Consider the following 978,506-nt stretch of genomic DNA (forward strand, 5'->3'; position numbering starts at 1 on the left):
AGCCTAGGAGAGATTATCTCCAAGACCCCCTATCTGACAACAGTAAACTTAACTCCTGGTTCACCTCTGTCTAGCCTGTGGCTAGAGGTGTCCTCTCCGGCTTTCTGGGTCAACATGGTACTTAAAGCCTCCCTTTGTTTCAAAATGTCTTCAAAAAAGAACAAATATCTAGATTAGGAACTTGAAACTTATACAAGACATTATACCCTTAGGAACTTCATTGTATTCTACATTTATCTACAGATAAATAACCAACCAAAAATAAACATCAAACCAGTGGAAACTTAGGAGGTTCTACAGTCTATAGCAATTTGAATACTTGTGTCAATGGAAGCAATTTCCACTGACACAATTTTGTGGCAAAATTAGCATATGATTGGTGTGATTGTCCTAGCCTTGATTAGATAACAGAACAATTGAGATGTTTAGTGTGTGATCTTTCAGGACATTCTCTGGTGGGTAAAAAATGAATACAGGTGTAAACATGGTCTCTTTATCTTGTTCTTTGAATGGTAAATCCGTTAACAGAAATATTTCTCTTGCCCCTTACATAATGAAGGAAAATCATTTCAATAATACCAATGAAGCCATGAATTGGCTGCAGAGTTGATGGACAGATTCACTATCTAAACACTAAATTGAAACAGTTAAGTAACAAAGCTGAATTGATTTCATAAACTATCTGGAATAGCCATTGAGCCTGAGTACAAACAAATTGAGCCTAGGAAGCAAATGAAAAAAAAAAAATGAATGAATGAATGAATGAGCTGTTTCTTCCTATTGCCACACATCACTCATGCCTTCCTATTTCTCTCCTAAAAAAAGGACCTCAGCTGCTCATTAGACCCTGTTAAGAGAGAGACAGTGCATATTGGTTTAGAGCAGGGGTGTCCAAACTGCGGCCCATGATCCATTGTTAATTGGCCCGCAGCAAATTCCAAAAATATATTTAGTTTACTTAAATAAACCAGGTGAGGCAATACGTACTTCAACTCGAGTGAGTGGCCCGGCTGTTTGTGTATTTTACCGCATATGGCCCTTGGTGAAAAATATTGAAAAAAGTTTGGACACCCCTGGTTTAGAGCACTAATTCTAGGGTTAGCCAGTCTGGGTTTAAATCCTGACTCCATCACTAGTTGCATAAACTTAAACTTACTTTACCTCTCTATGCCTCAACTTCCTCATCTTTAAAGTAGAGAATACACTAGAGTCTACCTAATAAGACTGTTATGAGTCTGAAGTGAGGTAATATTGATAAAATGCTTAGAAAAGTACACGGCACATACAGTAAGTTCTATAAATGTATTCATTGAGTAGTTAAATGATAATAAATCCAAAAATACTATCTCTTTGACTTTATTATGTAGCCTTCTTATTTGTCTCTATAATTTTCAATTAGTTTGTCATAATAATCATCTTCAGCACTATTATTGTTGCTATTATTATTATTTATTATACAAATATGATCTTGGCCAAGCTAATTGCCTCATAATCAATTAGTCTCATCTGTGAGAAGTAAATATCATGACATGGAGATGCTATAGGATCTCAAGCCGAATTTTAGGCTTTTTCATAACAATGACAATCACAAATCAAGAAATAATAGGTCATGCTTACCATGTACTAACTAGAGGCCATTTCGATCAACTTATGAAATTCTTACAACTTTATGAGAAACCCTGTAACTTTCCGTTTTTACACATGAGGCAGCTGAGTCACAAATAAGTTAAGCAATTTGCCCAACATCACATATCTGGTGAGTGTCTAGGTGCCAAGTCTGTCCCATCAACCCCACCTAGCTGCTGTAGTCTACAGCCCTCAAGGAGCAGAGCCAGGATGTGGACCCAAACTGACCGTCCTAGCCAGGCAATCAGCATAACTTTTTTTAATGTTAAACTGAGAGTTTAACAAAACTATCAAGACAAATCAAATCTTTGTCCAGGCATGGATGCTCACTATTTCACCAACTGCTCCATTCCATGTCTGCTCTGTTAGAAAAATCTTCCTTGTAATGATTTATCTGTGGGGGAACTGCCTGCCCATTGGCTTGGGGTCCATCTCTGCAAAGCTGCACAGAGTAAGCCTGCTCTCACATGGCAGCCCTTCCAACCCTTAATAGCAGTTTTCACAGTTTTCACATCTCCCCTGAGTGTTCCTTTTATCCTTTGGTTCCTTTAATTCAACAAAGGTAGTGCCCACTGAAGCAGTTGAGGGCAACAATTCAGTGCATGAGTTTGGGAAACCTCCACTTAGTAGCTGGGAAATTTGAACACTTTCCTAAACCTACTAGGCTCAAATGCCTCATATGCAAAGCAAAGATAATAATATTATAATTTCTATATTATAAGACTGTTTATTAACTTAGATAACATGTACAAAGTGCTTAGCACTTGCCTGGCAATTGATAAGTGCTTAATAACTGTTTCTTGATCTCTTTATGCCTGGTGGATCTGTGTTATAGACTGACTGTTCCCCCAAAATTCAGATGTTGAAATCCTAATCCCAATGTGATGGTATTTGGAGGTGGAGACTTTGGGTCACATGGATGGAGCCCTCATGAATGGGATTAGTGCCCTTATAAGAAGAGGCCAGAAGGCTTTCTCACTCTCTTTCCACCCTATGAGGATATAATGAGAAGTCAGCAGTCTACAACCCAGAAGCGGGCCCTCACCAGATTTCAACCATGCTGACACCCTGATCTTGGCCTTCCAGCCCCAGAACTGTGAGAAATAAATTTATGTTGTTTAAAAGCACTCAGTCTATGGAACTTTATTATAGCAGCCTAAACAAAAACAATCTGGTTTCTAAATGAGATATTGCAAATACTGGCTTCTTGCTTAGAACTGTTGGGAAGATTGATTTTGATAGAGTGTGTCTGCCATCTACTGTAACTTTTGTGAATAACCAGCCAACAAGGCGCTTTTACCTAAGAAAAACTTGGACTAAAACCCCCATTAACACTAAGAACTAAGGGAAGTACTGCAAAGAAAACTGCTAGGGTTTGAGATGACCCCCAAATTATACCCCTTTTCTATTTCATGACCAATAAGAATAGAGACAATAAATAAGGTGATTGGAGGCCAAACATCACTTTTCGTTATTGATAAAGCTGATGTCACAGCATGTTGTATAGAGATATCAGAGCTACATAAGCTTCCAGTGCTGACCCCCAAATTAGACCCCCCAGGTACAAGCAGCGCTGAACCACCACAGACCTTCCCACATGGAAGCCTATCCTTAGAAAATTTAGTACCTGGAGAAACAGAGAAGAATGAATGCTTTGAGAACAGGAAGGAGAAAGAATGTCCACTTTCTCCCTCCAAACTCACCCATTAGATATGGTACAACATCCCCCTCCCCACAGCAAATGTATGTCCATCCACAAGGAAGGAAATGTCAGAAGGGAAAAAAGTGACCCTTCCACCTCCCATCCTACCACACCCCTGCCTTAAAAAAGTCAGGAAATTATAAATTGTTGAAAATGAATAAGTCGTATAAATAGTAGTAGCAGTAAGGACAAAGAACTGAATAAAATGAATTTTTTTCATTTTTCACCTCCTCAAACAACCAATAGGTAATAAAATGATAAAGCTCTTTGTTGTGAGAATTAGCTAACACAAATGAAGAACTTAAGCACACATCTGTTTCCACCTTTGCCCGCCTTGTGAAGTGAGTCTTTTAAAGAGTAGAACAGACTATGTCTCTTCTCCACCCAAAACCCTCCATTGGCTTCTGATTCTGCTCAGAGTAAAACCTAAGACTATGAAATGACTTACAAGGCCCTATGTGATTTGGATTTTCCCCATCACAGTTCTTACTATTCTCCTCCCATCACTCCATTGTTTGCCCATCCTCCAACATACCAGGCAACCTCCCTCCTCAGCGCCTTTTGCACTCACTCTTCTCCCAGTTAGCTTCATCCTTCACTCCCTCTCTCTTCACATGTCACCATCTCAGTGGGTCTTGCCTGATTAGAACTCCAATCACCACTACCCCAACTTACTCAGCATTCTTTATGCCCTATCCTTACTTCAATTTTCCCTTTAGCCTTTAGCACCATCTGGCACTATACTCATAGATATATTTTACGGGGGTTGTTTTGTCTGTGTCTCCCATCATACACACACACACACACACACACACACACACACACAACTTTTGAATGAAGCTCCAGGAGAACAAAAATTGGTTGACTGTGTTCATGGCTATAACCCCAGACTCTAGAACACATAGCAGAGCCCAAGTCTGTGGAATGCTTGACATAATAAATGAACATCTTGCCCAGTTTTCTAAAAGTCTACAGACTGTTTCTAAGTCGCCTGATGTGCTTATGGAAAAATGCAGGTTCTGAGGCCCACCCCAGACCTCCTGAATTAAAATCTGTAAGATTGAGCCAAAAAATGTTTATGCACCTACAAGCACACAAATGTTTGAGAACTACTGATCCAGCCCAACCCAGTCATTTTACAAGAAGGGTATAAAGGCCACAGCTACAGAGCTAGTTTGCAGAAAACAAGGACTATAACTGCAATTCCATGTTCTTTCTGTTGTAAATTATTATAATTTGTATCATCTAAAATAGTGTTAAGTTCTTGGAGAACTTAGAAAATGGCACTAGTCTTTGAGGTTCTTACAGAGCTACCATGCAACACTATTTAAAATATTTACTTCAGACAAATAGTTGCAAAATGAAAAAAAAAAGTCTAAAGATTATGTACAATTTTCAGGAAATTATAAGGTTCAGCAGTGGAATTTTGTTTTATTCTTTTGACCCAAATTTTCCGCTAGTACATTTCCTTCCTATACTAAAGAGTAATAATTCATGTAAGTGATTTTTATTAAGGGCCACTAGGTACTCAGTTCTAGAGCAGCAGTAACAAAAGAGACACAGTCCCTGCCCTCATGGAGCAGACACTGGGGAAATAGTCAATAAACAAAAAGATAAGTATATAATTCAGAGATCAATAGTGCTATGAAAGAAAAATAAAACAAATTAATGAGATGGAAGGCAACAGGAGCAGGAGGGGTGCTATTTTATATTGGGGGTTCAGGAAGAGCTCTTTGGGGCATCTGAACAGAGACCTGGATGAAGAAAGGAAGACAAAGCAAGATCAAGTGTCCTGAGTCAGAAGCAAGCTTGTCGTGGGTCTTAGGTCAGGTGCTCCAGCAGCAGATTAAGATAAAAATTAGTATTCAAGTAATTTATTAAGAAAATTGTCCCAAGTGTTGGCGCGGGTATGGAGAAATGGACTGTGCACTGTGCGCTACTTTGGAGGAATGCACTGTGCACTGTTTTGGAGGAAATATAAACTGGTACAATCACTATGGCAAACAGTATGGAGGTTCCTGAAAAAAATAAAAATAAAACTACCGAATCATCCAGCAATGCCACTACTGAGTATTTATCTGAAGGAAATGAAATCACTAATTCAAAAATATGTCTGTACCCTATGTTCATAGCAGCATTACTTACAATATCCAAGACATGAAAACAACCTAAGTGTCCAGCAACATACGAATAGATAAAGAAAATGTGGTATGTATGTATACAATGGAATATTATGCAGCCGGAAAAAGAAAGCAATCTTGTCATTTGCAACAACACAGATAGACCTTGAGGGCATTATGCTAAGTGAAATAAGTCAGAGAAAAGACAAGTATTGTATTATCTCACTTGCCTATGGAATCTAAAAAACAAACTGAACTCATAGATACAGAGAATAGATTGGTGGTTGCCAATCTATTGGGGGGTCATGGAGAAATGTGTGAGGGTAGTCAAAAGGTATCAACTTCCAGTTATGAGACAAATAAGCCATAAGGATATAATGTACAGCATGATGGACTATAGTTAATAATATCACAATGTATATTTGAAAGTTGCTAAGAGAGTAGATCTTAAAAGTTCTCATCACAAGAAAAATATTTGTAACTGTGTGGTGATGGATGTTAACTAAATTTATGGTGATCATTTCACAAAGTATACAAATATCTAATCATTATGTTATAGATGTTAACTATACTATTGTGATCATTTTGTAATGTATACAACTATCAAATCATTATATTGTACACCCTAAACTAATATAATGTTAGATGTCAATTATACCTCAATTTAAAAAATCATTATGTTGTAAATCTAAAACTAATACAATATTATGTGTCAATTATATCTCAATTAAAACATTAATTTTTTTTAAATGGCTCATGGGAACAGTATTTCCTGAGTTCTTACAAAGAAAGAGAAGAAAGAGAGAGAGAGAGAGAGAGAGAGAGAGAGAGAGAGAGAGAAAATTCTCCCAAGAGAAACTAGTAAAGGGAGTTGGGGAAGCAGGACAGGAAGGGGAGAAAGCCAAGAAAGGGTGCAATCTCAAACGAAGTTGAGGCCTCAGGGGACCTCTGGAATGCAGATTATTGCTCAGAGTTTAGAGTTCATCCTGACTAGAGTCAGAGGAGCTGGGCTTTCATATTTACGCAGCGGCTAAGAACTGGGAGAACTGGTGCAGGAGGAATGTAACCTCCGGGTCACTTCCTTTTGTCTTTGCCCGAGCAAAGCAACTCCAATACTGATTTCATTTCCTTTGGCTATAGACCAAGAAGTTAAACTAAGTGAAATAAGTCAGACACAGAAAGGTAAATACTGTTCGATCTCACTTATATGTGGAATCTTTAAAAATTGAATGCATAGAACCAGAGAATAGAACAGTGGTTGCCAGGGGTTGAGGGGTAGGGGAGATGGGGAGACGTTGGTAAAAGGGTACAAACTTTCACTTATAAAATGAATAAGTTCAACGAATGTAATGTACAGCCTGGTGACTATAGTTAACAATACTGTATTGTATACTTGAAATTTGCTAAGAAAGTAGATATTCAGTGTTCTCACCAAAAAAAAAAAAAAAAAAAAAAAAGGCTAATTTTGTAAGGTGATGGACGTGTTAACTTGATTGTGGTAATCATTTCCCAATGTATACATCTATCAAATCATTACGCTGTACACCCTAAAAATATAGGATTTTTATTTGTCAATGATACCTTAATAAGGCTGAGCCGGAGGCTTGGGGGGAGCAGTTCTAATAGTCCAAGGCCCATCCTTCTAAGAGAGCTGCAGGTGCTTGCTTTAAAAAGTATGCAGAAATGTTTTACCAAGGGTCCAAGAGGATCTAGGCAGAGCACAAAAGGCTAAGAAGGGGAAATGGTTGGAAACAGGATTGTGATACTGGTTTCCAGTAGTCCAGAACACCATTCTATTCTTTTTTTCATTTAATAAACATTTACTGAACACCTATGTGCCAAATGTTGTGCCGACCCTGAGGATACACTGATGGATAATGGAGGACTGCGTTCTCTTGGCATCTATCATCTGACCATGAACAGAAACATTCAATCACTTTCAACAACTAGGGGACACAAAATAGGGGAACCATTACCAGTCTGGGAGTCAGAGAAAGCCTCCCTGAGGAAATAGTATCTAAGCTGAGGCTGAAGGGTAGACAGGATATAGTCAGGCACAGGCTGGTCGGGTGCAAGGTAAGTAGAGAGTGTGTCCGGAGATGGAACCACATGTTCAAAGGCCATGAGAATGTGGTGAGTTCAAGGAACAAATGGAAATCTGATATGACTAAGGCAGAAAGAGTGAGTAGCAAAAGGTGAAGTTGGGGATAAGAGCAAGTAGACTGAGGAGTAGCTAGTGGGCCAAGCTGAAAACAACATACTGCTATCCAAGGACAATGACAGGGTTTAAATAGGACTTGCTGGCTGATTGGATGTGAAAGTGGTGCTTGGTGATGCTGGATTTACAATACACATTTCTAAGAAAAACTAAGAATGTAAGAGGAAAAACAAATTTGGGGGAAACTGTTTTGCTGCTTCACTCTGTTTTTAAGTATTAGTATTTTTAATTAGTATTTTTAATTAGATGCTTATTTTGATATTTCAAAACATCTGAAATCTGAGTGCTATGTAAAGATCCCATTTTTGTTTCATATATGTATAATATGTATTTTTATATATATGAGAGAATAGGCACAAAATTAAAACAATGCGTCCCTCTAGAAAGTAGGACTGCAGAAGGTTTTCACTTCTTACTTTGCATATTTCTGTATTGTTTAAATATTTATGAGCCTATATTTTCTAAATAATTATTAAAATGTTGCCTATAATGCTCAAAAAAAAGAGAAAAGGAAATAAAGGAATGACCTTTTTACAGATGAATGCTAGCTGGAAAATATAGAAGTGACTGAATTAAGAAATCCTCCTTTTGTCACCACAATGTGATAAATGATTCAGGTGGGAATCATCAATGGATGCCAAATTCATTAGGAGAGATTGATAAGAAATATAACGCCTATAGTAGATTTATTGTAAAGAATGGTCCCAGTTCTTCTCCCCCTGTAGCCATGCTTCTTGCAAAGAGACTTTGTAGCTCCCCGCAATAAGAAATGGAGTCTATTTTCCTAAGAATCTCTAGTCTTGTGATTTGTTTTGACCTATGGAATGTGGAAGAAGTGACAGCATGTCAGTTCCTAGGCTAGGCCTCACTTATTTCCACTTCCTCTCTTGGAATCCTACCATTATCATGAGACTAAACATAGACTAGCATGCTGAGGAGATTCGAGATGCCACAGGCAGCAGAGCTACCTAACCAATTCAGAACTGACCATAGATGCATGATGAAGTCCAGCTGAAAGCAGAACTGCCCTCTGAACTCAAATTGCCAACCCTCAGAATCACGAGCTAAATATGTCATTGTTTTAAGCCACTCAATATTGAAATGGTTTGTTATGCAGCAATAAGTAACTGATCTGAAACTACACAGATTAATTTCTAATTGCAAAGGTGAAAATATGTGGAGTGATCTGGTATTTACTACCTTAACCCTCACTAATAGTGGAACTTGACCTTATTGTTTCCTTAGGTAACGCAATAACAAATACACAACATGAACTATGATATATTCTTGCCAAATCCTTTAAACTGAATCTAGTGAAGCGTCTAAACCTCCAATGTACACAGGAAACACAGGGAAGAACAAAGCAAGGTATACGGCAGTATGAAGAAATAAACAAATCAAGAACCTGGGAATTTTACAAGATGCTTGGCCTGAACCTTTTAGAAAAGTAAAATGTATCATAAAAAATAAAAGCTAAAGTGACATTATAGTTCCGGAGGCTGAGAAGTCCAAGATCAAGTCACTGGTAGATTCAGTGTCTGCTGAAAGTCTGCATCCTGGATCACAGACAGCCATCTTCTCACTGTCCTCACGTGGTGGAAGGGACAGTGGAGTTCTCCCGAATTTCTTTTATAAGGACACTAATCCTATTCATGAGGGCTCTACCCTCATGACCTAATCACCTCCTAATCCCAAAGGCCCCACCTCCTAATACCATCATATTGTGGTGTGGTTTCAACATATGAGTGTTGGAAGGGATACAAACTTTCAGTCTATAGCACCAGTCAACCCACAGAATCATGAGGAGTAATAAATAATTCTTGTTTGAAGCCACTAAGCTTTGGGATGAGATGTAACATGAAATAGATAACTGAAACACACAGATAATCTTCACAGAAACTCTATAAGGTAATTGCTATTATTATCCTCATCATAAGAAAACAAATGCTTAGTGAGTTTAAATAACTTGTCCAAAGTCACAGAGTTCAGAAGTGGTAAAACCAGAAATTAAAATCCATATTGGTTCTAGAGCCTAACTCCTAAGTATTACATCACAGTTTCTGATGGCTAATCTGCGCCCTAAGATAAAAAATAAACTATATAATCCAGTTACAGAGTCAAAAAGATCTAGAAAAAATGTATTCAGAACATGAAGGAACAAATGCCTTCACTCAAACATTTTTGTCTCCAAACACTGTCTTCGGGTGACAAAAATGCTATAGGGCTTTTACTCAGAAAATATGTTGTCATAAACAGCCTTATTAGTATTCACCCCAGGAAATGCTAGAGTGCAAGGAAACACAGAGACTTTTACAAAAAATAACCACCCTCCCAGGGAGAGTAAAAGGAGGAAAGATATGAATTAGAACCAAGTACAAACACTAACATGTGGTCTCCCTGGGTTATCATGGTTCAGGAGGAAGAAGCCTTTGAAAAAAGATTAAAAATCAATAGCATAGGGAACAAAGTCAATGGAAGTGTAATAGATATATACAATGACAGAGGGGCAATAGATTGGGGAAGGGGAGTTATTACTTTGTGAGGGGTAAAATGTCTAACTATTACATTGGTTTGTATACCTGAAACTTAAAAAAAAAAAATCAATGTCAGAGAAGTTGTGCAACATCCCTAGACATTAGATGATGAGACAAGTAAAGAGTTAGCAGGAGCGGGCTTGTGAGCTGGCAGGATGGGACAGGCAAAGAGTTAACAGGAGCGAGCTTGTAAGCTGGCAGGAGCAAGCTTAAACTTAACTGCTTGGCTCTGACCCCCCTGGCTAGTACTGCACCTGCAGGCTGACAAGCACCTTACATCCATCAAAGGCAGAAACACAACAGTTCCCTATGGAAAACAGTATGGAGGTATCTCAAAAACCTGAAAATGGAACTACCTTATGATCCAGCAATCCCACTCCTAGGTATCTATCCGGAGAAATCCAAAACTCCAATTCAAAAATCTTTATGCACTCCTATGTTTATTGCAGCACTATACACAATAGACAAGACCTGGAAACAACCGAAATGCCCATCAGTAGATGACTGGATTAAGAAACTGTGGTACATTTATATAATGGAGTATTACGCAGCCATAAAGAAGAAATCTTACCATTTGCAACAACATGGATGGACCTAGAGAACATTATGTTAAGTGAAATAAGTCAGAAAGAGAAAGACAAATACCATATGATCTCACTTATATGCGGAATCTAAAGAAAAGAATAAGTAAATGAACTAATCAGAGACAGTTTTGGAAACATGGAGGAAAAACTGAGGGTTGCTAGAGGGGCGGGAGGGTGGGGATAAGGGGAAGGTGAGAGGTTTTGAAAAATAGTCGGTAACCACAAGATGGTCATGGGGGTTTGAAAATTAATTTGGGGAACGTACAGAGGGATAGTGGATGGGGGGAGGGAGGTTCACACAGTGTGAGGGATATAAATGATAAACGTCTAAGTTTTGCTTTGTCTTGTGCACCTGAAACTAATAAAAAAAAAAAAAAAAAAAAAAAGAAAGAAAAAGAAACACAACAGTTCCCAATTGCAATGGCAACTCCCTGTAAGCTGACATCCATCATAGACGGAAACAGGATAGTTCCCAGGAGAAGATAATTGTAATGACAGCCCCCCTGCAAGCTGACAAGCACCCTACATACTGCATGGAAAAATATAAAACCTCAGCACTTATCTGTGCAGCTGTCTCCATCAGACTCTGCCCTGGCAAACTTTTTCCAGTATCTCTCTTACCCAAATGTCTCTGCAGCTGTCTCCATCAGACTGCCCTGGCAAACTTCTGCCAGTATCTCTCTTACCCCTCTGTCTCCTCAGCTCTCCCTCTCAGACTATCTTGGCAAAACTTCTGCTAGTTCCAAACCAAACTCTCTCTCTCTCTTTTCAACTTTCAATAAATCTTTTCTTACTCTTGTAGAGTCTCGTAAATGCTTTTACATTCTGTGAATGACCAGGGGTTAATTCTACACCAAAACATTAGAGAAATGCAAATTAAGATTAAAATGATATATAACCACATACCTATTAGAACAGCTAAAATAAAAAATAGCGACAATGTCAAATGCTAGTGAGGATGTCGAGCAACTGGATCTCTCATACATTGCTTGTGCAAATGTAAAATGGACAGCTATCGTTTGGCAGTTTCTTATAAAGCTAATCATGCACTACCATACAACCCAGCAATCACATTTCTAAGCATTTATCCCAGAGAAGTGAAAATGTATGTCTACACAAAAACTTGCACATGAATTTTCACAGCAGCTTTATTTGTAACAGCCAAAATCTGGAAACAACCAAACTGTCCTTCAGTGGACGAATGGTTCAATAAACTGTGGTACATCCACTGCATGGAATACTAATCAGCAATAAATAGGATCGAAATATCGAAACACACAACAACTTGGATGAATCTCAAGAGCATTATGCTAAGTGAAAAATGCCACCCTGAAATGTTTAAAAAAAAACAAAAAAAGTCACACGCTGCATAACTCCACTAGTATAACATTCTCGTTGTGACAAACCCGCAGTGATGGAAAACAGATTAGATAGTGGTTGCCAGGGATGAAGGATTGTAGAGAGGAGAGGGGTTTGTGTGACTATAAAGAGTTAACGAAAGGGAGATCTTTGTGATAATGGAATGGTTTGAGGTCTTGATTGTGGTGGTAATTACCCTAATCTGCATGAGCTATAATGGCATAGAACTATATACACACAGTGCCAATTTTCTGCTTTTGATATTGCACTATAGTCATACAAGGTATAACCATTGGGGTAAACTGGGAGAAGGATACATGGGCCTCTGTGTACTATTTTTGAAACTTCTTATAAATTGATAATTATTTCAAAACTAAAAGGTTAAAAAAATTATAACATAAAATATACTTCAATAAAGTCAATTTTAAAACTGAGAGGAAATCAAATAAATTAATCTCTTACTGAATGTAACATCTTGTTTATCCTTACTTCTATTTTCCCTGGTTCTAATTCTTTGATCTTGTTTATATTCTATCGTATGTGTTCTGATTGTAGCCAACAAAAGAACTTTGTGGAATACGGCATGAGTAAAACAGTAAATATTACTTTACATTTAACCAACAATTATGAAGCACTTACTTTCTGCCAGGCAATGTGCGAGGCACTATGGATATGACTACTACCTGAACTCGTGCTCAGGTTTGCCTCGACACATCCCACCACCTCCCCCTCATGCTTTCCCCTCTCCATACACAGTCCCTAACCTAGTTCTCTCCCATACTTCATTGCTTGTTCTTGTATCTTTCATCAAAACTTAAATTGTATTTCTTAGAGGAAAAGAAGAAGGCAGGAAACAGAACCCTTTGGTCCCCACCAGAGAACATGAAAGCTCAGGACGAAGAAGTGGTAGAAGGGACTGGCTGCAGAGGCAGCCAACATAGACAGAGTGTGTGGAGAAGGGTGGGTGGAGGTGTGCCCAAGTAAAGGAGTCCCATGAACTATTCTGTGGTGCCAGATTCAAGGCTGTTTATTCTGACCCACACCCACTCTGACAATGCAAATTCATACCATTAGTCCCAGGAAGGATTCATGTAAATCTAACACCAAGACTGGAAAAAAAAATAGTTCAAACAATAGTGATACCTTCATAAATATGAAAGATATTTTTTTGTTAGTGGCATGGTATTCTGTAAAGATCACTGTGAATGCAGATCTCAGAGTAGTTACTCAGGTAGAGTGATCAATGACCATTATTCCATGCCCCTGGACATGGGTGACCATGGATGAACAGGCAATGTCCAAGAATCGACATCAGTTATTGCTTTTTTTTTTTTTTAATCTGAGACTCTCAAACACCAGAAAACATCCCATATTAAACATAGGCACATTCAGCACTGTGGTACACTCAGAACCACAGAGATGGAATCACCCCTTCTCCCGTGCTCACATGTGCCCTTATGAAGTACAAGTAAGTTCCCTTTTAAAACTTTTTTTTTCTTGTTTCAATCCTGTCTTGAACACTCTTGAATATGGTGAAGTTTGTGATTCTTTTTCCTCAATGTATACTCTCATCAAGGACATTCTTAGTGTACCTAGAATGAAGACACAGAACATGTACTGTCCCTACCAAAGAGCAGTCCAGCCCCCAAAAAGAACCTAACTTGGTATTAAATGAGCCTCTTACTTACTGAGATTTCAAAAATTTGTCAATATAATTCTTGACTGAAGAATAAGATGGCATGAGGAAGCTGGAATTCAAGTTCCACAACCACAATAGACTAAGTCCAACTCACCCATATATATATACTCCCAGCACTTAGCTTGGTGTCAGGTACATACCTGTTGCTCAATATTTTTTAATTAAATTGAAAACAGACAAGATGGCTTGTCAGAAGAATTCCCTCCTCACTTAAGGCACCTCTGAAACAAACAGAAATATACATCTGATCCCAAAAGTATGTGGGAAACAATCCTGATTTCAATTTCTCCACCATACACATAGACTACAAAATCTTTATCTCTATCCCAAGCCCCAGGTCCACATTTTTAAAGACCTACTAGATGATGCCACCTGGATCTGGCTGGAGCCTCCCAATGAAAATGTTTAAATCAAGTCAACCCCCAAATCTTCCTAGTCTCCCAAGCTAGACCAGTGGTTCTATGAAACAAGTACCTAACAGATCATGGAGTCAGTAGGTTATCAAAGGTAGGTTGATGGAGTGGGTCAACCCCAGGTGCATGGGTAAGAGCATGCATTGTCTGTAGAGAATTTAAAAACAATAATAAACAGCCTGGTGGAGAGCCAAGGAACGCTAGGGCCAGAGCAGTGCTACCCCGTGGTGAGCCTGTGGCGGGGGTGGGGTGGTGGTGGGGGGGTGGGGGGTGGGGTGGGGAGGGTGGGGGTGGGGAGGCAGTGCAGCCCCTCCACCCACACTCTGGCCCCTGCCGGGGTGGTGGGGTGGGGTCCCGGGGACCGGCATTTTTTACCATCTGTGAAAACTTCCCTGTAATTCATTTTCCTCTCTCATATTAAGAATAATACCAAATTGAAAAGATATGCATGAGTAGCCTAAAAAAAAAAAAAAAAAAAAAAGGAAGATTTTACACCCTTCTGGTTATTCAGATTCCTTTGGTATAAACAGAATTGCACATGGATTCAACGGAATTTTTTTCTGATTGATACAGTGTCTGTTGTATGAGACAACCAGACTTAAAATATTTTGACAACAAAGATAATGATTTTGATACAGAGACATCAAATGACTTGCCAAAATTGAGATGGAACCAAGGCCAGAAACAGAAATCAGAACTCTCTGGTTCCCACTCCCACACTTAGAATTCTAGACCACACTGCCTTGCCTACAGAAAAATCTGCGGATACTGAAATTTGTAATGAAGAATGTGACTCACCTGAATCAGTCCACCAACAAACTCAAGAGGAGAGTCCTATAGAAGCTCACACCGCTGAAGATGTTCCGATTGCTGCAGAAGTGCCTGCAGTTTCTGAAGATTGTGATAGAGACAGAAAACAATACCTCTGAGTCTCCAAGACCAAACTAATGAAGAGCCACCTGCTAAACTGCGAGATTCTTGACAAGAGCCAAGCTTTGAATGCCCAGCAGAAATGGCCTTTACTAATAGCTGCGGTCTCTATAAATGTGAATTTAGCGAGTTCAACAGCAAACATCTTTCTGATGTAAAGCAGCATATGATCCTGAGGCATAAGCGTACTGATTCAAATTTGTGTTGCGTGTGCGAGGAAAAGTTTCTCTGCCATCCTGCTTCTGATCAAACACGCCCAACTGCATGAAGAGGATCCCTACATTTGTCTATACTGTGGTTATAAGACAGTAATTTTTGACAACCCCAGCCAGCCCATTGCAGATACCCGTTTCAGTCATCACCTTTATTGGTGTGAGTAGTGCGATGCACGGTTCTCAAGCAGTGAACTCCACCTACATTTCCAGCAGCACAGCTGTGATGAACAGTACTTGTGTCAGCTCTGTGAACTTGAAACAAATGATCTGGAAGATTTGCATAGCCATGCGGTAAATGAACATGCATGTAAATTAATAGAGTGACAAGTGTAACAATGGAGAACAGGGGACAGTACAGCCTCTTGAGCAAAATTACCGTTGACAAATGTAAAAACTTCTTTGTGTGCCAAGTATGTGGTTTTCAGAGTAGACTTCATACAGATGTTAACAGGCATGTTGCCATTGAACATACTAAAGTGTTTCCTCGTGTTTGTGATGACTGTGGAAAATGCTTTTCAAGTATGCTAGAATATTGCAAATATTTAAATTCACATTTATGTGAAAGGATTTTTTAATGTCAATACTGTCAATATGCAACAGGATAAATTGAAGATCTTAAAATTCATCTAGACTTCAAGCATTCAGCTGACTTACCTCATAAATGTAGTGACTGCTTGATGAGGTTTGGAAAGGAAGGGAATTATTACGTTATCTTCCAATCCATGAGACAGTGTATTCTCTTTAACTTCCATAATGTTAATGTAAAATAATAAACATGACATTTTGGACAAATTAAATTAATAAAACTGCCTAACGATCAGTCAGCATTTAATTATCACTAGCAATGCACCAGCAATTCTGAACAATGTCAGCAATAAAACACTTCTCAAAAAAATATATACTATGGGTCCAAGTTTCAAACAATTGCTGTGGCTACTTTTGAGTTTGAAGAACATTTATTTAAGCTTCAAGTTGGACATTTTTATTACTTACCCTTTAATAAACTGTATTTTTCATGGAGTTTAACTCAAAGAACTCCCAGTTACACAACTGCCCTCAGACACAAGCAGACTCAGTAGCTATTCCCATTCATTTAGAGAGTAAGTTTGCATAGATCTGGAATCATTCCAGATTACTTCAGGTGTCCATCATGTCTCCAGCCCCTACAGGCCTACGTTTAAACAGTACATTCGAGATAAACAATGACAGCATACTGACCGTGTCTTAGCTCGGGCTGCCATAACAAAATACCATGGGTGGCTTGAGAAACTGAAATTTATTTTCTCACAGTTCTGGAGGCTGGAAATCTGAGGTCATGGTCCATTTATAGTGAGGGCTTTCTTCCTGGTTTACAGATGACAGCCTCTCACTGTGACCTCATGTGTCAGAGACAGACGATGAGCTCTTTGGCCTCTTTTTATATGGGCCCTAATCCCATCATGAGGGCCCCCCTCCAACAGGTCCAATATGCTGTATAGTACTGCACGGAGTAATTCCAAAGAGTCTAGAAATCTGTATAAACACCAAATATTATCTACAAGTTGAATAAATAATAGAACGCACATTATATATGTAACCACACAATATGTGTGATTATACAGATGGATATGGAACTTCTACAGAACCCTGCCATATCTTAACTGACCTTGGCTTACTCTTTTCTAGAGGTAGGGACAAGCACAAATTATTTAGAATACTTCCAAGGTTTTGCACAGTATCACTCAACCTCCTTCCCCCACATGATTTCCTGCCATTCTCATCCCAGAAAACTGATCACATGGGTTCATTTATACCCTCATTAACTTTCTCCTGTCTGCCACTCAGTGCTATTTCTGTTTTGTTCCTCCACAATTTCTTCACAACTGCTTTTTCATCAAGATCTAATTCAAATGACCCTCTAGGAAAGTCTCTCTTGAGATAACATGATCTACTTAGTTGTTCCCTTCGTTATGCTTAAGAGCGTTTGTTTCTATCTGCATTTCAGTATCACTTATGTATTATAATTGTGTGAAATGGTTAAACAAACTCTGAACAAGAGAATTTTACTTTTACTCAGGAAAAATGAGGGCATTTCTCCATAACAGGGAAACGATCTTCCTCTTGGACCCTGAATCTGTTAGTGTCTGTAGTACACACCCTCCAAGGTGGCCTTATGATTCCTGTCTCCTTAGTATGCATTCCTTAGTAGAATTCCCTCCCCTTGAGTTCAGGGCAAATCGGTGACTTGCTTATGACAACAGAATATGACAATGTTGATCTCACTCACGATTATGTTGCATTAAATGGCAAAGGTGACTGGATTTTGTACATGCAGTTAAGGCCCCTCATCCTTAATTAGTTGACTTTGAGTTAATCAAAAGCAGTATTATCCTGAGTGGGCCTGACTTAATCAGGTGAGTCCTTCAAAAGAGTGTGTGGAGGTCACAGACTCTAAGCAGGCAGAGACTCTCTCTGGTGCTGGCTGCAGGAATCAAGCTACCATGAATTCTACAGCCTCAAGGAAATGAATTCTGCAAACAGCTGAAGGAGCTTGGAAGCAGGTCCTTCCCTAGTCAAGCCAGGAGAAAAAAACATACGGCCCCTTGATTTCAGCCATGTGAGACCTGGAGCAGAGGGCCTAGCTAAGCTGTATCTGGACTTCTGACCTAGAGAAAATGTGATAATAAATAAAAGCATTTTAAGCTGCTAATTGTATGGCAATTTGTTACAAAGTAATAGAAAACTAATACAGTGGTTTTGTACATAAAGGAATCTCTGACTCAAACTGGCTTAACAAGCAAGGAAATTTATTTTCTCATATAACAGGAAATCCAGAAGTACTTCAGACTTCAAATTGGTTTGTGCAGCAGCTCAATTCAGTCATCAAAGATCCAGATTTTTCACATCTCACCACTCTGCTATCCTAGTGGGTAGTTGATCCTTGGGGTAGTTGCAACATGGCTCCAGCAGTCACAGGTGTCGCATTCAGAAACATCCAGAGGATAAAAGAGAGTGTTAATTTATAAGGCATTCTCATGAAGAATGAGGAAACTTTTCCCAGAAGCTCCTCTGCAGATTTCCCTTCATGTCTCATTGTCCAGAGTCACACATCCATTTTATTACAAATCAGTTACTGACCAGGAGAAAAGGATTACCTCAGATGAGTTCCAACCCCAACCTGGCTGCCCCTGAGGCAAATAGGCATGGAGGCAGCTAGATACTGAAACGAAATCAGGATTCTGTTAAGGAAGAAAGGGGAGAAAATACCAACATGTCCACTATAAATCCCAATCAAAGAGTTACTCTACTAAGAAGACAAAAATGTATGAAACCTCTGGCCTATCAATACTGGCAGAATAAATTATGCTAGAGCCTCTAAATTACAAAAGGGCAAGTTGAACAGCAAAAACAAAGAAACAGTTCCTTTGTTAAATGGTTGCTTTGCTAATAGCAAGCACATTTGCAGAACATTTTAGCAAAAAGTTAATGAAGGCTTATTTAAAATATTAAACTTATCACAAAGACTGAGATTGCTCAGCAATCAGTGATAAAAAAAAATCTGAGATAAAGAAGTAACAACCTGGCAGAGAGTAGCAAGGAGCAAGAACATTACAAGGGACATGAAAAATAAACAAAACAGAAAAATAGAAATGCACACAAGATACACTGCCTAGGAGTTCTCATCATTTCCATAGAAAGAATTAGAAAGTAGTATCAAAACTTTCTCTGTATATCATCGATAGTATGTGGTTATCCATAAGTACACAGTAAGTTGCATATAATTATTACTCCATGGGTTTGAGTCCTAAGTTCAATAAATGCTACTGGTATGGTTTTAGATGATTTATATAAAATGTTAAAGGCATAGAAAAGCAAATTATGGGTCATTATGCATTTAATGAATTGTCTTAATTGAAATTACATAACTATTGAAAACTACCTTGGAAAATCCAAGATAATACAGAAACTTGCTCTCTCTTAAATAGTAGATAAAAGATGTACATGTATCTAATCAGCACATTGTACACCTTAAACTTATATGTCAACATCTCCATAACGCTGGAAATTATTTTTACTTATAAAATAGATAAAAGAGCTATGGAATCTTCTCTAAGACTCTTTAATAAAATCCTGAGTAGGATATCCTTTTATTTCTCTGAGAATGCTAACTGCTCTCTTCTTAAGAATATAAGCGGGAGTGTAAGTAGGTAAATTATGGGGCAAGGAAGGTCTAGATAGAAGTGGAGTGACTTCTGGCTTTTGCTTGATCCCCCTTTTAATAAAAAGATGAATGGTACCCGATGACCCAGCAGCCCATTGATCTGCCATTGTTCTCATTACCCTCACGAAATGATGATTGACATGGTTACAGATGAGAGAACTAAAACAAGGTGAACCAAAGGCAGCTTCTTTTCCACACGCAATGAGGTTCTTTCCACTTTTTTGTCAAGGGTATTATCTTTCTGATTGTGTTACTAGCTGTGGGTATCAAAGTCCACCCAATTCTCTGATCTTACCATCACCTGGCACAAACAAGGGCTCACCAGTTTATGAGTTCTCTAAGAGAGTTTGGAGTTTGGGGGTGAAGGGTATTTGTCTTCTCACTCACAGTGGAGAGAGGGAGACCGGCACAGAAAAGAGACACTAGAAGGAAAAGGAGGGCTACCTCTGGGGTCATCCCAGCTTTCCGGGTTCCCACTACTCTTTCCCGCGCCTGCCTTGTTGGACTTATGGGGGCCAGCATCTTGGGGGTTGCTGGTGCCTGGCGGATTCGCGTCCTCACACCAGAGCAGGAGGCCCTGCCTAGCGCTGGCGCATGCGGAGGTGAGGCACACCGCGGCCGCCAGAGGGCGCGAGCGTCTTGAGTCCTCGCGCGATGGCATCGCGGGGAACGGGAAGGATAGGTGGTCGTCCCGCGAGGAGGGGTGGCAGCGGGGAGAAAGGGACCCTGCCCTGCCTCCGAACTGCTGGCCTTCGCGCACGGTGCACCCGCCCTTCCATTTCCATCTGCCCGAGGGCCCCACTCCGATCTGCGCTCGTAGGGTGACCTCCACGCGTGAGCCCGGTCGGAGGGCGCTCTCCACCCCGCACCCACCTCGCGGCCCCAAAGCCGCTCCTAGCTGGTGGCTTGCAAGGAGGCGGCGGCGGGATCATCAGAGAGGAACGCCCGGAGGGCCAGACCCGATAGCATCCCGCAGGCCTCAAAGCATCCGGCCGCTGCGGAACAATGGCTGGAGGGGCTGCGGGTGCGGCAGCAGGCGCGGAGGAGCTGGAGCTCCCGGGCACTGGAAGCCCCGCCCCTCGGCCGGCTCCCTGACAACGCGGGTCGGGCCGCGCCGCCTGCTCCCCGCCCCTCCGCGCCCCGCACCAGGCGGGGCCGGGGCCAGAGCGCTGCCGCCGCTTTGCTGCAGCCTGCAGCTGCTGCTCTGCTGAGCGAGGCTGGGGGCCGGGCTGAGGCCGGGGCGCCCTCCTTCCCACCTCCTCCCGCCGCTATGAGCCAGGGAAGTCCGGGGGACTGGCCCCCCCTCGAGCCCACCTCGGGACCCTCAGCACCCCCCAACCCCTTCGTGCATGAGTTACATCTCTCCCGCCTCCAGAAGGTTAAGGTAAGGTGTGGGAGGGGGCGTCGGGAGGACTTTGGGATAGGAAAAAGAGGTCGTTTAGAGTCCTAGCAAAGGTGGGGATGGGGCTCAAGGAAAGGAGATGGGTAAGAGGCTTGCGGAGCGGGAGTCGGGGGGTGCGCACGTGGGGGTGGCGGGGGTGGGGTGAGCTAGGAGTCCTGGAAAGGACGCGGCCTTGGGCGATAGACAAACTCCAAGGTGTGGAAGAATTGACTAGCTGAGGATGAAGGACTGCAGGGAATTCAGGGGTAGGGGAGATGGAGGATTCTGGGGAATGCGGATTACATCCTGCGGAGGCCGATGGGCTAGAAGGGAGTTAGAGACTACGGAAAGCCGGGGGTGGGGGCAGGGGCGTGCTGAATGCTTCTCGGAGGCTTTGAATGAGAGGAAACGGGCTTCTGGGCCCGGAGCCTGCGCCCCTGTGCCCTTCCAACGCCCCCTCTTTCCACTTCCCCCCCCACCCCGCACTGCAGCACCTCCTGGTGGGGGTGGGGGGGGAGGCTGAGAAGGGGGTTGGCTACAGGAAGTGCAGGGTCGCACCAACCTAGCGGAACTGATGAGTAGTGTGGGGAGTGTCCAAGGTTTCTGCAGCCATCACCTCCCCTGAGGCGACCTCCTGAGGCTTGGTTTGTTTACCTGCACTCTTCCCCTGGGCAGCCCATGGAGTCACCTGGCTCCTGGCAACCCCTGCCCTGCGAAGTAGAGGCTGAGTTCTTCTCTCCCCCTTCCTCCTGTACTAGGGGAGTGCTTGGGCAGAACTACAGACTGGCCTGTGTCCTGAAAAGTGGACCTCTGTGTGTTCCAACCTTCCGCCTCCCAGGCCCAAAGTAGAAAGAACCGTGTACCAGGTTTCTGTTGGACCTAGGAGCTATTTATGGAACGGGACATGGAAGAGAAAGAAATATCTCTAGCCTACTCCACGTCAAGCACTGTGCTGGGGCTTTTACATGGGTTATCACTAAATCTTCTTAACAGCCTTTCCAAATGCTAGATGCACTTATGACACTTGATTTTATAGGTGGGATGGAGACCAACTGAAAGATGGGAAAATGAGGCCCCTGATCTTACTAATCTTTTATTCTCTTGCCCTCCAACAAGGGGTATCTTCATCCCACCTTGGATTCCAACCCCCCTCCTATTCCCACATCACCTTGCACCTGATCTACAGTGGGTAGTGGCTCTCTGCTCCTGTGTCTATCCTTGCATGACGGGGGAAGGCTTGGAGGGAAGGTCTTCCAGCCATGAAGTGGCATTCTCTCCCACCTCTGCAGTTCTACTTCCTGGGGGCACTGCTGGCCCCCATCCGAGTGCTTCTGGCCTTTATCGTCCTCTTTCTCCTCTGGCCCTTTGCCTGGCTGCAAGTAGCTGGTCTGACTGAGGAGGAGCTTCAGGAGCCACTTACAGGATGGAGAAAGTAAGTGGGGGATCAGCCACTAGAAGCCCTGTTTCTCACTTCTCTTTCCTGCTGTTCATTCCGCTCCCTCTTTGAGAAGAATAGGAGGGAGGGTTCTGAAGCTCTGGGACCCAGCCTGGCGAGGTGAGGTGAGTCAGCCAGGCTCAGACCTGGTACCCAGGACCTCCGCACTAAGTGATGTGCCCTGATAGGTCCCAAAGTAGCCAGAGACTTCCACCTCTTGGCCAGAGTAATAGAGGGCAAAAGAGAGGTACCTGCTTTCCTGGGTGCCAAAGCCTGGGGGTGAGTGAAGGTCAGATTTGCCACCTCCACTGACGCTACACCTTACTCTGCAGGACGGTGTGCCACAACGGAGTACTGGGCCTCAGCCGCCTGCTCTTTTTCCTTCTGGGCTTCCTCCGGATTCGTGTTCGGGGTCAGCGGGCCTCTCGCCTTCAAGCCCCTGTCCTTGTTGCCGCCCCCCACTCTACTTTCTTTGACCCCATTGTTCTGCTGCCCTGTGACCTGCCCAAAGTTGTCTCCCGAGCTGAGAACCTTTCTGTGCCTGTCATTGGAGGTGAGAGAGTGAAGGAGGGCTCAAGGGGAGAGATGACAACTCTGGGGAAAAAACGGGAATCAGATGGACACACTCTGGAGAGAACTGGCCTCAAGGTTGGGGAGGGGGAGAAGTTAGAAGAGATATTGACTGATGCACATGAAATGCAAATGAACACCATTTGTGATGCTACCTCTTAGACTCTGAGGGCTGGGGCTTAGAGAGGGTGCTGGAGGGAGCTCTGGTCAGTTCCCTAACAGGACAACATACAGTAAAAGGAGGGTCCCCAGGACACAGATAACTGAGAAGCATCTGCTACTGTTGAGAATGGGGAGACTGCAGGTGTTAGTGCCCCTGAGTAGGAATCTTTATCCTCTCTGGACCGCAGCCCTTCTTCGCTTCAACCAAGCCATCCTCGTATCCCGGCATGACCCGGCTTCTCGGCGCAGAGTGGTGGAGGAGGTCCGAAGGCGGGCTACCTCAGGAGGCAAGTGGCCCCAGGTGGGTAAGAGTCTTACAACTCTCTTCTCACCTTTTATGTGCTCCTGAAGAGGCTTCACTTTCCTCTCTGCTCCCCTTCAGCCTACCCTTCCTCATCCTGGTCTCTTGGTTTTATTCCCCAGGTACTGTTCTTTCCTGAGGGCACCTGTTCCAACAAGAAGGCTTTGCTTAAATTCAAACCAGGTGAATAAAACGATAGTGGGTGGTAGGGCTGTAGGAAAAAGGAGCCTCAAATTTGGAGAGGGACTCTGGAATAACCCAAGAAGTGGAGGGATGGGGGAGGAATGAGAGACAGGGAACCAACCACCTAGCTGACGCTGAGAAGTCTCAAGAAGTCAGAGAGAAAATTATAAATGAAACGGAGCAAAGCCAGATCTCATGTGAGAACTGTCCCAGACTCCTACACTTCATGCCCTCTAGCTACCTCCATGTACTAACCTCTGCCTGGGGGGTGGGGGTGGAAATGGGATTTAGGAGCCTTCATTGCAGGGGTCCCTGTGCAGCCCATCCTCATCCGCTACCCCAACAGTCTGGTGAGTCTTAGTCCAAGAAGTGGGGAGGGGGAGAACGAATTCACCCTCATAGGTGAAACCTGTGAGCCATGATGGGATGTGCATGTGGGGGTGGGGCCAGGGCGGGGTCAGAGCCTCTGCTCAAAGAGGATTAGCCAGTTGCAGGGAAGAAAAGTAATGCCTTTCTCCGTTCACCTCTGTTTCTCCCATAGGATACTACCAGCTGGGCATGGAGAGGCCCTGGAGTGTGAGTTCTGGTGTTCCAGGTGTAAGGGTGGGGAGCAGGGTCCGTCAGAGAATTCCTGGCCCATCTTTCAATCTCCAGGCCAAGCAAACCTCTAGAGAAGGAGATGCTTGTTTCCCACTGTTTTCTGACCTCCTGGTGTGATCTGGAGTGCTTTCAGCTATCCCACCTAATCATTCGTGCTGTGATCATAGCTCTTTTTAACTTATTTTCTTGTTTCTAAGTGATTTTCTCCAGTCGTCTCTGTTTGAGAACCTCCACCACCAGGCTTGCCTCTTGCCCTTTCCTGGATTACTCAAACCTCCTCTCACCTGCAGTTCTTCCTCTGACATATCCCTGCAACACTTCTCACTTTGCCTACCACCTTTCTGGCCCTTCCCTTTGTCTCCCAACTGTACATTTACCCAGCTCACTATATGGTTAGGATTGCATTTTTATATCAGTGGGTAGAAATTCTCCATTCCCCTGTTTGGGGTGGGAGGAGCCCATATTGAGAGATTGGTGAGCATCTGAGGTCTTTCTTTTCTTAGACTCAAGGTCCTCTGGCTCACAGCCGCTCAGCCCTGCAGCATCGTTGATGTGGAGGTATGACCCCTAGGGGTGGGGTGTGAGAATGGGCATCCGCCAACCCCTGAAGCTTTGGGAAAAGAGGGTGGGGGTGGTCACCCCTAGCTTTGAGGTCCTGATGAGTGTGTCTGTGTGTTTCAGTTCCTCCCTGTGTATCACCCCAGCCCGGAGGAGAGCAGGGACCCCACCCTCTATGCCAACAATGTCCAGAGGGTTATGGCACAGTGAGTGTCCCACAAAGTGTTTCCTGGAGCAGATAAACAGGGCAAAGGGATCACAGGCCGGGGTGGAGGGCTGAGGTTTTGAGGCAAACGTGGGGGCGTGGCAGTGGGAAGGGCTGTTAGACAGCTGAGACTGGGAGGAGATGGGGGTTAAAGGGACCCAATGTCCTCCCCCTAGTCAGCAGGTCAGTCCTCAAAAGAGTCTTCTGCCTCAATCCCCCTCCATTATATCCCTTTTCATCCTGTAGGGCCCTGGGCATTCCAGCCACCGAGTGTGAGTTTGTAGGGAGCTTGCCCGTGATTGTGGTGGGTCGGCTGAAGGTAGCGTTGGAGCCACAGCTCTGGGAACTGGGAAAGGTGCTTCGCAAGGCTGGGTAAGTGACTTTAAAATGAGGGTATGGGCAGTGTCGTGTATAGACAGAAAAAGAGTAAGAAGAAAAGGGAGAAATGGGAAGGACAAAGGAAAGTCTTAAAAAATAAAAGTGGGAAGATGGAGGAATTTTTTAAAAGATAATGGAGTAAAAGGAAGGAGGAAGAAAGAAGGATACGTAATAACCCAAGATAAAAGTAGGAATGGCTGTCCAGGGACTATGAGTCAGAGTACACCTTAGGAAAACACCAGATGTACCTGTGCTGGATAACTCTGAGGGCTGGGACCACGGTCCTGCTGGATGGTGTGCCCAGAAAGAAACTGAGTCAGCTCTCTGCCTTCAACAATTTCATTGTAGGCTGTCTCCTGGCTATGTGGACACCGGGGCAGAGCCAGGCCGGAGCAGAATGATCAGCCGGGAAGAGTTTGCCAGGCAGCTACAGCTCTCTGACCCACAGACCGTGGCTGGTGCCTTTAGCTTCTTCCAGAAGGTAAAGGAGCTGGGATGCAGAGCACAGGGTTCAGGATTTAAGGACGGTATCTGAGTGGCCACGTCAGTCTCATTGGATGGCCAGTTTGGAGTCTGCACTGGATATTCTAACAGCTATTGTCAGAGCTGTCTTCTGAGATCTGCTGGGGAATCTTTTTTTTTAATAGCGTATCCAGTGCATTGCAGAGCAATGTTTTAACCACTGTGGGAAGGAACAATGGAGAAATAATCAATCTGTGAGGTCCATAAATTTCTGAAACCACTTTAGAGTTTGGCAAAGATCATATGACCTTGTGGGACACTGCGAGAATGTTTCAGAGAAGAGCCATGAAGGTCAGGTGGGAAGGTGGCATGGCGGGGATAGCACAGCTTAGATGGTTAAGAGTGTGAGACCCAGAAGCATTTGCAATACTTGGGCAAATGTTTTAAAATATCCCACAGCTTCTCTGGGGAATTCCTGAACTTTCTCAAGAATCTTGGCAAACTGTATATTCCTGGGACTTACAGGTTTTCTTGTCAAATTATAATATTGTCCCAGAACGTTCTTAATGTTTATGAACAACTACCAGTGGTTCCACGCTCTTTTTGATCTAAGATGCAGACCATGGCTCTCAACATCCTCTGAAGGAACTGAGAGTGACCAGGTGTGTTGATTCCTTAGATTGGGACAGACTGTCCCTGAAAGGAGCTTCCCCACTTAGCAAACCCTGAATGCCGTGGTCCCCCATAGAGTTGTTGGGGAAGACCTCCTTGGGCTTTTTGCAAGAAATTATTCCAGCGTTCCCCGTGTAGTCTGCTGGACCAGTTTTCCCACATAGGATGAGTCAGGAGAGAACCAGTTTTTCTAGCTTGGGGGCCAAGAATGTCCTCGATGGTATGTCAGAAACTTACTGGTAACTCCTGTATTTCCAAGGGATTCCCTGACGTTCCTAGGAGCTTTGTCACCAGGTCACTTGGAGGAATAGCTTGAGCAAAACCATGACTTGAGAGAATTATCAGGGATCCTGGAGAGTTTAGGACACAGTGTTCTGAGGGAAGCAGACACAGGAGAGAGAGACACACACACGCACATACGCACCACACACCATCCCCCCTCTACTGAGAAGAGGAGCCAAAATCCAGAGCAGAAGGGAGGCTGCAGGGTTGGTCTGCGCATTGCCCTGGTCTCTCTTTTACCCTCCAGGATGCCAATGGTTTGGTGGACTTCCGAGATGTGGCCCTTGCATTGGCAGCTCTGGATGGGGGCAGGGACCTGGAGGAGCTAACTCTCCTGGCCTTTGAGGTATGAGGGCGTGGGTGGGGGGATATAGTGGCTATGCTCACCCCACCCAGGAGCCTGTGTGGTGCGCTGTTACCAGTAGCTTCTAGATAGTAGATGCTTGCTATACACGCCAGTGTCACAAACTGCAAAGCCCCAGGTTCTCTATGTGAAGACATAGCTGGAAACATGAAGAGGGCAGCAGCTCTGAAGTTAGAATTCTCCTACAGAAAGGACCCAGACCTGTGCTCTATATTCTTGGAAGAAGAGGAGCCCGTTACGCAGATCTGTGGGGCAGAGTGGGGCGACGGCATAGAGAGAGGGCTTAACTGGTGTACCTCTCTCTTTTAGCTCTTTGCCGAGGAGCAAGGAGAAGGGACCAGCCACCTACTGTACAGAGACGGCTTCAGCACCATCCTGCACCTGCTGCTGGGGTCACCCCGCCCTGCTGCTGCGACCTTGCATGCTGAGCTATGCCGGTCGGGACCCTGCCAAGGCCTCTCCCTCTGTGAGTCACTGCCTTCTCAGCCCACGTGGGCACTCAGGGTACCATCAGCACTGGGCTGGGAGGGGATATGACCTGGCGGCCAGTGCCGGAGATCAGAATATCTGAGAGGTAAGAATGGGAGGAACCGGCTGGGAAGGCAGAAAGAGCATAAACATAGACTGAGGAGTGAAGAGCGATGAGAGGGACAGGACATACCATTTCTCAGAAAAGAGCAGGGCCTCCTCTTGCTCTCCTTTTTACTTTTCCCATCTCGCTCTTACCTGTCCAGGTCAGTTCCAGGACTTCGCCCTCCGTGACCCGCTCCATGGGAAGCTTTTCAGCACCTACCTGCGCCCCTCCCAGCCACCAAATGCCTCATCCCCAGGCAGCCCCGCTGCTCTGGCCAATGGGACTGTGCACGCACCCAAGCAGAAAGGCGACTGAGCGCCTGGACCTCCCCAGCTCGCATCTGGCCCGCAGACTCAGGGCCGCTCCAGGGGTCGCCCCTGGGCCTCAAGTCCTCTCTGCTCCTGCTTGATTCTTTGTTATTGTTGTTTTTTTAAGTTGATTTTCATTTTTTGTTCGTTTGATTTTTTTGTAAGAAACTATTTTATATATAAATATAAATATATATCTATATCTATTTAAAAAAAAAAAGAAGCTCGGTCACATTGGTGGTATCCGTAGCTGGGAAGAAAAGCGGTTAATGGCTGACGGCTGCCCATTGGACAATCCTGAAGGTTCCCAAGGTCCGTACTCTTGTCCATGGATGAATCCTCTGCACTTGAGCTGGACAGGGAGCTTTCCTGCACAGAAATCGTGTGACTCTCATACCCTTCCCTCGTGTTATCATGCCCCATATACACACATTTTAACAGGCTTCCTCATGAACCTCTTTTCAGCCTATTCCCTCTTGTTCTGTCCTCATTAGAGATTAAAAAATAGCTAATTACCATTCCATATTTCATATCCTACTGAGATTGATGCCTCCTCTCAGACGAACCACACAGGAGGGTTTTTCTGCCATGGGGTGAGTTGAGGACATTGAAATCCCTCTGTCCAGCCTCTCTTCAAGGAAGAAGAAAGCAAGGCCCTCCTAAAGAAAGGTGCTATGTCTAGACACAATTATGGAAAATTAGACTTAGAAAATTAGATACCTATCCCAGAAATCTGACAGGTAAAAAACAGAGAGCATCTCGTAACATGTATAGGCTTTTAAAGGGAGACATAATGACAGGCTGTGCAGAGAAGCCCTCCCAACAGCCAAGTCCAGGCCTTTGATGAAAGGGGGAATGAAGTGCTCGCTGGGGACTTCTCTGTGCTGGGGCTTCTCAAGGAGCCTAGATGAGGCTGGAAAGGTGTCAATCTGTAGAATCCAGGGCCACCCCACCTCCTTTTCTTTACAGCATCCTACCCCACCTAAATGAGCACATTTGAGAGTATTTTCTAACAACAAAATCTTTATTCATTTTTTTCCCCATACAACTCTTTTCAAAGGTACTTCCCCCTCACCTCCCACCCAAGGCACCACTGCCAACCTGGCCTGTCTGACCTTCCTCCCCCACACTCACCACTTTTACAGAGTCACAAACCGGTTAAGAACAAGTCCCTGCTTGGTATGCGGCTGGGGTGAAACCCAGGAATGGGAGGGGAGGGAAGGGGAGTTGTGATGCTTTAGGGACTGGCATGAGGGATAGGATGGTCCTGCTGTTCCCTACTGGTTACGATGTCGTTTCTTCCTTCTGCCCGTTACGAAACTGTCACGCCTTCTCTTAGGGGCCTGGGAGGGTCGAACTGCTCCCAGAACCAGAGTTTTCTCCCCAGAGACCTCAAGTTCAGTTCCCAGGTAGGCCCTCTTTTCAGCAGGGACTGGACCTCCAACTAGAGCTTGCTTCCTACACTTGGCAACGAGATATGGAGGTTGGCCGAGGCCTCTTGCCTCAGCAGAGAGGGAGTAGGATGCTCTCTGGACCTCCTGACCTGTAGAGGACAGGCCTGAGACAGGGTGAGGACTGAGAGCAGGACCCCTCGGTGACAGGCTCAGTTGGGAGGACAAGAGGTAGGCAAAGTTGGAGAGTTCCTCATCTTCCTCTCTCACCTCCTTTGCTTTGGCCCCATCTGCTGAACTGCATGTTTCACTACCAGGAGAGGCTTCTTTCAGAACTAAGGCATCCCTGGTTCCCCATTGAGGGGAAGTGCTCCCCAGGCCCTGGGGAGATGTGGATCTGGGGGTCCCGTATGCATAAGATTCTTGATTCCCTGGTAAAGGAGAAAGGTCTTTAGGCTTGGGTAAATCAGTGTCCTCTCCTTGGGGGTCATAAGAATAAAAATTTGGTGGGCAGGTCTCCTCGCTGACCCCTAGCTGGAGGCCACAGTCATCTCTAACGTCTAGTATGTTGCTGTGGTCTGTGGTTTCCAACAGTGAGGACATGGAATTGCCACTCCCTGCCTCCTGGCTGGCCTCAGGGAAGAAGGAGGCACCCTGGGTCCCCTGGATAAGGATATTGCCTTGATAGGCAGGCAGGAGGGTTTCTTTGGAAACCACTGTGGAGCCACCAATACTGCTTTCTAGCGACAGAAGGCAACTGTCAGCCCACAGGTCACTGGGCTCCTGTATAGTCTCAGGGCTCTGTTCTCGATTTTCTTTAGGCCTCAAGGCTGAGCTATGGTTTCTCTTTTCTAGGGCAGCTGTGGCATCTATGCTTCCATAGGGATTTGCATTGCTCCCCACATCCCCAAGTGTTGTGGTTTCTCCAGGACCCAGAGAAATGTTGCTTCTGGAGCCCAGTACCTGGCAGCTTCCCTGGTGCTCAGGCACACATTCCCCATCATAGAAGTTCTCTGTGACCTCCTCAATTTGTAAGGGCAACTCCAAGCCTATGGCATCCATCTCACTGCCGAGCCAAAGTTCTGGACTGAGACAAGTACCATCCCCGTCCCCAGCTGCTCTAGAAGGGCTCTGCTCATAACTCTGAACCATGGGAGGACCTCTGTCATCTCCCCACATGACTCCTGAAGAGCCTTCCCGGGGCACTGCAAACAGCTCATTCCCTTGAGGCGGCACTTCAAGACCCGCTATCTGTTGTCCTGTCTGCAACCCCAGGACCTGCTTTTCTAACCTCTGTTCTTGCAGAGGAGCTGGCTCTGCAAGTCCAGCATCCAAACTGGGAACCATCTCAAGCTGGGGGCCTCCCTGCCAGCAAAGGGGCAGAGCCTCAGGAGTCCTGTCAGCCACTAGGGCATGCCCAGGGGACCCAGCACCTTCCAGGTCATTCTGATGTGAGGATATGTGGTTTGTAACCTTCCCAGGCCCTCTTCTCTTCGTACCTAAAGACCCTTGAGTTCCCTGTGGAGCTGCAAGTTCTAGCTGCAGGTCCCAGCTGCTGGGAGATGGCAGGGTGTTCCCATCCCTGTGCATTCCCTTCAGGCCATCTGGGGCCCATTCCTGCCCACCATGTGTTTCTTTTGCCCTCTTTTCTGGAGGAGCAGCCTTTCCAAGGTGAACGGGGCCCCCAGCCACCCGAAGCCCAGGTAAGGGCCGAAGTCTCCCACCCCCATCTTCATCCTCCTCGGAAAAGGAAGGACTTGAGTCAGACTGAACTCCACTGCAACTTGGAGGTGCCTCGGCATCCTCTTCCTCCTCCAAGGCCAGGAGTCGCTTTTGGACCAGCTAGAAGGAGAATGGACAAATACTGTGCTACACATGATTGTCGGAGGGGTGACTGAGTGGGTGGTAAGGAGATGGTACTTGGGCAGGGCAGAGAATGCAAGCAAGTGGCTTAAATGACAAGACACCGTAGCTCTTCTTTTCCCTCTTCTTGGGCCTTATTCCCACGCTTTGAGCCCTTACAGTCCCCTTTTCCTGCATGTCCTCAGTCCTTTATCTACTTCTGCATGTAAAGCCCAATCCTAAAGCTGTTCATCTCTAGAAACTATACCATCCAACACAGTGTAGGGTTAGCTAACTTCATGCGAGCTTCTTGTTCTGATATTCTCTACCCCCCAAATTTACCTGGGCAAGACTGAGTCTTTCTTCTTGCTCCAGCTCCTCAATCAAGGCCAAAGGATCCCTCTGTTGTTCTGGGGACAGCAGATCTGCCAGAAATTGAGGGTGAATGACAGCTTCCACCTGGGGAGCAGAAGGAAAAGTGACGTGAGTCTGACAGGAGATAACCTGTGAGCCAAGAAGCTCTAGAGAAGCCATGATCCCCCCACCCCGCTCTCCCAGGTTGTTATAAACCATGACCAGCTACACACATTCACACACATGCGTATACACACACACATTTCTCAGTATGGAATAGAGCCTAGTTCCTACCTGCCTCAGGTAGAACCCTAGACCTTTGGTTCCCTGGAGTTCCCACCCCAGGATCTGCTAGAAATCAGACATCCAGACTCAGCCCACCTTGGAGACAAAGACCTCCTGAGAACACAGCTCATCAATGTAGCTCAGGAGGTCTGGATCTGGATGCATCCCTTCTTCCTCCTGTTGCTGCTCTTCTTCCTCTTCCTGTCTTCCATCTGACTCCCCGGTGACCAAGTGACTCCCCGTCAGCCCTTCCATGATGTCAGCATACTCTTTCACCACTTCTGGTGGGATCTCTTTGGGTGCCTCAGGAACTGGAGGCCTCTGGGTTTTGCGCCGCCGCCGGCGGGGGGCCCGTGCTTTGGAAGCTGCCTTCTTGGGAATGTACACTAAGGGAATATATGGAAAAGAGAAATGGAAAGTGGTACAGAGACTATAACTTCTGCCTCCCAACCCTAGGGGAGTACACTGAAATGGCTCCAGGCTGGACCAGGCCACCCTGAAAAGTACTAGCCATAGGAAAAGATTGAGGAGCTGGAGGGTCTAAGAGAGAATCCTTTATGTAGAATCTTGGAACCCCTGAAATTCCAAGAATCCCCTGATCCAGCCTCCATTTCTTAGACCAATGAGGTATTATAGGGTGCATTTATAATCTCAGTGAGAGAGTAGTTGGTTACTTGGCCAAAATCAATACCTAGTTTGGGACCAAGGGAACTGGAGAACCCAGCCTCCTATGTTTGTCCTGTCGGTACATCAAATGCCACTCACTGGAGGGAAAGTGACAGAAGCAAGGGCAATGCCTCCCCTAACCCGTGACTGCTTTCTGTATGCCTTCCCTTTGAGCCTAAGGCTCCTGTCAGAACTGGTAGACTTACCTGGCTGCTGACAAACCTCAGGGGCCAGGGGCCCTGGAGGATCAAGTTTCACAGGGGCTGCAGGAGGCAAGGCCTGGGACCTGTTCATCAGCTGTGTGTTCTGAATCTGCATCTCCTCCTCGGCCTCAAACTCCATGAACCTGCAGAAGGGGAGGAAGGCCTGAGCAGTGCTGAGACGAGACCCATCAGAAACCCAGAGACCAGGAAGGAGCTGCTCACAGTGGCCAAATAATAGTTCTGGGGAAACCTCACAAGGTCACCACATAGTCCCTTCACCTGCAGCTGTCATTTAGGAAAGCTTGTTAAGAAAATGAATAATCTAGTTTGTAAGCTTCTCCAGGACAGAGCCATGGCTTCTATTTTTTCATACCATATCTCACCCAGCATCACGGAGGGTATACAGCAACAATTAATACAGACTTGTTGAATTCATTTAGGGATCCCACAAGCAGGTTCCTCCTCAAGGCCTCATCTACCCCTGCTTACAACCATAAAAGGCTGAAATCTTGAAGCAGGGCCTGGGGATGCAATTCAAAGAAGTTCCCACCAGGAGGCAGTGCTGAGACCCAGGAGTCCTTAGACTAGGACTGGGCCCTGGAAGGGTAACTATAGAAGGTACAGGTCCAGAAGATCTGGTGGAGAAAGTGGAAGCTAAGCTTGGAGGAAAGGGTTCATTTTCCTCAGTTATTTTGTTAACAAAGGAGATTATCAGAGAGAAGGGGATATGAGCCAGGAGATCATGCTGGGCATCTAGAACCGTGGCTTCCCCTGACCAACCTCTTCAAGAACCAGCCCCTTCCTGGGATGATAGGGATAAACAATCTCTGTGCCACTATTTCCAGAGGAGGGGTGGTCCCAAGGTCTGCAGCCATAGCCACTTGCTCCCTGGTCAGTGAGATAGGAAAGAACCTGCCTAATGGAGCTTACCTCCTCATTGCTAGGTCCCTTCAGCATGGACTTTTATACCAATTGAGCTCCAATCCCGTCCTAAGAGCTGCAATATCAAGGCCCCTAGATAATTCAAGATCTGGAAAAGGGAGCGCTTCCAAGAGGATATAGGAACAGAAAAACTCTAGAGCCAAGGTGGTGAAAGAAGTAGCAATGATCAAGGAAACCCTATCCTAGTCTACACCCCTCTTCCTAGAATCCCTTTTAATAATCATCCATATAGCCAGACTCAAGCCTCTCTTACCTGCCCCCAACCCTCCCAACCACACAGCCCCTGTTGGGAGAATGAGAGTTTGTCACTCACTTTTCTGCCATCTCATAAAAGATCATCCGGTCAAAGTTGCTGGTGCGCTCCCACTCCTGCACAGCCCTCGGCAGTCCCTCTTCCAGGGTCATAGTGGGCTTCAGCCGGGCCAGGGAACGAAGCACTGGGCTGAAACCCACATTGAGTCAGTCACAGTCTACAAGTGTCCCCCCATCCACTTGTCCTGAAACTGTCCTAATACACACTCCCTGCCCCTCTTCAGATCTAGTGGCCCTCACTCCATCACGTCCCACTTCTGGTTAGGCTTTCTGACTCCCAACTTCCCAACCATTGACCATCCTGGCCTTTCTTCCCACTGAAATTTACAAATCTCCCACAAAATCAAACAGCTGATTCTTCTCCCCATCTTTGGAAATTAACCACCCTTAATTCTCACAGTGCTGTCCTTAACATTAGGAAGAAAATATTCACATTATTAAGTTAATGGGTTTCATTGTAAAGTAGGCTTAACCCTGCCCACTAGGCTTTTTGCATTTTAAAAAAGGCACCCACTAACCCAAATGAATCTCTAATTAAAGGTTGTGTGTTTTTATTTGTTCATTTTTAAGTGCTTTTTGCCTCCAGGATATGCCTCCCAGACAGTCAAATATCAATACTCTGTAACTTCTTTTTGATTCATTTTTGCCTCCCTGACTTCCTGAGTCCCCAAGCTTTATTGTGCATAGGATCATCCATCTAAGCTTGTTATAAATATGAATTCCAGCGCCCGAGAATCCCAGGACTGATACCAGCTTCCCAGGTGACTGTTGCAGAGGGTCTGGACTGCACTTTGGGGGAGACCCTGCCCAAAGCCCCTAAGTGTAGAGAGCAGGAATAGGCCAAAACCAAAAGCAGTGCTGGCAGAAGTTAGAAATTCAGCCTTCCTGCCTCCAAGAGAGAATTCAGAGCTGTCTGGAGAAAGTAGGTAGAAGGTAAGATGATCTATACTTAATATTTTGTAAGTTCAGCCACTTACAAAAAAAAAGTATCAGTCATCTTCCATTATAAAATACATAAAAAATGATTTTCAAGTTGCAACAACAACAAAAAGTAATTCATAATTTCAATGCAATTCCAAACAAAATCCTGATAGAATTTCATGGCACTTGATTTTATATTCCTAAAATTAATATGGAAAACCTCTTAGTCTATCAATAAAAAAGTATTAAAGAAGAAAAAGAGTTCAGGGACCGGCCCGGTGGCTCAGGCGGTTAGAGCTCCATGTTCCTAACTCCGAAGGCTGCCGGTTCGATTCCCACATGGGCCAGTGGGCTCTCAACCACAAGGTTGCCAGTTCAATTCCTTGAATCCCACAAGGGATGGTGGGCTCCGCCCCATGCAACTAAGATTGAACATGGCACCTTGAGCTGAGATGCCGCTGAGCTCCCGGATGGCTCAGTTGGTTGGAGCACAGGCTCTCAACCACAAGGTTGCTGGTTCAACTCCCGCAAAGGATGGTGGGCTGCGCCCCGTGCAACTAGCAATGGTGACTGGACCTGGTGCTGAGCTGTACCCTCCGCAACTAAGACTGAAAGGACAACAACTTGACTTGGAAAAAAGTTCTGGAAGTACACACTGTTCCCCAATAAAGTGCTGTTCCCCTTCCCCAATAAAATCTTTAAAAAAAGAAAAAGAGTTCAGCAACTAGAGATAACAGAGTGTATGTTTTTTAAATTCAGTAAAATGTGTTATGCAGTGGTTTACACAAAATGTTGAGTGCAGTGACAGGGGCAACAGGTCTGTGTGGGAAGAAGAGAAAATTCCCCAGATGGCCAATGACTCTGTTTTATAAACACAAGAGAACCCATGACCCCGGGCTCCTTGGCTAAGCATCCACTCACTCTTCAGCAAGAGATTTTGGCCTTTTGAGTTTTTTCCTCTTCTAGATTGACTTTTTATAATAATATTAATAATAACAACAACAGCAGCAGGTACCATTTTGTGAAGCATTGTCTGTGCCAGGCACTCTGCTAAGCGCTTCACATACATTAACTCACTTCATCTTCTCAGCAATCCTGTGAGATACAAATAACTATCTGAGAAAACTGAGGGTAAAGATATGAAATGTTGAGCCTGGACCCCAAAACTAGAGAGTGGTGGAGCCAACGCCCTTCACCTCAGCAAGCTCTACCACCTCCCCATTTTGATTTGAATTTCCCTGAATAAAATAGGGAGCGGTAGAGGAGGTGACGCACAGAAGGTCCTTTGCCTGGCCCCACACCATCCTCTCCCACAGGAATGAGTCACACCTTATCCCGGCCCGTTTGAATGGCTCAACTCAATGTCCGAAGGTGTTAAAATAGAATGAGAGGACCTGGCACTTAGTGTCAAAGACCTAAGTTCCAATCACTGCTCCTCACTTTATGATAGGAAACCTCTCTGAGCTTCAGTCTTCTCATCTATAAATGAGGATTACCATAAAAATGCTTGCCTGAACTCACAGGGTTGTGAGCATCACTGGAGAGTGCACACCTGAAGGCTTGCTAAAAACTGAAAAGGCTTATCGTCATCATCATCATCATCATCATCATCCTTTTGGTACTCATAGCATCTCTCCATCACCCTCATGATCTGCCCTTGAATATTCCTACATAGCCTAACCTCTTTTCTCCATCCCAAAGCCCTCCTTATTGAAAAACCCTAGGATAATTAATCTCAGGTCTCCCCACTTACATAAGAAAGCAGGATAGAGCTTCTGCATCAGGACTCTGGGATAAGTGCATCCGGGCCAAGGCTTTGTAGCACTGCCAGCGTCGGAAGTTCTCATAAACACCCTTGGAGGTATAGGAGAGGTCACCCAGTGAGGGCTTGGATTGGGCGGCTGGCAGACCTCCTCCGGTTGCCCCATGTGGCCCAGGCCAAGCCTTTTCCGGGGACACAGGGAGAGCCAGTTGGGAAGCTGACGGTGGAGTCTGAGCAGGAAGGCCTAGGAGGCCCTCCTGGCTTACCCCAACAGCCTTAGTAGCCAGAAGGGTCTTCATGTTAGATGTTGTGACAAACTGAGGGGGAGGACCTTTGAGGCCCCCACAGGGAGCACCTGAAGCAATCCAACTGAGGGCAGTCTGAGTAAGGATCAAGTTGTGAGTTTGAGAGGCCTCAGCTGGCCCCCCTTCTGTCTTGACTTTGACAATGACTTTGCCAGCTGCAGCCCCACTGTGGCCAGGGCCCCCATCCTCTGTCACCAACATTGGGCTAGGGAAAGCGGAGAGTATCAAAGAGTTGCCTGGAGGGAAAGTTGAAGGCACGGGGGGCTGTGCAGGCAGCTCCCAGGGTGGTTGGTCTGGTGGGCCAGGAGCGGGTGGGGGAAAGGGACGTGCAGTGAAAGGAGATAGGGCGGTGCCAGGTATCATGGTCATATCTGGTCCAGGCAATGGAGATGCTGTTGAGACAAAGAAAAAGGGAGTGCAGTAGGAGAAAAGCAGACCAGAAGCTACATTATCAGAGTTGCACTTCAGTTACTGAAAAATCAGAGCTCTGAGTCTCAACAGGTGAGGAAGGGTATATATGGAGGGGGAACTTCTGTAGTTTGTAAGTGATTTTGATGTTCCTTACTCCCGGTTGAAAATCATTGCACTAGAGAAGTAGCAGTGACTCTTGGACCTATGAGCTCATACTCCATAACACATCCCACAGAGGATACAGGTACATCTGGAATATATAGTCATACAAATTCCAAACCCATTCAAACCACCTGAACCCTGCTCCCAGCTGGTCTGTGGTCCTTGCCACCACCCACAGAAGTGCTGTTCCCAGGAGAGGGTGTGTGGATCAGATGTTTGGTTCTCAGAAATTTTGTTATATAATAGCTAAGAATGACTAGAGATAAGGGCTGGGATATGGGCAAGGGGAGGGCTGTGTGGGGAGGGAGGTTTCCAGAGATTTAAGTAGCTAGTGGACACATTAAAATTTGGCATTGCAGACTATCTGTGGTCCTTCAGCTTGGATCCCCTATCAGAAATATAGGCTCCACCAAGAACAAGGCACTGACAATGAAGTCTGAAACAATACCTGCTAAGAAGGAGCTATGTGGGCTCTCGTCAGAGACCGAGGATAAATACATAAAATGTTACTTAATCAGGACATGTGTCTCCTAGGACTTTTTATAATAATAATAGATCATCTGCCTAATTTCATGCTACTCTCCTCCCCCTCTTATAAAGAATATTCCACTGGCAAACTAACAACACTCAGCTTCCGCTCCCTGACCTGAAAGAGACACGGAATATGAGCAAATGTGTCATCTCGACCATAGAGCAGAGGGCCAGGAGTATTCCATGAAGCTCGGATACAATGAAATAGGTCTGAAGGCCTGAGCTTCACACAAAAAATAGAAAAACTGAGAGCTTCTCAGGGAAGCCCCAGCTCTCATTCTGGCTGGAGTGATCCACCTCCTCTAGCTCTGGGGGAATCAAGGAGAACTGCTCCCTGAACTGAAAGAGAAGCCACCTCTGGGGCTGGAAGGAGCCATGAGACTCCGAACAGAGGCACTTATAGTACCTTCCAGTCTAGCTGTCAGGAGGGCATTTCTCCACAGACTTGGCAACAGATGACCCCACTGAACAGTTTCTCCAGCTAAGGCCTCCACCCCACCCTGACCCCCCAATACATCGAGAGTGGCCCCAGCACAATTCTCTCAGGGGAAAATTCTAAAGCAAGCTCCAATTACCGAGAGAAGACCCAGAATCCTGGGCCTTCCCCTTGAACCCTCTCTGTGCCACACATACCACTGCCCCTGCCACACAAACACATGTTGAAGGGGGTCCCTCTTCCAGAGAAGCAAGTTGCTAACTGCCATCCCTTCTCTATACTCAGCACTTTCCTTTGAGGTACTTAGATCTGCATCCCAGAGAGCCCTCTTACTTCCCCAACCCCGTCTTTTTTTTTCCCAACCCCCAGTCTTCATGGCACAAACTTATTTCCCAGCCTCTCCAAGTGTGATTTTTTTTTATTTTTTTTTTGTAGCATCTATACTCTGACGTCCCTCTAGGTCCGTACAAAGAGCCCTATTGTCCCCAGGTAAAGTGTCAAATTTGAATCCCCAAGGATGTGGCAGGGGGTGGGGTACCCTCTGCATCACTTGCAGACTTACCTCCATCTGAAGTCATCCTCTCCGGTTTGGGCACTAGCTGTGGCTGTCTGGAAGCCTCCAGAATGAGACAGTCAGGTTGAGGACCCAGAGAGTAACCTGGCTCCAGTAGATACACAGGGATCCAAGGAGGGGAGGATAAAGATCAGATCAAAACAGAACTGGAATCTAGAACTCAAGGAATTCTGCAGTGGGGGAGGGGATAGGGGAATGTGGGGTTGGGGCAGGGAGATATTCGACAGCAGGCTCTGGTAAATTGGCAGTAACCAGGAATTCCCACCAAACCAGAGTTTGGCAACACAATTGTTGTCTACCTCTTTAGGGCAATTTGTAAATTTTCAGATTCCCAACATTATAGTTTTATTAATACATCTCCGTTCCCTACACAATTCTTCACCAGTATATTTAGTTTTGTGCCCTTAAATCCCACCCAGTTCTGTAACTGACTTCCTATTGATAGCAGGTTGTGGCAGACCCTTGATTTAATTCAATGTTTGCTGTATTTTCTGAACCAAATTCAGAACACACAGTCTGTGTACTTAAGGATCTGGAGAATGGAGTGCTTGAAATTAGAATTGTCTGGGAAGACCCAGGGTGTTTGGTTGCTGTATGCATATCATTTCCTTGGAAAGCTGTCCTGCAGTTCCCAAATAGTCCACCATCAACTCTGCAATCCACAGAAGGTTCAGCCTTAATCCTTGGTTGAAAAGCCCCCTTCTATCAAAGACAGGCATTCAACCTAAAAGTTCAAGACCAAAAAGTCCTTTTGTTTGTTAAATTATTTTTGTTTAAAATTTTTATTAAATAATTTTAATTTTTAAAATGGGAACTACATTAGCATGGGTCTAAAGTAAAACTATACAAAACAGTGTACAGCAAGTCTCCCTCTCCCACTCTTTTCTCCTGGAACCAAGTTCTTTGTTCCCAAAGAAACCAGTATTATGGTTCCTGTGAATCCTTGCAGAGATATTTTATGCACTGCAAGTAAATACGTATTATCATTACGTTTTACGTTTGTTTTTTTAAAAAATTTTTCCAGGTTTCCTGGTTATAACATTAATGTATATTCCAATGTTTTGACATTATAAATAATACTGTAAAGGTCATCTTTGTAATGTTACCTGGGTTCCAGTTTTCATTTCTTTAAACTAGAGTCCTATAAAGAGAATTTCTATACGTTCTTTAAAACATTCGAAATAACCCCTAGAAGGTACATCTTATGCTATTATTAGCTACTCACCACTATAAGCGCTGAGCTTGTGGTAGAGAGACCTGAGTTTGAATTTTGGTTCGATCACTAAAACATACTTCACCAGTTTCATAAAATAACTTCACGCTCTCTTTGCTGTGCAGAATATTAAATACCCATCATGCACTCTTTACCGCCAATATTTTGAAATAGGGCAGGAGAACCGGATAGAAAAAGAGGGGAGGGAAGAAAAACCTTCCCTCTTCCATAAGGTAAAGGGGCTCTGAATCCTGGAGCCCTTTGTTTCTCCACGCACTATAAATCCACTGCCCCTGATATGGGTGTGCATCTTGGGATAAAGACAGGATTCTATTCACTAATGTTCAACTCATATCCATCCCTATCCCCCTCTAACGCCTAGCAGTGTCTGGCACACAGTGGGCACCCTCCATGTGTTTCAGAAAGCCTACAAAGTTGCAACTGGGCACCAAAGTCTACAAGGTTGCAACTGGATTGCAACTGGGCCAAGTCCTGCACTAGTGCGCCCCCTTCTGCCCAGCTGGAAAAAGGCCTAAAATGAACTACATTTCCCGGCATACCTTGAGAGAGACACTTCCGGCTACACAGGAAGGAAGTTGGCAAACACGAGAGACTTAGACTGAGCTGCCGACGGAATTCGGGCTTCTGTCTCCATCGTGGTCATGTTTCTCCAGTATTACCTCAACGAACAGGGAGAGCGGGTCTACACCCTGAAGGTGAGAAAAGGAAACATGTAAATAGGCATGGCGAAAAATGTAGGGGGGAGGAGCGGTTGAGCCCAGCCGCGGAGTTGCCTAGCTGAGTGAGGGGAATTAGAAAGCCCGGGAGCCAGGCGTGGTAAGGTAGTCGCCGGAGTGTATGAGTGCTAGTTTTGACCGTCGCGTCTTCTGTCTTCCTTCGTATCATTTTCCGCGCGTCCCCCTCCCCATCCCAGCCTCCATCTCCTTTATGACGCCAGTGATTGAGTTTTCTCACCACACCTGTACTGAGATTATGTTCTTTCTTCCTGGAGCAGAAGTTTGACCCCATGGGACAACAGACCTGCTCGGCCCATCCTGCTCGGTTCTCCCCAGACGACAAATACTCTCGACACCGAATCACCATCAAGAAACGTTTCAAGGTGCTGATGACCCAGCAACCGCGCCCTGTCCTCTGAGGGTCCCTTAATTTCATGCCGCCTGCTACCCCTCTGAAACTTTCCGAACCCAAGCTCTGCAATCTGTGAGCCTTGATGCCTTGTTACCACCCTTTCTTTTTGGAATCTGGTGTCAACATTACCTTTGATCATGCTGTGCGACGCAATCATGGTAGCATACACCTTAAAGGGAACAAGTTTGAATCTTCTTTTCGTATTTTGACATACTGTCTGGTTATTAAAATGATTTGAAAGAGCTCTTATTTTTGTATGTTGTGGGAAGAAGGAAGTGGTTTAAAAAAACAAAAAAAACGAAGAGAGATGAGAGGGAAGAGTACCCCAGGGGCACAACAATACTTGGAAGAAAATCTTAAGTCGTTGCTGTAGCAGGAGTAGTGCTGTATTAGTGACAGGAGGGTGTTGGGGAAGGGAAAGAAAGGTTGAGAAAGATTTCCATAATTGTCAGCATTTACGGAAAAATACCCCCCGTTATGCAAGTAATTTCTTGCCCCTTGAAGTGACATTTTGACTTAAAATGGAAGAGTTGCTTGAAAATAATAGCAACCATATTGTAGAGGGAAGGCAGTGAATTGGAAGTCGGGAGACCAGGATTCGCTCCTCTCTGCATAACTTCAAGAAAGTCACTTAACCTATTTAGTCCCAATTTTTTCTTCATTTCTAAGTTCTCTTCCAACTCTGTAACAGATTGGGTTCAGTGGCGGATATATATCCACAGTGTTGTTCCACCATTATGAATATGAATGGCTGTATGCATATTTACTGCTCCTCTGGAAATAGTCCTAGTCTTTTAATACTCTCCATCAAGGAATTGTCTTACATACACCTAACTTTATATTCTCTCTGGGAGCTAGCTGCTATGTGGAACTCTACGTGGATCTTAATTTAAAAGATGAGGTATGAGAGATTGAAGTGGAGATTTTGTTTTTCAAGCTACCGTTGGGGGTTAATAACAAAAGAAACCTGGGAGATTTTTAAGGATTTGAGCTTCTGTCAAAGGGCAAACATAAATTTTTAAGTCAATTGCTTTATATTAGAGGGATGATGAGGCAAAATATTGTATACTGGCTGGCATTCAAGAAATGCTAGCTTGCTTTTACCTCACCTTGCCAAGTTAATCTGCTTATGTCCCCAATCATGGCCCCAATGTCTCATTCATGGCTTTTGACATTGGATTTGAATGTTTGCTTAATGCCACAGATTTAAGAATTGCTTTGTGGAGATTGTGTCCTAATTTTACAATCTTCTTTTTCTATTGCATCAAGATTCTAGACTCCAGAAGCAGATGTAACTTATATCAGCACAAATTTGATTTATCCAGACTGGCCCTGCAAAGGGATTGATATGTTTCTCTTGGAATCTGATGTCTGACCATCCCAGCAGAGAAGTTCAGGATAGTTGTTGACTGCTGAGAAAAAAAGAAAAATTATCTAAACTTGGGTCACAGTTAATAGAAGACATGATTTTCAAGTCAATTATTTACTTAAACATATGGGAATGGTGAAACAAAATATTTGTCTCCTGTCAATAATTTTTTATTTCTTAGCCTAGTCACTTACAGGTTCTTAGCATTGGATCTGAGGGATTTTAAAGACTTATCTTGCCCCATTAAGGGGATAATGATTGAAGAAATATTAAAAATTCTGCAAATGGCTAGAAAAAGGAGCTGCTGAGCAGATGTTTCCTTTCATTGTTGTCAGTTTTGACTCACACTCATAAAAATTCAGAAGAAAAAGAAAAAGGATCTGCTCTTAAAAAAAAAAAAAGGTTCTTAAGCACCAAAGTCAATTAATGAAATCTGCTACCAGTGTTTTTTAATGTTGACAGTAATTCTGTCCTTATAATTTACTCCTCCTCCCCCAAAGAAAGATTAGCTTTGTTCCATGCTACCTTCTGTGTAGACTGAAATGAGAAGACTTTAACATGGAAATATTCTGAATTGAATTTGAAAAAAAAGGCAAACTGGTTTGAATATACCAAGGATTTTTCCTTGATACCCTAGGTATTAACATTTGAGATGTGCTCAGAAATGGGAGACCAGTCTTAAGAGTTATACTATTAGGTATTAGGTAGTATATATAAGTTAATGAAAATACTCTGTGGTATGAAGCAAAATTGGTTGTAGAAAGCCAGCATTTCTTTATAAGGGGAAAGTCAGATTTGAATGAACAGGCCTGCCTGAGAAAAAAAATCCCTCTGGGAGGTGAATTTCTTGCTTCCTCAAGTTAGAAAACGGAGCCTTATTGAGTTCTTTAGGATGGAAACTTATTTCCTCCTGAAATTAATATCTCCGCGCAATTACCATAAACTTACACTGTAATAAAAACAACAACAAACAGCTTGAATTAATAGGCACAAGCATTATAAAGCATCTAACTTTGAGGGGGTTTACATTTTAAGTGGAGCTTATTTCTCATTTTGTTACGTGGATCTTTTTAACCAAGACTGTGGACTTTGTGTGTCATTTGATAAAAGGGAATTTCCTGGCTCAGGTCTTAAACACAGTTCTGATTTTATTACTAAGGATGAAGCTTAAAACATTTCTATTGGTGTAGAGGAAGGACACAGGCAAAGCCAGGGCCCAGATTGTTAAATTTAAATGTCATGATCAAAGCTATAGGAAATAACTTTCAAACGAAACACTGATGAGCCAAAATTCATTGAACATGTCTATTTGTGCATTAAATGAACATGGTAAGAAAAATACTCGGGTGGCAGTAGTACGGAAAACACTGGGAATGGAGTCAAGAGAAAGTATCTTCTCTAGGTCTAAAATTAAAGATATTTTCGTTAATGGAATTTTCAGTCTGACTAGAAAGTGAACATAGGATTTTTTCCCCCCAGCTTTATTGAGATACAGTTGACAAAATGGTACATATTTAAGGTGTACAACGTGATTTAATAGATATATACATTGTGAAAGACAGCATTTTTTTAAGGACCGGAAGAGGTGGCAAAATGCATAAACTTGAGGATACAATGCTTTAGAAGAGACCTCTACATAAAAATTCCAGTAAGTGTCATACCTAGATATATGGTATTGGGAGGTTTGTGATTTTTAAAGAAATTATGAATGGTATTTTCGGAGATGCTCTTATTAAAGAAGAGAGGGTTTTTGAGGTTCTGAGGCAAGGGGCATTGCCTACTCCCTGAGATGCCTCCAGAGTTGGTGCGAGACGGCTGAACCAAGAAGGAAAAGGATTTGTTTTCTTTAGTGTACGTATTAATAGCTCAGTCTTCCATACCCAACTACAATTCCCATCGTGCTCCGGTCCTCCCACGTTAGGCCCCGCCCCTCGCCCACCAGTCCCGCTGCGACTGAGGCGAGCGCATGCGTGCATCCGTCTCCGTCCTCTAGCGGGCGGCAGAGGCTGGGCGGGGCTCCCGGCGCTCACGGGACGGTGCCGCCCTCCGATCGCTACACCGCTTCTCTTCGGACCGTTAACCTCGAATGAGGAACAAGCCGGGAGGGAAGGGAGGGGCTGCGGCGGCGCGGGCAAAGCCCGCCGGGCCCGGGGCCGGGAACGGCGAGGTCACGTAACGGCTACTCTGGCGTCTGGCCAGGGAAGGGGCGCCCTCCCCGGCAGCCAGAGCCCGCCTGCGCTTGCTGCGGCTCGGAAACAGTTACCGGCTTGTAAACAACAGCTGCGCGCGCACCCCGCATCAGCTGGCGCCGGGATCCCGCACCTGCGAACTCCGTCCCTCAGCCGCGCCGCCCACTCCTAATCAGCCAGGGCAGCCCGCGAGGCCGTCTCCTCTTCTGCTAGGACCCGAAGGAAGAACCTCGAGGGGCTAACCAGTACCAGCGACCTGGTAGGGGAGAAAGCGTCTGCGGTCAAAGGGTTGACCGGTCCTGTCAAACGCAGGAGAAACCCAGAAAGCGGATCGTGGCTTCAGTGGAATAGCAACGACCTGCCACGACCCTGAGCTGCAGTCCGAGTTGTCGCGATCCGCTAGCCGCCTCCTCCCAGATCCCAGGGACCTTTCTGCCAGAAAACCAGGCGGGCGGGCCACCCCCGTAGACCTCTCCGAGGCAGGAATCTGCTCTGCCCCTGTATCCTCCTCTGCTCGCCCTTCTGTCCTCATTCTCCGTACATTAGTGTGGGATATTTTTCTCGTTATGCATGCGCACCTCTCCCACAAGATCCAAGTGGATTATCGGCCTCAAAAACCTCGGGTGGCTGTACACACACCTCCTCCCAGCCAGACCTGTGAGGTATTCACCTGATATACAACAGGTGGCCGGGTGTACACCGTTTCGCAATCTGATCTGGGCTATATTTGCATGATAAGGGTGGGCCTGCGCGCACTTTGCTCAACTAGAACCGTGGGACATTTACTAGATAAAGGACTAACTACCTCGGCCGAAACCAGGGGGTCGAGAGGAGAAAGGCGAACTCGTAAGACCATGGCACTGAGCCCGCGGCCCTGGATAAGGAGAGAGCTAGAAAGCTCTTCATTCTGAAGGAACAAAGTTACAGGAGATAGGCACCGTTTTGTTTTGTTTTTTCTTAAATATTTTTCAGCTACTGGTAGTGCACTCTCTAGGACACTGCTTGAATTCTGAATATAAGGATTCTTATTTGGGGCTGTTTGTGTGGTGTAAATCAAGATAATTAAGGTTTTTTTTAAGTTTTCTATTTTTGCGATCAAAAGCAGCTAGCGTAGGAGGAAAGATTTTGCGGGGTTTTTCTTTGCCCTTATAAAGGAAAAGAAAAAGAAAAATGCATCCTCCAGAAACCACCACCAAGATGGCTTCTGTTCGGTTCATGGTGACACCAACAAAGATCGATGATATTCCAGGGATGTCAGACACCAGCCCGGACCTCAGCTCCCGATCCAGTTCCCGGGTAAGATTTAGCTCCCGGGAAAGTGTGCCTGAAACAAGCCGTAGTGAGCCAATGAGTGAGATGTCTGGAGCCACCACTTCACTGGCCACTGTTGCACTGGATCCAGCCAGTGACAGGACTTCTAACCCCCAGGATGTTACAGAGGGTAAGTAGAAACACAGATGACAGGATACTTTTATTGCTGGCTTATTTATGGAGGATGACTGTCTCCTGGGAGATCATTTTTCTATTATACAATAATCATCAGGAACCAATGTACCTCTTTTTGAGATCCTTAGGAATCCTTTGGAAGAATGGTTAGCATAGTGGCTCTCTGCAGTAGTCGTTTGGCATGTGGGAATGTATGTGGCAAGAAGAAAAGTAGATGTATATTTTTACTTCCTCATTTTTGTCTCCTTAGAACTCAAATGAGTGTTTTGGTTAAGGATGAATGGCAAATAATTTAATAGTTTTTTGGCACAGAATCCTAAATTGTAAAATTTAGTGCAGAGCTAGCTTTGGGGCTCTAATTAGTACAGTCAGCTTTGAAGGCCACTTACAAGTAGTTATTGATGATATCTTAGTTACTGGCTTTTCTACAAAGACTTCAGATATTGATTGTATCACAAAATTCTTTTTAAAAATTTGTATTTTACGAAGAATGGTTCACGCAGCTAAGTTCACTCTGAGTGAGTCTGCGTAGATCTACTGTTCTATCCTGTTGAATGGAGAAATTCTAAAGAGGCTTTTAGGGCCTGTTTGCTACATGATATTTTCACTTTGAACTTTAAATGGTATGTGTTGAGTATTGAGCCTTTGTAGTCAGAAAGTAGCACACAAGTTGCTTCTGACTTAGATGGATCACTGCAAACTTTAATTTCCTGAACCAGTTTGTGTCAGCTGGCTTGGAAGTTTTCATTGGATTTACTAGGAAGAGGAGATGGAAGAGAGAGATAAATAAATTGGGGAGATCATAACATCTTTTGGACTCTAAAGTAGAAAAGTTTGAGAAATGCTGTACTGCTTTATATGTTTAGTTTTGCAGTCTTTATATTTGGTTCTGTTTTCTAACTAATGTAGATATATGTCTGCTAATGAAAATTCTCATAAGAATCTTTAAGACTCTTAAAATGATATTCTACCCAAATTCGAAAACCATAGCTTCAGCCACTGACTTTGTGAAAGCGATTTTCCGGTGTCAGGAAATATACTGTTCCTCCTAACCTAAAGGGCGCAGGAAACCAGAATGATTTTAGTTCCTTGTTTCTGTTTGTCTTTTTTAATATCTGGAGACAAAGTAGATTTGGTAAAGTTTATAGTCCTCTAGAATTCACTTATCCTTGACTAAACATTTTTTTAGTGGAGGTATTATAGATTGGTTCCTGGACTTAACCAACTTTTTTTTTTGTTTTATTTTTTTTTTACAATTTATTTATTTTGACATTCAATATTGTATATTAATTTAAGGTGTACGGTATAGTGGTTAGACATTTATATAAGTTAGGAAGTGGTCCCGACTAGACTAGTACCCAGGGAATTAACTATTTTCAATTTGACAAACTTTACACTGTGTACCACAGTGTGAAAATTACATTATGGAATGAAAATAATTTATCACTTTTTCCTCCAAATTGTAAATTGTAGTTTTAGTTTTTATCTATTATACTGTATTTAGGTTGTAAAAATACTGGGTAAAGACTGTGTTAATTTTTTTTACTGCTGTAATTGTCATTAGGTAATTTATAGTTAAGTATTGTTAGGCTTGTGACTTACATGTTACGGAATTGTATTTGTACTCTGTTTTTAAAAGTGGGCTTATTTCCATAATGTGGTAGCCTTGCAGAACAGGATCCTTGCCCAGGCCGCTATCTTACCTGTAAGCATTCTTTACAGTCCAGAGTGCTATCGTTTAATACTATAGGGGTAAAATAAAACGGGGGACATATCTAGGTGAAATATATGTTGTTTAGGTGGATACAGAAAGCTTGGCTCTCTAGCTAACACATTCCTTAATGTTTAAATACTCTCTGGTACTAGATGAAAGGGAAATTAACTATCCAGCCATTACATCACATTTTCCCCCCATACTCTCAGGAAACTAGTTTCCTACTTTCCCAATGAACTACTTTTTCTTTTAAAAAAATTCTTATGATGACTGGTATCCTGTGACATATTTTCCCCACCATTAGAGGGAACTGGTTAGAAAAATAATTATTTCATCTTTGGCCTCATAATATGCGGATGCCCTCGTTACACATAGATCTTCAAAAGAAAATCAAGGACATATGTTAATCTACATTTGTCTCTGGACTGGAGTTAGTAGAGGAAAACAGCTAATTCCTTTTCTACAGTTGAATCTATCCTTAAGCTCATAGTGTATTTCAGAATTGTGTTTGCTATTTTAATATTTAGAATTCTGTGATTTTTTTTTTTGGGGGGGGCTTTCTACATTTTTCTGTGATTGTGATATTGGTATGATTATCAATCCTTTCCCCACAAATCCCATGCCTCCCACATCTCTTACTGTAAAGAAGCTTATCACCTTAAGTTTCTGTTCTTGTTATATACCTTTTACTTACAATGTATAACCAAGTTGTATATGAAGTTTTAAATAATTATTTCTGTGTTTTATTTTTTTTCTACTGTTGGCGTTTTGAATAGATAATTGTATTTTTGCTATCAAAGTATTTATACTTCTTTCATTGTGTCAGAGTTTCATTAGAACTTACGGGTCTGTCCAGTTGGTAAATAAAATCAAGAGTCTTGGCACTGTACTTGCTTATGCATGAAGAATGTCTTAAAGATACAGACGGAACTGTTGAGAGTGGCTATCTCTGGAGAGTTTTGAAAATAGGGTGGAGAGTGGAATTTTCCTTTATTTAAACAATTCAGAAGGGCATATACAATTTTTTTTTTTATATTGAGAGTGTATCCTTTTATAATAAAAAAAATTTTTAAGAGGCATAGCATGTTTGGGAACCTCAGATGATCAAGAATGGAATTCTGGTCAAGCCTCATTTTAAAAAATGAGGAAACTAAGGCTTACAGAGACGATTATTTGTAGATCACAGAGTGGCAAAACCAAGACTGAAGTGCAGGCCTCCTGACTTTTCTATCCAGTGTTTTCCATTTATGTCATTTTGTCTCTGCTATGATGAACAGTTTTTACATTTGCCTCACAACCATTTGCTAATCTTAAATGAGTGTTAAAATCATAATACCAAAAAAGAGCAGGGAACATATTTTTATATGTCTTATACAGACTTTAATTCATTTCAACCCTTTACAATTCAATAAATGCTCCCTGAGGCTCTTATATGTGTGAGGCCCTCTCCTAGGAATTATAGGAAATAGGCAGGTAAGGTACAGTTTCCGCCTTTGGAGAGCTCATGGCATCGTGGTGAAAATGACAAGAACACTATCCATTCCTTCACCAAACATTTACTGAACATTTATGAGTCAGGCCCTGTTCTGGGTGTTAAGGATGTAGGACTGATGAAAAGAGCCCAATAACTGTTCTAAGGAAAGTTATGATCTAATAAAGAAAGGAAACAAATTTTCATATAAATTATAATGCTGTATGATAAATGCAACAGTAAAAATATACAGCAAAATAAAAAAAAAGATAAAAATGCAGCAAAGGAAATGATGAACTGAGGTAAAATGGAAATGCTAAGAGACTAGAGGACTTGATGAGGTAAAGTAGTTGTGAAAGTAGTGGAAGGATTCAAGTCTGATCAGACAGTTGAATGTTAGAGTTAATGGTTTCAGAGTGGGTTCCAGTGTTAACATGAGACAGCATACAACCTTTGGAGTGGGTTTCTGAAATGGAGTAGAAGTAAAAGCCAGTTGAGTCAAGGAGCTCTGACTATACCAACTTTGAGGCTGGCTATTACTAAGTTTTTATAGAAGGGTGCTAGGTGGTAAAAATGCAAAAATAGTTTAGGTAAGTCTTCCCTTCAAGGAGTCAAGTTCTCTGAAACCTTTTCTGATTCAACCCCATACCCAAATAGAATAGATTAGTTCTTTATGTCCCTATATCCCATATACAGACTATTAATTAGCAGCACCTATTTCACTTCATTTTGTTGTTTTGTTTACATATTATCTTTCCCAATTAGGCTGTAAGGTTCTTGAGGACAGGCAAACAAAGTTGTCTTTGTATTTTCAGCACCTGGAATGATGATGTCATACATATCTTGTACTCAGTAAATACATACTGAACCGAAAATCTCCTAGAGTGAAAAAAAAAGAGACAGAAATATAAACAGAAATTAAAAACATACTGTGGTAAAGGCAAATGAAATGTACCTACTAGAACAGTGATGCTTCAGTCAGCTGCATGTTGGAATGATCTAGAGATCGTTAAAAAAAATATTTTTGCCCATTCTCAGGGATTCGGATTTAATTGCATCAATAGTTTTTAAAAGTTCTGCAGTGTATTCTCATACACGGCCGGAGTTGAGGGACCATAGCTCAAAAAGGTAAAAGTGGTTAATCCCACATACATGGGAAGAACTTTCCCACCTGCACTGAGATTTGAAGGATGAGCAGAAGTTCACCAAGGGGCTAAGGCTCAGCAGAATTTTCCTTAAATGTCAGTAGTTCTTACAGAATGTTAATCCGTGCGTGGAACCATTACGTTACACATGGACATTTCACTTCCTCGGCTGGTCCACTAATTCTATGTGTTATTGGTAGGTCTCATCAGTCTCTTATAGGCTTAAAGTAGAATAATGTTTGACCGAGAAACTTCAAAAGCTTTCTTTTTTTTGCCTTAGGAACATGTTTCAAAGTACCGAGCACTTTTTTAATACTTTTCAAAAAAACTTCTAGTTTTTTGCCCCAAACCAAAATAAGTGAATTCCATTGTATTGCCGATCACAGGTAATTACTACCCTTCTTTTAAATATACCTTTCATGTTATATGGTTTTTGAATACTATCCATTTTACTTTGGCATTCTGATAGTGAGCCAAAACATTGTATAAGGTAGTAAGATGGATAGTTTTATAAAAATAAGTGGATTTGATACCTTCTAAGTTCACCTGATAGCATCCTCTGATAGACTTTTTTTTTTTTTTTAAAGGATTTTCAGTATAACTTGTCTGAAACATTTTGGTTATAAACCACAACTGTTTTCTCATCTTCTCTATACTCCATAGCCAATGATTAAACTGTATAATATGCTATTTTACACTACAAGAAGCAATCAACCAAGTCCAGAATGTGGAAAATTTTATTGAATAACTAGATCCTACATAAATAAACAATAAACTATATTTTATTGAACAACAATAAATAAATGGCATGGAGAAGAGGAGTGATGGAAAGGGAGCGAAAGCTGTTACAGATAAAAAGCGTATCAATCAACCAAATGCAATGTGTGAACTTTGGATCCTGATGTGAACAAAACAACTGTAAAAAGATACTTTGAGATAATCAGGGAAATGGGATCATATACTTGGTATTAAATGATATTAAGGAATTAATTGTGGATTTTCTTACGTGTATTTATGACTTTGTGGTAATATAAAGCCCTCATCTATGGAGTTTCATATTGAAGTATTTTCAGATGAAATGAAATGTACTGCCCCCCAAAAAAGTTGAGGAGAGATAGACAAAACAAGATTGGTAAACGTTTATAATTTGTTGAATTGGAGAAAAAGGTACATGAGGATACATTTTACTGTTCTCTATGCTTTTTTGTATATTTGAAAATTTCTATAATAAAAACTTTTAAAAGGTTGAACTGCAGTCAAGGTGCTTAATAGAAAGTACTTTCTTTTATATAGTCTGTCATAGAATGCTCTAAATAATTTGATTAAATATCAGTGATTGGTAAAGTGATTGCTTCAGCTTCTTTTATCTTTAGTGGTCTCTTCTATGTCCTTACTAATTACACCAGGGGCCTCATTCTTTTCCTTAGTGGCATGTTTCTTGATTCCAGATTCTCATAAGCTTTGCTTTGATATTACCTGTACTGGAATGGAAAAGAAGGAAGAAGACACTTTGGGGACCTGGGAGCTTCATAAAAGTCATGCTTTCCCTTTTTAACTCTTTCACTGCATTAATTGATTTCAAGTTTGTTTTTCAAAATGTGTCAGAAATCCACAAAAACCAAAAAGCTGATATTTTGACTATTTTATGCATTTAATAATAACAATTTGAGCTGCTTTGTATATAAATGACATTTTTATGTATAAAAATTTCCTATTATTCATTCTTGAAAAACACAATAATATAGAAAAATGTGCATCTGGCGTTCCTAAATTTCCTTTCTGGAAGTTTCCATCCACAGTCAGCAGATGGAAATATTCATCTGGACATATCCGACCATCTCGGCAAAAGGGTTAAGGCTGTTAGAATAAGGGGAATGTTTCTATAGCTGACGTTTAAGGTAATCTATAATGAATGACCTAAGAACAATATGTTGTAAACTTTTGGATAGTGAACTCTTTTTTCCCCCTCTGCCTAACAAGTGCTTGTGGACTAGCAAGACCTTTGTACAAATTCTAAAAATGCATTCCTTCCAAGTTCACTGGTAAAGGCAAACTGGATTTCAGCCTCCAGACCCTGCCCTTTTGGCCTGACACAATCAGCACAGCTGCATTTAGTAGACTTGTAAAACTCAGAATAATGTAATTTACATGTCTTTAAGTTCTTTTTTTTTAAGATTTTTTTATTGGGGAAGGGGAACAGGACTTTATTGGGGAACAGGGTATACTTCTAGGACTTTTTTCCAAGTCAAGTTGTTGTCCTTTCAATCTTAGTTGTGGAGGGTTCTGTTCAGCTTCAAGTTGGTGTTCTTTTAGTCTTAGTTGTGGAGGGTGCAGCTCAGCTCCAGGTCCAGTTGCCGTTGCTAGTTGCAGGGGGCACAGCCTACCATCCCTTGCGGAAGTCAAACCAGCAACCTTGTGGTTGAGAGCCCACTGGCCCATGTGGGAATCGAACCGGCAGCCTTACGGAGTTAGGAGCACGGAGCTCTAATCGCCTGAGCCACTGGGCCGGCCCCCATGTCTTTAAGTTCTTGGTAATGTGTTTCTTAACAGTAGGTATGAAGGTTTGGAGAGCTATATTGTAGGAATTATGAAAGCATTTTATCTTGTGAATATGTAAAACAGTGTATTATTTTAATATATTAATGAAGTGTTATAAATAAATGGGAAAACAGTAAGATATAGTCCCATTAAAACCCAGTGATTAGTGCTTTGGTGTATTTTGTAGAATCCCAGCAATTAAATATCAAGATATGAGCACAAAAGTGCAGAACATACGGTATACACAGACACACACACACACACACACGCACGGCACCTTGCTTTAACTATAGAAGTTCAATAGTTGATTAACAGATAATAGTGTTAGCATATTTGCTCAGTTCTAAGGTGTATATTTATCATATTTTTAACATTTCTGATGTTTGAGTGCATTTTACTTTTGAAGAATTTTAAGCTATCGTTAAATCATTGGTGCAATTTACAGTAAACAAAATTTCAGAATCAAGTCAATACTGTAAAATAAATCAATCTGAGAGGCTATGCAAAACGTGGACGTTACCTTTGGATGTCTTAACTGGAAAAATGTAAGGGCTGAAGCGTTTTGTTTTTTTTTCCTTCTAAAATTGAAGTTTTTATAGTTGAAAAGCACAGAAATGGAAAATAAAAGCTGTATTAAGTTATAAGGAAATGACAGGTATGTTTAGGTCTGAATCCTAGTTTTAGTGGGTTTTTTTGTTATGTGTTTAAAATTTCCTGCTATTTTAGCTCAAAGCTGTGTTTCAGTCTTAAGTTTCCTTACTAAATTATCAGTGGCAATTTCTGCTTTGCATTTTTATTACTGCATTGCTAAGCCGTACTACATTTCTTATGACCTTGAGAAATTCGTGCAAGATATTCAATTGATAGCATCCATCTGTTTACAGTCGGAACCATTTGGTAGATAGCTTTAATTTTTGGCAAAGTGGCACCATAATTTCCTTCATTTTACCAGACAAGTCTGCTTTTACTTTGGGGTAAGGCTATTTATTTTTCATATTGCTAGTTTAAAAAAGAAAACACTAATAAGTTAAAAATTCTTGTATATGCACGTGCATTTTCAATTTGAGGAGCTATGACAAATTGAACAACTGAAATTCATCTTTATTTTGAGAGCATTAGTATTTAAGCTTTTTTAATATCCAGAAATAATACTTATTTTCATAGCTCGCTAATTTATATCCTAAAATGAATGTAAAAAATGATGTTATGTTGATCTATTTTTTTTCTAGTTTAGCACTGTGCTAATTTCCAAGTAAAATTTTAATAAGTAATTGGAAATAGAAAACATTCTTCCCTATTAGATGAAGTTAATTCTTTCCTTTCCTGAAAAATCATCTGTTTTGATATTTTTTCATTTTAAAAATAAAGTTATTTTCTTCTGAGCTAAGATGGGATTTCTTATCCAGGAGAAAACTAAAGCTGGTGTGGTTAAGTAAGCTGCCCAAAGGCATACAAGTAATAAACGAAGAATAGTGAATTGAACCCAGGTATGTGTGATTCTAATATCAGTGTTATTATTATCCTTTCTCTACTAACAGTGGTTGGCTCTGTTGAAACATTTATTAAGCTGCAATTGTATAGTAGATTATAGGAAGCATAAAATAAATGCATTTTTTTTTATGTTCTGTGTATATATTTGCAATTATTTTGCTTGGTATTGGCATGAAAGGAAATGGGGGGTGGGTAATAAAATGACATGTTTCCTGAGTAACTTAAGGTTCTATGTTTCTAAAAGGAAATCTGGCCTAACAATGTGTGTTTCACGCCTTTACACAAATGATCTATCTATCTGCAGATACCTAGGGCAGTGTAGAGTGCTGAATTACACGAACAGCTATTGATTTAGTTACATTAGTCCATCTGTCCTAAAGTTAATGAATATTCATATTTTGACCGGAGTCTCAGTAGATCTATTTTAAAATGGGGTTTTGTTGCAGGGGGAGGAAGGAAGTAATAACTTATAAACACACTTTTTTATGTGAAAATTAACCAGGGAATTTTGTTTTGAATTGTGTTTTCATTTTCCTTTTTTTTAAAATTGTGGAATATTGGGGGACAGTGTGTTTCTCCAGGGCCCATCAGCTCCAAGTCATTGTCCTTCAATCTAGTTGTGGAGGGCACAGCTCAACTCCAAGTCCAGTCGCTGTTTTCAGTCTTTAGTTGCAAGGGGCACAGCCCACCATCCCATGCGGGAATTGAACCGGCAACCCTTTCAATTTTTTTCTTCTCAAACACATCTCTCTCAGTAGGATGGATTATTGTTATAAAGATGTATGGAACAAAGAGCATGAAGGGTTTACAACAGGATAAAACGTAATCTTTATAGCTCAAAGTTTCTTATAAATTTACCTTGATCAAGAAAATTAGTTTGATCAAGAAAATTAAAATATAATGTAGTTAGTTTCCACTCATATTTAGTTGCTGGCTAGTCGTTGCAGTGGTTCAGTAAGAATGTCCACCCTAAATATTCTGACGTACTAACATATTCCATTAAAAGCAATTGCTTGGAAGTAGATTCCACTTTCTTTTCTAATAAACCAAATACTGTAAGCACAAAACTATTAATTGGTTATAATTTTAAAGGTTAAGTGTGACTAGATCTCAGTAGTGGACAAAGCACTCTGAGTGGTATGTTCAACCTACAGGAGTTCAGGAGAGCTTCATAAGGTTTGGATCTGTTTCCAAATCAGGATCCGTTGTTCTTTGCTCAGCACTCCCACTGAACTTGTGTGTGCACACAAGTGTGCACATGCTCACTTGAGGTACTTGCATAAAACCTTGTCTTACGATGTGTGTGTAAGAGAGATTGAGAATTCTGTGAAAAGGTATAGACAGATAAGATGAATTAAGTCTATATTGTGTGTGCTCATGAAATCTAGTCTGTTCTGTTTTATACGTTTCCAGCTTTTTAATAACATGCTGATACCTTTGATCAAGATTTAATTGCATTTTTTCATTTAAAAAAAGAATGTTTAAGTGAACATGTTACTAAAACCTCAGTATCATATCCACAAGAGTCTCCCCAGAATAAACAGAATGACATTTGGTAAAACTCATGTATTCAAAATGTATGTGGCTTTTTAATTTCAGGGATTTTGCTTACTGCTTGCTTATAGAAGTTTTCTTGTATCACAGATGCATTTTTATCATGAATGACTACATTCTTTTTCAGAATCATTTCAGCAATGAGATTGTGTGGTTTTAGATTATTTGGATAGCTTTTGTACAATGCAGTTCTCAGAGGAAGTACATAAATGATTTGCTCTAAAATTGAGTGATTTTTCATGATATATTGTAGTATAATAATGTGTTACGATCTCAGAGAGAATCCTTAAGTTGAAAATAACTTCCCATTGACTTTCCCTTAATTGTTTCAGTCTTTTCACCAAATCTAACTTGTCTTTATTTAATAAATTAGTTGAATAAAACAAAGCACTAGTTACCATGAGTTGTTACCTAGCTATGATTAAAAATAAGTAATTGGGTAGTGTTTCATGGTAAATTTTACTTTCGAAATATTACCCAAAGTAGACCCATTCTTCTAAAGAATGCACATGCTTTTTTAAAAAAAAAAAAAATCAGACATAATATAGTCACAAATAAAGTGTTTTACTCAAATTAATTAGTAAAATAAAGCATATAATATTTGGCCTAGTGTATAATATGAGTACATAGGCCTAATGTATAATGGAGTAATGTCATTATAAAGCCCTTTTGCCCTACTCTGGCCTTAGATCATACCTCTTGAAAAATACCATAGATTTTTGTAAAAATGTAAATATTTCAAACCTGTTTGATGACTCTCAAACAACATTCAACACTCTAAAATCAAAGTACTGGAAAAGCATTTATGTGACTGCCTAAATTTTATATAAAACAGAATTTGACCCATAAGTGGTGTGCTTTATACTTAGATCTTAGAGCTTTACATTTCAGTGAACTTAAGTTCAATGTATTTTTTTCCAGTGTTTTATTATGAAAATTTTCAAACATACAGAAAAGTTGAAAGAATCGTATGGTGTACACCAATATTCTTATCTTCCAGATGCTACAATTAACATTTTGCTACACTTGTTTTATTACATATTTATCTCTTTCATTGATTCATCTATTTTTGAAGCATTTCAAAGTAAGTTGTAGACATCATTTTGCTTCACCCCTAAACACATCAGTATACATAGAATTAATGTGTAATATATAATTTATAATATGTAATATTTTTGAGATTCATCCGTGTTGTTGGATCTATCAGTAGTTCATTCCTGTTTCTTGTTGAGTAATAGTCTATTGCATGAATATACTACAGTTTCCTTATCCTACTGACAGACACTTGGGCTGTTTCCTGTTGGGCTGTTATGAATAAAGCTGCTATAAACATACTTGTTCAAAATTTTTTTTGAATTTATGCTTTTATTTCTCTTGGGTAAATACCTAGAAGAGGAATTGCTGGGTCATAGGGTAAATTGCTGGGTTACAGGGTGGATGTATGTTTAAATGTATTAGAAACAGCCAGACCTTTTCCTAAAGTGGTGGTTACCATTTTACATTCCCACCAACATTTGCTCTACATCCTTGCCAACAGTTTTAATTGTGATTTTAATGTACATTTCCCTGATGGCCAGTAATGTTGAGCACTATTTCAAGTGTTTATTAGCCATTTGTGTAACTTCCTTTGTGAATTGTTTGTTTAAATCTTTTGCCCATTTTGTATTGAGTTTTGTCTTTTTATTATTGAGTTGTAAGGGATTTCTATATATTTTAGATACAAGTTCTTGTCAAATATTTGTTTTGTGAATATTTTCTCCCAGTCTATGACTTGCCTATTCATTTTCATAATGATGTCAGTTCATTGTATTGTTTTCATCGTTTTATTATGAAAACTTTCAAATACAGAAAGTTGAACGACTTTTGTAGTAAAAAATACACCCACCACCCAGTATCTGTCATTAACATTTTATTATACTTGTCCTTTCACATGTCTATGCAGCTTATTTATGCATTTCAAGGTAAATTGAAGGCATTAGTTAACCTTCCCCAAATACTTCAAAACGCATGTTATTAATTAGAATTCAGTATTTGCAGGCAAACTCTTCATACAATGAAATACACACATTTTAAGTGAACATGGGCTGAGTATTGACAAATTCATACACCTGTGGAACTCTAAACTCTATCAAGATAAAGAATATTAGCATCATTCTGGAAAGTTCTCTCATACTTCATCCCAGTTAATCTCCACCTTCATCCCCCAGAGACAAACATCATTCTGGGTTTTTTTGGTACCATGGATTAGTTTTGCCTGGTCTAAAACCTCACATCACTGGATTCATATAGTATGTACTCTTTTGTTTAAGGCTTCTTTCACTTAGCATAATGTTTTTGAGATTCATCCTTATTGTTGCATGTACCACCAGTTCATTCCTTTTTTATGAGTCTAGCTGAATGGTAATTCTTTGTATGGATATATCGTAGTTTGTTTATCCTTTCTCCTATAGGTGTACACCTGGGTTTCCAGTTTTTGACTATTAGTAATAAACTGCTATGAACATTCTGTACGAGTCCTTTTGTGGAAATATGTTTTCATATTGGGGATGAATACCTAGGGGTGCAAGTGATAGGTTATAGGGGAAAGAACCAGACTCTCTCCCAAAGTAAGTGAACCAATTTACCTCCCAGTAACAGTGTATGAACAGTTCCTTTTGTTCCACATTCTCACCAAATTTGGTGATGTCAGTCTTATCAATTTTAGACATCATGGTGGGTGTGTACTGATACTTCATTGTGGTCGTTTATTGTACTTTAAATAGCTATGTCTTATATCCCGCCCTCTCTATCTAACCACTCCCCATACACAGCACTCACACACCTCAGCTTTGCCACCCCTCCCCCAACTCTTTCTGTACTACTTGAACTTTTCCTCCAATTTTTAAATGCCCCTGTAATTTTATCTACTGTTCACTCTAGGAGAGAACTATTTTGAAATTGCTGACCACTGTGGTACCAAAGCATCAATTTGGTAAATAAATTACTCCTATCATAGATTAACAGGAATTTGTTACCTTCCTACTTGTTTAGTTTGGGGAATTTTTTAGAGGAGAGAGGTGACAGCATAATATTTGTACATCAGCTTATATACACAAGCTGTACACAGATTCATAAACACAAGTCATTGTTTCTGTCCATCAATTATAGATTAGCTGTAATTCAGCTCTTTATAAGATAAATATGAAAGGCAGGATCCTATTGGAAATATCCAGTGGCACTAAAGTATTAACGAATTTGGAACCCAGAATTAATATTGAAATCTTTGACAATTTGGTAGTGTTTTAAGTTCCTTTGAATAAATCAGTAGGCTAGCTAACTAAGTTGTAAATATGGAAGTCACTCAGGGCACTACCACACTTGATATAGTTCCTTTCAAGGATAAAAACTAGTTAAAAAGACTTAACAGGTGACAAACTTTTCTCTTTCCCATATAGCAGTAATTCTCAACCTTGGCTGCCCATTAGAACCATGACAGGGTACGTGTGTGTGGGGGGTGCTTTTATTATAAAAGTCTTGTTGCCCTGGCTGTACTCCAGAGCAGTTAAATCAGATGAGACCCAGGTCTTAGAATTGTTGAAATCTCTTGAGTCCAGTGTGCAGCCAGATCTACATAGGAACTCATAAAATAAAATTTTGGTGAGTGTGTGTGACTTTTTTCCCCATGAAACTTACGTGCTGCCTACCAACAAGGAGTTTTTAAGTTGGGCTTCACCATTTACAAACTGTGACTTTGGGCAAGTTCTTTAGCCTGATGATTAAATGAGATCATAATGGAAAGCTTCTAGTGAAGAGCACAAAGTAGGTCTTTGACAACTATTGGTTTCCTTCACGTTTAGAAGTGTTATGTATCATACTACCTGAGTAAAGGAGGATTATAAACCATCATTCCTTCTCTGTTAAATTTAGGGCAGTCTTGCTTGTCAGGTGTTAACTAACATCATTCCTTGTGTTACTTCATCAACTTGGAAATTAACACAGGGCTCAATTACTAAACTCCTCTCAGAGCAGAGATAGGGCCTCATACTGTATAGTTAAAGTCATCTACCGAGAACTTGATACAGTTACCTGATAAAGTATACCAAGAGTTAAGTATGTTCTTTAAAGTGTATGCACCTTTTAATCAGGGGTGTTCCTTGGATATTTTTTTTCTTTAAAACACCATGTTTAAACTGGCCAATACAAAAAATTCTGAACTCTTCCCTTTAAAAATATTTTGCTCTTTTAAACAAACTTGGACTTTGGGGAAAGTTAATGTCTCTTCTTGGATGTCCTTGAATACACTACAGTGTCTAGAGCTATGCCTTGTATAAAATACGTAGGTGTTCATTAAATACTTTATGAATGAATATTCTCAACTGAAAAATAAAAAACTTTTATGACTATTTTCTTTGAAAGCAAACAACAGAAGCTTACAAATTGTGTTTCATTTCCTAAATTGAGGTAGTGCCAGTCTTTCTTTAAAGAGGAAAGTTTGTAAAATGAACTGTTCCCTAATCTTTCTGGTGTGTGAAATATGAGGGCAAAGGTTGAGATCATGCCTGCATAGGGGTGGAAATAACTTAAGTGAAGGAAACAAGTGGGTGGGTACACAGTGGGTTGCAGTTCATGAATCCTGCCCACTCTCCAGCTTTTGGCAGCTCTGGGAAAGCAGCCGAAACGGTTCTTGGGATTCTTGAGCTTAATAACCGTAAGCAAGGGGTGGAGTGCTAATCCTTTTAACTGAATGATAAACACTTTGGAAGGCGTGTCTTCCAGTGTTCCCCTCCCTCGGGTTGTAGATCACGTGAGCTGAAAGTATTTCCCGATTCCCAGCGTCGGTGTCCTGGAGGCAGTGAGCAGACTCTAAAAGGGGTACAGCAAGGAGTAGGCAGGCAGACTAACCTGGAAGGAAGTTGAAATACAGAAAAAGCACAAGATTTCTAAAACAATGCCACACTTTACCGTGACTAAGGTAGAGGACACAGAGGAGGGGGCAGCCGCTTCTGTCTCCCAAGAGGAGACCAGCTTAGCAGAAATAAAAGCCCGGACTCAGCATTCAGATGAACCAGGTAAGGACTCAACTTGGGAGCTTTTGGAACCTATAGGGTTTTTCATGAAAGAAATGGTAACTAAAATATTCAAAAGACCTCCTTTAGGATGGAGAAAAAAGTATTGTGGTTAAAGTGTTTTTCAATCAAATGTTTCACTCCCTTGTATATCTGATAACGTCTCTTTTTTCACATTCTGGTTTGTTTTATCTCACAATGAGCTCTGTGTTCATTACCTACAGGTGAAATTGAATCTGTGGCAATGTATGAAAAGAGTTTTCAAGCAAAAAGAAAAGCACAGTAAAAGTCAATTTGTGCGGAATTTAGAATTCACCTTTTGCTCAGACAGTTTAAATTATATCTGGAAAAGTACATAAAGAGGGAGCATGGTTCAGTAATTTAGTACAGTGGACTTGGCACTTGAGACTTCTCAAGTTACTCAGTATTTTGCCTCAGTTTACCAGTTAAACAGTAATTTAATAGTGAATGATCTAAGACTTCTTTAATGAAAGAACAAAAGTACAATAGATCATTATAGTGACTAGCATAGCATCAGGTTTAATAAATTTGATGAATGTGATTATCCCTATTATTTTCTTTTAATGGTAACAGTTACACTTCCTGGGGGAATTGTGGTTTTAAATTTTTAAACATGCTGTTAAAATCTTAATTAATATTGTGGTATTAAATATAGTCATAGTTTGAAGCCCTTTATTTTTAAGTGTGTAAATTGTCAAAACTTTTCTAGTGTGTTAATAAAGGCTAAGGAAATAAATAATCTCTCAAATTCCTTTTAATTACACGATTCTAACTTTTTTCCTATAGCAAGGAACATCACAGTTCCTTGCTATAAGCAGCTGTTTGGTCTCGCCTCTTACCAAGCCTCCCTGGATTTTTAAGAATGTCTAAAGATAAGGACTATGAAAAACAAATTTCCTTTTGTTTATCTTTTTCTTCTAGTGAGAGAATTTACTAGGGGAAGATAAGAAAGAAGGTTTTATGGAAACTCTGTCTGCCAGGTTACTTTCATTTTGCTGAATAGTCAGGGTGATAAGAAGTTAAAAGTAAACTTAACCTACTTAGAACTTGAACCTGATTTTCCACAACTTTAGAGCAAAGAAATTAGGCTCTCTTTCAGGATTGTGTATTTGAAGCTGCACTTACTTTAGTTGCTTATGTTTGCTGCCCTTAGATTTTAATCCCTTTAGGCTTTTGTCTTTGCTGTCGTCTTCATGAATTTCACAAAATGCAAACAAGTCTATCTGTACCTCATTTCATTTCTCATGTTTATTTCTTCACTACCTCTATTTTATAATTTCATCTTTACTGGTTCCATAGTGTTTGAGGAAATCTGCTTTATTCAGATTAGAACAATGTTGAAATCATTTTATCTATTAGCAACCATCTAGAAAAGCCATAAAAATTTTTTATAGTGACCAACTTCGTAAAAAGTGATATTGTTAGGCATAATTTACTTTCTTCCATAGTAATTGTTTTGGACAAGGAAGAAGTGACAGATATAATCTAACTCGAATTTAATAGGCGTTTTATTTGGGCGTTTTCCACGACAGCCTAGAAAGTATCCACTTGAATGAACTGTTGTTTGGTAAGTGAACAACTGATGGGAATTTATTGCCTAAATTGTATTTTATCTTTATTGTAGGGTTAAATTAGAGGGGAATAAGAGGGGAAATGTATATGGGAAAAACCTAAAAGGTTTTTTCTTTTCTTTTTTTTTTTTTTTAAGAGTTGAATGTTCTTGAGGATAGATGGTATTTTTGGAGTATTTGGAGTACTGTGTTTCCCCGAAAATAAGACCTACCTGGACAATCAGCTCTAATGCGTCTTTTGTAGCAAACATTAATATAAGACCCGGTCTTATTTTACTATAAGACCGGATATGATATGATATAATATAATATATAATATAATATAATGTAATAATATAGACTGGGTCTTATATTAATTTTTGCTCCAAAAGATGCATTAGAGTTGATTGTCCAGCTAGGTCTTATTTTTGGGGAAGCATGATAGTTGCTTGGAAATGCAACTTGCTCTGAGTTAAAATCCTAGATTGTGGTTTTGTTGCAGGCACTTACAATCCTAGCCAGTTATGTGACCAGTCGCTTTTTTTCAATGAGTGTTTTTCCTTCATTAAAAAATATAGTGAGAAAAATATTTACTATCATATAAATTGAACATATTTAGAAAGCAGATCATCCTTTAAATAAATAAATTTTAAAATGTGTTTTTTTAAAATATGAGATTTGTTTAAGCTAGACAGGTAACTTGAAATAAAGTAGAAATACAAATGTAGATATAAACTAATTTTTAAAAGTACATTAATCCCTGCCATGCTAGCAGCTAGAATGCCAGTCTAGTAGAACCCTGCTGAATTTTGGTTTCAAAAGGAAAAACAGAAACTCAGACTTTCTTGACTGTTTTCCTCCTTCCCAGTCCAGCTTCGGTGCCTTATCCTATGTTTTCTCAGCAACTTGTCTACAGAAATAGCGCGCGTTACACTCTGTATTGCAATCCCCTATTTACTTCTCTCTCCCACAATAGACTGACAATAGGCTTCTTGAGGGTAGAGACCTTGTAGGATTATTTTTGTATCTCCAGATCCAGGTGAATTGCACGTAATGGGCAATTCAGTGACTAGATTTTGTTCTCTACCTTTTTTTTATTCACCAAACACATGTTCAGTGCAAATATCATGCTAGGTGTTGTACTTTTTCTCCCAAAACTACAAAGGCATAGGAACTGTAAGTTCCCCATCAAAGGCAGCAAAAGGGCTTTGGAGCCAGGGACCTGGCTTTGAATCCCAGTCCCTTCTAATTACTGTGTTTCCCCCAAAATTAGACCTAGTCTTAAATTAAAGTTTGCTCCAAAAGACGCATTAGGGCTTATGTTCAGGGGATGTCATCCTGAAAAATCATGCTAGGGCTTATTTTCCGTTTAGGTCTTATTTTCGGGGAAACATGGTATTACTAGTTAGGAGTAGTGATCATTTGTATTATTACTTGAGTGACTTCGGGCAAGTTATTTAACTTCTCAAAGCCTTTACTCATTGATAAAACAAAGATAATAACAGAGCCTACTTTACAGGGTGATTGTGTATTACATGGGAAAATGAATATAAAGCACTTAACACGTGACACAGCACTCAAAAATAAGAGCAACATTTCACTTTTTACATTGTGATCAGTGGTTTAGTAAGAGCAAAAAGAAACCACTTTGGATAACAGATGATGGAGAGAGTAATAATATTACCTGGAAAGGATCCTGGACAGGTATCTCAGAGGATGGGACACAACTGATTCTTGAAGGGAGGTTTAGAGAAGGAGATTACAGCAATAGGGACAATTAAGAAGTTATGACAGGAAGGCGTAGAGCTTGTGGGAAACAAGTTTAAGGTAGTTAGCACACTGGGCCTGCGGGAAAGAGAGCTAAGAGATGAGGCTACTGAATGAAGTGTCATCAATTTCATCCTCTTCCCTACTCTGGGGATAGTAGGTGTTTTTGCCTTTTTAGAGATAAACTGAGGCTGTTGACAGTAACTTGCCTCGGGCTACCTGGCGAGTAGTGGCAGAGCCAGCATTCAGATGTCTAAATTTTCTGTGCTTCCATCACACCATGATATTGAGTCCTAGGTTTTTAAGAATAAGAGAAAGTTATTTTATATCTTAATGAGCATGGGCCACAGGACTTTGATGTGAGCATTGTGAAACCTGATTTTTTAAAATAGGAACAATACAACAGAGTTTTACTGTTTAGTGCATTTATTTAATCAGGTATAAATGTTACATTTATTTACTTATTTAAATATGAAGTATTTCTATGAAGCAATTGTTCTAATTCTTCTCCCTCACTCCTCAGATCTTCTTATAGTGTGTGTGGATTAGGATTTGATGGCTGGATTTACCTTCACTTGATACAAATAGCAGATTGGAAGATTTCTCCTTCCTTTGAAATAGGGTACTAAGGAAATTTTCAAAAACAGACCTGTAATAGAAAAGAAAGGAACCTTTACTGGTATTGAACAGCATCTCCAAACATTAACTCTCAAGTAATATGAATGGTATGAGAGCGATTTCATGTGAAACGGAATTTAAATTTTATTAAGAACTTGCAAGATGTTAGATTGTTGACTAAACCTTAGCTGTGCTTGTGACCCATGAAAGCTGATGTTCTAAAGACGGTGATATGACTACCTCCTTAAACTGACTCACATAAAAATAGGTTTAAATAGACAACGAAAGAGCTTCTCTGTATTGATAAAAAAAATCTTTAATGAAGATTTAAAAGCTTTATTATTGTGGTCCTTTTAACTATTCAGATGGGGTTTTTACCAACCCAACTAACAGAAATTCCTGTTTGCATGTTTTAAAAATCTCAGTATCAGAAGTTTATCTTTCAAGTTTTGATAAAGAATGTTTTTCTGCCATCCTCCCTACCCTTAATATTCCATCATTGTCAGAAAGCCTAACACCCCTAGAAGTATTATAAGCCAGTAAACTTTAAAGAATATAGCATTTGTTGGTTTTGCCAGGTTGAAAGATGAAATAATTTTACTTAATGTTATCAATATTATAGTAATGTTGAGCACCTACTATGTGCCAAGCACTTTACAAATATTGGCTTATTTAATCTTCACAACATACTGCAGTACGGGTAACCATTATCACCATTTTAGAAATGAGGAAAATGAGGTGCCAAGATATTGTTTAAGCGGTAGGAGTGGAATTTAAGGTCGCTGAGACTCTAAGCCTTTTTTCCTTTCACCACCCCACACTGTCTTTACTTTAAACACTCACATAATTAGTTATGTTTTCTGAAGTAGGCTGCTCTATTGTTTCAGTAGTTAATAATTCTTAGGTTCTTTTGTCTTTATGGATTTCTCAAAATTAATTGAAAGTTACTTGTTATTTCTACCTTTTCTTATATTGGGTTGCTTTTTTATTTGGTGTAGAATATTTCCAAAGGTAGATTATTTTTTCAAATAATGCTAACAATTGAGAAATCTGAATAGGCAAGGAACTCGGCTTAGTCTGACAATCCTTTAGTAACTCTCCACTACGTAAATTGCTAGGGAGACACACTTATCAGTGAGATAGATTGAATAGGAGACTTAAAGACTAAGGATTTTAAGTGATGAAAAAAGATGGTTAGATGGAGTAAGTGAAAGAATTGAATGTTATTATAACTTAAGAATAAATATACTACTGAAGTTATGAAAGATATATTTACTTTAGTGTATTAGAAAAAAATTGTAATATTTCAAGGATCTTATTAGAATGAAGCTCGGTAAAGATACAAGTCTGTTTAGAGAAAAATAGGTCTAGAACATAGACATGGTAAAGATTAAGTATGGTGCATAAATAACATTAATGATTTTGATCATTCCAAAACCTATATAGTGAGTTAGATCTCATTTCCTTTCCTGTGTGTGCTTTTTGCTGCAATATACCTTTCTGGGATGAGACTTCAATGGTTGTATTAGAAATGGCGAACCGATAGTAAGAGTACTTGTCAAAAGCTTTCTTCATATTTCCCCCACCACATTGCCTGTGTTCATATCTTTTTCTTCATTTGAACTGCCTCTTTCTGCTTTGTACTCCCTGCCTACCAAAAAAATTGCACAAACCCACATCACCTCAAGGCCAGACTAATATTCATTTTCCCCAAGATGATTTGCTTAATTTGTCTACCTCAACTTTGATCAGTGTCCATCGGCACTCACATGTACTTTGCAGTATGCCCTGAACTTGAAATGGCTTGGAAATTATATTTGTATCCCTTCAAATGTATTGTGACTTATATGGGGGTAAAGGATAGTATTTTAATAGTTTTTGGAAAGTTATATATATATAAATTTTTTTTTATTATGGAAAATTTCCATCTCACAAAAGTTCAGTGACTTTCTGTACATATCTCTTACCTGTTGGTGTTTTTCTTTATTTTTAGATGTTCTTTAGGGATATCAGTCAGCCTTTGTGATGTAAGTTGCAAATATTCTTCCCAGTCAATATTTTATTATTGAAATATTATATTATTGAAATATATTATTATATTATTGAGACATAATGGACATTAAGCCACACATATTTGAAGTGTACAGTTTGATGAGTTTTGAAGTATATATACACCCCTGAAACCATTATCATAAGATAATCATTTCCACCACTTCCAAAAGTCTCCTTGTACCCTTTTATTTATTTTTAAAGATTTTATTGGGAAAGGGGAACAGCACTTTGTTGGGGAACAGTGTGTACTTCCAGGATTTTTTCCAAGTCAAGTTGTTGTCCTTTCAGTCTTAGTTGTGGAGGGCACAGCTCAGCTCCAGGTCCAAGTGCCATTGCTAGTTGCAGGGGGCGCAGCCCACCATCCCTTGCTGGAGTCAAACCAGCAACCTTGTGGTTGAGAGGACGTGCTCCAACCAACTGAGCCATCCAGGAGCTCAGCAGCCCCTCAGCTCAAGGTGCCGTGTTCAATCTTAGTTGCAGGGGGCGCTGCCCACCATCCCTTGCGGGAGTGGAGGAATTGAACCGGCAACCTTGTGGTTGAGAGCCCGCTGGCCCATGTGGGAATTGAACTGGCAGCCTTTGGAGTTAGGAGCACGGAGCTCCAACCACCTGAGCCGCTGGGCTGGCCCTCCTTGTACCCTTTTATAATATGTTCACCTAATTCCCGGATCCCTAGGCATCCACTGATCTGCTTTCTGTCACTATACATTAGTTTGCATTCCCTAGAATTCTATATGAATGGAATCATACAGTATGTACTCTCTTTTGTGTCTGACTGCTTTTATGCAACAGAATTGTTTTGAGATTTATCCATCTAGTCAATATCCTTTAAATCTGACTAACATTAAGATCTTCATTATTTTTCAGAGTTTAACATTTAAAGCCGTAGTTGATAATGGTACAAACCACAAGTGTTTGCACCTCGCAGAGGCTTTTTAAAATTTTGACTTACCTGCCAAGATTTGAATGTTTTTAGGATTAGTCTCTAAACAGGACTTATTTTTCAGAGAGAGTTCTGGGAAGGTGAAATCTTACTTTTTCTCTGTTCCTAATTCCAGCCTCTGTCTGCCTCTTGAGTCAAATACCACTGGATCCAGTGAACAGTTAGGTGCAAGTGAAGCCTGGGCTCTGTGGGAGCTCTGTCAGGGAGAGCGGCCGAGGACTTGTTTCTCGGGCTGGACAGGAGCCTGGGGGTGAGGATAAGAATGGCAGATCCAGGAAAGAGCTGGCTTGGTTGAGATCCATGGACTCCTGGGGGAAGGAGAAAGAGAAGGAGCCAGGGGACTGATAATCTCCCCATCCCTGAGGCTGGGAGATGTTAGGACACCTGAGAGCCCAGCGGCTTCCTCCATGTGGCTGGCGGTTTGCCTGCTGCGCTGCCTGCCTACGGGGTAGAGACTGCTTTGCCTTCCTAGTATCTTGAGACTCCTACCACCTGTGGTCCTTCAGCAACGAAACCTAAGCCCCTCTGAGGTAACAAAGAAAACAACCCATCTGGGAAAGCCAGGCAACCACAAAGAGAAGAGTAACTTAGAATAAACAATGCAGTGGACCAGCTAAAGAGAAATGCCAGAGGAGACAATAGCTTGAATATGAAAATAATAAATAATAGGGGCATTTAGGAGGTTTAGTGAAGTATGAAAAAGACTTCATTGAGCAAAAATATGATTTCTCAGCTAAATACTTATTACCACATGACTTGTGATCTATGCATACACACTTTTTTTTTTCTTTTTAACCATCTCCACTGAAATGTAAGCACCCTAAGAGCAGGAACTTTTTCTCTTATAGACACTGCTGATACGTTGTCAGCATCCAATGCCAACAATGCTGTCTTGCACATAGTAAGCACCCAGTAGATAATTATCCAATAAAAGAATGAATATGATCACATATTGGCCTGGAAGATCAAGTGGAAGAAGTATTTCAAAGCACAGAGCGAGAAGTACAAAGAGACTGAGAAAAACAGAGAGAGAAAGAGACTTGGAGGATAGATTCAGGACACTTAACATGATAATATAAGTTCCAAAAAAAAAAAAAAAGGAAGAAATGGGGGAGAAAGAATAATTAAACAAATAGAAAAAAAGTTCCTGAGCTAAACACTTAATGGTACAGAAGGAAGTTCCAGGGAAGATCCGTGATGAAAAACACACACCTAGAATTATTCTGGTAAAATTTTTGGATACCAAGGATTCATCTTGATGGCTTCCAGATAGAACTTATTACCTCTAGAAAGTATCAGACTGGCATCAGAATTCCAGTCTACAGCACTGGACATTAGGAGACAGTGGGAGAGTATCCACAGATTACCAAGAGAAAAAGTGGCAATGTCATCCCCTACAAGGGGGAAATGCGTTACAAATATACCAAAATTTAGAGAGTATGTTACCCACTGAACCCCTCTGAGAATATTTAAGAAAGGTTTTTAATGAAATAAATGAACCAGAACAGAGATCACAAGATCAAAGGAACAGAAATAGTGGAAAAGGACAGACTCCCTGGGTATGTGTTACGCAGATGCTAAGTAAGGACTCTAACCCAAAGGGACGTACTTCAGGGAACAATTCAATAATATTTATGATGTGAAAGTACTAATTAAGTCAAAGCAAAACCTCAAAATTGCGGAAGGAAAAAAGTGAAAGCTTTCCAAATGGACATGAGGAGAGGGAAAAGTGCCAGTAAGCACATGTGAAGCTGCTCAAAATCTTTAGTCATGAGGGAAATGCACATCAAAACTACAATGAGAGACCACCTCACACCCACTAGGAAGGCTTTAATAAAAAAGATGGATAATAACGAGTGTTGGCAAGGATGTGGAAAAACTGAGACCCTCATACACTTCTGGTGAGAACATAAAATGGTACAACCACTTTGGAATACAGTTCGGCAGTTGCTCAAAAAGTTAGATATAGAACTACCATATGACCCAGCAATTCTACTCCTAGGTATATACCTAAATGAAATGAGAATATATATCCACACAAAAACTTGTACAGGAATGTTCACAGCAGCGTTATTCATAACAGCCAAAAAAGAAACAACGCAGATGTCCACTAACTGATGAATAGATTAATAAAATGTGTTATATTCATATAATACAATATAAAAACAAATGAAGTACTGATACATGCTACAGTGTGATTGAACCTTGAAAATATAATCTACAGAAAGTATATTAGTGGTTGCTTTGGACTGGGCAAGGTGGCAGAGTAAGGTGAAGATTGACTGCTAGTGGGTACAAATTGTAAAATTTGGTGACAATTGCACAACAATGTGAATATATGAAGAAACATTGAATTGAACACTAACTGGGTAAATTATATGGTATATAAATTATGTCAGTAAAACTTTTTAAATAAAGGGACTAAGTACTGATAACATGCAACAACTTATATAAATCCTTAAGGCCTTATGCTGAATGAAAGAAGCCAGTCTCAAAAGGTTATGTACTGTTAAGATTCAATTTATTTTTTTAAATTATGGTAGATCATGACACATTTACTAACAATCAAAATGTGTTTGTGTGTGTGCACATACACATACTAAAAACAATGTTTTTAAAAATTTCAACATACACAATAGTTGCTGTTTTAACTTCTTTGTATGTTTGAAAATTTAGAAAAATGATAAATTCAGCTTGCATTGAGCAATTATTTAATCTTTGACCATGGCATGAAGTCAGTGCAAGCTCTGAAAATATCAGAAATGTTTATCATATCCTCTTAGTCCCCATAATGCAAAGCTTAACTCCTTAATTCCTTAGCTCTTTAGCTTCTTAGAATTTGGGTGTTTGGGTCAATTCCTGCCCCTCATTGTTAAGGATGTAGTCTATATGGTTAGGCCTTATTCTTCCGAAACCATCTTTTAAAATGAAGGAAACATGAAATATGTTTTTCTACAGTGCATGAAGAATAATTTGAATCATCCACAAAGCCAAAGAAGGACGTAAGTTATCAATAATCTTCTTGAATATTTGCAACAATCCCTAAATCCTTTATTCTGTTACTTTTTGGTGAAATTTTTCTAAAAGTTTTTCTGTTAACTGTGTTAAGTACTGCCCTCTCATCATTTATCCTTTTCTTGGCTGATCAGTTTGTGGATTTGGCCCAAGAAACTGTCTTGATATTATACTGTGGGCTTTATTAAATCTGCTTTCTGCTATTATGCTTGCTGTTGTCCAAGTGTGCAGACTGACTCTTCATTAAAATCACAACTGTCTTCATTACAGATGAGTTCATCAACTTCTAGTAGATGCTCCCATATATCTAGAAAGAGTTTTAACAAAATTATTCAAATGAGTTCAGAACATAATTTGTATCATATTCATTTTCTTTACGCAAATCTGAAGCCCCCAAAAGCAGCCTTCTAAGAACATTTCTCTTTCTTGGGACACTCTGCTAAACAGCACAAGTTTCCTCAAGGGCCTCTGTTAATCTAATGCTTATACTTAGCATATGCACCAGAATTTGAAGGATGTGGCAGATCTGCTTGTACCTCCTCGTGTCTTCTTTGACTGTTTTATGCCTGGAACCCAATATTGTCCCCCAGTGCCATCCGTTCCACCTCCTCCAACATCAGACTGTCCCCCTCCCTGCACTACCAAGGGCCTCTGCTGCAAGAAATGGGCTTGAGTGGCTTGTGTAAGACTCTGATGGCTGGTCCTGGTTCTTGATCCATTCAAGCTTCAGCTGCGTGCCTGCTGGCTGCTGTTGTCTGACCACCTTATTGTTAAAGCAACTCAGGTGGATCAGAGGGAAGATTGCTAAATGAATTCTTATAAATTTCTTCAGGACTTGTGTATAGTGTTCTCTGCTCCCAAAGTCATGTTTGGCATTGCATTTTCACTACTTCCTACCTTAATTAACTTTCTCATCCTTTTAGTGTCTAGATTCCTTGGGAGAAAATTGGCATGACAGCATTGCTGTCATAGTTCTTTCAATGATTTTTTTTTTCTCTGTTTCCTTCTACGGTTGTACTTCTGTTCTCTAGTATTTCTGGAACTTGATCTCAGCTCCTCTCTCTTTACATTGACTTTTAGGAAAGTGTATCCTTTTCGACTCTGTGTTTTAATGATGACTATAAAATTATTTCCATTGTTACCGTTTTATTGAAAGTACTCCTGAATTTCTATCTCTGGGTCTTTTTCTTTGAAATAACTTCACATTAGGCAATTAACAAACATGTATTGAATTTTTATAGCATGCACAAAGCTTTGTTAACAAAAAATTATTTTCACAGTAACATTTAAACGAAGTTCTTGCTCTCAAAGCACTTATAATGGGCAGATAGGACACCCCCACACCCACCCCTCAACCCCAGCCTGACTAACTGTGTCTCCTCTCATTCTCTTTTTTAAAAAACTTTATTTATTTATTTATTTATTTATTTATTTATTTATTTATTTATTTATTTATTTCTCCTCTCATTCTTAATCTTGGCAGCTGTGTTGTTGGGCGTGAAGGGTAGGGAATGTAAGGGCTGTGAGAATTGGTACCACCACAAATTTACCATTTCCAACCTTAACTTACTGTTACCATTATTCAAATTTTTCCCCTGTGAGCCTAGTTAACCTCTTTTATCTAAGTTTCTCACAAAACTTAAAATGCTTATTAAGCCCCCATTCCTTCAGTCCCTTATAGTCAGCATATGACTGAACTTCTACTTCACAGAGTAGACTGTATTTCCAAAACACCTCTTCCCAACTTCTTACCAACATCTGTATTGACAGCTATCCTTTACCTTGGTCTTTCCTCTTATTCAGTACTCATCTGTACACCTGTGCTCTAGCGCCTTTCTTGCCTCCTCTCGCCTGTGTTTTCTACTACTATATTGACTCCTTCTCAGTGTATTAAAATACACAGTCTGTTTTCCCCGACCTCTCCCTCTCTTTTCCTGTCTTTCATCAACTGCTGCCCGTTTTATCTCCCAAGTGTTTCTCAAATCTGTCCTCTTCTCCCCATCCTCATTGCTGCTGCATTAGTTCAGGTTACTCTCTTGTCACTTCTAGTCTAGGCTCCTAAAGCCATCCATTACATTAACTGCCAGAGGAATTTGTCTCAAATATAAATCTCATCCTTTTACTGCCCCATTTAAAACCCTGTGATGTTTCCCCGTTGCCCACAGAATCAAATCTGTACTGCTTAGCAGACCCTACATATGCCTCCATGGTCTAGAACACCCCAACTGCACAGGCTCTTTGTCGATCCCTCTGTCATACATACTGCACACCGGATATAACGGATGTTCTTGGATGTCTCTTGTTTCCACACACCGTATTTCCCTCAAAATAAGACTGGGTTTTATATTAATTTTTGCTCCAAAAGACGCATTAGGGCTTATTTTCTGGGGATATGTTATTTTTTCATGTACAACAATCTACATTTATTCATGTACAACAATTACATTTATTCATGTACAACAATCTTCATTTATTCATGTAAAAAAATCTACATTTATTCAAGTACAGTCATGTCATCTTCTTCTGGAACATCGGCATAACTCTCCAAACCCCGAATTCTAGCTTGAATTTCTTGCGACTCCATTTCCTGTAGAACCATTGGCCCCAATCTCTCATGTCCAGCAGTGGAGCTCTCCTTAAATGAGCACTTCTTGTCCATGTAGCTGCTCGTAGTGCATTGGCAACACGGCTGTCAGTGATCTTATCCCATGAATTCTTCACCCAAGTCACGACCTCTTGCAGGCTAGGCTTCACAAAGTTTCCACGCTGATTTCTCTCCATTCTATTTTCAATATAGTCATTGATTTCCATGTGCAAGTGATCCTTGAATGGCTTGTTTATTGCAATATCAAGGGTCTGGAGATAGTCTGCCATTCCTGCAGGAATCATTATTTGATCTATTCTCTCTGCAAGGAAGTTCTTCGTGTCTTTAGCACGGTGAGTGCTGGCTGAATCTCAGACTCGCAGTCTCTTTGGCCACCTCGCAAAACAAGTGGCAGCATTAAATTGACCGACTTCCTTATAACTGCTTGTGTGCACCAGGCTTTTTTGGTTTCAAGAACATAAATGCCTGAAACACATTCAACCTGATCTTTCTTGCCCTTAGTGATGATTATAGGTGGGGCTTTCTTTCCATCCAGACGAATTGCCAAAATACAGGTAACACATGCACTTTGGTAACCATTGGAGGGAATGTAGATTGACGAGGCACCCCTCTGATCATTTGTCGTTTGAGATCCTTGGACCATAAACGCTGCAGTTTCATCCATAGCAATCATGTTGGAGAGTTGGTATTTAGAAAAGTCGATGCCATCAACAAAGGACTTGAATGCAAGTGCACGTTTAATAACTTTAGTATCTTCCAGCTTGAACAGTGTTGTCGATCTTGTTAGAGACAGTTGATATTGCCATTCAGCCAGTGTTGTGATGCTTTGAATTCTTCTGGGGATATTTCTAACTGTGGTGCCATTGCAAGGGCAAATGCTTGAATATCAGCCCTGAGCACAACCAAAGCCTTTGCACTCCTGTCAGCAATCCATTCACAGATGATGTCTTCCAGCTCAGGAAATAATGGTTGCCAACCTGATCCACACTTGTGTTTCTTAGCATTTCCCACATCCACCTGTTGACTGAGGTTATCATACTCTGCTCGCCATTTTCGGACCATTCGGAGATCCAACTTCTCTCTGCAGAAAGCCGTTAAGATTCTTGCCCCGGGAGTCCTCCATGATTCCTTTCTTGTACTCGACGGAATAGTTCGTTCTTTTTGCACTCATCCTGTCTGGGGGTTGAAATATTATTCCCTTTAAATCTACCATTAAATCAAGTGTTAATTGAAGACTTATGAGACAGGAGTGGCAACAAAAATGATGACAGTTAAGAATGATGGTCCACACAAAAGCGAGGAAAAAGTGCAGGCACCAAAATTCAGAAAACGTTTCTTTATTTCACACAAGTGCATTAAGTACGTCCGTTACAAGACATGACGTATTGAATTATGAAGATTCATATTAGACACAACCATGTCCATTCGTTATCAAGTGGGCACATTTTTCGTGTGTTGTGTCTGTACTCCGATTGGTCATTCGGTGATAAGTCTGGAGTTCATCTGTTTACATACGCGTTTACCTCTTGTCCAGAGGCTCCGCTTGGGTATTTACAAATAATTGTAATTTATATTATCATTTATTTTAAGTATTACTATCAATATTTATATTTTATTATATATTAATATTATAATTCAATACATCCGTCGTGTGTTGCAACGGACATACTAAATGCGTCCATCTGGCTGACGATCTTACCTGGGGCTTATTTTGGGGGTAGGGCTTATATTACAAGCATCCTGAAAAATCATGCTAGGGCTTATTTTCCCAGTTAGGTCTTATTTTGGGGGAAATACAGAACTTGTTCCATCTTCCTGGTATGTTCTTCAGTTACCAAACAAACACTCTTCCTTTAGGACTGAGCTCAAACATCATTCCTTCCTTAGTGGCTTCTCTGTTACATTCTCTTTGTTTATATCTCTAATATAGTACTGTAATCACCATGACATAATTACTTGTCTAACCCATATGTACTACAAAATATAAGCCCCTTAAGGGTAGCTGCTATGTTCTATTCATCTTCGTGTATCCTCCAGTGCCCTGGCATATAGTTTGACATGTACAGGTTCTTAGTAAATATTTCTTGAATTAATAGGTTAATTAATGAAAAGAAAGTGCAAGGCAGCAGATACCCAACAGTTCAGAGGAAGATCAAATCTTAGAAAATTAAACTTCAGAGTAGGCCCGAGTTGGGTCTTTGAAGGATGTAGTCAGGCAGATGGAGAAGAAAGACAAGGAAATTTTCGTTGAAAAATTGACATAAGCAAAGATGCATGGGTCTAGAATGAAGGCTCACAAAGCATTTCACAGAGTGTTTCAGAGAGGTTTCATGACTAAGAACAGCAAACGCTAAGGTTAGAGGAGTAAACTAGTGTTACATTATAAAGGGACTTGAAAGCCAGGATGAGCTTTTTGGAGTTCGTCCTGTAAGTCAAGAGATCCAAACGCGTAAGCTAGGATCTATTTATAGGTGTGTAAGCCATTACCCTCTGATACCCCCGCTGCGCCCAGCCAGAGAATTCACAGTAGGAATGGAGGCGGAGCCTGCAAGGCAGCCCTTCCCTTTCCTTGGAGGGACTTGAATTAGTACCTCACACGTTATGTCAGGATATAAATAAGAAATGAGAACATCTCTTCACAGAATGATTGGGGACTCCAGCAGTGTCACCTGGAGACTTTTGAAAGTGTTTTTTTTTTTTTGTTTTTTTAAGCAATCAAGCAACCTGATGAAAGCAGATTTTAGGATTATTAATATGGAGGAAAATGCAGAATTGTTTCAAGATGGAAGAATTGGTGGCAGGGAGAATGATTGAACTATTTTAATGGCTCAAGCTAGAAAGGATGAGAATCTAAATGGTGGCAGCACAGTGGGAAAGAAGAGATGGGTGTGGAAGCTAAAATCCACTGGGTTTGGTGAATGAGGGAAGGGGAAGAAACAAAAGTTGGAAACACATATGTTGACTGGTTCTGCTTCTCTTACCCACTTTTTTTGGTCAATGATAGTACTCTCTTCTCCTTTCGTGTCAATTAGGTTTATATTATAAGGTACACTATATTTACTTATATACCAGGGGTGCCAAAAAATGTATACACATGATTTGTATTCATCTTTTGTTATCTGTATATATTATTACAATTTTAATACAGTTTTTTCTTTTCTTAAAATGTGTATACATTTTTTTGACCCTCTGTATATATGGTATATATGATACAGACTAATATACCATTATGTGTTAGGTATACCATATACCTAATATTATATACAGGTATATTAGTAGGTATATATTTCCTATTTTCCAAAACTTCTCTGTTATTCATATCCTATTGTCAGTCTCTGACTGAAATGTCTCCTTATTGTTTCATAATTGTTTGTGTTTCTTTCCTCTGCAAATGTCTTGAGAACAAAAGGTCACTCTTTTGGTATCTGTAGTGCCTAGCACAGCACCTGACATATGGTAGGCATTTAGAGTATTGGTTGAATTAATGATAAATCTACATATTACTCCTATTCTAGAGATCTCGCTAGAGATGTTTGTTACCATATGGGTAAACTGCAGTGGTCTAATAATGAGTAGGTCTGCTTGTCTCTAATAAATCCGGCATTCATTTCACTTTGTGTATTGCACTCATGTTTCCTTTCCTAAAGTATTGCTTTCATTTTCAGACTTTCATTTGGAGAATTTCAGTTGTTTTCCATCCCAGACATGTGCCATGTTTATTCCTCCCCTGTGGTTTCGAGTTCTTCCCGAAAGTTCTCCTCAAAGCTTACACTGCCTTGATGCATGTTGCTTCTCTCCTTTGGACCCTAGTGGCACTGATGGCTGTATACCACCGGCTATTGGCTATACCACCTTGGGCAAATCAGTTCAGCGCCCTCAGAGCTCGTTTCTTCCGGAACATGGGAATAAACTGTTCCTCACATGGTTGCTATGCATTTTAAGTATGATGATAGTAGGAAATTCTCCCTAAATTTAGTTATTTAGTGACTATTGGTATATTTTTTCCACTTTTACATATCATCTTTACATTTATTTAATTTTTTTTTTTAATTGAGTGACTGCTTTTCTGGTTTCCTTTACAAAGGAAGCTGTCACTAAATGAAATGCCAGCATGCTTGCCATAAATAGAGTATAAAGTAAAAATAAATGTAATGCACACGATATTAATCTTGCTAGATACTGTTGCCAAGTGAAGGCTCTGAGCCTGTTAAAAAAATAGCATCAAATTTTGAAGCGATGTTAAAGATACACCAGCACAGACATAAAAAAAAGGTTATTTGATAAGGTGCTTTGACTTTCAGTTAACAGGGTTAATGGCAGGGGTGTAGGGAGAAGGCGGAATCACATCCTGCTCATCTAAAATCATAGTTAAATATCTACCAAGATGTTTAGAACAAAATGAATTTAATAAACTTGTTAAGATAAAATTACAATATTTATGAATACTTGTATTCTTTTAGAAGTATGAAAATAACAAATAAAATAGTTTGGTTACTAAACTTTTTCAAATATCGTGTTTCCCGAAAATAAGACCTAATCGGAAATAAGCACTAACATGATTTTTCAGGATGCTCGTAATGTAAAATAAGCCCTAATGAGTCTTTTGGAGAAAAAAATTAATGTAAGACCTGGTCTTATTTTCCGGGAAATATGGTAGGGCTTATTTTATATTACGAGCATCCTGAAAAATCATGCTAGAGCTTATTTTCCGGTTATTTTAAAAACAGAATCACTGTATTTACTCTTCTAGATTGATGATCTTTATCTCCTCCTAATTTCTCTACCCTGTTAGCCCTGATTCTGTATTGGATTTCATAAACACATGGTGTCCCTTTACCTTCTTCTCATGCCCTGTGGGGTTCAGGGGAGGGTGTCTTACTGGGGTGAGTAGTGTTTCTGAACTCTATGGTGCAGTAGACATAATATGGTCATCTGTGGTTCCTGTGTAGTTCTACACATTGGATACCTGTTTTGCTGATTTGTAGTTTAATTATTTTGTAAATGCTAGTTGTAATTTCTTTTTTTAAAGCAATTTGGTGTGTTTTTTTTGTTTTTTAAATTTTTATTTATTTTTTAAAAGTGTTTTTCCAGGACCCATCAGCTCCAAGTCAAGTAGTTGTTTCAATCTAGTTGTGGAGGGCGCAGCTCACACTGGCCCATGTGGGGATCGAACTGGCAACCCTGGTGTTATGAGCATCATGCTCTAACCAACTGAGCTAACCGGCCACCCCCTAATTTCTTTAACCATAGTTATTTCATCCCTAGATAATTAAAAGTTATATTACTGATATTTATTCTTATACCTAAATTTTAAGAACTACCAGCATAATACAGAAAAATTAGAATCCCGGTCCAAGCCAGTCATTGAAATTTATACTCAGTATGCCTTGGCCAAACCATTGAGCCTGATTTAGCTTCTTTATATGTTTCCTACCAATATCGCAGGGTTATCATGAGAATCAAAGGAACTATGTAAAAACATTTTTAAAACTTTAAAATGTTATTAAATGTAAGATACTGTTGTAACCATTCTTTTTAGTTCCTTATGTTGCTTTGACTCAGATTATAAGCTTTTTAAAATTTAAGTTTATTGGGGGTAACAATAGTTAATAACAAACACATCAGTTTTAGGTGCACAGTGCTACAATGCATCAGCTACATATTGCATTGTGCTCACTACCCTGTCTAAACTCCTTTTGTTACCATATGTTTGACCCTCTTTACCTTCTTCATCCTCTCTGCATCTCCCTTCCCCTCTGATAACCACCATACTATTGTCTGTGTCTTTGACTTTGTTTTGTTTGTTTGTTGTTTTTTGCTGTATATCCCACATATGAGTGAAATCATATGGTTCTTGTTCTTTTCCATCTGACTTATTTTATTTAGCATGATACTCGCAAGATCCATCCATGTTGTTGCAAATAGCATATTTCATTCTTTTTATGGCCGAGTAGTATTCCATTGCATATATATACCACATCTTCTTTATCCAGTCATCTGTTAAAGGACACTTAGGTTGTTGCCATGTCTTGGCTATTGTGAATAATGCTGCCATGGGCGTAGGGGTACATACATCTTTATGGTTAAATGTTTTCAGACTTTTTTGGGAGATACCCAGAAGAGGGATTGCTGGGTCATATGGTAGCTCTATTCTTACTTTTTTGAGGAACTTCCTTACTGTTTTCCGTAGAGGCTGCACCATTTTACATTCCTACTAGCAGCGTATGAGGATCCCTTTCCCCCACAACCTCTCCAACATTTGTTATTTCTTGTCTTATTGATAGTAGCCATTCTAACAGATGTGAGATGTTATCTCGTATCTTGAGGTTTGCACTGTATAGGTCCTACTACAGTCCTTTGTTAAGTTTATTCCTGGGTATTTTATCCTTTTTGTTAAAATTGCAAACGGGATTGTTTTCTTCATTTCTCTATTTCATTGTTAGCATATAGGAATGCAATAGATTTTTGTCCATTGATTTTGTAGCCTGCAACTTACTGTGTTTATAGTCTCTGATAGGCTTTTGGTGGGATCTTTAGGGTTTTCTATGTATATGGAATCATGTCATCTGCAAATAGTGACTTCTTTATTCCCAGTTTGGATGCCTTTTATTTCTTTCTCTTGCCTGATTGTTCTGGCGAGGACTTCCAGGACTATGTTGAATAACAGTGGTGAAAGTGAGCATCCTTGTCTTGTTTCTGACCTTAGAGGAAAAGCTTTCAGTTTTTCACTGTGGAGTATGATATTAGCTGAGGATTTGTCATATATAGCCTTTTTTATGTTGAGATACTTTCCTTTTATACCCATTTTATTGAGTGTTTTAATCACAAATGAATGTTGTATCTTGCCAAATCCTTTTTTGTATCTATGGTTGTGATATGATTTTTATTTATTATTTTAATGTGGTGTATCACATTGGCTGATTTGCAAATGTTAAACCATCCTTGCATTCCTGGAATTAATCCCACATCCCACTTGATAGTGATGTATTGTCTTTTAATGTATTGTTGTATTTGACTTGCTAATATTTTTTGGAGGATTTTTGCATCTATGTTCATCAGAGATAGTAGTTTTCTTTTTTTGTGTTGTCCTTGCCTGGTTTTGGTATCAAGGTATTGTTGGCCTCATAAAATGAGTTAGGAATTATTCCCTCTTCAATTTTTTGAAAGAATTTAAGAAGGATTGGTATTAAATCGTCTTTGAATGTTTGGTAGAATTCACCAGTGGAGACATCTGGTCCTGGACTGTTGTTTTTTTGGAAGTTTTTGATTGCTGTTTCGATTTCCTGACTGTTGATTAGTCTATATAGGTTTTCCAGTTCTTCATGGGTCAGTCTAGTAAGGTTATATATTTCTAACAATTTGTCCACTTCTTCTGGGTTGTTGAATTTGGTGGCATATAGCCTTTCATAGTATTCTTGTATAAACCTTTGTATTTCTCTGGTGTTTGTTGTTAACTTCTCTTTCCTTTCTGATTTTATTTATTTGAGTCTTTTCTTCTTTAGTGAATCTAGCCAGAGGTTTGCCAATTTAATTTATCTTTTTAAAGAACCAGCTCTTTGTTTAATTACTTCTGTTGTCTTCTTATTTTCTATTTTGTTTAATTCTGCTCTAATTTTTATCATTTCCTTCCTTCTATTGACTCTGTGCTTTGTTTTTCTTCTTTTTTCTAGTTTTTTTTTAAGTGAAATGTTATATTATTTGAGATTTTTCTTGATCCTTGAGATAGGCCAGTAATGATTAGACATCTTAGTAGTACTTTTGCTGCATTCCGAAAATTTTGATATGTCGTATTGTCATTTTCATTTGACTTGACTCTTCTTTTATTTCCACTTTGACCCAATAGTTGTTCCGTAGCATGTTGTTTAATCTCCACGTATTTGTGGTTTTCCCAGATATCTTCTTGTTTACAGTTTCATATCGTTGTGGTTGGAAACTATGACTGGTATGATTACAGTCTTCTTAAATGTATTAGTTTTGTTCCCTAACACATGGTCTGTCCTTGAGAAAAGTGTATATTCTGTCGTTTTGGGATGTAAAGCTCTGTAAATATGAATTATGTCCATTTGGTCTAATGTGTCATTTAAGGCCAATATTTCCTTATTGACTTTCTATTTGGTTTATCTATCTATTGCTGTCAATAGTGTATGTAGCTCCCCTACTATAATTGTATTTTTGTCAGTCTCTTCTTTTAGGTCTGTTAGTATTTGTTTTATATATTTTGGTATACCCAGGTTGGTACATAGGTATTGAAAAGTGTTATGTCTTCTTGATGGTTTTACCCTTTATTATTATGAAATGCCTATCTTTGTCTCATGTTACCTTTTTTATCTTGAAATCTATTTTGTCTGATATAAGTATGACTACACCTGATTTTCTTTGGATGCTTGGAGTATCATCTTCCATCCCTTCATTTGGAATCTGTGTTTGTGTTTGCATCAGAGATGGGTCTCCTAAAGGTGACATATAGTTGTATCTTGTTTTTTAATCCGTCCTGCTACTCTGTGCCTTTTGATTGGTGAGATCACTTCGTTTACATTTAGGGTGATTATTGATATATGAGGACGTACTACGGCCATTTCATCTTTTGTTTTCTGATTGTTCTATAGTTTCATTGTTTTCTTTTCCCTTGTGTTTCTGTGTGCTCTTTTAGTTTGGTGGTGTTCTATGATTTTCTTTCCCCTCCATTTTCTCTTTTTCTTTGTTACGTGTCTCAGTTATAGATTTTTGTTTTGTGCTCACCATTAGGTTTATGCAACTAAAACTTTCATATGTACAATTGTTCTTTTTCTTCTGATTGCATCTTATCTCTGTTCATCTGTGCAAGTTCAGTCCTTTAACCTCTCCCATTTCATTTATGTTGGTTACAAATTATCCCTTTTTATGCTGTACATTCAGTTTCCAAATTGCAGAAGCTTTAGCAGCTAAGAAGAAATGTAAAGCATTGCTTTAAATGCTTTTGCCCCCTTTAACCTTTATGTTAAAATTAAATATTTAATGACATATTCTGCAAAAGAGTTGCAATTTCTGCTTCTGACTGTGTTTGTCATCTTACTCACAGTTTTATATCTTTTCCTTTATAGTTACTATTTAATGAGTACCTACCATCTGTAATCCTCACAATAATTTTCTGTAGTGTAGTAGTATTCCTGTTGTATACATAGTAAATTAAGGCTAAGAAATATTAGACCATTTTCCCAGCGTTACATAAATAGTGTATGGTAGAGCTAGGATGTCACCTGAACTTTATCTGCTTCCAAATACTGTATTCTCTTTTCACTATGCCTCGTGTGTTTGCTCCAGGACAGCTGCACAACTATCACAGTGGCCCTCTCTTTACCAGTTTCACTCATCATCACCGTTATTGCTCTTCTCCCAGTCTTCCCCAACTCAGTACATGGCATCTCTGTTCATGTAATTGCTCTAGAAAAAACTTTGACTCCTTTCTTTCTCTCCCACCCCATATTCCCTCCATCAGCATGCTAATCTTGTGAATACTTCCTTTGAGACATACCCAGCATCTGACCACCGCCAGTACTTCTGACTTCATCCAAACTACCATTATGTTTTCTTGGACGATAGCAAAAGCCTCCTGTTTCCTAATTCCTCTACTTCCCCATTTGCCTCCTGCAATCTACTCTCCAGACAACAGCGAGAGTGATCATGTTAAAACAAACCCAAACCTCTGAATGGTTTCCCAGCTCACTCAAAGTAAAATCAAAAGTCCTTACTATGTCCTCCAAAGGCACCGCATGATCTGTGCCCGTCTCTCCCACCACACACATCCATCTCTTACCCCGTATCCTGTCATTTTTACCCCATTATTCTGTCTGGTAACTTGGCCTCCTTGCTATTCATTGGCAGTGCCAACACGTGCCTGCTTCAGGATCTTTACATAGTTCTCTCTGCCTAGAATGTTCTTCCTGCAGATGTTTGTTTGGCTAGAGGGCTCACTTGAAGTTTCTAGTCAGATGTCACATTGTCTGAGAGACCCTTTTAGACTCAGTATCTAAACTAGCACAGAAACCATCCCCTTCCCCCATTCTCTCTATTCTCTTACTCTGCTTTTTTTGTTTGTTTTATAACTCTTATCACTCTTGACATATAATGTAGTACATTGTTTGTTTATTGTTTGTCTCTTCCCCACAAACATACGCTCTTTGACAGGGATTTTGTTGCTGCATTTCTAGTAATTAGAATAACATTTCATATGTAGAAGATGCTCAAAAATATTTATTGAATAAATGAATGAAAAAAACTACAAATTTTAGAGTAACATGGACATTACCTTTGCAGACTAACTCATGAGCTGTCTTTCCAGAAGATAGCATCACCTTGTCAATGTTTACCATCTTCATACAGTCATTATCATACCTTTCTAGGATTTCTGCAGTAGACTCCTAATTAGTTCCCTGTTTCTACTCTTACTCCCTCCACAGTCCATTCCCCAACCAACAGCCTGCGTCTTTTAAAAAGTTAACCAGACCTGTCATGCTACTTAAAACCTACCATTGTTTCACATCATTTTAAAAGTAAAATTCACACTTTTTACCATGGTCTGCAATACTACAACATGTATCTGTTATCTAATTTGCTGACCTATATTTTTAAACCACTTTCCTACTCACCGTGCTTTCGCCACATTAATGTTTCCCAAACATACCAAGTTTATTCCCATTTTAGGGCCTTTGCATAACTACTCTGCCCTGATCAGTCTTTTTCAAGATCCTCTCGTCTGTCTCCCTTACATGTAGGTCTCATCTGAAAGGTTATTTCCTCAGAAAGACCTTCACTGTCCACTCAATCCAAAATGGCCTTTCCATTCACTCTTCTTCATTTTGGCTTATGATAAGTGTTATAAAAGAAAATAATTGTGGTTATTCATTTTCTTTTATTCTTTATCTCACCAAATCTGCATGAGAACAGGAAATTTGTCTCTTATTTACTGCTGTATTCCTAGCCCGTGGAACAATGCCTGGCACTTACCGGTTACTCAAATGTTTCAATGGATGGATGGTTGAAAGAAGCTTTGTGATAGTTGTGGGGCGCTTCATAAAACTACAGAATCTCGGGATCCTCCCATGAGATCGAGTCATTAGGGTTAGTTACGTGACCCAAGAATTTGTAGTTTAACAAATATTCCAGCTGGTTCTTTTGACTAGGCAAATTTGGAAAATACTGGTTTAATGGAAATATTGCTGAATGAATGAATGAATAAACAGGATTGATGATTCAGGGAGTTATTTTAACCTTGCTATATTAATATGAATTAGTTGAACATTTCTCAAAGTGTATACCATCTAACACTAATTATACAATGCGTTTGATGAAAAACAAGTTATCTCTTCTGATATACTCAGAAATGCCAAATATTATGTTCTTCTTTTGTAGATTAGTTAAGCAACAATTAGCATATTGAACAATCTGATAAATTGTACATTATAGAAATCTACTTGACTATTAAATAGATTTGTCAAAATTACTTACCATCCCTGCCCCAAACCATATCTCACCAAGTCCCTATTAATACACTATAGAAGGTGCACTGAGCAGTAGCACCGCACGTGAAGTTCAGTCCATGATTCAGTGCTGCTGCCACAGCTTATTCTCTCCGTGGTTAGCTGTCTACACAGATCCCGGACGTGGGCACATAGTTTGAACTAAACTATAAATCCCAGCAGAAATTATCTTTTTTGGCCAGAAGTAGACTCTAAATGCCTTTAAGACTGGAAACATAAAGAACTAATGATTTATTAACTTTTTGTATGTTAAGATTTTGATACAACAGTAAATAAGAGACAAATTTCCTGTTCTCATGCAGATTTGGTGAGATAAAGAATAAAAGAAAATGAATAACCACAATTATTTTCTTTTATAACACTTATCATAATAGTTCCATCTTACTGCTTAATTTTACTTTGCCTTAAATTACCTGATATTTTTCAACCATTTATTTATTTAAACCCAGTTAATCACATGTTAATTTTTCCCCGTCTATCTAATTTAATTGCAGTAAGTTCAAAATCTATATGAAGAGCATAGGCTTTTCAGGTTTTACCTTATTTCAACTTGTTTTCTCTCTCAGGTTTGTCACTCAATGAAGACCTACCCATGTAGAGAGGCAGAATCTAATAAATATGAGTGTTAGAGTAATTGTCTTTGCTTTCATCTTTAATCATCTTTGCCTAAATCTGAGTCAAATGTTTTCTTATGATGATAGTGCTTCTTTGTTTTTTAAAATTCAGAGTCTATAAAATTAGAAATGTGTTAAGACTGGTGGTTTCAGGTACTTGGTATCCTGAAATAGTTTTTGTAGTATGTCTAGATAACCTAGACAGTAGCATAATACGCTAATTGTCCTGAGGTATATGCGTGTGGTCATACTTACGTCTTCGTCTAAACAAGTAGTTTTCACTATTGTGTTAATGAAATGACTCATTCTATCTTTAATGAAGACAAACCTACACTGGGTTTTAGATGCAAGTTTTAGATACAGGCTTAGCTTTATTTGCTTCAAATTCACTACCAACGATAGTAGATGAAGTGATTATGAAAGAAAATTTAGAAAAAGACTATTGCTATGGACAAACTAGGGGAAATAATAAAGCTTTTTAGAAAAACTGTTTACAGAGGTAGTTTTGCAAGTGAGTACCACCTATTTTTCTCTCTCTGTCTGTTTTCTAAGGCACTTGACAAGAAACTGAATAAAATCTCTGTTCCTTACCATTTACGCAGGATACATTAAATCTGAGCAAGTGCCTTATGTGTAAAACTACTGTATCATTATTGTTAATGTGGAAATATTTTCAGTTCACTTTTTTGATTGCGAAAAGGTATGTTTTATTTTTTATTTGCACTACTATTTTAACTGGTAGAGTATCACAGGCTTTTGAGTATAGCCTGGCTATATTATGAACTAGGAGTAGCTTTATTATGACCACCGAAGAGTAAATGAGGTTACATTATTGGCACATTGTTCTTATTACAGGAAGTAATTTGGTTAAAATAAATGTCATTTTGCGTAACATTTAGGGACAACTCCCAGTCTCAGGCAAACTTGGGTGTGTCCTCACCCGTGATAAAGGCAGAAACATGTTAAATGGGAGTGTTCGGATATAGGACAATAGAAAGATGCCCAGACATATCTCAACAGTGTTGACTGCTCTACACAGTTTGGATTGCATACCCAGAAACACCCTTCAGCTTAAACCCATTTACCAATTATGATTTTTACAGGCATGCCTAGTTTCATTCTACTGGCTTCACAAGCCATTTCACTCCTGGATTCGCCCTTATTTCAGCTTTTACATATAGTATTAATGAAGCATCTACAGGTCTTGGGGGTTAATATCCATCTTATCAAATAAGTAAAGACTGCTCCCATCCCTTAATTATATTAAATGAAAAACAAAAGTTTAAGTTGAACTTGAACGAACTACATAAAAGACTTCTTTGTACTCATCTCAAAATGGGGTGTTCAAAGGAAGAGTCCTGGCTTGGCTCGCGAATGCATATACATCACTTATGCCCAGCTCAAAAGGCAAGGAAGTATACAGTACAGAAGGACGTAATTCTTTTTAAGAAAAAAAGTCATTAATATTCCCACCTCTAAATTCACACCTTCTCTGCCTGAGTAATGTGAGATGTTTTTCCATTTTTTATTCATAGATACATTCCCTAACAATTCCAGATAACTTGTTTTAGGCTCTTGTACTTTGTTTTAGAACAACAATGTTAGAATTACAGAGTACTGAGAAGCATGAACATAGGTTCTCAAGACATCAAGACTATATCTCTAACCTTTCTCTTTGGCAGTAATGTGATGTGTCTTTGGCCATCTATCAACCCAGGTATTTGTCTTCTCAACTATAAATATTAAGATCCAAGGTTCTCAACTTTGTTCTGTCCTAGCAGACCTGAGCAATAAAGGCAGACATGACAGACAGTAGCTGGGAATCAAAATCTTGAGAAGGATATCGGTATGGTTTTAGGAAGGAAAACAGAAGATGCTGATAACGCCTCTCTGAACTTTTCTTTTAGAATCACTAGAGTAGATCTAGATAACCAAAGTTCTTCTGGTTCTAAAATTCTGTTTCTTTCTCCACTCTTCTTCCATACCTTTATATACCTGCTTCTCTAATGATGGGGCCTGAATTTTCCCCTTCTCCAGGGGTGGTGGTGTGGGGAGAGGGGGAGAGGGAGAACATCTAACATATTCACTACTATGGAACTGTTATTCCTGCTTTGTCTTATATGCAAGAGCAATCCATATTCTTTTTAATCTTTTTTTTTTTAATTGAGGTATAATTGACATAGAAACATTATATTAGTTTCAGGTGTACAACATGATTTGATATTTATATATATTGTAAAATGATCACCACAGTAAGTCTATTTAATACCTGTCACCCTACATAGTTACAGAATTTTTTTTCTGATGATGAGGTAAATCCAATTTTGTCATGGTGCTTGGTCTTTCAAAGGTATTGTTGAACTTAGTTTGCTAATACATATTTTGTTGAGGATTATTGCATCTATGTTCATCAGGGATATTACCCTGTGATTGATTTTCTTGTCTTGTGGTGTCCTTGTCTGATATCAGGGTAATGCTGGCCTTATAAAATGAGTTTGGAAGTATTCCCTCCATTTCTGTTTTTTGGAAGAATTTGAGAAGCATTGGTGTTCATTCTTCTTTGAATGTTTAGTAGAATTCACTAGTGAACCGTATTGTTGATTTAGACAGGATATAAGATGAGTGTAAATTAAAACTGGAAATTCACGTGTTGGTATGTTGGGAAAATATGTTAGAATAGAAAACTGTGGAATTTCTCTTTTTCAAAACCAAATTAGGATGAAAATCTAAAAATATATCTTAAAATGTACACATAGCATTTAACACTTCCTTGTCAGAATCAGGTTTCTACTTTATTTCCTCCTTGATTCGCGTATGTAGAGTATACTACATACTCTAGTACGTACTATACATCAGAAACCAGAATTTGTTAAGTATTTTCATTGGTTCTTTGTCTCTGTGATGCTTAAAGTGTTCAATTTAATTAAGTAAACATTTATATTTATAAACACCATAGAAGATATTATTTGAATTTTCTCTAAAACAGTAATTCTTAAATGTTTTTGGATCTTGGACCTCTTTGGCAGTCTGAAGCCTACAAATTCCTTTTCAGAATGTTTTTAAATGCTACAATAATACACATATAAATATATATGATTAAAAAGAACATTATTACACTAAAGTACAGTTATCAAAATATTACACTTGTAATCTAATGATATAAGTGCTTCTTTATCAATACATTGAATAAAACCTAGCAACCGTCCTAATAATTACCATAATTTCAGAGTAGTATTGAACCTAAAAGATACCGAGATATGTGCAGCAACTACAGTGTGACATGAAAATATCTGATATTTATTGTTGACAAAATTACAGGTACTTTTATATAGTTTGTTGCCTACATTACATTTGGAGAAAATACTGAACTTCCATTAGAGGTTAGTAAAAATAAAGATGTAACTTCTTTTCCCATTTTTCACAGACCCCACCCCACCCCTGGTCTGAAATTTGTATTCCCAAACACATTCCAGGAAGCCAGATGTAATCCCCTGTATCTCAAGAGACTTAATTTTTTAGGAAAGTAGAGGTGAATCTTTTCCTTATTTAGCCTTTAATGCTTTTAATCCTTTAAAATATGCAAGTGGTTGGTTGTGAAATAGTGATTGTCAGTATGTCTTGCATTAGGAACTTGACTTATGGCCACTAATTTTATGATAGATTACTGAACAAATAAAAGTTTATAAAATACAGTTTGTCGTTTTTATCTTAAAGTCAAGTCAGAACATATCTGCTTTAGTTATGTCTTGATTTTGAGCTGCTATGGTCACATGTCATATGTTCCTTTGTCGTTGAAGAGAAAATGGAACTGTGTTGTAAGCCCTAAATCATCCTTTAACTTTATGAAACTGATATGGCTTGGTCAAATTTGTATGATTATCTTCTTTTAATTTATATTTTATTGTAGTAAAATATATAACACAAAATCTATCATTTTCACCATGTTTAAGAGCACAATTCATGGCATTAATTACATTCACAATGTTGTGTAACCATTTACCACTATTTCCAAAATTTTGCATCACCCCAAACAGAAATTTTGTACTCATTAAAAACTAACGTCCGATTTTCCACTCCCTCCCCCAGCCCCGATAACTTCTAATCTACTTTGTCATTTTGAAAATACGCCTTTTCCAGATATTTCATATAAATAGAATTATAAAATATTTGTTCTGCATCCAGCTTAGTTCACTTAGCGTAGTGTTTTCAAGGTTCATCCATGTTGTAGCATGTATCAGAACTTCATTCCTTTTTATGACTGAAAATATTCCATTGTAAGTATATCCCACATTTTGTTTTGTCAGTTCATTTTTTGAAGGACATTTGGATTGTTCCTGCGTTGTGGCTATTGTGAATAATGCTGCTATAAACATTGCCATACAAGTGTCTGTTTGAGTCCCTGTTTTCATTTCTTTTGGATATATACCTAGGAGTGGAATTGCTGGGCTGTGTGGTAATTTTGTTGTTTAACTTTTCATGGAAGCAATGTGATTATTTTTTATAATAGTTCATTATATTTTTATTATCCTTTCATTAATGTTTCTTGAGCACTAAAAAAATTTTTTTTTGCTTATTTCCTTGGTTGACTTTTGTTGCTGGTTTTTAAGAAATTATTTGCTTTGGTCATTCATTTTTTTTCTTTTCTTTTCAATTGTTTGTTTTTCAGACCCGAGTCAGAACTCCATCACAGGGGAACACAGCCAGCTGTTAGGTATAGTATTACTGTGGGGATTGATTCTCTAAAGTTACCCTTTTCCCCACTTATACTAAAAGATATTACTCCGTCTCTCATTCTATTTTCTATCCCCTCCTTTTCTACTTTTCACTCAACTTTTTTTCCTGCTCTTTCTATTCTGAACTTGGTAAGTTTTAGGAAAACTACTTCTGCAATTGATTGCTAAGACTCAGTCTAGTTACATTAAAAATAATTTTAATATAAGTGCCAAATCATCATGTTGTACATTTGAAACTAATATAATGTTGTTTGTCAATTACACCTCAAAAAATAAAAAAGGTAATTTTACATGGTGTGTGGTTTTAAAAGAATCTGTAAGGGTTGGAGCTTGTTTTTTATGTAATTTTGAAAAGAAGATATAATACTCTATAATATCTTGGGCTTTGCAGCTACTTTTCCCTTCCTATTATTTTTATTGGTCTTATACTCACTTTCATTTTAATTACTGAAAGTACTTCATAGATAGTATGGCCTTAAGTGAGCCATAGAAATTGATATTCCTGTTTCTTATCTGTGAAATAAGTTATGGAAATGAATTGATTTTCTTTAGGTGTCACTTATTTAAATTTCAGTAAGCTTGTAATTTGACAAGAATTTCATGACATCTCAGAAGTGATACATTTTTAAACATAAAAATAAAACATACTCAGGTGAGGAATTCAGATAACAAAAAAATATATACTATAAAGAAAGTAAAAGCCCTCCAGAGTATCTTCTTCCCACCATCTCACCTCTAATCCCCTGAGGGACTGTTGACCCTTTCTTGGGAATTCTTCTAGAAATTTTTAATTACACATTTTCATATTATATATGACTTTTTCTCCTTTTTCTGTCAGTTGAAATACACAACTGTTCTGTGACTTCCTTTTTTTCTACTTAACATTATCTTGGATACCTTCTATCAATACATAAAGATCTCCCTCATTTCTTTGTGGTAGAATAGTAATCTGTTGTATTCCTATGCTATAATTTTACTCAGCCACTTCCTTATTCATGAGCATTTAAGTTATTTATAGGTGTTTTACTGTTACAAATTATGTTGCGGTGAACATCTTGTACATATATCCTTGCGTTCTTATTACCAGTATATTGGTAGAATTAATTCCTAACAGTGGAATTCTTTGCTTAAAGGGTATGTCCAGTTTCAAAAAGATACATAAATTTAAATTTCTACCAATAAGGAGTAAGGAGGCATACTCAGCTCCCTGTCACAAAAGTAGGTATTATCCAAAATGAGAAGGAAGAAGTCAAATTGTCACTTTTTGCAGATGACATTATTCTTTATATAGAAAACCCTAAAGACTCCACCAAAAGTCTATTTGAAACAATAGACAATAAACAAATACAGTAAAGTTGCAGGATGCAAAATTAGTGTACAGAAATCCATAGCATTCCTATATACTAACAATGAAATTTCAGAAAAAGAAATAGAAAAAAAAACCCCACGCAATTCCTTTTGCAATTGCAACAAGAAGAATAAAATACTCGGGAATAAATTTAACAAAGGAAGTGAAGGGAAGGACCTATACAGTGAAAACTACATTACATTATTTTAAAAAATTGAAGAAGTCACAAAGAAATGGAAAGATATTCCATGTTCATGGATTAGAAGAATCAGCATAGTTGAAATGGCTGTATTACAGATTTAATGCAATCCCCATCAAAATTCCAGTGGCATTTTTTAAAGAAATAGAACAAAAAAATCATCAGATTTGTATAGAAGCAGAAACGACCCCGAATAGCCAAAGCAATTCTGAGAAAAAAGAGCAAAGCTGCAAGTATCACACTCCCTGACTTCAGGTTACATTCGTATACTACAAAGCAACCATAATCAAAACAGTATGGTATTGGCAGAAAAACAGACACACACCAATGGAACAGAATTGAGAGCCCAGAAAACAACCCATATATAAATGGGCAAATAATTTTCGACTAAGGAGCCCAAAACCTACAATGGAAAAAAGAAATCCTCCTCAATAAATAGTGCTGGGAAAACGGAAAAGCCATGTGCAAAAGAATGAAACTAGACTCTTTGTCACCATATACCAAATTAACTCAAAACGAATCAAAGACCTAAATATAATACCTGAAACAATAAAATATATCGAAGGAAACATAGGTACTAAACTTATGGACCTTGGACTGAGAGAGGGTTATAAAAATTAGACCTCAGAGGCGAGGGAAGTAAAAGCAAAAATAAATGAATGGGACTATATCAAACTAAAAAGCTTCTCCACAGCAAAAGAAACCATCAACAAAACAAAGAGTCAACCAACCTAATGGGAAAAGATATTTGCAAACAACACCTCCAACAAGGGGCTAATATCCAAAATATATAAAGCACCCATACAACTCAACACCAAAAATCAAACAGTCCACTTAAAAAATGGGCAGAGGACCTGAACAGACACTTCTCCGAAGAAGACAAACAAATGGCCAACAGATACTGTGTTTCCCCGAAAATAAGACCTAGACAGACCATTAGCTCTAATGCATCTTTTGGAGCAAAAATTAATATAAAACTCGGTCTTATTTTACTGTAATGTAAGACTGGGTCTTATATAATATATAATACATTAATTTTTAATATATTAGGTCTTATATTAGTTTTTGTTCCAAAAGACACATTAGAGCTGATAGTCCAGCTAAGTCTTATTTTCGGGGAAATGGTGTATGAAAAGAAGCTTGACTTCACTAGCTGTCAGGGAAATGCAAATCAAAACCACAATGAGGGCAGCCAGTTAACTCAGTTGGTTAGAGAGCAGTGCTCATAACGCCAGGATCTCTGGTTCGGTTCCCACATGGGCCAGTGAGCCGTGCCCTCCACAAGTAGATCGAAAACAACAACTTGACTTGGAGCTGAGCTGCGCCCTCCACAACTAGACTGAAAAACTACGACTTGACTTGGAGCTGATGAGTCCTGGAAAAACCCTGTTCCCCAGTGGGAAAAAAAAACCAAACAAACCCACAATGAGATACCACCTCACACCTGTTGGAATGACTATTATCAACAAGAAAAACAAGTGTTGGAGAGGCTGTGGAGAAAAGGGAACCCACGCTCATACACGCTGGTGGGAATGTAAATTTGTATAGCTACTATGGAAAGCAGTAAGGAGGTTCCTCAAAAAATTAAGAATAGAATTACCATGTGACCCAGCAATCCCTCTTCTGGGTATCTACCTGAGAATTTTAAAAACATTTATTCATAAAAGTATACGAACCCCTATATGTTCATTGCAGCATTATTTACAGTGGTCAAGAAATGGAAACAAAGTGTCCTTCCATAGGTAATTGGATAAAGAAGATGTGGTATATATACACGTTGGAGTATTATTTGGCCAAAAGAAAAGATTAAATAGTGCCACTTGCAACAACATGGATGGATCTTGAGGTTATCATGCTAAGTGAAATAAGTCCGATGGAAAAGGGCAAGAACCATATAATTTCACTCATGTGGAATGAGCAACAAATGAACAAAGACAGGCAATAGTATGGTGGTTACAAGCGGGAAAAAGGGGTGGGGGGAAGGTAGAAAAGGGTAAAGGGGGTCAAATATATGGTGACAGAAGGAAAATTGACTTTGATTGGTGAACACTCAATGCAGTATACAGATGATATAGAATTGTACACTTGAAACCTATTTAATTTTATTAATCAGTCACCCCCAATAAATTTAGCAGTTTTTAAAAAAGTAGGTATTATCAATCATAATTTTTTTTCACCTAAATGGTAAAAAATGTCATCTTAAGTTTGTACTTCTTTATAAGTGAGGTTAAGTACTTTTAAATATATTAACAGCCATTGTGTGTGTGTGTATCTTTTGATTTGAGTCTTATTTTGATTTGTACATTGCTGAACTTTTAGCTATTTGAATATGTGCAGAGCATCTGTAGAAAAATATAAGCTATCAAAAATTCTGAAGTAGGTAAAGTACTTGACTTGTTTGCTTTTATTAAAGGTTCACAATATTAAGTAAAGAAACTGGGATACTCCTTTTCTGCTCTTTCAAGGTTAAGGACGTAAGTTTCTGGTATTCTCATTCCTTTGAGTAAGTTTACATCCTGGAACAGTACCTTACGCCCAAAGTGTTTTAAATATATTTTTAAGGAAATGGTTTGACATATATATTAGGTTGGTGCAAAAGTAATTGCGGTTTAAAAAGTTAATAATTGCGAAAACCGCAATTACTTTTGCACCAACCTAGTAGCTAGCAATCTGATCACCGAGGTTTGAGCCTCATGGTATTGGGCTGTTACCGTCCTCGTTTTTACATTTTTATATTGGATAGTTTATTTAAACTGTTCAAAATTAGTCTTCTGAATATAAAAATGTTATATTTCGATCAGGAATGGTTAAGACTTCATCAGAAGGTTCGCCATACCATGAAAAAGTGTATTTTCCCCTAAACTATTAAGTTGTTTGTATCTCGGATATATGCTGACAGGTAGAGAAGCTTGAGAGTAGATCGTCTGACCAGGAACATGTGTGTAATGGAGGTAGGGAAGGACTTAGCTAATGAGATGTACAGTTGGGAGAGGTGGTACTGTTCCAGTGTTACTCAGCTGGATGTTGTGTCCAATTAAGCACTTGTAGTGAAAGATAGCAGGCGAATTGTAGGCAAAAAGACATCGCATGTGATTGTGAAGGGAAGGTTCTCTTAGTCAGTATTAGACAAAAACCCTAATAGTATTTGCAAAAAGACTACTCCAGACATTAATTTCATTTGGCAGCCTACAATTGCATTCAATTTTAAACAAACCTGGCAATTTAGCCAGAGCCTTCTGGCCAGATCCTCAGGTAAGTTCATCTGCGATCCTGGGTTCTCTCTCTTAGGTTCATTGGGTCAGATTATGCTCTTTTTTTTTTCTCATGCTCTAATAACTGCCATCTTCTGTCTCCCATTTTAAGTATCTTTGTTTTAACTATAGCCTCAAAATCCTTAAAAGACTGATTTATTTTTTAAAATGTTTGCAAAAGAGTGAAAGATGATATTTTATTTTCTAATTATCTTATAGTTCCTCAGAAAAAGCATTGATAGCTTTAATTAAAATCTTGTCAGCTCTCTGATAAAAAACTCATGTAGGATCATTTTGCCTAGTAGGTGAAAAACTGGTTCAATTGCCTTGCCTATTGCATAGAATTTATAATAGCATTTTACAAACCTTCTAAATGTTTTTCTTTTCAAAAGGGCACAGCTATTTTAATGTTCCTGCTGTTCCCACTGACTCATCAGATCTCTTACAAAACTCAGGGTCATGCTGAGGAAATGTGTGAAAGGGTGAAACTGCTATTGTGATAAAGAATCAAGCTGTAGGCTTATGATTTATCATCTCTCTCTCTCTCTGCATAATTTTCAATTTAAAAAATTTTAGAAAGCAACATAGGAAATGAGCAGCAGGCCTTGGCATTTTAACAACCAGTTTTACCAAACATTCAAGGAAAAATAATTCTGCTTTTCTACAGTTTCTTTCAAGGAATAGAAACACAAGTAAACACTCCCCAACTCAATTGGAGGCTTGCATAACCTTGATACCAAAACTTAACAATGACAATATGAGTAAAATATAGGCCAGTTTTACTTACGAACACAGATACAAATATCCTGAACAAAATATTTGCAATCTGAATCAAGCAATATATTTTCAAAATTGCCTCTGTAACCAAGTTGGGCGTGTGCTAGAAAGACATGGTTGATTTACCATTAAAAAACAATTTATGTACTTCAGTGTATTAATAGATTAAAGGAGGAATATCATACAATCACCGTAATAGATGTAGGAAAAACATTTGATTTGTAACATATCCAATATTTAAATTCGTGGGTTCATAATGATACTTAAAAAAAACTGGTCACCTATGGAGAATTTTAGTGAACCAATTCATTATTCTGAGAATGGGTGAAGAGAGGGAAAGAATGAAGTGTTTAGCTTGCCTTTAACTATACCAATGGATAACCAAATAGGATATTAGAAGAAGTGGCTCATTATAAAAGTATTTCAGCTAATAAATGAAAGAATAATAATATAATAGAATCAGAATTTCATCATTTTGTAACCCCTCATAAATCAATGGATCCAGGCATTAATCATCAATATAGTTGCTAGTATCTCAGAGTGAAAAACAAGCAGATGACATGTACTTCCTGATAGAAGATCAAAATACCACTATGAAGGAATTTTCCTCTGTCTCCCATCTAAAAATACTGAATGTGGTTAAACCTCTAGACCCAACCACCAATTTATAGGAAATAACAACAAAAACTTAAACACTAAACTACTGTCTGTCTATGAGTTTTTGTTTCTTTGTTTGTTGTGTTCCTTTGTTGCTTTCAGTTTTATATCCCACATATCAGTAAAATCATATGGCTCTCAACTTTTTCTGACTTATTTTTCTTAGCATAATAATCTCAGGATCCATCCATGTTACTGCAAATGGCACTATTTCATCTTTTCTTACGGCAGAATAGTATTCCATTGTGTATATATACCACATCTTTAACCATTGTCACCCCAATAAACTTTATCTTAAAAAGAAAAAGTTAAACCTCACATGGATGCCATCCTCAAAATTCAGACCATCAGAAACTACTGAACAAATGACACATTTCTTCAAATAAATTGCAAAGAAAAAGAGAAGGCTAAAGCTTAAGAGATACAGCAACCAATCATAATGTGTGTCTCTTATTTGGCTACTGATTCAAACTCAAAAATAAAAAATATAATTTATAACATTTGAGACAACCTTTCATTTTCACATAGTCGCATAATTCAAACCCAGTCCTGTGCCAAGGAAAATTAAGTACATTTACTTCTCTCCTGCCCAGCTCACACCAGCAAAAGGCCATTTAACAAGACCAGGAGGCTAAGGGAAGAATTTGAGATTTACTGTAGGCACACACTGCAGTGTAAGTGGTAACTGACAAAAGCAACATTATAGAAGTAATAGCACCACAACAGTAAAGTTTTTATAAAGAGCAAGACATTTGGTAACCATTTTTTTGTTTACAAAAAAATGTGTACCATAAAAAAATGGAAATCTGAAATCTTTAGTAGAACCAATGGTACTCCTATCAGTTTTCATTTGAATTGTGTAATGAAACGCCGGTGAGTTTCACAGTAATATCAGCATTATTTGGATAGGAAAATGAGAAAATGAGAAACATAATAGTGATCTGCTAGGCCGTTTAATTCAAAGCATTACTGAGGCCAGTCTCAGTAGGTATCCTCCAAAGGAATCTTCTTGGTATCCTGAAACAGCCCTAGCACATATGGATTCAGTTCTTAGTTCCTGCAGAATAAGATTATTTGTTATTCAGAAATTCTAGAACTCCCATTCTATTTGGAGTTTCCTGGGGTCACAGTAGAGACCCAGACTTCCGAAGGCTGTACATGCTGTACTGCATGATTTCCCACCAAGATATTCAGACCGAGAATTGATCGATGCCTTTCTGTATAACCACTCCTGATTTTATGCCTGATTGATCCGTGCCTTTCAGTTAACCACTCCTAATGAGAGCTGTTTGCCTTGCCTGATTGGCCAGGAGCTCTGTGGGACCCTCCCATTCCGCAGCACCACTGCAAGTAGACCTTGGGTAGGACAATCTTGGAGGCATCATTGGTCTTATAAACGTAGACAAAGTCTCCAAGGACATTCTTCTGCCTCTACAAAAGGAAGCAAGCGAGTAAATGGGAGTTGGACGAGAAATAGCCAGGAACAGAATTCTGAAAATTAAGGTGGCTGCACTTGAAACTTGAGAGTAAAGTGGCCCCAAACAGATGTGTCAGGACTGCAGCAATGGGAGCCAGAGCTGCTAGGAGGTGGATTGGACCAGTAGGCAGCAGGATGGGGCAGGAATGTTCTGAGGCCAGATTTTTACAGCAAGAATATTGTAAGGCTGTTAAACTGCGGGGAAATGGCGTGCTGAAGCTGGGACTCCTGCTCCTGTAACCCCCAAGAGGGATGAAATGGTCCTGAGTCTGGGATACAAAACTATTAAAACAATAAAGGGTGCAATTAGGAAAGATGAGCATACTACTCAGAAATCAAAGACTGTAGAGAGAAGGAAAACAAATAGAACTTCTAAAAGAGAAATATAATTGATATAAAAAAATGAAGAAATTAAACAGTAGATTAGAAACAGGTGAAGAGTGTTTGTGAACAAAAAGGAAACTACACCTAGACATACCTTAATGAAAGCTGCACCTAAGAAAAGATCTTGAAAGCAGCCACAGAGAAAAGACATGAAAGGAACAACAGAATGGCAGAAGTATTCTCCATAGCAAAACATAACAATGTTTTAAAGTGTTTGCAAAAGTTTTATTATCCTAGAATTATGCTTATCAGGACACTCAGGAATAAGGGCAAAATACAGGCAATTGTAGGTATATAAAAGCTGAGGACATTTTTCACCACAAAACTTGCTCTAAACTAGTGGTTTTCAACTAGGGACAATTTTGCCCCCTAGGGGATATTTGGAAATATGTAGACCTTTTTTTATCTCGCTACTGGAGATGCTACTGGCACCTAGTGAGTAGAGACCAGGGAAGCCCTTAAACATCCTACAATGTACTGGACAGTTCCCCCAAGTAAATAATTATTTGATCTGACATTTCATAGTGCTGAGTTTGAGAAACCCTCCTTGAAAGGAATTCTAAAGAATGTACCTCAAGTAAAAGGAAAATGATCCCAAAAGACTAGTACTCTGAAAAGCAACAAACAATATTGAACAAATGACAAGGTAAACCTGGCCCTTGACCCAAGGCAATGTTGTCTTGTTGATATAATTTCAGTGTCTTACTTGTGGAGTAAAAAAAAAAAAAATAGACTACTGGAAATATTGAACAATAATATGTAAGTCCAGAGGAGAGAGTTGGAACTGAAGTGTTTGAAAGTCTGTTAAAAAAAAAAAAAAAAAAATTTGTGTTGTTTGGGAAGCTGACAAGCTATTGTTTAACTCACTTAGTTATTTTTTTTTTTAAAGTAAAATATGTGGTAAAATTTTAAGGATAGTTGCTAAAAGAATAGAAAGAATAGAAACTCTGAGAGGAAAAATGGAATAAGGGAAAAAAACAAACAAAAAATCCAGAAAGAGAAAATGAGAATGAATCATAGAGAAAGAAGGACAAAGAAATAAAAAGAAGGCATAATCTAATCCAAGTACTGCAAAGGTTGATCACTAAACTTGACAATTAAAAAGACAAGATTGTCAGATTTTTAAAAATATGGTTCTTGTTGTTTACAAGAGATTTACGTAAAACAGAAAAGGACATTTAACCAAAAGATAGCTAGTATAGTTACTATCTTTTTCCTTCTATTGTCTTGGGATTTATTCTGCTGTCTTTCTAGCTTCCTGAAATAGGTACATAGCTCATATAATTTTTATTTTTACTATACTAATGTACAATTTTAAGGCACTAACTTTCTTTTGAAGTGCTCCTTTTGCTGGATCCTACAAGTTTCAATAGGTGGTGCTTTCAGTGTCATTCAAATTTTTAAGTATTTTAGTCTTTATCCTTGAGTTGTTTGGCATTCTAAATAACTTGAGTTGTTTTATTTCTAAATTTGCAAGGAATTTAAAATTTATCTTTTAATAATTAAATTCCTACTTAATTGTTTTTATAGATCAAATTCACGGACATGAAATTTGTTCAGTGTTTAAGATCTAGTATGTAACTTTTTATAAACTTTCCATGTATGTTTGATTGAAATGAACATTCTCTAATTTTGGATACAGAACATTATGCCCATTAGATGAAGGTTATTCAGTGCGTTAGTCAAATCTCTTTACCCTTGCTTATTTTATCTGCTTTATCCATCATTTATTGAGAGAAGTATGTTAAATGTCTCCATGTGTAATGGTAGATTTATCAGGTTCTCACTATAGTTCTATCCATGTTTGCCTCAAATATTTTAAGGGATGCGTAGATGGATGGATGGGTGGGTGGATGGATGGGTGGGTGGATGGATAGTTGGATGGATGGATGGATGGATGGATGGATGGATGGATGGATGGAAGGATGGATGGATGCATGGCTGGCTGGATGTATGGATGCATGGATGGATGGATGTTGTAAGCAGCCTCTTCGATTGGCTTTCTTCCTGGTAGTCATGCTCTTGTGTAATCCTCTCCCCTTTGAGTAAGGGCTGGACTTAATGACTTCTTCTAATTAATAGAATATGGCAAAAACGGTGTCACTTTCAAAATGAGATTACCAAAAGACTGTGACATCTCTCTTGCACTCTCTCTTTGGCTCTCTTTGATTACTTGCTTTGAGGGAATACAGCTACTGTGCTGTAAGCTGTCCTGTGGAGAGGCCCATGTTGCAAGGAACTAAAAGAGGCTTTTAGACAACAGCCTGAAAAGAACTGAATCCCACCAACAACAATGTGAATGAGCTTGGAAGTGGATATTTCCAAGGCCTTCGAATGAGACCAGCTCTGGCAGACACTTGATTGGTGGCTCATGGGAGACTGTGAAGTGGAGTGTCCACTAAGCTATGCCCATATTCCTAGCCCACACACACTGTGCGATACTGGTATTCCCCCTGCCTGAAATGCAGGCTCTTCCTGACCACCTTACACCAAGGATATGCTACAGCCGGCTCATACCAGCTTATGAGAGCCAATTGAGCTTTCTCCCAAAACCATGTTCATTGAGTTCACATTAGTAGTTTAAAATTGGGATGTGTGAGTATTTACACCATGGAAATTGGCAGATACTAGAAATCAGTATTTTTCTTTGTTTTTAAATTCTGGAGAACCTGCTTACCTGCGCCCCAGTGATCTTACCTGAAGTTGTCCTTCCCTTTCCTAGTGATAATCTATCTCAGTACCTATCTCATTGAACTTATTGCTTCTTGAAATGCCTTTTTTTGTTTTTTGTTTTTACTTATATTCTGTCTTCTGTTACTTCGGTATACTCACAGTTATAGCAGCATCATTAATTGCCTGCCCACTGCTCTGTGCTCAGGGCCTAGAATAGTGCCCAGCATATCAATAAGAACTTAAATACTTGTTGAATTAATTGAATAAATGAATAACTCAAAAGTGATCATTTTAATCTGTGTCATTCTCTTTAGAATTTTCTGGAACCATTACAGAGGAAAATTACATTTTCCTTTCTTTTTATAACTTTTTATTATGGAAGTTTCCAAAGGTATAGAAAAGGAGACTATCATAATGAATGTCCATGAACCCATTACCCAGCTTCAATAATGTCTTCAAGCCCCCACCTAACTATTTTCCTGGAATATTATAAAGAAAATTCCAGACATCGTATGATTTTAGTTACCCTTAAAAAAATTAATAATCAGTCCATATTCAAATTTCTAATTGTTCCAAAATATCATTTTACATTTGATTTGTTTGAGTCAGGATTCTAACAAGTTTCATACCTTGCAATTGGTCGGTATATCGCTTAAGTCGCTTTTAATTTATAAGTTCACCTTTTTTATTTTATGCCATTTGTTTGTTGAAGAAATCAGATATTTCTCATGTAGAATTTGCCACATTCTGAAGTTGATGATTGCATTTTTGTGGTGGTGTTTAACACGTTCCTCCTGTTTTCTGTGAACTGGCCCTTAGATATAAAGGCTTGATTAGATTTAACTTCCATTGTTTTAGTCCAGATACATCAAAGGTTGCACAGTGTACTTTTCATTGTATTGCATTAGGAGATTGTGTTGTCCCACTTTTAGTGATGTTAAGATTGATCAGTGGGTTCCAGATCACCCTGATCCATCCATTATAAAGTTCTACCTCAGCTTTTCACCTTATCGTTTTAGCAACCATTGATGGTCATTGCCTAGATCCATTATTTCATTAGGGGTTGAAAACTGGGATTTTATTTTACAATGAAATTTTATTTAGCTAGTTACCCTGAAATACAGTTGGTATAGGAAAGGATGGATAACTGCTTGATTCTTTACATTTATTATTTTTCAGAGTTACATTTTTTTAGCAACTCTGAAACAGTGACTAGATTTTTAAAATATCATTTTAGATGTTTCATATATTTGCATTTCAATCCATTGCATTATTTATTTTTAGTGGTCATGTTATTCCACTTTTAGCCAGTGGGAACCCTTTCAGGTTGGCTCTTCTGTTCTTTGGCATGCATGACCCAGTTATTTTGATAGCATGTTGCCTATTTCCCAAGCTCAACTTATATTTATTTAAGGCTATAGAACTTTAATTTAAAAAAAATTTTATATTGGTATCTATTTCCTCAATATTTAAAAATCTTAGTTCTAAGAGGGGGCCGGATGGCTCAGTTGGGTAGAGCGCGAGCTCTCAACAACAAGGTTGCCGGTTAAATTCCTGCATGGGATGGTGGGCTGTGCCCCCTGCAACTAAAAACTGAAAACAGCGATTGGACTTGGAGCTGAGCTGCGCCCTCCACAACTGGATTGAAGGACAACAACTTGGAGCTGATGGGCCCTGGAGAACCACACTGCTCCCCAGCATTCCCCAATAAAATAAAATAAAAGAAAATCTTAGTTCTAAATGACATTTGCATGTTTTTTAAATTCTCTTTATTTCTCTTCCACCAGACAATTATAATTATATAACTTACATGATAAAGAATCAAAGTTAAGTAAGTGCTCAGATAACATAAACACTACTGTCTCAGGGAACCCAGTCTCTTTTTTCTTTATATCTGGTTCACCAAATTCTTGTGGGGTACGTCTTTTAACATAAAAAAATATGTGGCAAGCGTTTGTATAAAAATAATACTTGGTGAAGTGAGCTAATGTCATTTACAAAAGGCCAGACAGCCCTGGAGGCAGAGAGCTTTTACTGCCATTGTCAACAGCAACAGTGTGGAAAGTAGCCCAAGTCTAGCATAGTGTTGAGTAGTTAGTTACTCAGTAAGTATTCTGGGTTTTTTTTCATCCTGTATTTCGGTGACTTTAAGAGAGCCTGCTAGGCTAGAATCCTAAGAGAATAGTGTTTCCAGAAGTCTTCATTGTTAAGAAAAGGAAGGACCCATTTTTACTTCTTAGAGATTTGTTTTTGCTCTTGTTGGAGAGGGAGCCACATTCTCCAAGCGCTGCTGATTGAGTTCTACCACGCTCAAGATTAAAATTTGGATATGAAAATGGGTTCTATTGCTACAGAGACAACGTACAGTTGTTTTGTGCCAGTGCTTCTTCAATACCAGTGAAAAACTAACTTGTTTTACTTTTTTTCCAGATGATGGGCATAGGAAAGCTCGAAATGCGTATCTCAATAATTCCAATTATGAAGAAGGAGATGAATATTTTGATAAAAACTTGGCACTCTTTGAGGTAATATTTGGGAGGAAACTAGGGAAGAGACTTCAGGAACAGTTTTCAAGATACTGTTTTCTACCTCATTTAGTTTTAAAACAGTACCGGCTGGATAATCTAATAACTGTTATAATACTTATAACTTGTCATTGTAATTGATTTAATCTATATGATCTAATTATTGCTCATTAATGGGTAGACAAATTTCTATGAAGTAAAGAAGAGGAATGTTTACATTGCAGGCATATAGAGAACCTTGCTATCTAATTCAGTTGGGATTTCAGTGTTTACTTTGGAATTATCTTCTAAGTATAAAGTAGTATATTCTTCAACTCTGTTTGGGAAAACTATCAATTACCTTCGAACTTACCTTCGAACTATTAACCAGAAGTCAGTGTAGTGGAACAGACTGCTAGATTTAGAGGAGCTGTATGTCTTAGTCAGTCTGGGCTCTGCAGCCTGGTTGTGGAAAGGAACCTAGTTTATTCCAGCACTGCCTTTGTTTGGCTTTGGATGTGAGTGCCACTTCTTTCATTGTGCCTTTTTTTTTTTAAATTATTGTTTTTTTATTAGTTTCAGGTACACAAGACAAAGTAATACTTAGATGTTTATCATTTATATCCCTCACACTGTGTGAACCCCCCTCCCCCCATTGTGCCTATTTTTTAAATGATATTTTCTCTCATCTTCCATCAAGTAGAGGTCTTAGGTGAATATTTAGTTCAGTCACAGAAGTTTTTCATTGATCTGTCCATTCTTGGTGCTATAAATAATAGCCATAAATGTTAGTCAAATGTTAGTAGCCTAAAGAAAGGGGGGGTATTATGGTTAAAGATCATATTATCAATGTTCTTCATGAGGTTACAACTGTCTGTAGGGCCAGTATGATTTTGTTTTTACTGTAAAGTTAAATTATTGGAAAGAATCATAAGGCTTTTCATTTAAGAATTTATAAGGATTCATGTACCCCTGATAAAGTGTGATATTTTAATGGGGAGGAATAAAGTCTCATTGATAAATTTTCTTAAAATGTTTACTTGTGAAATATTTTCTCACTTACTTTGCAATTTTCTGGTAGAGTGGTCATTTTGATCCTTATTTCTAGTGTGTTCTTCATCACTTATGTCTTCCATACTTCTGGTTTTATAGGAAGAAATGGACACCAGACCAAAGGTGTCTTCTCTCCTCAATCGCATGGCCAATTACACTAATCTGACTCAAGGAGCAAAGGAACATGAAGAGGCAGAGAACATCACTGAAGGGAAAAAGAAGCCCACCAAGGTGAGGCCTTAGAAAACCAGGATAAATAAAAAGAGCCCCTTATGTAAGAAAGGAGGAAATACCCTGGGCATCACTCTATGCTCAATAACTATTGAATGCTTGATAAGTGCCAGGCACTGTTCTGGGCACTGGGGTCATAGCAAAAACAGAACGTACAATGTCCCACTGTCATGCAATCTGAATTTTAGTGTGGTGACACAGTCCTTAAGATGTTTTAACTATATTAAAATATATAACATATTAAGTGTTGATAAATGCTCTAAGAAAAATAATAAGCAGGGTAAAGAGACTGGCCAGCAAGGAAGCCAGGGCTGAGGGTATTACTATGTTTTTGTCAGGGGAAGGCCTTCTGATAGGGTGATATTCAAGCAGAGACCTAACTAATATGAGGAAATGAGCCATGTGATAGCTGAGAGGAGAGCATTGCAGTGAGAGGGAACAGAACTTCAAAAGAAGAGTGTCCATGCCCATCTGCCAATGCTATCTCTTTGTTGTGAAGTTGTTGGGTTTTTCAAAGACCAAATATCAGGTTTTTTCTCAAAATGAAAATATGGAACAATATTACAAGTTACCTTTTTGGTTGATAAGGGGTAAAATGACTCTCAGATCTTTATTTTACCAACTATTATGAAGAATTTATACCAAATTCTGAAGATCAAGCCATTATTCTATTTTTAAATGAAAAGAGAAAGCTAAAAGCTTTGAACACCAGATAATTATAAGTTGTTAAGGTGTACTTAAAAGTTTATTTGTAGTCAGATGCCTATATAAAAACATGTAGGGACCTATGAAATGTAAAAATGTATAGCTCTAGGAATAATAAAAGCGATGGGGATAGACATTTCTAAGATGGAGATTTTATATGTGCCTCTGTTAAGACATTGCTTTGAGATTAATAAGGTAGCTTGGCAGCAAGTTTTTATGTAGAAGTAAAGAGACAAAGACATCTCTTTTAGATGACTATAATTTTTTCTTTTGTCAACATCTTTGTTTCCAGAGCCCCCAAATGGGTACCTTCATGGGTGTCTACCTCCCGTGTCTACAAAATATTTTTGGAGTGATACTGTTTCTGCGCCTTACATGGGTAGTGGGCACAGCTGGAGTTCTGCAGTCCTTTGCAATTGTCCTTATCTGCTGCTGTTGTGTAAGTCCTGACGTGTCTCCTGGAGATAACGTAGAACCTTGCGAGCACTCAAGAGTGTATGCACTTGACGTCTTTGGGAATGAAACAAAGAATACTTAGCTTCATTTCAACAGGAGAGATTATTTTGATATTAAAATTGAAAGGATTTTCATTATTTAGTGTCAGGATTTTCATTATTTAGTGTCAGCTATTCACTGTTTATATGTATAATGTAATGTACTAGAAGTTATAATGGAAAATGTCTACAGGAAGTAGAAAATACAGCCTACAAAGAATTCAGAATACACACATTTGAGCCTGATAGCACCAAAGTTGTGAACAGAAAAATGTGTTAGAAAATAGGATGTACTGCTCCAGTATTGTGTTGAAAAACAAAACTGATTGTTATTTGGGGGTGAAGAGTATTTGTTTTATTTGGAAGTCTCATCCGGTATCTCTTCACCGAAAATTCAGATGTTTTTTCCAGGTCTTCTCTCCACCATACTGAGAACATTTTGATCTTCCTGTAATTTAAAATTCTTTTTATCTATATTTCCCAACTACATATATGAATTTTTATAAGTTGACAGATTATTTTTTTAATTATTATTTTATTCAGCTATCAACTGACCTCTATTATTCTTTTTACTTTTTTTATTAAATTTATTGGGGTGATATTGGTTAGTTAAATTATATAGGTGTCAAGTGTATATTTCTATAACACCATCATCTGTCTATTGCATTGTGTGTTCACCACCCAGAGTCAGTTCTCAGTCCGTCACCATGTATTTGATACTCTCCATGTGCATTGTGCTCAGCTGAGTACAGAGCAGAGTAAGCAGTCACGGTCCATATCACTGACAACTTAAAATTATTGCTACCATCATTTTTATTTTCACTTTCTTAGTTTTGAAATTTTGGGGCCGTGTTCGGCTCCCTATTGCCTCTCACCATTGGCCTTGCCAAGGCCAATCATGTCTCCCTCTGAAATCTCTTACATTCAGCCCTTTCTTTATATTTCCACTACTACCACTGCAGTCCTTAAACCTCTCACTGAACTACTATAATAGCCGACTAACAAGTCACTCTGTTTCCATCTACTCCCTATCTGCAGTCCGTTCTGTACTCTGCTACCAGCTAATATTTTTAAAATACAGTTCTTAATGAGCTCAGAAGTCTTCAGTAGTTTCCTTCTGTACTGAATATCGTTCTTATTGTAGCCAGTCTTTAGTCAGCTTCTAGTCTGTTTTCCAAGTTGTTTTAACTAGGAGATCCAGGGAGATCAGTGGTTTTAACAGCACCTAACCTGCTAATTATGAGGCAACGGCATTTTAACAGAACACTCCAGGTAGTAGTAGTGTGACTAATGTAAAGACTTGAACCACATCACCTCATTTCCATACCATTGGGTATGACAGACAACTCCCTCCATAAAAGTAGATAGAGGTAAATATTCGATAAGTGCTCTGAGGTCCATAAATGGGAAGGTAGTACAGGAATGTCCTTTTCATACAGTAACAATCTTCTCCCTTCCCTTTCTTTACAGACAATGTTGACTGCCATCTCCATGAGTGCCATTGCGACTAATGGGGTGGTGCCAGGTCAGTAGGCGGACTTCAGAGGACATCAGTGATTACTGTATGTTTATGCTGGAAAGCCAGAGGTGCACACTTCCCAGGAATAGAATGCTATTTAGTCTGTTGGCCATAGACACTAATACAATTTGACTTTTTAGAATACCTTCATTAAAAAATCTATTTTTAAAGCTAGAATCTTTAGTTTCCATTGCATTGTTAGATTCTTTTACTTAGAATATATTTTATCGGGCTATCTCATGCCTGTAGTAAATATTCTCTGATATTTTTCTAATACTGGCAAATTGTGCTGCTTCCTGTAGAGCATTAGTTATGCAGTATATCCCACCATAAAGGTTTCATCTTTTACTTCCCACTAGCAAATCTTTTTATCACATTCAGCATTTTCAAAAACCTGAAACATTTATCTTTCATGCATATTTTTATTCTTTTTACTATTCGTTTACATTCCTCTTACTAATGTATTTTCTTTATCCTGACCACCTTCTATTTTGTCTCTTAGCTGGAGGCTCATACTTTATGATTTCCCGAGCCCTGGGCCCAGAGTTTGGTGGGGCTGTTGGCCTCTGCTTTTATCTTGGTACCACATTTGCAGCAGCTATGTATATCCTTGGTGCCATTGAAATTTTTTTGGTGAGTAATGACTTAATTGTGTTGTACAGGGTGGACAATGCATAGATTTGGATTTATTTTGTGCTTTGATATCAAATCTTCTGAGAGATCAGGTATAGGTACAATCAAGTGATTGACTGTAATCAGGTAGCCTGTTACAGGCTACCTCGTTTGATTGCGCCTCACTGTCTCGCGTTTTGCAGACACATGTAGGCCTCCTAGTGTGACTGTGAGGCAGAAAGGTTGAGGGTATTTTTTGCCTGCCTGCTCCTTCCCCTCCATTCAATCACTGCCACCCTACCACCTCAACCAAGAAGTTAAAAGTCTTCAAGCAAGACTTGTGCTAATGGGGAAAAAGTGAAATAAAGTTATCTTTTTTGATATCTTTATCTTAATGAAATAAAACCTTTTTTTTATTTTTGTATTTATTCACTGGGATATATTTTTTTACTTTTTTAACTAATGAGAGCAGAAGTAGGACCCAAGAGAATTGTTACAATTATTTTATATAACCCTTTGGATAAGTTATTAATGTAGTCCTTGTTTTTCCATTTGGAAATATAGGTGGTCAGAGAATCATGTAGACTTTTAAAAAAATCAGTGATATCCCATTTCTGTAGGCATTCTAGGTCCTATGGAATTAGGCTAAGTCTCCAGCCATTTTCTGTCTCAGCTGTGCTTACCTTTGTGAAGGCAAATGCAAACTACAACATCCTTTTACTTGACTACTTTGAAATTACCTCATATTCTACTTCTTTTGCTTAACAGGTATATATTGTCCCCCGGGCTGCCATCTTTCGTAGTGATGATGCATTCAAGGAATCAGCAGCCATGCTAAACAACATGCGTGTCTATGGCACAGCCTTCTTGGTCCTCATGGTATTGGTGGTATTCATCGGCGTACGCTATGTGAACAAGTTTGCCTCACTCTTTCTGGCCTGTGTCATTGTGTCCATCTTGGCCATCTATGCTGGAGCCATTAAGTCGTCTTTTGCCCCTCCACACTTCCCGTACGTGTCTGTCTCTCTGATTAACCATTATTACTCAGTAGTCACTGACAATATCTGATGATGTGATCATTTCAAGTTAAAAGTTCAGTCTCTCTGAGATTTTCCTTTTGGATAAGCCCAGCTGGCATCTAGGCAGAAGCTTCCCAGTAAACCATGTCATGTTGATCGTCTTCCCTACGTTCCAAGCATAGAACTGGCAGCTGTAACTATCATTTGGGTATTGATATTATGGTTTTTCAAAACCCTCTGATAATGATTGTGCATATTTGAACTATTCGTGAAGGGCTTTGCAAACAGTATAGTTATTGTCAGCAACCTTATAAAGTATTTAAACGTTGGATTCATTTTATTATTGAAAAATCAAGAGAGTCAAAGGAAACCTAAATTCCTACCTAAATATTTGTAATTCATTAAATTTTTAATTCTGTTAGTACCATAGTGGACTTCCTACTCCTATAAAATAAAGGGAAATAAATGTCACATCATTTGCATTTCTATTTATCTGTGTGTAGATTATGTTTTATATCATGAGTAGTGCAGGTACCTTGAAGTATATTTTTTGAAGTAGTAATGGATTTGTACAGATCTGTAACCACTGGCTTACCTGTCTTCCATTTGACTAGTAGCCTAGGGACTGATCAGTGCTTGGTGTAGGGATTGTCTTTGAAATGTCATCTGGATCATCCGGGGTTCAAGCTCATGAGTCCTGTGTTGATTTAACTCGATTACAGAAAAGTAGATTTTTCCAAGATGAAAGATCAGGTGCATAAGATGACTTGCCCCCAAGTTAATTAATGGCAGAGCACGAACACAAACCCTGTGATTTTTCTTACTCCCAGTCCAGTAAGTATTTCTTCTACTATGATAAATGATGTCAGCAATAGATTCCATCATAAATTTTTAGTCTGCTCATCTAGGGACTGCAGACTAGCTGAAGATCCATTTTAGTCATACAAATACTGAGGTTGCATTCTGGCTATATCTTAACTTGAAAAATTCCATTTTGTTCCCAGTTCTCTGTTGATGCTTCTTCTGTCTATTTTTTTTTTTTTGTGGATAAAAGGTCATGATGTGTGATATTTTCTTTAAAGTATTCCAGCAAAACAAAATTAAAAAAACTTAGAGGAGTACATGAAACAATACTGGGAAATGTTGCGAGTTGTTGAAGCTGAGTATTGGGCCCATGGTTCATTATGTATGTATGCTATCATTTTGCAGATTTAAAAAGTTGCTTTGTTCTTCCTGAGAGGGATTTTAACTGTAGGTGGTATTATTCCTTTGTTCTTATTTATATCTCTGGGTTAAAGAAAAAGATAAAATCAGCAGTGAATATTTGTATTAGCCTTAAATACCCTCACTCCCACTGGGTCTAGGCTTAAATTCAAAAACAGTTTTCTCTTAGGCCACAGAGGTATGTGCTTTTTAATTCTAGCCAAGCTGTCTTCCTCCAAATAGCAGCTAGAAGGTTTGACCTTTAGCATAACATTTTCAAGGGGTTTGTTATAAACATAAGGCTTTTATGGGCCAAAAATAAAATTAGGGGAAATTATTTTCTTGTTAGAACAAAAGGAGTCTAGAATTCTTTTAGACCTAAAAATTGGTTAATAACCTAGAAATTTTGGAAGATGAGTCAGCACAAATTCTGTCACTATCATTTACCATCTGTATGACCTCAGGCAGACTACTTGTATCTCCCTAAACGTCAGTTCCTCCATCCACAAAATAGAAATACTATATATGAGAGCACTGTAAGGATTAAATTGGCAGAAAATGTAAGTCACCATTTACAGAACTAGTTAATAACTATTTGTTTCTTTCCCATCCAAGACAGTAGAAGCTCTTAAAGATATTTTTTTCCTTTACTAACAGATTTATTATTTACTAACTTATTTCTAACCCATCTTCTTTTTAAAAAAATATTTTTCCTTTGCTTCATCTTTCTCCCTGTTTGTTTTTACTTAGGGTCTGCATGCTGGGTAACCGCACCCTTTCATCAAGACATATTGACATTTGCTCTAAGACCAAGGAAATGAACAACATGACAGTGCCATCAAAGTTATGGGGCTTCTTCTGTAACTCAAGTCAGTTTTTCAATGCCACCTGTGACGAATACTTTGTTCACAATAATGTCACTTCAATCCAGGGCATTCCTGGATTGGCTAGTGGTGTCATTACGGGTAAGTTAGGAGATTTCTGGACAAGGTTTTCCTTTTTCTCTTGAGTAAAATGGGCTCTACCATATTAGACTTTTCTATAGTCCATGAAGACTCACTGCAGGTCCCACTTCTCTTAAGCTCAGCACACAGCTCTTAAACCAACACTTTCTGCTTTTTTATTAGTGAATTTGTCCTTTTTCAGGACTCCCTGCAGTGTTTTCTGCTAAAAATTACCTCCCTTTGAGAGCAGAGCTGAGCAAATCACTTTTAACCTATGATAAGACAATAAAATATTCTTTGTGTTATTGTGAAATTGCTAGTGTTCTTCCTGCAGTGACAGCTAGAATGGTGGTATTATATTTTAATGTCACCACGTCTGCATATGTGTTTTCCTAACTCAGCTAAATTTCTGAATCACTTTCCTTAAGTGACTTCTATTCTAACTGTTAGGTCCACAAATTTCTTTGCACGTAAGCAAGTTTACACTAAGGTGTTAGAAACAGCATTGATAAGTAAAAAAAAAAGCTTTGAAGGGCATTTAGCTTCAGACTACTTAAGTTTTACTAATTTGCATTAGTACACCTAACTGCATTTGTATGTACCATAACATTCTGCCGAATTATATTTGAAAGGGCATTAGTTTTTATTTATGTGTGCTTATTGTACCATATGTGTGTGCATATATGTGTGCTCATGTAGAAACAGACATACCTTTAAAAACTATATATATCTATATCTATCTATTTATATATATATACACATATTTATATACATATGTGTGTGTGTGTATATATATGTATATGGAGTTTGATTTAGAAGGTTGTTTAGGTAGAAAATTACTAATTATCTTCTTTCCATACTGCTGCTTATATCCCCCTTTTTTTCCCACTGCAGAGAATCTTTGGAGTAATTATCTACCAAAGGGAGAGATCCTTGAAAAGCCTTCAGCCAAATCTTCTGATGTTTTAGGGAGCTTAAATCATGAGTATGTCCTTGTTGACATAACCACCTCCTTCACTCTTCTGGTGGGGATCTTCTTTCCCTCTGTCACAGGTAAGCAGTTGGGCTATTGTTTATTGTAGAAGATATCAGACCCAAGGAGTGATTTTTCCCAAGAGACAGAATTATATTCCCAGGGTTCCTAGATTTGCCTTTAGTCTTTGGTGTCAGTGTGAATTTCAAAATGTCCAGGAACTCAACAAATTAATTTGTTCTTTTTTCCTTCTCTGCAGGTATCATGGCTGGATCAAACAGATCTGGAGATCTGAAAGATGCTCAAAAGTCTATTCCCATTGGCACTATCCTTGCCATTCTGACCACCTCCTTTGTCTGTATCCTTTTCATGGATCTAACCTGGGTCTTAGTCATAAGAATATCAAGTAGAATTAGGGTGATCAATATACCTGCTTTCTACAACCGTATTTCTCACCAGATAATCTACCCACCTCATTTTTAAAATTCAAGAAAGGATTTATAGAATTAGTGAATTTAACAACTCGTTTACTGATAGAAAAAAATACTGAGTGATATTTCTGTCTCGTCTTAAAGGGGGAATGTCAGTTTCCTTAACTCTCAATATGGTAGATTTAAGTAATGTTGTCCTTTTTGGCGCATGTATTGAAGGCGTTGTTCTCAGAGACAAGTGAGTAGTTGGTTTCTTTGTGACAATTATGTGTCTGTCTTCCATTATGTCTGATCATTCCACATAGCCCCAAGACAGTTATAAACTCAAAACCCAACTTGAGGTATCTACTGTGACGTTACAATTAGAAAATAATGTGTGTAGTATATTTCCCAAAAAGGCTAGTGAGTAGTAAGACCCAGTATATTATAAATATGTGAAATGCAATGAATATAGCTTTTCAACATAGTAGTGAATTTGCATGAATAATAAGGACTTCTCTGTAACATTAAGAGCTGTTGGAAAACTAAGACCAAAAGTAAAGGAAGGCAAGTAAAAATAACTAACTTTCAAGTATCTCTAGTATCTCCTTCATGATACATAAGTATGTATTTATTTGTTGGGCATTCTAAATAAAGCTTGAAACTTACTGTCTTTATTTCCTTCATGAAGGCTGCTGAGTGGTTTTCCTTTCATTTCACCTGTGCATATACAATATATTTTTGCAAGAAATTCCTAGAAAAATCTTTCCCTGAAACCTGCTATATCTCTTCCCATTTCCCCATCTGGGGATTTAATAACCTTACCATTCACCCCTTTCTCAAAACAGAAACCTGCGTCTCATCGTAGACTTTTTCTATCAATTCCCTCATCCAGTTAGTTTCTAAGTCCTGTAAATTCTACCTTTCACCTTAATAGATCTCATTCTTTCCACTCTTCTTTATCCCTATCACTTTGTACAGGGCTTTAGGACCTTTTGCCTAGATTATTGTAATATTTACCCTTACAGTTTTACAACCTTCTAATCCTTCTTCCATGCTGCCACCAGAATGATTTTTCTAAGATGCAAAATTTGATTGTACAAACCTTCCTGCTTCAGAGCCCGCCAAAGCCCCTTAAGACCCATTACTTTGATCTGGTGCTGTCTACCTCTTTCTAATCCCATCTCCCACCATTCCCTTATAAACTTTCTATGCTCCAGCCATAACTGAAATGTGCCTGTTGTTTCAGATCTCCATCTATCCACCTATTTGTTTGTGAGGTTTCTTTTGCTTAGAATGGGTTATAATGACTTATATTCATCTTCTAAGACTAGACTAAGTGTCTTCTATCCTGTGAAGCTTTCCCAGACTCATCTAAACATGACTGCTCCTCCCTTTGTTCACCCACTATATTGAACATACTTGATCATTGCGCTTACCATACCGTATTGCAGCTACTTGTTTTCATATCACTCACTCTAGTTTCAAGCTATCATTGAGTTGCTTGAGGACAGGAACCCTAATAATCCTCATGCCTCATTTTATGGCACTTCACTTAATTGCTCTTCACAGATACTGAGTTTTTGGTTTTTTTTGTTTTATAAATTGAAGGTTTATGGCAACCTTGCATCAACGACGTCTATCAGCGCCATTTTTCCAGTAGCATTTGCTCACTTCATGTCTCTGTGTCACATTTTAGTGATTCTCATAATATTTCAAACTTTTTCGTTATTACGTTTGTTATGGTAATCTGTGATCAATGATCTTTGATGTTGCTATTATAACTGTTTTGGGGCACCTCAAACCACACCCATACAAGACTGTGAACTTAATCAACAAATGTCGTGCGTGTGCTGATTGCTCCACTCACCAGCAGTTCCCCCGTCTCTCTCCCTCTCCTCAGTCCCCCTGTTCCAAGACACAACAATGTTGAAATTAGGCCAAATGATAACTCTGCAATGGCCTCTAAGTGTTCAAGTGAAAGGAAGTCACGTATCTCTCCCTTTTAATCAAAAGTTAGAAATAATTAAGCTTAGTGAGGAGGGCATGTTGAAAGGCAAGATAAGCCGAAAGGTAGGCCTCTTGCACCAAACAGACTCGTTATTTCCAGATTAAATTTCCCCACTCTTATTTCTCTCCCAGGTTTGGGGATGCTGTGAAAGGTAATCTGGTGGTGGGTACCTTATCTTGGCCGTCCCCATGGGTGATTGTCATTGGCTCCTTCTTCTCAACCTGTGGGGCTGGACTTCAGAGCCTCACAGGTGCACCGCGGCTCCTGCAGGCAATCGCCAAGGATAACATCATACCCTTCCTGAGGGTGAGTGACCCTTTCCTATGTCCTCTTCCTTTTTCCTTAGGTCTTAGGAGAAACAGTGGTCTTCATAGGCTTAAGAATTACTAGATCATATATCATGAAGACATCTGAGCTTTTAGTACAAGACGCTCTAAATTTCTAGCATGAATTTATATGTGAGTTGGGTAAAGGTGTTTAAAACATGGCACCATTGTAACACTATTCTTTCAGATGTCTGAAACTGTAGCACAGAGGAATCAGAGAGTATTGACTCAAACACTTCCCACCCTATGTCTGATATTTCCCTTCTATATACAGGTTTTTGGTCACAGCAAAGCCAATGGGGAGCCTACTTGGGCTTTACTTCTGACTGCGGCCATTGCAGAGCTGGGAATCCTTATCGCCTCCCTGGATCTGGTGGCCCCAATTCTCTCCATGTAAGATCCAGTTACTGTCTTGCTTGTGTGATGTGTAGTACATGTTGATTTTCATCAGGCATATAACAGTAGTGGTAACAACAGAGTGAGCCACGTGCAGGTGTAACTTATCTAAATAATATAAATATTCCTGAGAAGTTTCGTTTAAGGCTAATTGTCATGGTTTCCTCCTATCTATATAACTTCAGTTGTTCTTTGCCTTCATTTCTGATCATCAGCAAGAGGTGGTAGCTTTTACTACTACTGTAAGCTTTTATTCACTCAGCAGTGACTTACTAATGGCGCACTACCTACCTGGCAGTGGGCAGTGTGCTGGGAATACAAAGATGAGTGAGACACAGTCTTAAAGAAATGATGGTAGATGAAGAAAGCAGCGATCCCTGTGTGGGTGATGAATACTGGGGTAAAGATACACGCTGAGTGCTCTACGTGCCCTTAAGTGAGGCATCGGAATGTACTGAGACTCAAGAAAGGTGTTCTGGGGGATGTGACACTTGTATCTTGAAGGAGGAGTAGTTACTTGTTTGCTAAGCAAGAGGCAAGAGAGGGGTGAAAGAGACTCCGGGCAGGAGAAGCGTGTGAACTAATTGAGGGAAGAAATAGTGCAGTGTGTCCAGAGAGCTGAAAGCTGTTTGGCTTTGACAGTGAAAGGTGCATGTTGGGGAACAGCAGACCAGAGAAGTAGGGCGAGCCAGATCACACAGGACCTGGAACTTTTACCTGGAAGTAGGGGGTAATCCTTTGAGAACAAAATGATTATGTTTTAGAATGATCAATTTGATATAAAAGATAGATGAGAAGGAAGCTAAAATTGAGCTGGGAGTGCCAATTGGAAGCTTGTTTAATCTGGCAAAGAAGCAATGAGAGCTGAACTAAGGTGATAGTGGTAGAGATTTTTAAATATGTAGAATCCGTAGGGCTTGATAAGTGAATTGTGACAAGGATGAGTAACGAAAAAGAACATCTGGGTGAGGAGTGGTTGTATCATCGCTGCAAGGGGGCATAGGAGGGTGAGTAGGTCTGTAGGGAGGAGTTTGTTTCTCTACTTCCTAGTCTGAATCAAAGACTAGTGAGCTAGAACAAAGGCTTCAGTGCAGCAGAGGTCCCCAGTTATTTAAAATAGCCCTTGAAGAATCATTTTACAATAATAGTCATTCCTCTTTTTTTTAATCTGCCAGGTTTTTTCTCATGTGTTACCTCTTTGTGAACTTGGCTTGTGCCTTGCAAACATTACTTCGAACACCCAACTGGAGACCCCGGTTCCGCTACTACCACTGGTAAGTCTGATTTTTTTCTTCTTTTTTCCCTACATTTGGAGAGAGTCCATCATTGAACTTAGAAAACTAGGAGATTCTGGGTTCTTGATAGAATTTTTTTTTTGGCCAGCTCTTTCAACTTTCAATGCTCACCTGAATTCCCAACCTACCACCATGTTTTTTTTATATATTGCTTTCTAATAACTGATAGCACTTACTTGAGAATAAAGATCAAAACTGTGTGTAATAAATATTTCCATCCTGCTACATTCTTCAGGTTAAAACAAACTTCCCTTTGTATATCTCTTTTCCCTCTTAGCCAAGCACTGGACTTCATTACTTTCTGTCTTTGCTCTCATATTCTCATCAGTTTCATTCTCAAACCTCTTCCTTATGACAGTTTCATTTAGTAGTTAAGAGTGTGAGCTTTGGATTCCGATGACCTAAGTCCAAATGTCAGCGCTGCTGTTTCCTAGCTTTGTAACCTTCCACAAAACACATACCCACGAAAATGTCATCTTACTCATTTGTAAAATAGGACTAATACTATTACCTGTCTCATGGGCTTGTTTTGAGATCATCTGACGTGCTTAGCACAGTGCCTGATACACGGTAAAGCTCTCAACGAAATGTTAACTCAGCTGCTGCTGTCGTGTTTAGGTCTCCCCGGTCTACAGGAGCCATCGTGTGTTTAGCTACCATTCCATCTCTTTCCCATTTCTTTTCTCTCATAACTAAAAGTTCTTTACTATGTCCTGTATGTAACTGTTGTTACATTGCTCTTTCTTAACTTTCTCCTTGACCCTTTTCTGCCTCACTTATCAGCAGTGGGCATTGATATGACTTTATCTGGCAAAAGTTTAGATCTTCAACTGGTCTTAACACCTCCAATCCTCTTTCTAGCTTTAATTTTAGTTAAAAAAACTTTTTTTGTGTTACTGTTTTGCTTTTATTATTTTTCTCTTTCTCTTTACCCTATATATTCATTAGCTCCTAATCCCCAGGTTAATAGCTCTCCTGTTTATTTTTTGAAATGAATCATAGCACTAGGAAGTTCATTTCACAGAAGAACTTGAGTAAATATAGTTGTCTAACTCACTGATGTTGCATTTTTCAAAAGTTCTGTCTGCAGTAGATTGGATTTTTTTTCCCCCCAGAAAATATAACCCCTCACCACAGTTTAAGAAGCACCGCTAGCACAGGCTTCTTTTTTAGCTACTTAGAAAAACATTTGTTTGTTTGTGTTTTTGTTTTTAATTTTCTAGGGCCCTGTCTTTCATGGGAATGAGTATCTGTCTGGCTCTGATGTTCATTTCTTCCTGGTATTATGCCATCGTAGCTATGGTAATAGCTGGTATGATCTACAAGTATATCGAGTACCAAGGGTAAGTCTGTAGATTTAACCTTGATCACTGCTAAAAGAATCAAAACTGCATAGTTTAGTTATAGCCAGCACAAGGAAAATTGCCTTAAGGGTCCAGATAACTTCCTTCATTTGTAACTCAATTCTGTACCCCTGATTCTCTTAATCATTTTACAGTCACAAGCTTTTGATGACAAGGGAAACCTGTTGAGAAAGTATGAATGGACCAATGAAAAAATAACTAAAGGACATATCCAAATAATAATAATGAGTATTAAAGTATAACGCAAATATAAATAGTTTTGCTTACTTCTTTAGTCAAGGGGTTGTCTCTGAAATGAAAAAAAAATTAGTCCTGAATAAGTAACAACTAAGACTTGACTGACAACTTCCAAAAATTAGCAATAATAACACCCTGATCAGAAGATTACATTGAATTTTACTTTCTCCCATTATTTTCAAAATAATCTTTGGATCTGTATTAATTTCCTAATTCAAACTGCTATTTAACATTGTTGCTTTTGAATAGTTACATAGAAGGACAAGTGAGTGACCCTTCCAGCCTTTATTCTGAACTGTTGTAACAGTACGTAGTCTTGATGAACAGTAGTTTTGATCTGCTTATGAGTGAGTTTATGCTAGTAAAGAACGTAAAAATCAGTATGAATTTTAATCTTCTGCCTTGTGCATGTTAGTTTTAGATTCAGAAAAAAATACACTTTATATTTTGCTATTGAACTTGCTATGGTTTAAATCTGTCCCTGCTCTTTTCTCCTTTTCCTCCCAGAGCTGAGAAAGAATGGGGTGATGGTATCCGTGGGCTGTCCCTGAGTGCAGCCCGATTTGCTTTGCTTCGGCTGGAGGAAGGACCTCCACACACCAAAAACTGGAGGTAAAGAAATCAACAGAGCTTTAGTGGTGTTTGGCGCATAGTTAACAGAAACGTGTACTTCATTGATTATAGGATAAGGAAATCATGTGGCTCAAGACATTGGGGTAATCGACTTTTTTTGAACTGTCCCAAATCCTTGAGTCCTTTCTTCTTTTTTCTCCGTCATGTGATTTATGATCTAGATTTCTACCATGTTTATTCTTCTTTGAAGATTGATCAATTTGAAATAATACTGGAAAGATTCAAAATAATTCTATACTTCTTGTCCTATCATTTCCTCTAATCTCTTCCTTCTGTCAAATTACATATTTTATACAGATCTCCTGAGTTAAAGGGTAGAATTGTCATTGTATTCCCCTAATCCAAAGTGTTTTGTCCCTCCCACCCCACCCCCACCCATTTCTCTACAGGCCTCAGTTGCTTGTATTGCTGAAACTAGATGAAGACTTACACGTCAAGCATCCTCGCCTCCTCACCTTTGCTTCGCAGCTTAAAGCAGGAAAGGGTCTCACGATCGTGGGCTCCGTTATTGTGGGGAACTTCCTAGAGAACTATGGGGAAGCTTTAGCTGCTGAGCAGGTAAGAGTCAAGGCTATTGACTTAGTGGAATTTAGCTTAGGGTTTTGTGATGTTTAGTAGTAAGATCTCAGATATCTAAATCCCTTTCTTGAGTGATCTAGGCGATTTCTGTCTGCATGCTGACTTTCGAGTAGTCAAATTCTCCAAAATAATAAGATGAGCCGGAAGATAGTAATGTTTTCTTTCTTCCTGTTAAAAGCATTACTAAGCTATAAGATTTTAAGGCTAAGCAATATTTGCAAACAGACTCCAAACATTGAGTCAGCCCTGAGAGAAGTCAGGTAAACAAATCCATCCTTTGAAATATGGCAGTGGTTCTTCTCAATCTTTTGAAAAGGAATAATGAGTAATTTTTCTTCCTCTTTATTAATCTATGGTATCATGAGCAAGATTTCTTTGCTACTTCTGATTAGCTTGCTTAATATTAAAGTTGTCCCTGAAGAAGAAAGTAGTTTTTTTGTTTGTTTGTTTTATTTTTTAAGGAGGGCGCAGCTCACAGTGGCCCATGCAGGGATTGAACGGCAACCTTGGTGTTATTAGCACCACGCTCTAACCAGCTGTAGCACACCAGCCACCCCAAAGAAAGTAGTTTTTCACTCTAATATTTATTATACATGATAGAATTAATTCCTTGTTTGGAGAAATTTTCAATTACATTTCAAAATTTTCACTGGATCTCATTTTGGAATGTTTTGAAATGCTAAACCTAGAAATGCTGGGGGGGGAAGGAAACGGTCCAAAATGATGGTAAAAATAAATAAAAAGCACAGAGTTGAAAATCAAGAGACCTTCTTATTATCTTTGCTACATAACAGACTTAATCTGCCTTCAGGAAAGTCACGTCCATTTTCCACATCGTTATTCCCTTCACTTTCCACCAAGAGTAGAGTAAGCGAAATAGAATGTCATCCCCAAATTGGCTAGAATAAATAAAAGTAAATCAAATACAAATATTTTCAGTAATCACCACAAAAATTTCCAAAAGGATATGGAAATAGGAGAAACAAAAAAGAAAACATACCTGAGAAAATTCTAAAGTGAACCTGAATCATCAGATTGAATTTCTAGTCTTGTGAATCAGGGCCTGAGTGGGACTGAGGAAGGCAGGTGACCGTGGGCACACTCTCCCTGGCCAGTTAAGAAGGAATGTTGAATCTTCATTTTGTGACGATTCATATTCTCGATTTTTTGTGTGCGTTACCAAGAAAGAAGAGCAGAATAGAGAAAAGGTAGAGGAACTACATGTAGACAACCACCTGTATACAAAATAAGCACTTAGAAAGTGAAAAAGACAAAAGATAATGAAATTTCATTGGGATAACTTTTTGTACTTTCCTATAGGAGATGTGGTCTTATGCAGAATTGGAAAGGGAATAAAATATGGAGGAATAATAGGTTAAAAGGTTCAGGATGAAACAATTCAGTGTTGAAATTCTGTCTTTCAGACCATAAAGCACCTAATGGAGGCAGAGAAGGTGAAAGGATTCTGCCAGCTGGTGGTGGCTGCCAAACTGAAAGAGGGCATTTCCCACCTCATCCAGTCATGTGGCCTTGGGGGCATGAAGCACAACACGGTGGTGATGGGATGGCCTAATGGCTGGCGCCAGAGTGAAGATGCTCGAGCTTGGAAGACTTTTATTGGTACAAAACACTTGTCATACCATCCTGGGGGCCCAAGTAGAGGATATACGTAGTTAAATCCCTGTTATCCTAACCCCATCCGCTAAGGGCATCTAAGTAACTACTAATAGTAATGACCTTATTGTGCTCAACCCCTCAGCTTTACATTATGTTCATGAAGTTTATATCTGTCAAAGTCCTATGTTAGGAATTATCTCTGAAAATGGCCACATTGACATTCTCACAGGAATTGGAAGGATTGTCCCTCAGCCTCAAAATCTCCCAAATTCACATATTCCCTCCCCCCTTAGTAGTATAATAAACAGAACAGATCTAGTAATGCACATCCTGGTATTCAGTCTGATTCCATTAGCGCTTCAGATTTTTCTCAGTGATTTTGCTACTTGATGAGGTATAACCTACTATGGGACTCCTTGCTCAAGGAAATGGAAGGGGATATTATCCCTGCTTTCCTGACATGGTGGGAAGCAAGGCAGTCCTAAGGATTCTTCTCTGCTTTTCCTGATGGCTTTTCTCTTTTCTTCTCCCTAGGCACAGTGCGAGTGACAACTGCTGCCCACCTGGCCCTGCTGGTGGCGAAGAACATCTCCTTCTTCCCCAGTAACGTGGAGCAGTTTTCTGAGGGCCACATTGACGTGTGGTGGATTGTGCACGACGGGGGGATGCTCATGCTGTTACCATTCCTGCTCAAACAGCACAAGGCACGATGGACATCTTGTTAAAAGTCCTTCTTCCTTATCTTCTGTCCTGTTTATTAGATAAATTCTTCTCTTTGATCATATAGTATTAGCACTTACAATCAGAAGAGTTGGGGATTATTCTTGGCTCTCACATGATCCGTGTCAGCCTTATGAGAAATAGTTTTCTTTGTAATTCCTACCTCGAAATGCAATTTTGCAAACTAGTCAAGTTCCATATGAGCCCATATAGCCCCACAGTCTGTATGCATGGCGTCATCAATATGCTCTCCGAACAAAGCCGCCTCTTAATGTAGCACATGCCACCTTTTCTTTTTGCCAGTTTTTTTCTTGTTAAGAAGTTAAGAACTCCTTAAGACAGTATTTCATGTGTTTCCTAGTCAAGCTTTTGCCCTTGCACACTAATGTAGCAAGTAAGAATAAATACATTGATACTATAATAAGGTTGCTTTAGCCAAAAATGCCTTATATTTTAGGAAATAACTCTCTTTTGCCTTCTTGCACCTAATTTTCCGTTTACGTATGGTACTTGGTCAGGTGTGGCGAAAATGCAACATACGGATTTTCACAGTAGCCCAACTAGAGGACAACAGTATTCAGATGAAGAAGGACCTGGCCACCTTCCTGTATCACCTGCGCATTGAGGCAGAGGTGGAAGTGGTGGAGATGGTAAGAAAGCTGACTTTGAGAACAAAGACACCACTCTTCCCCTATCCTGTCTTCCTAGAACCTTTTCTGGTTTGGGAAATTCTTCAGCTGCAAATATGGATTAATCCCTTAGTTCCAACAAAACCGTAATATATTGATCTAAATAGAATGTGTATGTGGTATGTACCATGTTACCCCAAAAATAAGACCTAGCTGGACATAAGCTCTAATGCGTCTTTTGGGGCAAAAATTAATATAAGACTGGGTCTGGGTCTTACATTAATTTTTGCTCCAAAAAACACATTAGAGCTAATTGTCTGGGTAGGTCTTATTTTCAGGGAAACCCGGTATTTGGTGTTTTTTTAAATTTTTGCTTTATTGTTTATTTGTTTGTTTGTTATACAGCCCTATGTTTCTGCCAGATTCTTGTCGTTTAATATAATTTTAGTAAGTTTTAATTCTACATTCATGCTAACATCAGATAGCTTTCTTTTTTCGTAAACTGGCAGTATTAAAAAGAAAGACTGGAGGTTTCATTTTGTGTTTTAAGGAAACACATATGTAATGGTTAGATTTGATCCACAATCCATAGTATTGTGTTTATGTAGCTCAACTACTGAACAAAATAGGAGTGAAACATAAGCTGATATTGTGATACCTTCTCTGGTTTAATTTAGTGCGTAGAAATGAAAATGTATGGTTCATCCTTCTTTCTCCTTTGTGTTTATTGCCCACTCGGTGTGATTTATGTGGCAGCATGACAGTGACATATCAGCTTATACTTATGAACGTACTCTGATGATGGAGCAAAGGTCCCAGATGCTCCGGCACATGCGACTGTCCAAAACAGAGCGGGACAGAGAGGTGAGACCTTGCTGCATTAATCTAATCCTGCCCTATGAAGTCTGTCACTGAAAGGGATGATACTGTATTGTTCTCGTAATATGACAGAGTCTTTCCTTCTCACTTTATCAGTTATTCCATTATAATCACATTATTGTTTCAAAATAATTGAAAGATGAAGCATAAGAGAAAATTCGGTAGAGTCACAGCTACGTTGGGCCTTCCTCAGGCACAGCTGGTGAAAGACCGGAACTCAATGCTAAGATTGACCAGCATTGGCTCTGATGAGGATGAAGAGACAGAAACCTATCAGGAGAAGGTGCACATGACTTGGACGAAAGACAAGTATATGGCATCCCGGGGGCAAAAAGCCAAGTCAATGGAAGGATTCCAGGACCTGCTTAATATGCGTCCGTAAGTTTTCCAACTCACAAGCTCATCACATAACATAGTATCCTATTCAGTGCCACAGATGTGACTTTGCCTGGATTCATAGGATGGAATCCTGTGAATCCTGTTCTTCATTCCTGTCCAAGTCCAGCCGTCTCTCTGGTTTGCCTATGCACATCAGCTTAGTGCAATTAACAGTGCATACTAGCTAATCATCCTTCTTCTCTGTACTGTGTTCCTAGTGTAAAACAAGCATAGAATGGGAAAACTCAAGCTACTAATATTATACGGAAATCATTTTGTTTGTTACATTATGTATACTCAAAGCAAAAGAGCTCAGTATCTCAATTTTTTAAGGTCAACTCTATGCCTGGTTTTCTCTGTGCCTTAACCACCTGTTTCTCCCGCTTCCTTCCCGCTCCCTCCCAGGGATCAGTCCAATGTGAGGCGAATGCATACAGCAGTGAAACTCAATGAGGTTATAGTCAACAAGTCCCATGAAGCAAAACTGGTTTTGTTGAATATGCCAGGGCCACCCCGAAACCCTGAGGGTGATGAAAACTGTATCCTTTCCTAGAGTGGCGCTACTAGTAGGGGGAATTCTTAGTTCGTGTCTTAGATGAGACCATGAGGTAACTATATAAATCATTGTCTACGCCCACATTTCCTTCTTGAGCAGGGAAGACTTTTAAAAGTCTTAGGCAAGGATTCTTACAAAACAGTGAGATTAATGTCCTTTTGGGGAGCTGGGGGTATAATTTGTTCTCTCTGAACACTAAAGAGACTTTTTATGTATGGTGTTTCCCTGAAAATAAGACCTAGCCGGAGCAAAATGCATCTTTTGGAGCAAAAATTAATATAAGACCTGTCTTATTTTAACTATAAGACTGGGTATAATACATAATACCTGGTTGTATTTTACTATAAGACTGGATATAATATAAGACTAAGTCTCATATTAGTTTTTGCTCCAAGAGACGCATTAGAGCTGATAGTCTGGCTAGGTCTTATTTTGGGGGAAACAGTGTAGTACGTTTGCAACATAACTTCTAATAGTATTTTAGAACCCTTTCTGACAGCCCTAGAAATGGAATACCTACATCTTTTCTCCTTTTCAGGCTCTACCCACTTGCAAAAGCCTCTTTCTTTTGGATGGAGTTAGGGGAGAAGCAGTTGAAGCGGAATCTCCTCTGAGAGAAAAACAAAAGAGATATAAAGGGTCTTTCTCATACTGATTACAGGATTGCTTTTATGGTTCCCCTTCAGCACTGCAGTGGCATAGACTGGCCCATTTCCACCAGTCCAATTAAGGAAAAGAGGTTAAAAGAAAAAAGGTGGTAGAAAAATATGACTTGAGCAGCTTCGCTTAGAAATTACTTGGGTTCTCTCTAGGAATCTTACAAGCTACCCTGTTGTGGCCTTTTCTTCTTTTTTGGCTTATTTTGCTACATAATAACACATTACTTGTGGGTTTTCCCCCATTTAAAAAAAAAATTAAGGAAAAAATCTAACAAATGGGAAGTCTTTTATTATATATGCAAAGGGACTAGATCCCTGGATTACTTCACAAGGTTAAATTGAATCCAAAGTTCAATCTTCTAATTCTGCATGTATAATTAAAACAAGCATGTTGATTTTGCAGCTTTGTAATCAGATAAAGTGATTAACATACCAGGTAATTAAGTGTGCTCTTCTCCCTGTTTGTCTCCTTGACAAATTCTGAAGACATGGAGTTCCTAGAAGTGCTCACCGAGGGGCTGGAGCGCGTCCTCCTCGTCCGCGGTGGGGGCAGTGAAGTGATCACCATTTATTCATAATCTACTCCTTAATGACTCTGCTTGGCTTCATCTTTTCGAAAAGGCTTCCATCCTCATGGAAGTGCCGGCTCTTTACTACCACTCCCATCAACTAGAGGCCTGTGTTCTGTGCATAGCACACTGAACTCTTGACGAGCTGAGCCTCAAGTACTTGTGTGAAAAAGTACAAATAGATCTGCACTTTGCTCCTATATGATCTGCTATCCTTACAGAAGAAGCAAATATTCCCTCAGCATCAGACCAATGGTCAAGTCCTAAAGCCATGTCTATACCAGCTGAAGGCAATTAACAAGGGAAACCAGTCAAATGAATAGGCAGAAAGGATTAGAAATTCAACTGAAGACAAAAAGCAAGTATATATCCAGCATTAAAGATGAGTCTTAGAAGTCATGGTTCATTGATGACACCATGAAGTAAGTCAGAGAAACAGCCTCATCATACTAAGGAATTCATGGCCAGTATATGGGGATCTGACATTCTGGTGAAGATAACCTATAGCAAGCCAAGAAGAAAACCTTTCTAAGCTGTTTTCTTGAGTGTATTTACTGTTCTCCAGGACTCTAACTTTATATTAGGGTACTAATATGCAAAAACTGAAACATGGCTGCAGTCTCTACTTCTTCCTCCAAAACAAGCTTTTCCCCAAAATACCAGGTTTAAGTACACATACTGCGTTGGTGTATATTTCAGTTGTTTCTCAAAACCCACTCTGTGGTTAAGACTGTAATACAGGGAGTGTTACCATGGAAATTGTTTTTAAAAGTGGAGTAAAAGGTATTTTTTCCAGGTTCTTTTCAAATAACCAAACCAAGGAAACTCCAAAAGGTGGCTCTTGAGATTTACTGATAGTCTGGTTACCGACGTGACATGGGCAGATATACAAGCTGTTACCTACTAGAAATGATGATGCCATAGACGAGTAGGCTCACATTTCCTTCTCCCTTTTATGCCCTCTGGGGTAGTAGGCACGGGTCAACAACCAGAGGAACAGCAGGAAGACTAGCTAAAATCCTTTCCTAAAGGGTTTCTACTATCTTTCAGAGGGATCCACAATGAAATTGGAAGTTCGAGAGCCATATTCCTTCCGTAGTGCCAAAGGTATTGAGCTGCTGGTACTCTGCTTACCTACTTCACCGAGTGGCATACAATTGGCACTGGCCTGATTCAAGAAACTTTTTTCACTAAGAACCCTGTAGACTCATTTCTAAAGCCATAGTGAAGATCTGAGGCACTTACCTAAATGCCCAGACTTGAGAACTTTCAATTTTACTCTTCATTCTGACTGCAGAAAGTTGGCTTTAAACCGAGATTACCCAAGCCAAGTCTTCTGCTATTGCAATTTTGTTTTAGTTCTAAATGTGTCAAGGAAATACTTGTGCAAGCTTAACTTTTTATTTGCTGATTCACTGATCACATAACACCTGGCTTTCAAGCATAGGGAAATTACCCAGTGTGACTGAATGGTAATTTCAGATATGGGAAATCTCCCTTTCTTTCACAGGATACGTTATTTAGAGAAACTATCTTGCCTGTAGTCATGTCTGCTTTTGAGTCTTACTATATTAATGATAAATAGTGCCCCTCTTTTGATTACCCAACAGGTTATGGAGCAAGCTGACCTAGGTGCCAGGAGACCATTCATTTGACCCTTACAGAGGAGAAAACCCTTCAATGTGGCTTAAGAAACTGAGTCATTTCAATTTGTTCCCTTTGCTTTTTCCACCTCCAGGCCCAGTCAGGGTAACAAAGCAGACAGAATGTTTTTCATTCTGCTCCTTCCTGCAGAGGGTAGAAGTATTGTTTGAACTTGCATTGTAACACTCCATTGCTTAGTTGAGTCCAGCGGTAGTGGGACAGGTCCCCCAGGACCCAAGATATTAAACATCCATGCTCTCAAGGTTGGCCTGCCCAGGATTTCCTCCGCATATACACTCTGGCCAAAGTCATATATATATTTTTCCATATAGAAAAAATATGGGCAGAAATTAAAGTTAATTTTAAAAGAGCTTTTTGTGACTGGAGCTCCTTAAGAATCTCTTAAAGGGATAAAGGAATTGGTGGCTGGATACTATATAGCCACTACTATAGCCTCTAAAACAGAAAATCACTGTTATGTGGGAAAATGGTTATTAGGCCAGATTTAAACTCTCTGTCTAGAGCATTTCATGTCTATATGCTGCTTATGTTGTTTGTCTGCAGTGTCTTGTCTCTTTTAATCACTGCAAATAAAGCAATACCGACAACTTGGTCTAAGAATGCACCTTAGGGGAAGGGATTTTGTTTCAAGAAGGAAGAGGAAGAAAAGATCTCCTCCTGTCTTTTGAGTAAGATCTAGCTTTTAAGTCTGAGCTATGACTTTACCAGGGCAGGTTATAACATACATTCTCCACTTGCTGGCCCTCTGCCTTCTATAGCTGTCTTAAAAGCTGAAGTTTGAAGTGCGATATCTGCTTGACAGGTACTAGGTTCCTCTTGGCAGGGGGAAGATCACTACTTTACATCTTCCATTGCCTCAGATTCCTGTGGCCCCAACGATTCCTCCAGTCCTCATTCCCCCTAAACATGTTAAAAGTCCATTATTGTGGATATTAAAGTAGTATTGTGGATATTACACTGTAAGCATATTTATGTGCTCTTTTTTTGTCTGCTTTATTTTTCTTTTCATCATGTATAATCAGAATCCAGCATTAGTTTCTCACATCTTCCACAAGTGTCTCCAACAGAATCTTTATGTCCCAGCTTGTGTTAAATAAAAGTGAAATACTAAGGAAAGTAGATTTAAGGGAAACTTGTACAACTTTTTTTAAGCATTATTCTCAGCCATTTAATTTATTGAAAGGAGATGCTGCTGTGGTTCTTGATTTAGCAGCAACCATTCTTTTGTTTACATAGTTATGGTTTTATTTGTTGTTTTGCTCTATACTGGAAACATAAATAAAGTTTTCTACATTATTTTCATTCAAGGGTTATGGTATAGTTTCTTTGTTTGTAGTGATATGCACATTGTCTTTCTAGGAGGTGTCTCCTCACCATGGAGAAAAGAGCGCTTCTGGTTCTTCTCAGCATGAGTGATAATATTAGGGGTAAATATTACTGAGGAGCCACTGGGCATAAAAGACATTGTAAATGAAATCCAAATACTTAGGCACCAGGGGCTTCTTTCTCAGGTTCACAAAAGCAGTCCTCCACCACTGAACTCCATTCTCTGAAACAAAGAGTAAACAGGTAAGTGGGAATGAGTAGTGAAATAATTTCCTGAATCAAGTACTATTTTGTTTTATCCTTAAAAAAATAACTGCCTAGTGGATCTTATTTCTTAAGAAATGAGCTCTGATACCAACTCTAATCCCCCACCATCAAATGGGTCAGCTCTTTATTTACTGTACATTACAACTGGCCCCAAATCTAACTGTTCTTTTGCCTTACCTCAGGGGGCTCAATGAAGGCTAACCAGTCTGATGCGTGTGTAGGCAATAGTCCCATGGACTGGCACTTATAAACAGCCAATGCCAAACCCATGAGGTTCCCAATGAGATACACCAAACCCTGAAGAAACTTCTGGCTTGAACTTTCTAGCATCTTGAAAGCTGTTGGGGGTAACAGAAAGCGTCAAAAACAAAACAACTTTTTTTGTTTCAACATGAATCAGGCCATATATTAAAATAGCATCAATAATAGAGACAGACCCCATAGTAAGATCACAAATAGGAAGATCATTAAAAGTGAACAAAAAACCATGATAAACAACTGTTTTCCCCACCATGTCAACACCACTACCATCACCCTACACAACCTCCCCCTATTACTAGCCAAGAGCCATGCCAAAGATTTCCAATATGGGTTTCGCCTAAGAATTTGCCTTTAATTCTTAAACTTTGGGAAGGGTTATTATTTCAGGAATACTTACTGGCTGAAATGGCCATAAGTGCCTGAATGGGTCGCCAAGCCATCATACACACCATCATAGTAGGGAAGATGGAGATAGTATTGCCTGCCATGTACATGATGAAGAGGTTCATCGGAATCTGTTTGAGGGGACCCAAGGCGATGTCCCAGCAGCGCTAAAACAAAGACAATTTTAACCTCCAATCATTACCCTCAGTCTCACATTTATTGTATCACTAATATTAAAGTCAAATGAACACAATTATCAATTCTGTGCTTCTGACTGAGCTGACGCCTCCATTCCACCACCTCTCACCTCCAGGTTGCCACAGGAAGCTTGCTCTCCCACTAAAGATAAGGCATCCTCACCATGTATTTTGTTTTGCCCTATAGGTTTTCCTGATGTCATTTACCCCCATAATTTTAGCAACAGATAGATTTTCTCTGCTTTTTCCTTGTATTTCTGCATCTATCATTGTCCTATCTACAACTGAAGAAATAGATAAATCCACGTAGTGGGAGATTAGCACATCTCAATAACTAATAGAACAAACAAAACAAGATATAGAAGATTTGAATGACATTAACAAACTTAACCCAACTGACATACGTAGACACTTCACCCAACAGTTGCAGAATTCACATTCTTTTCAAACACACATGGGGCATTTACAAAAACTGACCACTTGCTGAGACTGAGCCATGAAGGAAATGTCAATAACTCTCAAATAACTCAAATTATACAAAACATATTCTTTGATTACCACACAATTAAGCTAGAAATCAATAACAAAAAGATAACTAGAAAATCCCTATAAATTGGTATTAACAAATGTACTCTAAGTAATCCATGAATCAAAGACATTATAATGGAAAATACAAATATTGTTACCTGATAAAAACATATAACACTTGTGGGACACAGCTAGAGCTTTGAAAAATTTATAACTTTAAATACATATTAGAAGACTGAAAATAAAGTAACCATCTACCGTGCTTCCCCGAAAATAAGACATAGCCAGACCATCAGCTCTAATGCGTCTTTTGGAGCAAAAATTAATTTAAGACCCGGTCTTATTTTAATATAATACAAGACTGGGTATAATGTAATGTAATATAATAAACACTGGGTCATACTAATTTTTGCTCTGAAAGATGCATTAGAGCTGATGATCCGACTAGGTCTTATTTTCAGGGAAACATAGTATTTCAAGAAGTTAGAAAGAGAACCCCAAGGAAAGGAAAAGGAAGGAAATAAAAAGAGCAGAAATTAATGAAATTGTCTTTAAATCAACAAAGCCAAAGGTGTTTTTTTCAAAAGATTAATAAAACCATTACTGGTGAGCATGACAAGGAAAAAAGGACGGAAGATAAATATTCAACATCAGGAATGAAAAAAGGGGTATCTCTATAGGTCATAAAGATACTAACGTGATCATATTACGAATTTTAGGAAATTGATAAATTCCTAGCAAAAATACACCTTACCTAAATGGCAGAAGAAATTGGAAATATAAATAGTCCTATAACTGTTTAAGAAACTGAATATATAATTAGGCCCAGGTGGTTTTCCTTGACAAATTCTAAATATTTAAGGAAAAAATAAAGTGAATCTTATACAAACTCAGAGAATGAAAATGAACATTCTACAACGCATTATATGGGGCCTCATAAATACCAAAACCTGACTGGGGCATTACAAGACAAGTTTACAGACCAGTATCAGTCATGACCCTAATGCAAAAATCCTAAACAAAATATTAACAAAGCTAATCTAGCTATATAAAAATAATAATATACCACTATCCATTTGGGTTTACTCACATCAAAAAACAAATGGCCATACTTAAATAGTTCCCTAATGTGTCTTACATATATCATTTATTTGGAAGTTTAAATATCAAATTGTCATAACAGAATGGTTCTAAAAGAAGTATATTTTATGATAATCTACTTTTAAAATTGGGCCTTTTTAATCATTTTACTATCTTGTATTATGTTACAATTTGATGCCAAGATGAAAAATGATACTTATCAAGAAAAGAATTGAAATCAGCTCTCATTTTCATGTGACAATCGCCTGAATTTCATAAAACAGATCATTTGCTATTGAACAATATTAAGGCTGAGAGGAAAGAAAGTGCAGGCACTGTTCTAGGCACCTGAGAGAGAAAATCCTGCTCTCATGGAGCTCTGAAGAATGAACAGACAAAATAAGTAAACTATATCATATATATGAATGACATGGAGAAATATAAAATAGGAAAATAGAATAGTGAGTGCTATGAGGGTAGGCTTCACTAAGAAGGTAACATTTGAGAAACCTAAGGAGATGAGGGAACAAGTCATAAAGGTAGGTAGGGGAAGCGTATTCCAGGAAGAGGGAAGAACAAGTACAAAAAGCCTGAGGTGAGAGCTTGCCTGGCATATTGAAGGAGCAGCAAGGAGACCACAGTCTGACTAGACTGGAGTGAACAAAGGGGAAAGTGGTAGGAGATGAAAAAGACGTTACAAGAGGCTCGATCAATGTAGAGTTACGTAGAACATTGTAAAGACTTTGGCTTTTACACTAAGTGAAATGAGCGACAAAGGTTTTGAGTAGGAATGATTAAAAGGATCATTCTGGCTGCTGTGCAAGGTGGTAGTGAGACCAGTTAGAAGTCTACCGCAGAGAGAGACACTAGGAATCTTTTGGGGATGAAGAAAATGTTCTTCAAATTGGTTGGGGTTTCATGGTGGTATACCACAATCAAAGCTCATCAGATTGTACTCTTTAAGTCACTGGTTCTCAACTGAGGGCAATTTGCCTTCCCGGAGACATTTGGTAATATTGGAGACATTTTTGGTTACAACTGGGGAAGGGTACTTTTGGCATCTAATGGGTAGAGGCCAGGGTTGCTGCTAAACATCCTACGATGGGCACTACAGCCCCCACAACAAAGAATCACTCAGCCCAAAATATCAATAGTACTGAGGTTGAGAAACCATAATTTAAATGAATGCAGTTTATTGTACATAAACTATACTTCAAAAGGATTTCTTTTTCAGTCTATTGCAGAAATCTGGGTGAAGGATGGTAGTGGATTAGATCAGGATGATAGGTGAAGGTAAGAAGTAGTAAGATTCTGAATCTATTTTGAAGGTAAAGCAAACAGAATATCCTGATAGATTGGTTGTGTGGTATAAGGGAATTAGAGTAGAAAAGGATGACCTCAACTGAAAGGTTTTGCCACCGACTGATCATTTTCGAACTACTTTCTACTGTGTATGTTCTGAAAGTCTTTTTCCAATTATTCAGTATTTTTGGAGCTGATACATAAACTACTGTAACACTAATCTCAAGCATTTTAGCTACCAAATATTTGGGATAAGGGCCATCTGCAGTAAGGTATGCATATGCTGCCTGGGAGAGGAGAGGGTGCGTAGGTCAGAACTAGCCCAAAGACGACCTTGACATCTATACCTCTGTACCTTCTCCACCAGGATCCGGTCTGTCTCTTGTACGCTGGTATCAGGCACTTGCTTGTCCAAGTACCCAACTGGGTACAGCGAGTCTCCCTGGCCACCGCCCCGGTCACTTCGGCCCCTAAAGAACCAAACCAAGAAACTAAGGCTGCAGACTCCCACATTTCATAACCCACATTTCCTGTTCTTCTAATCATAGGAGTAAAGATCCTCAGATGCACCTACCCAGATTAGATCAAGCCCTCCTGTGGGTTCGTCAGACCCCTACCTAATGGGAGGACTGCAATAAGCATCCTTTGGACATAGAAATCTCCACGGCAGAGAAGCCGCTAGCTCCCCAGGAGTCGTCTTCGTACTACCCATCCTTTTCAGGTTCCATCGGGGGCAGTTCTGTGGGGAAGTCTCTATGAGCTACGCCCAGGGTCCTCACCTGCTGCCTCCTCCAGGCCCGCTCAGCTCAATGGCCCACTTGAAGCGCCGGCCTCGGTTGGCCACCAGGCTCCCCTGGGCCGTCATGGCAAAGGCTGCCTACCAAAGCAGTGAAGTTCCTCACTCTAAGGCGTAGCCGAGCCTCAGGCCCCCAGGTGTCCGCGACTTCCGGTCTCACTCTGTCAGTCCACTTCCGGCGCGTGTGTGTAGACGTCACTTCCGCTCCGGAAATCGGGTGGCCGAGGGAAGACAGTTCTTGGAGCTACAGAGGCTGGGAGGTGAGAAAAGCAGACAGAACTTACGTCTTACAAAAGCGATCTCGCGCGCTCCCTTCTTTCTGAAGAGAGTTCTCTGACCTCCGAGGTGCGCTTTGTGGGGGAGAAGGAAAGGCCAGGCTGACTGCGTTAGGAGTTGAAGCCTAGAAAACCCTTTTGGACTCCTTCGCTCTCCCGGGAACACAAGATTCCAGTCTCGGTTTAAATCCTGGTTTCACCACGGATTGTGTGACCTTGAGAGAGTTATTTAGTAGCTTCCGAGTATTGACTGTCCACTGTATTCCAGGAGCTTTCTGTTTATTATTTCATTTAATTCTCACAGTAACTTGACGAGGTAGATCTATCCCGGTTCTGCACAAAAGCTAGAAGGCACTGTGGGCGTGGAAAGGCTCGTGGGCTCAAGGTTCGGTTGGCCTTTTGAATCCTGGCTTCATTTCTTGTGTGACCTTTGTTAAATTCTGTTTCAAACCTCTTCATATGTAAATGTTGGATAATCTTTCAAAGCTTGTTGTGAGGTTAAAAGTAGTGCTCGCCACAGAAGCATGATGTGGTTTTTTTAAATGTCATTAAATAATCTACATTATTCATAGTGATTGGATTTTGTATTCAGTTGTACAGCTAATCATAATTTAACCTATTATTGGATAGTTCAGTTGTTTCCTGTTTTATTTTCCCCTCTTATATCTAGCGTTGCTGCGAACATCTTTGCAGGTCTTATTTCCTTAAGTTAAATTCCTAGAAGTGCGATTGCTGGATCAAAGAGTATGCATATTTTTAAGGAATTTTCACTTAAAACACCGCTAGAAAAATTGTACCAATCTACATTCCACCAGCTACTATAAAATTATTTTTAAAAATTTAATTGTCAGTTTGAATATGGTACCGAATTATTTTAAAATTTGTATTTCTTTGACTCCACGTTATTTTGATGTGGGGTGAGGGAACAGGTTGGAGTGCTGTGACACTGGTTGGGAGGTAAGGTTGGAAAAGAGCCTCCTTAGTCAGCTAAAGATTTTAGACCCTTGAAGGTGATGGTGATCTGGAGACACTGAGGATTACCATCCCCACTTTGTTTTCTGATTTTAGAAATACGTGTTCATACAGGAGTGTGTGAATAAGGCAGGAGTGAAAAAGGCTTTTCCCCTTCCAATCCATTCTACAATGTATACCTATCTAATCATAGGAAGACTCAGCTTCTACATTGCTTTCCTGCTTCTTTCTACTTTCCTGCCTTCATCACATAATCTGATGAACCATCAGGTTTCATCTCAGGCTTCACAAGGGTCTTGGCCCTATTGGGGATTCCTCTGTCCTAATTTCTGCATAATTACACCTACTGAATTGCATTATTTGTTGACATCCTCTGAGAACTTCTCTCTACCACCCTCACCCTACCCTAAATTCCTTGAGGGTAGAAACTATATGTTAATTGTCTTTGATTCCACAGCCTATTATTGCCTTGCACATATAAAGTACTAAACAAATGTTTAGTGAATGTGAGTAAATTAATTGAAAGCACATACATAAAAGTGTTGCATCTACTATAATTACATTTACGTAAAAAACACCTAAAAATTAGAAGGGAAAGAATACGTTAAAAACGTTTATGTTGTGTTCTGGTAGTGATTTTCATGCAATTTCTCGCCTGATTTTCAAGTCATTCTTGTTATGCTTCTTTCATACATTTTAAAGGAACACTAAAATATGTTAGTCCTTTGAATCGTATATTCTTCCCCTTTTAAAGTACTCCCCTATTTCTTTAAAGCATTTTTAACTATAACCTGAATCAAAGTTGCTCTGGCTTCAATAGAGTATTCCAGATCTTTTATTCATTTATCCTAGGAATCCTCATAGTGTTATTTGCTAAAACACGTTCCAAAGAGCAGGAAGATTTGGGGACTGAGCTGAGGACGGGGTTCCAAGGTCAAATAAGTTCGAGAAATACTACACATTATATTCTGCACATATACCCCAGAGATTCTCAGTGCTATTAGTATAACATATTAAAACTATGAGAAATGATTGAGTAAAGAATTTCCTTTTGTTTCCCAATTTACCTGATTTAGAACCCCTCCCCCCCTTTTTTTCTTATCACTTCTGTTAAGGTCCAATGGAATCAGTGTTCCATAGAACACAATAGGGGCAGCTTGTGGTATGCATGCTAGAATTCAGGAGAAAGATGAAAGCATTCCATAAAACTGCTTGTTTTTAAGATTATTAGAATATCATTAGAAGTAATCCTTTATGGAAATGGAGTTGTAAGTTAGAATTCAACTTCCGAGGATTCAAGTTTTTGCACAAATTGTGTTTTGCAAGAAAAATAAAGGGAAGCCTAGATTCTCTAATCCTGACTCCAAATGAACCACTTGAGTCACTTTGAATTAGAAACTTTCTTGGCCTTACTGTCTTTGTCTATAATATAAGAGACATACTAGATGACTTCTAAGGGAACTTCTAGGTCTAAAATGTATTTTTTAAAAGAACACATTTTGCATATTATTCTTTCATAACAAAAAAGACTCAAATGATAAACACATAAAGGAGTAATGGAATTTTAGATTATTTAAGTTGTTCCTTCCATTCTTTTCCTAGTTCTCTGAGTTGTGTAGGAATCACTGGATTTAAAAATATATACATTTTTAAAAATGTAACTATGTATAGTGATGGGTGTTAACTAAACTAATTGTAAATACATAAGTCATGTTGTACACCTAAAACAAATACAATGTTATGTCAGTTAGCCATATTTTAAATAATAAAATTTAAAAAAGGAAAATATAATTTTTAATGAAGTAACATTGATTAATAACATATAAGGTTCAGGTACACAACATTATAACTCGATATCTGTATGTACTATAGCATGCTCACCACCCAAAGTCTAGTTTCCATCCATCACCATACATTTGACCCCCTTTAACCATTTTGTCCTCTCTCCACCCCCCTTATAACATGACTTGATTCTAAACTTGAAAGCATAATGGTTCTCTGTCCTGGGTCCACAGGAGACTCACATGGGGAGCTTTTTAAAAGATACCTGGGCCACACCTCCAGAGACTCTTAAGTCATTTGCTTAGGGTGGAACATGGGGGATCAGTATTTTTTATGGCTCTTGAGGTGATTCTGCTGTGCAGCAAGGAATGAGAAGCATTGACCTAGAGCATTTAATTGCTCAAAATAACAAGGTTTGAATGTACACAAAGTAGTTTTTGAGAGCCTCCCTGTATGCCTCCCACTAGACTAAACTTGAATTAGAAAGTAGTGGGAATACTGAACTTATAAATGTTAAACTTCCCTTACTTTGTGCCTTTGAGCAAATACGATTTTAATTAAACTGAGAAGTCACACCATCATTCCTTCCATAGGTTATACGAGTTATCTTGTTTGACTTTATAATTTGTGCCACCTACAGTTTTTGTATTTAAGCCCCTCACCCCTTTTTAGGAGTTAAGTTGATTACTTTTAATACTTCATGCCATTCTATTCAGAGCAGTTGCATTTGGATTGAAACATGAAGGAGGAAATTTTCACAGATTTACCGAACTATATCTCTCTAAAGGATAAAAGCTTTTCTAGATAATGTTTAAAGTTTTTAGTATATGCCATTAATAATGTCTCTATAATAATTCTATTTGGCTATCCTCACTGTTCCAAAAGGTTTTAAGCATTTTGGCAGCTTTAGTAAAATGGGCTTCCATTGCAAATCCCCAGTTATTTGTGTTATTTAACTCTACTTTTACTACCATATTTCCCTGAAAATAAGACCTAGCTGGACAATCAGCTCTAAAGCGTCTTTTGGAGCAAAAATGAATATAAGACCCCATCTTGTTTTACTATAATACGAGACCGGGTATAATATAATATATATAATATAAATTATAAGTAAGTACTGGGTCTTATATTAATTTTTCCTCCAAAAGACGCATTAGAGTTGATTGTCTGGCTAGGTCTTATTTTCGGGGAAACAGGGTATTGCCTTCAGAAAAGGACCACCTTACACTATTTTATTCATGATGCAATTTATTCCATGTCAGTAATAGGGTCTTAACAAAAGACAAATTCTCCTCCATTTCATCTGTTTGCATTTAGTGAAAAAAATTTTTTTTTTGTAAGAGCCTACCTTGCTAGTTATTGCTGGGTTTCTGAATCATTTCTATGTGGATTAAAAATTTTTTCAATTTCTGGTTCATGGCTGTGCAGTGACACAAACTAGTATGGTGCTGGGAAATGTCGGTTAGTAATACCATTCTTCCTTAGCAATTAACTTTTTCATTTCAGAAGGATGGTTGTGCAATTCACATTTTAACAAATTCCCATTATAGCACTTCCCTCCAGCCCTTGTTTAGAATGCTGGAAGGATTGCCATTCCCACAGATCCCATTAAAGGATTAGAATGAACCATAGCATGAGTCATAATGATATATTATGATGGTATAACGTGTTTCTTCAAGTCTGGATACCCTGGATTCATTCTGGTGATTAATTTCAGCTATCTTGGAAGTGGACTAAACTCTCTACATCACGTATCTGAATGGCCAATCCTGGTCCTTTGGCATTTTCTCCTATGTGCTAATTTTAAAAAGCCTCAATTGATTCAGATATAAAGCACTGTTTTATAGCCTGAATTTTTTGGAAGGAGGGTTGTTATGGCCTGATTGTTTGTGTCCTCCCAAAATTCATATGTTGAAGCCCTAACTCCTAATGTGATGATATTTGGAGATGGGGCCTTTGGGAGGTACTTAGGGTTCCTTGAGGTCATGAAGGTAGGGCTCTCATAATAGAATTACTGTCCTTATAAGAAGAGACAAGAGAGCTTGATCTCTCACTCAGCCAGTGAGGACACAGTGAGAAGGTGGCTATCTACAAATTAGGAAGAGTCCTCTCACCAGGAACCAAATCAGCCGAAACTTGATCTTGGACTTCCCAGTCTCCAGAACTGTCAGAAAGTAAAATTCAGTTGTTTAAGCCACCCAGTCTGTGGTATTGTTATGGCAGCCCAAGCAAACTAATAGAAGGATGAAGTGGGATTCAGAAGAATTGAAGAAAAATAAGTACCTTTTGGTACTTGAAAGACAAAGTCATCCCTTAAAACATATACACAAATGTAGGGTTGTTTAATATGTAGGAGCTTATTTTATAAATAGAAACATACTAAACATTCCACTGATTTGTGTTTTTTTTGGTGTGTGTTTTTTTTTTTTCAGTTTATCTTGGATGTCTCCTATGCCTGTCATTCAGATCTACCTCATTCTTTTTAAAGGTTACAGAGTATACACAGCATGGATGTATAATAATTTATTTAACTAGTCCCCTATTGATGGGCATTTATGTTGTTCCCATCTGTCACTACTACAAAACGTGTTGCTGTGAACATCTCTGGGTACCTTGTCAGCACAGTTCTGTAGGAGAGTCATACAATTGGGATTGCTTACAGAGGTTATACAGTGTTGATGGGTTCAAATAGGCTCTCCAGAATGTGCTAATTTACTTTCTTTTTTTAAATTTTTTATTGGGGAATATTGGGGAACAGTGTGTTTCTCCAGAGCCCATCAGCTCCAAGTCATTGTCCTTCATTCTAGTTGTGGAGGGCGCAGCTCAGCTCCAAGTCCAGTTGCTGTTTTCAATCTTTAGTTGCATGGGGTGCAGCCCACCATCCCAAGCGGGAATAGAAACAGCAACCTTGTTAAGAGCTTGCACTCTAACCAACTGAGGCATCCAACTGCCCCCTAATTTCCATTTTTAAGGGTTAGCAGACTAAATTATTTCTTGTAGTAAATTGAATGATTTCTCCCAAAAATTCACATCCACCCAAAACCACGTGACCTTATTTGGAAATAGGGCCTTTGCAGATGTAATTAGTTAAGATGAGGTGGATTGTGGTGGGTCCTAAATCCAATGACTAGTGTTCTTATATAAAGAGGAGAGGACACACATACACAGGAAGAAGTTCATGTGACAATGGAGGCAGAGATTGGAGGGATGCAGCTACAAGCCAACAATTGCCAGAGCCACCAGAAGGTAGGAAGAGGCAAGGAAGGATTCTTCCCTAGAGCCTGCGGAGACAACATGGCCCTACCAATATCTTGGTCTTCTGGGCTCCGGAAGTAAGAGAGGCTACATTTCTGTTGTTTTGAGCCACCCAGTTGCGGGTACTTTGTTACAGCAGCCCTAGGAAAATAATACAAGTTTCTTTATAAAAGAGTTTCCATGCAAATGAATTAAATTAGCTTAAGTGGGAAATAATAACAAGTAATAAAAGCTGCCAAATCAAATCCTAAACTCTCAAAAATTTGCGCAAAAAGTTTTATTTCCTAATTGCTATGATTGGTTCCTTTAATACAGTGATTTTTAAAAATTTGTTTTATTATAAAAGAAGGGCATTTATTGTACAAAATGGAAAATACAGATAAGTAAAAAAAGATAACATCCTACCATGCAAAAAAAAAAACACACAAAAATAATTTCCATAGATATATATTTTAAATTTTTTATTGGGGAATAGTGTTTTTCTCTAGGGCCCATCAACTCCAAGTTGTCCTTCAATCTAGTTGTAGACGGCACAGCTCACTGGCCCTCTACTGGCTCCCGCTCTAACCAACTGAGCCATCCAGCCGTCCTGCATTGACATTTTAATTTCAACACTCCCAGACATTTTTTATTTATATTTAGACACTTAACAGGCTTTCATCCAGCCCTGGCCAAGATCATGATGTCATTGCAGATGTAATTAGTTAGCCCCACCCAGCCTGCCGCTGGAGCCATATCCCATTCCCCAGGACCCTGACTAGTCTTGCTACTCCTTTTAGACAAGTATAATAATTCTTTAGAATATTTGTGCTCTCCCCTTTAAAAGATTCGGAGTTCAGGTAAGTTTAAGCAGCACTACGTATTTCTTGCTTTTAGACATTCACAGTGTTAGTATTTTAAAGTCTGGGAAGTGCTACGGGAAAGAAATATTTGTTTAATCCAGCAGTTACCAAACTTCTGTGGCTAAGAAAGCCTTTTGTTTTCCTTTTTTCTCTTTTCTTCTTTTATCAACCTATCTACATCTTGCAGAACTGGTGTTCTGAAGGACACAGCTAATTTGGGGTAGGAACTTGAGCCAGTGTAGGTTCATAGTCAATTTTGTTACTGCAAGCATGGTTTTGCCTCTGTGTTGAGCTCCAAAAAGTGGACCTCGGTGGTAATCAGTCTTCCTACTTCTCCCTTCTCTTGAGGCAGGGAGCCTGCTGTGTGCCTTCAAGTCCCCTTCCCAAGGATATCATCCTGCTTTTAATAATTGTTGCCGTGCCCATTTCATTTCCTTCCTGCCTTCCCCCGCCCTGGGACTCCGCTTCACCATCCCTGTTTGCTTTAAGAAGCCCCAGTAGTACTGAACCCCCTGGGCAACTACATGTTTAGACTTACTTTGTGTATGGTCCTACTTTCCAGATACCTTGTACTGATTGCCAAGCCCTCAGTACCTCCATGAGTCTGTCTCCCCAGCATTGCCCATCACCCCAAGCCCTCACACACCACCACCCCCCACCCCTCACCCCCGTAGCTGGTGCTGAATTTTACAGCTAAGGATAGTTTTTTCCAAGGCAGCAATCAACCATACTGTATACTCTGTCTTGGAAAAAATCGCTGAACAGATAAAGTTAGGGGTGGGGGGAGGTTTACAGAGAGACAATTACTGTGCTAGCTACTAGTGTAGTATTTTATATAGGTTATCATATTTCCCAACATCCCCTGAGAGGAGAGTAGTATTATCCCCATTGTGCAATTAAGGTAAAACCGGTGCAGAAAGGGCCCAAAGGCAGTGATCTAGTCTAATAGAGATGAGCCTTGCTCCAAAGCTAGTCTTTCCACGTTAACGTGCTGCCCCATACCATCTTCCACTTGGTGACAGTCTACCCTAATTGCAGGTAATCTACTTGAGGGAGAAAGGAAATGGTCTCTGAGGATTCAGGTTTGAAGATCTATAAATATCAAATATTGTCACCTGCTTACCAGCTGAGCTGTCAAGGGTACAGAGCTGCATCAGAAAAAAACTGTCTTAACATCTTACCAGGGGAATCCCCTACCAGTAAACACCTCCCCCTGCAAATAAAACCCCGAACAAAACACAATGCTGCTTCTGTTGAAAAAGAATATATATATATATATATATATACACACACACACACACACACACACATATGGAATGAAACAGCTGTCCATGAAATAGTATTTGTGATAATACTATTAAAACTAGATTTAAATAAAACTGGGTTACATGACAATATACACTGTGAGCCCATTTTATATGTATGTTTATACACATGTATACAAATGCATAGAAAGATTCATCCACTTGTTAATAAGAGTAATCTCTGGTAGACTGGGGAGGGTTGGAAAGAGATTAATTACAAGGAGATCTTTGGTATTTACATCTGTATTTATGTGGTTTTGTATTTATATACTTGTACGTTTTTGTATTTACTCATACATGTTTCTGTATCGTTTTTTTGTTTGTTTGTTTTACAACCAGCATGTATTTTTTAATAGTTAAAAAGACCAATAAACTTTTACATTTAGGAAGAAAAACACTGCTGCTTCTGCCACCAAGGAGGGCATCAGTACTGTGGTGGGGTTTGAAAAAATCATGACTCTTGTAAAGTAGCAGTGAGATGTACTGATTTCCACTGCTGTTGCCTTATCAGAAACGTTCCCTACTGCTCTTACTTCCTTCCCCAGTCAGCACAGGAAGGTGGGGAAGGGAGGAGCAGAAAAAAAGAGATCAACTTCTCACTTTGACTGCCAAAATCAAGTGCCTGGAATTTTCCATGGAATTATCTGTGGCTGAGCAGTGGATGTAGTGACTTATATTATAGAATGGATGAACTATTGCTATCTTTTAGGTCTCTTCAAGCATGTCCTCTATCAGGTCTGGCATCAGTCTGAGTTGATGAGAACAATATGCACCACAGTTAATGGTCTGGCTCCCTGAACCTCTGGCCTGCGCTACCTAACACTTTCACACCTGAAGTTCTCGCCATCAATCCTCCCTCCTTCCCACTAGCCATCTTGCATCCTGGTGAGGGGTTAATCCTTCTAAAGTCCTGATTTAACTCTGTCACTTCCCTCCTCAGTGCCTATGCCATTTGCTTGTTTGTCTCAACTGCCATTTTTATTATGTACATTTATAAACCACCTTTCTGTGCACAAAGACTGGCACAGGGATAATAAAAATATGTATGGGCTGTACCTTTTTTTATCCATTAAAAAAAAAAACTTGACTGAGCTCCAAAGGAAAATAAACTCAACTTTATTGACTGAAAAGTGTCAATGAAGAAAATTTGCCTGCATTTTCATCACTAAAATGGTATATATTTCAAAAGTAGCAATACAAAGGCATTTTTTTTTCACCTTAAATTACGTTGACACTTGGCAGCCACATGAGATCTACGGGCCAGGGCCGCTCCTCACTGGGGTAAACCTCAGAACCTGAGCATGGAGATGAATCTGCCTGAGACACTGTGCCCTAAGAAGCTCTAGAAATGAGACCATCAAGATTCTCGCCGGCCTTCAGACCACCGGAGGCCTTGTTGTAGCTGAGGTCCTTCTATGTTGATACAGCAGATTTCCTGGGTCTTAGGACTCCGTTATTTGTCATACCTCATCATCCAGCTTCCCTCCAGAGTAAGTACTATGTCTTACACTCTTTTCGCCTTCTTCTGGTGAAGGCCCAGAACAATGCCTTTGCATAGTGGGTCATCAAGAAATTCCTGTTGATGATGGTGATAAAGAAATAGCATGAGAGAAAGTGACTTCACCCATGTGTGTTGAATTTTATTTTCTTTAAAGCAGCATACCTACTTAGTGGAAGTCATCCTCGGAATATTCTAAGTTGCACACACCTAGAACCCAGGGCTCCTGCTTCCTTCACTCACCCTGCTGGACTCTCTCAACATTCCTACCTGTTAGCAGGTGTGGCCCCACGCATAGGCATGTGCCTGCTTGCGCTTGGTATAATCTGAGAGGCTCTCAAAGGCATTGCTTATGCAAAACATATCCTAAAAATATTTCTCCCACAGACCCAAAGTAGTGCCCCAAAGTTTCACCATTACTTAATTTTTTGCCTTAAGGAAGAATCCTGTTACTACAGAGGAAAAATCCATTGTTATTTTCACCTAATGACATCTTAGCTCTGATTAGTTTATCTGCCTAGGCCTCCCATTGCTCTGAACTCCCATTGCATTTAGACCAGACCCTTTTATCATTGCACTCAGCACAGTGTATTGAAACAGCTGTTTCCCTGTTTGCCCAAGCCACTGTGAGCTCCTCAAGGCTATCTGTGGCACCTGGTACAATGTCAGCCTTGGACATAGTGAACCCTCAAAAATATTGCTGAACCGAACTTAACCAACCTGCTTCTTGAGCAAGCCCTGGAGAGTTCTGAAAGGAGTGCCTTAAAAAGTAAATCAAAGGATGTAGATTGTTGCAGTGAGGAAATGTTCCATCAAATGCACTACTTAATTGGTGATAGGTCCACCAAAGACAAACTTGCTCTTGTCACAATTTGGTTAATCTTGACCAGTGACTAACCTTTGAAGATGGATAGATTCTGTCTCCACTAAGATGAAGAGCATTACCCTCAGTAATTAAAAGCATGTCACGGACAGGCCCAAACCTAACCTCATACTCGAGTGTTCCCCATCCCAAAGAAACAGCCTGCCTCCTGGGGACAGGGTCTGCATCATACATATTTCTTGTGTTCTTAAGAGTCTGGCAAAAATTAGGAACAAAAAGTAATAGCTAACAATTATATAATGCTTACCACGTACTAGGTACATTCCTCTAAGCATTGTACATGTATTAACTAATTTAATCCTCATAATGATGAGGCAGCTACTGATATCATCCCCATTTTACAGATGAGGGAACCAAAGCACACAGGAATTTATATGACTTGCCCAAGGTCACATAGCTCCAGAATCCATGCTTTTAAATACTTTGCCTTAGTGCATTTAAATAGGAGTGAATACATCACTTCCTGCACCATATTTTTATAGCAGATTGTTGGAACCTCCGGGTGCAACACTTAAGGTACCGTCTTCCCTGCTAGACTGTCACAAGCGCAGGGTTTATTCTTTTACCAGCATCAGTTCCTGGCTCAGTATTACAGCGCAGTAGCAAAACTATCGTGCGTGCCTGTGGCCACCAGGGGGCACTGTGGCCACACGTCCTCTTCCCTCTCCCTCCTGCGCGACCCGAGTGGGGCGGAGCCAGCGTTGGGAGGAGCCTGCGAATCGCTCAAGGGGGAGCAATCCCGGCGGGCCGCGCGCGCGGCCGCGTTTGAATGGCCCTGAGTGGGGCTCGGCCCGGGAGCCGAGGGACTCTCTAGGCTTCCGGGCGTGGTTCGTCAGCGCTAGGACTGAGCTGAGGCGCCGCGGTACCATGAGGCGCCGGTAAGTGACGGTCGGGCCTGTGCGAGCCCGGCGCCCGCCGCTGCCCTGTCGGGGGCAGGAATTTTCCTCGGGCCTGGCGGTGTCCTGGGCCCACCTTCAGGCCCCGCGGCGGCCTCGGCTCGGCTCGGCCGGGCCCTCCGCTGGGCTGCCGGGGTCGAGGGGCGGAGCGGCGGGGTCGTCGTCTCCCGGGTGAAACCCCCTGCCCGGTCGCGGCGAGGAGGGTGGGGGCTGCGGGCGCTGGAAGGCGTGAGCGGGCGCGAGGGGTCCGGGCCGGGAGAGGCGTGGACCGAACTTGCTGTCACTTATTTATCTTCGGGTGGAGCCGACATCTGCACCCCGGCGAGGGGGAAGGACGGAACGCGTGAGGCGATCTGTTTGAGGACAGGTTTTCCCGAGAGCCGCCTGGGCCCGGCCTTGGTATTTCCTTATTTTCTGACGGGTCCTTGGTTCCCTGACAGATAAGCTTTTGTTCAGCAGGACAAAAACTTGAGAACTGCATAAGAATTGCTGATTACAACTTTAAAAACCTCATTGTATTTTCTGAAAAGTTGTTCAGTTAACAGTACTGCGCTCTTAAATTGGCTTAAATATGGAGATAAAGAGTTGATTTGTTTTCTTGGGGCTTGTAAAGCTCCGTGAAAACAGAGATGTCTATGTCAATTTCTTTGCAGATTAAAAAAAAACACCTAGCAAATTCTGTAATAATGACCAGTTTAGCACTAGCAACAATTCTGAGAAACTGATCCACATAGTAGCTTAAACTTGTGTAAATAGCTTATCCTGCTTTTTGTAAAACCTGCTTCACAGTTGAATTAGAACTTGAGGCTTTTACTTGGCTGATAACTAGCATTGTAATAATAACAGTGGTTAATAATTATTTTGTGCTTTTTATATGCTAAGCACTGTTGTGAGAGCTTTGCTTTGGTACAGATACTATAATATTATCCCCATTTGACAAGGAGGAAACTGAGGCACAGAGCGGTAACATACAAGGTTACACAGCTAATATAATTGGGACCCAAGCAGGTTGGCTCCACACTTTTAACTGTTACTCTATTGCCTTTTTTATATGTGTTTCTTTTTAGTTCACAAAGCGCTATCATTTATTTTTCTTCTCTCAACTGGGGATATATGTGTAAGGTGTGTTTGTGTACACATACATTAAACACACTATAAAATCAAGTTGTCTTCTCTTGTTGACCATACTTTAAGTTTTGTGCACTGAGCAAAAAATTCACTGGGTATTTTAAGATAAATGGAGTTCATGAAGTGTGTGTTTGTGTTGTACTTTATAGTTTTAATTCCTTTGTATCCATTCCTGGAAATGCAGAGGACAGTTCAAAACCTTTATATTCCTTAAAATATACCATTATGTGTTAATGTTTTCATTCTGAAAACTTATTGAGTGTTTACAATGTACCTGGAATGATTATACTTAACTAATAGCTCCGTGACAAGAAATACGGTTCAAAAGCAAAATCATTTAATAAGAAAATGTCAGTTTACACTTGACAGCAGCACACTTAAATTCATTCATCAGTTATCAAGCTTCTGATTGCCTCTATGCCCAACACATTGTTAGGCCTAATGGCTATGCCACAGAAATGTGCCTGAGCAACAAACCTGACGGAGGTTAGTCTAGTTTGGGATATGAAATTAACAGATGAATAAACAAATATACACAAATGAGAGTCTTCATTAGTTCAGTGGGTGTATGTTGAGTGGAACTGAGTATATCAGTAAAGCTTCTGCAAAGAACTGAGAATTGAAAGATGGATATAGGCCATTGAATAGAAGTATGAATGGGGAATTTCAGTGAGGAAACTGTATTCAAAGACTTGGAATTGAGAATGAAAATGATTTTTCTAGAGAACACTAAGTCTGGTCTATTTAGAAAGTTCCTATTGGGAAAAATAAGATGTGGGCAAAACTATGAGGAGTGTTGTATAAGACATATGTCAAAGAAGTTTAGGTTTGATTGTATGTATAGGAGCAGACAGAGACATGATTTTGGAAGTTTTAAAACTTTTAAATGGATGGTTCTCTACTGGGGTTCTCAGTTTTGCCCCCAGGGGATATTTGGCAATGTCACATCTGGGGGTGGGAGATGCTACTGGCATCTAGTTGACAGAGGAGGCCAGGAGTGCTACGAAACATCCTACAATAGAGCAGCCCCTCCCTAAGAAATAATTGCCCCAAATGTCAGCGGTCCTGAGATTGAGAAACACTGTTTTGAGTTGATTGTTTGTATGGCCAGCTCTGCTTCCATGTACTGTAGATAAGTGTGAATGATGAATTTTAGGAGCATGAGTACAAGAGGTATTAAACTTGGGGAGAAGCTGGCTCAGAAACCTCAAGAAAGAGGCTGTTGTTGAGGTCCTGAGTTAGGGAGAGATGACTGTAAGGAGATAAGATGAGAGCGATGAGAATGGACAAATAGTGATAAAATGAGATAATTATTTAAATGACATTTCTCTAAGTTTGAAAATAGTGCATGTTCATTGTAGAAAATTTAGGAAATGTAGAGAAAGTGTGAAAAGAAACAAACGCAGTTATCAAACCCATCACACAAAGAACAACTGTTAACATTTCATGTAGTTGCTTCTTTCAAATCTTTTTTTATGCTAATAGTTATTTTCCTTTTTATAAAAGTAGGATTACGCATTTTTTCTCCCTGTGGCGGTTGGGTCTTTTTTTTTTGACTCAGCATATCCTGAGTAGTTCTCATTCTTTGAAAAACATTCTTTTTAATGTTCTGTGTTTGTTTTTTGTATGTATTCTTTTGACATTGGGAATTTTGCTTTGTATTCAAAAGAGAATTTGAAGGAAAAAATATTAGAATGATAACTGATTAACTATAGAAAACAGTGGAGTTAAATGTCTACTGTATCTCAGGTTTTAACTCTGGGAAGCTAAAAGAATGGTGGAGCTACTGAAACACATTGGGATTCTCAGAATACTTTTAATTTTAGGTATGTAAACTGCCATTCACAGAGACACATAATGAGCTTTTAATGAGGCTCTTTGATGCCTATCAGCTCGCATTCTTCTTAAAACTCCTATGTTTAATCTTACTTTGATTTTCTTCTTTTTTTTTAACTTTTTTTTTTTTTTGTACTAAGCTTATCTTTCAGTTTCTTCTTAGCAAGTCTTTCCTATTTTTCTTGGAAAGGTTTTTAAAGATATATTTTCTATTAGAATACTAAAAAAGGCTCAAGATTGTTGGTGATGGATCTTTGAGAGATTAAATGACTAGTTTGGGATTTTTAAATGTATTGATTGCTACAGTTTATAAGCAAGAGGTGAGTGTGAGTCTTTGTAGGGAGGAGATAATTTTTAAATTATCTTTAAAAATGCTTGTCCAGTAATGGGATACCTTATAACATCACAGTGGTCAATATTACATTGCTATTTTATCAATCATTATGCTTGATGATCTATACCAGTAAAGTTCATGCTTCTGGAAAATGTATTTAGGAAAGTAAACTTTTTTAAAAAAAAAAACCTTAAACCTAATACAAATGGTACTTTTACTGGGAACATACACTTTTCAAATTGCATAGGATGTAATTTGACATTGTTGGTCAAATGCTGTTTACTACTTTGTGCTCATCTCCAGGTATCTTCTCACTAATAGCTAGTATCTGTTAACTTTGGAGTTTTATATTTCCTATCTTTGTTCTTGGGACACAGTGAAGGTAGAGAAGGGAGAAAGGGTCTTCTGAAAGAGGCACCCCAGTGTGCCTCCCCTATAACCAACCACCTTTCTCTCCTTCAGTTTTACACACTGCCTGAATTCTTTTTGCCTTATGAACAAGTCATACAGGAGTCTACCACCTGTGTATGAATCATGACTGCCCATTCTAGCATTTCTTCTTCTCACCAGTATAATCTTTTTTTTTTTTAATTTTATTGGGGAATATTGGGGAACAGTGTGTTTCTCCAGGGCCTGTCAGCTCCAAGTCGTTGTCCTTCAATCTAGTTGTGGAGGACGCAGCTCAGCTCCAAGTCCAGATGCTGTTTTCAGTATTTAGTTGCAAGGGGCCCAGCCCACCATCCCTTGCAGGAATTGAACCATCAACCTTGTTGATGAGAGCTTGCGCTATAAACAACTGAGCCATCCGGCTGCCCTCCAGAGCTCAGTGGCAGCTCGCTGTCTTCAATCTAGTGGAGGGCGCCGCTCACTGGCCCATGTGGGAATCGAACTAGTGACCCTGTTCAGAGCTAATACTCCAACCAACTGAGCCATCCGGCCGCCCTCACTGGTATAATCTTAAAACAGGTAGCTAGATGTTCTCTGGGAAGGGCACTAACACTGGAGGAAGTCAGTTCTAAGCCTTGTTCTATTAGTCACTGAGTGTTCTTGGTCAAATCCTTTAATCTTATCTGTAAATTGAAATCATCTCCAAGGTCCTTTCCAACTGTAAGAGCCTATGAATCTGTGAAGTATTTACTTGTCAAGGGTAAAAGGCTCTAGGGAAACTATCAGTCTTTCACATCTTAGTTGAATTAATCATAGGTTATTTCTTCCAAAGACATTTGTAAAAGCTACTCCCATATAGTAGGATTCTAGAAGTTTTAGAATGAAATTTAAATGCTACTAGGCATACACTCCAGGAGGGCAGAAATGTTTGTTTTGTTCACTGATGTTTCCCTGTGCCTAGAATGGTAATTAGCCTGTCACATGTACTTAATATTTGTTGAATGAGTGAAGGAATGAGGTAATGGGTTGTTGCTGAGGGAAAGACAAGCTCCTTGGAGTACTACATAGACGCTCCAAGTACCTTGAAAGAACTCAGAATAAAAACCAATCTGATTACAACCCAGTTGTTCCTGCAACATAAAAATACCTCCTAGTGGTAGTAAATTGTCCACTGTTCACTTGGTTGCCTTTCAGAACTATTAAGTAATTACTACCTTGATCACCCCTCAAAAAATCTTACTTTGGTGCCAGCTTGACTATTCAGTGTGCTTTTTACTCTTATTTGCAAAAACCTATGCCCTTCCCATTCCCTATACCACTTAATATCACCACTAACAGTATGTTTAGTGTTGTAACAAAAATAAATGTAAATTTTGATCTTTCATTTATAGAAGATTCATGTCACAGCAATTGGAAACTAGTGCTCTTGGCCTTGTTCCAGTCATCCTAATTTTACAACTGCCATGTAAAATGACCTTCAAGAATAGTTTTTAATTGTATGAGTCCTATACAGAGCTTCTCAGTAAGTTTATTTTGTCTGCAAAATAAAGTCCAGATTTTTGACTACATTCAGGGACTTCTCTGCATTTCAGCCAATCTATCTTTCTAGTCTGTTTCCTCTACAGTGACCTGGACACAGTAAGTATTTAATTATTGAATAATTGGTATAGATAATAGTGAAACAAAAAGCACAGTTACGTATTCTCACCTACAAAGTATGTTTCCAGATAAGGAAAGGCTGGCAGACTATTTCTCAAGGAGACTGTGGAGCGTGGCAGTCATAATTTGGGTGAATTATTAATTTACTGAAAAATATCATCAGGGACAGGATCCTTAAAACTCCATTAAACAATTTTTTCTCTCCTTGTTGGTAGACCTATTTGGAAATTAAGTAATAATCAGAGGGAAATTAAGTATGTGTATTTAGTGGCATCAGTTGACGTCTTAGTGAGGCTGACTACATCATTCTGTGCCCACAGTATTGCTTGGATGGTTTATCAGCCTGGATGGGTTTGGTTATTTTGCAATAACAACTCCCAAATTTCAGTGGCTTATAATAACAAAGGTTTATTTCTCCTCAATTCGTGGTACATGTCAGTTGTCTGGAGGCTCTGTTCTATGTTCTCCTTGCTCAGGAATGTGGACAGATGGAACCTTAATCTCTGGACTGTTCTGGTTACTGTGATCTTGGGAAGGTAATAGGAATGAATCACACAAAGAGGCTCTTAAAGACTTTTGCTTACATTTCATTGGCCAGAACAAGTCACATGACCATGCATAACTTCAAGATGATGGGTAAGTATAAACCTATCATGTATCTCAAAGGAGAACTGGAATATCATGGCAGAGTTTTAATGTTTACCAACATTGGGCATTCTCCCATTGATATTTTTTAATATTTTGTTACTATTCTCTCCTGACTGACCATTATCTTTTACTGACCATATCTCTTTTGATATGGTCCTTCATTCATCAGCTGTTTATTAAGCACACATATGCCAGGCACTATTCTAGATACAGTGAACCTGGTTCCTGCTTTCATGGAGCTCATAGTCTAGTGGGAGGACACAGACAATAAGCAGATAAGCAAACTAATTTCACCTAATGATAAGTGCTATGGAGAGAAAACAACAACAACAAGGTACTGCTATAGAGATTGATTGGCGGTAAGGGTGGGGCTATTCTTGATTGGGTGGCAGGGAAATCCTCTTGGGTGGGTGACATTTGATATGACAAGCAGCAGCCCTGAGAGTATTGTATGTGTATGTACGTATATTTCCATTTCTGAATTTGAGGAGACAATTAGAAAGGATTAGAATATTTTTCCTCCCTGTGAATATTCCCAGAAAAATACCAGAATACTCTAACAGGGAGAGTAAGGGATATTCACCAGAACATGCTAAGATAATCGTCTATTTGGCTTAAGAAACTTAAGTTTCCTAAAGATTCAGAACGATTTAAGAAGAGCTGTATGTGAATGGGACTATATCAAACTAAAAAGCTTCTGCACAGCAAAAGAAACTGTCGACAAAGAGGCAACCAACCGAATGGAAAAAGATTTTTGCAAACAACGCCTCCAATAAGGGGCTAATATCCAAAATATATAAGGAATTCATACAACTCAACAACAAACAAACAATCGAATTAAAAAATGGGCAGAGGACCTGAATAGACATTTCTCCAAAGAGGACATACAGATGGCCAATAGACATATGAAAAAATGCTCAACATCACTAATCATTAGGAAATGCAGATGAAAACCACAATGAGATATCACCTCACCCCAGTCAGAATGGCTATCATCATCAAGACAAATAGGGACAAGTGTTGGAGACGCTGTGGAGAAAAAGGAACCCTTACACACTGTTGGTGGGAATGCAGCCTGGTGCAGCCGTTATGGAAGGCAGTGTGGAGGTTCCTCAAAAAATTACGAATGGAATTACCATATGACCCAGCAATCCCTCTCCTGGGTATTTACCCCAAAATCTGAAAACATCTGTAAAGATATATGTGCTTCAATGTTCATTGCAGCTGTATTTATGGTGGCCAAGACATGGAAACAACCGAAGTGTCCTTTAATAGATGATCGGATAAAGAGGATGTGGTATATATACACAATGGAATACTATTCTGCCGTAAGAAAAGATGAAATAGTGCCATTTGCAACAACATAGGTGGATCTTGAGATCATTATGCTAAGCGAAATAAGTCGGAAAAAATTGAGAGCCATATGATTTCACTGATATGTGGGATGTAAAATTGAAAGTAACAAAGGAACAAGACAAACAAAGAAACCAAAACTCATAAACACAGACAATAGTTGTTACCAGAGGGTAAGGGGGGATGGGGGGTGGTAGATGAGGGTAAACGGGATCAAATATTTGGTGATGGAAGGAGAACTGACTCTGGGTGATGAACACACAATGGGATTTATAGATGATGTAATACAGAATTGTACACCTGAAACCTATGTAACTTTACTAACCATTGTCAATCCAATAAGCTAAAAAAGAGCTGTATCATATACTATTAATACATTTTAATTTAGTTGAAACATAATACTTGCATTTAGATACACAATTCAGAAAGTCCAAGAGTGAAAAATCTTCCTCTCACCTCATCTCTCAGCTACACATGTCCTCTCTCTAGAAGTGACATTTGTCCCCAGTTTCTTGTGTATCTAGTGAATATATATGCAATCACTCACGTAGATTTTTTTTTTTTGGAACAGGACTTTATTGGGGAACAGGGTGTACTTCCAGGACTTTTTTCCAAGTCAAGTTGTTGTCCTTTCAATCTTAGTTGTGGAGGGTTCTGTTCAGCTTCAAGTTGTTGTTCTTTCAGTCTTAGTTGTGGAGGGCGCAGCTCAGCTCCAGGTCCAGTTGCCGTTGCTAGTTGCGGGGGGCACAGCCCACCATCCCTTGCGGGAGTCGAACCGGCAACCTTGTGGTTGAGAGGACACGCTCCAACCAACTGAGCCATCTGAGAGCTCAGCGGCAGCTCAGCTCAAGGTGCCGTGTTCAATTATTTAGTTGCAGGGGGCGCTGCCCACCATCCCTTGCGGGATTCGAGGAATTGAACTGGCAACTTTGTGGTTGAGAGCCCGCGCTCCAACCAACAACTGAGCCATCCGGGAGGCAGCTCAGCTCAAGGTGCCGTGTTGTGTTCAATCTTAGTTGCAGGGGGCAGAGCCCACCATCCCTTGCGGGACTCGAGGAATTGAACTGGCAACCTTGTGGTTGAGAGCCCACTGGCCCATGAGGGAATCGAACCGGCAGCCTTTGGAGTTAGGAGCATGGAGTTCTAACCACCTGAGCCACCAGGCCGGCCCATGTAGACTTTTACGTATGGGATAGCATACTGTTCAGCACCTTGTCCACCTTTTTCCGGGCATAAAGTCACTGTAAAAGTTCAGTCTTTTGGTTCAAAACTACTGATAAAGTTGATTATAAACAACCACTTAGCTCTCAGAATTTGGTTAACTTTGTTTTTCCAGTTCCTTAATGTAGTATACTCAGTGGGTTTAGTTATTAAAACTGAGGAAGTGATGGTTGGAGTGGTATTAATAATTCCTGTGAAGCATCAATTTTGTAAATTTTATTCCAGGGTGACTTAGTCATAAGAAGGTTGGAATTCAGTTTGGGCTAATTGATTGAAATGACATATCATCATGTTGTACTCACTGAATCTCCCGAAATCTGTCTTTTCATGCTTGGCCTGCCTTCCTGAATTTAATGTTATTTCTCAAACCAGCTTTCCATGGAAAACTGAATTAAGAGAGGGTGGTATGATGAGTCATCATTCAGCCGATAAAAATAACCTCAGGGTTTATTCCAGGTACTAAGGGTTTTGAGTTGTTCTGAACATGGAATCAGATTAAGGGGGTTTAGTTTTATGATTTGAATATTTAATGATTATCAGGCTCTGTTACCTTGGTAAATTCATTTCCTCGATCGGAATAAACCTAGCAAGTGTACAAGAGAATCCAGGTAACTTGATGGAGCACCCTTTCCTTGGACAATGTATGAATAAGCATTTGTTTCTGTGCTCTTTTTTCATGTTGTTCACCTCCCCCCAGTTTATGCCCCATCTGACACATTCTTTCAAAATGTTAATTTTCAGTTAGATTAGAATCTAGAAGGGATTAAAAGGCTCCAAACAAAACTAGTTAACAGAATGTATCATTACTGGTGTAATAGTGTCTCAAATAGTTTATAAAAAGCACAGTTAACATACCATTCACTTTGTCATTTTTTGAGTACAAGTGTTTGCCTTCCTAACTCCCCTCCCAACCCCTTGCCCAAATCCACCTAAGAAAGAAATGTCTCACTGAGGCAATCATGTAATCTTTTTTTGAATCTGGCTTGACATTAAAGTATGTTTTCTTTTTTCTTTTTTCCAGTTCTAGTGATAAGTTGTACCTGCTCAACACTGGGTCACATGATCTGTTCAGCCCAACATTTGTTTTGAACACTTGTAATAGTTATGAAAATAAATTATACACTTTGATTAAAATTTATTGAAACACTCATTGAGAATCACTGGGTGAGTCCCACTGTACTAAAAACTGTTAGTCTCTAAAATGATTCTAAATATCTTTGTTTCATAGTTTAACTCATAAAGCAAATTTTTTTTCCTAAGCTCTTTAGCTAAATCAGAATCATCAGGGATATCGCCAGTCTTCATATGTTGTATTTTAATTGCTTGTTTGTGTTTCTCCCACCGTAAATGTGGTGATGGTGAGAATTTTACAACAGGAAAGGTTGGGAAGTTTAAGTGTATGAATAGAAACGAGGCAGGAAACTACTAGTTGCTATGATGTATCTGTATATAACACCAAGAATTCTACCTTAAAGTGATTCAGGTCACAGAATTTTATAATTTTACAATTATTTTGTGTTCTTTTACATAACTTAAGAATTTGTATTTCAAAGGCTTAAGAAACTTTATTTCCTATTAGTGTATTGTCCTCTTATGTTAAAAAGAAACTTAATCCTTTTATTTGAAATGTAAATTTTTTTTACTATACAAAGTTGTTACAGAAAAATAAGCTAAAGAAATGATTCATCCTTAATGCTGTAGAAAAATAAACAGGAAAAAAGATTCAACTGTAATACCGTGGTAACTTTTTAGAAAGAACATTTATCCTTTCAGTCTTTTTCCCCCTCATGCTACATGTGCACATACAAAGAAACATATAACAAATTTAGGAACTGGTAGTAGAATTTGCTGACATCACAAATCATGTTTTTTTAACACCAAAGGCAACTTGCTTCATTAAGTGATATATATGTATAACTTAATAATAGCTAATATTTACAGAGGGATTAACCATGTGACAGATATCGTGGTAAGTAGATTATTTAATCTTCATAACACTCTGAAAATAGGCGGTTAAGTAACTTACCTAAGATCATATAACTAGTAAATGCTTACAGCAGGACTGAAACCTAGGAAGTCGGACTCCAGGACTTGTGTTTCCCATTATAACATACTGCCTAGTCCTTACTATTTAATCATATGAGAAAAGACAACTTCATGTTAAATCTTTCAGAAGCAAACGAAAATGTGTTATTTATTCTGTCGTATTTTCAAAGGTGAAAAAATGATAATACAGAATCTTCATTTATCAAGAGTGCTAGTAATGGCCATTCTCACTTCTATTGGCAGGAGTCTGGATCTAGAGGGCAGCTGCCCATCTCTGCCACATTTACCAAGCTTACCTTGTTACCCAATTTAGTAAGTATAACAATTTAAGATGAAGGCAAGAGATTCAAAAACTTCCTATCAAATTCAGTGTAGGTTAGAAAGCTAAAGAGAAGTGAAGTAAAACTATAACCATTTAGGATTTTGCACTGATAATGCTTTGTATCATTAAGTTCTTGAGCCACTTTAAAGAAACCCAAAGTAGAAGTCATAGATGATGCAAATACATGATTTTTAGATTTTGAATGAAAATGTTTAAGGTAGATGTGTACATCTCTGTTTTAGAAAATGAATCCTCATTTGAAATGATTTTGTGACCAGCTACCACCCCATTCACATTATATGAAAGGGCTTTTACCGTATTCAAGAGCTCTATAATATTTTTTGACCTAGTAATGTGCTTATCCAAAGGAAATAATCAAATATGTACAAATATACGGATGTCCATCAAAGTATTTCTGTAATCTAAAAAATAAGCAGCATCCATGTGATAAACTATATTCATTTAAATCACTTTCAAAGAGTCTTTTTAATATGTAGGAAATGTAATGTTAATGACAAAATATAGCATATAAAACTAAACTGCATGAGAGAAAAAGCACCAGAATGTTATTGGTGGTTGAATTACAGTGATTTTTAATTTTAATTTAGTTTTAGATAAGTAATACTTGTAGGAAATGCAAATTGGGTGTACACGGAGTATAAGGTTTCTCTGCTGCTCCCTAGCTTTGCAGTTCACCTCTGTGGAAGCCTTCAGTGTTTGTTGGGCTATCCTAAAGTGAGAGACTTTTTATCCGTATTTATTTCTGATTGTTTTCTTTTATACAACACACTTCATTCGGCCCCCAAATCCAGGGCTATGGAGTGAGAGACAGAGGGACAGGACATAGTCTTCCTGCACACAACCATTTTTGTCTCCGTCTCTTCCCCCCACCTGACTTTCTACATTACTCTTGCAGAGACAAAGTTGACTGCATCTGCGGCCGTTAAAGGGAACACTAGTACCTCTAGCCCCAGAGCAAGGACAAGCCATTTTAACTAGATCATTGCAGATCATTGCTACACATAGAGCCCGTAAATAAGCTATCCTCATTCAAGTAGTCTAGTATCTTACCTATTTCATTTAACTTTTAATCATACAGAAAAGCAGAGCGGATGGTGTAATGAACATCCCAACTACCCAGCTTCAATAGTTACCAACATTTCTTCTTTCACTGATTTTTCCCTGCTCTGTGCAAACCCTAAATGTCATCTCTTTTCATCTGTATGATGTACCCTGTTTCCCTGGAAATAAGACCTAGCCGGACAATCAGCTCTAATGAGTCTTTTGGAGCGAAAATGAATATAAGACCCGGTCTTATATTGTATTATGTTATGTTATATTATATTATATTATATTATATTATTATATTATATATATTATATTTATATTATATTATATTATATTATATTATATTATATTATATTATATTATATTATATTACATTACATTACATTACATAAGACCCTGTCTTATAGTAAAATAAGACCGGGTCTTGTGTTCATTTTTGCTCCAAAAGACGTATTAGAGCTGATTGTCCAGCTAGGTCTTATTTTCGGGGAAACAGGGTATGTATCTCTAAAAGAGTTTTTTTTTTTTTAAAGACATTACCACAATACCATTCAATTAGAAATAATTAACAATGACTAATCATTCTTGACTCTCATACACTGCTGATGGGAATGCAAAATGATATAACAAGTTTGTCAGTTTTCTTAAAAAGTTAAACATATATCTACCATATGGCCCAGCCATTCCATTGTAAGTATTTACCCAAGAGAAATGAAATCTGTTCATACTAAGACTTGTACATGACTATTCATAACAGCTTAATTGGTTATAGCCCAAACTGGAAACAACCCAAATGTCCATCAGCAGGTGAATGGATAAACAAACTGTGATCTATCCACACAATAGGATACTGTTCTGCAATAAAAAGAAGTAGACAGTTGATACATGAAACAGCATGTTGAGTGAAAGAAACTGTTGCCCCTCCCCCTAAAAGGAGAGTGTATACTACACGATACCATTTATATAAAATTCTAGAAAATGCAAATTAATTTCTAGTGACAGAAAGCAGATTAAATGGTTGGGGAGGGATTACAAAGGGGCACAGGAAATATTTGGACGTAATGGATGGGTTCATTATCTTGATTATGGTCATTGTTTATTGGGTGTGTATATATGGCTGTATACATAAGTATACTTTGTGTACGGTTTATTATGTGTTAGTTTTACTTTAGAGTTGTAAGCATATCACTCCTTAATCACGTATCCAGCCAATATTCAAATTTTCCTGAGTCTTATACAACAGTTTTTTTTTTTTTAAACTAGTACCTAAGCAATATCCACACATTGTATTCAGTTGATACAGTCTCTTTTAATATGTAGGTTCCTCCTCTTACCATTATTATTTTTTTCTTACAAGTATATGTTGAGGAAACAGTTTTGTGTCCCAAAGAATTTCTATTTTTCTGGATTTTTCTAATTACATCCCCAATGGTAGTGTTTATTAGGTTCCTGTCTGTGTTCTGTATTTTCTTTCAACTGGTAGTTGGTAACGGGCAGTTGAGGCTTGATTATGTTCAGGTTAGATTTTTTTTGGCAAAAATACGTAGTAGTAATGTTATGTAGTATTTTCTGTTATATCACATTAGGAGACATATCATGTCTGGTTTCTCCTTTTTTGGGATGCTAAAGTTGCGTAGTGAGTGGTTTGGATGTTGTCAATCTGATCTAATCCTTTATGAAGTTCCCCATCTGCTCTGTATCTATTTTTGCTTTTTATTAATGCTTAAATTGAACTTCATTTCTGAAAAACTAAAAATATAGAAATAAGGAAAGTTCTAGATTCTAATTTTTGAGTACATAAGAGTTTTATTAATACTATGTTTGCTTAAATAGAGAGCTTGCCTTCATTTCATTTGTACAATTTCTGGTTTGTCTTCAGGACTCAGGTTTAGTGTGACCTGAGATACATTCCTGGATGCTTTGCAGCCTCAGATGCACTGCTGCTTTTTTAGCAACCTGTACTATCGAGTTCTCTTTTAGAGCACTTAATTGTTTTATATTTCTTGTCATTTTTCCTCCATTAGGCCATAAGCTTCTTGAGAAATAAGACATGTACTACTACTTTTTTTTTTTTCATTTATTTGTTTTTTATTTAATTTATTGGGGTAACATTGGTTAATAATATAATATAAAGTTCAGGTGTACAACTTTATAATTCGACATCTGTATACTATGATGTGTGCTCACCACCCAAAGCCTAGTCTTTCGTTACCATATATTTGATCCCCTTTACCCTCTTCATCCTGCTCCCACCCTTCCTTCCCCTCTGGTAACCACCAATCTGTTGTCTGTATCTATGAGGTTTTTTGTTTGTTTTGTTTAAGATAATGTACTTCTTATTCATCTCTTAAAACATAGTAGGTGGTCAGTAAATGCATGTTGAATTGAATACATATGCCTTCTTTCTGTTAATCATTTAAAAAATGAACCTAAAAATACTAGGACTTTGATTACGATGATATTCATTTGTTCACTGGAGGATATACCATATATATATATATATATATGATGTTTTGTATATACTTAAATTAACTAAGAGTTGTTGAATTGCCTTTTAGGTTGTATATGTAAAGGTATGAAATCAGTCCCTGCCCATGAAAAGTTTTGCAGTCTAGTTGGCAAGAAGAGACACACACACCTGGATCAGTTAGTGCTAAATGTCTGCTTACATTTAGGCCTTCAATTATTTATTAATTGTTAAAGTCTTAACTATGTGATGCTAACTAAGTGCCATAAAAAGGTGGTGAAAGAAGAGATCAGTGAAGATAGGAATCAAGAAATGCTTCAGAGAGGAAGATTTGATATCAATCATTATAGTCAAAAAGGTGTGATAAAATGGAAAAGAGGGAAAGGGACTTTTCGGGGAGAAGAAACCATTTATTTCCATAAAAATCAAGTATCAGGAGAGGCAGGAAGTATTAATAGCAAAAGCTTAGAAAATGAGATCTAATGTTATAAAATATGCTTTCTGTGTGTAAGGATGCTTACAGTGAGCTTAGTGCCTACCCTTTACCCTTTTTCCTTTTCTGAAAGCTTTAATGTGGTTAGTTTAAGTTTTTGCCATCTTCTCATAAACTGACTCCCTTGATCTCTCTGTGAAGTTCCAGTGTAGTGCTCTGCTTTCTCCTCCCCCCCTCCCCATGTGCCTACTACTTTGAAATCACTTTGATGACTTAAAACATTCTCTCCTTAAGTTTTAACAGTTTGGTAGTTAACTTATTTACCCCCCATGCTCTTTATTCTAGTTTCCTCCTGTATTCAACAACAGCAACAACAACAAAAACCCTAATTTACTGTCCGCATGTTTTCTTATTCTTTTGGAGTAAGTCAGGGTAAAAACACAAATATCTTTACTTTTATAGATGAGGAAAATGAGGCCCAGCTGTTTCCAAGGTCACATAGCTAGTTAAATGGGAAAGGTGAGTGTTTGAATATGGCTCTTTTTGACCTGATCTTTTAGCTACACCAGCTTTCAGGTTGGATGAGTCTTTAATTTTTCACCCAGGTAGTGAGTGGTGATACCTACTGCATAGTAAGCAGAAAGCTGTCCAGAGAGCTGGGAGAGGTAGGAGGAGCCTGAAGGCCTTTGCAGATAAAGGTTTTTAAACTCCCACTGGCCTCCAAGTGAGAGCACTCACCCCACCTCATTGCACACAAAGGGCACTGAGGGCATCTTACCGGTTGTCAGGGCCAGACGCAGCCCACATGGTTGAGTAGAACAAAGAGAGAGCCAGAAGAGCTGGCCTGAATCATCACCAGTCAAAACACATCAGTATTCCAGAGGCTTTGAGAAGCATTTCTGGAACCTCCAGGACTAAAGGGTAGACCAGTTGCTTGGAGGAAAAAAGAATGGATGTGGCCCCCGTGGAGCCATGTCACTTCTGTCAAGCGAGTGTCCAAGGAGCCTGTGAAAAGCCATGAATGACATGTTCTCTGCACCCCAATTTTTAAAAATTAGGTTACTGATGTATCATTTATATGAGTTTTGACATACACACAGTTGTGTGATCACTACCACAATCAAAATATAGAACACGTTCCTCACCACAAAAAGTTGCCTCTTATCCCTTTGTAGTCAGTTTCTGCCTTCCCTTAGGCTCTGGCAACCATTGATGCTTTTCTTTCCCCCTAAGTTTGCCTTTTCTTAATGCCCCAGAAATGAAGTTGTATGGTATTTAGCCTCTTGAGCCTGGCTTCCCTCATTTAGCATAACGTGTTTGAGATTTAGTCTCATATTGTCTACGTTATCAAGAATTAGTACATATGTGTATAAGTAATTTCTTTTTCTCCTGAGTAGTTGATAATTCTTAAAGAAAAAATTATTTAAAAATCAATCTAGAAAAGTAAACATTTTAAATAAGTTGGGGTGACTAGATATCTGAATTTGCTTGGAACAAATCTGGTTTATGTCTATTGACCCATCATAATTTTTAATATCTCGTTTCACTCTCAAATGTGTCCTGGTTTCGGTGATAAATTATATAGTCACTGTAAACTGAGTGTCAAGATATAGCCATAGTTTACTTGCTGTACAAAGTTGTCAAATTTGCCTTCCAAAATACCAGAATTGTGTGTGTATACTGTATATTATATAAATACTATGAGTGATAATAGCAATAACAACTTACATGTAACCTCATTTTGATCTTTACAACTATATTTCCGTTCTTCATTTGAGAAAACAGATTCAGAATAGAATAAATAACCAGCCAAAACTCACAAGCTAAAACCTGCATTGTCATCTATACATTCACCCTTAATCTTATTGAGAGGCAGTATCGTGTACTGGTTCATCTTGGAGGCAGTGGTGACAGAATACCTAGGTTCCAGTCCTGACTCTTAGACTTTATTGTTGTTTGACCTTGGGCAAATTGTAGAATCCTTCGGTGCCTCAGTTTCCTCACCTATAAAAAGAAGGCATAATATGATATATCTCCAATGCCTATGGCAAGCATGTGGTAAGCTTTTGATAAAGGCTAGCTATTATGTTTATTAATGATATTGTTATTTGATTAACACCAATGCAATGGAATATTCTTCCTTTAACAAAAACCTCCCGTCCTCCCCATATAAAAAAAATAGTAGTGTGTGTGTGTGTGTGTGTGTGTGTGTGTGTGTGTATGTTTGGGGGGGGGTTTGCTCTTTTTCACTTATAATTAAAAAGAAAATTATTAATCTCTGACAGTATGGTACCTGATTATGAAGGCCTTCGACATTTAGATAAATAGTTTAGTTTTGGTGTAGTAAATCAATCCCACAAATTATGTTCCTTGGAACATCTGCATCTTTCAAATTTTATGCGTATCTGGCAGAATAAAAAAAAGTAGGTTGGTGGCTAAGTTTGGGGGGTCAGAGTTAAATAAAATTATGCAAGCTTCTCAGAGCCTTTTTAGTGTATTTAATTAATTTCCAAGAAGTAGTTTAACATGCAGCATATTCAAACTTATTTGAACAGAGTAAAACATCCATTAAAATCTATGTGGATATCTAAACATAATTTGGGAAATTCTGTAGTAAACAGTAGGAAACTATTGAAGATTTGAGGATTTCGCCATGAACACTATAGGCACTGGTTGTAAAGGATGATTTATGGGGACCAGGAGCAGAGTGGTGGCAGGAAAACCAAATAATTCTTATGGTAATTTCCGCTTGAAATGATGGGGCTAGAGATCTGACAGTAGAAAAGGGAAGGTCAGAATGGATCCCTGAAGGAAGATTCAAGAAGACTTAGTGATTGGTTGGAAGGAAGGAGAGAGGAATCAAAATAACTCCCAGGTTTCTAGTCTGAGAGAAATTTGATACCAATCATTTAAAATGTGTTAAATAGGAAGGGCGGCTAGTTGATTTGACAGTGGAAGAGATGGGAGAGGTTTTAGATACACTGACTCGGATGGACCCAGCCATGGCAGATCAGGAGGCTGAAAACAAGTCAGGAAAGAATAGGTGTAGAGAAATAGCCAGTCATGAAAGAATGTTTTTCCAATTTTAGTTTAGAGAGAAAAGAGTTGTTGAAGGAAAAGGAACCAAAAGAGAGTAAGGGAACAAGGAGCGTCAGGATAGTGCTGTGTCATGTGAACAGAAAGGTGAAGGGGGTGGGGAGCAGTGAAATGAAGGAAAAGCTGAATGGTGGTGGAGGAGGAGCAGGCTGTGGAGTGGCGTGGCTGACCTCGGGGAGCTTCGTCAGTGCTGTGAAGCCTCCCTTATAGCTTCAAGTGACCTTGAAGATGCAGTTTTTTTCAGATGAGAGGGCAAAATAAAAGCAAGGTTATAAAGGGTTAAAGAGAAAATGGAAACTAAAAAGCACTCATTGTAGAAATTTGGCAGGAAAGAGAAGTAGAGAAAGAGTATAGGAGTTGATAGGGGAAACCTGAGTATGTTTGAAAGCAGAAGGGGAGGAATCAGTTCAAAGGGAGAAATCGAAGATATAAAAGTGTGTGTGGGAGCTAAGTCCCAAATGAGGTGAGAAGGCAAGAATTGAGAAAATTAGATGGAGTTGCCCTAATTTTGGAAAAGTTAAAATAAATTCTTCCTATGAAATGTTACCTCTGTGTATTGGCATTTACACCTTTTTCATACAAGGGAGTTAGAGAATTAAGTAGCTTTTTGTAAGTAAGGTAGTGACCTAATTAAGTTAAAATATTTATTTCTTCAAATTATGAAAATAATTCATGTTCATTGTAGAAAATAGAGGAACATATAAATGAAGAAAAAGAATCACCTGTAAATCCACCATCAATTAATAACTTCTGTTAATGTTTTGATAGAGCCCTTTCGAATGAATTGACTATATATATTTATATATAGGAAAACCAAGAGTATACTATACATTCAGTTTTCTGTCCTGCTTTTAAAAATACTATTAATTTTGAACTTCCCACTTCACAAAATATTCCTTGTAAATAGTGTTTTTAATATTCCATTGTAAGCACTGATCCCATTTAGATCAACCCTGGCCTTCTCAATTCCCTTTGTAGCTCCTTGTTTTTTAACCTGATTCAAATTCCATTATTGAACATAAGTGCTACAGATACCAAAGTAGCTGAATTTAGGAGGTAGGAATTAGTATCCCCAGGCCCTAAAGAGTGTCCCAGAAAAATCTCATCTTTACCTTCTGTTCCTCTCCCCTTCACTGAAATTCTTAAAGAAGAAAGTCCAGTTCATCCTTTCCTTTCAATTTTGTGTGTGTCAGCTGCCTCGTAAAGAAAGCTATGGTTTATCTTTAAGCCCTGTAAATCCCGTGTGGGGCCTTAAAAGAGACAAGCAGGGAAGGATGGGAAGTAGGCATCCCTTATAGTTTATGTTCATCTGTCCCTCTTTGGTCATCTCCTCAGAAAAATAATACTCTCATCTTATTTGGCTATTCAAGATTGAAAATGTTGACTCTAGTTGGGAATGAATTGGATTCAATTAATGAAAACAAAGATGTGGTAGAATGACTGTGGATTCTATGCCCTATACTCTGCCACTGACAAGCTAATTGTCTTTGGGCAAGCTTCTTGATGTCTCTGGATAAAAAAAAAATAGGCTGAAGCTTTAAATTCTAAAACCTCTTTATGTATTTTTATTATGAGATAGTGGTTATAAACTTTGAGCCTTAAGACTCTGGGCAAATACCATACACACCCTTTGTAATAGCAAGAGCAACTCTGTTGGTGGTGAAGAGAATCACCAAGAATATTAATTATTATAATTCTTTGTACACAACCATGCTTTGTTTTTCAAGAAGAGGAGTGAAACTGCCTAGCGAAATTGCAGAGTTAAATACAATACAAGTAATTGATATACTATAGTATAGTAACATAAAAAGAAAGCCTAAGTTAATTTGCTCTTGACCCATAACTTCAGTTGTTAGAGACAAAAGTCCAGACATGTTTCATTCCTGTATGATGAGCTTGTGTCCCTGGGAGAGGTAGGGAGTATCTAACACTTAGAGCTATTTAATCTGTTGATTTGGCAGCCATTGTAGTAAATTATATGAATAGATCCCGTTTCATCTTTCTGGCAGGAGATGGCTGCTATATAAAGGGAATTCATCCCTCCAGTTCCTTCTACATGCCGGTTTTTCTACCTTCTCAAGAAGATACCTATAGCAATTACTATACTGTCTTTAAGAAAATATACACTGTGTCCAATGTTCAAAATAGTTATAAGTAAAGTGACTATTTTGGTCTCTTCTCACTGCCTCCTAGCCCTTGCTTTATATTTGTTCTCTTTTATTCTTTTTTCATTAAAAGATTAGTCTTTCTATTTTCTATAATCCCTGTCTTCAATCACTCTTGATCCCATTTCGATTATTCCCTTTTTGTATATTATCAAATGGCACTTCGGAAATCAACAGTTGCTTTAAACTATCTGAGTAGCACTGTCATGTATTCTTGGAGGAAAAGGATACTCCTATATTATTGCCTAAGGAAGGTACTACCAAATGCATAAGGCATAAAGCAAAATGGAATTTGTAGTGTAAAAATCCTTTGTAATGAGACTTTACCCTTACAATTTTGATAATTTCCTTCACTTTTAAAGCTTTATTGAAATGTAATTTACATGCCATGAAATTCACCTGATTTAAATGTACAGTTTACTGATTATAATTATGTACAGAGTTGTGCAATTATCAACCCAATCAAATTTTGGAACATTTTCATTACCCTACCCTCTTCCAAAGAAGACTTGTGCCTATTTGCCACTCCCACCCCAGCCTTAGGCAACCATTTCTGTCTGTAGATTTTACTTTTATGTACATTTCGTATAAAGGGAATCGTACACTATGTGGTCTTTTGTGTTTGGCTCTTTTTACTTAGCATTATGTTCATACATATTGTAGCATGAATCAGTACTTCATACCGTTTTGTTGCTGAGTAGTATTCCAAATGGATATAACACATATTGTTTATTTACCAGTTGATAGACATTTGGGTCTATCACCTTTTTGGCTATTCTGAATAATGGGGTTATGAATATTTACATACAAGTCTTTCTGTGGACATAAACTTTCATTTCACATGAATAAATATGTAGGAGTGGAATTGCTAGATGATATGGTAAATCTACATTTAACATTTTAAGAAACTGCCAAACTATTTTCCAGAGCTCCTGTACCGTTTTCCATTCCCACAGTAATGTGTGAGTGTTCCAGTTTCTCCACATCTTTCTCAACACTTGTTATTGTCTGTTGTTTTTATTATAGCCATGCTAGTGGTTGTGAAGTGGTTTCTCATTGTGGTTTTGACTTCCATTTTTCTAATGATGTGAAGTCTTTCGCTATTTAAAAAAGGCGACATTGTGCTTTAAAAAAACTGTTTTAGCCTATGAAGAAATGAGTATTTTTCCCGTATAAAAGGGAGACAGACTATCAATAAATGTTCTCTTCTAAAGGAAAACTATTGAAATTCTATAGACTTAAAAATACACATGTGCACGTGTGTGTGTGTGTGTGTGTGTGTGTGTGTGTGTGTGTGTGTGTGTAAGTGTGTGTAATAAGCAGGGCTAATCTATGGATAAAGCATTCTGGAAAAGATACAGACTACTAGGAAGGGTTGAACTAAAGACAGAAGGTGAAAGCTGTTTCAACTAATTATCATTTTTATATGGTATAGAATGGAATCTTTACTAATTCATTCAACATGTACACATAGAGCACTTTCCATATGCCAGGCAGTGTTGTAAACCCTGGGAACACAACAGTGAACAAGCAGTCAAGTTCCCACCCGCCCTTCATGGAGCTTACATTCTAGTGGAGAAGACATATGATAAACAGACAAATATATATGTCTACTAGTGATAATTATCATCAAGAAAAATAGGGTAGGGTAAGGAGATAAGAGATGTGAAAGTAGGTTTCTGTTTTAGAGGGTGGCTCAGGGACAGTCACTCTGAGGAGGGGGTATTTGAGCAAGAACTTGAAAATGTTATAAGGAAGCAAGCAATAAGAATATATGAGGGGAAAGCATTCCTAAGGTACAGAGCTCAGCAGATACATAGCCTTCAAATGAGAAATTTTATAATTCATCCTCCACTGATCAAGATCAGGCAAATTTTGATCTAAATAAACATAAAATGTCTTTGGTACATTAGGGCAAGTTACTTAAGTTCTCAAAACCTGCATTTTTTTTTTTTTTATGGGGATTGTAATATCTGCATCAGAGATTGTACTGATGAATAAATGAGATACTCAGTATAAAGCATTGATAGTTCCATGTTAAGTGATAAAATAGTGGTAGCTATTATTTTATTGGAAATTATTGTCACATCACCCATTTTAAGCTTTCAAAATTAGTTTTCCAACTAGCATTCTTCAGTAATCTTTGTTTTTTGTATCTTTTAAATTTTGTAAAATCTTAAATCAGATATTACTGTTTTAGGAATGTCATAATTTTAATAAAATAGGACCATTACCTCAGCTTCAAACTATTGTGCTTTTGATTATCATTCTAAAATATTTATTTTTAAAGTATGAATGACATTAGAGACCTCTTTCTCTAATTACTTTTATTTCTCAAGATTCATTTTTGATAGAGGCAGATTTATTGGTGAATTGGATTCTAGAAAGTTGACTATTTTATAGATTGTTTAATAATCAGATTACATATTTTGACAAAAACAAGGGTCTACTCTAATAGTGATTAATTTCCAAGAGTCTTTGTTGTTTGTTTGTCTCATTTGTGTTTTATGGATGCAGTTCATATGTCTAGAGAATTTTTTTGAAAGTCAGGTTTATTGAGTTAAAATATACGTATAATGAAAATTCCCTTTGTATTGCACAGTTTTGACAGTTAGGTGACTACCACCATAATCAAGATATAAAACAGTTCTTTGGGGACTTTGACCATCACTGATGGTCAATATTTTTAGATGTGTATGTATGTCTGTGTGTTTCCCTCTGGGATTGATCTTCCACACTCTTTTCTGGAGTGTGTAAGCCTGGCTGCAAGCCTCTGTGCTGCAAGTGGTAGAAAGAAGGTTAGAGGTCTCAACATGTAGTAGTATGTAAATTTTCACTTGATATCCCTGTTTATAATATATTCCTCACCCTCATTTGTGCCTGGAGTTCCCCATCCCAAGGACTTTGTTTAAAATTTTCCGTACAATAAATCTCTAGTTTTTTACTGGAATAGGGAACGGGATCTAGGGTTCTAACTGTGTCTTTAATAGATATTCAATCATCGTGCTTGTTTTAAGACCACCTTTATCCCCATTTCTTGATGTCCTCAGTATTGCTAATGCCTGAACCTTTTGGGAATTCTGCTTTTTACATTTCCTCACAGCTGATTTAGGATTTGGCTTTCTCAGATCTGCTAAGTCATTTATCATTTCTGCTTTGCAATTTCCAAAAAGTTGTTGCCGTCACCTCCTCTTCCTTGTCCTTATGGGTTTTATGTCTTTAAAAACCCTTTGCTGTCATTGTAATAGGGTTTCAGAGAAGGGTAGAAGTAATTTCATGTGTTTAGTCTGCTATCTTTAAAAGTGTCCTTTTCTTTAAAAAAAAAAAAAAATGCTTACCTTGTGGACATGACTCTTTGTGATCTAGCTTCTGCCTGTATCTCTGGCCTCGTTTCTCACTGCTATAGACACTCCCAGCATAAGCTCCAGTCACATGCATTGACTTAGGGTATTGCCAAAGAAACTGTGTTGCTTCATGCCTTTCAGTTATGCACATGCTATTGGTCCGTTAAGACTCTCCTTAGTAAAACTTTGCTGACTCACATGGGTGTCCCCTGTCAGTGCTTATTGTATTACTGCAATTATTTATTTACTTTTTACAAAAGTCTCATCCTAGAGGTTTCTTTTCTTTTTTCTTTTTATTTTTTAAAATTTTTTTTTTAAATTGGGGCATATTGTAGAATAGTGTATTTTTCCAGGACCCATCAGCTCCATGTCAAGTCGTTCTCAATCTAGTTTTGGGGGACGCATCTCAGCTCCATGTCAAGTTGTTGTTTTCAGTCTAGTTTTGGAGGGCGCAGCTCACTGGCCCATGTGGGAATTGAACCAGTGACCTTGGTGTTATGAACACTGCTCCAACCACAGCCAAACAGCCGCCCACCATCGATTCAGCTCCAAGCTCAAGCCGTTGTTTCTCACTGGTCCATTTGGGAATCGAACCAGTGACCTTGGTGTTATGAGCACTGCGCTCTAATCACTGAGCTAACCAGTCACCCATCATCCGAAAGGTTTCTTAACCTGGGGGTATGGGTAGGAGGGCTGTCCATGGATAAGATATAATTTGAGGAATAGCGTAGTGGATTAGTTTTTCAAAGGTAGAGAAAAGGTTTGGAGAGCTAGCTTCAAGAATGAAACAAAAATGTAAGGATTTGGCATAAAACAAGTCAGATATATATATATATATATATATATATATATATATATATATATATATATATATATATATAGAGAGAGAGAGAGAGAGAGAGAGAGAGAGAGAGAGAGAGAGTTTGATTTTGGTTCCTCTGGCTGCTTGTGGTTGTATATGTGATTTGGTTCCAAAACTTTAGGCTTCTGTACTTTTGGATGCCATAGATACCACTACTATACACAGACTTGATTTCATAAACTTTAAATTTAATATATGGCTAGTGATACAGAAAATAGGAGATTGACATGTTGTGTTGGCAAAAAAAAAAATTGCCATATTATTGTTACTGGTTGCAAGAAAAGAATGAGAACAGAAAGAAAAAGCTTTAATTTCCTGGAATGCCCTGCCTTATGCTTCCTCTGCAAGGTTTTTAAAAATATATAAATTAGAACCATGTGATCCTCAGCTTTACTCGTAAGCCTCTTACATAGCATGGACCTGCTGTTGTATTTTTATATGTATATTAAGGAAATAATCAGACTCTTTTGCTTTTTGTATTTTACATTTATTATTTTTATTTTGTTGTCTAGGTATTCAAGAGATTATGGCATCTGAAACCCACAATGTTAAAAAACGAAACTTTTGTAACAATATTGAGGATCATTCCATTGATCTTCCCAGAAAAAGAATATCTAATTTTACTAATAAGAACATGAAGGAGGTAAGTCCATGGTTTCTAGGTAATGGGTAAGACATGTTCAGGCTACGAATACCATAGCAATACCATAGACCGGGTGACTTACGAACAAAAATTTATTTCTCAGAGTTCTGCAGGCTGAGAAGTCCAAGATCAAGGTCCTAGCAGTTTTGGTGTCTGGGAAGACCCACTTCCTGGTGCATAGATGGCTATCTTCTCACTGTGTCTTCACATAGTGGAAGGGATGAGAGAGCTCCCTGGGTTCTCTTTCGTAAGAGCGCCAATTCCATTCATGAAGCTCTACTCATGATCCAGTCACCTCCCAAAAGCCCTAATACCATGACTTTGGGGTTTAGGATTTCAGCATAAGAATTTTGGGGAGACAATCTTTCAGTCCATCACAGAAGTTTAAACTGTTAGGTCTATGGATAGTTCTGGTTAAGTAGTTTAAACATTGGGAGGTACTAATTCTGTTTAACTTGCCAGAATTAAGTAGAATTAATGAAATACTGAAAACTTTATATTCTGAAAGCTCTAAAAGCTTTTTGGACAGTATACTGTTTTGGTATGATATAATTTTAATATTTTAGTTTAACATCCAAGAGGAATCTCTGGTGTTTTTTTGTTCACTATTGCAAGGCATATTAACACTGGTAAAATTTCTTTTAAACCATATTAGAATTCAACTTATTAAGCACCTATAAGTATGATATGTGACTAGTGGCATGGAAAATAGGGAGATAGATATGTCAAAAACACCTACATACAATGTTCTTGTAATGAATGATTGTGATAGAGCATTAGAAGAGAGAAAGCTTTAATTTGAAAAACTTAACTGTTGAATTTCAAATTTGTTGCTATCAATCACAGAGTTTACATTGCTTTGTTAAAGAACTTAAATATGCTGCAACTATCTACTTTTATTTTTCAGGTTAAGAAATCTCCAAAACAGTTGGCTGCTTACATAAATAGGTAAGAGCATCTTTAAAGTTTGTGAGAAACTGCAAATACTGAAAGCTGGGTAAGAGTAAAAATAGGGAAAAAAATAAGTATTCTCTTTTATTATAATAATATTTAACTTATTGTCAAACACTTCCTTTGTGCCACATCAGTATTATCTCTAATCCTTACAATAGTCCTACTGGATAGGTATTATTGTCCCCTAACAGTTGAGGAAAAAATTAAAGGTCAGAGAGGTTAAGTGATTTGTTCAGGGTTATACACCCAAAAAGTGGTAAAAATGGCATTGATTCTCAGATCTGCTGAACTTTCTATCAAACCTCTGGTTCTCAGGGGCATTTTCTACTAAACCATTGGTTCTCAAAGTGTGGTCTCAGGACCCTGGGGGCCCCTGAATCCCTTCCAGGGAGTTTTTCAGGTCAAAACTATATTTGTATCAATATTAAGACATTATTCACCTTCTTCAGTTTCATTCTCTTACAAGTCTACAGTAGCATTTTCCAGAGGCTACATGATATTTGATATCATAATAGATTGGAGAAGCAGATATGAGACTACAGCTGTCTTCTTGTTAAACTAGATATTAGAGATTTTGCAAAGATGTAAAACAATGCCGTTCTCTTCTGTGTGTGTGTGTGTGTGTGTGTGTATGTGTGTGTGTAAATATAGAAAACACAAGATTTTAGGGGTAAAATATTCTGTTAATATGTAACGAATCTATCACTTTTTAAGCGAATTTAACAAATTTTTTCAGTTTTAGCTTCTAATACAGTAAATATCAATAGATATTGCCCACATTAAAAAATTCTTTTGAGACCTCAAGAAATTTTAAGAGTGTAAAGTATTCTGAGGACAAAACATTTGAGAGCCACTATCCTAAACTACAAGATGTAATCTATTGTGGTTTGTCTTATTCAGACAAAATTAAATATACTTCAACTTAATCAAAATAAACTGTAAAACATTCAAGCATGTATAATTATTTGTTGTTTTGTTAGAATAAGTTTAAGTGACTAGAAATTGTTATAATTTTCTTATACCCAGAATGGCCTGTATTTTATTTTAAAAGCATCTAGTTATGCCTCTTTTCATTTTCACTTGGTATAAAGTATCCTTTTCATTGCTTTTCAATGGTTTGTAATTTCCCTCTTTGATCTATGATTTAAGATTTTAAAAATTCTATTTGTTTGTAATTTTAGTGGATTGTGATCACAAAATGTGGCCTATTCATTTTTGTTTAAAAACTTTTAAATGTTTTCATGTGGTTCTTTTTCATTTAAGAAAATCAATTATTTTTACAGAACAGTTGGACAAGCTGTGAAAAGCCCAGATAAACTACGTAAGGTGATCTATCACAGAAAGAAAGTTCATTATCCTTTTCTAAATCCTTGTTACAAAAAAAAACAGTCCCCTAGAAGTGGGGGCTGTGACATGGCAAATAAAGAAAATGAACTGGCTTGTGCAGGCCACCTGCCTGAAAAATTACACCATGATGGTCGAACATATTTGCTTAACTCCAGTGATTCTGGTTCTTCACAGACAGAAAGCCCATCATCAAAATATAGTGGTTTTTTTTCTGAGGTAAGTAATTTTATTCATGCTATAATATTGGGGTTTTGTTTTGTTTTTTTTCTATTGGGTATTTTTTTCTATTGGGTTTTTTTTTCTTTGCCATATTCTGCTAGCAGAAAAATTTGCCACCCATTGAATTCAGACTTATTTGAATAATTTTAACCCCCCTAAGACAGTTTTCCAGATTAACCAAATTTGAATCAGTAGTTTATTCCTTTTCTCTAAGTTAGTGATATCTGAGATGGGTCGACATGATTGACAAGCTGCTGTAAATACCCAGAATGGCAGGTAGGCCAGTTGAGATTTACGGAAGGGAAAAGAAATCTTACCTAAAAAGGGGACCACCAAAGCCAGTTATCCAGGCACATTTTGCTCGGCTCTCAAAATTGCTTAATAGAAGCTTTGTTTTGGCAAGTCTGCTAAGATGTGCTGCTCTTGTGATTCAGACAAAATAAGTTGTTTGAATAGGGTCAAGGGAATATTTAGGGGGGGTGATGAAAACATTCTAAAACTGGATTGTTGTGATGGTTGCACAACTCTATAAACTGATTAAAAATAATTGAATTACGTACTTTTAATGGGTGAGTTTGAGGGTATGTAAACTAAACTTCCAAAAAGTCACTTTTTATAAAAGTGGTCATTGAAGGAATGGTTTGATAAAATTTGTAAACACACATGAGTTTATAATTATTATTACATGTTTACTGTATATATTGTAGAAAATAAACCCAAAGCAAAAAAATTATCCATAAACTTGATGTTTAGAAATAACAGTATTAAATTTTTGATGTTTCCTTTCTCTTCATACTGTACATATAGTTTGATAACTTGATGTTTAATAAATTTAGATATTTTTTCATATGATTAAATAACGCTTCTAATGGTATTTTTAAATAGATACATAACATTACATTGTTTGTATGTACCTTAATTCCTTTAACTATGATTTGGTAAACTTCGTATTGTTTCTCTCTGGCATGACAACTTAAAAAGCGTTTTCTGTGGCATACAACCAGAAAAAAATTAAATTAAAATGGTCATAAGTGTGTGTAGGTGAATGAAGATGAGCATCATATTTAGGATAATGATTACAAGCAAATAAGATGACAGAAAGATAGAAAATAAAGTTATTAACTAAAAGCATAATGAAATGATGCAAAAAAAACCACAGTCTTTTTGTTAGTGAAAATATTCTCGTAAAAAATTAGATCCTGGACTAATAATAGAAAGTTAGCAATGCTAGGAGAAGCGAAGGAAGTGTGTATAGTATCTGAGAAAAGAGGAAGGAAGGAAAATTTGACTTAATAGTGAATTATGGATCCTGGAGATTAGGATGGTAACTAAACTTTAGTGTTAAAGAGAATCACTGTTATACTAATTCATTCACAAATATTTGAGGGTTCCTACTGTGTAATGAATTCTAAAATCTCTGAGGAAATAGATTGGTGGGTGAAAAACAGATATTGCCCCTACTTTCATGTAGTTGTAGAAGTGGTGAGGCCAACACTAATTAGATAATCATAAAAGCTGCACACCTTGAAGGAAAAGAACATATAACTATATAACCCAGAAATCTGTCCTGATTTCTGGACAGATTAACCCAGGTGGTTCTTCAGTTGAACTGAGGGAATAAACATATTGAGTGCAGATGTATTTTTTTTTTATTAGTTTCAGGTGCACAAGACAAAGCAAAACTTAGACGTTTATCATTTATATCCCTCACACTGTGTGAACCTCCCTGCAGATGTATTTTTTTAAAAGTTTCAGTTGTGTATTTGAATTAATTCCACAGTATGCGACATTTTTTCAAGGCCCTCTTTTTACTTTGCTCTCTGATTTTGACTATTATACTTTTCACAAATCTTTCTTAGCCTCACACTCAACTAATAGATTTATTGATTGCTCTTTTGTTGTTTTAGACCCTTTTTCTTGACTAGTGCCTCCTCTAAAAACCTATATTTAAAAAGGATACCATATTATTTTGTCAAAGTTCAAATATATGTAATCTTTGATCTAGCTGTTCCAGTTCTACAGTTAACCCTACAGAAGTATTTGTACCAGTGCACATATTTATATACACAAGATGTTCATTGCATAGTTTTAATAGGGAAAAACTAGAATCAATCTAAATAGATCATGGTACATAAAGACTGGATGGAGTATATGTAATTGTTTTTTAAAAATTATGTTGATCTATGTTTTGACATTGGAAAAAGTCTTCATAATACTTATATGTAAGTGAAAAAGCAAGGTTTTCAAAAATATAGATATTACAATATTTTAGTTTTACATGTACCTAATTTGTCCTTGTCTAGAAAGTGGTTTGGAAAGATACATACTAGTCTATTAATGGCAATTACTTCTGGGCGCTGATATTAGATGTTTTTGTGGGTAGGTAGAGAGTATTTACTTTTAATTTTATGCAGTTCTGCATTATTTAAACTTTTTACAACAGGAATATATTACTTTATAATATAGAAAAAATGAGTGAGTGAATGAATTTAAATACCGTGTTTCCCCGAAAATAAGACCTAGCCGGACAATCAGCTCTAATGCGTCTTTTGGAGCAAAAATGAATATAAGACCCAGTCTTAGTTTACTATAATATAAGGCTGCATCTAATATAATATGAGACCGGGTCTTATATTCATTTTTGCTCCAGAAGACGCATTAGAGCTGATTGAAACAGGGTGCTTGTCAGAGAACCGAATTTTTGTTGTTCCTTTCTCATGCTGTTCAGTAAGTAATGACTAGCCTATGTATTTACCTTTTATCTATATTATAAATTGAATCATAGGTTTATAGGTGAGCTAAAAATAATTTATTTCATAAGTTACTGAGATTTAAAAGAAAAATGATAGCAAATAAGAAAAAATTTTGGTGAAAAATAAATATGTCCTAAATTTATTCAGATCATTCATTTACTATGTTCAACAGCAATATTTTTTTGTATGGACTAGTAAAAAGAGTCACCTTTGTATAATTTTAAAATATGTGTATCAGAATAATTAAGTTGAAAAAATGGTTTTATGTTATGTTTCAATGTGCTTTTTAAGAAATTAAGATTACTGCCTTTCAGGTTTCTCAGGACCATGAAACGATGGCACAAGTTTTGTTCAGCAGGAATTTGAGATTGAATGTAGCTTTAACTTTCTGGAAAAAGAGAAGTATAACTGAACTTGTAGCTTATTTGGTGAGGTAAGTGTGAACTTTTATGCTTTTTGTTCAATAAAAGTAATTTCCAATGGGCTATCTAGAAATGCCTCCTCTTTTTTATGTTATTAGTGGCTAAAATTTTAAACTTCTTTGTTTAGCTTCAGTAGAGACAATATGGTTTAAATTACATTCATTACTAGTCTAAGAGGAACCAAAATACAGAAAACCATCTGTTCTGTCAGACTGAACAAAGCTGTTACCTTCTCTAAGATTCTTATCTATAAAATGAAGCGATACCAATATGGGAAAAGTAACCCTTTAAAAATCCCCTTTGAGTGAAAATGTTAAACATTACCTTCCTCACTGTATTGAAGTCCCTTCTCAGATGTTACCTTAATGAGGCCTTCCTTGACACCTTATCTAAAAGTACATATTTCTTCACTCCCTATATCTCTTTTTTGTTTTATTTTTCTCATAGCACTTACCATCATCAACATGCTCTGTATGTTTCACTTCTTTATTTGTTTATTGTCTGTCTCTGCTTTCTCCCCCAACCCTCAAAATACACTCACACACACATTAGAATGCAAGCCCTATCTCTGTTTACTTCTGCACCCCTAGCACCTGGCTCATCAGAGACACTGGGATTATTTGTTGAATGAATGGGTTTCTCAAAAGCAGTGTGAAGGTCATCGTATGAAAGTAAATGAGCAAATCAGCTTTCTGAGCAGTGCTATTCTTTTTGTACCCACAGGATAGAAGACCTTGGAGTGGTGGTGGATTGCCTTCCTGTGCTCACCAATAGGTAAAAAGAATATTTTTCAGAAAATAAATAAGTTTACAGAAGGACAAATTATGGCCTGTTCGTATTTTTTATACCTTACTATTTCTTTAGTTTACAGGAAGAAAAACAGTACATCTCACTTGGCTGCTGTGTAGACTTGTTGCCGCTAGTAAAATCACTACTTAAAAGCAAGTTTGAAGAGTAAGTGGTAATCTGCATTTCAATTCATTTCTCTCTTCCAGCATCCTTGATTTTGTGCCTCGTGAGTGCATAGTAGTAGACTGAGCTCCATGAGACATACAGGTTTTTATCTTCAAGTTGCTTATAGCCCAGTTAGGAAAAGAAGTGACCAGAGAACAATTACAAAAGCATCTATAAACAAGTTACAAAAAATACAGTTTTGTGAAAGTAGTGAAATAAGTTTTTTAAAGAGGGAAAGTGTGTGTGTGTGTGTGTGTGTGTTGAGTAGGGGAGAGTATCTTCTTTTGTAAAGGCTTCTTGGATGAAAACACTTGAATTTTGTAACAAAATGTCATTTCAGGTATATAATAGTTGGCTTAAACTGGCTTCAAGCAGTCATAAAAAGGTGGTGGTCAGAACTATCTTCCAAAACAGAAATTATAAATGATGGGTGAGTATACATTTAAAGATAACCTCATGCTACTAAAAAATTTTTCAGAAAAGCAGCTTGATTAAACTTGGTGATGTTTTTATTCCATGATCATCAGTATATAATATTCTCTTCATTTTCAGAGAAATATTAAATTAGGATACTGTCCATGTGAAAATTACACATGGAAGTTGAATTCCACAGACCAGTAAACCCCTGTATCTCTTTTAGGAGAGCCCTACTTTTCATTTTAGAAGGCAAAAGCACCGCAGTAGTTTAACCCTTGTGTCCATTATAATGAGTAAGGGAGAGAAAAGGAGATGGCCTTTAGTGGAGGAAGTGATGAGGCACAGGAATGGAGGCATCCTGCAGGGTCCTTTGGCTACCTAGGCATTAACCTGAGAATCCACTGTGGCTGATTACAATTCTAAAACCTATATTATAATCATAACAATTTGTGTATTGCCTCGATGTAAAAATGTGTGGGTATTCTACTAAATGAGCCAGATTATCATGAAGAAACAAAAACAACTCCCAACAATCTCCTTAAAGTTCATAGTTTTCTTTTTAGTCTCTCAAAATTTTACACTTCATATACAAGAACAGGTGTCCAAATGCTTCCAATGCCTCGTTTTCTTAGTTGAGTTAACAACTACGTAACCTTTAATTTCCATGATGGTATGTACTATTTTAAAGAGTTGCTTGATTTCAAATAGTGTAATTTTCTCTGATAAATACTTGAAAATTTTTAAATTTTTGATTAAAAATATTTACGAAAATCCATATTGTATATTTATATTCTAATTTTTCTTTTTTTCTCCTAGAAATATTCAGATTTTAAAAGAACAATTAAGTGGATTGTGGGAGCAAGAAAACCATCTTACTTTGGTTCCAGGATATACTGGTAATATAGCTAAGGTAATCTATATTTAAGCTTTAAAATTTAAGGTTAAAATCAATATTTAAGCTTAATTAAAATATAGAAATAATATTATACATTAATATAATACAATAGTATTGTACATTTTTAAATGACTTCTTCCACATCTTTAGGCAGAATACTTTAATACTCACAAGGTCTAAAGTCAATTTCATATTTGCAAATATCTTCTGGATACGAATGTGACTTTGGCAGGGAACACAAGAATTATTAGCCATTGAATATGTTTCAGATACAGCCACAAAAATAATGTGCTAGAGGTTATTTAATGACCTCGTTCCAATTAAATAAAAATATTTGAAAAAAAGTTAAAAATCCAGGTAAGGAAGGCATCCAAAAGACCAGTGACACGCAGGAAAGGAAGCAAGAGGTGAGGAATAACTGCTTACAGTTTGGGCTTTCATTATTTCTTACCTGGACCACTAGCCTCCTTTCTCTAGTGTTCCCGCCTTCAATGTATCCTTCATTGCACAATGATCTTCCCATAATGGAAATCTGATGATGATACTCTCCCTTTGGTCATATGGTTGCTAATCATCACCAACAGATACACTCCCAAGAGGGATGGGATGAGGCATGATGATGGGAAAGAGCTAGCCATAGCCACTGAATCAATGAGGTTCATATTTCTGGAGTCATTTTTACCTAATTAAAAATAACCTATGACACTTTTAAATAAAAAGTAAAGCAGATATATTATGGACTAGAATGTAAAGTGCATCAGAATTTAAAAAATAAAATAATGAGATTTGAAAGAAAAAAAAAAAAAGAGGTGAGGAATACAATTAAATGACTTGGGGGTATGATATTTTTACTTGGCTTTTGCTAATACCATGCTCTTTGGGAAAGTAAACTGTTCAAATCATAGTATGATTTGACATTGGTATTTATTGATTTTCTTGCCCCTTAAAGGAAAAGGTACATTACTAGCTTGGATATTAATATTAAAACTCCAGAAAACACTGGTATATAAAATACATGTAATTGCAGAAAAAAAACATCATTAAGAAATATTTCCATTCTTTTACTGAGCAAACTGCTATCATCAGTGTACTTTAGCCAGAAATATAAAACCATTCTTCGGTTTAAAAAAATACAATATTCTAAGTAAGAGCGTTTATGTTATGGACTAACGTGTAAAAATCTTCTGGGATACTTTCAAGAAAAGGAGCAAAATGGTATATCAACGAAGTGTGTTACCACTGTTTATAATTTTACTTTGTAGAATTCTTTTTGTTTTTAATTAAATTTATTGGCATGACAATGGTTAGTAAAATTACATAGGTTTCAAGTGTACAATTCTGTAATACATCATCTGTGTATCACATTGTGTGTTTGCCACCCACAGTCAGTTCTCCTTCCATCACCATATATTTGACCTCCTTTACCCTCTTCTACCATTGTCCCACCGTTACCCTCTGGTAACCACTAAACTGTTGTCTGTGTCTATCAGTTTTTCTTTCTTTCTTTATCTTATTCCTTTGTTGCATTCAGTTTTATATCCTACATATCAGTGAAGTCATATGATTCTTGACTTTTTCTGTCTGACTTACTTCGCTTAGCATAATCTCAAGATCCATCCATGTTGTCACAAATGACAGTATTTCATCTTTTCTTATGGCAGAGTAGTATTCCATTGTGTATATAAACCACAATCTTCTTTATCCAATCATCTATCGAAGGACACTGGTTGTTTCCATGTCTTGGCCACTGTAAATAAAGCTGCAGTGAACATTGGAGTACATATGTATACCTTTATAATAAATGTTTTCAGATTTCTTGGGCATATACCCAGGAGAAGGATTGCTGGGTCATATGGTAATTCTATTCTTAATTTTTTGAAGAACCTCCATACAGTTTTCCATAGTGGCTGCACCAATCTACACTCCTACCAACAGTGTATGAGGGTCCCTTTTTCTCCACAGCCTCTCCAACAGTTATTTGTCTAGCCATTCTAATAGGTGTGAGGTGATAGCTCATTGTGGTTTTGATCTTCATTTTCCTAATAGCTAGTGAAGTTGAGCAGTTTTTCATGTATCTGTTGGCCGTCGGTATGTCTTCTTGGGAGAAGTTTCTGTTCATGTCCTTTGCCCATTTTTTAATTGGATTGTTTGTCTTTTTGTTGTTGAGTTGTATGAGCTCCTTATATATTTTGGATATTAGCCCCTTATCAGAGGCGTTGTTTGAAGATATTTTCTCCCATTTGGTTGGTTGCCTCTTTGTTTTGTTGATGGTTTCTTTTGCTGTGCAGAAGCTTTTTATAGTTTGATATAGTCCCATTCATTTATTTTAGCTTTTATTTCCCTTGCCTTTGAGGTCAAATTCATAAAATCCTCTTTGAACCCAAGGTCCGTAAGTTTAGTACCTATGCTTTCTTCTGTACAGTTTATTGTTTCAGGTCTTATGTTTTGGTCTCTGATCCATTTTGAATTAATTTTGGTATATGGTGACAGATAGCAGTCTAGATTCATTCTTTTGCACGTGGCTTTCCAATTTTCCCAGCACCACTTATTTAAGAGGATTTCTTTTCTCCATTGTATGTTTTTGTCTCCTTTGTCAAAAATTATCTGTCGATATTTATGTGGGTTTATTTCTGGATTTTCAATTCTATTCCATTGGTCTGTGTGTCTGTTTTTCTGCCAATACCATACTATTTTAATTATTGTAGCCCTGTAGTACAAGCTGAAGTCAGGGAATGTGATACTTCCAGCATTGTTCTTTTTTCTTAGGATTGCTTTGGCTCTTCGGGGTCTTTTGTAGTTCCATACAAATCTGATGATTTTTTGTTCCATTTCTTTAAAAAATGCCATTGGGCTTTTGATGGGGATTGCATTAAATGTGTATATTGCTTTGGGTAATAGGGCCATTTATGTATGTTGATTCTTCTAGTCCATGAACCCGGAATGTTTTTCCGTTTCTTTGTGTCTTTGATTTCTTTTAAAAATGTCTTATAGTTTTCAGTGTATAGGTCCTTCACATCGTTGGTTAAGTTTATTCCTAGGTATTTTATTCTTTTTGTTGCAAATGTAAAAGGAATTGTTTTTTTTAATTTCTTTTTCTGAAATTTCATCATTAGTATATAGAAATGCAGTGGAGTTTTATACACTGATTTGTAGCCGGCAACTTCACTGTACCCGTTTATTGTTTCTGATAACTTTTTGGTGAAGTCTTCAAGGTTTTCTAAATAAAGAGTACTTTGTAGAATTCTTAACGATGAAGAAAATCTTATAAACAGAAATCAGTTTCTCAGAAGTGTTTTTCTGTTGTTGTATTTTTGATAATTGGGGTGGGGAAATAAAGTAAAAGCTGATAGAAAATGGAACTTTATTTATTTTCTTAATTAAATTAATTTTTTTATTAGTTTCAGGTACACAAAACAATGTAATAGTTAGACATTTATCGTTTATATCCCTCACTCTGTGTCAACCTCCCTCCCCCCATCCACTACCCCTCTGATATCGCACACAACCATTATATTTTCACTGTCTCTGGTCCTAATGCTGTACTCCGCTTCTTGTAGCTCTCTCTCTATATATATATATGTATAATTATAGTTGACATTCATTATTGTTCAACTTCAGCTTCAGGTGTACAGTGCAGTGATCAGGCATCTACATCATCCCTGAGGTGGTCTCTCTAATGAGTTAACTATCCATCGAATACCCTACAAAATCTTTACAACATTATTCATTGCATTCCCAAAATTGACTTTCGTTTCCCTGTGGCAATCTTGTGGTTACCAACTGTGCTTTGTAATCCCCTCACCTTCCCCCTTATCTCCACCACCCCCCTCCCATCTAGCAACCCTCAGTTTTTTCTTCTATGTCTCTGAGACTGTTTCTTTTTTTTTTTTTAATTCTTCTGTTTTATTTCAGTTTTGTTTTTAAAGGTAGGTTGACTATTTTTTCACTTTAAAGGTGATATACGATTATTTATTATTTTTTTTAAATTAAAGTTTATTGGGGTGACAATTGTTAGTAAAATTACATAGATTTCATGTGTACAATTCTGTATTACATCATCTATAAATCGCATTGTGCGTTCACCACCCAGAGTCAGTTCTCCTTCCATCACCATGTATTTGATCCCCTTTACCCTCATCTACCACCCACCTCCCCCCTTACCCTCTGGTAACCACTAAACTATTGTCTGTGTCTATGAGTTTTTGTTTCGCATTTGTTTGACTTGTTCTTTTGTTGTTTTTGGTTTATATACCATATATCAGTGAAATCATATGGTTCTCTGCTTTTTCTGTCTGACTTATTTCGCTTAGCATTATAATCTCAAGATCCATTCATGTTGTCACAAATGGTCCTATTTCATCTTTTCTTACTGCCGAATAGTATTCCATTGTGTATATATACGACATCTTCTTTATCCATTCATCTATCGAAGGACATTTTGGTTGTTTCCATGTCTTAGCCACCGTAAATAAAGCTGCAGTGAACATTGGCACACACTTGTCTTTATGTATAAATGTTTTCAGATTTTTTGGGTAGATACCCAGGAGAGGGATTGCTGGGTCATACGGTAATTCTATTCGTAATTTTTTGAGAAACCTCCACACTGCCTTCCATAGTGACTGCACCAGTCTGCATTCCCACCAACAGTGTATGAGGGTTCCTTTTTCTCCACAGCCTCTCTAACACTTGTTACTATTTGTCTGAGACTGTTTCTGATTAGTTCAATCATTTATTCTTTTCTTTAGATTCCTTATATAAGTGAGATCATATGGTATTTGTCTTTTTCTGTCTGACTTATTTCACTTAACATAATGTTCTCTAGGTCCATCCATATTGTTGCAAATGGTAATATTTCCTTCTTCTTTATGGCTGCGTAATATTCCATTGTATAAATGTACCACAGTTTCTTAATCCAGTCGTCTTCTGATGGGCATTTTGGTTGTTTCTATGTCTTTGCTATTGTGTTTAGTACTGCAATAAACATAAGGGTGCATAAATTTTTTTGAATTAGAGTTTTGCATTTCTCCAGATAGATACCTAGGTGTGGAATTGCTGGCTCATAAGGTAGTTCCAGAAAATGGAACTTTTAGAACATACATGATATTTCACACTGTTCAGGAGTGGTCTTACATTCTTGGTAATAGAACTGAAAAATTACTGTTTCCTTGGAAATTTGTTTTCGATTTTAATTTTTTATAAAGAGAGAAGCTTTATAAACATGAAGCTGAGAACATGAGATTAAGATAAAGACAATATTGAGTGATTAAAAGTTCTACAAAGTTTCTTCAGCTATGATTAAACCTCTTTTACAATATTAAATCCTCAGTTGTAATTTTCTTGAGGGTAGGAATCAGAAAGAGAGGCTGTCATCAAACTGGCTTAGAGTTTATATAGTATTGAAGGAATGGCTGTGAACGATTTAATGATCTTGCCTGGCTATAAAAGCAGAGTTGCTTGATCATAGGAAGCAAACCATTTACTCAGCACTTAGCAAACATTTATTGAGCACATGCTCTGTGCCAGGCCTTGTGCTAAACAAATGCAGATTAAAAAGTTGAGTAAGACACATCTTTTACCCTCAAAAAGATTTAAAGGGAAACTAAGGTAAATCAAGTGACAAAAAGGGAGAAGAAAATGGGTTGTGTATATGTGTATTTACTGTACTAGCTAATAAAATGTTTTTGTTTTATTCTCTAAGGATGTAGATGCTTATTTATTACAGTTGCATTGAGAGACTTCACCTAGTAAAGAGCGTTTGATTATTCAAAACATCCCTGGATTATATGATTTCCAAAATGTCTCATCAGAGAACTGTGAACTATGGAAGAAATCAAAACCTTTTTTTTTTTTTTAAACCACATAATGAAACCACTAATGAAGCCCTAACAATCTACTTCACATTGAAGTGGAAAAATACCGAGAGGAGCAGCTTCAACTTCAATGAGGTGAGAGTGCACTATGAAGATTGCTCACCTTTGCTGCGTTTGGGATTAAATGGTATTTGGTGACATTGTTTAAGAACTACTGGATCTTAATGCAATCCTGCATAAGAATATACTTTATACTGTGTGAAAAACATAAGACAACTTATCACTAGGAACCACAAAGACCAATCATCATTACTTTTTTTAAGATTGTGTTTTATAAGAAAACACTCAAATGTGTGCAGCTATTTTCTTATGTTGAAAAGACTTGGACAGTTTTAAAACATCATAACAAATAATCAATACTAAAAGTTTTTTGTGCATCCTGAAATACTGTGTATACAAAATGCCTTAATTAATAAGCCAATGTGTATGATACCAATGTCTGTTTTAAAAAAATTAAAACCAACCATGCTTCTGGCATGATAAAATCATGGACTCAAATCAGGGGTTTCCATTCATATAGAATGTTGTTAAAACTTACTCCACACCATCTTTAAAACTTGAGAATATTTTTAATATCTCTGATTTTTTTTGCCAGAATCATCATGTCATGTATGTATGTGTTATTCCTATATTAAAGAAAAGGTGAATATGTATTTGTATGAATGCTTTGCTGGAAATGTTCATGGAGTTGGCTAATTTATATTCACTTTCTATTGTATATAGATTTCTAATATTTTCAGTTCTGTATCATTTAAGCTTCCTTCATTTGAGTAAATTCACTAAATATTTCTATTTTTTGCTTTTTAAATTCTCATTTTATATGAATTCTAATTCTTTTTGACTACATATGTTTTAAAGAATTGCATACAATGATTTAGAAATGTTTACAGTTAGTGCTGACTTGTATTTTAAATTCCAACACTTTATATTACTACCTCCTCCAATGGTTGGTATGAAATGCCAGCAGACTATATGAGGTCTTTTTTTGTTTTAAATACCATTGTTTTAGTGTCAATGAACCCACTTCTGGAATGTCTTCACAGCTGTATATCTTAGCCTATCTTGAAAATGATTGAGATTTAAATACCACTGTTGGTTGGTACATCATCTCGTCTTTAATGAGCCCAAAAGGCATCTGAGCAAAGAAATTGTTAGTAATCAAATTTCTATGCAGTAATCCTTCAAGCACTTGAATGTCTTTAGTATTTACCCAATTAGCGACTACTGATGTGAGTCCTCAACAAGCATCTTTCTTGCTTTAAAAATATTAAAAATGTTACCTTTCACTGAGTTCTTCTTCTGTGTAACTATAGTTCATATAGCTATGTGTTATTCCTCACAGGGAACATCATTTGTAGTAATTGGCTATTTTCTTAAATCTTTAGAATAATTTCAGATTACTGCACTTCTCTGATTTGAGAATTGAGTTATTTAAGAAGTTGATTTTCAGGGGGTGGGAATTTGAATCGGAAACCTGCGTCATCCCTGTGAAACCTTAAGATGATGAACTATAACCTTTTTTTGTTCCTGTTCCTTTAGTTATCACTGTTTTATCTAACAGTTTGAACCAGTTAACTCAGAGCATGGTGCTAGTGAGGCTGTGGACAGGAGCTGGAGCCTTTTATAGATTCATTAACTTTACACACATACAAAACTTATTCATGGCTACAGATTGCACCTTCTCTTAGGCATCCATCTCACAAATTCAGTTCTTGGTCACAAGGAAGATGGTGTGTATAGCTTAGCATAAACCCTTCACCTCAAATAGATAGCTCAAATAATTGGTATATGTGATACTGTAGACTTTTAATCTAATATTTAAAATAATGTATTAAAAATAATATATCTAAAATACTGTGTCACTATAATTTTCTCTGAGTAAGATCATTGACTAAACAGTATCTTCTAAAAATCTAACTTTATAAATCAAACTTCAGTAAAAATTAAGTACAATACAAGTAGAACAGTAAGAAAAGGTGCTATCCTGTTAACACTGAGCCCTTGTGCCTAACTTCGAGTTTGTTGAAGGCGAGTAGATAACACTATTTTGTATACTCGGAGCATATAAGAAAGCAGAGTCTTTAGCTCACAAAGATTGTTCAGTAGCACACACTCCTAATTTCTGTCCTTGGCCTTTGCAGTTTGCCTTAGTACCTACCTCTTTCGGTTACTGAGTTATGACTAGTGTTAGGTGATTTTTAAGATTCTTGGATAAAGGATGTTAGATAAGTAAATATTGTTGAACACTTCTGTTGCTATGAGGCTCTTCTCATTCTATTTAATCAGAACAGTGTTGATCTCCAGAAAGAGCCAAAGAAAGTGTTTACAAAGTATTGTGGCTGTTGTATTGACCTAGATTAGAACAATTGCTGTCTGTCATTGCTCATTTGTTGCTGTACTGCTAAGCAGTATACAGAACGGAGGGCCTACCCAGGATCTCTATGCCTTACTACCTCTTCTACCTTCTTAGGTTTTCTGTCCTGGACTTTCTTTGCTAGCTTTGCAAGTCTAAGGCCAGGTAGTTTATTAAGGTGATAGAGGGTTATAACCAAGTAATTTGTTTCTACTAGGAATGAAGTGAATGGATTTTGTAATGTGTGATCATGATCAGAATAAGGGTTAAAAGTTAGGAAGCAGGAAGTATTAGATGGTTTTCAAAATGAATCTCTTGGTAATAAGTTAGAAGATAATTGACATAGATTATGTACATGAATCCTGAGATTGGAGAATTTGGATATAAATATCTATATCCACTTTGGTTAATCATTAATATCAGCACTGAAGTCTAAGGGGTACCTAGGAATTAAATCCTAATCCCCCTAAACATACTTGGTACATGTCACGTCCTAATCTTAAAAATCGTTGTGTGGGTTCAAGGCTATATTTCTGGCCTTTGGAATAGTGATTTCCTCAAACTTAGAACATTTCTGCAAATTATTGATATAATTAACATTAATGGATAACTAATTTGAGTAATGATCAGCTATTAAATATATTGATAATATAAATCATTTAAATATTTAGTTACTTAAATTAGTCAAGGAGTCTGAAAAGGCAAAACATAGTTCTTTTGGTAGTTATTCTCAGTTATCTTTCTTCCTATTTAAGAACAAGATGGTAATGTCAGTTGCCTTTGTTCAAAGGAAAAAAATAGAATCACAAGCAGCGGACGCAACTGCAGTGATCCATTTGGATGCACTACTTCTTATCTTTCAATACAGATTTTTATTGTCTGGATTTCTTCAGATGGAAATAGTATTTGTTGGACATTTGTAGGTAGGTATATACTCCTATGTTACTCTTTTTTCCTAAATTTCCAATTCTTCTAGCTGTGAAAATTGTCATAAAACTTTGTGACACACTATTTCCTCTCTTGTTTTATTCTGTAACAGGAATATAGAATAAAAAGTTCCTCCCTAAACACTGTATGCTTCTAATTTGTAATATAGATCAAGTGATTCAATAACAGCACCAAGTAGAGCAATAAAATACTGCATATCATATACCCAGTATACTGAGTATATTTTACAGTGCTGTACTTAAAATATTTCAGATATTGTAGTCATTATAATTTTCCCTGGGTCAGATTATTGACTTAACAGTATGCTAAAATCAAACCAGTAAAAATTAAGTATAAAACGGTGCAGCTGCCCCCTCCCCCCAGTCAAAAATCTGCATATAACTTGACTCTCCCAAAGCTTAACTAATAGCTAGGGTTTCCAGGTGGGAATTCCTGCCCGTTCTCAGGAATTTTTTTCGCTTTCCCGTTCCCGAATCCCAAGAAAAGTTGGTCGGGAAATCAGGAAAATTGGCTCCTTGAACCCAGTAATACCCACAATGGGAAATAAATGTACTACTCACAATGTGTCGTAGACATTTTCCCTATTTACCGCTAGGGTTTCCAGGCAGGAATTCTTGCCCGTGCTCTGGAATTGTTTTCGCTGTTCCATTCCCGAATCCCGAGAAAAGTTTGTCAGGAAATCGGGAAAATCGGCTCCTTGAACCCAGGTGGTTGGTAGTATTGGCCGTCACTTTGTGGAAATCATTCATCGAGGAGAACAGAAAACAGTTTCTATCTCGGGATTTGGGAACAGGAAAGCGAAAAAGAATTCCTGAGAATGGGTGGGAATTCCTGCCTGGAAACCCTACTAACAGCCTACTGTTGACCAGAAGCCTTACCAATACCCTAAATTAAATATATCTAGAATTGACCTAATTCTCCACCTCCACTCCCTTCCACCAACCCTACCAGCCCTCCTCCCCCGCCACACACATACAGGTACAAAAAGTCTGTTCTTGGTGGATCCTGGGTTTCCATTCTCATAGAATAGCCCCAATATCAGCAGTTATCAAGCCACAAACCTGTAAATCATCTTTGAATCATCTCCAAGTCACAAATCCTGTTGGTACACTCCCCACCCCAATTTCATCTTTCTACGTCTCTTCACCTCTCCTGCTATTATCTTAGTCTACATTATTCCAGCAGCCTCCTGACTCTGGCATTGGCCCTACATCCCTACAACCTACTCTCCATGCATGCTGCCCTAGAATAGTCTGTAAAGCCCGAATCTTACCATGTCACTCCTTAAGGACTCTTATCTTTGGAGAGTCTGAATAGTGCGATTTACAATCCCTCAACACCTCCTCCCCTTCCAATGCTCCGACTAGAATGAACTTGTTTCAGTTTCCAGAAAACATTACACTTTCTCTCCAAATGTTTCATTTGCCTGAACACTCTTCTCCCCCACGTTCACAATTACCACTTTCTTAGCCTCAGGTCTCAGCTTAAACACTGTTCCTCTGGAAAGCCTTCTCTGACAGCTGTTAGCAGTCTCTGCCGTAACTCTTATCTCAACCTTGTTCTCTTAACACTACTTATTAGTGTTTTGTAATTGTTATTACCTGTCTTCCCAGCTAGACTGACAGTTTCATGAGACCAGAGACTATGTGCTCTTGTGACACATCCCCAGTCCTTAGCACAAAACCTGGCAAGTAGTAGGCATTTAATTCTTATGAATAAATGCAAATGGTGTGACATCTTTGTGCATACATTGTATGAGGAAGTAATTTAGTAATGTGAAGCTACTTGTGATAGTGTAACAGCTAACAATGAGTAATTCTAGAATAAAAATACCCAGTTTTCTTCTCTCACTTTTTTGTTTTAGGAAATTGATTGATAAATGTTCATGCTACAACAAAATAAAACCTTAGCTAAAATGTGTTTGGTTCTTAGAGGTTGTTACATTTGTTTTTCTATGGTTTGATTTCTACTTTCCATACAAGATCTGTGAAAGTGAGGACTATACTAAATTACTAAAGTAGTTCATATTTATTTATGAAAGTAGAATAATACACAGAAAATGAAATACCCATAATCTCATCCACCTAGAGGAACAATTGTGTTTATCCTGCTATATTTTCTTCTATGTGTATGCATTTTTTAATACAAATGGATTTATACAAAAAAGTTATATAAAATTTTTTTCCCTGTCAAACCTTCATATTCTGAGAAGTTACTGTTAATTTTCTTTGGAGATATTGGAAGAGGCCAAAAAATATTTATGAATTACTTTTGAAGCATCCTTGGTATAGGATTCTGTTTTCTTTGACCATTGCTAATCATTACTTTTTTTTTTTAATGTTAGGAAGAGGTCTTATAAGAGGAAATATAATTTTTGTATTTTGAAAAGAAAAATAGATTTGTTTAAATAATCCTAAGTATTTGGGAACAAAATTTCTATTTTTATACTGTGGTGTATTTCCTCTAGCCATCAAACATAATTTTCTATATAAACAGTAGTTCAGTCCTTATATATGAAACTGACATAATATTAAGCAATACATAAAAATTGAGTGAGTGTAGAACGAAGATTTGATTTTTAAGATTCAGCCCTATCCAAATAAATCAGTTCCTAATAACCTGATCACTCTTAAAACATTTTCTATGGAGGCTATTTATTCAGGTGCATATAACTGAATAAATTTCTCTTCTGCCTAAATAAGTGTTCTTTAGGTTCTATATATTTTTTTAAATACATTATTTTAATTTATTTTCACTACCCAGAAAGACCTCTTTTAAAGATTTTTTTATTAAAATACAGCTAACATGCAATATATTAGTTCAGATGTACATCGTAGTTACTCAGCAGTACCCACCTACCTCTATACAGTGTTGTTACCACATTGTTGATTTTATTTCCTACGCTACAGAAATGATCACCATAAGTCCAGCAACCACCTGACACTGTACCATGGTATCTCAATATTATTGATCTTTCCCCCTTTTTTAAATTTTCAATTAGAATTGACATTCAATATTATTTTATATTAGTTTCAAGTGTACAGCATAGTGGTTAGACATTTATATAATTTAGGAGGTGATCCCCCTAACTAATACCACCTGGCACTACATAGTTTTTACTATGTTATTGATTACATTCCCTATATTTTACATCCCCATGATTATTTTGTAACTACCAATTTGTATTTCTTAATACCTTCACCTTTCTCACCTTGCCATCAACCCCTTCACCTCCTCCATCATCCTGATAGATCTAATACCTATCTTCTACCATATATAGTTATTACAGTATTATTGACTACAGTCCTTATACTATACCCTACATCCCTATGACTACTGTGTAACAACCAATTTTCACTTCTTAATCCTTTTCCCTTTTCACCCATCCCCAACCCCCTCCCATCTTAAAGAAATCCCTTGAAGATTCCTTGTAATACTGGTTTGGTGATGATGAACTCCTTTAGCTTTTTCTTGTCTGGGAAGCTGTTTATCTGTCCTTTAGTTCTAAATGATAGCTTTGCTGGGTAGAGTAATCTTGGTTGTAGGTCCTTGCTTTTCATCACTCTGAATATTTCCTGCCAGTCCCTTCTGGCCTGCAAAGGGTCTGTTGAGAAATCAGCTGCCAGTCCTGTGGGGGCTCCCTTGTAGGTAACTAACTGCTTTTCTCTTGCTGCTTTTAAGAGTCTCTCTTTGTCTTTAACCTTTGCCGTTTTAGTTATGATGTGTCTTGGTGTTGGCCTCTTTGGGTTCATTTTGTTTGGGACTCTGTGCTTCCTAGTCTTGTATATCTGTTTTCTTTGCCAGGTTAGGGACGTTTTTTGTCATTTCTTCAAATGGGTTTTCAATTCCTTGCTCTCTCTCTTCTTCTGGTACCCCCATAATGTGAACGTTGGGACACGTGACGTCTCAGAGGTCCCTTAAACTCCTCAATTTTTTGGATTCTTTTTGCTGTTCTGGTTGGGTTTTTTCTGCTACCTTATTTTCTATGTCACTGGTTCGATCCTCTGATTGATCTAATCTGTTGAATCCCTGTACTATACTCTTCATTTCCATTATTGTATTCTTTATTTCTAATTGGTTCTTCTTTATGTTTCCTATCTCCATTTTTATGTTTCCTATCTCTTTGTTAAAGTTCTTCCTGAGATCAGTGAGCATCCTTATAACTAGTGTTTGGAACTCTGCGTCTGATAGATTGTTTGTCTCCATTTTGTTTAGTTCTTTTTCTGGAGCTTTGTTCTATTCTTTTGTTTGTGACATGTTTCTTTGTCTTCCAATTTTGGCTGCCTCCCTGTGTTTGTTTCTATGTATTAGGTCGGGCTGCTATGTCTTCTGGTCTTAGTAGAGTGGCCTTATATAGTAGGTGTGCTTTGGGGCTCAGTGGCACAGTCTTTCTGGTCACCTGAGCCACATACTCCAGGTGTGTCCCTTGTGTGGGTTGTGTGTGCCCTTCTCTTGTAGTTGAGCTTTGGTAGATAATTGGGAGGGGCATCAATGGGAGGGACTAACCCTTGGGCTCACTGGTTGTGAGGACTGGCCTTGACTACAGTGGAAGAGTTGTTGTGCAGGGGCTGACCCTACAGAACAGGATCTGCCTCTGTAGGACTCTGGTGCCTGCCCAATCTGGTCCTTGGGTGGGTCATACTTGGAGGTGGCTGGGTGATACTTGGAGGTGGCTGGGTGATGCTACAGCTCAGTTTGAAGCTGGCCACTGGGGGCACCAGCCTCAGGACCACCTTGGAGGAGATCTGCTGTAGGTCAAGTTCAGCCACAGCCTGTACCCCATCCAGGGCCACCTGACAGGAGCCACAAAGAAATCTGGAGATGGCTGCCACCTGTGGCCTTGCTTGGATACACCTTGAGAGTCCAAGCCGTGAACCAAGGCCAACTGCCACTAGTGCTGAGCTTAGGGCTGCTCAGCCAGAGGTACAGGACACATTAAAGCCAGATGCTGCTTGTCTGAGTTCTGTGAACCTTTGAGAGATCCTAGGAAAGTCTGCAGCTTGAGCTAAGGCAAGCAGTTTGTACAAAAAAAGCCACTGAAAGCAGCCTGGGTGTGCCCGAAAGTTGGGCAGGGCAGGGTCTCGAATCGCTAGGGCGTGGTGAACGAGCAGCAGAGACTCAGATATGGCCACCTGTATCTGCAAGCCAGAAAGGGGGAGGGCTCAACAAAGAAACAATGGCTTTTGCCAGCTCCTCCATCCAGGAGAAAGATGCCTCTCCAGCCCCCATCCCAAGCCAGACAACTCAATTCCCCACCATATGTCCCTGCCGCCTTTCCAGCTGCTGGACCAGTGCTGGAGCTCAGAATGAGCTCAGTGATTCCATTGGTGGGTAAGTCTGCCAGTCCCTTTTAAGAGGAATGCCTGGGAGTGCAGTCGCACTCAGTCTCACTTAGTCAAAAACTCCACTGGTTTTCACAACCAGAAATTGTGGGGACTTCTCTCCCTGGCACTGGACTCTTGGGCTGGGGTGGGGCTGGGATCTCTTGCTCCTTTGTGTGTGTGGGGGGGAACCTCCACAGCCAAAATATCCCTCCCAATCTGTAATGGTCACATGCAAGCGTGGGACCAACCTATTCTGCATCTCTGCCTCTCCTACCTGTCTCAAGGTTGCTTCTTCTTCATGTCTTTAGTGTAGAGCTTTGGTTCAGCAAAATTTTAGGTGATTCTTGATGATGGTTGTTTTGTAATTTCGTTGTAATTTTGATGTGGCTGTGAGAGAAGGTAAGCACGGCATTTCCCTACTGCACCATCTTGGTATTCTCCTGTATATTCTTAATTAAAAAGTAATCTGCATTCTGTCCTGGAGGAAATTTAATGCTAAAAATGGAGAAAAAATTAATTAATGCTGAATAGTAGCAACACAAGTAGGTAAAGCTAAATATATATATATATATATATATATATATATATGTATGTGTATATATTTGTGTGTACACACACATGCACACACACACATACACATATAGTGAATATTATCCTATGGGTAGGCTTAACCTACTATCCTAAGCTATAGTCAACCTTAAAGATTATTATATCTATGCAGAGTAAAGGGAGGGCGATTTTCTTACAAATGGGTGCACTATTATTGAATATCATTCTTCTATAATGTATTAGTTTTTTACACTATTAACTAGGCAAAATTCCTTAGTCTTCATCAATTCTAAGACTACATTTTATATAAGTTTGCTTTCACAAAGTACCATTTAAATGTTTTAAAGGACAACTATTAAACTTTATTCTTTACATAAGTTATTGGTGATTTAATCTAGTATAGTTTTGCTTTCTTTCACTCACACTTATTGAGCCAATTTACAGCAAATCAGAGCAAACGGAACATTGTTAGTCCCCTTCTAGTTAAAGATTTTTAAATGCTCAAGTATTTTTTATTTTTTTAGTTTTTGTCATTTATGACCTTGTAAAATAAAGATAAAATTAGTTTTGAAAGGTGACTATCTAGCACTTGAAACAAAATAAATCTGTTAGGTTTTTAAGAATGATAGTATTGATTACAGGCCATTTATTGTTGCCTTCATCTAATAATTTATTCAATCAGTTCTGCTCTGTCTGAATCCATGTAATTAGATTAATACGTGTAATGACTTCATTCTACAAATCTTCAAAATATGAAATATCTAAAGTTTGTTTTAAAAGTTTCTGGTGATAATTAGAAATATACTTTGGTAAATTATGTAAACTAGTTATTTTCTGTAAATTTCATTAAATATTGACATATGTTTGCAATTAAATAATGTTAGCTATACTAATTATAATTATTGACATATGTTTGGTGTAATCTTCAAGAGTGTACCATGTTTCCCCGAAAACACTAAGCAAAAGTTAGTATAAGACCTGATATCATGTCATATTATATTATGTTATAGTATATTATATTTATTATAAAGACCCGGTATTATTTTAGTATAAGTATATACTATATAGTGTACTATAAGTACTATATGTGTACTTATAGTAAAATAAGACCGGGTCTTATATTAATTTTTGCTCCAAAAGACGCATTAGAGCTGATGGTCCATCTAGGTCTTATTTTCAGGGAAACATGGTAGCTAATGTTTGAGATAATATTACACCATATATCTTCTTAAGATTTTCTTGGACAAATGAGATATTTTTGTAATTAGAACTAAATGAAAAGAAATAATCTGGCTTTTTTTTTTCTGTTACCTTTATTAGGTTAGTGGGACCTAATCTTTGAAAATATAAACTGATATAGGAGGACTCAGTTATAAGTTTTGTGTTTAAATGACATAAAACTTAGGGCTTTTCTTTTAAATGTTAATTCAGCTGTTGACTAGTATGATATTTGAGGAACTGCAATATATCTTTGAAATCAAATACTTTAATTAAAAGATATTTATAAAATGTACACAGCTTCCATGAGCTGCTTGTAGCAGCTGGCACACCCCTCATTTATCATATCACATGTGGTGTGAGTTTCATGTCTGCTACTTTTATCTCTTGATCCATCTTTTCTTTTAAGAAAAAAGCAACAGCTGACTATATAGAAGGAAAAGCTTCCTCAAGTACATTCTACTAATATTTATTAGCAGTGATCTGAGTAAATTGTAACTCTGATAGTTTAGGAATATACATATACAACTATTATAAGCCAAACATTTAAAGATACTTAAGAAACGTATTTGATTCAACATTCAACAATTAAGTTGTTAACAACTGTTTATATAAAGAACACAGCTTCAAAATTAAAGTTGAATCTATGGAAATTTTTTTATTCAAATTAGATTAATAGAAATTTCTTCTATTAGTCATTCTGATTATACAGCTCCCTAAAAGTCATATAACAACTAAGTTTCCCAAAACATTTATTGGAAAATTAAAAAGGTGGTTTTACGTCCCAATGACTGGTAACAGGTATGATGGAGGCTATGTCTAAAGTTCTCTGTTTACTACATGTCATTGTTTCCGGATGCTAAACAGAGGCATTGAGCTACCAGATACCCAGTGAGTAATGAGGTCAACTGGTTGAGACAATGAGACTGTACATAATCAACAGATTACTTGCTATGTACTTATTGATGTTAAGCACAAAGGTTAGGCACAGTCCCTCTCCTCAAAAGAGTTCTTTTTTTTTCTTTTAATTCAGATGCCCCTTTATTTTTTTAAACTTATTTTTCAATTACAGTTGACATACCATATTATATTAGTTTCAAGTATACAACATGGTGATTAGACATTTATATACCTTATGAAGTGGCGACCTCATAAGTCTAATACCAATCTGACACCATATATAATTACTACAATGTTATTGACTATATTCCCTGTACTGTACTTTACATCCCCGTAGCTATTTTATCACTGGTAATTTGTACTTCTTAATCCCTTTCACCTTTCTCACTCATCCTCCCACCCTGGTCCCATCTGACAACAACCAGTTTGTTCTCTATATCTATGAATTTGTGTTTTGTTTGTTCATTTATTTTGTTTTTTTAGATTCCACATACAAGTATAACTGTATGGTATTTGTCTTTCTCTGTCTGACTTATTTCAATTAACGTAATATCCTCTAGGTTCATCCATGTTGTCACAGTGGCAAGGTTTCATTTTTTTATGGATGATTAATATTCTGTTCTATCTTTGTACCACATCTTCTTTACCCAGTTTTCTGTTGATGGACATTTAGGTTGTTTCCATATCTTGGTTATTATAATTAATACTTCAGTGAACATATGGACACATATATCTTTTAGAATTAGTGTTTTGGATTTCTTTGGATAAATACTCAGAAGTGGAATTGCTGGGTCATATGGTAGTTCTAGTTTTAATTTTTGGAGGAACCTCCAACTATTTTCCATAGTGGCTGCAACAATTTACTCAAAGAGTTGTTCTAAAATGCTAAATTCAATGAGATTCTAAAACCATACTATGGAAAAGACTTTGAAGGCTTAGTTCTTATGTATACTTTAGGAAGGCCCAGATCTAAGCAATTTCGTACTCAAATGAGTAGGGTAGTATATTGAACATTTTAAAGTTTTTTCTTAATGTAGTGCATGTTATGTTTTACTAGATGACTAGCTGCTTAGGAGTAAAGCTATTTACCTTGTGTTTATAGGTTCTGCAGACCTTTATAATCAAAACTCAATAATTAAGTTTAATAGGGCGTTTTGTATACTGTGGCCATCTCTGTTTACTTCGAAGTTAAATATATGATATCCATACTTACATATTAGTTCATTATCCACATGTCTTTTGAGAATAGTGTCATCAAGTGGATTAAGGTACAACTTTCAAGGACATTTTGTCTTGGATTCTTTCTATTCTTCCCTGCATATTATGACTTGTTTAATGGGTAGATGCTTGGAAATTGTCCTCCTAAAAACTCGACCCAGAAGAATTCTGGTTACACCATTTCCAAATCATCTTAAGTTTATTTTAATTTTTTTACAGCTTTACTGAGATATAATTGATATACAAAAACTGCATATATTTAATGCATAAAATTTAATGAGTCTGAACATATACATAGGTGTATACCTGTGATACAATCACCATAATCAAAGTAATAAACATATCCCTCACCTCAAAAATTTCCTTGTGTCCTTGTGTGTGTGTGTGTGTGTGTGTGTGTGTGTTAAGAACACTTACCATGAGATCTACCCTCTTACCAAAATTTTAAGTGTACAATACAGCATTATTCACAATAGCCAAGATAAGGAAACAACCCAAATAATCATCAACAGACAAAAGGGTTTTTTAAAAATGTGTTTTATGCATACAATGGAATATTATTCAGCTTTGAAAAAGAAGGAAATCCTACCATTTGTAACACAATGGACCTGGAAGACATTATACTAAGTGAAATAAGTCAGTCACCGAAGGACAAATACTACATGACTCCACTTAAATAAAGTATCTAAAATAGACTTACAGAAGCAGAAAATAGAATGGTGCTTGCCAGGGCATGTGTGGAGGAATGGAGAGTTTCTCAGTGGGTATAAAGTTACAGTTATACAAGATGAAGATATTCTAGAGATCCTCTGTGCAACATAGTGCCTGTAGTTAGCAATAATGACTATCTTGTTTAGCTATTAATACCTTTGGAAGCTGAGGTGAATGCTCCATCAAAGAAACTAATATAATTCAAATTTTTGCTAAAAATAATGTTGACTTTTTTCACCTTCCTTTATGATACATTGCTTTTAGATTTTCTTCTACATGCCATGTACATCCTTGTTTGTATTTAATTTAGATTATGAGTCGACTGGAATATATATGCCCTCCATGATTGTGTCATATTAAGAAAATGGCTGCTTGGCAAATTCTAAGTATCCATTTTCCACTTTTTTTTTCATGAATTGTTGCAGTAACACTTTCTAAATTGCTATTTTTGTTAAAATGTCCGTACTACTCAAAGCAATCTATAGATTAAATGCAATCCCTATAAAAATACCTATGGCAGTTTTCACAGAACTAGAACTAACAATCCTAAAATTTATATGGAACCATAAAAGACCCCAAAGAGCCACGGCAATCTTGAGAAAGAAGAACAAACTTGGAGGTATCACGTTACCTGGTATCAAACTATACTACAAGGCCATAGTAATCAGAACAGCATGGGACTGGCATACCAAGAGACACATAGATCAGTGGAACAGACTAGAAAGCCCAGAAACAAACCCACACCTATATGTCAATTAGTCTATGACAAAGTAGTCAAGAATGTACAAATGGGTAAAGACAATCTATGAAATAAAAGGTTGGGGAAACTGGACCACCTTCTTCTCCGATATACAAGAATAAACCCACGATGGATTAAAGACTTAAATGTAAGACTGAAAACCATGAAACTCCTAGAAGAAAACATAGGCAGTAAACTCTGACGTTGCTCTTAGTAATATTTTTTTGATATATACCCTCAGGCAAGGGGAAAACAAATAAACAAATGGGACCACATCAAACTAACAAGTTTTTGCATAGCAAAGAACCCCATCAACAAAATTAAAAGAAAACCTACTGAATAGGAGAAGATATTCACCAATAATACATCTAATAAAGGGTTATTATCCAAAATTTATAAAGAACTCATACAATGCAACACCAAAAAAACAAACAATCCAATTAAAAAATGGGCAGAGGACCTGAATAGACATTTCTCTAAAGAGAACATACAGATGACCAATAGACATATGAAAAGATGCTCAACACCACTAATCATCAGAGAAATGCAAATAAAACTACAATGAGATATCACCTCACACCTGTCAGAATGGCTATCATCAATTAATCAACAAACAAATGTTGGCGAGGATGTGGAGAAAAGGGAACCCTCGTGCACTGTTGGTGGGATTGCAGATTGGTGCAGCCACTATGGAAAACAGGTTCCTCAAAAAATTAAAAATAAACTACCTTGTGACTCAGCAATTCCACTTCTGGGAAGTTATCCGAAGAAATTCAAAACACTAATTTGTATATGCACCCCTATATGTTCACTGCAGCATTATTTACAATATCCAAGATACGGAAGCAACCCATGTGCCCATCAATAGATAACTGGGTAAAGAATATGTGGTACATATATACGGTGGAATATTACTCAGCCATAAGAGGAATGAAATCTTAACATTTGTGACAACATGGATGGACCTAGGGGGTATTATGCAAAGTGAAATAAGGCAGACAGAGTAAGACAAATACCATATGATCTCACATGTGGAATCTAAAGAACAAAATAAAAACAATAAAATAAAATAAATTGCTACTTTTGGCTCTTCAGGGAAAAGTCACATTTTAATTATAAGTAATAGCTAAAAACAAAACTGTAGATCTCCTTTGGGTTTGTGATGCCATCATCTTTTATAGGAAAAAAATTATGTAAAATCACAGCCTTTAAATACACTTACCCCTCATCTCCTTTTCCCTGAGATACTATCTTAGCTATAATATCTTTGCCTGGTGGAATTGGCGTTGTACAGTGGTTATGCAATGACTGCAGATTGCATTCCTAATGCACAAGATAAAGCCATAGGCCAATAGCACTCCCTGTGTTAGGGGTGTGGTTAGCCTAGAATAAATACATTCCCTGAACTATCTCAAATGAAATTGCTGAACTTTTAATTCCAGACAAAGTTGCTTATGTTCTGGGCAATTTGAGTTTTTCCTTTTATGGATTCAGAAAAAGCCGTTCCTTAGCACATGCAGAGTCTCAAGTATTGTGACAGAGGAGAAAGAGCACTGGACTAGGATCAGGAGACCCAGAGTTTTAAATACTTCAGAAAATTGAGGCTCAGAGAGATTATCAGATGAAGTGGGTTTTATTTACGTGCATTGAGAAGTCTGACTTCAGCTCAGCACCCCAAAATGATAATTAACTCTGGTTTGTGGTAAGTCCTCCACATACTATACAATTTCTGCTTTGACACCACCGAGGAAGAGTATCTTGACGACTTTAGCTTGGAAAGACAGATTAGGTAATATTTTATGTTAACAGAAACCTTTTTTATATTTCTGAAACCTGGGCCGGAAGCTGAGCTAAATCCTTAATGCTTAATAAGATTAGCTCATTCACTGTAGCCTAACCTGCCCATTTTTAAATATACTTTAGAAGTAAAGATCTGAATAAATATACAACGGCTAGTTGATTATAAGCTTTGAATTTCTGTATGGGAACATTCCACTTTATTTGGAAGAGTACTCAGTGAACGATTGATTACCTTCTAACAGGATTTGCGGAGTCACTTGATTGCATCTGTGATTCCTTCTGCACTTTTAGAGAATGTAAACATTTCTGTGAAGCACCAGCAATCATGTCCCCACAAGCACATTTTTGACTCCTACATTCAAATCTTGATTTCTACTCCTGAGCTCTTCTAGCATTTTATACCTATTTACCCAAGACAATTTGCCCAAGTCAGATTTATAAGAATCAGGTAATATTTTTTTTTCTCCTCCCCCACCCCCTCATTTTTCTCCCAGGAGTCATTAGTGTTTGATTGCAGTTTTACATTAGTAATCATTTGACTTCTTGTTGATATTGTACATATGTTACTGCTCATCAAAAATCATGCTAACGAACACAAATATTTCACCCTTTTAGAAGCCTAATAGTCCTTGCTGTATTTGAAGGCCCTCAGAAGAAAAAGTTGCTGGAGATAATAGGTAACACTCTCAGGAAGTGACCAGAAGACTTTACATATATTAACTCATTTTGTCCTCCCCAAAACCGTATGGTATTATAATTGTCCTATAGGAAATGGAAGTACAGAGAATTTAACTGACCTGCCCAAGGTTACTTAGCTCATAAGTGGCAAAGCAGGCACGCTGACTCTCGAACTTGTCATCTTAACCATTAAGCTATATTCCTCTCCAAGAATAGTAAGAGAAAGGAGGTAGGAAAGAGGCATGGAGGCAATCTAATGACCTTCGAAAATGGAATTTAATTAAATAGGTATTACTATCGTCCTTAACACATACATGAATTTTATGATTCTTCAAAGAATCTTTTATTCTCTCAAGATATATGCCTAATGTTTTTTTCTTTTGTATTATACATATTAAATCTTATATAGATATTTTGATCAGTTTCTACTAAGTCTTACTTCTTGATAGCAATTATTTATCTATAAAATATAAAATATATCTTAGGAGTTCATACCTGTTATATTTATATATACTTTTAATCATGTGTCTTTGCTACTACAGCACCACACAAACTCATTCCCATGGTGCTGTGCCTTTCCAGTTATAGGTGGAGCAAGAAATAAAAAGTCCTACTTAAAGTTATTTTTGCTAAATATAGCAAGAAATCAAAGGTGTTTCTGCTTGTATTTTTCCTTAACTGTGGAGGTTTTAGTAGATATTAAAACCTTTTTTGCATCAAAATTGGCAAGATCAGATCTAATCTGTGGCTAAATTATAACCCACCAATACCCTAGTGAAGATAAACAAAACTATTTAAGAAAATTGATGCTAAAATAACTCTAATAAGCCTGTGCCCTAAGTTAAAGAAAAGAAACAATTATGCTATTATATCTAAAGTGATTTGTTTTTACTACAGTTTAATTAATTTGTCTCATTGTACATTCTTTGTATATGTGAAAGGTATTCATTATTCAAATATAACCATAGAGCAGAAACTATGTAAGAAGAGTAACACAGAAAGCCCTTTCCTCATTCATTATATTTGTAACTAGGACGCCCTGTAATAAGAGTCACAAAATGAAAATAAATCTCCTAATCTGAAGACAAAGTTAAGGGATGATACTGTCTTCCTTTCTAACCTTAAATTTCTAATTCCTTAAATTAGGAGCCTTGCATTCTGCCTACCTCCCCCCTATAGTATCCTTAAAATGAACAGGAGGCTAATTTTCCTGGGAAATGTATTGCCAAGAGTACGTTTCATGAGTGAGAGTCAGTTTCACAAAAATCTGCCTCCGTTGGTAATGGGAAGCTTCAGGATGAGGAACCAATGGTTCCATTTTCTGTCTCTTTCCCCAAAAGTGAGTTTGGAGACTGAATTCTGAAGTTAAACCAACCCTTTTCAATCTTCAATTTCTTATCCTCTCATCTTTTCTTTGGACCCTACTTATTGGTAGGCTAGGTGTTAGGAATACGAAGATCAATCAGACTTGGCTCTCCCCTCAAGCACTTTCACCTTGAGCATAGTGTGTTAGGCTCAGTAGTGGAGGGAAATATAGGACTTAATGAGCTCACAAAGGAAGAACATCTAAACAGACTGTGGGAAAGGAGACCATAAAGAAAAGGTTCACAGGAAGTATCCCAAGTTGAAGGCAAATGAGTAGGAGTGATCAAGTTGAGCAAGGTAATTGGTGTATCTCACGGCCTTGTGGCATGAAGCAGAAGGTACACTGTGGAAGGTGACAGGAGAGTTTATATGAGGAGCAAGATAATAAGAGATTTTGTGAGCTGTGAGAATAATATTTCAAGTCCTTAAATTTCAGTTAATAGTTAATGATTCAAAACAACCAAATTTCATGCAAAGTTTATGTTTTAATTAGACAACTCATTCTGACAATAGCATGGAAAAGGAATTGCAGGGGGCTCAGTAAAAGAGGAATCTGTTAGAAGGCCATGGGGATGACCCAGGCCAGTAGGGGAGAGGCCCTGAAATACAGCAGAGGCAATGGGATAAGAATAATAAGATAAGAAAGAGGGTAAAGTGGACATTATAGTATTAGTGAATGATTGGTGTTCCAATTGTCCGTTGCCCTAAAATTTATTGGCATTTCAGCAAGGTTGCAGACTACAAGATCAACATAGAAAAATCTATTATATTTCTATACAGTAGTGATGAGAAAATTGAAAATGAAATTAAAACTTCCATTTATATTAGCACCAAAAAAAATACTTAGAAATAAACTTAACAAAAAATACTTTATACTCTGGAAACTTCAGAACATTATTGAAAAAAATTAAAGAAGACCTAGGTAAAAGGAAACACATCCCACATTAATGGTTTGGAACACATTAAGATAGCAGTACTCCCAAAATTGTTCTACAGATCCAATGTAAATACTGTCAAAATCCCAGCTGTCTTCACAGAAATTGATCAACTCATCCTAAAATTCATATGGAAATGAAAGGGAACTGGAAGAGCCAAAAAATTCTTGAGAAAGAGGAACAAAATTGGAGGGCTCACACTTCGTGATTTCCAAACTTACTATCAAGTTACAGTAATTAAGACAGGTGGTACTGGCATAAGAATAGACATATAGATCAATGGAATCGAATTGAGATTCTACAGACAAAACCCTCAGATTTATGGTCAATTGATTTTCCACAAAGGTGCCCAAACAAATGAGAAAAGAATAATCTTTTCAAGAAATGTTGCTGGGACAATCAGTTATCTACGTGCAAAAATGAATTTGGACTGCTCACACCATTCACAAAAATTAATTTAAAATGAACCAAAGATCTAATATAAGATTGAAAAACTATAAAACTCTTAGAAGAACACACAGCTATAAATCATTGGCCTTAGATAGTCAATATTTTCCTAGATAGAACACCAAAAGTACAAACTACAAAAGAAAAAAATCAAATACGTTGGATTTCATCAAAATCAAAAATTTTTGTGCTTCAAAGGACACTATCAAAAAAGTGAAAAGACAGCCCACCAAATGGGAGAAAATTTTTGTAAATCATATCTCTGAAAAGGGACTTACATCTAGAATATATTTAAAAATATATACAACTCAATAATCAAAAGACAACCCAATTAAAACATGGGGAAAGAATCTGAATAGACATTTCTCCAAAAAAAGGTTTATATGAGACATAAATACATGAAAAGTTGCTCAATATCATTAGCCATCAGGGAAATGCAAATTGAATTACAATGAAATACCGCTTCGAAATCACCGGGATGGCTATAATAAAAAAGACGGATAATGACAAGTGTTGGGAGGATGTGGAGAAATTGGAACCCTCATATACCGCTGGTGGGAATGTAAAATGGTGCAGCCATTTTGGAATACAGTCCAGTAATTCCTCAAACAGTTAAACAGAGTACCGTATGATCTGGCAGTTCTCCTAGTTGTACACCCCAGAGAAATGAAAACATATGCCCACAAAAACTCGTACATGAATGTCCACAGCAGCATAATTCATAAGAGCCAAAAAGTGTGTTATGGACTGAATGTTTGTGTCGTCTGTCCTCCAATTCATATGTTGAAATCCTAACCCCCAAAAGTGATGGTATTGGGGGTTAGGGTCATTGGAAGGTGATTAGGTCATAAAGGCGGAGCCATCATTAATGACATTAGTAGCAGCCTTATAAAAGAGACACTGGAGCGCTCTCTTGCCCCTTCTGCTCTATGAGGACACAGTGAGAAGACAGTCGTCTGTGATCCAGGAAGCAGGCTGTCGCCAGACACTAAATCTGCCAGGGCTTTGACTTCCCAGGCTCCCAAGCTGTGAGATATAAATGTTTGTTGTTTAAACCACCCACTCTTATAGCAGCCTGAGTGGACTGAGACAAATGGTAAACAGCCCAAATGCCCACCAACTGCTAAATGGATAAATAACGGTATCATAAATGTGGTATATCCATACAAAGGAACATTATTTGATAATAAAAAAGAATGAAGTATTGAAATATGCTACGACATGGATGAACCTTGAAAACATTCTGCTAAGTGAATGAAGCCAGTCACAAATGAGCACGTTGTATGATCCCATTTATATGAAATGTCCAGAACAGGCAAAATGGTAGAGACAGAAAATAGATTATTGGTTGCTTAGGGATGGGGGTGGGGTGGGTGGGAGGATTGGGTAGTGACAGCTAAAGGGGAGACGCAGGGAGGGGTAATAAAAATGTTCTAAATTTGATTATGGTGATGAACTCACAATTTTATGAATATACTAAAAGCCATTGAATTATACACTTTAAGTGGTTGAATTATATGCCATATGAATTATATCTCAATGAAACTGTTTTTTTCCTTAGTGGAGTAAAAAACAATTTTTTTTTTCCCCTCACAATTTTGGGAGTGAGTAATCTGGGCAGGGAAGAGCAGGAACAGCTCGTATCTACTCCACCATGACTGGATCCTAAGCAGGGGTGACTCGACTGGCTTGAGTTGTCTGGTATGGCTCAACTCTGCTCATAGGCATCGGTATGCAGGAACCAGCTTGCACCACCTTCTGGGAAGTTGTGCACATTCCAGCTCCACCTTCAGTGGCACGACCTGATAGTTGTAATTGGTTTGGGTGGGAGTACTGACACCACGTAAAGTGGAAAATACTACAAATCAGGATTTCCTGATTTGAATGTTAGAGCAAGGTACAAAGAAAAAAACGAAACAGAATAACTTCAGAAGCCTCTCTAAAAGAAACCTGCAGTCGTTTTGTGTTTTGTTGTGTCTGTTTGTGTTAAATGGAGATTTTAACATAAGGAATAAGCTAACACGAGTTTCTCCCTAAGATGGCAAAATGAAAATTAAGAATAGAACATTCTCCTGCTGAAGTCAGGCAGCCACCTGCCAGCCTTAGGTTTTCTCTGGGACTATCACCATGTGACCTGCTCTTTCAGAAATGTAAAGGATGGTGGCATAGGTTGGGAGGACCACAGAGCACAGGCATCTGTCATTTACCCTACAAGGACAGCAATTATAATTTCAAATATTTTAAACGTCAAGTTTTTGCAGTAGGAGGGGCACATGAAATCAGCACAATTAGGGTTTTTTTGATAACACTTTCGTCCATGTCGAGGATGAAATCCTTTGGGTTGATCTGTGGAGAATTTCCTACTACTTGACTTTTCCTCTCTGTTTCAACACAAAAGTTTGGGAGAGTATGAACCCGGAATTAAATTTTCAAGTGTGTTGTGGCCAACAGATTGTTATGCACATAAATGCAGAGATTTAAAACCATACCTTCACTGAAAAAAGACCCTGGTATAGGTACCTGCTGTGTGCAAGGGTTTGTGGGGCCTGTAAGGAGGTAAACACATGAGAAAAAAAAAAAAAAAGGAGCGAAATAAGTGGCAGAAAGCATGTAAAGGGAGGGATTGAGTGTTCTTGATGTCTTTCTTTTTGGTGGGTGTAGTTGGATAAAAGTTGATTACCTTAGTCTGAAGGAATGTGGGAAACATGGTCTCTGTACTCAAATTAGCAACTTCAGGCAGTACAGATCAGATACCAAATTTGTTCAGACAAATACTTTATAAGCTTACTGTGGGTAGAATGTCTTTACCTTTGTTTTCTAATTGAAATAGTTTTGTTACTGATGCCGACCAAACTGCTGTGTTCTTCCTATTTTACAGTTGGCTGGGATTGGACAGGCTTTGGAAAGATAAGGAAGGGGTGAAAGTATCAACACCTATAGCAGAAACAAAAAAGCCCAACCCTCTTCAGTTTGGCCCACATCTGTCAGATGTAATCACTTCATCTCCCTACTGCTAGTGACCTAATTGGACCTTCCTTGCACCTTAATATCACTTTAGTCAAGTTAGAAAATAATACTGTAGGCTACTATTTTGGATGGTAATGTTTTAGGGACCTATTTAGCAGGTTGTCTTGGAAGCAGGCGTTTAACAGAATCACTGTCTTCTCCCTTATCTTTTGTAACAAATAACTCGAGGGATCTTTCCAACTGGCAAGAAGATCAAATCATTTTCTGATTTAAAATACTTCGGTAGTTGTCTGTTGCCTCAGGATAAAGTACCTTGGCTTACTGGGCCCTGATGTTCTTGGCTTTGCTTTCCTCTCCAGCCTCATCTCACACCACACACACACACACACACACACACACACACACACACCACACACCCCCACACACACCACACACACACACCCCCACACACACACACACCACACACACCCCCCACACACACACACCCCACACACACACCCCACACACACACACCCCACACACACACCACACACACACACACCCCCACACACACACACCACACATACCCCACACACACACACCACACACACACCCCACACACCCCCCCCACACACACACCCCCCCCCACACACACACACACACACCACACACACACACACACACACCCCACACACACACACCACACCCCCCCACACACACACACACACCACACACACACACACCACACACACACACACACACACCACACACGCACACACACGCACACACACGGTGCCAGTGTATTCTTCAGCCAGTTTGCCTGACACACCCTACCCTGCAATTTCAATTCCAAGCTTTCAAACTCGCTCTTCCTTCTGCCAAGCATACTCCTCCCTCCCTCTCTGCCTTTTCCCTCCAACCCCTCTCCCAACGTCCTCCTAAAAGAACTCTTCCTTGAATCTTTGAGTCTTAGCTTGTTCTTCACATCCAATTTTGGTTTCTGTCAGGTGTGTGGGTACTCTGCATCCCCCATCAGGGTACACAGTAATTGTATAATTGGCTATACTGCATTTTACCTGTTTACTTGTCAGTGGCTTCTTAGGTAAGATCAGTCTGTTCAACTCACCTTTGTCTCCTCAGCTCCCAGCTCCATGCCTCCAAAATAAGAAACGTTCAATACAAATTTGTGGAATAAAGAAGTAAACAAAGAAACACAGGGCTACTGGGTGTTTTTACTAAACCAGACTATTCAGATAAGACCCAGGAGCCGGTACTTATCAGTCTTTCATTCATTCTTGGCTGTAGCCACCAAGTGGCACCTGTTTTTCTGGGAAGGGAAGAATCATTCAGTAATAGAGCTCCTGTAACAGGACCTTGCCATGCTGTCACTGAGCACATCTGCAAACCCTCTGTTACTGCCATTGGGATTTGCTGCACCTGCACAGTACCCTCTACAGTTTCATTGTTTGATAGATGTGTGCTGATAATTATGATAAAACCCGGGGGACCAGCAGCTCATCAGCATCTCTACTTCTAGATGGGGCGTGACGGTGGCTGTGCCCACCATATTGGTTTCTCCTCTGACCAGTTCCCAGGGAGGGATGACAGTTGGGGGCTCAGCAACTCTATGGTCAGCACTGCCCAGCTCTGTTCAGGAACTTAATTGTTAACTTCTGGGCCTTTTTCTGCCTTACCTCGCCTCCCACCATGAACCGATGCCAAATCCTAAAGTGTTTGGGAAATGAAAAGTTGAATTTATAGAAGAACATTAGGGACCTTTGAGAACCAGAGTTGGGTAAGTCTGGGAGAGGGGAATTGAACGGCTCTGTTGTAAATATAGTTGCTGACAATTCTTTGTCTGAAAATTGTTCATATTCATTTGAATTTAATGGATCAGAGCACTCCAGCTAAAAGAACAATGATTAATGCTATTTGCTGATTTACTGTTATCACTTTGCTGTCTGTTTTCAAGACACGTGCCTCTTACTGTAAGACTAATTTTTGTCTTAGAAAAGCATTCTGGTTTTGAGGCAGAACTGTTGTCAGGGATACAAAATCAGCCTCCCAAATCTTGGACTTCCACAGTTTGTGCCTATTTTGTGGCCTAGAATTTGACACAGGTGGCCATTTCGGGCCATTAATTTCTTTCTGTAAAATGATTTCCCTGTGTAATTATAGGGGAAGTTTATTTCTAACTTCTAAATGACATAAACAAATGGAGAATGGACGGGAATAGATAAAATTACTTTAAAAAATTAGATTGTAGTGTGTATAATGGAAACACATGTATGTTTCACCCTTCCCTGGACCAAATATATGGTCACAGAAAGCTCATTAAACTTTGATCCTATTTCTAATTCTTCATTAATTATAGCAAGGTCAAGCTGAAATAATCTAGCGATTAGTCACCATAATAACAATAGTACTTCTATTTATTGAGTGCTTCCTCGTGCTTGGAGCTGTGCTACATGCCTCAGTTACATTATCTCATTCAATTTTCACAACAACCTGGTGAGATAAGTACTGTAATTCCTGCTTTTTCCACATGAGGAAACTGAGGCTCAGCAAAGTGAAGCCATTCGGCCAAGATCTCACTATTAGTAATCGACATGGTCAAGATTCAAATCCTGGTTTGACTCCAAAGGCTGTGTGTGTATTCTTAACCCCTACATGGTTTTAAGTGTTGAGTTGGATCTGGAGAGAAATTGGTTAGTATCCTGATACATGGACATTCTGCTTAAAAATAAAGCCCAGCATTTATATCACACTTTGTTTTTTTAAGAGCTTTACTAGACTACTTATTTAATGCAAATGTTTTCTCCTGAGATAGGTCAGCAGTTCTCAAACGTGGGGTGCATCAGAATCACGTGGGGAGATTGTAAACATGAAAATACCCAGGGCGCCATCCCAGACCCACTGAGTCAGAATTGCTGTGGGTGGGGATGATCTGATGTTTAATAAGCTTCCCAGGTGCTTCTAACACATAGAAGTTTGAGAATCACTGAGGTCTGTGAACGATAGGTGGGTGGTTTTGGGGAATGACATTCTCATGTTTGTAGATTTACTTAGGGCCTCACAGGAAATTTAAGAGTGGCTAAATTATAATGCAAAAATTCCAAACCATCATCCTGTCTAAATTTATAGAAATAATCAATTGGCAACATCTGTAGTATGACCGAACGTAATGGAACTGATTGTTATCTCATTTTTCTTTTTTCCTCTTGAAAAAATTGTTTATTAATGATAATAGCTACGTGGCACTCTGTTTGGTATGTGTTGAGTCTTTTTCATTTGGCATGTGTGAAATGATGGTTGTATTTCCTGTAACCACTATAAGAAGATCTAAAGGAGTTTCAAACAACAACTGTTCAGATTCCAACTACAGAATCACAAAATCCCAAGATGAAAGCCATCATGTACAGCCATATGTTACTTGAATTCTCCTTTATGGCATCTCCACTGAGTAGCTAAGTGGCCTATTTTTGCTAGACAGCTGGCACTCCATGGCAACAGTCTATTCTGACTTAGAAAGTTCTTCCCTATAGTAAGGTGAACTCCATTTCTCTAGAACTTCCATACGTTAGTCCTAGTTCTAACCCCTTATCAGAACTTCTTACTCAAATCAGCCAAAACCTTTGCTTAAGATAATAACTCCTGGCTATCATCAACAAGACAAACAATAACAAATGTTGGAGAGGCTGTGGAGAAAAAGGAACCCTCATACACTGTTGGTGGGAATGCAGACTGGTGCAGCCGTTATGGAAGGCAGTGTGGAGGTTTCTCAAAGAATTACGAATAGAATTGCCATATGACCCAGCAATCCCTCTCCTGGGTATCTACCCAAAAAATCTGAAAACATTTAGAGATAAAGACACGTTTGCTCCAATGTTCATTGCAGCTTTGTTTACAGTGGCCAAGACATGGAAACAACCAAAATGTCCTTCGATAGATGAATGGATAAAAAAGTTGTGGTATATATACACAATGGAATACTATTCGGCAGTAAGAAAAGATGATATAGGAACATTTGTGACAACATGGATGGATCTTGAGAGAGTAATGCTGAGCGAAACAAGTCAGACAGAAAAAGCAGAGAACCATGTGATTTCACTGATATGTGGTATATAAACCAAAAACAACAAAAGAACAAGACAAACAAATGAGAAACAGAAACTCATAGACACAGACAATAGTTTAGTGGTTGCCAGAGGGTAACGGGGGCGGTGGGTGGGGGGTGGGAGATGAGGGTAAGGGGGATCGAATATATGGTGATGGAAGGAGAACTGACTCTGGGTGGTGAACACACAATGGGATTTATAGATGATGTAATACAGAATTGTACACCTGAAATCTATGTAATTTTACTAACAATTGTCACCCCAATAAATTTAATTAAAAAAAAAAAAAAAAAAAAAAAGATAATAACTCCTTGATTGCTATTTTCTGGAAGTTCACAGGATGCCTCGCTATTTAATGTAAGCTGTGGCCAGGTCATGTGTCAGGCTATTTTCTGTACAGATGAACTTAGAATTATATGACTTAGACTAAATTCATGATTCATATTGTTTTTTCTTGAAGAATTTTAGTAATTCTATATATAGAGATTTATTTGCGGTGTTCAAATACAGAGGCCCAAATGATAGAAAAAGGAATGTGATCTTATATTTTGTCAAAGCATTCTAAGTGTTCCATTTTACATTAATTTCATTAGAATGATGTCATACTAACCAGATGTAAAGTTTGAAACACTGTCTGCTTTCTCTGTGAGTTGTTCAGAACCATCTAAAAACCTGGTATTTGTTAACAGGTCTCTTTTAAATGAGAAATATAATGTACCTCACTTCCCATTATTCATTTGCTCCTTTGAAGCTTAAAAGGAAAAAGAACATTAGTGTCCTCACTGCCAAAGAACTTTGGGTTCTAATACTCCTTATTCAAGGTACACTATTCCTTTTCACCATCCTTTCTCACAGAATTTGATCTGGAACCCAAGAGAAAAACAGCAAATGCACACTAATCAGTGCTCCAGTTGTCACCAATGTTAACCTTGAATGCTGGATACAGTGAGAGTCAAATGCAGGCAGAAGCTAAGATAACGAGTCAGGTTATTGTTGGGAAGATATATTTTCCTGGTAGGACTTCCTTACTGTAGCTACTTTTGGGTGTAAGTTCCAAATTTTAGAGGACAAATGTTAGTTTACAACTGTGACCTTTCAGATAGGCCAGCCAGGGTGAAAGAAGTTGAACACACTGATCACACATGGAAATGACACTCTATACTAGCATAAAAGAAAATTTGAAGTTCAATTTGAAGGTCAGCTATGCATCCAAAATCCCTTCTCCAGTATCATTTTCCTTGGGCCAAAACGAGAGACCAGCATTCTTTTCAAGCTCCCCTTATGCTTCCAGACTTTTGCCCTTCCATCATGGATCATCTTTCCTGAAATTACTGTGATCTCTTTTTGTCACTCAGCCAACCAATTCAAGATACTTTGCCACCATGTCTGTAGCATCAGGTTCTACCTAGACTCCTACCATCATTGATGACATCTCCAACATTCAAGTTGATTCCTCAAAATGTAAAACACAGTACAGAAAAAAAAAACACCATGTGTGAGTCACGAGTCACTTGTATTTATTTTATGAGAAGACTATGAACTTACAGACATGTTCTGACAACTGAAAAAACACTGTGGGAAATGATATATCTGCTTTACTATTAAAGGACCGAATGACATTTGAACTACAATAATACATGTCTTTTTTTTTTCTTCCAGGTTTCAGAATGAAGTTTAATGCTGTGTGCACGCAATCACGCGTCAGAGTTATTTTCAGAAACTATAGAAAGTCCTATGCTGTGGATCTCCTCCAGGTCCACGCTGAGGGCTCGGGCTGTTCGGGATGCAGCGGGCATCACCACCAGGCACCAGAGGGGTCAGAGGAGGGTCGGTTTAGTTGTCCTTAAACTTGCCGTTGATGTAGGGCACCCTGTGTACAATCAGCCGCCAGTCGGTGGCCCACACCAGCCCCACGGGCCAACGGGGCCCAACATGCCCACTGTGAGATCCAGTTCTTGGCCAGTTCATGGTAGCGCTGGCTCAGGAAGCTGCTCAGCCTCGCTGCGCGGTCTGTAGCGCAGGGTGACCCTGGTTCCGCCCAGCCCGGACGCACTGCGCAAGTACCCAGAAGCCCCCAATAATATATGTCTTAATGTCTGCTTCTTGGAAGACTATGGCAAAAATATATCGATTTATATCACTAAACTTTCTAGGGTTAGCTCCCACATTAACAGATACAGTGCACCAACAGTGATTCATAATTAAAAAGTAGGAAGAGCAGCAATTGAAAATTATGACCAACTCACAACAGTGCTCATGCAGTGTTTCACCCAGCTTCCTGTCTGAAAACTGTAGGAATTCTAACTATCTGCCTCTGCTCATTAATTGTGGGAGCTTGGCAATCTGCCAAGTATTGTATGGCTGCCAGTCTTCCTCCTGGAATTCTGATTTACAGTCTTCACTAAACCAAGGCCAATTTATGTATTATGCACAGTAAGCACAGTTTCCAGGGCACAGGAGACTTTTAGGAGCCCACAAATATGTCTTAATTTCTTTTAAAATAAGACAATAAATAAAACAATAATGAATATACAATAATGAATCTGCCTGAATTATATTTGTCTTTTTACCAAGGCAGTCATAAAATAGATTTTAAAAACATTTTGTGGAGGAAGGGCTCTACAAAGGCAAGAGTGACTAAGGCCCCCTGAAATCATATAAGGCCCTGTGGGAAACTCTAATACTCCACTAATGTAGCTCATGAATACCAAATTCTAATAGCTCTTAGTAAGTCACAAAATATAGCATTTAGTGCTATATGAAACTCTGTGGAACTGCTTGTGTGTGATCATAAGAACTAAAGAAATAACTTGTATTTTGGCATCTGGACTGGAGGGTCCTCAGAGTCCACCCTTGAATAGAGGCCCGTACTTTGATGATCACCGCTCGCCACTCAAAGTGTCGTCCATGGGCTAACAGCATAAGGGAATTTGTTAGAAATGCAGAACCTTAGCTTCTACCTAAAACTTCTCCATCAGAATGTACATTTTTACAAAATCCTCAGATGGTATGATATGTATGCATGGGAAAAATTGAGAAGCACTGTCATTTTTAGAAGAATCTATACCTAGGAATTGCTCTATATTCTGACAGAGTGCTTCTCCAAAAGTGATATGATTGAAAAAAAAACCCTTGATAAAAAATCTACCTATAAAAATATGAATAGTTTAGATCCCATAGAAGCAGAGGAATCTTTCAACAAACACGGAAAAGGTGCTCATAAAAAGATACTAAGAAAACTAATAATCTCTTAGAAGAAAACATAGGGAACTGCTTCATTACATTGGAATGGCAATGATTTCTTGGATATGACACCAAAAGCACAGGCAACAAAAGAAAAAATTGACAAAGTGGACCACATCAAAATTTAAAAACTTTTGTACATCAAAGGACACTATCAACAAACGAAAAGGCAACTCATGCAATGGGAGAAAATATTTGTAAAACATATATCTGATAAGAAGTTAATATTCAGAATATATAAAACTCTTATAAGTAAACAACAACAAAAACCAACTCTCTTGAAAAATGAGCAAAGGATTTGAATAGACATTTCTCCAAGGAAGATATTCAAATAGATAATAAGCACATGAATATACTCAAATATCACTAGTTGTTGTAGTCCCTTTGGGCCACTATAACAAAATAGTACAGACTAGATACCTTATAAACAAAAGAAATTTATTGCTCACAGTTCTGTAGACTGGGAAGTCCAAGATCAAGGCACTGGCATGGTTTTGTTCTGGTGAAAGAGACTGCTTCCTGGTTCATAGACGTCCATCTTCTCTTTGTGTTCTCATATGGTGGAAAAGACAAGAGACAGAAGAGACAAGGGGTCTCTTTTGTAAGAGCACTAATCCCATTCATGATGGCTCTACCCTCAGGACCTAATCACTCCCAAAGGCCCATCACATGCCATCACCTTTGGGAGTCAGGATTTCAACATATGAATTTTGACACAATATTCGGTCTAGAGCACTAGTCATGAGGGAAATACAAATCAAAACCACAATGTGATACTGCTTTTCACCCATTAGGATGGCTATTATAAAAACAAAAACAAAACAAAAAATAAACAAACAGAAAATAACTGTTGTGGGCGAGGATGTAGACACTGGAACTCCTGTGCATTGCCAGTGGGAATGTAAAATGGTGCGGCTGCTGCTGTGGACAACAGTACAGTGATTCCTCAAAAAATTAAATATAGAATTACCATATGATCCAGCAATCCCACTTCTAGGTATATACTCAAAAGAAGTGAAAGTGGGGATTTGAACATACTTGTATGCCCATGTTCATAGCAGCACTATTCACAGTAGCCAAAAGATGGAAGCAACTCAAATGTCCACCAACTGATGAATGGATAAAAAAAAAAAAGTGGTATATACATATGCATAGAGAGGAATATTATTCAACCTTAAAAAGGATACTACATGATACTACAAAAGGACACATGATACTACAATAGAGATGAACTTTGAGGACATTATACTAAGTAAAATAAGCCAGTTAAAAAAAGACACATACTGTATGATTCGATTTATATGAGCTATCTAGAGTAGTCAAATTCATAGAAACTGAAGGTAGGAATGGTGGTTCCCAGTGGCTGTGGATGGGGAAATGGGGGGTAGTTTAATGGGTACAGAGTTTCAGTTTTGCAAGATGAAAAAGTTGTAACTGTACACCTAACAATGGTTAAGATAGTAAATTTTATGTGTATTTTACCACAGTTTTTAAAAAATGACAGTAAGACTCACATCAAGGCATGAAAAAGATCCTGCTTTTAGACTTATTATGCACAGATGTAAATAGAGGGCTAATGCTTTATAAAGGCTGGTGTGTGAGAGAGTTGGCACAGGGATGGAGCAAGGAAGTCTTAGGGATGCCTTGTGTAAAGCTGAAGTTCAACTACTATTGTACATCTCAGGTTTTCTGACTGGTCTTGGAGCCAATCCTTTAGTCTCAGTCCTTGTGGTGCATTGAACATTCTTCTACTGTAGCTACAGGCCAGGGAGAAGCTGGGTCCACTGGGCCAGAAGAACCCCAAAGCACAAAGTGTAGTTAGTGTTACATAACTCCTTCGTTCTAACGCTTTGGCTTCTTATTCACTATTGTTCAAATACAGTAGCTAACAATATATTTTAATGCTCACAAAGTGCTTTTGCTAGAATATCCCAGGATGTTTAGAATTTTGTCTCTTATCAAAGACAATTGTTTCCTCTTCATGTTTACAAGTTGTTTGGCATAACTTCACACTTCCCCAATTTATTTTACTTAGGTTTTTTTTCACAGAATTTGGTGGAGGGGATGAGAACTTAGAGTAAAATGAAGAAAATGAAATCTTTCAATTGGAATTTATTTTTGCAGGACATTAAGGCAAGTGAGATGCCTCTGATACTCCCTTTGAGAACAGTGGATAACACATTCCATTTCAGAACACTTCCATAGGGAACTTCAGAAAGCCAAACCCAGGCTCTTAGTGGATGATGGGCATTTTTAAATATTAAGGGAATTGGCTCCAGTTTACTTGAATAAAAAAGATTAGCTAATCGACTTGAAGTAAGTGAGAGTTGAAAACACCAAGAGCAAAAAATCACTTCAAATAAATAGCAGGGTATTTGGGGACTAGCACAGCTGAAGTTTCCTAAGCATTCTGCCGGTATTATAGGCACACCTCGTTTTATTGCACTTTGCTTTAAAGTCACAGATGTTGCATATCTATCTATCTATCTATCTATCTATCTATCTATCTATCTATCTATCTATATAAAGTGAAGGCAATTCTCTCTACCTGCAAAAAACAAATTGACTCGTTTTATTGTGATACTTGCTTTATTTTAGTGGTCTGGAACCGACGCCGTAATATCTCCAAGGCATGCCTGTACTCTATTAAAGAAAAAAACACAACCCATTGATTTAATATAAGAGAAGTAGCCAAGGGTATTATCCTCATTACTTTGCAGTCACACCTAATGACCAGCTATCTCTTCTATGACAGCCAGCATATGAATAGTTTCAAAAGCACGGTGACACAGAGATGCTGACAAGCAGAATACTGAGATGGGTGTGGGGGTGGGGTGGTGGCTAACACCGTCATCAAAGATTGCTGCTTTAAATGATCATGAAAAGTCTAGATAAGAACGGCGGCTGCTTATTGGCTGATTCAAATTGTAAGAGTTCAAAGTAAATTCTATTATATACTTTGAGCAATTTTAGCTGCTGCCTTTATTTTGAAAAATAGATTTATAGTTTTATAATTTACATTTATAAAAATATTGAAAAATCATAGAAAATAAAATAAATATTACTTGTGAAAGCCAGCGTTAACCTCTGTTGGTATAATCCAACATTTATGAAAATGCCTTGTCTGGTTTTTGAGCGCTCTGTCTCTATCCTTGTTCACCCTCTTGTGGCCGTGATAGGAAGAAGCCAAGAGCCAGGCAGAAAAAAAAAAAAAAAAAAAAAAAAAAAAAAAAAAAAAAAAAGCAAGAAGCCTGGAGGATAATAAACTGATTACCTCTCACTTTAAAGATATCTTCTATAATTGAGATAAGTAGGTATGCTTGAAGTCTATATGGGTCAGGACCATGGCAGGAAATAGATGAAAGACTTGAAAGGGTGATTGTGAATTATTCCTTCATTAAACTTGGGAGTATGGGCAGTGGCAATGGAAACTGAAAAGGATGTGCTATTGATACCTCCTATTGGCTGAACCCAACCGGAAGCATCCAGAGGGCAAAGGAACCAAGTTTTTGCAATCCTTCACAGTCCAGCCTTCCATGACACAAAGCAGAGTGAAGGGTAGAAAGTGGATCTGGCTTGGCAAACAGAGCAAGTCCAGTACAAAATGTTTCTAAAATATTTCATTACAATTATAGTTTGTTTCTTTTATAAGGCATGAGTCTAAGGGCTACATTCTGGAATAACTCTTGTATAAATTGGCATTGAATATCTATACAATTCCTATAGTCTACCTAAAAAACAAAAACAAAACAGACAACAGAATTTCACACTACCTGAAAACATTTCTGAGGTTTCTCTCCTCCATCTGATGACTGTGGAGGTATAAGCCTGGCATTTGAGGAGTTCAAATCATTGGATACTTTGGTATTACAGTGACAATAAGCTACAGGAAGAAAGAGAAAGGCAGAAATGAGGATTCAGAGAGCTCAGTTTGCTGTTTGCTGCTTGTTCTCTTCCACCTTTTGCTCTACATAAGTAAACTTCCCAGCTCCTCTCTGGCAGTATTAAGACCAACACCAATTACTTATTACTCAAACTAAACTTGTGTCTCTGACATCAGCAAATCAGTCACCCAAAGTATGTAAAAGAAAATCAGAAAATTTCGGGATGAAGGTATTTTTGTTTCAGCATATTTGTAAATTTTGTATCATTTTGAAAAGTGAAATTTTATTTCATAGTTTAGCAGTTTTGACGGTTGGTGGTGGGGAGCATTGTAGCACATGATAAACTTTTTACAGCAGATCTGCTCCTTCCAAAGATCAAATGTGAAGGAATGGCTACCTTCAAAAGACTCAGGGAATGTACCCCCAAGAGGCAATTGCTGATGCTCAGGAGAATAAGAGTATCTACCTATGCCAGGGGCTCAGAGCACTTGGCTCTTGTATCCCTCCGCTCCCCCCCCCCCCCAATTTTTGTTACTCTTTCCTGGGAAGCTAACTCTAAGAGTTCACAGGGCAAAAACATGAGTTTCCTTTAATAATCTTCAATAGGGATTGGTAGTAGAGAGGATAATATTTAAGGCCAACAGAAACCTTGGGCAAATAATTTCCCTTTTTGTTATCAAGAAAATGAAAGTAGAGATCTCTGAAATCTTGGCTTAGCCTCCATGAGCAACACTGGCAGGTTACCACGGCCCCAACGTTGTTATGCTCACCATAAAGCATTCAAACAGGACGAATGGTGTAGTGTCCGATAAATGTCCCCCAACTCTCCGTTTTCACCAGAGGCAACCCTTGGTAAATACTTTACGTCTTTTTCCAGCTATTTTGTTTGCAGAGATACTATCTCCTTTGAACACACAAACGGGGCGGAGGGGCTTTTCATCTCATACATCTGGGGGAATCTCTCAAGTTTTTTTAAACGCTCTGGATCTATTTCTCCCAAAGCCGGAGCCTCATTTGCAGACACTACTACAGAGCCTCGTCCCTCCCAATCTTATCATCATTTACTCGCTCAGGTCCCCTACTTCCGTGGTTGCCACAGCAACACGCACATCACTTTGGCTTAGCGGGCAGCCCGTATCACTTGACCGGCTCCTCAGACAGACGGCCAAACGCCAGCGCGGGGTACTTCCGCCTCATTTTCGGCTCGCAAGTCGATTGGCGGAAGATTCCTATACTCGGGTTTGAGCCTACCGCTCGCGCCAGCACCGGGCGCGCAGTGATGACGACACCAGCCGGCGGCGGCGGCGGTGCCTGGGAGACGGGGCGGGCTTCCGGAGCTGCCGGCGGATCCGCTGAGAGCTGCTGTCATGGCGGCTACTCTGTGGGGCTTCTTCTCCGCCCTTCTGCTGCTGTTAGCAGGGGATGCCCAGAGCTCGGAGGGGCCCGGGGCTTCTGCCGAGGGCTCGGGAGGGATTGGGGTGGGCATAGGAGATCGCTTCAAGATCGAAGGGCGTGCGGTTGTCCCAGGGGTGAAGCCCCAGGACTGGATCTCGGCGGCCCGAGTGCTGGTAGACGGAGAAGAGCACGTCGGCTTCCTTAAGTGAGCATCTTGAGGGCAGCGAGAGAGCGGGTGGGATGGAAGGCCGAGGGGAATTTCTCCTAGGAGAGCTCGGTGTCAAGACCTGACGACGTCGTTGTCGGAGGGTGAAGGGGCGGGCGCCGCTAGCGGTCTGTGCGGGGAGACGTTGGGAGGCAGTCGGACGCTTTCCCCTTCCCGCTCCCGTCCCTCAGAATGAGGAGAGCAGGTGCTCGCCCCAAGGCCGGAGCGGTGGGGTCAGTTATGTTAAACTCCATTTTGGCCCTGTGTGGGGACGACCACTCCTGGACCCTAGGGATGGGTGGACCCCTTATTTGTCTCTTGCTGAATTCTTCCCCTTGCATCTCTCTGGTTCCCCTAGAATCTGGCCACTTTTTGCATTCATTTCAGTCTTTTTTTGGTAGCTTGACGTTGTGTGGAAAGATGCTAGGCAAGTGGGAATTCTGAAAGCCCAAAGGGCTTCGAATGATGACTTAGACTGGGAGACTAATTACTGCTTCTAAAATTAATGCGCTCTGAATTCCCAAATCTAAGCTTTTTTTTTTTTTTTTGCCTGGAAGTGGGGTTGTTCTTTTTTACACTTGAATTCATCGAGGGGTTTGCAACATCACACTTGACATTTATGTGAGACTAGAATTTTTCTACATTGTTTACATGCACCTGACCTTTCTAGCTATTAGTAGAAATGGGATTTCAGCCTATATTAAAAGACGTGTTGAACTTATTAGCACTCTTGTTTTGCGGCAGCGTGCTTTTCAGATGTCTGGGCACAATTATGAGTTGTTTTAAATCTTTCAATTGCTGCTTGGAAAGTGCAACTGCGAACTGAAAGAAAATATTCAGGCAAGAAAGTGTTTCTGTGGTGGACTTGTACACCAGTAGGTGGTATCTGAAAACAAGACAAATGTGGACATGTAATTCTAAATATGATTTGCAAATATTCAGATCACCCAAGTGCCTTTGACAGATGCTTTTAACAGATTAAAAGTGACAAAAATTATTTTACCATAATTACAACCATTATTTTAATGCTATTTGTCATTTAAAATCTGGCATTAGGACATTCTTTAGGATTTACCCTAATTAATGATGTTTTAATGATAAAGATCTCCTTTAACTGTGGGAAATTAGCCTGAATTGAACATTTGACCTCAATTTTCTTTTCTGCCATATACAATTCTTTTAAAAAGCATTTATTACTTTTATTTCAAAATAACATATAAGTAATATGTTTATTGAAGAAAATATAAATAAAAAAGTGGAGATAACAACCCCTAACATTTTATTGTATCTTTTACAGCCTTTTTTTGAATCACAAGTGTGCTTTATTATAAGGAAAATTTAAATGTAACCAACAATACTGAAAATAATGTAACTGGCATTTACAGCCTTGGTCAGAGTTCTTTATTAAACCGGCCTATATTTTTAATAGTAAAATACAATTTATAGTAGTTTGTAACCTGCTTTTTTCATTTAATATTTTGTGAGCAGCTTCTGTTACCATTTTATATTCTCCTATTTGTGTATAGAAAGGTTGATTAAGAATTAGTATGATGTGCTCGCTTCTGCAGCACATATACTAAGAATTAGTATGAGGAGCTTATGGTGGCAGACTTGTTGGAGAAGGATTAGGTAATTTGTCTTACACATGTTATGTATAACTAGCATGCAATTTTGACTTATATTTATGCTTATTGGATGTGACTTGGGATTTGGCTAATGGAAATGACAGTTCTTTTTTCATTTTATTATTTTTTTATTACATTATACAAAACAACATAATGATTAGACATTTACACCCCTCACAAAGTGATAACCCCCCACAAGTATACTACCCCTCTGACATCATACATAGCTGTTACAGTACCATTGACTATATTCCCTATATTGTACCTTACAACCTGTGACCATATATATATATGTGTGTGTGTATATATATATATAATTACAGTTGACATTCAGTATTATTCTATTTCAGCTTCAGGTTTACAGTGCATGGAGATGAGAGTTTTGACTGAGGACTTCCCATGCCACTTATTGCTTTTATCACTGTGTATATAAACCGTAATTTATTTAATCAGTCCTCTGTTTTTGAGTATTTTAGGTAGTCTTCAGTTTTGTGACATAATGAGATTATGTACTATACTTTTTTTGAAGTTTTTATTATGAAAAATTACAGACACACTAAAATAAACAATAGCTTAGTGAATCCTTAGGTACCCATCACAATCTGCTGGTTTGTTTCATGTCTCCTCTGCACCTCGTTTGTTTTTTCTCTGGAATATTTAAAGATGATCCTAAACATAATATGATTTTACTTGTAAGAACAATCTTTTTGTGTCTCTAAAAGATAAAACCTTAAATAAGTAACACAATACCATTACTGATTCAACAAAATTAATGTTCCCCACTTATCTTAAAACGCTTTTATGTAATTGTTCTTTCAAATCAGGATCCAACCTTTAATACTATACAAGGCCTACATTTTGTAGAGTACATATTTAAAGCCAAGTTTAAAAATTTTGTTATAAAAGTTTTGTGTTGTATTTCTAAAGTAAAATATGTATCTTAGGATGCACGATCTATTTCTTTTTTCTTTAGGCAATTACTTCCACTGTTATTTGTAACTTTGTTTTTCTCTGGACCCAGAAAAATGTTTTGAAATTCATTCAGTTAGGGTCCCATCAAGAAACAGAAGATACACTCAAATTAGAATAACTCAAGTATAGTTTAACGAAAGGGTTAAACAGTGTAGTCATGGTGTAGGGAAACAACCGTGGAGTTGTGCAGTTCCCTAGAGTTTACAACCTCAAGACTGTCATCACCTCTAACCCGAACGGAGGAAGGGAAGTAAAGGTTACTAGAACCTAGAAGGGAAGAAGGGATTGCTTTGAGAGGAGCTGTGTCCCTTGATGCAGCCAGTCAGAGGTGGAATCTCAGTGAGAGAACTAGAAGGGAAATATATTAAGCTCATTTTCTTCTTCCAGTGTGCAGAAAGGAGAAGGGTGGAGAGTGGATCTGAAGGGCAAATGAAGGACATCCAGTTCAGGAATAAGTTAACTCGGTGTTTACATTTCAATTCTGTTTTAGTTTAGTGTGTTCTTGGAAGTAGCAAGGAACACCGCCTCTTACTTTTTAGTAAATACTGTAGATTTGGCAGGATCAGTTATTCCTTTTAACTGAAAGAGCCCAATGATTTAAGAAGCATTGTTTTAAAATATTACTAGAATTCGGGGAATTCTCTGATAAAGTTGGTTGTTTTAAAATCATTTGTTTTCCTGAAACAGAAACTTTTTCCTTAGAATGGCAGTTTCTCCTTATCAAAACCAATTAATTTTGATCTTGAACATAAAATTATCAGCTCTGGATGGGATGGTTTTCTAAGTCCAGAAGGTTTAGAAGAAATCGGTTAGGAAAAGGTAGATAGTTTTAACTATAAAAACAGAAAGAAAGAAAAACAATGAGGTGCATATTGAACTAGAAAAAAAGCTATTTTAGTTAAGAAATTGTTGGAGGGAGTTGGCAAAATTGGAACCAATCATATTGTAGTAATAATGTATATTGGTGTTTCCTTTGAATGAAGACATGGCTTCAAAATAAGAACTGTGCTTCTGTCACCTGTTATCTCTGTCCCACAGAAGGAACAGGAGTACGTTCTATGTAAGGGTTCTCTGCTATTGTGCAGTGTCTGAGGTATTTTCAGAACCTGTTCAGTATAATTATGAAAATTGAAGTGTGCGGCAACTCTTGCTAGTTTTGCGGGGTTTTTTTGTTTGTTTTTTGCTGATTACTCTGAATGTCATTCTTGGGGGAGTTGATTTGGGAGTTAACAGTTATTTTAAACATAAGAAACATAAAATGATTTAAAACAAGAAAATAATAAGCTGTTGATCAGAAGTGACTAAATATGTTTTTTATTTTTCCAGGACAGATGGGAGTTTTGTGGTTCATGATATACCTTCTGGATCATATGTAGTGGAAGTTATATCTCCTGCTTACAGGTTTGATCCCGTCCGAGTGGATATTACTTCAAAAGGAAAAATGAGGTGCGAGCAAATGATTCAATTTTTGCCAAACTTTAGCCTACTGAATACCTCATTATATATTCCTTTTAGAATTTATAATTAAGGTTGAAAAGTCTTTAATTTAAACTACAGGTATTCCTTAAAACATTTAAAACATTTATAAATTTCCATAGTTCTTCCTTTCCGAAGAATATTTAGATTGCAATAGAAATTTAGTATTTCTTGGGAAAACCATAGATCACATTGTGAGGATCATGATAAGAAAAAGAAAAAGAAAAGCACAGTATTAAAGGCTGGCAGACTAGGAAAAATTTTCAGAATTTCCAAGTACATGAACACATGCTTTGCAGTTGAGGTGAAAAGAATTTTGGACTAATTCAGGCCGTGCCACAAACCCATTGACAGATGGAACTAGTTGTGTAGGTGTCCACAGTGTTCAGATTCAGCCTTTTATTATAACTCCCAATTTATTTATTTTTTTATTGTCACCTGCTAATAGCGTTCTTTGTAGTCTAATCTGACCAGGAAGTATATGAAACAATTTTATTTATTTGTTTTTTTCTAGCTTTATTGAGGTATAATGAACAAATATGAAACCGTTTTAAATGGTAATGTATCTTCATTTGAGCTACCACAAAATTACACCATATTGTTGTAATAAAGCGTGGGTCCTGCAAAGGCAAAAATAATTTTGGGGTTAAAGGAGCTATATGTTATTATCGACCTTTTCAGTATGTGCCAAGCCTATTTAGGTTGATTTGTAGATGCTCCAAATAAAGCTGGTATAGAGATGTATTCAGTTAGTACCATAATAGGTACAGTTGAGTTAGTGTTTACTCCTAAGATGTTTTCCTTCTTTCTTTGCTTTTTTTTTTAACATTGGAAGTTTTCAAAGTATAATATGCAAATATGTTATAATTCAAATTAGCTCTAGGGTAACACACGGAGCTGTCTCATCCTTTATATCAGCTGCATATAAGTCTATTGATAGATTTGCCATCATCTTTATAACCAGCTCCTGATGGAGGGGTAGGGTTTTCTTTCTTCTCTTTTAGCACATATAGGGAACAGAGACAGTTATTCTGTAATGCTTTAAATTCTTAATATTATCATGAAACTAGTACCATGATGGCACTAAAAATATATTCTTTAGAAACACATTACTTTTCCCCTCTTTTTGAAGTTCAATTCTTGTCTTAGATTATTCTACTTTGTCTCAATTCTAATCATATTTCTTGCTGTTGGCTATTTAGAGCAAGGGTGAAGCTTGAATTGAAGGTAATACCTTGCAAATATGTTTATAAATATTCTTTGATGGAATAAGTGGATTGTTTCAAAGTAGATGAACCTCATTAGGTACTGACTTTCTCATGTCTTTTTAGAGGCATGAAGATTTAAAAAAATATACATAGGTAAAATTCTAGTATGTAAATCTTAAAGGATTTATCATGATTTTTTTTATGTATTTTGAATTGCAGTCTTTGAGTGGGGGTATGTAAATTACAGTATGCATTATATGTAAGTTAAAAAGTTTTTTTAATATTGAAAACACTGAATACTGGAGGGAATGAAAGTTGTTAAAAGGGTATTTAAAACGGTACCCTTGTCTATTTAAAACGGTAATTTATTTTTATTCTTTTTACTCTATTTCAATTTTGAATAAAGTAGTCTAAGAAAACAGAAATATTTTTCTAAGTATAAATTTTATTTGCTTTTTTACCTTGGGTAAAGAGTACTTCATGTTTTAGCATTTAAGGATTAGTTGCAGCAGTGGGATTCATATTCTCACATCCATTCCTGAGGATTGGATGCCTAAAGCATAGGTTAAAAAAACAACAACAAAAAACAAGGCCCTTATCATTTTAATAATTGGGGGTGGGACAGAGTAGAGAATAAAGTGGGATTCATATAAGATCTTAATATTCTTGACCAATGTTTTATAAGCATATTGGGTGAGTTAGTTTCAAATATATGTGGGACTTCTGTTTCTGACATTTTGGCAGAATGTAAAACCTTAGAAATGCTAGATAAAATTTGACAAACATTTCTTTTATAATGTATAGCTCCATAAAAACTGAGGCAGATCCCTAAGGGATAAGCTATAAACCACTTTCCCACCTGGAGGTTTTGATGTTCTCTATCCAAAAGGCTTAGGTTTTATTAGTGTGCAGGTAGGAGGCAAGCCTTGGACTTGCTTGGCACCTTAGACTTGGTTCCCCTTTTGACCCTTGGTACTAACACCCAAAAGACCAGACTCCCAGTCTGGCCCTTATTTTGGGGGGCGGGGAGGAGTGTCTCCTGCACATTGATAGTCATAATCCTACCTTCATTGAAATTCGGGGTTGAATGTATTACTTCCTGTGTGATTTGGAAACCTCCAAGCTTAGCAACTAATAAGATGGTCCTTGGTTATAACACTGGGCTCTTGGCAGAGACAAATTCGTAACCTCTCTGGAGGGAGATACTCTCTACCCAGGCACACACATAAATAAAGTTTACTTAACTTACAAAATACCCTAGAAAACAATATACATTGAGTTAGCAGATGAATCAAACCTCCAAGAACTTTTAGATATTAAAATTATTGGATATAGATTATAAAGTAGTTGAAGGTGTATTTAAAATGCTTAAAGTAATAAAATAACTTTCTGCCATAAGAAACAAAATACTACCAAAATAGACCGTAGATATTTGAAAAAATAATAGGCTTTCTACAATAACTGTAGGCATTGGGATACAAAACTCAATGAATGTGTTAAGCAACTGAACAGAGGTTTGATGAATTGAAGGATTAATCACAAAAGAATTAACCTAGAGTATTACATTGTAAAGGAATGGGTACTGTGAAAGTGAGAATTTAACAAGATGTGAAGTAAGAATGAAAAGGTCTAACACATGTCAAGTAGAATTTCCAGACGGAAGTGATAGAGAAAATAGAGAAGGCGGTTTTCAGAAAGTAAGCTGGTATATGTGTGAACATAGGTGAGAGTTTTGATTAAAATTAGTTGCATTTCTGTGAAAACAGTGTTACCTACAGCACTGTTGTGGGACTACCTTAAATCATAAATTTTTCCTGCAATATAGCCTTGAAAATTGGGTGCACCCTATAGTACATATCTCAGATAATCAAAAAAATCAAATCTGGCATTTTTAGTACATTTATAATAAAATAAATTCATTATTAAATAGAATCAAAGACTTTAAAGCTGGAAGGAGTCTAAAAGAACTTTTGATATAACCAAAGAAGTTGAGAACTTAGGTCTAACCCCACAAGCCCAGGTTGTAACAGCTACAGCTCGAAACTAGGTCTCTTGATTCCAAGTCTTGTGTTCTTTACATTTTGCTAAATATTTTAGTGATACAGATAATGCTACTTTTATCAGATTTTCAAGATAAAAAGTTTAGATACCAAGATATTTGGGAAAAGCTAAAGGTAATTATAAGGCATTGCTAATATATTGTGAACAGTTCTTTTAACTAGTAATGTTTTTAGTAGGATTACTGATGCTTTTTTAATGTTGCTTTATCAGAGCAAGATATGTGAATTACATCAAAACGTCAGAAGTGGTCAGACTGCCCTATCCTCTCCAAATGAAATCTTCAGGTCCACCTTCTTACTTTATTAAAAGGGAATCATGGGGCTGGACAGACTTTCTGATGAACCCAATGGTATGTATCAGGCTATAGTAAAATATCTTCACTAATCTCTAATTTGCTTCCAGGCAGTTGAACACTTCTAACCCCTGCGAGATAGAAAGCTGAAGTCAGATTGTTCGATGAAGGAAAATTGTGAATAATTTGTGGATTTCAGGAAAATACTGGCTTGGTGACTATATAATGAAAAGAATATAGTGAGAATTGCATGGTAGATTTGACGTTGAAATGTGCAACAGAAATTGGATAAATACTTATTTATGATGAAATGTTTTAAAATTCAAATAGAGTAAGAATATGTCATAAATCATACATGGAGCTGTTTCCTCTTTCATACAACCTGCACTGATGAGTGTGCCATCACTTATTAGCCAGGCCCTATTCGTGGCATAAGTCAGGCTTTTTCTTTTTTTTTTTTTTTGAACTGTGTTGTGAGCAGAGAAGTTGTTCTGTTGTTCTGTGGTAATTTAAGTATTTGGTATTATGAAACTGATGTGATGCTAACCACTAATTTAGAATAACAATAATAGAATACATTCTTTAGAAACAAATTGACTTTTTTTTTCTATTTTTGAAAGTTGAATTATGTTAGAATTGTCTAAGTTTTGATCATATTCCTTGCCGATAGCTATTTAGATCACAGAAAGGAATGTTTGGGGTTATACATGCTCTAGAGAGGAATAAATTAGTACCTAGAATCTCCTATCTGGGATAAAAAAGCAGGAGGGTAGAGTGGATGGGAGAAATCAGCCATGAGACTCCAAAATTTACCGAGGAATATCTTCCATGTTCTCATTTCTGAAATTACATGGAAGCATATCTAGTACTATAAGCTTCCAGGTCGGTTTTTTTTTTTTTTTTTTTTTGAAATTGATCTGCTAAAGTAGTTGCTTAGTACTATGTTGCAGGTTTAGAGGATGTACATTAATGAGAGGAGAAATACAGTGTTTCCTCCAAGAACTACAGTCATCTGGAAAGAGAAGCCCAGATGGCCATCAGGATCACCAATCCCAGTGCCAGACTGCAGACTGAAGAAAGAGGATAGTTATGTTTGCAAACTATTTGTGTTAAATAAGACTGTAAACGGCAAAAATGATAGGTGGCGCAAATATGGAGTGAGGTGTCTATAAAATCCAGACATGTATAGATAAGGCTCTCAGATTCTGCAACAGATAGACATCGAGGAGCACCTTGCTATCAACAGGGCTAGTTCAGTAGATTTGAGGTGATTGCTGCTAGTTTTATTCTGTATACAACATTTAAATCTTTAAATTTATCACTGGTTGCTAAGTGCAGGTTTTGTTCTACTGTTAAGTGGGAAAAAACATTTTCTGAATTTTTTTCCCCCCACAGGTTATGATGATGGTTCTTCCGTTGTTGATATTTGTGCTTCTGCCGAAAGTGGTCAACACAAGTGATCCTGACATGAGGCGGGTAAGATGAATGCCCACCTGTGGATTTTTGAACCATATTCTGATGCCTGGTCTATCCAGTGTGGCTGGATGTCTTGGGTCTTTGCAGCTTTATCCTAATTCCCAAGCCAAATTCATCTAGAGGTTGTGTTAGCACAGTGTTATGCTTAATTAATTGTTTCCATTGGACCAGGTACATTCAGTTGATTCTGCTTGATAAAGACCAGGGTCTCTTCGCATAGCTAAAGCATTCTACTTAGTACTAGTCTCTTTGTGCCTCACTTGTTAAATAGTAATGCATAGTAATCCTGGTACACCTAACCCAAATATTTTAGAAAATGATAGCTTCTTATAATCTATCCTTACTTTATCAAACTCTTCAGAGTACACATTTAGTTTATGTGTTCAGACACACAAAAGACATTTGAATAGACCACGGGAGAAAAATAGAATAGAGGCTTTCAGACTCCACACCACAAAACTACTGGTTTGGGAAGGGGGAGAGGAGTTGTCAAGTAGCATGCTTCAAATTTAGTGCCGTTTTGTCTTTTTTAAATACTGGCTTTTATATAAGATTATCAGTTTTTAGAAACCATTGTCCATTCTCCCACCCAAAAGCCATCAACAAATATCTTCTGAGTGTTTCCATTTTATTTAATATATTGTATGTGTTGACATCTTATTCATTGCTGTAAAAACATGTAGTAATCAATTTCTAGGTTCTGGGTACTGGGGAATACACAAATGAATTGTTATGTCATCCCTGTCATTAACAAACTCATAACCCAGTTAAATGTAGGACATAGAGGATTTATTAAAAACTCTTCTTGCCACCAGAGGAGTGTGTGTGTGTGTGTGAGTGTGTGTGTGTGTGTGTGTGTGTGTTCAATGGGAAAAGAACATGCATAAAATAAATAAAAATGTTTGCTGAGGTAGGAGACGATTGCTCATAAGTTCTATAAAAGGTAAGGCATTTTATTGCAAGCTGGAATGGCAAAAAAAGCTTCATGGAAAAAGAAAGCTTCATGATGTTTCAAAGTATTTTTCTCCCCCTTCTTCTGCCCCCACCCCAACTCCGGTTCAAGCCGTTGTTTCTCAGTCTAGTTGTGTAGGACACAGCTCCCTGGCCCATGCTGGTATTATGAGTCTATGCTCCCCCCCTCCCCCCAGCTAAGGCAGTCAGTTGGCTGCAGGCCATTCACATTAATTACATTAATGTTGTTGAAAGTGGAACAGTACTTTATAGATTGTTGGTCAATAAGGGTGATGAGAAAACTTCAAAACAGACTGCGCCAAATCCTTCCACAAGTCCTGTCCTTCCACTGACTTGTGTTGCTCGCTTTCGATGCTGTAAATGAGGTCACTCACATCATACAGCATAGACTAAGGGCCTTGGGAATCAAGTTTTGGAAATACTGCAGCTATCTTCCAAACTTGTCTGATACCTTGATATTCTGATTATATGCATCTAGAAAAACCATGAGTTTTAAAAAACACTCATTAAAACAATCAGAAAGCATTTTAATCAGAAAACAAAATAAGATGGCAAGAATATGATCCCATATATGCATTATCAGAGAAAATGCCCTTTATAAAAACAATCTGAATCAAACCCTAGGCAAGCATTTATTGGACATTTACTAAGGATTAAAATGCTTAGTGGTATAAAGGAGATAGGAAACGTGGTTTCTGAAGTGCTGTTGGGTAGGACATTGGATTGTTGCTCGAACCAGTGCCTTTTATTTGTTTTAGTCCTCTCCTTCCTTAGTGGAAATGTTAGTTGTTCAATGACTCAAAGGATCCCTGTGCCTTTCATATCATTGTGCTTTGTCTTCCTGCAGGAGATGGAGCAGTCAATGAATATGCTGAATTCCAACCATGAATTGCCTGATGTTTCTGAGTTCATGACAAGACTCTTCTCTTCAAAATCATCCGGCAAGTCTAGCAGCGGCAGCAGTAAAACAGGCAAAAGTGGGGCTGGCAAAAGGAGGTAGTTGGGTGGTCTGGAGCTGGCATTTGCACAGACACGGCAACACTGGGTGGCATCCAAGTCTTGAGGGAAAACCGTGTGAAGCAACTACTGTAAACTTGAGTCATCCTTAAAGTTGATCTCTTACAACCGTTGTGTGTGGTAACTTTAGTACATGTTCTGTACTTGGTACACAAGAAAACCCAGCTTTCATCCTTTGTCTGTATGAGGTCAATATTGATGTCACTGAATTAATTACAGTGTCCTATAGAAAATGACATTAATAAATTATATGAAGTACTATACATTATGTATATTAAAATGTCTTAATCCAGAAGTGAAATTATCTTGTCATTTTTTTCCATTTAATGTTTCTTTTATTCCAGACAGTTTTCTTCTATCTTTCATTATCTAAGGCTTGAAATTGACCCTTTCTGCTTAAAGAAGTGGTTGATGTTTTCAGAGCAGCATGCACCATGGTTTTTGTGTTAGCTAGACCTTTCAAAATTCTCAGCCCTGCTCTGCCATTTAACATACTCTGATTTTTGATCTAGGACCACATGTACCTGATGTAGTTTCAATTTTTATTATTATAGTTAGTTTCAGAGTATGGATATGTGAATAAGTATTATCAATTTTTAAATTCTGGTTACCGTCTGTGGCATTCATTATTGAGTGTCAGCTGTGTGCTGTGATTCAGGACAGGATACAGAGATAATGTCCAGTGCCTGTCCTCAGTGGAGCTTCCTGTTTGGAGGAGGCACAAGTAATGATGAGTGGATGGCCAGGGGAAGGACGTGCCGCAGCAGGAGGGCCCTCTAGAGTCTGAGGATGGAAAGTCAACCTTAGCGCTCCATGTCGGCATATTGGAAGTACAGCTCAGGTAGCTTTTAAATCCCCTCACTTCTCCCATCATTGATTCTCAGAGGTGTTGAATAGAAATGACTGTTTTCTAATCAGGAGTATCTCAAAAACTTCATTTCAGTAAGTTGCAAAAATTTCACGTCTTGTCGGTGGTTTTAATTAAAGAGGAACTCTGAGGCTATAGTACTGCTTCTAGTAGATAGAGGGCATCTATCCTTTCCTGTTTAAGAACTCCCGTCGCTTTCTTCAAGTTATTAAATCAGCAAAAGAAAACGAAAAAAGGATTGGTTCCAAACTCTTATTTTCTCTCTTGTAGTAGAGGTACGTAAGTTTTCTTTTAAAGAAATAAATTCCAATGCAGGACATTTTATTAACTATATCTGTGTTTGTATTATAACACCGAAGATACCAAACTGGTTACATTGATGGGTTAAGGTTGGTAAACTGGTTAATGTTAGAACTAGATCTTTTAAAATAGTCATTTATTGAAAAATGACTAAAATATTACAACACTAGTTGAGTGAAAGTTGTAATTTAAAGGTGTCATGATATAGTTAAGAGTCATAGTTGTATGACCAGAAGTCATCTTGAAAAATTTCAAAATCAAGATTGTCAAAATTTGCACATGGACTACCTAAGGACCAAGAAATTAGACAGCACTTTCAAGGAAATTACCATTTCATGTGTTGATTAAGAAACTGTGGCTATTTTACATCGATTCTAACACCATCTGAATATATATATATATATATATATATATATATATATATATATATATCCTTTATATTGAGGAATGTTATTACATCAATTGTGTATAAAAATCTTTGCATAGAACCTTCTTCAAATGCTTAGTGTGCTTACTGGTGCAGGAATGATTATATATTATTGGAGAATATTCGGTTCAGTGCAAAGAGCCCATTTAGCAGCTAACTTGCTTTGTGACTTTGGGCAAGTCACTTTCCCTTTTTGGACCATGTCTTGTTTATTGTGTTTCCAGCATTGAGCATGTAGGCACACGATAAGTGTTGGTTCAATGAGTAAATAAATGGTCCTCAAGTTTCCTCATCTGTAAATTGAAAGATTTAGATAAGACCTGTAAATTCCTTTTCAGATCTAAAATTCCATTATCATTTTTACCCAAGTCCCATTATTTCCTACCCATAAGAACCATATGTTCAGTGCCAACTTGTTCTTTTTTTACTTCCTTGGGTTCTTTCTGCTATTCCCCATTTGGAGACAATATTATTTTGCCTTTTCTTCAGGGCCTTTCTTAGATTCAGTCTACATATAGTATCTCGTTTAAAAGGCGAGTTTTGTGTTTAAAATTTTTTTACATCTACGGAGTTAAACCTGAGTAGTGACTGTCCAAAATAAATCTTTGTTATCCATTCTTGCCAGGAAGTCCTGAATGGATCCATAGCACCCAAGCTTTTTTTTTAATTAAATTTTTTTTATATTAGTTTCAGGTGTATATAGCACTGAAGTTTTAAGCAAGTTTTTAGGAGTCGAAACCTCAGGACTCACCCTGGATCTGGTTAACATTTTGAAAAGATTCAGGATTTTACCTACCCTGCCCAAGTAATAAAGTATCTTATTTTTCCCTTGTGTTTCCTCTTACAGGAGGGAAGAAGCAACTATTCAGCATACTTTTTAGTATTTGGAAGGGTTTCCAGATCCAAACAATGAATATCAATAATGATAAAGGAGAGCTTTTTATTTAAGAGGTCACTCAGACTTTCAGGAATTTTGGGGGCTTTTTAGTGCTCAAGAGAAAATAGTAAAACTTTTTATTAAATATCTTTAAAAAATTAAAACAAGTATTTTAATTTTTGTTTATTGCCTTCCAGGTCACATAGACATATTTTACATGTTTACAATCGTGTATGTACCATTTTGTATTTAAAGCCAACAAAAATTCTGCTAAGCACTAATCTCGGGGAACACAGTGGAAGCTAGTGGCTGAGTCCTCTAGTTCAGTTCAAGGAGTATGTTTAGACAGGACCTAGTAGTTGTACTGTGCTCTTCTTTTAGCACTTCAAGTGTGATTATTATCATCATTATTTTTTAATTTGTAAATTATATGAGAATATCCAATTGGTAAAAGTGTATTATTCAGGAGAACTTGAAGATAGGTTTTGCAAAATGCAAGTGTTGCCTATAAACTATAAATATTTTAATATTCTTGAAAAAAAGATGATAAATTATTAACCCTTTTGTCACGATGGTCGATGGTCGGATATATCCGAATGAATATATCCAAATTTTTACACGTAAAAATAATGTCTCTTATATACAAAGTAGCTCAAATTGTTATTAAATGCATAGAATAGTCAAAATGTCAACTTTTTGTTTTTTGTGGATTTCTGACACATTTTGAAAAGTAAAATTTACAATCAATACAGCAAAAGAGTCAAAAGAGCTATTTTAGAAAAAATCCTCCCCAAATCCCACCAAATATTAGCATATCTTTTTTCACACAGTAACACTAACTGTATTATGGGAGCATAGGGGAACCAAAGCCTTTCACAGTGGCTACAGTCTGGTTAGGACTGAGTCAGCCAGACAAGCAAAGCTGAGAAGAGGGAAGAATAAATTAAGGTCAAGTAGTAAACAAGAATGGGTTGAGCCATAAAAACTAGTTGTGCAGAGCATTTCCAATAGAAAACTTTTGACGGCATTTAATTCCACTAAAATTTCATAAATTAGTAATTATTAAAAATTCGTATCTACATCCTGATGTTATTTTGAAATCAATTTTCCATATATAAATGTAACTCATTTATTCTCACTTTTAGTGAGCTACATACATTTGGATTTTAAAAAGTATTTCTAAATAGTAAAAACATAAGATACTATTCAGAATTAAATGATCATGAAAATTTGGCATGAAGATTAAGAAATGGAATCATTCTAGAAGTGTGATGAGATGATTCATAAGGGATCATGAGAAGATAGTTGAGGAAAGCTTCCTTGCAATAACTGCTGTAATGGAATCTTTCCATTACACACAAGAAAGAAAGAAATACACCGTTTTGCATTTGTCTCTCCACAGGACTGGATGGACCAGCCTTTCCACCCACAGCTTGTGTGACCGAGGGTGGGACTTGAGCCAGTTAGTGGGGTGGTACTGGATCAGAGAAGGCAGTATGTTGAGCTGAGCCGCAGGTAAGCAGAATCAAAAGTGGAATCTACAAGTCTAATGAATCTGGCTACCAAAGAGTATAACAAATGCCACGTGGCGAACATGATGACCCCAGAGAGCTGGAGAGAGTAGCTGCCAAATAACCTTCCAGTTCCTTGGAGGCTCAGCTACTCTTCCTGTGGTGGATTCTGTGAAAGCCTCTTGCATCCCTTCCCCTACTATCTGCACCCTAACCCCTTACGTATCATCTGTTCTGACTAGATGAGTACTGTGTTCAGTCTTAGCCTGTAGAAGGATGCACAGAGAAGGGCTAGAGGAAAGCTGCCAGTGATTAATATTCATGTTTATCCAAATGATTAAATTGTACTCCCCAAATGATTCTATTGACCTCATGAGTGTATTAGATACAATTTAGGAAGGATTGAAGGGTCCAATTTTTGCAGTTTGGTAAAGAGAATGCTGAGGGGATTTCTCAACTGGTTGTTAATCCCTTTAAAGCAAACTTTGGTCAGCTGTGTACCACTCCATGAAGTCTGAGAAAGGAAATGGACTTGAATTGCAGCAGAAGGAATTACAGTTGACCCATGAACAACACGGGTTTGAACTGTGTGGGTCCGTTATACATGATTTTTCAGTTGACCTGTGCAGTTCAAGCCTGAGGTGTTCAAGGGTCAATTCCATGGTTAGGAATCTGTGTGTGCCCGAGGCCGACTAGTTATACATGAATTTTTGACTGCGCAGGAGGTGGGCACCCCAATCCCCAAGTTCTTCAAGGGTCAGCTGTAGTTGTGAAGAATTTCTTAGCATGGTAAACAAAATTGTGAAATGCCACTGATTATGAGATTTACTTTTCTTGAAAGTTCTTAAAAAATTGGGCAAAAAGTCATATCTTAGGATGGTTTGTATATGCACCTAACTGGCGGTCTCTCAAATTTTCTCCTATCCCCAAAAGTAAATGATTTTATTCTCAGAATGTGAAGAATGGTAGGATCAATAAGGTATCAGCGGAGGAGAAAATGAGATATAGTAACACAGTTGGACTGTGGGGAAGGGGAGAGGAAAATCTAAACACTGACAGGAAGAGATTTCCTTTCTTTAATGTACATCTGTTGAGTTGTTATCCAGTTTACCCCTTGTAACTGGTTCTTCCCTGAGGAATGGGTGCAACCGGAAGGAGTGTTCTCCCAACAGCTCTATTTGTGGAATGTGGCCCTGCTTTTATGGGCTTAGCTGATTGGTCCAGGGGGGCATCTAACCCAGGTTAGGCTGAAGGGTGTTCCTTGGGAATTTGAAATTTAAACTGAGGAGCTAGCAGAGTAGATTGCAACATATAAACTTACATGATGTTCATGCCTATATATTCTATCATGTAACCTATAAAAAAAGAGAAAACAGGTTCCAGAGAGAAAGTATAGAATGAAGCAGATGTACAGAGGAGCTGAAAGGGAAGATGAATTTTGAGAACTGTACCTTCATTCAAATCCTTTCCTGAGGTGGCTGTGTTTTCATCCTTGGGTTCCATGGAGCATTGCTCTATCCTATAGTATCATGTTTATCTGTTAAATTAGCTAGTAGGTTTCTGTCACTTGAATCCAAGTGGCGCATTTACACACTTTTCCAGAGATGATCAAAATGCTCTCTAACCCGCTGAGAGCCTCTTCCTTTTCCCTTTGTCACACAAAGTTGCTGTATTGTCTCCATATCCATCTTGAATGAATGGGTCCGAAGGAACTTTCTGACTTAAGGGAGAGGTTGGGTGAACACATGTCCTGGCTTCATCACTTACTAATTGTATGATCTTGGGAAACCTTGCTGAGCCTCAGTTTTATCATGTATACAACAGACCAAAAGCTTCATCTGGAAAATGGGGGAAATAACTTGTTTTATGAGAACTGTTCAGAACACTTTACGTGTATTATCTCATTTAATGTTAAGTCCTCAATTAATGTCTGTAATTATTAATAGTCTTACTTTTCAGATGAGGAAACAGGTTAAATTTTTCCCAAGCTCACCAGCTGGTAACGTAGAGCAAATCCTGTTCACTGCTTCCTGTAGTGCTTTTCTTGCACTAAAAAAACTGAACCTTCATATACCCGGGATCAACACAGCCATACGTCTATTCCAGCTTGTCCACCCTCTGCCTACCTTTATTGTCATGATCTAGGGACTTGCCTTGCCTCGCTCCTTCCAAGTACTCCTCAGAGAAAAGGGTGGTGTAGTCAAGAGAAGTTGACTTCCAAGAGAAAGCAGTTGTCCTAGGTTGCAGCGCCTGGAGCTTCAGACACTGTAAACAAAGATCTTTCTCAAAGGCAGGTGTGATGCGGCCACTCCCCTGTTACATCCCTCTATAGACTATGGACTTCAAGATAAATCTCCTGACCACAGTCCCTACAGACTCACTTCTTTCCCACATCTTGAATTTTTCGCATTTCCCCTCTATATGTGCACTCACTTCTGGGCCTTTTGGATTATTTCTTTCTCTCAACTCTAACCTCCCTCCTATCCTTTCCCTTGTCTACCTCTTATATCTTATTCAGGACTTACTGTAGAAATCACTTTCAACAAAAATCTTCCCGATGCCCCCAAGGCGTGGAGCTGAGCCTCTTGTCTCCCTTTCATGCCCGTACTTAGGCCATTCGAGCACTAATTTTATCGGATTACCTGTTTACATCTCTGATTTCCCTCTCTGGACCCTGAGCTCCTGGACCGTAAGCCACTAGAAATACAATCCTCCTGTACTCAAGGAAGGGTAGAAGGAATCTCAGTCTCTCCTATGAAACAGTTCTTGAGTAGCTGTCACATATAGCTTCATAATATATTGTTGCAATCCCAACTCAAATTATTAGACAGAGGTCAGAGACCCATAGTGAATTAAACTTCTGATTTTCAGGGAACCACAAGGCCATGCCAGGAAAAAAGAAAAAAGAAAAAAACCCCACAAAACCCAGGAACTTCGCCTTGCCGCCATCTCCTACCTCAGGTATGCATATACCTTCTTAGTAAAGAATGCATTTTGAAGCATCTGTCCTGTTTTATGTGCCAAGGGCTAATAGGTAGGACAACACAGTGATTAGTAAAATAGCATGAACTATGGCTTCAGAACTTAGAGTTTAGTGGGAGAAGTAGACAATCAACCAAACACGTAAATGTGTAATGAAAACCTTAATGGGTGCTCCAAGGAAAAGTCCAAAGTGCTATGAAACCTCATAACATGGAAACCTGGCTGAAAAGGTAGAGGGCAAATGTAGGACCACAACCCTGAGAAAATGAACAGGAAGGTAAGATGAAAGACTATCTAGGAATTAACTAGGCTGAGGCGAGAAGAAAGGATACGGGTGAGGAGCTTCCCCATGAGAGATGAGGTGGGAGGGAAGTCGGTTCTTGAAGAAACTGAAAGCACAGTACAGCGAGAGCACTCCCAGAAGAGGGAAGAGGACCTGGAGAGGTACAAGCCCCCTGGGTGCCTGAATCCACCTTACCTCCCCAAGAGCACACCTTGCTCCTCTCAGGACAAAATACAAGGGAAAGCACTGTGTGTGGCGTTCCGTGGTCACCTGGCCGTCTCGAGCATATTGTGGTATGAAAATCATTGCCGAAAAGCCTAGAATCTTTAGTAGAAATCTCAGGATCACGGAAACTCTGAGATAATATGTGCATTGGAAGAAAAACAAGCCTTGTCTTCCCTCTTGCCTTGCTCCCTGCCCACCTCTGGTCCAACCTCGTAGCTTTAAATCCTGTGGCTCAGCCGAGGTCTGTGGCATAAAGATGGCTTCTCTTTCCCTTCATCCTCTTTGGAGCTGGTGGTAATCGGTGGGAAGGTGGTTTCTGCTGTTCTTCAAGTACTCTCAGAGTGCTTTTAACTCCTGGTAGGCTCTCAGCCCTCCCACTCTGAACTAACTGCTCCTACCTTGAACTTGTGGCTCTTTTCTGTCTTCCCTGCTTCAAGTTGTATGTATGTAAATATGTTGTATGTATTGACTTTGAAAGTATCCTTGCAGGGTTCTATTGACACCTCCTCTAATTTCTACATTCCTACCTGACCTGTATCCTTGAGAGGGGTTTGGCTTGTGGAATAGGAAGGTTAGGCTACCTCCTGATAGGGCAAGACTACTTTCTGAAAGGCATAGCATCTTGGCATGTGGCCCAGGGACTTGGAACCAATGGGTAGAAAAGACCAGAGGCCTGTACTTCTAAATGGAATGTTGGATATAAGCCACATTTTGTCACTCTTCACTCACACTTTTTCTTCGCTCATGTAAGGGCTCTACCCTTTGCAGTTCAGACCTTGGTGCTAGTTTCCCCATCTGTGCCAAAGAGCAGGGACAAAAGAGGCCTGGAGAAGGGAAATGTTTGTGCTTGGGGAGGACGAGCACCGTCAGCCTTCACTGCAGTGATTCTCTGTATCATGGTTCTGTCCCTCATTCTGTTAGTCTCTGTACTTGGAGGGCAGGGACAGTGTCTTCTCTTTTGTGTACCTAAGGTTTCAACATAGGTCAATAATTATTTGCTGAGCAAATAAGTTATCAAACAAAGGAGTAATCAGGTTGTCTGGATGGTGGTTCTTGGATCTAAGAAGATGAAGGAAACAGGATGCAAAGGTTTGGGGCATTTGGAGGAGGTGACTGCAGTGACAAATAGAGAAAAGAAAGGAAAAATGATTCTGAGATTCTGAATAAAAATGAAACAAGGGTTACTGATTTTGAATAGAACTTATTCACTGTGGAGATAAAAAAAAACACCCGAGTGCTTTCATTAATAGTTTTAAGAAATTGGTCAGGATCAAGTTAATGGTCCATTCATCCTGGTTATAGATAGTTCATAGCCCAAGGTCTTTATTTTGTTCTATTCTGATATTTAAGCCCTCAGAGCCCCTGAGAGGTGATGCTTGGGAATTTAGGAAGGAAACTTTCCCTTGGAGAATTTCCAAGTTGCACCTTCAGAGAGCACACTGTCAAGCTAGGCTCCAGATGTGCGGGACTGAAGCCTCCAGAGGTGCTCCTTGCAAACATAGTAGGAGCTTTAAATCCTGCTCCCATTGCTTTAGTTTCTTGCATTTGCTCAGGCCAGGAGAGAAGAGGCAAACATGTATTTGGAAAATACTAGGTAACTGTCCTATGCCTGTCAAGACTTCCTCGTCCTGCCAGGTCTCTGTGACGGAGCTGAGGATGCTGCTGACCTTCTCAGTAGTGGCTCGGAAGTCCTTCCCATGTGACATTACACAGCGTTGGTCTACAGTCTGTTCATCTATGAAATTGGAAAGTGTTTTTCTTGCTTGGTTATTGTTATGGGTTGAATTGTGTCCCCCAAAATGATACATTGGAGTCCTAATCTCCAGTACCTCACAATGAGACCTTATTTAGAAATGGGATCCTTATGGAGGGAATTAAGTTAAAATGAGATCATTGGGGTGACCAAAGCCCATATGACGGGTGTCCTTATAAAAGGGGGACTTTTGGACGCAGACTCAGACATGCACAGAGGGAAGATGGCTATCACCAAACCGAGGAATAGTACTCGAGGCTCCCAGGAGCTAGGAGAGAGGCAGGCCTGGGACAGATCCTTCTCTAGTACCTTCGGAGGGAGAGGGCCCTGCAGACACTTGGATATTAGACTTCTGGCCTCTGGAATTGAGATAATACATTTCTGTTTTTCTAAACTACCCAGTTTGTGTCACTGTGTATGGCAGCCCTAGGAAACAAATAACAGTTATTTTACAACTTAGACTTTATATAAGTCTTAAAAAAAATCCCTCCAGGTAATGATTGGTTCTTCTCAAGTTCAGACTTGCAGAGGGCGGTAATCCCTATAGACTAAGCTATACTGGGTGCTTCTAACAGAGATGAAGAAGGACAGAAGTAGTATGGATGGGAGCTCCCCGTGTTAATTGAAGCCTTATGATTTTCTGCTTTGGAAGAGCTTGAGTGACCAGTCTGCAAGACGTGAACATAAGGATTGCCGAACAGTACTTAGCAGCTCTGTGTATTTTAAAAAGTGTATGTCTAAACGTAGAAAAAAAGATTATAAGAATAGATGCTGAGATAGTTAGTAGAGGTTATCTCTGTGTGATAGAATTAATGGTAATTTTTTATTTGCTTATTTATTTTCCAAGCAAATATGTATTATTTTACTAATCGCCATACTGTGAAATATAGTGACTATAAAACAAAACCTAAAAAAACAAAACAAAAAAAACACACAAAACCTAGAATAGTTTTTGTTTCTGACTCCCCTGGATTGGCCCTACTCCTGGGTCCACAGGACCTGCCAAAAGATTTCAGCCACGGCAATCTGGTTTTTCAGGGAGAAGAGTGGTCCTGCCAGTCCCAGTTTAAATCTGTATGACCTTTTCCTCTGCTGTGTTGTTTTCCACTACAGTCTACTGTAAGATACAGTAGGGAAATTGGCTATAGTTAATACATCATGGTCAACAGCTTCATGAATTTTGACTGGAAGTGGCTAGTCCATAAGCTTATCTTTGGGTATATGTGGGACTACTAAAAATAAGGGCCACCTCCACTAGTGATATTGGGGATAAGTGGGTTGAGTATGAGCCGCTGTTTGTTGAAGGTCAGAGCGCCCATTCTTTTGCTAGGACACCACTGGGAATGTGTTTATGCAGGATCATTCTCTCTAGAAAATCATTGCCAGGAACTGGGAAATGAAACTCTTCGGAGAATTGGTCTTAGCAGGAGCCGAAGGGCATTCGTGAGGGCATCCGGTGGTAGGAGGCTTATTCAAGGGCCACATAAAATAAGATTAGGGCTTTTGGATAAGTAGGTTGCCATAAGCACACTAATATGGGTAAGTCTGGATGATGGTCAAGGCCAGTGAACAGAGCTGGGTCTTGGCTTGTTTGCTTTTTTTTTGCATACCAGTAATCGCAGATAAACTTAAGATGGTAGCCTCTCCCCCCCCCACACACACTTTAATTCATCAAGAGATGGGGGACAGTGCAGTTCTTTGGGAGGATAATTTACCCTGCTGGATGTGCCCTCTTTGATCTTATATGAATATTTAAATGTCAGCCTTCTGCTTATTATTGCTTAATGTCTCCAGAGTTGTTCAACTTGTTCTACCTGTGTCCTCATAAACAGAAGCAATGATTAAATGTAGGAATTTGACTATATCCCTTCAATTTTAAGACAACAAGAACTGCAAACAAATATTGGAACTTTACTAAAAAGTTGGTTTTTCACAATGACACGGGTGTTGCACTTCTGAAATTCTTCAAGCCTCGAGCAAATTGAGCAGATGAGCAAATGATGATTCTCACTGTTGGAGAAGGGAGATACAAATATGGAAAGGGAAGAATCCTGTGGTATAGGGTTGGGATCGCAGATGTCAGTATGAACTCACTGTTTTTAATCAGTAGACACATGCCTTTTCAGCAGTTGAAGAGGCAATGCTACTATTCTGTTTTGTTGTGGGGTCTGTACCAACTAAAAGCTGTGGTTTGAGGTCTGCCCAGCTCCCTTGTCCTGGACAGAAAGGGAAGTGTAGTCACAGGAATCTTATTATTTCATCTCAATTTGGTCATTGGTAACTTGAGAGCCAAGGGGAAAATCACAAAGGTAGCAAGAGGAACATGTATGTATACTGTGTATTAACTCCTTCCTTCTTAAAAGGCCAGGCCATGCAAGTGTGTGGGATCTCTACACAGATGGACCTATCAGGGTAACCTGAGACCATTTTCTTATTTGTATGTTTTACATTGGACTACTGTGTGGGTTAATTTCTTTAATATCCAGAATAATGCTCGGATGATACAGAAAAGCAGCCCAGCCTCCACAACCTTTGCTGTGATCCCAGTATTTACAGTAGACACCTGGATATTCGAATCCAGAGGTTAGGTACAGATTTCATGATTACAAAGAGCTGAACATCATTATTGCTCTCAAAGGACATTCACCAAGAGAGCAAAGCAGAGGCCGGGAATATTGACAAAATGCTTTAACCAAAAACTGTACTGAAAACAGATTCCTCGACAAGCCATCAAATTCACAGCCAAGGAGAAACACAATGTGAGCGACGATGCAGCATTTACTACATAGCTAGTCAGCGCTGTACCTGGTTTACGATGGACAGCTTGGGAGACTGGGACAGCCAAGGTCTGAGATCCGAAGTCATCCCATGTCCCTAGATTTTGTAGTTGGATCTGTTCGTTCTGAGGACCCTACCAGAGGCCCTGTGCCAGTTTCCCCGAGTAGTTTGGGCATTTTTTTTTTTTTGGTCTATGTCAAAGGGCATAGGTAGTGTGCCAAACTAGTGGCTTCCCAAAGTCGATGATAAAGAAGGAAGCATAGGCCTCTCAACTAATTTCGCAAATGATGAACAAAAAGGCTCAGTCCCAGGCAACTGTGGAGTGTGAAAAGTATACCACCAACTTCCTGCCTGCGCCTCCCACCAGTTCTACATTCTTTTGTTTGAATTAGCTTGTTTCTCTTGGTGAACAGTGAATGCCCAATGTGGGATCAAAGTACTGTCTTGTCTCTTTTTCTTTTCTTTTTTTTTTCCCCCCGAAGTGCTATTCTCTTGGAGAGATTTTCATTTTCCTCAGGAATCAAAGCCTTAAACTAAGAGAACCAACTGTTTATGTAGAGCTGGTGGAGCGGGTTTGCTCAGGATTCACACCCTGTTGGCATCTTGTGGGCCTGGGAGTCTTTCCTGGAGAACTGAGCCAATCCATGACTAATCTCTACCAAATTCTTGGCAGGTGTGAACCTGCCCTTCACAAAGGCTTAGCAGCTACATTGCTTCCAAGATGTGTCACCCCAACAGCGAGTCCCTGTAGGGCTGGAAGAGCGGCTTGGGTTTCTATTGAAAGCCCTGAAGCCTTCTTGGGACTTCGTGGATGAGGCTGATTTGCTTTTCAGTGGTAGGTTGAAGGTCTCTGATATCAAGTACATACTTAATTCCCAGGACAACTAAACTAGTTGTTTTTACATCCCCTTAGCAAATGAGACTGAAAAAGAACTGGCCTGTATTAAGTGAAATGAAGTCTGGAGATTTTTTTAACACAACTGCAGATGGAATCAACTGCAGGTTAAATAAGGAACTTCTCTCTGGCAGGAGTGCTTCATCTTTAAACCCCCTCTTGTGTACTACACTGCTGCTTTCTTTGTGAATCTTTCATTAAGTGTATGCACTATTTTGTAGTTTCAATTTCTTGCATACTGGTTTAATTTTCAGGATTATCAAAGAAATATATTAGATTCGGTTTGTTTGCATACACAGAGATTTCAATTGAATTTGGTTTTTAATCCTGATATTCGAATGAATGTCACGTTGGGGACTTATTTTTATACATCATTGTGACCTACATTTTGTTTTTAAAGAATTTTCGTTTTTAATGCCCATAGCCAGCTTTACTGGACCTCAACTGTACTTGTCTGGACTTCTCATCTTTGACCATGAATTTGGAGAGGAATGAATAAGTAAGTCATTCCTGAGCCATGATTGCAGGATCTATAAAAAAAAAAAAAAAGAAAACTTTTCTCCTGCTGTTCCCTCCGCTTTTGGCTGGAGGCTGCACAGTGACCGGCTTTTCTGCCTGGGTGTGAATTGGGGTCTGCTGAAGGGCCCTGGAAGAAGGTCAAAAGCATGAAGTGAACTCAGATTTGTTTTCCGCATTTTGCCTCAGGTTTGCCTTGTGAAGGGATTAGAAGGTAAGACCTCTGAAAACAATTTCAGAGAACCATGATGGAGTAGGCTGGAGAAGATCTTTACCCAGTGAAGGGCTGTTTTACAGCTAGTCTTCCTAAGAACAGAGCATGAACAAATGGGTTCAGGTGGACACAAAATAGAACACACAGTATTTGTTTAGATAAAAGGAAAACATTCCCACTGGTAAAAACTAGAATAACTGACTTCGGAGACTTGATCGTCTTTATTAGCAGAATAGAGGCCCCTCTATAGGACTGGGGGTGATCTGGTTGCAGTGTCTTTCCAGACCCAGGATTCTGCGAGGAAGGATGGTCCTGTGGGGACCAGCATGGTTTCAGTGGGTACCAGAAATCGGCATTGGTTGTGAAGGTGAAGAGCAAGAGCTTTGCTTAGATGTAGGGACAGGAAAACATACCACAGTACAGAACACACAACAGCTTTGTAATAAATACTTTGAAATAAATACTGATCAGCTTATAAAGATAGTCTTAGAAGCTGGTTGAATATCACTCTTGTTAACAGGTGACACTGACTTACATTCTTCTTGTTCTCAGTGGTACAAGACAACTTCTTAGACACATACGTATGGCACAAAACTCTCTGGCAGGTTTCCAACTTGTCCCTGCTGTTCCTCATAGAAGGTTAGCCAAGAGCTCCCTCAGTCATTGTTCATTGTGACCCAGCGTGCCGCCTCTTGTGAAGGGCCATGAGTCTGTTTCTTCAATGGCAAACTCCAGTGGCACCAGGTAACCTTAGTCACAGACAAGAATCATTCAATATGGCAGCAGTTGTGGCGGCTGTGACTCCTTCATTTTGGCCATGCTTTGAGCCTTCACAGAGTCCTCAGGCACTCAGAATGACAGATACCTGTTTTGAAAATAAACAAACCAGAGTCAGCTTGCCCATGCTCAGAGGAAGTTGACATGGTCTTTCTTTCGAGGGGACTTATTAGCTTTTCAGGGGAGCTTGCTGTTCCCCTGCCAGTACAACTTCTCTTCCACTTTTTTCTTTTTCCATCGGCAGAGAAGCAGCATCTTAAAGGTCTTCCTGAAAGTTTTGTTGCAGAGTGCATAGCAAATGGGGTTGACAGTGCTGTTTACATAGCACAACCAGTAGCCTAAGTGCCATAGGGTGACTGGGACACACTTGTCGCAGAAGGTGGAAACGAGGACCATGATGTTATAAGGGGTCCATGTGATAATGAAGGCCAAGAGAATGGCACTCAAGGTCTGGGCTGCTTTCCTCTCTTTGACAAGGACCATTCTCTTTCGTTTGGTCATTTGATGGCTGAGGGTGGGATCGAGGCCTTTCGTTGAAGGATCCTTAGACACTGGCGAGGAGCAGGGCATGATTTTCACCTTGTGACAGCCGTTGTTGGTCTCCTGGGTCCCATCAGCTTTTACCACCAATCGGAACTTATAGGCCACACATTTCTGACTCTTGGGTCTATGAGCAGCAGCTGGAGACAGGAAGTATTTTGGGGTATCATAGTCATTTTTTTCAGTTTGATCTTTTACAAAAGTTTCCTTGGTCTCTTCAGCATTGAATTCCTCCCTTGGGCTTTCCTTGGCCTGACTCTTGTAGACCACCTGGAAGACAGGGTCAGCGGTGGGCTTGTCCTCATCCTCTGAGGAAGGGTAGCTGCTACAGGGAGTGAGCTGCTCCGCTTTGTCCCACTCGGTGCTTGGGCCGGTGGCCTGGGATGGCTTCTCAGTGGTGGAGATGCTCCTGTGGGAGGATGACCAGGAAGCTTGGCTCCTTTCCCTGTGGGCCAGTGTGGGCCGAGAGCAGCTGAAGCAAGACCTGAGCAGAGCCTTGTGAGTTGGCTTTCTCTTCTCAGTTTCAGCCACAGAGTCAGAGCCCTGGAGGTCAGCAAGGTCCTTGGTCCGCTTCTCTGTTTCCCGGTAGATTCGGCAGTAGAGAATCGTCATGACAGAGACAGGAATGTAGAAGGCGGCAATGGCAGTGCCAAAAGTGATGGTGGGCTCAGAGAGGAACTGGATATGGCACTCATCTGGTGGTACCGTGCGTTCCCCAACGAAATACTGCCAGCACAGGATCGCTGGGGCCCAGAGGATGAAGGAGATCAGCCAGGCCAAGCCAATCATGATGCCGGCCCTCTTTGGGGTACGCTTGGCCCGATACGTCAGGGGTCTTGTGATAGAAAAGTAACGGTCGAAACTGATCACCAGAAGGTTCATGACCGAAGCGTTGCTGGCCACGTAGTCCAGTGCAAGCCAAAGGTCACAAGCCAGACTGCCGAGAGCCCAGCGTCCCATGAGGATGTAGGTCGTATAGAGGTTCATGGAGAAGACCCCAATGATGAGATCAGCACAGGCTAAGCTGAGCAGGTAATAGTTGTTAACTGTCTTCAGCTGGCTATTGACTTTGAAGGAGATCATGACTAAGACGTTGCCCACGACGGTGATCAGGCTTACCACAGCTGTCACAATGGCAATGGTAATGACTTCCCACAGCCCGTGGCGTTCCAAAGGCTGGTGGGTTACTGGGGTGCCATTGACAATGGTGGCATTGTGGTAAGAGTCTCCTTCCATCCTGGTGCAAGAATTTACATTAGGAGTAAATCAGGTTCTAGACTGTTCTCTGTTTTATCTCACCTCTTCTCAGACAGCATCTGGAAGAGAGGAAAATACATTAGCTTCACTCGCCAGCATGAATTTCTTTTCCACTCACTGTTTATAATTTCTAACAAAATAGTAAATGTGGTCCCACACATATTCAGCGCAAGATGCGGAAATCTCTAAAGTTTTGGTAACAATTTAATACCCCTTTGCTTTTTATGATTACTAATGCCTGAGAGTCTCTCTTGTTCGTGAGGATGCTGCCCTCTTGTGGTTCCCATAGGCAATTTTAAGAAAGGGCTGGGAAGGTGAGGAGGGCAAAGGAAAGAAAAGGCTTGGATTGTTGGGGAGTAGTAATAAGGGAAAGCAGATGTGATTAAGTTACCTTAGATTGCAATGGCCTTAAGGGCAGACACTTTTTAATCTGCTGATAAGAACCTAGTCTGTCATGCACTGGGGAAAAAGACAAGTTGTACCAACTTGATAGTCCAATTATTAAACATCGCTGAGCTTAATTATAAATTCAATTATTCAACATTATTGAGACACTGTTGTGAGCCAAGACTGTATTATGACACCTCTTCCTGACAATGCACAAACTCCCAGGATACCTGGTTTTCATTTAGAGGGTTTGAAACTTGCCTCAGCTGCTGAAGATGATGACCCTTCATTCTTGGACTATTTGCAATGTAATTGAAATATTTTAAATTATCTTTTTATCTGATTATAAAGAAATATGCTTCTTGTAAAAGTTCAAGCAATGTCAAAACGTATAATTTGGAAAACAAAAGTCTCCTCTAATTCTGTCTTGCTAACAGTACTCAATGCTAACAGTTTATTGTGTATTTTGACAGCTTTTCCCTATGCATACACTAACCAACATTTAAATACAGTTATTTTTAAATGGGCAGATTTTTAGTGTTTACACTGAATTTTTTTACTTAACAAATTATTATAGACTTCTTTTGTATCAGTGCATCTTTGGATCAAAGCTGTTTTTTTGCATTTTAATGATGGCACATTATTCCACTAAATGGATGTATTATAATTTATTTAATCAATCCCCTATTGAAAAATTCCAACTTCTAAAAATAAAAGGAAAGTTTTCTTTTCTAGATTAAAAATTTATGTACATGATTAAAAAAGTGTCAATGGATACCAAAGGGCAAATGGTAAAAGATATTATAAATTTACTTCCCACCTCTGACCCCGAAGCTCCCAATCCCCTTTTTCTACAGGTAACCACTTGTTACCATTTATCTTTCTTTCCAGAGAGCTAACATGTAAATACAATATTTATTTGATGGTATATGACAAATAGTATGTTAATTACAAAATTCCAGGCACCATGACATGATAGATAGCGAAGGGAGAAGAGTCTTTTTGATGACCCGCAAAGCGTGCAGCGTATCTGCTGGCCAGATTTGGCACTTCTTTGATGACATTAATTGATATAAAGATGACAAATTTGTGAAGGTTATAGATTTTCTTTGTTTTATATTTTAAACTGTATTTCAAGAGTTTTTAAAATCTCAAACTCAATATGGAATTGATGATACTGTCTTGTGACAGAAACCAGATTCTCCCACCTTCCTCATTTGGCACCCTTGTGTTTCACATCCTAATTAATGCAGGCTGATTTACTCATGAAATATCCCTCTGAATGGTCCCTTTCCATTCCTGCTGCTGCCACCCTGGTCCAGTCTCCCATTACTTTAAACCAATAACTCCTTGGTGTTATCAACACCCAAAAGCTGGCAAAGTAAATCCCAAGGATGCCAGATCACTAGACAGAGACTCCCCAGCACCTGAAAAAAACCAAAGTTACTCTGTACCCTACAATTATCTGGGCAAGTGCCATCACAGATTCAGACCTAAGCTGTATAGTGTGAGAAGGGGCCTACAGAATTTCCTTCTTTCCTTCCTTTCTTCTTCCAATAAATATTTACTGACTGTCTGTTATGTGACACACTATAATGCTGGGGCCATTATGGAATAAGACACTAGAGGGGAGATAGATAAATATCTGGCTGTTGGTATTACATGCCGTAGGGGCATATGTGAAGGACGTCTAACGCAGTCCAGTGAGGGTAGGGGAAGCACATCCTGAGGAAAAAATTTCTAAGCCAAGACTTGAAGCAGAAATGGGCTTTAACTATGTAGGCGTGGGGTGAGGTGGGGTGGGGAGATGTTTCAGCCCCAGAGGGGAAGAGCTTGTTTGTAAGCCCGCAGGCAAAAAGAAGGCTTCAGAAGTGAGATGAGATTAGGGAGGTTAGAGATGGGTGCTGAAGGGACAGGAGCAGACTTGAGAGAAAACTCCTTTCTGGGAGAACAGTGTCAGCTATTTCCAGACTCCCCATCTGCTCTGAAGGTGGTCCCAACATCCAGGGTGTTGGGGGCATTAGTCTAGAGACATAATAAAACGAACTGGCTGCTTGCTGAGTTTTTCTGATCAAGTCTTCCAAATAAAAATAAATGGTGTTTTGGAAGGATTTAATTTTCCATTTAATTTCATTAGAAGGTAGTGAACAATTTATGAAAGGCTCTGGGAATTTGGGTGTGCGTGTTCGCCTGTGAATGCATGTGTATAAACTGGCTGCTTATCCTCTCTGACCTGATTCCTTATTTGCAAAAATAAGGAAATTGGACTATGGGATCTAAGACATCTTGTGGGGGCAGAGCCCCAGAAAGTAGTTTCCAGGCTCTCGGCCTCACATAGACAGGTGCCTGGCTCAGGTAGTAAATGGCCAACTGTGATTGCATGGCCATCAGCTGTGGCTAGGTGGCCGTCAGCTGTAACCAGTGAGCCATTGGCCACTAATATAACTGCTGTGGCTACACCAGCAAGAGAAGGGAGAGAAAGAATGGGGCTAGCAAGAAGATGGTGGCTGGGCTGGCAAGTGTGGATGGCGGTTTGCGGACAGTGTGGATTCAGCCTCCAGTGAGAGTATAGTGCCGCCAGAGAGAATATAGTGGTATGACTCCCCTACCTATGGCTCCGTGGGTGTTCCTTTTTGGCCTCACCATGTCCTGCGTTCTTGTATGGGGAGCGGGAGCAGAGACCCCGCCTGGCACCCTGCACAACAAATGGCGCAGCGAGCAGGGTCTCCTGCATGACACATCTACATTTCTGATTTTGTGTTTTATGTAATGTGATGGTTAATTTTATGTGTTGACTCGACTAGGCTCTGGTACCCAGTTGCTTGGTCAAACCCATCAAGATCTTGCTATGAAGGTATTTTTTAGACATAAATAACATTTAAATCAGTAGCCTTCTAGTAAAGCAGATTACCCTCCATGATGGGGGTGAGCCTCATTCAATCAATTGAAGGTCATAAAGGAAACAACTGAGGTCCCTCAAGAGGAAGGAATTGTGCCTCCAGACTCAAGACTATGACTCCTGCTGGAATTTCTAGCCTGCTAGCCGACACCGCACATTCAGTCTTGCTAGCCTTCACAACTGTATGAAAACCAATTCCTTGAAAATGTCTTTCTCTATTTCTCTGTCTCACTCCCTCCGGTAAATGGAGTATACTCTTTGATAAATGGAAAAGAAGATGATTTATAGTGGCAACATCATCTCATAATCATACAACTGAATCTGGCGTCGGGCAGCTTCAGCGTCACAACCTAGTTCCATTACGTACTGTTTGGGCATGTTACTTCACCTGTCAAATTTCAGACTTTTAAATGTTAAAGTGAGGATAATAAGAGTCCTTACCTTATAGGATTGTTCTAAGGATTAAATGAGATAATCCATGTTGTGTTTCTCACAATGCCTGACACGGGGAAATGTTCATTACGAAGCAGCCATCTGGCAAGAAGGACATCAAAATCACGCCTCCTGTTGTGGGAATAGGTCTGAGGCATGGTCCATTTTAGGACAAGGTGGGTTAACGTGATGAGGCAATACTTTTGCTACTCTGTGCTGGCTGTTGGAGAAGGCTTCCTGGTCTAATGATACCTTCCCTCCAGTTTGTGTAGCTGCTGTTCTACCTCTAGGGGCAGATCCAATTGTTCCCAACCAGTAAAGCAGAAGAAACTTGAAGACAGCCAAGGCTAACACAGCCTTCCGCAAAGTTTGCTCATTGGAATAGGACTACTTCAAGATGCTTGATGGAAAAAAATGGTTCCATGGTCAAGTAAGTTGAGAAAGATGCCATATATTATACATAAAGCTGTCAGAGATGCGGAAGATACCTTAGCCCAGGGAAGACTGAGAGATCCTGCAGTGAAGAACACTGTTCAATTTGGTTTAACCCAGAGGTGGCTTAGCGTGTCTGACCTTTCTCAGGAACATTCGTTAGTATCCTGTGGAATCCATGCATCACACTCAGTTTAGTAGGAAACATACTAAACTGAGAGCATGGAGATCTGAGTTCTCATTTTGGCTTAAATCTTGTGATTTGAGACAAATCTCTAGGCCTTAGTTTCCTCATATGACCTTCACATATAAAATTAAGAAATTGGAATTGATGATTTATCCTTTAAAATGCTTTCAACCTTTTCTATAGAATCACAATGGAAAACATCAGATACTGTATTGCTTTTTAGATCTCAACTTTCCTCTATTGTCAGCTAGGGAAATAGCAGTTATTTAGTGGCTCTGAAAGTGTAGTAAAAGCAGCTTTTGGCCAGTGTTGAGTCCTGTTTTCTCATCTGTTAAATAGTATACCAGTATCTCCTCTATGTACCTTCCAGAGTTGTTTCGAGGACCCTAAATAAGATAATGTAGGGAAACCACCAGGTCCTATTACAATGTCAGTTTGGGGTTGTAATTATTATAAAATGAACGGTTAGTCGAGAAACATGATCACATCAAAGGCAGCGCATTAGACTCATCAGGAGCTTTAGAAAAGTACTAATGTTCCAGCCACAACCCCAGACCTGTGAACTCTGGATCGGTGTGGGAGGACTCGCGCGTCACGTGGTGTTGAAATTCCTCAGGTGATTCTCATGTGCAGCCAGGCTGCTCATGGTGCAGTCAATAGATGTGTAGTATGGCATTACCTAGGAGCATGTTAGACTAGAATCAGTGCTTCTGAAAATGTAACAGGCTAACACATTACATGGACGATCTTGTTAAATTGCAGGAGGTTGAGGCTTGCAAGACCACATTTCTCAAAAGCTCCCAGGGCTCTCTGCTGCTAATCCATGAGCCATACTTTAAACAACATGGCCGAGGATAATTTCTGAACTTCCTAGAAAGTTCAAGGGTGCTGTTGAAATTGGAGTTTTCCAACTGAAGTGTGCGGCGGTAACACGGGATCCCCCCGCCTTCCGAGGACATTTGAGTTTATTGTATTTCCCCTGTTTGAAATTAATCCAGATTTCCTTTCCAGCTTTGCTCCACTCTATTTGCTTTTTTCCCGCCGCCTCCTTTTTGAGAGACTACTTTCCCCTAATTACGGAGCTGCTGGAAATGGACAAATCTTTCTACAAAGGCATTTAGGACTTTAGAGTTAGATTCCACAGCTGAAGGATTGATTTCTTTTTGTGGGTGATAGTTGAGTGTGAAAACTGAGTTTCAGCAGTGTTGGTCAGGCATAATAGCCTTCCACAAAAAACTTTTTGAATCATTAAAATTTTTTGAGAGAAAGATTGTGTTTATGGAGGGGTAACTCTGATTGTTTTTTTGGGGTTATAGAGGCAAATGAAATATAAGTGGTTATCGGGGGGGGGGGTGAGAATCCTTCCACGTTCTTATTATTACTCAAACTTTAAAATTTCCCATTTTCCACCATTGTTGAGACTGTTTACTTCTCCCGTGTCAGCATGAGCAGAGAGCAAACACTCCAGGTTTGCTTGTCACCGTTGAACAGAGGACAAAGAATCCCAGAATAATAGGAGTCTCCCTGTTCCCAACCTTGGCAGATTGCTTCTTGCTTCTTTGTTGTCAATAAATTACAAATGAAGCAAAACAACATACGAGGTCTGCCAATTAAATTTGCGAACTCATCCTAGAAAAAGTGCTACATACCTCATTGCTGAATATCACTACGGTCACCTTCGAAGTACTCCCCTTGGGAAGCTATGCACCGACGCCAGCGTCTAGTCCACCCTTCAAAGCAATTTTGGAACTCTTTTTCTGGAATGGCCATCAGAGCTGTCGTTGTATTACTCTTGATGTCCTGAATATCATCAAAATGTCTTCCTTTCAATATTTCCTTTATCTTCAGGTAAAGAAAGAAGTCACTGGGGGCCAGATCAGGTGAGTAGGGAGGGTGTTCCAATACAGTTATTTGATTACTGGATAAAAACTCCCTCACAGACAGTGCCGTGTGAGCTGGTGCATTATCATGATATAAGAGCCATGAATTGTTGGCGAAAAGTTCAGGTCATCCAACTTTTTCATGCAGCCTTTTCAGCACTTCCAAGTAGTAAACTTGGTTAATTGTTTGTCCAGTTGGTACAAATTCATAATGAATAAATCCCTCTGATATCAAAAAAAGTTCGCAACATCGTTGAAAACAAGTTTGCGAACTTAATTTTCAGACCTCGTATAAACCCGAAAAGGTGACACTGTGTACTAAATGAGTCCCCTTCCTTGTGGAGTGGCCTCCATTACTTTGAAGACTTTGCGTAAGATGAGTTTAGACCTTGCTTTTCTGAAATACCTTTTCTCTGAGAAGCTTTATGCCCCAACCTCTCTTTGTTACGCTTCACTGTTTCTATAGCAACCATAGAGGAAAACTTTAATAGCATCTATAATCCAATTCTATTAGGACTCTATCATAACCAGCTCATGTTGTTATGATGTAGAATATTCATGAGATACTCTTTCCCATCCTTCCTTTTCAGGGACAAATCAACAGAAGAAAGGCTTATTGTACACCTTAAACTTACACAATGTTATAGGTCAATTATTTCTCAAAGAAAAAAATATATAAAAAAGAAAGTAGGTTTAAACTCGTGGTAACATCGGGTTAGATATCAGTAAGAACTTCCAATGAAGGACTGTGTGAGTAAAGGAGGATCTGGACTTGCCTCTTCTGGTTTCTATTTTAAAGTCATGTCTACTAACCTTTTTTGATTGATAGTGTAGAAATACTGTCTAAAGATATATCATGACTAAGAAATGACTTCTCAATGTTGAAGCAATAATATCTGGAGCAGAACTTTAATGTGACACGTATTTTAAAACATGTCCTGTATTCACCACTGTGCTCTATGCCGTGGGGCATAGAAAAGAGTTATACAATCATTCTTGAACTGAAGGACTTAATGTTTCACAGTTCTAAGAAAAAGAGGATATTAGAATTAAGTTGAGCCTTTACACTACATTTATTTGACAGAAAAGTCTATTACTGAGGACATGTACTGATTGTATTTTTATTGTAGGAAAGGAAAACAGAGGTGGGATGGCTTTACGTGAAGGCATAAGCGGGAGCCACTCCATGCGTGCACTCTGTCACCTCAGGCCCAGAGCTGCCTGGGTTGGTCGCCTTCTGTTGGGGTCAGTCTTGTCTTATTATCCCAGAGTACTGGGAAAATACCATTTTATACATGTGCTATGGCATGAAACAGTCTGCAGAATACTGCCACAAATGGATTTATGCATGTGTGAGAATCCGGAAGTCCAGGTGCTCTTGACTGTACTTTCCAAGTCTTCCCAACAGACTTCATGGCACGGTTGATATATTCACATTTGAATTCCCAAGGAGAGCATATTGTTCAGGAAGCGACAACAAGAGAACGTCAAGGAGCAGGGAGTGATCAACTGTATGAAATAAGGCTGATAAAACAAGAAAGATTAGGACTGAGACCTGACTATTGGGTTTAGTTGCGTGGAGGTTACAGTGAACCTTGAGAAGTCATTTTGGTGGGCACGAAAGCCTTGGGGCATGGATTAAAGAGCAAATGGGGGAATTGGCGACAGTGCTATAGATGACTCTTCTGAGGAGCTTTGCTATGAAAGGGAAATGGGGCAGAAACTGGATTAGGATGTGGGGTCAAGAATTTTCTTAAAAAGAAAGGCGGAAATATAGCATGTTTGTGTGCTAATGTGAATGACCCATTAGAAGGTAAAAACTGACGCATAGGAGAGAGTGGGGGCAGTTGCTGCCGAGGTGTCTGTCCTGAAGGAGGTGAACAGGGATAGGATCTAGTGCAAAAATAGACACACTGGCCTCACACTGGAGCAGAGACCCCTCTATAGTAACAAGGGAGGAGGCAGAGTACATGGATACAGATGTATAGATAGGTGGCGGGTTGTGGTAATGGCAGTAGTGGAAACTTTTTGATTGCTTCCATGTGAAATTGAAAGCAAGGTCAGCATCTGAAAGTGAGGGTGGAAGCAGAGAGAAGGGATCAAGTTGTGAATTCTCTGTTTAGGAGTTTGCTCTGTTATTTTTGGGAGTTCTCTGCCCCTGACCCCAGCTCTAGAGGCCAAAGACCATGGTGACCTGACAGACCCTCCTCATCTTTCCAGGTTCTAGGCTGGGGATTCTCGCTTGATAGACTAGATCCAGCCGAAGTCCCTTCCTGGAGCCTGTGAGTACTCCTCCACAGTGGCTGCAAGCTGTTCGAAAACATGTGGTGAATAAAAAGATACCTTTTTAGAAACCATACCAGTGTTTTCCAGTTTGCATTGTTCATATCCTAAGTGTCAAAAATCAACTGAACAGTAGAAAACCTGCCTGCCTACGAAGAGAAGAATCAGAAAGATGCATTTGTTCCACGAAAATTATATTTGCAAGGAGACAGTGCTTTTCTTTTTTTAAAAATTTATTTGTAAATATTTTATTCTTTTGATGCTATTATAAGTGGAATTGCTTTCTTTCTTTTTATTTTTAGAAGGAGGGCGCAGCTGACAGTGGCCCATGTGGGGATTGAACTGACACTACCAGCACCACACTCTAACCAACTGAGCTAACCAGCCACCCCTTTTTTTAAGTCCTATCATAACATCTACTTTCATCAAACAGTGAGAGCTTATAAGATCTGTGGTCTAGGACTAGGAATATAGGTTTTCTTGTGGTGTCTGAAGGCTCAAAAACTACCGAGACGGTGGTCCTCAAACTTGAGCATCAGAATCGCATGATGGAGGGTTTGTTAAACTACTGATTGTTGGGCTTCATCCCCAGAGTTTCTGAGTCTGGGGTGAGGCCTGAGAATTTGCATTTCTAACAAGTTCCTAGGCGATGCTGTGTTGCTGGTATATGTTTTGAGAACTATAGCCTAAAGGAGTTGGCTTCTGTTTCTTTTTTTTTTCAATTTGGTCACATATATGCAAAAAGTACAGTTTATTTTCTTAAATAGCTACCTGTGTAATTCAGCACTTTGTTTTGATATCTCATGAATACTAAGGGAAAACTGAATATTTTATTCATGCAATGTTTAAAATTAGGATTATGAAGTAAAAGCAATACCAGAAAATCATGCTTCCCTTTGTTATTTATCAAATCAAAAGGTCTCTGGTTTCTTGCAATACAGGAGGTACTTGTGTGGCATTTTCATCTTTGCTGACACCTTTCCCATGCAGATCAGACTTAAATGAGGAAAGCATACTCACATCCTGGTTAAAAGAACCCCGCTAGTAATGTCCTCCAATTAGGAAGTGTTTTCAGAGGACCCCAGAATTCTCCGTATCCTAAACACTACTGGTTGAATTGAAAAAAACCTTGAATTAATAGATGGGAGAGGGGAGAGGAACGTAGTCCCTGGGCTACATTACTGGCATCTGCGGCTTCGACTTACAGAAACAGATTATGACACCAGATTGTCTGGGTATAAATCCCAGTTCTGTCACTTATTAACTTGAGCTAATTATTTAATTCCCTTGTGACTCCGTTTTCTTGAGATAGGAATAATAGTACTTACCTCAGAGGAATATTATGGAGATGAAATGAGTTAATATGAGTAAAGTGCTTCTTAGAATACTGAGAAGGCACAAAGTAAATGTTAGATATTTATTATCCATAAATCAATCTATCTATAAAACATAATATGTACCTTTCAACAGTATTGAGTCTTAAATGAACTGCTAAGTGAAAGTATCAAGCATAGTGAATATGCCCTAATGTAGCTGGCTTAATCTGATCTTTTTCACCTCATAATGTATAAAGTGCTTCCTTTAAGTGTAAAGGTGAGTACAGTACAATATTTTGAGACACATTCACATAACTTTTATTACAGCATATTGTTATAATTGTTTTATTTTGTTGTTAATATCTTACTGTGCCTCGTGTATAAACTTTGCCACAGGCATGTATAGGAAAACCAGTACATATAGGGTTTGGTACTATCCCGTTTCAGGCATCCACTGGAGGTCTTGGAACATATCCTCTGTAGATAAGAAGGGATGACTGTAGTGGGTAGAGGCCAGGATGCTGTTAAACATCAATGCACAGGACAAGCTGCCACCTTAAAAAAATGATACATCCGTAAGCGAGCCAAAGTTGAGAAACCGATTTGCGTTGTCTGGCATGAGATTAGTATGTGGATGTTCATCTTGGTGAGAGGCCAAGTCGGTGATGTGTTGGTAAATATTTGACCTGTTTCCATCCCCACCGCCAACGAAGCCCTGATTTATAGATTATTTCCCAATTTCTGTGGTGTCAAAGTACCCACCGTACTGTGGCCCATTTCAAACTACCTTTATGTCACTGACTGTAGAATTAGGAAAACATACCAAACCATTATCATTCCTGGACGCATAGGGTTGGGGGGCGCAGGTTGTCTACTGGGTTCTTAAAAATAGTACTTGTATCTGTCTGTATCTCCTGCTTGCTCCCTTATGGTGTGCAGAGGAAAGGGTAAAATCATTGTTACTCTTCCCATCTTGCTGTTTAGTTTCTCTAGAGGTGGGATTACTGAATTTGAGTTTAGCACGGGGATGAATAACAATCCTGAATGCCATAGTGTCTTAAGTTCACAAGTAGAGTGTTGGGACAGGGCCAGAGAGCAGTTTCCAGGCTCTTGGCCTCCCATGGGAAAATACTGGCTTGGCTCATAGCCCATGCATGCGCAGACCACCTGAACGAGGGCCTCCCTCCCTCGCCCCTTCTGTAACCAGATGGCTGTGAGCCACTTTGTTCAGGATGCTACAAAACTGCCGGGTGCAAGTGCGTACGTTGCCGATGCGGCTCCTACGTCCTGTGTCTTGCTGGGCCGCCAGCGAGACTGTGGTGCAGGAAGACCCCTGGTTGGGTATTGGCGGATGCTGCTTCCTGCATCTCCACTGGCGGCCTCGAGACTATAACTGTGGTATGAACCCTTTACCTACAGCTCCATTGCCTTTTTTCGGCCTCACTGAATCCAAGAAACTGCCAGGAGTCAAACTCCTGCATTACATAGAGACAAGGAAAAAAAAAGGGAGGAAAATAGGGCCTGGAGGAATAAATAAAAAGGGAAAGGGTGGAGGAGAGTAAAGGGGAAAAAAACAGAAGAACTACGTTAAGTGTGAGAAGTGTCTGCTGACAAAAAATGTTAACTATTAAGACAAAGAAGCAATACAGAAAAATGCAGATTACAGTTAAAAAATAATAGCATCCTGACAACCTCCCCTGACGCATCCTGTCCCCTAACCCTGTATTCCTTCTCTTGACTAATGGTGTCAACTATCTGGTCACTCAAGCAAGAAACCTGGGCATCACCCCAAACTTCTCACTCTGACTTCCCCACTTACAATTGGACACAAAGTCCTAGTCTCCCCTTTCTTATCTGCCTCCTTGACTCCCAACTTAATTCAGGCCCTAATTATTTGTGGCCTGGACTATTCCAGTGGTTTCCTAGAATGGCTCTGCCTAGAATTCTAATTCTCCTCCACAGAATAATTTTTTGAAAATATAGTGGTTAAGAGCAATAGACTCTGAAGCCAGACTGCCCTGGGTTCCAATGATTCCATTACTTACTAGTCGTATAATTTTGGAAGTTAACACCTGTTTTAGATCATCTATAAAATATGGACTACGCTAGTGCTACCACACAGGGCTGCTGTGAAGTTTAACTGAAGTGTGCTATATGGGAAGGACTTAGAATGGCATTTGGTGCATAGTACGTGCTTGTTTCCAGTTTATAATGCTTTTTCAGTGGTTCCCTCTGCCTGGAAAATTCTCCCACTCTCACTTATCAGCTAGGCAAACTCTGGCTCAGTCATCAAGTCTTACCTCAAGAGTTTATTTCTCATGAAGTTTTGGGCAATGACTATTTAGGCATAGTCTCATTTCTCCTTACCTCCTCCTCCCTCCCCCCCCCCCCCTTCATCTCGAACCTCTCACTGCACTCAGCACACTATGGCAATCATCTGTTTACAGATTATGGAGTGAACTATTTGAAAGCAGGGACAACAGCGTTTTAAAAAAAATCTTCAGGACATACCTAGCACTGTGCCTGACACATACCGTGTTTCCCCGAAAATAAGACCGGGTCTTATATTAAGTTGTGCTCCTAAAGATGCATTAGGGCTTATGTTCAGGGGATGTCATCCTGAAAAATCATGTTAGGGCTTATTTTCCGGTTAGGTCTTATTTTTAGGGAAACATGGTAGTAGACAACAGAAGCAATGAATACTGTTAACTATGTATGGGTATAAGAAAGTGCCAGGAAAAACTAGGAAAAAAGAAAACACTTGTTTTGCTATGCTGACATTTTAGCCCTTGTTTTTATTATTTTCATGTGGTTTTTATAATACAAAGTTAAAAATGGCTCCCACATATTGCCCTTCTTCCCCTTGGTTAAAAATATAGACTGGATCCATAAAATGGACTACTGCTTAGTAATGAAAAAGAAATTATTAAATCATGAAACATGGATGAGCCTCAAAAACTTTCTATTAGTAAGTGAGACACACTCCGATATTCATTGCAGCATTATTTACTGTGGCCAAGATATGGAAACAACCAAAGTGTCCTTCAATAGATGATTGGATAGAGATGTGGTACATATACACACTGGAATACTATTCTGCCATAAAAGATGAAATACTGACATTTGCGACAGCTTGGATGGATCTTGAGATTATGCTAAGTGAAATAAGTCAGACAGAAAAAGTCGAGAGCCATATGATTTCACTCATGTGGGTATAAAACCGAAGGCAACAAAGGAACAAGACAAGCAAATAAACAAAAGCTCATAGATACAGACTAGTTTAGTGGTTACCAGAGGGTAAGGGGGTAAAAGGGGATGGTAGAAGAGGGGGTCAAATATATGGTGATGGAAGAACTGACTTTGGGTGGTGAACACGTAATAAAATATATAGATGTATTATAGAATTGTATTCTTGAAACCCAAGTAGTTTTGTTGACCATTGTCGCCCCAGTAAATTTTAATTAAAAAATAAGTGACACACACACACACAGACTGCAATGAGCCTACCTGAGTTAGGATGCCTGTTACAGCACTACCCAGCTGTGTTACAACTGCTTAACCTAAGGCTGTTTCCTCATCTGCAAAATAAGGATAACAGTACTACCTACCTGATACCGCTGTTAACAGAGTTAAACACTCATATGCTCAGTAAGTGTGAGCTAAAACAGTCATTTCTACAAACATTTTCAAGGACCTCAGAACCCATTCTGTCCATCTAATAGTTTTGCACTGTTCTCTATACCAGTTGCTTGCTGCAGTCCACACCCATCGCCTGAGACCCATCCTCCTCTTCTCCTCCTTGAACCCGTTCAGTATAATTTAAAAAATTATATTCAATCTTGAAAATCAGATTAAACAGAAAAATTAACTCGTTGGAAATCTCACCAGTTAACCACTGCTAACATTCAAGCACACACCTTTTTAGACTTTTTCTTATGCAAATACGCCATTTTTTAAAAAACGAGTTTATATTATACAAACTGTTTATACTTTATAACCTCTCCTTTTACTTACCACGGTCCCTCCCCCAGACCCACCCCTGCCCCCCTCTGCCAGCTTCCCCTAGTCAGCCTTTATCTGAACCCCAAGCCTCCCCTGAGGCCAGGTTCCCGCCCCACCAGCCAGAACCCGGGGCCGCCCCGCCCCCGCCGCGGGCGCCTACATTCCTCGGCCCCGCAGCCCGCGCTCGCTGTCACCGAGGGCCCGTCGCTCGCGGATCCTCCGTGAGACCCGTTTCCGGTGGGGCAAGGGCGTCGCCAAGGCGGCCCGGCGCCTGCTCGCTCAGCACCGCCGGCAGCGGCCCAATGCAGGCGCAGCGAGGAGCTCGGGGAGGCCACGGACACCGGCCGGGCCGCAACCGGCCTGGCGGGGATCGCGGCGGCGAGCGGACGGGAGCCACAGTGGCGGTGGCGAGAGGCGGCGGCGGGGACGAAGGCAGCCGCCGGGGCCGCGGTCGGGGTTTCCGCGGCGGCCGCGGAGGCCGAGGAGGCGCCCCACGAGGTGGCCGCCGGGAAACAGGAGGCCCGGGCGCCAAGGCCAGAGCGCCGGTAAGAGGCGATGGTTGGGGCCATGGCCCCGAGGAAGCGGGCTGGTGGGGTTCCAGCCGAGAGACAAGAGTCGCAAGAGGCGCGCGGGGCGGGGGCGGCGGCGGCGGCGCCTGCGCGGGAGGAGCGGAGGGCGGCGAGGGCGCGCGCCGGGCGTGCACGTGGCGCGTCCCCGTGTGCGCCGCTTGTCTCCTCCCCGAAGGGCTGGCGCGGGGCTGTCAGGTCCGAGGGCTTCCCCAGCCTGCGCGAGGGGTCCTGGGCCCGTAATGGTTAAGAACCCAGGGATCGAGGCTGTGTGTCAAGGCAGCAAGCCTCGTGGGCACGTTGGGTCCGGGTGGGGTGTCAGTGGGATTGACCCTTGTGGGGTGTGGGTGCGGCCAGGGCTTGGTCATGGGCAGCCATACAATACCGGGAGACATTCCTGTGATTAGGAGAGAAGGGATTGTGTGTGTGTGTGTGTGTGTGTGTTGGTCTGTTGTGTTCACTGCCTGTCTGCCTGTGCAATGCCTGACACACCACACTGGGCGCGTAGTAAATGTTTATTGAATGAAAGAATGCCACGGTCGGACTGGACTCTAGTATTTGGGGGCGGGATCAGATACATAGTTTTCTCAGTTAAAAAAAAATAGTGTAGTAGTTCTCTTTTGTTATATGTATGTGTAGAAATCAGGGGTCACTGGCCATCATCTTTCTGAATTTTCAATCTGTCAATGTTTCAGTAGTCAGGTTTTAATTTCAATAGCAATATGATTGATGCGTCTTCCTCACACATTCATAAGGAAATTTAGAGATGGGAACAGGGAATGAATGATATGGGCAAACTTAACTCCACTGATGTCTCAGCTAAAGGAGTTAGATTACTGCCTTTTTAGGAGCTGTTCTGCTGTTACTTTAACATTTGTAGTACACAACTGTCTTTATGTTTTGAATTCTCATGTGCATAGATTAAACAATTCTTTTTTTTTTTTCGATTGAGGCAAAATTTCCTATTACTGAAGTATTTACAATACCTTCAGGGCACAGTAGGTAAGACATCCCTAAAGATAGTTGTATACTGAAATATAGAGTTGGAAAAAAATCATAAACCTTAAGATTTTAAGTGTAACATATTTAACCTTGTTAGGATTAAGGAAGTAATAAGTAAAATTTGAGTGAGATATGAAATTCGCATTATGGTCAGCTTATCAGGAAATGAGATGCAGATCAATCTAGTGTATGTTATATATCACATTTTGTCTTCGTAACAACATTTTTATATTCCGGGGGTGCCAAAAAAATGTATACACATTTTTAAGAAAGGAAAAAACTATTAAAATTGTAATACTGAATATATGCTGATAACAAAAGATGAATACAAGTCATGTGTATACATTTTTTTTTTGGCACCTCATTTTTTTGGCACCCCTGGTATTGTTATAATTTTAATACAATTATTTCCTCTCTTAAAGTGTATACCTTTTTTTCAGCACCCTCTGTATATATAACTTTATATATAACTTTATTACAGCCTTATTTAAAGCAAGCTAAGTTGTTTAAGCAACTTAATAACTTTATATATTATTTGATATGTATATATATATATATATATATATATATATATATATATATATGAAACATCTTCATTTTTACAGTTTAACTGACTTGCCTTTAGCTATCAGCTAGTGGCAGAGCTGGGATTTACACCAAGCTGCCCTTGAATCCACTATGTTTTATCTGTTACACTTGTGTGAAGCAATCACTGCTTTATTGAGAACAAAGTAGACACACCTGGGCTGCAGTCATCATGTTTTAATAGTAATTGTAGTAATGGTAACTTTGGTACTTACTAAAGTGTCTGGCACACAGGTCTTTAATAACAAGTGTCTCTAACTTGAAGTGAGTGAATGAAGGTTCTTTTCTGTCTTACTCATTGCTGTTGAACTATTATAAATTGAGTAACATCATGGTCTATCGTTTAGAGAATGAATAACATTTTTTTTGATTTATGCTAATATTGTAACCCATTCTATTAAAATTTTAGGATTTTGTCCTGTTTTTGGAATGGTCTTAATAAATCCATCTTATATTTTCTTTTAGGATTTTCTCACTTCACAGTTTGATTCAGTATGTCAGTGCAGGTGAATGTGTGGCACAGTGCCTGGGACATAAATAATGGCTGCAGCCACCACTGCTTCTACCACTGTTACCACCACCGTTGTATTTTCAGGCAAAGCTGGATGAAGAGATGTTGGAAAGATTATTCATTCATTTTGGTTTGAGATGGTGACCTCTAGGTCCCCTTTCACTTTTCAGATCCAGAAGTACTGTTCGTATTTAGGCTTGCTAAGAATAACATTATTGGTGTCTAAAGAGTAAATGGGTCAAGATTGATTGAATACCTTTCTAAATATATGCCAAAATCATTATAAAAAAATTTTAATGATCTGTCAGCTGACAACTGGATTAGGCCCTCCATCATTTTTTTGGAAGCAAGGAATTGGAAATTACCTGATTTGCAAAAGGACTTTTTACTTGGTCCTTATAGTTGTACTTCCTCAACATCTGTAACTGTATTTAAAATTACCATTTTGCTTGGGGGCTCAGGGAATGCACCACAGAGTGAAAATGGCTGAGAAGGAGTTGCCCTGTCCTTAACTGCTGTCTAAGATACACTGCTTTTAGGAAAGAATATGGACACTGATTATCTGAAACTTGATTCCCTTAAAAGCATCCTTGCTCATATAGCTCTTGGAAAATCTTCATGAGCCCCCGGTTGTATGTGTACTCCATTTTGCAGACTGTTGACTGAGATCACATTACATATTACTTACTTTTTTTTTTTTTAAAGTAAGATTGTTTATTGCATGTATTCATTCACCCAGAGGGTTTGTTTTTGTTTTTTTGGGGGGAAATTAAAATACGTAGACGATTGATAGAATGAAGTCCCTGTAGTACACTTAGTCCTACCTTTGTGTCCTTTTGCTATTAAGGACTGATACAAATTCATCGGATCCCTGTTTCTTTAGTACCAAGTCAAACTTATTTTAAGGGATAGTAAACACATTTTAATATTAATTAACCTAAGCAAAGTATAATTGGAATGCCAGGACTGTTACCAAAAATTCATATACAGAGGGTGCCAAAAAAATGTATACACATTTTAAGAAAGGAAAACTGTATTAAAATTGTAATACTCAATATATACCAATAACAAAAGATGAATACATACAAGTCACGTTTGACTTCTGCAGTTACAAGAGGTGCTCAGAGTGGTTACCATCAGTGTCCAGACACTTCTGATGACGGCGAACTACTGCTTGAGCAACGTTGACCAAAGTGTCCACTTACATATTTTTTTGGCACCCCCAGTATATTCTTGGATTATCGGTGTCGTGATTCCCCCCATTTCTTTATTTAGCTGAGATTTTGTTAATGGATGTGTATTCTGTGAAATAATTAGTTACCATATTTAGATTTCTATAATCTCTGGTATAAAAGGACCATTAGCTGCATTTTGGGAAAATTTATATTATTTAGCCAGTATTCATTCTCAAAGTACATTCTCAAAATACTGCAGTGTGAATTTCATTTGAATAGAGGGTGTGGAATCCTTCATTCTATTGTGAATCTCAAGTTCATATCCCAGGAATTGGATTCATGCTATTGAGGACTACAATATTTCACCCTCACGTTTTCCTTTTACTATAAGGCTGATAATAAAATAAAATATCTTCATTTAATAGTTGGGCTTATTAAAGCCTAGTCTTATATTACTGAAGAAGGCTTAACCCCTGTTCCAGATGCACAAACTTCAGGTCCTTCCAAAGAAGTTATGAGTTTTCTAGAAGCAAAGCTTGATAAAAAATGAGTATATTTCTAAAGACAATGCTTGCTTTTCAATTTCCCTTACTGTTCTTCACCTCACGGCCAGATTGTGTTTTGGTTTGCTGCTTCTTTTTTTGTCAGTATGATTTTGTAGAACAATTCCTGTTAAATTTTAAAAAGTATTTCTTTCTTCTTAACAGCCACGAGAATCACGGTATTAATAGGTGACCAGAAGATGTTATTTGAAGAGCGCATATACTTTACATACACTGGAAAGAGAAATTAAGCAGACAGTTGATTTGTTTTTCATTTTTACAGTATGGAAGTGGACTGAAACTAGTTGGTTTTTAGACAGAATTGTCAGGGAGGAGGGCTCAGGTTTGCACCTCATCTGAGTTTTCCACTTGGGTTCCTGGTGGGCAGGGGAGGGGAAAAGTGCGGCTGAAGTGTGGGGATGAGTGTCCACTCTGGTGGGTGGCATCCTTGAAAGCCTGAGTGGAAGAATTATGGACAAACTGTAATTATTATTTCAAGGTAGTAGGTAATATAAGTTTACAGACAAATTAGTAACTGGCGTATAACTTCTCAAAACCTACTAAGTAGTCTGCTTTTTGCCTGTCTCTCTTCATTTTTTCTCTCATTTTTTTCCCCCAACCTCTGTTTTTTTCAGGGGGATACCACATGGTGAACAATAATGTGTGTTTTGGAGTCTAACAGACCAGTTAGAAGCTTGTCTGCAAACCCCAGATGATCATGTTAGTTTGGACAGTCTAGGCGCCTGTCCTTTCTTCCGTTTCTCTCTCACATATACACGAGATATTCCTTTTTAAATAAAGAAATAAAGATTAGAAAAATCTTTACGAGGAAATAGTAGACATGATGTCCTGTCATCCCTAAACACTTCAGTATGCGTTTCCTAAATGCAAGGAAATCTCTTACATAACCATAGCACAATATCAAAATTAGAAAATTAGTGATACTATTATCTAACCTTATCGAGATTTTGCCCTTCGACCCAGGGACATCATTTATTAGGCTTTGAATCTTGAGACAATGACAAATAGATGTAGGAGAATTAGAGGTTCGCTATGGCAATTACTATGGCATCCTAACTAGTTTACTTCTGTTATGTTACTGTGGTTCAGTTCTCAGATGCCTGTTTCCTACTTGTTTTTTCCCCTCACCTGGGGAAAAAAGACTTCTTATCAGTTTTATGAGCTACCTGAAATTCTTTTAGTAAATTCCTTTTCTGCCCAAGTTAGCCAGAATTCTATAGTTTGCAACCCACACTCTACTGTTACAATTTTTACACTTTCTATTTTTCAAAATCTTACTCATCTTCGCACGCTGAGTTCACATGCCACTTTTCTGAGTGAAGCTTCTGGTTTTCCTCACTTAGTGATGTTGTACTTTATAAATATAGCACTTATTTTCATTCCTCATTTTATTATAGTTATTTACTTCTTGGGTATCTCCTTCCTTAATTGTCAGCAACTTGAAGGCCTGTATATGGTACAGCACTGTGGTTTTTGAAGCGAGTTCAGTAAATGTTTGTTGAATGAGTTATAGCATGTAGAAGGTATTTAGAAGGTCAATGGAGCAAGCCAGAGAGAGTGTGTTTTTAGGCAGTGTCATGCTGGGAGTTCATGTCAGGAGGACCCTTTCTGTTTCATTTGCCTTTGTTCTACTAGTTCGAGTACCCTTCTGTTGGTGGTTGAAAGCTCAGTAATTAAAAAGTTACTGCTCCCCCAATGGCCAGATTTATACAAGAGCTTTATTCACACTGGATTTTATATTCTCCTAGTTCTAAAGTCTATTAAACTTTCCAATTGAATGCAAACGAGATTTTTTAAACTGTGAGACTGAAACATGAATTATACTATCCTGAGGTCTAGTATCTATAATAAACGCCTTTTCACTATTTTGTTCACTTTTTATCTGTTTTAAACTTATTTGTTTTATATATTATTCAAGCTTGATTCTTATTTTGTCTATACTTTGGATCTCTTGCCACTTTTCACCTTTGCCATTCTTTGGGTCACTTATTAAATAGAAAGTTTTTTGTTTTTTTTTTGAGCTGATTGTATAATTCTGTGTTTTTTTTTATTATGATATATGAAATGTTAGATTCCATAAGTAATTTTAGTGTTTATTTTTGTTTTTTAAACTATTTCTTAAGCTATTAGTGATAAATTGGCAGAGTAGATTTTTTAAAAATTTAAATAAGAATTTATTTAAAAATTGTGCTGTGTTTATTCTGTATTAGAATAATGGGATTGGAGAATATTTTTTCTAATCTAGCAGGGAAAAATTAAAGTATACCAGCATTTTAGTAGTCCTCCTTTATGCTGTAAAATTAGGTCGGGACCAACTCAGTACACAGCATTTCTTGTGCCTCATTTTTTTTTCCTCATGCATAATTTTTTGTTACACATCACTCTAGGAAAAAGATATTAGCGTCATAGGAACACCTTTAAAACATGGGGAACATAGACAAGTATCTAGTAATTAGCGACATTGACATTTTTAGCATAATGGTAAAATTCTAGGGTAATAATGGTAATGATATAAAGGCCCTTGATGATGGCTGACCTTATTCAGGTTGTGGCAGCCGGTAGTGTCTTTTCTGTAATATCTTGTGCCTTTATTTAAAAATTATTATTTTATTAATTTTGTTTCTTTTGATAAATGGAAATTGTAGGTTCTTTATTTACTTCAAAGAAATGGTGGAAATGTAAACTAGGTTGCTTACAAATATTTAAAAACCTGTGTTAATTTCCTTGGTGATAAATTTCCTGCTGAAACTACTGTGTTTTCCCAAAAATAAGACCTAACTGGACAATCAGCTCTAATGCATCTTTTGGAGCAAAAATTAATATAAGACCCGATCTTATTTTATAATATAAGACTGGATCTAATACAATATAATATAGTATAATGTAATATAATATAATATAATATAATATAATATAATATAATATAATATAATACTGGGTCTTATATAAGACTGGGTCTTATATTAACTTTTGCTCCAAAAGATGCATTAGAGCTGATTGTCTGGCTAGGTCTTATTTTTGGGGAAACATGGTATACAGAAAGTCTTCAAAGTGATGTTTTTAAAGAAGTGTTGATCATATTCAGTACTGGCTGTACTCAGGTACTCTTCTCTTGGTGGAGTTAATACAATTCATAAATGAGGCAATTTGACATCAAAATTTAGCTGGTGGCCCAGCAAATCTGTACTTAGCAATTTATAGATAATATATGAACAAGTCAGCAAATATAAGTAGACGATTGTTCATTGCTGTGTTGTTTAAAATAAGCAAAATCTGGAAACAGCTTCCTAAAATCTCTGTTGAGAAGGACTGGTTAAATAAATAATGGTGTGTCTGTGCAGAGGGATACCATGCAGTTGTTAAAGAATGGGGGAGATATGGAAAATGTCCAATACTGAGGGAAACAGTTACTTCAGAAAAGTTGGTACAGTATCATTCCATTTGTGTGAGAAGAAGATATTCATCTGTATGCAGGGAATACTTCTGGAAGGCTGTCTGGGGATCATACGGTTACCTTTGGGGAGTAAGACTAGGAGACAAGGAGGATGAGAGAACTTTTCCTTCTTTTTTAATATCTTTCTGTAGTATTAGAATTGTTACTTTATTATCATGAAACATTGCTATGACTAAGGAAATAATAAAAGTTAAATGAACTCAAACTGTTTCTTTAGAGTAAGCCCTAAAAGAAATGCTCACTTTTAAAAGATTATTAGAAGCTCCCTGTGAAAGATGCAAGCAGTATTAAATGTAGTTCTACAGATGAAAAAATAGCAATTGGGTGGAGTGAGGCCTTTTTAAGGATACAGCTAAGCAGTTGGTGGTGGGATTGATACTTGAACTTGAGGTTTCTGACTTCTAGGATGAAATTTGATTTTTTGTTTATGAATGATCAAAACAACTAATTTTGAGTAGTTTTTTTTCCCTCCTAGAACAGTTACGTATTTTTTGTGCTTTCCTATCAAGCATATGTATCTTTCTAATATAGCAAATGGTTAGGCTACACTGAGTTATCGTTCATCCTTTAAATCTGTTGACTTCAGCTTTTCTGGTTCATTTAATGCGTATCTCATTACTCTTTGAGATGGCAGCAGGTGGAGTAATAAACATGGAGATGGGGATTTAAGGTTTCTACTGAATGACTTAGGAATTGAGCCTCCTGCCCAGTGTCCTAAAGGGTGTGTGGCGTCACCATACTGTACTCCCCAGGCGGCAAAAGCCGTACTCCCATTTCCCAAATCCTAGTTCTTTAAACTTAAGGAGTTCTAAGTGGGCCACTGTGATATGTGACATTAAAAAGACTGGAAACATGTGCTTCCCATTTGCCTTCCCTTCTCAGTTGCTTTCTAAATTTGGGACATTTATAACAAGCAAGTATTAATTCATCCTCATTTTCTCTACCACTTATAAAACATTTAAATGTGAAAAGGCTTTAAGCGACTACTCAGTTTTAGAATGCCACTATTATAGTTTATAATCAATTAAATCATCCTGATAGGTTAAAAAAAATTAAGTGTTGGATTCAGATGTGCTCTGTAAGGATGCATTCTGGAAGTGCGGGTTGCTGAAACATGACTGAAGTGGGGATGCTTCATTTCCCTCTACAAAAGTTCTGCTTAAAGGATTTTATTTTAAAAACAAGAAGTGAGTAGTAGAATTAACATCAGATGTGTAAGTACTTTTCGGCCTAATCAAATAAATGGCAGTCGAGTCATCCATCAAATGAAAGTTGAACTAGGCCCTTGTCCATGTCCAAAACAACAATACAAGGCAGTTTCAGGCCACTCCCAGCCTTCATCTGTTGCACAGAATGTGTGTCTGTCTCCTCACAGCTGAAATGAAACCAGCCACCAAAGCACAATTTTAGCAGTGAACAGCAGATGGAGTCAGCAGTCTAACGTTTTTCCAAATGGGAGTAACGTTCATTTTGTACTAGTCATCCAGCAAACAACCATGGAATGCATGCAAAGCGGAGTATGTTCAAACCTTAGCTGACTAGGTTAAAATAACAAGTGCAGCAACAAAATCTTGATAGTGATTATAATTCTTTACTTCTCAATTTTGACTGCTTCCTAGATTGTTGATATTTCAAACTGGACTGGAAAATCTGAGAAACGATGTACACTCATCATTTTCTTTTGTGTTTCTCCTCCCCTTATTTTGTTAGAGTAGTACAATCTTGCCCATAGAGGAAAAAAGAGTAAGAAGCAGAGAAATAAGTTACAGTAGAAAATTATCTTTTATAAGTGCGGTTTCTTTTCTTTTGGCTGTGTGGGCATGATCTCTGACTGATATCAGTGTGTATGTCATGGCCAAGGGTAATTCAGGCAAGGATAATTAGCGAATGTGTGAGTTTAATATGCCGTCTAATATTTTATCCTTAACATAGGTATTTCTAGGTGAAAATGTTGACTCAGCACACCTCAATCTAACAGTTAATTTTTAAATCTATGAGGATGATTTAATTGATTATAAACTAATGATGGCATTCTAAAACAGAGTAGTCTTTTAAAGGCCTTTCACATTTAAATGTTGTACAAGAGAGAAAGAATAAGAACAAATTAATACTTGTCTGCTACAGATGTCCCCAGTTTAGAAACTGACGTGTATTGTAAATTCCACATCTTGTATGTATTATCATATTTGTGAAATTTCAATAGTTTCATTTGTTACTGAGCATTAATGGCTTAGAGTCAAGGTAGAATTTGCATCTACAGAATAAATTTTGTGGAATAAATTACAAACTTTGGGAGTTGTACTTTTCTTTTGTGTTATTAGCCTCCTCTGATATATTGACTTTCATTTCCACTACCTTCTTAATTTTCTGAACTGTAGACACTGAGTTTACAGTTGCAGTTTACATATATATATATATATAGTGATTTTTTGGTGCCATAGCCATCATTACCTCCCCACTTCCAAAGCTGGTATATCTTTAAATACATTTATTTTAAAAGAACAAATTAAACAGAATTAAACAGGCACCTTTCTTTTTTAGTGCAGGAACTGACTATACATTGTATAAACACATACAATTGGCCCATTTTTTTCTGTGTAACTCCACATATATTAATGTATTAGTGAATATATAAGTTGAATATTAATATGCTTTTTGGAAGCTTTTTATAGTCCCGGTTTCCTTTTTGTTTATGGTAATTTATATGACTTGATAGTTTTCCTTAATTGATATTCTCTGGCAAAATAGCTTCCCTTTTTTGTTTTCTGACCTAAGTCATGATTACTGATGGTGTTATGGACTGAATGTTTGTGTCCCCCCCAAATTCATATGTTGAAGCCCCAACACCCAGGTGACTGTATTTGATGATAGGGCCTTAAAGAGATGATTAAGGTTAAATGAAGTCATAAGGGTGGGGCCAAATCTAATGCAACTGGTGCCTTTATAAGAAGAGGAAGAAAGACCAGAGCACTCTCTCCTTGACACCTGAGGGCAGAGCGAGAAGGCCGCTGTCTACAAGCCAGGAAGTGGGTCTCCCCAGAAACTGAATCTGTTGGTACCTTGATCTCGGACTTGCCAACCTCCAAAATTGTGAGAAATAAGTTTATGTTGTTTAAGCCACTCACTCAGTCTGTGGTCTTTTGTTACCAGTAGTTCAAGGTGACTAGTATAGATGGCTAACTTACCACAAATATATATATATTTTTTTTTCAGTAGTGTAATGTGAGGACTTCAGATGAAGTAGAATAAGAAACTGAAAGGAATTTTAATGCTAAGGTCACCTGACTGTTGAAATGAATACTCCATCCTGCTTTTTGCTGTAGCTTACATATATCAGTTCTTTTAGTTCCTGGCCTTTTAATTCTCTTTTTGTGATTGTTTACTTCACACAAAGGAATAACATTTTTTTGTTTTCCTTTAATTAGCATGTGGTAAAAATGCCACCTGATACTGGTTTAAAAGGACTCTGGAAGCAGGAGAGTGCTTTCTATAGGCAGTGTATTCGTGTTTTACTGTTGCTTTATTGTCCTGTTAACAAATTGCCACAAACTTAGTGGCTTAAAACAGTACAAATTTATATTTTATAGTTCTGGAGTTTCCAGGTGGGTCTCACTGGGCTACAATCAAGTTGTTGGCAGGGTTTGACTCCTGGAAGGCTCCAGGGAGAATGTGTTTCCTTGCATTTCCAGCTCCTGGAGGCTGCCCACTTTCCCTGACTCTTGGCTCCTTCCTCTGTTTTCAAAGCTAGCAACATAGCATCTCTCTGACTTCTCTGGTAACATCTCATTCCCTTTTTCTCTTTTTTGCCTCTCTTTTCCACTTGTAAGGATTCTTGTAATTACATTGGGCCCATCTGGATAATCCAGGGTAATCTCCCCACTTCAAGGTCAGTTTATTAGCAACCTTAATTCCCCTTTGCTGTGTAACCTAACATATACCCAGGCTCAGGGGATTAGGACACATACATTTTGGGGGGCTATCATTCTGCCTATCACAGGCAGAAAGTGATATATGTAATAAGGTATAGAAAACTTTGTGTTGACAAGTACGGGAGTCCTTAGCTTTCAGCCTAGCTTTTCTGGTGGAATCATGCTCTCTGAGTGTTTCTCAACCGTGTAAATCCATGTCCTCTTGTGAAAAACAAAAATCTTGTCTATGGTCAATAGTAAACATTTTTTTCCTCTAAAATAGTCACCAACCCCCCGACAAGTGTCTTAAATACAGTTTGTCACACCTATATTTCGCCTGCGTCTGGGCCATTGTTTCAGACTTCTGGATTATTTTAGGCTCTGGGATATAGCATTCATACTTTTGTTCAGTTCAGACTTAAAAACATGTGTAGTGTTTGCTTTATTCTTATCACCAGCACCATTTCCCCTATAATAGTGATTATTTGATGTTGCTGCTGTTGTGAACTTATTTAGAGGTAAATATGCCTAACAAATATTTCATAAACTTGTCCATGTACTTAAGATGTAGGTAGAGTGTGGGTAGTACTTGTTCAGAAAAAATCAAAGACTTACAGTCTCCACTGCTTAGTTGATTTAGAAGCTAATTTTCAGTCTCGTTGTATCAATCTGAAACAACTCGTAGCAATAGGCTAAGGTGATGGCATTTGTTGGCAGGTGATCTCAATTCATGTATTCTGCATATGTAGTTTTAAAAATAGATTTTACTTATTTTTGGGGAAACAGTAGGTAGATATGATATCTCATTCTTTTGTGAGATATGATAAGGTGTGAGATATGATAAGGTGTGTATCTGATAAGTTTTTAAACTTTTATTTATTTATTTGTGTTTTTCCAGGACCCGTCAGCTCCAAGTCAAGTAGTTGTTTTAATCTAGTTGTGGAGGGTGGAGCTCACACTGGCCCATGTGGGGATTAAACCAGCAACCTTGTTGTTAAGAGCAATGTGCTCTAACTAGCTGCCCTTGTGTTTATATTTAAATAAATTTTTAACCTAAGAGCTACATAATGAAACATCATGAATGAAATGATAGATGTTTGAGATTAAGAAAAAATTCCCGAAAAAATACATTTAAAAGTGTGTGTGTGTATTTGAGGAAATCAGGAGTGATAGATAAAAATAATATTGAAGTTGGGCTTTGGGTACCCGGGGATTTAGTGTACTATGTTTGAAGATGTTTGTAATAAAAATACAAGTTAAAAAGCTAAGTATGGTCTTTCAATTTTCTCTTCTAGTAGAAAAGAAATAACTTTGGCATTTGAGAGTATTATTTATGGACTGTAAATAGTATTATTTTTGAGGTGGATTAATTATGTTTCATTCATCTTTAAATTTGTGATTTGACTTTGTTTTGACTTCTTGGTCTGTTAATACTGAGTTTGAAGTGGGTTTGAACATTAATTAGGTTTAGCTCTGAGTTTGAAAGTAATTTTGTTGGTTGGGATTGAGAGTGAGAAAGATTGTTAGATTAAACCTTGTATTTTCATGTCTCCATAGGTCTGCCTTCCCATTATGTAGGCTAAAAATCCAAATTTCTCACCGTGCCCTATAAGGCCCTTTATGATCTGATGGTTGCTCACCTGTTAGACCTCATTACTTTGCTATTTCCTCCAAGTTCAATCCAGTGTAGCCATAATACTTGCTTTCTTCCTGATGCTTGAATGTGACACGGTTGTTCTCTCTCGAGGGCCTGTGCACGTGCTGCCTGGAACATTCTGCTTTCTACCCCCAGATCCTTGCATGGCTTGCTCCTGTATCCTTTCTGGTTAAGTGTTATCTCTGAAGAGGTTTCCCTGCCTATTCTATATAAAATAGTGCCCTCATCATTCTCTAAACCCTTACCCACAGTGTTTGTCACTACCCAAAATCACTGTGTTATGTATTTATGCAAACAGTATATATTTATTCATTTGTTTGCTGTTGGACTCCTCCAGTGGAACGTCAGCTCCACGAGGGAAGGGAGTTTGTCTTGTTCACTGCTGTGTTCCACACACATTACACAGTGCCTGGTGTAGCATCGGCGCTCAGTAGCTATTTGTTATGTCACTGAATAATGGACTCTCTTTCAGACTGGTGTTACATCCAGGATTCTGGAAACATTCATGTTCATTTTCTGTTAGCAGGTTTATGCTTTTCCTATTACCACTAGAAGCAGTAAAGGGAAGGTAGGTTTAGCTGTACCTCTGAAACCAAATCCACTCTCGGGGCTCCTCCCTGGATACAGTCCTTGTGGGGACAGAGCCAGGAGTGCAGTTTCCAGGCTCTCGGCCTCACATTGAAAGGTGCTGGCTCAGGTAGTAAATGGCCATCAACTGGGATTGGATGGCCATCAGCTGTGGCTAGTTGGCCATCAGCTGTAACCAGTGAGCCATTGGCCACTAATATAACTGCCGTGGCTACGCTAGCAGCAAATGGGGGCTAGCAAGAAGATGGTGGCTGGCAGGGTGGATTGCAGTTAGGACGGCAGGTTGCAGACAGTGTGGCTCCTGCTTCCTGTGTCTCCAACCCAGCTGCCAGCGAGACTAGTGGTATGACTCCCCTACCTATGGCTCTGTGGGTGTTCCTTTGTGGCCTCATCATGTCCTGCGTTCTTATGTGGGGAGCGGAACCAGAGACCTCACCTGACACCCCAGAAGAGACCCCGCAGGCCACCCTGCACGACAAATGGCGCAGCGAGCAGGGTCCCCCGCATCACAGTCCTCTATTTTGCCAACAATGGAAACAGCCAGAATGAGTTTCATTGTCTCTGCTAAAGAAAGAAGCATCTGTCAGAATTTCTAACACGCTTTTTTTTCTTTGATGTCTTGAGCAGCCTGAACATGTGTAGATTAGTTTTCTTAGCCTCTGTCAACAAACTTGACGAGCAGCTGTTTACAATGAATAGTTAACCACCCGCTGGCATCGTTAGCGTGGCGTGATTGGGAGGGAAGGCAAGAGCCGGAGGCTCACAGAGTGGGGGCTAGAATAGGACAGTGTTCCTGAAGTCAGGAAGTTTGGTTTTTCTTTCCTGTCACATTTTTTAAGGGTATGAAATAAATGGTGACACCTAAGAGGAGGACAGAAATGTGCGCTGGCTGTCTTGGTTCCATAAGAATTAGTGATAGGTTTTCTCTGGCCCTGGCACTGCCATCAAGTGGAAGTGGAAATGGGCTGGTGCCTTGGCTCAGGTGTGCAGAAGCTTTATAATGTGAAGTGGTCAAGAGAGACGCTGCTTCAGCAAGTAACGGTGAAATTACCGGGCAGACAGGACCAAGATGAAAGGAGCCCACTACGACCTAACTCTCCTGCTGATTGCAGCTGAAGACTGTGGACAGATTGATTACTTGGGGACTCAGAAAAGCAAAGAAAAGCTGGCAAATTGAGAAGGGAGTGAAAACCCAAAGAAGCAATCTGTATGGGGGGGTCAGTGGGGTGAGTTTCTCATTGTTTTTGTTTTCTCCCTGGCCTGGAGGCTGGTTCGCCACAGAACTGCAGTGGTGGTACAGAAGTAGCTAAAATCCTAGAAAAATTCCATCTTTCTGGCCAGAAAACCAGGAAAATGCAAGTTGGAAAGTGTAGGGGTGTCCCTCCCTTTTTGGAATCAGGGGGGTGGGTCAGGGCAGACCCCTTAGAGAGCCTGGGCAGGTGGTTGTGGCAGCAGCTAAAATATCTGTAGAAATCCTGTCATTCTGGCCAACAGAACTGGAAACAGGGGCCCCTGCCACCCAAAGACTGTGAGAGAATGCTTTTTTTTATTTCTTTCTCTTTCTCCGCTTTTTCTTTTGAGGGGCAATGTGGGCAGCTGGAACTCCAAGAGAAACCCCACCTTTGGGCCAGGTGATTGGGAGAGTCCTGGAGAGGAGAGAGCTGAAGGGGATCTTCTCATTGTGTGAACTGGCCTGAGCCCCGGGCTCGGTCTGAGCTGTGAGCAGGGGATACAGACCTGAGGCAGCAAAAGCCTATTGAGTACTGAGGTGATACTGGAACCATTGCCCACAAAAGATGAAACAAACTTGCTGTCTGAACCCAACCAGTTAAACAGACTATTTACCTAGGAAGATATGTTGATGGCAAATAGTACAAGATGTTGAACATCATTTGTTATTAGGGAAATCCAAATTAAAATCACACTGAGAAATCACTGTACGTATATTAGAATGGCTAAAAAAAACCTCCCAAAACCTGACAATACCAAATCTTGGCAGTGTCTTATCAAGTTAAACATACACATATTACATGTCTCAGGAATCCCACTCTTAGGTTAATGTATTTACCCAAAAGAAATGGAAACTTATGTGTGTGAATGCTTATAATGGCTTTTTTCATAATTGCTAAAAGCCAGGAACAACCCAAAGATTCTTTGGTGAATGGATGTACAAACTCAGGTCCATCTATGCCATGAACTGCAACTTAGGAATAAGAAGGAATGAACTACAGTTACAGCGACATGGACAGGTCTACTATGAAAATACAATGTGAAGTGAGAGAAGTCTGGAGGAGTGGACAGTTTTCAGGTGATGGGACTGTTCTGTTTCTTGACTGTGATGGTGCGTGTTTCCCCAAAAATAAGACTTAGTCGGACAATCAGCTCTAATGTGTCTTTTGGAGCAAAAATTAATATAAGACCCGGTATTATTTTACTATAAGACCGGGTCTTATATAATATAAGACCGGGTATAATATAATATAGTAAAATAAATACCGGGTCTTATATAATATAGGACCCGATATAATATAATATAATATAATATAATATAATATAATATAATATAATATAATATAATAATTTTTGCTCCAAAAGACGCATTAAAGGTAATTGTCCCGCTAGGTCTTATTTTCAGGGAAGCACAGTGGTTACATGACTCCATTTGTCTAAACTCTTAGAACTTTGTATTTTGCTATATGTATTTTACTATATGTTATGATTTTTATCAGATTCTACAAAAGTACGTATTCCAGACTGAGAGGACTATTGCTTTTCACTTGAAATACTTGGGTATTTAGTGGTACATCACTCCTCTTCAGAGGTGAAAGAGAAAAAGAGCTTGTCTATTCGGCAGACTTGTAAATCTGTGATTTCTTTTTAAAAGCGTTGTGACTTCAGCCAAGAACATCCCTGCTCTGGATCAGGACTCTGTTCTTGTAGAATCTCACTCTTATGTTGTTTGTGTGGCTCCAGGACCATTAGACGTAAGACAAAGAGGAGTTTCCCTTTTTCACCTTGAATGCACCGAATTGCCATGGCTAAAGCCTGAAGACTGGTCTTGGGGATGGTGCAGGAGGAAGCAAGGTTTATCTTGCTGGTGATTGTGACACTTTCTTTGGGATAGCCCCTCTCTGTTTCCCAGGGTCCTCTTCCTGTCCCGTTTATTCTCTAGGGCTGTCTGAGACACCCCATCCAGAGTTACCTTAATGATGTATCGCACTCCAGACCTTCTCTTGTCAAAATTCTGATGACAGTGTGTTACTCTCAGGCAAGGACTTTACATTTCAAGTTACTTCTATTTAGTCAGTGTTGCCTCCCTAGAAATCCCTGGGGTGGGGGGGGGGAGGACACTGTTTCAGGGCAGATGAACCTTTCTGTGCTAAGCACGTTACAGGAAGATGCAGCATTTCCCTTCTGCCAAAGCTAGAGTTCATGTCCTAACAGGCTTTAGCTTTTTCAAGTTTAATCCTCGATTACAATTTTAAATTCACAGGCCTCCTGTTGGAAGGAAGCAATACTAGGGTTTAATTTGTGCTTCTTCCACAAGAGTATTTGGACACTGTTGGTGGGGATCTAGAGAAGGTGGAATTAAGTGTTGCTTTAAATTTCTATGAAGCACACAGAGCCTCGCACTTGTAGAAAAGACAAGGCGCACATTATGTTAGTATTGCCAGCTCCAAGGGAATTTTAGTAACATACAGTCAGTCATTCAGGCCCCCAGGCTGGGGCCCAGCCTCAGGGCCCTTAGCTTGTGTGCTCTGTCTAATCCTCATCCTGGGATTTGCATTTTGTCCTTGTGGGTTGGGAGCTTTGAGAAAATCCACCTTTCTCTAATGCAAGGTAAAAAGCTTGCTTCCTTCCTCAGGCGTCTTTGCTGCCCTTTCTTTTAATTAAAGTTTTTTCCTCCCCAGTGTTGGAAGAGCTTCCTAAAGGTCACACTTGAAAACGGCTGCAGAAGGGAAATGCAGAGTATAGTATTCCGTCCTTTCACAGGGGGTGGGGTGGTGGGAGGTGGTGGTGGAGGGGGTTTTGTCTCTCGAATCTCTCTGCCTCTGAAAAGTACATTTTCTTTTTCTTCTCAATTTTGGTTAAAGTAGTACGGCTTGGAAGGAAGACTTTATTGCTAATATGTAGCCATGATGTCAGATGCTGGCTGAGGAATGAGAGAATGCAGTTCAGCCAGAAAAGAAGAGCTTGCCAGCTGGGCACCTTTCAAATGTCATGCATTGTGTGGCAAAAGTAGATTTCAGGTTTAATGCATGCCCTTGTCTTCATTGCACACAATGCTGTCTTATTCCGTCTGCAAAATATTTGCACTTGAAATCCCTAAATGTGGTTTTTGCAGTTGTTGTCGTTTGATTTCTATGGGCTTGCAGGGAGCTCGCTGACAAGAGTGCTGTGAGCCTCCCGTCCTTTTCTCTTCATGTCGATGTTGTCATGTGTGAGTGCTCTTGAAGAGAAAAGATTTTGATGTAAAAAACATCCAGCCAGCCCACAGAAGAAATGTTATGCATTTTCTACAATTGTATTCATCAGGGAAGAACTGAAGAGGAGGATAAATTCAAAAGAGGAGCTTTAAGTGGTAGAAAGCAAGAGAAGGTGGAAACATACATCAAATTATTTCCTAATTGTCAGATAAAATAACATGTACAAAGACAGACTTTTCACATGATTGGTCTAGTGATTCCCTCTTCATCATTTGGTCAGCGTGTGTTTATGGGGGCTGTCCCACATGAAATGAGTGCTTAAAAGGAACAGAATTATGGCCCATTTGTTCTTTTCAAACAGCTTTTAAATTAAACAGCTTTAACTGGCTAGGGCTTGAATATGGCCCTTGTCTAAACACAGAACAACTGAAAAAGTTTTTGTGGAGGTATTATCTTGTATCTTCTGAAATTTGACCTTGTTAAACTTACAGCTTTTTGCTACAAGGAGAGTAAGAGTGTAATGTAGTCAAGGGACCCGAATGAGGTAATGTGTGGAGCTTTTTGAAGGCACATGGATTTCTAGCGGCATAGCTGTAGTTTACACCAGTCACCAATGGAAGCACAGTGAGAAATGCAGTCTGTTTGACTGACTTGTGAGGTGGTACGAGAAGTGTGTTCTACCAGATGGTGGCATTAATCCTTTAATTAACAAGACTAGGTTAAGATTTAGATTACACCTGTTTGGTCGAGTTTCCTTTTTCACACTTTACCAGTTTGTCACCAGTTGACATCACCTTCTGTTTTAGTTTGCTCTGAGGTACTTCTGACAATTTTTGCAAATGCTCACTAACTCCCTTGTTGAATTGCGTCTTTTTCTTTATTGTCGTTGATTATGTTTGTCCCTCTTCCCCCAGTCGCTGGTCATATTTATTCTAACTGTAAGTGACTTCTTATTATTGAGCTATTCCCCAAAAGTGAACCTTGCCATTTTCAATGATTGTAATGAATGGTTGCAGGGAATAAGTTTTGGTCAGAGATTTGTTCTCTTGTGTGGTTGGTTCTTGGAGTGGGTACATGACCTACTGCAATTGTATTTCATCTGTGTATGTATAATTGATTATGTGTAAGGAAGATATGCCTATCTTCCAGGGCTCCTTGAAATTAAATAAGATAATTGAATGAGAATGAGTTTTGAACGATGCAAGATAGTGTCATTGATTTAGGGAGGGTGGTTTCACACATTAGAAGATGATTCTTGAATCATTAGTCTCTGGCTTGCTACATTTCATCTGCGCTTTAGACAGTCTCATTATTTTTCTCTACCGGTAGTCAGAAGTTTTGGGTAGAACTTCCACAAAGGCTTTAGAAACCAAGAGGCTAAAAACATTGGAGACAATGATGTATTTTACTGAGATTTTGCTCAGTAACAAGATTTATTTGCAAAAGCCCTGGATTTTATTCTTCCTCTGCTAAGACCTTGGTCAAGTCCTTTTCTGAAGCTGATTTCATCCCTGAAACCCTGGGGCTTAAACCAGATGGTCTACAAGGATGCTTTAAGAAAGAGAGAGGATTTTGTTTCAAGCAAATTTCTAATTTGCCTCCTTGGATTAATATTGTGGACCAAATTTGTAAAGGTATTGGTAAGGAGGTCTATTCTAAAGGTAGAAAAGGACATTATCTAGCAGTAAAACCTTTATTTTGAGGCATGGCAAAGAGTAGAGGACTTAATAAGAAACTCTAGAACTTATTGAACCTGCTGTTTGCATTGGATAAAGTACAACAGCCTACATAAGAACTGTATAGGACATTACAATTCTTCTAAGTGTTTTTAGAATAAATAGTGGGCAGGTAACAAAGTTTTCAATCCTTTTGGAAGCTCTGAATAAGGCTTACTGAAATCACTTGCCTTGGTCATTGGCATCTTATTAGAATTGATGGCTACATAGTAACAGGGACATTGCTTGAAAAATCTGAAGTGATACATGTTTCAAAATAGTTGATGAGAAGGAACTTTTTTGAGGAAACTGCTTAACTGTATTGGAATGAGGATGAGGTCTCCAAGCTGTTTGGCACATAGTGGTGGTTACTTGGCTGTCTCATTTCGTAGGGAGAGTTGAGCACTCTGTTCTAGGCTTTCTGATGAATTGTTAACAAGTGGACTAAGTGGGTGAATCCAGGATGGATGGGGGCAGGTGAAAAGACATGTGGCAAATCATATTATTTTGGTAAGCCCAAGAGATGATTTAGAAGGCAGTGGCTTAGAACTTGGAATGTAAAGAAGAAACAAACCTTTTGTCTTTGTCAGTATATCTACCATGTTTCCCTGAAAATAAGACCTCGCCAGACAATCAGCCCTAATGCGTCTTTTGGAGCAAAAATTAATATAAGACCCGGTATTATATCCGGTATTATATTATACCTGGTCTTATTTTACTATAAGAATCCTTGAACATGTTTTTTTATTTTACTATAAGACCGGATCTTATATTAATTTTTACTCCAAAAGACGCATTAGAGCTGATTGTCCGGCTAGGTCTTATTTTCGGGGAAACATGGTATGCTGTTTTAAAATGGAGCAGCTCATCAGAGGAGGGAGTTCTCTTGGGTTTAGCTAACAGTGGGGTTCACAGGTTTGTTGGCCGGATCAAAAATCCCTGTTAGAAATATTTTATAAATGATTCAGGTTATGTTTTGCAGCTCAGGAGATATTGCTGAGATACTTTGCCCAAAGTGTAGTATGAAGGAAAGGGGGACACTTGTGAGAGCAAAGAGACTGCCACATGCAAAGAATGAAGTAACAGGAAGGAGATAAGTGACGCTGTGAGGTAGATAAATGCCCATCAGAGTCTGTCACAGTGGCTCTCTTTGTTAGAATGAGTTTACTACATAAGTTTAAAAAAATCTCCCGTGCCGATCTGCCGGTACTGTGAACTTCATTCTGACGAACAACCTAAGACATAAAAATTCCCTCCCGTTCTGTGCCCCCATCGGGGTCACTGTCAGATCAGGGGTATATTGTTTGAAGGAAAGGTAACAGCCTCTGAGCAGCTGGGAATGGAGAGGAGAGTAGTACTGCCCACATTCTTCATCCTGCTAACAACTGGTAATTACTTTTTCATGCCTCATTTTTATCAAACTCTCTGAAACAAAATAACACCTATGAGAAAGAGATAAGGACTTGGAGAAGGAAAGGGATGGAGTGACGAGGCCTATGAGCTGGCTCATTGAACAACTGCTTCCTGGGTTGGTTTACCTTTTTTTGTGTTCTCAGATTCTTTCCACCTCACTCACCCCCCCACCCCCCCACCCCATGTAGTGATGTCTCTGAGCAGGATGGAGACTGGACAGCTGTTCTTTTTTTTCCTTTGTCCCTGAAGCCTGAGGGGGGACTTACTAGTTACGTACCTAAATAGTGAAATTGTATCCTAATAAAACATTTGTGGGTGCTTTGTGGAATTTATTACAAAAATGCTGCTATCCTTATAGTATCTTTGTCCTTATAATAACAACACAGTATGGGATTTGACCATGATCTTTTGTTGTTCCTGATTTTCATGTGAAATCAGTTTTCCCCCACTTTTAAAAGGGAGACACTCTTAAGGATAGCTTTTCAGGTTTTATGGCTGTGGAGCACCTGTACTGTTATTTCAAAGTGTAAAAATATGGACCTCAACTCTGGTACGTCCCTGCCTCCTGCCCTCAACCATCCCCCAAATCTGTCCCTTCTTTTCTCTTTCTCTTTTTTTTGGGTCCCTGTTCTGCTCAATTTGGATTCTGTCCCCAGCAGTTTCTCTTTAGAGTGGAGTTTTGTCCTGCTAAGGAGCTTTGCCCAGTTACTTTTGGGAGTTCGTGGGCCCAGACTCACCCCTTCAGTCTTTTCTGTGAACTTGTACTCACTAGCTACGGGAGTGCCTAAGAGCCAACATTTTTAGTGACTGTTCTCAAAGGGCCTGCCAAACTGGAGAGTTTCTAGTGAGCACCTGTTGTTTATTTTAGGGACGCTCAGGTCTCTCAGATGCCCTGATGCTTCCTGTGTTTCCTCTCAAGCTGCTGGTACCACGCAGGTTTAGGGACTGTTGCTACCTGCTCGCATTTGGGGCTTGGTGGAGATACCTTGCCACCCAGGGTTTTTTCGGCTTTTTTTTTTTTTTTGGCCACTTTGGTTTTTGTAGATGTTTCCCATGGAGTTTTGATTTTGCTATCCTTGAGCCTCTGCGTGGTTCTTTTGGGGGTGGAGGGATTTGGAAAGCCTAAAAAACTGCCGCTACTGCTTTGTCTTCCCAGAATCCTTGAACATATTTTTCCTTTTTCAAATTTCCCGTTGTTGACCTCCCTGGGTTTTGTTTTCAAGAGCTGTTACCTCTTGATTAGAAGCATGTTCTTTGCTAATTCTCTTTGAGCCTGGGAACCGCCTTCCAGCAGGAGATGGTGGCAGTTTCCTTCATAGACTAATCTCAGGCCATGTGTCCACGGCCAGTGCTGAATTATCCTGTTTCCTCAACCTGAAATGCCTTCCTCCTACTTCTCCCTGGCTCACAAGACTGGTCCTGAAGATGCCCTCCATTCCTCTTTCCTCCATCATTGGCTCTTTTTCTAGGATCCCATAACACCTTTTGAATGTTTTATTATAGCGCAGATCACACTGCTTTAAATGTATGTTTGCTTTTCTAATTTCCCCACAGGACTATGGGTTTTGAAGGGTAGGGACCTCCTCTTATTTGTTTTTGAATTCTCTATGCCTGACCTGGTACTTGGCACTTAGTCACTACTCAAGAAATGCATGTTGAAGGAATGTTGGCAATTGTGTAGTTAAGGAACAAAAGCAGTCCTCCTCGGATGTATTGTAGGATAGCCAGGAGGAAAGGTAAGTGCCATTTAAAGAAAGAAATGTGTCCTGAGAAGGAGCTATAAAGGTGACTATTTTCAAAACCTGGGGTGTGGTCGTGGCGGCCCTAGCCGAGTCATATCTACCGAGCCCATTTTGATTATAACCACTAAAAACGGTTGTGGGGAATTTAAGAAATTTAGAACAAGCAATGATAATGAATAAGGAATGGGACGTTTGTGCTAATGAACCAACTAATATGGTCAATTTGGGAAGAGAACACAATCACAGACCCGGGGGTAGCTGAGACTCGCCTAACGTGATTTCTCCATGATTTTGCTTGGATGGCTGAGGACTGGACCGGGGCTATCCAGATTCCTTCTGGTTCTATAAGTCTTTACTTGTTAATTAATATCTCAGCCTCTGGTGACGTGAGGATTTGGGGAGCATCTCAAAGTTGGCCAGATAAACAACAGCTATTTAGTAGTCCGTGATTTTTTTTTTTTTTTTTCATATTTTTCCCCCTCTGGAAAATGGACGGTGATGACAGTCAAACCTCAGTAACCAAGGAAACCAGTCCTGTGCTGATGGATAGAGAGAGGTGAACATTTAACTGAGACAGAATCAAAAGAAAATCTGGCCATGTCCAGCAGTACACCCGTGTGGTGAAATTCCAGAAAGATGCAACAGGGGCAGAGGCACCTGAATTATCAGCGCCCCTTTAGGAAAAAGAGGAAACTGTCAGTGACTCGGGCCGGGGAAAGTATGTTTTGTACATTAAGCTTCCTCAGAAATGCTCAGAGTCAACATATGGCCTTCATGTAGAGGCTGATCATTTTTGTGTATATAAAACCCTCAAATTGGGGTGCTAGATGGGCGGGGGGAGGTGGGGATAAGAGGGAAGGTGAGGGGTTTAGAAAATAGTCGATAACCACAAGATGGCCACGGGGTTTTGAAAATTAATTTGGGGAACGTAATCAATAATGTAAAGATTTCGTAGGGTATCCAATGGACACTTGTCCCATTTGGGAGACCACCTCAGGGATGATGTAGATGCCTGATCTCTGCACTGTACACCTGAAGCTGAACAATAATGAATGCCAACTATAATTTTATGTGTGTGTGTGTGTGTGTGTGTGTGTGTGTGTGTGTATGCATGTATATGGTCACAGGAAGCGGAGTACAGCATTAGGAATAGAGACAGTGGCAATGTAATGGCTCTGTGCAATGTCAGAGGGATAGTGGATGGAGGAGGGGGGTTCACACAGTATGAGGGATAGAAATGATAAACGTCTAAGTATTGCTTTGTCTTGTGCACCTGAAACTAATACAATTAAAAAAAAAACACACCCTCAAATTAAGTTAGTTAACAAAGGAAAGATTTTACTGGAATGCCTCTTAGTTGCATCTCTAGTTTTTGTGTCTCCATATTCAATAGCTCAACAGAGCAAACCATTCCCTTTTTTTCTTAGGTCATAACCACAGCAAGAATCAAATTGTCTTCATTGTAGTTCCGTTTAGTGCCTCCTTCACCACAAAAATTGTTGACACTAATCTAATTCGTAGAATTTTACCTGGGAATTGGGACTTGCAAGCCTGATTGATTTGGTAGTTTTTAAAACCTGTTTTAGCCTGAATTCTTACATGAAGTTCACGTTGTAAAGCAGATAAAATGGACCTGATTCTATTGCTGCTCCTGTCCTCCTTTCCACAAGGACTCCATGTAAAAGGACTTCCCCAAAGTATAGTTTAAAACCTCCAATTAGTCCAATGAAAGTTACTGCAGTTTAATTTTCTCAACTACCCTTAAATCATGGGAGAATAAAACTCGCCAGGTCTTTACAGTTAGTCTAGCCTTGTGAGAGCTGCCAGCAAATGGTAATTACCTTTCTCTGCTGCCTATTTTTAGCCTCCTCTCTGAAACAGAATTACTCATGTGAGAAAGATATAAGGACTTGGAGAAATAAGATGTAAGGATTCGGGATGAGTGAAGAGATCTGGGAGAAATGTCATTAAACAGCTGCTCTAAGGATTGGGTCACCATTTCCTCTGTTCTCAGATCCCTCTATCCCCTCTTCTCAGCCATATTCTGGTTACGAGGAAGGACAAGAAAGCAGGCTGTATACAATTCTCTGCTGGAGAAACAGTCGAATCAAATATAGCCTGTACCACTTTTTTTTTCTTATTCTTAATGGCCACAGTGTTTTGTATCTTGTTCTAGGTTCAATGGATAATACAAATATAAGCCATATATCTGTATAAGTACATTTACTAATTTTTTAAAATATCATGCTCTAATGCGTATTTAATACACAATGACAAATGGAAGCATCCTCCTTAGTATACCTGTATTCTAGGTATATAGTATATATGTACATTTTTAATGAAAACTTTTATTGAAATTTAGCTTTTTGAAATAACACATACAATTACTTTTGCTAGAACACTTTTCTAATACCAAAGAGCTATCACTGAACTCTTTAATTATGATGGGTTATAAGTTTTTATATCGTTAAAAAGACAATTAAAAAAATGAAGCATCAGTTGCTGATTATGGTTTAAAGGGTTGTATATGATAAAAATGACCTTAAGAGGGTTATAAATATAAAAGTTGGCAATTAGACTATCAATTATATATTTTAAAGCTTGATAAACTTTTAAAATTTTAAAGTAGGGCAAATTAATATAATTTTCTAGCAATACACATTGTAACATTTTTGGTTGGATATATTTGACATTATTACTTGATTGCTGAAATTAGTTTCCAGTAACTTTCTGTTGGAGGGTTTCCTTAAATGTGTTCTCTCTCATATCTTTTTATCTCACTTGTTCCCTTCTATGGTATAATTACATTTTGTGAGGAATATAGTATGTTGTTGAAAAATGTGTGATTGTTTTCAACCTCCTCATTAGATTAAAGCAGGAAAGTCTTTTCTACACCCCTTTACTCCAGGGGAAGGTAGAACCTTCAAAAGCTAGGTTCCTGAGTACACAAGGCCTTAAATAGGACCTGTTGTCTCATTGTTGTGTATTATTAGTCACTTCCCAAATTTTTTAAAAAATTTATTTTATAAATTTATTGGGGTGACAATTGTTAGTAAAATTACATAGATTTCAGGTGTACAATTCTGTATCACTTCCCAAATTTTACTGGCTTATCTGAGAGCTCTTCATGATAAAGATAATCTTTAAATATTTTCTAGCAGACTGTTTCCTTTTTTGAAAGAAAAGGTAAGCAGATATCTTAAAAAGACCGTTGCCCAAACATACAGTTAGTTCATAGGCTGGCCAGTTCAATTCAGCAGAATGTAAATTAATGTAAATTATTGTGCATTAAATAGGACCACAGCTTCAGTGCATAAATCTTTTTATTGGTTCTGTTGTGCACATGGTACCTTTCATCTAGCTGTCCTATCCGTTATGGACAGTGGGGTGCTAAAGTCTGTTAGGGTTGTGCTATTTCTTGCTTCAAGTCTGTCAGTTTTTGCTGCATATTTTGTCAGGTTCTATTATTAGGAGCATATATTTATATATTTATAGTTATATCTTTCTGATACATTGACCCTTTTTGTCATTGTATAATGTCCTTCTTTTGTAACAGTTTTGCCTTAAGGTCTGTTTTTTCCGGATATTTGTGTAGCTACTCCAGCTCATTTTTGCATACTGTTTGCATAGAATATCCTTTTCCATCCTATGCTTCATTATATGCTATTTTAATCTTTGAATATAACATGCCTCCTGTAGATAACAAAGTTGGATTTTTAAAAAATCATTCTGTCAGTACCTGCCTTTTGATTGAATTGTTTATTCACATTTAATGTTATTAATATAGTTGAATATTTGCCATTTTACCTTTTGTCTTCCAGATGTCTCATGTATATTTTATTCCTCTAGACCTCCTTTACTGCTTTCATGGGCATGAAATTAATATTTTTAATGTAGCATTTTAATTTCTTTAATGACTTTTTTTACTTTTTGAGTAATTTCTTCAGTGGTTGCTCTGGGGCCTACTATATACATTTTAACAGAATATGCTTCAGATTTATACTTGTTTCCAGTGAGATAAACATTACTCCTATATATAGGTTATTCCCTTCCCCCCTTATGGTATTATTGTTATACATATTACATCTATATGTTACAAAACCAACAATACGTTGTTACAACTATTACTATGTAATTTTATCTTTTAAAGACTGAGAGAAGGAAGAAGAGTAAGTATATACTTACAGCTTTTGTTAGACTTCTTATTAACTACTTTTAGTTTTGTTCATTTGCTTCTGTATATTGTAGTTGCCATCTAGAGGCATTTCCTTAGTTCAGTGAAGTTTTGCTTCCACTTACCACCTTTGAGCTGTTATTGGCAAATGTATTGTTGGGCCTATAACATATGTAAATCTAATTATGCACATTGTTTTATACAATTGCTTTTAAAATCAGTTATGGGAGGAGAGGGTGTATCAGATACATGATTTGCAATTGTTTTCTCCTATTGTTTAGGTTGCCTTTTCATTTTATTGATGGTTTCCTTTGCTGTGCAGCGTTTTTTAGTTTGACGTAGTCCCACTTGTTTTTTGCTATTGTTGTCAAATCCAAAATGTCATCGCCAAAACTGATATCAAGGAGCTTACCAGCTTTGTTTTTTACCAGGACTTTTTTGGCTTTAGGTCTTACTTTCCTTACTTTTTAAAATTAATTTTGAGTTGATTTTTGTGTATGGCATAAGATAGGTGTCCAGTTTCATTCTTTTACATGTGTCAGTCCAGTTTTCCCAAAACTGTTTATTAAAAGACTGTCTTTTCCCCATTGTATATTCTTGGCTCTTTTGTAATAAATTGACTATATACAAAGGGTGCCAAAAAATGTATACACATTTTAAGAAAGGAAAAAATTATTAAAATTGTAATGCTCAATATATACCGGTAACAAAAGATGAATACAAATCACGTTTGGCTTCTGCAATTACAAGAGATGCTCAAAGTGGTTACCATCAGCATCCAGACACTTCTGATTATGGCGAACTACTGCTTGAGCAACGTTGACCAAAGTGTCCCCTTCTATACATTTTTTTGACACCCCCAGTATGTGTGAGTTTATTTCTGGGCTCTCCATTCTGTTCTATTGATTTATGTGTCATATTGTTTTGATTACTGTAGCTTTGCAATATAGTTTGATATCAGGAAGCATGATACCTCTAGCTTTGTTCTTCTTTCTCAAGATGCTTTGGCTATTTGGGCTCTTTGTGGTTCCATACAAATTATAAGATTGTTTGTTCTATTTCTGTGAAAAATGCCTTTGGAATTTTGATAGGGATTGCATTGACTCTGTAGATTACTTTGGGTAATGTGGACATTAAACAATATTAATTATTCCAATCCATGAGCACAAAATATCTTTCCATCCGTACCTTCTTCATTTTCTTTCATCAATATCTGATAGTTTTCAGTGTATGCAAGACAAATTTTGTAATGATGTTGTTAACATAATAATGTTGTTTGTATATTTATAGTTTTCACATTTCTTTTATCAGTATTCTTTTATTCTGTTTTTCTCTTTATCTTGGGGCTTTGCATATTTTGTCTCATCTTTGCAAAATAAACCAAACATAAAGTCTTTTAGGAATTTTTAAGATACACCTTTCTCTTAAGTTACATCAACTGTCTTCTTAATGCCCTCTTGTGATGGAGGCTAATGACAACTCTCCTTGTTTCTGCAGGTTGGTGGGGATAATGAGATCCTTGTTCAGTGAGTTTTCTAAGTTGGAGATTAGTGAGTCATTCATCTGTGTGAAGCCCAGCCTATTCTAAACACTTTGTAAACATGAAATGGTGGTGATGGCAGGGCCGTTAATTCTATCTAGGTCTCCTGCCTCCTATGTCAGTGCTTGTTTCATTGAGTTAATAGTTGCTCAGGTGTTTCAGATTATAATCCTCTTTTACATCAAGCTAGTTACTTTGTCCAGTTTTACATTTTTGCTATATGTTATATCTACGAGTATGTTCAGAAGTTTTGTACTAACTGGAGAAGTCTCCCTGAATCCTGTTTACCCAGTGGGCCAACAAAAGAATATTGAGTTCTCCCACATTATACCCTGCTAGTATTTTCAGCTCTAGTTCTAGCCCCCAAAATCTCATTCATTACAAAGCTATTTTCTTTAGAATGTTTCTGGTATTTGTTATATACATAGCAGATCTCATTCAGTCACATGTCTGTAACCTGCTAGCATCTTTTTGTTCTGAGAAACTTTTAGGAATGGCAGGAAACCTCTAGGTTTCAGGCAGTCTTTGCAATGCTTAGATTATAAAGGAGATTGCTTTTGTGTGTGTGTGTGCTGTCAAGGTGGCTTATGATGATATTTGAGGGCTGAGAGTGATCTTGAAAGGTCAGTTACTCCAGCGTTTCATGAAAACCTATAAAATTTGGTTCAGGTACGATTAGTGACTGGTGTTAAATCTGTTTGGACGGTTGATGGGGAACTAGAAATTTGTGGTGGACCAAAATAACACCACACAGACAAAGTCCTAGATGCAAGGGGGAAACAGTGGGTGGGTCACTTTTCCCCCAAGCTCTTTGGTTTATCTTAGCATTACTTATGTCGGCTCAGCCATGTATCATCTGTCATTTGATGAGATATAACATAAGGTTCAGAGCACCATATATGATGTATTTTAGCAAAAAAGCTGTTACCCTTGAGTCCATTGGGCATTTAGATATTTTAAAATCTGATATTTCCTATAAACTAATCTATAAACAAATATTACAAGGAAGCAGCCAGACAGAAGATAATCTTTCTGTAATCCACCTGTACCGGTCTCTTCAATAAATCAATGTCACAAAAATAGAGTCAGACTTAAGGAGCAACAGTGAGATACAGTACATGGTCTTGAATAGGATCCTGGCTTGGACAAACCATCTGTAAAGGACATTTTTGGGGTCAGGGAAATTTGGAAATAGTCTGGATGTTACATGAAATAAATTTGCTGAAATGGAGAGGTGTAGAATATTGATAAGAGAAATCTGGTTACCAAAAAAAAACCACCAAAAAAAGTATATATAAATATATAAATAGAAAAAAATCTGGAAGTATATGCACTAAGGTGTCCTTAGTGGTACTTTCAGGTGATGTGAATATGGGAGTTTCATTTATTTTTTGCTTGTCTTTCCCTCATAATTTTTCTGCAATGCGCATGCCCTGTTTATTAATAAAAACTTATTTAAAAAAAGTCTATACTAAAGCATCCTGTACAGATGGGTTGCTTTAGTATATTTCACAAGTTTTTTTCTTGATAAGATTTCATGATTATAGGGATACTTTTTTGAACTGTGTCTTTAGATTCTACATGCCTCTCTTTTTTTCAAATTCAATTTTTTTTATTTTGGAAGATATTAAACACATATAAAAGTAGATAGAATAATATAATGAATTTTCATGTGCCCATCATTTAGCTTCAGCAGTTACCAGTTATGCCCAGATTATTTTACCTCCACCCACCATTCCTCACCGTCGTTATTCTGATGCAAATCCCACATGTTGTGTCTTTTCATCCATAAATAGTTCAATATTTATTTTTAACAGATAAAAACATGAAAAATAAACACAATACTGGTATCGTACCAAACAATAAATAAATAAAACAATATCCTTAATTATAGTCAAATATGCAGTCATTGTTCACATTTCTCCAATTGTCTCATAAGTAATTTTCTCTAGTTACATTGTTTGAATCACAGTACAAATAAGGTCCCAACATCACACCTGGCTATGTTCATTAAGCTCTATTAATCTATATGTTTCTTCTTCTCCTCCATTTTTTCCCCTGACCATTTATTTGCTGAAGGAACTTGGCCCGTTATCTTTTGTAATTTCTCACATTCTGCATTTTTCTTCATGCTCTCTTAACCTTTTAATGCCTAAGCCTGAATGCATCTGAGCAGGGTTCCCATTTAGAGCTCATAATATAACATATTGTTGGAGGGTGTTTACAAAATCTGTAAATTGAAAGAGTTGATTTCCATCCTAAAGTCCTTTGAGTTTAAGATTTACAGTCTTGGTTATTTCAATAAGAGGAAACAACTACTGAAATAGGACATACTGGGATAGACTTTAGCGATATCAGTTACACAAATTTTTAGGTAGGAACTCACCAGATTTCCTTTTCAAAGCTAAATGAAAACGTGACTCTGAAAGTATACTCTGGTATAATGGGATTATCTTGAAATATTATTTAATATCCTCAGAGAGCTTGGTCTGTAAATGTGCTCTTTGTTGTGATACCTAGGACTATTTTTTGGTTTTATTTTACTGCTAAGGCCACTAAGGTCTAGGTTTACATTGCCTGCTTATTGATTTTTCTCTAATGATTGCAGGTTGAAGATGACAGTGCTGCAGAGGCCCATGGAGAAGAGAATGAACAGGGAAATTATTCTAAAAGAAAGATAGTCTCTAACTGGGATCGATATCAAGATACTGAAAAAGGGGTCGATAAGGAAAGTGAAGAATCTCAGAGGGGGACGGATTTCAGTGTTCTTCTCAGCTCTGCAGGTATGAATTCCAATTGCTTGCACACTGGTTAGTGCCATAAAAGTTGCACAGATTGTTTTATTTACGCTTCTTTTTAAATTGCATTTTGGTAACTAGCAATTCATTGTTTGGCCTTTGGATTTTAAATCCAAGTAAAGGACACTGTGTGTAATGGTTTGCAAGGGGAAAAAAATGACATTAAGTAGAAGTCAAGGCTTCTATGTACTGATGTAGAGTGACTTCAGTTGTGGTTGAAATGAATAATAACCTTTATAGGAATGAAAAAGGCTGAACTCTGCCCCTCTCAATTGGGCAGTCTGAGAGACAGCAGTGTTTTCTTTGATTTCAGAGGAATCGATACTTATGTTTATACAAAGCTAAGAATTTCTAGAATATATGTTGTTTCCACCCCTTATTTTATAGCCAGGAATGTGCATATTAGTGGATATGCACACATTTAGAGACGTATACACCAGAACACCAAAACTTTTCTGTTTTGCTTTTGGACAGTCTATCAATAAGGTGCAAAACTCATTCCTTCTACTGTGTTTCCCCGAAAATAAGACCTGGCCAGACAATCAGCTCTAATGCGTCTTTTGGAACAAAAGTCAATATAATACCTGGTCTTATTTTACTATTATATAAGACCAGGTCTCATATAATAACATAATGTAATGTAATATAAGACGGGGTCATATGTTAATATTTGCTCCAAAAGACTCATTAGAGCCGATTGTCCGGCTAGGTCTTATTTTTGGGGAAACACAGTATGACAAGCTGTTTTTTAAGGTGGACTCCCATCCTGAGCAATGTGCAACAAGGTGAAGCTGGAGAGAAGTTACAGGAAGTAGTGGAGCAGGGCTGGTTGTATACATGGCTACACCCTATTGGGCGTGGCACAAGAATTTAAAAGATGGGTGGAGGACAGGCTAGTGGTTTTCAGGGGTGAGGGATGGGAAGGTGGGAAGTGGATGTGATTATAGGCAACATGGTGGAGGCTTGTCCTGATCCTTGTCTTGATTGTAGTGGTGGGTACACAAACCTATGCAAATGATAAAACTGTGGAGAACTTAAACACACATACACACACAAGTGAGCACAAATAAAACTGGGGAAGTCTGAATAAGATTGGTGGATTGTGTCAGTGTCAGTATGTCCATATCCTGGTTGTGATATTTTACTATAGATTTTTTGTTTTAAGTTAAAAAAATTTTTTTTTAAATTTTTTATTGGGGAATGTTGGGGAATAGTGTGTTTTTCCAGGGCCCATCAGCTCTAGGTCAAGTCGTTGTCCTTTAATCTAGTTGTGGAGGGTGCAGCTCAGCTCCAAGTCCAGTCGCCATTTTCAACCTTTAGTTGCAGGGGGCACAGCCCACCATCCCATGTGGGAATCGAACCGGCAACCTTGTTAAGAGCTCGCACTCAAGGCTTCCTCACCAGCAGTTCAGGGGCAGCTTGTTGTCTTCAATCGTAGTTGTGGAGGGCGCAGCTCACTGGCCCATGTGGGAATCGAACCAGGATCCCTGTTGTTAAGAGCTCACGCTCTAATCAATTGAGCCATCAGTCCGCCCCTGTACTACAGTTTTGCAAAATGTTATTATTGGGGGAAACTGGGCCAAACATATGAGATTTCTCTGTATTATTTCTTATAACTGGATGTGAATCTGCAGTTCCCTCAATTAAAAAAAATTGCCAGGTTTAAAAAAATTTGAAGTATAAAGGTGTGAGAAGCAGTGAAATAAAATGAAAATAATATTTTTAGACAGTTTGTTGTGAATTCCCTCTTCCCCCCCCAACTTTTATGTTGCTTTTGAGTTCTGCCTTTCTTTCTGTCTGCCTGTACTTTTGAGTACCTATCCCAGATTACAAAACAAAGTGATGAATTCTCTTCCAACCTAATAGTTGGAAAGAGACTAAGTGGAGCGACTATTAGAGTGTGAGTTACAAGAGCAGATTCAGTCTGGTGTCATTATGTTCTGTGTGACACACAGCGTAACCACTTCAGGCAGAGGTTTGCTGATGGCATCCACTCATTGACTGTTTAGGGACTGGTGACTCATATTTTTGCCAGTCAGATGAGTATTCTCTTATTATCTGCATTTTGGCCAATTATGGGTTTAAAAGCACTTTTATTCAAGATAGAAGAGGTAAAATGTGTGCTGGCTAGCTTCAATTTTTATCAGCTCTTCTAAAAGATTTAGGGGGAAAATTGAAGTAGTGCAATAAAATTAACATGTGGGCTGTCTGTGGATTTAATTGAATCAATTGTGTAGTCAGTTACTAGGACAGTATCAGGCAATAAAAGATACTGCATAAATGTTTGAAGGCAATGAATAATTCTAGTCTAACCCAGCAGTTAGGTGCACTGGCTTATGATTTTGTTTACTTTCCCTCAAGATCACAGTTGTTTTCTTATATTTTCTCCTAAAAGTTGAGTTTTTGTTTTGTTTTCTGAAATGCGTTAAATTTTATCGGTTACAACCATTTCTTTTTTTAAACCACTTTATTGAGGTATGATTGACATGTAGAAGGCTGTACATATTTAATGTGTACAACTTGATGAGTTTTGGGATAAGGGTACACCTGTGAAACCATCAAGGCCGTCGACGTATCCATCACCTCTCAAAGTTTCCTCGTGTGTGTGTGTGTGTGTTAAGACTAGTTAATATAAAATCTACCTTTGTAGCAAATTTTAAGTATACAATATGGCATTCCTAACTGTAGGTACTATGCTGTATAGTAGATCTCTGGAACTTATTTACCTGGCATAACTGAAACTTTTACATCCATTTGAAATTAGTGGAGTAAGTTGGCATAATTACTCTGCTTTGCATTTCAGTCTTCTAAAGAGCATGCAACCTTGTGATTTAGTTTTCTATTTTTCTTTGTTCGTATATATTATATTTACTAAGTACCAAAGTAACCAAATTAGAAATAACTTATCAACATTGAAAATTTTGATTTTTAATAGTGGACATTTAAATTCAGCTTAGGCTGTTACATTCTTTCCTTTGTCAGTGTGGTTTAATATAAGGAGCGCAGGCCTCTAGGTTGAACAGGTCTGGATTTGCATGCTGCTCTAGGATGTTTCTGTTTAACTTCAGGCAATACTATTTCTCTCAGTAGGAAATGCAAGAATAGAACGAAGTAACACTACTTGGTTTGATGATGTCCGTGTCTTATCTCAAATTTACCACTGATTTTAGTTCTGCTTCATATGTAACCAAGGTGCCTAGATTTAGTATTTATCTGAAATTTGTTGTTGAAAGCTTAATGAGCTGTATTCAGTAAAGTCAAATAAAGTGTAATTTGCCTTGAATGCTAGACATACAGCAATGGATTTGCCAACCATATCCTTTTCTGAGAAATTAGAAGTTCTTCTTGGGTAAAATATAACTGATTATTGAGTCTGTTTATTGAATAACCAGTAGTGGTGGTCTGAGTTTCTGAGCATTTAAAAAAGTTGGTGGACTTGGGTTAAGCCATAAAACAAAGTCTTTTCCCCTTTCCCAACTTTGCCACCTATAGTTGTTCACCTGTTTTTTTCCTCTATCTCAGTGTCTGCCACGTGCCATGAAGGATAGCTACTGTCGCTGCTACGTAATCAGAGTTAGAAAAATGTTTACAGTGTGAGCAGGAAGCACTGGAGCATTATTGAAGAAAACCATGTGCCTAATAAAAAATCTTTTATGTGCAAGTCTATAAGCTCTGTTTAAGTGGAACAAATAGAAATGATTAGGCCACAGTTTGGTCAGTATAGTTGTCTATGCCTGGTTTCATTTAAAGTTATTATATGTCTTCCTCAATGTAATTTTATAGAAAGTTAATTTTGGGGGGGAGATTTTAATTGTAATGACGTTTTTTTTTGGCCTCTGTATCCCTTTGCCAGAAATTAGTCTGAAAGGGAAAAGAAAGCCTATCACTCTAGCAGCCTATACTTTTTTTTTTTTTTTTTTTTTTTAAGATTTTATTGGGGAAGGGGAACAGGACTTTATTGGGGAACAGTGTGTACTTCCAGGGTTTTTTTTTTTCCCCCAAGTCAAGTTGTTGTCCTTTCAATCTTAGTTGTAGAGGGTGCAGCTCAGCTCCAGGTCCAGTTGCCGTTGCTAGTTGCAGGGGGCACAGCTCACCATCCCTTGGGGGAGTCGAACTGGCAACCTTGTGGTTGAGAGGACGCGCTCCAACCAACTGAGCCATCCGGGAGGCAGCTCAGCTCAAGGTGCCGTGTTCAATCTTAGTTGCAGGGGGCGGAGCCCACCAACCCTTGCTGGACTTGAGTAGTTGAACCAGCAGCCTTGTGGTTGAGAGCCTACTGGCCCATGTGGGAATCCAACCGGCAGCCTTCAGAGTTAGAGCTCCAACCACCTGAGCCACCGGATGGGCCCCAGCCTATACTTCTTATTAAACTTTGAACTTTTGCTTCTCGTGAAGCAGCAGGATAGTTATATTGCCCTGACTGATTCAGTTTATTTTTTTCTCTCTTCTTATATGGTATGGATTTTATTAGTTTTGTGAATATATTCTCAGATTACAAAGACAATTTAATGGAAGAAACTTCCTTTCTATTTGGAATATTTACAATAATACAAACAGAACTATACATTAAAAAAAATCTTTATTTGGGTAACAACAACAAAAAACAGGTTAAACCACACAAAAATCTTTCCTTTCTTACAGGTGGACATTGAAATAGGCCTAATTTGCTTTTCTTTTTTTAAACCTCAAAAGATAAAAGCAACTTGTTTGCTAAACTACTGGTCTCCTGCACCGTTTTGTGTTTTCTGTTGTTTTGGTGCAGTTTCTTCTTTGTTTTTACTGGCCCAGCTCCATCATTTTCATCATGTTCATCATCACCGTTAACTTTCATTTTCTTGCCCTGAAATCGTACTTTTTCTTTAAGAGACCCAGCCTTGGCAGCTTTAATTCCTTTTCTTTTTCCTTTAAATCAGTGACCTTTTGATTTCTGTTTGTTTAGGGATTCTTGTTGATCCTTCGGTGATTTTTCTTTTTTTTTCAGTGCTGCTTTTCCTACCCCTTCTAGGACACCCATGTGTCTTCTTTGTTCTTTGATTATAGGTTACCATTAGTAGCTTCTTTGGCTTTCTCTAGTGCCTCTTTAGCCTTTTCTTTAAATAGAATCAGTCCCTCTTTTGCTCTTCTGATAAAGTCTATCCCGTTTTTTCCCCCCACAATTTGAGAAAAGGAAGTGTGGATCTTCTTGATAGGTCTGATCATCTAAGTCATCCCCAAATTTCAGCAACCATCCAATCTTTTCTTCTAGAGTTTTCCTTTCAGCATCTGTAATCTTTCTTTTTTTCTTCTTCTTGTTTAGCTCTTAATTTACCTTACACTTTATTTTGCTTTCTCCCCCCCCCCCTTTTTTTGCAAAGTAATCTTCCTTGAAAAGTATTATTAGAAGGTGTGTATCTTCATGCTTTTGGGCAGGTGTCTCCGTAAACTTTTTAGCAAATTCAGTACTATGAGATACTGCAAATATTGATCCCTTAAATGCTTTGTGTAATGTTTTTGTATTTGAATATTTTGTGCTTGACTTTTATCTTCTCATCTTTCTTTTATATCATCAAGGGTTGCACCAGTTGGGAAGCCTTTCATATAAATGGATCTGCTTTTACATAATTTTTTATACTCCTCAGTCATCAGACCTTTTGAACTCATCAGAGAGGTTTGCATGGAGAGCTTCTGATTTTAACTTTAACTTTATTTAATTCCACGAGTTTTGTCTTTGGTTTTTCTCAGTGCTTCTGTTAAAGTCTGTTAGGCAGTCCAACCTGTTGAATTTTATTATTATCTCCAGAGGCACTCAGCTGTCATCCAGTTGATCTATTCCTTTAAAAATTTGTGTCATGGCAAAGTAAAGTCTAAAATAATACTTGATTTGATGACTGATTTTATTCCCTGAGTAGCCATTTTTTTCACTATCAACATTTTCTATTTTAACAAGTGAGGAAAGTGGTCGAATTACAGAATATCTTGCCTGTGGATTCATTTAATACTAAGTGACATTAAAGCCCAATTATTTTTTGAGCTTTTTACTTTCTAATGCTCTTTAGATTTTTCGGAAGAGTTGCAAAGATACAGAGAGTTCCCATGTACCTTTCACCTAGCTTCCCCTAATGTTAACATCTTACATAAACATAGTATGTTTATTAAAACTAAGAAATGACGATTGGCATACTATAGACTATTTGAATTTCCCCATTTTTTTCCCCATTGATGTCCTTTTTCTGTTCTAATTTAGGAGACCATATTGCATTTATTTATCTCCTTCGTCTCCTCTAATTTGTGATAGTTTCTTACTGTTTTCTGGACTCGACCAAACTTTTGAAGATTTGTGGTTAGGTATTTTGTAGAATGTTCTTCAGTTTCGGTTTTTCTCATGACTGGATTAGGCTGTAGATTTTTGGGGAGAATACCACAGATAGGATATGCCTTTCTTGTTGGATCATATCAGTGGATACATGATACTAACATGACATGACTGATGATGTTAACTTTGGTCACTTGATTAACATGGTATCTGTAAGATGGTCACTTTCTCCAATGTAAAGTTACTTCCCATTCTCTTTTCACTAGAAGTGAGTGACCAAGTCCTACGCACGCCGAGAATATGGGAATTAAGCTTACCTAGTAGAGGGAGGAGTATCAAGGAATCTGTGGGCGTATATTAAAACAATGACAGTAAATAGTAAGTACTTGGAGGGGAATAATTTTGAGACTATCCAAAGACTGTGTTTCTCCTTAAAGGCTCAGGGGAACCAGTTCTCTGAGTAAGGCTGAGAATGGCCTCATATAAAAGGTCAAGCTATGATGACTAAATACTTGACCTTGTTGTTTGTTCAAGCTTTATTGCAGAGCTATCTATATTACTGTTGGTGCTGTTCTTGTGTTACTGACTCTTCTCTCAATTTCTCTGAAGAGTGGAGTCATTTATATTAACTGAATGGGGTTAATGAGGATACATTTGTGAAACAAGGTAAAACATCAATAATTGATTTTAATTTCTTCCTCATCAATCAGTTACAAAATACTTATTTTATCTCAGTGTTTGTGGCTACCAAGAAGCTATATATATGTATATATAAAATGTATGTATATTTATATGCGTGTGTACATATCTGTGTGTGTATATACACATATATGTTTAGCTACACTCCAAATGACTTGTATACACATGTCTAAAATCTATTGATCAGAAAAATCTTCATTTTTGTGCTTTTTTATGCAAGAGACAGTGATGGTGTCGTATGGAATTCAGAGGTGCAATCTTGTAAAAGTTATCCCAGTAGGAGATGATAGATGAGAAGAAGACATGTTTCAGTGACTCAGCAGTCATTTCAGCAAATGCCAACTATTTGGCTGATCTCCCTTAGAAGTTGGGATAATTCTAGGGTAATGATTGTTGCTCCAGTGGTGCTGTCCAAATAGGGGCTGATCCGAAGAGAGAATGGGATTAATGTGTTTTTAGATTCATAAGGGAAAAACGTCATGACACTTTGATGCATGACATAAGCGTTTATTTCTTACTGCTATTCTCCGCAGCCCCATAATCTAAATGTATTTTTGTTTAGATATTTGAGCTTAGTAAGAGAAAATCTGGAGCAATAGTATTTGGTAGAGTGCTAGATATGGGTAAAGATTTCTAGCACTTAAAAAATTTGTGGGCCTGCCAGGAGCGCTGTGCTCCTAACGCTGATGTCCCGGTGAGCTGCCAACTGACCAGCAACCGACTGCCTCAGCTGGGGGCGGGGGGTAGGGGGGGGCATGGCTCATGGCTCATGGCTCATGGCTCATGGCTCATGGCTCATAATACCAGTATGGGCCAGGGAGCTGTGTCCTACACAACTAGATTGAGAAACAACGGCTTGAACTGGAGGGGGGGTGGGGGGAGAGGCGGAAGAAAGTGGGGGAAATTGTAAAGTCTTTAAAAAAACATATGATTAAGATATAGTGGTGGCGGTTTAATAGTAGTCAAATTGAATTTGACTGCTGAATTGCGATTTTGCCTCTTAACCATATGTTACTGCTTTGCTCTAGAACAGATTTTAGTAATAAGCTATTGTCAGAAATAATTTCTTTCTTTTTTTTTTTTTTTTTTTTTTTTTTTTACAGAGCTTAGCATTTCTAATTCTTGGGGTCGTCAGAGTAGGATTTTTGTGGGGAGGAGATGGAGGTTGGGAGAGAAGGTGGTCTTGCAGAAATTTCCAATGGAAGAGGCAGCATTGTTGTGATATGTATTGGGACCAACTTTTGAATTAGGTTGAATAGCAATAACTACCTTAGTTTGGGGTCGATGGGATGTAGATGAGGTGTACACATAAATAAATGTGTTAAAATTGTTCTTACTTATAGAGCACCTGGCTGGGTATTTGGTATATAACGTACAATATTTTATCTAACTTCATGATAACCCTGCAAGGTTGGTATTGGACCATCTTACAGATGAGGCATATTAAGCTCAAGGAAGCGAGATAACTCACCCATGTCACATAACTAGTATGTTGTAGAACTGCGGTATGACTTCCTCTCCGTCTCATTCTGAAACCCATTACTGTTCTGTATACTGAACTGTTGCCTTCTGCAGAATGCATACAGTTGGCTGTGCAGCAATGGGCCCTTTGGGTGGATTGCATGGAAAATGAGTCATTAAATGGTTTGGGAACAGTTATGTTTCCCTTCCTCCCTTTGTGGTAAACAAACAAAACAATAAAATGTTTGGCTACTTTAAAAACATTATATTTGTTGGATAGTTTGGTGCCTTCTGATCTGGTCATGACAATGGGAACATTACTCTCTTATTACTTCCTACTTGTTTCATTTGTACTGACAATTATGAAACAGTATGGATTTATTACAACTATCTGACTGGTATTATTATGACAGTTACTCAGGAACTCTAATATACTCAGGAGCTTTAATATGGAAATGAGTTTTTCTTCACTGCTGATAATTATTAACCCAAGCAAAAAGATAATTATGTGTTAAACTCTGTATGCTGTGTATGTGTAAATGAAATTCATCTGCTTCATATTAGGAAAATTGACAAGACATCACTATTGTTAATATTTTTCACATTACCTTTTGGATTTCTTATTTAGATATCTTCTCTCTGTAATTTTGCAAGAAAATCAAGTGGGATTGCTGCCAGCGCTTGACGGAGTCTTAGAAAAAGTTGTGATTTAGTATTCACACATAAACTCAGTTTAACCTAAGTAGACCAGTGAGCATTTTAAATTTATTTTAAAGGGAGAGAGCACTTATTTGCAAAGTATTCTGAATCCCATGTTAGTCTTTTTGAGTTTTGATTGGAAGCTCGAATTATGTCATTTTTAGGGTAGGCTAGATTTAAGGACATGAAAGCTATATTTTCTTTCCCTTATATTTTGAAGTCAGAATGATATTGCAAGTTAGTAATGCTTTAATTTGCATATGGTATAAATGTGATTTGGGAATTAGCTAAGATACTTGCCCGTACTACTACGTAGAGCAGGAATTAAATTGGGGCTCTCTCTGTGTACAGCTAATAATGATAAATGGACCAAGTTGTGGGACAAGTTTTATTTTTAGACCTCCACTTCTTTTTTATCCTGTGGCACTCCATTTTCTTTCCCAAACTTGACTACCTGTTTTAATGCCCAAGGCTTTTATATACTCGTTTATGCTTTGCCTGCTATCAGGGTACCTCTCCCAGGAAACCCACACATGTGTGTTTAATATTCATACTTTATGTTCACATTGTATATGGTCATCAGACCACAACTGGAGAAATCAGAGGGAGTGTTGCTTGAGAGGCAGTCCATTTGGAATGTTCATGTGTGGGACTGTACTAGGACATCCTTATATAAGCAAAGCAACAGGTAAAGTGAAATCATTTTAGAGCTGGCTGCTCGGTGAGGTCTTGTCAAGTTAAGACATTCTCAGTGCACTGGTACTTACTTGAAAGCTATGCTGCTAACAAAAAGATATTAAATCCGGTCTGTGTAGGAGTGTGCATGTCTGCCAGCTATACAGTATAATTTCTAAATAAGAGTTTGCTGCTCCTAATGGAACTTTAAAATAATGTGTCTTCAGCTCTACATATTTGATTTTCATGGATCTCATCTCCATTCTGGCTGGTTGCTATAAGCCACACTGGTTTCCTATGGGATCATTAAAAAAAACAACAAAATAGCACTAATCCCACCAGAATATCTTGTCTTCTTCCCTGGTATCCTTATGCTTTTTTCTCCTTTAACACCCAAAATCATAGAGAAAAAGAGAGGTGTTTTCTTGTTTTGAAACCCAGAGAACAGAGAACTAAGAACGATCATTGCATAATGAACTCATAGCTAGAACAAGTTAGTGTTCACCTGAGTGCTTTCTTCTAATAGCAATCTTAAATCGCTTGCATTGCTCCTGCTATGCCAGCAACTAGCAGCTGACATAAGAAAAATATACAGCCATGTCTAAGTTGCTTTTTTCTTGACCGCTTAAGGTCCCTACTGCTTCTCTGCACGTGCCCTTTAAGATTGTCAAGGTACTAAAATAGCTACTCTTAGTTGAGTTCCATTGGTGTGTTTGAACCTTTTGGTGGCTTTTCCCTCATTCTTTATGGGGCATCATATAATTACACCCTGAAACAAAACAATTTTAATAGTATTTGGTCCAAATCTTTCACTTTTCAGGTGGGGAAACTGAGACTCATATTAGCTGGGGTTTAACCTAAGGCCATATAGATATTTTTGGTAATGAATTGCTCAGGTAAGCATCTTTTCTGTAGGTTCATAATGTGGTCACTAAATCATAGCAATAGACAACCCATTAAATTGCATTTTTTATGAGAAGAGGAATTTGAGTTGATTCCTTTGGGGTTGTGTCCTTTGGGGTAAACTATAATCAGATTGGTTTATAGAGAGGAAGTAGAGATCATTTTCTCAGAGTTAAAAATTATGAATATTCTCAAGTGTATAGACTTTCCTGAACAAATTCCTATAGGATGAGAGAGAAACCTGGAGTACTATAAAAGCCAGAAGGTCCTATCTATTGCCTGTTTTTTGGTCTATCTTGTTCTACTATCTCTGCTCCCTACTTTTGCCTGACGTGGACATATATCTCTTTGCTCTATTTTCCATGTTTGTTTTTGTTAGACTTGGGATTCAGGGTAGAAATGAGTATTACTCACTGGTTCCTGTTTTTGTAATTTACATCCTTCTAATGTTTCTTGGGTGTAGGAACCCTGGGAAGGGCAAAAACTGAGGATAATTTCTGTTTTTCTCAGAACTTTCAGGGACCAATTTGTAGATTTAATTTTCATTTGGTATTTTTGTTTACAATTTTTAAATTTACTTTTTTTTTTTTTTTAAATCCTTGAGAGACCTCCCCTGTCCACATTGATTCACCATAATCTAGGACCACAACATGTTCAGAAGGTGCTCAGGAAATAGTAATGATACAACAGTATCACTTTGTTCAGAATGGCCAGTCTGCATTGGGTCTCTGCCTAGAGAGGGATGTTCTTCTCTCATTGTTTACTGTGATCCTCAAATTTTTCTGGACTAATTTATTTGTGGTTTTAGTTATTTAATTTCTTTGTGGTTTTAAATAGGAGCAGTGAATTTTGAAATAGTCTTTCTGATTTAAGCCTGGCCATTGTAACAGGGAGTTTTAACTTTCCTGAAGGTCATATTATCAGAAACTTAGAATATACTAGAGAACCTGTGATTCTCCCTTTGTAGTAATAAAGGTTCAAGGTTCAAAATGTCACAGATGTAGACATAGGGATGCAATGAGGAGGCAAATATGCATGGACCGTCCTTTTTTCAAAGTGTCCTTGAGGGAAGGGGAGCATGTGAATTGTGTTCAATGAAGCCACTGGGTTGAGATACAAAAGCCTGACTCTCAAATGGTTCTCCTAGCCTCCTAATGAGAGAGACCATGAATGTATAAAATTGGAATTTATTGTGAAGTGCAGTATTTTATTGTGCTTGTGAATAAAGGCAAGGGGAGAGTAGGAGGAGGATTTGTTTGACTGTCTCATCTTCAGCATTTGTTGACGTGTTGATCTTTCTATGGTAGCGGAATATGAGAAACTGTGTCTTTCAAGGTCAGAGCATTGGATCACTCTGAATGGTTATCCTGAAGGCAAGCTTCCCTGTCTCACTAAGAAGTCCAGCCTTTGTGTTCCTTTTAAGTGGAGTTATTATTGTGGTTTTTATGTATTTTGTTTTTAAAAGGAAACTGTGTGAATTTTCTGTCGTTGGAGTGAGGAGATACATATTTTCAACCTTACTAGCTCTTTGGTACTGATGAGCCAAAAATGCAATTTGGTTTTTTTTTTTACACACAAGATATTAACCTTACTATAACTAGTTTGTACCATTGTGACCATGAGTTTAGGTATCTCTTTTCTACATAAGAAATCGTGTTGACCCAATCAATTTAATAAAAAAAAAGAAAGAAAAAAAGAAATAACTGTTGAGAGTTGGTTTTCTACCCAAGGAACTCTGTAATGTTGATTATTTCACTTCTATCTATGATGTCACTACACCACAGGATGCTGACACAAGAGGAAGATAAAAGGAACTAGCCTATGATTCTGTTGTCTAGGACATTTATTTCAAAAGTTTAGCTGGGGATCTGAGATAGGCAAGTTACAATAAATGTGTTGTTTTTTTTTAAAGTCTTTGTCTTGGTATTTACATTTATTTAAAGTATTTGTAACAAAGATAGCTGTATAAAAGTGCCTTCTCTTGATACTTAAAAACCTTGATGAAGATGGATAAATTATAACTAGCTCTAAACATACTTAAGTATTGCCTACTGGAGTTTTTTTTCCCAGACCTATTTATGGAGGGGCCATAAAAAAAGTCTGATGCAAAGATGGCAAAAATTGATATTTATTGAAACTGGGTGGTTAGTATATAGTGGTGGTTATCTGTTTGAAGTAATTCATAATAAATAAAATATATAAAAATGAATAGAATCTCAAGAATATATTGCAAAAGATTTTAAAGCATCTTAAGGGGGAAAAAGACATTGGTCATTTGGGAGACTAGGTTCAAAATAGAAATCACTTGAGATTTTGGAATAATAGTTATGAGAATTCCTTAGTAACTAGAAGTAGTGCTGGAGATGATCAATGAATGGAAATGAATAAATTACATAATCATAATAAAATATTACATAATAAATTATGACATGACATAATTATGTCACCATAATTGAAACATGCTTTTTTGGGGGGTTGGAACATATTTCCTCTTTAAAAAAAAAAGGTTGCTTAAAACCAATATATCCTGCTAGATATAAATTTTAGTTATATTTATATGATTTGTAGTTTAAATACTTGAGCTGTATCTCTCTAAGTAAATTACAGAGCCCACAAACGTGGAATCAACTAAAGGCAACTAGAATGTTTGGCACAATGTTATAGGTGAAAGGATATTATAAAAGGGGCTTCTTGGTATTTCTAACAATTAAATTCTGTTGATTTCACGTACTGAATTCTGACTCCTATTATGACAGATTTTCACTGTTTCATTTCCATGCCGTACTTCTTGATTGCAAATGATATAATTTTCTGAGGTTTTGTTAATTTTAGCTATTTCTGGGATATTCTAACTGAAATTACAGATGTTCAGTCTTTGTTTATCAACTTTTAATTTATTTGAATCCTAGATGGTGGTTGCTTGATCACTGTGGAAACAACAGAATAATTGAGCAGCCTTCTGCATGCCTAAGCAGCAGTGTTTTGCAACCTGTGCCCACCAGGGCTAGCAAAGACTATGGCTTCACATAACTTATTCCAGGAATTTTAGAGTATTTGGCAGTGTCTCCAATACATGTGTTAAAATGCAGAAGAATACCTTTGTGGACCCTCTAGATGGCAGAATAATTACAACGAATGGAGCCAGTCCAATGAGTGTGTGGAGGGGAGAGCAAGGAGAGATGGGGTGAGAAGGGGACCTGTTAGCTAACAGGGCTCTAGGTTTTCCATTTCAACCTGACCAGGCTAGATCTGCTTTTATACGCTTTATTTATTTTGATGTTTTATCTAAAATCTTGTTTGAAAGAATGTAACACAGCTAAAAAAATGGTGGGATATCAAGGTTCAAAAAATCTTGAGTTGTGCACACCAACATCAAACCCCGGATTTCTGTGAGGATTTAGTGAATGCATTCGTCCACATACCCTAAGCATCTCTAGAGACTATAGTTGACTCCATCCCAACACACAATGATGAATTTTAGAGTGAGGCTGGCCCACTTCACCACTCTTCTGACCTTACTTTCTGTCAGAGAGGATGAGGTGCAGCATAGCCTTTAGCCTTTGTCCCTACTTTGAAAGAGATCACTATTGTTGGCATAGATTTAACATAAATCTGATACCGTGGCTCTAAACTCAGAAAGGAGATTTGACTTAGATACTTGCATAGGCTTACCCCTCAGAGAGGGAAAGGGCATAGAATAAATAAATGTAAGATTTCTAAGTTTGTCACTTCACCACTCTCATCTTTTGAGTAGAAAGCAGATTGTAGTATTGCTTCAATTTCTTTTGCAAAATGCTTATCCAAATTCTCTTATAATCACTTTTTAATAGGGCCAGTTTAGATCCTTTTGGACTGTTGATGAAGTTCTAGATAACAATATGGTACGGCAAACGTGATTTCCACGTCAAATTTGCATATGAAACATGAGGTACTTGCACACCTCCTAATATCATATAATATACTTGACAAATACGATCTATTTGTAGCCATTATTTCAGTATGACTGTTCCAGAAAGTTCCCTACATTAGGACTTTTCTGTACTTGTCCTATTTGCTCATTACTCTCGAGTTGAATCGGAGGTAAAATATTTTAGGATCACTGTGCTTCTGCCTGCTTGATGAGATTGCATTTGAGAATGTAGCAGGATACATTTCCACATTCACTTAACACATCTATTGATTAACTAGTCCGTCCTGTGCTTACCTTGGGAATACAGAAATTAATGAGATGTGGGCCTCATTCTTGAGGCCCTCACCCACGAGGATGCAGAGTTTAGAAGACAAAGTAAGTCTATAAATAGATTTCCAATGCAATCTAGCAAAGCTTTATAAAAGAGGTGTTATCAGAGTGCTGTGGAAGTTCCTGGGCATGGAAAACCCTTCTGTAGGTATCACCACAGGTTACCCAGAAATTAGGTATGCAGAAGACTGTATCCTTGCCACACAGATGAAGGGAGACATGCAGCTATGAAGGATGAAATATTAAGAGTAGCACCATGTTATGTACTACGAAGCCCGATTTAGATTTCATTATGCACCCACCAGCATATTTAGATTATTACACCAAGAAAATTCTGTAAACAGCTAAAGATTTTAATTGGTGTAACTGAACTAGAAACTGTCTTTGACTTTTGCTACTCAAAGAGCATGTTTATACATTCATGCAATGATAGTCAGTAAATAGGAAGCTCATGTATTTCTGAACAGTGTGACATCAAACTATGAGTCTATATTAGTGGTTATGTTTTCTGATTGGTCTGGATTCTTGAATTATTTCACTAATACCTCCAATACCATGTGAAAAATGGAGGATGGCAAGATCTTCAAACAACTGTTGAACAATCAAGTAACCAGTACATAGGACTGGAAAAATGCTTTAAAAATTCTCTCACATACCATTGTTTCAAGCAAACTGTGTAATTATGGGTAACAAGATTTCAGCTTGGCTTGTATTTATTCATGGAGTTAGTTTTTCACACATAATGTACATAGGCTCTGAGTCTAGGAGGGTAAGATACAAATGACTGATGTTTTGAATCGAGGCTATTGTGACTAATCAAAGAATAAACTGCACCTGTGTTCAACGTGGACGGATTGGCTGTTCTGCTTTGTCCTTTGCAGCTGGAGCTGCATAAAAGAGGAGAGATGGTCTATATATGTGTATGTTTGTAAGAGGAGCAGTCATTGTATCTCTTTTGTTGCGCTCTAACTCCCAAATTACTTTTATTTTTTGTAAATTTGTGCTGAAGACGCTCATAGAACACAGTAGTTGGGCTTATTAGAGAGATTCCTCTCCTTTTTTGAATTCGTAGTCTTAAAAGGATGTTCACCAGTCCCCTCCCCACCTTCGTGTTACAATGCTACCATTTGTGCCACATACTAATTAATCTATATCATGGGATCACTTTATAATCTGTATTTAAGAGTCTCTTTCTCAGAGGAATTCTTTCTCATTTTGAGCGTACTGATAATTTTCTCAATTTCCTGCGTAGCATCAGTGTTTTTATTTGAACCAGAGTGAACTGTGCACTTGTTCCTCAGCCCTAGAGATTCCCCTTCCATTATTGTTGGGTTACTTGCTGGTATTTTCCTCACTCCCATTTTATCATCATCTGTGAATTATATTAACATGTTTAGACTGTCTTTTAAATTATTAATGAAGTAAACTGTGAAAGGGTATTTTTATTTTTAGTAGTGGTGCTGTAAAAGTGACAAATGCAATGAAAGCATCTTTCTCTAATTCGGCTCCTGTCATTCGTCTATTTAGTGTCTCTCTGATATGACTTGAAATGATAGCTCTCACATCTCTTTTGCAGCTAGTTCCCACTGAAAGGATATAATCATCTGTTTGATATCACACCACTTCCCCAGCTACAGATTGTAATGTCAAAAACCAAAGATTATTCTCTCTCAGCAGGAAGAAGCTGGAGAGGAGATGAATCCCTATGATGAACCACGATCCTTATTCAGATTTGGTCACTTCATGAAAATAAATTAACCATAATAAGGGACAAATATACTGGATAGTTGAAATACCCTGTTGAATTAAGCTTGAAAAACTTTCCCATTATAATGGGATGAAAGAAATTTTTTCAAAATTTCTAAGGAAAAATTTGAAACTGACAATAATGCAGATATCAGTAAATATTTATCGATTTCAATATATTATGTAATGTCAGTCCCTTTAAATTAAATGTTAACACTTAAACATGTATTTTATGTATATTTTACATACAAAACTATTTCCTGCTATTTCAGACAAAGATGACATAAGAATCTAAAAGAAAGTCAACAAAGACACTAAAATGGTTTTACTTTATTTTCACCTATATACCAACTTTTATTTTGTCATGGTTTAAAAAAAAGTGTATAGCTTTTGGATGATTTAAATTACTAAGGATATACTAATGTCACTGCAAACATATTGTAGCCAAATTATTTGCTCCATTTTAATGAAGGAAACCAATGATACACAATCCTATTACTTATATAAAAGTATTATAAATGTGCATAAAATACATTTTAAATTATAGAAACAGTTGGGGAAGGCATTGAATGTTCAAAATCTTTTTAATTGTTAAATCAATCAACACAAGGGCAAAACTCCCATAAACCAAATCTTCAGGTACTAGCCTAAAATTCCTTATCCATTTATACCCATGAGATGCTAAAGTTGAAGCAATTTTCAGCTTTTTAACACATCATTGATAAAGTTAGCTAATTGATAAAATTAGCTAATATTTTTTATTCACTTGTTTACTAAAATAAAGAGGAAAATGTAGATTATTCCAAATTACTGGAGAGTTGATTTTTCTTGAAAGCTTCTGTTTAAACTTCAATAATCATTATTCAGAATGGATTATGACAGAGAAAAACCTTGATTTAGATAGGAAAGAAAATGAAGATTCATTGGGACTGATGCTGACCAGGGCTAAAGGGGAGGAGGGTGGTATCTGTTTGCCCATCCATTGTCATTACGAGATAAGTCATAGAAGCAAAGTCCCCACCCTGGTGGGATATCAGTCCCTGTGTACATTACATTGAATAAATAAAATCCAGAAGACTTCAGGGAAAGAATTTTATACCTCCTTCAATTCTATTTATTGGAAGCAAATTGAACATAATATTATCAATCTCCTATTTTTGCCAAAGTTAAATCCTCTAATTATGAGTTGAAACTTTGATTAATATTTTCACTTGCAAAATATATACAACTTTTCAAAGCCTGTCAGTTTGCAAAATATATCATAATAAGGAAGAAAGGAAAAAGGAGTCCGTAAGGGTTCAGGTAAGACTCAATGTAAGTAAAAATAATACTTCACTTTTAGTTAGGACTGGTATACAAAGTAGGTATTTTGAGATTTCTTAATAAGTAAATATTTTTCTCTGCAATGAATTGGCACGTGACACTGTCACTGCTTGTTTTTAAATTGCTGCTTTCCTGTGGTACTGGAAAATGGTGGGTGAATTTCTGTAATGACTTCAGATGCAAAAGACTTATGATATTTAAGGTTGTTTATAGACTTTTGAAAAGAGTGATGGGATCATGTAATTCACTCTATTAAAATTTGAAAAAAGGAAAGAATTCAGTGAAATGGAAGTGTATAATTTCAAATTTAACTTTTTTTTTTACACAAGTACTGAATAATTACTTCTGACAAATTTCCTTATATTGTCAGATCTCTATAGTTAGGTGTGATTTGCTTTTGTTTCCCTTGTCTCTTGTCTTCTGAGATAACAGAAATATATTGTTGTAAGGCTTCTCATAAAAATACTAAGCTTTACACTTTTCCTATTGACGTTATATGAAAACTAATATGGTTGAATTTTGGCTAAAAACCTATGTATGGAATTAAAATTCTGACAGTCCTTTCTGTATGTGTATATGTATATATAAAAGGATAGTCGCTCTGGAAGTCTCTTTATGGGGTGATTTCTAGGGAATTTCTAAAAGACACTGTAGTCTTCAGAATTTTTTGATGGCTTCAGTAGTTTTTTGCCTTTTACAGTTTGGACCATTGATCTGAGTTAAAGCTTTTGAGGTGTTAAAATACCAAGCATCTTTTTATTCTATTGTTCAATCAGAAAAATGTCCTCACTTAGACTGTTATGAAAACACCTCTAGTACCTTTAGGGTAAATTAACCCCATTCTACTGAAGTGTTAGATCCTGGTTTACTAGAGATTGTTTTTCTTTAGCATGAATGAGAGTGACATCACAGCTTGCTTTTTCTTGGTCACGATAAAAATCAGTCACTGAGCTTTGTTCTTTTGCGTTAATAGAAATAATATTAAAATGCATTAATTTTTCTGTTTTACGAACTACCCTGGGAAACAAGTTTCATTTGAATATGTTCGGTAAATAGCATCTGTGCATGGCTCTCCGCCCCATTCAGAGTTCCCTCCATGCATTTTTTTTCAAGCTATTAAACAAAACAAAATTGGGAATTTAAAAATGAAGACAAAGATGGGACAAATCCAGTGAAAACTGAATTGGATTATTTGGGTGTTTTATTATCTCGTTAGGAATGATTAGTTTATGTAGTATAAGTGAAAACAAGTGTTTACCTCAGAAGTCTTAAATCTGCATAAAGCTGAAGGAAGGACTGCATATAATTCCAATCTGCTGGCTCATTCACAGCATCAGCAGGTTTAGTTTCAGTAGTCAGGATATAAATTAATGTTATAAAATTCAATCTTACCTGGCAGTGGTTTGTTTGAAGCTCAGTAATTTGCACTCCGGTTGGAAATATTAAGCTTCGATACCTGAAATGCCTTCTCTACTTCCTGTCGTGTTTTCAGCACTGTAATTTCTTGCAGTGTCTCTATAGCTGTATTCCTGGTGATCCTATAGCATTAGTTAGGACAGCATGCAACAGATGAAGATTCCATTTGGATAGGATTATAGAAATAGAGGGTGAATTTTGCCTTTTTCTGGTACTAGCTGTTGATCTGACCACGGACAACTTGAGTATTCAGAACTTATTAAAAATTCATTGAATGTCTCAGCAATGAGAAATCCTGATTCTTCCGATAGATGTTTTACCTTCTGGAAAAGTTCTGTCCATGTTTCAGAATTACACAAGCTCCCGAATCAAGTTGCTTTAAGAAATTATCTGGACTAGAAGCATGGATGTTCTCTTGCACTCTCTTGCTTTCCTTGTTTTTCTTCCCTTTACCAACTTTTCAGTCCGTTAGCTTCCTTTCTGTAGAGGATGAAGGGATTTCTTCTTCTGTCCTCCTGGTGCTTCTGTAACATAGTTCTGGTACACTGTTATTGAATAGAGAGGGAAAAATCCCCAAAGAAGTACAGCTTTACAATATCTCCGGACAGTGAGCATACTTGGCATGAATGAAGAGCTGCTATGAGCTATTCAAATCAGACAGCACACTGATGGGATGACGCTTTCATACATAATAAACCCATTAATTACTTCTCCTGATGGACAGCAGTGTGCCCTGAAAGGGAAGAGGAAGGAGCGGATGAACACATTTGGTTTGATAGGTGCTCTCTGAGCAGCTTGTCATTGAGAAGTGAATCCAGGAAAAGCTGCAGCTCTGGAATGTGATCAGGTAGAAGGGGCTAGAGTTGTTTTGGCAGACAGTTAAAGTGACGTGTCTTGGGAGGAAAAAGAGAGCTGAGCACAGTTAGCTGGAATAAGGTTCCAAAATGCATTTGATAATTTTCATTTTCCTGTTAGTTCTTTTGGCTGGAAGAAAGTACTCTGTATTTTACCTGTGCAGCATTTGCAGAAATGTTGCTGAGCTCTTTTCTGATGATGGTTTTTTCCTAAAGAGGGAAAATAATTTTTTAAAAAAATCTTTGAGATATAAAAGTATATTGTGAGTTTTAAAAAAATTGTAGAAGGAAAAAGGCTGCTTTTTATGAAATGCACACCTGTTTTTACAATCTTTTGGGCCCATGAATTTTGTTGCTTTGGAATAAAGCATTATGAGTCATCACCTGGTATAAAATTTTAGTAGGGTCTTCACTTTAAAATGTTCTTAAATTAGATGGACTTCTGAGTTGCTGTATAAAAGAATAGATCTAAAAATGTAAACTTCATAATTTTTGCACTTCATTTTTTAAATATCACAAGATATTTTTTCTACTTATCCATAAGGTCATTTTAGGAGTGTTTCTGGACAATAGAATGCTTATAAATATTTTAAAAAGTTATTATGAAAAATTTCAAACTTATGCAAAACTATGGGAATATAATATATGGACTGCTATAAACCCGTTACCCAGATTCATTAATTACCAAGATTTTGCCAATATTAGCTTTATTTAGATTTTTTTCTTAGCTGAAATATTTTAAAGTAAATCTCATTTCAACCCCACATACATGTATATTTAAAAAATATGGAAACTTTCCCATATGACCACTATGCTATTATCACACCTAACAATAACAGTAATTAAATTTAACAATTAACAGTGGGGTTAATTGTTAATAGTTCTTTGGGGTCATATAATATCCAGTCTATTTCAAATTTCTCATGCCTCAGAAACTGTCTCATTATAGTTTTTGTTTTTTTTTCCAAATTGGAATCTAGACAAAGTCTACACTTTATATTTAGTTTTTAGGCCTTAGAATTTTAAACATTGGCTTAGATGATCACATATGAGAAAGACGTAAAATTTAATTTCATAGTAGTCTTCTACACACATTTATAATATGACTGTCTACATGAGAGAACATATCTCTAGAATATTTTCTTGAACTTTTTTCCAGATAACATTATTCATGATATCAAAAAAGAATGTGATTTTATATGGTAACGGGTAGTCATTGGTTAGGTTCATGATTTTCTATAAGTTTTTCTTGACTTGTTCTGGAGTACATAGTTCAAGATTCCACCCCAAGATATTGAGGTTAACTTTTGGGCTGGGCAAATTCAATCAAATACATTCCAGAGCCAGTTCTACTTTATTGTTTGAAAACAGACCACCTTTTTTTCTTTTTTTTTTTTTTTTAAAGATTTTATTGGGGAAGGGGAACAGGACTTTATTGGGGAACAGTGTGTATTTCCAGGCCTTTTTTCCAAGTTAAGTTGTTGTCCTTTCAATCTTAGTTGTGGAGGGTGCCGTTCAGCTTCAAGTTGTTGTCCTTTCAGTCTTAGTTGTGCAGGGCGCAGCTCAGCACCAGGTCCAGTTGCCGTTTTCTAGTTGCAGGGGGCGAAGCCCACCATCCCTTGCGGGACTCGAGTTGAACTGGCAACCTTGTGGTTGAGAGCCCACTGGCCCATGTGGGAATCCAACCTGCAGCCTTCAGAGTTAGGAGCACGGAGCTCTAACTGCCTGAGCCACCGGGCCAGCCCCCAAAAAAGACCATCTTGCTTGTTTACCTCATCAGAAGCAGAACACCCCTATAATAAATACTCCCAAGTTTTAATTTAAGCCAATGATTATTAAGTCATTTTTCAACATTGAAATGTGATTTAGAGTTCTGTGAAGATGTAAAAAAGAGAGAAGTAAAAATCAAATGGAACCATTGTGTTCGTGAAGACCAACAACTAATATAATTACACATAATTATATATCTATGTATTATATTAATCATTATATTTTTTCCCCAATAATATCAGGGTTTTTTTCCCTATGAGTTTTTTCCTATAAGATTGGAACTCCCAGCTCCTTTCTGAAAAAGCAGAGCATTTGGCTGTCTACTTAAGTTTTCCAAGAATGCAGTAACATGAGGTCCTGAAATAACTTGTGTGCTGTCCTCTCCCCTGTTGAAATTCATTCTCATGTAGATTCTCTCTGTTTCTTCCCCCAACCCCTTCCACCTTCCAAGTTGACTAGATGAATCAGATTGGGGGAGGTGAAATATGGGGAGCCATTAAAAGGGCATAGATGGAAATTCTACCCAGTCCCAAAGGCACTCCTGAGGACCATGCTCCCATTTCTGTGGAGGGGTAGCGAATACTGCCCTCCTGTCACGTGTCATGTATGGCATGAGTGGTAGCTTTGTGTAGCACTTTCTATGTTCTCACATTGTGTGTTCCGCCTTAAATCTTACTGAACAAGGAGTATACATATGTGTTTATTACCTACATATGTGCTTTATTGAAAGTTCAGTAAGTAGTTACTGTGACCATTTTATTCAGAAAAAACTGAATAGAAAAAGGTGAGCCAAAATGCTGCTTTTTCTAAGTTGTCTCTGTAATTTTTTTCAGCATGAGGTAGGTACTTTGCAAATGTCCAGGTTCTACTAGAGACCGTTGTATGGTTGGTGACAGAGTGGTTATAGAGGGAATTAGAATAATAGATTGTGACTGTATTTTGGTGCAAGTCCTCACTCTATTTCAAATTATTATCTCCCAGTGCACTAGCTATACTCTGAATTCATAGAAAAACATTGACCCAAGTACCTGTAGAGTTTGCAACCAAAAATAGGTGACTTCTGCCATTGTGAGAAACACTTTCTTCCAAGATTTTTTTCTTGGTATCCCTCACGTTGATCTTATTTTCAGAAAGCTACAGTTATTTTTACTTGCTATAGGTTGGACTTTATGCTTTGAAGGAAGGGGTTGTTTCTGTGAATAACATTGTTCAGCAATCTAATTGATCTAGTGGCTAGTTGGGTGGATGGCTTGTCCGCCTACCCACACCCTCCCATATGAGGAGAGGAGAGAAAGTCTGAGGGAAATGGAGTTTGTGTTCTCTTTGATGCGTATAGTAGAGCACAATTTTCTATTGTTCAGATGTTTCAACTCCTGTCTCCGTTTGTGCAACTCCCATTAGTCTCATATTTAATTTAAACTCGCCCGTTTCCACTATAAAGTTGACCATATAGCTTCAGAAGTTTCATAGGCTGTATAGATTTTTAAAGAACTTTATGTATGATAAGATAAATGATTTTTCCCCCCACAAAGTTCTGTCTTGTAAGAACATTTCGTCTATATGCTCACAGCTGTTTTTGAGTCTTTGCAAAATTATAACTTCTTTTATAAATAAAAAATAAAAAATAGTCCCCTCTTTATGTTCTTTAGTTCTTAAGTGAGTAGAGTTTGTGGTTAAGGATTTCTTCTGTGGCAACTACTTATTTTTAGGGCATTTTAAATATTCATATTCTCAATTAAGTGTGATGATTTTTCAGTTAATATACCAAGAAAAATGTTGCCTTTAAGAGAGTATTGTAGAATCATGAAAGCGCTTTATAAAATACATATGCTTCTTTGTTGCTCTTGTTAAAGACATCAAATCTTTGTTGGCTTACTTGGGTCATTCTAGATAATTTGAGCTCATTAATTGTAGTAATTAAGAAATACATGATTCCTTACTAGGTACGTAACACTACTCTAGGTTCTTTGAAAGTATAATGCATCTACTTTTCATAGTTTTAAGGAGAGACTATCATTTATATTTTATAAAGGAGGAAAGTGAGATACAAGGAGGTTAAATAACTTGCTCAAGTTGACCTGGCTAGTAAGACCTTGAACTGTGGTATGAATCGAGTAGGATTCCCTACTGAAAAAAAAGATCATGGAGACTTGTTCTTTAAATGTGAGACTCAGTATAATTTTGAGAATGATGTCTTTCCAGTATAACCAACACTCAACCAAACTGAGATCTGCACTTTCTCTGAGATTGCAGGTGATTGGCAGATGACCCTACGAGCTGACTCTTTGAGAAGACAGTGAATTTAACATAGAAGGACTGCTTTCCTCCTAGCTTCCGTGCTTAGAATTTACAAAGGGGTGATTTATTTTTTCTATCTAAAATTGTTCATTTTATACTTTTATAGTTCCTCAGATAGCAATATATTTTAGAATACTAGTCATTTATGTTAAATTAAAAAAAATTTAAGTGTGGTGCTATGAGAGGATTATGAACTAGATTTGTTGTACTTTGCAATAAAATTTAGGCAACAAGTGCTTCCTTCATATGTATCACATTCAGATAAAGACTGCATTTTTGTCTTATTTGGACTTGTTTTATGTTTCATTTTTAAACTTCTTTAGCTCATTACTCTATCATAGCACTCACTTGTTTCCCTGATCTCTGGCCTTAACCTGTGTCCTGGTGTTTGGCCCTTTCCAACCTGCCCTTCTTCAGATTTTGACTTCTCAGTGAAGGGCAGACTTCCACTAGAGGTCTCCAGACCACACTTTAGAAAGCTCTGATTTTATGGGCACACCCTACTGAGGGGAATAGATCAACATTCTCCAGGAGATCAGTTACCAACATTTCTCCTTAAATATTTATTAAGTTCTTTTATGTTCCAGGCCCTAGACTATGCTATGTCCTGGGGGTAGGTTAAAAAAAACAACGGTAAGGTCTTTGCCCCAAAAAATCCTGCAGTCTAATGGAGTCACTAAGGTGTGAGCGCATGGCCATCTCACATACTTTGAGATCCCAATTACTCGCTTTATCGCAGCTCCATTAACACTCTTGAACTTTTCTGTAGCTCGTTATCTACAGTGAGGCCACTGCTGCTTTCGTGATGAGCCTGATACTGCACCTTCATCAGGCTGGCAAGGAGCCGTTCTCTAGGGCAAGTAAGGTTATTTGGCTAGACGCTGGGTTTTGCTTTCTGATGCTCTTCTCAGCATCTCTAGGCATCTAATCTTTAGCGAAGCACTGCAAACGAATCAGCCTCTTCCAGTGCTGGGGAGCAAGGCAGACCCTACCACGTCGGACCTTTCATTTCCACTTTGTTTTGTATGAGAGAAATTTTTAAAGAAAGGGTCTATGCCCCAGTTGCATTTTTTGTATGTTAAGGTTGTTTCAATAGAGAAGTAGTAACATGCTTGTGCACTTATTCTGAGGGATCCATGAAAAATACCAGCACAGCGCCTGAGACATAGAGGGCAAGTGCTCAGTGAATGTCAGCAGTTGTCACTGTTATTGTGGAACTTAATTTAATTTTAGTGCTGGAAGGGACTTCAGAGATAATTCAGTCCAACCAGTCCCTTTATACACTGAGTTGTAGTGTTCTTTTTCTTTTTTTAATCTAGACTGTATAACTGGAGTTATCGTGAGTGGTATCTATTCCATATTGGGAAGGCCTAAATTTTGACTCAGTTATTATCAGCTTAATGATTACACAACTTGATAAGAATGTTTATGTGGATAAATATTTTGAACTAAATGGCAGTTTTGAATTTTAAAAGAAGTTAAGGGTGAAACTGAGAAAGCATTAAACAAAATATTTCAACATAAACAGTGATGATATAGAAAGGCTGGCAGTTTGTTAGTCTGTAATAAAAGTTCCAGCGGGAATTCTGAAAATAATAGATTAGTGACCTTCTGGATGCTAGATCTGTTTTCAAAAGCGTAGGATCCTTGAATACTTAGGTGAACAATTATTGAAGGAAAGGGAGCTTGGTTTCAGAAATAAATAACTATATAGATGAATAGAAGCAAGTGGGTTATATTTTAGATTAAAAAAATATTTTGACAAAGTTTATACCTTAAAGTTGTCAAAAAATAATAAATTTAGAGCCACTTTAAAATGGAGCCAGAGCTGCCATGCCAGAGGAACTGCTTTGCACATCTTATAACGCAAATCTTTGGAATGTTAAAACAGGGCAAAACAACCTTTGAACTGACACTAAAGCAACATTATACCCCAAAGAACTGTTGCAAAGATTACAAGAAAGCAAATGTTATGACTACTGGAATGAAAATTAAAAACAATGTTTAGAATTAACATCACTATGTTATATTATCTGTACCAATAGAAATGCCATCCTTCTGCTACAACTGTTGTGAGGCAATTCTTATAAATATCTATTGCCTTTGTCTCCTAATCGGAACACTATTTGGGCTTCTGTCTGAACCAGTGGGTCCCCAATAGCTACTCTTGATCTCAAATAAATGCTTGTTGCCTCTCACTGTGAAAGGAATTTTTATTCTGAGGTTAACAAAGTCTATTTAAAACCTTTGTTAAATAGCTAAATATATAAATAACCCTGGGGACCTTTTAGTGAATGGGTGATTCCCTGAGCCAGCAAGAGAACTATAGGAATAGACATCAGTTCTTAGAATGGAGGAGTTTCGGGGACCCGTTAGTAGTAGAGACAATTTTCATTTAACTTTTTTAAAGAGATTTTTTTTTAATTAAAGTATTCGTACATTAGTTTCAGGTGTGCACCATAGTTATTCAACATTTATGTACCTAAAGAAGTGATCACCATGGTAAGTCTAGCAACCATCTGACACTGTACTATGCTATCACAATATTATTGACTATATTCCCCATGCTGTACATTACATCCCCATACTTATTTGTTTCATACCTGGAAATTTGAACCTCTTATCCCCTTTCACCTTTTATTTAACATTTTTATAAATTACTTGAGAGATAGAGGTCAGAGGAAAGCCCCCAGATTAGGGAGTAATATATAAAGCCATTAGGATAAATTCTAGGGTAGAGTTCTATGAGTGAGAAATGGTAGATTCATTTTAGGGTGGGCATGAAAAAGTGAAAATAATAACTGTGTGAAGATATTCAGTAAAATGAGAGAGAAGTTACAGGAAGGTTTTAAGCAGGGACACGCCTTAAACATTATTTGCTGTTTTTAAAAGATCTCTCTGAATCTTGTGTGGCATGGTAAGAAATTAAGAAATTGGTAGACCAGTAAGGAGATTCCTGTGATGATCTAAGCAAAGTATGACAGTTTTTATCTTAGTCCACAGACTGGGTGGCTTAATCAACAGGCATTTGTTTCTCACAGGCCTGGAGGCTAGGAAGTCTCAATTCAGGGTGCCAGCATGGTTGGGTTCTGGTGAAGGCCCTCTTCCTGCCTTGCAGATGGCTGCCTTCGTGCTGTGTCCTCACATGGCAGAGAGGAAGCTCTCCTTTCTCTTCCTTTTCTTATAAGGGTGCTAATCACATCATGGGGGATCCATTCTCATGGCTTCATCTGGACCCAAGTGCCTCCCAAAGACCCCACCTCCTAATATCACGCGATGGTGGTGGTGGTGGTAGTGGTGGTGGGGGAGGTTAGGGCTTCAATATACCGTGTTTCCCCGAAAATAAGACTAGCTGGACAATCAGCTCTAATGCGTCTTTGGGAGCAAAAATTAATATAGACCCAATCTTATATATATAATATATTATGTATTATATTATATCCAGTCTTAAGTAAAATAAGACCGAGTCTTACATTAATTTTTGCTCCAAAAGATGCAATAGAGCTGATTGTCCAGCTAGGTCTTATTTTCGGGGAAACACGGTATGAATTGTAGGGGCACACAGACGTTCAGTCCTTAACAGTTCCTTAGACTAAGGTAATAACAGAAAAGGAAAGAAGTAGATAGATTAAAGGAGTGTTTTGGAGCATGGGAGGTAGAACTTGCTGATGAATTGTGTGTCTGCGGATGATGGAGAGTGAAGTGTTGAGAATGACTCTAGTGTCTGGAGTAACTGGATGGAGATGCTATTTGCTGAAATCAGAGAAGCTGGGTTAGGAGCAGCTTTGGGAAGGGGACAATCAAGAGAGAATATTGAACAAAATGGGCTGTGGATCTGGTAATTGTTTCCTCCTCAAATACTTGAGGCAAGTGAAAGAATACTGTCGTATATGAGAATCAGCGTACTCCTGTATCTTATCCTTGCAAATTGGCCTTTTTCTGTGTTTTAAATGATGGTTCTTAAACTGTTTTTCTCTTCCACTATTTACATACAACACATACTCATCGTAATCTCTCTCCTTGCAGGTGAGGTGTTCCAGGGTGATAGGAAACGAGTTGATAAATCAATCTTCCTGTATGGGGTGTGGCTTGAGAAAAAAATACTCTAGGAATGTATGTGGTATACTCCTCCATGCCCCAACCTGGTTGAGAAAAATTTCTTTAAAGACTTTGAGATATTCAAATTCTTTAATTAAAAAAAATTTCTTGGGGAGGCTAGATGGCTCAGTTGGAGTTGGTTAGAGCGCGAGCTCTGAACAACAGGGTTGTTGGCTACTGGACGTGGAGCTGAGCTGCGCCCTCCACAACTAGACTGAAGGACGATTTGGAGCTGATGGGCCCTGGAGAAACACACTGTCCCCCAATATTCCCCAATAAAAAAAGAAACAATTCTTGGTCACGCTGCCTCGTAGGCAGGAAGGGCTCTTCTCAGATGGTCCCGATGCCTCATTTTCTGGATGAGAATGCTGAGCGTCTGCGAGGTTGGCATTTCCCCAAGGATGCAGATCTTACAACGGGTTAATAAGGAGATGTGGTATAACAGTAGAACCCTAAGCAATGGAATCCCAGCCTCTAGTTCGTTCCATGAGACAAACTTTACTTCTTAATTTTTCTCATAAGATAAATTCTTAAGAATAATAAGAGTAATGAAATGTTTGACACAGAATATGTTTGATAAGGTAAAAAATTGTTATATCGCTCTGTAGAGAGATTTCATATTCATTAGTTGATAGAATTGATATGTTAGTCCTCAGTTGAACAGTTTAGCACCTAAAATACCTGCATTGTTCTAGGATGTATGAAGGTGACCAAGGAGAAATTCTGTGCCCAAGCAGCTGACATGAAGAGAGGAAGACAGGCATATAAATGAATAATGTTGTTCTTAGTGTGATAGTTACTAAAGTAGTTATGGGAGAGGAGATAAAATGGAGCTGGTCGGCAGGGGGAATAGCTGGTTTCATACTGAGAGATAAAGGGGTTCCTAGAGGAGGGATGTTAAGCTGCATTGGGATGAGACATTGGCTCGGTGCTCTTTGAACCCCTCCAGTAGAGTCAATTTTAAGAAGCCCATTTTATTATTTTTTGTTTATTTCAAAACACTAGCAAGAGACTTACTGTGTGCTAAGTGAAGAATGTAGTTTGAGATTATATGTAAAACATCTTAATACTTCTAATGGGAGTGGCAATAAAATCTGCTACACACAGACTCTGTCTTCCTCTTCTTAACCCAAGTATTCTAGTTGCCATAACAACCTGATGAGGGTAGTGCATTTGCGACTGTGGTTGAGGTTGTGTCAGCAGTTCCATTATAAGCTGCAGTTTTTAGGATTTTAAAATTCAATGTCATTTTCACTGATATGACATACAGAATTCCGTCGATATATTGATTTCATTTTCCAGTATAGCTGAATATCCAAAAGTCATTCTCCTTTCCCCTTATGTTGTAAAAGTGCATATGTTCAGTGTCCAAGATTCTGCTTTTGATTGTAAATATTTTATTGGTATAAGAAACCTCTACATCTGATCAAGTTCTCTTATAACGAGAGAATTGAGGCTCCTAAGGGTTAGATGACTTGCCTGAGGGCAAATAGTTCAGCAGGAATTTAGTAGTTAGCACATTCTCACACTGACACTGTCAGCGCAGCAGTATCTTGTGCTTTGTGATCTCTTTGATCTTTGGTTAAATCTCACAAGGACATGCCTTCGATTTATTTAAATATATGTCTCTGTATATTTAATATATATCTTTTCTCGTATTTTCTTGTCACACACAGTCTGGATGATGGAAATTTGTTTATATGTCTGTTCATTCTCCACTAAACTAACTGCGCTTCTCAAGGCCAGACAGCGTGCTTTACCCATTTCTCCAGCATTTGCTGGGAAGGACCATCTCAGCCTCTTTCTTTTTGCTCTGACTCGTTTACCTGGCTTCTGATCTTTGTTGCTTATTCCTAGTTCTTATACCTAATTACCTGTTATTGGTGTGTTGTAGTTTGACTCTTAGCACTCTGCTTTCTCAGGAGAGCATGAGAGGAGGAGATGGGGGGAGAGGAGGTGGTGAGGGAGAAGAAGGGTATTCTAGGCGGAGGGAGATGCACATGAAAAAGTCTGGGAACTCCAGAGAGCTCGGGACTTTGAGGGCTATCTCTTAGACTAAACTATAGGGAATGGTGAGAGCTACCGTGTTTCCCTGAAAATAACACCAGGTCTTATATTAATTTTTGCTCCAAAAGGCACATTAGGGCTTATGTTCAGGGGATGTCATCCTGAAAAATCATGCTAGGGCTTATTTTGCGGTTAGGTCTTATTTTCGGGGCAACACAGTAGGTTAGAGATATAAAGGAGCCTGAAGATAGATTTGTATTGGGCTTCCTGCTAAGGAATTTGAACATTGTCTAGTAGGTAATAGGAACCTATTGAACGGTGATAAGTAGGGGTGTGATATGAGATTACCTAAAACTACTAGATGTGAATATTGAAATTGCATGAAAAAAAGTGAGGCGTAGATAGATATACACTCTCTGAAGTAGGAAAATGTGAACACAGAGAAGGGAGCAATTCTGCCTGGGGTATGAAGATAGGGAACGTCTACAAAAGAGGTGATGTTTCATCTGGATTTTAATGGGTAGCTGGGATTACGTTAGGCAGGGAAGGGGGAGAGATGGCATGTGAGAGATGATTTGCAGCTTGAACGAAGGATAAGGCAAGAACGTGCTTGGCATATTGGGAAAGTCTCCACGGTGCCGATGGTGGTACAATGTAAGGTCCGAGGGGCCGGTGGCTTGAGATGAGACTGGATATATTGGGCTGTGACCAGGTGGCTACAGGTTTTTGATGCCTCACTAGCGAGTGTAGACTTTATGCTCTGGATATATAGAAGGAAGCTATGGACTTAAAAAGCAGCAAGAAGACTTTGAGCTGACAGAGAAATAGCTCTGGCTATTTAGAGACTGAATCGGACAAGGAGGAAAATATGTGTTGTGCTACTAAATCAGGTAAAAAATGAAGGTGTCTTGAAATAGGGTGCTGGGACTAGAAAGATTAGAAATCGAGGGTAGGAGATGAAATGGGGAGACACTTCAGAGGTAAATTGACCAGATGTGGTAATTGACTGCAAAGAGTAACGGAGTAGAAGAGGGAATTTTTTCATTCAAGCTTCAAGGTGGATTGTGTTGCCTTTTACCAGGGTAAGGAAAACAGTAGGAGGTAGATTTCGGTTAAAGATAATATTTAACGAAGGATATTCAAGTTTTAAAAATTGGGGTATAATTTACTTTATAAAATACTCAGATCCTAAGCAAACATTTTGATGAGCTTTGACAATTGTATACACCTGTCTAATCACTGCTACAAACCAGATGTAGAAAAGGGGTTCTCAACCTTTAGTGAACCTGGGAAATACCTAGATGGCTTGTTAGAGCACAGACTGCTGCACCCACCCCCAGGGTTGCAGATTCACCAGGTCCGGGCATGGATTTGAGGTGACATTTCTAACAATTCCCAGGAGCTGCCGGTCCAGGGACAGCAAATCCTGAACTTTTCGAAATTGCTGAACGTTGCCATCACTTCAGAAATGCTTTTCTCCTCTTCCCCCCCCTCCCCAGGGAACCATGGTTTGATATCTGTCACCGTTATTTTGCATGACATACAAGTGGAATTATACAGTATGTATTCTTTTATGTCTGGCTTTTTTCACACGATATAATGATTTTGAGGTTCACCCATGTTGTTGTATGTAGTTTATTTCTCTTTATTGTTGAATTCTATCATATGAAGATAGCACAAGTTGTCAGTTCTCCTGTTCATAGACATTTGATTTAGTTCCAATTTGGGGCTATTATGAATAAAACTTTTGTGGACATTTATGTACAAGTCTTTCTGTGGCCTTGTTTTTGTTTCTCTTGGGTAAATCCTAGGATTGGAAATGCTGGGTCATAGGGTTGATTTATGTGCCATTTGCTAAGAAATTGCAAAATCATTTTTCATTGTGGTTATAAATGTAACTAGTTAAATTGTGATTAAATGTGCGTGGACTCTGGTGAGGTTGCTGGATGTTGACTAGACAAAGACTTTTGTCAAAGAAGAAAGGCTGGGGGGACAGTAAAGCTTGGCAGAATTACCATTTGGGACATACACAGTTAATCAGCAATGATGCATCTCTTCTCCAAACCCCAAGAGAATTTAAATCTATGTTTGGTCTTAACAAACGTAGATCACTATTTATTCAAAGAATATTAAACGGTTACTGTGCTAATCGCATAAGAGTACATGTGTCCCCATACCTGTCCTGAGGAGCTCACAGAGTAAATTCTTGTATTTTAAGAGGGTGTAAGACAATGCCTTAAATCTAAACTGGTCTTAATTCTAGTTTATCTGAATGTCATTATCCCAGAAATCCTAAGCACCAGGCAATCATGACATAAGCTAAGAACCTCCTATAAAACTCCAAAGCATTTCAAATTATTGGGAAAAAGATGGATTTGTCAATCAATGATGTTGGTCCAAGTAGTGGAGTCACCAACAGGGAAAAAAGTGGGATTCAAACCTGATAAAGCATAATAGGATAAAGTCGAGATGGGTCATTTAATGTAAAATAAAACTCATAGAAGTATTAGAACAGATCGCTGACAAATTATTTTCTAATGTCAGAACGAGGAAGGTCTTTCTAAATAGCACACAAAATCCAGAAACCATAAAAGAAAACTCTGTTAAATTTGATTATATAAAAATTCAGAATTTCTGCATGGCAAAAAACATAACCAAAGCTAAAAGACAAATGATTATGTGCATGGAGATAGGGTTTGATGGGGAGGATAGTAATTTATATTATAGAGAACCGATTCTCAATGTATTTAATGAGTTTTAAAAATCTTATTAAAGGTGGACAGAGGCTTTAAGCAGACCGTTCACAGAAAATGAGATGCAAATGGTTATTAAACATGTGATAAGATGCTCAGCCCACTTATGATAAGAGAAATGCAAATTAAAATTAAACTGAAATACGTATCGTCAGCTATCAGACTGACAGAGATCAGAAAGTTTGACGAGACACCATGTTGGCAAAGGAGGGTCTGGGTAGTGTTGGAGAATGGTGTTCGGGGTGAGGGAATAATAGCAGGGGCAGAGAGGCAGAGGCTGCAAAAGTAGGGTCAGCAAATTGGAACCGGGCAGGGGAAGTAGGGATGAGCATGTTGACACTTGCTAGGAATGACAGCAGCAAACTCCAGTGTCAGGGGAGAAGGCGGAAACGAGACACCTCAAAAGCAATAATTAAAAATATTCATGGCTGTAGAAGCAAACTACCCTCCAGGTACCAGTAGTCCAAGAGTGTCACTTTATAATGATTGATCAGGGGCACCACAGAAGGTTACATTAGCCCAGCATTTTCCATTTAAGAAAGCATAAAGATAGATTTTTAAATGAAATTTAGCACACTCAATAAATGATCATTTAAAGATAGCTTTTTTCCAGTTATCTCAATTTAATTTTTAGAGTGTACTTTGTATTTGAAGACGATAAATAAATGAAACACATGGCAACCGTTTTAGTTGCTTATTGCTATTCTTAGCTTCTCTTATGTGTATTATGTCACATCACTGACTGTTTAGGACAATAGTGGCCACCCCTGTCTCTCTTTGGTTGCCAAAGAATAGGTAACATAATTTACTAACTGGGAGACAGATGAACTATAGTGCTTGGTTTTGAAAAAGGAGGTAATGTGTGTAATTTAACAGAACGGTGCTTTTATTTTTAATTCCCATTCTCTTCCCTCCCCCATGTTTCTTATCCTCTTTTTATTGCTTCTGCTTCATTGCTCATCTTATTCTCAACATTCTAAAATTCATGATGCTCTGTTAAATGAAGTTCCTATCACTCTTCATGACTAGTTTAGTATTGAAGGCAAAGGTTAGATCAGATAACTACGTGAGATGCCTTTTGGCCTAGGATGTCATTCTCTGTGGTTCCTATGATTTTAAGCATTGCACATTGTGGATTATGCCTTCAGATTTTGTAAGTATTAGGGGCAAGTAGGGCACACGTATTTAATGAGATTCTCGTCTGCTTACATTTCTAACAAAGAGTGCAATTATATGCTCAAACCAAAAAGTTAACTTAATTTATATTTTCCTTTTCACTCACATTTTGGTTGCCATCTAGACTTTTAAAAAATATGTAATCCTATGCCCAAGTATATTTCAGTCTTCCCTTTGAGTTACTAAGACAAAAGCTTAAGCAAAAATAAACCTAATAGAGCACTTAGAATGCTGATCGGCATAGACCCTGTAGGGTTTTCTGATGGGCAAGACTGTAGGTGCTGTTTTTTTTTTTTGTTTTTTTTTTAAGACAATACTGTGATGTTAAATAATCAGTATTCTCTATGGGATCTGAAAGGTAAGTCTATCATTTTGTATCAGATTCTTGGGCAGGGAGTCACGGTCCGAGATGTCTTAGACTCTTTCCAATGCAAAGCTGTAGGAAAGATAACTGGTAATTGTCAGTGGTCCTTTCTGGGCTTGTCTAAGTGGGAAATCTAGTGATGGAGACATGGTGACATTGATAACTCAGGTGTTAATTCATCTCAGTTAAGAGTTGAGTTTGTGAGACTAGAAGTGGATGGAAAACTCTTGTTTAATAATACTGGGACACTCGGGAATCGGTGTGTCCTTTCAGTGTTTTGTTTTCCTCTTTAGCCGTGTAGATAAAGGTCATGTCACACTTGGTGTTATGTGTATCTAGCTGTCTTCTTATGGTGCCACGTTAGGCACTGAAATACTGTTCTTGGCGGATTGACCAATTTTGTGTCTATATTGTTTTTCTCAGTTGGACGGTTTCATTTCCGTATCTGGTTCAACCATCTCAGAAAATTAGGTAAAATTGAGTTGTTATACAAAAACCTAATGCATGTTTAATTTCTTTTTCCATTTATGCTGTTTGGAGGACTATTCTTTTAAAAAAGTTAATACTGTTTCATTATTAATACAATTTCATATCTTTTCAAAGTTTCATTGTAAATTTTTTGCCATTGAATGTGTTGCTGTCTGACTCAGAAAGAGAAGAAATACTGAAATTGCAGTGAATGAGACTTAATTTCTCGTTTCCCTTTAACCAACAAAACGACAGATGCTACAGATAATGGACAGGCATCTATGTAGACAGGCAAAGTAGGATAAATTGAGGCGTCCTCTTCTAATGGCTCAGGGACTAGGTTGCAAGGTATGTTGCCGTCTTCTCAGTACTTTGCTGTTTCCAACTCTGTCCATCTGTATCCCTAAAACCCAGAATGATTTTTTTTTCTTTTTTGATGTGGAAAACAGAACTTATTTTTCTAATTGAAGATAATATTAATCCCCCTCTTCTTGTTGTTTGTGAGCTGCTGTTATCTATACAGCCACCTTGGTACAGACTCTCATTTCTAAAGCGAGGGAGGTAGACAGAATTTGGTTCTAAAATACATCTTTTGTTACTTCAGCCACGTACACCCTGGGTTATCTAGAGATCTTGCTATTGAAATTGAATAGATTTTTGAGCTCTAGAGCTGTTTACTTGGATGGAGGCAGTGGATTGTGTGTGGTAGGTATTTAGGAGATTAATGTTTGGCATTGGTTTTACCCAGCTTTATAGGTGGAATTGAGAATGATTTCTCTGAAGAATAGAAGCATCCTTCTTAGTTAAGATACATTTTTGCTTTGAAGTCCATCTATGAAATCTTCCTCCTGTGCTATTGTGGTCTTCCCTAAATAATTTTTTCTTGTAATTGTTTTATATTCGTTGTGTGTATGATACTTTACTAATGGACATGGTCTTAGAACTTAAGAAGTAGCCCTTATCTCCATTTTCTTCTACCTTATTTGTTTGCTAGTGCCTTCTTAATTGGGAGAAGACAAATAACAAAATTTTCCTTATTCCTCTTGTGGAGGCTAGAGATGCTTGCTATAAAGTATTTAGCATTTGAGGTCATCCTGGCTCATTTGGCTAAAGGAATATCTTGTAACTTTTTCTAGCCTTTGAGATTGGATGAACTGGATGCCGTGGAGGGTAACTATAATGAACTATAAGAACTATAACTTTTATTATTTAGTTAAATGTTCAAAATAAATTTCATTTGTAAGAAATATAAACAGAATTATCTTAATATTACACATGTATTTTTAAAATACAAATAATTTGTAGTAACTTTTGGCTACCAAGTTATTGTTTATTCTAGAAACATCTATTGAGCAACACTGTATGTGTGGACACTGTTCTAGGAGCTTGGGGAGGTCGGTGGGGGTACAAAGAGGAATAAGACTTGGTTCCTGTTTTTGAGGAGTTTTCAGGCTAGTGGAGTGGATGGGTGTGTAAGTATATGACCAACACCTGATAGAGGTACATAGAACGTACATGAGAACAAAAAAGGAAGTGCGTATTCATGAGGAAATGTGTAAAGAGACGTACTCCTAGGGAGTGTCAATATGTACGTGATGTGCAGAGGAAGAGTTCTGGGGAGAGGGGGCTAGAGACTAGAAGGAAGTTTCTGGTGGAAAGGAAAAAGGTTTACAGGAGGCAATGTAGCTTGTTTTAAGAAGTTTGTTGAAGAGGTAGAGTTTGAGGGAGAGAGACAAGTCCAAGGAAGGGGTGCGCATGGATTGTAGAATATTTAAAACATCTCAAAGTGATTGGACTTGTTGGTGAGTTGAGGAGAAAAAGCCATAAAGCATGAGATTGAAATGAAAGAAAAAGGGGTAACAATCTGTTGATCTAAGTCTGAAAGGAAGTAGGAGAGCATATATAATATAAATAATTAACACCACAGATCATTTTGTTTTGTTTCTATCTCCACGCCACTTCTCCTAGAACCCTAAAGAGCAATCAGTGTTATGCTCACCACAAACTGGAAATACAGTAGACATAAAATCAGTAGAAGAGTTCTTGACAAGGGTCCACTGTTACATTCAGTAGAAGCTAGGTGAATTCAGAAAGAGAGTGAATTAGAAATTGCATAGAGGTTACAGAATTATTGAGGTTATGTGAGAAAATGTGCTGAAGGAGATGGATTCAGAGCTTCTAGTTGAGAATCTATGTCTCTTCAGATAGATTGGAAAGGAAATTTGTTTTATATGTATCTGGAGCTATTTGGGTAAAATGTCTCCTGCCTTCAAGAAAACAGGTTTGATGAGAATGGAAGAGTATGGGTTCGAGAATAATGAGATGAGAGACCCCCTGTGGAGGAAAAGGGAAATTAATGCAGGGGTTCGAAGGCTTGTTCAGACCATATTTAATTTTTGGTTCGGAGAATAATGGCAGTAAGTGTTAAATCAACATGGTCAAAGTAAATTGTTAAGAAACTGTTTTAGGAACACTGTGAAGCAAGTGGAGCCCAGGAGACCAAACAGTACTTGCCTCCCTCCCCTATGGAGGCCGTAATAAAGGTTTGGTGCTGAAGACACCAGACATCTCAGGATCTTACCAGTCTCCTGCCTCCTCTCTCACAAGTTCACCCTCATTTAATGATAAGCAAACTACTTATAGTTTCCTAAACATACCACACTCTCTACCTTCCTTTACCATTGTTTCATCTGATTTCCCCTCTACCCCAGTCAACTTTTCCCTTTTCCTTAAACACTGTCCCGAATCTTCATTTCCTTCCTGAAACTTTTCTTGATGCCCCAGTGCAGTCACCGATCCTTCCTTTCTGTGTCCTCTCTCTGCCTTGGACCCGTGTTCTCAAAACGGTTGTAATGGCTTGTTTGGGTGTCTGTCTCCTGTACAACTTTTGAGCTCCTTGAGGGCAGGCAGTGCGTTTCACCTTTGAGATCCCAGCACCTAGCAGGATGCTTGCCATACACTCGGACATCAATAAATGTTTATTGAAATGAGTTGAATTGTCATATTTAAGCAACCTTCAAATACCATACTTTATTTTAGATGCAGTCTTTGGATCTCTAGCTCCTGCCACAGGATCCATGAGTACAGTGATGGCTTTGTTTTTCTGACATTTTCAGTGCCTTTAGCTATTTATTGAATGGTACTAAAAGTGTTACTTAAAAGTATTGCTATTTCCTTTATTGCTATGCTTCCTGCATCAACAGCATCTTTAAAATATTAATGTTCTTTAACACTTCGGTATTTAAATTTTACTTTTTAAATATGCAAATATATTTATTAGTTTAGTGATACTTGACCAGTTTTTACAGCAAATATGACAGCTGCTATAGACAAATAAGAGACATTTGATATTCTTATATGTATATTGGATATTTTTAGAAATTGCCTGGTCTCATGTTAATATCTAATTGTATATATACTTGAGTATGTTTACATGTATAGTTTAAAAAGATTTCTTTTGGTCGTTCTCAAAAGTGAAAAACCTTTAAAATGGTTGGAATTGTTCATGTATTTTCTACCTGATAGAAACTCATTATTGCAATATTTCCCATCCATACAGACATAGCATAGCTATCATTTTTGTTCCAAATGATTGTTTTCAAGGAGTCTGAGTGATTATACTTCACGGTTAAATTACTTATTGAATTATGTAGTCCCCAAATGCATCTACATATCACAGATATTTCTGTTTTCCTTATATTTTGTTGTCAATCTCTTGTGACACTTTTTCACTTTTCCTGTTCTGTTAGTTGGGGTACATTGCTCAGTTTTCAAAACCTTGGAGTACCCCAGCTGTTTGGCTTTTCCCTTCCTCACACAGGGAACAATCATTGTTTTTTTGGTCCATATCAGTCTCCCAACTGATGCACGTGTCTGGCTACCAGCATTTTCTGTAGTGGTTTCTTGGAGTTAGGTGGGAAAAGAAGCTAGAGGGCTGGCAGGCTGGATCTTGAGTTTGTCACCTTTACTTAATCTTCCTGTTTTCCACGGAGCCCCTCCACCGCACCCCCCAAGTACGCCTAGCGCAGAATCCAGAGTTCCCCCAATTTCTTGGTTCTAACTTAATCTGCACATCAGAACCACCTTTGGAGATTTTGAAAATACAACCAGCCACACCCAGTACCAATCAAAATTCAGATCAGAAACTCTGGGGTGGGCCTCACCTAAGGTTTTGAAAGCTCTCCAGGCGATTCCAGTGTGCAGCCCGGGAGGGGGGTCGTTGCTTCAGTGGATCCTTCTGTCATCTGGCCCGTCACTCCATCTCAGGCACCCTCTGCCCCTGCATCTTCTTCTACCCCACCACACAGCTGCCCTGCTGTTCGCCCACTGAATTTGCTTCTACTTCAAGGTCTGTGCACCCATCCCCTGTGTCTGGAATGCTCTTTCTCTGGATACCAGCACGGCTCACTTCTCCTTTCTTTCAGATTGGTGCTCTGTAGTGAGAACCACACCAGACTCCCTGTCCCCTGCCCTGCTTCTTCTTGCTCCATGGCAGCTGTCACCTGAATCTGCCACAGATTCACTTGCTCGCTTCTCTCTCTATTAGAACGGAAGCTACAGGGAGGCAGGGCCTTAGCTTTGTTCCTTCAGAGATTGCTGGGCATCTAGGCCTGAGCCTGGCACAGAGTAGTTGCTCGCTATCCGCTGAACGAATTTCTCTGAACGAATTTCTCTGGAGAAGTTTTTCTGCTGGCATTGGAGGGAGGGTCGGTTACGTGATTGTGTCATGTTGGGCAGGAGATCTGAGGAGTCTAACTGCTCATTGTAAGGTTTTTTTTTCAGCCCTCCTTTCTCTTTGCAGCCATCCTGCACCCATACATTCAGAGATAACCTGTGCTTCCCTTCTTAGGCCTCTCATCTGGGCTCCCTTCTGAGGTTCACATGACTGAGGTTTGCAAGGTCAATTACTTCCCCAAATTTGGCTGCTGTCATCTCTTCTCTTTGTCCTTATGGATTTAGGCTTTAAAAAAAAAGTCTAACAGTTATTTAAGTGAGAGTTCAGAAGGGAGTAGAGGTGACATTGGTGTTCAGTCCACTCTCTCTAACCAGAAGTTGGGCCCTTTATTAATTTCTGCTTCATTCACTTACAGATTAATCTCTTCCATGAATTTGACTATCAACTCTGCCAGGCACTATGAATAAGATATACTGTTCCTGTTCTCTCTGAGGTTGTCCTAAGGGTTAGTCAGTGGTGAATTGGGATGAAAATGATGAGTTCTTTCCACTGTTCTTGCAACATTTCTGTAAGTTTGAAATTATTTTAAAATAAAGGTTTTTAAAAAACGTGCCATGCAGGGACTAAATCGTAAAGAGCCTCCTCTCATGTCGTGTCAGAGATCCCGAAGGCTTTGCGAATCATTGATGGTTTTAAGCAGAGGTGTGCCATGATAAGTTTTGGAATTTAGAAAGATTGTACGAGTGTAAACTAGGATAGGTTTGACGCGTGTGAGACTGGAGGAAGGGAGAGCAGGTAGGAGGCTTGTGCAGTAATCCAGAAATGATGAAGGCCTACGATGAGGCACTGCGGATGGAGGAAAGCAGCTTATTCCATAATGCCCTTTTTATCAGATTACCTTAGAGGTAAAGTGGTTTCTGTGGTAACGTAACCCACCAGTATACCTTTATTAAGGAAAGTCAGCTTGTTCTTATGGACTAAGTCTCTTGTGGTTGTACCAAGACGAAGTACTTAGGATTGATGACAAAATTGACACTGCAGTATACAAAAGACCTACTGGAATGTCACATGGATGATGACGCTCAGGGACCACTCCGTGCGCTGTCATGAGACGTTGCCCAGAACTGAATGCAATTGGTCTGATAGGTAAAGTGTTGGAATTTGTACATAATACATTTCTTTATACTTATCTCACGTGTGAATTTTCTATTATATTACATTGGGTTGCACATTTCTATTTCATTGGGCAGCTTTTGCTCACTCCCGTTGCTATGGAGAGTCTCTCCCTGCCATGCTAGGCTAACACATCCCTTAAGGATTCTCTATATATCTGCTTTACTGGAAGGACCTTTCTGTCATTTTTATTTCAAGTGTTTCTCTTTTAATGAAATAACTTTCGGCTAATTGAGTGTTTCAAAATTTATATTGACTTCTGCCCCACATGTGGCTATTGTTCTTTTGCTTACTGTTAAGGGAACTTTGTGTAGAGAAACTACAGCCCAGAGAAATCCCACTTTTCACCTCCAACAAAGCAGGTAATTGAGGAGAGCTGCAGGTCAATTCATTGCACAATAAGTTCCCAGCACTGAGCTAGGTGCAGTGGGTTTCTGTGATCTGCTCAGGGGCAGAGGTCATGGCCTTATTAATCATTATATTCCCTTGCCATTACCACAGTGTAGTTGCTTGCTAAGTGTTGAACTGAGCAGAGGATGTGAGAGAAGAAGGTTTTGTGCTGTGAGCCACATTCAGGGCTGTGTGGGACTTTGAGGCAACTTCATTCAGTAGGTGTCTGTGCTGAGTAAATATGGTAACATCAGTTTGACTTGAAGATTTGGGACAACTGAAGTGATTAAAAACACTTTTTAAAAATTGTGGTAAAAAAACATAAAATTTATCATCTTAATCGTTTTTAAGTAGTGTTAATCGTTCAGTAGTGTTACGTATTTTCACATTGTTGTGAAACAGATCTCTAGAACTTTTTATCTTGCAAATCTCAAACTTTATTTTTTTTTTTAAATTAATTTCAGGTATATAAAACAACATGATAGTTAGACATTTCACCCCTCACAAAGTGATAACCCCCTCCCCCAATCTACTACCCCCTGACATCTTATATAGCTGTTACAATTCCATTGACTCTATTCCCTATGCTGTACTCCACATCCTGTGACTATGTGTGTGTATATATGTATGTATATATCTATATCTATATCATCTATATCTATATCTATAATTATTGTTGACATTCAATATTATTCAGCTTCAGCTTCAGGTGTACACTCCAGTGGTACACTACAGGTGTACACTACACCATTCATGAAGCAGTCTCCCTAATAAGACAAGTGTCCATTGGATGCCCTACAAAATATTTACAACATTATCAGCAAATCTGAAACTTTATATTCATTAAACAACAACTTTCCTTTTCCCCCTTCCTCCAGCCCCTGGTCTCCACCATTCTGCTTTCTGTTTCTGTGAATTTGACTACTTTAGATACCTTATATAATTGGAATCATTTAGCATCTGTCTTTTTGCAACTGACTTATTTCACTTAGCATAATGTCCTCAAGGTTCATTCAGGTTGTAGCATGTGACAGAATTTCCTTCCTTCTGAAGGCTGAGTAATATTCCATTGTGTGTACATATCACATTTTATTTATCCATCCGTCAGTAGACATTTGGGTTCCTTCCACCTTTTGACTGTTGTGAATTGTGCTGCTATGAACATGGGTATCAAATTGAGACTCTGCTTTCCACTCTTCTGGATATATATACCCAGAAGTGGGGTTGCTGGATCATGTGGTAATTCTACTTTTAATTTTTTGAGGGACCTCCATATTGTTTTCAGTAGTGGTCACAACATTTTGCAATCCCACTACCAGAGCACAAGGGTTCTAATTTCTCCACATTCTCTCCAATGCTACAACATTTCTATTTTTATTTTAAAACAAATGTATACTATGGTGTTGAATCTTACATTTCAAATGAATTTTAAATGTAAGATGCCTTCATCAAACAGATGACTTCAAATAAATTTTGATTCTGCGGTAGATCCTCTAACAAAAGGAGTACTTTGGTGGAAACATCAGAGAAGTCCCAAGTAATAAAAGAAATCCTCAGGGTAATCTGGTTGAGAAGAATTCATACACATACGTGAAAATAAAGAACATCTTCGCAAAACAGCATGTCACAAATTACAACTTCATCTCTAAACACTGGTACCATAAGCAGTTAGTAGCAGAGTAAAGACTTCCTGAAAGTGATACACTGAATGGGAGCCAGAAGGAGGATGGTAAAGTGAATTGAGAGCAAGAAGAGTATGTATGAATGTAAAGAAAAATTGTGATCTCATAATTATACAATCATAGAATTTGAAGAAAAAATGTGATCTCATAATTATACAATCATAGAATTTGACACTGCGAGCTAATGTTCAGTGCTCTTTCTTCTTCATATTTATGAATAGCTGTAATTGGATGTAGTAGCTGAGTTTATTTAAGGAGTACAGGTTCAATATTTTTGTTGTGATTTTCATCAAGATCTGGACAGTAAGTCTTCAAATGCTATGATGATTTGTGTCACAAAATCTCTAGAGTAGATTTAAAATACTAATTTGTAAACAACATTTTGTTAGCTAATCTACTAGGACCAAGTTTTTTTTTTTTCCTTTCCCATCTATTTAAAAAAATATTTTATTAAATTTATTGCGGTGGCATTAGTTAATAAAATTATATAGGTTTCAAGTGTACATTTCTATAACACATCATCTATCTATCGCATTGTGTGTTCACCACCCAGAGTCAGTCTCTTTCCATCACCATATATATGACCCCCTGTACATTCTTCTACCATTCCCCTTACCCTCTGGTAACCCCTAAACTGTTGTTTGTGTCTATAAGTTTTTGTTTGTCTTGTTCGTTTGTTGCTTTCAGTTTTATATGCCACACATGAGTGAAATCATATGGTTCTCAACTCCGTCTGACTTATTTTGTTTAGGATGATAATCTCAAAATTCATCCATGTGTTCACAAATGGCAGTATTACATCTTTTCTTATGGCCAAGTAATATTCCACTATACATATGTACCACCTCTTCTTTATTCAATCATCTATCAAAGGACACTTTAGTTGTTTACATGTCTTGGACACCGTGAATAATATTGCGATCTTTATGGATAAATGTTTTCAGATTTTTGGGGTAGATACCCGGAAGAGAGATTGCTAGGTTGTATGATAATTCTATTCTTAATTTTTCTTTCAGGAACCTCCATACTGTTTTCCATAGTGGCTGTAGTAATTTACATTCCCATCAGCAATGTGTGAGGGTTCCTTTTTCTCCACAACCTCTCCAATCCTTGTTACTACTTGTCTTGTTAATAATAGCCATTCTAACAGGTGTGAGGTGGTGGTATCTTATTGTAGTTTTGATTTGCATTTCTCTAATAGCTAGTGAAGTTGAGCATTTTTTCATGTATTGGCCGTTTGTATGTCTTGGGAAAAGTGTCTGTTCAGGTCCTCTGCCCATTTTTAAATTAGATTGTTTTTGTTGTTGTTATTGAGTTGTACAAGTTCTTTCTATATTTTGGATATTAGCCTCTTATCGGAAGTGTTGTTGGCAAATACCTTCTCCCATTCGGTTGGTTGCCTGTTTGTTTTGTTGATGGTTACTTTTGCTGTGCAGAAGCTTTTTAGTTTGATATAGTCCCATTCATTTATTTTTGCTTTTACTTCCCTCACCTTTGAGGTCAAATTCAGAAAATCCTCTCTGAACCCAAGGTTTATAAGTTTAGTACTTATGCTTTCTTCTATGCAATTTATTGTTTCAGGTCTTATATTTAGGTCTTTGATTCATTTTGAGTTAATTTTGGTGTATGGTGACAGATAGCTGTCTGGTTTCATTCTTTTGCACGTGGCTTTCCAGTTTTCCCAGCACTATTTATTGAAGAGGCTTTCTTTTTCTCCATTGTATGTTTTTGGCTCCTTTGTCAAAAATTGGGTTATCTTATTATATATAATAAATCCATATATATGAGGTCAGATAATTAAGTTTGCGAACTCACCCTAGGAAAAGTGCTACATACCTCATTGTTGAATATTACTATGGTTACCTTTGAAGTACTCCCCTTGGGAAGCTATGCACTGATGCCAGTGCCTAGTCTACCCTTGAAAGTAATTTTGGTACTCTTTTTCTGGAATGGTGATCAGAGCTGTCATTGTATTATCCTGATGTCATTAAAATGTCTTCCTTTCAATGTTTCCTTTATCTTTGGGTAAAGACAGAAGTCACTGGGGGCCAGATCAGGTGAGTAGGGAGGGTGTTCCAATACAGTTTCTTGTTTACTGGCTCAAAACTCCCACATGGTAACTGCTGTGTGAGCTGGTGCATTGCCGTTATGCAAGAGCCATGAATTGTTGGCAAAAAGTTCAGGTCACCTAACTTTTTCACACAACCTTTTCAACACTTTCAAATAGTAAACTCGGTTAACTGTTTGTCCATTTGGTACAAGTTCATAATGAATAATCCCTCTGATATATCAAAAAAAGTTAGCATCATGGTTGCAACAAGTTTGTGAACTTAATTGTTAGACCTTGTATGTGGATTTATTTCTGAGTTCTCAATTCTATTCCATTGGTCTGTGTGTCTATTTTTCTGCCAATACCATGCTGTTTAGATTATTGTTCCTTTGTATTTAAATTGAAGTCGGAGTGTGATAACCCTGGCCTTGTTTTTCGTCCTCAGGATTGCTTTGGCTATTCAGGATCTTTTGTGATTACATACAAATCTGATGATTTTTTGTTCTATTTCTTGAAAAAATGCCATTGGCATTTTAATGGGGATTTCATTAAATCTGTATATAGCGTTAGGTAATATGGTCATTTTAACCATGTTTATTCTTCCATTCCATGAACACGGAATATCTCTCCATTCCTTTGCATCTTCTTCAATTTCTTTTAACAATATCTCATAGTTTTCAGTGTATAGGTCCTTCACATCCTTTGTTAAGTTTATGCCTAGGTATTTCATTCTTTTTGTTGCAATTGAACATAAATTTTTTTTATTTTTTTGAAATTTCATTGTTAATATATAGGAATGCAATGGATTTTTGTACATTGATTTTGTATCCTGCAACTTGACCGTGTTTGTTTATTATTTTTAATAGCTTTTTGGTGGATTCTTTAGGGTTTTCTATATAAAGAATCATGTCGCCTGCAAAAAGTGACAGTTTTACTTCTTCATTCTCAACTTGGATGGCTGTTATTTCCTTCTCTTGCCTGATTACTTTGCCTAGGACTTCCAGTACTATGTTGAATAACAGTGGTGAAAGGGCATCTGTGTCTTGTACCTGATCGTGGAGGACTAGCTTTCAGTTTTTCACCATTAAGTGCATTAGCTGAGGGCTTGTCGTATATGGCCTTTATTATGTTGAGGTACTTTCCTTCTATACCCATTTTATTAAGGGTTTCAGTCATAGATGGATGTTGTATCTTATAAAATGATTTTTCTGCATCTATTGATATGATCATATGATTTTTATTCTTTATATGGTTTATGTGGTGTATCACACTGATCAATTTGCATATCCATCCTTGCACCCCTAGAATGAACCCCACTTGATCATGATGAGTAATCTTTTAACGTATTACTGTGTTTGATTTGCTAGTATTTTGTTTAGGATTTTTACATCTCTATTCATCAGAGATATTGGTCTGTAGTTTTCTTTTTTGTGTGTTATCCTTATCAGGTTTTGGTGTCAGGGTAATATGTTGGCCTCATAAAATGAGTTACAAAGTATTTCCTCTTCTTCAATTTTTTGGAAGAGTTTGAGGAGGACAGGTGTTAGATCCTCTTTGAATGTTTGTGAAGCCATCTGTTCCTGGAAGTTTTACTTTGAGGGAGGTTTTGGATGATTGTTTCAATTTCATCAGTGTTGTTTTGTCTATTTAGATTTTCCAGTTTTTCATGATTCCATTTAGGAAGGTAATAGAAGGTAATATATTTTTCAGAACTTGTCCATTTCTGCTAGGTTATTGATTTTGGTGGCATATAGTCTCTTCATAGTATTCTTGTCTGATCCTTTGTATTTCTGTGGAAACTGTTGTAACTTGTCCTCTTTCCTTTCTGATTTTTTTTTTTTTTTTTTTTTTTACCTTCTTCTCTCTACCCCCTTCACCCTCCCCCTCCGGTTCAAGCCTTTATTTCTCAGTCTAGTTGTGTAGGACACAGCTCCCTGGCCCATGCTGGTATTATGAGCCTTGTGTTCCCTGCCGGCTGAGGCAGTCGGTAGCCGGTAATCGGTGGGCCGCTCACAGCAGCTCACAGCAGCCGGCGGCAGCTCATGCCAACATCAGGCTGCTTATGGCAGCACAGATCCAGGGAGAGCTGTTGTTCACAATCTTAGCTGTAGAGGGAGCAGCTCATTGGCCCATGGGGAATCGAACTGGCGACCTTGGCATTAGGAGCACCGTGCTCCAATCCCCGCCCAGCGCCGGCCCTCCAGTTTCACTCATGATGAGCAAATACAGAGCGGTGCACTCCGTTTGAAAATAGGCATTTATTGCTTTTAAACAGGTGTTATGTTCACTAATGATTGTGATTGCCACCAAACGGGATGCTTCGAAGAGTGTAATTTTTCCTTCTAACCATAGATTTGTCCTTGTGTGGTGTGTCTGCTCACTGCTGTGTAGCAACTGACCATTTTAAAAAATGACTTCAGTTTGTTTATTCATGTGATGAGTGTACACAAGTCCTTTTTTGAGGGTTTACAATTCTGCAGCAATCCTTCTCGCTAACAAGGAAAACAAAGGTGTCCAACTTGGTTTCACAACAGTTTATTATTGAAATGTCCCTAGCTACAGCCTGTAGCACATGGGACCCAGCCTTATGTTGAAAAGGAGAATAAATAATGAGGAGAACCTGGGGCAGAGAACGTTTGGCATCCTTGGGTCACTTTACCTTTGATTAAATGTTATCTGCTTTTATTCTGGGGAAAATTACCAAGAGATGTTTGGCACTGTGGCCAATTAAAAAAAAAAAAGGAAATAAATTATTTCTGACAATAGCTCATTACAAAAATCTGTTCTAGACCAAAGCAGTAACATATGGTTAAGAGGCCAAATCACAGTTCAGCAGTCAAATTCAATTTGACTACTATTAAACCGCCACTGCTATATCTTGATCATGTTTTTTTTAAAGACTTTACAATTTTTTTTAATTTAATTTTTTCCCTCCTTTCTTCTGTCCTTCCCCACTCACTCCGATTCAAGCCGTTGTTTCTCAGTCTAGTTGTGTAGGACACAACCCACGGCAGCTGTCACATGCAGGTGTGGGACCAGCCCATTCTGCGTCTCCACCCTTCCTACCAGTTTTGAGGTGGCTTCTTCGGTATGTTCTTAGTTTTAGGACTTCTGTTCAGCTAGTGTTCAGGTGGTTCTCAGTGATGGTTATTCTGTAGTTTAGTTGTAATTATTTTGATGTGGTTGTGAGAGGAGGCAAGCATATTGTTTACCTCTTCTGCCATCTTGACTGGAAAATCAAGAGGGATTTCTTTAGCAATGAAAATTCTTTTTCTCAAACCAATCTTTTACCACTATGGGTTCCGTCTTTTTGCTGATGCTGATTTTTAATTTCAAACATGTTTGAGAAGTGGAATGTAAGCCGTTTTATATATATCTTAATAACTTGTGCTTCAAATCTTCAGTGCAAATAGAAATGACTTATTAACTGACTTGGTGATTTTTTTTTTTTTTTAATTCAAGTAACATTTTGAAAGAGGCTTCACTATTTTCTCTTACAAATACTTTTAGGATCTTTTCTGACATTGAGGGAGTTTAAAGTTAAAAGTTATGTTTAAAGTTACGTGTAGTCATAAAAAGTATGTTGGCCATACACATTTAACAAAATCGCACATTTATTATTGTGTTTGGTCTCCTTGAATTTTCTTTAGAAAAGAGAAATCATCTGTTATAAGTAAGTTTGGATCTTTGAGGTTATTTTGGAGGTAACTCTTCCCCTTAGATGCCTTAACCCTAAAGGATGTAGTGTTTTGACTAAGTATTTTGTTGTAATGAAATTCTTTTTGATTCCTTTTGGCTTTTAAAAATTTCTCATTGAGACCTTCCTCACAGCCAGTGTTAATGTATGATGTAGTCATGCTAGGAAGCGACCGAATCATGGGCAGCAGCTCATCAGTACTATAAAGATAACTGGGGAATGGGACAAATCTGTCCGGAAAAAAATAGTCATTTTAGCAGACTGACCCTTACAGTTTGAAAACAAAATTCACTTTCCATTCTATATTCTAGACTTTCCAGGTTTACAGCCATTTGATAAAGATGTGGATTGAATGTTTTGTTGTACCATGGTGATGACTGGTTTCTTATGTGGTAGCTCCCCAGCTTGGAATGATTATTGAAATACTGAACCCTTTTGTTATCGGCCGCTTTATAATTGTCATATATCCTGACCTAGGGTTCCTCGGCATGAAGCTGGACAGAACACTTAGGTCTAACCATGTTCCCTTAGAGCTTCAGCATAGTTTCTTTTTGGAAAAAAAAAAAAAAATTTTTTAAAGTCACTTAGTCTGATGGTTACGTGCTGACTGAAATAACTGAAAAATAAACCCATACAAATGATCCTATAAATAGAACTCAATATTTAAATTTCAGTTTTTGAAAGCTGTCTTTTTTTTTTTTTAAATAAAGAAGGATAATGGTTTATGATTCAGACTATAGACAATATACTCATTGTAAATACTGTACATGTCATTGGTAGTCATTCTGAAAGAAAAACACCTACAGGAAGTTGTAACTTCTGTATTTTCTAAGGAGTGAGCGGTATAATGTAAGTAAAATATAGGATCTGCCTACAGAAGAAAAGGGTATGTTTAAAAATCATGAAGTCATGACAGTCATGGTTATCATGATTATGAAATCAGCCCTTAGTGTTTCCTAAATGATAAGAGATTACTTTTCATTCAGAATTTCATATTTACTGGGATAATCTTAATTTTGGTTCCCCAGTGACTATTCCCATAGCATTTTACATTTAGCAAGAAAGTATTTACAGGCTGTTTTATGTGAAAGGAAGAGGGACTATTTTACTCAAAATCTTTGCGAAAAGAGTTATGGATTATAATTTATGCATATTTTATTCATGCTAACTTTCTTTTGTAGAAAGACTTTTTGTGTCTAGGACCTAACTTTTACTTGGCTTCAACTGGACTTGAAATTAGTATTTAGTTAATAAACTGTCTTCAAGGATTACTAAAGTGGTTCTTGGTCGCAGATGGACCCAAAATAGTGCTAGTGCCATGCTTTACTTCCTTGTCTCAAGTGGCTAGGTGTCAAGATGTTATCCTGAATCAGATCTTTATTCCCCTAATAAAATCTTTTCAACTTTTAGACATAGTTCTGCTCACTCCTAAAAGGTAAGGAAAACCACAGACAAAGGGACAGAGAAAGATAGCAGAAGATTATTTATTAAATGATGGAAAGTATTTGTTAATTATTTCTCTTGTCTTGGGGATTTATTGTGTCATGTTAGGACAATTTCCTAATCTGTTCCTCAAGATGCTGGTGCATTTATAGAACTCCTTTGGTAGGTCTCAAACAAGCAATTGATTTGCAAGCACTTAGGAAGAAAGGACTGGTTGGGTTTTTTTTAGCAGCAGTTATGCCAATTATAACTGAGTGTACTTGTTTTCATCAATCTGTAATGATATACTTTTAATTCATTTCCCTAGTAGTTTAATGCCTTATGTTCCTATTTGTTCTGAATAATTTTCCCTTCTTAGATATGTGAAGATTAAACTGATCTGCTTCACTGTGTATTGAGGGACACTGTGTTTCCCATTTATTCCCTGCTGCTAATCTTTAGCAGTAAGATTAAATTGACATTTGTTAGCGGGTGCTTTGATCTATCTTTGAAAAGGGTAGTAAAGAGTAATTAGTCACAGTGATGCCTTATTTTTTCATTTTGTGTGCAAATTTAAGTTGCTTGCTGAAACAGATTCTAATTTTGTAATGGTGGTGGAGAATTCTTGCTTTAGTTTCATGGTTTGTTTAAACAATTAAAAAAGCCGATGAATCCTTGAGCATTTGCAAATTTAGCAGCTTTGTAACCTACTAGCCTTCTTTCCTTTGGTAGCTTACAAGACTGGCAACAGCATTAGTCCCACACAGTGTTTTTTTCTTTCTTTCCTTTGACCCATGGGTTGGCCCCAGTCCTGTCAGTCGAAAGACAGCCTGCAGCCAGCTTTGACTGCTTGAAATCATCACTCAAAATGTGAAGTCAGGACATTGGCAGTATGACCATAGACTTCCTGGGTGACTGGGATTAACATTTCTGTGCCTTGGTGACTAACAGTCCACACAATGACCTGGGAGGAACTAAAATGTGTGTGGGGAGCAGAATGCGTCAAAGAACAACTACGACACATCGGTGCTAAGGTGATAAAACATGCACACTTTATATGTTAGACATAATTGATTTTTCTGGGTCAGGCATCTCATTCGCTACCTCTCTGGTTCTAAAGCGCCATGAAGAGCCCATTTTTTCTCCCCCCGTCAGTCGCTTCTTGGCAGGTGATCTGCTTGTTTTACTGTCCCCTATCATTCAACTTCACACTCCTGTACTGTTTATTAGTCCTCAAAATGTGTTCTTCAGCCTAGATTTGCTGGCTGCAGGACTCCCTACCTCGGAGTCTTTCAGGGTCACCTTCCCTGCCTCAGGTGGGTCTCCCACTTTCACCTTGCTGGACTCATTTCTGTTGTAAAATCTCATTTAGGAACATCTCTCTTAAGTTTCCTTCATAATATGAGCCGTAAGATGTCAGAGCTTTCAAGTTTTCTTGTGTAGAGACTAAATTTAAATTGACAACACTCAGCAACCAACCAGTTTGTTCTTGCCTTTGTTGTAGTGGCTTATGGTGAGGTTTATGGAACATTTTTAAATAGTAGTACCACTGCGTTATTGAACAGAGAACTTCCATTTTGACTAAACATTGAAGAGAACTGAATCTGTTGGCTGGATCCTGGGCAGTGCAGATACAAAACATTTACATCATTGCAGAAAGTTTTACTGGACAACGCTGCTCTGGAGAGTTGTGTTAGATCTATAGCCTCTAACTTTCCCTTCTACTTTCTGTAGAGTTGCCCATCTAACCTGAAATCTCACACCTGTTCGGAATTTCTCTCAAAATTTGTAGCATACTTTCATGACCACTAAAGCTTTTCTGCATTTTCACTCGGCTCTTTTCTTCCACCTGGGAGCACCTCCTGCTTCGCCCCTCTTTCTTCTTGCTAAATTCGACCTCTTTTCAACTTATTTATGCTCAGTATGTGCTGCTTTATTATACTGAGCAGCTTTTTATTACTTTTTGGAGAGTGGGGCCAGACCAAACCTGCTACTCTGCGTGCCCTGTATGCTTTAGGCATTCAGTAAATGGTTAGTAAAGATGTAGATACTCTATATTACGGGTTAACAAATAACCACCCAAGTGCCAAATCTGGCCAATTGCCTGCTTTTATAAATAACGTTTCATTGGAACACAGCCATACCCATTTATTTACTTATTGCCTATGGGTGCTTTTGCACTATAACAGTGAGTTGAGTAGTTGCAAGAGAGACTATGTGAACCATGAAGCCTAAAATATTTACTGTTTGGACTTTTACCAAATAAGTTTGCCAATCTGCTTGACTTTTGTACCATGGCAGGCTCTCACAATTGCATGTCTTAGAATTTGGAAGTCATAGAATAAATCAATTAATATGCCAAGATGAAGTAACTGTGATTATTTTTCATGAATGCTTCTGCTTGACTATTATTGTAAGGTTACATATAATTATTATTAACATTATAGAAGTTAAACACATGTTTTCAGTGATAGAATAAATACCCAAGTACTTATTCCTTCAATTGGTAAAACAGTGTTTGACTGTCTTATTCTTTTTTTTCCTGCCTAATGAGATTGTTTTATTTAAATGGAACAAAGAATAGTAATTACCAAGCTTGTATTTTATTCTTTTTAGCTTATCCCTTTTTAATGTAGTTTGCCTTCATCTTGTAAAAAAAATTCTAATTATAAAATACAATTTGCATCCTTAAAATCTGTGTTCTTAGGTTAACTCAGAAAGCATAAGATTTATTTTAAATTGATATTTATTGAATATATATATGATACTGATGAAAATACCTGGAAAGCAAGTATAAATTCAACATTCATTCACTTATTCATTGCTAACAAAACTTTCAATGAGTTTTGTATGGGAAATTGTGAATATCTAAGGATTTGGTCACAGAACAAAACAATGACAGCAACAACAACAAAAGAAGAAACTTTAAAGTATCAGAAGTAAAGCAGAAAACACATTTCTTGAAATAAGCTGTTCAGAAGAGGTCTTCGAGATAATAGAGAATAAGATTGTTAAATCAGATCCACAAAATCAGATCTTACCCTGCATCAGGCTTTATTAGTAATTTACTAATAAATAGTAATTTACATGACACAATTTACATAATTTACATGACACAATTTATTTTTCAAGGGGTTATATTCTATAAATTCAAAGATTCCAGACTTGTTAACCATAAATAATCCTAGACAGATTAGATACATCCTGCTAAAATGATTGCATTGATAAGAATTCTTTGTTATTGTTGTTAAGGTAGGAAAAATAAAAGCCATCATATTTCTTTAAATGTCCTAAAATAAAAGTCAGTTTGAAAGAGGTCAGGTGTTGTGCGGGGCAGCCTGAAGGATCTCTGGTCGCGCTCCCCACATAAGAACGCAGGATATGGTGAGGCCAAAAAGGAACACCCACGGAGCCATAGATAGGGGAGTCATACCACTATATTCTCTCTGGCAGCCAGGCGAGACACACGCAGTAGTAGCCACATGATCCGCAGTCCTCCATTCACTTCTCTGCCTGACAAACAACCAACCAATCAATGCAGCCCCGCAGTTACATCAGTAGCCAATTGGCCAACCGGTTACAGCTGACGGCCAACTAGTCACAGTTGATGGTCATTCACTACCCGAGCCAGCACCTCCCCACAGGAGGCCGAGAGCCTGGAAACTGCTCTCTGGGACTCTGTCCCCACATCAGATTACTTGGCGAAGCTAGTTATACCTTCAAGAGATGTCAACTATATTTGAAGATGAGTTCTGATGCCAGAGGAATTCATGCTACCTAAATATAAGACACACTATCAGGGCACACTGATTTCCAAAGCCAAATTTTCTATAATGGAGATTCTGTCTGGCTAGGACAAGTTTTCTCACCATCAAGCTATCCGAGCTCAGGGGGCTTAACAAGGTGGCAACAAGGGAAAGTGCTGATGCTGGCGTAGGTCTTGAAACAATAACCACTTCTATAGTAGTATAAGTTCAAAGTAAGACACTTGAGACTTTTATTTTTTTATTTGGAAAAGAAAGACCTAGTATAGAGAGAGATAAATAGGAGAAGGAAATAGACATGTAGATAATGGAATCCATATTCACTTAATAAGGGGAACTGGTAAGAAGTAGGGGAAGTGGGATCTACCTCAGTGCTTATAGTCATCACCTTGTAGGCTTTTAAGTATTCAACACTAATAACTATAAATGCAGAACACGGTTAGCAGGGTGAGAGATGAGGAGAGCTGTTTAGGTGTTATCAGATGAACTAATTCTGCAGGATTCCTCTGACTAGTCTTTTAAGAGCCAGCTTTTAAAACCACGACTGTTAGGAATAGAGATGGCTGTCAACTAGTGAGATTGAATGTTATTTGCATATACTTATCAAAGGAATACAGATTAAAATAGTTAAAAGTAAGTTACCATTTCATTATAAAATGAACAAATATGAATGAGAAGGTAATGTTTAATATTGTTGAAGGTATAGTGGCACTCTGATTATGTAGTTAATGGCATATAAAATTGATAGAACATTTAGGGAAAGCATTATAGCAATGTTTCCTGATATAAAAAAATGTTCTCTCTTCCAATAGCTTTATTATTCTGAATCTCTCAAAATGAAGTAGAGGATCAGATAAAGATTTATGAGTGAGAAAATTAATGGAATCATCATTTACAATGAAAAATGGGAAATCACCTAAATTTCCATGAACATTGGAATGGTTAAATTGTGTGATTACCATAAAAGGAAATATTATACAGCCATTAAGTTTGGGTCATAGAAGAATATATGGTGACTTTGGACACATTTGTCATTTAATATTGATTTTAGATGGTATACTTAAAATGTGTACAATTTGGATAAAACTGTAAACACAGAACAGACTGGATGAAAATAAAATGAGGGGATATCGGTATGGGTGAATAGCAAGTAATTTTAGGTTTCTGTAAATATTTTATGGACATTTTTGAAAAAAATTCTTTTTTTTACTTTTATAATTAGAAAAACATATGAAAACATGAACAGCTATTCTGTCCTGTAATCTGTGCTTCCCTCGTAGGGCTCTCTCAGGGCCTACCGTCAGTGTACGCTAACAAAGGCCATGGTTTCTCAGCACTGAGTCCAGCCTGGCACAAAATAGGTGTTCTGAACATGTTCTTTGATTTGAAATTAATCTCTAGGGAGGTTGGACCTAATTACTTTGCCTCTCTCTGTCAGTAGCCTAAAGAGAGTAAGAACCTTGTAGAGTATCACTTTTGGTTTTTAAAACTAAAATTCAATGGGAAGAATTATGGTCACAATAAGTGGTTGAAGCTAGACTTTGTAGAAAAGCATTCAAAAAATTATCAAGGGCAAACATAAATTTAGCAATCGAAAATTGAAAAACGAGGAAGTATATTTAGAAAATTCATCATCAAACATTTATCGAGTACCTTTTACGTACTCACCACTGTGCTAGAGATCCACAGATGAATCACAGGTAGCCCTTGCCCTCAGATTCACAGTCTAGTGAGTCAGATGGACACACACACAAGTGAGTCATCAGGGAGCCAGGTGGTAAGTCCGGTAGCAGAGCAGTGTCCAGACTGTTGTGGTCATCAGAAGAGGGTTACTCATTCTGGCCATTGTGAGCAAAAGAAACCCTTTCTGGAAGGGTATGATGAAGGCAGAAAATGGTTAATTTTAAAATGTGTAGGAGTGAGCTAGATGACGAAGAATAAGGGACAGTCATTGCAGAGAGAAGGAACAGCAAAAGCCAGCTCATGGAGGAGAGACACAGCCCAGTACATTGGAGGTCGGAGGGGGGATGTGCCTGTCACTAGAGTGGATGGTGGCAGGTAGGTAGTGGTCGGGGTCAGGCTGAAGTGTCAGGCAGGGAGCAGATAACAGTGTCCTCTGTGGTGTCCCAAAGATCCTACGTCGTGGCGTTTCAGGGGTTTTAAGCAAAGAGTGACAATGAGATTTGCAAATTAGGAAGACTTTTTGGTGACATAGATGGCACGTGGCTTAGAGGTACAAGTCTAAAGGCAGGAAGAGCAAGCAGTTAATGACTGTTGCAGGAGTGGACCCAAAACGTGGAGGAGACTGCAGGGATGAGGACAGAGATCAGTAGTAGGACGGATAACAGTAGGAAAGAAAACTCCAGTATGTCCGTTTTCACACCAGTTTGTGAAACATTTTTCTTCCTGTATCTGGATATAACACAGACACATAGAAAACAACAACCGTAAGGAGCTTATGAAGACTTTGACATCACTAATGTTAATTATCTTTATGTGGTAGGAATTCGGGAACCAATGCCATTTTTCTTTGTGTTTTTCAAGTATTCTGCTTTGAACACGGATTGCTTTTACCACAAGAAAAGGAGCATACCCTTTTAAACATAGTAACAGAGAGATAAAAGAGAGTGCTGGGGTTAAGATATCCATTAGATTTAGGGATGAGACTGCTATAAAAAGGAATGCCATCAGGTATGGACAAAAAAAAAAAAAAAAAGACAACGTGAAGTAAGCCAGTCACAGAGACAAATATTGTATGATCCCAATTATAAGTGATAGCTAGAGTCGTACAACTCAGGAAAACAGAAAGTAGAACGGTGTTTACCAGGGCCCCGGGGTGGGGGTGGGGGTGGGGAGGAGGAGATGGATGGGGAGTTGTTGTTCAGTGGGAACAGAGTTTCAGTTTTGTAAGAGAAAAAAGTTCTGGAGATGATCGCACAACACTGTGAATATGCTTAACACTACTGACCGGTACATTTAGAAGTGATTAAAATCATAAATTTAATGCTATGTGTACTTTACAATTTAACAAAATGTAGGGCAAATCCACATGTCCTGCTTCTCTCTAGTACCCGCTGGCATATGAAGCAGGTATATCAGGAACCCGGGGGTAGCGTGGGCTGGGCCAGCGTGGAAGGCAGTGAGGACTGCCAGGGAGAGGAAACTCATATGGTCAGTTAGTTCTGAGGCAGGGAATGGGTAGGGAAGGAATAAGAGGTTGGGAAGGGCTCTTACAGAGCGGGTACATTGGGAAGATGCCAGAGACGAGAGGTTGTAATCAGAGAATAGGAAATGGAAGTTTAAATGTATTCAGTGGAAGTGACACTGACCTACATTCATTAGAAATCCAATTCTGCTGTTAGATGGGAAACGCCTTAGAGTTTGCTTGAAATTATTCTTATTTGTACGTTGTAATGTAATAGTTGAGGGAATGAGACTAAATATCTAACTATGCTCAACAAAATTCTTTTATCAGTTGAAGAATGTGTGTATATCGAGTCTCACATATTTGGAAGTAGCATCCCACACATCATTGAAAGTGCCTTTTGCTTGCCTGTCTTTTCCTCCTGTGGTCTTACTCTGAGCCACAGATTGTAAGGCATCGCCAAGTAGGTCTCAGCATTCCTATGGTCCATTCCCAAACCCTTCTTGTTTTCTAAGTGGAATTGCTATTCCACTGAGATTTAGGAAAAATATTATAGATTTTGACTCGACCTCGTAGAATCTGATTTAACTGCTTCTGGTTAGAGGACCTGGGCATTTCTATTTTAAACAGCCTTCTTGGGTGTTCCTGATACACACCAAAGTTGCACAACTACTATTGGAGAAATACCAACTTCATCTTTCTAAGGTTAGAATGACCGTACTATATTTCCATTTGGTGCATGACTGATAGTACCATTATCCAATGTTTTTAGGCCTAATTGATGTTTGCAGTAGAGTCTGGAATTTATTTTTCTCTTTTCCTAAGAAAATTTACGTCAGCAAGATACTAATCTGGATCTTTTCTTAAAAATGCAAACAAAAACGAGGCATGTGCTTTCATGTGTTTGATGATGAGAAGCCAACAGCATCGACCTCCATTAAAAAAGGTAGATTAATTTTCTCTGCAGTGAGGACGTTCTTAGTCATTTTGAAACCATGTAATTTATAAGAAAAAGTTCAATTATATAAACGATGCTGTAATTTAAAAGACTGGGAAGGCATAACATGCTTCATTAAATTTTATAAAATACTCTGTTTTTCTTTGACACAAATTACAGTAATGTTCAACTTGTGTTGTCTAAATTATTTAATAAACAACATTTGGAAAAAGGTTGCTAGATTTAGATCATCAGTTTGATTTTAAAAGTACATACGTGGACCTAAATGAACTTAAATTTGATGGTTAGAGCTAGGGAATACATGTATGTGTGTGTATGTACATACATATACTGACGTATACATATGCATGAGAGTGCACACATGTGCATGTATATATCTCTACATACACATGTTTTTGGTAACCTTGAGTTCACACCAGTACTTTGAGTTCCAATCTGTCCCCACCAGGGTTCTTTATAGTCTTTCCCTCTTCCATATTTGTATGTTCCTTCTCTCACAAGAAGAACTCAGGCACTCTAACTATGCTCAACAAAATTCTTTCATGAGTTGAAGAGTGTGTGTATATCGAGTCTCACATATTTGGAAGTAGCATCCCACACATGGAAAATGCCTTTTGCTTGCCTGTCTTTTCCTCCTTCACTTATTTGCTCAATCCTGTAATTCATCTAGAATAGTCTCCAAACTGCTTCTCCCATTTACCATTACAAAAAACCAAACCTACTAGAGAGAATTCAGGATTTATTTGCTGTTTTGCATCCACAGTTCAGAGTATACAGTCAAATATGGTGTTTATGAATTTCTTGAATTAGTTCTTTCTCTATCCCACCCTCCTTCAGTGTGGTCAGGATATTCGCTTGAAATACAAAGGAGTTTGTTTCATTTTTAGGTGTTTCCTCCCCTACTCACGCTTACTGATTTAATTATATGTGAAACATTGCCATATTCCGGAAGTTAAAACGGTACAAGACACACCCAGAGAAGTTTTGCTCCCTCCTCTCTCTCATCCACTCTGCTGCCTCCACCTCCTGTAGGGTTACTTCCTTCACTGTTTTCTAGCGTATCCTTCTTATGTTTCATTTTGCAAGGATAGGCATGCATGTTTTCTGATTTTCTCCTTCCTTCTCACATACTGTGTCCAGAATAGGCAAGGCTGTAGAGACAGAAAGCGTGGTTGCCTAGGGATGTAGGGGGCAAATGAAAAGTGACGGCTCATGGGTACAGGGTTTCTTTCTGGGATGATGAAAATGTTCTAAAATTGTGGTAATGGCGCACAGAACTCGAAAGGTACTAAAAACCATTCAGTTCACTTTAAATGGTGAGTTGTATGGTATGTGAATTATATCTCAATGAAGATGTTACTTTTTAAAAACTATAGCATGTTATTTTTACATAGTACTCTTTTTGTACTTTGCTTCCACGTGTATTTTACATTCAACTATCTTCTGGAAATCACGTCACATCAGTTCATAGAGATCTCTGCTCTTTTTAATGGTTGCTTAGTACTCTGTTGTGTGGATATAAAACAGTTTATTCTCCTGTCGTTGGACATTTAGGTGGCTTTCAGGCTTCTTTAATCATAAGTTGTACTGCAATTAATAGCTATGTGCACCTATACTCACACTGCTGGAGGGTTATCTTCAGGGTGCATTTCTAGAAATGGGATTGCTGGGTCATAGGGCAAAGGCATATGTAGTTATTAAATATGACAGTTGTCCTCCATAGAGGTTCCATTTTGCATTCCCACCAGCAATGAATGAGTCTGTCTCCCCATAACCGTACCAACAGTCATTATCAAGCTTTTCAATTTTTGCTGGTATGATTGCTGGAAAATAATATTTCATTTTGGTTCAGGTTTGCATTTCTCTAATTGTGGATTAAGTTGAATATCTTTTCATATCTTAAGGGCCATTTTGTATCTTTTTGTGAATTATCTTTTCATGGGTTTTTTGCCTTTATTTTTCTGTAGGATTTTTATTCTTGTTCTGCCATTTTAAAAACCTCTTTGCATATTAGAGGTATTAATCCTTTATCTCTGTTGTATGTTGCAAATATTTTCTCCAAAAGTTTTTATTTTTATGTAGCCAAATTATCTTTTTTTTCACATCTGGATTTTATTTTATTTTTCCAATTTTTAAAAATTAGTTTCAGGTGTACAAACAACATAATGATTAAACGTTTACACTCCTCACAAACTGATAACCCAACAAGTCTGTTACCCATCTGACACTGTACACAGCTATTACAATACTATTGACTATGTTGCTTATGCCCATGGTAGCACACAGCTGTACTTTATATCCTGTGACCACACACACACACACACACACACACACACGGTGCCAAAAAAATGTATACACATTTTAAGAAAGGAAAAAATTATTAAAATTACACTGATGGTAACCACTTTGAGCATGTTTTGTAATTGCATGACTTGTATTCATCTTTTGTTATTGATATATGTAGAGAATTACAATTTTAATAAAGTTTTTTCCTTTCTTAAAATGTGTATACATTTTTTGGACCCCTCTGTGTTTATGTGTGAGTGTGTGTGTATAATTATTGTTGACATTCAGTATTATTCCACATCAGCTTCTAGGTGTATAGCGCAGTGGCCAGGCATCTATGCAATATGTGAAGTGATTCCCCTGCGAAGTCCAGTGCCCATCTGACACCCTACATAATCTTTACAACATTATTGATTATATTCCCCATACTGTATTTCACATCCCCTTGACTATTTTATTACTACCAATTTGTACCTTCTACGTAATCCCTTTACATTTCCCCCATCCCCAAAACTCCCATCTAGCAACCATCAGTTTTTTTCTCTGTATTTCTGAGTATATTTCTGTTTTGTTTGCTCATTTATTCTGTTCTTTAGATTCCACATATAAGTGAGGTCATGTGTATTTGTCTTTCTCCGTCTGACTTATTTCACTTAGCATAATATTCTCTAGGTCCATCCATGTTGTTGCAAATGGTAAGATTTCATTCTTTTTTATAGTAGAGTAATACTCCATTGTATAAATGTACCACACTTTCTTTATGCAATCATCTATTGATGGGCCTTTCAGTTGTTTCCATATTTTGGCTATTGTGAATAGTGCTGCAGTAAACATAGGGGTACATATACTTTTTCAAATTAGTGTTTTGGATTTCTTTAGAAAAATATCCAGGAGTAGAACTGCTGGGTCATAAGGTAGTTCTATTTTTAATTTTTTGAGGAACCTTCATACTGTTTTCCAGAGTGGCTGCACCCATTTGCAATCCCACCAACAGTGCGCGAGGTTTCCCTTTTCTCCACATCCCCTCCAACACTTGTTGTTTGTTGATTTATTGATGATGGCCATTCTGACCAGGGAGAGGTGATATCTCATTGTGGTTTTTATTTGCATTTCTCTGGTGATTAGTGACATTGAGCATCTTTTCACGTGTTTATTGCCCATCTCTATGTCCTCTTTAGAGAAATGTCTCTTCGTGTCCTCTGCCCATTTTTTAATTGGACTGTTTTTTTTTTTTTTCAATTTTTGTGTTGAGTTGTATGAGTATTTTTTTATAAATTTTGGCTATTAACCCCTTATCAGGTGTATCATTGGCAAATATCTTCTATTCAGTAGGATGTCTTTTTGTTTAGTTGATGGTTTCCTTTGCTGTGAAAAAACTAATTAGTTTGATGTAGTCCCATTTGTTTATTTTTTCTTTTGTTTCCCTTTCCCGAGGGGATATATCAGTAAAAATATTACTATGGGTAATGTCTGAGAATTATCTTCTTGTTTTCTTCTAGGAGTTTTATGGTTTTGGGTCTTACATTCACATCTGGGTTTTAAATTATAGCTAGAAAGTTTTTCCCTATATTCATGTTAAAGAGGAATTCACCTATATTTTCTTCTAGTACTTGTTCCATATTTTACATTTAGATCTCTGAAGCATTTGGAATTTATTCTTCTGTATAGTTTGAGGAATAGATCTAATTTTATCTTTTTCTAAATAGCTATCCAGTGTACAAATTCTGTTCATTAAAAAGGCTGTCTTTGCCTCTGTGGTTTGAGATATATCTCTAACATAGGCTAGATATGGGTCTATTTCTGGACTTTCTATTCCACTGGCATCTCTGTATGTGTGTGCCATATGCTGTTTTTTGTTTGTTTGTTTGTTTGTAAAGTTAACTCTACCTTTAATCAGATAATCCGCATAAAGAACACAATGCCTGGCAATTGAGTCACCTCTGAATAAATATTAGCTGCTATCATCATCATCATTTCCACTGTCTCCATTCATAAAGCTTCATCATGAACTCTGCCGCCCATCTCACGTCACATGTATTTTGGCCAAATAGGTTAGCAAAAGTCGTGTGATTCTATACCCTTTTCCTTTACTATCTTAAGCATGTTTCCATTTTACACCTAGCTTTACCACCCATCATTGTTTTAACGAGGATTTATCAAGCATCCCCTGGGTGCTGGGCACACATTACTTACCCTGCAAGTGTAACTGAGCCTTGCACCATGGGCACATAGAGTGCTCAGAAAGTCCTAGATGATTAAATCAATGGGGTGTGGGGTGCTCTTCAACTTTGCTCTGAAGAGTTCCTCTTCCAGTATGCCCTTTTTCTGACGTTAGTCGTCAGATCTGTCTGGTTACTCGTGGCCAGGCCAAGAGCAGCTTCATGGGCCTGAATCCTAGGCCAGCGTTCTGACCACTTTCTGCAGCTTGCCATGCACTGTTTTAGTCAGAGAGGCCTGCCAATGTGTTTTCATAGTTCTCGTGGTTCTTCCTTTTCAGTGCGTTCCTGGCTGTTCCTGTGTGTTTCTTTTCACATTCAAACTTTATAAAGAATGACTGTAAAACTACTGTAAAAGAACTCATTGCTATCTTGGGGTGGATTTCATTAAATTTATGCATTAATTTCGGGAGAACTGACATTTCATTCCCATTCCACAGATTTAAGGATAATTTAATTCACCTCCTCCCCACTCTTTGTGCTGTTGTTCACTTCATGTGCTATGTTGTTATTTTTGCTTTAAACATCAGTTGTCTTTGTAGGAAATTAAGGGAGCAGAAAAATGTGCTTTTATGTGTCCAGCACTCTACATTGATTTCTGTAGATCTGAGTTTCTGTCAAGTACCCTCAGATGACATTATATTCTTACCAAGAGCAAGGAGAGTATCGTTTCATTTGTCAGGTCTCTGTTGGTGTTCTAGAAATGGTGGGAGAGAGCATTCTTGCCTTTTATGGGAAAAGCACTCAATATACTAAGACTAGTTATATTCTTGGTCTAAATATTAAGATTAATTATATTCTTGCCTCATTGGGCTGGTTTTCGGTTTTACAGGAAGTGTATAAACTTTACTGACTTACATAATGTGTATATGAGAGAGTTACCCCTCTGGCAGATCTCATTCCAGGTTCGTTGCGTTTGCCACTCAGCATAGTGCTAGCCACCCCACCACGAGGCACAGGAAATACTGCAAGGTAATTTTAATATTAGATATAGCAAAACATAATTAGAAATGTAAATCTGAGAACCCCTTATGTTCTGTAATGTGCTGTACAGTCCCAAATTAATGATGTTTTGGTTGTCTCTATTATCTTCTTCATTAATGGAACAACTGTAGTGTTGACTATTTGAAAATTAGTATTATTTGGAACCTGTGTGTATATTTCTTTAAAACCAGTCAGTTTAGAAGTGTAACATTCGATTTCAGCCTTTTTTTTCAAAAAGAAGCCATGGCTGCTGTGTTTCAGTTAAAGCCTCTTTATATTATTCTTTTTCCTATTATGTTTTTTACCGATAATCTTTAAACTGTATATCCAGTCTATAAATAAGTATTTGATTGATTTTATGAATGAAGTTTAGAAAGTTCTTGTCAAATATGGGTTTTAGTCACTGGCCTATAGGGACCCAGTATTTTCCTTTTGCCATCCGTGGAAGTATAGCACACAGGCGTGTCATATGTCACTAGTTGGTTGTGATGACTGATTTGTTCAATTAGTAGCAAAATACAAGCTTATCCCTTAAAAGATACCATGAGAGAACTAAGATCAGAACAGCTAAGAATTTCAAATGAGCAGAACTTCAACTAAGGTGCCGTCTCTGGGAGGGTTGAGGTTACATCTTGATGGAAATCTGTGCTTGGTGATGTTTAATATTGTACTTGTGCCCTTATACCAAGAGTTGTCCTTAATATTATAGACAATAAGTTTGTGAGGAATCTCACTTAGATGCCCATGTTTAAATAACTTTTCTATGAATATGTTACCTTTCTCCATTTTTTTAATGAAAAGTATTCATAATCCTAATTTTAATAACTCCTGTTCCATAAATGATAACTTTTTAATGCTAAGTGAAAACTGTGTGTCATGTTATGTAGGGTATCTTCCAACTATGCTGTGTTACCTTTGTAAAGTGGTGAACAGGGAGAGGCCATGTAGGGGGCACTAGTCTTTATTATACCACTTCTGAAAGACATGTGTTTTTATTTAACAATAGCTCTATGAAGTAGATAGTATTAAATCTTATTTTACAGAGGAGAAACTTAAGATATATTAATTAACTTCACTAAGGTCAGAGAGCTAATGAGTTATGGAGCTGAGGTTTAAACACAGGTTCTCTGATTTCTGTTACCTCATGGTCGTTCCAATGATTCACAGATAATTTACACAATGCAGAGAATATATAGGTGACACAAATCTTTCTTGAAGACTAGATAGAGTTTGTTCCCTTCCCTCTCATCAAATTCAGTTATTGGGCGATCCCACATAAAAATAGTGAACTGACTCGCATTTTATCCCCCCTCGCCCACCGTGTTCTCCCTCTCTCCGAAAGTTCTCAGGTACAATTGAGCTAACATCTCTCTCTAGGTATACAACTGAGAAAAAACAAAGGAACCGTGTAAGTCACTAGCTATTACAATTGAGTAATGGGAAGTGTGCTAAGATGATTCCTTTTTTTCCCACCTGTCTCCCATTCCCCCTCCCCCCTCTTCGGTTGAAGCCATTGTTTCTCAGTCTAGTTGTGTAGGACACAGCTCCCTGGCCCATGCTGGTATTATGAGCCTTTTAAATGTAATTTATGCTTTTAGCAAAGAGTTATTCTCCCATTTGTTCTTGCTGTGCTGAATAAAATGTATATCCTTTTTTCCAGACATTGCATTACTTCTAAGTCACTTTGAATGGAAGGTGTATAGTGCTGTGTGAAAGGCTATGTAAAATATTTTATCACTTAAATGTGTCTCATCAAAAAGAAAAGGAAGCCAAGTACAGGTGAAAATAGCTAGTGATGCTGTTGATTCTGTTGTGCATTGTTGTGCATTTTCTCCTCCTTTGTTCCCCACGATGCATCGGCTTGGGCTTTTGTCTGCTGCCTTCATGGTGACACCTGGTTGGTGGAACAAGTTTTAACCCTGTAGTTTACTTGACCTCCATGGGGCGCTGGCACAAAGGTGGTTTTGATACTGGGTGTGATGAGAAAAAGCAGCAGTGCTGGCGTTTGTCCTGAGAAGAATAAGGAACATTTATTTAATATCTATAAATATGTATTTTTGAGAGAAGATTTTAATGAATTGGGTTCAGTGCAGCTTCATTTTGGGAACTGTTTTAGCTTCTCCTTTCTAATTCAACGTTGAGTCACAGTGACTCATTGGTTTAAAGTTGCTTTTCTCCCAAAGAGCGCAAAGCACTTAAACAGGGAATATTTATGATCATGATGTCTGCTCAGAAGTGGGCAACGGGGAACTGAAGTGACAACTAGTCAGTCGCAGCGGTGGGACTGGTGTGTCTCCTGCTTCTCGTCAGAGCTGCCTTCGTTATTGACTAGGCTTCAGGAAGCCCCCATTTCTCTTCAGGTGTGTCCCTACAGGAATAAATGCCCTGGTCCTTCTGCAAAATGTTCCTGCTCTTCCAGCCTCACCAGCATGTCCCGTTAGATAGATGTCCTGGCATAACGAGTAAGGCTCCCTTGGGGGGGGTTGGGTATTTTATGAGGTGCATTCTCTCTCCCTGTCACTTTTAAAAACCTCAGAGCAGTAGCCCCGCTCATGCTCTGTGAAAGGAAGCCTGGGCCCCACATCTCTGTGGCCCTGGGCTCGTTGAATGTACCCGAATACTGCAGGCGGAAGTCCGGCCCCAGTTACTTCCACCCACTTGTAGCCTCTGTCCTACAGAGCCAGGCACTGTGCCTTGTAGGTGTTGGATGTATAGTAAATGTGTTGGCTTTGTGTTATTTTCATTTCTCTTTTGTTCTTTCCTGCTGGTGATTTCTAAATCAACACCTTGATAGACGTCCGGCAAAGTTCACAGCCACCGCACAGCTTCCTTCCCACCTCGTCTGTTTTAACACTCCCACTAGCTCCCTATTGACACATCTCACAGAAAGGAAAGGAATATGTGCCTTCCACATATGCCAAGGGGGACGCCTAACACAGACATATTTTAACAGGCAGCACCTTGCTTACTGAGCAAATGTTTCTAATGCTTAAGAAAAAAAAAGTCCTAGGTAAATGCAAAGTTGTGATGTTTATACTTTTATCCTGATAGATTCAGTCATTTCAGTCCTTCCAAAGATGTTTTGATTTGAAACATTTGAAAATGAAATACTTAGATGATTTTTTAACTGGTGGCTTGATGGGGATAGGAATACAGCTGACACTTGTAGCATCTAACCAAATTCTTTTACTTCTAAGACTAAGTTGCTAATTCCAAGGGAGAGAGTGTGCTGCCAGTGCCTTTGCACACGGCAGTTTTGTGTTTTACACAAGCAACATCATTGTTAAGGGAAGACGAGAGTTCTGCTTTCTTGTTGAAACCTTGAACTGATAACATTCAGTACATATCCGCATTACTCTTTGTGCTTTAATGTAGTGTAAAATCACTGTATAGTCACAAATGGGCAAATAGTTCATTCACATGAGAGCTCTTATTGTTTATTTTTATTTTTCCTGCACATTTTACGTTTGTCTTGTTCTCTGAATTGCCAGCCTTTAACTTAGCTTTCTTCCCTCTCCAAGGTAGTTGGCACGAAATGTCATCTTTGTTCCTGGGTGTGGAAATAAAGATGTTTCTGCTTATATGGCTCCCCAAGAAACCTGGGTTTCTACAAATTGGCATGTTAAAATAATGGGGCTCAATGGAAAAATAGGGATAGGAGATGGCCAGTTGGAACCTATGTAACTTTGTAACCAGATCACTGACAAACTCAAGTGTCAAAAAACAAACAAACAAACAAAAGAACTGGTATTTAGGGAGATAATTTGAGGGACAGTCCAGGCAGGCAGCTTAGAGCAGTGGAAGGCTGCTGCAGGGAATATTAAAAATGTGTAAAAACACTTTATTTTCTGAAGCAGCTTCACAACTCATCAAGAATTATGTGAGGGAAACTAATCATACTTCAAATCTCCAGTTTTGTTACTCCAGACGCACATGACTGCTGCCGTCTTGGATGGTTTCTCTTTTCCCCGCCCAGCAGCAGTCCACTGCACAAACCAAGACTCAGCCCTCCTGTAGTTTTGTCCATTAACTGGATTATTTGTCTTTTTAAAAAATTGATTTGTACATAGTAGCCAGAAGGAGGAAACAGCCTAAACGCTCATCGATGGGTGAATGGGTAAACAATATGTGGTATGTACATACAGTGGAACATTATTCAGCCTTAAAAAGGAAGGAAATTCTGTCACATGCTACAACATGGATGAACCTTGAGGACATTACGCTAAGTGAAATAAGCCCGTCACAAAAGGACACATACTGTATGATTCCATGCATATGAGGTATCTAGAGTGATCAAATTCATAGAGACAGGGAGTAGAATGGTGGTTTTCAGGGGCTGGGGAAGGGAGGGGAGGGTGTTTTGTTTAATGGGTACGGAGTTTCAGTGTGGGAAGATAAAAAAGTCCTGGAGATGGGTGATTTTGGTGGTTGTATAACAACGTGAATGTACTTACTACTACTGAACTATACACTTAAGAATGATTGAAATGGTAATTTTTATGTTAGGTCTATTTTATTTACCACACATATTTTAAAAATTTGATTTTTAAAGTGTACATTGTAGTAGATGAAGGATAGTCTTTTAATGTAGGTTGCAAATATTTCTTCTACATTATCATTTGTCTTTTGACTTCATAGTTTTTGGCTATACAGACACTTTACATTTTATGGAGTTATATGAGTTTTGTATTGTGTTTATAAAGGTCTTTTTCTCCGTCAACATTATAAAATATAGTAAGATTTACCCATGTTTTCTTCTAGCACTTTCACCTTTTTTTATGTTTAAAGCTTTGCTCCATATGTTGTTTATTTGGGTGTTGGGAATTTCATTGTTTAGGATAGTGCTGCAGGGGTATTTCTAATGCTTTATTATTTTTAAGGATGATTAAGACTTCAGGGAAACAATCTTTGCTCTCTGTTTGATTCTTACAAACTGATATATTTTAACTTGTGTACAGTTGTCACAGTGATGAGGTGATGGGAATGAAAGACACATAGCCACATGAAATCTCTGTCTCCAAGGCAACTACTTGATAAATTATGAGGAATTTTACAACATGCTGTCCTAAACAAAATCACATTTCCTACCTTCTTGATGAGCTGTCTTGGCAAAGAAAAAACTTTTTTTCCAAGTAAAGTTGTTGTCCTTTCAACCTTAGTTGTGGAGGGTACCGTTCAACTTCAAGTTGTTGTCCTTTCAGTCTTAGTTGTGGAGGGCACAGCTCAGTTCCAGGTCCAGTTGCCGTTGCTAGTTTCAGGGGGCGCAGCCCACCATCCCTTGCGGGAGTCGAACCGGCAACCATATGGTTGAGAGGACACCCTCCAACCAACTGAGCCATCCGGGAGCTCAGCGGCAGCTCAGCTCAAGGTGCCATGTTCAATCTTAGTTGCAGAGGGCAGAGCCCACCATCCCTTGCGGGACTCGAGGAGTTGAACCGGCAACCTTGTGGTTGAGAGCCCACTGGCCCATGTGGGAATCGAACCGGCAGCCTTCGGAGTTAGGTGCACGGAGCTCCAACCGCCTGAGCCACTGGGCCGGCCCCTGGCAAAAAAATTTTTAATGTTTGAAAAACATGGAGCCAGAGGTTTGACAATGTCCTTTAAGAAACATCATCTCATTTGAAAAGCATAATTCAGTTTGGAAGCAAAATAACTGACCTTAGTACCCTAGGCTTTCCTCTGAGATGCGCTTTAAAATTCCCAGAGCATGTAATAATATCTGGCCCTTGGTGGCTGCTCTTGGGACACAGCCACGTTTGAGTGTGGAAGAAAGTGACAGCCCCCAGTGCCATCATTTGAAGTCCTGGCTACATGGATGGTTAACTTAGTGCCTGGTATGTGTCAGCAGAGAACTGGAGTTGGGCAAGCAGGGGCATATCCTGGTGGCATCTGGAATATTATAATACGAGACCAGTGGTGCTCCGGATGCCAAGTTGGGGAGACATTCCATGTTCATAATCAACTTTCTTTTCGTTCTTGGTTTGGTGGAAGAAAGCGATGGACCACTGGACGATCACCTAGAAAAACCTGGGTCTGCTTCCTGCTCTACCACTAACTAGTTATTTGTCATAGGAAAGTCAGTAAACCAATTCAGGCCTCATTTCTTCTGTCTGTAAAATGAGGCAGTTGAATCCGATAATCTAAAGCCCCTCAGATCTCTCTCTTATTCCGTGTAAAGCATTGGAGCAGGGGGCTTCTACCTCCTGGTGGTGCATGTTCCGTGTCCTTTTTAGTGTGTGCCTTCCCTGCCTCTCACCCTCCCCTCCCCCCCACCTATCTCACACACACAGGAGAGCATACACGCACATGCCTCTGACTCCAGCTGTGATCAAGAAGGCCAGGGAAACTTGGACCTCTTCTAAGGTAGTTGAGTAGCTTTAAGCTCGACCTTACTCGTTTTCTTTTGTTAGGGGAATTGCATTAATAAAATAGGATTTAACAACTTAATATGAATACATGCCTTCATGGATGTATGAACAGTAATTTGTGTACAACAGGTGCTTAGAAAATCTAGAAATACAAGAAAGACAGTATACTAGAAATATGGGAGAGAGAGTGTGCTAACTGGTGCACTAAACATAAAGAAGCTGTTGTTTCACTGGAGTCCATACATTTGTTTGGATTGGGCGTAAGAATGAATGTTACTTTCCTTTTCCCTAGTTTGGAAGAAAGAATTGCTGGAGATTGCTTTGAATTTGACTTTAAGGGGATGGGTAGATTGTGAGGATAGGACTATAAAAGTTTATTTAGCAGTCAGATAGCAGGGAAGGTGTTTTATACATATTATTTCTCATCCTGGAAATAGCCCGACTGAGTTAGTGTTATTATCCTCATTTTTCCAAAGAGAAAATTGAGTCCCAGAGAGGTTAAGGCCCCCAAGGTTTCACAGCAAGTAAGCAATAAAAAGCAGTTCTGTCTTTCATATATACTGTGCCATCTGTTTTTCATTCTTGTAGAATCAGTGACGGCCTATACAATGCAAAGTATTAATAGGGCATATATTTTTCCCGAATATGTCTCCTTACACAGGATCCCGTCAGTAAGTTGAGGAAACATAGTTAATGCGATTATATAATGCCAAAAATATGTAAAATTACGTAGACCCAGGTATTGTATCAATCAAGGTCTTAATTGTAAGCACCAGAAACTGACTTAAGCTAATTTGAGAGCAGAAATTTATTAAGAATGTATTGTGTGGCTCACAGCCTCTCTGGAAGGGTCCGAGCACCAGGCGGCGAGGCTAGAAGGCCAGGAACAGGGCCTCAAATTATTTTGCAGAGCTGATCAGGTGACAGCTTGCTGCTACTACTGCTGCACAAGGGGACACTGCCACTCGTACCGTCAGCACCTGTGTCATCAACACTGGACACTGCTCTGTCCTAACAGGAACCCGTGGTGGTTGCTACCACCCAACACTAACAGTGGATGCTGCATGGTCTCTTACTCTTGTCATTAATTTTTGATTCAAATACTAGGGATGAGTATTTATGATCAACATGGCCTTGCTATGTGCCTGTGTCCTAGAGCAAGAGAAGTGAAAAGGGAGTATCTGGCATTTTCTGCTTTGATAATAGGAGGAGGACCTTGTTTCAGAAGGAAGGGGATTCAAATCTGGTGGCCCAAAGGATGAGAAATGACTCCAATAGGCGATCATTGCTTTAGGAATTCTGGGAGGTTGTTGAGGGCAAATTGATCATCAAACTATAGGAGAGACTGCTAAAGGTAAACACATAAGATTAAGGCAGACATCAGTTATCTTACTTGAAGTATAAAAGCAAGCACAATCTGGGGTTCAAAGAAAGTAAAGCGATATTAACTGGTGAATGGATGAAGAAAATGTTATGTTTAAACAATGGAATATTTAGCAATGAAAGAAGTGAAGTACTGATACATATTATAACTGGATGAACCTTGATGACATTATGCTAAGTGAACAAAGCCAGTCACAAAGGACCACATTGTCACGTCCTGCATGACCAGAGTTGTGGGGAGCGAGGAGGGCAGCACAGGGTTAAGAAAAGACAGCAGCCATGAATAGAGTTGAAATGTGTAGGCCAAGGGACCGGCAGCCTCAAGGTCTGGGCTGTGGCACCTGGTTGGGCCTGCGCAATAACTTTTATTAGTTAGGTTGGGAAGCAAAGGAGATAAAACTTGTCAATCTCAAGATCTGTGAATTCTATACATCATAATACAAAACCGATTTGAGTCAATCACCCTTGCCTGCAGACAGCTGGACCGTAAGTCTCAACTTCCCCAAGGGACAAAGCCTACATGCATATGCTTAGATGGAGAGTGCATCATTGAATCACTTCCCTTGCAGGTTTTGGGAAGGAATGCAGCCACAGAGGCTGAGGCTTTCCTTAGCCTGAGGAAGGTGGGGGGCTGTGCCCACCTCTGTGAACCCCGTGGGTTCTCCTGTTGGTCCCCACGTGACTGCGTCTGGCTTGAGTTGTTCCTTCCATGAGGAATCTTACTCGTCATTGACTGTCCAGTCATCTTTCTGGGACCAAACAGGGAGGCATAAGGTGCAAACACAAAGGTTTAGCAAAGTCCCTGAAAGGATCCATCTTACAGACTCTCCTTTCTTTGGGGGCAGGTAGAAGGAAACAACACAGTTAAGCTGTTGCGTGGTGAGGTTAAACTGCTGCGTGGTGACACCACATGTTGTTTGATTTTATTTATATGAAATCTCCAGACTAGGCAGATCCATCAAAACAAAAAGTAGATTAGTGGTTGCTTAGGGTCTTAGGGGGGTAGGGATGAAATAGGGAATGACTGCTGTAGGTACAGGTTTCTTTTGGGATGATGTGGTGATGGTCACACAACTGTGCAAATATACACACTTATGACTTTTTGACTTTACAATGGTGTGAAAGCAATATGCCTAAAAATTAAATTTATTATAAAAGTAGCTTTGTGTTAGATGGTTTTGCCCAACTGTAGGTTACTGAAAGTGTTCTGCGTACTTTTAAGGTAGGCTAGGCTAAGCTATGATGCTTGGTAAGTCAGGTGTGTTAAATGCAATTTTGACTTATAGTATTTTTAATTTATGATGGGTTTATTGGGATACCACCTCATTGTTAGCCGAGGAGCGTCTGCACTAAAAAACATTGAAATGTACAGTTTAAGTGGGTGAATTATATGGTATATGAATTATAGCTCAATAAAGCTATTATTAAAGAAAAAAAAGCAAGGGAAGTGGGAAGATTTAGGAAACAATGCTCTCAGTTGTGGTCAGAAAAAGATTCGTATTTGGTTTTGAAATACAGTATGAGGGGCAGCACTCAGGCTCGTTGGTCTCACCACTTCCTTCGTTCTAGCCCTGACCCAGGAAATCCATGTGGGAAGTATCTCATGGTTATTGCTGAGGGAAAAATGAAGAGTTAGAAATAGAATCTGGTTTAAACTTGTAACCTGTAGCTGAATGTCAAATTTTAGACCTTAAGGGCATTATATTGTGGTTGAAGAGACACATGACACCAAAATGATACTTTAATTGACTGACTATGCAATCAGATTTTTTTTGTGTTTAAAACTAAAACAAAAATGTTTTTCTGAAACTCGATCCATTTTTTCACACTAGAGTTATAATCTGATAGTTGAGAACATTTAGATGTAATGTAGCTTTGTGGGAGAGGTGACTTCTAGATCCCAAAGGGTTTCAAGGACTCATTTCCATAGAGCAATTACAATTGCATCATCCCAGAAAAGGGCTTAGAGAGAAGAAAAAGGGGAGGGGTGGAGGGAGAAGTTTCTTAAATACAGACATAGATGCTAGGAGAAGAATACGTGCAATAATAGTGACCTTGACATTATAACTGTGATTTTCAGCAGAATTGCTGTTAATTAGATTCTATATTTTGTGTATTTGTATGTAAAAAATAACCTAACTATAGTTCGAGGATCATCAGTTTTATAACCTTAAAGAATGAATTGTTTTGCACTCTGGGAACACTCTTTTGGAGAGAAGAATTACCTAAGAGATTAGTTTCTCTACAAATTAGAAATCTTTCTGAAATTTTGTACTGTAGGTTGCAAGTTAATAGAAAAGTCTTTTACTTAAGCAAATAAATATAAAAGCTTTTGAATTAATGTTGCATTTTCAAGAGGGAACTATTTCAGCAGAATGAAATAGATTACACATAGGAGTAAAGTGTTTGGGGTCCTCCCGCTGTTTCTCGTTCTGATATTATACATTAACTGGATCAGTAGGGAAAATTCACATTTTGGTCATCATTAATTGCAACCTGGGTCATGTGAGCAGTCTGAAGAACTACATTTGAAAAGTCCCCTGTCATATTATATAAGCCTCTTCGCTGTGTTATCTGGGCAAGCATGCGAAGAGATCACTGTTTTTACCACTGTTACTACCCACAGTGGTCCCAAAACATCTACCGTATGAAATGCAGGCTCCTTATTTAGGCATTTGACCACCCGCTACCTGGACCTGGTTCCCACCTACCTTCCCAGTGTATCATACTTAAGAGCTAATGCTTTCAATACATTGGACTGCTTCCTGCTTACCATCCTTTCCTGCCTCTGTCTTCTAACATTTCTTGTCTTGACTTGGAATATCCTACACTTCTCCCTCATATCTCTTGGCCAAAATCATGTTCTTCTCTCCAGGACCACTTCAAGTACAGTTTTTTAAATACCGTGAAGCCCTTTCATAAGCCCCTAGAGCTTCTGAACCATAGCACTTTCTACATCTTTTTGCGTTGTTTTAGTTTTGCCTTGTTTCATAGCAATTTGTGTGTATGTTAGGGGCTGAGTTAGTTTCCTTCAAAAGATAATGTTCGAGCCTTAATTATCCCCCAGTACTTGGGAATATGGTCTTATTTGGAAATAAGGTCTTTACCAGAATAATCAAGTTAAGATGAGGTCATGCTGGATTAGGGTGGGCCCTAATCCAAAGACTGCTGCCTTAAAGGAAGAGGGAAATGTGGACACAGAGACACAGAGGAGAGACACAGGGGGACAAGGCCATGTGCCCACAGAGGCAGAGACTGGAGTGATGCAGCTACATAGTAGGAGCCCCAAGGATTGCCAGCAACGCCTGAAGCTGGAAGAGGCAGGAAGGATCCGCTCCAAGAGCCTTCCGAGAGCACCTGGCCCTGCCAATACCTTACTATACTATCAAATTTTTAGCCTTCAAAACGGTGAGAGAATAAATTTCTGTTGTTTTAAGCCATCCAGTTTGTGGTACTTGGTTATGGCAGCTCTAGGAAACGAATACCGTGTGTTTATCTAATCTCTACTGCTGCTCCCTTCCCCCCACCATTCTGCTGTAAATTGGCTAAGAATTTGACCTGTAATTTACTCGTCATTATCTCCTCAGCATTGACAGATTCATTCAGCAGTTCATGTTCTGGAGGTATAATTTATGTACAGTTTAATTCACCCTTTTTAGGCATACAGTTTTTGCAGGTGTGCACACCACCACAATATCATGACAGAACATTTCCATCAACCCAAAAAGGTTCCTTGTGTCACACTTCAATCCTCTCTCCCTACCCCTGGCCTATGACAACCACTGGTTTGTGGACTGTGTCATTTTCAGAATGTCATATAAATGGAATTATATAACATGTAGCCTTTTGTGTCTGGCTTCTTTCACATTGCATAATGCATTGAGGTTCATCTGTGTTGTTACATGTATCAGCATGTTCCTTTTTGTTGCTCATGCAGCTAGTTCTTATCCAGTGTTGTTATGTGCTAGCTATTGTGCTACTGCTCTGCAGATACGGTAATGAATAAGCTGAGCACCATACTTACCCTCCTGGGGTTTATGGATCAGACAGGTACCAAATGAAAGAATATCATAAGTGCTTTAATGGGGGTGAAAGTGCAGAGTCTTATGGGAGCACAGAGGAGGAACATTTAACTTCGATTGGAAGGATCATGGAAGGTGTCCCAGAAGAATTGATGTTGAACTTGAGACCTGAGGATGAGAGATTAAACTCCAGACAGGTGATGGGAAGGATGAATGCAGGCTTCTACCAGCTCATGAGAGCTGATTATTACAAATTCAGGAACTCTGCAAGTTGGTTGTTAAACCATTGCCAGCTTGAAATTGGCCATGGTGGGAGTATTTATGCCACGGATATTGTTCAACACATCAAATCAGGACTTTTTTCCCCAGATACTTTTCCTGCACACCACACTGGATGGACAAGCAAGGGAGATAATTAACAGTGAGAGCAAGAAAGGGCGTGGTGTTTTTGAAGAACTGAAGTAAATTCAGTAGAGCTGAAGTATAGAATTTTGTGGGTAGCGCTGAGGGCTGAAGAATCAGGTGGGGACCAGGTTGTATTGGGGGATTTAAGCCATGTTAACAAGCCATCGTGTCCTTTTCTGCTAATTTTAATATCTTGGTCAGTTCTGGCTTGGTTTCAGTTGATTGATTATTCTCCTCACTAGAGAAAATCATTCTCCTGCTTCTTTGCATGCCAGGTAATTTTCGGTTGCATGTCAGAAATTGTGAATTTTACATTCTTGGGTGTTTCATAATCTTGCGGTCCTATAAATCTTAGGTGGTTTTGTTTTGGGGTGAAATTAAGTTTTACTTGGGAACAGTTTGATCCTGTCAACAGTGTGATCCTTTCGGGTCTTACTTTTAAGATTCCTTGGTTGGGACCAGAGCAATGTTTAGCGTGCAGTTTACTCTTCCTACTACTGCAGCGAGACCACTCTACCTGACGCCCAGCAATTCTAAGATTTTCTAGTCTGCCAGGTGGGAACAAGCACTGCTCGCGGCCCTGTTTAGGGTACCAGGTACTGTTTCCTGTAATCCTTTGGGGTTTTTCTGTGGCCTTGGGCAGTTCCTCACATTTATGAAGTGATCAGAGTTTGCTGAAAACGTGAGGGGGACCCTCCCTAGATCTTGAGTTCTCTTTCTCTGAAGCTCCCTCTTATCTTGAATTATCTCCTGAAGATTATTTACCTTGATTTCCCTGGATTCTTGGTTACATCTTCTCAGCTCAGGGAATCTGCTGAATTCTGCCTGGTTTCCCCCAGATTTTTTGGTTGTTTCAGGAGGGAGGATAAGTTGGGTTCCTGGTACTCCATCTTGGCTGGGAATAGATATTAAACTCTATCTAAAATCAGGGAAGGGAATTATATATTTCAGGAGAGCAGGGAGTTTGTTTAACCTTCTGAATCTCCAGCTTCTAGTCTGACACATGGTAGGCACTTAGTAAATATTTGTGTAAAAGTAGATGAACACATTGCAAGTGGACTTGCAAATTGGATTCAGTAGATCAACAGAGCAACATACAAAATTAGTATCAAAGTATATTTTATCCTTGGGCCCAGTAATTCCAGTTTGCAAAATATATGTTAAGAATTAATGCCCCAAAGCGTTAGTGTTATTTTGCAGTGCGAACCTTGAAGAATCAGCTGTAGGGAAGGAACATGCATTTGTCAGATGTGGGATTTTTTTCCCTAATGGGGAAAGACCCTGTCACTCGAACTATGCGTGCTCTTTCACAGTTAGTTAGATTTTGGTATTAGCTGCCAGTGGAAGGAAAGTGATGTCAGTTGTTTGCCTGCTCTCTTCTCTGAGTGGAAACTTACCAGCAAAGAGCAGTGAGATCTTGAGAAAGGCCTGTCAGCGCTTTTGTTTCTGTAGCCACATTATCCAGAGCAGGCGCCTTCTGGATGTACAACTGGGTTCAGTGGCCTTCTTCCCAGTCTTCCATTTTTAGGAGCAGGTGAAGAGATATTTAAAATTCTCGGCATCGGGCTCGTTCTTTCTTCCCACGCTTTTGTGTTTGAGAAACCTTGAGAAGGAACTTGGTATCATCGAGGGGTCACCGTGATCACACTCTCCTCCAGCTGCTTCTCTGCCTGATGGCACCCTGGGTGCGGCCACAGAGCTGATGGGAGGTGCTGCATCCGCAGAGGAAGGAGCCTGGGGTGCACGCTCCCTCCTGCTGCTCCTGTCGTCAGCTGCATCTCCCGTCCTTTTCATTTGCCTTGTGGTAGTGGCCACAGTTTGTATTCAGGAAAGATAAAGCACAAAAAGAACAAAAGTAAGTTACTGAAGAATTTGTATTTGTTGCGGAAAAAAAAAATGGTTTAAAAGCAGTGAATCCTCAGGAAAAAAACTACTTTCTAATACAAGCAAGGCTGGTGTTTTGTATGAATCTCTTCCTAGATATTGAAGTTTCCCTGGGGATGAATTTCTAAAACTTGCTTTAATACGGCAGTATTTTGAAACCATGTTTTCTAGTAAATATTTTAGGACATGTTTCCTTTTTATTATGATTGTTCTTCCAACTTTATTAAGAAATAGTTGACAACTATTATTGTGTATGTTTAAAGTATACAATGTAATGATTTCACAGACATTGTGGAAGGATTACCAAGATCAAGATACTTAACACATCTGTCACCGCACATAATTAACTGCTTTCGTTTATTGGTGGTGAGAATGCTTCAGATCTACTCTCAGCAAGTTTCAAACACACAGTACAATACAATATCATTATCTATAGTTACCATGCTGTACATTAAATCCTCAGAACTTATTCTTCTTAGAACTGAAAGTTTGTATCCTCTGACCTACGTCTCCCCATTTCCACCCCCTTCCCAGGCCCTGGCAACCACCATTCTACTCTGCTCCTGTGAACTTTCTGTTTTAGATTCTACATATAAGTGAGATCATGCAGCATTTGTATTTCTCTGTCTGGCTTATTTCATGCAGCATAGTGCCCTCCAGTTGTATCCATGTTGTTGCAAATGACAAGATTTCCTTCTCTTTTATAGCTGAATATTCCTCTGTGTGTGTGTGTGTACCTTGGCTATTGTGAAAAAAGCTGCAGTGAACATGGGTGGCAGATCTCTTCAAGATCCTATTCCATTTCCTTTGGATATGTACCCAGAAGTGGGATTGCTGAATCACATGCTAGTTCTATTTTTAATTTTTTAAGGGTACATATCTGTTTTCCATAATGTCTGTACCATTTCCCATTTCACCAACAGTGTATAAGTGTTCCCTTTCTCCACATACTCACTAGCATTTGTTATCTCTTTTTGAGGATAGTTATCCTAACATGTATGAGGTAATCTCGTGGTTTTGATTTGCATTTCCCTGCTGATCAGTGATGTTGACTCTTTTTCATGTACCTATTGGCTATTTGTATGTCTTCTTTGGGAAAATGTCTATTCAGGTCCTTTGCCCATTTTAAATTGGATTAGTCCCTTTTCTGCAATTGAGTTATATGGTTTTTTAAAATGCATTTTGAATATTAACCCCTTTTATGGTTTGCAAAATTTTTCTTCCATTCTGTAGCTTGCCTTTTCAATTTATTGATGGTTTCCTTTGCTGTGCAGAAGTTCTTTAGTTTGATGTAGTCCCACTTGTTTATTTTAGCTTTTATTGCCTGTGCTTTGGTGTCTTATTCAAGAAATTATTGCCAAGACCAATGTCAAGGAGATTTTTTTCTGTTTCCTTCTAGGAGTTTTATAGTTTCTGGTGTTACATTTAAGTCTTTAATCCATTTCGAGTTAATTTTTGTGAGTAGTGAAGGTAGGGGTACAGTTTCATTCTTTTGCATGTGGATATCCGGTTTTCCCAACATCATTTATTGAAAAGCTATCCTTTCCCCATTGTGTTCTTGGTGCCCTTGTCAAAACTTAGTTGGCTATAGGACTTCTTCCCTTTTTAGTGATCATATTTATAGCTCATTGGCTAATAAATTTGTGCCATTTCATTCATTTGCCTTGGATTGTGTTAATTGTTAGAATATTTTCATTTTGAGATCCATCCTTCGGGTTTGAGAGCAGTTGAAGATCTTTCTATCTTCCCACATGTTCTTAATTAAGGTCCTTTATTTACCAGAAAGTTCTGATTGCAAATATAACTCTGTATTTTATGTTTCTGCTGTATATTTTTGACAGGTGTCATGAAAATAACATGTTTAATATTTTTACTTATTGTTTTATTCCCTGTCCCCTTTATGTCACTTAGGCCACTTATTCTTTGATTTGTACATCACTCATTTTCTTCTTCATTCTTGCATACATAGACTCATGCGTTATTCATAGAGTAAACCCGTATTTGCTAACTGCCTACTGTGTGCCGTAAACTGTGCTAGTCCCAGGAGTACGTGGTAATGAAAAGAATGGGCTCTGATAATTAAAATACTCGAGATGATTGCTTTAGTGAAAGTACATGTAAAATGCCCAAATGATCTTGGCTTTGTGTGGAGCCAGGTGGCGTGGATACCCCACAGAAACCAAATCACTGCGTACTTCCGTCAAACCAGTGAACAAATCATTTGCACGACCCCTTTTCTCTCAAGGAAGTAGAAAAACACTCACAGGATCAAGGAGCAGAAGTGTAGACACTGTCACGGCACATCAGCACCACCAGTAAGATCAGTGCGGCACGCAGTGAAGGGAACGTGGGTTGACACCTGTGGCAAATGGGTTTTGTGTGAAGTTTGGTGTTGCACGACGCTGGGGTTGTAGCCGCCTCGCTGTGCCCCCACCCCATTGGGGAGAAGCACGTTTGCTTACACATCATTTTCACAGCCTGGCTTTGTGGACCCTCCCACCCCTATCAAATTGTACCCCAGATTTTCTATATGTGTATGTGGGGTAAAGGAGCTGTAGCTGCTTGGTAAGTCTCAAAGGTCATGACCCGAAGAAGGTGAACACCACCATTTGCACGTTATTTGCTTTAATTTTTCACAGGAAGGCAAAACAAAAACTTAAAATTCAGATTACACGGTGTATCATTTTCCCTTCTAAATCATAGCTCAGTAGAATAATACTTTAGTGTTTTTCAAAAATAAAAATAAAACTTAATGGGATGAGAAGACAAATTGGATGCTTATTTTTTTATTTTCCATACAGAAATATATTTTATACCCATTGGGTGAATAGGGTGAAGAAGAGGCAGAAAAACATTATTTAGGATTTATACTGGTGTGTGAAAGGGTGGCTCCAAGGGACACCATGAACGTTTTAATGAGCCTAATATTATTTTATAGTCCTTAGCTGAGCTCGTAGTGTGTGCAAAAATGAACAATAAAATCAAAACAGACTTCACAAGTCATACTGAGAGGACAATAAAAGCCAGAAGTCTGCTGGATACTAACAGAAAAGGTTTCATTGTACTGGCTTAGATTAAAAGGCCATTATTATTGGGATAATGGGATCTTAAAGCTTTTGAATTTAATATATTTACTATTTGAAGTCTTTGTAGAGCGATAGTCAAAAAAGGCCCATTTTTATAGTTTTGTGAATAGAATAGATTCTTGATGTTTCTATTTAGAACTCTGGATAATGTTCAAAATACATGGTAATTAACTATTTTCTGAAAGGTATATTTTCAAGTATATATAAATTAAAAGAATAATCTTTTTTGACTATCTGTAAGTGCATCTTACTTGAGTTACCAAAATAGGAAAAAGTAGAATTGCAAAAGTATTTTCTATAGATAATATCTTAAACTCCCCTAGATTAAAGGCATATAATAGAAAGGCCAGCTTGGCTTATAAAGTACATTTACACATAGTCTTTCAGTCCCCACACAATCCTGTAATGACCCATAGCATTAGCTGCTCTGGACTCTACTTCTCCTCAGATGTGCTAAGCATCTCAAGGCCTTTGCATGTTTCCTCCTCCTCTTGGTGCTCTTCCCCCAGAAATCTGTATGCTCCCTGCCTTCCTGCCTTCTCCGCAGACTCTTACCCTCAGAGAGGCCTTCCCTGAGCATTCCTAGTGCACAAGCAGACCTCCCCCCACCCTCCCGTCCCAGCTGTTCTTACCTGCTATGTTTCTCTGCGTGGCGCTGACCACCACTTGACACGTGACATATTTACCTGTGTAGATAGAATTTAAGCTCCAAGAGGGCACAGACCGTTTTATTCACCTGCATCTGAGACAGTGTACATATAATACGTGCGCAATGAATACTGAATCAATGTATAAAGGGATGAATGAGTTTTTACAGATGAAAAAATGAAGTTATTATCGTAAAGCGGAGCTAGAACCTAGTTCTCCCAACTCTAAATACGTCTTTTTGCTATCATATGGTTTAGTTTCCTCTTCAAGGTTGTACTGAAAAGTGCTAACATAGCAAGCCTGAGACGGCTGATCCACAGAAAGGCCTGTTTGCAAGGTTTCCCCTGAGCTGGTGTCTGGGAACTCGGAATTTGGCAGGATTCTCACCATTCCCAGGACTGATCAGAGTGGCTCACTGTACCTAAATTGTTTGTACAAACAATACAGTGTATGCGGGACACCTGCTTTCCTTCTGGGTATCTGGAATTTTGGAACAGCTAGTGCCTATGCGATCAGCCCCTCAAAAGAACCCTGGGTACCCCGTCTCTCTCTAATGAGGCTCCCTGGTAGACCATATTTTACGTGTACTGTCCTATCTCCATTCCCGGAGGAATTAAGCACAGCCGCTGTGACTCCACTAGGAGAGGACTTGGGGAGCTTGTGCCTCTGGGCTTTGCCCCGTGTACCTTTTCCTTCACCTGATCTTGCTTTGTGTTCTTTTGCTGTAATAAATCATAGCCATGAGTACAACCGTATGTTGAGTCTGATGAGTCCCCCTAGCAGATCACTGAACTTGGGGGTGATCATGGGGACCCTGACATAAAGGTGTTCCTTGGCTTCCTCTTTTGACTTGTCAGTGCATCACAAACACCCTTCCATGTTAGTCATACAGACCTGTCCTCATTCTTGTCAATGGCTGTGTCGTGTTCTGTATTAGGAATATGCTGTGAGTTACTTAACTATTCTCCTATTAATGAACATTTAGGATGTTTCTAGTCTTTCATTTTTATAAATAATGCTTGTACACATACACTGAGTTCTAAAAGTATATTCGCTTTGGTCAATTTTGAGAGGTACTGCCCAGTTATCTTTCCAAACAGGCTATTCTAATGTATGTTTCCAATAATACTATGTTAATAAGCCAGCTCTCCACATTCTTCCTAACCCTGGATGTATCATTCTTTAAAATTTTCATGTTTCATGTTATCTCTTATTGTTTAAATTTGAATTTTCTGACAACTAGCAAGTTTGAGCATCTTTTCCTGTTATCTTAATTTGTCTAATCTTGTCTTTTGTCCTCAATTCTATTCTATTGAGTGTCTTTTCTGAGTTGACTTTTAGGTGCTCTTGGTATATTAAGGATATTAACTCTTTGTCTTTATGTTGGTAATTTTTAAATATGTTTTTCTAATCTTTGTAGCATCTTTCACTTAACAGAAATTTTCAAGTTCAGGTAGTAAAATCTGTTCATCTTTTCCTTTATTGATTTTCTGAGTGTCCTGATGCCTTGCTTTGAAAAGTCCCTGTTCTAAGATAATAAAATTATTCCCTTCTGGTTTGTCTTAGTATTGTCGTTTTTTACATTTATATTTTAAATTTATCTGAAATTGTGTGTAGTAAAAAATGTGAAAACCTAATGTAAGTTTTCTTCCATTGGGATAACAAATTGCCCCACCCATTGGCTGTTATATTCTTTCCCCACTGATTTGAAATGTCATCTTCATCACATACAACGTTGTATGCCAGGGTTTCTGTCTGAAGTGTGGACTCTATTTTCCTATTCCTCTGCCAGGGCTATACTGTTTAATGACTCTATAGTCTGGCTTTTTTATTTGCTAGGGAGGGCTTATTCTTCCTTGTTATTTAAAACAATTTAGAAAAGTCTTGTTTGTTCTTATGTGTTTACTCCTGAAGATGAAACAGAGAATAGTTGATAAATACCCCCCGACCCAAAATTAGGATTGTGATTAGAATTACATTGAATATAAATATTTATTTGGGGAGAATTGACATTTTTACGGTTGTGAGATTTCATCCAGGAATGTTATATTTTTCCATTTATACCTTTTCCTTATCTTTCATTACTCCTTCCTCAAATTTTATGCTCTAGTAACACTAAACTGCATGCAGGTACCCACAATATCTGCACCTTCTCACTTGCTGATTTCGGCTTTGCCTTTAATTGCAATCTCCTAGCTTTTTGCCTGGCCAACTCCTTGTCATTCTTTAGGTCAGGCATCACCTCTTCTAGGAACCTTTGTCTGACAGTGCCCCAACCTGAGTTATTTATCCCCTGGACAACCCCCCCCCACACACACACACACTATGCTCCCATAAGACGTGTGTTCATCATTGTATGTTCTGTAAGTGCTTATTTATATAACAGTGAACTCATCACGGGCCCATATAATTTCATACTTCCAGCACTTAATACAGTCTGATTGTTAGTATATTTTTGTTAAATGAGTAAACAAGAATCCTTCCTTAAAGTTTTACCATTTTCTTCATATAGGTCTTAACATTTCATAAGTTTTTGTTTTGCTGCCGTGAAGGGGTTCTCTCGGCCCCCAACCATTGTCTACTGTCTACTTGTTTATTGATAGCATGTGGAAAAGTCATTGATTTTTTTCCCCCCATTTATCTGTAATCAGCCCTCTACTGAATTTCTCTAGTGTTTCAGGTAGATTCCCTTGTCTGGCGTTAAATACTTGATATTATAGCTTGGGAAGAGGTAGCTGGAAGTGACTTAGATAAGTTTTAAAAAATTCTGTACTTAAAAAATGCTTTCCTATTAAAGGAAGATGAGGTATGTTATTATAGAAGATATTTTAATTTTCCTGTGTATTAAATCAATTAAGTATTATCTAAGTAAGAAGTAAACTAAATTCAGATTTTGTTACCTTATACTATGTGAGGTTCCCCCTCACCACCAGCAAATGTGAGCCAAATGATCAAATACCGTTAAAAACACATAGTTGTGAGGCAAATTTGGTTACTAATGAGTTATACAGATGAACAAGGTGAACACAAGGTTGATTTGGTCATTGGAACATCCTGACACACTGATAGGTGAATTTTGCGATTGTCTTTCCCTCTTACTCCAGAATAAATTTTTTTGTGATGAAAAATTATGTACTGCTATTTGGTGTAGAATTATTTCTAAGTAAAAGAAATTTAATATTCAGTGTTTATGATTTTCCTTTTATCTTAATAAAGGAACAATTTATAATGGGATTTTTGAAATTCGTTTCAGGTGTACAAAACCATGTAATAGTTAGACATTTACATCCTTCACAAAGTGATAACCCCCTCCCCCATTCTTCTACCCTTCGACATATATATCTGTTACAATTCCATTGGCTCTATTCCCTATGCTGTACTCCACATCCTGTGACAATATATATATATATTAAATTATAGTTGACATTCATTGTTATTGAGCTTCAGCTTCAGGTGTACACTGCAGTGGTCAGGCATCTATACTGTCCATGAAGTGGTCTCCCTAATAAGACAAGTGTCCATCTGACACCCTACAAAATCTTTACAACACTATTGATTGTATTCCCCAAACTGTGTTTTGTATCCCTGTGGCAATCAAGAGTTATAGAGAAAAACTGAGGGTTGCTAGATGGGAGGGAGTGGAGATGAGGGAGAAGGTGAGGAATTTTTTTTTAACATCAAACTCTGAAAAATACTTCGACTGCCTTAGAACAATGGCAGTTCTTTCTATAGTCCTCATAATTTAGGCTAGCACTTGATGTTTGGCAATAGATTACTGGTTTTTAGAAGGCAGTTAATTTCTCAGGTAAATTTCAACCTTAATCATCTTAATTCACTTTCATTCAAGATTACGGGTGAAATTTTTTATAGTAAAAAGCAAATGTGAGCTTTCAAACAGTCAATCACAACATGCAGCTGTTACTCTTTCTATAGTGCCATGGCAAAAGGATTTTTTCTTTGCTATGATTACTTTCCAAAACTGGTACAGGGAACTCAGCCAGAGTCTTAGATGAATTAAGTGACATTTTTGGGAGAGACTTGGCATGACTTGGTTTTGGCGGGGGAGTGTCACAGAATATCTTAGGACGGAGCAGTGTCATAGTTTCTACATACTGTTTGCTTGGTGATTTTGTTAACAGCAACTAAATACTAGTAAACATTTGCTCCCTGCCAGTGACTGTGTTAGAGCAGTGTATGTGCATAGCTCATTTACTCCTCACAATACTACAAAGCTAGGAACTGTTATTGTCCCCATTTGACAGAAAGGAAATGGAGGCCCAGGAAGTTCAAGCAACTTTCTTAAAGACATACAGCTACTAAACAGTGGGGCCAGGATTCAAACTCAGATCGTCTGACTTCAGAGCCTGATCATTCAACCACCGTAAAAGCACAAGTGTGTTCTTGTACTTTGATTTGCCAAAATAAATATCCCTACATTAAAACCCCAATGTTTCTCCAGTGGCTCACTTTACTTCTTTCCTCTCTTTCTCCCCTCTCCTCCTTTTTGGAAAATTAGATCTGAGGATCTGATTAGGTATCCTTCAGACTGGTCTCATTTTCCCCTTGGCACCCTTATTATGTTTGAGAAAACCCAGGTTTTCACCTTTAAAAGGGTCATTGAATAGTCACTGACATAGTATAGTGTCACTGAATCTGGCAGGTAAACCTTTGTTATTTCTTTAAAGCATTATAAAATAAAAAATGGACCTTAAAATCTTAGATGTATACTTTGTGAATTTCCGTTTATATCCATGTGGTACATGTCCAGTTACCACATCCCTTGTCAGGAGTTGTTGGCATTATATGATTACTGGATGTGGCACTATTGAGTCAGATGCGACTGATGCTAGCAGTGTTCATGAAAGACCTGTCTAAGGCTGAAAATTTGTTCTGATGCCTGTGGATTCTTGCCTGGTACTGGGTGGCAGCATCAGTTGAGAGTGAGCTCTGGGATTTGATTCGTAGTCTTGGGACAGAGCATACATGTCATCTTGGATCTTGCTTGTCCAAGATCATGTGGCCTTTCGTCACACACACACACACACACACACACACACACACACACACGAGGTTCATAGTCCTTGATGAGTATTGCTGCTTAGAGAACTTCAGGAAGTCTAAATATGAGATCTCTCCCTTTACATCAATGGCCCTCGACATAATGCTGATCTCTGTCATTTTATCTTGGTATCCACTTCATGGCCATTTTTCCTTCACGTAAATGGCTAGTATATATTTTGATGTAGTTTATGAGTATTCGTTGCTTATGAGTAAGTACAGCACTATGAAGCCAGTCTACTTTGGTCTTCATCCCATCTGATCACAGGCCCCGCATCCAACCCAAGAAAAGGGAAAAATTAACCATGTTTATATGAGTTATCAGAAAAATTTAAAGTTAAAAGTAATAACATGTGTAAACTACATAATCAGTCTTTCTCTAGAGACACTAAGTTATCTTGGAGTACTATACATCTATAAATAGAATTATCAGTTTTTGAATGTCACAACTGTTTAAAAAAAAGAAAAAAGAATCTACTTCCCATTTGGTCGGAGGATGGACCTCTCCAGAAAAGAAACCAAAGGAAAGCAATGCCAGAACTTATTACATTTAAACAGTTTTAAATATAGTATATTGGGTTTAGAAACATTGACATTTCAAGTAGCTATTTTTTCCTCATTCCCCACCAGAAAAGAGAAAACCTTAGCATCCTCTTCTGAAAAGTGGTGATGAAAATTGAAATTTTATTTTGTAACAAAATACCACTTTACAGTTCAATTATAATTCTGACATAAAGACTGCTTTAGCAACCTTACATCTTCACAATGACAGCTTAATATGTATCATTCACTAAAATGTAAGTTGAGGACACAAAAGAATGCTTTGTACGGTTCATTGGAAATATACCTGTGGAGTAGTAGGTGTTTTAGGGTCCCCTCCCTTAGTGCTGGGAGCCCTGGATGAGTGGGAGAAAAGAAGGCTGTCCATTTGCCGTATTCAGCAAAAAAAATGAATGGACCTTGTAGACACTGGATTGTGTGGTGGACCTGTGTGTGGTGGGAACATAGACTGTTTCTTTTCCTTCAGCTTGTGAACTCTGCAGGGGCAAGAGTCCTGCCATTCCATAGCCCCACCAAGCAGCCAGCACAGAGCATGTGCTGAAGAACCTCAGAAGTCTTATAATTCCCCGTGTAGAAATCTCAATTTAATGCACCATTTTTTTGAAATTTGCTAGAACAGAATTCTTCTGGTTTTACCCCAGGCATGAATCTGCTTCTCTTTGTATTCCAGTTCTAAATTACCAAGATGGAAAAGTAGCATGGAAGGGGACTGTTATCTCTTCCACTTGCTACTCCTTTTCCTTGGAAAACAAAATGGGTTCAAAACTGGATACAAGTGCACAACCATTTCCTTGGGTGATCGTGATCTAATCTGTTCTCATCTGAAAAAATTTGTCAATTAGTGTCCTCGATTTTGTATGATGTCATCATTGATGAAGGTTGTGCATTATCATCAATCACTTCACTTTTTTAAAAACTTTATTATAATTTAAGCTTATTTTCATTTCACTGTTAAGTGATATTACTGATGAGCAACTTTAGGAGCTACTCATTTCCTAAAAATTTCAGGCAAACAGTAGGTCTGGGATACTTTCCTCCTCTCCAGATAACTCTTAAAGCTAATATTATACTTTTATCTAAAATTGGATTCTGTCCCTATACATTTCCATTAATTTTCTCTGATTTAAAAAGCATTCATCCAAAAAATTGAATTTCGATCTGATCAAGCCTCTACTTCTAACTACCAGCTTATAGGAAACACTAGAAATAACAGATTAGACAATAAGAGAGTACAAATCAGCAAAATCCAGGGAGTGAAAAAGCCAACAGGTTAAATGATCTGGTTTCCTCAACAAATAAACTATGACTACTAAAGAGATATAAGAGGCACATCAACTAAATGCATTGTGGAGAATTTATTTTGGATTATGATTTGAATACACCAACTATAAAAAAGCAAACAATTCTCCCTATGCCCAAGAGAAACCTAAAACATGTTGTGGGGATATTTAAATATCTGCATATTTGATAATATTAATTTATTTTTTAATTACTGCATTTTTTTACATATGATAATGTAGTATTAAAAAGAGACCTTATACTTTAGAAGTATATACCAAATTTTTTTTTAAAGCATACTATTTGCTTTACAGAAGCTCCAGATGGGATTAAATTTGCAGAGGTGAGTGCTTAAAACAAATTAGGACCTTAACTTGCTGAATTCTGCCCAATGACGTCTCCTGGAAACACAGTAAACATGAAATGGAACAAAGCTTTTTAAATTATGTGAAAAATTATGGCTAAAACTTGTCACATGGAATTTGGTAAACAGATTCCACTGGCACATTGCCTCACCAAAGTTTCTCATATAGTGGTGGCAAAAAGATTGAGAAGATAATTCTTCCTTTAAAATAAAAACAAACCCAACATTCATTACCCTCCCACTACTCCTAAAACATGAGAGATACTCCAATGATTTAGAAGTGGTACTCTGAAAGTTCACTTGGGAAAACTCTACTCTGAGCCTCGAAACCTTGAAAAAAAAAATGTGCTGCTTTTACAATACCCATGAAAAGCAACATATTTATTTTGAGTCTACAATAAAACACGAACATCATTATCAAATTGGAAACACTTGAGAGTTAGCATTCAACCAACAGATGTTTATAGGAAATCCACTGACGGAGAGAATCCATTTAACAAAAAGTGTATTCTGAAAGTTTTAAGTAAAGCTTTTGGAAATTCAGTTACATTTTAAATATGTCAAGGAATCTCAGTGTCTAAATGAATCTGCTCATGAATCCTTTGGTAAAATCAGAAAGCTATTGTTCAGTTTATCAAGTTACTGTCTTATAACTTTGTTTTTGTATATTAGAATTTCTTAAAACTCTCCACTCTCTGTCCTTTAGATGTGAAACTTTAGAATGGAAACTAGATAAAAGAAACTTTAGATAAAAGAAAGCTAAGCTGATATTTGTGGATCTAACATAGTTCTGGAAATATAGGCCTTTTATAAAACTGTTCACATGACCATGCACTTAATACCATAGCTGACCTATAGAACTGGATATTTTGGAGCAGGTTACCTGTGGCAAGTCAGTGCTATGTTGGCAGTAAGTGAGGTAATGTTTAGTTTCGGCTTTCTCTTACATGCGGTAGAAATCAAGTATATGTTATAAATGTCTCTAAAAGGAAAAATATATAATAATATTAAAATAGTTTCTTCTGACTGAACCACTTGTTGATTTTTCCAAAACTTGATACTGTACATTCTTAGTGCTATTAGGTATGTATGTAATGTCTATAGTTTTTTAACTGAAAGTTTTAAATATTTCATTTGGTCAGGGCTCTTTAAGCTCATTTTCATTTGCTTTGTTTCAACTAACTGTAGTTATTTTATTTATTCCCGTATTGACATTCTAAGCCTGCTGTAGTGACATGTACATTAATAATGAATCAAATATTTGTTAAAAAAAAAAAAGCCAAGCCCACGCTAAGGCATCTGTAACTAAGCAGAATCAACATCCTGACTACTGACATTCTCAAACAGATCTACCAAATGGAAGGCAACTTGTGCCTTTCCAATAAAAGCAATACATATCATTCATATAAATAATGCTGGGACCGAAAAGGTGCTCATTAAAATGTGTTTGGTAATAACAAATGCTGATTCTTCCAAATGTGCTGTTTGCATTTCTGCTTCATTGTACTGCACTTAACCATTGAACACTTGTAGCATCAAAATATATACTGGCCATCTAGGTGAAGAAAAAAAGAACCATGAGGTGGATACCAGAGTAAAATGGCAGACCTGGAAAGGCTGGAAGTTAAATGTGGTCAAAACATAGGCCAAGGTTCTATTTAGGGGTTGGATCAGGAAAGGTGCAATAACTGTGGTCTTAACAGCTAAAGTCTAGGAGACATGGCTCAGTAGCCAACACCAGACACTGGGGTTTTCATCTGTGGGCAACTCTGACTAGAAGCGGAGAACCAGGAGGCTGAATGGGAACTCTCTGCTAATTTTGAAAGAGGCGACAGGAATCCATCGTGTTATTGGGTAAGGTGTATGCTTCTCCCCAGTTCCATCCTGTCTCTCACTGCGTTTCCTTTCCCATCTACCACTGACCGACCTGAAGTTCTGTTGCTTTCCAGATCAGCAACTCTGGATATTCATCAGGGAAGTGGCATGTTCTTAGGCATGGAGGTTTTTCTATGCCCAGACTTTTTTGTAGTGGTCCCATGAGATTTTTCCCTGAGCTAATTACCAGTCAGGATAGCTTCCTAAATTCCATAACTTCATATTTGGATATCAACAATGGCTTGGGAGCATGGCATATAGCCCCAGTAACATTTTTTTAAAAGAACTATCCATTAACCTATGCAGACAAAAAGAACTTTTGAATCTTTTGCCCTCTATCTTTTGAAGGTGACAATTTGACAGGCCCCGCTATTTTATTTTTCACTGTTTTATGTGGTCTTGTTTAAGCTGTAAACTGTTTGGGGATGGTCATCACTTGAGAATTAGCGTGTGTTTGGGTCCTCATGTCCAATGTGTCTAACAGATAAGAAGTAGGCCTAGCTGAGTTTCACTAAGCCTGGCAATTATTGCGGAATACTGTGTTACGCAGTGAAAGTTGATAACTGGATGAAGAGCTGAGTGGCGTAAAGAATATGACCCAGATTTCTCTTCAGTCTCGTCTTGCCTCTTCACCCCTCACCGTACTTGAGCCATACTGGCCCTCCCTCTGCTCCTCGAGTCGCCAAACTCCCTTCTACCTTGAGACCTCTGCTGGTGCAGTTCTTCTAGGGACACACTGCCTACCAAGCTCATTCTAGGCAGACTCAAGAGCTAGAATTAAGAGTTTCACAAAGAAAAGCAAGGGTCTGGGACTTGCAATTCATCAAAACAAACTTCCTCAGGTTCTGTGTTGCCGGCATGAGTTGCCCTAAATGAAGTATAATGACTCATGGTTTCCTCTCTTTAGCTTGGGTACCACCAGTGCTTGCTAGCGACGCTCAGTTGGAGTGCTTATAAGCAGTGAATTCTATTAGGAAAATCCTTATGTGATTTTCAAAAGAGGCTTCACAGAATCTTAGGAATGAGAGGAGAAGCTGAAGGAAGAGCTGTCAGCAGTGAAAGGTGTGGCTATGAGTTTGCGTTTTATACTAAGACGGTGTGAATTATCAGGTGACTTCAGTGAACTGAGCTGAGGTGCAGTAAGAAAAGAGATAAGTAAAAAATAATAGGTAAGACTTGTAAATTATTTTATTTATGAGAATCTGGCATACATTTAGCCAGTAACAACAGATTGAAAGCACACCCATATTCCTGATAGAAAGGGGTTCAGGCATTTTCTTTAGACACCCCCACAGTACTCTCTGAGGGCGTGGTTTGAGCAATTTTTTTCATTATGGGATTATAGTATTTGGAGATTTTAATTGTTTAACATTAACCTTGATGCAGAACTTTTAATTGCAAGAAGAAAATTGGGCAGATTAAGGTGGAAAATACCATTTTTGAGAGATATAAGCAGTAATAGGGGTAGACTGACTTTCAAAAGTACTCAGTGTAGAAAAGAAAATCAAATGATAAGGAGGAATGGATGGCAGGCCAGGAAATTCAGGCAAAGTTTTATTCTGCTGGGAGACCAAGGTGCTGAATTTCACAGTGATTTTTGGAAAGGAGAGAGTCATTGTATTAGTAGGACTCTGCTTTGTCTGTACTACTGTGAACCTGAGCATCATCCTACAGATACCAGGCTATTTTCCAGATAATGGTGGTTTGGCATTGATATAGCTTTACTTTCTCATCTGCTGCTTCTGAAAGTGAATTGTAAATCATTGCGAGATTGCTGATGGGGTTAGAGGGCAGTCCACTTCCGGTATTAGACCTGGAAGCTTTGATTATTTGTATGGTCGTTTTCACCAACTGGGGTAACCAACAAAGTCAATGTTTTGGGTGTCAGATAGGTTATAAATAAAATACAAAGAAGCTATTAGGTAGGCTAAATATTTTTTAAATGTAAATTAGCACCGTGAATGTATCATTATGTCTGGATGTATGTATAAAACAAGAAAGAGTGAATGCAATCCCCTCTAAAGCTTTGGGGAAGACATTTAAATTTCCTTTAAATCTTATGTTTTTCTATTTCTTGTAGTTTCCTCCTGTCTTGTTCAACTCAGAATCTAAGAGCAGGGAGAACAGGGACTGTGTTCTGTTTATATTATTAGCACCCAGTGTTTGGCACAGAGTTGTGCTGAAATACTGGGGCTGCCAAAAAAATGTATGCAAGTGGACACTTTAGTCAACGTTGCTCAAGTAGTAGGTCGCCGTAATCAGAAGTGTCTGGACACTGGTGGTAACCACTTTGAGCACCTCTTGTAATTGCAGAAGTCAAACGTGACTTGTATTCATTGTTTTTACATTTGTAATCGTTTTTTCCTTTCTTAAAATGTGTATACATTTTTTTGGCACCCTCTGTATGTATGAAAGAAAGAAAAAAATTGGTAAGTGGATTGTTATTCTTAAAGTCATTATTGTTTAACTTCATATTATGCCCATTTTCTATGAGAAACGTACTAAACAGTATTTATTTTGGTAAAAATGTCTTGTGTTGTGTTGGAAACTAGAATTTTATCCCACACTTACCTCATATCAGAATTGGAAAAAAAAAGTTGAAAGGCATGTATTCTCTGAAATAAATTTTAATTACAATTTGAGAAGTTTGGATGTTACAAGTAATTCATTAAAATACTTGGAGAGAATTCATACTTCAGTGAGCGCAGTCACTACACTTGAAGCTGACCCTTATTAACTTAAGTAGGACCTTCTCATAATTTGTCACAGAGAGTTGTTGCTTACCCACCCCATATTTATTCTCCTTTTTCTCCTCGAACTGCTGATTCTTAGCTGAGCACATGGCCACATGAGAAGAAATTAAATATCTTGCATTCCTGTGGCTTGGTGAAATGATCTGGTACAGTTCTGGCCAAAAGAGAAATAAGTGGAAATGTTCTATGGTAGTTTGTGGGAAAACTGCACAGACAGATGGTGCATGCCTTTTGCCCCTTTTTCTTCATCTCTTCTTCCATCTTGCTGTCTGGAATTTTGATGGGGTGTCAGGAGCTCTGGTGTCATCTCGGACCAGGACAAGTTCAGTCTACAGGACAAGAAGGGCCTCCATAGGAATGGCAGATCAATGAACCGGAAGGAGCCTGGACCACCATACTAAGCTTTGACCACCTAAGTCTCGATTTCAGTTAGTTGACAGAGATATAATCTTTTATCTTGCTTAAGACATAATTTTTCAGGTCTACGTTACATGCAGCCAGGAATAGGAGCTAATCCTAACTGACACACTATTTTACTTCAGACCAACTCTACAGTTTTATGACTTCATTATCCATCAGAGGATTGATCTTATATTCTCATTTATTCACCCTAATGACCTACTCTCATCTTGCACTTCTGTGCCAGGGTTTGATGTTGGCCTTGTTTCTGAAAGTAATTGATTTGAGAAATTTTACCAGATTGTGTACGGTGGCACCGGGTTAACAGAATATTCACCAATTATTCTGGGGAAAACAGCTAAATTCTAAATTCCAGAATGTCAGCATCATCCATCTCTCATAAAGGCTAGAATGCTTTTATGGTACCTGAGTGTGTCTGTCTTTTCCTTCTATATAGTCCCCTGGGGAATTACATAGGAGCAACTTTTTAGGGGCATTGGGAAGATAGGCCCATCCTATTATGTAGTGATCCATGTGGATATTTGATGTTCAGGGACTTTGGGGGCCCCACACCTGGTGAGAAAGTTAATTATAAGTCACTGTTGAGCAGCAGGATAGATTTTTCTTACCTCTCTTGTTCTTTGGCTCAACCTAACTTTTTTTGTTCATCACTGTAGTGGCTTGTGTAGTCTTCCTTACAAAGTGCTAGTTGTTGCTTCGTTTTAGGGTAAATATGGAAGTGCTTGATGTAGAAAGGATCATCCATGGAAGCGAGAAATTGGCGGTGGCAAGGATTTTTTTGTGTCCTGTCGGCTGAACTGTGGATCATCTCTGCGTGATCTGTGTCAGCCAGTGGACTTAGGATTCACCTTGACCTTCCACATATGCCATCTCTCATAGATGAGGATAGAGAAGTTTAGAGAGAAGACAGGATATGGTTCATTTTCTATAGTAGCCATTGTGGTGACTACTGGGCATATTCTTTTTTTATGAAGATTATGAAGTTGTCAATCTATAGAGTTTGTCTGTGATTTCCCAGAGACATGTTGACCTGGGTGAGGGCATCTTCTAAGGATTGTGGGGGAGATAAAGGAAGTTGATCATTATAAAGAAGAGCCAGGAAAATGGAGCTTAAAATGAAATACTCATCCGGAACTAGTGATACATTGATTTCTAAAAGGACTCACCACAAGGGTCTGGGCCAATTTAATGCAAAAGAGATCCAAATACCTAGGATGGACGTCAGTTATGGGAATTGCCACCAAATTATTGGAACTGGCTATTATTAGGTTTGGACACATTTTCCACCTTTTATACTTACTCATCATATGCACCTAAAATCTGTATTGTCAAAACTAAAGTCTTTGCCCAGATAAAGATTATTCCTCGTAACCTGAACTTCCACTGGAGAGCTTTGGTTGTTAAGGGCTTTTGCTTGGCTGCAAGTTCTCTTTTGCTGATGGGGCTGAGGGGGTAAGCTTAAAATTCAAAGCTATGTTATCTCTGACTAGATGGAAAGCTTTTAGGAAGCATAGTACTGTGGCATTCTAACAAGTTTATAGTGTCCACTTTGTCACTAATCATAAGACATGTGTTCAACCAGTTTGAGAATTTAGGCAGAGTGAGAATCCTGGGTATTAAAAATATAGTGACAGAGGTGGTATATTTATTTCTCTGACACTATCATTATTAGACTACCTAGGATTCTATAAAAACAGTCATTTTAAAAAGTATTATGGTAGTTATTTAAAGGAACCTCTGAAGTGATCTTTTCCTAAAATGAGGACTTCTTTATTTTTGAGTTTAGATTCTCATATCTTCAAACAGTGTCAACGTATCAAGTGTTACATACCAAATGTCATAAAATGTTTATTGAGTATCTGGTTTTGTCCTAGGGAATTCAGATAGCTGAGAATCCTAGTGGAGACAGTGGAAAGCGCTTTATTAGTTATAACTATAATAAAAAATGCCAGGAACCAAGAGTTCTTGGTGTCCAGGCATTAACTCTCTATGTGGCCTTGGTCAGTTCATTGAGCCTCTTCAGACCCAAGGTTCGTCACTGTTCTATAAAGTGAGACTTAGCACGAAGGGCATCTGCGGTTCCAGCTTTGAGATCTATGGATGTTTTATGTTGACTGCCTCCTGAATGGTCCCGGCCCTCAAGAGTCTTCAGCTTTTTTCTAGATTTCCTTCTGTTAGGTTCAGTTCCGAAAGTAAAATGTGCTTGTTGTTTACAAAGGAAGATACACCTGGAAAATGTATTATGCAGAAAGGAGAAGTCTCCAGTCCTACCCTCTGAGAGATAATCTTTTTAAAAATAGGTATATAATGATCTCCACTTATTTCTGTGCATATGTTAGTATTTTTGTGATTTATATTTTGTGTGTATATATGTATATCTACATATCTTATTTATATTGTACTAAAACTTGACTTTTTTTATGTAACAGTTGAGTAATGGGTATCTTTACATGTCAATACATATAAAGCTACCTTATTTTTAAAATGGCCTCATAGGATGTCACTAACTGAATATTTGAGGTACACCAAATACACATTTTGACCAAATGGGCAAGTGCTAAATCATATTTAGCTGAAGCTAAAGCAAAATATTACTGTCATAGAATGGATGACCAGAATACAAGAAAAAAAATTGGAAATTTCAATAAAATGATTAGAATTCTATTATAAAAGTTTTTAGTAGCCAGATTTAATTTGGATAACATGCAAGCATTCTCATTTCTCACCACTGTCTGGTGTTAGATTCTTCCCGCGGTCACTATACTATATAGATTTGTGATACTAAATAAATGATGGCTTTCAGCTGAGGTGGGTATAGCAAGGTGTTGTTTGACCCGCTCAGCCAGAATAGAGGACTGCTGATGGGAATGCTTCCTCTTAGCAATTAAAGGTGTCCTCTCTAATAGTAACTAGGGAAAGACCAGGTAATCAACTGGGTAAAGACTTATCTCCTCATGAACCCCTACACTTGGAGATTTGTGTGATGATCAGGGAGTTTCATGGAGGAATCCCAGAAATTGAAGCATTATGCACATTTTGAAACAGCCTTTCTTTCTGAATATTTTCAAAAGCATACTTAAGATTGCTGCCATCCCATAATCTAACTTTGTAACATTTTTGCAGCTTTGCACAATTAGTTGATTGAAAAAAATCTGTCATGAATATTGGCTCTAGAAATGTGGCATTAGAGCAATGCAGTTGCCTTTCAAGATATAAGAAAATTGTTTCAATATCACCTATAGCTTAGCTTACATTGCAGGCACCCCAGCCTCAGCATTGTGGCTGGAATAGAATGAGACGCCTAAGACACTTCAGTTCACCACGTTTGTTCCATTGTCAACAACAGCTGGCTGTCACTGTTCTTTACTTGTTTCCATTTTATACTTCTTCAGTCGGGTTCACTGTGTTAGGGTGAGACCAGGAACTCTTTCAGCAAGTACGTAAGCAGGAGCAGAATTGAAAATACTGTTATCACAATGTATTGTGTTATTTAAGGGCTGCGCATGTCCAAATGTCTGATGTGCAAGATACAGGGGGTAGCACATTTGGTAATACCACCATCCTTGTTGTGTGTGTCCTGATATATTTTAGGAAGAAGAATTTTGGTAACTTACTGTCCAGAAGCCCTCTTGGTGCTAGAATTCATCATTTCAACAAGTGTGAACACTCTTTCATCTTCAATGAGAGGCTTAGGGGGTTGACTTTCCATAGTCGTCATTTTAACAAGCTTATTTTTCAAAATTGGCCTCTATATGCTTTATTCATTAGGGCTTTTAGATTGTGTTGTTTTAAAGTTTGATTACTGTAAACAAGATGTGTTTTAGGTATTTAATTTTCTCAAATATTTTTTCTTTTCTTTGTATTTTTTTTTTGTGTATAACTTTATTTTATGTGAGTCAAAGATGACTTTATGGATGTCACTGATTTTTAGTTTTTCCTAATCTTGATATTTTTACATTGCAAAATCACAAAATCCAAGTCTGATAACGTCAATATCTTAACCTCTGTGGATCTTTTTTTCCCTTTAGTTTTCTGTTATCTGGGTCTTATCTCTTGATATGCCTGATGGTTTTTTAATGAATTTTGGACACTGTGTATAAAAAATAATAGAGATAATTTTTGGCTATTGATAATGTCATTTTCCTCCAAATAGGATTTACTTTTGCTTCTTGTAGGCAGAATCAAAGATTGAGCTGATTCACAGCTGTGCTTCAGACTTGTGAGGGCTGACCTGTTCCTACCTCGTCCCTACTTGTAAGACGTAGTCATCAGGGGTCCCCCCGAAAGCCCTGATTGTCTGACACATCCTCATCCATGGGCTCTGAACTCCATTTTGTCTGCCCGGTGCCCTAAGGCTAGCCAGCTATAGCCCTCTGCAGTTTCTGAACCTCCCTGGTTGTTACTTTATACATAGTTTTTCAGTCTCTCAGCATGGCCTTTGGAAATTAAATGCCTCAAAGGGAAAAGCAGCTCTAAATGTTAGACTTAACTCTCTGTACTTCTCTTCTCTCTGGAACCTTTGTTCCCACTGCTGTGGTAACTCTCTAATGTCTTCAGATAGATAGATTCTTTTTTGGCCTAGTGTTCCTAGTTCTCTGCAAGGGATTAGTTTGCAATAAGCTATTTAGCCATTGTTGGCCTCTTACCTGTATTTGAAAGTGAATATTCAGATATTAAAAATAAATACGTATATCATGCCTTCTTTGCATTACTGTTATCTTATGCTGATTATATATTATAGTAATCTGTGCAATCATAGGATCATTTAGAGTATAGAAAGTTCAGGAATGCCCAAAATAATACTGAATAAGGCATTCAGCTATTTGGTCAAGTTTTAAAAAGCCTACCAGATTGATTTTTAATTTATTCATTTATTATTTCGTATATATGTTAGCTGCTCACATTTCTTATTCTTGGCTCTTTTCCTGTTTCTCTGTTAGATGTTTTTCTTCTGGTTGATTTGCAAAAGGTCTTTGTAAGAGAGATTAACTCTTGGCTAATATGTGCTACAAATGTTTATCACCAGTGAATATGGTTTGTATGACTGTTATATTTTAGGATGTATTGAGGTTTTAGTGGCCTTTCTATAGTACTTTTAAAAAATTAATGTTGCACAGATACTTATAAAGTACACACATAGAATCACAATACATACATGCACGCATACACATACCTACATCCACATACAAGACATTATTAATTATGCAGATCCTTTGTAAGTTTTGAGGGATCAAATTGATTTGTCAATGACTAAGAGTAGTGCTGTAATCCTTTTTTTGTGATAAAGAGTGTCGTTCTTGGTCCTGTTTGCCTTGAATTTGATCTTGTCAAACATTAATGTTGTATGATTCTTGTGTTTTGGAATTGGCAGGGGTGGTATAGGTTTTATCTTTAAATTTATCTTTGTCTCTTTAATTTTGAATTCTTCACTTCTTTTCTCCCTCTTTTAATTTAGAAGTAAAGAACAAATTCTGTGCTTAAATCACCCGAGAAATATCAGAAGAAGGAAGTGGGCTGTACCTGAGCTCTTGAAGTATAAATTGGATATGCTTAGGTAGACGTGTAGGTCTGACAGACCAGAGGGAAGGATTAAAAAAGAAATGAGGATAGTATGGAATAGTAAGTGTATTTGGAATATGAAAAAGGCTGACTCTGGAGCAGAAAGTCTGAAGAAATAGGAAATAAATGTAGGTTGATGAGGTAGGATGATGAAAGCTATGGCAGAGAAATAATTCTTCATTTATAAATTAGCTGCTCCTAATGCAAATAATCAGATACATACACATTTACAAAATGTGTCGAAGCTTGTTATACAGAATTGTCTTTTGTGCTTATTTATGTTGATCTTTCTGGTTCATTTTCCTTTATTCTAAGAGCTCAGAGCAGTACACTCTGATTCGCATGAACTAATCTAATGCACATTCTTTGAGTTTTATTTTGCATTTGACATTCTAACCAGGTGATTTTTGGAGTGATGGTTGAGGTTCGTAATTCCACCTCCAAGAGATGTTTTAAGTCTGTCATTATTGTGGATCAGCCTAGAACTGCTTTCCTTCAGTTCTGTTCCTCCTTTTCTGCTGTGCCCATCGCCCAAATCATAAATTTACGTTTCCTAACATACATTCGGCAGATGAAATGAAAATATGCTAACTATGGGTAGAAGGCTATGTCTGCTGGCCTGGACTGCTTAGTTGTCTCTCAAGGAGCACGTAGGATGGTGGCTTACTGAGAGCTGAATGAAACAATGAAGGCAGGTGCCAACTGTTTTTTCAGGTGCCCACCACGCACAGACCGGTATATTGATGTGGAAGCCAGGACCTCCCGCTGAAGGATGCCACTGAATTCGGGATGGTTAGCTCTTCAGAAACGACACTTTTATTCCAAAAGGGGAATATGGAGAAATGAGTGTATTTCTGTGGCTTTTGCACAAAATTGTATGTTTTTCTACTCCTAGGGGACTCCTTCTCACAGTTCCGGTTTGCAGAAGAGAAAGAGTGGTACAGTGAAGCTTCATGTCCAAAGCAGGTGAGGTGAAGGTTGTCTTGAATGTGGGTTGGTTTTTCTCAAGACTGAAGACTAACACCTTTTATATTGTTGTTCAAATAGAGTGTCAATGTGGAAAAGAGTTTAGTAATTCATGTTACCTAAATTGTTCAGAAAATTTTCAGGGAGCTTAAATTACACAGGTCCTTGAAGCTAGAGGTCACTTTTATACCTGCCCGTCTGTGTGAATTGCTCGTATAGACTGGGTTGCAAGGTAGAAAGTTTATAGTCACGATTTGGAGTGGATTACTTTGCCATTTGGCTGGCTTTCTTTTTCTCTTTCTGTGAAAACTCCCTTAGGGTTGACAATTAATTTTTCCTCCCATACTGCTTTTGGTATTGAGAAAATCCTTAACTTTATAGCTTTAAATAAGCAGATGAAATGAAAATATGCTATTTCTATTCCAGAATTAAGAGAAGAAAGCTATAAAATAAGAACAAATACCATAGAAGTCTTTCAATGACTCCATAAAACCCAAATGTTTTATGTACTTTGTATTCATGCCGTATCTTCTTCCCAAGGAGTTTTGATTCTTTTCCAAGCAGGACTTCACTAATCCTTTCCATGAGAGATGACAGGTATTCTCACCCCTTTAAAATGCACAGAATTATTGGTGGCTTGTCATATGTCTCCAATTCCAGGGCTAGAGCATACTGTCTGATACAATGATTAGATGATCTGCTCACAGCCGCAGACGCAAAGGCCAAAGGGAAGGCCTCCTCCTTATTCTGCTACCAGCTCAGCGCCCACACTGTAAACGGCTCATTTTATCTCTGGGCTGGTGTTTTGTTTAATTGTGAGGGACGTTGACTTATCATACGGACAGAGAGGGGATGTTACTGGTGAAATGACTGCCTGTCACTTTACAAAAGAGTATGATTATAATATACAAAAAGTTGGGAATTAAAAATATTTGTCTTTGCTTGAGTCTATTCGGGCATATGTCCAAGGTACAGTTTACAATTCTAGGACAAGTTGAAAACGTAAACCTAGATCATTGAGGAATATGGTAAAAGTCAAACAACTTACATTTCAACTCCTTTTGAGCCATGTTGGCTATCAGACTATTTCACTTATGCTGAGCATTTTCAATGATTCTAAGGTTCTTCATTCATCAAAACACTGAGCACCTGTTATTCACTAGATATTTCAGTAGGTGCTGCTTATTGAAAGATGAATAAGGCAGAGACCATGCTTGTTCAACACACAAGGCACCTTAAATTAGCACAGTGGCTGACACATAGCTGATCAGTAAATATTTACATAATAAATGGGAAAGAATACAGCAATCAAATAAGTGGTGTAGTAAATGAATGAACGCAATTCTGTGGGCGACAGCTATTATGGGCTGGAAGTGATTGAGAGCAGTGCCCTGGGAAAAAGGGCCTTGGTGGATGAGTGTGATTTTGGTAGGTCCTGTCCTGGGAGGACGAGACCTGAAGGGCCAGGCTGTGCTCAGCTGGGGAGTGTGGCCGGAGTGGAGTTTTCCCAGAGGAGGAGGCTTCAGGCTTCAGTCTGGGCCGGTCGGTACCAGCAGTTTGGTGTTTATTTTCTCCTGGGGGCAGTTGAGCCTGTGGGTGAGAGCATAGACTTTGGAGAGACAAACCCGAGTGGGAATCCTGGTTCTACAACGTGGGCTAACTTCTTTCCTTTTCTTGTTTTCTTATCTGTAGCATGGAACTAACAATAAAATATAAACTTGGAATTGTAACGAGGATTAAATTTCATAATAAATAGAAGCCCTATAGTGCAGTTCCTGACACACAGAAAACAGTCAAAACTAGCTCTTATGACTACTGTTATTAACAGAAGTTTTGTTTAGCACGAAAATGGAAGTGGCTAGATTTGACATCAGCAATATTGGGAAGCAGGGACTGGGAGATGAGAGGTTGGAGGAAGGGAGGATATTATGTTGGGCAGAGTCGGGGGCCTGGCAGTGTGGGGCAGTGAGGGTGGAAAGGGGGTTCCAGAAAGATGGGACTTTGGCAGAGGACGAGGTAGCGAGTGTCACTGACCAGATATGAGACATTAGGACAAGAAAGATTTGTAGTGGGGCTAAGCTTTCCAGCTTGATGACTAGGTGAGTGGTGATGCCACTAATGCTGCAAAAGAAGAGTGGAAAGAAGGCAAGTTTGATTTTGAACATTTTGAGTTGAGGTACTGGTAGGATCCATCCAAAACTGAATTCATTGCTTCCCCATCAGAACTGTCCTGTCTCAACACTCTTTCTTCTCACTTGAGAGAGAAAAAGACAGGAATTTATATATATATATATGCCTACACATTTTATTTATACATATATCATATATATATATATATATATATATATATATATATATATATATATATATATATATATAATTTCCCGTATGCTCTCCCGTCCCCATTGCAACCAGTGGCACAAGACAATAAAGACGGAGGAAAAAGTAGGAGTTGGAGTTCAATGGTGGGACGTGTTGGTCCTCACAGGGCATCCTGACGGGAGGGGACCCCGCACCATCACTTTGACTTGCCGTCATTTCTTTGTGGTTTACATGCAGGGTGAAGGGGCCACCGCCTGGCAGTCAGGGTCTCCGCTTTAGTCATGTAGGTTCACGTTACTATAGGGGGTTGGTCTCTTCGATTCATGACTGAGATTTTCACATCTTTCCTTTGGATGGTGCGGAGCCATGCGATGGGGAAAGGCTGGGAGGAGAACTTCTTCGGGTGAAATAATAGATCTATTATTTTTTTCAGTCACCTGAAACTTTGTTCATTCCATTTTTCATTTTTGTTGACATAGTGACTTATTTATTCAGTAGAGCTTCCTTGAGCAACTGCTGGGAGAGATACAGTAGTTCCCGACTGCCAGGCTCCTAAAGGTATAGCCTCCCAGGCCCACCCCCAAGAGTCCAGTTCTGAGTGTATGTTGACAAGCTTCCCAGCTTTTCCCAAAGTGTTGCCTGATTTGAGCGCTTCTGTAAAGTGTACACAAGTGGTTCCGGAGTCCCAAATGAATATGGACAGTGAGTTCTATGGCTCCTGAGAAGGTGGAATGGTCTGATTGAAGGCTACATGTTTTAGCTGCAAAGTAGAGTTTCTAGCAGGTTCTCTTCTCACCAAATAGTGTACCTTTATATAGACACTGAGACTCAGAGGCTAATTAGGTTCCTGGACAGAGAAGAACCTTCCAGATTACAGATTCTCACTACCCAGAGTTCTGTGCACTCTGATGGCACAGAAGTCGGGTGGAGGGGCTTTGTTCCAAGAGGAACAAGGCTGGCTTCCCTCTGCCAGCCTCAGCATGTACAGGAGAGAGCGCCACGGTGTGCTGGTGTCTGTCGCAGGCCAGGCTGCGTCCTCTGACCGCCAGTGACCGTCAGAGTTGGCAGGTGGATGTGGGGACTGGGCACTCCAGGCAGAAACAACCTATTAATTATTTTAAAACATGTAGCAAAAAGCTAATTCATGGTTATTATTCCAATTGAACCTATGTTAAAATTCATGCTTTACTATTATAAGCAATTCACTTCAGCTCACTTTATATCTAAGGCCTTTCGCTTTAGCCCTTTAGGAGGCAAACTAGTGACGAAAAAAGCAAAGTCTTCTTACAAAGTGGCATTTGAGCGCAGATTCTAGACTCTGGGACTTCTGCAAGGAGATGAGGAGCCATCATCGTGGTGGCTTGAAGTGTCTTGTCAGCGGTGCAATGTCCGCTGGGACTTGGGTGATGGAAGGGAATTAGAAATGGGGGCAAGGGGACACTGCAGTCTCAGACCTAACCGAATGTCTGTCATTTGGAAGGTGGCTCAGAAGCACAGCCTGGCCCTTCCCCATGTCTTTGTGCGATCTCACAAACTTCGTTGTGTATGATGTACCTTGTAGTCATGTTGCACATGATGCAAAAAAGGGCCGAGGAAGTTTGGACACTTAGCCAGACCCCAGCGTGTCTCCACAGCCCTCCTCCAGAGACCTAAGAGAGCCACAGGTGTAGGGTCGCGGCCATCGCAGAAGGAAATCCTTGCTCTTTTATTGGCTGAAAGGAGGGTGTCTACATGTGTGACTTTGCAGACTTACCTTGGCTGTGGGCAGCGTGAGATTTCTAGATTGTGATGTGGGACTTGCCCATGTGTGAAGTATCCAGGATCACACCTTTCTTATGGTTGAGAGGGTTTCTCTAAACTTGAAACCAAAGACTTAGACCTGCTGGTCTTGCTCATGGCACTTAAGGTGCTGAGGACAGAACCAAGGAAAGGACTGGACACTTACCGAATTTTCCACTTTCTTATCAAGGCTTTGTTACCCTCCATCCTGCTCCCTAAATACTATATATTTTTAGATTTAAAAGGCCAGACATGGCCTTTTTCCAGGCCACGTCTGGTGTGGCCAGCATTGCTTACCTAAGAGCTAGCTAGCTATCTCTGGAAAATTTAAGAAAGGCCGTTGAAAAGCCACATTGTTTCTTTTGATCCCCATGTAGTACGTCTGTGGGGAGTAGGGGTTAGAGTGGGTCTCAGTTTAGTTTCAGGGCTCTTCTTGAGTCCACCAGGAATGACTGACTGCCTCCTGTCATAAGCTCATCTGCCCGAGACATTCCTGCAGGGGAATCAGGATTAGACGCCATGACCCCTGGGTTTTCTTCTAATTTGAAGTCGGTGATTACAGACTAAGACGAGGTTCTAGCTGGGCCTGTGACCGCCCTTGGTAGACGAGGAGGTCAGTGATGTTTGCCTCTAACGGGAGCTCATTGTGACCCCCTTTTAGTTTGTTCCTTCTCTTGGGTGGCCAGAGCGCCTAGGCGCAGCTGTTCTACTAGTATTAAGCCATGGGATAATCTGGAATGTCTTTTCATACTGTCAGTTGGTGAGGTCATTGCATGGAGATGACTTGACTTCTGCAAGTGGGAAGGGAGTCAAGGGGAGCTTTTAGTGTTGGGCTCAGCGTGCTGCTGCCTGGACGGTAAGTTTCCGTCCGTCCTCTGCTTTCTGGTTGGAGGAGGCGCATGTGTGCACCTCGCGGGCTCCTATGGCTGTGCCTCTCAGCCCCACCTCACCTCCCAGACAGCTCCTTCGTCCTCGCCCGGAGACCGGCATCTGAATGTGAGGGAGGTGTCCACTTAGGTTTCACTGCGTGCTTATCCTTTTTTCAGTTTTGGGGGTCGTTTTCAGGTTCCTGATGTGGGGGTGACTACTGCTCTGCTGCTGCCCTGAGAGCATGAGCTGCGGCTCAAGAAGGTGCTTTTGGTTTTGCACATCTTAATGTGGAAATGACAGAAATTATAACCACATTAAGTGTGGTTTACAATCTTACTCCCAGCTGAAAATAACTCCAGGGGAATGATTTATTTAGTTACTTTCTATCGTCTTCTGCTTTTCTTTCTAAAAGGACATATATAATCATCACTTGATATTGTAGATCATTTGTACACATATCTTATTTATTTATTATTTATTACAGAATTCAGCATTTTACGTGGACTGTGCGTCATTGGTTCAAGCCCTTCAAGAACTGCCTCTCTCACTCCGACTCAATGTTGCTGCCGAATTGGTCCAGGTAAAAACCCTCATGGCATCTTCAAGCTGGTATGGATTAGGGCAAGAGAAGAAAAATAGTGAAAAATAACCCTTTGCCGGATGTCTCAGACCCAGCTTTTTCTTTCGTAACGCTGACGATTTTGTACCAGGTAGCATTTTGTAAAGTTTTAAGGGAGTATGAAATAATTTTTTAAAGGTTTTTTGTTGTTGTTGTTTTTTTACCCATTTTATATTTGAAACATTGTAAAGAATTAGATGTAGTGGAAATGAATGGAATGTAAAAGTATAAAGTCAGGCTGGTATTTTACTCAAAGTATTTATGTGAGGTAGGAAGGACGCAGTGGTTGAGGAGACAGACGGTTCCTGCCCTTCTGGAGCTTCATCTAGTGGGAAAGATGGGTACTAGTGACCTTATCATACAAATGTATAAGCTGTGATGACGTCTGGGAAGGAGAGTGACAGTGAGCTATGAGAACATGATATAGTGAATCTGATCTACTTTGGTGTGATTGGAATGGCTTTCCTGAGGAAGTGACAGACAAGCTGAGATGCAAAGAACATGAGTTAGAATTTAAAGAAGCGTGACCCACTCAGATCTGCGTTAACACTACCACAGACAATGATCACAGTAAGAGCAAGCGGGCTGTAGAATGGACTGTGGGATGGTATGGGTGTGTTTATTGGAAATCTGCATGTGCAAGAGGAGAGAGCAGCTGAGGAGAAGCATATTAAGAGGCTGTTGCACGGGCCCAGGTGAAGAATACTGCAGTTTGGAGGAGGGTGATGATGGCAGAGCACTGGACTCTACCAAGAGGTATTTCGAAAGAAAAATGAACAGGACTTAGTGAAAGACTGGAAACGGAGAGCGAGCAGGCAAAGAATGACTACAGGTTTTCCAGTTTGTGCAACTCGGTGGTAGGTAGCATTAGGAAGGGTGAGGTTTGGACGTTATGGATTTGAGCCTCTGAGATATCAAAGTGAAAATACTACTCAAATGGATATAGAAATTTATAGTTCAGAACGAAAGGCTAGAAATAGACATTTGGGAGATAGTATAAAATGGCAATTGATGAATTGACCTAGGAGGCCCAAGGACTTGTACCACAAGGAACTGAAAATGTAATTGTGGCTAGATTGACTTTTTTAAAAAAAGTGAAATCCTGGGCAATACTAATTTTAAACAGAATCCTAGCAACGAAAATGATCAACTTCGTTCTTCAGTTGAATGTGATGCTAAGTTTGAGTATAGCCAGGAATTAGTTACCCACCCAATTGTTGTTTCTGCTGTACTTTCTTGTCTCAGATTCAGGGCAGCAAGTAGAATTCAGGGCTGGAGGACAGTTCGGGGCAGGACAGAGAAGTAGAGAGCGTGGCCTTTGCCTCCGATGGGAAATCACCGGGGGCTTCCATAGGTGTTTGGGATTGTCTTAGTGACGGGGCCACTGCTGTGTTTCCTGTTGGCTGTCCAGAGGTGTGCAAGGTTCTGACAAGCTCGTTTTGGTGGAACACATCCAGGGAACCATTGAGATGAAGGTGACGTGGGCCCCAGGACTCAGAGGAGAAACAGAAGGCGTGGGGAACGTTTTAAAATGCAGGATGTTCTGTCAGTGGCAGGTCTTAGAGTAAAGGTATACAATAATTGCAGTAGCTTTGAAAACCTGGCTAAATACTTTTAAAGTCCACCCCACCCCACCTACATGGTAGAGTAGCTATTCTCAGCTGTGTTTGTACATTAGAATCCCGTGAGGTAAAAAACAAAACCAATGCCACACGCCTGGAAACTAAATGATTCCAAGATGAAAGTAGAGGGCCACCTCCCAGCTTTGCCCTGCACACTGACAGTGATGGATGAATGTTTCAGTGTGTGTGTAAAGTCATGCTGTCTTAAAAGCCCTGAAGAGTCACTAGCAAACTATCTGCTCAGGATGCTTAACTGTACAAAGAGGGGCCAATGCCCCCAAAAGAACTGGACTCTGACCTTGTCCGTGCAGGTCACCCCGGCCTTCCCTCCAGAACAGGGGTTCTTAGCCTTGGCTCTACATTATAATCACCTGGGGAGTTTTAAACTTTTATTAAATTATAGATACAGAAAAGTACACATATAAGTATTTATAACCATGGAATCAGCATCCTGATGAAGAATCAGTATTGCCAGGGCCCCAGAATCCACCCCTTTCCTGAGTCACTATTTCCCTCAAATCACTATCCTGACCTCTCATAGTAAGGATCAGTTTTGCCTGTTTTTGCCTTTTTACACACGTAATTCAACAGTATGTTTTCTTCTGTGTCTGGAATTTTTTATCCAGATGATGTTACTGAGACTCATCCTTTCTTCTTGAATCGGCCCCTTACCCTTTGTATTAGTGCTGTCTTTGTATCTGTACAGTCAACAGATCTGCTAGTTACTTCCCAGTGCCGTGCACAGATGTTTCAGTCTCATCCCAGATTTAAGTGGCCATTCAGATAGACTGATGGTACTGTCGGTTCTCAGGCCTGAGAGGAGACACAGCCCTTTCTATCTCAGCTCTGAGTGGGTTAGCACACAGCTGGAGTGGGGAGAGTGGGAGGCACAGCCCTACTACGTTTCAGTGAGGTCTCCCACATTTACCCAAATCAGGGCCAGCCCCACACTGGACACCCTTTGTAAACGTCCTGTCTGAATTGAGTTCTCAACTCCACCAAGTTTGATGGCTTCCTAAGCTTTAGTTTCCACTCAAGCACGTACAGCAGGACTCACATTTTGAACTCAGCCATTCTGCTTCTCTTTCAGAGCGCCCTTCCTTTAGAGGTTCCTCAGCTGAAGCCAAAGAGAAATGAGGAAGGCAAGGGGCTAGGGATGCAGTTAAAAGGGCCCCTGGGGCCTGGAGGCAGGGGGTCCATCTCTGAGCTGAAATCTGCTGCTGCTCGCTGCCCCATGGACCTGGGTAACGCTGGCCCAAGACCGGGTCCTTCAAAGAGTTCTCAGAAACCTGCTTCCCCCCTGCCGTCGGCAGCAGACCACCTGGAAGAAGAATTAGATCTGCTGCTTAATTTAGATGCGCCTGTAAAAGTGGCAGATAACATCTTACCAGACCAGACACTGCAGAACCTGGAATCCGAGAAAGGTGGGGAGGTGGCCCAAGAAGAAGAAGGTATGGTTTTCATTTTATTCCCCATTCAGCTTCTTGATTCTAGTGTTTTTGTGAGAAAACGGGGTCACATCCGTACACATTTCCGTCGGTGTCTGCCATCGATCTGGCATTATCTACTGACATCTATTTCTGTGCTCACATCTCTGCTTTCGCCCTGAGCTGACCTTTCTGACAACATTCCAAATCTCACTCGATGTACCAGGCTTCAGGAGCTGCTGTCTGATTACAAAATTCAACCTGGGGATGGGAGTTGAACTTGTGCCATAAAAAGGCATTAAGATACTCGTAGCCCTCAGCTGTGCAGCAGGAGACTGAACAGGCCAGTTAACCAGCTTGCTTATTTTTTACGAAAGAACACCACTTCCTCATTTGTGCATGTTCTGTGAGCTCGGGGCCCATCTGACAGGGAGCGGCCCAGGGCCACGGCCTCAGCCATATGCTGCATTCCAGAACCTTTGATGCCTTTCCAGGATTGCTACAATCGTAAAAAGAAAACAGCTGTGTCTTAAAAAAAAACAAAAAACTAGTGAACTATGAGATTCAACTTCAGAATAAATAGAAGAGCAAATTTCCACCCAATTTATTAATTTGTGTAAATATTATTGTATCTTCTTAAGGAATAGCAACAATAGAATATTTCCCCTTGTTGTGAGCAACATAATAATTATGGCTGAATTATATGGAACGAACCCCAGGGAAACTTTAACCCTTAATTTTGGGACTAATGTGAAGTAGTTAACGTTACTTTTACTTCCCTAGTTCTCGCAAAACCATCTGTGACGGAAGAAAAGAACATGGAATTGGAGCAACCAAGTACATCAAAAAATGTTACCGAGGAAGAGCTTGAGGACTGGTTGGACAGCATGATTTCCTAACCAAAAGAAAAAAAGAAAAGAAAAAAAGATAAAAAAAGAAAATGTGCCTGCAATGAATGTGAGCTGCCTCGTAAGGGTGGGCCCGCTGTCCTCCAAGCACAGCTGATTGACAAGCATGTGTGTCCCGGCCTGCTTACCGCAGAGAGCCTACCTCTATGTTTGTCAGCATCCCAGTAATACATGTAAGAGGCTCATTGCATTTGTTCTCGGGCCTGGTAACCTAGCTTCAGGGCAGGGGGCATTATGGCTGACACTCGTTTCCAGCCTCCTTCCTCTCAGTGTTCACAGCAGAGCAAGTGCTGCTGCTGCTGCAGAGAACAGGCGCCAGCAACAGGCATGCATTTGGCCACAATAAACAAAGGCTGCTCTATGGAGTTTTTCCCTTTCTTGTCTCATGTCCCTTTTCCCAGCAGCCACAGTATGGCTGTAGACTCATCCAGCAGTGGTGCATTACAAGAGGCCAGACCACGGTGGGTAGGTATGTATTACTTTATTGCAGTGGGCACTTCATCTTAGTTAAGGAGAGTCACCTAAACACAGCAGCTCCACTACTTATAAGGGACCGTAAAGCATTACTCAATTTGGCATAAGATTGAGATTTTTCTGACTTTTCAGTACAGTACTTTTCTTCAAATAACAGCAGTTGACAAGCTGTTACTGAAAAAAATAATTGTATTAATAACCTTCAAGTGCAGTTTCTTAAAGGAAGACAGAAGATCAACACAACTAATTAATGGAAATGTCCATCGGTAACATAAACATAAAAAACTTGCATAGCTATATCTAAAGAGGTTTTAAGGCACTTAATCGATATTTCAGTGTCGACAAAGTGTTGGTTTGTGTTTTTCTATTTCTTTAACTGCTTAAAGCTTTTCAAGGTGAATCTGGATACATTCACTAGCAAGTACCATGGGAAAAAATTAGACTGCAGTTACAATGTTTTTTTCTTTTTTTTTTGTAGTTCAGACCATGAGTCACTAGTGGATACTATCATGTGATAGTCAAGTGTTTAGAATTTCATGTGTTATGCATCCAAGTCTTCCTACTTCTAGTCCTTTCCTGGGTGATGCCATCCCAACAAACGAGTTACATTAGAACTGAAAACCTTGAAGGCATTCAGCTGGAGATTCCTTGATTATCTTTTGTCATCCCTGTTTTTCTTTTAACATTTTGACAGGTTATCTCCCACAGGCTATGTCCATGAGGCACAAAAAGCCCAATCAATTCAAAAATATCACAGATTTTTAACAAACGCTTTCTTGTTTTAAAGGGAGGCATTTAGAAAATGTCACTTTTCAAAAATGTTGCAGAAGTATAAAAGAAGGATTTTGATTTCACGGTAAGTTGACGGTTCCGAGCTGTGGCGTTCCTTTCATTGCGATCTAGCCCAGCTGATCCTCATACTGCTTCCGAAAGCAGTCACCAGCGGGGAAGAAATCCCAGCACCTTTCCTGGTACATTTTCCAGACGTAAGACTCCTGAAAGAACGGGGACAAAAGGGACTTCTTTTTAAATCACAGTAAGCTAAAAACCCGTTTGTTTTTGCTCTGTATGTATCCCTGGAGGAGTATGGATGTGGATTTATATGAGGCCCAACTGGCATGTTCTTTCTTGCTCTATTCCCAGCCTATGTTGGGAGCAAGAAGTTGTTTTTCCCCCTGTCCCTCAAACTCAGTGATCACCACTAAAAATACCTAAAAGCTTTATCAGTAGGCCGATTCCATGTCATTTGTAATTGGTAGAGGAATGCATGAAGAGGGGACACTGAGTGCTGGCTTAGGCAGATGCCTGGAGCGCTAAAGCCAGATGTGAAGGAGACCACGTGCCTCTCTCTCTAATGTTGGAGCTGTCACGTTTTCCTACAAATCCAGTGATGTTTGAATATTTGATAACCTGCCTCTTCCTCCTTCGTTCTCTTGTTCATACCTAGTCATAGAATCCCTTTTCCCACAGACCTTCCTTCATACTCGCACAGCATTTTACCGCCTCTCCTGCTCTTTGTTATCGCCCCCACTCGGCTTCACCTTGACTTTTTCTCTATGACGTTCTCCCCACCTCCAGTTATTCGGCTCTGAAGCGGTAACCATAAAGGTTTAGAAAATGTCAGTGTTGGGCAGGATAACCAGGAGGTTTTTTGGAATAGACTGGAGTTGCCTTAGAATTTTGGCTTCTTCCGTCACAAAGAGAGAGATAAGTAATGCAGAAAGCAGTGGGAGAACGCATGTGACAGCCCAGGGGGGTCATCTCTGTTTCAGGTGGCTTAAGCTCTACCGATTCTCGAGCCTTAGGGAAAGGAGGCTCTAACACGGGGGCACGATTCTTCTCCTCACCTGACCCGTGTGCTCTGTTTCGTCTTTGTTAATCAAATACATCAGGAAGAACCTGGAACAAGGACAAAAGGTATAATAAATGAGAAAAAGATAGTGCTAGACACTGCAGGTAGGAAACCCAAGTTCATTTACTCAATCAGATGAACTGGAGAGAGGGTTCCAATATGTTGTTTGGCATCAAGCCGTCTACCAGGCCTTTTCAAAGCGGGGAAATGTGACATAATGATACAAACCATCACTTTCTAATCATACACATTAGTCTCAAAATTAGCTTTTTTGTGAGGAGAGCTCCTTTATTACTGTCCCCAAACTCTGAGCTAAGATCACTTGTGAGGATGCTACTCTAAAACGATCACTGGTAACTACGACTCCTACCCTGTAATTTTCAGTAGGCCGATTTATGAGAATGCAGAATTGAAATGGCGTGTGTGTCTTGAGGATATGTCGTGGAATTTTTGGAAAGTACTTAGTCTCCTAAGTTGCTCTGCTTCTTCCAGAAGTGTAGTTTTCTTTTTATTATAGACAACTGAGAAATGCCAGCGTGGTTTTACTTGCTCTGCGATGTGTCTAAGGTTTGAGTCTGTTTGTCTGGAACACACAAGTGTCCCGGGAGGCTGGGGCTGAGTTCTCAGCTTGCATTACATGACCTCAGAGACGGCGTCCAAAGGAACCAGTCTAATGCCCTTTAGGAAAAGGACTGTGAGGCTGTTGCTGAGAAAGAGAAAGTAGAAATACCACCCTTCTAAGGTTGGGGAGAGCCTGTGGCCCAGATTTGGAGTTCTCTTGAGGTATTGTTAGGTTTACAGCTTCAGACTGTGGCCCACAGCAGAGGCTATAAATATATTCCTTTCCTTCCTCCCTTTTCCTTTATCAGACGAAGAAGGAAGGCAGGGCCAATATCTTACCTTGTTTGAGACTCAGGCATGTAGGCCATTGTGATTCTTTTCCTAGCACCATTTTTGGGGGAGAGTTTCAAACAGGAATAAAATGGGTTCTCTCCCCTAGAGCTCGCTACTAGACAGGCAGAACACAGGCCATTATAATACAGAGCGCTGGGGGATGATGTGGAAAGGGGGCCCAACCCAGATAATGTAACACCTTTCACTCTTCTCTGTTCACTGGTCCTGGCACATGGCCATGTGCTCACCTTTTACACCGTGTTTCCCCGAAAATAAGGCCTACCCCGAAAATAAGCCCCAGTTAAGATCATCTGCCAGACGGACACATTTAGTATGTTAGGACGATGTTCCAGAAGATGTCATGACTGTATTTGAATAAATGTAGATTGTTGTCCATGAAAAAATAAGACATCCCCTGAAAATACATCCTAATGCATCTTTTGGAGCAAAATTAATATAAGACCCGGTCTTATTTTCGGGGAAACATGATAGAAGGACATTCACCTTGGTCCCCTCCCCCTCCATGAAGATGCAAACTCTCTTAGTGAACAATGGTGACTACTCTGGACTTGAGGAAAGGGATGCTAAGTTACTTAAAAACTTACAAACTTGTGTTGTCTTAAACTAGCAAAAAAAGATGTGTCTTTGCTACTTTTCTTTGACAATGTAGACACAGGGAAGGGCTAGTGCAGGGGGCAGAGCGCAGCAGTGTTTTTTCCTTTCTTGAAGATGATCCCTTCTGGAATCTGAATGCTCAGGTAGTCTCTATTCTCTATAAATTCTGTAAGTTACAAGTTTCTCAGGCAGTCATGGCACACAGTAGGCAACGAATAACTTGTTCTCGAGGGAATGCTTTACCTTTGAAATATTTATTGCCTACTGGGTGCCAGGCGTTCAGTGCTGGGATAGAGCAGGATGGAAACACCTCCCCAAATCTCCCACGCTCACAGAGCCCGTGTATTATATTACTAGGAGAGGATGGACATGGTGAGGCCTGAAAATTGATCACAGAATCCAACATGCAGGTCACGGGCCACCCTGACGAGCAAATGTGAGGTGGGAAGCCTGACTGGACTGGGTGCAAAGGAGACAGGGAAGAGAAAAATTAGGGACAGTGAGCACGGCCACCAAGTTTTGCTGGAAGGGAAACAAAAAGCAGGGCAGTAGCTGGAAGTGAAAGTGGGGCCACAGACGTTTTCTTTTAGGATTAAAAAAAAAAAAAAATGTATTGTGATAGGAAAACTCCAGTGGAGAATGAAAAACTGCTGGAGTCGGGTGACCTTGAGAAGGGATGGGCTCTAACCTCAGGCTGAGGGACGGACCTTTGCTTGGAGCAGGCATGGTCCCCAACACACATGTAAGACAACGTAGGACCAAGATAGGGGCTCGGGGGGACTCCTGGAAGTTCTTTCCTAATTGCCTGTACTTTTCAGAGAAATAGGAGGAAATGGCATCTGCAGAGACTGAACTAAGTGGCGTCACTGTTGATTTTGCTCCACCTCGCCTTCCCCTGCCCATCACCTCTGTCGACCGAGAGTACTCACAAGTAGTTGGCTAAGTTGTGCTCTTGTAATGTATGTGTTTCAAAACCGTGAGGAGTCGTGTCGAAGTAATCATTGCCGATTCCACAGATGAAACATTTAGTCTAGAAAAGCAACAGGCAGTAAAAGCCTTAGCAGGCGTGGCATTACCCGGAGGTGGAAAAAGGGTCATGATCTGTTTGAATTGAGACACTGAAAAATATTTCTCAGGTGCTTCAGACTATTGGTTGTCTACTCAATAGTACCACACAACCAGCGCCTAGCTAGCTGAGGATGCTTGCGCCTGCCCAAGCCTGGGGCATGGTGGGGCGGCAGGGGGTACAGCCAGGGAGGGGTGTGGAATAGTGCAGAACAGAGGGCAGAGCAGAAGACATGCCCAGAGCTGGTAGACAGGCACCTAGAAGAAGACAAGTGTGGAAAACAAACTTTTTTGGTCCTTTTGCCTAGGACTGGCCCAAAGGAATAGCAGAACCTATTATTTAAAACTTCCAATTGTCGTGAGATACAAAAACAGAGTTGGAGTGAACAGTCAGAAGAACATACCTCCATGTCTTCTCTCACTTGTTCCTGCTGGTCTCTCAGCTCTCCAAAAGCATCGATAATAAGACCTGGAATTTTAAACACAAAGAGAGATGTGTTTTAAATCATCGGTTCAGGGAAGAGGAACGATAGAGAAAATGGCAAAGGCGACTGTTTTGTAAGAGTAAATCATCAAGCAGAACTATTTAATGACAACAAAATCAGAAAATATACTTGTGTTTTCAAATGCTGCATCCCGCCTAACCATTTCTCATTGTTTCTTTCACTCCACCTTTTTGCAACATGGCTGCCAACTGCTCACTCCTAGAAACAGTTTCCTGTCTAGTGCCAACCCCACCCCTTCTGTTTTGCTCACCGTCCGTTTTCTGTCTTCCTTATGGGCTCTCCCTCTTCTAGCCCCTTCGGCCTTGATGTGTCTCAGGGTTCTTCCTCAGTTTCTTTGCTTCTCTTTCTGGGACATCTCTACACCCCATCTTTGACCACTGCCACCACGATGGGTCCCATTTCTATTGTTTTATTTTTTGTTTGTTTATATTATGTCTATGCTATTTCATTCCTGACTTGTCCCTTGGAAGACCTATTATAGTTAACTGCTTATGAGCCCTCATCACCTGCATGTCTCACAGATCAGGCAACTTGCATGACTCAAACTAAATGCATCATCTTCCTCTAACTCCCGATAAGCTACGAGTAACTATCAGTACCCCTGCCCCAGAAGCAGAGAAAACCTGTCAAACGCTCACAGCTCCTCTCTATGCTCCTTCCCCATCCCATTGCTTGGGAGGAAAATGAGGAGGGGAGGACGCATGAGGTCTGGGGCAAGACTAGATCTGCTTCGATCAGAGGAGATTGAAGCAGAATGAGAAGAAATTATCAACTCAGAGTGGGGAATGGTCAGGAAGGGGTCTTCTGTAAGGATTCTCAAGTTTCTTATACAGGCATACCATGGAGACATTGTGGGTTTGGTTCCAGAGCACCGCAATAAAGCAAGTTGTATTCTTTTTGCTGGTGTAGGCTCTTGACTTCAATTTGTAAAAAAAATGCAATGTCAGGGAGGCGCAGTAAAACACGGTACGCCTGTGTCTGCCTGGGTGAATCTTTTGACTGTATATATAGCCAAGGCCTCATATGTAGTAGATGCTCAATTAATGTCTGTTGAATTAACAAGTAAAGGAATGCACAAACCTCTATCTAAAACAATTTACCACCCTGCATCTACAGCCTAAGAGAACTGGATTAAGCCCTGTTCATACTTAACGTAACAGGCAACCCTACCTTGAATGATGGCCAGCAAGATGACAATGACAAAGAAAAAAAAGGTGATATCAAAGACAATGCGGTACATTTCATAAGGATCCCCAGCAGGGTCTTCAATTTCATCGCCGATGCCGCCTCCCGCTCTCACGCCCACGTACATGTGGAACAGGTAACACTAGAGCAGAAAAGTAATAGCAAGTCAGGTCGAAGTCGCAGAGTGGTGTTTGCTTTTAGCCAGATGGTCCGATCATTCAGGTACTGACAGCCCCGAGGCAGGAGACGGGCGCTCTTCAATGATGCCAGTTCCTGCTGCCAGCTGGTCCCCACTACACCCTCTGGGCATCTCATGCCCACCAAGAGGGAAAAAGTGTTACATTTAGCCTTTGAATGATGGTTTTTGCTCATTAAAAATAATTTTTTTTGAACTATTTGCTACATACGAGAGAATCCACTTAAGGTGTGTAAGTTAAAAGACTTTTAAGCCCTGATGAGTATGACACATATGCCAGATATTAGTTTTCCTTCATTTAATTTTAAGAGTGCTAGCCTGGACTTCTGGTACAGCTACAGCCTCCTGGAAAAGGCCCCACCTACTTCTGCAGTCTCCTTACACCTGGGAGGGCTGGGATTCCTGCGACAGACAAGAGCTTTCTCCTTCCGTGCTCCATGTGCGACCCAGGGCTGGGCACTGGCTCACGGGCCAGGCTGCCCACAGTCTCTCTGGCCTGGATGGTCAGGTGGGAGGAAAAGGCAGCCTTATGAGTGGTAAGTCAAAAGCCTGGGCAGCATGGAGATGGGTGCTGGTCATACTGGTGCTCTGGTAACTGTTGCTGTCACAGGAGGGCACTGCCCCAAGAAGCACAGGAGAGTTTTTAGACAAGAAGTCTTACCCATTTTCTAGAGAAGTGATCAGAGGACTGGGCAGTGCACTGGCACCTACCCCCAGCATCTGGTCACCAGAGATTTTCTGGAGATGCTCCGGCTGCTCTGCTTGCTCACCCGGAGTTGTGCCCATCGTCCCCACTAGGGGCCTTCCTGACGAGAATGCCCCTGACCCCATCCTACTGCTGTGACATTCTTCAGCTGAAAGAACCCCCGTCGGCTTGCTGAAATAAACAGCGCCAGATTCATGGGACTTTGCTCCAGCTCACAGAGACACGGAATCCAAAGCTTGCCTTCCAGGAAGTTCAGAGGCAGGTCCATTCACAGTGAGACACAGGGAATTCACATCTTGGCTACAAACAAATGTAGATGCAGGATGCCCTGCTCTGCCCTGTGGTGTGCTTCTCACTCCACCCAGCCTTAGGTGAGTGCCCATGAGACCCATATTTATCGCTCCCATCTTTCCAGAACACTTCTCGCCTTTGGATGAGACATCTGTATGTCTCAACCTTTCCTATAACCCAACCACCCGCAGCCCTGCTTTCCCAGGGAGGCCGGGCTCTCACCGTCATCATGTCATCACACTTCATATCGGGCTCATCGTCATCTTCACTTTTGTTGTAGAACTTGCGAAAGAAGTTGAAAGCCACCACGGTGTACAGATAAACCACCACGGCCAGGAGACCGACAGTCAAAACCAGCTGGGAGGGGAGAGAGAGGAAAAGGAGGTGGGTCGTCTCTACCTTAAAAGGTTCAAGGGCGACTCCAAGAAAACAGAGAGGAAAGGTGAGGCTGAGCCAGGGAAAAAGGGGAAATGGGTGGGGGCGGCAATGAAAGCCATCATACTGCAGGTGAGGAAGGAAAGAGGGGGCCGTAGATAGAAACAGGCTATTGGGAGAACAGAGTAATGATGGGGTGTTACGGACTAATTGTGTCCCCCTCCCCCAATTCACATGTTGAAGTCCTTACTCCCACTACCTCAGAATGTGACTGAATTTGCAGACAGGGCCTTTAAAGAGGTAACCACAAAAACGAGGCTGTTAGGGTGGGCCCTAATCCAATCTAACTGGTGTTCCTTGTAAGAAGAGGAGATGAGGGCACAGAAAGAGAGGGAGCACATAGCTGCATGCATGGAGGCATGATAAGTGAAAAAGCAGCAGAGGGCGGCCAAGTGCGAGCCCAGGAGAGACGCCTCAGGGGAAGCCAAGCCTGCCCACACCTTCGTCTTGGACTCCAGCCTCCAGAACGGAGGAAATAAATTTCTGTTGTTTTAAGCCACCCAGGCTGTGGTATTTTGTTATGACAGCCTGAGCAGACTAATACCTGGGGTATCAAGTTGGGCCTATGCAAATTACCAAGGGATTTCAGGATTGAATAGTGAAAGTGTCAGGAGTAGGGTCCCTTGTTTTTTACAGTGAGAGCAGTGACCTGAGGTTTCACGATGCCGCTTCTACTCTAATGCTGCTTCTCAAGAAACTAAAGGTTCTTTGGAGTGGTAGATGTCCCTACATTACATCATTTCATAAATAACCAAAAACTAGATAACTGTCACAGCTTTGAAGTTACTATAAGAATTATTTATGATGGTTGAGCAAAGTGACATTTTTCATAACCAAGAAGTCTGCTTAGGATCTTTGTAGGGGTCACAGGGCATGTGTACTCCCCAGCTTTAGGAGGTACCATAAATGAGGAGTACACAGGGCCTGCTCACCTGGCTTACTGGAGGGAGGAGGTGCTGAGCTGGAGCTGTGACGATCAATAAGATCTCGGCCTTCGGGACGGCCGGATGGCTCAGTTAGTTAGAGCGCCAGCTCTTAACAAGGTTGCTGGTTTGATTCCCACATGGGATAGTGGGCTGTGCCCTGCACAGCTAGATTGAAAACAATGGTTTGAGCTTGGAGCTTAGCCACCGGTGGGTGGCCGGTTGGCTCAGTGGCAGGTTCAAGTCCCACATGGACCAGTGAGCTGCACCCTCTATAACTAAATTGAAAACAACGACTTGACATGGAGCGGATATGTCCTGGAAAAACACACTGTTCCCCAATATTCCCCAATTAAAAAAAAAAGTTTTGGAAAAACTCTGCCTTCAAGATGCTACACATAAGCGGGTGGGTATGAGTGCTAAGGTAAGTAGCAGAAGAGGCAGATTCAGCGGCTTCCTGAACGATGAATAGGACCTTACCTAACCTCAGATGGCAGACCTCACAGAACCAGCTGGTTTTAGAAAAACAGAACCTTTGCACCAAGGAAGAAATGGGCTATTTCTGCCATTTAGCAGTTGTATGTTCTTGGGTGAAACAGCCCTTCTGAGCCTCTGTTCTCATCTGTCAGATGAGCATAACAGCTACCTTACAAAGTAGTGGTGAGCTTGTCACAGTACCTGGCACGAGCTGGGCACATTTCTTTTATAATCTTTCCAGAGTTCATTCAGCAAGGCCATAGAAAAATGTCATTGTTTAAACTTTCCATTTAAGGTACAATTTTGTATAATGCCTTTAAGCCAAATCAATAAAAACGGAAGTTTCAATATGAGTTAAGGGGAAGAAAATAATTCTCCAAGAACAGTATAGGACTGGCCTTCCACAGATCACACTTTGGGAGACATCACCTTCAGAGGATAAAACTTTCCAAGACACGCATGTAAAAATACACAGCACCCTTTCTCCTAGGAACCCGTGAGGAAGCGTTAACACTCTAAGCAAACATCTGTGTCACAAGTTCTGTTATTACCTCCCCATACGTCAGTGCCTTACATGTAACAGCAAATTTCTGTCGCTCGCTTTCCTCTATTTTTACCACGAACCAAAACAAGCACCACTGACTGCTGCTACTACCAGAAGCCTAGGAGAAATAAACCTGATGTTCTAGCACCTTTCACTTTAGAACAATTAAATGTTAGCTTGATTTTTCTTCTACTTGGAATCTTCATGTATTTTTTAAGGCGTACAACCTGCCGATTTAATATACGTATACACTAATATGATGAGTGAAGTCAAGTTAACTAACATGTCCATCACCTCATACAGTTACCGTTCTTTTCTGTGTGTGGTGAGAACACCTGAAAGTGCTAAGAGAGTAGATCTTAAGTATATGATACAGTATTTTTAACTATAATCACCATGCTTTGCATTAGATCCCCAGAATTTATTCATCTTATAAGTGAAAGTTTGTACCCTGACCAACACTCCCCGTTTCCCCCACCCTCCATCCCTGGCAACTACAATTCTATGGTTCTGAGTTAAACTTTTTTAGATTCCACATGTAAGTGAGATCACACAGTATCTGTCTTTCTGTGTCTGGCTTATTTCACTTAGCATAATGTCCTCAAGGTCCATCCATGTGGTTACAAATGGCAGGATTTCCTTTTTATGGCTGAGCGATATTCTATCATATATATATATATATATATCACATTTTCTTTATAAGTTCTTCCATTGATGGACACTTAGGTTGTTTCCATATCTTGGCTATTGTGAATAATGCTGCAGGGAACATGGGAGTGTAGATATATTTCTTCAACGTGCTGATTTCATTCCCGGAAGTGGGATTTCTGGATCATATGGTAGTTCTATATTTAATTTTGTGAGGAACCTCCACACTTTTCCATAATAGCTGTACCAAGCTGGGCACATTTTCACTTCTTTTCTCCCTCTCCTATGCAAATTTTAGAGATGTGAGGGAACATATCTCATTCGTGGAATTGCACTTAATGTGGAATGAAATGCTAAGGGGTTTGCATGTGTTGACAGAAGGAGCCATTAGAGGATTTTAATCAAGGGATGTACCCTAACAATACTGTAGAAGATGGACTGGATATTGATGAGACTGAATATAGCGCTGGCTATATAGATATATATTTTCACTTATATCTGTATATAGATGTACAACTATATGTCAACTTGCCAACTTTCTGTATATAGACACATATACATATATATCTACACACATATATAGTGTGTGCGTGTGTGTGTACATGTCTAAATCATTGGTTGCTAGTGGGAAGCATATATGAGAAGCACCTGGGGAGGTTTCTAGCTACATATGACCACTAGCTCACCCCCAATGAGTGTATTAGATCCATGGAGGAAGGGGTTGATCTACAGACGGTCTCCAAAGTGATCTGACATGTCCATCACCTCCTCCTTTCCTCCTCTTCCCTGGCTGATCTAAATGTTAGGGGTGGCTGGATCAAGGTCTTATGCCTCTTAAATGACGGCTATAATTTTCTTTTTAATTGGCTGCAGTTTTATTAAAACAATCACTATCAGTTCAAGTGTTTGGCCAAGAAAGGGGTATTTTACACTATGACACATACCTTCCTGTCATACATTAGTTGTCCTTCCTGTGTTGGTGGCTACTTTCCTATCCATATCTGCACTAATGTGATCCCCAGTACCTGTTTGCCGTTGTGAGTTACAGAGGACAGAATAGTCCGCAGCGTCTTGAAGCCCATGGCGATATCCAGCAGATGAGCAGCGAAGAAGAAGTTGTTGTAGTGACCCAGGATCGACATGGTTGTGTACCAGGCAAGGTAGAGGAAGGACTGTGGAAACAGAAGGATGGGAGCAGCTCTTCAGGCACGGGGGCCTCCTGAGGTGCTCCCTGAACACTGCTTCTCATCTTTGGGGACAGATGAGGACTCGGGTGTTTAGGTGCTGTGAACGGGCCTAAGAATTGCCAAGTGAAACCCCATCTGTCTTACACGACTGCACAAGAGAGATGTGTCCCCAGCACCATTCACGCTGGCTTTGAAGTATTCCCTGAACCTCTCTGGGTGTCTTCCCTCGCTTGCTTCCCTGTGGCATTGAATGACATCCCTGAACCCAGGACACAGAATTTTTTTTTTTTTAGATGCCATACTTACATTGTCAGTAAAAACCACTCCCAGCTTCCAGATATGGTACTTCATGTCGATGGAACTTAGCCTAAAGGGGGACAAATAATTTAAAAACATAAATACCAGGATTTAGTTACGTGTTTAATAAAGGGGGGTGGAAATTAAGTTTGTCTTTCTGCTCTCAGGTTTAATAATCTAAATATAGCTCTGAACGTTACCAAGTTGTATGCCTGTGTTTCTCATGAGACAGAATGGTTGAATCACACACTCTGAAATTTTAATTAGTCTTTCTCTTTCAGCTCTATCAGGCCTAAAAGCTGATAGGTCCTTAAATTTTTTAAAGCAGTGCTGCCCTCCCAATATGTTAGACCCTAGAAGAAATACCTAAGTCAGACCCGAGCCTGGGAAATCAAAGAATATGACTGAAACTTCCCCCCTCTAAGCACATTTATAAGGGCTGGAAAATCAAAGGATCTACTTTTGCCAGATTTGGGATTTTAACTCCTAAGCTCTGTACCATGACACCAGAGAAGCCGCCTCTGCTTTGGTCTCTTCGACTGGGCTAAAGTCAAGGGCGTTTTTGTCCAAACCCAGGAGTTCAGCAATGCGTTCCGCTCCGTACAGATCTCCATACTTGTTAATCACCTAAAGCAGAGAGGATGACAGGGTGAGCTTGGGCCACACGTCGCCGTCCTCGTTTTCAGTAGCCCCAGTGTCCTCAGAGCTTTGCTACCCTCTGGGCTCTGCCAAGGGGCTGATCAAGTCATGACTCAAAATGCAACATGAAAATAAAGAGAAAAAAAAGAACCCCCAAAGAAAACAAATGATAAAGGGAATGATAAACTGCTTTTCAGGCTGATAGCTTTTCAGAGGCGAGAAAAAGCCTGGTATGCAGAAAACAATGATTGTGTTAAGCTGTGTAAGGCGGATGAGTATAGGAAGGAAGCCAAAAACCTACACGTGTTCACATAAAACCCCTCCTGTGACTTACTGTTCTCGAGAGTCCATCATAACAGTAACATCAAACTTATTCATGTTTGTATACGGAAAACTTAAAAAAAAATCTATTACATTTCTTTGGTGGTGATGGAACTGACTCCCGCTGCCAGGGCATACCTTTCTCTTTACAAACTTGTCCCAGTAGTTGTTAGGAAAAGATCTGAAAAAGAAAATGAAAAAGCAAGGATCTTAGCATCAAGGCAAGACATCAAGAAACGTTGCAGTTTGAGTGTCTGGATCTGTGTGCGATCCCTTTGGTTTTTGTCCTGGCTCATTGAAGACAAGACTTGTTTCAAGTTCAGAGTCACCACAGGACTAACTGATTTAAAGTTTCACTACTTTGTACTGACTTCTGAAACTCTTGGAAAGCCACGCTGCATTTTCTACCTCAAAATTATGGTGAAGAGCCAGGAATTGTGATGACAGGATTAGACAGAAGACCTGTCTACTGATCCCAGTGTAGCTAGAAACAGAACCCTGTAGGAAATGCATGCATTTAACCTTCATTCACTGAGGACCTCGTTTGTGTCAGTAACTGGGGTAGGTGTTGGGGACACAGGGGTACAATGTGTAGACAAGGTCCCTAACTCTATGAAGTTTCCAGTCTGGGAATCACCTTTAATTGCTACAGGGTTTTTCTTAACCGGAGTGCTCTTCCACCAATTCTCCATCCCCATACAACTCCTGTGGGGCCTGATTTCCTCAGGGAATTACATCCCTGTCTCCTTTGGAGGTGCTTCCCTATATCATTACCTCCTTAACCCACCCTCCCACAGAGGGAACTTCTTTCTTCTGCCTGGTATTATAGCTTTTACCAGCTCCATTGCGAGTAGTTTCCTATTGTTAAAGTCAAGAAAGAACTGTCACTTCCAGGTATACTAGCAAAAACCATTGAAAATATTTTGCTCCTCTCCAGAATGATCGACCCTTCCTGGGAGGGGTCCTTGTGAGGCTGGATTGCAGCCAAGGAGCCTCTGGCCCTTGGTACATGCATTCTCACTTCCGTTTTCCTTTATTGGAGGTATTCTTGTTGGATCTGAAACACACAGTCCCCTATTTTAGAAACTTCCCAAGTTGGTGGTGAGGGAAGTGGGGGCCTCCCTCTATTCATGAACCTCTCAAAAGAATAACCCTTAGCAAAGGCCATCCCTCCCCAACAGAGTGTCAATCTTTAAAAAAAAAAATGTTTTTTATAATTAAAGCAGTTTCTTTGTCTTAAACATCTAAACGCCACTTAAAAGCAAGAACAAAAGCTGGCTTTATAGAGTAAACTGCTAGTAGATTTTATCTCTGGGGGATGGACATAATTATTTTTATTTTCTTCTTCTTTGCTACTTGCTTTTTTTCATGTATTCCATTTAGTATCTAAAATAAACAAAACAAATAAAAATCAAGCCAGGCTTCCTTGGTCCACACTGACATCTCCTTTCTCTCAAATCCTTTATACAAACGGTCCATTACATACAACTCAGCCTTGGTCACATTTTGTGGTAGGTGGAAAATCCATAAGTGGTGGAGGCCACTGACCAGAGGCTCTGGGCAAGACCCCTTTTGCAGCTGATCTTACTTTGGTCTGAGTGTTTTTGTCCCTTGACTAGGGCTGGAAGCTCCTTAGAGGTAGAGACCATCTTTTTACTTGGTAATATTCCTTAAAGTTGTAGGGGGTAGACAAAAGGAACTTCAGCAGGGAAATGCATAAATAAATGATACCCTATATACGAATGGTCAAGAAAAATAACATAAGATGCTCAGCCTTTTTAGAAATCAGGGAAATGTACAATGAGATGCCACCGCATCTACACCTAGCAGACTAGCAGACCTAACTGACGACAGCAAGTGCTGACAGGGACGCTCACACAGTGCTGGCTGGAAGGCAGAGTGCGACAGACAGAGGCATATCCTACCATTCAGCAAGTTTTTCTCCTGGGTTTCTACTCTAGATAAACTCTGTTAAGTGTGCATGAGTTATAAAAATGCTCATCGTAGCACTGTTTTTCAGTAGCCAGAAACTGAAAACACTTGAAATATCCATTGTCAGGAAAATGGATAAATACACCATAATAGACTCATATAATGAGTTTTGAAAATGTTTGGAAACAATTCAGTTTTGAAAATGACAAAATCATGGCTACACAAATCAACATAGGTGAATTCTCAAACATAGTGTTGAATAAACGCTTCAAATGAAAGTACAATACATATAATTCCATTTATATAAAAATAGTCGAAACAGTATCTAGGGACACATACCTAAGCGGTAAAACTATAAACTAAAGCAAAAGAATGAACATCTCTGAAATCAGGAGAGTAGGTGGCTGGGGGTTGAGGAGATCGGACCAAGGAGGATGACACCTGGGACTTTGAAGCTTTCAGCGATGTTCCATTGTTTAATTTTTGTAGTTCGTTTTATTATTATACTTTAAAATATATGTGTACATTTTAAATCTTCTATATATATATTTAACAATACAAAAATAATATTGAAAAAGAAAGCTCTCCGTGATATGTAGTTAACAGAAAACAACAGGTTATAAAGTACTACGTGTACTATGATGTCATTACTGTGAAAAAAATGAAAAGTTCATTTATTAAAACTTTTTTAAACAGCTATTTATTTATGCATTTTCCTATGCATGGACATTTAAGCCAGTTCAAATAAAAAATTTTAGTAAATATCCTTGTTGGGACATTTTAGTGTTCTTGTCTCATTACCTCCTTAGGATAAATTTCTGGAAACAACTGCCTTTTTAATGGGATTGTTAGGCTCTGTCACCTTGTGCCACAGACACAAGCATTACTGATAATTGCAGAAAGTTGATCAAAGAACGAAATTATTTAATAATATCCCCCAAATTTATGTACTCTAATGACAAAGGGTCAGAAACAAGGCTCAGTAGTTTTCCTTATTTGAAGAGTTTGGTAGAGACAGGCTTTTCACTTGCATGCTCACTTTTTACCCCTGATGATAGAGTCTTCCCTTTCTAGAGACTATTTTTGAAAAGCTTTGTTGAGCTTTTGTAGAGCGGCCTCTCTGTTTGCCTGACCGACCACCTTTGGAGAAGGAGCAATTTTCTTCCCCCAAGGGTCAGGATTCTTATTTCCAGACGTGCCTATTTTAATTGGCACAGCTAAGAGTTTCAATGCGGTCACCTTTGTTTACCTATCTAGCCCTATTTCTTTTCTTTCAGAAAATCAATTTGTCTCGCTACTCGCATTTTCACCATTGTGAATACACCAGCGTTAGAATACACTTTTGCTAAGGGTAATGGCCGTTTTTGAAATACGGAAAGGGGATGACTAAGAGCTTGATGTCTACCATGTGCCAGGCACTGGGCCAAGCATCAATATTCCCAGCCTGTAGGAGGCGCTATTCTCATCCTTCTATTACTGCAGACGATGCTTACGGTGTGTTGATTACCAGGCGGTCCCACTGCCCCTTGATGTCATCTTCAGACGGCTGTTCGGTGATATACAGGCCATCAAACTCCAGCTTCCTGGCAATTTCTTTTTCCCTTTTGAATACCACCAAAGGGACCTAGGAGTAGGGAGACACTGGTTACTCAGAGAAGGCTTTCTAATGAAAGCACCTTTTCCCAAGCATTTCTTAGAAATCGGCCTTCCACCTTCAGGGCAGCAGTATCTTTGAGGTAGGATTCTTAGAGTACCTAATTGTGGGCCCAAAGTCAAATAAATCACTTCTCACTCCTTTAGCTAATACACCTCCGTCTCTAAAGTTGATCTGATTTGAGCCACCCTTTAAGGTTTGGGTTAAACAGCTGTTATGAATGCAAACTGGACTGCTTGACCCATCCTCGTGAGAAGTCTATATTTAGATGAGTCCCTTGGCCAAATGTGTTAGGTCTCCTATGACTCCTAGGCTGGTGTTAAACTCAGAAATGACAATAAACTATTCTAGTATTGATTGGTCAGCCACAGGAATACCATGAAATGTTTGAACCGTCTCAATGGCTGGGGTCATAGTCACTCAGGGCTTTGACGTTTGGTTAATGAAACATGGTTTGGTAGGAAGAATGCGGGGACTCACTGGGCTCTGTTCACAGTCTTTCAGTATTGAGGTGGTCTTTTTGAGATTCTTGTCCAGAATTTCTGCCAGGTAGAAGTACACTTATTTGTCCTCAACTATCACTCCCTGTTCTATGTCTGATTTTAGACTAGATGTGGTGGCATGGCTGTAACAACCTACTGCCAAAGAGGTACCCAGAAAAGGATGGGGAAAAAATCCACTTGCCCCAACTATCACCAGACACACACACACACACACACACACACACACACACACACACGGACACACTTTAAATACGGGACAGAGTTAGTGAGGTCAGAGGATACTATTGAAATCCCAGAAGAATGGCCAGAGCTCCTCTCGCCAGAAAAGCTTAACTCAGACAGAACCAGAGCATCTCATTCAGCTGGGAAGCCACTGGTTAGAACCTTCGTCTCCAAACTGTTTCTTCCAATGACTGTTTCTCAAAACTCATGATATATATCCATATGCCCCACACTGCCCCTTTATTTCCAAGACAAAAAGACAACATTTGATCATGATTTGAAAAGAGTTGCCCCTTGCTCTTTTTAAACCAAGGAAACAACACTGAGGAAGTAAAAGACGAACGACGGGAAGGTGGCAAAGGCTAACAGCAGGCATTGCACACCGTGAGGGTCCATGATTGGTGGCCGTTATTGGATGATGTGGGAGGGGAAGCAAAGACAAAGCTATGCTAACTTGTGCTGTATTTTGAAATTACTCAATAACAATAATAATATCAAACTGGAGAGCAGTACTGATCTCTGGGATTCAAAGCATTCCCCTTCAATCTTGTAGGAGTGTGTATAGCCTTGTAAGTAGGACTGGTACATTTTTATCCGCTAGTGTTTCTCTTTCCCTTTCTCGACGTCAGCGGTATACCTGCACCCCATCCAACAAGATGAATTCTATGATGCTGACCTAAGGAACAGAAGCCAACGCACTCTAGTGTTACTATGTCTCGTGTTCTGAGTACTTGTACATGTGGTAATGCATTTAATACTCCCAGCAACTGTTAGGGGTTGGTGGTGTTATGATAATACTCATTTGTACAGATGAGGAAGCAGAGGAATGGCAAGGTTAAGTGGCAGAGCTGTGAGTCCAACCCAGGTCTCCGGCTCCATGTCCGTGGTTCTATCGTGACAGTGGGGTCCTCAGTGTGGTTTAGGACATGTGTTTCCTCCAGCAGGGTAACTGGATTTCCCACGTGATACCACAGTTCACTGGGAGAAGTGAGGGCCACAAGTGTAGGAAGATATTTCCTGGACTCTTCCCCAGGAGAAGACGGCTTGGTGAACAGCCAAGGAGACTTCCTACTAAAGAGATGTAAGTAAGAAAAAAGGTAATGACAAAAAAAAAAAAAAAGGTATAGTAGAAAAAGAACTGGACTTAGCACACCAAAAACAGAACGACTGGAGCCTGCATGACTGTCAGTGGTGTCTGACGATGGCCCTGATAAACAGGGTCTCCTGGCAAGCATGTCCTGTGTCACCCTCCTCACTCCCTGTGCAACAATGGATGTGGGTTGGCCCTACGACTTGCCTAAACCAACAGAATGCAGTAGAAATGGCACTGTGCCAGTTCTGGCCTACGCCTTAAGAAGGGCTTAGCAGCTTTCACTGTTGTGCTCCATGTGCAAGAAGTCCAGTTACCTCGCTGGAGAGAGAACATGGAGAAGCCACATGCAAAGGCCGATGGCCTGAGTCTACATGTAAAGGCCCCTCTGCCCCGGCTGAGCCCATCCTGCCAGCCATTCCGTCACCACCAGGCCAGGCACGAGTGTGTGTCACTGTGGGCATCCTGGCCCAGCTGAGCTCCCGGATGATTGCTGGTGCAGCCACCCTCACACGGAGAGAGGAACTGCTCAAACGTGCCCAGCCAGCCCACAGAATCAGAAATAACATTGTCATTTTAAGCCACTAAGTTTTGGGGTGATTTGTTACGCACCAACAGGTAACTTTGAAACAGTAACTCATCAATAAGTTTTCTTCTGATATCTCGAATCATTAACATCGAATCAGTTTTGAAAGGTGGAAAGCATTTTTATAAAAATTCCAACATAATTTGGAAGACCAGAAGAACCTCTCATCACCATCGCGATGTGGGCCTCGGCCCAATGACTGATTCTATGAAGTTCAGGATGCGGTGCCTAAAACGGGACTAGTGTGTGAATACAGATCCCTGGGGCCGTGTTAAATTGTAGACTCAGATTTGCAAGGCCTGGGGTAGGGCCCAGGGTTCTACAGGTCTAACCGGCTCCTACGTGATGCCGCTGCTCCACGGACCTTAGTCTGTCAGCAAAGATTCAGCGAACAAAGGGCTGGCTGGGCTCAAAAATGGAGCTTCTTCCCAAGGAGTCAGGTTAGATGCAGAGTGGCCAGCGACTCACCTTCAGGCAGTAATAGCCCACCACACAGACGAAGGAGATGACGGTGTGGATAATGACCAGCGCCCGCAGCGTCGGGGCCATGTACCCAGTGCTCTCCTGCAGGACAAAGAACACCACTGCTTCTTCCTCTTCCTCGTCATTAAAGGACTGCCACAGGTTTGCAACGTCCTCTGTCTCCTCTTCTAAAGGGTCTTCAGTGACCTGGCCCAAGACACACACTCTCTTATTAACGTCAGAAAGAGCTTCTGCCACTGGGCTTTCCCCACACACTTTATATTGCTAGTTAATGCTGTGCAAACAGTGGTGACTCAGCGTCACTTGCTGAGTGAATGAGGCTTTGTGGGTAACTTATTCCTAGGAGCCCCCAGTATCTCTAGTAATTGGAAACAAAAATTTTAAGAGACAAAACCTAGCTCTTGAGAAAAAGCAAAAAAAATTAAAAATTAGGGAAGTTATACTCCATGTGCTATGAGCTCTGTGCCTCAGGAGGTCATTTCTGAAATGCCGTGGCCTGGGAGGAGGTTAGGGCACAAATGTGCACACGCACAGGTTCACGCACGCACCGAACATTTTCCTTTCTGAGATGCCATTAACCTTCATGGCTTCAACTGCCATTCTCACATGGGTGACTCCCAAGTCTACACCTGGGAGGCTTTCATCTGCAGCTCTCCCTCTCTGCTGGGTATCTCCACCTGGATGCTGCCGGCACTCACTTCAACTTCAACATGTGCAAAACCAAGTCTTGTCACACCCTCCTGCAGACTTCTGTGTTTCTTCTACAGGCAAGAGCCATTGGTTCATCGAGGGGAAGTTTGATGTGGGTAAAAGCATGCTTTATACAAATCATATTGCTGGTTTTAAATAGGAAGGGAGGGAGGCCAGAGAGACTAAAGTCTATGTCAAGAATCCAGGACCTATCATTCCTTCATTCCACGTGTGTCTACAGTATACAAGACCCACTTACCAATGCTCAAAATCTTTATCTTGATTAGTCTCTTTTCCCATATCCAGAAACCAACTCCTGTTAATTCTTCCTTAGTAATCATTCTAACATATGGGCCAACTATGATGACCCTCTGTTATTCCTCAAGGAAAGAACTGTATTTATTACACATTTTGGAATACCTTACAGTTCCTCATATAGGGTCTAGAACATAGTAGGTGCCCAACAAATATTTGTAGAATTTATTAAGTCAGGAATAGAACAAGCCTGAACTATTGAAATTGTGCCTCAGTTGGCTTGCCTTGCAAGAGGTCTATTCTTCCCATTGCTAAAGACAGTGTCCTTTTCAGAAGCCAGCTTCTTAGAAATTTCTTTAGATACCAGAATTTTTGCTCTAATTTCTATTATAAATCTTTTTTTAAGTATATAGTATATTTAGCAAATAATGTCTGAAGTATCACCTTGTAAAAGAGCAGGATGAAGTTGATAGCGAAGGCTACAAACAGAGCAAGGAACCTCAGGTTGTAGAAATTCCTGGCCAGGTAGTGCTGAAAAGGAAAGGACAGACAGAAGTGGAAGAGCTTTGCAAGGGCAAGAACTTCCCTCTCTCACATAGATCTCTTCTGCTTAGAAGTTCACACAGGACTAGTTCCCACTCTTTGGTAACCTCTTCTAGGATAATCCTGGCCTTCCTGTGACTCATTTTGGGGAGGAACCAGAAATGGTGGTAGCGGTGGTGGTGTGTGTGTGTGTGTGTGACTCCACGCAGAAAGTAGTCTATTTGGAAATTCTGAGTGATCTAGGCTCACAAAAGATCCCTGCAGATCCCACCCTGCATGCAGCCAGCCTGTGTGGCCCAGAGTCCATGTCCCTTTGTAAGTCACAGCCCCAGAACCTCTGCCTCTCCCCTCTCAGGGAGCACCATTCCCATCCTCACTGCCATTTTCCTGGAAAAGTCAGCACTTGAGGCCAGGAATGGGAGCTCTTGGAGAAAGCTCTCAATCTCTCTGTGTAGGGGGCTCTCAGCAGTGGTGCTCGGGAAGGTGATGTCTGGGCCATCAGCACCGGTATCTCAGTGGGCAGTTTGTCAGAGACACATCATCACAAGCGGTGCTGAGGGCTCATTACATGTGGGTGACAAAGCCTTAGAGGACTAGTGTGAGAACATAACCTCACACAGGCATATTCGTTCTGCATGCCAAATGATCCACTACTTCTGAACTTTGGACTGGGATCGGCTAAGTCCCCACATAACAGACAGGACCAGCTAGAAAGAGGAGTTCCCACTCTCTTGGAGAGAGCACAGGTCAGAGAGCTGGAGCGTGTGGCCTTTTCCAGGTGATGCTCTTTTTCTTTTCCTCCAACACAATAGGAACAGGCAGATAAACCAGGAGAGGAAAAGGAAGAATGAGAATGTGAGGAAGCTTAGCTAACCACATGGTGAAACAAAATCAGTGGCCACTTTGCTGAGGTCTGCCCGGGGCCAGGATGAAGTACTTACCAGTAACTTGGTCTGATAGATTTCCAGCCCTTTAAAGAAATTGGCTGTGAAGGCTTCGGGCTTCTCAACTTTCTGGCCACGCCGTTGCTTCTTCTTTTTGGTCACTTCCGCCCACAGGGCCTTGGCTTGCTCTTCTTCTCTGGCTCTATCCTCCTTCTCTCCATCTTCCACGCTGCAGGAACAAGAAACCCACTCAGCACGGAGGGCAGAGGGAGGCCTGGTCCAGAGAGGGAGACTGAATTAAAGGGAAATCTTGTAATTCCTCCCCCAGGGGCGGGACCCTCAGGTCTTTATCACCCCACAGCGCCTGGATGTCAACTTTGTATTTAAGGAGTGGTGTCCACTTTGATGGCCACGGTCATAGGTGTACATCAGTTAATAAATAAGTTTGTAGTCTTCTTCTAAACTTCAGCTGGACAATGTTTTCCCTTCAGAAAAGTTGTCCTTTATTTTTTAAGACTTCATTCGAATTAGCAATAGCACCGTTCTTCTAAGTTTGTGGTAGAAATTAAATGAGATATTGTATTAGCACAAGGCCCAGCATGTAATAGGTATTGAATATCATCATCAACAACATATGCAGCTGTGAAATGTGGGTGTTTGATAATTTGTTTGACCAGAGAGTGAAATTCTGACCTACTAGTGGGGATATAAAGTTAACAAGTTTAATAGAATGTGTTTATTAGACAGCTGGTGTTAAAGGAAATATATCCAGGGCTTGCACAGTATCTATTTCTTGTATTAATAGAAATCAAGTTTTTAATTTACCATAGCAATAGAATAGTGGGTGCCCTCAAGAACTGCCTACTGTAGGATTCTGAGTACACAAAGCTACCAAGAACTTACTCCGCCTTCTCAGGTTCTACTTTTCCTTCTGATTCATGAGCTGCTTTCATCTCTGCTGCCTAGACAAAAATAACAGTCAGTCAAGTTTTCCTCAAATCAGTGAGTTCATGGTGATGGGCCACATTGTTGGCCATTTTCATCTCCTTGGTCAGAAATCCCAATGGCTTTCTCTCTTCATGCTTCTGCTTTTCTCAGGATCATGGGACGTTAAGTGTCCTGCTACATATCAAGCCACTCTGGAGAGACGCCAAGACACAGATTTCTAACTTGAAAACCTCACTGCCCCGTTATGATTCAACTCAGAGTGAAAACTTGTGCTAGGACACTCAGGGCCCTTGGCAGTGGTCCTGCTGCCCCAAGGGTCAGGGAGAGATGGGACACGGATCGTACCTGGTCCAATCCAGAACCTGCTCCCATCAGACAGGACACCTGCCTCATCTTCAGTCCTCTTACCACCACCCCAGTCCCTCTGGCTGATGACCGCTGCACTTGGAATTCAATTCAGGCTCCTTACCAAGGTCTACAAAGCCTACATGATCATGGCCTTTCACTCCCTTCTCCTCTTGTACCACTTGATTTGGTAATTCCTACACCTCAACACTTGGACCTCATTTCCTTTCTTGGGAACTTCCAAATCCTCCCCTGCACCAGGACCTTCACACTAGCCCCATCCTCTGCCTGGAGAATGACAGCCCTGGCTTTCCACGTGTCTGCCATCCTTCAGGACTTGGTTCAGATGACACCTTTTCAGAGGCCTCCTGGACCACCTTATATACGGTGGGGCCCACATTCACTCTGTAACACATGTCCTTGTTCACTTATTTGTCATAAGTGGTAATTATCTTATGTATTTTTTGTCTTCTTCCATTAGAAGTTAAGTTCTGTTAAAGCAAAGTGTCTCTCCTGTTAACCACTGTATTCCCATATCCTAGGAACACAGCCTGGCTTGTAGCAGGCCTTGAATGAGTCCCTATTATTTGTCAAACTCTGTCCATACCCTACATCAGGGAGCAAAACAGAGTAAATCAATTAATATTGTAAGAATGCCTATGATTCTGATGCTTCCTTTCCTGACTCTCCAAACCACGTGAGAGTTCTCTCCTGTACATTGCCTTAGCACTTGGCATTTTTCCCTCCTAACATTCTTCACACTTATACTGACTTAGCCAATGTCTATCTTTTCCACTAAATTACAGGAACAACACATTTCTCATTCACCACTGTATTCTCAGAGCCCAAATCAGTGACTAGCACATATTAACTAGTCAATACACATTAATGTAATGAATGAACAAAAGTTTTCTTTGGGCTCTGATCTCTTGGCACTTCTCTCCATACTCTCTTTAATGCTAGAATGATGCTATGAGTTGGATGCTGCAAGAGAGGAAAACACCGAGGGCTGACCAACAACCACAACCAAAGGGCTCTAAATTACTGTTATCTCATTCCCTTAATGTAGTTGACTGACTCAAAGTCCAAATTTCATAGTGGGTGCATCACAAGAATGAAAATATCCCAAGCACAATAAAACTCACTGGGACGCTGTGCAAAATCATAGGGTATCATCTGGACCTTTGGGGACACTGTAGAAGTATTGTCTCACAAGGAAAGTCTCCTACGCTATACCTGGTTTTCGATGCTTTCAGCTCACTCAATGAACTTGTCTACCACGAGAACTAACCTTATAACAAAAGTGGGGAAGCAAGGTGAGCATCACAGACCATCATGGTTGAACTCTACAATGTAAACCAAAGACCACGCAGCAGTTACATACAGACAACCATTTAAGTCTCATTCTCTCCAGACATGGCAAAGCTGGAATTAAAAGATCAGGGTAATCATAGGAGAGCTGGTGTCTAATACACTGTTGGCTCTTAGGGAATTGGTGTCAGTACTGATTGCAAGATCTAATGACAAGTTTTTTTCTGGGCATAAAAAAAGATGACGGAAACAAATTCTGCTTACCTGTGCTTTCCTTTTCTTCCGTACAGTACTCTCTAGTGTAGGGGGTTCATCCTTGCCAATAATCTCCGAGAGGTCACCCAAACCCACTTCGGGCCCATGCTTTAAGCCACCTTCTTTCTTTGCGTGGAATCCAAAAAGATCTGACATAATATCTGCATCTCCCTTCTCACCCTTTATGAAGTGCACTAGTTCAGTGGTGACACCTGGCTCAGTCACTTCTGCCCTCTCAGCCTCCATAGCATCATCATGGATACCAAATTGGGTTGGGTCAGGCATGTCCCCCAGGATTTTGGTCACCCTGATGTTCTTTGCTCCTTCTACCAGGCCCCCTCCAAACACCGTGCTCCAGAGGATCTGAAAAATTCCTCCCAAGATGGTGAAGAACAATTGGAATAGCCCCACGAACAACATCCAGAAGAAAGAGAGTAACACCTTCACCAGCTCCTTCACAGTCATCTTTTTCACCTTCCTGTATTGCTTCCTGAGGTTCTTCAGAGTCGCCCTCTTTAGAAAGTTGGCAACATTTCTCTTCACTGAGGCACAGGCCATGGCAAACGCAGAGGCAGACTCAAAAGACTTATTATCTTCCTCTTCACCCTCAATTTCCAACGTGTAAGAAGAATCTTCATCTTCCTCCTCCTCCTCTTCTGGCCTGTCGGTTGAGTCAGACTCAGAGATCTGAGACGCCAACTGCATTTCAAAGATGGTGTCCTCACAGAAGTTCACAAACAGTTCCATTTTTTCTTGCTCCCCACCTTCATTGACAACATCAAAGATGAACTGTCGCTTAGATTCCTTCACTTGGGGCTTTTCCCATTGGGTTCGACTGGATTCACTGATCTCAAAATAAACACGCTCAATTTTCTTGGCCCCACCCATAATCTCAATGCGACCTAGGTATGGTTCGAAGTAATTTAGCACGCTTTCTGCTGGGTCCAACAGACACTTAAGGCGAGAATCATTAGGCATATGCTCGGAGAGATTTGTCAGTAACACTGCCACGTTAAACCCTATGTCCTTGGCCGGCTCATGGAACCGGTCTACAAAATCAATGTAGTTAAACATGTCATTCTCATCAGCTTCTGCACACGAAAGGAGAAAGTCAATCTCTGACTGTGTGTACTGTTTTTGCCCTTCCATGGCCTTCTGGAATTCTTTTTTGGAGATAATCCCTTTACCATCTGGGTCATATTCTTTGAAGGTGTCTGAGCTGGTTAAGTCTTTAAGTTTCAAGAACATGTCAAAGAATTTCAAGATCATTTCTACATTGGTAGATGACTCTACCAGTGTGTCAACCATCTGCTTGCCAATAGTTCCATTTACCACATTCCCTGTGAGGCAGGTTCAAAAAGACATATAAATACATCAATAAACCCAAGCCACTGTGTTACTGGTCAGGTAGCTATTTTTAGAAGACTTATATGCCAAATCAGTCAGCTCTTTCCTGACTGTGATGATTTGGAAATGGGCAGGAGGGAGCAGCAGGCCATAAAGACTACACCACTACGAGCCAAGGGGGAAAGAAACAAAGGGAAGAAGGAGACGGCTACACCAGTGCCTTTTATCTAGCCTGGGGCCTGGGAAGTGGTTTTGTTATCAGATTATTGGGGACGTGTAGGGATAAGTGGTACTCCTTTTATCCCCTTAGACCTAGGAGGGTGCCCAACTAGATGGCTGGCATACACACTGGCAGCCAGATGTACTGAAAAGCAATGGGGAGAGGGAGAGGATAGGGAAGAGCAAAGCTTGGAGGTTTTCCCCAGTTCATTCTGGCTTTCCTATTGACATAAAATGAGTTGGTTTCAGGCTTTGTCCATCAGACCATGTGCCCCTCACTCATTTTTTTGTTGCTGAAAATTTGGCTTTCTAACCAATGTCATATGGCATCACCAATGACCTGCCAGAAGGATAATCTGTGTGGTTAGTACGGTTAGTGCTCGGACCAATTACAGTTGTGTGAATGCCTAGTTATACCAAATAGCCCAACCTTCCAGGAGGGACAGAAGCATCACCACCATGTCCTGAAGGAGATCCAAGAGTTCCTTCAGCAGCTCGATCTGACTGGAATCCTAGAACAGAAACAGGAGATACCCCTGAGCTATCTGATCCCTTCGCGATGTACAGGGCAGTGAGCAAGAAGAGCCTTCTCTGGAAAGGTTAGGTGAAGGCTGCGTCATCTTGGGAATGAGCTCCCTTCTCATTGCGAATGTGGACGTCGTACCATCCGCTGTTTGCAGCATTGGGAGGCTCACTGTAGCAGGGTTCGGCCAACAGCTCTCCTTTACATTTTTCCTTTTTATTAGCACAATGTGGCAGATATAACACTTGTTGTCCAAAACTACTGAACAACCCAATCCACCAAAGAGCCTATAGGTATCACTAATAGCTTATGTTATCTTTTATACCAGAGCAATACAAGTGAGCTTTTGGGGAATACTATTGCAATCCAATTAAGGTATCAAGATTATAATCACCAAGTGGGTTCTCCTTTTTTTTCTAATGGATTAATTTAGGTTCTGGATTAATTTAGGTTCTCCTGATTCTAGCTGGTGGTGATCTGGGTGCCACTGGTCCCTGAAAATGGTATAAAATTGAGGCTATACCTCTGGGTGGTTTTGATACTAGTCTGTTTGGTTTTAATTTCAGCCTTGCAGACAGGGCATTGCCAAGTTAGCACTGTATTTAGACCCTCCGTCACAGAAGGCAGACAATCCTTGGAAGATCCGAGGTGGGCAATCTGAAGGTGGATTACAAAATGCATCTGGACCACACTTCTTTTACAGATTCCCTCACAAAGACATAGTTGTTTGTCTAACCCTTTACATTTCAGAGGGGTTTCACCCACCTTTGGTGTGTGTCATAGCTATACACAAAGTAGAAGTATAGAATATTAAAGCTGGAAGAGACCTCAGAGATCATCTATTCTGAGTCCCAATATTTCACAGATGATGAAACAAAAAACCAGAAAAGGGAAATGACTTCCTGAAAGTCACCCGTGAGGAGGTGGCGGGACCAGGCTCTCATCTCTGGAGCCTCTACACCGCACGACTGCCCAGGCTGGGCTGACACAAGAGTCAGCCAGCTGACGTATCGCCCCCAATTAGCAGCCCTCCCAAGAACTCTCTCCTCCCATAAGGCCAGAGTCAAAAGGGGAAAAATGAAAGGGTTAAATAGCACATTCCAGAAGAGAGGAGGCAGATGTGACAGCCTTGAAAATTTTAGGTACACATTATTTAAATTAATGCTGCAAATGTTATTCTAATCAGCCTGAGACATCCTGAAGCTCTCCCTCACGTGTTGCCATGGAGAGAGGCAATCAACTACTACATACACTACATTTATTTGTTCATAATAAATGCTCTGAGCGATTCTGATTCATCTTGCCAGAGAGATGGGGAGTGAGAAGGAAGGGCAGAGATGGGGAGGGAAGGGGAAGCGAAGGTACGAGAGAAAGGATTCGTAAATTAAAGCGATAGGCAGACACTTGACAGATCAAACAGGGCTGGTAGATTGTTATAAACTGACAAAGCACTGACAAGGCAGCAAAAGGGATTAGCATTATAAAAAGCAAATGTTGAGGCAATTATGAAAAGGGTAGGTTGGTAGGACACGAGGAAGGTAGCTGCATCCATGCAAAAGCCTGTCTGGGGGCATTCATTTCTGTCTCCCATTTAGACCCATGGTTGTAAAAATGAGACCTAATCTGCATGGTTTTTCCAGTCATTTCTTCAGACAGCCATATCCACAATGGGAATACCAAGGAGTGGGGAGTGACTTAGCATTTCACACCAACGGCTCATTGGGAACAGGCCACAGTACCTGCGAGAGTTTCATCTGCATGTTAGCAAACACGTGGAGGAAGCCGACCACTGCGTCCCACAGCCTGCTGTGAGCCAGGCTCTGCTGGTTCCCAATGCAGGGACCCTGTGGAGAGGTGGACGTCCTTATTTCACTTACACATCCCCAACTGCTCTGAAATGTGCCCTAGGAAGGGCATTTGACACCAGCTTACGTGAACAGATAGCTCCTTCCAAAAGCCACATACTTTGTGTTCAATATTTCCCAAGATATTACCCCCTCCCTCATCAGAGGACCCTATGTCTAGCAAAAGCCACTCGGAATTTCACAGGCTGGTGATTTCCAGAGATTTTTCATTCAGCCTCAGACTGTACTCTTCAAATCAAATCTGACACCGAAGAACATCATTTAAAGAATGAAATGCTCTGGTTGAAACAGAGGTGAAGGGCACCCCTACCCACTCTCATCCACACCGTGGCTACGAGGGGTTCTGAGGAACTCAAGCGTTCCATGGAGCCCAATGTGAAAACCCACTATTACCCGGCAAAGCTACATGTAAAATGCTATGACCACATGGCTATCTACTCAAGTAAAGAAACTCTGAATAATATTCCTAGTGTTCAACTGCTTTTAGAATTTTCTTATCATTAACCTGAACGTCAGGTATAATATGATCTCTATGTTTTCTGAAAGCCAGACACAGAGGGATGACAATTACCAGTTTGCATTTTCCATGTAAATAACCGTGCCTGTTTTCGAAGATCATTACTGAACCAGTATTTCTTATCCTAAACACTTCATTACAGTGCATGTGTCTACCCTTTAATCAGGCCCCCAATCACTCTTTGATAAGGAGTTTCAGAAAAGAACACGGATGCTATCTCCAGTCCTAGAAGAGGCTTGGCAGGATTCCCAGGGAAGAGGAGAGCAGGACAGACAGTGGCTAAATCACACAAGCCTGTTTAAAAACCACTGTTCGTGTACATTTGCTGTCTGATTCCTAGAAAACTCCAGATTCCGTTTGGAACAAAACCATTGTTGAAAGAAACTCACATTCACCTAAAATAAGCTCTTTTACTTTTTGGTTAAAGTGCTCCATGGGAAATTCTGAAGATTAGGATGGGTTCTGCAGAGAGCAAATCAGATGCTTGTCAAATCTGTTCAATGACCTTCCCAGGTATTTCACATTCTGTGACACTTCAGATGACCTGTTCCTAGGTTTATCTCCCCATGTTCTTAGACTCCTTGGATCAATCTATCCCTTAAAACCTCCTTTTCAAGTTAATAGTCTTAGTTTTGTGTTTATTCTAATAAGAATATAAGATCTTAGTGTGCCAGCTGGTTCACCATATGGGTCTTTAAAAAATTTATATAACGTAACTGTGACATGGCTACTGATTTTATAGCAAATTATGCCTGAATACATCCTCTATTCCTTTTCATGGTAGCTGGACCACTGTAGGCAATGAACAGAGAATGCTGTGAACGGAAAAAGAATGTTCTAAGATCCTGACATTCGACCTAAAATTCACTTGTAGATTTAACCGCCATTGCACATAGTTTATGAGCTTCTGGAGTTATCTTTTCCATAGAGTTAATTTCTGACATATTAGTAGGATCTCATGAATTGTTTTTCATGTCAGGGCTCAAAGTAACATAATTTATCCCTTTATTCCTTCATTCTATTAGTCATTTCTGTACTCCTCTCTCCACTCTTATTGAACGCCTATGATGTGCTAGACATTGTGCTAGAAATGAAGGATTTTAAATTGAATAAGAAGCTTTCCATCTGCAGAAAATTTTCAGTCTGGGGGGGAAAGCAAAACGTAACTAGAGAAATGAAAATAAAGTGTGATAACGCTATGAACAGGTCACAGTGGGGGACCATAAACCATAGCTTCTCACGGAGTGTAGGTACTATTGGTTCCTATTTACAGATAAGAAATATTGTCAGCAATAGGGCTGGAGGCACAGTCCACAAGTGCATCCAAATATTCTCTAAGGAATTTAGAATATGGGAGTGTCAACAGGTTCTCTTTGTTTTCAAGCACGTACTCTGTTGCACATACCTGGATGTATTCTGTAAGAGAATTGAAAATCTGCTTGGTGACCACCAGAGCTTTGGAGAAATTGTGCTGTCCAGATTCATCAATGATGTCCTTCCCTGAATAATACCAGTAGAAATCACTGATTGATTCCTAAGGACAAACAAGTAGAATTTAGTATTTCTCAGGCTTCGGTCTGTGTAGTTAAACTCAATGTTAGGGAAGAATACAAGAGAGTCCTACGTCTCCATGACCTCTTTGCCATGCCTAGTGAGCCAGTCACGCTCTCCCGGCTAAACTCAGAAGACGTACACTATGTGCAAAGCCCTACAAGGGCACCCTGTTTGGGTCCTGGTGTCTCCTGCAGGACAGAACGCTGCCCTGAGCCCTCCCTTCCCAGGACTCTGTGAGGAAGCAGAGCTAGTGGGTCCCTAGCATCTTTGAAGTACAGATATCCCTCCGCAGGCAAGAACAGATAGGCGAGAGGACAGCGTTCAGCGGGGCCTCGGTGACTACGATATAGGACAATTTATTCACAATGAAAAAGGGACATTAAAGATAATTATGATCGTCAACCAAATAATCATCATAACAGCAACAACGTAATAGTAACACTGTAAGCGCCAGACATTGTTCTGAGCACATTACACATATTAAACCTCTCAATCTTTACTGCCAACCCTATGAGACGGGTCCTACCCATTTTATAGATGAGAAAACTGGAACACAGGGAGGTTAAACAGATTGATTGTCCCAGGTCCCAAGCTGGTAAGTGGTAGAACCAGGATGAAGAATCAGCAAAGAGAAAAGAGGATCCTCTCTCATGTTTGATGTTTTCTTGATAGTCCTCTCTCATTTTCTTGATATTATTTGTATTTTCCTTCAAACAATTAAAGCAAGTGACTTCTCAACACTAAGAATTTGTAGACTTGTTTTATTCCCACCACTTTCTGGGACTCTTTCTCCTAGTGAATAATCTGTTCTCACTCCCAGGTTGGTTTATAGCTGTGGGGCATTGCGGCTAGGTTTTCACTGGGGAAAGTAAACCAGCATTTATATTAGATGATGTGGCATTTAACCACTCTCCCCACTTCAGTCTTCAAACATCTAAAACACTGTTTTGGTACAGTAGATCCTCAAATAAGTTTGTTTTGTTCGATGTTGTTTGCTTATAACATTGATGAGATATCCTAGGACCTTAGCTCTTGCTTATATCAATTAGCATATGGTAAAATTGGTTTCATTACACATCGATTTACTTGCAGTCGCAGAACCTACTGACATTAACTCAGGACTTACTGCATTTGACTTCCCATAAGTGTGTGTGCACAGATTACAATACCTCCCCTACCGGGGCTTGACTGTATCCTGGGCCCTTCCGGCCCCTGTGTAACTGACTGTTTTCAGCTTTGGGAAGTACCTTTGAGACGTGCCACCATTCAGGGCCCACACACCTGAAGACGCAGAAGGTAGTCCACGGTGCTGATGATGACATTCACGGTGGTGGTGTTGCCCATCTGAGTCCGCAGGAAGTTCTGAAAGTCTGACAACACCAGGGCTGGGTCAGAGCCTGTGCCGTCATGCCTAGTGAGCCAGTCACGCTCTCCCGGCTAAACTCAGAAGACGTGCACTATGTGCAAAGCCCTACAAGGGCACCCTGTTTGGGTCCTGGTGTCTCCTGCAGGACAGACCGCTGCCCTGAGCCCTCCCTTCCCTGTGTCAACAGAAACTGGACCGAGGGACTTGACAGAAAGGGTTGGGTGCTTCGTTTCACCATGTGAAGATTCTGGAAGCAGTTTAGCCTTGGTGGTACTAAATAACATTAGCCTTGGGTTGAAGGTCACTTTGCATAGGGCTTCTTCTTGAGAATGAATGAACTGTTGTCCTTGAGTTAGAACTTGGTTGTACTGAATGTGGCAGCCTGAACTGAATCACAGTTTTGCACCTGAATGATAAATCAATCTGTTCCACTTACCACTGTTATGTCCTTCACAAAGTAACTGTAGGAATCTAAAGAGATCTCGTGTAAACTCGTCATTCTGGAGTACTTTTTCACCTTGAAAACAGAGAACACTGGTGAGCATCTGTTTGCTTCCTAACCTGGAATACTTGCCCATGCAAACGAATGCAAAAACACTAACGGAGCTGTCCCAGAATGGCTTGGAAGGGGAACTTTGGATGAATGCTGATAAACCCGATTAACTCAGAACTGAGGCTGCAGGACATAATGACCAACAAAGCTAAAATATTCAGCCCCAGATGTAACTGTAAGGAAAACAACCAGCCTAGTGGCAGTAATGGTTCACAGTCCATAATCCATGCTCTATGAATGGAAGACTCTTCTTTAATTAAGCATCAAACTGCTCAGTTAAACTTGACATGCAGCCACCAAGCCTAAAATGTGTTGGAGTCGAGGCAATTAAATTGGGTCCCTTCAGATGCACACATGGTAGGAACTCAGGCCAGAAACTCAAACTTACCACGCTCACGAACAATGACTGGTGATAAGAGAAAAACAGAATACAAAGTAAGAAAACCATAAACACTATGATAAACTGTCTTTAGCTAAGGCTGGCGCTATGAACACATCCAGACTGGACGCTGGCTTTATCAAAGCTACTGATGAAAATATTTTGCTGAAATGGAGCAAATCCTTGCAGAGTAAGAAGTGAACAGGGGCTCTAACCAGAAATAGTTAAGACTATAATCAGGGAGAGAGTGGCCTTCACATTCATTAGTTACTTACGTGTTCCTTCCTCGGTAACCATGCCTAGGCCTTCAGCTTTATTCTGCCTCTCAAATGCATTCAAATCAAGGACACTTGTAATAGACAAAAGAAAGCAAGGGTGAGGGCTACACACACTGAGAAAATGGATTTCTAACGTCAATGTACCTATTGACTAAGAATATCTTGTCCTTGTATTATCATAAATGCACTAATACATCACAGTGTGTTTGAGAGTCCAGCGGTTCCCTGGGTTTGTGCCAGGCATTGAGGCCCAAGGATACCAGGAGTTCACAGACCTTGTCACACACAGGGAGGATCAGAAATACTTATGGTGACTATCATTGTTTGTCCAGTTTGAGTCCTTGCTTATGGACGAAGATTTAGAAAGTCTTCCTAAATAAAGAAGGAATAATTTGTTCCTAAGACTTTTCAAGGGCAAGTTTGCTTTAAACTACACTAAGTAATGTTTACCTCCCACATTTGCCGACTTTCTCTGAGAATCACAAGGAATTGTTGCTTTTAGCACTTAGGATAAATACTGATGGTGAGAGCTACAAACTTCCAGAATTTGAAGGGCCATACCTTAGGATTCCTGGGTCATTCAGGAGGTGAGATTAATCTTTCTAGAGGCAATGGTGTCCCTAGGTGTGCCTGAACCTATGACAAGTTGGCGTTCATTTTTGTCCCCACTTTCCTCAACCTTCTCAGTCACAGCTACCATCAAATCCTACTTAGTCAGGGACCCCCAGTACAACCACAAAGCTTAGTAATGAGGACACTGTATGATTTTATTTCCAGTTGGGGCTCATTCTACTTCTCTAACAGACTCTAATTCCTTCCCCAGTTGGAAGGTTTCATAGAATATAAGAACATAGGTCTCATAAGAATATTGCTCTTAGGGAAGCTTTTGGTTGAATCCATTAAGATTCTGCAAACCCCTGCCTTCCTTTTACCATTGGGCAAAGGAAATGACCATCAGATAGGAAAGACATTAGGGAAAAATCCAGCACTTCTTTCCCCCTTTTAGGAGTCACAAACGCTCTATAATTTAGATGAATTTTAATAAGAAAACTGAAAATTCCTATTGCCATCTTGTTGGTTCTTCCCAGATTCTGCTGTAAAAAGGGTTTCTTCAATAACATAAAACTATCCTTCCATTTTGGTTTTGCTGTCAAGGGAGGATAATATGGAAATAGGACTTCTGGACATAGCTTCTTTGAAGCAGCACTTCTGATTCAAGAGACAATCCGTTTCTCCATTCAAAACACCCATTTCAAATGTTTTATTTTCTCCAGTGCATAAATATTTTACAAATATGTATTATTTTTATAATCAGTAAAAAAAACAAAACAAAACCCATTAAAATGTCTTAAAACTTGTTAGAACTCAGTTGGCCTCTAAGGTTACGTCACCTGTCCCTCCATTATAAATGAGTTTCACATGAGCTAGATAATTATAACTTTTATTTCTTTCAGAATGAGTTGCAGACTGTTCAAAATACATGTGGATCTTAGAGAATGATTTGACACTTTTCTTAGAAAGATTTCTATCTCATTTCTGAAATGAGCAAGTATGGTAACCTTTTGACTTTTGGTTCCATATTGCTCGTTTGTCAGAGGGTTCAGCCACCAGGGGAGGCTTACCCAACCTAGTAATATGAATGAAAAGTTTAATGCTTTGTTTTTTAGGCTATGTGAAAACGTTCCCATGTTAGGATGTAGCGCTGTCAAAATGGATGTGTCAAAATATGTACCCACCAAAATACCTCTTCAGGCTCAAAGACTAGTTAGGATAAAGATGAAGAAAGTGCCTACGGGGTCTAATGAAAACGTAGCCTTGAGTCCCAGTGAAGTCTCCACTTCTTTTTAATTCTTTTCTGGTTTGACTTTTATGAGCATATCTGTTTAGGAGAAACTCAGAGTTCTGAGGATAACAACACAATAACAAAGGAAGTGAGGGCAATTACAAGGCCACACGGGATATATATATATATATATATATATATATATATATATATATATATATATATATGTGTGTGTGTGTGTGTGTGTGTGTGTGTGTGTGTGTGTGTGTGTGTGTGTGTGTCTCTAACAGAGATCACATGTTCCCCTCTGAACACTATTTGAGTATCATCTCGAAGGCTGGAAGGACCACACCTAGCCTCTTTGCTTTCTCAATACTTCTATGATAAGCCAGTTTATTCTGTAGCCCTCCCCATCCCATTTCCGTGTCCCTTGAATACCGAAGAGTTTTAAACAATGCCGTGGGTGGTTTTCCCTTATTTACCTGCAAGACTGCATAAGACCAGAAAGGCTTTGAAAGAATCCAGCATCCTTTTTCTCCTTTAGGTAATCTAACATTTTCTGCAAAGGAGACACATTTGAAAAGGAAAAGCAATGGACACTACGCCACAAGCACCGACCCTCCTATTGTCCAGAGAAGCGGCAAGTCCTAGCCATGTAGGCACACTGAGTCCGATCCAGGGCTGTGGGCTGTGACCTTGGGTAAGCAGGTGACCCTGTGACCCACTTGTGGACTTAAACCTGCCATGTGTCTGAGCCCCACCCTCTACTTACAGAACCAGAATCATTTAGGGTGGATATTTTATTTAACAAAGGCCCATGGGTATTTCTGTTAGGGCAGTATGGTAGATCTTTGCTATTCATACATTTAGTGTTTGACGTCGCTCCTATCTGGGAACAAGCGCCCAGAGCACGATCTAGTTGCTGAGGTATAATCTGAACAGCTCATGTAATGAGTTTGACACACTGAACAGGAGCTCAGCCAGTAACGAGCCTTGCTGAGAGCTCAGTATCTCTTTCACAGTCAGACTTTGTTTCCTCTGTTCTCTGTTACTGGGAAGGCAGGAACTTTGCCTGGCATAATAAAAATTCTGTCTGTCAAAAAAAAAAAAAAAAAAAAAAAAAGGCCCTGCAAGAAAATCAACTGATGGTGTCGTGGTAGAAGAGAACAGAAAGTGAGGGGTATCTTAGAAAATAGTAGTACTTAATGAGAAATTTGTTTGGGATGAATCAAAGACTGGGAAAAATTATATTCATTATGGTAGTTAAGAATTTGGAGATTCTCATAGGCCCTGGGATATGACCCTCACAAATGCCAAGAGTCTATGAAATGTCACTTTCCTGTGCACACAGATGCTTTTAGCTAGAGCCCAGAGTGCCCAGGAAACACCGGTATTTTCCTGTCTGCTGCAGCCAGTTCCGACTCAGATTGTTGCATGAATTCCATTTGCCAGGCACTCCGCTCTATGCTTCTGTGTGCTGTCTCATTTAATGCATGATGGCAGGGGTTTTATTTGCATTACTCACTGCTATGCTCTCCACCGCCAGAACAGAGCCTGGCCATACTGCATAGTCAGCAATCACTAAACAGTGGTGAATGAAGAAATGAGTGAACAAATGAATGCACAAATAATAGGTGTGTGGGATTATGAATCTTCCCGGATCAGGCTCTTTGTTACAATAAGGCAGCTACTTAAGTGAAAAGGTTGAAATAAAAATTTAAGGCTTAGAAAACTTCCTCTACAGCATATTTATGCAAAAAAATCATTTAATGATGAAAAAAATGAAATGTTTTCCTCTTCAAACCCTGGGTAAACCCTCTTGATTAAGTACACATTTGTCTGTCGACGCCCAGCCTGGTTTTATCTGTGCTCCCAGCTACTCTGATATAATTGGCCACGAAGGACAAACACCAGTCAAGGTGATTCTGAGTGGCCCCCTCTGCAGCAGAGTCCACACCTCTTCCCAGAAGTGTGACAGATGTCAAGTGGGAATACCCCGGAAGTCTGCACCACCTCCCGTGAGCCCCTATTACCTGTTGCACACCTGCGTTGCCTCCATTCAGGATGGCGATCCCCAGCTTCAGAGTCTCCACCACCATGGGGCTCATCTCACCTGCCGTGGTGAAGATTCGATTAAATCACCAAGGAAACAGAGGGTAAATCACACCTGGGCTTTAGCAGGACTCTGTCATAATGACTTCAGGTTGCAGTGTGACAGCTGTGTGGTAGTTACAGGGGCCTGTTCAGAAACCACGGAACCCACCTTTGCTGGCGCTTATCATCTGAAGGACCATCTCTGCGGCTCCACGCTCATGCAGCCGAGCTTGCTGATAGAGGGTTTTCTGCTTTTCCATTTCTTTCTCCTGGAAAAAACACACAGGAAAAGATCTGTCGATGCCCAGGGAATTCACGGTGGTGAGGTATGTTGAGAGAGATCATCTTTACTTGCCCAAGGAAGGCAACACACATAAAGCTGATCTCTGAAGTTTATTTTCTGACGCTACCCAGCTTTCCAAAAGTGGCTGCCCATAATGCACTCATAGTTTGATGAGGAATTTTCCACTTTTTGTACTGAGACTCCATTCCCCTTTTATACCATAATTATAGGAAGTGATCCCAGGTTCAAATGTGTTTGTTTCCAATGTTCTGTCACACAAGGAAACCTGCTGAGGAGTCAACAGGAGTCTGTCTGTCTGAAGCTAGAGAACACCCTAGACTTCCAGACTTCTGAGACCACAGTTAACAGGGACTCTGCCGGATATGGGATACTAGAATGTCAAGGCTTTCCAGAACTGTAAGGATAGTCCTTTACTTCTACTGTGGCATAGTTTATCAATACAAGAGTACAAATCAACTCATAGTTTTATCTTGGGAGATTGAATGCCCTGCACTGCCTCAGAATAAAAATAGCTATTATCACATTTGCAGAATAGTAGTGCAAAAACCACCCTGTGTCTCCATGGCCTTGCGGTGTCATTTTGGGGTGTCTGAATTTGCCCTTCTATGACCCCTGTTACTATCATACTTGGTAGATGTAGAAACTTTCCCAGAAGAACAAACACAATGGGGTGGTTTGCTGACTGACTGGCTGCCTGCTTCCCTTGTCAGGCAGACAACAGAACCATGGCTAACGGGTGTGTTTCACCCAGGCAGACATGTGTGTCTGCCACCAGATACACATGGCAGAACCACGTGTCTCAAGTCAGCACCCACCAGTGAAGGTTCTGCACATGGTTGGCTTTGGAGGGTAGCCCTGTCTTCAATCTTCCTGAAAACTTACTTCAAATGTTTTTTCCTTGTCTTCCTCTTCTTCGTCGTCTTCCCCACTCTGACAACTCTGGGTTCCATGGTGCAGGGAAAGGACGAGACAGACAATCCACTTAAAGGTGAACCTAATAAACAAGACTGTACGGGGCCAGGGCAGGGGATGGGATGCAATGCACAGGCACCTAGGGACCTCAGCATTTTGTAAAACCAAGAACATTTTGGCCACCACAGGGTAGCATTCTACTCTAAGTGCCACCTTTGCAGCTACCAAGGGGTTTGGAAACGAGAAACGGGAACACCGAGCTCACAGTCACAGGGACTTATCTGGTTCAAGCACAGGCCTGAACTCTTTGACCTAATAAAGTTCTGCTGGAAATTGAGAGATAGGAGTTCAGGGAGTTGTCCCTTTCTAAACAAGAATCAGCTTGGCAAGAAGACCAGAGACATTTGGGGATGTGAGTCCCCAAGTGCCCCTTCCCATCATGACCCTGTGGTGTACCTGGCAAAGGAACAGGTGCGCCTGTACCCTAATGTATTCCCCTTCCCGCCTGACACTACGTTTTCCCATTTAAGAAGGAGCAGTCCCCTTAAGCACTCAGCATTCCAGAGGCCACCATCCTTCTACGTGACACAGAAACAACATTTCTGGTCACTCTCCCTCTTCCAGAACACTAGGACCTCCCTCTAGTTTCTAAGCCTGCTTCCAAATGTACTGAACTTCCTTCACCTACACTTGTGTTTGAACTATTGGACATGATCTGAAAATTGAGTGGAAGCGCAAGGGCCATCTGTGGGCCTAAGCCCTTTTGCTGGCTTAGAACGGCCATGTGAAGCTGGCCACTAGCACCCAATGTTCCTGCAAAACCTTAAGGTTTTCTTAGAGGAGGGTAGAGTGGTTTACTAATGTCACTCGTATGGCACATGAACTGTGCCTTGCCGGGAGCCCACGTCATGCACGAATCCCAGGCCTGCTGCTCAACATGACAGTTTCTGTGTGTCCGAAGAGGTCTAAGGGAAGACAAAGGCTGAGATAACGGGCAGAAAACCCGGGTGTACCTTGGCCATCATGCTGGAATAGGAGGTGTACAGAGGGTCATCTTCCAATTTGCTGGAAAGAATGGAGAAAATATTTAGCGGGCTACCTTCAGGACCCAGCCGGAGAGACTAAGAGCCACCGCAATCTTAAATTATAGGTACTAGTGAGGTAATAAGAACCGCCTTCTCCCATCCCGGTTCTTAGACACCATCCTGAAAGTCTGCACCAGCACTGGCTTCACTCAGAATCCAGGGCTGAAGGTTTCAGGCTGCTTGATCTACAGACGCAGTGTCTGGCCTGATGAGGCGAGGGCGGCTGCTCATGGAGCACCCCTGGATGTTCCTGGGTGGCCAGCAAGAAGGCAGCTCAGAGGTGGCACCCTGTCTCCAGACATTGCCCTCAGTGAGAGAGAGACGTGGGGGCAACCGTGCCTGGGGCCTGGGAAAAGCAGGGGGCCCCAACGGTGCTGACCTCCTCTCCGTGAGCGCATTGCGGCTGAAATGGAGAATGATCTGGTGAAGCGGGTCTGGTTGCTTTTCCGTCTCCTCCTCCTCCTCCTCTTCCACCTTGGGGGGTTTCTACACAAACCAATGCAGAGAGGTTTTAGGTACGGATTTCCGCATGTGCCGCACAACTGCATGCGAACAGAGAGAAGGTAAAGCGCAAAGCAGGGAGAGCATCAGACTAAAAGCACAGAGAGAAACCACTATGTCGTGTATTTATTTCAGGACAGAAGCCCTAAGGATGCAAGTTTGGGGATATAAATGTGTAGATATATATACATGTATATATTTTCAGCCAATCAAAGGAACATTCCCATTTGGGGTTAAAATAAAATGAAAGGAAAAGCCAAAGCCTGAGGAGCTCCAGACCCCCATCAGCAGAAGTCTCATGCAAGCTCTGGGCACCCGAGTTCAGGAGGGACTCCCTGGAGAGTGACCCGAGAACCCGGATCTCTCAGCCAACACCTGAAATGTCTCTTGGAGAAGGGGGCTGGAACTCGGGGTGGGGCAAGAGTGACACAATACTGGGGCCACTTGGGGGCTGATACTATTTTAGACTCCACCTAGCTAAACATTTCTCTTTCCTAACCCCACTCCTGATTTAAAAACTCTTGTTCCTGCAAGATGCCATCCGGGAGCTGCCAGCCTTGCAGCTTCTCCTCTTATTGAATCTTTTCTCTATCTCCTTTTGCAGAAAGGCAAATAGCAGCTGATGTGAGAGGTAACAGTGAGTTTTCTAGTACAGCCAGCAGGGTACACTATATTCAGTCAACAGGTGAGAACTGCATAGGTTGTGTGAATGGTTCAGAAGAAGGGGAGGGCTGCAAGGATGCTCACTGTCAACTTCACACTCATCAAGAGACTGGGAAAAACCAACGAAATGTCTTTGTCGCTCACAGGAATATATGAAAAGAATGGAGGGTATAAAGACAAATGGAATAAAAATGGGGGAGAAAGGACTAAAGGAAAAAAGATGGGTAGAGGAAAAGAAACAGGGGGAGAAAGGGAAAGATAGAAAAAGAAACAAATATGGGGAAGAGTGAATATGAGAAACACAGGGCAAGACTAATCAAAACAGTAAGGGATAAAAGACAGTGAGAGAGAGAGAGAGAGAGAGAGAGAGAGAGAGAGAGAGAGAGAGAGAGAGAGAGAGAGAGAGAGAGAGAGAAAGAGAGGAATAAGAAAGAAAAAACCAAAAACAACCATGTGTTGTTAGCCACAGGAAAGGAGGCTTTCTTTTCTTTCTGAACCAGGAGGAGTGAGGCACTGTGGTGCCATTTTAAGTAGTTTCGAGCATGAAGTCTGTTAGCGACAGGTCACACGACAAGTTTTCTGAAGGGCCAAATACAGAAATGTGAGATGCAGGAAGGAGATTTTAATGTGCCTTCCCCAAAGCAGACTTACTGGCTAGAAATGCAGGGCCTCGGCTAGAGCGGGTGGCCTCCTGCAACCAATGGTGCTCAAAACTTAACTCAGCATGAACTTTCCACGGCATGGCTGTGTGTCCCAAGAAGTGTTAGCTGTTAATGATGATGATGAGGATGATAAGAGTACTAGCGCCTCCAAGTGAAATTCATCCTCTGGCTCTTAGGACCATTCGCAGGGCTTCCCCTGATACTTTATACCGTTAGTTCCTTTCAAATTTATAAGCTCGATTCTTTGTGAATCTTTAACTGATATAAATGCACACACAGGAATACAAAAATCAAACTCATTCACACCCATATCTGCTCCCAGTTGAGTCAGTACTTACAGCCAAATCCTGTACTAGTTTCTCTTCAAAGGAATACTCCTCTGTTTCTATCCAAAATCTCTGATAGCCATGGAGGAAGAGGTTAATAGAGCGGTGCCTGAGCGGAAGGGGTGAGAGTGAGGTCAAGAGGGATCCATGGGACATCTTATTTTTTAGTCTGGGCGATTAACGGTTAGTAATCAGGACAGACTTTTGTACAATTCTCATCTTCTGATTGGTCAGGGGAGGCTTCATTTCAAAGGGAAGCATTTGTTTCAAAGAAACCAGAACCCTCTACCATGGTGCTTCCTGAATGTCTGGAACACCTTCTGAGTGAACTACCAGTGGTTAGTGGAAGACCCGTAGCGGAAGGTAACAGTGGTTAGAAGGGAACCTACTCTGGTCTTACAGGGTCTTTATCACATTTCCTCTCTAACGTGAAATAATTCACTTGGCCAAGGAACAGTCCAGAAGTATTTGCTTAATATGGTACTTGGTTTTTCCTTTTGGCCAATCACCTCTCCGGCTGCTGGAGACTGGGTTAAGGTACCCTGGAAAATCCTGCTAATGGTGAGTGGGTTAGTCTCAGATAAACTGAAAAGAGCAAAGTGTGGCTTCGTTACAGGGGCCTCCACGGGACCACACCTACAAGGTGCTCCAGCTTCTACTTTGGAAGGCAAAGCTTGGGTGAGCGGCACTCATTAGCGTAACACCTGTGTGTGTCCTGGATTCTAGCTGTGGCCCTGCTATCTGGGAATACTGAGTAACTGGCACAGGCCACTCACTCCCTATATGTCAGCATTGATTTCGGGGAGTATTAGCCACTGAAATAGCAGTTAATTGGTTATCAAATGTGAGGAGAGGAGTGAGGAGGGAAGCAGAGAAAAGGAAGATAAAGGTCAAGACCACAGCAATCAAGACCTGGTCATGGTTTCAGGAAGAATATAGATAGCCCTTGCCATCTTTCTTCAAAATCTGACCAATCAGAGTCATTTAAAAAAATTGTACAAATCTGTGTTTTTATGGTAATGTTAAATCATGGTCAAGAAAGGAGGAATGTGCAGAGAATGAGCAGGTCTCTCCACAGGTTACATTACCATTAAAATGGGTATAAGCCTGTCATACTGAGTTTTTTCATTAACCTTTTCCAGCCAAACCCGTTGAAAGGTGCTCAGGAAGAAATTGCTAATTTTGTGTCTGGAGAAAAGCATACAGGTTTTCTTTTAAAAACCAACATCAGAGAAACAGTTTCTGCATCATAAAATAAATCCCTCTAGCCCTTTAGTTTGGAAGACTCCATGCCGTTTAGGTCATCACAAGATGGAGGAGAGGTGTGGCCTCTGCCATCAGCTCCTTAGATCGTTTTTGTTTTGGAGTTATGAAATTTCCTTACAGTCCTCCATGCTAGGGAGCAGTCCAGGGCAAGCCTCCAAAACAGCAGGGTTAGGGGTGTGAGTGGCCACGTTTCATCAAGGGCATAGTGAATTCCTGGACTGAGGATTTACCCACACGGGTGAACTGCTGAAGGAACAACCGAAATATGAAAGGATGGTATTAACATTTTCAGTGGATTTAGAAAAAAAAAAAAAAGCTTGTTTTTGAGAGATGTAGTCTGCCTAGCTGGTCCTGGAGACATGTGCGTAGAGCCGAGCCCTTCTGGAAGCCAAATTAGCAAAACATCAGGCATAAATCTACCAGGGGGGAAGTGAATGCCTTCTGATGTTTCACCACTTCTGGAAAACAGACAGAACTCCTATCTATGCATTTTTGCTTTTTCTACCAGGCTATGAATTTTGCTTTTTTTTTCCAGTTTTGCTTTTTTTTTTTTTTGACTTCGGCAACCTTCATGCCCACAACAGCTTGATTTAACTTTTCAGCTTTTTATTAATGAATTCTGCTTGATTCTGTGGTGCCTGATCCCCTTCCAAAGACACTCCTCTGTTTTCTCGAGAAACCTGTAGAAGCAGGTATGTGTCTCAGAGGCCTTGATTCTCCACCATCTTCAAAGATCTTCACTAGGAAATCTCAGTTAGTGAGTCGGCTCACGACAGGGTTACAGGATACTCTGGACAAATGATGGCCAAGATGCACAATTTGATGAAAGCAAAATGTCAAGCACAGGAATAGTCCTTTATCTGATATTCCAAAAAACAAAAACAAAAACAAAACAAAAACCCTCTACAAACCCACATTTATTTGCAGGGGTTCAGAATGTACTTGTCCCAGTCGGTTTATTTTTCCTGACCGAATTGACTTGAAAGCTGATGACGCAGAGGCTGATACTCAGTCACCAGCTTTGTTTGTGGATTGCAGATCTGACCTCTGCAATCGTCTGAGGATGGGAATGCTGTCACATCACCGATGACATTGAGTCAGTCCCAGGGGTCAATGCTGGCCCAGTCTGCACTGATACTCTGCCCTATGATGACACAGCACGTGTGTTCACACACATTCCAGAAAAGCCTTCACATATTTTTGACTTCAGAGTATGGACCAAACAGCCCTACAAAGGTCTCATGCCCATGACGAGCCTCTTGGGACAGTGCCCTTTCTTTACCTTGAAGGCAAATACACTGTGCTAAAGGATTCTCAAGTTACATTTCTGTACCTGCTGAGGGTAATTTTGGTGCCATCCAAGTACCTGAACAGAGAAATATTGTTTGAGCTGTTGATGGAATTTAGGGTAAAGTATTTTAGAAAACAGTTCCCTTTTTCCAGGGCACCTTTACATTCTCAAAGAATCCCACGCAGGTAAAACCAGAGAATTTCCATATGCTTATGTAGCTGACATCACGGTGCAAACCAGTGAGCTGAGGCAGGAATGGGGCACTAGGGAATATCTGCTTTCAGTTTTTATGCTTGATTGCCTTAGCAGGTCATTATACTATATGCAGACTGTAATAGCTCCATGGGTGAAGGATTCCAATTTCTACCTCTTGGATCATGTGTGTCAGGGCCAGAAGAGAGCACATTCTGTGGGAGGATACCTTAATTCCCATCACTGGCTCACAAGCCAGAAGCAAATGACAGAATACTTGCCTGGGCAGGTTGTAGAGAGGGGCCATCCTGAAACAGGCCACCACTGCCCGTTTCCGCTGCTTTGACAACAGTTTGTGCCAAACTGCCTTCTTGGACCTCAACGGCTGCTCCACCTGAGAAGACATCACATGGGTAGGTACGCATTAGGGTGACTGGGAGAAAGGAGGTAATCACCAGCACCCGGACTTCACAATGCTGGAAGAATGTTCACTTCCCAACTGTAGTCAGCAAAGGTACCCAGCGTAGATGATTCAGTTTGTGGAGGTCTTAGGATTTTTTTCTTCTCCCAACTGTTTTTGGCTGTTTATTGCTTAATAGCAGGTTCACAAATGGGTAGGGGAATTCAACGGGTCATGTGAGCTAATGGTAAAAATTTGTAAAACACTGGGAGGGGAAAATATTGAGGAGTCTGCCACCATGAATCACCCAGATGACACGTGGGTATCAGCTGGGATGAAGCTTGCTCCTTGTTTTCTGTCTTCCAAGGGCACTCTTAGGTAAGGCCTGAGTGTAGAGCGGAGTTCTGTATCCTCCAGGGTAGCTGGCTTGCTCAGTCCTCAGGGCAGATGCTCCTTACCTGCTCCAGGTGGAAGACAGCTGCTGAAATTCTCTGCACACGCTCCACTGTCTTTTCTGGATTGGAAGGTTCTTCACTCTTCAACACATCCTTGTAGAGATTCAATTGCCACTTTACAGCTGGGTCATCAGACTGAAAATTGAAGCACACACATGAAATGAGCAGTATCCAGTATCTCTTGTACTGAAAAAGCCTTTTACTCCTAGCATGGTTCCATCGCAATCCGGACTCTCCCCTATTACTGCCTGTCTCTTATTCTCTCCATTATCTTCTTCTGGAACACTGTAGATGCTATGTAGGAACTGCTCATTCTAGCCCACACGTCCCTGAACTCTTCTGTTGCATTTTCCACCCCTTCTTTCTCTGTGCTGCATTCTAATTTCCTTAAAGCATCTTTCAAACCACAAATTCTCTTTTCAGCTTTGTCTAGCCTGTTTTTTTTTTTAACCCATAAATTGGATTTTGAATTTCAATGGCTATTTTTTATTTTTTAACTATGATGTCTTTTTCAATAACATCATCCCTCTTTACAAAAAATAATGTCCAAGTCTTGATTTATGAATTCTATCACTACCTTTATCTCTAAATATTTTAACCATACTTATTTTTAAATTTCTTTCTGCAGTTCCTTAGGCTTGAATTCTTCCTTTTGTTGCATTTTCTGACTCTCTGGTAGTGGTAGATTTCATTTCACACTTTGTACTTTTTAAATATGAGCTTGTCTTCAGGGGGGTTATATTTATTGGAGAATACATCTCAGCCTGTATTCTAGGGGGCGAAAACCTCCAAGTGGTCATCAGTGTTTGTCTTTCCAGGAGATTCATGTGTTTCACTGGTTCGAGGCTAATTTTATATAAGTTTCTTGCTCTGCATTTATGTACAACATGAATAATTAGGTCCTATCCTGTTTTCCCTTAAAGTTATTGGAAACCCCAGCCCCTGCAATACATATCTGGTCCAGAGAACTCTTATGAGTTTTCCCAACTGCATCAATTTCTCCTCAGTACCATGATTTAGTGTGTCTTCTTTTTTCTGGCACTTGGGATTTCTTTTTACTGCCTTTTCTGTAGTATATTTTTTCTACCATTCCTATATGTTTGGGATGGAAACAAGAGGCTATTTGTGTCAGCCGAGACCTCCATCTTGGGGCATAATGTATCTGCGGAAAGAGCAGTTCAGAGTTGCAGGCCTGGAAAAATATCAAACAGCCTTTAAAAGGAAAATTGGTCATTTTTAAAAAAATTATTAATATACTAACTCAGGTACAAAGTTATTTTGTTTTCAAATCGCTTAGAGTAGGAGGTGCCAAAACTTCCCCCAGGTGTCCTTTTCACGGTTTAACAAGCATCAGTCAGTAAATTCTGAGGCCTAAGGTAACCCCCTGATGTGCCTGGATGTTAGTTCACACAGCGGGAGGTGGGAAGACATGCCTTACTGGATACCTCTTTGCATCCTTTTCGTAACAGCAATGGAAAAAACAAAAAATTAAGGTAAAAAAAAACCGACAAAATTAAGAACAGAGAGCTAGTGCTACCAATTTAACACAAGTACTCTGAGACTGTTTTTAGGACACATTTTAGAAAACTGAGTGAATTAAGCAGGAGGACACCCTGCCGCCAGCAGGAAGCCTGTGTGGGTTCTCTTACTGCTGCTCACCTTTTCCTGCAAGTGCAAGTTATTCCGCAGATGTTCCCTCACCTCTTCATCTGTGTCCCTCTGTGGAAAGAGATGTTAAATTTTATTGCTAGAGGTTACTGTGGAAACGTAAAGTAGGGTACAAGGATGTATGGACAGCCAATGGCCAGTTTTGACAGAACCTTTATTGAAAAAAACAAAAAAGAGACTAGAGACTGTCCCAAAGCACTGCTAGCTCCCACACCAGCTTTAAAGATGAGGGCGTCTTGCCTCTGCGCACGTTGGTTTCATTTCACCTGGCCCCACCCGCCACCCCAAGGAGGGCTGGGCACCTGTCTTCACCTTACATGCTCTGCAAAGCAGACGGGGGACTCACATAGCTGTAGCGTGATTTTGCGAGGGAGATCAACTCCTGATCGCCTGGGGTGCACATATTCAAACCAATGGGCAGCATTTTCTTGAGTGCAGCCACGATGAGGGAGGTCTGGATGGAGTACAAGTCTCCCCTCCGCTTCGTCTTCTTGCGCTCCTGGTCCTGCCCTCCGGACTAGGAGATGGGGTGGAAATAAACAGAGGGGCTCAGTGAGTCTGAAAGGAACTGCCTCACCTCCCAGGCCGCCTGCCTCCTTGTGGCCCTGTCAATGCAGGTCAGGCCTGACTACATTTCAAAGGACAGTAAAAGGAGTGTGATAAACAAAGACAACCAGGTGGCCTTAAAAAATCCCCGCGCCCTCCCCTTGTGCGCATGCTCACAGAACCACGGGACCAGACACACACCCTGGACACCTAGAGTCTTTGCTCATTCACTTCCGGACCGAATGAGCAAATAAACTGGCGTTTTCCCAAAAAGAATGATTTAATCACCGACAAAATGACCCCAGAAAAGAACTGAGAATCCTGAGGCTGGGGTGTCAATAAACATGTGAAAGAGCAGCTAGCTTAGAACAGTTCTGTTTCCCGGGCTGACACTGGTTTTTTGGAGCACCGGCCTGACACCCAGCCTCTACCCTAAGGCAACGCAAATTCTCCCAGGAAAAGAGAAATAGATCACCATGTAGGGTTGCTCTGAGACCTGACCCGGGGAAGTTGGGAGGGACTGGAACTCCCCAAGTCCCTGAGAATCCGCCCCCCTTTTGCTTACACTTCCTCATCCCTTGTAGGGAGAATTCATTCCGAGAAGAGTCCAATGCCCTGGGCTGAGGCAACCAACCAAGAGCCCTCAGCATCTTTAAGACATGGTGAGGATGGGGGTCTGGGTCAGGGGAGGGGATTTCAAGGAGACAAGGCACTGCAGTGACCTAATTCTCATGATGTCAGACTCTGAAAGAGCAAAGCTGCCCACATGGTACCTCACTCACAGGACTCTGTCTCAGCTGAATGGGCACTCGCAGGAAGTGTGGGAGGGCTAGGTAACCAGAAGCAGAAAATGCAGTCAGGGAAAGAGAACTGGCACTCACTAAATTGCTTCAGGAGGTGCCCATGGAACGCTTGCAGCAATGAAGTGGCAGCACTGCAGTTTACTATGAACCACCAGGCTCTAGGAGCAGCCGGGAGGCCAGATGCTTCCCCTGGAACTGGCATGTAAGACCAGGACCCTGGGCTGCAGCAGAATTCATTTGATAAGGGATTGGCTGTCTGAGAGAAGAGGAGGGTCAGAATTAACACTGCCTTGGGACTGAGCTCTTTAATTACTTTCCAAAGTGTGAGAGACGTTCATAATTATTAACGGACGCTCTTAAAAGGGCTGTGATTTCTTTTACCCAGCTTGTGGGGGCTGCACCATCAGAGAAACCACAGCAAAGGCCCTGACCAGCAAAATCCAGTCTAGCCAAACACTGCCAGGGAATTCTACTGGTTGCAGTGGCACCATGACCGGTGCTCCAAAATAGCAGGATAGACCCAGGGCAGTGGTGGGAGGGGGCAGTGAGAAATGTGGGAGCAGGGGTTAGGAGGGGAGGAGATGACGGTGAGAGGCAGTGGCTTCTTGTGTTCCAGAGCAAAGCAGAAAACTGGCTCACACAAAGGCCACAAGAATTCTGTCATTTCCTGAGCATTTGCAAGCTTCCTTACATGTTCTACCTCAGGTGTAGAATTCTAAAGGTTGTGCCTAAGGCACAACTCATTTATAGTCTAAATTACCCTTGAAAATGCTTCAGATCATTCATAAAGGATATAACCCAGTTTTACGTATATAAACTATGAGATACCCTGTACATATAAATGTAAAAGTTAAACAACAACATGCAATATACAATCCAGTAAATATGCAAAATGTAACAACGTGGATTTGATGGACAACTTAAATAATTTTGTTCTCCCTCTCTCTTTTATTTGGCCAATCTCATGTTCTTCTAATTACAAATGCTGCATATATGATGTGACTGCAGTGTACCTACGACTTAAAACATTTCTAATCTTCCCAACAACTCTGAGCTAGGAACAAGTCAGTTTTATAAATAAGAACATAATACTCAGAAAAGTTAAGTGATTTTTCTAAGGTCACACAACTAAGCATCTGAGCCAACATCCAGACCCAAGGCTACCTGGCTGTGGCTCCATTTTCCTTTTATGAGAGCTACATGTGACCTGGTTCCTGCACACCCCCTTTCTCTGCCACATACCTTGGGACAATGGCAGCAGGCACACATTAATGAAGAGATAGAAAAGTATTTCCAAGTAATAACCTGTGTGGGTGACTGGAAAATCATCTCAGTGTTTATTCTACCATAGGCACATTTTATGCAAAAACTCATGGTTATCTGCTCATTTCAAATCCTGGGGTTAGTCCTTGGAAAACTCCCTTTGAATCATGGGAACGTTGTACAAGAGGCAGAAATGTATAGTGTGAAAGTCTGGGACCACTGACAGCAAAGAGGACTGTCATGCTGCCTGGCACAGCAGAGGAGTGTCTCGGGTTCTCCAGCCTTGTCTGTGTCCCTCTCTCTGTACGTGTGCTGGCTGCAGAGTGGGCAGCTGGGGAAGGGAGCAGAGGTGGCAAGGAGACCTCGGTGAGGGCGAGGCTTGGCTGGCTTCCCCGGCTTCCCCATTCCAAGGGTGGGTAGGCCTACATTCACTTTTTGACAGGCAGTTGTCTTCCCTGAAGCAGGCCTGGGGGGCTTCCAGGTGGGAAATCCATTCTGTACCACCCCCATGGTGATCACAGTGCAGAGGGGGGCCAGAGCCTGGCACCTCTAATACTAGAACAGAAAAGACACGTCATGCATTTGACCTGTACCTTTACTTGCATGGCCTGTGTGGAAAGACAAAAGAAAAGAAACAAGGAGAAGAGTTAGTATAAGCAGGGTCCCAAGGCATTAAGGTACCACATGTTAGTCAGAGCTTCTTAGCCCCCGTTTCTCAGCCAACACAACAGAAATTCAATCATTCTGGAAGCCAGTTGAACATGGTATGAAGAGTGAATGGGAGGTTAGGATGGAGGTTAATTTGGTCATAAGGAGTTACACCCAGACCAAGCAATGCACCCCTGGGCCGAGGTCATCTCAGAGACCAGACTTCCGGAGTGGTCTGAAGACCAGTCAGACCCAGGTGATCGTCAGATCTGACCACAATATGAATGTTTTAGTACTAAAGTCTTTCCCCTCCATCCTCCCTCGTTTCACCTGGGTGGGATGCAGACCATCTGCCATGTAACCAAAGATCCCAATTTTCTTCCTTCCACCCACAACATTATCACCTCCAGCTGATTTGTGATTACAAAAATATATAAATGTCTAATCGCTATGTTGCTGTACACCTGAAACTAATATTGTATATTAACTATAATTGAAAAATTAATTAAGAAAAAAAGGAAGGAAAGATCTGAGCTAAGGGACAATGCGTGTGTTTTTGCTAAAAGGTTTGCTAAAAAAATATACTTCAGGAATATCCAAGGCGGTACAGGTTTCCCCTACAGCCTGAAGGATGGAGCGTCTCCCTTCTTGTGCTGTGACCTTAAATGTACGTTAGGGCAAAGGCTACTACACACTACAGGTTCTGATTTTATTCTTTCCTCACATCTTGCTAAGATTAGTGAACTCAGTGCATTTTCATTAATGTTGGAAGTGCTTTTTTTTAAAAAATTTTGCCTGAAACTTTTTCTTTTCTAAACAGAAATTTAAGCATTTCTGTATCTTCAAAATCATTTTATTTCCCCCAGTAGTTTATGATCAAACAGTTGATTTTATGTGTGAACTTAAGGAAAAAAACATAGGCTTTTAAGGGATGAGGGAGGCGAAGAGGGAGAGGGGGCAGAAAGAGAGAGAGGGAGAGGGAAAGGAGAGAGGGAAGGGAGGAAAGGAGAGGGAAACAGAGAGAGCACTAGAGGTGCACCAGTGCAAGAGCAAAGGGAATAAAAATAAATGTTAAAAAAAGGTGGGGTGGTCGGTCAGGAGAGAAAGAGGAGGAGAGGGGAGGGAAGGAGACAGAAGAGTGAGTAATAGGGGAGAGACTGGAGTAAGAGGAAAATTCACACATGTAATTCTGAGTACCTTTAAAAAACTCAAAGACATCGTCTAAACTCTTCCCTGTCCTTTTTCAGTCTCTGAGCTCACTCATGGGTTGGAGAGGCTTTAAACAACGAACCACTCTAATATTTCCTGCACCACAACTCTTTCATTATTTATAATATTGGTCAATGAACTGGCAATTCTTGGGCTAAATACATTCTAACTTACCATTGCCCTCTGAGGAAGCTGCTGCCATTTTTCCAGAAAACAAAACAAGTTCAAAAACAAAAAACAAAACAAAACACATGCTCAGCTATGTTTAGCTCAACATATATTTGCAAGCCGGTGCTATATGAACAAAATATACAATGAGTTCTCCAAAAAAATATGCTTTAGCTGCCAGAAAAATAACAACATTTTCAAACATGTTCAGTTAAACAAGAATGAACAGTGTGATCCACTCTGTGTGTGTGTGTGTGTGTGTGTGTGTGTGTGTCTATGTGTATATTTTTTTCTGCTACCTTTCCATTAGCAATGGCAAGTGCAGTGTGTGTAGCCATGCACTCCAGTACACACATCTCTGCAATGGCTGCCATATGCACTGAGGTCAGTTCCATTTATACAACACCAGAATTCAATTAAGAGTGGAGATAAAAGCAAGCACAAGTGACAGGTGACTATTCCTGTCACGTAGTAGAGAGAACCTCTAATTTCAGGGAGGCAAAGGGAAAGGAGATTCCATTGATAATAAGAAAGACTAGGCCCTCCCTGGCCTCTCAATCTGCAGTTACACATCCAAAAATTACCAGAAATGGCTATGTTGCTGTTTTGGAAGAATGGCATCTCTCTGTCTGAAACAATGCACTGCACTTATGTAACATTATTTCATCTGAGAGATACAGTTTGAAACAGAACATCCTAGAGGAGGCAGGTAGTAAGCCCAACCCCATTCTACAGATTGGTAAATCAGGGCCCAGAAGTGGTAAGTAAATGATGTCAAGGCCATACCTCCAGTTAACAGTTGAGCCAAAGGTAGAACTTAGCTGCCTTAGTCTCCAGTTGTATTTACTACTACGCTTTGACTCTCAACTGAGGCAACAGGAACAATATAGATATTTGTTACCCTGAGGAGCATGGCAAATGTTATTTAACATCTAGGGAGTAGCCTCATGTACATTACACTGTAACTGTGACCTTACCCTGTGAGGCTCAGAAAAAATTAGCATACAATGTCAATGGAAATGAAATGAATGCATTTGCTCCTGTAGACTAACCTTATCAACAGGGGAGATGCAAAAATTCTGTACATGACCATCCACTGACAAGACAAACATACCCTTTTCCTCATTCAGTGATGTGAATGAACATAATTTGAGGTTAGTTTGTTAGTAGGCTGGCTTTGAAATGTCATTTTTTTTGTCACCTCATTTTTTCCAAGTGCAAACCCAAGGACCCTGAATATCCAGGGTTGAGACTCGTCACCAGAGGGTTGAGATGTCTTTGCCATTTCTGCTCCTCTGGGATTTGAATCCTTATATTAGAGTCATTCCCATTGCTTTGCTGCCATCCGCTGACAATGACAATGAATGAATGCTAGCTGGTTCAGTCATGAGCCAATGGATCTACTCCAAGTTGAAGGTAGCACAGAATCTGCCCAGGATTTATTCAGGTGGACGGGACCAAAGGGGAGCCTGTGATGGCTGTAAGAAGACCCTTCAGAGGGAACTTAAGATAAATGTCCAGGGAGCAGGAGTCTGAAAAATCCTACCTTACATACCTCACATGAACAGTAGATGTGTTTGCTAAAAGTTGAATGCAAAATGGATTTTGGAAAATCAAATGAAAGTTATCTAAAGCACAAAAGGATCCACCATAAGTAAGGTTCCTTTGCAGCAAAGACTCCTCTTGAATGTGAATAGATACTCCTGATCGCCCCCCTTTGTATGTGCACAATTTTATTTATCAATCTTTATAAAGCAGTGTATACCATACTCTACACTTTAAGAGTCCATTTTTGGGTGCTGGAAGGAGTGTTCGTGTCAACATAGCTAAAGGCGGGAAGGGCTCCAGAGTTCAGAATGAGTGCAGCTGACCAGAGCTGGCCACATGTGCTGAACCTAGAGTGCTGATTTCTGGTGTCATAGCAGCCCCTTGTCTGCAGGTCCACATTACAGGTCTTCCATCCTAAATGGTTATTTGCAAAAACGCCCAGGGGGCTTCACTGCAAATATGACTGCCATCTTTCCTGAGCGGTCCCCGTGGACACCCCACGTGCGAATTCCTCAAAGGCAACACTGTACCAGCAATGAGACGCACGTCTCAGGTACACATGTCACTTATACTTGACATATATAGTCAACCCTCATTGAGGCACACTTCTCAAGAGAACCAAAACGAGGGTAAACTGTACAGCTGGTAAGAAAACATCACATTTAAGGAAGCCTTGCTTCTGTGTGCACCCCTGAAAGAGTGCGTCTGAGTATTCGCTCCAATCAAAATAGCTAATCTCACTGTGCAGAGCTGAGCCAGGAGGAGCTGGGAGGCCAGTTCTCCCTCCTGCATTCCTGCTGCATGCCTCTCTCTAGGTGTATTTTCCCCACACAGATGTCCAGTATGCCCTTTTTCAAACATTTCCTGTGGGAAGATGGGCAAATGTTTGAGTTTCTGAATGCAATCACATGGAAAATAAACAGAAGGCATGAAGAGGTCAGCATAGCAGAAATAAAGCATCTATCTAATGGATGTTCGAGATAGGAGGAAAACAAGTAGACTGCTAATGAAATCTTCAAAGCAAGGTAATTTCCTCATAGCCAATCAAAAGGTGACTCCAGCCACATGTATTTTTGTAGCTCTACTACATGGGAAGTAGTACCATTTTAAAACTATTGACAGTAGCTTTGGTTTTGGAGACCTCTCAAATGCCTTAGGCAAGTCTTGACACATAAACTTTTTGACATACAAGCAGCTATTTATTCATAAAATGTTTATGACCATGCTTATTTGAGGGCAATGTCTTCCAAGTCATTCTCAAAGCAACAGCAGTAGAGACTGTTGGTTTTGGTGGTTTGACCTAAATGCAGCGTGGAGCTAATCCCTTCATACATCCAAAATACATAGCTTAGGTCAAGGATGAAGAGTCTTTGGAATTGATTTCTAAGGACTTACTTTTGACATCTTGCTTTTGCTGTCTCCAGTTAAAAATGCCAAATTATTAATTTCATTCTGAATCACAAAATTTTGCTCTTCCCTCTTGAAGTTCTAAGTGGGGGTGGGGAGAATAAAAAAGCAAACATTACAAGACAGTTTTCCAAGGTCTGTACGTTTCATAGCCATCTCTAAATCCAGGGCCCACTTGTGTGCTTACGTGAGATTTACACCACAGGATGAAGACCTCTGCCACCATGCGGAAGAGCTGGTCAGAATCAGCATCCGGGCTTTTGAGCCAGTTAGATCTGAGTTGAAAAGTAGATGAAATTCAGTAATGATTAAAATAGTCACACTCACTGAATATTGGATGCACATATTTATCCAGATAAGACTGTACTCCCATGAGAAGGCAATCATCAGATAGACTAAAGATCAATACATTCCTTCCATGCTTAGATATAGGCATGTAATTGTAGATATTTTTGAAGGACCTACAATAATCATTTCCATGTTACCAAAGCATTCAAGGATTATCTTAGCAAATAGATGCCACAAATCAACATTTCAAAATTGTCGAAAGTAGGTTTTTCTTCTTTAAATTGATGAAGTGATTACAGTTTACACTCTTAAGTTTTGGGGAAAGCATTCTTTAGTACATAAGGCAGGCAAAACTAGGTAAGTCTTGGTCACTATGACATCTAATTTTGTCATTGTGAAGCCTCTGACATGCTAAGCACTCTATAAACAGTTCAGGCATCACCCTTTCTCCTTAAAAGCCAGTTTTAAGAATGAAATTTATAAGACAATATGTTTTTCACTGTTAATTGAAGTGCCTGGGCAGAGATAAAACATGGTTTTGAAATTCCCTATAAATGGGCATTTCCCACTTTTTTTTTTTTTAAACCAGGCTAGGGTAATGAACTTCACAGTGATAGCAAGAAGGCTAAATTGTAGTAGAATTCAGTCAATTTCTAAGTTATTTTGCCCCTAAGTATCTTACACAGTTGCATTAAATATTTTGAAAGGGCTGGGAGAGTTGGCATTTTCAAATATCTGCATAGAGTCACATAGTAGAAATTAAATGGTCTACTGACTTTCTTAAGTTAAAGAATACTTTGGCTCTCATGGATGGTCTGAAAAATCCTATGTCCCTTGGTGTGTGCTATCATGGGCAATAGCTATCAAAAGCCAGTTCCCTAAACCCCAGGACATCAGACTGAATTGCCCAGAGCAGCCTGTACCTTTTGCCCATTCGTGGAGAGCACCAGGCAAAGAGGAAAGATGAAGACTCCTGAGGCCAAGACTACTTTCGGATCCCTTTCTCATCTCCCGAGTTCCTTACTGCCCTGAGTTCCAGCCTCAGGGATGTTCTTATCTAATCTTTCTTGTTTTTTCCCTCAACTAGTCTTTCCTTTATATGGCAGACACTACAGGTTGTTTACTCAATACTCATTCTCCACTCTTCCTTGGGAACAAAACCCCATTTTACACAGGGTGGCATTGCACCCTGCTGAAGATCACATTACCCAACTTCCGTTGAAGAATCTCCAGGTAACTAAGCTCTGATCAATGAGATGGAAGTGGAAGGTGTTGGATGGGCCTTCAGGAACAGCTCTCTAAAAACATAACTGAAGGTGTCCTTTTGCCTTCTTCTTGCTACTTTCCTGCTTCCTGTCTGGAATGACAATATGATGGCTCAAACTCTAATTGGCATTTTGCACCATAAAGTAACTTTGAAGACGGAAGCCAACGAATGTTAAGGATGGAAAGACAAAGGAATAAGGGTCTCTAAAGAGCAGCAACCATACTGGTCCTGGACTGGATATCTTTGGACTGCTTTTATGTGTGAGACTTAACTTCTAATTTGTTTAAGCCACTGTAATCAGGTATGCAATACTAGAAGCCAGATGCAATCCAAACTTGAGGCTTGAGGTTGGTATTTCTTTTTGATTGCTCTCATATTGATTTTTCAGGAGCACTTATTCAGGGTCCAGTGTCAAGTTTTATCAGAACTGCCAGCTGTTCATTGTTTAGTGTTTTGGTTTAAATGAGCTTTATACGTTTGCACATGCCGAGTGGGAACAGGCAGGGGTCATACCCTACCCTACTCAGGACAAGTACAGCCACAGGGAGTGCGCGTAGCAGGAGCAATGAAAACAATCTTGGTAAACATTTCCTCACAGAAGAAACAGGATTTTGATCTCTTTGCCTTCGTATGGGAAGGCAGTTTCAGCTGAATGAATTTTGTTTTCATCACTCTTCTAAGAGACACATCTTTACTTTTTACCTCTAGTGAAGTCCTTTTTTTCAGGTTCAGAGTTGTGAGTGTGCATGAAGAATATCTCATTAAACGTCTTTGCCCAGGTACACAGACTCTCTGCACCTCTCATTGGTAAGATGGTATTTTCAGGAAACTAGAAGACCCTGAACTTATCTCTTCTCTTTGCCCATAGCCTTTCTACCACCAAATAATGTAACCAGGCTTATCTCCTCTCTGCTCCCAGTCTTCCATAGAATTCATGATCTCTCTCAACACTCAAACGCTTAACTTAATCCTTTTAGAAGTACTAAAGGGATCTGTGAGTTTCTTTTATCACTTGTACTGCATGCTGCCAAAAGGCAGCTGGAAAATGCAAAGCTGTAGGGAAGAAGGTTGGGTTTAGAGGGCATGATCATTGGGGTGATGGCTGACGCAACCCAAGTGGGTGAAATTACTGAGCATATTAACAGAGAAAAGAAGTGCAATAATAAAATCTTGGATGATGGCAAGAGTAAGGAGAGTTAGACTTCCATTTCAAAAAGACAAGTTAGCAGGTTCTGAAAGAAAGTAAAGCCATGCTCCTATGTTCATGGTCAAGTTGACTGACTCAGAGGGAAGAGCTTCTGTCAGCCTTGTTCCTGAGCCTCCTGTAGAGGACACAGCTACAGGCTGTCACCAAACAGGATTTGGTCAGATTCCCTTCAACAGATTGAGAGATGGGTTTTTACCAAAATCACACTATTTAAAGTTGCTCATTTCTATGTTCTGAGCATTTCTGATTTCCAGATAGGAGGCTGAGAAGTCACTGCATCTTACAGAGAGATTTTTTTGAACCTATGTTAACTTCTATCTCCTGGCGTGAGGAGATGGAGAGCTGTGTTGCCCTGCTCTGACAGCACCACATCGGAGCTCCTGCTCATTCTGGGTCAGCGTCAGGCTGAACACTGACCAATGGAAACTACTCTACATAGTGAAGAGTGCTCTAGATAGTGAAGAAATTTGACAGGGCTGAAGGAAGTACAAAAGTTTAATATGAGGAGGAAAACGTGAAGGAGGACAGGACAAGATGTTGTCCTTTGATATTTAAAGAGTTGCCACAAGAGAAATTGGAGTCGTTTTATGTGGCTCTAAAGAGCAAAATCAGAGCCGGTGGTAGAAGTTACAGTTTGAGCTCAAAATGGTTCAAACTGTCTGGAACTAGAATGGGAGTTGCACATACAGGAGAGCTGTACTGGTCGTCTGTAACTGTGGGAGATAATCAGAGGCAGGAAATGCACTGCTAGGAAAAAGGAAGAGAATATTTATTCATCCAGTTAGAGGAAAGAGGAAGTGACCTCTAATATTCCTGTCAAATCCAAAATCCCATAATTCCAAGCCAGCCAATTCTTTTGGGTGAAGAAAGGCCTTGAGGAAGGTAAAGGCACACACATAGGAAGGAAGCATTTCTAAGCATTAAGGCTCAGATGGCCATAATGTTTCCTGGTGTTCAGGGAAAAATGGATTGCAAAGTGGGGATGAATGAATTAATGATGACCTCAAAGACTCTCTGACATTGCCATTTTTAGCAACTGTCAAACACTGTGAAGGAGGAACACACTCTATCTTGAGTCTCGATCATCAATAGTGACAAACGCCATTAAAGAGCTATTCTCGGAGCAACCTTACTCTACTCTCATTTTTGTCTTCACGTCAAACTCTCACAAATTCCTTCTCTCAACTGTTAACATACTTAGGTTATTGGAAGTGACTAAAATGATGACTCTCAAAACAGGATTTCTTTTGAGACAGTGAGTAAAATTTCCCATAGGAAGGTAAGGGATTATAGATATAGATACACACATATATAGTGTGTGTAAGGTGTTTATTTGGGAATGGGAAATATAACCACTCGTAAGTAAATTATTTTAAATAGTAAGCACAATTTACCTTACAAAGTAAATGCTAAAAGTGGGCATATCTAGACCTATTTCCTGCCCATGACAGAATGGTATATCACTCAAAATGCTAGCAATGTTCTCCCAAATATTCCTGGCTCCTTTCAACATCTACAATGGGATATTTTTTAAATTTTATTTTATTTTAGAGAAAGCATGTTTATTGTTTTGATTTGCTAAAACAAAATATTCCATCAAATTACCGAGGAAAATCCAGGTAGCAGAAATATATAACACTGTCCATTCCTTCAAGAGGTCTCAAATAGGTTATAGTGGGATATTTTAAAATTAAACTTTCCCAAATTTATATTTTAGGCCTTTAAGCTTTAAGAGGGTGTGGTATAATAGAAACACCTATTTGATCTTTGACCTCCCCTGGGACCAACCATCTTTTGTTCCTTTTCCTGTTCATGGTCATTAGTCTCCCATGCCCTCATTTCTGTCATTCAGCTTAAATTCCATGGTCAGTCTTTATAATTCCCCTCTTACCTACACTCCCCAACCCAGTTTTCTTTGTCATACTCACTTTGTAAAACCCCAGCCCTGGTTAAATCCAACTCTCTTCCTATTCTGGGCCTGAACCCAGCAGCTGAATTCGCTGGAGACAAAGACAACCTGCTGACCGGTCTCACTTTAAACTCAGGACCACAGATCTCAAGTGGGGCCCTTACCGCTGCCGGGCAATCACGCTACACTTCCCTTGTCCATCTGCTCTCCCACTCCCCCTGGCCACTGCCTCGTATCTTGTCCTTACTCCTCAGACCTCCAAGCAGCTTCTCCCCCATCCTCAGTCTCAGCTGATGATCTTGCTTCCTAGTACTTCACCAGGAAGGGAAGCAATCACAAAAGGATTCCTACAGGCTCCCATCCATCCATCCATAGATATGGATATAGATATATGGTGTGTATGTATGTATGTATGTATGTATCCACCAGCATTAGCATCCGCTCCCTGCCCTCCTGCCTGCTGCTGAGATGAATGACCTGAGGCTCACCTTTTGCCTGCTCAAGGACATTGCTTTAGGAATTCTCACTCTCACTCCTACATGATCAGCTTCTCCTCTACTGGATCATCCCCATTAACAAAGAAATAAGTGATAAGTCTCACATCTTAAAAAATCTTCTCTCCAGCTAGCATCCCATTTCTGTTTCCCTTTACATTAAAACCCCTTAAACAAGTTGTCTGGATTGCTGTCTCCAAGGCCTTTTCTCCCATTCTCTTCTACCCCACTCCAAAGAGGCTTCCATCTCCATTGCGCCATTGAAACTGCTCTTGTCAACGTCACCAATAACCTTCATTCATCATTCTTTCCTCCTGGAAACGCTTTGTGAAGTTGGCACCCAGAACACAACATTCTGTTGTTTTCCTCCTGTCTCACTGGTTGCTCCCTCTCAGTCTCAGTCACTGGTTCCTAGCCTCCTGCCGACCTCTTAACGTTGGAAAGAACAAGCCGCAGTCCTCGGAACTCTTCTCTCCCCCTGAATCCTGTATTTATCTCATCCAGTCTCATGGTTCTAAAGACTACATGTCAGTATGTTGATGATTCCTAGATTCCTACGTCGACCCCAGACCTCTCTCCTGAACTCTGGACTCATATTCAACTGCCCACTCAACATTTTCATTTCTATATTGATTAGGAAACTCAAATGTCTTAGGTCCAAAAGTGATGTCCTGATCTTCCCCGAAAGAACTTCTGTACCCACAATCTTCCCCAACTCAGTGGATGAAAACTGCATCCTTCCATTTGCCCAGAATCATCTTTGACTTGACTTTCCTCTTCTCTCATTCCCAATCTGGAAGTCCCAAGAGATGTACCTTCAAAATAGACCTGGAATCTGGTATCTTCTGTCAACATTCACCGTTACCATCCTGGCCCCAGCCACCATCAACACTTTTTTTCTTTTTAATCACGGTAAAGTACATAGAACATAAAATTTGCCTTTACTGATATTCAGTACATTCACAGTGTTGGGCAACCACTGTCACTATCTATTTCTAGAGCACTTTCAGGACTCCGAAAGGAAAGCCCAATCTCATTAAGCAGCTGCTCTGCTGCCCACCCTTCACCCTCAGCCCTGGTGACCACTACTAGTTGGCTCTGTCTCCACGGCACCGTCAGCTCTTGACTGGATCATTGTGGACCTCCCAACTTGTCTCCTCACCTCCTTATTTGCCTCCATCCGTCATCACAGTGTTCGAAAAATGAATCAGGTCACATCAAAGATTAGCTCAAAACCTCCACCAACTTCTCATTTCCCTCAGAGGAAAAGCCAGAGGCCTTCACAGTGGCCTCCAGGGCCCTGTGTTCTTGGCCCCATGTTGTGTCTCCGACATCTGCGCTCACCCCAGCCCTCACTCTTCCCCAGCTACACTGGCCTCCTTGTGATTCCTCGAACATACCAAACGTGCTCCTTCCTCAGGCTTGCACCCTATGTTCCCTCTTCCCGGAACACCCTTCCCCAGACCTGCAGAGTTCCCGACCTCATCTTATCAGCTGACAACTATGACTCCACCCCATCCTGGCACTCGTAATGCCCCTTACTCTGCTTTGTACAATTTACCTTTATAAGTAAAGTACGTAAGTAAATATATAAGTAGATGAATTATATATAAGCCTTATTTTATTTATGGTCTGCGTGCCTCACTCCCCTGCCAGAAGGAAAACTCCCTAGGCCAGACATCTGTCTGTTTTATTCACGCCTATCCCCCAGTGCCTAGAACAGTGCCTGACACAGTCGGTAAAATCTGTTGAATGAACGTGGGATGGAAGAGCAGAAGGGCAGAGTGGGCTGCTGCTGCCCTTACCTGACCAACTCTCTCTCACCTATGGTAGCCTTGGAGGATGGAAGGGGCGGCCATGCCGTGGACCATATGGACTCACTGGTCAAGGAAAGCACTACCCAAAGGTCCCGCACTAGGGATTATTGGGGAGAGGCGGCAGATGGGACCTCCCTCTCTCACCTCTGACACAACCCAACACCATCTTTCCATCCTGTGTACAGGCTTCCGCAGGTCTCCTCCGTACCTGTTGTTGTCCACGTAGCGGATCAGCATGGGGTAGAAGGCGTAGAGGTCTCGGCACAGGACTGCAAACTCATCCAGGATGAGGAGCTCTGCCTCCTGAGTGTCCCCTTTGCTGTCAGCTCTCAGCTGCTCCTCCTCCTGCACAGTCTTGACAGCCTTCTTCTTCAGCTTCTCCAGAGTTGGGATGAAGTGGCTTCTCAGCAGGTCAGGCCTGGCCTTGCTGATGATGGGCTGAGCGTACACTGCATGTGCAAACAAAGGGCCTCCCCCTCATTTCACATATTATGACAATTGATACAAGGAAAGAAGTGGTGCCAAAAGCTGAGGCTGTGCAGACCCCTCACGTCGGGTTGGCCCCTGCTCCTTGCTCCCTTCCTTAACCTTCACTTGGGACTTCTCTCTCATGAAGCCACAGTCGGGGAATTGGAGCTACAGGAGAAGGTCCCCAATTCCTGTTCTGCTCCTCCAGGTCACGGAGAGCCCCTGACACCCCTAAAATCCTCATGCATGCATGACATTTGCCATACCTCTTAGCTCTGCGGAATGACTATCTTGTATCATTTTATATGTACGTTTGCACTGGTTTTGTCTCACTGGCTAGATTGTCAATTTATTGCAAGAAGCCTTTTGTTCACACCAACCAGCTCTGTGCTGAGTCAGCAGTAGGCACTCAACACTTTGCTTTCTAGTTATTTTACAGAAAAACCTGTTGTTAAAAGTACACGAACCCAATCACATATCTCACCCCCAACAGTCTACATCCTAGCACTTTTTCTGTGTAATCTCATTTTGCCTTACTCTTTACTTTTATAAAAAAGACTGCTGGAAAGAGAAGGTAAATGCTGAGATGCACTGACCAAGAAGTGGTAACTTAGTGCCATCGTGGCTTGCATTTCACACCCCGATCCTCACGAAGGGCACCTCTGATTTTTTTTTTAACTTTTATTTATTTTAAGTGTATTTTTCCAAGACCCATCAGCTCTAAGTCAAGTAGTTGGTTCAATCTAGTTGTGGAGGGCGCAGCTCACAGTGGCCCATGTGGGAATCGAACTGGCAACCTTGTTGTTAAGAGCACAGCACTCTAACCAACTGAGCTAACTGGCTGCCCCGGGCACCTCTGCTTTTGACCTGTAATCCGATTGGCTATTCCATATGTCGGTGATTTGGGGCTGCTATTTAAGTTCAATTTTGTTTCAGCACCAGGAGTTAAGTGGCCTGACTGGGATCTGGATTTACCTGTGGAATAAAAGGCCAGTTCCCATCAGTGCCCCTCATGCTGTGACATCTTTCCTCTCTGCACCTCCAGGGAGCTAAGGGAACTGATCCTTTGATCTTCTTCCTTCCCTTGACCCAGATTTACAAATTAGAACTCCTCAACAAATTGCCTTGGGGTTAACAATATCCTTGGGCTAATAGGTAAGTAAGGAAGAGTATCTTTATCATGTTCACAGGGGCCTATCTATGTATCATCTAGCAGCCATCAGTGCCCAGAATATTTATAATTTTGATCTCAGTTCATTTCTGGGAAAGGAAGAAGGTAGGAACTTTTCTTCCTTGGTCTTACAGAGAAACATGACTCATTTGTCCAGGAAGGGAAATCCCCCGAGTTGTGCTGATAGCACCCTTTGGCCCAGCCACTGTGCGTCACGTGTGGTCCATCCAGGAGACGATACTGGTGCAGCTATTATGGTGGAGTCCTCTATCTAAACAGTAGGTCCATCAATTGCAATGACTTTGCCTTAGCTTTTATCTCCTCAGCCTCTACTTTTACACAGAGGACACTAAATATTCATGGTTTCCTGACTGTGGAAATAATGGTTATTCATTTTCCAAGCCTTTCCTCTTTTGAAGTTGCTTCAGGAACACAAAATCAGCTAACAACATCCATTAAGAGCCTACTGCATGCAATGAGTTCCAGAGAAATATAACAACCCCTAGGACCCCTCCAAAAATACCTCACGAAGTGATACTATTGTGAACCTAAGTTAGAGAGTGTAAGAAAGCATAAAATGAAATACAGATGCTAAGAACTTACAGTAGAGCCCAGATGAGAGTGAGTTTTCTACATGTGGAGAATACACAGGATCACTTACCAGGAAAGTATGGGCAATTATTACTGTAAGAGCAAATGGGATTCTTAAGTACCAAAGGCAAATATAGCAACGATTGTCTGAGTTAGTTAGAGTTTATCAAGAAGGGCTTCCTGGATGTCTGAGGGGCCGGGAAAGCTGGGGCGTGGGAGCAGGAGCATTTGCTCCCAGAAGCTCTACAGGGGAATAAGTGGATACATTTTACTGTTAAGTAACTAAGGAGTGTAGAGGGAAATAGTGTAAAGATCGACTAAGAGGTGAAAAGACAATCTAGGCTTCTTGGTCCCTGAGCCAGGGCCACGGGAGAAAAGGCGTCTATGGTACCTGCAATGCGCTTCATCCAGGAGGCCTCGTCGATGCCCAGGTTGTTGTTGATGATTTTCAGAATGTTGCCCAAGATGACACTGAGGTGTTCAGAGGTGACCTTGGTGCACCAGGGCCCTGTGCTGGGCGGCAGGTGCTCGGGCCCTCGCTCCCACCAGTAGGACAGGTAGTTGCAGAGCATGGGCAAGATCACCTCGATGATGTGGGGCATCTCCGTGTACCGGGCCCCCGACTCGGCCAGGTCGTTGATTTCCTTCATCAGGCCTTCCAGCTGGGGGAGGTCAGGACACATCTCGTCCACTGTGTCTGGCATCCCCAGAACTGACCAAGAGGAAGAATAAAGGGACAGTAATTCAAAAGCACCCATGATGCGACTTCTTACCCTGTCCCGCCCTTCCTTTGGTCTTTCCACGTAAGTTCCCACCCCAGAGCGTCGCATGAGTGAGCACTGGACGTGGAGGAGCTTCTGTCTTCAGCCGTCTGCGGCAAGACTGCAGCCTCCAGAGGCTGGGCTCTCCTCCCAGCTGTCACACTCAGGGTGCAACACTTAAACGTAAGGTGAAAGGAGCACAACAGAGGCATGGCTGAGAGATATTTCATAAGACTTCTCTGTGATAAAGCCAGTCTGTGCGCTTCTCCCTCTTGGCCTGAGTGCGTGCCCTGCAGGAACGGCAGTACTAGGAGGAGAAAGGCAACTCATCGGTGTTCAGTTGCCAGCTTGTGGTTCAATCACCTGGATTATATCTGTACTGTTTAGAAAAGAAAAACCTCTCTCATCACATATTCTTTCAGCTGGACCAGAGACAACAATACTTTCCATCCAATTGAAATCTGGGGGGAAAAACATCGCATATGTGTCAATGTTTGCATTTACAACAGAAGTTACTGTTGACCTGAGGTGACCTGTGACCAGACTCCCTGTCAATCACTTATGCCTTTTTGTCTCTGCAGGCTTATGTGCAAGGCGTAGTGAGTGAGCCCATCTTGTCCTCAGACTGAGTGACTGAGGTCATTTCACTGAACAAGGACAGAGAGGATGAAGCGGCAATAGACAGAGTTCAACATTAAAGGTTGTCAGATACAAGAATAGCAAACAGAAGAAGCCAGGGGCTAGCTGTCCTGTTCTCCTTAAGGTTAAGGACACTTTTTTCACTCAAGTCAGGAGGAGAGACCAGAAGTGTCCTGAGGTTCTGATGGGTAAGAAGATAACAAGGGCTCTGAGCAGAAAGAAGCACAAGCCCAAAGCTCTGAGCCACACCCGTTGATCTCACTGCCCCCCACCCACCCCAGAGTCCACCTGGGTCCAGGAGGCCGACTCCACCCAAAGGCCAAACTTCTCCCACTGGTGCCAAAGCACCAGGCACCACAGCCAAAGGAAAACATGGAGCATTCTTCCAGAATATCAGTTCCACTAGAAGATCTGAGGAAATTATTTCTGATACTAAAAGTAAAATGTAAAGTTCCTGTGAATTTCAAAGGATAAAGCAGAAGACTTCAAACAGATTTTATGTTTAGTGAACTCAGTTATGTCTGCAGGCCCTTTGACATTAGGGTTACAGCTGGCTTGAAGTCTCCTTCAGATTTTAGGTCCATGGGGATCGAAGGGTTAATGAAAAAGAGGCCACAGCAAATTCTTCGGCCATGAGAAATATTGGCCAATTGAAAGGGGCTGCTTTGATTTCTCTCATGATTGTACTGCCTGGAGCAGAGATACAGAATGATCCTGGCTACCTTGGAGACAATGAGTCTGTAGCGAGACAAGTGGTTCTACTGGATGGCAGGTTGCAACACAGGGCCCGGGAGGAGCTCCCTGCTGTGGAGCAGGCCCCTGAGGTCCTAACACCCTCTCCCTACTGATGACTTTCTGTTATTATTGTGACCCTTTGGCGAGTAGAAGGCTAGAGAGCTCTCTTCCTTGGAAGTCAGGAATAGACCAATGTCCTTTAAAATTTAGACAATTCGAAAGGATTCATAGCATAAAAGCCAAAGAACGCTGAACTCCCATGATTTACAGCAGAAGGGAATTATACAGGTCAGACCTGGTGCCCCACCAATGCTGGTCATGCGCCCAGAACAAGTCTAGCCTGTACCTTGCAGCAGAGTAACAACAATCATGTGTGGCATCAATATGGGGGTCTGGGGGGACTCTTCCAACAAAATAATTTTACACAAACAGTATCAGATTGGTAGAGACAGAGAAGTCAGACTTTCTACCTTCAAGCTCTGCATACAGAACAATGCCAACCACCACAGATACAACTGAAGTTTACAATTGTTTGCTGTACAATAAATGGGAAGGCTTGGGGGTATCTGTGTGTGTGTGTGTGTGTGTGTGTGTGTGTGTGTGTGTGTGTGTTCAAATGTCACACAGACAATACATCATCATGGAAACTTTTTCTTCCTACCTAAGAAAAACACAGAGTAGCTACTGAGGTTGTTGCACTGGAGTCATTATATTGACTTTTAAAAGTTATTTGTATATAATTGGTCTTTGAGTGGAAGAAACATTTATGATTCAGATGGTATTTTGTTCTTCTAATGCCACGTAAGAAAACCACAGAATAAATGCTGCAGAGTTACCTCCCTGAAATACAGCCTCAGCTGGGTCTTATCAGAATCAGACATAAGACTGTTCCGGGGCATTCTTAGAACATACTGTCCTTTCGTCTTTTAGATCAATGGCTCTCAAAGCGAAGTAGTGGCAGAATCACCTGGAAACTTGTTAGGACCTTCTAAATCTGGACCTACTGAATTAGAAATTCTAGCAGCTCAGGTAGGACTCAGCAATCTTTATTCTAACAAGATTTCCGAGTGATTCTGATGTATGCTAGAGTTTGAGAACCACTGAGTTAGATTCTAAAGTTGTATTTTCTTCACCGAGCAGTTCTTCCCTCAGGAAGATGGTGCCAGAGAGCACCACCTCTTTGCAGTAAAGGCAGAGAGCTTACTGGGAACTGGCCCTCCTTTCTCTCGGGTGATTATTCTAGGAGGGGTTTTGAAGGTAAACTGGCTACTGACTAGGATGTTTTGGCCAACCTAATTACTCTGATTAATAGACCACTGTCACACATCACCAAAGATTTTATCTAGTTTTGAATGACTAACATATACCAGCATTAAACCTTTTCTAGCCATACATGAATAATTTTTGGATGAGTCAGAAAATGCTCCAGGATCTTATAGGATTGAAGAGTTACTAAACTGAGTTACTGCTGGCAAAACACTGTCAATTAATAGAGATGTCTAATTGACTGAAGCCTCCATAAATCAGTTCATATTGTATTTCCAAACCAAAGACTCACATCACTTGTCACTCTATACATCCCTGCCTCTCTGTGATCCCTTTGGCCATCCACTTTGTGTAATGAATGCAGTCTACCTTCTTAGAGTCCACTGAGCCATCAGCCATTCTCTGGCTCCAGGCTAACCTGGTTATCCCAGAATACATATTCATGGACACTTTACTTTTCAAGAGCCATACACATGATCAGAATTCATTCTTTGTTGATTAACTGAATGATGCAAAACATGGGCTCAGGGCACTTGGGCACTGAGCCCCACAGCATGTCACTGATGAATGAAGAACTATGTCGTCTCTGATCACAGCCTTGTCTTTTTTCTTCCTTTCGAGTATGCAAGTATGGATACTTATTTTTTCTATTTATGAGTATGTCTTATTAAATCGATGTAAAGGAATGTAAAATAAAAAGGAACATTTTTCACATAGTCCTTGAGAAGGGGAACAATGGGATAGTCATTCCCCTCTCCAACAAAGGCAAGCTAGGGTTTCCTCCATCTGTCTTTGTCGAGTTCTCGTTTTGCCTACTGCTAGACCTCTATGAGCCCAAGAGCAGAGGAGGCCTCTCTCATTCCCAAGCTGCTCTACACATTGTGATACAGAGACAGTATTTCTTGAATCACAGTTGGAGCAGAATGAATATATAAACATCCAGCACTGTCCTGACTGGGCCCATGTCCCTTTGGAGATGGGGAGTAACACTTGGGCTGGCATTTGACTTCAGATGTCACAGCCCTTTCTCAAAGCTTGTTTGGATGCTGAGCTCCCACTCAGCTGCAAAATGTGACTCATTTGGAATCCTGAGAGGGTGGGAAAAAAGCAAGGTTGGAAATATATTTTTGCTAGTCCAAGAAAGAGGAGAAAGGTTGAGATGAGGCTGAGAAGTCGGGGAATCAATTTAGAGATTGCATATGAAACTTTGGAAAGTGGAGGCATCTCAGCAAAGTTTGTCTGAATTAGCTCTGAGAACACTAGTCTCTACTATATTCTAGCTCGGGAAAAGAATTTTATGAAGCGGACTTGTCTAAATTATCCTAGTGATCACTTCTGGGGACAATGTGCGTCTTTTATCTGAAGTAACAAAAGCAAATGGAAATAAGCTTAGCACTCTGCATTCTTAGCTGGAAAGCACGGTAACAGCATGTAACATTAATATAGGGAAGAAGCATGAGGACTATTTTTACAGAAAAAGAAACTAAGAGGTTGGATTCCCAGTCTGCTGCCTACGTGCCGCAAGACACAGAACGCAGGCAGATGTTAACCAATGATACAGAGCAATCCTTCCGGAAGACTAGAGATTCCATTAGAACCATCCCTGTAGTGAAGACCCCGGAAAGAAAACACAGGTTGTGCTTTATAAGAGTTAAAAACAAACTTGCCCTTATTCTTCTTGCAGCTTACTGAAGTTAAAGATAAACTCACCATTGTTCTTCTCTCCTCCTTCCCCCCATATACCAGTGAATTTTCTATAGAAGCAGAGAACACATATAACCTTAGTCTGGGGGTTGGAGGGAGTCTCTCTTCCACTAGCGATTAGAGACCACCACTCCGTCTATGGAGTGGCCTTTGTTTTCTTAGTTACTCTCTGCTAAATAAACTTACTTTTTCTTTAAACTCTAGATCAGCTCATGTTTGAATTCTATCCTACGCTAAGCCAAGGACCCTCTTTTCCTGTAATAGCGTGAACCCTTATGCTCTCAGAATTCTCTCCCTTAGGATCTCACAACAGTTTGAAAAGGGCACTTGAACTAAATGGAATTGCAGTGCATTCTAGTCCTCTACTGGTATGCCCTATTCATATTTTTAAGGAAATACTGGTTCTGAATAGGATGGTTCTGGTTTGAAACAGTTTACTATGTTTTTACGATTTTTTTCTTAATATTGATTAGACCACGGTGTGGAAAGTTTTGCTTCGTGTTACATCAAATCACTGTAGTTGAGTCCAAGCTTTATTCAAGGTTCCTGCTTGAAGCTCATCTAGTCTACTGCCCTTCAGTAGGATCACAATTCATCCACATATGAGGACTTCCACCCTCCAGAAGCAGGCTTACCACCTGCCTTGGATTCCAGTTCTAAGGCATTCTAGAATATGGGAGGGAAACCTTTTCTGTAAAGGGCCAGACAGTAAATATTTGACGAGCTGCAGCCAGACAGTCTTTGCCACTACTACTCAGCTCTGCAGTGGGAGGGCTGCAACACGTGCCACTCCAAAATAGGCCTCTTTGGCATTAAGGATTATTTTGAGCTGATTATTTTTAAGAAACTGCACAATGAGAAGCTCTGGAAAAAAGAGAAGAAGTTACCCTTTTGTAAGGGAAACATACATTTAGAAAAGAAATTTACATTAGAATGGGGCGGGGTGGGGAACTACCCAGAAGAGAGCTATTACCAAACATAACTTTTTCATCTGAAAGACATCTGCACGGCAGGACAACCTTTGTCTATAAACCTTTCTTCTGTCCTTCCTGTGATTGCCTTCCTTCCCTTTGAAGCCCCAGACTCCCACCCCTTTCCTTAGCTCAGGATAGTGCACAAGGCTCAATCCGCTGGCCACCTGAGTCTCATATCTTTGAGGGGTTTCTGGATGCACGTGTGTATGTGATTAAAATAGTTTCAGTTATCTCCTGTTAATCTGTCTTTTCTACAGGGGAGTTTTAGTCAAGAACAATGACTTTCCCACCGCAACACAGTGCTAAAGCAGCCACAGACAACATGTCAACAAGTGGGTGTGGCCAAGTTCCAGTAAGACGTTATTTACCAAAACAGGCAGTGCGCCCGACTTGGCTCATGGTCATAATTTGCCTAGAATTTAGTGCATCAATACTCTGGTTAAATTTTGTTTCTTGCATGATGTCAGTTCCCTGCGGTGTTTTTCTACGCTTTGCTTTCCCATGAAGATGGAGAACATGTGGTCATCGTCCTTGGAAACAGTGTCTCCTTGGACTTGAAGAGTAAAATTAGGTTATTCGTGCAGATGTGCCCCTTCTGTTGACACTGTGGAGAGGAGCTGTGAACAAGTCGTCACATCTCCAGGTGCAGGAGGAGGACTGAGATCCAGGCAGACAAGAGAACCTGAGGTTTTCGGATGGAAGGGATTTAGATATCAACTATGTTGTCTCCTCATTTTATATGGGAAGAAACCAAAGTCTAACGATAATAAAGGACTTGCCCATACCCAATATTCCAGTAAGAAGGACACATGCAACACAGGCCCAGCTCTGGCCTCCCTCTCAGACCGTAAACCATTAGTATGCAGGGCTGCTGCTCCCTGCCTGTGTGGCCTTCTTTCCTGGCTGCTCTCCTCTCTGCACGTGGGTTGATGACCTCTGTGGGAAGATACTTACTAGATCTCTCTCTGGGGGTTTTGGTGTTGAAGACCGAGAGTGGATTGTAACGGTTAAGGGTGGGCTCCAGGAACGCCACCGGGATGGCAGCTGCCAGTGAAGCCAGACATTCTCCAAGGGCAGGACGTTGTCTAGAAACAAAGAAGTGCATTTAGAAGTGGCAGGCCAGGCCCCTCTCCCAGGATGTCTCAGACCACTTACCCTTAAATTACTCCACTGGACATCCCTGGGCACGGGGCTCAGCAAGGTTGCATGCACTTGCACCCCCCCCCCCCAATTTTTCACTGAACACTAACCAATGGTTTGCGATGGTCTCATTACTTGGAAGCTAGTTCTTAACTGGCTAAGGTGATGTAATACATTATGTAGATTTGTTCCTCGCTTCCAGTGTGTCTGAGAGCAAGTTTTTCTGGCATCCAAATTGAATTTGATCCTCCTTGTTCTCAAAATGTTTTGAAATCCTGTGTGTAATTTCTCTGTATCTATTCCCTGCGATGGATGGAGGCTGTGTTCACCAGTGGGAACAGTAGATAATGGGCCAAAAGCATCAATTAGACACCAAACAAAAGACCTGTCTTGCAATAGAAACAACAGGCTTTAAAGCACATTACTTGATTTAGAAGAAAGACCTCTGACACCTATTATTTCTCTCTCTTACTTTCACAAATATTTGAGTGTCCACTATATATTGAGCTCTGGGTTTTAAGTCTTTCTGTAAGACAAGCAACCGAACAAAACCAAATGCTTGGGACTCCTAGATGAGATTTCTAGGTCTCCACCTGGGAGGATTTGTGCTCTCTTGGGGGGATAACCAAGTCTACAAGCATACGTGATAGGAGCCAGCTACTGATGCCCAAAGTGGAGCTAGTTCTGAAATAACACTGTCCCCTTCCAGACCTGGGCTTAGCCCGGAAGTTGTACTGCCCAACCCAGCAGGTCCTTTCTGCTAGTGAGACAACGCAGTGACAGTGCTGGCTTGAGGGCGCTGGATGGGGGCTGATATCTGTTGTTTTCTGATGAACAAGAGACCAGAACCATCTACTTTTCACCCATCAATATCTTCTGTCCACCATCTACTGGCATCCAATCATGGACAGGTTACACACCTGTCTGTGAGTTACATATGTGATGTCAGTTCCCAAATAAGGGGAAAATTTTCTTCAAAGAAATACTGTGAGTCCTTTGTTAGACCAGGGTATAAAGATAATTAGTGGGAAATGTAGACAATAGGCCTACAATTAAGAATTGGCAGGGTTTACAGTGTTCGAGCCCATCTTGCTTGCCTCCCTCTGTGACTGATCAACTCAAACTGAACTCTGACGCTGTGCATACGAAGCCCACTAGCAGGATCCCTGGACGCCGAGGGTATCAGGCTGCATCTCTGGGGATGTTACAGAACCATCATGGAGAAAACTGGCAGCCAGAGAGGGTGCACTTGGGGCCAAGAGTAAATGATTACCAAACTACTGCAATTCTGTGGAAACAGAAAGGCATTCCACCCTCAGGATTCCGCCCTCTGCTCGCACCAAAGCCTGCACCCAAGACTGTATTAATTGCCCTTCACTATGACCGCAGCCAACACATCCACCAGCACAGAGCAGCCAGAAGGTCAAAACCGTAGGGTCTCTGGAGGTGGATAACAAGCATTTACTCTACGGTGGCGGGTGAGTAGGGGAGCCATTGTTTCCTGAGGAGTCAGGGAGCAGGGATATGGAGACTACAGAGACCAGGGTTACTCTCTGGGAAGCTTTGGCAGTGGTTGCTTCACTCTGAGCAGACCCCAGGAATGTCCGGTTTCCCTCACCGTGCACGCCTTCTCCCCACTTTTCTCCCCCATGATTTCCCTTCTTTGCGAAGCTCAAGGTGGTGGAAAGGCCTAAGAAGAGGGTATCGTTTTAACTTCAGACCTGAATGACCGACACCCTCAGTGACAGTTGAGGAGAGTGAGGGCCTGTGTATGTCACTACCACAGGCTGGTTTGTTGGGTCAAGTCCAACAGCCACAGCGGCCACTGAGGAGAAATACCGCATTTCTTCTCAGTCTTGCCTTTTGAGGAGGAGCAGGAAATAAGGAGCTAAATTGTGAAGGGAAAAGAAATGCCATAGGGAGAGCATCGATTGAAAAAAAAAATCTGGGTGACAATCAGGGAGGACAAGGGGCAATCTCAAATGTAAGCAGATTTCAGTTGGCCCAGGGAGGTGAACCTGTGAAACGGTGGGTCCTGTGTTGTTTCGGTGCTAATAGACCTCTTATTCCTCTTTCCCTTGCTCTCATGAAATTGAAGTCATGATCTCATGACATGGGATTTCTAGAAAGTTAGTCTGATACAAAGGCAGTCCTTGGGACCAAAGGTAGTTCTCCAGTGCTGCACTGACGCGTGTCCCTGTTCTCCCCGATACTAATTACTGAGAATCCCGAGTCTCTACAAGCTCATGACAGGGCATTTTTGAGTCTGGAGCGCACAATGGTGCTAATTAGCCACTGGGCCAATAGGGATAAAAACAACAATTCTCATGGCCTCTCTCTTTAACGTACTGTAAAAGCAAAGCCCTGTAGTCTGCCAATTAATGCTCCTGGCTGTGAAATACCAGAGTGAATGACCTTGGCCTCCAGGCCCTAGAGAGATTGAGCTGGACAAAAGCCTGTTGTTATAATGCTTCTCTGGTCATTAGTGCTGCCCAGGGGGCAGTGTGGGTGTGGCTCACTCCCAGCAATGGCTACAGAAGCAGCCCCACAGTGACCAAAGGATCTTGTTGAAGACTTTATCACTGGATATGGAAACTCTTTCTTCTTCCCCCCTCAGTTCGTACTGCCTAGTACAGACTCCCCCCCCCCACCCCATATAATAGCACTTGGTCAATGGTGACAGATTGAAGAAACTTCAATTTGTACTTCAGTTTTGGTTCAATTTGTCTTTCAGTTTGTTACTTCCTAAGTCATTCTTTGAATTTTATTTCATGGATCGGGGGCTCCTATTTCACAAATGTCTATTGCCAGGGACATAGGCAGAGACAAACTCATCGCCGTAATAATTATGCCTTGCACACATCTGGAGCTTTGCAATTTTGAAAGTTCCTTCACCTATATTCCAGAGAGTGCTAAGAGAGGTAACAACATGTAGCAGAAGGCCAGAGAGGGTGGGCTGGGCATGATTCTAGAAAGCAATTCTAGTAATCTCAGGGGTTTAGGGAAAGTGTGAAATGTTCTATCAGAAACAATTGGTCAAAGGGGACAGGGCAGGAAGAAATAAATCTCTGTAAAGTGTGAAGGGGAAAACACAGTTTTCATTTGAAATAAAATGGAGATTCAATGCTCAATGTAATCAATTTCCAAACTTAGCTTTCTTGACCAACCCCCATCAAATGCTCTATCAATTAATCAAAGTATTTTCATATTAAAGAATGTGAATATTCTCCATGGTTAAATGCATAAAAGCCTTTATTCTTCTCTGAAATTTTGTATCTGAAAACTCCACTTGTTAGTGACCTTCTCAGTATTGTCTCTATTAAAAAATATTCTAAAAGAGAGGACTCTAGAATGTTTCAATGACTTTTTCCGCCTACAGTCAACCCAATCACTGAGGTGTCTGTGGTCTTTTCTATTCATAGTGCACACTCAAGCTATAGCTCGAAACCAAAGATTTAGTGGTTCCCTGGCAACCCTACAGACATTCATTAATCAAAGAAACTTCAGTAAAAGGTGGTAGAGAAACCATGGGTTTTACTGTAATTTCCTTCCTAAAACCCACAAGAACTGGGGGGAAAATTGTAAGAAATTTGGATCTATGCTGAAATTAGAAACCGTGATAACTTCAAACCACAAAGTATGAACCAAATCAAGTGACAAAGCTGAAAGTGACACACACTTTCCGGATCTAGAGCAGAGTGTAGAAATTTCTGAAAGTAAATATGGAGATTTTTGAGGAGCCCAGAATATGAGGTTTTGCTTGAAACAATGAGGATTAAGGTGTGAGTAGGCCCTGCGAGAACAGTTGGACATGTGTATGGGGCCCAGGTTTCACATTGCAAGCGGCAGACAGGACCAGAGTAGGTGTACGTGCCATCTGCCATGATTCTGACCTGCACTCCTAGCCTGGAGAAACCCCTGGAGGTAAGGTGGAATGGAAGAGAAAGAAGTGACCTGTTTTGTAGCTGCTGACCCAGGTCCTCTAAATTAGAGAACGAACACACATTAACTCACTAAGCAAAAGTCCTGTGACTATAGGATGCACTAAAGAATTTCATCAACTTTTCACCTGGGCCAGCTGCCTACTTTTGTGGAGGACACAAAGCTAAGGGTGGATGTACTCCTAGGGCTAAAGTCATTGCTGATTTAGTGAGAAAGAGTTCTGAGTCAGCTTCTTAGACATGAAGTTGTCTGATGTTTCATCCCTGTATAGTGTCCTCCACTTGAATACACACACGTGCACACACAGAGTCATACATGCATGCATGCTACTTTCCATTCTTGAGAAATAGGAGAGAAACATACCATGTTTCCCTGAAAATAAGACCTGGTCTAATCTAATCTAATCTAATCTAATCTAATCTAATCTAATCTAATCTAATCTAATCTAATCTAACCGGTATTATATTAATTTTTGCTCCAAAAGATGCATTAGAGCTGATTGTCCGGCTAGGTCTTATTTTCAGGGAAACACAGTAACTCAGAGGACGAATTATCTAGGAAACAAACGAACAAACAAACCAGAAGCACTCTCTATACAGTCACAGATAATAAAACAAAAACGGTAACATGGAGAAAATTTGAGAAAAAGAATACAAGCACAAAACAGAAAAGAAGAATTAGCTAAAAGTGATTAGAGAGAAAATGAGAGATGTGGAAGATTAAGGAAAAAGCCAATAAATATACATCATTTCCCTCTCTGAACCAACAGATTGAAAAAAAAAAGAAACCTCAACAACTGTACCATAAAACAAAGATTCGTTAAATAAAGGAAGACCCAATTCTGAAGACTGAGGGTACGCGTTGTTTTGAAAAGAAGCCAAGGGAACTGATATAGAAAAACAACCCTGGGACATAGTATAGCGATGTTAATGAACTTTAAGACCAAAGAAAGAATCCAGTGAACAGCCAGCTTCCCCCTTCCTACTATAAAGTCATGTGAAAAATGGAATAAATCACCTGGTCAATGGTATATACGTTGTCAGAATACAAAGAAACAAAGTCTATATGCTTCTGAGGGAAGAAAATTATTACCCAAGGATTTTGTACTGTGGAAAATGTTCAGATATAAAATCAAGGGATGATATTCCAAAATATGCAAAGACTTAAGAGTGAGAGCACTTATAGAAAGAAATACTTAGTGATGAATCTGGTCAACTAAGAGATAAATAAAAATAAAAATTTTGGAATGGGAAGGTCAGCATTCCAAAGAATTGGCTATATACTAAATCATGTAAACAACTCAGAGAATACTGGTTCTAGAATAGAATGTAAATATTTTAAGAAATTATAAAGCAAAAAAGGAAAGGTTAAGTAGCTAGGAATATAAGTATACTAAATTTGCTTATTCTTAAGTAGAGAATTAATGATTATTTTATCTAAATAATGAATTTTAAAATATGAGTTTTATGATAAAGAAATGCAGTTTTTAGCTTCATCCAACAAGACAATGTTACAAAGCAATATTATGATACCACATGTGTAAAAATGCAAAGGTATAGAAAACACTTGGAATGAAACAAACCAAATGGTTACTAGTGGCTTCTTTTGGGAATTAGATCCAGGTGTGTGTATGTGTGTGTGTGTGTGTATGGTGGGGGGAGTGTGGTCTGGGACGAAGAAAACAGTAGACTTTGAACTTTACATACTTCTGTACTGTTTGAATTTTTTTTATAATAAGTATATCTTACTTTCCCAATACAAAAGAAAGAAAATAAGCAAATAAAAGTCATTAATAGTGGCAGCATCACAACTCTAGGATTTAAAACTTTCAGTTCCTTCGTTGCTTCATTAACCATCAGAGAGGCAATAGGGACAATCTTGATCTAGGTGCTTCTTTCAACCTTGGCTGCTACCACAGAGGTAAGACACTGGCACCAGTATTCACAGTGCTATGGAGAGCAGACAGGCAATAAAACTGGAATGAATATATGAATAAAGTATAAAAAGGCATATGGAGAGCAATCTTTTTCTGGTCTGACATTTCAGAATTGACCTTTCTTTGGCTTTTTCCTTTCTTTCGTTTTTTTTTTAGCAAGAGAATAATGCATAAGTTTGAAAAAAATATACAAAGAAACATACACATACAGAAAGATGTATGCATATACACACATATAAACTGAGACAACAAGATATTGAGAAAATATTCACAAATGCTTAATGGAAGAAATGAGTTAAAGACACCTTCCCTAAGTGAAATTCAGTATTAAATTAAAAACATTTTATTAATTCTCTTGTCGATTTGGTATAAAATACGATTGAAAGTTTTGTCTGCCTGGTTCCTATTCCTAAATGACAAAGCTATTTATCCATATGTTATCTAAAATAATAAGGAAAGCTATGTAACTATAAGGAATTAAAATCATAATCAAAACACATTAGTCATTAGTTCCTGTACTAATTTCTTGAATGCTGGAAGCTATTTGGAAGCTGTGATCATGAAGACAGACATTTCATCAACATTTTTTGGTTACTAGTACATAACTTCAACTCATTAGTTCTTTAGTTCTTGAAGGAAGGAGCCAAAATCTGTTTTTGCTTTATTGAGAACTGCCATTAGAATTTATGCATGTTTTGATGTGAAACAGGACTTATTGTTGGTTTGTTTGATAAAAGCATAAACGGAGGAGGCACGCGGGACATAGGTGCCAAGGGATGTTAAGCAATTTTAAGCACAGATCCAATTCTTTCCAGTCTACTCATTTGGAAGGGCAAAAAAAAAAAAAGGGGGAAATAAAGTCTTCCAAGGATAAGACTAAGTCCAGAGTTTGGTTAATACTGTGTTTATCCTTCTGATCTTCCCCGTGGATTTAAACAGAACAGCACAACACATGGCATTCGATAGTGAAAAGCGAGGGGTCACCAAAGGCCCCCATGGCTCCAGGCGGATTAGAGAACAAATGCGGAACCCAAGCACCTCTGCAAATCAGCTTGTGCAGATTCAAGATTCCCGAATGGCATTTCTGCTACAAAGTGTGGCCTTGTTTACAACTATAGCTGATCTGACAGCTGAGAATGGTCAAGGTCCGCGGTTGTATCACGCAGAATCTCATTAAACACTAAAGCAACTGCCTCATGTTCCTTGAGCTTCTCAGTTAGCTTTCATCATAAGAACTCTGGAAGCTACATGGAAACTGCGGTTCTGAAGAAACAAACATTTATTTCTTCGACATTTTTTGGCCACGAGCACGTGATTTAGCTGGGCTATATTGTTCCTCCTGCCACATACATTCGCCAGATATCTCCACAGGAGTCATAAATCTCAACAGCCTCATTATACTTCCTAATATTGCCGTACATATTTCATAACCTAGGTTCAAGATCGCCATCCCATTTCAGTGAGCATTTTGATGTTGTTGGATTGAAAAGATGCTATTACTAAGTGTTTAAAGACTGCAAGGAACATTTTTCTGAGCCTGAATGTGTTAGCCTCTTCTGTTTACTAATTACCTTTCAACATAGATGTTCTTTCCCGTCCCAAGGGAGTAGAGGCTGAACAGTATGTGGTAGCATGAAATCTGCACGTCACCCACTGAAAAGAACAAAAAGGAGCCGTCATTACCGTGTAGCCATCCCAATGCTCCACCTCCCTCACACGGAAAGGGTCCACCAGCAGAAAATAATGTGTTGGCATCACCCAAGAACCAAAGATATTTCTCCTTTTCCTTCTCTTTTTAATGAATATAGCCCCTTACTACCCAGATGCTGGTTGCTGAACAGGGAGAGAAAACCCTGGCAGGAAAATATCCTCCACTGAGCCATCCCAGTTCCTCTGTGGGGCTTATGATGTAGATCACATTGCTTGTCAGGGAAAGGAATCATTTGACCAATGAGTTCTTCCATATGGAATTCCCCCCCTCCTCCCACCACCACCACCACCACCAACAGACGGAGACACTGTAGTCAAATTTTATCCAGAGCAATATTTTCTTCCTTTGAAAGGAAGAATGCAAGAAATCTCAAGTTTCTTTCTTCATTTCTTAGGAAGATATGTACAATGTCTCTACCTCTTCAGAGACAGAGCAAAATTCCTCATGTCCACCTGTTGCAAGTACTCTGATGGATGTTTTCCCAAAGGCAGTTCAATCAGATCATGATTTTGCCATGATTTCTAAGGGAAAGGCATGCTCTGCTCAGGAACGCCCAGAGTTTAATCTGTAGTCCACATGCCTCTGTTAATGTCTGGAACTGATAACAATGCTGGGACTAATTTAGCACAATGAGAGCTAATTTCATTTTTTATTTTTCAATAAGCAGGTACATTGTTTCCATGACATGAAATAATAAGTTTGGATGTTCCCCCATTTCACCCCCCCACCCCAGCCCCATGGAAATAACTGATTTTCAGTTGTTCAGCAATATGGGAGAGACAGCTTTAGCTATTGACAACTGGTTAAATTACATTAAACCACATGCCAACATTTAAAGTGTGCATCTGAAGCTTGGTGGCAGAATATTTGCACAAGGAGGCTGTACATGTACTCAATGCAAATTAAAATAAAACCGACCAACTATGACCTGCTGAAGACTCAGATAAGGAAATGTTAGTAGCTTTCCCCTGCTCTTGGCATTGAATGAATAAGTTAGGGCTTCTTACCAGAAAAACTGGTGTCTGTAAAACCCTGGCAACAAATCTACATCTCCTGCTGGATTGATTACTCAGAAAACCTTTTCAAATTGAGTGGGGACGCCATGACTGGGAGCTAAACTAGTGGGTGGAAGATTCTGGTCCTGAATAACAGTGGGAAGAGATGAAACGTTAGATACTCAAATCTGGGGATTTCTTCCCCTCCAAGTCTACTACTTGATTTTTAAATCTAAGAAGAAAAACGTGCGGAATAATTCTCTCTCTACTCTGCCCTCAAGGGCCACCTCCATGAATGAGCCACACACTTCCTGTCTGTGGTCACGTGCATATAAATCCATGCCACACAGCAGTCTGACTCACGGAGTAAATCCATCCCGAACTGATGCTGAGCAACGTGCTCAAAGATGGACGTCAGGATGGGGAGCAGCGCCACTGTGGTGTAGTTAATGTTCTGAGAAACGCCTTTAATCTGCGTTCTGGAATGGGTAAACTTCCCGAGCTTCAGGTTTTCAGAAGTCTTCTCTAAGTCTTCTGCAGCATTTTCAAAGAAAGCTCGTAACCCAGCCTTCACCAGCTCTGAGCCTGACTTCATGACAGTCCTGTAAGCAATCAATGTTCAAAACCAGAAGCATATGCCGAATCTTTGGCCAACCAACCCCCTTCTTGAAACTGGTGACTTGCTCTGCAACCTGGGCAGACTTTTGACACTCCGGTCACCCGATGATACTGTGTCAGGAGAGACGGAGGGAGCGGTGAGCATCCAGGAAGAAACCTGGATCACACAGTCCCAAAGGGGGCTGGCGACTGAATAGTGGGCTCAGTTTGAGGGAATCTGTGCTCAAGGCTTCAGGAAATGTAGAGGACGATTTAGAATAAAACCGATATTGGTCACCTGCTACGTGTATCACCTTGTGGCTGGCTACATACTTCTTTAAATATCTAATTAAAAGGAGGGTGAGGGGAGCTTTTCTTGCAGCTCATCATAGGATAAGCAACTTTTATAAGGCCTGGGTAGAAATACTAGCTCTCCTATGATGCAGGACCTCTTAGAGAGAGAGAGATCAAAGAAATAAATCAACTGAAGCTTAGATTTCTGTCAGCTTGCAGGGATGTCTTAGCTTGGAGAAGGGGAAGGGAGAGGGACAATCAGCGCCTTTCAAAACAGACAACTTAGACCACTGAAAAAACCAAGTGGGCATGGAGATTCGCTGTGGGTCTCTGAGGCTTTCTGTCAAAACTATTTTATAAAACAGAATTGGAACAAAGCCTTCAAGTCATATTTTCCATGTTTCTACATCTTATTCACAAGATTATGATAGGCTTGTTCCAAGGACAGTTGCTTTTTATCTACAGCATTTTCATGACCATCATCCAACCAACCAGAAGAATAAAAACAAGGAAATAAAGTCAGTGAGGTTTGCTTCTATCCTGTAAGTATTCCCGAGCTACCTACCATCTTCCTAACTTTCTAGTCACTGCTTTTCTCAGGAATGATGATCAAACACACCGACCTACATTTTTTAAAAAAGTGAACTCTCTGTCAAGGCATCCCGCATGTTTCTGGGAGAAAAGATCCCTTGTCCCAGTTGCAAGGGATTTCAATTGGGAAGCTTTGGTCTGATGCTGCAAACTTTGTGCTGTCCTAGTATCTCTACAACGTGATTGTTTCTCCCCTAAATCTGAAATCCCCTTTAATTACCCTTAACTTTTCTTTTTTTTTGGTAACTATTCCTTGTGGTGGATTTTCATCTTTTGGTCCCTCTTTTAGGTTGGGGCCAGTTTTCTACATTGGATTTTGGGATGTGTGTCTTCCTTCCAACTTTGACAAGGATACAACATAATGTGTAAAGAAAGCTCCCTGTCAGTCCTTTTCACTGCTCCTCTCTTTTATCTCATCAAATATGTTTATATTACCAGAATTATATATGTGTGTGTGTGTGTGTGTGTGTGTGTGTATACACACATGATTTCTGTTCCTGTTCAGCCATCTTGCCTACCAGACCCCCAGGCCATGAGCTCAAACCGAACTTTGTCTCTGATTATTTGGTAATCACATCCCCCTGCTTTTCTTTCCTCGGCGGCCATCTGACTTCAGCGTGCTATGGTTCCCCTCTCCCAGGATGATGCTAGGGCCTCGACACCCGTCCCGCAGCTCTTCCTTTTTTTGTGGAGTATTAGGTACAAATTGACACTTTGCCACATTATATATTTGTCTTCTGAAAGACGAATTTCTCAGTAAAAGAAGACAAGAATTGATCAAATGCTCAGCTTTTAGCGTTCAGGATATGCCACGATGGTGGGCTCCACCATGTGAACTGGAAACCGAGAGTGCTAACGCCAGGGTAAGATTAATCTTTCCCTGTGTCCCCTCTCTCTCCAGCTCCTACAGAGCTGTGACACGTCATCTCTTCAGTACAATAATAAGTGAGAAGAGACGGCTGGAGAGGGAATCTTGAGAAAGTACTGGAAAAAAACTGGGCAGGCTTACCTTGTGTCAAGCGTCTGAGCTAAGATGTGAAGACAGCTCACCATTGTAATAGAATCACTTCCTAGAATCAAAAATATCACCTGTGACTCCCCACACCATTCAGCCTTTCTTTCATATGCAATCTTCTCAATATGCACAAACCACCCACCCAGAAAGTGCCATGTTCAGAGACAAGGCATTTATCTCTGGCCTCACACATCTGCTTCATGATGGATGTTGGAGGCAGAGCTTAAAACATTCATTGGGGTGGAAAATCTGAGCTGTTAAAGGGATGGAGAGGTCATTTATCATACTTCAGACCAATTTTCTGTGGCGAATTTAGGTGACACCTACGTCCCAAGGCTCAGGCTGTCTGCAGGAGCCGCAGACAAGGGCAAAACGCGAGTTCAGGATAATTACAGGGGGGGTGCAGCCTTTAGTAAACCTCTTTTCACTCACCAAAGAGGGAGATTCTGTGTCGCACAAGAGCAGCAAGTTTGCAGAATAGGCTAAAGCAGAAAAGAACGTGAGTCCAAAAGGTACAGAGATTCAAAGACTAATGTGTTCCTCGCTCCACCCCCGACCCCCATGCTGTAAAACAAAGAGCACAGTATGGCGCTCTGGGAAGGTGCAGTGCTCCTTTTCAGGAATCCTCTGGACCACACTAGGAAAACGTGGTTCCCACTGTCTCATGGGAGAATCACGAAAGGGACCTTGCAGGCAGCTCCAACCTTACAGAAAACAATCCTTCTGCAACAGTTACAGTATTTTGCAGTGAGCCAGTTGTTGCAAACCATCTCTTGCTAGTACTCTATGTGCTGAAATGTTCATTTGTATGACATGCAGGAGTAAACGAGCATTCTGGAAGGAAGCATCATTTTTCCATTGTTGCAGTGAGATGCCAAACCGTTTTGTAGCTTTCACTGGGGGTGTGAGGCCTTAGTTGGGAGGTGGGCAGGAAGGTGGGACCGGAAGTAAGTTAATGGTTTAGGTATGGGCACTACTGTGTTGAGACAAAAACCTTGGTAAGAAATTGCTTTTCTCCGGGCTTGACCCGGTTGCTGTCCTAGCCATGTCCACGGAAGCGAGGAAAGCCCATCTGCTATGCTTTTGTGCTTTCTGACCCTACTCCATACTTCCCACCCATATTTTCTGCCAATTACTGTTTTCTTCTCCACAGCATCTAATAGAGGCCCTGTGCAGTTATCAAAGAGCCCATAAATGTTTCTGATGGGCCCTAGGTTTTAGGCCTAGGGGCTGAGAACCGCAGTTATTTCTGGTGAAATGCTTCAAAGTGGAAACATGCTCTTTAGAAATACAAAATGACCTTTTCTAGCTAAAGCACATGGTTGAGAAGAACCATGAACTTAGGGGCTCCCCTTGCTATCAGACCTGCTATCTGAGGTACGCCAAGGCCAGGGCCTGAAATTTCCAAAGGTCCCTTCTTGTGCCTCATGGGGACCCTGTTTTAAGTAGAAGCACCATCCTTAGCCCAGAGTAGTGAGGGGCCAGGCTCTCCGGGCACCTCCCTCCCATCTCAGAATTTGAAGGTGATACTTTAAAGAGATCCCGGGGGGAAGAGTCTGGGAAGCACTGGTGAATGGCATTCCATACAGAAGAGATGGGGCAAGGGTGAGGGGTGCAAACAAGAGGGGTCTGGAAATGTGAGCACATTCAGTACAGACACGACTGCTTCTGTGGGAGGGCAGTGAGCGCATGGATGGATCTGAAAGCTGTTTGCAAGGCTGATCAGCTCCGGGTTCTATTCCAGCCCTTACAAATGGTGCCTGGCTGAACAAATGTTACATTTCCATGAATTCATAATAATGTAAAAAAAAAAAGAAAAAAAAAAGATGAAGAAAACAGACACACCTGCCCTCTGTTGGATTATCTGAATATCTCACTTTGTTCCCCCATTCCCTAACATCTTACAGAATGCACACTGGTGCATCCTGAAAATATTTACGGACTCTGTAGTCAGTAACTGATTCTAAGTGTATCTCATCTTGATAGCATGGGTTTCTCCTATCTGAATAACTGAGGTTACAGTGCAGGGAAAATGGCACTTGATCTGGGTAGAGAGAACTGGACTTTCCCTCTTGCCCTCACTTACTCCCTGGGTCACTTTAGGCACTGCAGTGAACCTGATCAAACCTCAGTTTCCTCATCTGCAAAACAGAGATCATAATATGCAGGAAGTTTTCTTAGAATTTAAAGCATTGTGATAATTCACAATGATACACAAGCAGGCAACAACTCTCATATACGAAAAATTGAGCTCACTGCTTAGCCATGTTGACTTTCATAGATATTAGATTTAATAGATATTTAATAGATTTAATAGATATTTAATAGATAGTCAATCCTAAGATTGAATATCCTCCCAAAGATGGTGATGTTTGACAGCTGGGCCCTTAGTAAGTATAATGTGCACAGTCCACCATCAGTGGATGCTAGGGAAAGAGTTGATAGTCTGCTTTCACAACAGTCCTCAGTTCTTTGCCATTTCGAAGTCTAACCCCTTCCTTGCCATTCATACATCATACATCAAAGAGAGAACCTGAGGCATGGTGGCCTCCGTCTCTTAGTCTGATCGGACAGCATGCCCTTTGTTCTTATCTCTGCTGAGGCACCCACAGGCCATGCCCAGTAGCATGAGAAGAGAGGCTGGTGCTTTTGATGAAAAATTTTTTCCTATTAGGAATTCAAATTGTATTATGTCACTCTAGATTTCAAATCTCAAATCATCCACACCAGAACTTGTAAAATCTGATTCTGTTTTAAAAGATTTTAATCTTAAAAAGCCTGATGAGAATGGGATTGAAAACAGTGTTACTCTGTTTCTTCTCAATGTTGTATGTTTGCTTTTCTCAAGCTTCCGAATTACCTTTGTCTTTTTTCTAAATTTCAGTGTAGGAGTTGACCTGAGTATATAAAATTTCCCCAGGCCCTACTGAAACCTCCAAATGGTGCACTTCTTTCGGCTGCCAAATTAATACACAGATAAGTATGAATAATATTACTGTCAAAACCAAGGCGATAGTCAAAACCTCTGAGGTACCAATCACCAGGTTACAGTTCATTTCTCCAAAAGACTCACCATTTAGTTCCCAGGAATATGGGGTTTTATATAAATCACATCAGCACTATGACCTCTTTCTTTTGTAGACTCACCTGGCCACCATTTCTTTCTCTTTATGGGAGGCATACCCGCTGCTGCTAAGGGGCTTCAGAGGGGATGACAGGAAGAAGAGACGGTGATTGGTGAAGTACTGGTCAACCAGTGGGAGAAGAACCTGGAAAATCCACCAGAAATTAACTTCTAGGAAGCTAGCCAAAGCCCTTCACTTGGTTCCTTTGAAAAAGTTCATTCTTAATGAGCAAAAAGCCTCTGAACACTGGTCCTGGAATTTCCAAAAAACTCTACCCAGTGAATCTCAGTTTCTGACACATTCTCCTCTTCCATGCCTGAAACTGGAGGCCTTGGGGATATGTGAAAGGACAGGGCCACCAACTAAGGGCCCAAAGAAAAATGAGTACAGACCCGAGCCAGCACTTCCAGGGGAGTTCTGAGGGACACCTGCCCTGAGATGTGGCTTCTTGGGCACAGCATCGAACAGGTCTGGCCTAGCACTACTAGCCTTGCATATTCTGTCTCTGCTTCTCAGAGGACGGTACCCCATGCCTCACATGCAATTAGTTCTCTAAGTAGGGTTGTATGGCAGACTGTTTACTGGCAACCAAATTCATTCTTTCCTTCTTTCTCTTAGCAATAGAAATTCCCGTGCTTTAGCTGCGTACAAGATCACCCAGCTGGAGAATGCATTACCCAGTCTCCTTTGCATCAGCTTGCCCTGCCCCTTCCTTCCTCCCTTTCCCACAGATATGGTACAGGTAAACCTGTCTGGACCACACTGACACAGACTACATCTTAGGAGATGGTGGAGCATCAGAGAAGAACGTGGGTCCCTGGGTGATGGTGTGGAGCAGAGCAGGCTGCCTGCCTCTTGGACCGTCCACCTGCCTCCGGACTGTTCCACAGCAGAGAAATACATGTCTGCCCTGACTGAAGCCATTACAGTTTTGGATATCTTTGTTAGGCCAGCTTAACTTGTACCCAAAACTGTATAGATCCTAAGGAGAAAGTGATTTGGTTAAGTACAGAGAGTCAAACTTACTTTGGCAAAGAATTTGATCTCCTGGTCATGGGGCGACTTTTCAGTTTTCCCACTGCTGACAATGGCTTCTGCAAAGATACAAGTAACACAAAGTTGGCCGGAGTTAAAAAAAACAAAAACCAAACAGTCATAGATAGAATTTTAGAAACAGAGCAGCTCTTCTAAGGGCCATGAAAAGGTCATTTGATTTTACAAAGTATCTTATATTTTACAAAATACTTTACAGCTATGCTGGTTAGTTATTTCTTGTGTCAATTCTCTAAACTGTTTCACTACCTTTTTTCTCTACTTTATTGATGAAACAGGAGCTTAGGAGAGGTTAAGTCATATGCCCATGGTCACAAAGCAAAACAAAGGGAAAATTAAAATAGGATGAGTTATATGAAAAATGACAAATGGTTCAATCAAACCCAATAGGGAAACCAAGGATGAAACTGATTTTTTAAGTGTGGGGAGGGGGACATCTCAGCCACTGTTTCCTCCCCAGAACTATATGTCTAAATGAATCATGACCAGATGCAGAATGAAAGCATCATTCCTTGACAACAAAATATCAAATTCTTTGATATTATGAGAAGCATACATGTTTGTGATATTTCACAATGATACTTACCCAAATGGGCAATAAACTCTTGAGCAGAATCAACATATTTCAGGATCTTCTTCAAAAATTTATAGGCAAACCTCTTTTCCATGGAGGAGGCATCCAGTTCCATATCCTTCATACCTCTAGGTTGGAAACCGGTAAGCCCCAGGAAGTAACAGAGATAACTACGTGACTTCGGTGCATCAGCAATCCTACCTGTGCCGACTTAATTTTCCAAATGTTAATGGTTATTCTGGCTCAGTGACCTGACTCAACATTTGACTGATTTCCTCTTGCACTTGGAACCTGCTTCTGTGAGCACGGTATACTTGTACTACAATAATCCCTGAAAAGATTTTTCAAAAAGATCTTTATCATTCACTGAACAAATATTAAGCTGGGGAGAAATCAGAGAAGCAAGCAAGAACCCCTGCCCTCATGGAACTCACATGCTAGCTATAGGCAACACAAACAATATATAAAACAAAACAGAAACTACATGGGATGCTGGAAGTTAAGTTTTTGAAGAAAAATTGAAGCAGGATGAAGGGGCCCAGAAGTGCCTCTGAAGTGGGGGAGAGAAGACTGTAATGTTAAATAATCAGTGTTGCTCTCATTGGGAGGAGGACATCGGAATAAAGGCTTGAGGGAGGTGAGGAGGTGAGCCGCATAGACATCTGGGGAAAGAGCTTTCCGGATATAGGGAGTGGAGGTGTAACGGTCCTGAGGCGGAAACATGCATGACGAACTGAAGGAATATGGCCGAGGCCAGTGTGGATGGCATGGAAGTGAGCAGGCAGTCGAGGGTGGGGGAGGGTGGGGAGGGGGTGGGGTGGGGCAGGCAGTGGAGTAAATCGCTAGGACCCTGTGTGCCATTCTTCGAATTTTGCTTTTGCTCTGAGATGGGAAGCTATTGAAAGTTTTGAATAAAGGAATGACTTGATATGACGTACACTGCAGCGGAATTACTCTAGTTGCTAGGATAGAAGGTTGGCTGTGGGGACAAGGGTTGCGACCGGGTACCTCGGTAGGAGGGTCTTTCAGGAATGAAGGTGACAGTACCAAGCAGATGAGAAGTGGTCAGATTCTGAGTAGCTTCAGGGGAGAATCTCCCCAGTGGGAGTTGCGTCTTCATTAAGAAATCATCAAGATTTCCTGAAGGATTGGATGTCATTTGGGAGAAACAGAGGAGTCAAGGTTTTGGGCTTGAGCACCGGGAAGAAAGGGCTGTCACTGAATGATGGGGAAGCTGAGGGTGGAGCAGGTCTATGGCGTGGGTCGCAGGAAACTAGGAGATCTCCTTGGTGACAGGGTCCCCGTCCTGCTCGGCACACCCAGTGCCCCCACAGGCTCTGGCACATGGTAAATGACCACTATGTTGGCTAAATTCAACTCTCTTTCTCCTTTTCCCCTCCTATTTCCTTGATTTTCTGTTTCGTTACAGTAAAGAAGAATGTTCCATTTCTGTGAGCAAGTCATTTATCAGCAAATCACAGTACGCCTTGGTCTTGGTGTTAAGAACAAGATTAAAACGATGATGGGAGCCTTTCTCAGTTTCCCGGGAGGCTGCCTCCTGCTGCCTGACCTTTGCTGCTCTACAAAATGACAAATACGTTTTGCTATCTTTTCGTGTGAGGTACAACAGAAATATTTGTATAGATTTTTATTTGGGTTCGTGCCATTCAATGGCAAAAATTCTATAGGAAACGAAAAGAAGAAAACAGCACCTGGCTCAGCAAACATTGGTTTTAGGAGGAACGGCTCCATCAGAAGAGGGACACCGCTAGCCTGTTTCTCATTCTATAAGGGACACACACAGCAAGCGGGATCCTATGTAGCACAGCCCACCACCAGCATTTGACCAGTGAGAAAATTGGTTCTATTTTTAAGATGTAAGCAGCCAAGGACATTCTCCTCGAAGACATTCCCCTACATAATTCTGACAAACCTAAGGGTGAGATAAAACGTCGTTGGGGACCATGACTCATTCGGTCTCCCCAGTGGAGCTGCGTCTTCATAAGAATCATTTAGTTCCCTTCGTTCACAGAGACTGTTTCTGTCAGTTATGCTTACTATACTGTTATTATGCAATTTAATTACACACCATATAAAGCAACAAAATAAAAAGTGCAAAGGGAACTGATGATTCTGAGAACTAAGGCGCGTATTTTGCAAAGACTTCCAATTGCAAATTTCCAAACCCATCGTTTTTTGGAGTAGGTATGGGTGATAAAACTGGAAAAAGATAGGGGAAGAAAAAAAAAGTCATTGAGAAGAATACTCAGTTAAGGCACTTACATTGTTTTGTTTGTTCCTTAATTCTCACTACTCTTTAAGAAAGCCCAAATTCCAAAGCTTAGGGGATGCAATATGGATGTGGTTTATAATTCCAACTGGCAGGACAACATATGAAGAAAAGGCGTGGGCTTACAGCACAAGATTTGTGAATGAATGCATGTTTATGCTTCAAGTTAAAATTAAATGTTCCAGGTCTGTGTGTATAATTTGTCACGACTCAATGCTGTAACTGATTTTGAAAAATTGCTACCGACCAGTCCTGTTTATGTCAGAAAAGAGGGCTTCATCCTCCAAGTAAACATTTTCTTGTTTCAAAAGGCCCAACCGCTGTCCTTACTCTGATCTGCTATGTAGGCAGGTGAGCAACTACCTGGAGAGGGGAGACCACACCCACAAGCCCAGCTTTGCTCCCACTAACATCACCTGGAAGATGACTTACCTAGAAACCACAATGCCGTTCACCTGGAGGAATTTAAACAGGTCTTGTGCCTTCTCTCGGTCCCTAAACTTTTCCTTGGCAGTCAAGGTGTCATATGGTACCAAAAGAGGGTGACTGCCACCACCTGGGGCCAGGAAAGCAAGAGATGACAAAATATTTGGCTCTTCCTTTGCATTTCTGGGGAAACACACCAGCCCCCTGGCTCACCTTCTGGGAAGATGCTGGGAACCAGACTTACCTTTGCTCTCTAGCTCCAGCTTCTTCTTCTTGGCCCAGATATTATGATAGTTCTCAGCTACCGCCTCCACCATTCCCTGTGTCCCAACGAGGAGGCAATAGTCAGAGAGGAAGCAAGAAAACCAGTTTCAGATCTGCCAGGCTATTTCAGGCAACCTTGGGAACAGAGGACCAGCAAATGCTAACAGCACATTGCTGAGTGTCTCTCATCATTAATTAGTCTGTGCTTATGCACCTCATTAGTTTTGCATCTTCCCACACACAGAAAACAATTTCGAATTCTGTCCTTCCCTTGTAACTTATTATCCTGGCAGTTTGATGCATTTATGAGAAACACACATTTCCATTTGAAAGTGCAATCTGGTGGCACTTCATTTGTCATAGGAGCTCAGTATCTTACTCCTGACCCGAGATTAGGGAACTAGAAGTGGGGGTGAAGGAAAAGTCTAGAATCCCTGAAAGCCTTTAGCATAGCAAATGAAAAATAATCACATCTTGGGGAAAACCACTGCAAACAAAATTCCTCAGATAGAATTGATCTTTATAAGGTTCATAAAACAGTGACCTGGAATGAAGGGTGTACTTTGGGAAGAAACGTTCTCTAAGGTCCAAAGGGTTGGTCAGATGGACTCTCCAAGGAGTAACAGTGCCTGGCTGGGGTCCGTCTAGGCCACCAGTGTGTGCGAGAGGAAGGAATGGGAGGTAGACGCTTAGGGCTTTTAATTGCATCCTCTTGGCAGTATGTCCCCAAATCCTGCAACGACTGCTTGTCTGCACCGTTATGGAGAACTCGAGTGAATCCCAACCAGCTATGCAAGTGTCCTTATCATTGGGGGGACCTACTGGGACCAGGAAAGCACCCCAACCCAGGGGTTTTTCACAGATTTTCTCCTGTTATTAGTTCTGTTTTGGGTTTTGCTATAGTAATTTGTTATTATGATGTCCCTGCTAGAGGTACAAAGCCTCACATTCTTAGATGATTGGTTAATTCTGCTGAGACTTTCCCTGTCAGCTCTGTGCAGCGTGGCCCTCTTCAGTTTGACATTTTAGTGGTGATATGTTCTTGGCATTCTTTTCTTATTCTCTCTCTCTCTCTCTCTCTCTCTCTCTCTCTCTCTCTCTCTCTCTCTCTCTCTCGCACACGCGCTCTCTCTCTCTCTTTCTCTCTCTTTTTTTTTAAAGAAAACTCTTTGGAGGGTAACATAGCCTGCACGTGAGGGGTTTTAGAAAGCAAGTTACACTGTTCTGAAAGTATCAACACTGACCTGGAGCTCCCTGGAGAGCACCACGTTGGAGAGGTCCAGGGGGGCTGGGCTGTAGCTGTTGCCCTAGGAAAGCAAAGGCAGAATCACTGGGGTTGCCATTATTTTTCTCATTCTTAACAGCATCCTGACATCAGCTGCCAAAGATGGATACTGAAAGAACCCCAGGGCTCATCACCTCTGAAACCCCAGGGAGAGCTTTCCCAGATTCTCCATGGCTTCTACTGGCCCAGTGTCGGCCTTCGTCATACCTGGCTGGCCTGGGACATGCTTCGAAGCTTCTCACTTTCCCGCTGTTGAACTAGGGCTTCTCCCTCTTTGGTCCTCTCCACAGTCCAGCCCATAGCTAACATGGTTTTCAGGGACTCTCTGGCCGGCCAGCGATAAATTTCCTTCTCCTAGAAGGAAATTTGAGCAGAAGAGGTTTGCAGAGCTTGCCCCGACACCCTGCCAGGCCTGTCTCTCTGTGGAAGCTGGATCTCACAGTGGATGGGGTGCTACCTGCCTTCAGCATCCTCTCTCAAGGTCAGAAGACCCTCTGCAGCGCCCTAGCTGAAACACGTGATCAGTCTTTCTGATGTTTTTAAACACAGGGCCCCACAGTCTCCTGCCTCCAGAGGGAATGTCCCAGACATTATCCAGTTTGTGGGTAAAGAGGAGCAAGCACAGAGTGACTCCTTTTGTTCCAGGAGCCGTTTAAGAGAGGATTTGCCAAAACACGTCTGCACGAAGCTCTCCCTTGAGCTTGGGAAATAGAATTCCTTAGACTTAGAATTCTCTGTAGAGCTATGCACAATTTGAAAGATGGTCAATATGCACACAAAGAGACACATGCCATCCTTTACTTGTGACACTAGGCCTAAAGCTTACAAAGAACTCATTGATCGCAAGATAGGAATTCAGAGTTGAGTTGAAGTAAATTTCTTAATTAAAAAAAACCCAGGAGACCTATCCTTAGTTCCTTGGGGATGCTCTTCTCTGCTCCCTTTATCTTCCATGACTGGAAATCATTTCTTTCTGAGTTTTCTCCAGCAATTCTCCTCTCCCCGCACCTCAACAATCTAAAAAAAAGCTCTTCCTAGTTCAGTTGCAAGTGAACTGCAAATGCATTTTGGCCCAGCCTCTAAGTGCTGACTGGTGCTTCTTTATCCAAAGGCAAGGCAACCAGCTCGGCCACTCAGGGTTACCAAGGCCTGTTCCTTACCTTCTCCGTTAACGTCTTGAAAGGTCTAATCAATGGATGTGTCTTCACATTTTCATCCAGGGAAATCCCATATTTCCATCCATTCTGACTCTGTAGAAATGTTCTCAGTTCAAATATCCTCAGCACCCAAACAGCCCTGCTACTGACCTATCTCTCTGCTGCTATTTTCACTGAACGAATGGAATAATGGAATGTGACAGAGCTTGGAAATGCACCCCCCTGCCCCCCAAAAAAGTCTAATTAATCCTTTAAGGCCATCAGGCTCTCTGCCCCCTGAATTTTGAACTCTGCTCCTTTGTTTCTTCTTGTTTTAATTGCTGTCCCCTCCACTTACTTGCTTGTGTGTCAGGCTCACTACAGACAGCAGGATGTTTCAAAAGACACGAGAACAATGCTTCTCAGGTCAGTGTGTCCCATTCACAGGCAGGCACAGAAGTCAAGGCTAAAGGCAACTGAGGACAGGACCCCCCGCCCACTGCATGGAGGAGGCTGATTTGGTTTGTACCCCTTGCCTGCCAACCCCACAGCAACACTGGAGCAATGCATGTTTCCTCAAGTCACAGAAGTTGAAGAATTTCAAAAGCCATTCAGCAAACATTGTCTGAATGCATACTACAGTAGGTACCAGACTCTGTCCTAGGCTTTGTGGATACAGAGATAAGTAAGACTCCCTGATTTCTGTAACGTCACAGCTCAAAGGCACCTGGTTGCTCTTTTTCAATCTCTGCCTCTGCCCATTTGTTAATGTGTATTTCTCTCAAATTTCTGTCCCTTCTCATGGGGTACTTTCTCCCTGGGTGACCTAATCTAGGCCCATGGTCCATAAGAGGACTAATCTCAAATCAGTATTTCCAGCCCAGATCTCTCTCCTAATTTCCAAACTTACTGAAGCTCTGCTTGGAGGTTTCTACAGGTACCTCTCAACATGTCTGACCCAGAACCTGCACTTTCCTTTTCTAAGTGGCCCTTCCTTCTTGGGTCCCCTCTATCTCAGTGAATGGCACCAGCTTCTATTCACTTTCTAAGTCAGAAATGTGGGAATCTTCCTTGACAGTCCCTTCTCCTCTGCACCTTCTCACCTGTGTTCAACCTCCCACACCTATTCATTTGTCTGCCTCTCCCCAGCTGCCCTGCTCCTCGGGTCCCCACCAGCTGTCACCTCGATTACTGCAACAGTTTCCTACATGGTCTCGTAGCCACCAGTCTTGCCATCTTTCTCTGACTCTACTTTGTACACCACTGCCAGATGATATTTATAAAATCACCCCAGTCAGGGCACTCCACTGCTTTAACATTTTCTGACTCCCAGCTGCCATCATGGTAAAATGCAAACTCCACAGCAAAAATCTTGTTGACCTCTCTACACTTATCTCTCCATTGCTTCCCTGCCCTACTCCACGGTCCTGCCATGTTGAACTCTGGTTCCCTAAGTCCCCAAATGGTCTCTTGCTTCTGTGGGTCTGCACCTGCGGTTCCCATGGCCTGCAATGCACTCGTCTCTCTGTGCCCGAACAACGACCCATCCTTTATCACATATGGTAGATGTCGCCACCTCGAGGAAGTGAGCTTGGACCCCCAATACTGGATCAGACACGCCTCCTATGTGCTCTAAGCCTGCACTCAAGCTCATTGCAGCCATGAACACCTTGTACCACCACGGCTAGTTTATTTTGTTTCTCCCACGGGACTGTAAGGCTCTTGAGGACAAGGAAAACACTCTTCTTGTTAGCTAATCAACGCCCACTTGGCAATGGCGAGCAAACATGTTTCCTTGAAAACATGAAACTTACAGTTTAGTGGAAGAGAGAGATTAATCAAATACCACAGCAATGAATGGATAGCTGATAACTGGTACAAACGTATAAGTATTATAAATAGAACTACATAATTTTGCTATAAAAATACTAAGACAGAAAAGAGTGAGGTACTAAGAGAGCCTATATCTGAGAAATCTGGGAAGGAGCCACCCTAGGAATACACACTTGGACGGATATTTGAAGGCTGAGTTGGTGAATGCTGTGTGTACATGTGTGAGTGCAGAGGGGCACCTGGCTCACACAGATGGTTTCAGGCACATGTAGTGTGTGCATATATGTGCATGTGTTTGTGTGTGGGGGGCAGGTAAAGGGAAGCAATGTGGCTGGAGGGCAGAGGGTGAAGGGAGAGATGAGGCTAGAGATGGCAGCAGAGGCCAGACTCGGCAGTGCCCATCAGGCCACGTTAAGGATTTTGATCTTCATATTAAAAATACTTAGAAGCTCTTAAGGGATATTAACAAGGAGAAGGGGCTATATGGGAGACCAGTGGTAGGATATGACCAAATTTGCATCCTGAAACTATCGCTTGCCTTCAGCATGAAGACGGGTGAAAATACACGTGGGCAGACTAGTTAGGAGGTCTGGGCAAAAGATGACTGCAGCCTGAACTAAAGCCATGGCGTAGGGATAAAGAGAACTATTCAAATCCAAGAGAGACTACGGAGGTAACATCCCCATGGCTTAGTGATGGACTGGACATTGCTATGAAGTGATGGGGGTGTCACTTCTCCCTATTTCACAGGCTGGCCAAATGGCATATGTAAAGCGTGGTGAGAAAATACAGATGCTTTTGTGCAAGGGTCAGCAAACTGCAGCCCTTGGGCCCAATCCAGCTGACCATCTGCTTTATAACTACAGTTTTACTGGAACACAGGCCAGCTCTATCCTTTCTGCACTGTGTGTGGCTGCTTTTGTTCTACAAGGGCAGAGATGAGGAGTTGCAATGGAGGCTGCTTGGCCCACAAAGCCTCAAATGCCTACTATCTGGCCCTTTACAGAAAACTTCTGTCAACCCCTGCTCTCGAATTGTGAGGTATTAGCTCATTCCGCAGTTACAATGATTGCCGTGATCCTCAGCCCCCAATAGGGACCACAAAAGAATAAGAGCTGAGCCCAGACCGATACAGAGGCTGAGCCAGTGGTACAAGGTGTCCCCTCTCCAGGGCACACTGCTTAGAGGTGATTTCTGTGGCCTTGCTGTGGATGTGGTGCACACCTGTTCCATGGTGTAAGCTGCAGCTGAGCAATGGCTCCAGTCCTTAAATGGCTGCCCACAGGAATCCTGGATGTCTTTGGCACATTCCTCCCACTCTGCCTGCCAGCAGTAAAGGGCTGACAGAGCAATTAAACTTATTAAGCAGGCTGACCTCATGTGGTGAGGAATTTTAAACACCAGATGGACAGGCTTAGTATTAATAAGGGAGTGTCTAGGACGTCTACCGCTGCCCGTCATAGGAAGACGCGTGTCCTCCCTCCCTAGAATAAAGTCCAACTTCCTGGCAAAATGCAAAAGTTAATGCTTTCAATTTCATTTTTCCTTTAAAAAACATCAAAGAAAAGTATTAATAAAAGCCTCCTCCTGCACTGCATTCAGCGTTTATGTCAAACACACGCAAGCACATGCTTGGGAGGAAACTTCAGCAAATGTAATGTTGAGAAAGAAGTTAACACTCCTATAATCGATCATTTTCTTGAGAAATACAAAAAAGCAGCACCACCAGCTGCTGCCGCCTATATCTCTGACCTCCACCAACCCTGGGAAATTGCTGCTCAGAAATAATGAATGCTCTCGGCATGGCCAGTCTGTCACTTAGGAATCAGGCAGATTTCCAGGATTGGACTCTTTAATGTTCTGGGGCTGTTTTTTCCCCCTGACAATTGTCAGTTGGATGCTAATCCCTACCTTGTCACAGGCCCATTTATCATGTGAGTGCTCAGCATACTTGGTGACGATGTACTCCAATTTTTCAGGCAAGGAGAAACTGAAATGAGGAGGGAAAAAACAAATGACAACCCACCCAAACACTTCAGCCAGATGTGCTGAAAAGATGGACAGAGCCAACATCAATCAACTGTTTCAGAAGTTGGATTTGATCAACCAGCTAACCCAAAGCTGAAGCTGGTCTCCAGACACAGTGCTTCCTGGGCTGAAGGTGTGGCCCATCCGGCTGGGTCACAGACACACCCATGTCTAATGGAGGGGGGGGGGGTGTCTCTGCAGGGAGCTCTGTTGCACACATAGCCTCCCTCCAGCTGCTCTGGGTTCTTGTGACTCCTGAGGAAGCACTTTGGCTCCTGGGCCAGACCTGTTCAGGTTATGCAATGAGAATCCCTTCATCCAAAGACACTGGCCTGTCATCTTATAGCTCCAATTTGAGAATGGCAGGAATGGGTAGAGGATTAAATGTTACAAAATAGTGATTGTCTACCTTTTTGGGTTCAGTGATTCCTATTTAAATCCTAGAATTTTGGAAGTATAGTAGGCACCTGTGGTTTCTGTTAGCCCAGCGGCTTTTGCCCCTTCTGCTGGTCAGAGTGCCTCCCTTTCTGTAGGGACGGAGTCCCAGAGAGCAGTTTCCAGGCTCTCGACCTCACGTGGAAAGGTGCTGGCTCTGGGAGTAGATGGCCATCAGCTGTAACTAGTTGGCCATCAGCTGTACCAGTTAGCCATTAGCCACCAATATAACTGCCGTGGCTATACTAGAAAGCATGGATTGCAGCTAGCAAGTGAGGTTAGCAAGCAGATTGTGGATTGTGGATCATGTCTCTCCCGGCCGCCAGCGAGACTGGGGTGCAGAAAGACTCCTTGTTAGGGTAGTGGCGGATGTTTGCTTTTGTGTCATAATGAGCTGCCATTGAGAATATAGTGGTATGACTCCCCTGTCTATGGCTCCGTTCCTTTTCAGCCACACCATATTCTGTGTCCATCTGCCGAGAGCGGGACCAGAGACCCTGCATTACACTTTTCCTGTAAGGAACAAGTCTTGCGTTGCGTAGTCTTACGTGAATTGCCTCTGAGAAGGGGCATCTGACCTGGCCATTCTGAGTCATTCTCCCAGGAAGTTGAATCTTGTGTTGGGTGAGACCATGACAGCAGACTCTTCAAAGAGATTCATCTCATGGGGACACCTGAACATTGTCCTTTGGCCATTCTGCCTTGGCTCCTGTCCTTGCCGAGGTTGAGTTACTCAGCCTATCACTAGGTTTTGATAATGACCCCTTTTGCAAAGAGGCCTTTTCTACCTACATTAGCCAGAGTCAGTCTCTATTACTCACATTACTCGAAGAACCACATTGGTGTCAGAAGTATACGTAGATAAAACCGAACTCCCAAGGCAGCATGGAACCACTCACCATTACCACACAACTGCTAGAGTCCACAGCCTTGCCTCCTATGTTTACAAAAGCATCCAAGTTATTCCACCACTTGTCCTTCGGCACACTTCCACTCTCACAGGGTGAAGGTGTCCAACGCCAATACCTGCTTCATCTTTGGCTCCCGCTGGATGTTTACCATGCCTCTTACCTCTTCCTTACCACAGGTTCAATTCTGTTTGGAATGTTCAATCCATTCAGCTAAAGGCTCCGTCTGATGGAATGTGTACTTAATTTTCCCAAAGACGAATTTTACACAGTATCAAAGCTGACAGCCCCTGGGAAGGGCTCAGGCTATGGCTCTCATTTGAGGACTACTGCCACAAAACACAAGTCCGAGGGGCTCATATAGGATGTCTTACTTTCCCTGCTCATTCTAAAGACGTTTTGGAGCTCTTCATTTAAAATGCACCTGGAGATAAAGACTATATGTCTCACGACATATTATCATAACTGGAGCAGAACTGCCATTAGCCCATTGAGGATATGTTTTATCCATGACCTAATCATCACCAGTGAGGAATGCTGGCCAATCCGACGGTGAAATTAGAGGTGCTATTGTGGGGTTATTCCAAAGTTCCAGCATCCCTTGGCGTGGCAAAGAGCAGGTCCAGTCTCTCAGGTAAGGACCCCATACTGTTCTGCCATCATATCCTCAGGCCTTGCCGGAGCTCAGCCGAATATTATTTATGGAGCTGTTTTGATGTTATTAGAACTGTAAAGGCCTAATTCACAAAGACTGAAGATTTTGCCAAAAAACCCATTAATAAATTAATCACCTCATTTGTCACGGTGGTCCTGCAATGCCTCAGGTGACATTTATTTGTGGAGAGCACCCATCTCTTACATTAAATCAATTCCACCCTCCAAAAAAAGCCTGGAATATAATACTACAGTATATAATCAGACATGGGTGGATTAATCCTTCAGGAATGGAGGCAGTCCAGTGCCTGATGTGACTTGTAGTGTCAAGGGCAGTGACGAGCAGTATTGGTGGAGGGAAGGAAGGGACACTTAAATTTCTTGCTACCTTGTGTGAGAGAAATACTGGCCACTGGGTGAAATACAGGACCAGCTAAGAGATGATTCTGGACTCACTTCATGGTGTTGATAGGTTTGGGGTCAAAGTTGCCGTCTGCATCCACTGAAATCTGTTTCTCCAACGTGGCCGAGATTCTGGTATCTAGATAATCTGGTGGCAATGCCCCAGCTATAGCACTGAGACAAGGCAGGGCCATTCGGAAAAGATCTGGGTCATACTTCTGTGAGGAAAAGCAAAGACCATGTTAGTACAGAAACCAGAACCACGGCCACCCCACAGAACCATTCACCAATTAGCTGAACAAAAAAAATGCATTCACTTGTCGAGGTTAACCAATGTGGGGAACATGTGAGCCCTTTAACACATTCTGGTGGAAACTGAGGGACCCCTGGAGGATGACATGATAGTCTGTAAAGTCTTTGCGTTAAGTTGAAAAACATTCAATCAAGGTTTAAATCAATCTCCTAAATAGTTAATTTCAAGAATAGCTAAGGGTTAAATTGGTTCTCACTAGGCCAGAAATGTCTGTAAACTTATCTGCTATGGATGCTTATAGAAACTGACCCAACCTGTGACTGGAGAGGGTATAAGAAACTTTGCCAGGCCCCTCATATGTTGATATCATCAGCAGACTGCTCAATATCACATCCATTCTCTCTTGAATCTGGCCAGGAAGGAATTTCAGTCAACTAACATGGGGTTAGGGACAGTTTTTGATCTGCTTATACTAGACCAAAGGAATACAGGAATAACGACAATTTAAATGCAGGTGAGTAAGCTATACATATGCCCTAGGCTTCTATAAGAAAACCAGACCTACTCGTTTTCAACCTTTAAAGCTGATGACCTCAAAAATCTAAACAAACTGGGTTAGGGGAAGTGAAGGCAAGTCTGAGAGTTGGGGCTGTATTTCAATCAGACGGTCCATGAAGGCTCTGGGTTCAAGGGCCATCAGTTCTCCCTCAACCTCCTCCTCAAACAGGTGGCTGTGAAGAATCTCCCCGACGGTGGCTTAAAGTCTTCCGGAAATCCCACATCCCAACATCAGAGATGCCAGGACTTGTGCTCTAGGCGTGACCCTGATAAAGGCTAGCTCACAGGGGTCATACAATGTCAGGAAGAAAGGAATGGCGGCAGGGGAAGCCATCAAGACTGAAACCAGGAAATAGTTTTGTAATTTACTGTGGTTGTCGCTCTGCCCTGTATTAGCTTTGTGCGTCTGGCAAGTTACTCCACTGCTCTGAGACTTTTCCTCACCTGTAAAATGAGGATCAGAGTAGTTCCTATTTCAGGGAGTTGGAGTAAGGATGAATGTAATATACCTGTGAGGTAGTTAGCACAGTTCTAGCACATGGTAAAGGCTGACCAGAGATTAGCTATCATTATCTGTAGGTGCTTGGGTCACTTTTTGTTCAAGAAACACTGCCATTACCTTATGGGAGAGGGAGTCAAAAATCCCCCAGAAGAGCTTCTCTGTCAGGTGCAGTTCTTCCCCTACAGCAAGACCGTAGCTCCCCCACCCTGAAGGCAGACAGTAATACTTCCAGCATTGTTCATAGTGATTCGTCAGAAGCTGGGTCATTCCGAGCAGGATTCCACCAGGGGGGTGGGGTAGACAAGGTCCACAGGCACCAGCAACACACAGGGAAGAATAAAACATCATGCGAGTGAAACCAACATTAGAAACAGTTAGGATGTCTACAGAGAGGACCTCACAGACCAGTAGGAATGGTCTGCTTTCCTGCCTAATGGGCTCCAGCCGGAACTGAATCTACCTAATTAATTCTTGTGCCTCCTAATGTGCCCCTAGCAGTTATTAGAAAATGGAGAGAAACTATTTCTACTCCAAAGGAGAAAATGCTGCCCTCTGGGAGTTGTCACAGTGTGCTGTTGCAGCCAGTTGGGGTAGGGGAAGCATTTCTTCTGAGACCTTTGCATATAAATCTGGAAGATCCTGGGTAATGCTGATATGTGGAGGGGATGGTGGGTAGCATATTGTGGGGCTGAAGATTTTGTCTACATTGATTACTGCCCATGGCTTCCTTTCCTTTCTCTTGAGCCTTCTGATGGCCCAGCCATGTTACAGCAGTTCCACTTATGGCCAGTAGAGGGTAGAAGTGAACAGCCAATGGTCCCATCCCAGCAGGTGGGATCCATATCTAAGAAAAAGCCCTGCTGATGTAACAGGTAAAAAAAAGTGAGCTTATTGAGGACTATCTATGATGCCTCTTCAGGAACCAGAATCCAGCTCACAGAACAGGCCTGCCAAGGAAGCAACACCTGTGAACACTGGTTTTCAGCTACAGTACCTTATAAGATTAGAACTAGGACCTTTAGGGCTAGAGTGACAAATGAGCCCTTGGAGGGCTGTGGAATCTCTGACAACATACAAGCTGTTTTCTGACTGGTATATAGAAAGAGGATTGAACTAAAGGCTTCTGGGAATTCTGTTTATCCCAGTAAAATGCTTCTTCAAATCCTTGCTTGGACTATTTCTGAAAAGAAGGAAAAATTCTGTTAAAATCACTAGGCAGAATTTTCAGGTGTGGCTGGCCATGGCTGACACTTTTGAATATGCAAATATATCCGGTGCTTCAGAGGTAAAAGACTGAAAAAAAGAAACACTGCCCTCTTGTGTGGGCAGCTGATTCTCGTGCCTTCCCACACAGGCCCACCTGCTTGCAGTGCTAGTGATAAAATGTTTGTAATTTATGAGAAAATCAGGAAGGAAGCAACAAAAAACCAGAGGGCTCTGTGGCCTTCCTTTTCATTAATGAAGTAAACAAAATAAAACAAAAACAAAAAAGAAGATCTGATACAGAAGGAAAAAAAAGCATAAAACAGTATGAAATAGAAAAGGGACATTTTAGTTTCTGTACTTAGGTGAATAATCACAGGGCTGTCAAAGCTTTTAGAAAGTGAAAATGTTCTGAAAACCTAATTAGGGTAGGAAGGCACAAAATCCAAGTCCCCTCACTAGCCTCTGCTAAAAAACAAATAGGTGGGGGATAAGCAATTAAAGCAAATTGGAGCAGCTAATGAATCCAGAGAATCTACTCTCTTCAACCTGGACACTCAAGGAGTTTGATTTTGTGTAGGTCTTAACCCGTTTAACATGCAATTTTCTCCCCAAATTGTGAAGACATCACATTTTGCAGGCAAACTTCCTGTGTCATGGACTGCATTTGTCTAACAACAGACAGGTTTACCTTAAGAGGCATTTTGCAGTACTCGTTGAGTTGGGGTACATCAAAAACAAGACGTCGTAGGAGCTGCTGTAACATGGAAGGCCTCAAGTGACTGCAGTATGGAAGAAGAAAAACAGAAGGAAGAAATGAAACAAACAAACAAACAAACAAAACAAAAACAATGAAACCCAATTGGAACGAAATAAGAAAGAAACACTCAGCAATCACCATAAGTTAGAGCTAAGCCTCAAAGTAATTAGCTCCTAAAATACAAGATCTTGGGTAAACCACAGTCAATTATAAAACACTTTAAAAACTGAATATAGTTAAAATACTGAAAGAGGGACACATGGCTAATGAATTGAGGTATCTAAGGTTAAATTCTAGTCCCTATGTGACAATATATTTTAAGGTCTATGCACATTCAAAATATTGCCACTGATTGTGTGTTAAGAATGTAACAGAGAGAAGGGGCAGGGGGTTTATAGCATCTCTAAGGACTGACCTTCCCCTTGAACTCTGCAAAGGGAGAAGCTAGTGTTGACCAGCTGCATAGGTGGAATCTGAGGCCACCTACTGGTGTGATCTGAAGGGAACTTTTAAGGTCCCCTGAGTTACTATCTGACCCTTGAAATTCTCATTATTGGAACCATTTCTTGGGTTAAAAAAAAACTCCTGTAAAAGGCAAGTGCACTAATTAGAGAACGATGTATACAATCATCGAAGTGTTCATGGCCTTATTTGGTGCAAGTAAATTCTGTGATAGAAAAGGGAGAAATAAGCAACATTGATTTAGCCTCTGTTTTTAGATTGCCAAACTTTTAAAATCTTTATTTTTATGATTAAAAAATTTTTAGTTATAGTTGACATACAATATTATATTAATTTCAGGTGTACAGCATAGTGGTTAGACATTGATGTACCTTTCGAAGTGATCCCCAGTAAGTCTAGTATCCACCTGACACCATACATAGTAATTACAGTATCATTGACTATATTCCCTGCGCTGTACTTTACATCCTCATGACTGTGTTTATAACTGGCAATTTGTACTTCTTAATCCCTTTCACCTTTTTTGCCCATCCCTTCAAACTCCCCATCTGGCGACCATCAGTTTGTTCTCTGTGTTTGAGTTTGTTTCTGTTTTGTTTGTTCGTTTATTTTGGTTTTTAGATTCCACATTTAAGTGAGACCATATGGCATTTGCCTTTCTCTGACTTAGTTCACTTAGCAAAATACCCTCTAGGTCCATCCATGTTGTTGCAAATTAGATTGCCAGACTTTTTAAAAACCTAGTGGAACCTCTGGATTCTCTCCAGAGAAAAGTGCACATATGCAACACACACAATTTGGCATGTAAGTTCAGTTCATGAACCCCTGAATTCCTCCACAGATGCCTAAGGAGCCATGGAGTCAAAGCTTGTACGTTTGAGGTTAAGCTTATATGTTTGAGGAATGCCAGGAAAGAAAGCCTTGGAGGCATCTACAATGAGGAGGATGGACATCAATGGAGACAGACAACAAATCTTAACTGTTTCACACTTTTCCTAGGGCTGGTCTTGTGATTAAAAGTCCTGGAGTGAAAAGGGTCCGTCAACACATACAGCAAGAAAAGTGGCCTTGTTGCTAACTCTAATCATTGTAATGGAAAATTCCTCAACTTTTCACACTGTTGCTTAGCTTACTAATAGTATCACCTAAGACTGACTAAATTGAATAAAATCCAGGTATAAAATAAATCTCTAACTCTATTAATTCCTGACTTATTAAAACTAAATAATGACATACCTAGTTAAGTACTAGTTTGTCTGCTATATCTAGAGCTCATACGGGCCAAGAGGAGTGTGGCAGCTCCCATGAGTGTAGTAACAGGGATGTTAGCTAAATTTTTGTTTTGATGTAAAAATTCTAATTTCCCCAAGGTCTGATTCCTTAAAAGCATTTGCAGCTAATACCTGTCTGTCACACCAACATGACTTTATTACTAGGAAATAGCTTATGTTGGGAGACAGGGCTCTTTGATTGGTCTGGGTCCTAAGAGACCTGCTGAGTTCACATCTAGCAAAAGGCAGAATAAGATATGCAAAAGCTATTGATGCAGTTACCAGCCAATCTCAGAATCGATGCAGATAGGAAGGATTTCTTTTTGCATAAACTCATTATTTATTTCCTTGCCACCGTTGAGAAGAAAAGTAGAGAAACGTATGCACAAGTAATGGGGCCATTACTCTTCCTTCTGAAGTGGCAGAGTGGAAACCCTCGGGACTCCATCGATTCCTAGGGGCCTGCAAGTGCATCTACCCAACTTTGTCTCTCTTTCGAGACCAAAAAATTCTAATGAACTCAATTCTCTGCCAGCTATAATAATCTTGGAATGAATGACTTTGGTAGAGATCTCAGAAAGAAGCCCCTTTTATGGGGCCTTGATGGAAGCCCCCTCCCACCCTCCACTCCACATGCCAGGCAAATAGTGTTGTACAATGACACAGCTTGTCTCCTGTGTCATTATTCAACAATAGTTGAAGCCTTCAGGCTTTAGACGATAGAAAGACAGCAGATACAGCTTAATTTTAAATGTAAAAGACCGTTGCTATATTTTAAATACGAGTGTAAGATAGCCTTTTAGCTTGATGTTCTAAAAGGACCAATCAATTGCTTATTTTCTAGGGAGCCCTAGCCCCTCAGTACATAGTCATCACTTGTGTGATTAGGACACAACTTATATATTTGATAAGAATCGAGATCACATCCTGCTGGTCGCTGAAGGAGATGCTGGTGGGTCCTGTCTCCAGGACAACCAAAAGCAGAGGTTCTCAATCTTGGCTGCATTATGAAATCACCTTCAAGAGATAGAGGCCTGGGTCGCTTCCCAAAAGGTTCCATTTTGGAGGCTGAGGTGTGGCCGGGGCACTGGGGTATTAACTTAGTTGCTCCCCAGATGATTCTAATATGCAGCCGAGGTGGTAAACCACTGGCTGAAAGCAGGAGACCCTGGTCCTGGACCAGCTGCTGAGAGCTGCTATTGAGAGAGCATTTCTTCCTTTGACCCTGCCAGACCTGACATAATTTCCTGAGGAGCCAAGGCTCTTGGGGTGACTTTACCCCCCGTCCTTGGTTGGCTCTGAGGCCTAACTGCTGTGGTGATAACTACTGCCCGTACTTCCCCACTGGGATTGGAGATTCCTTCTTCTCTTTGCTTCCATTCTGTGAGGTCTAGAGGTGGTTGCTTTGTGTCACACTCTGTGGCCTTGGCGTAAAGGTCCACTCATGTCAAGGGGAAAAACCTGCTTCTGACTCTACCATAGGAACTAAAACTTTAGTTCTTAATCTGAATGCTTCAGGCCTGAAAGACAGTCTCACGTCCTGGTGCACCAACCCTAAGGGCTAGAGCCTGAGCTGTACCCCATATTCCCCCACAGATATCAGAAAGAGCCTGCAGCAAATAGGGGGACCGAGCACATCCTAAGAGGAGATGTTTGGGGGAGGGCTGGTGTATGGCAAAGGCCTGGAAGCTTCCTTAGACTGGGTGCACCAGTTTTCAGATTACACAATGAAATGCAGCTGGCATGGATGCATACGCAGAGGTGAAGAACATGGAGGGGGGTACTTACTTGCAAATGGCAAGCAAACATTCTTCTATGGTGTCCCTCTGCGCTTTGGTGAGGGAGCGTCCCTTGGAAAGCCTGTATATCGTCTGCAGTGTAGAATCGATCAAGGAGGTATAGTGTTCTGTTCCGGCAAAGAGAGGAGCGCATCGCGTGAGGAGCGGGAGCATAGCAGAACATATGTACCTATTCAGCGCCAGCACAGCCTCTGTGGTGCTTAGGGAAACCTAGGAAAGAGCACGGGGGCACTGGTTAATCTTTCTGGGAAGGAGAGCAAAGCTTACCCCATGTACGCAGCTTCCATGAGCCCACACATATCTGTGTTTCACAGCAACAGGGCAAACAACTTTGTACCTTCTCAGAAGACCAATTTCTTTTTCTCATTTTAAATGGAAAAAAAAAAAAAAAAAAAATCAGGTTAAAAGAAAAAATGAACCGAAAAGCAAAGACTGGCTGGTCCTAACTCATTTCAAATGATCCAAAAATATCCATTCCTCTAAAAAAAACCAACCAAAAAATCTAAACCCTTATTAAAAATCAGCTGATGGCCAGTCTAACCCGACATCCTTGAATCTGCAAAGTCCAACTGGCAAGATACTACATTATTATTCCGGTTTTAGCTCTCTTTTCTCACCTGATGGACACTCGCAAGTTGTCCTCGTGTCATTTGAGATTAGTAAATGGTTTAGGCCAATTAAATTCTCAAACACACTGGTTTTGTGAGTTTTACAGAGAGAAAGTGGAGCTCTGACTTCCATCACTTAGTTTATGAGCATCATGAGCTGCTGACAATCTGATAAACAACACGAGGGCAGACCTCACTACAGGGAACCTAACTCTGCATAGGAGAAAGTACACAAGGAAACCTAGGACCTTCTCTAAAACTGCTGCAATTCTCACTCACAATGTTCATTCAGACAGGCTAGAGTCAAGGAAGGCCCCCTTAGTGACACTAAACATAGCCAAAGCATATTAACTACCATCTCTAAGAACTGCAAAACTTAAAAGAAACTTTGAGATTCCCAGAGATGAAATATTATTTTCTGTGGTTATCAAAGTAATTATATCTGTAACATAGTTTCTATAACTTATGATTTGGTAAACTGCTTTCTTTGAACTGCATACATTTCTGAGTGTTCTTGTTAATTATCAAAAGTCTGTCTTCTAGAAACTTGAGTAATCATACTGAAAGACATAGCTAATCGTTTACATTTATCACCGTAACAGAGTTGTTAAAATGAGGAAGCACAAGAGCTTTGAGTCCAGTGGCTTAACAGTTTTCAATAGAGAATGCATGAACATATGTGTGTTGAGGAACTGATTATAAAACTTCTACTGTTGCTAACGGTGCTTTGAACAAGCATGTGATTTGGACACCAAATGCTAGAATAGCATTTCCTGTTTATCTGATCTATAAAAAGTTGAAAGCTTTGAGCAGGAACCTAGGGAATGTGCCACAATGTAAAAAAATTATTTTTTCATCAAGGAATTTATAGAAAAGCTGAAAACAAAATTAGCTGTGGAAGCATTGTTTTAATTGTCCAAAAGGATCACATACCCCTAACACCTTCATGGATATACCGTTTCTTAATCCCAAGCCACAGACAGGGATGGAGCTCTTATTCAGATCGGGGCTGGTACTGCTTTCCCTTTTTAGGTAAGCCCATCACTTCTGAGGAACCATTCAAATGGAATCCATTGCAGGTAAGGTATTGGCTGGATGACACCCATCACAGAGCTCAGGATGCTATCTCCGCTGGACACTAGGTGGCGCCTTTAAGAAACTTTTTGACTGATCCAGAGGATATGCCTCTGGCTCTTTCAAAACAACCATATGCTGGCAAAATGCTTTTGGAATTAAGCTGATTTAATTTGTCTTTTCTCCCTGGACCCAGTACTCATGGTGCACTGTTTTTCTGTTTCGTCAGGACTCGGGGCATCAGGCATCTATGCTCTTTAACTCGTGGGGCCTCCTGTCTTGATGTCTATTGATGTTGGATTATTCTACCTTACACTTGACTTCCAAACTTGGGTTTGCCCTTGGCCTCTGGTCATGCCCTGAGCTTAGGCTAGTCTTCCTGATGGTCAGTGCATTAAACTTACGAGCGAGAGTGGAAAGATTATTTCCAGACTATAATGCTGCCAGCCAGCTGATTTTATGAGCCACAGAGCCATAGTTCTCACGTGAGGGTGATTTTGTCCTGCAGGAAACATTGGGTAAAACCCAGAATTGGTTTGGGTGGTGGTGTTGCTGGCATCTAGTAGATAGAGGCCAGGGACGCTGCTAAGCATCCTACGATGCACAGCATGGCCCCTCACAACAAGTAGTGCCCAAGTTGAGAGACTTTTGAAATGATGAGAGCTGGATTGAAAATCTGAGGTCAAGTTTACCTGCATCTACTCATAAGTTTCTGGTCCAATAGAGTAAGACCTTCCATTTCTGGGTGCCTCTGTTTTCTCACTCTTTAAAGCACGTTACTAATATGTAATTAGTGAGTAGGTAGAAAATATTTACTTCTAAATCCAATGTTACTAATTTACAATGGTAGGAAACATATTTGTTCTTATTTTAGTCACTTACTGTATCTAGAGAGGCTGAGGCTCTTAAGTCCGGTAAAAATCCGACCTCCAGCAAGTGGAGCAGGAAAGTTTGATCCTTAATGCCATATACACGGTCCAAGAAGAGCACCATGGGTGCCTTGTGGTCAGGGCAGAAGTTGGCTGCCATGTCCGGCTCGCTCACCGACCCGTCTGAAAGACACACAGAGAATGTAATTTATCTTTTCTATCTTCACAGTCTCAAAGGCGACAAAGAGTTCGTCTATGTCTCGTTCTCCTAACAAGCCATAGGAATTTTGGAAATCATACAATATTGTGCTGGGTCCAGCTTATACTGGCTTGGAGGAGCTGATTGCTAAAATTTTGGGAACTTTTGTGAGCCAGTTGTTAGACATGGCCATTATTAAAATTTACAATTTACAATTAAGTACATTATATGTTGAAAGGTAATAAGTACTCAAAATTCATTACTTCTTAATTATTTTACTATAAACTATATACTCTTGAGGTTGTTTACATCTATTGTATTTGCATGTTGGAAAGGCAATATAATGGTGTGCTGTGTGTCTTCTTCTCTTTCCAACTCTGTGCTCAGTGACGTTATGTTGGTAGCTTGAAATTAACCATAGTAAGAATATTTATACCACACTAATGGGCAAATGCCAGGAATCAGGGCCTGGTTTCCTGCTTTGTTGATTGAAGACATAAGAGAGAGAAAATGTAAGGCAGAATAAACTTAAAAGCATGTCATGTCCATAGCCATTATATCATAAACAGCACAAAACTGAGGAAATAGTCTTCTAGTATTTTGAAATTATTATCTGATTTAGTTGAAATTTAGATCAAATTATCCAATAATTCTAACTTTATATTAATAAAGAGGTTCAAAGATGAAGTGGGGAATAATACGAAGAAAATAAAAATTGCCTGACTTGGAGAATAAAGACAGAATTTTGAAAAAGGATACAAAAGAAAAATAGTCTTCTTCCTACTATTTTGTTAACATCAAAAAATGAGGAAAGACAGCCCCCTAAATGACAAAGCCATACTCAGAGCATATTTAAATACCGTACTTCATAAGGTACCCTGAGATCTGCAGAGATTTTGTACTATCCAGCCCAGAACCTTATTTAACCCAGCGATTAGTGTAAGACTTTGGGAAAGCAAGGAGGGAAGGGACCTTTACGACTGGAAGCTGCCTGCCTTTCCTCTCCTTAGCACCAGGGGGAACTGGATCTGAACAGCCAAGGCTGGATAAACCTCTCAGACACACATGGTGTTCTGAGGAACAGTATTTTTAATATTAATAAGAGTTTTGTGCTCAAAAAGTTTGGGAAACATTGAGTTCAACATTTATTTTCTTTACCACGTTTTCTCAGAAGCTCTATCATCTTAATAATTATGAAGTTATACATATGTGATATTTTTGAGAGTGGCATGGCCAAGATTGAGGTATAGGAGACCCCAGTTTCCGTCCCCCACAAAGATCAACAATTACACAGCTATCTGTGAACAAAAAAAGCACTGGGAGAGATCAGGAGGCCACTTAAGGAACTTCAGCTACACAGCGGAACAAAACACCTGAGAATAACCACACAAAAAAGGAAGGAAGAACAGCTTCATTATGCCTGCATCATCCCCTGCCCCAGGCTGGCACAGCTAGGTACCAAGAGGGAATGCCTCAGCTAGAAAGAGTTCCCTCCATTGGCAAAGGAAGAGTGGGGTGAGTGACCAGCTTCTCCAGCCTTTTAGGGCCCCACATGAAGGAGCTGCTTTGGTTCCACCCATCCAGACACTAGTAAAGCTGAGATGTCTGAAGGTGGCGAAGGGCAAGAAAGAAGGCCAGAGGCTACCTGTATCAGTCACACAGCGGGAGCCAATGTGGTTCCCAGTGAGCTGCTCTGCAGAGGATCTCAGTAGCTTTTGCCACTGATGAAACCAACAGCCAGCACAGCCACCATGAAACCCTGGCAGATTTCACAGGTTTTCATGTTTGCAAATGTCCAGCTGCCTGTGTCTCTCTCCATTCCCATCCCCCTTTTACTGCCGGAACCCAGGATTTGCAGTCGCAGCCAGCCCTGGCCTCTGCAGCTGTGTGAGTTCAAGACACCAGCCTAGACCCTGAAGTTGATACCCACTGATGTGTGTGCATTCGGGAATAGACTACCATCACCAGTCCCTACTGCCACACACACAACCTTGGTGAGACCCTGCAGCCATGGGAGTGCATACTGACAGCCAGGGCCCCCATAGCTGCTTGTGGGCTCAGCTCTGGCCCTGTTTCCTGCCAATGGTCCACACTGCTGTGCTTACCAGTAGCTAGCATCTTCAGTGGTGAACATGCACCCCACTGTCCAGAGTCTTGCCACTGGCCTCCACTTCTGTGTATAGGGTGAAACTCGGAAGCCACAGGAACAGATGCTGACAGCCAGGGTCCCTGAAGCTACTAGTGCACCCATAGGTGGCCCTGGTCCTTGCCGCTGGTCCTGGCCATTGTCATTATGTGTGTGTCTGCAATTGGCCTGGGTCACTACACAGGTACCTGCAGCTAGTCTCTGCAGCTGAGTCTGTGTATACCAGGCCCACCACCACTGCCTACCCTGGTCCCTAGTCACTAGACCTGGAAGCACAGCTAAGGACCCCAATAGCTCTTGCAGCCACTGTGCACTCCTGACACTCTTGCAAAAGACTACACAGTTGTCAATATTGTGGATCCCAGTGGTCTGAGTTGACAATACATCACCCCTCACCCCTGGACCCAAAGCTGCCACAAACCCCTGCAGGTGGCACCTTGCTTCACTAGACGTGAGGTGACTACATAATCCAATGTGCCCCATTCACATGTAAAGGTGTTTCCTTGTGAAAGTCAATCCATAAAGTCTGGAATAGATGACTGCTTCTTCAAATGTGCAGATACCTATGCAAGGCTGCATGTATCACAAAGAATAAAGAAACATAACATCACAAAAGAAACATAATAAATTTCTAGTAACTGATCCTAAAGAAATAAAGATACATGAATTGCCCAACAATTCCAAATAATCATTCTAAAGATGCTCAGAGAGTTACAAGAGAACACAGAAAAGCAATTTAATGAAATCAGGAAAAAATATGAGAACAAAATCAGAAGTTCAACAAAGAGATAAAAATTTTAAAAACATAAAAACAAACAAATGGAAGTTTTGGAGATGAAGAATGCAATGATTGAATTGAAGAGTTCAATAGGGGACTACAACAGTATACTGGACCAAGCAAAAGAATCAGTAAACTCAAAAAAAGATCACTTGACCTTATCTAGCAAGAGGAGTAAAAAGAAAAAAGAATGAAAAGGAAAGAAGAAAGACTACGGGCCTAATGGGACACCATTAAGAGAAACAATCTATACATCACTGGAGTCCCAGAGGAGAAGAGAAGGAAAAGAGATAGAAAGCTTATTTAAAGAAATAAAGGCTGAGAACTTCCCAAACCTGGGGAGATAGCTGGACATCCACGTTCATGAAGGGAATAATAGGTCATGTCAAAATTTCAATCCCAAATGATCCTCTCCAAGACACATTATTATAAAACTGTCTAAAATCAAAGACAAAAAAGAATTTTAAGAGAAGCAAGAGAAAAACATTTTCATACAAAGGAACACCCCCCCCACCCCCCCCAGGGCTATCAGTAGACGTCTAAGCAGAAACCTTGCAGGTCAGGAGAGAGTAGGATGATGCATTCAAAGTGAAGAAAGAAAAAACTGCCAAACAAGAATACTTTAACCAACAAAGTTGTCTTTCAGAAATGAAGGCAAGAGAAATACTTTCCCAAACAAACAAAAGCTCCGGGAAATCATCACCACTAGACCTGCCTTACAAGATAAGCTGAAAGGAGTTCTTCCAGCTGAAATACAAGGATGTTAATTAATAACATGAAAATATACAACATACTGGTAAAGGTAAGTACACAGTCAGATCTAGAATACTCTAAGACTATAAAGAAAATAACAAAGATCAAGGCAGAAATAAATGAAATAGAGAATAGAAAAACCGTAAAAATGATAAACAAAACTAAAAGCTAATTTTTTGAAAAGATAAAGTTTACAAACCTTTAGCTAGACTTACCAAGGACAAAAGAGAGACAATTTAAATAAGTAAAAATATAAATGAAAGATGTTATAACTGATATCACACAAATATGAAGGATTATAAGAGATTACTACGAACAACTATATGTCAACAAATTGGACAACCAAGAAGAAATAGTTAAATTCCTAGTAACATACAACATACTAAGAATGAACCATGAAAAAGTAAAAAAATCTGAGCAGACTAATAATAAGTAGGAGATTAAATCAGTAATCAAAAACCTCCCAACATGAAAAGCCTAGAACTAGATGAATTCATGAGTAAATTCCACCAAATATTTAAAGAGGAATTCATAACAATCCTTCTCAAAGTTCCAAAATTGAAGAGGGAACACTCCCAATCTCATTTTATGGGGCCAGCAATACCCTGATACCAGAGCCAGATAAGGATACTACAAGAAAAGAAAACTACAGGCCAATGTTCCTGATGACTATTCAATTGATCCTTCAGCAATGTAGGTGTTAGGAGTGCCCAGCTCCCCACAAATTCAAAATCCACACATAACTTTTGACTTCCCCCAAACTTAACTATAGTTGTCCCCTGGTATCTGTAGGGGATTGGTTCCAGGATCCCCCACAGATACCAAAATCTGCATATACTCAACTGCTTTATATAAAATGGTATAAAACAATACTTACAGTCAGCCCTACCCATCCACAGATTTCCAACTGCGTATCAAAAATACTGTCTTTGATCTACAATTGGTTGAATCCATGGATGCAAAACCAATAGAAACAGAGGGCTGATTATATATTTATTGGAAAAAGTCCATGTGTAAATGAACACAGACAGTTCAAACCCATGTTGTTCAAAAGTCAACTGTACACGCAAAATTGCTTAGCAAAATACTAGCATACCAAATTCAACAACACATTAAAAGGATCATGCACCATGATCAAGTAGGATTCATCCCTGGAATGCGAGGATGGTTCAACATACACAAGTCTATAAATGTGATATATCACACCAATAGAATGAAAGACAAAAATCACATGATCATTTAAACAGTTACCAAAAAAGCATCTAACAAAATTCAACATCCTTTCATGATGAAAACTCTCAACAAGTTGGGTATAGAAAAAAAACATACTTCAACATATTAAAGACCATATAGACAAACCTACAACTAATATTCTCAATGTTGAAAAATGGAAAACTTTCCCTCTAAGATCAGGGTCAAGACAAGGGTGCCTACTATTACCATTCCTATTCAACATAGTACTAGAAATCCTAGTCAGTGCAATTAGGTAAGAAAAAGAAATAAAAGTCATCCAAATTCAAAAAGAAAAAGTAAAATTAGCTCTGTTTGATGATGACATGATCTTGTATATAAGAAATCCTAAAGTCTCCACCAAAAATTGTTACAACTAATAAGCAAATTCAGTAAAGTTTCAGGATTCAAAATCAACATACAAAAATCAGTTGTGTTTCTATACACTAACAATGAATTACATAAAAAAGAAATAAAGAAAACAACCCTATTTCCAAAAGTATCAAAACCAATAAAATATCTAGAAATAAATTTAACAAAGGAAGTGAAATATTTATACACCCAAAACTGTAAGATGCTGATGAAAGAAACTGAAGAAAACATGAATAAATGGAAAGAAAACCTGTGTTCATGGACCTGACAAGTTAATATTGTTTAAATGTCCATACTACCCAAAGCCATCTATAGAGTCAATGCAATCCCTACAAAATTCCAATATCGTTTTTAACAGAAATAGAAAAACAATTCTAAAATTTGTATGGTATCACAAAAGATCCTGAATAGGCAAACCACTCTTGTGAAAGAACAAAGTTGGAGGCATCACACTTCCTGATTTCAAACTATATTACAAAGCTAGAGTAATCAAAACAGTATAGTACTGGAATAAAAACAGACACATGGATCAATGGAACAGAATTGAGAGCCCAGAAATAAACCCACATATATCCAGTCAAATAATATTTGACAAGGAAGCCAAGAATACTCAAAGGACAAAGGATAGTATCTTCAATAAATGGTGGTGGAAAAACTGATATTCATATGCAAAAGAATGAAATGAACCCTTATACCATTCACAAAAATTAACTCAATAGAAGTTAAGGAAACATAAGACCTAAAACAGAAAACTCCTAGAAGAAAACATTGGGTAAGCTCCTTGACGTTGGTCTTGGCAATGATTTTTTGGATATGATGTAAGCACAGCAAAAATTGACATGTGGGACTACATCAAACTTATGCAAAAATGCTTCTGCATAACAAAGGAAACAATCAACAAAACAAAGGCAACTTATGGAATAGGAGAAAATATTTGCATACCATGTATCTGACAAGGAGATAATATCCAAAATATATATGGAACTCAAACAACTCAACAGCGAAAAAGCAAATAATCTAATTAAAAGATAGGCAAAGGACCTGAATAGATATTTTCCAAAAAAGACAGAAAAATGACCAACAAGTACACAATATGGTGCTCAACATCACTAATCATCAGGAAATGCAAATCAAAATCATAAGGAGATCACCTCACACCTGTCAGAATGACTATTATAAAAAAGACAAACGATAACAAATGCTGGTGAGGAGCAAGAGAAAAGGAAACTTTCGTGCATTATTGGTGGGACTGCAAACTGGGTGCAGCCACTGTGGAAAACAGTATGGAGGTTCCTCTAAAAATTAAAAGCAGATATGACCCAGCAATTCCACTTCTGGGTATATATCTGAAGGAAATGAAATTACTATCTGGAAGAGATATCTGCACAGCTGTGCTCATTGTGGCATTATTCACAATAGCCAAGACATGGAAACAGTCTAAGTGTCTGCTGATTAATGAATAGATAAAAGAAATGTGATACACACACACTATGGAACATTATTCAGCCATAAAAAAGAAGGAAATCTTGCAAAAATATGGATGGAACTTGAGGGCATTATGCTAAATGAAATACGTCAGACAGAGAAAGACAAATACTGTCATCTCACTTATATGTGGAACCTAAAAACATTGAACTTATAGAAACAGAGAGTAGATTGGTGATTACCAGGGGCTGGGAGAGGTGGGAGAAATGGGGAGCTGTTGGTCAGAGAGTACAAACTTTCAGGTGTAAGAAGTTCTGTGGATCTAATGTGTGGCATGATGACGACAGTTAACAATACTGTATTATATACTTGAAAGTTGCTGGCAGAGTAGAACTTAAATGTTCTCAGCATAAGAAGAACAACAAAAATGGTAATTATGTGAAGAACGTGTTAACTAACGTTAATGTATTAAACATTTTGCAATATATGTGTGTATTGAATCATCACATTGTATACCTTAAACTTACATAAATGTTCTATATCAGTTATATCTCAGTAAAGCTAGAAAAAATGTGACACATTGCATAGCATTTCCAAACTTATTTGACTCCAAACCCCTTGTGCACCAATTAATATCGTCTCCAAAAATGTTCCACAGAACACCAATTCGGGAAACACTGTAACAGTCAGAGTCGTGCTATCTTTTCAATTCCTCCATCTGCCTCAATGAAACTGCCTGGATAGCAGGTGGAGTGACATGGAGAAACTGAATGCTTCTGGGAGTGTAGAGGTTTTGCAAAGTTAACATTGACTAATGCCAAATGTCACAAGTGGCATTGGGGGAAAGACTGTGTATGATCCATGGCCACGAGGCACACAAGACTGCGGCAGAAGGGAGCCTGTGTCCGGCCCTACCTGTCTGTTGCCCCAGCTGGCTGCACAATCTGGGGGACATAGCGGCGCAGGAGAAGGCAGGCCATGGTGAGAGCGTCCACTGGTCCCATCCCATTAGCCTCCTTCCAGAGCTTAGATTGTTCGGAGGACTGTGAGGTCTGGACAGTCCGTATCGATGGGACGTGGGGGATGGGAGTCTGTGACACAGGAGCAGACGAGAGAGCAGCTGGAGCCAGGAGGAGAGAACTCTTCACCAGAAAAAGGACAAGACCTGCCCCTTGCTGCCTGCCTGCCATACCAGCCTGGAAGGAGCATGTGCTGGTGGATAGAGACCCGACCCTGAGAGAGTGGCCCCTGGGGAGACACAGCTCAGCCTTCAGCTGCTTCTCTTACCTTTATTCAGGGAGGGCAGTTTCAAGGGGATGCTGATGATCCCAACCAAGTCCTCGGTGGGGACGAGGGAGCGCAGGATCGACCTGATCCGGATGGCTTCCCCCTTGCCTGCCTGGATAAGCTGCAACACAGGGGAGGAGAATAAGGTCAAGGAAGCCCCCGCACCCCCACTCCACCCCCGCTCCAGATCTCTGGTGATGAAATGGTTCTCTTTAAGCGGTGGGTACACTCCTAAATTTCCCTAATTGCCATAGACACTTAGGGCCATGGGGAAAGAGAGGAGCTTTCTCTTGATTTGCTCGAAGTGGTGCTACCAAGGGAATAATTCTGGCCAAGGAGGTCATTTGATTCCTTTGCTGTGATTACAATGGTCATGCAGTCATGGTGTCACGTCTTGGCAGCATATGTGAAGCCTGTTGGTGATTCTCAGTGTGACTGTAATTCTGGGAGCTCTCAGTGGCCATGACAGAAGGCTTGATGATGTAGCTGTAATTCCAGGATCGAGAATTCTGCTAAATGTAGCAAGATTTATGAATCTCAGTTTCCTAAAAGTTTGATTAATGCTGGGACCGGGGTAGGCAAGAGGGATGTAGAGAATGTTTGGAGAATTTGAGCATCTCGGTGGAGTTATTCTGGGATGCATAACGTGATCCCTATAGCTATGAATGGGCCAACCTGTGGGTGTACATCTTCCCACATGTGGGCACGGCAGGTATGCTTCTGGGCACAGGCCCTTAGCCACTAGCTCAGGACCGAATCTACCCCCAGGACAGCTGGATGGCATGCTGGGACATGATGCTCGGAGGCCCCAGGAAAAGAATGCATTCACCCTCGCTGTCACCTCTCATTCCCGTGGGTAGAGGGTCAGTGATGATGGCATTGCCCCTCTCACCACCACTCACAGAGCAGGCATCCAGGGGTGGGGTTCTGAAAAGGGTGTGTGTGTGTGTGTGTGTGTGTGTGTGATGTGTGACATGTGATGTGTGACATGTGATATGTTGGACCCGAGGGGCAGTAAGGAAGACACTCCTTCCCAGATGGGGCTCTGATGGCTTAGCTATCCCATGCTGCTATCTTCCTGAGGGGAAGCAAACTGTGCAACTTGCTTTCTGCAGTGATGGCAGGTGATCAGGGGAATGGATTCCCCTCCTCCCAAGGGTGTGGAACACCCTGGCTCCCTTTCAAGCTTCCTTCATTTGCTTAAAGGTGCAGAACTAGAAAAATGGACCTATGCAGGTAAGGCTGGTTGTTCACAGTTGGAACTAGAATTCTAAGTATTCTGATATCTTACCAAGATTTAGACTTTCTTATATCTGTAGTGCTTTTGATCTAGATTCTTCCATATTGGAATAGTTTCCCTAAACACTTGTCAATGCATTTGAAAACAGGCTAGATTGTGTATTAGGAAAGACTATGACATACTGGAAGAAAGATAAGAGTAGATGCTTTAACTACAGGTCGTGACCAATCAGTGGGTTGTAAAATCAAGTTAGTGGGTTGTGACTAGCACTAAAGAGCATGAAATAGATTAGTATAGAATAGAAAAAAAATTAGAGTGCAATGTCTGTAGTAAGGGTAAATTTTGTTTCTGGTATACGAGGTGGCAAAGTAAATGATATTTCTTACCATGGTCAAAACAAATTGTTTTGGTCAAAGAGTTTGAAAGCCACTATTTTAATGGCTTTTACATTAGAATTAAAAAATACAACACACCCACTATTAACTTTCAGTGACCAAATACACCACCTCATCAGCATCAGATACCACTGTTCATATCAGCTCAATCTGCATTGCAGGTGCTTTTGGGAGACGCTCTGGAATAATCCAAATGCAGTGAGCACTGCAGAGCGAGGCCGGCAGGTGCCAGAGCCCTGAATGAGCAAATCAAGCCGTTTTTAAAAAAAGAATTACCAAATATTTTTTCTTTTAATTTAAAAGCCTGTCTTTTCTGTTTTCCTGCAAAAAACAGTTATTTCCTTTCACTTACGATGTGAAGCCTTATGTGAAATAAGGTCACTCACAGCTCCCAGCAGAGGAGAAAAAGGGAAGAGGAAGAACACAACTTTTCAGGTCAATACTGGAAGTCTGAGAAGATATCCCATAAAAATACACTCATTCTTTTCAGTATGGCTGCAAAGCTTCCCACTGGGAAATAACCAAAACACGAACATTGGGAAGAAACTGGTATCTAACGCCATGGTCATCAAGAAAAAAGGATTTTCCATGTGGAGTAGCCTGATGGCCATAACCAAGTTGGTCACATTTTGACAAAATTGAGGCATAGGGGTCACAATTTTGGGTGGACTTTGACACAGAATATGTGCCCAACTGGTGCCACAGAGAAATCACATAATACAGGGATTTGCCTAGGAGTTATTCCTTAGCCCTACTTCAGGCACATCAGGAGAAGGCAGGGTTCCTTGGAAAAGACAATAATGTTGGGAAACATTGAAGACAGAAGGAGAACAGGAAGGCCAGATACGAGGTGGATGCTTTCGTAAAAGACGCCATAGGCAGGACTCTGCAGGAGCTGAGTGGGCCTCGTGCACATCACTCACTCAGAAGGTCTCCGGGAATTGGAGCCAACTCAACAACACGTAACACACACACACATTCCTTAGAAAGCGGTGGCATCAGGTGTCAGATACGGAAGCAACTTTACATGTTAGCTAAAAGGAACTGAGAGAAAGGCAAGTCAGCCAATGCCAGAGACAGAAGAAGAAATTACATTCGGGAGATTGAAGTGCTTTTGGCTCACGCCCCTCAAAGTTGCTCTCTGGGAACGCTATCACTTACGTGCATCTCAGGAGCACAGCGGCCCAGGAGATCTATAAGGGCCGAATAAAATGACATGATTGCATTGCCCATGTGCACGATCTCTTCTTCATCTTCACTGTCCTCCGTGCTGCTGAGAAAGAACCAACACAGGGAGGTGTGAGAAAGCCTGGCAAGGGTGGCCACGTTATTACACACGAGCTGCTTGATTTGAAAATACTTACTCTGTTCGTCCTGGGCATCATGCGTCCCTCCCCTTGGATCCCTGCCCTCTCTCCAGAAGTCAACCAGGTGACTTTAGTCACTAAGTTCAAAGGACCTAAGTATTTGTCCATACATTCCTAGGGGCTCATGACCATTAAGGCACAAGTTCTGACATCAGCTGATCATTTAGATCACACACACTCGTGGAAAGATACCGCAATCCTCACAACTCCTACCAACCGTTCACTCCCCTTTCCTTCCTGAATATACATGGAAGGCACATTGGACAAAGAGTCAGGAGGGCTAAGACCATGTCCTGGCTCAGTTGCTAACAAGCTGTACGACCCTGGGCCTCAGTATTTTTCTTATGTTACATGAGGAAGTTGGGACAGCTTATGTTTTAGGTTCTTTCTAGCTCTACTACATCACCTGCCAGGACAAATAAAGAAACACACACACACACACACACACACACACACAACCCCAAACTAAAGAAAACCAAAACCCCAAAACAAACAAAAAAGCCAACCAGCTGGAGAGTTACCTCTGTTGAGTTACACCCATTATCTAGATTCTGGGGTCTAGTCTAAGGCTGTGATAAAAGAAAGGGAAATGGTCATAAGACATAACGAAAGGAAAGGCACAAGGCAATCCACTAATTCACCAACTATCGCCTTAACTTTTCAACACCAAGATTAGTAATGCTGTGATTTTTCATATCCTGCAGCTCTTTTTAACCTTCAAAACACTTTCCGAAGAGGAAGTGGAGAGTACTACCGCTTTTTATAATAAAAGTGAGGTATGAGATGAGACAGCAAGGTTTAAGATGCTGAAGGGAACAGGCTGGAGTTAGCCAGTGACCATGACCTTGCTGGTCCGGGTCTTTTAGCCTCTATACAGCTTCTTCCTGAGGCATGTTGTAGGGGGCGCAATGCTGCTAAAAGAGCTTGCCAGCTTCTGGATTTTGCCAAGTCGTCTAACTGGAGTAGGGGAAGTGAAAGGGGGTGAAGGTGATGTTGATTGCTAGGCTTACTGGGAGAGTCAAGACAACAACGTACTTGACAAAGTGATTGAAAATGTTTTCAGCACAACTGTGAAGTACCCGTGCCTTCTCTGTCAGGGGGAAGTTATTGACAATTCTTGAACAGTCCATGTACTGACAATATTTGGGAGCTCGCCCATCACATCCGTGCCAGAAGGCCATTTCATTCACTTACACTTCTCTCTTGTATCCCTGAGAGGGGAGGTCGAGGGCTGGGTTCTCAGAGATCTTAATGGCACCCTGCATGGCTGCCAGCAGCCCGTTCCCGCCTTCACCCCGCAGGGCCGGCCCGAAGCACTCGGGGCGTCTGATGAGCAGCTTGACCACGACACTAGCATTTTCTTCGACACTTTCACCTAAGAAAAAGAGGCATTATTTCCTTCTCATGGGAAAGGACGACCCCAGAATTTATTTCTAATTGATGAGGCTGGGAGAATAGCGCTTGACTCAGCTGGTCACTCACTCTTGAGATTAGGAGGTAACACTAACGGAGACAGAGGTGAGCTTTGCTAATTTGGGTCAGAATCTGTTTAGTTGAAGTATGATGACTAACCCATATAAATCAGAATTTTATTTCTCAGTTCAGGCATTTGTGCTGTTCATAATATTTAATGATATTTAGGTCCTCAAAGGGCAAAAAATACACGACCAAGTCTTCCACTGATCATTGGTTAATTCACAGGTGACTTAGAGAATAAAATACTTTATTTCTTTATTGGCTCCCTGAGGGGGAGCTTAAAAGATATTTCCTTCCTTCTTGGAGAGGAGGAAGAATGGTAACTCAAGCCTCAATTCACCTCTGGAGAAGTGACACCTTAGCTCCTGAGCTGTATTCTCATAGTCTAATACCTTCTCCAGAACAATCAGGCTTGTGTGGATGGACCTCAGAGCATTTCTGAAATCATTTCTCCAGATGAAAACCTACTTGGTAAAGCTGTCTTAGTTATTCCTAAAATAGCTCTGTGGGAAGCTAAATATTGGAGAATTGCATTCTCCTGGTATTTCCCTTTGGAAGAACCATAGACAACTAAGACAGGATCTCATTTCCTGAGAAATGAAGTGATTAAGCAGTGGAACTGTCACCTGCAGAGAGAGACAGCCAATGCCTCTCAGAGCTAATACTCAGAGTCAAACGCAGTTTTACAGCTGTTCAATCAACTCCATAAAACACACCTTCTGTCTCAGATGAAAGCTGAATTTGTGTCTGAGAATTTATCTCTCGACCAAGACTCAAAGATAGGACTATTTTGATGTTGCACATTGGATGAAGCCTGAAGAAAAACTCTTCCATAAAATCATTAGATATTTCTTGGGGGACTGAACTCTATAATAGAGGTTGCACTTGTATTAGAGATATACTGTTGTATTCATTACTTATGTTGGCATAAAAAGCTACCTCAAGTCTTCGCAGGCTAAAACGATACTTATTATCTCACAGTTTCTGTAGGTCAGGAATTTGGGAGTGACTAAGCTAGGTGGTCCTGGCTGGGGACCTCCCTTGAAACTGCAGCCAAAATGTTGACAAGGCAGTCTTCTGAAGGCTTGACTGGATGTGGAGTATCAGCTTCCACACTCATGTGGCTGTTGGCAGGAGGTCTCTGTTCCTCACCATGTAGACCTCCCTATAGGGCTGCTTGGGGGTTCTCGTGGCACGGCATCTGGATTCCCACAGAGCAAATGCTCCAAGAGAGGGACTAAGGCGGAAGCTGCAATGCCTTTTACAATTCTGTCACATATCATCACTTCGCCCAGATCCTATTCATTAGAAGGGATTGACTGTGTCCAGTTCACACTCAACAGAAGAATGAAACTCCACCTTTAGGAGGGAGGAGCACTGATGAATTTATAGACGTATTTTAAAACCATCACAGGAGTTTAAGTTCTGTTTAATAAAAATGTTAATGAAATCGACTTAGAAGTGTTGCGAGTAGAGCATTAGAATTGGAACCCAGAAAACCTGGTTTTTCAGTCCAGCTTTTTAGCAAATCGCTGTGTAAGTATGCACACTGAATAATCTCACTGGGCTTCATTTGCCCTGTTAAGATAGATATTCATGGCTCTTCTAGTGTTAGAGTGTGTATATTGGTCTAACCCATATGCAGAGATTTCTCCCGTCAGGTCTGGAGGTTCAGAGGAGCTGAGCTTGCTATCCAAATGCTTAAAACTTGTGCTCATCTCTCACCAAACTCATACTTGAACACATTCGATTTGTCTCACAGCCCTGGAGAGCCTACCATATATTACAGCCATCGTCCTGGTCTAGAGGTTGGCCCCCTGATACCCTTTTTAAATCACGTGGCCATTTGCACTGCAGGTAAAATTCAAGATTGTAAACATATACCTCTTTAAGTTTTAGAATCGTGTACTTGATTCAGAAGAATTTTTATTAAACTGAATTTAAACAGCCCATCAGTATGCCTTCGCTGCTTTATAGTTCAATCCTTCAAGACTACAGTTTTTGTAAAGAAGGCTTTCTTCAAGTTTCATCTAATATATAACATCAAAAAAGAACTTGTTTTTATTAAACCAAAATCCATGTTAGGAAAATTCTCAGGAGATGGTAAGAGGGTAAAATAAATCACAATAATGGTACAGTAGAAAGAACTGATGAAAAGAGAAACCAACGAGAGGCTGAATGATGCTGTGCAGTTTGTAGAAGAGCTCAGACAAAGTGCCGATGCCGAGCCCTACAGCCATGCTTTCCTATAAGCTGATCCTAACACTTATACCTGATAGAGGTTAATCACAGGAGGGATACTTAAAGCAAAACACCAGGAGAATCAACATGTTTGCAAGCAAATCTCCTTAGTTATAAACTCATAGTTAACTGCTTTCAAATATTTTTGGCCCTCCAAACTTATCATGTAGCACATATACCCACCCTCCTATTTCTCATTTTTCATTTTGAGGATAATGAAGCTAAAACTTTGACATTTTAAGTGTTAAAAAAAACACCTGTTAATCAGCTTATTTAAATATTGTGCTCTGATTCTTTCAGTTCTCAGGATGGAAACTCTCGTGGGTCAGCCAGAGTCTTTACCAGCATGCTGAATTCAACTTAGCTCTTCCCACAGTCATCGGCGTCATGGAGTTTGATGGGACATGGGCCACAGTATGCAATAGAATTGGAAAACCAGACTATGAGTTCTATACTGATGATGCTATTGAAATTTATTTGCCACATTAGCCTTATTTTATCTGAATCTCAGGTCTTCAGATCTCAGCTAATTAAGTTGGCTCCACCAACTAACCCAGAAGCCATTCCTTGATTACTGATTTGTGGGGGATTACAGAGGGCACCCTGCAAGAGGAAGGAACTGAGGTACAATAACTGCTGTCAATTAGAGAGGGGACCATGAAAATAATTTCCAAAGGCTTCACAAGGTACAGGGAATGGCATGATTAGAAGAGAGAGAACATTCTCCTCTTAATTACCTGTAGCTCAGCAGGCTGCACTGTCAACCAAATCCACTGTAGGGAAGCTGAATGTTGACCCTGAGGGCATTTTTCAAGGGGGAGAGAGATCTGAGGTAAATTACTTTTGCCCAAGGGCTTACAACAATGCTTTTGCTTGAGTTCCAAAATGAATAATGAACTTAATAACAGTGTGAATGTTCACAGCACCTTTCCTCAAAGGCTCTCAACACTGTCTTCACATTACTATCTTCTTTTCCACATTCCTGAGAAGTCTGAAGGAAATGGAATGACTCAGCCCCATTTTACCCTGAAGCTGTCATTTTCACCACAGGGACTATTAGTAGGGATGAAATGATTTTACTTTCAGTCCATTGCTTTTCTTTGTCTATTCTAACTACAGTCCATGTTTTAAGGTCCTTTGCCTGGAATGCTCTTTTCCTTCCCCTTCCCTTGACATAAACCTTTGACCTAGGTAACTCCACTTCATCCTTTTGAACGAGCTTCAACTTAGAAGCCCCAGAAGAACCTGGTCCTCTCAAACACATTGTCCTTTTCCTTGAAGCGTTTGAGCACAAGTATAAGTAATGAATTGCTTGTATCTGTGTGTGTCGGTTTTTTTCACTAGGCTGTATATTTAATAAGAACAGGGCCTTATGTCTGAATTATCTAACCCTGTATGCTCAAGCATCTTGTTAACATCTGGCATATAACAGGCATTCAAAATATTTTCTGAATAAAGAAATGGACTCCATTGAGGCTCAATAGATGCGTGAAATGATTGGATGGAAAGCTGAGGGTGACTATCCATCACTACATTACTGGACCAATTGTTAGCCTCTGTTTGCAAAAGACTAATTTCTCAGATGTCAATTAGTTCTAAGGAAATGAACATATTCCCAGGCCACTCCTAGTGCAACAGGGAGAGCACTGGGAGCCCACCATGAATGAGTCTACAGATACTCTCGTTTAGTTAAGTTAGAGAATTACAAGGCAGAGGTGATGGCCAGGACTCAATACCTCTTTTTGGGTAAGAGCCCAACTTAACATGGTGGTAGCCAACCAGTATAAACAAGTTATTGCAAGAGGTCAGGACATAGGATCTCCTCCTTAGTGCCTTCTAGCCTGGGAAGGGAACTGAGGATATGTCGATAAACTACCGTGACAGCACAGAGAACATTCCAGGGATTGTTTGCCCATTTGCTCATTAATTCAACCATTCATTGAGCCCATATTACATGTTAGTCACTGATCCAGGAACAGAGGACAAGTAGTGAAGAAGACAGTCAAGCCTGGACTCCAGAATGAGACAAGTGAACAGAGCCACCCTAAACAGATCCACAGACCTGCAGCAGAGTTCCCCAGCCAACTTGCTGCTAAGTAAGCAAGAAATAACGCTTGTGAGTCTATGCCACTGAGATTATGAAGTTATTTTTTGTGCAGCAGAGGCTGACTGATATAGGGCTGAGAATATAAGCAAGGAAACCAGTCCTATGCAACTGTAGTCACCCAAGTGAAAGATAATGACATCTTGGTGTAGGATGTGGCTGGCCAGTGGAGATGGACAGAAGTAGATGAATTTCAGAAACCTTCTAGACATTGAATCAACAGAATTTTTGATGGCTTGAATGTAGTGATAAGGAAAAAGGTTGAATCAAGGATGCCACCTAAGATTTGATTTGAATATCTGCAAAGTTGGTTGTGCTCGTAAGGGAGAGGGGGATCCTCAAGAAGTACAGGTTTGGGGTAGATCATTAAAATTCAGCCACAAGATGTACAAAATTTGAGATGCCTGGTTCAACCTGCCAAGTGGAAATATCAAGTAGGCCACTGGATACACAAGTCTGGGGCTTAGGGAAGAGGAAAAGGATGGAAGTGTACATTTGGGGGATGATAAGCATATAGGTGGAATTGGAAACCAAGGGACTAAATGAAAATCTTTCAGGGTGGACTGACACAGTCCCCCAAGCATTTTGGAGACCAGTATTGAATATCAGAATCATTTTACAATTATGTCCATGGATCTAGAATTTTGGGGTCTATGGTTTTTTTCATGAATATGTGAAATAAAACTTGGGTGATACTGATGCCTGGAATCAGAATGGAGGTGCTTAGATAGAATAGAGCCCACCTATTAAATATAGGCATTCTTATCGATAAAAATCAATTTGTGATGAGCGCTAGGCTCATAATACTGCCATTTTGTGTGAATAATGTTGATGAAGCAGGTTTTGCCATGCTTTAAAATCCAGCTAAAATCCGCAATTTTATTTATGTATCAGACTTCATTGTCTTTCCTCTTCAATAAAATGACTCATAAGGAATCCACATATATATGAGTTTTGGACACTTGAGCTCACTGCCAAGAAGCTCAGTCAGCACTGCTGCTGGGACCCAACAGGGAGCCATAGAGAAGAACTGATGAACAATTTACTGAGCATGAAAAGAACAGGGCCAAACGTCCTTTCACTTAGGCGGATTTACGAATTTTGGTGCTCTGAGCATTGGTTTGCCATTGGCTTCTTTGAGTAATTTATTTTCTATTACTTGTGTTGTTTTGACTATTTACTTCTGGGCTTTGATGCTGTTTCACTTTGAGATTTTACAGATGGAGATTTTACCGATTTCCTTGCCTTTGTCTCTATAACCCTTTACCTGACCCCACTGACTGATTTCCTTCCCCTTCTCAGGCATAGAAATTCAAGAAGGTCCAGTGGGAGAATGAAGAAGGTGCGGAAGAATAGATCACACATGCCTTATAATCCGTGAGAAGGTATAACACGGATGTTAAGTACCCAACTCCCACTAGCCATATTTCAAATGCATCTCACATTCTACCTTCTGCTCTCACCACCCTAATCTGAAGTGTCTTCTGAGTATAACACTGCAATGTTGTTCATAACTGTCTTAAACCGTTATTTAAATCTTATAACATTGGTTTTTTCGAAAGTTTGCTGAACTTTCCAATTGTATTGTACATTTGAGAACTATCCCGTCTTCAGTACCAATCACACTGAAGAATGATTATTGTATCTTTTCTGATTCTAAAAACATGAATACATGAACAGAAATAAACAAGCGGATTCTTTTAAGCATCTTTACTGACTATGCCCTTCAAAGCTAACGTGCTGCTTTGTTCTCTTGACCCTAAAATAATTTTTCCTGCTTTACTGTGATATAATTGACATATCCTAAAAGATTTATGTCTCTCAGCTCAAAGGCCCATCAGTAGGCTCGCCCCACATTACTGCTAATTTATGCCCATTTCTTTCTTCAACGTGTTATTCAACACTTGCCTTCTTACCCAGGCATTGTTAGATTCACTCTACCAGATTCCAATAAGAACCATCATTTCTGGCATGCCAACAGTCACAGGTGTCAATATGGAGGTAGGTGTGGTTGATGACAGAATTTTCAGTAATTATTCCTTGCATGTTTCTGTTAATTCTACTTAGTTTTGCTCTGTCTCCTGCTTTAATTTGTAAGTGACTTCAGGGTAGTCCTTCTAGAGCCTGTCTCTTGTCACTGCTCACAGCTTCTCATATGTGCTTTACATGTCGTAGGATGGATGCCTAAGTGATGGTCCCTGATGAGAAATCTTCCTGGAGAAATTCTGCAAAGCTTGGAGATAGTGTGTTCTTTACAACCAAGTTTGCAGCCTGAGGAAGATGTCACTGAAACACTCCAAAGACTCAAAGGGAATACAGAATAGCTTTTCCCCTTCTTCTTGTGGTTTGGTAAGAAATCTTTTCCTTCTTGGAATCTACATTAGGAAGGGATTAATCAGATGCCCAGAAATATCTGTGTCTAAACTGATTATAGGATTTACAACTGCTGGGTAAATAGGAGCTTCTCAACTTCATTACTCTCAGAGTTAAACACACCCCAAGGCTACCAGCAAGTTAATAAAAATAAAGTGGAGAAAATTATATGCTTTAAGAAGTTCTTTTAAAGACAAATCTTGTTTAAGAAGATTTAATACAAACATTAAGAAAGACTAGTAAAATGTTAGAAATAAATTTCCAGTTTTATTATTTTGATAGAGCCAGAGCTTTTGATTAGGGTTTTTAAAAAGTGTTTAAAAAAACATTAGCACTGAACAGTAATGCAATAATGCCAAAGCTTTTGACAAACTCAAAGGAGAAAATGCTGTTTCTCCTTGTTTATCAGGGAGACAGTGCTATCAAGACAATATTGCATAATGGTTTGACTAATGTTTGGCCTCTGGAGCCAAACTTCTCTAGTTCAAATCCTTGCTTTAAATCCTACGAGCCGTGTGATTCTGGGCAAGGTAGTTTCTCTGTAAAAAGAGGAAGATAAGTGTCCCTATTTCATTGTATTTTTGTGTTATGTAAGTAAGTAAATACACTTAAAAATGTTTTGAACAGTGACTGGCATGTGGTTCATGCTCAGTAAGTGTGAGCAGTTATCGTCATGACCACTATCCTTACCGCCCGCTCTCATCAACTCCATCACCACTCACTACCACCTCCCACAGTCATCCCTACAACCCACTGTGATCATCCACCACCCAACTATAATGTCCCAACATCCATCACTATGACTACCGCCGCCATTGCTCATCACTCCCCACACCTCACTATTACCACTCCTACCATCATTACCCACCACCCATCTCAATCACCCCCAAAACCCGCTATGACAACTACTCAACCATCATACCCCAGTATCATCTCTAACCACCCCCACTATCACTCACCATCACCCCCCGTCACCATCCATCACCCCTATCCTTACTCACATCATCATCAGCCACCAGGACCATCCCTATCACCCACCACAATCACCCATAACACCTTCATCCTTCACGGCTGAGCGGAGGCCACAAAAGTGGCCAGGAAGTCCTTTGCGATCATCTCTTAGACATGAATACTTAGAAAGGGCTTTCAGATTTCAAGGAATCTATCTATTAGAGTCTTCCTATTTCAGATGACCTACTACTCTTGTAAGGCTCATGAACAATGACCACTAACACAACTGCAGGCAGACCGTGTTTCTGGTACTGTGCTAGTCTAAGTTTTCGACAGATTATTTCATTTAAGCCTCGCAACAACTGTGAGGTATGTGCTACTGTCAGCATTATTTTACATATATTGAAAAAACTGAGACTAGGAAAGTTTTAGTAACTGCCTATATTCACAAAGTTAGTAAGCGATAGAGCTGTACTTGAACCCAAGATACCCCATCCTCCAGCCCAAATTCTTGCCCAGCGCGCTGCTGTACTTGAGCCCTTTTCCTCATTCTTTAGGTGTTATTTGTTAAGGTGATTCTAACATTTTCTTTCTCACACTCTCCGTCTCTCTTGTTCATGCTCTTCCCCGTGCCAGTCTACTCCCACCATTTCAATTACAGATGATCTGCGTATCTACTCAGTCCCAATCTGCTGACTGATCTCTATCCTATCACCCCAATTAAGGGCATCTCGGTTTGGGGGCCACACCCTGCAAAATCAACATGGCTTGAACCAAACCAACTGTATGATCGTCTATATCAAACAATTTCTCCTTCTCACATCCTTAGTTCTTTTCTCTCTACCCTTAGTTCTCTAAGCTTCAATGTGACTTCTGTTTCTTTCTCTCAACATACTCAGGCCCAGCCACCATAATCATCATCAACACCTAGATCTATAAATTCTGCCTCCTGAATTTCCTTCAGATGCATCTCCTCCATGCCACTCCTACGACCACTATTATAATTCAGAAACTCGTTATCCTGAAATGGGCACAGAAGTTCCCAGGGGTTCCCCTCAGCCTCTCCTCTGTTAAAAAGATTCCCCAGCTCTCTGCACACTGAATCAAGACTCAACTTCACAGCTTGGCATTTGGATCTCCTACCTACCTTTTAAACCTCATCTGTCACCACTGTCATTCACGTATCTATCATCTGGACCCACAGACCACTGTGTTTCCTGAGTACAGCACGAGTTAGCTCAGGGCACTGCTCATTCTGCTGCCCCACTGAATCAACTCTCCTGCATCTCTGCATCTGGAAAATGGACCAAGTTCGTCTCTCACATCACTTCCTCCATGAAGCTTTTTCTGATCTTCTCTCCGGATGTGAGTTTCTCCTCACAAAACCGTCCAACACCCTGTCCCCACCTTACTCCACTTATAATGACCTCTGTCCATGTCTTGCTCCCCTTACTAGACTGTGAATTCTTTGAAAGCAGAAGCTAACATCCTTTGCCCAAACCAAACGTGGTTTTTATTTTACAGAGACACAATAAACATTAAACTAAAATGCATGTGTACCTTCTGATTGGCCAACTTGCTAAAGCTTGTTGCATCATGAAGTAATACTATAGACAATATGTTAAAAGGGCATAAAAGACCCTGAAAGCAAAGGGGACAGACTAAACGTTTTGTTCGAAAGTTAAGTGTGGTCATACACAACCAGCCTAAGAGATCTAGACAGGAGCATAGCAGTAGATTCCTTCACCTGCATAACCCACGTGGCAGTCCCATTGAATGACTCATAAAGCTCTTGATGCTGACTGCAAAGGTGAGCAAGATGAATAAACTGGTACTGACTTGATTTGGTTTGTGCCATACAGTATATTTACATCATTTGGTGAGCTTCATGAATCTTTAAAATCCACTTTACAAAAAAAATTTCTCTATTACCATAGTAACTCTGCATTAATTTTGGACATGTGATTATTTGGATAGGAAGTGGAACAGACTATTAAAGGATACCTTGAAAGTGGCCTCAAAGGAAATGGAGTTTAGTAATGCTGGTGACGAAAAGATAGGGATAGTGAAGAATATACACAGAGAAACAGAAGACAGGTAATTAAGAGCAGGCTGGGTGAGACCAAGGGAAACAAAACACAGACATCTCAAAGTCTGGGACCCAGGCAGGAAAAGGGAAAAACCAGGATGATGAAAATCATTCACATATTAAAAATAGAGTATATTATAGTGTAGAAAAGCAAGCAAGAGGTATGGGGGACATAAGAAACACAGATGGAAATATAATGATCACTTCATGTCAATACATTTTGAGGTAAATTCTCATACTTAGACCAACTGCCCTGATTGCTTATTAGCTGCAATACCTTTTTTTGCAAATTAATTTGTTTGAACACATCACTAGACGTGGGAGGCACTAACATGTAGCATGCAATGCCTTTTGAATTCACTTGACCAGCCCAGTTGGATTTATTAGCCTGGAACTTCAAACTGGGGAAGGAGGAAAGATCATAACTATAATGTAAATACAAGTGAATTAGTATTTTAACAGAATCTTAGGAGACAAGTTACATTTTCAAGAAAGTATATTCAGCACATTATACTAGGACAACTACAGAATTTGTAGATTTGGAATTCACTCTAAACGGGAGGTGACTTGTATTAAGAAGAATAATATTTAGGATTGCTATAACATTTTTTTTTCAGGGAGTTTAGTTACCTTTTATAACTATTCAGTTATTCTTGATTTTTATTCATTCATTCCTTCATTAATTCATTCACCCCTCCCTCCCTCCTCCCTTCCCTCCCTCCAATGGTCCAAGCATCTGGAGGCACAGCTGCATTTAACTCTGTGAAATAGGTGAGATAAAGATATTAATAAGCTCCCTCTTCTACCGACAGGAGAAGAGGTCCCGAGAGGCGATCAGCCCAAGCCTATGCAGTGAGTTTCTTGCCGAATCTGTCCCTAGAGCTCAGTGCTCTGTTCACTGGACACCACTCTTGGTCCTTGTCTGGCCTGATTCTCCCTGAGATTTTTCTACCAGCTGCCACCTGCCTGCAGAATTGGTCATATTTATGGACAGGAAGCAATGTAAAGGATGCCCTTTTCCTTGTATGTACCCACGATTATGCCATCTTAGGTCTGGAGGGCATGGAGCACTTGGCACTCACTGTTCACGAAGACGGCAAACCTCAGGAAGGACAGGTAGCGCTCTCCTTCAATGGGGTTCCAGCCGACATCAGGGTACCCTTTGGCCAGAAGCATGGGGCAGCTCTGTAGGCCACAGCCTGCCAAATAGGTCACCACCTGCCAAGAACAGTACAAAAGTAAGCACCCAAGTTTTTTTTTTTTTTACAAGATAGCTGTAAAGCCTGCAAAATTCTGGGACCCAAAGGGCTTTCATTTCCCTAGAAGCTAGAGAGAATCCAAGACTTTTACATAACTTAATAGATTTGGAGCCAGAACCTCGAATTCATTTTTGTTTCCAAGTCATCAACAAGACCGATGATCACGGCTATGTATGAATATACATTTGCTATCAGTTGTCTGGTTTTCCTAGTTCTGGTAAGACGGAGCTGCCATTTAAAAATAGGCCTGCGTAGGCTGTGTCTGGGGAGGTAATGGTGGATGTAGGCTGGCCATGTTCATTTGGTCATGGTATTTCAAGACCAAATATTCAGTCACTGGTTGACTCTTGGTGGGCCCTTGGCTACTCAGGGGTCCGTACTCAAGTTCTACAACGACAGTTGTCCAAAGTGAAAAGTCAGGATGTTAAGGTTGGGGTGACTAGTGAAGAGGTCACGGCCAGTTAAGGACTAGCATTGGTAGTGTTCTCTTTGCTTCCAGGTTACCAGACACTTGCCACAAGAGCTCAGCTCTGTGATGGTGTGAAAGATATTAGAATCTGCCTACGCTTCAGAAGGTGTCAAGGCAAAAGCCCGGCAAATATAGATTGTTGCTTGAAATACAGTTGTTATTTAAATTTACTCTTTGATATGTATACCGGGGAAGAGGAGAATCCACGAGGCTGCAAAAGACTCATAGTCAGGAATGGTGTCTTTTCATTTTTTAATCCCCAGGGCCTGGTGCATATTAGGTGCTCAATAAATGTTTGTCAAATGAATCATGTATTTGCTGATGTTAAATACTCGAAGTCATTTTGCAAGAATAATGAGTCTAAGTCAAAACTTAGTAATAAACTAGCGTCACACTTTTTCCTTCTTAAACCAGTAAGGATACTATTCTGTTTGAAGTTTAGATTTGATGTGGCCTTTAAAATGGCAGGAAAAACATTAATAAAGGCAGGGATTACGCAGAGTTTTCAGGGTTACAGGTACAGAGCATTTCACTTGACACTAAAATAAGTACCCATGTGTATGTGTTGTGTGGGGGGGTGGGGGGCAGGTGGGGTTGTTGTTCAATATTAAAGGTTCTAATTTCCATTGTGATCAATAGAAGGGAGGAACGGAAGCATTTACTGGTCCTTTCCCTTTCTCTTAAGGAACCAAACTTGGGTGATTTCCTGACACTGGTCTGAATAAAGTCTGTGCACTAGATTGAGCTGTCAGAACCACTTGAAAAGGGGGCTGCAAACCTCCTCATCCCCCTTCACACATTTCCCTGAGCCCAATTTTCCCTTCTCCTCATCCCCCTTCACACATTTCCCTGAGCCCGATTTTCCCCTCTCCTAGCCCCTGGCCTCCACTTGTCATACTTGCATCTTCCAAGGAACACTCGGGGTCTTTGTGGAGTGGTGTCATTTGGAAAGATGAACTGCAACTGAGGAGGGGTGCTGAATACTAAGTCTTGTGTCACTATCTGGTTGTAAGAGAACCATGGCCACTCTTATATACAGGCATCAGTTGTCATCTCACCACCAAGAACACTGTGTTATTGATTTCTGTTTAAATGCATGGATAATAGAGTTTAACTGAAGTCTGTCCCACGAATAGCAGAGCACAGGAATATACACGGCATCTGTGAAACAGCTTTGTTACAATATACTGCTGGTGGCATAGCATTTGAGTCTGTGTGTGTATGGGGAGGCCGACTTGTTTCTGTTCCAATCAGTTCTTCTCACTGAAACCAGGTCGTGATTTCTAAAATGCAAATCATTTTGTGTTTCTCCTCTGCTTACATCCCTCCAATGGTTTTTATTGCTCTTGGCTCGACAGTGAGGTCCTGTAACGGAACAGCTAAGAGCACGGCCTCTGGGGCCAAACTCGTGAATCCTGGCTCTGACACTTACAAACCCCACGACACTGAAGATGTTACCTAATCTCTCCGTGTCTCAATTTGCTCTCCTATCACTGAGGGCAATAACAAAAAGGCGTGTTCTGAGGGTCACGCGGGTTAATTCAGAGTGGGGCCTGGTGCACGGTGATTCTGTAGGAATCTGTAGGCATATGCACTTCCATTATTAATAGTAATGGTAGCACAACATCCAATTCCTTACAAATCCTCATTTCTCACACTTCCCCCAAGCACTCTGTGCTCCAGTCGTACGCAGATTTCTGGTTCTCAAGCACACCTTGCTCTCCTCTCTGAATCTCAAATATTCCCTGCATGCACTTCCCAGCAATGGGGCCGAGTAGCTTCTGCTCACCCCTCAGCTTCTGGCTTTTCTCCGTGACCTTCCCGACCCCAGGCCAGCATTCGGGGCTTCTCTCCCAGGCGCGCTGAAACCCACGACACACTGGGTGACCTTGGACTCGTCCTCCTCCCCCACACTAGAACGCTCTTCTCCACCCTCAGAAAGTGCACTGTTACTCTGTCAGCCATCCGGTCAAGGACACAGTCCCACGATGGGTTGGGGAGAGGCCAGGTGCATCAGCCCCCGCTCATCACCACCACCCAGACTGTAGTTTACAGGCCCAGTGTGGGCAGCTCAGTTTTGGCTCGTTTGTGCATGGACAGGACACTCTTTCTGTGGACAGGACAGTATACAGTGTGGGCATTCTTTACCTGTATACTGGTCATACAGTTTTCTGTCTTGCCTCATTCTTTAGAATGTGAACTTATACATTTGATGGCCCAGAACTTATTAGGAACCACAAGTATGTCCGGTAGCGTTCCATGTAGACCCGCGAAGCTTAGCCTCCACATACACAAATATCCACGTACCCATGGGAGACACTCTGGTTCTAACTGTGGCGTGGCTGCCAGTTACTCACATCCTATTCCATTTACACCCTGTGTGGAAGAGGTTCTGATGGGAGCTCAGCCTTTGCTCGCCATTTGCTTGGTTTGGTGGCACCACAGGCAGGAAAGAGTAGGCACATGGCCTCCCCAGGGCCAGTTACCTTCTCGAGGTCTGGTTCTTCTAAGCCCAACGCTAACTCATTGTTGTCCATCACGGAGGAAGCTGCCACATCCAGCGGAGTGGATCCCCTCATCGATGGGGAGGCTGAGGAAAGAGGTAAGTAAGAAGGAGTGAGAAAGGGGCAGAGACCATTTCTCTCTGAGCTGAGATTGCAGTGCACACAATTGGCCAGAAGAGGGCAGCAAATACACTAAACCTGTGTCACATCGCTGGTCTCTGAGGGGACTGCCCGAACAATTTAAGAACAGTTCTATTTGTTATCCTTCCTCTCCACACTCATTACTGATTGTGAATATGAGTTAAGTTTGAACATCAGTTCACAGGATCAGCTGGGAACACGTATTTTCAAGTGCTTTTCTAACATGAAACTTCTTGTGGCCCCCATTTGATCATCACTTCAAAGCCTCAGCTGTCACTTGAACTAAATTAAAATGACTCGCCCATTTCTGGGGGCACCACTTAGAATTTAAAAATAGCCTCAAACAGCATTAGTTCATACAGTGATCAGATCCAATGTTGTCTTTGGTTTTCCTTGTCTAGTTCTTAGGCTAGAATTAAGAAAAACTTTCAGGTGGCCTTTTGCAAAAAGGTTGGTAGCCTGAGGTTGCATTTGATAAACAGGAAAGCTGAGATTTCAGATTTCACGTGCACAGATGAGTGTATTTGCGTCTTCCACAAGCTCATTTGGGTTACATTCAGAAAAGTGAGTAAGGCATACGTGTTGTGTTGCTTTTCTAGTGGTGGTGATGGATTTACACTGTTTATCCACAGTTGCTCTTGGCCAGTCTAGTCTGCCTTACATCTATGGAAAGCTCTGGCTGGTTGGCTGATGGACAAGCATGCAACCTGCAGCCAGCCTGCCAGAAAGAGATTGGATCCATGACCTTGGTCTCTTTAGCAATGATTCCTGGTCAGCTGAGTGGGCCGGGAGAACTATATCCCCACACTATATCTTCAATTTCAAACAGCATTTTATGAACCATGAGCCCATGGTCCCAAGAGAGATAAGGTAAAATTTTGTGACTCTAGCAACACAAATCTGTCATTAGTGCTCTCTGGTAGCAACATCTCTACTTAGGTTAGAGACCTGGTATAATTATTTCTCTTGTTTATAGATCAGGCAGAGGTCATTTTTATATTTAAAAATCCCACAGCATGCATTTGGCTTCTTTTCTTTTATATCCTAAGTGGTCAGTAGGGGGAGTGTCACCTCTGAACCCAAATATGGAAGTTATAACACGACATACCTAGGCCAACACTGCTGTTCTCCAGCAGATAACTTAGATGCTCAAACATGGCCTTCTGATTTTGCCGGCTAATTCGACAGAAATAGCAAAGGAAGCGGCAACAGCTAGCAACCATCTTTGGAAAGGCGATCTGGAGGGAGAAGGAGGAAGTGTGAAGGAAAAGAATCGATCATGAGGTTTTTCTGAAAAGTCTGACTTCAAAGAATTGAAGTCTTGTAAGCTGCCAACAGTTTGGAAAATATATTTCCTCCTTACTTCCAGTTTGTTCCAAGACGTATTCACAAGAGAGATAGCGCATGTATACCTAAGAAGGGGCTTCCCAAAATACTGTGAGCAAATTATAGTTCCTGAAATACCTTCCTTCCCGAGGAAATAGACGTCAGACAAGAATCCGAGTCATCCTCAGATGTCACGTGAAACTGCACAACCCTGCACAACACTAGTATTTCTAACTAGGAGGAGAATGGACAGAACTCTGATGGAAAATGTCAGAAGGGAGAGGGGTGATCGGCGATGAGACCCGGCAGTATTCCAAACCTGAGGCCCCTGGGTAAGGGCTGGGGCCTACCGTTGTGGAAGCCTCAAGACCATCAAGCTCTCGAACTGGGAGCCTCCCCCAATCCCTTCTATCCTTGATAATTGCTCTCCTGTGGGCTCCGACAGCATTTGTCATCTGCTTCATACCAGTTAGCAATGAGATGCCATCTTATATTACTGTTTTCTGTGTTTGGCTTCTCTGCTTAACAAAGTAATTAGCATCTCCAGGGCCTGGCCATGTCTTATTTTGGATCCAATAGTGCTCAGTAAATGGTGTCGGTGTTCACCTTGCTCGGGATCTTAGAAAGCCCTCGATTTCCTGTTAGAATCATGGTGGGTGCTTGAAGAAGTAAAGTTCTGAAACCTAGAGTCTGTGTGCCTGCTGAGGCATCCAGACATTTGCTCAGGGATCTTCTGGAGAGAGTCCACTTTCCCAAGAGATCAGAAGAAATCAAGGGAGGGAGAATGTGAGCTTGGCTTCTGTTCTTCCTTCACACCCCCGCTTGTCAATACTGGTGGCAATGCTTTCCTAGGACCCAGGCACTCTGGAATTTCCAATATGTGAGAACATACCCCATCTACTGCCTTCACAAACTATCTGATTCTGAGGACAACCCCACACAAGTTGGGCCCTGTCCCCACTCCTTTTCCCTTGCCTGTGGGAGCTCCCCTGGACAGCAGGCACCTTGTGGGGCGCAGGGGGCTTGCAAAGACATCATCAGGAGCTTGGCTCACAGAGGAAACACGCGCACTCCTGAGGGAACACTGCCAGGATCATTATTAAGATCTTGTTTTCTTTTAAAACAGCCTTCTCCTGAGGCAGCACAAAACACACCGGGCTCCTGTGTGGAACCCAGAGGAATTTCAACTGGGAAGGAGCAGGACTGCAGAGTCCGGTAAATGCAGCCCAGTGGAATAAGACAGAAAGACCCCGAGCTTCTCGCACTGGCTGGATGCCACTCAGCAGCCTCATCCCACCTCTCCGCCCCTTCCTGGCATTGTGCACGTCCCTCCGCCTCCCTGGGAAGAGTGGCTGAGGCAATGGACACCAGCCATATGGCTGTGAACAATTCACCTCCGGAGTTGCTGCCCAGGGGCCAAGTTCTGGCTAAGTTCTCCTTGTAGCATTACCTGAGATTTCTCTGCTCCTAACACGTTCACCATCACCTCCATCACTGTCTCGTGCATTCCGAGGACTCTCATGAGGTTCGGGTGCTGGTAAAACACCTTGTTGTTCATTATGTCTCTAGGGTAAGGATCGGAGAGAGACTTTAGCATTTTTTTATTTCAAGGCTATGGAAATTCTGGGCTGAGAACACACAATGCACACACGTGCTAAGGGTGAAGTGATATAAATTGGACAGGCTGAAAGGATAATAAGAAGGCACTAGGTCATGTGGAACAGACGTGGAGTGCCTTTTTCAGCTGGTAGGAATATTCTGGGCTCTTTCATTTCTACTAAGTACTTGCTTTCTGTCTTGGAAACATTTTAATGACATTAAACGGTTGGCCCTTGGTCCTGTTACTTGCAATAGTTTTAAGGCCGCCCAAATCACTGGAGTTCTCTTCCTCCAGGTACTCAGGGTCTTCTATTCTTTTTTTTTTTTTCTTCTCTTGCCTTCTATCTCTGTCTCTGTGTACTTCCATTTTCTTAGTGATAAAGCTGTACCCATTTCTTATGACAGTTGTACATTCGGTACCAATGATGTTTTGAGACAGCAGTCCTCAGAAACCAATGAAATCACCAACAAAATGAAAAAAGAAGTATGTTTTTAAGTCATTCAATACAAACTAAAGCTGCAGGCAAATCCACTGACCGAAGCAGCCCACGACCTGGCTGCATGAAGGCTGGCAGTGTGCTCACTCTCTACCCACCCCTACCACTCCCCTGCCCCCGAGTGTTGCAGCTACCAAGAGGAGATGCCACCAGCTTTCACTGCTGCTATGTCTACTGCAAGGGCTGAGGGGGAAGCTAATTCAGTCACTTTTTTCTCTTCCCATAAAAATCTCTTTATTTCTATTATAAGATTCCTCTATGGAAATGGAGGAATGTGTGCACCCCCCACCAACCTGGGTATCCTCACGGTCCCTGTTCTGGGCCTTGGTGATAGATGCTCATTTAATTTGCTGGCCCAAGGGCTGAATACTCGGCAGCAGGAAGGCTGCTGTTGTAGTTTTTTATTTTAATTAGGTAAAACTGTGGGCTGCTCAGTGAACCTTTGGGGTCTCGGTTTTCCCATCTGCAAACTGGAAGTGCTACAATATCTAATTAAAAGAAATCTTTTTGACAACACGGCTTCTAAGGAAGAGACACAAGCTATTGTTATGGGTAAAGGTGCCTCAGTGTTGACAGAAATGACACTCTAGGATAGTGCTGAGAAAAGGGAAGGAGTGGGTAGTAATTTTTCAGAGGGAATTTCAGAAGATTTCCAGTCGAAAGCAGGAGTGCTCAAAGGGGTTCTCTCTTGTTGGGGTGAACACACTGTCCCTTGCTCCGAATTTTTTCATTGCCTTCCCGAGGCTATTTCGTCAGATTCAAGCTAAATAACTGTTTTTCTCCAAGACTCCTCCCTACTTCTTCTGGTAATGTCCCTTTACCCTGATTAGCAGGTATGGTCTCTCGGGTTATCAAAGGTGACCGATGTGGCAAGGGTGTGCCCACAGGAGGGACACACAAAGACTGTACATGATGGGATTGTGGAACACCCACTCAGCAGGGTGAGCCCGTTTTCCCACTGGAAGCCTCCCGACAGCCTTGCACGTAGCTGGGTGACCTACCCCAGCCCGTTGATCATGAGCAGCTCCTCTTCCTTGCCCATCCTGACGCTGAGCAGGCAGCGTATCTGGCCCAGGGCAGCCAGCAGGCTGATGGTGTCGCCCACAGACGCCTGGCTGATGGTGTAGGTCTTCCGCAGTGCCTGCAGCAGCTCCCCGATGCTGTCGTACTGCCTCCGGAGGAGGCTGAACATCATCCGGACCAGTTCCGCATCCTGGATCTGGTCCTCTTGGGCCCAGCGGATCATCGTCTGTGAGATGAGTTCCTTCAGTGTCGCTAGAAGGACAACAGGAAGGATCGGTACGGTGGCCGTCCTGGTTCAGGGAGAGCTGTGTAGCTCAGCTACTTCATTCAATGATAAGACACATCATTGGTTGGTCAAGGCTAAAGAAGTTCTTTTTTTAAGGCTGGGGTATGGCATGCAGACAAGTAGAATATGTTATCAGAAGACATAGATGTGAGCCATACTACAGGAAAAGAATAGGAGGTGGAGTGAGGTGCACCGCGAACACTCTGGTAGGGCCAAAGGCTTTGCAGTGGGACACCTGACCCTCAGGCATTGAACTGCGCTGTCTGGATCTCTGGCAGGACTCAGCTGGCACTGCACCAGGGACTATCTTTGCAAGCTCTGAGAGGAAAAGCAGTAAGACTTTGAATTCAGAATTTCTCAGGGCTCCTACTGGCTGCACAGAAATACCACCGGCTGTATAAGTAAAGATCACTCGTGGGACTCAAACCAGCTGTGGGACTTACAGAGGTTAGACTCAACAGCCCTGAAAAGTACTGGCAGTGGTGTGGGAGGAGAGAGACCTGAGCAGGAGGACAGAGCAGAAGGTACCCTGCCAGGCTAGCCAGGAAGGCACTTCTCACCCCAGATCATGCCGCACGCAGTTCCAGAAGGTGCCATGACAGAGGTGAGAAATGCTGCTTTTAAATTATAATTGCATCCACGTCTGGCTCTGCCTATCACCTTCCTGTAAGGTATGGATAGCGCCGGGATCCCTAATTCAGACCTGTGATAAAGGCAGAGCTCAGGGGACAATGAAGGTCCTACAGTCCATCAGAGAAAGGACTGGGAATGAACTCAGATGGCTGCTTTCGGTCATTGGTGCCATCTCTAATAATTGAGTTTTCTACCCCCATATACTACATGTGGCACATGCCTGCTCTACATTCAGTCCTGGCTCGTCATAAGGACATAAAGTAGAGCCCCAGAAGAGATCTAGATATAGAGGATTCATTTGACTTACTGCTGTGTCTATCAACCCCGTGGGTATTTTAGGTTCAGAAGGGAGACATTAGCCAAAAACCTTTAAAAAGGATACCGAAGGCAGAGAGAAGCACCATTAAAAAATGTTCCTAAGAGATCTCACTACGCAGGGATTGCTGACTAATAGCTATTAGGTTAGATAATATGTTAACCCTGCAGGGGAAAGTTATTTATGGGCTAGACTGAGTTCCTCTCAGGCACCTGTCTCCTCAGCAGCCAAATGTAGAAGTTCCCATTTTTCCTAGTTTCTATTCACAGTAAGGAATGAAAGAAAGACAAAAATGTAGACATTCTTGGACCCAATGTAAGCCTTTCTAGTCCTGTAAGTACAATTCCCTCTTTAGCCTATATTTTGGCTGAAAAAAATTAGTTCTCACCACGAACAAGCAAATTCTCTGCAGAGTTTATACACATCATTACAGTCTTTGCCAAGCATGAATGGCAATAGTCAGAATTGTTAATCAGCTCAAAGTCTATCTTCCTTTTAACGGGGAATTGTACAGAGTCATGATGAAATCAAGGGAGTCTTAGCTTTTCCTTAACCTGACTTTCAGATGAATTCAGGATTTGGGTGAGCTGTTAGCCTCACAATGACTTAAACATCCAAATCAACATTTATAGTCTAGACAGTGGAACATTTACAGTCAAACATCTCACTTGAGAGCAAATGGGAAAGAACACAGCCCTATAGCCGGAAGGGATGGAGCTGGAAACACCCCACAGGTTCTTTGTCCAGACTAGCCTTCAAGGTAAGAAGAAGAGAATGAGATAAATAAATACGTGTGTGACCAAGCGAAAGCTCATTAAAAAAAAAAATGTGACCCCCAAGATCATGACAGAAAAAGCAAGATCCATCATCATTGTGTTATGGATGCAATTTGGTGGAAGGCATGACATTTAAGGCCATTCTTATTGATCAGGGTTTCTAAATATGAGACTGAGGTCTAGAAAGTGAGAGAAAGAATGAGAAAGAAATGAGAAGAAAATTGTGGGGAGAGGGAAGAAACATTCTCAAGAGCCCTGAAAAGCACATTGTTTTGTGGCCTGACATATGCTAGAGATGTAGCACCCACCAAGCAAACCTAGACTGAACTGAGAAAAATGAAGCTTTACCCCTGACAGCCACGCTACTGGAAATTCCTCAGGTTTTAATTAGCTTCCATGAAACAGTGGCAGAGCAGCATAAAGGTACCAGATTCAAGAATTTAAAAAAACACATGTTCTAGAAGGCAGGAGGCTCTCTGGATATCCTGTGCATCCGATGATTAAAATAATTAATGCTTATAACCATGTCTGGCACATATTGGGGGCTTTGTAAGGGTTAACTACTATATTATCTATAACAATAGTTATAAAAAGTATGGTCCACAGACACTTGGGGTCCCTAAGATCCTTTAGGCAGTTCTCAAGGCCAAATGTATTTTCATAATAATGCTAAGATGTTATTTGTCTTTTTCATTGTGTTGGTAGCTGCACTAATGGTGCGAAAGCAACAGCTGGTAAAGCTGCTGGTGTCTTAGCATGAATCACGTCAGAAGTGCCTACCTCTGCTCGTCACTGCCACATCCCCAGGAAAACGCCCAGTTTCACATAAGAATGTTCTCAAGGAAATATAAACATTATTCATTTTATTAATAATAAACTCGAGTATACACCGTTTGAATATCCTGCGTGACAAAATGGGAACTATGCTTAAAGCACTCCTGTTGTATGTCAAAGGACAGTGGTTTTCTTCAGGGAAAGCATTCATGTGATTGCGCTGTGAGCTAAACTGCTGCTTGTTTCACGGAATAACATTTTTAATTCAAAGAACCACAGACAAACTATGGTTAAGCAGTCTTGGGTAAGTGACAGGCGTTTTCTTAAAAATGAAGGAAGAAAGCCTGTCACTTCAAGGAAAACAGTCGATAGCATCTGTTGCTATAATATAATTTGAGCTTTCAAGTGAAAACTAGAATTTTGGAAAAAGTTTATCTGCTACCATGAGTTTGACAGCCTCCCAATACTTAAAGACTTTTCTTATTAAATTGTTGATATTAACAAATGTGATTTTAAAAACATTTTATAATTAAAGGTGTCAACATCTGGAAGCTCTGCAATAACTTCATGAAACAATAATTTCCGAATGACCAAATGCATGATGTTACAAAAACATTCATAAGTAAAATGATCCATTCAACATGCAAGATACACCAATGGATTTTTATATAACCAGGTTCAAAAAAATTTCTTTGGTATGGTTTCAGATTCCACATGGCAATTAACTTTTGAGAAACCACTATTTGTTGAGTTTTTAGGTAGTATTAAAGAAAAATTTCCACAATTATCTGAAAAAGCTATTAAAATACTCCTATTTCTAACTATTACATATATCTGTTTGAGGTCAACTTTCTTCCTATCCTTTAACCAGGTCTAAGAATCCAGCTATCATCTATTAAGTCAGACATAAGAGATTTATAAAAATGCAAACCAGTATCACTCTCCTCATCCTTTTTTTGTATTGAAGAATTTAGTTATTTTTTTTTTTATAAAAGTACGTTATTTATATAACATGTAATGGGTTATTATTTTTGAATAAATAATTGTTCAAAAATTTGTTTTAAATTCGAATTCAGTAATATTGATAGATATAATCCACATAAGCTAAAACTTACTGGGGTCTTTGATAGTTTTTAAGAGTGTCAAAGTTTGGGAACCACAGATCTATCTAAAAGAGCCTAAACTGAGGTAATGACCATGATTGAAAGGCAAAGCTTTTCCTCCAGCTAAGATGAAATTCTGTTCCATTAGGCTGTGTGGTCCTAATCAAGTAGTTGAGACCCGAACCTTGAAAGCTGCAGCTGAGGAAGCTTTCTATATTTGTTTCCAGATGGGAGGTAGACCAAATGTGAGTATCAGAAATGTAATACATCTCACATTGAGAAATAAGGAGAAGATTAAAGAATCATTATTTGGAAAATTGAATCCTGGCAGTCAGCCAGGGTCCCGGTCATTATTCATTCATTGCCACAGTACTTCCCACCAACCTGAAGAGCCCTACATGTTTCCCTCTTCAATTTGGGTTTAAGATCAATCATCTTCAGAGCAAGGGAGGAGTAGCATATCTTCTACATAGAGGCTGGGTGGCCTTGTTTAGCCTTCTCTGCAGCTAGTACAATTGGGCACAGACAGAAAAGGTACACTGCAGGCTGGAGGGGGGATACTTAATTCTTTGCCCCTGACATTGGCTGACTCTCCAGCAATGACTATACTCTCATTCAAACTGGAAACCAGGATTGTCAACTACAGAGGGCTTTACTCTGGAGTCAAAGCCTCAGGACAGATCTCATTTCCAAGTTTCTACCTGTCCTCATCTTACTAGTTATGAGGTGTGATGACAAAATACAGTGAATGTTTAAAATAAATTATTATAGTAAAAGATACATTGCCATTAATCCCCCTCAAAATACTACCCCCTGCTTTGAACAAACTTATCCCATCATTTTTGCCACTTTCTGAAGCAGTTCTGGAAGTCCTCTTTCATGAGTGTCTTTAGTTGCGCTGTCATGGCTGCCTCGATGTCCTAAATTGATTCAAAACGTTTTCCTTTCATGGTCATTCTGACTTTGGGGAAGAGCCAGAAGTCTCATGGTGCCAGATCCGGTGAATAAGGTGTATGAGGATACACCATAATGTTTTTATTTAACAGAAATTGCCTTATACCAGAAGCTATATGTGACATGGAGCGTTGTCATGATGGAGGATGAAACCATTTACTCATTTCATGTTAATGCATTTTTCATGATCCATGATTTACAGGACACTTTAAAACACACCTTTTCTCAACTGTAGCGCACACCCAGCTGACTACACCGAACTTGTCACACTGTTACAGTTACTGTTTGACATGCCGCATCCCATATTGAAGATCCCTGCCTTTTCATTGAATGGCACTTGGCAGCAGCATTCATTGAAGTTTTTGATCACAATGGAAAGGTTCTGTGTCACACATCGCTTCTGGCATATGGCAATTTCTGTCAAATAAAAACATTACAGTGTGTCCTCATCCACCTTATTCACCGGATCTGGCACCATGTGACTTTTGGCTCTTCCCCAAAGTCAAAATGACCATGAAAGGTAAACGTTTTGAATCTATTCAGGCAGGACATTGAGGAAGCCACGATAATGCAACCAAAGGAACTCAAGAAAGAGGACTTCCAGAACTGCTTCAGAAAGTGGCAAGAACGATGGGATAAGTCTGTTCAAAGTGAGCAGGAGTACTCTGAGGGAGATTAATGGTAATGTGTCTTTTACTGTAATAAACTTTCTTTTTAATTTAAATATTCACCATATTTTTGTTATCATACTTCATACCTCCAGTTGTGTCCCTCCTAAATAGTTTATTAGTCAAACATTGTTTTCTGTTAAGTGTCCAATATTGGGTTAAGTGCCCTAAACTAAACTATTTCAAGACACAATTATTATGCACAGCAGCCTAGTTGGGGAAACTAAATATATATATATATATATATATATATATATATATATATATATATATATATATATATATAGAGAGAGAGAGAGAGAGAGAGAGAGAGAGAGAGAGAGAGAGAGAGAGCATTTAATGAGAAATAGTGTAAAAACTAAGGGGTAAAACAATTTTCCAAGATATTTAGCAAATAAGACAATTCATTAGAAGGTACATCATCTACAGTAATACATTCAAAAGAAATTGAGAAAATAAATGGTAAGATCTTCCTTTCTCATTTTCCCCCCAATGGGTCATTTATCTACAGTTCTTTATTTCTAGACTAGGTCCACATTACATGGAGACTAAAGAAGCAGGGAAGGAAAAGCTCCATCATGAAGTTAAGAGGGATGAATGAACTGATCTGACGGAAAAGACTACTCTTGGCTACGACTAACTTGGAATGCCGTTTTCCTTTAAGAGATGGCTCACACAAGTAGTCCCTGTAGTAAATACTTTTATTTTTTTTTGGTATCAGTGGGGGAATGCTGACATTTGGGTAGGAATTTCAACAGCAAAATGAGTCAGCCAGTTCTCAAGATAAATTTAAACCTCTTCTTTAACCAAAGAAAGACAGATATATTAAGAACAGTTACAACTAAACAATGATTTCATTTCTGTTACTTTTCTAAGTTCATCTTTGGAAATGCTACCCTTTAACCACTAAAAAAGAGAAAAGAAAAGAAAAAAACAACACAAAAACATTTAGGAAGCATGACTCCTGAAGGGGGACAGACTCCAAGAGAAAGAAAAGGGTTAGGTGGAGAGCTTAAATCTACCATTTGCTATAATGTATGTTCTCTCTCTCTCTCAATCTCTCTCTCTCTCTCTCTCTCTCTCTCTCTCTCTCTCTCTCTCTCTCTCTCTCTCACACACACACACACACACACGTTCCTAAATACTCCACTTAAGAGCCTCTACCAAATGTAATGAAGTTGCTTCCGCAGTCTTTGCTGCAACTCTAGGATTTCTATTCCCTGATTTCTCTGTTTCATGAAGGCCTTGTCAAGTGCACGAGATGGTTCAGCTCATGTGATTTTTGAAAAGCTATAGTGTTCTTTTCCAAAAGGAAAAAGAAATATGTGTAACCAAACACTTCTTTTCTGCTGAGATACAAAATTAATCCTAGGAAACAGAATGCCTTAGGGAAGCTAGTCATGTGGTTTCTTTGACAATTATAAATGGCTTCATTTATGAAATTATTAACATTCTAGCTCACTCCACTTTTGCAATTTGTGTAATTAGGGAGAGTCACATTTAGGCAATTATATCAAATATATGATCTAGAAACGGCATTTTAAATGATTGTCCAGGTTAACTCAGCATGGAAATATTTCTAAGGCGTTGTATTATTTAGGAAGACTTGATGCCTGAAAGGTATTTTAGAAGAAAAATAGCTACTTCACTACATGATTTCTGGACCAGTCAGACACATTCCACATAAGATGAATAGAGTATCTTTAAATTAGACCTAGCCTTAATATAATCAGTTTGGGAGCCTAGGTATTATTTATTAAGTTGTTTACTTTCTTCCATTTGCTGTTTTGTAACCTGCTATTAGACTTCAGGACCCACCATTCTGTGAACCCTACAAGAAAATTCTCTAGAGTCACCCACAATATTTGGTGTAACTCTTTTTTAAATGGTCAAATTACCAGTGTTGCAGTGCCAACAATAATAAGAGAAAGGTTATTTATTCTCATGGTGTAGGTTTAAACTTTTAGGTTCCAAGGGTCTGGAAAGAATCTTTTCTTTTTATCTCTAAATTTAGATCAGAGTCCAAGTGGCCATCATGCAATGAAGTGTGTACTTATTATCAAAGAGCAGATGTTGGCCGCTGGCAAAGCAAATCCCTGTAGTTTGCAGATTGCAAACCTATGCTGGTGTTACATTTCTGCGCATGCTCTTAAATCTGGGTCAGTTTGGAGGAAAAAGTCTTTTGATTACATCACAGAGAGGGAGTAAACAAAACTGCACTGTACCTAGCTTGAACTTGGAAAGCAATTTACATGCTCACACTTACAATTGGAAAAGAAAAATGATTATGTGCACCTAAGCTATGTACACTTATTTTTAAATTCTAGATGATTAAAAAGTCAGCTTGTGGTATGCTGTGAATGCTCTGGAGGCATTAACAGGTGGTAGATCATTTTCAAGTGAAAAGAACAAGTGTATTTTGACCTCTGTTTTCTTCCTCCATGAATAATGGCTCCCTAAAGAAGTTCACCTTCTACTTCTCCGAACCTGTGAATACCAAGAAAACTGATATGGCAAAAGGCACTCTGCAGATGTGATTAAGGACCACGAGTGGGGGAGACTGTCCTGGATTATCCGGGTGGACTCAATGTAGTCACAAGGGGCCTTATAAGAGGGTCAAGGGCAGAGAAGGACATGTGATAACAGGAGCAGAGGTAGGAATGATACCATTGCTGGAAGGGGCGCTTGCCAAAGAATGCAGGAAGCCTTTAAAAGCTGGGAAAGGCAAGAAATGGATTCTCCCCTAGAGCCTCCAGAAGGAATGCAATGCTACTAACTCATTCATTTTAGATTTGCGACCTCTAGTACAGGGTTATAAAAAATTTGTGTTGTTTTAAAGCCAGTAAGTTTGTGATAACTTTTATAGCAGCAATAGGAAACTAACGTACTTCCACTGATAGCAAGTCTTGGGTTATCTGAGTCCTTTCCCAAAGCTACCCATCAGTCACTGTGGGGTCTCAGGGAGCAAGCTACTATGAAAGCACACACAGAAGGAGGGACCTGCGAGAGATCCAGTTCTAAGTTTTTGCTGAGACAACTGAAGTGACAGAGTGCTGACACAACTGAGGTCTGCCTGGATCTAGCCCAGAGCTTCTGTCAAGCCAGAACATCAAAAGTAGAAAGCGCCTACTACAGAACTGCAATGGCCAATTAGATAATGTACACAGAGCACAGACAGCATATTCTGTAGTTTCCGGGACACAGATCTTTGGCCTCTACTCTCCCTATGAACATCAATGGTTAGAAACGTCTACATTTCAATGTTAACCGTTGAGTATATGAAAGATGCTGACAATGATAACCATCACGGCATAATGGATATTCCTGACCACATATCCAGCATCCATTTGTCCTTTCTTCCTTCTGAACAGAACCCTGATTTTGTAGCGATATCTGCCTCTCTACCTCATGGCCCATGATCCTCAGTGAAAGCTGGTGCAACCCCACTGTAAAGGGGGCTCCGTTGACTTAAGTTAGCATTTTATTTTCTAGTCATGCTCATGGGTTCATGCGTTGACCTGTGATCAAGTTCTCCAATCAAAGGTGATCTCAGGATTCTTACTTCATGAATACCAGGGCAGGAGAAATGTTTGCACTTTCCCCTTAGACCCTGTTGTGCATGGATGTGAGGCCCAGACCTGTAGCCGCCATCTTGCTACCAGCCTGAAGGCGAAGCTGGAACACGGAGCAAGGAGACTTTGGGGAGAGTGAGCAGAGGTGTGGGATCAACTCAAGCTGGTACTGGTTCCATCTCTAAGCTTTCAGGTACACCAGTCAATAAAGTTCCTTACCAGCTAGTCTACCTGAGTTGGGTTTATTTTTCTTTCTTTTTTGCTGAAAGCATCAGAAATGACAAATGTGGAGATGAAGTTCTTATGATCCATACTTTGTATATTCACTTCAAAAGTTGAGAGGTATATAAACAGCTAAGGACTAGAACATAAAACTGAGCATCATTATATCGAATCCTCGCCTAACATCACAATTAGTAAACAAGAGAGCTAGGATTCAAACCGCCATGGCTGGAATTTAAATCCATCTACTTTATCATCTGAGAGCTGCTTACTTTCAACGTTTCATAAAATTCAGAAAAACAGTTATCTTTATTAACACTTTAAATTTATATTATACTGTCTAGATGCTCTCTTAATAAACTATGAAATGGTTCAGGAATAAATCCTGAAATTCATAAAGCTTTAGTTCTTTTGTTAACTGACTCCGAGCTGGGCCAATGATTCACTTTCCTTGAGTCTCGATTTCTTCACCAATAGAATGAAATTAGTAACATTAAATTCATGTTGAAGGAAATGAATGTAGGATGGTGCAGTGACAAGGGTGCTGGGTCCTTTGTTCCAGCTCTGGCTGTGTGACCTTGGTAAAGTTGATTCACTTCCCTGCGTCTCTATCCACTTCTATGAAGTTAAGTCACTTGTGGCTTAATATTCTAGGATTCTATGTCTATCCGACTCACTGAGCTCTTGGAAAAGTTGTACTAATTTATTAAAATAGCAAATGAATGCCTATGGCTTCCTTGGGTTAAATTGATGAGCACCAAGAATTTTACTACCACATTTTAATGCCAACCGGCCCTATCGTGACATTACCCAGCTTGCTTTTACGAACGGTAAAAGCTGAGATTGAGAAATTACATCTTAAAATTCCAGTGGTTACTGACCACGGTAAGTGGTAAGTGGCCATTATCAAAGCATCACCACACACCATGAATCACTTACATTGAGGAGATGAGCTGTGGCGACTGCTGGCTGAGGAAGGACGCTTCTTATATCGGGTAGGATGGCACAACAGCCTTTCGATTTAGCTGGGGAGACTCACTGGGGAAGGTCCCAAGCCTTCTGTGTCCCAGAGCTTCCTCTGGTCTGAAAATCTGGTCTGCATTACAAAGTGGCTGAATACCTACTATTTATTAGCACAGGAGGTCAGGGAGAAAGTGAAATCCACTGACTTCAAGGAGACTTGGAAACTTCACCATGCTACTTTCTCTGCTTTCCCAGGGCCTCAGGGTCTTCTCTGGCCCAGGCCAAGCTATAGGTACGTACCACCTGCCTCATTTCACTAAAACAAGGATGCTGTCAGAATCACTGAGAACAAGGTTACAGGCTCTGAAGACCTGAGAAGAAAAGCCTGTGAAAACAACAAGGACCATTGTTCCTACATGACAAGAAAGAAGCTCTGTTTACAACATGCCCTCAGGGCCCAATGAACAGGCACTGGCTGTCAGGCCCCCAGAAGCGTGTGCAGAGACCACTGGGCCCAGCAAATTGCTGAACATCTGAGCAGGCACCCAGCTCTCACTCATCCCAGCTCTGTATTTAATTTTCGGATGTATATACTTGTTTCCTTCTCTACTGGCTTTCTTGGTTGGGGAATAAGGGTAAAAGTTCAAGCTGCTTGCTAGAACATTCTACTTCTTATTACAATAATAGTAGCCACTGTTTACTAAGAGCTTCCTATGTGTCAGACCCTGTGCTAAACACTGCATCTGAACGGTCATTTAACCCTCACGACCACCATGTAAGAATAGAAAAAACCAACATGGCAGGAACTGAGTTTCCTCAGCAATGATGGTCATTGCTAGACTAATCCTCACTTTAGTTAGAAACATTGTAATTTACTAAAAAACCAAGGTTCCTGTCAATAGGTGAGGTCTGCTGAGACAGCACAGGGGGTGAGGGCTGTACAGGAGAAGGAGCATGGAGATGGAGCCTTCTATCTCGATCTGGAACCGGCGTGGACCCCACAAATCGCCCCAGTCAGCCTGGCCTGGCTGCCCTTGAGCTTGGCTCTCAGAACCAGCCGCGTATGGAGAGTTATATGGCAGTTGGATATTTCTGCTAAATCTGTTTCTAAGTCTCCCTCCATCAGTGTTTTCTACCCTGGCCAGAGCTTCCCTACCTGGGAGGATGGAGACAAGTGTGGAAGCAAAGTGCTCCCCCTCCCAGGACTGTATCTATAGCCACTGGATGCCCCCTCACTGTCAGAAGCACCCTTGCAGACCCCTGGCAAAATGATGCTTTGGTGTTTGCTGCGGATTCTGCCAGTTCATCTCCACAGCCCCCTGGGGTCTCATCCATCATATGGAGATAATTAGCCTGTTGTTTTTGAAATCAATCAACCAGGCTCACAATCACTTTCTCAAAAATGTTCAGGTGATTAAATGACTGATGATGACAATGGGAAAAAGGGCAGAGAGAAAACAGATGATGTGGCTGATGTGTTAGGGAGGGATGGCCTTGAGATGAAGATGGAGCAGATATGGGACAGCAAAGGGCTCAGGGGACTGAGGTCTCTGTCTTTACTTTGCTGGGAAAGTAATCGAACTGCTTTTATTTTAGTTTCTGTGCTTATTCAGTATGCAGAGCAAAGTGATTATGACGCAAGCTGCTGGCCCCGCGTCCTCAATCTCTATGCCTCGCCGTCCTCTCCCTCCACCCCTGCAGCTCCCTCCCAGCTGGCGCTGCACAGTACTTTGAAAGAGCAGGGGCCCTGGCCGTGGAGCTGGATTCCAGACTTGCTCTCTTTCTTCCTTACTGCAAGAACGTTGTCCACATTATTTTGCTTCTCTCAGACTTAGCTGCCTGGTATGCAAAATGGGAACCTGGCTGTCCCTGTGTCTGCCTGTTTGCTGTGAGGATAAAATCAGATGAGGGAATGTGAAGCATCTAGCACAGTACCTGGTACAAAGCAGGTGCCCAGTAAACGTTAGGTTTCCTCTCCCCTGACAACCAAGCTTTCTTCTGCATCACTAAAACACAGGCTACCAAAGGGCAGGCCTGACCTTGGCTTGTTTAATAGATGCAGGATACCTGTTATGCAACTATTGCTGAGGGGTGCTGGCCTGGGAGCCCGTGCATCCTCAGGATGAGTTCTGATCCCTGCTTCACCATCCATGAGGGGGAATCTCCTCATGCCTCAGAGTCTCCATTTCCTCCTCTCCACACTAGGATGAATGATGCCTGTTTTGTCTGCCATGCAGGGATATCCAGGTGAAAGAGAGGGGTGAAAAACCTTCTTGCAACTTTTAAGGAGCTAAATAAAAGTAAGGCTCTACCCCTCCCCTTTATATCTGCTAATGCAATTGCCACCTTGTAAGGATCCATAAAGACCATCTATAATACCCTCCTCTTCCTCACATTTCTAATTGGTTGCCTACCTTTATAATGTGTCTGACCCCTAGACTTCATGTTTTGCTGTTACACCCGTATTTGTTTTTTATTGCTGCTGTGACAAATCGCCACAAACTTAGTGACAAAAAAATAAAACAAAACAAAAAATTCCCACAAATTACTGTCTTATGGTTCCATAGATCAGAAGTCTGACCCATTTCTGCGCTCACCAAGTCTAGTTGTCAGGGGAGAGAAAAATCTAACGTTTATTGAGGACCTATTTTGTGCCAGGTAGGGTGATAGATGCTTCTGGAGGAATAACTCAGTGACTACACATTTATAGTCAAGGAAACGCTGCTTAAACTGTAGTGTGTGAGAAACACAGGCCTAGAACCAACAGGCAAAAGATTTTCTAAGGAATTTGCTGGATGGGATATGAAATTGAAGTGTCACCTAGAATGGTGGGCTGGGCTGCTACTACAAGATTTTACCTTCATTATCATATAATCTTGTGCTAAGATTGTAACAGCTTTCATCCTCAGTATGGCTTGAGTTAGTTTAGGCAAATCTCTGCAACACGGAGCCAGCTAGCAGGATTCTCATGAAGATACTGTGGCTTCCTGTTTCCTAGAAAAGTTGAGGCTTCCCCACAGGTCATCTGGTCAACACCAATTGCTCATAAAGAATGAACACCTTCAAGAATGCAACACCTTGAAATTGAAAACTCTTTGGCTTGGATGACTTTTCTGATGTAAAAATTTTGACTTCTGTTGGGTTCAGATTTCCTATATATAACAATAAGTCAAGTAGTGAGTTACCTCACAGACATAGTAAGTACGATAAAAAGATGATGGTTTTAAAAAACCATTTTGTATGTAATATTTACACTGGGGGCTCCTGGTATATATGCTGATAAATTCTTTGGCAAGTTTCATGAAACAATGGAAAAAATGTGGAATCAGTTAGGTGACCTGAATCAAATCGCAGCTTTACTCGTCTTGATTACCTTGGTCTGGTGACATTCAGTCACTCAAAAATTTTTCTGGAACCCAGTAAGTGTGGAAACAATAAATGAAAGTATTCCTTAATTCTTCTGAGTCCTATTTCCTTCAACTACACAATGGAAGAGTAAAAAAAGCAGTCAACTAATACAGCTATCGCTCAGTGTCTGTGCAGGATTCGTTCCAGAACGCCCATCCTTAGATGCCCAACTCCCTTTTATAAAATGGCATAGTATTTGCATATAACCTATGCCATCCTCCTGTATTCTTTAAATCATCTCTTGATTATTTATTATATCTAATACAATGTATATGTTATGCAAATAGTTATTGAACTGTATTGTTTAGGGAATGGAACAATGACAAGAAAAAAGTCTGTACATGTTCAGTTACAGGCAACATCTTATGTCAAATTGCATAGTATGTGTCAGCAATACTGTAACTTGAAAAAAAATATTTTTGACCCACAGTTGGTTGAAACCACAGAAGTGGAACCCAAAGATACAGAGGGCTGACTGTTTATATGAAGTATTTGGTAAATTGTTAATTCACTATAGCATGTTATTTTCTATATTTTTAATATTTCATTACATGCAAAGGTAAGAGAAATCAGATAAGCAATAACATGGAAAAAGTCGCCAATATTTTCAGGGATTTTTGACCCCTTTTTTGCAACTGGCTATCTATTCAGAAACACTGTCTCCATTTGATCAAGTTAAAAACAATTTTGGGGGTGTGGCAGTTAAACCATTCCTAAGATTTTTCTCTTACGATGCCGGCCTGAGTCTCTGGAACATGTGGCAGGGAACCCATATGCTGACAACCACACATGCCTGACCACCTTCTATTTCTAATTCTGGGACTCCAGGAGAGAAGACTTACAACACAAAGCTTGAACCTCTCATAATTTTGCTGGTGGAGGGGAAGCTGCATGGGATGAAGACATGGCATCTCACCCAGGGTTGGCCTCTCAGACTTGCATGTTCTACCAGAAGAGACAGAATGTGGTCGTTCTGCCTGAGGCCTGCGGCGGCAGTGCGAAAGCCTGCAATGCTTGGAGCCTGGGCACCGTTTTAAAGTTAGGGAGACTTCACAGAGCCAGGTGATTTCATCTGACTGACTCCATTTACCTCACATGAAATGGTCACCCTGGAGGACACCTAGTCGTGACATATTCTATTAGAAACATCCACTTTCAAAATAGACTCTCAGCAGGTAATACGGGTCAGCTCGGTCTATTTCTAGTTCTGCTTTGGCAGGAATCACAAAGGGAGTCGGAATTCACTTTTTTGTGCCTTTAGAATCCTGGTGGCACATCCTCACCAAATACCCACCCTACTCTTTCCATGGTGACCGATGGGACTGATCAAAAGTCACTAGTGCAACTGCTGCCAAGTACCCTACACCCCTTTTCCAGAGGCTTCAACACTTTTGTTGATAAATGGTGAGGATGCGTTCTCTTCAGAGAGACTGACAAAGATAGAAGGTCAATATAAAGGGCAATAAGATGTATGAACCCCAGGGTAGTGTTTTCAGACAAACCAATCATATCTTGACAGTCTATTGCTCTAGTCTATGATTTGAAAGCATATTCTAAGATGGATAGGAACAGGGAACAAGATAAAAGGCGACTATATTAAACCTGGGAACTTCCTTCTTCTTTAGACAAATGAAATATTTGCAGACTCTGATACCATACAGCAGAGTGATTATACATAATATATATATATATGCAGACAATCTTCCTCTTGAAATGTTAATGGTTTATAGACAATAAACTGCCCTGTAGAAGAAATTATGATCTTGTTTCCACATGTCAAATTGTAGGAGTCACCTATACTGTAAGGATTACAGAAATGAATTTGAACAAGGTTTGGCATTGTTGCAAAAGGTCAAAGTCTTCCAGGATGCTACATTTTGAAAATCGCAGCCAAAAAACCAAAAACAACCGCCTTCAACCCTCACATCCTGTTTCCTTTACTTCCCTTTTATGATTTTATTTCCACAGGAGACAACTGTCAATGTTCAGGAACCACAAGCAAAACTGTCAGAAGCAACAATGGTTAGGAGAGGAAGGTTATGGGAACATAAAAGAAAAAAGAACAGAAATCTGTTTCTGGGCATTTTAAACTAGTTTTCAGAAGACTCTGAAAGCAAATTCCTTAAATCAGAAGAAAAGCATAGCCCCAAATATACAGGAAATATCACCAATTATAACAGAATGCCCGGATGCATCCTTCAAGCTAAGCAGGCCATCTCTATTTGATGGCGTTTGTTAGAAAGCCAATTTCCTTAGTCAAGTCTTAGAAGAGCAGCCTGTTGGGGGAGTATTACGATTGAAAGGCACTGGCACTTACTAGGGCATCTCTCTTCCTCCTCTGTTGGCTTCTCCTTCTCTGGCTTGGGAGGGCCTTTGATTTTATACACCAAGGCACAGAGTTTTCCAGTCCAGGAAGTGTCCTCTTCCTCCTCTTCCTCTTCCTCCAGGGGAACCCCTAGCAAATCACAGAACAGAGTGAAAATCTCAAATAGTATATGAAACCATCGTATGATTGAAAGAACCTGAAAACTCTGCTTCCCACTCTTCTGGAACTTTAAGTATTTACCTATATGATGTCTTTTGGCAAATTTTTTAAAAACATGGTTTCTAGTATACAAGAACATCAAGCAATTTCAATCCCAAGACTTAACTCTTTCTAATCTATACCCCCAAAGGGCTCTGGAGTCTCTAGAAAGAGTTAACATTCAGTTATTTCAAATGAAAATACCATCTATTATCCAATATATTACTCCATCCACTGAGGTACAAGTAGCACAAATGCTAAGAGCCACTTAACCCCAGCAGACATGGATCAGAGTAGGGACTGCTGGCTCAGAGTCCTTAAGGGCAGGAGTTACAATACCATGTCACTGCAGAAGCTGCAAAGCAGAAAGAATCCGAATTTTGGCTCAGCTGGGCGTAGAGTCCCAACTACCTAATGTTAAGTAAATTGGGTGAAGTCTATGTAAGGATCAGTTATTTGCTTTCCTTCTTCATAGAACCTGTTCCTTCTCATACCTCAGCAAAGTCTCTTCTGGGTGGAAAGAATTTCAGTCACGAATTATGCCAGGATTATTTCCTATATCTGCTCTGATCTAAGTGGTTTGGATAGAATAATTTCTTGAATAATTAGTATTCTAATTTTAAAATAGAAAAATAATGTCCCAGTCCAGGCCCCGCTTCCCTCACTAGCTTCTAATGAAGGAATCAGGAACAGGCTTGTCTTGGATAAAGCTGCATCCCGGAAGCGTACCACAGTGAGTAAGAAGGTCCTCATGGAAGTCATACAGCTCTTCTCGGATCGCGTCTGGGCAGGGGCAGTTCTCTCCCAGTTGAAAGTTAAGAAGCATGTTGATCTTTGAGAGACAAAAAAGAATGGCTAGTTGGTTCTCAGTGTGGGTCCAAAGAACTGAGATCCTGTCCTAGACAGACACTTAATGTTCTTTGCAAATTTTATTGAACTCAATTTTTTTTAAATGGTCAATCTTTAAAAGTAGCTTGCACCATTTTTCTGATTATAAAAGTAGTTTACTGATTGCACAAAATTGGGATAATATCTAAGGAAGAAAATTTCACCACCCAAAGATAGCCACTATTAATATTTTAGTATCTTTCAGTTTTTGTGTATGCAGATTGAGGTTATACCCTATATAAACATTTTTGAAACTCAATTTTTCCACTAAACAATTTATCTTGAGCATTTTCTTGCTTCCTTAACCTGATTTTTATAGGTGCACTGTATCCCATCATATGGATGAATAGCAATGTACGTAAAATTTATTGACCTGTTATATTTATGCTATTTTCATTTTTTATCCTTACAAATAAAGTTGACTTTAATTGCCTTTTACATAATTTTTGTTCACATCTCTGACCATTTCTTAGGATAAACTGCTAGGAGCAAAATGACTAGATCTAAAGGTTTGCATATTTAAATGCTTTTTGACATGAATTGCCAAATTGCTCTCCAGGAAGCTCACAACAATTTTATTATTAATATTACCAAATTTATACAAGAGTATTTCTTTGCCATCTCCATTATGATAATATGAGTTAACACACTTTGAAATATTTTCCAATTTAATGGGTGAAAAATGTCAGATCCCTGTTGCTTTAATTTGTATTTAATTGGTGAGGTTGAACATTGTTTTACCACACATAAAGACCATTTTTATTTCACATTTTATAAATATCTCCTCCATGATCTTCCTCCATTTCTCTGTTGGGTCATTATTGTTTTAAAAATTAATCAAAAAAATTAATTTAAAAATTAATACTTTGCTCATTTCTAGACTATTAACTCTTGGTAACATATGTTCGAAATACATTTTCCAGTTTTCAGTGAGCTTTTCTTTTTTTTTTAATGTATTTTTTTTTTTTGATATGTAGGTTTTATGTTTTGCAGTCAATCTAGCATCTTTTTCTTTTTTTAAAATTAAAATTTATTGGGGTGACAATGGTTAGTAAAATTACATAATTTTCAAGTATACAATTCTGTAATACATCATCTATATACCACATCGTGTCATTGTAGTTTTGTCTCAGGGATTCGTAACTGTTTTTGTACTACGGACCACTGACAGTCTAGTGAAACCCATGATACGATTCCTTCTCTGATTAATATTTTAAATACTTAAAATAAAGTATAGAGGATTACAAAGAGAAACAATCATATTGAAACCCTGTTATCAAGATCATAAGAAACAAATTTGTGACATAGTAACATATATACTTGCTTATTAACTCATTAAACACAAGTATCTGGTGGCAGGTCTCGCACCCACTGTGATCTTGAAGTGGTGATGGATGTAAATGATAGTTCAAGGTATTATAGCCACTTTAATAGGATATGAAAAAATATGCAACTTCTGTTGGTGACAAAGTCAGGTACTTCCTTTGCTGCCTCCCTTAATAACTGAAAGACATGGTATCAGAGATTAATGAAAAGTTGGTAAACATAGAGCTGTCATTCATTTCCCACGCAGATTCCTGGACGTCTGAATTCTTCCCACAGACCTATGACTCCAGGCCAGTGAGTATCTGGAGGGATTGAAATGGACAAGGGTAATCTTTTCCATTTTGCTGCCTCAGGCAGCGAAACCGAAAACCCAGGCAAACGGGTATTTTCTCCTTCTGCTTAGGTTTCTAGGTTTAAAAAATCCACAATTGTTTATTAAACTCTCCCCTTATTGAATATTGTTAGGAAGACCCTTAGTCAAAGCTTCTACTGTAAACAATTTTTTAGAAGAAGGTAGCGATATGGTTTGTAATAACATAGAATTTATAAAACAGGTTGGGAATGCAATTTTTGTAGTTGTTCCACAATGTTAAATTATGGTAATTATATCAACAGCATACATCAATAGGTTTATTGACTAAAAATAGGATCTGAAGATCTGGATTCAGAGTCAGAAAATTAATTTCTTTATTGACAGATCTTCACGGGAACACTTAGGAAGCCATGGCCCACCAATGTCAGACTATAATAAAAAGGGGAGTGAGCTGAATTTTCTGCTGCAGGTCTTATGTACCCTTTAATGACACCCTTTTCAAAGTGAAAGCCTTGCTAACTATGTTTGGCTAATTTGCCAACAACCATTGGACTAATGTTAGTTTTACCTATTCTTGTACTTAGTTACATCCCCCAAGATTTTAATTTTTTCTATCTCTCTGAGTACTGTATGGATATAGTGCTGAAAACCTCTATTTTTCTCCTCAAAGGTTACAGAAGGATGAGATAGTCCTACCACTGTTTTAACATTCTAATTCTTATGCATCCTATTTTTCAGGTGATTTTGCATTGCTCTCCCTTGAACCTGATCTAAATCCTCTGTATCCTTTGTTGATATTAAATTCTTAATTATTTAGAGAGCTTTATGGATAGGTTCCTTCTGGAAATGTATACTCTAGGAGTGGCAGATGGGACAGCTGAGTTTGACAGCAGTTATGTCCCTTTCTTTTCATTCCTAGACCAGCAGCATCAGCATTACCTGGAAATTTGCTAAAAAGGCAAATTCTTGGGCCTCATGTTAGACCTACTGAATTAGAAACCCTGCAGGTGGGACCAGCCATCTGCGTTTTATTAAGCCCTTCCGGGGTTTCTGATGTTGGCTCAAGAATCATTGGTCTAACACATTAGGGAAGAATTTCTTGAGTTACGGCCTTCTGAAATGAGTCTGAAATGATTGCTCAGTGGACTGTTTAGAAGCCTAAGGAGGAAGTGACAGCAGGCCCTGGGGAGGCAGAAGGGAAGGTAAGAAGGCAGAATGGGGAAAGAAAGGGTGGGAGCCAGCATGACCCTTCTAGGAGCCAGGATCGTGAGCTACATCCATGAGAATGGTGTTAGATGGACAAACCCAGTGCTGGCTGGGATAGGAGATACCAGCAAACACACGTAAACTCTCCTTCCTGGGTCACTGACAGAAAGTCACAGAACATGGGAGGAGGCAACTGCAAATACCGCTACCACTAAAATGAATGACAGCTCATAGTACTTAAAAAATGTTTACTGTACGGCAAGTATCCTGCTAGGCAATCTAAATGAATTATCTCTTGGGATCCTCACAAGAACCCGGGTGCAGGGGGCAGACACAAACGTTATGTGCCTTTTGTGGCTGAAGAACCTGTGGCACAGTGAGGTGATGTGCCCAAGGAAGGCCGTACGCCAGTGATGGGGGAGCCTGAATGGGAGGCATGGACTGAGCCATCACCTTTGCTGTAATCTCATCATCTGCCTTTTTATTATTCACAAATATGAGTTCCCAGTGAAATGGGGAACGCTCACACTTGTTGCCACTCTAACAGCAGTCTGACAACATTTGTAAAGCTTTCAAGAGTAATTCAAGCTCACTACATTTTCCTCGGCACAGTAAAAATGACCTATTCCCATCAATCCAACTGGCCTTCTCATTTTGCCTCCAGCAAAGAGATGATAAGCTTTGCCTGCTCTTTTCAAGGCCAGTATCATTCAAGTGAATCTTTTAAAAGCCAAGATATGTGGTCCATTTTTAAGCCAATATAAATATGTATGTTCTACAAAATAGGTTAGGAAAGTAATTGGACCAAGTTGTGCCATGAATATAAAAAGGTGGTAGTCACATCGGCAACAATTTATGAACAGGCTGCTTGTATTATGAAATGTAGATAAGATCCAAAGATCTGGTTTCAGAGACAGGAAATGAATTTCTTCACTAAAAGATCTCTCTTCTCTTTTGAACACCTAGGGAGCTGTGGCCAAGCAGCCTGCAGGATATACGCGAGCAGCTGAACAGTGGGACAAATGGAAACTCTTATTCTACAAGATTCCCCTCTCTCATTTGCAAGTTTCTCACCAGCATTTTGAGTTTCTTTAAAGCAGCCTTCTCATCTGGGCAAGGCTGACAACAAGATGGGGTATTGCAAAGAACAAAGACAATACCTTACAGAAAGGGATTCACTTATTCAGTCCCACTCATGCGACAGGGGGGCTTCATGGGGCTGGGGGGCTTTGTGAGGGCCTCAGTCACTGGGCAAGGAAGTTTAGGCATTTAAATGAGTAAGACTGTGCACCTACTCTCATACGCTGGGAAACGGTGACCATATTTTGTTGATCTGAAAGAGAGTAGTGACTTCTGGAAGGATTGGACAGAAATTTTTCTAACTGGTGGATCCTTGCTGGGGTACAAGTTGGGTCCTGACAGTGATCTGGTCTTTGACTTCGTGATAGGGACATAGGTGTGAGCGAGTGAGGGGAAGGAGGAAACCCTGCCCCATGTGAAGTTTTGTTTGGAAGGATATGTTCCTATTCAAAAAGTAATTGGCAGGCGCTCCTCAGATGTCAGTAGCATAGGACTAGGCTTGACTCCCGGTGTTTTGCTCGGTGTTTCATCTCCTACAGCTCTCGGGGCTGCTCCACGCACATGAAACTCTCACGTGCCCTCTTCCGTAGGGTTCAAGTTCTCCCATAGGAATGGGATGGAGACTCAGAAAGGGGTTCTCACCTGCTCCTGTGGGGGTGAGCGGAACTCCTTGGTCTTCCGGGCAGTTAGAGCGGCAGACATGTTCAGGGCCTGCATGAGCTCATTGTAGCGGAACTTCTGATTTGCCTGGAGCTTCGAGACATAAATGTCGCCAAATGCCACAATGGCCTCCACTCGGTGCTGCAGCTCACAGTCACAGAAGTAGCTGAGGAGCTCACACATCTGGAACAAAAGTGCACATACATGCTAATATAATCATACTTTATGTGAACTGGTGAATCACCTAGCATCCCCATTTTACAGATGGTAACACTGAGACTTAGGCGATTTAAGCAACTTGTTCGGTGTCACATGGAGGATATAGAGCTATTACTTGAATCCAAGCTGGCCTGAATCCAGAGACCAGCTCTTCACTACTAGGGCCAGGAGGACAACAGGGAAATAAGCTCACTGAAGACAGAGTAAATCTGCCTGCAGAGAGAGAGAGAGAGAACAGCATTTCTCAGAGAGTGTCCTTCCAGGGCTCTAAGCTCAGTACAGAAACTATCACCGAATGGCACTGTGAGCACTGCTCCTTCCTGACATCTTCCAGCTTCCACTGTTTCTGTTTATCAGCACTGTTCTTCTGTGATTAGCTCTTTAGGATTGTCATTACTAATCTTATCACTATTAGACTACTAATAAGAAAAACAATAGCCATGACTTATTGAGCAGTAGGTGCCAGACATTCTGCCAGGCACTTGCCATACTTTATCTCCTTTCATCCTCACTGCATTCCTGATATTTTTATTAAAGTTCTATTAACCCACCTCCACTTAACCCTCATGGGATCCAGACTCTCTCTAGTCAGTCTGGGCGATGGAGGACTCTCACCTAGCTGCACAGGCTCTGCACACCTCTGCTCCTGCCAGGTGAACGAGGACGCAGAGCATATGCATCATACTTGTGATTATAATTACAACATTTAACTTAAAATTATATGAGCCTTGCTGGGCTTATCATGGTGATCACTTCTTTAGGTACATGACTGTGGAATAACTATGGTGCACACCTGAAACTAAAATAATATTGTATGTTACCTATATTTTAATAAAATTCTTAAAAATAAATACATTTCCAAAGAGAAAAAAACAATTATATGAGCCAATGAAATAGGAAAACTAAGTTGAATGACTAGGGGACATCTGTGAAAGGCAAGTTTAAAAAAAAAAAATGCTAAAAATTGGGTGTGAGGCAATAAATTGTGGGAAATCATAAAAATCTAGAAGCATTCTGCACTCAGCTTTCCAATTACCTCTAAATGTGCAATCTACTTTAAAGATCCCCAAATGGCAATTGTAGATGGTGCATGACAGGTGTCATCTATGTGCAAGAGAAGGCTATGTGCCAGGCAGAGACTCACATTAGCCCTATATTAGAATAGCACATATGTATTTTAATACAAGGTTTAAGGTATATATGTAAAATTTGTTATGCTACTCTTCTATATTCAATGTTTTGATTAACTGACCACCTACCAATCCAATCACATTGGATAAGAGAGCTTCAACTGCAGATTATTGTAGTACATTTTATAAAACATTTTCATACTACATTTTATAAAAATGCATTTTAATCTTGTGGTTTACTATAGTGTCATTTACATCTCACAAATCATAAAGCTAAGATTCTCATGGCTGTTGACTGGGCAAGTTTATATTGGTAGGTAAGGGGCAGAGGAGAGAAACTGAAATCCAGAGATGCCTGAGCCAGGCTCACTCTGTGAGGCAGACTGTTCTACTCTACTCATTTTCACTTCTCTTTTCTCAGTGCCCAGAAGACTAAAGTTATTGTCTTCAGTGCGTCCCTGACGCTAGCTTACATCTGCTAAGAGTGTGTTTTAGGAAGCGTTGAGGTTTCCTAGGTGATGCCCAGGGGGCAGCTCTACATGAGCCTGACCTTTTCCTTAGCTCAAATGGCAGTTTCTTTGAATGCTAGTGGAACATCGGCTTGGTGATCAGAGCAGGTAATAAATGAGAGCGGGTGATGAGTGTGGTCACTCGATGAGCCAGTGCCTTTGATGTACTCCACAGCCAAAGGCTCCTTGCCCTCTCTAGACAGGATCTCACAAATGAACCCTTTAGTCCCAAAGGGTAAAAGATAAGACCAGGACAAATCCATCGCTGGTACACAAAAAACAATACTAAAGCACAGGCCTCACTGATAAGTGTCGGCATGTTTGTTTTGTCTTGGGGAGACTTAGGGAGTACATTCCGTATCAGAAATGAGCATGACCGATGGGTACTCTGAGCATCTCTGCTACCCTCCAGGTTGAGGCCAGTGTCCGCAGTCCCAGCCTCATCACTGGCTGTACTGTCTCCCTCCTCAGCTCTTTCCAAGGGCCCCAAGTTACCTGCAGCTTGACAGGCTCCGGTAATCGGGTCTGTAACAAGCCTTTGACTGGAGCCTCCTTGCTGGCTTTTTCCCCAGCCTCCACTGCCTTCTCCTCTATCTGAGTCACTTCCTCCTTCTCTGCTCCCTCTTCGGTCTCCCCACTGTGCTCTCCAAACACAGAGGGGTCGATCAGGAGGAGGATCTGCCGAACGTCATCATCATCAAACACCCCCATGACCAGCAGGGTTCCAATGAGCTTCAGCACAGGCACAAACTGGAACTCCACAGACCCCCCAACAGGGTCCCGGATGTGAGCCCCACTGCACTGCACAGCCTCTCTCAGCATGCTCAGTGCCTTCGTCTTGAGACTCTCCAAGGGGATCTCGGGGCTCTGCTTCTGGTGCTCCTCACTGGTCCTGACAACGCAAGGGGTGGAGAACCTGAACCCTGGCTTGAGGCATGTTCTCAGGCCGACGGCAGGCAGCCCATGCCTCTTGGACTTGTCTGGGTACAGGCGGATTTTCCTGGTGGTGCTGGTAATGGGGATGATGTACTCATTCTTCATCATCCGCTTTCTCTCCTTAGCGTTGGCCAGATGGATGCTGATGAGCAGGTCATAGAAACCAGACCGAAGCAGGCCGGGGAGGTACTTGTTATCAATGGCATAGAAGAGCTGGGAGAGGTCCACATGGCTGCACAGGGCATAGGCTACTCGGCTGTTCCCCAGGGCACACACAGCGCTGTAGAGTCTCAGCGTGTGGTAGTGGAACTGCAGGAGGTCCTCCTGCTCACAGAGCTCCAGGATATCCACACACCTGACAATGAATGACACAAGCAATCAACCACTCCACAGGGAGAAAAGTGTGCCAGAATTCAGCAGAGTTTTGCTCTATGAATCCCCAGGGATTTCACCCAACACCATGAAGAAAGACAGGGTTTAGAAGGATGGAGGCGTCTCTGCCCCACTCTCCCTTATAGGTCATTATTCCTCTCCCAGTTCTGGTCCACGTCCCAGTTCCTGATAACCCACCATGTTTAACTTGAAGGGTCTCAAAAGTTTGTAAGACTTAAAAAAGATCCTAGCTTACTAAACATTAAAGTCTTCCTTATTAGGGAAAAACCCCAAATCTCAACACTGAAAAACTTTAAGGTATATGACAGAGGTGACTTGGTCCTTTCACTTGTAGGCTCAAGGGGACCCCCTGTTTCCTGACAGAAGAGGCCCTCAGAAGATGGAGATGAAGCCCTCCATCACTCTACCTTTTACATCACCTGTACAACCTCCAATCTCCCATCATTCATGGGGCTTCCCTTCCCCTGAAAACTAACACACTGCACTCTTGTCCAGAGAGGGAACACAATCAATTCACTTTCTCCTCCCTGACTTTAGAGGTCTGTTTGCCTGTGTGTTGCTCCCTCGTTTGTGGGGGCCTAGGGTGTGGGCTCTGATCTTTACTTAGATTTTCCACTTTGTCTTGCTCCTCCCCCTGGATCTGGAGACCCTTTGCAATTAGCTTCCATGGCTCTCCTATTGCTGTCCAGGACCCAATAGAATATCTAAAAGGGAACTATGCGGGGATCAAATACCTCTACCCTCTATTACTTTATTTTTTTAGTCCAAGAGCTCAAGGGGTAATATCCATAAAAATAGAACTTACTTCATACTACACACAGAAACTGTGCTAGATTTTTACCTACACAACCTCATTTTTCCCCCCGCTCCCAGCAATCCTTGGGGTGGGCATTTATCCCACTGTATCCATGAGGAGACTGAGGCGTGGAGTGCGTGAAGTTAACTTACCCAACGCCAAGTAGCCAGAAAATGACATAGTCAGGGTTGAACCCAGGCCATGATCCAGAGGGCTTCTTAATGAGGGGAGGCCAGGAGCCTGATTCTTTGTTCTCTAAGCAAGCGAGATATGCCCCATTCGTCCCCTTCTTGCCATCAATAAACATATATTTTAAGTCACAGTAGGGTTTTTAATTAAAGGCATGGCAGTGTTCCTGAATGCAGGCACATGGAGCTACAGTGAAGGCCCTGAGGCAGGCAAATCCCCTTGAATATCCTGCTGTTTCTGAGTAAATACCGGAAGTGGGGAAGGGAAAGGAGACACATTGAGGCTTTGGGGAAATCGACAGTCATCCTGGGACTCAGCAGGGCCCTTGGCCAGTGAGGATGGTGTTCCTTCCCTTCTGGGCTTGCTGGACCCTGCCTCACTGCCTCCCGGGCCTGCCCCGTCCTCTGCGGGCCCCTCCACTACCTGTTCTCCTCGGGGATGTGGAGTGCCATCATCTGCAGGGGCTCCAGGCACTGCACCACCCAGCCGTGGCGCTCGCTCACACGCTCGGTCTCCACCTTCAGGAAGCTGCTGGGCATGCGGCTCCAGAGCACGGGCTGGATGGTTTGGACGTCCAGCCGCGGGGGACACTGTGGGACTGGGTTCTTTTCCTCACTCTTAAATATGGCCGCCGACAGGGGCATTGCATTCTGGGGCAAGGCAGAGAGGCATTCGAGAGGAGAGCACACATGCAAGACATTCTGTGGCTGGATAATGTGCCTGGCCCATGATGATCAACAGGATTAGTGTAAATTCAAGAGAGACAAATGTATCCAGGGACCTGCAAGGACTTTACCAGCATTAATTAAGACCTTTTCTAACAGTTTATATGAGCTTTAACGAATTATTTCAGTACCCAACAGGAGTAGAAGGGGAAAATGAGAACCTATGTTCTGTCATATGAATTTCACAGTCAAGTGTAGGAGTCTGGGGGTGGGGGTGGGGGTGGGATGAGAAGTGAGGGAGTGACAGATTCCCCTGTTTTCTGAGTCCTGAGATTTCCCCCCTAATGGTCAGTATGTCTTCTCTTATCATAGCCATTAGATGAGGGGACAGATAAATACCTTCAGCTTCCCAAGTTCAAACTGAAACAAAGACGTGCTCGTAGGCTGCAGGAAGACTGCCGGAAACACTTTTGTATTGGGTTCTACCTGGAAACCAAAACAAATTGAGAGGTTTGCCCCAAATTATAAAATCACAGGTGGCTACGTCATTGGGTGTTTTAATGAATGCTCTCACTCTAACTTAAGCTGCAAGAGGACAGTTCACTGGCTGGTCATTCTCCCCTGCTCAGAAATTCTCAGACACCTGGTCCCTACTGGCAGGTATTGTCACTGCTCCTCATGTCCCACACTCTCTCCCTCTCCCTGCTTGGGGCTGCACCATTTCACAGCATTTCATTCTCTCGTTCATGGAACTGAAGCCAACAGCTTTCTCCAGTGCTCAGGAGGACAGTCACAGATGGGAGCCACTAACTTGCCACCAAAGGCAATGCCTGGGCACGGAACAATGAGATGTACTGGCTCTTCAGAGAGCAGGAGACACCTGCCCAGAGGAGGTGATATTAATAATTAAAGATGGGGTGGTGACTTCAGTATTATTTCTGAAGGTGAATAGACATTGGTCAGGCAAGCACAGGAGGCCTTTTATAGCAGGGCTTCTCAGCCCTGGGACTATGGATGCTTTGGGCTGGGTCTTTCCTATGTGGGCTGTCCATTGCAAGATATTTTCAGCATCCCTGGCCTCTACCTACCAGATGTCATGAGTGCTATCCACCCCCACTCCAGTCATGATAATCAAAAATTTCTTCAGAGATTGCCCAAGTCCCTGGAAGAAGAAATCATCCGCACACTTAAGACTTGCTGCTGTGCAGGCAGGGGCCTTGAGGTGCTTCCCTAGAATAACAGGAAGAGGCTGCCTCCAGAGCCTGTCTCCTCTCTCAAACCTCTCCTTTCATTTGGTTCCTCTGGACTTGTCTCCACCCCCTTCTCTCTATGATTCTAGCTCTTACAGTAAATGGTGTGGATTCACTGACGGTCTTTTAGCAGCCACTTAGATGAGGCATGTGGATTTATTTATTTATGACATTGGGGCTCCATTTATCATTTGCTAACTTTGATGGCGGGCTGTTGATCAGACTTGGAGGGCCATGGAGGAAGGAATTCAGTTAATTCCACCAACTGACGTACTCTGCCTTTAAGCAAATTCAGACATTAGGAAATTCTTGCAACTCTCCCGACTCACCAAATTAGGGGATATTGGGTGTTGTGGACCTACCCTAAGGTGCCCCACCTCCTCCGTGAGTCACCCCGTCATCTAATCTCCTCCCCTAGAGCCTGTCTTGTTTCTAGCAAACATAATACGGCAAAAGTGAAAGGACTGTCATTCCCTTGATTAGGTCACATTATATCAGACTCCATCTCAGCAGACTGGAAAGAAAGATTCTCCCGTTGGCCGTGGAGAAGTAAACTCCATGTTGTGAGAGGAACATGTGAGAAGGAATGCCAGGGAATCTCACGAGGCTGCAGCCAGAAAGACATGGAGCCTCAGTTCTACGAATGCAAGCAACTGGATTCTGTCAACAGCCACGTGAGCTTGGAAAAGGACCCGCAGCTCCGGAAAAGAACAAAGCCAGGCTGACCCCTTGATGGCAGCCTTGTGATATCTTGAGTAGAGGACGCTGCCAAGCTGTGCCCTGACTCCTGACCCGTGGAAACTATGATACAATAAATGAATGCAGTTTTAGGTCACTACGTTTATGGTAATTTGTTATGTGGTAATAGAATATGAATCCAGTGAATTTTCTTTTTGTCAGGGTATTTGTTACAGGCTTCCTTTACATAACGAACTGCTTCGATGCATTTAGAGATACGATTTCTAAAAACACACATTTTAAGGGCTGCAACTTAAAAGAAGCAGGGAAGACTGCTTACACCCCAGCCTTGTATCTGGCACACGGTCATTCCAGCACACTGCAGTGGGCTCAGAGTTCAGGGGCAAACGTTTACTTCATCCCCAGTGCTTCAGGTACCCATGGATGATAAGAGTGGATAAGTGTCTGTAAAACCAAAGTATAGGGACAGGATGGCTAGAACTGCCTCGCTATGTCTGAAAGAAGCTTTGTTACGGATGTTTCACAAACGATTATTTAGTGCCTGTCATACAACTGCTTTGTGCCAGGCTTTGGGTTTACAGTGGTGAGAGCTATACATAGGACATTCTGATCTGATGCTGGTGGGACTTTGGCCGTAAGGTGGCTAAAATCCACCTGGGCTGGCCCTAGATTTCTCAAATACCCATTGAGTGGCATCTAGGACATCGCGAAAACCTCAAGTCATCACACTTTGATGCAAGGGGAGCTCTGGAGGCTGAGGAAATTGCACCTGGACCAGCTCATGAGTCTGTGCTCACAGGGAGAGAGAGGTGTATTCAGCTGCAAGTTCCCTGTGCTGCCCTAAATCATAGTGGTACAGAGTGCTACTGGCTGAAGAGGGTGGCCCATTTTCAGGTTCCTCAGGACCGGATCCTGCAAACTTCATAAACTACCCAGCCAAATGCCAAGGCCCTCCTCGAAACTCCCTGCAAAGAGGACGTGCTCTGAAAGCCTTTAGGATGCCCTGGGGTAGGTGTATTTCTATCCTGCAGAGTACAACCGCATCACGATGAACTGAGGAACTTTTTCTTCAGTCACTATAATAGAAAGATAACACAAGTGTGGGCTCATGATGGGTGTACATAAGGTTAAAAATGGTGACTGGGTAAGTAGAATCCTGGATGCCCTCATGACTCCTGGGGTTATTTCTGTGATCATGTACGTTACATGGCAGAAGGAACTGTGCAGAGGTAAGAAAGGCTACTAACCAGTTGACCATAAGATAGAGATTATCCTTGTGGGCTTAATCTAGTCACATGCACACTTAAAAGGTAGGTGTTTTCTCCTTCTCGGGGCAGAAGGGAAAGTCAGTGAATTCAAAGCATGACAAGAGTTGGATATGCCCTTGGGGCTTTGAAGATGGAAGCGGCCATGTGAGAGGGAATGTGGGTACCTCTGGGAGCAGAGAGTGGCCCTGACTGATGGCCAGCAAGGAAACAAGGACCTCAGACCTCAGTCTCCAACCACAACAGGACCCTGCCAACAATGTGAACGAACTTGGAGTGGATTCCCTGCAGAGTCTCAGATAGAGGCAGCTCAGCCCAGCCAACACCCTGATTTTGGCCTTGTGAGAACCTAAGCAGAAAACCCAGTCAAATCTGCAGAACTGCGAAACAATAAACGGATGCTTTTTAAGGCTGCTAATTTTGTGGTAACTTGTTAGGCAGCAACTAAAAAACGAATATAGTGGCTTCATAGCTGAGTTGGGCAGTTTGACAACAAATACTTAGCAAACACTCACTAGGTGTTTCACCTACAGGGGATACAGCAGTGAACGTGAGAGAAGGCCTCTGCCCTCAAGGACTTTATACGCTGGATGGGGAACTTACAGTTTAATGGAATGAGCAGTGAGCCCAGATTTGGGGCTGCTGTGAAGTCCCAGATATTTTTCCGTTTGTGTTTAAGGTACATTTTATCACTGGCTGATCCAGACATTCTATTTCTAATTATGTGTGAAGATCAGGGTATACTAACTGGCATGAACTGAAAACTAACCCCTTTGTAAATCTGAATCTTACAGCCGGCCAACTTCTCAGAGCAGTGTGTCTGGGCTGTCAATTACCGAGGAATAGTATGTCTTGAACATACATTTTATTTCTAATTTCACCCGTGATTACATTACAAGGGACAGAAAAAGGTATTCAAATTACATAGCAGTATTTAATGGGGAACTCAAAAAATATTGTTGGAGAGAATCCTTCTCTCATTATTTTGGTTACTGGTCCTATCTGAATAGAAAGCCAGTGTATAAATATTGCTGCTCTGCTCCTCTCGAGATAATTGAAAAATGAAAATGGCTATCACTGCAGAATAATAATTATCCCACTGCTGGGGGACCAGATGTACAGCTGGACACTTTAGCGTCTCGCCTGACGCCTGGAATGAAAAGGGGGTTGGCTGGGTGTGAGCCTCCCCAGGGCTCTGGTGCAGAGAGGCCTGGCACACGCTCTGCACTCACAGACACATTCCTCTGTGGGAGGCAGGAAGCCGAAGGGAGAAATCAGGATTTATATGCATGGAGTAGAGGCAGGTGTCCCGGGGGTATGTGCCAACATGCAGCTCAGAGAAAACAAGTGACTATCCCAATGTCACCCAGAAACTACTGTGAAAGATAGAATGAAAATGGCAGCAGTGTCCTGCTCTTTGTTGTAACATCTCGTGAATTTCTCTTCCCTGAGGCAGGCCAGGTACTGCTGCTATGAATGCCATGGGTTATTTATTTATTTAGGGACCTTTGAAGCCCAACTAGCCTTAAAAGTTATTAGATGCCTCAGAGCTCTCTGCAGCTCAGGGAGGACCCCTCAGTCAAGCTCATTTCAGAAGTTAATGGGAAAAAAGCTAATGGATTCTGAAGGACAGCAGTAATGGATATAAGCATTCTCAGGGGGCTGGGGGGAAGGTAGAATCTTGAGCAAGTATTAGAAGGATATCTTACATTCAGCCTCAATGTCTGGTTTCGAAAAGGCCTCTTTTCTGGGAACAGCTGGTGGGGCCCCAGCTGCTGGACCAAGCCTGCTGCGTGGGTTGATGATTCCACTTTTTGCCAGGAGGAGAAGGAGGTACTGGAGAGGAGGCAGCTGCCTCATACCAGCAGGCTGTCCCCAGGCCCCCAAAAGGGATCGGTCTCTCTGTTCTTGGTCACCAAACATTTCAGATTTGGGGCAACTACTCTATCTCTCCCCTTCAGACGCCATCTCTCCAACCACAGGCCAGACAAATGGCTGCCAAGCGGCTTTTCAGCCTGGAGGCTGTGACCTGGGGCTAGTTCTAAAATTTAGGGTTTCATCCATTTACATAGCAGGATGCTTTTAATCTGCTGTAGCTAGCTAAGCTTCCTTCACTACTGCCGTACCATTGTCCTGGGTCAGCAACCTTCCCGGAGTTCCTCATTCCCTGTCAATACCTCCCTACCTTTCTAAATGACTTTCTCACCACTCATCATAAAGCCTCACACTAGTCTGTCCATTGTTCCTCAAACATAATACTGTATGCTTCCCTATTTCCTTAGTGCTTCCTGTGCCATTCTTTCAACCTAGTATACTCCCCTCTCTCCAAGTGGACGAATTCTTTTTTTCTTTCTCCAACTTCAAAATCAAGATTTTTCCACCATGAACACTTTTCAGACCCCTCTCAACGGAGGAGAGCTCTTCCCTCTCTGAACTTGGATAACACTATCTGTCCACACATACATGAGACTCTCCACTCTACCCTTGGAGTGTCAAGGTTTAATATAGAAATTAAACTCCTTATTTTAGCTTTTCCCAGGTATGCTTGGTAGAAGTCTAGGCTTATAGAACACTAGTAACTGTTAAAGTTAAAAAAAAAAAAAAAAGGCAAACAAAAAAGCTTTTTTTTGGTTAAATAACTTGAGAAGTGCCTGGTTAGGCAGGTTTCTTTCTAAAGTATTTCTCAAAGTTGATGTTTATTGCAAAACTTCAAAAGGAGGATAGAATATGTGGCAATTTCCCAAGCCTACCTGGCCATCAAAGACGAAGATCCTGCTTAAAGGAAATCAGGTTTCTCGTGCTTAATGACAGGTAAACTGACATGTGTACAACTGATGGTTTTCCTGAGTAGTTCTAGCAGAGTTCACAGTCAACAAAATAGGGAAACATTATTTATATAAACGCATATTTATATAAATCCATAGGGAATGAGAATCACCTTTTGCAAAGGGAATACTCCCTGGCAAATTAATCAGTTTTTATGGGTCTATATTTTGAGCATCGATGTTCGTTAAAGCGGAGAGTACCTCTGTGCACCTTTTAAACTTTACATCTTCTATAGCGCAGGTAACATAAAAGTTGCACAAGAACCATTTATGGAATAAATGAATAACCTTTTTAGAGCCCACCACGGAAAAACTCCTCGTCTTCTAGAAAGAGGACCAGTATATCTGATCAACCAATAAATATGACATCTGCCCCTCTCCCATTTTTTTCCCGTTCTGTACTGAAATGAAGCCACTTTGCTCTTTTGTTTGTTTGTTTCCCGAGATGGTTTATGGGCCCCATGGGCTCATCCCATGCATGCTCTGGTGGGGATGCTGAGTATGGAGAAGAATGAGGAGCAGAACCCTAGGCACCCAGGCCAGGGACGTCATTGTCTCGGCCCTAGAAGCCACCTGTACCTGGTAGCAGGTGCCAAGTTCTCTCCCATTGGCCGAGAACGACAGCATGCCCATCGCCAGATCCACGAGGCAGCCGATCTCCAGGTCCACATTGCTGCGACTTGATCGTTGGGAAGTGGCCACAATGTCCCCACCCCAGACCATGTAGCAGTTGCTGCGCTTTACACTAGGAGCCAAAGAGATGAAAGGTACAGAATCAGATTTGGGACAGATTTGGGACAGTTTGCAATCAGGACTCTGGGAGGAAATACCCCAGGCTTTCCAGTTTGCCCCCAATCACTTTTTCTCTTAAATAAATTCATTCAGCTTCAAGCCAGTTTCCTCAGGCATGAACAACTCAGTTTAGGGATTTGGCAATCTATTGGGCTACTTTGGTCCAAAAAGTGTTACGTTCAGGTATCTGTTTCTAGGCTCCATGTCAGTTCACCCCTCTGAAACAGATAATGGGGACGGTAGTATTCCCACCTTAGAGATGGGAAATGGACGCACAGAGAGGGTGACCACCAAAGGCGGACTCAGGCATGTGGTATGAGGCAGAAACAAAAATCTGTGTTCAGAGTACTAGTCCAGTGTCAGGACAAAAAGTCTGTAAGACACTTGGAAACTCAAAGCCACATTCCTTAGGATGGCAGGCCTGGGCCGGGGCAGACTTGCAAAGTAGGTGGGGTTGTCTCTGATGGCCTCCCACCTCCCCGACATACAGTATCCTGCCCTTCCCAGCTCCCTGGAGTCGGCCCCCCTACATTTTTCACTAACTACCAGCTTGGGTGCCTTTCTCAGCTGGCTGTCTACCAACCCTCAGAATGTAAACTCTAGCACAGGTGCCATTATTTAGATTTAAAAGCCAACTGTAATAACCCCAAAGCCTTTAAGGCTCCAAAGCCTGATACCTTCATTGTATGATTGTAAATCCTGGGTGGGCTTTAGAGAAGTGGCACCATGAACCAGGTGATCCCTGAACCCCTTGCAAGGGCTGTGGGCCAGGAGCAGTCAATTGGGTCTCCTCCTAAGTCAGGCCCTGGGGCGTGCCCTCTGAGGCACCCAGTCGCTTGAAGGAATACGAAGTGATCTGTCTCAGGTTAAATGAGAGAGGGACTTTACCTGATACTAGAGCAGCCCCTTTAGACATCGTAAGGTCCATCTAATTTGACCTTGGAAAACCAAGGGTTGATAAGAACTCTCCAAGGTTCTTTCCTGCTCTAGAAATCTATCGCTTTTCCCTGTGACTGGAAATCCCCTTTGTAAACATATTCACTTCCTGTCCTCCCCTCCTGTCTGGGGCCCCCTCAGGCTGATGCCTCAGTGTGAGTCTCCCCAGGCAGGGCCAGCACAAGCAGCTCCTTGCAGAGTGCTAGCCGTTGCTAGCTTTCCATAAAGGTTAAACGGCAGCCATGTTCCTACTGCTGTTTAGTGATTAGAGTACTAAGTACACTGATGTCTACTACGCAATTCAATTAATAATGTAGTAAAGCTGTAGGAGTGTGAAGTGTACACGCCTACACTTTGGTCGTATTTTAAAGGGCCCCAAACTGAAATGCCTGAAAATCGATCCTGTATTTATTTCTTATTATACGAGAAAAAAGAAGTAAGAATTACTGAGCACCTACTATGTACTGAGTCTTATTTTAGGTGCCAATTGTGTCAGTTAATTTTCACAATAAATGCTGTCACTGAGGCTCAGATAAATCAAATAATCTGTCTGGCATGGCACAGCCAGCAAACTGGAGCAATCAATCCAGTGGGGATGGGCACGTCTACCTTTTGTTTTTCTGGTTAAAGAGGAAAGTCTGGAGTGGTCAACTACTTTCACATACTTTGCTTTCCAACCTAAACCAGATGTTGTTTATAGCATCTACTCTGGGTCTCATAACATGACAGACATGCAGTAACAGTGATAATAGCAGTTAATGTTTATTGAGCGCATGGGTTGAGGCACTGTTCTAGGTATTTTTGTGTATGATCTCATTTAATCCTCATAACACTCTATGAAACTGGAACTATTTTTCTCATTTTATAGATGAGGAAATTGAGCCCAGGGAGGTTAAGGGACTGGTCCAAAGTCACGTCTCTACTAAGTATTGGAACCCAGTTTAAAATCCTGGCAGTGTGCTTCCAGAGTCTGTGCTCTTAACCACTGCCCACAGTGGTCCCCCTGACATAGCAATTTACCTGACCCCTGGCCTTTGATGAGCCAGTAGCATCTAAAGAGCACTGATTACAAAAACATTCCTGAACTTGTAGGGATAAAGGTCATCTTGAGACACAACTTATTATATCTCTACACATATCTGCATGGGGAAAGAGTCTATTAAATGTCAGGTGGAAATAAGGCATGGTCTTCTGGGTCACCTCTGGGGCACAGCTGGCCAAGAATTCTTTCTCTGGTGGCAGCACCAATGGACTGGGGGGAGGGCATGGGTACGCCTAAATGTGCTTTCCCTGAAGTTCCCTAACTTCTATTCAGTGGTTATTATTCATGAATTTGTAATGTCTCTTTCATGTTCTTCATGCTTTCAGCCATGACAAACTCTTGGGGTATGGAGTTTTGACTTGATCGGTTGCTGTGTGATGTGGTACATCTTTTTTTTTCTTCTGAAGTAACTACTTTCAAGCACCCAGGGGTCTTTCTCTGTCTTATTTGGAAGTTGTAAAAATTAGGGCTTGCCAGGAAATCACGGAGAAGAGTCTGAGATGGAGTCCAGACCTCCCAATTGTCCATTTATATCTCCCATCCCTGGGTTGTGTTTTATATATGTGATGAAATTGCTATTTTCTCTAATAACACTTCTCTTGTCATAGTATCCCCTGACCCTACACCGTTTACTTAAGGATTTTTAAGCCTGTGCTTCACTTTCCCTTTTTAACAGATGCTGGATGTTTCCTTCTTTGGGGGTGTGGGGATTAGAGAGAAAAAGACTGCTTACGGGAGTGAGAAGCCCCCTTACCTTTCATGGACACGTCCTCTTTCATCCCCCAGAGTAACAGTCACCGTACAGTTTTTACTCAGGTCAAACTTTTCACTGTATAAGTGATAGTCAGGAGTCACCCATCCAACCCAGACACAGGAGGGGTCCTGTCCAGCAAAGATGCGGATTGCGTAGTAGCATTGCTGAAAAGAGACCACAGAGGAGTGAGTGGCCCCCAGTTAGGGGGCGCATGCTCAGGAGGAAGAAATAATGCTGCAGCCCACTTGGGCCTTTCTTCTTAAAAAGCACACGTGGTTCTAGAGGTATATTGCATTGCGCTCTAGACTTGGAGGAAGGGCTGACTAGAGACTTTGGCTTCCTTATTTTTCGCTTTACCGTTGTGCTTTAGCATCCAGAGAAACTACCACCCTTTTCTCAGAAAGTGCTGCTGATGGAATAAACAGTAGTTTCTTAGAATGACCTGCACAGAACCCTAACCCTCTCCTGGGCCTCAGGGCAGACCTGGGCTGCTGTGGAGAGTTGGGCACTGTCTTGGCCCCCAGAGAGAGAAAGTCGAGGCTCCGAGAACCCCCGCTACACTTTCCACTTCTCCAGGAAAGTCCAGGATACTCTTTTTGAAAGTCTTGAAAAAGATGCTGCGAAAGAAAGCCTATATTGTGGCCAAACATGATTTGTATGGTCACCAGGCTCAACGACAAAGTGTTGAGAATTACAGCAGTTTTTGGCAGGTATCGTAACAGTTGTGAAATGTATCCCTATGTTATAATACTAACTAAAGCATTAAGGTAAGTGATTGCTTCATTATTTTCTTTATAAAACTGAGCACATTTATTCTTAATGAAATGACTTTCATTTGTAGTTGGTCATATATATATATATATATATATATATATATATATATATATGATTGAAAGATAAAACGGTTAGCCAGACAAAATGGGGTTTGAAACTTGGCACTGGCAGCTATTAATCGTGTGGCCTTGGACAAGTCACATGTCCTCTCTGTGCCTCAGAGGGCATGAGATCGTCTGTGTCACGGGGTTGCTGTGGGAACTGAGTGGGAAGCTGACGCAATGGGCCTCGCGCAATGCCCTGCACATTCTGATTGTGTGACCACTGCTTGCAAGATCTCTTTCCTGATGGCAGCTAACCTATGAACTCGGGATTGCAGGATCATTTTATAGAAGGAGCGATACGCATGTCTTCTCAAGAATTTTTTTTTTTTTTTTTTTGGCGGGGGGGGGGTCAGGTGTAAAAAGAAGAATGTGAAAGAAGCAAAAAGAAGTTAGCAAGTATTGTTTTCGGACACTGTCTAGCTATAGAAAAGGGACCAAAAGCAACCTCCATCTTCTGGGCTGGCTCCCTGGCTCCCTCTTCTCATTTGATTGCTTTCAACATTATTCCTGGCACTGCTCAGAGAGAGGGAGAGTTGACTTATGGAAATTCACATAAAGAAGCAAACAGATGGATTAAATTAAGATCCCACCCTCTCCAAATGATGTTCATTTTAATCAGAAAGGCAGTGCCGGGTCCCTGGTGGCAAATGGGCAAAAGTACACAGCGATGCCCAATGAGACACTCTAGGTAGAGCTTCCACTTTGTACTGAATATCTGTTGTTTCTCCCCCATTTGAGAAATGCTGTAGATGAGTTTTGGAAGCATCAAGATGGATATTAAAAGACACAGTAATTGGCAATTAAAGAGGATCTCTAGATAGGTCTTTGCTGTAAGGGGCATATAACCAAGCACTGCAAAGACTCAAATAATTAAAATCATAACTGAGCACATTTACTTACTGTTGTTGTTTGAGAGAGGATTTCGTGCATCTGTTTCCTGGGGGGAAGATAATCCATGTTTTAGTTGTTAAGCTGTAGAGAGAATCCCACAATTCTGACAGGCAATTGATCTACCTTTAACGATAGAGGCAAGTTTAGGAAACTATTTTCAATACGTGAGTGATTCCAGCTGGTCTTGGGACTTGTTCCTCTGTAAACTGCTACCACCAGCCAGGGCTAGGACTTCTAACTCTTGTCCCGCAGCCCAAGTGGTAAGTTCGAGCTGGGGGAGGCTGGGGAGTTGTAATAACATAGGCAGGGATACCTCTGGATACATTCTCCCATTCTCTCAGGCAGCTTTGCTTGTTTAAAGCTTGAGAGAGAGTGAAACTCTAGAGGAAACCTGGACCAGACAGCTCCAGACAGGCAGACGTACATTAATGATTACAAAAAGACATTAAAGGAAAGAAAGACAGCAAGGAATATATCCCTTATCAGGAAGGAAGAAGCCACCTTACTCAAGAGTCACACAGTTGCTGGGTTGGACATCAGACATACTTATGCCAAGAAAGGCAGCATTTGCCTCCAGAAGCTTCAAATTTCACACAAAGGCAACAACAATTGCATCTCCTCCTTTTACTCCAAAAACAGTAATTGTAGGTTGCAAGGAAGCTAGGGATTCAGAGGGCTCCAGAAGAGTAGAAACTTTTCCACGAGATGTCACCCTGTTTGGCCTGGTTGGTCCCCTAACTATGCACTGCACAGACACACATGCACGAGCATGCACACGTGGGTGTACACATTCATCCTCATTTCTTTGCCTGGCTGGAAGCAGAGAGAACCCTACCCTCTGAGTTCTAGTTGTGCTGAGGTAGAGTAAGAAACAGACAGACGGAAAGCCAACTTTACAGCAGACAAAATGAACACCTCTGTCTCGCCCTCACCTTTTCTGGAAAGCGTCACTGTCCAGACAGGAGCTGTGGCTGAAGGAAGAGTGGCACTCGACGGGCATGCTCAGGCGGCAGTAGATCATGTTGGCATTGCTATTCTGTGTGCCAAACGTCTTGTGGGTCACCTTGAGGCATGGAGGGCTGTCCATGGTGCCATCGATCCTCACGACCTGGAAACACCATGGGTCCTTACCTGACACCTGAGGGCCTGACCTTGACCCTGATCATCCTTCCCTCAGTGACATTACATATGTCAAGGCTTTTTTGCGACCTATAAAAGTTGTCGCCAGTGATGACCAAACCATTGTTATCATCACTTGGACTCTGCCCTATGGAAAATAACAGATCTACCTCTGGCTAGAGAAATTAGAAGTGGAAAGACCTGTACACTGGGTTTTCAGCAATGTCAACGGTAGAGAACAAGTAGGTGCAAGACAGGGGGGAGTATCTGGATGACGTAGCATGGTGTCCACTGAGGCTGACCTTTGAGGTCTGGGGGCAAGTGGCCAAAGAAGAGAATCCTTCCAAAGACTTCCCTTGTCAGCAGGCATGAGAATATCTATGGGGGAGGGAGCCAGAAAGTCCAAAGTTCAAAAGAGAAATCACAGCTACCTTGGGGGGCTGTGTCTCCCACCAGTGCATTTCCTATCTTTGCCACAGCCACAGCCTGACTGCTGAGGCTTCCCGAGGCCCCTTCAAGTACTGGGGAGATTCCCAGTGGCAGGGCACAAGCATTACAGGGAAAGTGGTTGGAGGAAGAAAAATCAAAACTGGATTTTTAAAGTGTGTGTGGGGGGAAGAAGAAGTCAACCGAAACTTATAATAATAATGTGCGTATGATCTAAGCATTTCTCTCTGCATTCTGGAGGCTAGTTTTTATCCTGGGGTCTGAGTATGCTTAAATATTTTTGTGTGGTTTGTAGATTTTTCTAAGTGGAGGGTCTCGAGATTCCATCAGTTTGTCAAAGGGGTTCATGATCTCCCAAAGTTTATGAGCCAGCTTTCTAAAGTCATGGTCAGACAGGGGTCAGAAATACAAGTCTCTATTGTGTCAGACTGTGGGGGAAAGCGGGGGTATTAAGAGTTGATGTTTGTTGAGTTTAGATTGGAAGGTGAGTTAAGGGAACTTATAGTCAGGTGGAAGGAAGCCATTGAATCTAATGCTTCAATGGAGTTGGTTGTCTGACTTTCCATTAGCCTCCCTTCCCCCCTAATACACACCGCACAAAAACCACGGTGGGCACAGGCAAAACAGAGGCAAGTAGATGTAGAACCAGAACCCAAATCAGGCTCCTTATAAGCTTTGGCTCCACTCAGCTCCCCCTGCAAGATGGAAGCCATCACAACGAACTATGACACCTCAGCTTAAAATGTTAGAAATGGTTCTGTAGAAATTAAACAGGGCCTAAAAGACATCAAAATCTGAGCATAGAAGAATCCTGTCTAGGACATATCATCTGAAGTATAGGTACTGAACTTTCTTAGGGAAACAACACTTAAGGTCTCTGAATATTGTATTACTATGACAATATCGGGACAGGACCGTATGGAGAAGACACAGTGGCCCACAGGCTTGGGGGCTGATCAGCAAGGTGGTATCTGAAAGGTGGCTGCCATTTGTAAGATGCCACTAAGCTGCCCCAATTAAGATGTCTGCAACTGCAGCTCTGTGGGCCAGTGGGGAGGTGGCTGGGAAGCAGCCAGAGCCTGACGTCGGCAGGCAGCTGAGTGATGACAGGAGCATTAGTGGCTGATTAGTGCCTTGGCCTACCTGCGCTGCCAGGGCCACCCATGACGCCGTGTAAGGTTACCTCTATATGCGGGTGATCCTTTGGCACATTGACAAACGTTGGCAGGCGCTTGCTGAACCACATGGCAACGTCTCGGTTCATGTTGACAGCAAAAGGCTCAAAGCCCTCTTGGAGGCCGCACATGGTATAAAACTTGAAGGTACTGGCATCCGTCCCGAGATTCATGCGGCCGATCTGTGACAGTCCCAGAGAGCAGATGGGCACAAAGCCTGCAGAATGGGGAAAGACAGCCCTGCCTCAGCCCGCAGCGCCATCCGGGAAGCTGCAAGAAAGCCAAATCTCTGCTTCCGTAACAGCTTTGAGTCCCGGTCGGAAAGATGGGACTCCATCCTTCATCTTTCTTCCTGGCACATGAACTCAACAACAGGAGCCATGTGGAGGCTGTGGCTGTACTTGACGTATGAGAAAGAAAAGGAGCTTCGTTCAAAAGGATCTGGGGAAAAAAACAATCACCCAGCCAAGATTATTCTTAAGCTGTAAATAATCATCAGTTGGAAAAGTAAAACCAGTAAGAGAAAAAGTGAAATTCTTCCTCTGCGCCTCGGTTCAAACTGCTACTGGGCCCTGGGAAATTTTAAATCCTGCCCAAAACAACAACAAGAAGCCTAAGAATGACTTGGTGCAAATTGCCTAACTTTTCTAGGTCTCAGCATCTTCCCCAGGGAAATAAGAGCTCTAATGTTTCTTCCTATTTTGAGAGGATGATTTTTAAGAAGCTTTAAATGCTAACACTATGACTGACTGTTTAGAAAATACCATTTACAAATGCCCCTCCTCCGAGCTCACCTACTGTTCTGTTAAACAGGAAGACGCGTTTTGAGCAGGTGCCATCAGACATGCCTCACCTCCCTCCTACAGTTCGTCTCTGCCATCTTGCTTCTGTAGCCTCATCATATTAAAAAAAAACTGCCATGCAGAACAGACTGAAGCAGATTTTCAAATTGTTTGGTGTTTTTCTTTGTGGGCTATTTATAAATCCTAATTGTGGACCAACAAATCAGCAGAGCCGGGAAAGCACCAATTATCCGGGATTTGGGAGGGTGTAGGAGGCTGGGAGGCTCAGAGCACTTGGAAGGGGAGGAAGGGCTCCAAGGCCAGTACCTAAAGCAGAGGTCGGCACCCCAACAGAGAAACCTCGTGTCACTCCTAGGACAGGAGTGTTTATTTAAGGGGTAATTTAAAGGCCGATTTTGGGATAATTGACCTTTAACAGTAAGAGTTTCGTTCATAGAGACCAGAGACAAAACCACTGCTCCCTAGCGCCAGTGCTTATATAGTGCCGTCTAGGCCACAAAGTTTCTATGTAAGCAAGTCACGAAAGTGAAAAGAATCCCTCACAAGCTGCAGTGGTTGCTTTCAGAAGCAATGAACTCATTTGGGACACTGTAATACCGTTGAATGTAATTTCTAACTAAGAGAGCGTCAGTGCAGTCCTAGCAGAATGAGAGCGCTGTCTAGAAAGGGAGCCGCTCTCAGAGCCACTCAGTCCTTAGTAGATGGGTGGCCATGGCCACGGCCCTCGGGAAGGCCGAGCAGACAAGCATCTATTCATGCAACCTCCTGAGCATGGCTGTGCTTGTGGCATTTTTGCACTAGCGACTCTGATATGTGAAATCACCTCCTTTCTATAGACACAGGTTTTCACAAATAAGGAACCTTTGGAAATCTGACTCCCGTGTGAAATTAGGATTGCTTTTTGGCCAATTTCTTGAGTCCCCTTTGGGGCAGAAGGCTCTGCTATGTACTTGGAGATGTGACGCAAGGAGAGGAAACTGTCCTGATTCCAAGGAGCTTATAGATATGAAAACGACAAATGGAATACAGAAGAGTGAATGCTGAGCTGTAAAACATTTCAAGACAGTATTTTGGTTTGTGCTAGGGGGTGGCAGGTGAGCCAATCAGATCACTACCACTGTGGTAGTTTTATCTTGGCGCCATGATCAGAAGCGCTCCAGCCCCGATGTGGGCAGAGACAGGAGATTTTAAGAAAATCTCTCTCTTTTCTTCTCTATTAACTTGAGTGGTGGAAAGAGTGAGCAGCAGGTGTAAAAGCCTCAGTGGAGAAACATGGATGAGGACTTTTGAGTAACTCAGGTCATATGAATAACTTCCTAGTCACAGACCTACTGACAATGTAAGATACACGCAGAAGGGGAAAAAAGGTAGTATTTGCATGGAGCCTTTTTTTCTCAGGGATTTGGGATCTGCCTCATTCCTAAGCTATCAGCACAAGGGACAGCACTTTACTGAGGATAAAACGGAGGAGCTAATAGACTTCATCAAGGTCATGAGAAGGGCAAGTGACAAATTGGAGCAAGATTCCACGCCCTCTGACTCATAGACCAGCTGCCAGTCAGTGTGCAAGGGCGTGTGTGTGTGTGTGTGTGTGTGTGTGTGTGTGTGTATGTGCTACAGTGGATGATGCCACAGATTTAAACAGCAGTCATGCCCCAGGGCAGAGGGCCACACTCATTCTAAAGTGCTGTCCCTACAGGGTAGAAGCCCTCTCTCTACAGGGGAGAGCTGAACACTGCATGAGAAGTCATGGATGTGAAAGCAACAAGCGGGGAAGAGTGTCGGGAACTTCCACGGGCTAACTGGGTACAGCTGGGACAGCTCTGTAAAACAGTGGCAGAGAAGCTCAATCCAAATCTTAAGTCAGAAAAGAGAAAACCCAAATAGGACTGAGAGCAAAGGTAAGTCCTCATAAGGCACTAGCACTTTTGTCCTGGGGAATACTTGATAACTGGATACAATTCATCAGCTCCTTACACCTGGCCTTCGAGGGGCTCCAGCTAACGATTTCTCCATTTCTAAAACTTCTTTACTTGAGGCATTAAAACTTCATCTAACTTTACAACTCTGTATAATAGATAAGGGATAACAATGACGGTAAAGTACAATGGCTAATATTTATCAAGTACTTTCTAGTATCAGAAACTGGGCTTAGGGCTCTATAGATTCGCCTCATTATTATTCCCATTTTACAGCTGAGGAAACTGAGGCTTGGCAAGTTGAAAACTTGCTCAAGGTCTCTCACCTAGTACGCTGCAGAGCCAGCATGTGAACAAGGAAGCCTGAGGAGCAGTCTAGAGCAAGCACTGGGGACTGAGGCCAGGATACCTGCTTTCTAATTCTTATTCACAGTGACTTGCTCGAATTCTTCCTTCTTCACGTTTCAAACGATTTTCCTGAGTGTCATGTAGTTGACCAGCTTGCCTCTAGATCAGGCAGCTGGAGACCCATGACTGTAAGACCTATGACCAAGACTCCAGGACACTTAGAGGAAAAGGGCTACCTGTCACAATTGGCCACATGGCTCCTGGAAGTTGATCAGGATAAAAAGTTCCATTTGGTAAGGCCACATGGCAGTACTGTGAGCACTGACGCTCAGAAATAAGGATTTACACTTTGCACACAACCCCATTAACCCATAGCTGCAAATGAGACTCGAGAAGGAAGAAGACAGAAAAATAAAGGGAAACAGAAATATCCCTTCCCTATATGCAGCCTAAGAGACGCAATTCTGCAGACATTTTTGAAGAGGTTTGTGGAGAAAATCTGCAAATGGCATTTACCTGGAACCAAGATATGCATAGAGTTGTTGATCCAGGACGGTAATGGCAAGAACAAATGCACTTACATCCTGTCAGGGACCCCAGGTTCTGATAAACTTGGTATCACCAGGCCTCATACCGATTTCGTGATGAGGAAGGGGAATATCCAGGAGGTCACCTTTTCAGGAGCTTGGAAAGAAACCAGTTCTCTAGAAAATCCAAACCATGGGTCTATTTTCAATCCATTTCAAACTGAAGAAAAACATGTGAGCAACTCACAACTATGTAATGAAAGCACAGATCTTGGAGAGAGGTGGTCAGGTGACTGCCTGGGGGTTTCTGACAATCACAATCCAGCAGCATGTATTTAACCCATTAATTTTCATTGCCTGCTAAGCCTCACAAAGGTAGAGTTCAGAGATAGAACTGAGATCATCACAAGTCTTGCAGAAAACACAGGAAACAAGAGGCATGTTTCCCCTGCTATAGCCACTTTCTGAAGCATAACACCCATCTGGAGAAAGAATGACAGGGGGACCCTTGGTACCAGTGTGTTTGCGTGCAGATGGTCGTGGCACTTCCTGGAAAGTTTCATCTGCTGCCTACAGAAGAGCTGCCAGCAGAGCTGGGAGAGCTGTTAAACTCCAACAGGCCAATGGCAGGAAGAGTCCAGGAGTCTGCCCGTGCAGACACCAAAGCTGTGGTAGGAGCAGAATGTCCCTCAGGGGAGTGCCTGGCAGAGAGGCAGAACAGGACACTGGTACTCCAGCCTCCTCCAGACATCACATTCGGAAGTCTCTGGCGGGATGCACAAGATTTTACCTTCCTTTCCTTTAACTGGAATAAAAAAGAAGACTAATAGCAAAGGTTCTATCGTGGAAACTTCTGAGCTTCTTGATACCTTTAGGTGACAACAGTGAGAGGTGTAACGGTCCAGACCAGGCACTGGGATTGGGAACAATGATTAGAAATCATTGAATGATTAGAATGATTAGAAAAATTCTAATGAGACAGATAAGAGTATTTTGTCTATGATACAGAAGAGGAGAGAGATAATGTATGAATAACCCAGAGAGAAAAACAGCCATGAATTTTAATGCCTGCCCCATTCCTTCTCTCAAAGGACTAAAAACTTCCCACAGCACAACTCCCACTGGGATAATGGCCTGCATCAAACCTGGGAGGCTGGAGACTAGAGCGCAAACACATAGGGGATTTTGCTTTATGGGGGCTACAGTGCACAACATGTTTTCTTTTCAACAGATGCTCTTCCTAACAGCTCAAGGCAAGAATTGCTGCCTCTTTCCACTTTCCACAGTGAACAGAGAAATGCTACATGGTTGGTTATCCCAGGCCTCTGGGCTACAGTTATTTTTAAAAAAATGGCATGTACTTCCCTTCAGCTGCCTTCCTGAGCCATCACAGAACTGAAAGAGCTTCCTACTTATCCTGTCTCTGTTACTAAAGTGCGATATGATACTACAGTATAATGTGCTCGCATAATACAGAAAAATTCTGCTATAAAACAGCTTCCTTGTATAGACTTTGTTATTCTGAAGGTCAAATCATGTCCCTGTACATGAAAAGTGTCTGAGGCATCTCTTCCATTACAATAGAGATAATCTTTAAAAGCAGAGTTATCCTAAAATGTTCCTCTGCTTTATAGCATTCCTCTGCTCAAACCCTACAACAGCTTCTCCCCCCATCCCAAGTCTTAGAGAGTGAAGTCCAAGGGAGCTTGGCCTACATTAGACAAGAAAAGTATCTTGAATGAAAAGGCTGAGTCTTTGTATTCGAGGCTGTAAACTCCATCTTGTCTATCTTTCCAGCTTCGTCTTCCATAAATTCCACATGCAAATTTTCCAATCGGTTCCAGCCTTTCTTGCAGTTTCCTGATTCCACAGCAACATTCTAGTTACATCCTCTGAGGGGAATACCCTTCTGAGGAGCAGACATTTCAGATTCTCCATTTAACATTCAGTGCCAATCCCAGTCTCATAGGCTTTTAATTCTGTATTTGTCCTTTGCCATTTCTAACCCACTGCATTACATTATTAGTTACATTTTCATATTTTCATTTTATTTATTTTTCCAACCAGAAAATGCACTCTTTAATGCAGCTACTACTTGCAGTTATATATCCCTACGAACCAGCAGAGTCTCTTGTCTGAATGCCGCTTCTGATTCAGTAGGTCTGGTGGAGCTGATAGCCTGCATTTCTAATGAGCAGACCACACTTTGAGTAGCAAGGCTTTGGACTTTGCCAAGTCCGCATCATTCTGCCCAACGAACAAGATTCTTCTCTCTTCCTTAGACTGAGACAAAGCCTCACAGGTAGGTAACCTCCCTGGTTCATGTGCAGGACAGCCAGGAAAAAGTCTCCGGCTTTGGACCTCCTACCATACGGAGCTCGTTTCCTTGGGATGAGGCTGAATCTTCCAGTTTTTCATTTTCTTTTGTGCCTCAAGAAGAGAGCACTGCCTGTAGTGGGGGCTCGGTAAATGCCTGTTTCCTGAGAGCAGTGTCAGAAGATGGATTATCTACACTGCCCTCACGTCCACCTATACATTTGCTCTCCTTTGCCGGTGAACCGGGCCACAAACCTTGCTTTCTGCCGGCAATATCTTTCCCACATGTTTCCCCAAATAGGATTCTCTCTTTAAAACTCTGGTTTTAAACCTTTTCAGAAGGCATTAAAATATGACCCCATTTGGTTTCAGTTATCCTGTCTGTCTAGGAAAATACACTGACTTGCACCCTTTCTATTTCCCCAAATATGCAACTCTCAGAAAAATTGTTAAAGCTCTTTTAGGGTACATTTGGAAATGCGTGTTTCAGATAATAGGTATCTGTAAAAAGTGCGAAAGTGATTTATAAAGCTAAAAATATTCTGTAAAAAGGGAATATTTATATTATTATATATACAGTTTTCTGTATATCTGCTGCTCTTTTGCCTATGTCGTTTTATCTCTTTTTTAGATTTCTAGGCAGGGACTATTTCTTTTTGTAAAGCCTGAGAGACTTGGAGCTATCAGGAGCCCCACTCATTTATAGAGAGGGAATGAGATGCAAAGATGTTAAATCAAGTCCACCCAAGGTGGCACAGGTTAGGCGGGGCGGAGGTGGGCGGAGAGCCAGGTCTTGCAGAGCAGGAGACGCAGACCAGCTTCTTTCCCTATAAACCACCCTGCCTCCTCCTCTGTAACGAAGCCACAGTGGGTGGCACAGCACAAAGCTCAGCAGTGTGTGCACAGTGGGTACTAAGTCATTGCTACAGAAGTTTACATCTGAGAAGCATGTCGGAACTCATGCAGCTTAATCCTCTTCTTCTCCGGTACAGATGAAGGCAGTGAAGCCAGAGAAGTCAAGCCAAGACTCTCTGGGGGCCCCACGGCTTGTTAGGAGCGAGTCGGCTCGTTCACCGTCCAGGGCTCCTTCTCCTACTTGCCAACAACCTTTGTACACAATGTGGTTCTGTGGACAGGAAACGAGAAGCGCCCACTGCTCCCTTATGGAGCCGGAAGCACTGCCCTGATTGCGGTCTACTCATGGCCAGTAATAAGCACAACTCTGCTTGGGTTTCACAGCGTGCGTGAATTTCAAAATAAATTGTATTTCATTCAAGCAAACAGCTAAGTCTAACTTTTGTGTTTCACTGGTTCTCATCAAAGCAACAAGTTCAAGGACACAAACGTGCAGACTGACTTCAATTCAAATCAGAATAAAAGGATAATTCTTTAATTCACCAACTTTTCTATTCTGCCAGGGATGTTAGTTCTTATGCAATTAGCATTTCCTTTGTAATACTAGGAAACCTGGGGAACCTTAAACTGCCAAAGTGCAGGACAGGGAATCAGAGGAGAACTTCTTAATCAATTTATCTGGAAGTTCAGAACTTATATTTATGCTGTACATACCAACGATCCCTATTATTTGTCTTGATTTCTTCAAAAATGATAGTTAAGGGCTAGTCTTCACCAAAGGCCTGGGCAAAGGACAGTGTACCCTAAATAAGGAAGTAGACAAACTCACCCAGCTCTCCTTGGATTTTCCTCCGACTCATGGAGTTGGAATGGGGGAAGGCGGTAGGTGGACTTACCGCTCTCAATTTCGTAATCAGCGAAGGCAAGCTCAGAGCCTTTATTGGTGATCAGCAGCTCCCCGTTCAGTGTGAAGATCATTGAAGCGTCATCCAGGTTAATCATACATCCAACCACATCTCCTGGCTGCCAGGTACGTCCAAAATACCCACTCCCTTGATGCCAACACTGGCCCTAGGAAACAAGACCCCAGGGCTTAGAGAACTGGAAGTCCTAGAAGCCCCCGGACTGCTGGAGAAATGACCAAAGAGCAATTTCTCCTAAATGGTAATGGTAGCTGGTTGCTACAGGGCACTCATCTCTCTACCAAGCACAAGTCACAAGGTGACATGATCTAACTTCTAGATGAATGAAATTGGGATACAGAAGGCTCATCAGAAAAGGTGGCCCAAGTCTCCTAATACCTAGTTAGCTATGACAGCAAGCAGGACTCCCTCTAGGGCAAAGTGGTAAGACTTCTCCAGATACTGGCTGTATCGTGTTCTGTGAACCTCCTTCGGAGTGGAGGCAATGGGCTTAAGTGCAATGGCAGATACGCAAGTGACTACAGAAAGTACTTGGGTGTACAGTCCTCCCCTTCACCAGAGCAAAGTGACAATCACGAGGTAATGATCATTCGGTGATGTAAATTAGCCAGTGGTGACGGCCACTCACTTGGAAGCCCGAGACCCAGACACTCAGTACTCCCAACTTCCGGGGAAATGTTTAGAGGAAAAAAACAAACGGACTGAGGATGTGTGGACACTGTCGAGACTCACCCTGCTGCCTTCAAACACAAAGGCTTGGTCGTCGGCCCCCAGCTCGATGTCAGGCCGACAACCTGGCCTGGCCCAGCCGACACGCATATCGCCTTCGGTCACCACCTCAAACTCAAAATACCACTTTCCAGATCTTACTGCATAAGACCGCTCTACCCGGAAAAATCGAATCTTGTCTATGCTGACTTTCTCCATAGCTGGGTCAGCTATTGAGAGAAGGAAAGGGAGTAGAGAGTGCAGGCGGGAAAGAGAGCACACAGAACTTTAATAATTAGGTAGCATTCCTCAATAGAATTTGACGACAAAGATTGATAGATAGATCTCCCATTATCTAATATGACATTCTGTTCACCATATAATAATCATCATTTTCATCATCATATAACAACAATACAAGCTACCATTCACTGAGTAATTACTTTGTAGTAGATCCTTTAGAGACGATACCGTGTTTCTCTGAAAATAAGACCTAGCCGGACAATCAGTTCTAATGCGTCTTTGTGTCTTTTGGAGCAAAAATGAATATAAGACCCAGTATTATATTATATTAGATTAGATTAGATTATACCCGGTCTTACATTATAGTACAATAAGACTGGGTCTTATATTCATTTTTGCTCCAAAAGACGCATTAGAGCTGATTGTCCAGTTAGGTCTTATTTTCGGGGAAACACGGTATCTCAGTTTTTCCTAGCAACAATCCTATGAGGTTGGTTATATTGTCTTTATTTTACAGATGAAGAATTGAGGCTCAGAGAGGTTGAATCACTTGTTTGAGGTCACAGAGCCAATAAACCAAGGAGAGCAGGATTTGTCGTACTCTAGCTCCATCCAATTAACCACTTGTAATACTAACCCAGCTGGGGTATGGGATAGCAATGACATACTCATCAATTATAAACTGGTGATTTTAATCAGTGTTAGCATTTTATTTAAGGATGAGATTACCTAGTCCAAAAGTAAGCTAATGATATTCACATGTTTGGAAAATACAAGAAATGAAGGTAACTTGGTTTTGTGACCAAATAAGCTGAAAAGCTCAGCTACCCTGGACGATAACTTATTCCCTGCAAGACTGGGTTATAGAAATGCTTGTCACAGGTACATCCGTCAATGAGACAGTGTTTTATTATCAAACACAGTTCTCCTCACCTGCCCCCCGATTCCTAAAAAGACACCATTTAGTTTAGTGCTATTCAGCACTAATATACTTTTTAATGGTGCAAGTCAGACCTACCCCATGTTAGCATTTCCTCAGAAGAGGACCTGTTTAGTACGTTGGGGCCAGAACACTCTCCACTGCTTACCTAGTTCTTGGTCTGATGGCTCGATGTTATAGCCATAACCCACAAATGTCCGAACAGCTTCACGAAGACTGTCCCTGTTGGACTTCTTGGTACGCTCATCCAGTAGTGCATATGGCACCAGACGGGGATTTCTTTTGTTCTTCAAATCCTATGTGAAGCCAGAGAAAAGAGGTTCTGAGAAAAGACACTTTGCATTTACAAACAGCTTGTCCCACTCACACAGTCCTGGGAACAGTCCGGCTTCCTCATTGGAGTCTACTAGCTCTTGCCCCAGGGCCCTGATATTGAGCAATGTACATACCTGTTTACTACTTCTCTTCAGGAGTAAATGGGTATAAATGGAAAATTTGTACTATATGTTCAAAGCTAGCATTAGAAAACACATTTTAATAACGCCAGCCTATGAATAAAATGAAGTGCATAAAATTGGTTGGAAACCTCCATTCCCAAGGCAAGGCAGATGGGGATTCATGTCACAAACCCCTATGGAAGATGATGCCACAACTTAAGCTTAACACAGACACATCATAGAGAAACATCAGAAAAGGTGACAGAGCGATAGTGGGTCCATTTCATTGCGGTCGGCACATATTTGCATTAGAGTCCTCCTGAGTTCCTTAGGGAGGACTAAGAAAGCAATTGTGACAATTGCAGTGATAAGTCATTGTACATAAATATGCCTGACATGCTGTTTGAACCCCCCACTCTCCTCCCTGCCATGGTTTCTGTCGTTGTGGTCTTCTTGGATCCCATACACGTAGGTTCAGAGGCTAAGGTATGAAAGAAAATGTGTGCACCCAGCTACCCCTGAACTTCCCTGACAATAACCCTGGTACTTATCAAGATGAGGGAAGCATATCAAGAAGAGAGGTGTGTCAGATGGCTTGGAGCTGAACCCTGGCTCCAAACTCCACCTAATTCCTTGCTGTGCTCTGGCTCTTAGGTTGCCTCCTGCTCAACCTAAGAATCTTGGCTGCACAGGAATCTTGGCCTGATGGGCTGAAGTAAGGGGGCACTGACTTCTTGGAAGGCTGGTTTGCCTCTCTCCTGGGCTAGCATCCTTGCTTTTCAGTCTTTGGGGTAGATACTTGGGACTATCTCAGAAATACTGCTAAGCTGTGACGCTGATTTGTGCGAGCCTTACCCTGGCCTTGGAGAGTGGCATGAAAACTCATCTCTCCACAAGGCATGCAGCAAGACAGGGAGGAAATGCAAGCAGATGCAGCCAGTGGGCACACACACAGGGCAACACGATTACAAGTGAACCAGGCTAACAGTGAAAAGGTAAGCCTACCCTTTTTCTGCAAAATTGGAATTGTTCCTGAGGTTTATGCGATTGTGACCTTTATGAATGTTGTCCAGTCCCACGAGTCTATAAATAATGTATGTGCTGAGGCAGGAGGGACAGATTGCAAGGACAACCTCCACCTTCCAATCTAACACCCACCAAAGAAAAATGGCGTGGTGACAGATGATCACATCTTCTAACTTTTCCAGCAGGCCTGACCCAGCACTTCTCACCTGTTGAATGCCATAGGTCCATCCTTGTTTTATTCTGTCCTTTGCCCAAACATTATGTGCATTTTCTGCCAGTTTATCCACTAAAATTTCCTGAGGAGGTAACAGCTTCACATCAGACAAATCCAAAGGGGCTGGTTTATAGCCATTGGACATCATGTAGCTACAAGTAAATGGAAAAAAAAAAGGATTTTGAACAGATCTGTATGCCTTCCCCATTGCAGATTTTATACCAATAGCACATGGTAAGAACACTATGAAAATGAGGCTACAGTTGGTCACAGGTTGCAGAATGGATAGCTCAGTTCTGTTTGAAGTCCGTGGATGATGCCTCTTACCTGCCTACCATCCTTTTCACCAATGTGTGTGACAGATTCAAAGGAGACTGTTGGAGAAAGTGGATGGTCAGTGTAAATCCATCCTTATTTCTAAGAAAACACTTACATGCCCTACAAATAATGGGCACACTTAGTAAGCTATCACATTACCAGAGGCTCCTTCATTCCATTGTAAAAGACAAAAAGGTTCTAATCATATAGGCAAGGACAGGACATTGAGCCAAATGGTTTCTTATAAATGAGCAGAGAATTACTGTTCAGTCTTAGAAAGTTACACCGTTACTTTGGGAATTAAAAGAAAAAATCATGGCATTAGCGAATTTGTGACCTTCACTTGACTTGAGTGTGTCCAGTCCAGGAGTCAGAGCCTCAACTGTTTTTCATTTGGTCGATATTGTGAAGATGGGAAAACGTTCAGTACGAGCACAGGAGGATGCACTGTGTGCAGGGAGAGGACCAGGGCACACAATGGAGTGACTCTCAGGAGAGCAGAAGCCATGGCCATGTGGCAACATGAGTCCAGAGGCCATGGCTCCAGGGCCACTAAGTGCCCAGACCAGGGCTAGAAATTAAATGTGATGACTTGTAGACTAAGGCTCACTCTGTCCAGGAACCTCGAAGCTGAGTGAGATTCAGGGTCGACTGTAGGCAGAAGATATTGCCCCTCAGGCACCTTCTCGGGATGCCTGTCCTTGGGCAGCGCCAATAGGCATTAACTGCGGAGCACTGACTCCTGCAGCTTGGCCAACAGGGGTACCTCCCACTGCTGCCTCTCAGCTGTGCTGCACTCAGCCGCTGAGAGTGGAGCTTGGAAGCTCGGGAGTTTAACAGGGAAGGAGGAGAAGAGACGCACGCGATTAACATTGGCACTGCCGTGGCTCATAACTAATTATGACACTTGTGTGAATGTGTGTGTCCCAATGGCTGGCTCATGTGAGCGACAGTGTGCACGTGAGCCAGGGGACGCTCCAGTGAGAATGTATCTGAATGTACCGGCACATGGGACTCTGTGAATGTACGGGTGAGAGAAAGAGTCATTCGCGTGCAGATTTAGGGGGCCAAATCACATCTTGGCAGAGACAACCATTCCCACAACGGAGTTACAAGGCTGGCCCAATACCAGACGAGAGAATCTTTGCTGTGACTACCAACCATTGTCAAGCTCCTGGGCCAACTGCTATTTTTACAGACCAAAGAGAGTGCATCCATCTGAGAGAGCCGCATCTTTTGGCTCAAAACTAACGACAGTATTGTAGGTCGGGACAGAGGGGGAGCCTGCGAACACTTGCCGTCAGCAGGCTTCTGTCTGGGGGCCTCTGTGCAGTCTCAGTGGCCGAAGGAGCCATCCTGAGCTGGTGCTAGCAAGCAGCTGGGGCTGCCACCTGCCTTCATGCATGGGCTCCCATTCTCCCAGTTTAAAAATTCAAACTGAAGCATTCAAGTCTTGAACCATTAAAGAAATCACTTACTTTTTGGACAGTTTGACCTTCTTGAGAGCCTCTTCAGCAGCTAGATTAACATGAGCAATGTGGCACCCCAAGGCCAGGAGGGTCCTGTGACGTAACAGAGGGAAAGGAAAGGGTCAGTTGCAAGGCAAAGGACAGCAAGAACCCTACCCCGCATCTGAGCTGATAAAAGCCGACAACAGTCATTCATTTAGACCATCGGGCCACCACACTTTTTCTGTAAAGGGCCAGAATGGAAATGTTTATGCTTCGTGGACCATATGCCTTTCACAACTACGGAGCTCTGCCATTATAGAGTGAAAGCAGCCAAACACAACATGCAAACCAATGAGCTTGGCTCTGTTACAGTAAAACTTTATTTACAAAAATAGGTGGCTGGTCAGATTGGCCCATGAGTGATAGTTTGCCAGCTCCAGATTTAGACGATAGCAAGCATAAAAATATAAAAAAAGAAGCTCATTAATAGCCCCACTTAGGGACATTTTTGAATTTGCATTAGGATTGTATCCTGCTTCTCTGATTCCAGGGAACAGAGAGGATCCTCACAGCACATCCACAGGTCAGCAAGTATTTACTGTGTGCTCCCTGGATGCACAGCTGCTTGACATTGTGAGATATCACAGCCGCACCCTCAAGAGGCTTAAGGGGCATTGAAGACATCACATGTGTGAGCCTGAGACAGGGCCTCGTGAGATAGCATCGTCATGCCAACATAACCACAGTGTTAACATGTTCTACGCTGACAACCAGAGAACAGAAATACAACACAGAGAGAACAGGCAACAAGCACAAAAGGAACCCAAGATGGGAGATAGCAACTTGGGCTAAAATAATTATAGTCCGAATTAGGCTTTTAACCTTGGGTGGGGGTCACAGAGAAACTAAAAGCTGTTTTTAAATTGAATTTGAGTGAATCAAACTGTGTTTTCCCATTGATTTTTAGAATGCTTTATCTTTGGTTCTTGATTTAACCTGAACTACAGGAGGCAGTGGATCCTTGGATTCTACATTTCTCTTCTGTTTTTCTGCCTCCATTTCCCCTGTCTCTGGCAACAAGCAAACAGCCTCTAAAGAAATATATATGCTAAATAACAATCAATGGGGGAAGTGTTATTCACTACGCCAATTTCTTTTGTGGCATGAGTAATCACCCTCTAATTTATCAGAATGCATCATGTTTTCCAGGCAAGAGACATATCTTTGCAGTTTAGTTACAAGGCATTAAATCATCCACGCATTCGTCCAAATTCAACTCAATTAAACACTCACTTTAAGGTTTCAGTTGACATTTGTAGGTTATAATTCTTCTCAGTTTCGGGCAGCTTTGAAAACTCCACAAGGCAGGGATGTTGTCTTTTATTGTCATCCCGTATCTAGGTGACAACATAAAGAGTGTAATTTAAGTATGACAGCTGGCACTGCTGCAGAAAACAGGAAAGGACACACTTTGAATCATAGCCCAGACAATCTAGATCAAGCAAGACAAAGACAGCCATTTGCTGATAGGCAAATAGATGATCTTCTCTCTAGTAAGTGATACATACAGTCCCCAAGTTGCCAGTGGCTGGTGCTTCTGTGGATTTGTTTCTAGTCAGGTGCCTGCATTCAGAACATACTTTCCCAGAGAAGCAGTTTTACACGTGGTAGCTGCTCCTGCCTGCCTCAAATTCATGGAACCATAATGCTACTGAATGGTAGTATTTTCCAGAACATAAAGGACTACGGAATCTGGATCAATGCTGTCCACGAGAAATACTAAGTCCACCACACATGTAAACCACATTGGCCATTTCAGAGTTTCTAGTAGCCATATTAGGAAAGCAAAAAGAAAGAGGTGAAATGAATTTGAACAGTGTTATTTTATTTAACCTAACATAACAAAAATATTACCATTGTAGTGATTAATACAAGACACAATTTATTAGACATTTTATACTATTTTTTATAGTAAGTCTTCAAAATCTGGTATGCACATCTCAATTCAGACCAGTCACATTTCAAGTACTCAGTAACCACCTGTGGCTCATGGCTGCCATACTAGACAGCACAGATACAGACATTCATTTATTCATTCAACAAATATTTGCTGAGTATCTACTATGTGGTCGGCACTGAGCTAGACATTAGGAGTTCAGAGGTGAGCTGGAATAGCTTCGGCCTCAGGAAGTACACAGGCTAATGGGGGCAGGGAACAATAATAAATGAATCATAGAAATAAAGGTAAAATTGCAATTGTGCTTAGTTCTCTAAAGGAGAGGTTGGTGGTGTTATAAGAGCATACAACAGAGAGGTGGTCAGATTTAAGGAGAGTATTTCATGGTAGCTTTGTCAATACAGACATGTTAGAGTGCAGGAACCCTATAGTAACTAAGCTGGACCGTGCATAATTTGAGAGTGTCAGGGTTATAGGAGGCTTCAGGACTCACCTATCCTTCTGCCTTCGGATATGACCTTACACAAATCACAGAACAAAGTCAATTTACAGCCTCTCTGAAAACTGCTTTCTAGTGAAAGAGATTCCTTAACCTCCCCTGAGTGTCCATTAATCTTAGTGATACATCTGAAAAATCATGTTAAACAAATTCTGATTCAAAACAAGACATCAGCCTCTTTTCACGAGCCATGCAGTGAGGACAGCTGTTTCTGAAAGGAAAGGGGGCCATGAGGGTTTTAAAGCAGGGGCTGAGGAACGACCATCCTCAATATTCCCTGAACAAAGGAAACCAGTATATGGAAGTAAGAAGGGACTAAATTGATTCCTGGGTCTGTCTGTGCAGAGCTGGTCTTCTTGGCATGCCTGGCTGCACTAGAACAACAACCGAGCAAGCCTGCTGTGAATACAGTGGAAGCTGGACAGGTGGCAGTCAGAAGGAGTGACTTTTGGCTCATAAGGTTCCCCTTCTCATTCAAGTCTTTGCAGAACTGTTCCAGGGAACAAGGCAACCCAACCCTCCACCTCGGCCTGGCCACTGGAACACATACCTTGCCAAAAGTCCAGCCAAGCTCTATTTTATTCATTCCCCAAAGCTCGTGGATGTTTTCAGCCAGTCTGTCTCGGATCTTCTCTAGGTGAGATGGCAAAACAACCTAAAAGGAAAAGGAACAAGTGGGAAGTCAGAACCGCAAGAGCCAATTGTACTGCAATCTATCATAAAATCTATATGGATCAGGTGCCCCATTGAATTCACTACACATCACCCAGGAGGAGCTGCTTCCAGAGATTCTCTCCTCTCTTGACTTCCTCGCTGCCTGCCCTCTCTCAGTCTTCTTTGCAGATATGCATGTTGCATGTTCTTCACATGTGAATGCTTCCCTGGGTCTATCCCCCCTCTCTCCATGCTCTCTCCTTGGGAGATCTCACCCATCCATAGATGGTCACTCCAAAGTAAGTACATCTCCAGCTGTGGTCTCTCCTGAAGTTCAGACCCATGGTTCCAACTGCCTACAGGATTTTCCCACCAAAGTGAACTCAATGTGTTATTCAATGATGAATTCATTATCTTTCCTTTAAAGTCTTTCTCTCTTCCTATTTTTCTTTTCTTTTTTTTTGTTGAATGGCCCCATCATTGCTTCAAACCTGGAAGTCATCCTAGTGCCTTCCCTTTTGGCGTTACCCCCCACACCCCCCGTCTAATCAATCACAAAATCTATCATGTTACTTTCCTAAGCATCTTTCTGAAGGATCTCTGCCTCTACATCACTAACCTCATTTTCTCCTGGACTGTTGCAAGAGCCTCACAATCGGTCTCCCCAATGCCCCACCAATCTAGCCTCCACACTGTGGCCAGAGTGACAAATCTATAAAAACAAAACCACATTGGAACTCTCTCCTCCTGAGTGTCCCAAAGTGTTCCTTGATACTCCTAAGACACAGACTAGATGTACTACCCAAGCATACAACACCCTTCTTCAGATCTCTCATCACAAACGTATCCTTTCCAAGCTTCTTAAAAATCCTTCCAAAAAGTCAGAGTTCCACAGTTCTTTGTCCTTCCATATGTAACCTTTACCTTATTAATAGCTCCCACGACACACATAATATGTTCACATACATGCACCCCTCCATGCCACATAGCAAATGACAAAGACTCTCTTTGACCAGACTTTACTTAGGCGCTTCTGAGCCCTTTTTTGACTAGGCTCTGTCCTTGGCCTTGCCCTCAAGACCCCAGTTTTAGCCATAATCCTGCTAAATCAGTTTAGTGAGAATCCACCACCCTTGATATCTGATCACCTTCCATGTCTAATCAAATCTCCTCATACCCTACCTTCCCCCAGGTGACAGCAGATCCCTCTGGCCTGCCTCCGGCTAGAATCCTGTTAGGTCAGTTTAGCAAGAATCCATCCCAGCCCCTGATGTTCTCCCCTTGGTGATTTTCCATCACTGACCTCCACCCCCACGCCACCCCCCAATCTGCTCCTTGGTTAGAAATCCCCACTTGTTCTTGCATTTAGAATTGATCCCAGCTCTATACTGGAGTTCTCTTTCCCCTATTGCAATAGCTCCAAAGTAACATTTGTTTTTACTGCATTACTGGCTGTCCAGCTCTGTTTAAAAACAAACACCCTCAATAGTTAGCCTAAATTTAGCTTAGATGTCACCACCTCTAGGAAGTCTTCCTCAGTTATGTTCAGGGAGAATGTCTCTTTGTTTTCCTGGTACTTTGCTCATATCGCTCCACAGAGGTCACAAACTGGGAGCCCAAGTTAACTACTACAAGAGTAAAACAAATTACAACCGTATTTGGATTTCATTGGTTAACTAAGATAATCTGTTAAACTAAGTGCTCCTTAGTTGATCACAGTCTGAAATTAGATTTGCATGTCAGAGGAACCAGTGAAAGGAAACAATGTGGAAAGGGGCTGGCACAAATAACCCCAATTACAATTTCAGGGAGCTCAGCTGGTGACTAGTGGGACAGAGTAACACTTGCTTGATAACTGCCTCCTGGGTGTCTGGGGGCTGGGCTGCTCAGAGCTGGGCTCCTTTCTCTCCAGCACAGCCAGGGGCACGGGGGTGAGGGTATGGAGGGGAGGTTAAGCACTGAGCACTGTTAGCGTGTAAGCACAGAGCTCCAGTGAGCGATACCTAATGTACAAACTGGTGATATGCTCCAGGCAGCATGGAGTTGATTCTGTATGAGCATCTGATTTTTAAAACTCCTCCTTGGACAATAATTTCCCAGCATATTATAGATTCTAAAATATTACAAGGTCTCATTCAAGATAATACATTGTACTTTTCCAGTGAGAACTTCCCCAGTATTTGATTTTTCCAGCAACACTTCCCTAGCTCCAGCATCCACATCAGTTTAGCTTTGGGTCCAGACAGCTACATTCTTCTGGCTTGTGGATTTATCGCCACTCTTTGATTTCCAAATATTCAGTTCTGCATGTTTAGAAACTCTTGTCACTCTTTGCTCAAGCCTTCCTTTCGTCCCTCATCAAAACTTCCCTTCATCTTTGGAACTCTCTTAGAGGCCCCTTTCTCCCGGAAGCCTCTTCTGAGCGACATATACTTTTATGACGACTCAGTGGGGAGGGCAGCGCGAAGAAGCAGGAATCGCGCTTCTGCTCACGCTCTCTCCCTGCTTGGACCCTAGAAGCCGGTGTCCATGAAAAAGCTAATTGAATTCTTTGCCCCTCCGGCTTCTTAACTAGAGTACACAGGAAACAGATGACCGATTCCTAGGATGACCTCTGGCTCACAAACTCCTCCCCAGTTTCCTATCGAAATTCTCAGCTCCAACTACTTTCCAGGGGCTGTACTAGGCTCCATGAGGCAGGCAGAGAAATGCTGCAGTTTCTATTCCACGGGACTTCACCAGCATGAACTGCAGGAGGTAAGAAGTAAATTCATGAACATGCACACACAGTTCAATGTAACATAATATTCGCAAATACGAATATTGTGGCAAAATACATGCTCGAGACCACCTACAGGCTAAAGGACTCGTATTCCTATCAACTATGAACCCAAGTGCCTCAGAGACAAGGTCACTTTTCCTTTATTTCTCTAACATCTTGAATAACAATTTGAGTAGCACTAGTGTGTAGAAAATACTGAAAGCTGTTGTATGTCCCTCATCATAACCACGTGAACGTGTCTCTCCCAAAATGAGGACTCTGGAAAGGGGAAAAAAAATGTTCATTTATCAGCACTTTCAAAGTCCTCCTCACTGTCCCATTTCTTTCTGTTTTACTTCCAACTCCTTTCAGAAATGCTCCTTCCCCTCCAGTCCCACGGGACTAGTCATTATCACCTGTACCCAGTTCTTGTTTTTACTTCTCAGCTCTTATTGATCTCATTCCGGTTACTTCAACCCTGGCTGCCCATCCCCAGGTAGGCTTATTAAGGTCCTGATTGAATTCTCGCCTCTCTAACACAGACTTCTAGAAACATAATAGCCCAAAGGGCATTCCTAGCATTTACTTGTGCATACTTTTCACTCTGCATTTATGACACTTAGACTTTAAAAAGAACACATTTGCTCCTTGCCTCTTCAACTTGGTTATGAATTCCCAGAGAGTATTGAGATCTTGCTGCCTATGCTTCACAGAGCCTAGGACAATGCCTTGCATGTAGCAAGTACTCAACTTGTTCATTGGCTGAGAAATCCCTACAGAGCTCAATCTACACATATGGTGGAAACATGAAGAATAGCGATTGTTCGTATTACATGACAATTTTACAGAATGTATAGTAAGAATGGTACAAGGACAAAGCAGAAAGAAGGCTGTAGCCCTATTGCTTCAAGGCCTCCTGCTGGCAGCTTGAACCTACCTGACTGGTGTCTATGGGGCACGGGATGAAAGAGGCTTGGGAGAGGAACTGGGTGGTACCCAACAGATCTCTGATGCCTTCAGCATCGCGTTTATATTCTTTGACAGGCTCCAATCTCATCTTTTCTTTGGGAAGTAAGGCTTCATAGCAAGGGGCGTAGCCCGAGGGAGGCAGAAACTTGAATTCTCCATGACGTCCACCCATCAGGAAACGTATTCTGTGCCATTTGGAGAGACCAGGAAGAGAGAGGTTACAAAAATATCCTAGTCCACGTAGGTGAAAATTCAAGATTAGTTCTCACCACTCCAAAATCATTTTGTTGGGAAGTGACAATTTAGATTCAGCACAGCAAACATTCTAAAGTAGGCAACAAAGCAGTGGAGAGAGAATCGAGTATCAGTGTATGATCCTCAGTGGACTCACCTCAGCTAAGTTCTTACAAGCTAATTTGAATATTAATATCACTACATGTAAAAAAAAAAAAAGGTCCTTACTCTAGTAAGTAAATCATTCCTCTAGATATGATTACAAGAGTATTAAAAAGAATAACAGTGATGATGATAGCATTATTCTCTGAAAATATCACTGGAATTATAGCATGAGAACTTTAAGTCTTTTTATTTGAGGGAGATTACTCACACACCAATTAAAGAAAACATGATATAACGATGTGAGGGAAATTGGAACTTCTTATTTTAAGACGCAGGCAAAAGATTAAGTAACGCCAGAGTATTAACACACAAATGGTTTACAAGCCAAGAGACATGAATAGAAATGATACTCTCCAGAGGCTGCAGTTCCCCAAAGTAGCCATATGAGGGCGACCCTGAGGAAGCAGCAGCAGGTGGCCACCACCCTAAGGGGCCAAATGGGGGCAAAGTGTTTGCTCACTACCGGCTCAGTACCTTTCTCAGGGGTACTACTGACCTACTGGCCCCCACCCTGGCCCACTTCAGCAGTGCCCGCAGGGACCTCCCAAAGAAGGAAAGGACAGTTGGGGGCTCATAGTAATGGCCCGCACTAATTACCGATGCACTGAAGTCTTTCAATACTTGAATTTAGCATTCTGGCTGAATGTGAGCCCCATCTCTATAGGTTAGGTTAAGATTAGGGTTAGACCCCCAAGCTCCCCCTGCAAGAAGGACAGAGCGCAAGTGAACTATTTCAAAGTGATACTTCATGTGCTCCTACGTCTGTAACTAGAAATATCGCTTTTGCAAAATCAACTGCAACCACATTAAACTGATGAGGAAATATGACTGAAGTTTTACGTAATTAAAACATGCTAAGATATGCAGCCCAGCAGGGTCAACAATTTCACACAGAAAAAAAATCAGTACATACTTGTACACACAGTACCTGCACACAACTTTGAACAACTATTTACTGAGCCCATATGACTTGCGATGGCCTCTGCTCTAAGGATTCAGCAATGAACAAAGCATACAGCAGGCATCCAAGTAGACAAATAGGCCTAATTACTGATTGGGAGGCATTTGATGAGGGACTAAAGAGGGAGATGTAAAATAACTCAGGGAAGGGGGTCGCTCCTGTATTGGAGACAAGGAAGGCCTCTCTGAGGAGGAGAGGTGTGAGTTAACCCTGTGAGGGAGAAGGTGAAGCCAATGAGTTCAAAATCTGGAGGAGGAGCATTCTAGGCAGAAGAACGACACATGCAAAGGCCCTGAGGTAGGGAAGAGTTTGGGTGGAGGGTGGTGTGATGAGAACACGAGAACCGAGGGGCAGGAGATGAGGCTGGACCCTTCCAGGGCTAGGTCAGGCAGGGTCTGTGAGCCATGGCAAGGAGTTGGGATTTTCTTCCAGGTGGAAAGCTTCTGAGAGATTTTAAGGAGAAGAAATGTCATATTCTTCACGTTGTTCTATGTAGACAGGCCTGACAACTAATGAGGAAGCACTTGGAGGCACCTGACACCCATCTGGTCACAGTGAGAGATGAGGGTGGGTTGGATCAAGGTGATGATGGCTAAGGTGGGAAACAGCAGCCAGATCCCACTTGTGTTTTGGAATTAGTAATGTTAGGAATTGCTGATAGAGTGAGCATGTGTGTGGAGGGCGATGAGGTATGTGGAGGAAGGATTATGATCTAGCAAAGTTCTCACAGCAACACTCTCCACCAAACCTCACTTCCTTTAACTGAAATACCATGTTTCCCCGAAAATAAGACCTAACCGGAAAATAAGCCCTAGCACCCCCTGAACGTAAGCCCTAATGCATTTTTTGGAGCAAAAATTAATGTAAGACCCGGTTTTATTTTCGGGGAAACATAGTATTTTGGTAGGGTAGCTTTGCAAGAGAGTCTCAGTGTTGGCTGAGTAATTATGATTGTGGAAATGCCTAATTATGAAAATAGAAAATAAAAATCTTCTCAACTGAGAGCTATTAAGGTTTTTTTTCCCCCTCCCAATACAACTTCTTTATCCAAAGAGCATTTTATAAAATGCTGTTTTGAAATTAATTATAGAAATCATATGAAACCTCCCACTTTCCCGTTTTAAAGAACTAAACAACAATGATATACAATTAGAACCACAATAATCTCTTGTGAATGTTCCTGCATAAAATGCTCTGTAATAGGGCATAATCTATGTATATTGAAATATGGACAATGACATTACAACAAAATTGAATCATTGGCCTGCAATGTTACTAATTTCGTGAAACTTCAGGAAATAATGACTAAGCCTTGAAATTATTTGCTGAGAATTTCCCCATTCAACTGCAATATAACAGATTGTGTTACTGACATGTTGAAACTATGGGATAAAACTGGATCTTTTTGAGCAAAGAATGTGCGTGGGACGTTTTTTCCCCCTTCCTCTTCTGGTTGAACATCCTTCCTGGGAGAAGCTGAACTCAGAGCTTGTACAGCAAATGTAGTCTTTGTTCCTCACTAGTGTATGGCTTCCAAGAACAAGCCTACGAGGACTTCTAGACTTCATTATTCATGAGCTTTCCTGCCAGTTCTGTTTAGTTTCAAAATTTCTCTTACGTTTCAAAATCTGCTGTCATCTCTGGACAGATAACGAATCAAGAAAGGTAGAGTTCCATGTAGCACTTAAGGAGAACGACGCTTTCTGTTTTTATATTCAGTTATTAAAAGGAGAATGATAGTTTGGTTATAAATCTTAATCTTATCTCCTCTAATGGCCACACACACTGTAAAACAATGATGTAACATAGCCAGTAATCCATGCTGACTGCTGACTGAGGCATCATCGTCAAAGGCCTTATGCTGTGCTTCAGTGGGCAGAAGGAACAGTGCTGGGTTGCTTCCAAAGCTCTGCCAGACAGGAGCCCTGCTTCCCAGCAGCTGATGCCACGCACACCCACTGCCCTTGGCTCCTCCCCTCACTGCCCACGAGCAGCTGCCCAGAGACTGTGGTAAGGGCTCCAACAAACCACCACCAGCATTGGAGGTCCTGCTCGTAGTCCATTCTGGGAGAGCCAAACCGACCAGGTCAAAGGAGAGAACTAGGGAGAAAATATAAGTTTGCAGGGAACATCAAAAGAAAGAAATAAAAAATCTGAAATCCACTTTAGTTGAGGATATTAAAATGGGCTCCCCTCTGTCTTGGAGTTTTGAGCAGAATTCCCAAAGGTGGATAATTCAGTGAAGGCCAATATTTTCACACTGAAGTGAGGTGCTGGGTCAACTATGGAGGAGCTACCAAAAACTGTGAAAGCAGTTCTGTCAGCTTTAGCCCACCACACACCTCCACGAGGATAAGGAAGGTCAAGACATCATGTGGAGAGAACTGGCAGGGAGACAGGGAGTGGGAAGGTTCTCCTACCTGAAGTCAAAGAATGCAAGCTTCAAGGAACTATTCAGAGCAGAGATGAGAAACCCATAGGCCGAGGGAGGTGAAAGGCCTATGCAGGGAGAGGGGGAATGCAGAGGGAGGTGTGTGGTCAGCTAGGGGAGCAACCAGCACAGGTGGTCACGCTGGTGTCCAAGGAACTGCAGTCAGAGACTCCTAGTCTCTCCAAAAACAAACAAACAAAGAAACAAACAAACAAACACAAACAAACAAACAAAAAACTACAGAAGAGCCCCAGAAGAGAAAGAGGCAACCATTACACAAAGAGGCAGCAATTATGCAACTCCTACACAAAGATCTAATGCCACAAGACAGCTTCGCCAACTCCATAGAATGGGCCTTTCCAACAGTTGTCTCACCCCCTGGACTCCACTCTCGAGGCATCTGAGACAGGAGCTGGCTAACTGGGGCGAAGCTCCGCCAACAGGGACAAGAAACCAGCCTCAAAGCTGTAGGCTGAAGTGGGGCAAGGCTCAAACATCAACTGGATACAAATCTGGAGTTTTTATATTCAAATAGATGGAACTTTTAAATTACTGACAAGATTGCTCTTGTTCTTATTCTTAACAGGAGTAAGAACGGCTACGGAACCTGCCCAAGAATTTACCCAGAAGTCCAGAGCATGCATTTGAAGGAGTAGAAGGAGAAACCACAAAGTTACACCTACCTAGTCTGCTCCTTTCAACAAATCCGTTATCTAGTACAGTACTAGCCTTTTAAATCTTTTGCCTCATTCATAAATGGGAAATTTCCAAATAGAATATAATGCTCTCTCCTCTAGCTGTATTCTGCCCTGCTCCTCGGGTTCCACTGAATCTCCCAGCACCATAAAAAAAAGGTTCAATTTAAACAAAAAATTAAGAATTGAGTTCCTTAACATTAGTTCGTTATCCTCAGATTTTGCTCTATATTGATGGAGTTTAAAAATCAATTTCATTATTCAATTTAATCTCTTTCACTAAAGCACTTGTAATCATCTTCTGGGGTTCTTCCTATAACTCAGACATTCCACCAGCTCTCAAAGAAGGTATTTTTTTTTTGCTTCTTAAAACGATTACAGTGAGCAGCTGTGTCTTTAGATACCCCCACTTCAGAGTGAGCAACAACTTCAGGAATAGTCACCTGGGAGTAGTGAAGTTTTGGGATGTGCAGAGGAAATTTCTATTTACTTGACTAATATTTTGAAAACAGAGCAAATTGTACTGAAACATCCTCGCTAGCACTTTCAGTTTCATCTTTTGAAATATATGCATTTTTGCTTGCCCGTTTGCCGAAGAGATGAGAATACCTAGCGCAAATTCCTAGATTTGAAAGACTGACCCATGAATAAAAAAAGTACAGTAAAATCAAAGCTTTACTATGCTCAGAAAGGATGACTAGGTTCCTTTATTCAAACCTTATTAGCAAACATGTGAAGTCACTTTAGTCTTAGTTACTAGATGTCTCATTACTCTTATCTGCTATTGAGTTACCCACCTCCCCACCAGAGAGTTGGGATGGTGTCCCAAAGAACAAAAAGATACAGGCTGTGGTTAAGAAGACAAAGAATTAGCAAGCTTTTGCTGACCTGAATGTAACTTATAAGTCATGATTCATAATTGCGTCTTTAGCCCATATTGCTAAGATGGGAGAAGAATCTGAGTTATGTACGATCCCACATTCGTATTCTTTCTGGCCAGTGTTTGATGAAAGCTCAGGGCAATCCAGTCAGTGCTCATCATGTTCTTCACAGAAGTAGATTTATCTCAGCAATAATTTCCACAGCATCGACCACAGCAAGCTGGAAATAGCAAAGCTGTTGGTTCCCTGAATTTTAGCCAAGCCTGGTGGATACTAACAGAAAACAAACACCAACCGCAAACACCAACGATCCTTGGATATTGTTGTTTTTATAAATTAGAACGGGCTGGTAAAAGAGATATGTAAGATGAGAAAATAACCTATGGGGAAGTTCAACTATAGCTATAACATATATTCTACTACAGTGACTAATTCATCAATTTTCTGCAAACCAAAATGTAGCACCCAAATTTCACTAAATATTGCAGCTTCTGTGTAATGTTCTCCATGTGGTCCATGCCATAATGCCATTTTGCAGGGTGAGACCACCTTTCACAAAGAACTTCCTGGCTCCTGAGTAACTCAACCTTTTGGGTGGCCTCCAAGGTACATATGCCTCATCCAAAATTCTGTCGCAAAAGGGATAGGGCTGTTACATCAAAGCCCTGCTACATTAATCATACCGGTCATAAATCACAGTGAGAAGGAAACTGAGAAAGCATATTCATAATAGTTAGAAGAGAGTACATATTGATTTGTGGATTTTGTTAGTAATTACTCATGCTGCCTTTGACTTCACTGCGGGTAAATCTAATTGGAAAAGATTTCTGCTCTTTGATGACTGCTGGCAGGCATATCCTAATCAGGTGTTATTAACAACATAGTTTGTAATTATAAAATAACTGTGGGGTTGCAACGTCAAGACTACAACCTCAGTAAGTAGGAGGAAATGGGGCTGTAAAAGAGAAATCTAATTCAGAGGTCATACAGAAGTTAAAAATGAGAACATTTCTAAATGCTCCTATGACAGAGGAATCTTTCTCTCGATGGGCATAACCTTGTACCTTGCTGGGAAGGACATTATAGACCAGGCAAAGATTCTACTATATTGGGTTTAAACAATAATTTCTTTTCAATTTTATTATTACACACTTTTATTTTCAATAAGATACTTTAATTAACTTGGAATTAGGTTTCTCGTTTCCCTTTCTAGTTTTTTTGCACAACTGAACTAAAGTAGTAGACAGAGGAACTGCTAGGTTTTGGCACCAAATCATATTTGACCAGTTGATGTAAGAGTAAGTATTGGTTTATCAATCCCATTTACTCCTAAGGGAAAAGAAACAAACTGGTTACTCTCCAACATGGAACCAGCACTGACTGACCAATGACATCCTGTGACAGACCGGACGTACTTTAATCAAGTCTTATTTCTCAAGTATGCAGGCCAACTGCAATTCCATCTCTCCTCAGATCATATCCTGTTCTGAGAACCAAAGACAGGGACATCTCAGAGGTGATATTTTCCTGACAGAGAGGAGGCTTGAGAGACATCAAGCTTCCGGCACCAAGCTCTCAGGTTTGCTGGTTCAGTTGCGCTAAGCAAGAATCTCTCACATCTATGGTGTTAACTTTTTGAGTTAACACATGTGGACAGTTCAGTTTCTTAAATTCTCTCAGCAGTTGTGCCTTAGAAATGGGTTAGACATCTCATTTTTATTATCTTGGAACTTTGCTTCTCTTTCTCCCATGCACTGAGAAGGCTGCATGATCTGTTGACCTAGAGACAAGATGCTAGAAACATCCTCCACATGTGGATGCATTTCAGTCACCTATTTCTTCATTTGCTACCTGCAGTTCTTTCCAAGAGAAGATTTGAGAAAAATCCCCACCCAAACCACCAAGACAACAAAACAAAACAAAAAACCCCACACACTCAAAAGTCCTACCTCACAGCTCTGAGGAAGATTGGATGGATGAGTTAATGATTAAAAATCATTATGCAACTTGCAAGATTGGATGTACTATTCTCTAAACACATAATACTCAGAAAAGCCCATTAGGAAGCAGACTGGAAAAGACCTCTCTTCAGAGATTTGACTTCTAGCTAAGTACTTTTCTCAGATGAGAAGTAAAATCCAGTGAGCAGGATGTGGTCAAAACAAACAAGGAAGGGAAAGGCACTGATTCTGGGTGGCAAAGGCCATTAACTATCCAGGCAAATGTGGTCCTGGGAACTGGCTGCTCAGAGTGAGCAGTTTCTCCAGAAGAAAGGCCTTAAGTCATCAGGTGGATGACCCAAATGCTGTTACATTGTGTTTCGATTTTTATTCATTGTCTTTATTCCCAGGGAATGGAGTGGGGAAGATGTAGAACTGGGCTTACTCTGGTTTCCCACCCTGATTGCCAGAGAGACGGTCTTTGTTTCAATCAGTTTTCTCTGTGCTTATAACACCTCTGTCTTTCTATAATTCTTGTTTTCTACATACTCCTTGTGGATATCAACGAGGAATATGTTACACCACACTTAAAAAGGGAGAATTGGGATGAAATTCTCATGGAAATATCCTCTTAACAGAGAAACACAGGTAAAGAACTGCCAACTCTTTAGAATATAGTCCATGGGGGCTGATGTAAAATTCTCTGGCATGAATTTGTGATGAGTAGATTTGCAACCCTAGTAAAGTTTTACAGTGGTGGTTCTCCATTTCTTACAAGACTCTCCAACAACGATGTTTAATTTCAATATGCTATATCCACCTATGTGAGTATGCTTATAAATATGCATGTGTGGATTTGTGTATATGGATGTGTATGCTGTGTCACGATGCACGTTTGCAAACATCAATTACTGTGTGCTATGTATGTTTGCATATCTGTGTCAAATTCTAAAGGTCGAATATCATTTACAAAGGATGATTCTTTGTTCCTAAATAGTTTATTTAAACAGAACTTTTATCCTCTATTAGAAAATATGGGACATGTCTTGGTTTATCCATCTACTGAGGTACTGAGGCCTATTGCAGTGGTGTCACTCTGGAAATCTCTTGGATGTTTGGAGCTCCGAGGTCATTTCTTTGTGGTCCCAGCTCTAAGCCCTGCTCTCCACAACTCTCCTCCTTTTCAGGCTCTGTCCAATGGTTTCCATGGAAACCAGAGAGATCCTAACTGTGTTGAATGTCGTTTCCCACTCCATTGACTGTGATCTCTTTAATGGGCAGAGATTAAGAATGGCTAAGAAAGTTTTGGAAAAGGCGAGTTATAATAAGGTCTTGCCTTGTAGATGTTAAAATGTACTGTCAGATTAAAATAGTTAATATAGTTAATACAGCATCCAACTGATATAAGGAAAGACGACAGAGCAGTAAATGCAAGAAAAACAGCATGCAGAGTAGAAGCCCAATTTAAGGTAAAAATATTGAGATGCATAAATAAAAAGGCAATATGATTATCTCTGGGTGGTACGATTATAAGTTCTTGTTATTTTCTTTGACTTGCATTACTTTGGTAAAAGGGAAAAAAATAGAAAAAACCTAAGTACAAAAAGGTAAATCACAAACAGAAATACATTTAAAACCAATAATAGTTCAAACCTTAATATATTAAAACAAATTGACCCAAAAAATTAATACCAGAAAGGAAGAAAACACAAAATTTACAAAAAATATTGGGTTAAAATAATATGTAAAAACAGTAAGCCTAAAAAAATGCTTAACTACATCTGTAGTCAAATAGAAAATTAAAACTTTAAGATGTAATTTCCTCAAATTAGCACAGATGAAAAATAACTAATAATAGTAAAAGTTCATGAGTACCCAATCAGTTGTGTATTCCCATTCACAATGAGAGTGGAAGCCAAAATCCTTTATCTGAAATTTTTGGAGTTGTGTTTCAGACATCAGAATTCTTTAGATTTTAAAAAAGAAAGAAGGTACATATAATATATATTAAATAGACACTCCAGTCAGGGGTTGTATTCCATAATCAAACTCATTAATATTTCTACAGTTAAACACGTAAATATTCACAAGAAGTGGAATAAGTAAAAGACTAAAAATAGCCTCATTTCTGTTCATGGCAGTTTTAACACAAAATGAGTTTAGGTCAGATTTTGTGATGAAATAAATTATGCAAGAATTTATATTTCTCAGAGCTTTTGAGGTTTCAGAATTATCAATAATGAGTTCTGAACTGTTCATACAATCTTACTGAAAATCTATTCGGCCGTGTAATTTTAAACTTAAACTTTAAAAAGTTCGTATCTTTCGACCTACTTTTATGAGGAACTAAACAGCAATGCAGACAAAAAGTTATGCTGAAGGATAACTTTTTCATAGTAATTTATAACAAAATGGAATCAGCATGCCAGTCTAACAACAAAGTAATGGCTATATTATGGGAAGGCCAAATAAAAGGATACGATATGGCCATTTGAATCATTTGGAGGAGGATACTTAATGACTCAGGAAAAGACTTACTACCTGTTCCTGAATGAAAAATAATTGAGACATAAAACTTCTTATTTAGTGTGATATCAATTAAAAAAGAAATATATATATTTGTAGAATAAAAGACTTGAAGAAAATACACCAAAATACCAATAGAGATTATAACTAAATGTTGGGATCATGGGTGATATTTATTGTCTTATTGATAACTGTATCTTTCAAATTTTTTATAATGAGCATGTAATACTTTTTGTAATTATCGATGTTATTTTCTACACAGGACTTATTATCTAAAGATATTATGTAACCACTGGCAGGAGGTATGTGCTCAACAAGTCTGTACGGAGTGAATGACCCTGCCCTGCTCTCCGCTTTTCACCATCACTTTCTTGGTGGAGTTGGGCTGATGGCGCTGAAGCCCTGAGGGGATAATCACAGTCCCTAGCTCATGGGAGTGGTGGGGGTTGGGGTCACGGCTACTCTCCATGAGATCACAGCCATAACTTACTTGACACCTGCTGAAAAGCTCACCACAGGGAAGAAGAGCCCATCTGTGCTGAAGTTCTCAAACATCCCCTGCACAGGCTGCCCGTTGATGCGGAAAGAGATGCTGGGCACTCCGAGGTCGAGGCAACAGCTAACTACGTCGTCCGATTTCAGGAGGTGCTGGTTGATGGAGGCCACGGCTCTGGGAATGCGGCCTAGTGAGCAAAGAACAACAAGAAGGAATGTGGGCCTGTGGAAGAAATGCTCACAGTCCACCAGTGGGAGGTGAGAGGTATGAGGGCACACAGGAGGTCTGGACAGGCTACTACCTTTGAAATGCAAGTGCGCTTTCTGAAACTGTGTGAGAGGAGCAATGAGAAATGATTTCCTAAGATGGTGAGAGGGCTGTCTGAGACGACATGAGTCTCAGAGGAAACTTGCAAGCTGTCAGAAATGAGAACAAACAAGAATTCGACCTGTTTAAAGTGCGCCCAGATTCTGGCCTGGTGTTTAAAATAACGGACAGACTGCCTTTGCTCTCTTCTGTTTCCTCTCCATGATGTTCTGGCAGGCTTACCTACTGTTAGCCTAGTAATTAGTTTCTGAAGTTACGGAAACAAAAACAATAATAATCGCATTTCTTGTGGCTTACAATGTGTTAGGCACTCTTCTAACCAATCTACACGGAATAAATTCATTCAGAACTCACAACAACCTGACAACATTATTTTCATTTGCTAGATGAGGAAACTTGAGTCCACAAAGGTAAGTGACTTGCCCAAGGTTACAGAGTTTGTAAGTGACGGAACCAAGACTCAAGGCCAGGGGGTCTGGTTCTAGATATGCCCCTTAACTGTTACGCGCTATTACCTCTTGTGTGGTATATAGCACATCAGTCATTCACTTCATCAAAAGCATAGGAATAATAATGGTACCTTACAAACCATGCTTGATAGCATCAATGTACCCATTTTACAGATGTAGAAACTGAACCTCTAGTAAAATCACAGGTTCAGGTTCATGTAGCAGGTAAAGATTTGCAATTTGAATTCAGCCCTCTATGACTTCAAGACCCGTTCCACGCCCACTCTGTGCCATCTTATTACAGCACAATTGAAAGGACAAAGCAGGACTCGTCTGAATCATTTGGAGCCTTGAAAACCCTCACAGGGGTAGAGATGTGGCCACGTGAGCACTGGATGCAGGAGCCGTCACCGTAAAGAACAGCAAGGCCATCTAGGTATTAAACTTTGCAGCAGCAGTTTGCTTGTTTGTCTTAAAGAATTTTATTACTTAAGATAGGCAGGGAAACACATAGTCACTTATACTCTGTATTGGTGACCTCTTTCGCTATTGTTGCATATCTCCTTCATAAGATGGTTTGTCATTTCCTGATATAACATAAAATAGTGAAAAAATCACCTCTCTCTTTTCTATGTCACACCATTCCATTCTGAAATTTCTAAAACTAAATTATCATAACTACACCCCCACCCCCTAACAGGTTTACAGTTCTACTGGGAAGAGAGTAATGAAGAGGCAAAAGTTAGGTATTAACATGGGGTTTCAGGAAAAAAAAATTAATATATCTTGTTCCTTGATTATAGAAATAATACACATTCATTATAAATGTTCATTATACTCATATATATATATATATATATATATATATATATAGAGAGAGAGAGAGAGAGAGAGAGAGAGAGAGAAGTATGAACAAGGAAAAAATGTTACTCAATAGTAAATAGTTCTCTTTCATACACACACACACACACACACACACACACACACTTTTAATCCAAACAGGGATAGGATTTAATAACTTGATTTTTAAACTTACCATATTATGAACATTTTATTGTATAATGAAATAGTCATTAGAAACTGGATTTTAATGACTTTATGCCATGAAAAGTTAATTTAAAAAAAAAACCCTTATGATGGGTGAGTTGTTTATAAATTTTGTACATATATCTATTCTATTCCAGCTTAGAATTATTTAAAGTATTTATTATTTAATGTTTTCAGTGGTTACTGCTATTCTAGTAATAGTTTCTAAATGAAAGAGTGGATTTTAAAATAGTGAAAATTACTACACTCTCAATAATGATAATAATTAATAATAATAATAATTTTAGATGCCCCCTTCTGGTGATTGACAAAACCATATTGTATTAATACTCCCCACTCCTGCCCCCGGCATGCTTCCGCAAACAGTAATGAGGTTCAACATTGCCAGACAGTGTGCTTGGGGCTGGAATCAAAGACAGAAGACCTAGTTCCTGCCCTTAAGAAGTCCATAGTCTGGTGGGAAACACACATTCAAATAAAGAATCACAATTCAGTATAAGTATTGGAATGAAGGAGATGCTTTCTAGAGGTAGAGGATAGCAAGTTGGCTTGGGAGTATGGGACAAGTTGACTTGAAGAATGAAAGTTTCCCTAGATAAACGAGAAAGAAAAGAGCATTCCAGACAGAAGGAACAGCTTATGCAAAAGGAGTGTATGACATACATTAAGCTCTCAATAACATGGTTGATAGGTTTTTGGAAATTCCAACTTCAAATAAAATGACATATAAGGAAGCCAATTTTATTATAGGCTAACTGATACAAAGAAGAGTTAAATTTCTGTGGCATATTTCTGATCACAAAAACATCACCAAACTTCTAAATAAAGACCCAACACACTTCCAATATTAAACACTGAAATAAATGTGAGCTATACATACATTTATGAAAGATTAATAAAAACAAGTAAGACGATGATTTTCCAACTGGTTTATTCCAGTGTGGGGTTGCAGGTGGCCAGAGCTTCCTCCGGAAGCTCAGGGAGAAAGGTGGGATCCACCCTGGTCAGGACACCCTTCCCTTGCAAGGCGCCCTCACACTCACACCCATACTCCCTCAGACGGGACAATTTAGGCATGTCAGTTCACCTAATGCTCACAACTTTAGGATATGGACAGAAACTGGAGTGCCCGGAGAAAACCCACACAGACGTGGAGAGAACGTGTAAACTGAACACAGACAGTGGCCCCAGCCGAGAACCAATTTTTTTTCTCATCAACATTATGATAAAGTGATGTTGAACCAAACAATGTTATTTGAAGACCTGCTGTGTAGGCAAATGCTCTATTGGTGAGGCAGGAATGTGGGGACTGATGTGGGCTTCATGACAAGACGCGGTGAGGAAGTAAAGCTGGACCAGAACACAGAACCTGGATTCTCGGCAATGCAACAGCACACAACACACTCAACGCATGTTGGCAAATCAGCCTGCAGTGGCCCCAGACTCGGGTTTTATAACTGTATACCTTGTTTCATTACGAAGAATGAGGAGCAAATTCCTCATTGGAGAACCTATAGTCAACCTTATTTAAAACAGAACAAATCTAAGCCAAACTTGAAGAGTGTGTGGGTTTGACACATTTCCAATTTCTCCGTTTGAGGAGACTGAGTACTTTCAGCTCCTTTCATGGAGTTTAGGCATCCCAGATTCCAGCGTCTTTTTTTCCTTGCCATATGCAAGTCTGTTATGAAAGGAACCTGTGATATTAAAGCTCAGTAAATCTTGTATTGTCTCACTCTTAAGATTGCTCATTTTCCCATTAAACACCAATCCTTCCTGCTTCAATTGTTTCTTTGTCAATTAGTTTAAGTTCTGGAAAATATCGCTGCAATCAAAATCACAGATTTCTGTGAATTTGAGAAAATGAGAAACTAACTGAAACCCTAGGTTGGACAACTGCCTTTAAAAGTATCCAGATCCTTACAAATACCAATTAGAAGGACCTGTACCTTTCTGAGATCATATCAACTTGATAAAACTAACAGTGCTGAATTGTAAGCCCAGGGCCCTCCTTCCTACACTTCAGGGCTCACCGTGGGCTTCTACGCCAGTCCAAGCCTTGGCCCATAAAGATGAAGAGCAGCTTTCGTGGGCGATGCTCTCCATCGATAGCCGTGCCTCGATGCCATCAGAGGCTGAGCTCCGAGCTTTATTTCTTTAGCCTTCAATAGGCCATACTGGCCAAGCGTCTTTCTGAGAAACAATGGCTGGAAGAATCTCTTCTATCTGGTCTTGCTTTCTTGGTCGAAAACAACCACCAGGAAGAGCAATTGAGTCCTTGTGGTAAATGACACTGCCTTGTACCTCTTTTTTCCTAAGAGACTGGGTGCCAAGGAGAAGTTGCTATTGGAACACTTGCTAAGATCATCCACAAGCAAACTAAAATCATAATATGAACCTATTGTTAAAACATATGCAGTAGAGACCACAGAGTTGAGACCAACATTATCTGGAAACTAAAGGGAGACTGTTGATAATCCCTGGATAGGAAGCATACTCTTAGCAAGCACTTAGGGCAACATAATGGGATGTCTCTGAATAAAAAAAGAGTCCATTTCATATAATACTCATGTGATAAAAGGTCGTCTGATAAAGTATATCTAGTTTTAAAATACGAATAGTGTGAAGATTCTGAAACTAGAAAATTAGGGAATTGCGAGATTGCTTTTGAATAGGCTGCTTTATAAATCCATTGTCATTTATAGGAAGTAACCGCTACTCCTGTGAGGGCTTTTAAGGCTCTAAACGGTTTGGAAAGTCCTGTAGCTCACATTTAAATAAAATACGTGTTCTTCCAGTTGCTCTGTAATGAGATGGCATGGGGGGTAGGGTTGGGAAGTGGTTTTGAAGACACGAGGGCTGAGTTCAAATCACAAGTCTTTATCTGCTACAAGAAACTAGACCTGTGATCTTACTAAAAAATCAGCTTCTACATCTGTAAAATGGGTACAGTGATGTCCACATGATACTGTCAATAACTGTAAGGTACCACTATTATTCTCAAGCTTTTGATGAAATGAATGACTAATGTCCTGTATACCACTCAAGAGGCAGTAACGTGTACCAGTTAAGAGATGTTTTTAGAACCAGATTCCCTGGGCTTGAGTCCTGGCTCTGTCAGTTACTAACTGTGTGACCTTGGGCAATTCACTTACCTATGTGGACTCAAGTTTCCTCATTTGTCAAATAAAAATAATAATGTGTGAACTTCGAATAAATCATTCCATGTAAAGTGATTAGAAGAGTGCCTGAGACATTGTAAGCTAAAATAGATGCTATTATTATTGTATTTACAACTCCAGAAACTTTATTACTAGGCTAATAGTAGATAAGCCTGCCAGAACATTATAGGAATATTATGTCTCTTGCAATATTAGGAAAAAAACCAATATGGAGAACATAGTATTGAGTCCAGGAAGTGATTTTAAAAATCACTTATTGAGTTATTGAAATCAATAAGTCCCTTTATTGAAAAATAGTGCTCAAAAATAGTCACTTTCAAATATGTTTAAAAATCAGCTTCTGATCCCTTTCAAACAACTGACAGAAATGGGATGCTCTAGCAAGGAAAAGCAAAGTTGCTGCAGAAAGTGTTTCAAAGTCACCTGAACTGCTTTTCAAGATATTAGGGACTCTGAGTCATCCTAGAGACCCCCATTGAGACAGGAGGGGGAGTCCCATGGCTAGTCAGAGGAAACCTCCCCTGACTTAGAGGCTCGGGCCCATCTAACGGCCTCTGGAAGCTCGGAAAGGCCTTTCCCAGCCTAGCATTTTAAGATCAAGGAAACAGCTTTTTCATTGGCTGCACATCTTCAAAATTAGTCAAGAATATTTTACCATGGGAGCTAGTCTATTCTGATGAGTAATGTAGGCAACTGGAAAGACTGATGCTCAGCATTTCCATCACCCCAGGCACCGCAGAGCTTGGCATTATAACAAACACAAATACTTAGGCCTCTGGAAAGAGAGAGGAGCCAAACACGTAAAGATGCTGACGTCCTACAGACCTCGGAGCCTCTCCACACAGCAGTGGGGCTGAAAAGGTCCGAGTCACAGTGGGGTGTGTTTCGATAGATCTAGCAATACCCTGGGATCCATCTTAGGAGGGAGACAGGTAAAGACCCTCTTATACAAATTTGACTATAGAGATAAATTATCTTCATGAGTCAGAAGCCATAACAAATCAGGAGGCACAATTTTACTCCATTCATTCGCTTCCTGTATCACTGATCTCTTGGGAAGGTAAATGCCTCTGCTTATGCCCATTTTGCAAGGGAAAAAGTTGTTAAACGGGAAGAATAGGTGTGATTTCTCCCATGGAAATGCTCCGTAGCCAGTAACATACTATAGGCTGCCCTGCTCTCCAATCACCTCCAACTTCAGATCTGAAAGGCTGCATGAAGGCCATGTCTGGAGAGGGAAAGTGATGCCATGACAAGAAAAGAGCCCTTCTTCCGAAAGGAAAATCACAGTGGCTGAGCTGACTCAGGATTCTGTAGAGAAGGTTGGGCAGGGTCGAGAAGGGGGATGTTTCTACAGCTGATGTTTGAAAGTGAATTCATAGGCTTTGGTGGTTAAACAGACCTATGAAGGCTACGCTCCTGCTATACAGCAAAAGCTCACTGATGCTCTTAGGATGTCACTTCGAAACTTCATTTCCCACCTAGCATGAGACTTGGGTTATCCCCTTAGGATGGGGCTACTCTCATGGTCGCGAGTGAGGTACCCAGAACTCTGGACTTCGTCTATGATTTTAGTGGACTTCATGGACAATGAGGGAAGAGAAAATCATGTTTACTGGGTATCAAGTGTGTGTCAAGAACTTCGTGTCCCTTATCGCATTTAAATTTTATAAGAGCTATAGAGCATATCTTCATTTTATCTGAGGAAAACAAGTAATCCTGAGAGGTTAAGTAATCTTCCCAATGTTAAAACACCTGTAAAGTGGAGGAGTGGGGATTCGAACCCAGGCATAACTCAAAAGCCATGATGTTTCTTCTTGGTTCTTTCCAATTACAAATGTTAGGGACCCTGCAATTCTTCCCAATGACTACCACATCTGTGCTTTAATAAGCACATTAAAGACCAGTTCAAGGCAGTGGCTTAATTTATGCACAGAGATAAGTTTAAAGTTAATGGACCAGGGCATTTATATCTCAAGGAAAGGAAAAAAAACTGTCACAACCAGTTTCCAATCTCTCTCTCAAGCCACCCTCCATTCTCTCTTACAACGGGTAAGCTGGAGTGTCACTCTCATTTCATTTCATCAGATAATTGCCCTTTCATCAGATAGTCTGAAATTCACTGCTGCCCTGGTGGGAGTCATTAAGGGAAATCTTATTTCTTCAGCTGGAGCACATGCTGACATAGTTACCTGCACTGTCTTGTGCAAGATATATGTTCCCTGGGTGCTGGTTGGAGAATTCAGAATAAGGCCCAGATCCAAGGGAGCTGTGTGTTTCAGTGAGCATGAAAGCTATAAATCTTACAGTCACTGGCTTCTCCCCTGAATACACAGGTGTGACATTCTATTACTAAGTGTGGGTAATGTAGAGACAGTCAGCTTTGGAAAAGCTGAGTCCCAAGCCTCCTTCGCCTGAGTGCAGTCATAAGAGCCACTGTTAGTGACAATTGGTGTGGGCTTGGCACAGTCACCGTCCTGGCCTTCAGAGCAGGCAGCACAAGAGGGGTGAGGGGGGCACTGCCAACACCTGTGCACTGTGCACTCCCGGAATGACAGACAATTAGACGGATGTTCAGATCCTGAAATGCACAGACAGCAACCCTTTCTGGATGCATGATGAGTGGCTTCTCTGCCTCCTGACAGATTGGTGCATTCATTCTGCAATTTTCACAAAAGGACATGCTAAGTGCCCCATGCAGTGCTGCAAAGTCTGGAAAAGATTGAGGAATATTTTTTTTCTTTGAGGATGGTTAATTAATCTTTGAAATGAGAGTTCCATTTGTTTCATCCAAGGGCCCGGGTGTGCTTCATATTTCCTTAACCAGTCCCCACATGGAGTTCTCTTCAGGTGTGGACTGGGACCCAGAAAATAATCTTGCGATATAGTGATAAGATGGCAGGAGATGAGCAGCAATCAGCACACAGTGGGGTAAAAATCTTCTCAGGTAAATCCCTTTCATTCCTTTACAGATTTAATCCTACCAGATTCAGGAGGTGCGGATGTGAGCACGGCAACTCTTTCTTCTCAAATCGCTTCCCGAGAGACAACTTTCTGAGAACCTTATAACATCTGATGATAACCTAAGCTAAAGGTTACTACTGTACAGCCACAGATTTGGTGGCCCCCATGATGGGATTCTGAGAAGATCCACCCCTGTCCTCCTTGAAGACAGAACAAGGGAACATTAAATTGTGAGGATAAGAGAACAACAAGATTTGCACTTACTCTAACCCATCATCCTGCCATTTTGCATCTGCTTTTGTTTGTACCACGCTGTCCTTTGGACACACAAAACATGGTCAGAGACTTTCTTTTTCTTCCCTCAAATGACCCCAGGACCAATAAGTATGTAACTAAGTTTACACCATTTCTAAAAGTTTTAAAATGTTTCAAATGACACGCGCGCACACACACACACACACACACACACCCATACTGACCAATTAAAAATAAAGACCAACTGCAAGAAGCATGTCATCAGGGCTTGAGCTAACAGCTTTAGCCTGAAAGCTAAGGGAAGAAGGAAAACGTGAGGGCTTCCCAGTTACAAACGAAAAATATACAGTTTTGTCTTTTAGAAACAAAGTTTTCCCTCGTATTGGATTTAAGGGAAAATGTGTGTCATGGTTCCTTATGCAAGAGGCACGCAGCACAATGCTTATATAAGGGATTTCTATATGGGACACAATGTCTCCAATTGCAGTTTTGTAAAAGATGCAGGTAAGACATGCTGTGGACAGCAGGGGTAGAGCTCTGATTCTGGGATGAAAGCATGAGTGTTCTTCTTGCATTTTCACCTAGGCAGAAGCCAAGCCATTCCTCCCCAGGCACAAGCATGGTCGTGCTTAGGGGAAAACATTAATGTGCATGTTAGAAAAGGAAGCTTTGGATTCTTTTTAAGAGACTAGCACCTATTATGTGTCAGGTACAGATCCAGACATTTTATAGTGTATCATGAAGCAACATGCTGCACTGACAAGATGATGGACTTGTAGTCCGGTCCAGGTCCTTTCCAGAATGACTGTGAATAAATTCCTTAACTATTTTTGGGCCTCAGTTTCCACATATGTAACATGAGGTCAGTATCATCTATCTTAAGGGGCCATTGTAAAGATAAAAATGAGAGAAAAAAATGTTCAAAAGGTATATTGCTCACTGTCCAGTAAATAAATGAAATAAATGCTGAGTTTCTTTCTCCTTCCCTGTTTGCCCATATAGTCCTGAAATCCCATGTGATTAGGATTGTACAGATATAGACACTGAATTTGAGAAAAGTGATCTGTACTAGATGATGCCGCTGGTCGTGTCAGTGCCATGGTTTAAAATCAGGACAATCTCCTTTCAATCTGACGTTCTTCTCACCTAACCATCTATTTAGTTGAGACTCTTAAATCTATTATCATTTAAAGAGAAAGGAACCATTTCCACTAGCACAATTCAAGCCTCAGTCATCCCCGGTAAAAGGGGCCAAAGCCTTGGCAAGGTACTCACCTGACCAAAGGTGAAGTCCATCAAAACCATAGGAGTAGAGGTCATCACCAACGCCATTTCCTCCCCACCCTTCTCCGCCTCCGGGGTATGGAGCATAGCCTGAGGAAGAGGCCCAGCCCACCCGCAGGTGTGTGGGCTCTGCCGTTAGGAAGGGGTCCACCTGGTCGATAATAAGCTCGAAGTACCACTTCTTGTACTGCGCTGAGCCCTCAGCAACTCCCAGGAAGATATTCGGCCGGATACTGAAATTAAACAAGGGACAGGTGGCCTTTATCGACTCTTAAGAACTGAGAAAGCAAATTGAACCAGACCATGAGGCACTGGCCCAGTGAAACCCCATTGCAAGAGCAATTTTGTGTTTTTCATATTGTTCTAAAGAATGATAAGTTTTGAGCCTCCAACATTTACTCAAGTTCTTAGTGGGAGGTGTCAGGACAACATTAATTCCATGGTAAAATATAAAAATTCTCTCTGTATTTAAATGTTCCATTCAAGGCAACCAACATTTACTGAGTGGCAACCATAGATAAAGATGTTGAAAACGTCACGTAGAATTGCATGCTTACAAACCCTTCTTTCTTATTGCAAGTGAAAGAAATGACTTACTCAAGTTCTAGCTTCTGGTAAATTGGTTTAATCACCCCAATTTTCATATCAGCAGCTTTGTCACCCAAGCATTATTAATAACAATGGCCTCTTAAAAGCATTAAGAAGTCCCATTAGAAATAAGCCAGTTAGAGAAGACAAATAATGCATGGTATCACTTATTTGTGGAACCTCTCCCCCCAAAAAAAGTTCAACTCATAGAAACAGAGTAGAAAAGTGGTTGCCAGGGACTGGGAGGGGGGAATTGTTGGAAATAGAGAGACATTGCTAAAAGGGTACAATCTTTCAGTTATAAAATGGATAAGGTCTGAGGAAGAATCTAATGTTAAACCCTGGTGACTATACTTGGTAACCCTATATTGCATAATTGAAATTTGCTAAGAGAGTAGAACTTAAATGTCCCCCTGCAAAAAAAAGAAAAAGAAAAAAAGAAAAACAGAAAGAAGAAAGGAAAAAGGTAAACAATTAGTGAGGTGATGACTATCTTAATGAACTTTTTGGGGAGAATTCTTTCATAATGTGTATGCGTATCAAATCATCACATTATACACTTCAAACATCTTACCATATTGTTGGTCAATTTTACTTCAATAAAGCTGAAAAAAATAAAAGTCAACCTAAATGACAGAAAAAGGTATGAAAGAAGAAGTCACTCTTAGGCAACTTTGTCAAGGGCTGGAGGTTTTAATGTATCCAACAAAAGGGTTAAGAGCTCGTGACGAAACACTTGGAGTTTTTCTGAGACATCTACGGTTTCGGTTGGGGGCGATGTCCCAGTATGGGTTGGCAGGGAAAAATCAGGCTGGTATTAAGAAGAAGAAAGTCTGTATGGATGGCTCAGGTCTTCTGACTGCTCTACCCTTCAGAGGGGGAGGTTCTTCTTTCACTATTGTAAATTAGGAAGTGGGTCTAGGTGGAAAGTTGCTGAAGAACCTTAGGCCGGCTGAGTCCAGGCCCAGTGAGTTCACGACTCACATGCGACTGCATGAATGGGACAGCAGCCTAGGGTTCTGCCTGGGCCTGCCCTTTTCACACTGACCTTCACAGATATTCCTGGGTAGGTGGCCATGTGCCAGAGGATATAAGAAACCACAGTATCAACATGGGACATCATTCTATAAGAGATTTTTAAAGAAAAAAGTTGGTATATCAAAATAAAAATGAGTATGTTATGAAGAAGGTACAAGATCTGCATTAATGTTTAAAATAAAACACGGTAAATTTTTCAGCCTACGGGTGAGACATGTACTCCACTATTGGCCGTTTCAGGAGAAAGGGTTGAGAAACTCTGCTGAAAGGGTTGGAGTACAAACACACATTTTCCTGCTCTCATCTTATGTGTTCAAATCATCATGGAAATGATGGGTGGGTGGCTTTGGAGTTTAGATCAGCCCTCTTCCTTCCCTGTCTGGAGACAAGACGGCCGTTTCGGCATAATGGTGGTGGCCTTACCTTGTCACGTCGTTAATCAGCCGTGTCTGCAGGAGCAGGTTTCTCCGGGGGAGCAAATTGTCACAGATCAGATTCTGGTTGGCTCTCACTGCGACTCCATTGCAGAGACAGAGGGAGCACAGCACATCCAGAACCTGCAGCAGGGGACACCCCCAAACCTCAGGCTCTCCAGAGGGGAACTGTAGGCATGACTTGACTGACAGGATACATGAAGCAGGCCTGGTACAGGGTCAGGGCTAGGTGACAGGTGGGAGGACCCGCTCAGCATCAATGAAGCCTCACCTCCATCACCAGGCATGAGAGAGTGATGCCCCAGAGCATTCTGCCTCTTAGGGAAATGAGGCTGGGCTTCCTTCCAGCCCTCTGCCCTAATCATGTGCTCCTTTCATCCATACTGTGCAGGTCACCTGTGGTTACTGTTTTTCAAAGTGGGTAAGAGTCTGGGCTCTGAAGACGAACTGCCTAGATTAATAGCCCACCCAGGGACAAAACTAGGATGAGGGGAGGCGCCTAGCATACAAAATCCAGGCATCATTCCCTCTCGTTGTAGTACGAGAGCAGGGGTATGGGCTGGAAAGCTTCCCACTGACCACAAACTGAAGCCCATGCTCCCACTGAGCCTGGATAGCCCTCTGCACCACCATCCGCAGGCACTCGTGCCTTCACAGAAGGCACTCGATTGCCATTTGGCTTAGGTCCCTCGCATGTGGCAGGCTTGGGAGCCTCATGTGGGTGGGGTAGAGGTGATACCATGTTTCCCCGAAAATAAGAACAGATCTTATATTAATTTTTGCTCCAAAAGACGGATTAGGGCTTATGTTCAGGGAATGTCATCCTGAAAAATCATGCTAGGGCTTATTTTCCGGTGAGGTCTTATTTTCGGGGGAAACACGGTAGGAGGGCAGATTCCGGTCTGTGGGTCTCTCGCTGTGATATTATCAAAACTCATTAAGATACCCTTAGGTTCCTAAAAATCTGTATTCAAAAACATTTCACCTGTTCTCCTTCTCCCCTCTAGAGTGAGGGCAAACCTGCAAGAGCACAGGTGGCCCCTGAATCGATGAGACCAGCCACCAAGCCTGTCCTGTTCCTTTTTGTTTCCCAGCTGCCTGGGAAGTGGGAATAGCCCCAGGTGCCTCCACCATATGCTGGCCTCTCATACACCCTGTCTCTTTGTGCAGCAAGCATCCTCTTTCATTCATATTTTGTGCTGCTATTGTGGCTGGGCCAGGCACTGCTGTTCCCTCTTTCCCCAACAGGGAGGAATGTGCGAACAGCAGAGTATAAGTAACAGCCAGGACTGTAGCAGGCTGCACCCACGGGGAGGGGGTGGCTGCATTTCAGTCTTTCCAAGTAGCCATTGCAGTCTCAATGCTTAGTGGGGTTGGATGGCTGCAGGTTGTTGGTGGCATCTGTATCCATAATTCTCCCAAACCAATTTTCTACCTGACTTTCCCAATGTCAATTTTGTTTCACATACATACATAGCACATTTATGGGACAACCAGAAACGAATCCCAAAGGCGGTTTTATGAACTCTTCCCATCAGCATTGCATGAATCATACGGGCAGTGGAACTGGAAATCCAGAGGATAATTTCTTACTCTAAGAAAAGTGCCACAGACGACCAGGACATTAAATACTTATCCAGCCTATTACGTGTTTTCATCTGTTTTGCCTTGGAGTGACAGCCACAGAGCCGTGCTGTCACAGCCTGAGGAAGAACAGAGCTTAATCCACATATAATAAGACTCACAAATAGAAAAAGGGCTCTGTGAAAAGCATACAGCCTAACAGAGTGGTGCCTCACCTATAAATAAATGGTGCCATAAAGAACTGTGGCTGACATTGCTTAGGCTGTGTTTTAGAAGGCATATCTTTGGGTGAAATGGGGAATGGGGACACAGCTCCTTTTCTAACAAGTTTAAATGGGTTCTATTAAAAGTGAAAGACGTGTAGGAGCCCCAGGCCACCATGGGAGTACAGGCGCTGTGCCTGTAGGTCATCTGTACTTCCTCATGGAGAGGGAACATCTCAGCAACCTCTGGCACGTGTGGCTTGTTGTGGTAGGTACTGCTGAGTGGCCACCAGACTCCATTTCCTTCGCATCCTGAGCACACAAGCGCCTCCGTTCCCCGGCCTCCCCAGCAGTGATGTGAGGTCATGTGACTGAGTTCTGGCCAATGAAAAGTGGGCACTTTGCGTTAGTGATGTACTGGTCCCTAAAAACCCACACAGTCTTCCATGCACTGTCTCTTCTCCCAGCTGGATGTAGAGACCTAAGGAAGGATGACAAATCCCAAGGGTCTCCTTACTCCAAGTGTGATCCAGCAGCCCTGGCATCACCGAGAAGCTTGCCAGAAATACCAAAGCTCAGACATCACCCTTCCTTCCCTAGGCTTACCACATCAGAGACTTCATTTTAACATGATCCCCAGGAGATTCATAAGCCCATTAAGCCTATCAAGCCCTGTCTTAGGGGGTGGGGGAGCTGCTGGATGGAAGGAACCCATGTTTCTGAATGACCAGAGAATGGAGCCCTCCCACTGATAGGTCTCAGACTGAGACGAGGCCTGTGTGTGTGTGTGTGTGTGTGTGTGTGTACGTGTGTGTATCTAGATCTATATATGTACATGAGCTTCCATCCGTGCAAGGTGAGATGGGAGTGTATTTTGGCTCTACTAATTCATTCCTTTTACTCATTTATTACACCTTCAACAAATGTGTACTAAATGCCTGCCGTGTTTAACATGTGAGCTTGGCATTATGGAGATTACAAAGAGGATCCCTGCTGAGAAGGAACTTAGAGTCTGTGAGAGAAATGTGTGTGGAAACATAACTACAATAAAAGGCAGAGTGGAAGCATCACAGAACAGAGTGCAAGTTGTACAAGGATCGACGAGAAGAGACTATGTCCAACTGGAATAAGAAAAAGCTTCATAGACAAAGTGGCATTTGAACTAAGTTGGGAAGATAGAATTTTGATGTGTCTTGGAAAAGTAGGAGGTGAGGAGATGTTGAGGGATTGAGAGGCAGAGTGCATTCAGAAAATCTGGAGTGGGCAGTGGGCCCCATTCCTGCCAGAAATATTTCTCATTGCAAAGATTGTGTTTCTCTCTAACCTGTTGACCTCAAATGTGATCATGCTTTAAGATGAGTGGCAATCCTTTCCATGGCGGGGACAGAGCTAGCACCTGAAAACTCTTAGAGATGTAGGCGAATATAATAATTGCCGCTATCATAAATACTCTCCATTCCAAGCCTGTGATTGCAGGAAGCATGGTACAGAAAGGGGTTGCTCAATCCCATGAGATGTACAAACATTTTAAAAGGAAAAATGTCATGACCCTGAAGACCACCTTCATGGACCCTCAAACGCCAGTCTTAGAAGCATGAACTTCTCATATGAAAATGCCCTCTAATTGTGAATTCTTCACTGCAAAGAGTTTTGTACTTAGATAACTATAAAAATAACACAAAAAGAAACATATTCTCACAGAACACGTGGACCCTGAAGAACACTGTCACAGACTTCAGCCTGAGATCCCTGCAAGGAACACTGGAGTTGGAGTTAGGCGACCTCGATTCTGGTCCTAGTCTATCACTAACTAGCCCTGTGGCCTCTGGAAGTGGCTTAACATCGCAAAGCCATGTCTCAGCCTTGTTTCTGCCTCTGTCAAGTGGAAATACTATTAGGTTGGTGCAAATGTAATTGTGGTTTAAAAGGTTAAGAATACTTGCAAAAACCGCAGTTACTTTTGCATCAACCTAAGAACAATGCTACTTCGTGGCATCGTAACAAGGACTAAAGAAAATACATGTGAACGCTGAGAACAGTACCTGGAATTTGTCAAATGGAAAATAAATGTGAGCCATCATCGTCCTCATTACTGTCAGTATCGGTGGAGGAGTTGGGAGGTGCTTTGTGGCTCTCAACTTCTGTATATATTTAGTCACTGTCTTCATGGAAGACTGAGTGAATGGGTCAGAGACACCTGAAAACCTAGGACTGGAGAAAAAGAGCAGCCTGGATAGAAAAACATCACCTTGGCATTTTCCCAGCAAAGATAAAGTGTTGCACTGGAAGTCTGGCCTGCACTCAGCACATGCCTTGCAAATACCCCTGCTGATGATCTGAGACCGGGCTTCTTTTTGAAAATAAAAGTTATCCAATCTAAGGGAGGAGGAACTGCATTCATGGCAAGTCAGCCTTCATCCAAAAATCTATCAAAAGACAAAAAGGGGACCTCCTTGAGGAGACTCTCTATGTACTAAGACCACATTGCCTGAATGTTGACAACACTGCCAGAATTTCGCAGTGTCTTGGCTCTCGAAGGTAAAAGAGTACTCTGCTAGCGCACTCAGGTAACATATCAGGCCAGGTATTGATTCCTAGCAAACTACTGAACTTATTAGGCCTCAGTTTTCTCAACAGAAGAATGGGCAGAATGGAATCAACTTGCCTCCAAGCAACAACCATTAAATGCTTTATGGCTAAAAGATGCCCCGACAAAGCTGGTTATTAAGTGCAGGATGTGGTGTGATCATAAAGAAACCCCGGAACAACGATGTAACAGCAGCTTTCCACTTGACACCTGCATGTAGCTCATGGCTCAGGCCATGTGTTACTTGGGTACTTATCAATTATTCTCCTTACACTTTGCAGATGGGAAGAAACATGTTGGAACATACAGACGCTGCACTGAAGCTGGAGCCTCATGCCTGCTTTTGATTTACTACATTTGGGAAAGCAATTACAGAGACCACATATTTCTTTCTATCGTTTGCCAAGCAATTTCATGATGCTGAGGACCATGAATTTTTTGCTTCCTAAGGGTGATACATATCATCTAAGTGAGCAATACTGCAGAGGCTCGTTCTCCTGGATCCCCTGAGATGTGTCTCAAATGCGCAGTGCCCCAAACCATGGGGAGCAGGGAGGGACAGTGATCAAGTTGAGTTCTCTCCACTCTGCAGAAGCCCAACTGCTGTCTCTCATGTCCAGTCATACCCTCTGTTCTTGAAATACACTCCCTCAGCCTTTGAGTACTTGCCTAATTAGTCCGTGCAGCACTGTCATGTATGAGGGGCAGATGTTGAAGGGTCAGGATAAGACATATTTTAATAGACTTCTCCCAAAGATCATGGTGTCTTTCAAAATATAATTCCATAAAAAGAGAGATGTTAGAGCTGTAAGCGACCTCAAGAAATTGATACAGCAGGTGGAAACCTTAGGAAGTGAATTGTAGTCATCTCCATCTTACAGATGAAATAACTGAGACCCAAAGTCACACAGCTTCCTTGCATGAAAGGAAGAGACACACAGCTTCAGTCCTCTTCCTGGCTTATGCTTTACTTGGTTTGACTCATGGTAAATCTAATTTCACTTAATAACGTGACTTTCTGCACTATTTTTATCTGAGTTTTGTACATCTCCTTACTATACAATTTTTATCTGACGTTTGTATACCTTCTCTATATGGCTTGGTGTTAACTGTTTCACTACTACTCTCCCAGACCCTACGATGGGAGCGAATCCTGCAGCTGGCCTTGCATGGACTCCAGCCCAGCGTCTCACACAGTCAGCTGTGTGCTGAGGGCTAATGATATGATCAAGACTTGGGAAAGTGGTGGAAATAAAGGGAGACCATCCAAGATCCAGTGTGACTGGCTTCCAGTGTGTTCCTAGACAAGGAAGGTCTTTCAGAACTTCGGTTTCCCAAGGGTTTATTTGTTTGTTTGTTTGTTTGTTTTTTATCAAAGCCAAGAAAGAGAGCAGTCAGCGCACTCCCCCTAACACACAATGGTTACTAAGTAGCAGGAAGGGAAAAGACAGGTAAAGTCAATCACCATCTGGGTTCTTTTTTTTCATACTCACCTTGTGATTCCGCCCGTGCTTATCCAATAGGGAGATGATGGACTTGATGTGGCCCTCTGCTATCAGATTTAAGGCTTCTGGGCTTTCAATCAGGATGCAGTGCAAAACTTCCAAGATACCTGCAAGAATGCCACAAAAGTCATCGGGACATTAAATAACCTGCCAAATTGACCATAAGTTAAAAAGCTGAGAATGAAAAGACCGTTCTCAGGGGACAGAATATTATCAATTCTCTGAATCTGTTAAATATTTCCAGCCAGAAAAAAGATGCAGTCATCGCTGGTAAACCCCAGGAGCCTCTGGGACCACACTATCTGTAATTAGAGGTACATTTTATTCAGCACTAACCCCATTTCCCTCTTCCTGGACGAAGACACGATCTTCTGTGTCAAAATAGAGAGAAGCAGCTATAAAATGGAATTCTTACGTTGACCGAACCATGCACTATTTAATTTAAAAATAGACAGAAAAGTAGATGCCCTGTGTACTATAAATTCTAAAGGTCATTCAGGCTATTTTGACAATATTTAGAGTGTTCCTCATAAAAAGTGTATCTAGGAATCGTCTCGGAATTTATTTTTATTTTAGATGCCCTGGAGTAGCAAATAAATTGTAAGCTCACTAAATAAAGACTATTTGGCTTTGCGCCCTTTTCTAGGCACACTGGATGGTTTTCTGTATTAAGTGAAGGCTTAAGGAAAACTAATGGATGCCCCTGCAGCCTGGCTTCTAGAAGGGTCACACCATGATGAAAATGCAGAAGTAGTTGGCCAATATTTTCATTGGTTTCATTGAGAAAGTTCCTCTTCATTCTGTTTTTTCAAGGTTTTCATAAATTACCCTGAAGGTAGCCTGGGCCAAAGGAGCTGTTACTGAAGAAAACAGAGGCTTAGGAAGACATGTGTAGGTGGACGGTGTAGGTGGATGGTCCTGGCGAAACCTTCCCTGGGCCTGTCTTGTCCAAGCTCCTGACAATGGAGATAATGGAGATAATGGAAAAAAGCATCAAAACCTTTCAGCTTGCCAGAGTGGGGCTGACACCTGTCATGTTCACTCATCTCCAAGGAAGCCAACTGGTGAGCCTCATGGCATGGTCACTTGGTCACTTAACAACGGTGACTACTCTCTTGGCTCAAATTCCCTGTGAGTCATGAAGGGCTCTAGATATGATGTCAAGGGTGACTCAGGAGGTGGGAGGATCCTTTCCTCTGATTCCACAGTCATCCTTCAGTCTTGCTTCTAACCCAAAGTGTGAGCTGGACCACGTCCAGAGAGGGTTTGGAAACCCAGAGAAAGAGAGTCCAAGTAGAAGAAGTAGGAGACCACGACCCTGAGTGGGAGGCGATTAAAGGACCCGGGGGATGAAGATGAAAACACAGAGTGAAAAACGAGAGAAGAGACTCTTGAAGTCTGGTGAGAGTTGTTAAATAGCTCTAACCTCAGGGGTGCCAGGAAGACTTGGCACCATTTTGTTGTCGTTGCTGAAGTCATTATTTGCAATTCAGTGGAGAAAAGAAGTGTTCAGAGATTCACCCTTGTTTTCTTTTTCACAGAAAGAAAAGAAGGCCACCTTGTCCACCGGTTTCCTTTCAATGCTTACCTGAGGAAGATTCTAGTCTGTCCAATTTGCTGATTAGCCAATCCAGGTTGTTGGAGAATTGAGTGCAATTGTTTCTATTTCCACGAATGAGGGCAGCTGCAAACAAGGAAACGTTTGATCATGCAGGTTAAAGGATACAAGGGTGATTGGCGTAAGAACTCGGGAAGCTGTTAAATATACTTCATATACTTAGCAACTAAAAGGAACTGAATGGCAATCTTCCCCTCCCTAGCCCTTTGACACAATCCTGTTTCTATATTTAGAAAACTAAAAATCTAGCATTCACTCAAATATTTCCAGAGCATCTGCTGTGTGCCAGGCACCTGTCTAGTTGCAGGGGAAAGAGAAGTGGGAACAGGACAGCAGAATTCTCACATTCATGAAGTAGGAGAAAGAAACAATAAACACACAAATTAATAAAATTCCTTCAAATAGTGATAAACAAGAAAATAATATTTGCTTGATCAGTGGCTTAAGAACTCAATTCTTTGCAATGGCTTCTTAAACCACACTGGAAATTCATTTCTCAGTGCTAAAGGAAGGCACCCAAATGAACACAGCTGGAAAGGTTGGTTAAACTAATAGGTAAGTAACAATTAAACACGAAACTCCAAAATATCTCAAACCCATCAGTCTATGGCAGGGGTTCCCTAAGTCTGCTCCCCTGGACCAGAATGTCCGTGTCAGCTGAGAATGTTAGAAATGAAAATTCTCTCGCCTTATCCCAGATCTAATGAATGAGAAACTCTGGGGATGGGACCCATCATCTGTGTTTTAACCAGCCCTCCAGTTGATTCTGATGCCTGCTCATGTTTGAGAACCACTGGCAGATGATATTGCTAAGGGAAGGAGAGAATATGCTGTCATTCGATTTTCATCCATCCAGACCAAGAAATAACCTTCCCTCCACAGGCCAACGTGACAGATGCAACTTTGGAACAAGTCCATGTAAACTGGTCAGTCCCAAGTACCGTACTCTTCACGTTGCAGATTTTGAAAGATGGGGGTTTAAAAGATGCTTATAAGGTATTTGGATAAGGAACGGTTTGCTTCCAGACCCCTGCTTTGCACTTACCCAGTTAGTGGAGGGCAGAATTTGGTCTGAGCTGCTAAACTGCTTTTCAGGTCAGCTTAAGCTTAGGGAGTCGGTCTGCCTGGGATCAAGCCTGAGTTTCTACCACTTGCAACGTGTGTGACCCTGAGCATGTCTGAGCATCAGTTTCTTCATCAATAAAAAGGGGATAAGAGTAGTCCCTACACCTCAAAGTGCTGCTCTGAGGATCAAGAAGAGATGTTCCACTGCTTGGCATACAGAGCTCAGTAAATGTGAGCTATTATTGTTATAATAATTACTACTGAGTCTGAGCTATATAATTACAAAACATTAGGGTCACACAGTACAGGGGCAGTCCAGTCAGACTAACTCTTGACATTGAGAATGGGTCCAGCCTGATTTCTCTGGGCTCCTCTCTGGCCTGCTGAACTTTTTATGGATTTCCTCTAATGGGACATAGACTTCAGAGCAAAGCCCTACAATGCTGCATCGTCACCATGCCTGAGCCACCACTGGTGGCCACCTTACTGTCCACCACTGTCCTCCCATGACCTGGCTGTCTGTGCCCATGTGGTGGCACTGGTTATAGCAAGCACCAGGACATCACCATATGCTCAGTGTCGTGAGAAGAACGGCTGGGTGCTGGATCATCCTTCTTTACCACCTTCTTTCCTCCACCACAATAAAATAAGCAGGAGTTATGACTGACCAATAAGCGGACAGTGGGAGGACACAGTTTAAGAAAGTAGCCACCCTTAAAGTGGGCGTGTCAGAAGTCTAGAACTTGAGGGCGCCGTACACATGTTTCAGTTTTCAGTTCCCTCATGTTAAAGATGAGGAATTGAGATTCAGAGAGTGGTAAGTGTTTCACAGGTAGTGTTGGCAACACTGAGCACCATCTGCTTCCACTTATTGCTGACTTCTTGCTCTAAGTTTGGAAAGTACAATAAGTTACTTAAGTTAACTGAATGAATGGCTAGGTTAGCAAAAGGCTTCCGAAGAATGAGGCTAGATGACCATCTTGGTTTGTGAAGTGGAGATCCCATAGAGACCACCCTTGGAAATCTTCCCAGGAAGAGGCTGTGTGGATACTTACCCAGCAATTTGTACAGGAGGTTCAGGATTTCTTTCCAGGCCATGCCATTCTCTTCCCTGGCAATTCCTGCAAAGTGTGCTACGCTGTTGTAGATATTTAAGCGATCAATGCAATTTAACACAAGGGCCAACATTCCCTGTGAAGGCAAGTTGGGGGAAAAAGGAAAAATTCCTGATGAAGAAAGCAGATCCCTTTTGTTCTTTCCCCTCCCATATCATTCACTTTTTAAGACTGATCATGCTAACATGCAAATAGATCTTTAGGTTTTGTGTTTTACCTCCTAAGAACAAAATATGCATTTTTATGTCTCGGATACCTAAATAGCATCAGTTTGGGAGTGAGTCAGCAGTCTCCTCTGACAGGCTTGCCCCCACGTGTTTACCTCAAACCAAGGACATACTGAGGAAGAGGGAGCGGAAATGAGTCTCACAAATGCCTGCTCTGTGCGGGGTGTGAAATGACTGACTCACCCAGAAACAGCCCTGGATATAGTCCCTATTCTTCTCTTAAATCTCAAACAAGTTCAAGTAATTCCATTCAGATACAGAAGAAAACCTTGCTTGCTTTCTCCCTCTCACCCCCACAAAAAAAGTGGGATTTAGGGACAATAAGACAAAAAGAGTACTTTTAATCACAGTTTCATCTAAATTACAATACTATGCCACCCAGTAAAAACATCTGTGCCTAGCTATTCTTAAAGCAACGTAGTTCCAGTAGCCTGTAAGGAATAATGTCCCCAGCGCCAGCCTGCTCAGATCAGAACTCCGCTGGGATGGGTCTATATCTCATGTCACTAACTTCGGAAATTCCCAAGGGACAGGACCTAGGATGGAGCCAGAACGAGGGCCCCGTGCGTTCCAAGGTAGTGTTTCCTGCATGTCCAACCTCATCCCTAGGGACCCAGATTTCACCTAAGACCTAGTATCACCTGCAGCTTTAAAAGCAGCTCCTTCGTTATTTCTGATGTGGTGGCACCGGGCATTTATATTTTTCAAACAGGTGTCCTAGGTAATTCTGACACCTTCCAAAACTTGGGAATCACAGCCAGTGCCACGGTCTAATAGCTGAGATGTATTGAAAATGGATTTTGAATACACATGTGGCACGGAAGCTTTCAAATACAACCTGGTTAGAATGTGCCACTGTACACAGTGACCACACACACTGCCAGTGTCACCAGAGGCGGCTGACAGTGAAGGTCAGCTTCCAGTTCGTCTTTTTCTTCCTGGCCTCCTCGCTTTCTTGTTCTCTGTCATTTCATACACATGTGCAGGCATGGAGACAAGGCTAATGGCGCCTGGGATATATAGGGGTATTTCAGCTCAGGACAAAAAGAGAATCTCAATTTCTAATCATTTGGACTTACCTCTTCCTTGAAAAGATTCTGTCTGTTTTTGAGTGAGCGGAGCTTGTTCTGCTTGTCTTCATGCTGCATCTCTTCCTCTGGGGGCTGGAAGTAGGCGATCAAGTCCTGTAGGGTCTGCAGGACCTCTTCTATTGGCAGGGTGACGGGGGCAGCTGTGCGATTGTTTCCACTAAAAAACACAAGGTGGACACGGCTAGGGCACCAGGCCTCCAGTGGGGACCCTGACAAGTACCCACCAGATCCTGGTTCCCACTCGCCCCACACCGGGCACAATGCACTGCTCCTGGGGTGGTCTTTGTATGAAAGACCACAAATCGATGTTGGCCAACTAACGGAGCAACAGAAGGCCATTGATCTGATTTGATTTTAAAGCCATTTCATAAATAAAGAGGAGTGACCCCTGGCTGTCTGCCACACTTTCCCCTTTTTAATAAAAAACACTTTTTAAAAATAATAAACTTATTAACCCATAATTCTTTTGTATTATTACATGTTCTTCTTGAAATAGGTTAAACATAAGGCTGGGAGGGTTTCTGTCACTGGCCTGCCCCTCCACCTATATCTTCATCTTCTGTCTCGCTCCATGTGTCTTTTTGATACCTCAGCATGTGTTTTTCTCTTTAAGTTTCTATGGTGTGCAGACACACACCTGTTTCCCCATCCCAAATGTGGATGTCTTTCTCCTTCACTCTCCTGTCTCTTTCTCCTTCCTTTGTGTGCTCTCCCTCTGTATCTCCCTTCCTCTTTCTCAGCACCCCCCATCTGTCCACATCCTTCTCTCTGTCTCAATGTCTCCTTCTGTGCACCTCCTGCCGTCTCTCGCTCTCTCTGTTGTGTTCCTCCTTATCCTGAATGGGTCTCTGTCTCACTGACTCTGTCATAATTTCCCCCCAAATCTTGGAATTAATCCTGTGAACACAGAGAGATCAAAAACCTCCATGGCAAAACGAGCCTTCATTTTCCCGTTGCCTTGAGGATAAAGGCTAAGAAGAGGAAGGGGAAAACGAACCCAGCCGCTGTGGAACTGAATCATTGGCCTGGGGGACTGAGAATAAGCTGAATGTGTAAATAATATCAAGGCTTTCCTTGGGTCAATTTCTAATGAGTTTTCCTTTGCATTTACGGGGTATCTGGTTATATATTAAACTGGACACATGTTAAGAAAAGATTGTTATCTAAGCCTAAAGCAAAGGCTGAACAAGTCCTAAAAACACTCAGTTTATGAGGTGGCAATAATTCCAAATCTGCGTAAATGCATGCCAAGTGCATACAATGAGGGCAGGGAAGTCCTTCTCACTAGTGTGTACTTTGACCCATGGTAGGTGCTCGGGAAATGTTTGTTAATAACTAGCTGAGATATTCTTGGACACAAAGAGGGTGGCAAAGAGAGTGCCCTGAGGCCATGAGGTGACAATTTGGGACTACAGAACCCAATCAGAAATGACTTCCAAATGTTAGATTCAGTGAAGGGATGAATACATTTTCCTCAATATTTTTGGTTTAGTTGCAGAGTTTGTGTCTCTCTCTCTTTCTCTCTCCCTCTCCCTCCGTTCTGAGTTTACTGGAGACATTGATGCCAGTTAAGTACACAGTGTTTCTTCGTGTGTTAAAATGAAAAGTGAAAAGGAGAGGTTTGTTGGCATTTTTTGTGGCTTGAAAGGACAACGACATAGAGGGTTGGGAAACCCAGGGTACAGTCCCTGCATTAACCACAGGATATCTGGAGTGCCTTTGAGCCGCCGGTCGTTTACTTTTACACCTGGAAAATAGGAAAGGTACACTCTTTGATCGACAGGGTCCTTCTGGGTCTAATTTTGTTGTTGTTGTTGTTCTGTGTGTTTTCACTTCTGGGTCACTTCATCTTGCCCCCGGAAAAAACATCAGTATAACAGTCCTCCACTAGACTGAGGTAAATGCCTCTCTTCCTTCAAAATAGAACACATCCCACGTGCTTGGTGCTGGAGACAGTAGTGAAAATAGACATGACCTCTGAATGGCTTCATGGTGCTCACATTCCACTTGAGAATCTTAGAGAGGAGACCCCGAGGGACAGGAACAAGATAATATCGCAATTCAGAACTAACTGCAATCGGAACCTATCTCGTCCCAACCTTTCCCACTCCCTACAGCCACTGTCCCACTACATTCCCAACCTTTGCCAAGGATTTCTTTTGTTCAATTCAAGTAAGACCTCTGGTGATGCTGAATATTTACCACACCATCGCCATAAAACCACTATTTATATTGTTTGCCCCCTAAGGTGAAACTCAGAGGTCAGATGGCAAGCATCTTCTCCTCAGTAGGATTTCTGAAACCCCCTCGTCTCTTGCATTGTTCATCTGTTGTATTGGCTAGCTCCCAGCAACTGTACAGAGTATGAAACAGCACATGCAAACATTAACTTTTTCTTCTTCACTGTTTTTTCTTGCCCTTTCCCTACTCATTTAACTTTAATTTGCTCTCCCAGGAGGCCACCCTCTTCTTCTGGTTTCCATTTGTACACAGTATGCACTGTTGGTTTCTCAAAAGAGATGGGAGGGGAGGATGTATTTCCAAATTATTATTTTTTTTTACCTTTCCCTTCCCAGCTCTTGCAAAATTCAAGTACTATGGCTTTTGTAGCCCCTACCTTTGCTGCACTGGGTTTTCATTATTCCTCCTTTCTTCTAAAACATCCTGGTGGCTGGGAGAATCAAGAATTTCTCCATTGAGGGTGGAACTTCCAGAATAGCTGAATGAGGAGTTCAGCAAATCTCTCCCATAAAATAATGATAAAATTGGACAAAATCATCCAAAATGACGTTGTGGGACTTTGGAAATTGACCAAAGGCATACAACAAATTGAGAGGTATGCATTAAAAAAAATATGAAGCCTGGTAAGAACAGTGGGAGTCTATGGTGTTTCGGGTGGAGGCTGTTCCCATGCCCTCCCCCAGCTTCTTAGCAAAGTTTAAACAGGGTGCGGAAGACCATGTGCGAGGCTGCTCAGGAAGGACCAGAAAGGGACCTGGCTATCTACTTATCTCTGGCTGAACATCAGGCCTTCCTTGTGAAACAGAAAGTAAAATCTTGGACAGATTTAAAACTGCCTGAACTTGAACATGTTATCCAACACACCTGGGTAGCACACTTGCCTTCTAAGCAATACTAAGGGAAATCCTTCAGGCTGAAAGAAAATGACACCAAACAGTAACTAGAATCAACATGAAGAAATAGAGAGCACTGATAAAGGAAATTATGTAGGTAAATATAGCAGACAGAGTATAAGTATATGTATTATTTCTCTTTTGTTTCTGTAACTCTTTAAAAAAACAAATGCATAAGATGATAATTATAAAACTGTATTGCTGGACTTATAACACTTGAAGATGTAATATACTTAATATCTCAAAGGAGCAGGGAAATAATAAAACAATATTGGAGCAAAGTTGCTTTATTTTACTTGTTAAGTTTGTATTAATTTCTTTCAAGTTAAATACATACTGAGTTCCCTAGAGTATCCCCTAGGAACACAACTCAAAAAAGTAGTTAAGAAAAACTCAACAAAGGAATTAAAATGATACACTAGAAAATATTTAACACAAAAGAAGGCAATAGGAAGGAACAGAGGAACAAAAAGGACATGAGACATAAAAGACAAATAGCAGAATTTCAGACATAAATCCAACCATTTGAATGATTACATTATCTATAAATAGATTACACACACCAATAAAAGGAAAAGATTGTCAAACTACATCAAAAAAATCCAGTGTATGGTATCTATAAGACATACTTTGTAGTTTCAAAGACACAAATAGGTTGAAAGTAAAAAGAGCCATCCAAATGGTAACCATAATCTGCACGCAGACATTTGGAGTGGCTCTAAAAACATACTTTAAGACAAAAAATGTTCATAGAGAAAAAAGGGAGACATTTTATAATTATAAAAGGGTCAATTTATCAGGGAGATACCTATTATAAACATACAAGCACCCCAAAACAGAGCTCAAAACATGTGAAGCAAAAATTGACAGAGTTAGGCGAGAAATAGGCAACTTAATAATAACAGAGATTTCAATACCTATTCTCAATCAGTTAATGTAATGAACTATATTAATAAAGGAGAAAACCACATGTTAATCTCCATAGACAAAGAAAAAGAATTTGACACAATCTAACACTCATTCAACAACAACAACAATAATAATAATACTAAAATCTCTCAACACACCAGGAATAGAAGAGAACTTCCTCAGCCTGATAAAGGGCATCTATAACAATCCCATAACTAACACTATATTTACTGGTCAAAGAATGAATGTTTTCCTGCTAAGATACGGAACAAGACAAGGATGTCTGTTCTCTCTACTTTTATTCCGTATTGTAGTACATGTAGCCAGTACAATCATAAAAAGTTAAACATCCCCAAATGTCCACTGATGGATGAATGGATAAACAAAATGTGGTGTTTAGATACAATGTAATAATATTCAACCTTGAAAAGGAATTAAATTCTGGCACATGCTACAATATAAATGAAACTTGAAGATATTTTTATTAAGTTAAATAAGCCAGACACAAAAATACAAATATTCTATGATTTCACTTATACGTGGTACCTAAAATAGTTAAATTCATAGAAATTGAATGTCGAAGGGTGGTTACCAGGGGCTGGAGGGAGGGGAGAAGAGGGAGTTATTGTTCAATTGATATGGAATTTCAGTTTGAGATCATGTAAAAGTTCTGGAGCTGGAGAGTGGTGGTGGTTGCACAACAATTTGAATGCACTTAATGTCACTGAATTGTACACTTAAAAATGGTTAAAATGGTAAATTTTATGTTATGTATATTTTACCGCAAAAATATTAAAAAGTTAAACAAATTCACATATGACTCAGTAATTCCACTCCTAAGTATTTACCCAAGAGAAATGAAAACATACACTAATATCTATAGAATTACAGAGAATAACCAAAAATAGAAACAACCCACTGTTCCTCAATTGACAAATACACAGAATGTGAAGTGTGTGTTTGTATCTGTCTTTCTCTATAGAGATATCTACATGTATAGATCTCTTCTGTGTATAGACGCACACACACACAATCATACATATAAACATACATTTATGTGTGTATATGTGTATCTGTAGCAATACCTGGTAGACATACATGAAGAATACTCTTAAGCAATGAAAAGGAACTGAACACCATTATGAGCTGTAACAGGGATGCACCTTAAAAATATAATATTAAGTAAAAAGGCCCAATTCAAAAGACATATATTGTATGATTTAATTTATCAATTTAATGTATTAAGACCATAGACAATTAGTTGTCTGCCTAAGGTTGGGGTGGCAACTAGTATAAACTGCAATGGGTATAAGGATTTGTTTTGGGGTGATGGAAATGTTTGGAACTGAATTGTGGTGACAGTTGTACAGTTCTTTAAATTTATTGAAATTCACGGTTTCGTACACTCAAAAGGATAAATTTTATGATATGTAAATTATTACCCGATAAAGCTGTTTAAAAAGAATTTTCTCATTTTCAGGCATTTAACTCCTACTTACTTTTTTAAAATAACAGCTTTGTTGAAACATAATTCACATATCTATATACAATAATCTATTTAAAGGGTACAATTCAATGGTTTAATGGTTTTTAGTATATTTACAGAGTTGTGCAATCATTACCTCAATCAATTTAGAACTTTTTCATCAGCTTCCCCCCAAAATTTCACACTCATTAATAGTCACTCCCCTTTTCCCTGCTTCTACACAACCACAAACCTTCTCTCTTTCTCTATAGATTTGCCTATTTTGGACATTTCCTATAAGTGGGATTATACAATGTGATCATTTGTGACTGGCTTTTTTTCACTTAAAACAATGTTTTCAAAGATCATCCATGTTGTAGTATGTATCAGAACTCCATTCCTTTTTATGGACAAATCATATCGCATTATTTGAATATGGCACATTTTATTTACCCATTCATCAGTTGAATGTTTGGGTTGTTTCCACCTTTCGGTTATTATGAATAATGCTACTTTGAACATCTGTGGACAACTTTATGCGTGGACCTATGTTTTGTATCTCTTGGGCATACACCTAGGAGTGAAATTGCTGGGTCATATAGTAACTCTATGTTTAATGTTTTGAGGAATTTCCATACTATATTCCAAAGTGGCTGTGACAGTTTATATTCCCACCAGCATTGCATTAGGGTTCTACTTTCTCCACATCCTGTCCCACATTCTTATTAATAGTTTTTTTGATTATAGCCATCCTTGTGGGAATAAAGCGCTGTTATCTCACTGTAGTTTTGATTTGCAATTTCCTGATGGCTAATGGTGCTGAACATCTTTTCATATGCTTATCGGCCACTTGTATATCTTCTTCAGAGAGATGTCTATTCAGATCCTTTGCTCATTTTTTAAATTGGTCCATTTGTCTTTTTAATGTTGAGTTGTGACTGTACTTTGTTCTAGATACAAGTCCCTTATCAGATATATGATTTGCAAATATCCTCTCCCATTATGTGAGTTGTTTTTTTTACTTTCTTGATGGTGCCCTTTGCAGCAAAAAAAGTTTTCAATTTTGATGAAGTCCAATTTATTTACTTTTTCTTTTGTTGCTTTTATTTTTGGTATCATACTGAAGAAACCACTACCTAATCCAAGGTCATTAATATTTAAGCCTATGTTTTCTTTACCAGGTTTCATTGTTATAGGTCTTCTAATTAGGTCTTTGATCCATTTTGAATTAATTTTTGTATATGTGTGAGGTAAGGGCCACTGTCTTTTAAGAAAGATATAGGGGCATAGGTTGAGAGAACAGGGGGGCAGATAAATAAACTGTCCACCTCTAAAATGATGCTTCTAGTAACAGTCTAGACTACATGAAACACTCATGTTTGTATGTAGCTATCTTTTTCTGTCTATATCAAGCCTTTCATTCTTATAACTTTTCTTTGAAGAAGAAGGGCATGTCTGGATGTAATGAGGCACAGAAAGGAAGAAATACTTTGCTCAGGAATCACACACAGGAAACCAGTGGCAGAGCCAAAAGCAGACACAGGATGGTTGACTTGCTTCAGTTCCATCCCCTGGCAGACATATTTCTATTGCTACTTTCTCCAGTTTAGTAACAGAACCCCTGATTTGTGCTGGGTACATAAGCCAACCAACCAGAGATTATATTTCTCAGCCTCCTCACACCTAGGTGTGGCTGTGTGACTAAATTTTAGCCAATAGAATTCTAGATAAAATGACCCACTTCTGGATCATAGCTCTCAAAAAAGAAATCGTTGTCCTCTACTTTCTCTTTCTTCCCCCTTTTGCAGGACAGACCTCAGACTTGGTACCAATAGGCTATTCTTTATCATGTGGGTAAAGAAAACATAGCAGGACAGTGGTTATCAACTGTGGCTGAATATTAGAATCACCTGGGGAGCTTTAAAAGCTGGTGTTTGTTAATTCGAAAAGATACGTGCAGCCCTATGTTCACTGCAGCGTTATTTACAATAGCCAAGATATGGGTGTCCATCAATAGATGAATGGATAAAGAAGATGTGGTACATATATATAATGGACTATTACTCAGCCATAAAAAAATGAAATCTTCCCATTTGCGATAACATAGAAGGCACTAGAGCAAGGGTGTCAAAACTGCGGCCTGCGGGCCAACTGCGGTCCGCAATCCATTGTTAATTGGCCCACAGCAAACTCTAAAAATATATTTAGTTTATTTAAATAAATCAGGTGAGGCAACACGTACTTCACCTCAAGTGAGTGGCCCGGCTGTTTGTGTATTTTACTGCATATGGTCCTTGGTGAAAAATGTTGAAAAAAGTTTGGACACCCCTGCACTAGAGAGTATTATGCTAAGTGAAATCAGTTAGACTGAGAAAGACAAATACCACATGATTTCACTTACATGTGGAATCTAAAGAACAAATGAATAAACAAAACAGCACAAACTCATAAATACAGAGAACTAATGGGTGGGTGAGGGGATGGCCAAAAAAGGTGAAAGGGACTAAGAAATACAAATGGTCATTTATAAAAATCGTCACGGGGATGTCAAGTACAGCATAGGGAATATAATCAGTAATATTGTAGTAACTATGTATGATGTCAGGTGGGTATTAGACTTGTCAGGGTGATCACTAAGTTATACTAATGTCTAATCACTATGTTGTACACCTGAAACTATGTAACATTGTATGTCAACTATAATGGAAAAATAACGTTTAGAAAAAAAATCTTAAAAAAAAAATGCTGGGGTTCAGATTTCACCCCAGGGATTTTAATGTAATTGGTTTGAGGTGCCACCTGGGTATCAGGGTATTAATAACTCCCAAGATGAATCTAACATGGGCCAAAATTAAGACCTCTCTATTCCAGGGCAGTGGCTTGTAAACTTAGCATGTATCAGCACCAACTGGAAGGCTTATTAATACATGATTTTCTGGGGTGCCATTCCCAGGTGTCTGATTCAGTAGGTTTGGGGAAAAACTGGAGAATTTGTATTTCACAACTATAAAAACCTGTAGGAGATCTCAAAGCAGCAACACAGAAGGAACGTAAGCCCCAGTGGCCAGAGTATTTTCATTAAAACATTCATCTACCCTATAATTTTACTTTAAAGAAAAAGAAAAGTTTATCCTGAACTGCAATAGCAACTTAGCTTATATCTTAACTAACACACATTCCTTGGCTCATAGTGTTTCAACAAGAAGAAAAGTAAAAAAACAAACTTTTTTTTTCCCTCATTTCATGTAAATTCCCATAAGAAATTTACACCCTCTTGGCTTTGGAGACATTTTCCCACAAGAGAAGGATGGCTTGGAACATTGCACTGTTTACAACAGAATCCATTCCTCATGCTAATTGGTGAACACAAACCACAGAGTTTGGTTCTGGCAGCATGGCTAAGGCTGGGGGGTGGGGGTGGGGTTTATGATACAAGCAGGCAGTTCAGTTACTTTAAGTCTCAGCCATAGTTGGGTAACTCAAGGCTTCCAGTGCAAATTAACTTAGATGCAAGCTGATTCTGAGTGATGTGGAAAGCCTTTCTCAATAGCAGAGAGGGAGTGGATCTGTTTCTTTTCTCTCCTACCCTCCCTTCCCGTCTTCACACTACTACAAAAGGGACTTGAAGCACTCCAGCTGTCCTCACTTAATTTTCCTGAGACGACCTCGGGTGTTCATGACACCAAGCTGAATAACCAATGGGGCTTGACCATTTGTTGGGCAGAGAGAGAGGGTAGTAGGAGGTCACCATGTGGGAAATAGATTTCAGTCCCAAGTCCTCTCCGATGAAACTCTTTGCTGGTGTTTAATTATTTTCTGAAAACACTCACAGTATTAAAAGGGGATGGGTAGGTGGGATTGCAAGGCCACAGAGTAGAAACTGCCAGGTACAGCAAGGGAAGGAACTCACGTACCTTACAAACTGGCTGAATAAGGCTGTTGTGTTCCGGATGATCCGAGCAGCCTGGGACTCCTCACGCTGGCATCTCTGCAGTGTTAATCCATCATCCATGTGGCCTTCCTGATGGAGTATGACCTACAGAGCAAGCACACCAGGTCCAGGTTACACGTGACTCCACAGCTGGGCAGACAACATGTCTTATAGTTTCCCCCAACCCTGGCACACCTCCTCCGTGACCAAGTTCCCCTGGGTCCATTCTGAAAATGGGACATTAACAAAGTTATTTTGCCCATATGCCCTATTACTGACATATGAATCATTCTTGAGACATGATGCTTTGATGAAAATAAAATTTTATGTGCCACCGTGGTATGAATTACAATAAATTCCTTGGGACTAGATGGCCAATTCGAAAGGGTGAAAACATACTTTATAATAGATTTTTCTCTCAAAGTGAACACAAAACCTTACTCTTGGCGATGAAAACAGTCATTTTGTTAGAGCCTTTGCCTTCAGAGATAAATTGAGGAAGAGAAAGACACGTTAAAGCAAAACCCTCTGCTGGGATCAGACGTGGATTTCTCTCCTTAAGAACAGCCACACGGGGTTAACTTACTGTAAAAGTGGGGAAGCAGCTGAACACGACTGCTTCTTAAGGGGGCTAGAAAGAAGGTTTGAAAACCTTCAGGTATCAGCAACCTGAGTTCTAGTCCTGCTATGCGCTTCCCCTGTGTGACCTTGTGCAAATTACTTAACCTCTCTTTGCTTCAACTACACCATTGACAAATGGACTTAGAGGGTTGTTTGGAAGATTAGATGATTTGCATGTAAATCATTTAGCATGTTTCCTAGAATACAAGAGATACCCAATGAATGTTATAAGAAGCAGTATTTTATTGATCTCAGATCAATTATTTGGAAGCTAAGCATGTGAGGACTGACAATTAAGTTCGTGAACTTGTTGCAATAATGTTGCTAACCTTTTTTTGATATCAGAGGGGTTATTCATTATGAATTTGTAACAAATGGAAAAACAGTTAACCAAGTTTACTATTTGAAAGTGCTGAAAAAGCTGCATGAAAAAGTTAGACAACCTGAACTTTTTGCTAACCATTCATGGCTCTTATATCATCACAATGCACCAGCTCACACAGCACTGTCTGTGAGGGAGTTTTTAGCCAGTAAACAAATAACTGTATTGGAACACCCTCCCTACTCACCTGATCTGGCCCCCAGTGACTTCTTTCTTTACCCGAAGATAAAGGAAATATTGAAAGGAAGACATTTGGATGACATTCAGGACATCAAGGGTAATATGACGACAACTCTGAGGGCCAGTCCAGAAAAAGAGTTCCAAAATTGCTTTGAAGGGTGGACTAGACGCTGGCGTCGGTGCATAGCTTCCCAAGGGGAGTACTTCGAAGGTGACCATAGTGATATTCAGTAATGAGGTATGTAGCACTTTTTCTAGGATGAGCTCGTGAACTTAATTGTCCAAACTCATACTTATTGATCACCTTTTTGGGTGGAGCTAGCAGCTTTTGGTATAGAGGTCAGTAATTTTTCCCTCCAAAGAGTCAAATATGTGCAGATGTTAACTGGGATGGTTTGACTCTAGTGTAAGTCAGGGTCAAATCTTGATTCAAGTACCCGGCATGGCTTCCTCTTGATGTGAGTAAATTAAAGAAGACCATTTGTAGGTTCTGGGTGATTGGGGAGGGGGCTGATGGTCAGTCTATATCAAATAAATAAGGCATATGGCTTCACAAAATATTTTTAAAATAAGGATTTTTGGTCTTTCTCATTTTTAGCACAAAGAAACAACTTATTTTCCTTTCCATGTGAAAATCTCTTTGTTATTATTTATTATTATTACTATTACTATTATTATTATTATTTTCTTCTGAAGGTATGTTCTGATATAATGAATCCACACAGGAAGTAGAATACTGGCTTGCAAAAACATATATTCATTTTTGAAAAAAGACTTTGCATCCCATCTGTACACGACAGCTTAAACGTTCCAAAGGATGCCCTTACCATTGGAGTCACCATTTCAAAATGTTACTTAGCCACGACATTCCAGCAACTGGTTAACAATGTTGCATTTAGGTTGGGCAATACTTTGCCAGTAGGTTTACTTTGATCTTAGCCCCAGCTTTCTGGTTCAAGACCAAAATCCTTAGGTTTTGCTTGTACTGACAACACATTCAAACTGGTCAGCCAAATAAGCAAGTAATGAGAAATGGGGGGAGATGCAGCTGATGGAATACTGTTGTGATGTGCCCTGCTGATCGCTGCAGACAGGTTTCTAAGGTCCTGCTTCTCTTGGAGGAATTACATAGCCCAATAGCCGAGAGCGGAAGCCCGAGGTATGAATAGAAAGAGGGCACGTCCTTTAAGGTGAGTTACCGCTTATCAGGTTTTTCATTGCATCTGTTCTTCATTGGTTTTTCTAGGTTCCCAGTTTGTTTCATAAAATATTTAACACAGACTTGGGCATCCTTTGTAGTTTTAGAGGAGAACTTAACCTGCTCCTCACGAAACGGAGAAGGGCAGCCCTATTAAGGGCAACACATTTAAACAGAGTTTCGGAAAGCACCCTCCAAATTCAAATGCCCATTCCACCAGTTAAATGGATCTAGGGATGATGGTCCTGGAACAGAAAAGCAGGGACAGGCACCATAAATCAACATCACAAACTGGGGTCTCCACTAGTAGACAGGATCTTTTGAGTATGTCTCCTCCCATCCAGAGTTATAGCCGATGTCCACAAATTTCACTCTCTTTAAATGTCATCAATACCTTAGTAGGTGTGAAAAGTTGTGAAGGCTCCACATGGTATTATTATAATCTATAGAGGATTTAACTTTCTTCTGATAGGCTGGTAGGGTAAATGATGGCTTGTTGGCATTTATTTTCAATCTGCCCTTATTTCCAGGATACAGTACTTACTCGTGGGGTAGAGCCCTTTTGGGATTTATTGAAAGCCTACTGTATTTTCAAGAGTCATTCCAACTTGAGGGGCTCTGACCCCCAACCTTTGTCTCCCTAGTACTGTCATACTGTTCATGTCTCTGTTTCGCTCTTCTCCCTCACAGGTGCCATTATCTGTTTGCTATCTTAGCGTCACACCCCGTCCATGGTCAGCTGAAGATTCCATTCACGGGAAATTGCATATAGAATTTCAGGTTCATGTTTCTACGGCTCCCTTCACTCTGGAATCTTGGCCCCTCGAGTTGCAGGAACTTTGGCTGACCTTACTCTAATGTGTCTCTCTAGCCCAGTCAAGCTAACACAAGACCCTATTCCTTGGTGCTACACTCAGTAAATACGCTGAGGGGAAAGTGGTAACAAAGATGCAACTCATTTTAGTGCACTTACATTCTATGTGGGATTTATAGCGTTCATGTCCTGGGTGCCCTGGGTGCCCTGGGTGCTGAAACCTTCAAATGATTCTTTTGTTTTGTTTTGTTTTTGTATTTTATCCAGTCTTTATAAATGTTTGCAGAGGAAGCATTGGGCTCATACAAGCTAGTCTGTGTGGCCTCTTATTTTTTCTATTTTCTATCTCTTCTTCATAATTTTAGTTTCCCTTTTCTGGATGTTTTCCTGGTATGTTTTACTTTAATAGTATTACCCTTATGGTTCGCTCCCAACCTCCTTGCTTATAATCACCAGCATTCTGGGAACCTTCACCATCTCCACATTAGGCCGATATACCCAAACTCCAATGTACAATGCCTCCTAGAACCTCATTTTGGGACTCCTTCACTGCCCAAACTTGTGTTTTGCAAGGGTTCTTCAAGAAAAAAAAAAAAAAAAAAAGCACCATGCCTTTGGCATCTATTTTCTTGGTTCTTAAGAAAAGAAACACTCTTATGGCAATATCTTTGCTGGTAAAAATTATTCTGGTAAAAAGATGCTGTGTGTATCTAAGCCAGTTTCCCATTGTAGCAGGCTGCTAGAGACCACTCAAATCTGGATGCATTCTCTGTGGAGACAGCAACATTCCACAATCTCTCATTTTTCTGCATGTCGGTTCCTGTGGGCTTGCTGCCATGCGATTTGCTTTTTCTCTGTAGATATTCTATTTAGTTTGTATTATGAAAACTGCACAGTAACTCAATTATCCACAGAAATGGAGGGAGCAATGATGTGGTTAATCCCCAAATACCACAGCACCAAGTTATTTAGTGCAGGTTTTAGAGTCCACTGAACAAATTCTACCCCCTCCTCACAAATTTGCCGCCTACTGAACTTTTGTTTTGCATTGAATATGAGGTCAAAGTAACCACATTTGGCTGTACAATCTGTCAGACAGAAAAACTCTTTAGAATAGTAACCGAACATACATCACATCCATCCAGTTCTGAGGATCACCTGCCCAGTTGCTTCCAACTGTATACAACAGTTCTGGACAGGCTTTCTGACCCCTCACCTTTCTCTTCAGAGGTCCAAGGCGGGATGTCTTGGCATCCTGTGCTTTGTAGGTCACCCACAGACCACTGGCTATGTGCTGGACAAAGCAGACAGAATCTCCATACTTGATTTCTGGAACTCCCATGCCATCTATATCTCGCTTGTGATTAGAATCCAATTTCTCCTTGATTTCCTATTTCACAGAAAATGAAACAAACCAAACATAGGCATGTCTGATCAAACAGAAACATAACATATAAAACAAATCACCTACACTGAATTTGTAAGCCAGGGGACTGATTACCAAAATACTCATGATGTGTCTGTCCAAGCCAAGATTTCTGAAAGGTTTCTTCCCTTACTTGTTAATTGTAAAATCAATGGATTTCAAGTTTCGGTTACTTTAGTGATATTTAAATCTATGGCAAAAATTGGAAGCTGGTAGATTTCTGTTTCTGATTTTGTAGAATTCTTCATTATATTTTCTACTTTCCTTGTCCTGACTTAGATACCTGAATAACTAACACTGTACTGGCCAATTAACTTATTTTCAGCAAGTTGTACCTGCCATAATTTTATTGGTTATCTTATATAACTGATCTGGCTCAGGGGTTTTAAATAAATCTTTAAAATATCTTTTATAGAAGTCAGCAGAGAAACTGACTGAGCTGGTAGGGGCTACTGTGCCTTAAGTCTAATGTAGTAACCGGCATATTAGTCTCTTATGGCTGCCTCAGTTGTGTGTTGCAGTTAAAGGGTTTCATTCTTTAATTGACACTTTCACTAAACTTATTCTCGAGTATGGAAAAAAGGAGTTATGGGCAGTAGGAGTCCCCTTGGTGAAAACCTGAGGTGCCTGTCACAGGGTGATTCCGGTAGTAGACCCGTGGTGCACGGTAACTCTGTCCCTTTGTCATCAATCAGGGCCTCTCAATGGTTCTACCCAATTTCCATTTCTTCTCCGCATCTTGTATTAAGTTGCTCATTTGTAAAAGCCATTAGCAAGGCAGCATTTTGAATATTTTATAGAATAAAAAATGTAGATGCTGTTCCCTCTGCTTGTGACAACTTTTATTCTTAATGATGGAACAAGAGTAGCACACATACTGAGCTGCTTCCCATGGACAAGGCAGCGTTCTAAGTTATTTGCGCGTATTAACTGCTCATAGCAGTCTCTGTTGGGGCTACAAATATTATCCCAGTTATACAGAGGACAAAATAAAGGTACAGAAAAATAAGTAATTTGCCCAAAGTACTCACTAAGTAGTGAAAGAGCCAAGATTTAAACCCGGAAGTCCAGCTCTCCACTGCTCAAATTCCTACTCACCCTTCAATACCCTGCTCAGGTGTCACCTTCTCTGTGAAGGCAGTTAGTCCTCTTGCTGCATTTCCCCAGCACAGTCTCATTCCTCTACTGAACAATTAACAACTCAAATTGCAAATGTGCTTGTTTATCTGACACTCTCCTTTCGCCAGACTATAAAAAAATCAAGGGATTCTTTGTGTCACGCACCCATGGAGTCTCTTGCATTATAACTTTTCTCTCCACCTTTCTTTCTTCTACGTCTCTGCTAAATGTTACTTAAGGAAATCTCGCCCTATTTGGAAACCAAAAGAGCTCCTAATTATGGTTACACACTAAGAGCAGTACTGGGGGTACTGTGTCCTTAAAGAAAGGCAAATCCAAAGTTTGGGAGTGAAATTAGACATAGAAAAATAAAAGGCCATTTCCACCTAAGAGTCACGTAATGTAGTCTCCTTAGAAAAGAATTCCATTTATTTCCTCATTCTTCTCTAATGAATCAAGGGCAGGGGCCGAATTTAAGTTAATTTTGGATTCCTAATACAGTTTTTCCAGCACCTATCAATTGCTTAATAAACATATATTAAAGGAATATATATGTATGTGTGTGTGTGTGTGTATGTATATACACACACACACACACATATATATGTTTTTTCTTTCAAATACATTTTGAATTTTAGTTCTTATTTCTTTTTCTTCAAACTTTCATAAAAGCAAAATGAGTTATTTTGCACACATTTGATCATTTTGAGCAATGTTAACACTTTACTGGAAATTCTTATTTAAAATGTATGTTGAAACATCGACTGGATTGTTAAATATGACTTATTTTTCAAGGTGAACATTTCCAAAAGAAACTATTTCTGGTTTTATAACAAAAGCCAGTGGGAAAATAGAATTTGTTATATTAGGATGTTTTTTAATAGGCAAGTGGTTAAGAATGCATTTGTTCTACAAGATAATATATATTTGCTTTTCATTTCAGAAATATCCATAATTCTGTAGACATTCAGACCAGTAACAGACTTAAATATGTCAAAGTTTTCATCTCCAGCCTGTTCTCTAACCGTAGGCAATGCAGCAAAATAAAAATAATATACACTACAACAGTTAAATATAAATAATTATGGTAATTGTGAAGAGCTCACAATTAGAATATTGCATGTTCCCAAATTATCAATGATGATGGTCATTTCATTTATTTTTTTCACTTTTCATCGATTTAAAAATGACTTCGCCGAAAGAAAATAAATTCTAGGGTCGGTTTTTCTAGAGTCTCTGAGATAAATGGATCATTACTGTTTACAGATGGAGTGTCTCTCTGTGTCTTTGCTTTTACAAAATAGCATCAACACCCAAGGTTCTACGGTAACCACTGTAGTGGCTGCTTCTAATTAGAAAGAACAGGAGCAACAACAACAAAATCTAAGACATACAAACTGACACTAAAACCAAATCAACCTAAATCTAAACAACAACAATGATACATTATCATGAAAATGAGAGTGCTGTATGATAGAGAAGTCTGATTTGGCTGAAAGCAGGTTGGTGATCTCCCTCTGATTTGAGCATCAACTAATACTTTCCTCTCTGTTTACACTTCAAGATAGCCCCAAATGTATCCGCTCGACTGCTGGAAATGGAACCTTTCTAAAGGATAGAGCTAATCCAATCACTCCCTTTCAATAACTGCCTCGTTCATACAGAATATAATTCTTATTTCTGAAGTTCTCATACACCATATCCTTTAACCAAATTGGATTATGTTCCTTTGATATATCAAGTGTTCCCTTCCTCTCGGTCTTTACTAACATGATGCTTTCTGCTTGGAATTCCCCTGCCTCATATCTGCATCTTTACATCTTATCCATCAAGTCTTCTGAAATCCACCTTTGCTTTTTCTCTAATCTTATGACATTTTCCTTCACCCCTCTCAAGGTTCTGCAATATGAATCCTTTGCTGATATACTTCCTGTCCCCTGCAGGTTGAAAACTCTCCAAGTGCGAGACTGGTATTTCCTTGTCTTTGTATCCCAAACAATGCTCTGCTTAAAATAAGGTGCAAATAATATGTTTTTGTTTTATTGGTCTGTGGGCATCAATTTGTCTGTTTACCTGCACAATATTCCCTACGTTAGATGACATGCTAATTCCAAAAAGGAACAGGTTACTTGTCCTAATATGTGTTGAAGTGTAGTATAGAAACACAAAAGACCCTGAATAGCCAAAGCAATCCTAAGAAAAAAGAATAATGCAGGAAGTATCACACTCCGTGACTTCAGTTTGTACTACAGAGCAACAATACTCAAAACAGTATGGTATTGGCAGAAAAACAGACACATAGACCAATGGAATAGAATTGAAAACCAAGAAATAAACTCACATAAATATGGACAGATAATTTTTGACAAAGGAGACAAAGACATACTACAGAGAAAAGAAAGCCTCTTCAATAAATGGTGCTGGAAGAATTGGAAAGTCACATGCAAAAGAATGAAACTAGACTGCTATCTGTCACCATGTACCAAAATTAACACAAAATGGATCAAAGACCTAAACATAAGACCTGAAACAATAAACTGCATAGAAGAAAACATAGGTACTAAACTTATGGACCTTGGGTTCAAAGAGCATTTTATGAACTTGACTCCAAAGGCAATGGAAGTAAAAGCTAAAATAAATGAATGCGATTAAAGCAAACTGAAAATCTTCTGCACAGCAAAAGAAACCATTAACAAGATAAAGAGGCAACCAACTGAAAGGGAGAAGATATCTGCAAACAAGTCCTCTGATAAGGGGCTAATATCCAAAATACATAAGGAACTCATACAACTCAACAACCAAAAAACAAACAATTCAATTGAAAAAACGGGCAGAGGACCTGAACAGACATTTCTCCAAAGAGAACATACAGATGGCCAATAGACATATGAAAAGATGCTCAATATCACTAATCATCAGGGAAATGCAAATAAAAACCACAATGAGATATCACCTCACACCAGTTAGAATGGCTATAATCAACAAGATAAATAATAAGTGTTGGAGAGGCTGTGGAGAAAAAGGAACCCTCATACACTGTTGGTGGGAATGCAGATTGGTGCAGCTGTTATGAAAGGCAGTGTGGAGGTTCCTTAAAAAATTAAGAATACAATTACCATATGACCCAGCAATCCCTTTCCTAGGTATTTCCCCAAAAACCCAAAAGCATTTATCTATAAAGATATATGTGCTCTGATGTTCACTGCCGCTTTATTTATGGTGGCAAAGACATGGAAACAACCAGTGTCCTTCGACAGATGATTGGATAAAGAAGATGTGGTATATATACACAATGGAATACTATTCGGAGGTAAGAAAAGATGAAATACTGTCATTTGCGACAACATGGATGGATCTTGAGATTATTATGCCAAGCGAAATAAGTCAGACAGAAAAAGTTGAAAACCATGTGATAGACACAGACAATAGATTAGTGGTTACCAGAGGGTAAGGGGGGAGGAGGGTGGCAGATGAGGGTAAAGGGGATCCAATATATGGTGATGGAAGGAGAACTGACTCTGGGTGGTGAACACACAATGTGATATATAAGATGATATATTACAAAATTGTACTTGAAACCTATGTAACTTTACTAACTGTTGTCATCCCAATACACTTTAATTAAAAGAAAAAAAAGAAAAGAAGCAAGGGGAGATGGGTGAGTTATCAGCTATAGCATTAGTATCTACGTAGCATATCTGGACAGAGTAGGTCCTAATTCATGTTTACTAATTAGAGTTCGATTTGTTGTTATTTGACACAAGTAAACTATCTGTGCCCACAGAGGACAAGGAAGTTTCTTTTCAATAGACTGTAAGCACACAAAAATATTTCATAAGAAAAATAGATGTGGAAAGATGGAGCCCATTTATGGATGCCAGAGTAAGTCATCAGGAAAGCCCTAGGTAGCCCACTCTTTCCTAGGTATCTCTGGAGAAACTTGAAAAATCACCTTTGGATTCACTTCCTCACCAATATAGTCGCCTTCTGAATTCATGACCTTGAATATGAGGTCTTAAAAAAAAAATCACACATTGCAAGACACTGCTGGAGCTTGGGTAGCTGCAAAGCCTCTGCCATTTATAGTGTGCTGAGACAGGAAGGACCTCTGCCATTTATAGTGTGCTGAGAAAGTGGATTTGTCTGCCTCATTAGGGAATTCCTGAGTAGAAGTCACTGGACCGGGCTCTTTCCACCATCTTCCTCATTTAATCCCCACACCATCATCTTTAGGTAGGCATTTCATGGACAAGGGAACAGATTCCCAGATAATCTTCCTGGTCTCTTTGAATCCTCACAACAATCTCTCAAGACATACTTCTTCACCCCCATTTTTTGTATAACAAAGGACATTAAAGCTGAACAACAAATGACAGAGCCAGGATTCTACTTCCAAGTCCATGGTTTTCCTTGACTGCTTATGTGAATAACAAAGACGGCTTTATTAGAATAATAAAGACTTGGGAAATGATCAATTCAAATTTTAAAAATTCTTTGTAGATTTATTAAAATGAAACTGCAGGAAGTGATGCTATCTCTAGACGACTGAATCTTAAGTTACATGTTTTCTCCTTTCTCCCACCTTCCTTTGCTCCATACCCTCTCTTTCCACAACTGATAACTTGGTGAGGAAATAGAGCGAGGAGACTGGCACAAACAGCACTTTGTCAGCACCAATCTTTTCATAGAGGGATGGACCATGAGGCCAGCTGCCATCTTGTTCTGGGCCACTGAGGTTAAAGGGCACATGAGGATACAGTCTGAGCATCTGTGCACACACAGAGAGCAGTGGGTACTTCCCAATAGAAGGCAGGGAAGTCATGTTTGGCCAAGAACATAGCACTTAGCACATAGGAGATATTCGATAAATGTTGACAAAACGGAGTTTAATGTTTATATACAATGAGGAAACATTTCCTCTAATGGGGAACAGTGATAGCTCTATCGCCTTATGCGACAAAATAAGCAACATTTGGATTCTATTTCAGTCATTCAAGACTTATGTTATATTCATTCACTATAGATAAAAAATAAATGGCTACATGTTACAAGGCTTGCTTTGAGGGTAATTCACTCTTCTCTGAAATGAATTCAGTGTTGTAAACTGATGTTGAGACATGACATCTAAATAGACAGTATTGCTATGCCAGAGTAAATATTAAATCACATTATCTGACAATCCTTGGGGAATGGCCTTGCAATGTCAAGACCATAGGAAGATGATGTGAAATTAAATTCATAGTTTGACTTAGATGTTTAAAATAAAATATCTCTCTCCTTGAATGTTTACAGGGATAGTGTTACGATCCAAAATCATTACACAATAACAGAACACTTTTATAAAGATGATGGGGGTAAAAATGAAATGGATTTCACTCTGTATTTAGTGAATGACCACATTTATATATCCTGTCAATAAGCAAATTTCAAACATACTACCTGCTACACACTGTGCTAGGTGCCAGGGTGCAAAATAAGGGGAGAGGTATGTGTGGTTCTTGTCAGCCAGGGGCTCCCTGTCAAACTAGTGATGGCTATAATGAAATCACGGACAGGGGCCTACTGGAGGATAGTGGAAGAGCTTTCCTCCTGTAAGGGGCATTTGACACTTGTCTGGAAGGATAAGAAGGAGTTCAGTAATGGTGGTGTGTGGAGGGGTAAAAGGTGTTCTACCAGGTCAGACAATTGAGTTAGCGAACTCATCCTAGAAAAAGTGCTACATTCCTCACTGCTGAATATCACTATGGTCACCTTCGAAGTACTCCCCTTGGGAAGCTATGCATTGATGCCAGCGCCTAGTCCACCCTTCAAAGCAATTCTGGAACTCTTTTTCTGAAATGGCCATAGAACTGATGTCATTATTGCCCGTGATGTCCTGAATGTCAACAAAATGTCTTCTTTTCAATATTTCCTTTATCTTCGGGTAAAGAAAGACGTCATTGGGGGCCAGATCAGGTGAGTAGGGAGGGTGTTCCAATACAGTTATTTGTTTACTGGCTAAAAACTCCCTCACAGACAGTGTCCTGTGAGCTGGTGCATTGTGGTGATGCAAGAGCCATGAATTGTTTGTGAAAAGTTCATCTAACTTCTTTATGCAGACTTTTTAGCACTTCCAAAGAGTAAACTTGGTTAACTGTTTTTCCAGTTGTTATAAATTCATAATGAATAATCCCTCTGCTACCAAAAATGTTATCAACATTGTTGCAACTAGTTCACGAACTTAAATGTCTGACCTCGTATGTATAGGTTTAACAGTGAGAAATGAATAACATGTTTGAAGACTGATAATTAATATGCTAGAGCTCAAGCAAACAGTGAGTAAGTGGTGATAGAAGGGCAGGAAGGGGTCAAATAGTAATCTTCTATGACAAACTTCCAGTGAGTAGCAGCTAGATTAAGAACTGTGTTCAAGGTCTCACAGAGAATAGATGAGACTCAAGGCCAGATCTAGGTGACCTGGATGTCACACTCTCTCTTATACCACACCCCTTCCAGAGTACAGGAATAACATAAGATGCTATAGTTTAGAGGCAACAATTCTTTCCAGACCTCCAGTTGGATTTCGATCATCTCGCTAAAAGACGGGGGAAAAATCTTGACCAGGATCACATTCTGCTCGTTATTCTGCATGTTTCCCACAGCTTGCTCCAAGACCTCCGTTTGGTTCGCTCTGAGCCAGGCCAGGCCAATGACTGCAGCACATGTTTGGCCTCGGCCATCTTCCGTTAAGGCTCAGTCACAACCCTGTTTTAGCTGCGTACAAGGTTCTCCTGCCATCTTCTTCCTAAGCACCGTTGGCTAAGGATGTGAACACTCACTGGCAGCGGTTCCATGGCCCCTGACTTAGTTGTCATAGTTGTCAAAGCCTAATGCAACCTGCCAGGAAACATGGAGCGGGAAGCCCATTGTTGCCAAATGAGTCAGCTAGTCCAGTGTCCTCCCTGAACACATGAGCCTAAACAGTGCTCCTCGGGGAGACTCTTTGCTGTTTCCTAGATTCTCCAACATAGAGAGAGGCTCAGATGAATACCCTACCCAACCTCATTCACAAAGGCACAAACAAACACACAATCTCCACCTCCCAGCACGCTTGCTGAGTCTCCCTGACCCCCTGCACCTCCACCGAGATCCAGAACTGCTATCTCAGACCATGGTGTGCTGTCTGCTCTATCACATAACACCTAGAACAGGCAAGAACGGGCAAGATGTCTCCATGCCCTCACCCTGTTGAAAAATGTAGCCATAGCTTCTGTCTGCTGGGGAACTCACTATTCCCCAGTGAGGGGAAGCGTGTTGGAGAGCCCATTTAAGGAGAAGAGCCTGTACTAAGTGAGGCAAAACTACATTTACTAAGGAAGAATCTGGAGTCCCAGAGAAATCAAGGCATCTCTAGCATTCTTTCCCAAGAGCTCTTTGTTGGGCATTGCAGAACTGCATTCCCCACACGTTGTTTTTGCAGTTTCACAGTTAAGATGCCAAACGGCCTGCTCACACAATGTCCCAAGGGAGCCCTGATCTCTTGTGGGAACACAGCCATATCTTGGCCTGTCACAGAGCCTAGGTCCTTTTACTTTCAGTTTCTTTCAAATTAATGAAGGTAGCTGGGATGCATACTGCTGCACTGAGTTATTTAAAACTTCCGACATAGTGACTTCAATGAAATGTAACCACATTGCCAAGGACATAGGACAATGCGACTCCTGAGTGACTTTTACATCCAGCTCCGCTATGCTGGCAGCCCCATGATACCTTGATGACTTTCAGCCATCAGCTGCTGCATAGAAATGGAGGGACTTGGGATGATAAGAATGGGCTTTTTTTGAGGGTAAAATGTGCCCACAGGCCAGAAGTGATGCCAAGTGGAAGGAGTGTTATGAGGACTCTCTATGCTGCTCTGAGCTTTTCCCGCTTTCTCCAGAGACCGGCGCACAGTCTGAGCCATGCTTCACAAGGCTGAGCCAAGAAAGAAATGGAATGGAAGAGTCCCTTTGGAATAAAATCCTGCCAGCTGCCTGGAGGGCCGCCTGATTGTCTGCTGTCATAAGAGGAGTCCCTTTTGGAAATGGTAAAGAGCTCAGTGTCATGGTTCTGTCCCAGGGCAGGACACCTAGAATGGTCTGAGGAAGCCAGCGTAGAGCTTCCTACGGGGTAGAGCTCAAATACGGAAAAGACCAAGCTGCCATTCCTAGGAAGGCATTTACTCGGTCATCAGCCACGATGAGTCTTTTCTTGTTTTCCATTTCCTCCTCTCCCCACACCTGCTCTCCCACTGCAGCGATCCCAGTATCAAGTTGTCTCTCAGAGAAAAACGTGATCTTGCTTGCCTCTGTTCTTAGGACGTTTCCGTTTCTTTCGTGGATTCTTTTCGCAAGTTGCACTGCCCTAAACCACCTCCTGGAGGCCACAGTGTTTTATTATGTGACATCGATTTGAATTTTAAATCTTTCTTGTGCTGGGAATCTTAAAAAATAAAAGGGAGAGGAGCACGAGGGAGATGCACTCGGAAAACCAAACCAGGAAGACGTCAAGGCTCCAACGTGCCGCTGGGAGAGAAGCAGCACGTAAAAGTGATGTCTGAGGGGAACTTAGGGGAGGACGCTGCCACCTTTCAATGTTTAAAATATGCTGTGGGGAAAATCTAACTTTGATATAGGCAATTTGGTGGAGAAACATGTATATGCCAAAGAAATGTGCTGCCTAAAAAGAATGAAGGACTGTAAAAGGAGTGGGGAGAAAGGAGTCAGAGCCGCCTGCACAAAAACGGGCAGTGCTGAAAGGTCCTCTGATTCAAACAGCAGAGATGCCCCATAGAAAATTCAGCATCAGCTTCACACGGAGTCCTATGTGAATAGAATCATCAACAACCCTTTACTGAAATTGTGTTGAGAACACAAATCAAGATCTATTTCTGGAAAAGCGCAAAGAGGAAGGAAGCCATAGAGGAAACTCCCAAAGGAGATGTTGTGCTGTCCTCTCAGGAGGTGCCAACTCCCTGACAGCCAGGCACATATCTGAGTGGAGCCTTTCTTATGCATGGATGATCTTTCTAGAAGAACCATGAAGCGACAGAGCACCCCACTGTGCATCAGAAGTTAGCTCAGCATGCAGTCCCGACCATCCGATTAGATCCAGCTCTGACTTATGAGGAGTCAAAACCTGCCTGAATGTTAAAGATAAGGGTTTAAAAAAATAGCTGTCCATATACATGTCAAATGGCAAAACTACACATTTGGAGTTAACCTAACGAAAACAGGATTGTGAGTGAAGGTTGGGGATGGATAGGTGAGAACTAAGGGATCTGGAAAGAACAGGTGACCTAGGAAAAGGATGAGGAAGGTAACTGTATAATACAAATAACTACAAGAAGATGTCATATCCAGAATTATGCCTTCTTTGCATCTTTCTGAAAGAAATCACTTCCTGATTCAAACAAATGTAGCACTGACACCTCCTGTTTCCATGATGCTTTATAGGCATCAAGCATATGACTTAAAAGTCTTGAAAACAACTTAGAATGTATTAAACAACAACAACATTTTCCATTAGCCTCTGAGCAACAATGTCCAGTCCTGTGATCCTTTTGTTTTCCCTAGAGCTTCCCACTCTCCTTCAAAGTCTCTCTTAAGACATCATCCTTCATCTAATGTATACATTCCTGTATGAACTCAATTCAAAAGATACAAGAAGAAAGTGATTATTGTAGGTCCAATTTCCAGTTCCATTTTGCTCCAGCCTATTTTCTTTTCAGTCATAGTTCTACCTGGAGGTTTTAGAGCTTTTGCTTTTAGGACAAGGTCAAAGTCCACCTCATCAGACCTTACCTTTGATGCCCTGAAAGAGAAGGCGGTGGACTTGGTGTCTGACTTTCCCCGGTCTTGCAGTATAAGGCCTTGGTCCTCTGTCAAGGCCAGGTAATGGCCAGTGGTGAGATGCCGCAGTCGGAAAGCCTGGCCCCATCTTATGTTACTGCCACTCCAGCTGCACATAGGAAACAGACAAGAAATTCATTTACATGAAAATAAGTCCTTTTCAATATTTATCCTGTGCTTGCTGACACATGGTAGAAGACTTATAATTTTCTGTGTTTCATCCCCGAAAGGAAAAAGCACCAGTCTCCTGGTTTGCTCTAGGATTTCCTGTCTGCTTACAACTCAGCATGGTACTTTCTTATGAGCTCCCTCAAGAATACCAATAAGGAACATGATCCCGGGGGCAGGGCAATGGTTAATGTAATTGGAAGTCTTAAGCTTCCAATTTTTCCTTCACTCTACTGAATTGTCTTAATGTAAAAAGAAAAACAAATCAAAAACCTACAAAAAGAATGGGAAGCTTGCTTTTTAAGGGGAACTTGTTTCTGGGAAAGCAAATCCTTTCCAAATGTGCTATCTGAACTCAAACATTTTACTACCACAAAGAGAAATTTACTATCATCAAGAGAAATAGTAAAAATATTTGTGCAGCTTGCACTTGCCAGAAACAGGCAAAACAAAACAAAACAAAACAAAAAAACAAAGAAAACAAGTCACCTCTCTTCCTGTAAGCAGCCTGTGGTGACCTCTGAAAATGGTTCGCCAGAGAACCCTACAAAATCATATAAATCGAGAGGTTCAAATCTTTGTGTTCATTTTAAGAACACTCGTGAAACTGCCCAGGCCATCAAGGGTAAGCACACCTGAAAAGCCACCCGGTATCTAAAGGATGTCACTTTACAAAAGCAATGTGTGCCATTCCGTCGTTACAATGGTGGAGCTGGGAGGTGTGCCCAGGCCGAACAGTGTGGTTGGACCCATGGTCGGTGGCCCAAAATGAGTGCTGCACATATTTAAAAATGCAGAGTAATGCTGAGCTTAAGGGTTTAGATGTAGATTCTCTGGTCACTGAGCACAACCAGGTGAGCAAAGTTCCCAGGATGAGGCACAGAACTTACAGAGCCTACGGGCAGATCAACCCACACATGAGCTCCCCCTGCCACCGTGAGATGATCCTGAGAAAAAGCAGATTGTTATTGTTCCTAAACTAGAAGAGGAGGTTGCAGAGAAGAAAAAAGATCTCCCAGAAGAAACTGAAGAAACAAAAACTTATGGCCCGGGAGTAAATTCAGCATCAAATTGATGCTAATAAAAGTTAAACAAACAAACAAACAAATAAAAACAAGCCAAATAGGGGCTGGCCTGGTGGCTCAGGCGGTTAGGGCTCCATGCTCCTAACTCCGAAGGCTGCCGGTTTGATTCCCACATGGGCCAGTGGGCTCTCAACCACAAGGTTGCCAGTTCGATTCCTCGACTCCAGCAAGGGATGGTGGGCTCTGCCCCCTGCAACTAAGATTCAACACGGCACCTTGAGCTGAGCTGCCGCTGAGCTCCCGGATGGCTCAGTTGGTTGGAGCATGTCCTCTCAACCACAAAGTTGCCGGTTTGACTCCCACAAGGGATGGTGGGCTGCGCCCCCTGCAACTAGCATTATGAGACACAAATAAATAAGAAACCCAATGCTCAGTTAAATTACCCTTTACCATGCTTTCAGTTATCAAGAGCTTCAAAAGCAAATATTAAAAATGTACAAATAAATACCCATAAATAAAACTCTGTGGGCAAAGATTTTTTTTAATTAAAAGATATCCATGGGGACCGAACCGGTGGCTCAGGCAGTTAGATCTCCATGCTCCTAACTCCGAAGGCTGCCAGTTCGATTCCCACATGGGCCAGTGGGCTCTCAACCACAAGATTGCTGGTTCAATTCCTCGAGTCCCGCAAGGGATGGTGGGCTCCGCCACCTGCAACCAAGACTGAACTCTGCACCTTGAGCTGAGCTGCCGCTGAGCTCCTGGATGGCTCAGTTGGTTGGAGTGCATCCTCTCAACCACAAGGTTGCCTGTTCGACTCCCACAAGGGATGGTGGGCTGAACCCCCTGCAACTAGAAAACAGCAACTGGACCTGGAGCTGAGCTGCGCCCTCCACAACTAAGATTGAAAGGACAACAACTTGACTTGGAAAAAAGGCCTGGAAGTACACACTGTTCCCCAGTAAAGTCCTGTTCCTCTTCCCCAATAAAATCTTTAAAACAAAACAAAAACAAGCAAACCAAAAAACACACAAGCCAAATAAATAAGTAAGTAAATAAATAAATAAATGTTGTGATGTTACAAGGCAATAAATTCTATGGCAAAAAGTAAAGCAGGATAAGATGATTATGAGAAGGGAGAGCTCATGTAGAATGCCAACGTTTTTACGGTCCTACATCAGAAGGTCGGCATTCAACAAGTTATGATAAATGTCAGGGAGAAATTATCCACTGAATAACCTGTAATGCATTTACCTTTTATGTTTGAATTAAACATTTAAGAGATATATGTGCCAAATTTTAAAATAACTCTTCTTTTGATTCAACTCTTTGGAGAACCAATGAATCCAAAGTACGTCATTAAAAGGCTTAAATTCTTCATGTTTAGGATGCTAGGTAACTAGAACTATATACACATATTTATTTTGACTTTTATACAATAAAAGTCCATTAAGCAAGAACCCAGCCTAATATCCTGAGAATAATAGTACGATTTTTAACAAGGTTGGAAAAAGAATATAAATGCTCCAAGCCAGCTAACAAGCGGGTGCTCCTAAAACCAGCATTCTTTAAACCAGCAGTCTCCAGAGTTTCTCAGAAAAAATTTAAATGTACATGTGTGTCTGTAAGAGCAGTTGTAATATTTTTCTCCTGATCTCTAATGGATAATTTTGAGAAGCCCCTCGGGGAATACACCCTTCACGAGAGAGACTTTTACTTTGAACATGTGTTCAGGGAGAGACAGAGCAGAAAGCCAGAGAGAAAGGCAGAGACGGAAAACTAAGATGGTCACACTTGACACTTCTCTCTCATCCTAAGCCATTTAACTCTATCCTAACTTGAATCCCTCTCAGCAAAATAAAGGTCCAGAGCTTAACTGCATCCCCTATTTAGTAGTTTGATGTTGAGAGACCACCTGTTTTTACTCAAGCATATGGCTCCCAAGTCTCAGCCTCCTGCTCCATCCATGCAGGTACAGCACTGCTTCTGACAAGTTCTAGTAAATACTGGTTCTTCATACCTGTGTTTCCAATGATGTTTTAGTCTTTCCTACCTCATGCCATCAAAAGCACCACTCTGTCATTTTAGCTAACTGTCCACTGGAGCCAACAAAGCTACTGAGAAGGAAAAGGCTTACCTGGGTTCTAGAGAATCTGTTTAAGACAACAAATGTGAGAAGAACAGTGATGGCTTTTAGTAGCTACGTCTGAACTTGCCCTTTTTAACCCACCCACTGCCAAGGGCTGGGTTCAGGGCAGCAGAGCTCTCTGGCTTCAGAATCAAAACAGAGGTCTTAGAAATTGTGTGTGTGTGTGTGTGTGTGTGTGTGTGTGTTTCTTTAAAAACAAAGTTACAGACATTTCAGAATTTAGCTATGTGCCAAGGAACTTTTGAGAGTTTGCCAGGTGCTAGGGAACAAATGAAATATTTAAGAGAATGGATGGCAATAGGAAAGAAAACAATTTTGAAAAAGAGCACCACCCTGACCCTCCTACCTTATCCGAAGGGGTTCCACTCTCCACAGAGATCTGGCTCGCGTCCCAGCTCCCCCAGCTTCATAGAATATCCTCCTGTGTGAGTAGAGGTCAAGATTAGCTCCTGTGTGTGTGTGTGTGTGTGTGTGTGTGTGTGTGTGTGTGACACGGATCAGCACCGGGCAGCGGACAGCTCCCTGCGGAGGCTGCTCAGATGCCCGTTTTCCTAAGCCCTCCAGGAGTCAGCAAAGCGAAAAGGAAGAGTCAAAGCGAGCCACACTTACCCCTTTTCTCTTACAAGGGAAAAACGTGCCAAAGGTGAGGGAACTGCTTGCCATGTACATGTCATGGTGACTCACAGATCATCAGGTATAAAATGAAAAGGATCCTCTCCATATCCACATCAGGAGTCCAAACAGCCCCGTCACACAGGGTCAAACCAGACACTGACTGCTCCAATTCTCTCAGACTAAGTGCCTCGATGGTTTACAGCTTTTAAAATGCATTTGTACTGTTCAGACATATATGCAGTACAGTGTGATTTCATTTCCACGGTTCTAGGAAGCTTGGAGTAAGAAGCTTTATGTTCAGGGGCTCAGTAGTGTGCATGACTGTTTTACTGTACTGTCATCTCCTTGCCTGAAATAAGGATAATCTCTTAATGTGTTTTTAAATAAATAAAATGTTTAGTTTGGAATAATTTGAGATTTACAAACATGTTGCAAAGGTAGCACAGAGAGCTTCCACATAGTCTCACTCAGTTTTCCCTAACGCTATCATCTTACATTACAATGGCACAGTTGTCAAAACTAAGAAACCGACATCAGTATAGCATTACCAGCTAAACTCAAGACTTTATTTGGATTTTACCAGTTTTTCCAGTTTTCTTTTTCCTGTTCCAGGATACCACAAGGCATTTAGCTGCCATGTCTCCCCTGTTTCCTCTGGTCTGTTATAATTTCTTATAGCTCCTTTTTCCCCCACGACTGACAGTTCTAAAGAGTACTGGTCAGGTATTCTGTAAAATGCCCCTTGACTTGGGTTTGCCTGATGTTTATCTGATGATTAGCAAAGTCTGTTTTTTAAATCCATATAATAGTGTCCAACCTACCTATATCACAGATTGTGAGGAATTAAATGAACTATTCTAGTCTAAGAGTATGTCTCATGAACAGTGATCCCTGAATTACCTGATATTCTGAATCCAAACACTTTTTCAGAATCTTCAGACCTTCAATCAAGACTGATTATTTCACTGCATTTAAATTCACTAATTTAAGTTGTTCCCCTACCATAGAGGATTTGTACATATCACAATGGAATTACTCAGGCCCCAGCAGAACCTTGATCTAGATTTTTGAGATAATTGGTGAAGAGGAAATGTGTAATTATTTTTTTTCTCTGAATAAGTATAATTATGAGGTAGCTGAAATATGGGCTTGGGAGTAAGGCAGACTTGATTTGAACCTGTTAGCTGTGTGATCTTGGTCAAGTCCCTTAAATTCTCTGTGCCTCAGTTTCCTCATCTGTAAAGTCCATCTAATGAGGGTACGTATATCACAGAATAGTTGTGAGACTTCAATGTGTTTTTTAATAGCAATTAACAATCACAAAGATGCACCCTGATGTACAAAATACAATGTATCATATATTAATCCAAATTTTGTTTAAATACAGATGTTTGTAAACATGCATAGAAAAATACATTGAATGGCACAGAAATTCAATGAAAAACCATAATAATAGCAGTTACCTCTGGGTGGTGGGATTATAGAAGACATTCTAAATATTTTCAAATGTTCACATTATTGGGAACTATGTAGTAAATATTAGGAAGAAATCCCACATTGCTTTAGAGCTCACACACCCAAGGTGTCTCTGTGCCAGGCCCAGAATAGTAATGATACTGCACTAACCTCCTAGCCATGCAGAAAAATGTGCTGAGATTTTCACTAATGCTTCTCGCTCCTCAGTGAGGGCTGGAGGGATCTCTAGGGTGGAGAGGCTCACCCTAAGTGGCAGGATTAGAGAACTCTCTCCCTCTGATATCTGAAGAATTCTGGAAGGTTAGTCCTTCCCACTTAGGAAATGCAGTGGTTTGCTCTGTTCATTCTCACAAGGTTACAGAAGTTGAAACAACCTGTTCCCGTTCTCTCAAATAATCACCCTAGGAGAATAGTCGAGTGGGTGGTGAGCTGAGGCACTTTTGAAAGGCTGGCTGACAGCTTAGCCTTGACTTCAATAGGTTAAGTGACTTATCCCCGGGTGCTTGACAAGCTAGAGGCAGAGCCGAGGTTCAGAGCTCAGGATGCTAGGTTATTGACTTTGGGTTTGCACCCTAGACAGTCAGCTTTTCTATCTAGCATCACTGCTCTCAGACTTTAGAAAGAGTAGCAATGATTTCTTCCTGAAAGTCAGCCCCATTATAGTGGAATCATTTGCATGGGCTATTTTAGTGTGTTCTCTATTTCCTATTCCTTTGTGCTCTCCCAGTTTCAGTATTCCTGGCCATCCTTTCCAGTTCTGAGCATTTACCTGATGATACAAGACAGCGATAAGCCTTATCATTCACCTTATCTAGACATCAAATAACGCCAAGGCACCCTGCTTTAAGAGACCAATTGACACAAAAATTCAAGTGCCAGTATAGTGAATAGCTGCTTATTCACCCCTTCATGATGCCTTACAAAGGAAAGGATTAAACATTCTTATTTTTAACTCTGATTTTCTTCCCCCCCACCCCAAATACAAATCAGATCTCATGGGATCCTCCTTAGCTAAGGGAAGACTACCTTCATTCTTATTTCAATGATGGCATGCAAGCCTGCTTCATGGTACCCATTTTGGGAATTGCTTTCTATCTGTTTCACTCTCCCCAGTACTTCTGTTCAAATACTTGTCCAGCATTTCCTTTTAGTCAGGATCTTGTTGAACCATTCAACAGGAAAGCCCACCAAATGACAAGCCTCTCCAAGCAGTGTAGTTTCTGCCCTGGCTGCTTCTAATATGACTCTAAATTTAATGACAGGTGTGGGTGGGTGGGGATGGGGTGGTGTAAAAAGGCCCTACACAAGGTTAGTATTTCATTTTCTCCAAATTTCTGTCCTTAAAGAAGAATAGGAATGGGAAGAAGGAATTAGTGAGTTTTGATATGTTCCATCTTATATGTAGAGAACTCTGCCAAAGTCACTCCTAAAAAACTCAATTCTTTATCCCCCTGAAAACTTTCCCCTGACACTAAAAAGATACTAAAAAGGAAGCATGTAGTAGGCTTTTGCATAATTTTACTGTTAGAAAAAGGAAAAGAAAATCACAACTGAATAGGATCACATAACATTATTTAGAGTAAGGAATCCTTAATTCTAAGGAAAGCCAGGTTTTCCTAACTTCCCTAGTCAGACGTAACGGTCAACCATTGGACCAGTGGCAGGGAGGCAGTGAGTGAAGTAATCAGCCACTTGCCATAGGTCTGTTCTTTGTGTCCTAGACACTGCTCTGGGTCACATCTCATTCCCATGAAGGATATTTAGAGGACAGAACAAGTGGGAAAAGACTCAGAATAAGGGATACATATTGCTAATGGATAGTTTCTCAGTTGTGCAATTATTTGTTCAAGCTCATTGTTCCTGGGAGTCCTTCAGTACATCAAATAAGGAACCAGCCCTGGATGAAGAGTCAGCAGCTCTGGCTTTTAGGCTCCCATCTGAAATCAGCCCATGTGCAACTCTGGGTAGGAGCTGACTTAGATTTTCTAAATTGTGTGGATGTGGTCCCATGTTTCTGATATAGTAGAAGAAACCATTAACAAGGTGCTCATAGGCATGGCACAAACACAATGTATTCCCTCCAGGAAATCAGACTCACTGTTGTCCCAAATTCAGTCTAATTTGGATCTAAGATTTTTACAAATATATATAAGATTTCTATCGCTGTAAGGGCCAAGCTTTTTTATGCTCTGTTCCTTTGATGACAGACAGAATACTAAAGCACACTTCAGTATGAATTTAAGACTTATATTAATATCTTCCATCTTCTGGTTTTGAATTTCTGAAAAACATTCACTGAGGGGTCAACTAGAGGACCAAAGAAAGCAGCACCCTCTAAATGTTGACCTTGGCACTATCCCCTGTGCTAAATCCAGCTCCAGTTGGATACTGCCATTGGGCTTTTCCAGTCCTATTTGGTGATAAGCAAAAGGAAATCACCAGACTCCACCTTAACTACCAAGCACATGAAAGGGGAATAATAGAGGGGATTTGCCTGTGAAGAGCCTAGTGGATAATTTGTGTAAGTGCACAGACCTACTACAATGATTAGCTTGATTTCCATCACCAAAATGGTGCTTCAGTCTACAATTAATGCTACCTGAAACTCCTCAGACACAGGAGCAACCAAAGAAAATGAAGAGATTTGGAGAGCATTACAGACTCACTTGCTAAAGAAGCAGCACGTGTATATAGCGATTCCTGTGAGCCAACTCTAGAGTCCTGCCATTCCTGTTTATAAACTGCAACCCTTGGCTGGAGTGGGGTTTGCCATTGGCCACCACTTACAGAATTCATCTGTGGCCACCTCCAAATGCAAACTCTTTAGTCTGTATCACCTGAGACTGGAGATATGTAGGAGAAGGATGAAGCTATGGGCTTACCTGTACTGGGAATCATTCTGGTCTGTAGATGGTATCGTCAAACACTCATCGTGACCATGGAAAAGACGTACTACATGCCCACCAAGTAGGTATCCTATAAGAGAATTAGATTCTACCATGAACTGATGGCAAGGTTAATAAAGAGAATACCATGTTTAAAAGGGGAAATTCGTGCAGGTATGAGTCAATTATGAAAAACACCAAGAGAGAAGTATTTGGGAAATTATAGATTCCATGAATTCAGGCCTCAGGCAGAAAAGACAAGAATATGAAAAAATAATTCTAACATTGAAAGTTAAATAGAGTTTCAGAAATGAGCATGTCCAACATCAAAAGATAAGGTGAAAACAGTGTCAATTCATATCATTAAAAACCAAAAGTAAAATTAAGTTGCTACTGCATGGAGGTTCCTCAAAAAATTAAACATGGAACTACCTTATGACCCAGCAATTCCACTTCTGAGTATTTATCCGAAGAAATTCAAAACACTAATTCAAAAAGATATATGTACCCCTATGTTCACTGCAGAGTTATTTACAACAGCCAAGATATGGAAGCAACCTACGTATCCATCAATGATTGGATAAAGATGTGGTACATTTATACCATGGAGTTTTACTCTGCCATAAAAAATAATGAAATCTTACCATTTGCAACAGCATGGATGAACCTAGAGGATATTATGCTAAGTCAAATAAGTCAAAAAGACAAATACCATATAATCTCTTTTATATGTGGAATCTAAAGAAAAAATAAACAAAGAAAACAGAAACAGACTCATAGATACTGATGGTTGCCAGATGGCAGGGGGTTGGGGGGCTGAGTGGAAAAAAAAAGAAGATAAGGATTTTCCAAATGCTTATGATGCAAATACATCTGACACCAGATTCCTAGATAAGTTCTTACAATCTCACTGTGTGTACTTTGTGGCAAAATCCAAATCAGATTGCAATCATGCCAAGAACGAAAGTGCTGGGAAGGGGGCTAGCAAACTCTTATTAAGAGTTGTCTTAGGAGAAGCTAGCTTTAAAATGCATTTGACAAACACAGATCAAACCTGGGCACTATTCTCACAGCATCAAGGGAAAGGCAGAAAGACGTTCCAGTACTCCTAAGTGGACAAACATAGATGCCATTATCAGTAAGCTCTTAGCTTTTAGAATAAGGAAAGGAATCTCAATAGCCATAGAGTTCAAAGATAGATAGGAAGCAATGAGATTCCAGGACATGACGACCAACTAAGTTGTCATAAATTCTGAGCCTTAATTCAAAGAGCATAGTAGCAGGAGGGGGACCAGTCTGAGCTTCACCTTGCACAAAAACATGGTGGTTTTTTTTTGGGGGGTTTTTTTTTTTTTTTTATCCCATTGCATTAAAAAAATTCTCTGGGCTATTCTTTTCTCAGGGAACATGTGGACTTAATATGCTCAATGTCTGTGTTAAGATTTTTTTTAAATTACATAATTAGATCACTTTAGGGGCTGTCAAACTATTTCAGGTGTTGGTTGAAAACAATAGGAATGAGAAGTCATGCCAGGGAAGAAAAGGGTGCGATCAGTGTATCTTGTGCAGGGACAGTCTGATATGCCCTCGTTCATTTTTCCTTTTTTTCATCCAGGTAAGGCAAGTTTTTCTTAAACTTCCCCCAAATGTTCAGAAGTCTTTTTCCAATTTCCCTCTTACTGTACTAATATTTCCAGTTGCATCTTGTTTGTTTTTTTCCATTCAAGTAATTCATGACATACTGCAGGGCAATTCTTAACAGCCAATTTATTTAGGAAATTGGAACCCTCCACGATCATACTCTTGATTAAACTCTCTAGCATCTCATGATGGTGAGGTCACGCCCCAGTTCAAGTTCATCACTGACAGTGCTCAGGCTCTTCCAATCGATATTCTGTTCACACAGAGAAAACTACCAAGTGCTGGTGCATCACAGCGTTTCTTAATTGAAATATATCAGGGCAACAGTCAGGAAAGAAGGGTCATAGTGAGGATCACTTACGCTCTCAAGGGCTAAAGTGGGTTTCTCACCAGTGGGTGCTGAAAGGCCGTTGCCGACAGGGCTCATGACTCAAGTGATGAGCTGCCGGGTTATATTACAAGGGCCCTCAACACTTCCATAAGGATCTTTCTGACCTAATTTGCAAACACGTCTTAAGGAATCTCCACAAGCCCTCTGTTGGGACTGGGAAATAATTTTATTCCTACAGTGACAACGAAAAATTTAACATGGAAAAGATTCAGTTATAATTTCCTCGGGAAAGATGTAAACCCAGATTTAATTTCTCATAGAAAGGGAAGGATGGACAGTAGACATCATTAGGTAGTAACCTACCTGATGATTGTAGGTTAATTTTGTCATCAAAGAAGAGGCCTAAACATATCCTGCCCTTTTAAAGCCTTTCACGAATTGCCAAAAGACTTAAAAATCTGTTGTTTCTTGATTATTCAGTTTACTTATGATACCTTCTGAAACTGGGGTATCACCTTGACACTCTCAGTTTGCCATTTCCAAATATCATATCACAGGATGGCATTCCCAGTTTGAACCCACTAGGCTTGGGATTAAAAATAGGCTTACACCCTGTGATATGAGTATTTAAAAATGTTTTTGATCCTGCTACAAAGCGCTAGAATGTAATGCAATGACCCACAGGTCACTGACATTTGATTATTCTGCTTAGTTGTGATCGTACCCCTGAGTAAGCTAAGGCCAGTATATTTATTACATAACTTGAAAGGTGCACTGACTTTGCCTGGCTCCAAGAAATAGGATACGTCAAACACACTCTGATGAGCTTACTTAGAGGGAAAAATAAAATACTAAGAATATCTCACTTATTATTTTTAAGTGGTTTTCTATAAGTAGAAACAAACGGCAAAACGTATGTTAGTATAGAGAAAATCCTTCTCCCTCCTATATGGAGAGATACATTGGAGAGAAACATTAACAATATCACCTTCTTGGCAAATAATCTCCTCTAAAATGGAAGTTGCTGTACCCTTATAACTAGTAACCATAAATAAAAATGGAAAGTCAGTGGGTGAGGCAAAGTGCATATTCCAGGTCTAAATGCATGTAGTGCTAAAGTAATAGTAAGCACTAAAGGATTAAAAGTAATTCCAGGAATGCTCATGTAATCAGAAATCAGGACAGAAAATAATGCACACCAACATCAGAGAAAGGATGAACTAAAATCATGCTAACCGCGTATGAAGACATGCTGGTGGGAGCTGGGAAGCAGCAGAACATGTCAAGGTATACAGCACACGACAGACTGGCAGGCTGGGGGCTGCATGCATATAAAAAAGCACACCTTCTTCGATGCCACTTCCTGAGCACGTAGGATGTACATTCCAGAGTGTTTGCATAAAGGAGGCATCCACTTGTATGTTAGCATTTGATACTGAGAGATGCTGTGGCAGAAACAGAAATGAGACAGCCTTTCCATCACTTGGCCGGTTCTGACGGAAGCAGCTTACCTAGAACTTCGAGGACTGAATTAAACAGCCGTACTGTCGTCTGGCTCTTTTCACATGGCTCTGGGAGATTTCTCCACCCAATCTAATAGAGGCTTCAACGGGGGACACTTTATTCAGGGAAGAGGAAGTATTTAGCTACAGAGGTGACAGACAAATGTTGACTTCATCTTCTCAGGTGGATCCCTGATTCAACAGGAAATTATGAAATGTCTATCCTTGGTAGGAAAAAGGAACTCACAAGTGGGAAAAATTACTCCGGACTTCAGCCTAGGCAATGTAAAATCTGTCAACAGGATTGGTGCTAAGAAGCTTAAAAACTTAGCCCTGACAGTTCTGATCTTCAGGCATTACACACACACACACGCACACACACACACACACACACACACACTCACACACACCAACCAAAGGCTTGGTGTCAGTGATGCTTGCATAGTTACTCATTCATCCCCAGGTACAAAATCTCACCTGCATCTTCCCACCACTACCGTGTTTCCCTGAAAATAAAAGCGGGTCTTATATTAATTTTTGCTCCAGAAGACGCATTAGGGTTTATGTTCAGGGGATGTCATCCTGAAAAACCATGCTAGGGTTTATTTTCCAGTTAGGTCTTATTTTCGGGGAAACATGGTATGACATCCCACATGCTGAAACATTTAAAATGTTCTATCTCCTATGTAAGTTTATTTTCCTATGTGCCATTCTTTCGGGCTTGTTCCTCACTGGACAAGAGCTAAACAATGTGATGAATTCACAGTAGTGGTAGCTAATGTGTAAATAGTTGGCTTTCTCTGGAAGAACCTATGGCATTTTAGGAGAGTTTGTTGGGCATACTGTGTTTCCCTGAAAATAAGACAGCCAGACAGTCAGCTCTAATGCGTCTTTTGGAGTAAAAATTAATATAAGACCCAGTATTATATTATATTATATTATATTATATTATATTATATTATATTATATTATATTATATTATATTATATTATATATTATATTATACCCGGTCTTATAGTAAAATAAGACTGGATCTTATATTAACTTTTGCTCTAAAGGACACATTAGAACTAATTGTCCGGCTTAGTCTTATTTTTGGGGAAACATGGTAGTACCTTAATCTGAAAGGGTAACTCACAGTTAAATTCCAGGCCCCATGACCACCTGGCAGGGTAAAGGATTTAATCACCGCTTAAGGACACTGTCCTATGCATCCTGTCAGCCTTGGCCAACCACTCCTAATGGGAAATATTCTGAAAATGAAAGATGCCTGTGTTAGGAGGTACTTACAAGGTATCTTTCAGAGGACACACTGACGAGGATGAGGTCATCTCCAATTCGAACTTTTTCTCCCTCAGACCGCTGTTTGGAAGCAGGATGGATGGTCCACCAACAGGCTTCTCCTACATGAAATCTCCTTGAGTTAGTCATTGCACCATAGAAGCCAGTGTCCCTTATTCACCTTCCTTCTGATGATAATCTCTCTCTCTCTCTCTCCCTCCCTCCCTCCTTCCCTCCCCCCCCCACACACGTGCAAACGTCCACACATACTCTAGACCTCAATTTCTATTTAACTATAAGCATTCTAATTAGCTCCACATCTGCTCTTGTCTCTGTGTATTATTTTCATTTTCTCTCGAGACAGAAAGACAATATTGGGAAAGACTATTGTAGGCGGCAAAATATAAAAACCTTTGAGTATTTTTAATACATATAGAAAAAATGTTTTCTTCACAGACACAAATCTTTAAGAATTGACTTCACTGGTTGACTGACCACTTATAGACTTTTATCTTTGCCTCCAACCCCATGAAATTCTACTAAAACACCAGTACTTCTACTAAAAATAATCAGAGATTTTTCACAAGGCCTAAATCCACAAAGACTAAGACAGCAGGTGTGAAATTGACAGTAATGAAGTGAATTTGACATCTTGGAAAAAGGAAAGCAGATAGGTGCTTTTAGCCAAGAAAAAGCTAAAACTCAAGGCTTTGGGTAAGAGAATGGAGGAGAAGCCACTCTCAAGAAGTCAGGACATTCCTGCTGCGTATTTCCTGTAAAGTCTTTGGAACTGGAGTTAACAGTTACTTGTGATGGTAACAGTAGAGGATGGGGTTGAAAACAGGAGGACTGGCTGAGAGTTTTAAAGGAACATTTAACCCTCTGCATCCTTTTCTCTGTCTTGTATCATCAGATAGGTAACTCTTCCTTTTCCATCCTACAGAAGATTAGAAGTTAAATCCATGGGATGAAAAACCATCAGAGGTCTGGTTTTGGAAACACCAGGCACTGTCAAACAAGGAAGGAAAGAGTATTGTTGAAAATAGACAATAACTCATATTCGACATCCTGATTTGTAAAACCCAAGCTCCCTTTTCTTTGCTTCCTTCCCTCAGCTTCCAGAATGCCAGCTGCGATATTGAACCTCCCTCCTCACTCCCCCCCCCCCCCAGTTTGAGGATTATTCTTTAGGGAAGCCACATACCCAAGTTAAAAGATACTGCTGTTTGGGTGTCTCCAATGAAATGCCTAGGTCTCTGCCAGATTGCGTGAAAGTGAGGTTTAGCAGACAGGCAAGCCATAGCCACACACACAGAGCTTCTAGCCTTGATCTAAACCTGAATGAAGACAAAGGATCACCTGACATCTGAAGAAAGTCTAACATAAATAACAGGAACAAAACAAAAACAGGAGGAAGGGCCTTTGAGAAAACAAAGATTACAGATCCAAAGAAAAAATTTTAAGAGATCATAATTCATCATCTCAGAGATAAGAAAAAGTTACAGTCATGAAGCAGCTGTAAAAGTATCCATAAAAGATTCCTTCAGAGAAAAAGAAAAACTCTTTGATCCTGAAAAAGAGAGAAAGAAAAGAGAGAGTTATAGCATCAAGTTGAAAAATTTCCCAAAAAAGAAGAATGAAAAAAAAAAGTTTAGAAATAGAAGCAAAAAGAAAATTAGAAAACCAATCTAGAGACTTTCCTGGAAGCAAGAACAGAAAAAGGGAGGAAATTAACAAAGAAAGAATGTTAAAGTTTTCCCAATGCTAAAAGACAATCATTTTCAGATTGAAAATCCCTACAGAGTGTCTGGCACAGTGGAGAAGAGAGATTCACACCAGGACCCATTCCCGTGAGACTTAGAACAGAAAGGATCCATGTCCAGACGTACCACTGTGGAATTACAGACATCGGGGAAAAACAGATCTAAGTAGCTCTCAGAAAAATATGAAAAGGTCACGCACAAAGGATCAGGAATCAGAGTACAGATATCTCAACAGCCAAACCATAAGCTAGGAGAAAACAGAAGAGGAGAAAATAGAAGAAAATCTTAGGCTTGCTGAGAAAAAAAAAAAGTTTTCGAACGTAGAATACTGTGACTTAATTGTGAAGATGGAATTAAGAAACTTTCCCATGAATCCTTTCTGTAAAAGCTACTGAAGTGAGGTGTAAAACCAAGAAGGGAGAAAAACATGAGCTCTAGGAAACATAGAATCTAGGAAAGCGGTAAAGGGAATTTCCTGGATGATGGTGGATGTTTCTGAGAAGATGAAACTGCTAGAACAGCTAATGTGATTGAATCTAATCAGGGGAAAGTTTCAGAGTTTAGAAATGAATAAATGTATAGGTCACAGAAAATAAAACAAATAAGGCAATTATTAACTACTGGAAAACTCAAAAGTAATACAGCAAAGTGAACTGATCATTGTATTTCATGAGTCTCATTTGCAAATAAAAGTCATAGTTATACCAGTGTAAGTAGTTAATATTGATTTGGTAGTTACATAAAATACAGATGTAAATATATTGGGAGGGTGGAAAGAGAAGACAGGGAAGAGTGGGGACCATAAGCACTAAATTTTTATTATACACTTAGGACCAGCAATAGATAATACCTAATATGGAAAGAATAACTAAAGACCAATGTATTATATTATTCATAAACAAGTGGCAAACAATACTAGAGCAGCTGACAGGAGATGCCCCAGAGAGAGGCAGCCATCTAGAACAGCGAAGGGCAGGGCAGGAGACTGATCTTTTCAACAAGCCTAGGAACGCTATTTCTTTAAACTATGTACAGGCATTATTTTGACTAAATACTGATGATTATTTTGCTTAAATTTTGATTACATTAAAATTTTCATGACAAGACATCTGAAGGGGGAAAAGGTATTTAAATGCATTATGTACTCTGGACCACCAAGGCATTTGGGATAAAGTGGGTCCTAAAGAGGCACACGGAGAACCTATTTGTTCTCCTGCCCTCTCCTGGGAACAGCACTGTTACCAGAATCAACAGAATGTGGACCAGTTGATGACCTTAAAACCCATAATAGCGCTATCAGTGTTTTTATTTTTTTCATATTTCTTTCCTCCTAAGTCTAATTCTAAAGCTATGTCTGCATGCTAAAAACGACACCACCACCACAAAATACCTTTAAAGGGAGAAAAGAAAGAACTCAGTAACCAAAATCAAGGCAAAATGATCACCGGTTCTGTTAAGTAAATCAAACCATTTATTATCCACTATGCAGGGGGAATTCCAGAATTGTTCAAGAAACTGCCTCCAAACTTCTCCTCACATTCTCCTAGAGATTCAACTCAGCTATTGAGCATTTCGCTTGTTTTCAACTCAGGAAGAAGTTTCTGACCTGAGCGTGCACTGATAAAATGACCTGGTAGGAAAACAGAATGCTACTCCGTTGGCTTCTGAGTGAATCTCCTGAAGTAAGAAGACCCATTCCAGGCAATACTGAAACTTATCTGAGCTATACATGCATTCTCCTTCTCCCTCACAAATACCAAGTTAGCCTCCTTTAAGGAGAATATGAAATGCGTTGGGGGTGAGGGAGGTAAAATAAATTATTTTAGGCTTTAGGTTTTCATGAACACCTGGTCAACTCTTGCTACCTTTCTTCTGCCAGAGTCAGCTTCTGATCAGCCAAGTTGAACTTGGGTTGGCTCATGTGTTTCTCTAGTCTGTCAGCAGAATTCATACCAAATGTGATTTTTAGGTATTTAGAAAAGAGCGCTGGAAAGAGTAACATTCTCTGCTGTAATTTTCCCTCTGTTTTTCCTGGAGGCTCTAATAATTAAATGAAACATATTTCCTGAACGCATGACTTGAAAGTGGTATTTCTCAATTTCTCCCCAACTCTCAAAAAGTCTAAAGTCATTTTATTGATGCAAATAGAATGACCACATATGACTTTTCTGATTATGTGCTCCAAGACAGACGGCCGATTTATATTTAGAGGCCAATTTACAGAGAGTGTGGTACTTCACTCATTTCGTAATTTTCAGAAAATGTTGACAACAACTTAAAGTGATATTTTAAGAATAACGCTTTAGCTGAAAACAAAGCAACCTCAAATCAAATTTAACTGTAATCTTATTGTAGGAGGAAAAAAAACCATAGTGGGCAGAGGCAGATCTGCCTTTGTACAAAGAAGGGGAGGAGAGAAAGGGTTTCTCCTCAGGCATTCTCAGACACCACTGCACATGCTGCAGAAACAGCAGGTACATATGGTTTAAACTGCAGAGTTCTTTCTCCACATCCTCTGTAAAATCAGCCAATGTGGATCATTCCCGTATGAACTGACACAGTTTTAGAACATCCACACGGACTTCTGTCCTTCTATGGCTGCCCAACAATGAAATCTCCTCCTATTCTGGGGAAAATGTTAAGACATTAAAGACTGCATCCAAGTTAGACTCTTCCTGCAGTAAGACCTAGGCTGTTTTCCCTTCCCTGCCCTCACTTTGCTCCTGCCCCCTTTCCAAGCCTGGGGCTTCAGCTTTAGAGCAGGGTCCACCCAACACCCTTCCAGTAAAATGATCATTTGGCTTGAGTTAACCTGAATACGTTTCTGCTGTGTGCCACCAAGAAACCTGACCAGTGCATAGCCCAACCTCTAAACTGAGCGGAGATTCCATATGGAATGCCCTTGACAGATGGTCAGATTGCCTATGAATAGTTCCAGGCACGGGGAGCACCCTATATCCTAAGGCCACCTGTTCCTCTGCTGGATAATTGCAGAGATGACAAAGTGGTGTCCTTCACTGAGGTGAAATGTTTATGTCCTTTCAACTTCTACTCACTGATTCATTGGTCTTTGGAATAACCAACAGCAAATCGGTCCCTTCTTTGAGACTGTAACTATAAATAGAACTATATGTGAGTATAACTATGTATAGAACTATAGTTATCTTGAGTGTCAATATTTTTGATTACACTAAAAAAAGTATATGATATATAGCACTGGTGGTAAAAGACAACAAATGACATTAAATCATATGTGAGAACTGTATTTTCTTTTTACGAGTATTACTCTTTTAAGCCTTCTAATTCTATCAGAGAAAGTTTTAAGGTTGGAGCTTGTGTATCATTAACACTTTTCTAACATTTGCCAACATCTCTTCAGTTATTTAATTTCATGGGTTTCTTTTACTTTTATGGCAAGCAATACCAGTTTTCGACTTATAGCAATGTTATATATTCTGTCTCTAAAATTTTAAGTATGAAAGTAAGTAAATTTAAAGAAAAATATAAAGTAAATGAGAGTAAAGGCAATGCATTGGAAGGGCAAAAACCATGGCGGTGGATGTCACCGACGAACACTGGAAACGCTGCTTTAGAAACAGCTGGTTCACTGAGAATAAAATGGGGCTACTCCTCTATGTCTCTGAGAAGGTAAAAGGATTGAAAAATACAAATTAGTAACCACAATATTGCCACGGGGAGGTGAAAGACAGTTTGGGGAATATAATCAATAATGTGAAGATTTTGTGGGGTATCAGATGGGCACACGTCTTATTAGGGAGACCACTTCATGGATGGTGTAGGTGTCTGACCACTGTGCTGCACACCTGAAGCTGAATACTATTGAATGTATATATATATATGGTCACAGGATGTGGAGTATAGCTTAAGAAATACAGTCAATGGAATTGTAACAGCTATATACGATGTCAGAGGAGTAGTAGATTGGGGGATAGGGGTTATCACTTTTTGAGGAGTGTAAATGTCTAACTATTACATTGTTTTGTACATCTGAAACTAATTTAAAAAAATAGGTAAAAAAAAAATTGGGACTACTCCTTTGAGCTAGTCACTATGCTTCATTAATGTCAGCACTTATTATGCTATCTTTGTTTGCTTAGCAGTTATGCATGACCATTGGTTATATCAGGAATAAGTTCTCTACTTACTTTCAGTACTTAACCCTAAAAAACTATTTTTCTTTGAGACTGGCAGACTGCGGTTAAAGCATTATGTTCTCTTATTCTTAGTTTCTGTTTCCATCATGCATTCTTTCTTTATCATTCTCCAAAAGTTTTTCAGACCTATTTCTTGACCCCACTGATTAGTTGGTTCGGAATCCCCAATGAATCACATATTCAGGGTCCTTCTCAAAAGTCCTTCTCCCAAGACCCCATTGAGGAGATCTGGGAATGTTGACTCACCTGAGGCATGTTCCCGTAGACCTACGTCAAAGGCAAGTTTATCTGTCTGCGATCTTGATGTAGTCAAACATGTTAGATACTGTGAAACAAGAGCAGATGCTGGTGAAGTCATACTCTTCTGTTCGTTCTTGGCATCTCACCACCCTTTGGCTTCCAGTTGTCAATGTCAACATTGAGTGACTGGGACGAGGACTTATCTTGTTCATCATTATAATGGTTGGGGATATACTTTTATAATATACTTAAAACCTCAAAGATGTTCTTACCTGATAACCCAGTGACTTAACTTATGGGGCTGTATGTTATAGAAATAAGTTTGAAATATTAAATATGCTTTAGTTCAAAGATACTCTGAGAAAGTTTTAAATTGGGAACAATATAAATGGAACATAAATTACCAATAATAACGGAAGGATTGATAAACTTCGGTACTTCATTTTATGGAATATTACATTATCTTTAATTGTGTTTATCAAGAGTGGGTTAGAGCATGGAATACAAAATAGTGTGTTTGTGTAGTTAACATGTATGCAAAATTTAAATGCCTAGCAACCCGGCTAAAAGAAATTACACCAAACTGATAACAGAAGTTATCTTTGGACAGGGGGGAAGACCCTGATGATGCCTCCATTTCTGTTTATTCTGTTTTTCAAATTTTCTATGAGCTTTAAAACTTCTCAAATAATATGTTTTTTTCCAATTATAAAAATACATGTGTATGCAAAACTTAACAGTGATTTTTAAAACAGCATAATAAAGAAGAATAAGAAGAAAAAAAACCCCATGGCTTGTTCTCTGTCTCCTCTAGTGACAGGCACAGCCACTGACCTTGGAATTATTCTGGGAGGCAGATATGCACTTGAAACGTGCTTTCTGGGTTATATTCCTTGTTCTCTGCAGCAGGAAAATGGAAAATCATTGCATTGTACGGAGTCATATCACACAGGCTTTATCCTCAGTGCTGCTCCTAAAAGGAACTAGCCAATATAGAGTTTATGTTAACTGTGACGGGACTCTTTGTGGGTGGGGAGGCGTGGGACAGTAAATCTAATGATAAACAATGTAAGCTTTCATATCTCTACCACAGTGTTAGCCTGAGTTTTCAAGGCCAGGAGAAGCGTGCTGTCTGAGGCTTTGTGTATTCTATTTTGGTAGAAACAAAGAGATACTAAGGTTTCACTACACTATGGATAAGCACCAGATTCTGAAAGACAAATGATTGCCCCTCAGTTTTGAGACTGGCAGGGTACAAAGTCTCCCCACGCTAAACGTCCCTCCCCATCTCCTCCTCGGATAATCTTCCATTTGGTCATTTTTGTTCTCTGTCCTTTGTCATGACGGACTACAACAGATGAATGTTCATGCTGAAAAGGTCAACATCTTACCAGCACTCAGGAGAAGAAATGCTGCAATAAATAAATAATTTACGAGGCAGCCACGGCTCCCGCTGCCAATTTGATAGCTCAGGCTTTGAGACGAACTTTGCAGCACGCTGCAGGTGTCAGTGTGTGAAAACAAAGTCTTGAATGAATGGAACAGTTTTCCACTAGTGCCAGAGAAAGAAGGCAAACCTTCCTTACACTGACAGCAAGTGAGGAGGATACGTGTAGCGACTGGAAGTAAATGTTACTAGAGTCGGCATATATTTTAGTTGATTGCGATCACAGTATTCTCCTTAATTCTCCCTGCCACAGATCTGCAATACCTGCATTTTACACATTTATTTAAAACTTGAAAAAAGCTTTTCAAGTGACACTGAGTTATCATCATTTGGGTTAATGCTGGTTCTAGATCTCTAATTAGTTATAGTCTGGCTCAGCTTTCTCCTGCCTCTGGATTGACATAATAGAATACCTTCAAATTCTTCCAGGACTGAAAACAACAGGTACCATCCCATTTCCTTTAGCTAGTAAAAGAGGAGAAATTTCACCAAAAAATCCCATTTGATTGATGTTTTTCTTCTCTCCTGCTTATCCTTGTGTATTCAAGAAATCAGTTATCCCATAGTTTATTTGATCATCAACTCAACAAATCTTTATTGAGCATCTAGTATGTCAAGGTACTGCACTTGGTGGGATTAGGTTTCAAATTTTAAAAAAAGGAGCGAGAGACATGGTCCCTTTCCTCATGGAGTGGGGAAGAGAGTGGTCAGACATTATGCAAATGCAAACACATCTGCAAATGGAGGTAAGTTATAAGAAGGAAATGCTAAGACAATAATGTGCTATAATTATTTACATTCCGTATTACTCCCGCTGTTAACTTGACCTAGACCTTGTTGGTTTCCTGTACTTGCTCCCCTCTCCATCTTCCCCCTCCTCCTTGAATGGATGTGCTTACCATTCCGCTGAAAGAGTGCCGTAGGAGAATCGCGTGGCCATACAGCAGGGTCCTGTGGCCACCCCCTTGCGCTGCCTGTGGGAAAGGAGGAAAAATGTCAGGCTGGGCTGGGCCAGCTGTGTCTTCTCTGAGAGCCAAGCAGCACAAGAATTCTAGAAGACAAACTACCAAGAAAAGACGTATTGCAAAGCTCCCAAGGATTCATTCTAAAAGCGAGTGGCCCGCCTATGGGAGGTGGTAGACTCATGACCACAGCCATGCAACATCCTGGGAGAGAGTGCTGGGAGAGGGCCAAACCTCTTCCCCAAAATGGCCCCTGCCTGGGATCAGCAGAAACCCAGGGCTGTTCTATCAGAGAAGCATGGAAATGAGATAGGTACTGCTTACCTTCCTTTGAAACTTCTCAGGAGCATTCAGAGGAAGAGAGAGAAACAAATGTGTTGTAACTACAGCCTAGCAATGGAAAGGCAGCTGGGGCAGGCATCTGATCAATTCTGCCTTGCAGTCTTTTCCCTTCAAAACTCTGTCTTATGCCTTCTGCCCACTCACTTAAATGAGTCCTATTTATCCAGCTCTCACCAATGAGAAAGGGCTCTGAAATCGGGACTTTAAAAGGGCGTTATGCAGAAATAGATAATTCAGTCAAGTGACTACTTTAAGTACCTTTACATCCTCATTGGGCAGCTCCACTTTGGTCATTCACTCAGTGGCAGCCCAACCAGGAGAGGGACACACACGACAAGAGATGCCCACCATAAAGCCACTGATGTCTGCTTCCTACTTTTTCCCTTAGTCTGATTCACGTATCACTTATCACGTATCACGTATCATCTTAACTGAACAGTCCATGATATGAGACAAAACTATTATTTATTCTAGTTATAGGTGAGTAGGTAACATGGAAAACTAAAATCTACATAAAACTCTAGAAGTTTTTTGGCATTGACATTTTCAACCTTTTACCTAAATCTCTTCCTGTCACGTTAACCTGCCCTCAGAGACTGAATTTTTTTGACCACACACCCCTTGTAGGAAAAAAATATTAGCACACAGGCCCCCATCCCCAAACACACACAAAAAGAGAATCCAAAGCCTGAGATTAAAATTAATCATAAAGAAACATTCTAACATTTTCCTTCTGTATGCCAAGGGCACCTTTTATGTATCGCATCTTATTCAGAGCTACGGACCCACATCCCAAGGGGCTGGTCTGAGGCGCTGCCCTTCTCCTGTGTTTGCCCTCCATCACAACCATGAGCAATGAATTAAGAGAATCCCTCCATCAAGGAGATGATTTTTTATGTCATACAACGAGCCTAGAGAAAAGAAAAAAGAGAAACGTGGCATCATGTTAAAAAAGAAAGCTGATAATTATATACAACTGTGGCTGTGCTTTTTCCACAGCTATGGAGGTACTTAAGTGCTCTCCAGACTTTAATACTATGAAAGAATTAAACGTTCTTCACAATATTTCTGAATTTCTTGAAATCATTTGAACTAACTATAGTTGCTATATTTACAAATGTGTCAACAGCTTACATTAAAATTAGCCATACTAAATAATTTTCACATCTCGTCAGTCTAGCTGAAGTTTTCCCTGTACATTTGTGTTATTACAAGTGAATTGATAGCTTGCGAAGGCTTATGTTGTAGGTGTATGCTCCCAAATTAGTCCTATGTCTCAAACTGAACTACAGACTAAATTATATCTCCTGGTGTTGACCATGGGTCACCCTTTCGTTTCTATCAATGCTGTGAATAATCATAAGTAAACAGTCAAGAGTTGCTGACCCCAAAAAGTGGCACTGAAGAGCCTGTGCTCTCCCCCTTCTCTGGCACTACTGGAAAGATCTGGCCCTCGTGTCCTTTACGATGGTGACAACAGGAAAGCAGCACGACTTCAGTACCCCACTGGGACTGAGTGGGACATCACTGTGCAGAACCCTGGTGGAGTCACAGCAAAACTCGTTCCTCTGCTACTGCAGTGGTGCTCAGAAGCCAGTGTGTATCAGCTGGTTACAACACAGGCTGCTGACCCCCCTCCACGGTGTTTGTGTCACTAGGCTTGCAGGGGACCCTGACAACCTGCATTTCTAACAAGTTCCAGGGGAAATGACACCGATGTTGCCGGTCCAGCAACCACATTTTGAGAACGGCTGCTTTAAGGAATGATCAAGCTTCAGCGCTACAAGGGCAAGGAGCTCTTTCTGCAGAAGCTTTGAGAATCATCACGCTGGCGAGAGCTACCGTTGGGCACATCCTATGAATCAGGTGCTTTCCATCCCATCATGGCTCATTCTCATAACTTTTTGAGGTAGAAATGGCTTCCCCCCATTTCAGATGTGAGGAATTTGGAGCTCAAAGTGGGTATCTCGCTGCATGTCAGACAGCTGAATAGGGTGGTGCTGGGAATTGAACTCCGCGTTAACTCCAGAACTGGAGCTCATTTCACGCTACTTTTCATAATATATTCATTAGCCTACTGCATACAGAACCACTGTACAAAGCACCAAAGAATAGGACACAAAGATATTTTCTCAGCTCCTTAATGAAGGGGAATTGATATAGCTGGTATTAAATGAGCTCTAATTATCACGGCAGGCACAGAGCTACACTAAGTGTTGTACATGAATCAACTCATTTTATCTTCGTAATTAGTCCTATGAAGTAACTATGGTAATTATCTCCATTTTACAGCCAACACAAACTGAGGCTTAAAGAGATTAAGTCATTTACTTAAAGTCATCCAGGTTCCAAGTGCAGCATTGGGATTTAACAAAGACGAGGGACTTAACCATATGTTATACTGGCTCCTGTGTCATCTCGTGGGGGAGATAAGACTTGTGTATCAAAACATGTTACAGATAGAAATGATATTTCTGTTAAAAGAGTTGCAGACACAACGCACTGGAATAGACCAGGAGGGTAAAGAGGGCGTTAAGGAATAGCCTTATCGAAAAGGTAGGCCGTAACAGTCTGCCAGGACTGCTGACATGTAACGATTGCAGAAAGAGGAACCCACTTGGGGGAAGACCTGGAGGTGGAAAGTATGACGTGCATGTGGGGACTAGCAGATATTTCAGTGATTAGTGTTGGGGTCCATGAATGGGACCAGCCGGCCGTAAGTCAGGACACAGGTGCAGGGAAGACAGATGATGAAGGGCTATGACTCTTCCACAGCTAAGGGGACACTGGTGTAGGTGTTGGAAAGGAGAGTGTCACTATCACAACAGTCTTAGGAAGATAACCCTATTGCAAAATGGTGGGGAAACTGGATGTCTCAAACCCTAGAGGCAGAAAAGGTTATTCTCTCAGTTTCCACGACAACATAAGAAGAGCGTGTATACCAAAAATCTTGGCATCATCCTTTACTCCGTTCTCCCTCTCAAACTCCACAGTCAATCCAAAGCCCCCCTGGTGCCTCCTTCTAAATATATTCTGTATCCCATTACTCAGCACCCTGCTGTTACCAGTCTAGTCCATCCTACTGCCCCGCCTCACCTGGACTATGAAAACAGCTCCTAACTGTATTTCTTCCTGTGCCCTCCCCCTTTTGTAGTCTGAGTTAACACAGCAGCCAGAGCTGTCTTTTTGAGACTGTCAATGTCAATCACATCATGGTGCTTTCTTGCTTGACCACGCCCACCCCCATGACTTCTTTTCATACTCAGAGGTACCGTCCTCATCATGGCCTCTAAGGCTCTGCAATCGGGAGTTGGCAAATTTTCTCCATAAAAGACCAGGTAGTCAATATTTTAGGCTTGGCAGGATGCATGTGGTCTCTGTTACAGTCTTCTTTATTTTAAACAACGTTTTCAAAATGTAAAAGCCATTTTTACCCTACAGGGCTATATAATAAAACACGCCATCGGCTGGACTTGGTCTGCTGGTTGTCCTTGCAAATCCCTGCCCTACTGATCTGATTCCCTTCTATCTCTCCGCCTCCATTATTTACCAGGAGCATGCTCCCCATCGCTCCCTCTGCTCCAGCCACATGGGCTCTCCTCTATTCATCAGACAAGCACGCTTCCTCTGCAGGGCCTCTGCACATGCGTTCCCCTCTGCCCGGGATGCTCTTCCTTCAATATTCTCACAGCTCATCCCCACCCTTTTATGAGGGCTGTGCTCAGATCTCATTAGAGAAATCTTCTCTTATCACGACTTCTAAAAGAACAATCACCTTTACTCTACCACATTTTTCTGCTTTATTGTTCTCATGGCATTCATTATTAGCTGATATGAATTTATATGTTGTTTTTGATGTGTCTTTACCCTCCCTCCCCCTAGGGCATGAGCGCCAGGGGTTTCTGTTGTGTTCTCTGCCACATCAACATCCCTTTTATCAGTGCCTGGCAAATAAGAGGCACTCATTTTCATATTTCATATTCACATGTCCCGAATGAATGAGGAATCATGGGAGAACATGGTCCTTTTGTCTCCCTTTCACAAATGTGAAAAAAGAAACTTTCCCATGGTCATCTTGTAAGCAGTGAGCTTGGATTTGAATTTGGGTCTAACTACAAATTCTACTAACCCTTTTTACTATTTGATGCTAATTCTAGAATAACATTCCAGGAAAGATGGGATGTGTTAAACAGAAGACTGCACAGATCAGTTCACGAGGGGGTATCCAGACCTCAAGACCATGAGACTTTACTGGGATGGCATTTGTGTCCCTGCCACAAGCGACCTTGGCTGTCACAACTGGCAGCAGGAGAATATACAGAACCACTTCACAGGACGGCGTGGGGCAGGGTAAATCTGGTGGTGTGTCCTGATGCCATGTCCAGAGGGAAAATGTTCCACTACATCATTAATTCAATCTTGCCTGTAATTTCAAAGTTCTGTCACTGATATTTCTTTTGGTGGTTCCCAGGGGACACTGCCTCACAGTAAGACAATCCTGATATAGTAGCAAAGGAAGGGGCACTACTCTGTTTCTCTTCAGACATACGTAAGTGTTTCAAGACTATGAGATCTCTAAACCACCCTCTTTTATAATCTGGAACCCCAAATTCCACATTGGGGGTCCCAGGCTCTAGGAAGGCTCCTTGTTGAATTTATCCTTGTTGAATTTATCCGTGAATCCATGAAAGTTTCACGGGCCACCTTCCTGGGAGGACTTGTAGGGCATGTCGTCATTTTCTGGATATGTGCTTTCATTCTCCTTTCCCTCCCTACCCCATTTCTGTTCTACTCCTTTAGGTTATCAAAAAAAGAAGCCTTTCTAGAAGGTCACAGAGCAACATTTCTTGAACATGTTGGAGGCCATTTCCATTGCCCAGGATGTTTAGTTTGACACAAGTGACAACTAAATAATAATGACGCCATATAAGAAAAGACAACAATAACACCTAATAATAGAAACAAAAACAAGTAACCCAGTATTTTCAGTTAGAATACATAATGAAAGATTCTATTTGCCACTGCTAGAAAGTATCACATTTTTAGGAATTTACTTAATGAGCTAACCCTTCAAAATGAAACCATAAACCTTTATTCTATAAAATCAAATTTGATTTGGTGAAATGGAAAGGTGTACTTTATTACAGAATGAGAATACTAGTATTATTTATAAATGATTATTCTTCTAAACTTAACTTACAGATTTAATGCAGTTGTAATAAAAATTCCAATAGGGTATTTTGGAATTCAACAAAATTAATCTGGAAATGTAAACAGTAAGAAGTGTTTATTCTAAAAAGGAACCAAATTTCAGTAAATGGAGCAAAATTAATTCATTCTGATAATACTTCAAAAAGATTGTGGCACAATATAAGCAGTCCACAAACAAATGTGAAACGTAGCATATGATAAAGCAGATTTTTAGTACAATGGGTGGAAGGCAAGATTATTGAGCAAACATCTCTATGATATGTGGATAGCAAATCAGAAAAGCATTCAGTAAGATCTACAGGAAATATAAAAGCTAGATTCTGAATGAATAATAGAGTTAGATATTTCAGTTTAAAATTAAATTCTAAAACAACTATCATGTAATAAATAGTCCACATTCCTTTACAGAACTAATACTTATCCATGCTTTGAAGTGACAGATGAACTCAAGAAAACAAAAGACAGATTGTGCCAAGATTACTAAACTTCAGAACAATGGAAACACCAACATTTAATAGACTACAGATATTCTTTGTATTACTTTGACAAAAGGGTTGACATCTCACTGAAATGTAGGGGGAAGAAACCCAATAATCATCAAATAAAGAAATAGGCAAAGGATATGAATAAGTGATTCATATCAGGAATAAAACTAAAACATATGGAAGAGATTTTATCTCTTTCAGTAATGAAAGGAATGACAATTAAAGCAACTTTGATATCATTTTACATCAACTAAACTTGCAAAAAATGTGTGTGTGGGGGAACCCTAATGCTGTCAGAGTTGCAAGTTAGCCAGTGCGATCTAATATAAGATGGCACTGAGTAAAACTCTTGTAAAGCAATATAGTAATTATAAAAGAGTCGTAAGAAGTACCTAATCTTACTTTAGTAATTCTACTTCTGGGAATAATTTAAAAGAAGTAAAAAAAAAAAAATGTGCACACTGCTGTGATAAGAGAATTATAATGGGGACCAACAAAAAACCTGGAAAAAACCTAAACATCATCTAGTGACTCACGAGCCTTCTTCAGGAGGTTCCATCCTGCAACCATTAGACAATTACAAAGGCTAATGGAAATACACACAGAAGATGTTTGATATACACCACTGTGAAGAAGGCAGAATGCAAAACGCCTCCAACGATTTTGTATATGCAAGAATGACAGATGCAAGAACGATAAGAAAACCTATACAAATGAAATAGCCATTTGGCTGGACTTTTCCAAAGTTTTAACACTATCGTCACATGATCATGTCAACAAAAAGTGTGTGCGTGGAGGCAACAACATGCTGTGTGTATTTATGGGAGTGGGGTGCTATGAAAGTGAGACTAGTCATGAAAACTTCAGTTGTGCAAGGTGTCAATCATTTGTTAGAATCCTCAGTAAATGACTTCACCTGCCTGAAAGATGGCTGGCAATGCGTATCTTGCGTGTCTGCTTTTACGCAGTGAATCCAGAATCCAGCCCTATGCTGGTGTTGAATGGTAACCTTTATCCAAGAGGTAGCTTTTATCCAGGACACCTCTGATCCCATCCTAGTTCCCTGAGGCCCAGCTCTGGACTCCATAGGGAAAAAATCTCTTGCCGCAGGGGGTCATTCCTGCTTGGATCCCAAACGTTCTGGCTCTTCTGAGTGACCTTTGCATACCTTTCATCTTGGATCCCATCCTTGTTCCTGGATACTTGGTTTCTACACTATTCCATGCTTCTCAAGGCTGCCTCCTTCAGATGTCAGACTCTAGCTCTAGTTTCTCCTGATGCTACAGCCCAACACCCCCCTCTGGCTAAATTCAGGATGCCACGCTCAGGCACCCCACTTTTCTAGGAGGGGTAAACAGATGGGACTCCCCAGCTCAAATGGCACTGGAGGAACTTATGGAACATTTTCTAAGCAACGGTGGATTGTAAACTCATAGTAACAGGGACACTTTTCCCTCTTTAATGATCATTCAAGTGGCACACTGGAACTTAGAAAGTGTCATCCAGGGATGGGTGGGAGGGCGCATGCACAGGTTAGCTGGACTTGTGATCTGGAAATAGAACCAGGCAGTATGACAACAGAAATCCGGTAAGCACATTCTAGCCATTCTAATTCCCTTACGACATGGGAAATTCTGACGAGCCCAACTCAGGACACTACATCCTTATCTTCAGCACCTTTTCCAGATCAGATACCCTACTCTTCAGCTAGGCCATTGCCAAGTTCGGCTTTTCCTGGGCTCTCCACCTTGGGATATAAAAATGCTATGCAAGTACAAGGCATCATTCTTTAAATTTGACACCTCAACTTTCCACTTGCAATGGGATGGTTAATATGGATCTAAATCTCTTATTCAGAAATGCCTGAGCCATCGGCTACAGAAACCCACGCCATTGGGATGGGACCTCATGAAGAAGTTCCCCTGTAAGAAACCCTTCAAGTGAGTTTCAGGCAACCCAACCACGACAGTAGAGGCCCTTAAGATAAACGCATGTTAAAAAAAAAAATAAAAAAATTGAGGCTGCGTTCTTGGAATCCCTCACAGGCCTCTTAGGATATTGTCAAAAGCTGAAATCACAAAATAGAATTTTAATAAAGTTCAGAAAAAAAGAGGAAGGTGTGGCATCTGACACCCTACTTCCCCAAATTCAGTGATCATGGCAGTGTCCCCAGTTGCCTGACTGAAAAGAAGGCCCACATATCAGAGGCTGTGAAGTACAGTAGGACCCCAAGGAGAAAGGCTGAACCTGGTGGGCAGAGGGCCCATGGCAGTCACTGCTCCCTCTACTGCCATGCTCTGGCTGCAAGGTCAGCAGGGTGACCATGACTCAGGGAAGGAGCCCCCACCTCTCATCCCCTCAGCACTGCCCACGCCCCACCACTGCCTATCACAGGATCAAAGCAGGGAATGCTCCACAAGCGGTACCCAAAGACAAAGGATCTTCTCCTTTCTTTCTTTCATTTTTTAAAGCAGGGAACTATAAACCAAACAATCCATCCCCCATTCACCTACCACCAAAGGCCAAATTTACCATTCCCACGGTTTGTAATTCACTGAATTCAGCCAACAAACCCTCTTGGAAGCATCCAGGAATTCTTTTTCCTGGGTGAGAAGATTCTGTCCATCTCATTTATGTTCATGTCATTAATTTCACAGCCACCTAGAAGTATTTCAGGACAATAGGATGCAAGGCCAGACAGAGCCTGATTTAAGACACTGGAAGTTCTGGGCCCTGAGCATCATCTTTAGCAAGAACCTGCATAGCACGAAGGTGTTCACTCCCAGGAAAATGCCCGCATGGCTTGTTGTTTGCACAGATTTGGTCCACGGGGTAAATAAAACCTGAGAGATGGCTCAGATGAATTAGGGATCATAGCAGAGCCCCTGTGGTGACCCTGAGTTCATTATTTCCTGTGAATACGCAAAGCCATGAGAAGCAAAAGACCCTGGATGGTGCAGACCTTAACCTTGAACGCATAACTGAACACAACTGAGGAATCTCCTGCGTTTAAAGTCTTGAAAAATAAGAGTTTTTGATCTATGAGAATGGCAGACTTACGCAACCATTTTCCCTCCCCTCTTTCCCAATGCACAGTGTTTGGGGAATGAATTAAATGACTTTTGCAGGTTCCCCACTAGGCCTGGAATTTTACAAACACTGATTCTGAAACAGGAGGATAAGTGTTCTCCATTGAAGGAGAAGAGGTGGCTATTGGGATGCCTCCAAATTGAACACAGGGTCATTCTAGACGCGTCTGTGCTTTTCTTTGAACAGAGATGCCACAGGGAAACCAGGCAGCCAGAATGGCAGCTCTAACACATGTTTTTTATTACAGTGTCTTTTAAGAGAGCAAGTTGGCAGGAGATATTTGTCAGGGTATTAATGACATTTAGATTGATGAGAAGTATACTTTGAGAAGAGGTGAATTATTTTCTTCTCTGAATTAATTTTCCCCCCTTTCTCCCACAGCTAACAGCGTTCTAAGAAACTGACATTGCCAAATTCATTTTTTACATAAAAGGACCCTGTCAGCCAGATTTGTTTTCCAGTCACTGCTCTAGTTTTTATTTGGACCAGCCGTACTTATCAGGACTCTGATGACACGGTGGACCCCTGGCCACAGAGTGTCAATCATTTTCTTTCACCGAAGGTAAAAATATAATGAACAATTCCTACAAAGAGTTTGAAAGGTCTGAGTACCTTGATCTGAAAACTCAGACATTGCCTCTAATTTATGATGTCTCTAGGAAAAAAATTCACTGTTCACCCTGGGGATAGTAAAATAGGAGAAAGTTTTAAAAACAAAATCACTGTTAAGTCCTATTGGTTGCAAACATGTTTACCCATGTGGGCTATAAAGAAGATGAACTCGATTACATTTTGTTGTTTGATCTGCCTCCCTCTCTCCTGCACTCCTTAACCTATTTTTTCTCTCTGGATATCCTTTATCAACACAACTTCTATTTGCTTCCATCCTCTAACCCCCTTTGCACGGTTCCCAACCATGATCTTGCTGGATAGTGTCTGTGTTCCCTGCCCTTAAGGGGACACTTCAGCACTGTGTACTCCTACTTACAACATTCTACTTTTCTCTCTGTCTGCAAGGTTACTGTCTCTTAGAATTGTTATGAATCATCTAACACGTGGGCAGTGCTATTCACACGGCTGCTTTAAAAAGCCTACCTCTCTGAGCCAGGGCAGCTATAAAAATTCCTGGTAGCTTATTACCGTCTAGTAATTAATATGTATCTATCGCTGTTTATGCAGCTTGAGAAATAAGGAAGATCTTCCTTAACACATTAGAAAACTGTGCCGTGAAACCAGAGGATGGAAAGGACATACTCCATAGTGCCTATAAATAAATAGGCACTCCATAAGTGCTTTTGAAATAAAGAAAGGACAGCACAATGTAACTGCTGACCACAGAAAGTGTGTTCCCATAAAGAGTAAAAAAGTTTAATAAGTGTTCATACTTAAGTAAGGCAGGAAAACAGAAGTGAGGCTAGAAGTATATTGGAGTTATTGTGAATTTAAATTCATATTCTTCATAAAAATAAGGTCTCTATTACTAACAGCTTTACGTAATCTCTCTTTTGGTATCATGCGAATATCTCCTCCCCCCAGTCACAGGAGGGTCAATGCACTGTACATCCCTGTCACCAGAGTTTGGCCTCTGACATTACTCTCCATGAAGTGGACCCAGGGATATTTGAAGAGATGTTCAATTTCATATCTGTGACAGAAACATTAAGATGGGCCTGGGCTGCCTTGTTGCTGCAAGGAAGTAAGGATGGTCTCCAAGACATCAGCAGTAATTCCAAAGAGGCTAACGTCCTTCCTTCTGACCAAGCAGAGGGGTTCTGAGCATCACAGAGAAAATGATGACTGTATTTTGGAATACGTTGGGTATCTAAAGAGAGATGTGAGTCTAAGATGATACCAAAGCAGGAATGGGGTGACACAGTATGTGAAAAGGTCATTGTAATGACACATGAGTTTCCAATAGTCTTAAAGCAGTGATTCTTAGTTCAAATTATCATAGTCCTATATTGACGTTATTTTTTAAACACTAGATTATTAAATAAGGACATAAATTAGGAAGGCTATTTAGAAGGTGAAAGAACACTGGTCATGGGCTTGGATCTTGCCACCAATTTTGATAACATGGTAACTCAGGTTGTCCGTTAATGGTGAACTACCATGGGGATCGCTTTTAAAAAAAAATCAATTATGAAAAATTGTAGGAGCTCGATCTGGGACAGAACGCTAGGTGACGTCTCACGGGATGCAAACTGGACTGCCTGGATCCAGGTGGCCCTAGCTTCAGTGAGGCTGGGGACACGAGGAGTGAGGTGTTGTCTCAGCCTCCCCTCTGATTTGTCAGGGAAAGCTGGATTCAGCCACGGACTCCTTTCCCAGACCAAATGAGTACGTTTAAAATAGATCTTATAGATATTCAAGTCTTTGATTTGGAGGTATACACATATGTATGCATGTTAAAAACAGGATCTGGGGCTGGGTATACCTGTGCTTTGTGCTAGAACCTGAGGATAAAGTAGCCCTTATTGGATAGGTCATGGGTGAATGTTGAATATGGAAATCTCAATTATGCTGGCACATTTCGCAAGATACAGCAATTGGGACATTACTCTTCAAAAGAAGGGATCAGAGCTGCTGAGATTTTTTTTTAACATAGTTTAATACAAGAAACTAAAATAGAGGCTGTTTTTCTTCTATTAGAAGTGTATTTTAGTAGCAGAGCACCATAGGGGAAAAAGAAATGAAATAAAAAGGATCAACACAAATAGATTCCTTTTATATTGGGGGATAAGTTTGGAAAGACAACTAAGTGTGGGGAAATATTGAGCGATATTTATTATTCACAAGAAAGAAAAATGCCAAGGTTTATTAATAGGATTAAAATTAAATATATATGTGTGTGTGTGTGTGTGTGTGTGTGTGTGTGTATATATATATATATATATATATATATATATATATATAGTATATATATATGTATATTTTAAGTGCACAAGTCAATGAGTCCACAGGGACAGACAGACGGGGGGAGGAATGGCAGAGCTGAGGAGAATTTTTCATTCCTGCAAGCACAGAAAAATCAGGTGAGACAAGAATTCAGTTGGAACCGGACCTATTAGCACCAGCATTCAGCATGTTAACTTATCACTTCTGGTTGCCTTGGGAACAGCTCAATCTAATAAGAAGACTGGAAATAAAGTAAATAGTGTTAGAGGTGAAGCAATTATGGCCTAGGTAGCTCCACCTGGGAGAGACACCGTAAAGAGTTTAAACGGGATTTGTGCCACAGGAAAAGACTGAGGCTATGAGACAAGGAATTGGAGTTGCATAGACAGGTAACTTGAGGCTGCATTCTTGAGCAAGCCTGGGAAGTTCTATTGTTTCTCCCACCGAAATCAGTGTAGCTAATAAATTACGGACGTCTATCCCTTTTGCCTGCACATCCAAGTAGCTGCCCAGAGGAACAATGAACTGGGAAGCAGCAGTTGCTCATTCTCCTGGTGACCAGGGTCAATTGTCTGGGGTCAGAGGACCGCGGGTCCTACTGCTTAGACTGCTCCCCAGGTCCTTAGCGTTACCCTGGGGGTGAGGCCCGCAGGGGAGGGGTGGGGGAGTAAAACTGGGAGTGGACACCGTCACAGAGTTTACAGCCCTGAGAGGAGACGAGATTCTGAAATGCTAGCGTCTTGTTAAATAGTCACACTCCATTTTCCCCACTACTGGAACTCTCTGGACTAAACTGGTGTAGAAACATGTAACTGGACTCATTTAAAGGCTGAGAGAAAAAATGTGATTTTGAGATATTATACTATGTAAGGTCATTATTTCCCAAATTTGTATAAATCCTAATGTTGGATCAGGGTTTGCCAACAGTTCCTTTACCAAGCTGGCATGAGAAAATCCCCGTGGGGGCAGGGCATAAAGTCCCCAGGGTTGTATCATGGGCAGACAGTTCTACAGATGTGCTTTGGGGCAAAGCACATCTGTCGCTGTGTCCCAAACGGGAAGTGCAGAGTGCTGCACTGAGTTTTACAGAATCAGCACCATAGCTCTCTCTGCTTGACTGGTTAAGGAGGCCTCAGTAATTACAATTCAGTTACTTGTACCCACTCATAAGATAAAATCTGGAAATTTTTGTACCTCAGCAGCAGTTCTGAAAATTTCGAATACCAAGTCACAAACTTTAGGGAAAAACACACACCAAAAAAAAAAAACAACCAAAACCCACCTAAAGACGTACTCATTATTAAAAACAAAACAAACAAAAAGTAATGCATTCAACTTACCTATCTAATATCTCACCAAAGACATGAAAACAGGTATTTTCAGGAGTGCTCACACCATGGGTTTCCATCAACCCCGCCTCAGCCAGACTCAGTGGAGTCAGGAGCGGAGCGGGAGCACCTTCTCAAGCACATTCCTACTCTGCTCCTCAGCAGAAATCCCGTGCCGGCTGCACTGACACTGGGACAGCTTTGTGTTCCTTCTTTAGAACAACATCCCAGTTCTCGTGCCCACCGCCCACATCCTATAAAAGCCTAAGACCTGCAGGAAAATGGGCGCGGGAGCCCCGCTTCATGTCATTTATGAGATGGCAGCAGGTGGTTCTTATTAACGTGCTGGTTCCACTTTTCTCTCTGCCACAAAAACAGGAGGAGGCACAACTGGCACCTAGAGACTCAGAGAGAGATTCGATCACCAAGAAAGACGTGAATAATTACAACAAACCAGAGTGCTGACTTGTATCTGAGTTTCATAAAAAAATTTTTATTTTATTTTTTTTAAAGCAACAGTTTTTAAACCAAACCATGTGTCTGGTATTTGGGTAAAACTACTTAAAACATGGAGTCCACACGGCCCCAAACAGGCCTCAGGGGCCAACAAGTTCAAGAACTGGTGCAATTTCAATAACAGGAACAAAACTGATGATCAACATAGTTGCCAATTTTACCTTCTTCTCAAAAAGGGCATTAAAAAAAACATGAAAGAAGGCTGTTACCTACACTGTCACTATAATTTCTGAAAAGAAAATAACCTAACTTTATTACTATTATATGATAAAACTACCAAAAATGGCAATCACAGAAAAAAGGGAGATCTTTCCATTTATAAAGTTTGCTCAGTGAAATAATTCCTAAATTGTTTTTATTTTCCTTATTTCCCTGATGACTTAGGAATCCTTCCCCAAGGACAGATACTGGGCCTGGGACAGCGTCCTAAGAGCTGTGGGAGCCACTTGTGTAATTCCGAGCCCACATTTTGTAGATGGGCAGGACAAGGCCTAGAGAGTGGCAATGCTCAGGCCAGAATGCCCAGCCCTCACTGGTCCAGCACTTTCTTCCCTCCCATCCGGGGAAGCAGCTTGGGACTGGGGAACAGGCTTCTTCCCCTCGCCCACCTCAGTACCAGCCTAAGAATCAGCCATAGGACACCAGGTAAAAACCAAAAGCATTCTCTGGTAGCCTTCCCCCTCTTCCTCTGCAGGGGGCTATTCTAAGCAGGAGGCCTTCTTACCCCACAGACCCCTAAATCTTCTGGTTCTTATTCTTGCTTTCTCTCTATTTATGTCACTTGGTCATTCCAGGTCCTTCCATTCTAAAGCCAGACGGTAGTTATCATAGAGTTGTGGTCTGGCTACAGGGTTTTTACTCCAGTGAAGAGTAGAATGCCAGTGGAGATCAGGGTTTCTCTGGCACCAAGTTCATTTTTCTTTACCAGAATATCCAAATAGGTGCTTTCATTAAACTTTCATGAAATGGAGATAAGTTGGCATTTTTTTCCTAAGTTCATTCAATTTTCCCTACAAATATGCAATTTAAATTCTGGTAGCTATTAAAAGTAAATTATATGATCAAAAGAAAAGTCTAATAAACAAACTGAAAAGTTTCTATTCTCCCAGGATTTCTTGAATTCCAAATGGACTTCCTTTGTTAAAAACAAAAGATTTCCCCTAAATCCAAATATCTTACGATTTAGGATAATATATTTCTAAAAATGCAGCTGAAATCCATTTTTACAACCCATATCTGCCCCTGCTCCCCAGCTGAAGTTATTTTTTCTAAAAAAATTCAGCAAAATCTCTCATCAAAATATGCCCCCTAGAACTATTTACCTACTTAGTATCTACTGGGGAAAGCACAGACGCCCCAATCCCTCCTCACAACTCTAAGATACTTTAATAAAAATTCAAGTATTCACATTTTTTTGGTAACTAAAATGTAAAACAAAATGAAACAACAAAAACAAACATACAAAAAAACCCCATTTTTGTAGAGCCATGGGGAAAACAACTCAAGCTTTCTAAGATGACTGACGTCATTATGACATAATTACACTAACAGAGCATGTGATGTTCACAGCAAGAATGAAAAGAACTTCAGGGTTTGTGTAATGTTAGTGAAGCTCTACGCTATCACATTTGTCAAACAACACCAGAATCACACAGCCATATTGATTTTGAACATGAGGCAATGACTTCAGAATGAAAAAAAATCCACCAAAGAAAAGGCAATTCCACAAAAGCTGAAGCATTATATTCAGAAAGCAGGGGAACCTGATACAGTCTTGAGGTTTAAAAAAAAATTTGTGGCTTCTTTTCACTTGAAGATGCTTCTACTCAGGAAATGAAGAAATGCAAAAAGCTATGTAAACTTAATAGTTTTATTAAGGTTATTCTTCACTGTTGAAATTAACATTTGATTCTTTGGCTGGTTCACTTTGGGGATGTTGCCTGAGAAACGGAAAATATCAAACTAGCTTTTTCCATTTTTATTATGAATTCCAGCCTCACGGAAGAGCAGAGCTGGAGTTGCATAATATTAAGCTCTGGGAGACGTTGGAAGCACTGAGAGCTTGGATTCAGGCAAAGCCACACACTCGTCATCTGACCAAGTGGAAACCTACGGCCACAGGCCACCTAGACCATATTCAGACAAAAAAAGACTTTTACAACAATTTTCAATGTCCGAAAGGAAAAAAAAAGAAATTACCGGCAAGCTATTCTCCTAATTGCAGAGCAGCGGTTCAACATAAGCTTCTTGGCAATGGATTTCTAAGTGTGCAACCATCTCTAATTCCATAAGATTGACGTGTATGGGGCAGTGGTGTTGTCTTAAACTGAAGAGGCACAAAGGATGGAAATTGCCCTGAACACTTACAAGTGAAAGGCCCAGTTTATTCAAATACAGCTGGAGTCAGTTGTCCATGCAAAGTACACGTACATTAAAAGAGTGAATAACATACATATTCCGAGAGGTCACTGAACTAGCAAAATCAGAAACAAAACAGTCAAGGGATATTTTAGTGACTGCAAGTCTTGCTGAAAACTTTCAAGGAAGTTGAGGAATTTATTAATACTACACAGAAAAAGAACTTAATGAGAATAAATACAGTGGATTTCCTACCTGGTGTTTTATTTTAGCTAGAAGCTAGCAGTGGCATTAGATGCAAAAGTTTGTTTCTTTTTTTTTCCCCCCAGTACAGTGCTGATGTCATCAAGAAACTTGCAAGCCACCAATGTGCTAGAGTCTAAATTTGTCGGTAGCACTTTTTCTTAATTATATTTATGCAAGAAAGTCCATGCAAAGGAAATGGTCAGTACCTACATCAGGCAATTTGGGATTTCTTTTTCTTAGAAATACTGCAGTCAATGGGATTTTCCTTATATCGAAGAGGTGCTTTCCTACCACAAAGTATGGTCTTCCAGATGGCATATTAGATATTGATTAAGTATCATGTTATCAAAAGGCCAGTTCAAAATAAAACATGAGGTATTTGCATACATTTTTAATAAGTATCAACTTATCAGAGGAACATTAAAATCCATTATAACAGGTTAAAATCCTAAAACCACAGCACAGCATAGAAGGAAATGTAAGGAAGGGAAAAACAGGGGCAAGAGAAGAGACGTATGTTTAATGACAATTTGGTCTGTGAAAAAACACACTAAAAACCTTAGTTTGGAGGCCTCTCATTATTTAATTTCTGAAAATAATGTCTGGCTCTTTGAAGAAAAATTCTGTAACACTACAGAATACATCCTATATTCTTTCACGAGAAAATTTATAGAGGATTCATGTCTCAAAACAATTAGAATTAAATAGTCATCACTCAGTGCTTTAGGGTTGCTCTCCTAGATGGAGTTCGGAAAATTCTCTTTGCACACACCAAGACAGAAAAAGAATAAACACACTGATTCATTCTACCTAAAATTATGGGAGCCAGGGTCTCAAGAATAATGGCTAATACGAACAGGCTAACATTTCCATAGCTAAGCGGTGATCGGCTATCGTCAGTGGGACACTCCAGAGGAAGTGGGGACATGTTTCCATTTTCACTTGGTGCAATGCGAACTTCACAGGAGAAAGTACATTTGCATGGAAGTCATGTCCTCATTTAAAGATGGTGACACCAAAGCCCAGAGGGGGAAAAGCTTTGCCCACAGTCAAATTTCCAGTTGGTGAAAGTGCTAGGACTAAACCTAAACATCCTGACCCGCAGCTTTGTCACAGAACAGCCTGTCTCCCACGAGCAAATCTGCAAGGTGAACTTGAACACAGGACAGCTTTTGAAGGGTAGTTTTTGACATAGAACTGCCTTAAGCTTTTCCTTTTTAAGAGCTTGTAAAACAAACTTGGTTGTTATATTGTAAATACAAAAGTGTTATTTTTGTAGCAGGTGTAGATGACCAGCCATAGATTAAAAAAAGAAAGGGAAGCATCCAATATCAGAATACTTTTCTCCCTTTCAAAAGAAAAAGCAGCATCAAGTAAGTTAATACCGTTGCATCCAGCTCTCACCGACTAGGCAGTATGGGGGGTAATCCCCCCCGGGGATGAGCAAACAACCTGCTGGGTGCTGGCACTGGGTGGGGAAGTCCCGAGTGGGGCACCAGGGAGGTACACGGAGAGCTTGGTGCAGTGGCTTTCTACCAACTGGTGCAAAGGAAGTTCAGACTTGAACACCTAATGGGGTGATTTTGCTGCATCCTGGCTACCCTGGCATTAAAGCACATATTAGCAGGTTCTGGAACTTAATGTCATGGTACATGCAGACGTGACTGGGTACTTTTTCTCCAAAGGAAATCTTATGTCCTATTCTAAAAGTAATTGGTGCCTACTGTTAGACTTGAATCACTCAATGATTTCTCTTTTAAAAAAATGTAGTTAAAAAAACTCAACGGGGATGAGGTTTATTTAGAATTATGTGCATAGTTTCTCCATCAGTTTTGTTCCTTCCCCCCACACATACCAAAATAAGTTCTCATCTGGGCCCTTTTCGGACAGTTTTGAAGGGAAGGCAGAAACCTCAGGTTAAGAGGCTGAATCTGGATGATGGGGGTGTCCCTTCTCTTCCATCACATAGAACTGACAGTGGGAGCTCAAGGCCCCAGGAATAGAGGGAGGGATCCGAACAGCCTTCTGCATTCCCGATGAGTTCGCACAAGGCTCTAAATCTGGGCAGGCCAGAGTTCAAACTTTAGACAAAGCCTCTAATCCCCCTCATCATCATCTGTTTCGATTTGTTCATTACCTAACAATGTCAGGGTCGATGTGTCTTTAGCAAATTCATTTTTAATGGTGTTAAAGTCACCTTTTCTGTGACTTGATAAGATGGATGAATGTCCTGAACTTATTTCACTGCAAAGTATCTCATGACATGTCCTTGAAGGACCTCTACATGAATACAGTGTATATGACTCACTGACCATTTACAAGGTCACATGACGCCAGGAGACAAACCCTACCTTCTCCGAAGGCATGGCACAAGCCCATCGTCCTCAGGCATAACAAATGTGCCACACCGTACGTGTACATTTCTCTAACAACTGTGCTGTGTCGAATGTTCCCCACCTTCAACACAGGGGCAAATCAAAGGAACCCAAAGCTCTTTTTAGGGTTTATGGGACTTTCACAGAAATACAGGGAATTGAAGAACCACCTCTCAGCAAGGATATCTGTGAGCAAGATTCTTGCAGAAATAACATCTTTCCAGGTTACATTTCCCAGTCAAGTTTAGAAGGCAGATTATGTTTTACCAGTCTAGATATTTTAGCATCTTAAGTCAAACGTGATCCTATGGGTTCATGATATTACATAAAGTGTAACGTAAATGTGACAGCCATAACATTAATTAGTTTTACACGTATATTTAATTTCATTTTTTTAGTGATAAAAGTCTGACAATGATTAAGCCTACTGATACAGAAAACCAGAGCCCTTATCAGTGAGAATGCAGCTGGTAATTGTGTTAATCAAGGCCTTTCTTTTTTTTTCAGCAGCAGTATGCCCATTCATGTAAAAACCCATTTGTAGTTATACAGCTCGAGATTTAATATGCACCTGGCCATACAGTATGGACATCTCCTTCCTTTGAGGCATCTGTAAATGCCTGAAGGATCTGTGACAGGTGGAAGTGGACCAGAGAAGAAAAGAGGAACCAATATTCATTTCTGCCCCTCCAGGCACTTGTAGGCACTTATTGAATTCTCACCCAAACAGATGAGGTAGGTTGCATTCTGAAGGTATGAAAAGTAGGGTACAGAAAGAAGAAATAATTTGCCCCACAGGTCACCTGGTCTGGTATATCCTGGACTGAAAACACATCTGCCAGACTCCAAAGACTGACCTTTTTTCACTACAAATGCTGCTTGCTCTCTATTCAAAGTTATTTATATGGGATAATGGGGATTGAGAGCTCAGCGGGAGATGGTGACATCTCCTTTAGCCCCATGTCCTGCTGAAGGTGGCTGGGTATACCACATACTGTAAGTCCAATCAATCAAAAATATAAAGCTACTTCAATATTTGCAAGCAGGGATTTTACTTCAAACTTCAGCCATTTAATTGGCCACAGTACCAAGCATCTATCTCTTGGCAATTTCCCCCAGAATAAAGCAGATAACGTTGAATCCGAGGTAAAGTGACCCAAGGATGCATTTAGCTAGGCTGGACTCTGCGGGACCCCAAAAGTTCTCTGTCCCCAGGTTCTCGTCATTATTTATTCTCCTTTTCAACATAAGGCTGGGTCGCACATTTCAATAATAAACTCTCTGTTGTGAAACTAAGCTGTTTTCCTTGTTAGCGAGAAGGATTGCTGTGGAATTGTAAACCCTCAAAAAAGGACTTGTGTACACTCATCACGTGAATAAACAAACTGAAGTCATTTTTAAAAAATGTTCAGTTGCTGCACAGCAGTGAGCAGACACACCACACAAGGACAAATTTATGGCTAGAAGGAAAAATTACACTCTTTAAAGCATCCCGTTTGGGGGCAGTCACGATCATTAGTGACCATAATACCTATTTAAAAGCAGTAAATGCCTATTTTCAAACGGAATGGACTGGCATACAAAGGAGGCATCATCCCATTCAAACATACACAGGCTCTCCAGAGAATCATTATGGTCTGTCATTTTAACTCGCTTCCTTTATTTTTCCTCTTTTTCTTCTTTCTTCCCTGCTGAATACTATCATCTAAAATCAAATTAAGTACTAATAGTAAATGTGCAGAGCAATCAGTTCAGAAAGGCAAAACAATGAAACTCAAGAGGTTGTATAAAAATATTATTTCTTTTCTCTCTTTTTTTTTTTTTAAGGAGGGCGCAGCTCACAGTGGTCCATGCAGGGATAGAATTGGCAACCTTGGTGTTATTAGCACCACGCTCTAACCAACTGAGCTAACCGGCCATCCCTAAAAAACATTATTTCTTATGATAAAGATGGAGAGCCCAGATGGAATTGTGAGAGAGGGTTATATGTAGTAAGTGAAACTGCTGTTTAGGTAACTAATTTATGGAGTCACCAATTCATAATAAAATCTTACTAATTTAAATTGGTCCCAATCTCACAGATGTGACTAATTTACTGTCCCATCTGTACTCCAGCTCTCTTTTCTAGTCCCTTCCTTCTAGCTCTAAGGTCTCTAGTTAATAATCATAATAACAAATGTATCAAGATGGGAAATAATTATTAGATTTCTCTTTTCTTCGTTTGGCAAAATAGCACAAAAAGGCAATATTGCACAGGAAATTTCAGAGTCTGGCCCAATATTGTGATTGTTGTTATCCAAAGAATATTTAATAATAAAAATGTCATGGATCATTTATTTGGGACTTAAGCCTTCAAAGAGAATGGATCCCCAATAAGATTTAATGGTTTGTTTTTAAAATATTATAAATTAAAGATGGTCCCTGAAATAAATAACTGTAACTTGTGATTTAACATGGCTGGTAATTAAGGGAGGTCTTATTCTATGTTCCAAAATAAAGTATTCAGTCTTAAGTTGGTCTTTGCATTCTATTTATAAAATGAATTATTATTTATTCTTTTTAAAGACAAACCAAGTTAAGGCTATTACTTAAGTTCTTAGCAACAAAGAACAGCAAGGATTTTAACCAGAACTTTTGAATGTACTTTGTCATCTACAGACTCCTTGAACCACTCAAGCTAAACGATAAAGAAAAAAGTCCTTTGAAATGCACTTTTTGAACAAAACAGAATGCCCAAGAGATAATTCTCCAGTTAACGTAACTTCTGTCTTCCCAATTTCTACCTGACGGCCATAAGTAGGCAGGGTCTAGCTGATCTTGGTTGACATTGAAAGTGATATTCCAAATCAACCTGGTCTCTCTCACCAAAGACATCTGTAAATGATGAGTTCTTAGTTTTGGAAAAAGAGTGAGCAATTAAAAATAAATTTGTTCCACTGAACTGGAAAGGTTTGAGGGTGTGTGCCTACGGAGGAAAGCATGGGGTACTGAGGTCCATGCCAGGGGGGAGTGGACACAGCCTTCAGTGAACACCAAAAGAACAAAAACTCACCGGTGTTAATGCTCTACGGAAGAAAACAAAGCTATTCTCAGTTGGCTGACAAAGTCTTTTATTCTAATCTAAAAGAGTGAAGAATGACAAATGTTGGTATTAAGGACCCTAGAAAACGAATTAAATATCCTAATTTTATAGATGAGAACACACTGGCCTCAAGAGATTAGAAGACTTTTATGAGTTCCCATAAAGAGTTAGAAGATGGCCTAAATATAAACATTGGTTCTGTCGAGCCCATGGTCATTGCCTCTTCTACCATCAATGAAACACTTCTTTATTATGTATGAGTTCATCAGAGTCAAGTTAAGAATAATCTGTGATAGGTATAGCACATAGTTCCTACCCGCATGTAGTGTACTCTCCAATACAAGATGCAAAAAATTAGACTTGCAGAACAGAATTAGACTTGAGTACAGAATAGAAATTATTTACTGACTTTTGCTCAAGCAAGGGCACCAAACCCAGACTTGCAGGGTCAGCAAGGCTTCTCAGCAGATCTAATATCTAAACTGGCTCCTTGAAGGAGAAGTAGAGATTACCTTACCTAAGGGAAGAGAGGAGTACAAAGCAGTTCTAAATGGAGGGTTAGCTAACACACATGATCAGAGACAAAAGAGAACTGTCCTGTTTGAGGAAGTGAAAGGAATTCAGTGTGGTTGGGGCACTGAGTGCCTGGGGGGATGTGGGGAGAGATGGGGCAGGAAAGGTGAGCAGGGCTCACCAAATCCTGAAGGGCGTTATGTCTAGTTAAGGAATTTGGAATTTTTCTCAAGGTAATAGATGACAAAGGGTTTTAAAACAGTTCAGTATAATGACTGGATCTGAATTTTATCTGAATTTTTCTCTGAATTTTGTCACCGCTGAGTGAACAAAAAATGGTGGTGGGGGGCTAATACCGAAGGAATCAAAGCAGTTAGTAGGCTGCAGCAGTAACCTGGTAGAGGACAGTCATCTAATGCAGTGCTTATGGGAGATGGAAAGAGGTGTTTATATTTGAGATATTCAGGCTATAGAATTAAAATACTTGATGATAAATGGCTTTAGGTAGATGTGGGTCATTAAGGAAAGAGAGAGTCGAAAATTTTTCTGAAGTCTCTGGCCAAAGAACTTTTGACACAGGAGATATGGTACATCATCCCTCAGCTGAATACTTAGGGACGATTTTACTGACAATAGAAACACAAGACAGCTCTGTATTTGCTCATCATGAGTGAAACTGGAGTTCTGGGCACATGTCAAAGACTGAATTCTACAGTAAATCCTTTCCAAACTGTTGTAATCTGGTTGTGCTCCACTGGGGCAATCACAAATCTCTAATGAGACTTTCCCAAGAAAAAAGGACCTGCCTAACCGGCATCTTCCATCTCTCGGCCCTCTCAGACTCCCCACATTTCCTGGTGGTTTATGGGTTAGGAAATGGAGTAGGGAAGGTGGTGGAAGTTGGTTAATCCAAAGGAAGCAGAATTAGACTTGCTAAATAAGAGTCAGAATTAAACGCAGGGTGAAAGAGTTACTATCTTTATACAGGGGTCATCTCAGGGACCTGAAGGTTTTGTAGTTCCAAGCCAGAGGAACAACATGAAGTGTGTACTTTAGGGCTGTGGTGTGTCCTAGTCCCCACCTAGGTCATGATTCAGGTACTCACCCCTTCGCTGCCATTTTCTCCCGTACAGGCGAGCATTTCCTGCAGGGCTCTGACAGACAGGGACTGTTCCAGCACAAAATTGCAGACGCAGAGATCTGGCGGAACGTACTGTGGAAATAAAACCAGAATGAGGATACCTACTCATATCAGTGGGGGGTCAGTCATGCAATAACATCTCAAGGACAAAGAGCCTAGACTCAAAATGACAGTTACATGAACGCATAAATGAGGTTATAAACGGTAGATTTATTCAAGTTAAGATGACTTTCAAGTTGGATTCTAAAGGATGAGATAAAAATCCCCAAGTTGCAAGAGAACAGGGACCAAGATGTCAGGATCATTTGAGTGAGGGCTGGTGGCGCATTTAGAAGAGAAGGTAGGAAGGATAGGCTGACCTACACAGGTGACTGGGTGGGACCAAAGGAAGAAAGCCACTGGGATCGCATCACCAGTAAATCCGTAAGAGGTCAGTGGATAGACCAGAACATGGCTCTAGACAACGGTGACCAGAACAAGAAATCCATTTACTTGTTAAAAAAACCTGGATACCACAGTGTAAAACGAGGCAATAAAAGAAACTAAGAGCTATATTAGTGCTAAACAAAGAAATGTCTAGAACTATAAGAATTGATGACCCCTACAACAATCATTCTAATTATGTGCTCAGGTAATATTATGATATTCAATGCCCGTTCTGGAACATTTGTCAACAACAGTTAAAGACAGCCTTCTCTGCATACTGACTCGTAATAGCTAACGCTCGTTAAGTACTTTCTCTACCAGGCACTGTTTTAAGTGCTTTGCATATACCATGTTTCCCTGAAAATAAGACTGGGTCTTACATTAAGGCTTTGCTCCAAAAGATGCATTAGGGCTTATGTTCAGGGGATGTCATCCTGAAAAATCATGCTAGGGCTTATTTTCCGGTTAGGTCTTATTTTGGGGGAAACACGGTATTAATTCATTTAATCCTCACAACATCCCTATAATGTAAGGAATGATTGATATTCTATCCAAGGAACCCAAAGCATAGAGAAGTTGGGTCACCTGCCCAAGGTCACGGATTATACTTGGCTGAGTTTCAAATCCAGGCAGTCTGTCTCCAAAGTCCACATACTTAAATGCACACTGTTTCTGCTGTTGATAAAATATTAAAGATATTTCCCACAATTAAAATATTTTTAATCAGCAACTATTTAAGTGTTACATTGATGTAAAACACAGTGCTTGGCACTGAGAAAGATACAAAGACACACAAACCAAAAATCATTGCTCTAGGAGTTTACAATCCAGTTTCACGATACACCGTTTTTTTGGGGACCAAAGCTTGTCATCAATCGTGTTGCATACCAAGCCTTTGTTTCCCACATATTGGCAGAACATTGACACCAGGAAAATAACAGGATGAGGAACGAGGGACAGAAGCCGCCAACAGCTGTGTCTAACACTCGGAGCTGGGTGAAGCTGTTTCTATGGAGCTCCAATTTAAAAGCTAAAGCACGCCTGCTCCTAAGGCACCGACAACCTCTTCGGCATCAACGTCATCATTTTTAACATACAGATGATGGCGCTGGCGATCTTTAAGCTCCCTTTAATTTCCAAGTGTTTGTACATTCTTCATTCTACATCCCCAACCTCAATGGCCTCAAAAATAAAATGTCTCGCTTGCTGGACCTGCCTACTATTTCCCTTCATTAAAGTTTTAAGACCCCGTAAGCTAAGAATGGACAATCCTATTGCAAAGGTTACTGGCCTGTGGGTGACTCACATTTTAAGTACTTTCTACTTAAATAACTTTTCTACTCATGGTCTCTACTGTCAGAAATTCTGAAAAAACCGAGTCCTCCCAGAATTCTGGTATTACAGGAAGTTGCCCAGTTCTCTTTATGAAAATGATGTAACCAAGGAGAAACTGTAACATGAGGAGACAACAGCCTTTATGATTTTGCTTTGTTTTCAAAGTCTATTCTTGCTGCAGGTAATTAACTCATTTGTCTGGGACTTGAGTGAAGACAGCTGGTGATGCAGGACCGAGCTTCATATCCAGGGGAAAAAAAAAATTATATATATATATATATTTTTTTTTTTTTAATTTCTTGGGGTGACACTGGTTAATAAAATTATATAGGTTTCAAGTGTACAATGCTACAATACATCATCTATACATTGCATTGTGTGCTCACCACCCAGAGTCAGTTCTCCTTCCATCACCATATGTTTAACCCTCTTTATTCTCTTCTAAAATTCCCCCTCCCCACCTTACCCTCTAGTACCTACTAAACTATTGTCTGTGTCTATGAGTTTTTGCTTGTTGGTTTGTTGTTTTCAGTGTTACATCCCATGTATAAGTGAAGTCATATGGTGCTTAGACTTTTTCTGTCTGACTGATTTTGCTTAGCATAATAATGTCAAGATCCAGCCATGTTGTCACAAATGGCAATATTTCATCTTTTCTTATGGCAGAGTATTCTAATGTGTATATATACCACATCTTTTTTATCCAATCATTTATCTAAGGACATTTTGGTTGTTTCCATGTCTTGGCCACTATGAATAATACTGAAAAGGACATAGGGGTACCTTCGAGGTATGACAATTAAGTTCATGAACTCATCCTAGAAAAAGTGCTACATACCTCATTGCTGAATATCACTACGGTCACCTTCGAAGTACTCCCCTTGGGAAGCTATGCACCGATGCCAGCACCTAGTCCACCCTTCAAAGCAATTTTGGAACTCATTTTCTGAAATGGCCATAGAGCTGTCATCGTATTACCCTTGATGTCCTGAATGCCATCAAAATGTCTTCCTTTCAATATTTCCTTTATCTTCGGGTAAAGAAAGAAGTCACTGGGGGCCAAATCAGGTGAGTAGGGAGGGTGTTCCAATACAGTTATTTGTTTACTGGCTAAAAACTCCCTCACAGACAGTGCTGTGTGAGCTGGTGCATTGTCGTGATGCAAGAGCCATGAATTGTTGGTGAAAAGTTCAGGTCGTCTAACTTTTTGACGCAGCCTTTTCAGACTTCCAAATAGTAAACTTGGTTAACTGTTTGTCTAATTGTTACAAATTCATAATGAATAATCCCTCTGATATCAAAAAAGCAACATCGTTGCAACAAGTTTGTGAACTTAATTGTCCGACCTCATATATCTTTATGGATACATTTCAAACTTGTGGGGTAGATACCCAGGAGAGGGATTCCTGGGTCATATGGTAGCTCTATTCTTAATTTTTTTAGGAACTTCCATACTGTTTTCCATAGTGGCTACACCAATTTACATTCCCACCAGCAGTGTATGAAGGTTCATTTTCTCCACCACCTCTCCAACACTTGTTATTACTTGTCCTGTTGATAACAGGTGTGAGGTGGTATCTCATTGTGGTTTTGATTTGCATTTCCCTGATAGCTACTGAAATTGGGCATTTTTTCATGTATCTGTTAGCCATTTATTTGTCTTCTTGGGAGAAGTGTCTGTTCAGGTACTCTGATCAGTTTTTAACTGGATTATTTTGTTGTTGTTGTTGAATTGTATGAGTTCTTTATATATTTTGGATATTAGCCCTTTATCAGAGGTGTTGTTTGCAAGTATCTTCTCCCATTCAGTTCGTTGCCTCTTTGTTTCACTGATGGTTTCTTTTCACTGTGCAGAAGCTTTTTAGTGGGATATAGTCCCAGTCATTTCTTTTAGCTTTTACTTCCCGTCTTTGAGGTCAAATTCATAAAATCCTCTGTAAGATCAAGGTCCATAAGTTCAATACCTATGTTTTCTTCTATGTATTTTATTATTTCAGGTCTTGTAGTTACTATATTTCCCTGAAAATAAGACCTAGCTGGACAATCAGCTCTAATGGTCTTTTGGAGCAAAAATTAATATAAGACCCAATCTTATATTATAGTAAAATAAGACCGGGTCTTATATTAATTTTTGCTCCAAAAGGCGCATTAGAGCTGATTGTCTGGGTAGGTCTTATTTTTGGGGAAACATGGCAAGTCTGGCATTCTTTTTGAGTTAATTTTGGTGTATGGTGGCAGATAGCAGTCTGGTTTCTTATTTTGCACATGGCTTTCCAATTTTTCCAGCACCATTTATTGAAAAGGCTTTTTCTCCATTGTATATTTTCTGCTCCTTTGCCGAAAATGATTTGCCCATATCATGTGGGTTTATTTCTGGGTTCTCAATTCTGTTTCATTGGTCTTGGTGTCTGTTATTCTGCCAGTACCATGATGCTTTGATTATTGTTGCTTTGTAGTACAAACGGAAGTCAGGAAGTGTGATACCTCCAGCGTTGTTCTTTTTTCTTAGGATTGCTTTGGCTATTTGAGGTCTTTTGTGATTCCATAAAATCTGATGATTTTTTGTTCTATTTGTTTAAAAAATGCCATTGGGATTTTGATGGGATTACATTAAATCTCAGTATTGTTTTGGGCAATATGGCCCATTTTAACTATGCTGATTCTTCCAATCTATGAACATGGAATATCTTTCCATTTCTTTGTGTTTTCAATTTCTTTTAATAATGTTTTCCAGTTCTCACTGTATAGATTCTTCACATCCTTTATTAAGTTTATTCCTAGGTATTTTATTCTTTTAGTTGCAATTGAAAAAAGGAATTGTTTTTTCTAATTCTTTTTCTGAAATTTCATTTTTAGTATATAGGAACACAATGGATTTCTGTACATTGATTTTATATCCTGCAACTTTACCGTATTTGTTTATTGTTTCTAATAGTTTTTTTGTGGATTGTTTAGGGTTTTTCTATATAAAGAATTATGTTGTCTGTAACAAGTGACAATTTGGACAGATGGGGTAAAGAGAATGAGGAAGTCACCTTTAGAACCTGGAGCAGTCTCCATAGGAAGTGTTTTTAGAGCACATATAGCATGTAGGTTACAAGTAGCATACAATAATATGATAAAGCATTTCCCTAAAGACCTTAGGCCACAGACATATATCATACGTTGTCTCGCAAAATATGATGCTATCTCAGATTTTGCAGAGGTGTTTCCCACCACTTCTTAGTCTACCTAGATCTCACGTCACCAGAATAGGAAACCAAAAAAGCCTGGGTCTGAGTGTTTTCTTCCTCCACTTCACTAGAGCATGTGATTTGGAGATTTTATATTCAGCAATGTCTGCACTATGGTTGTTTTTTTCTACTCCAGAATGTCTGCAGTAAAGGGTGCCTTTTGGCTAATCAAATGATTTCAACATTCATGCTCACTGTTACAGAAATCATATTTAGTTTATTATCTTTAAGACAGAAACTTTCACAGTTCCAAGTGTTCAAGATCCTGCCCTTCCATGAGACTGTGTGATGCGTAGTCAGCTTTCACTCCTCCCTGTGTCTGGTTGGCTTGAACAGAAGACAGGAGCTCTCCCTCGACACTGCCCTCACCCATCCTGATGGAGGACCACTGACAACAGGGACACCAGGCATGAGCCAGTGATATTTTTCTTTTCCCTCCAGCTATGAAAAGTCTCAAGGTCATGATGTAATTACTGGTACAAATGTGTACATTTAAACAGGGGATAGTGAGCAGGGGGAACAAGAATCTCATATGGGAGCACTGGGTCTGCCACTCATTTGCATAGTTTCCTTATAGTTTAGTTTTTCTACCTGTAGAGTGTGATTCCTGCCTGGACTTTCTATGCTTGGGGAGAAGGGCATATCACTTCAACTGCATGCAGAAAAAACATATGGGCAGTGGCAAGGGAGGGAACAGGGCAACAGGGATATCTGGAGAAAAACAAAATGCAACTAGCAATTTGTGACATCAATGGAGTACAGAGCACAGAGCCATCTGACCTGCTATGCCAGCTGCCATCCTTAATTAAACTCCACACCAACCTGAGCTCCCTCCTCCACGTTCCCCAAGAATGAGCAAAGGCCACTCGTCCATCACAGCTAATTTGTTTTCAGTGTGAGAGTCCCCAGGAGGCCAGCTCATTGTCTCCATGCTCTGGAGCCGGTGCCTCAGTCACTCTGCCTGGAAGGCACGGGGCATGTGTTTGATGATTCTCAGCACGGAGAGAACTGCTCTGTTGACATCTGTTCTGAAGTTGCTCCTCGTCACTCTCCCCAGCCCCGTCTTTAGCTTAGAGAAGCACTACATACATTTCAAAATGTCCTACAGAAAACCTTGAAAAGCCAAGGCCCCAGGAAAGCCAGGAACTAGGTATTCATTTAACTCCACTATATAAAGAACAGTGGAAGGAAAGACCTTTCATGTTCCATAAGTATATGTAACATCTTCCTCACTGCAATGAAATTATTTTTCTGGGACTTATTAAATCCAAGATGGTGGGAATCTGATACTTCTATTACTGGATTCATTTAGCATTTTTCTATCTAGCATCCCACAATAAGCACCCAGGGCTGTACTGGTCAAGCCATCAGGGAAATGGAGAGGGAAGTTAATTACAAGGAAGGGGATTGATATCCCTCTATTACACTGTTAATCACAGTCTGTTTTGTCTTAGATAGTTCTTCATGCAATGAAGTCTGTTTCACTAGACTGTGGGTACCTTGAAAACTCTATGTCTTAGTCTACTTTTGGTATCCCCAATACATAGAACAGCAAGTGCCAAATTCAAGTCTTCTTGAACTGATTCTCTGTGTCCTAGAACACTATCTGAGAATATATGGCTGATGGTAGCTGTGGTTGCAGAAAGATTGCACTGAGCACTCACCTGCCTGGCTATGTCCTTTCCCCAAATCTCCTGCTTATGATTCAAGAGACCCTTCTTTTCTCATTATCATGGGTCTTGTCCTGCTTCTGTCAATCCCTGTGGCTCTCACCCAACCATGCCTGAGTGATACATCGTGTAAGTGCATCAGTGGCACTTAATTAAAAGCAATATAGGGTATATTGGTTAAGAGTTAACTTTATAGTGCAGGACTGCCTGAGATCCTATCTGTTTAACTAGTTATTAGCTGAATGAAGTTAGGCAGGTAACTTAGTCTCTTTGTGCCTCAGTTTCCTCATGTGTAAAATAAAGATTTGATAACACCTATTTCTCAGAATAAACTACATTTTTATGTTTAAAGAGTTCAAAATAGAGTCTGGTGCATAGTAAATACTCATGAATGTCAGATTTTATCCCACACAGAGCCGTAAAATCAAAACATCAATAACTCACTTAAATTTTCATTATATATCTAATATTTTTGAAATTCTTATTTTGTATAAGGATAGGCAAAATCCCTGCCTTTCAGAGTTGTATGGTCTAGTGGAATGTTGGGGAAGCAAATGGTCAATTTCCAAGCTATGATTCCATATGACAAGAGGTGAGGAGTGAGAACACATATAAAGAAGCACACAGAGTTGAACATAGCTGGGGTGGAGGGAGGGAGATCAGGAGGAGGAAAGGGAAGGAAGCAAGCAAAGGGAGGTGACAAGTGAGGTTGAGAAGAAGTAGGTGTTCAATTGAGAAGAGTCTAGAGTCTCCTTGTCAAGGAGCTTGGACTTTATCTTTAGAGCAATGGGGCACCATTAAAAGAAGCTATGCAGGAAGTGACGTAACCAAATTTGCATCTTTGAAAGATCATGTAGGTCCAGTGTGAAGGGGGTTAGACCCAGGCAGAGAAACAAATCAGGACCTTGTTGCAATCAACTAGTTAAGAGGTGACAATGGCATGAATTAAAGTAATGGCAGTGGAGATGAATATAAAGGAATGAATTTGAAATGTCTTGAGAAGTCAGGAGGGATAAGACCTGGTGATTAACTGGACATGGGAGAAGATGAGGAAGGAGTGGAAGATGATCAGTGTTTCTACTGGATGGGAAACAGTGCAAAAAAGATAGGGTTCATCAGGAAAAAGCCACACTAAATGTCAGAAGGAACACAGAGACAGTAATTACACTTGGCAAATTGTCCACTGGAATCTCCTATTCAGGCCAACAAAATGATGATGGGAGAGTGGGGAAGTCTCTGTGACTACGTTTGGGTATCCCTGCAGAAGTCAGCGAGGTAGGCTCATCCGGGAGAAGAAGAAGAATCTGAGAGAATGACACATATTCACCATAAAAGGAGAATTCGTGGAGACCTAGCAACCAATGCCAGCTCAATTAACCTCACTTTCTTTTCCCCTGTCCATCAAGCTGTCAGCCTGTATTTAGAGAACAATATGCATTCAGTACTATACTAATGTCTGTGGGGAACAAAAGAGAACAGTAAGACATGTTTTCTATCCTTTAAGGAATTTTTAACCTATTTGAAGAGATAGCTTTTCTGTACATGAGACTTTAGGAAACAATGCAAAAGAGTTGATTCGATGCTGAATTGAGGTGTATGAATTATACATCCTACAGGACCCAGATTCCTCTCAAGGATGTTATGACTAGGAAAGGCCAGCCTTGGCCTGAACATGATTTATGTGGGCAGGGAGTTCCTGGCACAGAGCCAGAACTTGGATTTTTGTTTAATGAATGAACAAGATGCAATAGTTACTCTTTCCATTTTCTTGGGTGCATCTTCCCTTTTGTTTAAAATTCAATTAGTTGAAACAGCATTACAGAACCGCTTTCCTTACTTTTCTTTGCTTTTTCACCCAACTCCCCAAAGAAAAAGGTCAAGTGTTAAGTCTGTAAAGAAAATGTGCAAAGGAAAGAGAAAGTAGTGGATAAGTCCTGCTTACTAATTTTTCTATCTATACCTCCCACTCCAGTCCCAGGACTGAGCAGGTAGATGAATGCCATTGATGTTGTATCATACTTGTGGGCTGATGGGTATACATGGACTCAGCCCTACTGCCATGGTAGGCTGCAGTCTTACTTGCAAGGTGAATTTCTAATGTCAATCACCTGGGGGAAAGGAAGTGACTATGAGAAGAGAGGCCAGAGCTAAGGAAGCAGAACTGACGTAGCTGGGAGAAGGGAATCTCACATTCTTGAATCCACATTATGGAGAGTCAACACAGCCTGTGGGGTATTCTTGGACAGTGGATGTTACAGAAGCATCCAAACAATGACAGGCCTGAAGGTAGGAAATAAGGTCCTTGGCAGGTCATCCTTTCATCTGGGGTTTCATGTAAATAGGGACAAGAGCAGTGAGCATGTTAATTGTGTAAGAATCTGAAAATTGAAGCCAGAATGTTGGAACACCTTGGCTCTTCCATCTTTACTGTTCTTGTGCTAATCCTTAGTGATTAACCAAAAAAAGAAAAAAAAAAAGAAGAAAACTAATTTGAAGTTCTAGCCTGTTTTGGTTGGATTATGTACAGTGAGGAAGAAATTTTGGTCTACAGGTGAGCCGAAACATTAAACAGAGTGAAGTGCTCCCCTGTGACCAACAAGATGGGAACGGGGGTAATTAAACAGGAGAACCACAAGACAGCAGCAAAACTCAGGGGGCAAAGCTGGGTGTCCTTGACTAGCCAACCCTCACCAACAGGTTACCTCTATTCAGGGCTAAGCCTTGAAACTTCTGAATTTTATTAAGGAAGGCAATATTGTAATTGTCCCACCTTCATGCTCTATTATTAATGCTGCTTGAGACTGCCTAATCTGGGAAGAAATATGGCTGGTGTTCATTCTCATGGCTCTCGATTTCAAGTTGGGTGTACAAAGGGAACTTGTTTTTCCAAGGTCACTATGTCTGCTGGTAACAGGCAGAGAGGGACTCAGTCTCCAGGGGCCGGATTTCTCCATGCATTGTGTTTGTTCCATTTCATCTCACTGCCCCAAACAGGACTGATAACCATTTCCCTATGATGGCTCGGTATAATCCAACTCAGAGACCATGGATGAGAAGACTTTCCATTTCCAAGCACTCGGGGGCAGAAAACCATTCTCTCCTCCAGACAACGTTCCAGGTCAAACAGGCCCCCTTGTGTACAGTGTGGCGTTGGCTAAGATCCATTTCCTATGGCAGAGCACCAGGAGAGCCAGAGATGGCCCATGTAATTGGTATTTCAGGAGCTTTAAGAACTTGATAGACATTATCTCATCCACCTACAGCAGACATGAGCTCATTTACAGACTTCCTATCTATTACTGATAATACATAATTATTTGTATTGTGTTTATACTTCAATGGCTGAGCACCTCCTTAACCAAACTAATACCCACATCCCATCCCAACCAGGGTTTATTTAAGTATTTACACAGTTAAATGTTTTTTAAACCTACCACTTCCTCCTCTGCTAAAGTGTTGCTAGATTATAATGAAGGAAGTTATATAGTGAATGTTTAAATCTCAAGCTGTTGCCCAGTCTCTGGATTTCTACTAAAATAGATGATGGCTTTAAAACCATTTTAGAGGTGGCTCAACCGAGATGCCAAGGAATTAGGTAAAACTTATATGGGCACATGGAGAAACAATAGAATCCATATACACATTTGAAATGTATCTATTTACCTATCCATATAATTGTACCAGGTATTGTGCTAAACACTTTTTAAATATTATCTCATTTGACCCTTACCTCAACCCTGCTAGGGAAGAGATTATAGCCATTTTACAGATGAGAAAACAGAGACTCAGAAAGCTTGAAACACTTCTCTAGAATCACATGCTCTGAATAGCATTTAAATCCTGAATTTCAATCTCAACTCTTTCTGACTCATACTGCGTCAATATGCCTGCAGAGAAGGTTCCTGGCCCCATAACAAGGCTGCAGAATTCTCATCCTACTAGGCTATGTCCTCTCCCAACTCATACTTTAATAAAAACTTAAGGACTTTATATTAGGTTCTTGACTATTTCAGAAAGAGTTCTGTATTTTGGAATGGTCACTGGGAGTGCAAAGACGGCAGACTCAAGTTAGTGCGATTATCAGGGATCAAGAGCTTTATAAAAATAGAGATTTCTATCAGGTGAGATCATTTCTATCCTTTTATGCACTTCTAAAATTTGAGGTTGACGTACCATGTAAGCTTTCCCTTCTAAAAAGCAATTTGACTCTGGGTATGATGGGGCAAGTGTCTGCCAAGGACTTACATGTGTAGATTTTAAACATGTGTATATCCAGATTTTAACTATTTTGAGGGAAATGACTTTACCTATCTGTGTTCAGAGCTGTCATCATGGAAAAGGTTCAAATGTATACAACCTTGCCTCAGTTTTTTATTTTTTAATATTTTTCTATAGGAAAGGATAGAGGGTCTTTCTGAAAATATATATGGAAACTATTCAAAAGAGGTGAACTCCAATTTTCGCTTGGACTTAGCTAACAAAAGTCATTATAGGTAAACAGTAAAGTACAGAAAATCGAAACTTATAGTTGGAAAACATTCTTTTTTGGGGAGAAGAGGAAGAAGATGTCAATATCTTTTAAAAGAATCAAGTAAAAAGGTCCCTTCTGAGGCCAGAGGAATCAACCACAGGGATGTGATGCTCTCAGCATGAGCAGTCTCTCAGCAGTTGCTTTAAAAAAAAAAAAAAAAAAAAAAAAAAAAAAAAAAAACTAAACGTATTGGGATGACATTGGTTAATAAAATTATACAGGTTTCAAGTATACATTTCTATAATACATCATCTGTAAATTGCATTGTGTGATCCCCACCCAGAGTCGAATCTCCTTCAGTCACCATATAGTTGACCCACTTGACCCTTTCCTACCTCCTCCCTAACACCCCTTCCCTCTGGTAACCATCATACTGTTGCATCATAGAGCAAGGAGACTTACTAAGCAGAAATACAGCTACGAACAGAGAGATTACAGCATCAGATGCTATGCTGGTCTGAGGTGTACTCCAAGATAAGAGCCAGTATTCAGAAGGAAAGGGACGGATGAAAGGAGTTGATGACGCACAGGAAGAGGGGGAGGTTATCAAGTCGTAGAAAAGTGTTGGTATTTAAAAAAAATAAAATAAAAGGCCTCTATTAGGGAATTAAATATTTACTTAAGAGGAACACTTGCGGAAACATTTTCTATATAAGTAAGGGATGTACCACTGCCACCTAGAAGCAGGAAATCCAAATTGCAGGACAAATTGTCCTTTGGCAAAAGTCTTGCTGAGAAACGCCAACCCAAAATGGTAAAGAACTAGAAACACCGACAATCACTGTTCCTTTGCCCCATCTCTTAAATGCCCAGATACTGTCTGTTTAATTAACACTGATCAACAGATCCATTACAGTGTAGCCCCTCCTAGAGAGAATGTTTATTTATACAACTGAGAGCAACATTTGCAACATCAATAATCCTTTTAATGATGCTCAGAGATTACTCACAAGCTTTTTGTGGAAGCATTAATGCGGTAACACGGTGGGGCTCAAGAATCTCCTGGGTAAGACTGCTAACATTTCAAATTCCTGGGACCCTTCTCCAGATGGGTACTTTAAAAGAATATTCCAGATGATTCTAAAATAGGAGGTCTCTGAACCCTCTTTAGGAGACATTGCAGGGCAACTGGACCAAACAAAGAAAATCAGTTCCATGGAGAGTAACTGATTCTTACTCTAGAGCTTTCATTAAAGAGTTCATTAAGATGTAAGAATCTCTCTCAAATGAGTAGTCCACTAATTTGAAATGCACACAATTGTTGTTTTTATGACCTTGACTGATATGACCCCAACCAAAAATAACACTAAGGCGCCCCAGAAACCTATTTTCTGCCAGGCATCCATTATTTCTGGCAAATTAAAAACAATGAATCCCTCAAAAAATATGAAAATATTTATCCATAAAGATATATGTACCCTAACCATAAAGATATATGTTTACTAACAATTGTCACCCAATAAATTTTAATTAAAAAAAGAGAGATATGTACCCTGATGTTCACTGCAGCATTACTTACAATGGCCAAGACATGGAAACAAACAAAGTGCCCTTCGATAGATGATTGAATAAAGAAGATGTGGTATATATACACAGTGGAATACTACTCGGCCATAAGAAAAGACGAAATACTGCTATTTGCAACATGAATGGATCTGTAAATTATTATGCTAAGCGAAATAAGTCAGACAGAAAAAGTCAAGAACTCTATGACTTCATTCATATATGGGATATAAAGCAACAAAGGAACAAGACAAACAAAGAAACAAAACTCACAGACAAGTTTAGTGGTTACCAGAGGGTAAAGAGGCAGGGAGGTAGAAGAGGGAAAAGGGGATCAAATATATGGTGATGGAATGAGAACTGACTCTGGGTGGTGAACACATGATACTATATCTAGATGTATTATAGAAATGTACACTTGAAACTTACATACTTTTACTAGCCATGTCACCCCCATAAATTTAATAAAAAATAAATACAAATGGAAAGAAAAAAAGAAGAAGAAGAAGTTACCAAGAACCTGGCAAAAATTAGTGCTGCGAAGCATGTGTTCTGTAAAATAAGGAAGAAGGGGCAGCCAAAAAAAAAAAAAAAGAGACAAAACTCTGGGCAGCTGGCTTGTCAAACTGCCTGCTGGGAAAAAGAGTAACTAACAGGCTGGATGGTAGATTTGGTTCTTAATTGAGCCAAGCTTTTCTCCCTGCCTGGTATGGTCAGCTTGTTAAATAACAAAGGTGCCCAAAGGTGGAAACTTGGAACACTTGTACCTGGAAAAATAAGCTATACAGAGGGGCAGCAAATAATACCTACTGTTTCTGGGAAGAGGGACAATGCCTCTTGACATTGTCCTAAAAATATGGCCATAAACAAATCTCTAGCTTAACAAGTAGCACAGGCAATATAACAAGCTCTGTGGATAAGTAATGGGACCCCCAAATCCCCAGTTTTCAATGGGAGTAGCCCTGAGAAACTGTGAAAAGTTGTTATTCTGAAGAGCTTGCGTATTAGAAAAACAGCAGAGATGGGGCAAGAGGAAAGGCAGCATGTCAGAAAGGCAATGAAATCAGCAGTGGTCCATGTTCATGGATAAGGCAGGGGTATAGCGTCAGCTAGTGGGAGAGCACAGGATCCAGGATGGCAGAGTGAGAGGAGGTGTGGTGGGCAGAGATATCAAGAGATGAGGTAGAAGCTGACTGGGGTGGGCCGGTAGGAAAGTCTAGTCTCAAAGTTGATGTTTGAGTTTTGAGCTTGGTTTACTTTAGTTGTGGTGGAAGGAACTCTGATCAGCATGTATCTCCCACATACTCCTTTCTATCTCACTTACTCTCTCCTCCCTGTTCACCAATGATGTGGTTGTCAGAGAATTTGGAAACCATGGTGAGGCTTTTCTGTGTTTCCAAGGCAGTGGCATCCAGCAGCTGCAGGATGGGCGAATGTGTGACTCTTGGCCTTTTCATTGCATAACAGGAAGGGGAAGATGGAGGAAAGCTTATGAGGCACCCACGAGAGCTGAGCAAAGGCCAAGCTGGAACTGAAGGCTGACAGAGAGAACAGAGACACTGGGTGCCCAAAGGCGGTACTGTCCCCTTCGGTGCAACTGTCATCTGCATCACTTCTTTGGGAGAACCTCCAGTGTACTCGGTCCTCTGTGACTGCAGCACCAGTTCCACGAGGCTCATAGACTCAGGATGTGACGTGGGCACACAGCTCAGAGCGACAAAGAGCAAGGACAACAGCCTGGCCTCCAAACGGTTTAATATTTTTTCCCAAGTATCTCCTTCCCACGGTCAGATTGAATCCAACTTCGACAGTGGAAATGCAGTGTTTATTTATTGCCCCCTATATGGAATTCTTGCTTTGATAGAAATAAGCATATCACTATAAAATAAGTTCTGGATTTAAAAAACAATGGGGGCAGGAATACATGATAGAGAGGTTCACAAAATTTGCACTTTTGAAAGTCTTTGTGGAAATAAATAACAGGTGTAAATATTTTTCTCCAATATGAAAAAGTCCTCCTAGAGAACTACACCCCATCCCCTCCAACTGCCTCACAACGTATGAGCTAAACTTTCACCACTAGATGTTTACATTTGCAAAGATTAGTATTACATGCCTCCTTGCAAATGGGGGCATGTTGTACTCATCACAGCTATTTTAAAATATCTACATAAAGCAGAGATTTAGCACTGCTTAAAACATTCACTTAATAATAAGCACTGCTTCAGTGGCGTGGTAATAGAGAGACCCATCCCCTCCTGAGGCTGTATCGTCTTCAATAGCATTGCCCTTACCAGGAAGCACGCTCAGTATGGAGGATGGCCAATCATGAAAACGCTCCCTGACCTGTGGAGATCTGTTGGATACCACTCACTTCAAACCTTCTCCCACTGAAGTCACTGATACCTTTCACTCAGGGCATGAGTCAGCTCTGATCGACACAAGAAAACCATTAAGAAATTCAGTCTCTTCCTACTTGAATCGAGCCTACCACTCAGCGTCTGGTGAAGCTGGCCAGGAAATACCATGTCAAGTATTTCCTGTGCTCAACCATCCAAGTTCACACGACTGGGCCTTCACCTGAATTCCTTTCTTCAGCTCTGCTTAGAAACTAACCCAGGTTTTGAGGTTCCCCATCCACGATGAGGTCAGGGCATAGTGTTACAGGATAGATTACGACCTTTCCTTTCCTCTCCCCTCCTGGATAACCAGGAGTTAACTTGGTTAACTATGCATGAGTTCACTTGGCACCATGAGAGAAAATGAACACATTGATAGAAACTGATGGAGAAACGCCATACCTCAGAAAGGAAAGTCCTTGCTTTTGGTGACTTTAGCAAAGGCTGTCAGATCCTATGAAGATGAATGCTTCACATTAGCCACTTTCTCTCCAGCGGCATTTGTCCTTATGGTCTCATTGAACAAGATGGAGGGGAAAGCCATGTTTGGTTTCCTATTAAACTTACACATTTTGGGAAAGAAGCAAGTTCATTCACTACTATAGCAATTGAAAACTTTCCATGGCATTCCGTGGGTAAGTGAAAGTGATGCTAATGAAGACAAGGGTGGAGCTTTGCTTCCTTTTGTGATGACTTCTGCACACCCAAACTGGCTAGCTACTTTGTCATTACTCGTCAGACAAGGAAACACGTAAGGCCAATGACTACAAATTCAGCTCCGACACAACTTCTGAAAGTGTGTCTGAGAGCTGCCTGCAGAAGAATCATGCAGAAGTTTGTTTCAAGAAATAAAGGCAGATTTCTGGCCCCACCTGAGGTATGGATGGGGATTAAAGGATATGCTTGCTCAAGTCTGAGAACCACTGGCCTTCTGGGTAAGCTCCATGCCACATGCCTGCCAGCCCATGCTGGCAGGTGTATCCACTTTAAGGAAAAAGCATTCTTGATATAGTTTACCTGGGAAATCAAGTAGTGAGCAAAACCACAGTGCTCAATTTCCAACTTGAAGGGGGATCACAGGAGGTTGTGGAAACTTTCTCACGAACATCAAAAAGTTCTCATCTTTGTTGGCTGTATTTTTCACCAAAAAAGGAACATTCTGTAGCTATTTACAACAGAGGTTGATAACATTAGACTTTCTTGTGTTCACTGAGTCTCAGAGCTAGAATTAAATTCTAAAAACTCTCATCTTTAGGTAAAAGAAGTGAAATTGTTTGAACCTAGATTTCACAGGTTATCAGGGTAATAATTCAAATTTCAAATCTCCAGTGACTGCTATTGGGATGGAAGAGGTGGGGTAGAGATCAATTATTCCACCCTCTGTGCTGCGAAGCAGTAGTGTAGCTGAGCTATCCTGAACACGTGGTAAGCTGTTCCATTTTGAAGTAGAAATATCTTGGGATGTACGGTGAAGTGCCAAAGTAGGAATTGAGGCAGACTTCCTTAATGAAAGTGCTCCAGTAAGAAACGAATCATTGGGTCAAGGGTTTTTTTGTTTTGTTTTGTTTTTAATTTTGTCAACCACTCCATAGCTGAGGAACAGCTGTACGACAGGGAGTCTTACAAACAGCTTTCTTGTACAAGTTGTGCTCATCTTCTGCAGGCTTTGGATAAAGGTCAGCTGAGTTTAGGTGAAATGGAAGAAACATGATTTGAAAATGTCCAAAGAGAGAAAGCAGCTAAATCCTGGAATGACAGCATTAGGAACACTTTGTAATCATTCTCTGAAATCATTTGGATGGAGGAAAAAAAAAATTAGTCCTCTACCGTGTTTTGAAATATTTAAAATCACCTATTTGCTGCACATCGGGAAATCAAGAACAGACAAGATATTGTTTATAAATAATTCATAAAATGTTTCCGTTCATATAGTTTGTTCAGGTCACTTTTTAAAAAGAATAAAATAACTGAATGAAATACTGAAAAGGAGAAATAAAGTTGTCAACTGAAATGTCTGAAAATCTTAGCTTCTAAAAAAAATTATAAGCATTTCCTTTACAAAACTGTTGTTATGTGTGGATAGGCAAGTCAGACCTGAGAGGCAATTTAGCATAACGATTTATTGCAAGTTAGAGGGAGAACAAAATCAGATCTCTTGAATCATTATCCAGTGTGTTCTTTGTAAACAATAGTTTGATCTCTGAATTATGACTATTTACATAACTTCAAAAGATCACATAAAAGGTCATAACCGTGCCTTAAGTTTCATCCGTAGGTTTTAAGATACTCAGGAGGAATAAAAATGAGAGGTGACATGGTTTTGGTCCTTAATATTCAAGTTCTGAAACAAAGGCAATGCAGCATTTTTCTTCCATGGAAAAGCAACAACTGGAAAAGAGATGCTCTCCTAATCACAGGGAAAAAGGGCAAATCTTTGTGATCTAATTAGCAAGTTCAGGAGTTGGTGGAGGAAGAAAAAATACTGCTAACAGAGACAAAAATAGCAGCTATTAGGTCTGAAGAGCAAAGCACTACGCCTGCAGAGGAGGAGGGTGTGAATACTACCTACTCATGATTCACCTGGGGCCATTTGCCTGCTGTGAGCAAGTAAATGACAAGGGAACAGGGGAGCGATGGTGCCTCTTCACTCACTGAATAAATTCTTTGTGAAGATTCCCACCATGAAGGTACAGACTGTCTTTAAATAAAAAGAGGGGACTGATACTGCCTCAAGCAGATAAGTTGTCATGACAGTATTAAATAACTCAAGCAGGAAGGAGGGCAATATAGATGAGGAGAGATCACGGGGTTAAAAGGCTGGACTTTACATTTTCTCTTTAACTAGGTCCTCGGATCCAGCAAATGACAAATGCATTAATAAACTTGACTTGTGATGCACTTGACTTTTATGCTATTTCTTTAGATATTTGTTTCCCTTCTCATCTCTTGACTGCTAGAAATAACAGAGCATGAGGCTCAATGTGGATATAGAAATGGGAATACAACGTGTGGAAAGAAAACCGTTTAACTGCTAATTGGGAAGAAACGGAATGTGCAGCCATGTTTTTCAGAATCTGAGCAGTAGGATTTGTGTTCCAACCCTTCAGCTTGATCAATTCATCTACAGACCAACATAAAATGAGCCTTTTTGTCATGTTTGCACAAAACAGTAATAATCGCTGGCCCAGTTTGAACAATAACCCATTGCTGCTCCATGCACAGAGGCTATCCTGGTCGCCAGGACACCACCAGAGGGTCAACCCACCACACATGAGGGACTGTACAGAACACTTTCAGCCACCTCGGGTCACCCCCACATGTTGGACAGCAAGGCCTGAACTTGCAAACAGGTACTCCGGCAGCTAAGAGAAAAAGAATGTCTGGTCCAACAGAATGACCGCCCAGCCTCCACTTTCTGCATGCCACTGCATGGCCACCATCCTCGGGAAAACTGCAGGACTAAATCCACAAATGCTGGTACCTTTGTTTTCTTTAGACAACTAACAATGTGTAAATTCTCTGCGGTTTCATTTGTCCTCTTTTGTAATCTCATTTCTGTAATGCACTCACCCTCCAGTCTCCTGACCCATCCCTGCCCCTGTCCAAATCTGCCGGAACACCTACTCCACCATCAACGCTCTCCATCATCCACCCCCTGCCTTCTCCCTGAAAACTGCTTGAACAGATGAAACCTGGCTCCTCCCAAAGAACCCTGCTTCCCTTAGGGAATCTCCCAGCTACAGGACGCTCATTTTCTCACACCTCAGGTAACTTGGCCTCCTCCTCCCACCCAGAAGTATTTCAAGATCATCTCTCTTCCACAAGTTAGCTCCTTTCTTTAAGTTTCCTATACCTGGTAACATCACCTTCCACTCCCTCTCTTTGTGCTGTGTATTTCCATGACCTTCCCACCTTCATTGAAATCTCTGGCTCCTTTTTATTTCTGCTCTCGGTGATTTGAATATTCACATTGTTATTTGTTGCACTATATGCCCCCCACCTGCCCCAAATATATGTTGAAGTCTTAACCCTGGTACCTGAATATGACCTTATTTAGAAATAGGGTCTTCACAGATGTAATCAAGTCAAGATGAGGTCATTAGGGTAGAGCCTAATTTAATATAACCGATCTCCTTATTAGGAGAGAAAACTACCACGTGAAGACAGAGAAAAAGGGCCATGTGGAGATGGCAAAGAGATTGGGGTTATGCTGCCACAAACCAAGGAACACCAGGGGCCACCAAAAACTGAAATGAATGGACGAGGAGAGATCCTCCCCTACAGGTTCTGGAAGGAACATGGCTCTGCCAACACCTTGATTGCACGTTCCACCACGCAGAACTGTAATAGAATATGCTTCTGTTGTGTGAAGCCACCTAGTTTGTGGGAATTCATTACAGGTTCTGTAGGAAAGTAATGTGCTGTATGAATGACTAACCTATCGTACTATGGCCTCTCAGTTATTTTACTTCCTCTTTATCAGTGATATTCTACTCTCCAGTTCAGCCACTCTTTCATGGTCATACACTGAGGACTATTTTCAGCCAAAATGCTCTACTCTGAAAACTCTGACACACTCCACTGTCTACCCATCCACTCATCTTCTAGCTTGTTTGCTCATTCGACTACTCTCATCACTATTTTTACATGCTTATACCTTGTCACCACCAGTCCCCTCCTAACTTTAGTTCTCTCCCCATTCGGTTTATGTTCCAAGATTTCATGGTCCAATCTCCTAAACAATCTTATCCCTTTGTTGGTTATCACACTCGCCTGGCAACATTTTGACCCTGACTGTATTTAACTATCCACTTTCTTCATGCCTGTGCTGGGACTGTGAGGGCTGCTGCAGAAAACGGGACATTCAGAAAATTGGTAGCACTAAAAATTCATGGTTACCAACCTCAACTGGTTCTCAATGCTGGGCCTTTATACAGCTCAACAATTCTACACTATTCTCAAGGCAGCTCGCTCCCCAAAGCTTTCTGCACAAAACCTGCAGGTCTTCTCCCATCCTTGCCTTCTTCCTCCTATTCAATGGAATGTGAGTTCCTCCTTTACTTATCTTCCTCATCTCTGTTCTTAATACCAATCCTTTCCTCTATATTAGCAATTTTCACTCTAAACCATCTCTTCCCTCATCTGTATCTCTTTCTTTTCTTTCCCCACTTGTACATTCCCATCAACACTTAAACATGCTTAAGTCTTTCCTGCCACAAAAATCCTTCCATCCTCAGACCCTCTGCAGCTATCCCTCTCACTTCCAGAGATGTCTGCACTGGTTGTCTTTATCTTCTTACTTTCCTCTTACTCTCCACGTCCACTAAATTGGCTTCGGCCCTCATTATCCCATTGAAAGAGCTCTCACCAAGGTTGCCATTGGCCTCAATCTCACTACATCTAATAGACACATTCCATCCTATTACTTGACCTCCAAGTGACATTCTACGCTACTGACTATGCTCCTTCTGGACACTCTTCCCTTTCTCTCTGTGACTTCTATGACATCACACATGTTTCTATTTTCCCTCTGATCTCTCTTCCTCTACTAATTTTAAAATATTGACATCTTCTAGGCCCTCCTCTCTTCTTAATCCGTATTTCCCCCACTCATTCGTATAGCACGATTAATATCCTTAAGCCAACAGCTTCTCCACCCCAACCTCTTTCTCTAAACTCCTGATCCATATATCCAAATGTCTATCAAAATTTCCTCTTAGATGTCTTCTAGGCCTTTTGAATTCACTATGTCCATAATTCAGTTCACAAGCATCACCACCACCCTCTGTTGTAACTTATTCCTTCTTCAATATACCCTATTTTGCTAAATAATATGCGTTCTACAGCAGCTAAAGCTCATAAGTCTAGAGTCGCACTTGACTTCTCCTATCTTAATCCCTTCACCATCCGATGCATTCCATTAACTGTGCTAAATTAAATTTAATTCCAGTCCATTCATCTTCTTTTACATATGAGGAACCTATGCAGCTTCTACAAGTTCATGTTTTCTTCAGACAATAAGCCCCTGTTTGTGTTCATCTCCCATCCTTGCCATTTCAAATCTGTACGCTCAACTCCTCTTTTTTCTGTTGCATGTTCCCAAGCTGCACTCAATTTAATCCCTTCATTAATAGTGCCATCTATTATTTCTCTTTCACAACCTCAATATCTCCTCGAGACCCTCCTACCTCTCTTCCTAGAAATATGCTTGTGTCTCTCATCATCAAAAGCCCTTTATAACTGAAATTCTGCTTCAAAATTTTCTCTTCTTCCTTTTATCACTTAACTCCTTCAAAGAGTAGTGAACACTCACTGATGAGGTTCTGGTTCAGGTAATGATGGGGATGCTTACAACAGAATAACCCTTCTGATAATAATAATTACCAACTCCAGAAAAATATTTTGAAAAATAACTGTTTGAAGGCAGTGAGGACCAACCAAAAGCTGAGGAACTATGACTCTTGAAAGATGAGAAGCCAACTAGGTGATAACCACACTTAATTAAATTTCCCGAGAGCATTCCTCTATTCATGGGGTCCATGGCGGACAGATCTCAAGAAAAAAAATAAACAAAAACAAAACTTCTGTGGAGTCAGAGGCCTGAGTTTAGGGCTGTCAGCATGTCTAGAAATTATAGGGGAGAAGGCTGAAAAGAAGGGAACCACTACAGATAATGAAAACCTCAAATCAGCATACAAATTCCCCTCGAATTTTTAGCGAACTCACCAGTTGTAAAGGGCAACATTCCAGATACCCAATAGACACCAATAGCTGGAATGCTAAAAATGAGCAAAAATTTCAGCAGCTACCAGTTCTGGAATGTCAGAATTTGGTGTTCAAATCTTGCTATCTAGAGGGGGTTAGGAAGCACTACAGGATTTTCATTAAAACCCAGGAAGGCTATATCCCCAGACCAATGACTATACCTTAGAACTAAAGGCAAAACCATTATAGAATAGACCAAGCTGCTAGAACAAAATACAATATTCTTCAGGAGACGATAAAACAAACCAGAATAACTATCAAGTATCACCTCCAAGGTTCAGTATACAATTGCTAGATATTCAAATAAATAGAAAAACGTGACTTATAAGCACGAGAAAAACTAGTCATTATATCAGACTCACAGACAATTCAAATATTTGTATTCATAGTAAAAAAGTTAAAACTATTATAAATGTGTTAACGGATTTTTCTGAAAAAAAAGAAAGGAAATAATGGGAGAAGAGAATAAGAATTTGAGAATATGTAAAAGCTTAGGAATAAACTAGTAGAAATTTTGTAAGGTAAAAATATAATATCTGAGTCAATGGAGGGAGTTAATAGTACATTTACGTTAAAGAAAATCAGTAAACATAAAAATAAGTCAATAGGAATTATTCAAACTAAAGAAAAAAGAGAAAAATAGTTGAAGAAAAAATGACATTTTAACGACCTATGAAACAATATAAAATAGTTTAATATATCAGTAATTGAGGTTCTAGAAGGAGAGAATAAATGTGGCAGATAAAATACTTTAAGAGATGTGGCCCCAAAATTTCTAAACTTGATAAAAAAAAGAAGTACTAAAAACCAAGAGATCCATAAAATTCAGCAACATCCAAGCTAGGTAAAGTCAAGGAAAATTACCCTGAAAAATATCGTTTAAACTGCTGAGAATAAAAGATAAAGCAAAAATTCTTAATACCTTCCAGAGAAAAAGCCTTATGTGCAGAGAAACAAGAAGACAACAGCTAATTCTCACTAACCTTCCCCCCGCAAATAAAACAAACGAAAAAACCCCACAAGGCTGAAAGACAACAAAATACCACCTTTAAAGTGCTGAAAGAAAAAAAAGTCAAACCAGGATTTTATATAGACAAAATATCCTTCAAAAATAAAGAAAAAATAAGGACATTCTCAGTGAAACAAAATCTGGGAGAATTAGTCTCAAGTAGACCTGCACTACAAGAAATACTAAAGGATATGATTCAGACTGAAGGAAAATGCTGCCAGATGGAAATCTAGATACACAGGAAAGAATGAAAAGCACTGAAGACGGTAAACATGTGGATATTATGAAAAACTATTTTTCCTTTTCTTAATTTTTAAGAGACAATTGACTCTTTGAAACAAAAATAATAAAGTATTGCACATTAGATAACATCGAAATAAAATACATGCCGTTACAGCACAAAGGATATAAGGAAAGTAGTATAATATCACTTCAAGGGAGATTGTGTTAAGGATTTATATTGTAATACCTAAAGAAATTACTAAAAAAAATTACTAAAATTACTAAATACAAAGAAGTAGAACTATAAAGCCAACAGAGGAGATAAAATGGAATACTTAAAAAATATTTGACTTAAAGAAGGCAGAAAAGGAAAAACAGAGGAACAAAAACCAGAGAGACAAACAAAAAATAACAAGAAGGTGGACTAAAACCCAACAGCATCAATTATGACAATAAATGCAAATGGACTGAACACTCCAATAAAACATCAGAGGTTAATGAGGGCAAAAAAGGAACACCTAACTATATGCTGTTTACAAGGGACATACTTTAAATATAAAGATAAACAACATCTTAAATATAAGACATAAATGAATTGAAAACAAAAAGATGAAAGAAGACATACCACACAAATAGTAACTTTAGAAAGCTGTGGCTATGTTAACATCCGTCAACGTATACTATAAGACTGAGGATAAATAGGGACATTTGATGACGACAAAAGAATCAATTCATCAAGAAAACACACAAAAAAATCTTATTAGCTCAAAAATTATATAAGCTCAAATATATAAACTCAGATTATATAAGCTCAAAACAGAGCTTTAAAATGCATGGAATAAAACTGATAGAGCTAAAGGGATTTATAGGTAAATTTTCAATCATACTTAACACCTCTCTCTCAGTAACTGATAGAACAAGTAGGTATAACTCCCTAAGGATATATAAGATTTCAATAGCACTATCAACCATCTCGACAGTCATAAAAACTACATTCAACAACTACAGAATAGTTTTGGATTTTTTTTTTAAGTACACATGGAACATTCACCCAGATAGACCATATGCTGTACCATAAAATAAGACTCAATAAATTGCAAAGGAATGAAATCATTCAGAGTGTGTTCTTTCACCATATTAAAGTTAAATTAGAAATCAATAACAAAAATCTACATCTCACTGATTCACTTTATTTTTTGAAAACCATTCACTCACTGCTTAACCCTTTTCATTGAACTTACTCTCTCTGATTCTCCTTTTCATTTCACTTTTAAAGGTCACAAACGTCCTCCTGATCTTCAAATCAGGCTTTAAACTATTTAATTCATGAATTCAGTACATGGGAAACGTAACTGAAGTCAAGCAACAGTTCCTGAGTTCCCGAGGCCCTAACATCTATCTGGCCCTCTGCTGGTGACAATAAAGGCTATTGCTTAAATATTAATAGTACTTTGGGTGTGTCAGGCACTGGCGTAAATACTTTACAGTTGGCCCTTGAATAACACAGGTTTGAACTGGGTACATGCATATTTTTCTCAATAAATATATTGGAAGTTTTTTTTGGAGATTTGCAACAATTTGAAAAAACTTGCAGATCAACCTTATGAATTTCCTGGCGTTTTCTTTTCTTTAGCTTACTTTATTGCAAGAATATAGTATATAATACATATACATACAAAATATTTACCAGTTGACTATGTTATCGGTAAGGTTCCCAGTCGACAGTAAAGTTTTTGAGGGAGTCAAAAGTTATATGTGGATTTTTGACTCTGTGGGGGTGAGGGGCCAGCGCCCTTAACCCTCACGTTGCTCAAGGGTCAACTGTACAATTATGAATTCTTGTAATTGAATCTTCATAATGATCCTATGGGATGGGTACTTCAGTGCAGATGTTTTGACTCCCTGTTTACAGTATTTCCATGCCTTATATTCCAATAGAGGCATTTAGTAATCTGCATTATACCCTTTTATAAACTACTCTCTAGAAAATATATGATAATTTCATTTATACCACAGAAAATTAGCTATAACATTTTAACACTGCTTTCTGTTCTCTCTCTGAGCATTTGCATTGTAATTGTTTAAGCAACATACATATTTTTAACTTTGGAATGTCAGGCATTCAGAGGACAGATGAGGGAAGGTTGTGAAAGGAGGTATGGAGATAAGCCCAAGTATTCTTAAAATCTAATCACATGGAGAAATATGTCTTCTTTATCCTTAAGTAAGTTGGATCCATGATAGTTTTATTGCTGAGTATTATAGACATTAGACAGGAATTCAAGTTTGGAATGAATAATCAAAAAGTCACTTAACTAAACTCTTGTCCCCTTCTCTGTAAATGAGCACAGTGTTTGCTTTACAGGGTTGTAAAAATTACGCAAGACGATGTATTAGGTTGGTACAAAAGTAACTGAAATTTTTGCAATTTTTAACCTTTTAAACCATAATTACTTTTGCACCAACTTAATAAGAACCCACTGTTGTACATCGCATACTGCACATATGTTCGATAAATGTGGGAAAAAAAAAAGTTCAAAATTTCAACTTAAAAAGTTGAAGTTCAAGTTTAAAAGTCTCTTTATATTCCATGACCAGGGAGTTTTTTGAAATACGTTTTATACTAGTTTGGCTTTTACTAAGATCTCAAGTCCATAGAAAATAATACACACTAAAACATCCATCAGAAGCTCAAAGGAGAGTATACAACCTCAGGCTAAGCCTCTGTCTCTGCAAATTTGTACAGGCTTAGTTTTTTAGGAGTGAATAGTAAATAAATCTATTTCCGTGCAAAAGATAATAATAATAGAAAATAGATTATTTTTAGCCTAAAATACTATCTTAATTTATGTCATCTACATAATTATGTTTGAACAATTACAGATGTTTAATACTGGGTCTCAAGAGCCTATACAACTGTTCAGAAACCACAGCAGACTATTTTTCATTTTCAGAAGAGGAGGTGAAACAACAGGAATGAAATTTCCCCTGGAAATTTGCAGTTTGAAAATTGGATTTGAAACTGTAATTTTTACTTCGAATAAACAATAATCAGTAAGACAAAGTGTTCCCCAAGAGAGGGCAGAACTTCATTCCGTGACTCCTGGAGCCAGACTTTACACGTGCCCTTGACCTTTGAAGGGCACTAGGGTAAGCTGTTTCACTTCTCCAAGTTCAGTTTCATCATCATTAAAATCAGTGAAACAAAGGAATCTTGGTCTGTTGAACTGATTTTAAACAAAATGTTCCTACATTCTTCCTACTTTTTGATGATGACCTATAATTAAAGAGATGGAAGTCAGGATTTGGAAAGGTACTGGGCTTCCACAAACATCTGACAAGGCTACAGTAGTTAAAGAGCTGTTATCAGTGAAGATTACTGTGGGATACAGGCTTACGAAATTCTTTTCTCCTTCTGCATGAGAATTTGACCTTCGGTTAGCTGCTCAGTTTTGTTTTGGGGACAGCCTGATAAAATCGATACGTTAATTATGCTATTAGTGAGCACTGCTTATGGCAAAAATGAACCCTGATGAGTATCCTGCATCTGGACTGGAAAGACTACCGACACCTGACAGGAAGCCATATCTTTGCAATTCCCAAGTGTGGAGACTTGTAGCTGCAGTGGTCCTTTGTGGGGAGCCCCAAAGCTATGACTGTAGAGCTGTTAAAAGAGACATTGGCTCCCGTGGGACACGAGGCTTTTAAGTCAGGGTGACTATTACACCTGCCTGACGTGGACCTCGTCTCTTTGCATCTGACCCGTCATCTGGGGTGGGGGATTCAGAAGCCAACCCCTGCACCACTATAAGGATTCCTGCAGGACTGCCTGACACCTCCCAGCAGGCAAGCCACGGTTCCCATCCTACTGAGCAGACTGTGCCACGTGGTCGATGAGAGTCATGAGTCTGGATGTTAAGGGGAACTCAAGATGCCTGATGGGCACTGCAGATACAAAACAGACGATACACACATATGCGAGGCAGGACAACTAAGTTCGCGAACTCACCCTAGAAAAAGTGCTACATACCTCACTGCTGAATATCACTACGATCACCTTTGAAGTGCTCCCCTTGGGAAGCTATGCACCTATGCCAGTGCCTAGTCCACCCTTCAAAGCAATTTTGGAACTCTTTTTCTGGAATGGCCATTAGACCTCTTGTTGTATTGCCCTTGATGTCCTGAATGTCATCAAAATGTCTTCCTTTCAATATTTCCTTTATCTTCGGGTAAAGAAACGAGTCATTGGGGGCCAGATCAGGTGAGTAGGGAGGGTGTTCCAATAGTTATTTGTTTACTGGCCAAAAACGCCCTCACAGACAGTGCTGTGTTGCTGTGTGAGCTGGTACATTGCCGTGATTCAAGAGCCATGAACTGTTGACAAAAAGTTCAGGTCATCTAACTTTTTCTTGCAGCCTTTTCAGCACTTCCAAATAATAAAGTTGGTTAACTGTCCAGTTGGTACAAATTCGTAATGAGTAATCCCTCTGATATCACAAAAGGTTAGCAACATCGTTGCAACAAATTCGTGAACTTAATTGTCAGACCTCGTACGTGTATATACATGTGTATAATACATATGTGTATAATATATATGTTTATAATATATATGTATCATATATATGTGTATGATATATGTGTATAATATGTGTTTTATATATATGTGTGTATATATATGTGTGTATATATGTATGTATATATATATTTATGTGTGTATATATATATATATATACATATATATATAGAGAGAGAAAGAACTAGAGGAAAATTAGAAAAGTTGTAAATTATGGTTCCTGGGAACACACTTTCTACTTAAAAATGACAGTAAATAAACATATGCTGCTATTATAAATAAAGACACAATGTTTCTTCTCCATGTTTCCTGGTCCCTGGTTGTAATTCTGAGTCTTTCAGACAAAACAGGATGCCTTTCAATTCCTGTGCTAAGCTGTGCTTAGTTGAAAGGGATGCTGAATAATGGTGCTTCCATTAGCTAATATCTGCAGTTTTAGGAGACCTTCAAAGAAGGGTAGGCCATGGCATGCAGGAACCAAAGTCCTAAGAGCTCTCCAAAGTTCTAAAGAGTACCCCTGTCTACAGCAAGTGTTGATAGTCTTATACTTTTGCTTCTTATTCTTCTACCCTCACTTCAATATGACTTCCTTTCCTCAGGGCTTGTACACTAAAAATATATTTTGAGTACCTTATGTCATATCTTCTTTCTCTAAGGTCTGTCCTCTCCTTAGAGTGCATCTCAATTCTATCTCTGTGTCTCATCTAGCTTGAAATACACTTGATAAGGAAACTCCAAAGGCACCGTTTGGCTCTATAGCTGCCTGGTAAGAGTGGTATTTGATGCCTGTGCCTCATGTCCAGTTCCAGGCTTGGGAATACATCTTCTTACTCCCTTGCATGATTTATGTTAGCTTCAAAGAATCTAAGAACAGCACAACTAGCTGTGAAATTGGATAGTAGAAAATTTGGTGAAATATTTAGGGAAAAGTGAGGGGACAGGCCAGAAGGGATGTGTGCATAGCTATAGCTGACTGCAGGAAATGCTGAAGCCACAGAAAATGGGTTCATCTAGCGGTCTGCTCCCAGGAATGGCAACAGGAAATTTTGAATACCTACCCTAGCCTTTCTTTGAACTTGACCCTGTTTCTCTGTGAAGAGCTCTTATGGTGCGCTTTCCTCATACTACGCAGAAAAGAGACATATGCTCATGAAATTATAGTGGGCACACCACCTGTATCCTTTTGGGAAAGCAGTTGAATGCGCTTTATGCTCCTACAAAGATGGCACCAAGAGCGAAGAAGGAAGCCCCTGCCCTCCCAAAGCTGAAGCCAAAGCAAAGGCTTTGAAGGCAAAGAAAGCAGTCCTGAAGGGCGTCCACAGCCACAAAAAAAGAAAAAGAAAAAGATCTGGACGTCACCCACCTTCCGAATGCCCAAGACACTGCGCTCCCAAGGCAGCCCAGATATCCTGGGAAGGGCGCCCCCAGGAAAAACAAGCTTCACCACTGTGCCATCAGCGCGTTCCCCCTGACTACCCAGTCAGCCATGAAGATGATAGAAGACAACATACGCTTGTGTTCATTGTGGATGTCAAGGCCAAAACAAGCACCAGATCAAACAGGCTGGGAAGAAGCTCTATGACATTGACACAGCCAAGGTCAACACCCTCATCAGGCCTGATGATGAAAAGAAGGCACTTGTTCGACTGGCTCCTGACTATGATGCTTTAGATATTGCCAACAAAATTGGGATCATCTAAACTGTGTCCAGCTGGCTAATTCCAAACATAAAAATTTTTCACTGTAAATTAAAAAAATACCCTTCATATTCCTAACACCATTACTTCTACTCCTGAACATTTACTCCAGGAAGCAAAAGTCCACCAACAGAACCACATATATGAAATTTTTTAATAACCATGACCGATTATTTTTATAACTCGGGGATACAAAGCATTCTTAAGTTATGATATATAGTTGTTTTTGATCTGTTTTAGGTGATCTAGTTTAGGTAAGATTAAATCATCATGGCCCATGGTTATATAGCGTTTACAATGTGCTAGGCAACTGACAAGTGCTATGCACTTCACATGTATTAACTCATTTAATACTATGACAATCTAGGTAGTAAAGGTGAGGTACCTTGCTCAAGCTTCTGGCTTAGCAGGTGAGTGGTGGATACAGGATTCAAACTCTGACAGTCTGGCCCCAGAGCCTGTGCCCTAAATCACTGTCGCATGTCCCACTCAATGAATGACTAGAAAATGGTACCACTGGTTTCTAATTCAGGTCAACACTCTTTCTACTGCATCAGGCTACACGTCATCTTGCAGATGAGAAAACTGAAGACGAGGCTGAGTGACTTGCTCATGGCCACATGACAAGCTAATGGTTGAGAATTAACTTCTTGACTTCTAATCTAATGATCTTCCTATTAACCCAGACTGCTGGGAATGAAAAGAAAAATACCCAGCGAAGAACAAAAGCAAATGAGAAAGGACCTCAGGGAAATCAAGTCTAAGACCTTTAAAAAGATAAAAGCCTTCCTTGTCTCTTTGCCCTGCCATTTATTTTAATGTGACTCTGTCCTACTGGTACTGGCCCTATGTGCCACTGACGGATGTTTGTACTCATGGATCAGTGCCTTACATGAGAGGGTGAGTGATGAGAGGAGAGGGCCTTCTGGGAGATGCGGCCATCACATGGTGTGTGCACATATGGTGTTCTAGGATTGCATCAAACTCTGCATGTGTGTTTGTGGTGGGATGCTCATGCAGCGAAATGACATGCCAATCAGCTGGTCCCATTGGAAAATGTTTTCTGATTGATTAACAAAAAGGTTCCGTGAGAAAAATTGAGCTTGGAGGGTGTAATGGTTAGTTATGTGTTATCTTGGCTCGATTACAGTACTCAGTTGTTTAATCAAATAACAATCTAGGTTTTGATGTGAAGATACTTTGTAGATGTTATTAACATCTACAATCAGTTGACTTTAAAGATGATGACACCTTTGATAATATGGTGGGCCTCACCCAATCAGTTGAAGGCCTTAAGAATAAAAACTGAGGGGGGGGAATCTGCCTCAAGATACCATTACCTCCTGCCTGAACTTCCAGCTGATCTGACCTACAGATTTCAGACATACCAGCCCCTGTAACTGCATGAATGAATTCCTTAAAATAAATAAACATGAATCTATCCATCCATCCGCCCGCCTGCCCTCCCATCTCTATCTATCAAGAGGGAGAGATCCTATTCGTTGTGTTTCTCTGGAGAACTCTGACTGATACAAGCATCTTGCCAGGACTGCTAAGAACTTTGAGAAGGCTGAGCACACAGATCCACTTGACATACAGATCATGAAAAGCAGAAACCGTCCGATAATGAAGGAAGAAAAGTTTGGCTGAAGAGATACGCCATTCCATGTCATCACATAGGCAGAGAACGTGCAAATATTCCTCTCTATCCCCAGGTCACAGCAGGCAGATAGTTCCAATAACCTCAGCACAGTTGGAACTCAAAACGGTGTGCTCGCTGCGAAATAAGCCCAAGCACATGAGTCCCGGAGCAATAAATGACAGCTGGGCATTAAGGACATGCACTCAGATTTCTAGGAATGAACAATAAGAAAAGGTGCTCTGAGAGTATTAAAAGAACCTTCTGCATGAAGGCTGGCCGTGACCTCCATGCTGGCCCTGTGTCCTGGTGAACACTGACAGGCAAGCCCCTCTACCTCTTCACACGGCTCTGGGTTCCCTGGGCTGGGGAGAATGATGTTTTAAATCTGATCTGCTTCCTATTTTAAAACTAAGTAGATCCTCCTTGTTTTTTTGTTTTTTTGTGTGTTTTTTTTTTAAATGAACAAACAAAACAGAAACCAACTCATAGATACAGAGAACAGATCAGTGGTCACCAGAGGGGAAGGGGGCTGGGGGCTGGACAAAAGGGGTGAAAGGGGTCAGTTGGACAGTGATGGAGAGAAACTCAACTTTTGGAGGTGCCACTTGGCAGTGTACATAGATGTCGAATTATAATGTTGTTCGCCTGAAAGTCATATAATAAAAATAAATATATCCTTCCAGATTGCTCACTCATCACCTTCCTCACCATCGTCCAACAGCCCCGTCCCCTAAATGACTGTTTGGGAGGCCGAGGGGGACAGGGCAGGGCAGGCAATCCATCTCACCTTGGCTTCTGACGTGGGTTCCAGGAAGCACAGGCGATTCCCAAGCCCTTCGGCTGCCAGGCAGAACTTCCTCTGTTCCTTGTGGACGTTCGCGATGCATTGGAGAACCACTTCATCTTCCTGCCAGGGAAACAGAGACACAAATGTGAGCAGCCAGGGCCTGCCTCCACATGCAGAACCAGGTCCCGGAGTCACCTTGCTGTACCTTTACCGGGTACGTGGAGAGGCACGTGCTTTTGAATATTATACAGATAAAGGAGACATTTTTATTCACACGCCTGTATGCATATTCACGTGACATAACAGAGCTCCTCCCTGGAGGTAGAGTCTGAATATGGGGCTCCTGGGAACAAGTATATGGCGTGGACACACTGCATACACGTACGGCATGGGCCTCACTTCAGAGATGTATGCAATGCACACAACCCAGGTGAGCAGATAATGATAACACTGAATGAACATGAAAGCAAACCTTAGCAATCTCTCCAGCTATGAAATAAAACAATAAGGTGTGATTGAGGGAACAGAGAACACAACAGACCACAGGGAGGCAGGAGGCGTGGAAAGAAAGACCATTTAGGGTTGGGGAGTGGAGGAGGCAAAAGCCATGTTTTGTCCGGGGAGGGGTATATGTAGCACATTTACCAGCGACGACAGAAGGAACCCGGAGGGTAACAGGAGATGAGTTTTAGACACATGGGAAAGGAAGATGGAAAGACACCTAGAGGATTCAGATCGGAAGGAAGAGTTGGAAGTGAAGTAGAAGAGTCATTCTGAATTCCCAAGGAGGGGGAAGCTGTCCTATGCATCATCCCCAAAAGCAGCCTCCTAACATTTCAGAGACTTTGTTGGAATGACAATCCTCTTGTTGATAGTACAGATACGAGGCTGATTTCCATTTACACTAATATGCTCACCTCTGGCACAACCCTGCCTGAGGCTGGGAGGAGAACACTTTCCTCACCAACTCCTCCCTCCTTGTTCCTCCAGTCTCTCAGTACATGCCCTCTATCCACCATCACTTGACTCTGGGCGTCAAACACCAGAAAGATTTCCAGGTGCATTTAAGTTAAAGGAGAAGAGCCAGTTGGGCTTCCTCCTTAGCAATCACTCTCCTGCTCCCGTCTGATGCCCATGTCCCCTGGTGTTAGTGTTTGTCCCAGAGTATTGAAAAGGTAGATTAAATAAAAATGGGGTTTTTCTTAAATGGTGTCTGCAGTGTACCTAGCCATATGGAAAAATAAAACCCTTCCACCTGGTGGGAAGTTTAAAAGATTCAGTAGCAACAGACTCCACCAAAGATGTCTGCCGCTGCCCTGAGATTGGTCAGCGGCTACAGGGAAATGTGAGAAGCCACCAATCACAGACGGAAAAAGAAGACCGAGAGGAAGAAGAAAAGCTCCACACTTTTACTAGCATTGAAATGTCACTGTTCACCATTAAATTGAGTTAGTAATAAATTCCAAAGGCTCTGCTTAGAGTAAAGTCAGAATTCATGGTCTTCATTAGAATTGAGACCGACGGAAACTCCAGAATAGCACTGCTTTCAAAACATGAGCTCAGCGAAATCTCTGAATGGAATGAAGTTTTTCCCCAGGTGGAGTCTCCACCAGATCCTGTAGGGGCACAGGCAGGGTTGGGGGGCACTCCCAGTTATCAGAATGAGTGAGGGGTGCTACATAACATTGCAAAACCAGGGCCTCACAAGTTAAATGGACTGTATGGCAAGAGGCAGGCTTCCAAACATAATTTTTCGGTCCCAACTGTCAAGAGGACCCCCTATTGAGAAATATTACATGTCTTCCACCTACATAGAATTCACCAGTGAAAAACAGGTATTTGGAAATCATGGGAGAATGATTATGAACCAGACTTTTCATGATCTGGTGAAAGTCAAAAAAGTTTTCCATGTTTGTCTTGGAGTCTCTTTCCATGATCGCATTTCCCAGCCCTTACCCCCGAAAGGTGCCCAGGGCTTGACCTTGCACTAGCTGCCTCCGAGTCTCTGTCTTCTGAAATTTTCCTGTCCTATAATTCACCTCCTCATGACCTAGGCTGCCAATCAACTAATGCCATAAATGAACCGCCCCTTGCCCAATAACCACGTGCTGAAGGGCAGCCCAGCACAAGCGCTTTCCTAGGCCAGCACTCTGAGTGACACACAGAAGGGTGTGGGACTCGGAGCCAGATTTACCCTCTCCAGACACTTGCACTTTTTTCCACCTGCTGTCTGGAACTGTATGCTCCATGCTGACCTGGCTGCAGACACCACCTGGAGTGGCAGCTTGTACTTGCCTTCACTCCAGACAGCAGCTATGATCTCCACAAACCTTCAACAGACAGACATCTGGAGCCTTCGACTGCTTGACACTGAAATCTTTGCACTGAAGTTCCATATGGAATCATGAGATGAGTTAATTCAACCCGTCTCATTACTTCTCACTCCCTAGAAAACACAGAACACAAGCTCCTCCAGTTACCAGCCCTACCTCGTTTGCTCATTCCTGTATTGATGTGCTTTTTCTTCCCTCCTTATCTCTTTTCCTTCCTCTCTTTGCTTTAAATCAAGCCTGGGAATTCCAGAGAATACCATTTCCAAGGGAGCCCCTTTAATTGGAGGTTGCAAACGCTGCCACATTTAGTATCTCCTCTCCCCACAAGCTCGCGTTCTCCCCACGTATTCCAGTGCCATATTCAGACTATTCCTCTTTTACTCTGGTGCAAAAACTCTTATATTTTGAGCTAGGTGACAGTCAATCTCCACATTTTCTTTGGCAGCTTATCAACAGCCTAGATACATCTCCCACCCCTTATCTGACATTTAATGACAATCAAAAAATCTGATAAAAATTTTGGTGTGACTTGAACACACATTTATTGACCACCTGCTAATGACAAAGCATTCTGCCAGGATACTACTGAGTACACCAGGTTTTATAAGATCTGTAAATAGGGTGAGAATGGAGCTGATGGCTGAAAGGCCAGCTCATGGCCTTTCTCCACTCCACTTTCGCCATCATCTTGAGCAACTTCAAGGCTTATGTGGAATGTGGACAAGCTATTCAAAGCAAACACCTTGACCTAATTACTTCCACTCTACTATGGTAACACACTATCACGAACATTGTCTAGAACAATTCTAATTCTAAATTCCCAAACTAGACCATCTTACTCTGTGAACCCAATCTTCACTTTCTTGCTTTCTCATTCTCTTTCTATCGATATTCTCGCTCTCCATCAAGACTACCAGTTCCTTCATGGGGATGTAAAGTACAGCATTAGGAATACAGTCAATAATATTATAATAACTATGGATGGTATCAGATGGGTATAAGACTTATTGGGGGATCACTTTGTAAGGTATATAAATGTCTAATCACTATTTTGTACACCTAAAACTAATAAAAAAACATTGTATATTAACCGTAATTGAAAATTGTTAAAAATATATATAAAAAAATAATTTCAATTTGGGGGCGCCAAGGGACTGTCTTCATGTCAGAAGTCATTTAAAAAAAAAAAAAAAAAAAAAAAAGATTTCCAGTTCCTAGAAGGCACTGCCATCTCCATTATTTCCTAGAGAAAATAACATAACTGAGGTTTTATTCCACTAAAAATTTATGTCTTTTTTTATAATCCATTTTTAGCTCATTTGAACAAGACCATAAAATTTTCCTTTTTTTATAGGGCTCACAGCAGATTCAACTCAGTCAATATCAAATAACCACACTTCCCATCAACATGAAAAGAGAGACAAACTAAAGAGAAGAAAGTGCTAGGTTGGAAGGCACAATAATCAGTAATGGTCAGATCTTTGAGATCTGTCTTCTTCCGTCCTTAACAGTGAGGCATGCGAATTGCTTAAGTCCCCAGGAAATAATATCTGTAAGATCACAAAGGCTTTCTACCTGCCTGACTTTTAAAGCACCCCCCACCCAGCTGAGTTCTCTCCTCCAACTCTAGGCTGCTCTCTCCTTCATTCCTATTACCTTACTGTCCAGCCTCCATAAAATGCTCCCTCGTGAACCCCCCCTATTCCTTTATTCAACATTGTAGTCTCCTAGTTTTCCTGCATTTATGATGGAGCTTTGTCATGTTCTCTGTCTCCTGCCGTCTGTAAATATAAGATTGCCCAAGGGTAGGGTTTGGTTCTTTTTCTTTAGCAATCTCATCCATTCTTGAGGCTTCCAGTTGTATTCTCAGAAGTTGTTATGCCATCTTCACCTCCAACCTGGTGGTACTCCAGGGTTCCAGACCTCCACCTATTCCTAATTTTATCCATAGACTTCTCAACACCTCAACACGCCCCAAATGCACCAAAAGGCTTCCTTTTCAATCTGCTTTTATGGTCCCGAGGTTTGTTAATGACACAGCCAACCTCTTGGCAACACAGGCTCAGAAATCATCATCTCCTGTCTCTGAGTCTTCACCCCCCTCATCCTATAGCAAATGGGCCAGAGGAAGGAGAGACTGGCGGTCTAGAGACCAAGACCAGAGGGTTACAGCACCAGAGTATTATTCCTCTGGTCTGTTACCAGAGGCCCAGCTCTGACCTTATCATTTGCGTGCTGAAAATCCACAATGGCTCTCCCACCACTGTCTACATAACAAATACAAATTTCTTAAGCTAGCATCAGAGCACCTTCCTTCCCAACTTATTTCCCCATCTTCCCTGCAGAGTTCCTGGGCCTCCTCCACCTCCATGCATTTACTCATGCTGTCTCTCATTCTAAAGCTGCCCCGATTTGCCCTATTTTTCCATATTCATGTATTACCTCTCTTCCAAAACTTATCTCAAATACCACATTCTTTAATGAAGCCCAAGTAATCTCCCTTCTCCCTGAACTTTCATAGCACTATCACCATACTTTTGCACGATGGTTATTTATAGGCATGCCTTACCCCCACCATATTACATAATTTGAAAAGGCTACCACTTACTGACCTCTGCCTGACAGGCACTGTACTTTATGTACAATAACCCCTTTAAGCTTCATATCAGCACTATGATGTAGGTGCTATTGTTATGACCATGGGACAAATGAGGAGCCCCTGTAGAGAACAGTTAAGTAATTTGCCTAAGGTCGCATGGTGGCAAGGGGGACAGCTGGGATGCTGTCCAGGTCGTCTGTATCCATGCTCTCTCCCCCACTCCTCTCAGCTGCCTTTGGACCCCTTGAAGGCAGAGTCCACATCTGGTTCACGTTTCCACCAGTCAGAGTCCTCACTAGCGTGGTGCCTTAGGCATGTTACATACCCAACTGTCATTTAGTGAATGGGTGGGGTTTTACCTGGTAACCTGAGTTAATTATAAACTCTGGTAGCACAGGAAACTGCTTCCTCATCCAAATCGGGAACGTAATGTGTTTGGTAAACACATGTTGACAGATTGGGACATGGAATCAAATGAAAAAAAGAGATTTCTGTACTCTGAGCCATATAACAATAGTTTTTGTAGAAAGGGTCACTGTTTTACTGACAAGTCAGAACTGAATTAAAAAAAGAAAAGAAAGGACAGATGTTGACATAAAAAAATAATGAGTAATAAGCAATAATGAGGCTTTGGGGTCCATTTCAAAAGTTTCTAGTTTCTGTTGCTTAATTATTATTATTGATAATAATATCAACTATACATTCTATACCAGACACTGCTGAGATTTCCCCCTAGATTATTTAATTTAACATTCACGACAATACAACTATCATCAGAATGAGGAAACCAAAGCTCAGAGGAATTAGGCAATTTTAATGAATGAATATTTAATGAACAGACATTATGTGCCACTACAGCATTTCAGTATAATCCTTACAAATACCTTATAAGGTTGGTATTAATATACTCTATTTGCAGATAAAGAGATTGAGGCACAGAGAGGTTAATTAGCTTGCCTAGCACCACACAGCATGTAAGTAATAGATCCTGACCTTGAACCTATGACTATCTGAACCTACGCCAGTCCTCTGCACCATGGCACTAAACTGTCTCTCTTAGCCCAAGAGACTGCCCTTAACAACAGGTCTGAATTCATGTCTTCCTGACTCTAGGGCCCATGGTGATGGTGTCAATAAAAACAGACAGCTCCCAGTCTCTCACATAGCCATACAACACTGAAAAGTAATCAAATCACAGAGCACAATGCCAAAGAGAACAGCCAGAGAGCTGAAAATCCTATAAAACAATTTTTTTTTTCTGTTTCCAATGACTACAACATTGGAAGTAGTGAACATCATCCCAAAACTTGTAGCAGAGAGGGAAAAATGATTAAAATCCAAGGTATATCATATGTCAGCATCCCTCCACGCTATGTAGTTCATAAGCGCTAGCTATTCCTGTCATAGGTTCAGCTTGTGGTGGTGTTGAGTGATTGTCCTGGAACGAGAATATATAGCCTTTGGCTCCCTTTGCTTAGATTTCATATTATTATCACAGATCATGTCTGACAAAATGAAGTTCTTTCTATACTCCTCCTTCAGCTAAAGAATTTTTAACTTGAAAATGAATGGGGCTTGCCTATTCTATCCCTGATACTTCTTTCTTACACCCTGACCCACAGTCCAAGGGCCGGAATGACCATGTTTACCACCACTGAGTTGATGACTGGGGCACCTTGGTTCTCCCTCTTCTCTCTGGGTCATTTGCAAAGAACTCTTTGGAACAAAACAAAATGGCTGACAGCCCTATTTAAAGTAGATCATTAGGCAGCTGGTGACAGCCCTATAGTTAGATCTACACATCACCAGTGACAAGAAGCTCGTGAGCAGGGAGTACGTGGAACAGAATGCAGGCCAGCAGATTTCATGGTCCATGTTTAAGTGCAGATATTACTGCAGAGGAAAATCTATAACCATTTATTGCTGTAAAAAGGAAGATGTGTCCTAGCCACTCATCTTGAACCTCAGGCACTATTTTAGGGAATTGATACAGTTAGAGCTATACCACACTAAATATATGTAATGACAAGGGTGAGAGCGCTCATTCTAAGGCTTTACCCAAAAGGAAACAAGCTAGCAAAACAAAACAAATACATTGGTACAGACAAGACAATAGTGGCTTCTAGAGGGGAAAGAGGGTAGGGGGAAGGCCAAGTGAATAAAGGCGGTTAAATATATGGTAACAGAAGGAAACTAAATTTAGGGTGGGGAGTACGAACTAGAACACACAGATGACAAATTGAAATCCTGTACACCTGAAAATTATATACTGTTATTAACCAATGTTACTCCAATAAATTTAACTAAAAACAAACAAATAAATAAATAAATAAGTGGGCTTTTGAGATGACGAGACCATCCACAGATATTTCCCAAGGATTAATGACACTGGTGATCTAAATAGCAATCATTTTGGCTATTTGCTTCCTTAGACTCTAAGCTCCATGGGGGCAGGAACCACTCATTTCCCTATAAATCTTCAGTGCCTAACATTGAGTAGAAAAGCACAAATATCCGTGAATTTAATGACGGAACTGTGTATTTTGAAAACGACTAATAAAATTAACACAAATGCTTATGCATCAAAATTGCGCAATAAAGATCCTTTTGCATTTTCTTACTCATAGGATCTGGGATGTCAACATGGAAATAGCTGGGATTATATAAAGGGATCTATGATAACCTGTTTGCTTTCACAATGGCCCTATGAGACATACAAATATTCTTGCACTCATTTTTAAAATTATGAAGCTAAAGGTTCTAGACTGAGGAGGAGGCTGACTAGTGCATGGTCCAACCCTCAGAAGCTGGCATTGTGCGGTGTCCCTGGGACATCTCCAGGGTTTTGCAATTGCTGTTGTCAGTTTCGGTGTTAGCATTATGATACCTTTGGAACTCATTGTTTTTAAGTCTGTCCAAAACCAGGGATGGCTCCTACTTCTGGTTCCTTACTACTCATTGACTGTTGTAAAATTCAGTAAGATGGAAATTTCAGGATCCCAAGAGACAAAGTTGATATCATTTATCCTTCCTTCCTTCTTTAAACACTTTCTTATTTGGCTGTAGGGTACACTTGCTTTTGCTTTTTCCTACTACATAACGGCAGTTCCTTCTCAGTCTCCTTGGCGGGCATATTGCCGTCTTGTCTTCTCTAATGCTGGACTCGTGGTCCAGAACTATTCCTCAGAGTTCTCTTACCTGTACAGCCCTCCTTGGTGAGTTCCTTTGGTTTCACGGCTTTGAAAACCACATGTATATTAATGACGCCCACATTTGTAAATTTGAATACACTTCTCCTGAGCTCCAGACTTCTATCTCCAATTGCGTATTCATCAGCTCTACTTGGATGTCCAATAGGCATCTCTAGCTTACTGTGTCCAACATCTGACTCCCCATCTCTCCCAAGTATGTTTCTCCTGTAGCCCTTTCTGTCTCAGGACATGGCAACTCCATTCTTCAAGTTGCTCACAACTTTTTTTCCTCTTATCTCACATCCACAACAAATGCTACTCATTCTACCTTCAAATACAGCCAAGTGGCCCACCTTGCCTCATCCCCACCACCGCCGCCTGGCTCATGCCGCCATCTCTTGTCATGATTATTGCAATCACCCCTGAACTTGTTTCCCACTCACATTTCTTCCCTACACAGGAGTCAGAGGGAGGCTTTTAAAATCTAACTGAATTCATGTCTCTCCACTGCTCAAAACTCTCCAGTGGCTTTCTGTCTTACTCAGGACAAAGGCGAATTCTTCCTGTGGGCTATGAAGTTCTAAAAGTAGGCCCTCCTGCCTACAATTTCTCTTCTATCAGTCTTTTACTTGCTTAGTTTCAGCTGCACTGGCCTCTTTCTAGGAGCTTAAATTTTTGAAGCATGACCCTCCCTCAAACCCTTTGCCCACAATGCTCTTCTCCCAGATACCTGCAGGGCTCCCTCTCTCACTTCCTTTAGGCATTTGCTCAGTGTCACCTTATTAAAGAGGCCGTCCCTGATTGCCCAATATAAAATAACAACCCCATTCCCACTGCACTTCCCACCTTTCCTTCTTTTCCAACTGGCATTTACCACCTAAGAATATATACTTCTTATCACTCTGCTCCTTCAAGAGAATGTAACCCTCATGGATACTGGTTTGCTCACCAGTGTATTCCCAGTGCCTGGCATATGACAGGCACTCAAGTTGTCACTGAATGACAGACTAGTCATTTTATTTCCTATTAAATACAGTGCCTACAATAAGTTATGAATTCATTAAGCTTTTTTATTCCTTTGCAGGAAGTGACCAAACAGTCCTCAGTCTCAGCTAGAATTCTTGGGAACTTATGCTGGGCACTGACAAACAAAAGAGGCACCTGCAGCCTGTAGGGCACCATTTCTGCTCCAGCAACCAGAAGGAGTGTTCTGTTCCCTCTGAATAACTTTCCCCAGTGCCAAGAAGGCAGAGTTTGGGGCTTGATTATAAGATCTACTCAGCCTCCCCCACGTCTTTGTCCCTTTGGAACTTGCAGGGAAGAGGGCAAAGGGATAAGGCTTTCCCTAAATTGATGAGGGAGAGAACCAGGCATTAGGGTTTACATAGGCAATTAATTCCCTCTCCTATAGAACATGTCACTATCCGACATGGAATAATGCAGTGACCTATGACATATTCTCCTAGAAATAATGGTCAATTTGTTAACATTTTCTATTCTCATAGGATGGAAGAATAATGACCTAGTTGGTACCAAAGAATTTCAGGCCCCATAAGTTTTTTTTTCTTAAAAAAAAAAAAAATCCTGCATTTCTTCCAGCTCCTACAAAAAGGTTTTCTACAATACTGTAATGTTTGTATTTGGAATATGTCTCTCCCACCCAATGAGAACACGCCAGGTGAGTGATCAGACATACGTGTATGCACATACCACTTTGGTTTCTTTCTCCTTTAAGCACATTAGCCAGGGTGAAGGATGAATGAGGGAAAAAATGGGACTACTAAAGCAAATTACAATGTTCATATCTAACCTAAGAGGCAGCAAAGGTCAATAATACAGTTATGGAAGGAAAATCTGGGTCTCTGGATCTAACATTGCTTTGAACCTAATTTTAAAAAAGGAGAGGTGACCAGGACACTTCAACTTCCCAAGTTCATATGACAAATGCTGATAAGTTCGCACTGTGTCTCCATCTCGATGCAATTGAAATCACTGTGACCCCAGAAAGACACAAAGAGCATCCGATTCTGATTCTGATTCCACGATAGCACTACTGAGAGACCTTGGTGAATTGTGCATTGAATCCTGCATTTTTATGTTATTAGATCTATTCTTTATCTGTAAGTCAACTTCCTTTGCTTTTATCAATGATTCTGGGATCTTTGGCTTCTGAGTTGAGGCATGACTCCTTCCCTGGGCCATGCAATACACCCGTGACAGCCCACCCACTTTTAGCCAGGTTTCTAACAGTATCTATGCTCAGGGGAGTGGCACACCTGCTTTTGTTTTGGGGAATGAACTAAGTATTGAGATTCTTTCTACTTGTATAAGGCAGTGCCTCAGACTGAGTACTTTCTGGAATTTTCTCTTTTAAGATTTGTAGAAAAAGTAACCAAAACTAAAATACCCAACGTGTAGCACGCACTCAACTACTCTGTATATGTGCATAATCACTTCAATTGACTGACATATGTTGTAAAATCTGAAGGCAAGAACAAAGCATCCAGCCATTTCCACGCAAAATCTAATAGCTAAGGAACACTGTGTCTTTCTAAAAAAGGATGTTTGATGAAGTTAGTAAATTGTAATGAAATGTATGGGCTGATATTTAGATGGGTCTTTGTAAACAGGTCACTTAAAGGCAAAAGAAGTGTTTTCATAATTTAATAGTACGCAAAGCCCTATGAACTGTCCAGGACTAGTTTAAAAAAAAAAAAAATTCATCCATTTCTCCCAGCTCCATTCAGAACTAAGCCACACATTCATTTAATAAGTATCTGTGTGCCTACTGACGTGCCAGACTCAGTCTGACGGCCTGGGCGAACATACAGTTGTGAACAAGGCAGGCGGGGCACCTGCCCTCCAGGGGCTTCCTATCTCGTTGAACACATGGGCTCACACTGGCTTTAGACTGCAGTGGTTTGCAGAGCTATGACTATTACAGGACCAGAAGAATCTGAGCTGTAGAGTAACACACAGGGATGTTTGAGCTATTGCTCGTTCCTGTCTGACACCTTTTCAGTTCCGGGAAGAGCTCCTGTGTATATGTTTCTATCAGAGAACTCCCCCCTCTGTATTGTAACTCTTGGATTTCCTGTCTAAACGCCCTCTTACCAGAATTCTTCTACTTAGTAGGCAAGGAGTATAGCCTGCTCATCCAGCTCGTGTGTCTTGTATCCCTAAGGCCTACCATCCGGAAAACGTTATAAATGTTTGTCGAATAAAAAGAATGAAGGTTAGTAGGAGAAACAGTGGATCAGGAAGGCGGGTCAAATCTGAGAGAAAAACTGTAGACCAAGAGAATGCAAACGTCAGGAATCAAAACCAGCCACACCAGGGATGCTAAGGCACACCTAGGGAAGAGACAGATGACCCCTGAAAGCCAAGCCTGTTTCTGCTGATAGGAATTCTCAACACATCCTCCTATCTCAGGACTCAGGGTTTAGTTCTCAGAGTCTAACATGGGCTTAACTGTCAGCTGTTGTGTGCAGCAACTTTCCATACTTGAGGATTTCAATTCAGCAAAGCTCTTTCTATCAGAACACCATGAATAAACAGCACTAAGGGAAGCCATGTGCCAGCAGGCAATTCAAATATAAGGAGATCCCACCAGGCACCGGGTGAAACACTTTTTATTCATAACATCCTCAAAATCTCATCTAGTTATCAGTATGCCCATTATCGGGGCCCAGAGCAAGCCACCCCATGTGGCATATTGATTATTTGGAATTAAAATCACCTGAGAAGCAGCGGGAGCAGGAAGAGTGATCTGACTCTCCTCTGTCTCTCTAAATGCAGGAAATAAATCTCCATGACAGGTGGCCTCCCTGCTCCTAACGGCTGGTAGACAACCTAACCACAAGAGGTAAAAGATAGATCCAGAGTCAAAAAGCCTGTGTAAACAAACCTTGTCATACCTTTACTGATTTTACTACTACTACCAAAGCACAAACCCTGCTTAGATTCCTTTCTGATGCGCACTATTTTTGTCCTCTCAATTTCTCACAAATTCATTGTTTGTCTAAAATAGTAGTAAAGGGTACCTGGTTCAAGCATTTCTTTGAGGCTTATTATATGATCTCAGCATCTTATGATGATTTTCCCATGTGCATTTTCTCCTGTTGATCTAGTCTTGTGTCAATTTTTTCATTTTATTATTAGTCCAGCTGTGGGGGGGGGGGGGATTCCCCCTTCTGCAATAGTTTTGGTGAGCCTGTCAGAACTCCCCCGCTGGAAAGCTGCTTTTTCTGAGACTGAGATGACTGCAGCTAAGAGCTCGAGCAGGCAAACAGGTAAGCTTTCCTTACCTTCTTCAGCCCCCAAAGATCTCTATCTGCTGGCTCAGTTAAAAAAAAATAAAAAATTGTCTCTTTCTAAATTTACATGAGCCAGGAGACAATATTGGTGAAAACTAGTTTCTTGGGCAAACAAAACTCTGGTAAAGATCTGAGTTGAGTACTATTGTTTTCTCTTGGTCCCCTTCGTCCCAGAGACGTCACTGTGTCCTGGTATCTCCGCCAGGTGAAAGATGCATCTGCACCAGGCAGCAGCCTAACAGACTGTGAATCTGAGCGTAAAGAATTGAAACAAACAAACAAACAAACAAACAAAACCTTATTCTGTTAGAGGGATAGGGAGAGAACACGTGATTCCCAGCTATTTAAAAAATGCCCCCCCCACCCCACACCCCCATCCCCTTCTTAGGCTAACTCTGGGAATAAACTTTTTGGCTCTGTGAGCGCTGAATCCTTTTCATTCTTATGGGCTGCCTCTTGTGTCTTTGGTTAAGCCATAAAAGGATTATTGGTTTGAGTTGCTATTATGATTAATAGATCATACATACTTCTGAGTGGCCAGACAATAGATCCTTTGAATTGGAAAGAAAAAAAAAAAAATGTGAGAGGTCTCATACTGATGACATGGTGAGCCATTAAGGCTCCCTTAATAAAATGGAAGGACAGAAATTATTAGGCTTGTGCAAAAGCACTTGTGGTTTAAAAGGTTAAAAAAAATTTGCAAAAACCACAATTAATTTTGCACCAACCTAATAGAACAAAAATCAAAGTCCACTCACTCATACCCCTTCCTATTTGCCTTCAGACATTTGCAGAGGTTGTAAAAAATCAGGACATTGAAAGTATAATTGTCTAGCACTTAAGAAGGAAAAGGGGAAAAAATGATGTAACAGCTAGACGTAAAGACTTCCTAATAAGACGAAACAGAAATTAGACTTAAACAACAAAAACCCAACGTATACTCCTTAAACACACGCACGGAAAATGAAAAAGCTGCCCCATACCATTCCATAGATATGACACTGGGTGTAGGCTCAGCTATGCTAAGTGACTGCAAGGAGTCTGATGGCTATTTCTTTTGTCCATCCATTATTCGTTAATTTATTCAGCATTCCTTTAAGTGCCTGCTATAACCATGCACTGCTAGGTCCCCAGAATACAAAAATCCATCACAGCCAGTTAAGTGCCAGTTGAAATCCAGTTCTGTGTGATGCCAAAACCCACGTTCTTCCCACTATACGAAGGCTCCTTGGTGAAGAAAGCATCTCAGTAGCGTTAGTCCCCACTCCCATTTAGGATGCTGCTTTTCAATTTCTCAGCTTATTTGGGCTGGTGCTGGGAGGGGGGGTACTTTGGCCAGAAGACTCTAATTGAAGAGGGGCTGCCTTTTTCTTAAATAAAAGATAAATATCCAATTGTCTGTCAATGTTATGTCAAGTGAGAACACAACTTCAAACCCCTGGGCCATTCACTCGACCCCCCACCCCCACCCCATTATGACAACACTGCTGCCCCCAAGCCCTGACATAAAATATCCCTGACCAACCACTACATTCTATGAACAGGCTCAGAAAATGCGAGTATCCTCCTGCAGGAAAAAGTCCTCAGGGCTCTTCTTGGCCAAACCAAAATCTAATAAGAAACCAATAAAATTAAAAGCACATGAGATGGGGTTAGTCAATTCATGTAAGCCCGATTGCTGGATTCCTTTTGTTATAAAGACTAGAATTTACTCACTATCCTGATGAAAAAAAATCTCCATGTTGCCTATTTTTTATTTTTTATAAATACAGTAACATCTGGCTCTGAATCCTTACTTGCAGGAATTTCAATCTCAGTCACATTTGGGGAAGCTTTTCCCTCCCTACAGCTGCATATAATCCCAGGAGATTTATGGACTGTATTCCATGAAACTTGGAGCAAAGCAGCTGGTCTTCAGTCAATCAAGATTGCTGCCAAGATGTCCACTGTCCAAGTCTGTGTGGTTCATCTGATGCCAGTTGCCCACTGCTTGCTCACTGCTCTTAGCCACAGAGGCCGTTGACCGTAAAGTCCTGCGCTTCAGGTACAGCGCCCAGGCTGCCAGCATCTTGGCTCTCAGAGGACCCCCGCCTCCCAGGCAGAGTACAGGGACAAAGCTGCAGGTCTCTGGGACCTGTTAAGCCCCCAGACCCTTCCCTCCATCCTCTGAAGCAAGGCTTTCCTAGGACTGGCCACCTAACCTCGCCCTGGGCAAGCCTCAGGGCCCACTCCCCACTAGGATCACCCACATTTTCACCTCTGAGACACTTTGGGACGTAGAAGTCTCAGCTCCACCCCAGGGTGAAAGAAGCCCCAGAGCTCCAAGACACAAAGCCCTGCTTGTCTTGGTGAGAAAGCAAAGGAAGAGATAATTCATTTGTAGTCTAGGTTTTTCCCCTGAAATTTTCTCACATGGATGAGTTGATAAGAAAAACACAAATAAATAAACCTGGCTCTGTTATAAAGCAGTGGGGCTCAGCCCTATGTGAACAGGAGAATCATCTGGAGCACGTTTAACATACACTGATGTCAGGGGCCCTACCCCAGTCCAACGGAACAGGAACCTGTGGGGAAGGGTTCTGGGTGCAGGTTTGTTAGGTCTCCCCAGGTGACAGAGGCACAATGTGGACAGAGAGCTCCTCTACAGACTCAGGTCAGAGGTAATAGCTGGGGAAACAAGAGGAGGCTGGCAGGTATTCTGATATAGGTATGGAATCACAAGGAAAATTAAGTGAGATTTAGATGTGTTAAACGGAAAATGGTGGGGAAAAGATCAGGTATTGGGCCCCGATGTCCTTTTAATGAAGGACCCAAAGGCTAGGTCACTGTTGACCCAAGACCCTCCAATCCCCAAAAGCTACCGTGTGCGGGCCCTTCGTTAAGTGTATTCCTCTGGAACACGGCCTGATTCTCTTATTTTTTTCTCTAGGCCTTAATAATGCTGCTTCATGAGACTTCGTCCCCTGAGTACAGGGACTAGGAAGACGATTTGTTAGCTGTAAGTAAAGCAGCGGGAGAAACTCATTATCTCACAAACTCTTCCAAAACTCGGGGACCATAAATTAGCAATGGACTGAGAAGTTTAAAACAGAAAACTAGCCAACCAACCAGCAAGTGCTTGCAGAATGTTCTCAGCGGACCTGGCACTACCTGTCTTACTTGAGGTTTCTTCCTCTCCTTTCCCCAGCCCACTCCCAACCCCTCCTGGGCAAGTGTAGACGACTTTCTGGTAACTTCCAAGGAGAGCAAGTAAAACTATTTTGAATGAATAACACTCTTTATAATCCCTAAAGAAACTGAAGTGCTTTAAAGCTGGGGTTAATTGAGCCTCAGAATGTATAAGGGAACTGTTTGCTCACAGTTGCACAGTGGTAGATTTTGGAAGAAAAATCAAGGTCTCTCCATCTCTCTACATTAACACTTTTCCTTCTCAGTGACAGGAATCGGAATACTTAAACAATGTTCCAGAGTTAATGTCTCCATCTTACTTTTTCTTAGGCACAGATTTTTACCTGGAAATAGGAAAAGCAATTTCAGTCTTCTTTTTAAAAAATGTGGGGAATATATACAATTGATATCACACATGTTGAATAATTTGTGTGCCTGAGAAGTAAATGTACTCCAAGCTTTTGAAATCATAGCTCATCTATAGGTACCTATCCATGTGTTGAACACAGCCGAATTCTAGTCACTAGGAAATATTCATGGTCCCAGGGAGTGAGAGCTTTCCTTTAATAATCTTAGATTGCAAATCCCTGAATGAGTTTAGAACTAAGCATCAATATTTTCTCCTTGTATATAAAGCAGATCAATGAAACAGAGAGGCCTCTACTTTATACTAGAGGGCAACTAATTATAGCTCTGATGATTTCTGACTCAACCTTGACCAACTGAAACAGTACAGAGCTGACCACACCAGTAACAGCTCCAAAACACTATTCATCTCTACCAGCAAAATCCAAAGAAAGCGCTCATGACCTCACTTCTTCTGCATTGCCCTTATCAGGTTCTCCTGTGCAAACATACCTCCAAACCAAGACAAGGGAAGGAAAATGGTCTATGTGGAACCATAGAATATTTAGAAGAGGAGCAACTCAGGAGTCATTAAATTCAAACCTCTTGAGAGTTCATCCATACAAATATCAAGGGATTCACATGGAAAGCACCAAAAGGTCCATGCAGACCAACCGAAGCATAAAACCAGCTGCAAGCTGTAATGCTGTTTTGCACACGTCTCTTTCTAATTACACACTTGCTGTCATGTGCTTGCCTGCTCTGCCTACAGTGTCCATTAACTAGTTAATCCTCTTCTTGGCTTTCTGCAAGATCAATTCTTTGGGCTGGCTGTATCAGAAAGGAAATTATTCATCTGCAAGTATGGAAAGGATTGATATACAGAAGATGATAACCATCTGTTATCCACTGAGGTCAGGAAAAGACAGGATAGCCCTAAAAATATAGCAGAAGAAGTTGAAATGAGATATGAGAAAGGACTTAGTGAAAGTGAGGGTTAAACACTACCATAAATTATCAAGATTGGATTACAGTTCTTTACAAATGGATTACAGAACTCTTCTCTGGGATCTTTTTAAAGCATCTTGTGGTTGAAATTCTGCTGTGAGAACACATTCTATGAAAACAGTCATTTAAAAAAGATTACTTTGGGTCAATTGACTCAATTTTAGAGTCTCGATACTCATGCTCCATGAATGCATAAACCGTGCTTACTTCTCCCTCCACTCTGTTTAGCATGGCATTATGTGCAAATATATAGGCAATGAAGTATTTTTGCTGCTCGTTGTTATAACAAGGTAAACTGTTTTGCCTAGATTTTTTTTTTTTTTCCTAAAACCAATATCCAGAGACCAGGATCCTGGGGTCTGTCCCTTGTGGCACTGTAACAAAGCCTTATCCATTTGTTCAATGATGTGTGATATAATCTCTGCTCCTGCAGCCAATTGCTTTCACTTTAGGTCACCAGCAACTTCCAATTTGTCATACCTGGGGACATTTTCTGACTCTGTCTTTCTTGACCTCTCTATGTGCCGATGGGCACTGCAGATCTCTTCGTTTTTCTGGAGACGGTCTTCTCTTCTGGCTTCTAAAGCAATGTACTCCTCTCCCAGTTGTCTTCCCATCTTCTCACCTCTCATTCAGCCTCTCTCAGACTTGACAGTTGGGAGTTCTCAGGCCCCTGCTCCACTCAGACTATTGCCCCTGCTCTGCTCAGATTATTGACTGAGTGATTACACCCAAGAGACTGGCTTCGACTCACACCTTCACCGATGACCCCTCGGTCTCTCTTCTTTGAGCCCCAGACCCGAGTGTTGGGATGAAGGCTGCTGGTCCTCTGCATTTGGATGTCCCTGACACACTGTGAGTCAGCTCATCTAAAACTCATCCATTATCTTTCCTTTCCCAGACTTCTTCCCTCCGCATGCCCCGTGTGGGTGACAAGTATCATTATTCACGCACACACCCACGGCAGAAGCCTGGAAGTCATCCACAACACCTCTCTTTCGTAGCCAATTAGAATTTCCTTCTCTTCTCCTCTCCTGCCCAGCCCACTGCCCTTGTCCTTGCCTTAGTTTGGGCCCCGAGGGTGACCACAGCAGCTTCCTTCCTGAGCTTTGCCTTCCTTTTCCGTCTTCATTAACCCTCCATGCTCCTGACAGAGTGGTACCCCCAGAAGACAAATGTGACCATTTCACTTCAGCTCTTAAAACTCTTCAGTGGTTGGCCCATAACTTGCAGATTTTGTGGAGGGAGTTCAAGTTCTTCCTCCTCTGGCTCCTGCTCTCATCTCCACAGCCTCATGGCCTACCCCTCTCCCCTCAGCCCTCATCCAAATGCTAAACTTCAGCCCTCTGTAGCTACTTGCTGAAGCGTCATGCTTTTCTCTCACCTCTGAACCTTTACATATGCCATTCTTTTGGTCTAGAATGTCTGTCTCTGTCACACTCCTCATCTTCTAAGACTTAGACACATCATCTAACCTGGCACGGCCCACCATGTGCTTCCACGGCACTCCCTGCATACTTCTGGCTTTGTATTTATCACCATGTACTCTAACCACAGTTTTGTTTGCCTCCCTCTACTGGCTATAACATCCCTGGAGATGGGGACCATATCTGATTCATCTGTGTGCCTAGAACAAGGCCTTACCTGGAGAAAACTGCGAAGTAAATACCCAATGAAAGGATGTCTGAGTTTATCTAGCTGTCCCAGGGTCTTAAGTTTAAATTCAGCCATATTACACCAATATAGTCACAGTTTAATTTCTAGTTTTTATTGGCTAGGCCAGGCTGCTGGGTGGGAAAAGAGGTGGAAACAAAAGGCCAACGTTGCATGCAATGGAGTAACAGACTGGTTTAAACAAAGTCTTCTAAGCAAACGCCTCACTGCCTTCTTGGGCCCGCTACTTTGATTTCAGTGTGCTCAGCAACAGTGCTGCTTAGCCTCAGTCTTCTCTGTACCAAAGCTCCTTGATGTCAGGAGCCATGTTTTTCAGTACTCTAGTATCTTCACAGGACTTTGTCAAGTGAACCCCCACCTCAGAAAGAACTGAAGGAAAAGGCCAGGGGGATATCCTCCAGCCTGAAGCCAAATTCCCACTACGCCAGTTGTTCAGGTTTTGAGTTACTGCCAAATATCAGGGGTAATTCCGTCTCCCAAGCCTCAGCCTGACAAGAATCCAGCAACAACTAGTTCAAATGAGTCACTCCTTTACCTATGAACCCTCAGAAAGGATCCAATGAAAAGGGGAGGCTACGTCTGACTCACTGTTCCTCTCCCACTGAGTCAAAGGGTTAATTTGTGCAGTCTGAGCGCCTTTGTTTTGTTTGTGTGTATGTTAGCCATATGTTTGCCCCTCTGAAACTAATACTTCCTTTAGCAATAACATCCTCATTTCTTTCTCTGTAAAGAGTCACGAACTAACATCTTTGTGGACTATTGCAAAAACAGAAAGACAATGTATAACCAGCTGCTCATTTTCCAAGTACAATACGGTTTGTGATATAATGGCAGTCAACATTTGCATAGAGATGCACATTTTTAGGGTGGCTAAATTGTCTCTCTTTATATTGTACCAGTTGGTCCTTTTCACACTAAACCTATGGAATGTCGTACGTCCCACTCTAGATTTCTGCTTTTTTATGGACAAGCAATCACCATGCAGAACTTTCTCACCCAGGCAATCACAAAAGCAGATGCTGTCTCTTTCTGCCACGTGTAATGTCAGATGTTTTATGGGGGAGATTTCTCTAGAGGAGGAAGAGATAAAAGGCCCAAATAGCTAAAGGTAACCACGAACAAAGCTGGAAAAAGCTTGTGGAATCAGCTGTGTCTGGGCCAAGATCAAAGGTAAATGGATATAGAATGCCTAAAAGACATCTAAATAATAGTTAAGGTTTTTTTTCCTCTACAAATCTTGCTTTAAGATGGCACTTACCCTTGTCAACTTTCTTCAGTTTAAATTGACAAATGGATGTTTTAGTAAAGGTCTTAGGATAGTCAGAGCTTAGAGATACAACTTGTTGCTTCACTATATTCCCCTTTGAAGCTGTAACCTACCATTCAAGTCACTGCCCCTAAGAAGAAAATCCCAGTTTCAGTAGCAGCAAACCTCGCTGGAGTCTTTGTAAAGAGGAAAGAAGACACAGCCAGAATGCTGGCCTTGGGACTCCAGAGAGATTATCTGACAAGTTACACATTCAGAGAGATAAAACCTCCACTGGCACTAACACATTGCTGCAGGTTTTAATGTAATTATGGTGAAAGCATTATGATGTTTTTTAAATGTCTGTCTTGTGCATTGATTGATTTTGCTACTTCAGTTTTCATATAAAATCCATTACAGCAGAGTGGTCGAGAGGACCAGTCTCTGAAATCAGAGTGGCTGGGTTGGCATCTTACCTCTGAATCTAGCCATGTGGCCTAGGGCATATCTTATTAACTGCATGCCTCATTTTTTTTTTCTGGTTGTGAAATGGAAATAATTTCTTCATGCATTGTTTGAGATTAAATGAGTTAGTAAATATAAAATTCCTCAAACAGTACTTGCATATAACAAGAACTCAATGGATAATGGTATTTTGTTCATATTGCTATTATGATTTTATTCAAGAAGTCCTTTAAGAATACCCACCATTCAATGGCCTATGTCTCCTTATAGCAATAGAAAACTCTGATCTTCACAGATATAGCACTGACGTCTCTAAAGTTACAACCATGATTTAGCAGGAGAAAATGGTCTATATTTTGTTGTTGTTGCTTTTCTGACAACTCAGGTGCCACTTGAAACCTAGACAATCTAAAATACTCCCAACAGATTACTGATCTAAATCCACAATAACAGCCCTGTGTTTTGAAGTTGGAAGTTAAGGGAGAAACATCTTATTTCTGTCCTGCAATGAACTGTCAACACTCTGGTTGATCAGTGAGACTGATCCTAACGACCAGAAACAACTTGTCCCACTCCCCGTCAGCCCCCTCTCCGACTCCATCACTAAGTTTGCTGACTTACTCCAAATAAAGGTTGGATCTTTCCCATTCTTTGAAGCCAATTTTGATTCTAGGAAAGCAGAAAATAAACATGTCCTGGCCCGTATGTTTTCATCCAACTCTCAAGTTCTAGTTTGGTTGCCAGAGCACAGAGCCCTTCCCTGTCCTTCAACCTAGGGCCCTAGACAGTCTATGTGGTGATTTCACAGAAGTACCAAAATGAAACTCCAAAGTGCCCGGTTTGAGTGCTCATTGGCTGACTCGCTGGCCACATGGCGTGGGGTACGTCCTTACTTCTATGACCCTTATTTATAAAGTGAAAATGATAATGCCTCAGCCAAAGGCTCTTGTGATAAGTGACACAATTGTGCATGACGAGGCATTCTGCAAACTGTGAAACACGGTATGATGATAACAACTATTAATCAGCCAAATTCTTAGCCTTTATTTTTCAGTCTCCCAATTTCCCTATGGCCCTAATGTCCTTGCTACGTAACCCCTAGCTCCTGTCTGGATTTGACCTCTGGCCTCTAGGTCTTCAGGGCTCTCTGCCACCCAGGACACTGCAGATGCCACAGATGACTTAATAATCCTGGAGTTCATGTAACCTGCTTCTCTGCCTCATTAATCTGATGTGCAGTATAATTTTCCCCAGGTTTTTTGTTTGTTTGCGGCCAGTCTTTCCTGATAATCCTGACAACTTCTAATAAAGTTATGCAGCCAGTGGGCTTTCTTTTCCATTCAGTTTCTATATTTGAGACTCTACTAGGCAAATGGAAACTGCTACTATCCTGAAAGGTGTGCAGGTGGGAAGGGAGGGAGAGGAGAACAGGATGCAGGTTTGAGTAGCGGTACTGACTGCCAGCCATTGCTATCCACTGGAGAAAAGGAGAAAGCCACCCTTTACTGAGTGCCAGTTCTGTGAGGCACTGTATCAACAGTACCTCATGAAATACTGACAACAATCTCACAAGCATTTTAAAGGTGAGAAAACTAATAGGGCTCAGAGTATATGTCGTCTATCCAAAGCCACACAGCGGTAGGGATGAAATGAGAAAATGGGTCTGCTGGAATGGATCAAGAGGAAAGTCAACTCCTCTTTACGTTGCCCCTGCCAATTTCAGGTTGTTTCAGCCATTTCAACAAGTTTCCAGTAAGGGCTACAGGGCATCTTCTTTTCCTGTTGCTTTCAGAGATCACTGCAAACCCCAGAAGGTATGGGAATATGCACTCGAATTTCTAAGCTGGAAAGTCACCATGTATGTCTCCTACCTCGGAGCGGTGAGAAGCTACCAGAGAAGGAGGCGTGCAGTGCTGTTCTGCTTCCTGTGGCTCAAAGCACATGTTCTGGAAACCTTGTCTTTCCTGGTTTCTGCATGTGTGTGTGAATTGGGCATGACCAAGACAGTGCTTCTGCAAAGATAAGGACCCCGGCAGGCTCCGGTGTCTGAATAAAGGTTACATATTAGTCCATAAACTGACACTGTGTTCAAATAAAAGAACAAAAACAACCATGGAGTGCAGATGTCTGGGCAGTAATAGGCAACTGCTCCACAGTTTCGCATCAGCCTCTCTGGTCTTTGTAAACTGCTTGGGGAAACATGTGACTTAGGGCAGCCTGCGATGAGGGCAGGAGATGGCGGAGTCTTGCTGCTGCAAAGCTACAGCACGCATGGCTTGGGGTTTGGTGTATCCGGTCCCTCCCCTCTCTGCCTCCAAGTCTTAGGAATCAATTATGTGTTACAAACTCATCATCAGACTCTTAGCCAGTAGACTCAAGATCTAATTATTTAGCAGAAAGTTTCCTTTGTGCAGAAGGCCATTGCAGAGTCTCAGATTCTTGGTCAGACACCTGAGTCCTCTAACCCCTACTTAGGTCAAGCCACGCAGGGTAAATGATGCCCTGGCATTCTTCCATTGGAGGACTGACCCTGCTAAGGGGACAACAAAATAGCTCGCTGCTGCGGCCTCATCTTCTCTGGAGGTCTCAATGCTTCAGTCACAGTGAGGGCTGGGCCAAGAGGACAGAAAGGAAAGAGAACTTGTAGATGCTTTACTCAGTAAGGATGGCTAGGACAGCCCCTAAGCACAAATTTAAAATAGGTTTAAATTTTCTTTTGTGTATTTTCGTACCTTATACAGAACCTATTCCACCCACTTCCCTCTCTGATTGCCCTTTGTCTGTCTCCTCCCAAAATGTCTGTGTCTTTATGCTTCCCTCTGGCTGAATCCTTTCATGCCAGCATGGACAGCCGGTCTTCGGAACAAAGAGACCCACGCTCGCAAGTTGCTGACCTACTCCTGCACACCTTGTCAAAACTTCCATGCTCTTGATGTTATCACGCAACGCAATCTGATTAAACTTTAGGGAACTGTCAGGATTCTTCCATTTTTATTATGATATTTGTGATATTTTTATATTCAGTATGGCACTACACATGGCATTGTTACATTTTAAAATACATTGCTGAGAAAGCATATCTACAGAGGGTGCCAAAAAAATGTATACACATTTTTAAGAAAGGAAAACTGTATTAAAATGGTGATACTCAATATATATCGATAACAAAAGATAAATACAACTCACACTTGACTTCTGCAATTACAAGAGGCTCTCAAAGTGGTTACCATAAGCATCCAGACACTTCTGATGATGGTGAACTACTGGTTGAGCAACGTGGACCGAAGTGTCCACCTGTATACATTTTTTTGGCATCCCCCGTATTTCTGTAACATATTTAAAATCCTGTCCAGTAGACAGCCTCTCAGATGGCCTCGTGATTCTCACCTCCTGGGATTCACACCCTCATGGAATCCCTGGCCCTTGAGTATGACTAGACCTAGTAACTTCCTTCAGATAAAAACAACATAGATAGAAATGGTGTGACATCACGTCCAAGGATAGGTTACAAAGAGACTGTGGCTTCCATGTTGTATGTGCTCTCTTGCTCTCTCTGGTGGATGACAGCTGCCACATGGAGAGGTCCATGTGGTCAGGAACTGCTAACTCTGGCCAACAGCCAGCAAGGATGACAGGCGGGTACCAGCCAGGCGTGTCTGCTTAGAAGTGGGTCCTCCCCATGTCAAACACTGAGATGAACACTGACATGATGACAGCCCCTGGTAACACCTTGATTCAACCTGTGTAAGACCTCAGCTTACAGGACCCAGCTAAGTCACATTCAGATTCCTGATGCACAGAAACAGGGAGATCATAAATGTTTGTTGTTCAAAGCCCCTGAGTTTGGAGGTAATTTGTTATACAACAACAGCCAACACATTACCCTGCACATCGGATGTTCTGAGCACTGCAAGTCTCCCCAGGACACTCTTCACAGACCCTTGAGTCAAAATACCTGACATTTGTACCACCACTTCCCTTTCTGAACCTGTGCAAGGGGCAGGTAATTCATCACCACATTCTCTCCCCACACTCCAGGCAGCCACTTCCAATCAATCAGAATGGGCCACCAAGACAAAGCCATTTGTCCTCAGGAGCTGACTACATGAAAAAAGTGCTATCACATGTCACCTAATGGGGCCCACAATCAGCTTCCTGTGGCCTTAGTTCCCTTACTCGCTGATTTTCTTCAGGAGTCCAACTACTCGGAAAGAGTAAAACTATAGAAAGAATTGATTTCCGGATAAATCTCACCTTTGCTCCATCAGCAAAAGGCCCCTCATTAATTTGTCACCATCTGTAGAGACTCCAGCACATGATCGGTATTTTATGTACATTCCCTTATTTTATTAGTGTTCGGCCACCTTCAAATCTCACTTTAAAGGCTTTTCCTTTGTTCCCTTCCTGAGAAATACTTACTCATTTCTCTGGAAGTCTAACAGGCTCCTCTGGTCAGGGTGTTTTACAACTCACATAGAAACATGAATAAAATATTGGCCTCCATAAGTCTTTTCTCATTCAACCAGTGCCTCTTTTCAATGGTATTTGGGTTGCCTCAGAGTAAAGGGTCTCCTATTTAGTCTTATCCTACTCTTAGTCCCAATTAAACATAATTTGGACCTGGAAAAACGAGGGGAGGAAAAAGCCACTACAGAACTCAACCCTTTCCTTCTAAATGAGTTGTCGGGATAGGAAAATGCCTCCATGTTCTCTTGTAGTTAGCAGCTAGGCAGACTTCTGCTTTCCTGAGGGGCTGCCAATAGTTGGGGAACCCCTCAATGGGAGACTCAACCCCCTCAAGGCCTTGGGCACCAAGACAAAGTGGGCAGCAGGAACCTGAAACCAGCTTACTATGAGACACAACCTCTTCACAGGGCTAGCTTTGCACTATTTAACTTCACTGCCAAAGACATGCAAGTTGAAACCATAGTGCAGGAACATTTTATATGTATTAAATTAGTAATTTTTCAAATAATATATTTTTATTATTATCCTAGCTCTGCTACTTTCTAATTTGGGGACTTGGAGAAAATTACTTAATTCACTGAGCCTCCATTTCTACATGCTCAAATTGAGATTTAATAGAGTGTAAAACATGGCGAGTGCATACTAAATGGTACTTATTAGGATTATCATCCACTGAAGCAAATGACCAACTAAAAGCCGTGACCTAAGTTTTACAGCCATGCTGAACAAGAGAACTTTCTGTGATGATTAAAATGTTTTATAGTCTGTGCTGTTTAATATGGTACTTACTAGTCACTCTATTGAGAACTTGAAATGTGGTTAGCATTAAGTGAGGAACTAAATTTTAAATTTTTTAAATTTACCTTTATATAGCTACATATGGCCAGTGGCTACCACATGGGACAATGCATCTTTAGAGGAATATCTCATCCAAAAGTAAGCATAGCAGTCTCACGTCCATCCCACAGGCAGCACTAGGAGATTACTTGCACTGACCAGAAAGTGCTGCAAAATATAAAGTTGACCTCTTAAGTAGTTTAAGAGTCCAGGCTTGCTCAGAAGAACGTACTTTGTAAATGGGCATGGAAGAGAGGGAAGTTCTTTTCTGGCAAAGACTGTGCATCTGACCTACCATTAATAGGGGGTTCAATTCCAGCTGTTCTGAAGAATCTGGTCATTTTGTACTCAGTGATCATTATCATCTAGTCACCTTAATGGCTACTGGCTGGATGAAGTCAGGGGGTTCTCTGTGTGAAGCTGAGGAGAACATGGGAGTTTAGAGTAATCAGAATCAAGTTCTAAGCAATGAACAATAGATTATTGCCACTATGTGAAATTTAAGTTGTCTCCGATTCTCTAATAAACCTGCACATATTTCCCCTTCCTGTTTACTAAGCACTTATTATAATACTATGCCAGGCTAAACACTAGAATATAAAGTTAAGATAATTCTTGACCTCATTTCTCTCATTCTAATCAAAGTTAGAGGTGCAAGTAAAGAATTGTTGTACAGGGTAAGAAGTACAATATGGTGGCATAAAAGGGTCTGTCATCAACTGCTTTAGTTGGAGTCAGTGTAGGAGGCAGCTGAGCAAAGTAGTGAGGGCGTTGTGGAACTTGCCTCCTCCAAAGTGTGTAAGGGAAGGAAGGGTGCTCCTGGCAGAGAAGAGGCATGTACAGAGCCTGACACCTTTCAGCAGCTTCAACAGCTCTTGATGGACACTGATGGGGCACATCTGGGTGGAACATGGAAAGTAAGTGGGGGTTAGAACACAAAAGGCTATCCTAAGGAGTTGTGATGTTATCTCTTAGCAAATGGGAAACTGCTGAAGGATATCAAATAGGATAGCAACATGGAGATTGTGTGTTAGATCATTCTGAATGTTGTGTGGGAGATGGACTGGGCAGAGGGCAGGACTGGAGAATGGGGATGAGTTAGAAGACATCTGTATTAGTGCAGGAGAGGGGTGAGGGTGTGGGCGGAGGGCAAGGAACAGCAATGGGGAATCAACAATGGTTAACAATACTGAGGCACTAAAAGAAAGGCTGCGAGTCTCTATACTAGAATGAGTTGTGTGGGAAGAGAGGTTTTAAATCACATCGAAATACTGTTATGGGTTTACCGGTGTTCTCTCAAATTCATATGTTGAAGTCCTAAGCCCCAGTATTTCAGAATGTGACTGTATTTGGACATAAGTCTTTTAAAAGGGTAGTTAAGCTTAAAAGGGGTCATTACGCTGGCCCCCAATCCAATATGACTGGACTCCCTGTAAGAAGAAGAGATTAGGAACAAATCAGCACAGAAGGAAGCCATGTGAAGACACCGAATAAAGACAGCCATTTATCAGCTTAACAATAACCCACACCCTTCGGACCAACTAAGACAGCCATTTATAAGCCAAGGAGAGAGGCCTCCTAAGAAACCAACCCTGCTGAGCCCTTGATCTTAGACTTCTAGCCTCCAAACTGTGAAAAAATCAATTTCTTTCTTAATCCACTCAGTCTGTAGTACTTCATATATTAAACCTATTTTTATGCCAATTTTCACTCATACACAGAGGTGTTGGCATTTGTTCTAAAGCTTCCGTGTCTGGGAAAGAAGAGCTTAGCGTTCTTGTGTCTTCGACATTAAAAGAAAACATTTTACACCCTTCTCTTTTGCCCGGTCCTCATGGGAACACTAATTTGAGCAAGAGAATCAGGAAAACAGAAGTTAGTGAGGCCAATGGTCATTAAAGGCATTTTCTCCGGGTTCTTAATTTCCATTCTTAAATTTTCTCATATAGAAAATAGATATTAGGAGTGGGAACATTCGTAAAAAATCACCTCTACTATCCTCAGGACTCCACTCTGGACAATGACAACAAAACCACTCCTGAGAGTTCATGTAAAGACTTCAGAAAAGCAAGTCTATCACATTTCCTGTGAAGGTGACTCACGGGCTCAGAACCTTTAGAATCTCAGCTGGTCCTCAGTATCCAAATTAAAACACTTTCTACTGTTATTTATGACTGCTTAGAAATCACATTAATTCTCCTTGATAAAAATGTCCAAATCCAGCATCCCAGTATAGAATAAGGATCAATTAAGTTGACTTTTAACTTTCATCAAAACAATACTCATTGAATTCTCCCCTTGAATTTCTTCTCTGAGTCTCAAAAGGCTTTTCACATATATGTATGTGTGCATATTTATTTTTGTGGCAAAATGAGATAAGGAGAGACAGGAAACGACATTCACTATGCGAAACTGAAATACTGAGAGACAGGCTCTCTGTTCTCCATAACGTAAGGCTGTTTACTAAACCTGAGGCCGGCCGTGCTTCCGCCATATTCCCTAGAGGAGACCGCGATCAGAAAAAATGAGCTAAATCTCTCTACGTAGATGGCTAGTAAGCATCAATGAAAATATACCAAAAATAGATCTTTTAATTTTCTCTCCTTCATCCTCAATGCTGAAAATACCACCATTCACCCAGTTGTTCAAACCTCCAATCTAAGATTTATTCTCGATTCCACCTCTCCCTTATTCCCCCTCCAATATCCAATCCCTCAGCCATTCCCATCACTGCCACCTCCAAAGCATATCCTCTCTTTCCATTTCACAGCACTCTCACTGCTGACTCTCCAGCCCAAGCTCTCACCACTTCTGCTCTGACCACGGCTACCGCTTCTTACCTCACCTTTCTGCTTCACTCTTCTCTCCAATCTAGTCATCTTAGCAGTCAAATGGAATCTTCTCAAAACACGAAAGATCACCCCACTCCTCTGCTAAACACCCCTCAATAGTCCCACTTTTTCTTCAGATAAATCCAAACAGCTTTTGTCTGGCAAAGGCCAGCACAAGCTGCCGTCACCTCCACCTCAGCTGCCATCATGCTCCCTCATGTCACCGGCACTGACACTGGCCTTATTTCAGTGCCTTGAATCGGACAAGCCCTTTCCCTCTCAGGGCTTCTGAACCTTCCTTTCTTTCTGCCTGCAATGCTGTTTTGCTAGCTTTTGTGTGTGGCTGGCTACTCACCCCTCAGGTCTACACCTCAAATTAACTGCTGACAGAGTCCTTGGTCTTTACTCTCTTTCACATCACTGCTAATACACACACACACACACACACACACACACACACACAGAGGATGCAAGAAAATGTATACACATTTTAAGAAAGGAAAAAACTATTGAAATTGTTATATTCAATATATTCTGATAACAAAAGATGAATACAAGTTACATTTGACTTCTGCAATTACAAGAGGTGCCCAAAGTGGTTACCATCAGCGTCCAGACACTTCTGATTACCGCGAACTACTGCTTGAGCAACATTGACTAAAGTGACCACTTCTATAAGTTTTTTGGCACCCCCAGTGTGTGTGTGTGTGTGTGTGTGTGCGCGTGCGTACACGCGAGCGCACGCATGTGTATTTATATTCAGAGCACCTGCCACAATCCGTATTTATTCACATGCTTTCTCATCTGTCTCTTCCTCACTAGACTGTAAGCTCCCCGCGGGCAGGGAGGTTCTGTCTTCTTTGTCCCTCTGCCTCCACCATGTGCTATGCCCATGGCCAGTGCCTGGTAAACTGCCACTTAACAAATGTGACCTCAGAGTAGGGGCCGTGGAGGTTTCACACTGAACCCAGCATAATGAGGCACTTTTTGCCTATTGCTCTGAAACTGGAATTAGCAAAATACTTTTAAACTTTCTATTTTTCACAAGACAAGTTAAAATGCAAGTCAGCTTAATGTGAAGAGTAGCTGCTGCTAAGAAAACTTCCTACTCTAACAAGTTTCCCACTCACAGAGCCTAATAACTGTGTCACTTCCCGGTCTGTACTAAGCCTGCAAGATCCTACTGGTCCCAGCTTTCAGCATGGACGCCATTGGCAGCCCAGGACATAATGCAAAGTCCCACCAAATTTTTATTATTGTGAGACCCAACTTAGTTTTTCTAAATTTTTAATTTCAAAAAAATGCTAAGCACAAAGCCCTCAAATGCTTCCCAGGCACACGGGGCACCTAGCAATTACCACTCCAATAAAACCTACAGGGTGTGAGATAATAATTTCATGCTAAGGCTGCCTCCTCCAGGGATTGTGCTGTGTTAGGATGGAACAGATTTTCAGGCTGTCTTACATGGAACCCCAGAACAATTGTCAACAGATAGGCTGAAATCACCAAAGGTAACAGGAGCTCGATGAAAGGAGAAAACAAGAGGGAATTTGCAGGAAAATGCAGTAAAGAGCGTCCCCTGCTGTGTGAGTGTAGCTGCAGCATGGCCAGTGAGTTCCTGAGTGGACGAGCAAGGTGGGCATGTTTATTCTGTGTCTGCTCCATCAATCCCAGACTGGAGGGTCCCTGCGTGTTGCAAAACAATAAAGGACTTGATAACCTGACAATGACTACTCTGAACAACACCAAACCTTCTTTCCCATCGTAAGTAAGCAACACTTTTGATGTGATATTGTCATGTTATTAAGGGCTGTTTGCTAATTTCTCAGGAAAAAAAGGGTTAATCTTTTTTTAAATGGATTACAACTTTTGCCTTATTAAACAGCCTATATTAAACATAATTTAGTCCACCGTTAACGACGTGGGCTCATCGTAATCAAGTTAAGTAATTAGGTTGTGTCTTTAATGTGTCTGTAGCCTATCTTAACACTCAGAGCACTGCTGTTTGAATTCTCCTAACTTCCAGGATTTGGTTCATTTTCTAGTTGTCAACTAGAAATGCTTTGCTTTTGTTTACACAGTTGTAGTTTCCTCCTTTCTCCCACCTTCTAATGTGCTGTGGTCTGGAAATCCTAATTACTAAAACAGCTATTCTAAATTAAGAACAAATACACACTAATTACGGCCCTTTTCCATGAATAAATACATGCACTCAATGTTTTGGCTTTGTGGCATCTATTTTGGCTGTTCAGAGGCCTTTGCTTATTATTTGATTACCAAATATATTTTAAATGTTCACAGATACTGGGTAAGTGACCTCCAGATAAATGAAGTACTGCTATGGTTGAAATTTCTGTCTAAAACCTATTTGGTTTGAGGAAACGAAATAAATATGACATTTCCAAGCCATGTGTAATCTGCTGATGTCATCAGTAGTTATAACCTGTGTTGCTAATTTTCTGTTATCAGCACCACCGTGGTTGAATGTCACTTCTTTGCCAACTCACTCCCTTCTTTAGTTCTGCCAGTAGCCTCATAGAAAACCATTTCACATTGATATCCTCAAATCTAATTTTTCTTTGAAATTAAAAAAAAAAATTAGAAGCAAAGTAAGAAGGCATTAAATACATTTTAAAATTTAAAACAACCTAGTATTAAGCCAAATTAAAAAAAAGTGTACATAAATGCTCAAAAGTAAGTTGTATAAAAAATTCTAACTTGGTTCCCAGAGAATATAAAAATGAAATGGCACGAAACAATGTAATTAAATCACACTGGAAATGTCAAGTGCTTGGCTGATATTGCTTTCACAACTATCTTTTAGCTGTGTTTCCACTCTTGGACAGAAAAAAAAAAAAGGTAACATTACATTGATTACTTTAATCCTTATAGTCAACTTTCCCATAACAAGTATAGGGAACAGATACCCATAATACCAAGTTGAGAAATCAAACATTTTCTATTTTGTAGGGACATTCTCAGAAGTCACTCACTGACACTAACCCCAGTTTCTGGCTTTGACCTCTCTCTGGTTTAATCTTACAGTCAACAGCCTGTGTGGTCGAGATAATGAAACTTGGAGATTTCTATGGATACTCCCTAAAGTAGTAACTGAGAATTTGCTGAATGATATTCCAATGCTATGCTCAAAAACTACTTTCTTTCTGTACAATTAATTTCTCTTCTCTCTCCTGCTCTCAAGAAATTAGTAATTCAGTTTCCAGCAAGAGGTTCTCTGTGGAATCCAATGTGGTGGCCATGTAAGGATCTAGGACAGGTATTTCATACTGAATAGCAGTAAGGTTCTTAGGACATTTGTAGAAATAAAGTAGAACTAAAAATTCAAATGTATAAAGCAGAGCATTCAGTTAAAAGCAGAGATCTTTTAAGCAATGCAATTCTAGGGCATGAGCATTTTGTAAATTCTATGATCACAGAAAATATTTGGGAGGGTTGGTTTGATCAAGTGGCTGAGAGCATGGGCTCGGGAATAAGAATATCTTATACTGGCTGTGTGATCAGGAGAAAATTACTTATCCCCCTCTGCCTCAGTTTCCTCACTTAAAATTTGGATAATAATAGCACCTACTGAAGAGGTTATTGTGCAAATTAAATCACCTAATACATTTAAAGGACTTACAACAATTCCTGGAAAATTCTAAGTGCTATTTAAGTATTGGTTAAAAGTACCTTTTATACAAAGGTGATCTCTACAAATGGGTGTTTGGTCAAAGTGGCATTCATGCCGTGGCTGAAATGGATGGTCAGAAAGCCAGAACAATTTGGCACATAGAGGGGAAAAAGAAACTTGATGTGCAATTTCCTTTTGGTATTCTCAACTCTAACTGAGACCAGATTGCAATAAATGAATTTCTGTGAACAGTAGCATAATTTAATCCACAACACTCAGCCTTGGTTGCAGGCTGCCCAGAATGATGGCAGATCTTTCTCACTGAAGTGACCCTGAAGATGTGGCTGTCAGAGCACAAAGTGCTGGATAATGACGAATGGATAGAAACCATTCGGCTGTGCTGTGCATGCAGCTAGGGTAAGAAACCACTGCTGTACAAGGGCAAGGGACTTGAGAAGTCACTGTTATTACAACAAGAACAAGCCAATGGGTCTGGCTTGCTCCTGAATCCAGAGCTCTAAGCACTCCTGTGGCTGCGCTGCCCTTCTTTCCCTTTTGCCTCCTATGTACTTGGTAAACGCATCATTTACTAAAATGCTCTCACTGTGTCCATTTCAGTATTTCTTAAGGTGAACTTCCAGGACCGCCTACACCTGCATGTTTAAAAAACCACAGAGATGCTAGACTGGAGAGTCACTTTGATACGTGTGCACTTTAAAGGTGGCAGTGTTGACATTTGGGATCAGACAATCGTTTGTTATTAGGGCTGCCCTGTGCACTGTATGCTGTTCAGCAGTATCCCTTGCCTCTACCCACCAGATGCCGGTAGCACCACCAACAGCTGTGTTGTTGACAACTAAAAACATCCCCAGACATTGCCAAGTGTCCCCAGGTGGCGGGGGAGGGGGCGGAGGCGGAGGAAATCAGCCCTGGATTAAAACCAGTGAGCTAGTCTAACCTTAAACACATGTGGGGCCGCCGCTCAGAGAACTGCCTCAGTGAAGCTGTGAGCCTCACATCTTTACCTACGTGCTTCCTTGTTTAAATGGGTGCAAGGCAGTGCTCCATATACCAAGTCCCATATTTATTTGTATTTCCCATAATACCTTGCATGAGGTTGGACTCAATTATTAAGAGTTATAATTTGACAATTTAAAGGGACTTGGTTTTGAGCTACCTATTTCTCATTGCTCTAACATCAAACCAGACCAAAAGAGAGTTAAACCAAGGGTCAAACCCCTGCTTCCACAGACCTGCCCTCTGATGCTTTGTTACTCTAACTATGGTGTAAGGGAATTAATCCTAGTTCATTTAGTGGTTTCAAATATCCATTCTTGTGTAATTATAACACACAAAAGGCCACCTGTTTACGATAAGGAAAGGACAAGCAGTTATGTTTATGGATGACAAGGGACAATGGAATAATACGACCATATCTATCATTTTTGTATGCTTGCTTCCTGTATGTCAGCCAATGAGCTAAATGCTTCTTCTGAATTTTTTTAATTAATCCTCTCAATAACCCCATGATGATGGTAATATTATCATCCCCACTTCATTTATAAGGAAAGACTTAATGAGATTGAATAACTTGTCCATGATCACACAACCATTTTATAGTTGTAGTCAATTTAGTCTTAAAACATTTTGAATAAGGATTATAAATAGGGAATGTTCCATAACTCATTTTATGAGATTAAAACCACATACAGAGAATAGGAAAGAAGACAAAAACTACTCTCACTTGTGAGTATAAATTTACAGAACGACAAAATAATGGCAAGCTGAATCCAATAGAGTAAGACAAAGGTATATCATAATCTAATTGAGCATACTCCAGGGATTTTAAGATTGAGTACATAAATAACCTTCTGATCTTGCACCAATCATATTAATGGAAAAAAGCAGGAAAAAATATGATGATCTTAATAGATGCAAAAAAAAAAAAAGCATCAGAATATATATTCACAAAACAACAGCAACAAAAGAAAGAAAGAAAGAAAGAAAGAAAGAAAGAAAGAAAGAAAGAAAGAAAGAAAAGAAAAGAAAGAAAGAAAAAACCCGAGCAAACTAAGAAGTAAAGGTAATTTATGTTTAAGTCACATTCAATGATAAAACACTGGAAGAAATCTTTTTAAAGATTAAAGCAAGTATATCCACTACCATTAGTACTGCTCAACATTGTACTGTGCAATACGGCAAAAGGAAAAAACCTGCCATTATTTACAGTATGTATAATTTCTTGCATAGAAATCCCAAATTAATCCAAAGACAAAAAGAAATACTAAGAGTTTTACAAGGCGCTGGTTCTAAGATCAACATCCATAAAAGCCAATATCCTAGCAGTGAAGAATTACAAAACAAAGTTTAAAAAATAACCAGATTTAAATTATCAACAGCAATCACAAATAAATGAGGAAAATATATTAATAAAAGGTTATAGGGCTTATATATATATTTTTTAACATTTTGAACTTCAAGCTAATACTACTCCTCATCTCTTGGCCCACAAATCAATATTAGAGCATTCAATTTCCTTCCTGCTTCAATTCCACAAAACTGACAGGCAAAACATTCTAATGTGTTTGATGTGTATCCATCCCTTTGTATGAGTTCTTGTAAGGTGTAGATTACTGTTTTATGTGCATGTATATTTATCTGACATAAATGGTGATGTGCTACTTATTCCATTCTTTCTTTTAGTATCATTGTTTTAAATTATCAATTTCAGGAGAAAATCATAACTTTCATTGAAATTAAAGAAGACCTCAATAAATGGACCATGATCAAAGACATAAAAAGATATTAAAAAGATGTCAACTATCCTCAAATTAATCTATGAATTCATCACAATGAAACAACAACAAAAACAGTGTGTTTGTTTAACTTAACAAGTGAATTCTAAAAATTATGTAGAAGATAAAAGGAGCCAGAATAATGAAGACACTTGAAAGAATAGTAGGGAATAAGGAAAGGAGATTGCCCTACTACATAACACACTTTTAAAGTTAATAGTGAGTGAGATAATGTTCTGTTGGGCCCAAAATAAGAATATAGACCAATGGAAAAGTATAGCTCAGAAACAGGCCACTGTCGCAAATACTCACTGAATTCTTAACATTGTTTATTAGTATTTAGAGAAAAATCTCTATGTAGCAAACCCTAAACAGAAGCAAGAGAATGACAAATACAAAATTTTGGTCCGAGGTTACCGCTGGAAAGGCAGGGAAGATGTAATTAGGGAGAGACATGTAGTTATTGATAATGTCTTGTTGCTTTAGCTGAATAGTAAGTACATGAGTGTTCACACTATCATTATTCTTTGTAACTTACATCTAGATACTATATATTTTTACATGCATGAAATAGTTCATCAAGTTGCCAGGATTCCACATCAAACTATTTTCAAAAATGTTGCCATAGAATTGGTCAATGTTGTTCTGTATTATAGAGGAGAGGTCGATTTAGAGACATGGACATACAGGGAGGAATAAATGAATTCAACTGGGTTCTAAAACCTTCTGGAGGAAGTATACTTTGAAATCTTTAAATGTGCAGATGGCACAAAGTTCTTGCAGCTAATAATAACTTCTGAAGCTGTGACTGGCAAACAATCAGTGAACAAATAACTGGTGTATTTCACTGTGGGCAAGCACAAGACAACATTTCTACTGAAAATATAATCCACATTCTACCATTTGCTAATGAGTTGTCTCTCTGGCACAAGTGAGAAAAGAGGACTTGATGACATCATAAACTATTTTTAAAGACAGTGACCTCATGTGCTATTGCCTAAAAAAAAAAAAAAAAAATGGCCAACAAAATGTCACCTACCATAAAAAAAGATACAAAATATCCTATGATTTGGAGAACAAGGGTCCTTCTGCATTTGGTACATTGTGTGCAGTTCAAGTTGTTGCACTTGAAGAAAAACATAACAGATCTGGAGAAGATTCAAAAAGATTAAGTATAGGGATCAAGAGGATGAGGTTTTGTCCAAGGAAGTCACACTAAAATACAAGAGTAAGCCAATCTGTAAAATGAGATTGGAAAAGAAATGTAACTGTAATGTATCAATTTATCCAAAGAGGAAGCCACCATAAATTGAAAGCCTGAAATGTACTAGCTACTAAGACAGGTGCTTTCTCATACACATTAATTTTATTTTTAAAATACTATACTTTTTTACAGAGTAATCATATGAAACTCACTAGTCTAAAAGATGCTGCAGAATCAATATTTAAGTAGGCTACTTCTCATTTTATCTTTTCTTACCCTTGTTCATACTTCTACCACTGCATTCATTTACTTACACATTAATCTTCTGTAGTGTCCTTTAAACTCTTTGAGAGTATCATTACTTCTTTCTCATCTTTTATGTCCAGCATATGGTACCTGACAAGTTTTGAGCACTTAATAAGTACTTATTAAATGAAATGATGAATGACCAAAATAGCTTTAGTTCAATCTAAAGATACATTAATGGTCTAATAATGGAAAAAAGGGTTTTGGGGACATGCCTAACTTTGATGCTAATGTCTACAAAAAGAAATTCTCAGAAGGATGCTCTTCTGTAACAATGGATTTCCTGTGGAAGACAGCAAGCTGAGCTGTCTTGCGTCCAACCCCAAGTGGCAGTTTTATGCTCTACACACACTAACAGAAAATACATACATGACTATATACAGCATAAAATACATCTCTATACAGCAGATAGCAATGATTTGGAAAATCCCATTGCATCTTCCTCCAGAACGTTTACATGAGTCAAAGACTGATGAAAAGGTCAATATAGGTTTCAGGCAATGGACAAACCAGGTTAAAGGGTTGATCGTTAAACTAATTTGATACAGCAAACATGATGGGCATTATTTCCAGAGCTGTAAGACTAGATTAATTTAGGCCAAAGAGTTGGAGTCTACTGATTTTTCTATTCTCACTTCATATAAGCCAGACATTGAGAAACAAATTAATTCAATGTGGAACTATCAGGATTAGAAACAGCTTCACATCTAGTAGAATACAGGTGGCTCCCGTGGTAAAAAATTGATGGATATGATGGTTGACTCTATTTGAAGACTAGTTTCATAGTCACCTAAAAACTAGACTTAAATGCAGCATTGCTGCAAAGCTCAGGAGTGGGAATCTGAAGTGACAGGAACTTTCAGAGCCCAGAGGGAAGGAAAAGTGTCGGAACAGCAATTTTTCTCAAACAAATGATGCAGATACAGGATGAGGGGTGGCAGGTTAAATGTAGCTGTGCTGTTTTCAGAACTAAGTTGGTGTAGTTCAATAATATCCTTTCTACTCCCAAGATATCAAACTATTCCTTTTAACTTAGAGCAGACACTTAGCTTTTTTCCTGCTCTACTAGTTACCTTTTTACATGGGCACCTATGATTTTTACAAGTTCCTACTTGTGACACTCATCTTGGCTTTCTCTAAAAAACTCTTTTAGCCATGTAGAAAATATAAATTTATTCTCATCTGAAACTGCATAATTAATACTTGTGAGGTACCTAAAAGTTAAACAAGAGCCACCTGCTACATTAGCATTTTGCAAGCAGCCAAATCTGAGGTAAGGCCGAGGAAAGCAATATGAGTGAGGGTAACCCATTGACTTAGCATTAGAAATAATTCCTATCTCCAATAAGTCATTTGTTGCCTCAAATACGAGTATGTTGACAGACCACTTGATGATGCAAAGACCTCCCCTTGCCCCACAAACTCCCTAGTCCCATTACAAAAGGGACAATGCTCTTCTTTTTGTTTTAAGTTTTAAATTAGATCAGTAATACATGAACACATATTTAATTAAGCCTTCTTGGAGTCTCAGAAAAAGCTAAATTCCAGACATACCTATGCACACATATGCATACACTCATATCTGTGTGTGACTGTACGTAAAGGCAGAAACTCTATGGTACCTCATAAAACAAATATATATGTCAACATTTTTTCCTTACTCAGTGCATCTTGGCGATTCCTCTGTGTTGAGTTGGGACAGAGCTAGCTCACTGCTTTTAACTGCTTCATAGTTTCTCATGGTTTGGAAATACTTCTGTTCTTTGTCAGTGCACACTTTCATGCTTAGTTCTTGCAAGATATACTGAAATAGAAATGCTGGGTTGAATACAACTTTCCAATTCATCCTCTAAAGTGGTGGGATCAATTCATAGTCCCACCAGCAAAGTGTCAGTTACCCCACATTCTCACCTATTCTTAATATTGTCAATAATTTTATTTAGGGCACTTCACTTTGACCCACTCTTTTTTAGACCCGTGTTTATTCATTTTTTCTGGGCAGGGATAGGGAAAATGGGCCTAAAAAAATGGAGAGGTAAGAAAGCAATTTAGACACTCTTCTGAGGTTGCCAGCAGTTCATGAGATTATTAGCAGTCGCATCTCACAAAACAACAACACACACCTCCTCTTTCCTAGTTCTTCCTTATGTTGGCTGGAAATCTCACTCACTCACTTGCACACATGCCCCTCTCATTTTAGTCCAACCTAGGAATACAGCCAGAGAGCCCTGTGCACTCTGGAGGACCTCTGACTGAAAGTATCATAAAACACAAAAAACAGCTTTATCCCATGGCTGTTACTTCCATTTCCCGAAGAAACACTGATAATGACCCATATTTGAAAAGAAATCTTGTTTGTGTCACACAATATTTAACAGACCTCTGCCTTTCCAAAAGCCAACTGTCAGAGCCAACCCTTTCACTTTAAGCAGCTTCCTAAATTCATTGGATTTTTGAGATTTTCCTATGCATATTTAAGAAGTTCTCAATAAATCCATTTAAGCAAAATGTACAAAGAAGTACCTTAAAATAGTGTTTTGAGAGATGATGCAGAGAAGTGTTGGGGAAGCATTCAGAGTTTTGAGGAGTTTTTCCTTGTCTTCAAAATGCTTCATTAAAACCACAATAAAAACATTAGTGACATCCATGGCACATCTTAACCAGTACATTAGAGCACCATTATAAGCTCAAATTTGATAATCAAGGTCAGCCTCCCAGAAGCTACGTAAGAGTAAGAAAGAGTGGAATCCTACAGCACTGCATACTTGCAACTTATTATCTCACTTTTTAAAACCTTCCTCAGAAGAGGCTGACTTTATTGTTGCAAGGGAGGTAGTTTATAAGAAAACAAATTAGCTCTCTTTGAGCTATAGGAGGAGCCTTAGTGACTCTTCCACTTTGCTAATGTAGGATACACATTGGGTTGAAAAAATGTTTCCTTGGCTTCCTCAAAAATTTCCACATCAACCCCTAATAATGGAGTAGAAAGAAAATTATAACTACTCTGGGGTACCTGGTGGCATAACTCTTAAAAACACTTAAGACATATTGAATGAGTAGCCTCCTAGGCCTCCTGCATCATCTGTTTCAACAACTATTTCAAGGGAATAGGAGAAAACACAAAGGGGTCAGTGGTAGAAAAGGCGAAACAAACTCCAGCAGTATTTCATCCCTAAACATGAATTATCGTTTCTTTCCCAAGATGTCAAAGCCACTGGCCACTTTGACAGCTAGAAGACAAGGTTCTTGTGGAGATGCTGCCTTAAAATTCTCAGGTTTCAACAGTAAAGAATGTCCCTAGCTTAAAGGAACAGAAATCACTAGATATTCCAATCACACTCAGGTATGAGGTCGCAGTATCTCAGATATTTGTAAAAACTTTAGCCCAGGACCAGATGGTTTCACTGGTGAATTCTACCAAACATATAAAGAAGAATGAATACAAATACTTCTCCAAATCTTCCAAATTGTTGTAGTGGAGGGTACACTTCCAAACTCAGTTTACAAGGCCAGCATTACCTGGATACCAAAATCAGATAAAGACACTAAAATAAAATTATAGGCCAATATCCATGAAGAAGAATAATGCAAAAATCCTCAACAAAATATTAGCAAACCAAATCCAATAAAGGATCATACACCATGATAAAGTGGGACTAATTCCAAGAACACAAGGATGGTTCAACATCCACAAATCAATGTGATCACCACATAAACAAAATGAAAGATAAGAAACATGATTATTTCAATAGATGCAGAAAAGCACTTGACAAAATTCAAGATCCATTCATGATAACAATGCTCAACAAAGTGGGTACAGAGGGAATATACCTTAACATAATGACAAGCCCACAGCTAATATACAATGGTGAAGAGCTGAAAGCTTTTCCTCTAAAATCAGGCCAAGACAAGGATGCCCACTCTTACCACTTTTATTCAACAGAGCATTCCAAGTCCTAGCCAGAGCAATTAGGCAAGAAAAAAAACACACTTCAAAATGAGAAAGAAAGAAGTAAAACTGTCTTTCTTTGCAGATGATATTTTATATATAGCAAATCGTAAAGACTCTAAGATACTATTATAACAAATTCAGTAAAGTTGCTGAACACAAAATCAATATATAAAAATCTGTTGTGTTTCTATACACTTATTGTAAACTATCAAAGAGAAATTTAGAAAACAATCCCATTTACAATTGTATCAAAAATAATAAAATACCTAGGAATAAATTTTTCAGATGCTTTTTTCTATTTTTCAATTACAGTTGACATACAGTATTATATTAGTTTCAGGTATAAAATGTAATCGACATTTATGTAACTTATGAACTGATCATCCCAATAAGTATAGTACCCATTTGACACCATACATAGTTATTACAATATTATTGACTGTATTCCCTATGCTGTACTTTACATCCCCATTACATACCTAGGAATAATTTAACCAAGGAGGTGAAAGACCTGTACATTAAAGAGTATAAGATATTGATTGAAGAAACTGAAGTAGACACAAATGAATGGAAAGCTATTCCATGCTCATGGATTGGAAAAATTAATATTGTTAAAATGTCTAAAATACCCAAAGTAATCTACAGATTCAATGCAATCCATATCAAAATACTAGTAGCATTTTCATGGAAATAGATCAAACAAGCTTAAAACTTGTATGGAACCACAGAAGACCCAAAATAGCCAAAGTGATCTTTAGAAAGAAGAACATAGTTGGAAGCATCATGCTCCCTGATTTCAAACTATACTACGAGGCTATAGTAATCAAAACAGTATGGTACTGTCATAAAAACAGACACCAAGATCAATGGAACAGGAGAGAGAGCCCAGAAATAGACCTACACGCATATGGTCAATTAATTCATAACATAGACACCAAGATTATACAATGGGGAAAGGACAGTCTCTTCAATAAATGTTTTTGGAAAAACTGGACAGCCACATGAAAAAGAATGAAACTGGACCTCTGTCTACACCATCCACAAACATTAACTCGAAATGGGTTAAAGACTTGAGCATAATACCTGAAATTATAAAATTCCTAGAAGAAAACACAGGCAATAAGCTCCCTGACATGAGTCTTGGCAATGATTTTTTTGGGTTTTGACACCAAAAACAAAAACAACAATAAACAAGTGAACCTGGATCATACTAAAAAGCTTCTGTACAGCAAAGGTAACATTCAACAAAATGAAAAGGCAATCTACTCAATAGGAGAAACTATTTGCAATTTATTGATCTGACAAAGGGTTAATATCCAGAATATGTAAAGAACACATACAACTCCACAGCAAAAAAAAATCTGATTTAAAAATGGACAGAGAATATAAATAGACATTTTTTCAGAGATGACATACAGATGGCCAAGAGGTACATAAAAATATGCTCAAAATCACTAATTTTCAGAAAGATGCAAATAAAAACCACAGTGAGATAACACCTCACCCTTGTAAAATGGCTATTATTTAAAAAAATAAAAAAGTGTGGGTGAGCATACGGAGAAAAGGGAACCCTTGTGCACTGCTGGTGGAAATGTAAATTGGTGTGGCCACTATGGAAAACAGGATGGAGGTTCCTCAAAAACTTAAAAACAGAACTACCACATGATCCAGCAATTCCTTTTCTGAGGATTTCTCCAAAGAAAATGAAAACACTAACTCAAAAAGATATCTGCACCTCATGTTCACTGCAGCATTATTTATAATAGCCAACGTATAGAAACAACCAAAGTGGCTATTGATAAATGAACAGATAAAGAAATGTGATATGTGTGTGTATGTGTGTCTGTGCATACACACACATGTATATATATACACAAATATATGTATGTGTACACACACATACGTATACACACACACATACACACACACACTGGAATGTTCAGCCATAAAAAGAATGAAATTTGCCACTTGCAATAACACGAGGGCATTATGCTAAGTGAAATAAGTCGGACAAAGACAAATACCATATGCTTTCACTTATATGTGGCATATAAAAAAATGAAAAACATTAATTCAGATATAGAGAACACACTGGTGTCTGCCAGAATTGGGGGTGGGGGATGGGCAAAATGGGAGAAGCTGGTCAAAGGCTACAAACTTCCAGATATAAAACGAATATCATAGCGATGCATGGTAACTATAGTTAATAACACTGTATTGTACATATGAAAGCTGCTGAGAGTAGATCTTAAAAGTTCCCATCATAAGAGATAAAAAATTTGTAATTATGTGTGGAGATGGATGTTAGACTTATTGTGGTGGTCATTTTGCAATATATGTATTTATTGAATCATTATGTTGTACAGCTGAAACTAATATGTTATATATCTAAATTATATCTCAATTTAAAATCTTTAGTGAAAATCCTAAAATAGTATCCTATAGAATCATACTAACAATGTTGGCTTTTTTTCATTAAAATGTTTCCTCTAAACTACAACTCATTATTTATTATTCACTTTAAAAAAATCAAGTCACAGAAAAAATTGTCTGAATTAATTGAGTCTATGTGAATGCTAGAAAAGAATAATGAATTTAATAATCGTAGAACTGGAACGGATCTGAGTTTTCCTACTCATCTTTCTCCTCAAAGAAAGAAAAGAAAAAACAAAAAAACCTTAAGAAACTTAGATTAAGGTTTTGCTTCCAAATGGGCATTTTATTTTACCTTAAATGGATGTAGGAAGACCCAGAACCAGGGGTCTGAGATATTTTGTTTTTCGTTTGTTCAATATAGAAGAGTTTGTTTATCCGAAATATCTGGGTGAGGATTATTAAAATCTATAAAGTAAGAGCTTAATATCTGCACAAAGACAATCTTCATAAAGGAAATTAAGGGAGAGAAAATGAAAGCGTTCCTGGAGCAGAGCTTGTTAAACCTGAGATAGTGCCTGTCATTGTTAATTACATGTTAAGTGTCACTGTGTCATTTGATACAGTATTTAGCTGATTCACTCTAATGCAACACAAGAGATGAAGAGATGAAGACAGAAGTAGGAAAAGAAGGAAATGTACTGTAGTTTTATCTGTATGATGAACAATATGTTTTACCTAAAATTCTAGATTGTTCAGGAGTATCCGGGTGGCCTACTACTACCACCGTGTTTCCCCGAAAATAAGACCTAGTCGGACCATCAGCTCTCATGTGTCTTTTGGAGCAAAAATTAACGTAAGACCCACTCTTATTTTACTGTAATGTAAGACCTAATATAATATAATAAATATAATATAATATAATATAATATAATATAATATAATATAATATAATATAATATATTATATAATATATAATATAATATATAATATAAAATATAATATAAAATATAATATAAAATATAATATAAAATATAATATAAAATATAATATAATATAAGCTCCAAAAGACGCATTATAGCTGATTGTCTGGCTAGGTCTTATTTTCAGGAAAACAAGGTACAAGCCAAGGACAAAGACGTGGTTCTGAGGTAAGGCCCTCAAGGCACTTACTCTACAAAATATAGTGGACAATACGTGACAGCAATAGAAAAAGGGGAAGAGGTGAGGTCAGAGAGATTTCTTTGGCTGGAAAGAGTGATTTTCAAAAGGCTTCACCAACATAGCATTTCCAGTCTACTCGAGACCTGCCCCCTTTGCTATTTATTTTCTTTGAAGCAGAGCTCCTCTCCAGAATAAGACTTCCTAGCAGGGACAAAGGAAGGGAATGTGTGGCTATGACACCTCTTTAATGCTAGACTACAGTTTCATGTTTTAAATATTAATGAATCTGGGCCTATTTACTCCCTTTCCACCTCTGGCTCTTGTTTTGAAGTCTCTGATTGGCGACTGGTCGTGCTTAGTGACAGACAACCTCACTAAGGAACTTTCAGTGACACACTACCATACCACATCCAGTTTCAGAAAATAAAGTCCAGGTTGTGTTTTAAGTCATTGTCCCAAAATGTATTCTTCAAGGAAGAAAGAACACTAGTCACAAATATGCACTGAAGAGAACACTCATAATCACACAAAATTATAGCTGTGGGCAGAGATCGCTATTACTACCAATCATCACAGTTTGAATCTTTGTTGATCATTAACCAGAAATGTCTTATGACCGCGGCTCTGTGAAAACGAGACTGGGGCTGAATTCAAGAAAGAGTAGAACACTACATTTTGACACTACTTTACTTTTATAATGAACATCCACTGCTTCACATACACATATACTTACTCACTTCAGTGCTTTGCTGTGTATTGTCCTCCAGACCCTCGCATCCATCCATCAGAGCCACTGTCTATCCAGTTACCATGGGACCTGGCAAATAATTGTTCAGTGTGGTGGAGTGGGAAAAAAATGAAGCCTGAGAATGCTAGGATCTGGTGTTCAACCCTGGTTCTGCCACAATCAGCTGCTGATTTACTTAAACTTTATTAGTCTCAGTTTTATCCTTGTTAAATGTGGGTGATAATAAGACATTAGAGGATTATTGGGAAGGTTGAATACAATTAAATGTATGTCAAAGCTTTAATAAACCATCTAACTCTTGTGTAGTATTTGTACCTACTAAACTGCCTTTAAAAACATTCCACTCTTACCACCAAAAGGACAGCAAGGTGCCATTTCCAGGGGCAACATTTTTAATAAGTAGGTAAAAAATGGTGGAATAGTGAATGACTGTCGCTTGCTATCTTTCAAACTCAGGAACAAAAGCCCAAAGCTGGATCCAACATGACCTTAAACCTGGAAGCAAAGCTAAAGCACGTAAGGAACCACAGTGGATGCCTACAATCCCCATTTCTTAAATACAAAGAAAAACTTTCAACTAAGTGATTTCCGAGTTTTGAAATCACAGTATTTCCAAGTGTTAATTTGGATCCCAATATTTACTTTATTATTCTCTTTTGCCTTAACTGTCAAGAAGCTCAGAACTAAGTTTTAGGTCTAGTTTTAAAAAGAATGTTTAGCCTATGCTGTTTCCTAGAACTTTTCTCTTGACTCACCCCTCCCCCCCCTTCATTAATGTCTTTTCAAAAGAATGTTACTAAATTTGTAACTTTTATTATTAAGACAATGCGAGTCAGGAAGGCAGGTTATAAAGAATGAATGAATGAATGAATGAATGAATGAATGAATCTCAACCTAGTAGAACCTCAGACAAAACAGTTGGCATCAGAAAACTCACTGTAGACCAGGGTTATTTTGCTGAGTGTTTATTTCTGAATTGCTACCTATTGTGAGCTCCCTCTTGACTTTAAACATACTGTGTTTTTCCGAAAATAAGACCTAGCTGGACAATCTTATTTCACTATAATGTAAGACTGAATCTTATTTAACATAATATAAGACCAGGTCTTATATTAACTTTTACTCCATAAGACACATTAGAGCTGATTGTCCGGCTAAGTTTTATTTTCGGGGAAACATGGTAGGAGGATTTCTCTTGTCTATTTTCAGATTTCACGAGAAATTCAGGAGCTAAGTCAGGACTGCAAGTGGCCCCACCTCCCCACCAGAAGGATGAACTATTTGGGAAAGTACAATGATGCCACGAGGAGTCAGAATTTCCCAAGGCCTCTCTAGGAAATAGTAGGGACTACAATTTCTCCTATTAGATTTTACGTTCCTCAAAGCCACGGGGTGAGTAAGAACATTTATCTTCAGAAGCCTCATTAACAGAAATGTCTATGCAATTCTATGTCTCCCTTAGGGCGGCTATTAAGTGACTCACACAAACTGGGTATTCAATAAAGTTGTTGAATAAATAAAACACTGTCAAGGTCAATAGCCGCAAATAGGATTCGTCCATGGTTCCCTTTTAAGGATTCTGTCCTGATGACCATATGGCCACATGAAAAGACAGGTAAGTTTTAGGACACAGAAACTCTGCCACAATCCGGACCAACCATGTCAAGCTAGACAACAGGGGAAGGAAGTAGGGCTGGTTTCTGTAAATAACTTGTGTAGGTGAAATAATTCCCATATTCACATCTTGATCAAACCTTTACAGTGTGCGTGATATAAACTGGATATGATAAATGAGAGAAATCAGAGGAGTCCAATGCAATAACACCCATGTGACAACAGATGATCACTGTGACAGATCAGTGAGCCCTGACCCAGCCCTGTATGCCAAGTAGGGCTTCACAGAGAAGACGTCTTGCTAAAGACTTGAGAGTGAAGGACTCATTCCTTATATGAGGCTCAATCAGGCAGAGGAAAGAACGTGGCCTCAGCTCTGGTCACATGAATGCACTGGCCAGCACTGGCCAGTGGCTCAGAGGGCTGAGGAGAAGGGCTGAGATAGCAAACGAGACTAGCAACCTAGGCTATGAAGGGCCTTGTAGGTACTGCCACACAGTTTGAACTCTGTTTTGAGCAGGTAGAAATCCAAAGTAATCCTAGTAGACAAGTTCTATAATCAGGTTTTGAGAAAGGTAAGTGTGCAGACTGTGTAACAGGCCTCAAATGAACAATTACTGCCCAGGCTGTATATGCCGATCAAAGTACCCAGGGCTCTCATCATGCACTGTCCTCACAACAAGCCAATCAAGTGACATGATTGTTTTCCCATCTGTAGGCAAGGGCACAGGCGTTAATGTCATTAAATGACTTGTCCAAGGTGTCACAGCTAGTAGCGGCAGAGTTGGGACTCAGACCAGGGTCTGATTCTAACACTTGTACTCATAGAAGAAGGAGAGGCAATCATAGAGAGAAAGAGCAGCAGGCAGGCCACGGCCCTAGTCCAGGCAGAGACAAGGAGGGTCTGAAGCAGGGCAAGGAAAGTAGCACTTGTGTAGCCAGACATTCTGTGACAGCCAGGAGCTGCAGTTTTAACAAATCGATCCTGAATGCTTTAGAGGGTATTTCAGAGCAAAGGATTTTCTGTTAAACGTCCCCCACCCCCAAAAAAACAGAAACAACAAAAAAACTTGAAAGAATGCTCCAACTACAAGTTTAGACTTGGAAACACTGTGAGTCTATAATCAAACATCACCTTCTATAGCAAAAACACGAACACTAATCTTAGGAGGCAAACATCTTCAACGCTTGGTATTGCTCACTAGAAAACATCTCCACACTTCTGGGCACAAAACTACAATGAGATTTTACTTCACACCCACTAGGATAGATATAATAGTAACACAAAACAATCAAAATAACAAAAAAAGAAAACTAAGTGTTGGCGAGTATGCGAAGAAATTAGAACCCTTGTACATTGCCAGTCAGAATGTAAAATGGTACAGATACTGTGGAAAACATTTTGGTGATTCCTCAAACAGTCAAACATGGGATTATCATATGACTTAGTGATTCCACTTCTGGGTATACAACCAAAAGAACTAAAAGCAGAGATTCAAACAGATACATGTAGGCCAATGTTCACTGTGGCATTTTCACAATCGCCAAAAGGTAGAAACAACCCAAGTGCCTACCAACAGGTAAATGGGTTAATGTAACAGGATCTATTCATACAATGGAATATTATTCAGTTATAAAAAAGAATGGCATTCTGATACATGCTACAACGGACTCGTAATGAAACCTTGGAAAAATTCTGCTAAGTGAAAGAAGCCAAACAAAGAAGGATAAATATTGTGTGATTCAACTTCCAAGAGCTATCTAGAAAAGGCAAATTCATAGACACAGAAGTAGATTAGAGGTTACCAGGGGATTCGAAGGAATGGGGAGTTACTGCTTAATGGTCACAAAGTCTTTATTTGGGATGATGGAAAAGTTTTAGAAATTGATAGTGGCAAAGGTTACACAACATTTTGAAAGTACTTAATGCCACTGAATTGTACACTTAAAAATGGTTCAAACATAAAATTCTATGTTATATATATTACCATGATAAAAAAATTTCCCCATCCCCAAAAGGAAAAAAAACAAACAAAACCAAAATGAATGTGCAGAGTTGCCTCAACCACTGGCAGAGGGAATAAATGCAATTTTTTCCTGTCTGTAGACCTATGTCAAACTTGGCCCCCATGCTAGGGAAGAATGACAATATATGGAAGTGAACCTAGAACTAGGTGCCTTCAAAGTGTGCTATTCAAAATAATTAAGTGGCTTCCTACAACCTATGGGCTAATATTTAAACTATTTCACAAGGGGATACAAGGCCTTTCCTGCTCTGGCTCCCACTTACCTGTCCAAGTCCAAGCTCATCTCCCACGTTGCCTCTGCTGTCTATGCCTTTATAATGAAGAGTGCCAGGACATGCCAGGTTCTCTCATGCCTCTGTTTGCCCATGCTCTTCCATGTGCACGTAAACAGCTCACTCCTATTCCCACCCCTCACTTTTATCATCTAGCAAATGCCTAATCGATCAGGTTGTGGTTCCCTGAAGCCTTCCCCAAGACTCGAGGCTCTTTACCGATGGTCCATTGCCTCTATTTATTGATACCTATGTATAGCAGTTACAATATTCCAATTGCTTATTAGCATGTCTTTATTCTACTGGACCATGATTTTTGTTGAAAACAGTAATATGCCACTTCATTTCTCTCTGCAGGGACTAGTATTCCATAAGTGGTTCTTTAATAGGCAGGCAAGATAGTAAGCCCAGCACTCAGCCAGGGAGTGAAGACTCTGATCCCCCAAATTCTAAGGAGCAGTTAGTTACTGGTGTTTCCTCCATGTCCTTCAATGGACACCAAATTTCATGAGGAATGCCAGGTACTAAGTAAAACCTAAAACAATCAAAGTCAGAAAAGCTGGAAAGAATCACCCACACCTGTGGGGCTATAAGGAATCCAGACAGTTTGGAACCTGAGGAAGTTTTCTGAGAAGGCAAATGAGAAGCAATGTATTGAAAACGTGCTCCATATGAAATAGAATTGTTCAGTTATAAAGATGCACTGAAGCTGCATCGCAACAAAGGGAAACAACCTGAAGATGAAGAATAAGTATGTTAGGAATCATCCAATACTACCAACTTCCAATAAGTAATTTCATTATTTTTGTCACTAAACATGTCTGTTCCCAAGCAGAAAACCTTCCACATTGCACATGACTAAAGTAAACCTCCTTTAAAAATCCACCCATTTCCTTTGTTCTGCTTCTAAATACATCTGATCACCGGGTTACTCTGAAATGCTACCTAACAGATGGGACTGATACAAATAAGGGGTTTTCCAGTCTCAGAAAGATAGGTTTCTAAGTAAAAACTGATACTCTAATAAACTCTGATAGGTTTATCAGCATGATTAGGGCCTAATCAGCCCTATATGAGTGGAATTAAAAGTGAGCATTTGGGTCTTTAGATCTGAGAATTCCAACGCTAGGAATGACATTGTTCCAGGTTTACAGCCCTTCTTTATGGCTGGAGGGGGTTTATATGAAGTGTGAATGGAAAAGGGGCCACATATTAAACCTGACAAGCTCAGGGGTCTGAAAATAACCATATAAGATGGCGTAAACATAAAAAATTCCATAACTAAGTGGGCCATGGTGGGAAGTCACATCGTTAGCCAAAAACTTCCTTCATATAGTTCATCTGTGCCTTTAAGTGGGCCTGTCTATTGTCTTTTTGCACCTACCCTGTTTCCCTGAAAATGACATCTAGCCGGACAATCAGCTCTAATGCATCTTTTGGAGCAAAAATTAATATAAGACCCGGCCTTATATTATATTAGGTTATATAAGACCCAGTCTTATAGCAAAATAAGACCCATTCTTATATTATGTTATATAAGACCCAGTCTTATATTATAGTAAACTAAGACCAGGTCTTATATTAATTTTTGCTCCAAAAGACGCATTAGAGTTGATTGTCTGGCTAGGTCTTATTTTAGGGGAAACATGGTAAGATGACATCTTTGGAATGTCAGTAATCCCTTTTTCTGGACCAGAGCAGGAAAGGACAGAATCCCTCATTATTATTCTTGTCCTTTGATTAACATCTCTATGTGAACTATTATCTTATCCTGTACCCACCTATGTGAAAGAAGTACCTGTCTCTCCAATTACTGTTATCCAATCCCAGAGGTTTCCCCACTTTGCTTTCTCCCACCTCCTTAACCTATCACCAATGGACTTCATGTAACCCTCCTCTTTTGATACTATGTATAAAATAAGCTGCAAACCACCATTTCGCGGAGCATTTTCTCAATCCATTGAGATTTTGCTTCCCAGCAATTGTCGTCAGTTTGGCTCAAATAAACTCTTACAAGCTTTCTCTTAGGCTGGATGTTTTTTGTCCACAGAAGCAAGACCTCTTCCCAGTCACTTCGTTTCTTCCTCCTCTCCAACAGACTGCCTAGTTGTTATGCCCCCTAGATGTCCCTCTTTTCATTATTTAGTTAACTCCAGCTCAATTTTTGTTTATCTAAACGACTCCCATTTACACCATTATTTCATTTGGAAAACTCATTCCACTTCCCTAATAGCAAGCTTTAAAGTAAACTTTTGACCACTTACAACTTAAAGTCTACTAAGTACCCATGACCTGATTAGACAGCAGCCAGCATGGAAGATGTGAGTTTTGTACTATGCCCCTGAGCTACTCTGCTCTTGCTAACAAGCCTAGTTTTACCAGCATGCTGGATCCTCTACAGAGCAGAGAATTAAACACGAATACCAAAATCTCACTCTTCTGCCTCTTCAGAGCTTCTTAGTATCAGTAAGCCAAGGAAAAGCCTGAGACATGGCTCCATCCTGGCAGCCTGGGCCCCTACCCAGCCCTCGGAAATGACCAGGGCCCTGGGTCCTCTCTCATGGAGGTAAAACCTGACATGGCAGCAGCTGCCTTGCTGGTCTTCGGAGGCATTCCAAAAAGAAACAAGCCGGACTTGAGTCCCCAGTGGCCTATCTGACAAGTTTACCTAAAGGTCTTGCCACATTTCGTCAGAAACTCAGAGGCTTTAAAGGTGCTCATTTCGGAAGGACATGGCCTGGCCTCCACCTAAGGCTCACACCTGCCCCTCAGCAAGTCCAATTCGTAAGTCCTCACTCACGTGCTCCCCATCTCTCACACCGGACGGCTGGACACATGTTGCAGCTGATGCCACAGCAAGAAAAGATGGCACAGTCCACAGGCCAGGTGTATGCCTTGGTTTCAATTCTGGCTCCCTGACTTAAACCCAGGTGTGAGCCTGTGGTTGTTATTCACTCCTCTGAGCCTCTGCGTTCCCAGTTTAATACACTGCACATAAACCCTTTCCATTTGAAAAGCTGCCCCCCCCCCCCCGCCAAACAAAATAATAGTACTACTAAGAACTGATCATTATAAACATAAAGGCCCAAAACTTAAACTTTACTAATTACTAAGATGGATTCATGAGCCTGGCTCTCCCAAATCTGCTGCCCATGTAAGCTGCTCTCACTACTGGCTGGGTTGGATTTTCCTTGCATTGCTTCCATTTTAACTTACCCGTTTTAACTCCCCAGGGGCTTGGCAGAATTGAAGCAACAAGAAGACAGCAGCCCAGCAGGGTCCCTGGGAGACTGAGGGCTGAGACCAAGCCCTTGGAAGCAATATTGGCAAAAAAACACTCAACTTAAGTCAAAAGATTTTTAAATTGGCACTTTTGCAAGAATAAGTTCTGTTTATTTTGTGGTTAAATAAAAAATAAAAAAGATAACACTGTTCACTCAGGAGTGATGTGAAAAATGATGGTAATCCAAAGCCTCGGATGCCTCCAAGTCCTTTTATGTTGTGGCTGCTTTGTGCTTATTATACCAAAGAAAACACTTTTCACAGTCCTGTGGTTTTGAAATGAGATGTCCTTCTCATGTGGGTCTGTTGTTTTTAACTTACTGAATTGTAAGCATAAACTCTAGACACTAGCAATTCTGTGAAATGTCATGGGTTCAGCCTGATTACTGACGGACTTCAAGAGAAGCAGGTGAAAGTCGACACCACCCGGCATTAACCCTACTCCTCGCCCGTAATTAAGTGCTTGATTTACTGAAGCTCTTTTCTTTAGAGGACAGCTTTATCGGGATACAATTCACATACCATACAAGTCACGCTTTCACAGAGTGCAATTCAGTGGTTTCAGTATACTCACAGAAAGTATGAAATTTTCACTACCATCTAGTTTTAAAACATTTTCATCACCTCAGTCTCCTACCCTTACATGGCACACACCTTGCGGTTCTCATAGGGCCTCCTCATTCTGCTTTCCACTGGCGTCTGGGTAATCCCATCTCCTCCTAAGGCGTTGCTTCCCCTGCCAAAGATTCAGATCTTTATCTCCTACCTAAATCTCAAAAGGGCTTCGAGTCCATACATCCAAATTCATGCGCATCTCTTCTTGAATTTCTTACAAATAATTAAAAGTTAAAAGTATCTAAGAGTGAGCCTGTTGTCTCCTACCACCCCTCAAAGTCACTACCACCTCCCCCAGTGTTCCTTACCTCCCCGTTTGCCTGGTTCCAGAACCAGAAACCCAGACATCTTCCTCAAGTCCTCCCTCCTTTGTCTCTTTCTCCACATCCAGTCATCACCAAGCTGCTCCAAGTCTCTCCCAAACCATCCACATGGCTGCCATTCTCACTGCCATTCTCCTACTCCAGGCCTGACTTTTAATCTGGAGTGTGAACAGACTCCAAACTGGTCTCTGCCTTTAGCCTTGTCTCCTTCTAACCTATCATTAGAGCCAAAGGGACCAATTCAAAATAGCCCTGATTGGATAAACTCCCCTGCATAGGGCCTGTCATGCAGGAGACCCTGCTCGCTGCCTCATTTGTCGTGCGGGGCCTCTGGTCCCGCTCCCCACAAGAGAATGCAGGATATGGTGAGGCCAAAAAGGAACACCCACGGAGCCATAGATAGGGGAGTCATACCACTATATTCTCTCTGGCGGCACTGTACTCTCACTGGAGGCTGGGTCCACACTGTCTGCAAACCGCCATCCACGCTTACTAGCCCAGCCGCCATCTTCTTGCTAGCCCCCGTTCTTTTCTCTCCTTTTCCTGCTAGCGTAGCCACAGCAGTTATATTAGTGGCCAATGGCTCACTGGTTACAGCTGACGGCCAACTAGCCACAGCTGATGGCCATGCAATCACAGTTGATGGCCATTTACTACCTGAGCCAGCACCTTTCTATGTGAGGCCGAGAGCCTGGAAACTGCTTTCTGGGGCTCTGTCCCCACAGTTGGAGACACAGGAAACAGGAGCCACACAATTCTCAACCCTCATTGCTCCGCTTGCAGGCTCAGCCACCATCTTCTTGCTAGCCCCCATTTCCCTGCTAGCGTGGCCACAGCAGTTATATTAGTGGCCAATGGCTCACTGGTTACAGCTGACGGCCAAGTAGTCACAGCTGATGGCCATCCAATCACAGTTGATGGCCATTTACTACCTGAGCCAGCACCTGTCTATGTGAGGCCGAGAGCCTGGAAACTGCTTTCTGGGGCTCTGTCCCCACAGGGCCCTTGCGAGTATCTGACAGAGCCTGTAAAGCCTTATAAAGTGCGCTCTGCCTCTTTCTCCAGTCTCCTCAGCACCATTCTCAACTCTAAATTTCAGCTTTAAGTTTCTCCCCCAACTCACGAGGATCCTTCTTACCTCCAGATTTGTGTCCTGGATAGAATGAATAGCGAGAGAATCCCTTTCAATCTCTCTAAAAGCTTTACACTGGTTGACCTGGCTAACCTATCAGGTCTCACTCATCACCTTTTCAAGGCAATTCTCCCTATCTAAGCACTACTCCTAAGAAATGGTTAGAGGCTCCTCTTTTCTGTTCCCGCGACACCTTGTACTGCTGTGACCATAGCATTTTTCATACAGTTGGACTCATCTGTTTACTTCTGTCTCTCACTAGACTGTGAGCTCTGTGAGAGCAGGCGCCATTATCTTTTGTTCCCACGTACCCTGTCTCGAGTATATTGCTTGGCACAACACGGGTGGCTTACGAACGTTTCTAGAATGACAACTTACCATTTGCAACATACAGGCAAGGGGCATAGTGGGATGCCATTTTTACCAATGGTGGGTGCTGATCCAGAATATTTTTGCTTTTTAAAAATTCTTGCATCTGGGCATATTTATCCTGGGGCTTATCAGAAGCCAATAGATTCCGTTCTTATAAGGTAGGCAAACAATTAGGCACACAACGCAAACACCGGTTCAAATTTTAATTCTTTTTTCTCTCTAAAGGGAAGGACAAGAACATGCTGCATATTCAGAGGGCTGATTCTAGTGTCCCACCTGTCTCTGACCTGCTTTAGCTGAAATTGGTTATTTTGTGCTTTAACGTCCTCATGTGCAAAATGAGGACAATAAACCCTACTTATCATGGTGTTGCAAGAACAAATAAGAAGAGAAATGAAGGTACCTGAACTCTGAAAGGAACAGCTTACAAGAAAGCCAACAGATTTGCCTTGCTCTTATACGCAGTTATACAAATATTAGCGAAATTTAAATAGCCACACAAGTAACATTACGTACAAGAACGTATTAAGGTTTTGTGGGGGTATTTACACAGGGTCCAGGTCTTGAGATTCCCCCAGATCACCTGAACACCCTTCCCCCTGACACTCTGATTCTTCTGCCTCTGGGCTGCTCAGCTGCAGGTACAGAGGAAACCCATGAAATTTTCTTTTTCAGGACTGTTGGATGAGCAACACATTTTTTCCCTGTTTCCACCCTCTATACAACTCAAATACTTGAAAACAAGGCTGGATTCTCCAAAGGAGAAAGTGTGATTAGGGTAGCACGTTAAGGATTGCTGTGAAAGTCACCTATTGTCTGATAAATTCATAATTATAGGTTGCATCTCCGTTCCCTTAGAGGCATCATAACAGCCTCTTAGCTTTTAATTCTGTTGGTGGAGAGGAAGACTTTAAATCATTTAGGAGGCCAGCTGTGTTGTACTCAGCTGCAAAATCCGAAAGTTCTCAAGTGTGCTTGGCACATACTCTGAGCTGAAGCACTCACTGCATATGCAGGCAAAACGTCCTTGTACTGCAGACGCCCAAGGAAGCGACTGGAGATGTTACACATAGGCAGTCCACCGACACCCGCGCCCTCACTGCTGAAAACACACTCGATCACTTTTTCCTTCTGCTTCACATCTTGTCAATAGGCACCGATTCGACTTAGAACCACACCACCACAGAATTTCAGAATTAAAAGAGCCTTAGCAATAATCAGATCTAATGCCTAAGAATTTTTAGAGATTAAAAAAAAAAAAATGAAGATCACTTTGTAAGTTATATAAATGTTGAACCACTTTGCTGTACACCTGAAACAAATATAATATTGAATGTTAACTAATTGGAAAAATAAGACTAAAAAACAAAAAATGAAGCCCAGAAAATCCATTTCACATGGTCACACTCTCAGGTAAAGGTTCTATTTCCATTAAGTTTGATAGAGCCCTTCACCAGAAGGATACTTTATTTCCTTATATCTTTTCAAACTAAAGTCCAAGGGAAAGCACAGAGATTTAAAAAGGGGGGTGAGGTGGGGGAGAGGAGCTCAGTGTTATGCTTACCAACAGTAGAGTCTAATATCCAACTGACGGTTTTGTGGCACAGAGACCACTTCCAACAGCCGATACTAACTTCCATTGAAATGGATTCCCTGCCCCTTCCAGGAAAGTCAACAGCAAGCAGAAACAGAACTGACACCTCTAAGATGCTTGTTGCAAGTTGAAGAATTTTAAATCTGTTGTGCACGTAACCAAAAGAGAGAGAACTGAGGGTTTCGGGAATCTCAGGATGTCAGAGCAACTTTTTCAAATTTGACTTCTCTCCTTTACCTAATTCTTGATTCCCAGCCTGTGCCCCTGTCTCCTGAGGAAACTTTCTCCACTAATTATCCCCTTGCTCTTATAGGAGGTCGGACAATTAAATTTGCTAACTTTGTTGCGATGATGTTGCTAACCTTTTTTGACATCAGAGGGATTATTCATTATGAATCTGTACCAACTGGACAAATAATTAACCAAGTTTACTATTTGGAAGTGCTGAAAAGACTGCATGAAAAAAGTTAGACGACCTGAACTTTTCGCCAACAATTCATGGCTCTTGCATCACCACAATGCACCAGCTCACACAGCACTGTTTGTGAGGAAGTTTTTGGCCAGTAAACAAATAACTGTATTGGAACACCCTCCCTACTCACCTGGTCTGGTCCCCAGTGGCTTCTTTCTTTACCCAAAGATAAAGGAAATATTGAAAGGAAGACATTTTGATGACATTCAGGACATCAAGGGTAATATGACGACAGCTCTGATGGCCATTCCAGAAAAAGTTCGAAAATTGCTTTGAAGGGTGGACTAGACACTAGCATCGGTGCATAGCTTCCCAAGGGGAGTATTTCAAAGGTGACCGTAGTGATATTTAGCAATGAGGTTTGGAGCACTTTTTCTAGGATGAGTTCGTGAACTTAATTGTCAGACCTTATACATCTACTCTATCTACTCAGGGTCCTACCCACCTGCCCACCAAAGCTTAAGCTTCCTTCATCACGAAGCACATAGCAGGATGGCTGTGTACCTCTTGTCCTCCCCGCACCCAAGACTACACACCCCTCGGTCTTTTCCTGCACTTTCAAGCTTTTGGAAATAAAGAGTCATCTATCCTCATGGCTGCCTCTTTCTTAGCTCCGTCTACATCCCAAATAACTGCGTTCTGGCTTCTGGCCCCGCCATGCTAGCAGACTGCCCTGATTCCTCAAAGCAACTCAACTTCTAAATCTTGTTTTCTATACCATCTAAATATTGTGCGAATATGTCACTTTGTCTTCATTCCTATTCCCAGTGTCTCAAGTCAAGGCCCTCATATCTCTTGACAATGGCCTCATGCCCGAGGGCTTCTGTTTTTGCCTTTCCCACTTACTCAGTGATACTGCTTCCAGAGCGAGTTGTCTTAAGATACAAATCTGATGTCACCTTCTGTTCAAAAACCTTTCATGACATATCATTGTAGTCTAGCTTATTCCATAGAATAAAAGTCCAGTTTCTCCAACTATCTCTCTGGGATCATCTTCCTCTACTTGATCTGGCCACACTGAACTCTTGCTAGAATGCACTCTGTCCAGCTCTTTCATGTCATGCTGTCTTCCTTTACGCTGTTCTCGCTATGTGCAATATGCTCTTCTGATTTTCTCCTCCTGTTCTATTTCCACTTTTTCTTTAATATCTGCTAGGCTGCAGCAAAGTAATTGCGTTTTAAAAGGTTAAAAATAATGGCAAAAACCGCAATTACTTTTGCACCAACCTAATAGCTCAGTGCCAACTCCTCTCACCCGCCGGCTGCAGTGACCATTCCCTCTGTGCCCTACAGCACTTCTCTCTTGCAACACTTAACACACTGCACTGTAATTACTATTTCTAAAAGAAGATTATCTCATCGCTCAAACAGCATGGCTCTTCCACTAGCAATGAACAGTTCTCTACCTTGGTTTCAAAGTTCTTTCATGCCCTTTTAGAAATCACATGTGCTATACCACCTCTGTCTAATGTCCATCCTTTGAGAAGGTTGCTAATATGTGATGAACTCTTGCCCAAGACATAAATCTTTTGAGAATCATCTACGTTAGTGAGAAGAATTTTTTGGACAATACAGATGTGTTTTGACCAAGTTTCCTAGGAAATACAAGTTATCTTTCTTTCCTTAAAGGGCAAAACAAGCCTCCCCTCCCACCCCAAAGCACAAATGCCAGAATTTAAGAAGTTGCAAAGTGCCTCATTTTTGTTTTCTTCAAAAGAGAAGAGTCATTTCATCTATGAAAATAAATCCTTGATACTTTAAAAATTCATATAACTATCAAGATGGTACACTAGCTTCTCAGACCCAGAGACGGGCAGACCATTCCTAGCCTCAAAAAGAGCACAGGAATAAAAAGATGGAACAACTGGCCTAGGGAATCTTATTTTCTTGAACAGAATCCTTTTCTCTTAATCAAGAGTCAACCCCAGCTGCCTTCCCCCAGGAAGACTGGCTGTGCTCCCCCCTTTCCCTAACACAAACGCACACAAACTTGGTTTTCTCCATTTAACAAGCAAATGTGTTTGCAAACAGGAAACTGCCGAAGTGGGAGGGTGTGAAACATGCAAACCGGAGGACAGTTCTGAAAAGGCAACTGGAGCAGGAGCTTGATTTAGCCACACTGCTCAGCTCCGGAGTTCCAACCAAGCTCATGCCCCCACAGTCCCATCCTCCTGAGCCCTGGTGACAAACTCTAGGCCCCAAAGGGAAACCATGGGGCTTTCCTCTCCTTTCCTCAGAGGGCAGGAAGATCTCTGCCAACAAACACTGACCTGACGGTTGGTTAGGGTGGCTACAAAGTGATCCTACTGCTGACAACCAAGTTATTTAATGGAAACACACACCACCGCCTACTGTCGCTCCTAAAACCTTAAAGAGCTGGGGTTTCGGCTGTTAGCTTGCTCCCCTTGGGGGAGTGGCATCAAAGCCCAGATCCAGCTTGGGAACATACCTCTGGCACTTGGAAGAGGTCAACAACAAGTCAAGTGCCCAGAACAATATGCGGCCTTCCCAGCCTCAGACCTAAGGGGCTATTAAATGGAAAAGCTGCATTACTTCACCAGAAACTACTGACTATGTCTGAAAGAGGAATGGGTCTATTGCATCTTATTGATCATATTTATAATCTATATGCCTAAGTAGCTATTCTAAGTAACTTAGAAACTATTCACTAAGGAGCCTTGTGAATGGCAAGAGCAGGGGTAGCTGACACACAACAAACATAAATTTGATATTGCATTCACAGTAATACAAAATTTCTTGACAGACAACTGTGACAAATTCTTCCTTGGGGGTTAATTTGGCCCTAAAGTGTCTTCATGGAGCTGATTACTACACCAAACATCCAAAAGATGAAAAAGACAGACCAGACGTTTGCAAAATATCAAACAGTTTTCCCCTATTTCTCGATGTTTATTGCCGAGGTGACGCGACCAGCATGGTACTTGAAAAGCCATCACTGTACAGCCAAAGGGAAGAGACCTGCTCAGAAACACAACTATCTAACAAAGACACAGCCTCTCAGAAAGCATGAAACCTCGGACGCTCTCATGATCTTTTGTGTGAGTAGTAAGGGAGATTAACTTTTAAGGTACAGTTGATACTGTGATAAGTTTTGCGATTCAGATTTTGGCAGCTATGCCATAATAGTAAATAGCTTAAAAAATAATTTTGAAGACAGAGCATGCCCAGGGAAGAGGTGGTGCTGCTTAATTAGTGTGCATGTCTGCTTTGTAAACCAACCTTGTATTTTATTCCTTCTCATGCCCACAGACACCCCTCTCACTATGTACATTTGAATAAAACGTGTAGATTCATTTGCTTCTATCCTTGTCATTACAAATGTCTGTCTTCATAATTCTTAAAGACACAAAACCCATTTGCCTGCATCATTTAATGCTCCAAAGATGCCAGCGTGAAGGCCATGTGTTGTGTAGAGACAAGAACAATATATTATTTAAGTTTAGCCTGGATGTCTCATAACTTTTCTCAGGGGCTCAGAAAGACAGCTTCAGCACTAGGGAAGCAGACTTTCAAACAGCCAGAGGAAGAAAAACCCAGGTATAGGGGCGTGAGAAGTGGCGTGCCAGCAACAAGTCAGCTTCTAAGCCATGGGTGGATGGTGGCAATGGCATCCTGCTGGGCCCTCCCACCACTGCTGTGCTGTGGGGCGCAGGGGGTGAGGAGAGGAGGGACAGGTAGAAGGGACGCCACTCCAAAGCCGAAAAGAATTTACAGTGGAGTACGAACTGCTCTGAGGGATCTTGACATCTCAATTCCAACTCTCTCCAACAATTAAATGAACATAAGGCAACCAGCTACACACAGACTGCTCCTTGCTTCCTGGGTAGTTGGCTTCCTTCACCTGACTAGCCTTTCTTCTTGAATCCATTATAAATGGCCGGTCCTGTGTTTGAATAATGAGGATGAACTTTAGTGACAAAAAGTTTGTCTAAACTTGTAACAAATCACTTTCAACATCTTGACATGTAGTGAATAATTGATTTCCACTATGGCGGCTACCTGCCTGTTCATTTCAATTCATCCCAAATGATTCCAAATTAGGGAGCCTGGGCCTGTCATGTCAAGTGGTCTGAAAAAGCAAAGTATCATTTAGAAATACATGAGGAGCAATAATGCCACTGAGTCTGATGAGCTAATAGACCAGGCCAAATTATCTGCTCAATCAGTGCTGTGACATGTATTCCCTAGACGGCTGGAATGTATGAGCCTCTTGGTACATACCGTTCCTCTCACTGTCATTTATCACTGTGCACAAAATCCCAGATTGTGCTTATGCAGGGGGATGCACAATTTTTCCATGTCCAATATCAAACAATGAAAAAAGGGAAACAGAATCTCTTTTAACCTGACCTCTACATTTTTGGGGTTTACACCTGCATTGGACTACTCTAAACCAGGGACATAATGTGAATTCCAGAATCACTGGACCCTGGTTCTTTCAGGACTCTGTCAGGTAAACATCTTCCTCTAATCCAGGCCTTTTTCATCTATAAGGTAAATCTTGATTCTCTCCAAGAGGTGAGTCTCAATTCAGCTATTTTTTTTTTCAGGCATAGCTGGAACTCCAGAAGTGAGAAATTCCTGATACTGTCGCTTGTATATATCTCTGGCCACAATGGAATAAAAGGACCAGATTTATGCTCCCACCTGAAACAACAGGGGGGAAAAAAAAAGAAGATACTATTTATGAAATGACAATTTTCAAGATACTGGATAACAGTTAATAAGAGACGGTGAGCCCTACAACTGCCCCAGCTTTCTGCCTGTGGGGGTTCTAGGCTGGGCTGTGGGGAGAGGAGATCCACAGGGAGCCTGAGTGAAGGAGACAGAGCTAAGAACCTGGACAGACCAAAGCAGCTAGTGTTCACAGAACAGAGTGCCAGAGAGAGGACTCTAGGTAGTGTCCCGAGACAAGAAAGCCTGTCCTGTATTTCTAAGCAAAATGCAGTCAACTAGGCCATTGGCCAAGCCAACTGGAAAATGAAATTCTCTGCCTGCCAGTACATGAAGACAGAAAGGCCACGGGTTAGCAATCAAAAAGTGAAACCCTGCTGCATTATGAAAAAGTGATGCTTACGTGTGTTTTTTTTTTTTTACCCCCATCTGGAGACACAAGCACAGAGTATGGATTTCCGTCAAATCTGTGAGGAGCACATTTCTAGGCACAGGTAACTGAGTAAGGAGATGACTATAAATATTAAAGATCTATTTCTTCCAATCTACAGAAACAACAATTGAGCTTCAGAACAGAAATACTACAATTTTCTCTTCTGGCCAGTAGGGTTGCCAGATAAACTATAGGATGACATGCATCATTTGGAAATACTTTTACGCTTCAAAGTTATTTGTTGTTTATCTGAAATTGACGTTTAACTGGGTGTCTTTTTTTTTTTTTCTCTCAGTCTGGCAAACCTACTCTCACGCAATGCTATACAGAATACCACTACTAGATTTGACTCTTCTGAATGAGGGAAAAGGGGATGGAAAGAATGCACATGTTGCAGGAACGACTGAGAGGACAACTATACATAACACGTGGCTAATCTGGAATCCAGTGGCCACATGGGGAGTAAATGCCTTTGTCTAGATTTTACACTCCTGTTTTCTATAGACCCCACCATTGTCTCTTTAGTCATGTCTTCCACTACTGCGGATCAAGGTTTCTACTCAGCTAGTATGAAGCTATGTGAATCCCATTCAACTCCATCTAATCACACAAAATCAAAGTTACCAAACTCAGGTCTTAGTACCAGCATGAAATGGCATGTCATCTCTACATTGCCTTCCCATCTCCCTCAGCGTACAAGCCAAGGTCCTCACAGTGGCTCCAAGGCCCCTAGTGATCTGGCTCCCATGACCTCCTCTGCTGTTTCTTCGTCACTCCAAGCATGACCTGCCTCAGGACCATGCACTTCTTGTTCCTTCTGCCTGAAACTCTCTCGCAGGTATCTCTAAGGCTCACTCTCTCTCTTCCATCAGGACCAGTGAGGCTCCTCACCTCCCCCAATATACAGCCTACCTGTCACTCTGTTTAACTTCTCTTCTGACATACATATTTACTTGCTTATTTATTTATTGTCACTTTCTCTCCTGTCCTAGAATAAATACTCCATCAGGGCAGGAACTTTGCTTTGCTCACTGATGTATCCTCAGAACCTAGACTTGAACATGGCATGTGTTTGGAATTCAATAAACATTTGTTGAAGGAATCAATGGCCTGGCCTAAGGTGGTTCTCCACTCTTCAACTAGCATGCCCTCATCTGATGTCTAACTTTCAGCTATGTCCAAACTGATTCTTCAGAACACAGGGCTGGAGACTGTAGCCTGGAGCAGGTTAGGTGGTTGCCTACATGGCATTATTCGAGGAGTTGCAGGTCAGGGCTGCCTGATCCCCAAATAGAGAACTTCTCTTTGCTATTTCATGATAATTCTTACCCCTTGGCTCTTAAAAGCTTGTCTTTGAAAACATCTCTACTCTCAATGTTCTTGGGATGATCATTTGGTCCACACTTTCACCGTCAGGCTGATTGAACAGATCACAGATGTTTTACTGAAGTGGGGTAAGGTCAGAGGTGGAGGAAAAATAGAGGATTTCTGAGAGCAGACCTGGAACACCCAAAGGCCCAGCTGTCTGGCCAAAGGGAGCTAGCCTATTTGTTACCAGTTGATGCACTCCTTGACACTCCTTCGTCCCTAACCACCCATCTCAATCAGAGAAGGTAGAACGAGAAGAAAGCATTTCATTGGCATCCCATGGGACTCCTATTTCCATATATCCATGACAAAGCACAGAAAGTGCTCTAATCAAACACTGGGATACTTTTTCTGCCCCAACCCCCTACACTAGACACACTTTCCAGACTCAGGGGTGAGCTGGTAACTCAGGCTGCAACATCATTCCTGGTCTGCTGCTTGGTTCAAGGGTAGGCATGACCTAAGTAGGGCCATTGAAGGTCCTTGACAAATTTAGCATGGCTGACGGAGAAGAGAGTGACACATTCTTTTCTTCAGGATACACAGCAGTGAGGATTCTGTGGGTCTGGAGCCACTACGGCCTCTTTCTCCCATGGAGAGAACCTGCCTGAAGATGGAGCAGAGGACAGCAAGAGGCAACCAAGGGAAGTAGGGCAAAGTCCTGATGACATCATCTAAGTCCTCAGATCAACTGGGTCTGAAGCCAACAGCTCCGCTTGTACTAACCAGTTATATGAGCAAGTAAGTTTCCCACTTTGCAAGCTGATTTGAGTTGGGATTCTGACACTTGCAACTGAATGAGCATTGTTAATATATATCATTACTACCTACAGGCCTTACCTGCTTGTATCAGAGAGGCATCAGTCTAATCTGACCACTATGCTTTCTACCAGAGAAGCTATTTACCGAGCACATAATATATACAGGCTGAAAGAATACACCAGAGAGTGTTCATGGGTCTCCAGATTTGCTCAACCCTATTTCTCCCTACTATGAAAGCCAAGATAAACCCCTCATGGCCCCAAAATCACCTCTGGCCTAGAATCTTAGCCAAATAACTCAGTGAAAAGGCCTAGCAACATCCCTAGCAAGTGGACACAAGACAGTTTATAAGGTCACATCTTACCTGGGTAAGCTCCAAGCCACATACTTAATGCATTGTGTCAGGAGAGTGGTTTACAGCCTCCGTCTCTGATGCTAGGACTGTGGCCTTAAAAACTGAAAATCAGGCATGACTGCTTGTCTAGATTGCTAAGCAACCTCCCATATTAAAAACACCCACCCAAGAAGACCAAAGTTTTATTTTGTTGTTTGACAAAAAAAAAAAAAAAAAAAAAAAAAAAAAAAAAAAAAAAAAAAGTCATCACCTTTGACTCAGAGAACATGTTATGTATTTACACTGTTTCCATAAACATTATCTCACTGGGGCAACCTAAAAGTAAGGGTTATCATTCCTATCTTCCAAATGAGACAACCAAGGTTTTCCATGGTTGCCATGTGCCCAAGGTCACAGAGCCAGTTAGTGACAGAACCAGGACTTAAACTCGGGTCACCTGACTTAAGGATTCACGCTCTTTTCATTCTGCTTCCAAGTTTCCCCAGGAGATAGTCCCTAGAATACTTGACTTCTGATATCAAAAACAAACAAAAAATACCAGATTTTAAACTTAAGTGTTATATGTATAAAGGTATATGCTCTATCTCAAAAGAACAAAAATCAGTCTGCAGCTTTCAAAAATCAATTCAACTAGTGCGAGTCTACTTATACTTTTATTATGAACTTATTACGAACTTATTATTTTTCATTTGCCTTAAGACTTTGTTATAATGGTTAATGCTTTTCAGTTTTTCATAATTTGCTTGGTTTGTACACTTTTTACAGTGACTCATGCCTAGTGTTTTCCAATTTTGACAGTTAAAAGTAATGAACAATAAATAGTCATTCTTCATTTAAAAATCATAACTAGGTTCCAATTTTGTTGATACGTTAACTGTGCCAAATGAATTAGCGATTTCAATGATTGTTGTGCATAAACAACCAGCCGGCTAAAGAGAATGGACTAGCCCAATAAACATGAGCTTTGAGATCAGATAAACTTAGTTTCAGGTCACAGCTGCCCCGTCTGTGTGACCTTGGCCCAGTTACTTAGCAGGTTTGAGGCCCTTTTTTTTTTTAATTGGCTAAGAAGGGATAGATATTTAGAATGCAGTTGTTGTGAAGATTATCGCACATGAAGATGTAAATGTTCAATAAAAGTGAGTTCCTTCCTTTTCAAGATCACCAATATGTTTCATCATTTACAGTCAACAGTATAAGCTAAAAAACAACAGCACAAGCAATATTCTGATTTTACATCCTGTCATCATTTCTACTAATGAAAGGCTCCACTCCAGATGCAAGCAAAATGTCCTTGTGCCTCCCAATCACCGAGAGGGAGAGGGAACACTTCTGAAAGAGCAGGAACATGTGGCCTGCTATTATACGTGAGAAATAGCCATACGAAACAACTGTTTATCTCGGAGTTGACAAGACATCCCATATGCTTTTTGGTAATTGTATTTATTTTTTACAACTCCTCTGAAATTGTGGCTGGCTAAGAGTCTGTCTTCCAGCTTTAATCTGGAAACTATCCAAGATTTAAAGGACAAATGCAGTCAAATCCAACTGAGAGTAAAGATCTTTTGAAGAAATTGGAGAAACCAGTGAATTGGATTATGCACAAATTCCACTTATTAACCATGTAAATTCAGCACTATATGTCACAGATACACAGAAATACTTAAATATAATCACTAGCAGTGAAGCTGATGGGAGACAAAATTATGACTATTAACTTCACTGAAAAAAAGAAAAATGATTCATTTTATGTTTTTTAAAATTACATTAATTTAGGTCAATGCATCCTCATACATATTTACTGAGAGTTTTGTTATAGAATTATTCTGTAGTGAAATTTACAACTTGAGCTAGAAGAATCTTCAAAGATTTCATCAAACCTGTTAGTACTGAAGAGACTCACATCTTCATTTCTTGTGCATGTGTATGTATATTTAAATAGTAAGGATATTTATATTTAATATGTATCAGGCATATACATTATTGGGTGAAATGTATTGTTAATACTTTAAAGGCATTTCAATTTATCCGTTTGATTACTAAAAACACCTGACACCAACAATAGAAAAAACAAATCCCAGCATTTCTCAGTATATTTTTCAGAGTTAGCTTCATGGCTTAAAGCATGTATCTTACTTAGAGTTTAGATTTGCTTCTCTTCACAAACCCAAATACTTTACTAACTAAATATATTGGCTCAAAGTTTTTAAAAAAGGAAACGCATTATCACAAACAGGTTTAATTTGCTACCTATGCATGGTTAAAGAGTATATACCAACATAAAGTTAAGACATGCTAAAGACGTCTGTCTTCAGATACAGGGTTTCAAAACACTTTATAGAGTCCTGGTTCAAAAATAAAGTCTTCAAGATTTTTCATGTCCAAATCAGCTGTTGCCGCCACTCATTCATTCCTACACGGCTTCATAATAGACGCAAACGAAAATAAAATACCAAAGCAAAATGCCATTACCTAATTCTGTCTGTAGTCGTTTGATGGTGGATGGGTCATGCATGGCAGGGTTGTGGCTGAGGCAGGCAGTGCCACCCATATCCATCTGTGGTTTGCTGACTGCCCGCGTCTCTGCAGCTGACACCACGGTCAACCTAATTAGTCTCGGGCCTATCAGGCATATGATTTCATAACAACAAATAACACCAAGTCCTACTGAGACTTGACAAAACACAAACTTGATATCCTAGCAGTGAATCTTCAGAGTCCTTGAGTAGTCCCTGGAGCCCTCCTGCCTAAGCGCAGTTCTGACTGACATGCGCTTAGTCTGTGCGGGATTTACACTGAAGGAGTCATCTTTGATGCTGGTGGCCTAATTTAGCAGAGCTGTTTAATATCCAGCCTAATATTAACCAAAGCAACAACAGCCTAACTGTCTATATTTTCACCATAAATCGGGCTTGATCGTTGAGGTCCTGGCTAAGCTGATAAAGGATATTTATCCTGACACTGTGACTCTACACAATTATGACAAATCACCAAGCACCCAGTTAGCGCTTTTCACATACTTGATGCAACTGGTTTATGAAAACATTTTGGGAATAAAAATCAAATCAGGAATCCTAAATTCCATTGTCATTTACTAATCAGACTACTTCAGCGGTACTGTTCATCACCCTTCCTCATCTATAAAATGGAAACCATTAATCTCCCTGTTCTACCAGGAAGGCACTTCTGAATGAAATCAACCACAGATGCAGGTATGAATGTATTAGTGTCTTTCCTTTCCATCGTTTTTTTCCTGTCTGATAGTCCTACATTGTACAGAAATATCTATGACCAAGAAAATGTTCTTGAAAGACAACCTTTAAACTGATTTCTATTTCCTTTTTCTGAAACCAACCTCTCCCTAAACCCCTTTAACCATTTCTGCAGAACTTAGTCGTAGCTGCTTCACTGTTCCATCCACTCCTTCTAATAATCGTGAGGAAGAACCTCATTTTTCTCAGAGCATACCGCCCTGATTAAGGGCGCTTTGAGCTTTGTATGTTATCTTTCTTAAAAATGTCATTGTTGAAATTAATATGCATGCACTTAGAAAATTTGAAAGCACAAAGGATAAAAATAAAAAGAACGAAAATTAAATCACCAAAGTCCCCCACCCAGATTTAATCACTGTTAACATCTTGGTGGATAGCCTTCAAATTATTTAGATACAGATTAGAGAGAGAAGGAGAGAGATCATAATAATTGATTCCAAGATTCTATCACATATAAGATTTATCATATAATAAGAACTTTGTTGGGGTGGGGCACACATGATAAGATGTGTCCTTATTTCAAAAATATTCAACTATTAAAAAATGTGTTTAGTCTTAAGGACAAACATTTCTTAGTCTTAAAGAAATGTAACAATCTTTTTTCCACATGGCATCACACTGAACATACTGTTTTGTAATCCATTTCCTCAAGTAAAATATTGTGAACATTTTTCCATGTAAAAAAATTATTCTACGGGTCAGAAATTCTACACCATTTTAATGGCTATATAGTATTCAGCTGGGGAGAAGAACAGAGCTGAATATAATCCCTGGAAGGTCTGCTGCAGGATTTTACCAGGTGACTTAAAATTATGCAATATACATGGAAAACAGACACTTCAGACAACAAGAAAATTACACTCATCCTCACCAAGGCTATTATTGCAAGGATAAAATTAACACTTTTTGAAAGAGATTTGAGAAGTTTAAAGTACTCTATAAATGTAATACATAGAGTACTTTCCTAAGTGTCCATTGATGGATAAATGGATAAAGAAATTGTGATACACACACACACACACACACACACACACACACACACACAAAATGAAATATTATTCAACCATAAAAAGAAAGAAATCTTGCAATTTGCGACAACACAGATGGACTTTGAGGGCATTATGCTAAATAAAACAAATCAGAGAAAGACAAATAGTGTATGATCTCTCTTATATGTAGAATCTTAAAAAAATAGATAACAAATTGGTGGTTACAAGAGGCGGGGGTGGAGTGTGGGAGAAACGAGTGAACTCTTTTTTTTTTTTTTAAGTTCAAATGAATTGAATATATTTTTTAAAAGTATTATATAAATGTAATTTAGTACTTCCATCATCTTAAGGAAGGCATCTGGGGTTTCTTAACTCTATTATCCTTCAGGATGGTCGTTCCTACAAGGCAGTACGATTGATAAGACCTCAGAAGAGCCACACAGAAGAGATTGCCCAATGAGATTCTCCAGGGACACACCTCTCCCATGGTACAGAGAAGAACAGCCTTAGTTCCTATTTGGCGCAGGGTTGCCAATGCCTTTAACATGTCCTAGTCACCAGGAAAATCTCTCCTACAGAACCAACAGTTGTTTCAGAGTGACCATGTCACAGTGGTCGCAAAGGCATGCTGCTGGCCTTGCAAATCATATTTAAAATGTACCTGCCCAGGTTGCCTTGGCTTTAGTGAGTATGATTGATCCAAACAGTAGCTCAGAGATCAGAGGTAAGAAAAGGGTATAAAAAATTTACAACGGAAGGTTCAGAGAGTATTTTTTTTGTTCAGATCATAGCTTGAATGTGTTGAATTATGAATTGGAGGAGAGGGGAGAAAGGGAAAGAGTGATAATATTAGCAGTAGCACTCCCCAGTGGAGGGCAACTCAGGCACCTTGCTATGGAAGCCGACTTTTTTTAAGACTGAAAAATCGAGCACTCTTCCTCCACAACCTTACAAAATTGCCCTGTTTCTTTACCTTGTTCTGTACAGCTCCTTATGAAGGAAGACACTCTATGAAGATGTTAAACTAGTGATAGAACTCAGCCCTCTGCAGCCTTCACAGACCTCTAAGCAGGAAAATCACTCAGGCCTCACCTACTTTCCCCCAGCACATGAATATAAAGAGCACTCAATTATCTTCATCATTGGGGGTGGGCTTGAAAGGAAATGTTGCGAAAGGGCAGCCTATGGGATGAGTGGGAGGAAGGATTTCACTTCTTTGCCTTGGTGGTAGGCGAATTGCATTAGTCATTCAATTTATTACCCACATCAGAACCCTTTCAAGAATGCAAAGGTGTGCTAAAAATAATTACAAGGCAATAACATAAGCTAGGATGGTCCCAGTTTACTTCCGGTTACCTTACTGTTAGGACAAGCACTTTTGTACTTGGGTCTCACAAACACAATTCTGAGTGGAAGAATTCAGACACAAAACAATACATCCACAATTCCATTTAAGTAAATTTCAAAACATGTAAAACTTATCTATGGTGTTACAAGTCAGGTTAGCATTTTCCTGGGGCAATGGAGGTGAGAAGGGGAGGGGAAGAGCATGAGAGGCACTTGGGGGGGGTTCTTATAATATTCAATTTCTTGACTGGGGTGGTGTATGGACTTTGTGGTAATTTATTGTACTATTAGGATATGTGCATTTTGCTGTTTGTCCTTCAATTTTAGAAGTTGATTAAAAAGGAAGCATTACCATTTGATTGTTTTTACATGTGTGTGTATATACACACACTCATCTCCATATCTTCAGCTATAGCTATAATGATAGATATAGATATATCTTTCTTTCAGGTTTACTTTATTATCAGCTGCTGTGTCACTTTGCTCACTGCCTGTGGGGTTGGGAAGCTACAAGTAAAGATGTGCCGCACAAACAATTCAGGCTATCTTTTTTAATATAGGGAAAGAGGGCTTGGCTTTGGAGCCACTAATTTATTAAACTGTAACAGTGCAGCCCTTAAAAGTACTATAAATGTTGTCCTTAAATTGATTAACAAGCAAATACAAATTATGTCACATAAGTCTCACTATAATGTAGCTCTATTTCTCTGGTGGAGAAATAGAGACTTAGAAAGAGCAGGGCACTTGACAAAGGTGACACCACAGGATTTATTTGGCCATAGGTATGATGGATTCTAAAGCCTGTGCTCTTAACTATGATGTCTCATGATTCTGAATTTACATCTAATGCTACAGTTTGGAGAAACTAAACATTCAATTGGAGAACCAAAAAATGTCAGCACAATCTGGGAAGTCCATTCTTAGCATACTGTGGGCAGGTGACAATTCCCATCGGCACCCAGGTACCCTGGCCATCAGAAACACGCACATCCTGCCAGGTGAGTGAGCCCCTCCAGCCGGGACCTCACTTTCCTTGGACCTAAGCCACTGGGTCAAGTCTGCCCCTGTGGGTCCACACCACCCATCACCCCCTCAACTCGCGATCCCTGCCACAGTTTCTGGGGCTTCACAGGGCTCCTAACGTCACCACCTCACTCTTACAGGAGGTAACCAAAGCCCCGCCTGCCTTGGTGAGTATAGTATGAGACAAATTCCTCTCCCTCAAAATCACGTGCACAGAGAAATCTCTTGTTTTACACACAGTGAAACTATTCTAGAAGGTCTTCAAATGGTAAATGGATCAATCAGGATAGCACATTTAGTACTACCCAAATTTTCAGTGTTAACGCCTTTGACTCTGAGCCCCAGTGTTCCGACTGCGAGGTTACCAAGCACCGTTCAGAGTTCTTGAGAATAAAGATACTACAAAGTCACAAAATTCCTCTCACTTTAGTTACAACGAGGTACAGATGCTGTGGATGAATGGCCACCTTGAGAATTTCTAAGAACAAAAGCTATCAACACTGTTTTGACCCGTGACATTACAGGATCTATATAACTGAAAAAAATAGTTTCAAGAAAGGTAGTTCCCTCAATCGTGTCTGTAAACATCGTGTGTTTGCCATACATTTTATTTAAAGCTATTTGAAATTTATAAGGGATCATTTTTTTAAGAAGCCCTGAGCCGAATATTTTATCTTGATAGAACACTAGAGAAAGAGTTGAAATAGATTATACTATTATATAGATATACCAAAAGCCTGGTATATCAAATGTAATATCATAAAAATTAAATTTATTATTTTTCCTTCTCTAAGATGTATAAGCCCCAATTTTGTGGCAGATATTATTCCTTGCTTATTACAACAATATTAATAAAATATATCTGGTTTAGTTTCTTGACCAAGGAAATAAAGAGGTTGGTTTGTGGTATTTGGCATGCAAGCATTACTCATCTGGGTTTCAAAGTCTATAAAGGGGACTGAGGGAGGAAGGTGCCTCTCTGAGAGTTCTTTCCTATGGAATGAGCTATCTATGGGTGAAAGGCAAAAATCTCCCAGGACTCTGGACCCAGGTCATCTGTTATCTCACTGATACCAGGGAGGCCTGATACAAGGCCTAGATCCCTCATACATGCTACCGTATGTATGTGCTGTGTTTCCCCGAAAATAAGATCTAGCCAGACCATCAGCTCTAATGCGTCCTTTGGAGTAAAAATTAATATAAGACCTGGTCTTATTTTACTATAAGACAGGGTATAATACAATATAAAATATAATATAATACAATACAATACAATATACCCGATCTTATATTAATTTTTGCTACAAAAGATGCATTAGAACTGATGGTCCGGCTAGATCTTATTTTGGGGGAAACATGGTAGAACTGAAGGACAGAGAGACAGGGGTGGGGGTTGGAGGCTAAAGAGACCCAAAGGCATAGAAAGAGGTGGCTTCTGACAGAGATTGGAAATGGCAGCCCCAGACAGAAGTTTTTGTCTGCCTCAAATAGAGTTTTAAAAACATGAATTTGTGGTCAACATATAAAATTGGGAGACTTCATATAATATTCTGTATTTACAGTTTGTCTTGAAACTCTTTGGTCTCTTGAGGTGACAACCACAACTGCCCCCACTGGGCATGGGTCAAATATGCCCCTCACAGACATATCAGTCAACCATACAACATGGAAGGAGTTGAAAGGTCCTCCACTGCCGACCCACTCAGACTGGATATATTTTCCAAGTTTTCATCTAAATGAGAACAGTCCCTAAAGGGCCTGTGCAGTGCTCTTTTAGTGAGGTGTGTCATTCTGGGACAGAATTAAGTCCAGCTTTCAGAATTACTCAAGTGGGCCAACAACTGAATACGAGGTCACTTCAGACAATACCTACATCCCTTCAGGCACTGGAGAAAAAACATAAATTCAAAATGTCTGTGTCCTTGAATGAAAACACAGGTGGATGGAGTCTCCCACCCACTCACTTGGGCCAGACATCCACAGGGGACAGACACAGCGGGACAGATAAGAACTCAATTTCAAGGCGAGCGGTCCCCAAGATAAATCACTTAGCTAACCAGACAAGACTTAACAAGAAGGATCCTTAGAGTGAACCACGTCAATGTTCGTCACCGCATGAAGCAGCCGGATATGATTTCTAGGATGTCTGACAAACAAGGCTCCAGCTACAGGGGAAGGACTTAGCAGAGCTCCTGCATATGTCACTGACTGCCTGTCAGTCATGGGTCTGGCACGGACTCTATCACCAGCTCAAATTTTATGTTCAGCCTGTCTCTCTGCTTTGCCTGTCAGTTATCTGAGAGCCTAGCCTGACATGCCAAAATGCCCAGTGTTGAACTACTTTTGTGTATTGCATTATTTAGCAGTTGCTGGAGATAAAAATGGAATCCATCCAGGGTCCTTTTAAGTTTCATTTTGAAAGAAACTATCATAAACACAGTGCTCCAGGAGCTACCGGAAAGGAAGAAGAAAGCATAAGAACACCATCTCTGCATTAGAAGTATCTCTCAGAAGCAGTCCACTGCTGGAGGGACCGGCTCAGGCTAGATCCCCACTTTTGTGACTCATATGAAAAGGTACATCTTGTTGTGTGCACAGCTAGGACAGGGACACTAGCTTCTCACAATTGGACCCGAAAGCCTCCTTCTTCATGCATTTTAGCAACGTTTCTTGTTTGTCCTCTAAAAATTATCGTGATACCACAATCCTTGGAGAATACATGTTATTTTCTAGTCCAGTGGTTCTCAAAGCTTGGGGAGCTTGCAAAATCCCAAATGCCAAAGTTGCACCCCAGTACCATATCAATTAAACCAGAAACTCTGAGATGGCATCAGTATTTCTTAAAATTCCTCACGACGAGTGGTATACTGTATACCAGTCTGGCTCTCCCTCCCTTTCAAATTTCAAATTTATTGCCATTCATCTCTCAGAATTGGCTTTTCAAAATTAATTTCCCTTCTTCTTGTTATTGTCCTCACTGGTTACTATATTATTTGGAAATTAGCTTGACTTAATAAAAAACAGAATCAGCACGTCTTTGGTTAGTGGAAGCCCCAGAGATTCAAAGATGAGCTTTTCTATGCGGCATCATTTCAGAATCAAATTAGTTTGTGTCTTCAGCCAAGAATCTCATTCAATGAAGGAAAGGATTCTTCCACTGAAATTACAGTCCTCTTCACAGGATAGCACTCCAACGAGATGCTAAGGGGAAAGTCAGCTCAGCAGCCAAAGTGACAACTTGTGACTCAACGAGATAGAAAAAAAACTCAACAAGATTTAAAAAAAAAAAGGGGGGGGTAGAACCCCCCAAACCAGGGTGCCTCATATCCCACTACCTGCCCCAGGCCCCAAAACAAAAGATTTGTAATCTGGGTCAACGTAAACTGCATGGAAATTTAGAAGTTAAAATGTGAATCATTTCTCTCTCTGACCACCAGACTCAGATTACAACATGCTCTGATATTGATTTCCCATCTCTTTTGGGCTCTGCAGAAAATATTTTAAACAATGTTAACTTCAAGTGGAAAGTCTATGTCCCATAATGCCTTGTTTCCTTGCCCACTGTCTCAGCCACCATGCCAATACAAAGGGCTATTCTACTCTAGAAAGGAGACACTGCCATGGTGTTAAGTGTGTGGCCTTCCACATTCCCGAATATGGAAAATGAGGATAATAGCACAACTAATTTCCCAAGGTTGCTGGGAGAATGGAGAGATAGCTGTGCCACCTGGGGTTGCACAAAGGCACAAACTTTGGAATCTGCCACTTACTAGTTGACTGACCTTCAGAAAACTGCTTAATTTGGGTCTCAGTTTCATCTGAAAAGGGGACTGCAACATCTACCTCATGGGGCTGCTAGATGCGTTAAGAGATACCATACTGTAAAACCCCTAACATTGTGCCTGGCACACAGTCCTGGCTTAGTAGCTGCTAGTTTTCTCTCCCTGGGGTAGTTCGGGAAAGCCAACAGGAAAGCCTATGTTGTGCTCCAAAGATCCAAGATTGGGAGTTTGCCTGGTTTGGAATTCAAGATTATCATCCTGTACCAGCGTCCCACAGTGGCTCTCAGAACTTCCCAAACTGGCAATCTGCCAAGCCTAAAAACCATTTGCAGGGTTCCTAAGCCTGAGTCCTACCAAACACCCCATAAATTTTTCACATCTTGCTCCTTAATCATAATGGGTTTGAGTGGGCTCATTTTTATGGTTCTCAAAATATGTAACCGCTTCCCTCACTATAATGGTAATTTTTTTTTTTTCTATTTCCTCCATTTTTTAATGTGTGGTTCCTTCTTCCTTTCTTCTTAGAAATGGCTTGGAGAATGTTGCATTTTCACACCTGTTATGTAAGTTTTCAGCATGTCCTGTGGTCTTTGTAACAACCTCGCTGTAGAAATAAAACCACTGCACTGAGGGGAAGGTCTGTAGGTAAGGAGAAAATTCTCTTAATACAGAGGATGCCAAAAAAATGTATACACATTGTAAGAAAGAAAAAAACTGTATTAAAATTACGCTGATGGTAACCATTTTGAGCAACTCTTATTTTTTGCAGAAGTAATTGCAGAAGTGGAATGTGAACTTGTATTCATCTTTTGTTATCGGTACATATTGAATATTACAATTTTAATACAGGTTTTTACTCTCTTAAAATGTCGATACATTTATTTTTTTGGCACCCTCTGTATTTGTGCTGAAGTTCTGAAAACAAGTAATGATTATGGGACAATACTCCGCAGTTCCACTTCAGTCCTGGGATGTTTCAGTTCCTTGTTTAAGTCAGGTCAGCTATCAGACAGATTCTACCTGTTAACACCCACCCAGCAGAATTGTTTCCTAAACTTGTTTAAACAATTACAAAACAACATACTCAAAGACAAGATGCTGTCCATAGTATCCCTCTTGATAGAGGTAGCTCCACGTGACAGAGGTGAGATGGTACCAGCCACTCATTCAAGGCCCTTAGAAGAGCCTGTTTTCAGTTCCCAACTCTATACCTAACGTGACCTTCGCTATTGCCACAATTATATATCTGTAGTGTGCCAGCTGCTCATGCAATTCACTGCCATTGCACACTACAATATGCTTAAGCAATAATAACTGTATATATATAAAGGTTTTTTTTTCCCTTTCATTTTCAACATATAATACAATTATAAGTTCTCTTTGCTTCAATCCCAGTTGGGGTTCTGACTATAGCAGATGCTGTTGGTGATTCGCTTGTATCCTCTCAACACCATTCCAGTAGGGGCTGAGGTCTTACAAGCATTTTCTACTCCTTGCCTAAGGGACTTGTCTAGTTACAGGAGCCCGCAAACCTTCAAGTGGAACAGGCTGGAAGTATCAGGGAGTTAATGATCCAGGGAGTAGCCTTCAAACAAGATAAAAGGGAATTAGTGAATAAATAGCCAATTCCTCACCCCTCAGTTGAATAAAAAAACAAGTCTACACAGTCTCCCAAGCCTGGAGCAGGACTGAGTCCCAGCTGCCCACAGGGGTGACCTCTATCTACTAATCCTGTGTTGGATACCTTCCCTTCCCTGCCTCACTTACCTCTCCTATCAACACTTCCTTGTATCATCTTCCAAATAAATTATGTGTACTCCAATCTCATCTCAGGATACGCTCATGAGTCAGTATAATCTAAGACACTGACACATGCAAGGAGACCAAAAAGGTTTACCATTGCAACAAGACAGACTTCCTTCATTCCTCTTTTCAACAGATTTTTTTTTTAAGGCTTACCATTATGCCTGATCCTAAGGCTGCAAGATTTAACAAGACACCATCCTTTTCTCATTAAAGTTGTAGTCCAACAGGGAAGACAGACATCAAACAAGCACAGATTTAACTGATGCGTGCTGTGAGGACTACGTGCAGAACACAACCAGAGTGTATAAGGAGACTCATCTATGTTGGGGAGAAGAGTTCCCTTAGGAAGCAGTTTTTAGCCAAAGACTAAAGGATAAGTAGGAGTGAGCAAGGTAAAGAGTGGGTAGAATATGTGATATATAGATGATGTATTACAGAATTGTATGTATGAAACCTATGTACTTTACTAACTATTGTCACCCCAATAAACTTCAATTAAAAAAAATTAAGAGTGGGTGGAATACTATCCCACACAGAGGAAACAGCATGAATAGAAGCCTGAGGCTTAAGGAGGCAGCTTGCAGAGAGAAGACAAATGGGTTAGAGCATTCTGGAAGAGCCCTCACTCTATTCCAATCCCTTGTGAATGATCAAATTCGGCAAACGATCCTAGAAACTGCAAGGACTATTTCATTTCATTTCATTTGGGAGTTAAAATAATCATGTGTTGAGGTTTTATTTTATCATGCTCTTCCTAGCATGTCCCACTATTTTAGATTCCCGGAACTAAGCAGGGGCAGCATAATCATATTGTTTGTGCAAATAGTCTTAGGCAGAATGGAACACTCATGTCTTAGAAAATGAGACAAGTGGCAAATTCCGACATGCCAGCCAAGGGCCCGCTTTGCAGGCAGGCCCCTCTAAAGAAGGCCTCAGGCCTGCTATGCTAACTTTTCTCTGCATGGTTACGAACCCCTGCAAAGGAGAAGTTGTGAAATCAAATGGACCAAACTTTTTCCTATTTTCAGTATCATAAGATCAACAGATTAAAAATAAGCAATTTAGTAGAACATGCTATAGGAATTTTCTTCTGCAGCAATTTGGACCTGAGTGGTTTGGGAAAGTCAGTGGTAACTAGCTCAGGTGAGATTTAGGCACCCATAGGTATACAGGTATTAAAGCCAGTCTTGGCCAAGCCAGAATAACAGACCAACCAAAACCTCTTATTTTGCAAGTCTTGAATAGACAGTACAACTAGGCTATACTTAATGATGGCTTTCATTTGAAAAACACATTAAATACTGAGACCATCTCTTTTCCTGTCTCCCAACAGCAAGACTCTGCTTGGAATAAAAATGCAGATTTCCAGTAAAGAAGCCAACTCATCCAGTGACATAAAATCCATTTACCACAAACATAAACCACAATTTCAGCAATAATTTACATATCTGAAATTGGAGAAATTGGAAACTGATCAGCATACCCTAAATAAATGGTCCTCTTCACTGTAACTCTTTTATAGGCAAAGTGACCTTTCTTAGTGCTAAGGCAGCGTATTTATAGGATGCTATTTTCTCATGTAATTCACTGTCACATTACATTTTCATAAATATTCCTGAAAGGTGAAACAGCTGCATAGAATAATAACCCATAAATTCAAAGCTGTAGCCTTGAACAAGCAATGTAAAAACATTAAGAAAATTTTACAAAGAGAATTATTCAGAATTTCACACAAAATGCCTATTTTATGTGCAGATTACCTATTGGTCTCTGTTCATATGCATATATACTGTATGGGGTTATGACTTTAGTTATTATCTATTAATTATTACTTTTAGTTTCTTTATTCTTTTTCTTTGTAATTGGATATCATCCGTACCTCTATTTCTTCTTCTGTCTACGTATAGGTTCCCACTCTGTGAGAATGAAGAGTTATGGGTTCCCTTATCCTCCCCTTCTTTTTTCCTCCCCAACTTCCAATTCTGAACTTCTGCTGCTCATACGTATGCTTTCATATGTAAGATTGATACCTGTTACATGGGGTTCTGTAGCCATGACTTTCTTCCATATGCTTTGTCTATAATTCTGAAAGTTGAAATTAATAAACATTATCTATGGAATGATGACACTATAAATATTGTTCACTTTTAGAGCTAAGTTGTACAATGTGATTATACCTCCTTTCTGTACAGCTTTTTATTTTTCCTGGAGTTTCTAGTTGCATTTGCTTTCCCTCTTGCAATGCTTTTCTGCATCACATCCTTATATTATCTAAAGAATTGAAGGTAGCAATGTATCTGTAGAATCTCTTTCCCCTACCTATCCCTACTCTCTGATACCTCCCTCCTAAAACACTTTTTTCTCCTGCTCCAATCATGACTAATTGCTACCAATCAGTCAGTACAATCCCACTATCATCCTAGGTTTCTCCTTCATTACACTCCTGGGTTGAAATTTTTATTTCCATAATTCCACATTCCCTTTTTCTTTTCTTTTCATTTTTTTTTTCTTTCCTCCTCTTAGAACTAATCTGAAAATATCTGTATTCTGCCTTTGCACTTGCCAGATAGTTTTTCTGGACACAGAAATCTAAATTGAAAATAATTTTCAATCAAAAACTTGAGATTTTAAGTCTATTAAAATATTGCATCCCTTGTTGCTATGATTGTTTCTTTGTGGATGGCCTGCTTTTGTTTGTTTTATTTTCATTCTAAGAAGCTCATAAAAGCTTTCGTCTATCCCACATATTCAGAACTTGCAGAAACAGTGTGATCGTGTTTTATACATCTGTGCTGGACACTTAGTGAATTCTTTCACTCTGGCCCTTCAATTTTAGGAAATTATCTGAAAATACTTCTTTGATAATTTTCTTTTTCTCTGGTCTTCCTGGATTTATCCTCTCTAACTTACCTTTCTGTCACGTTTTCCATCATTGTAGCTCTTTATTCTACTTTGTAAGAAGTTGTCTCAATATTACCTTCCACACTTTCAATTTTTTAAAAAATTTCAACAGTCATATTTTAAATGTTTTGTTGTTTGCTCCATTTTTTTAGAGCATCTTGTTTTATGGATGCAGTATCTATTCACATTTGTATTTCTATAAGTCCATTTTTTCTGTGTAGTCATCTTTTTTCTTTTTTTCATTTTTCAGACTTTCTTCAAATATCTGGTGATCCTTAGTTATTCAAATATAAGAATCAATCAATTAAAAGCTTACAGGCACTTCATCCCATCAGGATGGCTACTATTAAAGAAACAGAAAATAAGTATTGGCAAGGAAATGGAGAAATTGGAACCCTTGTGCATTGTTGATGGGAATGTAAAATGGTGCAACTGCCTTGGAAAAGGAAATGTGTTTCCTCAAAAAATTAAAAAATAGAATTATCATATGATCCAACTATTCCACTTCTGGATATATACTCCAAAAATTGAAAGCAGGTGTCTCAAAGAGTTATCTGTACATTCGCATTCATGGCAGCATTACTCACATTAGCCAAAAGGTGGAAGCAACCCAGGTGTCCATCAGCAGATGAATGGATGGACAAAATGTGGTATATACATACAGGGAAGTATTATTAGTCAATGTTAAAAAAGGAAGGAATCCTGACATGCTACAACATGAATGAACCTTGAGACATTAAGCTAAGTACAACAAGCCAGTCACAAAGACAATACTGCATGATTCTACTTGTATAAGGTACTATATAATCAAATTCATAGAAACAGAAGGTAAAATAGTGGTTTCCAGAGGCTGAGTAGAGGGGAAAATGAGGATTGTTGCTTAATGAGCATAGTCTTAATTTTGCAAGATGAAAAAGTTCCAGAGAGAGTCACACAACAATGTGGATATGTTTAATAATACTGAATTGTACATTTAAAAATAGTTAAGATGGTTTAAAAAAAATAATACTGACAGGGAGCTGTAGCAGAAGCATTGGGATCCTTCCCATTACTTCCCAGTAATTATCACTTCAGCCCATGGTGGCATTATTTCCATTAGATTTGAATGTTCCAGTTCATGGCAATTTCATCAATCTTGGATGTGATAATGCTCATTATTAACATTGTATATTCATATACATATTTTTCTCTAGGAGAATGGGCTCTCTGACACCTTTGAAGTTGTTCTATATTTGGAAACGGTCATTAATTATGATGAAACTGAAGCTTCAAGGAATAAAAGGACAGTTAGTTGAAGAAACCACTTAGAACTCAGGAGTTCTGTTTCATAATTCACATCTTCTGGAAAGATATAAAGCAAGTCAAGCAGGTGGTGTTGAAAGGAAAAAAATTTAGGCTATCTGGATAAAATTAAATGCTGCCAACTTACAAAAAAAAAAAAAAAACTGACATAGAAGGTAAAGCGATTTTTCTAAAGAGTTCAGCCTTCTTAAATCCATAAATTCTCTTTTCCTGAAAAAAAAAATATTGTTTCTGTTTTTAAAAAGTAGACATATTTAGAGAAAAAAAGGGTATTGGTGTCAGCATATTTCTTGAAAATTCTTGATGTAGAGGCAAGTCATTCCTGACCCAAATCAGTAATAACATAAAAGATGAATGTTTAGCTTTGTCATTCAGATTTTAAACTCACTCTAAGGGTTGTTGTTTTTTTTTTTCGTTTTCTTGTGTTTTTTGTTTGTTTGTTTGTTTGTTTTTTTAATGTAGGAAGATACACAGGCACTTTTTAATTTCAGGGTCTCTTCGCTATACATATAAAAGCAGTAGTGGAGGCAGCTACAGAACCAAATGACTAGAATCATACAGCTCATCATTCAGCTAAAAATAATCAGTCCAGCTTAAGTATCCTGGCATTTACAGGGATGAAAAAGGAAATTTCCATTATCACTATTGTTAGCCAGAGGAACATATTTCTCCATCTTCTACACGGAAATCTCAGAAAAACCCAAAAAATTACCATTGAGCACAAAGGGATAGCACCTGGCTCTAATTCAATTCTGCCAAGAGGCCCAGAAGTAATCAATAAACACTTATTAACGAATCAAGCAGCATCTCTTTTCTCTGAGTGAAATGGCAAGTGTTGTACAAATCCAGAAAATAAACAACCCTTAATATAGATGAAAAGGTTGGGGGATAAAAATAAAAGCAGAGCAACTGGTCTTACATCAAATTTCCCAGGAAACAGTTTAGCTTTCTTCTTTCTATACTTTGTGGGGACCATCTAAGTGTGGAGACAAAACATTGAGGCTAATGTATTACAGTTATATTTTACTATTGCTTCCATAGTTACCCTTCACCTTTAAATGCTTATGATATAGCATTTAGAAATTCCAAACTACCCCTAATCAATCTTTACCAAACCATTAGTCAAAACAAATGCAAAGTACTCAGTTTATGTCGCAAAAACTGAATTACGATCAAAGGAGCAAAGGAATTCATTCAGATAATTCAGGCCAAACCCACCCTGACACCCAAGGCCTGCATTATTTCATAAACTCCTTCCTCCACTTTACTCTTTCAAATGCCTAGAGCGAGGCAGATGATCTAGGTTGCTGGGCCCTCTGAAGGTTCATAAGAGAACATCAGCAGTCAAGCCATGTCTCTTCAGTCTGGATCCAAAAACTGTATCTTACATATTCACAAGGACAAGATTCCTAAAGAGAGACCTAGATTTAAGACCTAAAAGTCACAACTTACTTCCCTTATCAAACAAGGGCAGAGCGCACAGAGCAAACATTGCTTGGTGTTTTCTGCCTTCATGCTCCCACTGACTAGAGACTCACTAGACCCTTGTCGTTGGATGGACAAGAATTAGGTGCTGTGAATGCTATGAAAATGCTGGGTGTTAACCCATGTTATTGGGTATGAAATCAAGAAAGACATTTTTGGAAGACACCAACAAGGACCACTCATCCTCTTAGTTAAAGTGTCTAACAGAGGCACCTCAAATGTGACATATCCCCAAACTGTGACATATCTCAAAATTGCGCCATTTGGGGGAGAGGGGGCTTCTTCCTATGTGCCCTCTCTAGTGACAGCAACACCAGATAGCCAGTTGCTAAAACAACACAAACCTAACAGTCATGCTACATTCTCCCCTGCTCTTATTTATATCCTGATGCTCTGACATGCGCATACTGTGTTTCCCCAAAAATAAGACCTAGCTGGCCCATCAGCTCTAATGCATCTTTTGGAACAAAAATATAAGACCTGGTATTATTATATTATATTATATTATATTATATTATATATTATATTATATTATATTATATTATATTATATTATATTAAGACCTGGTCTTATATTAAAAGACTGGGTCTTATATTAATTTTTGCTCCAAAAAACGCATTAGAGCTGATGGTCCAGCTAGGTCTTATTTTCAGGGGAAACACGGTAGGATACATTAGCCTGTAACGTTTTCTTTGTTCTTCTTTGTCTGGCCAATGTTCACGAATCTTTTAAAGCACTCAAACTTTATTCTAATTTTTGCTGCCCCGCCTCCCTTCTCTGAACTGCCTTGATTCCTGCGCTACAGTATACTCCATGAACTCTGGAAATAATTATACCTACCACTGCCCAGTACTCAAGACACGAGATAGATGAAGGCAGGCATACAACTAAGTGAAAGAATGCAGATTTACAGGATTGAAAAGATGGGAGGAGGCCTACAGGAACCTGAATAAAAATCGCCATCACACTCTGTGACATTGCCATGTTCACCAGTAGCAAACCAAGCTTCTGCACTGGAGGGTGCTGCAGGGGGCGCACAGTAGGATGTCCTCATGGGGACAACATGGCAGCCTGGGGTTAAGTAAGCCATGAGTACTGCAGGTGTCACGGGAAGCCCACTGAGTGAGAGACTGGAGATCTGGGGCTGTCAGGAATGATTGAAGAATAGAGTTGAGCCTTGAAAGAAGAATCAGACAGAGAAACCCTCAAGGTAGGACGAACACTATGAGCAAACACCTATTATGTTGGCTAAGGCAAAGTTCATTGAAGGGAGCAGGAAGGCGGAAAGAGGGCTGAACCAAGATTTTGACGACTGGTGGTCCAGGCCTGGTTTCTTCATGATTTCATTCAATAAATACAAGTATTTATTGAATCCCCAACTGTTCTGTGCACTAGTGTCACAACAGTAAACAAAATAAAAATCCCTGACCTCGTGGGGCTTTTATTTCAGGGGTTCTGATGCTAATTCCCAGTGTAACCTTGAACAAATCACTTTACTGTACATCTGCCTTCTTATTCATAACGTATGGGCCTTGGGCATTTCTACGGTCACTTCCCTCTCCAATATTCTAAGATTAATAGGAAGAGGTTGGAAATGTTTGTGGAACCAGATGATGGTGCGCTGAGCAAGCTGGACTCCTTAATCTGGTCAGAACAGAGCCTTTGTTAATCTGTATATGGGGACACTTTTAAGATTTAGGAGGTTTAGGGATATTGGTATGAAAAAACAAAGACAGAAGAGAGAACTCAGGAGGTTATAAACAATTTAGGAGATAACTGATCCTTACAAGGTGATAAGTCCTCAGACATATGTCCTAAGAGTCAAAATCATGAGCGAACAGCACCAATTTGATAAATTATGAATAAGTTGCTTCTTCCTAAAAATATTGGCTCTATTAAATAGCCAGCTATGAAGGTCTCATAGCTATGATACTAACCAAGACTGGCAGAACTGGGGAGGGCTTTGCAGGCTGAAGGCAATTTTGGATCTCTGTATAAGACTGGGCTTAAGTGTACACGTGTCGCTTCATGAGCTCCAAAGGACTGGCGTGCATGCCAGAGGAATACCGTACAGCCTGTACCGGCTGTGAAACGCAATGCAGAGTATGGCTTGACAATGTGTTTAGCTATGACTGCCTATATTGTGTAAGATGATTGGAGCCCAAGTAACATGAGTTGTCTCTCCTGGTGTCCTGAAAATAAATACAGCATGTGCAATTTGCTATCTTTAGCCCTCTCCCTAGAAAATTCTAGAGTGCTCATCACCCCTAGTAGTTAATCGCTCAGCTATCTCCAGTTCAGCCTTCCGTTGGATAAAAGAACTTTAGAAGCCACTCAAAGATAAATGTCCCCTGCCAGAAATTGCCTTAAAATAGAATGTTGTAAGGATTTCTCTGGTGTGAGTAATAGGCACTGACTTAAGGACCCCCATCCTGAGTTCTACCTCCTGCCTCCAGGAGCAGGCTCAGTTCCTTTGCTAAGCCTGGGGTGCTGGGAGCTTCTTTATGTTAGGTCCTCAGGGAGAGAAGTCACCCGTGTAGAAATCAGAGCAGAAATCAATGACTCAGTCTCAGTTCTATTCTTCCTGACATATGGATTCCATTGTTCGCTTCCAAATGGGTGAAACACAAACTGAAGAGTGATTAAATCTAGGGTGGCAGGATAATTCAGGTCAAAGTCAAGTGGACTTTACTAACAGAATAATGACAAAAGACATTTTTTGCCAGACATCAAACCAAGCCAAATTCCATTTTTCAGTCTGTTCTGTCCCAATCCCCCCAACACGGTCCTTCAGTTTCACTCCTTTGAAACTAACAAGGAATAGCCACGTGATTAGTCATCATTTACTAAGTGTCCTGTTCACTCTTATTTCAGAATGTGATATCAGCAACCTTTCAAATTCTTGAAAGCCAGTGCTGTACAATATCATGGATAAACATTTCCCTACTTTTCTGTGATTACCAAGCAGTAGCCAGAACTGCTGGTACTCAGTCTTTTCCTGACCAGAGACTATCAGAATTTGCTGTCTTTTACCATCTCCATTTTATATGCGTATGGAGATCGACATGCAGAGGGGTGAAGTAATTTATTTATAGCCACTCAGGAGGAAGAAAAGAATACGTTTAGCACACCAGACAAGTCTCTCAATTGGATTAAATGTATTACTAAAACATTTTTTCAATCTACTTCATGTTCTGATAATAACTTCTGAAAAGCCAAATGCTCAGGGTATCAACACTTTTGTAGTTTATTCCATAAAGAAGCACTAGATCCTCTGCCCTCACTTGCTTCTTTTAAACAACTTGGGTTTCACTGGCTGTCACTGCAAACCAGCTAATCAACAACCACTTTCACCTCTGTCAAAGTTGAAGAGTAAGCCTCAAAACACCTATAATCCAAGATATGTGGGACCAGAAATCCTTTCAAAATTCTGCTATGTATGGCTTCTGCCCATCTGACAACATTTCTTCCAGAAATGTCTTAAAAATTTAAAGCGGTATAAGGCTCAGAGACAGAAGGAACACAGAGCTGCTTCGGTTCTGATGTTCTGATCCCTCCGAGTTCTCAGGATCTGTGGAATAGTCCTGAATAGAAGGGGGAGGAGCTGGGCTGGGCTGTGTCCCCTGGACCTTAACTATTTCAAGTAATGCCTGTGGCTATACATAGTAACTAGTACTTACTAAATACTTATTCTATGCCAAGCACTGTGCTAGGGGTGGGCTATACTAATTCTTTTGGGGGAGGGGGAAGGGTACTCAATTACTTTATTTGGAGAAATAATGCAAATGAAAGAACATAAGCAGATGAGCTGGTGCAACTCACAGAAAAGGGAAAGGTAACCCCAACGTGCACGTACTGCTTTGGGGACCAGGGAGAGCACTGCTGTGGCCACCGGAAGCCGGCCAAAGGCTTAGTTCTCATCCCTGTCTCCCAGGGTGTGCTTGCCAAAGAGATACTCTGCTGTGCCAGATTCGGGAGCCCCTATCTTGCCAAGTTGGTAATTCTTTGATGGATTTCACCTGCTCATTCAGGTAATATGTCTCAATGAAGTCACACAAACGGGGGTCATTTTTGTCAGTGGCCAATTTGTACATTTGCAGTACTGACTGATTCACACTTTTTCTCAAGTGTCATCAGTGAGGGTCTGGGGGAAGTCAGAGGGCACTGTGAGGAAGTTGTGGATCGGCCGGGGTGGGGGACAAGCACCAGTTCCAGGACAAGCACTGCTGAAGTAGGAAACTGCAGCAACTCTGGGCAAAGACTGTGTATATACTAATCCTTTAAATTCTCACAGCAACCCTTTAGGTATTCTTATCCATTGCATTTTCCAGATAAACAATCTGAGGTATCAGGAAATGCATGTGACCTCCTCAAGGTCACCCATGTAGTAAGGGGTAGAGGGAGGTTTGAACCTGGAGGAATCTAGCTCTAGAGCTCATGCATTTAACAGCTTTGTTATAAAGCCTCCCACAATGAAGGTTACCAAACTCTAACTTGCCTCCAGTCCCACTTCTTCCCAGGCTTACCTGTGGTAGAGACAGTGCTTATGTTTAACAAAGACTACATTTCTCAGCTGTGGGGACAGAGTCCCAGAGAGCAGTCTCCAGGCTCTTGGCCTCACGTGGAAAGGTGCTGGCTTGGGCAGTAGATGGCCATCAGCTGTGACTAGTTGGCCATCAGCTGTTACTGGTTAGCCATTAGCCACTAATATAACTGTCATGGCTAAGCTAGCAAGTGGCATACTGTAGTGAGCACGGCAGACTGCAGCTAGCAAGTGGGGTCGGTTGGCAGAGAAATGGACGGCAGGTTTCAGATTGTGTGGCTCCTCTTTCCTGTGTCTCCAACCCAGCCACCAGCGAGAATACACTGGTCTGACTCCCCTATCTACGGCTCCGTGGGTGTTCCTTTTTGGCCTCACCATATCCTGCGTTCTTGTGCGGGAAGCGGGAGCTGAGACCCCGCATGACACCCTGCATGACATTGGCCTCCCTTGCAGTTAGATTGGGTCATGTGGCTGGGTTCTGGACAGGTAGATATGAATGAAAATGAGGTGAGTATATGTCATGCGGGAGACCCTGCTCGCTGCACCATTTGTCGTGCGGGGAGGCCTGCAAGGTCTCTGCTCCCGCTCCCCATACAAGAACGCAGGATATGGTGAGGCCAAAAGGGAACACCCACGGAGCCATAGGTAGGGGAGTCACACCACTATATTCTCTCTGGCGGCACTATACTCTCACTGGAGGCTGGATCCACACTGTCCGCAAACCGCCATCCGCGCTTGCCATCCCAGCCGCCATCTTCTTGCTAGCCCCCATTCTTCTCTCTCCTCTCTCTCTCTTGCTAGCGTAGCCACAGCAGTTATATTAGTGGCCAATGGCTCACTGGTTACAGCTGACAGCCAACTAGCCACAGCTGATGGCCATGCAATCACAGTTGATGGCCATTTACTACCTGAGCCAGCACCTGTCTATGTGAGGCCGAGAGCCTGGAAACTACTTTCTGGGGCTCTGCCCCCACAGTATATCTAAGCTGGACGCTTTAAAACTGTCCTGTGCAGTCCTTCAGCTCCCTCTTCCCCATCCATAGAGCCTTGGAGGGCACAAATTCCAGGTGGCTTAGTTATAAGATGGAAGCAGCTGAGGTGTTCCAGGCATTGTTTGGAGAAGAGCTGCCCAGCGGGCCACTCAGCTCACACCAGTTCCGGGACAAGCATTGTTGGTGCTCTGAGGAAGCCACTAAGATTCCAAAACTGGTTTGTAACTCTGGCATAACCTAGTCAATTCTGAGCAATTTAATTTACAAACCATGCAATTTACTTCAGGTTTTAATTATTTGGCCCCTTTATTGTCTACATCTGCCTAAATGAACCTGCAAAATCCATGCTGCCTTCCATGCTTCCCTAAGCTAACAAGTTACCCTCCTGACAAAAAAAGAGTTCTGCTGTTTCTGCTAGATTTCTTTCAAAACATTGCCTCATGTAAGGATAAACAGATCAATGAAACAGAACAGAGAATCTAAAAATAGATCCACACATATATGGTCAATTGATTTTCAACAAAGGAACCAAGGAATCCAATAGGGAATGTCTTTTCAACAAATGGTAATGGAACAACTAGATGTCTATATATAAAAAAAAACAAACCTCAACCCCTAACTCACTCCATACACAGAAGTAAATTTGAGGTGGATTATAGACATAAATGTAAAAGGATCATAAAACTTCTAGAAGAAAACACAGGAGATAACATGACATTTGAGTCAGAGAACATTTCTTAGACAGGTGTAGTAGATGCTGTGGGGTACCACCCAAGTCGGACCAAGACCCTCATTCCCCCAGACGCAGGTGATGGCTGTTGAGCTCATAGCTGAGATTGTCTCCAGAAGTTTCCCCAGCAAAAGGGACCTGCCTCAACCACAGTTACATTCTGTCCCTAGGGGAAGCCCTCATTCAATGACTGATCAAACTCAGGATATAAAGACATGCCCCCTTGCCCCAATCTGAGACAACTTTGAAGGACTATACCATGAAACATGAAACATGCATACAAGAAGACTTACTCGTCAATGTCTGTATTAGCCTTATTCATGACAGTCCCAAACTGGAAACCCAAATGTCCAGAGGAGAATAAACAAATTGTGGGATATTCACACAAGGGAATACTACTCAGCAATAAAAAAGGAACAAACTTCTAATATACTCAATTTCGTGGATGATCTTAAAAACATTAGGTTGAGCTAAAGAAGCCAAACACACAAAAATACACATGGTACAATTCCATTTATATGAAACACCAGATGAGGTAAAACTATGACACTAGAAATTAGAAAGTGGTTGTCTTTGGAGTGGGGAGAGGGAAGTTGCTTGAAAACAAACCTTCTGGGTTGATAGAAATGTTTTATATTCTAATCAGGATGGTGGTTACACAGGTGTATGCAATTGTCAAAAGTCATCAAACTCTACACTCAAGATCTGTGCATTTTCCTGTATGAAGATTAATCTTAAAAAATGTTTGTCTGGCAATTGGGCTTGCTCTCTCACCCCCACATGTGGGCAGGGTTCTCTATCATAGTTTAAATCCACCCACCTCAGTGGATTTAAAGAGTGGCTCACACTATGGAAAACAGTATGGAGGTATCTCAAAAATCTGAAAATGGAACTACCTAATGACCCAGCAATTCCACTCCTATGTATCTATCTGGAGAAATCCAAAACTCTAATTCAAAAAAATGTATGCACCACTATGTTTATTGCAGCACTATACACAATAGCCAAGACATGGAAACAACCAAAATGCCCATCGGTAGACGACTAGATTAAGGAAATGTGGTACATTTATACAATGGAGTATTACATAACCATAAAGAAGAATGAAATCTTACCATTTGCAACAATATGGATGGACCTAGAGAACATTATGTTAAGTGAAATAAGTCAGACAGAGAAAGACAAATACCATATGATCTCACTTGTATGTGGAATCTAAAGAAAAGAATAAATGAATGAACTAATCAGAAATAGTCTCAGAGACACAGAAGAAAAACTGAGGGTTGCTAGATGGGAGGGTGAGGTAGGGATAAGGGAGAAGGTGAGGGGATTAGAAAGCACAATAAGTAACTACAAGATTGCCATGGGTATACAAAAGTCAATTTAGGGAATGTAATCAATAATGTTGTAAAGATTTTGTAGGTTATCCGATGGACACTTGTCTCATTACGGAGACCACCTCAAGAATGTAGATGCCTGATCACTGCACTGTACACCTGAAGCTGAAGCTGAACAATAATGAATGTCAACTACAATTATATATATATATATATAATATATATATATAATATATATATACATATTATATATATTATATATATAATATATATATACATATATGGTTACAAGAAGTGGAGTACAGCATTAGGAATAAAGGCAGTGGAAATGTAATGGCTGTGTGCGATGTCAGAGGGGTAGTAGATGGGGGAGGGGGGTTATCACTGTGTGAGGGATATAAATGATAAATGTTTAACTATTACATTGTTTTGTACACCTGAAACTAATTTTAAAAATGTTAAATAAATAAATAAATACTGGCTCATAACACAACTCCCATGTTTGAGTCTGAATCCTTGAAAGTTCCCTATATGGCTTTACTTGGGACTCTGCGCCTCTCCTTTCATTCTCTTCTGCATTTTATTCATATCTAGCTGAATTTCCCTCTTTTGGGAGATTTAAGGTTCTTTGAGGACTGTAACAACTCCCTTCTCCACATATGCTCCATCTCTGAATTCACATGGCCAGACTCACTCTTTTACCAGCTTTAAGAATCAACCTCTCCTCCATCCCCAGAACAACGCAGACTTAATAACAATAACAGCAGCATAACAATAATTGCCATTTCCGGAGTGCTTATTATGGGTCAAGCAGTGTTCTAAATGCTTTGTTTACTCTCAGTCACTTTAGGCTGCTGTAACAGAATACCATGGACTAGGTAGTTTACAAACAACAAAAACTTCTTTCTTACAGTTCTGGAGGCTGGAATGTCCCAAATCAAGGTGCAGGCAAATTTGGTTTAGGATGAGAGCCTGCTTCCTGGTTCACAGACGGCATGTCTTTCTTGCTATAACCTCTCACGGCAGAAAGGGGAAAGCGCTTGGTTCTCTTTTATAACAGTGCTAATCCCAATCATGATGGCTCCACCCTCATGACCTAATTACCTCTTAAGGGCCCCACCTCCTAATACCATTACTTTGGGGATTAGGCTTCAATTTACGAATTTTGGTGGAATACAAATATTCAGTCTAGAACATATACATTATCTCACTTAAAAACAGGGCAACACCTTAAGGTAGGTATTTTTAATCTCCATTTTACAAATGAAAAATTTGAGATTTAAAGAAACTCTACAATTTATCCATATTGATTGAGCCAATCTATCTGACTCCATAAGCTGGGTCCTCTCTACTAGACACTGTTTGCTTCTATGTTTAATAAAATACCTGTTGCTTTAATAAAATATTTTATAAATGCAATGATTATGATAAATATCCAAGATAGTTTTTAAAAATAAATAACAGAATTTTTGTTGTTATTTAGAAACAAAGGGCATCAAGTTACAGCTCCGATTTAAGCCAGGTAAAACTCACCTGGACCATGGCCATGGAGCAGCTGAATACAGCTGCTGAAAATCTTGGAAGGTTCTGGGAGACTTCCAAAATGCCCCAACACATGCTATCACAATTACGTTCTATTCAGTGAGTGTTCAGTGCAATATATTTCACCGGCTCTCAATTATAACGTTACTTCATTACCTTTCAGAGCACAAATTTGCTGTCGATTTTTTAAAACCCCAGTGAGATTCAATTCAGGTCACCAGACACAACTTCAAACTGTCCAAAAAGGGTATGTTTGATCTGGCAGGTTGATAAATCTTTCTTGATGCCACAAAGTGTGGATATTTCCCACTTCGCTTTATGAGGCGCGTGAGAGATGAGCTTAAAACTAGTTACATGTCAGTCAGCTGGGGAGGCAGCCACGGTTATTACTTGATTATTTGGATGCTAAGGATCCAGGATCTAAAATTTAGGTTTTTTTTCTTTAATTTCTTTTGTTGTTGTTGTTGTTGTTACTCATCTTCGTCTTTCTAGTTACCTATCTTATCAACGTTTCACTACTGATTAGTTGCTCCACTAGAGATTTGACAAACTAAATAGAAAGATACCAATTAAACCAGCCAATTTTGTCTTCCGACAGAATCCCTGACTGAAGTCATTGTGAGGAAGGTGGTTTAAACCGTCGGGTAAAATAAGATTTCTTTATCTGTACATTTCAATTACCCTTTCTAGTTGCTGGTCTCTTAGTCTCTATTCTTACCCCAACATATTAAAATTTGGTTTTTAACTTCCCTTTCATCTGTCTTGTATTTCACAAAATATCATAAATACTGGCAGCTGTTGGGGGGAAGGCATGAGTCACATCTTAAACACTTTGTATTTGGACTTAGAAACAGATACCGTGTAGGACCAAATCCCTCGCTGTGAAATGGCTGTTTGCTTAATCCCCTTGAGAGGTACATTGTATTTTAAAGGTTGCAATGTCAGAACTCTTGGCTATTTTTAAAGGAAACGTTATGTTTTTCAGTCCCACATACCATTTAAGCTGCTTATGAATTAAGCTATTAGGGCACTTTGGAACATCCTCTGCTCTGAGAGTGACAGCCCATCCCTGTTGCTGTAGCGTCCCATACCTCACAGGGGTGGGGAGCACTATTTTCAAGAACACAATTCCCTGTCTCACTCTCCATGCCAACCCTGGAGACCAACTGCATCTTCACGTAACCACGGCAACTGTGAAGCCATGTACTGCCTTTTTTTCCTCCTTGTTCACTACTTCCGACAGCCCTCAGTTTAATCATTTTGGAGCTATTCAAGGGCATCCAATTTAATTGTTGTGGGTTTGCAGCAGAACGAAGCTCTGTGGTGCCTTTTACTAAGATTGTATGCAATTTAAAACACAGCAGAATATAAAACGCAAGTCATCTCCTGGAAACTTATCCTGGACAAAAAGCAAAGCCAAACAAAACATCAAGTGGCTGCTACATCAGTATCTGACAAATGGCGAGCAATATACTATATGATGAGATTCAACTCAGCAGTGTATCATGAACACGGTTATTTACCCTAAAAATAGGGAGATCATCTACTACATCATGAATCATTTGTTAGATCTTGTAACAACCTTATGAAATAGGTATTACTCAGTTGAATTTACAGACACAGAAATAAGGGTCAAAGAAGTTAAATAACTTGTTGAAAGTCTGTCATCTGGTGGGTGAACTAGGAATAAATGCAGCACATGATCTGGATGTTCTCTGGGATTTCTATACAGATGGTGGAAAAAGAAAGCAAAAACAAGTAGGGATTCTAAGAACACCATATGATGATGTATTCCTCGGGGAGCGGTTGATGAACTAGGACGCCCCAGGTTAGCCACCTGCTGATGCTTATTGGTGAATTCAAGAGAGATCAGGAAGGAGAAGACTCGATCAGCATAAACCCACCATTCCTGGAAAACTAATTCAAAGTGAAAGGCCACTCAGTCAATTCACTGATAGGAAGGAGTAATGGCAAAGAGACATATGGAAAAATATGAAATGGTGTTGAGGCAGGATAAGTCACCTAGGAAACTGACAACCCACTCAGAATACAATGTGAGGAGCCTCCCTGGTTATACAAGTAACAAGTGACTGTATCCCGCCCCTGCAGTTAGAGAAGTACAACAACCTGTGTCATCCAGCTAGGTTAACCCCCTTGACCAGGACCTGACCTTTAGCTAATTATAATGTCATTATACTAATCTCATTTGCATTGAGTTTACTGTGACTCCCAGCATGCACCTGGTGCCATGACAGTTCCGGAGGAACCAAATAAGGAAGAAAGAGCAGGGAAAGTGAGGATCCCATTACTGGGAGGAAACTGACAAGCCTGGTCAATCGGACGTTACCAAAACCTGCCCCCAGTAGGTATAAATACCCCTGGTCAGGACTTCCTCTGCTCGCCTCAATCTCTGAGTTTGCCCACACTTTCCTCTCAAGTGTATACTTTCCTTTCAATGAACTCCCTGTGCTTTCCAGCATCTGTCTTGCTCTTGAATTCTTTCTCCTGTGAAGACAAAAACCTGGTCACTGCTGCTCCAGGTTGAGTCCTCTCTTGGATATCCCCATGAGCTTCTGGCGACGTGTCTACTATTGACAATGGCGTCCCCTCAGAATTCATATGGAAGCCCTACCCCCAATGTAATGGATGGTATGCATATTAGGAGGCGGGCCTTTGGGAAGGAAGTAGGTCTGGAGAAATTAATGAGGGTGGGGCTATCACGGTGGTATTAGTGCCCTTATCATGATGGGATTAGCGTCTTTATAATTAGTGCCCTTATAATGAAAACTCTTCTCTCAAATTCTTTCTTTCTCTCTCCCCATCATGTGAAGACACACTGGGAAGATGGCTGGCCACAAGTCAAAATGAGGGCTCTCACCAGAAACCCACCTTGCTGGCACCCAATTTCAGACTCCAGCCTCCAGAACATGTGCAAAAAAAATATTTGTTTTTTGAAGCCACCCAGTTTCTGGAATTTTGTTATGGCAGCCTGAGCAGACTGAGACAATGTCCCTGCCCGCAAAGGACGGGTAATCCAGATTGGGTACCAATGTCAACACAGAGAAAATGAGCGATGTGAGGGTGTCTATTGTTATGCTAGGGTGTCTTATGATTTTGGAGAAGGCAAACTGTAACTCAGATTGGAGTCATAAGGAAGGCTGATGAGGAGGTAAAACTTGAGCAGAACTTTGAATTGTGGGAGGAGACAAAAAGGGGAGGGCCTTACAAGTGGAAGGCCAGCAAAAGGCATAGTGAGAGGAGGAGAGAGGGAAAGGACGTGCCTCAGCTATGCCCTGGGTCACCAATGGATGGGGAGAATCAGGATACACACAATGCAAGGCCAGGCTCTTCATAATGAGGCTAGGACCTTTGAGCTGTTTAATCTTTGTGTGCAGGGAAGAGCCGACACAGCTTTGTGAGCAGAACAGTGCCACTATTAAAGGCCGAGTCTCCTCGTCTACTTGGGAACAGCAGTGGTACCTTCCCAGGCCTGCTGTGAGCACTGACCGGAAACCCTCATATGGGGCAGTTAGCACAGTGCCCGGCACCCGGTTAGCTTCAGTGAGTGTCACATATCATTTGCACAGCAGTTTCAGGAAGGCAAATGCCTCGGTGGCTAGGGTGAGTAAGCTTCGACTGTCGCCTTCCAGGCCTCAACTTCTTGGCAGAAATGCACAGTAAACAAACTGGCGGGTTCTCTGGAAGGCCCTGGCAGAGCCAGCCTTCAGTGCTGGCTCAGCTCCCCAGCCCTCTGCAAGCTCCGCACCTCCCCAGCGGGCCCTGGACTCATGGGCAGCAGTCTAGAACCGGGGCCATGCTAGTCAAAGCTTGCAAAGCATCGGGGACTGCTGCACTTCTAGCTGGGTGCTGCCCTACTTGGAGAATCGGTCAGTGGTTCCCAGAAAAAAAAGTCCTCCTGCTAGACGTCAGTCTGTCCCTAGCTCCCAGCTCTCTTGGTCCCTGATGTCTTGTCTTCTGAGAAGCAACTAACACCAAGTGGCAGAAGGAGCTCCAGACTGAGGCCAAGGCCCTGCAATGCCACGTTCCCGCTGAGCGACCCTTTGTCCCTCAGACCCTTTAACTCTCTGCCTGTTCCCTCATTCATAAAACAAGCTAATATACCTCTTCAAAGAGCTGCTGCAAGATCGCATGAGATTACTCCGTATGGATGCTTTTGCTAAACGTAAGTTACGAAGTAAATATTAAATAAAATATAACTGTCCTGGGCTCATTTATTTATTGATCAAGTACTTACTGAGCACCCTCTATGTACCAGGAACTGTTCTTGCAGCTGGGGGTGGGGGGTGTGAAGTAGGGTACAAAACAAACCCAAATCCCTGCCTGCCCCAAGGTGCTTACGGTCCAGGGCCTAAGTCTCCCTAGGACGTAGATGATGGACAGTGTGGCTGCACCCATCTCTAACAGCTATTGCTCTGGTTATGAGTTATCTTCATTTCCAGTGTCTTAGGTCTCTCTTCTCTGCCTGTCTAAAGTTGCTTTAAACCTGACTTTGCCTGGGTTCCAGGTTTCTCTGCAGTTCTTCTGAATATTTTACTTGACTTTCTCCACCTGGCGCACAGCCTTGCTTGTCTTGCCTCCAAGCTGCCAACATCCTGGCATAATAATTCCCATAAAATGCCCAGCTGGAAAATGGAAAAATGGGTACATATCACAACAGCAATAAGTTTATTTTGTATCTGGGCCACAATAGTGATTACCTACGTGAAAGATGAGAAACCACAGCCAAGAACTGAGAATCAGCACCCTTGATGGCCAGCTGTGTCTATTCTGTAAGCAGCACAACTTGCCAGCTGCTTTTCTCAGCACATCTGGTGTTAGAGTTCTAGCCTTTGGTGTTCTGAGCCAATGAGAGCACCTAGGGAATTATCACTGGTGATTTTCTGACATCATGATTACAGGATTCAAAATAACTCATCAGTAGCAGGGTGAGAGGTGGAGGTGGTGCAGACCAGGTAAAAACCATGTCACAGGGCGCAGAGTGAAAGGCTCTACCCACTCAAATATGCTCAGATGGGAACAACAGCCTTTTTAAAAAGTGTCTCAGTGCCTGGTTTTAATAGCAGCAGGTAGAAGGAAAAGCCTTCAGCTCCTAAGACATACTTCCAAGTCAAACCAATTTGGTTGCCATGGTACCAAAGATCCTACAGGGGAAAAAAGATGCATTTTCAAACACTTGTTTGAAATATTCAAATAAGTGGCAGTGTGATGGCTGAAAGTGTCACGAGGTTCCTTTCATTCAAGTGAACAAACATACATTGACGAGAACTTCCTATGTGCCAGGCACATTATATTAGGAGTGGTACGGACGCTGGGGTGAGTAAGACGCTGTCGATGCTCTAAGCCTTTGACCCCAAGGAGTTTATAATGAAGTTTGCAAAGAAACATTTCACGAAGAGAACTAAAACCTAAGGCAGAATGTGATAGCTACTAAAGGAAAGGTACAAAATATAGTCATTTATTTATTTATTCATTCAAAGGACATTTGCATCCTGGGTAGGCAGTGATAAGAAAACAAAAACAAAAACAAAAGAGGATTCCTTCTCCTACTAGGGCAGGGGGAGACCTGAGCGGTAGATGAGAGAGATAAATGATGGCGAAGATGATAGATAGATAGATAGATAGATAGATAGATAGATAGATAGATAGATAGATAGATAGATAAAGAAATTACAAACTGATCCTTGTCATGAAGGTGACAGACAGGATCCTGTGATAAATGTGCTCCTTGAGCAGGGAGGTGGGAAGTTATTACAGCTGGAAAGAGAAGGGTAGGCTTCGTGGAGGCAGTAAGTGAGCTTGCCCACGGATGATGAGTGGGTTTTAACAAACAGGGAGTAGTAAGGGGTAGTGTTGCCCCTAGTAGTATTGGGTAGTAAAGGCGTGTGGCCTTCAGCAAATGACTTAACATTTTGGTGTTTCAGTTTCCTTCTCTGCAAACTGGGACTTACAGAGTTATTTTAAAGAGTAAATGATTTCATACAATCCAAATGGGTAAAGTAGTATCTGGCACCTAGCAGTGCACGTTACCTACCACCGAGCAGAGGAGTTGCTCCAGGTAAAGCCCTTCTGACAGTGCTGGTGCAAAGCAAGAGCTCCCTCAGGCCCTCCCTCAAGCCTTGGGAAACGTCCCTGATGATGACCGAAAAGCCCCATTGTTTTGAGGTAAATTGAGGAAGGGAAAGCTTTCAGGACACTACATTCCTTCAGATTTCAATCTTCTCTTCTCAACCTGCTGTAAGTGTGGACCTTGAGACTTGCAAGTCAGATGTCAAGGCCCTCAGCCCCACAGCAGATGGAAGCTTCTTCCCGTTGCTCTCCCTGCTGAAGGAGCTGATACTCTGCTGAGGACAGACTGCCGTGGAGGCTGCAGGTGAAGAGACTGCATTCCATGAGGTAGAACAGGAGACGACTCACGGCATTTCTCTTGGAAGTGATGTGTCTCATTGGGATGATGCACCCAGTTTTTATTGAACATGATTCCTGAATTGAGCACCACTAGCATGGACCAGGAGGCAGTTATCCATCTTATCACTTCCTGCAGGTGCAGCTTCAACAGCCTCAGGTAGGCCCCAGAGGCAAAGCCGGGAGTAGATGTGGCCTACACAGACCATTGTGAAAGCTGTACCTTGCTGCCCCTCTCAGCTACGAGCCCTGCTGACTTTAAAAGGAGAGCTGCAAAGCAATTAGCCAGGCCTCATGACAAGGAACCAGCCAGGGAAAGAACAGCACGCTTACAGCAAGGAGACAAACCTCTCGTTCTCAAGCTGCAAAACCAGGCTATGACCCAGAATCTAGTCTAACTTATATATTTGGACGAGCTGAGGTAATTCAAACTCGGCAGGGGTTTGTTTGTTCCTTATACTGGGTCCTTACATCTTTGTGTCATTGGCAGCGAGGCCAGTTTTTCCAAATGGGATGATTAGGCAGAAAGTTAAAGGGCTTTTGCAATTTACTGGCAGAATAATGAAATAAAAATAAAATTCGATTTCAGTTTAAGCCTCTCTTGCCTCTTTCCACCTACACTACTAATAATACCTATATTCTTTCATTATGGAAAATATGTGTCAGCTAAGCGAGGGGAAGGACAACTTCTGATGTCAAAGACCGCTTGTGGCAGAGAAGCCATACGACTCAATTATTTGTCAGTTACTTCTGTCAGCCTCGATTTGCACGTCTGCAAAATGGTGAGCTGAACTGGGAGATTTCCTGGGTTCCTTGCAGCACAGTGTCTGGAAACTTAGGGGAATGTGTTGTCACTACACCAGCCAACTCTGCTACTGGGTATAGTTTTAGGGATCCAGAAGCAGCTCAGAAACTTATTATACTATATTTAGGTATGAAGAAAGGGCTTAGCTGTTTTGTTTTTAAATCAGAGTATACACAAGCATTGTTTAGCTCCTTAAGAACTGGGGCTCACAGAGTTATTTTATAAGCCCTTTCCTGGCACCTATATTACCCAACCAACAATTGCACTCATTAGAAATGGTCCTCACCAGGCCGAGCGAGGCCTGGGCGGAATTCTAGGGTGTCGTTTCTCTTTGTTCTCATTAGACAGCTATCTGTGTACATGTGCTTAAGACTGGAAAAGCTCTTTTTGTGATGAAATGTCCTATTGTTCTGGTTTTCCTATGAATTCTATCAGACTCCCCCACCATTTAAATGGCCATTTGTATAGGAATGTCTAGGCCCTGCCCCGCCCTAGAAACATCAATTTGAACAACTATCCATGCGTGAAGATACCTTCACAAGATCAAAGAGTTGCGGGTGACGAATTATAGCACCTGGGTGAAGTGAAAAAAATATGAAGAAACACATTGAGGAGGTAGAAAGGGGTTTAACATTACCCCCATCACCTTGCCCCCAACTCCAGGCAGTGCTGAGAGACACCTTCCCTGTACGAGAGTGAAGTGTGTGCCCGATTTCACTTTAGACCCCTGCACCACCAGCCTTCGCCAGCATCAGGCCAGCTCTTGCCACCCAAAGTGGCTCCCAGTGTGCTGCCTCAAACCCAGGTACCCAGCACATCCCAGCACTGGCCAGATCCTAGGATTTAGGTGGTTCCTGCAGTCCCAGGCTCCCAATCAGCTCCCGGAAACCCAGGCTCCAGGCGAGTACCCACAAACCCAGGCTCCAGCTGGGCTCAGTACCAAGTCAACCACTGAGGCCCCAAGTTCCTGCCAAGCTGGCCACCCTCAAACATAAGCTCCCATGAAACCAAGCTCCCAGCCTGTCCCAATGCCAGGCCCCCATGGACTTAAATACCAGGCCCACCCCAGTGGTCCCCAGCTCCTGTTTGGCCCCTGTGGCCCCAAGACCCAGGTCTACCTGTGAAGACTGCAGACTCAAATGCCAGGCCTGCCCCAGTGACCCCGGGATCCAGGACTATCCCCGTGGACCCGGGTGCAGGTTGGTCTCTGTGTACCCAAGCACCAGGCCTGCCCACCTGGGGCCCCAGGGATAAAACCTGCTCACCCAAGGACTCCAGCAAATTCTTTAAAAAACTGACGAGAAAGTAACATTCCCAAATTCATTTTTTGAGGCTAGTATGATCCTGACACCACAGCCAGATAAGGACCTACAAGAAAAGAAAACTACAGGCCAATATCTTTGATGAATAAGATGCAAAAATTCTCGTAAAAATACTGTCAAACCCAATTCAATAGCCATTAAAAGGATTATACATCATAATCAAGTGGAATTTGCGCCTGTGATGCAAGGAGGATTCAACATACACAAATCAATAAATGTGATACACCACATTAGCAGAATAAAAGATGAAAATGATATGATCAACTCAATAGATGCAAAAAAAGCATTTGAAAAAATTCAACATCCTTTCATGATAAACCCTCTCAACAAATTAGATGAAGAAAGCATTTACATGAAAAACCTGCAGCTAACATTATACTCAAAGCTTTCCTGCTAAGATCAGGAACAAGACAAGAATACCAACTCTCATCCGTCCTATTCACGTACTACAGGAAGCCCCCGCCAGAGAAATTAGGCAGGAAGAAGAACATAAGGCATTGAAATCAGAAAAGAAGTACAACTGCCTCTGTTTGCAGATGATGTCATCTTTTATATAGAAAATTCTAAGGACTCTATCAAAAAAAAAACTGTTAAAACTAATAAATGAATTCAGTAAAGATACAGGACACAAAACCAACATACCAAACTCAGTTGTGTTTCTATACACTAACAACAACAAACTATCTGAAAAAGAAATAAACAATCCCATTCACAATAGCATCAAAAACAATAAAATACTTAGGAATAAATGTAACCAAGGAGGTGAAAGATCTGTACACTAAACACTGTAAGACAATGTTCATGGATCAGAAGAATTAATATTGTTAAACTGTCCCTACTGCCCAAGCCATCTACAGATTAAACGCAATCCCTGCCAAAATTACAATGGCATATTTCACAAAGATAGAAAAAACAATCCTAAAATTCATATGGGACCACAAAAGACCCCAAATAGACAAAGCAATCCTGAGAAAAAAGAACAAAGCTGGAAGCATCACAATTCTTGATTTCAAACTATACTGCAAAGCTGTAGTAATCCAAATAGCATGGCTCTGGCATGAAAACAGTCACATCAATCAATGATACAGAATAGAGAACTCAGGGAGGTGGGGGGAGGGGACAGGGTGGAACTCATGCATATAAGATCAACTAGTATTTGACAAGGGAGCAGAGAACTCTCAACGGGGACAGGGTAGTCTTGTCAATAAATAGTGTCGGGAAAACTGTATGTTCACATGCAAAAGAATGAAATCAAATCCCTACCTTACACCACTCACAAAAATTAACTAGAAATGCATTAAAGACTTAAATGGAAGTACGGAAACCATAAAACTTCTAGAAGAAAACATAGGGAAAAAGCTCCTTCACAATTCTTGGCATGATTTTTTTGGATATGGCATCAAAGCACAATCAACAAAAGCAAAAATCAATAAGTGGGATTACATCAAGCTAAAAAGCTTCGGCACAGCAAAAGAAATAATCAGCAGAAGAAAAAGGCTGGGAGAAATAAAATAAAAAGAATGAGAGAAAATATTTGCAAACCATCTATCTGATAAGGGGTTAATACCCAAAACATATAAAGAACTCACACAACTCAATAGCAAAACATTCCTTAGTTATTTTTTTTCTTTATACTCTGTGAACATTTTTCAGAAATGCAATGTGACGGATTTAACATCTGGCAATAAACTGCATATTTTCTGATTTAATGACATAACCACTAGGTGGTATCACAGCCTTTAGCTGCTGAAAATAATTTACTTACAAAATAAAAGTAATGTTTTGTTATTTATTTTTCACAATTCTTAAATCATCTGCAGTGTCTTCAGCAGCATTCCAATGAATGAATGAATGAAACGTTATATTCCCAGTGCTAGAATGACCTCTCTGATACCAAATTTACCCAATGTCACCCAGACATCCTTGCATCCATCTAGAGATAAGGTGGCTTGTTTCCCCCTCTGATAGATACTCCATTTTATCTTAGCTGTTAGAAAACACTTCCTTTTGATGGGCTCAAATTCATCTCCCTTATTTTCCACTTATCGGTCAAAGGGTTCCCCATGTGGGCCATGTATAGCAAGTTTCTCACATATAGCACAATTTTCTCATACTTTGAGTAAAGCCATTTACTGTGTCTCCAGTCTCCATACTCCCATAGGTCCAATGCTTCCTTCTAGCTCATAGAGCACAGGTAGCTCAACATCTCTGTCATTTTCCTAGCAACCCCCTCCTCTAATTTACCTTTATCTCATTGCAGCCCATGTTCACATTAGCTCTCCATCAGGCATACCACACTGTTGATTCAGATTGCATTTTCTGCCAATTTAAAACCCCTAAGACTTGTTCACAGGTACCATTGCTGCTGGTTCTCTTAGGTTTTTGAAACTAAGTGCAGGGCCCTACATTAATTCCTTATTAAAATTCCTCTTCTTAGATGAGGCCCATCATTCCTAACTGTCAAGATCTTTCTTTTTTTATTTTTTATTCTGACATCCAATATATCAGCTATTCCTAAAAACTTCATGACATCTGCAAATTGAAAAACATGTCTTTTTTAACTTTTCCTAATTCATTGAAAAAATTGTTTTCGTTCCAGCAAGTAATAGATGATCAGTGTCCTTTAATTATGGGTGTTAGTTACCAAGCACAATTCTGACATCATTCAGTGCATATTTCTTAATTTGGTTCACAACAGACCTAATTAAGTGCTTTATGAACTGCAGATATATATGTAAAACACTACACCAGTCTTAACAAATTAAGGTCAACTACTCTGATATGACTTATTTTTGGTGAACTAAACTGGCTCCTACTGAGCTAAACCACTGATAGCTTTTCTGATTTTCACAAACTACCCTCTTCATAATATATATTATACTAGAGTATTACCTGGAATTGATAGAACTCATTATCCTAGAGTCTTTACAATCCACTTCTTCCCATTTTAAATCTGAAAACTCACATCTTCTCCCGCAAGTCCTGAACACTTTATTGTTTTTTACAGTCTCTTAAAGATTCTGTCAGAAATTCAATGATCTTATTGACAGCTTCTTGGTCCCATGGGATATAATGCACTGAGGCCAGAAGACATGAGCTCTGAATTACCTGTTATTAGTTAATGTTCATTCTCCCAATCGTAAGACAAAGATAAGCACCGTGACCTCAAGATGCATCCAGCCTGTCTCTTGTTCCTCTTTCTGCACCAACCTAATTAAAAGTGGTTCTTAGTGTTGCCATTATTTTTCACCAGCATCAGCTGATCTGAACCCTCAGCCCTCCGGGAACTGCTCTCACACATTGCTGCTGCTTTGTCATACTATTTTTGGTTACATGTCTTTCTGTCCATCTTTGGTATGTGTCCTCTTTGCCTCTGAGCTGTTGAGGAAGCTCTCTGGGTATTCATAATGCAACTGCAAATAATCTTAGGAATAATTAGGAATATATATACATATATATTTAATCTTCTGTTAGTCTCTGCTGAGATCATTTGCAAGTGGCTGAGCTACTTTTTGAGACCTTCCTAACATTACTGAGCCCTCTTCCCTGTTAGAATTAGATGTCATGGAATCACATCTACTGTTTTTTCTGACACTTCTGAAGCGTGCTTTGCTCAAGTCTTCTTTAAGTCTTTTCTGATGAGGTCCAAGGATAGAATCACTTTCTTCTAGGGCCCCTTTCTTCTCCAGCTCATCAATTTGGGTCTTCCTTGTTGGAAATAACTCTGTCTTGTCACTTCTTCTACACCTTAGGCGATGGATTTTACAGCAAAGCATGCTGATGCCTTGTCTGGCACTCTGTTTTTCAGCTAAATGAGTCTGCCTAAACAGGCCCAAATATTTGAAGTCTCCCACCATTATTCTAGCTTGCATGTCTCCCACTCCTGTGCCCATGTTTTTACAAGCTGCTAACAAAAATCATGATCTGGTGAAAAGAAGAATTTAGAGGAACGGTACAGATGGGGAACAGAGGGATCCTTCAAAGGGGTGTTCAGGAGGTGTGCATGGAAGCCAGCAATTTTGCTTAATCACAGTTTTAAGGTAATCCTAGAGCCGCTTTGCTCCATATGAAACAGTAACAAGAGGGGACAGATTCAGTTAACCACTTAGGGACATGGTTTAGTGCTTCACTGTCCAACAGAAACATAATGTAAATCACACATGTAATAAAAATTTTCTAGTAGCCAATTATTTTTAAAACGTAGAAAGAGACAGGTGAAAATGATTTAATAATATTTGACCCAATATAGCCCCAATATTGTTACTTCAGCATGTAATCAATATACAAAGTTACTGATATATATATTTTTATACTAAATTTTAAAAGCCGGTATATGGTTCCCACTTACCACACATCTCAATTCAGATGCTAAATTTACATCACAAATACTTCATCTGTATTTCGATTTCATAAAACATAAAGGTGAAAAAATAGATTCTTATATCCAAGTGGCTCCAAACATACTTAAAATGTTTTCCAATAGCTGGATCCAGTATCAGTTTTCAATTTCAATGAAAATCAAATAAAATTTAAAATTCCACTCCTCAGTGACACCAGCCACGTTTCAAGTGCTCAGTAGCCACATGTAGCCACATCAGACAGCATGATCTAGATATAGCAAGTTTTCAGTATGGTGACCAAATCATTTAACACATATTTCTTAAGCTCAACACATGAGTCATTTTTAAGCTCACATTCCATGATTGAGAAAATGTAAGTTGACAAAAGGAATTGCAGTGCATTTAGTAAATCCTATAAATAATTTCATTTTACTCGTCATGGTAATACCTATACATACCTGAAAAAAAAATACCAATATAAATATGTCAAGGGACTATATCTTTTTAGCCAGCACACACTTCTTCACTCACATGTGGATTTGAGACCCACCATAGTGACTCCTGCCATACCTCAGGAGGACTCATACCACAAGCTAGAATCCACTGTCCAAAGGATCCCCTGCTCCCCAAAACTGAGCTTTAGAAATTTGTACCGGTTAAAATATCAGAGAGCTCTTGAGCCATTATCAGTCTTTAACATACTCATGGAAATTGGTTATCAAATGTCAGCAAGCAAACAACAACACAGAACCAAGACGTTATAATTGGAATGACGGAGGGGGCATGAGAGAGAGAATTTGGAGCCGAGGCCACATAGCCTGAGTCAGCCTCTCTGCAAAACAAGAAGAGAGGTGAAAAGGAAGGCAGGCCCTACATAAGCTACTTGATTTCTTTTTACTGCCTAAGGCTGACTGATAACCCCTGGCACCCTTGTGATGTTCAACCCGTGTGCATAGAGATGCCACCATATGCAGGTCACTGTATTGGGGAAAGGACAGTTAGGACAGGGTGAGGATACAAAGAAGTAGATAAATCACAGTCTTGTCCGAAAGCCACTGCCCTTATCATCTAACAGGGGACAGAAGACCCAAGCTTATCTGATTCTACCACAAGGTAGAAAGTGTAGGTAGCTTGAGGGAAGTCAGATAAACTATTAGGTAACCCCCTGAGATTCTACAGGACGGAACTATTAATACTGTCCAGGAAGGAGGGGGAAACTTTGGGGGAGGGCTGACTTTAGTGTTTTGTCTTGCACACGGAAGGATGGTCATGGTGTATGATGTTTAAGGAAAGGGCTTTGTAAGCATGAAGTCTCGTGTGAGAAGGCACATGGGAAAACATGTTAAGGAACACTGAGCAATTCAGCTCACTGAAAACACTCTGTGGGTGAAAGAGAAAGCTAAAATTGACGAGGAAGGCCGAGGCTGGCCTTCGCTGCCAGGCTGGGAGTTGGGCCCTATTAGTGTGTTTCCCCGAAAATAAGACCTAGCCGGGCAATCAGCTCTAATGCGTCTTTTGGAGCAAAAATTAATATAAGACCCAGTATTATATTATATTGTATTATATTAGACCTGGTATTATATTATATATTTATTATATTATATTATATTATAATATAATATAAGACCTGGTCTTATACTATAGTAAAATAAGACCGGGTCTTATATTAATTTTTGCTCCAAAAGACATACTAGAGCTGATTGTCCGGCTAGATCTTATTTTCGGTGAAACAGGCTAAGTAAAACACTGGGATCCATAAAGGCATTTGAACAGAAGGTATAAACATATGTATGTATTTATACAAAGCAAGTTTATACTCATGAAATAATGATGATAATGATGATGATGATAACTAATATTTATTAAGTAATTATGTGTGCCAGACCCTCTTCTCAGTGTTTTACACGCATTATCTCATTTAATTCTCCAACAACCCTATTATGGAGAGGAGAAGGGGAAACATTAAGCTGTTCCTTTTGGAACACAGAGAGGCAAAAGAGAACAGAAGACAAAAATACCAAACAATAAATGCAGTAACACAAGCCAACAGGGAGTTCTTATTTACAAGGGCTGCAGAGCATTTGGTACAAAAAATAAGAGGCGACACACTGCAGGAGGCAGGAGTGATGCGTTATAAGTAGCAGAAGATTAACCTGTAGGTTCCCTCCCCGTGGGATACCATCAAGATGGTCCGAACAGGGTGAGGCCTGGCGATGCATGGATGGCTGGTGGCTAAGCCCAGTCCCTGCTCTGTCTCCAAGAGCAGAGCTGGTCTCCAATCAGTTACCTTCCCGGGGCTCCCACAGAACCCTGCTCACAGAGGACGATGCTGGGCTTCAATCACTCTTTCTCTAAGTATGGATGCCGGACAGCAAGCATGCAGATCATCTGAGAATTGCTAAAATGCAGATTCCTAGGCTCCATTCCAGACTGATTCACTCCAAGTTGCTAAGTTCTGGGAATCTGTGTTTTTAATACACCACCAGGTTATTCCTCACATACTAGGAACTGGGCACCACAGGCTAATCCACTGGCCAAGTCACTCCTAGTCCAGAGGGGAAAACCACAAAAGAAAGGGGCTCCCCAAGGCTGGAGAGCTGTTAACTTCACAGTGAAGCAAGTCTTCTGCTGCTTATTTAGCCCATAGTTTACATTCATGATGCTGCCTGAGACCCGGGCACCTGCAAACCTGGCAGTTTACTTTTCTCTACTGTGGCTACTCATCAAAGGTATAATACAGAAACCCCTGAAATTTGTTCTTCCTCATCCTCTTCCGTGAAGTCACATCTATTGATACCACCATGTAATTCCCACACTGCTAGACGGGAGAAAGCCCTGTGTGGACAGGTAGTTTTAATCCTGTTTTTGCAAAAACCGCCCTGGTGTATATTTGCTCATCATCCTTCCAGTTTGACTGTGGATGGTCAAGGGAGTCTATCCGTTGTAATCATTCTGTGTCACATGTTGGGCAAGTCTCCCAGGGCAGGAAGACAAAGCCATCTTTACCACACAGGAAAACTCAGATCTGGTGTGTATTTCTCACCATATACATGGAAGGTGCAGTAGCAAAGCCACACCAGCCCAGCTCGGGACCTGCGTCCAGGCCCATGAGCAATGCTGGCCGGCTGCGTGAGGCTGAGATGCCTCCAGTCAGGCGGGATGATGCCACATGCTCCAGTTAGAATAGGAGTTGCTGCTGCCACTTTCCGCTGAATATCACTGCTCTGTGCTCAGAGGAGAACGCTACGGGAGAAGAGCAGGAAGGGGAGTAGAGAGAGAGAATGGAATCAAGGAGAAATGTGGGTGCCCAACCTCTGCTCAACCCCAATCTACTATTCTGTCCAAATGCAGAGAGCTGGCTGCTCTGAGACCTGGGTGAGACTCCTTAGCTGCCTTGGGCTATAGAAACCTTCAGGGAAAGATGCAAATCTCAGGCACTCTGGAGTTGAACCAGCCAGCTGCAAACCCAGCTCCCACGCTCCCTGGCTGTGTGTTCTTGGGAAGGTCACTTGTCCCCTCTAAGGCTCCAATTCCCTATTTGTAAAATTCATTCACATGTATGTTAAGCCATTCCTGGGTATCTGCTAGAGAGAAATGAAAACAAATAGCCTCAAGAAGACTTGCACATAAATGTTCATAACAGGTGTATTTATCATAGGCAAAGACAATAAACCCAGATATCCATCAGCAGGTGAACTGATAAACTGTGGTGCACCATATAACGCAATACTACTCAGTACTAAAAAGGAACGAACTACTGATACCTGTAATAACATAAGTGAATCTATGTATGATATATATAGATATAGATATATATATGGCATATATATATATATATATATATATATATATATATATATGGCTTAGAAAAGAAGCCAGACACAAAAGAGTACATACCATAGGATTCTATTTATCTGAAATTCTAGAAAAGACAAACATAATCTATAATGATATAAAGCAGATTGGCAATTGACTGGGGCGAAGGGGTGGGCAGTGGGTAGGGATTTACTACATAAGGCCAGGAAGAAACCTTTTAGGGAACTGTTCTAGCTCATGATTGTTGTAGTAGTCTCACAGGTTTATCCACTTGCCAATACTCATCAAAGTGTTCATTTAAATAGGTGCATTTGATTTTACTTAAATAACACCTCAAGGAAATGTATTTATATATAGCACTACCATGTGCCAGGTACTATTCTAGTTGTTGGGATACAGCAACGAACAAAACAAAGTCCCTGCCCTCATGAAGCTTATTTTCTAAAGAGGGAAGACAGATAATTGATGCATAAAAATAGATTCAATTTGTAGTGCTACATACCATAAATAAAATAAAGCAAGGTAAGGGACAGAGGTGCAATTTGCTATAGAGACTCAGAGAAGGTCCCTCTGAAGAAACTACATTTGAGTAGAAACTTCAATGGAGAGAGAGAGAGAGAGAGAGAGAGGGAGAGAGAGAGAGAGAAGAAGGAAGAGGAGGAAAAGAGGAAGATGGGGGAAGAGCTTCGCATCCCAAGTACTGGGAGAGGAAGTACAAAGGCCCTGAGGCAGAGCTGTGTCTCAGATGATGACTGAGAAACCATTACGGCTGAAGCCAAGTGAGTAAAGTGGAGAGTGGAGCGGTAAAGACCTGATCCTGCAGGGGCTTTGAAGATTGTGTAAGGAGTTCGGAATGAAGTACATTGGAAATTAAGTGAAGGCTTTTGTTTGTTGTGCCTTTTTATAATGAGAAGGAAAACGATTTGACTCCTGATTTATGTTTTAAAAGCATCCTGCTGGTTCCTATGTGTAGAAGAGATGGAAGTGAGTAAAGACGGAAGCAAGTTATGAGGTTACCATAGTCCCCAAGCAAGAGGTGATGGTGACCTGGACTAGGGTGTAACCGTGAAGGTGGTAGAAGGTATTCAGAGCAAATTAGGGGAGTACAGAGTATCTACCTTCTAGGGTGGCTCTGAGGAAAAACTGAAAAGTGCTTCACATACTCTAAGCGCCGGAAATAATGCGTAGAATAGTACTTAGAGTATTTTAAAGTGTGCTTACAATATGCTACGGCCCTGAAAAATGCTTCGAATAGCACCTGGCACACAGTTCAGTACTTAGCCATGTGAGCTAGGATTGTCACTCCTCTCTGGGAGAAGAACAGTCGTCATCCCTCAGGAGAAGGCAGAGCTTCACGTTTTTTGGCCAAAGGGTTATCAGCGGGCGTCACCTACGCAAGTTGAATTACTGCTAAGGTGCTAGGGACTGTGAGAGAAGGAAAATTTAACAAAGTGTTAAAATTAACACAATTCCTGTTTTTCCTTACGTATATATTTAACTGTTACCCTTGTGTCTATAGTCATTACAAGGAAATTAGGTCAAAACTCTTGTGAATATTAGACTTGAGCAGGAATTGAGGGCCACAGCTCCATCTTGGTCCTGGACTGAATCATGTCAAGTCACCATGTCTCTGTACCCCTTTTACACATTAGCACGACAAAGGCTTTTATTTGCGGAGACAGGATGAAATTTGATGCATTTCAGCCTTGTCTAAATCCCTCTCTTTATGGGTCAGCGAGAGATACTGTCAAACAAATTTCAAGTAAGCCAAATGGAGGCCAAGAGATTTTGCCAGGGGGGAAACCCTGGGCATGCTTCCCTTATTACTGCTAGAGGCTGAGACCACAGGTGGGCAGTAGTGCTCAGCACGAGGGCCACACCTGTGCCCTGTCCAGCACTTCCTGGGGGCCCCATAGCTTGACCAACACTGATAATTCTGGACAAGTCCAAGAAGTCCCATTAGCATCCTCATTTTACCAAGGAGGAAAGCAAGGCTCAGAACAGATGAATGAGTTGGCAACGGTCACTCAGCCAGGAATTGGGACCCAGCCTGACTCCATACTTTCCATTACTCGAATCTGCCAGCACAGAAGGAAATTATCAGAGGGAGAGTCCCTCTGCAGCAGCAATGTAGTCGTTTGCCCCTGGCAATTTCAAATATCACTTACTAGTTATATTGGTGTAAAGAGAGCTTGGACGTAGTTCTCCTTTGAGTGAAGTTTTCTCATCTGGCCCGATACAATTTTGGCATTCATGGGAAATACTTCTCATTTAAAAGATCCAAAACATGATCAGGTTCAAGAGTGATGACAGGAGTGGGAGGATACCCTGTACATTTGTTTTTAAATGGTAACTAAAAATTAGTGAAAAGAGAGATTATTTAATGAAGCATTCATAAATGAATTCCAAAATTTCCAGCATACTTATAAAGACTATTGCTCATTTTAAACAGGAATTATACAATAACACAAAGGACAAACATGTAGCAAATTGGGAAATCTGGATGGGTTAGCCTGGAGAACCAGATTCTGATTTTAAAACTTGAAGGTTTTTGAACATCAGAGAAGTTCTGAAATATAGGAGGGCCTTGGGGTCCTGACAGATTAGGGTGATATGGAGTGACTTGTGTGTCACTAAGGGATGAGAGTGATACACAGGTCATGCTCTAATTTGCATAGCCTTACCTTGTTTCCTGGTCCAATGTGTCAATTAAATTTTCTAAAACAAGCTAAGTCCCTAAAGGGGCAGTGTGTTTTTGTTGTTGTTTGTTTGTTTGTTTTTAGGAACTCTTTCTCAGATCATTCAAGAATAGAGATGAAGTTATTTTGGAGAAGTCCAGTGGAACCTAAATAATCTAGGTCTGGTAAGTGGCAGAAAAGTAGCTCTAGGTCCTTTCAAATGTTTAGACTTCTGTTTGCTGCAAACACCGCACATATCTGGCCGGTACCAGGTCACATGGTGAGAAAGCAAAGGCAGAGGCAGCAAACAGACAGGTAAAGGCACGCAGGATAGGGGAGGGAAGTATGGCACACCACACCTTTCACTTCCTAGACACTTCCGGAAGAGTCAGAGAACAAGTCACGAGCCACAAAGAATCATTCCTTTCCAAAGAAGCTCCGAGGCTAGATTATCTAATAATCAATGACTTTGCTGAACTATGGCCCCCAAAGTCCTATTTGTCCGTGCTATAAACTATTACTATCTACCACTTATTAGATGCTTACTATAAGCCAAGTTAGAGGGAAGTTAAATACTGCATTGGTCCCTACAGAGCAAACCTCAATCTCGTCCTACTGAACAACTTCCTTAAGACTCGGAAGAAATTTTTGCTTCCCAGCTGTCAGCGCTTGAGTGAAGGCTTGTGAGTATCACTTAAGATGTATTTAATACTTCAGCGTGCAACTCCAGGGACCTCTTCCCCCATCGTTACCTATCCAGGTTTATATACCCTCTTGATCTTAGCCTGAGTCCCTGGCCTCCATCCTGTCTCTTAACCTCCTCGGAGCCTCTTCAAAAGGGCCGCCTGGCTTCTGATTTCCACCTCACTCCCAGGATCCTCCGAGGTCACCTTGACCCATGTTTGTGGTCATCCCTGCCTGACCCCTGGCTTCAGCCTAGGGCCTCAGCAGTTAAAGCTGGGCCTAGAGCCCTGATCTTGCTTGTGTAGAGGGGAGCTCTCTGCCAGTGTTGACAGATAATCACAGATATCGGCATATGGAATTACAAAGGAAGCATATGGTGCTATTATTAAATTCACTTCCAAAGTGAATCTTCCTGCAGTCAAGGCTGGGCTAGAGCTGATAATCTAATCCAAGATGACACCTCTTAAACACAGATTGGGTTTACAGAGTATTAATATTTTTATCATTTATTCCATCAATTCCGGTGGACGACTGCATAGACTTAAATTTCAGAAATCACCAAATCACCAGATTTTAACAGAAACATTTTCAGATTTGCTAATAGTAAGTCCCCAGAAAGACCCTAGTGCTTCTTATATAACAAATACAACTAAAGACTCCTTACATAAGCTTATAACAATAGCTTCTGTAAATTATTTTTGATGAACTGTGACTTATCATAACAATCCATTATTCTAATTATAGTTTTGGAGTTAACAGCTTTTGTTGTTGGACAGACTAACTGTGATGTTTACTGAAGTTAATGAATCCATAAGCCCATAAAAGTAATATTTTATTTGGTTACATTCTTTCAAGTGAGTAAAATGAGCTGATCTCTCCTTTTCCCTACGTAATTTTAGGCAATAAATTCAGCTGATTTTTGCTTCCACTTCTACTTCTCACTTTTACCTATAAATAGCTCACCTGTGGCAATTCCATGTCCACCTGTCTTTTCTAGATCCTTTGTCTCTAGCTCTGTTGAATATCAGAATGGTGAGAAACAGGCCCTAACCAGTCTCAACAACTGGTTCTCATTAATGGAAAAAACAGATGGGAAATTCCCATTTGGCCCCATCTTCCTAAATATTTAGCTTCTATGGGTTTTAAATCCACTACTAACTCATTATATAAACTTATTGCTAGTAATAAATGGTAGTATTTATTGGATGCTTATATGTGCCAGCCACTGTCCCAATAAACCATCTACATACAGATGAGGGAGCAGAAGGAAGAAAACTTGAGTAACTGGTCCCAGCAAGTGGCAGGGCTTACCCATCACAACACTAAGCTGCTTCTCAATTGTCATTGGGCCAACTTCTTGCCTGGTTATTCTGTGCCAGGGGCTATGCTAAGGAGTTTTGTACAAATTCTTTTAAAAATCTTATTTAATCCTCAAAATAAACTATGATGTTTACATAATCATTTACATTTTATTGAAGAAGAAACCAAGATTCAGCTAGATCAAGTGATTCAACATTTTCCCATCCATAATTGTAGTTATTTTGATATGTTCTGAACGATCAGTGTTTCTTCCATCTGTGTCATGGCATCTGTCCAAAGGGAAAGGTTCACAACTTCAAATTCAGACTTCTAAGCCTACCTCTAAAGTGGCAGCTAGTGACCAGGGGTCAGTTCCATGTGGGACCCAGCCCCACCTACTTTGTTTTACTCACTTGTTTATAATAATAATAATAATAATAATAATAACAACTAAACTTTTAATAACAAATTACAAAGCCTGTCAAAATACTTTATTGCTATCTTTATAATAGTGTTGTAAAGCAGGAATGGTAGTTATTCTGCCTTAGAGATAAAGGATTTAGGCTTAGTTGAGGCTACATAGCTTGCCAGAGGTCAAGCATCTAGAAATGAGATTATAACACGGACTTTCCCACTTCAAATTCTGGTCTCTTTCCAATAAACCATGCTGCTGTACTTAGATTGAACCTCATTATATGTATGCCTCCCAGATCTATACTGAAAGGCCTTATCTATCTCCCAAATTCAGGTGTAACTCTGCTATCTATCTGTGGGACATCTCTAGCTGACTGTCCTAGCTGAAGGTCTTATACTTTTGTTTCTCTCACAGTATCTACAACAGGATCCTGCATGAAGTGGGCACTTCATAACAATTTTTGAATAAATCAATAAAGAATTTTAAACAATAAAAGGGATAAAGTCCAAGAACTGAGCTAAGTGGTGTGGCAGGGACCTGGACAGTACAGGGGCTGGGAGGTGCCAAGCTCTCTTCCTGGGCACTCCAGGTGAGTATCACTGGCATCAGTGCCGACCAGGGGTGAGAGGCAGCCATTTCCTCTGGAGCTCGAGTGACAAAGGGCCACTACGGAGCTAGCTGCACTGGGAGCAACCTCAGCCAGGGAGACCTAAACATTCTGATGTCTTATGACTGGATTACAGGTTGGTTCTTTAAGATTCCACGAGGACATGTGGCAGAAGAGAAGTCCGAAGATAAACAATTCATGGCTTTGATTGTCTTATGGTGTCCGCGGTAGTAGCATATCCATCTCTAATGCTTACCAGCAATGTGAGTCTGCACAAATATCTAAAGTTTCCAAGCCTCTATTTCCTCATCTGTTCAATGGGGATAACAATATGCACTGCATAGGGCTGGTAGTATACTGCTAAATGAGGTATTGCATGATGCTAAATAAATATTAACCATTATTATAAGCGTGAGTCTTATTCTTCTTGCCATTAAATGGCTGCAAGTTAGAAACCTTCATAATTAAATATTGAAAACACAATCTTCCCTAATCCCATGCTTCATTTGGAAGATATAAGGATGACAAACCTGCCCAAAGCAACTAATGACATGATTGATCTTGGCTTTCAGGATACATAGTGAATGCTGCTGGAAGGAGGGTCTAACATAGACTGGCCAATGAAATCCAACTACTTTACTTGTGAATTACTAAGAAAATTGAGGGTCAGAAAAAAGGGCATGCTTCTAGACCAGGCTTGATAAACTATTCCCTGAAAGAAAGATCTACTTATTTTATGAAGAGTACATGTGACAGCTAGTGAGAAACTACTCCCTACCCTCCCTCCTATACCATAACTTCATGCCATGCTCAGAAACTGATTAAATCAATTATAGAGGTTTGCAAAGCAGATGAAAGGACTGGCATTCTTCAATAATAAGAAGTCAAGAGCTGCATTATGAAGTGATACTTGACTCTTAGCAGTTTTTCTGTTTTGTAAAGATGTTCTCATTTACAGGTTTTGAAAAGACTCTTGGTATTTTCCCATGGGTAGGTTCCAGGCTTCAGGTGTAGCATTAGTCAAAATGATTGTATTTAATGTGTGTAGTTTGCAGAAAGAAAAGCAAATAGGAGGCAAAGCTACAACAGAAGTGGGGGAAGTGCAGACCAGATTCTACAGACAGATAGAATTGGGGTGAATGAGAACTAACAAATGGGCATCTTACTACATGGTTCCTTTACAAGTGGTTTCTTGGCAGGTGCTTCAAAGAGGCTGAATTTAACAGCTGCAGGATTGAATGTGTTTCTAAGGGACTCTTATCAAGGCCACCTGTATCTGAGAAAATGAAAGGTTATGCATTTATTTTAGGTAATAACAATAAATACTCATTAAAATTTGCATTTGCCAACTTCTTTTGCTATAGAACTCAAACCATTTGCCAGAGTCACAAAAATGACCTCAAGAGGTCATGTCTACCTTTCCTTTGATTCTGGGCAGTCTTATGAATTGATGTCCAGTCTGCTCTTCAAATATCTTTCAAAGGGGAGGAGTCACAGGACTCCATTTCTCAGAGCTATACAGTTAGAAAATTATTTTATAGAAGCTAAATGTCCCCTACCAGTAAAGAACTCTCTTTACATAGATGTCATAAGGATGGGATGCATTATTCTTATAGAGAATGTCTTCTTCTGAAGTTTCTGCCCTGGCCCTGGCAGAAAATACATACCAAGATCGCCATTAAACCTTCCATTAATTGGAGGAAAATTGCTCTGCTGAAGTATTTCATAGAATCACAAAAACCTAGAACTTTAGAGCTAAAAAGAACCTTCCTGATTTGTGAATCTAATCCCTGATTTCAAGAGTGGGTAATCCCCCACTACTGTGACTTGTGTTAAAACTGGGACAATCTTGAGCAAACCCGCCAGTAGTTATCTTATTCCCCAATCATGTTCAATCTATCACCAAGTCTACTTAGCTTTAACTCCCTTCGATTCTGACGCCTTCTCTCCAAATCCACTGCTGTCACCCAGTTCAAACTATTCTCTAGCTTTGCCTATCACCATCACTCCCTCAGGTGTTTCCACCTCCACTCTTGTCTGCCTAACATCTCTTCTGCATACACCATCAAGAGTAATCTCTTCAAAAACGAGATCAAATCACATCAATATCCCCCTTCAAAACTTTCCATTGCTTCCCTTGGCAAATAGAATAACTTAGAAATATCTTACTAAGGCAAAAATCGTACTCGGCTGTACATTACAATTTTCTTCATAGCCATTTTAGGTTGTTCTTATTGAAGTTCAAACTAAAAAAAAAAAAAAAATAGCACATTCATATACCTAAGAGGAGTGAAGGAGATGAAACAACACTGGGTTTGCTGCTCGAAACCTTTCTACTTGGTATAACAAATGTCAGAAGAAGACTTCACAGAATAGGTTTTCCATTCTATTGGAAAGCATCTCCAAAGCTTGGCATGCTTTCCAATAGCATGGCAAGCACATTGCAAAGGAGACCTAATGGTAGGCCACAGGAAGATTTCAAAGCCTAGGGTAACTATAAAGACTAACAGAAAAGCAAATGGGTCCACAAAGTCCTCATATGTTAAGTGAGGCACTTGGAATTGCTTGCACATATTTTCTAGAAATGGTCCAGTCACAGCTTAACACTGACTCTCTAAATGACCACAGTGAGTGAAAAGAGGTGGGGATGGGCTTTGGCTTGAAAACCTCATTGTAGTAGCTAATGTTGAACTTCAGTGAAAGCAATCAAATGGTTTGACACTCAAGCTTTTGTTTGTGAATGACATCTCATACATTAGCTTAAAGAGTATCAGATCCAAAGTAACTGAGGTACAGAAAAATGCCACTGTTTTTTTAAAGCCAATCTAGAGCAGAGCCAGAACTAAGCACCAAATCTCACAGGTTTCTGTGCACCTGCCTCCCCATTGTTTCAACCTAGTTAAGTGAAAATCTAGAAAAATGGTTTTCATGATAGGAAGGGGAGGAAGACAGCACTGGCTATATTGGAACAACTGATCTTGTCTACCCACAGAAGGCTAAAGCCTTAAAGCTACTGTTTGAGAGTGAAGAAAATGATAATAAAATTAACAACACATGAAAGACACTGTTAGGAGGATGAAAAGAGAAGCCATAGAATGGAAGAATATATGTGTAAAACATATCTGGTAAAGGACATGTATCCAAAGTATATATATTAAAAGAAACAAAACCTGAAAATTCAACAATAAGAAAACAAACAATCCAATTGAAAAATGGATAAATGATCTGTATAGTCACCTAAGGAAGATATACAGATGGCAAAAGGCATATGAAAAGATGCCCAACATTTGTCATTAGGGAATTGTAAATTAAAACAATAATGAGATGTCACTACACACCTATTAGAATGGCTAAATCCAGAAAACTGACATACCATTTGCTGGCAAGGATGCTCGGCGACATGAAGACTCATTCATTGCTGCTGGAAATGCAAAATGGTAAGGCCACTTTGGAAGATAGTTTGTAGTTTCTTATAAAGTAGACATTATCTTAGCATACATTTCAGCATTCACGCTCCTAGGTATGTATCCAATTGAGCTGAAACCTTACGTCTACACAAAGACCTACACATGAATATTATTTTGAGTAGCTTTCATCATAATTACTAAAATTGGAAACAACCAAGATGTCCTTCAATAGGCAAGTGGATAAACAAACTGTGATACATTCATCCAATTGAATATTATTCAGAAAAAAATGAGCTATCAAGCCAGAAAGACATGGAGGAATCTTAAGTGCCTATTGCTAAGCAAGAGAAGCCAGTGTGGAAAGGCTACACACTGTATGATTCTAACTACATGACCTTCTGGAAAAGGAAGAACTATAGAGAATGAGAGAAGATCAGTGACTGTCAGGGGCTCAGGGAAAGGAGGAGAAGGATGAAGCACAGGGAATTTTTAGGGTGATGAAATTATTTTGTGAGATACTGTAATGGTGGGTACATGGGTATCTGTCAAAACTCATAGAACTTTACAGTACACCGATTTTTAAAAAATCCTTTAGGAGATCAGACAAACTCAGAAAAGAATGAAGATAATGATAAGAGAGTCTAATTGTATTATAAATATATGAAACAACTTCACTGAAGGGAGAGGGGAAGAGATGCTAACCTAAGTAACTTTGTACATGAATGAAGTCTGTAAGACTAACGACAAAATCAACTGCATGCTGTCCAGCACTCCTGTGGACTTAGCTGTTTCCCACAGGGTTATGGGTAAACAGTTCTGATACTGCTATACACGTAGGCTGGAACTGAACAATAAAGTTAATGGATTGCAGATGGTGGGAGGCAAGTTTCTCACTGTGGGAGTGGAAATTACAGATAAGCAAGGGAGAAGCCTAGAATGATCCATGTGGTAATGTATTAGATTTGGAGACATCAATAAGCACTCATGTTTAACTTAATATAGATATGGATTATTATATACAGAATATTTACAGACATATGCGCATAAAAAGTTTAGTAAGCACACATATATTTCTGTCAGTTGAAAGAACCTAAAGTAAGCAAAATGCCAGTAACAGCACGTGCATCTAGCACCTGGAACTCGGTTTCTAATACCATTCTCCAATGAAAGGACAAATGGTTAACTCTAGGACTGTGGCAGGAAATACACAAGATGAACCTAGAACATGTTCAGGTGCCAGAAAGTAAGGAAGCGCTCAAAATAAAAAAGATGGATGGAGATGTATGAAAGGGATACAGGAGCCAACTGAAAAAGCTCCCAATGACCAAAGCTGGAACAATCTGAACAAACAAAATAAAGTGATATTGGATTATAACTCAAAGTGTAAAATAAATATCCATGATTTCATACTGATACAAATAAATGACCAAATAAATTAATGAAAGGGGAGAAGAGACACATCTCCTATGCAGAAGACCTCCAAATAATTTATGTGGATGCTCCACTCTCAGGGAAGTGGAGTATAACTCCCCAGTCCTTAAGTGCGGGCTATACAGAGACTTCTTTCTTCCAAAGAGGAGTGTGGGAAAGGGGTGGAAAACAACCTTACTGTGGAGAACGCTGACAAACATTACGTCAGCCAAGTGATCAAGGTCAGCACCAAGAGTCGTAAGTCATGTTGATAGTATGTGCCTTTGATATGTGACGAAAATGAAAATTTGCCTCCGTGATTTTCCTCCCCAAAGCCCAGAACTCCAGCCTCAGCATGAGACAAACATCAGACAAGTTCCAACAGAGGGACATTCTACCGGATAGCTGATGAGTATGCCTCAAAACGGTCAAGGTCATGAAAAACAAGGAAAGTCGCAGAAACTCCCAGCCTAGAGGAGCCCAAGGAGACATGACAACTAAATGTAATGTGGTATAATGGATGAGATCCTGGAACAGAATGAGGACGTTAGTTAAAAACAGGAAATTGGAATAAACTATGGATATGAGTTAATCATAATACGTCAACATCACTTCATTAACTGTAACAAATGGACCAGACTGATGTAAGATGCTAATCAGAGGGGAACTGAGGCAGGAAGCGGGAGGAAGTAACATGGGAACTCTGTACTATCGGCTCAGTATTTCTTATAAATCTAAAACTGTTCTGAAAAATAAATCTTATTAATAAAAGAAATCAGCATTACCAATTTGTATGCTAATGTGCTGTTTTTTAGGACCTTCACAAATAAAGCTGGCTGTCTGCTGCTCTTTCTGGAGTCTTAGCAAGAGAGGGTCACAGGAGAACCATGCCTACCAGTTTTTCTGATATCAACAGGATTTCTAATTATGACAAGATACCCTCCAAAATGGGGCATTTTGAAAAATTTTGAACTTCTAAAGCAGTTAAATACATGTCAATTCTTATTAGGTTGGTGCAAAAGTAATGGCGGTTTAAAAGATTAAATATAATTGCGAAAACCGCAATTACTTTTGCACCAACCTAATACATTTGGATATCAATATTTGAAATATGTCCCTGGATATAGCTTTTTCAATTAGCAGGTGAAGCCACATATAAACCACTGTACTGCCCTCTGAAATCGTTCTAGGGTTCCTGGTATAGCTCCATGGGTTACTGCCATACTTTGGTGAACGTTTTATTTGACGATTCAGGTACATAATTAAGGGAAGTGGGTTTCCCCCCTTCATTTCAGTAGTACTGTTTTGAAACCACTGAAGTCAGGAAAGTCAGTATGTAGGAACAATAGGATGTCATAGTGTTGTCTGTAGAGAAATTGCAATTTCCTTTTTCTCAATACGTTTTTATGACCAATTCCCCATTAGCTATGTCTCCCTCATCCCACCCCTCCACCCCACACTTGGTATTTCTCTTATATTCCAAGAATCACTTGCCACTTTTATCTTAAAAACTGAAAGGTCAGTATCCGTTAGAATTTGGTATGGTATTGTTGTTCTAGAAATAGAAAAGAAATGTAAATGATAGTTTAAAATTATAATACATCCCTTCTGTGGAATGCTACACAACCTTTTTAAAGTAAATATACTAACATGAAAAAGTATCTAAGTACAAAAAAGATGTAAACCAAGTAAACATAACTTGATTTTTATAAAAAAAATGACATGTTAATATATTCACCACACTCCAAACTGCTTTGTGGAAGGAGGGTATGATAAAGGATTTTCACTTTCATGTAATGTTCAAACTTTTATAAACAGAGTACACCCATTTCATAATTTGAAAATTTTTCAATATTAAAAAAATGTCTGTATATTTCCTTTTCAATATCCTGTGGCCCGATGCAATGAGGTGCTGGTAACTCAGGGGAGAGCTGTGCACCCTTCCCTTTGAAATCTCGCCAGGACCCAGGTTGGGCCCATGCATGGCAGAGAATGAAGTCTGAGACCTTCTTAGTCCTACGCTACCCACACCTTCTCCTGTGCTCAGTGCATATCTAACACTATTATAAAAGCATTTATAGAAGACTTTCCAGGAACCATTAAGACTTTTGAGCTGTAAAGAACCTTAGAGGCCATCTCACTCAACTGTCCACTCACTGAAGAAATGCTGTATTGAATCCTCACCTGGTTATCCAGAGGCTGGCTGGATACAGGGACCGTGCTATATCGTGACAGACATATTACCAGGAGTTTTTCGATATTTCAAAAAAAAAAAAAATTCTAAATGCTGCTTAAAATTATAAATGTTCAATGGCATCCTAAATAGCCATTTTAATGCTGTGCCTAGCACCATGCATGGCATGGAGCAGACACTTGATCAATATTAATTGAATGTACAGAATAGGTAGGCTTACATTCAGCTCTGTAATTCTTTTACCTGAGTTCGCATCATATATTTTGGCCACTATATCGCTCAGTTACTTCATACTGAACTTGCAAAACAGCAATGGATTAGAAACCAAGAAATATGAGTTCTGTTGCTGGTTATGCTATTTATTGTCTTTGCAAATTTGGGGGAGTAATTTCACATTTTTTAACACTTCTTTCCTACCAGTAAAATGTGGGGAGGATTGGGAATGCGGATTTCAGCAATAAAATTCGGAAAATAAGGTATAGCATCAGGACTACTGCCATCCTACATGAGTATTCAGGCCTAAGCCCAGGACTTTTCAATTATGCTTATTAAATATGACCTTTATGTTTTGCTCTCTTATTTTGTATATTAAGTTACATTCCCTACTCCCACAACTTCAGCTTTCTAACGGCTGGAGGTTTGATAACCCGATTGAAAATAGTATGAACTGAACGTAGATCTTATTGCCTAAAGAAACCATCCTCAAAATGTTTATATTATTATACTCATCAAAAGACTTTAACACAGTTAGAGGTGAGTGGAAACATTTGAGAAACATTTTGAAGGTGGTGGCTTTAAGAGCCACCCAGAAAAAAACAATCTACCTGAGGGAAAAAACAACAACACATTTTTTTTTTCTGTATGAATTAGCTGATTCCAAAACTTCTTATGGGGGAAAAGAAGTATTTTGTCCACTAAGAATTAATATATAAAAACAAGCAAATGGAGAACTGAAAGCTTTATTAGGAAATACCAGAGTGGATACAGCCATAGTAGGACCTAATTTTCCTAAGTTTAGCCTTAATTTGGCAAGTGGTCAGTACTGGGAAATATTTCCTAGGAAGAAATGACTTTTCATGGCTCAACTCAATGTTACTAAAACACATTTGTTCAACCATTTGGCCGATTAGGGTACGAGGTACAAGCTGTTGAATAACATCAACAGAGGAATTTGCTTTTCCAGTGCAGGTTTACAAGGATGGGTTGAAACCTCACCTTCAAGGAAGGAAGAGAGTTTTCACTCTTTGGCTGATGTAGACAGTAGCCTCTCATTACTCTGCAGTAAAACTGCTTTGTAAAAAGGAACAACAAAAATTCCTGCAAGTGAATATATGTTTTTGAATTTCAGCTTGCGACAGCATTTCAGGACTTCCTCTGGCAGAAAATTGTCTGAATCTTAAAATAAGCTTGCTAGAAGCTGCCATCTTTGGAAATCTTCTTAACCTTTCTCCATTACACTAATCACTACTCTAAAGCCAGAAGATATCAAGAATTACTACTGTATAGGGCAAATGCAAATACCCAGCCAGCTTTCTGAATCACTAAGTAGTGTCTGCAACTGGGCCAGATAATCAGAAACCGAAGCTAAAGGTTGCTTCCATTCCCAGGGCGGGACAACTTCCACTTTGTTCTTAACTTACTTCATCTGAAAAAATGGAATCAAAACAATGGGGACCGAGTATAATACTAATGGCAAACTGTTTTGAAAATAACAAGCTGTGCGGACAAGAAATAACACTAAAGAAAACAAAATGCTTTTTCACTGATAACAACAATCTCTTTTCCTGATACAGTGAAAAATTAAGTAAGCATGATCACAAATTGCTCTGAAAATGGAAAAGGCTGGAAACTTCAAAAGACAGTGAAATGAGGGCATCTGGGAAGTTAAACGGGGGGGTGGGGCGAAGCACAACATCGTGACAAAATAACCCAACAGGAATTCTCTTGTGAGATTTAGCAGTATGTACCACAAAGAAGAGACTACACAGAAACACAAAGGGAGGTGTTTGTTAGACTGCAAAAGAGAAAATGGATAAAAGATAAAGGATTTTTTAAATTTAATTTTGCATTTGACACAGAAGGGCAGATTAGGGAAACAGGGAGCTTGTGGGGGAGCAAAGAGCCACCCCCATGCTTTTAAGGAACGAAGAACGTTCAGAGGACCCGTGGGAACAGATTCTCTCTACTTACACCATGACGCTCCATGCATCAGCTCGTGGGCTGCTTTTTTGTTTTTGTTTTTATAGTAAGGAGGTGAGAAGGTAATAAAATCATGCTCCCTGATGCCAATTTCTCATTTCCATGATCAAAAAGAGCTTTGCTGTGGATGTTCATATTTGTCTTAATTAATCGAAGCAAGACAGAACATTAAAAACCACCAACTCTGGTTTTTGCAAAGCCTTCTACTTCGTCCCTTTAGAGTCCCATGAGATAAGGCATTGTACCTAGAGACTTTGTCACAGATCGCAATTTTTCCTCCAACATTACCTTTGAGGAGGGATCTAGGGGACAGAGTTTGAACAGAACTCTGAGTTGTGCATATGAATAAGAAATTCCCTTGGAAATGTTTGTGAGTTTAAGTCTCCGAGTATGGCTGGGAAATTTATAGTTTGATTACAATAGCAATGTAAACCAGAAATCTGAGACATAGATTCAGGTAGTGGAACAAATTTTTTTTTTTAAATGAAAATCATGCAGTTTTGAAGAGAGGCATCTTGTTTCTGATTTTGAATTTGGGGCAAGGAAGAAGGATTCTGAAAGAGGACACTGATTGATACAAACTGGCTTTAAATAGAACAAACAAAATCATTAGAAATATTGTGGACATGGAACTAGAGACTGGTTTTCCTTGAAAATGATTTTTTAAACTATTGCAGATTATGGAAATTCCACCTATTATATATTTTCAGTCCTTAGTCAGTGGATATCAAGCCATCAAGCAGATATTGAAACTAAGACTGGCATCAAGGACTGAGATCTTAGTTCAAGAAATTAATACCAAATCCCAGTGCAGCTGAGAAGAAGGAACATGTCTTAACTTTCAACAGGCAAAAAAATTTCTTTTACGAGTATAACTTTCATCATCTTGAATTTTATTCCCAATTCGTAAAATTTGAGTTTTGAGGGCATGACATAAATTGTCAGTTCTCTAAAGCCCACACTATGGAAATTTGCAGATGGCGGGGGCCAGAAGTCAGGGAGGCTCCCAGCAGGAGCACTCAGGTAACATATGCCGCCTTCCTAAATGCTGAAGTAATCCACCCACCACAGATGCGGGGCAGACCTGCTACTCAACCGGAACGCACAAATCTTGCCCACCCATCCATTCCCATGTTGATTCTCTTACTCCCCTGCTGAATCATTTCAGCTAAGTAGGTGTAGAGCACCTGGGTTAGCCAGGTGAGTCATTAGACCTAAATTCTGGTTTTGGCCCTGCCACTAATTTGCTGTGTGGCTTGGATAGGTCATCCTTGAACCTCACTTGCCTCCTCTGGAAAAAATATAAATCTGGTCTAGAAATGACTTACAATCTCTTTCAACTCTAACATCTTTTGATTTTTTAAAATCCTTTTTGGACAGAAGGCAGTGACAGGCATCCTATGTGTCCCCCCAGTCTGCGCTTCAGCCACACCCCATCACCTCCATAAGCTGAGCAGCAGCTCACCTCCCTAGTCCTGAACCCAGCACCTCCTCCACCCCTCTGGGTCTGTAGGTAGCAGTCCCAACTCCCTCTGGAAAATACTTCTGTGTGTGTGTGTGTGTGTGTGTGTGTGTGTGTGTGTATGTGTGTGTGTGCAATGTCATATATGATATAACAACAACCCTTGTGTTCCCTCCTCCAATATAAGAATAAGAAACAATATTACCAATCTTAGGAAGCCCTCTCCTCCCACTTCCCCCCTGTCCATCTGCCAGAGATAACAGCTGCCATTAATTTGCAGGTTTTTCAGTCACTTGCTTTCCTTTGTTGTTTTACTACATGTATATATACCCATAAATAATATATTGCTTAGCTTTTCTTGTTTATAAGAAAAACCAAGTGTTTATAGTTTTTGAGGACTTGCTTTTTTCACTATTATATTCCTACATTGTTGCAGGTAACTGTAGATAATTCATTAACATGTAGATAAGTATATATACTAGAACATACATGTATGGTATGAATACTTTTTCCCATTCTTTTGCTGATGGGTGTATGAGTTATTATTAAACACTAGGAACATGCTTGAACACATATTCATGTCCATGTGCATGAGTTAAGAGGCTTTATCTAAGAAAACTACCAAGCCATGGGGTTTGCGTATGACCAACTCTACCATATTGTCAGGTAGCGCCATGTTCTTTCCCAAAGTGGCTGCACTAATTGACAGTCAAGATGTATTATCTTTATCATCTATTGGTAAATTCAGTATGATGATACTCTGTTTAGGATTTTGGATCTATGTTAAAAGTGAACTTGGTAATTTTTCCTTTCTTAAATAATCATTGATACAGAAAATAATAATCATTGACTGATTTGGGTTTAAAGGCTGTGCTGGCTTCATACATCCATCTGGGAGTGTTTCTTCTCTTTATATTCTTTTAAAAGGCTTTGCAAGGTATCAGGTGCTGGATCTTTTGCGGCTATTATAGAATTGCCTATTAAATTACCTAAACCCTGTGTTTTGGAAGGAAATTTTAAGAAATATGTTGATTCATTTTATTTAACAGGTTTTAGGAGCATTCCAATTTTCTGCTTCTTCTTGAATCAGTTTTGAAAATTTATGCTATTTTAGGAATTTGATCTAACACCTAAGTTTTCAACATTATTGGCATAAAGTGGTTCATAATATTCTCTCATCTTTTAAATTCCTGCTGCATCGCAGATTTAACATTATTCCTAATATTGTTTACTCATGCCTTTTCTAGTTTACATCAGTCTTTCCAGAATTTGAGAAGCATTATTAGTCTTTGTATTGCAACACAAACCTTATGTGTCACATTCTTCTTTTTCTCTCTTGCACGGAGCCCACCTATTCTGAATCACTCCTCCACTGTCAAACTTGGACGAAAAATCACACAGCAGAGTGAGTGTGCTGACAGGCAACATGCTGTTCCATTTGAGAGTTCACTATGCTTTTTGCTACTCTTCTTACCATTCTCACACCCTGGGCTTGGACCTCCCAAATAAAAGTAGTGGGTTTGTTCCAAGACCCCTAGGGGCCTGAAATAGCAGATAGTACCGAACCTACATAGACTGTTTTTTCCTATACATCCATACCTATGACAAAGTTTAATTTATAAATGAGGCACATAAGAGATTAACAGCAGTATCCAACAATGAAATAGAACAATGATAACAATATACTGTAATAAAAGCTATGTTAATGTGGTTTCTCTCTGCCTCTCTCTCTCTCTTTCTCTGATAACCTATCTGATAACCGAGATGGCTCCTCAGTGACTAATGGGGAGGTAGCACATACAGCGTGGATATGCTGGACAAAATGATGATTCACATCCCAGGAGGGATGGACCAGGACAGCAAGAGATTTCATCACGTTCCTCAGAATGGCATGCAATTTAAAACTTATGAATTGTTTATTTCTGGAATTTTCCATTTAACATTTTCGGACTGTGGTTGTCCACAGGTATATGAAACTGTGAGAAGCAAAACCTTAGATAATGGTGGGGACTACTATATTAGAAACCTCAATCATTACCTAAGGTTCTGGTTTCTGGGGCACCCAGGCTAAGGCAGTCTTTTAAAATAAGCAGATTTTGGCTTTGTTTCATGGGTCTTCCTTTTTATTTATTTCTGTTCTTGTCTTTATCATTTCCTTACTCTAGGTTTATTCTATTGTTCCTCTTTTGTTTTCTTTTTGTAAGTTCTTAGGATAGGTGATTAATTCATTCATTACAGCCATTCTCTTTTTCCAATGTCAGCTTTTAAGGCAGAGGTCTGCAAACCAAGAGCAGTGGCTAAAACTGCCCCCTGTTTTTGTAAAGTTTTATTGGAACACAGCCACGTTCATTGTCATATTGTCCACTGCTGCTTTTGTACTAGAAGAGCAAAGTTGAGTAACTGAAATAGAGTTGTGACAACAGTACATAGTGATATTTACTATCTACTCTGTTATAGAAAAAGTTTGCTAACTTCTACATTTTTACAGGCTAATTTAGAAATTTTAACTTGAATATTTAACTTAAAGTCTAAAATTAATATCTTTACCTTCATATATCAATAAAAGGACCTAAGAATTCTTTATAATCAATGACTTCTTTCCTTGTTTATATGCTCTTATTGTTCGGAATTTTGAATATACATTGATTAATTTAATCCCAAAACTTATTTATTGCTACTATTTCAATATAGACTTGCTTACCATTTTTATTTGTTTACTTCTTTTATTTTGTTTTCCTTACCATTTCCTATTTCTTCTCAGACCCTCTTTCTGGAATCATTTTTATTCCTCATAAAGTACATTTGTAATGAAGTACAGTTGGTAGCAAACTTTCCTAGGTTTGTTTTATAGGTGAATGTTTTTATTTAATCTTTACTCTTAAAAGATCATTTCACTGAATGTCTTATTTTCAGCACTTAATATATAAATATATATTGTAAGTATATGCTCTTTGTCACAGTAGAATTATTTAATTATATATTTATTAGAAGAATTATATAAATATTATATTGAATATATAAATATATATTATGTGTATATTTCTTGTCGCAGCAGAATAACTAGAAGCATTGTCATCACTAAGTGAATCATGGAAACTAAAGGTCTATTTCTAAATAGTTAAACTATTAAGAGTCTGTTTTGTTTTCTAGCTAAGAGTCTATTTCTAATTTGCTACAAAAAATTACTTAATTAAACCAGACTATGCTTCAATACATCTTCCTAAAATGTGGAATTAGCTAGTGATCTACTTTATAAGAAGACCAGCAAATTAAACAGCTATAAGATAATAGGTGGAATGAGTTTAAGGGCAGGTTATTTTGCCTTCTTAACTATGTGACTGTTCCCTAAGGTGGTAGACATCAGTACCGTTTTTAAGTTATTTGACAGAGAATCAATCAATTTTTAAAAGATGATTCTTCTCAAAGGTCCAAAATACAGGTCTTGAAAAAGGTCTTGAAAAAAGTGGTTAACTCTAATGTATGAACATGTGCACAGTAAGATGGAGGCACATCATCACATGGACCAGCCTCCAATGTGGCTCACATCTTAGCGGAAGCCACCATCTCACCTGGACCACTGCAGTCACTTTCCAACAGCTCTCCCAGCTCCCATTCCTTTCCTACTACACAGAAGCCAGAGCTCTTAACCATGTCACTCCCTTGTTAAAACCTCCCAAAGGCTTCTCATCAGACCAACATCTCAACTCCCTACTTTTTAAAGACAGTTGAACACAGTGGTCAAGGGTGGAGACCCTGGAGCCAGAGCCAGACCACCTGGCTCTGTCACATACAGATCGTGTGACTTGGACAAGTTTCTTAACCTCTGAGTCTTAGTTTCCTTGTGAGTAAGATGGAAATACTAACAATGCCTACCTACATTATAAGGTTGATGTGAGGGCTCAATGAGTTAATACATAAATAATTTAGAATAGTAACCCCCACATGATATATTAAATTGCCTTAGAAGACCCTGTTAGATCTAACAGTATTTGTTAATCTTTAATACCCTAGCTCAAGTTAATTTAGAGAGACTGTTTACCTCTAACCTCATCTTCCCCTTGCTCATTCCACACCAGCCTCTCCAGCCTTAGGGCCTCTGACCTGTTCTTTCTCTCTCTTCTATGTTCTCTGACTTCCCTCTCATACCATTCGGAACTCGACTAAAACGTACCTTCTTATTATTTTGCCTTAAATAACCACCAGACCTCCATAAACTGTTACTCTCTAGTCCTTGATTATGTATTACTTTCATCATAACTGTTAGCTCTCTATGAAATTATATTTACTCATTGTTTTTGTGCTCATTGTCTCCCTAACTGCAGCATAGGCTTCATGAGGGCAGGAATTCACCATGTCATGTTTACTATCACATCCCTAGGGCCTATTGCAGGAACTCAAAAAATTCTTGTTAAATACTAGAATAAATGAAATGCTTACTAGAGCATATAGTTCTTCATAAATAAAATGTCAGTTACTACAATTGGGAGATAATATTAGACCTGGAACTGAACTTAAAAATGATCTAGCCCCGTTCATATTGGAGATGAATGAGCAATAGCCCAAGTTTGCCAAACTACTGACAGAACGAAGACTACAAATGTTAAACGGGTGGGTATTTTTTAAAGAGAAAATCCTGTGAAAACTAATAGTTCACTGGTTTTTAGTTCAAAGTTTAATTCTGTGCAACTATATCCATAAGACTGATTCCCTGGGGCTAGGTTGGTTCTGAGCAGCCATTCTTACTGCTGCTACACGCCATGCCATCCTGCTACTAGCATGCTGAAAATTCCAGTTATTAATCCACTTACATGAGTCAAAGCATTGAAAACTGGTTTTAAAATAAAATTATCTAGGTACAGTCTTTGTTACCCTCGCTCAAGTTAATTTGTAGAAACAGTAACAAGATACCAAATAGAACTATTATGTGAAGGAAGACTGGGCAGGTAGACTCTGCAAAGAAGAGTAGGAAACGTTAGCGCACAGAAGAGCGAGACTATGAGCATCACCCACCCTGCACTTCCCATATGTGGGTAGGAAGGTACAGTCAGTCAGTGGGAGGAAAGCTGGTAGCAAAAAATGGCATTCTAGCAACTGTTCCTGTGAGACTATTTCAGAAAGGGAGATACAAGGACAGGGAAAATGAAAACAGAGAAACTCCTCTTTTAGCTTTATTTAATGTAAATTTATTTATGGGGATAAATGGAAGGCATGAAGAAGGAGCAGAGGTAGGTTTGGTTGGTGAATGGGAGACTATAGCCCATAAAAGGGTGTACCTGAATAATTTAGGGACAAAGGAAGTGTCACCCTGAAATGAAGTCAACAAGCATCACCACCTTGAGATAAGTTATTTATGAGATTGACTGGTCAGGATGGTGTCTCCATAGAATGTAACACAAAAACTGACCACCCTGACTGAGGCCCAGAATGCCTCACGCCTCTGTAAGAAAATTGCCCTGAATGACCCTCAGGGTCTTTATATTTAGATCAAGGATCACTTCCTTTTGTCCATTTGAACTGCCATCTTCATTTAGCAACTGTCACCTTCCTAACCCAACTTTTGGCTCTATTACTTGGATTCTGATAAATAGCTCCTTCTTGGCATTAAATAATCTCAGACTAGTATTTCTCTGTGCAATGGACTGTGGAGTCTCCTGCAAATGGGTGCCATTTTGTGGGCTGCTTATACTGGGCAGAGACCTGTCTTGTGGTCAGGCATTGAATGAAAACTAGACTACCATTTGTCAAACTGTAAGAAACAGATAATGTTGTAATGGCAAAAAGTTTTGTTCTTAAGAAAATTGAGAATTTTAAGAAGTGGAGAGTAAGCATTTACTAGTGTGGCTCCAGCTTCTAGTATGTAATATGTGCTCTAATTCTGACCAAAATGCACCAAAGTACAATACCTCTCCACACACTAAAATGAGTGAGCCTGATACAAATATCTTTTCAGACACATCAGTTTCCTTCACCATCAATTTTTCATTCATCAGTTTAATGAACTTTAAAACCCTACATAGATAATAGGTTTGAGCCAAGTAATTTCTCCTGGTAAACTTGAAGCCTGACTTTCTAATTTTTATATAAATCTTTTGGAACTTTTATTAGCATCACTCATATCCCTCAGCCAGTGGCTTCCCTGAGACATAAAATTTTCAGTTTCTTAGAGGAGACAAAGTTAAATATTTGATGTTGCCCCACTCATGGAAACCCTGCTTAGAACTACATACCAGCTCTGACCTACATATAAAATAGAGAAAAAAAATTTACCAGCCCATGTGTTTGACATATTCTCTAGAAACTTTCTCTAAGTCAAGAGGGAGGATGTGGGCTTTAGCAAGAAGAGGAGGCAGGAGACAGTCCCTAAGCCTGCAGCCCAGACATGGTGGACACCACAGAAGGTTGATAAGCAGAGGAGAACTGCTGCTGCTCTGACTTTCCATCTCTTTTACTGGAGCTCAGTTGGCTTACATTAGTATTCCAGGTAGGGATACTCCTAGTCCTTGTAACTCATGTTCATTTCCAGAGAAAGACTGCAAAAAGAGAGCTAGAAATGAGTAAACAGAGAAGCAGCTGATAAAAAAGTTGGTGTGTGGGGAGGAGGCGATATAAAAAAGTGAGCAAGGGATGAAGGAAAAGAGAATACATAAGCATGAGAAGGATGAGGAAAAAGAAAGTCTTACAGGTTTAGATGCATATAAATGAATGCTAAGTCTGGGTTTATTAAAAAGCTGCAAAATGATTCTGGCATTTGAGGGGCAATATTAGATCCACAAACCAAAGTCCGAGATAACAACTGCACCAACTGTAACACCTGGGAAGGAAGGCTGCAGATCAATCTTCACTACAACCTGAGAAATATGTGCACTCATACGGGCATATATGTAATGTCCCTAAAACTATAATGAAGCTCTTGCTGAAAACAAAGAGAGTATTATCTGGGGCACTCATGTTAATGATCCCATGTAGATTAGTAACAGAGAAGGGTCCCATCTGAAACAGTAGCACAGGACCTTAACTGAAGAATGAGATCTGAGAAGCAATAACTGAAGATTTGATGGAAGAAAGACGCTAGGATGAACGGCCCTCTTAATTAAGCATTCTTACAAGGGAACAATGTTGAAAAGCACTCCAGGAAGATAAAGATGTTTGATCACAGCCCACACAGGGGCATCAATGACATAGGTGGACCTAGGGGTAGAATTTAGTTGGAACATGAGGTATCAGATTTGAAAGAAACTTATGCTTCCTCCTGTTTTCTCCGTTTGGTTTTATTAGCTTGTTCTATAAATGTTTATTCAGCACATGCAATTGGCGTGTGGTGCTGGCCACTGGGGAGATATCAGAAACAACAACAAAAATCTGAAGTTTCTGACTTAATTTCAGACTTGTGCATACACACACACACACACACACACACACACACACACCCCTTTTAAACTATGGAAAAAGAGTCATTCCCATTAGAAGTTCCCATTGTCTAATTCAGAATGGGACCTGCAATTTCTGAAAATAGAGTCCCTTTCTATAAGTAACTAGGTAAGAACATACATTTGGGGGTTCTAAAGCAACACTTGGTGACTACCTAGTCTAAGCAAAGAGATCGTGTAGGAACATTGAATAAAAAGAATCATTCATGAAATCACTGAGCCATTGTATACGTGAATCTGAGCACTGACAAGAACTGTAAGGGATCAAACTGACTAAGCAAAGAAGACCTCGCCTCCAGGGAACGGTTCAGTCTTATGGAGAAAGGGAGAGTTGTGTACCATAAGACAGAGTTTGCACAACATGATCAAGTACCAGATTAATTAGTCCAGACAGCTATAATTAACAATTACTTTCCAGTCATATTCCTCACTAAACTTTTAGCAAAATTTTAAGCAAAGCATCCAAATGCGTTGATTTGAATTTTGATCTCCTAGTTTTCCTTACTATTAGATGTGAACAAATGGGGGGGTGGGGGTCACCAAACGGCTAGAGATATAGAGTCTGTTGGAGAACAGGTTGCATCACACGACCCCTAGTGGCTTTAGAGGGCGTGTGCCCCACGGGCTAAGGATGGCCTCTGGTAGAAGTGCAGGAGCCAAAGTGTAACAGTCTGGTGTAAGAGGGGCACTGCTGGTACTTACACTTTCAACAGCCAGAGTCCTCAATAAGGCCTTTAGCAGGGCTACAGCCCTTCGGTACTAGTCAGTTTCTATTTTCTAGATGTTCTTGAAGTTCCTACTTCGTTTTCTGTCATCTTAAACCCCTTGGCCCAAGCCAAGGTCAATCATGTTCTGAGGCTATAGAGTAGTTCTCACCCCATGAAGTAGTTTAGATGCAACATGTGACTCTTTTTTTCAATTCCATCCCAGGGGCAAGGCCAGATCCCTGTTAGCAGAGGTTCTTTCTTACTAACAGTCTCAGATATCTCAAGTCTAGTCTTTACAGATGCAGTTACTCAAGGGAGCAATATTTGTCCTTAAAAGGCCAACTAGAGTCTCAAAGCATCAGATATCCAACTATGAATTGAAGAAACCAATATAAAAACCACACTTACATAATCCATATCTATATTCCTACTTTACCAAAATCATGCAGTACTAAATTAACATAAGCATATCCTTTTGAAATCTTTAGCATTAACTGAATTTATGTTACCTAGTTCTTCATTACCTAAAGAATGGAGGCCAGATCATCCTGATTTGCTTCCAACATAGCTTTCCAGTCCCATCTCCCAACAGTTTTCCATGTATCCCTTATGCTCTAGTCTTTACAGGTCCCTGAACACGTCATATACTTTCACAATGTTGGGATTTACTTTTTGATGATCCTTCTGCCCAAAATATAACTTTTAAGCCCATTTTTCATTAATCAACAGCTTATAGAACTCACCCAGTTCTAATATTCCTCTTTAAATTTTCCCTGACTCCCTAATCAAAATTAACTATTCCTTCTAGAATGCATAACTTTTGCCTTTATTTGTCCTACTTTATTCTTCATCCTACTTTATTCTTAGTTCTTTAGATGTCTAACTCTCCTACTATAAGATCTTTGAGAACAGGATTATATATTTTACTCAACTTTAAATCTCCTAGCACATGCCTTTCACATAGTAAGTGCTCAACAAATACTGGCTGGTTGGCTGACTCAATAACACATAGCATCCCAGCTTCCCTACACAAAAATTAACAGAAGATTGCCAAGGGTTTTTACCTAGATCCATACTGTAATACTAAAGCATGAAAGTAATAATAATAATAAATATCTTATAAACCTTTTATAAAGGTATTAGTTCTTATCTAGGTTAGTAGACATGGAAAACAGCACCTCAACAGACTCTTATGAGAGACAAAGAGGAAACTCGTCACAGTCCTACTCAGAATCCTGCAGGAGAAAATCTCAGAAGAAGGTTTGAAGAACCTTTAGGTCCTAAAGGAGGAATGGAACTAGGGAGAAAGAGGGATAATATAAAAGTAAAAGACAAGCTAAGCAACATGAAAGTAGTAAAGTACAATTCAAAGCCAAACGAAAATCAACCTGAATTATTGAATAATTTGAACTGTTAATAAAATGGCTTCCCTTCATGTCTGAATGATGGCTAAGTTCTGCTCCAAAACTGCATCTTCACCTACCGGTGGTGGAGGCCGGCATCTGCTGTCTATAGCACTCAAGAATCTCACGGAAAGAAAGACGCCATCTAGAATGGTTTCTGTTTTATGTATGGTACAGACTAGAGATTTTGAAAACACACAGAAATCTTTTCCAAGGTAAACTGACATCAAAACAACTGAGTTTCTCAAATACAGATCAGTTTGCAAACACCTAAAACACAAAAACTACAAAAATATCAATAGTCATCAAACTGATAGCAATGATATATAGAGCAAATGCTTTATATGGAATTGCCCCCAACCCATTTTCTATTTCCATAAGGACCTAGAACTGTCCCATCAGTGTGTTTAGTGCTGAGAGTTGGGCACACAAATATGTGACACCAGAGCCTTCCTCATTTCTCAGTTTTCATAAGCTGACGTCATATAATCCCTGAGGTCAGAAACTGAGACATTAGTCCCCGTATCCCCAAGCTTGGATGATTCCGTGGTTGGGGTTTTATCTTCATGGAAACAAACATTTCACTTACATCAGTCTCCTCAACCATAAGGGCACAGAAAGGGGAACTTAGGTAGAGAGAACTCAGTGAGGTAGGGATGTGGGCTGGAAGGCCAGCATGTGAGGATTTATTCATTCAGTCAACGATTTACAGACACCTACTGTGTGCCAAGCACTATCCTTAGTACTGAAAATACAGCAAAGAAAAAAAAGACAATTCTGGCCGTTGGGTGGTAGGAGACACAAACAGGACAATAAAATATAGAGTGTTAGATGATGGGTAAGTGCCAAAGATGAAGAAACGCATGCAATGCAGAAAGAGAAATTTCACATTAGAATCACTCCTCTATTAATGGAAAATATTGAGTCCCATCTCACATATTGGCATCTACAAAATAAGATTGGGGTGAAAATGACAGTAGTGATGCTCGGCCTCTTTGTTCCTTGTCCTTATCCTTTAGGTGCCATCTTTATTTTTTTAAATGTACCCTCTCTTCTTTCTATTTCTCTAGGAGATTCAGGGTTCTGTACTATAGCATTGAACCTGCCTGTGCCCTAGTGACCATTCCTCATCTTTCAGCCCAAATGCCACATTACCAGATCAAGAATTTATTCCTAGATAATCTGACAACCCAAAATGGGGTATAGCAATACCTAAGTTCCCTCTCTCACTCCAGACAAATACGTTTGCCTTGGAGATAATGCCTTAACCCAAAGGAGTATACTGAATGTCAGGAATTCCATGCACCTTGTCACATGATGACAGAGAGTCTGGGACAGAGGGGTCACATCCTCCCCAAGATATATTACACCTAATGTGGGCTAGAGAGAGGTTAACTCTCAATCTCTCACTCTGAAACCCCAATAAATCTACTTTTTAATGTTCATTTGATTTGGGGAGTTTAGACTAGTTCTGGGAGCCTAGCTTAATGAGCTATTTGCCTTCTTATGTGTATTCTGGAAGCCTCAGTGAGACATGAACATGAGTGACATGCACTTAGCACAGCTAGAGACCAGAGCAAAGCCCCAGGATCAGTCAGCGTACTTGTCATCACCGACAAACAGCTGGGAGTCAGGCATAGGTCCCTGTTGTTCGTTAAAAGCATGATTTGGGACTGCAACCTTCATGCATTCAGAAAATCAAGCATGAACTCATGTACACCCACAAGTTTTCACTTGGCTAAGGCTTCTAGGGAGCAGGTGGAAGAGATATGTAAGTTTTCTGCCAATTAATTGAGTTTGAAATTATAGTAAATAAACATTTTCAGTGCATCTTCTACCTCCCAACCCCCACCTCCCAAACACCCCCATATCACTGAAAAGCAGCTGCTTCAGGGTCCCAGGTATCTTGCAGAAGCTCAGGCTGAGCATGGGCATTGCAAAGGGAATCCCCAGCCACTGGGGAGTAGGTTCTACCATTAAAATATGATATTATATCACATCATATATTGTAGCACAGAAGAGAAAATATGCATAGTATGAGCTAGATACTGTGCTCATTACAGCTCTACAAACATTACCACATTTAATTATGTCGACAGTAACAGGAAAAGTTATTAATGTCCCCATTTTAGAGATGAAGGAAGTCAGTTTCTCACAGATTGCAAATGACAAATCCCAAATTCACACCCAAGTCTGTTTTACCTTTAGCTCTTAACTACTCTCTTATTAGAGACTACATGTGATAATGGTATTGACACTGATGGCCATGAAAATGGGGATTTGAAAATAGTATGTAGCATCAGAGAAATCATCGCCTTTCAATGGAAGGAAAAAAAAGATTGGTCTGGGTAGGAAGAATTTATACTAATTATAGTCATTTATATGCATTGTATATAATTATGCCTAATTATGAGCCAATAAAATAACATTTATGTACCAAAATAAATATGTCAAAATAACTTTGATCTAAAATTGATTTGACTAGAATAGTGAGTTCTATACATATGTAATCAGACTTCACTGTTGCCCAGATTCTTATATGCATGTGTGACATTTTCACAGCATTTCGTACGTTATAAAGTGTGCTTTCTGGGGACACCCTTAGTGCCAGATATTATCATCTGTTGGGGGGAAAGAGGCAGCTAATAGTAATAAAATAGGGACTTGCTCTGGAGAATCTTGGGGTACGATTGTTTCATCCTGACCCCTCCTGGTGAATTAGTTATGGTTTGCACCATTCTATAAATTAGGAAACTGAGGCTAAAATAGATGAAATAACTCAACCATATAGTTTAGTTTTCTATGCACAACTAAAACAGTGAAACTTCTTGCTAACTAGTGAAACACCAAAATTTAGCACCAAAGAAATCTCCTTTTTTCTTTAATGAAATCAAAAGCCCACCTATTCTCTATCATTTGGAGGAAATCTCACATTAATTTTTCAAACACAATTTTCCATCTACTTAGCCCAATTAAGCTTTCAGTTTTGGGGACCAGCTTTATGAGTGAATATGAAAAGCCAATTAAAGTGATACAACCGAATCAAAACCAAGGCACCATTAGCCAGCCGATATGCCTAGACTTAACTATTCACTTGTCACTCCTCAAGGAGCAGAGTATGCTAACTATGTAAACATCTATGCTCAACCAAGGAAGGGACAATTGTTAGCAGGGATCAAAAAGCCAACATTATCCAGCTTAATTCCATGGAAAGCAGAGAGGAAAAAAAGATGAGAATACTGTTCGATAGAGAGGAGGGGGTAAGAATCAGAGGCTTGGACCCTCAGAGGAGAGGGCATTAAAGTATGCACCAAGGATCATACTTTAGATTCATGCTTCATATCTGCAGACATGAGATCTGAAAGGTGCATAGCCAGACTTGTACAGTGGGATGACCTTGTGTTGCTGAAAATACAGCAAATTCCCAGTAAGAGAAATTTCCATATTTAAAACAGAGGTTAAAATAAAAAAATAAAAAAAGACAAACAGACAATGGGTGACTCGTGTTTACGATTGTCCAAATCATGTTGCCCATCCATCAAGGTGGGTAATCAAAAATTGCCAGAGGAAAAGTTAATTGGCACCAAGAGGCTTTGCAAAGTGGACCCTCTGAGAACTAACCTATCAATCTGTGCTCTTGAGGCCAGGTACATTCTAGACTCATTTCCACTCACAAAGCCTGGTCACATTATAGTTAAGCAGAACGTTGGGAACCAGGAACACAGAATAATCACAGGGTATTGTCCCTTTGTACTTGTCATCTATAAAATGAATGTGCAATGACATTTGGAGTAGCTAGTGTGACTAATGTCAATGTTTACACTGTTTGTTGAGAGAATATTAATAGCTAATACATATTTATTGGGGACTTACTCTATGTTGGGCTCTCTTCTGAGCACCTTACTTGGATGAACTCATTTAATCCTCACAGCAACCCTTTGAGACAAGCACTGCTCTCATTTAACACATGAGAAAACAAGCAGAGAAGTTAAAAAATTTCCCCAAGTTCACATATTTTAAAAAGACAATTTTTGTACCATAGAAATATGAAAAAGTTAAATTAAATGTTATAAATTCATCTGAAGTGACTGATGTCCTTGCTACCTCAAAACAAGACGAGGCTCCCTCTTGACCCTCAGCCAGTGGAGTAATCGAACGCTAAGATGTCATTTTCATCCGTGTGACACTCCCGGTAACTTGTTCAGGACCAGGCACAGAGAAGTTGGTCAATACATGAATATGCGGCTTACTTTAAATGTCATGATATCTATATCCATACGACAATTTTAAAGGCTGTATAAAAGACAGCACAATTTGAATTCATTTTGACGATCAAGTCTATCATTTATTAAGCCTATTAATCTGTCTGCCTGCCAATCTCTTTTATACACTGTGATAAATGATACATTGTCTTTTATGTTGACATTTTCATCCAAGGACCTTGATGTGTATTGTAAGCCTGATCCTACTCAGAAAAATATTCATGCATTCTAGGGAGCGCATTCACTCAAACAATCTGAGGCTTCATCCAAGCCTGCAAACTGGCAGGCAGCTCAGAATCCTGCTGCAGATGTGTTTTGCTTGGCTGGCAGTGTTTAAGATTCTTTTTTTTTTTTTTTTAATGTGTAGATCAGGTCTGCCTCTCTTTGCGTACACACACACACACACACACACACACACACACACACACACACACAGCCCAATTCACACATTTCGTTACCTGCCTGGCTCCAAAAGTGTTTAAGTTTGTGAGCTCTCTCTGATCTATAGGTACCTAGGGATTTGGAATCGACTGACTTGAACACCCCCGGGCCCCTGGAGTTTATAATATATGGCTCATGCTATTAGGTTGATAGGAACCTTTTCAGGCAATCGGGCAACTCAACAACTTTTATTCCAAGCTACTCCCTCCATATATACACGTCTAGTTCTCCTGGAAGAGACCTCAGTGTCCCTTTACTCCTATTTTCGAGCCATCTCTGAGATGTAATCATCATGACCATGTCTTTCTAAATGGATGAACTAAAACCCAGAGAAGGGATGACAGTCTTACAGGAATCTGGCAATGAAAATGCCACCAAATAGAGCAATTACTGTAGCTCTGAGTTTACCCACTTGACTGGTATGTTCTCTGGTGTGTTTTTCATTGTAAAATGCTTCTTGCAAAGAAATAAGATTTGTTCAAGACACCACAATGACATAGTCTTGGACTCCTTGTTTTTAGCCTGGACAGAGGAGAGGGTGGCTTGGAGGTGAACCACTGCTGAAATTAAGCATAATGGCGATGTGTCCTAATGACAGACATGAAGGGGTCGCACCCTCTTCCACCTGCCCTATTTCCACTTGACCTCTTGGACTCAGCTTTAGGTTGAATGTGGAGTTGTGGTCAACTGGATCTCTCTTACTGCCCTAGTATTATTTAGTCTGGCTCTGCTCCACGGTTTAGAGTACAGCCGTTGCAATCAATACTTCTTACACTGTGGACATTTATGCGCCATTGATGGAGAATTTTCCATTTCTTCCTGTAGTCCCACTGACTTAGCTCTCTCTCCTCAGGCCCATTAGAGAACTCAACTGTGAAATTATCAGAGAGCAAATGTCAGGCCCTGTCACTGGTGTGTTGAGAAGCCTGTACCTTCCAGTGAGAGCCTTTCCTATTTGCTGTGTTGGGAGATATACAAATCTCCTTGGCATTCTCTCTCTCTCTCTCTCTCTCTCTCTCTCTCTCTCTCTCTCTCTTTCTGTGGGAACTGTTCTAAGCTGGTTTCAGGAACTCTGGAGCATTTGCTTAGGATAATGATGCCTAACGCAATAAAAAAATATAACTGATAGTGGAGTTTTCTATTTCAGGAAGGCGGCACCTTAGTTGTCACTTTGATATAGAGTCACCTCACATCTTATAAAAATCTGAGACTTTCTTTTTTCTAATTGTTGTCTCTGATTCTGAATTATCTAAAATAAAGTATTCATGAGCACCAGTCCTGGCTGCAAATAGTGCTCTTCTTGGTGCCGCGATGAGGTTGGCCACTTTCTCCTACGTAGCTCAAAGATTCTTCTCCTCTGATCAAAGGTCATAAGTAGAGAAAAATGGAGTCTGTCTGGCACCACCCCCAGAACACAGACTTCTCTGCCCCGTTGCTTCTTCTGCCTGCTCAGGGTTCTCTAAGAACCAGTGCAGAGCTCACTTAGGTTTGTCCTCTCAGGAGTGCTCCCAAGTGCTGTTATCTGTCACCAATTCAATTTCTATTCCCTCAGGAACTGGTTCAGCTCAGCTGTTAATGATGCTAATCATTAATGGTACCCACTGAGATAACAATTTTGCATTTCAGTATTTTGGTAGAAGGAATTTCTGGAATCAGTGCCTTATCCCAAAGGAAGACCAAGGAGAAAGGTAGCTTCTGTACATGGGTCACACTGACATCAATACCATCCCAGATTTTTATTCTTACACTTTCCTTAAAGCTATGCTGCCTTGCTCATCTACTGATTGGTTCCCGTAGCATAACATGACATATACACTGAACTCAGTAGAGAAACTGATGATGTCCTGTAAGACTTTGATGTCCACAGGACATCAAGATCCTGCACAGACAACAGAAGCTCTGTCTCCAGAGCTCTCTCCTACCTTCTTGGCACTCATAAAGTAAGCAGCAACAAGCAGCTGTCACTCCAGAAGGATGGCTTATATTGAATGAAATTTCTGAATCTCTTTGTAATTTGATTTTAGTATATAATGTTTGCTCACCTTCTTTAGGATATAATGTTTGCTCACCTTCTTTTTGGGCACGAGTCCAATAAAAATAAGACCTCCTCAAGTAGACAAGACCGAAAACTGATGAGAAATTCACTGTCTAAGGAGGTGGAAGGTGAAAGAAAAAGAAAACAACAACAACAACAACAACACAGGAAAATTGGGTCTGGTACCTCACTGTCCCCTACCTGTAAGGCTGTGCCCCACCTAAAGGACAATAACCCAACATCTTCCTGTGGAGTCAGCAATGTGCTGAGCTAGAGAAGGGAGGGCGTGCATGTGAGGAGAGGAGGCACAGATCTTTTATTTTTGAATACTGCATCATCAGTCTAGGAGCTGATCTGAACTTTGTATTCTAACAATCAGGAATCAGAAATGACACAAGGAGGGGAAAAAATAATCTTGGCACCTTACGAGGCCCAGCCCTGTAGCAGGATTAGCGCTAAGGTGCCAGAACTTTTTCTTCCCTCTCTCTGAATTTAAGAGGTGCTATGATGGCAAAACTCACTGAAGCAAAAGAAACTGCAGTGGCTGGAAATGTCTTTGTCCCTAAAATACCCCATGGACTTCCAAATGAGAAGATGGCAGAGAGGACACACACCAGCCTGAAGCCCTGAAGACTGGACTTGGCTCCTTGGGGAGAAGTCGTATCTTGCAGCCTCAGCATTGGCTGGGCTCCCACCACCAAAGCATCTGCTTCATCGAAGTGCAGCCAACAGGAACTTTTCAAAGGCCATGATTCCCCAAACAGACGTAACTGAAGCAGCAAAATCCCTGGGAGGAAAAGCAGGGTTGGTTTACAGGAGAGCTGGCCCCAATGCTTTGACGGAAAGGAAGAATGGGCTCATAAAAGAAATGGGAGGGAGGCAATGGGAGGGACAGCTTTGAAAGAAAGAGACACAGGATTCAATAAGAAAAGGTGGTCCTATGGGAAATAATAGCTTCAGTAATTTTCTGAGAAGACAAAAAATAACTCTGAATGTTTTATTTCATGGCTGAAATACTGTGGGCCTACCTGGCTTTTTGAGGGTTATGGCACCAACTGACCTGCCTTCTCAATCAAGTCTGTTAGTAATGTTTGAGAAAAGCTGGTAGTTGCTTTAGTCAAGTAATTTCCCAGATAGATACACTGGGGTTGGACTGACATTGGAAATGGTCTAACAATTCTGGGATGAGGGCGAGGACCTGTAGCAGAGAACATATGAGAGAAACGGACAATGTGATGCTTTTTCAACAACAAGATTCAGTCACAAACAGAGTTGATTTCCCAGTGCAGGAGAAACAGGATAATACCCTATGAAGCACACCCACTTCTCTCATTCGGGGTGTTGTTAGAATTACTGTTGCTTCTAACTGCACTTCTGTGAAGCTGTTAAAGCAGGTGCTATCTCATACAGTGGGGGAAATAAAACCTCCATTTTCTTAAGTGACTCATTCAAGGTCATGGTGAACTAGGGCTAGAAATAAGAATCCCTGCTTCGAAGTTCAATTTTTTTTATCACATCATTCCACTCCTACTGGATGAATCTTGTATTATGGGTACCTTAAAGACAGAGCTGATTTAAAAGGATTTATATGGATGTGGCATTATGGGAAACGAACTAAAAAGTACTGGCTTCTGAAGACGTGGGACCTCCTTGGCCTATACAAGAGATTGGTACAAATCACTCAGGAGGATTCCAAGTTAATCAGAAATGATGGAACTGGTAGCTTCTAAACTAAAAACTCTGTAAGTAGTAAGGTAAAGGACAAGCCAAGTTGTGAAATAAAATGTCCTTCCCAGAAACAAGTGAAAACAAATGATCACAAAACAGGCAAAAGAGGCAAATAAACAGACATAATTTAAATACAAGTCCTTCAAATATAATCATCAGAGTATTTGGCTCTCCAGATAAATTCCTCTCACCCTTTCTTCTTTAACATTTTTTATCCTCAGATCAACCCTAAGAAACCTGAAAAATATTTTTTCTCTCTAAATCAATATTGAAAATGGAAGAAAGAATTGTTAAAAAACGTATTTCCCTGAAATGTCCTCGTCCTGCTAACAATCATATTAGCACACTGTATTTCCCCTAAAATAAAACCTAGCTGGACAATCAGCTAAAATGCACCTTTTGGAGCAAAAATTAATATAAGACCCGGTATTATATTATACCCAGTCTTATAAGACTGGGTCTTATATTAATTTTTGCTCCAAAAGACACATTAGAGCTGATTGTCTGGCTAGGTCTTATTTTCGGGGAAACACGGTAAGAAAAAAGATGCACAGATATCAGACACACCTCTTGAACTACAGACCTGTTCTTAGTCTCATTGCTCTTACACTGGGCTACAACACATTCCAAATCTTTCCAAGTTCACAGTCACCATCATCACCTCCTTCCCCTGGAACTCAGCAGCTTCAAATCCCTCAGGACCTCCCTGGTCAGGGTCAGTCAGTGCCTCCGAGGCATGAGCCACAACCCCTGACCACTCCACAGGGCTGAGGCGGCCTTTCTGACACAAGTTAATTTCTTTGTGAGAAGGATCTAGCTTGCTTTTCACATCCACCCAGGGCCTCTCCCTGGAAAGAAGGGGATATTGGGTGCCCAGCCAGAGTGTGGAAATAGTCTTGAGTTTTGTCATTTTAACCATTAAACCTAATTCAGTAGGACAGTCCAGTCCAGCTCTCCAACAACATACACCTGGGCCTATGGGGTCTGCAGTCTAGCATTCCCTCCATTATTACTCACTGTCACCCTGAGCCACTGTGCCTGAAGGAAGAAGTCACTCATGCCCACCTCCTCCCCCTCCCTCCTTGAGGAAAAGCTACCAAAAGCACGACACTGGCATCACGCAGCTGTTATGCAAGTAGACTGCAGATGGAAGACACAAACCTATAAACCACCAAGTGAAAGTTCACTGTCATCCCAACCTGGGACAAGGTGCTCTGGAAGGACATGAACTCACATTAGGGCCACAGCTCAAATCAGGGTTTGTCCTAGTCACCCTGTGGGGAGGGACCCAAAACAATGGGGGTGGTCGTGACTCTCAGCCCCAGTGCCTTCTCTTGGGCCTTGAGAGCTGCGAATTTAGTATGAAGGAGGACAACTTTCTATAAGGAGGGCTACATTAGGCATCTGTGACCAATCTTTAATTGCAATTAATAGAAACGAATGTCTATGTCACTTTGAGTTCTGTTTCAATTAACTTTGTGATGGAAAGGGGTTTGGCAAGGAGAAGGCTGTGAGATTTTGAAAACAATGAGCTGAGGCTTGGAGGTTTTTCTTTCTTTTTTAATGGACACTATCGTCTAAGGGGAAAAGTTGGGGGGAGAAAACATCTTCTGCCTGGCACTTTCAAAGCATGATGCAGTGCCAGCTGCTCCACCAACTGTCTGGAGATAAGGTAATTGTCAACTCTTCTCACCATAACTTCTTGCTTTCAAATCAGCAGCTAGCAGGTTTATCCGCTTCTGGAGCAGCTTCAAAGCCACGTCAGTGACACTGGCTACGTCAGCACGAGCAATCAGAAGGGAGGCTGATGTCACTGCCAGCAGCAGTGGGAGGGAACATTTTAGCCTTAAAGAAAATTCTTAGGTCTGTCTGACTGACTCTCTCTCACTGACTTCCATGACCGCCAGTGATTTCAGAAAGCCAGAAGAGGACATGTTTTCCACAGCCGTTTTAAGGTTTGCGGTACAGGAACATTTAGTTAACATGAGATACTTCCACCTCCAAACCCCTTGTGTAGAGCCTGCCCCCTACCTAGAAAAGGGAGGGTCCCAAATGTATCAGAGGATGCCACCCAGGAGAACACCACCACCTCGCAACTGTCTAGAGCCCCATTACACACACCTATAGTCATTACTGTGGTAATTCTGGCCCATTTCATGGCATCAAGAGTTCCAGCGGCTTTTATTTTTGTCAGTATCATAATACACAGGACACCGTAACCACCAACCCGATGAGGAGCCTCGACACAATGCTAGTCTGTGGTCTATTTTTTTAAAAGTGCATTCCAAAGCCTCTGCTCTCTGGAGTGGCAATCCTCTAAAGTTCATGGTTGCAAAGATAGGATTCTATTTCATCATCAAATATCAACCACCTTCTGGTCCAGAACAAGGTTAAGGGGAGGAGGCATCACATGATGAACGTGGTCAAAATGCTTTAAAAGATACTGTTTGGGGAAAGAAAGAAACCCTAAAGTAAAGGTAGGTGAGGAAGTTCAAACTGAAATAACTTCTCAAACCCGGGCATATGCAAAGGTGAGAACATTTCTCTGCTAGGACAGCCCCATGATTCCGGACTGCCATAAAAGCAGCAAGATAAGGTCAAAATTTTGTGCCGATCAAAACTTATGGTGATTAAGTTCGAAGAAATAATTTTGTTCTATTCATGGATATTGAGGGAGAGTGTCAGAGTTCAGAAAGCAGCAGTTGTCATTTCAGGGTGTTCTTAAGACGATGTCCTCTGGAGCAATGCTCAGTGCCAGTTTCTGGTGGTAATTTAAAATTATGTGATGACAATTCTCAGTGACTTGTGGGACAAGCATGGCCAAGTCACTTGATTTCCTGTTTCATCACCTATTCCTCAGTTTCATCACCTATTTTTCTGCCAATAATCCCATTTCTCCCCAATAAATCAAAGATGAAAAAGTTAAGCTGCTTTACAGTGTGACAGAGGACCACACTTAAAAAATACTTCAGGTGATTACTAGAAGGAAAAGAATCAATAATGTCACATTTGGAGTCACTCGCCCCATGATTACTTTCAGGTCTCCCTCAAAGCCATAACTGATATGCACTACCTCTGCAACAGGAGTTACTAACATTGGTCCTTGAACCCCTCAGGGGGCCATGGATGGGCTTTCATATCTGGGGCAGGATGCCCACGAAACAGAAAACTTAAGAACCACTTCTCTACAATGAGCCTTAGTGATGGGTATACCAAGAAATAGTTATACTGCCTGGTAGAGAATGTAAGTCAGGGAAGGTGGCAACAGAAGCAAAGTGACACTCATAGGATAGGGGGATCTCAAGAAAACCACCATGTTGACTTGACCATCTGGGTCATATATTCAACACTGACCCTATCGGTCGGAGGGAATTTCTTCAATCAACAATGCCTGGAAGATCATTAACAATAAGCAGAAGAAAGGATTGATTGAGGAGGGCACAAAGCAAGGAGTACCTGAGCTGCCACCCATCCAATACACCTGTTGGAAAGACAGCCTAGGAATTCCTCAGGGCTTTGTGGGAACAGGCTTCTTGACAAGAAAAGGGCTCTGAACAGTGGCAATTGTGTGGCTGTTTTGTGTGCACTGTGAGAGAGGAGGATGGGGTCTGGATATGCAGATCAGATGGCTAGTTCAGTATCAGAAGGGTGGTGGGTCCTACCATATCTCCCAAATGAGAAGGAAGTCCAGCGATGACAGTGGAACCATGTTTGGAAGAGAAAGGGAATGAAGTAAGGAAGCACTTCAAGAAGGAGAAGGAATGGTCTGAAAAAAGATGGACAAGAGCTAAATTGTGATCTTCAGAGACTAGGTCAGAGGGGACACAAATAGAAGAAGAGTGGGAGAGGAAGAATTTCATTCTAATTCCTGTGAGCTAAAAGGTGCATATAAAAGGATCTACCACTTGTAGAGCAAATTACAGTTTACAAAACATTATGACATTCACTATCTCATTTAATCCTTATCACGCTTGTGTTTCTCCATTTTACACAAGAGAAAATTGAGGCTAGGAAGGGCAGAATATGCAATTTTCTCAAGGTCACCTGGCTGAAACCAGAGCTGGGATGCACCCCAATGCCTCCCACCCATCCTGGTTGTCGTCCACCTTGAAGGGCTTTTCATTAACTCCTAAAGGACAAGGTTGATGTGGCTACAACAGACTTCCTCCTCCCCGTGCCACTTCCCCTAAAATCTGGGGCAGAGCAGCGCCCTCCGGTGCCAGGGAGGGGACCTGAGTGACGCGGAGCCACAAACTGGGGTTTCCCTGACCTGCGGGGCTTGAAGGAGCCGGCAGCAGAAACCACTGCTCTTAAACGGGGGCAGCCAAGCAACGCTCCAGCAGCAGTTGCCGCCTTGGGGCTTAACGTCCGAGGGGCAACGCTGGGTGAATTCCGAGCGATCCCAGGACTGGGATGGAGCGCCTGCGCCCGCTTCTAGCGCTGGGCTCACCACGCTCACCCCTGCCCCGCTGGTTCCTTCTGGCTGTTCCCCAGTGCACCCGGGCGCCTCTGAGGCAGTTAGCTGGGGTGGAGTGTTGGGGGTGACAAAGCGGCCGACTCTGGGTTCAGATCTTCCACTTCTTATCCTACGGGTCAGGGCAACCACGAGCCAGCCTTGGCTGAAAGTTTGGGCATCAAAGGTTTCAGATCAAGTAGCAAGTTGCCAGGAGAGCGGTAGAGGTGGAGGTGGAGGTCTGGGGTGGGGACGGCGGTAGGGAAAGAAGGGACAGGCAGGAAAAGAAGCCGGTTGCCACGCAGCCCCTCGTGTCCACGCGGATGTGTGGTTGGTCCGCCTCCGCAGCCCACGGGTGCAGAGAACCCGCTGGGTACCAGGCACCGCGGAGCAGCGCAGCCCCTTCTCGCCCGGTCCCGCGCTCCTCCCCACCTGCCCACCGCCTCGCCCCGCCGCGGAGACTCACAGTCCGCAGGAACTGAATCTCGTCCTCGCCGCCGTCTCCCCCTTCGGCCATGACTTCCGAGGCGTCGGCGCTGCCCCAGCCTCCGGCGCCTCTGCTTTTCCCCGCAGCCGCTCAGCGTGCGCTGGCTACTGCTGCGCTCTCTCTCCTCCTCTTCCTTTTTCCTCCTCCTCTTCGGGCTTCCAGCTCAGCCTCAGCAGCACCGAGCTAATCCCCAACCATATAGGGAGCTGGGCTAACACTCCACTGCACTGCAGAGCGCCAACCAAGCAACCCGCCTACCCCTCTCACCTCTCGCCCCAGCCAAGTGCGCGGCGGCCACGGGCTCAGCGGAGAGCCCGTGCGCGCAGCCGGCTAGAATGCACGGGGAACCTGGGCAGGGGCGGGTGGACCTTCCCTCTCCGCACCGCACCGCACCGCGCCGCGCCGCACCGCACCGCACACTCAGGGGAGGCCCTCACCCCGCGGCGACCAGAGGGTGCCTCCTACCCTGCTCGGATCCACAAACAAAGGCCAGTTGCTTAGCTCCAGCGCCCTGAGACTGAGCACCAACCTTCTTGCTTTGCCCACTTTACGTGTGTGTGTTGAACTCGAACGCCTTGCTCCCACCCGAGTACCTTGGAAGGCTGAGGGGTGTGCCTGTGGCCTTCTGAGTGGCAGGGAGGAAAAGGTGCAATGAGGGTGTTTGTCCATTTATAACAAACTTTACAACTCCCTGGATAGCCCTTTCTTCACCTTGAAAGAGCCCCTTCCCCTTCAAAATCCAATCAGTACATTTCATCAAAGCCCTCGATTGCCCACTGTTGCTGGACAGACTAACTTCTCTCTCTACCTCAGAAAGCTTCCGGGGCTCCCCATTCCATCCGCAATGCGGAGGTCAGGTGGCATCAGAACACTTTCTCTCTGCTACCCCTCATCTCCTAAACTTATTCTGAATTTCAGGGTGCCAGCTCTGTAGACTCCATAAAGGGAAAGGGGGGAGTATGTAGAGTGGGACCCCTTCCACCTCCTTGGGCTGCAGACATCCCACTTAGCCTTAGGTCCTTTTCCAGAGTTGAAGGCTGTCTGAGCCATTATTGCTAAAGCTGAGGACAGAGGGTGCCCCCTTCTGTCTGCTGGCCAGGAAGCTCCAGGGCAAGAGAAGCATTCAAAAGTAGGGGCATTAGGAGGAGATGGAGACCTAGGATGAAGAATAACCCAGAAGATGTATGAAGAGTATCCCAGAAGGCAATTCTGGGCTGATGGTGGCAGAGGACATTGGAAACACCAACCAAGTTCACACCGTCTCTCTTGGTTCTGCCTTAAGACCTCTTTCCTAAGCTCCAGTCCCACATTTCCTACTGGACATCAGAAATGCAAAAACAATGTGTGTGTTTTTCTTAGATTGTACCCAAACTGCTTCCTTCTAGAGGCTGCATCTTGGTCCTAGTGCCTCTTCTGAGTCCTGCCTAGAATGTATCAAACCATCTGCACACTGTGACCCTCCACATATTGGAGCGCATCTGTCATGCTCACCTCTGTGACCCACCATCCAAATCTTTGCTCCTGGCTCAAGAGTCCTCTTCCCCTCACCACCCCCTGTAGCGCGGTTTTCAGCACCTACATCCTCTTTGATTGTCTTATTATAAGCATTTCCAGTTTTACTTCTTCCTCCTACATTGTAGTACTCTCCTCCCTTGCTCCCTTCTTTTGGACAGTCTGTACATGCAGCCCAACATTGGATAGGCTATGAAGCAGCACCAGTAAAATTTACTATATTTGCATTTAACTACAATTTCTAGTTGTTGTTGTTTTTTTTCTCTCCCACATGAACAACCGAAGTCAAGTCTTCCCCATTTGGGTCATGTCCAAGTATTTCAGTACCAGCTTAAAAAAAAAAAATTATCCCTATTATAATTTATTTTATTAGTTTTGTCTATATATGATCCTTTAAGATATTTTTGGATCTAGAGTGTCCCATCCAAAGTGCTAATTATCACTAAATTATGATATGACATACCTTTGGTATATACCACTAGACAGCTTCTTGGATTAACTTTCATACTTTTGTTTAAGATTATTTAATAGGTAAGTAATCTACCTAAATCTATTATTTTGCAGCCCAACTTTCTCCTTGTTCATGAGGAGACCACAGATGCCTTTTTCACATACTTTCCTGAAATCAAGATACGTGAGCTAAGATACCACCTGCGTTGTCAGTCAGGTAGCCCCACCCCTGGGAAAGGAGTGCTGCAGCACCATTAGGACCCCCACTTGGATTCTTGATGACTTCTGCATTCCTTTAGTGTGCTTCAAAGAGAGCTAATTACCCAGTGGAAGATTTATTCTGGGGCTCAGCCTATAGTTTCTCAGCCTATAGTTTGGGGAAAGTAAAACATTTACCACTGTGTGAAATCCTCTTCCATTTTCTAAGATTTCCCCAAAATTCATCAATAATGATGCTGTAATCAGGTGTTCAAATTACTTCACCACCTTAGTATTTAATTCATCCAGGTCTGAAGATATAACATTGAATATGACAGCCAAAGTCTTTATCCTCAGGAATAGTTGAAAGAAAAGTGGGAAGAAAGGAAACTAGGATAAGATAGATAGACATCGGGCTCTGATATATGTTTTGTTATTAGTTATCCCCTTAAGTCTGGGAGATTATAAAACTAAGATTAAGTTATTTGTCTAAATTTATACATCTGGTTGGTGGCAGCGCTGGCGTTCAGACTTGGATTGTCTGACTTCAAGCCTAATACTTTCCGGTACTTTTTACACTACACCACATTACTTTTAGGACAGCAAAGTGGGAAAATGTCAGATTCAAAACTGAGTCTTTCCCAAAACCAGTCACTCCTTGTAGAGTGCTAGAAAACTGGGACCTTAGGTCTTAGAGGATAAAGCAGCTACTACAGTCTCATCGGGAAAAACAAAAACAAAACAAAAAACAAGTCTCTAAGATTTCTAAACCCCTAGAGAAAGCCATCAGCTATTACCAGGACTTCGGTGAGGTGCCCACAGAGCAACAAAACAGCTCTGGGATGCTCAAGTTGTTTAAAACTAGCCCTAAAAAATGGCAGCCTTTGAACGCTGGGGTGCTATGCAGTCAATGCCAATAGCGGCTGGAAAGCACATAAAACAACCCTATGCCTAGGGGGTCACGTTAGAATTCTTTTCATTTTTGTCTTTTCAGCACTGCTGTACCTTTTACATATATAATTTTTAAAGGCCTGACAAAATCTGAAGGCTGATTATTGAAGCAAAATTTATGTATTTATTTTCCCCTCTGACAGCTTCTCCAGTGAAGTATTGGTCCTTAGGATTTTCTCACATAACCAGGCCTCTTCTATGTGTTTTATCAGCAAGATTGATACAGCTTTAAAGTACTGATGAAAAATGGCTGCCGTCATATAATTCAGTATCTCATTTGCTGTTTTATTATTCATGGTGGCCAATTGCCCAAGTGGTGTTAATGAGGGCAGGGTTGTGCATTTAATTCTAGGAGGGCCCGTGAGCTTCATTCTATTTGCTGGCCCAAGACCCTGGTCCCTTCGCTGTGGACAAGAGCCTCATAAATCTTTGCTGGTTTAGCCTTAGGGAAGGCTGGCCCAAGCCTGGTAACTAAGACCTACCGGGCTTAGAGACACAGAAGCTAAAGGACACACTTGATAAAGGTACCCTTCACCAGATTACTGAAGATATGTTAAACTCTACACAACACTGAATCTGTCTTCAATATCCATTTCAGCCTCACCTCTCAACTGCAGGAGTCATCCATTTGCTGAAAATAGATTTTTGTTGTTCATTGTGTCCATGGCTCTGCCTTGACTCACTTTCTGCCTAGGGAAAGTATAAAAGGCAATGAAAAAATAACTGTAGAGGTGAGGGGGATGACCTCTGCTAGTTGCCATCTTTCTCGATACATTACCATATCCATAAGTGCTGTCCATATATTGACTAAAGATTTTTTATTTATTTTTCCATTGGCCAAGAGAGAGAAAAACAAACACCTTTCTGTGCTTTTTCTTCAGTTGTTTAAATTGTGAAGCTTTTACTGGGGATAAGGCAAGAGGTACTGTCACCAGTTAAGGTATTGAACAGAAATTATTCCTAAATGGACACCTGCCTTTGATTTGGTGCCAATTGGAAGGATGGCATACACTTCTGTAAGAAGACTTTTTTGCTAATGTTAAGAAATGTTTATCATTAATTTCCAAGATCTTTGCAATGAGCTACTAAGTCAATGTATTGTTCCTTTGGTCCAAGGAATTAGAAGCCATACCAAAAAGCCATGACTTGAATTCCTTTCTTCCTTAGGGAGAGGACAGGTTCAGGAAAATATTTTTATCTTTCTGATGAATTTTTCTGTTTTAATTCTCTCATAAAAGCTATAGACTTCACAACCATTTAACGGGCAAGGATCCACACTTAAGGATACCTCTTGTAGCTGAACACTAGGGTGTTTTTTTCCCGACACCTTAAAATTGGAAGATTACATAACAAGGTCAGAGTTAACATGCCATTCTGGTGAAGGGCTCCTGAAACTAACCCCCTGAAAAAGGGGGCTCTGTCCCAGAGGGTTTTTGACTGTGAGTCTTAGCAGAGATGGAGGCAGGCTGGACACACGTGCGGAAGCCTGGGAGGTGCATCCTCCCTCCATGTATCATCTATTGAGCTGATTCATCTTCAGGGCATCTCCAGCTGGAACAGTATGTTAGAGCAACAGATGAAGCCACCAAAAGTCTCATAGCTCATTTGCATTTGCTATGGTCAACCAGATCAACCCCTGTTTAACCTCAAACCTGTAGTGTGGATATTGTGTAGCACAAACTTTGACTTTGGGATATGACTGCCCGATAAGACTACAATTTAAGGATTATATGACCCTGAGCAAGTGATTCAAACTCTCAGAGCCTATTTCATCTTCTGGAAAATGGCGATGAAAATATCTACTTCTCAAGGTAATTTTAAGGATTAAATAATTTAGTAATCAGAAAATGCTTAGCAGAGTGTCCTGTAAAAGTGCTAAGGATAAGATGCTGAGCTATCTCTTGCAAATCAGTCCCTCTCCTCCTCCTTTGTATTGGTTTTCAATGCCTGCTCTTCCAGTCTGTTTTTCCTGCCTCTCTTAAAGTTCCATTCTCATTTATCTTTTCTTGAGGTCTTTACTCACACGCACACAAAAAGACAACATGTCGTTTGATTTCAGGAAATAATTTCGTGCCCCAATAAGCAAAACATTCTGGGAAGATCTCATGCCTTGTAAGTTAATGGTGAACACCAATGCCACTTTTCAGTGTTTGTTTCCTAGGTAGTTTTGGTCTGAGCTATATTGTGTCCACATTTTTAATGAGAAAGGTATTCTGTTGCATATTGAAATTCATGGCTTCAGACCCCTCAGGTTTTCCCTAGGGCTTTATGAGATTGAGATCTAGCAGTTTATGAAACTACACTTAATCAGGTACGTCTCATACTAAACTCAATGCCTTTGATTTCTAATTTCTGCATTTTACTTCTTCCTGCAGTTCAGTGGCACAGATTTATTGAGGCTGCTGCCAACGTCAATTCCCTCTGACCTGCTACAGTTTTAATAGTTCCTGCAGAAGTAGGCAGGCACACAGTGGGAAGGAGATGAATGGAGTTTTGTGTCATTTATTTCAGTTGCCAGGGTAAGACCTACATTTCAGTAGGTAAAAATATAGGTAAATAACTTCATTCTGGTTCTAGGGTAATGTTTCTACGGCCAACCCCTGGGTTCAATTTGTTTCTACAGCCTCTTCTGAGCAGATCTCATTTCCAGTATCTTCAAGCTGGTGAAATGATTCAAGAAATTTATCAAAGCAAATCTTTTTTTGTCTCTTCTTTACAAGGATGCACATTTTTCTGTTGGCATTCAGAGCTCCAGTGTCCTGGGATGTGAGTTCTGCTTTTGAAATTACTTCCCAATGTCACTGTTGCTGACAAGTATGAGTCTGGCAGGATGCTCCCAGACTCTAACTAAGAGTTGGGGAGACAGACAGTGTTGCTAGGAGACTCCTGTTGCTCTCATCTGAGATCCAAATAAAAGTCAGAGATTTAAAACTCTACCCACAACATTCAATCTAGAATTGAAGAGGAAATAGGCATTCTAGCCCAGTGGGTCCATAAACTTGTAAAAATCTAGAGAAAATTTTCAGCAGTACCATAAGGTTGCCAACTTTTTAGGTTGCTATTTAAACACATTAAAAATCCAACTGCTGATGCCTATTATTTTATGAAAGAACATTTTAGTGTAACAGTAGAAAGGACAAATCTTAGAATTAAAAATATATAAATCTGCCTTTATGAATAATTCACTACACAATTTCTCTCATTCTTCCTCTCTCTCTTCTTCCTCCTTTTCCTTTACTGCAAAGGAAATGAAAGCATCTTCAGAGACCAGCACTGGTTTGGGAATCATCACGAAGGTCAACCTCCTCATTCTAAGATGAGGAAACTCTGAGGTTGAACTGGATTGAAAGCTGGGACTAGAGCCCAGATATCCTGGCTCCTTGTCTAGTATTTATTTTCTCTGCCTTCTTTGTAATGGAATTCAGGGTAATGGCCCAGAAGTACAGGAAGAACCTGGAGTGTCTTCTTAATCATCAAATACAATTATTTTGTCTTCTATAAAGTTGTGAGTTTAAGTGAATTTGCTGTGGTCTAATTCTTTTAAACAATACATTTGTGGGAATTCTCCACTGGCTCGCTAGAGTACTGGTTCCCTCAGGGATTACTTACTAGTCTTTAGAACTAACAACAACAAACAAACCAAATACATAGAGTTAAGGTTGAGGTCAATCTTAAAGATTCCTCACTTAAACATTAAAACAGTATGTTGAGGAGGTTTTGGGATTGGTGGAGCCCATACACTGGGTGGTTCTAGAATAGCCTTCACAAAAACAAAGGACTGATTTATTAAATTGCATGACTTACATACCACTTTTCACACCTTCCATACCTTCCCTCTTCTTAATTTCTACCTCAGCATTCTAGTCATAGGCCTCAAAGTTTAAGAGAGACATCCTAAGGAAGACATTTTAATTTTGGGCCTCGTTCCCTAACTTGACTCTTGCAGTACTACTTGGCCCTGTTGATTAGTTACTATTTCTTGGAACTACTCTCCATCCTTGGGGTCCATATCATGGCACTATTCTGGGGCTCCTTCTATGTCTCTTTTGATGACTCCTTTTCTTCACCCCAACACCAGACATAGGCATTCCCTAAGATTCCATCCTTGAATCTCTTTCATTCTCTGTAAACTCAAGTCTTATCCTCTTCTATGACTTCAGCCACCACCACCACCTTTATGCCCAGATCTTTATTACCAGTTCTTCCAAGTTCCAAACTCATTTTTCTAACTACATACTGAATATTTCCAACTGCATGCATCACCATTTCTTCAAACACAACATGACTAAAACAGAATTCATTCCATAAGTAAGGCCCGCCCCCCAACTCTCCTTTTTCCACACCAACTGGCTTCTCCTTCCTCCCAACATCTCTATCTCTATTATTAGTCTCACCGTCCTTGGAGGAACAATTACTAGAGCGAAGGCCTTCTTCCTCCACTGACACTGGCAAGGGAACTAGTAGAAATAATGAGTCAAGATATTAGGACATGCTGCTTCTCCCTGTTCTACCACCCCTGCTTGGCTTCCATAACAGAGTTTGGTGTGTAAGAAATAAAAGTAATGCCTCCAGGAAAGACTTACGTTCTTCTTCTTCTTTTTTTTTTTTAAATTTTATTTTATTAAATTTATTGGGGTGACAATTGTTAGTAAAATTACATAGATTTCAGGTGTACAATTCTGTATTACATCATCTATAAATCCCATTGTGTGTTCATCACCCAGAGTCAGTTCTCCTTCCATCACCATATATTCGATCTCCCTTACCCTCATCTCCCACCAGACACAGATAATAGTTTAGTGGTTGCCAGAGGGTAAGAAAGACTTACTTTCAAACTACACACCAAGGTCACCTAGACTTAAAAAATTTTAAAGCAAAGGCAAGATCTGGGAGTTAATGTGAGAAAAAGAGCTTTGCCAAGGACTTCTGGAGAAGGCTGTGATTGTTATGCAATCGGCAGGGTATCTACCTGGATCAACAAATTTCAAAGTCCCTTCATTATGGGAAGTTATACTTTGAATCCTGGTATCAACATACATTAGCTTTGTGAACTCAGGTAAGACACCTAAACTTGTTTTGCCTCAATTTCTCTGTTTGCAAAGCAAAAGTCAAAGGAAATCATTGAATAGGGTGGTTAAAGAATACAAGTAGTCAATATCTATAAAGCTATTAGAACCTTGGTTGGTAATGAACAGATGCTAAGTTAATGAGACAAGGATTTGGGAGATGATCCCAGGAAATACCTGTAAGTGAGGAAATGAGACAGAGAGGGAAAAGAAGTCAGTAAGGAGTGAGTTATTAAACCAGTTCCCACTGTGAAGAAGTGGAGCCTAATTTCATTGAGGAACTCTGGGAGTCAGTGAGAAACACCCATTTCAGAGTCAACCCCCAGAAGGACAAGAAAGCTGGGGTATTTATATACTATCTCCAGTCAGTCAGTGTTAACGGCTGTTCTTAGGGTGGTGAATTCTTTGGCACTACCACCTACTCTGGCTGCCAGAAAGAGCCCTCAGGAAGTTGAAAACGGAGCTGGCAAGTACCCTATAATGGTAGGGACCAAGAAGATACACGAGGACATTGTCTACCAGCATGCTCAATAAATATGCTATTGTCATCATCACCACTGAAGTCCAAAGGGAAAACAGGTGAAAAACAGGCTCTTCTGGCTGAAACTGGTAGGCAAGTGTGGGGGTGATGAGCCCAAGATTTGGCTGAGAGCCCAGTTCTCTCATCCCAGGTGACATATCTCAGTCACCTCTACAGACTCAGAGATCCACAGAGCAGTTCATGGAACACAATTTGTGGTGCCTACCATTGGGAGTGATTTGAAAAAGGTAAAAATCTGCTCCCTTTGAGGAAAGAACTGGAACTTAATTTCAGAAACACTGTATAAACATAGTACAGTAAGCAATGTAGCAATGGAAGTTAGGACTTGCGCTGTGTCCAGTGGGTGGAGCTGAACTTGTTTGGAGGGGTGAGGTGAGATTGCCACTGGCTGCTGGCGGTCAGAATGGGCTGCATTGAGTCAATAGGATTAAGTTCAGCCCTATAGGATGATTAGTTTTTGATCAGGAAAAACAGAGGCAGGGTAGCATTTGCAGGAGTAAAGAATACACTGATTGGGCCCAACGGTTCCCCTGATCTAGAATTGGCTGTCATTGTTGAAGGCCAGGGAGCTGGGACAGGTGCTTCACACAAGCCCTTGGTTCTCCTGTAATACGCAAAGTGCTTTATTCTAGTGGCAATGTCATTCTCCTCAAACCACCATTCACAGAGGCAGATTAGGCTTTCAGTCTCTCTCTCTAACACTGAGTAGACCTTCCATCTTAAATATTATCTTTCATATCATAATAATAGCTATCAACAACATATCATTTAGGCATTTTTATCACCATTTTATAAATGAGGAGATTGAGAGTAAGGGTTAAAGAATCTCCCTAAAGTTTCACAGCTAAACTTGGATTTGCACCCTAGCGTATCTGATCTCAAAGCCAGACCAAGTCACCTAGCTTTGATGCTTCCAGTTCAAACAAAGAGAAGAAAAAGAACTCTTAGTTACTTTAAATTTGGGATAGTCAAATTAGATCCTACGATTGATCCAAAGCACTTGTATTTATAGATTTACTCTCCCTCAGTATCAGCACAGCTATGGGATTTCTTCTAAGGCTACACCCATTACAGCAACTGCTGCATGCTTATGGAAAACAAATTGGGAAGGGACAAAAGAGAATAGATTGACATCCATTTGAGTGACAGCTTCCTGGCCTTGGTCAACAGATGGTGCATTTGTGACATTCTTGGATCTCTAGGAATGGAAGAATTCCTTGAGATCTGAGTTTAGCCCCATTTCTGCAAATTGCAAAACACATACAGCAAGTACTTAACATTCCATCTGTTAACAATTTGTTTAAAAAACTCAAACGTACTCCTTACCTGAAGCTTCCTTTCGCTGTAACAGATGTGTTGAAGACACCATCATTCAGATATTGGTTCATTCATTCATTCATTCGTAATAAGACAGCTGAGAAAAGTAGAAAGGGTAAAATATTATCCTTCGTTTGTAGGTAAGGGAAGGACATGACTGATAATGACCCTTTCATTTGGTCTTTCACTTTTGCAGACATTCCCCTCCTTCTGACCCAGTCAGCATCCCCAGTGGAAAAAGCTCTGCATGATTCTGGAGTAGATCACAGGCTCTGTTTAAGTGATGGCTCGCCAATCCCTGAGGCCAGAGGTCTTCTCCATTTTTTCAGCAGGTAATTCCATGACTGGGCACTGAAAATCCTTAGGTAAAACTGCACCACAGTGAAGAAAATGAAATATGAAAAGACAGCAGTGGAAGACATTTCCCAAATACTTCAGAAATATTTTAGGATATTCTGGGCTGAGCAAGACACTGGGCTCTCGGGGAAACCACTTGTGTATGTGGACATGCCATTTCAAATTTAGAACTGCAGGAAGCTAGCAGGAGCTTGAGAAATGAATGTTGAAAACTGAAGGCTAACTCCCTAAGGGGCAGCAATTAGTCTTAATTGCCAGGCATTGTGTTTCTCTAGAAGTATATGTACAGTGATTCTTCCCGAAACTTTTAATGACAATGATGGTAATAATAGTAGTAGTAGCAATAGCAAGCTAACATTTACTATGCATTTACTGCATGCCAGGCACTGTTTGTTATATAATTAGTTTGGTGCAAAAGTAATTGCAGTTTAAAAGGTTAAAAATAATCGTAAAAACCGCAATTACTTTTGCACCAACCTAATAGTATATATGCCGGGGGTGCCAAAAAAAATGTATACACAGGACTTGTATTCATCTTTTGTTATCGGTATATATTACAATTTTAATACAGTTTTTTCCTTTCTCAAAATGTGTATACATTTTTTGGCATATATCTACACACGCACACATATATCATTTAGTTATAATACGTATCCCTGTGCAGACAGTGCTATTATTATTGCCTACATTTTAAGATGATTTAGCTGAGGCATACAATTCAAATCACTTGCCTGAAGTCACATAGCTAATAAGTGGTGGGATTTAAATTCAGGCAGTCTGTATTAGTTATCTGTTGCTATATAACAAATTACCCCCAAACTTAGTGACTTTAATGAATACTTATTATCTCTGTGGGTTAGGAGTCTGAGTGCAGTTTAGCTGGGTCTTCTGACTCAGTCTCACAGGCTGCATTCAAAGTGTCAGTAAGGACTGGTCATATCAAGGCCTGACTGGGGAAAGATCTCCTTCCAACATCTCTCATGTGCCTACTGACAGGATTCAGTTCTTTGTGAACTGTTGCTCTGTGGGCCTGAGCTCCTCTCTGACTGTTGGCCAAAGGCTGCCTTCAGTTCCTTGCTACATGGGCCTCCCCACAGGGAAGCTTGCAACATGACAGTTTGCTTCATTAGAACAAGTAAGCAAGGAGATCGAGAGAGAGAGAGAGAGAGAGAGAGAGAGAGAGAGAGAGAGAGAGAGAGAGAGAGAGAGAGAGAGAGAGTCACAATCTTTTGAAACCTAATCTCAGAAGTGACAACCCATCACTCTGCCATATTCTATTCATTAAAAGTGATTCACTAGGTCCCACCCACACTCCAAAAGAGCAGATAACACAAAAGTCATGACTACCAGAGGACAGGATCACTGGGGGCCACCTTAAAGGATGCCTCCCACACAGCCTGACCATAGAGCCTAAGGCCCTGACCAGGAGAGGGGAGAGGTCACACATTTCCCTATGTTTCAATTCAGAAGAACCAAACCTACCGTGTCTCCCCGAAAATAAGACCTAGCCAGACCATCAGTTCTAATGCATCTTTTGGAGCAAAATTAATATAAGACCCGGTATTATATTATATTATATTATATTATATTATATTATATTATATTATATTATATTATATTATATGTGGTCTTACAGTATATTATATAAGACCCGGTCTTATATCATATTATTATATTATATTATATTATATTATATTATATTATACCCGGTCTTATATTAATTTTTGCTCCAAAAGACGCATTAGAGCTGATGGTCCAGCTAGGTCTTATTTTCGGGGAAACACGGTATTTCAACAAAGGGTGTAGGGATGGGGAAATTCTAGCCCAAGGGCCAGCTCCAGCCAGGATCTAAAGTTAGTAAGTTTCAGGTCACTTGCGCCTCAAGAATTGTATTTCCCTCCCTGGCAGTGACAGCCATGACATTTAGTTCAAAGTAAGGAAAACGAAGAGTTGTGAATAATGATTATTTCCCTAATTCCTACTTTAAAGTTAGTGATGGGAGCATTTTAACTCAAGAACAGTCACTCTTCCCTCTTCTTCTCTCTTCCTGTTCTTTGTCTTTCCCTCTATAATTTTGTTTGTATATATGTACATCTCTGTGGCAATTTCTCTGCTTTTATTCTGTGTCTCTGTCTCCTCCATTCCACTCCCACCTGAGCAGCTTTCTCCTCCTATCTTCTTCTTGCTTTCTATTTTTCTTTATTCTTCATCTTTCTTAGTCTTTAGGTTGCTTTTAAATTTTAATTTCTAAAACTTTTTTTTTTTTAATATTTTTATTGGGGAAGGGGAACAATGTGTATTTCCAGGACTTTACTGGGGAACAGTGTGTTTTTTTTCCCAGGACCCATCAGCTCCAAGTCAAGTGGTTGTTCTTCAATCTTAGTTGTGTAGGGCGCAGCTCAGCTCCAAGTCGTCACTGTTTTTGTTTTTTGTTTCTTTTCTCAACCTAGTTGTGGGGGGTGCAGCCCACCATTCCGTGGTTGAAAGGGCAACCCTGTTGCTCAGAGCTCGTGCTCTAACCACTGCGCCATCTGGCTGCCCTAAAAAGTTTTTAAGAATAAAGAAGTTGATCAAACAAACTCACTAAACAGTGGTGTGATGGTCCATTTTATGTGTCAACTTGTCCAGGCCATAGTACTCAGTTATTTCATCAAATACTAATCCAGGTTTTGCTGTGAAGATATTTCATAGATATGATTATGATGTACAATCAGTTGACTTTAGCTAAAGGAGATTATCCCGGTTAATCTGAGTGGTCCTGATCCAATCAGCTGAAATTAAGATTTCCTTGCAGAAAAAGAAATTTTGCCTGTGGACTATGATATCAGCTCCTGCCCCAGACTTTCCAGCTTTCTTGTCCTGACAACTTGCTAAATGAACTTGGACTTGCCTAGCCCACAATCTCATAAGTCCAGTTCTTTCAATAAATTGATAAATATATATATGTATACGTGTGTATATGTATATATAATGTATTAATATATATGTGGATATATGTCTAGATCTAGGTTTAGCAGGAGCTTGGTAAGTTAATGTTGAAAATTTAGGGTTAACTACCTAAGGGGCAGTAATTAGTCTTAATTACCTTGTGGTGACATTGTGATTCAAGATCTAGTTCCAGATAAACAAACAAACAAAATAATAAATAAATAATCTAGTGATTCTGTTTTTCTGGTGGAAGGCTGAATGACAGGTGGGAATGTCCAATAGCTCTGATAGTGGCTGGGAAAGAGGCACACTTTCATTTGAAAAGAAGAATTGAATAACTCCAAGAAATGAGTATTCAGAGGTACTTTTTTTTTTCCAGATGAGAATTCTAGATGTCCTTCAAGTTATGCCATGCTGGTTACCTCAATTTTGGACTGAATCAGTCCTTGATAATATCCTCTTCAGACTTTTTCAGCCATTCTCTGTCCCATCAACACTTACCTGTCATGTTTTCCATTCGCCAGGGAACCACTTGCTAATAAATTTTTCTGTTTTATTCACATTTGTGCTCATCGCTCTGAGTCTTGCACGGTTATGCCACTTAATATAGGTTTATTTAAAAGATGACTGATAAATTTACATTTAAATAGAAGCATTCAATGTCTTAACCCAAAGATAGGACTAATGATTAGGGCAGGAGCATCTTTTCATACTTCTCAAATCCTATCACATGGCTAACTGCATAATTGGCCACTGATAGTCATATTACACTTCTGTACCGCTTCCAACATGCAATCCTGGGCATCCATCAGGCCATGCAAGCTGTCTGTGCCCAAGCTCTACATGAAGATCACTGTGTGATCTCAAAGTGTGGTCCGAGGCCCCTTAGAAGTCGCCAAAACCCTTTCAAAGGGTCTCTTAGATCCTCCTTTTCCAGCTACATAACTGTGTGAAGCTGTATTTTCTTCATATCCTTCAGTCAAAACAATATATCCCCACAGATTATAAACGAAGAAGCAGATATGAGAATTATGCTCTTTTATTAAGTCATTCATTAAAGATATTTGGAAGAAAGCAAAACGATGCCATTTTTTCTCAATGGAAAATGCAGTTATTTTTCATAAAATGCTATATGTAATGCGTTTATTGTTATTTTTAAATGAATTAATAACTATTAAAAATTTTATCTGCTTTAATCTCAAATATGATAAATGCCATTAGATATAACATACATAAACGAAAGCTCTTTATGTCCTCCATAATTTTTAAGCTTGAAAAACTGTTGCTATAAATCACTGGTTATATTTCTGCTGTACCAGGAAGTGCTGTGTACCCCTAGTAGTGACTGGCTGGCTCCAGCAATTAGGAGCAATTTAGAGTGACATGGAGCCACGAGTCTGTCCCTTTTGCTCATGTCCAAATCTACATCAGAGGCCATGTTTCATATTCCTTCTCTGTGTCCTATAGTGCCCAGCAGGATCGTGAGCACACAATACATGCACACGTACATGTACTCTATGATTTTTGTTGATCTTCAATTGTGTAAAATGTATGAATTTAGAATGAGATATTTGCCATATGGCTCAAGAAGTTTAATGTTAACCTCAAGGGCTAAAACCTAAGCAGTTTGGGGGACCCACCCTCCTTCGGCTTATTGCAGCTGCCATGTGAGTCCAGGGTTGGGGGACACAGACAGAAGAGAGGTCCAATCTGCACTCAAGAAGCCAGAACTGGTCTCTCCAGCCTGCAGCCTTTCCTCAGTTCATAGCATCACCAAGTCCAGGAGATTTTGAAGTTTGCCTTTGGCTAGAGAAACTGGTAAGACATGATGCCTATTTTTACAGCATGGGCTCTTAGATGAACTATAGATGAGTGATGGGTGATATAAAACCCAAGGCATACTGCTTGCTTACATGCTCCATTCTGGTACAGTTTTTAAGTCCAGACTATAGTATGGTTTCAAGTGCTGAGTCAAACCTGTGAGATCTTGAGCAAATATCTACCACTCAATCAGCCTCAGTTTCTCTATTTGTAAAATAGGAATAATAGTAAAACTACCTGAAAAGGTTGTCGTGAAAATTAAATGATATATGCCAAGTGTCTAGTACAGGTAGCTAGCACAGCAAAAAGACCTAAAAAAAACATGTTTACTACTATTACTGCTGCTATAACTATATCGCTAATATTTCTTGTGTTAGGAAGAGTAGAGGGGCTGGAAAATAAATTTGCTGTTCTTATTTGGTAGTTGATATTTAATATGCTAAGCACTAGAGAGACTAATTGTTTCTCACAGTGCTTGCTGAAAATGGAAAAGGAAACAACACATCTTATCTTGCTTCTTTTTTCATCCGAATCGAAAGCCCAAAGTTTGAGGAAAGGAGGAGCAGGGAGAGGAGGAGCAGAAGGAAAATGAGGAGGAGGAGGAGGAGGAGGAGGAGGAGGAGGAGGAGGAGAATGACGATGACAACCACGAAAGCCACTCATTCACTAAAGAGAACATGCTTCCACTTTGGCTTCCTGCTGTGTTTGAATTTGCAACGATTCCCTGCAATCCAGTGGGATCCTATTTGCATTTAACAGGAGCTTCTGCTGGAGCGGAAAGGACACAGCATTGACCAGACAGCATGTTTGTTTGGTCCTGGGGCTGGTGGTTAAGTCTCAGGGCAGAGTTGGTTTTCAGGTCTGGAGCCAGGAAAACATAGTCCTTAATGCCCACATATTTGCAATGTGACACAGGGCTTGGAACCCCGTCACGCAGATTGCAGTGGCCATCTGATTTGTTTCCCAAGAAAGACTGTCTTCATGAGATATTATTAGTGATGAATGCAGTGAGTGATGGGCACCTGAGGACAGCAGTACCTAACTTCAAAGGCTCCTCCTCTCTCAGTCCCCAGCAAGCTGGGCTGCGAGGCAGCCTGCCCAGAAAAGATCTTTCAGCAGGGAGGTGATCGTGACTTGCAGGGTACCTGAATTTGAGAATCAAAGGGCTGATTTCAGGCAATAATCTGATACTTGTAGGAGACCCAGGGAAGGGCAGGGTACTGTGTTTATGTTCTGCTGAAGAACTAGAAATCAGCATGATTTCAAACTGAATGGCTCTTGTGTGTGTTTGAATTAAAACCAAAGTAAACGAGAAAACACCCACCACCTACCTCACCAATGATGTACTTGGCTCCACCAGAGGCAAACTAATGCAGGGGGTTTGGGACGAGAGAGTCCTGACAATGAAATCAAACAACCTACTTGTTTTAGAAGAGGGCACCAAAAAAATAGGAAAGTTGGAAAGTATGGTGTTTCCCCAAAAATAAGACCTAGCCAGACAATCAGCTCTAATGTGTCTTTTGAAGCAAAAATTAATATAAGATGCGGTCTTATTTTATATTATATTATATAAGACCCAATCTTATAGTAAAATAAGACTGGGTATCATATCATGTCATATCATATCATATCATAAAGACCCAGTCTTATAGTAAAATAAGACTGGGTCTTATATTAATTTTTGCTCCAAAAGACACATTAGAGCTGATTGTCTGGCTAGGTCTTATTTTCAGAGAAACAGGGTAGCAATGCTAAGCAATGTCTGAAAAGAAGCTAAAAAAGTGCATATTATAATATTTCACTAGAAAAGTAAAAGACCAAGGAAAGGACATAACAAAACTTTCTGTATGTTTAACAAGCTGTTTCCATTACCAGTGGACAAAGGAGTGGGGAGTGGGTTTCTAATCCACGGTTAGGAATTTAGGTTAGACCATGAGAACTCTGCTGCTTTAGGAACAGTGGGAAGGGAAACAGGGAAGATAATGGAACAAATGTCTCAGTGATTCTTTAAAACAGGAAGGGGTCCCTATATGTTTCAAACGCCTTTCTATCTTAGGCAATGAGTTGAAATATTATAATGTATTATTTTCTACATAACCTTTTGACCTAAAGAAATAGTTCCATTATTATCTCAGACAGCAAGGAAGCAATAGCAGGATTTAAAAAATAACCAAGGCAATAAATAAAAATATCAAGTAGCCAAGAATAAATATGTCCTTAGTGAATGAATTTTTTGAGGGGTGGGGTTGGGGGTGGGAGACGAAGAAGTACGAATAGGAAAAAGTAGGAGATTGTGGACATGTGTAGGCTTATTTTAATTTTCCAAGTATATGTCCTTTTTTGTAATGTTCCCTCCTCAACGATTTGGGGCTCACTCACATTCTAAGTCGCCCTTCCTGAGAGTCACACATCCGCGTAATGAGATTAGGTCGCCCTCTGGTGGCACGGAGCTAATCTAGCTTCTGATAAAGCTTTTGTATCCCCTGCTGTCCCTCCGTTTATTCAATACTTTGGTAAATAGCGTTTTCGTATGCAGCAAATACAAACACAAAATTTTTGCAGAATGAAGAAACAATGAACATCTAACTATAATTTCTGTTTAATTTCTTGTAAACAATTCAGAAAACAATTTGGGATCTTGAAGAACCTAAGTGATGTTCATTGTAATATTATATTAAAAGAGGTGTCATCAATAGGGATTCTGTGGTACTGAGATTGATAGAATGTCTGATAAATAAGCATTCACTGTTAGATGGCAAATAAAACACTGGACAACCTTCATAAACCTACTTGACATGAAACTGAAAAGAAAAAAAGACCAACAATTATAGAAAATATCCAGGAGATAAGAAAAAATTTTAATAACTGAATTTCAATAATTGTCCAAGCAACACGCTTGATCAACAAACAGGATTCTAATCCTGATACTGTTGCTATCTATTTCTGCGTTGTTGGATTTCACTAGCTACTCCAATAGTCTTGAAATAAATTTCCTATTTTTTTCTTAAAATACCTCAAATATTACTTGCAATCCAAATATTAACTAAATTAATATTAACTCAACATTAATACTTTCCAGGAGACTGCAGTCAGCATAGACCAAATAATATGTGCTACACATTATAAAGACAATTAAAAACAATATATGCCTGAGGAAATTTTTCTATATTTAGAAGACACTGGGAAATGTGACAGAAGTAAGCGCTAAGTTGACATGTATGGACAGAGCTATAAGGAGAGAGCCTGACATTTAATCTCAAGCTCAGATTTTGGAGAAAGATGCTGTGATAACTCCAGCTTTGGTCTGAGGGCAACTGAGGTTTATATAACTACAGATATAAATAAGGTAAATAGGATGGAACTAGGTGCTGGGGCAAATAACTCAATAGATGTCTACCACAAGGGCAAACTTATATTAGTCTAAAAAAAGTGAATAATCTCTTGCTTTGACCCTTGGTAAGTATGTCTTTATGCTGCTGCTGCTGTTGTTAACAATTAATAAGGAAGTGGATACTTTTTATTTATTTCATTGAATTTAGGTAGTAAAACTCAAGCTATATTGTTCAGTTAGTGTATTCTAACACATGTCACAAAATGGTTTTATGACCCTGTAAAGATTCATTTCGAGGAATATAGCACAGTAAATAATAATAATAATAATAATAATAATAAACTCTTAGGTAAAAATGCATCTGAGCCTGAAATGTCTGCTATAAAACTCCATAATTTGAAAAAAAAGTCAATTTTAATAGACAGGAGCAAAGATCATTGATAAAATACTCTTTTACTATGTTTTTGCCTAACAGTTCTGTTGCCAGTGTCTTACATTAGCTATTTCCTCTAACATGCAGGGAGTAGGATTGGTAGTTTATATTAATTCTATTAATAAAGGGATTTCTCAAGGTCACAAAAAAACTCCTGGAAGAGTCCACATAGTTCTTGTTTGATCCATCTATCCATTTATCCATCCACCCATACATTGATTCATCAGATACCTATTGAACAAATCTGTATATTAGGTATGTACTTTTATAAGGGTAGCAAAGGTGAGTAAGATAAAATATATTGCTGTAGTCAAGGAGCTTGCAATATAGTGGGACCGATCAGACGATTATATGTAAAAATAAAGAAAATAGGCTGAAATGGGTTCTTTTAAAATTCATAGGATTAAAATTTTAGAAGCTAAAGGGACCTTAGAAATTATGCAGTTCAACTTCTCTCATAGTGCACACTCTATAGAATATTTGGTATCCAGGGTCATTTCTTAACACTCTTAAAATACATATTAAGAGTGTTGAGAAATGTCCCAGGAGAGATGTGTGTGTGTGTGTGTGTGTGTGTGTGTGTACATACATAGGGTGCCAAAAAATGTATACACATTTTAAGAAATAAAAATATTAAAACTGTAATACAATGAATGACGCTTGCATTCATTTGATTAACGCCATCTTTGGAGTGAACGTCATACTACACATTGCTATGAAGTTCAATTCAACTTCGAAGGTTAATATATAGATAACATCACTTAAAATGTGTATACATTTTTTGACACCCCCGGTGTGTGTGTGTGTGTGTGTGTGTGTGTGTATAAGTATAAATATATAATGAAAACAGCCCATTTTGCATTTGAATGGTTTTCACTGAGAATACATTCTTCCTGATATTAAGCAAATAAAATTTTCACTTAATTGAATCTTTATTTCGAAAGCTATGCTGACAATTTCCAAAAAGTTTTTTTTCTATGATAGGTATTCTAACAAAGAACTCATCTCCCCCGAGGCTGTCTTTGTCCCAGGAGAGGGCCTGACAATCGTTCTGCATTCTGGTTTGCCTCCTCTGGAGGAACTAAATTTGTGTTGTCCTTAATGTGATGCCTGAAAGGGATCTGATCTGTTTCAAGTGTAATGGGTCTACTTCATCTCATGGTATTTGTTATACTTCTAATGAATTATACAAAAGTATGTGCTTCTGTAGTATCTGTGGGACACTTATGACGTGTACTGTACTTGAAGCCAACTAAAGCCCCGCTGCTGCAGCCATTATCCTGGCCAGGGGAAGAGGGTGTGCTGTGGGAGGGCAGAGGGGGAGAGGGAGAGCTGAGCAAGGAAATGCCTCTTTGGCTAGCTAGCTAGGTCTCAAGAACAGAATCTGGGCCTGTGGACAGAGGAGTGTCCTGGGCTTGGGGGCCCAGGGTAAGGAGAAAATAAAAAAGGGAGTCCTAATGAGGGGAGGCCAGAAAGCAACGAAAAGTTAGAAATGTAACACCTAAGGAGCAAGACAAGCTAAAAATAAAGATACATAGTGAAATAGCTTCCCTAAGGAACAAACAGGATGAAAAGCAGGTTTCAGAGGTGGAATCCAGAAAGGTAACTTGAAACAACTTTAGTTCTCCCAGGGGTAAGCCCAGAGAAGAGGAAGCTCTCCACAGGACCAAGCCTGTTCCATTCCAGCGCCTTCACTTAGCTACCATTTACTACTGTGTTTCCCCGAAAATAAGACCTAGCCAGACCATCAGCTCTAATGCGTCTTTTGGAGCAAAAATTAATAGAAGACCCGGTCTCATTTTACTATAATATAAGACCGGGTCTATAATATAATATCATATCATATCATATCATATCATATCATATCATATCATATCATATATAATATCATAGCCAATCTTATATTAATTTTTGCTCCAAAAGACTCATTAGAGCTGATGGTCTGTCTAGGTCTTATTTTTGGGGAAACACAGTTTGTGCCATGCCCTAAGCTAAGCACTGTGTATAAATGATGAAGAAGACCTATGCCCAGATGTCAGAGTTCTCACAGTCTCCTTTGGGAGATGGACACAGGCCATCTACCTACCTCATAATGTGGCCATTACAATGATGGCAAAACACACAGAAAAGGAGCTAGAATTCTGAGGGAGGTGATTGTCTGAGTCTTATATGATGAAGAGGAGTCGGGCACATGAAAAGATTAAGGAAGGACTTTCTAGATGGAAGAGAAAAGTCAAATGAAGGCCCAGGAATGAGAAACAGCATGATGCGAACAGAAGCCACTTGTAGTTCTCTCTTGCTGGATTGTCAAGTGTAAATCACTGTAAATCAGATTTTTCCTTTCCTGTTCTAGAGAGTTACATTTAGAGCCTAAGTAAAGGTCTTTACAGTTATTAACTTTAACATTGATATTTGTTTTTCTCTTTCATAGTAGTCTTAGAATATTCTCAAAGTATCAAAGGTCTATCTATATTCACTATTTCTCCAGGTTACAGATCATCTGAAAATTTGATGAAGATTCTTTCTCTAGCTTCCTTCTAGTCCTTGATTAAAAAAAACAAACAGTTGAATGGCGTCAAGTCCAGAGCCCTTTAGTATTCTCTAGAGATGTCCTGCCAAATTGACATTGACCCAGCAATCAACAGCCCACACATATGGCTGTTTAATTAGCTAATGCTTTGCAGTAATGGGAGATAGTATGGTGACCTACAGCCAGGAATGGCAGGTTAGGATCCCTTGGAAAGGATCCAGATATAAAAGCGCACCAGCCAAAGAGGAGGCCAGGCATCAGTAGATCCACATGTCACTGCTGGAGGGAACCCCGTCCAACAGGCAGCAGCCAGTATCTTGAAATTATGGTAACAGAAAACAAGCAAGTGGCCAACTGGGGAAGGTAGAGAATGAGGATTATGTAACCTAGTGGGCTTATTCCAAAAGGTGAGTGGGGCAGAGTGAGAGGGCAGATCCAAGAAATACTGGGGGGCATTATGCATCTGGAAAACAGTCTATGATCTAGAAGAACCCCAGGTGTTAGTCAAGTTCATGGGCAGAACTCCAATTCCCGGGGGAAGATATAGTAAGAGCAAAGCATAGTCCAGAAGGTTAAAAGAAGACCAAGAATGTAAAAAAGATTAGTACTAGGGCACAGAAAGCCAATAAGTACTGGATCTCGTTATCAAAACACCAAGTGAGACTTGGTTTCAGAAGCAAGAAAGCAGACTAGAAATGCACCGTGGAGTCAGAGCTGGACTGGTCACAAGTGTGTGACCTAGGCTAGACTGCCTGATAATCTCTTGTCTGGAGACTGAATAAGGCTGGGATCAGTGACCCCAGGTTTAGGGAGGGCTCTCGAGGCCAGAAATCAGTATGCCAATAGTAACAAGCAGCTCGTATTCTATACCTGGTCAACATTGCAGAACTTGGTCATATGCCTTGCTCAGATGGAGATGCCTCTATTTTCCCTGAGCCTTCAGTCTTACAGTCTTATCACAAAAGGGAATGAAATCCTGCTGATGCAGCTTGCCTTCACTTTGGGAAGCTTGCTCCTAGGAGTTACTGCTTGCTTATTTTAAGTGCTCATATATTTGTGTTTCATAACCCATCTTAATTTTGCTGGGAATCAACATAAAACCCTAAACAAAGCCAAGAAACTTTCAATAAAGGGTGAGTATGATTCTATGGTTGAGGAGTAAATAAATACGAGTCATTTCAGGTGGTATTTGCATTCATTCTTGAAAGATGAAGAGTAGTAGGTATCAATTGGTAGAATGGGAGTAGAGAGAATGATTCAGTGTGAAGGCACATCTTAAGAATAGTCAGTTATGGGGGCGGGAATCACTTTGTAAGTTATATAAATGGCTAAACATTATGCTGTACACCTGAACCTAATATTGAATGTCAACTGTAAATGAAAAATAAAAAAAAATAAAGAAAGAAAAACAGTCAAAGATGATAGTCAATTATTTAGTCCAATCTAACAAGGATATAAAAAGTTGGACTGGAGAGAGGAATAGAATCAGATACTTAAGGACAGAGAATATGAACCTTGTTGGGGATATAATGAGCAGAAAGTGAAGGTATTTTCCTGGCCAGAGTGGAGCTTTAAAAAGAGTGATGTAAATAGTGAGAACGCATCAAACCAACTGCAAATCAGAGGCACTCTATAAAATTACTAGCCTGTACTCTTGAAAGTATTAATACCATGAAAGATAGACTGAGAAACTATTTCAAAGTAAAGGAAAATAATAAACATTATTATTAGGATTGTTATTTTTCAGCCATATTATTAGGATGTTATTAGGATTGGGTTTTTTTTAGCTATAAGGATATTATTGGATTAATTAGCAAAATATGAATAAGGTTCATATATTAGAAAACACTTTTAGGTCAATGTAATTCCTGATTTTGATATTTGCACTGTGATTATGTATGAGAATATTCTTCTTTTCCAGAAATGTACACTGTAGCATTTAGGAGTCAAATGACATATACCTGCAACTGTCAAATTGTTCAGAAATATAGATATACACACACACGTACATCAGTCATATGTGTATATATGTCAACTACACATATATGGGGTCTATCTATCTATCTATTGAATAAAAGAGCAAATGTGATAAGATGTTAATATTTGAGGAATCTGGGTAAAAGATATTCTGGAATTCTTTGTGCTTTTCTTGAAACTCTTCTGTAGAACTAAAATTACATCAAAATAAAAGCTGAAAGAAAAAATAATGTAGTGATGGAGTGTAGTGTAGTGATTGATTCGGTGGCTCTCAAAAGGCTAGTGCAGTTGTCCAGGTAAGAGGTGGTCAGTGCCAGGTGATGGCAGGAACAGAGAGAAGGGAAAAGAAGCATTCCACGAGAAATTCCACAACTTAACAGATAAGATATAAGAGCTCCGATGACTTGGAGTTTTCAAGTCAGATTGCCAGAGAGAATGTCATCACCTTTACAGCTAGAAACATTTACTTAGTGATCATTGTGGGGACAGAGCCCCAGAAAGTAGTTTCCAGGCTCTCGGCCTCACATAGACAGGTGCTGGCTCAGGTAGTAAATGGCCATCAACTGTGATTGGATGGCCACCAGCTGTGGCTAGTTGGCCGTCAGCTGTAACCAGTGAGCCATTGGCCACTAATATAACTGCTGTGGCTACGCTAGCAGAAAAATGGGGGCTAGCAAGAAGATGGTGGCTGGGCTGGCAAGCGCATATTGCAGTTAGGATGGCGGTTTGCAGACAGTGTGGATCCAGCTTGTCGTGAGACCCTGCTCGCTGCGCCATTTGTCGTGCGCAGAGGCCTTCTCGCCGTGCCATCCTTCAGGCGGGGCGGCCTGCAGGGTCTCTGCTCCCGCTCCCCACACAAGAACGCAGGACATGGTGAGGCCGAAAGGAACACCCACGGAGCCATAGGTAGGGGAGTCATACCACTATGGTCTCACTGGAGGCTGGGCCCACCGGACGCCGACCTGCCGTCCGCCTTTCCGCCAACCGACCGACCGACGACTCTCCTCCACTCTCTCCTCTTCCGCTCTCCTCGGCCCTCCGTAGCCGCAGCAGTTATACCAGCGGCCAATTGGCTAACCGGCCACAGCCTACGGCCAATCAGCCACAGCCGACGGCCATTCACCACCCGAGCCAGCACCCCTTCATGTGAGGCCGAGAGCCTGTAAACTACTCTCTGGGGCTCTGTCCCCACACAGCTTCTAGTGAGACTATAGTGCGCCAGCGAGAATATAGTGGTATGACTCCCCCATCTATGGCTCCGTGCGTGTTCCTTTTTGGCCTCACCATATCCTGCGTTCTTACGTGGGGAGGGGGACCAGAGACCCCGCCTGGCACCCTGCACTACAATCATGGTAGAAAATTACTGATGAGATTTCAAAATTATAAAACTATAATTCTAGAAAAGAGGCCTGAATGAAATAACATGGACAGAGTAGAATCACTGAACACTAAATAGATAAGTTGAACATTTTTATTGTTAAAGTATCTGATTACATTTAACTGTGGTCCGGCTGGTGAATTTTCCTTTGTACAACCAGCAAGAAAAGAATTTCATCCATCCCCAGTGAAGACAAAAAGAGGGCTGAATGCTTAAAGTGGAAAAAGCAAGCCCCACAATTGTGAGATAAACTTTCCAAACCCAGGGCAGGTGCTGGGCTGGGCCAAATATCCCTCTCGGAAACACAGTCCTCTCCTGGAGCTTTGCATTTCTGCCCAACTCTGTGACTTGATCAGGTTACTCATATGACCAGGCCAAGTAACAGAAGCCGCTGATGGACAGAGCTTCCTGGTACCCTCTTGACTACATGTTCATATCCTGAAGTGTTAAGCTTCCACCCTCTTTGATTTTCCCAACAAGTTTCTTCTCAACTATTGTTGTAGAGTGTACGATTTGTTTGTGATTCTTTCTTCTTGCCCTTGTTTATCAAGTGGACTTCCCCACACATTGACTCTGGGCTGGGCCACATGGAGCAAACGACAGGTGCAAGTTGTGAACAGAAACATCACCTGTTTCTGCTTTCCCTCTTGTCCTCCCATTCTCTGCCAGAACCACATACCCCAACTAATGGCTGCTTTTTCAGCCTCCTTCATGTGGAACCAAACCCTGGACCCAAATCGAGACAAACCCAGCCAAGTCCAGGCAAGCCAAGCAGAGCCACAGTGACATAACAGACATATGATGGAGAATTAAAGGTTTGCTGTTGCAACCACTGAGTTTTGTGGGTTTGTTTGTTTTTTCGGGGGGGTTGGGGGGGTTGCCACATAGCATAATCACAACAAAAAGTGATGAGCACCTAACTACCAGTGTCTCATCTGTTTGGTTTGCAGCTATTCACCCACCCTTTGGGTCTGATGCTTATGAAGCTGTCTTCCGAACTGAGCTCTGGTTCTTCTCCCCTCCCTGGCCTCCCCCTATAAGCCACCCTCACTCTGTGGATCATATGGTTTCTAGTCACCCCACCTCCACCTCTGACCATCATGGCTTTACCCTGCCACTTTCCTCCCTACTGGATATCTACAGGCCCGCAGGAGAGAAAATAAACATGAGGTGACTGGGCTGTATTCAGAACACAGAGGATTTTACCAATGTGAAAGTCAGTAATTTAGGAAGCTTTCCTCCTTAGAACACAACTGTGATGGAGTGAAAAATGATTGTGGATAGTGACAATCATAAGTGCTCCCAAAGTCACTCCCAAGAGCAGCAATGTATTACCCACAGGAGAGCTCCTCACTCCAAAACTGTATGCTTTTTACACTGCGTGCACTTTTAACAAACATGGTCACATGGTTTTCAAGGCCACACCTGGGTGAAGAAAGAGAGGAGTGCTATAAGCAAGAACATCAACATCAGTGATAAGGGACAGCTGACATTCTGATGGGAAACGAGATTAAAAGCTATTAAAATGGGACATAAGAAAAAACAAAAAGCTCCGTGGCAAGTATCCCTCTACGCCATGGGACATCTCTGTGGTACAGTAGATCAAAGCAATTGTTGGGATTTTCATTTAAGTCAGTATTTAGCTATTTGAGTATAATTGTCTTATGGGGGGAAACAGGTTCCAAGTTAGTGCTAAGTCTCAACGTACAGCTAAGCTTGTTAGGAATGCTGTCAGTAAAACATATCAGACATAAAAGTCTGTTCAGTCGAACGCCTACTAAGGGACAAGAACTACAAGTTTTATTACGGGATTAAAATGGGTGGGGGCAGGATGGGTTGCAGTAAAGAATTGTGAACACAAAAGCAGCAAGCACTCCGTGGTTTCATTCAGTACAGGAAACTGAGTTATTATCGCCTTTCATGAGTTTGCATGTACCAGTCACTCTACTATAATATCTCACCCCACACTTCCACCCCTTGCTTTCCTCTCTGGACAACTCCTTCGCGTCCTTCCATTCTTAGCCTAGAAACCCTTCTCTGGGAGGCTTTCTCTGACTGCCTCCTCTTCCCCACTTTGGTTTTAGAATGCCCCCCCCCCCCCCCCCGGTGCTGCCAGGGGGCGCTCTATGCTCTCCAGCCGTGCGTGGCCATAAGGGCTCTAAGTCCTACTCGTCTGTTTAGAGGTGGGCATCCTTACTGCAGTCTAACTCCTTGAAGGCAGGCACCATGCCTGTCTGGTGCACCACTGGTTCCTTCATGCCTGACAACTGGCAAATTCCCAGTATGTAGTAATTAAATGAATAATGCTCCCGCCCAGGTGGCTATCCAACACCAAGACAACCGTTGATAATAACAAAATCAAAATACTCATTGTGTATTAGTCCAACAAAAAGAATACTTTTAGTAAAGTACAGGTCTTACATTATTAGTTGAAAAAATTAATTTTTGTGAATGTTCTCTTCTGGTCATTAAATTAATATAGGTATGTTCTAGTAGGGCTAATATTTGACCATTAAAGATTATATTTAGAACTTTGTAGCTGCGAAGTGAGCTATACTTTGCAAATAAAACGCAAGTCATTTCCTATTGGACTCCAAATTATTGGAGTCCAACTACCAGTGAAAACCAGGCGAGCCCCACCCATTGTGCAGCTTAGGAACTGCACAGACGCAGACAGGCATTTTGCTCCTCTCTCCTGAGCTCATCTCTGGGGTCCTCACTTGCACACAGATCCCACTCCTTCCCTGCCCACTGTTTGAGCCTTTGCATCTTCTACTACAGTAAATATTTAACAGTCAGTGTGACAATTTGATCCTTCAGTCAAGCTGGTAAGGAAAAACCAAAACCTAAGGCTAAACAGGGAAAGGCAAGGGAAGTTACGAGAGAGCCTCGTAAAGCAAACCCAGACAAGGAGGCGACACTCTTTTGGCACAATAGGCTCTAAAAGTTAGGTGGGAGATTAGCTCCCACAGTGAGGTGTGCCTTTTCCTTTCTTTTAAAAAGATTATATCAAGATAAGAAGAAAAATATGGTGAGTTAGTGCCTGGAGTCAGATCTCCTCAGTGGTATTTCCGCCCTGTTCTACCCTCAGAACCTAAAGCTCCTGCCTCTCTCTGCTCAGCTCTTGAATCTTCAGCACAGTGAATGGTATCATGGTAACAGCTTGAGAGTTTCAGAAGAGGTTGGGGACCTCCCTCCCAAGAATATACCAAGACATCAATGAATAGGAAGGAATGAATCCTCCATCACTGGATCTGGAAAAATGGGGGACGGTTAATGGATATCTGTTGTTGATCCCACAATACCAATTTCATTGAAGATAACTAGTTTAATTTTACCTTTGTAATTCCATCACCCGTGCCAGCATTTGGCTAAGAATAAGCTGCTGACAGAATCCTGCTAATGAGACTCAGGAGAAATCTGCAGAGGGCTTTGGGGTAACACAGGAAGAATTAGTCTCGTTTCCTCAAGACATTATTATGCCTGCATGTGACCCTTGGAGCTGCATCAGCCGTCTTCTTCCAGTCTGAGAGTTGAGATGACACTGTGATAACAGACCAGAGCGATGGAACAAAACCAGGCCTTGGTAGCATTGTTGAGCCACTGAATTAAACAAGCCTGAAGCCTCTGCACTTCAGTTATGGAAGATCACATATTATCATTTCATCACTAAATGTTGGGGAAGAGACAGAGGTCCAGGAGAGTGATTCACTGCAGGGTGAGAGGAACGTCCACCAGGCATAACCTTAAAGGGTGGGCAGTAAACCCTGAGCTCATGGGCAGGACGTGGGGTGACAGGTAGACGGGCCATGCAGCCCTTTGCCTCCCTAAGCATAGATTGCAAGCAAAGCAAAACTGAAAGAAAAAAAAAAAGCTTTCCTTGGGGTTTCATGTGTGTTTTCTCAGCCAATATAGCAGAGTAACAAATAACACAGGCTACATACGCATACGTACAAAGAAGATCTAGTTAATTTTCTATAAGCCTCCACCCTCACTAGGTATCAGAGAACTTTGCTAATTAACTTGCTTTTTAAAGTTTCTGTCTCTTAGGGTTTAAACAACCTCCTTTTAGTTAAGCAATTAGATTATTCAAAGTTCAGTTTCCTAGTGGGGCTGGTATAATTCATATATTTTGGATGACTTGGTCTCTTGGGTAAATTCTCTTCAGGGTGGTGCTCTAACCCTCCTCTCTTTCTTAAGAAGTGCACAAGGCATCTTACTGGGTTCCTGCAGTGGGTGTGCTCTGGGGGCTTGCTGGTCTCCACTCGTCTGATCTAGAACGGTTCATCTGCTCTGCATCCTTCACTGCTAATCATGGTGGTATGGCCGGCCCTCTCAGGTCATGTCCTGGGACCCATCCCTGGAGTCTGTGGTCCCAGCCACTTGCCCCTTCATGACGACCCCTCTTATAAGAGGCTCTTTATCCTACAGCCCTTGCTCCCCGAGTACTTTCTATCCCTTCAGCAGGGCATGTGGTACCTCTGCAGCAAGATGAAGCTAGTGGGGAGCCAGGAGCACTACCCCAGGCTCACCTGTCCAGTTAGCTGACTCTGCTCCATCACTCTGACACCAGGTTGGGCATGGAGCCAAACAGAGGGCCAGGTCTCCCCAGGAAGCCTGCAGCCTCCTCCAGGCTTCTCTCAGGAAAGCAGCCCTGAGCCCCAGGATTGTGGATGCCTCAATACCTACCTCAATGTCCCCACACTCCCACGAAAGACTTGGGCTCCAGAAGAGGACAAAATCCCTCCAGACTTACCATCAATTCCTTTGTTCTTTTCAACAACCTGTAGGTGTTCAAAAGTTCTGGCTTATCACTTTCCATCTTATCTCACAGGTCTTCTCCCACCTAAGACTATTTGATCAAGACACCAGGCATGTGTGAATGAAAAAGGGCCTATGCGATAAACCTGACAAACTCAGGGGGCCACATGGCAGGCCCTACCAACTCAGGGACCAAAAGTAACCACACAGGATGGTCTGATCACAGATTCCTAACTGGGCAGGTCATGGTGGGTAGGTAGTCACATCCCAGGCCTATAAGTTCCTTAGCAAAGGTGAGTCTTTACCTTAAGTGAGCTCTGGCCATTCTTCTTATGCATCTAGGATAACACACTATCTTTGAAATGTCAGATTAATTTTCTTTTCCTACCCCTCAAAGGCACAACCACTGGTGCCAGAGCACAAAACCACCAGAGCATGGGAACACAGAACCCCTCCTTTATTATCTTGTTCCCTGCATACCATCTCTATTTACTATAAATGTTCAATGTTAACTATCCTGCACTCACCAATGTAAAAGAAGTGTGTGTTTCTCATTTTGCTTTTTATCCAATCCTAGGCATTTCTTCATTTTGCCTTCTCCTTTCTTTCATGTAACTTCCTTACGTTTTCTCCTTTGATTCAAAACGTATAAAATAAGCTGCAAAACTGCCATTCTCTGGATTATTATTTTTTAATCTGTTGAGATCTTGCTTCTGGGCATGTTCTCAAGTTTTGGCTCAAATAAACTCTTACAAAACATTTCTATAGGTTTGGACATTCTTTCATCAACACATTGATCTGTGAAAGAAGGGAGATTTGCTATATAGACATCCCTTTATTATCTCCATAAAGCTTTCCTTTTAAGACTTTTGAATTTACTAAATTGCTTAAACAAACAAAAAAACTCTCTGATTTGAAATAAAAATGATCTCTTTTTTTCTATGCAGTATCCACCTTTTTCTCATGTGACACAATGAGCCTCAAGATTGTTTAGAGGTAGGAGACCACAGAATATTGGACTTAAAGAAAAAGTGACAACAAATCAATTATATCTCTGTTTAGAGAAAGTTCTATAATTATATATATAGTAAATATAATTATATTATATGCATACAGAGTGTGCCAAAAACGTGTATACATTTTAAGAAAGGAAAAAACTGTATTAAAATTGTAATACTCAATATATACTGATAACAAAAGATGAATACAAGACATGTGTATACATTTCTTTGGCACCCTCCCACCCCCCGTATATGTAGCCACGCTCAATAGTAGGGAATGAATGCAGACCCTTCAGAGGGGCATCCCTCCAGCTACCCAATAAAACAGAGTGCACTGCCCATTCTCTTCTTCCCTCTGTAGCCTCATTGCCAAGATAAAAAAAAAAAATGCAGGTTATCTGGGCTTTTTGATCACCTATAAATCCTTTCTCAACAATTTGATGAACAGTTAAAATTGGTCTTGCAAATTTTTGTTTATCTCCATTTTTACACTAAGGAATTAAACTGAAAATGCTACAAGATAATCTTTGAATAAATATAATTTAAATGAAGAAGGTTCTGTAAACTTGTCTAATTAAATCTCAAATTAAACCTAGAAAATAAGGAAGGCCACATTTGTTGGGGAATTGCAATGGGATAGATCCAGTATCAAAATCACCATAGCAACAGCAAACTACACACTGAACCTGAGATACATCTTTGGCCCAGGAGAGAGTATAGTCATAGAAAGAGAGGGAAAAGTCACCTACTGTTTCAGTACAGAAAGCAAAATCAGCATTCAAAAAATGTTTATGCTAATTTCTGAGTCTATCCCTTAACTGGGGTCTTTCCTTTTGTTTTTCTACTGCAAGGCATAACCAGAAATACATTTTATTTTCTGTGATGTACTCTGATCTATTCTGTTCTGTCCTAGTCTGTTTTACTATTTTGTTTTTTAATGCTGGTAGTGACCCATTATATTGATGCCATGACGTCTAGTGGATTATGATCTATAGCTTGAAAAATACATACTGCCTTTAAAAATGGTTCTCAAAACGTGATCCAAAGACACACCCACACACACATACATACATACATACATATCATATCATAACCTCCTGGAGTTCTTATTTGAAAATGCAGATTATGAGGCTTTTATTTCTTTCCTGGATTCTGAAAGTGAATACATTTGCCTATGGTAAAATGTCTCCCAATATCTGTTCTCATTCTGGGATGCTCAGAAACCATGGGTTCCAAGGAGTAAGGATGGGCCAAAGATAGAAGCCCGAGCTTAGTGCTAAAGGAGGCTTAACAGGCACTAGCTCCAAGGGGCCATGGGGAAGTGCAGGACAAACAGGCCAGAGGTAAGTGAGTGACAAGAACAGAGGAAAGCAGACAAGGGGAGGTGGCTGAGCCTTGCTGGATTAGCAAATGTGTAACACAGCAGTCCAGCAAAGTCCAGTTAGGACCACTCTCTGTGGGTGTTGGTCTAAAGCAGAGAGTCCGACAGTGGGGCCTGAAATTTCAATTTAAAGAAGCTCCCCAGGAGATTTTTATGCAAATAAAATTGTTGAGTCATTATCAGGCATAAATCCTGTCACTCACTCTCCAAGGAGAAAATTAAAATTTGCAGCTGCAGGCATGAAATAAATGTTTAACATGCAGCTATCCACCAAAGTGAGATTTATTTACCTCACTGTCATTGTCAGGCACACTTGCTTCTTTCAGTGGACCCTCCCTCCTACTCCCTGCCATAGTTTCAACAAAGTATTTGTTTTTCTGCAAGAGCCCCAGTAATTGGTCACCATTATTAACGAAAATTCAGATCCGCTTCTCGCTACCAGATGACTCAGGGCCACACAAGGACATACGAGGGCAAACACATTAGACAAAAATAGGATTTTTGAATGGGATAGCTTTGAGTATAGGTTGTTCTCAGCTAGGATCTGCAAAAAATTCCATCATCTTAAAAACCAATCCCAGAAAGCTAGTATTTTCATTTTTAATGAAGAAAATGTAATCAGCAGGCAGATGCCTGCTCATGTTGGGGAGCGCACCCTCTCCCTATAGGCAATTTTCCTAGGACACTAAATTATCAGAACGTTGCTCGGTGATCATGACATTATAACAAGTGAAACTACTCATAGTCAGGAGAACCTAACACCCATTGATGTTGGGATGGATGCATTTTGCCCCCTCTCTAGGAATACAACTGCCCCCAGGTCCGCAGGCCCCAGGCCTGGGGTGGGGCACTTCCTATCTGGACATTTGGGAGACACACTGCTGGCATAAGAATCTCTACATCTAATTTTTCGTTCTCATTTTGCAAAACAAAGTTTTCAAACCCTTTTCTTCTAGTTGTGTATTAAAGAAAACTGAGACAAACAAAACACACAAAATAAAAACTACCCTCCTAGAGAAAACTACTGTTAACAACCTGGTGATTCTCCCAGACTCTTCTGTTTTTTATCAGTTGTTGTTCTGATCTTTTCTGAGCATAGTAGCTCCTGCCCCCTACCCCCATCCCCAACCAGGCATATGTCCTAGTTCTGGGTGAGAAATTGGGGACAGGGTAGAGGGGGCAAGCAGAGCTCACAATTCAGCATCTTCTCATGGGCAGAATTCAGATGTGCTAACTATGATGGCGAGGTTGGAGGTTAGTTGGTGTAGGGAAGGGCCAGTTTGTGTTGGGCCTTGTTTTTAGGCCACTCTAATGACTTTAACTTTTACTCTAAGTGAAATGGGAAGCCCCTGGGTGTGGGAAATAGGAGAGTGACATATCCTGATTTCCTTTTAACAAGACCCCTCTGGCTGCTGTGTTGAGAGCAGACTGTTGGGAGCCCAGAATAGATGGGAACCTATTGTACCATGTTTCCCTGAAAATAAGACCTAGCCGGACCATCAACTCTAATGCATCTTTTGGAGCAAAAATTAATATAAGACCCGGACTATTCTATTCTATTCCATTCCATTCCATTCCATTCCATTCCATTCCATTCCATTCCATTCCATTCCATTCCATTCCATTCTATAAGATCCAGTCTTTTATTATAGTAAAATAAGACCAAGTCTTATATTAATTTTTGCTCCAAAAGATGCATTAGAGCTGACTGTCTGGCTAGGTCTTATTTTCGGGGAAACACGGTAATGCTCCAGGGGAAAGATGCTGGTGGCGTGGACTGAGGCAGTAGTAATGGGAATTGTGAGAAGTGAGTGGCAAGGTTTGGATATGTTTTAAAGATAGCACTATCAGGACTTGCTGACAGATTGGAAATGGGGTTCAAAGAAAGAGGGGACTCAAGGCTGACAGGGCAACCAGAAAGATAAAGTTGCCATTTCCTGTGACAAGAAAAACCATGGGAGAAGTAGTTATGGGAGGAAAATCAGGTGTTTAGTTTAGACATGATAAGTTTGAGGTGCCTATTAGACATAACAGAGGCGATAACTGTCCTTTAGGCATATATTTGAGAATCATCAGCATTTAAAATGGAAGATCATCTAGGGAGAAAGTAGGTAGAAAAGTAAAAAAGGTCTAAAGACTATCCCTGGGTCACACCACTACTTAGAGATCAGGGAGATGAAGAAAAACCAGGAGATGAAACTGGGCATGAGAACCCAGTGAGGTAGGAGGAAAACTAGGAGTGGGAAGAAAACTAGGAGTGCGAGAAAACTAGAAGTGAAGGAGGCAGGAAGGGTCAACTGTGTCAAATACTGCGACAGCCAAGGGAGACCATTGGGGTTGGCAGTGTGGAAAGTATTAATAGCTTCAACAAGAGCAATTTCAGTGGAGTGATGGGGTGATGAAAGCTTAGTGCGGGTGGTTTCAAGATAGTATGTGAGAAGAGGAATGGCAAACAGACTAGGCAATTCTTTCTGCAAGTTTTGCTCTAAAGGGAAAGGAAGAATGAGTGGATTAAAGAAAGGTACCCTTGCTCTAAGTGTTTCTTATTAACTAATTCATTAATCCTCACAATAGCCCTATAAAGTGGGAACTAGTCTCCTCATTTATAAATAAGGAAAAAGGCCAATGAAATAGATATGCCCAGTAAAGCAAGACCTCATGAGAGCAGGCTTCACTAGCCAACAGTGAAAGCAAGGAGTACACGGTTAATAGACCTGCTTCAGATCTTGAAATTTGGTTCTTGTGGATCCTTATGATTTACTTTTTTCCACTTAATTCAATGGCTGAGGCTCCATTCCATATAATAAAGAGTCTAATTAGCATAGTATAATTAAAATCACTCTCTCTGGTGGTCAGATTGTATGGTATGAGACAGGAGTTCCATTTACATCAAACAGGTCATTTCTGAGCCCTCCTGCCTCTTGGTTTCAATTTGGTTAGACTTCCCACAAGCTAGCATACTTCTATGTCTAGCTCAAGAGCTGTTTTATTCCTCAGGGTCACTGCACAAAAGCATTGCATGAGAATGACAAAAATGGTCTCTCAAAGACAAGGACCTTTCCTAAGGAATAAAAGAGGCTATTTTAATCAAATTAAAAGAAATTGAAATATTTAGCATTTCAGTCTTTCAAGGTGATCATGTTTGCATGAACCACGTCTCTGATTCTAATCTGAGAAAAGGTTTCTGTCTACAACTCAATTTACCAATTAATAAACATATTTTTTACTGTTACTATTCATTACTTTTCCTTGATCCCAGAGTTACAATTTTATTTTGATGTGTCAGTACAAATGGTGACAGCTGATTGTGTTGCCATTCAGTCTAGTTCCAAATACTTTAATCAAAAATATGTGTAACCACGCATATCTGCCAAGTATTAAACTAAAATAATTTTCTAACATGTTCCCCCATTTCAAGTAGCAATTATGACTTTGGCATGTCTTTATCAGAAAGGAAATATCTACTTTTCTGTTTTTAAAGGAATACATGAGGAAAGATAGTACTTTATGGCTTAAAGCAGTCTGAAATCTGACAGATTCTGGTTGTGAGACATCCACCCAAATCAATCTGAATTAGATTTAGAAAAGGTTTTTTCTGCTTTGCCAAAGTACATTAAAAAATAAACAAATAGATAAATTATAGCTCTTTCTGTCTTCTCTGCCCTGGGAGCCTATCTCCTGCCACAGCCCCTCTTCCTCTGAAAATCTGTGCCTGCGCCAACTTTGTCTCCGCCCCTTCCTTGGTCAGAGCTCCTCCCAGGGCTCCGCCCACCACTGTCTGCAGTGATGCCAAAACGACCATAGATACTGACAAATGAGAGCCTCAGCAGCTTGGTAGCCCCACATACTCTGACCTCACTTATTACTAGTCGCAGCTTCCAAACCAGTGCCATTTCCAGGGACAACACAGCAGCCAAGTTCATTGGGGTTGGGGCTGCCACAGTAGGGGTGGCTGGCTCCGGGGCTGGAACTGGGACTGTTTGGGAGCCTCGTCATTGGTTATGCCAGGAACCCTTCTCTGAAGCAACAGCTTTTCTCTGCCGTTTTGGGCTTTGCCCTCTCAGAGGCAGTAGGGCTCTTTTGCCTGCTGATGGCCTTTCTCATTCTCTTCAACCTGTGAAGGATCCGTCCCCACCTCCCATAGTTCTGTTCTCGTGTCTGGTCTGCCATGTATGTTCCTTTTCCTATACCTCCCCAGCCTGGGGTCAGTAGTTGGCTCAGGGTTTAACAGAGGAGACAAATAAATACTGATTAATAATAATAAAAAAAAATTATAGAAACCCTATTCACTGTCAAAAAAAAAAAAAAAAAGACAGCATTCACCTCAGTTATTCAGTATAATGATGTAAAGACACAAGCAAAAAAAAACACGTATTTAATGGAAGTCATTGTTGTACCAATAGTTTTATTGTATGACATTTATCAACAGCAAGATAGTGTATCCACTACCCAAACATTCAACTAATTTGCTTTGAGGATTTAGCTGAAAGGAGAAAGTGAAAGTGAAAACCCCTTTTCACTTATTTATACAACAAATATTTATTGAATACCTACTATATGTCAGTCACTGTACTAGTAACTTGAGAAGACAAAATGAGGGTGAATGTGTGTTTAGAGGGTATATAGTACACTCAGACAGAAATAGGCTTTGTTAAGGGAAAATTCTATAAGGAAAAATGCTTACCTGGTGGACACATTCTGAACACCAGAATATTGATTACCTTTGTAATTTTTGGATAGGTTGATTTGATTCAGGTTACTATCTATGATAATACTTGAGATATTATTTCTAATTATTGTAAAGTTAATCAAAGGATTCAGAATGACTGAACTCACATTGCTAAGCAAGAACAATAGTTTACCATTCGGTCAACTTAAGTATAGCTAAATGATAGATCTATAAGGAGATCAAAATAGAATAAATAAAAATGCTGTAACCTGGTGTTTGGGTATTAACTTCTAACCCACCCTTACTACAAATTAGTGAATTAGTTCTCTTCACTTCCAGACTCTTTTTCTTCTCACTCAGATTCTGGGAGTGATTTCTGCTCCATCCTGGTCTGGCCTTAAATGGCTGCTTCTTTGTATCAAGGTCCTTGTTGCCAATTTTAGAGAATTCTGTTTCTTGATTTGAAAATGTAAGGGTTCAAAATGGGATCAAATATGTGGTGATGGAAGGAGAACTGACTCTGGGAGGTAAACACACAATGTGATATATAGATTATGTATTGCAGAATTATACACTTGAGACCTGTATAACTCTACTAACCATTGTCACCCCAATAAAGTTTAATTTTTAAAAATGTACAGGTTCAGATATTATATAACAGAGTCACCATTAATTTTCTCAGGACATTTGCTTTGTAAAGTAAGCTTGGCAAAATGCTTGCCAATATATATACTCATTAACTGGGAATAGTTTCTTGATTTGCATATAGCTGCTGTTTTCTGTCTCTATTCTGAATGTTCCCAAAGCCTCTGCAGGAAAAATAGCATATGCATTGTACTGGAGTTGGAAAAGAATTCTCCCACTGCACAGAAATTACAGGTGCCACTTTCTTCTTTCATCTCTTAACCTTTAAGACACCCTTCTGTTTAGACACCATCAAAATTCTAGGAACTCGTGTTCTAACAGGGGTTATACATTTATAATGGAGGTATATACACAATGCTGTGAGATTTAAAAAGATAGGCCAATTAATTGCTTGAGGTGTTGGGGGTTTACAGAAGGCTTAACAGAGGAGCTAAACCTTGAGAAAATACTTTGGTGTTTCTCAGGGAAGGAAATGCCGGGGACTTTCAGATAAAGAGGAAACAGGGTAAACTTTCATGACATTTAATTCAGCAATTATTTTTAAGGAATCATAATCTAGTTTACTCTGGTTCTACTACCAAAGATGAGGGCCAACCCTGGAAAATGATGAGGAGACTGCTCTTCAAATTCATATATATATATATATATATATATATATATATATATATATATATATATATTTTTTATGTATCCCACAAAGATCAGCTCTCCTGAAAAGCTACACATCAAAATGTATCTGTCCTGCGTCCTCCTTTACTCAGAGCATTTGCTTTAGCTTTCCAAGGCAATGATTCTTTATTTCAAAAAGTCCAAGATAAAATCCTTAATAACTGACCATAACTGATACAGCACTCTTTCCAGAAATAATAATATTTTAAAAGGTTGATCCTAAATCCCAAAAGGTTTCCTACAAATAAACGAATACTTGGAATTTGTGGAATTTTAGTAGATTGGTGGGGATATATTTTAGGCAGTAACATCTGTTAGAATAGTGTGGAGAGGACTATGTTAAATATGATCTCTTCTTTGAGAAATCAGATGTTATTATTGTTTCTTAGCCACGGTAATCTCTGTTCCATTTGTCATTTATAATCAAGATTACATTTTCCCCATTTCATGATGAACTGATTTCATTGGAAGCTGGAATATTTTTTTTAAGTCTTAATTTGCTTTTAAAACTAGGAAGAGGAATGGCAATTTAAAAAAAAAAAAGTGCCAAGAAACATTTTTACTCATTTAGATGAACAAGACTATATTAAAAGAGTGTTTTTCTTTTATAATGAGGCTTTAAAAATGGTAACTTACCTAATTTTAAAAAAATTTCTATGAAAAGCCTTTCATCACTGTCCTGGTTCCCCCCAATCCTGCCTAGTAAGTGAAAATGTAGTGGAAATACATTAATTACATTTTCTAATAAGATTCTGTAGCTATTGGCCCTCGACTCTAGGGAAACCTAATTACAGCTTATCAACTACAATTAAGTCTTCCAACTATTCCCTAGATGTACTTGAGAAAAGTAAAAAGAGTTGCTAATAAATTTTAGAAAAGAATGAAAGCTCTTTCTATGTCTGTTCAGGGGCCACTATCAACCTGTGGGAGAAAATCCTAACCCAAATTTGGGATGTCTATCATAGAGTAGATCTTATTTTCCTAGGACAATCTCTGGATTTATATCCTTTGTGGAGCGATTCTTGTGGAGTTGGGCTGGTCTTAGGCACAATAGCTATTGTTGCCTTTGTTAACTTTGGAACTATGCTGTAGAGGGTTCACATTTTCCAGTGCCCCAGTTTCAAATTCCTGGCGTTAAGCCCTCACGGTGAGGTAGAGAGTGGATGGAAGACAGTCACTACAAACCAGAGAAGCAGGACAAAGCTGAGATGTGGTCTTCAGTGTGAAAGCCTAGGGTAGAGGGCAGGAGGTTGAATGGCTAATCCAGCAAAGCTCCCTGGAGCAGTGCTGTGAACCTGGGATGCCAGTCAGTGTTTAAGCTTTAGCCTTTCAGGTGTGACTGCTGTCTCTTGCTTATGAGGTCCAGTAGATGTAGGAAGCCCGCTGTTAAACTTCTGATCAGATCCTTTCAGTTGTATTGTCCTTGAACTGGAACACTGTTTTTGTTTTTTTTGTCTGAAAGGATTCTAAGCATCTCACTCTTGGTTTCTGGCCTCTTCCTCATGTGACACCTGAAAGTTAGACAGCATTGTAACTAAACTACAGCTATTATTTACAGTTATGTAACAATAAACCACACTCAAAGCTTAGATGGTAAAATAGTTACAGTATTTTCTTTTTCTCCTCAAAGACCTATAATTTGGGCAGGGTCCAATAGAAATAGCTACTTTCTTCTCCATAATGTTTCTGGAGCTGTTCCACTCGGGGCTGGAGGACTGACCTTCAAGATTTCTCACTCACATGGCTGGAAAGTTAGCAGTGACTGTCGCCAAGATGCTCAGCCAGGCCTATGGGCCTGATGTTTTCCATGGGCTGCTTGAGCTACTTTAAAGTATGGCGGCTGGATTGCGAGGGAATCAGGCAGAAGGTGAGCGGCCTTTTCTAACCTGGCTTCAGAAGGCAGTCAGGGTCACTTCTACTGCATTCTACTTTTGGAAACAGTCAGAAGTTCAGCCCAATTCAAGAAGGAAGGCGCCAGGACTTCTCACTTGATAAAGGAATAATCAGGTCCTAGAAAGAGCTAATGATATGTTCATTTATTTGGAAAATGTAATCTGCCACTGAGATGGACTCGGTTCATAAGGCTCTGTGTTCTCTCTATTCAAGTCCTCCCAACATTCAGTTTCCTGATTCCCCCTTGGAACCTTCTGAATATACTACAGCCCTCACCAAACCTTTATTTATATGCCAACTGCCTAATGAAAACTTAATGGCTGAATTTACTCTTTTAAAATTAATTTTAAATTAGCTTGTAGACTAGCCACATCTTTAAAATTAAGCATTGTGGGATAATTTCACAGGTCCTTTGAGCACTAAGATTCTCTCTCTCTGAGTATCTTTCTTAGTATTAAGAAGAGTATATATTATGTCCCATGAGGTACATTCTAGGCAACTGGCTTATACTTTTCAAATATCAATGTCATGAAAGACAAGAGAAGGCAGAAGGACTGTTTCCATATGAAAGGGGACTAAAGAGACATGCCAAGTAAATGCAATGTGCAATCCTGCGTGGGATCCTAGATATAGGAAAAATGCTATAAAGATCACTATTGGCACAATGGACAAAACTCAAACACCATAAAAACAATAGGCAGTATGCAAATATGCATTGAATTTAAATGAATTTAATTTTAAATACTTGGATTCTAATACTTAGAGTGACATGATTGACAGCACACAATCATAAAACTCAACAGTTGTTCATATTCCAAATAAATACCTAGTAAGGCACGGTCAGGTTAGGCAAATAAATGGAAAATATTTAACCAAATATTCTCCCTCAAATAGTGAGGCAACTTTTAGTGACTCCAGCTGCAACTAAGCTCAGGGTTTCCCTGCCTCATGGAGCCTCCCGCCCCTGCAGGCAGTAGCAAAATAAAGAGATTCATCTGCGTTAGCACTGACCGCTCACCTCACTCCTGCCCCGTCCTCACAGACTCCCTTCCAGTAGGACTTTGCCCACGTCTTGTCTGTTCCATTGGGTCGGCTCTTTCGTCTGCCCTGTTCTAAAGTTGCACAGGTCCCTCTTAATTAAAAGTCCCCTCCTTTACTCCAGACAGTCTGCGTTTGTTGGATCCCACACTACGGGGGGACCCTTATGATTCCTAAACGCTCATTGTCCTGTTTCTCTAAGTGTCGTCATTAGATTCAAAGAATTCAGATTCCCACCCCCCCCTACTGCCAAATAGCAAGCAATTCCAATCTTTGTCTTGTGTCTGTCATAAATATCAAGTAAAATTTAATTAAGAGAGTCCTACTTATTTTATGACTGACATGGCTCTTGTATTTACCATTCTGTCCTCCACAACTTCCTTGCTCACCACCTGGCCCTCAGACTGATTTGCCCATTATACCACCTCCCAGTCTCTTCCTACCTAGTCCACTTTTTCTCTCCCTCCCTTTGTCGCTGCTCTTTATTATGAAGCTTAATTTGGCTTCTTTCCTTCTTTTCCCACCTCCTGTCATCTGGAGCTGCTCTGGGAGCAATAAACAAAGAGAAGATGAACTAGCAAATACAAGATTCACTTTTCTGAGTGGGAGGAGAGAGACTGGAAACATTGATAATATAATCTTTTTTTTTTAACTCCCATAAGAAAAGGCAATTGTAAAACGCCTCATAAAAGGATGAATGAATGTTTCCACCATAAACAAGGTGCAAAGAAGATCATGTTTCTTTTTATTTCTTTATCAAGTCAAGTCTGTTTCTGAGCCCACCTTGTCAAGATCAATGAGATGCCCAATATCCACATGTTTCGGTGACTTCCTCCCCTCCTCATTTCTACCCCACAGCCTCGTGTTGTACCAGGATCCCTATACAGGCTGCTGCGAGGCCTGAGGAGCCGCCATGGCTGCTCTGGCCACATCCACCCAGCCCAGTCCCTCCATGCCAGATCCAGGCGAGCCGGCCCCAGCGACCCTCACTGGTGCTTCAGAGACCCTGTCACTTAGTGTTTGGCCGCCACGGGCATTGCCTAGGCTTCTGCTATGTCCAGTCTTGTTTCTGGAGCACTGGGAGCAAAAGGGCCACAGTTCGTGCCACTCACAGAACCTGAAAACCAGGTGTTATGCATGCCTCCAGACATCGGTCCATTCATGCCAATTAGCTAGTTCAGTATAAGCCAATAGGGAGTGACGGGGACTGTGCTGAACTGAAGAGTGAATATTCCATTTAAATAGCATCCAATGCCATGAAATTTGTTTTCTAGAGGCACTGAGACTCAAGATTTTCACGTGAAATCATCTGTTTCAAGGTTGTTACCAATGAGCTAAAAAAATTATAAACATGAGCGGGTCGATCCTAACATGGCCATAATCAGTGAGAGGCCCACCTCCTCACTGGTTTCTTGTGAACTCGGAGCCCCAGAACCAAGTCCCCCTTTTTGGAGATGGGCCTCTTCCTACTTCTGCTTAAAACCACACCTGCTTACACTTGAAACCTATATAATTTCACTAACCAATGTCACCCCAATAAATTTAAAAAATACATACATACATACATACATACATACATAAGTAAAACAAACCACGCCGGCCATTACTTTCCCATCTTAGGAGATCCACAGTGATTGTTTCAACAGGCTTAGATCACACTTGGACTAGGGAAGAAAGTCTGTTTGGGGGTTGCCTTTTGTGGAAGGGCCATTTCTCTTCCTTTCAGCTGTGAACTGTGCATGTCTCTCCTTCACCCCCCACACCTCTCAGGGGTGAGGGAACTCAGATATTTAAAAAGAAAACCAAAACCCAAGTGGCTTTGCTCTGTATGTTTTATGGTGAAATACAAAATAAATGTAGTATAAAACCACATGTGTAGTGTTTAAGTAATAATAATTAGCCAACACTCATGTACCTCAGCCAAAAACAAAATATACTCCAGAAGTCTGCTGTACTCTATCCTGATCTCATCCCCTCACTCCTCCAGAATATTAACGCTATTATAAATTTTGTGATCATTATTCCCTTGTTTCTCTTAATAGATTTATTACCTACATATATACTCTAAATACATTGTTTAGTTTCATCTGCTTGGAACTCTGTATGTCTCAAATTAGAACGCACTCATTCTTCCGTGGTCTGCCTCTTTGGTCAATATTATATTTAGGGAATTCATCCATGTTATTGAGTATAACTGACAATTATTTCTTCTGCTGCATATCACAAATTATTTCTCCATTCTACTGTTGATGGACACTTGGGCTTCTTCCAGTGTTTCTGCTGTTAACAAGCCTGTGTAAATATTATTGTCATTCTATCCTGGGGTACGTGTGCAAGAGTTTTCTAGGGTATATTGTATAGTCGGATTACCGGCTTGTAGGATGGGTACATGTTCTACTTTGCCATTTACAGTTTTCCAAAAACTGTTGTCCAAAAAGTGGTTGTTTCCTCCAAACTGTTTTACATGGCTGTGTACACCCCACTGACCGTGTGTAAGATTCTTGTGTCTGTGCATGTTATCAGACCATCCCTAACATTGTCTACCTGAAATTTTCTTTATTTTTTTTTCCAGTAAATCCAGCTAATATAAAAGGCAGGACACCAGCAAAGTTTTCAACAACACACTCTACTATAGGTGACCTTACAGAGGAGAAATCAGATTTTAGAGTTTTCAAGAATCCAATGTTGTCATTATTTTGACCATAAATGATCACAGTGTCCTAGAAATAATCCAGGGACTCTTGGGGTATAGATCCTTCCCAGGTATTAAGAATATCACGAGAAAAGTTTTTTGTGTTTTTTTTTTACCATGATGGGTTGGAAGGAATATATAGTGAGGGTGCCAAAAAGATGTATGTAAGTGGACACTTTGGTCAGCGTTGCTCAAGCAGTAGTTTGTCGTCATCAGAAGTATCTGGACGCTGATGGTAACCACTTTGAGCATCTCTTGTAATTGCAGAAGTCAAACATGACTTGTAGTCATCTTTTGTTATCGGAATATATTGAGTATTACAATTTTAATACAGTTTCCTTTCTCAAAATGTATATACATTTTTTGGCACCATATATATTTATATATTTTTGGCACTATATATATATATATATATATTTGGTATAAAGGCATTCATTATCTTTTTATCCTGGTATTATTATAAACTTCGATTATAAACTGTGCAATTCCACTGTTACCTTGTGAACAACTCTCTCTCTTAATGATGTAAAAAAATCTTTATTTTATTCTACTAGTTTAGATTGACAACTTAGTCTTAATGTTATGAAAAGTTATACAAAATGCAAATTAAGTGGATCTCTTCTAAATCTCAAAAGATTTATTTTTTTCATATATTTGCATGCAAAACGAGGAATGCAAGGTCTTTAATACACATTAAATCTACATTTTTGACCTTCTTCCAAATATACAATTCAATCTAAAAACTAACTCTCTTTAATCAGAAAACAGAGTTAATTCCTGACACTGCAACAATTTGTCTTGCCATGATGTGATAATGTGATATTTGTAGAGAACTAAAATAGCATGATACAAATCCTTCAGACTTGTGGGATTTCTAACAAAAAGGTTAAAACTGCATTCTGCAGTCATGCAAATTAGCATAGACTTCCTCTATAGCCTCTGGTACTGGAACAAAACAGGAGCAGTTCTCAATAAAACTAAGCTGTTGAGAATAAAAAGTCAGAACTCAAGACAGTAAATAGGAGCCATCAATTCTTTGTTTCCCTGAGCTGCTGAAGCTTAGAGCTCCCTGATGCATCATTACACGTGTACTGCTAGATGTAGGGAGGGCCATGGGAAGTCCAAATAACTGATTGTTTAGACTTATTTTGTTTTACAAAAACTGAGGTGTTAAAAAGGACTTTGTCATCTTGACATATATAATATCATTCTATTTGCTAGAGTGACATGAATGGAACTGTATCAAGAAGGCAAATGGGCATGTATTCACAGCAAATGGTTCACTCATGCGTTACGCACTGGCACTGTACAGAGATAAACCAAGGAAAAAGAACACATGGTCCATACTTTTAAAAGTTTATGTACACACACACACACACACACACACACACACACACACACACACACATTTATATATTATATAAATATATATCCACAACTTCAAAATATGTTATATGGAGTCCGACAATTAAGTTTGCGAACTCATCCTAGAAAAAGTGCTACATACCTCATTGCTAAAAATCACCACAGTCACCTCAAAGTCCTCCCCTTGGGAAGCTGTGCACTGACACCAGAACCTAGTCTACTCTTCAAAGCAATTTTGGAACTCTTTTCCTGAAATGGCCATCAGAGCTGTTGTCATATTACCCTTGATGTCCAGAATGTCATCAAAATGTCTTCCTTTCAATATTTCCTTTATCTTCACGTAAAGAAAGAAGTCATTGGAGGCCAGATCAGGTGAGTAGGGAGGGTGTTCCAGTACACTTACTTGTTTAATGGCTAAAAACTCCCTCACAGACAGTGCTGTGTGAACTGGTGCGTTGTCATGATGCAAGAGCCATGAATAGTTGGCGAAAAGTTCAGGTCATCTAACTTTTTCACACAGCCTTTTCAGCACTTTCAACTAGTAAACTTGGTTAATTGTTTGCCCAGTTGGTACAAATTCATAATGAATAATCCCTCTGATACCAAAAAAGGTTAGCAACATCTTTGCAATAAAGTTCATAAACTTAACTGTAGGACCTCATATGCCATAGAAAAATCCAAACACTTTACTAATTAGCCATGTATTAGTTAAGGGCTAATGGAGTTACTTGACAGGCCAAGAAAAATATATTTAATTACATATTTCTACTCTGCCTATGCCATTGGAAAAAAAAAAAAAACAAAACTGTCTACTTACAACACCATTCACACACGAGATTTGGAAACAAAATGCTGTATCACCACAACTGGGTCAACCATGATCTGGCCATGATCTTGCCAATTGATTTTGGGCAAAGGTGCAAAACAATTCATGGAGAAAAGATAGTTTTTTTAATAAATGGTGCTGGAGCAATTAGACATTCATAGGTAAGAAAATGAATCACAACATAAACCCCACAACTTACACAAAAGTTAACTCAAAATGGATCAGATATTTAAATGCATAATTTATACTATAACATTTTTAGAAGAAAGCATAGGGGAAAGTTTTAGGGACATAGAGTTTGGTGACATGACATGAGTTCTAGACATACCAAGAAGATCGTGATCCAAAAAAAAAAAAAAAAATCTGTAAATTTACATTAAATTAAATTTTTTTTCTCTGTGAAAACTGTGTTAAAAGGATGAAAGAAAAAAAGCTACAGAATGGAAGGAAATATTTGCAAATAATATACCTGACAAGTGATTTGTATTTAAAATATATAAAGAATTCCCTAAACTCAACAGTAAAAAACAATCTTAGTAGAAAATGGGCAAAAAACATGAAGAGACATTTCACTAAAGAGAATGTACAGACAGGAATTGAGAATATAAAAATGTTCAACATCATTAATCATTAGGGAAATGCAAATTAAGACCATAATGAGCTATTACTGTAAATCTATTAAACTAACTAAAATAAATAATAATGGCAAGCCAACACCCATTCCTGATAAAAAGCTAAGTAGGAATAGAGGGAAACTTTCTCAACTTCATAAAGACTATCTACAAAAATATAGCAAACATCCTATTTAATGCTGAGAACGAGAAACTTTCCCACTAAGTTCAGTGCAAGGCACCAATAGCCCCTTTCACCATTCCTTTTCAACTTTGCACTGGAAGTCCTTGACAATGCAATAAGAAAAGAAAATGAAAGCTATACAGACTGGGAAGGAAGACATAAAACTACCTTTGTTTGCAAATGTTATCATCACATATGTAGAAAATTCAAGAGAATCAACAAAAATAAACTCCTGGAACTAATAAGCAATTTATAATAGCAAGGTAGCAGGATATAAGGTTAATATTCAGTCAATTGCTTTCCTTTATACCAACAATTAACAAGTGAAATTAGGAGCTTCAAATGTGGCATTTTTCTTCTTGATGTCAAAACCAAAAAGGAAAAATGGTCACTTTCAAATTGTACATTGTCTACCTGGGGCAATAACCTAAAAAGTATTCATTTTGGAAGATTTCATGGAAAGGGTAAACTTGTGTAATGTCTTTAAGGAAAGGAGAGAATATGTTCTTCATCAGTGATTCTCAACCAGAGGCAACTACTCTGGGACATTTAACAGAGGCTTTCAAGTTGCATCCCTGATGACTACACGTCAGCCTCCTGGGGAACATGGTCCTCTCTTGAGAATTCTGCTATAGCGTATACTGTGCTGTTCTGAGAGTGTACTAATGGGAGTGCACCAATGATAGTCTCTCAGGTGTCCTGGAAGGAAAGGGAGAATAACACCTGTTCTAGATAAAGGGAGTGGAATGAGTCATTTATTCATTCATTTATTCTAAAAAACATTCAGCATAGGCACGTGCAAAGGTATTATGAGATAGAAAAATTAAACATGTGTTGGATAATGGATGAAAATTAAGTACTTCTGCATGCTATATATTGTATTGTGAGCTTTACATATATGATTTTATTTAATCTACACCACAACTGTGTAAAGTTGAAATAATGCTATCTCACAGGTCACAAGACTTGGGCTCAGAGAGATCAAGTAACTTGCTCAAGATAACACAACTGTGAAGTGCCAGGATAAAATGAAACTTAGGTGCTTTCTGTATCTAATGCGACCTACTTTCACTCTCCATTCCAGGGCCATTTCCCTCTTGAACAACTCCAGGGGGCACCATTCCCATTGAATTCTGTGTAAATGGTGCCCCAGGAGCACAACTGGGGAGGAAAATCAAAAGGGCTTTAATGAAAACACACACTCTCAAGGGGTTCATACCCTAATTGTGGAATGAAGACCAGTGTGTATACATTCCTAAAAACAATATAAAACACCGAAAGAGGAGAACAGAGATTGGAGGGATTAATTCTGCCAAGATTGGGGGCTTGGTATCTGGGAAGGGTTTGGAGAAGCAGAATTTGAGCTGAACTGAAAAGAATGGAGAAGATTATGACAGATATTACCATGTGGCAAAGACGTTTTCATGAAGAGACAGGGTATGTCCTATAGAGCCTTCCCGGGGACTAGAGATGAGTACAATGTACCTGGGAAAGGTTAGACTTACTCATGGAGCAGTGAATTGAGTATAAAGGACAGAAGTGGACAGATTTGCAATCATTGATCTCTCTCCCATTCTGTATCCTGCCTCATCTTCTCAACACAGAGAGGAATCCAGAATTGCTTAGTGGAGTGACACTGATATGTAAAATCCCTTCTACTGTCCCAGTAACTTAAGACCTCAAAAAATAAAGAGGGAATTTTGAAGGAGTGGGCAGTAGAGTTGGGTCTCTGGACCTAACTCTCCTATTTCCTCCTTCCTGCTCCACCTCCACATACTCCATCCTTGAAATATAAGGCCTTTCTTTCCCAATGTCTTGGCAGTGCCAGTTTGGGGAGAAGGGACTTGTTTTGCAGCCCCAAGAATCTAACTCGGTCAGAAGGAGGGCTTGCTTGGCTCTTAAATAAGACATCTCTCAGATTCTGCCTGGCAGCTCTCAGACTTTACTACCCCATACCTCTTGGATGCATGGTTTAGATTTGTATGCAGATGTTTGCACACATGCCACACAGAGATCACGGAAGAAAAATTAGAGTGATCTCAATTACGACTAGGCCTAGGGATCTGGGAAATGAGGAACTGTGTTCCATAGAGCTTACTGCTATTTCAGAAGAGATTTATTCCATAGATCTTAATTGCTGGTTAGGAGGAGAATTAAGCTATCCTAATGTTCTGAACTCTGCTCCCACTCTGTCTACTGGGATGATGAGGAGTTGTTGCCACCCCACCCACCCCCACCCACTATGACACGCTGCCCCACCCAGCTAGAGATGACAGATCCAGCAATATGTGGAGAACTCAATCAGCAAGGAGATGCCTTTTCTGAAAGTTCTGACATTTAGGTGGAAATCTTGGGGGGAAAAGGAGAACTCTCAGTTGGGAAGAGACAGGTGAGCTCAGAGGACAGCATCCTAGGCTGGTATGCCTCGTGTGTAAAGAAAGTAAAGAACAGGAACATGCAGAGAGAACTATGAAAAGAGGAGGTGGAATAAGGAATTAAAACAAAAAGTTTCAAAGGGAAGAGAAAAGAAGAGCAGTGAGAATGGGAAAGGAGAAGCTTTGGTACTCAATTTTTCTTAGATTGGTCGTGGTTCTGAACTTTACTTTTGGTGCAATGGTTAGGAGATGCCATCCTTGAGAGACTCATGTCTGTTTCTTCCTTCTAGTAATTGTAGCCTGCTGTCCACATTGCTATTTCAGCTGCTATTTCAGGATCAACTTAGCCTGTAACATCTCGAGCTTGTTAGAAAGTATGATGGCGCTAAGAAAAATCAGGCAGCTGACTTTTTGGTACCCTTTGACTCTTCTATTATTTTTCTCCCTAAGTTGCCCTAAAGGTCTGGGCTAGAAATAAAGTCTCAGTGTATTTGCCAAAAGACACAGGCTTGGGTACCCCTAGTACTTGCCGTGGGTCTCAGTAAATACAGGCCAAGAAGGAGAAAGGTAGCCAAAGTGGGAAAATTTGTGAAAACAAAAAGAATTCTGTACTTTAGTAGGATTCATGTATGAGATTTTAAGTTAAAATGTGATCTGGCTTACTGAAATTCAGCAAAATATAGCAACTTATCCTGGAAAGTGACAGGGTCTAAGAGTCCTGGGTTTCTGTTTGGCTTTCTTGCCTGGACAAACCTTTTGCCAGCTCCTTCCTGGGCCAATTATTGTGTTGGACATTAGGGACTTTGTTTCCATAACAAATGTTTGACATTTTAGGGAATAGACAATGGAAGAAGTTGTCAGGACCCACTGGATGATGTGTAAGTAATGAAAACAATGAAAGAGTTCAGTAGAGTAGCTACTGTGGGAAGAGTCTACAGCAATTCAATAAGGAAGGAAATAATTGTGTGGGACATCATTTCCTCAAGCCTGGGGAGAAAAGATTTTTGGTTTTAGTTCTTTGGACTTCGTCATAATGGTGGGGTTTTCAGAGACAGCTAATGTCTCAAAAAGCCAATCAGTCTTATTTGGGGAAAAGATCCCATCTCATCCCTGCCCCCACCCAGTTCATGTGCCTATTTGACTGGGTAGAAAAATATTCAACATCAACTCCTTAGGAGACTGTAATAAAAGGAGGCTAGAGTAATCCTCTCCCTTACAGATCTTTAAATGCTTTATAGGTGTAGCTTGGATTCTGCATACTCCGTAAAATTTTTAAAAATTGACATTCAGTATTATTTTATACTAGTTTCAGGTGTACAGCACATTGGTCAGACATCTATGCAATTTATGAAGAGATCCCCCCAATAAGTCCAGTACCATCCAGGCACCACACAGTTATTACAACATTAATGACAGTATTTCCCATGCTGCACTCCACATCCCTGTGACTATTTTGTAACTACCAATTATACTTCTTACTCCCTTTACCCCCTTCACCCACCTCCACAACCCCCTCCCATCAGGCAGCTATCACTCTGTTCTCTGTATCTATGAGTCTGTTTCTGTTTTGTTTATTCTGTTCTTTAGATTCCACATATAAGTGAAATCATATGGTATGTGTCTTTCTCAGTCTGACTCATTTCACTTAGCATAATACTCTCTAGGTCCATCTATGTTATCATATATGGTAAGATTTCATTCTTTTTGATGGCCAAGTAATATTTCATTGTATATATGTACCATGTCTTCTTTATCCAATCATCTATTGATGGGCACTTGGGTTGCTTCCATGTCTTGGCTATTGTAAATATTGCTGCAGTAAACATGGGGTGCATATATCTTCTTGAATTAGTGCTTTGGATTTCTTCAGATAAATACCCAGAAGTAGAATTGCTGGGTCATAAGGTAGTTCTACTTTTAATTTTTTGAGGAACCTCCACACTATTTTTCCATAATGGCACCAATTTGTAATCCCACCAACAACCACGAAGGTTCCCTTTTCTCCACATCCTCTCCAACATTTGTTATTTGCTGATTTATTGATGATAGCCATTCTGACAGGTGTGAGGTGATATCTCATTGTGGTTTTAATTTACATTTTTCTGATGATTAGTGACATTGAGCATCTTTTCATATATCGATTTGTCATCTGTTATGTCCTCTTGGAGAAATGTCTGTTCAGGTCCTCTGCCCATTTTTAAATTGGATTGTTTATTTTTTTGTTGTTAAGTTTTATGAGTTCTTTATAAATTTTGGCATATAAATTTTTTCCAAACGAGAAAGTTAGGATATAATTATTCACATAAAAATACATTTATCTTGCTTCATAAAAGATTTGTGTTTTAATGGGTTCCATTTATAATATAATTAAACTGTGATTTGAATCTAGGAATTTACTTCATACAAAATACTGTAGAAATTCATTTATCATGGAAAATTACAATGTAGGGCCAATTAGGCATAGTAACAACAAAAGATGGAGCAATGAATGAGATTATGGGGAAAACCTTCTTAGGGTTCCTGTTTTCCTGTCTTAAGTTCAGTAATGAAGATGATTTTCCTGTAGGCGGGAGATGATGGAAATATCGGAATTAGAATCAACAAAACAGAACCTCGACTACCTGAACTCAGACCTTGAAAAGGACATGCAGAGACTGGATGAGGCAAATCAGGCTCTTCTCAGAAAAATTCAAGAAAAAGAAGGAACTATTCAAAGGTCTGGCTTTGCAGTGGGTGAGGGAAGGGCTTCTCATTTGAACACCTCTGGGGATACACAGAAGGTGGGAGGAAGGTTGACTTCTTTGTCAGTGAATCTTGGTGTGTTATTGACATTCTGAAACGTGAACTGTGACGCCCTCAAAAGGCTCTATGTATAGATTTTTGCATTAAATCTCCACATTAGGTTGATGTTTTATTGCCACTGCATTGTCACCCTGGCTCCCTGAGACCTTGGCAGTAGCTTCTCAAGCTGGGGTCCTGGCTGCTTCCTTAGGACTGATCCACACCTGGGTGACTATTTTTCAGTCTGGAAAGAGAGATCGCCCTGTCGCTAAGAGGAGCCAAAGAGCCGGAGGAGGGAAACCGTATCCCATCTGAGAAGGAGGAAGCCCTGAAGGACCTGGAATTAGAAACAGCAAAGCTGGTAAGGGGAGCATCCTAGAAAGGCTTGCAGTCTGCCACTCTTTCCCCGGGGATCATCATTGTGTGGCCATGGCTTCTGTGTCTGTGGAAATCACAGCAGTTTAATGGCAGCTCTAGGAATGTAGCGCTCCACATGGTCTCTGTCCCCAGACCCTCCGTATGGATCCCCAGATCTTAATTCAGTGGCCCAGTCAGGGGGAAGGTACAGTGCAGGGCAGTTTGTCCACTTTCCCTATTTCTTTCACAGGAAAGAAGTAATGAGATTCTAAGCAGAAATGTGGTGGAGCTTCAGAAGAAGGTAAGGTGGGCCCTGGGTTTTCAAGGACCCAAGGATAAGGCTGCCCTTGGAAGGAGGCTCATTGCTTAGGAATGACGAGTCATCTGAACTCCTGAACTCTCCAGTCAGATGGGAGAAGGAGCAACCAGCAAAATCTGTGTGCTCCCTCCTCACTGCAGCCTTCGGAATCTCTCAGAACAAACTCTGATGAACACCACCATTTGTTCTCTGGGAATCACAGGTGGGCAGTATGAGAGCCACAGGACTGTAGAGGGAGAAAAGATTTGTCCCTCCCTCGTCCAACCACTCTCCCCCATTTTCTCTTCCCTCCCTCCTCATTCTCCCTGCCTCCTTGTGGTCTGCTGGCCTTGTTTCCACCGACTGTGAGAACAAGACGTCTGTCCAGCAAGCATGAAGTCAGCCAGCTTCCATAGGGAGAAGGAACCACTTTTCTCTCAAGCTTCTATCTGGGATCTAAATTCATTAAACACCATTCTGCAGCCCTGAGACCCCCACATCTGCCACTCTCCCAGGTTTTCATGTCTGTGCCTTTTTCAGTTTACGATTTGGGGGATATTTCAGATTTCATGGAGATTTAAGAACCTTGATAAAGGAAGACCAAAGCAGATGTTGGCAGAATTGACGGTGAGTAGAAAAATAAACCCAGAAATTTTCTGGGAGATACTGTGTCAATTCTAGGTTTGGGGAGGAACTGCTTTCAAGGACTCCCCCAGGCGAGGGATGTCTGTGTGTTTATTGTAGGTGAGCCGAAGTCCTTAGTTCCCTCTACTTTACCCCATGGCTGTAGGGTTTCCATAACAGTATTAGTCACACTGGGGGCAGAGATGACTGCAATGATGAGAAAGTGGATGGAATAGCTCCAGAGACCTCACGTCCATCAGGCAACAGAACACAGGGACCTGCCCCCTAGGGCCTGCCCTCAAGAAGTTAATGATCTAAGTGATACATAAATGCAGATATTCTTGGAGGAAGAGAACACTAACTTCCACAGTTATACTGGGATGTGTCAACCATCTTATCTGCTTTTCCAACCCACGACCAAGGAAGTTTTTTTTTTTGTTTTTTGTTTTGTTTTTGTTTTTAATTTATCTTTTTCTTCTACTAGAAGGTAAATCCAATGAGGACAGGAATTTTTGTCTATGTTTTCACTCCTATTTCTCCACTGTCTGACACATAGCAGATGCCCAGTAAATATTTGTGGAATGAATGAATGAATTAGATGTCCAATAGAGGGCAGAAACCCTATTGGGAAGCTCTCTGCAGATTATGTGGCAAATATGGCAATTTGGCCAAACCCACCATGTCAGAGCCCTGTCCTTTCTGTTTATCTCAGAAAAAGAGGCACAGGGATTTTGTTTTGCTCCGTGACTCAGATAGTATGTGAGTGCACCCTATGGAATATAAGAGAGGAACAGGCTGCTGAACTTTGGTCAGTCAACTGGAAGGAGGCGGATGGTGAGGCCCCCTGACTGGGCAGTCAGGCCACCAAAGCTAAAATGTCAGCTCTGCCACAATGTGACTTTGAAACAAGTTGTGCACTTAACTTCTCCTTACCTTTGTCTCCTCATTTGTAAAATGGGGTTTATAACAGTGCCCACCCCAGACTGTTATACTATGTCCTTGATATGCGATAGAAATTATTATTATGATCTTTGCTGGTTTGAAGAGAGGGTGATCATCACCCATTTGCTTTCCACAAAGAATGCTACTAACTTTCTGCTTTCACTCACTGTCTTCCACAGGTGAGACTCCAAACATCAACCGAATCCTGTGCAAAGCAAGAGAAGGAATTAGTCAAGGTAGAGACAGTACCTTCTCTACTGAGGGTCTGTCCAGGATATTAAGGGGAGAAAACCCAAAGGTCCTAGGGACAGAACAGCTTGAGGCATGGGAGGGGGAAGAGCAAGAACCTCTGGCAAATACATTTCTGATTCACATGCAGGTAAAGAGAAAGAAAGCTCATATTAAAAGTACCAGTCTCTCTATTTCTTAAACAACCCTCTACCTCAAATCTCACATACTATTGTTGAATCCCAAACCTAAGTGCCCTGAAAGATCTGACGTTTCACCTGAGAGGCATATGACAACCTGGGGAATTTCCTTTGCTCAAAATTAGACCCTGTTGAAGGATGATGAGATCACTGCTTTGTGATGTGGGTACTTTCCCCTTCAAGTAAGACGTTGCTAGGTAACCAGTCAAACATCCAATGCACCAGTTAGGGTCTCAGGGAACAGCCAACATTGGTTCTGATTTAACTCATGAGATTTGTTTTTATTTTCTTTCTAGATAGAGAGTGACTACCAATCTGTGTATGAGCTCTGTGAGGACCAGGCCCACTACATAAAAGTGCACTGCCTCTGGGGGAAAGTCAGTAGTGGCATAATTTCTCCAAGGCCATGCGTTCCTTGGTTTCTCATTAGGTGAAAATCTGCCCCTGGGCAAAAACGAAAATGCCTTTTAAACAACAGCAACAACAACACAGTTGTTTATTAAAGATTTACTTCGTACCAGGTACAGGCACATAGGGTATTTTTAAACACTCAAAATATGGTACTTTTCTCAATCATTTTGTCCCATAACTCTATGGGGGTGATACTGTTATGATCAAGAGGACATATACTATGGTTTAAAGGAGTTAGGGAATGCTCTCTAAGAATGTGGAAAGTCTTGATTCTGACAATTTTTTTTTTTTTAATTTCCATGGGAAGAAATACCAGGAAATCCTGAGGCAGATGGAAAAGGAAAAGGAGGTGCTGCTTCTTGAAAAAGAAGTGTAAGTTTGGAAAAATGACCTCCCTGATGGACTGAAGTGACAGTCCCCAGGTGGGTTTTGAAAGGCAAACTTCTCAGACCAGTTTGTGTCACTGTAAATTGGCCCCCAGCAAATCAGCCTCCACTCCAGGATCTAGATGGGAAAATCATCAGCACTCAGGCTTCTCTCTTGCATTTCTCATCGATCAGTGTTTAAAAGGTCTCTTTTTTATGTTCTCTTCATGTGTCCTCAGTTGATTTATTCTTGAAAACTGACTCAGGCTAGGTTCAAAGAGGAAGGATTCTAATAAAAAGAGGTCAGGAAATTACAAAAAATGGCGGCGTGAGGTGAGCCTCTGTAAAACTCCCCTGAAATTTACAACTAATTGAACAGCAATAATTCCACAAAGGACTCCCTGCACAGCAGACAGGCAAGACGAAGAGGCACACTACTGAATTCACCTAAAGGTGGGCGAATCGTGCGAGCTGAGGAGGAGGGAAGGGAGAAATGCGGGGACGGAACCGCACCGGCGCAGGACACAGGCCTAGCTCAGTGCTCTGAGCTCGCTGCTTCCCGGAACTACCGCAGCTGCGGGAGAGGGAAGAACTCGGACTGTAGTGCTCCATTTATGGCCCACAGGGCTGAGGGGACAGCATATAACACGGCTGAACCCAACGCTCACGGCAGAGACCTCGGAGAAAAGACTGAGGGAAGAAGGCTGAAAACGGTGGTTTAAGCCCTCACTGCTGAGCAGAGAACGGAAGCCTTAGGCACTGAGACTAGCCGCCCCTTCCCTACCATCCCAGAGCTCGCCCACCCCCACCTGCCTGGTGCTAGAAGCGGAACAGTAGCAGTGTCAGAGCAAAATAACAGAATATTTGCTGTTCTGAGAACTGTGGACCGCAGATACAAATTCGCAGCCCAACTAGTTCCGGCAAAGGGGAGGGAGCTATGGAAGCAGGACTGGCTGTGGTGGTGGTCACCCGCCATTGCTCTGGGCCACCTCTCATGACTCACCCCACTCCTGAACCCACCTATCTGGGTGGATCCCTGCAGGAGTAAACAGAACTGCCGAAACATATGGGCTCTGAATCTGGTGCAGGAAGAGCTTTGGAACTTAAAAAACTCTCCACATACGCACACGGACACTGCGCCCTGTGACCCAGGCGAACTATTAACAGAGGAGAAGCCCGTCTCCCAAGGAATTCCCCCATTGCGTGAGAAGCTGGAATAGTGCAGAGAAAACATAGCACTACCGTGTGAGGGAGAAAAAAGGCTGCAGTCGGAGAGAAAATAAAACATTCTACCAACCAGTACTGAAAAACAAAAGAAAGACCTCTTCCTATCAACCTGTTGCAGAAGCCACTCCTGTAGATGTCTAGGAAGAGAAATAATAAATCAGTAATTGCCATGAATAACGAAGGCAACAAAACAGCTCAGAAAGAAAGTGAAAAGTCTCCAGAAAAGGAACTTCAAGATATGGAAATATGTGACTTAAATGACAGAGAATTCAAGATTGCAGTTGTGAAAAAACTCAACAAGATACAAGAAAACACAGAAAGGCAGTTTAATGAACTCAGAAACACAATCAAAGAACAACATGAGCATTTTACGAAAGAGATTGAAATTTTTTAAAAGAACCAAATAGAATTTCTGGAGATTAAGAGCTCAATAGAAGAAATTAAGAATGAAATCACCAGCTTAGGTAGTAGAGTTGACCAGATGGAGGAAAGAATCAGTGACATTGGAGATAGAAACCTGGAAATTACACAGATGGAAGAAGAAAGAGACTTGAGACTTCAAAGAAATGAAAGAACTCTACAAGAACTTTCTGACTCCATCAGAAAGAGCAATATAAGAATAATGGGCATACCAGAAGGAGAAGAAAGAGAGAAGGGAACAGAGAATATATTCAAACAAATTGTTGATGAGAACTTCCCAAACTTGTGGACAGAACTGGATCCTCGAATCCAAGAAGCAGATAGAACACCTAATTACCTCAATCCAAATAGGCCTTCTCCAAGGCACATTGTATTGAAGCTGTCTAAAATCAACGACAAAGAAAGAATCCTCAAGGCAGCCAGGGAAAAGAAGACAGTAACCTACAAAGGAAAGCCCATTAGATTATCATCAGATTTTTCAGCAGAAACTCTACAAGCCAGGAGGGAGTGGAACCAAATATTTAAACTATTGAAAGAGAGAAATTATGAGCCATGAATAATATATCCAGCAAAGATATCCTTTAGATATGAAGGAGGAATAAAGACCTTTCCAGACATACAGAAGTTGGGGGAATTTTCTAATACACGACCTGCACTACAAGAAATACTAAAGGAGGATATTTGACCACCATCAACAGGGACAATTTGTGGCAACCGAAACATAAAAAGGGGGAGAGTAAAGGCCTGAACCAGAATATGGGAATGGAGAAAGTAAGCGTGCTGAAGAAAATGGAACACTCTAAATATCAAACTTTCTTTTACATAAACTTAAGGGTAACCACTCAAAAAAAAAAATCCAGAACTGAAATATATACTGTAATAAAAGAAGAAACAGAGGGAAACATCATAGAATACCACCAAACAGAAATAATAGACAATAACAAAAAGGCAAAGTAACAATGGAGACACAGGCTTACCAGAAAACTAAAGATAGAATGACAGGAAATCCTCACATATCAATAATCACCCTAAATGTAAATGGACTGAACTCACCAATAAAAAGGCACAGAGTAGCAGATTGGATCAAAAAACTAAACCCAACCATATGCTGTCTCCAAGAGACACATCTCAGCTACAAAGACAAGCAAAGACTCAAAGTGAAAGGGTAGAAATTGACACTCCAAGCAAATGGTACCCAGAGAAAATCAGGTGTAGCCATAATGATATCAGATGAAACACACTTCAGGGTGAAAAAGATAACAAGAGACAAAGATGGACATTTCATAATGGTAAAGGGGACTATACAACAAGAAGACATAATAGTCATCAATATTTATGCTCCCAATCAGAGAGCACCGAAATGTACCAAGCAATTATTAACAGAACTAAAGGGAGAAATGGACCAAAACACAATTATACTAGGGGACTTAAATACATCATTGACAGCTATGGATAGATCATCCAAACAGAAAATAAATAACGAAATAGTAGCCCTAAATGACACATTAGATGAAATAGACATAATTGACATTTATAGAGCACTTCATCCTAAAACATCAGACTATACATTCTTGTCTAGTGTACATGGAACATTCTCAAGGATAGACCATATATTGGGACATAAAATCAGCCTCAGCAAATTTCAGAAGATTGAAATCATACCATGCATATTCTCTGATCACAAGGCTTTGAAATTGATATCAACTGCAAAAAGAAAGCGGGAAAAACACAAATACATGGAGATTAAACAACATACTTGTAAAGAACGACTGGGTCAAAGAAGAAATTAGAGGAGAGATCAAAAGACACATAGAAACAAATGACAATGAAAATACATCCTACCAAAATTTTTGGGATGCAGCGAAAGCAGTTTTAAGAGGGAAATTTATCTCATTGCAGGCGTATCTCAAGAAACAAGAAAAATCCCAAATAAATAACCTCATGCTACACCTTAAAGAACTAGAAAAAGAAGAACAAGTTAAACCCAAGGTCAGCAGAAGAAAGGAAATAACAAAAATCAGAGCAGAACTAAATGAAATAGAGAACAAAAAGACAATAGAAAAAATTAATGTGACAAAGAGCTCGTTCTTTGAAAAGATTAACAAAATTGACAAACCCTTGGCTAGATTCACTAAGATAAAAAAGAGAGAAGACACTAATTAACAAAATCAGAAATGAAAAAGGGGAAGTTATCATGGACACCACAGAAATACAAAGGATCATCCAAGAATACTATGAAGGACTATATGCCACCAAATTCAATAACCTAGAAGAAATGGACAAGTTCTTAGAAACATATAGCCTTCCAAGGCTGAACCATGAAGAACTGAAAAATCTAAACATACTGATCACCAGTAACGAAATCGAATCAGTCATCCAAAACCTTTCCAAAAGCAAAAGTCCAGGACCAGATGGCTTCACTAGTGAATTCTACCAAACCTTCAAAGAGGATCTAATACCAATCCTGCTCAAACGCTTCCAAAAAATTAAAGGAGAGACAATACTCCCTAACTCATTTTATCAGGCCAACAATACCCTGATACCAAAACCTGGTAAGCACAACACAAAAAAAGAAAACTACAGACCAATATCTCTGATGAATACAGATGGAAAATCCTAAACAAAATTCTAGCAAATCGAATACAATAATGCATTAAAAAGATTATTCATCACGACCAAGTGGGATTCATCCCCGGGGTACAAGGATGGTTCAACATTCGCAAATCCATCAATGTGATACATCACATAAACAAAATAAAGGACAAAAATCATATGATTATATTAATTGATGCAGAAAAAGCATTTGACAAAATACAACATCCATTTATGATTAAAACACTTAATAAAATAGGTATAGAAGGAAAATACCTTAACATAATAAAGGCCATATATGACAAGCTCTCAGCTAATCTCATAATTAATGGTGAAAAACTGAAGCCCTTTGCTCTACGTTCAGGAACAAGACAGGGCTGTTCCCTATCACCTCTGCTTTTCAACATAGTGGTGGAAGTCCTTGCCAGAGCAATCAGGCAAGAGAAAGAAATATAAGGCATCCAAATTGGGAATGAAGTTAAATTATCACTCTTTGCAGATGACATGATGTTATACATAGAAAACCCTAAAGAGTCCACCAAAAAGCTATTAGAAACAATCATCGAATACAGTAAAGTTGCCGGCTACAAAATCAACGTACAAAAGTCCATTGCATTCCTATATACTAACAATGAAATCTCAGAAAAAGAAATACAAAAAACAATTCCTTTTGCAATTGCAGCAAAAAGAATAAAATACCTAGGAATAAACTTAACCAAGGATGTGAGGGACCTATATGCTGAAAACTATAAGACATTTTTGAAAGAAATTGAAGAAGACACAAAGAAATGGAAAGATATTCCGTGCTCATGCATTGGAAGAATCAACATAGTTAAAATGGCCGTATTACCCAAAGCAATATACAGATTTAATGCAATCCCCATCAAAATCCCAATGGCATTTTTTAAAGAAATAGAACAAAAAATTATCAGATTTGTTTGGAACCACAAAAGACCCCGAATAGCCAAAGCAATCTTAAGAAAAAAGAACAATACTGGAGGTATCACACTCCCTGACTTTAGCTTGTACTACAGGGCTAAAATAACCAAAACAGCATGGTATTGGCAGAAAAACAGACACATAGACCAATGGAATAGAATTGAGAACCCAGAAATAAAACCACATAAATATGGACAGATAATTTTTGACAAAAGAAGCTAAAAACATACAAAGGAGGAAAGACAGCCTCTTCAATAAATGGTGCTGGCAGAATTGGATAGCCACGTGCAAAAGAATGAAACTGGACTGCTATTTGTCACCATGTACCAAAGTTAATTCAAAATGGATCAAAGGCTTAAACATAAGACCTGACACAATAAACTGCATAGAAGAAAACATAGGTACTAAACTTATGGACCTTGAGTTCAAAGAGCATTTTATGAATTTGACTCCAAAGGCAATGGAAGTAAAAGCTAAAATAAACGAATGGGACTACATGAAACTTAAAAGCTTCTGCACAGCAAAAGAAACCATTGACAAAATAAAGAGGCAACCAACTGAATGGGAGAAGCTTTTTGCAAACAGTGCCTCCGATAAGGGGCTAATATCCAAAATATACAAAGAACTCATGAAACTCAACAACAAAAAAACAAACAACCCAGTTGAAAAATGGGCAGAGGACCTGAAGAGACGTTTCTCCAAAGAGGACACACAAATGGCAAATAGAAATATGAAAAAATGCTCAAGATCACTAATCATCAGAGAAATGCAAATCAAAACCACAATGAGATATCACCTCACCCCAGTCAGAATGGCTACCATCAACAAGACAAATAGTAACAAGTGTTGGAGAGGCTGTGGAGAAAAAGGAACCCTTGTACACTGTTGGTGGGAATGCAGACTGGTGCAGCCATTATGGAAGGCAGTGTGGAGGTTCCTCAAAAAATTACGAATAGAATTACCATATGACCCAGCAATCCCTCTCCTGGGTATGTACTCAAAACTGAAAACATTTATCCATAAAGACACAGGTGCTCCAATATTCATTGCAGCTTTGTTTACGGTGGCCAAGACATGGAAACTACCAAAATGTCCTTCGATAGATGAATGGATAAAGAAGTAGTGGTATATATACACAATGGAATACTATTCGGCAGTAAGAAAAGATGATATAGGAACATTTGTGACAACATGGATGGATCTTGAGCGTATAATGCTAAGCGAAATAAGTCAGACAGAAAAAGCAGAGAACCATATAATTTCACTGATATGTGGTATATAAACCAAAAACAACAAAAGAACAAGACAAACAAATGAGAAACAAAAACTCATAGACACAGACAATAGTTCAGTGGTTACCAGAGGGTAAGGGGGTTGGGGTGTGGGAGACGAGGGTAAGGGGGATCAAATATATGGTGATGGAAGAAGATCTGACTCTGGGTGGTGAACACACAATGGGATTTATAGATGATGTAATACAGAATTGTACACCTGAAATCTATGTAATTTTAGTAACAATTGTCACCCCAATCAATTAAAAAAAACAATGCAAATTACAAAAAAAAAAAAAAAAAAAAAGAGGTCAGAAGACTCAGCAATGCTTCTCCGCACATCCGTGCTGTCCACTTTTCCACATTGCCTGGGGGCCCCAGGGATGCCCTTTTATGTATGCTCTGTATCTATAGACTTATCTATGGCTCAGAAATTGACACACCTGTCTTTTGTTTGTTTATACTTCTAAACTGTATTATGTAGCATATTGTATAACATACATAGAGTGTACAACTCTTAAGTATATAGTTTGGAAAATTTTTATACATATACATCCATGTGTTGACATGATTCACATCAAGATATGCCCTGTTTCCCCGAAAATAAGACCTAGCTGGACAATCAGCTCTAATGTATCTTTTGGAGAAAAAATTAATATAAGACCGAGCCTTAATATAATATAATATAATGTTAATATAATACCGGGTCTTATGTTAATTTTTGCTCCAAAAGACGCTTTAGAGCTGATTGTCCAGCTAGGTCTTATTTTCGGGGAAATACGGTAGAACAATTTGAGTACCCCAGGTGGATCCCTGTGCACTCCTCTCAGTTAATTCTTGCAAAGGTAACTATTCTGACTTATATCACTTTTTTAATTGATTTTGTCTGTTCTTGAACTTTCTATAAATTCAGTATGTTCTCTTTTGTGAGTCTCTCACTGAGATTCATTTATGTTACTGCATGTGGCTACGTTTTGTCTTTTTTGTGGCTGTATAGTATTCCACTGTATAAATATGGCACAATTTACCTATTTTACTATTGATGAACATTTTGGTTATTTCCACTTTGGGGCTATTCAAATAAAACTGCTACAAATATTCTTATGTATGTCTTTTGGACATATCCACTCATTTTTCTTGGGTATATACCAAAGAGTGGAATACTGGGTCATGCGCTATGTATCTTTGGCTTTATTAGATAAAGCCAAACAATTTTCCAAAGTTGCTGTACCAGTATCTCCCCCCATGAGAAATGTATACGGGTTTTAGTTACTCTACATCCTCACTTTTACTTGATATTTAGTCTTTTTAATTTTAACCATACTGGCAAGAGTATAGTGATATCCAATTTTGATTTTAATAATGCATTTTGTTACACGTTGCTAAAGATAATGTATTATTTTCAAATGCTTATTGGAAATTTGAATATCCTCTTCTGTGGCATGTCTTTTGCCTGTATTTGGGAGATGGTCAATCTTTTTCCTATTGATTTGTGGTTCCTCATATATATTTTTTGATAAGGTCATGTATCATGTATAGGTATTACAGTCTACTCTATGCCTCTCATTTTTTAGTCTCTTAATGGAATCTATTGAAAACAATAATTTTTAATTTTAAGGAAGTATAATCCATCAAATTTATCAATTCGTTTTTGCTTAGTGCTTTCTTTGAGTCATCAAATTATTCTCCTATGCTTTCCCCTATAATTATTGTATTGTTTTACGTTTTATACTTATATTTATATCCATCTGCAATTTATTTTTTCTGTGGTGTGAGGAAGAGCTCAAGATCCATTTGTTTTGGCAGGGGAGGTGGGGGATGGATAAACATTAGACCCAGCACCATTTATTGAAGAAACCATGAATTTTCAATGGTGCCTTGTGTTATAAGTCAGGTGACCCTATAAGTCAGGTGTGAGTCTGTTTGTGGATACTTTGTTCTATACCATTAGTCTATATCTCTATCCTTGTGCCAATACGACACTTTTTAATTACTAATTACAATTAGTCTTGATATATGGTAGCTTAAGTTCTGCAACTTTTTGTTCTTTAAGATTATCTTGACTATTGTTGGCCATTTGAATTTCCATATAAATTTTTAATAAATTTTTCAGTTTCTACAACAAAACCTTCTTGGAATCTGTAACACGTCTCCCTTTCTTGCGCTATTTGATGATCTCCATGAAAAGACTGAGTAAGCCCTACTGGGTCTGACTGACCCTCTGGCAGGAAACAGTTCTAAACGCTGGACAACAAAACAAATGAACTGAACAATCAGAAGGCACTGGAGAGTGAATAAAAGCAGGCAGATCCTGGAGGGGAGCTGACACTTGGAAGAAGGGAATAGCAGGGGGTGATCCCCCCATTTTTGTCACTATCAGCCTGAGGGCAGGCTAAACTTGGCAGCCAAAACACTGGGAGGAAACCTGTCGTCTTTCTGAGCTAATAAAATAGAGGACAGATTTCGGGATAGTCAAAGCTCTTGGATAAAGAGAGCCAGAGATGGAGAGTCTCACATTTCGTGTCTAAACTGCCCAAATCGCAAGCTGACCTCTAAACCATGCCTGCTCAGGGCAGTCTGTGAGTAGCTCAGCTGAGGATATCAGACCTGACCTGAGATTTGAACTGCCACCGAGAGATAGACTTTCTGCAGTTTAAATTCAACATCAGGGTTAGGTCAGGGCTACTCTTCATTGATTCTTTTCTCTTGAGATTGGAACACATTTTTCTGGTTCTCTGTATGCTGAGCCATTATGAATTTTGAATGTTAAGCACTGTGAATATTATCAAGCATCCAGGACATAATCATAGATTTTGCATGACTTATAAACGCTCCTTTTCATCAGCCCCTCAGATTATGTTACATAATTCTTAGATCTGATCTTTTTTATCCAGATTCAAAGCCCAAAACAACTCCTCCCAAGTAGAGAAACCTGGGTCTGTTCTGGTGGAGACCATTCAAAACAACATGGTACGTCTTCCTTATCCCAAATTGGAGTTTTCCTCTACCCTTTCCTCCCCTGCCCCCCACTCCCTTTTTTAATAACTCTAGAGTTAGGAACTAATGAGGTTCAGTACAGTCCCCCACTCCATGGCAGCTACACAGTGGGACAGCCAGGATTCAAACCCGGGCAGCCTGACTCCTGGTGAGACAGGTTAGTTAGTATGTTGCTAGGTAGACAGGGAGGTCCCTGGTGGAATAAACAAAGACAGCCATATCCTAAAACTCTAGGTTTTAAAATCACTCCTTCGCTCCAGGACAAAATGTAACAGTGACTTGAAGTTAATCACAAAACTCCTTTTGGCCTGACAAACAGAACAGATCTGATAGATAAGAGTGGGTTATTTTGCTAATTCCTTCAGGATGGGCAAGCAGAACAAACCTGGTAAACGAATTTCATTAGAAGGCGCCAGTTCCCCTTCCCCAAACAGGCAAGGGAAGGTATAAAAGAGCTTTTGCCTCAGTCAATGGGCACCCCTATTCGGGACCCCCTCCTGCTCAGGAGCTCTGACCCTTTGCTTTCAATAAACTATCCTCTTCTTAAAACTCTGCCTCTCCTGGGTTCGTGTTTCCATTCTTCGGTCTCAGAGACAGGATCCCGGCACCCACTCGCTCAAAAGTCCACTGCATGATTTGGGGACTCACAGAGAAATATTCGTACCTCACTGGGTCTAAGCTCTTAGCCACCCTGCCAGACTGCTGTGTGAACACATGGACAGGCACAGCTATGGCTTTTATTGCTTCCCACAGGACAGGACCATCACCAAGAAACAGAAGAGAATCTTTTGGTACCGGTAAGTGGTAGAATCTTTTTTTGTTGTGCTTGTTTCTTTCCCATAGTTTAGGCCTCATTCACTCTGTAGATGTGAATGGCTTGATAAGGGCAAAAGGAATAAGGATAAACACATCCACCAACCAGAAAATATCAGGCAGCCTCAGATATCTCCCAACCCTTCCTTCCTTCCTTTTTCTCAACACCACAGTTAGTCAAGACTTGGTCATTGAAGAAAGTGGCTATGTCTGGGAAGTTCAAGATGAAGGCTGCAGGTTGTATTTCACTGTCACTTTCCATCCTTATGATGCCGGGTATGGCCCCTTCCTATGTTTCAGTCCTGAACCTGATAATCTCTGCTATACGCTTTGCTGGGAAGAAAGTTGAGGGTGCCTTAATTTTTTTAGTTCTTTTACTGCAAGCTGTAAAATTTTAGGAAAAAAAAAAAATCACTCAAACTCTGTGCCTTTAAAAAAATAATTGAAACAAGAAGATTGACTATAAAATGCTACATGTGGCACTTTAATGAAAAGAGTCACTTTATGACATTTTGATATAGTTGAAGACTGAAAAAACCAGTTTTCAGGGTGGAACTTTCTTGGGTGCACACAAGAAAACACACACATACACACACACACACACACACCTTTTATAGTTTCAGTTGGTCTCTTTTGGCATTTGATGTTTAGAAAAGGCCAAGCCTAATCATTTTCCCTGGGTGTTAATGTCAGAGCTGGCCAGTCTTATTTCAAATTCTAGAAGTGCTTGCTATTGTGGACCTCAAGAGGGCCGCTGGTTGTGAGACTCCCAAGTGTGATGGTCACGGACATTTTCTGACATCCCCACAAGGCCTCCCCCATGTATAGTACCTGGAGAGTCTTCTCTTTGCACCTCTCACTTTTCTATGTGGACATCTGTCGTGCAGGGAGGCCTGCGGGGTCTCTGCTTCCGCTCCCCATACAAGAACGCAGGATATGGTGAGGCCAAAAAGGAACACCCACGGAGCCATAGGTAGGGGAGTCATACCACTACGGTCTCACTGGAGGCTGGGTTCACTGGACGTGCGACCTGCTGTCCGTTTTGTCTGCAACCCACTGACGACTCTCTTTCACTCTCCTCCACTCTCCTCTCTCTGCTAGCGTAGCCACAGCAGTTATATTGTGGCCAATGGCTCACTGGTTACAGCTGACGGCCAACTAGCCACAGCTGATGGCCATGCAATCACAGTTGGCCATTTACTACCTGAGCCAGCACCTGTTTATGTGAGGCTGAGAGCCTGGAAACTGCTTTCTGGGGCTCTGCCCCCACAACATCTATGCGGTTGGAAGGCTTAAATGTCAAGAGAACTGGATCCAATTCCTAACCACTACATCAATCTTCTTCCGTTATCACCTGTCTCCTATCCTTACCTTCTGTGTCTCCGTTCCCCACTTCCCCATCAGTTTTGCTTGAAGTAAGTTATTCGCCAGTCATTTATGAGTGGGAGGCTCCCCTCCTCCTACCGGATCTCTTTCCTAATGATGAATGTCCCTTTGCAGGCATTTCCAGTGTCTTGTCTTCATGGTCATGATCGGCGTTAGGCTGCTGGGTTACGTGCTTTTCCACCTGCAGTACATAAACCCAGACCTCCTCGTGGATGTGCTTCCCCTGATGGTGAGCAGGGACACCTTGCACAGGCTGAGGGACATCTTATTACCCTTCCTCACCCTCGAGGTGGAAGAAGTTCTACCACACTAGTTTTGGGTGACCTGGGGGCTTCTCCTGGTGCCTTAGTGGAGAGGGGACATGGCTTTGCTCTGTGTGGGGGATGGGCCAGGAAGGATGTGGAAGCCTGGACTCAGAGCTGCTACTCACACGCCTGACCTCTTCATTTGATCCTCTTCCCTTGCTTTCCCTCTGGAGTGTATCCCTTTCCAATAAAGAATATATTTGACCAGAGTTCATGTGTTTCTGAATTTCGTCTGTGAGTCATGGGGCCTCACTAGGGACCACCCTGTGATGTTAAGAAAAGCTGCACTTAAAGTGAGATAAAATATACTCCCCCAGGACTTCTATTCTCTGCTACATACTGACAAAAAAAAAAAAAGAAAGAAAGAAAAAAAGAAAAAAGTAGAGAAAAAAATTCTGGCTTAATTTGTTCGATTCTCTACTCACTCTGGGATGCGCACAAAGGACATTCAATTGAGGAGCCACTGGGCAGTAATAAAGCTTGCTTCTGTCTAATATTTCACTAACACACTAACCTTCCTAAAGCTCTTTTATTTTATACAATGCTGTATCATATAGCAGTGGGATGTCCTGAAAAGCTGGGCTTTCTCACGTACGTAGATGGTTCCTCTCGTCAATTGAGAAGAAAATTACGCTAAAATCTAAGTGCTATATAAAAGGAGTGCGTAAAATCGGAAAGCATTTTAGATAGACATAGCCAAACACAATTTTGCACCAACCTATATTCAAATGTCATCTCTCCCTTAATGATTTCTCTGATCCCTCCTGACCTGAGACAGCCACACTTGGCCTCCTTGAATGTTCCCTGTATCTTCCCGGGGATTCCCTTAGTGCCCTGCCTATTGCTACCTTGTAGCGTCATTACTGTGAGTCTGACTGTAGAGCTTCTGACCTCTTTATTCTGCATGGCCCCCAGCACAGTGTCTACACAAAGTAGGCACTCAGTGAAAGAGGGAATGATTCCTTGGATAGTTCAGGTGGTTTTTTTTTGAGGGTATCTGCACGGTGACAGTGGAACCATGAGTCTAGACCCTGTGGAGTGAGAGCTCACTCTTTTGCTGGTACAGCCAACTGGGAATTGGTGGTGGAAAGGGAAGGAAGGTAGAAGGCTAGGGTTCAAAGCACGAGGTTGTATGGCCAGCTGGTAGTTTCTATAGGTTACGGAAGCTAAGTGGTGAGGGCACCTTTCCTTGGCAGCTCCTTCCTTCTATGCATTCCCCAGGCTCTTGCTTTCTGGTGACTTTTTCTCCTTTCAAGACCATTCTTGATACAGGTTTTAGCTGAATTTCACTTGCATAGCAATATCAGGGTAGAAGAGACACAGTGTATGTTTGCTTTGGCTGCAGACATGACTCAGCCCAAGCGGAGAGTGGTGGAAAGAAGGTGAATTGTCTCAGAACAAGGCTCCTGAAAAATGAAAAACTGATCAACACCACCCTCTTGTGGCCAAATGAAAGCTCTTTGCATTTTAGCGAGCTTCACCCCAAAGGGCAACAGTGTGACTAGCAAGTTGAAGCAAGGAAGATGGACCACTTGTCACTCTGGCACAATTCTGTCTTTGAGCTCTCATCAATCCAGTTAGTATTCATTCATTCTCTCATTCATTCATGCATTCAACAAATATTTACTGAGCCTCTTTCTTGGGCCAGGCAGTGTTCTAGGCACTTGGATTATTGCAATGAACAAAACAGACAAAAAAAATAAAGTATTTGCCCACATTCTAGTGAGCAGAAGCAGATAACAAATAATTAAAGTATATTAATAGAAATAGCAGATGATATTAGTGACATAAAAAAAGCGAGGTGGAGGAGGAGAAAGGGAGTGTTGCAGAGCAGCAGTTGCAAAGCTCACTTGAGAAGGCGGCATTATAACCAAGACATGAATGAGACAAAAAAATAAGGCCTGTGCATACCAAGGGGGGTGGCGTGGCTCACAGAGAGACAGCAAGTACATGGCCTTGAGGCTGGAATGTGCCTGGTACACTTGAGGTTCCTGGTACGTTTGGTTTAAAGGCGAAGTTCAACGAACATTTATTGAGTTCCTATTATGTGCCAGGAACTGCACAATGACTGCACTGGGATGCTGAGGAGAAGGGAGAAGGAGCGGGTCAAGAAATAAGCAATACATTGTTTTCAAAGACTCTCAATTTTGTAGCAGATTCCAGAACTCAAATTCCCTGCCCACACCTCTGCTGTGTCCCTTCTTTAAACTCTCTTCACTGGGATCTTCCAAGTTGAATTCTGGTTCCTGCCAGGACCATGGCTGATAGACTGTTCGCTGGCCAGAAGAATTCCTTAGGCTGGAGGGTTTCCACATTGGGTGATTCTAGAACTATAGGTGTGTGGACAGAAAATGGCACTGGCCAAGAAATGCATACACAGAGTATTATTTCCTGAACCATTTCCATTTTCGGACACAATCCCTCATGAGCTCCTAGAACTCCACACCTCAGCATTTCCTATAGACACATCCTAGACAAATGTGGGCCCACGAGACTAGGAAATATTGGCTTGGGAGAGGGACTAAGCAGCCCCTCACTCGCAGTCACTGATCCAGGGGGGATTTGAAACCATGCAGCTGTGCTGGAAATCCATGTTGCAGAAACACAGCGGCCTTTTCTGCCACCCAGACAACCTGCTTCCTAGGAGGAAGCTGGCTCTAGAAGGGCCTGGAAGGCATTCCCAAGCCTGGGAAGCAGATGAGGGGTGACCACTGCTTTAAATGAGCAGTGCTGAGCTGGACAGCTGACTTCCAGCCACTGGGAGCTCCCTACCCCCCAACTATCCATCAGTTTCTGAAAAATTATAACAACGTAAAGCACCATGGTGAGTATTCAACCGGCGTGAGCTTCCTTTCCCTCCTATGAGATGAAAGTTTGCCTTTATCTAGTAGTTAATCTTAGTTTGGTCTCATAAGCCACGCAGCAAAATGACTCTTTCATATTTTAGTCACTAAAATTGAACAGCCTGCTGTTCTCCAAATGAATGTTCCCAAGTTCTTTCAGCTCTCACGTGGCATGGCTTCTAGATCTTGTATGATCTAATCTACCCTTCCCTGGACACCTACTGGGCTGAACAGGATACTACAGATGAGGTCCGACTGGCAAAGCACAGTAGCCCTGTTCTCCGTCCATTCTGAACATGTTTTTATTAACGCTTCCTAAGATTTCATCAGCCATTCTGGCAGCTGGATCACAAAAGGCATGAGCGTGGCGTCAACCGAGATCCCTAACTAACCCTTTGAACATGAATTATTCTCACTCTATATCTCTGCTGTTTTGGATTTGTACGGATTAAAACACAAATATTAAACGCGGGACTTTCCACTTCCTCTGTTAAATTTCATTTTGGTGCTTTGGCTACTTCATTTTAGCCTGTTGCAATCGTTGAAAAGCCTGATTCTATGAAGGAATGGAATTAAGTAGCCCATTTAGTGACCGGAGACCTGGTAGAGTAGAAACTGATGAACTTTAAGCGCAGAAAGCCTTGGGTGTGAATCTTCTTTGGCCTTGTAATAATTGTTGACTCCAGGAAGCTAGTTAACCCTTCTTTTAAAGTGGCTAATAATAAATACTCTCCCCCAGGAGCGAGTTACAAATGCTGTAAGTCCTTTCAGTATTCTGAAATGGAATTTCTTTGGGTCTAAGGACTGAACTCAATTAAATGGATTAAGCACTCTCCTTATAGCTTCTCACCTATCTTAAAACTTAATTACCTGGTCACTATTTTGGACTATCTTTTTTATCATGCTACAGATCAATTTCCTTGATAGAGAAGACTGATGTGAAATAAGACTCTTATCTATTAACATTAAACCCCATATCCTAAGCAGGGGCCTTTCCTTTTCATTTCTCCTGTTCCAAACACAGCAGTAAAAATGTCTTTTAAAGAAATGCCCTTTATAGTATCTTCTTGGAACCCCAGTGTTTTCTTGAAAAAAAAAAAAAAAAAAAAGGACTGAATAAGGAGTCTACCTTTGGACACTTGTCCCAACCTTTGTGTTATTATCTGATTTTATACTAGTTACATACTCTCTCTGGGCCTGAGGTTGATTTCTGGGTCATTCATTTATTCTGACTTTCCTTGATTCTATGAGCTAGTTCATGCAGGTCCTTACATGAGTTGTGAAACAGCCCTCTTCCTAAACTTTTCTAAGCCAGTCAGCCTTCAGCCCTTCCAGCAAGCTGAACCCTTTTCTTTTTCCCAGGTGAACCCTCTGGAAGCCTGGACGTGCTTCCATCACTTTTCCTTGTCAGGAGTCTCAGTAGGTGATTCTCCTATAATTCTTACCTTCTTGAGAAAATAATACTATATCTTAAGAATTAGTTAAGAAGTTTGGCTCAAAGCCTAAGTTCAACCAACATTTATCGAGTTCTTTCTATACGCCAGGAACTGCACAATGAATGCACTGGGATGCAGAGGAGAAGGGAGAGGGAACGGTTCAAGAAAGAAGCAATAAATTACGTTTTCAAAGACTCTCAATTTTGTAGCAGATTCCAGAACTCAACATCAAGGTTAGAGGTAACTGGAGCTTCTCTGAAGCACAAATGCTGGCTTAATGGGGGCTCAGAAGAATCAGGAGCCACATTTGTTGATCATCTACTGCACTGCAGCTGCTGTGTTAGATGCTTCCATATTGTCTCCATTTCGCAGTCTGGTGAACTGCCTGAGATCATCCAGCTAGTAAATGGCAGAGCCAGGGCTCATGCATCACCTCTGGACTCCCCCAGGACACTTGCCTTTCGTGTTTCAGGTGTAATAAAGACCCTGGAAGTCATCTTCAAATCCAGTATTAGTCTGCTAATTAGTAGAACTATTGAATCAGTAATTGTAATCAGTTCCTTTTCCGTTACTTATTTTCCTCTCTCCTCTTTAATTCATTTAAAGTTACTATAGAGATCCAATATCATCCCACTCACTGTCTTAAATTTTACTTTGGAGCTCAATTATACCTTTAGTATAATGATTCCCATTAAAATGTAAAATGCCTTGGATAGATGCTTTATTAAGGCATCACACACTATTTAGACGTGAGTATGAATACAAGGTGGGAGAGCTGGGATTTATGGAGAAGCCTGAGGGATATACTAAGGCCACTGTCACTGTAGGTGGGTGAGGGTGTTGACTCGAGGGAATAACAGGGAAACTGAAGTAATTGTCAGAATAATGACTCTACTGAGAGCGGCTGTGCCTGAGATGGCCCTTGCAAAGCCCAAGTGAAAGATTTAGTTCCCCCACATAGCCATGCCCCTCTCATGTTACAGCATTTTGTGTAACATAAATGGATTTGGAGGAAATCCAACCCACTCCGGCGGTGACACTGCCCCCTTCAGGTTGATCTCTTTCAAAGCCCAGTTGAAAAGTTCATGGTGGGTCTTTCTCCCACACTCCATACATACTCAGCAGTTGGGATTTCATCAGCTCCTTAAAATCCTTGCCTTTATGCCACGGTCATCACCCTCTGTGTGAGGGTGCCAACCTGAAAGGACAACGTCTGTTCCCTCAGGGAGTTCCGTGAGTTTGAATCCCGGAAGGTACTACGGTCCTCAAGCTTGAGAGCTGCCAGCTCTGTGTCAGGGGCCATGAATGAGCAGATATACTGCTCCCTCATGGGTGGTTAGAAGGCTTCCCGGCTGCTCTCCCCATGGGTCTCAGGTGGCAGAGCTGCCCTCATGTGGGGCTCTCTGTCCTTTGCCTACAACCTGTAGGAGGCTGACACCCAGCTTGGACTTTGGGATTTATTTTTCTTCTAGGAGGTTTGTTGACAGGTTGGTGAAACCTGGATCTAACCTGAGGCTTTTCAGATCCTGAATTTCTCAGTCCCACTGAACTAAGTCACAGAAAAGTGTAAGCAGTGATGGCAGTGGCTTTCAGCAGTTCTTAGGAAAATTATAATGCAGAAGGTATGCGATATGGTGGGTCTGAGGGCTAGGGAAGCGTGGCAGATGGGAAAAGTCCATGTGGTCTGATGGGAAGGGGAATGGATTCCCTGGCTATGGATTCTTCCTTTTGTTAGAATATTCCTGCAGCACATGTAGGTGTTAGGAGATTCCCTACCTTCCAGGCCAGTTTAATTTGGAACTACATTTGCAGTCAACTTGAAACAAAACCACATGGCAATTTAAACCCTATACAGTTCACAGTCAGTAATGCATTCTGGAAATAAGAGGTACATCTGAGATGAGGTGCTGAGAGATCCGCCTGTCTCTCCAGGCATGGTTTGACTGTCTCCAAGTCTAGACAATTGAGAGTCAACATGAGCCTGGAACCTAGTGTACCAATGAGTTCTTATGTAATGGGAAACCTACCCTCTCCCCAAGGTTTTGTCCTACTGGGAAGTCCACCACTGACCAATCTTACAAGAGAAAATGTCAATTGAACAAATTTTCACGTCCTTCCTACCTGCACTACTGTGCTAGGAAAAGGTAGGCACAACAAGGTTATGTATTTTATTATATAATTCCTACCTTGAAAGTGTTTATAATCTATTAGCAAGGAGAAAAGAAAGTATGAAGTCACGGTAATGCAGAGTGAGGGCAGTACCATTAAAAGGCTACAGATGCCAAGGAAGCTCAAAGGAAACAGATTACATCTAGAACAGGAAGGCGCTAATGAGGCGGTGTCATTTGATATAAGTAGTGACAGAGAGATAGGATTTCAATCCATGAAGATGAAAGAGGAAGGGCCTTCTACCTGAGGGAAGATGAGGGATGATGATTCAAAAACTCCCCCAGGCTTCTAAATAAACTACTCTAAACTGCCCAGGGAGAGACTAGGGCTATACTAATCCTTTGACTATTCAAAGAAAATTCTCCTGGCAGAGAAACATCTGAACAGCAGCTTACTTGATTAATAATTGTTCAAGAGACATTATTAATTATTCACTTACATTTGTTATGCAAGAAAGAATTCAAAATGGATTCAATAAACTTTTTTCTCTAACGTATTCAGACACTGACATCATTGGAGGGAGGTGAAGGTACCAGAGAATCCGCGGGCCCTTTTTTGGTTCACAAACTGGCCCCTGTACATGGAGAGAGCAGAGGAAGAGTCAGGCCACTCCAGATTGGTAGGTGGCAGGTTTAATAAGCAAAGAAACTTACATACAATGCCTGTTTTGAGGAGACTCCGAGACAAGTAGATCTCCAGTCAGAATCGTAAAAGTTTCTACAGAGGCCTTACCTGGGTTCAGTCGCATATACTCTTCAGATGGTCTCGACAACACCTTACTCTCTCAACGCTGTGTCCTTGGAGTAGCTGCCAGTGTGGGGAAGGCAGAAGAACACACCATCCAAGGACAGGAAAGGGGGTGAGGGGCCTTTTAACGCCTGGGTCCAGCTCGCGGGTCAACTGGTGGTCACGTCCTCTCAGTGACCTCCTCCAATACCATCGCAGTTTGAACATTATAAATTCTTAAACCTCCAAGGCCACTGATTCCTACAGACACTCAGACTAGAGGGAAACATTATTTAGTAAAGAAAATAAAAAGGTAAAGGACATTTTGTGGGCCTGTGGAAGAGGAATCCAGTTACTTCCATTATACCAGAGTCTCAGCCTTAGAAATACGTTAGAATCACCTGGGGATATTTAAAAATACTGGCACCTGGACCCCAACGTATCTTGATTTCACTTAAGGGCCTTGGTATTTTGAAAAGCCTCCCCCCACCCCCATCCCCACACACACATACCGCCCTAGGTGATTCTAATATGCAGCCAAGGTTGAGAACAACAGCTCTAAAAGCATTTAGGGTAACTTCCAGACTCTTTATGTAAAAATAAGAGGTGAGGAGAGCTATTTTCAAATTGGGAAAATAAATGAGAAGAGTCAGGGACAGCTCTATGTAGGAAGACAGAGTCCACCTGTGGGGACAGAGCCAGGAGTGCAGTTTCCAGGCTCTCACCCTCATGTGGAAAGGTGCTGGCCATCAACTGTGATTGGATGGCCATCAGCTGTGGCTAGTTGGCCGTCAGCTGTAACCAGTGAGCGATTGGCCACTAATATAACTGCCGCGGCTACGCTAGCAGAAAAATGGGGGCTAGCGAGAAGATGGTGGCTGAGCTAGCAAGAGCAGATTGCAGTTACCATGGGGGATTGCAGCTTGCAAGTGAGGTTGGGTGGCAGAGAGAAGTGGACAGCAGGTTGCGGATAGTGTGGTTCCTGCTTCCTGTGTCTCCAACCCAGCCGCCAGCGAGAGTATGGTGGTATGACTCCCCTATCTATGGCTCCGTGGGTGTTCCTGTTTGGCCTCACCATATCCTGTGCTCTTATGTGGGGAGCGGGAGCTGAGACCCCGCGTGACACCCTGCATGACACCATCTCTATCCAAAGTCATGCATCCTGATTATTCTTCATATTTACAGCTGCTTTGGCCTCTTCCAGCTGGGTCTACATTTGCTCCTACCTACCTCGTACTGATAAGAACATTCTCTTTGGCATAGTGGGTACTTTCTATTCCATGGAGAGAGTATAGAGATCAGGTTAAAGAGACAACTTTCCATTTCCAGATGTGGGAGGCAGAATAATGCACCTCCTCAAGATATCCACATCCTAATTTTGGGAACTTGTAAATATGTACTTCATATGAGACTCTGAGGATATGGTTAAGTTAAGGACCTTGAGATGGAGAGATTATCCTCTTATCTGAGTGGACCCAATGTGGTAATAACAAAGATTGTTACAAGTGAAAGAGGAAAGGAGGAGAGTCAGAGTTGGAGGAGATGTGATTGGCAGAAGCAGGAGATGGAGCAATCAACAGCTTTCAAGATGGAAAGAGACCATGAGCTAAGAAATACAGGCAGCCTCTAGAAACTGCTAAACACTTTATATACATTATCTTACTTAATTCTCACAACAATCCTATATCACAGGTCCTTTTACTGCCCCTTTTTTATGGTGGAAGAACCAGAGACTTTGAGGGTTAAGATTTGTATTTCTCAGAATCTGAAATGTCAGGAATTGTAAGATGCACCATTATATTATGTGCCACTAGGGAAAAAAAGACTGCTAATTAAACTATGGCAGGTCATCAACACATACCATTTCTAATTCTAATTAAAAAATCGTAAAATAAGTGACACAACTTTCCATATAATAACTCTTACATTGCACTGTAGAGAAATCAAATATCAAATTCTTTAAAACATGTTCTACTTGAAAAAAAAAATCATTTTTCTTTGGAGCCTTTAAAGCTATGTTATTTAGTATGATGGCCACTAGCCACATACACCTAGTCAAAAATGAGAAGTCAGGTAAATCTAAAACACATCAGATTTCAAAGATTTATGATAAAAAATAGTTAAATATCGCACTAGTGATTTTCTATACTGATTACACACTAAAGTGATAATGTTTTGGATTTATTGAATTAAATAAGATAACATTAAAATTAATTTTACCTGTTTCTTTTTACCTTTTTAATGTGGCTTCTAAAACATTTTTAAATACGTATGTGGCTTTTATTATACTGCTATTGGACAGCACTGGGTCAAGGTATGTAAGTAATCTGCCTATTGGGTAAAAAAGCACAATTCTGGAGTTAGGGAGCTATTGTGTGACTCTTTTCAGAGGAAAAGGATGATGTTGACAAAACCTACAAAATGCAGACAGGGTGAGGTGAGTGTGTGTGTTATTGGAAGCGGAAGGGGTCAAGGAAAGATGCTTGATTAAGTTTTCATTTTGGAATATGTCGTTTTTAACTTTTTTATTGTAGCAGTAGAACGTACATAGCATACGTTTTGCTATTTTAACAATTTTAAGTGTCCAATTCCGTGGCATTAAATATATTTACTATGTTGTGCAATCATCAACACTATCCATCTCTAGAACTTTCTCATCTTCCCAAACTCAAACTCCACCCACTACATAACTCCCCATTCTCTCCTCCTCCCAGCTCTGGCATCCACCATTCTACTTTCTGTCACTATGAATCTGACTTCTCCAGATATGTCATATGCTGTGTTTCCCCCAAAATTAGACCTAACCGGAAAATAAGTCCTAGCATGATGTTTCAGGATGATATCCCTTGAACATAAGCCATCATGCGTCTTTTGGAGCAAAAATTAATATAAGACCCGGTCTTCTTTTCGGGGAAACACGGTAAGTAAAATCTTACAATATGTGTCCTTTTGCACCTGGCTTATTTTATATAGCATAATGCTCTCAAGGGTTCACTCAGTCCTTTTTAAAGGATGAATAACCTTCCATTACATGTATGTACCACCTTTTGCTTTTCCATTCATCTGTTTATACATGAATATAGTACTTTGCACTTGCTATGTTACTTGTAATTATTCTACTTTTGATGACGGACTCTAGATTTGATTTACCTCATATTTTTTGTAGTGTATATTGGAAGACTTATGGGTTCTCAATAGATTCCTCTTAATGAGTTGTGCTTCTCAGAGCTATTTACAAATTAGACAATTTTCAGAAGAATAAGGAGCACACATTTTCCCACCACAATTAGATTTTGACAAGTTAGAAGAAACTGTTAAATGATTTGGCATCAAGTCATGCAGACAAGACAGTCTTACTGAGATGGTGAATTCTCATGCTAGAATTTGACCAGGAACCCAGCGTTATTCCTCTGTGGTATCTATCCAGTGCCTCCTGCCTGTAGCCTTGAGATAAATGGGCATTCTATAAGGTTACTTGGCTCTAGTGAATCTGTGCATAACGAACCAGGAGCAGAAGCAAAACCCTTTCCTCATGCAATGTTTCCAGAGTCTTCTATCGACAAAGCTTAACACTTGGCCATCTGGCAAAGGAAAAATATTTGAGGGGTCAAGACTCATTTTTACAGAGAAGGAAAATAGGATCAATTTGGAGCTCAGAGTCAATAATCTATAACTGGCACAAAAACTGATCAATAGTGGGAAAAGATGTATACAAGCCACAGAGTGAGAGAAATCTTACTCTCAAAGATAGAAAGTAAAGGGAGTGAGACTGCTGGGAGTGAAGAATGAAAGATCTAGTGATATATAAAGGACTATTTGTTTTTCGAAGACCTCAAAGATACCTTATGACCTAAAATGAATAAATAGCAAAACCCTGGTGGCTGTAAGCAAAAGTGTTTAATAGTGTTCTATAAAAAGGATCACAGGGTCCACCTCTCCTTCCCAGTGGGTGAGACCTTATCAGTTCTTTCAACAAATATTTAATGAACACCTGCTAGGTGCAAGTACTACTCTAGTCACCAAGAAGACAGTAGTAAAAAAGGTAGACATTGGACCTGACGTCTTGGCCTTTGAAATAAAACAAGACACTGAATAAGAAACAATCAAAACAACACACTATTAACAAGACAATAAATAACAAATTAAAACAGACATGAAAGGTGATATGCAGGAAACTCTCTGGGTGATGTCATAAAAAGTAACTGGGCAGAAGGGTCAAGTGAATTAGACGGGGGGCACTGGGAAAGTTGTGCTGAGGTGTCATTGGAGTTGAGAATGAGCTAGGCAAGTGGGGAGCCAAGGAAAAAGCAGTCCAAGAGAGGAGAGCAAGGTCAAAGACCCTAAGGCAAGAAGCCACTGGCTTTGCCCAGAGTGGGGCTGGGAGAAAATGAGAAGAAAGGGCAGATGAGGTAGGAAGGGAGGGGAGGCGTTTCTTGTCAGCAGCTAGAATAAGCTAAGGATAACTCACATGCCCGTGGCAGACAGAGATGCTGACAGAAAGAATAAAGAGCTCTAAGGTCCCCTAAAGAGAAACAGAAATCTGATTACAGCGTCTCTAAGTGTCCTCGAGATACTTCCACATAGACTATGCGCTATCACGCAGAAATTAGGGGAAGCTACAGCCCAGCTTCAGCTGGTATTCCAATCATGAATGCAGCTGGCCTCCAGGGTCAGCTAGCATCTAATCAGAAAGCCTGTTCAGACTCAAAAGGCAACAATTACATGCACTTCCCTTGTCTATCATCCAATCAATACCCCAAGTTTGGGTAATGAAGTGAATTTTTAAAATGTGTTGAATCTATTAAATTAATGGCTCATTAATATGTTTGAACATTAGAAAGTTGACTCTTGCTGGTGAAAGTAAAGGTATGCAATTTTGCGGGCTGGCCAAAATATTTGAAATGCGCTACTTAATCATGCATAAACAGAGGATGTAAGAATCCAGTGAGGCATACAACCTGTACTGTATGGAACCCAAGGCTTGAATCTAAATTGGTCCTGTATCCAGCCACTGAGGATCGCTCTTGCGCTGATGAGACTGGAAGGTAGCAGAATCCTGCCTGTGGAATGTTGTCACTCAAGCTGTGGTCGAAGCACCTAAAAAAAACAGCAAGAGCTTCATCTAATTTACAGAACAGGTTGTATTAACTCCCTTGCAAATAAGTTTGTTTATTAGTAAATGTATGTGTGCTGGAATTTGGTTTGAAATTTGCTTTCTTTAAAATCTGGTAGCAAGGTTGGGGAGAAATGCTAACCTCAGCCACCTCAAACTTTTTTGCAACTATGATTTTGTTGTTGTTGCTAAAAAGAACTTAAGAGAATTTGCATGACTAAATTGACTTATATCCATTTGCAACAAACACATTCCCAAGTAACAAAAACTGGCAGAAAACATTTAACAGAGCAATTGGAGAAAAGCAAATTTCTCTAAATACAGATGAGGAGTCTCGATTTAAAATCAAAACCATGAGTGACTGCATGAGAGCATGTACATTTCCTAAAATTAGCAATAAGGTCTGAAACATAAGGGAAAGTCCATCCCAGAACAGGTGTGGTGGGACACAAGAACAGTAAATATCTAGATACAAGGTTCTAACACCCTTTCGACAAGGTTTCCATCATGAAAGGAATTGACACTGGGAGTGCTGGACAAAAGGATAGACATGTAAAGGTGTGTGCTTTCCAACCATTCCCATGAGTCTTCTCTATCTTCCCTTTGTGGCTCCTAGAATTTGTGAGCAAAGATCAGACCAGGCCTCGTTCTCAAGATATGAAGGAAAATATTTTCTTAACACTCCACTCTCTTCTAATCCACTAAATAAATGAAAATATACTTGTCATAATTTCAGTAGCTTAACCCGTTCTTATAAACTTTTCTACAAGATGCTTTCCAATTATCTTTTACAGTAATATATACATATATATATATATATATATATATATATATATATATATATATTAATTAGACCAATGAGGGAAGCCAATATTATGTGTGGAGAAAGTTAATTCCAGAAAGATCAGGTAACAATTATGGGATTAGAATTCATATTCTTCTTTTGAGGTATTGATCACTGAAGGAGAAGGCCAGTGAAATGACAACTGCACCCTAGACAAAAGACTTCCTAAGATATTGGAAAGTCAAAGGGAGAGGCATTTGTGGAGGCCTTGAGAATGTACCTTAAAGACTTAAATTAAGGGAAATTAACAAATCAAAGACCCCCAGCTGTGCATGGATTTCCATACTTATACCCCTTCCCTAAATGCAGGAGAAATACGAAGGCAATTCTGTTCCTGGAGATAGGACTCTTTTGAAGGCCAGCTTTGGTTCAGGAACTCCTGATGACCTTGACAAACCTTCCTTGGACTGCTCGGCAGCCTAGAACACTTCCACCCAACCTTCCTTGCCTCATTCCCTCAGCTGTGGTCAAACTAGCATCACAGTCTAATTGTTCTCCCAGGCCTTTCTGAATCCCTCCCTATTTTCTCTCATATGCATGTCACCTAATAACATCTTTACATGTTTAATCACATCTTAGTATCTGCTTCTTGGAGGACCTGGGCACACATTTCTTTGTACCATTTTTTCCTCCAAATATTTCAAATAGGAAAATAGCAATAATTAATTCACAGTCAGTTCCTTTTTAGTCCTTGGGATCACTAAAATCTTTGGGTGAAAATGTGTTTACTTTGGAAGTGACTATATACTACCTTTGGTGATCCTAATCTAATGTTATTAAGGTCCAATAAGTGTCCCTCTTTTATTAATAGAAACAAGAATATAATACATTAAGAAAATAAATTGTAATTTTTAGAACCCTCCTTGAATATCTAAAGAGCGATTTAAAATGCCCTCCAGATATAAGACAACCACATTATTTTCACACATTTTCACATCAGTAACCCAGTTTTAGTTTAGGTACTTGTGTACAACTAGATATGAATGACACTTCTGTGGTGCAATGGATGGGAAGCCTGTAGGAAGAGTGAAGGTGGGGAGGAATAATCTCGTCTGTGAAAAGGAGAGAAATGGGGAAAGAGATCCTAAGAGAGGAGTCTTCAAAAAACATTTTTTGTTTTAGGCTAGAGATTTAGAATGTTTATAGGCTGAGAGGAATGTGAGCATAATTTGATGGGTGGTAGACAAGCAGAGATGAAATCAAAAGCATGGGGGAGGCAGCATTTGACTTGAACAGCTAGGGTTTTAAGGAAGGAAATTATGGGGTTAGTGTGCATAGACACACCTTTAAGTGTCTGTGTGTAGGGGAGTTGATGGAGTTGTTCCATTTTATTGGAGTTTCTGTGTTTTCTGTGAAATAGGACACTGGAGTTAAGGACTTTGAAGAGGAGCTTTCAGGAAAGAGTGAAGTTTAGCATTTGAGGAGAATGGAATGAGGAACTGCCCAAAGATAAGCAACAAGGAGTCATAGATGGTGTTAGAGGCTCAGCTGAGGCTGGATGGTGTGAATCTCAGTGACTGCAGATGAAAGGACTGCGCTCAACAGCACAGGTGTAGAGAAGTTTCGCTGAGACTGGTCCAACTTTGTGGATGTTACCTGGTAGTTGCAGGGAAAGCATACAGAGTTGAGGGTGCTGACAAAAGAATTGACAATGGGGTACAGACTTAGTAATGAAGGAAAGTGTAATCAGTAGAGTGCTGATAACTTTTGAAAAGTCGCGTAAAAGTCTCATAGGGGCTTTGTGAAAATTAAGTGTGATAATCAAGATACAAACTGTGTCAGGAAGTGTGCAGACAGGGTCTGTAATTTTATCCTGCTTACAAGTGAACAAGTTAGCCTGCCACAGGATGCTGGTGGAAGACATGAGACTCCTGGGACAGAAACAAAGAAGTTTATTACTCACCGCAGAAGCAGTAGCCAGAGCATCATGCTCATTTGCATCGGTTCTCTAAGTCTTCCAAGTCCCATGAGGGCAACACAAGGCCTGTGATAGATACTCACACACAGAGTGGGTTGAGTTATAGGAGAGAGACACTAAGTTTGGGGATTTACTACTTTCTAGTAAGCAGAAGCAAGCTTGCTCTTTGTCTAGGGGAAGATGTTAGCTAGCTCATCCCTCAAGGTTACTCACTGCAAACACAGCTCTGTGATATGGTCTGGCTAAAGAGTGGTCAGAGCCTTGCATTCTTGGCACACTCAGCAAGAATATGTAGAAATGTTCAAAGCCCAGAGCATATTGTCTCTTCCAATAAGTATAGTGTCTGGCACACAGTAGGTTTTCAACAAATATGAGCCATAATTAATGACCATGTTGTTATTGGTGATTAAGTTGAATCCTACTTAAAATTCAGGGAGATAAAAGGAAGAGTGAAAGATCCACAATCAAGGGTATTTCTCTTTCAAGCAATAAGAGGCTTGATATTAAGCTCCAGCAAAATGAAAACTCAAGAGTGTTTGACTCATTTGTAAACGGAATGCAAAGAAAATAAGAAACTAGAAGTCTTTGAGTAAATTTGTTATAGAAAATCATTATTTTTAACACTGTGTAGTATGCCATATGAAAGTAGAACATATGAAGAAATGGCTAAAGTAAGTCATAATATAATTAGATTTCGGAAAACCTAACAGATAAGTGTGAGGTGCAGAGAAAGAACTACAAACGTGGCTAAGAATGTTAATCTTCATCATATACCATCTACCTGAAAATTTAAATGGAGAAACTGGATATATAAAACTGGAAAAAAAATTTCCAGAATGATTCCAAAGTCAAGGGAATGGACTAAATAATCTCCCCAGACAACTAAAATAAGATCTTTTATGGTCTATGATCTAATTTGAAGTTTATATAAAAACAATTCTTTTAAGCCCCACCTTCAGCTCCTTTTCCTTGGATTTTCTCTCCAAGTTCCCAAGATAACAGGGATCCTCTCCACTCTGCTCTTATAAATTGGTCTAGTCTGTACTTTTTCTTGTTCCTTACTCTCTGATGTCAAAATCTATATGAGATCGAGAAGGCATTCCCACCAGAGAGAAGGAGTTTTTTTACAGTTGAATATTCAATGAAACCATATCCATCATGTGCTTTCATATTCATCTTAATTGAGGGGCTATTTTCTCAGGCTCGCTGGATAAGAACATTGGTTCTGGAGGGTACTGGGAAATGCTTTTGTTAACACCATAAAATTAGTCCTCTCCCCACCCTCCCACTGAATCCTAAACAAATATTCAATGTCTAAGTTCTAGTGCAATCCTTGACTGCCATATTTCCCCCAAAACAATACTAGGTCTTATATTAATTTTTGCTCCAAAAGACATATTTGGACGTATTTTCAGGGGATGTCTTATTTTTTCATGTACAACAATCTACATTTATTCAAACACAGTCATGTCATCTTCTTCTGGAACATCGTCATAATGTACTAAATGCGTCCATCTGGCTGACTATCACAACTGGGGCTTATTTTCAGGGTAGGTCTTATTTTTGGGGAAACACGGAACTGATCTAAAGTTATTCAGGGCTCTTCTTTCTAGCTACAATTGAAAATAGCATTAAAAAATAATTAAGCACAAAAAAATGACACAGAATTGAGCCTAGCTCCACCCAAATAAGTCAAATTATGGAACAACCGTCCTCTTAGGTTTATCATTATCACTAATATGTTTTTGCCCAAGTGACTTTATTTAAGACTAGCCAGTTGGGGTCACCTTCAGAACCTGGTCTGTCAAGGATTTGGGACAACTGACTTAAATTTCAACTGGATTTGCTAGCTCAGCTGGAACACTGATTGTTGGCGTGGTTAAAATCCTAGGTCATAGGACCAAGGGTGCAGTATTACCAGGTTTATCTCTAGACACATCACAGTTTCTGAGAACTGAAAGATGAAATACAGCATCTTCCCTTATACTTTATTATGAGGATGAAAGGAAAGGAAGAGGGAGTGATCCTGACTATATCAAACCAAAAACTTTTGTCTAGTGGCAAAAGTTCAATGATGAGAGTTTTATATACAATTAAAAAATTTTTCAGTTACAGTTGACATACAATATTATATTAGTTACAAGTGTACAACAAAGTGATTAGACATTTATATACCTTATTAAGTGATCATCCCACTAAGTCCAATACCCATCTGACAGTGGTGGGCCCTTTTAATCGTCCTCACACACATTATAAAAGAGGTTTATTTTTAAGAAGTTTCAGCTTACTATTTACTGTATGTAAGTGTACGTGTTCATGTGGGGCTTTTTAAAATTTACAAGCCTGCACCATCCATTTCTTCCAAGAACTCCAACTGCAAGGACTCTTTTAAAATTAGCTTAATCTCTAACATTTGTCAGAGATAAGCCAATTATCTCATAGAGGGAAATTATTGAAAAAACATAACAAGGAGCTTCCTCCCCACCCCTCTTGTTTGCTTGAATGTAAATGTGTTTCATACAGTCAAGATAGTGCCTTGTCTCTATCCTGTCTCATAGTTTAACTAATCAGAATCAACTAATTGCAGAACGCTGCCCTAAACCAATAATATGCACATCTCTAACATAAAACTTGAGAAGAAAGCAATGCTAAGGGTGAAGACTCCCTTTCCACCAATCAACCTCCTCTCACTTTCTCATACTCTAGAATCGTGTAATTCAGGTCATGAGTCCTCAGGCAAGAAACCAGCGAGCCTTTTCCAGCACCTGGAGCCAGGTGAGTATCCTAGGGAAGATAAAAATCCAGGGACTAGCAGAGATATCTGGTCACCTACCAGATATTTACCTCTTCTCCATGTGCGAATTTGCTTTTTTAAAAAATCCTTTGAGACATAATACTTAAGAGGTGATGCCACACAAAGAATTGCGTTTTTGTTAATGATCACATTTAGTAAAGCAGCTGGCTTTTCAAGATTGCAGGAATAAATGTACTCTTACTGTAACATAAGCTTAGCCACCTGCTGGCTTAGAGCTGGCAGTGCCCTGTAACAAGTGTGGATGGAAGGAAAGATCAGATGCCTGTGAGGTGTGCCTTGCTCCTGCTCCTGTTTTCCCTTTTCCGCAGGGAATCATAAGTTCCAGCTCAGTAGTTATCATTGTCTTCTTCCTGGCTAGGAGTGTCCTTACACCTCACATGACTCCAGTATCCAGGCGTTAGATGCTTTGTGTTAAATGAGAAAAACTAAGCTGAACAGCCTGTCCTGAAGGTCTGTTGTGAAATCCATCCAAAAATCCAATAAGTAGGAGTGATATCTGTTGGAGAGTGAATTGGGTTACTTGAGGTGACGCTGATTTACTAAAGCAGTAAGCACAATCAAGAAGAGAACAATCTGGAAGGACTTTAATGTGCGTTCTGATCCCTAAAAGGCAGGACTAGCAGTAAAGAGAAAAATCCAAAGACCCTTGGCGCAGCAGCATTTTAGCAATTATTTGGGGGTAGCAGTGACGTGGTGGATAGAACCTATATCTTAAAAATGGAAGACCTTTGCTTTGGTCTCAGTTCTGGGGCCTTATCTCAGATGGTCTCTCTGAGCTATAAAGAGTTGGTATAAAATTAAATGATACAATTAATGTTGAAGCACTCACAATTTTGCCCCCACAGGACATTTGACAATGTCTGGAGACATTTTTGGTTTTCCCTGGGTGTTGGGTGATGCTCCTGGCATTTAGTGGGTACAGGCCAGGGATACTCCTTAATGTCTTACACAGCACATGGCAGCCCTCAAACTCCCACCAAACAGACTTATCTGGCCTCAGCTGTGAATAGTGTGAGGCTGAGAAACCCTGTTCATCTTCTTGGTTCTGCTTGACACAGGGAATCTGAGAAATGAGTGCTTTCCTGGGTCACCTGAAGTTCTATATGGATCTGATTGTCAGTTTTCACTGGCCTCAGCTCCCAAGTTGGTAGATGAATAGACTGGGAGGGCATGACTATAGAATTTACAGAAATAGTTGGTATCTATTTCAAAGGGCTTCTCTGAGGGTCTGGGTTATAACCATAAACTTGAGAGGGTTGATATATTGGTGTCTTATCAATATGTTGGATTTATAAAGGCTCTTCTGACTCATTTAAGTAAAGAAGAGTCACTTCTTAAAAGTTCCATTTAACTTTGAGGTAGGACTTCTTTTGGTTCTATTGTTGGGAAAACTTTGAAAAACACCAGTGCCTTTTTTTTGGAACTCATTACCTACATGTGATGTGATTCCGGACTCTGACTTTTATGGACGTGCTTAGATGCAGTGAGGCTAGAAGTGATGGCAGGGAATTATTCAGAAGACTGTCCGTGACAGAATGGGAGAGCTTCATATACAAGGAAAGCAGAAATGGAGAGATGGCAAATACTAGTACTGGATTGAGGAGCGCCTGAAGGCCTAGAGGGTTGTTGATACAATTGTTGACAGAGACAGCAGAGAATTAAACACAGCGGGGGCCCTACTATGCTCGGGGCACAGGTTCCATGCCCAGGAAGTTGGATTTGCCAATACAGTATGGAACTGAGACCCACAGAAGGTCACTTACAAAACATGAGCCGGTCAAAAGAAGAGGAATCCAGTGTAGACCAGAAGAGAGAACATGTGTTAGTCCCCCAGCCTCCTTAGTTAGCTAGAACTGGAAATATACAGAGAAAATACACTAAATTGCATTTATAGTTTTGTGGCATATAGATTGTATAGTAAAATGTATGTAGAACTCAATGCATAGTGTGCTTTCAATCTTTCTTGACCTATTGTTTCATAAAGTTCCCAAGTGAAACAACTACTCCAGTGTTGCTGCAGAGAGTTCTTTGGATTGAGTCCCTCTGGACCACTGCTGTCAAGATTCTGGTGTCCCAGTGGGTGAAAATAGATGAACTTCCCCTCCCTGTCCCACTCCCACATCTCCCCAAACCTCACAGTTGCAGATTTCCCAGCCTTATGGTGTGACTTCAGTCCCAGGAGATACCATATATGACACATGACTTACGCATAAGCCCCCGCTGCCTTCACACACCCTGAATCACAGCCTTGATCTGACATCAAGATCCATTTGTGCAGAAGGGACTTAAGGATAGGACGCCAGTGAGTCTTTCCTCATGATACATACAAATAAACACAGCTCTCCCTAGGCAGAAGGGTGAAGCCATCAAACTTGTGTTCAAAAAGCTTCTCTCTGTTGCCCCACTCTCTCACTGGTTATCCCTTTCTCCTTGGGCGTGAAGTCTTCTCAGGGGATCCTTGGTTTGGGTCCCACTATTCCTTTACCTCGTTCAGATTGGCTCATTGCCCATCAAGCCCAGACCTCTTTTCTCTCTTCTCAACAAGTCTTACTTGACTTTCCTCTTTCCCTCAGGACTATCCTCTGTGATTGGCCAGAAGGAAATTAATCTCATGCATTAATTCGAACTAAGACTAATGGCTAACACTAATTTGATGGATTGCTGTCACATTTTAATGCCTTAGCTCAAGGATGAGTAATGAGAGAACATTAAGTACCCAGGCTGAATCTTTGCAAGAGATATCTCAACAGAGGGGCTATTCCCACTGCCTTGGACTGACATTAACAATATTGTACTTATATCACCAAGAGTAAAGTCCTGCTCTCTGTGAATCAAGTAAAAAAATAATAAGTGATTAGTATTTGTGTATTGTTAAATGAAAACTTAAATGATATACTTTTTGATTATCAAATGTTGAAGTTAAAAATAACGAATGTTGTTGAGGGTAAAGTGTAATTGACACTTATATTGTGCAAGAGTATAGATCGGTGCATACTTTCTGGAAGAGTTTGGCAGTTTGATTGTAATGATTAAGATAGACACATGCACACACATGTATATTATATATGTATTCACACATACATATATAAAAATATTTGAAGGACTTATATGAAGGTTAGCAATGCCCTGTAGAGTCTGGCCCTGCCTATCTCACCAGTGTCACGTCCCATCCTCTCCTTTAAGCTTAACTGGGTCTATCCACACTGGCTCCTCTCAGTTCTCCAATATACCTTATATTCCCTCCTGCCAGGGAGCTTTGCACATACTGTTCTTTCTACCTCGGTGGCTCTTCATCCTTGTTTTGACTAACCAGTTCCTGCTCATCTCTCATCTCAGTGTAAGAGTCATCTCCTTAGGAAGCCTTCTCATAGCACTACTCTGCCCACCCACCACCCCAAGTCAGACAGGTTCCCTTATCTTCTGCTTTTAGGGACTTCATTCCTTTCCTCGTGGTACTTAGCCTAGTCATGACACTCTTCTTTGTGTGATATTCTTCATCTGTCACCCTTTGTGCATTATACACTCGAGGAAAGCAGGTTTGTGTTCACCTTTCCATCTCTAGTGCCTAGAAAAGGGCCTGGTATTTAAAAGGTGCTCCAGAAATACTTGCTGATTCAATAAATGGATGGTGAGATTATAATCCATTTTTATTTTCTCCTTTGTGCTTTCTTTAGTTTTCAAATTGCAATGATCATATGATATTTTTTATAATAAAAAGAAAATCATAAGAACGCTTTTCCTTCCCTTTCAGGCTGCAGCTGTTCTCTGCAGAGCCTGCTGTCTTTGGCAGTGATTCCTCTGACTGCTACTGTTCTAGGCTAGCTCGTGCCATGGGGCATGACTATGCTGCATTGTCTGGAAGTTCTGCCCCAGGTGGGGTACTTCTGCCCTACCCATCATGACTGGGTTATTTGCCACAAAGCAGGTGACTCAGAATCCTGCTGTTATCTTTCTCTTGCCTCAGGAGTGCAGCCTGGTGGCTTTCATGACTCAGCAAATGACCCTTTGACAAAGTGGCATACCAAGGCTGCCTTGCCAACTAGTGACAACACAGTGGGATTTTTACTGAGTGCAAGTCCTGCTGCGTGTCTGTGGATATCGCTTGGCACGAAACTCTCATACATCATTCCACTCCACTCCCCTATATTCACGAGAATTATAGTCACTGTGACTTTCCCTGTTGAGTCACACCTAAGCTTTTTCAGGGAATTAATAGGAGTGATTTAATGGCTTTAGCTTAAGACTCAAATTCTTTCTTTCTTTCTACAAACTGACAGCATAAATGCAATTATGGTTGTAGCTAAGTGAGAGTAATTTCTCCATATGGTGCTTCAAGTGGCATTTAAGATATTTTTAATACTTCTGTAGGCAAGTTAAAAAAATCTTGTTAGTCTGCAAACATTTTACCAGCCTCCACAATGTTCACCTACACATTGAAACGTTACAAGGAAAATTTGTCATTTCAAATCCTTTTTGAAATGAGCTGGGAAATAAATACAGATAATGCATCACAAGAGACTAAGAGCCCTCAATCTGAAGAGGTATCATTCTGCGTGTTTGAGTAAGTATTTTCAACTGTCGTTTAATTTCTGACTTTTCTGTGGCCAGATTTATCTTTTCTCAGACTGTGAATGCACATGAAGTGACGTGTGGCAGCGCAAAGCTTGTTTTTCTGTCTTAGATTGCTAGATAAGCTGCAGATTAGTATTTTGATGCCATTAAGTATTTTCAGGAAATGTAAGGGTGATGAGCAGCTATTGATCAACAGAATAGCATCTGTATTAGGATGAATGGGGCCGCAGGCAAGTTGCATTTATCTGGTGTTGAGATAAAAAGCTGATTACACAGCTGAGGGTAAATGAGGTGGAAACATCTTGGAGCTTTGCTCCCAGTGTCCTACATTTCAGAGCGACGTGTTCATTGGTTTCATGTTTAATGTTTCCTACGGCAGCCTTCCTCTTCTTATAGATTATTTGCCTTGGGGTTGAAATAAATCTAACAACATCTATCCTGGAGAATGTTGCATGCATCAATTTACCCCAGTCAGGATAAAGAACATTAACTAACACTAGTGGTCCTGTAGGTCATCCCCCATCCAACGTCGATGAGGACACTGAGGTTGATTGGTTAAGGTGATTTGGGCCACATAACTAGTAAGTGTGGTGAAGTGTTAGGTTCTTTCTAGAATTATTTTTTATGCGGTCATATCCTGTCAGAGCACAGTCCTTCTCTATGGAAGGGCAAAGGCCATTGCCCTGGGAGAGCTTCCTGACGTGCTCTTCCTGCCCACGTTCCCTTCACATCTCCCAGAATTCCCCCTTGTAGTGTCTAGTCTCCATTTTCACTCCAGTTGGTCTCTCCTTGACATCCACATATGGATTCTACAGATGACTGTTCCTTGACATCCACTCTCGGGCAAAAGAAGCTCCTTGCTCCTGACTGGTCACATAATGGGAAGGTGGGACTCTGAGGCAACTGATGATGTCACCTGCCACATCCAATGTCCCGTCCAGCACAACACAGGCAATGAGAGAACGAGAAGGGGAGGTGAAGGGTTAAGAAAGAAACAGAAATCAAGAAAGTTTTGAAACAGGGGCCAAGGGTCTCACAGCCTCAAAGGACTGAGAGCCCCGAATCGGGCCACCCTGTGGTTTTTATTGATGCACATACAAGGAAGTAGCATTGTTTTTACTACGTCTGTGAGTCTCATACACCATACCAGAAAACTGGTTCAAACCAATCACCCTTGCCTATCGAAAGTCCCATGATGTATAAATAATTATTGTTTGTACCTCCCCAGGGGACAAAACCTTTATGTTGAAAACTTACTGAGATGGTGAACTGATGTTATCACACCCCAAGCAGGATGTGGGAAGGAATACAGCCACAGAGGCAGAAGCTTTCCTTAGACGGGGGAATGTGGGGGCTGTGCCCACCTCTATCAACCCCACTAATTCTCCTGGTGGTCCCCACATGACTGTGCCTGTCTTAGGTCGTTCCTTTCTTGAGGAATCTTACCCGTCCTTGGCTAGCCAGCCATCCTTTGGGGCCAAACAAGGAGATGGCATAAAGGTGAAGCAATGTCCCTGAAAGGAATAGTCTCACAGACTCTTCTTTCTTTTTAGGGGTAGGTGCGAGGGGATAGACAGGCATGCTGCTGTGTGACAACAATCCCATCTCTTTTTTCCCCCCACCTGGATTGGAGTTCTTCCCGATGGAACCACCAAAATGTATGTGTTCAATTCTCTGTGTCTGGTTTCCCTACTTCTTTTTGAACACCTGATTTTCTAGGTCACATATTGAAGTTATCCGCCTCAGGGAAGGACAGAGATTCAATTAAACAAAGCAGAGCACTTATTAGATGCAAGTTATTGTGAGGATGCAAAGGTAAACCACGGCCAATCCTTCCTTTGAGTTCCTTTTAATCTAGAGGAGGAAACAAATATGTCTGCAGCTCTTTATGGGGGACAAAAGGGTAAGAGAAGTAAAAACAACACACTATAGAAGCACAGAGTTGGAAATGAATTCTGACAGAGAATGAGGAAAGGCTTCAGGGAGGAAGTGGTTTGTGAGCCGGAGCTTAATGATGGAAAGACCTGTTTATCTCATTCTTTGAAAGGAAGCACTTAGTGGTTAAACTATGACATCTGTGGCTTTCATCGACTGTAGGAGGTTGCAACAGTAGGGTCGGGAAGCTTCAGATATATGGTAGGATCCATGTGAATCTAGAGCCTGGCTTAAGTTTCTCTTTCTCCCTTTCTTCCAGAAAGGGATGGTATAACCTTTGGAGAAAAATTGAGAGTTAGTGATCTGTGGGCAGTAATGTTTCCTCCTTTTCGAGGTAATAGTAAAAACATAAGTGAATGTGTGCATTAGAGAAGTTCCCCTCCCCTGTTTTCTCCCCTCTTCCTTTCCCCAGTTCAAGGTCAGGAGCAAGGCTCTTCAGGCAGTAAGCTGCTGGAGTTATTAAATGCATTACATACAAGATAAACAGTCCTTCTAAAACTTTAGTGCATAGGAATCATCTGGGATATTTTACTAAAAATGCAGATTCTGATTCAGTAGGTCTGGGGTGGACCTGAAATCCTGCATTTCCAATATTTCACCTTCCAGGTGAGGTCAGTCGTGCTGGTCTTCTGACCACATGTCGGAGGGAACATCACCGCCTTGTTTTACTAGAAATGAACTAAGAGGTAAAGAAGAGACTTTGGGAATGGACGGGGAGTTACATGAAATCCTTCTAATGCCACTAAGAGTACATGTAAGTACTACATGAAGCCTCAAGCAGGCAGAAACCATCTTTTATATTTTCTTGGTTTCATTTAGGAAATAGGGTACTTTGATAAACAAATTGACCAAATTCAGTATTTAAAAATTTGCAGACATTGCATCATGTATTTCATGTATTTCAATGAGGTGTACATTTCTGTGGGGATTATTAGAGATAGCTTCTTCCCTTAGGAAAGCAAGCATGGTGTAATACAAAATCGTGGGCCTCCGGGTCAGAAGGATTTGAGACTTTTTTCTTAATTGTGTAACCTCAAGTGAGTTATTGTTCTCTTTAGTCTCAGTTTTCTCATCTATGAAATAAAGATAATCCCTACTCTGCTGGGTGGTTGTGGAGACTAGCAATTATGTTTATAAAGTGATCTTTTCAAGTCTGATTTAGATTGTGTGTCCTCAACTAAGTTGTGCATTATTCAGGTCAAGAAATGGGTTTTAATGACAAACATCTAAGTATTACTTTGTTTTGTGCACCTGAAACTAATAAAAAAAATTCTGGAAAAAAAAACTAATAAAAAAAATTCTGGAAAAAAAAAGTTATACATGGAAAAAAAATGGATTTTATTGAAATGGATATCCCCAGTCTAGTATAGCATCTAACATACAGTATTATGCACTTAGTAATTGTTTATTAAGTGAGGAGCACATACAAACCTAAATGTCTATATCACTAACCTGTTAATTAGTGCATTCCTTTATATTGATCTATATAATCTTTTATTTATGTTTTGTCTTTATAATAATTTTTGGAAAATATTTTTCTTCTCTTTCTCTTTAAACCAACTCCTAAACACTCCTCCCTCCCAAGTTTAGAGCAAGTACATATTTCCGAGTTTAATTAAAGATCAGAATATAATTTATAAATCTTTTCAGAAAGCTTTTGAAACAATGCTGGAATAAGACTTTGGGTTATATTCTCTTTTTCTTTCTAGGACTAAGCTCTTATGGCCATGATATTATTTTGTTGGTTTGCTTTAAATGTTTCCTACTTCAATTAAAATCTATTTAGACTTAAGCCCTGGAAATATGTACTTCCTTCCCATCAATATCAAATCACATTTCCCTTCTATGAGCAAAGCTGACTTGTAATTGCTCCTGACACGTATCAGAGGTGCTGCTTCACTCTTGGAAGTGCTTCGGAAACTGCAGTTTCAAGAAGTCAGTAGTGAGGGAATTGGTCCCTTAACGACAGCTTTTCAGGTAAAAAAAAAAAAAAAAAAAAAAAATTCACAGAAATAAGAATTGTGTAACTGCTTCTTGTTCTTCTAATTCATAATGATGCATTTTAAACGGAAGTGTTGACCTAGCATTGACTCGACTCCTGATTATGAGACCCTAGAACAATTACTTGACCTCTCTGAGCCTCAGTTTTCTTATCTATTAGGTGGAACTTACGCAAGGTAGATGTGTGGATTGAAGGAAATAGCTACATATAAAATGCCTATCTGTGCTTGGCTACTATTATGAGTAAGAATAAATCAGAGTTCCCATAAGTTGTTATTTCTAGGAAAAACATTTTTATGGGAAGAAAACATCACTTTAAAATATCTTCCCAAAGTTTTTCACACTTATTATTTGGAAACAGAATCTGTTCAGGATAGAGTCTCTTCTTAAGTACCCGATGCACGATAAATTCTGCATTTATGGGGCAGTAGATTAAAGTCAGTGCTCTTTCTTGCCTAGCTGCTTGGAACAGATAAAATGCCACCCACATCACAGAGCAATCACTAGATCATTAAGCCCTCAAATCCTCTCTCGAAACGTTTGAAGGTAGTTCATTCCAGTGATTATTAGGCATTTGGGGGCAAAATACTTTACCTTGGCATCAAGGTGTACATTGATTTGACAGAGCAGAAACAGTGCTTTTCAAGATCAACGAGATTTTGGACTTTGCGGTTTTCCAGCCAGCTAAGGAGCCTCCATTGTGAGGTCCAGGCCTCATGACATCCGGACTCAGTTTTCCTTTCCCGACACCCAAGGCCCTAGCAGGCACATTGTTTCACCCAAACCAATTTAGCTGTCATCTGCGAGCAGTCATTTACCCGCCAGCTGTTCTGGTTAAAGAGCTATTTGGAGGCAGAACTGGGGGTGTGAGGAAGACCAATGTAAGGGTTTGGGTTCTATTTGTTGAGTTTTCCTCCTTGATTCCTTTTTGCACTTGTAATCGAGAATGGCTAGGCTGTGGGGTGCAGGGGCAGGCGCTGATCTGATCACTGGAGCAGCACAGTCTTGCGGGGTCTCTGAGAACTGGGAGAACCACGACCCTTCT

The 978,506-nt window shown here is 40.4% G+C and overlaps 11 protein-coding genes, 1 long non-coding RNA gene and 3 pseudogenes across 31 annotated transcripts; 9 read left to right on the forward strand and 6 right to left on the reverse strand.

Annotated features, from left to right (window-relative positions):
- The first annotated feature begins 14,699 nt into the window (after positions 1 to 14,699).
- On the forward strand, positions 14,700 to 20,812 carry LOC109458868 (zinc finger protein 639 pseudogene; annotated as a pseudogene).
- On the forward strand, positions 20,668 to 28,559 carry LPCAT4 (lysophosphatidylcholine acyltransferase 4). Of its 2 annotated transcripts, none has more exons than XM_019752878.3 (14): positions 20,668 to 20,985; positions 22,272 to 22,414; positions 22,750 to 22,970; positions 23,338 to 23,450; positions 23,573 to 23,633; positions 23,925 to 23,983; positions 24,175 to 24,209; positions 24,737 to 24,791; positions 24,915 to 24,997; positions 25,243 to 25,368; positions 25,723 to 25,855; positions 27,038 to 27,136; positions 27,464 to 27,620; positions 27,889 to 28,559. In XM_019752878.3, exons 1-14 carry the CDS (start codon positions 20,872 to 20,874, stop codon positions 28,041 to 28,043), a joined length of 1,554 nt encoding a protein of 517 aa, XP_019608437.3. In that variant the 5' UTR covers positions 20,668 to 20,871; the 3' UTR covers positions 28,044 to 28,559. The 2 variants fall into 2 exon arrangements, with proteins under 2 accessions (XP_019608437.3, XP_074184041.2); XM_074327940.2 differs by having other exon boundaries at positions 23,940 to 23,983.
- Positions 28,560 to 28,853: 294 nt separating this feature from the next.
- Positions 28,854 to 39,137, reverse strand: NUTM1 (NUT midline carcinoma family member 1). Its single transcript, XM_019752877.3, has 7 exons — positions 39,122 to 39,137; positions 36,706 to 37,411; positions 34,033 to 34,161; positions 32,781 to 32,920; positions 32,005 to 32,294; positions 31,612 to 31,728; positions 28,854 to 31,269 (listed from the first exon to the last, which is right to left on the reverse strand). Exons 1-7 carry the CDS (start codon positions 39,135 to 39,137, stop codon positions 29,314 to 29,316), a joined length of 3,354 nt encoding a protein of 1,117 aa, XP_019608436.3. The 3' UTR covers positions 28,854 to 29,313.
- A 1,788-nt stretch (positions 39,138 to 40,925) lies between these two features.
- On the forward strand, positions 40,926 to 41,737 carry NOP10 (NOP10 ribonucleoprotein). Its single transcript, XM_019752879.3, has 2 exons — positions 40,926 to 41,062; positions 41,362 to 41,737. The coding sequence occupies exons 1-2, from the start codon at positions 41,009 to 41,011 to the stop codon at positions 41,500 to 41,502; spliced, it is 195 nt and encodes a 64-aa protein (XP_019608438.1). The 5' UTR covers positions 40,926 to 41,008; the 3' UTR covers positions 41,503 to 41,737.
- Positions 41,738 to 44,860: 3,123 nt separating this feature from the next.
- On the forward strand, positions 44,861 to 129,139 carry SLC12A6 (solute carrier family 12 member 6). Of its 3 annotated transcripts, none has more exons than XM_019752867.3 (25): positions 44,861 to 46,494; positions 90,825 to 90,869; positions 104,088 to 104,182; positions 105,314 to 105,445; positions 106,443 to 106,589; positions 108,115 to 108,169; positions 108,666 to 108,796; positions 109,544 to 109,785; positions 111,748 to 111,962; positions 112,836 to 112,994; positions 113,174 to 113,272; positions 113,526 to 113,583; positions 115,467 to 115,641; positions 115,936 to 116,054; positions 117,233 to 117,331; positions 118,576 to 118,695; positions 119,461 to 119,565; positions 119,976 to 120,144; positions 121,590 to 121,785; positions 122,317 to 122,486; positions 123,021 to 123,152; positions 123,888 to 123,995; positions 124,204 to 124,388; positions 124,794 to 124,927; positions 126,090 to 129,139. In XM_019752867.3, exons 1-25 carry the CDS (start codon positions 46,224 to 46,226, stop codon positions 126,179 to 126,181), a joined length of 3,453 nt encoding a protein of 1,150 aa, XP_019608426.1. In that variant the 5' UTR covers positions 44,861 to 46,223; the 3' UTR covers positions 126,182 to 129,139. The 3 variants fall into 3 exon arrangements, with proteins under 3 accessions (XP_019608426.1, XP_019608427.1, XP_019608428.1); XM_019752869.3 differs by lacking the exon at positions 44,861 to 46,494 and adding an exon at positions 61,221 to 61,460; XM_019752868.3 differs by lacking the exon at positions 90,825 to 90,869.
- On the reverse strand, positions 128,806 to 134,156 carry EMC4 (ER membrane protein complex subunit 4). 2 transcript variants are annotated; one of them, XM_019752870.3, is made up of 5 exons: positions 133,962 to 134,156; positions 133,538 to 133,652; positions 130,089 to 130,242; positions 129,608 to 129,768; positions 128,806 to 129,386 (listed from the first exon to the last, which is right to left on the reverse strand). In XM_019752870.3, the coding sequence occupies exons 1-5, from the start codon at positions 134,045 to 134,047 to the stop codon at positions 129,351 to 129,353; spliced, it is 552 nt and encodes a 183-aa protein (XP_019608429.1). In that variant the 5' UTR covers positions 134,048 to 134,156; the 3' UTR covers positions 128,806 to 129,350. The 2 variants fall into 2 exon arrangements, with proteins under 2 accessions (XP_019608429.1, XP_074184040.1); XM_074327939.1 differs by lacking the exon at positions 133,962 to 134,156 and having other exon boundaries at positions 133,530 to 133,652.
- A 13-nt stretch (positions 134,157 to 134,169) lies between these two features.
- Positions 134,170 to 213,303, forward strand: KATNBL1 (katanin regulatory subunit B1 like 1). 6 transcript variants are annotated; one of them, XM_074327938.2, is made up of 12 exons: positions 145,530 to 145,667; positions 151,506 to 151,665; positions 155,273 to 155,415; positions 170,567 to 170,697; positions 171,605 to 171,645; positions 172,935 to 173,214; positions 176,285 to 176,403; positions 177,116 to 177,166; positions 177,257 to 177,346; positions 177,687 to 177,776; positions 178,580 to 178,673; positions 184,357 to 185,818. In XM_074327938.2, the coding sequence occupies exons 4-12, from the start codon at positions 170,581 to 170,583 to the stop codon at positions 184,387 to 184,389; spliced, it is 915 nt and encodes a 304-aa protein (XP_074184039.1). In that variant the 5' UTR covers positions 145,530 to 145,667; positions 151,506 to 151,665; positions 155,273 to 155,415; positions 170,567 to 170,580; the 3' UTR covers positions 184,390 to 185,818. The 6 variants fall into 6 exon arrangements, with proteins under 6 accessions (XP_019608442.1, XP_019608440.1, XP_074184039.1 ...); XM_019752883.3 differs by lacking the exons at positions 145,530 to 145,667; positions 151,506 to 151,665; positions 155,273 to 155,415 and adding exons at positions 134,170 to 134,238; positions 143,651 to 143,898; XM_074327937.2 differs by lacking the exons at positions 155,273 to 155,415; positions 184,357 to 185,818 and adding an exon at positions 212,437 to 213,303.
- Positions 213,304 to 213,446: 143 nt separating this feature from the next.
- Positions 213,447 to 219,170, reverse strand: LOC148758650 (uncharacterized). Of its 2 annotated transcripts, none has more exons than XR_016020841.1 (3): positions 219,014 to 219,170; positions 217,794 to 217,903; positions 213,447 to 216,663 (listed from the first exon to the last, which is right to left on the reverse strand). It is a non-coding gene; the product is annotated as an uncharacterized LOC148758650 (long non-coding RNA). The 2 variants fall into 2 exon arrangements; XR_016020842.1 differs by having other exon boundaries at positions 218,675 to 219,170.
- A 32-nt stretch (positions 219,171 to 219,202) lies between these two features.
- On the forward strand, positions 219,203 to 230,898 carry EMC7 (ER membrane protein complex subunit 7). The gene is made up of 5 exons (XM_019752884.3): positions 219,203 to 219,504; positions 223,428 to 223,547; positions 227,057 to 227,195; positions 228,534 to 228,614; positions 230,434 to 230,898. The coding sequence occupies exons 1-5, from the start codon at positions 219,272 to 219,274 to the stop codon at positions 230,584 to 230,586; spliced, it is 726 nt and encodes a 241-aa protein (XP_019608443.3). The 5' UTR covers positions 219,203 to 219,271; the 3' UTR covers positions 230,587 to 230,898.
- Positions 230,899 to 238,027: 7,129 nt separating this feature from the next.
- CHRM5 (cholinergic receptor muscarinic 5) lies at positions 238,028 to 312,734 on the reverse strand. Its single transcript, XM_019752875.3, has 2 exons — positions 311,873 to 312,734; positions 238,028 to 246,865 (listed from the first exon to the last, which is right to left on the reverse strand). The coding sequence occupies exon 2, from the start codon at positions 246,783 to 246,785 to the stop codon at positions 245,187 to 245,189; it is 1,599 nt and encodes a 532-aa protein (XP_019608434.2). The 5' UTR covers positions 246,786 to 246,865; positions 311,873 to 312,734; the 3' UTR covers positions 238,028 to 245,186.
- Positions 257,894 to 402,664, forward strand: AVEN (apoptosis and caspase activation inhibitor). The gene is made up of 7 exons (XM_088796940.1): positions 257,894 to 258,020; positions 260,679 to 261,169; positions 292,253 to 292,427; positions 392,686 to 392,756; positions 398,212 to 398,307; positions 401,059 to 401,419; positions 402,179 to 402,664. Exons 1-7 carry the CDS (start codon positions 257,894 to 257,896, stop codon positions 402,292 to 402,294), a joined length of 1,437 nt encoding a protein of 478 aa, XP_088653066.1. The 3' UTR covers positions 402,295 to 402,664.
- On the reverse strand, positions 296,927 to 298,272 carry LOC109458865 (lupus La protein pseudogene; annotated as a pseudogene).
- A 9-nt stretch (positions 402,665 to 402,673) lies between the features above and the next one.
- Positions 402,674 to 884,575, reverse strand: RYR3 (ryanodine receptor 3). 10 transcript variants are annotated; one of them, XM_088797123.1, is made up of 103 exons: positions 884,013 to 884,565; positions 737,010 to 737,129; positions 705,182 to 705,289; positions 681,570 to 681,644; positions 679,230 to 679,308; positions 673,055 to 673,167; positions 671,608 to 671,707; positions 668,288 to 668,381; positions 663,661 to 663,735; positions 659,925 to 660,081; positions 648,775 to 648,948; positions 644,347 to 644,468; positions 634,913 to 635,081; positions 633,547 to 633,682; positions 631,397 to 631,492; positions 629,797 to 629,915; positions 623,919 to 624,052; positions 621,861 to 622,102; positions 612,356 to 612,548; positions 602,001 to 602,217; positions 598,199 to 598,303; positions 596,486 to 596,589; positions 595,220 to 595,303; positions 593,416 to 593,575; positions 591,895 to 592,042; positions 590,588 to 590,793; positions 589,829 to 590,003; positions 582,173 to 582,381; positions 580,356 to 580,531; positions 579,433 to 579,469; positions 577,655 to 577,818; positions 574,710 to 574,875; positions 568,491 to 568,577; positions 567,850 to 568,076; positions 565,608 to 566,403; positions 563,237 to 563,437; positions 558,511 to 558,613; positions 557,575 to 557,712; positions 541,561 to 541,834; positions 539,914 to 540,028; positions 538,246 to 538,375; positions 536,979 to 537,082; positions 533,847 to 533,982; positions 522,725 to 522,905; positions 521,325 to 521,433; positions 518,529 to 518,649; positions 510,352 to 510,521; positions 507,777 to 507,997; positions 504,187 to 504,277; positions 502,410 to 502,550; positions 501,034 to 501,197; positions 498,464 to 498,542; positions 494,744 to 494,833; positions 493,791 to 493,937; positions 493,543 to 493,605; positions 492,279 to 492,354; positions 492,041 to 492,164; positions 489,331 to 489,446; positions 488,718 to 488,785; positions 487,714 to 487,835; positions 484,999 to 485,048; positions 484,561 to 484,621; positions 482,433 to 482,671; positions 480,935 to 481,016; positions 473,300 to 473,430; positions 466,658 to 466,978; positions 464,245 to 464,485; positions 457,242 to 457,329; positions 457,043 to 457,135; positions 449,809 to 449,979; positions 449,454 to 449,513; positions 447,798 to 447,929; positions 447,221 to 447,333; positions 444,203 to 444,299; positions 442,418 to 442,524; positions 441,967 to 442,018; positions 440,924 to 440,980; positions 439,907 to 440,006; positions 439,677 to 439,756; positions 438,126 to 438,202; positions 435,858 to 435,931; positions 435,592 to 435,609; positions 435,087 to 435,167; positions 434,566 to 434,654; positions 433,136 to 433,264; positions 431,088 to 431,192; positions 429,256 to 429,337; positions 427,269 to 428,599; positions 425,304 to 425,362; positions 424,458 to 424,629; positions 423,418 to 423,504; positions 422,014 to 422,214; positions 418,984 to 419,114; positions 415,697 to 415,739; positions 415,098 to 415,225; positions 414,608 to 414,668; positions 414,140 to 414,286; positions 410,310 to 410,444; positions 408,880 to 409,036; positions 407,608 to 407,672; positions 407,068 to 407,168; positions 404,625 to 404,676; positions 402,674 to 403,772 (listed from the first exon to the last, which is right to left on the reverse strand). In XM_088797123.1, exons 1-103 carry the CDS (start codon positions 884,061 to 884,063, stop codon positions 403,677 to 403,679), a joined length of 14,598 nt encoding a protein of 4,865 aa, XP_088653249.1. In that variant the 5' UTR covers positions 884,064 to 884,565; the 3' UTR covers positions 402,674 to 403,676. The 10 variants fall into 10 exon arrangements, with proteins under 10 accessions (XP_088653249.1, XP_088653248.1, XP_088653247.1 ...); XM_088797122.1 differs by lacking the exon at positions 444,203 to 444,299 and adding an exon at positions 445,279 to 445,378; XM_088797121.1 differs by having other exon boundaries at positions 521,325 to 521,436.
- A 33,182-nt stretch (positions 884,576 to 917,757) lies between these two features.
- On the forward strand, positions 917,758 to 920,086 carry LOC109458867 (ATP synthase F(0) complex subunit C2, mitochondrial pseudogene; annotated as a pseudogene).
- Positions 920,087 to 932,065: 11,979 nt separating this feature from the next.
- On the forward strand, positions 932,066 to 951,097 carry LOC109458866 (transmembrane and coiled-coil domain-containing protein 5B-like). The gene is given in 12 exon segments (XM_088796941.1): positions 932,066 to 932,073; positions 933,785 to 933,811; positions 935,500 to 935,649; positions 935,958 to 936,075; positions 936,322 to 936,372; positions 936,934 to 936,996; positions 938,115 to 938,171; positions 938,660 to 938,719; positions 939,082 to 939,182; positions 948,483 to 948,558; positions 949,339 to 949,382; positions 950,899 to 951,097. Coding segments are annotated over 12 exon segments (954 nt in total).
- Positions 951,098 to 978,506: the final 27,409 nt, after the last annotated feature.

This window comes from Rhinolophus sinicus, chromosome 3 (assembly GCF_057876585.1).
Source record: "Rhinolophus sinicus isolate RSI-liver-muscle chromosome 3, RSI-T2T, whole genome shotgun sequence".
Classification (NCBI taxonomy): domain Eukaryota; kingdom Metazoa; phylum Chordata; class Mammalia; order Chiroptera; family Rhinolophidae; genus Rhinolophus; species Rhinolophus sinicus.

Bases quoted from the DNA above. Each gene is read 5' to 3' on its own strand.
- NOP10 (XM_019752879.3), top strand. From the start codon at position 41,009: ATGTTTCTCCAGTATTACCTCAACGAACAGGGAGAGCGGGTCTACACC. The intron at 41,063-41,361 runs GTGAGAAAAGGA...TTCCTGGAGCAG, and splicing joins AGCGGGTCTACACCCTGAAG to AAGTTTGACCCCATGGGACA.
- CHRM5 (XM_019752875.3), bottom strand. From the start codon at position 246,785: ATGGAAGGAGACTCTTACCACAATGCCACCATTGTCAATGGCACCCCA.
- EMC4 (XM_019752870.3), bottom strand. From the start codon at position 134,047: ATGACGGCCCAGGGGAGCCTGGTGGCCAACCGAGGCCGGCGCTTCAAG. The intron at 133,653-133,961 runs GTGAGGACCCTG...TTGGTTCTTTAG, and splicing joins GGGCCTGGAGGAGGCAGCAG to GGGCCGAAGTGACCGGGGCG. The intron at 130,243-133,537 runs GTACAGAGGTAT...TCTTTGTTTTAG, and splicing joins ACCGGATCCTGGTGGAGAAG to CGCTGCTGGGACATCGCCTT.
- SLC12A6 (XM_019752867.3), top strand. From the start codon at position 46,224: ATGCATCCTCCAGAAACCACCACCAAGATGGCTTCTGTTCGGTTCATG. The intron at 46,495-90,824 runs GTAAGTAGAAAC...TTTGTTTTTCAG, and splicing joins CCCCCAGGATGTTACAGAGG to ACCCGAGTCAGAACTCCATC. The intron at 124,389-124,793 runs GTAAGTTTTCCA...GCTCCCTCCCAG, and splicing joins GACCTGCTTAATATGCGTCC to GGATCAGTCCAATGTGAGGC.
- LPCAT4 (XM_019752878.3), top strand. From the start codon at position 20,872: ATGAGCCAGGGAAGTCCGGGGGACTGGCCCCCCCTCGAGCCCACCTCG. The intron at 20,986-22,271 runs GTAAGGTGTGGG...CCACCTCTGCAG, and splicing joins CCCGCCTCCAGAAGGTTAAG to TTCTACTTCCTGGGGGCACT. The intron at 24,792-24,914 runs GTATGACCCCTA...TGTGTGTTTCAG, and splicing joins GCAGCATCGTTGATGTGGAG to TTCCTCCCTGTGTATCACCC.
- EMC7 (XM_019752884.3), top strand. From the start codon at position 219,272: ATGGCGGCTACTCTGTGGGGCTTCTTCTCCGCCCTTCTGCTGCTGTTA. The intron at 219,505-223,427 runs GTGAGCATCTTG...TTATTTTTCCAG, and splicing joins GAGCACGTCGGCTTCCTTAA to GACAGATGGGAGTTTTGTGG. The intron at 223,548-227,056 runs GTGCGAGCAAAT...TTGCTTTATCAG, and splicing joins ACTTCAAAAGGAAAAATGAG to AGCAAGATATGTGAATTACA.
- RYR3 (XM_088797120.1), bottom strand. From the start codon at position 884,063: ATGGCCGAAGGGGGAGACGGCGGCGAGGACGAGATTCAGTTCCTGCGG. The intron at 635,082-644,346 runs GTACGTGAGTTC...TGTGTTTTTTAG, and splicing joins TTATTCAGCCAGTTTGTAAG to TGGAAACAATCGCACAGCTG. The intron at 537,083-538,245 runs GTATGTCGTGTT...CTCTTTCCTCAG, and splicing joins GAACAGCAGTGTTGGCCTAG to CCTCCCCATCGATGAGGGGA.
- KATNBL1 (XM_019752880.3), top strand. From the start codon at position 151,575: ATGAATCACACAAAGAGGCTCTTAAAGACTTTTGCTTACATTTCATTG. The intron at 177,167-177,256 runs GTAAAAAGAATA...CTATTTCTTTAG, and splicing joins CTTCCTGTGCTCACCAATAG to TTTACAGGAAGAAAAACAGT. The intron at 178,674-184,356 runs GTAATCTATATT...TTATTCTCTAAG, and splicing joins ATACTGGTAATATAGCTAAG to GATGTAGATGCTTATTTATT.
- NUTM1 (XM_019752877.3), bottom strand. The intron at 32,921-34,032 runs GTGAGTGACAAA...CCCCTTCTGCAG, and splicing joins TTTTATGAGATGGCAGAAAA to GTTCATGGAGTTTGAGGCCG. The intron at 31,729-32,004 runs GTGGGCTGAGTC...TCTGCTCCCCAG, and splicing joins AGGAGGTCTTTGTCTCCAAG to GTGGAAGCTGTCATTCACCC.
- AVEN (XM_088796940.1), top strand. From the start codon at position 257,894: ATGCGGCTCCTACGTCCTGTGTCTTGCTGGGCCGCCAGCGAGACTGTG. The intron at 261,170-292,252 runs GTAAGAGGCGAT...TAATGATTGCAG, and splicing joins GCGCCAAGGCCAGAGCGCCG to GTTGAAGATGACAGTGCTGC. The intron at 398,308-401,058 runs GTAAAAACCCTC...CTTCTCTTTCAG, and splicing joins TTGCTGCCGAATTGGTCCAG to AGCGCCCTTCCTTTAGAGGT.